General features: G+C 39.2%; 1 protein-coding gene, 3 long non-coding RNA genes and 1 other non-coding gene across 27 annotated transcripts; 1 reads left to right on the forward strand and 4 right to left on the reverse strand.

Annotated features, from left to right (window-relative positions):
* The first annotated feature begins 25,164 nt into the window (after positions 1-25,164).
* On the forward strand, positions 25,165-29,855 carry LOC123386816. The gene is made up of 4 exons (XR_006601259.1): positions 25,165-25,303; positions 25,565-25,728; positions 28,111-28,286; positions 29,744-29,855. It is a non-coding gene; the product is annotated as an uncharacterized LOC123386816 (long non-coding RNA).
* Positions 25,279-28,197, reverse strand: LOC123386817. The gene is made up of 3 exons (XR_006601260.1): positions 27,870-28,197; positions 26,358-26,450; positions 25,279-25,586 (listed from the first exon to the last, which is right to left on the reverse strand). It is a non-coding gene; the product is annotated as an uncharacterized LOC123386817 (long non-coding RNA).
* Positions 29,856-49,376: 19,521 nt separating the features above from the next.
* On the reverse strand, positions 49,377-75,194 carry LOC109501952. Of its 2 annotated transcripts, XR_002160266.3 has the most exons (4): positions 75,101-75,194; positions 73,107-73,214; positions 63,038-63,225; positions 49,377-51,323 (listed from the first exon to the last, which is right to left on the reverse strand). It is a non-coding gene; the product is annotated as an uncharacterized LOC109501952 (long non-coding RNA). The 2 variants fall into 2 exon arrangements; XR_006601261.1 differs by lacking the exons at positions 73,107-73,214; positions 75,101-75,194 and adding an exon at positions 71,405-71,606.
* A 147,528-nt stretch (positions 75,195-222,722) lies between these two features.
* Positions 222,723-901,225, reverse strand: PARD3 (par-3 family cell polarity regulator). Of its 22 annotated transcripts, none has more exons than XM_045061112.1 (25): positions 900,981-901,225; positions 780,906-781,007; positions 630,054-630,234; positions 588,812-588,990; positions 568,867-568,998; positions 526,854-526,945; positions 524,306-524,389; positions 494,011-494,136; positions 492,515-492,900; positions 487,530-487,669; positions 484,898-485,026; positions 482,474-482,512; positions 467,065-467,253; positions 465,539-465,709; positions 456,489-456,639; positions 449,591-449,780; positions 444,072-444,133; positions 442,886-442,930; positions 437,159-437,386; positions 422,988-423,219; positions 393,689-393,799; positions 379,133-379,375; positions 244,388-244,508; positions 230,994-231,121; positions 222,723-224,742 (listed from the first exon to the last, which is right to left on the reverse strand). In XM_045061112.1, the coding sequence occupies exons 1-25, from the start codon at positions 901,098-901,100 to the stop codon at positions 224,346-224,348; spliced, it is 3,978 nt and encodes a 1,325-aa protein (XP_044917047.1). In that variant the 5' UTR covers positions 901,101-901,225; the 3' UTR covers positions 222,723-224,345. The 22 variants fall into 22 exon arrangements, with proteins under 22 accessions (XP_044917047.1, XP_023112282.1, XP_044917046.1 ...); XM_023256514.2 differs by having other exon boundaries at positions 443,982-444,133; XM_045061111.1 differs by having other exon boundaries at positions 456,480-456,639.
* LOC111561539 lies at positions 238,335-238,440 on the reverse strand. Its single transcript, XR_002744188.1, has one exon. It is a non-coding gene; the product is annotated as a U6 spliceosomal RNA (small nuclear RNA).
* Positions 901,226-1,054,618: the final 153,393 nt, after the last annotated feature.

A 1,054,618-nucleotide genomic window follows, 5' to 3' on the forward strand; every position in this document is an offset into this window, starting at 1 on the left:
GATTTTCTGTTACATAATCACATAGACTTGTGTCTAATGCAACAGAAAATTGCCAGTGTGGAATAACTTTCAGGTGTTAGTTGACTCTAGGGGTTTGGAGTTTGCTTTTCGGCCACAAAGTTTTATTTTTGTTCAAATCTCAACCAGAAGTCTTGGTCCCAACACCACTCAGGAGAAGCACTCTACGTAGCTGTTAAGAGAGTAAGCATTATAGTCAGAAGAAGTTGGTGTTGAAATCCAGTGCCACCGCTTACCCACCATTTATTTGTGTTCTGCTGCTGACACACTTCTTGATGAGACAAAGCTGCTTTTTATTGCTTACTGTGGCGAGGGAGAATGCTACCTTCGAAGAGCTCTATTAAGGTCTTGGAAGAGAAGGTCAAGATTGGATGTTACTGAGAATTTGAAGTTTGGCTTAAAGGTGAGCTTTTCAAAGCTGGTCCTTGATAAGAAGCAGGAAAGATCACAATACAAAAGTCCAGGATTAGTGAAAACAGTGAAATGAAGGTTTTAAGATGAAGGATTCAAAGAATTTTATAGCACAAACTGTGGACATTTTCCACTGAAGAGGTGATAGATCTTGTTGGTAAATTCCTGAAATGAACAACCCAAACCTTTGCCTGACATGAGGTGCCTCAGAAGAGTAAAATAATGCTAATTCTACACTGTTAATAAACTTCTTGAAAATAGCACCATGCCTCAATAATGGCCTGTGCCACAGAACCGAACACATGGCATGAGCTCAAGGAGTAGCTGTTGAACAGAATGAGCTCCCCTTTCCCTTCCTAACCCCCCTTATTCACAGGCAGAGGGTAGAGCCGCAGCTTAGAAGACACCGTGTTTCCAAGGACACGGTGGAGCTGTATCTGCTTGACATTTAAACAATTTAGTCAAATTCAATCTAAAACTGAATCAGTCCAGATGTCTTTAATTGGGGAGACAATGCCTAAGCCTTCTAACAATATGGCTTTGGGAAACATGCCTTCAAGACTTGTTTTCCTTATATCAGTCCCACTAAAATAGTAGGGAACTGGGGGAAGGGAGTTCAAGTCACCACGAAGTACAGAAGACTCAGGTAGTCCTGCCCAGAAAGAGGCCTTACTGTGGATCTTGGGAATTTCAACAAGAGTCGGATTGACTGCCCATTAGACTTATTTGCAAAGGATTTCCTGTCATTGCACATTCTCCCTGAAAGGCACATCCTTGATGGGGCTGCGGTGTAAGCAGGATGGAGTTGTTCCCCTCATTAGAATCTTAAATGTCCTGGGAGAAGAAAAGAGCCATTGTGTCCAGCACACCTTAGTCCTATCTGGTCTCTGTTCATTCCTGCCTATTTATTTCTCATGCTTTCACTTTCTTTTTTTGAGGCTCCTTGGTATTATTCCAGCTCTTAATAGGCTACCTTTTGATGTTTTCCCAAACAAAGCATCCTTTGTGTCAACTGTCAAATACTTACATTTGACTTTGCTTTTTGGACAAATATGAAGAGACTGTTTGAAATTTTTTTAGTTCTTTTCATTATTTTAAAACAGCAATTAAGACAGCAACCAGAACTCTCTTGTGCTCTATTGGAAGCAAACCCATCATACTCAGCCTTCCCTATAATTGAATTATTGAAGCTTGATGTCATTTTGGTTTCCATGCAAGTATAACCCCTTAAGAGCAATTTCATCATTTCTTAGGCCTGATAACCAGTCCTGGTGCCAATTCTCTAAGGTACCTGAGATCAAATCTTACAAGTCCATAATTTCATTTTCCTTATCTGTATTATATCATTTCTTGCTACATAACTGCTTTTAACATTGTATTGTCTTTATTATATCTGCAAGTGAAGTTAATAAAACTTACACCATTAAAAATTCTTGGAAGATTTTAAAATCATTTTTGTAAAACAATTTTAGCATGCCTGGTGGAGTTGATTTGGCTCTCCCAAATGGTATTATAATCACACCATTCCAAAGCATAATATTAATTCTTTACATGTTTCTTATTAATTAGTTTGTCTTGTGATCAAATTTGTTACTTGCTCTCTATATTTCTGTAAATCTAAGCCTATCAACAACCATGTTCTTGACATATTTCCTGTACTAACCCTTTGGAAGAGTCCTCGGGGTTGAAAAATCCATCTGTTGTCTTCTAGGTAAACAATTTTCATTATAATGGAAAAATACTAATTATTTTAATTGTACTAGTCCTCTGATGGAAACACCAATCAGTGGCTCTGGAAGTAGTCTGACCTTCTTGGCTGGCTGTTGGACTAACAGTCCTGTTATTATAGAGAAAAACAGAATCTGGGCTATCATTTTAACTCAATCTAAAAGGCAGAAAAATGTTCTGCAAATAATGGAAGAAGATTGTACTGTCTTGTGACTAGTTTCCAGGAAACCAAAATGCACATCTGTTCCTGAAGACTTTCTCTTTAACTTTCCCTGAGCTCTCAGAAGCCCCATGCAAGAGGACAGGGGCAAGAACCTCACATTATGCACAAGCTGCTTCTGTTATCTACCACTGTATTAGCATTTAGGGGAGCCAATTAAGTGACCAGTTGAGCTATGGCAAATTATTGAATGAACTCTGCTATAGCCACAAGTGTTTTATGAATTCAATTCAGGCAATATGTTGTGATCTGAGTTCGTGAGGGATGAGCTATACTCAGTCTTCAAACTAATTGTTTAAGTGCAGAATTAATAACTTGTGGGACATTCAGTGCCTTGCAAATCAAATCACGGCACTCCATCTCTATTTGGGATTTAATGAAAAATTCCATCCTTTTCCGCCAGTGCACTCAACCTCCAACAATTTTCACATATCACAAATTAACTTTTTTTTTAATTTCTGAACAAATCTGTTTCTAATCTTTAAGACTTGCATTCTGACAAAAAGAAATTTTTCTCTGATTTTCAGTGGAATAGTAATATTCCAACTGAGTGGAGGTCTTTCTATTACATAAAAAGAAGTTTCTCACCACTTAGTGAAATGTAGAGTCAAATGACAATTCTCCAAATATCACCAGTACTATGTTAAACGAACAAAGCTGAGTTTATTGCTGTGAAGAAAGAATACCACCTCCACAGGGTTTTGAGAGCATCTTGGAGTGGGAGAGACAAGTTTGGATTTTACTGAGATTTTTGAGTTTGGTTTTGTTGGGGAGGGAAAATTTTCCCTCTATACACTTAAGTTTAGAAATGGAGGTATGCAAACTAAACTGATAAAAGGTAGATTAGCAATTAAAAAGACGGAGTTTTATCCACATAAGTAAGTAAGAGTTCAAACAAATTTTGACTACAAAAGATGGCTAGAATTTGGGACTTATACACCATCTTAATAAGGGATGAGGAGGGAAAGAAAAGGCATTTATTGGAAAGCAAATATCCATTAGGAAAGATGAATGAGCTTTCCTCATTCATAGATGTGAGAAATAGTAGTTTTTCGACTGTCTGTCTAGGTGGTTTCTTATACCAGTACTGATTTCTGATTTCTTGTGTCTAGTGATAAGTCAATCTTTTAGTTACAAAACTCCCAGTGAAGGGCTTTATGATGGTGGAATTATTCGGGGAAGCTCTGCTTTTAGACAGATAAGGAGAGTTCAGAAAACAAAATAAAACAAAAACAAAACAAAACTCTCTACAGTGGTGTATTCTGGATCCCTTCAGGTTTAAGGTAAGTCTGTCTGTGAGGGGGCAGCAAAGGGGAATACATGATGATGACTGAGTAAAGCTCATGATGTTTAGGGTTAGCAGGAAAGACAAAGAGAGGAATTTTAGGTGAAGGATTCCAACTTGGTATGAAAACTATGCTTTCTGTAGAAGAGCTGATAAGTCCTGTAAATTGTTCCTAGAGCAAACAATTATGTGATGTGCCTGGAGAAGACTCTCCCACAATAATAAAGTTATGCTAATAAATACAATGAAATATTAAACTCAGGTTAATGTGGACCGTAGGCTGCAGGAGAGTAGGTGGTTTCTGTTCTCACCAGTTGGCATGCTGGACTCCTGCAATTTCTTTGGCTTATATACCAGCTGGTATAGTCTTTGTGTCTGCCTGCCTTTGGCAAGAACCTTTCAATCAGTATTAATTGCTTCTGATAATAATTCCATTTGTATTTTGAAAAGGTTGACCTTCCATCCTTTTATTCTGATCTGGAAATGTTCAGACCACTTAAGCTACTTTTTACACTAAACCTTCAGGATTTTACTGAGATCCAGCACAGAAAATATAAAACCACCTCAATGTGTGCAGTCTCTCACTGATCTAGGACTCTGTTGTCTTCAGTTATGTCTCCCAGCCTCTCACATAGTGGGTACCCCAGAAATATTTCATAATTTCCACTTCATGTACTTCTAAACCCCAAGAGCGTTACCCTTTCTAGTTTATAAAACTTTGAACCATATCAACATTCCATCAAAATAATTCTAAAGAGGTACAGTCTTCTGGAAACAGTAAAGAGGAACAGGCTGGGCATTGCTGGCTCACAGGACCCAGGCCAAATCTAGAAGAAGGAAGTCTGATTCTAACAATATGAAGTGTATCTTTCTCCCTCTTCTGACTTCTCCCGGTTGCAGACTTGATCCGTGTTACCCCTCGTCTCCTCACAATCTTCCAACCTGAAGCTAGATTCAGATCCTCCTTTCTCAGCTTGATTTTACCTCCTTCAGAAGCAGAATTACCTTCCAGTACTCAGGAATTTGCTCCAGGATAAGTTACTAATAAACCAGTTGACTGTTCCTCTAAGAGAACACATTCGTATTGTATTGGGGGGAAAGGCCCATTTCCCCCTCCTGTCATGCACTTGTAACACCTTGACACCATGTCTGGGGATTCCTCACACCAAGCAACTCTGTGACACCATCTGGGTGTCCTACAATTTAACTCCATTCTGACACTAACTGCCTGCAGATAGTGTCAGATCCCATAGGTTAGGGGTTCACCCCCACTTCAAGTGCTAATCACAGTTAGTAGGTCCCCAGGTTGCTGTCCACTTGGCTACAAATCAGAGATTCCCACAACCCTCTCCTTGAGTTCTAGTGATTCACTAGACCACCTGATAGAACTTGAGGAAACACTTAAGTTACTTCACTTCAGTTTACCAGTTTATTACAAGGTATGATGGAGGGATACATACATAGGGTAGGGTCTGGGGGCAAGTGAAATGCAGGAGCTTCTGTCCCTGTAGAGTTGGGGTGCACCACCCTCCTGGTATATGGATGTGTTCACCATCCTGGAAACTCCTAAAATTCCATACCATCAGGATTTTATGAAGGCTTCATCATGTACCTACCATCAATGAGTAACTCCTCTCTCCCCTCTCTGGAAAATGGGAATAGGGCTGAAACTTCCCAGCTTCTAATCATGGATTGATCTCTCTGGTGACCAGAGTCCATTCAGGAGTCATTGAGGAGCCCACTCACAGTTGCCTCATTAGACAAAAGACAGTCCTATCACTGGGGAAATTCAGAGGGATTTAGGGGCTCTGGGTCAGGAACTAGCATCAAAGAGCAAAGAATAAAAGGTGCTCATAGTGCTCTTATCACTTAGGAAATTACAAGGGTTTCAGGAGCTCTGTGCCAGGAACCAGGAGCAGAGGCCAATATATATATACACATATATATATATATTTTCTATTATCTGACACATATGAAAACAAACACCCTCAATATCTTCATCAGACAGAAACTCAGATACTTTCAGAGACCTGAGCTGGAGCTACTATAAGTACAAGCAGGACTGCTGTATATAGGTGTATGAATTATGCACTGCATAATATAAATTGCGTGGTACCCCACAGAGTTGCTCAGAGACTCTGTCCCAACAAATATTTCGGTGGTCCCTCAAGTGACATGGTATAGATGAGTCCACGTAGCCTTGAATTCACCATAAAAAGAACACATGCTTTGCTTTTCTACTAGTGAAGCTGGATGCAAATGCACTGATTTCCACTCCCTTTGTCATTTTGAAAGATAACTGGCTGGCTTCTAGGGCTCAGAACCAAAATCTTCTGTATGAAATGCTCATGTGAGGGAGAAGGAACTTTTTATATTATCTGTTACCTTATATTATCAATAATATTCTATATATGTCTCAATCCATATGAGTTGTGAGTAGGCAGGAAGAGGCTTCTCAAAATTCTATGTAGAATGGGGAATTATGTGTGATTTCAAAAAGCTATAAGATAGCTTTTTACGTATTCGGGAAAAATTATTTTTGGTAACACAATCTGAAGAGAGCAAAGGTTGACAAAATCTTCCTTGAGGGTGATAGACAGAAGTGATTCTCAGGCAGGTGGGATGTTCTCCTTCGGGGAACATACCCTTCACAGGGAAGATAACACTTTTTTTTTTTTAAGCAAGATGAAGCATGGGTTACAGAAGAAACACTCTGTAAGCTTTCATGTGTAAATTAACCTCCAGCAGGACTAGAGCTCATATTTGCAAACATTTCAAGATTCTATCAGAACATAGTAATAAAAAATAGGAAAGAAAGCAGATTTGCAATCAGACAAAACTTTGACCCCTACCATTCTTTTGCTGTGTGGTCTTGGACAAATAGCTTAACTTCTCTGAGACTCAGTTTTATTATGTTAAACTGGGATTAATTAGTAGTCATTATCACCTAGGAAAAATGCTATGTAAAAATAATGCACATAAAAAGCAAATCCCAGAAAACACTCACTAGATGGTAGCTATCGTTATTATGGCCATCCTGAACATTTTAAACCCCCTTTTGATTTCATAAGGGTTACCTGAACTGTGCCCATTCCGAAGGAAATCAGAGATCCTGAATCTGTCTTCTGTGTTTTAGTATTTTAATTTGAAATGCAAGGGACATTTACCTCTCTCCATTGTGAGTGAGAGAAAAATCACCAGCAGCTTAGCCTCCCACCAAACCAGACAAAAGAGACAAGTAAGAATCGCTGTGCTTCCCGGATGCCCTCACGGTCTTTGTAGGCCAGAGAGTGAATTTCTGAAGAGAGATTACTGGAAGCCCTGGAGTAGAGAAGAGCCACTGGGCAGAAGAACCAACAGGGTGCAGTTATGCCCATATTCAAGGTGCTACCTGTAGGACATAGCTGTGGAGCATTTTCCAAATCCAGACAAAAGGGAAAGATACTAAGCCAGCTCAGGCTCTATCTGTTTGACTCTCAACGCCCACCCATATTCAAAGACAGCCAAAAATCTGGGTGTTTTGGCATGATAGAGATAAAATACTCATTTTTAAATTGAATATTTCACATTTTTATTTGGATGTTTGACAGCATGTACTTATTTATTTATATATGCCCTACCTACTTCCCCAAAGGGTTCGAAATGGCAACATCATAAAGACAGCCTTAGGCTATAATTTGCTCTAAAAAACCGCCAGCACAAGCCTTACGAAAACAGGGTTTGGAGAGAAGGAGTTATGGGGCTTATGTAAACATAACAGCATTAATTTAAGTAGTAAACTAAAATAATAAACAATATATTAGGCATAAAATTGAATCTGCAATTGTATCTTAAAGTACCAGCATAAAAACAATAATTTTAACCAGATGAGCACACTCTTCATTATAATAAAATTAATCTGCAAGCCTATTTGCATTATTCTACATGTTCAACACCAACACAATTTCAAAAGCAGGCTTCCTAAAACTGAGGTTATTAGCACACTACTCTGGTCAAATTTGGCCAGAACACAAACTCAGTGGGTCCTTAGTAAGAAAAGAAAGAACCCATTTTATGCCACACTCAGTCTAAGGTTCCATTTCTTCACATAATTTGTATATAGAGCCAGAAAAGGAAATCACCAAATAAGAAATGGCAACCATAGCAGTGACAGTCACCAACACCTGTGCAGTTACCACAGGCCTGACACTTTAAATACATGGAACTTAGTGGCCCTGAGAAAGGGCCTGGCCCCGGCCTAGTCTGGGCTGGGAACTCAGTGTCATTAGATCTTCATGATCATTATTATATTTCATTAATAATAAGTTAAAAATGAGGAGGTGGATGAGGCTACAAATTACGCAAGCATGAATTCCAGCCTGCAGTGTAAGTAGCACCTTGGCAAGAATGCATTTCTCAGGCTAGCACACCCAGCCCTTCATCTGACTGTGAGTTTGTACACAGTGGCCACCTTGCCACAATGCCACCAGACTCTCCTGGCTCACATACCTCTAGCTGCCTTTATTGAACACATCTCGTGACATGCCAGGCACTGCGTGAACTCTTCTGTCTTCACCACAAGCCTGTGAGGGAGACATGGGTGTGCTTGCCTTGAAGGGGGAGAAGCTGAGGTTCTGTTCCTCAGACCGCGTGCAGCATAGCCAAGTGCCTTCCTCTGGGCCCCAGACACCGTGCTCATAATCACCCCACTGTCCCACCCTGTTGTAACATTCTCGTGTATTCTTAAATTCTTACTATTCCTTCATGCAGCTTCTTATTCCCCACACCAAGGGTCTGTAATGAAGTAAAACTCACTGTCAGATTTTATTATTTTTATTATTTGTCTTGTAAATAGAATAAAAACACTAAAATCTTGGGCCTGATGTTCAGTTCTCTGGTATGCACCCCTGGGGGAGGCCAAGCCAGTCACTACCCAAATGACTCAGAAAAATTATCTGACAACTGCCAGGCCAGATTTTGGTGACCAGAATGTAAGCACCCTCTTTCATTCATTGGTAGGCCCCATTATGCTTCTAAGAGATTTTAAAGACAGTACCTTACACTATAATTCTCCCAACAGAAGCTAAAACATGTGCATATCCCTGTGCTTCGATATAGTAAGTATGTATGTTTTACAAATATAAACGGAACAGACTCTGACTTGATTGCATCGAGGTTATGAGAATGTTGGTCACAGCCTTCCTCTTCATCACAAGCCAGCTCAGTGCCTCATGAAATGGAGAGGGAATGACAACACATATGAGCCTCAGGGTCACTTGAATTGAAGCTCAGTTACACTCTAGAAGCCCGTTCTCAGCACCAAATGCATTATTTGTAATACACAGAACGCATTCAGTGTTAAACCCCTTCCTGATCTTCCTTCTAGTTTTCCAAAGTCCTCTGTATTAATATAGTCAATCATTCAGCAAAACTTTGAGGATCTGCTAATGTTGGGCAACATGGTAGGGAGAGTGGGTACAGAGATGAAAACTGACTGTGCCCACCTTCAGGGGCTACCCCATCTGGTGGGGAAAAAGACGAGAAAAACATCAGTTGTGATCTGATGAGGAACGAGCCAGGTGCTATGGGGCCACAGTCAGGGAGTGCCTTTCTGAGAAAGGCGGTGCAGTCCCTCCTCACCCCATCAACAACCTGAGTCAGCCCAGGCATCTGCCTCCTCCCTTTCTATCCTACGTGCCAGGAGCAAAACCAAGGGGACTAGTGCTCCCACAATCTGAGCATCTACATCAGCACTCGGCTCAGCCTCCTCAATGCCAGAAAAATAGGCCACGGGACACAAATCCTTCAACTTCTTACACCTTACATACATTTGTCACATTCTGGACTCTTCTTCCCCTGGGCCCCTCCATGGAGCCCTGAGCTAGCATGCTCTCCACCTCCTCAGGGCACCAGCTGCATTCATAGTGCCCCATCCCGTTACCCAGCCAGAAGACCCCCCCCCAAGATCTCGCTTTCACAACCTCCCATTGAATCAACCACAATGTTTGGTTAAATTCCTCTCTTTTCAGACATTTCTCTTGACTACCTCTTGAAACTGCCCCTTCATCTGCGAAGGAGTAACCACATGAAGTCAGACCACATGACTCTTCTTCTTAACGTATTTCAGTGATGCCCATTGTTTTTGTATTGGCTTTCAAGGCTTTTCATCATGTAAGTCCTGCGTATTTCCAAGGCTTCAAGCCTGCCTATTTTCATTCAATGGTTTTCATTTGACCTGGCCTTCTTCTCACCACTTCCCTTTCCAAAAGCTATGTTCCAGAAACCCTAAAACGACAATGGCCCCCTTTTATCCATGGTTTCACATTTTGCCATTTCAGTTACTTCAGCCAACCCACGACAGGAAGCAGACGACAGACTGTCAGAAGGCCAATAGCCCAATGGGGTGCCTGGGTGTCTCAGTTGGTTAAGTGTCTCACTTGGGCTGAAGTCATGATCTCAGGTGGGTTCGAGCCCCACATTGGGCTCTGTGCTGACAGCTCGAAGCCTGGAGCCTGCTTCAAATTCTGTGTCTCCCACTCTGTCTGCCCCTCCCCCACTCACACTTTGTCTCTCTCTGCCTCTTAAAAATGAATAAATGTTTTAAAAAATTGTTTAAAGAAATAGCCTAAGGCTCTGTCACTCACCTCACTTCGCCTCATCATGTGGGCATGTTACCATCTCACATTATCGCAAGAAGAAGAATAAGCACAATAATATATTTTGAAAAAGAGAGAAACCAGATTCACATAACTTTTCTTATAGTATATTGTTACAATTGTTTCATTTTATTATGTTGCTGTTAATCTCTTACTGTGCCTAATTTATAAATTAGATTTTATCATAGGTATGCATGTATAAGAAAAAACCTAGTATAGACAAGGTACTGTCTGAGGTTCCAGGCACCCACCGGGGGTCTTGGAACATACCCCACTTTGGACTAGGGGCACCACTGTATTTATAATTCCTTAGACACATGACGCTTTTCCACATTCTTGAAGCATTGTTTCAAGTTTTTTGTCCGAATTATCCTAGACTCCTCCCTCTCTTTCACTTTCATGACCCCTTGGTCACCACGTCCCACAAATTCTGTGTCTAAAAAGGTCTTGTAACATGGCACTTCTATATCCGACCAAGTCCTGTTTGCCTGCAAAATTTCCCTTGCAGCACCCACTCCTCTGGGAACTCTCCCCTGGAAGCTTTTTTACAAAGCTGCCTTAGGTGGCTGTTCTTGGTCCTTATTTTCACAAAGAATGACCTCGGCTTGGTTAAGTCCAGCAATGGGCTCTTTGGGGAAGTGGTGACCTTTCTGATCGGCAATCTCTGTGTCTAGGGTCTACTGTGGTATCTGGGACATAGCAAACCTTCAAATTGCTGCAGAGTGGCTGGGTGAGGTAGAATTAGGAGAAATAATGGAATGAAATGGGGAAATTTTGGTTCTGCTGACTCTCTGTGTGCCGCCAGCCAACTTGTGGGTTTTTAGCTTCTGTTCTCAGGCAAGAAACATAAAAGGCCCACACTCACCCAAGGTCTCGCCCAACCTCTCCTTGGCTTCTATAGCACGTTTTTTGTGTGTCCCTCACTGACCACTGAAACACTACTTAACTCAAAATTATAAAGTAAGAGAGGCAGACAAATTGCATACGGTGGAGAGAAACTAATATGGTTTCATATTTTCAGTGTGATAGTTTCAAGTAACTATCAAAGCAAAGTAACTAAGCCAGTTACCTCCTGATCCCAGTTGCCTGGATCTCCCCTAGGTTCTGGAGGTGTTTGGGCTGCTGACAGAATCCCTCCATTCACACTCAGTTCTAGTCTTGTTTATACTGCAAGCGTGTTTCCTCAGCTTCTCTCCTCTCACCCTGTTCTCCTTCTAACTTGTCTACCTCACACCACATTGGTACCTTGCTCTCATTTTGAAAACATGTTGATCCCAATGCCTTTCTATCATTTTCCCTCACAGACTCTGTCTATCAGACCATACTCCTGTGCATCATCTCTTTGAGGTCTTCAAAATACTTGGAAAATACTCCTTATAAAACATAACTCACAGTGATATTGGCTATTTCTTTCAAAACATTCATGCTCTACTGTTTACATTTTATTTCAGATACTTATGTCTAAGGGTGGAGGAGACCACTTCTAAATTCAATCGACTTTTAAGGAAATTGTTTTAATAATCTCTCACTCCATTGGTGAGGGTGGGATTCCTGCCCCCAGGTGATGGGGATGACCAAACACAGGACACCTGACATTGGACAGACCAGATCAATAACAATTTACCAGTCATGTAACCTTACAGCCCAGAGAAAGAGACACCATGTGGCACACAGGGACACACAGGAGTTGCCACTTGGGAACCCAGTGAACAACTAGGGTGCTGTGGGAGGCAGGATTTGAAGTATCAAGAGGGTGAGGTGACCCCTGGTTCCTGCACGTGGATGTGACTGGCTTGTTTGAATATTTCCTCAGGCCACCAGGGAACTGAAACTCACTGTTCAGGAATAAGCAGGAACTTGCATGACCCCATGACATGGAGATTTGTTTGGCTAGGGAACCTTAACCCCAGGAACAGGGTGAGGAAAGGAATTTGATGTTAGGCCATTTGATGCCCTCCTGGTTTCCTCAGATGACAAAGTATACATAATATTGGGCCTTCATTTTAGACCTTACACACAAGAATGGACATATTACCTAAAGAGAAGAGGAAGCTAATCTGGTACCATCAGGATCCAGCATCTGCAAAGTTGCAGATGCATTGGGAATGCTGCCTACCCTCTACCAAGAATGATGGGGCTGCATGCAATCACGGCCACCTCACCCTCACATCCTCTTTGTCTCCAAAAACACCATGAGACCATAATACGGGTGGATTCTCTGTTGGTGAAGCTGACCTGTCTAAGTGTAGATAGGTACTAATTGTCATGCTCCATTTGTACAAGAGACTTGTCTCTTGTACATTTTTACATGTTTTTTCTCCAACTATTCCAGAATTTGTTTTTCAGATATTTTTACTGCCTGGAAAACACAGCTCTCTAATATTGGGAGTGAGCATCCTCACTACTTTGATTCCTTCTTGCTCTCATCCTGGATGTGTCAGTCTTGCCTTTGCAAGCAGTGGATAAGTGTGAGCCAGCGGATACTACGTGAATGCAGAGGGAGCAGTTGGTTCCATGCACATGGGCCGATTTGTGTTCTTAGGCACGGTAATCTGCATTTATTTTCTTTTCAAAGAATACAGGCTTTTTTAAGCATTAGTCCTTTTCCATGGATTTTTCTTTGGGAATCTGAAAAGACAATGAAAAGCTGCAGCTGAACTGTGGGAACATGTAGGTTATGCTGTAGGAACATGTGCCATTTCCTTCCTGCCATTTTCTCCCCTTCTAAAGAATAGCAGCTTTTCCCATTGTTGTTTTTGAACGTGGTTGCAAGGGTTATCCTGAAGTACCATTTATGGTGGCCTCCCGGCTGGCCGAAGACTTGTGGTAACCACTATTCTTATAGGCCATATCCTGTCATTGATTTTTACATAGAACTCCCCATTGATTTCAGTAGGGAGTTTTTCCCTTAGATCGATGGCAGGATATAGCTAGTGACATTAAGCATAGATAAAAGACCCTTGAGTTAACTGTCAACAGAGTTAAAATTTAGATGTAAACTCATTTAACAAAAACTGGCTTTCAAAGCTTCATTTTGAAATGCCTTTTTCTACCCTTAAGGCCAATGTAGATAAGATTTCTTATTCCCAAATCATCATTTCCTTACATTTGTCTTTTTGCTTTTCATGTTTATCAAAATCACATTCTCATTAGTACCTGTAATAGATTTTTAAAAATTTGATTAAAAAAATTTTTTTAAGAAATGTGGTTTTTGCTCTCAAACAATATAATATGTAGTAGGAAGAAAAGATGGAGATACATATAACTCTAATACAAAGTGGGAGAAAAACAGAGAAAGAACAGAGAAGGGCAAAAGTATTTCAAACTCTGCGGTATTAAGAAAGATTGTATGATGGATACAGGTTCTTAGGTAATGGAGGTTAAAAATTAAAAATTTGACTATCCAAATTTTCTGACAATATGTGATACTACACATTTATCAGCACTATTGGTATCACTTATATTTCAAGCCAGAAGTAGGAAATCACCTATAGGCAGAATGGGCTCTTTGTGGGGTAACCTCACTCCCCAGTATTCCTGGGAGATCACAGTTGCCCCTGAGTCTCCATAGTAATTATTAAGGACACCCCCTTATAGTCTCAGAAATGACCCTGTTTGGTTGATGAACTCCACGAGCACACTGTAAGCAACGCTGATGTCAGAATCATGCTTAGTTGTAGCAAGTGAATAAATAAGAATGGAAAAGGGGATGTGGGGGACACTGATGTGCCCATCTAGGGTTTAGAGCCATGGGGGCCCCAGGCTCTGAGTCCAAGATTAAGGACAGGGCAGGCAGTAAGTACTTGGCAGTGTGATACCCAAAGTCATCTGAAGTGGTAGAGATGGGCATTCTGCTCTGCTCCATGATCCTGTGTTCTTTCCATTCTTTTCTCTCCTCCCTTCCTTTCTTCCTTCCTTCCTTCCTTCCTTCCTTCCATTCTTTCTTCTTTCTTTCTTTCTTTCTTTCTTTCTTTCTTTCTTTCTTTCTTTCTTTCTTTCTTTCGTCTCTGTCTTTTCCCCCCATTCTCTGTTTTTCCCTCCATCCCAGAGCTATCAGCTGCTGGATGGTTATTCCTTAAGACATCTCTTCTGTGGGCCTGAACTCCAGGAGCATTCAGAATCCGGACAGATACCACATAAATGTGATTTCCAATTTTCTGACAAACTTCTCATTTTCGGTGCAGCAGGTAAGAAGTTTGGAAGTCATCACTCCATCCTAGCAACAAGTAACAGGCTGAACAAAGAGCAAAAAATCAACAACTCTTCTTAGAGCCATTAGAGGCATGAGGTCACAGGACAAAGCCCTCCCCCCCAGGTTAGAGTTAATGACAGGCAAATAAGAACCACAGTGCATGGGAGCAGAGACCTGCCAATCAGCAGCTCCAGTGGGAACCAGTGCCTGGTCAGGGAAACCTGAGCTGTAATTGGCTGGGCTTGAACTGAATTGCTGGAGGGTCAGTGTGGACAAGTCTGAGTTGAAAACTCCAGGGAGGCCTGGTCAGAGAAGGGTCTCCACACTTTTGTGAGTTTTACCTCCCAGAGCTCTACTAGGTCCTCACAGTGAATGGCAGAGTAAAGTGCCCTTTGCTTTCCACCATTGAGGGGAGGGGGGTACATTCTGCAATATTCCAGAGCCCTCTGTTCTATTAACAAGGTCTGGCCTCTGGGGAAGCTGGTTTCCCAGAGCTTATGTGTCCAGGCTTCATCAGGACCTAACCCACCTGGCCAAACACCAACTCCATCTCCAACCCATCAGCCTATTCCATCTAAGGGGAGGAGATAGAGACTGAGAAGCACCTGTGAAGTTCACAGTCTGGAGGCTCAGGTTCACTACAAGACTGAAACCTAATCCTAGCCTGTAGAACTGCTCCCCCACCTCCCACCTCCCCACCACACCACTGAAGACCGACTTACAAGCAGTTCCTTTTACTTAGTACATGAGTCCAGCTGTCAAGTGACATCTGACAAATTTGCTGACAAATTTCTGAATGTAACCATATAAAATTGTCTTGAAGTTTTCATCATTCTGAACAACTTAGGTTGTAGCCAGTAACTCTGAAACATTTTTCTAATTATGTGGGGGATCATGTCGGGTTGATTCATGCATATTTGAAATTGACATTAATCTCATTCAAACATGTTTAATGAACAATCATTAAAATTTGATATAAGTAGACTTCACAAACCTATTCCATTTTTAACAAAGGAATAGTGTAGATAAAATGTAACACAAAATAGAGTAGCTTTGCTCTTTGGACCCAACAACATCTGATTGACAGATTAAAAAGATTCTATCACCCTAGTGTTTAGAATTTTTTCTTTTTTTAGTTTTAGGTGGTTTCTTTATTTCCCCCATGTTCATGCACGCAAGTAATGAACCTCAGATTTTACACAAAATAAACTGCTTATGCTGATATTCTGCAAGTGAAATCTTAATTTTGAGGAAACAGCTATAAACACAGGCAAACTTCTACTTAATATATTTCAGACATTTGGCTTCCAGAAGCTTCAGATAGTAAAGGGAAGTTTATAACTCTTGAAGTTTATTTTGCAAGAAACTGAATTGTATGGCTCTTCTGTCTCCTTATACTCACTGTCTCTGCCCACCAAGTCTCTCTTTTGTACGTCCAGCAATTAGGAATGGGCCTGGATCTGGACATTCAGATGCAAGTGTGGCATTTGGATTTAGCCTTATTTGTAAACAGCATGATTCACAAAAACCCATGTGAATAACAAAAGGAAGCAGACAGAGCTGTGTGAAGCTTTAATTAATGTGAAGCTAACCCGAGGATGTGCAAACTGTCAATTTTTTCCTGGCTGCTTGGGAGGCAGTGGCTGATGTGTCAGGCCTGATTCAAGAACACTTTGCAATCTCAATAAAACAACAATCATGCAAAAGATTGGTAGATCTGAGAAAAGGTATCACAAATGATCACTCTCTTCTTAAGAATTACCCTCTGGGTGAAGACTGAAGAAAACATGCTCATTTCCCCCAATTTCTTCTGTGCCAGATAAAATCATTAGACAAGATTAAAAACCCAGAGGGTGGGAATTGCTTCCCTATGAGAAAAGTCTTTCCATTTCTCTCCCAACCACCATGCTTCCTGCTGGTGTCCTGAGTGGGCAGCAGCCTTCCCGCCTCCTGAATAATCCAGTTCGATACCTGTCTCCTTCAGTCTGGCTCAGAAAAGCTCTTCAGTCATATCCAAGCTGTCCCAGCTTGTTTTCAGCCCAGCAGACAGGGGTTCTTAAAACATGAATTAAACAGTTCTATTATAAGTAAGCCCCTGCATAAGCAGTTTACTGAGGGGCTGAGGTGGGGAGGGTATAGCTTTTTTATCTTTCCTTCCAGTTGTCTGTATTCAGCCTTAGCTCTTCACTTTCATGTGCACACACATACACACCCATAACACACTCACAAGAAATGAGAAAGGGCTATCTGGAGTTTTGCCATCACCTCAACTGGCTGCCTCTATGCATTACTTACATCTGTGAGCCATGGGTGCTATCTGGCACATCTTTCTTGATTTTCTTCCGAGCATATGTTAAGATGGCCATACCTTGCCCTCCCAGCCAGATGTGGCCCTGTGATTCGCTCTGGCCAGTAAAAAGATAAGAGTGCTGGAGTCCCTTCCAGAGGGAAGCTTTGAAAGCCAGTACACACACTGCCACTGTCTCTTTTTTCCCTCTGCCACAATGACCAGCGATTTGTGGTTGTTTTATCAGACAGAGTCCTGGAGATAGGACAATGCGGAAGATTCAAGGGCACAAACAGGAAATATACCTTGTTTTTTTAAACTACTAAGACTTAGGGGTCACTTGTCACTATAGTTTAACCTTGCCTCTATGGCTGATATACAAACCTGACAAATCTCATGGATTTCTAAGAAATTCTCATGCTTACACAGCCTAGCTTGTTACAAAGTCCCAGAGACCAACACTTTCCTTGTGTTCTGTCTTCGAACAGCATTGATGGAAGAATCCTGACATGCTAGAGCTAACACGAACTCCCGCTGGTTTCCATAACGGCAAAATGTTTTTCAAAAGCTGCCCAAAGCTTTTGACATGAGATCTGGGCTGCGCACCTCTGCAAAGAAAAAAGGTCGCTTTAAATGTCCATACCTTTTGTTTTTTTAAACCAACTCTTGGTCTTTACCCCTCTCCTACCTGAACTTACTCCCTCATAAATTCAAACAAGATAACTAGCCCATTGGACATTAATAAAGACATAAGGCAGCCTATCCATTTTGGGAAATATACACTTAGTCATCCATTTCTGCACCTAACTCTTCATCTGCCCCCACTTCCAGGAATTATTTCTGTTGAGAACAGCAGTTATTCATTCTCCATCCCCCGATCTTCCTTGGCTGAGCCATCTCTCAGCTCCTAACAGGGCGATTTGAAACACAAACCCACTCAGGAAGTGGACCAGCTCTGAGCACATGCATTGCTGCCTGGTTTCTTCCACGTGCCCTCTGCTGGGGCTGCTCTGTCAGCAGCATCAGCTACTGGCTTAGGATTCTCGCCTTCCATCAGCTCACAAATAATAAGGATAGTGTCTCCAAATGCGGTTTTCTGCAAACTTTAGATATATTAACCTAAAGTAAAAATAAGAAAAACAAACAAACAAACAAAAATAATCCAATTGATTATGTCAGAACCTACCCTCTCCCACAGGCTGGAAAAAAAAAATCAAAAACTTAAGGGCAAAAACATATAGTGACATGGAAATATGGCATTTACATGATAATGCAGGAATAGATTACATTTTTCACCGTTTTACCTGCTAAGGATTACAGAGCGGGATAATCATTTGCACAGCAAAAGAGAATCATATTTAGATTAAATATGGAAGTTCAAAAGATTGATGGAAATCTTTTGCTCATTTCAAAAACAAAGACAACAAAAGATACCAGAACATACCCTTGATGACTGGTGAACATTTCCCACCTAAATAACTGCTTTTCATCTCATGTCAGGGCCTTCTCTGCTGAGACCATCTGTAGAATGGATTAGATTATGCCACCTTGTTCTGCAGACATTTCTGCTCAGGAAAAGTAACCCCTCCCTTCTGGTGAGGTGCCTCTTCTTTATGTGTCTTTATGCTTCATGGTAAGTAAATGCTCACTGCATCCATCTTTTGTATGCTGTTCACGGGGCATAAGGCCCGTCTGACACCCTTATCAGACTGCGCATTCCTTAAGGGAGGGACCATGTAGGATTTCATTGTTGTGTCCTTGGCAACGAGCATCGTACCTGACACAGAGCAGATATTAGGGCTTCTTAATGATGCCCCTTTTGAGCATCCCAGGCTCTCCTGCTAGCAAGGACAGGTGTCAGGGCAGGCTTACAGTCCCCTCACTGAGCTCTCCTCCCAAGTAGGAACATGTCAGGAATGGGGAAGAAACCTTACCTTAGTTCTCACCATTTAGGGGTAAGTCAGGAGAATAGCCTATCTACTCATCACCTTCTTTGTTTTTTTTTTTTTTTTTAAGTTTTATTTGTATTTCTTTATTTAGAGAGAGAGAGAGGAAGGGACAGAGAGGGAATCTCAAACATGTTACACATTATCATTGTAGAGCCCAACGTGGGGCTTAAACCCACGAACTGTGAGGTTAGTCGAAGTTAAGAGTCCAATGCTTAAGTGACTGAGCCACCCAAGTGCCCCAAGCCTAATCTAATCATCATCTTAAAAAGTTCTACAGTAATCACAGCAAGGAGCTCCATTCCTTTATTTTAAATCTTGACCTCTAGGAAAAAAAAAAGAAATATATGTATCTTATATATATCTTATATGTATCTTATACACACTCACACACACACACACACACACACACACACACACACACAAACATTTGTTCTGCATTTAACAGATTAGAATCAAAAATACACATGCATACCCCTTATCAAAGGCTTCCCATGAACTGTTATAAGTGTTAAGGCCTTCACGATTTGAGCCTTAGGGCCCAGCTCTCTGAACCCATCCTCTATTCCCTTTCCCCATCCATCTCACCTCATTTGCTCATTCTATTCCACCTTCTTCCTTTCCAGTTTCCCAGCCTTTTTCTACTCTCAGCTCACACTAAGCACATTCCAAGTCCAAAGCCTTTAAAACACAATGTTCCCTCTGCCTAGCACACACTTTCACTAGAACTTTGCATGACTCACTCTTTCCCCACATTCTTGATGCTTCCTCAGAGAGACCTTTCCAAATCACCCCGTCTCTCTCACTTTCTCACTCTTGATCCCCATCCTGGTTTGCTTTTACTCACAATATTCATGACTCCAGATGTGTAGTGTTTTTCCTCACACCAGTCAATTCTCCAATTCTCTGTACACCAACTGGGTGTCCTACAATTCAAATCTGTTTTGACACTAAAGACCCAGAGTTAGCATCAGACTCCACAGGTTGAAAGGCTCAGTTCTACAAGACTGCCCTCATTTCAGGTGCCAGTTGCTAGTCTTGTGTTCCTAGGTTACCCACACTTCTGTCCAACCTGTCTACAAAGTCTGGGGGTTCCCAGAACCCCTCCCTCCTTTCAGGTTTGATAATTTCCTAGAATAGCTCATGGAACTCAGGAAGGCAGCTTACTTACTACTGCCAGTTGATTATCAAGGATACAACTCAGGAACAGCCAAATGGAAGACACACATTGGGCAAGCCATTGGGGGGAGAGGTACAGAGCTTCCATGCCCTTTCCAGGTGCATTACTCTCTCATAACCTTAGTGTGGTCACCAATCTGTAGGGGGTTTTATGGGGATGGGGGAGGCGGTATTATGTAAGCACAATTGATTAAATCATTGGCTGTTGGTGATCAACTCGATTACCAACCCCTCTTCCCTCCCCGGTTAGGGGTTGGAGCTGAAAGTTCCAACCCTCTAATCACTCCTTGGTCTTTTGGGATCTACCTCCATCCTACAGCTCTCTAGGGGTTCTCAGTCACTAGTCATCCCATGAGCACACAAGAGATACTCTTACTCTGAAAAGCCCAAAGATTTTAGAAGCTATACCAGGAACCAGGGACACTATTTTCCCTGACACCGAATGCAATGACATTCATTATTTTTTGTTACCCATTTCCCTGTTAATTGTCAGCCTTCTCCTACTAGAATGAACACCCATTAAGGGCCAGGACTCAGGCAATACTCAACAGAACACTTGCTGCCTGAGGGAGCGAGTGAGCAAGTGAGTGAGTTGAATAAACCCAAGGCTCGCAGAGTAAGTGGTTGCTCAGAGCCACAAGACCTGATATTTTGACACTTCCTTCCAGGTTCTGCCTCTAATATGGAAGGTAGGCAAACAAGAGTTCCAAGTTACTTCGTTTTTAGTCCAAGAAAACTGAAAGTCCTTTATCAGTACTTTATTCATTTTCTAGGACTGTCATATAACAAAGCATCACAAATTGGTGGCTTAACACAACAGATTATTCTCCCACAGTTATGGAGGCAAGAAGTCCAAAATCAAGGTGTCACCAAGACCATGCCTCCTCTTAAGGCCCTTGGGAAGAATTCTTTCCTGACTCTTTCCAGCTTTTGGTGGTGCCAGCATCCTTGGTGTCTTTGGTTTGTATCTGCATGCTCCAATCTCTGCCTCCATCTTCATATGTACTTCTTCCCTGTGTCTGTCTGCATATCCCTTCTCTTCTTCTTGCCTTCTCTAATGACACCAGTCATTAGATTAGGACCCATGTCATAATCCAATATGGCCAGGCTGACCTCATCTTAACCTTACTGCATGTGTGAATGTATTTATTTCCAATAAGGTCACATTCACAGCTACTGGGGTTAGGACTTCACATCTCTATTTGAGGAAGACAGTTCACCCCAAAGTGTTGACTAGGTTATTCACAGAGAGCATATGGATGAAACTTTAGGAATAAACTAGTCATTCTGCCTGTGTCTTGAATTCAGGCCATGGAGTGTCTCCCGGGCCCACAGGCAAAGGAGCCTCCACATTGTATCTTTTTATCAAGAAGCTCATCAACCTCAGGCACAAGGAGTTTTAGAAGGAACTGCAGTAGAGTCTGTGAAATCTTTATTAAGTACCAAGGAAGGGGATAAACAGAATACAAAGATGTATCACATGATAGAAAACTGTAAACATTGGTAAGGAAACTAGTGTTTTTAAGAAGGCTAGGATTTTAGAAAAGCAATGGGTCCAAATTTTTAACAGAAGAACAAGCCAATTTAGTCTTAGCAGTAACAATATATTTCCCAAGTGCACACATTTCTGGAGCAGAAATGTGAGAAATGACCCCAGAAGCTCAGATAGCAAGTGGCTATCCCCTACACACACACACACACACACACACACACACACACACACACCTAAAACTGCATCCCTGTAATGCCAAAATCACCAGATGATAGTGTAAATTCAGTGAACAGATATTTGTTCTATATGATACCAAATGTCTAACTGTCATGTGTTTGTTGTTGCTGTTTTTCTGCAGAACAAATAGTTTGACCTGGTGTCATGCAGAGTGTATGAGAAATTAGGGTTGTAGCTGTGTTTTCTGGCTGTCCCATAGGATGAACAGGCTCAGGTTCAGTGCAGCCAGTGTTTGAGGTTCCATCTTGACCCTACTCAGGACTGCAGAAGGCTCGTTTTTGTCCCTTCCCTGCACTGACTGCCATGGAAGGGTCATGTGAACAGCACCACAAAGACTGCTCAATTATCAGGGGAGTTGTGGATCTGCTGAAAGACCAAATTCAGCAGAGGGTGTAAAGTCCATGATTATGAAATGTGAGAATGTGTTGTACTCCTAAGCAAACTGGCAGCTTGAGTTGAGGCTCATGAGAAGTTACTGAGAAAGGACATGCATCTATCTCTAAGATTCCTGTAACTGGAAGACCTTAGGAAGAGAAATGCATTTCATTTGGCTCAAACGTGCATTCTCCAAAAATAAAGTGTGCTTCCACATAAGGTAATGAGTGCCTAATTTTTTTTAAATATCCAAGCATCAATTGTCTAAGATACTATAAAATGAATTCCCGTAAAATTGTGGAAGACAATCTCTCATGCTCCTTCCAACTCTAAAAATACTGTAACATTGAAGATTTATTTCAGTCCCAGAAGATTTCAGATACACAGATATTTCAAATTCATTGAAAGATCAGAAGAGAATAACATTACAAATGAGATGGAGGGAATTTAATCATGGATATAGCACACAAAATGAGCAGCCGATTCTCTGAAGCAAGGGTAGTAGGGAAGGCATGGTTGTTTTCACCTTCAGAAGCTGATCTGTCTGAACAGATCAATTAAGAGAGATCAATTTCAGAGGGTGGCCATAGGGCAGTGTGTCAGAGAAATCAAGGCATTCTTCCTTTGAAGGAGGCATAAGAAGCTGAACTTTCTTCAAGCGTTTATATACTATAGCACTGGTTCTAAAACTAAGGAAGGCAGTGTCTGAATGGGGTGGAGAGAGCAAACTGGGTTTAATTCAGGAGTCTTTTCAAATGCCATGTGCTTATCCTATGGAAGAGGAGGACAGGAAGCAGGTGGTAGGAATTGTGATCAGGCAGTACCATGTCTGAAAAGGCTTCTCGGGTGACTGTAATTATCTTACCTGTTTCAGAATCATATCACATGAACTGGAGTCAAAATAATTCTCTTTCTTTTCCATCTACTATTGTTAATGATTTTTCCTCCAAACTTGGCTTCACTTTTCATATTGCCTGACTTTTCTTCTGCGTGGTAGGCTATTACAGAAATCACAGTAACAATTTACTCAGTAAAACTGTCTTGGCCAAGTAAAAAGGTTTTTTTTTTCCCCCTCAATTTTAAAAACTCTACTAATTTGTGGTGATAACAATCTTTCACATCTTGAGAGTTTGGAGAAGAAATTCAAAAATATATGATTGCCAAAAAATGTGGTAAATTCCCTGTTGTGTTGCTGCACAAGTATGAATTTACCCCAACCAGACCTCCCATGTTTAGGGACTTTCCTCAAACCCCTTGACTTTTTAAGATTATGAAATGTGCTCTGGGTACAACTCCCTTAAGTATCCACACCCTCCCACTCCATGAAAGAGACAGAACATCTGCTCCTCAGCTCTCTGGGAAAGTATATTTAATTATTAGATGCTTTCCTTTTCAAAATGGTGCTGGTTCACTTTTCTTTTCTTTTCTTTCTTTTCTTTTCTTTTTTTCTTTTCTCTTCTTTCTTTTCCTTCCAGGGCAAAAGCAAAATAAAATCAGCCCTTTGATGTTTAAATCAGATAATAACATCTGTATCAATGTAAATTACAGCTAATAGCATAAAAGTATGTCTTATATACTTGCTGAGAAGCAAGAGTCAATATCAGGCTGTTGTTTTCTCAGTATCCATGCAATGAATTTACCTTAGGAGACTTCTAGAAGCAAGGGATGCTGCAAATGGGACGGTGGGGGAGCAGAGAAAGATTATGAAATCTTACAGACTCGATTATGGAAACTTGCAGAATCTTATCCACATGATCTGCTTTTGTTTCTCAATCCTAGCAAAATCTATCAGAAAAGTGTGCATGTGTGTGTGTGTGTGAGAGAGAGAGAGAGAGACAGAGACAGAGACAGACACAAGACATGATATTGAGGGAGACAGGGAAAGAAAATAAGCATGCGAGTCTTCCTGAAAAAACTTAATGCCTTACATATCATGTTATAAAAAGACTGATAAAATGAGAAGTAGAGGTTTCACTGGAATAAGGAGAAGGAGAAGGAGAAAAGTGAAGCAAGTGTGGGTCTGGCATCATTCACACTTGAGCAACAACCAAGGACCAGTATTACCAGCTTTTGTTAGGAACAAAAGTTTTTGCAGTTTTGTAATTTTCCTAGTGTCTTATTTGTTTTAAATCCTCCTCCTTTAAAAACAAACAAAAAAAGAGCGAAAAAGAAGTTTGCTTTTGTTTTAGCAAGAACAGGAGAGGACAAAATTTTCAACTCAGTTCAATCAAATGAGTATCTTGCGAACCACTTCAAAGCCAGACAGAGTTCCTGCCCTCACAAAGTGGACATTTCCTTGAGAGACATAATTGAAGTGCTGGAAAAACGCGGAGTCGGGTATGATAGGAAAAGATAGGATTCAGTAGGCAGAGAGGGAAAGGTTAGGACCTGAGGTCCTTGGGTGGAGAAAAACACATATTTTGGAACAATGCTGGGAGCCTCAGGCCACAGCAAACCCCCTCTAGCTTAAGGTTCCTCTTAAGAATGTATCAGACACCACCTACTCCCCCTCAGGTTTCCCTCAAGAATCTGACAGAAGATCTAACTAAAATAAGCAGTAGACCATACAAGGTCTGACCCACGAGAATTGATATGTCTAGAGGCCACCTCTCATGCAATGGAATGGAGCCAGTCAGGAATGGACAACCCAGCACCTAGAGTTATCCAGCCAATAAAGGTAGAACCAGAGAAGGAACAAAGGAGAATGTGGGGAGGGGGGGGTGACCAGAACCTTATAAAACGTGGACCCTTGTTTATTGTCTGCAGGTATTCACTTTCCAATGCCCCCTCTCTGCAAAGAGAGCTCTCCTACTATTCTTACTTTCTAATCATATACTCCAATGAACTTTTGTCTGCTGCTCATTTTGTGTCCACCTCTTCACGCCTGGAAGCCTTGAGACCAGGAACCCCAGGTAGTGAGGTAAAGAAACCTGCAACAGGAGGGGCTGATCAGGGATGCTTCCCAGAGAAGGGATGGCCACAGGGGCTTCCCAAACTCAGCTGCTCTTCAGAATTTCCAGGGGAGCCTTGGAAAGGGCACATCCCAAGACTGCTCTCTGGATCTGGGGAACTGGAATCTTAAGAGATCACTGTGTGTTTACAAGTTTCCCAGGGTGACAGCGCAGCCTGCAGCAGCTGGGCTCTGGCGGGAGGATGGAGCCAGAAGGGGAGGGGAGGTGAGAGGAGCACTGTGCCAGAGGAACCCAAACCCACCCCGCATATGACTGGCGCTCAGGGATCGAGGCGAGAAAGCAGCCAAACCAGGAGGGGCGCTGTGCGTCCAGCTGTGGAGGCCCAGGTGGTGCTAGGAAAGGGAGGTGGCACCTGGGAAGGAGGAGGGGGGAGCCTGAGGGCTGTGGGAACATAGAGGAGGGGTGTCATGGAGCCCTCCCGGAACCACACCCCTCTCCAGGGGTGGTAAACAGCCCAGAACCAGTTCTGTGGCCCTGGTTGCCTTTGTTTTCATCTTCCGCACCCACTTTCCCTTTTATCTGTGCCCTCACCATTCACCACTGGAGAAAAGAGGGGAGGTGTTAACAAACGTGTTGTTGATGATCAGCTGGTCACCCCCACTCTTTCACCTGCGCAAAGAGAAATGGACACAGCTTCACCAAGGAAGAAAGTGAGTCAGCCCACACTCTTTCCCTCTTTCCACTGGACATCTCTCAGGCTGCCCTGCATGACTTCTTGCTCCACCTAAGGCTACTTTAGATGCTGTCACTTGTAAGTAAATATTATGGTTTTTTTTAACCCCCTTCCCTCTGACAATGGTGGTACCCACGTGCCTAAAACATACCACATGACCATATACATACTGTCCTCCCTTGTAACATGACCATATCCTCAGGTTGCAGATCTCCCTGCCTCTATCAGAGGTAAAATGTCGTAACAATCTGAGAACATGCAACAGTAAAGGATTGTCATACCAGAGAGAGAAGGTCGAGTGTTCAGTTTCCCCATTGCAGCCAGCCTCACCTACCCGCAAACATTCATGGTCACTTAGTCCAACTAACGAAACTGACAGTCAGGAACAGATGTCAGTGGGAAGATTTAATAAAAACATTTAGTGGTAACAGGTCAAGAATAGATCTTTAAAAACCACAAATTTCTCCCCAAGCCTCTGTTTAAATGACTACACTTGCACTAATAAGAAGTGAGGTTTCCCTAAGCAGAGGAAGTGAGAGAAAACCAAGCCCTCAATAAGAAAGGTGATTGTCTTTACCAGTAACCACATGTAAACTAAACTGCACTGGGGGGACGTCGTAAAGGCATTTCATTTCATCCAACAGGTTTTTAAACAGGACTGTCATTGAAAGAATTATCCAGTGAGCAGAATCTCAACTTAAACATACGTTTAGACATTGGCCAGCAGATCACTTCATTTTCCACGCAGATTCTTGTAGCTGTTTCTGGTGTTCCCAATTTTAATAAGCCTCCATGCGTTTCTGTAAAGAGAATCAGGGACCCAAGATAAAGTGGAGAGGGATCAAAGAATGACCCAAAACTTTGTTTCCTACTCTGTGTCAAACCTAAACAAACGATTTGAACCCCAAATCAAAAGATAGCAGAGTGTCAGTATCCCCTGCTCAGATAAGTATTTTCTCTTAAAGCCATGTCAGTATGTTGGAAAGAGCATTCATAGGTTGAAAACATCTCAAAATCGAGAAATTTATTTTAGTGAAAGAAAGCTTTATAAAACAAAAGATCCCAAGGGATATGCAGAAGTGTCTTTGCATTAGAATCTTGTTTTGGAAAAAAATAAAAACTTAAATGTGACTTGAGTTGCTACTCTAAGGCTGTCGCTTAATTTGTTGAATGAAGCCGGATCCAGATTAAAAATGCAGCAATTCAAAATACAAATCTAAAAGATGGGCTTCTAACTGAACTCTCTAAAAAAGACAAAGCCTGACACCTAACAAGTTATTCTTCCTAGGAGATGGAAAGAAAAACTGAGCAATAAACAGAAACAGAGACATATAGGAGAGAGTAGGAAGCCAGAATATTCTGTTATCCATGGGCAGGTAGCTTGTCTGTGTCTCACACTTCAACTGAATCCAAATTCTGAATGTATAAGTGAAATAGAATAAGAACTCTTCACTTGGGTGTTTGATATCATCTATAGCTTGTGAATATGGATTCAGAAACATCTGTCTTCCACATCATCTGTCTATGGCTTGCCTTAGACTAAAATCTTGGGTGGAACTAATGGCTCCAGTCATGCAAGCTGATGCCTCCAGGGGTAGGAGGTGAGAACACAGAAATATTAATACAGCCATCAGAGAAATGACTTTAAGCCAGCAGCTGACACTGTTTAGTCTCATTGACTTACAAGGACTGGCTAGTTTTAAAAGTGAATTATGAAAGTGGTTAAGGGCTAGCTTGAGGAAAATGTTGGCAGGTATCAAAACCAGACTGCTTGTGGCCACTTCTAAGATTTCAGTTGACATGAGTTTGTGGTTGAGAAGTCAAGAGGGCTCCTGAGGAGTGAGAGTTCAGCCCTTTCTAGTCTGGTGCCAAATCCAAGCAAGGCATGAAAAGCAATTTTTATACAGTCAAAGGCACCGCCAGTATATAAAGTTTTATAATCTGATGTGTACTACATGATCCTTGCTGTTTAAATTTCCATCATGCTGAGAATTGCAGAATGGAAGTCACCGAATGAGGGGGGCAAGTCTAGACCTGCTCAGGGCCCAGGGGTTAGAAAGTTTATGTGAGTAATTACTTAGGCTTTAAGCCTGAATAATTCAATATCAAAATTGGGGCTGGTCCTAAAGAGAGAAGCCAGGGGACCAGGAAGGCCAGAAAGAGAGGATGGCATATGGCTGTTTTCCGGGCTCCAACACCTCAGTGCTGTGAGAACTCACCACATTCTGTACAAATCAAAGGAGCGACAGCTATGTGTGGCCTGTCCATCCACACTCTCCTTAGAGCAGATATTCTGTGCCATCAATGCAATATTCTTCACTCTTTTAGCTCTAAAGGCAAATTAAGTAGATGTGGCTAAAATCAAAAGCATTTATATTGTGTTTACTAGAATTGTGCTTTTATGAAACACTGATATGCTAAAGCATGCCAGTTTAAGCTCCCCAACCATTGCATCAACAGAGCCTGAACAGTCAGAATGTTGTAATGGTTAAATGCACAGCTCTGGAGTCAGCTGCCTGAGATCATAGCCCATATACAACACCCACATAGCCATGTGACCTTGAACAAGTTTCCAAACCTCTCTCTGACTGAAGTTTTCCAAGATCTGCCTTATAACATTCAATGAGGAAAATAAGGTATGTATCTCATGCAGTAATTATGTGAGCATTAAAAGCAATAATTCATGTAAAGTTTTTCCTCATGCATGGGATAGTGTTGGATGGTCTGTTTTTATGAGATCCTATTTGTGCAGAATATAAAAAGTGAAACGGTACCAGAGTTGGTTGTGAATAACAGGACTCCTCTTTGCCTCTTTCTACCCTCTGAGTCCTGCTCTGAGCGCCAACAGCTTTCAGCTTTTTAGCTGATTCTTTTGACACTGCTTCCATTTTCCCAAATACTATGATTCAATTCAGACCCGATATGTCAATTCCTTATTAAAATAGGTGAGAATTTAACTCTATTATATTAACACACACACACACACACACACACACACACACACACACACACAATCTCTACCTTTCTATTCCTCACCCGGCTCTAATGTTATACAACAACTCTGTCTACATGCAATTATTGTTCACAGCTGAACCACAGAGTGAACTATAACATTTCCATATATATATATAGTAATTGCCTCAGTTGAGTTAGTTGGCTGGACTTGTTTTCTATGCCTTATCACTAAATTGTTCCTTGACAGGAATGGAGGGGAAGCTTCCTAATATGGCCACATACGTCAAGAATACTAATATATTTTTGAGTCATCACTACTGAAGCTCTCTGTCTTCCACACTAATTTGTTTTAGTTTTACTTTGTGCACAACTGCAGTTTTGTGCCTTCTCTTCATCCACCTGGGAACCTATTTTTTCCTCTTTTCTGTACGAGATGCAGTTTCCTCCTTTTTCTTGATTTATTCTTTTGTATTACTAGAACAATCCTTCAGTAACTTCCATAGAAAGGATGTATGATTTAAAATTTTCATGTTTTTAAACATCCTCACTTTTATTTGTTAATTTGGCTTGATAAAGAATTCCACGTTGGAAAATATTCTAACAGAATTTTAAAGATATTGTTATAGTTTTTCCAGCTTACATTGTTATAACTAGTCTGGTTCAATTCTAAAACTTGTGTGTGTGTGTGCTTTTATGTGTGTACATTTGCATATGCGCATGCATGGCGCCGTTTGGTTTGGTTTTTAATCTGTAGAAACTTCTCTGTATTCCTCTGTATTCCTCTTACTCTGAAATTTCATAACACTGAGGCTTGGGTGTTTTGTTTTGTTTGTTTGTTTGTTTGTGTTTATAATTTATTACTTTGGAACCTCAGTGTAGAAACTCACGTCCTTCAGTTTTGAAAATTTTTCTTAAATTATATCTTTGGTAATTTTCTCCTTTATTCTTTTTCTTACTAATTCTTACTAATTAGAACTCTTACTAATACTATGTTTTACTTACTGGATTGAGCTTCTGTTTTTCTTATCTTCTCCTCTTATAGGAATAATTTTTGTACTTTTTGAACAATTTTCAAACTCAGTTTTTGCCTTTGTATGAAATGTCTTATTTTAATTTTGCTATACTTAATTTCCAACAGCTCTTTTAAGATTTCCTGTTGCAGGGGCGCCTGGGTGGCCCAGTTGGTTAAGCGTCCGACTTCACCCAGGTCACGATCTCGCGGTCCGTGAGTTCAAGCCCCACATCAGGCTCTGGGCTGATGGCTCAGAGCCTGGAGCCTGCTTCCGATTCTGTGTCTCCCTCTCTCTCTGCCCCTCCCCCATTCATGCTCTGTCTCTCTCTGTCCCAAAAATAAATAAACGTTGAAAAAAAAAAAAAGATTTCCTGTTGCATACTGTTCTTGTTTCATAAATGCAGTGCCTTCTGAGGCACCTGTGTGGCTCAGTCAGTTAAGTGTCCAACTCTTGATCTCAGCTCAGGTCTTGATCTCAGGGTCATGAGGTCAAGCCCCACATCGAGCTCTGTGCAGTTGGGAAACTTACTCAAATATATATATATATATATATATATATATATATATATATAATACAAATTAAAAAATAATGATAATGCAGTGTCTTCCATCTTTCTCTGAGGATCATATTTATTGAACCCTTTGCTTTGTTTTAGTTTGAGTTTCCTTTTCTTTTTCTTGTTTGTTTTTGAAACTTTTCCTTCTTTTCTTTTCTTTCCTTTGCTTTGGGTTTTACCTTTCATGTTGGAGTCTCTCCTAGAGAACTGGTGATGCTTAGCTGTCACTCATATTTAAGAGAGAGGAGCTCGAGAGCTAATTATAAGCTCAGTGTGCCTCAGTGGATTTTATGCGCTTTGTATTCAAGTGCCAAACAGGGACCAGTTTTCCACTGGATGGTTCCAAATATCAATATCAACAGATCTTGTTTTCTTGGGCTACTTTCTCCTAAAAGAAATCTTCCAATGTCCAGTTACTACATGGGTGCTGGGGACCCCTTTAAGGGAGGGAGCTGGGGGAGGGAGGTGCATCTCTCAGGAAGACATACTCGCCAAATACCCTGTCAGCACTACTGCAACATACTGTGCTTTTAGCTGCCTTTGGCAAACAAGAATCTAAGTTCTTTGCTCCAGTTTCTTTGGGAATTTTTTTTAAGTTTAGTCTGAGAAAGAGAGTGTGAGTCAGGGAGAGGCAGGGAGAGTGAGAGAGAGAATCCCAAGCAGGCTCTGAACCGTCAGCACATTGCCTGACACAGGGTTTAAATTCATGAACCCGTGAGATCATGACATGAGCTGAAATCCAGAGTCAGACTCTTAACTGACTGAGCCTCCCACGTGGCCTTTCTGCTCAAGTTTGTCTACAGAGACTGCCCCTACCTCCTGCTCAGGTTGCCAGGAATAGTTACCCAGCTGGGTGTGAGTAGCGGAGACAGGTTTCCAACTACTCCATAAACAGAATTTCCAAGCCTGCTGACATACCTTTCCTGCCAACTCTAGAACCTGTTCCAGATTCTATGAAATAATAAAAGGACTCATTGTCACTCCTCTCTGATAAGTCTCCTTCTGAGTCCCTCTCTGCTTCCCATCTTCTGGAATTTCATTGATACTTCTAGTCCGCTCTTTGACCTCTCTCAGTCTGTTTTTCCCTTTGGTCTTAAATCTTTTAAAATTATTTATGGTCAGCTTTGGAACACTTGGGAGGGAAAACAGTCAACCATGTGTATTCAGTCTACCATGACATTTAATGATGTTAAATATTTTACATTCATTTTTATCAAGGCATAATCATATTATTAGCTAACATAGCTATCATAATAACTATTGCTCAGGTCCTCTGGTCACTGTGAATATAAACAAATTAAATGAAGGAAACACTATTGGTGAAAAGTACAAACATGGGCATGTTTTGTGTATCTCAGCCTGGCTTTTAATAGCTCAGCAACAGAAAATTCTTTCTCCTCCCTCTCAACTAAATTGTGTCTCTTTAGTGGCTTTTCCCAAACTTTCTGGGTTCCTTTCCTGCAGTAACATTTCAATAGGCCTCCTGATGACATTGTGACCTCCCACTGACCCTCTTGCTTCTTGCAAGTCCCTTCTCTCACAAACCTATCTTGGTATGTCCACATTTCTTTTCACTTCTTACTGTTTCCAAGTGCTCTGGTTGGCTTTCCCTTTGTTCAGGTCATCAATAGGTCTTGATAATTCAGTTCACAGATCACTGACCCAGCAAGGTCATAACTGAACTTCAAATGAAATCCTTTTAATTGTGGCATGTGCTCCTGAGCTCCTCAGAGAAAAGGCTCTGTGTGGGGGGGAAATAATACAAGAAGTAAGAACAAACTACTGCTTTTCTAAACATTTCCAATAATTCCACAAGCAAGCAGTGAAGGAAAAATTGGTATATTAACTCTGGAGGGATGTGAACCCAGAGTGTTCTATGACCTTAGGCTGTTAGATAAAGTGCTGGAGCAAGGTCTAATGGACTCCTGTCTGTGTTGGATTGTACAATTGGTAGAAGGAAGGATGACCTCTCCTCTTCGTAACTTGGAGTTGTTCAGCAGGACAAGCCAAATTCCTTTCTTTGCCTGGAATATGAATTATTGGCAATTCTCCCTTAGACCTTTGGATACAAAGACTCAAATTCCTGAAGAAATCTTCAATTTCCATTCCTGTTTCTTTCCGTCTTTCTAAGTACCTGCCTAATCATCCTGCAGAGAGAACTGGAATTCTGACTGCAAGTGAAATCTCTGCTCTGCTGAATGTTCCCCTTGACTTAGGATTCTTCAGCTTATTTATTTATGTGTATAATACAGAGATGTAAGTGCCCTTACCAAGAATGCCATGCACTGAAACCTCTGGTTTTACGCAGAAACTTTCAGCCCTCAAGTGAAAGGGCAGGGGGGAAAAATGTAAGGAAATAACTAAAGCGCAACACCACCACAAAGCAAAAGTACAGGGCGTTGAGGTGACATGTGCAAAAGGATGATTGTTTGGAAACTTCCTTTCTACCAAGAAACAATTTCCTATAAGACCAAGCTAGGGAAAATATGCAGTTAATCATCCAGCATGTGAATAAGGTTAAATAATGGAATAACTTAGGTAAAGATGCTATAGTTGGCTGAAAACCTCTGAATGGCAATTGTTTAATACAAAAGAAATACTGGCAAAGTCTTGAGTCAGAAATTCCTGGTTGATTGAACTCTCCATTCCCACTGTCCCTTAGCAAACCTCCCAGTAAGCTGAGGAGGTTTGCCAGTGCCATGAAATATTTTGGTTTCATGGAAGATTGTTTATCTTGGCTGCTAAAACTTTACATGTCATCCTTTACCTTCTCTTGGGTTGAAAAATACTCAACTCACAGAAGAGATAAGAGAAGTTGCCCTTTGGAATAAAAACAAAGAAAATACATTTGGATTTACCAGATACTTCCTAGAATGAGTGAAGACTTGCATGCTCCTTAAATGTCCCCTCACCATCTGTTGCTTTCCCCAACTTTAACTTCCTCCAAGACAGGTTTTCTTAAGACTGAATGATGGGAATTTATACCAGCCTCAGACCACTCAGGATGTGACCCATTTTTTTTAAATAGAACAGACTCCTTTGCCCAGTCACAATACTGAGTTCATTATAATTTCCACCATCAATACCCAATTGTGAATAAAATAATAAAAATAACAGAGTAGTTTATCACAGAACTGACTTCCAAATAATTCTTTCATCCACATTTTTTTTTTCTGGTAAATACAGGACCTTTGTAATTTCTGTAGGAAAATTGAAGTGATTTATGTAAAATAAAACATGAGAGGTTTAATAAGTTAGGAGGAATCATAACCAATGAAACAAAAAAAGTGACAATGTGGGGGAAGGCATTTAACTAACTAGCCCTGGTTAAATATGCCAATATGACTGAAGGTTCTACATCTTTCCATAAGTGATGATTTTAGGATATTTTAAAGCTTGCACCACCCTCACAGCGATGCAGCTGCTGTGCTGTTTTTCTTGGCAAGCATCAGGATCCTTTGTGGGGACTGAACAAACCTGAGCTTCGAAGCAGAGCAGCTCTAGAACCAGACTGCTGGATGGTTCTCCTGAGAGTTCAAATATTTGAGTAAAAAATATGTGTAAAACTCACTTCTTGTTTGGATGCAAAGAAATATGGACACTTAACCAGGTGTGAAAACATGGCTGAGCTTCTGTAAATGTGGTGTTGGGTATCTCTCATCTCAAGGGATGATGGGAAATGAGCCTTCCCAGGCCACAGACTCTTGGCAGAACAGTTCAGTTCTACAACACTCACAAAGAAGTGTCCATCTCTACTTTGTTGACCTGGTTTCCTTAGGACTTTCAATTAGGAGTGCATTCCTTTTCTCCCTTTACTGTTTTCTGGTTTAGTCCAGGTCAATAAGCACCTGAAGCTTTTTGGACAGCAAATAATAAGCTTAATCAGCCTCCTGATGAGTGAAAATGCTCTTGGAGTCTTACAGCACTTGAGCCTTTGGCATTTTCCTATTCAAGATAAGCCTAGATAATATCTGGGATCAAATGTAGTTGATGAGGTTTGAAGTGCCCAAATGCATACTCTTTTTTTTTCCTTTTAAAGAGAACTTAGCCCAATTACACTAAAAAAAAGTAGACTATTAAGTACATGGTTTCCTCACCAAAAACTTCTCTATTTAAAAAAAAAAGTTTTCTTTAGAACCAAAATATAAAAGTGGCAAGAAGTTTCTTCAGAAAAATTAGTTGCTTATGGGATGCAAAGAGGCTAGGAAAAGAATATTTTAACCTGGCAAACAGCTGAAGCACACAATCTTAGTATCTGTAGAAGTTACTAAAGTACTTAATTTGAAGAGGACTGAGAGAGAAAAAAAAAGAATAGTTTTATAAGAATAAACAATCCATAAGCAATGCTAGGTGACCTTTTCAGAAACATAAAATCCATGACTTTCTTTGGTAAATTAACTTTGTTCGAGTTACTCTTCATAAACAAGAGAATGCCTTAACCATTTATTTTAACTTACTGTTGTTAAAATTAAATCCATATTTCTAGGGTGTTCCCCGCCCCCATCTATCCTTCTGTAGCCTAAGTAGTCCCAGGCACTCTGCAGGATTCCTCATGCAGGTGACTTGCAGGAGACCATCACTTTTCCTGATTACTACATCATCATTCAGTGCACTGAGGTTATTGTCCTTTCGACACGTATTTTACTCCATCACTCATCATGAACAGACAGAAGAAAACAAACACAAGTCAAATACATTCCTCATGAAAAAACTAAGAGTTTCCTTTTTCTAGATATGGTCTCCAAGCCCCTGGATGGAACCAAAAGGGAAGATCTGAGTCATCCCAGTAAAAGGGGAACTTATTTCAGTAAACTTGGCAACAAAGCCATCTGCCCGGAAGATCCACTTTCTATGGCACCTGACTTGTGTTGTCCTTGCCTAGCTACCCCTTTCAACTTCTGTTGCAGGCTTGCAAGGATGACTTCCTCCCAAGCCAGTTTCCTCTGCCTCTGAGCCCCACCCAGCCCATGACCCACTGTCTGGTCTACACATGGCTGAGGCTTGCCCAGAAGTATGGTTGCCTCATAACTACTTCATAATGATGTTAAAAGTATGTTGCCATAACGTAGTGGTTAATCGGGACAAAGTGGAAATCATCTCTGTGGCACGGTGGGGAAACCAGGGAATGACACACATCCTTGTCAAAGGTCTGCCAACAGACCCTGGAGATAAATATAAAATGAGTTTGAGTTTTAGACAAAGCGAGTGCTGGTTTGAGAAACAATGCAGTGTCATGAAGTCCCTGTCAAATAATAATGTTTCAATTCAAATAAATTTGACTTATTCAGTATTAGATATTATAGGAACCTAGAGAGAAAAAGGTCATTTCTGACTAGAAAATTTGGAAGGACTGTATGAAGAAGGTAGCACTTGAGCAAGATTTTGAAAATGAGGCCGAATGTGGGTTCCTCACAAGGGGGTGTGGGAAGGAACACGCGTGAGCCAGAAGGAACAGTACCAGCAAAGGCATGGGGCAGAAATGGGAACTGGTGTAGCAAAGAGGGTAGGAGAGAAGCTGGAGAAGCAGCCTGAGGGCCCTATCTTGGTTGGTCTGACTTCCATGCCCAGGTAGGTAGACTATTCTCTACAAAAAAAGACTGTCCTTGATGGTTTCTGGGCAGGAGATTGTCATAATCAGAGCACTGTTCTTAGAAAAAAATGAAACTGACCAGGCAAGTGGGTTGGGTTGAAGAGAGGAAAGACAGAAAGCAGACAGCAGCTGGGAGGCTGATGCAGTAATCCTCAAGTGAAGTGAAGGACTGAGTCATGGATGACAGTGGTGTTAGAAGTAGGGGGAAGACGGGAGAAATAACAACAAAAAAAGCATGAGTCAAAGACCCGGATGTAAGCTGGACCTGAAGGGTGAACAAGAAGAAAACTACAAGGTCACATCGAGGTTGCAAGCCCATGTGACCGGGATGGCTATGTCACTAAGGATGGTCACAGGAACTTGTCTGAGATATAGTTCACTTAAAGGAACATGCAGATATCTAAGTCCAGCTAGCAGATGGGGGACTGCAGGAGAAAAGAGAGCTAAGAGCCAGAAATGGTGATGGGGCAGGGTCTGCATAAGGTGGGACCCCAAGACAATTAGCATACCATTGCTCACTTAATCAGTATCAATTAATAAATATCAACTAATAAGAGTGGAGAAGGGGATAAATATATAAATATATATTTATAAGCCCCACTTGTAGCAAAGATTGAACTCACTGAAATTCAGATACAGATAAAGGCTGGGAAATATAAAAGACCTGAGGAAGTAGGAGTTCTAAAAAGCTTAAATTGAGAACATTTCAGCAGTCTAGAATTTATTTAATAAAACAGCACCTAGGTGGCTCAGTCAGTTCAGCATCCAACCCTTGACTTAGGTTCAGGTCATGATCTCACAGTCACGATCTCATGGTTGTGAGCTCGAGCCCCAGGTTGCACACATGCACTCTCTCTCTCTCTCCCTCTCAAAAAGCAAAAAATTAAATTAAATTTAAAAAATAAAATAAAATACACATACCAGGATGTAATTGTATCATAGAATATAACTTGCATTAATGAACTATAGCAACCACTCACAAAATCCAAGAATATTTTTTAAAGTACCAAGAGTACTGCTTTACTCAATAAATTATGTAATCAAAATGAATCTATGGCATTCTTCTAAAGTAGTGGAATTTCTGAATCCAAGAATTCAGGCACCCTGCCGCCAGAAGTGGCTCATTACACAGGAAATCCAATAGTTTGAATCTCTCATTGAGAACAATGCTTCTGTTCATCAACTGTTGTACATAGTTTTGTTTTGGGTTTGTTTGTTTTTTTTTCCTCCTAAACTAGCAACATGTTGTAGCAGCTAAGTTAGAGACAATGGTTATTTCTCCAGACACTTAATTTCTTTGTCTCTTTCATTTCTTGAGAGGTTGGGTGCTAGTAGAAGATAAGTATGTGTACTTGTCCAAAAATTTTTCAGTAGCAGGAAAGAAATGGGAAGGGGTGCCTGGGTAGCTTAGTTGGTTGAGCATCAGACTTTGTCTCAGGTCATGACCTCACAGTTCATGAGTTCAAGCCCTGAATCAGCACGCTGCTGTCAGCACAGAGCCCACTTCGAGTCCTCTGTTCTTCTCTCTCTTTGCAGCTCCCCTGCTTGCATTCTCTCTCTCAAAAATAAAGAAACATTTTTAAAAATCTTAAAATAAAGAAAAGAAATGGGGAACAGTGATAATATCACCAACGTTGTTTATGTAGCATCCCTACTTGAAAGAGCTGAGAATGGTCTTAGAATTATTTCATTACACCACTATACATGGAAAATATTATAGTGTTCGTGTTATAGATTTTTTAGCTTGGCCAATAAAACTTTCTGTACTCTACCAATAAAGCGTGTTACTAAGATGTCAACTTTTTTTTTAAATTTTATTTTTTTTTAATGTTTATTTTTGAGAGAGACAGAGACAGACTGTGAGTGAGTTAGGGGCAGTGAGAGAGGGAGACACAGAATCCAAAGCAGGCTCCGGGCTCCGAGCCATCAGCACAGAGCCCAATGCGGGGCTCAAACTCATGAGCTGTGAGATGACCTGAGCCTGAGTTGGAGGCTCAATTGACTGAGCCACCCAGGCACCCCTAAGATGTCAACTTTTAAACCTGAGTCTCCTTTGGTCAGTTCTTTCTAAATTTTTTTGTTAACATTTATTTATTTTTGAGAGAGAGATAAAGTGTCAATGGGGGAGGGGTAGAGAGAGAGAGGGAGACACAGGATCCGAACCAGGCTCCAAACTCTGAACTGTCAGCACAGAGCCTGACATGGGGCTCGAACTCTTGGACCATGAGATCATAACTTGAGCTGAAGTTGGATGCTTAACTGACTGAGCCACCAGGTGCCCCTGGTCAGTTCTTTCTAAACCCCCATACCAAATATATCATCGAAATGATTTTCACCAAAGTTCCCTTGGTCGCAGAACTAAACAGAATTAATAATTTGACGAATCCCAGCCTTTCGTTTTCAAAGAAAATAATTTTGGTACAGGAGTGATAGCGGTGGTGGGGGATGGAGGTACAAAGGAGGGAGTGAGCTGGGTAAGCAGAGACGGGAGGTGCATTGCCATATGCAAAATTTAGCTCTTAACTATAAATAAATAAACACACAAACAACTAAAAAGAAAAAGGATATTCTAGTTCTTTCAGTGGAGTCCAGAAATTTGAGTTACACCTCACCTTTTCTCAAACCAGCTGCCAAAGATAAGGTAAAATGAGTTCCAACTAATGGAATTCATAAATCATTTGTTAAATATGAACATCTTTCTATTTCAAAATTCTTTTGTGTGTGGTTCTCAAACAAGTTGGAAGCTAAGGCATTTAAAATACCTCCCAAACAAGTTGGAAGCTAATGCATTTAAAATACCTCTCAGGAAATACTGTCCTTTCCTCACGGCCATAAACCCTTGAAGGAAGGAGAAGATGAGGGTCTAACCATTCTGCCTTCCTGGTCCACCAAGAGGCTTCCCCACAGGCAGATGGTAGCAGAGACAGGATCGGTCCCTGTTTTGAAAAGGGAGTTAGCAAAGGTGAAAAAGCATAGTTCAGACACCCGTACAGTTGGTCCTCAGGTATTCATGGAGACCTAGTTTTGTGAGGGATTCAGAAATGAATAAAACGCAGTCCCTTCCCTCAGAAGACTGGCTCAAGGGAGGCACTTGGAAACTGCCCATTTGTTGCCACTGTTGGAAATGGTGGGGCCCAGGGACTTCTGCTCTAGGCCCCCTGGGCTATTGCAATGTTCCTACTACATCCTCTTCTCAGCCTAGGTGAAGTGACTGCGCAGAAGTATGAATTGCTTAGTTCGTCTTGGCCCCTCCCCTTTCTCTCCTTCCCGGTGTTGCTTGCTATCCTGCACCAGCCATGTCAGAAATCCTGGCATCTGGCTCAAACCATCCCCCTCTACCCCCAGGAAATGGTCTGAAGTCAGTCATTCAACAAGAACTGTCATGTATTTCTCTTGTGACTAGAGCACAGCAACGCATCTTTAAGAGGAAATTGTCACTCTAAAGTAAGGCGGCTGCTTTTCTTATGTGACTTCTTGAAAGCCATGTCCTCCATTTCTATAGAGCCAACACCACCTCCACCCATGGCAAGAATTTAAGTCCCAGTGATGCTTTCACTCAAGACTTTTGTCTTAGCTTGGGCTGCTATAACAAATCAGCACACTGAGTTGCTTGAACAACAAACATTGATTTCTCATTGTTCTGAAGGTTGAGAAGTCTGAGATCAAGGTGCCAGCATGGTCAAGTTCTGGTGAGGGCCCTCCTGGTTTGCAGAGGGCCACCTTCTTCCTGTGTCCTCCTGTGGTGCACAGCATGTCTCTTCTTACAAGAGCACTAATCCCATTCATGAGGTCTCCACCCTCATGACCCACTTACCTTCCAAAAGTCCCACCTTCTAATACTATGACATGTGGGGAGGGGGTTAGGATTTCAACATATGAATGGGGCAGAAGGATACAGGCAGGGCATAAGCAGATTTGTTGCCACTTAATCTCGTTCACAATTGTGAGTTGGTGGGTGGGGCAAGGATTTTGGAGACAACGCCCTTCTGGATCCTTGAGAAATCACTCCATTCACTTGATCTCATCCACTGTTCAACCTCTGAGCCTGCACTATCTGTTATGGTAAGCAGTAGCCACTGTGGTTGTTTTTATTTAAATTAATTAAAATCAAATAAAATTTCAAATTTCAAATCTCAATCACTTTAGGCACATTTCAAGGGCTCACTGCCTGGAACAACAAAGAACATTTCCATCTTTGCAGAAATTTCTAATGGACAGCACTGCTGTGAACCATGGCTGAGGATCACTTTCAGAGGTGAAGTTCATGTAACAGCAATTTATTTATATAAAAAATTGGCCACAATAAAAAATTTAAACTATAATTATGCAAGACAATTTATTCTTCCACACATAAAAGGAGCAGAGACAATGGTTTCCATTATACACCAAAGAAAGAACATAAAGACTTCTTAGATACAGTAAGGACTGGACTGAAATGAGTTAGAAAACAAAAAAGCTGATCTTTCAACAGACTTAGTCTTTGGATATCTATGTAAAGAGGTACTTCATAATTATAATAATCCTCACACAATACTTGGAAATTCACGTAACTATTTTAATCTGTATATTGTTGCTTCAGTGTCTAATAAAAACACATATGGAAAGCCTGTGGTGTTAAAATTTTATATATCACACACAAAGCACAAGAAAACGTCTACCCAATCAGGTACAGGGCTCTGAAGTACAGAAACCAGGAGTGAAAAGACTAGCATTCAGTACAAAGAAACATCATATGACAGCCACTCATGAAGACCCTCCCAGTATTCTAGCAGCTGGGGAACCTTGTCTTGCCTCTTAAAGCCCTAGTTGGTGCTCTCTTTCTCCTTAGCAGAGTAGTGGCTTTTCCAGACCCAGAATGTTCTTGGCCCTTTGCTTTCCATGGGCCTTCTCTGCAGCTTGCCAATAACCTGGGGAGTGTAGGCTAAAGCAGCCGTAAAGGTGGCAGCAAGGTAGAGCTGTGAATTGCAAGCCAATGAGATTTTGAGAATAACCAGCTTGGTGGCTGAACTTCAGAAAGAAACATTTCCATTCCTGAAACTCCTCAGCCCAACCCCAGTCTGGATCCCGCTCTATGTGTAATCCATCACTTCATAAATGACAAAATGCAGAAGGCATAAAGGAGGAAGCCAAACATGAATTCTAGAGGACTTCTCTGCTTCTTCCTCCCTGTTTCACCTGATTCCCAAAACTAACTCCCCTTCCCCAGGAAAGCTCACACTGAGGGCAGCTTACCACTCATGGACACAGAGAATCAGTCCTCCATTTTGAGCATGAGCATGAGCAAGGATCCTGAAGATCCTTGGTCTGTCCTACCTACAGGCCCGCATCACACTAACTGTCCTGGTACCCCAACATGAAACCTGAAGACTGACCTTTTACAGCTGCAGCAATCAGTCAACACAATCTTATTGGCACCAGTTATGGACCCAAGCTCCTTGCCTTCATGAAGCTTCCAGACAGAAGTACTTTCTTCTTAAAATGAAAAAAATCTGAGAACAAAGAGTGATATACAGTCACCGAGGCTTTAGCCACTGATGACTGAGTGGCTAAGTGGACAGTGCAGGGAGATTTTTGAGGGGCACAGGAGGCCATACTTGAGTGGAATGGCCATGGTGTTAGAGACAGGGAAAGGAGAGGGAAAAGTACCTTGAAGGTCAAACTTGGCATAGCTGTCATTAAGTTCCTGGCTTGGGCCCTCCTCCAATTCATCAAGAAGTTTCTGGGAGTTAGTTACAAGCATCTTTCCCTTTGTTTTCTCCTTAATTTTGTTCACGGTTTCCTCAAATACTTTTACTGAAAGGGTTACACTTAGAGCATCCATTAATTCTCTAGAATTCTCATGTTAATACACAACTTCTATAAATGTAATATTTGTGCCTTTCTGAAATTCATGTTACAACCTGGCTTCAATGGGATGGCGTTAGGAGGTAGGGTCTCTAGGAGGTGGAATAGGTCCTGAGGGTAGAGTCATAATGAATGGGATTAGTTTCTTTATAAAAAAGGCCTCAGGGAGCACCCTTGCCCCTGTCTGCCATGTAAAGACACCAAGAAAAAGCAGCCTTCTATGAACCAGAAAGCAGGCTTTCACCAGACACCAAATCTGTCAACACCTTGATCTTGGACTTTCCAGCCTCCAGAACTGTGAGAAATAAATTTCTGTTGTTTTATAAGCAACCCAGTATATAGCATTTTGTTAAAATGGCCTGAACGGACTAAGACAATAGCTCTAAAACAATACACCTTTCTCCTTATCATACTCTACTCAGGACAAGAAGTCTGTGGTATCAGCTTTAAGATGGCTCTCATGCTTACAGGGAGAAGGGTCAGAATAAAGCCGACTGGTTGGGAGGTACCCCCAAGCACCTTCTTGTCTTCCAGACTGGATGGGAACATCGTATTGGAAACTATAAGCAGGTCTGAACATGTTTCAAAGCTTGCAGGCAGAGGTAGGTTGGATCAGCTACAGAGCTGCTCTATGACACCAGTAAGATGACAGTTTTAATTGCACTTGGTGGATGAGCTAATTATGGTCAGAAAGTTAGCGCTGGGGTTGCAATGAATGTCACATTTTTTTTCTGGGAAACAGCACACAGGTGACATCCTTCTGCAATTCAAGTGTTTCTTCAAGAGTTTGGAAAGATATTTAAACCAAAAGAGTTCAAGATAAAGGGGAAGGGCGAAAAAAGAGTGTGTGCGACTGTGAAGGTTGAGTGGTGAGCAGGAAGTGGAGTTCAAAAGAGGTAGAATAATGGCTCACAAAAGGCAGCAATAAGTGGGAAGAAGCAATTAATTGGATCAGTCTGTTAAGGCTCAAAACAGTCTGATAGAAAGACGACGTAATATCCTGATTCCCAAGTCAGGATCCCAAATCTTCCATATGACTAATAATTAAAGCCAGCTCTTGGGAAATAAATTCTTGAATTTGTATATTCAAAAGGGAGGATGCAGTTAGCCCTTTGACCTTACTCCAAACTTTCTTGTAGGGGGTAAATTCTGTAAGATCCTCCAGAAACTGTTTGGAAGCACTCTATATAACCGTGACGAATTTGAGGTCCTCATGAAAGGTCCAGGAAACAGCCTTCATTTCCAAATGTCCAGCCACATCCTACACAACCCCCAGAGTTTGCTTTTGAAGACTCAACTGCTAGCCTCAGCATGGACGTCAGGAAGGTTTACTGACGATCATGTTGGTTTTTGTATTTCTTTCTCCATTTTTTTTTTTTTATCCAACATTTATACTTGCAGGGACACATAATACATACACTAACGCCACCAAGAATATTGGCAGAAATAGGAAAGCTAGTTCCACTATGGTGAGCAGTGGCGAAAAACAGGCCAGGGGTTTGGACGTCAGAATGAAAAGCAGATGCACTCCCAGCCAGCTCTCCCCGACCACTCTCACCTGGGCAGAACCCCAGGCTGCTAGGGGAAGGAATGACCCTGGTCTCTGTCAAGAGTTACCAGTGTAATTGTGCTCAGTGTAGATTATTTTCATGTTGTTTTTAGCCTGGATAATGACCCCGCCTTCACCTTTGGGGAGGCTAGTTATCCAAATCTGTGACTAAGAATAAAGTAAGTGACAAAAAAACCATTGAAGTGCTTGGCACTGACAGTTGAGGAATAAATAGAAAAAAGTCAAGGGTTCTTCTCTCTCCTAAGGATGAAAAAGGGAAGCATAAAGTGGCCCCAATGTTAGGAACAGTGGAGGATGAATTGCACCGTTGGTAGGGTGGCAGAAAATAGGCCAGCAGGAGCTGAATGCCATCACCAAGGGCAGTGTGAATGAGGGTTCCATGTAGAGAACAGCTAGAAGCAAGGCACCAGCAGAGACCAAACCAAAGGTTTAAAGAGCACAGGGAGCAAAAGGCGGCTTCTGGTCAGTGCTCAACATCCTTTGGAATCACCTGTGATCACACATGGGGCAGTGGTGGGGGAGAAGGGCCTCAAGCCCCAGAGACTGATTTAGTAGGTCTGGGCTGAGGCCAGTTAATTTGCATGTCTAACAAACTACCAAGTGGTGCCAACACTTCTGGTACTATAGTTAGACACATTTCTGTAAAACAGCTGGATTGAGGGGCACCTGGGTGGCTCAGTTAAGTGTTCGACTCCAGCTCAGGTCATGATCTCATGGTTCGTGAGTTCAAGCCCTGCATCGGGCTCTGTGCTGATAGCCTAGAGCCTGCTTTGTATTCTGTGTCTCCCTCTCTCTCTGTCCCTCCCCAACTCACACATTGTCTTTCTCACAAAAATAAATAAATGTTAAAAATTTTTTTTAAAAACAGCTTTATTGATATTCAAGACTGAAATATTACAGGAAACTCAGTCTCCATGTTCCTTTAGCAGGCAGTGCAAAGGCATATTCGGTTAGGTGTCCTGGTAGAAAATAATGTTGACTTGCTTACAGGTGAGAAGCATCAAATCTGTCCAGTGGAGCCCATGTTCCCATGAACCAGGGGAGAGGGTTCACTACCAGGTGTTGGCTCTCTGTAATGGAACCATCTCTGTCATCAGGGTCCTACTGGGAAAAGTTTGGTTCAAATATACACACAGCTTTTTGAACACTTCTATAAATTAATGGAAGCCTGTTGTTATTCTGTTATTGTTTCTTCGTGTTCTCGGTCTTTAAGACAAATCAAGATATCCCTGCATGTTATACCAGAGATTTTTCTCCCCTTCTTTGCAAGCAATGGTTTCTATCTAGGCCTATTAAAAGCCCTTGGAGACTTCTGCACACCTGTCAAGAGAACCAAGAATCACATTAGCTCTGGAAAGAGAGCTGAGATTGTTGAACGCATTGGCTTTCTTTGGTGTTGGACTTGATTTGGTGGTGATGGAATGAGGCGCTCTCAAAGGGAAATTGCAGGGATATACACAATACTTTCAACTGAAAAAGTCAATGACTCCCAGACAGGTATATTCTGTTTGGCCATCTAAAAACTGTGTCCCCGGGTGATCTGAGCAAAACAGCCACTTCAGCTATTGGTTGAAAAGCCTCACTTCCACTGTAAAACCATTTCAGCACTTGTTCATTAAATTTAAAACATCAAAGAGGATTTGCAAATCTGGAAAACATTTATGAAAAATTTAAATGGGGTGTCACTTTGGCAGTGTAAGTGGCATGAACTGTTTGATTTTCAACTATTTACAGATGTATCTGACTCTGGGATTAATACATATATTTTCTAAGAGAAATTGGGTATGCAAAGTTTTGACCAAATTGACCTAAAAAACAAAAATTAGTTTAAATATATATAATGTGGACCTATTCTCTTGTACATTAGTGTGTCTTTCTATGTGTGAGAAAAGAGACACATTTTTTCCAAATTTGTAATTTTTTGTAGCTCTTGATTACCAGAGATTCTGCATCAGAAAATTTAAGAACATAATGTTCTATCCTCATTTTTGTTTGGAATTCCTAAGTTCCAAAGTTGCCAAATCCTTTCTTCCCTAGTTGATATTTATGTTTGGGAACTTTCTTTAAATAACTATCTGGACACTGGTCACATAAGACAATGCCAAAAGACAATATGAACTGGGAACGTATTTGGCCCTCTACAAGTCTAGAAGTTTTCTTAAATACTGTTTTTCTGCTACAGATTCCAGTAAATCAAAGATTCTATGACTCAGAGCTTCAACCCTTGGGTGGGGGGGAGGGGAAAGGGAGACAGTTCAACTCTTAGCCTAGAATATTTTGGAAGATTGTGTTCTCTGTAATTCATATTTTAGTTGCTATTTATGTCACTTCTTACCCTTAAAATGATTTGATGTGATTTACGTGAGCACATACGATACTTTTAAAATGAAGCCGAGAACATGAGGAAAAAGAAAAAAAAAATAATTGCCATAAGTACACTTCACTAGAAGTCTGCATATTGGGATCTGCACTTTCTAGCAGCCAACCCAGAGAAAGAAACACTCTTTGAAACTATTTTCAAAAAAAAGCAGTTGCTCGGGAAAAGTATAGTTGGTCCTGGTATTGGTACTAGTAAGACTTGAGTGAAAATTTTTTACATGGGACAGTGCAGGGCAAATACTGTATAATTTTCTCAATAACTTTCCTCCACGATATATTTATGACTTTTTAAAAACTTGAGTTTTATACATTCCTCAGTGTAGGCCAATGGCTCAACCCTAGAGAAGAACTCAGCAGAGAATGTCATGAGATGGTAGCATAATGCATTCCAGAAAATCAGGGTACCCTCATCTGGCTTTATCAATGAAGAACATTTTGTGCATTTAACAAAATGAATGGGCTGCACGTCCTTCAGGCAGTTTTCCCGAAATACTATTGTCTCAAAAACAAGCCTTTGAAAAATGTTGAACAATATCACACAATCCTCCTCCTGCATTCCACTTAGGGAACGTTTTAAAAATCCTCTTTAATGGTATTTCTCAAATCTCAATCCCATGTCTCAGTCTTCACAAAGCTTCTCCCTTCTCACTGACCTTGGTTGGTCATCATCACTTCTCAATCTCCTTCAGTCCAGAAACACCTTGGGAAGATATCTCAGGACAAGTTGGAATAGTTTAGATAGAATAAAGTTTTAGATTCCTAAAGCATACCTCTGACTTTAAAAGTGTTGTTTTGGGGGCACCTGGGTGACTCAGCTGGTTTAGCATCTGAGTGCAGCTCAGGTCATGAATTCATGGTTCATGAGTTCGAGCCCCACATCAGGCTCTCCACTGTCAGCACAGAGCCCACTTCGAATCATCTGTCCCCTTCTCTCTGCCCTTCCCCCACTCTCTCTCTCTTAAAAATAAATGAACATTAAAAAGAAAGTGTTACTTTCTTTTTCCTCCCGAAATAAGTTGTGATATATTTGGATCTCAGCCTGCTTTTACAAACATCCTTGCCCCTTGCAAATTCTGCACTTTCCCAGAGCTTTTCCAATGCTTGAACTGTTTCCTCTAGTGAGATCTCTCTCAGATCCCACCTCATGTTTAAGGCCAGTCAACTGTTTATCCCTCATATCGATTAGAACAATGTCTTTCTCAAAGTTGGAGATCAATTAATATTGAATGAATGACTGAACAAGTGAATGAATCATGTCAGAATTTTCTCTTGGCTTCATTACGCAGGAAAGTAAGGGTTGTTTTGTTTTTTTCATTATTTTTCATTTATTTGACTCAATCCTTTCAGGGGAAAACAGACTTTACAACCAGCATTGTCACTCCTTAAAAACCAAAGAGAAACGCTTTCCTATGTGACCCTTCTCAGGAAACAGAAAACCTTTCAAGTGAGCCACACATTGTATTCTCTTAAGGAAGCCTTGTTTCACACCACCAATCAGAGCATCTGTGAGGGCAAGCCTAGTAATGACACAGGGAAATCCACAGGTTAGGAATTTGCTCAAGAACTTGAGACAAGGCAGCTTCAGCATGGGAGCTATAGCTCAGTTAGGAAAGAGGCACGGGCGCTCAGGAGCATCATTCACTCTTCACCTGCCTGCTATTACAGGTGCAATGACACCACAGGACACTGTGATTTATCAGAGGAAAATAGCCTGGTAATAGGAGGAGAACTAGGCCTCATTAAGATGAAGCAGTGTCTGATATCCTTGAGTCAGACAAAAGAGAATATGAAATTGATGTGGTCAGCACTACCGCCAAGCTGCATTTGAAAAGAATCAAACGAAGTGGCAATTGACAGCACTTTAGGAGGAAAATACCCACAAATGAAACATAAGCTTGTGGAATGTAAACCTCTCGTTTTAAATGCGTTAAAATATGACTCTGCATTTGATTTCCTTCCACAGTGAGATCATTCTGAGCAAATCTATAAAAGGAACAAGGTGTGTACATTTAATATGCTCCTGTCAGAGCCCTACAGCAAAGGGTAGTGGTAGGATTAATTTAATTACCAAACTCTCATCATCTTAAAATAAGTATGGGCATATTTCTAGTGCTGGAAAGACAAAAATGTTTCATGAAAGAAGGACAAGAGAGAACTCCTGACTTGGACAGCACTGCGGCCCTGGCCACAGCCCTCGAAGATCCTCAGCCATTAAAGAAAGGGGATATCAGTTAGCCAATGTCGCTTCACTTTCTGCCACCTTCCAAACCGCAGGTAAGACGAGGCATTTGTTTGAGGCACCCCTAAGCTAGGGAGCCACGCAGTCTGTAAATATGAATAGCTTTTATTCAGGTGAAAGTTGATGTTCTGGAGTTGCTTCAAAAGAAGACGGTCAACATGGTTTTGTTTGAGAAACAAATGGCCACTAGGAGTCTTTCTTCTATATGGTACTGCTTGCTTTTGTTTCTTGTTATTTACTGATTGACAGGAGAAAAGTTGATTTTTCTTTTTACCCCAAAAAATGTCTTTATTCATGTTTTCCATGCAAATCTTCCAAAGACACTTTACCTTATCTCCCATTCAGGAGACCATCTCCAGCCTTTTAAAATCCAGTCTTTGATGTCTGCCCCTACCACTACTATATTTCTAAAATAGCCAAAAAGCAGCATTGGGCTATGGAGACTTGCGGCTCCTTGGGGGTGCCCCCAGGGTCCAGTCCATACTGGAGACCCAACCTTGAGGTGCTGCCACAACCTTAGGTCTTGTGCTCCCTCCTGGTTACAATGTTCCTTCTTCCTTATCCTAGTTGTTATTTTTATTTTTTTTTTAATTTCTTAATGTTTATTCATTTTTGAGAGACAGAATTTGAGCAGGGGAGGGGCAGAGAGACAGGGAGACACAGAATCTGAACCAGGCTCCAGGCTCTGAGCTGTCAGCACAGAGCCTGATGCGGGGCTCAAACCCATGAACCATGAGATCATGACCTAAGCCAAAGTCAGACACTTAACTGACTGAGCCACCCAGGTGCCCCAGTTGTTAGTTATTTCTAAAGTAAGAAATTTACGGACTTGAAATAAAGTGAGGCCACATTTTAAAAAGCATGAACACATAGCCTACTTCTTAATTTTAAAAATATCAAGTTAGATACATCTATATGTGATAGATATTACAGTTTTTAAAAATAATTTTAAAAAATAAAAATAAATTTCTTGTGGTTAGACTATTTCTCTAAAAAACAATATTTCTGTATAGAATAAATATTTGGAGAGCATCATCTTATTGGACATACAGCTCTTCCTCAGTCAACTGTGACAATAATAATAAAGGGTGCAGTTCTGTGCTGTGGGAAAGGCAAAGTAAACCAAAAAGTGCAATATGTTCCTGGCAGAGATTTGCTTTGAAACATGACCTTACATAATTGCAAAAGAGAAATACTTTCCCATAATTCTTTAGAAACCTACCTCATCTGAATGGCTGATTTAAAATTAAGAAACAATAGATTTTTCTAATTCGAATCCTACTTCTTAAAATAAATAAGTTCTTCCAACAGGGCATGTGGCAGTGTGGTTAAGGGTAAAACAACGAATGGACCATGCAGAATTTCAGTTCTTTTTTTATGTTTATTTATTTTTGAGAGAGACAAAGAAAGCGAGCAAACAGGGGAAAGGCAGGGAAAGAGGGAGACACAGAATCCGAAGCAGGCTCCAGGGTCTGAGCTGTCAGCACAGAGCCTGACGTGGGACTTGAACCCATGAACCATGAAATCATGACCTGAGCTGAAGTCAGATGCTTAACAGACTGAACAACCCAGGTGCCCTCAGAGTTTCAGTTCTGTTTTGCGTGATCAGGAGTCACTTCCTGAAACTTTCTGATCCAGCTATCCCCACTTACCAGGTGAGATTCAACAACTGACTTCTCACAGACTGAGAAAATTTCACAATAATAATAAGAAGAAAAAAGCTTCTCTTGAGAGATTCTGAATGTTGTGAATACTGAATTCAAGTCACAGCATTTACACCTTTTTAAAGAATCTTCTTAAGGGATTTACCTTCCCAGCCTCAACCCTCCTGACAATTTTTTTCTAAGGAGAATTGCAATAAGCAAGAAGGTTAATTTTTTTTTTCCAGATCCTAGGGACAAAATAAATATGGTATATGTGATGTACAACAGGATGGGAGGAAAAGAGCGAGGAACCCCACATTGCCCTGCTCCAGACCACTCTGCAAATGCACCCCTATAAGATTACTGTAGCAGGCAAGGCAAAAAGGCAGAGTTTACTCCAAAAGCGATTCTAGGCTTAGAAAACAAACAAGCACTGCAAAAAATCACAGCCCTTTAATTTTCATGATGAAATATGAACATTCCATTGTCTCTCTGTTTAGCATACAGCAAAGACTTATTTGTTAATGAGTTCTGTTTGTGAAGGAGATTTTGTATGCAATTTAGAAAAAAAAATGTGAAAACCCCACAAATAGAAGAACCATCATTTCAACATTAATATAATTCTTTCCCACCCATTTCTCACAATCATGTACTCTTGATATATTTAATCTTTTGCAATGGTTCCCATAGCAACTCCTCCTGGTAGTGGCTGAGCTGAAGGCTACTGGAGTCTTGAAACCCAGCCCTGCCCTGGGCACGTTTTTTTTGTTTTGTTTTGTTTTTTTTCTTTTCTTTTCTCTCTCTCTCTCTCTTTTCATTTATTTGTTTATATTAAACCTTGGGTATCTTAGAACTGTCCTTGTGTTGGCCATCAGAATCCTGTCAGAGATGAGAACATAAGGCCTTTTAAGGACAAAAGATGTGTTATTTTTGTTGTGTTTCATTTTTTGGTTTTCAAAGCAGAGGCCCTGATTCTTTTAAATCTGCTCTCCATCACCACTTGCAAATTTCCTAACAGCACTTCCAAACAGGAGGAGAGGCTCCTCAAAGAGGCATTAATTAAAATGCATCCCTAAAGAGTGAAAACATCACCTCTGCTCTGCCCTCAGTTCTAGGGTGACCAGGAAAACAAGATGCTGAAAATCCTGTATAAAAATTCATGGGGTGACACAAGCCGGGTGTGCAATGGCAGCATTGGGACTGCGTAATGCTCAAGAATTCAAATGGTAGGACATACTTCTCATTTCCTTCCTGCAATTTGTTTCTCTGCCCCCAGATAATACCAGCTCTGAGGAGTGGGCTTGGGGACTTGAAAATCAAATATTATTATTAATCACTGTAATTACTTTTCTTGGCCCAACTGTGGGGCTGGAAAGCAAATGAAATTCTCTTGAGTGCTGTCTTAACTGAAACATGTTGCTGAGCCATGATTACCTCATCCTTAGTCATCTTAAACTAGAAAGAGTGTTACTGCAAAAAAATTTCTTCTAAAATATAAGTGAGCCTGCTTATTTACATACTCAACTTATAAAAGACACAGCACTTTTTCCTAAAGATGAAGATAAGTCTTGTCCCTGACTCCCAAATGTCCAAAAGATGTCAAGTCAATAAAATGAGTAAAAGTTACTTAGACACCTCTGCGGGAGAATACATTTCTGTTTACCAGTTGAGCAAGATTAAAAGTTCAAAGTTAATAATACTTAAACATCTTGTTTGAAATTAGAACAATGATACTTCTAATAACTTAGTGGTAAATTCTCTTTTCTGATAAATGTACATCTGGGCCTCAATCGTTGCAAAACTCTGTAGGGTGCCATTCACATTGGAAAAGTCGTGGTATTTATTATGACCATTCTCCAGCAGATGGAATTAAAGTCTTTTGATCTGAAACAAACCAAAAACAGCATATTATGACAATTTTCTGTGAGTGGAAGGTAAAAAATCCTGAGGAAAGTATACCTTTTTCTAATTTACACAGAAGCAAATACTAACTATATTAAACGCATTCCATTTAAAGCCATCAATATGGGCTACAGTGCATACCACAATATTTTGACTGAGATTTATGGTCAGATGAAACTATTAGTTATTTTTGTGCTATACTCAACAATGATTTGAAATTGTTTAAATTTTTCAACCAGCAGATTTACTATTAGCCAGTCAAGTTTCAGACCACATGAATGCAGTATTTTGGCCATTTATTAAAATGTCACTGTGACTTAGCCTTATGGGTGGCACAAAACCCCAACTTTCATTTTGTGGTCTAGTTTAGACACCCTGCATTCTTATGTAATTTGGAGCACATCCTTACCCATCCAGTCTAGTTTCTTCACCTAAAAAAAATTATCACAGAATTCCTAAGATCTCGAATATATAATTGCATTGTAGTTAGACACACAGCCTTAAAAAAAATAAAAAGACTTGTATTTTATAGGACAAATGGTAGCATATGAAACACTCAAATCAGTCAAACACTATTTTTTGGGGGGGAGATATATATTGAGGTATAACTGACATATAATAAACTGCACATAATTAAAGTGCACAATTTGATAAGTTTTGATTTATGTAATACCCATCATCACCACAATCAAAGTAATGAACGTATCCATGACCCAGATAAATTCCTCATGTTCCTTTGTCATCCCTTCTTCCTGTCCTACCCCTCCTCCATCCCCATTCCAATTCCCAGGCAAACACTGATCTGCTTTATTTCACTATAGAATTGCCCATATTTTCTAGAATTTTATATAAATACAATTACATAATATGAACTCTTCTTTTCATCGAGCTTTTTTCACTCAGAATAATTGTTTTTTTTTTCTATTTCCATGAGAAACTCATTACTAGAAATGTTGGATTTGAATCCATGAAGACCACCATGTGTCTTAAGACATCTGAAGTATACCCTCATTGATTATTAACAATGTATTTTTCTGTTGATTTTGAGAAACACAGTATCAGAATTGTCTGAATTTTAATAAAGAACAATATTATGGGAGCACCTGGGTGACTCAGTTGGTCGAGCCTCCAACTCAATTTCGGCCTCAAGTCATGATCTCAAGGTGGTGAGATTGAGCCCCATGTTGAGCTTCACACTGAGGGTGGCGCCTGCTTAAGATTCTTTCCCTCTCTCCCTCTCTCCCTCTCTCTCTGCCCCTGCCCTGCTCACACACACTCTAAATAAATAAATAAATAAATAAGAACCATATTATGAAATCAAGTGAGAAGACCTCAACTACTAGAAGGTAAGGACTCTTAGATTTCTTCTGTCTCTAATGCCTTAGTATTTGTTTTACTTAACAAGCAATAGTCACTGTTTTTTTAATTAAGATTTAAAAAATCTTGGGGCACCCAGGTGGCTCAGTCTGTTAAGCGTCCGACTTCAGCTCAGGTCATGATCTCGCGGTCCGTGAGTTCGAGCCCCCGCGTCGGGCTCTGGGCTGATGGCTCAGAGCCTGGAGCCTGCTTCCAATTCTGTGTCTCCCTCTCTCTCTGCCCCTCCCCCATACATGCTCTGTCTCTCTCTGTCTCAAAAATAAATAAACATTAAAAAAATTAAATAAATAAATAAATAAATAAATAAATAAATAAATAAATAAATATCTTTGATTCCAGTGTAGTTAACATACAGTGTGATATTTGTTTCAGGTGTATATAGTGATTCAACGATTCCATACATTACTCAGTGCTCATAATGCTAAGTGTACCCTTAATTTTCTTCACCTGTTTCACCATCCCCTACCCACCTCCCTCTGGTAATCATCAGTTTGTTCTTTATAATTGAGAGTCTGTTTCTTGGTTTGTGTCTCTCTTTCTTTCTCTTTTTTCTTTCTTTCTTTCTTTTTCTTTCTTTCTCTTTTTTTTTTCCTTTGCACATTTGTTTTGTTTCTCAAATTCAACATATGAGTGAAATCATATAGTGTTTATCTTTTCACATGGCATAATTCTCTCTAGCTCCATCCACATGGTTGCAAATGGCAAAATTTCATTCTTTTTTGTGGATGAATAATATTCCATTATATATATAATATTCCATATATATATATATATTCCACATCTTCATATATATGTAATATTCCACTTATTCATATATATATATATGTGTGTATATATATATATATATATATATATATCACTTCTTCTTTATCCATTCATCTATCAATGGATACTTGGGCTTTCCATAATTTGGCTATTGTAAATAATGTTGTAATAAACATTGGGGTGCATGTGTCCTTTTGAATTAGTGTTTTGTATTTTTTTTAATGTTTGTTTATTTTTGAGAGAGAGAGAGGAGGGACAGAGAGAGGGAGAGACCAAGGATCCAAAGTAGGCTCTGTGCTGACAGCATGAAGTCCAGTGCAGGCTCAAACTCATGAACCATGAGATCATGACCTGAGCCGAAGTGGGACACTTAACCAACTGAGCCACCCAGACGTGCCAGTGTTTTTGTATGTTTTGGGTAAATACCCACTAGTGTGATTACTAAATCATAGGGAAGTTCTATTTTTAACTTTTTGAGGAATCTCCCTACTGTTTTCCACAGTGGCTGCACCAGTTTGCATTCTCACCAATAGTGCATGAGTGTTCTTTTTTCTCTATATTCTCACCAACACTTGTTATTTCTTGTGTTTTTTGATTTTACTCATTCTGACAGGTGTGAGTGATATCTCATTATGGTGTTGATTTGAATTTCTTTGATTATGAGTGATGTTGAGCATCTTTTCTTGTGTCCATTGGCCATCTGGATGTCTTTGGAGAAATATTTATTCATGTCTTCTGCCCATTTTCAATTGGATTATTTGTTTCTTTGGGTGTTGAGTTGTGTCAGTTCTTTGTATATTTTGGATATAACCCTTTAATGGATATGTCATTTGTAAATATCTTCTCCCATTCAGTTTTGATTGTTTTCTTTTCTGTGAAGAAGGCTTTTATTTTGATGTAGTACGAATAGTTTATTTTTGTTTTAATTTCTCTTGCCTCAGGAGACATATCTAGGAAAATGTTGCTACTGTTGATGTCAAAGAAGTTACTGCTTATTTTTTATGATTCTTATGATTTCTAGGTTTCACATTTATGTCTTTAATCCATTTTGAATTTATTTCTGTGTATGATGTAAGAAAGTGGTCCAGTTTCTTTTTTTTGCATGTAGCTGTACAGTTTTCCTAGCACCATTTGTCGAAGAGACTATCTTTTCCCCATTGGATATTCTTTCCTGCTTTGTCGAAGATCAATTGTGGGTTTATTTCTGAGTTTTCTATTCTGTTCTATTGACTTATGTGTCCTTTTTTGTGCCAGGAATATACTGTTTTGATTACTATAGCTTTATAATATAACTTGAAGTCTGGAATTGTGATGCCTCCAGCTTTGTTTTTCTTTGTCAAAGTTGCTTTGGCTATTTGGGGTCTTTTGTGGTTCCATACAAATTTCAGGATTGTTTGTTACAGTTTTGTGAAAATGATGTTAGTATTTTGGTAGGGATTGCATTAAATCTGCAGAGTGCTTTGGATGGTATAGAAATTTTAACAATATTTGTTTTTCCAATCTATTAGTATGGAATGTCTTCCCATTTCTGTGTGTCATCATCAATTTCTTTCATCAATGTTTTATAGTTTTCAGAGTACAGGTCTTTCACCTCTTGGACTAAGTTTATTCCTACATATTACTTTCTGGTGCAATTGTAAATGGGATTGTCTTCTTAATTTCTCTTTCTGCTGCTTCATTATTAGAGTATAAAACTGCAACAGATTTCTGTACACTGATTTTGTATCCTATGACTGTACCAAATTCATTTATCAGTTCTAGTAGTTTTTTGGCAGAGTCTTTAGGGTTTTATATCAGTCCCTGGTAGGTTTTGGTGGAGTCTGCATATAGTGAAAGTTTTACTTCTTCTTTACTAATTTGGATGCCTTTTGTTTCTTTTTGTTCTTTGATTGCTGTGGTCAGGGTTTCCAGTATTATATTGAATAAAATTGTTGGGAATTTACATCCTTGTCTTGTTTCTTAGTATAATGTTTGCTGTGGGTTTTCATATAAGGTCTTTATTATGTTGAGGTATATTCCCTATAAACCTACTTTGTTGGGGATCATGAATGGATGATGTACTCTGTCGGATGCTTTTTATCTGATCTTTGGAAATGATCATATGGCTTTTACCCTTTCTCATAATGATGCCATGTATCACCTTGATTGATTTGCAAATATTGAATCATCCTTACAGCTCAGGAATAAATCCCACTTGATCATGGTGAATGAGTTTACTTAATGTATTGTTGGAGTCAGTTTGCTAGTATTTTGTTGAGGATTTTTGCATATATGTTCATCAGAGATATTGACCTGTAGTTCTCTTTTTTGTGGTGTCTTTATTTGGTTTTGGTGTCAATGTAATTCTGTCCTCATAGAATAAATTTGGAAGTTTTTCTTCCCCTTCTATTTTTTTTGGAGTAGTTTGAGACTAGCTATTAACTCTTCTTTAAATGTTTGGTAGAATTTACCTTTGAAGCTGTCTAGTCCTGGACTTTTGTTTGTTGGGAGTTTTTGGTACTTATTCAGTTTCATCACTAGTAATCAGTCTGTTCAAAGTTTCTATTTCTCCTTCCTTCAGTTTTGGTTGGTTTTTTTGTTTCTAGGAGTTTACCCATTTCTTCTAAGTTGTCCAAATCATTGGCTTATAATTTTTTATAATATTCTCTTACAATTGTTTGTATTTCTGTGGTATTGGTTGTTCTTTCTCCTCTCATTTGTGACTTTTAGTCCTCTTTTTCTTTTTCTTTCTTTTTTTTATGAGCCTGGCTAGAGATTTATCAATTTTATCAATCTTTTCAAATAACCAGCTCCTGGTTTCATCGATCTGTTCTATTGGGTTTTGGGTTGTTTTTTTTGTTGTTGTTTTGTTTTGTTGTTTTTGTTATTGTTGCCATTGTTGTTTTTTGTTTCTTTGGGGTTTTTGGGTTTTTTATTTTATTTTTTTGTTTTGTTTTCTTTTTGTTTGTTTTATTTCAGTTTCTATATCATTTATTTCTCCTCTAATCTTTATTTTATTCCTTCTGCTGGTTTGGGATTTCATTTGTTCTTTTTCTTTCCTTTAGATATAAAATTAGGTTGTTTATTTGTGACTTTTCATGCTTCCTGAGGTAGACCTGTATTGGCATAAACTTCCCTCTTAGAACAGCTTATGCTGGGGCGCCTGGGTGGGTCAGTTGGTTAAGGATCCAACTTTGGCCCAGGTCATGATCTCACAGTTCATGAGTTCGAGCCCTGTGTTGGGCTCTGTGCTGACAGCTCAGAGCCTGGAGCCTGCTTCAGATTCTGTGTGTCTCTCTCTCTGCTTCTCCCCCCACCCCCTCTCTCTCTCAAAAATAAATAAACGTTAAAAAAAAATAAGAACAGCTTGTGCTGCATCCCAAAGATTTTGGATCACTGTGTTTTCATTTCCATTTGTTTACATGTAATTTTTTTTTCTTCTTTGATTTCTTGGCTGACCCATTCATTGTTTAGTAGCGTATTTAACCTCCAGGAATTTGTGCCTTTTCTTGATTTTTATTTGTAGTTGATTTCTAGTTTCATAGCCTTGCCATCAGAAAAGATGCATTCTATGACTTCAATTTTTTGAATTTATTGAGACCAATATCTAATCTATTTTGGAGAATGTTCTTTGGGGTGGAATGTTCTGAATATATGTTAAATCCATCTGGTCCAGTGTGTCATTCAAAGCCACTGTTTCCTTCTTGATTTTGTTTGGATGATCTGTCCATGGGTATAAATGGGGTGTTAAATCCCCTTTTATTATTGTATTATTATAGATTGGTTCCTTTATGCTTGTTATTAACTGTTTTATGCATTTGAGTGCTTTCATATTGGGTGCATAAATATTTACAATTGTTATATCTTCTTGTTGGATTATACCTTCTATTATTATATAGTCTCCTTCCTTGTCTCCATTAAAAATCTTTGCTTTAAAGTCTTTTTTGTCCAACATAAGTATTTCGGCATAATTATATTGAGTTTTATCCATGTTCTTACAAATATTGATCATCTATTTTTTTATTGCTGAGCAGTATTTGATTTCATGGAGATTCTAGAGTTTATTTATTCATTAACCTGTTGAACATTGCAGTTGTTTCTAGTTTGAGATTATTACAAATAAAGCTCTAGGAACATTTGTGTATAAATCTTTGCCTGATATATATTTTCATTTCTATGAGTGGCTGAATCATCTAGAGTAAGTGTATCTTTAACTTCTTAGGAAACTGACAGATTTTTTCCAAAAGTGTTGTATGCACCTACATTCCCACCAGCAGAATTGAGAGCTCCAATTGCTCCACGTCTTTGTCAACATTGGTATCATCAGTCTCTTTACTTTTGGACATGCTAATCAGTGTGTTGTGAAATGTCATTGTGGTTTTAATTTTCATTTCCTTATGTTCAGCATATTTCCATGAGCTTACCTACCACCCATGTATCTCCTTTGGTGAAATGTCTATTCACAATTTTTCTTCATTTTGTTTTTGGCATTTTATCCTCTTATCATTGAGTCTTGAAGCTTCTTATGTTCCAAATATAAGTTCCTTAGCTGATTTGTGATTTACAAATATTTTTCCTATCGATGGCTGTCTTTGCATTCTCTTTGCAGCCCTTTTAAAGAGCAGAGCTCTAATGGGGTGCCTGAGTGGCTCAGTTGGTTAAGCATCCAACTTTGGCTCAGGTCATAATCTCACAGTTTGTGAGTTTGAGCCCCACATCAGACTCTGTGCAGACAGCTTGGAGCCTGGAGCCTACTTCAGACTCTGTGTCTCCTTCTGTCTCTTCCCTTCCCCTGTTTGCTCTCTCTCTCTCTCTTTCTCAAAAATAAATAAACATTAAAAAGCAGAGTTCTTAAGTTTATGAAATCTAATTTTTCAAACTACTTTCTTGTATGGATTACATTTTTGATATCATATGTAAGAAATTTTTGCCTGACCAAACATCACAAAGATTTTCTTCTATAAATATAATAGTTTTCTTATAGAAGTTCCGTGTTTTTATGTTTTATATTTAGGTTATATGATCCATTTAGTGTTGATTTTTGTAAATGATGCAAGATGTGAACTTGTTCATTTTTGCACATATGGTTGTCCAATTGCTCCAGTAAAATTAGTTTGAAAGACTATCCTTGTTTTCACTGAATTGCCTTTGCAATCTTGTCAAAACTTCATTGACCATATATGTACGGTTCTGTTTATGTACACTCCTCAAGATTTGTCTATTTTTTCATATTTTTTAAATTTATATCCCAAGTTGTTATCATATAGTGCAATAATGATTTTAGAAGTAGAATCCAGTGAGTCATCCCTTACATATAACACCCAGTGCTCATATCAATAAATGTTCTCCTTTATGCCCCATGCCCATTTAGCCCATCCCCCCCACCCACAACCCCTCCAGCAACCCTCAGTTTGTTCTCTATATTTAAGAGTCTCTTATACTTTGTCCCTCTCCCTGCTTTATATTATTTTTGCTTCCCTTCCTTTATGTTCATCTATTTTGTATCTTAAATTCCACATATGAGTGAATTCATATGATATTTGTCTTTCTCTGACTGACTCATTTCGCTTGGCATAATACACTCTAGTTCCTTCCATGTCATTGGAAATGGCAAAATTTCATTCTTTTTGATTGCTGAGTAATATTCCACTGTATATATATATATGCTACATCTTCTTTATCCATTCACAAGATTTGTCTATTTATCTCTGCAGTTCTATCAGGGTTTTTTTTCCCTATAATTTGAAATTCTGTTATTAAATGGATTAATACTTACAATGGGTGTATTCTATAATGAATTGACCCTGTTATCATTATGAAATGACCTTCTATATCACTACTAATATCCTTTACTTTAAAAATGCTTTGGCTGATATTAATATAGCCATTGAAACTTTCTTATGATTAGTGTTAGTGTGATATATCTTTTTCCATACTATTACTTTTAACATAATTGTGTCTTTATAGTTAAACTGTATTTCTTTCATGCAGTATGTAGTGATTCTTATTTTTTGTTTGTATTTCTGGTTTTTTTGTTGTTGTTGTGTTTTGTTTTGTTTCTCCATCCAACAATTTCTGCCTTTTAATTGGAGTGTTAGCCCATTGTGTTTTAATGTAATTACAGATATTGTTAAATTATGTCTACCATCTCATTATTTATTTTTATTTGTTCCATCTACTTCTTTCTCCTTTGTCCCTTTTTCTTTGTTTCCTTTTTGATTCAGTATTTTAAAAATTTACTCATTTATTTAAGAATTATTAATTGAAATCTACTCTGTGTCAGGCATTACTCTAGGCTCTGGAAATACAACAGTGAGTAAAAGAGAAGAAATCCCTGCCTTCTGAGACCTCTTCTTCAGCTGGAGAGATAACAAGGTGACCAGCATGGCTGGATAAGATGTGCAAGGAGAGAGTGGACAAAACTGAAGAGAGAGTTTCAATCAAGGGTCAGATCACATAGGGCCTTATATCATGATAGGGTATTTGGATTTTATTTTCGTTGTGATGACAAGCTACTGACAGGTTTTGAGCATGAAAGTAACATGATCCTGTTTACATTTTAAAATAATCACTCTGGCTGCCATTTGGCAAAGCTAGAGTAGAAGCAGGAAGTATAATTAGGAGGCTATTGCAGTTTTCCAAGAGAGAGAAGGATGGCTTTGAGGAGGATAAAGTTGTTCAGATGGTGAGTGGTTGGATTCTGCCTATATTTTTAAGGTAAAACTGACAGAACTTCCTGAGCAATTGGATTGGGGAAAGGAAAAAGAGAAACCAGGGATGATTTCTAGGGTTTTATCTTAACAACTACATGAAAGCTGGTGCCATTTACTGCAGACAATTAGGTTTTGTTCTGGACATAGTAAGTTTGAGATGTTTATTAGATATTCAAATGGAGAGATCAAGTAAGAAGTTGGATAGGAGCCTGGAAGATGAGGTGGAAGATCATGCTAGAGACAAATTTTTCAGTCACCAGTGGGCTTGTGTAAACTTTTAAGAAAATGTTTCAATTGTGATACTCCAAGGGGTAAAATTCATGTTCTTCTGCTGCAAATACGGTATGTTTCTTTGCACTCAAGTCCAACACACAGACTCTGTTAGTGACGGTTCTTTTGATCACATGCAACAGAAACCAACTCTGGATAGCTACAGCAAAAAAGGATATTAATTGAAAAAGATTTTTCAATACAGTCTCAGAATCTAAGGAATATTAAAAACTATGACACAGAAAAGGCAGCAACCAAAGCCAGACCAATGATCTCTGTGATAAAAGTTTGAGGCATTATTATCAATAAAACTCAGGTCCAATGGCTTTAGGCCCAGTAGAGTCATTGCAATGCTCTAAAAAGCCAGGAGAAGGGCCATCTATTCTCCATCTGTTAGAAAAAGGGATTGAACAAATTCTTGCTACTCAAAGCATGGTTCTTGGATCAGAGCTTTTTGGAAAGCAGAATATTAGGTCCCACCCAAGACCTAATCGATCATAATTTGCATTGCAACAAGATTATCAAGCGATTAAAATACATGTTAATGATTAGGAAACACTGAACTAAATCATCTTCCAGCCATAAAATTCTCTGATTGTCTGAATTGGGCATACGTGTTCATACAGTAGCTATATCATGGAAGGTCTTTTGGATTCTTATCCAATATAACTTTAGAATTCCTTGTTAATTTGTTCATAGTGTTTTTTAGTGCTTTCTGTATAGCTTTCTTGTTAGTTCCTCTGAGTATATATGACATATCTACGTTATGCTCATCTATTCATGCCAACATTGTTATCTACTTCCAGTGAAGTTTAGAAAATTTAGGTCCCTTGAGCTTCCTTGCTTTTAAATATTATTATCTTAAGTATCAGATGACGTTACAGTTTTTGTTTAAGTCATCAAATTTGATTTCTTTTTTTAAATTTTTTTTTAACATTTATTTATTTTTGAGACAGGGAGAGACAGAGCATGAACAGGGGAGGGTCAGAGAGAGGGTGACATAAAATCTGAAACAGGCTCCAGGCTCCGAGCTGTCAGCACAGAGCCCGATGCGGGGCTCACGGACCGCGAGATCATGACCTGAGCCCGAAGTTGCCACTTAACCAACTGAGCCACCCAGGCGCCCCAAATTTGGTTTCTAAAATTCATGAACAGAAGGATGTTATATTGTATGGCCATCTATTTCTGTTCTTCCCATTGTTCTTGCTGATGATTCCAAATTTTTTTTTTTTATCATTTCCTTTTTGTTTATAGAACTTCCTTTAGTTATTCTTAAGGGTAGGCCTGCTAGTGACAAATTATTTTAGTTTTTCTTCATCTGAGAATATCTTTATTGCCCCTTCATTCCTGAAGGATAGTTTCACCCACAGAATAATCATGGTTGACAGTTCTTTTCTTTCAACACTTGAAAAATGTTGGACTGCTTTTTTCTGGCCTCCATGTTTTCAGATTAGAAATCAACTGTCATTCAAATTGGCATTTTCCTTGTAGGTAATGTTTTGTTTCTTTCTGCTTGTTTTCAAGATTTTTTTCTTTGTTTTTAGCTTTCCGAAATTTAATTATGATATCCCTTAATGTGGATTTTTTTTTTTTTTTTACTTTATCCTGTTTGCAGTTTGCTCAACTTCTTGAATCTGTAGGTTTATTTCTTTTGCCACAACTTTTAGCCGTTATTTCGTGGCATACTCTTTTGGTCATACTTGCTTTTTCTTCTCCGTCATATCCACTCTACTATTGATCTTGTCCAACTAGTTTTTGTTTCTCTTTTTGCATTATTTAGCTCTACATTTTTCATTTGGCTCTTTTTTTAATCGCTTTAATTTTTTTTTTTTTTTTTGCTGAGATTTTTTATTTTTTCATTTGTTTCCAGAGAATTTATAATACTTTGGTGAAGCATTTTCATGACGACTATCTTAAAATCCTGGCGCTTTGTATGTAGGTGATTTTTTTCTTTTATCTTGGACATTTTGACTTTTATGTTAGCAGACTCTGGGCCTTATTTAGATCTTTTATGATGGCAGGCAGTCACCATATTTAAGTTTAGCACACAGGCCCTGGCCTGATTGTGTAATCTATGGTTCCAAAGACAACTTAATTTTCAGAGCCGTAAGGTTCTATTTTGTCTGCTGTTTTCTACTGGTACTGTTTAGAATGATGGGGTAAGTTTACCCAAACCCACTATAGTTTATCTAGTGTGTCTGGCAGGGAGAAAGGGATTACCTGTCCAGGAGAACAAGGAGAATTCCTAAACCAAGTCCTTATTGTGGTGGGTCCCCTTTCATAGTGCCACCCAGCCACTCAGTGTCTTTGGTGGAAGGTGAGAGGGAGTCTCTGGCTTAGAGAGGAATAAGAATGCCTCCTGGGCTAGCCACTTTTTGCAGTGGGATCTCCCTTGCTAATGCCTTCCAGCATCTTTGGTTAGAGAAAGGAGGCTTGGGTCCCCAGTGAGGAAGGTGAGCACTTCCCCTGAACACTTATCATTAGCAGGGCTCTCAGTTAATCTTCTTTGCTGGTATTCTGAGCTTGCCTATTGTTGCTGGCAGGATTCTCACTAAGTCTAGGAGATGAATGAGCCTTCCTATAGCTACTTACCTGAAGTTGTGGTTCAGAAAAATGCCAAGCCTGAGTCCACTTCTTCTGTTAGGCAGGACGATTGTAAGATAACTCAATGCTACTTTTCCTGTAGCCCTGAGGTCCCTAATCAGTTGCCTTCCTTTTTCTGCCATTCAGAGTTCTCCTTTGGTTGCCTCTTACATTGTCTCCAGAGTTTATATTTGTACCTAAGAGGGACAAAAGAATCTATATCATTTTGCCTGGACCAGAAGTCTTTGAATTGTGTATTTTTTAATTGATTCTATTTACCCCCCGTGTTTTCTTATTAGTTATAACTCTCTGTGACATTATTTTTGTAATTATTTTAGAGCTCATAGTATAGCATACATACATCTTTACTGTATCATAGTCTACCCTTCCCATGTAGTATAACCTTACAACAGTATACTTCCATTTCTCCCTCCCAGCCTTCATGCTATTGCCATCATACATTTCATTCCTACGTATGACATACACTCCACAATACACTGTTATTGCTTTAAGCAATTGATTATCTTTTCAAAAGATATAAATTATAAGAAAAATCTTTAGTATCCAAAAAGTTGCCATTTCCTGGGCTCCTCATTTCTTTGTGTGGATACAGATCTCCATTCGGAGTCACTTTGGTCTGCTTAACAAACTTCATCATTTCTTGTAGTGTAGGTGTGTTGCTAATAAATGTTTTTACCTTTAACTGTCTGAATAAGTTTTTATGTGCCTTTATCTTGCAAAGATGTTGTTTTCACTGGTGAAGACTCTAAGTTGAGTTCTGGTCTTTGAGAATTTTAAAGATGTTACCCCACTGTCCTCTCATTTGCTTTGTTTCTGGGGAGAAAACTGCTTTTCTTTGTTCTTTGCATTTAATGAGTCTTTCTACTCTTACTGTTTTTTAATATATTCTCTTTTTTAATGTTTTATTTTACTTTTGAGAGTGAGAGAGAGAGAGACAGCATGCACACGAGCAGAAGAGGGGTAGAGAGAGGGGGGGACGCGTACTGACAGCAGAGAGCCCGATGAGCTCAAACTCATGAACCATGAGATCATGACCTGAGCCGAAATCAGACTCTTAACTGACTGATCCACCTGGTGCTCCTAGTATATTCTCTTTATCACTGGTTTTAAAATATTTGATTATGATGGAACTTGGTGTTCCTTTCTTCATGTTTCTTGTTTTTTTTTTTAAGTTTATTTATTTATTTTTGAGAGAGAAAGAGCATGAGTGGGGTAGGGGCAAAGAGAGAGGGAGAGAGGGCATCCCAAGCAGGCTGCACTCTCCGCACTCAGTCTGACACAGGGCTCAATCACACGACTGCAAGATCATGACCTGAGCTGAAATCAAGAGTCACTTAACTGACTGAGCCACCCAGGTGTCCCCACGTTTCTTGTTTTTAAAGTTGCTTGGATCCATTTGCTTACATTTTTCATCAAGTTTGGAAATATTTTGGCCATTATTTCTACAAACAACATTTCTGTGCTACACCAATTACACAATATTAGACCTACTAAAATTGTCCCAGAGCTCATTAATGGTCTCATTTTTTTCTTTCACTGTTTTCTCCTTGCTTCATTTTAAATAGTTTCTACTGCTTTGTTTCCATACGTACTAATCTTTTATTATGCAATGTCTAATCTGCTGCTTGCCATATCCTGTGTATTTTCATCTCACACATGTAAGCTTCATCTCTAGAAGTTTGATTTGGTTGTTTTAAAAAATATTTTTGGGACACCTGGGTGGCTCAGTCAGTTAAGCATCCGACTTCGGTTCAGGTCATGATCTCAAGGTCTGTGAGTTCAAGCCCCACATCAGGCTATTTGCTGACAGCTCGGAGCCTAGACCTTGCTTCAGATTCTGTGTCTCCTTCCCTCTCTGCCCCTCCCATGCTCATGCTCTCTCTGTCTTTCAAAATAATAAACATTAAAAATTTTTTCAAAATATTTTCTATACCTCTACTTAATACATTCATTCTCTAGTTTTTGATCACATTAAATAGAGCTTTGATAACCATTTTAATATCCTTGTCTACTAATTTTATCATCTTTATTAATTCTGAGTCCGTTTTGATTTTTATCTTCTTTATATTTTGTACCACACTGTTTTGTTTTGTTTTTCCTAATGCCTGGTAATTTATGATTGGATACCAGATATTGTAATTCTTACCTTATTGACTGCAAAACTTTTCTATAATCTTATAAATTGTCTTTTTTTTCCTGGGATGTGGTCAAATTAGAAATAGTTTGATTCTCTTGGGTATTGCTTTTAAGCATTGTTAGGCAGAACCAGTGGAGCATTATGTCCAGGGAGAATTTTCCTCACTACTTAGACAATACCCTTCTGAATACTCTACTCAATGAACCATAAATTATGAGGTTTTCCACTCTGACTGCTGGGAATGGGCATTATTGTAGGCCCTAATTGAGCTCTGTGCATTTTTCATTCACATCCTTTTGACTAGATCTTCACCAAGCATGGGTAGTTTCCTCATGGACACGCACTGATCACTATTCAACTGGATACTTTTGGAGAACATGAAGCAGCTCTCCAGAGCTCTTTCTCTGCAACTCTCTTCTCTGACACTCTGTCCTATTAAATCCAACCCCCTCAATCTTCTTATGCTTCTAGGCCCCCCTTACTTAACTCAGAGAGTCTACTAGGCTCAGGTGTGGCTTCTCTTCCTTGCATCATAGCCTGGAAACTTTCTCCACACAATAAGCTAGGTCATTTTGGGATTCATCTTATTTGCTTCCTATGTTTCAATTGTCTCTTTTATTACCTGATGGCCTGATGTCCAATGTCTCATGAACTTTTCTTTGATATATTCTTATGTAGAAAAGTAACTAGAAATGAACAAGAGTAACTGGGGGGATAATATTTAGGAGGTATGTCCAGTAAGACTGGGATGGTACAGTAATGATGGGGAGAAGTGGATAGATTTGAGAGATATTTAGGATGTAGAACAACAATATTTGGTGACTGATGGTCTGTGCAGGAATGGCAGAGGAGGGAGAAAAAAGTGCTACCAGGTGCCACTGGATGTGTGGTGCCACTAACTCGCTGATGCAGGGAACTCTGGAGGGGGAGCTGTTCTGGCGTGAAATAAATTCAGTTTGGAAAATGTTCACCTTTATTGTGCTGGCAAGAGTGTTTACGAAATGAGGAGGAACCTATTAAAATATAAAGTTAAGAGAAGAAATAGTGAAAAGGAAACTAGATTATAAAAAATAGAAGTAGAAGAAAAGAATAATTATCATGCCATTCTATGGGACTTTATGGATCATTTCTACTTTTATTTGTAAGGGCCACTAACTTGACAATTAGAAATGTAGAAGTTTCCCAATACTACATTATATGCTAACTAACTTGAATTTAAATAATATCTTGGAAGAAAAAAAAAGAAACAGAAGTTTCACTGACAATACTATTTCTAATATGTCAGTAAAAAATAAAAATGGCTTCAACTTCTGGTTTTAGAAGAATGTTAAAGATGTATATTAATGAGGATATTTCATAATGAATTCCTTACATGTTGTTACTTTTACATAACTGAAAAATCTGGATTCTCACCCTCAGGTTTTTGTGTAATAAACTGCCAAATTCTATCAAGAAAACACTGACTTCAAATGTGGATGGCAAACTGATGTCTGGAGAGGGGAAAGCATTGAGCCAGATTGACAAAGCAAGGTAAGAGAATTCATCTCAGCACTCAGAGAAAATGGTGGGCTTGGTTGTAACACATCAAAGAGAAAAAAAGGAATCTTATGGTATAAACTGAGAATTTCTAAATAGGTGAAAAATAATTATTTATACAGAATTCACTACAAAATATTCACTCCACTAATAGTAATAATAAAACTAACATTCCTAATTCTAAAATCAGAAGTTGAAACCATTTTTATTTTTTATTGACATGTTAAAAGCAGACAATTGTTTCAGGCTGTGTCTAAATGATCTGATTATGAGCCAACATCATAAGTGCAGACAGTTTTAGGCAGGAATAGCAAACACCTGCTGAACTCACCATCATGTTTAATATTGTACTGAATTTTGAGATATAAGATCACAGTTTAAGTACTTGTCTAATAAAACAGCATCAGGCTTAAGACATTGACCTTTATTTGTCTAAAACACATAGAACGCTCTCTCTCCTGTCAATGAGCATAGCTGTCAAATGCTCTGTGCGCAGCCACTAAACACTTCCAAGATTGCAAGTTGAGGCATGGATATTAAGTATACATTTAATCAGCTGGAGAAGGTGAGAAGAAGCATTACACTGACTAATTTCAGTAGTAACTGTAATGGGCTCTTAATTATATTTAGTGTCTGGTAGATTCATTCAGTTGCTGATTGCAAGACATAGTGGCAAATATTGAGCAGTTTACTTCCCTTTCTAGATGGTGCACATTTTAAAAAGAAATCTACATTCTCAAATCACGTTACTGTGGGTGTAAATTGGCAAACATCTTTGGAGGGCAATTTGGCAACACCTATCAAAACTAAAGTGTGCTTATATTCCCTTTGACCAAGCAATCTGAATATGAAACTTTAGTCTAGAGATAATTTCACATGAGTGCACAAAGTATGAACAAAGATAGTCATTGCAGAATGGAGGACAATAGCAAAATATTAGCAACAGCCTAAATGTTCATCAGCAGGAAATTGGTTGGGTAAATTATGGCATTTCCATGCAATAAAGTGCAGCTATAAAAATGAGACAGTACCTCTATATAAACTGATTTTGAACATTTTCTGAGATACATAGATATGTGCAGAAAATCAAATAGAGAGCAGTGTGTAATACACTACTATTTGTATAAAGGAGGAGGAGTGAGTGTAAATACTCTGCATATATACATGTATGTTTGTTGAAAGTTTACACAAGAAGTGAGTAATCATGGTTGTCCATGGAAAGAAGTGGAAATGGGAAATGGAGGGGCAAGGATGGGGAAAGCTTTACTTTACATGTGTATCCATATATGCTTTATATGCTTTGAATATTTTACTATGTAATATATAAACTATTGAAAAATTAAAAATTAAAAATCCATCAAATATTTAAAATTACATCAAAATCCATTATAAATTTTAACATAGCTTCAGGAAAAAAAAATGCTTGCTAGAAGATAGAGTAGAGGTACTTAAGAATGCACCAAATCCTGTTAAAATGGCATATTTAAAGGAAATTAGAAGTTTCTGATAAAACTAATGATCACTAAAAAGAAATTGGAAATATAGAAACGAAGGAGTTAGGATATTTTCCTTGCTGGGCACATTAGCTTCAAATTCTGAGGGAAAAATTATGATAGCTTCCTGACAAGGAAAGACAAACCTAAAAGTCATTCTTCTTCTGTTGCACAGCTCAGACCCTCTGGTTAGCCAACATTTTATCAATAAACAGGTTGGCCTAACCAATAAGAGAAGGAGAATCAAGAAAATGAGAAAGGAAACAATGTGAAATGAAATTGTACATGCACAAAGGAGTATGTTTACTGGAATAAAATATTTTACCAGAATAATACCAGTCTATTTTAAAAATATTTTGTCGATTTTTCTATGAAATGAACTATAACTATCTATCAAAAATGACCTTCCTTTGCATTATGTTTAAGTTTGTGGAAGAAGTTAGGGTATACACAGTGTATGTGATAAAATAGATTATGGGTGTAGCCACCCCTAAACATCCATACAAAGTTTTGTAGCCAAGGGGAAGAATATCTAGGCTACAGAGTGTACTTCTTTGTTAATTTTATTTGAAGATATAAAATCTAAATTTATAATTATTGTTTTGCATTTATAAATATTAGAAACTTTGTTAAAACTTCACTTTATATCTTGTAAAATATTTTTTTAGTGATCCTGTCTTTCCATGTCTTAATGTATCAAGGGAGTGTTTTGTTTTGTTTTGTTTTGTTTTGTTTTGTTTTGTTTTGTTTTTAATTAGACCAAAAACATGGTGTTTTGTTTTCCCTTTTTGGCCACTTTTAACAATTATAAGCTGATGGATTAAAAGACCTGAGGAGAGTGGCCATCAATTAAAGAAGCAAATCACCAGATTGAGGACATACTTCAAACATCAAATTGGCCTGGTCATGAATTGTCAGGGAGAAAAGTCACTTCTCAGATCAACAATTGTCTTCATCATAGTTTGATTAAATTCCACAGTTGTTGGATATTTTCTTGGGCAGATTCCACTCTGGTAGAACTTAACTCACTCTAAATGCAACTTGTGAGAAGATTAAAAGCATATGCTCTGTAACACTCACAGGTGGCTGCATCTTAAAAAATGGATGCTGATGCCAAAGACAAACAGCAATTTCCATGGAAGAAACACAAGGACAGAAGAAAAGGAAAAGCAAGACAAAATAAAAGGAGAGCATACATCAGATGATAAAAAAATGTTCATATCTGCTCTCGGAACAAAGTCCTTTCCTTCTTGCCCTCTTCCCAGCCCCGACAAGGATAGCTCTCCTGCAGACCACAGACTCAAGTCCCCCTTCCAGTCACCTAATAAAAACCATTCTTGGGGCGCCTGGGTGGCTCAGTTGGTTTGGCATCAGACTCTTGATTTCGGCTCAGGTCATGATCCTAGAGTTGTGGGTTGGAGCCCCATATTGGGCTCCATGCTGAGTGGGGAACCTGCTGGGGATTCTCTCACTCTCTCTCGTTCTGCCCCTCTCCCCAACTCATGCTCTGTCTCTAAAAAATAAATGAATAAATAAAAAGAAACAGTCTTTAACACTTTGCTCCCCTTTTGGGTATGTCTCAAGCATTCTACCCTGATCTTGAGAAATTCTTCACCCCACCTGGTAGCCATTTATGGAACATCTCCATACATGTGGTTTGTAAGACAGAAGATGAGTAATACATGATTCATCGTCAAGCTCACTGTTGAGTAAATGTTTTGCAGCTCTTGACTCTGAAGCTAGAGCTCAATAAAGTAGAGCAGGCTTCAACACAATCATCTTTACTCAAAGGTCCTACCTGTTCTACTAACTAGCACTTTGACAAACCGCTACACTGAAGGATCTCCTCTTTAGTTTTTTTGTTGTTGTTCACAGATTTTCGGCAGCTCCAAATAGGGGGTATCTGGTATTTGTGTTGCTTTCTGTGATTCAACTAGGAAATGCTTTATCAGTGACATGAGGAGTTAGAAGTATTCTTGCAAAACTCTCTCAGCCCTACAGTTGCATAAATGTATGACTCTGTCTATTGGGTAATGTCAGAGTGAAGCCATACTAAATTAATCATTCACTGATTCTACAACATATTTATTGAGTGTTTACTACATGTCAGATGCTGAACAAGGCCCTACAGATAAAAATGTGAATAAAAAATAGATCCAGCATTAAAATTGCAAATGACATTGAATATGAGTTGAATGTTGAATGGAACTAACAGGTATAGAAAGAAGATCATATAAGTAAATAACTGGCTAAAATAAGGATGACTATTGCTATGGCAGAGATATGCCTTCAATGGTGGAGTAGCGCAATGGAAGGAAACCTAAGACTCAGGGTCAGGGAAGACTTCTGGGAGCAGGTGGATCCTAAGAGAAATCATGTAAGACATATGTGAGTCTTCATCACAGAAGAGAGGGCAGATAAGAGAGCAATCAGAAGTAGTGTGCCTGTTCTAGAGAGAACAGAACAATGTGACCAGTTTGTCCCCTGCTTTGCCCCACTTTTAACACACAGCCTGCCATATCCTGTGCCATCAGTGGACACTGATTGAATAAATAAATGTACGATGAATAATGTAGTTGTTTCATATATCTGTAACTTAGTCAAAGAGCAGGGGAATGTTAAAGGATAAGGATTTTTTAATAATAAGAAAGTCATAAAGGGACCTACACATCTCTTGGAAAGAATTTGTAGTTTATTCTACAGGCAACAAGAACCTATAAAGAATTATCTGCAGAAACAGACATGGCAACATTCATCATCATTTTTCCTAAGCATTAAATGCCACATAGTGCCTGCTCTTGTTTCAGTCCTCAAGACTATGTATGACAGCCCCTGGATGTATAGCTCTCGGGCACTATTGTGCTGGCACATCCTTGTTTAATGGAATCTTTCTGGAAGGAAACTCAAAAGAATGAGTATCAGACCATATGGGTTGGTACTGAGTGCAGACATATTCTCGATATAATACCTTGGGAAAGGAGAGGCATGGGGTCTGGGATTTTACCTTATGCACAAGCCAATCAGCTTATTACTATGTCATGGATGTTCACAGAAAGCACTTTCCTGGGTCAAAGACAGTAGACCTTATTACAGCACAGCAAGTAGCATTAGTACCATGTATTTTCATTGGTTCCCTTGCCTCCCTAAGTCTCATGGACCCTGATGGATACTGTGCACACAGCAGGATACCTTATAACACAGCTGAGGGACACAGTTTGGAGAACTCAGCCAGCCTGCTCACTGTCTGGTGAAAGATGTAACCTTATGACTTAAGGTTGCCAGCCTCACATGCAACACTGAGCACTGGCCCAGTTAAAGAGCCATTAGAGTCTTCTGTCCAGCAGGATGTGTCAGAGCACGAGAAACCCAAGAATGGTGGTCTTTCTTTCCAGGAGACATACATTTCACACCTTGGGGGAAAAATGAAAACAATTTAACTAAAATTAGTAATTTGGGGTTTTCTTATACCTTCTGTAGGTATCCCTCTCTTCAATGACAGGCTGAGGGAGCAGCACAGTCTGCTGTGTATTTTGTTCTTCTTGACTTAGTAACAGTAACAGCATAACATGTTGTATTTATGGAGCACTGTTCATGTACCTCATGTGAATCATCTCATTTACTCTTCAAGCCCCATGTGATAAGTTCTATTGACTATCATTCCCATTTCACAGACAGGGCAAGTGAGGTACAGAGGTGCTAAGTGCTTGTCTAAGGTCACTTACATAGCAGATCTGGGTTTTTAGTGCATATCTGACTAATGGAAGTCTATCCAGAAGCTAGAAAGAAAAGTGTACACTTCAATGTTATAATTTTTTTATAGATCTTAAAAGACCTGGCCAGCGACTAAAGGAGATTAGTAGCATGCATGATGTCTGGCAGAAAGGGAGCAGACTAATGATTCATGACTCCAGAGTCACAGAAATTCCAAAGAGGATGTTATTTGGACATAGCAAAAACTCCTTCAATTCAGGTACCACCTCCTTCAGGGCATATGAGACCATGTTAAATTTAATTTTAATTCATTATGTTTTGAATATTTTTCAGTCAGTAATTATTATTAATCATAGTAATGATTATTGCCATTAAGTCTTTATTTTTTTAATGTTTATTTTTTGAGAGAGAGAGAGAGTCAGAGTGCAAGCAGGGGAGGGGCAGCAAGAAAGGGAGACACAGAATCCCAAGCAGGATCCAGGCTCCAAGCTGTCAGCACAGAGCCTGGCACGGGTCTTGAATGCAAGATCATGGCCTGAACTGAAGTCAGAAGCTTAACCAACTGAGCCACCCAGGAGCCCCACCTTTAATGCTTTAAACTCTAAAAAAAATGTAATCCATTTATTCAGGAGTTAGATTTGATTGTGCAATGGCATAAATTTCAAGCCCTTCTGTAAAATATGAAGAAATGTGCCTTTAGCATTCTGTGTAAAAGTGTTTGGATAAATATATGTGTATGAGAAAAAAAAAAAAAAAAAAGATTGATCCCTAAATAAAATCAAAGTTCTTAAAGGAAAAAAAAATGAGAGCCCACTCATTGTTTGGAAAATATTCTAAAGTACCAAATTGTTATTTCAGGACCTATAAGCACATATTTCTGGTTCTGTTAATTTTAATGCATTTAGTCCTATAAATAACAAAACAAAACAAAACCTTCTCTTTAAGTAACCAAGGTGGTCCTGAGGATAGTCATGCTTTTGCCACATAGGAATTGCAAGTCAAGTTCTCATGCTGGAGAACTCAGGGTGGTGAGTAGGATAGAGATTCTCAGAATGGAGAGGTGAGAACCACAGGTGGATGAAAAAGTCTAATTTTGTTAGAGGTTATGTTCAAGGAATACACTGAACATATCTCACAATAAAGATGTGCCTCAACCAGGGACGTGACTGTCTAGGCCTACCTGTGACTAGGGCCTGGCCTGAGTGAGCTTCTCATGAGGACAGGTCACAGGTGAGGGTGGTTTGACCACTGTGAGACAAGAGGCATTCCTCAAACGATTGTGCATTACCTAGGACAGGAATCAGATTCATTATCAAAAATGGGATTGGGGAGCCTAGGTGGCTCAGTGAGCTAAGTGTCCGACTTCCACTCAGGTCATGATCTTACGGTTTATGAGTTCAAGCCTCCCATTGGGCTCTCTATGCTGACAGCTCAGAACCTAGAGCCTGTTTCAGATTCTGTGTCTCCCTCTCTCTCTGCCCCTCCCCTCCTTCTCTCAAATAAATAAATATTTTAAAAAATGGCATTGGTGTGAAGACAGGGAAGTAGCAGCTTGGTGCGTCTCTATTCAGGGGTGAAGCAGAGGGTTATAAAAGGATCTCGGGGACAGCAACAGAGTAAGACGGTATAAAATGTCCATTGCATGGGTTCAGCACCTGTGTATCTGGGTGTCTTTCAAGGGCTAAGCAGTTCTCCTCCCAATACGAGTGCCTAAAAACCAGAAACACCATACTTGGCAAAATAGAAAGACCCAAAGCAGGAAAACATGAAAGACAGAGGGAGACAGATTTTTAAAAGGCTGTTCACCAAGGTTCTCAGTTTCCACACCTAACCCACTGGATTTGCCATTATTTATAACTTTTTTTAAATGAAACTCTGTACCACTGCGTTTGGGAGGACAAAGTGTGTGCCCTGGAGGGGAGGATAAGAGTCACTGTCTACTACATGTACTTCAAGAAGTTATGCTCAGGGTGCCTGGGTAGCTCAGTCAGCTGAGCATCTGACTCTTGATTTTGGCTCAGGTCGTGATCTCAAAATTCATGAGATCCAGCCTCTGGTCAGGCTTTGCACTGACAGCATGGAGCCTGCTTGAGATCCTCTCTCTCCCTCTCACTCTTTCCCTCTCTCTCTGCCCCTCCCCTGCTCATGCACACTCTGTCTCCTTCTCTCTCTCTCTCAAAATAAGTAAATAAACAATAAAAAAAATAGGTTATGCTCAGTGACAAAGATCTGATTCCAACTAAAGAAGGCTTCTCCAGGAAGGGTGTAACCAAAACCTTGAGTACACATACAGTTGTTTAGGCACTGAGATACATGAAGGTCAAAAAGGACACACATGTATCTACTGATATCCAATAATGTGAAATCTTTGGAAAGAACTTCCTCATCTCAGGTGAAGCCACCATGCTATCCTATCACTTCACCACCCCACCTTAATTGTGAAGCCCTTCTTGTCTGGATTCTTCATTCAATCTCCTTTATAGTTCCCTGGTTTCTTAGGTGAGGACCTTGACAGTCTCTAGTTACTTTAGAAGTACCATTGTAAAATCACAGGGAACAAAGCTAGCGTATGAAGGCATGTAGATCTTTGGGGGAATTTTTAGTTGCTTCTTTTTCTTTCTTTCTTTCTTTCTTTCTTTCTTTCTTTCTTCCGTTCTTTTTCTTTTTTTTTTTTCTTTTGAGAGAGAGGGAGAAAGCATGAGCAAGGAAGGGACAGAGAGAGAGGAATAGATGATGGAATCCCAAGCAGTCTCCACACCCCACCAGATGCAGGGCTCAACCCCACATCAGTGAGATCATGACCTGAGCCAAAATCAAGAATCAAACACTTAACCGACTGAGCCACCCAGGTGCCCCTAGTGGCTTTCTTTTCTCTTTTTCTTTTCTTTTCTTTTTTTTTTTTTGTTTACATTTCGTAACATGAAAAATAGATTAGGCTCTTAGTTTAAAGTATTCAGGACCAAGATAGGAGATAGGTACCTTTCCTCACCTTTAGTTGGACTCACTGCCATTTATGGACAGTACTTAGCGTTAAGAATCAGTGAATTATATAATTAACACCCCAGAAAAGCATTCTTATGGCTGAGAGGAGTCTCACTGTATGGAACACCACATATTTTTAGACTATTCTCACATGCACATGTCAATGAAAGAAAACAATCACTGGTAACATACCACAGGACAGCTCAAGGGCAAATCAGAAACAGTAACAGAGGCACAGGATTTTATAACCAGGGGCTGTCACCTTATTATTAGTTGTACATGTTGCTGCCTACCATAGAATCCACTTCAGAGGCTTTATTCCAAATTCCACATTCTAATTAGCCAATTATTTATCACCTGGTCCAGGGATTATCGGCAAAGAAACTTTGGATGATGAAGTAACACCTAGAACACCTGTCTTAGAAATCTATTTTTTCCTATTTAAGAAAAGAGAAAAATATCTACAAGTATGAAGGGGAGAAAACCCAGAATATGTTAATGACTAGCTTCCAAGTCAAATCACTTAATTTGGTGTTATATGTGAAGTTAATTTCAGTTTTTTTATGGAAGAATAAGGCTAATGGAAGGTTTACCTGACATTTCTCTCAGTGCTGCGAGTGCTTTCCCTTGCCATTTCTCTCTGGCAAACGGCTGTACACCATTGCTTTCTGAGCACACGTGGAGGCAGTTGCTTCAGCACAAAGTTACCTTTTGCTGAATGTAAGCAGCTATCCATTAGAAAAGACAGATTTGGCCCTGCAATTCTGAAGATGGGTGTCTAGCCTCAGCTTCTCTAGCAGCTTGCTGGGTGACCTTGAAGAAGTCATCACTTCTCTGGGGCCTGATTCTTGATATCTAATTGAAGGGGTTTGCTCTCAACCCCCCAGCCCCATTCTAATACTATGTTCTGTGGTTATGGGAAAGTACCAGCCATGGTGAGAATAGAGAACAGAGATAAGAGGCTGTGGCCAGAAAGGAAAGTAGCTCAAGCTAAAAACCCAGGCCAGCAATTTGATCCAAACAAATGGCAGGTGGTAGGATTGCAAGAGCCTGGGATTTCAGCTTCACAGTTCCCATCCCAGATCTTGAAGAGCCAACATCTCTAGTCTTTCCTCCATTTTGGCATCTCTGACTCCCAGTTGGCCCTGAGACCAACCATTAGCTCATGTGCCCTTTCTTCCCGTGTTGCTTTTCTTTCATGTTGACATATTAATAGCATGGTGAGTGAAAGGGCCAAAAAAAAAAATAAAGATAATTTACAGATATGCAACAATGAAATAATGAGGAGGGACAAGAGCTCATGTCACACAGACATCAAAATCCAGGAAGCACAGAGGACCACCATTAGATTCAACAAAAACCGACCATCAACAAGGCATATCACAGTCAAATTCACAAAATACTCAGGCAAGGAGAGAATCATGAAAGCAGCAAGGGAAAAAAAGTCAAGGGAAAACAGATCAGGTTTGCAGCACACCTATCCACAGAAACTTGGCAGGCCAGAAAGGAGTGGCAGGATATATTCAAGGTGCTGAATCAGAAAAATATGCAGCCAAGAATTCTTTATCCATCAAGGCTGTCATTCAAAATAGAAGGAGAGATAAAAAGTTTCCCAGAAAAACAAAAATTAAAGGAGTTTGTGACCACTAAACCAGCACTGCAAGAAATTTTAATGGGGACTCTCTGAGGGGAGAAAAGATGAAAAAAAAAATATATATATATAATTATATATATATATATATATAATATATATATATAATAATATATATATAATATATATATAATATATATAATAATATATATATATAATATATATATAATAATATATATATTATATATACATAATTATAATATATATAATTACCAAAAGCAACAGAAAGGATCAGAGAACACCGATAGAAACTCCAACTCTACAATCATCATAATGGCAATAAATTCATATCTTTCAGTACTCACTCTAAACGTCAATGGACTCAATGCTCCAATCAAAAGACATAGGGTAACAGAATGGATAAGAAAATGAAATCTATCTATATGCTGTTTACAAGAGACCCACTTTAGACCTAAAGACACCTTCAGATTGAAAATAAAGGGATGGAGAACCATCTATCATGCTAATGGTCAAAAAAAGAAATCCAGAGTAGCCATACTTATATCAGACACTCTAGACTTTAAAATAAACACTGTATCAAGAGATGCAGAAGGGCATTATATCATAATCAAGGGGTCTATCCACCAAGAAGACCTAACAATTGTAAACATTTATGCACCAAATGAGAAAGCACCCAAATATATAAATCAACTAATCACAAACATAAAGAAACTCATCAATAGTAATACCATAATAGTAGGAGACTTCAACACCCCACTCACAGCAATGGACAGATCATCTAATCAAAAAATCAACAAGGAAACAATGGCTTTGAATGACACACTGGACCAGATGGACTTAACAGATATATTCAGAACATTTCATCCTAAGGTAGCAAAATATACATTCTTCTCCAGTGCACATGGAACGTTCTCCAGAATAGACCATATACTGGGACACAAATCAACTCTAAGTAAGTACAAAAAGATCAAGATCATAGCATGCATATTTTCAGACCACAATGCTATGAAACTTGAAATCAACCACAAGAAAAAGTTTGGAAAGGTAACAAATACTTGGAGACTGAAGAACATCCTACTAAAGAATGAATGGGCTAACCAAGAAGTTAAAGAGGAAATTTAAAAGTATATGTAAGTCAATGAAAATGATAACACCACAACCCAAAACCTCTGGGACGCAGCAAAGGCGATCATAAGAGGAAAGTATATAGCAATCCAGGCCTTCCTAAAGAAGGAAGAAAGATCTCACATACACAACCTAACCTTACACCTTAAGGAGCTGGAAAAAGAATAGCAAATAAAACCCAAAACCAGAAGCAGACAGGAAATAATAAAGATTAGAGCAGAAATTAATGCTATCGAAACCAAAAGAAAAAAACAAACAAACAGTAGAACAGATCAATGAAACCAGAAGCTGGTTCTTTAAACAATTAACAAAATTGATAAACCACTAACCAGTTTGATCAAAAAGAAAAAGGAAAGGACCCAAATAAATAAAATCAAGAATGAAAGAGGAGAGATCACAACCAACACAGCAGAAATAAAAACAATAATAAGAGAATAGTATGAGTAATTATATGCCAATAAAATGGGCAATCTGGGGCGCCTGGGTGGCGCAGTCGATTAAGCGTCCGACTTCAGCCAGGTCACGATCTCGCGGTCCGTGAGTTCGAGCCCCGCGTCAGGCTCTGGGCTGATGGCTCAGAGCCTGGAGCCTGTTTCCGATTCTGTGTCTCCCTCTCTCTCTGCCCCTCCCCCGTTCATGCTCTGTCTCTCTCTGTCCCAAAAATAAATAAACGTTGAAAAAAAATTTAAAAAAAAATGGGCAATCTGGAAGAAATGCACAAATTCCTAGAAACATATACACTACCAAAACTGAAACAGGAGGGACGAAATAGAAAATTTGAACAGATCCATAACCAGTAAGGAAATCGAAGTAGCAATCAAAAATCTCCCAAGAAACAAGAGTCCAGGGCCAGATGGCTTTCCAGGGGAATTCTACCAAACATTTAAGGAAGAGTTAACACCTATTCTCTTGAAGCTGTTTCATAAAATAGAAATAGAAGGAAAACTTACAAACTCTTTCTAAGAAACCAGCATTACCTTGATTCCAAAACCAGAGACCCCACTAAAAAGAAGAACTATAGGCCAATTTTCCTGATTAACATGGATGTAAAAAAATATTAGCTAACCGGATCAAACAAAACATTAAAAAAATTATTCACCACAACCAAGCGGGATTTATACCTGGGATGCAGGGCTGGATCAATATCCTCAAAACAATTAACGTGATTCATCACATCAATAAAAGACAGGACAAGAACCATATGATCCTCTCAATAGATGCAGAGAAAGCATTTGACAAAATACAGCATCCTTTCTTGATAAAACCCTCAAGACAGTAGGGATGGAAGGAGCATACCTCGAAATCATAAAAGCCATATATGAATGACCCCACACTAATATCATCCTCAATGGGGAAAAACTGAGAGCTTTCCCCTTAAGATCAGGAACAAGACAGGGATGTCCACTCTCACCTCTGTTATTCAACATAGTATTGGAAGTCTTAGCCTCTGCAATCAGACAACACAAAGAAATAAAAGGCATCCAAATCAGCCAGGAGGAGGTCAAACTTTCACTCTTTGCAGATGACATGATACTCTATAGGGAAACCCAAAAGATTCCACCAAAAAACTGGTAGAATTGATTCATGAATTCAGCAAAGTTGCAGGATATATAATCAACACACAGAAATTGGTTGCATTCTGATACACCAACAATGAAATGACAGGAAAAGAAATCAAGGAATTGATCCCATTTACAGTTACACAAAAAAACATAAAATACCTAGGAATAAATCTAACCAAAAAGGTGAAAAATCTATACACTGAAAACTCTAGAAAGCTTATGAAAGAAATTGAAGAAGACACAAAAACATGGAAAAAGATTCCATGCTCCTGGAGAGGAAGAACAAATATTGTTAAAATGTTGATACTACCCAAAGCAATCTTCACATTCAATGCAATCCCTATAAACATAACACCAGCATTCTTCACAGAGCTAGAACAAATAATCCTAAAATTTGTATGGAACCAGAAAAGACCCCAAATAGCCAAAGCAATCTTGAAAAAGAAAACCAAAGCAGGATGCATCACAATCCCAGACTTCAAGCTATACTACAAAGCTGTAATCATCAAGAAAGTATGGTACTGGCACAAGAACAGACACTCAGATCAATGGAACAGAATAGAGAACCCAGAAATGGACCCACAAACATATGGCCAACTAATCTTTGACAAAGCAGGAAAGAATATGCAATGGAATAAACACAGTCTCTTCAGCAAGTGGTACTGGGAAAACTGGACAGTGACATGCAGAAGAATGAACCTGGACCACTTTCTTACACCATACACAAAAATAAACTCAAAATGGATGAAAGACCTCAATGTAAGACAGGAAGCCATCAAAATCCTCAAGGAGAAAGCAGGCAAAAACCTCTTTGATCTTGGCCGCAGCAACTTCTTATTCAATACATCTCTGGAGGCAAGTGAAACAAAAACAAAAATGAACTATTGGGACCTCATCAAAATAAAAAGCTTCTGCACAGCAAAGGAAACAATCAGCAAAACTAAAAGGCAACTGACAGAATGGGAGAAGATATTGGCAAATGACATATCAGATAAAGGGTTAGTATCCAAAATCTATAAAGAACTTATCAAACTCAACACTCAAAAAACAAATAATCCAGTGAAGAAATGGGCAAAAAACATGAATAGACACTTCTCCAAAGAAGACATCCAGATGGCCAACTGACACATGAAAAAATGTTCAACATCACTCATCATCAGGGAAATACAATTCAAAACCACAATGAGATATCACCTGACACCTGTCAGAATGGCTAACATTAACAACTTAGGCAACAACAGATGTTGGCGAGGATGCAGAGAAAGAGGATCTCTTTTGCATTATTGGTGGGAATTCAAGCTGGTGCAGCCACTCTGGAAAACAGTATAGAGGTTCCTCCAAAAACTAAAAATAGAACTACCCTATGACCCAGCAATTGCACTACTAGGCATTTATCCACAGGATACAGGTGTGCTGTTTTGAAGGAACACATGCACCCCCACGTTTATAGAAGCACTATCAACAATAGCCAAAGTATGGAAAAAGCCCAAATGTCCATCGACGGATGAATGGATAAGGAAGATGTGGTATATGTATACAATGGAGTATTACTCGGCAATCAAAAAGAATGAAATCTTGCCATTTGTAACTACATTGATGGAACTGGAGGATAATATGCTAAGTGTAGTCAGAGAAAGACAAAAATCATGACTTCACTCATATGAGGATTTTAAGAGACAAAACAGGTAAACATAAGGGAAGGGAAATAAAAATAATATAAAAACAGGGAAAGAACAAAACAGACTCATAAATATGGAGAACAAACTGAGGGTTGCTGAAGGGGTTGTGGGAGGGGGGATGGGCTAAATGGGTAAGGGGCACTAAGGAATCTACTCCTGAAATCATTGTTGCACTATATGCTAACTAATTTGGATGTAAACTTAAAAAAATACAAAATAAAATTAAAAAAATGAGCTCGTGTCATAAAAGAATCCAAAGCAGACAGCGTTTAGACAAAGCACAACTATGAAGCAGACCTATAAGACGCCCTCCATCTTTCTGATGTGTAAATCTCAGGAAATACCAAGAGGAGAATGAGTGAGGGTGCCCTAAGCAGAGAGCCAGCTCAGGCATTCCCAAGAATGATTGAATAAATCAAGAAATGAAGGGGGTGGGGGAATGCCGAAATCAAGAAGAGAATATATTACCAATTCCCATGGGAAGAAGCTGAAGTCTGGTGCTGGCATTATTCAAATGCAGGCGAGTCAGGGCCTCAGAAAGGCATACCAGAGGGAATATCCACCAGAGTCAGATGACTAGGCTGCATGACTTAACAAGTCTTTCCTTGTTTGTCTATTTCGGTGCATGGATTAAAGCCCCTGTGAGGGTCCTAGAGCTCCAAGAACAAGAACAAAATCGGTGAAATTATTTCAGTTGATAACAATTGGACGTTGGTTTATGGGGATGGGTTAACAAATTGTTAGTGTGGGCAAACAATGTAGTCAGATGTGAGTGTATTCTGTCTGCTCACACTCAAGTTCTTCATTGCCATAAAAGCAAACTGCTTCTTCCCAATCAACACAAATTTCATAAGAACATTTGGGTCCTTGTGGGATATCCAAGTGGTTATGTTTGGGGAAGGAATGCATTTTACATCCTGTCCATCTAGCTAAACATAAGAATGTAACAGGATTTTTCTGGCCTAGATAACAGAAGGAGAATATTCTGACAAAGACCACAGCTCAGGACAATGAAGGTGGTGACAGTCTGTGGGCAGTGCAGCTCTGGTCTCCTCCATTGTAAACAGCTCCTGGGTACCCTGCTATGAAAGACACTGGCAGCTTCATTCATAGTATCAGAGAACAGAGATGAACGCTGGAGCTCATCCAAATGTATTCCTATTTCTCCCAGAGGACAGTATTCTGTGACAGGACAGTCTCTGCCTGTCCTCTGCGGGGAACTCCCACAGCGATATAAAACAGGTTTGCAAGTGAATTTTGCTTTGAAACTGAAGCACCAAAGAAAATAGCTATCGAAGCAAAACAACACAAGCAACAACCCTGAGCCCTAGGTCACCTGCTCCCCACTTCCCAGAATGGATTTTTTTGCTGCAGTTGTGAAACAAGTTGGTTTCTAGTTAACAAGGATTCTGGATTCATTTTCCTTCCAGGTTCTAACCAAGCTTCACCGGATGGAGTTCTTAAATTCTAACAACTTTTCTGCGGGAATAGGGTATCCTCCAGGATAAAACCTGACCTCTTTCTTAAAAAGCGTGGATCCTAATGAAAGGTTATAAGAGACTATAAAAATAAAGTTCCCTCCCTAGAAATTCAAACTTTTTGCCCAGTAATAAAATCAAAAGGAATCAGACTGGCTATTTAAAGTTTTCCCTGGGTTCATTAGAGCTTCAATATCATACCTACTGCTGAGCTGATGACAGGTGGGGATTTTACAGAAATCAGTGGATCCAATTAGCACCAGGGGTCCACAAGTCAAGCACTTCCAGGCTACAAATTATTGGTGACACTTCTAAACACGATTGACAGCTGAAGCCAGGACAGCCTTCTCTACACCTTTGGAACATGATTAGGGAGCAAATACCCTACCCAACTTTTCTAGTCTACTGTATAAAAAAAAAAAAAAGCTTATAAATTTTGTTGTTACGCCCATATGCCCAGAAGACTGGTGTATCTTTATTCTTCTGCACTTACATTTTGCACTTTCAGGAATGTATTTATCCAGGCACCTAGACTGTGTAAAATGCATCATTGTGATAAAATTATTTAGCTGTTGATTGATGACAGAGTCACTTCTAGACTCTCCTCACTCTGTAAAATTTCAGATACATGTCTTTCAATAAAGGCATTAGCATCTGCCACTGTTTTAAACTGGTCATTCTTAAACTTTCCATAAAATAGTTGTGCTCCATAAGCTGGGCTAAATATCCCACAAGTAATAACCAATGTCCAACACAAACCATCTAGTAAAAAGTTGTAGTGAATGACTGTCAAGTTAACAATAATCGTGGTTTTCTCCATATATTTTTCTGATACCCTTGGCAATTTCTCCCCACGTGTCTGTTAGAACACATTGGCAGCTGACAAAATGGATGAACAAATAGCAGATAGTCAAAGGGAAATTCAGTAATGATTGATCCTGCTGGCTCAACAGCCTGTTTCTTTTCCCATGCACGTGTGAGTTCATGGTTGTGGTTTTATATCACAAATATATAACATGTTCCCATTAAGTCTTCCAACTTTCAGAAGAGGGGTGACATCACCAGATGTGTCTGATAACAGCTCAACTGTTTAAAACTATGTGTCTACCTTAATAGGAGGAAAAAATAGCATAAGCACACTCTATATACTTGTCAGGGACTTGAACTTTTTTTTTAATGTTTATTTATTTATTTTGAGAGAGTGTGTGTATGAACAGGGTAGGGGAAGAAAGAGCGGGGAGAGAGAGGATCCCAGGCAGGCTCCCCACTGTCAGCACAGAGCCTGACATGGGGCTCAGACTCACAAACCATGAGATCGTGACCTGAGCCAAAACCAAGAATCAGATATTCAACCGACTGAACCACCCAGGCACTCCAGGGACTTGAACTTTTAACTCATTGCCTCTCAGAGGTGAGCAAAATTCAGTTGAGAAAAACAAGACTAAAGGATATGTAGTCTATCCCTTTCTCAAGAATCTAAAGCAGGGGCAAACTTTATCTGTAAAGGACTGGCTAGTAAATATTTTAGGCTTTGTGGGCCATATGGTCTCTGTCACAACAATGTAACTCTGCTGTTGTAGCACAAAAGCAGGCATAGAAAATACTGTATATGAATAAATGAGTATGATGTGTTCCAACAAAATTATATTTATGGACACTGAAATTCAAATTTTATGTGATTCTCACATGTCATGAAATATTCTTCTTTTTCAACCACTTATAAATGCCAAAAAAATTCACATTTGACCCACAAGCCATAGTTCGCCAACCCCATCCTAAAGTCTAGCTGGTTTAAAATGCATTCTTCCCCAGTGGAGAATGGGGTACCTGACTTCCTCATTTTGGCCCTTGGATAGATTACATTTACTGAATTGGCTTTGCCACAGTTCCATGAAACTACACAAAGGAAAGCATAAGACATGGCAGATGAACTCCAAGATTGGGTTTCCCAAGAAGATGCTGCCCAGAGTATCATACGCTGTCCTATTACAGGGGGTATCACTTCTCTGGGGTTCTGATCATAGAAATGACTGGACTCCTTTGAGGGGCAAGTGGCTTATTGCAAAGCATCATAACACTGATAAATTTTCCTCTTTAACTGCTAGAAATTTCACAGGCCAACATATGCTGTATGTCCCACCTTTATCTTATTTTTTTAACCATTTTTTTTTGTTATATTGCATTCCTCACATTTAAAACACTATTGTATCATACAGCTTTTGATAATTAGCCCAATACGGCAGGGTACAAATAAAATAATACACATAAAACATGCACATTATACTCATATTGCTGTACTTAAAATTATTGACAATTTATTAATCAAAAATAATTTGTCATAATGTTCCCCAAATAAACACTGTGACAGGTGTGTAATCAATGAGACCAGAGGTATTCTGACATGTCACAGCTGAAGAATTCTCTCTTTGAAAGCAATTTTAGGCAATAACCCAACAATGCAACAGATAACACATGGCATTGCTTTGAGTAAAATAGGATCAAGCACTGAGGGCAAGGAGGTACAGGACTGCTTGTTCGAATGACAGATTTCTGGGCTCCACTTAGAACCTCTGGATCTTCCTATCCATGCATAGAACATGAAAATCTGCTTTTAAAATGAGATCCTTGGGGAATTCTTTGAAATGCTAAAAGTTGAATGACATCACCCAAGCTCTGCTAAGAACAATTTGAAAAACATTGTTCTGGGCAGTAATGCCAACTCCTGGAGAATTCAAAGAGAGGGCTAGGGAAAGAAAGCTATCTGGAGGACCTGGTCAGGTTCTTGGTGTGAAAACAGAGGGTCCATGATGAACATGGCCTACCGGACCAATTTGTCTGTGTTTAAATTCTGGTTCCACAAGTTTCAACCTGTGTAACCTTGGGCAAATGACTTAATCTCCTTATCAGTACATTCTTCATAATCTATATCCTTCCCTCCTTGGAAAATGAGGGTTTTGGTGACAAGCAAGTCTTGTTGGGAAGATTTTGTGAGTGTCTATAAAGTATTTAGAATAATACCCAAACTTTTCCTTTTTTCTGTTACCTCTTATCAGACACTTTACTATGACTTTCCTAATGCCTCCTCCTATTTCTCTTGCCCTCTTCTCTCCTCTTGTATTCCTACTCTTCATCTCTGTCCTCTTTGACACCAAAACTCAACATTGTAGCAGTGGACAAAGGGAAACTGTATCTTTATGGTTGAAGGTATCAGGATCCAGTTGAAAACATTAGGAGGAAGACTGCAGGGGAGAAAATCTTTGTTACCTCAAAGCCATGGTGGAGACTCCACAAAATGGAGTGCAGTGTGCAGACTAGGATTAATTGAAGGCACTTTCACTTCCACAGTGGGTTGAGCTAAATTCTGACAATACCTTAGGCCAAGAGCAGTCATCTGATATATAGTTTGCATCCAGCCATATCCTCACTGCCCCTAACAGCCCAACAGCCATGGTGCCAATGTTACCAGGAAGAGGTACACGCTCAACGTGCATCATCTTTTAATGCAAATATACATTAAATATTATAAGCACATTTCAGTTAGTAGCTAATCAGTTCAAAAGGTTTTACTCACATAGAGTGTCTTAAAATGTAGTATTTACTTGGTAGTATTGTGTGTATATTTTTGTACATGTAGTGAGAGGGAGTGACAGTGCCCCAAGGTGATAAAAATTGGTTCTTGGGAGGCAACACAATCTTAGTTATTATAATCACTTGTGGTCAAACAGAGGGCCACACTATAAAAACAGATGTACAGTATATCTGAGGTATTACAATTTCATGGGGAAAGGGAGCAACCAAGAAAAATGTCTAAAAAAGCTCGGGAGAGGGGAGGGAGGTTATTAATGGGGAAAAAAACATTGAGAAACACTATTTCAGTGGAATAAACAGATGCTAACTTGGTGGCAGGAAAAACTCAGGATGCTCAGATGAAAGAGGCTTTAAGGCCGAGCATTAGAATGATACTGATGCCTGCTAAAGATTCTGGAGGGCCTCAGAGCTTCTGGAAGACATCATAATTGGCAAAAGTTTCCAGATTAGCTGCAGGATGGGGTTAAATTAAATCAGTGCATAGTTAAGTGTAGTCCATTGTGTTCTCAGTTAGATCCCAGCCTGATTCTGAAAAGCCTTATCACTGGAAACAGAGATCACTTCTTAAAAGAGAGAAATCCACTGTGTATTCTTGAATTAAAAATGATGCCCATGAATTCTAAACTATAACAATAGCCACAATAAAATGACTGAGATGCCCAAATTCACCTAATCACACATTCTGGCAGGACTTTGCAAGCACACACACTACACAAAAAAACAAGTGGAAGCCTTACTTCTCTCTGCTATCCGTAAATAGGAAAGAATGTATGAAAGGTCATGATCAAGTTGTCGTAAATTTTTTTTCTGTTTCATATTTTCACAAAATGTACATTGCACTCTAGAGAGATCAGCTGAAAAGTTAGTTTATTAAAATAAGATAAAAAACAGAAGTTTAAAAGAACATTATTAATATTCTGTTCAAATCATCTCTTGATTTCTATTTTGAAGGGCACTGCAAGACAGCTTGATTTTTATTATGGTGAAGAAAAATAAAATGACTCCTTTCCATTAATCAAAAGGAAATGTAAAAATAGGTTTCACTAGAAGCCACTGAAAAGTTTGATTTTGTGAAAAGATAAAGAATATCATGAGAAATGTCGCAATCAATTCTGAAAAACTTAATTTTGTTCCTCCATAGCTTTTCAGCTACTGTGATCTGCAATCCCAAATGCTTCTTTGAGTGATTTTATTTCATCCCACAGAAGAAAATGAACTATTTAGCTCCACACTTAATGGAAAACTCCATTTCAGCATACGCATTTAGTCTAGACTCCAGCAGGCCCTGATCAATACATTTGGTTATGAACCAGAGGCCCCTTTTTGCAGCCCGAGATCCTCACTGGAGATAAAGAACTGAGAGCTGTCACTGATTTATGCTCTCTCAGCAGGACACTGACAGGCGATGCCCCAGGAAACAGAGTAGAAAACCATATGAAGGCCACCAACGGGTCCTTGGGGACATGCTGACCAGCATAGACCGCGGAGCAGACCTAAAGGCCAACACAAGAGCTCCCTGCGGTAGTGCTGTAGTGCTCCGCGTGAAGTGTGCACTCTGCATTGAGTCAGAGCGCTTCTGGGAACCATGACTTCTCTTGAACTCAGGCTGAGGAGCTGGCTCCCAAGATGGATCATGGAGGTGCTAATCAAATAGGCCGCTGCCCTTGTGCCTCTTGGCAACACCCTCCAGCTTGCTTGGACCGGCAGCCGTGATCTGAGGAGTCACTGCAGCTGCATCCCTTCCAGTATTGGGGCCCAGCCTAAGATACCCTACAGATGGAACACGGAGCAGGGTACGTGACAACAGAGAAGTATTGGTGGCAGAGTCCTTATCACAGGCAGCCCTCCAGTGTGACAATTCTGCTGCTTAAGGCTCAGCTGTATCTCACCAGACAGGTATGGGATAACGCAGAAACACTTCCTTCTTCCGAACAACAAAGAGAACAGGTCTTACAAATATTGTGCAATTTTGCTGGCGAATTTAAAGCACGTTAAAAGTTTTGAGAGTAGCGACAGTGGATCAACCAGATACCTGAAGCAATAGGAAAGAAAAAAGAATGAGAGAAGTAGCAGTCAGTGACATTTTCGCAGCTAGGCATGGATGAGCCACTCAGGTCTAGAGGGTGAAGGAATCTGAGTTCCTGAATTTATACTTTTGTATCTTCTGAAGAGAAACCACAAATAGTTTTTAAAAATAAATATGTATGCACAATACTTCATAGAGGATTGGAACAGAGAAGTCAAGCATCCAGAAGCTTTAAGTTAATACTTGGCTGATAAACAGAAAGAAAATAATTAAGGGAAATGACATGTCTCCAGGAAAAGCTGACATGAACCACTGACATTTGAGTTCAAAAGGAACTCAAGAGAGACAGGCATCGAGCATCCGAGACAAAATGACCACAACTCTCTGAGGCACCTGCCCATCATTTGTTAACATGAGCACACAGAAGCCATGTTTCTCTTGGCAATTTCATACAATATAAACTCTCAGGGAAAAACAATACTGTTTAAATTAGATAATCCATGTGAGAGTGGCCTGCACACAGTAGGCAGTTGATCAAAGTTCCTTTCCTTCCTGATACTGGATAGGTCGGCTTGCTTATTTTAGACTGTATCCATCCTGCACACACAGGCACTATTCTATAGGGAAAAGATGGCCAACAACAAAATCTCCCTCAGCTCTCCCAGAAGATCTGCACGTATTTACTCCAACACAGAGGCCCAAACATTGCCCCTCTAGTTTTGAGATGAATTCTGAGGAGAAGCATTATTCATTTGCTGCTGTTCCAGATAAGCCATTTGAGATGATATTTCACAGTTTTTCCTTGCCTTGTTGTTCTGGTTTTGTTTTTAATAACAACAGCTGTGCTCTGAATCAGCTTCTTTTTGTTCCTTTTAAAGTGACTGGAATCTGGGGGATTTGAAAGATTCTTCTTCCTACCATTGATCAAAGATTCTTTTCCCTGAGAACTGGTTTACTCCCTCGCTGTACATTAATCAAATCCTCCCCTTTTCTCAAGCGCCAGAAGTGTTTTTCTTCCCTCCCTCCAGCTTTAAGTCTGACTCCACATCAGGAAAGTTGATGAAGTGGCTCTGTTGTGAGGGAGACCCAGAAGAGCTTTCATCTCAAAGACCACAGATTCCACGTCCTCAGTCAGACCCGTTTACTAAACCGTCAGGCTTCCAGCCCCTCCACTGTGGGCTTGGAACCAGCACCTGAGAACTGGCAGCGACCAACCTTGTGTGTCTGTGAGGTGATGACCTAAAGAGGGACAGTCTCCTGTGGGACATGACCCTTGAACACACATCCGGGGTCTTTTTCCAAAGGACAACTCTTCACTTTCTTGGCTGTCAGCCTCTCTGCCATTTGTCTTCAGTGCGTCATTTTATCTTTTGCAGTAAATTTTTATTGGTCATCTATAATTCTCTTAGACTTGAAGCTCTAATTAGGAATCATTTTGGTCATATAAAGCTTTTTCTGTCTGAGTAGCATTAGGTAGCCATTATTTCACCTCCACAGCGAATGCCTTATTGGATGCCCAACATTAACATTCGGCTTCCTAATCGTATTTGAATTGCCTGCATTTGTGCTCTTTCTGGCTGAGCCAGTCTTATTCTGAGAACAGTCATTCTAATTCACAATGAATAAGTAAATAAATAGCTAGTATTTGTAAAACCAAAACAGTGCGCTGGTCCTTTAAGAAGAACGCGGCTCAGAAGTCTGTTGCCTAGCAACACCAACTAACTTTGCTCTCCATTTTCCAAACCAGTTGATAGCCTCCTGTTGGTTTGTCAGCCTTCCAATGTAAAACTTTCCCCTCCTTTTTAAAATTAAGAAGGAATGTTAGGCTTTTTAGTTTTCAGGGAATTGACTTTAACCATCACTTTTTTCTGAATTCCGTAGTAACCCTGACTTCCTGGTTCTCAGTAGGTTCCAATTTGTTATCCTTCCTGGATAAAACTATGTATTCTCCATTTAAGCACTATATCTAAGAACAATTTGCATAGTTCCCATGAAAAGACACAAGCCTCAAATAGAAGTTTAATTGATTTTACTTAATAATAATAATACCAGGCAATTAAATGGCACTTTATACTCTGCAAGGTCCTTACCTTGTCCATCCAGTCATTTAATTAAAATGTTACATGCTTATCCAAACTTCTCTGGCTTATGACAACATGATCAAAAATTTTCGAACTATGGTGAAGAGGTTCGTGGTGCTGTCTTTGCTATTTTGCTTTAAAGGAGGAGACAGTATCTGGCGACTAGGCTTTCACATGGTAATTGTGGCTTTTCCATCTCTAGTCTGGTCAAAAATCTAGAGGAAAATCAAAATCAAATCTTTCATCTGTTCCTTTTTTTTCCCTCCATCACTGAGCTCCATTTCACAGGTGATAAGCCTTGCTCAGAAGACCCCCATTTCTCTCTCTTCTTCAAGCACCACCTCCTCTGGGTCTTTGCAGGGAAGCAATGTCACCAGCTGCAGGGAGAGCTGCCCAGCTGAGGAGGCTCCTGTGCTCACACTTACCTTGATGCCTTTTTCTGGCTATTCAAGGTCTTTGAAACTTCTCTAGACAGAAAGTAAAGAGACTCTGACAAAGCATCTCTTTATATTTTACAGCACAATCGCTTTCAGTGCCACAGTGACCATGTCAGCTGTGTTTACTGGTTCACGAGTCTTAGTTTTAACTCTGGCCCTTCTCAGCAACAACATTCACTTCACGTTGGCTTCACTTCGAATCCCAAATCGGGGGCTAGTGTTAGGATTTCAAAAGCACAGTGATTTCCAGTATTTGTTAGATGAGCCAGGGAACACTCTTCTATGAGGCTGGCCCAGGTAAGGCAAAAGAAATGGCCAAGTTTAGTGAAATCACTCATGTCTTGTCTCCGGTAAAAATACTCTACAGAGCCTTGGTCTTTGCTTTTAGAAATTGGAAATAAGTTCAGCATCACCCATCATAAAAGCCACTCAAATAGTCAATGTAAAAATGTGAATAAATTAAATTAGATGAGGGAATTTTCACTTCGAAGGACTGTGTTTAGACATCAACAAAATGTAAGAGAAACAAATGAGTCCTAAAATATCTACATCCTTTGGCAGCTGTATTATTTGGTTTGCGTTTAAGGATATGTGAATGTGTAATTTTTAGGCTACAAATATGGAATATAAAGAAGTAGAGAAGGAATATACCTAAATATGCATCCTGACTTTGCAGAGTGCTTTCACTGACCAAGTAAATCTTAATAGAAAGTATGTTTCTTTTTCATTTCTTTTTTTTTTATTCTTTCATACCAGAAAAAGGATTTCCCAAGAGTGTTTCTCATCCTCCTCCCTTGTTTTCACCACAAAAGGTAGTTAGTCTAGTCATCACCTCTGAGGAAAATGAAGTCAAAAAGTGCCCATACATATACAGAGGACAGGACTATGCCCCCAAGTGAATGTCCTCTGGCCAGAACATAATGTGTGGGATACAAACTGACATGAAACACTAAGCCCCTATTTCAAAAGTATTAACAATTTCCAGGTAACCACAGTGGAAGATGAAACCCAGCCCAGGGCTCCCGTCAACATGGGGTCCTGAGTAACTAGTCAGCTCACACACCCATGAAGCCCACCTTGCCTGTGGCAAAGGAAGCCCCTGTTATATGGGGCTGGAACCTCAAGAGACACACAGACCAGGCAGCCAAGGAGAGGCTTTTTGATGGGAACAGAGGTGAAAAAAGTTGACCTGCTACTCTCCCTCAGCCTCCTCACCGGCTGCTCTTTAGTAGTAGGTAAGGCTTTGGGGGCCAAAAGGAAAGGAAAAGAACACTGATCAGCATCAAGCTTTACGTGGGATGGTTGTATTTAATAGCTACCATTGGATTTAACTATGTGACAACATTCTGAGGAAGATATGCAATTTAACAGATAGAAGAAACCAAAGAACATTAGCAAAATTCCCAAATTTTGCAACTTGAAGATGTTAGTGATTTTATTTGAATCCCGCTCTGGCTTCTCCCACAGGTTGCCCCCAGTGTTGTCCTCTGTAGGTTCAGGAAAACCCATTCCTAGTAACCCTTCTTAGCACTAGAGGTACACCTATTCAGTAAAGTGAAGGAGGAAAATGAACGAGTGGATATGTATGTTGATTGAAATAGCATGCCTGTGCTGCCCTAATCTCTTACCTGCATATTCCTGGCTTTCAACATTCAGCCTTTCTCCAGGAGCCCAGTGTCTTCTCTCTTCTGGTTCCCCCATACCCTCACCTTGGTGCTCACAACCTGCCCTTCCAGACAACATCCCAAACCCTGGACCTTTCCCAGACTTTATTTCCATCAAAATATCACTATCCCACATCCCACTCATGGAAGGAAATGTTGTGTGTCAAGTTAACTAATCATATCAACACATTCATGAGTCAATACCTTAACTTGACTTCCCCCAAAATGTGAATGATGTGTGAATTTTGAGGCTTTACACCTAGGTTAATGAGGTGAACTTTTTTCCCTGAAGGATCATTTTATGAACCCCTCAGATTATATCTCCTATAGTGGGCCAGTAGTCAACAGCGTTTTTATCCATATAATACAAGGTAAATGGTTTATCCATGATTATCAGATTTATAGGTTAGGTAACAGGTTGTAGGAAATAACCTCAGGTATCACAGAGCTTTCTCAGACAGCAGCGATAAAACACTTTACATCTGATCTGTAATATCCTGTATCCTGTTAAAGCTAGCCCTGCAGTGAACAAAATTGTCACTTCTGCCAAATTTCATGGTCAGTGATTCTGTGATATAGAGAAATTTTCAGTATAGATTAAAATGAAATCATCAAAGGCCTTACACTGATGACCTATGACAGACTTGAACCGTCTCTCGCAAAAAGTACATTCATAACTCAAACCACTTCACTATGGAGTTCCACTAAAACGGTGTAAAACTACTTGGGAAAACATTCGTATAAAAACATACACAGTATCCTCAAACCCTCAGTATTGTCTTTATTGGATACCACATACTTTTATCCCAGGGTTCCTTGATTTTAATATTTCAAATGTTCATCTTAGCCAAGAAAGAAGCTACACTGTGTATTGAATCTGGTACATGCATGAATTTCCAACCATTTGAAAATAATAAGCTATTTAGTTGTAATTTCATTTGGGAATTTGTGTTTATATTTGGATTGGGAATATAATCTAATCCTTAAATTGAAACATAGTTGTGTGTTCTGTTCTAGGAAATGACTTCTAACAAGATGACCAAGTTATACTCTGAAGATCTGATCCAGATGAATCCAGGAGGAGTTTTCTGGTCTTGTTCTTTCTACTCATCCTCTGCAGGATTTGACATTATTTGCCCTCTTTTGAAACTCTTTTTTCCTGACTTCCATGACACTGTACTTTATATACAGTAATTAATTTTTATTTCTTTTGTCTCTTTCCCCTTTGAAGTTCCTTTTCCATCCTTCTTTCTTCCAAAGACCACCCATAGGTCTCTCTCCACCTCTTCTCTCCATCCACCACAGACTAACTACTTGTCACTATGTTACCTCATTTCCTTGACATCAAATCTTTATCTCTAACTCTAATCTCTACTAACTTAAAATCTTACATTTCCAATAATCTGAACAGCCTCTCTTCACCATGAACTCAAGAACTCTGAAACAAATCTCCAAATGTAGAATATACTGTTTAGGAGATAGAATGTTCCCTGTTATTGGAGATATCTATCCTTGTGTTGAATGTTCTCTTGGCAAGATGATGTAGAGTGGACCTGAACACTAGAAGTAAGGTTGGACTAAATAAGCTTTAACTAAGGTCCCATCAACAGTGATATTCTATAATTTATTACTCTTTTCTCCAAACCAGTTTCTTCTCTTGAAATTTTTTCTTGTCTCCCATACTCAAAATCATGGGATCACCATGTGCCTTATTTCCCTTTTCCCTCCATCTTGAATTAGTTGCTAAGCTCTATTGATATCCTACATAACATTGTTGGATCTCCCCTACTGTCCATTCCCCTCACCCCCAGAGCCATATAGCTGCAAAATTAGGTTGATGCAACTGATGTCTTTGAGCTGAATCTGGGATGACACTGGAACCAAAACTTCTGTAGCGTTGTTTGTTTATTTGTTTGTTTTTTACCAGCAGGTAAAGACTCTTAGAGTGGGTTGGAACAATTTTTTTTTTATTCAAAATGAACATTAACAAGGAGGAGAAAAGAGAAAATATGGGGGAGGAAAGCAAGGGGGAAGGTGGCCTCACAGCCTCTCATCGGTCCCCAGCTGGCTGTTCTGTCTTCAGAACAGGGGCTGGACTCTGCCTCTGAGTCTACAGACCACTCCCTGCCTCAGAAGCAGAGAGTCAGCTTTGGTAGGTTTCCTCCCACTCCCTAAAAAAACTAAACTCTCCAACTTGCCCTCACCATCCCCAAACTTCTTCCATATTTAACCAGATTCAGTTCCCCTTCTCACCAGAAGAAAGGGAAATATCTTTTCATTGTACTTGGGAGCCTCATATAAAACTCTACATCAGATTTCATTTTCACTCATTATCCCACCAGACTGTTTATCTCACTCTTAGGATACTGCAATTGCCTTCCAGTCTCTTTGAATTCTTAGCCATAGTGTACACTGATACCCGATTAATCTTTATAAAATATTTGTTTGTGTTTATTTCCAACTCAAAAAGTCTCCATGAATGATTTCCCTTTTCCCACCGAACAGAGTCCAAAATCTTAAGCCTCCTAGTTAAAGCCCTCCAAAATATCTTTAACTGCTTTTCTCCAACAAACTCTCTGCCTACTCCAGTTTCTCTCATGATCCCTGACTACCATGCTATTTCACTCACTCTAACTTGGCCACAATCCATCTCAATGAATGGAAGCCTTGCTGCCACCTCCTGTTATCAAGATTCTGTGCATTCTTGAAGACCCAACCAAATTTATCCTTGTTTCCTAAGCTTCTTCCCCAGTTTCAATCAGAAATAGTCCCTTTCTCTTTATCTCCTAAAATTGTTACATTAAGTATATGATGGTGTTTCATGCTCACAGTATTATAATTACCATGTTTGTTTGATTTTAGCACATTTCTTAGCTTTTCCGGTAGTTTACTTCCTGGAGCTCTAATATTACTTTCTGTACATCACAGTATTAAATACTATCTCAGACACAGTAGGCATTTGAAAGCTTCATTGGTGAACTAAATTAATGAATGAATAAATCTTCCCTGGCAACAACTCTTGCTAATAATAGACTTCTTTCTTAAACAGCTACAAATTTTGTTCTGTCAATATTCCTAGAGAGAGGCAAGTATTTTGGTTTCAAAAGACTTCTATACATAAACAAATAGAGTTGAGATGTGGCAATTAATTATAATTATAATCAGGGCGCCTGGGTGGCGCAGTCGGTTAAGCGTCCGACTTCAGCCAGGTCACAATCTCGCGGTCCGTGAGTTCGAGCCCTGCGTCAGGCTCTGGGCTGATGGCTCGGAGCCTGTTTCCGATTGTGTCTCCCTCTCTCTCTGCCCCTCCCCCGTTCATGCTCTGTCTCTCTCTGTCCCAAAAATAAATAAACGTTGAAAAAAAAAATAAAAAAATAATTAATATTCGTTACTATCAATGGTGAGTGCACAGTTCTTGGTTTTTTAAGTATAGTACTTAGGTAGACTGTGTGAAAGCAAGGTTTTCCTTAGATAAATTCATTCACAATTATACCAGGGTAGCTATATATGTATACTCCTATCCTACCATTTTTAGGTGCAATTAGCAAGCTTCTCTGCAACAAAATTTTTATACCACCACTAAGTTTAAAATGTCAACTTAAGTCTAGGCAAAACAAGACACATGAAAACACATAAACTATAAATGAAACAAGATCTTCACAATCAACTCTACCAAATGCTCATGTGAGTTTTATTCCACCTTTGGAAGATTTACCATTTCTGTTTTTTGGCTCTGGCATACTGATAAGAGAAGTAGGTGTTCGCTGAGAAATTCCTAGGTACCCATCTCAAAGATATGGAAGTTTATCCACTGTGATAATACCAATTTGAAAAGAGATTTTTTTAGATGCTACTTGTGCTTGATGAGTAAAGAACCATCCATCTGGCATCAAAGCTGGTATGTTCAAAATGCCAAAATGTTTCTATACATTTAAGACACAAATGACATCTAGACCAATCATATTGCTTGATTTTTTGGAACAACTGTGTGAATGATGCCATTCCAGAAGCAATTCAGCCACACCTGGACACTTTTAGCATCCAGGGTAGGAGACTGGTTATTTGTCCAAGCATCTGACAACTGCCAGATACTGCAGTAAATTTTAGGAATAAAAAGATGGACAAGACATGGCACTAAGTAAATTCTCAATCTAGGCTGAGAAATAGACATCTAAACTAGCATTTCACATGAGGTAGATATTTAACAGACGCATGCTCTAGGTGTGATAGCAAGACACAAAGGAGGTGGCCCCAAACTCTGCCAGGGAAGCAGCGAGAGAAAAAGAGTTGAAGAGGGGAGAAGAGATTACAGATTGCTTCCCCCAAGAGGAAACACAGAGTTGGATTGTGAAAAATGAGTAAGATTTTGTCAAATGAAAAGAAAGCCGTTACACGTCAAGTGACTAACGTGTCTAAAGCATGGGGAAAAAGAGAATGCTTTAATATGTACTTTCTAAATCATCCAAAATTAAATCGTGTTTAGTATACCTGTAACATCAAATGAATTACATTTTAGTTATTTAGAATTTTTCAATAGTGGTATTCCCAGATAAAGAGATTTTTTTTAATTTGTTGTTTTATTTCTTTTTAACCAGAAAGCTCTAGCGGTTTTCTATGAAGACATGGATTCACTATGACCTGGCATGTCATTGGTGTAACCTTTACTTTTCATATCTAGAGCAATTATAAGGTTGCTGGGGGAGAGGTGAACCAATGTCCATATATCCCAGTGAATAGGCATTGTGTGTGAGTTAACTGAATGAGCTCTGTCAGTAGATATGCCAGGAGACTATGCTTAGTTTACATGAAGAACCCTGACTGTGGCTTGACCCTGGGGAGAGCACCTGGTGTGGCATTAGTCACTCTGAATATGGCTGCAAATAATATGCCTTGGTACAACCTCTCAGGAAAGAAATCTGGCAAGGTGTATCAGAAGTTCAAAAAGAGTGGTTCATTCATTTGGCCCAACAATCCAATTTCTACATTCAAAATGATTCTTGTGGACTAAGATATCAACAAAAAGATTATTAATGAGGAATTCTTTGTTATAATAAAACAACATAAAAACAACTAGGAAAAACTCTATGGTTCAACAATTAGGTTATGATTGTATAAATTATGAAACATCTATAAATAAAATCAGCCTTATTTTAAAGTGGTGCCTATGAAGAGCTTAAGGCAAGAGAAAATGTTCATGATATCGTCCTGAATCAAGAAAAGATAAGTACACGACTGTGTGTGGAGAGCATGATCTCTATTGGCCAGTGATGGCTCCTGCTGGCTTTGCTATTCCTGCATTCTCTCACTCCGTGCCCAGCTCTTGACAGCAGTTAAACGCCCGGTCTAGTCTGTGTGTCAGTTACAAGTGACTCACGTGGAGTAAGCACGGCATGAGTATTTTTCGATGAACAAATTAACTGTGTAAGCAGCACATAGGTACTCCCTTACTAGGCATTTAACATGTGGATGGATTAAAGGTACAACCCGTTAAGAGAGAGCTCTGATTATTAGTTTCTCAAGCACACAGTAGAATTTAGAGAATGATGTACACAAGATTGTTTATTTCCTTCACCACCTACAAGTCCCTACAAAGAACTCCTAGGGGCAGGGAGTGTGAGCACAAGCCAAGACTCCCTCTCTTCCCCCACTACACGCCCCCCCCCCCCCAATTCCCTTAGGGAGTCACTTAAACAAGGCACTATTCCCCAGGTTCTTTCTTTCAGCTGGGCTTTCCCATTCCAATCGAGCCTTTAGGTAAAATATTTACAAGGTAACAAAAAAAGCTTCTATTATGAAGTGGACCATCTTTTAGCATAACTACAATGTGCTAAGAGTCACTGATTTTTCTCAGCCTTAAGAAAGATCTCTTTTTTTGTGTAATAACTTATAACCTATATGGCTGAGTGCCCATATGGGATTGAGCATGTGAAGAAGGAAGAAAACCCTGTACTATGATGAATGCAAATACCTTGTGAAATGACTAGGTGATTTCTATACCAAAATATCAAGAGTGCTTTTCTCCGGGCAGTTATGTTACAAATAATTTTCTATTGTATTTACACATACACCTTTGTTTTCCATTTCCTATAGTTGGCATATAAAAATTTTAAAAACATAAGCATTTTAAAGCTACTTTACTACATTCACTAACAGTTTTCATCATCTTCCTTTATTGGTCCACAGGCCATAATTTAAAGAAGAAAATTAAGTAGCAATTAAGACAAACCCTACAGAACAGTGTTTTGTTTGAAACCACACCAAACCTAAATGGAATATCACATCATACTATTCCATGTGCTTCAATCAGATCAATCCTCCTGGATTATTTTGAGGTAGCACACAGTTTGTACACTGTTTTTCAAGCATTTGCTTTGTAAAGATTCCTCCCAATCTCCTTTGATTTCCTGCAAATTAACTCCTCTGGAACAGTGAGTCTAAAAGCTCACCACAGCCCCTCTCCTTGAAATTGCAGTTCAGTATTTATTAAGAGATCTGGATCTCAACACTAGGAAAGGAAATCGGAATCTCAGGCTCAATGATGAAATTGATAATTACTATGGGAAGCAAGGTTAGATCTTTATGCATTTTGCTGGTTAGTAGCCATTGAATATACACCACTTTGGGAAAGCAGAAACACTTTAGGAGGCCATTTATATATTTGTTTACTTACTTTAGTTATTTATGTTACTAAATACAAGTCAGTTAAGCTTTGATCATGTTGCTGACCACTATGAGAGAATCAACAAATAAATTCAAAAAAGAGCAAATGCAGGGGCATCTGGGTGGCTCAGTCGGTTACGCATCCAACTTCAGCTTAGGTTGTGATCTAATGGTTTGTGAGTTCAAGTCCCACATCCAGCTCTGTCTGCTGTCAGAACAGAGCCTGCTTTGGATCCTCTGTCCCACTCTGTCTCCCTCTCTCTCAAAAATAAACATAGAAAAAATAAAAAAGAGGAAATGCATATTCTCTCAGTGTACAGTTCTTTGTATCTTATGTGCAGTCGTGCACTGCCTATCAGTCACAACCATCTTCCTTAGCTGCTCCCACCTCTTCAGATGGTCACTTTACCACAATCCCCGCATTTTCCGGTTCCCAAGGACAGGCTCATTGAGAGAGTGCACTGTGTTAGAAAGTACGATTTGCCTAAAAATGAGATTGCCATCTTGCTCATTAATTTTACATTACCATACTGTGCTTCTATTGATGTTATCACAATGCTTTCTAGAGCTACTTACTGCAATGACAAAAATACACAGATTGTTCTGTCATTAAGAAGAGTAAACGGTTTTCTGAGTGATGCAAGGAAAGGAAAACTTCTATGATGATTTTCTCTGGCTATAGCAAACAGTTCCGTGCTTACAGTATGTGTTTGCATGTAAACAGTCCTGTGCACTATACATTGATGTATTAGAGCTACTTCATTGCTCTTGTACTATTGAACTGTTTAAGATGTCTTCCTATCTTTCAGACTGTTGGCTTAATGGCATAAAAATAAAGGAAGCTATTTACATTGTTATAAAGATGCAACACCATCTCTATTTGCTCTCTTATTCTTAGATCATTAAAAAATGGGTGAGAGGGACACTGGGTGGCTCAGTCAGTTATGTCTGACTTTGGCTCAGGCCCTGATCTCACAGTTTATGGGTTCGAACCCTGTCTGCTGTGCTGACAGCTCAGATCCTGGAGTCTGCTTCGGATTCTCCGTCTCCCTCTCTCTCTCTGCCCCTCCCCTGCTTGCACTCTGTCTCTCTTTCTCTCAAAAATAAATAAACATTGGGGCGCCTGGGTGGCTCAGTCAGTTGGGCAGCAACTTCAGCTCAGGTCACGATCTCGTGGTCCATGAGTTTGAGCCCCGCGTCGGGCTCTGGGCTGATGGCTCAGAGCCTGGAGCCTGCTTCCGATTCTGTGTCTCCCTCTCTCTCTGCCCCTCCCCCGTTCATGCTCTGTCTCTCTCTGTCTCAAAAATAAATAAACGTTAAAAAAAAATTTTTTTTAAATAAATAAATAAATAAATAAACATTAAAAAAATGGATGAGGAAGGATGGCCATAGTATACTTACTAGCATGGTTGTTTACATGTAGGACTTACTAAATCTATAAATGTCAATATACAAAAAAATAAACAAAATCACCAAAGAACTCATTTTGGAAACAAAAATACTAATTTTCTGTGGAAAAAGCATTAGACTGGAAATCGGAAAAAGGGCTTCAGTTCCTAATATGTCACTTACTTACAAAACTCTATGGGCAAGGGCAGCATGTTCAGTTTTTAAGAGCCTGGGCTTAATAAATAAGATAGGCCTTGGTTTGACCAGAGACTCCACCACTTACACCTGTGCGACCTTGAGTGAATTACTCCCTGAGCTTCAGGTTTCTTTCATCTATAAAAGAGAGAGAGTAATAGTATGCCATTCATGAGGCTGTTATAAATATTACATGCGATAATACATGTAACATGCTTAGCATAATATTTAGTATATAGATAATAATATTCAATTAAAAATTGGTATTATTATTATCATTATTATTTTAAAGACATTATTTCTGGGCAGCAAATTCCTCAGATCTGTAAGATAACTCTATGAGACATATCTGAGGGCCCATCCAGTATAACAGTCTATATGATTGAGTGGAGTCTGGGTGGCTCAGTTGGTTAAGCATCTGACTTCAGGTCATGATCTCATGGTTCATGAGTTCAAGCCCTGTGGCAGACTCTGTGCTGACAGCTCGGAGCCTGGAGCCTGCTTCAGATTCTGTGTCTCCCTCTCTCTCTGTTCCTCCTCCACTCACACTCTGTCTGTTTCTCTCTCTCTCAAAAATAAATAAAGATTAAAAAAGATTTTTAAAAAAAGTCTATGATTTAACTAGAGAATGATTATATTTACAAGATAATTCCTCACAAAAAAGATTCAAATGACAAAAATAACACCAATTTATTCACAATCATATTAACCTCTATTTTAGAAATAGAAGATAGGTGAAGATCTGATAGGATAGTGTGTGAGGAGTGAGATCATGCTTCTCTGTATTTATTTGTTACTCTTTCTCGGTAGACTATAAACTTTTTGGAGGCAGGGATTGTGTTTTATTTATCTTTGAAATCCCATGTTCAGCTCATTGAGGGATTTAAAACATATAAGTGAAGGAATGATTTGATGAAAAGAACAAGCTGCCTAACATGTCTAACTTTGTGAAGAATATAGTCAAGTATTGACACTTAGAAAAAAGTGAGATCGAAGAGGAAAAAAAACCTCGGCTGAAACTTGTCATTTTAGTTGAAATAGCCCAAGAAAGCCTCACTGAGGATGTGACCCATGAAGAAAGAGAAGAACGCGAGGGAATGACCCACTTTGATGTGTGAGGGAAGAACTTTACAGACAGAGGGAAAGCCGGTGCAAAGGCTCTGATCCAGGAGTCTGATCACTGTGTTAAAGGAGTTAGAAGAAACTGGTGTGGTTGAAATGGGGCAAGCAGCAGGGAGACAGGCAGGAGATGAAGTTGAGGAGATAATAGGGAGGAGGGACAGGGCATGTAGTCTTCCAGGACCTTTCAAACACTTTGGCTTTTACTCTGCGTGAACAAAAAAGATTGGGTAGCTTGAGCAGAGATGTGGCATGAGTGGATTTGTTGATTACTTTGGCTGCTGTGTTGAGTGTAGTTGGGGTGTGGAAGTAGAGGAGGGATATAAAGGATATCAGTTAGGAAGCTATTGCTCTTAGAAAAGCGATAGTGGTGGCTTGGACCATCACAGTAGAACTGATGAAAAACAGTCACAGCCACGATCAATGGTGAAAGTAGAACTGTAAGATTTTCTTGCAGATAAGATTTGGAATAAGAGAGGAAGAGAAGAATTAAAGATGAGCAACAGGAAGGAAGTAGTGTCCATTGGATGGGATGTTAAGACTATGAGGAGAACAGGTTTGAAGGGAAGTAGCGAGACCTTTGGTTTTCACTTGTTTGGTTTTATGTACACAGCAGACATCTAAGTAGAATGCTACACAGAGAGCCAGATGCAGAGTCTGGAGTTCACAGTAGAGGTTACAGCCAAAGGTATAAATTGGGAATGATCAGTGAATAGATGGTATTTAAAGCTATGAAACTGAATGAGATTATGAAGCCAATATACACATGTAGAGAAAAGAATGATCTGGGGTCTGAGCCTGAAAATGCTTTAATGTTTAACCCTAGAAATGTTTGCACCTAAAGAGGAACCAGTGAAAGAGTCTAAGAACTGGCTAATAAGGAAGGGAAAAAAGTAAAGTGCAGAGGATTAAAGTCAAGTCAAAAAATGTATCAAGAAAAAGAGTATCGACAACTATGTCGAATGCTGCTTGTTGGTCCAGTAAAATGATGACCAAGAATTGGCTGTTGGGATTAGCAACATGCAGGTCATTGGTGACCTTGACAATGGAAGCTTTGGCCAAGTGGTGTGTACAAGAGCCTGATGAAGAGAGTACAAGAGAGAATGAGTAGAGGGAAACTGGAGTGTGTATGGGGAACTCTCAGTTTCTTTTTTAAAGAAAAGGTGAGAAACAGAGTGGTCCAATAAAGGAAGTGGTCTCTAAAGAAAGGTTTGTTTGTTTTTTTTGTTTTGTTTTGGTTTTTTCTAAGATGAGAGAAATAGTCACATATTTGTGTGCTGACAAGAATAATCCACTGGACAGGAGAAAATGATGATGCAGGGGAGGAAGACCAATTCTTAGACCAATTTCCTAGTTTGAGAGAGGATAAGCTTTAGTGGACAAGTGAGGGAGTTGGCTTTAACTAAAGATCAGTGACAGGTCCTCTATAATCTTCAGCCATAAAGATGAAAGAGAAATGTGCAAGTTTAATCATGTGGTTCTGTATTTTCATTTTTCGCTAATGATGAAAATAGATTGACTTTTTTTTAAGTTTACATATGACTACTAGAATATCCCTGGAGTTATTATTCTAAATTACTGATGTTATGGAAATAATTTTAATTCATCAAATAACACTTTCACCTGATGTTTTAGGAATGTATCTATTGCCTGAAGTAAATTACTCCTAGACAATATAGCTCACTTGTGGAATCAGCCATAGAACAGTGATTTTTGAGAATAGACTTCTAAATATAGATTTACCATATAGCTTATGCTCTGTTTATAACAGAAATTTGAGTTATATTTGTATATTATCAAACAATAGTCTTTAAAGTCTCTTTTGATTGCTTTCCTCAGAATGCTAAGAGTCCCTATTGCATATGTCATTTATTTAACACTTTATCAACTGGAACCTTGTATTGCTTATTTCACTTTTGTGTGATATACATGTGTTTGCACACATATCAATGAACATATTATTATAACTAAGTGTAGAATATGGGCCACATTTGCTTATATATCTGCTTTACTGATGATGACTGGGGCAGTGACCTAAAGCAAAACAAGGAAATTTCTGAAGAAGCATCCATTGTCATATAGTTATAAAATCAGAGGTATAAAATAAATATAAACTTGAGTCTATGGAGAAGTAAGTCTCCTGGACTTCTAGAAACAAACAAGCCTATACGCATTCTTCAAAGGAGAAGGAAATTTCCGAAAACTAGTATCAGATCATTTTTAAAAACAGTATCTTTCTTTTAAACATTGGGTAAAAAATGTTTGCTGGGGAAGAGAGAACCTGAAAATAAAATTTCTAGAACTATAGATCTTTCATTATAAACCTCACATAGAGAAACCACCCTCCCGTGAGTGTGAACAATGAAAGGTTTTCATTGGTATACTACTGCAGGTAAAACTTGTATCAACTTTTTTCTTTTCCATAAGGCTGATCTTCCTCTGCATAGTAGATTTTCTCTCTCTGCCGTAGGTTTCTCCAGGGAGTCATACACCACCTTATATGATGGTATTAGGCTCATGAAAACACTTGAAATATCCCTGTTAAATTCAATTTTCACATAGAAATCTTCTAGGGATAACAAATATTTTTGTGGATTGCAATTCCTAATTACTGGAGAGTGCATGTTAAAGCAAACCTGTGGGAAATATTATTTGTATTAATAAACTATACAGTAAAAATTACTATGTTAATATATAGCTTCTTAAAATGTACTAAAAGTGATACATTTTATTAACATTTATTAGGCATTGCTTTATTGGCAAAAGTTACCATTATCGAACAGCTGAGAAATAAGGAAAAACAGAAAGAAAAACTTTTATGTCTTCATCCAAAGTCCATGTCCCAAAATAAATTCATTATCATTTTATTATATCAGCAGAGTAAACAATTTTCTATCTAGCTGGGATTTTATAGTACCTGTTTTATCACATAGTTTTTTTGACATAATTAATAATATGACTTAAACAGTCTTTCATGTCATAAATAGTTTCCTAAAACATCATTTCTAATTGCTGCATCAGCATACAGATAAACCATAATTTATTTTACAAATCCTCTATCATTGACCATTAATTTTATTTCTGATTTTTCATTATTATACATGATGCAGAAATATTTCTATGAATAAATCACCTAAATCTAAGACTATTTCCTCAGATTAATTTTATCAAAGTGGAATAAAGAGTCTAAGCACTATTATTCACATCATATATGTATGCCATATATATACATACCATATACATAAATATATACTTATATATATATAGTATAAATTACTCGTTCTCTCTATAGATTCTGTATATATGTTCCGTACATAGATTCCGAACTCTATGTTTCATCATAGAGTGTGAGAAAAATACTGTTCTGTCTGTAATCTGATTATAGTCAGGAAAAGTTTCCTCTAAAAAACAGAACAGAATTAATTCTGAAAAATTTGACAGCTAAAAATACCTCATTGCTTTAATTCACATTTCTTTGGATACTGGTCAATTAAACTTCCTTTTTTCAAATGTTCTGGCTATTTAAAGTTCATATTTGGGAAGTTCTTGTTTATATTTTTTCTTTGCATGGTTCTCTTTCTATTGAAAGAGTCTCCTTTTACTTTTCATTTGTATATTTATATTTTTAGGGTATCAGTCTTTGGCTCTCACACAGGTGCTAAATAATTTTTAATTTCCCTTTAATTGTATCAAAAGGTGTTTCTTGATGTACTCATTTTTTTAATGGTCAAATCTATTGGTTTTTAGGTTAGCAAATATTTGTATCTTGACTTCCTGGCATCCATTTCCTTTTCTTGGCAGCCGTCCAATTTTCTTTCTCCTCTCCCAATGGATAGAGTCAGGTGGGACTGTAATTAGAAGCTTCACCTCTCTTAGCCAGACGGTGGATATGTGATTTAAATTTAAATTTAAATATGTGAATTAAAATTAAAATTTTTAGCTGAGGAACAAAGAAACTGAAAAAGGTTAGAAATCATCCAACTCTAGGGGAAGTGCCCTGACCATACTGCTTCCTGCTACAAAATCATTCCTGTAATATTGATATCCTAGTCTCCAAGTTCTTATGGTAACCACCATCCCCAAGCTTGCTTGTTCCCAACCATCCACTCTGTGAGCTCTGATGTTAATGCAATGACTATCTTTATCCTTAATGAACCAGTCAGTGTAAGCAGGGCTATGCCAAGGTAACAAAGACTCCGACAAACCTCACCCGGTTCATTTCTCACTCAAGGTCTTGCTGGCAAGAAAGTTCTGCTCCTCAGAGCCACTTAGGACCCTACCTAACAGAATTTAAATGTTTGTCCATACCTCTGGGCCAGGGAAAATAGTTAAATCCCTCTGAAATATTCTGCCTAGATGTGGTACACATCACTTTGTCATTGGTCAAAGCAAGTCACATGGCCAAGGCAGATGTTACAGAGGCAAAAAAGTATTAACTTTCCCAAAGGAGAGATAGAAAACATTTGGAAACAAAATTACAGTCTCCTATACTCAATTAATCAGAGAGGTTTCCTGCTGTTTATAATCAAAGAACCCTTAATGATATATTTTGAAGTTCTACCTTTGATATTATGTTCAGAAAGACTTTCCCATCACTAAAATTATAAAAATATTCCTTGAAATTATACTCTAGTTTTTGAGAATTTGGAATCCAAATTTCCCTAATTGGTGCTGTATTTGAAAATTAAAATAATGCTACATAAGGGTGCCTGGGCATCTGGATGGCTCGGTCAGTTAAGTGACCAACTCTTGATTTTGATTTTAACTCAGGTCATGATCTCATGGTTCATGAGCTCAAGACCCACAACCATGCTGGGATTCTCTTCTCCATCTCTCTCTGCCTCTCTCTGCCTCCCCTCTCTCAAAATAAATACATAAACTTAAAAAAAAAATAGTTCTACATGATGATGCCAAATGCTGCATTATAATACAGCTTGTAAATTCACAATACACATTAACATCATTTTTAGAATTTTTGCAGTAAGGAAACCGGTTTAATTTCATTCAGTTTGACACCTCCCAAACTTATGTAGCCATAGAACTACTTTTTTTTCTTGTTAACCATATTAATAGCCCACTGGTTAGTGTGTTTGTTTTTTAACACATTTAGAAAATGCTGTTTTCTCTCATTTGGAATTTATTTTGTTATCTGGGAGGTAGAGTCCTATATTTTTAATCCAGAGTTAACCAACTATTTTAGCATCATATATTAAATAAATTTCATTTTACCTAGTAATATGTTAACTCTATTAGATACCTAATTTACCCAATACTAGGGTTTGTTTCTGTGGTTCATATTCTGTTTCAGTGATGTTTCTTTCGGTTCTAATACAGGCAATATATTATAATCTTCAAAGTTTTGTTGCGTTTACCTGTTACTGCAGTTCCTCTGCTACTCTGTAATAATTTTTCCCCTTATTTTCATTCACTATTCCACAAAACTAGAGTACCTGCTAATATAAGGGATTGTGATGAGCAAAATAATATATAGGTGAGTAAGACAAGAGTCTCTGCACACTTAAGCCTTATATTTTAGCAGGATGTACAGTCATTAAATGGTTAATTACACCATTACAACATCATTAACTAGGATTGTGATACATTCCAGAAGGAAGTATTCAGCCATAAAATTAAACAAAAGGAGCGTACTGAAATCTTCCTTGAAATACATGATGTTGAACTTGTGCTTAGAGAGAGGGAAGACAACCAGGTGAAGAGGAAGAGAAAGAGAGATTCAAACAGAAGGACTAACAAAGACCTTGCTTGAGGTGCAAACACACTAGCATTCTGTGAACTAAAATCCCCTTCCCTGGAGTATGGTATGTGTCAGGCAAAGGAGCCAAGATGCAACTGGTGAGGTCAGACAAAGAGGGCTACGTTACAGCACCATGAGAAGGGAGCTTCTATTTTAATAGCAGTAAGAACCTATGGAAGAATTTTAAGCAGTGGAGCTGTAAGAGCAGATATTTCTCCTGTTATTGGTTAAAAAATAAAGGAGGCAGTAGTCAAAAGGTGGACCTTTTAGGAGGCAATCCCAGAAATTGCAGTTGCCTGAGTTGCAGAAGAGATGATATGATGTGGAGAGACACAGAAAATATTTAAGAGAGAAAATCAATTGGATTTGATAATTTATGAGATTTTCCCAGTTCAGTTCAGAATTCAAACCCCATGGGGATTTGATTAGGATTGAATTCAATCTGTAAGTAGGTTTGTGGACAAGTGATATTTTATACAACATTTATTGTCTCTAACCAGGAACATGGTTTGGTTTTTCATTTATTCACATTTGCCTTTCTGTTCCCTCAGCAGTATTTGCTTGTCTTCTTCATGTAAATCACACATATTTCTTGCAAGGCTACCTTTCAAAAGTTGGGTTTTCTTGATGCTGTTATGAGTTAGAATCTTTTCCCAAATGTATATATTTTTTTACCTGATTGTCACTTTCATACACAAAGAAGATTTTGGCTTTAGTGATTATTTTGTATCTCACTACCTTGTAATCATTTTCATATTACATCTATTTTTTTTTCCTAGTTGATTATCTTGGGGTTTCTGCAGATAATGATTACTTAATTTCTCCTTTCCAGTGGCTATACCTCCTTCTGCCAAACTCCTTCTCCAACTTACTGCATAAGGAAGAAGTTCTAGAGAGGATAGAAAATATTCTTGTCTTATTCCTGGCTTTAAGTGAAATACGAAGTGCAATAGTTTCCAAAGAACATTCCACAGGATTCTAATATATGGTTACACAAATAAAGGATTCCAGGGTGGAATAAGCTTGGGAAATGACATCTTGAACAAAATAAAACTAATTCCTTGATTGCATTTGATTTCTCAGGAGCTTTCACATGTTAGTGTTCATTTTGAATATCAAAAAAGAACCTAGTATATAGCAGTTTCCAACTTTATTTGGATATAGATACCCCCGGTATCTTTCAGGACCCCTAGTATCTTTCAGGACCCATAATTGGAAAACACAGATTTTTTAAATGCTGCCCAAGTATTTCATCACTGCTTTTTTCTAGACTGCTTTGGTTGGAAGTGAGGACTGCTCAAAGGAGTTCATTTCCCCAGTCTCGGTCCCAAAATCTTGGGACGGGCAATCTTTTGGCCCAACTAAGGCATAGGAATTCACTCCATCCCCAGACATGGGACAAATCCTACACACATGTTCTGCAGGGCCTATCCTGAGATTGAGAAGGGTCAATCCTCAGTCCTCCAAATTCTGTGAAGTCAGGCCACCAGGCAAATCATCTCTGTCCTCCAAGCACGGACATATGAGGGTTATTCAAGAGATGTCTAGAAAAATCCCCGATGGATTGCCTGGATATGTCCTAGATACCTCCAAACAATTAGACATACTTAAAAACTAAGGATTAAGTACTTTAACCTCCATTTTATTCAGTGATCTATGCCTCCAGCATTATCTAACCACGTGATACATGTCTGGGGCTGAGTGACAATTGTATAAGTGGGAATAATAAATATTGGTCTCTGTAGTAATGGCACAATTCTAAGTGTAGTCCCTGTCCACATATGACAGTTTTCCAAAAATTCAACCTTAGTCTTTTAGAATTAAAAACACATCATCGTCCTTCACTTAACATGACATTTTAAAAATCGCCTATCAAAGTAATCCATCTACAGTATGAAGTATAACACAAGTTGAATCGATGTGCTAGGAGAAAAATATATACCTCCACCATTGCCTGATGAGGAAACCTACAGGTAAGTTGATGGACTGGCGAGCTTCACAAATGCACCCTTCATCAACAAAGGGGTGTGCTTTTTAAGACATTAACCATCTGCAACAGTGTTACAACAGCAGCCCTGGTCTTTTTTTCCTAGCTCCTAGCGACTTCCCTATGGTGCATGTTCCTGCAATTACACTCGGAACTCAAATTGTTTCACATCCAGAAAGCCACAAAATATGAATACATATATATACTATATGAATAACCAAAGACATTGCTTGAATAAAGATATTTTTATTGCCACTCATTAAATTGCTATGTTTGAAATGTCTCAAACAAATGCTTTGGAACAGTGTCATGCCAAACGTTACCCACACAAACAGAAAGGCAACTCAGCTTAAAAAAACAAAGTGCTAACAGCCACCATGCTCTGATTGGAGCCACATGGTACTCCGGGATGCCATGTGCTGCCTTTTCCACCCAAATTAACTTGGAACATTTCCTCCTGAGGGCCCCCCTCTCCCATTTCCTTCCCCCTCTGATTTAGAACACATTCCAAGAAACTTGAATGCTCTTTATCCTTTACCCAAGCATAAAGGACAATGCAAAATGACTATAATCAAATACAAAAAGCTAGTTTATTTAGAATCCCTGAGCTATCAAGACTACATTTTACCTGTTCCAATAAAGACCCACCTAACTACCAGCCACAATGGTGTAGTTAATTGGCAGGAAGATTATTTGCCCACTTGAGGGCATATAGCCCAGGTGGTGGCTGCCCAGAGCCCTGGGTCTGGGGGTGCAGCCCTCACTAGGAATTCTTGGGCTGCCGGAGGCTGCCGAAGCAGGAAGCCTGGGGATACTTCTTACTAGAAACACAGTTTGGGATAACACAGCCCTGGCGCCCAGGGTAAAAAGATGAAATGATGAAAACACATTTTACAGAGGAAGAAACTGAGATATGAAGTTGATTTAGCTTGTCCAAGAACCCACAGCTCCTAAGAGGTGGAAGAAAGAATAAGATTGAGGCCTAACAGACCTGGAAGCCCAAACTATGTCAGCTCCACCACTGGGGATCCCGAGGGCTGCTCACAGTGAGCTTTCACTGTAGCATAAGAAAATATCAGATCTCAGTCACAAAACAATAAAACATTTATTTCCTTGGATGTCAAATTTGCAATACTTAATAGTTTAAAAACAGAGTTTTACTTTAAAAATAAAACCCCTTTGCCTTCCACTTGAGTTAGAGAAAGCCCCTGTTTGTTTCACTACAGCAGTGCCTCCTAAGTGCCACTACGTGGACCTTGACGACATCCCTGGAAGGTATTTTCCCCATGGAATAGATGAAAAAAGTGTCTGAGGATAACCAGGACACTCATTTAAATGCCCCCGTAGTTGGTAGCATTCGCTGCAAATGAGCATCCTGTAAGGATGATGCCCTGCTCTTGCAACTTCTGAGTGTAGACACAAAGCTCTGAGATGCAGTAAACCAGGGCCATATACTGAACGCTCACAGGAGCACGTGTGACATTTGCACGTCAATTCTCACCATATTGCGTCCCTGCCCCTTGGCCTCCTGCAAATGCCTGGACCTTTCCTGCACTTCAAGCAAAGTTAGAGGCTGCTCATCTGTTGCGAAAGAGAACTCAAGGATAGCTACTCCAAGCCAAGAAAACATATGGTCTAATTTCCTGGAAGAAAGAATGGAAGGAAAGGGTTCAAAGAGTTCTCGATTTATTTTTAGAGGAAAAATGTATTGAACAGGGTAGTGAGTTGGCCAAATTGTTTTAAAGGATAATTTTAAAAGACAGGTGTGCTTGACCAGGTGCAATGTTTCCGGAAACCAGATCTCACCTAAAAAAAAAAAAATCTTACAAAGGAAATGCATGTCAATATGTCATTCCCTTGACATTGGAAGTGATAAGGTTAACCACTCGCCTCACCACCTCCTTTTCCTCACTCGCCTCCATCCCCCCACCCCTGCTGAAACCAGACACAATGTGGGACAGAGGTCTATAAAATGAATAACCCTTCTCCCTATCCACTCAAAGGTACAAGCATTTCAAACCCTTCCCATTACCAAAACATAACATAAAAACACAAAAGCTGTGTGTGTGTGTGTGTTGGGGGGGGGGTGGGAAGCCTAGAGAATACTCAGAGAGAAAGAGCCAGCTGCAGGACCAAACAAATAGAGAAATAAGTTCCCAGGCCATAATCACTGATGGCAGGGATATGAAGAGTAGATGGGGAAGGCAAAGCCTCCTTGAGAATGTTCATTAAAGATTTGGTCCTTAAGGTGAACTTGGAGTAAGAGCAGGGGCAAAGGATGAGGATTTCCTCCAGCTGGTTAAGGACCATGCCTCCCAGAGTCAAAAGCAGAATTGTGAGACCTACAGAAAAACAAATCGGGGGGGGGGGAGGGGGCTCAAACCGGAGAAACATGGGTTGGATGCTAAAAGAAATTGTTCTCATACTCAAACTAGGCTCAGCATTCCTACCAATTCAAGGTAAGAAGAAACTGGATTTGGGGTGGGGGGCAACCAAAATCCTGATAAATGGTAGTATATGGATTGGAACACAGAGCAGTCCATTTGTTGTACAATGACGCTTGACTAGCTATACAGAAACTGTATAGAATCCTCATTCCCCTAGTGGGTTCAGTCATCAATTGTTGCTGGTATTGTTGTCTGGAATCAAGATGGCTATCTTACTTGGGAGGGCTGGCTCTCACAATAGGGATTCTATGACCCCAGTGGGGAGACCAAGTGGGTAGCTTTCCTGATGAATAGCCCAGGCTGACTTCAGTCTGCATGTGCTACACCTGACATGTAGACAAATGAGAAATGTGCATTTTTAATAACTACATTACATGTTTATTGCATTTTTAAACACAGTCTTAGATCATGGCCTTTCTGCCTCAGCTGTCACCCCACAAGGGCCTGACGCCCTTTGCAATGGCCGCTACATGCCAACCACAGTTCTCAGAGAAAGACCTCTCTGGGGGCAGAGACCATGGCTTGTTCATCTTTGTAGCTCAGATCCTCCCCCCGGGCTACTCCCCCAATTCCCAGAATGGTGGCTTACACAAGACTGGCGCTCAATAAATATTTATTGAAGTCAATCTGCCATAACCTTCTTCATGCTAGCACTTTGACAGTGCTAAACATCTAAGCCAGTCATCTTGAGAATAACAAAACTGTTTTCCTAAGGAGGAAGCATATTTTCAATTGACACTTGTGAAGGTTTTTTTTTCTGATTATAAAAGTAATACATATTCATTATAGAAATTTGGAAAATTCAGAAAAGCATAAATAAAAAGTAAAATAATAATCGCATCATCTACAAAAGAACCACTGCTAACAATTTGGTGCTTATTCCTCCAGGTTTCTTAATGTTATGCCTCTATACACATATATTACAAAACTGAGATCATAGGGATTACTATTTTTAATCTTTTTAACATAACTTATGAGCCTTATCATGCATGTCCTTAAATATTCTTGAAGAATGTGATTTCTAATGTTTGCAATGTGTTCTACCATATGGATGTTCCAGTATTCTATAATTTAACCAATTTCCTTTGTTAGGTATTTTGGTTGTTTTTAATTTTCCACTATTATAAATAAAGCTTCAGTGAATATCCTAGTACATAAATCTTTGCATCCATTTTAATTATTTCCATACGTGAAATTTCTACAAGTGGAATTGTTCAAAGACTAAAAAGCAAGACTATTTTGAAGATGAAAAATGATATGCAGGCCAGTATCTAACTTTATTTATTTAAGGAGATAAGGCCCAGGTAACAACCTCTTGGTCTCATGGCACAACCCCTTTGAACCCTGATTTTTTTGGTTCGTGGACCAAAAAAGTCCATTTTATGAGAAAACTATCTTCTGTTGAGAGTTGTTACCACATCATGAAAAGAGACTTGGCCTGAAACCAGACAGGCCTCTGTCCTAATCCTGATATCTCCATTTGTTAGCCACATGACTTTGGCCAATGCACTGAGAATGAAGTCTCAATGCTATTTAGCTACCCAATATTTGTTTTCTCCTTCATTCTTCTGTCAGAACCCTGTTTTTTATTTGGGGAAATATTGTACTTTAGTGAATTTATGACAAATTTCCCTTGCAGCTGGGTGTGGCTTTATATGTGAGTACTTAAACATAAGATGTAAGGGAAAATTGGAGTCTTCTGGGAAGATTTCTTTTTGTCCAGCTTTATCAATATCTAATGGTCATATAACATTGTATAAGTTTAAGGTGTACGATCTGATGATTTGATGCAAGTATCTATTGCAAAATAATTACTGTAATAAGATTAGTTAATACAAACATGCCTGGGTGGCTCAGTCAGTTAAGCACCCAACTCTTGGTTTTGGCTCAGGTCATATCTCACCGTTCATAGGTTTGAGCCCCTCATCAATCTCTGTGTACAGAGCCTGCTTGGGATTCTCTCTGCACCTCCCCTGCTCACTTGCTCTGTCTCTCTCAAAATAAAAAAATAAGCACTAAAAAATATATTAGTTAACACATTCATCACTTACCCTTTTTTGAATTTATGGTAAGAACAATTAAGATCTACTCTAGCAACTTTCAATAGAACACGGTATTGTTAACTATATTCACCATGCTTTCCATCCTCTGATAACTGGGAGTTTGTGCCTTTTGACCAGCATCCCTTTCCCCCCCCAGCCTCTACTCCTCACCTCTGGCAACCACCAATTCATTCTCTGTTTCAATGAGTTTGGAATTTATAGATTCCACATACAAGTGATATTGTATCTATTTGTCATTCTTTGTCTCACTTATTTTACTTAGTATAATGCCTTCAAGTTTCATCCATGATGTTGTATGTAGTAGGGTTTCCTCTTTTAATACATTTGTCCATGGATGGACACAGGCTGTTTCCATGTCTTGGCTATTGTGAATAATGCCACAATACCTTTTCTAATGACTGGATAATATTTTTCTATGTGCATGTGTATATGCACACACAAATGTGGCATTTGTATGATTTCATATATATACATATATATGTTTTTTAATATTTATTTATTTTTGAGAGACAGAGACAGAGTGTGATCAAGGGAGGGGAGAGAGACAGAGAAACACGGAATCCGAAGCAGGATCCAGGCTCTGAGCTATCAACACAGAGCCCGATGCAGGGCTCGAATTCATGAGCTGTGAGATAATGACCTGAGCCGAAGTTGGCCACCCAACCAAGTGAGCCATCCAGGTGCCCCTATATATATATATATATATATATTTTACCATTCATCCATGGATATACACCTAGACTGTTTCTATGTTTTGGCTATTGTGAATAATGCTGCAATGAACACAAGAATGTACATGTCACTCTCTCTCTCTCTCTCTCTCTCTCTTTTTTTTTTTTTTTTTGGTTGAGGTACGATTAGCATTCAACATTATATTAATTTCAGGTATACAACCAAATGATTCAGTATTTGTATATATTATTTAAAAAATCACCACAATAAGTCTAGTTAACATATGTCACCATACAAAATCTTTTTTCTTATAATGAGAACTTTTAAGGTCTACTATCTTAGCAGCTTTCAAATATATAATACAATATTATTGACTATAGTCACCATGCTGTACATCACATCCCCATGACTTATTTATTTTATAACTAGAAGTTTGTACCTTTTGACTCTCTTCACCCATTTTACCCCCCCCCCCCCCCACCTCCCAGATACCTCCTTGAGACAGTGATTTCATTTCTTTCAGCTATATATCCAGAATTGTGATTGCTGGATTATATGGTAGTTCTACTTTTAATTTTTTAAGGAACCTCCATACTGTTTTCCATAGTGGCTACACCAAATTACATTCTGCGAAGACTTCTTAAAAGCAGGGATAGTTGGAGAAAAAACCTTTTACATCCCTTCTTTCTGATGCTTGGAACTCAGATGTGATGGCTGGAGCTGAAACAGTCATCTTGGAATCTTAAAAATGAAGTCATACTCTAAGAATATTGGAGAAGAAAAACTGGTGCCTGAATTAGTTGTGATACCATGAAGTTGCTACATCTGCCCTGGACTGACTCATTCACACTACTTTAACTGAGAGAATAAGCCCCATTTGATTAAGTCAGCATTGTTTTTAGCTTTCTCTTACAGGCAGCCAAGCCTAATGCTAATTGATGAGAGTACCTCTACTACATAGTCATTGTGAGAATAAAACAAAGTGATTTATTAACACGTCTGACATACAGCAGGCCCTCAATAAGGGCTAGGCCCTTTTTTATATAGTAATATCCAGTTTCTATTCCTGGAATATGCTAACCTTGTGCTGACCCTCTCTCCTTTTCCCTCTTCTTTCCCAGTATGAAACCACCAAGGACGTCCTCCTGACTTCAGGTTGAGAATTTCTCCCTGGTAATCTCAGCAGTCTACCTTCTGCCATAAATTTCTCCTTCTCTCACCACTTTCTGCCTCCTTCCTTAAAGCCTAGCTTTCCATTGATTTACTAGGATTTCTGGACTCACACACCTCTCTTAAAAATACAGAACCAATTCTGATTTTCCAGCAAGTAACCCAAAAATTTACTTCATATTTCTCATCAAGACATAATCATTAATCATACATTGCTCCAAATAGCTATCACGTACTTGTGCCTGAAGTTCTAATTTATAGTTTGGATTACTTCACAGATCAGATCTGACAGATTCCCTGGTCAGAAGAAAGTCAGAAAATTTTCTTCTCAATTTGGAAACCAGAAAAATAACTAATTGTGCCTTTGAAGTACTAAGGATTCATCCACCTGTCTATCTACAACTTTCTGTTGGTGAACTGGGGATCTGAAACTATAACCGGGGGAGGGCTTAGCTCCTGAATGGTTGGAATTAAATTAATTTAAGCAGGCAACAAAGTGACTTGACCAAATTTGACTAGTTGTTAAAAAGCAAAAACAACTGTTTGAATTCAAAGACAGACTTCAAATTTGTTTGCCAATGTGTGCACAATTAGAAAAAGTACTACATTATATTTACCATGGCATAGTGAAGAATTAAAAACAATTTAAATGCAGCAAGGGATCAATAAATTACATTATACCATAGCTATCACCACCAGTTATAAAATTTATGTTTATAGAGTAGAAAACAACAAGGATAACTTTTCTAATATTAGGAGGAAATGAAATACACAGATGGCATAAGCCACGTGACCATTCTGTCCATCCTTGTCACTGTTATCTGCTGATTTTTTCAGTTAGTCTCACACATTCACAGAGCATGCTGGCACCTGTACTGCCACATTTCTCTCCACCTTCATTCTATTCAATCTTCCTGGATGGCATGATTGCCCTAGGATAACATACACCCACTAATCTGATATATGGTATTTCAATTTCTGGAATTCCAATGACCTTCTGTCCTACTTAGCAGCCTACTTTCATCATCACTCTGGATATTATTTACAAAAATTCTTTTGTCTTCTAAATATGATACCTTATCTATTGACTAAAATCTCCTATTATTATGGTTTTCTTATATTCTTACTACCCACACACCTATCCTTTAAACTGATTTTTCCTCTAATCCCTAACCATGCCATTTTACACCCTGATCAACTCTTTTCCAACTTCTCTTTTCCCTTTCCAGGCATTCTACCTATTATTCTCCAGAGATCCTTCAATTTTCTGGTCCCTTTTCCACCGTCCCTCCTGTCCTGTGAAACTCCAACATTGGACTCACCTAAATATCAAAATCCTTTGATTCTATTCCTGGACTGTGAAGCACTACTGGAGACATCTGCCCATTCATACAGACTTGTATCCACTCGTGGTCCAATCTCTCCTGAGCCCAGTGTTGTCATTCTGAAATGCTCCTACTCCTAATTCCTTCAGGAAAAAAAAAAAAAGGAGAGGGGAGGGGAGGGAAGGGAAAAGAAAAGAAAAGAGAAAAGAAAAGAAAAGAAAAGAAAAGAAAAGAAAAGAAAAGAAAAAAAGAAAGAAAGAAAAGAAAAGAAAAAAGAAAAATTCCTACATTATTGGTGCTTTCTTTTTCCCCTCTCTTGCTGGCTTCACTGGAAGCAGAGTCTTTCCTCTGTCTAAGCTCATCCCTCTCTCCTTCAAGCCATCTTGTTCCACTCCTGGGACGTTTCTCTACCAATTACTATTAATCTTTGGAGCTTTAGCCTTTTTTGCTGGCATTAAAACCACTCAGTTTCTTCTATCTCAAAAAAGATGTTTATATTTTATATCCATTTCAGCTGCCATCATTTGTTTCCTTTCAGAGCCAAGATTTTAAAAGAATGATCAACACTTGGCCTCAGTTTTTACCTTTTTTTGCTTACCAACATCCCAAATCTGCTTTTTACCCCCAAAACTGTTCTTTCCAAGATGACTAAGTGAACAACTTCTTGTTAAACTTAGTGGGAAAATTCTCATTTTATTGACTACCATGTAGATATTGATTATTTTTTTGGTTGGTTGTTCCCTTGTTTTTGTTTCTTTTTGTAACAGCTTTATTGAGATAAAGTTCACATACCATGTAATTTGCCCATTTAAAGTGTAGAGTGCGTTTTGGTTTACTCCCATAGCACAATGTCTGGCATGTGGCACATCTAAATTCCTTTGTTTATTTAACTAATATACCTTGAGTAACTACCATGTGCCAGAAACTGTGCATCATGCTGGAGAATATAAAAACCAGAGAAACATAATCTCTGCTGTCATAGGCTATTGTGCAATTAAAGTATGGAATAGATTACTATGGACCAAAATTAAACCTGTGTTCTTCCCACGTTGTCTTAAAATTTTTAATTATAATGACAATATATTTCAAACAGTTTTTAAGAAAGTTGAAGAAAAAATTAAATATAGTTAGACCTTTATAGAGCACTTACTCAGGGTGAACAACCCTAGAATCTGTGAGGAATAAAAAACATGTGTGAGACCTGGCTCCCACTGTGTGAAAGTGTAAAGGTTGGTTGAGAAAGGGGTAGACAGACATATACACAGATAGCTCTAATCCAAGGCAGTCCATGAGAAATGCCGTTATAGAGGATCACACAGAATACTGAGGTAATTTAGGGTAGGGCAGGATTACAAGGAGAACATCATGTTACCTTAAAGAGGTTTCTGCTCGTGCCCACCTGTCTGGCAACTTGGGCTGGGACAGCCTCCCAGATTCAAATATCTGTGCACCCACGAAGCATTTTCATGTGCCTGCCCACACTTATGGGAAGATGGTGGCTTTAAGAGTGATTTGAATGCCGGGCTCCTATGAATATGCAAAACCTGGGGATGGATGGGTTTTCCATTTCTGATGATGGGTAGGTTTTCTACTTCTTCTGGAATGTATGAGATCAGCACCACATGGCAGGAAAAGAAGCTGGGAACCATCTATTTCAAACTTCCACTCAGGGCATCACTTGTTTGGTTTTTCAATCTCTGAGCTTATGTCAGTGCTCAAGGACAAGTGTCCTTTCAACTCTACTTTCCAGTAGATCCTTGGATTTTTGAAGTTACCCACACTTAAAGGAGAAGTAGAAGAAATGAACATTCAATTAAATATAACTCAAACAATCTGTTTTACCAAAGCAAGTTGGTCATAAATCAGAAGAATAGGTGCAGTCCAAATTACATAAATGAGACAGGAACTTGGCAATGGCCCCATCTTGGCAAGCTGTCATCCCAGGTCCACACAAGGTCAATATGGTAATTCATTTCCTGAAATTACTTAATTCCGCTGTCTGTAACCAAACTGTTATTTATCTTCAAGTACAGAAGCATGTCATTTCAGGTAAAATTGATATTTGGAAATCCAAGTTTACACTCGGGTGAATTATTACTATACCATAAGGCTGATTCCTTTGCAGAGGAACATTTATTAAACATTCTAAAATAGGATTCCATTTACGAAAGAAAAAAAATATTTTACACCACCTTTCCCGGATCATAACAATTACATGGAGGTGGATATATCTCTAAAGAAAAACTTCCCACTCTGGTCAGCAGATAATATTTGTGCTAAGGCAAGTTCCAAAGATTTGAGCGGCTAAAGTCTTGATGCTGCCAAAACAGATTGCTGGAGGTCAATTTTAACTTCCTTTCAAATTATAGTAATTAATAACAGATTTTTTCCTGTTATTGACCCAGGCATAAATGCAGTCTTGAAAAATAGCCAAAACAGATCTACAGGATGCCCTAAAAGAAAGCTTCCCTCTGTGGTACCAATATAAGCCTTATTCCAGATTTCTGGCAAAGCTTGGCTCAGTTGCCTTCCTCCAGCAAAGTGGGCCTACGCACACTATAAAATAAACTCAGAGAATGTTCAGCAATCTGCTGGTGGAGGTGCTTGTGAAGTGAGCATCTCTCCCCTCTGTAAGCTGAAGTGTGATCATTTCTCTGTTCACCTCATTTGCATTATCTAATGAAAAATGCACTATGTTGCACTATATTTGAAACTATGAATTTATTAGGCCATTGCAATAAAAAGTCAGACCCAGTCTGGATGTCTTCAGCTCTATGCATGTTGAATGAAACAGTATAACATACACCTTATTTAAAGATGTTGATGTAATGCTTTATCTACTTACAAAAGTCCATGCACTTATTCAATAAACAAACACTACGAAGATAAGGTAAAGACCTTACACTTCAGTAGAAAGAGATAAACTTGGAGTAGAATAGAGGGCCAAACATGCTCTAAGACAAATGGATGGAACCTCAGGAGAGAGATTGATTTTATCTTGGGCCAGAGGATGGATGGACTCTCAGTATATTTAATGTAAAAAGTTGGAAAGATAATCTAAACAGGTTGACTCTATGAATGTCATTCCTTCCTTATTCAAACATGAAAGCTTTCAAATGATGATATCCATAGTAGAGATACAAATATGTTTTCCGCCCTATAATTGAAAGTATGTTTGGAAAACTCAAGTGATGAGTTACACTGAAAAACCATTTTTCCAAAAAAGAAAAGGAGATCTTATTTTGTGCAGATGCATTGCATGGGACAGACTTCCTATCTGCATAGTGCTCGCCTTTTCTTTTTTTTTTTTAATTTTTTTATGTTTATTTATTTTTGAGGCAGAGAGAGACAGCATGAGTGGCAGAGGGGCAGAGAGAGAGGGAGACACAGAATCCGAAACAGGCTCCAGGCTCTGAGCTGTCAGCACAGAGCCCGACGCAGGGCTCAAACCCACAGACCATGAGATCATGACCTGAGCCGAAGTCGGTCACTCAACCGACTGAGCCACCCAGGCGCCCCAGTGTTCGCCTTTTCTAACGTAAGTTACATGCTGCAGGTGAGCTGATGACACTTTCCCCTTTTCTCTTTTGAGGATGAAAATGGCAGCTGTACCTAGCACAAGGCATTTCCATCTGTATGCATTAAACTAAGCCAATTTAATTTTTAGGATAATAGGACTTTCCAAGCCTTCAAAGCTAAAGAAGAGGGAAAAAGACCATCTTAGGCTCACTGAGATTCTGGAAGTGATTTTTCTCTCTTATGCGAACTATTAAGGTAATGAAACTATCAATATCACTGTATTTACTCCATAAGATCCTGTCTTGTAATTGCATCTGAATGCATATTATAAGAAAGGAATAATAAAAAGTAAGGTGGGATGATCTGTCAGTGTTGGAGCTAAAGAAAACACACACTTCACTGCAGACTGGGCTTCTGTGTGGAGGGTTGTGAATGTCAGAACATATCAAAGGGATCAGGAGCAGTCAGCAAATCCAACATGTTGAGAATGTGGGAAGTTGTTCTGTGTTTCCTATGGAAAGGCACAAGCAGAATCAATCAAATTGGGCTTTAATTAGGACACGAGTCAATCAGGAGACTAAATTCTAAGGCTAATTCTAGCACTGTCCAAAACAAAAACACCAAAAAAAAAGCTCAATTAGACATTGTCTTCTGGTCCTCAGCTAAAACTAAAGCATCTGCCTAATTAGAAAAAGACATCATTCATCCAACACAAATTAGGAGATTCGTCCATGAAGGTTGCATGCAAAATTATGTGAGGATGGGTAAGAATTTCTATGACTCTCAAGAACATGTTTACAGAATTATACAGCCTTTGATGAAATTCTCATTGCATCCTGCTTGCAGGGCTGTGTGAAGGGAGTTATCCTTATCTTTAAATGAACAAATGCCAAGAATATCCCACCCCAATAGCCTCTCTCAGCAGAGCAAGAAAATGTGTAATTTTTTTGACTGAATGCACATTTAGCTTCCTTTTTCTGAGCTGATTATATTTTCAAAATTCATTTTTTATTGAATTGGTCCAGCTTAAAATTTAATTGGCTTCATATAAGACAAAAATAGGTCTTAGAACAGTTGTGCTGAATTTAAAAATGCAAAATTAGAAAAATAAAATAATATAAGCACATTTATTCAAGGGTGTGAATTCTTTCCCACATCTTACTCTACATGTATGTGGTTTGATCCAGACTTCACACCTATCGTTTTAAAGGTGTCCAGAAAATTGTTACACATGTGACCATCTTAAGCATCTTATCATTTGCTTTAGAGGCAGTAAGGTTATCTACCTTACAATTCTACATTTTAATATGAAGAAGGCCAGTGCATACAGTCACACATTTACCAAGAAGTCATCAACTAAGAACATCTATTAAGGATCCACCTGCACATATGGCTGTATAAAGTGCTAAACAGAGTCACCTGTGTCTGAGGAAACTGAAATGTCAGTGCCTGCAAACAATATAACACGCAAAGATCATATTTTGTTCACATGGAATTCAGTTTTCATGTGTAGACTAAATTTGTAATGCAATATTTTACTTTTTCTCACCAGAATATTATTCCCAGAATATCCTTAAGGGGCAAAAAGGCGTGTAATATTCAGACTCGTCCTTTTTTTTTCAGCTCAAATTGCACTCTTATATTAAGATCCTAATAGAATGACTATGTGAGCAATTATGTCTCTAGTTACCTATGATGGGTTGGTTAAAGCTCTTGTACTCCTTAATTATGAAAGATCTGTCCTTATTTGAGAGGAAGTCAGGATACTTCATGTGAATCACAGCCTCAACCTAGAGAAGGGCCCATCAGGTGAAAGGTCATGGGAATGACTCAATCCCCGACACAAAGAAAAATGGTAAAAATGGCCCACCCATGAAATCTTCCTACCTTGGGGTGCCTGGGTGGCTCAGTTGGTTAAGCATCCAACTCTTGGTTTTGACTCAGGTCATGATTTCATGGGTTCGAGCCCTGCATCAGGCTATGTGCTGACAGTGTGAAGCCTGGGATTTTCTCTCTCCCTTTCCCTCTCTGACCTCCCCTGCTCATGCTGTCTCTGTCTCTCTCAAAATAAATACATAAACTTAAATTTTTAAAAATCCCTCCTGCCTCTTTCCCAATTTCCCTTATAGAATGCAGCCATAAGCCCTTAAGATACTTGGAAGGGAAAATATTCTTTCTCCAATATTTCTGTGAAAGATTGTTACAGGGCAAGAAATAGCTGCCCTTGTAGGCACTCCTGGCAGAGAATTTGGTGTAGGCCAACTTCACATGGAGAAGTTGTGACATCCTTCTTCACTCCTCATCTCCAAGTGTCTTTCTTGCTCTAAGCACCTCTCTTTTCTTAGATTCTAAAGTATACCTCAAATCCCCTCCTTCAGCATGGTCTAAAATCTAGAATGCGATTCAAGCATTCCAACCATCTTTATCCCTTCCAGAATAAGCCTCAATAGAATTTCTCACCTTTTTCATTGTCAAAATTTCCAGTGTTTGCCCCTTTGCCAAAAAAATGCCGTAATGCTTGTATTCTGTCCATTTTTTTTTTGTTTGTGAGACATTGAACATCCACACTGAATTAGCAGTGTTGACATGTTGATAAAGCCAATCAAAGCTATATTCCACCTGCGACTAACTGCCCCACCCTCTGCTGCTGTTCCGCAGCACAGGATTTGAGCTGCTTGTTGTCTAGAGATGTCCAGTGATAGGACAAGTGGAGGCATCCCACAGATAGTTCATCCAGGGTTCAGCTTTGTGTCCTCAATAACCCTGAAGAACAGGGTCTACAGTAAATAGCTATAGGAAATGTTCAATTGGTATGGATAGTAAAATTGAACAAACAGAAGGAGATGCATCATGACAAAAAATAATGTGCATATCTCAAGAGGGCACCTGATCTATCTCTATTTCTGTAGCTTCAATACTAGCCAACATCCATCTTGAGTGAGTCAGTTGCTTAAAATAGAAAATGCCTAATTAAATATGCACTAACCCATCCACTTTGCTTTACATTTTCATCCTTCTCCCCTTCTCCTACATCAAAAAATCCCAACACTATTGCTGATGATTCTAGAACCTTCTTCCCCTCATTCTACCCCTGCGCCTTCAGCAATGCATCCACCCTCACCAACCATGGACCTTGTCAGAGACAGCTAAAGGCAACAGTTGTATTCCATCTGCTGAATATACAAAAAATGTTCTAAAGACACTTCAGTTAAAAGGCATTGGCTAGCTGAATATATGTGAGAACAGTTGGGAAAGTTGTATATGAAATATAGCAGGGAAGCAGTTTGGAGAGGCTGAACCTAGAAAGGTTCTCTGGTGAGAACCAGAACAAGTAGACATGTATTGGCTCAACCAGTTTCAGAAGGCAGTCTAAGCAAATGAAGAAGATTGGGGGTAAGAACCATGATTAAAATTTGGTTCAAAGTAGTCTTTGCAGGCTGGTGGTAAATAGGAACGATAATTTAAGTACCATTTGGGAAATGTGATATGAACATGAGTGAAGACAGTTTTAAATGATGACAATTTTCACCTCACTAGTTTAAGTGGCAGATATTTCTTTCCTGGAAATCGTATTTTTATGTCTATTCCTAGTTCCTGGTATCTGATTAAGAGCAATGAAATCAACCAATCTTAAATTGTGCTAAGTACTGTTTAGCACTATGTTGCTGTGCAATTTATTATCTGGGTCCTCTTTACCACACTGGTGACAGAAATGCAGCTTACTTTGCTGTTAACATTGTAGTCTAGTCCATTTTGATAAAGGATAGAGCCTGTAATGAACTCCAAAAAAGGAATGAAATTCATGTTTTTATGGTAAAATAAATGCCTTTTTATCTTTTAAGCCAAAAAGACTCTTTCCCAAAAACCTTTTAATTTCATTCAACTCTGAAAAATTATCCCATTTCCTTGTTCTCACTGGAAGATGGTATTTTTATTTAAAAGCTAATGTAGGCACTTTGATATCTCAACCCAAGTCTCTATATCGTGTGTCCCAGCAAGCGCTACAGTGCAGTTGTGATGGTTACAAGGCAGCTCTTCATCTCTTCCCCATCTACTACATGACTCGTCAGCTCCTCCAAACAGCCCATTCTCAGCAAAATTCAAGGATACCAGGAAGATCCCACAGACTAAAATTTCATTCACTATAGAATGTGAGTTGAAGGGAACCAAAGTGTCATTAAAATCCCCATAAAGGAGTAAACCCTATCTACTGATATTTACTTTGTGGTAGAAAATGTTCCTTGAAATCAATCAAAAAACAACAGTAACTATTTGATGATGCCTGAACTAAATGGAAACATCATTGGCTCTACTTAAATTTTGTAATTATCTCAAATCTCTCTGGACAAATTAATTTTAATTTGTGTGTGTGTGTGTGTGTGTGTGTGTGTGTACAACTATAGATTTCACAAAGCACCTGATGAAAAAAGAATGGCATGAAAAGCATCATGAAGCCAAAGAACACTAGAAACTTCTTAAAAATTTTGAAGTTCCTGGACTAGACAATGTGCTCAAATTTTCCCCTTTACTTTTTAAACAAAATGCCACTCTGTCCGCATAATACCCAGTTCCCTTATTTCTCCAGCTTTCACACAATCGCCTCATACTTAGCAGAATACAACTTCAATATGGACTAGAGCAAAATAAGATGCAGATCATTCTGGCTCTCTCTAAAGATTGCCACAAGCACAGGACTTTAGGGTCAATGCCTGGCCAAGAGGGAGGGGTCTTCTCAGGTTCAGACATCAGGACACAGCGGGTGGCCCTGCTGCCTCTCTGGCCACTACAATCCCTGTGAAATAGAGTTATCCTGGAGAATGACAGATTAGCAGCCCTAGAGGCTACAGCCCAATGCTACCGCCAACAGACAGCGGGGACCACGCAGAGGTAAAGGAAGCCACAGCACCTAATCTGTGACCCAGAGAAGCTACTCTAGGGAAAAGGAGCAGCCACATTTCAATTGGGTCAATATTTGGTCTTTGTTTTCAAAGGTGCTCTCAGGCTACAACAGTTTTAATTCATCTTTACTTTTGTGTGGGCTTTGGTGGAATAAAATGTGAGGCCATTTCCTGCAAACTGGCTTAAAATGATAGGCAATTTCAGACCATCTCAGCTGGCATCAGTTGAATAAACATTTCCTTCATAAGAAACTTTTGCCTTCCTATTCCATGTCATGAGTTGTGTTCATTTTAGAATTGAATCCCTTTTAAGGAATACACTATCTGTCTTAGGATCCATTTACCCTGACAGAAAAATGACAAAAATGTCAGTAAAAGTGTGTTATCCTTCTCCAATCATGTTTTTGGGTCTCTTAAGTATGAAGGGTTCTGATAGCTGATACATAATAATGATTATTTATAAAGAGAACAGAATCTGGCCCCTGGGTCCAAGTAACATATACAAAATTAGATGACCTTATCAACTATTTGCATCTAGAATCAACAGTTCTCCCAATTGGGCCTCCCTCCCAGTCTGGTTACCTGGTCTGCTAATTGACAAACACTGTCAACATTACCATCCCCTTGTTAATATTCTGCCTTCAATATATAAGATGAAATAAGGTGCTCTTTTTTAATTCTTACTGCTCTAAGGCAATCCATGCACTTGTATTTTGACTAAAAATGTCCTCCAAAACACTTATCTAAAGAATCTTCTTCTCACTTAGACACTAATATGTTAAGAAACAAAAAGTCAAATCTTTGCATCAAATATTTATCTGAGTTACACTACGTGAATCACTGAGGCATGACACCATGCATTATTCATTGATTGCATGCAACTTGGGAAGGGTCTAAATGACACAAAGACAAATTGTTAGTGTTATTTGGGAGAAAGAAAAGTGATACACATCTAAATGTCTAGAACATAAAAAATACCTGACAAAATGTTCCTTTGTATCCCGATTTTTGTCCTATTTTTACCTAAGTAAAGTTGATTTACTGAGTAAAGAACAAAGCAGTTCACCACTTTCCTCCCCCAAAAGGGATACACAAGCACAGGGACAATTACTTTGGTTTTCAAGTTTTGTACATTTTGGCAAATGGATCACAGAAAACCCTTATTTATTCCATTTCCATTATCTAGTTAGCTAGTGCTGGGTCCCTTTAGGAAAGGAAGTATTGAGAAAAGTCATAGAAAATGAGCACTGCCAGGGAGGACATTTGGCCATCTGCCTATTAAATTACATTGCAGAAAGAAACGAAAGAAAGAAAGAAAGAAAGAAAGAAAGAAAGAAAGAAAGAAAGAAAGAAAGAGAGAGAGAAAGAAAGAAGAGAGAAGGAAAACATGTCCAATATTTTTGCCATAAGCATCTTTGTATAGACATCTTTACTGCAAGCATTTTTGCCACAGACATTTTCACTGCATAGCTAATTGGCCATTTTGCCAATCAATGGAAGATTAAAATAATAATAACTGATTGTCTGTTCCATTTGATAGTTTGGTTTCATCAAACTGGTTGACAGTTTGGTTCTATTTCTCCACTGACGAGGTACACCCCATTTGTATATTATATAAACTCTAGCCCTCACCATAGTCTATACAGTGGCTCAGACATTTGAACCCACATTTCCCACAGAACTTTGGAAAGTCTATCAATGAACATGCCACAATACTCCAAGGCCAAACAGCGTAAAAAAGACTTTTACAGCACAATACAAAGCTCAGTTACAAATCTGCATCTCCATATTTGGGAACTGATGGGAGGTATCTTCATTAATGAAGAAAGAAATTTTAGGGAAAAAATAAAAAGTGCAACGCCAGATGAGGAGACAAATCTGCAACCATAAAAAATAAAGTATAATACTATAATGAGAGACTTTGAGTGCTCATGTACAATCTACAAAATAAAATCAATTATTTGCAGTTTTGCCATGAATTTACACTACACATTTTGAATGTATTTAAATATTTCACAATAAATTCTTATTATTCATTTTTCACATTTCATTATGTCCTTTTTAATGAATGTCTCTCTTATTTTTCATGATTTTACCTTTTACAGTAAAATTGCCTTACGGCCAATTAGTTATGCAGCAAAAATGTATGCCACAAAAATGCTTGTGGCACAGATGCTTATGGTAAAACTCCCTAGAACCGAAATAAACACCTTTGAATGAAATAAGCCACTTCCAATATGTCAGACAAACATAATGCATTTTGTTCACACCTTTTCTTATAACAGGTTTCTTTCAAAGGTAAGGTATATTTTTACACGAGCAATTCTTTTTAAGATCAGTAAATGCTGAGTTAAAAAAAATCTGCAAAGTACCTAATTCACATATGGACATTTTAGGAGGGGATGGAGTTGGTTAGACTCAGAAGACATTCAGCATTTTCTAAATGCATACCAGTTCATCACTTCCCTCAGGAGGAAAGGTGAAAGCTGGCTTGCATTTTCCCTTGCTGTAAACATCGGTGTATTCATTTTCTGAACATAAAATAATAATGATTTATAATAGCATCCCCTCCTGGTGTAGAATCTATTGGCTAGAATCATGTTACTAATGGAATTTAAGCTATTTTCACTTATTATTCATAGTAATACTCAAGTTCAGCTCCAGGCAAAATTGTTAAGTAGGCAAAACTTATCTTTGGTGACTTCCTCTTCAGTAGAAATTTCCCCTGGTGAAGAGAGCTAGACCCATACTTACTAAGGAGTTTACAGCTAATACAGCAAAATATTCAGTATTACCTCTTCTGGGAATATTTGCACACTAATAAGGGATTTTTAACATTCCAGGAAAAAAGTGACTGTAAATTTAAGATTTTAGGTCCTAATGGCCAGCCAGAGAAGAAGTATTTGGTCCAAAAGAGCTCTGTGTAGCACTCTTCATTGTCTACCATGCTTTCCTGTCAATATGGAGGCTGACTTTTGTAAAAGCAGCAAAGCACTCAATTTTAAGCATAAATCTAGCTATTACTTATAAGTATATATTATTTCGATTCAACATTGTAGAATAGCACTTTGCAAAATGTTATAGAATCTGGTTATGAATGTGCATTCCTGTTCTCTATGCTTTCTCAAAATACAGAAAGCAAGATGCTTAACACATTTTGTTCTTTGTTTATCTTAAAGGAAATTTCCATTAACTAAGGAAGAGAAAAAAAGCAATCTCACTAGTCTCTTACCTTATCTACAGATAAGATGATGAGAAAGATTGATGAGAAAGAACAATATAATTTCCATGGGTCTGATGAACAACTCAGATTCTCCATTTTCAGAATCATGCTTGGAGAAAAAAAAAAGCATTAGAATGAAATTAATTTGGGACTAAAAACAAGAGTTCCAAGTTCTACTTGTGGAACTCCCACCGTGAGATCTTGAGCAAATCACACCTTCCTGGGCTTTGGGTTTTCAACTAGATGAAGGACTAGATTCAAAAATTCCTACCAGGACTAAAAAGCGTCTTAAATTTAAGAACACTGCAATAGACAAACACAAATAAGAATCCATTTGAAACCTCAACTTGGAATTACAAAATATGACTTTAAATATTTGACTTACTGAGCCTAGATGACTCAATTGGTTAAGTGTCCAACTCTTTTTTATTATTATTTATTATTATTATTTATTTTTGAGAGAGAGAGAGACAGAGTGCAAGCAGAAGAGGGGCAGAGAGAATGGGAGACACGGAATCCAAAGCAGGCTCCAGGCTCTGAGCAGTCAGCACAGAGCCCGACATGGAGCTTGAACTCACAAACCTCAAGATCACGACCTGAGCCAACGTCAGATGCTCAACTGACTTAGCCATCCAGGTGCCCAAGCATCCAACTCTTGATCTCAGCTCAGGTCATGATCTCACAGTTTGTGAGATCAAGCCCCTAATCCAGCTCTATGCTGACAGTGCAGAGCTCGCTTGGTATTCTTTCTCTCTCCCTCTCCCCCTCCCACAGTCGTTCTCTCTCTCTCCCTTTCCCTCTCCCTTTCCCTCTCCCTCTCCCTCTCCTTCTTTCTCCCTCCCTCTCTCTCTCTCCCTCTCAAAATAAATAAATAAACGTTAAAAAATAACAAGTATTTGAATTACATAGAATAATGAATGGCATCCTATTTCCTCTTCCACAACTTCACACTTGCACCTATTACATACAGCCTTCCTATTATGATTCATTAAGAAGGAAAAAATCTTTCTTCCTGATTTTGTGAAAGGCCCATTTTAAATGTAATTCAGGTCAAGTTTTCTTTTCTGTGTTGGGTGAAACTACGTAACTAACTCAGAAATAGGATTACAGAATGGGTAAGATAATAGCATTTCCAATAATTAATGAGTCTGGTTGTCTTGGTCTATGAAATAAACATTTCATACAGATCTGTATTTATTCTGTAGTCAAATATAGGCCAAAATGAGACAGAAGCTGAATAACAATTTTCATTTGTACATCATAGTGGGGGGAAAGCCCTGCCAATAGCACTGCTTAGCCTTGTTTCTATGAATTGCTTAATAACACTTAAGTGGCTTTTGAGAAATCGGATTTTCCCCACTTCTCCTCGGGCAGGAACCAGAAACAGGAAAAGCTCTAAATACAGTTAACAGAACACTTTCCTCCAGACTATTTCCTGAAGCTGAATACAGATCATAGGCCAGGTTGGTTCCTTTATTTTAATTTAACATCATCTTCAACATTTATTTATTTTTGGGACAGAGAGAGACAGAGCATGAACGGGGGAGGGTCAGAGAGAGGGAGACACAGAATCGGAAACAGGCTCCAGGCTCTGAGCCATCAGCCCAGAGCCCGACGCGGGGCTCAAACTCACGGACCGCTAGATCGTGACCTGGCTGAAGTCGGACGCTTAACCGACTGCGCCACCCAGGCGCCCCACATCATCTTCAGATGAACACTTTTTAATAAGACTACTGTTTGAGTCTCTGATTTAAGTAGTGACTATTGATTGACTAGTTAGAACTTCCGTGTGCTATGAATTGTTCTCTAGAGGTGATGAAATGAGGAAATCACTGTTCTTATTTGTGTTTATAGTCAGTCTACAGAGTGAATTGGATCTTCAAAGGATATTTTAGAATGTCATTAGTTAAGGAATAAGGTTTTTTAAAAGCTAATCATATCAAGGCAAATGTTTTTCAAAATATTCCTAAATGTTCTGAAATCGGTGATGAATGTGAAGAAAGTCAGCCTTCAACCTGTTAAATATAACTTTTTTAAAACAGGAATTGTCGTATTGGTCATTGTTTCCTTGCTACCAAACATTTGCAAAGCAAAAGCCATCTGATGAGTAAAAGCATGGGCTTGGAGTCATATAGACTGGTTTAGCCCTCTCTGTGTGATCTTGGGGAGGTGGCTTAGTTTATCTAAATATTAGTTCCTTTTTTTTTAGAAAGTGGAATAATCATAGTTCTTCTTCCTAGGATTGTAAGGAGGATTAGATAAGGTAATGTACAACATGATGTCTGGCTTACAAAAGGTAGCATCATAAATGTTGGATTACTACTGCGACTACCTCCACGACTATTAGTAGCACATAAGAGGTAGATACTCAATAAATGTGGATGAAGTGAACTTTGGAAACAAGTTTACAGACGTCTGCTGCTCCCTGGCCTGTCCCTGGTGTCTCTTCCATGTCCCATCCTCACCCCCACTACTCCACCTTCAATCATTTAGAAGTCGGTAGTCCAAGCCAAGCCACTGTCTCTTGCATTTGATATGTTCCTCCAACTGGATTCACCTGAGCCTTTCTTTGTACTCGTCCCATGAAACTAACACTTGTCAGCTGACCTCATTTCTGTGGTCCATGACCATCAATTCCCTGGATTTAAACCCTACTTTGATGTGAATTCCTTTTGTGTTTAAATCCTAATCATGCTCAGCTTTAATCCTCTGTAGGCTCATTCTGTCTATAGTGGCTAAATCTTGGGACGCACTTCTACCTTTGATCTTCTAGTTCACAATCATCCATTCTCTTCCTCCAACACAGCCAGTGACAACTCCTCAGTTCTTCAACATTCTTAACCCTAGCAACATTTGTTCACACTCCACTATCCAGATTGGGACCACATCAGTACTCTGAAACACTCCCATTTCTACAAGTGTCCAACTATGAAATCCTATGCCTTCCTGTCCTTTAAAGTGAGGTAAAGAGTTCTTTACTCATGAACACTTGTATCTAGACTTCTCCTTTTTCTTTCTGGCCATATGGTCCTTCTATCCTCCCTTACCTCCTTCTCTTCTTCCCTCCCCAATCATTTCAGTGAATTTCTTTGCAGAATCTTTAGCTCACTTGTTTACTTGTCCATCTTCTCACATTGTGAATTTCTAACTTTAGGTAGACCCCCATAGCCCTGCTTTTTATACTTTGATCAGAGGAATCCACTGAGTGAATCACTGAAAACATATATGATTTCCCTTTATTTGATACTCTGCTTTGCTTGGAAGTGTTTTTATTTATCTTTATTTCGTATCACCTTTCCCAAAATTGTCATTTATGTCTTTAAACCCTACCTTCGTCCTGACTTTCATAGGAATACTTGAACCTCTCCTTAACATACATACACATGCATGCACACATGCACACATTTCTTTAATGCTTATTTCAAAAGAAGTATCTCTTCTTCTTTGCAAAACCAATCCATCTCTCATGTCCCTAAGCAATTCTTTCTGCTTGTTGTTGATTCTATGTAAATTCATTATTTCTTTCCCTTTCTATAATTTTTTTCTTGCCAGAATCAGTTTCCTTACTCTTTGCAAAGTATGCTCAAATCTGCCCATTACATAACTTTTCTCTATTTTTTAAATTTTGTTCATGTTTATTTTTGAGGGAGAGAGACAGAGTGCAAGCAGGGGAGGGGCAGACAGACGCACACACACAGAATCCCAAGCAGACTGCAGGCTTCAAACTTTCAGCACAGAGCCCGACTCAGGGCTCGAACTCATGAACCATGAGATCATGACCTGAGCTGAAGTTAGACACTTAACCAACTGAGCCACCCAGGCACCCCTATATAACTTTTCAAAAGTTTAAAACATTATCTCCTCTTTTGACTACTCTATTTATCTGCCATCATCTCTACCTTTCTAACAAGAGAAGTCTACATCTACCAATCACTCATTCTTCTACTCTTCCTAAAACTGCCTACACCTTCCATTCCAGAATCATCTTCTGTCTCAGAGATAATGAGCATGAGTTCTCCAATTTCCAATTCCCATCCCCTTGATTTCTCTACAGCATTTGAAAATATATATCGTTCCCCTTGCTCCCACAGTGCTTCTTTGCCCCTTGCTCCCACAGTGCTTCTTTTTTCTCCACATTCTTCTCTGTCTACACTTAGATGATTTCTATTTCTTGGCATTCTCCAAAAATTTTATTCTTGCTCCTCTTATTTCTCTTATTGTTTCTTTTGGCCATTTTATCTACTTCCACCACACCTTTGAGGGTACTGAATATATGCCTCAAGCTCACACCCAAGCTCCTGATCATAAGGCATATCCACCTGGGTGTCCCCAAACCTCCTTATTTACAACAAATCAAAGAGCTTTATTCATATATCTATTTGGGAAAGCTGATAAGAAAGCCCAGATGTTTCTCCTTTGGTGCTGGTGAGTTCAAATTACATGCAAAAATCCTTTCAATGGTCTTACCCCTTAATCACCATAAAAACTTCAAGTCAGGTTCACACGTCCTTGAGAACTGCCTTGTTCTCCCTCATAAAGCTTCATTATGTGAGTAATTAAATTTCTTATACCTCTTGGTGTGTGTGCGTGTGCGCGCGCGCGCGTGCATGTGGCATCATCAGTCTCGACATCAAAACCAAATTTTGGGGGGCACCTGGGTGGTCTAGTCACTTGAGCATCTGACTCTTGATTTCAGCTCAGGTTATGATGCCACGATTGTGGGATCAAGTCCCATGTCAGGCTCCATGCTGAGCATGGAGACTGCTTAAGATTCTCTCTCTCTCCCTCTGCCCTGACCTCCCTGCTTGTGTGCTCTCTCTCTCTCTCTCTCTCTGTCTGTCTCAAATAAAAAAATTAATAAATGGAGCGAAGATCCATCCTGGTTCTGCAGAGATGTCATGACATTTACTTTACTAACTTTCTATGTCTTATTACAAATGTCTAATTATTCTGCCACCCCCAAGTATTGCCTCATTAAATTCATCCAACATTCACCATGAAGCTCAGATACATTTTCTTCTCACTTAGAATATTTCATTTTTGTCTGCTGCCTCCCAAGTAAAATTTTTGATCAAGAATTCAAAACCTCCCATGACTGAATCTCAACCAAAATATATATTTTTTCTATTCTCCCTAAGGTACTATAAAATTCTACTAAATGGTACCATCTACCTTTCCTCAATAATCCCTGCATTTTCTACAGTTGGCACCTTGTTTTCATTCTATCCTGAAGATTAGATTGTCCTCATCCCTTTGCTTCCTGTCCAAATCCTAACTGAATAGATTAGCTAGGATATTTTTGGTTGCAAGAGATATGGACTCTGTCTCAGAATGGCAAAATGACAACATAATTTATTGGCTCAGATAATTTTAAAAATCCAGGAGTATTTCAGGCTTTGGGTGAGGCTTGATGCAGAGGCTCATACAACATCCTCAGGATCCAGTTTTGTCCCTCCAACTCCAAGTTCTGTAATAAATCTAGCCCTATGACTTCACAATACTCAGACCAGGGAGAAAGTGGAAGGTCTTTTCCCAAAGTTCCTGAAAAGCTCTTGAATTCATTCTGATTGGATCATCATAGGTGACTTGTTAACCCTGGAACCGATAAGAGCTAAAAGGAAGAAAAGTATTGAATAGCTCTAGCTGGGGTTACATGTTCCACCTGTGGAACAGGAGGCAGAAGGCCACCCAGACCACAGGCACCAAGAGTGGGAAAAGGCTGGATTCCTCCAAGAATCTATAGATGTTACAGGGAGAAAGGGAAATGGGTGCTGGGAAGGAAAACAATAAATGTCCACTAGATTATCTGTCCAGACCCAGCTCACACGAGGGAAAAAAAATTCCAACTATGTATGGTGATGGATATTAACTAGACTTATTGTGGTGATTAGTTTGCAAAATATGCCCATATTAAATTGTTATGTTGTACACCTGAAACTAATATAATGTTATATGTCAATTATACCTCAATAAAAAAAGACACAGCTCAAATTTCACTTCCTTAATGTATAATTCAACCATCAACATTGAAAATAATTTCTTTCTCTTCTAAACTCCTATCATATTCTTGTATCTACCTTTTCGATAATATCTGATAACACTGTGCTTTGTACATGACATTTCTGCAAACTCCAAGGGCAGAGATCTTTGTACTTGCCACTCTGTGCCCATTATAAATAGCAGGTGTTTCATAAATGTTTATTAAAAGATAAAGCTCCCCAATGAAAGTATTAGAATCAATAATTTTCATTATAATAGTGGTTATTCCATATTCTTTTTTATAATTTTACTAGTTATTCAACTTTGCAATTAGTCACTCCCTCTGAGAAAAGAATAAATAATCACCTGCAAAAGCTTGAAAGGTTTGACTAAAGTGCAGGTGAGCTTATAATATTCTCACCTAAGGGTATATATCAAACTAGAAGTGGTTTTCTTTCTCTTTTTCTCACTGTATTCTCCAAAGGAAAATGGAGTCATTTCAATGGACATACTCATAAGCAAAGGCATACTGCTATAGGCTTACAAATAATAGTAACTGCAAATATACCCTTAAAAACCTCTTGGACATCTTCTGATCTTAGCCAAGTGAAAGCAGCAGAATGTTAATGAGAAACTACCTGCATAGTACTTCTGGTAGGCAAAATTTCTTCCTGGGAACAAAATCTCTCCCACACTCCAAACTCTACTGAGTGTAGGGCAGACCAGGGAGAGAAGCTGAAAGAGATGGCTTCAAGGGAAGACAGAGAGAGCACCAGGGAACTGAGGCTGGATGTGCTATCTCCCGACTGACTGCTGTTCCTCTTTCCATCGTGAGCAGTCATGTCCCAAAAGGTTGGTTGGGTGAGCAAGAGTCATGGTGGGAAAGAACGCAGAATGTGTGGAAGAGAAATAACCAAAGGAAACAAGTTTGTGTAACTAAAGGTTATCTTCTTTAATTACTGTTACAATTAAAAGTATAAAACATGCCAAATTAAATTATGAAATGTCCAAAAGATCTAAAAAATCATTAGTGTATCTCCCCCACAAAGCTAAAATAGCCACTAAACTTTTATTTTTCTCTGTAAAATAAACATCATCACTATACTCATTAATAGGATAGTGGCTGGTTTTAGCTCTTGAGGTAAATATTTAATCACAAAGGAGTATTTTCCATTCCATCTTGCCTTATAGTTGATCAGAGTAACACCACTTAAAAGTGTGTTTGAATTCCTCATGTGACCATTAACACACTCTAACACATTTTCTAATTTTCCTTACAAATTATCACAAACACTTTAAGTGGGTTTTCTTCCCAACTGGAAACTCTATACATGATATTTTAAGGTCCTTCCCTTATATCAACTAGCCTGGGAGCTAGCTGTAAACAATGTGAACAAGAAACAGACTCACCAAAATCTTTAAAAAGTTACTATTTCGGTTAACAACCTGTGTTCCCCTCCTTTACCACAACAGACCCTCCAGGTCTCTGATGACATTTGTTATTCTTTGAATTACTGGGAGTGTGAGGTAGCATTCTGTTAATACTCTTTATTAACTATTTTGAGGTTATACATGTTATCAGTTTAAATGACTAAATGAGTTCCAGAGAGGAGAGAAGAGAATAAGACTTTTATGGGCCGTTTTGTGGTGTTCTTTGTTTTTAATTATTTATAAGGCTAGTAAAATATATGCTCAATGTTGTGATTTCAATCAGAAATACAAGTTTCCTCTCATTGCTGCATGCCATTACTTCTTAGTTCAGTGAGCTTTACAGAATTTCATTCCATTTAAAATAATCTTATCTTACAAGTAAAAGTGACAGCTCTGAGTGAAAGAAAGACATTTCCTTGAGTAGAAGCAGTAATTATTTCCATTTTTCATTAAAGTAACCCATTCTGTAATAAGGATCAGAGGAAATAATTTAAATTATAAAATAAAATTGCCATTAAAGTAGAAATGAGCTAATAGAAGGAAACATATAAACAAGATGAATACACTTGAAAATTAAAAAACAAGCAACAATAAACATAAATAACAAACAGTTTGCATTTCTAAAGTACCTTGTATCTAGAAACCCTAGATATTCAAGATTCTAAGATTCAAAAGGAAATGAACAAATATTTATAATACATGGGGAGAATGGCAAAAGAAGATAGTATTCCCTCCAATCTTCCACAAAGGGAAATAGAATCAAAAAGGAAAACAAAAATTCAAGGAGTTTTTTCTGCTGTGCTCTTCAAACTTTAACATTCTTCTGAGAAGTGAGTTTTCTTTGAAGATATTTTTCTCTCAGTGGGTTTTCTATACTCCAAGAGCTCCCTTGGATTGAAGAGTAAGATAGGCTGGGTGTGGGGGCCAAAATGGTAATGTGTGTGTATTTTGGAAGGAATACACTCTTTTCTTACTCTGATTCATTTTTCTTCCTGCTACGGTGTTTCTGAGAGGAGGTCAAAGGCGGAATGGGGAGGCAGGAAGTAAAATCCCTCCAGTCTAGCTATGGACACCTCCCATGAGTGACTTCAACCGATGCCAAGCTCATCTGAAAACGGAGAGGAGACCTGGAAACTAGAGCATTGCCTGGCTGTGCCAGGTGGTAGCTCTATAATAACTCAGTCTCCCCATGGCATTTTATCCTCATAGGCCATGACATACCTTTATTACCAGAATAAATTGTGGCTGTACTTTTTCCCACAAAGTAGAAACTCCGGAAATATCTGAATCCCAGGTTAATTTTATTTAAAAAAAAATAGGAATCTGTTTAAAAAAAAAATCTCAAAATCCTCATTCAGGATTATGGAAATTTTATCTGTTCTTCTGGGTATACACACTTCCTAGGGGAAAAAAATGTTAAAGAAAACAGTTCTCCAAACAAAATATGAATGCTGGTTTTGAGCATTCCGACCATATGTGGCAAGTGCTGTCACATCACAAAGCACTGCCTCTGCCTGTAAGGATAGAGCTGAAATGCCCTGTCAGGCACCAATTCAGACTTGAGGGTCATATTTCTCACATGTGAGCTTGGAAAAGTCACTTAACTTCTCTAGGCTTTAAGTTCCTCATCTATGAAATGGAATTAAATTAGATAATGTAGTCTGGCACATAGTCAGTGCTCGCAACTGTTCTATATTAATTATTAATCCTAGCCAGCAATCATTAAGAAGAACGGAGGAACACAGGAATTAAGGTTAAAAACTTGAAAGAAAAAAGAAAAATGGAGGAAAGAGGGGACATATTAGTAATAAAGAAGCAAGTCTCTCTAGAAACAATTTTAAACTCACAACAAATTTAAATTGTATAATGAGTAGTTGATCTTCCTCAGCTCAAAAGGAACTGAATGTAACCCTTCTAACTGCAGTATCAAGTACAGGGGGCATGATAGATAACAGGCATAGGCTCAAATGCTTTTTTAATTTTTTAATGTTTATTTACTTTTGAGAGAGAGAGAGGCAGAGAGAGAGAGAGAGGAAGACACAGAATCTGAAGCAGGCTCCAGGCTCCGCGCTGTCAGTACAGAGCCCAAGGCGGGGCTTGAACTCACAAATGGTGAGATCTGAGACCTGAGCCAAAGTCGGATACTTCACCGACTGAACCACCCAGGCACCCCAAATGCTTTTTTTATTCTCATTATGAATTCCTCCAGATTCTCATTAACTAATAGAAAAAGCAATCTACAGAATGGAAGATAATATTTGCAAATCATATATCTGATAAGTAGTTACTATCCAAAATGTATAAAGAAGTCATACAACTCAATTTCCAAAAAAGATGATATAGAAAATCCAATTTAAAAATTGCAGAGGACATTTGCAACAACATGGATGGAACTAGGGTGTATTGTGCTAAGCAAAATAAGTCAGTCAAAGAAAGACAAATCTCATATGATTTCACTCATATGTGGAATTCAAGAAACAAAACAGATGAACATAGGGAAAGGGAAGCAAAAATAAGATTAAAACAGAGAGGGAGGCAAACCATAAGAGACTCTTAAATACAGAGAACAAACTGAGGGCTGCTGGTGTGGTGTTAGGTGGGGGATGGGCTAAATGGTGATGGGCATTAAGAAAGGCACTTGTTTGGATGAGCACTGGGTGTTATATGTAAGTGATGAATTACTAAATTCTATTCCTGAAATCATTATTTCACTATATGTTAACTGACTGGGATTTAATTTTTTTTTTTTCTAAAAAGATAGATTTTAAAAAATGGCAGAGGAACTACATAAACATTTTTTCAAAGAAGACACATAAACAATCAGCCGGAACATGAAAAGATGCTTACCATCACTAACCATCAGGAAAAAGCAAATCAAAACCACAATAACAGATCACCTGTTAGAACGGCTGTCAAAAAAAGACAAAAGATAACAAGTGTTGGTAAGGATATGGATAAAAGGGAATCTCATGCACTGTTGGTGAGAATGTAAATTGGCAAAGCCTTATGGAAAGTGGTATGGAGGTTGTCCAAAAAATTAAAAAATAGAACTACCATATATTCCAGCAATCCACTTTCTGGGTATGTATCCAAAGAGAATGAAAACAGTATCTCAAAGAGATATCTGCACTCCCATGTTTATTGCAGTATTATTTATAATGGCCAAGATATGGAGACAACTTAAGTGTCTACCAACAGATGAATGAATAAAGAAGATATGATATAAAGAAGATATGACTTCATACACACACACACACACACACACACACACACACACACATATATATATATCACAAATATAATGGGATATTATTGAGTGATTAAAAAATAAAAAAAGAAATCCTACCACTTACAACAACATGAATGGACCTCGAGGGCATTATGTGAAATAAGTCAGACAAAGAAAGATAAATACTGTATGATATAACTTAGAATGTAAAAAAGACAAACTCACAGAGAGTCAACTGGTGATTACCAGGGGCTGGGGAGTTGGGGAGGAGTGGGGAGATGTCAGCCCAAGAGTACAAACTTCCAGTTATAAGATGAATAAATCCTGGGGATCTAATGTACAGTGTGGTGATTATAGTTAATAATAATAATAATACTGTAAGTCAGACAGAGAAAGATAAATACCATATGGTTTCACTTGCATATGGAACCTAAAAAAACAAAACAAAGCAAATGAACTAACAAACAAAGCAGAAACAGACCCATGAATACAGAGAACAAACTGATGGTTGCCAGAAGGGAGGGAGTGGGAAGATGGGCAAAATGGGAAAGGGGAGTGGGAAATACAGACTTCCAGTTATGAAAAGGCAAGGCACCGGGAATATAGTCAATGGTATTGTAATAGTGTCGTATGATGATGGGGTGCCTGGGTGGCTCAGTTGGTTAAGTGTCCGACTTTGGCTCAGGTCATGATCTTACAGTTTGTGAGTTTGTTTGAGCCCCGTGTCAGGCTCTGTGCTGACAGCTCAGAGCCTGAAGCCTGTTTCAGATTCTGTGTCTCCCTCTCACTCTGTCCCTGCCCTGCTCACTCTCTGTCAAAATAAATAAACATTAAAAAATAAAAATTAAAAAAATAGTGTTGTATGATTACAGATGGAGGTTACACTCATGAGCATAGCATAGAGTACTCCAATCACTGTATTATACACCTGAAACTAATGTAACATTGTGTGTCAATGGTGCTTCAATAAAAAATACTGTATTGTCCGCTTGAAATTTGAGTAGATCTTAAATGATGTCACCACACAAAAGAAATGGCAATTATGTGATATGTGGGTGTTAGATAATGCTATGGTGGTAATCATTTTACAATATATATCAAATCAACATGTACACCTTAAACTTACACAGTGTTATGTGTCAATTATATCTCAATAAAACAGGGCAGAAGGAACCCTGTGAGTCAATCCCCTAGATTCCCCTATTGCCTATGGAAGGCTGTGGTTAGAAGGGACATTACCTCTTCTGACAAGGGAGGGTACCCAAAGAGAAAACCAGAGAAAAGCCTGAGGATTGTAGGCATTCCAACTCATCTCTCTTATACATCTCTGCAGCCTTGGGCATGTCACTTCATTTTTTTAAGCAAGGCTCTGCTTCATCATCTATTAAATGGTGATTTTAGCAGGCTCTACTTCATTGGTTATTTCAAAGAGTAATGTAAACTCTAATGCTTGGCAAATAGTGGGCTTTCAATAAATATTAGCTGTTATTTAGTAATATTGCTTCTCTCCTAAATTAGAAAATCTAGACAGACTAAAAAAATATTTTTTCCTAATAAGGTCACTTCAAGGATGCTGCTCTTGGCCCCAAGCCTCCCCATTCCTGGACCTACCACAGCACAAGCCCTATACCAGAGTGGCTACGTTTCACACTACTTTCTTTTTAATGTTTATTTATTTTTGAGAGAGAGAGAGAGACAAAGTGCAAGCAGGGGAGGGGCAGAGAGAGAAGGAGACAAAAAATCCAAAGCAGGCTCCAGGCTCTGATCTGTCAGCACAGAGACTTGAACCCATGAACCATGAGATCATGACCTGAACTGAAGTCCGACTCTTAACCAAGTGAGCCACCCAGGTGCCCCAGACACTTTCAAGTGAGACATCACTTGCCTTGTCTGAAATTTGAACAAGGAGTGAGCTCCTGGCCTTTGGTTATAAAACAGTACTCACCCTGTTCATTTTAGTACCACCTTGACCCTTCCCACAAATCCTTTCCCTCTCTGGCTTGCATGCTAACAAGGATGTCCCACTGTCTGGCAATACCTAGAGCCACCATGACTTCAAAGCGAGGAGGAAAGCATTGTAGCTTGAAGCTGTGTTATCTTTTAGCAGATGACTAGAGTCCAGAGGCAATAATCATTTCAAACTAGCCAGGAGAGGGAGAGCGAGAGAACTATAATAACGTAGTCAGGTAGCGGTTTCTACCTTATCAGCCCCAGCAGATGTAAACATGCGCTGACAATACCACACCAGAGGGTAGGATAAACGTGGAATTAGAAAATAACCACCTTCAGGAGATAGTGGGCTTCCAAATTCGATATGCAATTGTAATATAGATAACATGGAAAAACAGATAATAAATACAGCTTTTAATTCAAACATGACCTTCAAAGAGCTTTTCCCTTGGAAACACAAATGAAAGGCCCCGAACCTTTGAAAGAGCAGATCCAAACATTAAGTATCCTCCCTAGTCCCCCCCACCACAACCTCAGCCCCCGATGCAGGGCACATGGTAGACCACTCTTAATAATGGCCTCGCAGCATGCTTTTATCACATTTTATCACATATTCTAAAGTTCTTTATCACATTGGAAAGATATGCTTCCTTTACCACATTTTATCTCATTTCAAAGGTATCTTATCAATATTCACTGGGCGAGCCTGCGAGTATTTCTAAATGACAGCACAGACCAGTATATGATAAAACGGGAACATTGCTGTCACCCTGATGAGCTGGTGAGATACACGGAATGTGGCTAGCCAGAAACATCGGCTGGGCTTGAATGAAGTGTCAGGATCATCTGTAACGTGGCAGGGGATGATGCATCACTGAGCCCAGAGACCCTCCCAAAGATGAAGAGGACCAAGCAGTACAAGGTCAGAATGGTCAAAGCCCCTGTAGGAGTGGCTTCTAATGGCAGCCAGTGTGTGCTACCCACTCTCCTTGAGAGGTGAGTGAGCCTCCACATTGACGGTTTCTCTCCTAATGCCATATTTTATGGGTGCCAGAGCATTTTATTTGAGCTGAACTACAGAGTGCGGGCCTCTCAAGGATCATGTGGGTTCTTCCCACTATGACATTGAAACATAAACTGTTTCTGCTCCCTAACAGTTTGTAAATCACATAGAAAAATCCTTCCATAGAAGCCCCTTCGGTGTCCTTGGTGTCTCAATCACTCCCTCTTCTCTGCCCCATCTCTGGTTTCCATTCTGGGATTGAGCATTTGTGTCTTCTGTAGAAAGCTCTCCATGGGATAAGAGGGGCAAATATGTAGCTTGCTTTCTCGAATAGGCATTCAAACATTCAACCGCTTTACTAATTTCCAACAGCACTGTCAAACATCATATGCATGGTCTGGTTAAGAAGGACTGTTACACAAAGGACTTAAATTCCAGCAAATGTAACAAGATACACATTCTCATTTCTGAAGTTAAGACCTAAAAAGAATTCTGTGATTAATAGAAAACCATAAACTCGATCTGTAAAAAGTAATAAGAATTTGAGAGTAATAATGAATATATTAATTGATAGAAATGCAGAGAAAGTGATACTCTTTGGAAAACTTCCTAATCTGATCAGTCAAGTGCTTGTAGACCAGGTGCAAAACCAGCCAAAACGTTGTAATGTTACAGATGACCTAGAAGGCAGGTCAGTGACCCCAATAGACACCAGGATCCCTTTTGCTGGACAGAGGAATAGCAATTCACAACCAATTGAGCGGAAATTATTTCCTCTCTGGGGCAGTTGAACTAGCATAACAAAATCACGAATGCCATGACTGGGTTAGCTTAGATGTTTCAAAAACAATGCTAATGATGTCAGGGTTGCAGGGTCAAACCCCATATGGGCTCATTGTCTTTGGGGAAGGAGAAATGATGTTCCATGGCCAGGGTGGCTTCAGGAGCAAATGTCTCTGTTCAAATGGGGACCCAACACCAGGACTTCACCAAACCCATCAGGATTTCTAGAAAGGCAAGCAGTTCAAAGGACAATGTCTCTCTTCCTAATCATGCCCACTAAGTATGATCCCTGAAACAAAGACACAGGCTGTGATAGAGTCTTATCAAAAAGAATACAAAAGGACAGGGCAATGATATGTTTTTACCTTATATTATCAAAGAAATCAGAGGGAAGAAAATTGAAAAATCAGGGCCAGAAGGCTGATTGCTTTAGGAAAAGGGTCTCCCAAAAATAAACATCTGATAGAATGATCACTAATGATCCCTAAGAGAAGAACAAGAACAATTTTAAAAGGCCAGTGTTGTCACACAATTTGCTCCAAAGAAAGGAAAGTCCCTCACAGGTGCTTCTGACATTCAGTGAAACTCACTATGAGGGGCCCATAACTGAACTCCAAAACCTTAACACAGTCTCCCCATTCCACCATTGACTTGCACAACCACTTTGCAAGATAAAGCAATTTTAAGAAACATGGCCCTTTCTTTTTGGATATGATGCATTCTAAGTATAAAGCACAATTGCCATTCAACATATGACTGGACATAATGAATAAGCACAAAATTGTAAAGTAACTTACTTATCCTATTTTTCAGTTCTTTCTCTGCATCATTACTAATTAAAGATTAACTACCACTTCTAAATAGAAGTTTGGTGAGTCAGCTCCCGGAAAACAAATTATTTCAACAGCAGCAACATCAAAGAGCTGACAGTTTAGAATCACCACCAGTTCAGAATTCAACTCTTTTCTATAAATATGTTTAGACCATGCTTTCCTGCCAGGCTGCTGAATGTGCCAAAAACAATCCTTAATTCTATTTTTAAAAAATGAGAATATGGAAAGGGACGTGTTGGCTGCCCAGGCATTAAAAATGGCTAGGTTGGATTCTGAATGCTAGCTTTCCTCCAATACAACATTTACCAGCAAAAGGCCATTCTTAAAAATGTGAGATAGAACTGATGGGGATGTCAGAACAAGCAATGGATATAAGGGAACAGAATAAGATTTGATAGCGAAGCATGAGAAATCTGTTAATTATGTCTGTGAAAAAGTCAATAATTCAAACCTCAGTTTCCCTAAAGGATTACCCCTATCTTCAGACCTACAAATAAATTCTCTGATATTTTGCATAGCCTTGATGATCAAGATGTACTATGGGAAACAACACAAGCCCTCTCTCAGTCCTGGGCCATCTGATGGTACTCCAATCAGAAACTGGTTGGGGGAACACTACTTCCAAATTAAAGAGACCTTCAAGACATAGGCCCAGAAAGCAAAGCCAACAGAGAAATTCAGACACATACCTTTATAAATCAAAACTATAATTTGATGAATATTCTTCAAATTGTTTTCCTTGATAACATAGTTCTAACTCTAATGAGGAGAGAAAAGGTCAACAGCCAAAAAGATAGTGCTGACATGTCAGAGGCTCCAAATAATCAACCTAAAAACAAAACAAAAAAAGCCTAGGTTTAATAAGGAAAATGAGAAATGTACTTAAGCTTTTCCTGTTTTATTGTAAACTGAACAATTCACTCTCTTGGCATCTTACTGACTGTCTGCTAGATACCTGGACAGAGTGAGGCTTTCTACAAAGGACTCAAGCCAGGAAACTTTATGCATGCTGACCCATCTTGTCCATCAAGCCCTTCTGACTCATTGTGTCCCTGCCATCTGACTTCTGCCTCAGCTTTACTCCAGTCCCTCCTAGGAATGTGTGATTGTTGACCTGATGTTCAGGGAAGACAGATAAGGAGCAGAAGGGTTGATTCTAGGTCTGGCATCCTACACAATGAAGTCTCCTAATAATCTTCAAGTCTTTTTCCTGACCAGCCCAGCCCAAAGTCACTGCTCTCTTCCTTCCTTCCCACCAGCTCTTATCTCTAACATTCACTTGTACCCTAACTGGTAGACTAAGCTGGCTGCTTATGTAAAAGTATCATTCTTTTAGTGTGGACAGTAATCTAGTTGACACAGGTACCATTAAAATGCGAAAACATAAGTGATTAATGTCACTCTCCCAACTCCACCCAGAACAATACCTTGTATAGTAAAGAATCAACAAATATCTGCTAACTAAATATATATATGTAAGGCATTTTGTTAGATAGGCAAAACTTCATTACTCAACTACAAAGTCAGGTATTGAAATTAGTTGATCTTTAAATTCCTTTTGAACTTTAATTGTCTATGATTCTTGTTCATTAATTTGCAATCAAATTTATACTAAGGTTTATCTTTGCCCAATATATAAGAAAAAAGAGTTTGCTGGGGTGCCTGGGTGACTTAGTCAGTTAAGTATCCAACTCTGGATGTAAGGGCTCAGGTCATGATCTCACAGAGATCAAGCCCCATGTCAGGGTCTGTGCTAACAGCGCGGAGCCTTCTTGGAAATCTCTCTCTCTCCCTCTCTCCCTGCCCCTACCAAAAAACAAACAAATAAACTTTAACTAAAAAAAGAAAAAAAGTGTTTACTGATGAACTAATAGAGTCTAACAAACAACACTTGGAGACAATAGTTAAGCGAAAGTTTTTGGTTTTGGTTTTGTGCTTCAGGTCCATCTGTTTGGTTCAAATTGATAAGTTCATTATAAATCCTTCTTACTCACTTTAACAACTGTTGCCTATGATGCTTTAAAACAATAAAACTATATTTATTAAAAATATAACCTATGGCTCCGTGTTTGGATTCCTGAAATGGATTTTACCTCACCTAATTAGTGGCAAAGTCAAGCTTCAGTCACTGATTCATTTCCCCAAGCCCTACAGCATTTAAAAAATACTAGAAGGGGGAAATATCCAAACCATCTCACTAAATTGGTTATTCAAGTTGCCATTTTTTTATCTGCAAAATCTAATTGTTCATTCATAGCCAATTTAATAAGTACCAACTAAGAGGCTACTACTTTTTCAGGCATTGTACTACACACTAGAGTCAAGAATAATTTGTGTCTAGATAACAATTCAGGAAAGGTAGGCAGAATTATGCAAGCAGCCATGATTCAGTGTCCACATGATACAGAAGACTAGAATGCTCTCCTGGCATCAGGAAAATCTCGTGAAAGAGAAGCTATCCCAGGTGAAGTCAGAAGAAATAGTAGCAAGTAGTAAGAAGTGATAGTTTTGTCAAGGCATACTTTCTAGGCAGTAGGAACTGGTCATACAACACTGAGGAGGTAAGAAAGAATATGTTTTTAGAGCAACAGTTTTAAGTTTTAAGCTGACCTGGAGTACAAGGGTATAGAGAGGGGAGAAGTGAAGTAAAAAAAAAAAAAGAAAGAAAGAAACCAACACACCAGAGAGATGAGCAGTCATAAGATCATGCCAAGATCTTGTAAGCTATATACTTTACCTTCTGGGTAATGGAAAAACCCACCAAAATAAATGATGAAAATGGTATAAAGTTGTAGTGTGGAGAATAAATGGAAGGTGGTCAAGACTTGGCACAAGGAGAAAAGTTAGGGCACAAGAAGTTGGTATTCTGGGCCAGAACAGTTCTGGAAATAGAAGTGGTTGGACTTCCCAGATATTGAAGAAACATATGCAGAGTCAGTGATTGGTTGAATAGGGGGTTAGCAGGTGGAGAAGTGGAGGATGATGGTCAGTGTTCTAACTTAGGTAATGGGTATATAGCAGCAGTCGATGAATGAGAAGAAAGAAGGTGGTGGTTTTGTGGGGGCATGAAGAGGATGAGTAGAAAGGGCAAGAAGATAATATACTGAGCTTTCATGTTGTTGAGTTTGATATACCTGTGGAATAACCATTTGGAGAGGTCCAGCAATTGGCCATGTGCTTGTGAAAACCAGACAAGATCTCAGACTTAGAGGTTGGATGTCATTGGTGGATAGAAACAGAAACCTCAGAGGAGGAGAGAACAGAGACAAAAACCTACTTAAACAATAATATTTAGTATTGGAAATAATACTAAATATTGGAATAATATTTAGATTGGAAAAAGAGGAAGTCAGAAAGAGGACTGAGTGGGAAGATTTTGAGAAGTAGAATGAAAACCAAGTGAGTACAGTCCCATAAAAGCAAATGAAGAGAATATTTCAAGGAGAAAACTATTGATAGTGCCAAGTACTACTGATAAATGAAGATTAAAATATTACCATTGGGGTTTTTTTAATTTGTTTTAAGTTTATTTACTTATTTTGAGAGAGACAGAGAGAGAGAGAGAGTGAGTGAGGGAGGGAGGGAGGGCAGAGAAAGGGAGAAAGAGAGAATTACAAGCAGGCTCCACACTGTCAGTGCAGAGCCTGATGCAGCACTTGTGTGACCTGAGCCAAGCTCAAGAGTCAGACGCTTAACTGACTGAGCCACTGAGGGGCCTCAGGACCATTAAAGGACAAAGAGATCATTGACAGCCTGGCTGAGAACAATTTAGCAGAATGATGGTTGAAGGTCAAGTTGTGGAGACCTCCAGACCTCTCTGCAGTGCTATAAGCAGCCAACCATAGTTGCCCCCACTAATTTCCATTAGTATCTGGGTTCTGGCATTCTTCTGGCTTCCTTCTTCCATCCCAGATGGATCATTTCTTCAATCTTTTTGCTTCTGCTCACATCCACTGAGCATGAGCACCCTCCAAACTCCAGCTCCAGACTGCTCTGCTCCTTGGCACCCCCCCTGCCCTGTTCCCCTCTTTTCCTCAACCTCAGTCAGGAATGCCATCTTCATAACTCTATGGCTTCCATGGTCAAACCTTAGCTCCTATAGCTACCTCCCAAGTCTCTGGATCTCCTTACCTCCCTTACTCCCCTTCACCTCCCTCCCTCTCCGTCTCTGGCAGAGACCTCTGTGCCTCACACCACAACCACAGTTATCTGTGTCCTTTGCTTCTGTACTTTCATCAACTGAAAGCATCTTAAACTCAAGATAACCCAACTGAACTCCTTCTTCACTGGCCTCCTCCTCTTCCCCACCCCTCAGATCCTCTATTCTCCCATTTCCCCATTTCAAAACAGGGAAATAATTTTTCACTTCCTTCTGGTCCATGCATGCAATTTTTTGAGAACACATCTACCTTATTTTCCCAATTTTACTAACATCTTTCCCTCCTTCCATTATATATCTGCCATTCTAGTTCAGGCCGTTCTTATCCTTTCCAATAGTAAAACAGGTTTCTAATTAGTCTTTTTACATTCTGCCTCTTGAATATGCTATACATTTTGGTCTAAGGTTCAACTCCAATCATGTTTATCCTGCTTAGAAACTTAATGTCTCCCCATTGCCTGGTGAATTAAGTATACATTTTCTGATGTGCCTTCAGAGCCCTCCATAACTTGACATTTTATATCCTACCTTTCCATGTACTGTTCTGCTACCTTCTCTGTAAGTTCCAAGCCATGAGACTACTCACCCTTCAGCAAATTAAGCCCACATTTCTCACCTGGTTTCTGTCATCTTGCTCCTCTCTGGAAATCCTTCTTTTCCATGAGGCCCATCTCCAATGTTATCCCCACCCACCGTGAACTCCCTTTTAACAATACCCCAAAAGATTCCCCCATCAAAAAAAAATCCTCACAGTATTTTTATTGTACATTTCTTGTGGTACTCACTGCTTCTATTTTAATTACAATAATTTGTATCTTGAAATTATCACCCTCTACTCAACCCCAAATCCCTATAGGTCAAATCTACGTCTGCTAACCTGGCAGGTTTGGTGGGAAGTAATTGTCTGTTGGCAGTAATAAATGGGATTCCATTGCATATGGGTAAGCATTTGTTAATAAGAGTTAATTTTTCCTTTTCTAGTGGGCATCTAGAACAGAGGTCCCAAATTGGCAGCTGGAGGCTGAATCTGGCCCACAGATGTGTTTTGTTGAATCTGCAGTTATTTTTTTAATTGAGTCAACATTTTTAAATGGAATATTTTATATAAAATGCCAGATTTCCAGCTTCTCTGAAAGTATTCTGGCAACAGTGAGTCCATGTTCACTTCTGACAGTAAGCAACTGAAACTGGGGCCTACCTGCTCCCCTTAGATCCATGTGTACTGCTCACTTCATTTCACTCCCCAGCTCTCCCTGATCCAGCCTCTTCATTGATGTTTCTGTTGTGTCCCATGAAAGCATCTGAGATTGCAACCCCTGGTCTAGAGTCCTTGCATGGGCAATATGTACACCCTATGTTGAACCATGTTTCTAGTTTAGGACTGTTTCTGGAATCAAATTTGAGGGGTAAATGAATAGAATCATGGCATTCATTTTCCCTTTGGTGACAGCCCCCATCCTTGTCTGTACCCTATAATGCTCTCGGGTTTCCAGCTGGAAAACTCTTCTGTGTAATGTGCTATGCTCTTTTCTCATCAAAATGTACCTGCTTTCTAATGCAAGCTGGATGATTAACATGTGTTCCAATGTTAATGAATTAATAATGATATTTCCTGCATGAGTATAAGTATGACAAATCTGTGTCAAGAAAGATGTGCTACACACACACGTGTGCACACACACACACACACACACACACACACACACACACCATGGCAGACATCACAAATCACAGTTCCCTTTCCAGCTATTCCAGACAGGTCCTCAAAAATTATCTCAGTACAGCACTTCAGGAAGCTGCCACCAATGGCTTAGAGCTTGCACTAAAGCAGGCACCCTGCATCCTTCACATATATCACATCTTTACTCACACAGCAGGAATGAGTGGTGGACAGAAGAGGTATCATCATTTTCATTTTGGAGATTAAAAAAAAAATGATTCCAAGAAATCTGTTGCTTGTTCAACATGAAGTAAGATAAAGGTATTTGAGATAAATTTAAAATCCTGCCCTAGGAGGATTTTTCAAAATCAGTTCACCTACAGGAAAGGAGAAGAATGACATCATCTCACCAGGAAAAGATTTAGAGCTTTTAGTTGATTTTAACTCGAAAGGAATAAAATCATGATGTGGCTCCCCAAAATTTCATGCAAACTTGGACACTCATATAGCAAAAGCAGTGATGTTTCTGCCCTTTCAATGTTCTTAGAGCACCTGTGGTGAGCACTGTAAATATCCTGGTTGCTTTTAACAGAAATAAATACATTGGAGACAGACAACAGGGCATGAGAAGAAAGGTTGAAGGGATTGGGGGTGTCTCAGGAAAGAGAAGAAGCAGTAATCACATGAAAGATACATGAAAGTTGACCTGGACTCAATAAAAGAAGGACATGAAAATGAATACTGTTGCTCACTTTGTGATCCTAGTTATTAGAAATATTCAAAGTTTTAGGAAAATTTCATACACTGGGTACATAGCCTTAAGATTCCTTTCATTGCTAGCATTCTGGGCTTCCATGTAAGGGTCACTTAGCTAGGAAGGGCTGAAGCCAAATTTGCTGATTCTTGGTCTGGCACACTTTCGTCCATACTGTAAGCCTTCTCAGATAATATATTTGCATTTTAACAAAGAACATCAATGCCTCAGAGCAAAGGAATGTGTATGTGGTGAATTTGAACAACATGACAAGCCAGAGCAATACAATTTCTGCTCCTTTATTTTACAGGGTAAGTTATCCTTAGTCCTCATATCATACCTCACATCTTTGTGTCTTAACCTATACATAAGCTCAATCCTGCCAACAAAACTATAAAATGCCAGGATATTTGCCTTCCAAAGAACTCACAAAGTTTCAGGGTAAATTTAGCCACTAACTGTAATCTTCGGGTGCCTGGTCCTTGGCTTTGTGTCAATAAATAATCCACATTGGGGGGTTTTGGCCTACCTTTGTGGTGTCTGGGTTTGTAGGAGTAAATCCACAGACTAGGGGGGGCTGTGCCAGGGTGGGAGTGAACCCCATAACAGAGAGTTATTACAGTGAATGGGGCCTGTGGACAGAGAAGCAAGACCAGGGCTCTCCCCAGATGGACAGGCCTAGATCTGAAAAGAGCTGAGCCAGAGGGCTAGCAAAAGAGCACATCACTGGAAGCACCAATGAGAGTACAGTGTTATTTGCTTCTTTGACTACAATTTGTTGTGGTTGGACTTTTACTGAGATATAACTGACATATAACATTGTTTTACACAACATAATGATTTGATACACATATATACTGCCAAAAAATTACTGCAATTAATTAACATCCATCTCAGTGGTTACATTTTTTTTCTTGGGATGACAACTTCTCAGATCTACTCTCTTACCAACTTTCAAATACATAATACTGTATTGTTAATTATAGTCACCATTACCTCCCCAGAGCTTACTTATCTTAAATTGGAAGTTTGTAGCTTTTAACTACTGTTACCCATTTCCTCCACCTTACCCCACACACATCTCTGGAAACCACCAATCTGTTCTTTGTTTCTATGAGCTTGTTTTTTGTTTTTTTATTCCACATGTTAGTAACATCATACAGAACTCATCTTTTTCTGACTTATTTCATTTAGCATCATGTCCTCAAGGTCCATCCTTGCTATCACAAATGACAGGGTTTCCTTCCTTTTAAGGCTGAATTATTTCTAATATATATATACATATATATATATATAAATATATGTATATATATATAAATGTATATATATAAAATATATATATATATTATATATATACATATATATACATATATATATATGTGTATATATATATATATATATACACACACATATGTATATAACATTTTCTTTACCCATTCATCCTTCAGTGGATAATTAGGTTGCTTCCAAGGCTTGGCTATAGTAAATAATGCTGCAATGAACATGGTGGTACAGATTCTTTTCCAGAGATTTCATTTCCTTCAGATATACATCCAGAAATGGAATTGCTGGATCATATGGCTATTCTCCTTTTAATTTTTTGAGGACCCTCCATACTGTTTTCCACAGGGGCTGCACCAGTTTATATTCCCACCAATAGTGTACAGGGTTCCCTTTCCTCCACGTCCTCGCCAACACTTGATATTTCTTGTCCTTTTGATGACAGCTGTTCTAACACATGTGAGGCAGTATCTCACTGTGGTTTTGGTCTGCCTTGCCCTGATAAACAGTGTTGTTGATCACCTTTTCATGTACCTGTTGGCCATCTGTATGTCTGTGCCTTTGGAAAATGTCTATTCAGATCATCAGCCTTTTTTTAATTAGATTATTTGGGGATTTTTGCTATTGTGTTGCATAAGTTCTTTATATATTTTGGATATATATCCTTTATCAAAATATTTTCTCCCATTATGTAGGTTGCCTTTCCATTGTGTTGATAATTTCCTTTGCTGTCCAGATTTTTAGGTTGCTATAGTCTCACTTGTTTATTTTTGACTTGTTGCTTTTCCTTTTCAGTGTCAAACCAAAAATTCATTGCCAAACCATTTTCAAGCTTCCTCTACAATTTTTGTGGCTTCAGGTGTTATATACAAGCTTTATGTTCATTTTGAGTTGATTTTTGTGCATGGTGTAAAATAAGGGTCCGACTCATTTTTTGGTATGTGACGGCTGGTTTTCCCAGTACAGTTTGCTGAAGAAATTATTTTTCCCCATTGTACATTCTTGGCCCCTTTGTCATAAACCAATCAACCATATATACATGGGTTTACTTCTGGGGTCTTTATTCTGTTCCATTGATCTGTGTGTCTGTTTTTATGCCAATACTATAGCTTTGCAATATAGTTTGAAATCAAGAAGTGTGATGCCTCATCTTTCTTCTTTTTCAAAAATTCTTTGGCTGTTTTTATAGTACCAGAAAAATTTGGAATTCTTTTCTACATCTGTGAAAAATGCCATTGGAACTTTGATAGGTTTGGTTTGAAATTGTACATCACTTTGGGTAGTATAAACATTTTAAAATATTATTTCGATCCACTAGTACAAAAAATCTTTCCATTTACTTGTGTTTTCTTCAGTTTCTTCCATCAATAGCTTGTGGTTCTCAGTGTACAAATCTTTTACCTCCTTGGTTAAATTTATTCTCAGTTATGTTATTATTTTTGATGAATTGTGAATGGGATTATTTTCTTAATTTCTTTTTGTGATAGTTGATTTTTAGTGCATAAAAATCAACTGATTCTTCTATGTTGATTTTGTATCCTCCTGCAACTTAATTGAATTTGTTTTTTAGTTCTAACACTTTTGGTAGAAACTTTAGGGTTTTCTTCATATAATACTATGTCACCTGCAAATAGAGACAGTTTTGCTTTTTCTAATTCAAATTGGATGCCTTTTATTCCTTTTTCTTGTGTAATTTCTCTGACTAGGACTTCCAATATTATATTGAATATAATCATTGAGAATGTTTCTGATATTAAAAAAACTTTCAGCTTTTCAGTAATATCTATATTAGCTGTGGGCTTATCATATATATGACCTTTATTATGTTGAGGTATCGTCTCTCTATAGCCAATTTGTTGAGAGTATTTATCATGAAAGGATGTTGAATTTTGTCAAATGCTTTTTTTGCACATATTAAAATGTCATATGATTTTATTCTTCATTTTGTTGATGTAGTGTATTATATTGATTTGTGGATGCTACACCATCCTTGTATCCTTCAAATAAAACCCACTTGATCATGGTATACAATCTTTTTAAGGTATCATTGAGTTCAGCTTACTAATATTTGATTGAGGATTTTTACATCTATGTTTATGAAGGTACTGGCCTATAATTTTCTTTCCTTGTAGTTTTCCTGTCTGCTTTTGGTATCAGGGTAATGCTGGCCTTATAAAATGAGTTTGGAAATATTCCCTCCTCTTCTACTTTTTGGAAGAGTTTAAGGAAAATTGGTATGAATTCTTTAAATGTTTAGTCCTGGAATTTTCTTTGTTGGTAAAGTTTTGATTACTGATCCAATCTCCTTACAAGTAGTTGGTCTGTTACAGATTTTCTTTTTCTTTATGATTTGGTCTTTGTAAGTTGTACATTTCTAGAAATTATCCATTTCTTCTAGGTTCCAATTTTTGACATATAATTAATTGTTCATAGTAATTTCTTAGATTTTTTTGTATATGTGTGGTATTAGTTATAACATCTTCTCTTTCATATCTAATTTTATTTATTTGACTCATCTCTTTTTTCTTGGTAAGTCTACCTACAGGACTGTATATTTTGTTTATCTTTTCGAAAAAATCAGTTTTTAGTTTCATTGATCTTTTCTGTTAGCTTTTTAGTCTCTACTTCATTTATTTTCACTGTGATCTTTGTCATTCCCTTCCTTCTACTAACTCTGGGCTTAATTTGTTTCTCTATTTTCTAGTTCCTTGAGGTATGAAGTTGTTTATTTTAACTCTTTCTTTTTTTTAATGTGGTACTTATTGCTATGAACTTCCCTTGTGGAACTGCTCTTGCTGAATCCCATAAGTTTCAGTATGTTGTATTTTCATCTTCATTTGTCTTGTTATTTTTTTTCTCTTTTGATTCTCATTTGACCCAATGGTTATTATGGGCATGCTGTTTATTCTCTACATATTTGTGAATTTCCAGTTTTTTCTTGTAATCTATTTCTAATTTTATACCTTTGTAGTCAGAAAGATCCTTTATATGATTTCAATCTTCTTAAATTTATTAAGAGCTGTTTTGTGGCCTAACGTGATCTATCTGGAGAATGTTCACATGTACTTCAGAAGAATGTGTATTCTGCAGCAGTTGGATAGAATGTTCTGTAAATGTCTGGTAAGTCCATTTAAGCCCAATGTTTCCTTATTTATTTTCTGTCTGGATGATCTATTGTTGAAAGTAGGGTGTTGAAGTCACCTACTGTTATTGCATTGCTCTCTATTTCTCCCTTTGGGTCTGCTTATACTTGTTTTATATATTTAGGTGGTCCTATGTTAGGTGCTTAAATATTCACAAAAGTTATGACCCATTTATTATTATATAATGACCTGGCCTTCTTTGTCTCTTTATTACAGTCTTCATCTTAAAGTATATTTTATCTGATATAAGTATAGCTACTATCCTGTTTTCTTTTGGTTTCCATTTGTATGGAATATCCTTTTCCATACCTACATTTTCTGTGTGTATCCTTGCAACTGAAAGTGAGTCTGTTATATACATTTCTGTCGTACATAATAAGCTGTATTTCTCTTACTTTTATGATTCTCTCCTTGGCTTAAACTTTAAGTTTAATTATATTGTGTCTCAGTTTGGGTTTCTGGATTCATCTTTTTAAAAATTTTTTATTGAAGTAAAATTAACATAGTGTTATATTAGTTTCAGATGTACAATATAATGATTCAACAATTCTATACATTGCTCAGTGCTCATCAATATAAGTGTACTCTTAATCCCCTTTATCTATTTCATCCACCTCCTCCCCAGTCACCTTCCCTCTGGCAATAACCAGTTTGTTCTCTGGCAACCACCATTTTATTCTCTGTATTTAAGCATTTGTTTTTTTGTTTGTTTCTTTTTTTTCTGTCTGTTTTGACTCTTAAATTCCACGTACAAGTGAATTCATATGGTATGGTACTTGCCTTTCTCTAACTGATTTATTTCACTTAGTATTATATGTTCTAGGCCCATTCATATTGTTGCAAATGACAAGATTTTATTCTTTTTTCTGGCTGAGCAATATTGCATTGTATGTATATACCACATTTTCTTTATCCATTCAACTATCAATGGACACTTGGGTTACTCCATATTTTGGCTGTTGTAAATAGAGATGCAATAAATATGGGGAGGCATATAGCTTTTCAAATTAGTGCTTTCATTTCCTTTGGGATGCTCAGTAGTAGAACTACTGGATCATATGGTAATTCTATTTTTTAATTTTTTGAGGAATCTCCATACTTTTTTCCACAGTGGCTGCACCAATTTGCATTCCCAATAGTGCACAAGGGTTCCTTTTTCTCCACATCCTAGCCAACATTTGTTACTTTTCTTGTTTTGAATATAGCCATTCTGACAGGTGTAAAATGTTATCTCATTGTGGTGTGATTTGCATTTCCCTGATGATTAGTGATATTGCCTATTTGCCACGTGTATGTATTCTTTTTAAAAAAAAATGTCTACTCATGTCCTCTGCCCACTTTTGAATAGAGTTATTTGAGATTTGGTGGACTTTTTTGGGTATTGAGTTGCATAAATTCTTTATATATTTTGGACATCATCCCCTTATTGGATATATCATTTGCAAATATCTTCTCCTAGTCAATAGATTGTCTTTTTGTTTTGTTGATAGTTTATTTTGCTGTGCAAAAGCTTTTTATTTTGGTATATTCCCAATAGTATAATTTTACTTTTGTTTTTCTTGCCAGAGGAGACATATCTAAAAAATATTTCTAGAGCCAATGTCAAAGATTGCTGCCTGTGTTTTCTTCTAGGAGTTTTATGGTTTCAGGTCTCACATTTGAGTCTTTAATCCATTTTGAGTTTATTTTCATGTATGGTGTAATAAAGTGGTCCAGTTTCTTTTCTTTTTCTTTTTCTTTTTCTTTTTTTTTCTTTTTTTTTTTTTTTTTTTTTTTTTGCATGTGACTGTCTGGTTTTCCTAGCATGATTTATTGTAGAAATTGTCTTCTCCCCACTGTATATTCTTGCCTCCTTTGTCATAAATTAATTAAACATCTATGCATGTGTTTATTTCTGGGATTTCTATTCTGTTCTATTAATCTATGGATCTATTTTTATGCCAGTCTCATACTATTTTGATTACTACAACTTTGTAGTATATTTTGAAATCTAAAATTATGATACCTCCACTTTTGTTTTTCTTTCTAAAGATTGCTTTGGCTATTTAGGTTGTTTTGTGGTTCCATACAAATTTTAGGATTATTTGTTCTAATTCTGTGAAAAATGTTGTTGATATTTTAATGGGGGTTGCATTAAATCCCCGTTGCTTTGGTAGTGTGAACATTTTAACAATGTTGGGTCTTTCAGTCTATGAGCATGGAATATCCTTACATTTATTTGTGCCATCTTCAATTTCTTTTATCAACATTTTAGGTTTGGAGTACAGGTCTTTCACCTCCCTGGTTAAATTTATTCCTAGGTATATATTATTTTTGGTGCAATTGTAAATAGATTATTTTCTTAATTTCTCTTACTGTCACTTCATTATTAATGTATAGTAATGTAACATATTTATGTATATTAATTTTATATCCTGCAACTTTACTGAATTCATTTATCAGTTCTAGTAGTTTTTTGGTGGAATCATTAGGGTTTTCTAAATATAGTATCACATCACCTGCAAATAGTGAAAGTTTAACTACTTCCTTACCAATTTGGATGCCTTTTGTTTCTTCTTCTTCTTTTTTTTTTAATCTGATTGCTCTGGCTTGAACTTCCAGTACTATGTTGCATAAGAGTGGTGAGTATGTATATCCTTGTCTTCTTCCTGATCTTAGAAGAAAAGTTCTCAGTTTTTTACCAGTGAGTATGATGTTAGCTATGGGTTTTTTGTATATGGCCTTTATTGTATTGAGGTATATTCCCTCTAAACCTTCTCGTTGAGAGTTTTTACCATGAATAGATGTTGTACTTTGTCAAATGGTTTTTCTGCGTCTAATGGGATGATTCTATTATTTTTATCCTTTCTCTTGTTAATGGGATGTATCACATTCATTGATTTGCCAATATTGAACTACACTTGCACCCTGAAATACATCCCACTTGATCATGGTAAATGATTTTTAAAAATGTGTTGTTATATTCAGTTTGCTGGCATTTTGTTGAGGATTTTTGCATCAATGTTTATCAGAGATACTGGTCTGCAGTTTCTTTTTCTTTTTCTTTTCCTTTTTCTTCCTCTTTTTGTAGTGTATCTGTTTTTGCTATCAGAGCAATGCTGGCCTTGTACAATAAATTTAGAAGCTTTACTCCCTCTTCTATTTTCTGTAATATTTTGAGAAGAATGAGTATAAATTCTTCTTTAAGTACTTATGTACTTCTTTGTATTTATGTACTTATTGCCATTTTTTTTTACTTGTTTTATAGTTGCATTTATAGTCCTCTCTATTCCTTTCTTCTTCTCTTGCTCTCTTCCCTTTCATGAAGTCATCTCATTTGGAACCCTCTGGGATTCCTGGGTCTGGATGTGTGCTTCCCCAGGTTCACTGTTATTTTTTTTAAATAAGCTTTCTGTCCTTTTCTCTCTCTTTTCTCCTTCTGGATGCCTATAATGCAAATGTTGGTCCACTTGCTGGTGCCCCATAAGTTCCTTAAGCTATCTTCACTTTTTTCATTCCTTTTTCTTTTTTGCCTCTGACTGGAAAAATTCTATGGCCCTGTCTTCAAGTTCATTGATCCTTTCTTCCATTTCATCCAGGCTGATGTGGAACCACTCCATTGAATTTCACATTTCAGTTATTATATTTTCCAGCTCTGTTATTTCTGTTTGATACTCTCTTGTGTTTTCTATCTCTTTATTGAAATTCTCACTTTGTTAATGCATTGTTTTCCTGACATCAGTAAGCACCTTTATGATCATTATTTTGAACTCTTTATCAGGTAAATCACTTATCTCCATTTCATTAAGATCTGTTTCTGCAGTTTTATCTTATTCTTTTGTTTGGAACATATTCTTCTTTTTCTTTGACTCATCTCCTGAGATAAACCTTATTGTTCATTCCATCTCTAGCTCTTGGTTGTCGCTCACATTTTTTGTGATTATCCAAGCTCTCTTCTTTGTTGTTCCTAGTAGTTGAAGGTATGTCAAAATATGGCAGTGTCCCAAAGGAGAGAATCCCTATCAGCACTTTGATGTAAGCTGATTAGAAAATAGACCCACAGGCAGTAGCATTTAAAATATGTAATTATGCTTCTTTCAGGTAAGACTGGGAGATTGGTGTTCTGTCTGTTCCCTCTGCATTATGCCCTGATGGGGAATGGTATTAGCCAGTAAGGAACTTTTTCTTTGTCTGTTACAGTCCTGTGGGACCCATAAATTGAATACAAGCCCCACTGGGTACCAGAGCCATGTAATCAAGGGCTGTGTCACTTGGATGACAGCCACAAAAGCCAAGGCACAAAATGTGTGCACAAACTCCTTGACGGGAGATACCAGCTACCTGAAGCAGGGAAAAGGGAGAACATGGAGATGGCTCTCCCTGGCCTCCTTGGTCTTTCAGGAGGATCACTAGATGTGTACTTAAAATAGTATACTAACACTGAGGACACAGCTTTTAAGTTATACAAATAGGCATCATTCAGAGAAAGACTGAGAGATGGGCATTTCTTTCTGCTCCCTCCGCACTGCACCCTGAAAAGACATCCATGGCAAGAACTTGCAAACCTGTTAAGAACTATTTCTTTGTTTGCTATAGTCTGGTGGATTTCCTGAGTGCAAAGCTTTCACATCTAGGTGCATCTTAAAACTCTTGCTTAAACACTCACTAGATGTTGTGTTCAAACCCTTCTTTTTTTAGGGAAAAGTTGGGAATTAGGAGTTTGCTTCAGACTGTATGCCACTGTGTCAAGAATGGGGTTTATGGTGAGAGTTGTATTTCAGCTTTTTCTACCCATTTCAAAGTGTTTTTTTTTTTCTCATTCAGTTGATGTGTAGGAATTACTCAGCTAGTTTCTGGATTTCTTTCAGAGAAAATTGTTGCATATATAGCTACAGATTTGGTGTGTCCATGGGAAGAAGGGAGTTCAGGAGCCTGTTGTTTCCATCTTGGATCAGAGCTCACAGGCACATTTTAGAAACCATGGTCCCAAAGTCATTTTAATATCTTAGAGGAATAGAATTACTCCATTAAAAATATGTTGTTTGAGTTGCCTGTGGCAGTCCTATGCTATCTTTGTACTGCTTGGTCCTTCCTCACAGCCAAGGTACATGATGGTACATAAATGATGAAGCTGGGGCCTGGGAAGGCTCAGAAGGGCCCTAGAGATAAACTATCATGCAGCTTGCACCTGCAGCCTAAAAGGACACTCCAAGAAATCAGACAGTAAATAATGTAACATGTCACTCAGGAAGACCCCACAGAAAATGACACTTCACAAAAACAAGATAACTAACTGTAGCCCAAAATAAGCATAACCAGGGACTATAGAAAAGAAGCTTTAGTGAAGCAAGACAGCGAAGGAGGAAACATTAATGGGATATTATTGCTTTTGTATTAACATTGGGAATGGAGTTAGGGGATGGTAAATGTATAGAGTTTTCTGAAATAAGATATGGCAGGCAGACCTGACAGTCATCCTGAGGAATCAACACTGATATGCATATGGAGGCAAAGTTCTGAGTCAACCAGGAGGTTTGGGTGTGCTTCCTGTGGGGTCAGAAGCCAAACCCATAGCAATTGTAGTCCAAAGTTTAAAGGCAGGAGTTAGAGAATATGTCTGCCAGGATTGGAAAGAATGTGACAGCTCAAGGACAATTCTGACCTATCATAATGGAAACCATCCCTCAGATTCAAGGACCTTCTTTACAAATTCCTAGTCACAAAATATGTTGTCTAAGTTCTCTAGAACTTAATTTGAAAACGAGCAATTACTTTTTACCTTTCCAGAACTGAGATGTAATAAGTACATCATGGTTAGTGTATATGCACATGTTCACATGGGTCCCCATGCATGTGCATGAACATACACACACACACACACACACACACACATACACACACACACACACATTCACATCAATACCTTTTTACTTCCTGGTTTCTAAACCAAAATATGGCTCAACTCCATAGCTTGACAGAAACGCAAAGAGGGGAAATTAGAAAAGATATTCCCACATATCATAATCTGGCAATACTAATCTTACTCCAGTCTACCTTTCTAGTGGAGTCTAAGCCTCACCTTCTGATACATTTTCAAAAGTGGTAAAAAGCACATATCCCCAGAAAGCAGATACTTCTTTGTTTCTTATGTGGCCATGTCCTACAAAGAACCATATGCAAGGGGTTGCCTATTCATGTCTTTTAATGATTCTGGTGAGATACCAAGTATCATACAATCAGTGCAGAGATAGCAGGTTTTCTGGTCTGTGTTCTAAGATGTGCTGCATCCCTTTAGCATCTTGGGCTTAATCCATGGAAGAAAACGGGTTAATGGCATCTACTTTCACTTAAACATTAAGCAAATAACTGTCCAAAAGCAAACTATAACTGAAAAATAAAAGAAAAAAAGTTTGCTTGTAAAAAAATTTAAAAATAGTGATTAATGGACATACTTAACAGGGTATTGCCTACATTCATCTCTGTCATAAGTTGCCTTGATAGCTTTTAGAGACCTTTATCTGTGTTAATTTTGAAAGAGATTATCATGAGAAGTATGTTTTGAGACGTCACCTTTCATTTCTTAGGACTGGGTGGTAAGCTCTCTAGGAGTGTAGCCTGAAGCTTAATGAAGATGCCACCTCTGTGTCACTGCAGCCCAGAGGATTGGAAAACATTGCTTTCTCTTCTCTGAGCAGAAAATGCCACTGTTTCTTCCAGTGCCACATTCAGGGGCAAGATCAATGTCTAAGAGTCAGGCTTGGGTAGTAACTCCATGTTAAATGCTTGACTGAATAGGGATCTTTCTAATCAGCTACAGTAGATTAAAAATCCCCTTCTAAGGATACATATAAAAACAGAACTGTGTCTCAAACAATCCATACACTGTCTAAAGAAGGGACATGAGGTCAGCTCTGAGTAATCTGGTTGGATTAGCTGGCATGACCCTAGAACCCTAGAACTCTAATTAAGCTCTGTCATACTTTGGAGAACTGCTATGAGTGACAGAGAACTTAGGTTTAGAAGCTTGTAATCTTGATTTTCTTTCTGAGTGTCTTCTAAAGTAATGCAGATTTTTGTATACCACTATTCAACTTATCTAATAGAAGTAATCTTATGGACCAAAATGTTCAACTGAGATGCATGGGCCCACTACAACCTATAAGAAATTATAGGAAACAAGATACAATTTTAAAGAAAGAACCAGAAAGAAAAGGAAAGGACCCAGCGTGTCCAATACCCTCCTGATGCTTGGCATCGATGTTTGCTTCCATTGTGCTCTTTGGTTGATGGAACCAACCAAAGTTTCTAATGGAACTTCCAGTAGGCCTATCCACACACGTCTATCACCACACTTACAGTCACCATGCTGTTCAGACCAAATCCCTGAGTCATCATCTAAGATGGCTTTGTTAGAAGCAGAGATGGATCCTTTCCCTAAATGGGACATTTAGGAAGTGGTAGCATTTTCCATCCAAACAGCAAATAGCTATTATACAAATCTTGATTCAACATGAACATCACAGTTATCTTTTCCCTATTGGTTCATAGATTCAGGCCTGTAATGACATTTTACCAGCTATTGATCCAATCCCCTGATGGAAAGGCATGGTCATGTGTTGCCTACTACAAGTCAAGTGCACTGATGAGCACTATGACAGAACTAAGGTTTTTGTGACTTTACCTATGATAGAACTGGGACTCCAATGGGGATACATAACTTATATAGTGCCCCAGGGCAAGTAAATGTCTGAACTAGGGTTCAATTCCAGGTCTGCATGATTGCAAAGTTCATGCTCTTTCCACGTAATACTCATTGCCAACTGGTTCACTCTAAGGTCACTCTGAATGGAGAAAAGGCTAGGAAAAGAGAATGGAGAAGAGGAAGGAAGATCAGGAAGACCTGAGACTGAACAAGCAAACAATGTTCAAGATGGAAGTTAGGGAACTTAAGACAAGAAATCCAGAATCCAGAGATTGTCAGGGACTGTTGAGCAGAGTGGGTCATGGAAAAAACATGGCAAAGTGTCAGAATACCTGCCCCAGGGCAGGATTAGTTGGTAACTGGACACACAGCACAAGGGAGAGACATAACCCTGATGCCGAGACAACAGACTGCCCCTGAGACCAGATGCTTTCATTCTCTTCTCACCTTGGTCACACCAATCCTCAGTAAGTCTGGCCTAAAGCCCTACAGGTGAGAAAAATGGGAAACAGCTGACAGGCTAGTGCATGAAGGAGCAGGGAGCAGACCCTCTTCTCTGGCAAAGCCATTCCCCTGACAGGTGGCAAGAGAAGAGCCTGTTCCCAATCAAACCGAGTTGGATGGAAATAGCTAAGATGAAAAACAAACTCGATGCCATCCCTGCAAAATCTCCACATGCGGCAGGAAGCCGCTGCTGAGCTGGACCTTGGTGGGAGAGAAGGAAACCTTCCCAGTTGAAAACTGACACATAAATACCCATGGCCAGCTCCCTACAGGTAGGAGAGTCCTAGATCCAGATGAAATCCTGGCTCATAGAATAGTTATGATAATGATAGCAGCAACATTTATTGGAAACTCCTTATGGCCATACACTTGGCACACATGTCTTTATTTTGGGCCCCCAACAATGCTGGGGTCTCTCCATTTTACAGGTGAGGACCCAGTGGTCCTCAATGGTTAAGTGATTCACCCATTATAAGGAGAAGCACACACTCCTATAGAAGAAAGTCCCAACGTGTAACTAGAATATCAAATTCCAAAGCCTATGCCCTTCCAACTGCAGCCTATGATGGTATTCTTCCCTAACCAAACAGCAAAACCTGGGGTGCAGAGCAAGAGGGGCACAGACCCTATGAGTGCCACCTATCTACTCACTGAGAAGCCTCCCCTCCACCACACACACGATTTTTATATCAAACTTTACAAGATTTCCAAATATTTTTATTTTTTTTTAAGTTTATTTAATCATTTTGAAAGAGAGAGCAGGGGAGGAACAGAGAGAGAAAGAATCCCAAGCAGGCTCTGCACTGTCAGCTCAGAGTCCCTCACAGGGCTCAAATTTACTAACTGTGAGATCATGACCTGAGCTGAAATCAAGAGTCAGATGCTTAAACAACTGAGCCACCCAGGCATTCCTTATTTTTATTTTTAAAGTGACCATATACATCCCTGTCCTCCCAAAAGATATATTCTAAAACAAATTTAACTGGAAACACAATTTTTAAACAAGAATATAAGGTAGTTCCTTCACACTCCCCTTAAGGGATAGCTTGCTTAATAATCTTTTCTCAGAACTTAAGATTTTTAAAAATGGAAATGTTTTTTAACTTCAAAAAATAACACATCCATTTTTTTTTAATTTAGACAATGTATTTACAGTTACTAGATCCAAATTTTTGAACCAATATTTCTCCATTATTCTAGATGAATTCCATATTAGTTATGGAATAGTTATGGGCAAATTTTACAGAAATATTCCCAGCTAACACATTTAATCCCCTGATTTGGGGCTAGGAATTGTGGGATCCACCAGTCAAAATACAAGTTACTTCTGTGCCAGAAAAAAAATTAAAAGACATTTCCCCATACTATTAACCAGAATGTAGACTATTTAGTACATTGGCCCTATCAACAGAACAAGAATTAGAAAGCTTCACATGAAAAAATAAATGTATTTCACTAGTTTATCTAAAAAGCTCTATTTTCAACTTTAAGTACACTGTATCTTTCAAAAATCTGTTTTATTGAAGTTGCTTTAAGGGTACGTACACATTAGTTGGTCATTCTTATCAGTAATTTTACTACCAACACCAGTAAGACTCTTCAAAGAAACTCCCAGAGACTTTTGTGCCTAAAAGAGCTTCATTTACTCAATTGAGCTGTCTTTGTTCCCAAATTCTCTTCCAAATAAGCACAGAAGCTGAAAACAACATCAGAAAAATATCCTGGAAAAATGGTTCACAACATTCTAATGGGTTACAGATGGGTTGGGAACCTTCCTGCCATTTTTATTGTTTGCTAGCTTCCTTTCTTCTGTCCGGAGTTTTATTGCTTGCTTTCCTTGTTAGCCCCCTTGATGCTTGAATTAACCCACTGAATCTTTCCACACCAGTGGGCAGGACCAACAACCCTTTGCCCTCCAGCTGACTGAGAAGGTCCTCAGGCTTTGGATTGTATTTCCACAATCTGGAACAGAGGATATTTATATTAGTCAGGCCGAGAGAGGTGGTTAGAAAGTATATTTCTGTAAAGATATTAAACTTACTTTAACAAAAATAAATTTTTTTTAAGTCTCCACAGTTAGAATAATGTCCTTGGAGACCAGGGAAGCTTATCCAGATCAGCTTTATTAGGTCGAATATCAATCAGTAAAGCTCAGGCTGCCAGAGGATTATTATGTTAGGAAAGTAAGTCAGCATGTTAATGGTTCTGCCTGTTAGCAGTGTTAACTGGTTCACAAGACTGAGAAGGATTATTATCTGACACTTGTGTATCCTTGCTGAATTTGGAATGCGACAGCTCAAATCCAACCTAAATTAACTACGTCAGGTGTCGTGGACTTGGAAATAAAAATTGATGAACCCAAACAAAAGAAGACAAGATGGAGTTTGGGAAGTAATACTGGATCAGGAATCAGAAAACTTGGATTCAGTCTCAGTGGCCACCTCCAGGTCTGCAGGAGGCACCTACATTGTGTTTGCCCAGCCTTCATCCCAGTTTCTACCAGGAAATGCTCATCTTTACCATTCCACCAAGTGCTTCTGGTGGGGCTGTTGATGAGATGCTTGCTGTGTGTGACACAAGCCACCAGAGTTCTCCCCTAGGATGTCTTAATTTGAACTAAGTGACCGTGGCTCTCTGTCCTATGCAGCAGGATCTGGGAGCCACCATTGGTCCTAATTCATCCACATGCCAGCAGCAGTACGGTAGGAGGAAAATAGGGTGCTGATGCACCGAGAGCTACAGATGAGAATCAGAAAATCCAAAAACTGTCCAGCTCCAGGTCCATCGTTCTGAGACCTCAATCTAAAGTTGCTCGTCCCATAGTTTGAGTTCATGAGCCACTACATTTCTCTCACACCTGAGCCTACTTGATGTGGGTTTCTCTCACTTGAAATTTAAAAAAAAAAAATGACTGATGGACAAGAATGCTATGAATTAATCTCTCTGGGCCTCAGCATCTTTGAAAAATTTTAAAAGCACTATATTGCTGGGGATGTAGGTTTCTCTGTTGTAAAAAGGACCTGAAATAAAAGTTTCTTGCTCACAGATAAAACTTCAAAGCTTGGCTTGCCACTCTGCTCTGTGCATTTGTCAGGCGCTCAGTCTCTTTCTCTCCAAGGGTGCCTACCAAGGAAATTATTGCACAACCAGGGCAGGGATTTGTTGCTATTTCTTCTTGGCAGGATTTGATCATAGTAAGGGACTGATGACCATGTGTGTTTCTCATTCTTCCCTCTTGTGAATGGGAGTTCTTACTGTCATTAATCTACACTCACTATCACTATATAAGTGTAAGGAAGAAACAGATGACTTGTCTTTACTATGTAAAGAAACCTCATTTAGATGTGATGAAGATGACTACACATCCCCCCCCCCCCCCAGAGATCTTAGACTTTGAGCTGGGTGCAGGGACTCAATGGTACATTGGGATGGTCTCTCATGCACAAGGGCTGGGTGTGGTCTATGAGGGACAAAATACACATGTGAATATTTGAGCAGCCAAAATGTATATGTTGATAGAAATGGCTAATAATTCCCAAATATTTCCTTATTAAGAGAATATCCAGTTTTTATCTGGGTGGACCATTGCAAAATAAATAGTGCATATCCCTGGCTCCTTGCATCTAGGATGCCATGTGATCAAGTTCTGGTTAATGGGATACAGCAGAAGTGACATGCTCACCTCTGGATCATGCTCCAAAAGAGAGAAGCATGCCTTACTCTCCCTCTTATCCTCACTCCTGATAGCAGATATTCTGATGGGTGGTAAACCATCTTGGACAGTGTAGATGCTAGCAACCCTTTATAGACAGTGAGCAATTAAAACAGGAGGATCCTGGGCTCCCAATACAGTAAATCTGCCATATCAGACATGGACTGATAGGAGAAATACTTCTGTCTTGTTTAAGCCACTTTCCATTGGTCTCTGTGAAGGCAACTAGATGTTATTTCCTAATATCACAAGTACCATGTAAATACATATCCAAGTAGGTACTCATTTCAACTTGAAGTTTCTAAAAGTCAAGGACTGGGGCCAATTTCCAATGTGAATAGGAAACTGTGATGCATGCTGGAGGCAAAATTTTGAGGGTAAAGATGGGTAACAATGCTTTTGTCTGTCCTTCCTTAGTTGCTTGGGGCAGCCATGCACTTGCCTTCTTCTTGGAAACATCCCCTTCCCAGGATCTCCCTCAGTCTTGCCATGCGTGAAAGGCACTTGTTGCCTTGGTCTCACTGAGGCCAAGCAAAATTTGAAGTAAGCCTTCTCCCATAGAATCAGATCACTAAGAACATAGGTGTGCTGCTGGTACACAGCAAACTGATAGGGCCTCTGCACCACTGTGACAGAAATAAGCCGGGGGTAGTCCTAGGAGCAGGACTGATCTTCATGTCCCTACATCCCCTGTCCTACCCCATAGTCCCATTGTGCAGCAACTAAAGGATTAGCACCTAACTCACTTGATTAGCAACCCTGACTCACAGGGTTACCAGGATCCTGCTTCAAGGATAAATCTAGTGTCAGTTCTGATTTATTGGGCCCCAGGTACATAAAAAACTAATTACTTTGAATCATCTTTGCCTCTATGCCTATATTTTTCCATCTACCTGCATGATCAGGCCATTCAAATGAGTTTCCATAACTGAGTGTCTGCTTAGTTCCCCTGCCTGTTATTCCTTATTCCCACTGGAACTGGAGCTCTGTCTTCAAGCCTATGTCCTGATACCCTGCCACATTCTTGAAAATTTCCTTCCTCTTTGGGACTAGATGGGTCTTACCATGAATGGAAGAGACTATTAATACCATTTCCCTGCCTTCCACTTTGACTCCTATGGCCAAGCATAACTCACCATATGAGAGCCCATTCACAGACACCTACCTAACGACACTTGGGGATGTTATATAGATTGTATTTGAAAGCCTTGGAATCAGGAGACTTGGGTTCAAATCCTAGTTCCAACACTTAAAGTAATGAATGTGGCCCTGGAAAAATTAATCTATCTAAGTTTCAGTACCCTTATCCTCAAAATGAAAAGTGTATTGCTTATTTCATAAGCTTGTAATTAAGAATTGAATGCTACATAGTAAGCAGTCGAGAAATGGTAGTTGATCTGTGTACCACCATATCTGTGCTCGTCATCCACCAGGATATTACTCCTCAGCCATCAAGCTGCCTCTCAGCAGTCAGCCTTCACAGGTGAAATATTCTCCTTGATCTATCTGGTCCATCCTTATCATACCTGACAGTTTTGCCAACCCCCAGATAAGTGTGCTCAATCCCACCAAAAGCATGATGAACTTGTTTATTGTAGGTCCTCAGCACATGTTTATGGAATCAATGAATGAGTGAGAACATGAATTAAATATGGTGTCAATATCTATTGTTTTCTAAATACATGTGAAATATTTACTATAAGCAAAGACCTGCTCCAATTGTTGTGGGGAGTACATGAGGTTGGGTACCCCCAAGGCATTCATCATCCTCTGTCCCTCAGTGTCATTGTCAGGAAGGATAGGATGAGTCAGTTGACATATCCTCTCTTCATCCTCCACACTCCCATCAACAACCTAGAAGTCACAGGAAGAGAACCACTACAAAGGACATTCATACCTGCTTCTGAGTTCCTAGGATTAACCCATCTCTTATGCTCTGGTGGCCTCTGTGGTAGACATGAGTCAGTCAGAGCAATCTGTGCTCCCTCTCTACAGAGGGACTACCTCACTCCCTGCACTCATGGAGGCCTGCCCCACTGAGGGGCCAGTCAGCAGGGAAGAAGGAGGTAAAAAGAATATGAGTGCCACCATGAGTTCCCCTGCAGGGAAGGAATTTCCAGGCTCTGGCACAAAATCTAAGAGCAGCTGCTCCTGCCCTGGGAACAGCGCTGGCCTCTGGTAGAGATAGAAATGAGAAAATATCAGAAGGGGAACATTCCCTGCTTTTGGACTTACAAATATGCCACCTGTTCCATGAACTGGGACAGGTCCCATTCCATCACCTCAGAGCCTCACCCCTCAGCACAGCCCTAGAATTTAGAACAAAGAAAAATGTTTATTTGGCTTTGCTCCAATGATTATCTCAACCTTGCCTTGAGGATCTGTATGCATAGATAAAAACCATCTCTTTCCCTTTGTTCTCCATTCTCAAGTGTAAATATCAAGTTCTGAAGACTATTTACATCATTTTGGAAAGGGGTGGTAACCAAAGTAAAGTTGTGAAAGGCTGGAGTAACCAAGGAAAAGAAAGCAATGTGATGAAAGAGTGAATATTGAGATAAATAGAAGCATTAATCCTGAAAGAACTGGTTGATGGTCTTACATAACAAGCAAAACACAGGCCAAAGACACCCTGTCGGGCCTATGGTTCCAAGAACCCTTCTTCCTATAGACCTACAGATGACTGAACTTGGATCTGAGTACATCATGGAAAAGTCAGAAATGCTATCAAAATATTCCATAATGATTTTCCTCCTCAGTGGCTACAAGTACAAGCAGTATCCATGGAGAGGCTCCAACCCATCAGGCCTGTGGCTGCTAGTTCAGAATTTCCCTGTGGATGTTCTCTCCCCTCTTCTTGCTCACACAGCCTCCAGCCACTGGGTTTGCTCCAGGCAGAGCCGTGTTCAGCAGACTGTGTCCAGCAACTTGGCCCTCCAACTTGGCCTAGAGGGCAAGCATGTCTGGTGGGAAGATAGGAGATTAGTTGTGGCTAAGGAATCAAGGCTTCCCTAGAGCTCTGTCCACCTTAGGCCCAGACCTGCATTTCAGTATATTCTATAAGTCAACTGAGTGATAAAACAGAAGAAGGGACAGCCATGATTTGGGCACTTAACTTTATTCATTGTAATAATCGATTAATTGCTGTTGCATATTAGCCTTTTTCTCTGCACCAGTTACATTGATTTTTTAAGGATAAAGATCATGTCCTAGTCATGGTGACTTTCTGCACAGTGTTGACCAGAGTGGCAGCTATGTGTTCGAATATGAGTTTGAAGGTGGACACACAGATCTTGAGTCTCTCTTTTCAGTCTAGTTCACCATCCTAATTGTCCTCTATGTATGGAAATATGACTTCCATTTGTGGCAAAGGAGCATGAAAGATTGCCAAAATTTTCCCTGCTGCAGAGCTTCTCTCTGGCCAAAAATGACTCAATCAGGTCTTAAGCAAAAGACCTGGAACGTCTGTCACTTCTAGGGGCATCATGCCAAGCACAGGATGTAAAAATCTTGCTTCTTATTCTTGCTGCCCATTTCTTATTCTGCAAAACATAAATCTCCTTTCCACTCTCAGATGACCTTCCTCTCAGAAGCACAAAGGCACTAGCTCACTTTGGGCTCAGCTTTGCCAATAGTCACAGATTTCTGCACCATGGTGTCTCCTCTCTTTCCCTGGAGAGCATCCCAAACTTCCTCTCACCTTGGAATATTTTGGGCACTGGGAACCGGATAGGGATGACAAAAGGAAGGACTCAAAGTAGCTGAGCTTCCTACTTTCCCTTCTTCCTTGCTACCACTCAACTTTTCTTTGGCACAGTAAAAGTAGAACCTAGGGTAATCATGGCAGTATCTAGCACATAGAAGATGTTCTATAAATGGCTACTGAACTATGTGGCACAAAAACACAAACTGGGATTGATTTTCAAGCATTACTGAAAGACTGTTAAGAAACTACCTTCCTTATAGGATACCTCCTGGAATCATGTTAAGTCAGTAATCATCAAAGAATTATTTTCCTATTAGTTCAGTTAAACTCAGAAAACATCCATTGAGTGACCACCATGTACAAATCTCTGTGCCAAGCATAAGACCAGGATGAGAAGGATGCAGTGTTCACCCTCACAGAGCACAACTGTATTAAAAAGGTGTGTTGAGACCCACTGCCATGATTCTCCACAGAAGTGGGGTTGGTGGATGGAGGCAGGGCAAAGTTGATTTAAAAAGTGATGTTTTCCTGAGCTTTGAGTGAGGCTAAAGATTTTCTTAACTCTTGGATGTGTGCACGGTGTGGCTAGGGGTGTTGGGGTGGAGATTGGTGGGGGCTGAGTAGGGTAAGTGAGGGTAAGAACCAGTGCTCCCAGCAGAGGAATACCATGAGAAAAGGTATGGCGGGTGGAGACACATGGACTTCAGTGGATGGTGAGGAGAGGCCAAAAGCGCTGAAATGATGCTATGGTTTGAACAGTAAAGGGCACCACACTCTGCACTTGGGAGACATCCTGGAGGCCCCTAACTGATTTTACATTGGAAATGACCTGATTACAACTGTGTTAGAGAAAAACTAACCCTAGCAGAGGAGTCTATTTCCCCTGTTAATGAACTACAAGAGACTGAGTATCTACTCTCACCTCCAATACCAATGTATAGGCATAAAAATGGCATTGTGACGAAGAAAATTAAAGTGCCTACAAATGTGCCTATGTAAAGGTGTGTGAACTGTCCTGGCTGAAGAGGCCCCTTAGCCATGTATGGGGGTGTAAACAGTGTCTCTTTCCCCTTTATTGCCCAGCTAGATGTCCAGAGCCCCACATCTTTCACTTAAACATGTTCAGGGGCATTTTAGGGAAGCACTCCACCTGGGGTGAATCAACCTGGAAGACACTGGGGAGGGGGGCACAAGCCAGACCTCCATCAGCCGAGCAGCTGTGGGAGGGCAGGCGGCTGGGGCTTGTTCCAGGTGAGGCTGGGTCATGAGTGCACTGCTTGCGCTGATGTCTGCTTGCTCTCTTCTGCTCGTGGGCCCTCCAGCCCTTCATCCATCCATTGCCTCTCAGGGCACAGACATCTGTCCTCATGCAGGAGGCTGAGGGAGAGAGGGACGAGATGGAGACCTTGCTCTTTCTCATGAGGTTCTCACACAATTTTACCTAGGTCACCTCCTTGCTTTGCTCATTAAAAGAAAAACAATCCAAACAAAGGTGTATTTTTCTCTGCTTTCCTCTTTTATTTCCCCTTCAAGAGCCCCTGGTCACAGAATAATCCAACAGCCTCAATGGGGGACAGGCCAAAGTAGAAAAAAGAAAGCTAGAGAAAAAATGTTTCATTGTTTCATATCTCAGAAATATTATCCTATAGCAAAGGGATTCTTTTAATGTTGTTGGGTTTTATTAATATATTCACTATATGCATGAAATGCAAAATCCTTGAAATGCATCAAATACCTTCCAATAGGCTTATAAACTTAACCCAAGTTACCAGAGCATAGGTATTTATAGACCAGTAGATACTAGTAAATCCATGTGAATCTTAATTAATACAGTTACATTTTCACACAGACAAAACTTCAGAGTGCTTATTACAATCATTCAACCAGCTGGCTGGTTCCTCCTCAACGACATCACTACTCTGAATAATTGTACATATAAAATATTTTAGCAAATCATTAAAAAAAAAAAGATCTTGAGATACAGATAAAATTCAGTTCATCCCTCATCTGTAAATCCTAATCCAGTCTAAGTATATTCACATCTTTTAAATAGTCTCTTTAGGCCCTTTAATCTTTCTAATCTCTTCTTTCAAAAATTTACTCAGTTCTGAAAAATGTTTCTCCTGGCATAATACCTGGTCCTGTGATTCTTGCCCTGGACTTCTACCAACTCTGGAGGCCCCACCTCTGGAAACCATATCCCTAAGGAGCCAAATCTGTTGGTAAAGTCTCTGGGATGCCGTAATACTGTTCTCGCACCATATTTCACCTCCTGAAAAAATGCCAGAAGGTTTTATTTCTGTTCTGCTAAATGACATGGTTCAAAATGTTTGAACAGGATCAGCCTAAGTGTGGTCTACCCAGGAACCTACCTCCGACAGTGACACAAATGCATTCACAGCATGACAGAGGTTGGGTTTTTTGTTTTTGTTTTTGTTTTTGTTTTTGCCTTTCGATAGATCATTTTTAGATAGACTTTGGATCCTCTCCAGGTTCAGAAGAAACTTTTTTCAGGAGTAAGTGGGAGATAGTGAAGTCATCTATTGAAGATTTTTGCCCTGGCTTTATTTTTCTAAAATGAATACATATATTTTAAAAACTTCTTCTGCCTGGTCGCCCAATCCAGGCTTTTTTTCTGATGATTAGAGGAGAATGGTCTGAGAAAGACACTTTTGACTTGGTCTCTTTTCATTAATTGAAATTAAAGAATGCTGTATGTCTTGCCATTTTTTAGTGTGCTTGATTTTCATCTTACACTGGTCTTTCCAAAATGATACATAAGTGTAGTTATTCACATGGTATGGTGACAGGTAAGAAAGCCCATATTCACTTAAAAACATTTATGCACAAGTAAGTGCTTGTGTGTGTGTGTGTGTGTGTGAGAGAGAGAGAGAGAGAGAGAGAGAGGGAATTTTTTTTTTGCCTAAAAGCCCATAATTATGAATCACTCACTTGAAATTAAAAAATGTATATTCTTGACTGTGAAAGAAAAACTTTCGAAGTATACTTCTAATAGGCCTAACTGATAAGGTTATTTTTTTCTACAAGTATCAGAATCCCCTGGGATGGTCTTTAATACTACAGCTTTGGGGCCCTACCCCAGGTCTACAAAAGCAGAGTCTCTGATGGAAAAGGCCAAGGATCTGGGCTTTTAACAAACACTCTAAGTATTTTTAAGAACCCTAAAGTCCGAGAGACATTAAGATTAAATATTAAGAATAGCTATTATTATCCTAGTCTATGTAATCTCTCCATACACACACACAAAAAAAAAAAAAAATCCTGGGGTCTCCCAAAACTTACTCTTTATGTGGACTTGCATTCAAAAAACAGTCTGATTCCAGAATCCACAAAAATATTTTACAACAGACATCATGACGATGGCAGGGTGTGAGCCTCACAGAATAATTTACACCAAAAATATTCCCAACTATCCTCTTTAGGAATCTCTCACGCTCCTCCAATTTTTCTACTCTCAAAAAATATATGTATCTGTTAAAAATCTTTCCCTCTCATGCACTGAAAAACAAAAGTTACAAGAGAAATCTCTGGGTAGTTGAAGACATGTGAATATGAACTATGTATAGCTCATCTTATGTTATTACAGAATTATTAGTTTAGTTAAGTGTGATAATAGTGTGATTGAGCAAGTGATGTCTGTAGTCTTAGGAGATATATTTAGGGGTGAGGCACCATGGCATCTTCAACTTACTTTAAAATGGTTCAGAAAAGAAAAAGCATGTATCTGTGTATCTGTGTATATATGCACACACACACACACGTATATATACACACATACACATGTGAGTATACATAAATATGCACGTGTGTGTGACTGAAAGCAAATGTGGCTAAATGCTAATGATTGGTTAATCCAAGGTAGTTATATTATCTTCTATTTTGTAGATTTTAGAATTTTCAAAATAAAAAGTTGGGGGAAAAAATCTCCTTCTGTTTTTCTTGCTGTGCTGTCCCGCCTCCGACACCCCATCACACACACTGCCCACCTTCCACCTGGAAGTGACTACCACTTCCATGACCACATCAAACCACACAGTCCGAGGGCACCATACATTTCAGGCTTCCCTCACAAGCTGTGGAAGCAACTGGAAGGATATTTGTCTGCTCTCACTCTGATTGTTTTCAAGAAATTCCAGCATATAAGATTCTCCACCTACAAAAGCCCATGCTTTTGGTATGCTTATCATTTAGTTTCCAACTAACAGCTAAGTGAAAAATTCCAGAGCGCATAGGAGTCCTAAGGGCATGGAGAACTAAAATCCTGCACATAGTCCAGTATACTATTGGATCTGATTGCATTTTTAGATGGCTGTGTAGAGGGCACATTGGTATCTCTGGTCTAGACTGGCCATAAGAATTCTCAAGAACAAATATCTTTCATTTACCACAAAACCTACTCATCACTGAAATCCTTTCTCTTCCAACAACTGTTCTCCAGTACATTCTTAGCATGATATGACTAAGTATAACTGTCTTTGAAAGGCCAGAGAGGCAGTTTAACAGTGTTCTAGAAGGCATCCTGTCATTTACACCTGCCAATTGCTGCACTTTAGAGATCTCAGGAACGACAGGCCCAGAGCCCTCAAAATCAAGGGGGAAAGTGAGACATCGCATCCAGCAGCCATTCTGGGGTAGTACATTACAGACAAAATTCTAGCTAGAATTTTGTGGAGTTTTTTGGAGCTAAGCCAAGCCTCATCAGCAATACCGTGATAAATGTCACTATAGTTAAATGCACTTTATGTGTGTGATACCAGAAAGCAGCACCTCAATGTAGAACCTCACAGGAGGGGTTGGGTTGGGGGAAGGGGGGCTAAGAGGGCTGCAGTTTACACTTTGCACTGGGGGGTGAACTAGATGACAAGAAGCAAGAATTAAAATGAGACATAAAAACTAAAAGAGATGCTGCACCTGGGAGAACAGACACTGCCCTGAGCCCTCCCACCAGCGGCATTTCCGGGTTCCTTGTGAGGAGTTTAGAAATAAACACCAGAAACTACTGGCAGCATGAAAAACTGCCCCCCCCCCAAGATATCCAAGTCCTAATTCCCAGAGTCTGTGAATATTACTTTTTACAGCTAAAGAGACTTTGAAGGTGTGACCAATCAAGGATCCTGAGATGGGAGGATTACCCTGGATTATCTTGGTGGGCCCTAAATGTTATCACAAGGCTCCTTATAAGAGAAAGGCAAGAAGATCAAAAGAGAGAGGAGGCTCATGTGATGATAGTAGCAGAGATTGGAGTGTTGCAGCCACAAGCCAAGGCTAAGGAATGTCCGCAGCCTCTAGAAGCTGCAAGTGGCCGGGAACAAATTCTCCTCTGGAGCCTCCTGAAGGGACCAGCCCTACTCATGCCTTGATTTTAGATCTCTGACCTCCAAAACTATAAGAGAATAAATTTGTGTTGTCATTAAATCTGTGGTTCATTTGTCACAGTGGCATCAAGAAACTAGTGTATTAGTCCTACACATGTTTACTCTGTGTGGTTAGCTAATGGTGGCTAAATAGCAAACTGCAGCTCTCATGTCACAGTGTAGGCCAGCATTTCCCATAAACTCCCCACACTCAGTGTCTTCATAAAATTTTGCCTTAAGAAATTCTATCAAGAATTGGTATAGACTATAGAGCTCTCTCTGGGAGAGAGGTGTAGGCTCTCCCCACTATCGCAACCAAGGCAGCTCCAGCAGCAGGAGGAAAGAGCTCTGTCAGGGCTCCCTTCTGTAGGGGTCACCACTGTGACTTCCTTTCCCGGCTCCCACCTGACCCCACCGCTGAGGACATCATGGGATACTGGAACTGGGGATGGGTGGGGACTTAGGGTTGTTTAACAACAGGGCCCTTAACAAGCCAGTGAGAGACAGTCCATCTAATAGAAATGGAACAGACACACGTGCATTTGAATCGTAGTTTCACAGGGACTGACTATAAATTCTGAGCTTCTTTTTTATCTGAAAATCAAAAATAATACTTCTTTCTGACTAGCTTTCTTGTGCGGATGAAATCATATTATGGAAAGGCCCTGGCATGGTAGCTCTTTGGAATGTTGTTATTAATAACAGGTGATGACTTCTTTGCGCTCATACAGACTGTTACTGCCAGGAAGAGGGCTGCTTCTCATGTCCCTCACCTAACACGAAACCATTTCAGGAGGCCCAGGCTGCTTTGGACTACTTTGGAGCAGCTAGGTGCATCACCTCCCATCAGTTTCTCCGGCTACCCTCAACTGCTGCCTGGACAGCCCTCAGTCAGCCCTGAGTCAATGTTTGCTCAGCACCAGCTGTGTAACACAGGAGGACAATTCAGGCTGGGCTAGGAGATGGAGGCACTTGGATGAGCCAAACAATACTCTGTCCTCAAGGAAATTATAGAGTGTCTGGATAAGAACAGAAGTGACATTTACGGTGTAGAGTGACTGGAGAGCCATAAGAGGGGCAGCACGAGGTACCATCACCAGTTCATGGACAGATGAAAAGCTTCAAGAGGGCTGTGGTTTATGTGGGCCCTGGAGTTGGGCAGGACTGTGACAGATGATAGAGAGACAACGAAGAAAAGGGAACATCTGGGGCCCACTTAGACAATGGCAAGCAGTCTGCCATGGGTGGCACTTAGGATAGTAGACATGCTTATACCAACCCTACTCCAAATACAAATGTCATTCCTCAGTCAAGAGAGTCCTGCTTTATTCTTGGTGGTCAATGCAGCGCACTGAGAAGGGCAGAGTGCTTAAACCAATGCTCAGCTGCTCCTCTAGATTGAGCCAACAGGTAAATGTGGGGCTGATTTTCACTCTTAAGGGAGGAACAGCCTTATCTCCTTCTCTTAAACAATTGTGGAGCCAGCAGGTGCCCACTAGCATGAGGAAAGCCCACAAGAGACACGTGTGGCTGGAAGAAGTCATCCGCAGGAATGCCTTGATGTAGAGTTCTACAGGGGGGCTATGCCAATTTCTGGGGCAAACCTAGACTCTTGTTTCCCAATTCTGGGAATTAGAGAGGCCTGCTGACATGGACTAGGGTCTTTTGGCTATCCTCTGAGAAAAGAACAGAAGCCACAGATGCCAACAGGAAGTTTACAAGAGGGAAGCATACCTGTGCTGGTAACTAAAGCTTAGTCAAGGGCCTGAGGGTCCTGGGAGATGACTGGTCCCAGCAAGGCAGGAGCCTAATGAAGGCAGGAGCCTTTCAACTTAAGAGGCTAGCACAGTGCGCTGTTTCAGAAAAAATGCCTGCGGGTGTAAGTATGAACTAAAGGGGCAGTAATCTTGGAGCCAACTCAATATGGGATATACCACTGAGGCATAATCAGGGATCCAGACTGGGAGGCCTCCCCCAAGCCCTACCAACAGAAGAGGAGCATCCACCAGACAGTGCAGGACCATTCTTCTGGATGGAAACAACTTTCTCCTGAGCAGGAAAGAAGCTGTACTAGCTTAGTTAGAAAAAGAAGAGAGTGTTTATTACATTAGTATGTGTTGGTCAGAAGGGTGTTCAAATACAATTTCAGCACACCACTATTTACATGCAGACCTGTATCAATGAGATCACATTCACATGCTAAATTCCTAGCAAGTGTTCAGCATGGAGGGTGGGAGCCACCCAGGTTCTGGGATGCTTTTTGATGAGGACATTGATGAGCAAGTTCTTGTTAAACATCTTAAAAGTCTTTTCTAGAACAGGTTCTATGTAGATTATATTAAATTCATAAGTGAAATCCTTGTCAATTTGTCTCATTTATATTCAATCCCGATAAAGGTCCCTTTTCTCCACAGCTTCCTGTCATATTTTTTAATCAGATAATTTAACATCAAACTACACTGGTGTGGAAGAAAGCAGATGAATATAAGGGAGACTGGGCTAATTTCAGTTGGTCTTCTGAAGTTCAAAACAGGGCACTGGATGGAGCATCTGGGAGTCTCAAATTCACCGAGATCAATAACTGTACTTTCTCACTAGCCCTTCTTATCTCCAATCTGTCTCCCCAACTGAACCACTTAGTGTGATCACAGAGTGAAGGATGGCTTCCCGGACCCTTCAAGTAAGGTCCTTGTGGGACTTCTACTGTGAGCATTGTTGTCGGAAGGAACTTTAGGGGAAGCAGTGGCAATGACCCGGGGCTGCTGACATAGGGGGCTCTGTCTCCCCATTTTGCCAGGGAGACACAAGGACAAACAGCTGTTCTGGCCATGTCTGTGTATATGTAAATATCGATATACTCACTCTGAACTCTGAGAGAGCAGTCGGGCCATCTGCCACAAATTCATCGTGTGTCTCAACTGTATAGTCAGGGTCGCAGATGGAGATGGAGTAAGCACCGGGCATCTTTACCCCAGTCTCAAGCATGCAGACAATCCCAGAGCTGAATTTTTGGGCCTTTGAGGTTTTCTCATCACACTACTACAATAAATGGCACAATTCAAATGAAATGTTGTGTTACTGTTCCATTGTTGTAAATGGGGTGAGGAAGTGCCAAAGTGTTATTAACAAGACAAGGTTGAAAATGCCCAGACAATAGGACATCCAGACACTCTCCCTCTCTTGTCCAAAGCTGTTCTCTGAACACAACCACTAACTCTCCCTCCCAGATCCAAATCAACAGCCCATTGAAAAGATTCAGAACTCAAAGACAAAAGTGAAGAGCCAAGTATAGTCCCAAAGAAATCCTATTATGCCTCCTCCTGCTCTCCCTCCCTCCCCCACCTCAAAGCTTTGCTGTCTTAGCTCGTCTGTCTTTCCCTGGATTCTCAGCACTGCTGCCTCGTTTCCATAGAATCACAGAAACCAAAGCTAAAGACTTTGCATGATTTTTTCCTTTACACAAACCCCAAAGGGCAAAATGTTACCAAGCTCATACTCTTAGATCTACAACAGACTTTCCTGAGGAAGTTGGAGCTGAGCACAGAGTCACATGCGATTATTGAGTCCTGTCATACATATTGGAAAAAGGCATCAAGGTTGGCAGGTATAAGATGGCCATGGTAATGTTTTCTCCTTCCAAAGGAGCTTTCATGCCTCTATTCAGTTCTCATTTTCTGCTCAGGATAAGAAACCTCATGTTCATGTACATTTCTGAGCACTCTCATGATATACTCTATCTATTACTAATACATAAAGCATACTCCAAGCAAAGAAGTATTCAGAGAGATGGATGGGGCAGAAGCCAGGGAAGTAGGCAAAGTGCATGAAACTTTGCCCTGTCTGTTCCACAAGGTGACCTTGGAAGGGGACTCCAAGTACAGTTCCTAGACACATGCAAGCAAGCAGAAAGCCAAATGTTCAGAAAATGATGATACTTCAGAGCACCTGCCTTGGAGCATTGGCCTCCTGTGACCCAGTTATAGGCCTTACCTTCCTTTTCCCAGACCAAAAAGCATCTACTTCTTGTGCCATTATTTTGGGGTCTGCTTTGATTGGCTTTACGGTATTAGAAGAGACCTTGGTTGCATTTGAACACCTTTAATACCTTAACAATAAGAGAATTGCTTAATGATATAAATGTAGGGCACTGAAAGCTGGCCAGTGTGAGAAATATTTAAAAACCCAAAATAATTATGGTAGATCACCATCAACTGCCTGGTGCATTCTTGTGCTTATTCGTAAGCAATAGAGAAATATTAAATTGATTTTCTCTATGTCTTCCCATTACATTATTTATCTTTCAGAGATAGGAATAACAAGTCTTTAGGAGGTGCATCAACTACATAGAAGATAGCAATAAGAAATTGTCCCCAGACCCTTCCATCTATCAGTCTAGCCATGTGTGTATGTCACATGGCTAAAGACAAGTCCTTCCTGCTAGACCAGCTCACTAGGGCAGCTTGGCCCACTGATCCTGTCCACCAACAGGGAGCAGGTTTACACACGAAGAAGGAACACTTATCATGAGCTGTCCAGTTTCAAAACTAGGAGTTTGCTTTTCACACCCGTCCAAAAATCACGATCAGACCATATTGATCACTTCTCTAAGGATCTCTTCAAGTGATTCTCTAGACACACTTGACTGAGCTGGATTTAATTTAAGTACTTTGGTATCTACAGATCCTATCAATTTAGTTTTGTGAAAATTATGACATTAAGGACCAGCTTCCCTAAGGAGTTTTGAGTGCTGATGTTTCTGATGTCTTGAATTTCCCCAGCTCGAGGAAGGATTTGGGTAAGTCTGCCCCTCCTTTTGAGGTGAACCTTGCATTGCTGTCACCTTCCTCATCATGCCATATTGCCACCCAGATTTCTCTTCTTGACAAGCCTGAGACTACATACCCAACATTAACATATTCCATTCAAGTAGGAAAAGCAACTCCCCTGTCTACAGAGAGAAAGAAATGAAGCGATTTGAAGGAGCCATACACCTTTCCTACTGTTTTTTTTTTTTTAAATCATCTTTGACACCTCTGGAGAAGGTCATTGTAGCTAACATCTGCTGGCCTGATTCTTTGATTCGTTGACAGTGGGGCAGAGTGGGAATTACAGGTGTGCAGAGAAGATATATTTTCAACCCCTTTATTTTCCGGAAACTATTTCCTCTTATCGTGTGAATGGAATTTTAAAAATGATATCTAAAGCACAGCAGGAAAATAATGTAAATCTAGTGCTGGGAAATTCTTCCCTCCAGGTACCATTCAAAAGCCATGCTCATCTCAGCGAAGTTCCGGGGGTTAGGGACAGTTGAGAAGGCACTTGCTCTGCCTTGTCTGATGACAGCAAGGAGAGAGAAGAGAGTGTGTGGGAATGAGCACTGAGACCATGAGCTCTGAGCATGGAGCTGTGAGTCAGCCCTGGAGCCACCCACTGAAAACAAGCATTCAGCCTTGTTGAGATGATATCTGGAGGTGTGTGTAGGTGGATCTTGTGTTTCAGATGCTTTCAGAGTATTTTGTCATGTCATTTGTTCCATTAAGAATTGCTTAAAAGAAAAAAATAATCCAGGAAGCTAACGTCAACAACTAAGAGGATTTTGTTAATACCCTTCCTTCCATTTCAAGTGGCAGTGCCTACATCAACACTTACCATACATCAGTAATGTTTTTGAAAGGAATTATGCAAAAACAACCGTCAAAGTTCCTATTATTTCGGAAGCTTTTTCAAACATCTACTTTGATTTCACACTTCCGAACACAAGTAGCCATGACCATATTTTGAAGTGGAAGCCCTGTTCTGACATGGATGAATAATATTGCCATGAAACAAGAAGCTGGTATGCAACAAAGCACAAATGGGACCTGGGAAAGTGACTTCTGTAAGAGGCCGTCTTCACTCTAATATAATATGTAATGTGGGGCAAGCCTGGATGACTCTATAACCTACCCAAAAGGGATGTAAAGCTCTTAAGTACCGATAGGGGCTGAAAGTTCCCTTAGGGATGGGATGGCTGTAGTAAGACACAGAAAACACCAGAGGTGAAAATGAGGTTGAATCAAATGGTAGTCTTTTGGATGACACTTACACTTTTATTTTTGTTTTTTTTTTTCTCAACAAAAACTATAGCGTTATAGTCTTTCCACACTGCATCAGCAGAAGGCATTGAAGGGTGTGAGTTTTATTTGTTTGCTGGATCTGAGAAGTGAAGACCAGAGAACAGTAACAAGCAATAAAAATGCAACTGATGAACAAGGTGAAGCTGGGAAAGGAAATCTTTGCTCCTGATGGTCATCTCAGAGAAAATGCAGAGGGTGTTCCTCCACTAGTACCAAAACAAGAGCACCCTACTGTAGGTCTGTTGCGGTTTCTGTCTCATCCTAGCGATGGGTTTGAAACTAATCATTGGGGCTGATTTAAACTAATTGGGACAATCTTTCAAACTAAAGAATGATTTGTATTCCAAATCATAAAAACCTGGTATGGTCTTTCCCATCTCTTCCTTTTACTTAACTATCAGTCGTAGAGTTATCAGATGAAGCAGAGCAAGGGATGGAAAGAAGGAACCAGAGTGGCCCAACATGGGTTGAGGAAGCCAAATAAATAAATAAATAAATAAAAACAAAAATAAAAACAAAAACAAAAACAAAACAAAACAAAAACCAAGGAGAGAATATCTGCATATAAGAGTTGCCTGCAAGTGATGTCAGAGTTCAAGCAGACCAGGAGGTCATCCACATGAGGGTGGGGGAAGGGGCAGCAACAGTGGTCCAGCTCAGGGGATTAGAGCCCTAGTGGGGTAAGGGGTACCCATGTGAGGATAGCATCAGTGGATCTCACAAAGAGATTGATCAAGTAAGCAAATGTGTTAAGGACAATAAGATTCAGGTTTTTCACTGCCTGAGAAGGGAGTTACAAATAAGGAAAGAGAGGAAACTAGAGTGAACCCCATGGTATTGGATTGGAATTAGAGGTATTGATATTGGGGTTTTCAGAAATTATGAATACATAAATACATGTAAAGACATGGATGTAGCTATAGAGGTAAATGTGTGTATACACATATATGTATTTTTATATATGTATGTGTGTGTAGCTATATGCACACATATATATTCTATCTTTGTCCATGGAGAGAGCAACATTCCAAGAGCAATAAGTACACCTAGAACCCAGATATTGGCTTCTAAATACTCTTCTCCACTAAAAGGAACCAGAGTTCCTTGGAGAAATAGGTAATCCCATGGCCGGGGAAGGGAAAGTAATAATGACTCAGGAAAATCTAATTATGCCAGAAAAGAAGGAAGTGTTCAAATAATGACTGGGGAGGACATGATAAAGTGTAACAGAAACCAGTTTGAAAATCCAGGAAAATTAGAGAATGAAAGTAAATAATGTTAGTAATAGATCATAAGCCAATCAATAAATAAAAACATGAATCCATATTGATACAAAGAGGCATCAATTGGAAGTTTATAGAATAACAAGGTATTCACATAGTTTCAAATTGCTGTCTTCAAAATACTAATTACAAAGAGTAAAGGAACAAGTTTGGTGTGGAGAAGACTGGCAGACACCATGATCAAATATCTAAATGAATCATATCATTAATGGGACAATCTGAAGTTGTGTAACTCCTGGTAGGGTGCATTGAGAAGAATACAGCATCACCTTTGATATTTCTAACAAAAATGCATGATCAAAATCTAATTATGAGGACATATCAGACAAATCCAAACTGAGGGGCATTCTACATTATACTAGGCTGTCATCCTCAAAAATGTCAAGATCTTAGTGGGTGATAGGCATTGAGGAGGGCACCTGTTGGGATGAGCACTGGGTGCTGTATGGAAACCAATTTGACAATAAATTTCATATTTAAAAAACAAACAAACAAACAAAATGTCAAGATCTTGAATATCAAGCAAAGACTGAGAAACTGAGACTGAGAGATTAATGTGTCATGACAATTAAATGCAGTATGTGATTTTGGGTTGGATCCTTTTACTATACAGGCCATTACTGGGACAATAGATGAAACTGGAATGAGGTCGGAGGATTAGATTGTAGAAATGTATTGTTGTTAATATATTAATTTTGATGGTTGCATTGTGGTTTTATAGGAGAATGTCCTTTGTTTGTAGGAAACACACGCTAAAATATTCAGAAATGATGGAGTATTAAGTTGGTAAATCTATCTCAAATAGTTCCAGAAAAATAAAATACTGCATTTGCAAATTTTCTCTAAGTTTGACATTCTTTCAAAAAAATGTTCAAGAATCTTTCAGGGAAAATAAATTCTACAAAGATTTTTGCATAAATTAATAAAGCAGTGGGGGCTTTCTGAATAGTAATTCTAAGCTTTACAACAAGTATAACAGAATTATCTAAAGAATTTTTCAAAGCATCTACATACACACACAAATACCACATGCACACACACACACAAGGAATCATTCAAATTTAGTCACTGATCCTAGATGAGTGAGCACTAGTAAGAAGACACTGACGCCAAACCAAAGAACTGACCTGTGGTTATATGTCCACTATTGTGACACAAAAAAAGAGTTCAAAAGACCTTTTGAGTTAGTGAAGAAAAGCAATGACTATCTTCCTGTTGATATGATACCCAGATTAGTACATGAGAATGATAACCTCTTTTGTAATTTACATGGTTAATTCTCAAAGTTTAGGTCAGCAAGTATCAGGTGCTTAATAAATGGCAGAATAGACATTACTATATGCCAGAAGCTGTTGTCCCAAATATGTACAACAACATAGCAAGACATATATTAATGGAAATATAATTGCCCTCTAAGTGATAATAACCTATCCACCCAAGGCTCAGTGAGGCTGAGACTCTTGCTCAATGTCACACAGCTAGGAATATTGTTAGTGCTTTCTCTTCCCAACCCTGGATAGAGGCCAGATTGCCCTCCTTCTCTGGTACCTTTCACTCAGTTCGACAAGCCCTACTCCCTAGGTAGAAAAGACATAGAGAAAAAACATAGAGGGATTCTCAGTGTGCCATCAGTTAAAAAGAAATCCTTTCTCCCATCAGAAAACTTTTGAATTGAGTAAAGTCACTTCAGTGTCAAGACACATTGCTGTTACTCCAATCTGGGAAAGAGCCTGAGAGTATGGGTCTACCCTTCCCCGCAAATGGAATCACACAACAGTTCTGGATGGGGAGCTGAGTTCTGTCTGCTTCCCAGCCTAGAAGAAGAGGGAAGAGACACACTTGTCCCCACTGCCCATTCTGGATTCACTCTGCTTTCCCTCTAACTCCTGCCATCAGTCCCAGTCACTGCTCAAGCTCAGAGTAAACGTGATTGGACAGATTTTGAAGACCTTACTCTCACCTGGCTTCTTTATCCAAGCAATTCTAAAGCCTCAACACATCAGGTCTTTCTATAGCATCTGTAGCTAGGTTACATCATTTGCAATTTTATGAGATGTACTTACATTAGCTATCAGCAAATTTCCAAAGGAAAACCCCAATTGCTGTTATTTAAAAGAAGTCTGTAAACTGGATACAACTGGATTTCAGCCCATATCCTCAGGTCCCGATTTGATAGACACTTTCCCTTAACACACTAGTAATTCTTGGATCTGCTCAGGTTTTAGAGGATCCCATCAAGTAAACAGGGGAAAGAAGTGTTGGGGCTTTGTAGGCGATGTGAAATTGGAAGAAATGCAAAAGGTTAAGTGATGCCAAATGGGCTCAGTTTCAGTGGTTACCTCCCAGAAATGAATGGTCCGATTCATACATTCAACAAATATGAATCAAGAATCTGCTACATATCAACACTGGTCTTGCTTCTGGTCTTGCATACACAGAGAAGAACATGACAAGCAAAATCTCTGTCTTATGGAGAATCAATTGTTCAGTCATTCACTCAACGAAATGGTTATTAGCTCATACAATATTCCAAGCACTGGGCTAACATAGTTTGCTTACTTCTGGCTCTCTCATCTGTAGTTCCATCCAGCTGCGTAGCTTTTGAGGCTGTGTTTGTCACCCAGGATCACCTCCTCTTGTGTGATATGGCAACAGTACAGCAATAGTACAGAAGTCAGGAGTTGACAATTTTGATTTCTAGCTCGAAGAAAAGCACAGTGATACCAGATGCCAGAATCATGTAAAGCTTTCGAGGATTTCTTTCATGAAGAGCAACTACAGAGGAGTTGTACAGGGTCACTTATGAAAATCAGGCAGTCTCATTTACTCTATATGGATACTAGCATCACCTAAATGTAAAGCTTCTAACGCTCTGGTAAGCAAAGCTAAGATTGGACTCCCTTCTGCAGTTTGAATAGAGTGAAACCCACCACCAGCTGGTTCCCATGGCCAATTAACTGGCCAGCCTGTATCCTGTCTGGGTGCAGTGAGGCAGCTCTCAATGAATTCCACTATTTTTATGGCAAAGGCAAACTTCTAGAGTTGTCTGGGATTTATTTCAGACCTTCTTTATGATGGGAAAGTAAAGCCTCCCTATTTGTACAAGCTACTGCGTGTTTACAGAGGGATTCTAAACATACTGCCAACTGGATAGCATGGGGTTGGCCTAGTTTCGAAGAGAATCTTAATTAGTAACACCAGCAAAAATCCCATTTGGACCAAAATTTCATGTTCCAAAAGTTTTCATCTCAATTCCCCTAAGGCTTATGGATGACTATTTCTGGAACGGTCTAGTGAAGAGAAAGAGAATCCAAAACCATATATTTATCTCATTATATCAAAGTAAAAAACTCAAGCAACTCCAAATTCACAAGTTGTAGCATGAGAATGAATTCATATAATCACTGTGGAACCCAAAGAGCTTTGGGTTTCTTTGAGAGGTCCTTCTACCTTAGGAAAGAGTTTACCAAAAACTTCTGTCTGGAGTCTCCCTGGAGACTCCACGGGATCATTTCTCCAGACCCGCCTGAAAAAAGGCATCTTCAGTTAGAACAACTTATCTGCTCTCTAGGTCAGCATTTCTCAAACATTAATGTACATCTGAAATATCAGGATGTCCTGTTAAATTTCAGATTTTGATTTAGGAGGCCTGGGATGAAGCCTGAAAACCTACATGCATAAGAAACCCCCAGATTATGCTGATGCTTCTGGTTCATGGACCACGATTTGAGTAGCAAGGTTCTTAGTTAATGACTATGAGTGTGAAAACTTGGTACCACTTCACTCAGAAGTAAACTAAGGTGGAGCATGCAGTGCTAGAGAGCACAGTGATTAGGCTGAGCAGACTGGAGGAAGAATGTACCCTGGCTCCTGAAACAGCCTATCTATGGCTTCTCCCAGCCTCTCATGAGAGATGTCTACCAACAACATGCCACCTACTCCCCAGCAGTATCACTTCCAACATCTTTTCCCCACACCCATCTAGGGCTGCTTAAACCTATGATGCTGAAAAATAGGGGATCCCATGTGTGACTTAGCTTTACCAGTTAGAGTCTTACTTTATGGATTTTCCTCAAAAAATCAAACAAAAAATCAGCAAACTTGCTGACTTGTCTCACTCTTCATTGAACTGATCTGCTTTGAAGAAGGGACCTGTTCTATTTAGCAGGGCCTGTATGAAGAGTCCTCACCTAAGACTTGAGGCTGTTGGTATCTGTGGCTTGAAGATTTCCAGTACCTTTTCTGTTCCCTACATGTCACTGACTTGCAGGTTGTTGATTGGGCAGCCTTGCAAGTGGCAGATCTGACTTTGTACATGAAGGAATTGCTCTTCATCTTCACCCCTCATTCTCCTCCACATATAACTATTTACCTAACTAAAAGATGAAGCTCTTCAAGTAAATGTTTTCTTTTTTTTATTTTTTTAACGTTTATTTATTTTTGAGACAGAGACAGAGCATGAACAGGGGAGGGGCAGAGAGAGAGGGAGACACAGAATCAGAAGCAGGCTCCAGGCTCTGAGCCATCAGCCCAGAGCCTGACGCGGGGCTTGAACTCATGGACTGCGGGATCATGACCTGAGCTGAAGTCGGACGCTTAACCGACTGAGCCACCCAGGCGCCCTTAAATGTGTTTTCTTAAAGGAAGCAAGGATTAAAACAAAAATAAAACGATGGATCTAGGGGGAAAAAAGAAAAGAAAAGAAAATTAAATAAGAGCAACCATTCATTAGTGTGTTCAATGAAGTCAAATGTAAAACTACTGACTGATTTTGGTTTGGGGTTCTGCTTCCATAGGGGAGTCATGATGCATTTTGCTTTACTCACATTGCTGGGCACCAAGGAGATAATTCCAGTTGTGAGGACATGAACCTGCTGTGCAGCTATGAACACCTAATTGCATTGCCAATTGAGACGACTCCTCTTTGGATGTTTCAGAGATGTATATTCTTTAACTTTTTTTTAATGTTTGTATTTATTTTTGAGACAGAGAGAGATAGAGCTTGAGCAGGGGAGGGGCAGAGAGAGAGGGAGACAGAGAAACTGAAGCAGGCTCCAGGCTCTGATCTGTCAGCACAGAACCCGACGCAGGTCTCGAACCCACGAACCATGAGATCATGACCTGAGCCAAAGTCTGATGCTCAACTGACTGAGGCACCCAGGCACCCCCAGAGATGTGTATATTCAAAATTAGTTTTTCCTGTGTGTGAAAGCCTGATATATAGAAAGAATACAGATCCATGTTCACTGGGAAATATTCTGAGCTATAGACCTTGCTACTCAAAGTGTAGTTTGGGGATCAGCAACAGTGTTATCATCTGAGAGCTTGGTAAAAAAATCAGTATGTCTGGCCTACTCTTACACCTACTGAATCAGAATCTTCATGTTAACAAGTTCTCCACGTGAGTGGCAAATGCATTCATCTTTGCAAAACAATGCTATAGAGTTTCAGTGTTTACATAACATGATGTTTGGGAAACTCTCATTTGAGGCAAATTTGCTTGCTCAAGGAAGCAATTCTGGAACTGCAAATGAATGGGCCACATAGCTTGCAATGCCAGCCCACAATCTCCAATGTGGGAAATAAGACCCAGATGCCCCTTTCAGATAGATTCTTCTAAAGAAAATGAAAGTTTTGTTTTTATTGGGATAGAAATTCTAAATTATCTTTTAAAAGACTTTCTATTTAATGGAGCAACAAAGTGTAAAAAAGTTTATCTTTCACATAACTGCCTCTTGTCTTAGTGCAATAGTCTTCCTCTCCTGCTGACCATTCCTGAAGCACTTCTTACATTGGTCATTTCCCTGCTCAAACTATGAAAATAGAAGTGCATTCCTATTTTGAAGAATGATAACACAGGTTATTTGGACCAATAATTCTGCTGCAAACAACTAAAATGTGCTAAAATTTACTAAAACAAACTGTATTCTTAATGATATGATAAGATAGAAATCTGCAGGCCAAAGAGGCAGGTAAAGACAGAAGCACTTTTTCCTGGAAAGCATTTGCCAAACTGGGCAGATAATTTTTATTTTGATATTTTGTGATAAATATCATAGTTCAGACTTTACAAATCATAGTTCAGACTTTACAAAAGGTATGGTGGCCCCCAAATGGTGGTGACCAAAAGAGGTATTACCTTAGGGTAAGAGTGAACCAGAAGTAAACAAAACCTAAATATTTTCATCCAGGTTCATACTACCTCAAGCTTTACCCTTGGTTTAAATGTCATACTGGTAATGCCTCAGGGCACTTTGCTGAAGCAAACATAAGCTCTTTATGGAGGAAAATACCATCATGGTAGACCTCAAATGATTCAAAAAAACAATTTTCATGGGCAATGACTAGTACTCAGTCAGAGATAACCTGGCAAACAGGAAAGCAAGACACCATAAGCAGGGACCAAGAGAATCAAGAGACTTCAGATATTGGGATAATCAGAACATAATTATCAAAAGAATGTTAATTATATTTTAAAAAATAAAATAGAAAATGTTATCTAGAATGTGGCACAGGAAAACAAAAATATGGAGAAAAGGACAGAAGTAAGGTTAAGATGCATAGAAAACAGACATAATATCTAATATCCATTGTATTTCGTATTTCAAAAGGGTAAAACAAAGAGAAGGGGGAAGAATCAATATTAGAAGAAATAATAACTGAAAAGTTTCCAGAATAATAAAAGATGCCAAATTATCAATTTAAGAACAGTAGATCCCAAGTAGAGTAAATAAAAAGACTCACATCTGCATACATCACAGTAAAACTTCAGAAAAATTAAAGGCAAAGAGAACATCTGAAAACAAATAAAAAATGAAAAGGATGCAGTTAGATTGACAGCTGACTTCTCAAAAGTAACATTAAAAGCGGAAAGCCGATGGAAAATATGTTCATATACTAAAGAAAATTATTGTTAATGTAGAATGCTATAGTCAGTGCAACAATCTTCCAGACATGCAGGTAAAATAAAAATGAATAACTTGTCACCAGCATACCTTCATTAAAGGACATCCTAAAGCAGTACTTCTCAAGTTTTCTGTGGCAAATGACCAGGTTTTTTATTTTGTATCTTTTTAAATGTCCAATCTGTCATAGACTTGGTCCTTTGGTTTATACCTTGTTCAACAAGTCCAGTACAATAATCACATACTTGGATATTGCAGCAATATCAAATCACTATGCAAGTTTTAGATTTTCACTTTCTGTACTTGTCTTGTGGTGGACTGGTAACTGACAGTTTGCAGACTGGCAACCATTCTGTGGACCACACTTTCAGTAGTATAATTTTAAAGAATGAGCTGTAGGCAGCAGAAAGAAAATGTTCCCATATGGGGTTGTCTGAAATACAAGAAAGAATAAAGAGCCAGGAAAATGATCTGGTTGAGGACACACTAGTAAGAAATCTGAATGTCAAGTTTTACATGGGAACAATTTTACATCTCCTTTTAAGTTAAATGAAACTGAGCTGAGGGGGCTCTTTAAAGCAGTTTGCAACCCTGCTTTTCCTGTATGACAGGAAAGAGTGAATCCCATTGCAAAGAGAAAGGGGTGGGGTGACTTCTTCCTCTTGTTAAAATCAAATACATTATATAATCATGCACGATCTCTTGAGTCTTATTACATTTTCCCAGTGATATAGGTAACTGTGAAAAACCACTTGAGAAAATTACCCCAGAAAAGCCTACTAAAACAAACTTTAAAATCAACTATATTGTCTCTCTTATATTGTCATGAATAGCAAGCTCAACTAAACTGTGGCTACAGTGTTTTCAGGTAGAGATCCAGTTGGGACATGGCTAGATCAGGAGAAAAGCTTCTTTTTTGATTGTTTTCATAAATAATAATGTCAACATGTAAAGGAAACATTTACAACTCAAGTCTAGTATACTTTAAAATACCTAGAATTTAAAAATAAGATTCCTGGTGTGCCTGAGTGGTTCAGTTGGTTAAGTGTCCGACTTCAGCTCAGGTCATGATTTCATGGTTCGTGGGTTCCAGCCCCACATTGGGCTCTGTGTTGACAGCTCAGAGCCTGGAGCCTCTTTCGGATTCTGTGTCTTACTTTCTCTCTCTGCCCCTTTCTCACTCACACCCTGTCTCTGTCTCTCAAAAATGAATTTTATTCATTAAAAAAATTTAAGGGGTGCCTGGGTGGCTCAGTTAAGCATCCGACTTCAGCTCAGGTCATGATCTCATGACTCATGAGTTTGAGCCCTGTGTCTAGCTCTCTGCTGACAGCTCAGAAACCAGAGCCTGCTTCAGATTCTGTGTTTCCCTCTCTGCCCCTCCCCTGCTCCGACACTGTTTCTCTCTCTTTTCTCTCTCTCTCAAAGATAAAATAAACATTAAAAATGTTTTTTAATTAAAAAATAAAAGATTTCCACTGTTGACTACTGAGGAGTTTTTTACTTCCAAATAAATCAGAAATTGCATTCCACTATTTCATGTCTTTTATATGAGTATCAAAAAATATATATTTGAATCTCATTTTTTCTTTTCCCTATCTCAACTAGTTAATTTATTTCTTCTTTTTATCCTCATACACCACTCCTACTTCCTTACCACTCCACACTGAAAGCCATTCAGTTGTATTTCATGAGTATATAATCTTATAAAATGTGTAGTCTTACAAAATTCATATTGTTGTTTTGTCACAGGTATTTTTATTATATGCAAATAGTGTTGTTACGCATTTCAAAAATCTGGATGCCTCCTTATTTAATTGACTCATAGATCCACAAAAGTTAAGTTGACCTTTGAAATCAAATCCATCCTTCCTCCCAGGATGCCCTTGCCCTTACATCCTCCATATGAAAGACAGGATGGATGTCCAGTATGGCTCACTCTTGAGTAATGAGGATTTCCACCTTGTAAGGGGGCCAATTTCATGGTGATGGTCAAATCCATTAAAGGTGTCTTCCTTCTGGGCTAACATGTCAACCTAAAAGCCGTCCATCATATGGACTCTGAAAGAGGACCCACTACAACACTGTAACACAGTGGCTATATCACCAGGTCATCATTCTGCCATCTAGTTTTCCATGCTGAGACGTAGGAATTGGGTTTTTAAAGACCTACTGTGTGACTTATTTTTATTAGTTTTATTTCCCTCATGTCATTTCCAATTCAGAAACCTTCCTCAATTCCTCTGTTTCTGCTATGCTACAGTGCCATTTCTATCCTGGCCCCTTACACACAATCCCTTTCTCTCACACCTCCCTTATGCATACCTGCTGCTAGACTCAGGCACTCTCTTCCATGTGTCACATGTTCCCTTTGCTTGTTCCTGCCATCACAGCTTTGTTCACACTGCTTGTTTCTCCTGACACCTTTTTTTCCCCTTTCCTCCAAGACTCAGGGCAACTTCCATTTCCCCTCTGAAGTGTTAGAAACACACTGAGGGAAGAAAAAATCCATGGAGAAAAGCAGGTGAAAAAAAAAATAGCTCCAATATAAGAAGCCTAATGTAGTATGTGCCCATGACTGCTCTGTATTGAAGTGACAGACTTAAGCTATAAAAAAAAATGTAATATTAAACTACCAAGTAGCTCATAGAATCTACGTTCACAACTAGAGAACATGATTTGGCAAATGAACTGGAGGGTAGAGAGTGGGAGAAAGAGCCAAAATGGCATCATTGGATGCCACCATCACCATCATATCCCTGCCACTGGTAGGTACTCAGCACCATTGCTGGCTCCCAAGTGAGACTGGTGCCATTGGACTTCTTCCATAGATACTTTTTCAACTGTTAGTCTCTTTTTAACTCACTTTCTGAAAGTTCAGGATCCAGGCAAGAGCGTCTGATTCCCAGGCCTGGGTCTTCTACCTATACCCCATTTGTCAGGAAGTGGGGAGAGGGAATAAATGGTCTTTGGAAATCTCCTAGTTAGAAATGAGGTTCTACCTCCCACCAAACTTCACACAGTTGGACTCTAGGCAGCCAGAAACTAAATGTTCACAACGGCAGTTAGAAAATTAACTTATTCTTTTTGAGGTGGGTCCACATTTCCCAGCCCAATGTATAATACACATTTGGGGGAACTTGGGAAAACAATCTCAAATAGGATTCGTGGTTATAGAGGGAAAGCCAAAGATCTGCAGCTTCTTGAAAATATCTTAATTCCCTCAAAAAGAAACTTAAAATATTTACTGTTTGATGATTATAAACAAGAAGTATCAGCAGCTATGTGAGAACAGGGACTGTAGTTACTACTTCTCTTATTTTATTGATATCAGATCAGAGTGGAGCAGATTGACTGTCAAGTCAATCACACAGAAGTTTCCATTGCAAAGATGGTTTCTTATTTTTCTAGCTCAACCTACATGAACATCTATTATCATTTCAGACCTTTTGCATGATCCTCTCTGGGAACCTAAGTAGTTAAGACCCACTTGGTTTCTAGTGAAGTTCTCAAGGCCCTCCTTGAACAAAACCAAATGTCACTCTTGGGAGAACACCCAGAAATACCTCCTGCCACTGTTTACATAGTCTGGTGCTAGTAAGGTGTAAGATGCCCAGGGATCTATCTTGGTCAAATGGCTGGGGGGTGGGGGGGTAGCCCAATGAGCTGATATTGGAGGGGTCATTTAGGAGGAACTGGACTGTGGAACTAGTTCTTCCCACTGCACTGCGGCAGGCTCCAGGGGATGAATTATCGGCTGGAGGAAGAAGGAAAGCAAACTGGCACAGGGTCCACAGGGTTATACCAAGAGAGCACAGGGGTTTCTCCAACCAGTGGTCAGCCTCAGTCTCAACAGGTGAGAAGAGTAAGATGTTGCTGAGAGTGCTGTGTGCTTAACCAGCACCAAAATCCCTGTTTCCCTGGTATCAGCATGCCCACCCTAGTCAGTGCAAACATGTGCCCAGGTGAGGGTCTATACGGTCTCACCACTCTTGCAGTTAGAAGTGAACAAAGGAAATATAAACGGAGACCACTCCATAGGATCTCTGTGAGAGCCCCCTAGAGCTGCTTGTCCTTTCCTTTTTTGTTTAGAATATAGACATAATGGTTAGAGTTCCTGCAGCCATCTTTTAAAGCTGAAGATCTGAGTCATCCTAAAGTAAGCCACACAGAAAGACTGAAGGAGCTTGAGTTTCAATGACTTGAAACCCACCACAGGAGTCCTAGACTGCTTACCTTCAAACTGGTTTGTTTGTTTGTTTTATGTAAGTGAATGAGTACTTAATTTTATTATGTCATGTATTTAGGTCTCTGTTAGTCTGACAATCCTCATTCATACTGTGAACAGAAAAAAGCAGGGGACAAGAGAAAGTCAGAAGCCCAATCAGGGCAGCAGTTGCAAATGGCAAGAGAAGGTTAGTAAGAAGCAGGGCTTTAGCCATCACCCTGTGTGAAATGGGAGGCTCTCCCCCGCACGGTCCCAGGGAACTGGGCTGCCAGTCATGTCACCCAGATGCAACTCAATCTAAGGAGCTAAACAACATCCAGTTTCCAGAATTTGTATACACAATGGGAACTGAGTTCCAGGAACAAATAAAAGCACAGTTATCAGGACCAGATGCGGCCCACAGTTAAAGCTGCAAGAGTAGCAAAAGGGATTTGATGCCAAGTTCTTAAACCCCTCCCGTCTCGAGTCAGAACTGGTCCAGAGACCAGAGTGAGGGCCAGCGTGAGGGCAGATGACAAGTGGCTTCACCCACCATGAGGCCCAGAGATCATTCGTTTCAGGCTTGGTTAATTCAGGGCAGTAAGTCACCAAGGACTGAGGTCCTTCATGCCCAGCTCAGTGGCACTCCACCTCAGCCTGGTCCCCATGGCCCCAAAATGGCTGCCGCAGTTTGTAGCATTATATTTGTATTAGTGTTTTTCTCTTTGACTTCCTCTTGTATCTAATTTGGCCAGAATTAAGTCATATGAGCTGGCTGCAGGCAAGAATGCCAAAATAAATATTTGCCATTTTTTGAGCCCTTTGTGAGAAGTGGCTTCTGCCAGCAAAGGAGGGGTTCGAAATCGATGTTGAGTAGATAAGCAATTGTATCATCATGAGGAGAGTAGCACTGCTCTAGAAAAAAGGAATAGCTGTAATTTGAAGCCTGAAAAACTATCCAGACACCTATGTCATGAGATTTGCCAATATGTTTTTAAAAAGATGGGATAGAAAGAATCTGGTGTTTTCCTTTCCTAATCTTGAAGGAATCGTCAGTCAAGGTGCACTCCGCTATTGTCAGCCAAGGGGTGGCCATGTAGTCTTAGCACTTAGAAGTGACTTCAGGTGTTACAAGTCATTCAGAAAATCTTCCATCAGCCCCCCACATCCCCCCTCCACAAAATACCCCCAACATGTGCTTGCCATTGTACATTCTGACCATATAACCCCCATAAATCTCTCATACATAGAAATTCTGGATCTGCCATTTACAGCAATGGAACAAATTTATCTCTCCTAATGTTTGAATCTCAAACAAATAATTAAAATGTAGCAAATGGTTGAAGCTACTACGTTCAGATTTAGGTGTCTTTTAGGTACCCTAGCACATGTTCTTCTGGATCCTTGGTTATTCAGACATTTTTTTTAAGATATATGAGTCACTCAATATCATTTCAATAAACTCCTTTTCAGATTCAGGTCAGCAGAGTTGCTGCTGCTTGTAGTAAAGAACCTTGACTGTCACAGATGGAATACCACCTGCTAGCCAGGCAACAGAGAGGGGATATAACCCTCACTTTAAAAAACAAAAAACAAAAACAAAAAAAACAACTCTAGTTCTAACCACTAAAAGATTTTTAAAAGCCAACTTTTGAACTATTTTCATGTTATTCAAGCCACTCTTTTCACACAACAATCAGCCCACCAAGGTGAGAAACAAAACATCTGCTTAAGGTCTTGAACTAATCGACATCTTAAACTTGACTATGATTATATCTGATTTCTTAGCAAATAGGTACACACCCAATCTTGCAGCCCACTATACCCGTGTGCTAGAAAATTGCCTGGCAAACAATGCATGAACCTCCTTCTGTCTCTAAAGTAAAAGAACACATTAATTTTATCAGGGCATTCAGAGCCAAGATTATTTGTTCGCTTCTCTCCCCTCCCCTTAGAGATTTGGCCAAACAATGACTCTGGGTTGTGAAAAACAAAACAGAGAGCAATTACTGTTAGGAATATTAAACTTTAATCTTAGCTTTTTAAATGACACTAAAGTCCTTTCTCCAAAGAGATCTTCAATCAGGTACTTGTTCTATTACAAAAGGAACCAAGGATGCCTCTGTTAAGCAGGGATTATGAGATAAGGTCCACAATAGACAGCCAGCCCTATTGAGGTAACAATATTTCATTACCCTGCATCAAACTAATGCCCCATTATAATGATCTGATCATTAGGATAGTGGCTCATTCAGACTAATAGCCCACAGAATATCAGTCTATATATAAAACAAAGCCAAGTTCGGTTACAGGCATAGATAGCACACTGCAGGGCCATGTCACAGCTATAAGGAGGGAATCTGGCATTTGCAATCACAAATCAATGCCTCAGCACCTTGTGAGGAAAATCTGGAAAGGCACTTGCGTATTATGACATGCTTGTTTTGAGAAATGGTCTGATTGTCACTTGGGCACGGTGCTATCCCCCCAACATCTGCATGGTCTATTATCATACTAGAGACACTCAACCCAGTATTCAATTAAAAGAGGGTCTCTTAGCAACCAAAACAATATTATTGTGCAGCCGAAGGAAAAGCATCAGATTAGCAGAAAATCCAGATTTCAAGTTCTGAATCAGGACTTCCCTTCCTGCCAAACATGGGTTCTGCCCTTGATGCAAAGAGTTCTCCAACATTCCACATGGGGCTTTCCTCCTTGGCCACAGCATGGCTGGTATTCTTCAGTGGGTGGGTGCTGGTGCAGTGCCAGCACCAATACTGGAAAACAGCCCAAGGCCCACAAGTGGCCAGATGGCCAGTGTAGTGGTGTAAGTGACCCAGAAGTCACTGTCCCAGAAAAACCTGCAGTGCACTCACTGTCACAGAGAAATCTTCAAGGTTCAGATTGTCCCAGCACAATCCCAGGCCTCCTTGTACTGTCTATTTCTGTAGGCACACCCAGCCCCTTGTGCTTCTCGACACCATTTTAGTGGATGTAACATGATGTCCTCAGAGTTCTGCTCTTTCCACAACTTGAATCCCTCCCCCAGGGAGCTGGCATCCATCCTTATCCCAACGGAAACTTGCTGGGACTGAATTGGAATGACTGTCTGGAAGGAGGGACTCGGCCCAGTGTAATTCTTCTGCATGAGAGTCTGCGGGGGCTCTGAGTGGGCTCTGGGTGTAGGGAAATGATGGAAAGGACTCCTCGTGTCCTTGTCTCCACCTGCCACTCTAAACTCAAGGGTAGGGGACAAAATAGCAGAAAGGCACTCCCAGATCCTTCCCTGAGCACTAAGTTTGGTGAGACATCACCCATCACATGTTTTCAGAACAACCTGTGCTTATTTTTGTTATTTCTTGCTGTGGTAGCACCAACCACATCTTTGGGTATTGAAAATGCCCAGAATCTGTGCTTTGTGAGAATAAAACTTTCCTTAGTCACAGTCTATCCCCTCTGTGTTATACAATGCCTGGCAAGGAAAAAAAGGAAAAAAATTAATTCACTTCATCCAGGGCTCAGTAAGGCTGTGTTGAAGGGGACACAGTGGTGTTCTCACCCTCTAAGAGCTTGCAACCTAGGAGAAAGTGGGTTGTGCCTGAGTACAGAGGTGGGGACTCAGGCACCCACCATGGGGGGGCCAGAGATGCCAAGGCCAAGGAAGAAAGGGCTTGGCCAAGACCCTGAGATGTTGTTTACATGTACTCACAAGTTGAGGAAAGAAAGCAGTGCCTCCAAAAGAGGGAAAAATAAAGTGTGCTTCTTTCTTACCTCCAGAAGAGCCCTGTAAACACTGATTGCTTAAATATTCACTTCTGACATTTTATGTCTTTCTCTCTAGGATGCCTTTGAAAACGTCGACTCAAACTAAATTAACAAATGAGGGAATTGGCCATTCCCCTTGGCAGAGGGCAGAACAGTACAGGGAGCTCAGGCCTCTGGCTCTCTGACTCTGCTCTTCTCCTGCTCAAACTTGGGCTCACCCTGGGGCTGTTGCAACATGACTGGTGCAATTCCAGGTTTCATGCCAGACAGGGAGGGTAGACTGAATTGTGTCCCCCAGACTCACATGTTGACTCCCTAGATCCTAATACTTCAGAATGCCACTGGATTTGGAGATATGTCTCTACAGAGGTACTTAAGGCAAAACAAAGTCATTAGGGTTGGCCCTAACCAGACTAGTGTCCATGAGTTGAGACTGGGACACAGACACAGAAAGCAGACCATGTAAGAACACAGAAGAACATGGCCAATGACAAGCCAAGGAGAGAGGTCTCCTCCTGCTGACACCTTGACCTTGGAATTCTGGCCTCCAGAATTGTGAGAAATAAATTTCTGTTGTTTAGGCCAGTCTGGTACTTTGTTATGGCAGTCCTAGCAAACCAATTACACTTGGCTGCATCCAGAAGCACAAAGGGCACACTCTCTCTTCCTTGAAATTCTACCCCCAACAGACTTTGCTTCATGTCTCATTGGCCAGGATCAAGTTTCAGACCCTGTCCTGGTCAATCTGACAAGACAAATAGGATTGCCATCACCAGATTACAATGCTCAACTGAGATGGAATAGATGCAGGAATGTAAACCCCCAGGGTCACTGCACAGCCCCAGGAAGAACAATTCTCTCTCTGCTTCTATGTCCTTTACCACTTATACCTAGGAAATAGCAGGATAGAAAGACTCCAAATGTGGGGAATATACCATAGTACTACTTATTATGGCTGAGTGTATTTCCTTTTTAAGTTCTTAAAGTCTATTTGATTTGTGTAGCAACCAACAATTATTTACCTTTTGTAATCAAATCTGATTTATAAAGAAAGATACCGCCTCTACAAAAAAAAAAAAAAAAAAAAGAATCACTCAACATTTGTCCTTTGAGATCACATGGCAAAACATTCTTTGTCATCTGTTAAGTAAGGATCACCTGGGCTGTTCGCAGTGTCTTGAACATACTTGGTACTTAATGGTTGAATGAATATTCCTGGTTACTTTAAGCACCTTGGTTTTATGAGAAAAAGGAAGACTTGAATGAAAATCTGGGCAATGTTTGGGAACCAAACAGAGCCAACCAAAGCTAACCAACAGAATGAAATATTCAATTTTATTCCTCAGCAATAACTATATCCAGAATTTGGTTTGTCCCTCTGCCCAGAGGTGACTATATAGTTTCTTTGCAAATGGGTTGGGAATTTTGTAAATTTGAGGGAAGACATCAGTTATGTTGTCCTGCTATCACCACATACATCAGTGCTAGAGTTATCTACCCCAGAGCCTGCCTCACCTATAACACTCACTAAAAGGAAGTCCATAAGGAACCACCTTTTAAGTAATACATCCCTTCTCCACAGCCCCATTATATGGTATTATCAGTAGACAACAAATCCACAGGCAAGCCAATATCTCTGCTGGTAAATTATGTCCACCTTGGATGTGCTAATCAGATTTTTTGAGGGAGAAATCTGAACTTTTAAGCTGAATCAAGTTAGCAGCAAGAACAGTATCTGAAAGGACATGAAGAGACTGCTCCCAGAACAGCAGATTCATTGAAAGGGTGAAAGGAGCTGGGAGGTAGAGTTGGGCTCATGACAAGCCTAGTTCTGAAGACGCAGGAACCAGAAGGTTCAGATCAGGTGGACAACATGGTGGCCCCGTTCCAAAATCAGCTCCAAATGCCATACTCTGACAAAAATGTTGCTGCTGCTTACACTATTGTGGGAAACCTTCAGGGATTTTTCTTTAGGGCAGTATGTTCTTTTGGGTAGCCCCAAATGTGCCATGTTTTTCTCTTGGTAATGGATTTACCTTTACCCCAGAGTTATATACGGCCAAGTTTTATGCATGTCATTTGTGAATCAACTGGCTAGAGAAAATGATTATGTCCCTGAGCTTCAGTTTTCAGATCTGTGGAATAGGAGTGTGGACACAGATCACCAAGGTCTATTCAAGTGCTAACATTCTGTCACCATGATTTTCACCAATATTTTCTCTTTCTCCCTATGTCTAGACATGAAGAAATCCAAGAAAATCTTCCAGGAGGATGTGACCCTTTAAAAGGCAGATATTGGGAAACTTGATGGAAAACACAAAATTTAGAAATCACAGCTACTCCCAGCAATATCAGCCAGATTATTTTCTTCCTCTGCTTCCCTGCCCCACCCCTGAGCTTCTGGTCTTGATCCAGCATCGCAGGCCACTCTTCTCTTGTGTCCTTGGCTCTCTTCTGGGCATGAGATGGTTGGAATTACTTTCCTCAACATCTCCAACATGGGCTGTGGGACAACATGCCAGATTTCAAAAGGACATCTCACCACGGGAATGTGTGATTACAAACATAAACTTTCAATTTTCCGATTTCCTCTGTTAGGATATTTCCCATAAACCTAATCCCATGAGTACAAATACAAACTCACAAACTGAACCAAAATTCTCCCGAAGAAGGAAGCCAGGGAACTATGGAGAAAATAACAAAGAGAATGGTGGCTGTGCAAAAAGAAAGCAGAATACTGCTCTTGGTTCAGTGCTTGGAAAACTCATGCCCAGTTCCTTGGCAAATCAGACCTCAGTATTTTCTGAACAGACACATCTGGCATGCCTGTGTTTTCTTCCTAATCTTCTTTGGTGTTGGCTGCTCCTGTCGTTCGGGTCCAAGGCTGAGGGTGGGGATTAGACATAACAATCTCCCCTGTTTTGGAGGCATGTTGTGGGGCACACATTTGCTCTCTCAATCACCACATTTTCAAATGCCTATAGAAATGTCAGGAAAAACGAGGTTAAAAAGGTCTCAGAAGTAAAGGCTGGTCAAAGGGAAATAGCAGGAGTTCTTTATTTCCCTGTCTGCTTTGCTGGGCCACTGGAGTATAATTATGCAGTCGGATGCAGGACAAAGCAAGGTGGGTGGCTGGCCAGCTTAAAGAGGAAAATGTATGCAAGGCAGGCTTTGGGACATGATGTGAGCTGTTTTCTGTAATCCTCCTCACTGACAGATGCATACATTTGGGAAGGATTTGGTCTTGCAAGGTAGATAGAATTGAAACCTCTCATGAGGAAAAATGATAAAGGAGCGGTGTCTATAGCTCACCAGCTTTTCTAAGAAGAGCCGTTTAACAAAAGCACCAGCCTGGCCTCCATATTATGTGACTGCATGGCTGCCAGTGGGCTCAGGGAAGCTTCCCAGCATGAGCCATCAAGGCTACTCTTGCTCTTACCATGCCCACGCTGAGCTGGTGGCCTGGTGACTGGGCAGAGGTGGCAGTCGGGGGCTTCTGTGACTGCTCCACTCAGCTCTCAAGACCTTGGGGTCCCTTACACTCAATGGCAGACAAAATACATATACCTTTTATGAGGATGTAGAAGAAATGGAACTCCCCTACCCTGCTGGTAAAGATGTAAAATGGTTAAATCACTTTGGAAACAGTATGGCAGTTTTTTAAAAAGCTAAACACACACTTACCATAAGATCCAGCCTTTCCATCCACAGGTATTTAACCAAGAGAAAAGAAAGCTACTTCCATGCCAAGATTTGTACATGAATGTTCACAGCAGGTCTCTTTATAATAGCCCAAACCTGGAAACATCCCAAATTTCCATAAACAGGGGAATAAACAAATGGTAAATCCATACAGTGGAATAGCACTCAGCCAAAAAAGGGAATGAACCATTCATATATACAACAATACGGATGAATCTCAAAATAATGATGCTGAGTGAAAGAAGCCAGACCAAAAAAAAAGAAAGCATGCTATATAATTTCACTTATGTAAATTATAGAAAATGCAAACTCATTCATAATTAAAAGAAAGTATATCAGTGGTTGCCTGGGGATGGAGTGGATGGCAGGAGGGCATTACCAAAGGGTGTGAGGAAACTTTGGGGATGATGATCTTTCTTGTGATGGTGATTTCACAGATGTATACACATGACAAAACACATCAGTTATATCCTTTAAATATGTGCAATTTATCGTACATCAATTATGCCTCAAAAAAGCCATTTTAAAAACATACATGTCTTTTACACTTTTCTGCAATCACCTCTGTTTTTTTAATGTTTATTTATTTTTGAGAAAGAGAGAGAAACAGAGTGCAAATGGGGGAGGGGCAGAGAGAGAAGAAGACACAGAACTTGAAGCAGGCTCCAGGATCTGAGCTGTCAGCACAGAGCCTGACGTGGGGCTCGGACTCCCCAACTGTGAAATCATGACCTGAGCCAAAGTCGGTTGCTTAACCAACTGAGCCACCCAGGCGCCCTATCCTGTTTATCTTTTAAGATGCAACTTAAGCAACCATCAGCTTCTCCTTTCTTGGCCACTGCCACACACAATCGGTCTAGGCCAACTCTGTGTTCCTTGTTGCTCTACAGTAACACTCATTAGGGCATTTTTAAAAAGGATTGATTAGCTTGTGTGGTATTAAACGTCAGGGCTCCATCTTTCACATTTGTGTCCTTGGCACCTACCATGATACCAGGCACATAGATATTCAGTGACTGTTGAATAACGATTAAATAAAAGAATTTAAAATATTTACCGTGCATCTTCTAAAACACTAAATACCAAAGTTGGGATATAATACATGCTTATCATTCAATAAAGAATGGATGGATGGATGGATGGAGATGCACTGGCATGACAATCCCTGAGCCTATAGCATCTGAAGCTGTATTTCCCCATAACCTGGAGTTAGCCTCTTCTGACATCTCCCCTTAAAACCTTCTCAGTAGATGTAGTGTGTCCCAGGTAAGCATCCCAGATTCCTTACTTTCTCCATATCAGGCATCAGTAGATCCAGTCCACTCCAGAGCTTTGTTTCAATCTCTCTTGTGACACCAAGACTTTTTCCAGGACTTTCCAAATCAATACGTCACCTGGAGAGTGTTCTACTTTGTCATGGTGCTAAGTGGGGGGAAATGGAATAAATTATTCCAGTCGGATGCCTTCTTTTCTTCCTAATAAACCCCAATTTCCCAAATTATAATTAAAAGGAAAATATTAGAGCACAAACAGAATTAGAACATTGAATTGCTGTATTTGGTGGAGTTTCTTCTCTAAATCCACATCAATAGGCAATTTAACAATAGGAGAAATCTCAATGGGAGTTCAACAGATGAAATTAACACAGCACACAGCTCTGGACTAAAATATTTCTTTGCCCATGTAATTGCTTGCAGCCACCCTTGTGTAAAAGCCCCCATCAGATTACAGGATTTGTTGTATGTAAATTTAAGACTAAATGGCTGGTAGCACCTTTCAGCTCTGCGATGCTGGAAATGAGTTTTTTAATAGGAAATTAGATTAGTAATATTTTAGTCAACAAAAATGTGGAAAAATTCTGCATAAAGATGAGAAAATCATTCATGCAAGGAGACTTTTAGAATCAAGAGTGAACAATTGTTGAAATTTGTGAATGGTTATTCACAAAAGGATTCCTCTGCACTTCTTCTGGCCAAAGTCCAGGGCAGAAAAAAAAATGATTTTCTTCATACCTTTATCACCAGATTCCAGTACAATTAGTGTTCTGGATAATGGCAGGATAGTCCCTTCCTCCACAGCTCCCTACAGTTTGCCTATAACCTGGGAACTTAAATCAGCTGCAGGGCAAATAGAGTGCCTTCAGCATCTGAATGTATGGGATATGGGCAGGGATGCATCCTAGAAACATTAGCATGTGGCCCCTGGAAGGCTGAGTGGGGACACAAAGTGGGAAGGGTGATAGGGGGAGGGAAGTGGAATCTGTGTGTCTGGTCTCCTTGCTCCAGCAAATGTACCTGGCTGGGAATGGACCTGGTTCCTAGAACCAGGTCCAGGCAGGCCTTACCTCTGGTTCTAGGCCAGCAGTAAAGGAAATTTGACACCAGGGTCTCTCTCACCCCAGGAAAAGTGGACTTGGAAATTTAGTACAGAGCCTGCAATCCCAGTGAGGAGGACAAAACCAAGGCAGAGAGAATCATACTTAAGGGCCAGGCACAGAAGCCCCAAGTGCCATGTTAAGGAGGAAGACCAGAGGTTTCTTTTTTGGAGACAATGCCTAGAAAGATCACTTGAGCAGGGGAAAATCTAGGTTTTTTGGAGTATGAAACTCATACAATTAAAGGAGCTCTCTTTATAAAAGAATAGAAAATTATGAATATCCCACTGGGCACAAGGTCTTGGAAGGGGCCTTGTAAGAGAGCAGCCCTGGAGCTTAAGGTTCATGAGTTCTCCTGTTAATCTGCCTCCGCCCACAATACATACATAAAACTGTTTATGAGTCTGTGACCCATGGCTGGGGAGAAAACTAGAGCAAGAGATTGGTTGTTTTTCTTCACTGAGGTTGGGTGATGTGGAGTGAGTGTGCAGAGCACTGGTGTTGGGGTCTGGTCCCAGACGAGGAACATTAAACTAGCTGGAAGTAGCCTGTCCAGCCCTCCTCCACTGGAAGCAGGGAACACATGGTGTGTGTCCTGCCAATAGGCATAGGCCTGAAAAATGCTGTGACCCTCTCTTCAAAATGGCATTTCAGAGAGCTTCTTAGAGGGAGCATGACAGCAGAGGACTAGGTCGAATCAAAGGGCCAGAGGAGCCTGAAGAAGGGGTTTTTGGTCTCCCCTGCTTCAACTGTGCAACTCTAAGGACCAAAATAGAATATTGCTGCACGTGATGTGCTTCTATAAATTCAGACTTCCTAGCTACTTTCCAGAATTTCTGATAGTGGAAAATAGCCTTAGAATTCCCACCTTCCCAAACATAAGCACCTACTAGGGACCAAGCATGATGAGAGATGCACTACAAACATATAGATTGGCATGTCATTCAGGTAATGTTTTTTAAATTTTTTAATGTTTATTTATTATTGACAGAGAGAGAGAGAGAGAGAGACAGAGCATGAGTGGGGGAGGGGCAGAGACAGGGAGACACAGAATCTGAAACAGGCTCCAGGCTCTGTCAGCACAGAGACCAACATGGGATTCGAACTCACAGACAGCGAGATCATGACCTGAGCCGAAGTTGGATGCTCAACCAACTGAGCCACCAGGCACCCCCAGGTAATGTTTTTTAAATTGTGTAATTCACTTGAAGGGAATAATGCTTCAGGCACTTAATGGCAGGTCAGATTTCAACCATAGGAGAAACCACATTTGAAAGGGGTCCATAATTTAAATAGTGCTCCATAACAAATTACTCCCCAAACGGTATTTGCTCTCATAGTTTCTGTGAGTCAGGAATCTAGGTGAGCCTTCACTGGGCTCTCTGTTTCAGGCTCTCTCAAGGCTCCAGCCATGATGTCAGCTGAGCTGGGATATCATCTGAGAGCTCATCTGGGGAAGACCTCTCCCTCACACTGTCGCTGGCAGCATTCAGCTCCTCACATGCTGGATAGAAAAGGCCCTTGGTTCCTTGACAAATGGGCCTCTCAATACGGTAGCTTGTCTTCTCAGAGGGAACATGCAAGGAGAGCCGAGGAGAAAGTGCCAGCGTGATGGAAGCCACAGTCTCTGATAACTGAATTGTGGAGTAGACAACCCATCACTTTTGCTGTAATTTATTCATTAGAAACAGGTAAGTGGGGATCATGGGATGCCATTATAGAAGTAGCCTAGAACAGGTCTCTTTCCTAAGTTGAACACTTCTTCCCTTTCAAACTGCATCTTAAGAGAGGAAGAAAGTGGTCCCTGGCTGCCTGGACACTGCTCTAGTGAGGTTCTTCTCTGCCCTGATGCATCAGCTGCTCTGAAGGACAGTGCGTGGCCTGGGCTGGGAACTGCCTATGGATAAGCCACTGAACCTCTCCTAGTGAATCTTCCTCTGTGATAGGAAGATAAGGTATGCCTTGCAGAAACTATGAGGAACAAATGAGTTGGCATCTACATAATGCCTGATCAGTAACTAGTATTCAATCATTTTATTTCCCTTACACATGTTTTAAGGTATTTCTTGTCCCTCTGACAGAAAACATCACCCATCCTGTCCTCTACCCTAAAACTGTTCTGGGCTCCCTCCTGCGGCTACCTCCCTCACCTTGGAACCCACACCACTTTCCACCTATTCCACACATCTCAACTTTGGAGTTCAATCAATTAACACTCTAATGGAATATGGTCTTTTATTTTGGGCAAATAATGTTCCCTAATGCTTTCATGTTGAAAATGACATCTCCTCCTAAACAGTTGGCTGTTTGAAGGTAAGAACTGTGCCCAAGATATTTTGTTGTTTTTTTAATGTTTGGCACAGAATTCAGTCCATGATGCCTGCCCAATTGCTGAACTGACTTATCCCTCAATCAGAATGAAATTGATCCTATCATGTTGACTTTCTGCACTGCTGTTAGGTGAGGAATTATGCGATTGACAAGCTGACAGGTCCCCAAAGAGTCTGGACTTGCTTTAAGTTAATCAATGAATCAAGAACATTTCAGGGAAACCACCATAAGGAAAGGCCCTTAGGGGGATACAAAAACACACAAATACAGTCTTGGCCTCCAGGAAGCCAAGAGACCAATGAGAGCAATAAGATGCCAGCACACAAAATCATTACCAAGAATGAAGAATTAAGCATAAGAAGTGCTCAATGGAATATGTAATTGAAGAGCTCTGTGTGGAGAGAAATCATGAGCCTAGAGCAGCTGGAAGGAATTTTATATCAGGAGATGGAAACTGAGTTGGACTTTGAAAGGTGAGTAGATTCAAGAAGGAGAATGGCTGATGGTGAGGGGTGGTGGTGGGAGATCTTCTGGTCCAGAGTGACATAGACCCAAAAGTCAGACAGGAATGCAGGATGTGATGATAGGAGGTAAAGTTTAGAGGTGGGATATAATGAGAGAGAAGTCTGGAAAGGTAAGTCTGGGTCATAGCTTCAAAGCCAGACTAAGAAAGTTGGACATCTTTTCATAGACCATGAGGATATGCGAGCTCCTTGAACTGCAGAATGGCTTGATAATGTTGGCCCTGAAGAAGGATGGCTGGCTTCAAGGTACTGGAAACTATTCAGATGGCTCTGAATAGTCTAGAAAGTCACCCCTTGGTCAAACTGGTCCTGACCACCAGGGACTATTAGGGCTCAGAATGTTTGTGTTCCTCAGTGCTTGTGTGTCTGCCTAAGTTGGACACTGTTTGCTCACAGTTGGGCATTACTTCTACATGCTGGTCTATTTTCATGCAGGGAGCCCTTCTTGTTGCAAAAGAAACAAAACAAAAACAAAAGCAAGAAGGAGTCATTTGAGAATTCTTGCAACATCTGTGCAAGCTGGGTAATGGACAAATATTCTCTTACCTGGGACCATACCCTCACTGAGCTGCAGAATCAGGAAAATTAAAGAATGAGTAGATTTAATAGGTTTTTTTAGTGTGTCCCCCCAGATAGTACCCAATTGTTCCCCATAGTATAGAATTAAATTACTCTGAAACACTACTACTTCCCAAGAAACCAGATAATCTTAATAATTTAAGAAACTTAAAGAGAATAATAAGCTTCAAAAAACAAATTATGATTTTATAGTTATTTATGAAACTACCATACAAACATGTGGGGAAATCCCTTAGAAGCATAACAAACCCAAAAAATGAGTCAAAGTAAATATCCTGAATGCATTCATCTAATCCTCAGAAAGCAACAGTGCTATCAGTCATCAGCAGGCCCGGCCAGATGAGCAAGCTCTTCTGGGAACAACAGTGGTGGTTTCTGCTCATAGAGTAAAAGTCAAATCCTTAATCCTGGAAAGATTATTGGGAACAGGGTCCCAGCCAGTGCAGGCACTCTGAGTGCATGATAAATTGGAGACAAAAGCTTCCAACAGTAAGTTTGTGTAAAAGTCTTCTGCTGGAGAAAAGGAGGAAACAGGAAAGAAGGACCAGTGGATGGGGGATGAAGAGCATAGAAATGATCTGTTCAGGATATAGTTTTCTGAGCATCCATGTAAAATCCCTTTTGAGCCCCTTGGATAGAAGTGACGACCATAGGAAAAACCTAAGGAGATAATTTCACAAAGGAATAATCTGTGAAGAATAAAAACTAACATTTGGGGGGCACTTACTATGTTCTAAGCATGGAAATAAGCCATTGCATTACAAGTTAATCCTTTAAGCAACCCTGTGAGGTAGATACTCTTACTGTCCTTATTTCACAGAGAAGGATACTAAAGTTTGGAGGGATTAAAGTCCAAGATCACCTAGTACTAAGTGGCAAAGCTGGGATTCAAACCCAGATCACCTAACTCAAGTCCAGTCTCTTTGACATTGCAGTAAATTGTATCACAAGCAAGGCTAAGAACAATTCCACTCAGATCAGGGCAATCAGAGGGGAACAGTGAGCCTCAGTGGGTCATTGAGGGCTCCAGAAAACCAGATGTTGGGCACAAGCATTGGTGAATTCACAGAGGGCACTAGCAGCAGAGGCAGTGGCTCCCTGGGTAACAGACAGGAGCAGGGCAGGCTAAATGCAGACCTTGAGAGAGCAGAGGGTCACAGAGATCCTGGGTCTGGGAGCCCTCAACATTAGATGGCAGGGGAAGAGACTGTGCAGGGAGGTGACAGAACGATAGAAGAGAAGAGGGTCCAGGACAGATCCTGGAGGAATACCACTATATCAGGGATGAACAAAGGGATCCTAAAATCAAAACTGAGAAGGAGGGGGGTCAAAATTCCACCAACCCAATTCTATTAAAACATGTTGAATTTCATTTAGGGATAACTCTCAAATACAGTCACTGAAGTTCAGGATTTTATTTATTTATTTATTTATTTATTTATTTTTGAGAGAGAGAGAGAGAGAGAGAGAGAGAGAGAGAGAATCCCAAACAGGTGCCAAGCTCAGTGCATAGCTCAACATGGGGCTCGATGCCCTGACCCTGGGATCATGACCTAAGCCGAAATCAAGAGTCGAGCAACCAACTGAGCCAGCCAAGCTCCCCAGGAGTATTTGTCTTTTTAAGTTTCTCTTTAGAGTCATACCAATATCTCTTTTCTTATAACTTACTCTCCTGCTCTATTATTGTTTACAGAAAATACTACATAATTGCTTTAATTGAAAAAAGGAAAATTAAAAAGTCACCACAGGAAGAACATTTTTAAAATTCCTTTATTTATTTATTTTTTAACGTTTATTTATTTTTTGAGACAGAGAGAGACAGAGCATAAACAGGGGAGGGGCAGAGAGAGAGGGAGACACAGAATCTGAAACAGGCTCCAGGCTCTGAGCTGTCAGCACAGAGCCCGACGCGGGGCTTGAACTCACGGACCGTGAGATCATGACCTGGGCTGAAGTCGGACGCATAACCGACCAGGCGCCCCCTAAAATTCCTTTAAAGTTTCATACAAAGCATTCACTCAACAAACATTGAGTGCCTACTACGAGAAAAAAGCCAGGAGCAGCCAGGTTAATTTCATGGTCAATTAATTTCCCAAAGTCAACCTATCAGAAGTGATGGATGTAGTGCCCTTGGGTGCCATCTGGGGACAGCAGAGTGTCATCCCAGCCTGAGGTTCATTTGGAGAGAGGCAATCTGAGCTGTTGGGTCAAACCAAAAGATAATGGAGCATGGGTCACCAAAGAAGGACATGCTCAGGGTAGAAGTAAAGCCAAAGCCAGAAACAAGCCTAGAATACATACGAGGATTAAGCAAATCCTGATGTTAACTGGATGAAAAGAACAATATGGAGATCAAGGCATCAGAATCATGTCTTGGAGCTAGCCTAAGATCAAGAATACAGGATGCTCTAATGGGGTATCAAAGGGCTCCAACTATTTTTAAGACAATGGCCCAAAGTATCTGCATTTGAATGGACCTGAGTCTGCTGTGGCATGTGGATGAATCACTTTATAAAGTGTTCCAACATGCCTTTGGGAATTTCACTTTCAGATTCACCAAAATGGGATTTAACATGTGTGTCCCTAAAACCCCTAGTATTCGTGGGTTTTTTTTTTCCCAGCTGATGGTCTCATTTTTACAGTAAAAGCCACAGATCTTAGAAAAAAAAAAAAAGTTTATTTAAAAAAATGAGCAAAGAGAAGATGCATGATGATTAAGTCGGACTAAAGGATACAGCATCTGAAAGGACAAAAACAAACAAAAAACCAGTAATGGATCCATTAAAGTTACACTGTGGCAACAACCAGAATGTGGATTCTGGCAACAGATACTCCTTAATGTAGAGATTTCTTTAATGTAGGCTATTTAGCATGCCAACGACCTTAGGCCTTTGTTCTCCTTTGTAAGAAACTTTTAATCAGAGAGGGAGTAGCATTTCTGACCATTCAAGTATGATCAATACATCCACCTGTGCCAAGAGGCCATCTGCCAAAGCCAGCATTTTTGCCAGTCTCTCCAAGACTCGAGTGGAAATTTGGCACTCCTGACCAGAACATGACTTTTTGACGGTCTCCTAATGGCCAACATTATTAAATAGTAATCATATGGCTCTAGACTCCTAGGCTTCTGGTTATCTCAAGATTCAAACGGCTGCATAAGGGCCAGGTGCCCGTTCTTTGTCCCATCTCCATTTTTCTCCCAAGGATGAGCTGGGAAACTTATACCGCAAATGTCCATTGTGTTACACAAGTTCTCTATATCTCTGGCTCACTCTCTATTTGAACTCTAGTGAAAAACAGTCATCATGTGGACACATGTTAAAAAAGTTGTGATTTGAGGCATAAATGGGAGGAGAGAGACGCTGGGCTGATCTTTGCCCTGTAGAGAACATCTGTAGCCTACAGGTATCTCCAATGTTCCTTCTTCACTACAGTGTGACTCTTTAGCCTAGAAATCAATCACAGCTAAGTGAGAGCTCTTATTTCTGGGATTTGTAAAAGCTGAACTTTTAAACAATTCTTTTTCTGATTAAACTTTAAAACCTTTCAATAAAGGCCACTCAGAAAAGATCAAGCCAAGAGTTCATCATAGCAAGGGAACTTTCACTTATTCTAGCTACTGAACCAGTGATTAAGAAAAGGAGTTTCCAGGGGCAGCTGGATGGCTCAGTCAGTTGAGCATCAGACTTTGGCTCAGGTCATGATCTCACAGTTCACGGGTCCGAACACTGCATCAGGCTCTGTGCTTGACACCCTGGAGCCTGCTTCAGTTTCTCTCTCTCTCTCTCTCTCTCTCTCTCTCTCTGTCTCTCTCTCTGCCTCTCCCCCACTTGTGCTCTGTCTCTCAAAAATAAATAAATGTTAACAAAATTTTTTTAAGTAAAGGGGTTTCTGAACCAACCTGAGGATTTAGAAACTTTGGGCTCCTCCTTTTTGCACTTAGCTTTTTTCAGAAAAGGGAAACAAGAACCTCTTCCAAACCTCTCCCACACATACTAAGTTGCAGGTAGTTTCTCTATTACTTTCTGCAGTCTAGGTCGCTAGTCAATTACAACAAATTCCCACTGACCAAGGGGGTTTGGAGAGCAGCCAGACTAATTTTGATCAGTTATGCTTACCCATAGAGCATGGAATGGTTACCAGTTAGGAAGAGAGAGTTTTTTCCTAGACAGGAGCCAATCTAAATATTGGCTTTCAATTGGCAATAACTTGGGGGTGGGGAGGAGCAGCCATTTCAGATACAGAGTAGACTATTTGCTACTCCCAATGTAGGTAAGGAAACTCAAAATTTTGTCAAAAGTCACCCAGTTGGAGATGGTTTTAGAGCACATCTTCTTTCTCTGGGGCTTCTTGCAACATACCACAAAACAATAAGACTTTATGAAAAGAGAATGGTGAAATGTGGCGCTTTTTATCATTCTATATCAACATTTCCAACTTCAGTTATTACTCTTAATAGTAAGCAATATCAGAGAAAACATCTTCACTTCTTAGAACTTTCATGATCTGCACAGTGTTTTATTGAGAAAAAATGAACCAGATAGTACCCCTCTGTCTTGCCATTCAGTCTCAACTATGTTCTAAGACACATGAACTGGGTAGGAAGATATCCCAGGCAAGAGGAGGTTAGATCAACACAAAGTCTAGTGAATGATAGATAGAATGCAGATGGTTCTGGAAATCATCATGAATGGAGAGTTAACCTCAGATCTGCAACCCTAAAGGTGAGCATCTAGGATTCTCTACCAGTTCCCCAGTGTAGTTGACTGAGGGCCCTTGCTCCAGTCCCCTTGAAATCCACCCATGTCTCTGTAACAAGACCATGCTTTCCATGAGCTTCTCCCAGTCAACAGTGCAGAATAGACACTAAGCAGACTTGTTCTGGGTCTCTTCTGATGGGTGACTTTGGCACAAAGACTCCCCATGGGCCTCATCAAACATTCCCATAACTTCATGTAGTCTACGGCCTTTCTTTCTCCCCTCTCTTCCTCACAGCATTGCATCATGGTCTGATGTCTCTCTCAAGTTCCCTTGGCTCCCTCCCCATCACCTCCCACCAGCATCCCCCTCCAATTCATCTATTGTACATCCAAGCTCATCTTGATGTCTGCCCCTCAGAGACCCAGACTAAGGCACACACTAATCCACTGAAAGAGGATCATGTCAATACACCAAAGACAAAGTACATAAATGTCATCACCACCACCAAATATTTTGAGCAGGTCATTCATTAATCTCAAGACAAACCAAGTTGCCCTCCAAGAAATTCAGTTGCATTTCTTTGGGTTTCTGCAATATCTGATACTGTACAGCCTTCCATCTTTTAGTTAATCTTTCTATCCATCCACCTGCATATGTTGTGCAGTTAATTTTCCTGAGATGTTGCTCTTATCCTACCTCTTCCCTGCTTGTTCTTCATGATGGCTTCCCCAGACAGCCTCAAATCCATCCACTGGGAGCATTCCTCATGAGTCAAAAGTGACCCTGGTGTCCTGGTGTGAAGACCATGCCTTCTTTCCTTCAATGGGAGTCAAGAGGAGGCATAGGCTCAGAGTATGTCATAGCTTCCCCAGATCTCTTCACATCCATTTATAGGGGCTAAGAGAGGGCCACAGACACCTTCCCATCTATACCCCAAGTCATGGCTTTGCCACCACAATGGTCCATTTTTGCTGTTTATGGCAGTCATTGCAAGAGGCCCTAGATTCCCAGGGCACCCCTCACCCCTCACATTCTAATCCCTAGAAAACTCTGTACATCTGCTATTTTGTTCTCAATTCCACCTTTTTCATTTTAGACACCATCCCCAGTGCTTCAGGAATTCACTGAATGCAAAATCTGCATTCTCAACCTCTGCTCTGAATCCCAACCACCTGGGGCCCGGCTTCCCTACAGCCGGCACAAGAAGAAGCAGTTCACCTCATGCACCTCGCAGTCCTGGATTTAGAGCAAGAGTAGGCCTCTTCTGGGGTGCCTTGGTGGCTCAGATTCTTGATTTTGGCTCAGGTCATGTTCTCATGGTTAGTGATATGGAGCCCTGTGTTGGACTCTATGCTGACAGCAAGAGGTTGCTTGGAATTCTCTCTTTCCCCCTCTCTCTCTCTGCTCCTCCCCTACTGACAGTCTCTCCTCTCTCTCTCTTTCTCTCTCTCTATTTCAAAATAAATAAATAAACATTAAAAAATAAGTGTAGGCCTCTTCCTTTACTCCCATTACACTGCAAGCCTGCATTTTCTCCTCAAAACTCATGTCTTTGGACTCCACCTCCAACCCAATCACCCTACATGGGTCTTATCGCATCCTGCCTCACTGCCACTTTCACTGGTGCTGCTCTTGCCATCCTTTGTGTTGATGTCGGTATTCACAGTGATAACATCTGTGCTTCTCTGTGCCTTACACACCAGTCTTCCAGTTATCACTCATGTACCTTAACCACTCTCTCTAGGATTCTTCACTACCAACAACTTCAGCCCGGCCTCCATCTGTCTCTACAAGACTCAGCACCCCTGCTTTCCAGCCTTTGCACAAGTGAGACCTTGTGAGGCCTGCCATGACCCCCAATCAGTATGGTGACCAGACCCACCCTCTACATACATACCTGCTCATCATATGCGGCTCATTTCCCCTCGACCACGCATCACTTTTCTTACACTCTTAACATTTACTTATTGAGTCGGTTGTTTGTCTGTCTCCTCTCACCGCCCACCCCACTCCCCTAACATACACTCAAACGTAAGCCAGATGAGGGCAGAGGTTTTTATCTAATGTATCCCAAGCTCCATAAACGGTGCCTGACACACTCAACAAGTGTGTGGTGAATTAATGAGTAACTGAATGCTCAGGAGTCTACCATTTCCCCGCTATGGGCCCCTGGTGTCTACACCTCTCTGCAGCTGGCTCCACCCTGCCTCGTCCAGCTCAGGTGCCCATGCCTATCTCCACAGAGCTGCTCACACAGGCTAAGCCCCACTTCTGAAAGTTGCACATGGTGGTTTTTCTTACACAAGTCCTCCTCCCTCCTCTCCCCTCCTCAATGCCACCCTTTCATGGAAACACAAGCCCATTACCCACCTCCCCCCTGAGTCACCCTGACTCACCTCAAGCCAGGTGACCTTCCCTGTTTTGACGTTAAATGTCCTCCCACAGCCGTGGAGAAGGCCCGGGTGCCCTGGGGGTTCAATAAACACTTGCTGACTGACTATTGCCATCACATGTGACCAACTCCAAAGCCAAAGAGTGAAAAGACAAAATCTAACTACAAAGTTTTGAAAATTTTTTTAAATTTAAGAATAATTTTTAAACAAAGTGATTATCTTTATTTCAATGGAGACACAGAAAAAGAAGTAAATACAAATCCTGGTCCAAACACTCAGTGAAAACTCTTATTAATATCGGGCGTATTGGTTCCCTTCCTTCACATGTACACATATGCACACACTTGTGCATACATACATGCAGATGTGTGCAGTCAGGCTGGGGCACAACCTCACGTCCCACTTTCTTTTATTGAGCATTATGTTGTCATCTTATTTCTGTGTTGGTGAAATGTATTTAGAAGCATTGGAGAAACTGATAACATAGCACCACATTTTATACCATAATTTACTTAGCTTTTTCCCTATTTTTACATGGTTAAGTCCCATTTTCCTTTTATAAACAATGTTTGTTTTTTAAAAAAAAATCTCTATCCACTTTTTGGGCTGTTTCATTAGCTAGATTCTAATTAACATGCCTAATCTAGCTAGCTAGATTCTAGAAAATGAAACCTCAATGTCACAGGGGATGAAGTTTCCAGGTTCTTGATATATTGTCAAATTCTCGTTCAGCCTTCAGAACCCTTCAGGTCTCAGCTTACATGTCACTGTCCCAACCTTTTGCTGTCCTCAGCTTAACTACCTACCCTGCCCCCACCTCTTGCTCCCAGCAAATTTGTTTTGAGAGCTCTTGTCACAGTTTAACATACTACATTTATTAGTGTGTTTATTTAATTAACGTTAGCTTCTGCCTTTGAACTGCAGTTTTTATAAGAACATCAATGTCTCGTTAGTTCACCATTGAACACACAGTGACACACATTGGTATACATTCACCTCTGAATGAGTGAATGAATGCGTGAATACATGTATTGTCAAGACACAGGTGCATATGGCGTGAAGCGAGTTTGGGGATTTGGACTGCAGAGAAGCGGGAAGATACAGCATTGCCCTCAGGCAAGGGGGCCCATAATGTTCCTTGCAAGACTCTTCCCTCTCAGCATCTGAGAAGTAAGTGATAATTAGAATTGAATGTCTACCACCCCTCAGACCTCAGCTTTGCTTCCCTTTTTCTTCAGACCTCAGCAGCAGCCAAAGACTTCTAGGATTCCCTTATTATGTAGTCTGAAGTCCCTAAAGAGCTTTGCCCAGTGTCCACCTGCTTCTTGTCCTAATCAACATGCCCAGCCTTTTCAGAGGCGGTTGGTTTTTGTTCACACAGCACGTATTTTGGGCTTGGAAATGGGATAGGTGTCTCACTCCTTACTGACACTTCCAGGTCATGATCCCTCCTTTCTCCATAACCTCCCACCCCACCCCCAACACACACACACTCCTTTGAAGCTGTTAATTAGATATAATATGTGTTATTTCACTCTTGGTGATGGTTTTCTATCAATCTCCATTCTGTGAAGATTTTAGCACCGGAATTGCTGTCTCACAACCATATTTATTGTTGTTGCTGATTTCAACGCCCACGAAGAAGATCCTACTAACATATTGGTCTCTCTGTTCCTTGACTGCCTCACCTCCATTAATCTCGTCTTCTGCCTCACAGTCACACCTATCAGTATTCCCTCCAAAACTCTCCTCAAAGTGCCCACTCACTGCTGACTCCAATTCCCCAGCTCCAACCCTTCCTTGACCGGAATCCATTGACCAACATTGTTTTGTGTCCTTACCTGACTCCTGTCCTCACTTTTCTCCTTGTCCAGCTCTGATCACGACTGTGGAAACTCTCTTGCTTCTCTCTTATCCACCCTCCCCTGACAGAACACTAAGCCTGGCCCCCTTACCGTGCCATAAGTGTACCAGGCACTCTGCTGCCTCAGGAGTTTGCACTTGTGGTTCCTTCTGGGCATGCTCTTCCTTCAAACAGCCACGTGGCTCCCTCACCTCCTCAGATCCCTGCTCAACTGAGATTCCTGTCTGCTTGAAGTAGCAGCCCCCTCGCTCCCTTTTCATTTTCCATCCCACAATCCTCCTTTTCTTTCTTCCTGCCAAGTTTCACGCTCTGTTATATAGCTATTCCCCACTAGAACGCAACTGTAACATTTACTGGCGTATTCTCAGCATCTAGCACAGCACTTGGCGGACTACGGGAGCTATAAATGAATGAATGAATATGAGATAATTATCTTTCCTAAACTGACTCCACATTCTACATTGCACATTTCAGGCCATATAAAGTGGCATCTTCCTTAAAAATCAATATTGGGCTCTTCATGGCCTTACAATTACCTTGAACGAATCACACAAACAGGATATCCGCGATTTTCAATTAATCCAGAGGGAACACCTAAAAGGACTGAAGATAGGCAGCAGAAGATACTAGCATAGTATATGAAGTAGCCAATCAGAGATAAGAAATCCCTGATGAGCCATCCCCTACAGAATGGAGAGAACATTTCCTGGCTTACGGGAAGGAGAGCTGGAGCCAAGGGAAGTGCCTCGTTCAGCTGGATTAGTTATTGGAAACTCGTTTCCTTAGGCCAGCCAGTTCTTCCAGACACTGAGTCTGTGGCTGTCTATGTCTCTTCTCTAGGGGCAGGGGATCAGAGGAGAGGGGACTGGAGCATTGGCCACTGGCTCCTGCCTCACAACCCAACTGTTCATTTAAAGGAGCAAGGAACTGAGGATAGACAGGGCCCTCTCAGAGGAACCCCAGGGAGCGTCCCCGGCAGCACTGGGCCTGGGATGCTGCACAAAATGCCTGCTGCTCTGAAACATCTCAGTGGCTGCCAGTGTTTCTCTCTGAGATGCTGAACTGTGTTTGATTAGGATCTTGATTGAAATAAGCCACTCGTTTCCTTGGGAATGTTTCAGAGCTAAAAGTTTCTTTCCATGCATAATTAATATTCTACCTCTTTGAAGATAAATTTTATCTATCCAACTCTATAAATGGATCATTTCCCCCTGGCTATTACTATGTCGTCTCCTTAACAAAAATAAGATAAAATACAAAGAATAATGATATGTAAAGAAAAAAAAATCATCACTAAAAATGATTTACATTTTTATTCCCAATGCGAAAGCTTAAGAATGTTTTTAATGCATGTCCAGCTTGAAACCCACTGCACATGTCTTACAACATTTCGTAACAGGCTTTTCCCATCTGTGCTGAAAACAGCTGATGATTTAATGCAAATTGTTATTGTTTCACAATCTCCCAGTGATCTTTTCTATTTTGTTTCAGGATTTGGGGTCTCTTTTGCATCTGCTTCAGAAATGCGGCTGCTAGGATTGGCTTTTTGTCGTGGCCACTCTGTGCTCCACTATATCCTCTTTTCTTCCTATTTCAGATACTAATTTTATCATTTTTTGAAATTTCGCTGTCTTCAATTTCATGTGACTTCTTTTCTTTTCTTTTCTGAACGTTAAAACCTGGCTTAGTTAGGAATGAATACCTTCTGGTCTAAGAGATTTAAATAGTGAAGCAGAGGACCCAAAGCATGGAACAGTGGTTATCAACAAGGGAACCAGTGGGGTCTGCAAATCCACATGGAAGCCTGGCATGATCTATTTCAGTAAATATTTGAAATTTAAAACACACTGGCCCTACAATGTGAATAAACCATTTTGTTTATGTCATGTAATGTATATATTTACAATACGTGATATATGCATATGGAATTTTCAAGTATATGTAAATGGCATGGTGGTTACCAAATTTATTTTCAAGACATTACTACCTTCATCACTCTTTATACATTATATGGTGTTTCTTTTCCCAATCAATGAGTTATCATTAAGGACCTTAAAATTGTTAAAAACAAACAAAAAAACCTCTACTTTTGATACAACTTTACACCACAAAGGTGGGCTGCTGTCAGAACAATGGGTTTTATGTTCTGATGGAGCTGCTCACCAACTGGCAAGCCACGAACTCTGGGAGTCTCAGTTTCCTCATGTGTAAAACTGGTCTCTCATTTCTCTAACCTGCTTCACGGGGTTTGGAGACTCAGAGAAGATGAGAAAGTTGTGCAAAATTGTAAAGTGCTACATGAACAAATCAAGCAAACAAAGTGGAAGCCAGGGGTGGCCTGTGTACTCTCATTGCAGGTTCAGATTTTGTGGAATCTGAATCTGTAGACTCTGGTTGCCTGAACTAGAGTGGGAGCTCCTTGGGCTCAGATGGGAGTCAAGCCAAGCAGATAAAAGGAAGGAAAGTTTGGAAATGGAGTTGAAGGTTGGGGCACGTGTAGGACAAATTCACTCTGAGGCTTCACAAGGCAAGTTCAAAGGTTTGCATTACTCCAAAATACCCCCCATTCATTGGCGAGCCCTAATCTGACCTGTCTCTGGGTTGTTACATTAATGTCTTCACCCATTTCATCCCAACATAAACAGCGGTGATAGTATGTTGCCACTGACAACTAGAGCTAAATAAAAGCAAGTCAGATATGAACTGAACCCTGAAACCAGATCATTAGCCAAGGTCACGACTGGTTTAGAAATTTGTGTTGTTTTCCTTCCTGTCACTTGCCAGCAATATATGGCACTTTTCCCCCTTGTAGTTTGCAGTCGGCTGGGCCCTGAGCCATGGAGACTGTTTTTAATGGCAAAATCTTCAAAGTTGTACTTAAAATATTTGCATCATAAAATCCTTCATGGGAGCCAAACTTCAGCTTCGGGAGGAGCCTCCTAGCAAGTGGCAAACTTGCCTTCAGAGACCGGAGAAGGGCTCCTGCCACCAGCACCACCTTCCAGCCGTTGATCTGCTGGGGCCGACGACACCCCGGGAATAGAGTCGGAGCATCATGAGACATCCACAGTGTCTGGGAACAAACTCCAAATGGCTTTTCTAAGCCAACAACAGTGTGAGGTGACTCAGCAGTTAGTTGAGCAATTCAGAAAAACGTGTTTTTCACACATTTAATTGATCCTGTGAGCAAATAAGCACTGAGGATGAAAGATGAGTAATTGTTCAGTCTCGCCGTGGGAGGGCTCTATCCTCGTTTCTTGTACTTTCCTCCTGTGTCCAGTACGGAATGGATCTTCCTGGGGAGTGACAGGCCAATGCACATATTATTTGCTTTAAAAAATTAAAAATCAGAAAATAAAAACTTATCATGTACATCTGAATTCAGAAAGGAAGAAAAAAAAATCTTGTCTTCAGCAAAGGATGCCTGATCTTATAGGACTCATAATGGAAGCCTTTCAAAATGAAATTCTATAATATGGGGTTTAGCCTACAGAAATGAGACGTATGAACACAGGACACCCATGTATTTTTTACTTTGCTGAATGGGATATGAAAACTCGAGGAAGAGAAAGAACAGGGGATGAGCACTGGCTGGGAAGATGGTGAATTTTGGAGAAAGGCACCCATCTAATGGGAAATAAGTCCCTTCTACATGGAGTTCAATGACACTCTCACCCCTTCTCCATGAGATTTAAGGTAAAATATCAGTTTCTTGTTAAAAAAAAAAGCTTATGCTCAAAATTATAACCCTCATCCTCCACACATTAAAAAAAAATTAAATTTAATTCAACCAGCATTGTGATCTAATCATTACTCAGAGCTGAAGGTGGCTTTCCATTATAGCATCTCCGTCACTCTCACTTTCTGACCTGTGAACGTTCTTATTAGCTGCCTTATTAAGATGATATCCTGTGTCTGAAGAAAAGAGGATTATCTCCTTACCTGACATGTCACCAGTGGAGTAATCTTTGTTAAAAAGAAAAGGAAAGGAAAAGGAGAGGAGAGGAGAGGAGAGGAGAGGAGAGGAGAGGAGAGGAGAGGAGAGAAAAAAGAAGAAGAAAAGAAAGAACTGAGTTACATAGACATTTACATTTTTGTCCCACTATATGATCCACAGAAGACATCCATAATGGGATATACTTAGAGGTAGTTAGATGAACCTTAGTGACTTATTCTTCCAGGACGAGCAAACAAAACCAGAAGCAAAGTACTATCTGCTTCATCTTAGGTTGATTTCAACTGGGGCAAGACCTGGGTGTCAAGGACTCATGGGATGAAATAAAGAACACATTAAACTAACCAGAAAAATATAGAATTACATACGCGTTTTACATGTGCTACATATGCCCATTACACTCACATGCAAACACGTGTACTTTCTAATAAAAACTATTGGAGAAAGGAGGGAAGTTTGGAAGATGGTGGCCCTATTTGGGTTAATCACCAGCAATGATGTGGACAGAGAAGCCTTGTCCCTTCCCTCTGGCCTTGTTTTCAGACTCATGTGGGAACAGGATCACAAAAGCACACTGGTCAGCCAAGTGGTCAGCTCTGTTCACTTATTTGCTGTCCTTCTTCAAAATGGGTTTGCAGTTAAATCAATTGTCCCCACTCAAAGAAACAGAAAATTCATTTGGTTTATGGTCCTTTATTGGATACATTTGACTTCTGTGGCAGAAGTGAGAAGCCAAGGTGCCACTTTCCTTCCTATTAGTGGGACAACCCTATCAGCCATGGGATGCTTTGACTTCTGAACTGTCTTTGGTCTAACCAGCCACAGGGAGAAGAGATGGGTGATAGCGTTTAACTTACATATGATACAGAGGTCTTATATCATATTATCTTATAAACTAATTATAAGTATTTATAAGACTTTATATAACCTTGATGGACTGAGTGGTGATAATGTAACCGTGGGACCATCTTTACTGAGGGACAACAGAGTCACTCCACTCCCATCCTCATCTGAGTGTGGGCCTTGGTGGTGCCACTGACCCCCTTTTGTGACTTGGGACTACCCCCCTCCCCCCAAGGCCATAGAGCCCAGTGCCCATGCTGACTACCCTTGGCCTGGCTCTTGCTGTAGATACGCTCTTCCCGTGATCCTGCCGGGTCCTTTGGAATTGCTCTGGAGCCAGAGGTCAGCCATTTGGACAAGACTACTCTGTAGAGCATGTCCCCCTTCTGTGCTGATTCATATCTAGTCCTACTTCTCTCAGTGTAGCTCAAATTGTCAGTTTTAATCTACAAATCCCTTTGTGATTGGGGTGCCCGAACATACAATATTACCTCTCCTGCTCCACTTCTCACTGTCCGTTGAGATAAACAACCTGTGAGTTTTGGCATTTGCAATGGGCCTCCTGGTCAGTGAGAAAATTAACAAATCTGTCCATCTTCTCTTTTCTACTTCCCCACACCTCGCATGCATATAAGAACCAAAGACGTGCCATTTTCTTGGCTTGCTACACACCTCTCATAACTAATCCTGAGGTGACAGAATTGGATTTAGTGACAGGCCGAAGGCTGCTATGACAACCAGCTGATGCAGGCACCCCACACGGAGGGAATTTGCAACAGGTCTGTGCAAAGCTTGCCCTTTGCGGGAGGTGGGGAGGGGAGGTGGTGCGCACAGGGATATTTGTGCGCAAGACGCATCTAGGGTAGATCTAGTGCCCTTTATGCCTTCAAAGTACCATATACATATTAATGAATCTAAAAAATATAGCAAAGCCTTATTGTGTAATTTGGAAATAAGAACTGGTTGGTATTGAAAGTGGAAAAGAATCTGGACTTTTCTCTGGGCTCATGGTACGCAGGGCTAGGGCTCCCTCAAAATGTTTGGCTTGCTGAAATGATCCAGAGGGAGCAAAGGAAAATAATGGGAATATCATGTAGCTTTCTGAATAATTTTTCTTTTATTTAGCTCTAGAGTATTGGCTCCTTCAATTCCAAATTCCCCAGGCTTCTTTTGGCAGCCCGGGCCTTCCAGTAAACTCATTAAGCAGGTCCTTTTCTCTTTCTTGTCCCCTCCTCAGGTGTTCAAGTAAGCAGTCAATCATGCACTTCCATCTCTGCACGCAGATATAAGGAAACTTTCAACTTTTTCTAAATACGAAAAAAGAAATCACATCTGCTAATATACTTAAAAAAAATAAATGAACAACCCAAAACCCAGCTAGGAGTTTCCACAGGAGCACTAGAGACACCACAAAGAACAGGAAGAAATATGCCTTTTATTAGAAGTCTCATATGTACAGGGAAAGCTGTTTCTCACAGCTCAAGGAAGGCTGTAAGAAAAAGCTACTGTCATCCAAGGTCACTGTGCTTACATTGGTAACACCATTTAAACATTGCCACACATTATGAACACATAGAACCATTACACAGAAATGCAAAAGAGACACAGGTACGTGTGGACAGTTCACATATTTTCTAAAAACAAGTGGACACAAAAATACAATGTGCCAGTAAAAAAAAAAAAAAGGCATATCGGTACATGTCTTTTTTTGTTTGTTTTCTCTTTTTTTGTTAATACATGGTGTGCTGAGCTTTCATCTCAAGCTTTCTTCACATCGGGATTTGCAGGCACTTTAGCAACCCAGCCATGGTTCACAACACATGACGTTCAGACGGACAGCTGAAAACACAGGAGCAATCGAGGTCCTTGTGACCCCCACACACATTACAATATTGACATGAGAGCAATCTTTTGTTACCACTGTTTGGTGATATAACAGCTTTTCCCTTATCTGTCTTCGTTTTGTGGCAGAATTATCTAGTAGCATGGATGGCATCACCAGGCAGAGATACAGCATCTGGGTGTGCTAGACAAACGTGATTTCCAACTGACTTTAAAAACTGTAGCAAGCCGATGAGTTTTTAGAATCCCAAAACGACCGTCTGATTTATCTTTGTCTCACTCTATGCCCTTCCTGCCAACCTGTCAAACGAAAACTAATTAAAATAATTACTGGGATGTTGTGGGCCAGAAGCTCATCCTGGGAGAATTCTTTTCTTAGCTACCACCTCCCACGTCATGATATGCACAGGGCCGGTGGGCGGGCTCCATTCTTCCCCAACCAGAAGTCACTCCCTGTCCCTTGTCCCCCACACAGAGCTGCGCTGACTCAACACACGTGTCAGGAACATGACCGAACAAGTGTATTTATAAACACAGACTACAATGATCGCTTTATTGGTAATGTCGAGTTATAAGGCAGTTGCAAAAGGACCCCCATGATAACCAGACAGTGTTGGATATGGCTTAGCTTCTTTACTAGGATGAAGGAACTTTCCTGTTGCAAGGAGCTGGGAGAGAACAGGGAAAACCACACTGATTACAAAGTACCATAAATGACTGTGCTGTGAAGTACCATAAAGCCCCAATTTCTGGTGTATGTCACCCACTTTGATCCACCAGAGATTGGGATGTCACCTCACATCAAAGAAAACCGAAAGGGGAGAAGGAGGGATCGATATCACCTTCAACTTCAAGGTAATTTGTCACAAGTTGCAGGGGGCTGTAACATAAAGCCATGGACATCTCATGGGGGAGGTGAACATTCCTGGTACTCCAGAGAGGTGCAGAGCATGTGAATGCCTCGAACAGGTGATTGTCAGATGGTGGGAAATCCTTCCATGAAATAGACACTTGAGATATAGTGGCAAAGACATTAAGGCCTTCCATTTCTTCGCCCATACTGCTTAAAGGCACTGATACCAACAAACAGAAAAATTCCATAGTACCATCAAGGTTTTAAAAAAACTCCCAAAATACAAGTCTTCATAAGAAAATGTCCTTTATTGCATGACATGAAGCCTCCACTCTTCTCCTGTTCAGGAATAGAAGGGTTTCCCTTTCTCAGGAGTCTGGAGTCTGTTCAGCCTAGCGACCTGAGAAGGGGAGGGGGGCACGTCCTGCCGGAAGGGCCCCTTGGGAGGGGTGTAAGTGGGGTCCTGGACTTTCTTGTATGAGTCATAGTTGTTGAGCCCTTCAGGAGGAGGAGGCTGCTTCTTCATCTGTTGCTCTTTCCGCCTCTGTTCCTGGCGAAGGAGCTCCTGGGTCTCCAACATCACCCTGGCATTGAAGCCGTGCCCGCCCAGATAGCCGTTTCTGGAGCCCTGGTAGCTGGAGTATCTGGGGTTCTCCTTGGCACTCTGGAAGCCTTCCCCAGGGGGGTAGTTCTGCTCCCAGGAATCCTGGGACACAGAGCTGGCGTTTTTCCTGCTTTGCCTAGAAAAGCAAATCCCAAAGGTTAGTGTGAGGCTTGGGAGAAGGGGAGAGAGAGAAAGTAAAGGGAGAAAGGAGGTGGGGGAAGGGGGAAGTGGAATATGCATTTGAACCTCTCAACCAGTAGTGCTGCACTGCAATCATGTGTCAGGCACAGTGATGCGGGCTGGAGGATTAACACAGGACTGTCCTCAGCAAACAATGGCTAAACAGGAGAGAGCACTGAGGGCTTGGGTGGCTATCCAAAAGTAAGGGTCCTCCTTCTGTGTCTCCGTAGGCACTACTGATTCTACATAGGGTAACAGCACCTCCTGCAATTTAGACACACTGGCAAGACTCTCTACAGGGGTATTAGTGATCTGGCAGCTTCTACCCCAGCAGGAATTGCTCGTTTTAGAATGTTACAATTCAATCCTAAACAAGCAAAACAAATATTTTACACAGCTGCCACCATAATGCCTGAGACACTAGCTAATAGGAAGTACATGTAATGGATTACAATATGAGTTCAGTTATGAAAGATTTAAGTCTAGACTCCTATATGATTAAAAATGCAACAGGCAGTCCCTTAAAGTCCTGGCTTTCGAGATGTATATGTCAGCAACCGACACTCTCCAGCATATATGCTCATCAGGCCTGTAGAACCTGGGAAGTCTGTAAAGTAAGCACTATTTTCCTACACACCATACCCTCCCTGAAGGCAGGGATAACCTACTTAACTCCCATTCTGTCACTCCAGGATAGGGAAATAAATCAGAGCCATATAGAAATTTCTAAGTCTTATCACTTCTGCAATAAAGTTGCACATCATTTCAGGAAACATTATTGTTTTGAAACATCTTTAATTTACTATCAAGTCTCTAGATGCTTTTATGAATTTACAATAAGATTGGCTATGATAAAGTAAAACAATTTGTGCCAGAAAGGAAGACATGTCCTAATTTTTCGCCTTAAAAATGGAAGAGAGGAAGAGAGAATTGAGTAATAAAACAAAATATATTGCTCCATTTATCAATAAGAAAATCATTTGGCGACAGTATGTATTGCTCAGGCTTTCACATCAACACACACAACATGACAGGATGTTCAGAAAGACTCTGAAGGGAAAATGCGATCTATGCAGACACTGGGGCTCTCACAGGAATGAAGCATTTGCATTTTTGAACATTGAGAAGTGCCATCAGTATGGTTTGGGATGAAATCTCCCCATTTTCCACATGGCCTAAAATGTAGTTGGGGGTGTCCAGCATCACCTCTGGATATGACTGTGATTAACTGAACAGTGTCCACTACCTTTATCTGGTTCTCTTTTAATGGGAATCAGACCATTCGTACAATCAGCCCAGGCAAGAATCCTTAGATTTGATGGAATAGTTTATTTGCCTAAAGCACTGATTATCTTCACTTAAAAAGTCATAAATTAATCTGCCCAGGGACATGAATGATGGAAAGTGCCAGCACGAAACCAGGGATTTGACATTAATCATGAAACTTTAATTAAAACAACGAACTTGTTACTGATGTTACAGCAACAAAAGTGGAATTCCTTCATGGGTTAGTAATCAATTTAAAGATAACCAGAAGTAGGCCACAGAAATTTCACCTCTTTTTCATCCTTAGCCTACTGAGATCCACTAACCCTCTCCAGCCCCCAACCCCCAACTCTATAAAGCCCAAGGCTTCGCTCTATGGCTCTCATGCACTGTAAGCTGAGTTTTGAATCATTTCAGGAAGACAGAGTCTTTTTTTATTTAAACACATCAAGAAGTCACTAAAGGTTTGTTAGGGACAGAAATTATGATGATGTGAAAGAAGAATTTCTTGTAGCTAAAATTTTCTTCAAACTAAGCGGTCTAGAGGGAAGAAAGAAGACCTCACTGAGGGTTGAAGTAAGATATGTGGGGAAAGAACATATACACAGATACAGGTACACAAACACATATATACACATGTTTCCGTGGTAAGTGTGGTATCAACAAGCTCTCAATTAAGGAGAGGACAAGAAATGATCAGATCATAGAGAAACTCGAGAAAATAGCAGACAATGAAAGTTTTCTACATGATGCTTAGGTTCAGGTAGATAGAGATTCCAATCCTGTCTGCCACTTGCTGGCTGTGTGACCCCAGGAGGGTTATACTGTTTGGGCCCAAGTTGTCTCCCCTGTGAAACAGGCCAGATATCTAACCTCATAGGATACAGGGAAAAATAAGTGAAATAACACATGTAAAATGCTTAGAAAAGTGTGTCACACAGTAAATGGCTGACTAATGGGTGTTGGAAGAGTAGTTTGAAGGCAAAGTCACTTTGTCATCAAAGATTAGCCTCTGGGTTTTGGGAGACATCTTTGTGACCAACGGAAAACAATAAACAAAATATTAGCTTTCCAGGGTGCCTGGGAGGCTCAGCCATTAAGTGTCCGGCTTCAGCTCAGGTCATGATCTTGTGGTTCGTGGGTTCAAGCCCCATGTGAGGCTCTGTGCTGACAGCTCAGAGCCTGAAGCCTGCTTTGGGTTCTGTGTCTCCCTCTGTCTCTGCCCCTCCCCTGCTCATGTTCTGTCTCTCTCTCAAAAATAAATACTAAAAAAATTTAAATAAAAATTAAAAAAAATATTAGCTTTCCATCCTTTGTGAGAAGGATTGGGTAGAAATCAAGAAGCAGGGAGAGGCACCAAAGAATAACTGAAGAAGCTTCTCTAAGTGAAGACAACTCCACTTTCTGAGAGACTGGAAAGAAGCTTTTTACTGTCCCGTGATTGCTTAGTCAAAGGCCACAAATAACAACAGCAGCAATCTCTGTTCACTGAATTTCTTTATAACCAACACACAGGTATGTCTGGTCCTAGAATGAGCCTACTAGAGTTTTCTGAATCCACTCAGGGCAAATGCCCTGGTTTGGCAATAGCTATCACTTAATGATTGTAACTGCTTCCAATATGGCTTGAAGACCACCATCATGTAGACCATCATCTTACACCAAAGACCCAATGCCTCAGGAAAGCAAGTTAGTCACTAAGGTGAGGAGGACACAGAAGGATGAAGAAAGATATAAATACCAAGGCTGACAAGTTGACAAGCAGCTGAGAGACATAATAAATGGGCCTGGTGGGGAGACCATGTCTGGGTGAGGAAGACAGAGGGGAAGTGAGGTGTACACAGAGAAGTCTACCACCAACAGACGGGAAGCCATGGAGAAGGAAAGATGAAGAGCAAATGGAGAGTAAGCAGGAGAAGAAAAAATACATATATTTCATAAAGGATCTTCAGTAAGTCTTTCTATCAGTGACTATAACTGAACATGCTTCTACTCAGTTTTAGAGTTGCCTTTTGAACACTAAGTAATCTAGAAATTTTATAAGGATTAAAGAAAAGAGAGTAAAGAAGAAAAAAGAATAAGTAGTTTAGGAATAAAAAAAAATTAAAAAGGAACCCTATTCTGACTGAATATTAAGTGTGGGTCCTCTCAGGTCTCCTTTCCTCCCGAACTAGTGATATGACTTGACTAGCATCCCTTACCGACATTTCAAAATGTAATTTGAATTCCGTCTATAAGTTGGTTATTCACAGTGAGAATTTACACACCACTTCGGCTTGCATACGTCCCTTCAGTTCAGACCCCTTTCTCTAGTGCTACTGGTACAAAGTCTTGACCATTTGTTTTATTTTACGCTCCACTTTTCAAGAGAACTTCTGTTGTGTGTGAAGTCTTTTTGGTATTGGATGCCATACCAACTTGTTTAGACAAAACTCTGCTGTCAACATCTGAAAAGCAGAGGTCAAGCGTCTTTGAAGAATATCACGTCAGAAATCTGGTTTTGACTCAAGCCCATGTAGGTTCTTGCTATCTCCCTCTGAGCTCCTCTTTGGTCTTGTTACCTTCCTCCGGATCTCCGCACACAGCCTTTGTCAAGTGGTGCCTAAGCTGGGTGTGGCTCAGCATTCCTAAATCTTCCCACAAATATACACTCCCATCCAGAAACTGTTCTCTAAAGGCAGAGAACAGGCTGTAGGGACCTCCCAGACCTCTTGCCTGAAACAACTTTTTCATCGTGGGATTTCTGCTTTTGTCATATCAACACAGAATAAAATGCCTAGTAGTAATAAGAGGGCTACGCTGAACCCAGAGGGAGTTTTTGTTATTTAGGGAAACACTCCAGATGGCAGCAGTACCAGCAGCAGCAACCCTCCCTTCCATGAATTAGATCCTTCTAGCAGGTGCTTCAGAAGGGAGAAGGGGAGCGAGGAAGGGCAGCCTAGAGGAGGAGGTGGAAAAGACAGCGGAGCATCAGTTTGGAATATGGAGCTACCTGGGAACACGACCAGGAGAAAGTCAGTGATCCCTCTTTGCCCTCTTCCCCAGGACTGGGACCCTGGCGGTTCTTCTCACACCAGGCTGTGTACACTTCTGGGCCCTCACCCACCATCTCTCCCACTTCCCTTCCTCAGCCCTGTGCATTTCCCACCTCACTCCACCTCTTACATGTGCTTTCTGATATTTCTCCTCCATTTCTTATACTCTCAAACACAACTAAAATTTATGAAGTCAAACAATTTGCCAATCAAATAAGATCACAGCCCCTGCACAGGCAATGCCATTCGAATAGGCCGTGATGTGCTACTGACCGTCAGGTATGTCAATCCATCGACCTGATCACACTCATCCATCTGATGGAAAGCAAGCCAAACAGGCAGGGTGGAGGGATTTTATACAGAAGAACCTTTATGTATAATCCTGGAATGTTTCACATTTGATGCATGGGGCTGGTTCATACAGTGGCCTTCTTCCATATGCTAAGGGAAGTAGAGCGCAGAGAGGAACTTTGCACCTATACCCAATGACATTCCAGACTTGGGAACCAAAACCCTCGGTAGCAATGAGCCTTATGAAATCAGGGTTTAGGGAACAGGCAGGTGTGGGTTTGAATTCTGGCAGAAATTATGGACCAGCTGTGGGACCTTGGGGGAAGTTACTTAATTTCTCTGAGCTGCTTCCTTGTAAGACAACGTGTTCGAGGTCCTGTCCAGACCTAAATTTCAGTGACTCTTACCCAGAGTGGGCTAAATAAATAGTTATTCTCCTATGTGAAAGAAAAAAAGCAATTCTCTTATTTAAAAGAAAAAAAAAATTTAGTTTTCAAAGGAGATAGAGCTTTCTAGATGAAAAAAGAACAACTGAATGAACAATACTACAATACTAGTAAACTACCATTAGGAGAATGACGCTACTCATCCTGGTAGATTTTCATTCACACCCTCATTCCCTTGTCTGATCCACGTCAATGTAGCCAAGTCCCTCGCTGTTATTATAGGGATTATTTAACATTTACAGGGACTCATCCTTATTAAAAATTAGAAGCAAATCAAGACCACTTTTGTATAGGTCAGTCAAGTTTACACAGAGAAACATTGCTTCCACACTGCTCTGCTCAAAGTCAAAGCAATCTACTTGATACAAACATGGTAAGTGGATTTTTTCCACCAAAATGTTTTTGTCACCTGGTTTTGAAATAGAACAAATGCCTGTAAGAATTGTGATTATAGGAGTGAATCATAGGAAGTTTGGGAAGATGAGTATTTTTAAATAGGTACTTTTATTCTTCACTGTGCACGGAGGAAATACTCAGATGGGAAAAGGGTTATCATTTCAGGGTATTAGGGCTCGGTCACCTGAGTGCTCTCCAGGCCTTTGGCAGAGAACCCGTGGGGCTGAGGTACCTCCTTGGGGGGAGCCCGGCAGATACCACCCCCCCTCCCCCCCGCCCCGGGCTAGTCTGCTCATGAGGTGGGCATCCCTGGGACTCTGAGGATCCGCACTGAACAAGTGTAAGGATGGCGGGAGAGCAAGAGAGATCCTACCTGGGCACAGACCGTGGAGCACCGCCACCCCCCCACCCCCCCGTTTCACGGAGCTCTAGGTTTACACAGCATCACTCTAGTCACCCCACCAGCCAGGCAAAATAAGCATTAGCTTTCCATTTTTCAGATGAAGAACCCGTCCGGTCCGCGGCCACCTGGGAAGTAGCAGAACCAGTACCAGAGCCCGGGTGTGACCCCTCAGCCCGATGCTCCTATGGCAGATCATCTCGCTCGCGATTAGGGAGCTTGGGGGTGACAATGCCGGCATCTTCTGCCACACTTTTCTTTCTTCCGGGGGGCCTCTTTCCGGGGTCAGGCTGAGCAGCGCCCTCTGCCTGCCGGCTCCCGCAGGACGAGCGCGTGGAGGAGGGGCTTCCCGTGGGGCCGGGCTGGGACTTACCGGGGCAGGGAGCTGTACTGGCGCTGGGCCTGCTGGAACCCCTCGCGCTCCTCCTGCCGCTGGCGCTGCATCTGCACCTCCACCGACACCGAGTGCCTGCCGCTCTGCGCCGCCGCTCTGGAGTTGGGCTGAAGGGCAAAAATGCGACACGCTTAGCGAGAGAGGCAGTCTGGCTATCATGTGGCCGGTGGGCCTCATTCCGATTCTTAAGGATTGACCTAGAAACATGTTACAGATGTGGTGAGTTTTTAAAAAGCCAACTGCAGTTTTCCCAAGTGTGAGAAAAGAGGTTATCTATTTGCTTTTATGAGCCCCAAATACTCAAGCATCTTAAATTTTGATTATGGCTTCAGAATGGTCTGAAATTGAGAGGCCAACTTTTCTTTCTCTTTTATTTAATATTTACTTTTGAGGGAGAGAGAGAGAGAGAGCGAGCGAGCACAGGGGAGGGGTAGAGAAAGAAGTAAGGGACACAGGATCAGAAGCAGGCTCTGTGCTGAGAGCCGTAAGCCCGATGTGGGGGCTCAAACTCACCAGAAGATCATGACCTCAGCTGAAATCAGACCCTTAAGACTGAGCCACCCAGGTGCCCTGAGGGGTCAACTTTTCCAGTCTTCCTGATGGTTTGGTAAATACCAACATTAGACACCAGTTTGCATCCCCTGTATATCCAGCAAGTACAGGGGAGCAAGGCTCCTCAGGAGAGCATAAGATGCCAATGTCAAAAATAAATAAGTAAATAAATTTTGCTACAATAATTCACAGAAGTGGGAAAGTCCATGGGTGTGCACTTGCAAGTTGGCTGTGCTGGTGAATTTTCTCAGTGGTTACCTATTTTAGGCTAGCAGTAGGGCTACAATAGAACTCATTCCCCTTCTCCTAAAGGGTGATGGCTAAATTCTGAATGGAGATTCGTTGACACTAGGCACCGTTCGCCATGTATAGGTCTCCTCCAACCCAGGGGTGGCAGTCAAATGGAAACACTCATCAAAAGAATAAACCCTAACAGCTAACAGCTAACAGCTCCTTGAATTGGTTATGAGACAATACATTTTCCCTTACTTATTAGGAAATGGCATTTTTACCTAGGTTAATTATACCCTATAGAGAAATTTCTACTCCTTCTGGCTAAATACTTTGGTCAGCAGGTCATCCACTGATTGCTGCCTCTCAGCAAACTCAGATATTTGGTTGTGTATATTGTGCCATGCAGATCAAGCCCCTGTGGATGCTTCAGCTTCTCACTGACAGTTTTTAGCTTACCTTCTAGATCTGCCCTTTGAAAATGAAAGTTGGTCTGCTCAAAATAGACAACGATGCCTCTAACTCTACAAAATACCCAACAGTGGTTTATCGTAGCATCAGTGACATTCACTAAGTAATCCTTTTTGGCACTTGCTAACCTCTGCTCCCCTTTGTGTGACGCAACATTGTGCAATAGGCATATTCTGAATGAAGAATGCCTCTTAAAAACAAGCTATCGATTTTCTCTTGTAGACACCAATGGCAGACTTTGACTTGATAATAGTTTCCTAAAATAACAGTCTTTGCTTTCATTTGGAGAGTTGTAAGGTAGCATGTGGGCTTGTTACTTAAGGAGTGGCTCCTGTGGTTGGCTTTTGTGTGAACAGAAAGAAAGCATCATCTATTGTTCTCTTTCTGCCTGGCCAGCATTATCGTATTTGTGGGTAAGCAATAATAAGGATTATATGGGGCAAAAATTTCAAAGCATATGGGCATAGTCAGTGGGCATATTAAAAATATCCCGATACAAAAATAATGTGTGAAGAGATTAGGCTTTACAATACCCCAGTCTCTACTAGTGGATGTTTATAACCACACTCACTGGAACAAATGTGTGTTCTGAGACCCGCTCCACAACACCGTTCAAATAACACATCAGTGGTGCCTTGAGCGAGGAAAACACTTTGCCGAGTGAGTTCTGCTTATGTAAACAAAGCGTCAACCAATTGTTCATCAACTACATTAAAGAAGACAGACATTTTCTTCCATTACACTTGATGAGGCTGGCCAAAAAGAAAACTGAGCGGCTCTATTGTTCAGGGTGAGGCTTGGGAAGCTTGAGAGAAGCCACTGGACAGAGGGAAAGCAAAGCAAGAAAATACTACACAGTTTTCTTTCCACCCTCAAAAAGAACCACGTTTCCCTTTCCTTTTCACTCAGTATAAGCTATATACATGTGTCAAGCAGTCTTGAGAGATCTGGCATTCTGCAGCAGGATTTAGTAACGGGCTTCTTAAGCTCATGCTGTTCTGTGACACACTGCTTGTGGAGATGTGAAAAGAAAATGCAAGGTCTTGTAGACATTTCAGGTGTATTTTTAAGTTGTTTCTCCCAGAGGCCTGAAAATTTGATTCTGACAGAAAAAAAAAAGTTGAAAGGCTTTTGTTTCCTCAACTGTGTGTTTTCTGACACTGTGCACCTCAAACCTTATCCATGGCAAGGACCCAGTTGGATCTTGATGAACTCCAATAATAAAATTATCATCACACAGGATCTGAAAACTTAACATGTGTGAATGAGTTTGGTGTTGGCAAACTGACATATTTCATACTAGTCTGCCCACTACGATGACTTTTATTCCATTTCTTTTTTCAAAGCATGCAGAAGGGTAGGTTCTTAAGAAGAATTCCCCTTATCTTTAAGATGAAATGTTACTGAGCCACAGATCTCAAGGAAGATTGTATACATGACCAGCCTAGAGCAACACTGACGTAAGTTTATCCTGGCAAGTTTTATACTTGGCCCGAATCAAAAATAACCTGATTCATGACTTCAATGATGATCTCATAAAAATGTAAATTGTGGGAGCAGTATTATAATCGACAATCCTGACTTTTAAATACAGTGGTTTCCATCTCTATGGCAGAAATAGAATAATGTATCTGGAGTCCAAAATAATAAAAATAAAGAAATGAAGAAAGGTAATTTGTAACCCCAGGGAGAAGTTCATGTTTTCAAAAAGAACAGCATTAACAGCTACAACCACAAAGTAATATATATACAGGGAAACACACAGGTAAATTATAATTGTAATAATTCTGGAGATCAAGGGGTGCCTGGGTGCCCAGTCAGTTAAGCGTCTGACTTCAGTTCAGGTCATGATCTCACAGTGTGTGAGTTCGAGCCCTGCGTCAGACTCTGTGCTGACAGCCCAGAGCCTGGAGCCTGCTTCAGGTGCTGTGTCTCCCTCTCTCTGTCCCTCCCCCATTTGCATTTTGTCTTTCTCTCTCAAAAATAAATAAGCATTAAAAAATTTTTTAAAAATATTAATTCTGGATATCTGCCAGACAATAATAGCTCTGTTTTCAGAATACAAATCTCAGATGACCTGGCCTTGTTTATGATGAAATTTGTGACAAGCAATGACCTTTTAAGAAAAAAATTGCCAAGGCTGGCAGGGCCATAATAATGTAGAGGTAGTGAATAGAAATAAATACATGGTTATCTGTTACACAGTACACTGGAGGACCATGATATGTAAATTTCTTCATGGCTTATGTTTAAAGCCACAAGTGAAAACTATGCATGTTGCTTTTATAAATGAGCTGCAAAGTATTGGTCTCTATCATGATTATGGAGAGACAGTATTTATACAATACAAAAAATTATATAAAGTTTGGGAAAACTACACAATTTGGCTATCACTTATTAGTGTAAAACAAAATATCAAAAATCACTGGTGAAAACATAGTGTTTTCACCAGATTTCATTAACTAAACATTTTTCTCAGTTAAATAAAATCATTCTTATTTTTCCAAAATAAGAATATAAAACAAAACTGTTAAGACTAAAGAAAGAACAAAAATAACTATACAGCATACAAAGTGTCAGTACCATTTAGAGCCAGGAATATTGGAAGACTTTTAGACCTTAATCTATGAGTGTATGTGTCACTTATGAAATAAAACTCATTACTCTTTTATTAGCATTTATAGAAAATAATTTTTAAGTACTCTAATTTTTCTTCACATAGTGTGTAAGCATATGTGTGTGTGCACCTGTATATCTTCACATATACACACATATATGTACTATTCTTACAAATGATACTTTTGAGTGAGTTTTCTATTCAAAATGAATAAAATTTTCAAATTTTCACCTATGTTCAAGGGCACATATGGAAAACAAAAATAAGATACAAGTTCAACTGCTTTAGAGGAAAAGTGATGATAAAGATAATGATGGTGACAATAACTAAAAGGACACACATCCACCTGAGATTTGGAATTCCTATGTTGGCAATTCAAACTTGCTGTAACCCTAATATAAATTCCACATTCTGATAAAATGGTAATTTAAAGATTTGGTAGAGGGTAGGAAGACTTTTATGCCATTGAATCATGTAAAAAGCATAAACTGTTCACTCTGTTTAGAAGTGGCAACTGCTGGGGCGCCTGGGTGGCTCAGTCAGTTCAGCGTCCGACTCTTGGTTTTGGCTCAGGTCATGACCTCACAGTTCACGGATAGAGCCCCGATCTGGGCTCTACGCTAACAGCATGGAGCCTGCTTGGGATTCTCTCTCTCCCTCTCTCAAAATAAATAAATAAACTTAAAAAAAAAAAAGTGGCAACCACTAAGCTTGGTAATTATTCTGTATAGTAGATTCATTTACAACTTTTAATCAAAACAAAATTAACTTTTGTCTATACATCCTGCCTTCACAGCCTTCCACCTCTATCCCATCACACAAGATACTGTTACAACTATTGATCGAACTCTTGTGGGTTCTGAATGTTGAAAAGCCTAATTGCTACTAATGATGTGAGTAATGCTTGAAAAATCTGCAGAGCAAACCAGTTTCCCTCATAAAATTTTCATAAGTACATGTTTGTTTTTTACACACCGTTTGTCTTTCTCTCGTCTTTGCCAACCAGTGTTTGGATCTACTTTTCCCCCTCCTTAAACAGCAGGTATACTGAAAATTGCAGCTCTAAAAATAAGCCAGCCTTCTAGTGTCCCATGCTAATGATGACCAAAGGCAACTTCATTCATTTCTACTACCTGAGGTCTCTGCCGGTAGCACGGCCCATGGGTCTTGGAGCCTTCAGCTGGGAGATGGGTCATTGGAGCTAGAAGAAAGGGGTCTACTTTGCAGCAGCACAGAGGCTTTTGCCATGAGTAAAGGGTCCCTGTTTGCTTGCAGGAATGGCTTTCTCCAGGTTGATTTCCAAGGGAGGTGATTTCCACCCAGTTTGAACTGCAAAGCTATCAACCGAGAAGGCATTTTTTGAGTAAAGGCATGGAGCCCCACTATAAGGAAATTAAAGGAGATATCCTTGAAGTCTTAGGAGAGATGAAAACAAAAGGATAAGCATCATTTTCTCAAACTTCCCAGGTACAGGGAAGGCAATCCAGGGGTTCAGGGTGGCTGTGTACTACAGACTGGCTCTCTAATTAAAGCAGACAAAACCCTAAAAAAGGGAAGAGGAGCCATTAAAAGTCCCAGACAGAAAAATGGAAAAAAGGACAGACCTTTTTTTTTGTTGTTGTTTAAAGACAGACAGCTGGGAAGAAAGCTTGGGGGAGAAGAGGGTATTCACATCGCAGAGGATCAATTTTCCATCTGAAGGACTAAACTACTTTGAGTCACTACCAACCCGGGATGGAAAGGATTTAGCAATATAGCTATTAAAGGCTCCATTATCCCATCTATCAACCGCCTCAGCCAGCAAGTCTCCTTGTGGGCAACACTCAGGTATCTGCAAAGTTTTAACAGCATACTGTACTTATGTCTGCAGCGTGCAATTTAATTCTTTTAAAAGCAACACTAAGTTCTGTCCATATCTGAGCTCTGTGATAATAACCCTAACCTCAGCTATTGTTCCATTATCTTAAGAAAGATTTAAAGCAACTTGCTGCTTTATTTATGCTGCACCTGGCATTACATGGTGAAGAAGTTGCTTTTTCTCCTCTCCTCCTCCTCCTCCTCCTCCTCCTGTTCCTCCTCCTCCTCCTTCTCCCCCTCCTCCTCCTCCTTGTCATCGTCGTCCTCCTCCTCCTCTTCTTAACCAACTTGGGAGAGAATGCACTTCAGTTATGGAGCTAAGGGAATTTCCCGGGCCTCTGCTCATCTAAAGACCCTTTGTGCCACAAATCAGCTCCCTCAGGCCCAAACATTATTTTGAACAAAAGCCCAGGAACAGGTGCATTCCACACTGCTAGGGTTTAGGGAGAACATTTTGAAAATGGATGAACTGAAAAGGGCTACTTGGATGAATTTTCTGCAGCATCCCTCTCTGTATGTAAAGTAATTGGCTCGGATCTTCTATATGATACATCTGGTCACACTTTGTGTGTGGCATTTCCAACAAGCATGACAATTTCAACTAATATGGACTAAGAGGGACACACAGCTTGAAGACAAATATCTGGTTCCTTACAACTAAAATGATTGCAAACCATTCCAATGGGTGAGATCATAGTCTCATCCTTTCCAAACAGACTGACCTTTTAAGGTCAGAATACACAGAAAAAGAAAAAAAAAAAAAACTAAGATACTCAAAGCTCATTTTGTAAAACAGATAATAAAAACCATAGACTCAGCTACATTTTGAGGCTCTTATTGAGGCGGACAAAACCTTATTAAGGCAACAAGGAGAATTGGTATGAAAGTTAATACACTAAGTAGAATTATAGTCACTTCAAGCTCATTTATATGATCAGTAGAAAGGAGAAAAAACAGCAAGATCCCAATTGTTTGAAAATTAAAAAAAAAAAGAAGAAAGAAAAAGAAAAGGTCAACTTCTGACCCACAATTTAGGAAATTATTCCATTCCTAAAGTAATCAGCCTGTCATCCAAATAATTCCCTGCTCACTCATTACAGGAAATGATAATACAAGCCAAGTGCTCAGTCTAAAGTTGCCTTGGCATTTTGATATACAACAATTTGGCCTATGACCTTTTGTAGGTGAGTTTCTGGATGTATAAGATTTTCTCAAACATTTTTCCTAACATGATTGTTCATATTAAGTAGCTGGCATGGGAATGTATGCCAACATATTCACCACCCCCATTAGGAAAAAAAAATCATATAAGGGGACCAAAATGGATATCAAATCATTTCTACATCTCCCAATGAACAATATCTACAGCTAAGAAGTAGGAAATGCTCATTTAGTCTCAAACTTGGACATTTCACATGTAGATACAATGTCACCAGCCAGAAAAAAAAAATCCCATCAATCTTAGTTCCCAAATATATGTTTCTCTCTTTCTCAAAGTTATGTATTTAAAATATATTCCAAATTTAACGAGGTGTTCTTTCCTTTCCTTTCCTTTCCTTTCCTTTCCTTTCCTTTCCTTTCCTTTCCTTTCTCTCTATATGGAATGCTTCATGAATTTACATGCATCCTTGTGCAGGAGCCATGTTACTCTTCTTTGTATCCCTCCAATTTTAGGATATGTGCTCCCAAAGCAAGCACTGAGGTCTTCTTTCAGGACTTTCCTAACCACCCACAATTTATTTGGGCATGGTTCCTCTGTGTTTAATACTCCATGTATACCTGTATCATAAACTGTACAAAATATTCTTTTCTGTTGTATCAGCTCGACTGTAGGGCTCTAAGGATATTCTTTCTTCCCCATCTTTGTTCTCTAGCACCAGACACACTGACTGAACATAGTAAGCACCCAATACATCTGATCAATTAGATAACTAACTACACAGCAATGCTGCAAATATGCTGGTTTGAAATCCACATTCCCAGGCAAAGTCAGGTGGCATTCCACTGCTCCTCATGGTATGGTATGGAGACTGAGAAAACCCCTGCAGGGCCTTGCAGGCTAGAACTCTGTGTTTGAGAACCATTTTCATATATACTTGCTTTTCTCCTTCTGGTAGCCACTGTACTCTTTCCTCTTTTCAGCCTTTCTGTGCAAAAATACATTGCTAGGGATGTTTACCACACATCAAAAAAGAATCCTGCTTCAAGTCAATCAACATGATATATCATATCAATAAGAAAAAGGATAAAAAACATATGATCATTTCAATAGATACAGAAAAAGCATCTGATGAAGTACAACACCCATTCATGATAAAAAACCCTCAACAAAGTAGGTTTAGAGGGAACATACCCTAATATAATAAAGACATTCTATGAACAACCCACAGCAAACATCATATTCAATGGGGGAAAACTGACACCTTTTCCCCTAAGGTCAGGAACAAGACAAGGATGGCCATTTTTATTCAGCATAGTACTGGAAGTCCTAGCTACAACAATCAGACAACAAAAAGAAATAAAAGCATCCCAGTTGGTAAATTAGAAATACAACTTTCACTACTTTCAGATGACATGATACTATGTATGGAAAACCCAAGATTCTCTCCCTCTGTCTCTCCCTACTCACGCTCTCACGCACACTCTCTCTTTCTCTCTCTTAAGAAAAAAAAAAAAAGAAAAAGAAAAAAAGAGAAGAAAAAATAAAATCCAATAGACCCTTCCCAAAAGCTATGAGAACTGATAAATGAATTCAGTAAAGTCACAGTATACAAAATCAATGTATAGAAATATGCTGCATTTCTAAACACTAATAATGAAGTCACAGAAAGAGAAATTAAGAATACAATCCCATCTGCAATTGCACCAAAAACAATACCTAGGAATAAACTTAATTAACAAACAGGTAAAAGACCTGTACTCCAAAATTATAAAACATTGATAAAAGAAATTGACGATAATACAAAGAAATGGAAAGACATTCCATGCTCATGGATTGGAAGAACAGATATTGTTAAAATGTCCATACTACCCAAAGCAATCTACACATTTAATGCAAACCCTGTCAAAATACAATAACATTTTTCATAGAATGAGAACAAATAATCCTTAAATTTGTATGGAACCACAAAAGATCCTGAATGGTCAAAACAAGCTTGAAAAAGAAAAGTACAACTGGAGGTATTACGATTCCAGACATCAACTTATATTATAAAACTGTAGTAATCAAAACAGTATGGTATTGGCACAAAAATAGACACATAGAAATGTAACAGAATAGAAAACCTGGTTGTAAATCCGCAATTATGTGATCAATTAATCTTCAATGAAGCAGTAAAGAATATCCAATGGGGAAAAAGACAGTCTCTTCAACAAATGGTGTTGGGTAAACTGGACAGCAACATGCAGAAGAATGAAACTGGACCATTTTCTTTCACCATACACAAAAATAAACTCAAAAGGGATTAAAGACCTAAATGTGAAAACTGAAACCATAAAAATCGTAGAAGAGAGCTCAAGCAGTAATTTCTCTGATATTGGTCATAGCAACATTTTTCTAGATATGTGTCCTGAGGCTAGGGAAATAAAAGCAAAAATAAACTACTGGAACTATAAAAACTATTTTATCAAAATAAAAAGTTTCTGCACAGCAAAGGAATCAACAAAACTAAAAGGCAATCTACAGAATGGGAGAAGATATTTGCAAATGACATATCTGATAAAGGGTTAGAATCTAAAATATAAAAAGAACTGATGCAATTCAACATCCCAAAACCAAATAATCCATTTTAAAAATGGGCAGAAGACATGAACATTTGGCCAAAGAAGACATCCAGATGGCCAACAGACACATGAAAAGATGCTCAACATCACTTATCATCAGGAAAAATGAAAATCAAAACTCAGACCTGTCAGAATGGCTAAAATAAACAACACAAGAAACAAGTGTTGGCAAGGATGTGGAGAGAAAGGAACCTTGTTACTGTCGGTGGGAATGCAAACTGGTACAGCCACTGTGGAAAATAATATGGAGATTCCTCAAAAAGTTAAAAATAGAACCACCTTACGATTCAGTAATCACATTACTGGGTATTTACCCAAAAAATACAAAAACACTAATTCAAAGGGATACATGCACCCCGATGTATCTATTGCAGCATTATTTACAATAGCCATATAATGGAAGCAGTCTAAGTGTCTATCAACTGATGAATGGATAAAGATGTGGTATATATATAATGGAATATTACTCAGCCATAAAAAGGAATGAAATCTTGCCATTTGCAACAACATGGATAGAGCTAGAGAGTACAATGCTAAGCAAAATAAGTCAGAGAAAGATAAATGCCATATGATTTCATTCCTATGTGGAATTTAAGAAGCATAACAGTTTAAGAAACATAACAAATGAGCAAAGGGGAAAAAAGAGACAAACTAAGAAACAGACTCTTAACTACAGAGAACATCCTGATGGTTACCAGAGAGGAGGTAGGTGAGGAGATGGGTGAAATAGGTGATAGGGATTAGGAGGGCACTTATTGTGATGAGCACTTGATGTTGTATGAAAGTGTTGAATCTCTGTCTTGTACACCTGAAACTAATATAACACTGTTTGTTAACTATACTGGATTTAAAATAAAAAACTTAATTAAAAAAAAAAAAAGAATCCTGCTTTAGGAAAGCTGGTAGGAAGAGATTAAGTCAATTATGGCAAACAATATAAGTAGATTAACATAATTCTGTCATGTTGTTACATGGGAATGACTCAATTTACTTGATCGTCTAAAAATAAATGTTTTAGGGGCACGTGGGTGGCTCAGTCGGTTGCGTGTCCGACTTCGGCTCAGGTCATGATCTCATGGCTTGTGTTGACAGCTCAGAGCCTGGAGCCTCTTCAGATTCTATGTCTTTTTCTCTCTCTCTCTGCCCCTCCCCTGCTCACACTCTGTCTCTGTCTCTGTCTCTGTCTCTGTCTCTGTCTCTGTCTCTGTCTCTCTTTCTCTCTCTCTCAAAAATAAACATTAAAAAAAATTTTAACTAAATAAATAAAAATAAAAATAAATGTTTTAGAAAAACAATACCTTTAATAGTAACGTTGTTGCAGAAACACAATTAGAGATTTTTTAAGGTATTATATCTGCTGAAGTTCTTATATAACCTCTGAAAGTTAGGCTAGGATCGACTTCATGGGGAGTTTTTACTCTTGGATGGTGGTTTCATATGGCCAGTTGGCTGCTCTAGGCTCCTCCTTCCTCACCTGAACAGAGGCAAAGTCCTTCAAACTAGTACTGCTTTTCCCATTTTTCCATCTTCTCCTTTCTCAAAATTATCTTCCACAGACCCCAATTTGGTCACTAAGCCCCTTAATCAAAACGTTTATAGGTTTCTGCCCTTGTATAGAGTATATTGAGGGTGTTGGATTTTAGGAGTAAAAAGGACCTCAGAGATTATTTAACTCTAGATCACTGCTTCTCAAAGTAACATGCTTCAGAATCACCCCTCCAGGGCTTGTTAAAATACAGATTCCTGGGCCTCACCCAGATCCAGGAGGTCTGAAGGGAGCTCCAGGTGATGCTGATGGTGCTGGTCTGTGGACCACACTCGGAGAAGCTCTACTTGTATTGCTTTACCTGACACATTCAGCTTTCTCTTAAATTTTCATTATAACAAAGGGTTTAATAACTGACACTCAACCATCTACTCTAAGTCTCTTGGTTTAACATACAAGAAAACAGTCCTGAAGAGCTAGGTTGCCTGGCCAGTGGGCCAGTGTTCTGTCCTCATACCATCTTTCTTCAGCCTTCCAATCTAGCATTGAAGGCTCCGACTACATTTCTACCTTTATCTCTCCTTCCCTACAATATAACCGACCTCTCAGTTCTGTGGCAGTTGGGTCCATACCCTTTCCAAAATAAATCAGGATCTTTTTTTTTTTTTTTTAACTGTAAGCCTTTTCTAACACTACTCTTCCTTCTAACCTACCTTCCCATATACCTAATGTAATTATAATCCCAACATTTTGAACTGAACTCATTAACTCTTTGGACCTTAATCTCTGTTCTCTCAGGAACTCACATGGATGGCATATCTTTGACCTCAAATCATCATGAACTGTCCCACCTCCAAGATCCAGGAGTCCAAAAAATATATTGTTTTGACTACAGCCCCTAGGCTTTCGAACCCCTAGAGTACTGACCCTTCTTGCATCCTCCCATGCAATTAGGATATACGTCCCTGAGCTGTACTCACCATCCTACCCAGAGTGGGTGATGCTCCACCTGCCTCTTCCCCAGGCCTCCAGAGTACCTTCCTTGACTTTCTGCCATGTCTGACTCGTTAATCCCCATTGCAGAAGTAATCAAAAAATTATTTTTCTATTCCCTCTAAGCATTTTTAGCTATGGTCACATTACCATGTTGATCACTAATACTCTCAGCTAGAATTTCCTATCTCAAGTAGCCTGTATGTTCATGTCTAATTGAGTCTCCCTCAAGTTTCCAAAGATATTCTTCAAAATTCCCATCATCGGGGGCACCTGGGTGGCTCAGTCGATTAAGTGTCTGACTTTGGCTCAGGTCCCGATCTTGCAGTTTGTGGGTTTGAGCCCCATGTTGGGCTCTGTGCTGACAGCTCAGAGCCTAGAGATTCTGTGTCTCCCTCTCTCTCTGCTACCTTGCTCATGCTCTGTCTCTCTCTCTCAAAAGTAAATAAACAATACTTTTTTTTTTAATTCCCATCATCTCTAACACCCCCAAACCTACCCCAATGCTTCTCATTCTCAGCAGTGCCATCATCTCCAAGACAAAACACAAGAACAGAAAGAGCACAAGTCTGGGGCTGGACTGGGGAGGATTAGCAAGCCACACTGTGGAATTTGGACTCTCTCTCTTGGGCATTGAGAAGCCATTCAGAGTTCTGTTTTAGAAAAATCACTCTGGGGAGCCTGGGTGGCTCAGTCGGTTAAGCATCCGACTTTGGCTCAGGTCACAATGTTACATTTTGTGAATTCAAGTCCCATGTCAGGCTCTGTGCTGACAGCTGAGAGCCTGGAGCCTGCTTTGGATTCTGTGTCTCCCTCTGTCTGCCCTTCCCCTGATCTCTCTCTCTCTCTCTTAAAAATGAATAAACTCCAAAAAAAAAATCACTCTGATGGCTGTGAGGAGGATAAACTAGAACAGGGATATGGGCAGATAAATAAGAGGGATTCAACAAATACACAAAGGGGATAAGGGAGAATAAAGAATCAAGAATTGCTTAATACTGTACTTTGTGTATAGTAGATACACAATAGACATGTGTTGAACTAATTTATTCTGGCTCCAATTCTGAGGAAAATGTATATAGAAAAATATTTACTAAACTTTAAAAAAAAAGTGCATAGCTGAGAGCAAGAATCCTTTTGCTATGTCTTGTCATAAGGCGAATAAAACTGATTATGCAATGGACAGATGGTGCAACAAGATATAAAATGAAATTAGCAATGATGCAACCCAGATGGAAATGAGGGAAAGGTCAATATGTTAAAGGTCAAAGGAATTTGGCTCCATCTTGTCTTGTTTCATAAAGGGCTAAGGTCACAGCTTGGGGGCTCTTACTGCAGGGAAGTTGTCAGACTATTCGCTGTGCTGAAGAACCAAATACTCACCCAGGGTTGTTCAAAGCTATAGGTACGTCGCCGATCTTCTACATCTTCATCCTGCTTTGCTTGCTGAAATTCTTGCCGTAGACGCTGTATCCGATCATGGTTGCTAGGAGTTGATCTGTTGCTAAAAGAGAGAAGGGGCAAGAATGAACACCCTTCAGAGATACAATCTGTGAATGGCAGTTGCTAGGGAAAAAAAAAATGGCAGCTTGCTTTGAGAGGACACTGTTTAAGAGGAAGTGAATTTATAAAACAATATTTGGGCATTTAAGAGAAGTTTTCATTTTGTTCTTATGATTAAGACTTACTGAAGTTATTTCAGGCAGATATTCAAGAGGGCAAGCGGTATTTTTAGACATTCCTTTTTTATGCGGTATTTTAAAAGCCTCATTTCCTTTCTGTAATCTGACAAGGTGTTGGCAGCCAAATTTTTTTGGAAAGGACATTGCATTACAAATCAGAAATACCAGGGTCCTGTCCTAGCTCCTCCACCTTCTTAGACGAAGGCACTTAATTTGAGTTGTGGGATTTTTTCATACATATGAAGTGGACATAATAATCACTTTTTCTCTGAATATCATACTTGCAACAATCAAGTAAGGTGACAGCATACACTGTAGCCTTACAAATGTGCAGTATTGTTTTCGTAATGCCATGATACAAAGTTCCTATTTAGGAGTTATCAAAGGTCTATACACAAAATGCAGTTTCTTACAGCATAAATGAAAAGCATTTTAAAAATAACTTTGGATGGTAGTTGGATTTCATCAGTTATTTAATAGTAATGTTGCTTTTTTTTTTTTTTTAAGTAGGCTCTGCCCCCAGCATGGAGCCCAATGCCAGGCTTGAACTCATGACCCTGAGACCAAGAACTGAGCTGATATTAAGAGTCAGATGCTTAACCGACTGAGCCACCCAGGTGCCCCTGCCGCCGCCGCTGCCTCCTTCTTCTCCTCCTCCTCCTCCTCCTCCTCCTCCTCCTCCTCCTCCTTCTTCTTCTTCTTCTTCTTTTATAGTGTTAATGTGTTTTATCCTCACCAAAAGCTTGTAAGATAGGTACAGATGGTAGTATTTCTCTCTCTTCCACACACACGTGCGTGCACATACACGTGTAGAAACTGACATCCAAAGAAAATAAGTGACTTGTTTGAGGTCTCTCAGCTGACCAATGGGGAGGCGAGGCTGGAATCTAGATTATTCTGGTGTCCAGTCCAGCCCTCATTTCACTATGCCATGTTGTATCACTTAGTAAAACATAGATCAGACTCCAAAGCCCCTGCTTTATAAAATCATACAGATTTTAAACACAGTATTTTGCAAGAGTTGTAGAGACGGCCAAAATCAATCTTAAATCTCATGGCACTTTTGGTCTATGTTACTCCCTGAGGACTAAGGCGTATCCTATCAGGGGATTTATTCAAGCGTATTAGGCACATGCTGTCTCCCCAAGAAAACATCAGACTCCTTGAGGACAAGAATCAAGCCTTATATTTATCATATATACCCTCCAAAATGCTAGCAGAATGGGGAGCTGTAAGCTATTAGAAGAGCAGGTCTCTTCATTGAAAACATGTTGCCCTGGTTATTTGGTGTGAATCTGAATTTTTCTGGCTGCCCACCCTCCTGGGTAATGTAATTTGAGAGATGTGGCTTGTAAAGAGAAAGTCTGTCATAGTAGAGTATATAAAAATCTCAAATTCATATATGTCTTGACATAATTCTATGCCTTTTGAAGAATTCCAAAGACTTAAAAATCGCAAATTGAAAATATTTGCATATAGAACCACAATATTAATGTCTTCCAAGAATATGGGATAATCATTTAAACTATGGGGTAGATCCCTATCACCTTTATGTTTCTATTAATTTCATTAGAGCTTCTGGAACATCCTGTCAATACTTTCAATTTGATTATTTTCCCAGTCAATAAAAGCTTGCCTTCCCTTTGTTCTTCCGACAAATATTTTGAACTGATTGCCCTAAGAACATTAAAGGTTAATGGGCCTATAAAATGTGCTACTTGGCATGATGCTTCAGTCTACATTTGTATACAGCTTAAAAGTGCCCTCCATACTCTTAAGCAGGTTGTTACTGGCTTTTACTTTTTTTTTTTTACTGTTTAAAATTTTTTGTTTATTTATTTTTGAGACAGAGAGAAACAGAGCATGAGTGGGGGAGGAACAGAGAGCGAGGGAGACACAGAATCTGAAGCAGGCTCCAGGCTTTGAGCTGTCAGCACAGATCCCGATGCAGGGCTTGAACCCACAAACCATGAGATCATGACCTGAGCCGAAGTTGGACGCTTAACCAACTGAGCCACTCAGGCGCCCCAAGGTTGTTAATTGGCTTTTAAAAAACATATATGGCAGCTTATAGTTTTGAACGCAATGATTTTCAATAAAGGCTTCTCAATGTTAACACCCAATCTCTGGAACTCCTTGCTTTCCATGTGAAACAGTGGTAGTATAGGCATGAAGACAGTTCATAAGACAGGAAAGTGAGCATTCATTAACCTCATTGCCATTTCTCCAAATGTGCCTTTTTTGTTCCTGGAATACTTCTTCATAGCTTCTAACAGAAGGATTATAGGAAGCTTGACTGAAGAAGTATTTTATAGGTCTAACCAGAAATATTTCCTATTATTTTCATGTACCATTGCGAATTTTAACCCTATAATTATTAAGTTCATGAAGTCCAAGCCATTGATGAAAATTGATGTCCTACTATTTGTAGTTAATTTAAAGTGCAAATCTCCCAACAAGGGAAGTTGACCCAGTGTCCTTAATTCTAAATTCTGGTGACCTTGATGTTTTTCACAGTATAAGCCAAGTTCTGGAAGTCACTTTTGCCCTTATTTCAAATCTCAGCAGCTGGTGATACACTGCTTCACTCTCTTTTCTTTTGCTTCCTTTCTTCCTCTGCTCTAGAGAATGGCAACCAACTTGCCTAAGACTAGCAAAGCCACTCTAAGGGCTGAAATTGAAAAACAGGCTGCAATGGTTTTCATGATTGATGATGACTTCCAAAGACTGGGAGACCATCAAGCATCCTTGGGGGACACCAGTTGGCAGTCTGAAGGTGAAATCCTGGCTTCAAGAATGAAACCATTGCAACTGCTCACTCTGTTTCTCAGGCCAGTCTACAACAGGCCAATAATTCACATTTGGACTTCTAAAGTTCTTGGTTAGCTCTTCTGCCAAGACAGCCAAAGGAAATTTTAAATATTCATTAGCATTAGTGGCTAATCCCTACACATCCCAATCAACTTATATTTAGGTTCGTTGCCAACTTCCAGTTGCTCATTATTTTTGTGTGTGTGATGAATATAATAAAGATACCATGAATCGATCAGATGAGTGAGAGAGACAATTCAACTTAATGACAAGCCACTAAATCATAATTTCTACAGAAAGGAGGGATGAAGAGAGGGATTATAGAGATGCTTTATTTTTTATAAAGAATCCACACAGACAGACATAAGACAATTTAAGTCTAACACTAATTCAGCCTTCCCCTGCACATTGTTTTTTTAGTTTTAGTCCAGCTGGAATTTTCTTTTATACTTTTATGTGTGTGTGTTTGTGTGTGTGTGTGTGTGTGTGTGTGTGTGTGTGTTGTGTGTGTGTGTGTGTGTGTGTTTATATATAAATTTTACACTAAGTGCAGAGGGTTTGTTTTGGTTCAGTGATATCTGGGAGTCTTTCTGACAGCACTGGCTCATACACTACAGAGATTCCTAATCCGGCATGCACAGTGCAGCCCTGAATGATATGGAACTCAAATCTTTCTCATCCATAATTACCATGGTGATTGTACCCTCTCCTGGTAGAGGTAGATCACACAGAGGACTAGGCTCTGCAGCCTTCAGAATGGACCACTGCAATGTGCTTTGCAAAAGTAGCTGAGCATACCAGTTCATGCTAACTGCAGCAAGGATCCTATTTGCAGGTAAGGGCCAAATCCTGTCCTGCACCTGTGCTCCACAGGCCATGCTATCCAACCATCTCCTTAGGTACAGTGAATGAGAAGAGAAACGTCAACAGTCGTGCTCGTGTATACATAGTATGTGTATGAGACTCATCCAGAGTGCTTGTTTAAACCTGCTGATCGACTGAGACTCACCTAGAGAGATTCTGATTCAGGCAGTCTTGTGCAGGTCCTGGGCATCAGTATATTTTTAAAAGCACTGCAGGTGGTACATGGACAGTACTTTGAAAACAATTCAGCCTGCAAACTTCATGGCTGGGACAAATTCCAATGCCTATGGGGCAGTTAACTAAAGAGTGAACGAAACTTGATGGCTGTGGCAGTACCCATGTACATTCTGTAACAAATGGGAGTAATATGCTAGGTCTAGAAAGGGAGACCCTTACTCGGTCCCAGTAGATTGCTGTCCTGAAGGGATGTGAGCCTGGTGTTGCCTTCTAATTTTTTTTTTTTTTTAAAGAGAAGTCAGAACTATAGTTTTCTCCCCTGCTGCCCAAATTTTTAATGTTGGCTTACTTTATTTTTTGGTCCTATGCAAGACAAAACAAAAACCAAATACCAAACAGGTCTGTGGCCAGCTAACTTGCAACCTCTATTTTGTATTCTGTAGATGTTGCCTGTTTTATATGTTGCTTTTCTAGGCTATTTACTTCCACTGCACCAAGATAAGGCCAGTGATCCCCTAGTAACAGGCCCAAGAAACAACTATTTTTTTAAAAAAGACAACTCAGCATTGTCCATATAGTCCTGCCTCTCCTAAATTGTTTGCTCCTTCTGATCTAAGCCTGGGTGTATTGCCCTACAGGCTTGAATTCTGACCTATCTTTCCAGATGAGCATATGCTGAAAGAGAAGAGTTTGTGATGTGACTGATTAATTCTTTATGGACTAAAAATACCTTAACATTTGCATTTTTAATTATGCAAAAGGAATCTGGAAAACTGGAGCAGAGGCCATAGCTTGAAGAGCCAGAATTCAATAGTAGGGACAACCAGAAGGTACCATCTTGGTATACACTATCTTTTCTGCACAAAGAAGAAAAACATGAAAGGGAAAGGAGAAGGTAGACAGAAGGGAGAGAACGAACTGAGCCAGGCTTTCCATGGTGCCCAGAAGGGAGAAATGATTAAGATCTCTAGTATAAGAAAAGAGAGGAAGGTAAATTCACTCATATCTTTCTTCCTGTAATATCCTCTCGTTTCCTTTCCATCTTCTGATTCTTCCAGCAAACACTGTTTCAGAGTGTTTATAACTTACCTCCACATGTGTTTCTCTTTCTTAAGCTCATGCCTTCATCACAATCATTTAACACATATATATTCTGTATGTCACGTCCCTGTGGCAGGGTAAGCGGATCTGCAAATGTTTGTAATGGACAGACTTCAAAGTGGCCCCATGATCTCCGCCTCCAGGTATTTGCATCTTTGTCCAACGCTCTCCCTGCCCCATACCTGGCCCCCACCACTGAGTGTGGGCAGGGCCTGTGACTTGCTTCTATCCAGTGAACTGTGGCAAAGGTCAAGGAATGGATATGATTACATTTGTGTGATTATATAAGAATGCAGTGTCCATCTTGCAAGTCCTTATCTCTCTTTTCTGGCTTTGAAGAAGAGAGCCGCCCTGAATCCTACAGCTGTAAAGAACAGAATACTGTCAACGACTCCAGGAGCAGGGAAGCAAGTGCTTCCCTAGTGGAGCCCTCCAGTGAGAACCCAGCCTGGCTCACCCTTTGATTGCACCTGGATGAGACCCTGAGCACAGGATTCAGCTGAGCCATTGCTGGATCATAGAAACTGATCCATAGGATCTGATATAATAAGCTATTAAGCCTGTGTTAACTTGTTATGCATTAATTGAACTAATACCCATTGATGTTGGCCTTGGCCATGTGTCTTGATTTGGCCCACAGGATGTTAGCGGATGTGATGCAAATGGGGGTTTGAAATGTGATTGCACAGTGGGTCTGCTTTTTTGTGTTCCACTGCAACAAAAGACAACAGAAAGATAACTCTAAACCTCCTTCCCTTAAACACGCATATGCACACCCCCCCCCCCACCACTATCACATCACCTTAGACAATGTTGGGGGAGGGAGGTTGCACATACTTATTAAATGAAATAAAGTAGCCTAGAAGCACAAAGACCTATGCCTTACCCACTGTTGCAAAAACATGTTGGTTAGAAGAGCAGAATATAAGAGAGGAATCATATTTTATGAATGAGCTTTACCACTACCATTTATATGGTTAGTCACTCCAAAGTTCTAGCCTCTGAGAAAAATTGCAGAAAGTAAATACTATTGCAGAAGATGTCCCTGAAAGATGGTTACTGCCAGATCTTAACACATGAAACCAATCAAATGTGCTTTGCACTGAGCATCAGTATATAGCCAAGAATGCTCCAATAGAAATCTACCCAATTGCTTAGAGTGACTCCTTAGGTCAATCTCCCCATCACTTCACTCAAAATGCCTGTTCTGGCTCTGTAATCTCCAAAAATTAGTCCTCATGAAACCCAAAGCAGCAATGTGGGTGTTTTCTTAGGGTCTGGTGAAAATAGACCTGCCAACCAGGTCATTCGGTAAAACTGAACTCAAGGGCTCACTCCTTGTTTCTCTTCCTGGTAGAGATTGGTGACCTGCCAGGATCTGACACGACTTATGAGGAGATATTCCTCGTTCAAAACTGGCTTTACTTAGTCTACCCAGAGTCCAGGACTTAGCACATGTCCCTCATATCCCCCATTTACTAAAGAACAGGCACACAAGGTAAAGATTTTGTTAACCATATCAGCTTATATCCTCAGCCTTTTCATTTTTGCTACATACCTCTCAGCCATAGCAATTTACTTTTTGGCCTAAGTACAAAATTCTATCCCAAATGCTACTGAATTTCACACCTGCACTTGGCATCCAATTACCAGAAATGCAGAAGGACATTATTCTTTTCCCAATTAAAAAAAATAAAGAGTTAATTTCCAAATTCTATCTGAGATCCTGGATATCATGCAACTCCACACTCGCAGCTTATTCCCGTTGAGGTATTTCCAGCACTCCCTCAGGTGTCACATGCGTACACCAGAGGGGCACCCTAGAGCTTTGCTGCTTAAGGAACTCCCTGCTTAAGGAACTATTTCTTCTCCACCTGCTAGCGCTTCAATGTCCTACCGTCTCCCAGACTCTGGGATTTTGCAATCAAGACGTCTGAAACATCAGTATGGTCTGCATCCCAGCACACTTAGGAAGGAGAAGATAGTAAGTTAAAGCTTCCAGGACACCGCTTATTACAAGTAGAGACCATGTTTTCCTGAACTCTGTCTCTTCTGAGCCTTTGATGATGTCTTTAGATAACTCAACCTTCACAGGATGTCCCTATGTTTCGGTCCACTTATTTCAGGGAAATGTATCTCTTTTTTGATTTCCTTGGTAGGTCCACAAACAAAAAGACTAAAGATCTACTACATTGTATAAACAACCCTTCAAGTTTAGCATTACTTTTCAAAATATTTTCACTAGAGAAAAATTAAAGCACCTTTCCCTTCTTTGTCCAATTCCTTATTCTCCTTGCATCCCTAGAAAAGGGCAGACTTTTCGTCCCTTTATTCATATCAACGGCAAGTCTACACTTCAGCTATTTCATGGATGTCACTTGAAACAGACACCAGGGCTGGAGAAGGCAAAAAGTGACACTGGAGAAAACATATGTAGGGCAGAACTGTCACATAGTTTTAGAAACAGGCAGCCAGCAATGACCACAAGCGTCTCAGATCATTAAGCAATGTCTTACTGTGATGTCATGCACGGATGTACAGAGTTGTAATCCTTTCAAAACAGACAGATTGTCAGCATGATAAAGTGGATACAAACAAGTTCCTGAACAGTGTTGGGGGGAGAAATGTCACTGAACGAGAAAGGGATGGTAGCACGACTACTAGGGGCTGGTGTCATTTAGAGACTACAGGTACACTACATTCTTCTCCCTTAGTGATTTCTCTCTACTGATTAGCAATTCCATAAACTATTCCTGATCTTGTAATCGCCAGACAAATAGTTATAATCTACAGATGTCAGAACTGAGTTCTTAATTGCTGTAAATTAGTGAGCAAACACAGGTTTCTCATTAAACCCATTACACCCCGTATGTTAAAATGGAAAACTTGTCATGTGTTTTCTTTCTTGGCACTCAAATCAGGAGCATTCTTCGTAAAACCCTAGGTGCAGAGAAGCAGAGTGATATTGCCAGGGAGTGTGTGGCAGGATCCTGTTCCTGAAGGTGTATTTATTCCTGGGGTAAAAACCTTCCAATGGCAATGGCTTTGTTGACTCAGTTTTAATGATGAGCTACATTGCACCTCTATCTTTGTTTTCTTAAGATGGAGTAAAGTGGTGTCACCCCTCCGTGAAGGCTTTTGCTTTTCTAGGAGGAACCTAGAGTGCTTCCTCCCACAGCACTTGGGTTTGCCTCCTGTTACTTGTGCAGGTGAAAAAGCACAAATTGATAGATTAAAAGGGATGGGAGGAAGGAGCAGACCGAAATACTGTGAAAAAGCATAGCTGAATTTTCATATTAGGTAAGCATTAGTCTTCTGGCTAAGAAGACTAGGGCTTTCTACTCTGGCTCTCTCTCTCAGACTGGAAGATTTATGAGAAATGGGGGAAAGGCTGGGAGGGTTAAACCAAGAAATGTATCAATTACTAAACTACAAATAAAAATAGCTCCTCTGCACAAGCTTCATTAAGTTTTATCAGCAAGTATCTTGGGGTTTTACACTCAAACCACAGGTCATAAATTCACAGTAAATCCCCCATATGTTCACCAAACACCTGAATTCAATTTCTCTTCTGGTTGTGAAGCAGGAATATGGTGCCCCAATTAATTATGCATGCAAAGTTAGTTTCTAACAAGGGGAGATTTTTTTTTTTCAATGCTGATGGGTATTTATAACATCTGAAATTTTGGGATAGAGGTTTCTTCAATCTTAGCAATTTTATACTGGCACATAGGTGTAAATTCTCTTCTGGGTTTGAACAGTGAAGAAATAAAGTTGGTAAACACTTTGTTATAATGTTTGCAGTTTTCTATAGATAATCTCAGACATTTGTGAGATGTGACGATGATCTTAATATTTACTTTAAGGTTTTTAGATAAATGTCGCTGTGGGTATGTACAAATCACTATGAATTATAGAGAAAGTCTAAAGTGAGGCTAACTGGCTATATTTATATGTGTCTATACGTACATGTGAAATTAGCTACTTAGGAAATATCATGTCATTTTCAGTTTATTTTCACAGTTTTGCTCATCATCTGTAATATGGAAAGAATTATGAGAAACTTATGCAAATCCCAAAGGCACTCACTTTCCTCAGCTGATAAAATTCATTTTCAGATTTTGACACCCATGATTTGTTGTCCATTTCACACCAATTTCAGTGTAATAAATCATAACAAATTAAAAACATACAGCTATGTTCTCTGGGTTAAAAAGGTAGTCACCAAAGCTGTTAAGACAGCATTTGCTTCTGATGTGATGAGTCACACAGAGGGTCACCTCTCTGCATCAGAAAGACTCAAGCCTGGATCTCACCCTGGGTCCCAGTGTGGTCATTTGGTAACAGGGCTATCATTTTATAAGCAGCAAAATCTCAGGAATGTACCCCTCGCCCCATTTTATTACTATCATCACTCTTCCTTATTAGCCTGTCACTGGTCTCAGGCAGGAGTGAGAAAAATTTAGCTTTACTCTTTCGAGGGGAGTTCCTCCAGCTACAAAGAACACACACGTGCACAGACATACATAATTTCAGGACCCAACAATAAATACACAGAAAAAGACATTCTATTGTGAGCCCGAGGTCATGTTTCCTGACTAGTAAATTTCACAGAAATAATCCAAGCTGTTTTCTACCCCAAAAGATTGCAAAATCTATTGCAGTCACACCTTCAGTGAGGCATTTGCTTAAAACTTGGCACAAAGTAATACTGTTTCACAGGATTTAAAAGACTACCAAAGAAAAACTAATTATCAAAGTTTTCGTTTCAGAAATCACGTTCTCATAAAACTTCCCAACAAATGAACTTTGAGTATCATGAGCCCAAATGTTAGAGCCTAATACCCCAGAGATGGTTGGAGAAGCCAGACTAAACCTCCCGAGGCCCCTAGAGGAGAGTGGGCGAGGGCAGTGGAGAGCAGTGAGTCTTCCTCACTCCCTAGTAAGCTACTCTACGTGCCCTGAAAGGAATAAATGTTTTCCAGGTAAACTCATGAATTTAAACACATTCTTGAAAATCAAATGTTATTGCCTATAAGAAAACACATATGTCATTTCTCTGCACAATGCAAGACGCTGTTGTAATTTGGGGCTAATGCCCCAAGTGTACTTACTTTTCGTAGATCGTGTGATTTTCAGAAACTGTCTAATAAACGGCAAGGACATATATAAGGTATTCTAATAGGTTAGAGAGTTGAAGGAAGTTTATGGATTATGCTATTCTTTCAATAAAACCACTGGGGATATAAAGGTTAGCCAGTTGTGACCCACAGCTGAAGCCTGTGCTTCTAACTAAAACATACATTTGTGTGTCTGAATAAAGAGCAAAGGAATTCAACATTATAAGTGAAAATTCTGGGGAATGAAAAGAAGAATGAAAATCAGGAGTACATTATGAAAATTTGAAATAAAACAGCAATGGAAATTCAATTACAAAACCTGATGGGTTTTGATGACAAAATAAAACGATTATCATGTTCCTTTTCATATTAGAGAGGTTTTATCATACAAGCATAGAAACTAATTATAGAACCATTATTTTAATTCTTTAATCATGAAATGATTACATAGAATTCAAGGATAACATTCTTTTGGTTTTTGCATTCTCTGTCTTTAATGACAGCATAATTGCAAAATACTATACGAAACTAAGCTATGTTTTTTTTTTTTCGAAGATAAAAATTCCAATGCAATACAGTGCTTAATGCTCAAGTCAATTCTAAATTATGGATAAATTCTATATGGCTTTCCTGAAATGATTTAAAATGGAAAATAATGTAATAGGAGATATAGTGCCTGTGATTTCGTGACTGGCTAACTCTGAAAGGTTTTTGAAAACTAGAATAAAAGCAGAAACATATACTTACTGGTTTTCTAAAAAAACAGACATTGAATGTGCCCAAATGAAGAGTTTATACATATCATTGATTTTAAAACATTTTTAAAGATCATTGGAATACTTCTACTGACTGATAGTTTTTTTATATCTATTTATGTTCTTAATTAACATCATAATTATTAGCTAATAATTTTCTAGGTTTTTATTGAATTCACGATTTGGCCATGTCCCAACTTACAAATAATTTATCTGGATAAAGGAAATAAATGAGATGGAAATATCAATCAGTTTGACTTCCCATTTCATGTTTAGTTAAACTGTTATGAGAAACACAAAAAGTGTGACCATATTGATTTGGAATTATTGACAAATTCCGAAAATTGCTTGTATCATTGTTTTGTAAATTACACTTTTTCAAAGTAAAACTTGCATATACATAGTTGATGTTTTTAAACACTAAAAGTCTTAAAAGATTCTTCTGCTTCCTCACCTCTTGTCCCTCTGTCTACCCAGTCCCAAGATAAAGACTTTTAAAGCTTTTCACTGTTTTCTACAATAATCCTTTTTAATTCAACCTGAGGTAGCCCAGATCAATCATAATTCCTGGTTTGTGATACAGTTTGCTGATGATTCTTGCATGGATCACTTTCTTCCATACAGTTAGTGATTTTTAATACTGTACTCAATATTATTAAAAGTAAATTACACAAAGTTTTATTACACAAAACAAAAGCTAGGGATTTAACAAACTCTCATATCTAACTAAATACCTCTGGTATTTCACTACATATTTCTTTTTTTTAATTATTTTAAATGTTTATTTATTTTGAGAGAAAGAAGAGAGAGAGAGAGAGAGAGAGAGAGAGAGAGAGAGAGAGGAGGAGGAGTGGGGAAGAGAGAGGGAGAGACAGAGAATCCCAAGCAGGCTCCATGCTGCCAGCACAGAGCCCAATGTGGGGCTTGAACCCACAACCTGTGAGATCAGGACAAGAGCCACAATCAAGAGTCGGACACTTAACCAACTGAGCCACCCAAGTGCGCTGCTTTTTTAATTTAAATTCAAGTGGTTTACCATATACTTAATAATAGTTTCAGGAATAGCATTTAGTGATTCATCACTCACATATAACATCCAGTGTTCATCCCAACAAGTGCCCTCCTTAATGCGCATCACCCATTTAGCCCATCCTCCCACCCAACACCCCTCCAGCACCCTCAGTTTGTTCTCTGTATTTAAGAGTCTCTGATGGTTTGCCTCCCCCCCTCTTTTTTTTAATCTTATTTTTTCCCATCCCCTATGTTCATCTGTTGTGTTTCTTAAATTTTACATATGAGTGAAATCATATATTTGTCTTTCTCTGGCTGGCTTATTTTGCTTAGCATAATACTCTCTAGTTCCATCCACGCTGTTGCAAATGGCAAGATTTCATTTTTCTTTTTGATCACTGAGCAATATTCCAGTGTGTGTGTGTGTGTGTGTGTGTGTGTGTGTGTGTATTCATTCATCAGTTGATGGATATTCACTACATATTTCTGAACAATTTTAAACATTATCTGTTGACTTCCTATGAAGGTAGAGAAAGCATTTGCTTGCTTGCACACTGCAATTCCAATGTTATCTCCCACATCCTCCTGAGTAATAGCACAGCTTTTAAATAAATTTTTTGTATTAACACTATTTATATAAATATTGTTCATTACTAATTCAAATGGAGCACTATGATTATATTTCCTTTCTTCTATGACATTCTTGGTTTTTCTTTTGCTTCATTTTCTTAGAGCCTAATTTTTTCCACCCTTGATAGTCAAGCAGTTTTAAGTTCACAGCAAAATTGAGAGGAAGATATAGAGATTTCCCATAGATGACCTGCCCCCACACGTGTGTAGCCTCCCCCATGATGAACATCCCCCACTAATGTGGTACACTGGTTACAACTCATGAACCTACATTGATACAACATTATTTCTCAAAGTCCATAGTTTACATTAGGGTCTGATCTTGTTGCTGTGTATTCTATGGGTTTGGACAAATGTATAATCACATCTATTTATCATTATAGTAACATACAGAGTATTTTCTCCATCCTAAAATCCTCTGTGCTCTGCCTATTCATCCCTTCCTCTCCCACCTGGCCTGGAAACTACTGATCTTTTTACTGTCTCCATAGTTTTGCCTTTTCTAGAATGTCACATAATAGGAATCACATAGTAGAAACCTTTCCAGGTTGGTTTCTTTCATTTAGTAATATGTATTTAAGTTTCCTCCTGTCTTTTCATGGTTTGACGACTCATTTATTTTTAGCTCTAAATACTACTCCATTGTGTGGATATAACACAGTTTATATCCATTCACTTACTGAAGGACATCTTGATTGCTTCCAAATTTGGGTAGTTATGAATAAAACTGCTATAAGCATTTGTATGCAGGGTTTTGTGCTGACATAAATTTTTAGCTCTTTGGGGTAAATACAAAGGAGCACAAGCGCTAGATTTGTAAGTTGTGTTTAGTTTTGTAAGAAATTTACAAATTTCTGTCTTCGTTTTTGCATTCCCACCAGCAATGATTGAGTTCCTGTTGCTGCACATCCTCACCAGCATTTGATGTTGTCAGATTTTGGTCATCCTCCTAGGTACGTAGTAGCATCACACGGGTGTTTTAGTTGGCGTTTCCCTGATGACACGTGATGTGAAGCATCTTTTCACACGCTTACCTGCCATCTGTGTACCTTTTCTGGTGAGGTAACTCTTAAAGGCTTCAGTCCATTTGTAAAATTGGGTTGTTGGTTTTCTTACTGTTGAGTTTTAAGAGCTCTTCGTATATTTGGGATGAAAGTCTTTTATTAGATATGTCGTTTGCTAATATCCTCTCCCTCTTTATAGCCTCTTAATACACATTTCCACATAATCAAACCTATCATAGTTTATCCATTCCAATTTTTTTTCCTGGAGCCCTTCAACTCAAGTGTTCCTTCCATGCTCCAATCTGCACTGGCTCTCTAGTTTTCTACACAGTGGAAGTTCTGGCACCTCCCTTCATCATCATCCTGGGATTTGTTAGAGGATACATTCTGTAGCTCTTTAAAAGAAGATGTATTGGAAGCAAAAAACAAAACAAACAAACAAAAACCAAAAACATGTATTTTTACATGCTTAAACTATCACCACTTATTGACAGTTTGGTTAGATATAGAATTGCAGTTTGGAAACATTACCCTTCAATGTTTGAAGGTGTGGCTTCATGGTCCTTCTAGGTTCCAATGTTGCTGTTGAGAAATCTAACATTCTGATTCCCAACTCTTTATTGCATATGTTTTAAAAGGATCATCTCTTTATTTCTGTTATTCTGAAACTTCACAATGCTGCTTCCTTTTAAAATGGATTTTTCAGGGCACTAGTTAATTCTTCAACTTAGAATCTTAAGTTCTCCAGTTCTGGAAAACTTTCTTCTGTTATTTTTCTGATAATATCTCCATCATTATACCTCTTTTCTCTTTCTAGAAAACATATTAGTTATATGCTGGACCTCCCAGAATGAAATTTTGATTTTTTTTCTCTCTTTCCCACTATATTAGCTTTTTCTTATGTCTCCTGTTCCCCAATAAACCTTAGAATTATTTCTGTTATTATTTTAGAATTTATACATATAAATTACTTTTTTAGACTATTTATATATTAACACATTACATTTATATATTTTATATACAGTAATATATATGTAAATATGCATATATATGTGTGTATGTATATACTTTAAAAAATATTTCTATATATATTAACTTGAAGACTAAATTTTTAAAGCATTGGGTTTGTAATCTACAAAGCTCCAAATGTAGAGTAAATCTTATTTTTATGATTTAGCCAATTCCTCCAAACTTTTCTTCCCCAAACACATGTGCTGGCATTATACACCAAGTAGTTTTCCTTTCTTTGACATGTAATGAAATTCACAGTTTGACTTTAGATGTTTACTATACAAGTTTACTCCCACTGCTCAAAGTGGTGATTATGATTTATAATTTTTAACCCTCTGTTTCAATATTTGCTGGCCTCTACTCTTAATTCTCCTGCCAAATACTGACCAGCTGCCACTTGAATCTCTTAAAAATTATCCCACTGGTGCTCATGGTAGAATGTTTCATGACTTTTCGCACAGTGCGGTCCTCACCATAGCTACTGAAGCATAATTTGAGAATATAGGCTGAGGCTCCAGCCATCCCCACCACACACAGAGCTGATGCCATTTTCTAAGACAGAGCATAGTTCTATAGCTAATGCGTGTGAATTAATATAAGCAAACTAAACCTAGTATAAGATCCTGGAGAATCACAGTCTTAGAAGAACCAACTGATGTTCTGATTAACTAAGAGTTTGTCAAAGGTCTTTTTTGTGCGTTTGTTTTAATCCTTGAGTTTGAATATCCTTCTAGAAAGCACTAAAGTGTCTTCCATTTTGGAGAAAAGGAATAATGGATACCACTTAAGTTTTTTAGGGAGTTTTAAGATTCTCATGACCTTTAGTTCTCATTATTGAGTATTTGACTAGAAAAAGGAAACAACTAAGCTGAATCTTATTCCATCAACTACAGGATAATACCCAAAAGCTCTTTTGTTTTCTCGCTGATTTTTTTTTTTCCTACAAACTCCCATAGCAGCACTTTGTAGGCATCTACCTCTTTCTCTTAAGAGTGTAACTTGCAGGGGTGCCTGCGTGGCTCAGTGGTTTGGGCATCTGACTTTGGCCCAGGTCATGATTTTGCTGGTCCCAGGTTCTAGGCCCACATTAGGCTCTGTGTTGACAGCTCAGAGCCTGGAGCCTGTTTCGGATTCTGTGTCTCCCTCTCTCTCTCTCTCTCTCTCTCTCTCTCTGCTCCTCCCCCACTCACACTCTGCCTCTCTCTCTCTCAAGGATGAATAAACGTTAAAAAAAAATAAAAAAAAAGTGTAACTTGCAAACACATTGGCTAATTGTGGATCTGTCTGGTAGACTTCTAGTTAATTGAGACTTTTTGTATCATATTGCTTACACATGATTTTAAAATTATACTGCAGCGGCAACAAATGAGAAGATCTTTATTTATTTTGGGGCATAGGATTTACAGAAGAGTTTCCCTTCTCTAGTTTGACTTTTTCTCTATTTGAGGCATTTTCACATAAAAATGTGAAAAAAAATCAATAATACTGACTTCCAGATACAAGCTGTTTAAAATATGAATTAAAAAACCCTTTGACCTTTATAAGTTGATTCATACAGTCAAATTTTCACTTCTTTCTGTCTAAAATGTTGTTCAAATACTTTGACACTTCACTTTTAAAATTTTTATTTTTATTCTTTTATTCAAGTATGTATTAACATACCATGTTATATTAGTTTCAGGTATATAATATAATAAACTTCAATTTTTTTTTTAATTTTTTTTTCAACTTTTTTTTTGGGGGGGGGGACAGAGAGAGACAGAGCATGAACGGGGGAGGGGCAGAGAGAGAGGGAGACACAGAATCGGAAACAGGCTCCAGGGTCCGAGCCATCAGCCCGGAGCCTGACGCGGGGCTCAAACTCACAGACCGTGAGATCGTGACCTGGCTGAAGTCGGACGCTTAACCGACTGCGCCACCCAGGCGCCCCGATAAGCTTCAATTTTTAATGCTTCTCTTTAATTTTTAAAATTTTATATTAATTCAAGGTAGTTAGCATGCAGTGTAATATTAATTTTAGGTGTACAATATAGTGATTCAACACTTCCATACATCACCTGGTGCTCATCACAAGTGCCCTCCTTAATCCCCATCACCTATTTCACCCTCCCCATCAGTTCTCTATAGTTAAGAGTTTCTTAGGTTGCCTCTCCCTCTTTCTTCTCTTTTTTTTCCTTTGCTCATTTGTCTTGTTTCTTAAATTCCACATATGAGTGAAATCATATGGTATTTGTCTTTCTCAGACTGACTTATTTTGCTTAGCATAATACACTCTAGCTCCATCATTCTTTTTTATGATTTTCATTCTTTTTTTATGACTGAAAAATATTCCATTATATATATTGAATTTGTAATCTACAGAGCCATATATATATATATATATATATGTATATATATATATATATATATGTATATATATATGTTTGCTTCTATAATTTGACTATTGTAAATGCTACTATAAACATCAGGGTGCAGATATCCCTTTGAATTATTATTTTGTATTCTTTGGGTAAACACCTAGTAGTGTAACTGGTAGATCATAGGGTAGTTCTATTTTTAACTTATTGAGAAACCTCCATACTGTTTTCCACAGTGGTTGCACCAGTTTGCATTCCCATCAACAGTGCAAGAGGGTTCCCCTTTCTCCACATGCTTGCCAGCATCTGTTGTTTCTTGTGTTGCTGATTTTAGCCATTCTGACAGGTGTGAGGTGATATCTTATTGTAGTTTTGATTTGCATTTCTGAATAAGTGATGATGAGCATATTTTCATGTGTCCGCTACCTATCTGGATGCCTTCTTCAGAAACATGTCTGTTCATGCCTTCTGCCCATTTTTTAATTGGATTATTCATATTTTGGGTGTTGAGTTTTATAACTTCTTTATATATTTTGGACAGTAATCAGATATGTCATTTGCAAATATCTGCTCCTATTCCATAGGTCCCTTCGTAGTTTTGTTGACTGCTGTGCAGAAGCTTTTCATTTTGATGTAATCTCAATAGTTTATTTTTGCTTTTATTTCCCTTGCCTTAGGAAACCTATTTAGAAAAAAGTTGCTATGGCTGATGTCAGAGAAATTCCTGACTGTGCTTTTTTCATTGTTTCAGGTCTCACATTTAGGTCTTTAATCTCTTTTGAGTTTATTTTTGTGTATGGTGAAAGAGAATGGTCATGTTTCATTCTTTTGTATGCTGCTGTTCAGTTTACTCAACACCATTTGTTGAAGAGACTATCTTTTTCCCATTGGATATTCTTTCCTGCTTTGTTGAAGATTAACCACATAATTATGGGTTCATGTCTGGGTTTTCTATTCTGTTCCATTGATCTATGTGTCTATTTTTATGCCAGTACCATACCGTTTTGATCACTAAAGCTTTGTAATATAACTTGGAGTCTGGAATTGTAATGCTTCCTGCTTTGCTTTTCTTTGTCAAGGTTGTTTTGTCTATTTGGGGTCTCTTGTGGTTCCATAAAAATTTTAGGATTATTTGTTCTAGTTCTGTGAAAAATGCTGTTGGCATTTTGATAGTGATTGCACTAAATGTGTTGACAGCTTTGGGTAGTATAGATGGTTTAACAGTATTTGTTAGAACAACAAATAAAGTCTAAAGCCAACAGAAGGAAGGAAATAATAAAGATTAGAGCAGAAATAAATGATATAGAAACTTAAAAAAAAGAACAGATCAATGAAACCAGGAGCTAGTTCTTTGGAAAAAAATAATAAAATTAATAAACCTGTAGCAAGACTTATCAGAAAGAAAAGGGAAAGGACCCCAATAAATAAAATCACAAGTGAGAGAGAAGAAATAACAACAAATACCACAGAAATACAAACACCTGTAAGAGATTGTTATGAAAAACTGTATGGCAACAAATTGGACAACCTGGAAGAAATGGATATGTTCCTAAAAATATATAAACTACCAAAACTGAAATAAGAAGAAATGGAAAACTTGAACAGACCAATAACCACAAAGAAATTGAAACAGTAATCAAAAACCTCCCAGCAAACAGAAGTCCAGGGACAGATGGCTTTACAGGCAAATTCTACCAAACATTTAAAGAACAGTTAACATCTATTCTTCCCAAAATATTCCAAAAAAACAGAAAAGGAAGGAAAACTTCCAAATTCATTCTATGAGGTCAGCATTACCCTGATACCAAAACTGGATAGACGCCACACAAAAAAAGAGAAATACAGGCCAATATCTCTGATGAATATAGACACAAAAATCTTCAACAAAACACAAGCAAACTGAATCCAACAATACATTAAAAAAAAATTATTTACCATGATCAAGTGGGATTTATTCCTGTGTTGCAGGAGGGGGGGGGGGGGGTTCGATATCTGCAAATTAATCAACATGATACATCATATTAACAAGAGAAAGGATAAAAACCACAGGATCATTTCAATAGAAGCAGAAACAACATTTGACAAAGTACAACATCCATTCATGATAAAAACCCTCAAGAAAGTAGTTTTAGAGGGAACATCCCTCAACACATTAAAGGCCATATATGAAAAACTCACAGCCAAGATCATCCTCGATGGGCAAACGCTGAGAACAAGATGAGGATGTCCATCCTTACCACTATTACTCAGCACAGTACTAAGAGTCCTAGCCACAGCAACCAGACACAAAAAGAAACAAAGGCCATTCGAATTGGTAAGGAAAAGGTGACACTTTCACTCTATGCAGATGAGATTATACTACTCATAGAAAGCCTGAAAGACTGCAACAAAAAACTGCTAGAACTGATAAATGAATTCAGTAAAGTCACAGGATATAAAATCAATGTGCAGAAATCGGTGACATTTCTATACACCAATAACAAAGCAGCGGAAAGAGAAATTAAGGAATCAGTCCCATTTAGAATTGCACCAAAAATAATAAGATACCCAGGAATAAACCTAACCAAAGAGGTGAAAGACCTGTACTCTCAAAACTATAAAACGCTGATGAAAGAAACTGAAGATGACCCAAAGAAATGGAAAGACAGTCCACGCTCATGGACTAGAAGGACACTTTACTAACTTAAATAACTTTGTTGGGGAAAATAACTCAATTTAACATGATTACAGATTATAATAAAGATTTATTTTTCTTCAACAAACATAGGATTTTTGATCTTTCAATTACTATCAAAGTGCTGGGAAATAGGTAGAGTAACTGCCTAGCCAGGGTGCTACTGAATCATGAGCAGAAGGGGTAAAGGTCACAGGAATTCAGGTGCACATATCAAAACCAGCTTTGATGCCTGAACGCTCACCAAGGCAGGGGTAGTGCCAGCTTATACCTGAGAAAAGAGGAGAAAGGAATGGAGCAAAGCATCTGTTAAAACTCAGTATGATCCTTTACCAGCAGATTGCAACACTGTCTTTCCTGTATTTTTACGTTCAACTGATGTCCAAATACTAGTGTGCAGGGAAGCTAAGCCAAGACCAAATAGAACTAATTATGTGTGCAGCAGCAACAGAAGCCCAGAAGGAAACTAGTCAGAGATAGACATGGACATTGATTTAGATCTAGACACAGGCAGAGATGTAGATATAAATATCAGCAATAACATAGATATTTATACCATAGAAGCAGTTCTGGATATTTTCTGGAGTTGTGCAAAAAAAAAAAAAAAAAAGAAAAAAAAAAAGATTTAGGAAATATATACAGACATCCCCCGACTTATGATGGTTTGACTTTAATGATTTTTTCTTTTTTTTTTTTTTACTTTATGATGGTGTGAAAATGATAAGCATTCAGTAGAAACTGTATTTTGAATTTTGAATGTAGATCTTTTCTCAGGCTAACAATATGTAGTGCGATGGTCCCTTGAGATGCTGGGCAGTGACCGGGAATGCAGTTCCCAGCCAGCCACGTGATCACTAGGACAAACAATGGAGAACGGCCATCATGCGCCCTTACAGTGTTCTGTTTTTCACCTTTAGTACAGTATTCAATGAACTGCACAGGATATTCAGCACTTTATTATAAAATAGGCTTTCTGTTGGGTGATTTTGCCCAACTACACACTAATGTAAATGTTCTGAGCACAGTTAAGGTAGGCTGGGTGAAGTCTGAGGTTTGGTAAGTTAGGTGTATTAAATACATTTTTGGCTTACAATATTTTGAACTTAAAATAGGTTTATCTGGACATAGTTCCACTGTAAGTAAAGGAAGATCTGTACTGAAATATTACCCGTGTGTGTCACAAGCCAATTATCTGACATGAAGGTATATTGAGACTCAGAAGTCACAGGCCTCAGTAGATATCATTTTGTTTTGTCTTTTCTCATATTGTAATGTCTCTACAGACTGGCACAGATATTGTTTCATTTTGATATCATAATAGTGTCTCCATGGATTTTGGCTGACATTTTGTTTTGACATTATGCTACAATAGACCTCCATTGACATTTCATTTTGTCACTGCAACATTGTTTCTATAGGTTCCTGCTACATTATTTTGTTTTGACATCAAAAATGTCATCTCCACAGTCTTGGCATGACATTATCTAGAGAACTTTATGAAGAAGTATGGAATCTATGGAATAGATGGATAAAATGCAGAACATCTAATGACCTTGAAAGTGTGTTTGATTAACACAAATCTACATGAAACAATGCAAATTTGCCAAATTATTTCCATAAAGTCAGTAAGGTTTCTTATAACATGGATTCAATTAAGGTGTTGATTTTCCATTTTTCCAATAAAACGAAACCATACAATTCCTTTTTATGTCAAAACTTTCAGAGAAGTAATCCTCTACACTTTCGTTGGCAGAATCAAGATTTTTTTTTTTTTTTTAATTAATATGGTCTGGGTTTGTGTGTGTGTGTGTGTGTGTTGTAAAAGGAGCTAAAATATAAGAAATATGTATGAAGTATATTTCATTGAATTCAGTATTCATTGATGGTGACACATTTGACAAATCTCTAAGAGAGGAAGAAAATGCTGCCAATTAAACTGGCCTTGGTTGTAAGAAATATCTTGATATTAAAGATTTTAAATTGGGAAAAATTGTGTGTCTTACAATTGATAAAAAATGGTAGTACTATGGAATTTGATAATATCAATTTACCAAAATGGCAATAAAAATAATTGATGATAGTTTGAATATTCTTAAAAACCATGAACCTTGAACTGGTTTGGCAGTTTTAGGTATAAATTGTTGGTGACTTTCCTGAGAGAAATCTGAAACAGAATTGTTCCTTTAGGTCTTCCCTTTCCTTTGGGGATTTACAAAATTCTTTATGAACATTTTACTATTCATAATAAGACCAAGAATATTGATCAGAAAGCTAAATACCTATAGGTTATATTAAATTCCCAGGAAAACATTTTTATAAAAAATAAAAAGTTCAGAAGTCTGTATGACAAATGGTTATAATGCGAACATTTATGTTTTTGGCAACCCTATATTTGCAAACATTATTCAATTTGTTATGCAATTTCTATTTTAGAAAGTATATATGTAAGATATTACTACTAACATATAATGCCAGAGAAGGTATTATATAGACTCTCTCCTGTATTTCCATTTATCACACAGTTGATCATAATGAGAACACTCGTGAATCTTACATAAACCATTTGAAAATGGTCATTTTGTTACACAATTTCCCTTATACAAGTATGTAAGTTGAAAATGACTTGGAAGTTAGTGAAAACATTTCTCCAGATGAACATATATTTTCTTTAGTTACAGAGTAAGGACTTATGTTATACTTTTTGCCTTGGCTACAGGAACCTCTGAGGTAATGTTCAAGTATAATTACTCAAACCAATTTCCTAGTATACCTTTTATCTTTTTGTGTCCTTTTAAACTTTTTTTTTTTAAAGTTATCACCCTAAGGATGATTCTTTTTTTTTTTTTTAATTTTCTTTTCAACTTTTTTTAATTTATTTTTGGGACAGAGAGAGACAGAGCATGAACGGGGGAGGGTCAGAGAGAGGGAGACACAGAATCTGAAACAGGCTCCAGGCTCTGAGCCATCAGCCCAGAGCCCGATGCGGGGCTCGAACTCACGGACCACGAGATCGTGACCTGGCTGAAGTCGGACGCTTAACTGACTGCGCCACCCAGGCGCCCCTCCTTTTAAACTTTGGCAGCTACTTTTACAAACTGCTTCAAACAATTTTTGGAAATTAGATGGTTGTAACTCCTACATGAATAAACTTTATGTCCTAGAGGGTCACAATGACCACTCTACTAAGTATGGAATATAAAGCTTAGGGTTCCTTCCTTCCTTCCTTCCTTCCTTCCTTCCTTCCTTCCTTCCTTCCTTCCTTTTTACTGAGAGGAAAAGAGAGAGAGAGAATCTTAAACAGGCTCCACACTTAAGCATGAGCTTGGCTCCACCTTAAACAAGGTGGGTCTCGATCTCATGACCCGAGCCAAAATCAAGAGTAGGACATTCAACTGACTGAGCCACCCAGGCACGACCATACTTCTCTATTTTGAGTAGTTACTTCTGATTCTTCTAATAGAAATAATAATATTTATGTCATGTGTATGTAAATAGTATGAGATCTGGTATAAGAAAGCCTCTAACCCAGTGCTGAGCACAGAATAGACACTTCATCAACTCTGAATACAATGAATTAAAATAACACCTCTACAGAGACACAGAATAGGTTGTTACAAATCCATGCCTGCAGTTCAGGAAAGAAGTGAAATTGAAGATATAGCTTCAGTGGTCATCAACATATATACAGGCATAATCTAGGTTGTGGGAGTGGATCAGATCACATGGAGCAAGCATATAGAAGAAGAGGGATGAGACTCTGTGATAAATCCAACCAATACCCTTACAAAAGAACTGTTCTTACTTTTCACAGTGGTTATACAATAACAATAGAGAAGCAAAAAAGAAGACTGGGTTGCTTATGATGTGGGGATCCCACGGGATATAAAAATGTGCTGTTTGAGAACGGGCTATGCTGCTAAAGGCTCACTGCAGGGAATCCCTTCAAGGTCCCAACACAAACTTCTCTGCTCCCTCCAGGCTGGGCCTCAGGCTTGTGATACCTGGGCTGCTGGCAGGCAGCATCTCTTTTACTGGTGACAGAGTCTTTCCTGAGGGGCTGTTGATCTGATTCCTTTCATGAGCTCTAAGGTTTCGCTAATTGAAAAAACTTTAAAGAAAATTAAAATTTTAAATGAACTAAATATGACAGCGGTGATGGAACATTGTCATGATTACCCTAAGTCTAACACTCGAAGATTAACCTTCCCATTTTCCTGATGTTAGATTAATATTGTGACTGAATATGTTCCTTATCCCACCTGTAGTTTGGCTAACTGTTCTCATGAAAAGAATAGAAGAGACAGTACAGGGTGTGTCCCTCTCTGGACCAAGACTTGTGCTCACTTTTATAGTCTTTTTGTAGATGAGCTACTTAGTGTATGTGGTTTCTAAGTCCCAATGGATATTAGAATGAAAGAGAGATTTTTTTTTTTAAAGCTGATTGGACATCTTCAATTAATTTAATAGCAACATCAAAAAACTTTGAGGAGCTTTACTTTTTATTCTTGTAACTTAGAACCATGATTCTCTGCAGGATCTTAGAAGTACTTAAAATATTAGCAAAGGTTTCACCAATAATACAAGTCTGATTAATGACAAAATGGGGCACAAAAAGACAACAAGCTTTTGAATTTTTCAGAGAAATAACGGGATTTATTAGTAACTGGGACTGCAGACTACGTTTGGAATATCAAGATGTTTGGCCTTGCCTTGAAGAGATGCCTGCCGTTCTGTAACATTTTAAATAAAATTCTTATTCCAAAAACATGAATAGCAAAATTTCCAGCTAAGGCTTCAGTTTGACTTACACATTTACTATCCTTTTTGAATGGTCCTGGGGTGGGGGACTGAAATCCTACTCAAATCCATGAACCAACTTCAGACTAAGACACACTGTTCACATCTTGCCAAGTCATAACTGACAGTATAGTGAGTTGAAAAACTTAAACTTTAAAAAATGCAGGCATTCTCTACTTTTCACCACAATGTGAAACCACAATATAAAGTGGATCACATTTTCCCATAGGAGCAATGTTATAATTGGAGGTTATGTTTCTGACCAAGGAGCTGGCTCAAGATGACTTCATGATATAGCAACAATGGAGCACATAAACAAAGACATAATAACTCTAAATCTTTATAGTAATGTTGGTAGTAAAAGTAGACTGCTAGTACTATAAAATAAGTTTAAATATAGTCTATGTGCAACTTATACAAGATTCTTCACAACATATATATAGTACGAAGAAGTTTTTAGAAATTGCCATGAAAAGAACATGCCAACTAAACATCATAATACTTTTGCTTTCTTTTCTTTTAAACTTAAAATGGCTTTGTGGAAAACTACGACCAGATTTTTCTGAAGAGAAAGAGGCCCATCTTCTAGTTAAAGCCTTTAATTTTACCCTGGAGACCCAACATGCATTTTACTAGACTTTTCACAGGATGGTCCTTTTACTTTGAAAACCCTGTAGCTAGCAGACTTTCAAAAAAAAAAAAAATCATCCCATCAACTTTAGAACTATTCCGAAATGCTGGAGCCAGGACACCACAGATTGTTTAATTATGTGTTTGAGGGTGTGTTGATCTCCATCATGGCATTTAATATTTTATTCAAATGCCATTTTAAAAAAATGCTGGCTTTAAAAAAGGAATATTTAATCATTCCCCAGATAATTGATAGAACTGGCATAGAACAATATCCAATCTGTACTTGGACTATTTGCCCTTCTGTCTTCCAGCTCAGACGTGGCTAGGGACAGCACTGAATGGAAGGTTAAAGGCAAAGAAAAGGAAAATTTAAGAGTTAACTACACAGTATGGAAGGAATGACTGGCCACTCAAAATCTCATGCTATAGACAATACTCAGTGATCACAAGGGTCATTGCTTTTAGAATTAACGAACATTCAAATTAAAAAGCAGCTTTGAAATCATTGAGACCAACTCCTCTACTTTATTGATGAGGAAACTGAGGCCCTGGGGAGTAAATGACAGGTAACAAGCTAGAATGACAGACCTAGGAGAATGTAGATATGTGGATATTTAACCCAGAGCCATTCCAGGCTAGCTCATGTTTTAACATTCTATTGCTCAAATCTTCTGATACAAAGACATTGGGGGGAAAGCTTTCTAATCTGTACCACACTTGAATTAAGAGATCTCTCTCTCCTTCTCTCTCTCTCTAACACATACATGTATATATAATAAACTTTCAGTTCATAATATGAATATAAAGTAACATGATACTTTTTCATATTTATTCCACATGGGATCAGTCAATTGATGTGTTTAATGTATACCATTTCTAAAAGAGTACCATATTTGCTGTATAATAAACACAGAAATAAGAAGAAAACTAGCATTTGGCAATGTAATTCAAACCTTCTAAAGTAAGTCAAATTTATACAAATCCTTTGTCTAAGATGTATTTTTGTTGGTAATCAGTTCAGCTCAAAGTCTTGCAGAAAAGAAAAATTAAATATTAATCAAAGTCCAGAGAATTTTAAGTGTCTATTCCATTATCTTAAATGCAACACTAGACAAACCACCAAAGCAAATCTCCTTCCCCCCTTATCTTTCAACATAAATAAGCTTTTTAGTCTTTTCCCTAATGGTATAACTCATAGCAAATGATGACACTATTTACAGTATCTGCTTTAAAAGGGCATAGCTTCTATTCCTATTTCAATTAAAGCCATTGTGCAATTATGCTTTCAAGAAACAATTAACAGAGGAAGAAATCATTTCCCTCACTCTAGCCTTTTTAGAGTTGGGTGGTGAGTACCCTTTCTTACCACTAGTGGCTTTGAAGCAAGTATTTAATGTTAAGGTTCACTTCCTTGGATGTAAATTTTGGTTTTAGTTGACACTAAAAAGAAACATCAATTTATTAGGAGATAAAACTTGTTCTCTAGTAATGGAGCAGCTGCGTACATAAATTTATTGCAGTTTAATGTTCTCACACATAAAGCAATTAGAGTTTTCTGACAGACAGACTTGCCACAGAAATGACAGTGTAGACTGTGGTGGGGACGGTCTGCAGGATGGGAAACTATAACAGGAGTCTGTGATGACAAACTCTCTGTGGAAACATAAGATATTAATATGCTTTGGGCAAATTCAAGTGAAAGTTTCTCCTCGGTGAGTGAGTGAGAAGAGATGCTGCAAATCTTGTAGCCATGGTGAATCCCCTCAGCACCCACACACTGTGGCTTTCCTGACAAGGGGCTCACGGAACAATGCCTGGAATGAAGGCTGCATGGATTCTGAGCCAACGGATGGAACAGACAATCCAAGCTGGCATCACCTCATCAGGAAGGCACCACCGTGGACAGGGGAGCATTAAGGTTACTTCCAAGTGCTGAACATCTGGGCCACACCTGTATTGTAAGAAACTAAAGCACATTTGCTCAAGAGTCTGTGCACCTCAGACGGCGTCCCCATCTTTCATTTTTAATGTGCGAGAGACAGGGTGGCAGAAGTGGTGGGGACATCCTCCCGGCATCCCAACTACACACACAACACCCTGCCTGCCAGTGTAGTGGCTACCCTCAGGTGTTGGTCCTCACTGGTTCTGGTTGAGAATGAGTCTTCCCAGTTACTATGGGAAGATTAGTTAAGACTTAAAACCACTATAATATACTTCTGTAATTTGTAGTTTTTAGTGACAGTTACCATGGTTATTTATGAAGCACCTATTAAATGCCAGGTAATATGCAAATTGTTGAGAATATGTAGATGTGGAAAACTATTCCTAAATTCAACAGTCAGCTAATGTAATAATAGATAAAGTCTTAAGGGAAAGTAAATTTGTGTGCGTATGAAGATAAGAGAAGGTAGGGACCAACTCTGAAGGGAAAGTGGAGGCCTAGGCCAGATGCATTTCCAAAATCCCTGCATTTGGGCTGGGCTTGGAGTGAGGAATCAGTGTGGGCTGTGCTGAGATATCAGACCACATGAAGGGGAGGCAGCAAGTGGTTCGGGGTCCCGGTCTGGATGGAGCTGCTGTGGTGTCCAATCAAACATGACAGACTGAACTCCTACATGAGGCCAGATCGCTTCTAAACACCCTCTAAAATGACAACAAAGAAATGAAAGTCTTACAACCACAAGGCTAAAAGAGGATGACAATAGAGGAGGCCACAATAAATAAGATTTTAGAATCTTAAGCATCTGACTCTTGATTTTGGCTCAGGTTATGATCTCACGGTTCGTCAGTTTGAGCCCTGGTCGGGTTCTGAGCTGACAGGACGGGATTCTCCTCTCCCCCACTCTCTCTGCCCCTCCCCTGCTCACGTGCTTTCCCTCTCAAAAATAATAAACATTTAAAAAAAATAAAAATGTGTGTGCATACACATAGGTATGTGTATATTTATAGTTATGTTTTGGACTCCCATGGCAGCAGCAAAGAGCCAAAGAAAGGAGTCCTGTGGAGTCATGGCAGCCACTGGTGGACAAACAGGTCCTCTGGGAATTGAACATCTACATGCTGACCATCCTATTCAGAATTACAAAGCAGATGCAACACTGTTCATCCAAGGCGATTGTTTTACAAAAGCAGGACAACAAAATACAGCCATTCAGCACAGTCTAAAAAGGGTTGCAGCTCACACCTCTGACCTGCTTCCCACTCTGATAACTGTGCCCATGACCGAGATGCAATAAACAGGCAAGAAACTAAATGATTACCTTTCATATTTTATAGAGCAGCCACAAGTCTTTAATTCTGCTGAAAATCCACAATTTCAAATATTCTACGTCCACAAACAGACTGCATGTGGTCAAGCTAGATGTCCCAGCTTGTAAGTGGGAACTAACGGTCAAAAGGGGGTAAGGGGTTAAAAGGAAAGGGCTTCTTCGTAAGTGCTCCTTCAAGAAAACTCAGATGTGATGGCTGAGAGTTGCCAGTCAAGGTTCTGCGTGAGGAGGTTCTGCTCCTGGCCCCCACACAAGTCCCCAGCAGGAGCTGGCTGCTTCTAGCCTGTGAGGAACAACCTCCCGGAAGCCCCACTGGGCTCCAGCTCACCCAGCTGCCATTTCGATGCTCTTCTCATTAGACCAAACCACCACCCAGGCACTTACTAAATTCCTCGTATCTTGGGTTTACATGAATGGGAAGAACAGCTTCTGCACATTTAATCTTCTTACTATAAATACTTAAGTGAAGAAAAAAGGTGACAATGAAGGCTCATCCCACTCAATTTATTCCTGTTAGCATTCTTTCAGCGAAAAAAAAAAAAAAAGGAGGAAAAAAAAAAGCAGCCCTTGAGTCCTTGAGTATGAATGTAACATGAAAAAAACCTGTGCTGAATCATGAACATGATTATTATATGAAAAGACTCAAACTGAATTTTAAAATCTCATTTTATAGCTACTTATAAATCCTGTGAATGGTTGTGCATTGATCTTCAGTGAACTTTACACAAGAACATACATTATCAAGGGCGGAGATTTTCAACTTGGTGGGGAAGATGAGGGTGACGTGGGGCAGAAAATTCTGGTTTGGACAAGGCAAGGTCCCAAGAATGAAAATACCCCTTTTCTGCCTGCGTAAGATGCATCTACTCCCACCAGCCCTCTGTGCTGTCTTATACTCATGCTACGTTGCAGGTGCCTGTGCACTGGACCGGTCTCTCTCGAAAGACACAACAAGCTTTTCAAGGGGAGGGACCTCATCATATTCATCTTTGTGTCCTTAGCCCTGATCCCAATGCCAGTCAAGTAAATACTCCATGAATTTGTTGAACGAATGAGGGCCTCTGATCTATGTTTTCCAGGGATGAAAATAGATCCCATTTTCCTTAATTATCTTTTACAAGTAGTTATAGTCTGTGTGTGCAACAGAGAACATTATGAGCACATATACAGCATTTCCCCCTGTAAAACCAACCAGAAAGGATTCCTTCCACTCAAATCTGCAGATTTCACAATAAAACTATTTCCATCATATATTTCCAAGATTTCCAAACTTGTGGCTCATACTTAAAGATTTGAGACCATAATATGGCTTCTATGTAGGATTTTTCATGGTTCTGATACCCATAAAAGGATGACATAAAACATGACGAAGCAAGTGTAGTGCTATCATGGAAATAGGCATTGGAAAATTAGAAAAAGAATTTTATTTATTGTGCTAACTATAATTCTAACCCAGTATTATTCAGACTTTGAACACAACCCACAGTATTTTACATAGCAACCAGTGCAAATGTACATAAATATATATATATGTATAAATGTACATATATATAACTAAAGTAGAGATTATGAAAAAAAATTTCTGTATCTAGTATACTCTGACATTATCTATTCTACCTCACTCTCTTTAAAAATTGTTGATGTCGGGGCGCCTGGGTGGCGCAGTCGGTTAAGCGTCCGACTTCAGCCAGGTCACGATCTTGAGGTCCGGGAGTTCGAGCCCCACGTCAGGCTCTGGGCTGATGGCTCAGAGCCTGGAGCCTGTTTCAGATTCTGTGTCTCCCTCTCTCTCTGCCCTCCCCCGTTCATGCTCTGTCTCTCTCTGTCCCAAAAATAAATAAACGTTGAAAAAAAAAATTAAAAAAATTGTTGATGTCAACCTACTAAGATGATTTCATAACCTGACAATGGGAGGTGACTCATGGCTTAAACCTAAAAGTTGTCCATCTCTCATTTCTTTTCAAGAAAGAAATTGTGGAATGATTCAAAGGCAAAATGGAATCATTAAGACCCAAAGGTAGACAATAACTTTCATGGGAAAAGCTAAAGACCCTAGAATCTTATGGATAATCTCTCTTGGGTTTCTTCTCTCTCTGGCTTCTCCACTCCTGTGGATCTCTTGGACAGCTTCCAATCTCTTCTATGTCATACTGCCCACATGCTTAAGAACAGGCAAGATGCAGGTGGGGCCCAGGAGAAACAGAAAAGTAGCCTCTGCTCAGGCCTGACTCTGGTCAGTCTAGGTTTCATTCTGAAAGGCAAAAGGAAGCCTAGAAACTCTCCTGAGATCCTCTCCTATGTGCCACAGTGAACTTAAAACGAAACCAGGTCCCAAACCTTGGCTAATAATACTGTGTATGTGCTATGTGTCCCTGTGAATATCCCTCTACAACACTGTCCAACAGAACTTTCTGTCATGATGGAAGTATTCTACATTGGTGCTGTACAGTATGGTTACCACTAGCTACATGTATCTATTGAGCACTTGATTTGGCTAATTCAACAGAGGAACTGAATTTTTTATTTCAATTAATTACTTGAAATTTAAAGAGTCAATTTCAGCTGGTGGCTTTTATATTGGATGGTGTAGCCCTTGAACCTATTAAAGATGTGTAGAGTTGGTGAGGTTGAAAGACTTATGGGGAGGTAAGAATTTGGAGATACTGATTATGATCGTATCATTCCATCTGATACTTCCAAAATTCAGGATGGAATTATGGCCTTTGGCATTCTCAAATCTTGAAAGAGAAACAAGAGTATATGGAACCAAACAACCACAGAGTTTCAAGTGTGGGATTCTGTCACTGGTAATAAGCAATCCCTTCCAACTAGACCCATGGGAATAGGTGCTATACAAACAGCTGCATGTTCTTTGAGGGGTAGGAGAGGCAAGAATCTAGTTCATTGTATGGTTTTAGAAAGACCCAAGTTTAAATTCTTCTCTGTCACTGGCTGGAGGACCTGGAGCAAGTTACAAATGTTCTTTTTAGTCTCTACAGCTGGTGATGGGCTGTTCTGAGTAGTAATAACTTGGTGTAAGGGAAGCACTCAGTGCTATGGTTTAGGGTAGGTGATTGGCTATTCAGTGTATCCAATAGTGTACGCACACAGGCATATATGCAAATAACCCTCACTCTAGGATAACTACCAATTAGATTACATAGGTAGAAACAAGGCTTCTACATCTGTGTAACTTCTAGAAAAGGGTAGGGTAATCTGAAAATTGTGGGAGATAGGATAATAAATCCACACTGTGAGTAAATTGTCAAACCTCCAATCTGGCTGGCCAAAATCCGAAGGTCTCTGAGGTACCTTATCCATTAGTTACCCACAACAAAACAGCTAATACAGCTATTTAGCTCCTTCCATGCACTAGACACTCTCCTATGCACCTAATCCTCATAGTTCTAGAAAGTGAGTACTATCATGCCCATTTAATAGATAAGTGAGGAGAGAAAAAGAAAGATTAAGTAACTTGTCCAAGATCAACAGCTACTAGGTAGCAGGACTGGGATTAAAATGGAGTACACACTTGTAATCAGTATACAATGCTGCCTTCACGTGAGGAGTGGGTTCTCTATGGACTATAGTCAGTCATCTTAACATACTCACCCTGGAATTGTATTTAACATAAGATAGCATATCAATAGCATCAAGGATACAAGAGTAGGAGTGAAAAATCATAGATGGCTACATGAAGTCTTATAAAACCAAAGTAAAATAGTTTAACAACCTGAAGTTTTTTGATACAAGTGCAATCAGTTCTTTACATCTTAATAACCCAGCGAAATAATCAATACAAATAGATGACCTAGAACCATCAAGTAAGGTTTAATTATCATTTGAATACATTGCTGAAGAAGTTAAGGAATCATTAAATATACTTTAAAAGAATCCCCATTAAATACTAAAGATAGCATAGAAAAATATTTCGGTTTTTAAAAGTAGCAAGCTTTGGGGCGCCTGGGTGGTGCAGTCGGTTGAGCGTCCGACTTCAGCCGGGTCACGATCTCGCGGTCCGTGAGTTCGAGCCCCGCGTCGGGCTCTGGGCTGATGGCTCAGAGCCTGGAGCCTGTTTCCGATTCTGTGTCTCCCTCTCTCTCTGCCCCTCCCCTGCTCATGCTCTGTCTCTCTCTGTCCCAAAAATAAAATAAACGTTAAAAAAAAAAATTAAAAAGTAGCAAGCTTTGATTATTTGGAGGACTCACTATATTCAATGCATGATATAGTACTGCAAATTAACAAGACTTCAATCAACAAAAAAATTGATCTCTGTGTTCTCTAAGTGCTTATACTGAAAAAAGTGTGTACAGCTTGCTGCAATCAGTAGGCACCGACACAACAGTCTTCAAGAGAACTGCAGTTTCAACATTGCTGTTGGGTACATTTTTAAAAATGTGCTAAAATAATGGGCAATTGAGGCATTCTGAAATTAGATCTAACAAGGTGAGTAATTGCTGTGCAAGTCACACTACATTTTGCAGACTGTGTTCTCACACTGCACAAGATGCAGAGATTGCCTTTAAAAGGTATAATCTTTTGTAATCGTTTTGTGGTGTTCAAAGCAATTGCTTTCCAGTGGTAAGAGAACACAAGAGAACAATGGTGCATACCCCCAGACTTCTTGCTGACATGTAAACTCTGACCATTCACACTCTGCCATTATTGACCAGCTGGACCAAAGGATGATATAGCCATTAACTTACTACAAAACTCGTCAGAAAAGGAGTAAAATGCGTTTGGGACCTGTTTCTAGTACAGAGGCCCAGTGAGGAAGCATGTGGAGGACGACTTAATCATCCAGGTGAGGTTCATTTTTGGGCCAGTGCAAACTAAGGAGAAACATCATAACAATTGAGTTAGCATGAATTGAGAAGTAATAATCAAAATTCAATGCCAAGAGGGTAAGGAATGGATCCATTCAAACATTTCTGTAGTGTACAGTGAGTGAAAGGCACTGTGCTACCCTGATGGGGATAAAAAGATGAATAAGACATGGCCCCTAGAGAAAGAAAGATACGAGATTTTATATATATAAAAATATGTGCTGATGATTAACTAGCATTGTATTATGTGCTAGGAAGAAGAATGAGGTGTACCTGGATTGAGTTAAGTTTGCAACACTCACCTGAATTCTGACTTCATGAAATAAGTTGTAGTGATTAGTAAGGAAATTCCAAGAAAAGTTGACAGAGAGGCTAGAAGGACCCCACAAGTAACGGAAGTGCCCTCTGATGAGTGTTGAAAGCCAGACACATACTACTGGCAGGACTGTGAGAATTCAGACTCATCCCCCAAATCTGGGGTGAGCTGCTCAGTTAGGGGCCACGACCACATGGGAGCCTGAAACCCCATCATTTCAGAGCTGGAAACATTTCCCAAAACCAGCAGGTAGAGTTCTAAGGAAATGAGGGGCACAGAAAAATAAGAACTGCCTAAGACTCCATTAGTGTAAGTTAATTGAAATGCTTTTGTGATTATCGGGTGATTTCATGTGACTTCAGAAACAAATGATTTGTCACCCACTAGACTCAAGATGGTGGGGATTTAAGCCCAACAGCCCAAACTGCGTGGGACTCAGAGCAGATGCACCTGGAGGGCCAAGCTCTTATCTTGGAGGTTAAGTCTGGGGAGAAGACTGTGTTCGTGGACACTCTATGGACTGGAATAGGAAATACCCGCGAAATTCAGGATTGTCAATTACATTAAAAATAGAGTAATCCATGCTAGTGGAATCAGTAAGATTTCTTGGGTAAGAAAGCATGTGTGCAGGATCTTAAAAGAGAAGAAGACCTTGAAAAGGTCAGAAAGGGCGTGAGACCAAAGATAACACAGGCAAGATGCTGTGGATAGATTTTTTTTTTTTTTTTTTTTTTTTTTAAATTTTTTTTTTCAAACGTTTATTTATTTTTGGGACAGAGAGAGACAGAGCATGAACGGGGGAGGGGCAGAGAGAGAGGGAGACACAGAATCGGAAACAGGCTCCAGGCTCTGAGCCATCAGCCCAAAGCCTGACGCGGGGCTCGAACTCCCGGACCACGAGATCGTGACCTGGCTGAAGTCGGACGCTTAACCGACTGCGCCACCCAGGCGCCCCTAGATTTTTTTTTTTTTTTTAAAGGAAGGTCAGTTTGGCTGGGACACAAGATGCCCAACTGAAGAAGAGTGAGACAAGAGTGGGAGACAAAACTAAAAAAGACAGGGGGCCCAAATAATTTACAGTGGGATGGAGAACCGCTAGCAATCTTTTTCTATAAATGGCTAAATAGCAAATAGTTTCAGCTTTCTGAGTCAAACAGCCTGTGTCAACTATTCAACTATACTTCTGTCGTGCAAGAGCGCCACACACAAAGGCTAAACAGATGGTGGGGAAGTACCTGGGTCTGTGGGCCATGGCTTGCAGACCTCTGTGTTACAGGACTTCAGAAAGCTGTGATCTGCACATGCACTGCTTGGGCTGCCAACCATGCATGCGCTGCAGTGAGCCCCCACCCCCACCCCTGCAACCCCACCCCTGCCACTGGGATGGGGATCCAGTGGGTAACGGTAACTCTCTGTAATCGCTTCTTGTTACTCTCATACCAAATGGTTCCAAAAACAATATAGGACGGAAAGTAATAATAAGCAAAGTAATTAAACTGGAGTATTATTCTATTTGTTACTTTATGTTAGTATTTTTTTTTAATACTTAAAAAGTGAACCTGTACTGAGAAGTGATTAATGAAAGCACCACAGACTTTGGTCAACTTGAGGAAGGCAATGAAGAGCAAATCACTCATACAGCCTCTGCCTAAAGCAGAGACATAAACAGCTTTTTACTCAAACAAAGAGCAACCAAATAATGAAGAAAAGGATGGATGGCCATAAAAAAATTCCTTCCATTTCTGACTAAGTGGTGGCAGATTAGAGGAAAAGTTTCTGTTTGTCTCAAATGTGGACTTTTTTCACTGAGTTGTTAGCAGTATTAAACACGTGGAAGCATGATCAGTTTACTTTTCCAAGGGGCAAGTGCATACAGCCTCTGCCCGCGAGTGCCAGGATTCCTGTGATCTCCAGGAATGAACACAAAATGGGTAACTCCAGGTCATCCAATACCATTGGAATACACTTCTAACAACCTGTACTCTATCTGAATATTCTAAAGCTTTTAATGAATAGCCCTTGTTGAATTATTCTCACCAGAATATAAGACAATGCAATACAACAGAATCAAGGTCAGAAGTAGAGGTCTGAATGAATTATAGACTTTTTTTTCTTTAATACTTTGAGAAACATTTAAGCAAATTCCAATGACAACTTCTGCGGATGTGTTTTACAGCCACGGCTGAAGACAACCTGTATTTTTACTGTATGCAACAATCTAACACTAACATGTAAAAGTAGTTTTTCTTTTTTCAAAATTCATAAAGTATGACTTTAATGTCCCTCCTGGTTGGACAGAGATGTCACAGATACACACACAGCACTTTATTTCCACAGTTTTTTGGTATGGGTTAAAAAAAAGCAAGTAGACTGCTCCTGGATAGGAAGAACAAATATTGTTAAAATGTCGATACTACCCAAAGCAATCTACATATTCAATGCAATCCCTATCAAAATAACACCAGCATTCTTCACAGAGCTAGAACAAATACTCCTAAAATTTGTATGGAACCAGAAAAGACCCTTAATAGCCAAAGCAATCTTGAAAAAGAAAACCAAAGCAGAAAGCATCACAATCCCAGACTTCAAGCTACACTGCAAAGCTGTAATCATCAAGACAGTATAGTACTGGCACAGGAACAGACACTCAGATCAATGGAACAGAATAGAGAACCCAGAAGTAGACCTACAAATGTATGGCCACCTAATCTTTGACAAAGCAGGAAAGAATATCCAATGGAATAAAAACAGTCTCTTCAGCAAGTGGTGCTGGGAAAACTGGATAGCGACATGCAGAAGAATGAACCTGGATCACTTTCTTACACCATACACAAAAATAAACTCAAAATGGATGAAAGACCTCAATGTAAGACAGGAAGCCGTCAAAATCCTGGAGGAGCAAGCAGGCAAAAACCTCTTTGATCTTGCCTGCAGCAACTTCCTACTCAACACGTCTCCAAAGGCAAGTGAAACAAAAGCAAAAATGAACTACTGGGACCTCATCAAAATTAAAAGCTTCTGCACAGCAAAGGAAACAATCAGCAAAACTAAAAGGCAACTGACAGAATGGGAGAAGATGACATATCTTCTTGCAAATGACATATCAGATAAAGGGTTAGTATCCAAAATCTATAAAGAACTTATTAAACTCAACACCAAAAAACAAATAATCCAGTGAAGAAATGGGCAAAACATGAATAGACACTTCTCAAAGGAAGACATCCAGATGGCCAACCAACACAAAAAAAAATGCTCAACATTACTCATAATCAGGGAAATACAAATCAAAACCACAATGAGATACCACCTGACACCTGTCAGAATGGCTAACATTAACAACCCAGGCAACAACAGATGTTGGTGAGGATGCGAAGAAAGAGGATCTCTTTTGCATTGTTGGTGGCAATGCAAGCTGGTGCAGCCACTCTGGAAAACAGTATGGAAGTTCCTCAAAAAACTAAAAATAGAACTACCCTATGACCCAGCAATTGCACTACTAGGCATTTATCCACAGGATACAGGTGTGCTGTTTCAAAGGGACACATGCACCCCCATGTTTATAATAGCACTATCAGCAATAGCCAAAGTATGGAAAGAGCCCAAATGTCCATTGATGGATGAATGGATAAAGAAAATGTGGTATATAGATACAATGGAGTATTACTCAGCACTCAAAAAGAATGAAATCTTGCCATTTGCAACTACATGGATGGAACCGGAGGGTATTATGCTAAGTGAAATGAGTCAGTCAGAGAAAGACAAAACTCATATGACTTCACTCATATGAGGATTTTAAGAGACAAAACAGATGAACATAAGGGAAGGGAAACAAAAATAATGCAAAAACAGGGAGGGGGACAAAACAGAAGAGACTCATAAATATGGAGAACAAACTGAGGGTTGCTGAAGGGGTTGTGGGAGGGGGGATGGGCTAAACGGGTAAGGGGCATTAAGGAATCTACTCCTGAAATCATTGTTTCACTATATGCTAACTAATTTGGATGTAAATTTTAAAAAATAAAAAATAAAATTAAAAAAAAAAAAACAAGTAGTAGCATTTCTATGACAGACTGATTGAATTCACCCATTGTGAAGTTATCAAGTCACTAGCTGGAAAATTTTCAAGAAACTGCTGACCCTTGACTTCAACCAACTGGATGTATGTTATTTAAAAACAGATAACTTTTTTTTTCTTTAAAGATTCACCACAGCTCATTGGTATCCCATCCTACAGTTCTTCAAGTTCTTTCCAAACACAGACAAAAGAACCACCTTTAATTTAAACTCATTTCCCCTGATTTTGGCCTTCATAAGAGTAGGAGAAAACTAGTCAGACTCATCCTCATAACACCCTTGTGTTTCTGAGAATAAGAACAAGGTCTTCACCCAGTTTTCTTTTTTATAAGCAGAGTAAATCTCTGTTCTGTCACTTTTACATGGAGCCTCTCTCCCATCTCTCCGGTGCTGCCCGTTAAGCTTGCCAGCTCTTCCCCCTTTGCTATGCAGACACCAAATTTTACTTTGGCCTTCCTTCATACCTCCAGCATGCCAGAACATCTTTACATTAAAATCAGCAAAATTAGAAATGTTGAAAGCCAGATTCATGTGTTCACTGAAATCTTACTGAACAGCTCACATTTTATAAAATGCTGTGTGGGGGACAAACTTTATCAAGGCCCAAGAGGAAGAACTGTTGTGGTTGATAACCCTGTCTTTGTGTCTGTGATTTCACAGTCTCCTCCTCCCACCTGCCAACACACCTCCCTCTCTACCTTTGCTCATTCTGGATGAGTAATTAGGACTTCACTGCCTGAGTTACTTCCCTCTTGTATCATTCAATGCCTCCTTCATTGCTGGTTGATTTATCTCAGCTTAATGACCTTTCCTTGACCTTCCTATTCAACTGAGTCATAAATACCAAGTTCCATTTCTACTCTACTATACCCAACATCGCACGAGGGTCACTGACACTCCACTCTCACTTATACCGTCTTCTTAACATCCAGAATTTGGCTTCAGTGGCTCCCACTGCAAACCCAAATGATTTTCTAAAAGTTTAATGCCATGAGTGGCTTGTTTTTGGTCTTCATATTTCTTGCAAACATCGACCCTGCCAACTCTCTTTCTCTTGGCTAAAATGTGAATTCTCTATATCTTGGGGAGAAAACCCCAAATTATGACTCATCTGTCATCTCTGCAGCCATCCATAGACTGGTCCATCCTGTGACAATTTTCATGCAGGGGAATCTACCTCTCCAGCTCTGACTGCTCTTAAAAATCACATCCATTAACCTAATTGCCTGATGGGTATCTCACCTGGATATGCTGACAACAGTTTCAACCTGTTAAATATAAAAAGGAAATCTTTCTCCCCAAGCCTTCCCTACTTCTATTATCTCTAGATTGGTAAATGCTCTCACTTTGTCTTTAAAAATCAGCCACTTTTCTCTTTCTTTCCCTAATCCTTCCCTTAAATTCAATGAGCTGGACTCAGTGGCATGTAAGTAGGAGTAAGGGATTTTACTTTATTGCTGATAAAATATTAGCTTTGAAAACAGTTGTTCTATTGGATAACATTAATTGGAAAACAAAATTAAATTTAGTAATAAAGCTTAGTGTGTGCCAAAGCATGGACTGTGCTCTTTCTTAAGAAGTATTGATGAATGTTAATTCTTTCCCTGAGTCTCAAGATAAAATTCCATTTTGAACTGGCAGATGGAAACATCAGAAATTTCACTTGCATTAAAAAGAGCTCAGTAAGCCTTAAGGACTCTAAGCCCATGGCTGGGACAGAAGAGAGGCCACTTACAAAACACTATGCAAACCCTTTCCTCACCCCCACAATACACAATCTCTAATTCTCCCCGAAACACTTCTCTTTTAAAAACACAAAGTAAAAATAAATCTTAAAGATCTTGGTAACCTGTGTTTTTCTCCATCTCTAGTTAAGGAAAGGTGGCTGGTATGATGCAATATCAACATTCTGCATATTCCATCTGAAATGATACACTCTGTCTGGGTCACTATTTGCAAAACAAAACTATCAAGATAGTTAAGAGAGTGATTTGTGAGAATAAAAAAGCATGACCAATTTGTCTGGGCATTAATGATGTAAACCTGGTGTACCACTAAAGATTTATACCCACTGCAGTGCGGGTTCAGTTTCTTCACTGTCTTTAAATCTGTTGCCAGCAGGCCCGTGTCTGTGTGTCTGTCTGAGAAGATAGGCAACAGGTAAACTTGGCTGCCGAAATCTCCCACTTATCCATAATGGCCAATTATATATTGTTCACTGATAATTATTCGTATATCTTACTTCCAAAATGTCTGACTATCATAAAGTATCCTTAGCTCAAAATTATACCGAACAACTCAGGGTCATTATGAACATCAACCACCATTGCTCGAGTCCGCCAGCATTCACGTTCTGGTGTGTGATGGGTTACAATGCTGGGCTGCATGGTGTGCCACACACAATTAGGCTCTCAGAAATGCCTTTTCATTATAACAGTCTATGTGAGGAACACTACTGAGTGATTTTCATGAAAAGGTGCTCCATAAATGACAAGACTTTTTCATTCTCGAAAGAAATACTAAAAAACAAAAACAAAAACAAAACAAAAAACCTCAAGAAATTACTCCTATGATTTGTAGAAAATGGAAAAAAGTAATATTCAGGTAAATGGAAAGAAGTACATCTTCTGAGATGAAAAAAAATTAGAAAGCACATAGCAAGCAGAACTGACTAAACTACAAAAATGTCTTAAGGGCAATTTTTCCTTGATATATTCTAAACTTATTCTACTAACTTCAAATAGAATAACTTGTTTATACTTAAACAGGTCTCCAGTCATGGAAGACCTGTCATAAGACCTATTAATTTCTAATTTGTTTTCTAATCTGATCATTTTTACAGCTACTTATTTGTGTCCTTTGGTACAATAATAGACTCTTGGTACTAATTGAAATATCCACTGACCCTGTGTCCTAAAATCACGTAGCACCATTAACAGAAAGGGCTGCCCTTTGGCCTTTACCCCTCCCAGGGGTGCAAGAGTGTTATGTTGAAACATGGATCTTTTGAGCAAAGGTCATGCCACTAGTAATGGCTTGATGTGGGGTTTTTCTTTTCTTCTTTTTTTCCTTAATGAAAAGGCCGGGTATCTGACAGCACTGTAACATGTAAGCTATCTTCATTTTATAGCTTTGGTGTCAGTTACCAAAATAGAGTTCTGAGATGTATAGCTTATATATTGAATAAAAGATGTCCCCTCCAACGAAAAGTGTTAATAATTTAATACATGATGCACTAAGTTTTGGAAATATTTAGCAATATTTTTATATTTGTCATGGGAGTTTAGCAGGCAATTGTCTTGCTGTGAACTTTGATTTAAAATGGAGTGGTTATTCATTTTTTTTCTGCAAAATTATGTCAATATAAAACACGTCATATTGAACTCTAATTTTAAAATGAGTTTCTGACTTGGGTTTTTTTTCCTTTAATCCAGAGAGCGGAGAGTATGTTTTTGGGTTATGCCAACATATCTTGCCAAAGCGTGGTTTTGATGTTAGTTAAATATTCAAGCCCACACATAGCTATGTGGTTCCACTTAGCCAAACACTTCCTAGGACATCAGGGGAAATCTCCAGGACAGGCATACAATTTGGTAAGTCATCACAAGGGTGATGTGCTTTACTCTGATTATCCTGACAGGCTCTTCCCTGCACAGGGGTCCCTGGCTCTGAAAAGAGCATCTCAAATCAACAGCTGTGTCCTGATGTTTTGCCACCCTGTGTTCATAAAACATGATGTTTGGTAACATATTTCAAACACAGTTTGCTTTTGTCTTTTCAACACCCAAACTCCCACTTCTGAATCTTCTTTCATCCAAGAATTCCTAACTAGTTTGAGGGCATTCATTATGCCACACAAAATCCTTTCACGGTAATTCTGGGTGTTACTGTTATCCTAATTATCTGTAATACCGACAAATCCACTTTCTATATTGGATTGCACCATGGAAATGCACTTCACAGAACATGCTTTAACGCTACCTAGAAATGTCCACTGCCTTGTTGATGAATAAAAGACTCTGAAATGTATATATGCTGCAGAATCTTCTCTGTTCTGCATTGTGCTTTTCACATTAAATTTTGGTGCGGAGCTTCTCTTTCTAAAATGCCTCTGCTGTCTACAGACTTTTTCCTATGAGTCAGAATTAAGTTCACCAGCTACATGTTCTGATCAATTTCAGACAAACTGGGGTGAGGTACGTCAAAGAAAAGAGTAGCTGCTGAAAATTCTGTTTCTACATATGAGGCACTGCAGACAATGCAAAGAAGAGCCGTGCAATCTTTGCTTTCAAGAAGCTTACAACTGCGGGGGAAGACCAAATGCAGAACAGAGTGCAGGAGTAAGTTTGGTTTCCCATGATGTTCACAGAAGGACACAGAACACAGCATGGGAGAAGACCCAGAGGAGAGCGGAAGGTGACAAAGGAAGCTGAATACTCTGGTGATAAACTCAGGAGTTGAAAGTTCAAGTTTTATTTTTACTCACAAATATAATGAGAAACTTTTGGAAACCCTAAGGAGATGATACATGATCCAAGGGATGGATAGAGAACACTTTGAGGTGGCCAGCTGTTCCCCCTCTCTACTGGGGACCAAATGGAGGAAAATGGGCATTTTGGGATTTAGATTAGAGCAAAAGAATATATTTCTGACAGCGAGACTTATTAAACAAATAATGGAATAGGTTACAGAAGGAAACTGTGAAAATGTCATCTGTGAAAGTCTTTAAAACTGGGATGTGTTTTCAACAAGCTAAAGAATGGAGTGAGGTATGGAGCATACCGGTCTAATGGAAACCACACAGCATTACCTTCCAATGACTGAACAAAGCCCCTTTGGAGACATCTGCTTGGGATTCTTTTTCTAGTCATGATGGCCACAGTGAGCCACCATATTCCTTGACACAGCCTCCTCAAACCACTGTGGGTTTGTGCCAGGTGGCCAGTGGAGAGGAGCCCCGACTATACTCAGAGAAGCAAGGTTCGGCTTCCACATGACATGAATCGACAACACTAGATTCATTTGCAGAATGCTTAACAAATTCAGTCCACAAGCTCAGATTTTAAGTTGGGCATCACTAGAAGGTATTTAGCATTTAAGAGCTGGTTTCAGGCACTGCTTGAGTCCCAGGTTTATACATTCAACAACTTTACTGAGTATTTCCTTTGCCATAGGTGGTGGGCCTAGTGGTACAGAAGGCATAGTCCCTGCCCTGGGGAAGACAGGCACAGAAACAGTTAATTATACACCAGAAACACAAATGTTAGGATAGGGGTAAGCCCAGGATATGTGGGAAGCACAGATGGTGGCTGCCGCCAGAGACAGAGGGCAAGGGAAGGCTCACAGAATAACGTCGGGGGATCCTGGAAGGAAAGAGTCAGGGAGCTGATGACAGAGGAGGAAAGCTTTCTTTCTAGAAAAAGGGCACGGCATGTTTGAAGGCATTACATGCCACAACAAAAGATGATCATGTGAATGCCTACAGCAATGGGGAAGCTGGCAAAATCACCATCTTGGCTAGCATTTGCTTTCCCTTCTGGCACCAAGGTTGCTTTTTAAAATATTTAAGTAAGACCTTCAGCCTTGATTAGAGCATCTGTCATATGAATATGTATTTACTGGTTCCCAGGAATAATGTGTTAGACATGGAATTCAAATGCCCTTTCGTTTATCAATGGCCATTAAAGAACCATAATCAAACCAAGTCCTCTTACCTAAACAAACTCACTACACATAGGGACAGAGGTCTAAATAGAAAACATGATTCATTTGATCATTGTTTTCTCTCACCATAAACCCTCACTCTTTACTCATGACATATATTCTCATGTGCACACATACAAAAAAGGTGTCACAATGAATAGGAGTCAATGAGGCTCGAAGGCAAGCTTTACCAAGAGGCAAAAAGAAGCTTAATGAATTTTCAAGATTCTCTGGTTATACATCAGCTCAAACTACAATACTTGAAGTAGAGGTTTTTAATCCTGTCACCCACGGAGGCTTTCCCAGCAACCACGGGCAGCACTTTGTCCTCTTATCCTTTGTCAGTGTCACTAAGAGGTTGGCTAACACTAAATATGGACAAAGTCTGCAGGGGTCACAACCCAGATATCTCACAAATGCAACTGGAAGAAGAAAGGGAGAGAAATGTTAAGGTATGGTTAGTAAAAATATGGATTCTGTCTATGCTGTGTGACATACACATGTCCCTGTTTCTTTGCAGCATGCGAGACCACACAGTCACCACCCTTTACTCCTGCCAAAGATGTGTAAAACAGAAGCTGTCTACTCCTGGAATCTGCACAGATCCTCTTCCAGCTTGAGTGCTGAACCCAAACCCTGACTTCTCTGGGGTCTTTCTAATGCCTTCTTCCCATTTCTCTTTTCCCCATCTCTCTACCCATATGAAGGATTTACTAAAAGACTGAGATTTTTTGGACAGGCAATTGCTGTTCTAACACAACCTTCTCAAGGGTTAAGTGTAAATGAATCAGAAACATGTGGCTTAAATTTCCCACAAAATTGAATTCATATGGACTTAGATATAAAAGGGAAAATGGGTGTCTTTCAAAGCATGGTTTGAGTTTTGAAAGACTCCAAGTGCTGGGAAAATAGTTTAGGTATTCACTTAACTTAGAGCTATGGCCAGGATCATTCATCCATAATACTATAGAACTTTGTTCTATCAAGTAATGTGTCACACTCAGAGAAAATTACATATAGAGCAATTAAACACCCACGTTCACAATTTTGTAACGAGCTCCAACAGAATTAGATGACAATGGAACACTAAATGCTTAGTAAGAATAACTGAGGAAAGTGACGCATTGAATGTGCATGTGTGTTATTTGGGGATCTTGTGAAAATGCAGATTCTGGTTCAACAGGTCTTAGGCGGGGCCTGAAACTCTGCACTTACAACAAGCTCCCAGGTGATGCCCGTGCTGCAGGTCCATAGACCACATTTGCGTAGCAAGGACTTGGGTCACCCATGCTGCCTGTCACCGCTCACCACACAAGTCATTTTACACTATATCACATATCTCCAGGCTTCCGGAGATTCCTATTTGTTTGGTGACAAATAAATAAATATTCAAGCAAAATTACGTAAATGGGAATTAAAACATGCTGCTAAAAAGGTATAGATAATTGCTGTGAAATTTACATAACAATATCCACTGATTAGAAGTAATGAGTAATGTATTCATTATTACACATGAACAATGAGAAAACAAACACGAAACAGTAAATATTCATCATTACCAGCTCTGCTACTACTTTATATCCTATTCCAACTGGGAATCCTTTCATAAAATCTTTCAAGTCACTTCAGACATCAGAGATACAGCCTGTTTTGAATTCAAGCACTTTTTTGTTTACCACATGACTAATTAGTAAGGAATCATCTAGCCCTTTTGCATGCATTAATCTTGCACATATGGATGCCTTATTTTCACAAGGAGATTTTAATCTCTGTGAGGGTGTGGCCTTTTTCCTTTCTGAACACCCCAGAGTCCCTCAACATGCTTTCTTAGTGGACTATGGAACAAACTGCATGCCCTTTATAGGTAGAGAGTACTAGCAAACCTCAGCTTAAACTGTTTCAAGGCTGATCGCCATACCCATCTCCACAATGTTGGAATTCATGCTGTTCATGTCGTAATAAATCCAGTTCCATTTGTCAACTGGAGGTAGGGGTTGAAGGCAGGGGATGGATGTTGGAGGTGGGTAAGGAAACATCCGATGTTCTGAGAAAACATTCAATACTCATTCACAAAGTTTGATGAAAAATTTGTAACTTCTTTCCTCCCCCAGGGGTTGAATGAGCCCATTTTTCATATATGCAGCATTACAGGAAACTTGTTAAGATGAAGAATGTTATCATTTTCCTCTTGGGTAAACTTAGCAGAAAAGCAGCTTACTTTTACGTATACCACACACACACCACCACAATGGAAAAGCTAAGAAAAGTGTTTATCAAACCCTCCAACTTCCAAACCATTATTCTCCCTCTCCTAGCAGGAAGGCATATATTTAACTGCTTCTCTAAGGGCAAGGTCATTCCCAGGTTCTGGAAAAGCCACTCATACACCCTGCCACTAAAGGAGCCACTGGGTCACTGTTCTTCATTCTCCACATTAGAGCACCTGGGCTCCGAATATAGGAAGGTCTTGGTCACAGCAGAGGAAGAAGGGCAACAAGTTGGCATGGCCCAAAGAATCCTAGCTATCAACTCTCATCCCTGCACTGAGTTCTTCTGCAGCCAAAGCCCCAAGGCCATAAGCCCCCATCATGAAGGCAGCAGCACAGAGATTCTGCTGACCCTCTCTGGCCAGAACAGGAAGCATTTCCTCCAATCAACACATTACATATGGTTGGTTCTGGAAGCAATGTCATATGTGGCATTGGCTGGGTGGGTGGACCATTAGATCTCCATATCAGGTATGTCACCAAGCGTAATGAAGGTCTCCAGGAGAATGGAGGCCAGCTTACACAGGCCCAAATAGAAATAAACTTGTGCTATCTACTCAAGAAGGATACCTCGAAATGAATTTTTTGAAAGAGATGGCTGTCATAAATTCCTCCTTCAAATATTAGGTAAACAGCAAGTGCATGCACAGCACATGCTAGGTTAAGTTTGGGGAGAGTGTTATTTTTTTTTCTTATTTTTTAACCAAAGGAAATTTGCAATCATGATGGGAAGACAACACATACACATATAAGCAGTTAAACAGCTTTACAGAGCCAAGAATATTAATACAAGACATGTTATGAAATGGTGTTAATTATAAGAAAGAAGAGCTTGAGCTGTGTCCTGAAGGTTGAGAAAAACGTGTAAAGAAAGGGGAGAGGAATAGGAGTCCAGACTGGCGATGTGTAGTTACGAAACCCTGAGGCTCAGGACACAGGGGGTCAACCCATCTGGCTGATATGAAATGGACAACATCAGGTGGAGATTTAGGTGATGGTTCAAGTAAAACTATTATCAAATGAAAGAATTTGGATACCATTTGGTAGGTGGCTGTTTTTCAAATGATGTTTCTCAGAATCCTAAGATTCTACAAACATGACTCGATATTCTCAATGATTAATTGTAAGAACATATAAATGTAATACTTCTGACCTTAAAACGAAATGTTTCCTAATAAAGTAAAATTGTTTTGATTAGTCTTATATACTAAAATTCTGTGTACAACTTTATTGAGAAAAAAGGAATGACCTTGATAATAGACAGCTACCTTTTCAGTTATCACAGAAATGAATGGCACTAGTTAATTTGAAGCATTTTATTTATAATGCAAATTCACCTCAAGATTAATTTAAAATTCATCGTATTTAGAAAATAATACAAATGCTTAAAATGTAATGCTGGAGTTCCCAGTATCTATAATGGTAAAGTTACTAGCAATATCATTATTAAACGTATCAATCTGGCGTCATTGCCTTAGCTGATGAGGACTAACTGATCAGAGCATGTGTTGTTAATGGGAATTAACAGCACATGGTCAAAAAGAATTGCTTGCTTCCCCCCACCATGCATCCTTGTATATACAAAATCCACATTAACTTCATGGAGAGCTAAGCATCAAGCAGGGCTGGCAGATGATGGGCTTTGGTCCTTGATGACTCTAAAGAAAGATATTAAATTCAGTTTTGCAGCTCATTCAGAAAATTGCCCTAATAACTTGGAAAAGCCCCGTTGATGCTTTCTGCTGGTGGGGGGCGGGGGCGGGGGGGGGGTCTGTGGGCCCCCGCGCATGCGTGCATGTAAGCGGATGTGCGTTGTGTCTGAACCAAAAGAAACCATGCCAGCCATAAAGGAAATTAAAAACAAACTTAAATATGCTTCCATATGCCAGTGCAGGGGCCTCCAGAGACTTGATCATAAACTTGCACATTTAAATTGTCTACATGAATTTTTGATTCAAAAAGTGCACTAAGCAATTTTATCAGCACAATCACATAAAATAAAATATATTTTCACTTGGGGAAAAATATTCCTCAGGCAAGAAATGGGATTTTTTATTTAGACATCCAAGTATCAATTTATAATAAATGAATGCTTTGGATTTTAAAAAGCCTAATAAAGCTACTACTTTCCCTTGTATTAGAAGGTAATATAGAGTGAATAATACAGGAGATACAAGAAAGGGAATTTAAAACAATCAATTTTATGGGATGATTGAGAATTTTAAAGTAAAATTATATTAACAATTTAAGTGTTAAATCCCCATGTGTCAATTCATTTAAATCCCCTTATATTGTTAAACAGAAAACATGTGTTTAAGCTACTCTATTCCTCATACTTATACTGTTCTCTTCCTCTCACTCCATTAAGATAATTTTCAAATAGTGACTTAAGTTACTGAGCATCCTTCATACACTAGTGGAGAACAGTCCACAAATACATAGTATGTGATTCAAATATTTAACAAATATGTCTCTCTGAAACTTTATTTCATCTTTTTGGACAAAAGTGATCTATTTGGCAGGATTTTAAACCAAGGTGTCATTACAAAAAAGGAGGCTCTTCCCATGCTCCTAAAATGACTAGGTCTTGCGTGCATATGGACTTCAGTGGCTGCCACTTCCCTTCCTTGATTTATTAGAGCCAGGAAAATAAAAAGAGTTAAATCGATTTCATTTTAATTCCAATTAAAAAATGCACGAGGCAATCAAATGGCAGCCACAGACTTCTATGCCAAGAGGATGCAAAAATAGAGACATAAAGTATTACTAATATGTAATGTTATTAAGAAAAAGTTTAGTGAGCATAAATAACATGGGGGAAGGGCAGAAAAACAGAAAAGCATTGGCGATTAAGTTCATAAAAGTGCTTGTTAGCAGGAAGTCCACTTGTTTATTGAGAGACAGCCTCAATTAGCTGATTGTGGAAGTGGATAATTTGTTTATTGTTTCCACTTTGAGGAAAGGTTTTCTTACGTATTTCCAACCAAAATAATGGGCCCAGTGGTGTTGTGCTTTGTCTCTGGGGCAACTCTTGCCACCTGTACCCGTCACTGCAGCCCCCACCCCCACCTCCTCTCAGGCTTACCAGTCTCTCTAACACACACTGGGAAAAGCCTTGGAAGGGGGCTGGACTTCTGGGGTAAGGGACTTAGGTGTCGCAGAGGCTGGTGCAATCAGATCCGGAAATGACTACAATTAAAAGACAAAACCAAAAAAAAAAAAGGCGGGGGGGGGGGGAGGGGAGGTGGTAAGCCCTGATAGAGGGATGAAAGTCAGCCAATCATAAAACCTTACATGACAAAGGAACTGAATTCACAGGGCTTTCCCAGGTTACAAGATTGTCAGTGGAAAGAGATTTGCAATTGTGCACAATCAAGGTTGTTTTTTGCTGTCAAAACCCCGTCCTAGTTGGATTGGCCTTGAAACATGCCCATGCCACTCTTAGCTCTTATTATCAAGGTCCTGATCTTAAAATCCAAGGTTAGTATATATAGGTGTGCTGAAGACAATAAAGTAGCAAAAGGACTTATAGTATTTAAAAAAAAAAAAAAACAAAACAAAACACAACAAATATTTAAAATTGCCCTCAGCAGAGCAGAGGTTGAAGGATGCAGCAGGAGATAACAGCAGCGATGTGCACTGTCTGACCCTGGACCTAGTCCACTCCCCCCACCTCCCCAGGCAGCCCTGTGCTGTTATTCTTTAGGGGGGGTGGGGAGCATACTTGGTCTCAACCTCCTTTAGAGCTGGGCTTTTCATTCATGATCTGATGGAATAAGAAAAAAGAGAAGACAAATACCGCAAATCAACTTGACAAGTATTCATCAACCAGATTTCAAAATGTTGAAGAAAGGAAACCTCTGTCTTAGACAAAATAATTTAAAAAAAAAAAAAAAAGAAGAAGAAGAAGAAGAAAGAAGAAGAAGCCATCCTTCATTCTCTTGCGTTTGGTCTGCTCACTGGGTTGCCAGCTTTCAAGCCTGACCCTTCCCTGATATCCACTTATTGTCCCCAGACCTCAGCCCACTGGGCAATTAGAACACAAGAACTGCTTTCCAACTGCCTGGATTTAGTCGAATGTATGATCAAGGAGTTCCCTTGAAAGGGCGGTAAGCCTGCACCAGTCTCAGTAACATCACAGACGCTTTAAAGATCCTGCGACATCGCCCTTGCAGTTAACAGAGCGACACCAGAAAGAGGGAGTTCTTGCTTCCTTGGCCCTCGCCCCTCAATCTGCTGCACACCACATTTCTTTCCCCTGGTGGGAATTTCTCGCCTTCAGCCATTTTACTTTCCTCAAGTGCTTCCGACCTCATCAAGTTATTTACACGAGTTACTATCCTTGGTCCTGGGATGCACTATAATTAAAAAACATAACCTAAACCATACACACCAATGACTGAGAAGCTACTTTCTACTGGCTCTGCAATACAAAATAACATAAATAAATTTTTTATGCTTGACAAAAGTGACCTAATTAGAACAATCCATTTTTGGCTGCAAATCTCTGTAAATTGCGCGTTTGCCGAGACAAGGAGATAAAAGATGCACTGCAAATAAGCCAAGCCTTCTCTCATAAAGTAACTATAGGAAAGTTGGTTTCTTTTATTCATAAATCCAAGTTCAGCAAATGGAAATCCTAAGAATTCAGTAGCAAAAGGGGAGATTAAGTCAAGGCGTTCCAGGGAACAAGTCAGCTCAGTCAATGGGCCACAGCATACTTTCCACCAGACCACAAAGACATGAGTGCCAACATTTTTTTTTCTTTTTAACAAGATAATGAATTTTAATCTCTTTGTGAAAAAACAAAATCCATGAGAGATAGCATGCTTCATAAGTACTGACCTTCCCTGTGAGAATTCCTCCTAAGGAAAAACAGGAATTAAAAGAAACCTCACAAGGGCACCTGGGTGTCTCGGTCGGTTTAGCATCTGACTTCGGCCCAGGTCATGGTCTCACAGTCCATGAGTTCAAGCCCCACATCGGGCTCTCTGTTGTCAATGCAGAGCCCACTTCAGATCCTGTCCCCCTCTCTCTGCCCCTCCCCCACTTGCACACTAATGCGTGCGTGCATTCTCTCAAAAATAAATAAACAAAAAAATCCACACATACACACACACAGAAGGAAAAAAACAAAACCTCACATCTCCTCCTTAATGGTTTCTACTGACTTATCTGCAATCACAGTGTAGAATGGATTGGTCTACATTCATCATGAAATGTTAAACCTTGAAGCACAGGGGTTGGGGTTTACAAAGAGATGGACATTAGCCAAACCGAAAAAGAACACTTTGTGGTACAATGAAGGGAAAAACGGTTTGGTGATAATGGATATAATAATTTTAACTTTCCATGCTTTGTACAGCGGTCCATGGATACAGTGCTTTTGAAATTTTAACAAGAACCGACTACATTATTGCAACTATTCTACTAATGATGGAATGGAGGATCACAAAAGACAAATGATTTGGTGAGGATGTAAAAGGAAAGAGGCACTGGGGTCAGACAGCCAGGCAAATACACTGGCCCTGCCCGCCAGGCCTCACCTCCCCAGGAACTAAAGACGAGAGAAAGCAAGGGAAAACACCAAGAAGAGGAGAAAAGAGGTTGCTATTTCTTCCAGCCTTCTAACACAGAAATAACACATAGGAAACTCATTTTCAGCAAGTATGCATGCACACACCACATAGTTTAGGGACTGTATTTTTAAATTTACTGCAGGTCACAGAGGCCCTAAGTAGAGGTATCTATAAATAGCATGGAGATCTGGAAGGATAGCCCTCTGGTGGAACATTCTAGCTGTGTGACTACTGCTGTTTCACAAAATATGTGTGGATATGCTGCCATTCTTCAACTTGAGAAAGCAAAGCCTCTGAACGCGGAAGGCAAGGGGCAGAGAGAGTGGTTTCTATCACTGTGGTAACATGAGAAACCAGAGTGTTTCAGTGGAGAAAACGCAAAGCTTCATATAAATCAACTCAAAATGTAAACATACCACTTAAATATTAATCAAGGTAATTATAGAAAAACAATCCAGAAAATCTCTGTAACAATCCAAGATAAATAAATGTCCCCAGACTGAAATGAAATTCAGAACTCATTTGTTCCTAACATAACTTGACTTTCTTCACTAACTCCTACCAAATACCATATGCTTGGCTACAGCAGTCCTAAATGAAATTATCCTGTAGTTGTTATCAAATTCTAACCCAGCAAACCTACACAAAACCCATATTCAAGTTTATGAAAGCGGAAGACTAAGTCCAAGGCAAAAAAGCAATGAAAGCAATCACAATATCCCTCAAACAGAACCACATTATATTTGTAATAAAGTCTGTTTCTCAACTGCTTCCTTTAGGAATGTGTAAAAGAAGAACAGGCACGCGTGCAGGTGAAACGTCACAGTTTAGCCAGACTGTGCTTAAAACTCCTTCATAATACAGAATGCCAGTAACATAGGCAGGTAATCAGGAAGGGTAGTTCTCAGCATTTACAGGGAGTAGAGTCTCTCTTGGGTGTTTGAGATGCAATTTTGTTGAGGGAGCGTGGTCAGTGTGGGCTCTCACAAGAGGAGAAAGTTGAGTTCTAAACAACAAAAAGTACATTATATGGTGCTTTGTGGAAACAGAAGGGCAGAAGAAACAGCAAATACAAAGGCCCTGGGGCAACAACAAATGTGCATATGGAACAAAAGAAAAGTCTCTGTGGCAGAAGCATCATTAGCAAGGGGAAGACTGTCCAGCTCAGTGCTTGATACTCCACTCTGTATACTCAAGATTACCAGCTTCCTTTCTTCTCCTTGAACTCTTTAAAATTGGAGGAAGGGGGGCTAGGCTAAATTATCCAAGATTATCACCTAGGCTCTAAAATATTTTTGGTAACCAGGGAGGCAACTAACACAGGAATGTACTTGCTGTGTAACCTGGGCCAGCCACTTCACCTCTCTGAGCCTCTATGTCGCATGAGGTAATTACTACCATCTTGATTGGATTATTGTGCTATTATATTGTGTATATATACATACATATACACACACATACACATACACACCTGGCACACAACTGGTGTACAAAATTACTCCTGACACAATATAAATACTCCTGGCTTCTACCAGTCTGTTTCAAGACTTTCTCTAGTGGATTTTATTTTAACAGGTCATTAACTTCTTGAGACACTTCAAGCTAAAGCAGTAGGACCAATGACAAGAGCGACCAATTATAAACACTGATCAGTCAGCTCTGAAGTCTTAACTCAGTGGGAAGCCATGATCCAATTAACAAACATTTGGTTTGTGTATCGCTGTTCGAAAATATGCATCTGTACAATGTCCATTTAATAAGGTAAAAACATTGGTCTGCTAAAATTCAGACACAGATCCAGACTGAGCGCCTCACCATCTCCCCACCTCTTCTTCATGCAGAAGAAATACCTTGCTGTCAAAAGGTCAACACAACCAAAGTCCATCACCTTAATTTGTTCTTGTTTGTCAGTATGTATCCAGTAGATAAATACAAACTTTTCTACCATTTACAGATTTTCTTTCCATTATTGCCTCAGAAATCAGGTAACACCAGAAGTCGACGGCTCTTAACAGCAACAGGTAACAAGTCATGTTTTGGAACCTGCTGACATCTGGTTACAAGCGATTGCTCTAACTTCATAACTCAGGAAGTTCCTACAGGAAACATGGTGTTTGACCTCTATGCAAATGACTCTGGGTACTTTCAGAACTCAGGATTGACATTGCATTTGAAAGCCTCAAATAGAGGCACAGGCTCCAAATTTTAAAACTAGGATTCTTCCAAAGGCAGGTTAAGGAGAGAAAAGTTGCACAGCTGGAAACAAGATTCATCCTGAGAAATCGCCCCAACTTATCACATTCGGGTCAACTCAGTGTGTCAGATAAGAATTTGGTGAATTTACTTCAGCTAACACTACTCTCCTTCTGAGTACACATGGCTGGTGAAAAGCCAGATGTTTTCAATCTGTAAAGCTTAACACTACCGCACAGCAAAACCAGCTGGCAATAGCCTGGAAAAAAGTGTGTGTCTTGCTGGGAGAAATCCCAGCTCTGGAGTGTTTGATCTTTCACACACACCAGAGCTCTCCCCTTCCTGAGTCCACTCCTATGTCACTGTCCTGACAGCCAGCTCCTGCAAGGATGTTGGGAGCAATAGCATCATCTCATTCTTTTTCTAGAGCTCAAAACTACTTGAAAAATATATATACATTTTTACCCCAAATAATATTCTCCCTCTATACTAGTTAACTGGAAGGCAACATAAAAATGATTTAACCACCCGCACCGAAATCATTTCATTTCATCCGAGTTACACCTTAGTAGAGACACATGTGTGTGAACAGAGAATACTTGGCAATAATGCACATTCCACTAATTCTTATAAGTTGGAAAGAGCTAGATTGAAGGTGGCATTTGCACTAATTTATAAAGGGCATAAGCACAAATGATCTGCATTTTCTGAAAATCTCGTATAGTGGGAATCTATTCTAGGAAACAAGTGTTCTAACCAATTCCTAGCACTTCCAAAGTACCCATCTGTTCCAGGTGATACAGGCCAGAAGATCACAAGCACATTTTGTCTACTCAGGACATGCATTTGAGTGTCACCAACAAGCAGCACTTTGGCTAGCTTCAAACTACACTTCTAACGAAGGAAGGAAGGAAGGAAGGAAGGAAGGAAGGAAGGAAGGAAGGGAAAACTGCCACATTTCTTTAAAAAAAAAGGTTAAAATTTGAACTTTTCACAATTTCCAAACAGGCCTTCTAAGAGGCCACAATTAATGAAATTTAACTATATACATCAATGGGTTATTTTATGACACATCATTACTATCTTCTATGCATAGTGTGTCTTTCTCATAAGAAATTCAAGTACATAATGTTTATTGGCAAATTACATCCAAATTGCAGAAACATTCCAATGATCCTAACATCTATGTCAAATAAGCAAACTGGGGAAATGAAAATATTTACATGCCATGGAGAGAATAAAGAAAATAGCACTGAGCCGCTAGACCATGAACAGGCAGTTGTTTTTCTCTTATACAAGTCCTCAGGGATAATCCCAATATCTAACAGGGAACAAAAATTCAAAAACATGTGTTTATCAAATAAAGTAGTGATTGAGTGAATCAATCAGTCAATCAATCAATCAATGAATCTTTGAATTGACTATTCGAACAGCTACATGAGTACTGACTTCCAGTATGTTCCAGCTGCTGCATGTGCTCATCTACTGGGCACAGGTGAACTGAGCCCTGATCTTTCCTCTGGGCTCTCAAAGTACAAGCAGAGCTCTGAAATGAAGAGAGCACAGCAGGAGGCAAAGCCCTCACAGAGCCCGCTTCACCACAAATGCCTGGAATCACAGGAGAGAAACAAAACTGTTGTTGATAGACCTCCATCCCCGGTCATAATATCCAGGTTTATTTCCCACACACAGGCTGATCAACATTCTACCTTTGTTGTTCTTTCTCATAAAAATTCCACTCCACCTCCTCGGCTCCCAAGCCCGCAGTGTTCTCTAACTTGCATATCCACTCTGGCAAGAATCACTGGCCCTCCTTCATGATTAGTTACCGATGGCACCCCCTGGCTCACGGGGGGCTTAGAGAATTAATTAATGTTTGCAAAGTGCTTGTAGATCCACAAGCCAAGGGGTATTATATAAATGCAAATTATTAGCATTATTCTGTTCTCCAAAGGGGCAGACTGCCCAGAGCACTTATTCATGCCTTATAAGAAAACCAAAGTCTCCTTAACTAGGTCTTCCTACGTTAAAGGGACTGTCGATTTACAACCCCAGATCACCATGTCTGCATATCAGCCTGTGTTCCAGGCCCTGAGGCTGTGGGTTGTTTTTTTTTTTTTTTTTTTTTTTTTCTTTCAAGGAGCTATTTTTGGACCCTTGGTTCTTCTGCTCAAAGCCTGCAAAAGAGATCAGAACCTATCATTAAAACAAATCTCACCTCCAGAAAGGAGTTTCACATCTCACTTTCTCATCTTTGGAAGAAGATAAGACAGAGGTCTTGACTTTTTAGAAAGTTCACTGTGTCCCTTGGTGGGACCCCAGAGGCCCCGGCTGAACACCACTTTGAGTGATTACATTCTGCTCACCTCAGGGTCTCCTGCTGCTCCAACCGCATGTAGTATTTATTGCTGCTTCCTGCCCTTGAATGTTTTGCAGTCTTCCCCTGTTCTGTTTAAACAAATGCTGTGTTTCACCTGTCATAGCCCTATCCTTGGGAATGAACGGGAACAGGACATTCGACACCATGGCTATCACTTCTAGGGTCTAGAATCCTGGTTTATTTTGTTAATGGAGATTGGATGAGCTATTAGTATATCACGTTTACACATGTAGCTTCTGCCTTTATCTCTGTTATTTTCACTTTAAACCTGGGAAAACAGTTGGAGGTTATGTAAGCATTACCCTGGGTCCTAATCCGCAAATATCTTTGGCAACTTTTATTGGTCTTTGAGAATTCCATTCCTTTGTACTAAAGACCATGGTCTTTCATATCACGTCATTAGTATTACGCAATATTAGGAGCAAAGCTGTCAAAGAGATCTCCAAACACATTTAGAGGAAGGAGAAATGGCTTTAAATTAGTCTTCCTGTATATTAAATATGGAAACAAAAACAAAACACGAAAGGAAAAGAAAGAACAAATAATTTCAAGTAATTCCTTCATTTTCTGGATGTTTACTGAACTAGTACATATAATACAGACATGGCATTGATTTTCAGGATATTTTTTACCTTTCACATTTCTGCTCTAGGACATAACTTTGGTAGGAAGGGGATAGGGTGAGCAAGGACTACAACCTACTCAGGGCTTCATCTCAAAACCAGAACAGCTACAGGGAACACAGACAAGCCCTGAGCAGGCAGCAGGTAAGAAGGAATAATAGAACTGAAAAGTAAAACGACACCTTACATATTATATTACATGTATACCTATGTGCATATACATAGATATCATGTAATAGTTTTCCAGTTTAGAAAGTGCTTTAATATCTCATTTAATGCTCACAGAAACCCCATGAGTGAAGTATTGTACTCCTTTTACAGATAGGAAAACTTTGCCCCAAGGAGCTGGGTGACTGCCTAAGAGCGCACAGCCAGTCAAGGTGCATATCCCAGGGAGCTGCCAAGAACTAGAGAAGGGTTAGCCTGCACACACTAACTCCAAGGATGGGCAAGGTGTGAGAAAAGAGAGAGAAGAAACGCAGGAGGAGTGTGCTGGATGAAGGTTCAAGTATAGATGACACAACTTTCATAGAAACCATCCAGCTTCTAGAGTGCCCCAATCAGAAAGGTCTCCAAACACTGGGACTTGCCATGTACAAGTTGACTATGAGCTGGGAGTCCCATAACTGTTGTGACCTTCAGCCACACCTCACTGTTGTAAGGTCCCCTGAACTCTGACAGCTGCTCTGAGAGTCCTTTTGAAAGAAGTCATCACAGAGACCATGGCTGACCTCAGATTTTATGCCTCAGTTTCCCTCTCATCAGCCTAGAATGAGCTCGTGCTCCCAGAGAGCATTGAGTGAAGCAGTGGAGGAGGGTATAAACAGAGACCGCCTTGAGGGTCCTTGTAGATCCTCCAATCTGTGACCCATCAACCTCTCCTTCCTCTTTGCTGGAAGACCTTGCCACCCCCCTTCTCACCCTTAGCCCTTCTGGGGCCAGTCCCTTCCCTGCTGTGTTCCCACGTCTGATGTCTCACCTCTCTACTCCAACCCTTCCCAACGGGGCTGCGACTGTCTGTGGACAGAGGCAAGGCTTCATTTTTCTTGGTCTTCCCCGTAGTGCTAATTCTAAGCCAGACATTCCAAGAATGTCTCAACTAGCTCCTGAAAAAACAAACAAACAAACACAAACCATGTCCTTTTCAAACTCATCTTTCCTCTCTCCCACTGTTTAATTGATAGTGTGAACTCTATTCAATGCTCAAGAACATTACCTTCTGGAGACAGGACACTGAAAAGGCTGATAACAACGAGTTGGGGTTTCAGTTTGCTGGTGTGGGAAGTCTTGGGCCCAGGCTTTGGGTGTTCTGTGAGTGGAGGCGGTTGAAGAGCTGGCCTGGAAAAAGCTGCTGAACGCCTTAACATTTTGCCATTTGGATGTGCTACAACAACAGCAAGAGGCACCACATTGGGCAAGAAGCGTAACACAACATCTCAATGTTAGTTGAAGGGCTTCTACGATGACAATTCAGGGAACTGTCGTTTAAAATTCCCATCTGTTAGAATCATGTCTTAAAGTCCCAGGCCAAGGCCCACACATTCCTGTACCCTCCACAAGTACAACAAAAACAGATGCTTGGAAGCTCCACTGGGGAACAAAGGCAAGGCTCATTCCTGGTGCTGATTATTTTCTTCTGCATCTCTTCTCACAGAAAAAAAATATCAAACCACAACATTCATCAGGACATTGCCTGAAAGGGCAAAACAACAAATCCCAGGTTGGAAAGCCTTAGCATAGGGAAGCCACAAAGCATCTCCAAAAACTGCAACAATTGGGGGAGTACTATAAGCCTTGCCTCTGAAATGCTTCACACCTTTATATCCTTTCAACGATTCTGGTGTCCCCATGTTTGCAGGGGAAATTGACTCACGACATTCACTATCTGCTATAGCAAACTGCTTTCCAACTGAATGGTAATTGACAGTATGTTCCTTCTTTTTCCAGGGCAATGCTAACTATACTCTCCAAAGTAAAGCCATATGCTTTGTTTTAAAGGTATTTAAATCACTTTAAATCAACTTAGCCAATCAAAGATGAACCATATATTATCTTTGTACCATGGTAATGAACAACTTCCTGTCACCCTTGCCAGAATGGGAAAGCCTGTTACCTGGGTAAATTCGGCTAAGAAAGGAATACAGAGCTGAAGATAATTAAAGTGCTTTAGACCAGTCGCCAATTGATTTTCCTCTTGTAAAGGTAGCTCAATTGAAATGTTCAGAATAAATCATGTGTTAGAATTATCTTCTGAAGTAAGAGCTGAGAGCATATTGATTAATAATTATTTGCACTAACAGACTCAACTAAGGCAATATCATCAATTACCTTAAAAATTGGCTCAGATCAATCACAATGGAATCATCTGAGTTTGAAGATTCATTGTCTTCTGCTTAGTATTTTTAAAGAAATCAACAGAGAGGCAGGACTCCTGAATGGAGTCCTAAGCAAACACTGCTAGCCTGTTTAGAATGATTTGTGATTATTCTGAATATCATATTGACCTAGACCTTTTAACTGAGTAATGAGTCTCCCACGCTTCCACTGAGTAGGAGGTCTCCATGGTAAACAAATGTTTTCCACATATGAAACAGGATAGATGTGTACAGTGCAAGAAATGTACTGCTGATGATAAAACACAAAGTGGGTCAGAAAGTAATGATCCGGGAGGCCAACCAGCCAGTGATGTGCACACATCCAAGTTTTACCTACCAGATCCACGCATATATATGCCCAATATATGCCCATTTACTGAATGACACCTACAGAGCAGAAATAAGAGCACCAAGAAGTACCTTCAACCTAGTACATTCATGCAACTGAATGTGATTTGAATAACGACACCACTCCAAAAGTGTTTAAACACAATCGGGCTTACTCAATCTTACTGGCTAGTTTTTGGCAATAATGTCCAGTTCCCACTCCCTGACTCCCCAGAAATGCTCCACTCTGCTGCCAACACAGGGACTCCAAAGTCCCAATGTGACCTGCCACTCGTCCCCTCACACCCTTCCTGGCACAGCACTAACTTCTGTAGTCCCTGTCAAGCGCCTCTGCCTGACTGATGACCCTGGTGCTCAAAGTGTGGTCTGTAGACTCCCGGGGGTCTCCAAGATCCTCTCAAAGGGTCCACAAGGTCAGAACTACTTTATAATGATACTAAGACGTTATTTCCCTTCTTCACTGAATTAACATTTGCATGGATGGTACGCAGTGGGCAAGGGAGCTGATAAAACAGCTGGAAGTTTGGCACCAATCAAGGCAGTAGCACCAATAATCCTGGTGGTCATTGTATTCTTCCCCTCGAAGCACTTGAAGGGAGATAAATGCAGGTTTCAGTTGGGCATACCCTTGATGAAGCAGTAAATATTAATTTTAGTAAATCTTGCCCCTGAGTACATATCTTTTTTTTTTAATGTTTATTTTATTTTTGAGAGAGGGAGAGAGAGAGCAAGCACGAGCAGGGGAGGGGAAGAGAGAGAGGGAGACGCAAAATCTGAAGTAGGCCCCAGGCTCTGAGCTGTCAGCACAGAGCCTGACATGGGGCTCGAACTCACAAAACGTGAGATAGTGACCTAAGCTGAAGTCGAACGCAAAACTGACTGAGCCACCCAGGCACCTCTGAATCTTTCTAATGTTTTGTCAGGAGAAACCAAGTACACATAAAGCTGTTGTGTTATACACCAAAGTATGTTGTCTGACTCAAGGAAAAGCACATGTGTGACTGAACTGTGAGCCGAACTAGTCATTTCTTTTCACAGAGTACCATTTTGACTTAAAAAGAACAACTGACAAAAACCTGTTACTCAGACTTAGGTACTTAAAAGGCATTTTGAATAGCAGAACAAAAAGTTTATCCCTGTAAGTTTTAGTTTTCACATCACAATGGCATGTAAGAAACTATCACTTTTCAAGTTTGGATGTAGGAAACACAATCAAGGTGGACTGTCTTCATAGGCTTTAAACAAAACAACCCAATGAACCACATCAAATACAGAAGCAGTTATGAGAATCCAGCTGTCCTCTCTCAATGAGCCAGACATCAAGAGCTTTCTAAAAATGCAAGATGATGATCTTCTCGCTTTTTTTAATGTTGAAGAATAGTTATTTTATATAAACATGTATCATTTATAGTAGCATGTAATAGGTTTATTTCTGTTGATTTTTAAAGGTCTTAGTAAGTGATTTTTAAATCCCTCAATTTAAATTTCAAATACAGTAAATATCAATAGGTATTTACCCACAAAATAAACAAAAAGCTCTTTGAGGCCCTCAATAATTTTTCAGAGTGTAAAGGGATCCTGAGACCAGAGAGCTTGAGAATCACTGATCTGGTCTTATCCCTGGGCACCTTCTCAGCCAGTGCAATTCCTGCCCTCAGGAGCTCACAGCCTAATACTGAGGCATGCCAGGGAACAACAATTTACAATGCTGTTTGATGAATGCTGTAACCAGAGGCCCTACATGCAAGCAAAGAGAGCATGACAAATTCAGGCCTGGAGGAGGGAGAGGAGAGGCCCCGCTCCCCCACCCCACCCCACCTCACCTGAGGAGCAGGAGGCAGGGGAGGAGGCTCCCAGGCAGACACAGAGGATGCCGGTGGGCAAGGAGCATTTCAGGCAGAGAGACAGCAGAAGCAACGGCATACACATAGGCATGGCCCCTCACAAGCCCTATAGTGCAGCCAGCCTGAGCAGAGACTGTGGGCAGAAGAGAGTAAAATGGCTGGCAGGGCAAGTAGAGTCCAGACCATTCCAGATCAACAAAGTTGATGATGGGCCACCAGAAAAGCCTTTAATCAGGGATGTGAGAGAGGTGTCAGGTTTCAAGCAAAAAAAAAGTTTTGTCAATGATGTAAAAAAGAAAGAAGTGAAGAGGCACGTGATGACGAGAGGCAGGAGAGCAGGTAGGAGGCTACCATAATAAGTTCAGGTGAAAAATAAAGCTTTATCTGGGGCACTAGTGATTTGGGAGCAGATGGGGGCAGGTCATAGCATCATTACCCAGGAGAGACCTAGAATTGAGAAGGAAGACAGGAAGGAGCCTGTCTGGAGGAAAGTTTTCGAATTGAATTGGGGTGTGCTGATGGTGCTGAAACATGGGACCTCCAGGAAAAATACGAAGTGGGCAGCTAGGTATATTCTGTGTGGAGGATACGGCCATCACCACACCAATCACTGGCTGAGATTGCCACTTAAAGTACCAAGGAATCAGAGAGACAGAGGAAGAAGGGCTCCAGCAGACAGCAAGGTATAATCCAAGGTCAACACAGAAAACATCCCCTGCCCCAAGGAAGACACAACTATGACTCTTTAGATTGAACTTGAACCAACTTGTTGGAGATTCAAAAACAGACCAGCCAGAAGATGCTTTCCAATTCACAATATCAGTGGCTCAGTATGTGGTCCAGGCTCAGTGGCAGTGATGAGCATGGGGACTGAGGCACAAGGGGAAGAGAGGGTAAATGCAGATAGGCACTGATTTGGAAGGATTTCTGCCCCTGCTTGAAAGAGACAGCCAACCTTCCAAATGAACAACGACAGTATCAGCTTCGCCTCCTGGTTCCTATGTCAGACGCAGACAGAGGAATTTTGGATGAGAGGACCCAAGACTGAGAGAGTTCTATATATTACATGTGATCAAAACTGTTTCCTAACAATGAACTAATTTTATATCTGAAGCCAGGAAACAGATACTCTGGGCTAAAACATGGATGCGTTTGAAATCTGAGGACTTGGTCTAAGCACACAATCTGGTGGAAAGTAAGAGCTCTTACCATGTGAATGGGACTTAGCAGAACGCTTCAAACTCAAGCATTCAAAATCTAGCACGAACTACTTTCCTGTCTGTTTTTCCGTCTGCCCTTTAGGTTGTTGCATCTGGGGCAGGAACAGCGCTACTCTTACAAGATAGTTTATGTCTTCTCAACACAGATCTTCAACTTTTCAATAATTTCATTGCTGCTTTATGCTTTGCAAAGAGTTCTTCCATTTATTTAAACCAAAGGCTTTTTTTAAGGTTTTTTTTATTTATTTTGAGAGAGAGAGAGAGAGAGAGAGAGAGAGAGAGAGAGAGAGAGAATATCCCAAGTGGGGATTCTGTGCTGACAGCACTGAGGCCAACATGGAGCTCATTGTCATGAACCGCGAGATCATGACCTGAGCTAAAATCAAGAGTCGGAGGCTTAACTGACAGAGCCACTCGGGCTCCCCTAAACTAATTCCTTTCTTCTGTCCCAGGCAGGACTGGAAGATGCCTGAAACTGCCAAAAGAATCAAGAATGTGTCCACCTGAGTGGGGTAACCGCATGGTAGGGGGTTGTTGATGGAGTGCACCTGCATCCTTCCCATCTTGCACAGAAAATCTTCGGATCCAGGAAGCACTAGCTGGCTCTTGTCTGCGTGTCTCAAGGCTTTGGATGAAGCCATTACACGGAAGTACCACAGGGGCTCCATGTGGATGGGACAGAAACAGCCACATCACTACCATCCTCATTCTCAAATGATGACCACCCCTGCCTCTCCATCTGGGTTAGAGGCATTAAAACTAGAACATATTGTTGTAGCATTCGAACTTTTAGGTTAAACTCAGTTTTAAAATATAACTGAGCCAGCGTGAGCCCCTAAAACTGATTTTTGAAGGAAATGGGAATACCGCTAAGGACAAGCCTTCCCTGAATCGTACAAAACACCTTTTGAATTAAACAAGTAATTCTTTCCACTGAAGTATCTAATTTGAATTTAAACATTTCTTTACATGCTACCTTAATTAGATGCACGTTTCTCCCAGCATCTTAATTTTATGCATTTTACACTTCTAAGCAGCTTGCTAGTGAGGATTGCTTATTTGCATTCATTTACATACAATTTGCAAGAAATGTTGAAAAACCTAGAAAGGGAGAGATTGTAAATTCATGGATTTTTTTCCCTAAATAAAAATGTCAATGCTATGAGGAAACAAACAGTGCATTTTTTCCTTGCTTACCTAAAGTGCTTTCAAGACTACTTTTAATATTTGTACACACAAAGAGATCCATTTAATGAATACTGGAGTAGGAAGATTTTCCCCTGCAAGTTAATAACAATGATGAAAAAGGCTCCAAACTTCTAATCGCCTTCTTAATAAGAACATGAAACATTCTCAAGCAGATGATGCCTCCTGAAAAATATTATTTGCAAAGTGCATCTTCTCATACAATAAGGACATATTTTATCAATTCTACTCTAAAGATTCATCCAATTTAAAAACTATTTCTTTTAGCAGTGGGTAGTTTATTCTGTATGACATTCACTCTAGTTAATTGGATTTTCCCCACATCCCTCTCTTCTCTTGAGCTTGAATTTATATTCACAATAATTCTGCCTTCCTTACAGAAGTGCTAACCGAAGCTAGAGGACCAGTTTGGGACACTCTTTGTGTCAGAAAATTTAGTTGGTTATTTTTTTGGAGATGGAAGTTCTTGAAACTTTCCTGGGTTGCAATGCCTTGTATTTCTACTAACATCACAAAATATGGGGTGCTCCTCTCCTTGTGATCTTGAACATGAGCCTAAACAGGGCTCTGGGAATAGGTCTCCTACAGCAGCCATTTCTGCAAGAACAGTGGAGGGAGCAAAATGGTGGAAAACGCTTAAAATATAAGTGCTTTCAACATTAAAATTTTATCTCCCTGATTTCTTTGGAACATGATCGGGAGCTCCCCCACCCAAGCTTCATAAATAACTACTGCACTTACAGAAGGCTCTCCCCTTTGCATATTGAAAGTAATTTTAGGTTACTGATCTTCGCTTCATGAAAGAAAGCCGCCTGTCCAAAATAAGACATGCCTAGGCAAAATTAGAGTTTTGACATTCTTCAAGTTGTAAAATAATGTTATCTGGCAGATGGAGTTTATCCTTGAAAAACAGTGGAAAGGCTAGGCATAGAAGTTGCCTCTCTGAAGCAGTAAGGGAGGCAAGGGGCAATCCTGGGAGGTGCAAGTTCCATCAGACTCCGGGAGCTTCCTGTGTGGGCTCTGGCTGGTCACGTGACTTCCCCGTGCCTCCGTCCTCCTGATGTAAAACCAAGATCGCGCAGAAAAAGCAAAAACAGATGCTGCACTTGAGACGATCTCTCTAAAGTAAACAAATTAGGGAATTTATACATCAACTGTGGTCTCTGGAAATCAGTGAGAACTGAGTTTCCTAAAATAATTCAAGAAATCACGATGAATACCCTATAACATGCGAAAGCTATTTTTTTAAGCAAACACTTTTCTCCCTCCATTCTCAAGCCACTGTGAGGTGGATGATGGAGGACACACTGTGGATTGAGGATGATATGTATCTAAATTAGCACCTGTAGTCCCTGAAGAGTACCAGTGGGACTGTAGCACAAGAAACACTATTTTTATCTAAATGCTTAGGAAAAGTCTGTCTTTGTAAACTTCACTTTTATAGCAGGAGTGATTACATATATTAGAGAAAGGTCTGGTGAACTTATCCATTAAGTTATAATTCAACATATGCTTATTTATAAAACAGATTTGCTACTTTTGCTGTAGCAGAATAGAATAATTGAATAATGAAATGATCCTCCATCCTAATATTGTAACACCCTAAATTGTCTTCAAATATCTCTAGATGTGCCAAAACGATTTCTCTATGCTAACAGGAGACTCCAAATTGCTTTATGGTACAAATAATATGCCAAACAGTGTTTTAAGGAAAAAACAGGTCGATAATTAATCCAACAGAAGAGCTGCAAAAAGGTTGAACACAATTGATCCAATGTTTGTGGTTTCTACTTTAAATTTTCATCTTATTTCATCCCAATCTTAAAATAAACTTGATTTTTTTTATGTGCCCATTTTTATTTAGTCTTAGACAAATAAGATCCTCAGCACTGACGGTGGACTTTCTTTATCCCACTGAGCAAGGTGTCTGGCTCTTTTCCGTTCAAGCCCTGTCTGGCACTTGGAACAGGCATTCTGTGACTGTAATGTATATAGTAAGCAGTGCACAGAATGCTTGCTATGAATACACACACACACACACACACATTAAGATACAAAGTGAGTATTAACTGACAGTACATGGTGACATGCTAGGTGCTTGTCAGAGAAAAATTCTTTAAAAGAGACAAATGATAAGCATAGACTTCAAAAGCAAACATTTATAGTGTGTTTATGTGTTGGGACAGGAGACACATTTACCATTCTCAAGAAATTAGCTCCATTTAGGAGACAGGATATATTTATATAACTAAGAATATCAGACATCATATGTTACATAAAAAATGAGAAAGGACAGAAGGTGCCATAAGAAGCAACACTTAGAAATGTATTTAGAGTCATGTAGATGGGCGCAAACACCCCAAACGGAATTTGAGGAAGAGGTGTGTGATGTCAGCAAATGGAAGAGGGCGGGCTCTATGTATGCACACAAACGAATACATATTTGCATCACCCACGAGCAGAAAGCTTGCCACTCATTAGCTACAAAATCTTGGGCATGCTCATTCACCATCTCTTTAAACCTTAGTTTCCTGATTTATGAAATGTGGATAATAATAGTAACTCACTGTGAAAGAGAAATGTAAAAACCGACGGAATGCACGCAAAGCGCTTACGTGGTGCTTGGTGCACAGACTATGCTTTCAAGAAATATGAGCTATAATAGAGCTGATTTACATTAAACTTACCTCACCCCCTCTTAGCCCAATTATTCATTCTTATGTCATTTAATTTGTTCTCATAATGACTTTTCCCATCCCTTTAATCAGTCTTGTTGCTGGCCTGGGAGGCCCCTTGTCTACACTTTCTAGAAATAAGTGACCCAGACGGAGTTCAGCATTGAAGTGCTCCATGGGGTTACAGACTATACAGTGACTCCATCTCAGCTTTGTGACATAATGCTGTATCTAGAGTGCATTGAATTGTGCTAGTCTCTACCCCATCAAATCTAATCTAGGAGCACCGTAATTGGGGAGTCACTTTTACAATCACCTTTATTCTTACTATTTCTGCATCTCCTTATATTGTGTCCTAGCTCTTGTGTTTTTGACAACTTTGGATAAAATACAGGATGGTCCTAACTCCCACCTTATGTTGAACAATGTATGAAATACACAGACTTTCCAGGGAAGCTTTGAACTCATTCTGTCACATGACTTTCATGATAGTGGCATTTCTTGTTACTTACTTTTGACCTGTAGTATCTTTTAAGTTAATACTTTGTAATACTTAAGTTAAATACTTCGTACTCTTCCTGTTCTGATTGCTAATGAAGATAAGAGGAAGACCAGAGCTAAAGCCAATTATCTGTGTAACATCCTATGAAGTGCCTCCGTCAGCTAAGTCTTTTGTTTTTGATGTTACCATGTAATGTGAGCTCTGTTCATCCACCTTATGAAATGGCTTCTTGTATCTGGAAACAGGTAGACATTACACTTTATGACCTTGTGCTTTCCCAACTGCACTCCCTAGATGAGAAAATATTCAGCTCCGAACTAAGTTAAATTAATTTGAATAGTGCAGTATCTTCAAACAATGTATTCTATTCCAAATTTAAAGTGTGTGTATATGTATAGGGCATGCATCCGCAAACACACACACACACACACACACACACACACACACACACACACACACCCCTACCTAGCTCATATCTTGAACAATTTTTTGCAGTGACCAAATACTATGTATATATTCTTAGGAAAAACACTTGCTTGTTTTTGAGATTCAGTTGGCTTCTGAGTATTCACAGATGGTCTGAATGTTGTAATTACTCAGTCTGAGGGACTGATTGGCCCAGGGCTGGAATGAACCCTCAGCCTCCTGGTTTTTGTCCCACTGGCACTCAGTTCAGACTGAACTTTTAGGACGATACACTGTTTTCCTCTAAGAAAAAAATAGAGACCACCTGTCTGCCTCCACCAAACAAAGAAAAACAACAATAACAACAACAACAAAACCAACCTCCAAGTTCCTGGTGTGTACATACTCCTTTGTGGAACCGTCAACAATGCAAAAATCATTAGTTTGTGTTTAATTACTTTAGGATATCAAAGTTGCTCTAGCCTTCACTCTTACTCAGACCAGATACTTACTGAGTGAATACCAAATCCAGGACTCCAGGTTAACACATCAAGGTACTTTTTTTTTTTTAATATAAATCATCTAGTTGTCTCCTTGAATTCTCCCCTGTAGTTTACTGTGTAACCCTACCTCCTACCACGAAGAATATGAATCTGTTATTATGTAATGAGATGGATGAGACATGATCTTGGACCTTGATGTCCACATTATACCTCTTCACATTAGAAATGACGGCAGCAAGTTTTTAGAAGATGATGCAGTAATTAAAATTGTGAAAAAATTCTATAAGCATAATTACTGACCAAATAAAATTTTTCTCAATGTTTTTTTTTTTTTTTTATTTTTGAAAGAAAGTGTGCAAGTGGGAAACGGGTAGAGGGAGAGGGGGCAGAAGATCCAAAGCAGGTTCCGTGCTGATAGCAGCAAGCCCAATGTGGGGCTTGAACACACAAACCATGAGATCATGACCTGAGCTGAAGTCGAATGCTGAGCCACCCAGGCATCCCCAAATTAAAATTTTAGATCACTTTATTTCTTCATTATCAAAGAACGCTAATAAATTCAGATGATAAACAGAAGATAAAAATCACTGGTAATCCTGACAATCATGATTTTAATGTTTTGGTCTTTTGTTCTTATAGTCAATATTTAGTGAAAGATTTATCATATTTCAGTAAGTTTTACCAATTTACCAATTTTTAACTAAAATTAATTTGAAATCTAGAAGAACAACCATTTGAAATCACTGGTGGGCATGTGCATATACACAGGAATATCCGGAGATCTGTCCTGGAGGGATCTTGATAGACCATGGTATCATCTTTATTTTTCTTTATGCTTTTCTACGATTTTGAATTTTTATAATGAACACAATTCCCTTTATTATTTAAAAAAAAAAGAACTATTCTATTTTTTGTGGAAAATTTTCACTGGCTGTTATTTTGTTTTATGACAGTCAACTGAACAACAAATACACCCTGATACTCCTTTATAGATTACAAAATTGTCAAAAGCAGTTAATTCCCTCAAAAGGTGTCACAAAGTAGGCAATTACAAAGGGAAAGCAAAATTGCCAGATTAAACCCAGACCAAGGATTTATTTGGGCAGTGACCTGAGAGCTACAAACTCACCCTAATATGTGTGTCACCCTACTCCACGCGCAGAGGGGCTCCCTTAATAAAGACTGACCTGCAGAAGCCACAGACAAGCCACACACAGAACTGGAGAGAGAAGCACTGCGTGAGGACCAAGAGGTAATAACAAGTGCTCTGAGCAGGTGGTCCCCTGTGGCTGGTTAGCGCAGGCAGAGCTGAGTTAACAAAGCCAAAGTCATGGTTTCAAGCAGGTGACCAGGGAGCTTTGCTTGGCTCCAAGGCCATTGAGGGCAGTCCTAACTTCAGTTACCTGTCAGCAAGGGCGGGTCTGTTGTCTTGAGGAAATACGAATAATAACATGAACAGAAGAAAGCATTCACAGTTTTCAAAATTCACCTTTGGACCAGGTGTATAGAACAACAGCACCTTCCTTCTTCCTTTTTTTCATTTTTATTTTTTTAAGTTTTATATATTTGTTTTGAGAGAGAGCATAAGCAGGGGAGGGGAAGAGAGAGGGAGAGAATCCCAGGCAGGCTCTGCACTGTCTGCACAGAGCCTGATGTGGGGCTCGAACTCACAAAACGTGAGATCAGGACCTGAGCTGAAATCAGGAGTCAGATGCTTAACCGACTGAGCCACCCAGGCACCCCCTCCTCCTACTTTTGAACACAGAAGATGCAACCGTTCTCTTCTGAGTGACTAATCAGAACGGGTGAATCAACTGGGCCCAAAGAAGGGCGTGAGCTTTTAGTTACAACCTCCTAGGTTCTGTACCAAAGACTATTCCTCAAGTGCGAGGAGCAATCGCATAGCCCAACAAAAAGTCGAATATTATATCCATGAAAAAATGGTCCAGTGATGCCAGGAGATTACGTGTACATCCCGAATTGCGCTGAGGCAAGGAAGTAATCAAGACAGCCAATGGTAAGTAAAGGCCTGCTCAAAAAAAGCAGAATTGTATATATAAATTATCCTTGAGGCTATGATCATGTAGATCTTTGTTATGAATGGTGATGATAATGGTAACTAATTGATCTCTAGCTACGTTATCAGCTTATATTCCTTGTCTCACTTAGTACCCCAAGCCCATGAGACAGGGAGAACCACGACTCTTTTTCACAGCTTAGAGAGGCTAAAGACCTGGCCTAACGCCACCCAGACAGTTAGAGCCCCTGTGAGTGCTGGCTTCCAGATCCTCCTAACAACAAAAAGGAAATCATACATTTCCTGTAGACAGTTAATACATTTAGGGATGCGTGGTATTTGCTGATGTGAAGACGTTAGAGGAAGCTGGCTGCTGCCCTGTGGAATGCTTTTTTTTTTTTTTAAGTTTTTATTTATTTATTTTGAGAGAGAGAGAGAGAGAGCACAAGCAAGTGGAGAGGGGCAGAGACAGAGAGGGGGAGAAAGAATCCCAAGCAGGCTCCGCATTGTCAGCACAGAGCCCAACATGGGGCTCGAACTCACGAACCATGAGATCATGAACTGAGCCGAGATCAAGAGTCAGCTGCTCAACTGACTGGGCCACCCAGGCACCCCCGCCCCATGGAACTTCTGCCAGAAACTGAGGGAGTTAAAACCTCACAAGAGTGAAGAAATGGGTCAGGAAATGGATTTGTGGCAACACATGGGATCTATCTGCTTATTTGTTCATCTCTGGTTGAGGAGTCTTAGTCTGTATCAGAAAAAGGAAACTGTTAACAGCCTTCTGTCACAGGGCTTAGTACTTATTGTCCGAGAAGGTATCAGTCGCCCATCAGGTATCAGGTGCTGGTCCAACTGCTCGGCTTGATGTATAATAAGGAACCGGGGCTAGCTGGGCACTGAACATCAAGAGATACCAAGTAGTGACAACAGGAAGAAGGGGACAAAGCATTGGTCACCAGGCCGCTGGCTCTTCCCACACTAGGCCTACTGCCGCATCATGGAACAAAAGCTCACACGCAGACACCAGGGCTCCAATAGCAGATGGTTTTTCAGCTGGCTGCCGTGGTCAACACAAGCATGTAGATGAGTGTGGCTGTCCCTGCACCCACCTCTGCTATTTCATAAACAGGGTAGACGTGCAACAAACTCTTTGGCAGCTTCTTGGCAAATCTCCCCTTTCCCTCCCTCCAGGACACGTGTGGGTGCCTGTGTGTGCATGCGAACACACACACACACACCTGCCACATCATCTTTATAAATGGTATCTGCTCACAGGGAGGCAGCCTGGAATGGGAACGGGGCAAGATTTGAAGACAGAGTCCTGTCTCTGTCCTCATGTACTGTGCAATCATTCCAAGTCTCTCATTTCTCATCTGTCAAAGAAGGATGTCCACTCATCTACTCTGACGGGGCTCCTGGAATGAAGTAAAGGAACCTGTGTTACATACAGCGAGCAGTGTTTGGCACACAGTACACTAAAAGAAAGCAATTCACTAATATTATTGTTAGTAGCTGCTCCTCAGGAAATGCTGATAAATCAGATCTTATTTCCACTGTGAGAACCTTCTTGAAAGAAAACAGGTATTCTCTCATTTTTAAATTTTTTTTTCAACGTTTATTTATTTTTGGGACAGAGAGAGACAGAGCATGAATGGGGGAGGGGCAGAGAGAGAGGGAGACACAGAATCGGAAGCAGGCTCCAGGCTCTGAGCCATCAGCCCAGAGCCTGACGCGGGGCTCGAACTCACGGACCGCGAGATCGTAACCTGGCTGAAGTCGGATGCTTAACCGACTGCGCCACCCAGGCGCCCCTCTCTCATTTTTTAAAAATAACACTTTATAACAGAGGAAGATCCTTATCTCAGCATACATACAAGTTGACTTAAATAAATTAGTAGAAAATCAAAGAGAAATTAAAATTGAGTTTTTGGAGGCTCTAAATGTTAACAATTCATAGTTATATACGCCCAAAAATGTCAATTATATTGTTAAAAAAATGAAATGAGTGTTGATACATGAAGAGATTAAACAAAAAAGAAAAGGAAAAAATTAAAATGAATTAAAAATAAAAATAATGGGGCGCCTGGGTGGCTCAGTTGGTTAAGTGTCCAACTTCAGCTCAGGTCACGATCTCACGGTCCGTGAGTTCGAGCCCCGCGTCAGGCTCTGGGCTGATGGCTCAGAGCCTGGAGCCTGCTTCCGATTCTGTATCTCCCTCTCTCTCTACCCTTCCCCGTTCATGCTCTGTCTCTCTCTGTCTCAAAAATAAACATTAAAAACAAATTAAAAAAAAATAAAGAGAAATTTAAAAAATAATTTAAAAAGCAAATGAATTTAATAATTTTAGAAGTAAAATGCATTTTACTACAGCAAGAATGAATTTAAAAATAAAATGACCTGATTTTTAAAGAATGAAATTTAATATATTTAAGAGACTCATGTAAGCATCCCATCAGGATACAGAGCTCTCGATACCCTGAAAATCAAATGAGGAGACATGGGGTCTCATCTAGCAACTGAGTGCTGAGTGCTTACTTCTGCTGATAACTGCCCTGGGTGCCAGAGAGACAAAGTTGAACGACAGGATCTCTACCCCAGAACATCGTTGTGTTTGGAGAGAAGGATCAGAGAGCTTCTAAAATATTTTAAAGACTTGTCAAGCATGTTCGGTACACATCCTCTTTTCATTTGACAGATGAGAGGTGTGAAGAACTTACTAAGATTGAGATCCACTCTTTGGAAGAAGAAAACATCATTTCTTGCCCAAAAATCATAGAGTATAAGTGAGGATGAAAACAGAGGTACAGAGAAGTTAAGTGACTTCACACAGCAGATCCAGAACCAGGGCCATGGCCCGTGACCCAAACCACTTCCCAATGTATCTGCGAACTCAGTAAGATAAACCTCCTCTTCCTTGTATTTCAAGTGATGCTTTTGCATATTGCGGCATTCATCAAATTTCATTGTAGAATCCATTCTTTTTATGAGTTTATACTCAACTTAATAGGAGAAGAAAAAAAGAAAAATAGGTCTAAATATGTTTAATATGTCTCCTGGTAATAGTTAAGGCACAATACATGGATCTTTTTCTCCTATTGTTATTCACACACGAGAGACAAGTGGCTTAGATCCAGAAAAAAATAAGATTAGCAAATCCACTCAGTGACAATGGCCACCTGAGCTGGCAGTAATTGAGAATGCCTGGCATTCTGAGGGTCCAGAGTTTGTATCCACTGAGGTCTGCATTTGAATACAACCCAGTGGGCATGGCTCCCTTTCTCTAGTGTCACCTTCCCCACCACCCAGGCCCTGCTGCCAGCTTCAGTTCCAGTGACACATCTCCAGTTTCTCCCTCTGCCTGTGCCAAGACACCATGGCAGTTTAATGTCTAAGGTCATTTTTGGGATGGGTATAATGCAAAAGAGGGCTCTGTTTCTTTCTGCCTCTACCAAGAGATAGAACGACAGAACCCTCCAATGTGAAGCAAGTGTTCCCAGAGTCAGAGAAATCACTGCCCCCAGTCCACTCACTTGAGTTCTGCTGATATATCAGTGACTGGGTTTGCTATAGTATAAAATATAATCAAGTTATTAAATAGGGATGGCGTGAAAGTGCTGTGCTCATATGCAAGAGAAGTTTGGGAGATAGCTGATATATTTTGGAGAATGCTTTGAAAGAGTTCAAGATTTCTCTCATGTTCTAATTAAAAGTCAGTGGCAGCTCGATTACAGTTGGAATATTCATGAATTGAAGTTCTATTCCATCCCTTGATTAGAGCTCTCTTTATAGTAAATGTATTGACTAAGCCTAGATCTCACTTGGGAAATGGAAGGTTGATGCTATTGATAGTATTGATTTCAATGATGGATGAAAGTTAGAAGAGAAATCTGAATTAATTTTCCAATTACCTTTTTTAATGTGGACATTAGCCAGAATATGATTTTTCTTCATAAGTAGAACAACTGTTTGTTTAGCAAACTTTGGATTTGCTTCTCTTATATCTAATTACAAGCTCATTAATTTTTATGATCATATTAAAGAACTCCAATAAAACTTTCAGTGACTCAAGGGAAAGGTAGCTTTAGACAGTCAGCCATAATGAAGCAAAACAATTGTACTGGCATCATTAGGACAAATGTAAGGCATAATTTGAGTCTGGGGACAATAATCTGCCAAAAAAAATTAAAATAACACACTGTAAATGTTTGCATCATAAGCACATTTCGTCAACAGCAACCTCAGGGCTCCAGTGAAATCAGTTTGATGTGTTATGTATTTAACAATGGAAAAAGTCTTTGATTTTGTATTTCTCAACTAGGAGACATCTGATGCTGGAGTTATTGGAACTTTCAGGTGAAAATCAGCAGGAGCTGAGATCTTGAATACCTGCTTATTGAACTTGCCTGATCTGACTATATTGAGTCTGTTATACTGATATCTGAGCTTGAGTTTAAAAATACTCTTGGGCTGACCTAATCTCTAATAAAATGCTATATTTGGCCAAGTTTAATGAGCAAAAAATTTTCAATGTATTAGTAAAGAAATTAAATATTCAAATACTTTTGTAGTGTTTAAAAAGGTTTTTTAAACATAAACTCCCTTCCAACTCTATTCTCTTGATCAGTTTTCAAAAGTAAATCCATGAACTATAATCACACATGACTCTTATGAGGTATCAGACACAAAGACAAGGACACAGGCTTGGATTTTGGAGAAGGATGCCAAGCCCTGAGGAACTGAGGCGAGAGGGCAGGAAAAGAGGGCACGGTGATAGAAAAGGTAAAAGTGGGGGCAAGAATGGAAACAGAGACCAGGTCCTCAAGAAATGCAAAGACGCACCTCCTGATACTGTTCCTCAGGGCTCCTCACTTTTTCAACCTCATCTGCAACAGATCCCAAGGATTCTCTGGCTTGTTTCTGCTCTGGCTGTTTCGACTGGGAGGAAGCAGCACACTGTGGTGTGTACTGTGTATAGAGTCCCCTCCACCCCCTGGGGCTAGGTATCTGAGGGCTGCTGTCACCAAACCCCACTGGGTCATGGCTGAGGACCAATGTGAAGGTGGGGGTAGGTAGGGAGGGAGGAATGGAGGTGAAAAATCCTTTGCTCGGGTATACAACCTGATAGTCAATCACATACATATTTCACTGGACTCTTACTTCATTCTCGCGAAGACAGAAGGAGGGTTGGAGGGTCCAGAAGCAGGTGTGAGAGGAGGCTGCTGGGTGACAAGGAGCAAGCACTCTGCCAGATACAATGGCTCAGAGACAGCAAGTGAAAAGAACAGGGCTGGACAGGAGACCCATCACTGCTGGCTACTAATGCCAGATCTGTAGTACGTTGGGGTAGGAAACGAGACTTAAAGATCTCAGGTGTCACTGGTCACCATGACAATGTTCCAGCAAACCCAGCACTGTCAGAAAATAGGAAATGGTTACCTTTGCCTTGGGTGAGCCCCAAATGGCCCCCTTATGCCCTTCCTTGTGCTACTGAGATTTGTCAAGCTCCTACTGGATCCAGGCTTTGTCCTGTTTGTATGCTTCTGGAGGAAGTTCTCTTGAAAGTAGTCAGAAAAAATAGTGGTACCACCCTATAATTCAAAAGGCTCAATAGCGGACTCTACAAGGTTTCATCAACCAACAGGCACCCAGGTGCCACTTCCTTTGTGCCCAACATGAAGCCATCATCTGTCATGGTGTGTGCATGACTGCAGGTATGTTAGTCCGTGTATTTGGTGAGTCTGGGGCAGGTAATGCCTCCCTGTTTGTAATTTAATCAGATAAACAAGATTTATTAACCTTATACCCGCAATTTGCTCCAAAAATATATTTCCTCTTTATATTATACAGAGACTCATGATTCATTAAGATTCAGTCTTCTGATTATCTCCCATTCAAATGGCTGTTTTGCAACTCTTGGGTTAAAAAAAAAGTAATAAATAAAAATAAGAACAGCAGCCATGGTTTTCAGTAACAGCCTTACACTAAGTGCTGTAGGATATAGCTGATGTCCCGCAAGCTAATTTAATGTAAACAAATCAGCGTGGAGCAGAAGTGAAACCCCAGCCCTGGGGTTCCTGGTAAAAGCATTTCCAAGGTGGGTGAAGAACAACTGCCCTCTGCCCCCAGAGGTAGTGTCAGAGGTCACTGCTTCTGGGACACCATGGATTGAGTTTCACTTACTCAGGGCAAAGCTGCTTACATAAATAATGCCTGCAGTTGCTGAAGGGTTAAATGCACATACCACCTTCCTTCAACCAAGAAAAGATGATTTTCCTTTTTTTTGTAACAAGTCCCCCAAAACATGCACTAATAAAGACACAGTAAACCTAATGGGAATTCTCAATTGCTATTTATCAAAAGTGTTTCTTTCATTTTAAATTTCTTAATCCCAGCTTGAAATAAAAATAACCAGTATAATTCTAGTTCTTAAGGTGATTTAAATTCCCTTCAGAGTGGACACGGAAGCATTATTAGTAAACTCCGAATGGCTGATGTAAAAAGAAAAAAGTGTGCCTCCTGTCCTTTTTCAGAAAGTAAAAATTTTATGTCAAAAGAGGCCATGGTCTAACTTTGTATAAGAGAGGAAAAAGTAATGAGCTCTCTCTGGACAAAATATGCCTAGGATTCTCACGGAAAGAACATACTTCTCCAATTTTTCAATGCTTAAATATTCTCTATGGTGTAAAACAATTCTAAGTACTTTTGCTAATTAATGAGCTGCTTTTAGCTATAAGTCAGCAGAACTGCATTTTTTAGAGACACATAGCCATGAACATAAAAATTACCTTTTTTCTTACATGTATCATCTTTTTAAGAATTCAGTCGCCATCATGGACACAAGTCAAATCAGGAATAATGAGCCGTTCTCTAAAGTGCAAATAATAGCATTCATTAAAGAAGTATTTTAGCAAAGAAAAGTAACTGACAATAATGATGACGTATAAGTGAAGATTGCCTGCAGGTGGCCCCAATGTGGGAGGCTGAGCTGAATTACAGAGGTTTTGCATATGACTGTTCAGTTGTTCAAGATGAGAACAGTAATATTAGTGAGTTCTCATAAAAATAATGCTAATGATATCCCTCTGTCCTCTACCTTCAAATCCTTGCCAACACCACTGGGGTGTGCCAGGCCTTTAAATTCATTTTTAACAAGACTGTTTACTAATATACCACACCTAGTGGCACAGGCACATTGAGAGACGATTTCTCGGGAGTCTCATTTTGCACAGGGTGAAAGAGAATGGATAAGGCAGGAAAGAGTCATAGCAAGGGTGGCAACAGGAATGCGTGGTGCATGGCAGGCCTGTTCCCTAGTACTCCTCCCTCAGGGCAACAGAGCAGTGAGCAGGAGCAGTGAGCCCATCTCCAGCAATCAGACCTTTACTGCCTCGATGCTTCAACAGCATCCACCTTAGAGCTTCACATACAAACCCCAAGGAGCCAAAGGCCACCAGAATGCCAGGCTGCTCTGTAGCTACCAGCGGGGTTCAGGACACGCTCTCTGGGCGCCTTTCAGATGCTGACAGACATAGGTTTTGATATCTTAAAATTGTAGGGGCGCCTGGGTGGCTCAGTTGGCTGAGTGTCTGACTTTGGCTCAGGTCATGATCTCACAGTTCATGGGTTTGAGCCCCGCATCAGGCTCTGTGCTGACAGCGCAGAGCCTGCTTGGAATTTTCTCTTTCTCCTTCCCTGTCTGCTCTTCCCCTGCTTGTGCTCTCTCTCTCACTCTCTCAAATCTAAATAAATAAACAATTAAAAAATTGTAAAGGGATTCTGTAATTTTTTTAATGAACAGTGACGGTTTGAAATCTCTGTAAAAAACAGACCCTTTAGCACTTCTCCAAGAACTTAAATATCTCAAGTTCCTTAAACTTTCAGAAATATGAATATTTTGACCAAAGGACAAAATTAATATTATTTGAGGATAACCACTTTAATGCACACTAAATTTTCATATATTTTGACCCCCCCCCAAAAAAAAGGTAAAACAAAGGAAACCTTAATTCTGTCATTTAAAATGAACTAGAAGAGGGGGATAATGACTTCAAATGTTCTTTCCACATCAGTAACCTAAGAATCCCTGATTCTTTTAAATTTCATTTCTCGGGTCAAGAGATGAACAGCATATGAATGTCCTGGTTGTTTTAATGAAAAACAAACTTCAGTTCGTAGGAAACATCTTCTCATCAAGAAGTCTAGCAGAATATTGGTTGGGCGATTATTTGTCAGGATTCAATATTACTTCTCTCAATGTCATGCTATTAAACGTTCCAGAAATGAAGGAGGGGTAGAAGTCACATGGAAGCATGATCAGTGCCAGTGTTAGAACTTGGGCAAGGAAGCGTTCTGAGCAGCAAAGCATAGCTGATTCTGTCCTTTGTGAAATAATATTAATATTAATGTTAAATACTAACAGGGAGGAGCTGCCCTGGGAGTAAAAATTTAACACCTTTTATAAACAGGGAAAATATTTCTCAACTCCATTTTCTTAACTAGGAACAAAGATGCTGGAGTCCGAGAGACATGGGTTCCAATGGGTTCAAATGCTAACTCCACTGCTTGGTAGCTCCGGGAGCTTGGCTAAGCCATTTCTCTAGGTCTGTAAACATGCTGTGTACTGCAAAGTGTTTTTGTTGTTGTTGTTGTTGTTGTTGTTGTTGTTGTTTATAGTGTCCACTTCACAAGGATGCTGTGAAATCTGAGGGAATGTATACAAATTCTTGCAAGAGAAAGCACTTAATAAATGTTAGTTATCATAATTAGTTATCATTAACATTATCATTTTAATCACAGAGTTGTGGTAATGATAAAACTGTATGGGGTAAGACGTTTATAGACAGAAATCCAAAACAGGTAACCAGTTTATCATTCATGCGTAACCTTCACCCTCAGTTGCCAAAAATCCTACTTAGCGCAGATTAGATTCCCTGACTTTTTAACATGTATCTTTCTAAAAGTATCCACATATTGCAAGGATAGGAAGAATTTTTTTAGAAGTTATGTCAAATTGTGAACATTCGCATGATATTGTCTTGGTGTGATATGTGCAAGGCCAGGACTGAGGGTTTCCCAACACATAACATAAGAAACTATCTTGCATATCTCCTCTGTTACCACGATCAATATAAATATGAGTTGTGTGCACATCCGTCCATATGCGTACATGTTGTGCATATGTGTGTTCATGTTGTGGGTGGGAAAGAGAGGAGAAACTGGAGGAATAGCAGTAGAGTTGACCCTTAAATAATGTGGGGTTAGGGTGCTGACCCCTGTGTGGTTGAAAAATCCATGTATAACTTTTGATTCCCCCAAATCTTAACTACTACTAGCCTACTATTGACCAGAAGCCTTACTGATAACATAAACAATTAACACACATTTTGGGTGTTGTATGTAGGATATACTGTATTCTTAATCTAGAGAAAATAAAATGTAATTAAGAGAATCATAAGGAAAATACAGTTATAGTCCTGTACTGCACCCCAAAAAATCCACATGCAAGTGGATCCACACAGTTCAAACCATGTTGTTCAAGGGTCAGCTGTATTCAGGTTTTATTTCTTTCCTCTGTTCATCAAGGCTGTGGTTTAATCTCTCAGTGATATGTTAACATAAATCAGAACTGTTCTCTCATGGGTGGATTGCCCCATATATGTTGCATGTAAATGTTGGATAAGAATTTGATGAGACCAGTGGAGATGGAAAGATTTCTTGTAGGATACCATCCCTGCGTTGAAGCCTATGACTTCTGTAGCATCTGGAACAGCTCAAGTTGTTACAGCTTTTCTATATACAAGGAAGAAAGATAGACCCATTGGTAGCAAACAAATAATTTATCATTCTCTCTGGACTGACATAATAGATATTAATTATCACAAACCTGCTACCTGAGAAGATGCTGTTACTGTGAAACAAGAGTGACCTCACCTCTGCATCCTACCTCATTGCCATTACAGCCACAGCCTGGATTCATTTCCCGGGACATGCAGTGGGCTGGGATGATCTCAACCATCTGATTCCTAAGAAAACTACAATTCAGCCCACAATACTATTCAGAAACAGACAATTGCTTTTTGGCCTAATTTTTCAACATAGTGTGACAGTATGGGGTATGGTGCCAATCCCTGCTGTGATCTGGCTCCCCCCCAAATTTAGGAGGTGACAATGTACTGTTCCCTACTTGCTATACCAAGGTCTTTACATGTGTTATCTCGTTTAATCATGCCTACTTCACCCGGTTGTCATGAGAACTGAGAATGCATACGCAGCCCTTCAGCCTTTGACCTATGACTGGCACATTATAAATACTGATAAATGTTCATTCTCTTCCCTTGACCCTTAATTCTTACACTTCTGTGAGGTCAGTGTAATTGCCCCCAACCAATAGATACGGAAACATGTCGAGGGCCCTAAAGACAGGAAGTGGCTGAGTAAAGCTGTAGGCCCAGTCTGGCCCATCTGACCCCAAAGTGTGGGCAGGCCCTTTCCTCTCTACCAAGACACCTTCTACAAAGTAGGTGTTTCCTCTTTAAGTTCAGAGTCATGATATCGGGAAATGACTGTACACTTAGAAATGCTCAGAATCTGGGGAGGGTGTGTAAGCAGACAGGAGAGAGGACAATGGCAAAGCCAAAAAAAAAGAGGCAGAAATAAGAAAAAAAGAGCAGGGAACATTGTATTTCCTCCTTTCCATCAACGGGAAAGGCCACTTTGTGTTATATCATGTAGCATGTTATTTATTTAGAATTTATAAAAAAAATTCTTTTTTGCTCCTATGTATTTTTGGCCTATATTTTGCTCCCATGCATATTTCTGCCCATTCTACTTAAGTGTGCTCAAATCACTATCACCTAGCTTAATTTATGATGCTATCTGTTGAGCCATACTGGGAAATCAGACAATCGTAATTAGTATTCCTTCCCCATACTTTTATTTCCCTACATTCCTACAACTTCACTAATATATATTAAAAGTATCTCAATAAACTCATGCCAGGATTTGAAGTCCTGTTAACCTTGGCCCATTCTTCTGGATCTTGTGGCTGTCAACACCTCCCTAAGCCGCCTTCTGTCTTTTCCATTGTTTTAGCCTGATCCCTGGTGGCAGTCTCTTTTAGCCCAAATTGGCATCATGATTTTGTTTTCTGTTTTCTTTTTTCCAGCTTTGTTTCCATCATTTAGAAGTGAGAATACTCTGCTTGGCTATGAGGACTACAACGATATTCAGAAATGAACCTCACTTAGGGAAATAACTCCCAATGTAAAACCATAAAATGTTAAAACCATAAGGCAGACAAGGCCAAGACATGCCTTGTATGTCCTTTAGCCCCTCATGCAATAGGGGACGGTGGAAAGTCGGTGGGAGAGTTTACAGGGGGTTCCAGGGAGAGGCTGCAGCAGTGGGGTGACAGCGCTACGTTCACAGTAAGAGTTTAAGACGCCTGGATACAATCCTTTAGCTAATGGGCTAAGAAAGGCTGTTCATGAATCAAGAGTGACACCATACGGAGGATGGACTGGAGAGAGGAGAAACTGGTGACTAAAACCAACTAAGAAGCTCTTAGCAGAGTCCAGGAGAGAGGTCTTCAACAACAGTCCCACCAAACGGCAGGTTCACAAGAATCCTGAAAGCCCTGTCGTTCCTCTTCTATTCCACCCTTAATTAAATTAACCTAAAACTTCAATCAATGGCTCCTTTTATGCTCTTCACTCCACTTTAGGCCCTTACAATCTGTCCCATTCCCCTACCAAGTCTTCCATCAGACGAAGTCAACCTTTATTTTGTCCTCACTCCCTACATTCTACCCAGACACAGAAAACTTACTGGCCTAACTTGATTCAAGTCAATGATTAAATAAGTGTTTACTGAGGATTCTAAGTATATGGTCTCCTGTTTGGTTAGGTTCTGTGGGGGATATGAAGAGGTCCTCAAAGGATTCACCATCCTGGAGTAGAGATAAGATGGGTATGTAAATAAAAGAGATGAGGACAAGGTACCAGCCCTTGGGTAGCTCACAGGGTGAGAGGTGAAGCAGCCAGTTCAACCCCACATTTTCGGACTGTTTCATTTGACAATGACAAACCACCGACTTTCTTCTGTTACACATTTTTCAGCTAATTTTGACTTTTTACAGGGTAACTTTTCATGCTGATTTTTACATATAGACTTTTTTGATTAAGTAGAGTGCCTTACTTTATATCTCTTTGGGGTCTACAAGTTGGGAGCAGGTGGGTGTTTATGATTTCAGAGAATCATACTAAAGTCACTGGCATTATCAATGTGGCTACACATGCAATTCCTATGAAAACGGTCGGTAATTCTTCCTTCCACATCACAGTGACAAGGTAAATTGACCACAAAGACCTCTACAGCATCACACAATGTGAGTTGGGGGTACCTGTTCTGTGCACACAGGAGAGAATGGCTCATGAGCCTCCTCCCATCAGCCCTCCTCCTTGTTGCCACCACCACCATGTAAATGGGAAAAAATGTTTATATTTTGTCTGTCATATAATGAATGCCTAAAAGTACCCTCCCTATATGGAGGGCCTTTCACGAGTCTTTCTTAGGATAAGTCTAATATCAGAAAGTGGTATTTTGAAGGTAATTGGGACCTTCATATGATCAGGACTTTTCAATTAAAAGAAGACTATGACATGAGTCTTCAGCATTTCAAACAGTCTAGGCAACTCCCCAAACCTAAAATGATCAGGCCTGGTTTCCCTTAAGTATCAGGCCCAGTCAGGAAGTTAACCCACTCGCTTTGCTAACAGATGTCATATTAGCATTAATTGTAATGGCCCATTTTACTTATTAGGTCCCTCTCGCCTATTGGCATTCCAGGCACCTTGCATAAATCCTGCAATAAAGCCAATTAAAATCCCATTAAAAGATAAAACCTAAAACTATGCCAATAAATGCTAAATACATTTTAAATACATTCATTTTGTATCACTTTTGGAAGATATAAAATGGAAAAGTACGGTGTAAATGTTGCAAAGCCTTATTGAGGACAGTACCAATCTCAGGAGGTCAACCTGGAAAATACAATTAAATTAGCAAAATGTGCCCTGACTTGTCACATTTCCAAGTCTGGTTTTCATCAGCGCTGTATTTAAGGGATTTCCTAAGTTTTATATGAAACTCTGTTTCTACCTGTAATAAAGTAAGGAAGATATTTCTGAGATAAATGTGTATTGAAAAATACATAAAATGCCATGATAGGCAAGCTGAAATGTCACTTTCAAAAATGTATCCTTTCATCCAATTCATACCACATAGGTCTTAGCAGAGAGCATAGAACTTGCTTTCTGAATATTTCTTACAGGAATAGGGAGTTACATTTCACGTATGAAACAGCTTGTATGAACAGATGTAAAGAGCTGATCCATCAAGAATTTTTTAAGATCTCCACCTCCATGGATTAAAAAACATCTTTCTGTTACTCTCTACAGAAGTATGTAAACGTAGGCTCAACTTGTATCCTTTCTATAATGTTTGAAGTAAGAGGTAAGAACCTTCTAAGAAAAGTGATACCTCCTTTAACTAAGAAGAAAGAAAAGAAAAACAAATTATATTCTAACTGTAAATAAGTGCTTCGTAAAGACATGGGGAGGGGGAGAGAAGGCGAGTCACATATTTTAAAATAATACCTGAAATACTTGTATCCAAGAACAAAATAATTATCATTGGGTGATGACATTTGTGTTTTCCACTGTGCTTTTCTGTATTCTCCATGCTTTTTGCATTATAGATGTAATATTTAGCATTAGGAAAGTAAGTACTCTCTAAAAACATACGAGTGGGTATTAGAAATACAAGAAGGCAGTTGACTAAATCTATTCAGTTGGTCCCAGAAAAAAGAAAACAAAATATTCGCATCAGATGGCTGACATTTATTTCTTACATTAACTACATTCTCTCATTTGGGCACAGCTGATGGTCTAAGATGGCTCCATACCATTGTTGACGTCCTGCCACCCAGTTCAATACCTTGATATAAATATTTAAGAAACACACATGAAATTGAGTAAGTGGGTTACACTGCTTTAACAATAAGCATTCATAATGCTATTTGTACTACTACCTGCAGAGAATAACACTGGATGATCTCTTTGGAAATTTTATAAATGGAACACTGTCAAATTTATAAGCAACATTTTAGACAGCAAACATGTTGCTTGGATTTTAGCAGTCTTAAACACTGCAAGCAGCTTAACCTTATCTCCCAGTGCCACTGCCTTCCTGGAGTAATTGATGCTTGGAGTCCCCAATTTCACATAAACCAGGCCACTGTGTTATTGTATACAGCAATCTGACTGCTGGCAGAGACAGGAAACTGCACTGAACCCAGATCAATAGACATGTCAACAGTAAGCTGCTTAATCTAATTCGGCCTATCTCATCTCAGGGCACAGAGTTTGCAATTTTGCTGTTGGGTCCCTCTGGCAGGAAATGGTTTGGAAAGTTTAGTCTTACGAAGTTTAAGTGATATGCTTATCCTTCAGACTCTTGAATGTTTATTCAGCAGAATAGCTGTTTTAAATGTTTCATAAATGGCAGTAATGTAAACAAGGCACTTCTGACTTCCCTCACATGTGAAAACTATAATGGTGATTTCTTTGACTATGGACATAGAGATTAACACTACAGCCAATTACACTTTAGAGGAAATTGCTTTGGTTCACATGTTCTGGGTTAATGTCTTCCTTAAAGTCTATCCCCCACCTTAACCGCTGGCATTTTTCTGAGAAAAAGAAACTATTTGTTTTGAATAAATACTTGTTTCTTCTTTAACTATATATTGGGCAAATGGCTTCTTTAGTTATGATTACCCATCAAAGCATCATTCTTGTTCCTTAGACTCGTGTGGGTGATCAGGAATTATTTCCAGCATGGAAGGTCAGAGTCTGAAATCCGGGAATTCTGGTCCTCCTTCAGACATCACCCTCGAGGGCTGGCATAAGCCACCTTACTGCTGTCCCCTCCCTGGGCGCTCGCTGGCTCTCTCCAGGAAGGCAGAGCTAGATACTACTGTCATCACTTGGAAGACAGTGAGTGCTAAGTACTTGATACTGCCTGTAGCACTGGTTCATGCTGTCCTTGATTTATCAAAATAAGAAGGGCACAGATCGTTTTCCACACTCATAAAAAGACTCCATTTGTATAAGACCAATACTTCTGTAAACCTTTGGAAATAACAATTTATTACCACTGTCATCCTTAAAGTGACTTTTGTAATAGGTGATATAATCCTACCTTATGGAAGGAGAGGGCAGGGAGTGTGGGATGCAGAAGGAAGGCATGGAGGGCAGGGAGGAGGGTAGAGGGCATGGTGGATGGGGATGAGGAGGACAGGGAGGATTAGGGATGCAGAAGGAGAAAGATGATGGGGATGAGAAAAAATGAATTTGTTCTCTAATCAGTGGCATCTGAGAATAACACATCATAAAGATATTTTAAGATTAGGTCTCTGCTTTTGGATCTTGTACTTAACTAAACTAACCCAACATTTTCTAAGGCCAGACAGTGAGGAAGCCATGCCAAATATGGGCTGAAAGGGAAGCTCACAGAAGATGTGAAGCATTCAAGAAATTTCCAACCAAAAGACATGAGAGTTCAATTGGAAGAAATCAAGTCAATGCTGGTGGCCAGTACTAAGAGCCCTGAAAAGTAAAAATTCATGATGCTTATGAGATTCAGTAACAGTGCAGTGAGGGCCCAACATTTGGAATGCCTTCTTCAGGGGGGAAACAAGGTGGACAAGGGGACATGTGAACAAGCTAGTTCCCAAATTCTAGTCTCCTGAGGCCTTATGTGAAGCTAACACACAAGACCACATATCAGGGTAACACATGCTAGTCCATCAAGGACAAAATAACTTATTAAATACTAGACACTGATGTTGAACAATTTGCTTCATTGGTAGGTGCCTGAATTTCAGCACTGTAAGACAATTTTTATCAAAATTTCATTTGTCAAACCTCACTTTTTAGTAATCTAAAAGAAAATGGTGACAAGCTAGGATTCGTAATGATGAACTTTTCTGCCTTATAGAAAGCATTCAGAGTAACACCCCCCAAAACAGACATTAGAAATATCAACAGCAAAAATATAAAAGAGTTATAAATATAAAACAGTTATTTTCAGTGGAGCCCATCACAATCTGAAGTGATTCTCTCTCCAATCAAGAGTATTTTGGTAGGGGGGCACCTGGGTGGCTCAGTCAGATAAGCATCCAATTCGTGATTTCAGCTAGGGTCATGATCCCAGGGTCGTGGGATGGAGTCCTGCATCACACTCTGTGCTGACAGTGCAGAGCCTGCTTGGGATTCTCTCCCTCTCTCTCTGCCCCTTCCCCTGCTCCCCCCCCTTCTCTCTCTCAAAATAAACATTAAAAAAAGAGTACTCTGATAGGAAAATTTGTAAAGCAAGTATCAAAATCCTCTCTTCATGTAGTGAGTACTGAAAGCCCTGACAACAGAGAAGACAGAAGCTAATGTTGCTGTGTGTGTGCATGTGGCACTCATACTTACCTGGCCGGGAAGTGCTGTTCTTATTTCTAACAGATAAGCAAACAGTCCCAGAGGCTAAACAGTTTGCTCAAGGCTGCATGGCTAGTGAGCAGCAGACCCAGGATTTTTATTCTGAAGCTTTTTTCATAATTTCTTTATTCTTATCTCATACAGATGCCCAGGCTGCGCACTGCATAAGCATGCCATACTAAGTGGGCGCCATTTGCATCACAGACAATGTCAATGTGCAACTGTGGTGACGATTTTATGGCAGGTGACAATAAGTATGCTGTTTTAGTAAAATGCCACACAGAGAGGAAATAATGATTCTGGAGGAAGGGGTGTCTTTTCTAACAGGTGCAAAAAGGGGTCCTGGAGGCCCTGACTGTAGGGGTATCCAGTTGAGAAGGTGAAAGAACAGAACTGGACCAGATAACACACCAGAAAGCTTTGGCTGTCTGCCCAAGTTCTTGCTGCACTTCAGCTCTCCGGACTCCCAAGCCCATCAGCGAACACTGAAGAAGCAGTTGGTATTACGGCAGTAGGAAATGGCAGAGGTGGGCCAAAAAAAGTAGCTATAGCATTCACAGACCTAAAGAAGAGGCCAAGCCCACTTTAAATGTTCACCTAAAAAATCAAAATCCACTGGGGGCACCTGGGTGGCTCAGTCGGCGAAGCATCCGACTTCAGCTCAGGTCATGATCTCACGGTTCGTGGGTTTGAGCCCCGCATTGGGCTCTGTGCTGACAGCTCAGAGCCTGGAGCCTGCGTTGGATTCTGTCTCTCCCTCTGTGTCCCTCCGCTGCTCGTACTCTCTCTCTCTCTCTCTCCCTCTCTCAAAAAATAAACATTAAAAAAATTTTTTTTAAAGCAAAATACACTGAAGGTTTAGGAATTATTAGTTCCCCTTTTCAGTTGGGTCTGCCCATTTAAAACAGTAAGGTCAAAATGAAAGGATCTAGTAACCTTTCTTCTGGATTTCTAGATAATCTCAGCCTCTCTTGTTCTTCAAGGTTAATCATACAAGGCAATGCTAGGAGGCTTATCTCCCAACTGTGGGGATGGCAAGGCAGGAGGAAGTGTTGTACAATACTTCCTGAGAAACTGAGAAATAATATAATGACAAATCCTATTATACCAGAAAAATAAGAATTCTAGGGAAAAAAACTGGTTCCATTTATTTATGGTACATATTCTTAATTAAAGAGGAGAAAGAACCCTGAAGAAATATGCCGTTAGCTCTTTCACTTTAGCTGGAACATGCATCCCCCCTAATTATGAAACAAAGCGCACCTTTATGCACCTGGTGATTTTCTGTGCCACAGTGTAGTGTAATGTACAAGGGGGATTGTTTTAATAGGGCTGGTAATGAGATCTGGGTGGAAAGTCTCTCTGTTAATTTAGCAGTCCTCCTGAGATGTTAGAATTCTAGTTTGCAGGTGTTTTAAAGTTCCTCACCAAGCATGACCCCAGCCTGCCCCCTACTTTTGACATCAGGTGTTAAATATCACCTGAAAATCTCTTCCTCAATTTTTCCTCCTCAAAAATCTCTTCTACGCTCTTCTTGCCTCTTTGACAGCTGAGTTTCTTTTGATTTGCCCAGTGCTATCTAAAATGTTATTAAATTAATAACTTGATGCTGTAATAATCCATAAACCTTGAAAACAAGGCTCTACAGACTTTAAACCTGTCCCATCAAAGGCATCTCAAATAGCCAGAACCGCGTCAAGCAGCTGCTGTCACTTCTTGACCTTTTTGTTTAAGGGATACATCAGTCCCTGTAAGCATACTTAAATAAATGACTTGCAAATTAAAAGAAACATTTTTATGATTCACTGCAGTAGCTTGCTTTTTGGGATACAAGGTTAAAAGTGAACAGTAAACCTTTTAAGGTTATTGAAACTAAATTATTAACGCTGTGTTTCACCTTCCTTTTGTCCTCTTTATGGCGCTCTCCCTGATTACTCACTGCGACTCCACTCCTACAAGTTGTAAATCAAGTGAAAAATCTTTAAAGCACAAAAACAGCTGATTAAAATGTTCAGCCACAGGGGAACTACAGAGATGATGGGGAGGGACACACTGCACTTTTTTTTTTTTTTAAATATGAAGCTTCTGATAGCTTTTGAAGAAATACGTTGTGAAAAATGCGCACTTTCATGTCCAGAAGTGAGCGAAAGGGACAGTCCCGCTTTTGAAATCCATTTGCAACCTTCAAAATAATGAGTACGTTCTTCCACTTGGATTGCACCTGGTACCTCACACCAGCGTGCCTTTCACCTGCATGGTTTGATGCTCAAACGTGAACTGCCTCTAATGGGGCTGGTGACTCGTGGCAGACGAAGGGATTCTCTTCATCCTCTGATTAGGGATGACTGACAAAGCTCTGAAACCAGAATACGGGTGGGGTGGGAGAGTTGTAATGTAACTGAGGAATGCCGAACTCCATTCTACCTATGTGGGGCCTCGATCTCCTCAGTTGTAAAATGGGTTGATGACACTTTCTTCTCAGGTCATAGTTGTGAATATTATTTGCACCTCCCATCACACACTCAATAAAATATTCATCGGGTAACTAATGCTTTCCACGTCTTATAAACAGTTTGGATTCGTTAAGTATATTCTGATGAATACAGCAAGTCCAACCCTGTCCTAGGCACTTAGCACATCACATCTGGGATTCCAGGAGGTAGCTCCCAGCAGGGAGAAATGGAGTGGAGTGAAAGCAGGGCCAGGGGGCACGTGGGTGGCTCAGTCAGTTAAGCATCTGACTGTTGATTTTGGCTCAGGTCGTGATCTCAAGCCTTCTTGGGATTCTCTGTCTCCCTTTCTCTCTGCCCCTCCCCTTCTTGTGCACTCTCTCCCTCTCTCTCTCAAAATGTGCTCTCAAAATACGTAAAAAGTAAACATTAAAAAAAAGAAAGAAAGAAAGCAAGCAAGCAAGCAAGCAAGGCCAGACTGTGGGGGACAGACCACAGGACTCCACATGGTCTGACTGAAGGGGCATGTGGAGTCCCTTAGTATCCTTCCTTCCTGAAATGCTGTGTAAAACATCTACCATGAGCAGGGCCAAGCTCCTGGTGCAGCCTGGGCAGAGGGCTCTGCTGTCACTGTCCTGAAATCCTTACTAATTTATCTGAACTTGTGTTGTAGAAGTGGAGTCTGACGGGACCACGGAGTGTGTGAGGAGCAGAGACCCTGCAACGCACATGTGCTGTGTGGTTTCTCTGCGCCCCATCAGCCCTTACCATTCTCGATGGGTGGTAGGCCTGTGACATGTGGGAGTCCAGCCGAGGTGCTACCACCCCAAGGGGCTGCTCTTCCCAGAACCTGCTTTGGATGCAGAAGGAAGGCAGTGGTGTTCCGAGAAACAGAAATGAGCAAGGAGCCCTATCATATCCTTTCTGACTTGTGTTCATTTCCATAATTAGCCAAACACACTGTAAAGGATGGCACAGATGGAAAGGGAAAGATGGAGTGACCTTTCACTCCTTCCTTACTCGACAGTAAGTCAAGGGTAGAGAATGAGTGGAGTGTGGGCTTATCAAGAAGAGAGTATCATCAGTTGAGTTAGTTTTGTGTGACGTTTCACTACTTGGTTGACAAGGCAGTACGTATGCATGTATGAGCTATGAAGCACAAATTAGGTCATTTCAGTGATTCGGCATGCAAGTTAAATGCTTTTGCATTTGTATTTAAAAGTGGCATTAATCCCAACAATGTGAATGCGCTTAGGACTACTGAGTTTAAAAATGGTTAAGATTGGCAAATTTTATGTTACGTGGATTTTACCATAACAAAGAGAATGGCATTGCATGCTACAAAGATGAACGGTAAAATCCATGCTGATAATTTAAAACTTCAATGTTTCTCTACTTAGAACAACATTCCATAGTGAATTAAAAACCTCATGACAGGCCAGAAAAGAAACTGTAAAAGAAAAGAAAAAGCTTTCTATTTTTATACCTTTAATAGCACTTTTTTCTTGCATTTTAAACAAAGGACCCAGAGTTTTCATTTTGCACTGGGCCTCACAAAGTACGTAGCTCAAATTGAGCATGAGTCAGTGATCTGAGTGGAAGTCTTTGTCCCCGGCGTGACCTAGGCAAACTGAGGCTTGCCCAGGAAGGACCAGGAGCTGCCCTTCTTGCTGAACGCGGCAGAAATAGAGCACACGGCCCCTCCTCCAGGAGACTGACAACATTGGGCTCCGACAGGGGAGACACCGTAAAGATTTGGAACCCTCTATATATGCTAGTGCTCTGGCAATAAATGTGATAACAGAAGCAACAGCCACAGCAGCAGCTTTCTGGCATTAACTAGGATAATAATATATTGAGAGAGGGAGAGATCCATCTGGTGGTGGTGAAGGGAGAGAGTTGTTCCTTACCTTCCCGAAAGCTATCCCAGGTCTGCGAGCATCTGGGGTGTCCAGAAGGAGCTTGCCAGAGGCCCAGGATGGACAGCATTTCAGCTCTGGGGACAGAAGCCACCAGCAAGGCCCTTACCTAACTTTTAACCCTGAAGAGAGCTCTTCTGCTCACACAAGCACTCAGAATCCATTGCCTCAGTCTACTGCTCCAGTGTCTCAGCTGCACCGCTCATTCTGGACTCCAAATCACACAGGATAAATCCAAGAAAGTGAAATAAGACACCTAGCCCTCCAAAGCACGTGCTACCCTGGACAGCTCTCATTTAGGATGCTCTCCACTCCCATCCTCTGTGGTCCTGCTAGGCTCTCCTCTCCCCTATCTGACCAACAGCTCTCTGCTATTCAGATGCTGAAAGCCTTTTGGGGGGTCTACCATGTGCCTAGAATTACTGACCTTTGTCTACATCATCTCACTGGGAACTCCTAACCATCCCCCATAGTGTATGTTATAGGTCTCCTGTTTTAGATGAGAAGCAGGTTCCCAAAGATTGGGGAGTGCATGTGACGTCGAAGAGAAGCAAGGGGCAGAGTAGCACATGCACCCACACCTGCAGACCACACTCCCATCATCTCACAGTTCTCCTGGGTCATGAGGAAACACCCAGGCACATCTGCACTATGAAACACTATAAAACAACTGGCTCAGACTCTATACCAGCAGCACCGTCAAAAGAAATAAAAAGAGGGTGAGGAGAGAAAGAATATTTTATTTTATTTCAAAAAAAATTTTTTAGCGTTTGACTTTATTTTTTTGAGAGACAAAGAGAGACAGAGCATGAGCAGGGGAGGGGCAGAGAGAGAGGGAGACACAGAATCCGAAGCAGGCTCCAGGCTCCGAGCTGTCAGCACAGAGCCTGACGCAGGGCTCGAACCCATGAATGTGGGATCATGACCGGAGCTGAAGTTGGACGTTCAACCAACTGAGCCACCCAGGCACCTCAAGAAGAAATATTTTAGATGACAAGAAACTGAAAAACACATTGCAATGATATGCATAAAACTTAACTGTATCTTGGATCCCAAACTATACTAGTTGGGGGAACTTGAATATGGATTATATATTCTATATTTTTGAATCAATATTAATTTATTGGGAGTTATTTTTTTTAAATTTTTTTAATGTTTATTTACTTTTGAGGGAGAGGGAGACAGACAAAGTGTGAGCAGGGGAGGAGCAGAGAAAGGGAGACACAGAATCTGAAGCAGGCTCTGAGCTGTCAGCACAGAGCCTGATGTGACAGCCAAACTGTGAGATCATGACCTAAGCCGAAGTCAGATGCTCAACTGACTGAGCCACCCATGCGCCCAATTTATTGGGAGTTAGTTTTTTAAAAAATGGACCAGAGGAGGAGAAGGCTTAAGGGGGAAAGATGAATGGAATGGGAGACAAATCTGACTGTATCTGTAATGTTATTTGTCTAATAAGAAATGTAAAGCATACATACAAAAAACTCAAAGCAAGGAACACTATATGAGGCACATAAAGCTATGGAGAGATCATACAGGCTTAACATGATCAATTTCAAGTCAGCACAGAAGTAGTTAAAAACATTAACAACGACAGCCATTTATTAGCTTATTATGCACTAGGCTCAGATCTATACAACTCCTCCATATTCTTTAGTTAGCCTTTAAACCTCTCTGCGACAGACGTGAACCCCATTTCCACAAAACAGGAAATTGGGGCTCAGAGATACCATGTAACATGCACAAGGACACACAGCCCAAGATTCCAACCCAGGACTTTATGGCTCCAAATCCCAGCCTCATCGTTATTCTAAACTGCATATTTTAAAGTAGATGAAAGGTGAGGAAATAAAGGTGGATATTAAAGAGCTTGTTCTGAAACCTTGAGAATATACTTGATCCCTACAGTTTGATAGGATCAAACCTCTGAGTCGGTCAGCCTCAGGAGGGAGAAGTCTCATTCTGAGAGCCTATGCCAAATCCTAGGATCATTACTGCCCTTATATTCCTGTCTCGAGACAACAAACCTTAAGAGATTGATAAAAGCTTTTCATAAGACATAGTTAAGAAGATCAATATCCAAATACATTGCTCACTGAATCCTGCTTAAGTTGACAATATGGAAAGATTATTTCTCAGCTGGATTTGGGAAAATCTCACAAGATTTTGCAGAGGCACATGGGGAATTGGAGCAATATTACCAGTATTTCTTCTTCTTTCATCAATGTTTTAAACACATTGAAAACTCCCCTTGGGGGAAGAACCAGGCTGTGTGTGTGTGTGTGTGTGTGTGTGTGTGTGTGTGTGTGTGTGTATCTTCCACAGGACACAGGGCAAAGAGCATAATACATACTGAATCCTCAATAAATATCTGTGGAGAAAGTCATTAGAATCTCTCCTACCTGATTATAAAGAAATATAAACAATCTCTTATTGCAGAAAATTGAGGATAAATCCCTGAGGCACTGGCTGTGTGGTCACCTTGTGAGTAGAAACACTGTGCTTCAAGGTGCCACAACAGGAAGTATAAAGGACAGGGAGACGGAAGCGGGTGCATCTTTGCAATCAGTAGGGACGATGAAAGCCCTCAGCAGAACAGAGAGCAGAAGGACTGCGAGTAAATAATAGAGATGGAACCGGCCGTGCGTCTGCTGTCATCTGACGGTTTCCAGGTTTTCATAGATATGCTGTTTCATTAGGGCTGTAGCAGTTATCCATCACCCTGTTCAAGCCCCATCAAATCACTGTCCCTTTGCATGTGTCTATCTCCAAAAGCTACAAAGCAGCCCTGTAGAAATCTGGGTACTGTCAGCTAGAATGATTTATTCCTTTTCCTGAACAAGCTGGTTCCCTGGACTCTTTTCACGGTGTTTGTTGTTTCAAATGCTAGCGGGTTTAAAATTTGGAAAGACACACACACACACACACACACACACACACACACACACACAAATGGAGAGGAAGAGGGAGATTTTCAAGTTTCACAGAAGGGGATATTTAATTAAATTCAACCCAAAATATTTTAGGTTCTACTATGTTTCGAGCACTGAGGATAAAGAGATAAAGAAGCTCATATTCTGGTGAGGGAGACGAACATAAGTAGATCATGACAGTAGAGGGTTCTACGTTCAACACTAGACAGAAGAACAAAGAGATAGGGAAGGAACAAGTTCTATCAGAGTGGAGAAGTGAGAACACAGAAAACATCACAAAAAACCTTAAGTATCCAAGACAGGTTCCATAGGAGGAATGGAACTTTGTCATGCAATCTTAAGTATTTTGACTTAATTATTATCTAGGACATCCATGTGTACACGAGGTGACTTCAGCTCCTTACTCCTCACACCATACACAAAAATCATCTCAAAATGGACCACATACCTGAATGTAAAAGCTAAAACTGAAACTTTTGGAAGAAAGTTTCCTGGAAGAAAACATAAGAAGAAACCTTCATGGCCTTGGGTGGAGGAAAGAGGTCTTAGATATGACACATAAGTATAATCGTACAAAGAAAAACTGATAAATTGGATTCATCAAAATTGAGGGCTTTTGTACTTCAAAAGACATCATTAAGGAAACTGACAAGTATCCACCAATGGAGGTAAGGTAAAGAAAATGTGGTGTGTGTGTATACACACACACAAATTTTTTCAATCATAAGAAAGAAGGAAATCCTGTCATTTGCAACAGCATGGATGGCCTTGGAGGGCATTATACTCAATGAAGTAAGTCAGAAAGAGAAAGACAAGTACCATGTGATCTCGCTTATATATTGAATCTAAAAAACAGACAAACAAAAACCTGAACTCATAGATACAGAGAACAGATGGGTGGTGGCCAGAGGTGGGGGCAGGGGGATTGGCAAAGTGAGTGAAGGTGGTCAAAAGGTACAAACTTCCAGCTATATAAATAAGTCAGAGGGATGTAATGTACAGCATGATGACTATACTGTGTGATAATTTTGAAATTTGCTAAAAGAGTAAATCTTAGAAATCCTCATCACAAGAACAAAAGTGTAACTGTGTGAGGTGATGGACACTACTAAATATGTTGCGGTGATCATTCTGCAACAGATACATAAACTGTTATACTGTATACCTGGAATTAATAAAATGTTATATGTCAATTATATCCCAATTTAAAAAAAAATGCTAATTGTAGACTGTAGGGTGGATATTTGGATATTAAAAAAAAAAAAGAAAAGGGGCGCCTCGGTGGCTCAGTCAGGTAAGTGTCCGACTTCAGCTCAGGTCATGATCTCACAATTCGTGAGCCCATGTCAGGCTCTGTGCTGACACCTCAGAGCTGGGAGCCTGCTTTGGATTCTGTATCTCCCTCTCTCTCTCTCTGCTCCTCCCCCACTTGTGCTCTGTCTCTTTCTCTCAAAGATAAACATTAAAAGTTTTTTCTAAAAGAAAAAATTGACAAGCCATAGATAGAATGGGAAAACTATTGGTAAATCACATCTCTCTTAAATGATTTATATCAAGAATACATAAAGGACTCTTAACAACTAAATAATAAAAAGCAGGGGTGCCTGGGTGGCTCAGTTGGTTAAGCATCCATCCAACTCTTAATTTCGACTCAGATCATGATCTCACAGTCATGAGACTGAGTCCCACATTGAGCTCCATGCAGAGTGGAGCCTGCTTAGGACTCTCTCTCTCCCCCTCTCCCTCTCTGCCCCTCCTCTGCTTTCTTGCTCTCTCTCTCTCTCTCTCTCTCTCTCTCTCTCAATAAATAAATATTTTTTTAAAAAATAATAAGAAACCAAGTCAACCAGCCTTATTAAATCAGAGTCAAAATTTATGAATAGTTTACCAAAAAAAAGGTACACAAATGGCTAATAAACAAAGGTGTTCAACATCTTTAGTCACTAGGAAAATGCAAATAATTAAAGTCATAATAAGATAGTATTTCACACCCATTAGGATGACTATAATTTAAAAAAAAAGACAATAACAACTGTTGATGAGGATATGAATACATTGGAACTCTCCTATACTGCTGGTGGGAATGTAAAATGGTACAATCATTTTGAACAATGGTGTGGTAGTTTCTTATCAAGTTAAACTTACTTTGCAACCCAATAATCCCACTCCTGGGTATGTGCCCAAGATAAATGTGATGTGTCCACATAAAAACTTCCATGAAAAAATTCATAAGAGCATTATTCACAATAGCCCCACACTGGAAAGATCCAAATATTCGTCTGCTGGTGAAACAAAATGTGGTCTATCCACACAGTGAAATATTATGGAGGAATAAAAAGAAGGAATTATTGATATATGCTACAATACGGATAAACCCAAAAACATTCTGCTAAGTTAAAGAAACCGAATGCAAAGAGATACCTATTTATTTTATAGTTCTATTTGCATGAAATTTGAAATGTCCAGAAAGAGCAAATTTAAAAAGACAGAAAGCAGGTAAATGTCTGCTGGAGTTACGGGGTGAGAACAGGAACAAGGAATCTTTAGGGGATGCTGGAGATGTTCTAAAACTAGATTACCGTGATGGCTGCACAACTCTATAAATTTACTAAAAATAATTCAATTGTACAATTAAAACAAGTGAATTTTATGGGGTGTAAGTTATCCTTCAATAAAACTGTTAAAATTACTGGTTAGGATGAAGATAGGAAAAGGCAAAGATTTTTAGAGAGCTTAACAGTGGAATAGTCTGGTGTGTGCTAAATATTTTTAAACAAATGAGTACAAAACAAAAGAATGAATAAACACCACGTCCCTGATTTATGCCAACACTGTCCATTATGTGAAACTCTTTTCACCTTTTCCTCTGTTATCCTCATGGGCTTTTGCACCTAGAGGGTAAATCTGGGATTATTTTGAATTCCCTCTTCTGTTTTTCTTTTCTACATTCACCTTACCCTGTCTGGGATTGCTTGTTTTTCTTTTTATATCCAAACTACCCAAGTCTCCTGGTGTCTGATTCTCTTGAACCAGATAAGACGAAGGGGTCTACCAGCTGTGTTTCCTAACCACCTTTGTCAGCCACAAAACCTCCAGACCCCTGTACCCTCTGGTCTGTTGCCTCAACCCCCAAACAGCTACTCCGATCCCAGTGAGTGGGCACCCAACGTTTAGCCTCTCACATCAGCTACAAGACTCTTTCCATTAGGCATGCCTCCGCTTCTCACTGGAGCTGTTTGTGTCTGTTCCTCCAAATATGGCTTCACACTATTCTTTTTAAACACATCCCACGACTAGTAAGCTTAAGTATAAGGCCCCTTAATGGTATTATTTTGCTCTTACTAATATATCCCTTTGTTATTCTTCTCTAGTTGGTGTGTGTGTGTGTGTGTGTGTGTGTGTGTGTGTGTGTGTGTGTACGCACATGTGCATGTGTGTGTCTGCAACCATATTAAAAACTCTAGATCACAAACAATGTCCTGCCCCATCTTTCTTATGCTCTTAACATACCTAACTTAACTTTGTGTTATTTTTGTTGTTGAGCAATAAACAAATAACCAAAGGAAGGAAGGAATGGGGTACTATTGCAATAAGAAATACTTCTCTTATTGCAAAATCGTTGGTCACCTACAAAAAGTTTAAGCAGGAACTACTCAATCACTACTCATTACTCATCATGTGGCTCTCATGTTCATTCCTACTCACATTTGGGCAGTCTGAAAAGACCACAGCTTTAGTTCAGATTTATGCCTTTGGCCAGCTATGAGGCAAGATAGAAAACTCAAATGCATTAATGGGAAATATGAATAACCTTTCTTTGGCAGGCTCTGGGTAGGCCCTGAGCTGAGGAAACAACTTGGCCTTTTGGCACTATTTAATACATTGAGCAACCACAAATCAAAGACTGTAACCAATGAGGAAACACATACAATAGAACATAAACCAACCCAGCCACAGAAACCAGGAGAGCCTCAACCTGTCCGTTTCCTAAACTAAGAGAAATACATGAGGCGCAACCCAGTACAGACCACAGCACCGCCCGGTACCAGAAGTGCTGTATACCTGCTCCATCTTGCCCTCTGTCTCCACCCCAGACTTGCTCTATCAAGACAGACTTCTTTCAAATCCGTGTTGGTGAAGCGAGGCCTTCTGTTTACGTTTATCAAGGACAATAGTAAACAGACACTTTGATATAGCTAAGATCAAGGTATTCACTTAGGGAAGAAAAGATCAGAAACCCTCCATGTCTAGCAATTCCCTCTGGGCACTTGAATACAGACCTGGAACATCTGTATCTCCTCCAAATGATGCTCTTTTAGTCAATTTCATACTGGAGATGTCTTGTCCTATTTTGGCCTTTTACGTTTCAATGCAAACCAGCCACCTGGAAAATAAGAACCCTATCTTCTGTTCTCCTTAAAATGACAAGTTTAGAAAGCAGAAGGGCAAGTGTGCAAGCAAAAACTTAAAGAACAAAACAAAACACACACACACCAACTCTTGCAAGGTTGCTTGCTCCTCATTCTTAGGTTACTCTAGCTATACCCAAAAGGAGATGCTCGTTCCTGCCATGAAAATCTGTCAAAGTTTGCCAAACTAGATTCAGAAATCCATATACATACATACACACAACAACATTTCTTGAAGTGAAATTATAAACTTTACTCTTACAGGAAAAAAAAATATATGTTACATGAGTTTTTTCCCTTTCATTTGACATATGTTTTAGCATTATGATCCTAAAAGACAAAAAAAAAAAAGTATTTATTCAGGAACTATTTGTTATGAAGAATCAGCTTTTGGTTGCTGAACTTTATTATTTCCAGAAGTCACACCAGCTGGAAATGTATTAGTTACCTCTGAAGGTCATAAAATTTCAATCAATTTTAGAATGTCAGGGCTGTCTGCAGCATATTCCAAAACTCAACATTCAAAGTGGCAGTTGCGGCTTAAAGATGATCATCTTTCAGGTCCATCACTGACTTACACAATTTTCACAGGGCGGAGATACACAGAAAACTTGTCTATATCAAGTGCCTCCTCTGGAAAGTCTCCACCACTCTCTCTAAACAGCCGCCCATTGTTCTCTGACATGGACAGACTTTGCTTTAAATCTTCATTTTTTTTTTTTTTTTGAGCCTCTCTTGCTTGTTAATGCCCTGACCTTGGCATCTGTGCTCAAACGACAGCTAATGTGATCTGCTCCAACAATGCTGACTATTGGCAAGGAACATAAGCATGCTCAGTGATGTCATTGAACTCATTAGGGATATATTTGACATTTTGGCCCAAGAGAACATACTTATTAAACACAACCTTAGTGAACAGCAGTGTGGCCTGTTGATAAGTAAAGTAAGACAATGCATGTTTTGTCTTGCTATAAAAATAGCACTTTGACCAAGAAATAGGATTTCTGCTCTTGTCTCTCTAATTATGGTAGCAAAGCAAACTAAAAGGTAACTTATGTAAGGACAGATGATAATCTGAAATTCCCAGTGTTATGTTAGACATTTTACAGAATCTAATAAAGGTCCCAATATTAATCAATCATTTAGCAAGCAATCCCTTTTCCAATCCTGACCCAAGAGCAGAAGCAGATGTTACTGTTGCTGAGACAATATTACTTGAGAAAATGCCTTATATGTATACAAAGCAACATCTCAATTATGATTTGAGCATAGATGGGATATTTATGGACTGATAAAGCTCAAGATGTTGGCTTCCAGCAACTCCAATCCACTGCAGTTTTATCACCCTATCTATTCGGTGAAGATGGCTTGACCGGGACATGACAGACAGGAAGGACAGCTGGAAAAGGTGCCAGGAACACTGCTAAGCTTTGGCACCAGAGAGGAGACCTACAAAGCTTAGGAAACCTGCTAAAATGCAGCACTGTAGGCCTCGCCTTTTGGCACTAAGGAAAGGCAAGCCTTTGATTAGATCCTAAAAGAACAAATATTTCCTGAGATTTTTTTCAAACAAGATTACTTTCAGACATGCGAGTGGAGTCTTCCTCATTTGCTGAGCTGTGTGACTTGAGGAGGTTGATGATGAAAATCACAGAGTAATGGATGCCGTGCAATGTAAACAACTACTTGTTCCTCAAATTATAATGTTGAGAAAGCAACGTGGAAGAATGGTTGGGATCTTTGTCTCATGGCAAGTATAGAATAAATGCTAGGAACAAACCCTCTCCAAACTCTAATACATTAGCGTCAAGTAGGAATAAGCATTTTTTGCCCAGCTCTGCTTTGGGCCCTGAGCTGAGGAGATAATTTGGTCTTTCTGTCCCCTCAGGAGACTCTCTGTTATGATGGAGTGTGCTTGCCTTCTGTAAACTCTTCCGTCTTCTACTCCATCAGGTATGTAGCCAAATGTCTTCATGTGGCTAAATCCACAGTCATCACTCTGTCCACATCTTCCTCCTCTCAAAACACCACTGAAAACAGCTGACCACTGCCTCCTTCCTGTCTCAGTTTACACTATTACACTCTCTCAACTTCCCTTCTACTATTCTTTCTATCCTGTGTTAGTTTCCTTTACTCTCTCCCACTCCTGACTGATGTCTCAGCACTGGAGAATCCCCAGGGCTCAGAATAGACTTTCTCTCTCTTTATCCTCTTCCTACATGGTACATCCATTTCCATAGTCTTAAAAACCATCTGAAAGTTGATGATTCCCACATTTGTGTCTCCTTTGACTACCATACTCACATATCCAATGGTTTATTTGACATCCCACACTTCACATGCTCTAAATTCAACACTTCCATTTCTCCCCACACCTGCCCCTTCTTGATCTATCTACCTCAATAAGTGGTGCCACCCTACACTAAGTTGTTCAAGTCAGAAGCTTGGGAGTTCATCTTGACTTCCTACTCAGAGAAATCAACCCACAACAGCAAGTCTTCTTGGTTCCAGCTCCAAAATCTCTCTCAAATCCATTCATTTGCCATCCTACTACCTATTCCAAGCCCCCATTTGTTTCATCCCCTGACCAGTGCAACAGGTTTTCTGCACCTGCTACTGCCCATGGTGCAGGGCGTTAATCCACTGTCTCTGCTCCACAGCCACCTTTTTATCCTTGGCTGTGTGTTGTCAGAGCTGCTTTCTGCACTTAGTGTCTCTAGCTACTTCCGTTATCTTTTTCCTTTTCTAACGACTGCATAACCAAGCCCCTTTACTAAATCCCACCTGTTTGAAATACCCAATATAGTTTGTATTCCTGGATGACATACCCACCTTATAATCCATTTTCCACATAGCAGCCATCAGGATATTTTAAAATTATAAAGCAGACTATGCTCACAATCTAAAAAACACTATAATGGCTCCCCTATAGCGCTTTGCATAAAACTTATCTTGTAAGCTTTGCCTAGGTAGGTTTGATTTCCACATACCTCTTTGATTTCATCCCATACCACACTGGCTTCCTTCCAGCTTCTGAAACAGGATGAACTCTTCCCTGCCTTTCACTTTGTTCATGAAGCTCCGCCTGCTAGTCCCATGTCTGACTTCCTTGTGTCCTTCAGGATTCAGCCCAAATGGCATTTTCTCAAGAAATCTCTTTCCTCCTAAAGTATTTTAGCACCCTAAGTCCCTATCACAATTTATAGTTGAATATGTATGCAGTATGCATTATACAATTATATGATATATATACATATATATGTGTGTGTGTGTGTGTGTGTGTGTGTGTGTGTGTGTGTATTTAGGTAATTCCAACCCCCATGATTATAAAAGGCAGGGACTTTGTTGAACTCACCAATGTGTACCCAGCACCATAATCTCAATATATATTTGTTCAATGAACAATGAATGTAAAAGTAAATGAATGACCAGCATTCCTACTATGTTTCTATAAATGAATGATTTCCAAATACCACAAATAATTTAAAAATCAGAAATATCTCTATTTTTTATAAAGAATGATTTGCAAAATAAATTAATAACATGCACACACTCTAGGGAGAAAACCACTTAAAACATACTAGTCCATGGTGGATTCTTCAGAAACACTGCTTTATTTACTCACTGATGTACTATATGTAAATTTTTCTTATTTACCAAAGCATTTTCTCCAAGGAACTCCATGAATCTGAAAGTAATTAAATTACTATTAATTTTTTTTAAGATTCTATAATTTAGACCGCTAATTTAGTTTGGTCTTTTTCCTACTTAATGTGAATTTATTGAGTTTTGCTGAATTTTCTGCATTCATTTTTTTAAAAGATTATTATGTTATAGAAATATAAAAATTCCTTGAATTCCATTGGTTGAAATATCACGAGTTTTTCTAATAGTATCAAGTCTAGTGTTTGGTGCAACAGGGAAGAAGCAGACAAGAGAGCCACAAAGTCAGCCCAATGCTGCACTAAGCATGAAGATGACTTGGGTTAGAGTCAGCTCAAGGGCGGGGAAGATTCTAGGCATTCTTCCATAGTCTCCCACTTCGACTTTTGAAAAAAGCTTATTCAAACTGTTTGCTTTTGTCATGTTGTCTCCTACTCACAGATATTTTTGTGATGGATATTTATATATTGGGTATTTGCATAATATTACTTACACCTGGTCACTATTCGTGGATAATATGCTTTTTTCCAATTCATCTATGTGTTTATAAAATGCCACATTAACCACCACTGCTGTTTAGTTACTGAGTTCTAATGATTGATATAAACAAACAAATGTGCGTGTGTGTGTGGATGTGACTGGCATGAAAGCAGATTGTGCCGAGTTCTGACTAATGATATTCGCCTGTGATCTTATTGGTCTAAATCTGAGTCAGTGATGCATATTTACAAGAGTGACGGTCACCATCATTGCTTTTACATTTACATGTCTTTGATATTTTACATAGTATTAAATGATTTTGATTTGTTTTAAGAAAACGTCTGACAATATCCATTTCAATGCATTTTCCAGCTGAAATGCTTCCAAACACAATATTTCCCTCTAAAAGTATTCAACCATGTAAGAACATTCATATACTTTTACAGGTGTTTATATTAGTGGAGACTTGATACCAAGAATATCCTGCACAACTGAAGGTTGCTAGTAGGACAATGTCATCTATTTCATAGTTGGTGAAATAGTAAATGCTAGAATCTTGGAGATTATGCCCAATCCAACCATCTACCGAAGTATGAGGCCAGTTTTAGGGTGTGTGACGGCTATGATAGGAATAATCTATAGTTCATGATGTAGGGAAACAGGGTGAGAGACACAGACTGTAAGGTTAATGACTAAGTTCCACAATCTAACACCTACTGTCCAGTGACACAATATCCATCAAAGAAAACCGTATCGAGCAATAGATACTATACTTTTTTTAGTACCCACTTTGCCTCCCTACCTCTAACCCCTCTTCAGTTTCCAGGGATGCCTGATCAGTATAGTTTTAATGTCACTTTTACTAGAGTTTTCCCTCAATTATAATAAAGAACTGGTCATTTATTTAACTATGTCAAATAAAGACTAAAAATAATGACATTTTCCTAAAATGACTATATTATAGATAATTAAAAGATTAATTATTAAAAATATTCTCTCACCTCTAGTAAAGTAGACGCCTTTTTTGTGTGTGTGTTGGTTGTTTTTTTCTGTTTTGCATTATGTAAAAATTGTCTCAAACTTTGACTGCCTTTGGAACACTAGCTCATAGGAAAAAGTGGTTCTAAGACCCGTGGTGATGCTCAAAGACTGAAAATGTTAACAAATACCAAAATTTCTGAACCAAGGTAAAATATTCAAAAGTTTTAGTGGGATTCTAGAAGGAATGATGCGGGACAGACTTTCACTATTCCTTTAGCACCGATCAAATCTATTCTCCAACAGGTCTGAATGATTTCCATTATGCAAACATGTTATTGGCACATGTCTGTGGCTCTTTTCAGCAAGGGGGTTATAGGGGTGGGCTGAGAATTAGGAGTCTTCAAGCACTGGGAAACTTGAACAATAATTTAGCTCCTGGAAAACAGTATTGCCAGTATTTATCATAGCTGATGTTAAAATAATGTAGAATTAAATGTTCTACGAAAAGAATTTTTAAATTCCTATTAAGAACAGAGAAGCTGTAGCTGACAGATGTTGAGGTCAAGCCACGCAGCCTTTTACAGCTAATACAAAACCTATTACAGCACTCAGTACATAGTGTTGGTTGTCAGAACGAGCATGTGTCTTTAAACTCTTAACCACAGATTAGAGGCTTGCTTCCTGAGGGTTTTTAGTTTCTTTAAACAGATGGTCCAAAGTGAAGATGAAGGAAGCTGTTTTGATCCATTGTGTAGGTACAGAATGTTATCTTTGTTTTGTTTAAGCATTATACTACCTAGAGTTAAATAATTGGGTGACAATTCTCAGCTTTACTTTGAAGTTAGAGCACATGTGGACGGAATGTTTGGTAATTTTCTTAGCGTATTTGCATAAATGTTTACTCTCCTGCAAATATGAATGTAAATACAACTATTCTCAGTGCTTATGCAGTTATTTAAGGGATCGGCATACTTCTATACACATTATTTATATACTTTTTCAAATAACTGTGATCTTTTATAGAAAAGAGAAAAGCTGCTGTTTTGCAAAGTTTAAAGATAGGACAGTGCCTTATTCAAGTTTCCATACAAGATCTCAAACAGCTTTCAAAAGGTATAAAGTAAATCCTCCTGATACATCGTTTGATCTTACGATGAACACATGAATGTGAATTTAACTCTGAATTTTTGATATTATGAGCATGTGCATATGACATTATTCTGATATACATTATAATCTGAAATTACATTGCTAAGATAAGAAGGCTCAAAGTAGTCCTTCTCCATGAACATAGGATTAGGAATAAAGAACACTGTCTTTCTAGGCTTGGCATTTGAATGCAGTATTTGATATGCCTCTCCTAGCTTGGCTTCACAGGGGTAAATGGTGTTTCATCAGCCCAAATGATTGGGAAGATGGTTCATGAATTCAGTTTATGAATACTGACACATCTCAACCCACAAATAGGGATGTAACACTGCATCAAAATGGAACTAAAAGAGGAAAAAGAATACAGCAGCCAATGAAAAAATCTAGATGAGTTGAACAAAGGCACTTAATTTAATAATGAAAACCACTCCAACGCACAGCATACTGTACTATACCTCTAGCCATTTAATTATTAAAATAAATGCATATTCAGATGTTTCCCAAAGATGCTTTCTTTCTCTTTCAGATTCAAAAGAACGTCTTTCTAATCCAATACAATTCTTTTCACTCTGCATTTCAGCAGCTGTCTTTCCTGATTTCTAATCAAAGCTGATGATAACTGGCTTTGGCAACAGACTGTAGTATCCCAAATGAGTAATTAAAGCTATAAATGTGTTCACTTCTTCCTCAAAACCCAGGGTGCATTTCATAGCCTAACAGATTCAGGCTCAACAAGGCTCTCCTGGTTTTTAAATTCGGTCGGGATCTTTAGTGCATTAATAAAGGAAAGGCCGAGGTTTTGTGTGAGCATTTTTCAATAGCCAGTTCCACTTAGACAATACAAATGTCAGTAGCATGAACAAACTCCTTCGGTCTGCAATATCTCCCACACATATGGGCCCAGGAGGAAGAAGCTGGCAGCCAATAATAGGCTTATACTAAGAAAGAGAAATATGGAAAAAAAGAGGATATGCCATTTTAAAGAAAAACATAAGAAAATATTTTCAAAATTAGAGAAAACTCTTAAATTATGCAGAACAGAACATTTTAAATTTCTACCTGAGAAACGGTGGTCAAGGGAAGAGATATATTCACTCTGAAATGGACTCTACTTTGAAAGGATATATTCATTTCTAACCTACCTCATCCCCTATAAGAAATATGAACTCATAAAGTGGAGAAAAAAGTAACAGATAGATACACTGGGTCAATGTAAAGCCTAAACGGCATTTTCTTTCCAGCTCTTAATAAGTGCATGTTACAACCATGAAAAAATGTAGGTTTTTAAATATATGTAATTCAGAAGATAAATTTGACATATCTTAAAAGGGGAAGAGACCTTCATCAGAAACAGAGATGGGTATTTTTTTTTAAATCCAAAATACCAGAAACTGTTCCACATTTCTACATGTTTTTACTTATATGCTTAACTGAATGAAAGGGAAGACTCAAAATAAGAAAGGTTTACTTTAAATTAAATCGAACAACTTTTTATTGAAGGTCATATGCACTCTTAAAGTACCCTGGTAAACTACTCAACTCTGAGAACAATTTCTTTATCTCATACCACCCTGAGGCCAGCAGCCCAATGAGCCCTGAAAGGGGATAAAAAATACGAGAATCTAGAAGAGTAAAGCTAGCCACAAAGAAGGAGCACTCTGCTCCTGGGCTTCTTTTTGAAACAGCCGGCTGGAACATCAACCTTTAGCAGAAGGTCAGATCGAAGAGGTGGGAGAGGCCAAGGATGAGATGGGCTAAGGGAAATAGAAGGAACTTTTACTTTCAGGTGGAAACTCCTAAACCACCTTTTATAAAACCAAAAAGTTCTTAATTTGGGATTTGTCTTAAATAGAAATGCCCTACCATCTGCTGGTACTATTATTTTAAAATAGAGAAAATGTGCATTTTTAGAGTTTAAAAATGTTTTATTGATAAAATACAATTACTTTTGTAATTTGCAAAAAATAGCAGTAAGAGAGAGCATAGTGCATTTTAGATTGTTAAAAGATCCTGGGAAATGGATAAATATAAGCAGCAGCTAATAATCATTGAGTCCTTACTATATACAGGTGCTCTTTTTGGTTCTTTATGTGCATTATCTCAATTAATTTTGTGACACTATTTAAGGCAATATTACTGTTCCCTTTTACAGATAAGAAAACTGAGGCTCATGCTGTGAACCCCAAATTGGTCTGACCAAGATAAATACATAAAATGAAATATTGTAGCCATTTAAAAAAATACTTTTGTAAGAGAATATTTACTGGCATGGAATGATGTTTGTGACATAGTAAGTAAAAAGGCAGGTTATTGAAGAGTCATGTATAATATGATTCTATTTTTAGCTCTGAATAAGTACACATTTGTAAATATCGACCTGTGTGTGTGCCCCTAAGAATATACTCTAAAATGTTAACAATTATTATTTTGGGGTGAGATCTTTTCCTTTTTTGCGTTTTCTAAGCTTTATACAAAAAAGTATTACTTTAATATTAAAATAATTTTAAGATTTAGTGAAAGGAAGGCTACTATTAATGTAGTTAATTCATTGGTAAGAGTTTCCAGAAGGTCTTCAACACATATTAAAGAAGAACTTTTAGAAGGCATGCAAGAAGGGTTAAAAGCAAAATCTTTGATAAGTATTTATTTATTTATTTAGATAGTGTGAGTAGGGGAGGGGCAGAGAGAGAGGGAGAGAGAAGGAAATCCCAAGCAGGCTCTGCACTGTCAGCATGGAGCCTGATGCAGGGCTTGAATCTATGAACCATGAGATCATGACCTGAGCCGTAACAGAGTCAGATGCTTAACTGACGGAGCCACCCAGGCACCCCTGATAAAGAGGTTTTTAAATACAGCTGAGGCAAGGTAGGATTTTTTAATTTGGTGAAAAGGAGGTACGCACTTTAAAAACCTGGAACAGAAAGCACCATAAGGAGAGGACTCATTCTTGCTCCTGGTAAGGACCTTCTCTTGGTGGCACACCTCATAGTCAGATAACTGCCAGCCAGCATGATTTTCTGAGAGTAGGTAAGAGTACTCACCATGCAAGGGGAGGGAAGCCCACACTCTACATACATACATGCATACATACATGCATACCTATAAGCACATAAACATCCATTCATTCATGTATTAATGTAAATATACATACATAAACATATATGTATGTTATGTATATTACGTACGTACATGCATAAAACAAGAATCAGCTAGCACCCACTGCAGCCAGCTACCACACAGGCAGACAGGACAGGTAGACAGGACAGATGGGGTCTCTGAGCTTATAGAGCTATATTCAGGAGGGCAGAATTAGAAATAATAAAACACATAAATGAATAGGGCAAAATGAGATAGGGATATATGTATGCAAGCATTAAAGAAGGGTCACAGGCTAGGGAGGGACTGGGGGGTGGGGCAGCCTGAGGCTTTCGACTGGGCATACGAAAAGACCACTCTGAAGAGTGAGCCTGTCTCATGTCAAGGTCCAGGGCAGGGCATGCAGCAAACGAAATGCCAGGTGCACGGGAATGAGCTTGGGAATACTCTCCTTGGCCAGTGTGGCTGGATGAAGGGAGTGCTGGGGAGCAGCAGCCCAGGGCAGTAGTGTCCCTGGCCGCAGTGAGTTCCGCCAGGCAGGCCTCAGGAGAAACAGAGCAGAGCATCCAAAGTGCACAGAAGTGAAAAGGCGAGGCTGCATCAACAACAGCAGAAATAAAGAAAAGAATAAAAGAGGAGTGGAAAGCAGCACCGAAGTAGATGAGGACCAAGGAAGCAGGCAAACGGAGTGAGTGCTTAATGCAGAACAGGGTCAACGTGTCTCAGTCATAATTGCAATGAAGAGACATTAGGATGTCTAATAAGACTCTGCAACAGTCACACAGCTCGGCCACAACCACCGGGGCCAGTGGAGTGAAAGGGCAACATGGAATTCAGGGATAAGGGCGAAATGGACCTCCATGTCTGGCCAAGAGCATCCTTACCAACCTCTAAATAAGACAGGATGGTCAACAGTGCAATTGCGCTGGCACTGTCTCCTCACAGGTAGCTGTAACTACCTAATGTAACTGTGAAATCAATGGGTTATAACTATACAGTACTTATTGAGCTATTATTAAAAACAAATCTTTTTTCACTTGAAGTCCAATTAGATCCTTACCTGGGTATTGCCTATAACAGAAATATCTAAGTCCAGGAATATCCACAAAACCACCAGTACAGTAAGGTGTACTCTACTTTTCAAAGTTGTTGCATTTTCGAATTAATGCATTTCCTCAACATCACTCTAGCGGTCACAGAAGAAGTCACAGGACAGGGGTAATTATAACAGTATGAGACATACAGGTAGACCTTTATATCTTTAAGTATGCTTTCACAAATAGACTTTATTTCATCAGTATAGCTTCCTTTTTGCGACTGGCAGACAAAGTGTGATTCTGTCTGTTTTATAAATTTGTAAAAGACTACTGATAATCAGGTGACTCACACCGGGCAGCACACCTATGTGAGGGCAGTGGTTTCTGGACTCCACATCGGGTGTTTCTGCCGCAGGAAAGATAATGATACGCAGCAACCACCTTAGTCTACACCCCCATCCCTCAGCTCCCACTTCCGTAAAAGAAGAGGCTGTTACACCAGGTCCTCCCAGCTCTACAATGGTAGAAACCTATGATTCTAAATAAGTATTTTTTAACATAAAATTTAATGAAAACCGGTATTTCATCACCAACAAAAGCAACATTACAGCTGTCAAGCCATTACTACCCCTCGACGCTGGAAACTGAGAAATGATTACCACTTTAAGGACCTTGTTGAAAAGTGAGCACATTAAAAATAATTTACAGAACCAATTCTCTGTTTGCAGCCACAGTTTAAGAAACAAGAAAATGTATTTGCATTTCTATCTTGTTAATTCCCGTGTTACGCTGGTGTTACTAATAACATAAAATATTTAAAATTTGTGTTACACACAGAGCCAATTATAATTATCTAGTGAGAAAACAATTTTATATGGGAATCTAAAAATAATCTATTTTACCACTGCAACAGATCACACACATTATGAAATAAATTCTATTGCCAATTAATGTTACAGTGGTTCATCCACTGACAGTCCAAGTTTGAAATGCTCTCATCCCAGCTGATGCCCACATTCACAACACATTACTCAGAAAACACTGGATAGATACAAAACTGTTATTATGCATATGCAACATATATTAAGTATGTCGCTCAATAGGTCATGTTCAGGGATTATCTCATTTTATTTACTCCATAGTTTGGCCAGTAGTTGATATAGATTAAATTCCATCTAAAATTAAGCCCAAGATTTTATAATGTGCTAAAACTAAATGCTTCTTTACATAATTGTAACTCTCATTGAATTTTTAAAAGGGTTGATTTATTATATTTTTGTCATAGTTTTTAAAAAACTTTTTAGTGTTTACTTATTTTTGAGACAGAGAGAGAGAGACAGAGAGAGAGAGACAGAGAGAGAGAGACAGAGAGAGAGAGAGAGAGAGGAGTGGGGGAGGAGCAGAGAGAGATTCACATTCAGAATGTGAAGCAGGCCCCAGGCTCTGAGCTGTCGGCACAGAGCCCAACATGGGGCTCGAACTCTCGAACCATGAGATGATGACCTGAGTTGAAGTCAGACACTTAACCGACTGAGCCACCCAGGCGTCCCTATTTCTGTCATATTTTTTACCTACACCACAATTAAGTATATCTGTAATACTGCAAGCAGGCATTATGCCAAATGTTTTATCTATCTTATCTCATTTATCCTACACATAAGTTAGTGATCATTACTATTTATTTGTATACAGTTACTTCACTGTACAGATGAAGGAATAGAGGTAGTTTCCCAAATTCACAGTGTTTAACTTTGAGAGAAACTTATATCAGTATATAGTGCTTCTTTGTGGCTGACCAGTTAAATTGATAAACGTGCTAATAAGTTTAATATTGTTTCTCCTGCACCTGGACTTTAATATTGGAATACAGGAACAGGACACTCCTTCAGACAATGTTTAATTACCAGCGCCTTGCTTAGAATTTGAAACTAATTGGAATAGGACTTTGTTTAGTGTAAACAGACATCTCAAAAGACGCTGATTAAGGAATAATGTGTTTCTTACTCAGGAAACATTTAAAGGAAATCAGCAAAATGTTGTGCCTAGTTAAAGGTAGGGCCCAGTAGTGCCTGAATATCTGCACAGGAAGAAACACAGACAAGAGTAGAGATATTGAAGGGTCCTAAAATAACCTGTACTCTTTGTTTCCTTGGGATGCCTCGCCTTGAATCCAGCATCATCAGCAGAAGGATATATCACGGTCACTGACTTAAGAAATGTATCGAGAAAAAAGATTTGCATATATTATAAAATACACATATGCACACCTCTTTATCAATAGTGAATTAGAGTTATTTTGTCCTCGCAAAAAAAAAAAGTATAATAATGGATTTGTAAGGTGATTTATTCTATTCCATCATTGATATGTTACTGCAAAGTAATATATAACTAACTTGTATAAATTAAATCATCTTTACATGCCATAAGTCACATGCCATATAATCACCTCAAATCAAATCATTCAATAACTTTAGGACAAATTTTTTTCATTTATTCATCCTACATACCCACATTTAAATTCTCCAAAAATGTGCAAAAGCATTTGCAGGGTATAAGAGTGAATAAGGCCCTTATCCTTATCTTCTTATAGGAGAAGTCACCCACAGAGTGATCACAACATCCCTATGCATGAGCCGGCTTTCTATCTGCAGTGTGAGTCCTAAAAGCAGCTCTCAGGGAATGCCTTAATGATTTCCCACCATCACTAAAGAAGACATCCAGAACATGAGAAAAAATGGAAATCATGAAAAGGGTAGAGGGGATACAGATAGCTTCTGACACTACTATGCAAACACTTAAGGACCTCTTAGTAGGCAAGAAAATTGTTTTGAATCCAAGGAAAAGGAGAGGTTCATTCTAACTAGATGTACTGAATTTGCAGAGGAGATGGCATCTAGAGAATTCGGGTTTTAACAATGGGAATAAAGAGAGCTGTATGCATCAGTTTCAGACTGTTTATTTTTTTAAGCTTATGTGACGGAGAATATGACAGAGAAATGCTAGACATATTCTGGGATAGCAAAGAGCCTAGTATGATTAGAGTTTTAACAAGGACAAACACAGAAGATTAAGACTGTGGTGGTTCACCAGGAGGAGAATGCCACTCTAGAAAGTTTGGACTTGATTCTGCAGTGAGTCTTTTTGAGCAGGAGCAATGCCACCCAAATTAGACTTTAGGAAGGTGACAGGACAGGACTGTGTAAGACAGATCACAGATCATTGAGAGGGGCATGGAAATGTAAGTGCTGCTACTTCACTATACCAGACAACGGATAATATATCCCTGAGTAAGAATAATGAAATAAGTGGGGACGAATTGGTTAGACAGTACAGAAACAGAATCAATAAAACCTCATCACTAGATATGGGGATGAAGGAAAGGGGTGGGGAAGAGCACAGGAGATCCGGAGGATGATGGTAAAAACAGCAGAGAAAGAGGGAACACCGTGGTGACTATGGTTTTGATGACACAGATGACACTAGATCTGTTAACTGTTGAGTTTGTGCTACTGTCAGGATACACAGAGAGGCATGTAGGAAGTAGGGCTGGTACTCAGAAATAGATCAACTCCACTTCCAATGACCTTGGGAATCCACTACATAAAAGTGACAGCTGAAGGCATGATAGGAAGAAAACTGGATCAGAGAGTAGGTACTTGAGAATTACAACATGTTGGGGATAAAAGAACCACCCCCAAAGGGGGTGGTCAACAACAAAGACATGAATTAGAGCATATGAGACAAAGGAAGAGCGTCCTGTTAAATCCAATGTGAACACCTTTCCAAGATGGTGTGGAGGAGTGGTCATCAATACTAAATATTTCAGAAAGAACAAGTAGGAGAGAAACTACACTATGGTCTCCAGGTTTGGCAATTTGGTCATTTGCAAAGAGTCTTAATCAAGTGGGACTGAAGCCAACTGTGAGTGGTTTAGAAGTAGGACTGACATGAGTAGAATGAAGATACTCTCGGAAGAAAAATGTTTTAAATATGTTTTAAGAATTTCTTGGGGCTCCTGGGTGGCTCAGTTGGTTAAGTGTCAAACTTCTGCTCAGGTCTTAATCTCATGGTTCATGAGTTCAAGTCCCACATTGGCTCTTGCGCTGACAGCTCAGAGCCTGGAGCTTACTTCAGATTCTGTGTCTCTCTCTCTCCTTGCCCCTGTCCCACTGTGTCTCTCTCTCAAAAATAAATAAAACACTAAAAAATTTAAAAAAAAAAGAATTTCCATTTCTGGGGGTGCCTGGGTAGCTCAGTTGGTTGTGTCTGACTTTTGATTTCGGCTCAGATCACGATCTCAGGGTTCATGAGTTCGAGCCCCACATCAGGCTCTGTGCTGACAGTGTGGAGTTTGCTTGGGATATTCTCTCTCTCTCTCTCTCTTTTCTCTCTGCCCCTCCCTACCCCTCTCTCTTTCTCTCAAAATAAATGCATAAACTTAAAAAAAAAAAAAGAATTTCCATCTCTGGAAATAAGAGTATAAGTGGTGTAGAGATACCTTCTTATTTTAAGCAACTGGAAACAACTATTTTCAGAAACTGGGGATCACAAAGACTAGAACTAGAACTAGAACTGTTTTTAAGAAAAGGAAACAAGTGAGGTGAGCCCTACCCAGCCTCTCTGTCTGGCAGCCATTCCCACACTACAGTGCAGGGAGAGGAAAACAAATTGTACCGTAGTCACACAGACAGAATATTGAATTGAATTGGGGGAGGCTAAGGTGGTCAGAATTTGTGGGACAGATTTTCTGAGAAGAGAGATCTATGCCGAGAAAGAGCTGCAGAAATCTGCTTGAGAACACCAAACTGTGCATGTGTCAGGTAAAACCCACAAGCCCAGACAGGAACAACTTCTGTGAAAAAAATAATTCCCAGTAAGATAAACAATTTTGAGCTCGCTCTCTCTTTTTTTAATGTGTTTTGTTGTTGTTGTTGTTGTTGTTGTTGTTTACTTTGAGAGAGCATGAGTGGGGAAGGAGTGGGGGGTTGGGGGGGAGAAGAGAGAATCCCAAGCAGTCTTCATGCTCAGCATGGAGCCCAACGCAGGGCTTGATCCCACAACCATGAGATTATGACCTGAGCTGAAATCAAGCATCAGATGCTTAACCAACGGAGCCATCTAGGCACCCTTTGGGTATTGGGAGACTTTTCTCCAGCTGAAGGAAGAGACCTCATGGCATACCTTGGCTGAACACACTGAGTAGTCAGTCAAGAAGGGCCACATCTTGGAAATCAGGCTAAATTAGGCCTCAGCAAGAAAGCTACTTTGGACACAGCCTAAAAGAGATTTTAAAGCAACCTAAAAACAAGAAACAATCAGCAAGTAATTTAACTGCCTACCAGCAAAGATCCAACACTCTTAAAAAATAGAACAAATCCAGCCCTCAATATAATAAAATTCAACATGTCTAACATCTGATTAAAAAAAATTATTAGACATAAAAGGAGGAAAAGGTGACTTACGACCAGGAGAATAATCAGTCAATAGAAACAGACCCAGAATATATAGTGATGGTGGAGTTAGAGGAAAAAAGGGCTTTTCAGAAGCTAATTTAAATATAATGCGTATGCTCAAGGACATAAAGGAAAGCACAAACACTATGAGGAGAAAAATGAAAGATGGAAATCTTTTGATGGTACCAAGGAAGCTAGGGATACAATGAATACCTAAGAATGGATTAGGTGAGAAGACCATCTGATACTGTTATTTCATTGCTGTACACAGGAATTAGTGGTATCATGACTCAGAATGATTTGTACACAGCCTTTTATACCAATGAGAAAAGCACAAAGCCATCCTATCTAAAACATTATGTTACTGCTGAGTATGATTCAACTCCCCCGTTTTACATTCTTCAAGGGTTAGAAGACCATTCAAAGCCTGTAACCATGTATCCACAATCAACTGATTTAGGGTAGTTTTATAACATTTTTAGGCACCCCTCAACCACACAGAATACATTCTTTTCTAGACCATTTCACATACTCATTGCCTACAGTGCTTTGATGCAACAAATTTCCAGTGACTGGTGAATGATAATCTGCACTCTATCTTTTAAGAAGGGTGTTTATATCACTAAGAGCTTGGAAAATGGATCAGTTCAAAATAAAACATTTTGCTAACAACTTTCATGGTTCACTGGCAGAGAAAAGAAGGCTTATTAGCTTGGCACTCTAGATATGGCCTTGTCCATATGGTAAAAAACATACCAGATTTTTAAAAAGTCAATCAAACCATTCTGGTCTAGCTATTAAAATAAACAGCATGGTCAATAAAACTGGTTGTGTTATTTAAATCCGTCTGTTATTCTCCCAAAAGACTAGGAGAGCATTACCATCAGAGATTGGATCTGTATTTCTCTTTTAGCCCCAATAGCTTCTAACACGGATCATGATGCTTGGTTATGAAGAACATATTTTCTAAATATAAAAACCGGGACACAGCTGACATATGGTCTAACAATGGGACAAAAAATTTAAAATACAGATGAATTTAACGAGGCCCACAGAGGTTAAATAACTTGCCAAACATCCGAGTAAGTGGCAGAGCCAAGACCTGAATCTAGAGCCACACGGGTCTACTACATCACCCCGCTGCACTTGCTCATGCCTGCTTTCACATGTCGAACAAAGGCTGAAAAGCAGGACAGGCAGGCTGAGAAGATCACGAAGATAAAGTCCAGTAAAGAGACACTGTACATTCTATCTTCAAGCTTTGTCCCAGAATCTTGAACAGTCTCATACGCAAAGAATAGAATTCTTGAAATACACATCCTCACACCAAGCAAGTCATGTTAACGTTAATATGTAAGGATAAAAAGTATTTGATGGAAAGAGTTATCAACAAACATTTCAAAGGTAAGCAAAGGGTAAGGAAGAGCTCTGGGTAAACAAGGATTAATAATTTTTCATGGGGGCTAAAATCTCTTAATACATACGCATTCTTTTAATTAATTCTCCATAAGTAGATATTTAAAGATCAATTGGTAGCTCATTAATTTTTTACAAATATTTCTGGAAAAAATCAATCTGGGACACAAAGAAAGTCAGCATTAAGTTTTCTGGGAAATATTAAAAAGGGAAGGTCCCAATCCAATGAAAATATTTATAATTCTGTACACATATACATTTTACCAAATTTTTAAGTGCACAAGTTTTTATTTCTTAACATTTAGCAATTTTTGCTCAGTATGCAAACTGTTACAGATCGTGAAAGTTAATAATATGTACTTTACACAAAATTGCTTAATGTTGCTATAGAAGACAAACATATACTATTTTATAATTAATCTGAAAAAAATGAAAGTACCTATCCATCTACTTATTTTTTTCATTGCTAGCATTAGCTTGTCAGAATCTGTTTGTGCTAGGCATGTTTCAATGTTTTAGGTTAGTTACTTCCAAAAAACCTAGGACCTATCTATGCATTTAAGAAGAGGTACTTGGAATTTGAGGTTTTAAGAGGTTCCAATCAGATTCCCATGCTCTGTGTGAGCTGTGTCTAACTGTGATCAGTCACATACAGTCAATGAACAATTTAAGAAGAAAGAAGGGCTCTTTTCTGCACATGTATCATATTCACATGAGGGCCCATCTCTTAGTTTCACTGTATCAGAGCAGTGCTCCCTAGGTGGCAGCACAGAAGCCTGGGACAGTGCCACTACCTGAAGACATAAGCACACTGAGCATCTGAGGACAAGTGCAAGTCTGCCTCTAAAGCAACCAGAGAAATGTTTTGAAAATAAGGTATATGTACAGATCGTGATCTCATCTGCTGAGTATGCCACACACAGGATTCTTTGTTCTTTCAAATTGATGGCATAGTCTAAGAATGTGTCCAAATTATTTACTTCCTGACTTTTGCATATGATAAATCAGTCCTTGGTCTCAGAACATAACAGAAACAGAAGAGAAAATTTGCACGTTATTATCAGCTGTTCAAATGATGAAAGAAAACTGTCTAAAAACGTGTGTTCACATGCGTGCACGTGAGTGTGTGCACGTATGGCACTCCACAGCCTAGAACTCTTAGCTTTAAGTACAGTTAAAAAAAAAAAAGTGGGAACAATTAGCAGCCTTGTGAAGAATGTTGGAAACATCTTAACAGTGTCTCAGAGATGAAAGAGTATAATACAGAATGAGAAAAAGAGGGAAAGTTAAATTATGTCTGCAGTCATAATGAATCAAAGCCCAGAAGGAGGTCTGCAAATCAGCGGGTTCTAATGAAATATTAAGGTAAGTGATTATTGATGAAAAATGAATAAGCCTTTTTGATTTCGGCAACCTTTAAATCACACCTAGCTAATTAAAACAACTCAAACGCATTCATTTATTCCTTGATGGGCATTTAGCTATCCTTGGATATAATGAGACCTCATTTTGTGAGGTATGTGTGTAGCTAATCCCAGGTAAATGGACATGTGCCAGAAAAAAACATATCATAAAGGAAAAAATCTATCCCCTTCTCATATCTGATTGATCGTTTCCAAGCTGGGAATAAAAAAAAATAAATAAATCACAAGGGACATTTCCTGTTTACCATAAATAAAACATCAGTAATATTCTCTACTACATATTTATTAACACTGAACCTTATTTTAATTAATTATCATATAATGAATACAAGACATTTATAATACTAATATTATGCAATTACACGGTAGTTTTTATTTAAATGTATCACAGAGCTATTTAAAATGGCCTTATCATGCCACCCCACATTCCAGGAAGAAAACCGTAAGTAGCCTCTGCAAAGGGAGGAGGATAGAATCACCCATGGGGTGCATCACAAGCTATAGGAGAATCTGACTCCAGCCCCAGGCCTGTGCCGTCTTCATTCATGTTCTCAAATACCATAACCCTCGTTTACTTTAGTCTCCTGCTTTGGAAATGAATTTGTGGCTATTCAAGTTAAACACTGCACCACATTAGTGTAGATTAAGTTGCTTCCTAATTACAGAAATCAATCAAATGTCCACAGCAATGCACATTTCAGCACCAGCGTGTAATGCAAAAAGCTGCAGACATCAATGGTACCATCAGAATAAAAAGTTGAGAAGCCTACAATAAATTTTTACGCACAAAAGATGCTTAAAAAATACAGAAGCATCATATATCATGCTCACACAAAACAATTTGTGCAGCAAACTTTTTAGCTTCTAAATGTCCTTAGAAATCAAGAATAGATGATGACGGTGCTGGCCGGTAGTGGCAGTAGCATAATAATGATGATGTTGATGACAGTAATAATAACTGCAACACGACTGGACTTTTTCTCTGTGCAGGCAGTGTTCAAAGTGCCTCACATGTAGTCATTCATTTAATCCTCACACACATATACAGAAAAACCCCAATGGGGTAAGTGCTATAATCATCCCCATTTTACAGGTGCAAAAAGGGAGGCACAGAAGGTTAACTGGCAGAGCTGGTGGGAGAACTTGACCTGGCCTGAACCATACCTAGATCGTATCTACCTTAGTGTATCATACTGCATAGTATCGTATCACATCACCTCTCTCTCAAAATTATGTAAGCTGTAGCAAACCTGTCAGAATTATGGATCTAGCATAAGCAAAGTGACTTTAACAATTAAAATGTTTAACTACATTGTCCCAAAAGAAATTCCACACTTCTTTCCTAAAGCAGGCCCTCTCGACTTGGCATACAGTTTACAGTTTTCCTTCTCATTCGCCACGTCCCACAAAGTGCCTCTGCTGTGCTGATGAGGAGTGTGGTTTTATTCATTCATTCATTCAGCGTATTTGAATGGCTGTGTGCCAGGCCTTGGAGTACAGCCATGCACAAAACAGACAAAGAATCCCACCTGAAAGCAGAATGTCATGCTAGTTGTTAGAGATGGATGACAAACAGCATTTTTAGTGTATGCCTATGCCCTATCATAACATCATAAGCACTAGTAAGAAAAATAAAGCAGAAAAGGTAATTAGGAAGTACAGGCAAGGAGGGGAGAGTGTGGCAATTGTAAATTATTTGTATTTCCTCATATTAGCCACTTTAGTCGCTGCTGGTGGCACTGTCTGCTCCCAGCCCCCAGCCACAGCTGCTGCGGGGACAGAGCCAGGACCCCTCGGATGCAGCTGAGCCCCTCACAGGTGAGTGCTCCTGAGTGTGGCATTCCACACAGAAGCACCTGTGACTCACTGCAGCGTCTCCGATGCCCCAGAATTTGCCTGGAATGGTAAACCAACTTGTTGTCAACAGTCCTGGCTACCTTGCCCTGACTAAATGTCTTTCCAGATGTCTGGTTGGTAGTAAAAGTTCAAGCATGAAGGCCACGTGGGAAAACTCACCCTGGTGGCCATATGCGAGCATGGAGAGTCCAGGAAGCACTCAAAAAAAACATCAGCCCATGAGAAAGGGTGACGCCTGGTCCTGTGTGCCTGTCATTTCACTTGTAAACATTTTCAAGAATGCGCTAGATGTAAAAGTGGGGACGTGATGCTCTTATGCAATTGCTGTAAAGGATGTCCCGGTAAAAACCCAGAGTACCTGCCCTTCAGCCAGCACATCATTTCAGTTATGAGTGAGACTGTAAACCCCTCGGTCAGCAGGAATAACACTACGCCTCCATCCAGTTTGCCCTAATCTAGTATAAAAACTGAAGATCTTATGGAAAGACCATGGGAACTCAAAGATGTGCTAATCTTTTAATTTTTTTTAACATTTATTTATTATTGAGAGACAGAAAGAGACAGAGCATGAGCAGGGGAGGGGCCGAGAGATGGGGAGACACAGAATCCGAAGCAGGCTCCAAGCTCTGAGCTGTCAGCACAGAGCCCGACACGGGGCTCGAACTCACAAACTGCAAGATCATGACCTGAGCTGAAGTCGGACGCTTAACCGATGGAGCCACCCAGGCGCCCCAAAAATGTGCTAATCTTTAAAAGAAACAAGGGTAGCACATTTTGGGATCATCTATTTCAAGGATGGATTACTGGGACTTTCCCAGATGCAAATAAAATTCCTTAAAAATAATATCAGAAGGAAAATATTGACTAAATCATGATTTCACGAGATCTGCCAGTGTTTCTGAACTGGTCTAGCAAGGTACTCCAGGTCTAGTAGGTGCTCAGCAGATACTGCAAGGGACTAATGATCCCATCTCCCGTAATGGTCCAGAAAAGTCTAAAAGCCTGGCGATATTGCAAACCACAAGCCAGTCACAGTCAAGAATGGCCAAAACAAGAATTTTAGATTCCTCAAATGTTTAAAGAGATACTATATGAAAGGCATATTCTCGCAAATCTACTTTGGATCCATAAGGTCAGTATCACCAACCACAGCTCCCACTCATCACAACTGAATCCTGGACCCACGCTCAAAGAAACGACTAGGTGACAACCTAACAGGGGCAGAGCTTAACTTTGTTATCCTGTAAGGCCTTAAGGCCCTACCTAATTGAAGGTTCATGACACCAAGGGCATGCTTTACTTGCTGAAATCTATAAACATTTCCAAAGCATCAAACCAGAGAGAAAAGCCACAACAATTCTGCCAGTGGCTTTTTAAAAAATGTTTATTTATTTTGAGAGACAGACACAGAGAGAGACAGAGAGCGAGTGCAGGGGTGGGGAAGAGAGAGAGAGAGAGAGAGAGAGAGAGAGAGAGAGAGAGAGAGAATCCCAAGCAGGCTCCATGCTGTCAGCACAGAGCACAATGTGGGGCTCGATCTCACAAACCAAGAGATCATGACCTGAGCTGAAATCAAGAGTTGGTCGCTTAACCAACTGAGACACCCAGGTGCCCCTGCCAGGGGCTTTTAGGGGCAGAAGGTATTAAAGAGTTTACACAGTAAATGTTGACCATATTTATTATTTACCAGGAGTATAAATATAAATTCAGCACCTTAACTATACTGTCAGTCAAAACTATATATATATACACACATATATATGTATGTGTGTGTGTGTGTGTATATATATATATATATTTTAAATATATATATTATTTATCAAAATCTTACAAAATTTTCTATTCATTTACTTTTATATTTTTATTTACCTTTATATTTTTATGTAGAATATATAGGCTCTGACCCACTTAGAATGCAACACAAGCACACCACCTCTTAGAAGCCCCTTCTTCCCTTAATTTAGTCTATCTCCTCAGCATCCCATTTAATTCATAGCACTCTATGTGCAACATATTGTGTGCAGTCTGTCAGGTAACACCGAAAGGGAGGAACCTGGGAGGTAAATTACAAATGTCTGTATCTCAAACATTTCCACAATTCTCAGCACCCAGGGGTGTCCAGAATAACTCCTGGGGAGGGGCATGAACAGCCACAGAAGTGTAAGATGAATATGGACAAAATCTTTGGGCTTGTTCAAAGAGTTCAAGCCCTTGAATATTTCACAAGGCTTAAACATACAAACAAAAGGAAAAAAGGAAATGGAAGAAAAAGAGAATAATTAGAAATAAGTATTTATCCTCAGCTTTAGTTTCTGTTAAAAATAGGGTGATTTTTAAAAGTTATGTTAATGCAGCTTGCAAAACCCAAAACAAAACTCTTCTGTACCAGAATTATAATTATACAGAATTTAAGTCATTTTAGTGGATCCTCCCTTCCCCCACAGGCCACATGAGGACTTTGTGAAATTTAGAGAAAACCCTCATTCCTCAAGTCGCTGACTGCCAACTGCCAGAAAATCACCATAATTGTCCACGTCCATAATCACTACTTTGATGGTACTTCTAGGAATTGCATAGTCCCTAATTCGTACAACTGATACCCTGCGTCCCACAGTACCCCCTAATTCTACTTGCATTTCTCCCATCCCCTCCTCAATCATGTTTAAGAACTCTAAGTGACATTAGACTTAAAACATTAGACTTTAGATTTGAAGTGAAAATTTTACTTTACCATTTCTCTGCCTAAGTGCCTGATGCAGATCCAATTTATTACATAACCTTCCAAAGACTAAGCAACTATTGCTATTCAAACTTTGTACCTGGTATTAAATGACCTATTAAGTAGCAGAGCAGAGACCAGAAAAGAGAGGCAAAAGATACCTGTTATTTGGTTGTTATGCAGATTTATTTGGGAGGAACCGTATTCCAGTCATGATAATCAGTAAGTTCTGGAATGACAAACTTTTCCTTTTAAATCACATTTTTCTTCATGAAAGACAAAAATATACTTTTATTTTTTTAAATATATTTCAAGGACACCTGGGTAGTTCAGGCAGCTAAGCATCCAAATCTTGACTTAAGCTCAGGTCATGATCTCACAGTTCCTGAGTTCAAACCCTGCATCACGCTTCACACTGTCAGTGCAGAGCCTGCTTGGGATTCTCATTCTCCTCTCTCTGCCCCTGACTCTTAAAATAAATAAACTTATATTAATTAATTTATTAATTTACAATTCCAGAATTATATGAAGCCAACATGAAACTATAGCAGTATTTTTTGTTGATGGGTGGTTTACAATTATGTTGGATACCACTATTAATAACCTTTGAAAATCTATAAAGGTATTTGAAGGGAATTTAGAATAATCATTTTCTATTCTGATTGTGTTTAAATCAGCAAATGAATCTCATCTAAACAAAATTTAGGCAAATTTGATTTATTTGATTTTAGAATTTAAAAACTCCATGGTAAAATTTACCTAAAACTGTTAGTCCTTCATCTGAGTTGTTGGATGTGCTTTAAAGTTCAAAGTATGGTATCTTTGACACACTCTTTAATTCAGACTTCATCCTATTTCCTCTATTTGGATTGACATTACTCGTTACTTCTAAGTCACTACATTTTAGTCTGAATTCATGCACACCCAGGAAGTCCTCCAGACTCTTGAAGGTAGTATTCATTCCATTTAGATAACCTGAGTTTTTGTTACGAGCTGGGTTCAGTGGCCTGCTGGTGTTTCCTTTGCCCCACGTGGAGTTGGGCACCAACCCTGGGAAGGTTAACATCACCTGAGGCTGGGCTAAACAAACCTTTCTAAAGGGTAACCAAGAATTTCAGTTAAAACAAGGGTAAGAAAATTCAGGCTAAGATTAGTTTTTTTGCCCAATGATATCTGTTCAACTTTTAAAATTATAGCAAATTTTTAAAAAAGCTAAACTGAAAAGCACCCGCCATCCTGAGACGTCACCAAAAGGAATTACGAACGAGACACTTACCAAAGTATTTTCTTTTGAGAACAAAAGTTTTCAAAGCTCTGTACTCCTAAGGATTCAATCATGTAACCCTTGTACAGTCTATTAGGTAGGACTAATAATAAAAGACATAAACTGATACAGAAAATTTAGTTTTAAAAATATTTGTATTACAGAAATGTATATAATACACACTCATTCATTGATTCATTCATTCTATGAACATTTATTGAGTCCTTTGTAGGCAGTTTCAAATATATATTCAAGTAATTACTACACATTCACAGACCATATGAATTATCTACTTATTTTCTGTTCTGTAACAATACAGTAAGTTTAGAATTTCCACATTTCCATATATTCATCTATGTTAGTGGAAGACACTAAGGATTTCCCAAACACTTCCTTGGGTGGAAAATACAACCAACACATTTTTTTTTTTAGATTTTATTTATATAAGTAACTTTTACACCCAATGTGGGGCTCAAGCTCACGACTCTGAGATCGAGTCACATGCTCTTCTGACTGAGCCAGTCAAGCACCCCCAACAAACATATTTTTCAATCAACTCCTGCTGCTGCCTAAATTACACAAAATCAACCAATGAAGAACTAATGGAAAGAGAGGAATGAAGCAGCAAATAGAGACTAATCAAACACTTATCCACGTTGAGAGCTGGGGGTGCCTGAGGAAAAGCTCTAGAACATCTGGGAAGTTAATTTAAAAATGGCTTTTGGATTCAGGCCTTGATAAAGTCTTCCAAAAAGTTGAAAATGCATCTCACAACAGGGCTCCACATAAATCCTCATGAATTTGTATTAATAGTTGACTGATATTCCATCACTGTTCAGGAGCAAGAAAGAAAATAATACCAATCTAAGACCACTCTACACCAGTTAAGATTGGTACTTGAATCCATGGGTTTGGACTGTCTACAGGACAGGAGAGCCAGGTGGTTGGGACAAAATAAAAAGATGAGTTATCATGCCAAGTTGCATTTAAAGCAGGATTTGGAGCTTCTGTTAGAAGGCTAAAATCAAATGAAATACCAAACAGCTCAAGCAGATTTTGACCACAGTGTGGCTAGCTCGTCATCAAAGACACAAAAGTTCAGTGCCTTGTGAAGGGAAAGACATTACAACAAAAGCAAACACACTGTGCTGGAAGATTATTTGTTCGATAATTACCAAGGTCTAACATAGTTTTCCCTTATCCTCATATTTCTGCAGAATATTTAAACTTTCTCTAAGGCTAAAATAAATATATAAATAAACAACCCCCATTACACATTACTTCTACAAACAAATTGTGGTTTCAGGCAATGTTAATCAACAAAAAGAATTAAACAAGAAGTCTTTAAAATTAGCCATGACCTTATTTATGGCTTCATTAGTTTCAAGATTTCATTTGTTGGGTTGTTTATGTCACCTCAGCCTTTAATTTAATTGCTGCATCTCTAACTATATTAGAATAGCTTAATGAATGGTGATTGCTTGTTTTTACCCACCAAAATTTAACATTTGCAGAACATAGAACAACCAAAGAACCATTTAATTCACCTATGTATTTCATGAAGTTAGGTTTATACTTTTAGCAGATCTTCTGTTAGAAAAGTCAGATGTGAACCAGTATGACACAGTCTGATGTAATTAGGAATGAGGCTGAAATGGGAGGTCTTAGAGGTCCATAGACACCATGCCAAGGGCTCAGACGCATCATGGGGACAATGAACAGCAATAAAATAATTTTAACCAAGGGAATGAGATGTCAGCTCTTTATTTTACATAGAAAACTCCAGGTATTGGGAAAAGCAGGGATTTGAGGAGAATAAGACTGGAGTGGAACAGGGAGATGAGTTAGCAGACTCAGAGAAAAGATGTGGAATTATTTAGAATGTAAAATTGGTAGGCCTTTGTCACTGAATGGGGGGAAGGGCAAGGAGGCTGGCTGCAAAAGAATGGTTTATGTGTTGAGGAAATATATGGATGGTGATGATATTCTTTGAGATTAGGCCCATGAAACTAGAAGAGGTGAATTTGGTTTTGGATAGGTTGGGTTTAGGTGCTTGAGAGACACAGGAAGATCTGCTCCTAGCCGGTAGTTAACTCCAAGGATCTGGGGCTTAAAGGAGAGGACTGGGCTAGTGCAGATTACCCATCACCAGTCCCATGCAGTAGTTAAAACTCTATCCCAAAGAACCACATAGGGAATAGCAGTGGTCCAGAGCTATTTCCACTAGCAGGCAAGGAGAAGAGAATCTTAAGATAAAAAGAGAAACGGAGGCAAACCATTAAGAGAATCTTAAATATAGAGAACAAACTGAGGGTGCTGGAGAGGTGTTGTGTGGGGGGATGGGCTAATAAGGAGGGCACTTGTTGGGACAGGCACTAGGTATTATATGTAAGTGATAAATCACTAAATTCTACTCCTGAAATCATTATTACACTATACATTAACTAACTTGGCTTAAAATAAAATTAAAAAATATAAAGATACTCTGTCTTCTTGAGCACAGACAGTAATGTCTCTTACATTGGCTGTAGCAATGTTATTCTAGACATGTCTCCTGAGGCAAGGGAAATAAAAGCAAAAATAAACTACTGGGACCACATCAAGATAAAAAGCTTCTGCACAGTGAAGAAAACAATCAAAAAACTAAAAGACAACCCACAGAATGGGAGATGATATTTGCAAATGACATCCGATAAAGGGTTGGTACCTAAAATATATAAAGAACTTTTACAACTCAACACCCCAAAAATAATCTGATTAAAAATGGGCAGAATATATGAACAGACATTTCCCCAAAGAAGATATCATGATGGCCAACAGATGAGAAGATGCTCATCATCACTCATCACCAGGGAAATTCAAATCAAAACTACAATGAGATATCACCTCACACCAGTCAGAAAGGCCAAAATCAACAACACAAGAAACAACACAAGATGTGGAGAAAGGGGAACCCTCTTACACTGTTGGTGGGAATGCAAACTGGTACAGCTACTCTAGAAAACTGTAAGGAGGTTCTCCAAAAAGTTAAAAATAGAACTACCCTACGATCCAGTAATTGCACTACTGAGTATTTACCTTCAACATACAGAAACGTTAATTCAAAAGGATATATGCACCCCTAAGTTTATTACAGCATTATTTACAATAACCAGATTTTTAAAGCAGTCCAAATGCCCAATAGATGAATGGATAAAGAAGATGTGATATAATATACAAAATGGAATATTATTCAGCCATAAAAAAGAATGAAAGCTTGCCATTTGCAATGACATGGATGTAGCTACAGTGTGTAATGCTGAGCTAAATAAGTCAGTCAGAGAAAGACAAATACCATGTGATTTCACTCATATGTGGAATTTAAGAAAAAAAACAAACAAATACACAAAGGATAAAAGAGACAAAACCAAGAAACAGACTCTTAAGTACAGAGAATACACTGATGGTTACCAGCAAGGAGATGGGTGGGGGATGGGTGAAACAGCTGATGGGGATTAAGAGTACACTTATCATGATGAGCACCATGTAATGTACAGAATTGTTGAATCAGTATATTGTACACCTGAAACTAATATAACACTGTGTTAACTACATTGGAATTAAAATTAAAGGCTAAAAAAAAAGAAAAAAAAAAAGAAAAAGAAAGGAAGGAAGTCAGGAAGGAAGAAAGAAAAAAGCCAGAGAGGAAGTAGGAAGCAAGAGGTAGTAGTACGATACACAGAAACTCAGAGGACAGAGTTCCAGGAATGCCACCAAGTGATCCCAGGTGGAAAGAAGAGGAGTGTTTATTGGCTCTAGGAGGCCATTAGGAAACTATAATTATATTGTAGTTCTGGAGGTCAGAAGTCCGAATGAGATGGGTTTCACTGGGCTAAAATCAAGGTGTCAGCAGTGTTATGTTCCTTTTGGAGTCTCTAGGGGAGACTGTTTCTTGCCTTTTCTAGCTCCTAGAATCCACTTGTTTCCTTGTCTGGTGGCCCCTTCCTGTCTTCAAAGCCAGCAGCACAGCATCTTCAGATCTCTCTGACTCCTGCCCCCTCCTTTCACTTATAAAAACTCTTATGATTCTATTGAGCCCATTGGGATAATCTGGGAAAATCTCCCCACTTTATGATCCTTAACTCAATCAGATCTGCAATGTTCTTTTTGCTGTACAGAGCAACACATTCAGAGGTTCCAGGAATTAGGGCATGGGCATCATGGAGGGGGAGGGTAGACTGCAGTGTCTACCACATGAAATGCAGGTGGTAAAGAAATGTGGGAAGGAAGACACAGCCATCTATATCAAATCTAGATTAATCTTTCAAGAAGTTTGGATTAGAAGTGAAGAGGAAAAATAGGGCAGAAAATACCTAGAGGGTAAAAAATGATTTTTTTTTAACAGCATGATAAAGATATCTGCATGTTAACCCACTGTGTGGGAGAGTGGGCAGAGAGGCACAGGCTGAAGAAGGGGCCGAGGAGGACTGACGGAGCAGGCTCCTTGCAGCGTAGGGTTGGGGCTGGAAGAAGGAGAGTGACCTACAACAAGCAGGGAGAAAGAAGGAGCCTGGGCTTGGATGGAGGTATGTGGTAGTTTTGGACAGGAGAGGCATGCTGAAGGGAACAACAAAGTTTGGGACATTTCCTGAGGTGAATGGAGCTGGCCAAGGTCAGAAATGGATAGCTTAAGGGCCCTGAGAAGGGGCCACGGTAGAGCACATTAATTAGCAATGGCACCAACATGCAAAACTCATGATGACAGGAAGATTTACCACCTTTGAGCACTGCTTTCTCACATTTCAAGAAAAGCAAAGGTGAATAATACAAAGCAAATGTAAGTAAATAAAGTGGTATTGACTTTCTGAAGAGCAAATACAACTTTGTTATGTGACCCAACATTTTAAAAAGAGCACGTGTTTAATAACTACCTATATCTAAGAAAATTCATTTTGTTCTATGTTTGTCAGACTTCCCTTCCGACACAACTGGATTTCAGTTTTAATGGGGGAAAAAAAACAAGTTCACAAAGGTCTTTTCTTTTAAAATCCACATTTTCTTTTTAGTGGTAAAATGCATGCAAAAAGCATATGATTATGGTATTTATGTTTCCATTAAGGTGTCCTGAACAAGCTGGGGGAGTCTAGCCTGCTATTTCCCTGCTATTTAGATTTACAGCGGCACAGTACCTATTTTATTTCAATTATACTTGAGGACAATGCACTCTTGGTGGCAAATGATTGCATGGTGACAGTCAGCAAATGCCCATTAGAGCTGCCTTTCTGTGGAGTTTTAACTACAGATTCCGGCATCTGGATATAAAAGTATGAATTGCCTGGTGTCCTCAAGTAAATAAAAATACTATTGACCAGCATTTCATCATTTCTTTATTAGAATTCAAAGCATACTAAACTTTTAAATGGGAGTTGTTGAACTCCCATGAAACTTTTGGTAAGTGTCAAGAAACCCTGATTAAAGTTTATGAATATCACACCTGTAAGTTGACCTTTTAAATAAAATGACTATTTAACCGTAGGTTAACAATGGACATAAATGATTGCCAAGATAAAGTGGTGCCCATGGGGTGCGTCGGTGGCTCAGTCAGTTAAGCATCCAACTCTTGCTCTTGGCTTGGGTCATGATCTCAGAGTCTTGAGATCCCTGCTTGGGATTTTCTCTCTCCTTCTCTCTCTGCCCCTTCCCTGCTCATGTGTACACACACACACACGCACGCTCTCCCTCAAAATAAATAAACATTTTTTTTAAAAAGCTGTGCCCAATACAGAAATTATAAATTAGTTCACAGCTTTACCGTTAATAGACCTTAATATACTAACTTATATTAGAGTTCCAATTTCGTTTTATTTGTTTGTTTTCATTAGCTCAAGAAAAGTGGTTTCCAGGGGCGCCTGGGTGGCTCAGTCAGTTGAGCATCCAACTTCAACTCAGGTCATGATCTCGCAGTTTGTGAGTCCGAGACCCATGTCGGGCTCTGTGCTGACAGCTCAGAGCCTGGAGCCTGCTTCAAGTTCTGTGTGTGTGTGTGTCTCTCTCTCTGCCCCTCCCCTGCTCACACTGTGTCTCTCTCTCTCAAAAATAAATAAACATAAAAAAAAAAAAAAGAATAGTGCTTTCCAAAGGGTGAATGGACTAATGGTTGCTTTACAGTCAACTGAGGTGCTTGTTGAAAATCTGGGTTCTTAGCCCTCAACCAGACCTACTGACTCCAAATATCTATGAAGGGAGGGCCATAAAACTGCATTTGTGAGAAGCATTCCAGGTTCTTTGTATACATGCTGAAATGTGAAAAATCACTGTTCTAGAATGCAGTCTGTGACAGTTCTTAAGATCATGATTCCTGCCTGCCTGCCTTGCCTGAAAATACCTTAGTGTAAGTAGAAATGCTAACATTTTAGACAAGGTTTTAGAAATTCAAGCCTCCACATCTCCATGGAGCTTTGCAAGCTTGGAATCAGCAAGAATTTCATGAAAGTAGAACACAAAGAACTTCAAAGAATTCCAGGAAAGTGCAAAATGAAGTCTTTCAAACTGTCAAAGGGCTGAAATAAGTTGAGAGATCACATTCTTACAGGACTATCCCCTGACTTACTCTCAAATAAGCCATTTTACAGTACCCAGCACTTATAAGTACTTACACTGAAGAAGGACTCATTCAGCAATGGCTTATACTGAACCCAGGAAGTCCTAATTTAAGGAGAAACTGTTCATGATGTGATGTATGGGGAATACTTAGAGACCAAGCTACTCAATGACTAAAGCGGTATCAGCAGAGGTACGTGCACACACTTTTGCACGTATGTTATGTATAAGGAATAAAACCTAGGTCAATTCATTTCAGTGTCATTCTTTGCTTGTTCCTGCAACCAGGAGGGGATGCTGTGCTTTCCTGAGGAAACGCCCATTTCCTAAAAGCAATAGCAACATTAAACATTTAAATAGGGCTTACAGTGGAGTAGGCATAGTGCTAAGTGCTTTATATGCATTAACAGACTTAGTCCTCCATAAGCCTGGTAAAGTAAGTGTCATTATTATCCCCACTTTACAGATGAGGAAAATGAAGCATAGAGTTATACAGCTGATGGTAGATGAACCAGAACCAAACTTGGGCAGTGTGCCCCATAGTTCAGGCTCTTATATGTTACATTCTACCACCTCCTACTCTATAGTAGGATTGTTGATAGAGGTTAGGAGTTGCCAGGAGATAATGGTGTATCAGAGTGAAGAAGGATGTCTGCCAGCAGACATTTGATTGATAAAGTTTATTTAAGTAGAGGCTAAATAAAATGAAAAGTAGAAGAGCTAATTGAGCATCAGTGGAAACTTTTGCCCACTACTTATTTTCACAAAGTACTGTGGAAATGAATTGACCAGGGGATAGTTCTCCAATAGATAGCCTTGATCTAAGGGTGATCATTCCCTTTGGGCTCTTGTGTGTAACTTACTAGACTCAGAATGCTATTTGGCTCCATGAAACAGAACCTTGACGGAGGGTGACTTAAATGAGGGGCTTAGTTATACAGGTGACAAAGAGGGTGGGCATGCTAGGACTAGAACAGTGTTTCAAGGGGCCAGGTTGCATCTCTCTTCCTCCACATGGCCATCATCCTCAAGAGTGTTAGATAAACCCCACTTTGGAACGTTCATTCAAGTTCTAGGCAGAAAGAAGGGAAAATGGCAAAGGGAAAAAGCTGAGTTGACTCCACTTTTTTCCAAAAAAAAAAAAAAAACCCAAAAAACTGCTTTATACAAAGTTCCAGCTTAGATCCACTTTGAACTCATTTGCCAGAATGTCACACGATCACCTTTCACTGCAAAGGAGCCTGGGAAATTGAATTCTTATCTGGGCACACTGCCAGCCTGAACAAAATTGGGATTCTATTAAGTAAAGACGAGGGGAAGAATAGGTATTGGTGAGGCAGGTAGAATGTCTTCCACAGTGGAGAGAAATGTATCAGAAAGCACTGGATCGGACTCTCAAGTACTCTAGCCAGCTGAAGATACAATGACCAACAGGAAATACAATCTTGCCAAACAAATAAAGCATCATGAATCATTTACATGGCTAAATCTTTGAGGCCCCTGGTTATAATCAGGATAAAATGTAACTACACCACTGTTTGTGATTTTAAGCCTTGTTATTCATATAAAACAGAAGGGAGGGGTTGGCTTCTCTTTAGCAGCAATCCAATATGAAAAGGGCATTAATAAAAAGGCATTTATAAAAAGTAGTAAAAATGACACTGTAACCAACACATATAGTCAGATGATAGTTCATGTGTGAATCAAATTAAACAAGCATAGAAATATTTCCAGATGTAGTATGAAGGTACCTTGTAAAAGAAGCATTTTATAAATAATATGTGGAAATTGAAAAAATATCCTATTTTGTCATCAAATTCACAGCATTTAATGAATTATCCCTGGCTATTTCCATGCAGAACTATCAGATCCACATTTCTGACTATAAGATCAAAACAAAATGATTAAGCAATGAAACTCAGAATACTGCTTTCTTACTGAACAATCAAAATCCCAGAAATACATGCAGGCTACACTTCAGATTGTCGACTGACTACTATACTCCCACAAAATCCAAAAATTTGAATAGTAAAGTTGCACCGGTTCACCAATTGGATATTTTGGTGAAATCCAGTGAACTGATGGGAGTTTCTTTATTGGCTATATTCTTTGTACAGGAAATACACTCTGAAGAGTTTCAAGTTTTATGATTTCATTCAAATGATTATTTTAAAATTAATATAATCATTTCTAGATCGTCTTATAAGTGTATTATTTCACTGTCTGGATTTAAGTCAACAAACGTGAAGGCACCAAGAGATGGTTTTTTCACTGTCTCAAATTACTGATACTTAAAAGAAGGTTGGACTTCAGGCGTAATTGATTCAATGATGCACCATACAGGCCAAAGGTAACTGGGTACACACACGCATAAGAACTGCAGAAATTTTGCTGAGAAAAGAGACAGGGGAATGGAGTCAGCCCTGGGCTTGTGGGGGTAGACAAGCAAACCCAAATGAACCTGCCATAGAGCAGCCACGACCGTATTAATGATTTGTGCAAGAGTTTAGATTTTAAAACACATTATTGGCCACATTAAATTAATGTTGTTCATTTGAATGTAATGGTTTTGCTGTTTTGTTTGTATTTAATTTGTAAAGATGTTTGGTTTTATAGTTGTATAATGGCTGTAAACAGAAGGAGTTTAGTCCTATTTTATTTTTATACATATTTAAGTAACATTATAATCAAAACTATTTAATTCTGTACTGCAGAATGAAGAGATTGTCCTTTAAAAAGAGTCTCTATACTACTCAAGTCTGGGAAACACTTTTAAACCACTTTATTTCTGACAGAAAAAGACAATGGAGGTGATACCATTATTTCCAAGCCAAATTCATATTCTGTGACTGGTTGGTAAAGATGTACTTTACAGGTGCAGTAAGTCCCAAGTTCTTGTATTACTAATATAATTTCATAATGGTGTTTGATGGACATCTTGTCCTCTGCAAAAATAAGAATTGCAGAAAACTAAAAAGTTTCTGTGATCCTTTTTAAAGAAAAAAATAAGTATATCTCTCCTGAGTTGGCAGTGCCTTAGAAATCCTCTAGTCCAATCACCATTTGGGGGCACAGATGCAGAGAACTTAAGGTCCCCAGTGGTACACAGCTGTCAAGGCCATGCATGAATGAGGCCAAAAGGGGCTTTTGAATATAGTGATATCTATGATGTGATTTCTGAACTGCTCACTGTCTGGTCTGACTCATCCCCAAGACAAAGCGTCCTCTGAAATGTTTTGCCAAGAGGCTTTTTGTTTTTGTTTTTTAAGTTTATTTAGTTATTTTGAGAGAGAAAGTGAGAACGTGTGTATCAGTGGGGAAGGCCCAGAGAGAAAGGGAGAGAGAGAATCCTAAGCAGGTTCTATGCTGTCAGCATGAAGCCCTATGCAGGGCTCAAACTCATGAATCTTGAGATCATGACCTGAGCAGAAAACAAGAGTTGGACACTTAACAAATGAGCCACCCAGGTGTCCCCCAGTGGCTTTTTGATGGAAATTAGTGAGGAGGCTGAGTTTTAGTGTGGGGTCAGCACAGTGCAGAGCCGAGACCACAGGCAGGGATGCTGAAGCACAGTAGCAAATGGTGCTCTGAGCACATAAGCCCTTTTGAAAATTTGTAGACATCTTCAGGGGAGATTTAGACTCTTGCAGGGCACTGGGTTTTAGACTGGGGTTTAAACAATCGCTTCCGGCCCTCAGGGACTGGAGAGATCCCTCCTGACTCCCATCTTCCATGGCAGGTGGGACTCCAAAGCCATGTGAACAAACCACTATAAGAATATCCCCTACTTTGGGGCGCCTGGGTGGCACAGTCGGTTAAGCGTCCGACTTCAGCCAGGTCACGATCTCGCGGTCCGTGAGTTCGAGCCCCGCGTCAGGCTCTGGGCTGATGGCTCGGAGCCTGGAGCCTGTTTCCGATTCTGTGTCTCCCTCTCTCTCTGCCCCTCCCCTGTTCATGCTCTGTCTCTCTCTGTCCCAAAAAATAGAATAAAAAACGTTGAAAAAAAAAATTTTAAGAACATCCCCTACTTTACCAGATTTTTAAACTAGATGCAGAAGCTGTTGGGAATGATTCATATTTTTATCAATGATCAATACAACATTAATTTTCTTTCAGTTCTTTCGAAAGTTACCAATAAGCAATGCCAGTGTTTCTGCTGCCCTTTCTCCCAAGAAAACACACTCGATGGGACATTCATGGCCTTCAAGTGTGATCTGACCTTCTACACACAGCTTTTGCAAGTACAGCAAAAAACAAGTAAGAAATTTCTTAAGAAAATGTTACTGTTACTGATAATGAACATATTCTTTGAGTCTTGACACATCAATGCTAGTTAACAAGCACTTTGAATCTTCAAAGTGACCACACCAATGTGGTTTAAATAAACCATAACCTTCTATGTTAACTTATATTACTTACTCATCAGGGTCAACATCAAATAGATTTTCATAAAACAATGAAGAAAACCTAAAATCCAGCTAAAAGAAAGAAAGAGAGAGAAGAAAGAAAGAAAGAAAGAAAGAAAGAAAGAAAGAAAGAAAGAAAACAAAAATAACCTGACTAGATAGAGTTTTACCTTAACGTCTGCTTCCCCTTTTGCTACTCTTTAAAATGCTTCCTTCTGGGTTTGCCGGAAGCTTACCTGTTATGTCTGCAAACCTCTATTAAAAATAGCTGGAAGTAAATAACTAAAACATAGGCTGCTTGCAAAATGTAGCAGCAAGATAACATGTGTGTGCTACAGATGAAATAATTCCAACTCCTCTGCAGTTTTGCAGAGGTCTATAAAGTGCAGTACCAGAGACCAGCGGCACAGCATCGGACCAGAAAACTTTGTAGAAATGCAAATTTTAGGCACTACTCCATTCCAGATCTACTGAATCAAAAGCCTGGGGAAGGGTTAAGCAATCTGTGTTTGAAGAAGCCCTCCAGGTCATTCTGATGCAGGCTAACTCTTGAGAACCACACCTTTTAAGTGAAACCTATTTTGAATGTTCAAAGCCTAGCTCCCCTGGAAAGCAATGATTATAAGAAACTATTATAATGCATGATGAGATTAGCTATTGTTTATGACAATAACAGGCATATGTTTCAGTTAAAAATGAATGATAATTATTTTCTTCATGAACTAAACTTTATAAGGTGTTTGACTATATAAATGGAGAGACAGAAAAATAGGTTTTTTAAATGTTTCAGAATTTGAAATAATATATAGCCCTTAATAAAAATATAGTCAGTTAAATTCTGAAATAAATATGTAGCCGTTAATTGAGAGTCAACATTTCATTCCTTTGTGCTATACTAATATACATAATCACACCCATGGTCTGTGGCTATTAACACGCAATTTGAAGACTGACTACATTAAACATCTCATTCACTAATTCTTTCATAATAGAAAATCATGTTACCAAAAAAAAAAAAAAATAGGTCCTTTAAATCATTAAGTCAAACAAATCGCAGCATTCTCTATCTGTTTAATTACCATAACTAGAGGTGCTGTTAGCAACAAAAGGAAATTCAGAATTACAAAGTAAAGGTTAGTTCTCCAGTCTGAGACCATTTTAAGAACAAGATGAAATATGTTGGAATCATTAGAAAAGCTGTCAAAACCTCTGCTCCTCTTTCCATTAGGCTTTGATTTGTGTAAACTCAATACTTTTAGACACAACGGCTTTCTAAAGGCCATTAATAAAAGGCAGCTGTGGTTTGAGAATTGATGAACAATCTACTCCCTTGTCAAAAACTATATAAAAGTTGATTTGGAAGCAATACCTTGATTGCTCCTGCAGCCTACCTGTCTACAGACGAAGGTTTGGAATTCCGTGGCTTCTTCACTTGGGCATACAGAGTATCCATCATATGCCCTTCTCTTGGGCTCTGGGGTCTGGTGTTGAGAGCCACCGAGCCTTCGTAGGAAGACATTCCCCCATACAGCAACTCATCAGTACAACCCAATGTCCGATGAAAATCTTGGATTTCAGCATAGTCACGCTCTCGAGCTTGTCGCTCTCTAAATTCACGAGTTTTGGCTTGAATCCTGTAAAATTAGAACCAAGTTGAAACAAGAGAAACTATGTCTTTTCTAAGAACTGTATATACAAAAATATTCATCAAAATAGGTCATAAAATATATTTTATTTCATGCAGCTATAAGAAGATTGATGGTATAAACAATGTTACATACATTTTGGATTGTCAAGGTAACGTCATGCATGCTCTGAAATAATCACTTCAGATAGCTTTTGTTCACGTCAGTAAGGCATAGTCATGGTTTACAACTTCATGTAAATTGTCACTTATTGGGGCGCCTGGGTGGCGCAGTCGGTTAAGCGTCCGACTTCGGCCAGGTCACGATCTCGCGGTCTGTGAGTTCGAGTCCCGCGTCAGGCTCTGGGCTGATGGCTCAGAGCCTGGAGCCTGTTTCCGATTCTGTGTCTCCCTCTCTCTCTGCCCCTGCCCCGTTCATGCTCTGTCTCTCTCTGTCCCAAAAATAAATAAACGTTGAAAAAAAAATTTTTTAAAAAAATGATAAATAAATAAATTGTCACTTATTAATTAGTTTAAGAAATTCGCCAGTAACAGATAGTTTTTAGGCACCCATTTGGGTCTTACTCATGAATTTTTTTAAGGCAAGAAGTGATTTTTCTTAAAGTTACACACTCACACACATGCTGTATATTTATATATTTATGTGTGAGTGCATAATGTATACATCTTACTCATTATAAATATACCATACACATTCAACATATTACAAAGCCTAATCATAATCCACACCCATAATTTCTCTATTAATGGCAAAAGAAGATCTGTTTAATAACACCAGCTTTGATTTTATGTGATATATACAGAATTGGCAAATCCTGAGATTAAGGACAAGAAGGCATGGATCCAATCAAATTCTAAAATAAATCTTGAGTGTGTTATAACTAAGAAACAGATCATAAATAACCACTTTTACTGAAGATTGTTTAAATATTTCCTAAGATTTTATTGAGCTACTTGGTAGAAAGACCTTTTCAACCTATAACATACTGATATAATTTACATCCTAGGTTGATTTCAGCTATCTAAAAATAATTAAACTATTTTCAATAGAATTTTAATGATTTTTGTTGGGAAAACCATTTCTATTAAATATTTACAAATTTAAATGTATACTTAAAAGTGAAGTTTTATTTATATAAAGTAATATTTTAGACTGTGCTTAACATTTCATGACAAAATTATTTGTTTTTATCATACCTGATGTAGACCACTGCTAGCATAAATGACATAAATATATATACAAAATAATACAGAAAAGATACAAAAGCCACAGAAAGCATAAAAAATTAAAAAAACAAACAATGGACCAATATCCTTCATGAATATAGAATTAAAAATCCTTTGCAAAATATTACCAAGTAGAATTTAGCACTATGTAAAAAAGATTATATAACATGACCAAGTGATGTTTATTGTAGTAATTCAAGGCTGGTCCAACACTCAAAAATCAATCAGTGTAATCCAACCTATTAACAGGCTAAAGAAGAAAATCACATGATCATATGAATTGATGCAGAAAAAGCATCTGAAAAAATTCAATACCCAACATGACACAAGCTCTAAAAAAAACTAGTAATAGAGCATAACTAACTTCCTAAACTTGATAAAGAGCATCTACAAAAAACCTATTAGTAACATCATACATTATACATCATGGAGAAAAACTGAATCTTTTTTTTATTTTAAATATTTTATAATGTTTCTTTTTTTGAGAGAGAGAGAGACAGAACATGAGTGGGGGAGGGGTAGAGAGAGAGAGGGAGACCCAGAATCCGAAGCAGGCTCCAGGCTCTGAGCTGTCAGCACAGAGCCCAACGCAGGACTAGAACCCATGAACCACGAGACCATGACCTGAGCCCAAATCAGATTCTTAACCAACTGAGCCACCCCGGAGCCCCGAAAACTGAATCTTAAGACGAGGAAAAGGGTAAGGATGTCTGCTCCCCCATAGTGCTGGAAATTCTAGACAGTGCAATCAGCCTAGAAAAAGAAATGGGTGGTACACAGATTGGGAAAAAAGAAATAAAATGATTCTTATTTGTGGATGACGTAATGATATATTTGCAGGTCTACATACACAGAAAACCCCAAGAAATCTCAAAGTTTCCTAGAACTAAAGATCGAGTTCAGCAAAGTAACAAGATACATCATTAATACACAAAAATCCATTGTATTTCTATATGCTGTCAATGAACATGGATGCTGAAATTAAGAATATGATGTCATTTACAAGCACTAAAAAATGGAATATATACATAAATATACAGATACACAGATAAACTAAAGGTTGGTTTATAGATATGTATAAACATATATAGATAAATCTAACAAAACATGCATACAACTTGTATGCTGAAAACTACAATGTTGATGAAAAAAATCAAAGAAAATCTAAAACATGGAGAGATTTACTGTGATCATGAATCAAAGACTCAACATAGTAAAGAAGTCAATTCTCTCCAAGTTGAAATCCAGGCTTAATATAATTCCTATAAAAACCCCAGGAAGATTCTTGCAGATATAGACAAGATTATTTTCAAATTTATATAGAAAGAAAAAGGATAGAGTAGCTAAACAATTGTTAAAAAAAAAAAGAATAATAAACTGGGAAAAATCACACTTCCTGATTTTGAGATGGAATATAGCCATGGTAATCAAGACTGTGTGGTATCTGTGGAGGGACAGATACACAGATCAGAGGAACAGAATAAAGAATCCAGAAATAGCCAAGTATGACCAACTGATTTCTTTTAATTGTGCAAAGTCAATTCAATAGAATAAAGCATTCTTTTCAATAAATAGTGCTGGAACAATTAAATATTCCTATGCAAAAACAAAAACAAAACAAAACAAAAAACAAAGCACCCTGAATTTAAACATCGTATGTTATACAAAATAACCCAAAATGGATTACAAATTTAAATGTAAAAATGTAATACTATAATACTTTAGAAGAAAATCGTTAGGACCTAACACTTGCAGATAATTCGTAGAAATACCAAAAGCATCATCCATAAAAGAAAAGACAAATAAATTCAACGTCACCAAAACTAAAAGCATTTCCTCTCTGAAAGGCTCTAATAGGACAATGAAAAGACAAGTACAGACCAAGAGAAAATATTTGTAAACCACATATTTGACAAAGAAGTCATGTCCAGAATATATAGGGAATACCTAACACTCAACAATGAGAACAACAATCCAATTAGAAGAGCAAAAGACAAGAAGTAATTTATTTCTCTGAAAAGTATATGCTGGTAACAAATAAGCAGATAAAAATGTTCAACAAAAGCAGCCATTAGGGAAATGCAAATTAAGACCAAAATGAGCTACCACTACACACCTATCAGATCAGCTAAAAAAGTGAGAATATCAAATGCTAGCAAGGATGCAAGGAAACTGCATCTAACATACATTACTGGTGGAAATGTAAAATGGTACCATCAGCTGGAAAACAGTCTCGCAGTTTCTCACACAACTAGACATACACTTACCATTCCATTCAGCAATTGCACTTCTGGGCATTTATCCCAAAGAAATAGAAACTTAAGTCCATGCAAAGACCTGTACACAATTGTTCATAGACACTTTGTTTCTTATATTCGAAAACAGGAAATAACCAAAATATGCAACAATAAGTGAATGGTCAAGTGAACCAAAGTATATCCTTATCAAAGAGTACCACACAGCAATACAAATGAACAGACTATTAATATACACAGCAACTGGAATCAATCTCAGGGGCATTATTAAACTATATGGGCAAAAAAAGTCAATCTCAAAGGTCACATGTTATAAGAATTCATTTATATAGCATTCTCCAAATGACAAAATTATAGACATGGTGAACAGAACACAATGGGGTGATGGTGATCATGGTGGGGTTTAGCAATGGTGAGAGCAGGGGGGTGGGTGTGACCATAAAGTATTAGTACGAGGAAGATCTTTGCAATGGAATAGTTGTTTCTTAATTGCATTGGTGGTTACATGAACCACACATGTGATTACATGACACAGAACTATGTATACACATGGCACCAATGCCAGTTTCCTGGTTTAGATATTGTACTATAGGCATGTATGATGTAACAGTTTAGGGAAACTGGATAAAGGCTACACAAGACTTCTTTGTACCGTCTTTGCAACTTCCTGTCAATCAAAAATTAATCCAAAATAAAAAGTTTTTAAAAACCCAGAAAGTTGTCACACAGCATTGCAAGCAAAATTTGCATTTTTCTCCCTTGTTTTCTTCTTACATCAAGGCTATCACCATTATGCCAGTCTTGTTTATCTGAATTTTGGAACTGCTAGGTCATTTTTTTCTAATTTCTTTTATTTCCTGGCTATGAAATGGAAGTACTTAAATTCACCTAGCTTAGTGCTCCTCAACAGGGGTCCAGTGATATTTGAGAAAGGATAATTTGTTATTGTGCACAACTTCTTGCACAACTGCTTATCGCTGCATGTCATCAAGCAGTGTCCTCAGACATGGAGGCAAGCAAAAACGCTTCACATTTTCCCAAAACCTCCCTAGAAGGACCTTATTTCATGAGGTGAAAACCAATAACTTAATTTATAAGAGACTACTGAAAAGTTAATTTTTTTTTAATCAGGAAGGGTCCTAGATTCTAATAAATAAAAGTCCCACAGACATAATACCCATAAGAGAAATAGTAAGTCAAATTCTAATGTCAAATTTAGCTAAATTTATACTAGAATTCTTATTATAGTCTAGTCTACTTATTCATTTAGGAGTGATTATAACAGTCAAGGATGTTATTATAAAGGCTGATTACTACTAAATATTAGATATTCATGATGAAAAGTTCATATAAGTTCAGAGATAATTTTATTCTTTGCATCATACTGTCTTTTTGACTCTGTATTAAGGCAGGAAAAACTACAGAAGAGAGAAATTACTTCTTTCTTCAACTCAATGGGATATTATTTGAAGCTCATTTATGGTCACTTATCTGACAATCCACTTTACTACTATATGTGATACCATCAGACAATCACCTAACTACAGATAATATCCAGGGTGACTGGGCATTCACATAAGTCTTGAAGTTTGGGAACCTGTAGAAATTTGTAGGACTACCATAGATATAAAGCCAAACTCTCCAAATTTTGGGAGAACCCCCTAAAATCAAAGACAGTAATGGATTGGTTTATAAATGAGTGGACCCTATGGTAGCTGAACTTCAGTCCACTGAAAGTGAAGAAAATCCAGCTTACTTATGTTAGAAAATGCAGCCCTGTTAAGAGAAGAAGCCACCAGAAAAAGAGAATGTGAACATTCTCTTCTCAAGGGAAGCACAAAACCTAAATAATCTCCCCAAACTTCTTGCACAATTGTTTCAATATATTATTGATGGGCCCTGGAATTGAATGCTCTTTTGTTCCAAATTACACAGAAACTAATCTTCATTTTGGGACTCAATTTCTATCAAGTCAATTGCTCAGAAGAAGTGCTCAACAGTAGCATGCGGTACTATTCATAAAGCCCAGTCCCATTTGCTTTCTTTTACCCAAATTTGTACATTATTACTAGTTGCCACTAATCATTGAATCCAATAAACACAGTCACATCTATAGCACCGTCTAAAGGCATTAATTTTTGTCTAAGCTCCAATAACATATGAACTTAATATTTTTATTGTTTATCTTGTCATCACCAATGAATTTATCCCCAAGCCACAAAAGCTGTTTGCATCCCTCCTTTCTTCCCTGGCGGCTCACACTTGTGACGGAAACCTCAGAATGAAACTGCAGCATACCTGTGGCTCAGGAAGTGGGGCTAGTGCCGCAGCAGGCTAAAGAATCTGGTTACCAGCTTGGACTAACGTGCATTTTCAAGTTCATTCTAGGAATCATTGCTAACGAAGCCTGCTGCTGTGCAAATGTCACTGAAAAGTAGATTTTGAAAACCAGGAACACACTATGGTTTGTGAATTGTAGTGACAATTCATAGTCAAATTAACAAATGATTTTCTTTATTATATACTCTTATACTTGAATGTCTTGTTTATTGTAAAGTGAGAAATGGGACTTTGGAACGCAACCATGTTATATTTACATATGATATATTTTCATTGTTTCTGGACAGATTTATATTAGAAAAGAAATATTTGGATCAGGGGAGGAAATATCTTTGGCATCTTAATGAAAATAATATAGTTTCTTAAGGAAACTTAAAAAAAAAAAAGACAGTAATTATACTGCAGTTCAGCCTTTAATAGTTCCAGATGGTCAGTGCTATGAAAGGACACCTCTTCTATTCTTTTATCATGACCCTCAGGTCACAAATTATCTCTAAGATGTGAGAGCCATTCGTTTTTCTGAACAGTCAGGTTGTTGTTTAGCATTGTCCCTCCTATTTATCTTGGGCCAAACTTCAGCAATGACAGAAGTAACTGATTAGCCCAAAACTTAGCCAAAGAAATAAATGTCTATTGCTGTAAGTGTTTCAGATAGTCCTTCATAGTTATACAAGAGAACTATTCTGAGAGCAGACAGCCGTAATGACTGATGTTGATGGGCAACATCATCGTGCACTATTTTCCTGCTCTTGAAATATAAACAAAAACAAAACTTTTAAAACTTTGTAAGACTTTTAACAAGTGAAGAATTTATCATATCAGTCTGTTATGTTCGAACATAAATATTCTCACCCTTTTGGTAAAAAAAAAAAAAAAGAAAAGTATCTTCCACTATGATAATGAAATTGCCTTGAACCTGTGTAGAAAACAATACACAAAATAATGTAATATACTAAATAAAGTAATAAGGTTAATTTCTTTCCTGCTGTCACTAAATTCATGCTAACAGTCTCTCTTCAGCTTGACATCAATTAATGATTTTAATTCTAGACTCTTGTCACAGTGTTCACCACCTTTTTCTCTAATTAAAATGGATGATGCATGATGAAGACACACAAGACTTCTGTTCTTGTAACATTTCCATTCATTAGGATTTTTTGCTTTTACAATAAATGGCTTTTAGCACTAATTGCAGTAGAGTAAGATGAAAATAACTGTTTTATGACTATTAAGTATGGCCTTCATATATACAGAAAAGGTACAGGCATGAGAATCACTACCGAGTCACCAACTCCTCAGGATGGAAATCAGTGGTCTACTTAAATCCTAAATACGTCACCTCCAATGTAACAAAACTTCGATACATGGAACAACCATGGTGCATTTTTTAGAACACTCCAAGAAATAGAAATTGACCTTTAATAATGTTAATAAAAATGCTGTAAATGTCTACAGAAGATAAAATATACTAATATTAGTTTCCCAAAAAACATTAAAATGAATGTTGCATTGCTACATATCAGATAGTTGTTAAGTATCTTCAAAACAATGTTTAAAACCTTGCAATCAACTCTTTTGGGAAACATTTTATCCCCAACTTATTGGCCTGCCATCCAGAAGCCTCATTCTGGGAACAAAGATCTTTTCCTCACAGTATTTCCTCTCTCTGAAAATCAGTATTACAGACATTCATCAAATAAAACCTAAATGCATGGCAGAATGAAATTTAAACTACAATATAACTGGAAGGAATGGTTCAGTTTAATAGTAGCTTGTGGTCAACTGAATGAATGCTGTTTTTGCCCCTTAAAACACCTCATCAGATGGAAGACTTCAGAAATACTGTGGCTCAATTCCTCAATCCATCAGGCAACCCTGCTACATAAATCCCACAACTGGCTCCTCCCAATACAGAAGCTTCCAATTTGGCATCAATGCCAAACTCCGAAGAGAGGGACAATATTCCACTATATTTCTTACTTTGAAAACAGTCATCATTTTAAGTGGGATTTTATCTCTTGGTAATATTGATGTAAAAGATAATTGAGACGAAAAGACTTCCATATTCTAAACGGGTCCTGAAAAAAAAAATTCATGACTAGGACCAACTGTTTTGAAGGTACATTTCCTGTTCAAGGGAAAATGGCAAGTTGTACAAATCCACAGTGGAATCGTACAATAGGTGGGAACAAGTTAAGCTTCATCCCTTAATACTAAAAGTGAAACGATATCAGTTTTAAAATATTAAATGGTGGTTCGCCTGGGTGACTCAGTTGGTTGAGCATCCAACTCTTGGTTTTGGCTCACAGTCATGGGATTGAGCGCCACATCCAGCTTTGTGCTGACAGCAGAGCCTGCTTTAGATTCTCTCTCTCTCTCCCTCTGCCCCTCTCCCCTGCTCATGCTCTCTCTCTAAAATAAACATATATATGTATATATGAATATAAGTGCATATTTGAATATATACATATATGTATATATTTGAATATATACATATATACATACACACACATATATATGTATATACATATGGCTAAAAGTTGAAAAAGAGGTAAAAAAAAAAAAGCATTCATAGAGATACCACAAATGACTAACACAAAACCACAGAATCTAAGGAGTTAGAAGAACACCTCCTTCCTATGAGCCCCTGTGCCTACATATGGGTGTAGAATTTCTCCACTTTGCTAAATACCTAAGTTCTTAAGAACTAGATCTAGACTCCAAATTACCATCTCTGGAGAGTGTTCATTATTAACTCTAGCCTGTCAACCTATTACCTTCCCAAAGCTCTGCAGTTAGCTATTTTCGCATTGGTTGTATTGCCGTATATCAATTTTGTAATGTTAACAGACTTAAATCTTTTCTCCCTCTTAACAAAGGTAAGGGATCCCTGAGAGAAGGAAGAACAACATAATACAAAATTTAGACCATCATATGGTATGTGTAACATATTGTGAAACGACAAAAACTTCTCCTTTATGCTGACTAATGAAACACTAGAATAATTTTTCACAAACCAAAACACACACAGCCTTACAGATATGCATCCACTCACATTATGTTCTGACTTTATGAGTAACGAAGCACCTACAGTTATTTCCAACTCAAACAGATGCTGCAATGCCAAATACATCTAAGACGGTTCTCATCAAATACAAAACTGCCTTTTCCTACTCCAGTTATGTTCTCTCAACAAAATCCATTCCAAACACACACATGCACGCACACACACACATACACATGCTCAATATTGGTCTAACTAGTGAACTTCCACATAGTTAATAGACTTTAAAATTTTTGTTCACCTGCAACAATAAATTTTTCTAAAAAATGTCTGATGAAACTAATTTCAGTGATTAGAGGTGATTTTTCTGAAGGACTGAAGAGGTCAGAGAAAATATGGAAAATTCTGCTACAGAATAGAAAAATGTAGATTTTCTAAGAGGTTACTTTTTAAAAGTTAAGCTTTGTTCGTATGACAATATGTGATCTAAATGCAAAGATTATCCAGGTTACCTGGGTTCTAAGGTCAGAATTCAGGGAGCCTGAATACTAAGTTTGAAGCCAAAATGAGTAAAAATTTCTCTTCTCTTTCAGATACACAGGGAATATACCTATTACTGCTTTATTGATTGTTTCTCCTGTAATTTCACAAACTTTTCATCCATGCACTTTAAACACACTTTACTACTACATTATAATATTTTTAAATGTTAGCTTAAATGTTAACTTCTGCATCTTTTGAAAAGGATCTTACCAACTAAGAAACACCACAAAAAAAGTTTCTATCAAAATTTCAAGTAATTACACAAAGCAGATATTGGAAACAACTGGTAAAACCGAAAAAAGAAATGCCAGTGAATGGGAACCATATGCAGAAATGCCACACAAAGTTGCAAAATGATGCACCGAGAACTGGGTATAGCACGTGCAGCACATACACTTTAATGGCCCCAGTACTGGAAACACGAGCTTTTAAGAAGGATTATCTCCTTGAATAATGGAACATTTCTAGCCATACATTTCCTTAGCAGATTTATAAATATCCTTCACATACTGGGAGAATTTCATAAGAAATTCACTTAACTTTTTCATGTCTCCACTAGAATCATTCAGTCCCCTTTAAAATACTTCCAAGAACAACTTACTACATAGATACAGATAAGAATATCAGAACAGGTATCCCTGGCTGAGTAATACAAAATGCAAGCCAGTTAGCATCATATATATAATAGAATGAATAACATATGAAGCAAATATTTCAGAGTTGAGGAATCTGGCCAGATAGTACAGAGATTTCATCTTTCAGACCTTTTTCCTTCTTTCTGTCCTTCCTTCCCATCCATCCATCTGTTCATACAGACTTGACCTTGTTCCAGAAAAAAATTTAACATGGTTTTCTAAGAATGTACAAAAATGCAAAATAAATCAAAATGAAAATAGATTTAGCTTTTTGAAAGTATGCATGTGTGGAAATACATATTTTATAGAAAATAAATTGGAAAGGCATAGTCTAGTATGTTAACAGTGATGTTATTACAGATAAATTTTTATTTTCCGGGCTTAAATTTATGTTTTTTCTTTCAAATTGTGAATAGATTTAGAATTAGAATACATTAGATTTAGACCTTAAAAAGGTACATGTTTTAAACAGGTAAAAACATGAGGGGAAGAAAACAATGGAAAATGAAAGACAGAACAGAAATAAGATGCGTAAGTAGACAAAACAGAAGCCATGAAATATAGACAGATCACCAACAGTGGTTCTACATTTGCTCATGATTCTGGGAAACAATCAACCTTGAGTTCCACAGTCAGTTAGATGAATGAGCTGGATATGGCTGACCCAGGAGCCAATGGTCTTTGCCAGTATTTCCCAAGTGACTGAATTCTGAGATGTTAGTGTTCCACAGAAAACAAAAAGTGAAGGGGGATGTTCTGTGAATAAATGAGTTAGGAAATGATGAATCTCTATTCATATCTTGGTAACTCACAAGGTACATTAACATAATTAGAGTTTTGAGATATAATGGAGTAAAGAAATATGCATCAATTGGCTTAACCAAGTGTTTCTCAAAGAGATTTGCATTGTGGAACCTTTTTTCTACTGCTAAACATTGTTTGGGAAACTCCCACACTACACTGTTCAATATCAACCTTTAAAGCCTAAGGGGAGGTACCACTGGAGCAAAAATACAATAGAAAGCCAAACATTACTTCGGACACTTGGTCACCATAATGGAAGCTAAGTGAGCCTGAAGTTACACAGATCATTTAATTAAATATATTCTATTAGGAGTTTGAAGCCCAATCTTTCTGTGGTGGAAATGAGCCAACGGGGGCTTTGTCCCTAGGCACACCTGAAAGACAACCCAATAAGAGGCAGCAAGCACTGAATTCACACCTCGGCTCCAAATACCAATCACTCTGCTTCATTTCCCCAGTTAGCCGAAATGTGGCCAACAGCATCTCTGAAAGGCAAGCAACTAGGTTTAGAGCTTGGAGTCAGAAGTCAAAATAGCACATCATGGGACCAGCTAATTTTACCCTTGGCATTATCCCCAGACTCCCTGCTTCTCAGGAAGAGAGCCTACACATGCAGTCTCAAGTTGCTTGGCAGGGCAGGGCTAGTAGAGACAGAGGACAGATCTATGCTGGGCTCTTCCTATGTGAACAGCATTTATTCAAGACTCCATCTCCCAAGGATGATAGCAGGTAGAAAGGAAAGGGGAGGAAGTTAGCAAAAATGAAATCAAATGTAATCTCAGACCCATGCTCAGAAGAATCTAATTTACTTTAACTATCTAAATAGATCTTAACCTGGTAGGAGAACACATTTGAAATGACATTCATTGTCTTTTCAATTGTTCCATATTTATATCTTGAGTCATATGCAGGCTTCGTGGATGTGTATGGTCAAAAAACTATTTTTTGGATTGGGACATGTCATAACTAATAACTAAAGGATGTCAGGTTTTCTATTTAAAAAAAAATTTTTTTTACATTTATTTATTTTTGAGAGAGAGAGTGAACTAGTGCACAAGTGGGGGAGGGGCAGAGAGAGAACGAGACGCAGAATCTGAAACAGGATCCAGGCTCTGAGCTGTCAGCACAGAGCCTGATGCGGGGCTTGAACTCCCAAACCGTGACATCATGACCTGAGCAGAAGTCACATACTTATCCAACTGAGGCGCCCCTGGTTTTCTATTTTCATATGAAATCACCCAAAATAATTTTGGGAATTCAAATAGCTACAGTGGTAAATAATGTTAAAAGAGATGCTTCACTACTAATCCACAATGAGTAAAGGCTATGATGAGAATATAAGCAGCGGTTTATTTATTTTTATCTATTCCTCCACTCAAATTCTTCCCAAAGAAGTTGCAATTTGCATTCTCCAACAAAGCACTGCCAGTGCCACTGGTCAGAACAGAAAGGACATACAAAAGGTTTGCCTTATCCAAATACCAAACACTAAACGAGCCCCACTTATGTAATTCACTAAGTCTCATGCATTCACTTGCTCTATTACAAGATCCATGAGTTTAAATAAAACATACTTATAAAAACTGTTCCTGAAATACAAAGTCAGAGTATAATAGTTTCCTTAAATTATGAAGCTAATTGATTTTTTTTAATGGACCATTCACTGGTTCCTTGACCCTAAAAGATTTTTATTCTAGGCCTCCTGCACATTGTAAATTCATTATGACCAACCTAGTTCCCAGAAGTATTGCATCATTAGAGGTACAGAGATGGAGATTAAAAGCAAAACTGAAAGTGAACTGTGCCTTAGGCAAATTAATAATACAAGTGAAACCATTATGTAAAAATCATTGTTTGGCTGTAAAAATTTGACTATGCATAATAACAAGTATCTTGGAAAATGGTGATAGAATTCTGCATTGAAACACAGTAACCATCTTAAACCGGAAAAAAGAATATTTCAAATAAGAACAATGGTACAGGATACATGAAGCTATCCCCTATAGTTGGCATCAAAATAGAAGAGAGGTATAATGTTTCTATTGCTCAGATTGTTCTCCCACAAATCACATATTTGCCTGTGGATAAATCTGAGTACATACATTTAGTTGGTATACGCTCTCTTCCTTTAGTGACAAGAAAGACTTTTAGGATAGAAGTTTATAGTACTGAGCAGTTGAGCACCATATTATATACACTAAGGAATATTGTGTGCCTTGGCCTGACAACAGTGAGCCTATTAATAAGTTTGGGGATCCCAAAATTGAAAAGGATCAAAGAGTCCTAGAAATTAAGAAAATGGAAGGGTTTAAAACAAAACTGGAGAAGTACCAGAAGAAAGAACCTAGACTTGCATCATAAATTAAAAGTCCATACTTTCCCCCCTTGTATATTTAATGTTCTGAAAAGCTACAAACAGAGAATCAGAGTAACTATCTTAGCCCCAAACCTCAGATATAGGAGAAAGATGACTGGAAAAATATCCAAACATTAATCTCTTGTAAAGAAAACCATCATAGATTATTCTTTCTAGTTCTTTCATTCATTAAGTGTGAGATTGAAAGTACCCTGACTCTAGAACTGTTAGCAAGAATCTGGAATTGAAGGTGCTGGACTCTAATCTTAGTTATGGACAATATTTAGTCTTTCAGCCTTGAGCCAGGCACCAAAAACTGCCTCGTACCCCAGATTATTCAGAGTACAACAGGCATATTATCTCTTGCTGCGGCACCTCTGAAAATGTGAAGTGATGATACAGAGGGGGCTCCTTATGAGTCTGCAAACTCTAATGACAAAAATGTGAGGTGGCTTTCTCATCCCCGGGGAATGACAACAAGAGAAATTCTAATCACTTATCAAAATGGGTTTCAATATCTGTTAAGGTAACTTTTCATTCATTTTACTGGTTTTTGGGTTCTTATGGAATGTCTCAACAAGAGATAACAGTCAAATTTAAGTGGAAAATTTCACAAAATATGATAGGAAAATAGAAAGAAAGAAACAAATGTCTCGTTTGAGAGAAAAACAACATAGCCCAAAAGCAACAGTCTCTTCAATTGTTGTTATAAATCAAAATATTTTAAATGAGATATCAAAATTCAAAGTTTTATTCCCAGAGAAATAGTCTTAAAAATTATTATAAAATACTATAAACTCATAAATGAATGAAACAGAATTGTAAATATTTCTTTGTGATTTTAAAAGTGATTATAAGTTCAGTCTTAATGTTTAATTACGTTATTATGCTATTAATGTTATTTAATTTATCTAAACTATCTCCTAGGCAAAGATCTTAATTAAAACCATTTAAACTCACTTTAATGCCTCAAATAAACACATGATTTTTTCTTTGAATCTTTCTTTACATTGTATTTATTCCACAGAAACACTAAAAACCATTGGAGTACAAATTCTTCATATTAGATAAAAGAAAAAAGAGTGGAAAAGAAAAAAAGCTCTATCTGACGAGGGTTAATCAAATGACTGAAGTCTACCTCTCCTGCTCCTGCTTCATTCGTATCCTCTCCTCTTCTGATGTAAGGGAGTCCTGTATTTTTATTTTACCCGTTTTCTCAATCTTGTCATCTTTTCGATGTTTGCCAAACCTGTTGATAACAAAAAATTCTAACTTGTCAATATATACAAAATGAGTTTTCATTCTTTTGTGACAAAGACATATGTACTCAATGAAATGTGAGCTTCCTCAAAACAAGGGCCAAAAGGTCACCTGCAAATCATGATTTTTGCCCAATATTAATATTTTCAATCAATTTATTGGAATTACTTTTAATCAGAACTTTCCAGAGACAACCCTTTTGAAAATGGCCTCAATACCCATTTTTCTTTTGGCAAAACACAAATAAACAACTTCATAGTTCATCCTTATTGAACAAACAATAAATGTATAGGACTGAGTGCTGAATACTTCAAATGATAGAGGCCAAAAATCTGCATTAGAATGGGTTTCTCTTAAGACTAAAGAATGGTAATCCACAATCATCTATTTAATAATCTCTCCATAAACAACTATTCTTTACTTTCATAGTCAGGTTTATTGGAAACATTCATCATAGTTTAAAAACAGACAAACAAGGCCATGTTCACAAGGTTTAAAGTACAAAGGATAATTTACACTGCTATAACACTTTGAGCTTATTAAATTGAAAGCTTTAAGGCATTCTCATCAAATACTATTCTGAAATCTGATGAGAAGCAATTGGTGAATGTGGAATCTATATCTGCTCAAAAACAAACATGAGGAACATACACATGATTGAAAACCAGTCCACATAAACTTTCACAGATGGCCGCTGAGCTGGGCAGCTCTGTGAAAACACAAATACCCTCTCTGGCATCCAACATATCTCAGAAGCCTAGACTTGCTATCAATTCTTTGTCCTGTTCTGTTCCTTTTCTCTATAAAAGACCGTGTTGTCTGAACACGTGCTCATACATGTACTACCTACCCTCAAATAATACTCATCTTAGTGATTTGCTCACCAGATATTTCAAAAAAGAAACCTTTTATAGACAGTTCTTCAACTAAGCAGTCATAAATATATAAAATATGTTATTTATTTCTGAAGACAAAGTAGGAATCTGGCTTATGCTGATAATCATATCAAAAAGGAGAAGAGTTAAAAAAAAAAGGGTAGTTGAAAACTGATATAAAAGAGAAAAAAGCACTTCAACTAATGGCTTGGTTTGTAGCATAGGTCTTTCTTTTATTAATATAAATCTAATTTCAAATACGAATTTACAGTATATGGGAATGTACATGTGTACACAGGAACATCTCATACATTAAATAGTAACACTGTTTGCAAAGGGGTTTATAAATAAGAAAGGGACATGGGGCGCCTGTGTGGCTCAGTCAGTTGAGCCTCTGACTCTTGATTTCAGCTTAGGTCATGGTCCAAGAGTCTTGGGATCAAGCCCACGTGGGGCTCTGCACTCAGTGTGGAGCCTGCTTAGGAGTCTCTCTCTTGCTCTCCCTCTGTCCCTCTCCCCCACTTGTGCTCCCTCTCTCTGAAATAAATAAAATAAATAAATAAGGAAAGAAGAGCATTCTTTAAATGTTAAAAAATAAAAAAGTTAAAATACCACCACCATTTCTTTAATAATTATGTATATTATTAGAGAGCATTCAAAAGTGCCTATAAAATTAACTTCTTTTTTTTTTAAATTAACTTCTATAAAGCAAATCTATCCTTAAATTATAATTGTATTTAGAAATTGGAAGATCATTGCAATTGCAAAGAGAAAAAAAAAAATCCCTAAGAACTTGAGCCCGGAATATGACCACTTCTTGCAAGGGATAAATGTACTATGCTTTTAAAACTAATAAATATAAAGCATTAAAAATAAAAACTAAAACTTTCTCTTTCCTTTATTTCTGTCAATATATCAATAATGCCTAAGAGTAAGGCATAATGACTGACTTTATAGAATGAATTAATAAATAAATGAAAGAGTGAACATAAAAAACTGATACATCTCAGTAGGAGCCAACATCTAAAACATAATGTTCATTCATTTGACAAAAATATATTAAGCATCTACAGGGGGTTCAGGGAAGAGGACAGAGCTGGACAAATTAATTTGAGCATCATCAGCATGTAGATGGTATTTAAAGCCCCCATGAGTTCCCATCCTGAAAATTCTGCAACACTGAGGCGTCTGGAAATATAAAATGTATCAAATTCTAACATCAAGAAAAGTGCAAATTCAAATCTAAACATATGATATTTGCTTATAAGAGGGATTCCTAAAGAAAAGTAAATCATTTTAACCATTTTTCAGTTCATAAATATCCCTCAAATGATGCAACATTGCCATATTGACCTGTTTTGTTTTCCTTTTTATGTTTTTTTTTTTAATCTTTGAGAGAAGGAGAGAGAGAGAGAGAGAGAGAGAGAGAGAGAGAGAGAGAGAGAGAGAGAGAGAGAGAGAGGCAGGCAGAGAATTCCAAGCAGGCTCTGCACCATTGGCACTTGAACATGAACCATGAGATCATGACCTGAGCCAAAATCAAGAGTCAGATGCTTAACTGACTGAGCCACCCCGGCACCCCTGTTTTGCTTTTAAAGAAGTGTTTTGGTTCACATTCTAGATTACATATATTCAAAACTGTATTTTATTTAAAAACCACTATGCCATGACACAAGATATATAATTGATCCTTGAACAACATGGATCCACTCATACCCAGATTTTTTTCTATAAATACAGTATACTACTATATTTCCTCTTTCTTATGATTTTCTTAATAATTCTCTTTTCTCTAGCTCACTTTATGGTAAGAATACAGTAGATAGTATGTGTAATATACAAAATATGTGTTAGTACATTGTTTATCTTATTGGTAAGGCTTTTGGTCAATAGTAGGCTATTAGAAGTTAAGTTTTAGGGGAGTCAAAAGTTACACATGGATTTTCATCTGCACAGGGTATTGGTATCCCAACCCCCGTATTGTTCAAGAGTCAAATGTATATCTCTTTGTACCAAGAGGTACACTTTAATCTTATAAGAGATCATGTACATTTTCTCTTTGAGTTAATAATATAAGGAAAAATTAAGAGTGGTTGACTATTCTATGATTTAAAGGTTTAGATATTTTTTTGGTACCAAACCTAACATTGAGTTTAATTACCTAGGTTAGATATTTATTTTTTAATGAACTTGGTGCTAGTTTGTGGAAAAAGTTTCAGTTTTATATCTCTATCAAATTTCAACTTTTCTTCTAAGTATACATGATTTTTAAAAAAAAAGTGAATCCTGACTCATATATAAGAACTGCTTTTTTCTCACTTATTTGATATTAAAATATTTCGAATGCTGCCTCTGAATCACCAGAATATATTATTTTATTATTTGTAAATTTATTAAACTGTTATAGTATACTTCCTTTTTAAAAGTATAAATTCAAGATTAATATATTAAAAAGTAAAGAAACCATAGATAAAATGTTTATAGGTTTACATTTGGACACTTCCCCTAATGCATGGGGGAATAGTTAATAAATTATGTGATTTCTTTAAGGCGTACTATAAAAGCACAGCATAATACTTTATAATTGGGATAAAAATGAATCCCTCAGCTGTAACTTTTTGACAGAATAAAATAAAGGCTGTAGGTGAAAAAATATATATACCAACAACTCTAGAGTGTAAAAAGAAAAAGAAAGTAGCTCCACACTCATTCATTCATTGCCAATACATTGTAGCGTTCTCTTAATTTATCAGTTTAATTCTTCCTGCAAAGAGGGGTGAAGTCACTGAAAAATTTGAGCTATACATGTATTCTTAAAGTCAGTTTCACAACTAAAATCAGTAATTAACCTATGAAAACAATTATTCCATAGCAAGCTGCTTAAAACTTGGAAGACATCAATTACATTTATTTTATTATCTTTTATAAGCCACAGATGAATTTCAAATGGGTCACTTTCCAAAGAACAGCAAAGCTGAAAAAAATATTGTACTTGGTATGTCCAGGGAGCAAACCCATTCTCAGCAAAGAATCGGTTTTAGGAACTGCCTTCTGACTAACCACCACACATGCTCAAACAGAAAGCTCTACTATCCAATGGATGTGACCCTGGAACAGAAAGTCATCCTGGACCCCAGCACCTGGGGAAAAATTTGCTAGTCATATCTTAGGGTATATTAACATAGAAGAATGACTTTAAAAAAAATAAGAGACAAAAATAAAAATATAAAGCTTGAGAGAAAAAGTTGATAGAGAAAAATGTCACAGGTCCTTGCTATATGAAGAAAGTACAAAAATGCCACCAAGCCACTAAAGACTCCTTCACAGAAAGATACAGTGGATGAGCCCTGTCTTATCAGAGTAGAATTGATTGTAACATTTCTTAAACATATGGCTTTCTTCATAAAGAATACAGCAGTGTTTTCATTCAGCTAAAGTAATCTCCAAGTAATCTGCTAAATGGGTTTTACTATGACGCGTTACAAATGAGATCATTGCTGTCTGCCAGATTGGCCACATATATTACTATAGTAAAGAATAATGGGCAAAACATGCACTTGTTGATGAACGGGAAAAGAAAAAAAAAATCACAGGATTGTAACAAAATTCTCTTCTTTTCATATAGAAAGAACTGTTGTTAAAATTTTACTGTAAGAGTTTCATGCTACTAAACCATCATTTCAGTTTTTAATAAATTAACCCAATTCTGTCTGCAGTACAAATAACATTGAAATATCTTACTGTATTTTATACTGCTAATAAAATTAGAGATCCTCAGAAAAAATTATGCTGAGTGATATCATGCACAGCATCCTGCTATAAATAAAATAAAAAATATAATTGGATTTGTAATGAAATGGAGTTTCCTAATATCGTATTTGAAAACATGATACAGTAGAAGTCTTAAAAATCTTCTGCCTTACTTAAAAATAGATGAACACAATAACCAGCACCAATTATCTCGTAAGCTTTGCAGAATAATTTTTGAAATAAGATTTTCTTCAAAAAAAAATCACTGAAATGTCACCTAGAAATCTGGTATTTCTCACAGCTAATTACCAAGGTCTTTCCATCTAAAGAGGGCTTTGCTATAATACTTGCCTTACTATTTACCCTAACAAGCATGTAGGTTACGTGATACTGCTTGCCTAGGAGAGTGTTGAAATGGATCAAATACAAATTTAGTGTCAGTGACTAGAAGCCACCCATCCTCCCTGAACATCTGACTTCAAGACTAGAATGGTCAACATGGTCATCTAACTCATTTTGCCCCTCATTTCTAAATATTTGCACCATCACATGATTCAATCACTTCCTTTCTCCGGTAACTCATTATTAACATAGGAGTTGTTTCTGGAGGACACAGCCATTGTGCTATCCTGTCTTTGACCACTGTGATGATGCTGCCATTTACCCTAAAGATCCTTGAGAGATACCAGCTGTGCCATGAGTCGGATTCAAGACTCTGGGCAGCAAAATCGAATACCCTATACTGTGTTATTCCTCTATTCCAAACTCTCGGCAATGCCTCAGGAACATACCATTCACTCAAGTCAAAGCAAAATAATGAGCTGTTAACACTATTCCTCTATAGTCTTTTGTGTCATACTTTTCCTAAATGGTTTTTGATCCAAGTTTCTCTAGAAAATCTTTTCAATTGATTCTGGTTCAATCTTTTTTCACATTCTTGGTATTAGCATTGACTTCTCTCAACTCATCACTCTGGTTTCTAACACAATTATGAACTTATTTCTGCCTTAAAGCCTTAAACTCTTCTAAATTTTAGTTGAAAAAAAAATCTGGCCATATATCTTTGTAGACTGTTTTATTGCAAAAATAAGATTCCATACACACTGCAGGAATATGTACACGTTTCTGCAAAATCAAAGTTGAAAGATGGTCACCCATTCAATGTCTGTATTTGACTAACAAGGAAACTGAGGTCCAAGAGGTATGCAGAGCTGCCCAAAGTCACACTGCAAACTAGGAGAAGAGTTCAGGTCACCTCATAGCTAGTTTAGGAGATTTCAGTGGGCCTGTGCTTGGATACATCTAGAGAAACTGAAATTCTCAGACCTACAAAGTTCACTTTGTGTAAATCCTAAGTGAGACATATAATTGAACACCTGTTGAATGCTCTTTTGATTACTTAATTACATTTCACTAGAATTTATTGAATTTTTATTACGTACTTTATCTCATTGATTTTCACAACCAGCATGTGAGGTAGGTGTTATCATCCTCCTCTTTAGGGGAAACCTCAGGGGAATTTAATGATTTCACAGGCCATATAGCAAGTAAGTAGCAAAGCCAGACTTCAGACCTAAGACTCTTTTTACCACACCCAGCCACCTCAAAAACTTGAGGAGCCAAAGACAGTCAGTTACCCTTATGCTTTTATACTTACAGCAGCTGGTTAAAACATCTTTGTTGAAATAAATAAGATAAATCTTGCATTTCCTGCAGCAATGAGGTCCAAAGGACATTGTTCCCAAATGGAACTTGTCTATGAAGACCAGGAATCTGGGGCAAGGTCAAGAACTGATCTCAACCATTGGAAAGGATCATAAAAACTACCCACATACCGAGGACACTGCCAATATTTCTAAATGCAATGATACTCCATAGGCCAAAATTGTCTGTACTGACATATGCAAATACGGCCAGGCAACAGCAGAAACATGTCAAACTGTCCGAACCCAATCAGAGGGTAAAACAGCAAGAATTCGCTGCATGCATTTATCTTTTATAATAATGTGGCTCATAGTTTCTGGCCCTATTTTTTTTGTGCCTCAGCCTCCATTTCATAAATAAGAAAAAAACAAGTCACTTCTAATATGTCCTTCCCATACAGGATCTTACATATTTTAGTGACATTTTAAGAAATCGCTACCATGATAGCATACTGATTTGCTCAGCAGTAGATTGTGGCAATGCTGGATGAATCAGGGAAGAGAAGGCTGATTATGAAAAGCAGAAAGCTCCTATTTAGGCAAAAAACATCTTGGTAATCAACAATGATGAGAAGGGAGGCTTAGAAAGGGTACATGACAACTTGATAGTGCTTTTATAAAATGGGATGCAGTTTTAACTTGGCGGAGTTTAGCAGGGGTTCTCTTTAAAAGGAAATTCACAAACTTGACAACCATTATTTGATTGTGTACAGTTTTCATCAGTGCTAGTCTGATTAGATTTAATAAACTAAATTTGGGTTGCCTGACATCCAGAAAAAATAAGTAACTTTTTTTTTTTAAAGAAAATATAGCTTCTACTTAACCAAGCTAGAACAGCCTTTAGACATGCAGTATACCCTTAATGGACAAGACACCCTTTTCAGGACTCCCATTAAGTGTCCTTATAAGTGCACTCTTCCCCTGGTGTAGCCTGCGTTATCTAATCAAGGATGCACTGATATGTCTAGTAACTCGACACTTCAGGAGTCCTGGAAGGATATGGAACAAGAAAATATTAAAATGACAATGAAGAAATTGAACCCAGCATATTATCAATTTTAATTTTACATGAATCATTCTAAATTCCAAATATCTTACAAATAAACCCCCCCCCACACACACACACACTACCATAGAATCTAAATGGAAAGACTTAAGGAAAAAAAAAAAACAAGCAAACACAGTAATCCTTCAAAACACAAGATAAATACATAAATGACTCTGAAATAATATTTATAACCTATACTTAGAGCCATTCAAGTAAAATGACAGAAGATGAGTGGAAGTATATCTTAATTATAACGTTAAAGCTTTTTAGGCATCAGCTAGTTCATGGACTGCATGACATATTTTCTGTAGCAAATAAATTCCCTTTGTAAAGAGGGGTCAAATAGTAATTACTGTTCCTTCCTTACAAAATTTTTATAAGGCTTGATACACCTTATTTTTTTCAACATATACCCACATAGGTAATCAAACCACACAAATCCCATAACACAAAACATGGAGATGCAAATAATATGCAAAGTGTATTTTTTGTTTCCCCCTTAACTACAACTTTATAATAAATTATACATATATAATTTATATATATGTATGTATATATATATATATATATATATATATCACATCTAAAATAAACATACACATACCTAAACATAGTAACAACAACACATGATTCTGATTTTTCTAAATGCTTAATTTGGCATTGAAATCAGCCATGTCCACTTATAATGATTTTGAGAGGGCCTTTCACACAACTACTTCTCCAGATCCTTTCTTTACTACTATACTCCTAATTCTTGCACTGTTCATTTTAATGCATTATTGTTTCATAATACAATACTCCAAATTGCAAATTACATTTGGCTCAAGAAGTGATTATGAAAAATACTATCACTGCTGCCTTTGCTCGAATAACTCTGATAATAATGAGAGATTGATTGAGCTCTAAGCAGCCCAAGTGATGAGAAGGGTCAATTTGAACATTTCTATTAAGCTTCTTTTGTTAAACTCAACACTTTGCCAGGTCAGAGGCAAATAATCATACCCTACATCTGGTTACCATGGTTTTCCTTTTCCTAAAGCGTCAGAACAATTTAGCAAGTGGTACTGCCCCAAAGGCAGTCCCCATAAGAAATGCTAATAAGACCTAAGTCAAAAAACACATCTATTCAAAAGGATACTTGAAAAAAGAAAAAGCACAGGGTAGAAAGATATTTTACTATCCACCTTTTTTTCTATTAGGACAAAGAATCAGTTGCATTTAGTAACAAAGATAATCATAATAATTTCTGTTGTCATCTGCCTATCTGATACTCAAATTGCATCCAGGTTGCAAACACTTATGTGGCAATGCAAACACATGCACAATTTAGGAATATCTCTTTTGAGTTGGAAATACTCACCCTCAATTAAATATGCATTGCAATTCAAATTCAAAGTTCTAACTACTGATAGGAGATATTTAGCTCCAGGTACAGCTGAAACACTCTCAAATATGTTCTATGCTTCTACATTTACAGAGCAGATGAAAGTGACACAAACAGAAAATATGGTCATTGAAGTTTGGGGGAGGGGAGGGGAACAGACCTTTGGTATAGCTCCTGGAAACTTTGAAAGATTAAAACTTCCCCAAAGATCTCATTATCTGTAAAGTTAAGGTGTCAGTCAGCACTTTTTTCTGTTGATGATAGGGAACAATTTCTGTTGATTCAATATCTTAGAGAATGCTCTCTACAGAGTAAATTAAGAGGCGCAGACGTTCATTTTTTATCTTTTGCATATTCAGATTTAATATTAGGGAGCCGACACATTTTATAAGGCCCAATAGAAACCCTGCAGGGTGCGAGCTGGAGGCCACGCCTAATTCTTGGAGCAGAAAAGAGCCAGCGGATTCCCACAGGCCTCCAAGCCAAAACCCACTCTACCTGAGTCACACCATCCTCTTAAGGAACATAGGACTAAAGGTCACATATTTGGGTAAACTCAGTGTTCCTGCAGCACACCTGGGTCCTGACGAGTATAGCACATACAGAAGATGACCGTGTGACACTACAAAATGGCAACAGCTCTTCTCAGGAAAGGCTCTTTACTCTTCCGTGCTGTGACTCACTCCCCCAGGATGCACAGCACTGACTATTATTTATGACTCAACGGTAGTTCAGAGTGCAGCTGGTAACTAGGATCTAAAAATCTTGGGACAGTTTCGGGGACAGAGTGACAAGGGCTTAGAACAAGGAGACATGCTTAGCGTCTCATCTCCAATCAGCCCAGCCTCCATGGGAAGGGGAACATGAAATTTGACAAATGGCAAACCACCACATTTTTCCTTATTTGACTAAATAGTTCAACAAGCGTTTAAATATAGAACTTGTTGATCTGTGCACTGGCCTGGAATTCCTCTCATCCCAGCTTATTTCCATCTCCTAAGAGCTGTCTCGTCTGCACTGCCTGCTGTGTGGTCTGAGGCTCCACGCACTCACTGGAGAGTGCAAGCCAAAATGTGGAGGTCCGTAAGAGTGTGCCCTGTTTGTCCAATAAACCGTCCTGGAACCAGAGCCAATACCACGGATATCAGTTTAAATTCTCAAGTCTCCCCAGTTACGTCTGCTTTTACAGGATATCATTATGCTGCTTTTCCTTGGCTGAGGTTTGAAACTGTCTGGCCTAAACTAGTGTGTATAATCATGGGGTATTAGCAAATCTCACTTTGTTGAGGATAGTATATAATATAAATAGATCTATTTCTACCCCCAAAGGATAGAAATAACCTATACATCTTTTTTTAGCAAAGCCACTCAGAATACCTATCTAGAAGCTAATAAACTAATGCAGGAATAATTAATCTAAGGGAAGAGAAGCCCATGAGAAAAGAACTTAATGAATAACATGAGCTGACAGACGTACAACATCTTAAAATTCCAAAAAGGTTTCCACACAAATTCTTTCATTTAGTTCTTAGAGGAACATGAGAAGGAAATGTGTGAAGAGGAACCTGAGGCTGACGGGTTAAGTGTCAGAGGTGTTAGAACTGGGTTGGGAAGAGACAGCTTCAAATCTACATCCCCAATTCTTTCTATCACAGAATACTTGTCTCCCTCTTAGACTGACCTCAGCCTCTTTGAACGTCTCTTAGGCTGTTTATGTTATTTTATATGTTGGCAGTTCACAAAGTAAAATCTGTATTTATTACACTGAAATCATATTAAAAATAAATTTTAAGAAGGATCACTCACTATGTAAGCATCTTCAATGGTGAAACACCACGTGCGTTGTAAAATACTTGAAGGTTTTCAATGTAATTTTAACTCTTAAGCATCCACTAAGACACTGGGGCAGTGTTCCTCCATACAGAGTAACAACTGAAATAAGCTGCCGATGGGGGATCCAAGGACAACCGAGCATAAGATACTAAAGCATTTGGGTAGCTTATCTGAAGATCAACAATGCAAACACATGTCACAGAGCAGTCAGTGTGGGTAGGGACACAGTTTTTTCAACTGTGGCATAATTGAAATTTTGGCCCAGACAATCCTATGTAGAGGCGAGGTGGGGGTGGCGGGCTCTCTTTGGCATCATAGTATGTTCAGGAGCATCCATGGCCTGTACCCACAACATGCCAGTGGCACTCCTCCCTGCTGGTGACAACCCAGTGAGTCATCAGACACTGCCAAAAGTCCCCTTTGGAGCAAAACCCTGGGGGTTGAGAACCACTGGGCTAGGGTTTAAGATAAACAACTAAGTTCAATGCAACAGCTTCATTATTTACAAACAATAAGAAGAGGGCTCAAAGGACAGTAAAATGTATGTTGGTCCTCACCCAAGAATGCCCCATTTATTTAAGGACTACTTCCTAAACACTGAAGAAGGAAGTCTCTTTCTACTGAGATGGTTAAGACTGAAGGCAAATGACCATCTAAGTCCCAGAAAATAAGATCTAGCATGCTGTAACCCAAGAATACATTTGGGGAATGTATCCATAAAAATGGCACCAAAGTCAGTATAATCAACATTAGTACACTGATTAAGAGCTTGTACTCCAAAATCAGAAAGATGTAGGTTATCTGAAGTGTTACAATTGGCACTGTTAAATAATAAAAATATTATCTCTAAAAAAATAGTAGTAGCAAAGATTAAACACAATCATGTTTTTAAACTCTTGGCAGAAATCATCCCTCAATATAACAGATATGATTTTCTAACAAAAATACCCATATACTCATTCCTTCCTCCATTTCTAGGTAGCTCCTCTAGGCTAAGTTGGTAAGACCATGACCATTTCAAGTGGTAGATATAATAAGGTTTTCTAGTATTTGTGGTCCACTTCCTGTCTTTTTGGCTAAGCCAAAATGATCTGGCCAGTAGTGGCTGGTCTCGGCCAGCAGAGTAGAATGAGGGTGAACAGCAGCCCAGTGCTATAAAGCAGCTCCAATTTCAGAGGCCTGAGGCCACCTGTCTTCAGAAACAGTGACTCATAGAGGTTTCCCAGGAGCAGACTCACCATAGCAGGTGCTGCCTTTCCAATATCCATCCTCCTTTCCCTCCTTAGAAGTAGAACCCTGGTTTGGCAGGGAGAGGAAATGTGCCTAGTTGACATAAAATTACTTTCCCTTGGTTCCTTTGAGAATTGGAACAGAAGACAGAAGACAGCAGTTAAGAGTGTAAACATTTGCAGCCAGATTTCTGGGTCAAAAATCCCAGCTTTTCCTCTTCCTGGCTATGTGGCATACACAGTCACATGACTCACTCCGCTTGGATTTAACCTCTTTGAGCCTCAATTTCCTCCTTAGTAAAATGCAACCATCCTCACAGGTTTATATTGAGAATGAAAGGAATTATACATTCGCTCTGTACTGGCACACATAGGCTCTCAATAAATACTATTATCATTGTTATTGATAAATTGTGGCCATAGAAATTGATATGGGACTTCAAGAATGATTGGTAGAAAGGGGACTGACTCCACTGAAAGTTCCCCTTTCCCTTTCCTGCCTCTTTTGCTTAGAATTCTGATAAGATGGCTAAAGTTTTAACCATGAAGTGACAACTAAGGTAGAAATACATGTTTAAGACAGTTGTGTTCATAGTGGCATTATTCACAAAAGCCAAAAGATAGACTCAAACTAAATGTCTATTGATGGATGAATGGATAAACAAAATGTGAGCTACATATACAGTGAGATAGTGTTCAGCCTTGAAAACGGAATTCTGACACTTAACAACAACATGGATGAACCTTGAGGACATGATGCTAAGTGAAATAAGCCAGTGACAAAAAGATAAATAATGTATGATTCTGCTTATATGAAGTATCTAGAAGAGTCAAATTCAGAGGAACAGAAAGCAGAATGGTAGTTGTTATGGGTCAGGGAGGGGAAATGGGTTTGGCATTTAAAGGATACAGTTTCGGTTGTGTGAGATGAAGAGGGTTCTGGGGGTGGACAGTAGTGATAGCTGCACAGCAATGTGAATGTGGTTAATGGCCCTGAACAGCACACTGGAAGACGGTTAAGGTGGTAAATATCATGACTATTTTACCACAGTTAAAAAAAAAAAATGAAAAACATAGTAAAGATGACTGAAGGGAGGCAGGGACTTTGCTGACCCTCTGAACCCACCATGCAAGCCTTGGACTGCCAATCTCCAGACTTGTTTTAGAGACAAATGAGCCCTATCTCGTTTAAACGACAGTTACTTGAGTCTGTGCTACAACCAAAACAATATTTTACAGATAAAATCATGGAGATAAGAAGGCAAGAAAGAGTATTTCATACATTTGGCTTTCCAAACAGAGAAAAGGAAAATATATTATTTGCAACATCTCTGTAAATGATCCCATCTTCACATCCATACTTCACTATTCAGCCCCCCAGGTCCCAGCAACTAATTTACTCTGAAAGACGTCACCCTCAAAGTCCATCCACGGTGGCCAACAGTCTTTCAAGAGCAGAACTAATTGAGACAACTGAAAATAACCACCCAAATGAAGCCTCCTCTCTTTAGGCCAACACTGCTACTCCTGCTGAAAGACTTTTAGTACGAAAATGAGAAGAAAACAACATTCCATGAGTCGGAAATGATTTGCATTTTCTCCTCATTGTTTCTGATGCTATTTGGGTATTCTACAGTTGGTGACTAGAGACGCCTTCATATATTCTCTTTTATTTTGGCTGTTAATAAGTGTTTTCTCTCTAAATTAGACAGCTGCCCATCAGCTGCATGTAGACACAACAGCAGAGGACACTTCTAAATGAAAAGGCATTTTCCCATTGTTGACCAGACTACCTGAAAATAGTAAGAGTATTCTGCTTTAGTGAATTACATAGTTGCCATTGCACGAGAAAAATATTGTTCAAAGAAATTTTGCCAGACTAAATAGATAGGGGTCTACTCTAAGAGTAAAATCATAAAATCTTTACAGTAAAGGTAATAAGACCCATATAGACAAAACTATATTTAAATATGGGACCTTTCCAAAAAAGAGTTCCATAGGGAAAATGTTACATACATTTTTCTCTATTGGTTCATTAAAATTGATAAGGCAGATCTAAAATCTTAGGAGTAACCTATTTAAAGATCGTAATGGTATCTATGACCAAACAATAGCTAACTAGCTTCATTTTCTACTTTTTAAAAGATAATACTTGGTTTATAATATTTTATTATTGAAAATATAAAAGAAATCAAAATTGTGTCACAGCAGGAAATACATCTAATTCTCTACTTTCATGGGAAATATATTTCTAGCAAGAAATCTAGTTGAAATGATTTTGAACGCAACAATGACTATAAAGTGCATAATACATAGAATGATTGATGATATTAAATACGCCTGTAAAAAATAATAAAAAGGTTTTAAAAATGATGCAGATAGGCAGAGCACAGCGAGGAACCCTTCAGAAACGGCAACAAACTAAAAATAATGGGCACACGCTCAATATACTAATTTCAATAGTTTACATAAAGCATTAATAGTTTGAATGTATCCACAACTTTATATCCTCTTGGATAGAACATAGAAGATGAACAGTGTTGCCTTGAAACACAAGATATCTGTAAATTGCAGTTTATTCAAGGTTTTTTTTTTAAGCTACAGGAATGGAGGCACTAATGAATCTCGAGAAAATTGGTTCTGAGAAACACGGTCTGAAAATGTATGCAAGTATAGACTGAGGACTCCTACTTAAATGGTTAAATGGTTAAATGTCACAATTTTAAAAAAGGCTTTAAAGAAAAGTAATTTTAAAGCTGGCATTTTAAGGAAGCAAGCTATTTATCTGACCCTAGTACTTTTCTGGTTTTGTAAACATGAGAGAAAATTGGAAGTAAGGTATTATCATAATTTAGAGCAGCTGATGTCATCGGGATCACACCTACTCTGGTCATATGCTCAGCAGTGACATACCTGCCAACACGTAGGGGAAAAGATAAAGCAGAGAGAAGGAATGAGAAATCCTCTCACCTGAAAAAAGTGATCCCATAGTCAACAAAACCAATCATTAAATTTGCTTCTCTTCCAAGTTATATTTTGGTAACAATTTACTTGAAAAAATTAATCCCTCATATTCTAATTTATGTAATTCTTTGTGAAAATCTGCAATTGGCATTAATGTGTCACTTAAAAGGTTATTGCTAGAAAATGTAGACATATGGCAGGTTTTTTGTGTGTAGAGAGTATTGGAAAAAAAGAGCTTGCTTCTTAAAACAGGAAATAATATATGATATCCTTAACTTAGAACAAGAATTATGTCAAGGGCTTCTGTCTGTACCGGCATCACACAGAAACACTAAAGTATATGATGTAAAATAGGTAACCATTCAAAATTGGTCCAGCAACATCTACTGATGCTAGTAATTCCTTTGCAGCCAAGGCCACAAGTCCTAGTGACTCCTCAGCAGAAACACTGTTGATCACATCCTTCTAATTAATAAAAGACACTCTTGTCTTGGCTTTAATGAGCATAATCTTCTGGTTTCCTTCTATCTGCAGCAGATAGATGCACCAAAAGCTTCCTATGTCACCAAAAGCTTCCACCAACCCCACTCCCCGCCCTAAGCTGCCCCCAATATTTGAAGGGTCCTCAGAGCTCTGGCCTTCCCTGCTCCTCCTTCCCTGCACCCACACATCCCAGACAGCCCTTCCATGAATACTACCATGGCCTTGGCTGCAAATACTACCATGGTTTTTTGTCTTGGACTTCAAATCTCTACAGCCCCTCTCCCTCAGCTGCTCACCAGCAACCCCTACTGGGTGTGTCACAGACAAGTGCAAGTCAGAGTCCCTGTGTCCCATTTTCTCCAAATACCATGTTCCTCCAGGGTTTTCTAGTCAGTGTAGCACTATCAATCCAGTTCATCAGGCCAAAACTGTAGGAATTATTTCTTAATGTTTTTTCTCTCTCATTTTTTACATCACCAGGACCTCTAGATTCCTTCTGAGAAACACATATCATATCTCTGTCCCCAAGGCCACCACCATGGCTGGTCGTCATTTTTGTAACAGCTGCCCAGTGGAGTTCCTGGCACGCCCTCTGGGCCCGCTCTTTAGTCCACACACTGCTGTTGAAGCCATCTTTTAATTTTCCAAAAAATGTAAATTTATCAAGCCATTCTCTTCAATGGCTTCTCTTTGTTCTTAACATCAGGTACAAACTATACCATGAGTCCATTATGAGCGGCCACCTGCCTCCCTAACAGCCCCTCCCCCCCATCTTCTCCCCACCCAACCTCAGCCAAGCCTTGCAAACCTACAGCATTTCTGCCACCTAAATAGTATTTTTCAACTGGGCATTGCAACCCATTGAGAACGTAAAATTGATTTGGTAGGACTCACCTGGCATTTTCAAAAAAAGTGAATTACAGAATAATAATAGTAACATCAAGAGCAGCTAACATTTACATAGTGCTTTCTTTCTTTGTATGAGGAGGAGTTCTAAGGTGCTTTGTACATATCACTAATTCACTTTAGCTTCAAAACAATGGTGTGAGGCAGGTACCACTCTTCTCCATACTTTACAACTGAGAAAAGTAAAGCACAAAGAGGTTAGTTAACTTGCTCCAAACACAAGGCTGGTGAGTGTACAGCTGGGATTTGGACCCAGGTGATCTAACTTCAGAGTCCAGGCTCTTAACCACCACCCGCTGTTGCCTGCCAGCAAGGCGCATCACAGCACACTACACAGAGGAAGGGCAAGTATTAACTCGGTGAAGGGTTTGTCTCAGTTGCTTGTGTGTGTGCGTCCTCTGGGTTGCAAGGTAAAATAGGTTTCTTACTGAGGATCATGTCAAGATCCCGAGTCCCACTGATACAAAATGCTCCTTTCCCCCAAAACCCCCTTGAAAAAGAGAACTCAAAACACCTTTTGGATTTCGTTATAATGCCATCTTCTGGAGGGAGATATTCTGACTCCTAGTCTGGGCTGGGCACACTCGCCCAAAGTCCCCCCTCCACAAGGGCCACCGTGGTGCTGCCTCATCTTCTCAGTTACACCCAAATCCCTGGCACCCAGGATGGTGCCCAGCATACAGCAGGCCTCCAGTGCACACTTGTCAAATGTATAAATGAATGGCTTTACTTCAAAATTACTAAGAAATCACGTATACTCCATAACCAGCCTTGAAAAAACTCCACTTGCTCACCACTAGAAACGATTTTGCCAGGTGAGCAGTGAAACCCTCAGAAGTTACCTCACTCCCCTGGTTATTCTTTGCGTAAGGCATGTGGGTGCATGTTTTCCTGGGCTTGCCTCAGAGCACATACTACCACAGCTGGCAGGGTGAGAGAAGTGGGGACCGGATATGGTGGGAGAAGGAAGTGGTTCCCTGGAGCAGTGATCAGGGCCAGGAGCCCACACCTGGCCCACCTCAGGAAACCAGCCCTTCCTGTCAGGAGCACCCATGCAGGACATGCACAGTGTCAGGCTACACTTCACAGGCTGCAGACATCCTCGGTTCCAGATCTGTGCCTCTCACCTGCCAATTTGCAGAGGAGCAGTGAAAGTTCATCTTTAATAGGATACTTATCATTAAGTGCTGAATATGATTCCCCATCAGGAGATTTACTGCTCATTTGCAAATACACTTACCTGAATGTTGGGATGCATCAAACCAAATTTATTTTCAGGCAATCACCTTTCCCCCAGTGTGGCTAGGACAACTCAGGCGTATAGTACACAACATTCTATGTCAATGATTATCAGTGCTTTGCCACTATGCTCTAAGCATCTGGCTGTTGCTATGTTCTAGAAAGGTCACCAAAGGAAAATGTCCATCCTGTTAGAATACCTTTCTACAGTGGGTCCAAAGTTTACTTTCTTAAAACTTGCAGAATTGACCTAAGATTAAATTGATGCTATCATTTCCTCAAAAAAAAAAAAAAAAAAAATTAACACTATACCCTAAAAAGAAATACAAGAAAGAAAGAAAAGAAAACTGAAATTCTAGTAAACCTGGGATGCTTTCCTAATGACTAAAGTAGTTATAAAAGCAGGGATTAGATAAAAGATTATTTTTCTACAAGCAGCAGTGGAAATGTGCCAAGGCCAGGTATGAGGATCAAGACACAATGCAGGTGCCTGAGAGGCAGGCAGCCCCGAGCCTGACTTGTCTCCCAAGAGGAAGGGCCCTAAAGGCTGAGCCATGGTCTCTGGCACATCCAAGGATCTGGCAAGTTTGCTGATCCAGGTGGCACTGACGGGGCATGGGAGAAAGTGACAGAAAGTACAACACATCAGAAGATTCGCAGAGGAAATGAAGACTGTGAAAACATTCTGAGAAAAAGAATGGCCTCATGATTATTTTAACAAGGATAAAAGGAAAGAAACAGCAGCAGTAGAGCAAGATCTGAGATACAAGAAGGTATACAGTAAGGGGAAAATGAGGGAAAAAACAGTAAAGGACTTAAAGCATTTATAGGACTATATGGCCATCTTGAAAGAAGAGAGCAGGGACAAAGCTAACCTTTTTTTTTTTTTTAACTCATCACTAATATTCAGGATACAATATAGACAGGTTTGAGGGTCAGGTGTGGGGGAAGAAATGTGGCAACAAGTAATTTTTAAATTAACAGTAAAATTCCTAAGTCCTTAAGAATTATTTTGGGAGAGAAAGGACCATAGACAGAGGATGCTAAGAAATCAAATAGGAACAAAAATTAAAAGTCATGCTTAAAGGATACTAACTTCCACATTTCCCAGCTAGCAACAGGAATCTCTATTTTTTCATGACTACCATAGCAATGCCACTTCACGTGATTAACCTCATAGCAATCTTGGCTCTCATACAGGGCTTTAGGGCAGCAGAACACATTGGAAGAGACTAAGAAGGGTGAGGTGGTCCAGCAGAGTGGGTAGGAACATGGCCCTAGGGGTGGACCAGTGTTCAAATTTAGTGTTGCTCTACCTTGGCCATCAGTACCTCCCTGAACCTTTGTGTTCAGTTTATCCATAAAATGGAACTAAAAAGAGCACCTACCCTACAGGGATATTAATGAAGATTACATGGGTCATAGAAATAATGTTCTTAGCAGACTGTCCACCAATATCAACATTCTATGAATGCTAAGTGCTAGCCAGAGTACTGGTGAAAGTACAACACATGAGGAATGCCTTTTCTCTTTAGGGAAGTCCTAATGACCAGCATGTTACCCAACAAAATCAGAAACATGTGCCAAGAGGAGATAAAGGGTAACTCTCTTAAGAGTTAGAAACAGAAGAGTAGAAACAGAGAAACCTTTATACAAAAAGTAGGGATATTACGTGGTTAGCGTCAGTTCAGTTCAAAGTCCCTGTTCCTTTGGGCAGAGAATTGTAAACTTGTTCTTTTATTTAATTTTTTTTTTAAGGACTGAAATTGTTATGTAAACCAGAGAGAGAGAGCATTTTCACACAGAAGAGATGTAAGTTATAATATAAATATTCAAGGCGGTATTGAAGGAGAAACTAATGAGGTACAGTTGGCCCCACCCCCAAACTACACTTCAAGTAAGACTCAGGAACATCCCAGGCCCCTGGAGCCGCTGGGCCCTCAGTGCTCAGCTAAGGGTCCTCCCTCTAGGACAGGTAGGGAAAAGAGAAAACTCCAGAGTGCCATCTATGGGTGGTGGCACCTGCAGGTGACAAGGCCTGTAAACCGATGTGGGCGTGGTCTTCAGAAGGGAGGGGGACTTTCATCAGCTCATTCTCTGCAGCTGTTGCTTGGGAAGCTGGTGAAGAGGAAAGCGAGGGTTCTGACTTCCGTTAGGGACAGAATCTTACAGCATCTCCTGAGCTTGACATTTTAAGGTTTAGGAAGGCATTAATAGAGCAAGTTTAGCATTTGCTCCTTGCTTGCTTGCATCTGTGACCCCTCCACTATACAACCCAAAGCCTGAAGGTTGGGGACTCTTGGCATGAGGATTTAATTTGGAAATCGTATCTTTTTTAAAGTCTGATGTAACAGATAATACTTAAATCATTGAAAGCTACTAAGAGCAGGGAAAATGGTAACTTGAACAATAAACCAAAGGACATGATGTAGAGCGTGAAAAGGCCTGCTCTCTGGGGACTGTTTGCTCAGTTACAGGCAGGCTTCAGAAGTGACATCATCTTCCAAAGATGGGAGCAAACACCAGCACTGCCCTGGTGTGACCGCTTGTCAGAAATTGCAGAATTACTCCAGGTAGAAATTCCTCACATATACTGTCACCACTTACATTAGGAACTTTATTTATTAATTCATTCGGCAAACACATCTGAGTCTGGATTTCACCAGAAGCAGATCCTGAGACAAGGATTCGGGGCAGTGGGATAAGGGAATGGTAGGGAGTGGAGACATGACTGGGGGAGGGAGGAAAAGCAGCCCAAAAAGAGTGTTCTCAAGCCAGTTACAACTGTGGCCCAGGAAGCTCAAGCCTGAAGCAAACCCTGGGAGCAGGTTGGGAGGGGCTGCTTGGCCTTCCCACCTGGACCGTGCACAGGAATCTCTAAGGCTGTTGGGCTGCAGATTCTGATGGCAAGAGGTCTGGGCTGGGCCTAGGATTCTGCATTCCCAACAGGTTCCCAGGTCCTGCTGCGCTCCAGGTCTGAGGACCACACGGCCTGCACATTATAACCGTACGGGCCACAGGGACAGGAGTGCTTTCACAGTGGCTTCGTAGGTCATTGGTTGATGGCTGCTCTGAGGCAGTGTTACTGCAAGGGCTTTTCTGGCGGTCCTGCACAAAGAAGAGCTTCCTTGCATGGCCTGAGAGGTCTCAGGCATAGAGGCAGAGCTGGGCTGGAGGTTGGAGGAAGTGCTGAGGGCACACGGGCGACCTGGCATCTGTTGCACTAACTGTGCACCAGGCTGTCTGCTTGGGACATAGAGAAAAAGGTTCCCAATCCTTGATGGCTGTCAACCAATGATTAAACCAAGTGTGACACATCAGGTATTAGGTGGTGGTAAGTGCAAAGGAAAAAAGTAATGCCAAAAAGTAATGCCAAAAGAGGGAGTGATGTTTGTAAGGTTGGCCCATCCCCCCGAAAGCTGACCTTCGTCAACCTGTGGGTATCTGAGAACAGATTGTTTTGGGTAGAGAGATGAGCAAGGACAAAGACTTGAGTGGACCTGGCAGTGGAGGGAAGAGAGGCCAGTGCAGCTGGAGGAATGTTAGCAAAGGCAAGAGGAGAAGGAAAGAGTTCAGAGAGGCTGAGGGTGGAAGGCAAGTCCTAGAGGGCCCAAAGGTGACTCTAAAGATTTTGACCTTTCCTCTGTATGACGTGGAAGGCTGCTGGGGGATGAGCAGAGGAAGGCAAGGACGTGACTTCTCTCTGCAGTATTGAGAATGTATCGTAAAGAAGCAAGGGGGAAGCAGGAAAAGTGTTGGGGGGTGGGGAATGCAGGAGGCAGAGGATGTGGGTACTGAAAAATACCAGGGTTTTATAGAAATTATAGGCCAAAAGGGCTTTTGCTTTTGTACATCAAAACTGGATGTGGAATGTAAGGAAAACCTAAGAGTCAAGGATTACTTGAAGGTTTTGGACCTAACCAAGTGAAAAAACACAGCTGCTATTATCTGAGAGGGAAAGACTGAGAGGAACAGTTCCAGACACTATTTGGACTGAGTTGGGATCATGTCAAGTGTCGACGGTCAAGTAAGCACATGAAGAAGATGTAAGACCCATAAATCTAGAGTTCAAAGAAGATGCCCAGACAGGAAATGTGAATCTGGGCGTCATCTGCCCATAGACTGTATTTAGAGTCTAGAGGCTCTGTTTCTTAAGCATATAAAAACTCTGTGTTAATGAAAAGAGAAAAAGAGAATAGAGATAAGACCTGAGTTTGGGGGCACTCCAATATCTGGAGGGCAGAGCATGGCACAGGACTGGCAGAGGGGATGGAACTAGAGTGGGCAGAAAGGAAGGCAGAGAGCCCAGCAAGGGTGAGCTCAAAGAAGAGCAACAGTCAACGTGCCAAGTGCTGTGGGCGGACCAAGGTGAGGTGACGACGCACAGGGAAGACTCACCAATGAGGAGGCCCTTGGTGACATACAAGAGAAAGGCTGTGGAGCCAAGGGGGATGAGGCTTCACCAAAGGGAGTTTAAGGCAGAACAGGAAAATGCAGACAACAAATACAAACTTATCAAAGTTTGTTATGATGCATCAGAGAGAAATGAGGTAGCAGTTGAAAGAGTAGGGAGGTTAAGGTGGACTTTCCTCTAAGATGGAGGAAATAACAGCAGAGTGTGGGACAAAGTGAATGATCCAGTAGAGAAGGGTAATCCTTGATGATGCCGGAGAGGGAGGGTGTTGCCAGAGCAATGTGCCAGAACGAGCAAGAGAGCATCGCAACGGCTCTACAGGTATTGGCCTTAGCTTAAAGCACATCCATTCTAAAAAGCAAAGAAGTAGAAAGGTTAACAGGACACATGGCATTTGACTATGATATGAAATTTAATCCAACTTTAGTCTTTTGTTTCTGAATTGGCTATTATTAAACAGGTCACAGGAAAGCCATCTAACATTCAATTATGTAAGAGGTCACCTCCCCAGTGAATTCGTTAAAAGACTATTTGAAAGAGTGAAACAATTATCTTTATATGATAATTTGTGGCTTGACAAAAATATATTTAGGAATACCAGGCACTTGGACCCATTATATTTAATGTGACAGATATAGAACCTCTAATGGTAAACAAATAAAAACATTCAGAAAGAATATTTCCAATATATGTTGCAGTAAATGTCATTAGCCTGGCCTGTCTTCCAGTACATTTTTCAATGGTGTGATAGTTTTTATTTACCCTGTGTTATTAGAGAGCGAATAGTCACTAGCCTTCAATTTTCACATCAATTGCAGAGAAAAAGATTCCATTTTCTACACCGTCTGGAATTGAAATTGACTTAGCATCTCAGAACTGTCAAAAATTTCTTTTACGAAAAGGTTTGCTTTACGGAGACTATAAAGCAGGTGTCATCCTTGACACTCGTGTTCTATATTCATGCCACAGGTCTGTGGAAAAGAAGCGTTAAAGAACATCAGAAAAGGTCTCAGAAAGGCCTCGCCGTCATGCTTGGTGCCTCCTCTGGCTTCCTCACAGTCAACTGCAGTGCTGTCGATGTCAGAGGTTCTCTATTTAAAACTGCTAACAAGAAAGAGAAGAATTCTAGAAGAATATGAGATCAGCTACCCTAGAACTTGTCTCTGCTAACAGGTCCATCTGACACTTATTTTCCTGTGTTAAAAACAGGAATCTCTGTTTCCATTCAAATGAGAAGCATACATTAAGTCCTTGGGATTTACAAATTCGAAACTTATTCCGAGGAATCCCCCCAGCATGTGTACTCATACAACGGGGCTGGTCTCTGTCCTGCTAACAAACAGGAAAACAAGTACAATTATGCAAACTCTATCTTTTTGAGTTCTTTTTTTTTTTTCTTTCTATTACAAAGTCCTGTGCCTGCATTTCATAAAGATGGGCAGACTTTTCCGCAGGTGCATTTTAACTGCATTCCCTAAATCGCCAGTTTATACAGAATGCCATTTAATTTTACCAATGTGAAACTCGTCGCATTAATCCGCAGGGCAATTAGGCCTGAGCCATAAAAATCTACGGGCCTCAATATTTCCGACATGAACAAATAAACACTGTTATGGGTGTCTCCTTTCTGTACTACAGGTGAGGGCTTTTGCCTGGAGGGTCTCGGGGTGAGGCCGGACTGCAGCTGCTACCAAGTCTGAGCACAGTTCTGTCCTCACAGGCACACACCCCAACTCTCAACACCCTTTATTAAATGGTTCTCTGTTTCTTCATCACATTTATTTTTAAGTAGGATACAATTCCAACATTCGCAGAGAATAAAGCTAACTAGGTGGAGTCTTATCTGCAATTTTGAAGATGTGAAGAATGGAGAGATTGTCAGTTAAGGCTTCTTATAAGCAGAAAACTTCATTCTAAAGTATGGACAGTCTCAGATCAACCTGCACGTTGACAGAGCTGTGATTACATCACTTGGTCAGGCAGACTCTTGCCAGAAACATTTTTATAAAGGAGTGTGTGCTCTCAACTCCCTGTGGTCTCAGCAAATCTCAGAATTACTATTTGCCAAAGTATCTCTACTTTTCCCCAGGAAGGACTTGCTGGTTCAGCCACCCCCAAGCACAGATAAGGGAAGCACAGATATTGTCCTAACCCCCATTGTTTATTTAAACCCTGTAACCCACAAAGGGACTAAAAAAGTACCTTGCAAACTGGCCAATTTGGTCATCAACTGATGGGTGACAATCCCAACCCACACACCTCACTACCCTCGGACTGCTAACCCACCACCTGCACGTGTCCTTAGCCACCGTGTTGTTTAAGAAATCAAACTAGTACGTTACATCATCTCGAAAGCAGATTCCAACATCTGATTGGTGTGTGCTGATGATTTCTGAATACGCCAGCAGCTAGACTATGGTTTTCCGCTATGAAAAGGGGCTAATACAAATGATAGGAAAAAACACTCTCTGCCTTTTCAAGCAGTAATTTAAACCCCCAAGCTCGAAATCAAGATGAAAAAGTTCCAAATTGATTAATATGGAAATTACTAAACCATCAAAACTGCTGATGTCGTAAACAAAATTCGTCAACAGCCACTAAGAATTCATTAAAAGTAAATTTATTGTTTGCTTTAAAAATCGACTGTGCAATATGTGCTTCTCAAAGACCTTTTTGAATCTGGTTTGTTGTTCATCTCTTCTCAGGCTTCAGTTTGGCAAGGCTAAATGAGAAACACGGTATAGACAACACAGTTAGTAAGTACAGGTAAGGGAAGCAACAACAATTCCTGTTTGTTATTCTCCTAAAGCCTAAAGAGTGTAATCCAAACTACAACATTAAGTTTTAAAATCTGATCATGTCCTTTGTGTTCGGAAAACTACCATATTCTAAAAGGGGAAAGAGAGCAGTGTATCTGATTTCAACCAAACAAGGTTTCAAACTAAATTACCGATTTCCTCTAACAGAACTGAATAAAACAATGCTGCAGGGACACAGGTAATCATTTTAAACGTAATTGGAGGATTCAATTTTAATGGTAATATTGCAACATTACTTTGGCTTTAGCCTTCCATAGTGATAGGTTCTCAGCTCTCACATATGGACAAAAGCACAAAATAAATCTAAACGGTACAGAGTAAGGTCAAGTCTAAGAACCTTTAGTTTTAGCGTACACACAATTCCACGACACTCAAAAGATAACAAGTCTAATCTTTCAGGCAAAGCAATATCAAATCGTACTTGAGGGCTGGAAAAAAGGGCAACACATAGTTTTTCATACTTACTATCTGAGAATATTGTCCTAATATGGGGTTTTATAATCTTGTGGATTATTTCCATTTAAAGATGGAAACTAAGGCAAAAGCATGTTGCTGAACAATGCTGTGGCTTTCCTTTAAAAATGAACACATTTAAAATATTACATAATAGATCTCGCCCCTTCTAAAGGACAGAGTTGGTTCCTTCCCTCTTTAGTGACTATTTCATAGAATTGCAGAATTCTCAAAAATATCTTGGAATAAATATTCACTTTGAATAGCCAAGTATCTGAGAATCAAACATAAACAAAGAGTCAAAATGCTGGACCCTCCCTCTGCTCTGTACTTTGCACAATGATTACATTGACAAGTCATGTTTACCTATCTTAGTAAGCACATTCAGGTTTCTTAGATACAAAGCCATTTTAATTAAGGCAACAGGAGGTCCTTATGTGCAAAAGAAGATGTAGCATATATAAAGAGAATCATACAAACATAAAACACTTTACATTTGTTATGCAAATTCACATAGATTTGAATTTGCGATTTAAAACTTACATTAAGACAGCTTTTGCACTCCATATAGTCCATAATTTAGAAACAGAAGATTGATTTATATGATTCATAACGTTCTTTACTAGAGCTGTTTATCAATAATTAAACCATCTTTGGAACCACCATTCAGTGTGTGAAAACCATGACATCTGTTTATCTCGATAAAAGTACTTATTCAATGTGCATGGTTTCCTCTGGTGCCGTTTTAAAAATAGGGTCCATATTTTTGGCCCTCATCAAATTTGACCTCAAATCACAGACAATTTATAGGGATAGGCATAGAGTATGTGTGTTTGCAGGGACCATGGAGGGAGATGGTTGGGAGAAGAGCCCATGAGCCTGTTTTTGAAGGAAAACATATTATTACTTTTTCAAGCAACTAAAGAGAAAAAGTTTATATGCCTAGAAAGCTAGACTCCCAGTATCTAATGTCCCTGCCCCTTAGCTCTTTCTTTGTTATCTGAACCAAAAAAACAGAAACAAAATCATAACAATAAACACACAAATGCACACGCACATCTCTGCTTTGTACTTCAGGCCTACAGTGGGCAGCCGCACTTGAAAGTCCTTACAAACTCTTCTAAGAAATGTATATGCACATACACATTTTGCTTAAGCTATTTAAAAGCAATACTGCAAAGGAAATCACACGCTATTTCCTTAAGAGAACAAAAAGAAAGGAAGAGACTAATTTTAAATCCGGACTATATTCCCCTATGTTATTTTAAAAAAGAAAATTCTATGTAAGAATCAACCTGAGAATGTATTAGTCTCAAAAGGATTCAATAAGTATGGAAGGTAGTTACAAAATATTTTGAAAAATCTAACAATCCTTTACGAGTCTTCTCTAATTATTAGAACATAAAATAATGGTATGAAGGAAGGATTAAGAGCCAATTGTCAATCAGACAAAAAGCTTATTTTATGTTTAATAAATTATTCTCAGAGCATTTTGAAGAAGTGTTTGGCAAGCTTCAGCCACTTCCCCAAGGATGGAAGCAATGGTTTGCAACCAAATGGAAGACAGCCATGTTCGAGGAAACCAGACATGATACTGAGACTCTGCTTGAGATATATTCCATTCTTCACTTGGTGGTGTGTTGATCTCCTAGGAGAAGTAACTCTGTTTTGTGGAACTCGTACATTTCCATGGTATGGCTGATTTTAAACTGGCAACACAATGTGGTAAAGGTGGAGCTGGGGAAAGCTGTTTATGCACCAGCATAAGGTGTTAGCACCATGACAGTGCAAAAGGGGTAGATAACCTTGAAAGCAGAGATCATGATAAAATGTGATAACATAATTAGGAAGTGGTGAATTCTGAGTATTGCTTTTGATTTTTATGAAACTTATTTAATTTTTATAATGGCTGTGTTTGGCAAAATTTCTAAACATTGAGCCACTGGTTCTCAAAAGCCAACATGGGTGGATTCTAGCAAACCATTGATTCTACGTTCCCAGAAAGGTATGAATATAGTGATTTTCTTTAATAGCTACTCTTAAACACTGGGAGAATACAAGCTTATTTTTTAGTAAAACAAAAAACAAATTAAACAAACAAAAAAAACCTTTAGCTCCTGTACCTAACCAGAGAAGTTGGTTTTTGAAAATATGCAGGCCTTTGAAATTACAAATGGGTCAACTTCTTAATCACAAAGCTGGCTCTCACTACAGGTTGCAGGTATAATGTACAGAATTTGATCTAGAGAAAACATCATATAGTATTTTACAGAACTTTTAGCAAAAAGGTGGTTGTTGGGTTACTAGTCAAGATCTCTTTGAAACATACATGTCCCCAGGCCCTCACACTCTCCACTCCTCTGGCCGCAAAAGGAAAACATCTACCAAATGGCCTCTCTTATTCTGGAGTTGTAAGTTACAGAAAAAAATAATTTGTAATGAAATAATTTATAACATATTTCATAAAAACAAACCAGAAATTTTCTTATTTTTTATTCCACAAGAAGAACAGATCACTAGGTCTACCTAAGAACTGTTGGCTGATGAACGAAAACTAACAAGCCATTGGCTTTCAGTGAGACTTCAGGAGGGCACTTGGATGAGACTGCACTTCTTGTTGAATGTGTAAGTCTCGGGGAGATACCCTCCTCTTTCGTATTCTCTCATTTAAAGAAGACAGTAACATATATTCCTTAAATTTTAAAGGATGGGCAATGGTCTTCTGTCTGTGCATTAGGTAGGGGCCAGCTTCGGAGCCGTCAGTTTGCATATACAAAAGGAAACATTCCCTGGCTAACATAGAAACTGAAATAAAGTGGTAGTTAGAGCAATTTCATTCTGTAAGTATTCTTGGACATGGAATATAATGAAGAAAGATGATCTGACTGAAAACACATTCAGGAGTGGTATATAAACAAGAAAAACTCTAATGTAAAACTATGAGAACCCCAGTGTCCTGAAGCATCGGAGATGGAAATCTCATTGTATTTAGATTAAAGCTAATGTGGCTAACAGCCCAGGCTTTGTGTTACCTACCTCTATAGTTACTTCTTTCAGGCACTCGATTTAATCAGACGTGTACAGAGCACATCTGTTGTGTGGTGTGGCCTGCAGGCTGTGCCCTGAGTCCTCAACTTTGCAGGCTTGACATATCTTTAACTCCTTGAGTTATTGAGGTCAACCTCAGGATCATAAATCAAGAAATTCCATGAAAATAAAAATTCTTGTTCCCATTTTGCAATTAAAAAAAGTTAAAAGGAAGGGATTCCTAATACAGGGTAACTGCTTTTTGAAGAGTCAAGTGGCTCTGCTGTATGTTTTCAATTTCAAACCATCATCTTGATATGTTTAGGGGCTTAATTTATGGAACAATCAAGCAATCTTTATATTTAACATTAAATGCCTGAATATTATAAATCACCTTAGATGAACATTTATGGGAGAGTTTCAGTACAACTTCTGAACAACTTGTCACTTTTACTGTGTAACAATGATTTGTAAAAAAACGATATGCTAAGTAATCCCAGAGTATAATTTAGGGACACAAAAACAACTGTCAGGAAACAGCCAGAGACTACATTTAATGAAATCTTTACAGACTGAAGTAATAAGTATTAAATTAATCAACACAGCTTAATTGAAGCTCTATTTGCAACATTTATTAGACTTGTTATTAATGAACCTTTAAATGCTACCACTAACTTGAGTTCTATGTTAAATTTAAATAATGAACCATTGTTCACACACACAAAAGAACAAACACTGCTTTAATAGCCCTTTGTCTCCATGGGGCTTTTACTCTTCTGCATAGCTAAAATGAAGACTTGTCCTTTCTTCCTTTCAACAGTTATTTACATGGTTGGCAAGATCTCATCTTTAAGGCTGCTAAGACGGTCTGAAATAACTAAAGCAAAATTCTGTACAAATTACAAGTATAATAGCGAAGACTGAAAATGAGAAAAGATTTGTGGTGGACCTCAGAGATAATGTTTGCAAGTCTGTGCTTCTCAAATTTAGTATTAACCTCACACTCACGTATGTTTAGCGACCATCTGTTTTGGGTTGTTGAAGACTTACCTGAACATGTCTCCCAAGCCCTTCAGCATGCCCTTCTTGGCTTTCATTTTGTCTTTATCCTTGTCTCTATCTTTCTTCTTCTCTTTTCCAGCTTTATCTTTTCTCCTATCCATCTTATCGCCTTTCTCTTGGTTTCCATTCATGTGTCTCTCCAAAGAATGCGAAGGCTGATCACTGGCAGTGGATACAGACTCTCTCCCTGATCTTGAACTTTCTTCTGTGTCTTCTTCCACTTGGAAGAGAAACAAACAAACATACAAACAAGGATAAGGAATACAGTGAACCAAAAGAACAAAGAGAAGGAAGCTAAAATACATGGGAAGATATTGCTTTCCCACATTTTCTACTGCTGTACAGCCTGCTATCAACCTGGACTGCAATGCTATTTACTTTTTTTTTTTTTCACTTTTTATTTATTGAAATAATCTCTACACCCAACTCACAGGCTCGAACTCACTACCCCCAAGATCAAGTGTCACATGCTCTTCCAGCTGAGCCAGCCAGGCGCCCTTATGCTATTGGCTTGTGAGGAGAATGAGAACAGAACATGTGATGTGGATGATTACCATGCACAGCGTATTCCTATGTGAAGATCATGTGCCAACAGAAAGAGAGAAGCCGCTTCGGGCCAGATGCTGATTCACTTGGGGTAACCTCCTCCTTGATATGCAGCATGCAAGCTGGAGGGATTAGTAGGCCCTTGTCACACAGCATAGACCCCTCTGGGTCCTGTGGGCTGGATTTGCAAAATGCAAAGAAAACAAGCAGTTCCTCAAGTGCTTCCTTTCCTCATGGGGACAGATAAGGTAGATCTAATCTGGCCCCTCATTAATTTGTGAAACTGTGCCATTCACTAGTAAGCACACCAATTTCAGCACAAAGACTTCTTTCTTCAGGCTCCCAAATATGTCCGTTTGTGATTTCTGAACAGAGAAGACTGATCTTTACAGTTTCTGGAGCTTCTCCTTATATTGTCATCAAATAAGGTCAACATCATAAGCAAATGCAATTATATCTTCTAATCCTAAATAACTCTTCATGTCCATCTACAAAGGTGGGTAAAGTCAGGAAAATGTGTAAATCAATAACCTCACACTCCCCTGAAGTTTGCAGATACAAAATTTACTTAGTGATAATAATATTCCATTCTTTGAACCAGCACTTAATAAGCGTATGGTCCAAGGGAACTTCAATACCCCAAACTTTTTTTTTTTTAATTTATTTTAAGAAGGCTCCATGCCCAATATGGGGCTTGAACTCATGACCCTGATATTGAGAGTCACATCCTGTACTGACTGAGCCAGCCAGGCATCCTGCTACCCTAAACCTTTTAATTTGAAAGAATGACAAGAAAACAAGAGTAGGTTTCCACCTAGCAAAAGAATTTTGAGAATTTCTCTATTAAAAAACAATAAATGTATATACTAACAGCCACTATCATAAATCTTTTCTGAGATTGGTTGCCTAAGATTTTCTTCCAAATATCATAACAATGATTGGGGATTCAGATTGCCCCTTGACTTCTGAGGTCATTTTATTCTCGTACATCAACAAATAAAACGTGAATCAACGTTTTTGAGCTTCTTCTAACACAGAACCAAATAGAACAGTTAAGCCTCTTCTCAATATTTCACAAAGAACTGACCTCTAAGACAAGTAAATGTATCTTCAAGTGAAATTCACGAAGTCTAGCTTCTTCACCACAAAGGGACAATTCAGTTAGTAATAGACAATATGAAAGTATAATAAGACCAGTTAAAACAAACTCAGTATTCTGCTATTAAACCATCACAAATCTGAGAAGTGACTATCAATAATGGCATGACCACTGCAAAGTAATAAAGTTTTTTTTTTTTTAAATGCCAGAGCTACTTAGGATAATACCAAAAAAAAAAAAAAAAGTGTCCAATTCCTTTTCTTAACACATTTAGTTAGCCATGAGCCAACAGGGGCACATGGATGGTGCAGTGGGTTAAACGCTGACTTTGGCTCAGGTCATGATCTCATAGTTGGTGAGTTCAAGCTCTGTGTCAGGCTCTGTGCTGACAGCTCAGAACCTGGAGCCTGCTTCAGATTCTGTGTCTCCTCTCTCTCCTTGCCCCTCCCCTGCTCGTGTTCTGTCTCTCTCTCAAAAATAAATATAAACATAAAAAATTTAAAAAAAAAACAAAAAAACATGAGCCAACATATTTCTCATCCCAGCAGGTCATGCCTTAGTACAGCTAAAGAATAAAAGCATCACCATGTCTAAATCCGGAAGGTACTTTGGAGGTCATTTAGACCAACATCTTCCATTTCTTGCTGAGGAAACAGAAAGGTTTGGGACCAGCACAGTCCCACTCTGGGGCTCTTCCTAGTCTCATGTCCCATACAGTTGTACTTCAGCAAGACTTTCATGCATTTCTTTCATCAGCTCTGTTTGTGATTGCTCAATTCCATGCTTCATACAACACATGTAGAGGTCATCTATCACCCACTCACTACACAGTCTGTCCAGAAGATAATTCCAGCAGTCAGCATTGTATTTCAGAAACCTATTGTCAATCCTGTGTATTCATTTAATGCTGTGACTTGTGGCTCATGTTGATGAAATCAATCAAGAACCTAGATCAAACATACACAAACTCTAGGACTGATTAGCAACCATGAAACTGATTTTAGAAAGGTCTGCCTCCTTCTGCACTGGGTTATCTGAATTGTGAACCATTCTCCTGCTCCAAAGGACATTGGTAAATTTTTTTTTATTTGCTTTTCTTCCTGTTGGTTAATTAATATATAAATGGGAATGGTACAGATTTGATAAAGGATGCCAATTACAACTTTCAGATGGGCATTGCTAGTTAATGCTTTACAGTATTTCAGCATGCTCTATTTACAGTATGCTTTCAGTAGCCTTACAAATAAATGCTGAGTTAAGGCTGTAATTGTTTTGGTCTACACAGAGCAGGGAAAGAATATCCTGGTCAATTAGCCCAATGACTTGCTGATTATATGCAGCCTTTCCAAATGTGACTCTCCCAAGAGAATATAAATATAACTTTAGCAGGCTTAAAGCATCTTGTCACACACCCTTACACTTGGCTCTGTTGTACCTGATTGCCAACTGCTGTTTCAACCCTTTGGGAAACAGGTGTAGCCTTAACTTTGAGACAATCGTCCAAACCATTATAAAACAATTCTCCAAAGTTCTCAGGAACTATAAAACCCAAGTTTATTGGTATACTCAACAAAGATAAATGGGTGCTAGTGAATTTTCTAAAATTCCTAACATCCAAAACTCCTTTTATGCATACTTGCATAACTCTTTGTACAAACTTTTATTATTGTACTTCCCATCTGACATGATTACAAGTCTGCCTCTCATTCTCTAACTTCTTCTAAAATGAGGACTGCCTGGCAGAGAGCAGCTGCTCATAAGAGGTGGTTCAGATGAAAGACTACCAGTAAACCTGACTCATGACTTTATCCCAACTGAAGTTTTCTCCAGTCTCTGGGTATCACTGTTCTTCGAGTTGCAGAACAATACCTATTTTCCTCCGATCAAGCCTGACAAAACTAGCCACACCCCAACTACGGCAATGTCGGGAAGGCCCACTAGACTTGGTTTTGCTCTAATCAGTTTGTACTATTTTTCATGTGATTACTGTTAGTGTTATACGGATTGTCTAATGGATTTTATAACCCTCTACAATGTCTGAAACTATAAACAAAAAATGAGCTCAATAAATGTAAATGACTTAGTCTTCCACAGCAACCATTATCATAAATCATGAATGGAAGTATCAGTAGTGGTTCTGCTAGTTTTCTGCCTAATAGTTTTGGCAGAAGTACAAGGGCATATGTCGGCTCTTGGCTCGGTAATAGAATAAAGGCAGTGCCTTCACAACTGACTATATGCTGAAGTCATATTGGTTGCCAATTCTTTTCATAGGCACAATAATTTTCTGGTGTATGCAATACCACTTATTTTCTAAATTGGGTGAAACAGAGAAAATTAGTATTAAATTATTTATTAACTTCGGGTTTTGTAACCTCATTTTATAAAATCAAAAATCCTAATTCAGTTTCCTGCCCCAAGCAAGTGGACTGTTTTAAAATGATACTTGCACATTTGAGAATTCTTTATGCTTATTCTGAACATTCTAATTTAGATAATACATTATCACAGAAACTCTTCTGGGGGTGTACTGATTTAACTAATCCCTTTGAATGCCAACTAATTAAAAATATTTAGCAATATGTGGCTTCATATGTACAAACATAAGATGTTCTTTTAGAGTATCGTAGTATATATGCTTCGAACTCTAAAATTATTTGATAGAAAAAAATAAGTATCTCTCACTTTGCCCTATACCTATGCAGAATTATGGTGATTATCCAAAGCTTAAATAAATTGGTTAGGCATCTTTAATTTTTTAAACTATGTATATTCAAGGTCACAGATATACTGATCGGGTTATTTTTTAAATTTTTGCAGCCAATGTTTGTACATTTAGTAATATTACCTTTATAATAAAGTACATAAAATATTTTTATTCCCTTAAACTTAAAGGAAACCACAAAAAAATTCATATAAATATTTTTTTAAGAAAAGTACTGATAATATATTAGGAGTAAGTGGCTTGATCTATTGTGTTCCTACACTAAATTACAATACAAGAACTAATTATAAACTTATATTTAGATAATCTATTTTAAATGCTGTGTTTTATATTTTTTTCTCTTGAATTGTGCTCATCTTTAAAGATTATTTGATTTCATTTTGCAGATAGCCTACACAAGGGAAGATGATTATCTTCTTCCAAACAAATAGAAATTTCTATTTTTGCCTAACATTTCTATTTTATCCTGCTCCATACACTGAAGTGTGCCACGTGATTATTTATAAAGGTAGATACTGTTAGGTTTTTCCTTTAAGAAGGTATAATGTGAAGATGCTTATGTCTCTTTAATGCAGCATAGTCATTCTGCAATTAAAACACACCTAATTACCATGTTTTCAACAGATGCAAATGCAGCTCAATTAAAATTCTAGTCCATGTTACAAATTAAGCTACTTAATTCTGCAAGGTATCATGTTAGGACTGGGTCACCAAGAAGTTTGGAAAAGATTGGGCACTTATATGTTAATGATTATGGAGAAAATGACTTTAGGTTTCAATTGAAACTCAAAGTTCTGCAGCTCATGCCATAAATAAACACTTCTATCTAGTTATCACAAACATTTTACTGTCAAAAATTGACTCTAAATTACATGGTCATGAGAGTCTTTTCTCCCCCATTGAGAAGCAATGCTACTGTTGATACTATAATGATCTCTGTGGGTTGCTTATCCACAATACATTCCCCCTTTCTCTTTCCTAATAGAACTCTGATCGTGTTCAGGAATGCAATCTAGCTCCAAGGGGTTAACTCAGTAATATACCAACCTATGGGTGCCTGCTGCTTGATTTAATGGACCAGTGTTACTAGTCCAAGAATGGCCCCATCAGCCATGTTTGGGGAGATGGCTCACTCCCCTCTGTTGGATATGGACAGGAAAGTAAAAGGTCTCTGGGCCTTGCAATTACCCTCTGGATAAGCTGAGTTGTGGATATTGCAGCCAAAAGGGCAGGAAGATGTTGGATCTTTGCTAATACCACTGGGCTATGAAATCAGTAGTCCCCAAAGCTGCCCAACTCCAGAGCTCAGCAATGAAGACAGTGCATTTCCTCATGGTTAGAGCTGGTCTGCATTGAATTTTCTACTAAACGCAGCTGAAAGCATCCTAACAGGTACATTGTGTAAATCAAACTTTAGAGCAGCTGTGGAATATCTACAGTCTATCACAAGTGTAAGAGTTAGCAGTTAATGTAGAGCTGGGTAGCTGTGACAACTTTGCTAGAATTAAATGATTTATTCAGACTTCCTACTAGAGACAAATAAATTGTTCAATAGATAGAAACAGAGAAATACAAAATGAAAATGATAATATTACTTCTTAATCATCAGTAAATAAGTTCTTTCCTCTGAGGGCACAGCTCAAAGAAGCATCATTAAGTATTTGTTGAGTGAATGACAGAATGATTGAACAAACAGCCAATCACATGAAAAACTATCCTGTACTGCTCTCCATTTAAGAAGGACTACTGTAGGTATTAGAAATACCTAATGATAGAATCACATACTCTTAATTTAAAATTTATTTTAGAAGACAAAAAATTAAATGGAATTATTGCACACAGTATGACTAAGTCTTCAGAATCTATCTTCTTAAAACTTAAAATCAGTAAGTTACAATAAGACATTAGTAATTGGAAAATTTCACTGGACTTAGCAAATCCACTGACCCCTACCAACTTCTATGGATTAATCTTAGGTAACAAAACAAAAGCAAATGTAATAAAAATAAATTGAGGACTGTCAGACTCCCAGGCACTGCAAAGTCCTACAAAGGATTCAAGAACTTTGGGGATATAAATATTATTTCTGTTTCTTATTTAAGTTGAATATTTTGACTTTGGAAAGGAAGAAAGATGTGGAAAATGAACAGCTAGTGATACAGATGGTGTCGAATAACAGGATCTGCTTTTCTGGACTCTGACTTTTAACATTAGAATGATGAGCTCTTGGCAATGGAAAAACTTAGCTTTTTCAGAATGTTTAAAAAAAAAAGCTGGCATGAAGAATGAAACATGAAGAATTAAGAAGCTTTTATACTCAAAAGTGGGGTGGGAATAATAACTGACATGATGAAGAACCAAGAATATGACCGTGAAGACAGATGAAGGAATCATGTGACATTCAAAAGTGGTATCAGAGAAGTGCTTTCAGCAACTGGGGGACAATTCAAATAGTAAATAGATGATTCCAAAAGTGCTCTATTCTATATGTATATTCATTTCATTAAACAAACAAACAAAAACCGCTCTGTTTATGTTGGAGTGAGAAGTGGGTAGAAGGGTAAAAACCATTAAGATCGCTCTTCCAAAGAATTTAAGACTTATACTAAAAACCATTCTTTGCTTCTACTTTATATTCTAAACTTCTCTTTAATCATCCCTCCAAATGAAACAGGTAAAATGCTCCTGAAGATACTGGTAGAATGTCACCTCCATTATCCTTCCCTTCCCGAGAGAATGCTACAGAACAAGTACAATGAGGGTCGTACCCTCAATTTTCTGAACCCTTGCACATTTCCTTTTGGCATCTAATTGATTTTTACATTCAAATGATGGTCCACAGTGGATATTGCTTCCTCTCCATGGGGACAATGTACAGTGAAGCTCCAGGCTTTCCTTTCAACAGACCGAATGGATTGGCTACACAACCAAAATGGCAGCACTCACAATTCTGTTGGAACTTCCACTAAAAATTTTACTTTTAATCAAGGAGTGAGCTTTGTGTCAACTGTATATTTTAACAATACATAGAAAATTATTTACAGTGTCAAAGAAAGAGATTCCAGGTCACTGCTCTGACTCTTAAGTGTGTGTGTGTGTGTGTGTGTGTGTGTGTGTGTGACAAAATACAAAATAAATAACACAACAATGTATAAATGTGATAAAGTAGTAAATGGCTAACAATGCTCTATTTTGCTATTTATTGAGAAATCAAAATGACTGTCCCCCAAAAGCCAGTGTTCTTAACTACCAACCAATCCATATTGGGGAATCCACAAAAATTTCTTGATGCTAAAAAAATGCTTTACAGTAAAAAGTCTCAGAGACATTCTGTAAAATCAGGGCTTTAGAAAGTCAAGGGAAGACTAGATTGCTTGGGAAACAGTTTCCTGAAGAAGTAAGATAGTCTAATGTACACATTTGAAGGCAGGGGCAAAGTCAAGGATAGTAAGAAGATATACTTCGTGGAGAGTGCATGGTCTGGACAAGAATGAGCATGGAAGCTTGAAGTACTCGGAGAATAAGAATGTGATTACAGAGTTTACTCAGCAAATCTAGAGACAGCATGACCAATTAGAAGATCCTAACAATAATTTCAGATATTAAATAATGAGGATTTCAGTTAGATTGAACAGATGGAGTGAAATTAGTAGATTTCATGGGGAAAAATTAAGAAAGCTTGGTAATGGAGTGATTACACAGTATGATGATGATTCTAAGTTTCAGAGCCTGGAAGTGCTAATGAGAAAAAAATCACATCATCACCATCCATCTTTCTGTGTGAAATGCTAAGCGTGTAAATGCATTTTCTTACTTTTCTCTGGCATTGCCAAGCATCATTACTCACCTGGATTATTTCATTACTGACATATAACTGATTTTCTTGCCACTGACACTGCTACTTACCATCCCATCCCTGATAACCATCCTCTATCCTACAACCCCAGCACTCCTACTCTTAGTTGAAATTCTTCAAATGTTCTTTAAGGTCCTTAGTATAAAATGCAAATAATTTAAACAAGGTTGTGATCTGTTTTCCATTTTCATCCTAAATCTCATTCCTCATTATGCTGCCACCTGCACTATATACATCAACCTTAATCCAACTATGGCAATCCAGGAAAGGTCACTGCTCATGATGTTTCATATACTCCTTATGCATTGCAGGTGTAGACCACTCAAGCAATGGCAGTTATCTCTACCAAAACCTTGTCTGGGAGGCCGTCTCCCCCCTACCTACCTATCTGCTCTAATTCCACATAGGCTAAGTGGGGAGCCCAACTTTTGGTGCCATGGTAACCTGTGCGTTACAATGACCCTTAACCACATTACTTCTTAAGTATTGGTTTATCCACTGGGTTGGACTACCCTGTGCCCCGCAGGACCTTATAGCCTAAAAATCAGATTTTAGGTGCCACAACTCATTAACACACACTTAAATACTTTAAAGTAGTTTCAGTGTGAGGGGCTTTCCCATTTGGAAGTTTAACCTTCTAGAAAAATCACAGGACTATGAATCAGGAAGTATGTACTCTATGATTCAGTTTCCCAAGTATGCTCTTGGTCAACTATTTAAATACTTTTCCTTATCAAAAAGTGTTTGAAATGAGGATTCTATAATTCAAACACTTCCTATGTAACTTTTCATTGTACTTTAGCTTAAGTTAATTTTCCCCTATGGAAAGAAATGTGAGGAATAGCTTTGGCTACTTTGCATGCTTACAGCCATACTGCACTGAGAAACTTCCTAAAATTAATAAAAGCTCCTTCTCTTCAATTGCAGGTGATATTTAAGTATACAAATTGGCTTAAAGGCTGGGACAGGCTATTCCTGTTCCTAGCATTTCAGAACAAAAATTTTTAGAGATCAGCATCCAATTGTATATATTAATCAAATAGGAAATCTTTTACAAAGTACTCTTTGAAACCCCTATCCTGAATTTTGTCACAGATTTTCTATTTTCTAATGGGTTTTGCTTAAGATAAAATTAGGCCTAGTTTGCATATTTTGCTCAAATAACTAGTGATGAAAGTGGCTAGCAGTGTGTGGAATGCTGATGGTAGAAAATTGAAGATATCAAATGCAACATACTGTTTTATAACTAATAAGCAAAAAAAAATTACCCTAGAATCTCTCATCTTAGCTGATTTACTACCATAAATTTACCTTCTTCAAATCTCCTATGGCTAACCTAAGTTATGTATATTTTAGAGCAATGTCCTTTTTTATCTCCTGAGAAGAGTGCTATAAGAAAAGTGGGCAAGCTACTCAAAAGCAATTTGTCTACCATGGCTTGTCTGTTCAAGGCATGTAGTTTTCACGTTTAAAATTACAAACTGCATCTATCTTAAAATCAATAGGTACAATTAATAAGACAGTATTTGATTTCATTGTGTTTCACTTCCTGACCCCAACAAAAAGCTGTTACTGTACTGATAGGAAGACTTACAATTTGGCAACTTTTAACAGGAAAAAAAAAGGGGGGGACCATATATTTTTCAAAAAGAAAACAAAGCAATGTTATTGCATGTATTTTCTTGGTAGCAACAGAAACTGATTTATTATGGGGGATGCAGAAGCCACTTGCTGAGATCCAGGCAGGGTATGTAATTTGCATAGAAAAGGGAGCAGATTGTAGATGCCCTGACCTGTCAAGCACAGGTAGGGCCTCGGAGATAATGGGTCCCAGAATACAAAGCTCCATCTCGATCCAGACAGACACACACAACATGGTAAGGCCAGATGGATTAAATGAGAGACAAAAACGCTGGCTTCTGCCATCTCCACAGGAAGAACGTAAGTGTTACAGAAGATGACAGATACCAGATACCACATGGAGGCCGCCCCAGTCTCTTGGCCCCCATTGTTGTGCCCATGCCATGATTTCGACACTGCTGAGAAGAGGCAAGCCTGTTCTGAGCCATAAAATATATTCACCAGGGAGATGCTCAACCCAACTGACAAGAGCAACCAACCATGCCTATGCCTAAGCATCTTACTTGTGAAGAAGAAAAGGGATAACTTGGGGTAGATAATAGGAGACTGGGGCAGTGCTTTAATCCAACTATGGCAACCCAGGAGCCGTCTGTCCTGACCACAGGCCTTGGCCCACAGCCTTCCAACAGCAGCCCACCCTCCATCTCCACACATCTCAGGCACACCAATAGAGTAACAAAGGGACTGTCTGTCAGGTCAGTGGTCCTCTTTTCAGAGCAATGTTCCATAGTGAAAGGGCATGTTCATCTCCCCCGGTGGCTGTGATGGAGTCATACCACAGCACAAGAAAGCACCCTCTGCTAGAATCCCACGGAGCACAGACAATGGCGGGATACTAGACTCCCTGGCAATGAGGGACAGTGCGCTCAACAGCAAGGATGTGGAGGACAACCAGAAACAAGAAGGTGGATCCTGGGAAGCCATAAGGACAGGAAGTATGCAGACCAGGCCTTGAGAATCCAGAAGCCAGACTCTGAAAAGGACGGTGTGTAGGGAAACAAGGGAAGAGCTAACTGAGCTGGTCTTTCTCACAACTGGAGCCATAGAACACCTTTTCATATCCAGTCATATGTAAAGGTGCCTAATGATCACCAGCAGTAACACCAGACCTGAGGGACTTTTTTTTAGACTTTGCTTAGGCATCAAAGGTCTAGTACATGCAGGCTCAGTGTGGAAAACAAACAGGAATGATGAAATGACACCACCATCCATCTTACTGCATACTGAAAGTCTCTCCCCCCTTCTCTCCACATGCACACAATGGTGCTAGCTAAGCAGGAGCTCACTTATTGATGTCACGAATATTCAGAGTCCTGTGATTTGCCAGACCCTGTGCTTAGTTACACAGGAATAAAACAGTCATGGTGATGTCGTCTTTTGTGGACCCTATAGAAGGTGAGAGATCCTAGCAGGCAGGAGTTAGATAGGTAAGTGAACAGGTACACAAAATCATGGAATGTTACAACTAGAAAGGACCTCAGAAACCATCTAAATCATCTGAACCAGAGATTTTCAAGGCTTTTCTAAAAACATTGCAAACTACCCTTTTCTAATATTAACATTTACAGAGAACCACAATGTAATAAAAGTGACTTTAAAAACCCACAAGAGTTGAGGCAACAGAGTGGGGACAGCAGGGTGAAGGGTGAGGCCGGTGGCTCTGCAGAGTCCCTGCTACTCAGCCTCCCCCTGACTTCTGGACCCCTCCAAAACCACAGAGCCTCCCCTCCTGACCAGGCGTCACAATGCACAGTTTGAAAAATCCATGACCCCATTGTCCAAATCTTCAGTTTTACAATGAGGAACTTAATGCTCAAGCCTTTTGGGTAGTTTGACCAGAATCCCAAATTCATCAGAAAAACGTGGACAAGGACTCAAGTGGCCTGAATTCCAGTTCAGTGCCTGCTGTAACTCACTGGCAGGGTCTCAACAGCTCACATTGCAAAAGTTTGAAATGTACAACAGCTGCCTTTTTTTTCTTTTCTGTTTTTTTTTGTTTGTTTGTTTGTTTTTTTTTTGTTTTTTTTTTTTGTATCCAGATTTCAACAGACCGGTCTGGGGGAAAAATTCTAAAATCAGGACTTTTGGAAAACACAGCACTCTGGTTGTAGGTACACACATTCACAAGACTCTTTCTCTTGTCCAGAACTTCAGCTTTGGTTTATAAAACATAATTTGTCTATTTGCTGAATGAAAAGTTGTAACATAATGTAGTTAAATCAGTTATTTCAAATTAGAAAAGGAAACTAAATTTTATATAAGGACAAATTTAGATCCCTATCTACACTGGTGAGAAACTCTGAAGGCTGTCCCCATTACAATTAAAAACATGTCTTATATTGAGATATATTCCATCTCCTGATGCATTTGAAATGAGTGTTATATATGAGAAAATGACATTTTATGAGGGAATTTAAACATTTTAACCAGAACGAGGAAAAAGTTCAAAACCATCATATATTGTAGAAGCTTAAAAAAAACATTGAAGGTTCAAAGTACTATATCTCTTATTAAATACACCCCCAGGACACACTGAGGCACGATGCTACCATAGGAGGGCTGCACAAATGATATTGGTTAGGATGGAAAGGAACCACAGAGACAGTGGGGAAAAACTTAAAAGGGTGGAAAGCTCGTAGGACTCAGGATCTTGGAGCCCAGACTTGGCAGCAAAAATAGGAAATATGTTCTTCATCTGGCAAGAATAGGCTGTATACATTTGAAATCACTGACTGGATGGAGTGAAAAAACTCCATCCAGATTCAGATGAGGAATTAGGTAAAGGGTCGGAAAGGCGCAGTGGGGTATAGCCGTCCTCTCCCCGAGTTTTGCTTGGCGTGCTACATCATGGCCACAGTATCCATCTTTCCAAACACACTATATGTGCAATAGGCAAAAACTACCTAATTTTGCTTTAAACCTCTTCAGAATGTGGGGTTTAAGCGTCTGACTTCAGCTCAGTTCATGATCTCATGTTTCGTGGCTTTAAGCACCACGTTGGGCTCTGTGCTGACAGCTCAGAGACTGGAGCCTGCTTCGGATTCTGTGTCTCCCTCTCTCTCTGCCCCTCTCCCGCTTGTGCTCTTTCTCTCAAAAATAAATAAACATTTAAAAAATATATAAATCTCTTCTGAATATGATTTTTATTTAAAAATCATTTTCTTCCCCACCACAATCTTCCTTAGGCATTTGTGACAGAAGCAGTTCACCCAACAGTTAAATTTCAAGTAAATTACAATCCACTTAAATTATCTCCGATTTCTGCTTGAACTTTTGTGCAGTGGTATCTCTAACTTTTCTAACAATGGATAGATGCATAGAGTCATGTTTGAAGTTAAAGACCAAAAGTATAAAGTAGTAATTATGAACAATGTACACTAACCAACAGTTTTTACCATTAGGATTCTTAAGTCTTTTCTCTTTTAAGTAAATATACTACTAAAGATATTTTCCTGATTTTTAAAACGAACAGTTATTTTTATGCCATGAATGTTTAATTATAAAGATAGCTCCCTGAAACGTGTTAATATAAATGCTACTTTTTTCTCAATATTCTATGGAAAACATACTGCTCATTTATACTAGCCTTTGACTTTCAACAATCTTGCCTTAAAATATTTTGCAATTTTCAAATACACACATATACAAATATCTTGCCAGCTCAGATCAAGGAAAGCAAGAGTAATTCATAAAAAAGAATAGGTTTTCAAAATCATAGATTATTACATATATTTGCTGGAGAGATCACATTATAGCAGTGGTTTTCAAACATTTTGGTCTTAGGATAGCTTTAAACTCCTAAAAATTATTAAGGACTCAAAATAATTTTTATGTGGATTATCTGTAACAGTATTTACTGATCTAAGACTGAGAAGATTTAAAAATATTAGTTACTTTATAAAAAACAAAATTAAAGGTTAACAGAAATTATGTTTTCATAAAACAAGGACTGTATTTTCCAAAGACAATGAGTGAAAACAATGGCACTGTTTTACTTTTTAGCAAGTGTCTTTGCTATCTGGTTGAAAGACAGATTCTTCTATCTGTTCTGCATTCAATCTATTGCAATATCTAAAGACTTGTCTCTAGAAAACCCAAGGTGTACTTGTGAGAGAATAAGGGTAAAAAGATAAATGACATCCTATTATTATTATTATTATTATTATTATTATTATTATTTAGTCCTCATTGATCCCTCTGGTACCTGGAGGGGAACCCTAGAGCATACTTGAAGAATTGCTGCTCTGTAGAGCTGTTTGTAACTGCTATTCTTTCAGAAATTATAAACTTACACGTCTCCATGCCTTCATCATCATCATCTACTGCAGGTTTATCATAAGACTTGTCAATGGCAGCTCTGAAGCTCTCATTGCATCCCCTTCCTCTGATTATTCGTGGCCGTGGGCGGTGGAAAGGAATATCCCCATTCAAAGTCACCTCAGCGACTGCTGTCTGCAGACTCTCTAGTGAGCTTGACTTCTTCAGACCCAGGGACGGTCCTACATCTCTGCTGGGGGAACCTTGGAGGTTTACAAAAATTAAAACGTTAGTTAGAATTAATGGTAAAAAAAAAAAAAAAAGAAAGAAAGAAAGAAAAAAGAAACAAAAAAAGAATTGGAGGTGAAACTGATATCCCTGAATATCTACAGATTGCGGAAAACATCAGGGACATAAATAAATTATTCACTCAGTGAGTTCTAAGGTGCGGATGGAAATGTTATAAAAATAAAGGAATGGTAAAAAAAATAATAAAGGAATGGTAACTAATTTTAATTTTTCCCAAATATATATTAAATTTGGTTTATTTTCTCTATCTTCTTAGGAAAAACTCTAAGTTATTAGTCTCCATGTTTAGCTCAAGAGATAAAATTTTGGTCAAATCATTTGCTCCAAGTATGTAAATAATCTAAAAGAAGCAGAATAACCCAGAGCTCACTTGATGAGAACGCTAAGGTAAGCAACCAACAGTAAGCTCCATAACTTAACAAATCATTTTTTGATAGTTTAAGATTATTTACAGTAGAAATTAAACTTTCATCTCAGTGAAATCTCTTCTGCATCGTACTGCACGTTCACACAACTCAGTAGGTAGAAAGAGCACAAAAGACCACATGTCACCAATATAATTAGGGCACCCTGGCAACAGGCAGAAACCTGAACCTGGGAAATATTAATGTTCTATTGGAGAGAATGATGGAAGATTTGAATAGAAACAAATTACATAAGGGCTCTCACTAGAGAGAAGTATAGGAGAGACCACGGAGCGGAATACAAGTCCATACATCTACAGGCTTGGGAACGATATCTGCTTGTGAAACAAGCAATGATCAAAAGGAAGAAGAGTTCACAATTAAGAAGAAAATTTCACTAGACTGGCAGGGGAGGACTCAGGGAATTAACAAGTTGGCTCTGTTTCTTGAGGATATAGGGCAGGAAGGCCTGAGAGAATACCAGCAGTACCAAGCTTTAAAAGGCAATCAAAATGGATTTCTTTAAGCAAGAAAGACAGCCTCATCCATCACTGCCTGACCTAGCACTCAAAGGCAGATGAAGTTGGCCTCTTGATGACTGAAATACCAGCTTGGTACCACTGCCTGGGCAACCCAGGTTTTAGAATTAGCTCGTCACTTAGACTGTTAAAAAGACAGGTACAAAAAAATGAGAAGGTAGGAGAGAGCAGGTAGTTTCTCTCTACATGGGGTCATCAAGCACATATGTTCATCAATAATTAAGGAGTAGCCTGGACATGTTATCATGTAGAAGGCAAATAATTATGACATGGGCTTTGCATGGCTCAGAGTACAAAACAGAATAAAAGATAAACTGAGAGTCAAAACAAGAATTATCTTTTAAAGATTCATTTACATCTTGCACCTAATTTTCACAATGGGGTAGCAGTTGTTAACTTAGAATAAATATGTCAAAAATGTAACATAGGCAGAAAGGCAGACAGATGATTCTAATGAAGAAGTAATATTCCATCAGTTATTGTGCTTGGAAGAAAAAGATGATTTATTGAACTTTCTCAGTGCAGGATCGTATATATTTGATTATTTTATGACAAAAATTCACATGAATTGTTTCTTCCCAGGATGATCAATCTTACTTTTTCTCTTGATAGGCACTATAATTTTTGACAAGTTCATGTTCTAATACCCTAAAAGTTATGTCACAAGAAGGAAAATGAATTTGGTTCCAGAACTAAACAAAGAGTAAGAAATCAAGGAGTCAAACAGAATAGGAAAAGATCACTTGTGGGCAGGGACGTTTACTTTATACTTTCAAGAATTGCCACTAGGAAAATCTTTCTCCAAATAAAGCATATATATCAATTTTCATAACTACCAGTTGTATTTGAGTTCTATAAACTCTGAGAAGGCAAATATTTGACACTTTATTGGGAGCATATAGGACATTTGTATGTACATATGTATGTGTATTCATATCTATCTATCCATATTTTTCCAATAAAGATTTCATGCTTCATGTAAAGATTTTCATAAAAACATCATTTTTTTCTTCACAAAACATTAGCTGTACTCAAAGCACTAAACATTTTAATAATGAATTTCAGAAATCGCATGAGTATTTACTACAATAAATGTATATCTATATATAATGCATATAAATATTTATGTATGTATATATAAATACATATATATATGTAAGTGTATGTATGCATTAAAATACATAAACAAAAGCAAATCTGGTAAAAAAATGATGAAACTATAAATAAACAATAGATATTCTGTAAGCATAATTTAGGACTTACCTATCTACTCTTCTCTCTGAAATTTTAACACTGTATTATGTTCGTGATGATGTGTATTGTGTAGACAGGAAATCAATGAATTATTGCATCTACATTAATGTATGGTTGAAAATCTTCATAGTAAAAAGTTATACAAAAAGTCAAAATTTGTAATGTGTGAATCTACGAGGGATCAGCAAACCATGGGCCAAATCCAGAGAATCCATTTGTTTGCATGTATTCTGTGGCTGCTTTCATGTCATATCTGAACTAAGTAATTGCTACAGAGACTGGTCTGCAAGGCCTACATTATTCACCATCCAGTCCTTTACAGAAAGAACTTGCTGACTTTTTATCTGTAACAAGGATATCAAATATGTAAGTATGATATTTGTCAAAGAAACTTTAATGAAAGTTTTATTAAATAATACCTTAAGATCCCTGAATGAGGGCTACCGAGACCCCTGACATAAACTTAGCGCTTTATTAGTGGTGAAAATTAAAGATGTCTTTATATAAAGTATGGGCTAAAAATTAGTTTTATTTACACACACACACACACACACACACACACACACACGTCTTTTAATTGTAAAATAATATTCTAAAGCTCTTTATAAATCTTTTGGGTCATTAGGATACTTTGGTTATTTTTTATATTCAAGGATTAAACTGTTAGAAACCCATGGGACATCTGGGTGCCTCAGTCGGTTAAGTGTCCAACTTCAGCTCAGGTCATGATCTCATGGTTTGTGAGTTCGAACCCCACGACAGGCTCTGTGCTAACAGCTCAGAGCCTGGAGCCTGCTTCGGATTCTGTGTCTTCCTCTCTCTCTGCCCCTCCCCCACTTGTACTCTGTCTCTCTCTGCCTATCAAAAATACATAAAATGTAAAAAAGTAAAAAATTTAAACTGTTAGAAACCCAATTCTCTTCTTATTCTTGTTCTCTCTTTTCTTTCATGAAGAAAATCCTCCCCTCCTCCTGCCCCAAATATCATAACAGATCCTTAAATCCAGAAATAGAGGGGAAAATCATAATCATACTATTTTCCCTAAGCCTATTTTTCTATTCCTACCTAATACCCCACTTGCCAAAAAAAAAAAAAAAAAAAAAAAGTAGAGGATGTCTTTTGCAAGGGCGAAGGGAAATGGAATTCAATTTTCATTATGAAAGGCTTATGGCTAGACAGATGATCTATGCTAAAATACCACTGTGACTCTACCAAAAACCTTTGGACTAAACTGTAAAATCATGATCATCTTAACAATTCAAGTGAAGTGAAGAAAGAAAAATAACTGAAAATCTGCTCACTGTCTAATACTGCAGGGTGGAAAAGATCCTTGTTAGATATTTTATTCATGTAGACTTAAAACCGATAGACTAAAAGGTACTTTGGTGTCTATGCAATAATTTTTTGTCACAAGCTTTTCCAGTTTACTTTGGTAGGATAGATTGTACACAGTGGGGGGGGCAGGGGAGAAAAAAAGAAAAAGCTCTTTTTATCTAGGATCTAACATTTTAAAACACAATAAAAACACAAGATTCAATTAGATTATAAAATCTGCCTTCTCTCCATGAACATTATTTTACGTTTTCAGTTAAACTCTGGATATCTGGATATCATCATTATTTTTTTTTTAATTGCAATAATGGTCTTTTCCTTTTAGTGGAAGTTAGTTAAATAAATAATTTCCTGACTGTACCTGACTGGCGTAGCATATAAAGTCATGTTCTTTAACCTAAGCAGTGTGAGTTGGTTTTTATGAACATTAATTTGGACAGGGCTTACTTCTTTAAAAGTATTGAATGTTATTAACTCCAAAACTAATTACTCATTTGCATATATGAACTATCAAATAGTTTTTCTTTAGCCCTGTTTCAGAGTTTGAGTGAACTTTATGTTTGATCAGAGAAATAACTACATAATAAGGGCTGAGGCTATAGTTAATTGCCTTCCACTATAGTTAATCCTATAATTTATTGGATGTAATTTTCACAATCTATCTTTTTACTCTACAGAACATGAAAACTTCAACCATGTCCACAATAATCTTTACACATGTATATAGATACATATTTTTTAAGGCTAAAATTAATTACTACTGCAGGTCAAAAAGGTGAATTGAAGCTAATTAGTGCTAAGTGATATGACTACATCATACTGGATCTAGAATAATTAAAACACTATTCCAAACTTATAACAATAAATCATAAATGTGCCATTGTACAAAATACATTACTTTAATTATACATGAAGACTTTCCTGTGATTATTTTCATAATATAACATAAAAAGTAAAATCTAATATAATGAAAAACCCAGTTCAATATAATCCATTGATTCTACACAATGGCAGCATTTTAAACTTCATTATTATTATTTTTTAATGCTTATTTATTTCTGAGACAGGCAGAGAGAGAGAGAGAGAGAGAGAGAGAGAGAGAGAGAGCGAGCGCATGAGCATGGGAGGGGCAGAAAGAGAGGGAGACACAGAATCCAAAGCAGGCTCCAGGCTCTGAACTGTCAGCACAGAGCCTGATGTGGGGTTTGAACTCAAAAACCATGAGATCATGACCTGAGCCAAAGTTGGAGGCCAAACCGACTGAGCCACCCAGACACCCCTAGGCAGCATTTTAGAAGCAAGCCCTAATGAGTTAAAAAAAAAAAAACAAACAAAAACCTTTGAAATAGGTTCACGTCAAGATAAGGAAACTTATGCATTACATAGTCTAACTCAATGTCAGACAACTACAAGCCAATTCTTGCATCTGAAGAAAAACTGAGGTTTTCTGAACAATGAAAGACAGCAATATTGGATTCTGTCATAGAGTGAAAAATATTTATATTTCTGCTATTATCCTTCAAATCAAAATCACCAGTTTGAGAACCATTGTTTGGATATCAAGCTAGATACCTAGTAAATGACTTAGACACTTAAGAGTTTACTAGAAGAGATACTGTTTTTAGGATTTTGATTTTGATTTAATTGCAACAAAACATTCCTATACAAATATAATTAAAATTTAGGTTGTTTTTAGCATTTTTGAAACACTAAATTATATTTCCATTTAGTAGGTACCACCCTGATAAATTCCTTCTAACAGGAAATTTTTCTTTTCTCGTACAATGTGATTTCCTAAAAATGAAAACATCCGTGCAAGACTGGAATATTTATGTTTACATGCAATATGATTGGCAGCTCTATAATTATGATCAGCTCCTTGGACCACAGTTTCTATGGCAACAGTCTAACTGTCCATTCTTACCTGCTTTCTGGTCATCCACTGTATTGAGTTTAGTCTCGTCAGCTACTGTTAAAAGGTAAATGTATACTGGTTAGCACAGTTAGTCCCCACAGCCCAACATGCTTCAACCATTCCCGGATCTTTCCAGTTAGGTGATCATTCTTAGGTAATATTTCATGCAAATAATATGAAACATCAAGCAAACATTCATAATCAAAAAAAGGGGGGGAAAGCAGTGTCTCCATGCAAAATGCCAGTCATTTCACAGACACGTGTGTTATTTATAAGTTAGCATATCATAATTAGCCAAGGCAATGCATCGCCAAATTTTTGTTTTATGCATGTGATAAATTAATGCTTTTAGTCTTGAAGTACAAACAGCCACCACAGAACAGCATAAATAAGTTTCAGCTGATTAAGAAAGGTTTTTAAAATCATTTGATCGGTTTATAGATAAAATTAATTACTTTACTTTTTTGTTTGCTTTTTGGTGGATTTGGATTTAAAAAGAGACACTACCTGATTGGTGTTTGATTGAACAACTATGGTTATTTTCCTCCTCTCATTTGCTTCCAAACACTTTCTACAATAAATATTCTCCCAAATTATTACTTCAATTAAATGCCTTAATTATCAACACAGAAGAGTTTCTATTAAATAAACCTTAAAGAATAGCAACGAAATGAAGTATATCATGAAGTAACCAAATTCTAGACATGGATTGAGATAATGGTTTCTCTCCAAAACTTCTCCTTCTAGTTAAGAATCCCACAGCCAACCAAATACGATTTCAAAAAGCTGGTTTTAAACATCCAAAATGTTAAAACACTTCATCTTCCAAATAAAGATGCATGAACATAGCATGATATGCATGTGTTTGTTTCTTTGATCATCAGGAAAACATATATTTTAACATATTGCACATTATGTAAACATGCCACTTATGAGAAATATAGTTATCACAAACTCAGAGAAAAACTAATTTTTGCCAAATTGCCACATTTCACATTTATTTTTTCTATTGCTTAAAGTAAACAGACATGTGTTTGGGACTATCAATTTTAATCCGAAAGCATCAAACCTTATTTAGATAAAGATTCATGGAGATTGTACTCACTACCTAAATCCATGCTTTTTGATTTTCGCGTTTTAACGAAATCCAATTGACTGGCATCTGAAAATTGCTTTGTGCGTTTTTCTGACATACTCTGGCGTCCAAATCCTTCTCGTTGAAAAGCAAGAACTGGATCAACATCTGGACTCAAAGAGCTGGTATGAAGAGAAAGAGAAACATAAAAATATTTACTAAAAAAGAGGACATCCAACTTTAGGAAAGATCATATATGCCCACATATGAAAGTTATATATATATATATGCATATTCCCCAGAAATGCTGAAACAAAAATATAGTCCATTAAAAAAACAACAACGAAACAACTGTGGCTGAATAGGAGGTGATGGGAAAATACAAAATTAATTTAAGTGTAAAGTCATTCTTTCTCCATGTGAGTTCTCTCCTCCCTTATTTCCCTCAGTTTCTTCACTCTGTTCCCTAATACATCATTATTTCTAAGTGACTATCAAAAATAAGCCTGGTATATTTTAGAAAATGGAAGGATTGAATATCTGAGGAAAATTTTCATATATGAATACAAATATTGACAGCATACAAGGGGCTCTATGAATTGTAATCAAATAGAAGTTATAAAATGAGTATGTCTTTAATCTTGGATGTCAGAAACGTACAAAAAAACACCTTTGTGGCAGGTAGTTTCATGAGAATGTAGTTTCTCAGCAATATTTATTCAATGGAGAAGAAACCAACACAGCAAATCTTTATAGGAACCTATTCTAAGGTGTTGTGCTGGGTCAAAGTCAGGAAAGGAAAAGAAGAAAAAGGTCTCTGTTATCTACAAGTTCCTAACAAAAATACTACAACAGAAGGACCGAGCCAATGCTGTGGATGCACAGATGGGAGAATGAACAGTACTGGAGGGACACAGGAGACCAGATGACATTTGATTTGGGTGACACCAACACAGAAGTCCAAGCAGAGATGAGGAGGCACACAGCAAACTATTGGTAACAGGACACAGTTGGAAGTGGAAAGGGATGACACAGCATCACTCCTATTCGTAAAATATCTGTGAACACTTTAAAAAGGATCACAAGGGGAGCATGTGGGTGGCTCAGTCAATTAAGCATACAACTTCGGCTTCAGTCATGATCTTGCAGTTCGTGAGTTCAAACCCCTCGTGGGGCTCTGTGCTGACAGCTCAAGAGCCTGGAGCCTGCTTTGGATTCTATGTCTCCCTCTCTCTCTGTCCCTCTCCAGCTCATGTTGTCTCTGTCTCTCAAAAAATGAATACGTGTTAAAAAAAATTTTTTTAAGCACTTCTAGGTGTTCTGACCAGAGTTCATACAATAAAAATGGTTTTTCTCTGTGCTGGGAACACTGAGTCAATCGCTCTTTTGTGTCAGCGCCCTGCCACCTTCCTTACCTGGCCAGGTAGGAGAAAATCCTTCCACAGCTAACTAAACATACTAAGAAGGTCAGTGGCCACTGCCACCATGCCAGCAGAGTTTATGACAGCCTTCCTTATGTTTCTGATGGAAGCAAATTTCTCTCGCTTTTATGGCCGTAGAGAATTACCATCCACACAGGTAAAGGAAGAGTGATCTGGTTTGGATATATATCAAAAATGTAGCTGCAGTTTACTGTGCATGAAATGATAGTTGGCTCTTAGAGAAGAACTAAATCCAAAATTGTGAAAAGAAAGACATCAAGGAAAATGCTTTGCTGTCAGGTTAAGTGACCTGAAATGTTTTGAGCCTACTGTATTAATAATGCTCAATAAAGAGAATAGCAGCCTTACCCACCTTAAGAGGCCAATAAGGGAATTCAAGGACATTATGTAAAAGCCCTTTGTAAACTGCAAACCACTATACAAGGTAAGTGATTATCACCCCACAAAGACTTTCTATCTCAAATTATCAATATAATACAAATTATAACAGAGATGGGGTCCTTAAAAACACTCAAGGATTCGGGGCGCCTGGGTGGCGCAGTTGGTTAAGCGTCCGACTTCAGCCAGGTCACGATCTCGCGGTCCATGAGTTCGGGCCCCGCGTCGGGCTCTGGGCTGATGGCTCAGAGCCTGGAGCCTGTTTCCGATTCTGTGTCTCCCTCTCTCTCTGCCCCTCCCCCGTTCATGCTCTGTCTCTCTCTGTCCCAAAAATAAACGTTAAAAAAAAAAAAATTAAAAAAAAAAAAACACTCAAGGATTCTGAACAGCCTTTCCCAATCTTTTCCACCAAGTACAGAGTAGGACCCCTAGGATGACACAAGATAGGTGCCCCTTACTCAGAATTTAAGGAAGCACTTTCAGGCTCAGGCAAGTAGAGGGTCAACACCTGACAGTAACTCCTTCCCTATATTTTGTATCCTGGTCACTTGGCTTGTCTCACCCTAGTCCTGGCCCAGGTATTGAGAAATGAGAAGATGTATCCCACAGGCCCTGAGAGTTCACCAAGAACAGTTTTATTTTGTAAAAGACTATGTTATATCCTAATAAATGTTTTCTTCTTTGTACTATACACTTAATCTTTTCATTTTTAATATACCATATTTTTTCTGTAAAACTTTGAATAAATTTGGTGTACTAAGAAAAAGGGTCATGTTTATCTTGAAGCCTTCAGTGCCCCTCCAACATATCACTATGATTACATACTGTGTATACATATATGTGTGCATGCATGTAGGTATTTATAGCTATAGCATACATTATATATATAATTACACATTGCTCATATTTCTTAAATTGATATATGCTTATATATTAAGCTCTTGTAGTAGTAGTCAGGTACTACTATGCTTACTATAGTTTGCTTATAATTTCTAGAGCACATATACCCCAATTAAAAAATACAGTTCTAGGGGTGCCTGGGTCACTCAGTTGGTTGAGTGTCTGACTTTGGCTCAGCTCAGGATCTCACAGTTCATGGGTTGGAGCCCTGGGTCAGGCTCTGTGCTGACAGTTCAGAGCCTGGAGCCTGCTTCGGATTCTCTGTCTCCCTCTCTCTCTGTCCCACCCCTTCCTACTCTCTCTCAAAAATAAATAGACATTTTAAAAAGTTAAAAAAAAATAGTAAAAATAAAATGCTAAAAAAAGGAAAAATATAGTTCTAGAAGTAAAAATTAAAAACCCATAGAAGAACTATGATGCAATTTTGCAAGAGTAAACTCTATATTATCTATTTTCAACAAGAATAATTATTTCATATGTTGAAAGCTGATCTTTTCAATATTCTGCTCATGAAATACATATTTAATAGAAATTATTGGTAAAAGCTTGTTCAAAGAAATACAAATTGTTGGTGCTAATGTTACCTAAATACCACACATCGGCATATTTTTTAAACTAATGCCATATCCTTGGAATGATGTTGTCACTAAGATTAGAATTGCCGGTTTACCTTGTTTCTCCTTAAAAACACTATTAATGTTCCCTGAAACAATTAATGGAGTGAAAAAAGTATATTCTACATTAACAAATTAAAAGTTTAGCCATTTTACATATTTAGCCTTCCACAATTGTGCAGTGAACTGTAAACATACACAATTTAAAATGTCAAATGAGTATGTGTGTTAATAAGTCTTAAAATAACTAAATATTTTTAAACCATGACATAATTAATTCTTCCCTATCAATATACCCATTAAACTAATTTTAGACACAATAAACAGTACACTAGAATATTTAACAAGTTAAATTGCAAAACTGACAGCTGATTCTTTAAAGAATGTAACCATACCCTGACCCCCCAACATTATTAAAATTCCAGTTATTAATCCTGTCTTATTGCCCTTTTGTTTTCATAACATTTTCATCAAGGATTAGGGAGATATTGTCAGGCTAGAAAAGCTTACATTTTCTGCTGTGATTCAGAACAGCTGCCATTCTTGTTTGGATAACCCTTCATTCATATTCCTTTCCTTGCTCCACTTTCCCCACAGCAAAATCGCACAAGTCCTTACCATTTTATGGATGCCCTTAGAGAAATTAATGCCACAATCTATTCCTGCTAGTTACTTATTTATTTTCACCAATACAGCGCTTTCTAAGGCCCCAAACAGATCTATTCCTATGGCCACCTCCACAATTCTCATCACGGTGGAGATTCAAAGGCTTTGTCCCTAAGTTGAATACTGCAAATATCTAATCCTTACTTTCCCTGTTGTTGCTTTCACTTTCAGAAACAGATACAAACTGCAGCAGTATGTGGAACAGCATCTGTGGATTTCAAATGGAATTTGACTTTACGTTGTATTTTCCTCCTCTACATTGAACCAAAAACCTCATTCAAAAACAAGCTAATATCATGCAGGCTTGAGTGTCACTCTATTTCTACATCTTGTGTTTTCAATAAAAGACAGAAAAGAAAGAAAGAAAGAAAGAAAGAAAGAAAGAAAGAAAGAAAGAAAGAAAGAAAGAAAGAAAGAAAGAAAGAAAGAAAGAAAGAAAGAAAGAAAGAAAGAAAGAAAGAAAGAAAGAAAGAAAGAAAGAAAGAAAGAAAGAAAGAAAGAAAGAAAGAAAGAAAGAAAGAAAGAAAGAAAGAAAGAAAGAAAGAAAGAAAGAAAGAAAGAAAGAAAGACAAGACAAAGATGGACTCTTCAAGGATCCAAATAACAGGTGGGACTATTCCAAGAGAACATCTGCAGAATTCACAGGTGAGTGTGCTGGATGCTTGTGTGGTTTTGTAAGGAGCGGAGAGGAGGGCTGGGGAGAGGGTAACTTTGCTAAGATCACCACTATAATTGTTAACACAAATCAACGCCGGCCCCCACAATCCTCCTATCTGATAACAGATGTGGCCACAAGTTCGGGTAAGAACAGAAAACAGCAACGGGTAAGTGGTAAAGGATTTAAATATCATTTTGCTGATGTATTCATGGAACACCCCAGAGAAAGGGCAATAAGAAAATTCTGGTATAACACTTCACATGGCTTTGTTAATTATCACTACAACCTCACAAGGTCATCTCTAGAAGGGACTTGCCTTTTGGCTTCTGGATGTGTATAATTACTAGGCATGCAGATTGTGGCACACATCCACATTCACGTGCCACACATTGGCTCAACAATATCAAATGCTTTATTATGTTTTGGAAGATACAGGAGAAAGAAACAGCATTAGGCTGCCCCAAAAGTCATAATGTTAAAAGCAAGCAGGAAGCATTTTAAATGGCAGGGTGACAGCACTATAAAAAGAAAACCTTTAAAAAGCTTCTTCCCACTCCCCGAACATAGCAGCTATTAATTTGGCCAAAGTCATCTAATTGTTATAAACTTTCAGTCACCTCAGAGATCTGCTTGAACTGATTTAATAAATAATAATCATCAAATTAAAACAGATCTAAAATAATTAACAATGAGACTTAAGTGAGTAGGTTTTTTTTTTTCTTTTTTGGTTAGTGGTAATTTTGTTGTAGTTTTGGCTGAATTATTAAGTACAGCCCTGTAAATGCTAAAACAATGGGGCAAGATTACAGAGTTGGTGGGAATCTTTTATTAAAAGAGTGATTATTAAGAGTATTAAAATCATGAAAATAGGACACTGCCATAAAAAAATTGATTAACTGCACTTAATGATAGACCATTTAAACATAAAATGAAGGTGATTGCAATTAACTCATGTTTTCCAACCCCGGCACGTGATCTTACCAGTCTGCTGAATCACTGATTGCAGCCTTAGCCCATGCGCCAGCGTCTGTGGTCACAAACCCCACGTCATCATGGGAGCTGGAAGATGACTGGTCAGAGAGATGTGGAGGAAGCACTGGCAACCTGTCATCTTCTATAATGACAGTGTCATCTTGGGGCATGTTCACTGTGGGGGACAGCTGGTATTTACCTGCCCAGTGGAAAAAAAAGTAAGAGAAATTCTAGATATCCATCTAGATATCCATTATGTGTATTCATGTTAATACTTTACAACACTAGAAAAACTCTACATTTCCAAACATCTGCTCAACCTGGTGGAACAACATAGAATGAAGGAAATTTATTTTTCATAAATAAATGTCCAGCAGAGGCCTCAAGTCTGCTCCCTCCTCTGACATGGCAGCTATGTAGCTCTTGGCACAGTATTCAATTTCGCTGGTTTCAAGTTTCCTAACGCCAAAGATGATCTCCAGAATGTCCGCTAACGTGAAAATGCTACACAGATTCTAAGTTGCAAAAGTCCTTTGAAAAATTTTACCAGGAAATTTATAGGGAAGCCCTGCAGACTTACATCAATCATTCACCCATTCATTCACTGGGACATACCACATAGCAAGTATGTAAGAAAGACTTAAATCTCGGCCCCCAAACAGCTCACACCCTAGAGAAAGAGACAGACATACAAAAACTGATAAGTGATTGGTGCTGTGAAGGATGTGCTCAAAGTACTATGGCATTCACTTGTGCTGTAATTGCCTGGGTAGCTGAAGGCAGAGAATGCTGGGGATCTTAACAAAAGTTAACATCACAGTCGGGCTTTGAATGATGAATATGATCTTTTCTGCTAGGAGAAATGAGGACATTGATTTTAGACATCGGCAACTACAACATTAAATTCATGATGGAGAAAAGCTCACAGTGCATTCTGGTGACACTTCAAAGATGAGTACATGCAGAATCAGGACCTTGTGGGGAGATGGCAAGAGTGATCTCGAAAAGATTAAGATCTAACTGCCTAGGGGTGCCTGGGTGGCTCAGTCAGTTGAGCGGCCGACTTTGGCTCAGGTCATGATCTCGCAGTCCGTGAGTTTGAGCCCGCGTTGGGCTCTGTGCTGACAGCTCAGAGCCTGGAGCCTGTTTCAGATTCTGTGTCTCCCTCTCTCTGACCCTCCCCTGTTCATGCTCTGTCTCTTTTTGTCTCAAAAATAATTAAACATTAAAAAAAAAAAATTAAAAAAAAAAAAAAAAGATCTAACTGCCCAAATTTTCAGGCCGAGCCTGTACATTTTCATTTATTCAATTTGGATATAGCATTCTTGGTAAAGAAAGACTCTCTACTGTCTACGGTGATCAGTTTCTTTCAGAAAAATCTGCTCAGGTGCATGGGTCAGCATGACAGATGTTTATATTTCTTGGGACAAAATTATGATTCAAGTCGTGAATCCTTAAAGATAAAGCTGGGGTCCAAATGATGCCATCTTCCTCCCGAAAGCACCCATACTTCTTCTGGCTTCCTCCTCAAAAACTGTGCCATAATTTTGAATAAGAACTCATTGTGCAAGGCTTGGGTCCAAGTGGATATGTCATAAGAGGCCATACTCACAGAAACAAACAACACAATATGATGCAGGCCCACTGGCCTGGCTCTCTCAACAAAGCAAGAATTGACAATTTCCCTGTCACTTTACAGCAGGAGGGGAAAACTCTCATTTTAAGTCCAATATCCCAATCTGGTAAGCCAGCTTTACTGGCTCCTACCCAAATAAAACGGATTGCTGTATTTTCCCTTCTACAAGCACCATTTTATACTTTACATGGAGCCCACTTCGGATTCCGGGTCTCCCTCTCTCTGCTCTTCCCCTGTTCACACTCTGTCTCTCTCTCTCTCTCTCTCTCTCTCTCTCTCAAAAATAAAAATAAACACTTTAAAAAATTAAAAAAAAACATAAAATAGCACAACAGCAACATGTGGAGAGTTTTTAACATTTTAACATCAGTCTTAAGATCTAATTTTTAAGATAAACATTCATAAGAATGTACAAATGATTTTTTTGTTTTCACATTATTTTGGCAATTATGGGATGGCATATATAGGCTTGAAGGATTTTAAAGATATATATCATTCTAGACCTTTAACAAAGGAAAAATTTTAGGTTGATACGTATCTTTCCAGGACAACCCACAGAAGAAGACGTGTTAGAAATTTCAAGTGTATTCATCATCTAGCACCAACTACTTTATTATAGAAATACTATATGCTCACTGAAATATCAACACAGCTTTTTATCAAGGAAAACACTCTGTTTTGATTTGACATGTGTTCGTTTTGAGAAACTGTGAAAACTAGCAACTTTTTATGAATGCTCATGATTATAAAGCAAATCAAATTTAATACTTCATTGTTTTCCTCTCCTGAATTCAAATCACTCATTTACTACTTGAGTTTTTGGACTTTAGTACAGAAAGACAGAAATCTGTCCAAAAAATTATCATTCACAAATAAGGTTGGACATTCTAGTACTATTACCAAAAGAAATATGTCCTTCTCAAGACATACTTTTTTTGCCCAAAAAGTGTACAGAATGACAAAACCAGTTATGCCTGACAGCTCACCACTGACAAGGCACGTGTCACAGCATTAAATGCCAAGTCCTCACAAAGGCAAAATTTAATGAAAGGAAAAATCACGATGTAATTACAGTGCACTCGTTTTTAAAAACAAAAACTAAAACTCCTGGGTTTACACAATATATTCTGAGAGACAGCCTAATAAGCAATATGGAACACTGAATGGCTCTTCATATGACAATCCTTTTTTATAATATGCTGTTTTGAGTAGAAATATTGTACCGTAAGTGATCCAAAATTTTAGGCATAAATGGCAAGAAACTTTCCTAATAGTAAGAAAACAATTTAGCTTTTTTCTCTCACCCATGATTCTGGGGGCTAATATTTCAAAGATCTGAGAATTCACATTTTTCATCAATTTCCCACTTCTTAACATGCTTGCCAGGAATTGCGGTTTCTGAACCTGGAGGCAGGAATATACAGGGAGTAATGGACAACTCAATTATCAAACTACATGTTTAACAAACTCCACCTAAACAATACCTCTTAATGATGTGTGCTGGTACAGGGCACATCATCAATGTGAAACCTTCCAAGGGTGACTTGAGAAGCCTGTGATCTGTTTTTAGATGGATAAATATTCCTCCTTCCTCAACTAGTTAACCAACAAACTATAAACTAAAATTTAAACCAGTCAATATCTTAAAGAGGAGTGAAACAATGAGATACAGATGATTGGTCACTAAACGTTTATTCATTGGTACATTTACATAGAAGGCAACACCATTAATGACACTAGAAACAGATGAAAAGTTTTCCAGTGATTTGACTCACAATAAAAACGACATTAATGTTCCATTTTTCTGTGTTGAATTTCTAACATGATAAAAACATGCTGAACAAAAGTATTATTTAAACTCACCACAAATCTATGAATATAAAAACTACTGAGATTAAATTCTAACATGAATACACCAGATTTGGGGTTGCTTTAAAAAGAAAATTTGGGGAAAAAAAATTAAGGTTCCATGTCCCCAAATGTCAACTTGTGATGTATTTGGGCGAGAGTGTTGGTTAAATTAACCATGCCTCTTATTGTTTTGTGATTATTAGATTAAGATAGTCCAGCAATTTGTAAAAAAAAAAATTTAAGGCTTTTGTAAAAAAGAAATCGTAGGTAGGATCTCCAGAGATTTCTTTTCGATGAATATCCGTGATAGTGGCAAGTAGGTCCTTACAGAAGACATTTGGAGAAATCTTGCCTTGGTGACAACTCTGGTTGATTAGACCACAAGCTAGGAGGACCGATGAAGGTTGAAGTAGTGTGGGACTCGGGACTCAGAAAAAAACACATCCTAACTGATTTAGAAACACAGAAACCTTGTGGCTTCAGACTTGTCACTTAATTTCTCTGATCCCTAATTCCTCTGAACAGAAGATAATTCAGTTGGAGTAGATACCTAAGGTTATTTTCAAAGATGAGGTTTTGATTTTTAGATCACTTTGTTTGCCAGAATAGAACAGATTCTGGAGGCTGCCTAATGTCTTTTGCTTAAAGATGTAGATATTTATAAATTGATGTTAATAAAGAATGAATGTCACTAATAGTTATTGTGTGGTCTCAGTATTCCCTAGAGAGGTCTACTTTTAGAAACAGGAAATAACCAAAAACAACATAAAACAAAAAATCACCATGGGATCTTGTGACTTTGTTCCTTTATCTGTTAAGTGGGAAAGTGTGGCTGATGACCCCTGACATCCTTCCAAGTCTAACATCTCTTCCTATTTTGATCTATTTTTTTAAAGCTTCCCTCCTGAGATGTGTTCCCACAGAAATGAGTTAGAAAGCCGCAAAGCTCCTTTTTGGTCTAGAGTCTCACATGATGAATTTTCACAGGTGAAAACTCACCCTGTTTGCATAAAATTAGTCATTTCTTAAAGTAATAAGCTGGAATTTCAATACAAAGCTCTAGTTGAATCATAGCAGATCATGAAGTAAATACCACCATGTCCACAAGTGTGTGTGTAGGAGTTATTCTAAACATACAAAAGACAACCTGTAACCACACAAGAGCTACCTGAGAAACTTCCATGTACCTAGGTAATGTGCAAATCAATACATACTAGCGCGAATGATTTAGCCTAATAGAATTCAATGCTCTAGTATCTTATATTTGGTACCTTGTTTTGGCATTTTCTTGTCAGCTAACATCTTTTCCATGATTTCTAATTTTAGCAAACTATTTGTTTCTTAGGGTCGCTGATATTGGAATAGGGAACGATGAAGACTGAGGAATTCTCAAATTTGCAAAACTCAAGACATGGGATCGGGTTACGCATATACATTTCTCAGGGTAAAACTATACAGGATCCCTAGTTTCCAGTTTAATGTGTAAAAGCTAGCTTAAGAAAATATCTAAATCATTCAACATTAACTTGGCCTATCATCAGAGGGTAAAGAGTCTGCCACCCCCACTCCCAAAGGGCATGCACAGTACATCACAGAGCACATAGCTGGGAGGGAAGTGCTGCCCAGGGGAAAGCATCTGGAGTCTGAAAAGTCCATTCCATTTCTAGCAGGGGGAGGGGAAAACAACAGTAATACGAACTGAAGTGGACTAATGAAGCCACAGCTAACAAAATCAGGGCAAACAGACTATGAAGAAAATGACGGAATCCTTAACCCATATAGACAACATTTCAAAAGGTCACTAGGTGAATTTTGGGGTTTTTTGGTTTTTTAGTTTTAGTTTTTCGCCTTCCTCTGAAGCATCAGGGATTGGAGGCAGGACGCAGGTTACAGGAACTGGTGGACCAATGGTCTGATTCAGTATGGCAAGTCCTATGTTCCTATAATAAAGGGGAAATTACAGCGTATCACTTTGTATGCACACAGATCCAGGGACACATGCACTCTCTTTCTCTCTCAAGGGTCTGAATTTTCATCAGTGAAAAAAGTATTTTACAAAGATAAAGTTTTACACCAAAACCAAGAAGTATGGAAAATTCAACAGCAGTGAAAAGAGTGATCATTAATAAGCAAAGATTAATGTGGTGAACTATGTACAATGTGTGTCACCGAACAGGTGTAGAATGGTTTTTAGTATCCTTCCTCTACTTCCATTTATGCCAACCTGGCAAAAGGAAAAATATTGACAAAGTAAAAGCAGAAGGCTGGCAGGTCTAAGTTCTATGTGCAACAGAATAAGAAATTGAGAATTTATCAATTTTTCCAAACTAGAAAGCTAGAAAGTCCAAAGGAAGAACAGAGAATTCTATTAGCCTTGTTCATGTGTTTTTCCTGTCTTGCCCAGAAGAGAGTTCTGTGTATGCAGAGACTGTGTCTTTCTCATTTTTGTATCTAGAGCAAAAGTATACACACAAATGTCTTGTCAATAGCAGGCTTTCCAGAAACGTCCACTGATGAATGAAATAAATTCTTGCTCCAATGAGGCTTCATAATGGAAACCTGATTTGTATTAAATCTTCATTAAATGTATCAAAATGGAGTTAAATTTAGGGTTTTACTTGGGAGCCTTGTGACACATACCAGCGATAAAAGTGTTTTATGTCAGGTGCTATTTTAATCAAAAGTTTCGTAGGTTTTAAATTTGAGAACTCTCACAAGTTAATCCCAAGATGAGCAACTCAGTAAATCCAACCACTCCTGTGGCAAAGCAAGTCTTTATTAACTGGATCTGTTAGTAGAAAGCTGAACCGCTGCAGAGCAAGCGCTAATGACCTCATTACCCACTGGGGCCGTGCAGACAGCACGGTGTCGCATCTAAACAAAGGATGCAAAAAACTAGCTTCCAGATTTTAAAATGAGGGCTTTGAAAAAGTAGAGATGCAATTAAAAAATGGTAACATCCTATTAAGCACATACCAAATAAATGCGAATATTTCATATACATGCAAATGTGTAGATATGTATTTGTTCCTCTCCCTCTAAACAGTGCTGCTGTGGGAAGAGATTCAACTTTTGAATTCTTCTTGCCCCACACTACTACATTTTGATTTTTTCCTAAAACCTGGCTTCACTTCTTATTTCAAACAAGCTAAAAATATCTTGATCACTGAAAATATTACCATGTGACTCCTTTCTTTTCTTTTTCGCCCCACACGTTACAGGATCTAAAATTCACTTAACAAAATCAATGTATTGACTTACTCTCTTCACATTAACACTTCCTGGATGATTATAATGAACCTACTCTTTTTCCTCTTGAAAACATGGGCCTCCTTTACATTAATATTACATTAATAACCTCCCAGTGAACCAGGAAAGCATAAAAATAAGTTGTGATAAACAGAATTTTACCTGACTCACCCATTATCCTACTGAGTGCAGCATTTCTCGTGGGTGATTCATCGAGCCCCTCAATCCCACTGTAGAGGGAATGGGAGATTCTTCGTTCTCGATCATCCAATACTGTTTCAATGGGCAGCTCAGGTCCAGAGGGGCTCCCAGGTGACTTCAGCTATAGAGAAAAGGGGGCAAGGGAAAATCAGTACTGGAGGCCCATTAGCAGCATGGGGGAATTATAACAACTTGCCCAAGGCCTGTATCCAACTGGGTACCAAATGAACTAGAACTTTTCACCCTGTACCAAAATAATTTGTGATGACAGCTCTGCCTAATGACCAACTTTCCGTGCCACTTTACACTGTGCCTCCCATGAAGTTCTGTCAGACTGCAGCCATTGGAGGAAAAATATGTATATTAAAAGCTTTTTTTTATAACTTATTTTGCTGCTTATTTTTTCAATTTGACTGTTAGTATCGGTTGAAGTCAATTTAAGTTATGGTTTAATTCAGAATTCTTTATGAGATGTTGCTCTGCACAAAGGATGCTTTATCAGAATGGAAGCTGGAACTCAGCTACATGATTTAGACCTATGGTAGGTAAATACACCTAACAATTAGCACACATCTCTGCGTGTGCTGCAAGAATTACTGCCTACTCTACAAGACCTCAAGACCACTTGTGAGCTTGGGTGTCTTGAACAATTCAATGAGCCTATATTTCTTTGGCTAGAAATTCGGGAAAAAAATCATTCTATTCTCTTACTATAATCTTAAATATAAGGTAGTAAGTAACTGAAAAAAAAAAAACACTTTAACAGCAGACAAATAATATAGAAGTAGGGATCGAATATTCTAATGAAGCAAAGATGTGTATGTCACAAACACAGACAATCTACTAAGCAAAGAATATAGGTCAGTTTTTATCACCACGAATGAAAACAGTATGTGGCATTCTTTAAAACAGCTGTGCCTCCAAGTCAGATTCTTCACAAAAATAATATGAATAAGGAACCTATGTTCATAAGGCCTTGAAACAAATCTGCTTCGAGGAAGAACAAAGCACACTTAACTGCAGTCGTCCAAATGTGGGCTCTGGGGTTAACCCCGTGGACTAATATCGCGTGACGCTTGGTGTTGGCTTGCAGCCAGAGACAAAGAGGGCTTGGCGGGAGGGTTCTGGGGGGAGCAGCACAACACGGCAAAGTGGGAGAGAGTTTGCACATTCCAAACAGATGAAACCACAGCCGTTGCGGTTCCTTCATCTGAACAAATTATTATTTCTGTTAGAAGCTATCATCTGTTTAATATAAATGAGATATTTAATGAAGTTCCGAATTGTAGACTTATCTCTCCCAGTTTGATAAGCACTGGGGAGATTTAATGCATTGAAGGGTCAACACAATTACAATTGGAGGCACGTCAAACTGCAGGAGCATAATCAACTCGCAGCGCTAGTGAATTAGACTCAATAAGGTTTAAATTGTGAAATGAGGATTTGTTTTATTAGTTTCTTTTTTTTTTAAATTGCAGATTACAACTGACAGCTTTACAGAAAAGTAAATTAAGTATTCAAGGTCTCTGATGTAAAAAAACAAAAGAACATTTTCTGAAAGAATACTGTGCTTAAATTCCAAGGTACTTTGGGAGGTAAAAACAAAAACAAAAGCTGATACCCTATGCCTTTAAGAACAAGTATGTTTGAAAATTTTAAATGAGCACATATATTAAAGAGACTTGCTATACAAGTCTCTCTACAAGACCTGCTTGCTGTATAATTTATTTGATCATAAGACAAACAACATATCCTCACATTTGCTTAACAGATGCATTTCATTGAACCATACAACTGCAATCTTCTAGATGGCAAAATCCTTGTACAGCCATTCATGAGAAATCCCTAAATAATCTAAGAGGCTATTTTAGAATTTTAGGAAATCAAATAAAAATTCCATTTAGAAAATAGCACATGCAGGCTTTCTAGAAAAAAAAACCAGTAAGGTGCCTGTTCAGAAAGAACCTCACACTTGAACATTTCATGGGAAAGAGTCTTCATGTCCCCTACCTCCCTAACCATGTCTAATTTACATCTAAAAAGACAGATTTAAATGAAGACATCAATAGCCTACTACATAAATATTTAACAGAGGATACAATGCCTTTTAATTTCTTTAAAAAAAAAAGCCTGATTGGGGAGCACAGTTTTGTTTTAAATCTTCTGATGATTTTGTTGTTGTTGTACGAAAGCCAGTTTAAGAACGAGAAACATGCCACTGTGGCACTATGGCAGCACAGACAGGCAGGGCCGCCTTCAGTCCTGAAGAATGGCCCAGAATGGCCTACAGTCTGGGCCTCTCCCAGGCCCTGCAAGTCTCCTTACGTAAAAACCTTATCCAAATTAAACTTCATTAGAAGAAGAAAGGCAAATAAAAGATCTGCAATTTTCACTCTGTAACTTGTTCAAGGTGCAAAAATGTTCTTCAGTCCAACTTCAGTGCCGAGTAGGGGTAGTTGTGCTGGACCCCCCTCAGCTCCATCTCTAGAAACACAGGAAAGCCTTTCCACCCCTTAAAGAAAAATTAGCTCTTGGTTGTAGTAAGATAACTCATATTGGGTAGGAGTGGATATGGATACAGTCATTCTCTAACGTAATACAGACATGTCTATCACAGGTCAAAAAACAGTTTACACTCCTTGTCCCGGACATTTGTTTCACTTTGTGGTCATCGTCCTCACAAAATAAAAAGCTAAGTGAATAATAAAGATTCATGTGAATCAATATTTATCATAACTTCATTTACAAAGGTATAAAATTAGGAATTACCCCAATACTGAAAAACAATGTAAATGTAATACTCTCTTAGATAACATACCCAAACAATGATATATTGCTTTTATAATCAGAAAATACAAATGCTATTTAATAACAAAGAAACTGGATATTGTCCAATGAATATGCTTTTCATTATATACTTGGACTACCTTTCTGAGGAATAGTTAAAATCCTGGCTTCTTTTAAAAAGCTAATATAATTTCTGTGGGGGTTAGTAAATTCTCACATTCATGTAGGTAAGCATTAATGGGTCAAATGAGGTCTTTCACATAAAGAAAATGTATCCCACCATCTTGACTATAAGCCTTGAAAACCTGGCATAGATATGGCCCTAATCTTCTACATCAAACTTAAGACTGAGTTCTAGTTAACAATCTGCATACTCTTATTATTCGATATTTCAGTATTTATGGGCTTATTCTATTTTATCCCCAACGCCTGGCACAGAGCAGGTACTGGGTAAATAACTGGGCGAATAAATTCATTTGCAAGTAAACGACTCAGATTTTCCTCAAAATGGTTTGGAGATTTATACATGTGAGGCCATGTGGAAGCAAGCCTAAAGCTGAGGGCACAGTACAATGTTGAAATACAGCAATTGAGCCTACATTACAATTCTGTGTTGTGGAAAGTACTAACATCTGAAGGACAGGTAAACACAAAACAATGAATAAAAGGGCAGGCTTGGGTTTTGGAGAAGAGTGGCCAGTTTAGGCTCTGCTATCAATCAGGACAGCATTTCAGCTCTTCTGTACCCTGCTCTGCCGCGTGGGCAACAGCAAGGATCAGAGCGGTAATGTAAGTTCCCCCAAGTCATTCTGCCTGTAAGCAGCACACCCAGAATGTAAGGGAAGGTCTGATGCTAAAGCCCATGCTTTATTGTATGCTGCCTCTTAACACAACCGGAATACAAAGTGCCTGAACAACACAATCACAATCAATTAGGCCCACTCACATGCATAAGATGAATGGGCACCCTGCTTCTAAATTACTTTGCCACTACCTTGGCCTTGCAGCCATTAAGCAAATCGTTTGACCTTTCTGCATTTATTTCTTAATATATAAAGTGAAGAGAGCCATAAATGATACCTTAGGCCCCTTCCTATTTTAATATGGCTTTCTAATTCTAAGAGGATTAAATGTACAGAGAGAACTCATTTTAAAGTAGTCCTTGATGACTAGATCCTTCAGCCTGGGGTGTAAGACAAAGCTCACCTGGTCCCATTCTCAACAAGTACTAAGGCAAGGCTTTGTATGAAATCACGTCTAACACCGATATAATGAGATGACTGTAAGCTATGTTAGACTGCAGTAATTTCTAAAATATTAATTTCCTTGGGACATCTACAATCAGCATAATTCTCACACACAGGTTACTTTCAATCCTCAAGGGATGATGTCAGGTATTTACTCCCATATCTCCTTCTAGGTCCTCAACAAATGTGTCCTTTGTGATGATACCCAGTGTTTCTGCCTCTTGCTTTATGTATTTTTTTTTCCAGTGGAAAGAATGTCAGGGCTTACAAAATTTGTCTCCAAAAAAGTCAATCCATCAATCAGGAGCACAAAACAAGGGAAAGCCATTTTTCTCTTTTTTCCTAAAGAAACAATTATTGTTTATGAGATGTTTTAAATGTACTTAAGTAAGAACATTAGATCCAAGGAAAGCAAAGGAAATTCAGAATCACTGCCAAAATATTAATTTGGTTACCATGCCTGATGTTTTCTTTTTTTTTTTTTTTTTATTTAGAACTTCAGTCTTTAATATTAACTAAGTTATCTCTTCTTTTTTTCTATTCTATTCTATTCTATTCTATTCTATTCTATTCTATTCTATTCTATTCTATTCTATTCTATTCTAATTTTAGACACAGAGAGAGAGTATGAGCAGGAGAGGGGCAGAGGCAGGGGGAAAATCTCAAGCAGCCTCTACTTTTCAGTGTGGAGTCCAATGCAGGGCTTGATGACCTGAGCTGAAATCAAGTCAGATGCTCAAGCAGCTGAGCCCCCAGACACCCCTGTTAGCTCTTCTCAAAACACAAAACTCTCCAGGATTATTTCCCTTATCATTCAGTTCATGCTTAGGTGTCTGCTCTGGGTTGTACCTCAGTGATGGAGAGAGAGAAACATGACAGATGGACAACATTTTGGACATCTCAGAATTTACAGTCCTCATGAAAGAAAACCAAAAAGGAAACTATGACAGCGTAAATGCTGCTAGGTGGAGGCAAGTACTCGCACCCTGGAAACACCCCGGTGAGAGAAACTACAATCTAAAGGCTGTCTTTGTGAGGACAAGGAGCAGAATGGGCTCATGGGGAAAACTTGGAGGTCAGAGAGTATCATGTGTCTAAGAAAGTGCAAGGAGTGCTGAGTAGCTCAAGCAGACTGCACAGGAAGTTTCCACATGTCCCAGTGGGCTGTGTGATGGAGACCGGCATCTGTCCTGGACAGGCTGAAAACGTCCCGAAGGGATATCTGATGAAAGGGACATGAGCAATTTGTTTTGCGAAAAAACCTGCCTTACTGCAGTGTGGAGAATGGACCAAGGAAGAAATCCCTGTAGAGGCTTTGGCACTGACCCCAGCAAGACCATGGGCCTAGAGTGGGGCAATAGCAGAGCGGCTGCAGAAGAGTGGGTCGAGGAGAGAGAGGTTCTGGAAACAGAGGCGATAGAGACAGGAAAGGCATTTGAGAGGTGAAGAGTGATCCCCCTTCTCCATCTTCTACAACTGAAAGAGCAGTGGTGTGGTTTATAGGGTGGGGGGAGGCAAGACAGGATAGAGGAAGCCAGCAGCGTTGGGGGCTGGTGAATGAGGTGCCTGAGCGACAAACCAGCAAGTATCTCCATGGGCAGTTAGACAGAGGGATCTGGAACTGGAACAGAATTCTGAGCTGGGGACAGGGTTATGGGAACCATAATAGCATCACTGGTACCTGAAGATGTTCCAGGGAGCATGTGTGGAATAAGAAACAGCCCAGGGAAAGCTTTGAGAAGTACTAACAATAAAAGAACAGGCAGAAATAAATGAACCTCAAAGGAGAGAGAAGAGCCAGAGGGAAGGAGGAGAAAAATGGGGAGAGCAGGTTAAGAAAAGATTCAAGATGGGTGGTGTTCCAAGATTCCTGAAAGGCTGAGCAAAAGAGACTGAGAAATCTCTTCCCAAGAACATCTCCAAGTGTGCTGTTCAGTGAAATTCAGGTGAAATGATACCTAGAGTGGAGAGTTGACAAAAAATGTTTGAATAAAAATATTAAGATAATATATGACACTTCCTTCATACAAGAAAAGGGCAAGGAAAGAGGTAACAATGTACAATTTTCTTTTGCAAATTCTCATCTTCTCTGGCTTGAAATTAAGTATGCAAACCCTTGATTTAAAGATGAGTTAGTAAAATATAATTTTGTGATGTTGTCAAAGACCGGACTCTGTGGCTGACTAATAGACCCAGAAGGACAGAACTCAAAGCACATTATTTTGGCTTGAGGTTCATTCATGACAAGATACCGTATGCTTATATCAATATTTACTGTAACACAATTTACACATACTCTCTTGTAATTCAGAGAGATGTTTTTCCAAAGGTAATATATAATATAAGTACAACAGCAGCAAAATCATGTCTTATGCCTTATGGGAAGCTGAACTGAGCTCTTCTGTCTTCATATAATTCTTTAGTTAAATCCTGTCAGTACAAAAGGCTTCTCGGTAGTATTACAAAGAAAGCACAGCACTCATGATAAGATTTTTTTTGATATAATTGTTTTATAAGCTTATACCCTCCTAAGAAATAGTAATAACCAGCAATGTATGAAAATGATACCATAAGGAATATTGAATATTAAAGTCTATTACTATCTATTGCAGCTGTTCCCTTACTTAAATCATTTCATTCACATAAATTCATATGCAGAAGTGAATGAGACACAGAAATATTTCAGTGGGATTCCAATTTCATGTGTTTTACAGGACAACAGGGAATAAAATCAGTGCTTTTATCAAAACATTTTCAGGCTGGTACAGGTTTGCTCTGCTACTGCTTGGGGAACAACGAGGAACCATCTGAATCAGGGAAAAGCATGTCCAGATTCAGAATGCTGGTCTTCAGTGATATTCATATGTTTTCAGTGTCCCTAGAACTCTAATCCAATGTTTATCTGTCAGGGAAAACTTTGAGAAGGTGTTACAAATTCTAATTTATTTTAAGAGGGACTGAGAATATGATATATTCTGCAGCAGAATTTAAGTTCTAGGAGAGAAGGAGCATGGTCTGTTTTTAATCACTGCCATATGCCAGCGATCTGACACACTTCCTGTATATAGTAGATTAGTAGATGCTCAATAAACGTCTGCCGGAGAATACTGTCCTGTGAATGTGAAGTCCTTCAGGTTTAGAAAAAGACCTAATAAAGAGCAGTATACTTGTGAACTTACTGTGGAGACTTTTCATTTAGCACTTCAAAGGATCTGCATTTTATTTTTTTAATGCCTATTTATTTATTTTGAGACAGAGAGAGAGAGAGAGAGAGAGAGAGAGAGAGAGAGAAGAGGAGGGACAGAGAGAGAGGGAGTTCAAACCCACAAACCATGCTATCATGATCTGAGCGAAATCCAGAGTCGAACACTTAACCAGCTGAGCCACCCAGGTGCCCCTATAGGACTTATATTTAAAAAATCATTTAATAATTTTTGAGACAAAATAATAAATTTTGGCATCAAATACAAACTCTACGTCTCAGGAAAACCATTCCAGTAGGCTACTCTGAAGGATTAGCATTTATATTTATATTACGAAAGTGAATTTTTATCTTATGAAAGTGAATTTTAAGTTAAGGTTCAGTGTTCCCTTGTTATGGAAATTAACTCTTTATTGTTAACAAATTCTCCATTTGAAAAATAAAAACAATAAAGAAATAATAGTCAATAACCTTTCCAAAACTGGTCACCTCAACACTGAGTACTCAACTTTCATTGCAAAATAGGAATATATTACAGGATGGCATGATTGGTCAAGCAATCTGAATAGTTCCACTTTATACATATAACATAGATTTTAAAATTAAGAAAAACACTTAAACCATTTAGATATAATTTTCAGTTTATATGATTTCCTAGGCACTTCCTTTTAGTTGACTTAAAAATGTAGGAAGTTGGCATGGCGCCTGGGTGGCTCAGTCGGTTAAGCATCAGACTTCAGCTCAGGTCATGATCTCACTATTTGTGGGTTCGAAAATCCCCTCATCAGGCTCTGTGCTGACAGCTCGGAGCCTGGAGCCTGCTTCAGATTCTGTGTCTCCCCCTCAGCCCCCCTCTTGTCTCTCTCTCTCTAAAATAAAGAGACATTAAAAAAAATTATTTTTTAATGTGGGGAGTTGAGCATTGATTAAAAACAAAAACAAACCCTACTTTTTTTTAACAAGCTTTGCTCTATAAATTCTCAGCTCCCACCTATTTCCTATGGATGGCACATAAATTATAACAGAACTATAAACTTTTTTTAGGTTTAATATAATCACATAAATATATAATTCCTGTTAAATTGTCAAATGCCCCATTATGCAAGAAAGTATGTTTCTGCTTAGCAAGTTTTTACAATTTGGGAAAACATGATCATAACCTTCAAGAGAGGATATTCTTCCTACTCGTTTCTAACTACATACCTGCTACATGTATTCAGAGCCAGCCATGGCACTGTGCAATAGATATCACTGAAAAAGCATGCAGTCAAGGGGAAAATATTCAACCCTTTAGTAAAGGAGAAAGGAGACACAGGAGAATAGGAGGGGAGACTTACATTTTTGACAAGGTCACAAGAGAAACAGACTCTCCCCTTTCAGGGGCTTTGAAATAAGCATCCCACTTTGATAAATCAAATGAACAAGCCATTATTTCATTGTTTCTCTCTCCTAGGAACAACACTACTGAACAGAAGAGAAACTGTTCGCTCCCAACAGGAAGGTATGGCCATTTTCAAAAAGAGAACCAACTGAAGGTGCTTTTAAGATCCCAGTGTTATTTGTTGAGCTGGAGACAGAAATACTAGTGCACACTTAGGGATATTTTGATCACATATTTAAGAGAACAAATCATAGTCCACAGACAATGCAATAAAGAGAGCAAAGACAATTTATAGTATTTTGATGCAAAGTCCCAGAACCTGCCGTTCTTTGTCCAATATTAGGACAAAAACTTAGTCTTATTACAATTTCAAATGCTAGAGTCTTCATTTTTTATACTTTACCTCATTGCACTTGCTTATTCGCCTTGCAACAATGAGCTGGATCATTCCTCGCTTGTTCCCTTCAGTGGACATAGACCTTCGGAGGGTTTCCATGGCATCTTGGTTTGTCTTGCCCAACAGGGATTCTCCATTCACTGCTATCAGTTGATCATTCACCCGAAGCCTTCCATCCTGGGAAGAAAACAGGTAGAAATAAGTGCTATTAAATACACTGTTATAAAAGAAGTTGCTTTCTCTTTAGTTAAAAAAATAATAAATAAATAAATAAATAAATAAATAAATAAATAAATAAATAAATACAAGGGGGATAAAAAGAGGCTTTAATCCTAATGGATTATGCCCAATTGAACACGAGCACAATAATGTCTAAGCAGCCACTGCAGCCTGTGTCTATTTCAATCATTTATACATTTGTAAACCAAGTCATTATCATAATCTGTTTACCAAAATAGCATACTAATTTAAAGGACACAAAGTGATTACTTTCTTGCTTCCAGAGACACCCATAGAGGTTATTTACAACCCAAGACAAGAAAAAGCTCAAGGCTGTTACACAATTGCAGAGAGGTGCCCCCTTAACAAATAGCCAGGAAACTTTCTCCAGACTGGGGAATAGTCTAGGTGATCCATAGTCAGGGAAGGAGAAGATGAGCTTTACTGCAGGGCAGCTCTGTGCCAGAACCTCCGCTAAGTCTTTGCACAGATTATCTTCTTTCAACTATAAGGGCTACGGGTTGTAAATTCTGTGAGACCAAAAATGGGGACTTGAAGCTATGATTTCATCCCCAAATGAGACCACCAAGATTTCTATTAGTTTGATCATGCATGGGCTACTATGAAGAAAACAAAAGACACTTGGTAAGTGTTACAGGGTATCTGAATATGTTGCTCCAAAACACACCATTGTGGCATAAGGACTATTTTGAGCTGAAGGCAACTGAAAAATGGCAGATGGAGAAGGAGCTCTCTGTTCTTCCCTTCTCTGGCTAAGTGCAGGGCATAGTGTTCCTCTTAGGAAGATGTCTCCTTTCCTCTCTCAAACCAGTAAAAAAATGACCCTCATCACGAGAGACACAGAGAGCACTGAGATTAGTCAGCCTACAAAACAGACCGTACAAAATAAACCTTATCTTCCACTAGTTTCTGCCATATATTTACCGTCCTACAATTTGCCACCCCAAAGCCCCAACCCCCTTTTCCTCGTCCAATCACTGCTCCACAATTCATTGCCCTTTGCTAAAATGGTATCTAGTTTCTGAGTCTAACCACTTCTTTAGGTTTCTCTTTTCTGTAGAACCCCTGTATGTGGAAAATTTTAAATATTAACATCAATAAAATTTGTGAACATGTTCTGTTCATCTGTCTTTTGCCAGTTGAATTCACAGGCCATAGATAAAGAACACAAGAGGGTAGAGGAACAAGTAATCCGCCCCCACACTGTGTATATGTTTCCAAGATAGGAATAGGGTTGTACTTAAATATTTTTGTTAATGCGCATAAGCTGGGTAAAGTTAACATTTGCTTACTTTAGATGCTGCTCCTCCATTAATAATGGACTTGACGAAGATTCCCAAATCTGCATGGTTCTCTTTGGACCGGTTACCTTTGACACTGACACCAAGACCCGCTGATCCTGAATCATTAAGTGGAACTTCAAACGTCAGAAATTCCCTGGTGCCATCAGGTGTGAGAACAATATCCTCATCTTCTGCTTTCTAGTAGGAAACAAAATTGCACAGCACGTTATATTCCAATGTTCCTTTCTCATAGCTATTTTTAAAAACTGCTAATGAGCAGTCTGTAATCCTCACACACAGTATTTCCACCAAAGTTCCGTGACAAGATCCATGATAACTGCATCTGCACCCCCTCCAGATGATTCCTGGAACCAGCTGTTAATATTTTCATGTGGCACTTGTTTCAATATTGAAACAAACTCAAACCAGATTCTGAGAAAAGTAGGGAAAAATACAGCTGAAGACTGAAGACATGTAGACTCCTAGAATTGGGGATCTTTTTTTTTTTTTTTGTCTGTTTATATATCCTAAACCACAAAAGTAAAACAGTTAACAGCAGGAATCAAAATAAATAAATACAACTCATTTGTCTTTTTATTCACCAGGAATTTCTGATGTTATTAACAGTTTAATGTTCACTAATGGTATATCATTTTATTCGCAAATAATAAGTTGTGATGGTACAAAGTCAGCAGAAAAAGGTATTCATTTTCAGAGAGCCACTAGAGAGCTTTAACCTTCAATATCCGTGAGATAGAAACAACATTAGAGAAAAGCTTCCCACAATACCGTACCATACATAATACAGCTGGGGGATAATATCCAAGCAATCCAGCTTAATTAATTAGTTGCATATGCAAGCTTTGATTTCATAACTGTAGTCATCACTGAATAAGAAGACTGTTTCAGAACACAACACATTGAAGACACACCGACTCCTGCCCATTTCCCTAAAGCAGCAAGAAGAAACGAAAGCTGAGAGTATAACCTGATGAGCCGCAGACAGACAGCATGTTCGGTCATCAAAATACTTGTACACACCAGGGACGGAGCAATCTGTCTTCTGACTTCTCCCAAGTAATCCCACCCATGACCAAGACTTTAACCTCTTATATCTCTACACTGCTCATCTTCAAAGCGGTAAGGACAGAATTCTTTTTCAAAGTTACTATTTCCAACCACATAACAGCTATGTGGCACAGAGCCTTCAAATCACAACGAAATGCCGCAGCTAGTCCTAAAACACATTCTTGCTCTTCTTTTTCTAATTTTGAAATATTTCTCCACCATGCACCTAGTCACTCAAACTGGAATGATCAAATTATAATTGAAAACTGGTTAAACATCTAATGGTACATAATTAGGCTAGACTATCTAATGAATCCTTTAAAGTGTGCTTTTAAAAATGGCTCAGTCACACGTGTGAAAGCAACCTATTGCAGAGCAATGGGGGTAGACTTCAACTTTTTTTCTCGGTCCCCAAATTTTTTTTAATTTTTCTAATAACAATCAAAATTAACAATATTTTTTTTTAATTTGGAGATTTAACATCTCCACCAGATGTAATACTCTTTGTAAGTATAGCATTTATCGATAAAAGATTATTTTTTAGATTAGCATAATCCAAATGATATGTTTTTTTAAATCTCCAAATCCATAATAATGTGATTTGTAAAGTAACATTTCTAACTTACTAATATCCAGTGTCAGCATTTTATAGTAAGGCATTCTTTGTGCCATCTTTGCAAAAGACAACCTCATAGTTGCCAGGACAAGGTATGTTTCAAAAAAAATAAAATAAAATTACTAATATGTTAAAAACAGGAAAACTATAAAAAATGCAAAATAAAAACAACTTGAAAAGATACGGGCCATTGCTATGTTTACTATATACAAAGAAAATACATTTCAGTGTCAAAGTCAAAATCAAACCTAAGCCTGCTCATTATAAAATTGTTCATATTTAAACTATTTCCAGAGAATCAAATAAAACCAATGTATTGGGGAGAAAAAATATATCAAATACTCATATCAAAATATTGATGTCATAGCACATATTTACCATGTTAATACTATTCTTACTAATACTAATACTATATATCTATTTTGCTTTATAAACTTTGTATTCAGATGGTTCAAAACAACTAAAAAGTACTAAGAAATGACTTTGTGTGAATTCATACAGCTATCTCAATATAAAATCTGTTATAAAAACAATGTATAAATAAATGTTGATGTCTGAAATACAAAATAGTATCAAAACACACCATAGCCTCCTTCAGAATTACTTCAAATTCAGAAGTATTTAAAGGCAAAACATACTTTCTGAATCAGAACCAGTATTTATATTCCTGGAAAAGTTGCATTTAAAAAGACCTAAAAACCAAAGATAGTCCTTAGCTGGGCACATTTAGGTCTGATCATTGAGTACATCTGTTTGCCTCAAATCTGGAAGGTTCTTAATTGTCATTTACTGATTTAGATCTTCAGTTTGGCTTTTTAATGTTTACTGATTTTTACATTTCCATAATGTTTTACTAAGGCTTAAAATTCTCATTTATTTTTCTACTTGAAAAATCAAGATAAGGAGCTGACTGAATATATGAAGAAAAATTTTAATCAAGGTGGAATCATTTCCTGACATGCCCTACTCTGAACCTGTCTTAAAGGAGACTATTTTCTCCACGGGAAAGTTTCATTTATTATGAAAACTGCAGGATGGGAATAATATTCTTTTTCAGCTTTCTTATCAAGTGTTAAGTCATTATTATCATTAAAACATTTAAGTGAGAGATTGTACTTTCCTTTGATATTTCATTATTAATCCATTTGGCTCTTGACATAAGACTGAAATTAATGCCAGCGTTTAGAACTTAATTTTCTGGCAGCAAAATGTTTTAAAAAAATTTTGCTCTTCAAAAACCATTTTAAATGCCACTATATTATAGAGAACTTTTTTAAACGAAGTTTTCTAATATGGAGATCTCTTCATTCTGATACAAAGGAGAAACTAATTTTCTATCACCTTGATTGTTTCCATCCGGATTCAACTGTTTCTTGAGTCAAATTCTTTCAACAAAACGCAATAAATGTGTTTCCTTTAATTTGCCTCTCAAGCCATTTGTACGTGACCATGTCACTCAAGTTCATACGTCCCTCACGTACACACGTATGAACACCCCAAGTGTTATTTTGCATTAATGCAACCTATCATTTTTTCCTTTACCTAGTACTCAAACTGGCATTATGGCTTAGCATATTAGAAGTAAGAAGCCTGCTGGATGGGCACTATGAAAGCTATTTGCTTTCCCACTATCCTCAGAATAGCAGAAATACTTATATCTGAAGGAAGATAGAAAAATAGCCACAAGTGTGCAGCACCAAGGCCCAGACAGGTTCCCTTCTTCCCCAGAAAATAGTCCCAATAGCTGTGGAAACAGCTGGCTCACAGGTCCCTTTGATCCTGATTAATCTGAAAAAATTGGTAGATCTATAAGAGAAGAAATAAAAGTTGATTATCTTTAAGTAGTTGAAAAATAATCATGAGCAGAGTCATCTCTGGGCTTCAGTATATTAAGATATTAGTAAGAGAGCACAAAATATTATGAAAAGGGGCAAAAGAAATAGGATATATATGCATGTCATATGGGACCATAAAATTACAGATGTGAGTCCAATAGCTGATTGCAGGCTCTGAAATAAATGACTCAACAAACATTCTACCATTTGTGAAATAAAAGGAGATAAATATAAATATATAAAATCTGCCTTCAATGCCTGCTAATATATTGGTCATTGGTCCCAGTTCCTGATACAGAACTCCAAAAACCCTTGTAATTCCTGGTAAGAGTGTTTGACACAGAACTCCTAAATCCCATGGGATTTTCTGGATGTTAGGGATATCTTTTCTAATGAGGTGACACTTGGTGGGTTCCTTGGTGGCTCCTGAATGGACTCTTATCATCAGAAGTCATGATTAGAGGTTTGGAACTTTAGTCCAAGCCATTCTCCAAAGAGGGAGAGGGGCTGAAAATGGAGTTAATAATTGATGAGGCATCCATAAAAATCCCAAAAGTATGGGGTTTGGAGAGCTTCCAGGGTGATAAACACATCCATGTACCAGAACGGGGGCACACCCCAACTCCAAAGGAATAGCTCTTGAGCTTGAGGACTTCCAGACTTCACCCTGTATATCTCTTCATTTGGCTTTCCATGTGTGCCCTTTAAAATATTCTGAGTGGGAGCCAGTCTTGTGGGCTGAGTCCTTAACTTGTGAGGTCTAACACTAATTCCAGAGGGTATCAGAAGTACATGGTGTGGAAAACTCACACATTGAGTGTGAGCAGAACGGCAAGGTGTTTTGCTGCTCATTTTTCCACTATAATTAATTGACTTCTCACTCCCTTTTCCATGGAGTTAGTATCATTATTACACAAAACTGATGAAGTACAAACAAAAAGATGAACACTGCCACATCAAATAAGAGAGATGTGAACAAGGAATACATTTAAGAAAGATAAGTGGACCAAAATAATCACCATCATCATCATCATCGTCTACTTGCAACAAAGCTTATCAAACTGCTGAAAAAAATTTGTTTTAAGTAATGAATCTAAGAATGCAGAAGGTATGGTGAAATGGGCACGTTCTTGCACTAGTGGTGAAATATAAAAAGGTACAGACATTTATAGAAGTCAATTTGACAATGCTTATCAAAAGCCTCTACATTTTGTTTATCATTTAACCCAGAAATAGTACTTTAGTAATATGTCCTAAAAAAACTACCAGAGGTCAGGAACAAAGATTTAACTGTTCAGATGTCCACTGCTTTAATAGGACAGCTAAAAATTAAAAACAACCTTTACATATGATATTAAGTAGATTAACACTATTCAGCTATTAACGTGTCTTTAGAAAGTGTCCCATTTGGGGGAAGAGAAAAACATTTATGACTAAGAAATTGGGTTTTATCCTGTGAGCTTTCTTAACTTCTAATACTTCACCCAGTATAAGCCTTGATATCCTATTTTAATAAATTCTTTAATGTCTGTCTTCTCAGTAAAAGCATTAGGAGGAATATATCACTGTGTCCTTCTGCTTAGGACATAACATTCATTACCTACATGATATGTGCCAAGGACATGATATATATTAGCTACATCAGTAAAGAAGAAAATCATTTTAAAAAGTACACATCAAAATGGTGGCACTGAAGTCACATAATTGCAGGTGATTTTTCCCCTCTACACTGACTGAATTTCATACTATCCACTATACACTACTTTTTGTACTATAAAAATCCCACTATGTGCCATTTCTTTAATTTCTCTTGCTCTTCAAAACCCAGTGTGGGAAGGAAAGGATAGGAGGATGGTTATACATGTTGGGCAGGAGCTGGTGCCCAGAGGGGAAATCTTATGGTAGCTCTCACAAAACCATTATGCAGTAATGCAGAACATCATACTGTCAAGCTAACAAAAGGCTTACAAAAGATTACATTTATTCAATACAAACAGATTAAATAATATGCAGTTATCACACATAGAAGAACGAGTTCTTGTTTTTAATATAAAGAGAAGGATTTTTTTTAAAAGAGAAGTTATCTTGGTTTCATTTAGTTATTGCACAAAAGAATAGCCCTGGGGCGCCTGGGTGGCGCAGTCGGTTAAGCGTCCGACTTCAGCCAGGTCACAATCTTGCGGTCCGGGAGTTCGAGCCCCAGGTCGGGCTCTGGGCTGATGGCTCAGAGCCTGGAACCTGTTTCCAATTCTGTGTCTCCCTCTCTCTCTCTGCCCCTCGCCCGTTCATGCTCTGTCTCTCTCTGTCCCAAAAATAAATAAACGTTGAAAAAAAAAATTAAAAAAAAAAAAAAAAAAAAGAATAGCCCTCCAAAGTTTCTTTAAGTTATACATTTCAATTTATCCCATATGTGTGATGAATGTTTATACACAGTATCTGTGCTGATATGTTAAGGTTAATTATTCTTATTAGCAAAGTCAAAATGTCACATCTGGCCTTACTGTACTCTATTCCAAATCAAATGGTAGACATAAAATAAGTAAAATCTAAAGAATTGATTTGCTTGATTATATAAATATGATAACAAAATGTTTTTTTTTTTCAGGGGAAATTAGAAAGTATTTTGGGTTTTTTTTTGTTTGTTTGTTTTTAATATATGAAATTTATTGTCAAATTGGTTTCCATACAACACCCAGTGCTCATCCCAAAAGGTGCCCTCCTCAATACCCTAACAAAATGTTTTTACAGTTATTAATCTATAATGTCAAGTCATAAAAATCCTTATCAAATTAAAAAATTCCACACAAATCCAAATTGAGGCACATTCTCAAAGTAACTTGTTCTTCAAAACTGAAAAGATAAACTGAAGAAGTGTTCCACATTAAGGAAGACAAAAGAGACATGACAACTAAATTCCACACATGGTCCTGAATTGGAAACCAGAGCAGAATTTGATTCATATGAATTCATTCATTCATTCATTCATTCATTCATTCATCTCTGCTTGCAATAGAGAACATTAATTGGGGCAAGTGGTACTACAATACTGTCAAATCAAGGTTAGTTTCATGATTTTGGTAACTCTAATGTGGTTACATAAGAAAATGTCCTTGTTATTAGGATAGACACAGTGAAATATTTACAGATAAAGGGGAATTACATCTACAACTTATTCTCAGTTCAGAAAAAATATATAGATAGTGGGAAGAAAAGGAGAAAAAAGTAGACAGAAGGGGAGTGGAGGATGAAAGATAATTATGTATCAAATGTGGTTAAATAATAACAATTGGGGAATGTGGTGAAGGGTATACTGGAAGTCTCTGTACTATTTTTGAAAGTCTAACATTTCAGAATAAAAATTATATGTAATAACTAATCCAGAATAGTTTTGCTATACCTAAAACACTTTTCATTTTAAAATAGATATTTCTACCAATATAAAAAAATAACCTAAGAGTTCAACAGCAAAGAAATCATATAATAAATTTAAAAAATATTAATTTTTTACTATCCACAAAGGAGGATAATAAAAAAATAACTAAGATAGATTTCTCAGGGAAAGCACACCAAACACTAAGGAACCCCCATCTTACTGTAGTAATAGTAAGCAATTTCAAATGAATTCCTTAAAGTTAACACAGAGATTGACTGTACAAAACCATTATGATATTTGTAATATCATGAAAACATTATTCTATCCCAACTTTGGAGAAACATAGTTTTAAAATAAGTTTGAATTAGGGTGCCTGGCTGACTCAGTTGGAAGAGCCCGAGACTCTTGGTCTCAGGGTCGTTAAGTTCAAGCCCCATGTTGGATAGAGAGATTACTAGAAAAAAATAAATTAAAAAAAAAAGTTTGAGCCATTTAATTCAAGCTTTTTCCTTTGAATTATAAGTTTAAAATAAGTTTGAGCATTTAATAGTATAAGATGTTATAAAATGTTTTGTGACAATAGCAATATTTGCTGCTCAAAACCAAACAATTAAGGTCAACATATGATTAGTATATGATAGTATAATTCTCCATCAAAAAACTCAGAAAAGAAAGTTTTTGTATACTTTTATGTGTTCTCTAGAGTATCAAAATTAATTTACATTATAGGCCTGCAGAAGTGCTTGATGACGAGTTTCACACAATGAATTTGTATAAAAATATTGATGGAGATGTAATGAACCAAAATCCTCTCCCTCCTTATGCTTCCTCTTTGCTTTGTCTGACTTAAGTTTTTTTTTTCTTTCCAGGTTTTTTGAGATATAATTAATATATAACATTGTGAAAGTTTATGGTGTACGATGGGTTGAGTTGATATACTGACATTGAAAAATGATTACCATATTGAAAAATCATTAGCTAACACCCCCACCCATCACATACTTATATATTCTTTTTGTGGTAAGAACAGTTACGGTCTATTCTCTTTGCAACTTTCAAGTATATATTATACTACTTACTATAATCATTATTCTGTACATTAGATCCCCAGAACTTCTTCATCTTATAAGCGGAAGCTTACACTCTTTAACCACATCTCCTGGTTCCTGCCATCACCCAGGCTCTGGTAAACATCATTCTAGTCTGTTTCTATGAGTTTGGCTGTTTTAGATTCCACCTATAAATGATATATAATATTTGCTTCTGTGACTTCTTTCTTGTACTATAATGCCCTCAAGGTCCATCTGTGCTGTTGCAAATGGCAGGATGTCCTTCTTTCTTGTGGCTGAATAACATTCCAGTGTGTGTGTGTGTGTGTGTGTGTGTGTGTGTGTGTGTGTGTATTACATCTTCTTTTTCTATTAATCTATTGATGAACACTTAGGTTATTTCCGTATCTTGGCTATTGTAAAAAAAAGTTACAACGAATAGGGGAGTGCAGGGATCTCTTTGGGATCCTGATTTCAATTTCTTTGCATATATACTCAAAAGTGGGATTGCTAGATCATACAGTTCTATTTTTAATGTTATGAGAAACCTCAATACTATTTTCCATTGTAGTTGCACCAGTTTACATCCCCCATCAACAGTGCATAGGGTTCCCTTTTCCCACGTTCTCCCGACACTTGTCATTTTGCTTGTCATTTTGAAGATAGTCACTCTAACAGTTGTGAGGTTATTCTTGTGGTTTTGACTTGCATTTCCCTGATGATCAATGATGCTCAGTTAAAGGCCAAACAAAATAGAAACATAGTACTTTTTTATGGATCTCTTGGTCATTTGTATGTCTTCTCTGGAAAAACTTCTACTCAGTTCCTCTGCCTATTTTTAAATCAGACTGTTTGGATTTTTTGCTATGGGGTTGTATGAGTTCTTCATGTATCTTGGATATTGACCCCTTATCAGATGGATGATTTGCCAACATGTTCTCCCATTCTATAGGTAGTCTTTTCATTCTGTTGATTTCCTTTGCTGTGCAGAAGCTTTTTAATTTGACATAGTTGCTATTGTTTATTTTTGCTTTTGGTGTCAAATCCAAAAAATCAGCAGCAAGTCCAATTTCAAGTTGCTACCCACCCTATCTTCTCGGAGTTTCATGGTTTCATAAATCCACTTAAATCTTTAATCCATTTGTGTTGAAATTTGTGTATGGTGTAAAATGTAACTGTAGTTTCATTCTTTTGCATGTGGGCATCAAGTTTTCTCAACACAACTATCATTTCCCCATTATATATTCTTGGGTCCCTTATCATAATTAAATTGGCCATATATAGATAGGGTTATTTCTGGGCTCTTTATGCTGTTTCATTGAGCCTGTATATCCCTTTTTATGCCAATACCTTACTGTTTTGATTACTGTAGCTTTGTAATATAGTTTGAACTCAGGGAGTTCAAACTATATTGACAGTTTACGATCAATACTTTATTGATACTTACTATCAAGTAAATAAGCTTCTCAGAGGCAGTGTAATGACTCTAATTTAGCTGTTCTCTCTTAACATTACTTTAGCTGCCAAGGGTCTTTAATAGTTCAGTGTGAATTTTAGTATTGTTTTTCCATGTCTGAGAAAAAAACGTCACTGGGATTTTGATAGGGATTGCATTAAATCTGTAGATCACTTTGGGTGATCTACAATATGGACATTTTCACAATATTAATCCTTTAAATCCATGAGCACTGAGGACATTTCCATTTATTTGTGTCACCATCAACTTCTTTCACCAATGTCTTACAGTTTTCAGTGTTCGGATTTTTCACCTCCCTGGTTAAATTTATTCCTAAGTATTTCATTTTTTTGATGCTATTGCAAATGGGATTGTTCTCTTAATTTCTTCTATGGTTTTCTCATTTTACAGTGGGGTCATTATGGTAGCATTTACTTGATCTACTATAACCATTAAATGAACCTATTAATGATGATGCTTATTATCTAGCTCATTAAATCTCTAAATCAAGACTAAATCTTCTGAAGGTAGCCTATCAAGATGCCTCCTGATCTTCAGGGAGGTTCTCAAAGACTCCCCAATGTTTCCCTGCAGTTTCCATAGAGAGAACCCATTAACTCTTTTGGAATGCATTTTGAATTCATGACATTAGGCATGGACTATATCTTATCTTTAATGTCTAGTATCATCTCTAAACCATATTATTCTAAAGTCCTACTCTTATCTAATAGCCTTGAATCTGTTTAACATAAAATTATATTTTGGCGGTACCAGGGTGGCTCAGTCAGTTAAGCGTCTGACTTAGGCTCAGGTCATGATCTCAGAGATCATGAGTTAGAGCCCTGTATTGGGCTCTGTGCTGACAGCTCAGAGTCTGGAGCCTGCTTCAGATTCTGTGTCTCCCTCTGTCTCTGCCCCTCCCCCACTTGCACTCTCTCTCAAAAATAAACATTAAAAAAATTATATTTTGACATGGATCTTACTCAAGAGTTCTTGGGGGCTCAGTAAGCAAGTTTGCATTAGTCCTATTTGAAGCCAATGAAGAAACTGACACTTTGGTAAGTTAAGGCCTTCTAGCCAGAAGGTAAATCCAATAACTCATTGTGATGTTAATTTTATATGTCAGTTTATAGGGTGTTTTTGAATGAGATTCATATTTAAATTAGATAAAACACAAGCCTCCACAATGTGGGTGGAGCCCATTCAATCAGTTAAAGGTCAACCAAAACTCACAGGCCTTCCTGAGCCAAGAGACTGTCCAGGAGACTGACATCGGAAGTCATCTGCACCAGTGGCTCTCCAGGGTCTGCAATCCGCTGACTGAAACACTGCAGATTCGGACTTGGTGGCCCTGACAATCACACTAGATAATCCGTTATGCTAAAATCTCTTCCTAAACACAGACGTATCCTATTAGTTCCATTTCTCTGGAGAACCACCGTGACTTAGTACACCCAAGTACTGTCTTGTCCAACCAGGACATCCACATAAGAGTGCTTTCTATCAAGTAAATAAACTTCTCAGAGACAAAGGAGTTTGTCAGGGCACAGAGCAAGTGACACTGAGCCTCTGTTAAATATTTTGGCATTTTGTTCAATCCTGAATGGGTAACTTGAAGCTAAAGTTTCTAATCTTAAAAAAGGACGTCAACTATTTCCATTTTGACCTCAATCTGTACTTTCTAATAGATTAAGTTCTTGTTTTCAGCTTATCTCTTAACTGAGGCAAAAGACACAGTGGGCAAATAATGTCCTCATGGGAACCAAAACTAGCCCCTCAGGCAATAAGGACTCCCCTGAGCCAGCAAGACCCAAGTGTGACTGACCCCAAGACAATGATCAACTCGACATTCACTGCCCACCTGTATGTGTTAGAGACAGTTAGTTAGGTTCTAACAGAAGACCTGGAGGCCAAGAAAAAGGAAGTCAAGGCCAGCTACTGAGAAAGTCAGTTGCCTGTCCTGGCAACAATCCAAAACAAAACCACAAGGAGCTGGATCAAACCAGATAGGCCCAAGATGGCTGACAAAGTAGGCCAGAAACCCCTGACCAAATAAGGAAGAAAAGGCTCAAAACCTGCTTCTGAGAAATCCCCACCCCAAGTAGTGAATATTCCACACCTTCAATATAAGATAGAAACCCAACCCCCAGGGCACTCTCACATCTTGAGAGGATACTTTCACTTTTTTTAGATTTTTTTTTCAAGTTAATTAATTTGAGAGACAGAGAGAAAGAGAGCCCAAGTGGGGGGAGGAACAGAGAGGGCGAGACAGAGAAACCTAAGCAGGCTCCACACTGTAACCACAGAGCCTGATGCAGGGCTCAGGCTCACAAACCAGGAGATAATGACCTGAGTCAAAACCAAGAGTTGGATGCTTAACCGACTGAGCCACCCAGGCACCCCAGAGTATACTCTTACTTTAATAAACATTCCTGCTTATGTCTCTCGTATGCTCTATTGTTTCTGTCCTGGAATTCTTTCTCGTAACAAGACCAAGAGCCTTTGGTGCCATCTTTGGGACAGGCTGGGTTGAGGCCTCAGGGCCTGTGGTCTCTCCAGTTCACCCAGCAACACTTGTACCCACCGACCTTTGCTCCACATTTTCCTTATATAAACCTAGAAGTATATTCAGCACTTTGGAGACAATCTTTGAGATATTAGCCTACTGTCTTCCTGGTGTTGGCCTCACTGAAATAAATCCCTCTCTTGTTTCACCTCCAGCCGTCTCTCTGCCTCTGGATTTTGTCAGGAGCAAGCATCTGAACCTGGTGTATTTGGGACCCAAGAGCTACATGTTCTTGTACCATTGCACCCTGGCTACAATCTGCTGGTCTCATTAATTAAGATGATATTTAGAAGACAATCTGCTGCTCTCATTAATTAAGATGATATTTAGAAGACGTACAGAAAACTTATATCTCATCAATTCAAGAGGTCTAGTAGTCACTGAACTTACTCAACATACCTTAATGACATATTTTCAATTTCTCAGACTAAATCAGTTATGGGTCATTGTAATAATCAACGAACAAACGATTAATTGAGTTTTAGGACCTATCCATTCTCGAGGTGCGTACAATTACATAAAAGTTTAAATAACAAATATCAGAGAATTTCAAGACTTGAATGAATTTAATGACTTGCCCTCAAAAGGTGCAAAGAGAAGCAGAGGCCCAGGAAGTCAATTTTTTTTAAGTTATAAATGTAACATGAAGCCTTTAAAAACCCAAAATGGTATTATATTATATACATGGTAAGAGCAGGAACAAAGGCACAGATGTGAGAGGACACAGTAAAAACAAAACAAATAAACAACAACAACAACAAAACACCAAGAAACGGAAAAGAAAATATTTAGAAAAAAAACTGGGATTTCTGACTCAGTTCAGAAAACCCTCATTAGAAAAAATTTCCATTGTAATCAGAAATCAGACCCACATACATATGCATATAACTTCTTTTGTTAGTGATTGGATTGTCATTTGCTGGGCAAATTTTCTCCTGAACACACAAGGCTAGTGGGTGAGAAGTGGAATGAAATGGACTTTGGAATTCTCAGTGGAATACTTCATTGAAAGCCCATGTCACTTCTTCCCTTTAGTGATTGAAAAGGTCAAGACTAATCATCAATTTCCCCACCAGGACTGCCTAAATGTTTTCAGAGAATATGTCTATCTTTACAGCTTACAGCAAGATTTTGTCTCACACTGTCCTAGACCTTAACAGGTGGTGATTATGGGCAATGCCCCCAACTCCCCCCTGCCCCAACACACTAGAAAATCCTCATATAACTTTTGATTCCCCAAAAACTTCACCAATAGCTTACTGATGACCAGAAGCCTTACCGATAACAGAAACGGTCGATTAACACCTATTTTGTGATATGTATTATACACCGTATTCTTACAATAAAGTAAACTAGAGAAAAGAAAATACTATTAAATAAATCATAAGGAAGAAAAATACGTTTACAGTACTGCACCATATTTATAAAAAAAAAAAATCCACATATACATGGACCCACGTCGTTCAAACCCTCATTCAAGGGTTAACTGAACTTTATGTGTGAAATCATTCTGTTTTGCTAAAAGCTCTGTAAGAAGATTCTAACAATAAAGGGGTGGTTATTTACCGACGGTCACATTGCAAAATACTTCCCCTAGTTCGCATTTACCTTTTCACTATTTCATGGTATGGTTACTGCTATACAAAAGTTACACACATGCATGCACATACACACACACACACACACACACACACACACAAATAAATCTATTTATCTAATGACATTTTGGTTTTGCCCTGCTTGGACAAACATTCAGTACCCAAAGTTAACACAGATTTTTCACATATTTTTAATTTATATTCTTGTTTACATATTTTTAAATGATTTTTAATATTGTTTAAGGTTTAATTTCATAACCAACTGGGATTTACTTTGGTGTATGGTGAGAAAAAAAATGTAACTTTTTAAAGTGAATAGCCAATTTTTTAAAACATGAAATAAACCATAGTTTACCACTATTTTGAAATACCACCTTTAACATATACATCAGGTCTGTTTCTATTTTGCTAATGTGTTCAAATGTTCTCTTTGTCTATTCCTGTAACAAATATCATGCTATCTTAAGAATTGTAGCTCTACAGTACATTTTGCTGTCATTATTGCCTATGAAATAGTACAGATCACACTTGTGCCCAGTTGAAATTCTTTAAAATCAATCTGTCCAATTTCCCCTACCCTTTCCACCTACTCCCACCATATTCATACACAAATACCATTGTGATTTTGATTAGTTATCACTGACCAACTGATTTTATGAATAAAAAACTATGACTATAAATTTTCTATCACTCATATTTCTGAATGTGTAATATTTTCAAGGTTGTTTAATGATTTTCCTCCGAGGTCTGACTTGTTAACCATGATTGTGATTATAGAATATTTTAAAATAACATTTTGTTTATTAGATTCAAAGTTATCTGTTTATGAGTATGTAAAGAGAAACCAAACCTGTTAACTATGTTATTCAAATTCTTCACACTCTTATTTTTTTTTCTACCTAATATGACAGTTTTGAAAAATACACACTAGCATCATCCACTGGAGATATGGTTTTGTTAAATTTTCTTTGTACTTAGAAGAATTTGGAAATGATACGCTTTTATGCCATGTTGTTTGATGTATAAAGCATCATGACTGTTAGAATTTCTACTGGATGTTATGTGTCAGTATAAAACATCCTATCTTTTTACCCCATGCCATGCAACCACACTAAAAACCATACTTTCAGAGACTGAAAAGGCTGATATGGCAATCCCTACTTTCAATACATTAGCATTGCCTGCTAGAACTCAACTTACTCCTTTATTTCCAGGTCGTATTAAGATTTGTCTCTTTAACAGAATAGAACTAGGTTTGCATTTTAATCTAAGCTGTGAGTGGTTACTTTTATTAAGAGAAATTACCTGTTATAATATGCTACATTAACTTATAAGTAAAATACTTGTAATGGCTATAAGTTAATATGACAACTAATATGTTTAGCCTAATTACAGATGTATCACTTTATTTTTTCTGTTTATGATACTTTTATTGTGCTTTCAGCCCTCCCTATTTTTTCTGTGCCTGAATCAAGTCTTCTTTTTTATTTATGTTTTTACTTTGTAGCCACTGAAAATATAACATGTCACAACTCATGAAGACTTTTATATGTATGTCAAACTACTACACTTACCAAATTTTGGTCCCTCTTATTGTGAAGGTGAACAGCAAATTATTCTAATGTCTCTCTCTGTTCTAACCCTGTTTACCCAAAGGAAATCATGAAACATTATCCATCTAGGGTATTAACAATAAGTCACCTTAAGATGAGACCAGTTGGGAATTTAATGAATCTATGTAGTATCTATTGTGAGTGAGGAAGAGGGAGGACAAGTAACTTCATATTTAATTAGTCAGAAGTTAGTTCCATTTATCTCTTCAACATCTCTGCATCCTGCAAAAGACAAAGCTCTTACCGTTTCTTTTGGAATCTGCATCTGGCTTGGCTCTGCATTCTAGAAGAATTGAAGAAAAATATAAATACAGACTGACTGAAGCCATCTTCAACACACAGGGACACAAAGCTTGACTCTACAGGAAATTTTGCTGGTTCTTAAATTCCACAAAATATAAGGCGGGTGATTATATTATGGCTGATGTATTACTGTCTTCCAAACTTTCACTGATGTGATTATATTATCTTATATGTATGTGTGTGTGTATGTGTGTGTGTGTGTGTGTGTGTGTGTGCATGTGATACAGTTATATTATCTTGTGTGTGTGTGCGTGTGTGTTAAGACATTTTCCTAGATGTAAATTCTGACTCCCTCACTCACAGTATATCATGAATTTATTATTTGGAAGAAAACAAATCTCACCAGACTGCCTCTCTATTCGTGGCACTGTTTCTAATTCTGTTTTTTGCATTTCCCAACTACGTCAAAGTTATGAGGTATATTTTAATTTGATAGCTAGACCAGATAATAACAGTCTGAACCACAAGTATTATATGATAAATACTACACCGGTTACAAATGTGATGTGTTTCATATATTATAGAGTTGCTTTAATTAGATAGATATTTAAAAGGTTGATTTATTTTTAAAAAAAGGCACATATTGATAAAAGTATTTTGTTTTAGACACAGAATTTAAACACAGACACCCCAAACAGAGGAAAAGAGTTTTGTTAATTGGATTCAAAGATCATTTTAAATGCAATCCCCCACTTTAAGTTTTTCAGAATTATATTCTTTGAAATCTTAAAAAGCAGCTGCAACATGAATAATAGACTGACGGCCTACTGGCTCACTCCTTAATGAAAAGCTCACAAGCAATAAATTAAATAACCAAGAGGAAAAAAAAATTAGCAGCAGAAGGGGAAAACAGAAGCCTGGAAGATCAAAATTGGACAAGAAGAACCTGAATAACCTTAAGCTGGCTGCCTGTTGGCACTAAGTCTGAGAAGGGCCCGCTGAAGAGTGGTGTTTGAGCTTTGGCAATCTGATGATGCTAACTATTACACAGGCTAAGATGTACCGAGGAAGAATTAAAGCTTCAGCAAATCACAGCTAAAGCCTAGTATTTTTTTTTAAGTGCTCATTTACAATTTAATAGAGACATCTCCAGATTTAGGATCAGGTGGCATTTTAAGCACAAAATTGGATAACAGTGGGGGGAAAACGGAAAACTGAATTTAAATTCAGAAATAATGCATTCAACATTTTAAAATAGAAATAAAGACATTTTTATAATTTTCAAAATCTACTTAAAACACAAGTGTTCAGTTTTCAGCCCTATCACAATCTGAAATTCCATGAAATCACAGTAAATTTGGGTAACCTGGGGATGTAGTATTCCTACACTGAAATATATCTGGCTTAAGATAAAAAGAAAGTTTTAATAACCACGACATATCCATACTTGAAATATTAGCATAAGAGACTTAAGGCTCTTGTGCCATAAGAGACAGGGCAAATTTGGGAACTGGGCCCCCTTAAACCTTGACACTCCAGTAGATACAGATTAATTGTTGCAGACAGCCTAAGAACTAACTGAAAGAGATGTCAAATGTTCTAATATGGCCCAACTCAAATCTGTTTTGAAATATTTAAAATACCACTTGTCCCAGAAATAAAACAATTTTCTTACCACATCAAAAGATAAAAGTGATTCCTCCAATTATGTTGTTTTTACACAATAAATGAAACCTGGCACTTTTTGCAGAAAAACATTCAAACTATGTCAGTTTAGTATACATATTTCATTCACACCAATACTATGTAAATACCTCTTGAATTTAGACATATTGATACACATATAAAAAATGAAATAAATAGCAAACAAATGCCTTTTTGTTTCTGTGTCATTCCAAATAAGGTCTATATTAGTAATTGATGGCCATGGGACTCAGTGCCACTCAGGACTCCTTACTTTCAACAATAATACTTTAAGGTACTCTTTTCATACAATAGTAAGCAAGAAGCTTTATTTGGTTTAGCTAAATGCATTATGAAATCTGAAATATGAAAATTTGTCATATGTAGTGGAGAAGATGGCACGTTTTCAACACCAGCCTTTGAAGTGACAGTTATGAAATAATCAACATCTCTGTATTCAATCAGTCCATCTGAAAGCGTTCAGTAATAAACATGTGCTGTCCTAGAAAATATCCATGTAATTTGATTTTTAAAGACCCCTACATTCAAAATTGTGAATATCTATTTCCAAAACTAAAAAGAATAGAAGAAAAAAATGCTTATATTCAGTTAAGGCTGAAAGATATATAAAACATATACACTACTTGGAAAATGTCTTAGTAAACATGGGCCATCAGGTGGCTAGCCCAGATCCCTGGCTCATGTTCATCAGAAATCATTCATCTGCTCTAAATTTACACACCAGTTCCCTTGGGTGGAAGGCATCTTCTTGGCGAAAGACCAGAAGGCTCACGGTCCCTTCCATCTTGGTGCTTCTCAACAGGGAAACAACTTCCTCTTGGGATTTGCCTGCTAAATCGACTCCATTTACCTAAAACAAATAAAAAGTTTTCAGCTGCAATCCTATGCAAACGTAAGACAGAAGAAAAGACACACATCGTAGAACCAATCATGTCTACGATGGAGCACAATTCATTTCATGGTAAATTCTTCCATGATCTGCTAGCCACCAGGCTGTTGTGGTTAACAAAGAAATATAGACTAGGTATCTAGAAGTGAGCCAGGAAGCAGTAAATCTTTTAGTGCTCTTTAATAAACCAAAAGCCACAGCTACCAGAGCACTAACAAGTAACAAGCAATAAACAAGCACTATATCCAAATTATCATGTTAACACAAAACTTACTGGCTTTGAACTGAGATATCTTGATGGCCTCGTGTATCATAGATTTTCTTATAAGAAAATAACAAGGTTATAGGGGATAGTAAAACCACACTAAAATTTTTGGTATAACTTTCAATGAAATTTTACTGAAAACTATGAAGACAACTTTTTATCCCTAAAAGGCAAGCATTAAGGAAGAATGCAGAATGATAATAACATTTTTGAAGGGGTAGCAATAGTTTGAGGTAGCAATACCTCAATATTTTTCAATGGTTTAAGAGAATTCTACCAAAACAAAGAGATTTAAAATAGCCAATTCCTGAGGAATCTCATCATTTTGATCTTTAAGAAGTATAACATTATCAGATAGCAGTATACACTTAAAAGAAATAAAAGTGAAAATTTCGTTTAAAAACTATTCAGTATTAACTTTAGACAAAAATAAAATTTTGTCAAAGGCAACAAAGTATATTATTTAAATTGTAATATCAAAATATCCTTGTAGTTAAAATATGTTTTGGAATCTTTCCCTCTCCACCAAACACAATCGACCACCACTCAATGTATGCTAGTAAGTGAATGCGTGAAAGATTTAAGAATAATAGGTTTAAAGAAAGGAAAAATTTCCAGGTAATAAAAAAATTACTGATTTGATACTATTTTTAAGATATGTGTTCCAATTTCCAGATGCTCAGAAAAACTGCTCAAAAGATTGTTGATATTGTATAGCTACAAGTACAAATCGTGGAAAGTTAGGCTTAAAATGTTTGAAAATGCAGTTTCAAAGAAAGCTGACAGCTACAGAAAATAAAACCTAACTCGAAAGAAATACAGGTTGGAGGTTCTTCCCAATGTTCAAAAATAGAAATACTGCCTTTGTGATGTGTTGAGAGTAAAGCAATTATGTGAGCAAAGAAAGCAAGCAAGAAAGCAAGAAAGCAAGAAAGCAAGCAGGAAAGCGAAGGAAGGGAAGCGAAGCGAAGGGAAGGGAAGGGAAGGGAAGGGAAGGGAAGGGAAGGGAAGGGAAGGGAAGGGAAGGGAAGGGAAGGGAAGGGAAGGGAAGGGAAGGGAAGGAAGGAAGTGGGACTGGTGCAGGACACACATTTTTGACACTCAGAGGCAAAGATGACTAGATTCAAGTCCTGTGTGAGCTTCCTACTACTTAAAAAAAAGCTACAAATGCAAATTTGGACTAATACTACTTAGTTTACGCCCCAAGGACAAGTGGTCCTTTCTGGAAACAGCACTGTAAATATAATTCATACCCAGACTTTTCCTTTTATTTAGATTGTATCAGTGCCCCTTTAAAAAATGGTGTCACATGAACAATACGACCAGGAAAGAAGTAAGATTTAAGAAATCTAGGCCCAAAATGTGGACATAGAAAAATCTGAAAGGCAATCCTTTGCTCAATTACTTTTCAAGAAACCTCAATCTGCAGAATTCGAAACTACATATGAAGTTATGAGTAAAGAAGAAAATGCAATAAAAATGTCCTCTTAACATTAGTGTTTGAATACTAGTTAAAATTAGGAAACACAATATATGCTGCTAAGAATACAGACTATGTTCTCGGAAGAAAACACTAAGAAAAATGACTAGTAAGATTTTTTCAACCTTTCTTCCTTTTATTTCTATATATACAAATGATCACACACACAGAAATTTCTATGTATGTTTACGTATGTCTAAGATGGTCTCAAAGACCAATGAACCGAAACTCCTGAGGTACAGAAGAGGAAATTCTGAAAAACTATTTTCTTTCTGACATTTGATTTTTATGTCTCAATTCATTCTCCATGCTGCCATTTCAAAATTTCCTCTCATCAAGACACACTGTTTTCATTTATTACATTTGTCTGTGTTCTGATTACAAACTAGATATCATTTCTATATTACCAGACATAAATTTAAAGCCATCTAGAAATATAACCTAACAGACACTGTACTTACATAATGACAAATGTTATCTCATAAACCAAATGTCTGAGTAACTAAAAATTTATGAGCAAATTCAATGAAAAGATATTTCTCATCAAATAACATAGAAAAAAGTAGAAGTAAAGCAGAAATTCACTGTTTCATGATGCGTACTTCTGTTAAAATATATAATTTATTTTCATATTTATGAAAATGTGACAAATGAGCTGACCCTTAAAAATGGAACTTTTTAACACTCACAGCACTTTTGACTTTTAGAAGGTCACTCACCTCTATAAGTCTATCTCCTGCCTTGAGTCTGCCGTCCTGGATGGCGGCCCCCCTGGGGAGGATGTTTTTCACATAAATTGGAGCTGAGCCACCTATTGTTACATCTCGGGAAGTGATGCTGAATCCCAAACCTTCTGTACCTAAACATATAACAACAACAAAAGAAGTAAATAAAATGAGATACCTTGAATTTCACAGGTGTATGGCACATAAAAGATTTGTTATTCTCTACCTAAACTTGACATTTTGTAGTGTTCACAGGGGCCTACATTGCTTTTAATACCATAAAGATTTTAATAGCTTTTTCAAAGTAGACTAAATTATGGAAGCTTTAAATGGTTTATACTTCAAAATTCTTTAATCTAAGAAGAAATGTGAATCTAGTCCAAGATAAATGAAAGGTAATATACAAATACCACAGCTAAATGTTTTAAACTGGCCTGAATGTTTCGTGTGAAATAAATTTAACTCTCCATGTGGAAAAAAATTCTAACACAATCCACAGTACCCCCAAAATCAATCATTATTGTGCAATACTGGTATCCAGATTTAAAGGGTAGGAGATGAAGCAAGGAAAGAGAAAATGATCAGGAGATGGAAAAGAAATAGGGAAAAGAGAAGTTTTACTAGATACAGATATCAGAACCTCCCCAAACTGTAATTACAACAATTTACTGACAGGACCTAGATTTGTTCACCTAAATCTCACCCTACATATTCTCGATCAATTATCAGTAAAATTTTTAAAATAAAATACAAAGGCAAATTATCCAGTGAAGACCCCATCTCTGATCATAGTTAGCAAGTCTACAGATCATGATATTATGTTTAAAAGTACTGAGGGGTGCCTGATGGCTCAGTTAGTTGCGTGTCTGACTTCGGCTCAGGTCATGCTCTCACGGCTCGTGAGTTCGAGCTCTGCACTGGGCTCTGTGCTTACAGCTCAGAGCCTGGAGACTGCTTCAGATTCTGTGTCTCTCTCTCTGCCCCTCCCTAGCTCATGCTTTGTCTCTCTCAAAAATCAATGAACATTAAAAAAATAATAAAATAAAATAAAATAAAATAAAATAAAATAAAATAAAATAAAATAAAATAAAATAAAAGTACTGAAATTAACAAGGCCTTTATAAATTACTGCAACATTCCATAGAATTTAAATTTTAGGTTCTTCAAGCAGCTTTCTTGATAGGCACTCATAAAGGCAATGCAGTGCAGAAAAAGGGTTATAGTTACTAGAATCAACAGAAAACAAGCCAAAATGAGCCAAGAAAAAATGTAAAGACTACAACAAATTTCTAATGAATCACACAATTTTTATAACACTTCTAATAATGATTAATTTCTACCTGAGCTTTTTAAATGTTTTATTAATGTTTATTCATTTTTTTGAGAGCAAGCGAGCAAGCGAGTTGGGGAGGAGCAGAGAGGGAGGGAGACACAGAATCCAAAGCAGGCTCCAGGCTCTGAGCTGTCAGCACAGAGCCCGATGTGGGACTCGGGCTCATTAACCGCAAGATCATGACCTGAGCCGAAGTCAGACACTTAACCGACTAAGCCACCCAGGCGCCCCTTTAATTTTTTTTTAATGTTTATTCATTTTTTTGTTTGAGAGACAGAAAGAGAACAAACAGGGGAGGGGAAAAGAGAGAGGGAGACATAGAATCCAAAGCAGGCTCCAGGCTCCAAGCTGTTAGCACAGAGCCTGATGCAGGGCTCGAACCAACAAACCGTGAGATCATGACCTGAGCCAAAGTCAGATGCGTAACCGAGCCACCCAGGCACCAAAACCAGAACTTTTTAAAGTTAGTCTGGGAGCACCCGGGTGGCTTAGTCAGTTAAGTGCCCAACTCTTGATTTTAGCTCAGGTCATGATCTCATGATTCCTGAGATGGAGCCTCACGTTGGGCTTTTCCCTGACAGTGTGGATCCTGCTTGGAATTGTCTCTCTCTCCCTGCCCCTTTCCTACTTGCACTTGCTGGCACACACTCTCTCTCTGTCTCAAAATAAATAAGGAAATATATTAAAACATTAAAAAATAAAAAGTTACTTTTTAGGATATTGGTTTCCATTTCAGTCAAAATGGTACTAGGAGAAATACTGCTCATGTGGGAAGAATAAAGAACTACATAAAGGTGAATAATCTGCAGAAGAATACACTAACTTGGTGCAACACTCAATACGGAACCATAAGCAAGAGTATAAATCTGTAAGTAAGTGATTTGAGTTAGTAATTGTGAATGAAAACGTGGCTTAAAGAAGAAACAAAGCTGAAATGAAGGGGAAAAAATTACATTCTGTTGTTATACCTGTAACAAAACCTACCCTACATGTTTTCAAGTTCTTATAAAACATTCATTTACATCAAGTCTGAAGTCACTTTAACAATGTGCCTGGACTGTTAATTTTTGAGTCTTACGTGCTGAAGACTTGAATGGCATCTTGTCTATATGAAATTTTCCTAATTATTCTTCTGGGATGTTTCCATATGTCTCTGGCTTTCATGAAACTCTAATGACTTGCAATAACATTTATTAAGAAAATTCTAAATTATTCTCCTTTCGCAATATTAATTTGTATGAACTATAAAGACTGACTGTTACATGAACCTCAATACTATTAAAATATCAGCAATAACCCCTAAATCTGTAAGCTAAAAGTCCAGGCAATGACCTTTAAAAGAAAGATAAATAGATATCAATTTTCATTTAGCAAAGCCAACAAAACATTTTGCACTGACTGAAACAGATTACTGACCTTCTCCTCTGACTTTATTAAAAAGCTAATTTCTACAAAAGAGCAGGGTACTTGAGAATGGCAAAATGGCAATAAATATTAAGAAATCATAATTACGGAAGCAAGTACATAAAGGGCTATCCTATTTTGTCATGTTATATGACAGGGTTCCTAAATTATGCCAAAGAATCATTAAAATGAAGGCCTGTCTTTTTAGTAAATAGAATTGAACTCAGTTTATGAAGAACTATCATTCAAAGCATGTCAGTTCACCTTGAACTGAGTTTAAAATTTAACACCGACACACCCTAAGTTTTTGATGGACTTCATCAAAAATGTTAAATGTAACAATCCTAATTGGTAAAAATCTTAGCAGCTGGCTACAATGAAAGCATGTTAAACTCTCATACAATCATTATTTTTAAAATATGTATTCAGCATTAATGGAAGAGAATCAGCTTTCTTCACTCTCATTTATCATAAGCGTAATTTATTTTTCAAATAAAATTATTTCTAACTATTGACAGAATACACAGTTGGTTTCAGCCTTTTGTCATACATTCTCACAGTAAATTTAAATGAAGATAGAGCCATGAGGCTCTATATCATTTAGAATCCTCAAAGTCAGAAAAACATTTCAAAGAAAACCATTGTTTCCATTTTTCTAATCTTGATGATTGAGTGCAGTCTTTCTCCATGTGTGTCAATGTAATCATATCTTTTTAAATGCTATTAAAATAAAACTGTTAATTTTTGTGTTCAAAGGAATGCTTCTTTTAGTGGCAAATAAACTTCACTTTATCTAAAAGTTCATATTGTTTCATAAGTTGTTAATATACAATTGTGTGAAAAACTGTAACTAACTAAACGAATATGCCTGTCAGTGTACAAGGGCAATGGTATTTATAAACTGATATCTTTATGACAAGAGCCAAGTAAAATATTTTCCCTTTGTTGAGAGATCCCAGGCAGAATTTTATCTTTTATACAATTCCATTTGTGTTTCTTAACCTGTTTTTGCTTAAAAAACAGGGCCTGTCATTTGAGTAGAGGAAAAGTAAGACAGGATCTGATATTTATCTCATTCAGGAATTAACAAAGCTAAACGGGGTTTATGCTGATATAACTCTGCATTTGTAAGAGGTTTCAAAGTGGAGTAAAGCTGTCAATTCCTGATCATGTCAACCAGGTATCTGGAGCTTAAAAGTCAGTAACCAGAAATAAGGAGTTTGTGGTTCACATAAAGTTCAATGAAAGAATATGATTAGAAAGGAAACAGGAATCTCAGAGTTTACAACCTTGTAAACCCTGCTCCAAATGGAAAGAAGAATGGTCTAAATGTCAGGATATGGAAAATGTTCTAGTAAGAATCTGCTGCCAACAGCCATGTGACTTAAGGAAATCACTCAATATTTCTTGGATTCATTTCCATCCGACTGTAGGAGTTGGTTGAGCTCACAAAAAGAAAAATATTCTTTATGACATCATTTTGAAAGACATGATTTAAAAATACATCAAAATGTCCAGCTAAAACGAATGATTAACAGCAAAAGTGTACCTTGGTGCCTCGAGGGGACAGTGTTTGGAAATCAGAAAATCAAGCCTACTAGTCAGCTCTGAGTGTTTGAGAAGAACAAAATGGAAAAGTATGCTTCCTATATAAAAAGATGCATAGACTACGGAATGGATACTTAAATAAATTAATAGATGTAAGATGTATGTAATAAAGAGTTGGCAAGGCTCATTAAAATTTCCCTTGTCACCCTAAGAAAGGGAAGTAGTTCAATATTCTGGAAAAGTAGGAGACAAGGAGCCAATGGAACTACCTGCTTGGTGAACCTACTTTCTACCACGAACCGCTACAGCTCCAAACCAATCAATCACTTGCCCTTGCCAAAATGATCGGGTTGAAATGGAGGAGCTCTAAAGTCTTCTTTGAGAGCTGTATCTGAGTATCGAAGGGGGTCATCTAAACAGGCAATTCCTCGTTATTGTTTTGGGTTTAATAGTAATATCCTGAAAGCAATTACCTCTGTTACCAAAAAGTTTCACTGCTACCTTCTTCACACAAGCTTACTTTTAAGACTTTATTCTCTGAACTTTGTATGTTAATTCTGAAATAGCAAAATGAACCTGAAAAGCATAAGAAATATAATTTTAAATATTTCTAAGTCATTATATCAGTTCTTTCACAGAATAATGGGTTGATTTTTAAAATAAATTCCATAAAACAAAACAAGGAGGTTCATACCTTTCTTCAGCTGGATGTTAAGCCTCTTGCCTATTTTTTTGGTGTTGTAACCACTGCTTACATTGGTACTAAATACATTTTGGGTTGCCGGAGCTGGAGCTGAGGGCGGTTTTCCGGAGGGGTGTGTGCTCTGAGGTAGTAGTCTGGGATGAGGGTCTATCTGCTCGGGCGGGTGGTTCAGTCGGGGTGTTCTCTGCAGGGCCTGAAGGCCTGCACCGTTCGCACTCCTGTTCTCGATATACTGGCTGTCCGGACTAAAGCGGCTTGAATAGTAATTGTTCTTCTCACTTTGGGATAGTTGTTCATACTGCTCTTTATTTGCTGCAGGAACCACATGGAACCAAATGATGGGGGTTCGCATAGCTTGGCGAAACATATGTTGTGCTCTGGGTTTGAGAAAGAATGGAAAATTAGCAAAAGGAGACTGGCAGACTAGGAGATATTATGAGCTTAATTAAGTACACTAATTAAGCAACAAGAACTGATAGACTTCGTTGAAACTGAAAAACAAAATTCTAATATCCCATTTATCAATCAAGTTTGTAAGCTCTGATAAAAGAATAGCTGTTTCTCCAAATATAAATTTCTCATTCTCAAACTAAAAATGACACAACTGTCTACAACTGCAGATAAAGTACTATAATCTCAATCACAAATCATCAAATAATAATTTTAAGCACAACAGAGGTGTTATACTTGCGATAGGAATAGAAATTAAATAGAATGTTGTCTCTATGATGTTATCCAATACATTTAAAAAATAAATCAAAGGGGATGACTTGAGTTTTTGAAGAAATGAATATACTTATAAATACACTTAGAAAACTATAGAGAGCAACTATCCATTATCAGCAAAATTAATTCAAGTCTGTGTATGCAAAGATCTCAAGAACACCGATGTGACTCAAAATATGAAAAGTTTTGGTCCCAGTGCAGCTCTGTCACCAGCCTGAGAAACTGCTCCAACTCTCACTGGTTCCCGACTCAGAACATACACCACGTCCTTCTGATTTCTGCTCTCTCCTGCCTTGTTTTTTATAAGACCTGGACAACTGTCACCTTTTTAATTGAACGAGGACTTGAATCAGGATAAAGAAAATCTGAGTGGACCACACTGTGCTCACAGGAGCTCTCTCCGCTTATCCATACGCAGAGTCACGATGTACAACAAAGTTGGAAATGTGAGTTAAAGGATAATAAAAACTAGCACACTGGCAAATTTTCCAAAAGGTGAGGAAGTAGAAAAATTGTGAAGTCAAAATCGGACCCACATTATTTTAAGAAGCACTCTATCAGTCAGAGGGCATTTTGAAATATAGTCTAATAGTAGTAATTACCTGGAGTTTGATTAAATTTTTCAAAGCTAGATAACGGCAGAAAATACTTCTCTCCAGGATAAGGACAGAGGCACAGACGTGGCTAGAAGCGTTTCAATGCACTACACTGTCTCGTGCCGAAAGCACGAAAGAACAGTAGAATAGCCGGCATACACTTACTGTTCAAATCTTCTATTTCGAAGGTCGCCATCATTAATCCTGACAATGCAATCATTCTCATGAAAAAGGTTTTCTTGTTCAGCTTTACCACCTTTCTCCAATCGTTTTACTAATAACCCCAGGGTTCTGGAACATTAAGAATGCAAATCATTACACATGTAATATTTCTACCACGCACAATGCCCTACTGCTTTAATGCTGGTACTATATTTACAAAGACTTCCTGATAAAGGAGTGCATTAAATCGTTATTAATATATTTGAAAATAACACCAACACAAAAAGTACAACGGTATAAATGATGTGTAGAAATGGATCCTTTCAATAAACGTAAGAAATTGTTTCCGGCTTGTCAGGATTATGTTTCCGAAACAAACCGTGTACTTCTCTCCACGCTTAGAAATGCTTCAAACAGAGCTCGCCTGATGGTTCAGTGGATATCGCAGTGTGGAACATAGATGAGCGTGTATTTGTGAATAGCTTTGGCTATTTCGGTTTTCTGTTTGAAGCCAGCCGGTACACTGCGGACGGCAAAGCCCATCTATCTCTCTGTGAAAGCGCAGGTAACGAAGAAAGGTGAACCTCACCACATTGTGCATTTGTGAAGAAAAATAGGAAAGTTTCTGTTCTTGGCATCTGAATCTGATAGTTCCTAATATTCTGAATTTCAAAATCTTGTTAGGTCTCCCAAATGCAACTAATTTGTTGCCACTATTTCCATTTGAAAACAAATAGGACAAAGCCAGTGGCAGCTCAAATAACATCAGTCACCTCTTAACATGGGCTCAAATGGCAGGTTGAAAAGAAAAGCCTGAATGAACTTAAAAGTTCTCCAAAGAGACCAATAGGGAGATAAAAAAGCAAAAATTATTAGTGTCACTTGGTCTAGAGCACTAATTTCTTGACTGACGGGAAGGACAGTCTAGATACCCTGGGACAAGAGGCAAACATTATACGGCAGAGTACAAGGAACATGAATCTTCACCTACTTCTGGTGCTGTGACTGACTTGATAGTTCACATAAATTATATATGATAATCATGTTAAAATTTTTATGAATCTTTGGCCTGTCCAAAGCTTGGGTCTTCTTTCATAATCCTAATATTTACAGATAATATCCATAGAGATACTAGAATTTAGAATCCTGCCAAAATTAAAGTTGAAGACACCACAGTTTTTAATAGCCTATATATATTCTATTGGAATATATTCTATTGGAAGATATAGATCTTTTTGCTGTGTCCTACACAAGCTTTCCAGGAAAAAAGCCAAATAGATAGCTTCCTCTTTTAAATGTTTACAGTAATTGTTGTTTGTTCTGTGGCCATTTATCTCGCTCCCCTACAATTGTTACTTATATATATACCCTATCTATCCTACTGGTACGTTGTAAGCTACTGGAAGATAGACAAGATGGGATTCATTCAGCAAGGCACACTCAAGCACCTAGCTGGTAGCAAGATCATTAATGAAGGAAAACTGAATGAGTTGAGCTGATACAAACAAGTCTCATGTTTCTAACAAACTTTTTGCAAAAGAGAATACAATCAAAGGGAAACTTAGATTCAGATTCTTTTTTTTTTTTCACGAAAATGTCATTTACACCAAATATATGATCGAACTGAAATAAATTGACTTAAAAACAAAAGTCCTTTTTCACTTGTTACTTTGCAGCTTAAACTTGTTTCTTTCATGAATATTTATTGAATCATACTTTAACTTCATTTTAATTTTTATTATTAAGTATATTACAGCATGTTTTACTATGGTCAAGTCTACTAACATGCAAAAATAATCAGAGGAGATAATATTTAAATTGTATTTTTCTTAATTTTTTGTAACGTTTATTTATTTCTGAAAGAAAGAGAGAAAGAGACAGAGCATGAGCAGGAGAGGGGCAGTGAGAGAGGGAGGCACTTCGAATCTGAAGCGGGCTCCAGGCTCTGAGCTGTCAGCACAGAGCCTGATGGGGGGCTCGAACTCACGAACCAGAGTAGGATGCTTAACTGACTAAGCCACCCAGGTACCCCAGAAGAGATAATATTTAAATTGCCTTTTGTAATTTTAACATTTGATGATTAGTACCTACTAGTGTAAGAGTCTAAAAAAAATCTTAGTGACTGATAAAAACATTATTACACAGGTAATTTTTGGTTACTTACTACCATATACTGGAATTAAACAAATACAAAAATTCTCTCGGCTCAAAGGTGAGAACAAAGTATACTGACATAGCCGTACAAGCACTTAACTGTCTGAGTCCTATGTGGAAGGAAGAGATTCCACAATATGCCACCAATAATTAGGTTATGTTAAAATGTCATCATGCCCATGATCTGTCTCCCCATACTTCCCTATTGTCTTAGTGTGTTTCTACGTGCAATTGACTAAGGCATTCCATGCAATTGATTGAGGTATTCTATGACAACACATTATTATTATTAAGATGTATCTATTATTCTGTTGAATGAGAGAAAATAATTTGAGAAATCAAATTAAATCAGTCATTGGTAGTATGAGAAGTAGAAAACATTTTGGCCACTTTACCATCAAAGCAACCATGTAAAAGGACAGCTTGAAGGAAACGATGACTCAGCCACCACAGCCAATCATAACATAACCAGATATGTGGTGCCACACCTGTTGCTAAATCTCTCTATAGACCAAGAAAGCTATTCCACAGTGCATGCATTCAGTGTGCAGTAAGAGTATGCCCTACCAAGCATCACTCCAGTTAGTTAATTAGTTTTTAATCGGTGAAATCATGAATGATTTTTCAATATGGTTACAATACTCCTGTAATCAAAAGTGACTAATAATAAAAAAAAAAGTGACTAATAATTATTAGGTTCTTATGTACTCTGAAATATGTTATATATTCTAAATAGCCCACATATTTTTAACGAAATATATCTATACACATATATAGACAGATTATGTTTAATGAAAATTGTTCAGCAGTTAACTATTATTGATGATTTGTTTAAATTTACAAATTTACCCCAGATAGATCCTTTCAGTATTTATGACAGTTTAAAATAACACAACTTGGAAATCTGTAATTTAATTCTACAAGTGGCATCACTATTTTTCACAATAGGTCTATGCATTTGTATTCATCTAAATAATCATTTTTCTTTTATAATCTACTCCCCACCCCACCCCACCCCCCAGCCGGGAATCACTCTAGAATAATAATTCAAAGTAAAAAAGCATGACATGCTTCATTTATTGAATGGCTTGTCTTTCTAAGTCCGCATATACAGCCTAATTCATCAGTAATCCTAATATACAGTAGAAAATGTTATAAATCATAAATAAATACACCATCACATTTACATGGAATATATAAACAGAAGTTTATTAAAAGAGGCTTTTACAATCCAGTTATTAAAATAGCCACAAAAATCTCAGAATCCTTTTTCTCGGCACTCAGGATTAGGATACTGATGAGGGCGGGGGGGGGGGGGGGGGCGGGGGCGGGGAGGATGAATTTCACCCTGAGTAACACAGCAAGTGATCAGGGAATCAATGGAACAGACTGAATTAAGGAGAAGTTAGTAGCCTGCTGATTTCTAAGTACTTGACCACACTATTAGAATCATTCTCTCCAAAAGAATGGATTAATTTAAAAGTAAAGTGGTATAATCTGCAAAATTATCTCATTTGCTTCACTAGGTGAAAATGATTACAAAAGGAATGGGAATGAACTATCAAAAAAAAAAAAAAAAGAAAACTTCACAAGAAAATTGAACTGATACCATAACAGCAAGACTGAGAATGAAAAGTACCCTCTGAAGGGAAATCATGGGTAAGTGATAACACTTTCATGTTCCTGAAACACATGAGAGCAAGCACGGAGATTTCCATACCTCCCACTTTCAATTTAAAGCCATCTCAAACTGTATCATTAAAAACACATGTTAGGTATATATTTTGCAAATTCAACCTGCAGCCAGTATTTGTTCTGAAGTGATGAAGAACTGACTGCCTATGGTGTTGTGGTTCCTGTAACACTTTTTAGAGAAAATACTCGAAGCTAACAAAATTCCGAGCATTTTGGTATGTCAGTGTGCTAGGACAGAGAATAGTTCTTCTTCTAGGAAGTCAGTACCAGAATTCCTTATTGGGGACAACCATTTTCCAGAAGTCACCTTGCACAAGAAAAAAAAAAAAATACATACATATATATATGAAGAAGAAGAGGGAAGAGAGGCAGCCAGGTGAGCTCTACTTGGAGGGATCAGTCCAGGAGCAGAATTGCCTAGGTGAGTTGTGCTGACAGACACAGAAGAAGAGACATGGTGGATGGATGAATGTGGCAGGCAGACTTATGAAGGCGTGTCTGTAGGGTTTAGGGGGACAGAAGCAGAGACTCCTGCACCTCGTGTGCAAATCTAATGTAAACCCTACTTGGCACATATGCTCTCTGAGCACATAGATTTTTTTTTTTTCCTGATAAATCTGAAACATCTCTAGGCCTACCCCCTTTTCCACTGTTTCCTATATATATTTTTTTAATTTGGGGGAAAAAAACACTATGTCCACTATGTACGAAACTCACTTCTGAATAACTTCCCTCCAATAAAAATATGCAAATACACAACTATTTCTTTAAGCCTATCCTCATGGCTCTTGAGCAATGTTTCTTACCATAAAGGGGGGGCAGTGCAAAGAAGAATACAGAAAGCAAAGCCATTGAAATGCAGCATGATTTGGGATGTATAATTAGAAATTTAACTGCTTAGATTATATTAAGGATTGCACCACTACATTTTCACAAGGTTCATTAGCCTAATTATGCACTTAATTAAAACAAACTCAGTCATACATGTTAACATTTTCAATTCTAAGTATAAATTACAACCAATGATAAAACTGAAAATAAGTAACAAAGGTTTTATTGACATCTAAATTGGCTAAGCAAGTCTGAGTTTTGCTTTGATAATGTAAACTCCCACAACTGCCACCCAGTTGTATGGTCATGATCATAATTCATCTTAACAAAAGCTGACACAGTATAAACACCACAACCATACTGAAGGCAGAGTGGGAGTATGCAGAATGGGATTCCATCAATAAGACCCTCTCAGTTCACTGAACACTAAACATGAGGGGCCAGAAATTATCTACATTTGATCCCTGAGAACCACAGCCATCTTCATAGCAGATACAAACAGAAGAAAGTTCAGAGAAGTTCCAAGTTTAAAAAACAAAATCTTTGCTTTTTAAATCTCTAATAGGTAAATAAAAATAGAGAAGTCTTTCAGCTTAGGGCAGAAATGACAAGCATCATACTTCTATATTTAAAGAAGCAAGATTTATCGAAATGTAAGCTATACTTTTCTACCTAAAACAAAGGTATTATTGTAATCCTTTATTAGAACAAGTAAGCCTACAGCTAAGAAAGCACAATTAAAAACTTTCAGATAAAAGCTACAGATTCAGTTCATGAAGTTACATTGTGTTTTCTCAGAAGTAATGAAAATTGAATACTCAAAGTTCAAGAGCATATTTCTTTGAAAAGTGATAATTTCAAAATTCTACCATGATCTGAAATATACACACCTTGCATAAAGCTTTCCTGACCTGAACTAGGTTCCATGAAATTCAAATTGGCTCTATTTCTTCATTAACATATATATACCCAATGAACTAAACTAGTATGTACAGTTGACCTATGAACAACGTGGAGTTAGGGGTGCTGATCCACAGCACAGTAAAAAAAATCTGCACATAAATTTGATTTTCCAAACGCATAACTACTAACAACCTACTACTGACCAAAGCCTTGCTGATAAGGTAAGTCAATTAGCACATATTTTGCATGTTATATGTACCGTATACTATATTCTTAAAGTAAACTAGAGAAAAGAATGTTAACAAGAAAATCATAAGAAAGACAAAAAACATTTACATACTGCACTGTACTTATAGTGGAAACAAATCCATAAATAAATGGACCTGCACAGTTCAAACCTGTGTTGCTCAAGGGTCAACTGTTTTTTGCAAATCTTGAATATATGACAGCAGTAATTCTCATCTTGGATTCAAAACAGAAGAAAAAAATGATCATTTTCTACTATTTCATACACTAATCAGCACCTATCTAAACAAACAGAATAATCAGCAATATGGAGGATATTCTAACGCACATGACAGGAAGATCAAAGGAAGATAAAATATCATTTTTATTAACTGTCACTGCCAAGTACTCTGCTAAATGTACTTTACATATATGGTGTAATTTGCATATATTTTCCTATTTAAGCCATACAAAGTCACTGGAGTGTCCATCCCTCAGATGTAAAGACTGACGCTAAACAAAGCTAACTTGCTCCCTTGCTAAAAGACAGAGCTGAATTCTGTCCCAGTATCTCTGGCCTTAAAAGTCGAACAGTTCCGAACAACTCCTCTGCCAAAAACATAAAGATAACATGTGGTCAAGTTAGTCACTGATTGACAGAAAGGTAACACAGCATTTCTAACTAGAAATTCTGAAAAAGAAACAAACTTCTTGTTTTTGATGTATTATAAAGCAAAAAGTCCAGGGGAAAAAGTCATGAAGAAAAACTTTAATGCAGTAATTGAAAGGAGAGTATAGACCCTTCACCTGATACTGTAAATATTAAATTGAAGATAAATGGTTGAAAAAAATTCATCTATAAAAAGTGAATGATTAATAAGGCAATGCCAGCAGGAGCCATTTGCAGAAAGCTAGAAACATACAGAGACGCACACAGACACACATACTCTTCCTCCTTCCCTCCCTGTCTTACCAAGGAAGGGCTGCTTTTCCAAAACTAGATTTTTCCTTTAAGTCTCAGGATTGACAATCAAATAAACGAAGAAGAGTCCTGTGAGTACTTATTACTAATTGGAAGATGTTAAATGAGTTTGTTTTTTTAATTTGCTGCCTTCTGGGAATTCCTGAGAATTAGGGGTGTGTGTTGGTAGTTAATAACATAGAGTTACAATAGAAAGACCTTCTTATCTACCAGTAAGTGGCAATGAAATTTTGGGCTCTTGTCTCCCTCTCCAAATATTATGAATAGGAAACAGAGGAGAAGGAATTTTAGATATGAAAAATATTAGAATCGAAACTCCATCATGGGGCACCTGGGTGGCTCAGTAGGATAAAAGTCTGACTCTTGGTTTCAGTTCAAGTATCATGAGTTCAAGGCCCCACATCAGGATCTGAGCTGACAGCACTGAGCCTGCTTCGGATTCTCTCTCTCTCCCACTCTCTCTGCCCCTATCCCACTTCTGTGAGTGCACTCACACATGTTCTCTCTCTCTCTCTCTCTCTCTCAAAATAAATAAATAAATTTTAAAAAAGAAAGAAAGAAAGAAAGAAAGAAAGAAAGAAAGAAAGAAAGAAAGAAAGAAAGAAAGAAAATGAAAGAAAAGAAAGAAAACAAAAGAAAGAAAAAAAAGAAGAAAGAGAAAGAGAAAGAGAAAGAGAAAGAGAAAAGAGAAAGAGAAAGAGAAAGAGAAAGAGAAAGAGAAAGAGAAAGAGAAAGAGAAACTCCATGATGGCGGGCATTTTTGTCAAATTATGGCCCACAAGCCAACATTAAGACTAAGCCTGCCATCTGTTTTTGTAAATGCAGCTTTAGTGGAACATAGCCACACTCATTTAGTTATATATTGCCTATGGTTGCTTTCATGCTACAATGACAGAATCGAATGCTTGCAGTGGAAACTCAGGTGACCCATAATGCAAAAACATTGAATATCTGACCCTGTAAAGGTTTTGCCAAGCCTTGATCTTCCCTCCACCTAGAAACAAGAACACTGCCTGGTAGATACCAGATCTTAAAAAAAAAAAAAAAAAAAAAAAAAAAAAAGCGTGGTGGTGGGGAGAATCCAACAACTTCCTTGACAAAATAAGCACAACCATATAACTACTATTTGCAAAAGAAAAGGTACTGTGATAGAACACTCCAAAGACCACTGGCTTAATAATAACCAAGAATGTATATAAATGGGAAATATCCATTACAGAAAAGACCCAGAAAAACAGACTGCATTTTATCAAAAACAATATGCTTTGCCACACTTGTTTCCACAAGGGAAATGTTGTAGAATTTCCACTCTAAGTTAAACTGTAGAGTCCAAGTAAAAGAATAATTTTTTTTTTTAAATACAATCCTATTTCCTAAAAACCTTTAACAATGTCTCCATTATTTTTAGTGAATGAAGTCTCATAGGTCACTCATAAAGTGCTTTCTAACAATCCCTCCAGTGCTATCTTATAATACATTCTGTTTCAAATCCTTTACTCGTTAGTTCTTACCAAATCGTGCACATGTGTATGTAGCATCTTCCTTTCATATATTCTCTCCTTGGGAAAGAATATCTTTCCAGAATGTCACTAGAATAATTCCTATATTTTCTTCAAAGAACCGAGCAAGCTCCATTGCTTCACTGAAGGTTGACGACAGCATTCAATATTTCCATACTTCTGCTAAATCCCTATGGCACTTGTGCATATAGTTCTTTTGAAAATGTAGCATGGATTTTTTAATAAACACATTTTTCAGTTGGAATTTTAAGTCCCTTAAAACCAAATTTAAATCTTATAATTTCATAAACCCAACTTCTATAGTATATAATTTTTTTATCTTGCTTCTTAAATACCTAGCATTATCAGCCTCAGAAAAGCTCATTAACAACAATCAAGCCAGGATATTTCTCTATATCTACTATAGCAATGCCATAGCTAATATGGATAGTCACAGGTTCATACACACTTTTACTGTGTAAGCATTACTGAGTAATACCTATGGGTTAAGACCTAGGAATATAAAATATATAAAACACAGTTTTCTGCCAAAGGAAATGACAATTATTTGGCATAACCTTCGTGAAAATAGTAGCATGTGTGATTTAAATAAGAAAGTTATGTTTGACTTTTAAATCAGGAGGAAATCAAATTATATGTGTGAAGTTAAAATTGATTTCAAGGTAATGAAACTGTGTAAAGGAGCTCTGGATGGGAATCAGTTTATTTTATTTTTGAATAATTTACAAGATGATGACTAAAGTAAAACAGTATAACAGGGAAGGAAACAATCAACAAAACTCAGAGGCAAACTACGGACTGGGAAAAGATATTTGCAAATGACATACGATATAGGTTTAGTATCCAAAATCTATAAAGAACTGATCAAATTCAACCCTCAAAATATGAATAATCCAATTAAAAAGGTCAGAAGACATGAATAGATATTTTTCCAAAGAAGACATGCAGATGGCCAACAGACACATGAAAAGATGCTCAACATCGCTCATCATCAGGGAAATACAAATCAAAACTACAAAGAGGTATCACCTCACACCTGTCAGAACAGCTAAAATCAATGACACAAGAAACAACAGGTGTTGGCAAGCATGTGGAGAAAGGAGAACCTTCTTGCACTGTTGGTGGAAATGCAAACTGGTGCAGTCACTCTGGAAAACAATATGGAGGTTCCTCAGAAAGTTAAAAATAGAACTACCCTACTATCCAGAAATTGCATTTCTTAGTATTTATCCAAGGAATAAAAAAAATATGAATTCAAAAAGATACATGCATCCAATAGTTGTAGCAGCATTATCTACAATAGCCAAATAATGCAAACAGCCTAAGTGTCCACTGACTGATGAATGCATAAAGAAGATGTGGTTTATATGTACAATGAAAATGTTACTTAGCTATAAAAAAGGATCAAATCTTGCCGTTTGTAATGATATGGATGGAGACAGAGGGTATTATTCTAAGCAAAATAAGTCACAGAAAGACAAATACCATGTGATTTCACTCATATGTGTAATTTAAGAAACAAATGAGCAAAGAGAAAAGAAGAAGAAGAAGAAGAAGAAGAAGAAGAAGAAGAAGAAGAAGAAGAAGAAGAAGAGGAGGAGGAAGAAGAAGAGGAGGAGGAGGAGGAGGAGGAGGAGGAGGAGAGAGAAAGACAAGCCAAGAAACAGACTCTTAACTATAGAGAAAAAACTGATGGTTACCAGAGAGAAGGTGGGTGGGGAATGGGTTAAATAGGTGATGTGGATTTAGGAGTGCACTTGTGATGTATGGAAGTACTGAATCACTATATTATATACCTAAAACTAATATTAAACTGTAAACTGGAATTAAAAAAATAAATTTTAAAGAAAAAAGAAAAACAGAATCAAGGGGAAGATAAAACTGTCATTTCCATGCATCTATTTGTGTCTCTATCTAGGTACTGAAGAAGTGGTCAGGGGATGAGAAGCCATATGCCAAGTGTCACTGATGCCTCCAATCAAAAAACATCTTCCAGTTTTGCTCTAGAAAATAGTAGGCCTAGCAAGATCCTTATTCAAAAAACTTCATTATGCCTCAGGCCATAATAATACTTAAGTGGTTATAAAAATTTCTCTGATATTGACTTCACATTTTTTCCTGTTTTCCTGAATTATATTTTTACTTGAGATGTCCTACGTTGTGTGTTTTCTCTTTATGATATATAATTCACATCCTGCATTATTTCTTAGACTTTTTGGCTTTGAAATCTAAATCAGAAGGCAATACTGACAGATATGGGTCACTTTTACAAAAAGAAGTATTCAGGAAGTGTTCTTCAATTAGCTGTATCTTCAAAATTGAGAAGGCTCAAATAAGACTGGAATTTTGTACAAGTGAAATTATTCTTGGAAATTTCAACTTACATCCCATGAATATGTATTCTTTTATTCCCACTAGATACATGTGCAATTTCTTCACAAGTTCCACTTAATTTCTTCCTTTCTGCTACACTACATTGCTTAATTTGCCCTTTCAGCCACCATGGAGCTGATGTAGCTTCCTTTATAAGCTGTCATCACATTTGAAATCATCTTCTGCAACAAGCCAGCTTCAGTTACCTAATTCAGACAATTCCTCCTCTATCAATTCATGGAGTACCTATCATATATCAACATTTATCACATAATTACAATTGTGTGATTTGGGGCCATCACTCCATCTTGGTTGCAGATCCCTAGAGAAAGACTATGTCCTGTTCATCTTTGTGTCCTAGCACCTAACTCAGGAATTATCACACGGTAAATCCTTGGGAAGGTTTCTGATTGAATGAGAAGAATCTAAGTGTAAGCATTTCAGAGAACAAGGACCATGGGTGTCTTTGCCTCCTCAAGATTGATTTCTATGATTTTGAGCAGCCTGCCTGCATTTTCTCTCCCAATGAAAACCTAACTCTGAAGAACCATTACTATCAAGTCAATGAGTAAGCTTAAAAAAGCAACATTAAGTACTGAGAAAAGAACAAATATTTCTTTGTTCTTTGTTGTTTCCCAATATCAAAACTGGTAATGTCTAAGAAGAGTTTACAATTGTAGAATCTGATTTTCTTAATCTCTTTGTCCCTTATATAAGAAAGTTGCACAAGACAGTCTTTGTTAAATGCCAAATCAACCGAGATTAAAAATGACTCTGGGGGGGCATCTGGGGGGTGCAAGTGGTTAAGCAGCTGACTTTGGCTCAGGTCATCATCTCACAGCTCATAAGCTCAAGCATCACATCAAGCTCTGTGCTGACAGCTCATAGCCTGGAGCCTGCTTAAGATTCTGTGTCTTCCTCTCTCTCTCTCTCTCTCTCTCTCTCTCTCTCTCACTCTCTCTGCCCCTCCCCCATCTCTCTCTCTCTCTCTCTCTCTCTAATAAAAAAATAACATTTAAAAAATGTTAAAAATGACTCAGCTATAAAACAACTTTTAGTTCTGCAAAGGGATACTTGTCTACTTGAATGTGTTCTATATCTCTAAACACCATGGTAACCAGTGGATTTTGTGAAATTGCTTCCATTGAATTAATCTATACTACATTTACTTATCTATCTTGTTTTCCTTTTGCTCTAGGCTTTTCATCTATTTATTTTATCCTAATATCCTTTCACATTAAGGGAGGAAATGTGTAATAAATTACAGAAAATGGCATGTTTATAATTGAAATACTGGTTAAGTCTCATTTAAATGGGAGGGCAGGAAGCGGTTCAAGAAGACAGCATAGGAAGATCCCGAACTCACCTTCTTCCACAGATACCACACATGTACAGCTACACATGGAAGAGTTCTCTCAGAAAAGGACCTCAGAACCAGCTGAAGAGCTACTCCACAAGAAAGGACAAAAAGACCACACAGAGACATACTCTTGCCAAAACCCCCAACACAGTGACCCACAATTGGGAAAAAACTCAAAACACAAAATACAAATAAAAACATACATACATAAATCAGGACAAACCTACACACACACACACACACACACACAGCTTCTTCCTGAGGAGCAAGGGATTTGTGTTCGATGCTAGGTACCAAAACCCTCAGCGTCTAAAGCAGAGTGAGGAACCCCCAATATCTGCCTTTGAAAGCCACAGGAATTACATTAAGGAGAACCACAGGGCTATCAAGAACAAAGATTTCCCGATTAAAGGGCTCACATGTAGGACCCAGGTCACAAAACAGGAGTTTGAAAAAAGTCTAGACCACAGGTGAAAGAACTTTACTTGTTAAACTTAAAGTATCTACCAGAGGGGCAGAAGTCTGCTGGTATTCTCTCTAGGGACAGAATACTAGTGGATACCATTTTTATAAACTACTTCTACATTGCTAATGCCAGTATTGGCAGGTGCCATTTTTGTACCTCACTCTAACCAACTAACAGCTGTGGGAGAGCAACACCCCCTCCCCACTGGCCAGCACATCTAGGCATGGCAGATGAGCAGACTCATGCCTTCTGCCCCTGGACCCTGCCATATTGAACAGGCATGTGTTGTGTCCCTTGCACACCAGACTTGGGTGGGGTGGGAGGGTTGGGGTTCTGGACTCCATAGAACTGAATGTATTGGACAGACAGCTCAAAAGACAACCAAGAACAAGGGTAAGGTTAAATGTTAAGGTTCATCTCCTATACAGAGTCATTCACAAGCACAGGGAGATATAACTGTTTTACATAATACATAAAAACAAATACAGAGAATGAAGCAAAATGAGGAAACAGAGGAACATGTTCTAGATGAAAGAACAAGATAAAATCCAAGACAAAAACCTTAATGAAACAGGTAAGTAATTTATCTGAGAAAAAGTTCATAAAATGCTAAAGTCAGAAGAAAAATAGATCAACAGACTGAGAATTTCAACAAAGAGACAGAAAAATAAAAGCAAACACCAAACACACTTCACAGAGCTAAAGAATACAATAACTGCTCTGAAAAATTCACTAGATGGGATCAAAAGGAGGTTAGACAATACGGAAAAATGGATCTGTGATCTCGAAGTCAAGGCAGTGGAAATCACCCAAACACAAACAGAACTTCAAAAAGATAAACAAAAAGTTTAAATGAGAATAGATTCAAGGATCTGTGGGAAAATATCAAACATGCTACATTCATATTATATGAGTCCCAGAAAAAGAAAGAAAGAAAGAAAGAAAGAAAGAAAGAAAGAAAGAAAGAAAGAAAGAAAGAAAGAAAGAAAGAGGCAGAAACTTATTTGAAGAAACAATGGCTAAAAACTTCCCTAACCTAGAGAAGGAAAAAGACATCCAGGTCCAGGAAGCACAGAAAGTCCCAAACTACAGGACACAGAAAGACACACTAAAACACATTGTAATTATCAAATGTCAAAAGTTAAAGAGAGAATTTTAAAAGCAGCAAGAGAAAAATACCTAGGGAAACTGCAGATGACTACAAGATGACTTTTCAACAGAAACTCTGCAAGACAGAAGGAAGTGGCATGATATACTCAAAGTGTTGGGAAAAAACAAAAGCAACTTCCAACCAAGAATACTCTACCCAGCAAGGGTACTCCAAACTGAAGGAGACAAAGTTCGAGACAAGCAAAGGCTAATAAGGTAATTCATCACCACAAAACTGGCAATACAAAAGAATTGATAAACAGACTTCTTTAACCTCTGAACAAAAGGCCATAACTAGAAGTAAGAAAATATATGAAAGAAAAAATATCACACTGATAAAGCAAATATAGAGTAAGGTAGTAGATTAACCACTTATGAGGCTAGTATGAAAACAAAGTAGTAAAATCAACTGTAACTGCAATAATTAGATAAGGGATACGCAAAATAAAAAGCTGTAAAATACAATATCAAAAACATACAACACTGGGGATGGGTAGTAAAAATACAGTGCATTTGGAATGCCATCTAACTTAAATCACTATCAAAATAAATTGCTACACATACACAAACACATACACACACACTCATATATGAATATCATGATAACCATTAAACAAAATCTTAAAATACACACAAAAAAATGAGAATATCTAAACATAAAACTAAAAGAAAGTCATCAAACCACAAAGAAAGACAGCAAGCAGGAACAGAGAACTATAAAAACAACCAGAAAAAAAAACTAAACAAAATGGCAATAAGTACATATCTATCAATAATTACCTTAAGTGTAAATACTAAATCCTTCAATAAAAAGACATAGGGTGGCTAAATGGATAAAAAGAACAAGACCCAGGGGCGCCTAGGTGGCTGCCAGTTAAGCATCTGACTTCAGCTCTGGTTATGATTTCACAGTTTGTGAATTCAGGCCCTGCATCAGGCTCTGTGCTGACAACTCAGAGCCTGAACCTACTTCGAATTCTGTGTCTCCCTCTCTCTCTCTGCCCCTCTCCCATGTGCGCTCTGTGTCTCTCTCAAAAATAAACATTAAGAAAACAAGAGGAAGATGGCAGCACAGGAGGATGCTGGGCTCACCGCGTCCTGCTGATCACTTAGATTCCACCCACACCTGCCTAAATAACCCAGAAAACCGCCAGAAGACAAGCAGAATGGATTCTCTGGAGGCAAGCACAGACGAGAGGCCCACAGAAGAGGGTAGGAAGGGTGGAGAGGCAGTGCGCGCTACACGGACTGGGGACTGGCGTGAGGGAGCCAGGGAGGAGGGGCAGCCTGCCAGACAAGAAAAGCCCCTCCCCCGAGTCTGGCTTGCTAAAGCAGAGGGGCTGGACAGAGTGTGTTCTGACAGCAAGCTGGACTTAATATCTGGAAGGTTATAAGGTAACAGCTCTGCTCAGAGAGCAGGAGGGCTGGAGGACAAGGGGAGGGAGAGTTGTTGAGTCCCGGACGACAGAGCTCAGTTTGGCGGGGAAGAAAGGCTCTCGCCACCGCCATCTCCCTCGCCCATCCCCCAGCTAAAATCCCAAAGGGAACAAGTTCCTGTCAGGGAACTTGCTTGCACCGTGCAAACACCCAAACCTGTGCTTCTGCGGATCCATCCCTCCGGCGGCAGGTCTGACTCCCTCCCGGTGCCACAGGGCCCCTCCCAAAGCAGATCTCCGAAGGAAAAGTGAGCTGAGCCTGCCCCTCCCGCCCCTGTGCACCTTGCCAATCCACCCCAGCTAATACGCCAGATCCCCAGCACCACAAGCCTGGCAGTGTGCAAGTAGCCCAGATGAGCCACACCACCCCACAGTGAATTCCGCCCCAAGGAGAGGGGAAGAGAAGGTACACACCAGTCTGACTGTGGCCCCAGTGGTGGGCTGGGAGTAGACATCAGGTCTGACTGCAGCCCCCCCACCGACGTCAGTTATTCAAAACAGCATACGGGAAGTGCCCTGCAGTTCCACAACACTCCAGGGACTATCCAAAATGACGAAACGGAAGAATTCCCCTCAAAAGAAACTCTAGGAAATAGCGACAGCTAACGAACTGATCAAAAACGATTTAAACAATATAAAAGAAAGTGAATTTAGAATAATAGTCATAAAATTAATCGCTGGGCTTGAAAACAGTATAGAGGACAACAGAGAATCTATTGCTACAGAGATCAAGGGAATAAGGAACAGCCAGGAGGAACTAAAAATGCTATTAATGAGCTGCAAAATAAAATGGAGGCGACCACAGCTCGGATTGAAGAAGGCAGAGGAGAGAATAGGTGAACTAGAAGATAAAATTATGGAAAAAGAAGAATCTGAGAAAAAGAGAGATTAAAAAATCCAGGAGTATGAGGGGAAAATTAGAGAAATAAGTGATGCACTAAAGAGAAATAATGCACATAATTGGTATTCCAGAGGAGGAAGAGAGAGGGAAACGTGCTGAAAGTATACTTGAAGAAATAATAGCTGAGAACTTCCCTGATCGGGGGAAGGAAAAAGGCACTGAAATCCAAGAGGCACAGAGAATTCCCTTCAAACATAACTTAAATCGATCTTCTGTACGACATATCATAGTGAAACTGGCAAAATACAAGGATAAAGAGAAAATTCTAAAAGCAGCTAGGGATAAACGTGCTCTAACATATAAGGGAGACCGATAAGACTCATGAAAGATCTCTCTACTGAAACTTGGCAGGCCAGAAAGGAATGGCAGGAAACCTTCAATGTGATCAACAGAAAAAATATGCAGCTGAGAATCCTTTATCCAGCAAATCTGTCATTTAGAATAGAAGGAGAGATAAAGGTCTTCCCAAACAAACAAAAACTGAAGGAATTCATCACCACTAAACCAGCCCTACAAGAGATCCTAAGGGGGATCCTGTGAGACAAACTACCAGAGACATCGCTACAAGCATGAAACCTACAGTTATCACAATGACTCTAAACCCATATCTTTCTATAATAACACGGAATGTAAATGGACTAAATGCGCCAACCAAAAGACATAGGGTATCAGAATGGATAAAAAAAACAAGACCCATCTATTTGCTATCTACAAGAGACTCATTTTAGACCTGAGGACACCTTCAGATTGAGAGTGAGGGGATGGAGAACTATCTATCATGCTACTGGAAGTCAGAAAAAAAGCTGGAGTAGCCATACTTATATCAGACAAATGAGACTTTAAATTAAAGGCTGTAATAAGAGATGGAGAAGGGCATTATATAATAATTACAGGCTCTATCCATCAGGAAGACCTAACAATTATAAATGTCTATGCGCCGAATACGGGAGCCCCCAAATATAAAAAACAATTACTCACAAACATAGCAACCTTATTGATAAGAATGTGGTAATTGCAGGGGACGTTAATACTCCACTTACAACAATGGATAGATCATCTAGACACACGATAACTAAAAAAACAAGGGCCCTGAATGCTACACTGGATCAGATGGACTTGACAGATATATTTAGAACTCTGCATCCCAAAGCAACAGAATATACTTTCTTCTTGAGTGCACATGGAACATTCTCCAAGATAGATCACATGCAGGGTCACAAAACAGCCCTTCATAAGTATACAAGAATTGAGATCATACCATGCATACTTTCAGACCACAATACTATGAAACTTGAAATCAACCACAGGAAAAAGTCTGGAAAACCTCCAAAAGCATGGAGGTTAAAGAACACCCTACTAAAGAATGAATGGGTCAACCAGGCAATTAGAGAAGAAATTAAAAAATATATGGAAACAAACGAAAATGAAAATGAAACAAACGAAAATGAAAATACAACAATCCACATGCTTTGGGATGCAGCGAAGGCAGTACTAAGAGGAAACTACATTGCAACCCAGGCCTATCTCCAGAAACAAGAAAAATCCCAAATACAAAATCTAACAGCACACCTAAAGGAAATAGAAGCAGAACAGCAAAGACACCCTAAACCCAGCAGAAGAAGAGAAATAATAAAGATCAGAGCAGAAATAAACAATATAGAATCTAAAAAAACTATAGAGCAGATCAACGAAACCAAGAGTTGGTTTTCTGAAAAAATAAACAAAATTGACAAAACTCTAGCCAGGCTTCTCAAAAAGAAAAGGGAGATGACCCAAATGGATAAAATCATGAATGAAAATGGAATTATTACAACCAATCCCTCAGAGATACAAACAATTATCAGGGAATACTATGAAAAATTATATGCCAACAAATTGGACAACCTGGAAGAAATGGACAAATTCCTGAACACCCACACTCTTCCAAAACTCAATCAGGAGGAAATAGAAAGCTTGAATAGACCCATAACCAGCAAAGAAATTGAATCAGTTATGAAAAATCTCCCAACAAATAAAAGTCCAGAACGAGATGGCTTCCCTGGGTAATTCTACCAAACATTTAAAGCAGAGATAATACCTATCCTTCTCAAGCTATTCCAAAAAATAGAAAGGGAAGGAAAACTTCCAGACTCATTCTATGAAGCCAGTATTACTTTGATTGCTAAACTAGAGACCCAGTAAAAAAAAGAGAATTACAGGCCAATATCCCTGATGAATATGGATGCAAAAATTCTCAATAATATACTAGCAAATCGAATTCAACAGCTTATAAAAAGAATTATTCACCATGATCAAGAGGGATTCATTCCTAGGATGCAGGGCTGGTTCAACATTTGCAAATCAATCAACATGATACATCACATTAATAAAAGAAAAGAATCATATGATCCTGTCAATCAATGCAGAAAAAGCATTTGACAAAATTCAGCATTCTTAATAAAAACCCTCGAGAAAGTTGGGATAGAAGGAACATACTTAAAGATCATAAAAGCCATTTATGAAAAGCCCACAGCTAACATCATCCTCAATGGAGAAAAACTGAGAGCTTTTTCCCTGAGATCAGGAACACAACAGGGATGTCCACTCATACCTCTGTTGTTTAACATAGCGTTGGAAGTTCTAGCGTCAGCAATCAGACAACAAAAGGAAATCAAAGGCATCAAAATTGGCAAAGATGAAGTTAAGCTTTCACTTTTTGCAGATGACATGATATTATATATGGAAAATCTGAAGGATTCCACCCAAAGTCTGCTAGAACTGATACATAAATTCAGCAAAGTTGCAGGATACAAAGTCAATGTACAGAAATCAGTGGCATTCTTATACACTAATAATGAAGCAACAGAAAGACAAATAAAGAAACTGATCCCATTCACAACTGCACCAGAATCATCAAATACCTAGGAATAAATCTAACCAAAGATGTAAAAGATCTGTATGCTGAAAACTATAGAAAAGCTTATGAAGGAAATTGAAGAAGACATAAAGAAATGGAAAAACATTATGTGCTCATGGGTTGGAAAAATAAATATTGTCGAAATGTCAATACTACCCAAAGGTATCTACACATTCAATGAAATCCCAATCAAAACTGCACCAGCATTCTTTTTGAAGCTAGAACAAGCAATCCTAAAATTCGTACAGAACCACAAAAAAGCCCGAATAGCCAAAGTAATTTTGAAGAAGACCAAAGCAGGAGGCATCACAATCCCAGACTTTAGCCTCTACTACAAAGCTGTAATCATCAAGACAGCATGGTATTGGCACAAAATAGATACACAGACCAGTGGAATAGAATAGAAACCCCAGAATAGACCCACAAACGTATGGCCAACTCATCTTTGACAAAGCAGGAAAGAACATCCAATGGAAAAAAGACAGTCTCTTTAACAAATGGTGCTGGGAGAACTGGACAGCAACATGCAGAAGGTTGAAACTAGACCACTTTCTCACACCATTCACAAAAATAAACTCAAAATGGATAAAGGACCTGAATGTGAGACAGGAAACCATCAAAACCCTAGACGAGAAAGCAGGAAAAGACCTCTCTGACCTCAGCCACAGCAATTTCTTACTTGACACATCCCCAAAGGCAATGGAATTAAAAGCAAAAATGAACTACTGGTACCTCATGAAGACAAAAAGCTTTTGCACAGCAAAGGACACAATCAACAAAACTAAAAGCCAACCAACGGAATGGGAAAAGATATTTGCAAATGACATATCAGACAAAGGGCTAGTATCCAAAACCTATAAAGACCTTACCAAACTCCACACCTGAAAAACAAATAATCCAGTGAAGAAACGGGCAGAAAACATGAATAGACCCTTCTCTAAAGAAGACATCTGGATGGCCAACAGGCACATGAAAAGATGCTCAACGTCACTCCTCATCAGGGAAATACAAATCAACACCACACTCAGATATCACCACATGCCAGTCAGAGTGGCCAAAATGAACAAATCAGTAGACTATACATGCTGGAGAGTATGTGGAGAAACGGGAACCCTCTTGCACTGTTGGTGGGAATGCAAACTGGTGCAGCCGCTCAGGAAAACAGTGTGGAGGTTCCTCAAAAAATTAAAAATAGGCCTACCCTATGACCCAGCAGTAGCACTGTGAGGAATTTACCCAAGGGATACAGGAGTACTGATGCATAGGGGCACTTGTACCCCAATGTTTATAGCAGCACTCTCAACAATAGCCACATTACAGAAAGAGCCTAAATGTCCATCAACTGATGAATGGATAAAGAAATTGTGGCTTATATACAGAATGGAGTACTACATGGCAATGAGAAAGAATGAAATATGGCCCTTTGTAGCAACGTGGATGGAACTGGAGACTGTGATGCTAAGTGAAATAAGCCATGCAGAGAAAGACAGATACCATATGTTTTCACTCCTATGTGGATCCTGAGAAACTTAACAGAAACCCATGGGGGAGGGGAAAGAAAAAAAGAGGTTAGAGTGGGAAAGAGCCAAAGCATAAGAGACTGAGAACAAACTGAGGGTTGATAGGGGGTGAGAGGGAGGGGAGGGTGGGTGATGGGTATTGAAGAGGGCATCTTTTGGGATGAGCACTGGGTGTTGTATGGAAACAAATTTGACAATAAATTTCATATATTAAAAAAAAAAAGAAAAGAAAACAAACTGAGGGTTGTTTGGGGGGTGGGCTAAATGGGCGAGGGCATTAAGGAGGGCATTTTTTTGGGATGAGCACTGGCTGTTATATCTAAGTGATGAATCACTAAGTTCTATTCCTGCAATCATTATTACACTATATGTTAACTAACTTGGATGTAAATTTTAAAAAATAAAAATTAAGATAAAATAAAAGAAAGAATGCAAAAAAAATTTAAAAAAAAACATTAAAATTTTTTTAAAATCCTATTAAGCATCTTATCCAACCACAACAGTATGAAAGCAGAAATCACCTTCAAGAAACAACTGGAAAAAAACAAAACACATAGAGACCACACAACAGGCTACTAAACAACCAATGGATTAACAATAACAACAAAAGAAGCAGCCAAAACCAAAATACCTGGAAACAAATAAAAATGAAAACACAACACTCTAGTCCATATTACCCAAAGCAACCTACAGATTCACTGCAATCCCTATCAAAATTTCAATGGCATTTTTCACAGAATTAAAATGAACAATCCTAAAATTCTTTTGGAAGCACACAAGAACCCAAATAGCCAAAGCAATATTAAGAAAGAAGAACAAAGCTAGAGGCATGATGCTCCCTGATTTCAAACTATACTACACAGCTATTGTGATCAGAACATTATGGTACTGGCACAAAACAGACACACAGATCAAGAAAACAAAACAGAGAGGTCAAAAATACATACAGGAGGAGAAGCGGCAAGATGGCGGCTTAGGAGGACGCTGGGCTCACCGTGCGTCCTGCTGATCACTTAGATTCCACCTACACCTGCCTAAATAACCCAGAAAACCGCCAGAGGATTAGCAGAACGGAGTCGCCGGAGCCAAACGCAGACAAGAGGCCCACGGAAGAGGGTAGGAAGGGCGGCGTGGCGGTGCGCGCTCCACGGACTGGCGGGAGGGAGCCGGGGCGGAGGGGCGGCTCGCCGGCCAAGCAGAGCCCCCGAGTCTGGCTGGCAAAAGCGGAGGGGCCTGACGGACTGTGTTCCCACAACAAGCGCGACTTAGCATCTGGGAGGTCATAAGTTAACAGCTCTGCTTGGAAAGCGGGAAGGCTGGAGGACAAAGGGAGGGAGAGCTGCTGAGCCCCCTGACGACAGAGCTCAGCTTGGTGGGGAACAAAGGCGCTCGCCAGCGCCATCTCCCCCGCCCATCCCCCAGCCAAAATCCCAAAGAGAACCAGTTCCTGCCAGGGAACTTGCTCGCTCCGCGCAAACACCCAACTCTGTGCTTCTGCGGAGCCAAACCTCCGGCAGCGGATCTGACTCCCTCCCGCTGCCACAGGGCCCCTCCTGAAGAGGATCACCTAAGGAGAAGCGATCTAAGCCTGCCCCTCCTACCCCCGTGCACCTTGCCTACCCACCCCAGCTAATACGCCAGATCCCCAGCATCACAAGCCTGGCAGTGTGCAAGTAGCCCAGACGGGCCACACCACCCCACAGTGAATCCCGCCCCTAGGAGAGGGGAAGAGAAGGCACACACCAGTCTGACTGTGGCCCCAGCAGTGGGCTGGGGGCAGACATCAGGTCTGACTGCGGCCCCGCCCACCAACTCCAGTTATACACCACAACACAGGGGAAGTGCCCTGCAGGTCCTCACCACGCCAGGGACTATCCAAAATGACCAAGCGGAAGAATTCCCCTCAGAAGAATCTCCAGGAAATAACAACAGCTAATGAACTGATCAAAAAGGATTTAAATAATTTAACAGAAAGTGAATTTAGAATAATAGTCATAAAATTAATCGCTGGGCTTGAAAACAGTATACAGGACAGCAGAGAATCTCTTGCTACAGAGATCAAGGGACTAAGGAACAGTCACGAGGAGCTGAAAAACGCTTTAAACGAAATGCATAACAAAATGGAAACCACCACAGCTCGGCTTGAAGAGGCAGAGGAGAGAATAGGTGAACTAGAGGATAAAGTTATGGAAAAAGAGGAAGCTGAGAAAAAGAGAGATAAAAAAATCCAGGAGTATGAGGGGAAAATTAGAGAACTAAGTGATACACTAAAAAGAAATAATATACGCATAATTGGTATCCCAGAGGAGGAAGAGAGAGGGAAAGGTGCTGAAGGGGTACTTGAAGAAATAATAGCTGAGAACTTCCCTGAACTGGGGAAGGAAAAAGGCATTGAAATCCAAGAGGCACAGAGAACTCCCTTCAGACGTAACTTGAATCGATCTTCTGCACGACATATCATAGTGAAACTGGCAAAATACAAGGATAAAGAGAAAATTCTGAAAGCAGCAAGGGGTAAACGTGCCCTCACATATAAAGGGAGACCTATAAGACTCGTGACTGATCTCTCTTTTGAAACTTGGCAGGCCAGAAAGAATTGGCACGAGATTTTCAGGGTGCTAGACAGAAAAAATATGCAGCCGAGAATCCTTTACCCAGCAAGTCTGTCATTTAGAATAGAAGGAGAGATAAAGGTTTTCCCAAACAAACAAAAACTGAAGGAATTTGTCACCACTAAACCAGCCCTACAAGAGATCCTAAGGGGGACCCTGTGAGACAAAGTCCCAGAGACATCACTACAAGCATAAATCATACAGACATCACAATGACTCTCAACCCGTATCTTTCTATAATAACACTGAATGTAAATGGATTAAATGCACCAACCAAAAGACATAGGGTATCAGAATGGATAAAAAAACAAGACCCATCTATTTGCTGTCTACAAGAGACTCATTTTAGACCTGAGGACACCTTTAGATTGAGAGTGAGGGGATGGAGAACTATTTATCATGCGACTGGAAGCCAAAAGAAAGCTGGAGTAGCCATACTTATATCAGACAAACTAGACTTTAAACTAAAGGCTGTAACAAGAGATGAAGAAGGACATTATATAATAGTTACAGGGTCTATCCATCAGGAAGAGCTAACAATTATAAATGTCTATGCGCCGAATACCGGAGCCCCCAAATATATAAAACAATTACTCATAAACATAAGCAATCTTATTGATAAGAATGTGGTAATTGCAGGGGACTTTAACACCCCACTTACAGAAATGGACAGATCATCTAGACACACGATCAATAAAGAAACAAGGGCCCTGAATGAGACATTGGATCAGATGGACTTGACAGATATATTTAGAACGCTGCATCCCAAAGCAACAGAATATACTTTCTTCTCGAGTGCACATGGAACATTCTCCAAGATAGATCACATACTGGGTCACAAAACAGCCCTTCATAAGTTTACAAGAATTGAAATTATACCATGCATACTTTCAGACCACAATGCTATGAAGCTTGAAATCAACCACAGGAAAAAGTCTGGAAAACCTCCAAAGGCATGGAGGTTAAAGAACACCCTACTAACGAATGAGTGGGTCAACCAGGCAATTAGAGAAGAAATTAAAAAATATATGGAAACAAACGAAAATGAAAATACAACAATCCAAACGCTTTGGGACGCAGCGAAGGCAGTCCTGAGAGGAAAATACATTGCAATCCAGGCCTATCTCAAGAAACAAGAAAAATCCCAAATACAAAATCTAACAGCACACCTAAAGGAACTAGAAGCAGAACAGCAAAGGCAGCCTAAACCCAGCAGAAGAAGAGAAATAATAAAGATCAGAGCAGAAATAAACAATATAGAATCTAAAAAAACTGTAGAGCAGATCAACGAAACCAAGAGTTGGTTTTTTGAAAAAATAAACAAAATTGACAAACCTCTAGCCAGGCTTCTCAAAAAGAAAAGGGAGATGACCCAAATAGATAAAATCATGAATGAAAATGGAATTATTACAACCAATCCCTCAGAGATACAAACAATTATCAGGGAATACTATGAAAAATTATATGCCAACAAACTGGACAACCTGGAAGAAATGGACAAATTCCTGAACACCCACACGCTTCCAAAACTCAATCAGGAGGAAATAGAAAGCTTGAACAGACCCATAACCAGTGAAGAAATTGAATCGGTTATCAAAAATCTCCCAACAAATAAGAGTCCAGGACCAGATGGCTTCCCAGGGGAGTTCTACCAGACATTTAAAGCAGAGATAATACCTATCCTTCTCAAGCTATTCCAAGAAATAGAAAGGGAAGGAAAACTTCCAGACTCATTCTATGAAGCCAGTATTACTTTGATTCCTAAACCTGACAGAGACCCAGTAAAAAAAGAGAACTACAGGCCAATATCCCTGATGAATATGGATGCAAAAATTCTCAATAAGATACTAGCAAATCGAATTCAACGGCATATAAAAAGAATTATTCACCATGATCAAGTGGGATTCATTCCTGGGATGCAGGGCTGGTTCAACATTCGCAAATCAATCAACGTGATACATCACATTAACAAAAAAAAAGAGAAGAACCATATGATCCTGTCAATCAATGCAGAAAAGGCCTTTGACAAAATCCAGCACCCTTTCTTAATAAAAACCCTTGAGAAAGTCGGGATAGAAGGAACATACTTAAAGATCATAAAAGCCATCTATGAAAAGCCCACAGCTAACATCATCCTCAACGGGGAAAAACTGAGAGCTTTTTCCCTGAGATCAGGAACACGACAAGGATGCCCACTCTCACCGCTGCTGTTTAACATAGTGCTGGAAGTTCTAGCATCAGCAATCAGACAACAAAAGGAAATCAAAGGCATCAAAATTGGCAAAGACAAAGTCAAGCTTTCGCTTTTTGCAGATGACATGATATTATACATGGAAAATCCGATAGACTCCACCAAAAGTCTACTAGAACTGATACAGGAATTCAGCAAAGTTGCAGGATACAAAATCAATGTACAGAAATCAGTTGCATTCTTATACACTAACAATGAAGCAACAGAAAGACAAATAAAGAAACTGATCCCATTCACAATTGCACCAAGAAGCATAAAATACCTAGGAATAAATCTAACCAAAGATGTAAAGGATCTGTATGCTGAAAACTATAGAAAGCTTATGAAGGAAATTGAAGAAGATTTAAAGAAATGGAAAGACATTCCCTGCTCATGGATTGGAAAAATAAATATTGTCAAAATGTCAATACTACCCAAAGCTATCTACACATTCAATGCAATCCCAATCAAAATTGCACCAGCATTCTTCTCGAAACTAGAACAAGCAATCCTAAAATTCATATGGAACCACAAAAGGCCCCGAATAGCCAAAGGAATTTTGAAGAAGAAGACCAAAGCAGGAGGCATCACAATCCCAGACTTTAGCCTCTACTACAAAGCTGTCATCATCAAGACAGCATGGTATTGGCACAGAAACAGACACATAGACCAATGGAATAGAATAGAAACCCCAGAACTAGACCCACAAACGTATGGCCAACTCATCTTTGACAAAGCAGGAAAGAACATCCAATGGAAAAAAGACAGCCTCTTTAACAAATGGTGCTGGGAGAACTGGACAGCAACATGCAGAAGGTTGAAACTAGACCACTTTCTCACACCATTCACAAAAATAAACTCAAAATGGATAAAGGACCTAAATGTGAGACAGGAAACCATCAAAACCTTAGAGGAGAAAGCAGGAAAAGACCTCTCTGACCTCAGCCGTAGCAATCTCTTACTCGACACATCCCCAAAGGCAAGGGAATTAAAAGCAAAAGTGAATTACTGGGACCTTATGAAGATAAAAAGCTTCTGCACAGCAAAGGAAACAACCAACAAAACTAAAAGGCAACCAACGGAATGGGAAAAGATATTCGCAAATGACATATCGGACAAAGGGCTAGTATCCAAAATCTATAAAGAGCTCACCAAACTCCACACCCGAAAAACAAATAACCCAGTGAAGAAATGGGCAGAAAACATGAATAGACACTTCTCTAAAGAAGACATCCGGATGGCCAACAGGCACATGAAAAGATGTTCAGCGTCGCTCCTTATCAGGGAAATACAAATCAAAACCACACTCAGGTATCACCTCACGCCAGTCAGAGTGGCCAAAATGAACAAATCAGGAGACTCTAGATGCTGGAGAGGATGTGGAGAAACGGGAACCCTCTTGCACTGTTGGTGGGAATGCAAATTGGTGCAGCCGCTCTGGAAAGCAGTGTGGAGGTTCCTCAGAAAATTAAAAATAGACCTACCCTATGACCCAGCAATAGCACTGCTAGGAATTTATCCAAGGGATACAGGAGTACTGATGCATAGGGCCACTTGTACCCCAATGTTCATAGCAGCACTCTCAACAATAGCCAAATTATGGAAAGAGCCTAAATGTCCATCAACTGATGAATGGATAAAGAAATTGTGGTTTATATACACAATGGAATATTACGTGGCAATGAGAAAAAATGAAATATGGCCTTTTGTAGCAACGTGGATGGAACTGGAGAGTGTGATGCTAAGTGAAATAAGCCATACAGAGAAAGACAGATACCATATGGTTTCACTCTTATGTGGACCCTGAGAATTTAACAGGAACCCATGGGGGAGGGGAAGGAAAAAAAAAAACAGGTTAGAGTGGGAGAGAGCCAAAGTATAAGAGACTCTTAAAAACTGAGAACAAACTGAGGGTTGATGGGGGGTGGGAGGGAGGAGAGGGTGGGTGATGGGTATTGAGGAGGGCACCTTTTGGGATGAGCACTGGGTGTTGTATGGATACTAATTTGTCAATAAATTTCATATTAAAAAAAAAAAAAAAGAAAAAAAATACATACATATTTACATGATCAATTAATTATGAGAAAGGAGGCAAGAATATACAACAGGGAAAGGACAGTCTCTTTAACAAATGGCATGGGAAAACTGGATAGCTACATGCAAATGAATGAAACTGGACTGCATCTTAAGGCATATGCAAAATAACTTAAAATGGATTAAAGATTTGAACATAAGACCTAACGCCAAAAAATCCAAGGAGAAAACATAGGTGATACCACCTCGACATTGGTCTTAGTGATATTTTTTGGATTTGACTCCAAGGCAAGAACAACAAAAGCAAAAATAAACAAATGAGAGTATAGCAAATGAACAAGTTTTTGCAAGTGAAGGAAATTGTCAACAAAATGAAAACGTACTGTGCTAAATAGGAGAGAATACTTGCAATTCATATTTTAAAAAAACAACTAATATCAAATATATATATAGAACTCACGCAACTCCAAGGCAAAAAAATTAAAAATGGGCAGAAGATCTGAGTAGACATTTTTTCTATAGCCAAAAGGCACATGAAAACATGCTCAACATCACTAATTATCAGGGAAATGCAAATTAAAACCACAATAAGATCATTTCACACCTTCCAGACTGACTAACCCCACCCCACACACATACACACACAAACACAAACACACAAAATACCAAGTATTGGTGAGGATGTGGAGAAAAGAAAACCTTCATTCACTGCTGGTAGGAATTAGTGCTACCACTATGGAAAACAGTACAGAGGTTTCTCAAGAAATTAAAAAAAGAACTACTGTACAATTCAGCAATTCCACTTCTGTGTATTTATCCAAAGAAAACAAAAAAACTAACTGGAAAAGATATATGTACCCCTATGTTCATTGCAGCTTAATTTACAATAGCCAAGATATGGAAGCAACTTAAGTGTCCATCTATAGCTGAAGGGATAAATATGTGGTATGGGTATACAATGGAATACTACTCAGCCATTAAATAGAAGAAAAACTTGCCATTTGTGACAACATGGATGGAGCTTCCAGGTACTATGCTAAGTGAAATGAGTCAGACAAATACCCTATGATTTCACTTACATGTAGAATCTAAAACACAAAACAGATGAACAAACAAAACAAAGCAAAACCCGACTCACAGATAAAGACCGATGGTTGCAAGAAGAGAGTGAGTTTTGGGGGTGGATAAAATGGGTGAAGGGCATCTAGAAGAACAGACTTCCAATTATAAAATAAATAAGTCATGGGAATATAAGTCACGGGGAATACAGACGATATTATTTATTAACTTTGGTGACATGGTAACTAGACTTATCATGGTGATCATTTCAGAATGTATATAAATGTCAAATCACTACATTGAACTCCTGAAACTAACATCAATTATACTTCAATAACAACAAAAAATGAAATACTGCTTCAAAGCTGGTATATACACAATTAAGTCCCATTTGTGAAAAGTTACATCCCACAGGAAGGTAAAGGTACACTAATATCAGGAAGCTATAATCCACACAGTTTACCTTATCTTTTTTCTTTCTACTCGTAAAATAAGTGAAAAAAGATTTAACTTTTGAGATCATTTAAAATTGTATTCTTTAAAGGAAATAAAGGCAAAGTCCATTTTGAAAAAGAACTGTTTAAACGAAAGTGCCTTAAAGAAATTTCAATGCTTCTCTAGAGTTTAAAAATAAACAAAGAGAAGGAGGAAAAAAGAGAAAGCAGTCAGAACCCTGTGAATATAACACCACCTCAAAATTCAAGGTGAAGTTCACAGCTTGTTATATAACACTAACTGTCAAGCCTCTTACTCCAGCAGAGTTCTTGGTAAATCAGTTTCAGCTTCCAGACATTCCATAAAGCCTGTGCTCTACCAACGAGATGAAATCTGGAGTCACCACAATTAGGACAGTGGTACAATACTCAATCAACAAACTTAAGTAAATAATTGAATCACACACTTATCACTGACATTCCATCTGTTTTTTACACCATGCTACATGCTTGCAATTCCCTGGCAACAGTGAACTACAGATGTGAACTACATCTCAAGTCACTGGTCTAAGGCCATCTGCCAGCTTTCCCCTTTCTTGTCCCAGTGTAAAGAAGTTAAAAAATAAATAAATATAATCATAACAATAAAAGAAAGAATGAGAAGCCAAGTAGTTCATAAATAGATTTCACCAGGTAATTACTAGATGGGATTTAGGAGAGTGTGTAAGTAAACTTCAAGCACTTAACAGTTAACAGCTCCAGGGCAAGGATGCAATGCCCGTCACTTGTTGTTAACAGAGGCCCATCACCCTTAGTTGCAGTATCAATTCACAATTTAATAAACATATTAAAATAAAAATTTAATAAACCCAAAGATAGTTTTTTTCACAGGAAAAAAAGGCAGAAGAAAAGAAACTCATACAACATTTGAAGTTTTTAAAGATACACATTCTATAAATTAATGAAGTCATTAGCCGTACAAAATTTGACATTTGAGTGTGCAGAGATTGAAAAAAGAAGGAGCCACAAGTCGCATGGTAGGAAATACATCTATAGCTTATTTAACTTTCACAAATTTCAAACATAATCGTAAAAATCTTTCAAGATTAAAGAACTAAATAAACATAAAAATGAATTTAACATGAATCATTCCCTAAGTTACCCAGATAATTTTTATTGGATGAATTTTTCCAGAAAACTGCTTTAAGCTCTCCCTTAATTTTGGAAATTCAGCTCGAGTTCTGACTCTAAAGTGTTTCACCAATGTACAGCAAAGTACAATGTTTGCAGGGATGTGTGATGACCAATAAAATTATTAGAATAATTTAAATGCTTGATTTCTTCATCAGCCTGAGTGCTTTCCATGATTATGATGTATACGTATGAAGTAGTGAGTGCCCCCAAATGAAAATGCTCCTATTAAGCATATGCTAAATCAACACCACTCTATATCTGAGCATAAATGAAGATAAAACACTCAACATTATGATTCAATTAAAAACCTCCAAGATACGTTACCTGCCGCCTCGAGCACTGAAAGGCACTACATGGATTCCCAGAGGCCCTCCATCGTTGGGGACTTGTACGAGCTTTACCATATCACTGTGAGACAATGATGAATGAGGGAGCATGAACATGTACTGTAAACAAACCAAAACCAAAACAAAACAAAACAAAAAAACTGCTACAACACAGACACACAACAACAAAAGAGAACAAAACGAAAATCCCACCAAGCACACACACATACATGTACACATTCTGGAATAGAAGCATGGTGATGAAAGCGACATTAAACACTACATACCTGAACACTAGCCTGATGGCATGCAGAGAGAGCAATCAGCAGAAATAACTACATTAAAATGACACAGAACCATTTCTCTCGGACCACACACTGTTCTATGTGTAATACAAGTACACATTTTGTAAGTCAGAACTCTAGATTCCCACGAAAAATTTTCCATCGCAGTATTTATTTCAAGGACAATATAGATTAAATGAGTAAAGGTGTTTTGGCTGCAGAGCACATTAAAATTTACAAAGTGCTCCTGCATATGTCATATTGCTCCTTCCAATAACTCAATGAGGTAAAAGCTTTTGCTTCTGTAGGTGACAGTCCACATGTGATCCAGCCATCTTTACATCCCACTGTTCCACCATAATTCAGTCACCATTTCCTACTTCTCTAAGTGTAACTGCAACGCAGGGTATGAAACTCCTTTCTCAAAGCCAACAGGTACCTGCTAAAAATCAAATAATTTGGGGGCGCCTGGGTGGCTCAGTCAGTTGGGCGACCAACTTCAGCTCAGGTCATGATCTCACGGTTTGTGAGTTTGAGCCCCGCATCAGGCTGTGTGCTGACAGCTCAGAGCCTGGAGCCTGCTTCGGATTCTGTGTCCCCTTCTCTCTCTTCCCGTCCCCAACTTGTGCTCTCTCTATGTCTCTCAAAAAATAAATAAATGTAAAAAAAATTTTTTTCTAATAAAAATCAAATAATTTTCATAAGTGTTTGTAATTGAGCTTTAAAGTCATGAAGAGATATAGAAGTAACATGAAGTTACTTCTATTACATAACTAAAGTACTTTACTATTAATATAATAAGCCAGAGTTTAATGAAAACTGGTTTAACTTAAAGAATGTAAATTTTCTAAACCTTTTATGAGATTTCACTTCCTTTATAGATTTTTCCGTGTGTGTGTGTGTGTGTGCACGTGTATGTGTAGTGCACAGAAATCTAAGTAGGTCTTATCTGACAATTTCTGAAACTAGTATTTCAGTTAAATATCTAGTTGAAGCAATGTGGACAACTATAAAGGAAATGCTAATTCTTCAATTATATTACGTAAATAAAAATAAAGTTATGCTACATACTATTAATGTCCTCACTATATAATATAAAGACTAAAGAAAATTAAAGATAGTGTTATCAAACAAATCAAAACAAAATTGAGAATACACACATATATTTAATCACATACACTAATTAGGAAAAAATTAGAATCCTGCCATACTGCCAAAATATTTACTAATGTAATACTATTCAAGTGAATTTTTAATTTTTTTATATTTTCATAGAATTTCACATCTTAGATACTTAATATCATTTGAACATCTAGTTAATGATTAGCTTGTCAACTGAGAATATAACTTATAAATTTATTTTATTCCACATTCTTTCTTAAAAGAACTAGGACATGGCAAGTCTTCTCAAATGTAACGGAGACTGCTGGTTGCTATCTGTCTAAACATAACCTGGTTCTCGAAACTATTACTCTCACTGACAGCAGTTTTTTGAGAGCCTTCCTTTGAAATACCAAGAGAAGACAGAGTTAAGAGTTTAAATGTTGATATCTAGGCCTTTCAACTTTTACCCAAAGTCAAAAAAAATTTCAGAATGACTGCCCTCCCTGGTCTAAATTACCACGGGAAGAAGTCCTAAGAACACCTTCCATTTAAACATGCCAATATTTAAGACAATTGTAAAGCTGAAATAATATAGTAAAGTTTTTCTTCTTCCTTTTATACCTAAAACCATGTTCAAGGTCCCTAACCTATGATTCGAATTTTTCAACAAACAGAGATTTCAACAAATCTCTCAAGAGACATTCAATTTTTCCAAATCAAAAAAATATATACTAACATGACTAATGCTTACATGATCCAACTGGTTTTTCAAGTAAAGTAGATCTACACATTTTGTTTTTAATTTAGCAAAGTTGAGGAACGAACAAATGACCAAAACAATGACATACAAAGCAATTTGAAAACAGTTACAGTGCTGTTAAGATGACATTGTCAATCAAATACTATTTTATATTATAATTTAATAGTATTTGCCAAGGCATGAAACTCAGGACAGAACATGTGAATTTCCATGCTATACTTCTTATATTAGATAATTAACTCAATAGATGAAAGATGCTCTTTGGAAAACAAACCAATGCAACGCATGGTTTTAACTAAGCACAAACATTCCGCATGCCATATGCTTTTGGAATACTTGCTGCTATCAGTGATGCTACATGTATATTACAAATTCAGTTAAAAATATCAGTAACTTACTCCAGAGAAAAGCTGGGTATATTCTCCAAACCGGTATCAGCATGTCCAACAGGTTCAACACGACTGTTGTCTTCTTCTGTCCCATCCTCATCCTAGAGACACACAGCACAAATAGAAGCACACTCTGTGTTACATTTACTTCCATAATGTGAAAGGAAATTGGATAAAACTGGAGTTTGATAGGCATTATGATCATGTTAACTGGGTCCTTCCTCCAGAGAGGATGACCTTTAATGATAAGATGGGTAGATGTATATGAAAAGCTGTATTTTAAAGTAAGTTTCCTGAGTTAGCATACCCCAGGAAGTGGGCAAGACACAACTATAGTAAGAAAAGAACTTCTACTTATGTGAACTTTCTTAACATTTTTATTTCACTTTTTGGTGTATGTTTTTGGAAGTAATTATACATTACTACAATGTTATATTAATAAATAAATGTATAGGCTATAGGTAATAACGTTTAACATTTTTACTAATCCAAACAGTTGAGACCATTAAAAACCTTAACAACTACCAAACGCTTCAAAGGTCCCCAGTTCCTACTAAACCAGATTTGTCAAAATGAGCATGCAGTATGTACAACCCTAGACTCAAATCCTTCATCCTCTGAAATTTCACATAAACTTACCCTAGGCCAAATGTCTGATTATGTACTTCTGTTATGAAGTACTAAGCCTAGAAAAAGGTACAAACAGCAAAATAATCAACCACCACTTTTGTTCTTCCTTTTAAAATGAAATATTATGTAAAAGTTATGGTCCCACATGTTGTAGAAATTGGGTAAGTATGCAATACTACAAAACACGAACGTGGAATAAATGTGATGGCTCATAAAAATAAATGAACTGCCACTCATGGATATGCTTACTTTATAACCTTGGCCATTGTCTTTCAATTAAAGAGTTCACTAACAGTAGAGTTGGCTTTTCAGGATCATTTGAATAATGGTAAACATGCCTGACTGATATCAGTGGTCTTATTAATCAAATTAGTAAGACTTGGAATCTCTAATCATAGTCACTAAGAGGCTTAGTGTGCTTTACCTTGGATCCACAGTGCCTGGCATCCAGTAGATACCTTAAATATTTTGCTAATAAAAACAAAATCATCCCTAGAAATCTCTGGGGTATTAAGTTTCAAAACACAAAATAATAAAATGTATTTAATCCGTTTCTTGGAAGTTTATACATATAACTTACATATACATGTAATTTGTTAGTCTATCCTTTCTTCTACATATAAATTTGATAACAGTGATTTTCTATGTGAATTTATTAAACCACCTATATAGGAGTTCACCATTAAAGATAAATTATATATTTTCAACTGTGTACTTGAGAGACTCATAGAAATTTAAATGCCATCAACAAAGACACCAATCGACAAAATGATAAGCCAAGGCCCTAGGTTCCACACACTGTTAAACAATATGTTAAATTCTTCAAGCACTATTAAGGCAACGCAGAGCAGTTGGTAATACCCAATTGACATTTCCTCTGAGAATCTGCCAAAATAAGAAGCTGGATGCACCGAATTTTTCTGTAAGTTGTGGATAGGTTCCATGTGTCCTCAGTGGTGGTGCACTGCATGAAACCAAAGTAGTTGAAGATTGATGATCCTATGTTTTAAGAGGCTCTAATACACACTTCTTAGTCATCTCTTAAGCACAAGCACATAATACATTACAAAGGTTAACCAGCATCTTGAACCTGCCTACAAACCACACTTCACATGTAAACAAGAACTCCTACAAGTATGCTTTTCCATTGGCAATGAGGATAGGGAGGAGAATAAAGTGTTTATAAATTAGATGGAAAACATAAAAATAATCTTTCAAGTTAAAAACATTTTGTTTCAGGATCCATTAATAATTTACACACTATGAAATGCCACCATAATGTATAACCAGTGTAACACCTAGGTTGTACTATGAAACAGCCACATAAATGAAATGCCCCGAACTACAGTGATAAAACAGTAGCTGATAATTTACACATTCATTGTTCCCATAGTGGCCATTATCGGGCCCCCACGAGCATGTAGAATATTATTTCATGCAGCTGCATATGGTGTTCAGTTTAGATCACAACACTCACTGCCCTGAGGCTGAGCTGCTATTGCTGTGGGAACCACAACTTAAAATTTCCCAGCTTCGGGATGTGTAAATATCAGTTCCTGTATTGCTTTATTTTGTTGTTTTGTACTTCTAAAAAGCTGTGATTGAACATAGTTGCTTTTAGCATGAGTTATTTACTAAATTCCATTACACATAGAAAATGAAACTATTATTTATCCCAAATCAATATTAAAGGCCTAAAATAATAATTCAAACTACACAATGTTAAAAAATTTCCAGGTGAGAAAATATATTTCTTATCCTTTCCCTTCTCTCCATTTTATAGTAGAATGTAGCGGTTAAGAGCCAGGTTTCAAGAATCAAACAGATTTGGGTGTGAGTACTCATTTGCCAATTTTATATCCTTAGGCAATTCACATACACCTTTTGTATTTCTATGTCTTCTTCTGTAAAACAGAAACAATAAAAACATCTTCTTCTTAGGACTATTGAGAGGGATAAGAGAATCCATAAAATAGCCATAACATGGTGCCTAACACATAGTAATTGCCCAATAAATGTTAGCTGTTATTGAAAAGAGAAATAAATAATAAATGACATAAAACATACCTCAAATAAATGATTCAAGGCAGTGTTACACAACTATAATTTAAGAGTATATATTCATCTATTCATACCTTATACCTTACAATACAAGTTAATGTTAAACATACTACCTACTCAAATAGAAAATGTATCATCCACATTTTAGAAACGTTCATAAAACCTGACATTTGTTGTGCTTTGCTATATACAAAGTACCTTCATTATAAAAGGTCTTTGAAATGAGAAAACATATGGAAAATATAAACACCTAAATGCAGTACACAATCAAATAAATGTCATGAGGAGGAAAGCATTATGGGTTAGGTTGAGGAAATTTGCAGAGAAAAAAAACTAGATGTCAAGAACTGTGAAGAGTCTATGGTTTTGCCCTACTTGAAAGATCCTAACTTAGCCTGCATAGCTTCATGGATGCTAGCAGAAAAAATGAGACCCCTGGGTCAGAGACAGAGGGCAGTTCATTACAGCAGTAGTCAGAGTATCATCCTTCTATGCACTGGTTTCTACAGTTGAAATTCTCACAAAGTGATGAGAAGAGAACCGGGGAACACTGGCACACACAGAAGGAACCTGAGCTTAGGGGACCCAAATACCTTACACAGGCAGTAATCATGTCTGCCCATTGCTCTGGAAGAGGACACTATTACCTATCTACCAAGGCCGTCTGCGGTATAGACATCCTTAAAGGGAAAATCCCGGACAAAGGCCTCTCTCTGCTCTCAAGATATTCAAAAATGGAGGAGAACAATGGACAACACAATTTAAGCATTGCCAAATGGTAGCATTTGTATGACTGCTAGCAAACCAAAAGTAGAAATATCATTAACAGATGCTCTATGATAATAATGCCTTCTTTTACAAATTTTTCTCATGTTTATTTATTTTTAAAGAGAGAGTGAGCAAGGGAGGAGTGGAGAGAGAGAGGGAGAGACACACAAGCAGGCTCTGTACTGGGGCTGGATATCAGGAACCATAAGATCATGACCTGAGCTGAGATCAAGTGTCAGACGTTTAAACCAACTGACCCACCGAGACACCCCAACAATGCCTTTATAAAGTAACGTGAAATGCTACTCTATAATAAAGTCATACCTTTCACACTAAAAGAAAAAAATTTTTCAGTGAATTCTGTGTTCAACCAAACAACTAAAGAAAAATCAAGAATGAAATTTGAAACAAATGCAAAGTCTTTACTTCCGATGGACCCTTTCATAGGAAGCTATTTTTGGATGTGCACCAGAAAAATCCAAGAAATTCAATAAAGCAGTGGACAGAACTCAAGGAAAGCCCCAGCATAAGGTGAAAAGACAGCCCAGAGAAGCAGAAGCCAATTGTGATTAGAGCAAAAGGATAGAGAAGTCTGGAAAGTCAATCTGCATGAAAAAAAATAAATTAATAATTGGTCTGATGTTTTTGAACATTTGGAGACTATTTTGACAGACCTGATGGAGAATGTGGGGGGAATTTTTCAGAAATATACAGATAAAATAAATTTTGAAAAGGTCAAAGCAGTGGACTCCAGGAACAACAAAGGAAAATGTGTAGGAAAGAATATTTTATCAGAGTACCTACTTACTTATGCAGTGAGCCACAAGTTACTATATAACGTGAGGCTCGTTATTACTTTAACTTAGATGATAGGGAGAAAATGGGGACATGGAAAGTAAAAGTGGCATAAAAGGAAAAACCATCTTCCACAGTGACAAGTCAACAGATGTTAATAACTGGTAACCAGGAAAAAGCAACATAAATATTTTATTTAGAAATATGGGAGTAAATACCTGAAAAAAATATCTGCATGAAATAGTCCCTCTGAGGAGACAGACTGGGAAAATCAGGAGGAGCAGAATAGAGAGTACTCCTTTTTTCATTAGAAACCTTCCAGTATTGTTTATATATTTTTATTCTGACTACATATTTGAAATGCCCAAAGGACCTAAGGCAGGAAACCCAACGTTCCAGCAAGGCAGCATTCCGCTTTCATCTTCGGGAGCAGCAGACCACACGGCTATCCAGGGGCTATTCTTGTGGGTCCCCGGTCCACAGCTCAGGTGCAGGAAAGGACACACATCAGAGGATGGCAAGCATCACCCTGACTTAAAAGCCTCACACCTCACAAAAGCTGGTACCTCAAAACAACACCATGCGCAGAGCGGCTTGTCACATATTTATAGTTTTTTGAGTCCATGTGCAATTTACTAATCAGAGGTCATTTTTACCATAAAAAGATAGTTGATGGAAGCCTTTATCAGGTTTTCAGAAAAAAAGAGCCCCAAACCCCTAAAGTTTAAATTCTCATGCAGAAGAAGGGAAAGATTTTGTTAACCTTTTACCTACTATATTGTATTGACTAAGCAATTTTTTTAAAAGATGGAGGAGCTCTAGTCAAAGGAGAGAAAAGAATAAGAGAAAATGAATACTTGATAAGCTTGGCTGAGGAGAAAGAGTTTTAGCCCAGGTTTGAAATGTGTATTAGGCAAGTGAGGGATACAGACATATGAATTTATTTGTTCCCTGCTTCTAGGAAAAATTAATTATCTTACTCTCTTCCATACTATGAATGATATAAAGGCCAAGCCTCACTTGAAAAAGCTTCAATATAACCAATGGACGACACATTCTGAAATCACAAGCACTCCCATGTGTTTAAGAATACTAAATTTGGCTAAACTAATGATCTTTTTAATTTCAAATATTATCTAGTTGTATTTCTTCCTTCTTGAGTATTAAATATCTTCTCCATAGTCACAGATTTAATATATATGTGTATATGTGTGTGTGTGTGTGTGTGTGTGTGTGTATTTTCTCCAAAAACTCAAGTAGATATCATTGCAAAGAAGTAAAGGATTTGTAATTGGAACACTTAAAAATTGAATGGTGCATCCATTGACCACCACATAAAGAGCAGAAATTTTGTAACTGGTTTGCTTATAAAGCAAGGAAATGAAAAGTACGCTTTCTTCTTTACAATAACATGATAAAACTTTATCTAGAAACCAATCACCTATATGTCTATATTTAAAGTCTAAGTTCCAAGGAATTAAAGATTTTGAATACATACGCCTACAATTTTAAAAAATAAGGTATCATTTTTAAAACATCTTATTAAAAGAACTAAAGTTATTTTGCCTCCTTAAATTCCCTGCACACCTATCTTTGATCTTTATATTTATGAAGCACAAAAGGAAATGAAAGTTCTGATGTTATCTTGTTAAACAAATTTACAATATTTTTCAAGTGTTTTTATTATTCTTAACAGTAAAATAATTTAATGGGCCCAATTATATTGCTACAAAAATGCTCAACTAAACAGTCTTTTTCACACTTCTTTGAGTGTCTCTAAGACTTTTCAAACTTAATGAGAGTCATGTTAACTACTAATGAGCTACAGCACCCAAAAAATATTTACTTGGATGTTCACAGCATGAATTAAATCACTTTTTGGGGGGATCACATTTGGCAAAAAATAATTCCAAGGAGAATCTCTTTCCATGTCCCCTAAGTATCGCAAATACAATTCCAGAAGGCTTTTGTGTTAATGTTGCCACACTTGATTAATTGGTCAAATCACCAGGGAAAAGTAATTTCCCATCACATGTGGAAAACAATTGAAAACATCTGGGGGAGGGGGACTTCTCAACTGAAAATGATAAAGCTATGGCAACCTCCTAAACAAATAAAATCAGGAAATGGGTAATATAATTTTACTTCGTGATCATTATATTCCACTTGAGTAAAAACATTTATGAAAAAAGCTAATTCAAATCCTTTAAGAATAGACAATGCTAGATAATAAGACCTTTTAAAATAAAAATATTTTTCTTGTACTTAGAGGGACATTAATAACCGTTCTACTTTTAAATGAAATACAGTTCATTATAACATAAACTGTACTCCACAGAACCCAGAGCTCAACACCAAATAACCGTGGGCTATATTAGGAATTACTCAGTACCTGTGATGTTAAATATTAAATGTGAGCTTCATCCCCTCAACAGGATTCCAAACATTCTCATCTCAAGTTAATACTGATCAAATGGAATGGCAAACATAGTATTTAACACAGCCCATGAAATTTTCATTTACCACAGAAATGAAACATTTCCTGTCTTGGAACATACACAACATGACTCCACACAACCCAAGGCAAGAGAAGAGTCTGTAAAAGAAGAACAGATGGTGCTGATTTATGAAAGCTATCTCACCACAGACAACAACAAAAAGTATGTATCTCTGCACCTGTTACATGCAAAGTGGAATCTCAAAATGAAGTTCCAAAATGGAAGTCTGCTTCCTGTAGATTGTTAGAATTTCAGGGCATGGAGGAATCGTATTGGAAGACATCTGGTCCAATATCCAATCACATACTGGAATCTCGTCCTTCACTTTATTCTTCCTTTTTTCCTGTGCCCCCATGATAAGGAAGCCCTTATATATTACTCCTAAGCATCACTGAATTCAATAACTAATCCCACCTAGCATCACCTGACTCACTCCTACCCATGTTTATCCCAAACAGACGACCACTCAAGTATATGTCACCACTTCAGCAATACGGAAGCCACCGCACTATTTATAGTTCCCCCACCACACACTAATGGCCAAGCAGCCCATTACGTGATAAGATTTTAATCAGCCTAATCAATCTGATTTCAAATGGAGCCTGCTTACCAGAATAACACAATTTGTTTTCTTTTGAACATTCCTGAAAAAATACTCTAATTTATGAATTGTTGAAACATAAGGACTTTGTAATCTGACCATCTTGCCTTTCTAACAATAACATTCTAGTCCTTATTGAGGTGACTTTTTTAAATGTTTTATTTTGGAGATGCCTGGGTGGCTCAGTTGGTTAAGCATCCAACTCTTGGTTTCAGCTCAGCTCATGATCTCACAGTTCATGAGTTCAAGCCCTGCATCAGGCTCTGCACTGCCAGAGCTTGGGATTCTCTCCCTCACTCCCTCTCTCTCTGCCCACTCCTCTCAAAATACATAAATAAACTTTAAAAAAATAAAATAAAATGTTTTATTTTGGAAGTAAGTAATACCTGGGTAAATAAAAAAGACTTATCTTACTCATTGGCTACTAAAATACCGTATTTTTTGAAAATATAACTATTTCCATTCAAAAAATTTTCTCTTTGGCTTAAAAATGATTTCCAAATTAATATCTGATTAAGATAGGAACTGAAATAATTTTAAAATAAACTTTTGCTAGTGATGAGTGCAAATCACTTCTTGAAGAGGCAAAAAATACATTTTATAATGTATAATAAAAAATAAAAATGATAATTGCTAATACATATCGAAGACCTATGATGTGCCCATTAGTAAAGAATCTACTTCTTTAGTCTTCAGTACAACCTCAGTTTAATCCTCAACATTGCCTTTAAGCATATTTCAATAAATAAAATATAAGAGATTTTTACAAATTATGTACAAAAACTTTTTTCCAAACATAAGCAAGCAACATGCCCACATAGTAAGTCCCCAATGACATGTACACAGTGCAGTTTGGATAACAGACCTGTGTTGCTGACATGCAAACTATTTGCTAATAAGATTCACTAAACACTGTAAATGAGAGCACATCTAGAGATATACTGGACACACCCAGCACATGCAGAGCTACAATGAACCACTGACCTGGGAAGGAGACCTGCCTCTGCCATGTCCTTATTGATGTCACCAAGCCCTGCTTTCCTAATCTGAATAAAGGAAATAACTTGGTCTGTCTCAGAAACTGCGATGGCTCACAGAAATCACTACATGCAAAGCACCTTACATATAAAAATAACATTTTTAGAGAAAAAAGAATGAATTTTACTAAACATCTAAAACACAATACAATCCGCATATACACTCTTTCATTTAATCTTCACACCAAGGTAGGAATTTTCATTACGAGGAAATTAGGCCTAGAATAGATTTCAGATTTCCCTGCAGTGGGTGAGCTAAAATTTTGAAAATGAGATCTGTGATTCTTGAGTTTTGTCAAGGTTTTTCAATATATTTTACTCAAGGAAGAGTGACCTAAAACTCTTAAGTAATGCATGTGATCCTAGCCAACTAACTAGTTAGTGTCAGGGCCAGGATCTGTGAGAACAAGAAATATAATAAAATTTATGTGGCAAAACAAATATTAAAATCTGAACATATAATAAATGAACTTTCATACAGAGTGACAATTACTATTAAAATTGTGGGGGGGGGGGTCCATTTTAGGAGAAACATAGAAATAATGAACATCAGGAAATGTTACCAGTGGTTATATTTAGGTGGCAAGAGTATAAATGATTTCAATTGTGTCTTTATAGCGTTAAGTATTTTTACCACGAGCATAAAATCTTCTTAAAATAATGAAAGGCTATTTTTACTATTTTTTTTAACCTTACAGTAATTTTATACATTAATTTCTATTACATAATATCACTATATTAGAATTTCTCTGAAAGTGACTTTGCAAAGAATCAAGTGCCTAAAAAGAAAATAGGATAACATAGGGCAGTACAACGATAGGATTACTCATTGGTATTGATATATATTATATTTAATCAGTCTTAGAAATCAAGCAGAGAGATTTTTTTTAAATCAATGTTTGGGTGTAGTATTCCAAACAGCAGAAGAGATTAAGATGAGAAAAAGACTTAAGATGCTGTATAAAATAAGTGAGATAATGAGAAGAAATTTCAATAAATCAGAATCAAAAAAAGAATGGAGGTAAGAGTGAAGAGACACATCAAAACAAGTTCATCACTGGGCTCTGTGGTCCACAAGTACTTAAAAGGGTTTTCAATAAGGACAAAGATATAGATAGATAGATAGATAGATAGATAGATAGATAGATAGATAGATATTATATATATATATATATATATATATATATATATTTTACCCTGCTTTATATATATATACTCTGCTATATATATATATACATAGATAGATAGATAGATAGATATATTATAATATATATATATATATATAGATATAGATATATATATAGATAGATAGATATATATATACTACCCTGCTTTTCTAGGTGATAAACACATATTTCACCATTATTAATTTTGAAGGGCTTATTAAGAAAACATATAGTAGTCCCCAAAGTTCTACACCTCATTATTTTAAGTTGTTAATAAGCAAGTAAAGAGTAACGCATGGGTCCTATAACAAATCCACTCATGTAAACATGTATCAGAATGTGTACTGGTTTATTACTTTCCAATGCAATATTATAATTTCTCAAATGAAATGTAGTCATTAACTTACTTGAAACCAATAAATGGCTTCAATAAAGGAAGTAGCTTTAAAAAAATATTTTAACCCAATTTTCTAGTTGAATTCAATGAAACAAAAAATTGTTGGTAGATTTCCTAGGGATCAAGCAATTGTAAACAAAATGAAATCAATTATATGTTTGATACAGGTACATAGTGATGATTAGCTTGAATGCTCAATTTTAAATAATGGTTCAAAAGTTTATAATATTAGAGATTTACAATAACAACACTAATAAGGTATCCACTGTTGCATTGTCTCTAATACCCAGAATGTGATACAAATGCCAAACAAAAATTAAGATATTAAACAAATACACTAATTTAAAGTATGAAACACATATTATAATTGGTATGGCACCTTAGACAAGTGGTTAAAAACATGGATTCTGCATGATTCTGACAAATATACCTTCTTTATATCTCAGATTACTCATTTATAGGTTGGGAAGAGTAATACTGTCCATTGAGTTTCTATGAGAATCATAGGAGTTAATTAATGTAAAATACTTGGAATACTGTCCCGCTATGTAGGTGTTTGCAACCTCCTTCTACATAAGTAAAGCTAAATGTTGATTTATAAAATATCTTTTGGTTTTAAAAATAAGTCTGTCTTCTATCTTATTCAAAAGTTTGGTTAAAATCATCAAAGTATGGCATGCTCTCCAAGAACACAATGTATTGATACAAGAGGAGGTCTCTCTTTTCCACCTTACATTTGGTATTTCATTCCAGTTTTTTGAAACCATATAGGTTTTGTTTACATAATCAAGTAAAACATATAAATGTTTTAATTGATGTATTTTATTTCAAATTGTACAGAACACATTTTTAAATGATTTAATATTTCATCAATTCACTTATCATGGTATACTTTTCAACTCTGGTAATTATAGATTTAAATTTTTATGTTTATTCATTTTTGAGAGACAGAGACAGAGAGAGACAGAGCATGTGTGGAGAAAGAGCAGAGAAAGAGAGGGAGACGCAGAATTCGAAGCAGGCTCCAGGCTCCAAACTGTTGGCACAGAGCCCAATGCGGGACTCGAACTCACAAATGACAAGATCATGACCTGAGCTGAAATCAGTAGCTCAACTACCTGAGCCACCCAGGAGCCCCTAGATTTTAATATTTAGGATTATGTTTTTTGAAAGGAGTCTAAAACAGAATGCTTCAAATGACATGATCATTTTAAAAAGCTTAGTGCTAAATTATTTTCTGAAAGGACCAAACCAACTGATATTTTTACTAGCCTCATATTAAACTATACATTTCACAACTTTTTTTGTCTGTACTAGAAGACAATTGTCCACCAGATTCTTGCATATTTGCATGTCCTGAGAACACAGTATCTCCCTCCCAAGGGAGGTAACATAACCTCTCCTATAAATAACCCACAGAGCCTGCAGGCCTCATATCTGGGCCACTGATGACACTTCCATGGGTTTGGGGACTGAACCAAATATGCTGATGCCTGTGCTGCTGGCTGTACTGAGAGTAAAGAAATCTTTCATCTCTGACCCTGGAGTCTCATGTCCTCCATCAGCATCCATGAAACTGTGGCAAGCTAACTAGTTAGTTTAGAGGATAAAATTTTAGAGCCTTCTCGGTTCTTGACTGGCTACCCTAATACACGTGCACATACGCACGCATGCGCGTGCATACATACACACACACGCACACAGCCACCCCTTAGGTAATCCAATCAACAAGAAGCCTGGTTGTCATTCTAGTTTGAATTTAAGATTACTAGTGAGACTGAATATTTCACCACGTTTGTGGTGCTACATATGCTCTTTGTAGGTTTTCTATTCATTTATTTATCAGGACCTTGTGCTTTCTATGAATTTTAACAAAACCTTTATAGACTAGTAATATTACTCCTTTAAATGTCATATAGATTACCAATGTATGGAGCATGCTCACTTTGTATAAAATGAAGGTGCTGATAAAAAGGAACAGTACTTTATAAGAGCAATTTTCTCCTTTGTTTTCCTTCTGCCTTTAATAAGGACCCTTTCCTCACTTCCTATCACCTTTCCTTTCACGCATGTCCCCACAAATACCACTCTCTGCTCTAAGGTACAACCTTTAGAAATATTTCCAACCTAAAATGGTCTAGAGGAAAGAACTATTTAGAAGCGGTGACTGCCTAGAATGTCCATTTCAACACACTCATTACTAAAATTTCGTGAATCAGAGAAATGAATTAAATGCTCAGAGATCATTTCATTAGATTTAATAACCATATCATTTGCTTTTGATTACACAATTTGATCCAATTATGTCAGTACTTTTGGTTTCCTCAGGTTGTTCCCTTGGGATATAATTAAATCCGGAATTCATGATTTGCAAATGGACTAAAAAACTTCAGCTCATTTTGTATGAAAGACGGTCTTATCAATATTTACCAGAAAGATACGCTTTCAGAAAAAAGAAACTCATCACAATTTTTAGCATAAAATGATTGAATAAATGATATTTAGGACAAATAAAAATATAAAATACAACACATACTAGTTACTTTCAGTTACAAAAATAAAAGGTTTGAAATATTTATTTAGGTCATACTCAGGGATAGAAACTGTTTTACTCTTGAAATATTTACTTCTGAAATTTCTGGTGAAAGAGCATCAAAGAGGATTATTTGTTTTCCAAGTAATACACCAGGTTGTTCAGACTACTAGGAACTTTCCCTCTTGAAAAGAGATTATTAGTAGAAAATTGACTTTGTAACTAATAACAGACCACAATGAATTTTAAAACATTAGACAATAAGTATGTTTTTAAAAAGCCACAACACCTATCCATTTAATACCATGACTCTAGATGGTAGGCCTGTTTATGCCTGTGAACACTGGGCAGTATCTTTAGATAAAGAAAAGGAGAGGGAAGTACATTCAGAAAACTTTCACACTTTTTCTGTAAAGTCAGCTCAGCCTTTGTTATTCAGATTAGCTTTTCAAGGGTCAGAGCTACCTTTTTTCCCCTTATTCCAGAAATCTTCTGAATACCAAATACTATTTCCCATTCAAAACCCTGAATCTGTCATTAGGCAATTGCTAAAATAAGTCTCAAAGCTCTCTCACCCTGATTCTTCTTTCTCTCTGTAATCCCCACTTGCCTGATTCAGATGTCTGTATCAGCAGGTTCCATTTCTCAGGCTCTGGTCAACTCTTGGGCATAAAATGTGAAACTCACTCCTCATTTGGCCACACCACTTTGTCTCTGTTCTCTATCATTGTGGAAATCACTTTTACATATGAGAACTCTTTGTAAAAATGGAATTGCATGAGTTTGGGGGATTCATAAATATTCTTTAGGGTAGGAAGTCAGTAGTAATACAATTCCATCTTCTTAAAAGAATCATTAAACTATGAGAAAAATTGTGGCATTAGTAATAACGTTGCCAAGGTCAAAGTTGTTGAATCAAACATATTTGACTAGGTCAAAGACACGTGCACTTCCAGACATTTTTCTGACAGTTTAAAGAAATGCCATCAAGATACAAATTATATTTTTAAAATAGGAGCACATATATTGTACTCCACAAGCCTAATGAGGGTCTTGCTATGGTGCAGGTGTCTTCTCAATGCACTTAAAATTCTATGACACCTTTAATAAAACACCCCCAAAGAACACTCAGCCCTGTCTTGTGTCTCTGATAGGATGGAAAAATTTAAACCAGTTTTAAATCACATCCTCAGGCAAAATCCTGAGATATCTCTCAAAGCAAGCCACTAAGAAAGCACTGGGAAATTGTAACCTGACAAGACCTACCCCAATATCCTTCTAGCAAATCTTCCAGGAACTCATGGAGAGAGGGGTGGGCCTCCTGGCAAAAGACCCACACATGTGGACATCCACATGGGATAATCAGAAATTTGACCACTCAGGTTACAGAAAAAAATCAACGCAATGACAGACTACCAAAGCAGTATTTTGGAGGGATAACCACAAACTTCCAGCAATTGGTGTGAAAATGTGATAGAACCAGAAGTGCACTGATAAATGTCTAACAAGTAGCTTGAAAACAAAAGACCTAGTTTGTAGTCTTTGCCAACACCTGTGATACAAATACCCCACCCCACCAGCAGATTTCAAACTACTAACATAGTGTCATTGAACAAAGCTGGGAAGACATCCCCACCATCAGGTAGCAGCCAGCTCTGGAAGTGATTACTAAAGTAGTCTTGAGTACTACTAGAAAGAAAGGAGAGTTCTTAGGAGATTAGTAAAGAAAATTAGTAATATAAAGTATCAACACTCCTTTTGACTTAATCATACTTGGCCAGATTACTGCTTAATTTTGTTTTAGATCCTAACAGGGATATTCATATATCAGATGTTTAAATCTTATATGAACCAACCAACAAATGAATTACTATCAACCAATGAATTTATAGCAACAATAAACCACTCTAACAGCAAAGGATCATTCTTATCTAAAATCAAACACGACTTACATAAAAAGCCAGTGATGAGGGGATTAGACACTGTAGGGCATCCGGTCACTTTTGCAGCACCTCGATGAGACCTGAGAGAGGGGCCCCCTTGGGCGGTTCATGACGCTGGGGTGTAGAGCACAGGCTGCACTTCACCCCAACTATCTCCCTCAACAAGGCACTCACCTAAATGCAAGGCCCTCAAGCATAACATTTCTTTTTAGTGTTTAATAATTACACCTGTTAAGAGCATACATTCTGAACATTTGATTTTATCTTATGGATATTTTAGTTAAATACTGAAAAACTACCTCAGAGAATAAACATGAGTAGAAAGAGAGAAAACATGTATCAAGAGTGGTAACATTAAATATCTTCATGAATGTGCCAGGGACTATATATGTGCTGTTTCTGTTCTACAACTAGAGAATTCCAGCTCAAACTGGTTAAATAACCCACCTTTTGTCAAACAGCTGTCAATTCACAGAAACAAGTGTGTACAAATAAATCTACCATAGTCAGGGCACCTGGGTGGCTCAGTAGGTTGAGCATCCAAATCCTGATACTGGCTCAGGTCATGATCTTGTAATTTGTGAGGTTAAGCCCCACATCAGGCTTTGCACTGACAGTGTGGAGCCTGTTTGGAATTCTCTCTCTCTCTGTCCCTCCCCTGCTCGCTCGCTCTCTCTCTCTCTCTCTCTCAAAATGAATAAACATTTAAAAAATAAAATAAATAAAATAAATAATAAAATAAAATAAAATAAAATAAAATAAAATAAAATAAAATAAAATAAAATAAATCTACCATAGTCAAAAGGAGAGCATCCTGAGGGCAGGACAGGTTATCTGTAAAGAATACAAACACACCCATTACCAGCATCACAAGGTGTAAATATGAAATGGAGTTTGCCTGGTGAAGATCTCACAGGGAGGGAAGGAGCAGAGAACCCGCAATCACCCAGCTCTTGTCATGTCACAATCAGATGTGCACCACTGGAAGGGGTCCAGGAGAGTAGTCCCACTCCCACGACTCCTCGCACATTTATAAGGTGGGCTGGGAAAGAGGCTGCACAGAACATCATGAATAATGATCAGTAAGGGCTTCCTGGACAAAATGAGCCAGGTCAGAAGGCAGTTGGCACAAATGAGCAGTTCTTCCAGTGAGCAAACTCAGAAATTCATTAAGCATGAATCCACAGTCAGGTTTTCCTCAGGCATCTCTGTGCTCACACCTAACTCAGTCCTGGACTCCAGTGCTCTAAACTTGAAGCTTGGTTCTCCTGGAATATACTGGACTACTAACAAAAGCAACCTACGACAACATGAGTTTGAAACCATGGCCAGACCCGGCAGATATTAACATTAACATCCATTTTCTGGAGACAGGATGCAGAAGGTGAGAATATAAACAAATGGAAGAAGCTAGCGATGAAACAGCACCCGAGTTCTGTGACCTTATATTTCTTAAGTAGAGATCATATTTTGGGACTGTGAAATATTTTTTACCTCATGAACTGAAATGACCACATTTGGGTAAGAATAAATTCACTTAGCAGTATTAAAGAAACTGTAAAGAACCTGCATTACATACAATTTTCTTTTCTTAAAAAACAAAACATTTTGAAATTTTTCAAGCCTACAAAAAAATGAATAAACATATTCAACACAATGTACCTTTCATCTAAATTCACTAATTACTAACATTTGTCTTCTCTCTCATATATGTTTTATTTTTGAACTACTGAGATTAAGTTGCCATAGATATTCTTAAAGTCGACTTGAACATAATGAATTATTTTCAAATAGAAAACAGAATCCACTTATCTAAATTTATTTTGAATTGGGAGAAATTTTTGTAAGGAACTGATAGAAGCATATGTATGTCTTACTAGTTTTCAATTACCAACAGCATTTATTCTGTTTAGCTTTTCTGATGTTCACAAAAAAACAAAAAGGAGAGTATTACATTAAAATTGCAGAAGACTAGAAATTCAGGACTGGAGATTCCACAGGTATTTTTCAATATAGTAGAACTAAAATACCCTTGAATGAAGACTACAAAGTGATTTTATAAAAGTCTCCACATGGAGAAATGACCAATATCCAACCTAGAAGGGATAAGGTTTGGATTTCAGAGTATGTGAAAAGTAGCAAGGCAAGCCTAAAATCAAATGTAAAATAATATATAACTTTTGTTTAGTAAAAGAAACTTATTGAAGTTTCTCTTAATTAAGTCTATAAAAGTAAATCAATTTCATAATTGTACATTTCCAAATATTTGGATGTACTGTTTCTATTAAAAAAAAAAAAAGTGTAATTCTACCTGCCAGACTGCTGAACTCTGAGATTTAATAAGTAAATTTTTTAGAGTTTTATCATGAAACTCTTCAAGACGGTAAAGTGCCACGGATGGTGCTTATTATATGTTTGTGTATTTATTATATATTTACTTTGGACATTACCTGCACTCCCAATGGGAACGTGAAGTAACTGTTGTTCTACTATACTTAATTTTTTCTATTATATGTGGGAGCAAATAAATTAAAGGTGAATTTAAATATCCATCATTACCGTTCCTTAACACTACTTTAATCTGTTTTAGAAATCTTTGATTTTCTAGTCTTCATGGAGTAACTACCTTTAAATCATTGCACTTGACACAAAGATGTTTATCTGGTCATGTTCTGTTTTCTGAAGGCAAGTGATTCCAAGCTTGTCCCAAGAGTGCATTAAACTTTTTAATAAAGACACTATGCATTTATAAAAATAAATATACAATATAAAAATAAATTGATTAGTCTTAAATGTCAAAATATAATTTTAAATTAATACACTAATTTTAAATCAAATAAATTTAAAGAAGATGTTGGATGTGGAGGGAAGAATGGGACAGAGGTAATGCAAAGAAACATTATTTAACGCAAAGGAAATCAACCCACCTTAGTTTTGGGGTATATGTGTCTCTTTAGCAATTTTTTTAAAAAATGGCAGTGTTTCCCCATCATTAAGTCTTCTCATAAATGATTAAACTATTGCTAAAGTACACAGAATAAAATATGAAAATCCCACTTCACCCTTACAATTTTATTCCAAGTCACCTCTTTAGAATTAACCATTGCATGCAATTTGGGGAAAAAATCCCTTTAACTCACTTTTTATATACATATAATCTTTATATGAAATGAAACATATATATTCTGTGAAACTTGTTATTTTCACTTAACAGTATTTCTCAAAAATCTTCCAGTATCTATACAGATATTTTTATCAATTGTTTCAATGGCTGTAGAGTATTCCATAGTACAAATATAAAATAATTAATATAGCCACTCCTCCATTAATGGACAACGATAGCTTGTTTCCAGTATTTTACTACTGTAACAATTAGCACTTAATGTGCAAACATTTCTTTGGGTAATATTCCCATTAGCAAAATTCTGAAATCAAAGACAGATACTGCCAAATTCACGTTCAGAAAGGCCTCATTTCCATCTGTAGTACATGAGTCATCTACCAGGCCACATCATTGCAAACACTTGATATGACAAGTAATTTTATATTTGTTAAACTATAGCCAAAAAAAAAAAATCAATATCTTGATTTTCAGTCCCATAGTTCCTAGTGAAGGTGAGTATCTATTTATAAGAAGACAACTACTCTTTCATTTTCTTTGAAAATGAATAAAATAATTTTAATAAAAAGGGCTTAATTAAATGAATACACTAGAGTGAAGAACTCTTACTCTTACGCATTTTATTAAATGATGTACTCGGATCAATAGCACTCAAAGTTTTAACAACCAGTTCATGTGTGCAAGCAGATGGTCAAAACAAGAGTGTACGAACACTGAGAGAATGAAATAGATGATCAAATGGCTCGTGATCATGAGTCCAGAACTCAGTGAACCTCAACTATATGTTTGCATCTGCATATGTGCCCCTGTTATTTTTATTTGCTATACAGCATCATGGCCACATATCTGACAAAGAACATGTATCTTTTTTTTGACCAGGAGATGGTCATTGTGTAGCACAGTTAGTAACATATTGTACATTGCATGGGTATAATAATTCTTGTGGAACTGAGTCAAGACATATCACAAGCACACATTCAGAGAAAGAAGATATGCATTACACCAGGTAATTTAAAATGTGTATTCATAACATTTAATCTAGTATTAACTCCTACCATTTGGCCTGTTATCTCAAATGAGGACCCAAAAATATAGGTCTCAAAAATATATACAACGTTAGAATAATGTTAACACTGGACATGAATTTTGTTATTCTTCAATCTGTAATTTTAAAATACAAAACACAATTTTTCTTTTCAAAATGACCCTAAAGTTTAAAATGAACTATTATTAGTTCTCTATATTATCAGTTTCTATGAATAGTATCTGAAAACCTAGTATCCATCCTATTTTTTTAGTTGAGATACAGTTGACATATAGCATTATATTAGTTTCAGGAGTACAACATAATGATTCAGTATTTGTATATATTGTGAAATGCTCACCACAATAAGTCTAGTTAACATCCATCATAACACATACTTACAATCTTTTTCTTATGAGAACTTTTAGGATCTACTCTCTTGGCAACTTTCAAATATACTACACAGTATTATTAACTACACTTGCCATGCTGTACATTGCATCCCCATGTTTTATTTATTTTATAACTGGAAATATATACCTTTTGACCACCTTTACTCTGACAACTAACACACTGTTCTTTGTATCTAGCAGTTTGGTTTTTTGTTTGGTTTTGGTTTTAGATTCCACATATAAGTGAGATCATCATATAGCATTTTTCTTTCCCTGTTGGACTTGTTTCATGTAGTATAATGCCCTCAAGGTCCATCCATGTCTTCACACATGGAAAGATTTCCTTATTTTTTATGGCTGATTAATATTCCATTGTATACGCCCACACACGTGCATGTGTGCGCACGCCTATGCCTGCACGTGTGTGTGTGTGTGCGCGCACACACACACACACACACACACACACACACACACACACAATCTTCTTTATCGATTCATCCAGTGATGAACACTTAGGATGCTTCCACATCTTGGCTGTTGTAAAGAATGCTGCAACGAACATGGGAGTGCAGATATCTTTTCAAATTACTTTTCCTTTCCATGAGGTTTTAAACTTAATTTATGAGTATATGAATCTCTACCCCTTGGGGTAGACAGTGGGTGGTCTGATGAAGTGAGAACTTGAAAAAAAACAATGAACCCTTTTCCTACGAGTAACTTCATAAAATAAGGTATGTTCCTTATGAATTCAGGGAACTCTCATCCATCTATACACTTATTTATTCAACGACTAAATGCCTATGATGTGCCAGGCACTGTCCTAGGCATATGGGACATGAGTGAACAAAACACAATATTTGTTTCATCCTGGAACTTAATTTTAATAGGCAGGACCAAAAACGTACAATAAATGTAATAAGTAAGTAACTTACATGCATGTGAGAAAAGGCTACAAAAACCCAAAGTAAAGTAAGGGGAGCTGGGGACAGAGACGTGGGAAACGCAGGTGGGGCAGTTAGTTGTAATTGTAGATGGAGGTGAAGGAAGAGCTCGGTGAAAGGACGGGAATCCGACAAAGACCACAGGAACCTCCTCTCCAAGGACAGTTAAGGAAGGAGTGTCTGGGGAAAGAACATTCTAGGCAGAGGACCGGAGCAAAGACCCAAACAGAATCTGTACATTCAAGAAACAGACCTTACAGACTTCCCAAAACATATCCAGGGACACATACCCCAATCCTGGGAATCTCCTAACCCATGGAGACTCTATCTTTGTCTATGCAGTTCTAGTAAACTAAACAATGATGGATTTTAGACAGAGAGACCTAGATTTGGATGCAGATTTTTATACTTGTTTTGCGACCTTTACTAAGTCATAGGACTTTTAAGACTCCTGTCTCTCATCTAGAAAATGGGGACAATAATGCTAAACTCTACCTCATAGATTCTATATAAGGACAGTGCATATAAACAGCTCAGCACGGGGGTTCTAATGTGTGGCATAGTGATCAGAGTCAACACCACTATATTATAAACTTCAAAGTTGCTAAGAAATTAGACCTTAATTGTTTCCGCCACAAAAAAAGAAATGATTAATTATGTGACACAGAAGAGGTATTATTTAACACTATGATGTTAATCATATTGCAAAAAATAAGTATTTCATATTAATACCTTGTACTTCTTAAATGTACAGTGTTATATGTCAATTATGACTCAATAAAAAATAAAACAAATAAGCTCCTACGTTAAAAAAAATCAACAGAGTAAAATTCAAAAATTATCCTAACTAAATACAACACACACACACACACACACATACACACACACACACACACGGATAGAACAGCACAGAAAAGAAAAGAAAAGAAAAGAAAAGAAAAGAAAAGAAAAGAAAAGAAAAGAAAAGAAAAGAAAAGAGAAGAAAAGAAAAGTCAGCCCATATTTTTTTACTAAAATTGTTTTTATGAGAACTGGAGTATCAAGAAGTTAAATTATGGAAAAATTACTGAGGTTTTCCAAGACACCTTAAAAATCACAAGGATTTTTTTTTTAATTCACAGAATTGTTACTATACTTCAAATATTAACAACCTGGCAAATTTATAACCACACGGGAGATTGAAAAGAAACCATGAAATTGGTCCAATTTTTATCTTTTTATTTGTAGGAAGTCCCTAAGCAATATTATTCCAGCAAAAAGCAAGTCACCACAGACTGAAGGTTAATCTTTAAATTCTCTTTTATTTTGAAGCTCACATATTTCTATATCTACGAATGTTGTATAGCATAAGATATAATGCTTTATACATTACACATTAGCAGAAAAAGAATAGGTGAAAAAAAGTGAAAAATTGATGATAAACCATTCCATCATCCCATTATATAGAGCAATGCATGTATAAGGTGAAAAATAAAATCACAACCCATAGAAAATATGATATTTTCTAACAAACAAGCATCTAAAAAGTTCCTTGGTATGAACAGGGATGTTAATAGTCAGAATCCCTTGGGAAAACAATCGAGCCCAATGTTATTTAATTTATTTATAGCATATCTGTGAGAAGAAATAGACAATAAGATATATTCCAGTAACACAAAACCATTTAGGTCAGTAGAAACCAGAAGGGTCTGAAAGACTCCAGAAGGAACTAATCAAATATGAAGGATGATGAAATCTGGCTTATTAATGCAAGGTGATCTTGATTCTCTTTAACTCTACATTTTGAGCAAACAGCCCTATTAAAGGAGCAATGTCTTCTTCCCCTCAGCAAGCAACTAGGCAACAATCCCTCCTTTCATTTAAAAACAAAACAAAACAAAACTCCTCCCTCCTATTTCTCTTCCTATTCCATGTTTTATATCTCCCATTAATTCCTCAACCTCCTAGAGACCTGGTGCATGTCCCTCCATTCTCCAAAATGTAATGAGCCACTTTTAATGTCTCAATCATAGAAAATCACATCTTGACTATTACCAAGACCAACGGGTTCCTCCTCCCAGCTTCTATCAGAGTTCTTCTGGCTACCTCTACTGCAACAGCCTGGGTTGAGGACATTATTTCTTATCCTCCTAATGCAGCAATCTCTTCCCAACCAGTTACTTCAGTGGTTAAAGAAACATGTATTCTGAAGTGATGTAACAGACTCCACCCCTTTTCTTCATGACCAATATTGTTTTCTCCTATTACATATTCGGATACTTACACAATCTGGACTTAAATTCTAATATCCAACTGTCTTCACATGAACACTAATCCCTCAACACACCACTCACCAACAAAAATCACCTCTATTTTCATGTTGCCGTAACCTTGTTCTACCAGGTTACTGCTATAGTCCTTCAAGACCCAAAGTGAATACTGTTTATCCAAAGCAGTCCCAGTGTTTTGGGGTAGAGTCCCTGAACACCTGCCAAGCTGTCACATCCATGGCAGTGTTCACATAATGCCTCTCACCCACCTCTGTTACTTCATTACAGGCACAATGAGTGCAGTCCTCTTTTGACGTCATGGAGTATAAGGTATCTGAGTATAAGGAGGAGTGGATTATTTTAGTCCACACTGAGCACGGATGTCTATAATCAATACTATAGAAATATTTAACTAAATAAAAACAAAAGGGAAGTTTTAGTTTTACATTTCCAAATGTAGAACAGACTGGCTATGGAACCAAAACTTAATGGTAAATATACATGTTGCTCAAATGAATGTTCCTCTTTGCAAATGTGCCTGACTCACAGTATAAGAATGGAGGAGGCTGTGATTAATTTCTAGTTAAGAGACTAGTCACATCATGAAAGGGAAGAGAATGACAGTGATGCAAGCCATGTAGAGGTTTGGCGGCGGGGGGGAGGTTGGAAGCTGTATGGAATACAAAGGAAGAAACAAACATCCCATATTGTCATGTGGAAGCAAGGGACAGCTGGATAGAAAGTCAGAATATCCTGTGGCAACCAGAGATAGCAGTGAAAGAGAAGACAGGTAGACCAGGGTCCTGCAAGGTAAGCAACTATCAAAAATATGGAATTAGGCAATACAATCATCGCATGATATACTTCCATGTCTGGTCCAACCTTTAAGACAGGAAGCCTAACTGAAGAACCTCTCCCAGCTCCCCCTGACTTCAGTTATTATGAAATTTTTAAGCCAGTGTGATTGCAGGATTGTTTTTATGAATGGGCCTAGTAAGATTAGAGACAATGCAAAGAGTCCAAAGTCACCAACTCTCCTTGTCCACTTACAAATACCTACGATTGCTTCATTGTTAAAAATACATAGAATTCTACAAGTTGTTTGTATTTCTAAAATTTTGTTTGGAAATGAAGGACAGAAATGCACAAATTTATTATTCAAAATAGAGATGAAAGTGGTGTTGCCCTTCACTGTTGGGAAGGAAAAAGGATACCTTCACATAGAAGCGTCAAGTAGAAAGCTCCAGAGCCAGCCAATAGGACAAAAGTACCAAGCAAGAGTACGGACCAGGGGCTTCAGTGATTCAAACCACAAAGGCAGGTGGGGGGTGGAGACAGAAAGAACAAAGACTGTTTTTTTTCTACATTGTAAACACACAAACACACACACACATACTAAAAGTAACTATGGAAAAATCAATGAAAATTTGCTAGCAATGCAAAATGTCACACCACAGTAGGAAAAAATGGCAGCCCATGATAAAAATGGTTAAGAAAAAGAATGTACAGTAAGTTACTTCTTTAGAAGTCAAAGGATATAGGGGTGCCTGGGTGGCTCAGTCAGTTGGGCGACCAACTTCGGCTCAGGTCATGATCTCACAGCTGGTGAGTTCGAGCCCCGAATCGGGCTCTGTGCCGACAGGTCAGAGTCTGGAGTCTGCTTCAGATGCTGTGTCTCCCTCTCTCTGTCCCTCTCCTGCTTGCACTCTGTCTCTCCTCTCTCTCTCTCTCTCTCAAAAATAAACATTAAAAAAACAAACATAAAAACAATTTTAGAAATCAAAGGATACATATGGAAGTTTTATTTTAAAATAGTCTAAAAAAGGGGCGCCTGGGTGGCGCAGTCGGTTAAGCGTCCGACTTCAGCCAGGTCACGATCTCGCGGTCCGTGAGTTCGAGCCCCGTGTCAGGCTCTGGGCTGATGGCTCAGAGCCTGGAGCCTGTTTCCGATTCCGTGTCTCCCTCTCTCTCTGCCCCTCCCCCGTTCATGCTCTGTCTCTCTCTGTCCCAAAAATAAATAAACGTTGAAAAAAAAATTTAACAAAAAAAAAAAAAAATAGTCTAAAAAAGATACAGTTTTAGTTTCTAGCATCAGACTAAAATGCTTGAAAAATGTAGCTTAATTTGTAAAGGTTCCAAATAAATTTGAAATATAAAATATAAAAATTAATGCCCTTATATTTAAGAGCCAAAAGTAGTTACAGCATAGAACCTGAAAAAGACTATTAGTTTGAATGAGGAGAAGAAAAAAAAATAGCAAAATCCTAGAAGCTGGGCGATGAAACTTTTGTATAACATAAGTGCTGGCTAAAATATCCATAAATTGAGGTAACTAGAATATACTCATGAATTGAGCCTCTAGTTATATTCACTTCAACTTCTTTGAATTTAAATAAAAGATCAACCTACATGAGAAACATCATAGCCACAAGTAAATAACAATATATACAAGTAAGTAAAAAATCTGTTTTACCTACAAAAGAGAAGCTTAGCCATAATGCTAGTACTTCTTCGTAAGATATTGAGAAACACCTTATTTGAAGTGTTTATAGTTCTACTACAATCAGAAAAATATGCTGATGTATATCTTGGCTCTTGGCTACATTTTTGCATCATAGGACTTTAACCACATATACAATTATATGAAAAGCATAACCACCTAATACAGGTGGAAAATACAAGCAGAAAACTGATTATATACTTTAAAATGTTTCAAATACAAAAAGCATAATCTAAAATTTTTTACAATAGACAAGACTGTTGTATGTAACTTACTTATTATTCTATCCTACAAGACCTTATATTTAAAAATAAGAAGCCAGTTGAGTTCCTAAGGATAGAACATGACTATTGAAAATTTATAGCAATCAGTAGGACAGGGTGAGTGGCAGAGAATAACAACAAACTTTAAATTAAGTTTTGATTAGCACGTTATATAATTAAAATAATATTTACTGAATATTGAGCTAAATTATTTTACTAAGGTCCACAAGATAGGTTCTTTTGTCTACCTTTTTACAAATAAGAAAATTAAAACAGGAAGGAATCAAAGTGACATGACCAAGATCACACAGCTAAGGGCAATAGAAATCTAACTTTTTCTGGGTCAAGAGCATAAGCTGTTAACCACTATGGTGTGGTCATTGAAGTTCCTGATCAACTGTACTAACTAAGAAAGAGGTAAACCCCCTAACTGCCCACATAAGGAAATGGCAGCTCAGAGAGGTCAGGCTAATAAATCCCTCAAGGAGTGAATCGATTCTAAGCTTTCTGATTGTGAGCATACAATACCATTCACTCATAGGGTTCTACACACAGAGGGAGCCCCAGACTATCTTGCACTCAAAAGTAATGAAAATAAAATCTAAATCATGTGATAAAAATGGATTGGTATTTTGTGGAAAGACCATTAACTGAAAACCTCAAAATTTTATCACACTCCCTTTTTTCCAGAGATACTTTTACAATATTACTTTCCAAAAAGTGGCCATTTCAATCTAGGTTCTGCTACTCCTAGAAACTAAAGATTAAGAAGCTTAGTCAATTTTCCACTTTAAGAAGTATGAACGAGGATCCAGTTTTGGTCTACTTGACTAATATTTCTGATTCAACCATTCCATTTCCAACCACAGCTATGTCTTACAGCAAGCATCCAGTGCACACATGATTAGAGATTTATTAAGTAATTAATAACACAATATTGACTCAAAAAGTTGAGGAACATCTGATCAAAAGGAATAGAATATTTATGTAAAGGGAAGGAGCAGTAGTCCGTCCAATAGAGTACAGGATATGCATGAGATCATGGTAGGAGATGAGGCCTAAAAAAGTTAAATTAGATTTTGGGTTACAGAGTACATAGAATACCAAGCTAATGAGTTTAATTTTAAATCAGACTGCAGTAGGGAGCTTCTTCGTGCTTTTAAACTTTGGGGGTGATGCAATATAAGTAGTGGTTTGAAAGCTAATCCAAATAGGAATATGCAGAATTGACTAAGGAAGAAACAGATGGTAGAGAGAAACAAATATTACATCAGTCCGGTCAGAAGGAATACTCCTGGGATGAGAACAGGTGCTAAAAAAGTAGAAAGATATGCATATATGCAAGAATAAAGGTAGAATATGTCATTGCTGGCAACAGATAAAACATAAAGGAAAAGAGGAAAAAAAAGTTTGAAACATTGGAGACTCATGGCAAAATTAAAAGAAATGAGAAGGTCATAGACAATTATAGAATTTTCTGGTTTAGGAAATACTTGGGAATTAACTACTTACAACTTCAAATAGGGTGAAGGTCATTCCGGCATACAGGGGCTGTGATGTATTGCACAGCTAGATGGAGAGTCAGCTCCAGAAAAAGGAGTTTCAACCCACATTGTGCTTTAGACTAAAGACCACTTCCCCTCTTCTTGGGAAGAAGTGGGACAGTAGTTCAAAGACATCCAGGACAGAAGCAATCAGCTGGCATTTGTAGGTAAGCATAAGGCTGGAGGGACAGGAACAGACACTAAATGTTCACACCAAGAAAGAGCACATGAAATGTCATCTAGAGAAATGACCTGTGTGCATTCAGGCAGAGCAAAAGACAGACATTTTTCTGTAAATACTACCAGTGAGGTTAGAAACAGAACGTCAGAGAAGCCAAGGGGGAAGTCTTCTAGGGATACAATAGATTCAAAGTGCTAGTTCAGCCACTAACAGCAGGAGAAAAATTGCACAGGTACCTTAAGAAAACATTCTCACCATCAATAAAAATTCCTTGCATATTTTACCATTTCCAACATATGTAAGAAAATGAGACACAGGATTCATATTTTTATAATCCACAACAAAATTAAGTTAATTAAATAATAACGTATATAGTAACACAGCTTACTTCCTGGTCAAAAGAGAACTTTTTAAAATTCAAATAGTCATTATACTGAGGCATAGAAAATACATCAAATTCCTGCCTAAGCCATCCATGTGCAGCATTAGACGACTAAATTAGCAAAAAGTTTAACACACAGCTCAATGGAAAAATCTCTTTAAAATAACAAACATATTATTTTTATTTGAATGGAGACCTATTTTTCTTGGCCAACCTACAAAAATATGTTTCTCTTTCTCAAAGTTCAGGACATTAATGCCAAAGTCTCAGCCAAAGGTTTATAAAAGTATTAGTGAATTGGGTCTGTTTATGATTAAAATACAAAGTTCTCAGGAAAATTAGTCCCTCCAGGGACTTAAGATATGAGTAAGTCCAAAAGCCTAGATTTCTGCTGATATAATCTAACATTCTTTGCCCTCCCCTCAAACTTTCTCCAATTTAATCTGGAAGAGGCTCTTGAAAAGTAAAACATTCAATATGTGAGGAAAGATATACTATCTACGAAATTAGATACTCTTTATCAAAATGCTTGCTATAAAAACGTTTTAAGAGAAGAACATTTTTAGATACACAAATCACAGGCAGTTAGCCTGCTTACAATTACAAATGTATTCCATAAAAGTATGGTACACTTAGATGTAAACGTGACAGATATCTAATGCCACCCGAAGTTTGGTGACAATTCCCTGAGAAATAAAGGAAGCCCTGAGACAGAGATATGGGCCTTCCTCTCATTAAAGGGAAAGAACACCACAATTAAAAGGAAGCCTGGAAGTGCTCCAGTGGAAAAGGAGTAAGAAACTACTACACGCACTTTACTTCGGTTTGGGCAGAGGCATGTGTGTGGACAAGGTGATGGTTGCAGGACGCAGATGTCAGGAAAAGTCTCCTGAGCTGAGAGCCACCCAAGCTGACAGCAGAAGAACAGGACTTAGGACGAGAAAAGGGAAGAGTCGGCCAGCTTATTCACGGGGCCTGTGATGTGATGCTCAAGAGAGGAGTCTGGATGCCAGAGCGAGTTCAGGAGAGAGACAGCAAGCAGCTCAGCAGGTCAGGGGAGGAAGGTCAGGAAGAGCCAACCATGAGAAAAACACCAGCATCAAAACTAACGTTTACTGGGTGTTTATGATGTGTTAGGGACCATTTTCAAAGTTTTACATGAATTGTCTCATCTAATCCTCATGATCCCCTGAAATACGTCTTAGAAAGTTATGAAACCTGATCTGAAGCTTAGAAACCTCAGGAATTTGCTCAGCATAACACATACTATGAAATTCCAACCCAGGTCACTTTGACTTTGAACAGCTAGCTGTTAACCACTTCAACCCTCACTGATGCTGAGGATGGTCAAAGCCCTGAAGGGTATTAATCTGGGTCTTTATCTCACATCACTCTGATGCTGTTGCAGGGACCCACGAGAGAGAGGATGGCAGCCTGAACATGGGAATGAGAAAGGGGTGGAGTGCAATGAATAGGCTTTTGAGAGACATTTAGAAAGAGAATCTCCAGGACAGGAGGTCCAGTGACAAGGAATAGCAAAAGTGAGGAATGATACTCAAAATATCAAGGTTGGTCAATGATACAAGCAACAGGATCCTAGGCTATATTTTCCCTTTAATGAAAATAGGCTCAAGGTAAAATAATCAGCACATTCATATGGCAACACATGCTCATATTTACACAAGACTTTTCTTGGAGAGACTTAGATTCTATATCAATTTTTGACAACTATGGCATTTAATAAATCAGAACTTTATCTATGTTTAAGATATAGAAAAACTGACATAAAGTATCCCAAACCATGCATCATGGAACGGTAAAAGGCCTTCTGAATAGGGACATACATTCCATCTTTCTAAGCACTTACATGTAGCTTCACAAATATCACCATGGTATCTGTAATTAATATATTTATTTTTACTGTGTGTGTGTACACCCATTTCTAGCCTACATATTGATGCTATGAATAAAAAATTTAAGATGGAAATCACTGCATTTATAGCTATCTCTGATACTTTCACTTGCAACTTCAGATGTCAACACCTTACTATCTTAACTTTCTGAATACCAGGGAGAGAGAAATTTGGAAACAACAAGAATAATCTAAACCAGTTGCTTTGCAGAGTAAACTAATCAGTACATCCAGAGATAGTTCTGATCAACCAGGACTTCATGAACACTCATCTAAGCCCTTAAATGGTGGAACGATGAAAGAGAGAAAGGATGCCTGGTCCTAACAAGTGACAAAAGAATAAGGATTTAAATTGTCAATAATCTTTCATGTAATGAGAAAGGGTATAAATGACACACTATATCTGTTGGCCAAAATTCTCAAACCCTCACACAGACCAATTCTGCCAAAATAAATCTTTTATCTCAAGAAGATGAGCCTTCAGTGAATTCCAGCAATCAAGGACAACACAGCATATTAAGTTTGGGAAGGAGCTGAAATCTTTTAAAACAGAGTTTTATCTTAATATACATAGTGTAAGGCATAATGGAAAAAATGTTAACATAGAAATAAGTTACAACAGCACCTCACCTTGGGGTACGTTAAAGGGAGAAAACACTATTGATTCCAATCTTACAGAATTTGTGTGTACAAGTTAGTATTCGTAATCGATCATAAAACTTGCACCTTTCAAGAAGCATTTAGTGAGCCACCCATTTAAAAAATACTTGTCCTTTCCTGTCCCATCAATTAACTCATTTGCATTCTAGCAAATTACACAAATAAGAACAATTATAGAGTAGTTCTTAAATAAGAGAAGAGAGGGGAGAGGAAGTAAACATGGGGAGATAGTGAGGGGAGAGTATATGGTAAAACTAATTCATAATAGAAAAGCATATATTAAATATCTAAGATCTAAAATATGAAAAGAGGGGCGCCTGGGTGGCTCAGTTGGTTAAGTGTCTGATTCTTGATTTTGGCTCAAGTCATGATCTCACAGTTCGTGAGATGAAGCCCCACATCAGGCTCTGGGCTGACAGCATGGAGGCTGCTTGGGATTCTCTCTCCGTCTGTCTCTGTCCCTTCCCTGTGCTCATGAGCACTCGTGCTCGCTCACTCTCTCTCTCTCTCTCAAAATAAATAAACATTTTAAAAACCTTCATTTAAAAAAATAAGATACGAAAAGAATGCACAAGTTATATCAACAGTGACAAAATCCTTCAGAAAATCTAATTTATGTGAATCTTATGATTTAACATTAACAAAAATGTTATTTAGAAGCTTCTGAGAGAACTGAAGAAAAACATTTTAAAATTTAGTTATCAATTTCCTATAAGATTATTGCAGCAAATTTATTAATATGTTACACTCAACATATTACAAATACATATACAACAATGTAATTACAAATACATATACAACAATGTAATTACAAATACATATACAACGACAAATAATTTTAATAAACACTTATCACTTAAAATGTATTTTTGTAGGTTTTGAACATTTCCCTATATCCAAAGTCTGAGAGTACTCACTCAACCCCCAAAAAACTGGGGGAGGGGGAATGTTAGGGGGAGAAAAAAGTTATAGAAATTAAAGTTAAGTAAGGAAGTAAACATTGACCAGAAAGAAGAGAGCAGCTGAGACATTGCTGGTTAATTTACTTCTGAGCAAATTGTAAATGTGTGGACTCAATTCTCTAAAAGAGCAACCAGAATTCCATCCACTCCCAAACTTTTCCTTTTCATTAGAGAAGAGAGAGAATTGAATGGACTGGCTCCCTGACAGGAGAGGAAGCCCTTTTTCAGCTCTATGCTGGCCAACCGTGTCAACAGCCTTCTGCTTTAGAGAATGTGTTAAGGGAACTATTTAAAAGCATGTCTAGTCACTTTAAGAGATATCACAGAACATCATGTTGCAATGTGAAGTGACAGAATGAACAGGGATCTCTTGGGCATTCATTACTGGTAGGAGTGTAACTTGGCCCAACATCTACTGAGGTCAGTTTGGAAATAGCCATCAAAATTACAAACACATATACTCTTGTATAAATGCACAAATGTGCTATTTCATCTTTGGCATCTACCCAAGTGATACTCAATGCAAAATGGCTTATATACAAAGATTTTCCACTACAGTATTGTTTGTAACAGCAAAGACAGTAAGCAATCTACATGCTCATCAGCAATGGCCCATCTATACAAAGGAAGATTATTAAACTGTTTCAAATATAGACACTTTTAATGTTCTAGTATGGAAAGACTGCCAACCCATATTAAGCAAAAAAGATCAAAGCACAGAGCACCTGGGTAGCTCAGTAGGCTAAGCATATGACTCTTGGTTTCAAATCAGGTCATAATCTCATGGCTTTATAGGTCTGAGTCCTGCATCTGGCTCTGTGCCGACAGCGCAAAGCCTGCTTGGGGTTCTCTCTCTCCCTCTCTCTCTCTGCCCCTCCCCAACTTATGCTGTCTCTGTCTCTCTCAAAATAAATAAACTTTAAAAAACTAAAGCACAGAATGTGGTAGATAGTGTTTATATAAATATGTGAAAGGAGAATAAATTTTCACATTTTCTTACAAAAGAATGGTACTACTTGAAAGGATCCATGAGAAACTAGTAACAGTGGTTACACCGCAGAGGAGCACTAGGGACTGGAAAGCACTATTTTGTGTATCCACAGGAAACGTCTGAATCTAGAACTATGAATATATGACTTTTGCAAAAATCAAATAAGTAACATTTTCTAAAAAGGAAGAAGGAAAAAAAAATCATGTTACCAAATTCATCCCCATACAGTCCATTGAGTTACACTGTCTTCCAAATTCTAAATGCTCATCTCATTTAGATGTCTAATGAGCCCTGAGGATAGGAATGAGCAAGGACAGCTATCACCATCAACTTAAAACCAATTAAATTCTCTACAAGCCTGTGTAGGGTTGTCTTCCTATCAGGATCAAGTCCTTTAACTAAAAAACTTTTTGTGTAATTCCATCAGAAACAAAGGATATTTCTTCTGTCTTTGAAACTAATTTCTAAAATTCAATTTCATTTCAAATATCTAATTCTATCCAATGTTCATTAAAAGAGAAGTTTTAGTATGAGAAGTGAATGAGAAAAATAATATCAAAAAGCTACAGACTAGGTACAAGAGGCTAATGGTAGATCAGAATTTATCATATCCATACTTTATATACATGTGAGGAAAAAAACTCCATTTTTCCTAGAATAAATAAATTTATCTCTAAAAGAAAATTAAATTTTGCCAGCTAGGGGTCCTAGAATAATGGTATAACTCACATTCATTCTAATGAAAATGAAAAACCTCGAACTCTCTAAAAAAAATTTTAAAGAGCAAAAAAAAAAACAGCTCTCAAACAAATGAAATAAACACATTCAGAAGAGAATATTAACTTATTACTTTCAACTCAACTGCTTATAAACTATTAAATATAATCAAATGGTTTGTTCAAATATTGTTTTCCTAATTAAGTGGAAAATTTGTCACTTCAGTTATGAACACAAAGAGTAATTTAATATTTTCTGATAATTCGATATTTTTGGAACTAATAGAATTGACGGCTATGTCAGGCCCATAACAGCATTCTGGGAGGCCTTTTCTTTCCTGTGTCTCACTAAGGCTCACTGAAGGCACGGTGGCTCTTACCCTCTACTACCACCACCTCGTCTAGAGAGCCTTAAGACACTCAGGTGTCTACCGAGGGCTGCTGTACTCAAATCTAATTCAGCAGAAATCATTAAGACACAGACAGCCTGTTGGTAACAGCCTGATAGTGCTCACCTTTTACCACTTAAACCCATGTTCAATTACAAGACATTCTCAGAGAAAGATCAGAAGTGATTAAATAAATTGGGGATAAGGAAGGCTGTGCTCTCCATCATATTATCAAGTTCTCTGAAGTAGGAACATTGCTTGACTGAGCTTCGAATTCCCCCCCCCATTTCTTAGTCCTTCAGTCTGAAAGAATTTTCTAGTCTTTTTGCCATGTGTCGATGCTAAGTGACAAGCAATGATGGAATCAAACAATGACTCAAAAGTCTGACTGTTCTTATAAGGTTTTCATATGTATATGTCTTAATATTTAGCAGGTTTTCTTCAATTTACTTATAATCTGCAATTTTTAGCTCATAATTAATGAAAATCACAATACTGTATCAAATGACATTATAAAACCTAGACCACCTAACAACGAATCTATTCATAATACAGGTATCAGAAAAGGTGAGGCCATTATAAACTTTTTATTTGCAATTTATTGCAACACTTATTCACCCAAATGTGCATTAAGGCTTACTAAGAGCTCCAAACAAAAGTAAACAAGACAATGCCTGTGCCATTTTGGTGCATGGAAACAGTCATAAACATTCTAAAGAATAGTGAGAGAGAAAACAATAATGAAGGCAGCAGGCATGTCACTCTCTTTCAAAGATGGGGACTAGGGTGACCTGACACATGAAAGATGAGAAGGAACCAAATCTGTGAATTGGGAGGGCCAGCAAGCCAGAGGTGACAGCAAGCCAGAGGCCTGTGGGGAAGAGGCGTGTGAACTGAGCATATATTTGCTAATGGGAAAGATGAAGCACAGTCATGACTGCATAAAGAGGAGTTGAATAAAATAGCAAAGTCCTAAGACTGAGAAGAGACAACAGACAGAGGACAGGTGAAAACGGGCAGCCTTTGAGAGGCCTGGGAACCTCCTCCCAGGCACGAGGAGGGAGATTTGTAAAAGGTAGTGGGGATGTGAGTAATACTGCTTCTATTTTCCCAGGGGCATGTGACGCTAAATCATAGGAGGGCCGGTTAATGAATTACTTCAGAGAATTAAAGAGATGACCAAAGGTAGAAAGAGACATTATGCTTCTGCAAAGGGTTTAACTTGATTCCAATTGATATTGACTTTGCAATTTTATCTTACAATCTAGAACTATGGTATTTGTACAAAAAGAAAAATTCCTCAGTTTTCCAGTCTTATGAAGTTTGATTTATCAAAAATAAAAATATTTCAAAAGCTGTATGTTTTTAATGTGATGAAACCCAAAAGGCCACCCTAAACCCCCCTCCCATACAATCAGGGGTATGTTGTGAAAACATGTTTCTTTTCAGTGCTTTAATTTCCTTAGAATTTGTTGGATATTAAAGAAAACTCACAACAGTCTTCTTTCAGCCACAAAGCAGAGGAAAAAATGGATCACAGGTACACAGACCCAATGAAAATACTATGGGGCACATATTACCAGACCTCAGTGGGGGGACTAAGAACATAAAACCATTGGGCAAAATGGTTTAGCACTTAAAATAGCAATTTTTCAGGACCATCTCAGAACCATTCTGAAGGACTGATTAAAGAAAAAAAAATCCCTACCTAGATCATAACAGTCCAAAATTAAACACAGCTTATGAGTGATGCCATTTGTATAGGCAGGCTTTAGGAAACAGGTAGTGAAAACAACATACTGTAAACTGAAAATGTTAACGTAATTTCTTAACCAGTATTTTTGAAAGAATAGCAGTTCCACTGTTCACTGAACACAGAAATAAAGACCAAATTTTCAAAAGCAAATGACATACAGATTTGTGGGAATAAAACGCATCAGAGTATAAAGCATGCATTCTTTCCATCGTCATACTGAATCGCATAGCTCACAACAAAATTCTTTCAGACCACCTGCGATGAAAATATGAAAAGGCACCTGAGTGTCATAGCTAAAAATGAAAATGTATCTTTATCCAGAGTGCATGCTCTAAACATCTGGTCCTGGCAGCTGTATTCACAGGCAAGAAAATCATCAGCTACCAGCAGATTCCCCATGAAGGTTAATCCACCTACCACCAAAGATGTTTCACTGGGTAGAATTTCTGTCTCACTTCCCTGCTGCTTGCAGGCTTTTAGCTCCATAGGCCAAACAAGCAATAAATAGGGCCTGGCATAAAGGGACAGGTGAATTGATGAGGACCCTCTAAACTGCACAACACATTCCAAAAGCCAGTGAGTCAAACAGTGCCTTCCTGACTCCATTCACACGACAGAGGGACGGAGATGCTTAGCAAGTGGCCAAGCAGAAGCCCTTGTAAGACACTTAGCATTCTTAAATGGTATTCTTAGATTTAATTGTATTTAAACCACACGTGCTTGCCAAAAGCAAAAGGGAATATAAAAAATGGACACAGACACAGAGATTAGCGCTAATGTCATTTTTGTGTCAGATTATGTTCTTCAGAAAAGAACCAGAGATGATTTAAAAAGATTAACTTTTATTTTAATTCTGATAAGATGCCATAGAAGCAAGAATCCAGTTCTAAAAGGCTGATGGGAGCATTAGAAATACACGAGGGACGAAAATGAACCAGCCCACCATACCAAAGGGCACTTCCAATATGCAAGGAGAAAATGCAAGGAAAAAATGGTCACTCCATACTAGAGAGAATTATTGAGGTGTAACCAGTAAGTCTATTCTTACCTAAAATAAAGATGGGGGGAAAGTAACATCTAACAAGTGCCTACGATACACCAGAAACTGGATCTCCATTTTACATGTTCCATGTCACTTAGTCTTCATACACAGAGCCAGTTATCTGCCAAATGGGTACCATTTTCTCCATTTTGCACACATTGAAAATGAAGTTTGCTGAGATCATACAACCTAAGGCCACACCACTGGTGAGTTATGGGTCAGACAAGAGGACCCACTCACGGGAGGGGCAGGTTTCCTGTCCTGAATACATGCTCTGCAAGCTCATGGTGTCTTTTTGCCACTAAATATATCTAAAGGTAAAATGCTACTTATCACTTGGACAAGAAAAGAGCATCCAAAGTGGTCCTGATTGTGGGTGACAAGGCTCCTCAGGAAATTAATGTGTCCTTCTCAGAAGAATGTCTATCAGGGTCCCTGTGCTCTAGTCCTGTTCTTCTACTCGATAATTCCTATTCACAGTTCTTTGATAATAAAGCTAGACATTATGAAGGGCTGATGGAAAATAAAACATCACATACATGCAGGATGCTTCCATCATGTTTTAAAACACAAATAATTTTAAGATATGTATTATAATAATCAGCTTATTATTAAAGCACAACAAAATCTTTTGGCATTAATATAGCCAGGTGACATGAAAACTTTTTTCCAAGGTTGTTTTGGTTTTATTTTTAACATTATTGTGAATATGACAGGTTTCTGCTATAAGGAAAATTTCTGGCATTTTATAATGAAACTTAAATTTAATTTTAAAGCAATCTTGATGTTTTTAGTTTCTACATTTGCTGTTGTTGAGGTAAACACAATTATGTTTGCTTCTGCCCAAGTTCTGCAGAAGTTTGTCAATTAGGAAATAATATAAATAAATTTCCTTCCTTTTAATAGAGAACTATAGAATTTTAGAATTTGAAGGCAGAGGGCTTTGATTATCTTTATCCAGATAACCCTAGCAGTCACTTGGTTTCTCAGTGTTTATGGGCTAAAGAATTAAATAAACACACACACACACACACACACACACACACACACACACACACACACACACACACACACACACACTCCAGGACCTGGGTTCTAGGCAGCACCAGAACCTAACCTTAGGTCCCATGAGGAGGCAGATGCCAGGAGACCCTGCACGTGCCCCCATTAGAATTTCTACAGCTCTTCCATGTTTTAACAAGATGACCCTGTGGCCAGTTCACTGACTGGTTTGCAGCTGTTGTAATCAGATTTCAAAGGAAGCCATCTCCTAATTTTGTTAAAAAAAAAAAAAAAAAAAAAAAAAAAAGGATGATCATTTCACATTTGGAAACTGACTACTTATGTCATCTGGATGGTACTAAGGTGTCAGTAAAATGAGTTTGTTTGTTTGTTTGTTTGTTTCCATTTAGAAAAGGCTATTAAGCACTTGGAAAAGGATCTTCCCTTATGCAGGCAAATCAGAGGAAAAACTAACTTCGATGAGAGGTATGGAAGCAGGACCCACAACCTGATCATCCCAGACACCCATCATCTTATCACTCCAAGGTAACATAAACAACACCTAGTACCACAATTACTTATTGACAAGCTTATTCATTTTTTTTAAACCACCCACTCTTGTGTAAAATCTGGATAAGCTTAAAATGTTTCTTCACTACTGTATGTCCACTCACATGCAAAATAGGCTCGAAGTTTTAAAATTTATTATTGGCCTAGATCTTCAAAAATTTGGCCTTAATCATAAATTATAATAAAAAGCAAAAATGAAACACGTTCCTAGAAACTTACCTTTTCCATGACTTGCAAATGTATTCATTCTGTATCATGTGAATAGTTATAAAGAGCAAATTTTTTCAAAAGTTTAAAAAGTATCAGAATAAGCAATGCTGAACTATTCTTTTTTAAAAATAAGACAAAAGGAATTTCTTCTCAAGCATTATTTTATTTAAGTATGTTTTCTATTTAGAAGTGCCAGGCTGGCTCAGTAGAACATGTGACTCTTGACCTCAGGGTCATGAGTTCATGCCCTACATTGGATACCAAACTTACTCAATTAAAAAAATAAATAAAATTTAAAAATAGGAAAAAATATGTTTTCTATTTAACATTCAGATATTTTCTATTTCTCATATCTAGGACTCAACTCAGACCAATGTAAAAACAGACACCATCCCTACATGAGTCACCTTCGTGTCAGAAGGAATAAATATCAAAAGTCAGGGATGTTCTGTTCCTCATGAAAAAATCTGAAATGAAAGCATCATGGCTGTAGATGGTGACAAAAGTGCATAATATGAGAAGAAAAGGCACTGTCAGTTTTCCTTAAACTGATGGCTTTGAGATTCTGAGACAACACGGAAGGATGGGGACAGGGAGACCAGGGTACAAAGGAGAAGGTGGAGCACAGTCATTGTCACACGTGAACTATGTTATCACCAAGCATTTAAGGTAGTTTTCCTCACAGTTTGCCTCCTCTGGTATAATATGCCAATTAGACAAAGTTTTTGCTTGATGGAAAAAACCCTAAAACACGGACTTTTCTCTAAAGGTCAGGGCAGCCATTCCCTTACAACAGAGCTTAAGTGGCGGCTGGAATGTGCCTTGCACCTCCTTGCTATTTCTGTTAATTGGCTTCAGGCCTGTTCACCAAGTCAGGGTAGTGAAAATGGCAGGCTCCCAATTAGGTTAAATTTCCCTTAGGTCCCTCTACTTTCAGGCCTTAAATTCTTCCAATAACGTATTGTAAAGTTCCTGCCTCCTCTTTTGTGGAATTTATTAGTTGCAATAAACTGTAGGGATAGAAGAACAAAGTCAGCTTATGATCTATTATCTGCCAATATTAAAATATAGTTACAAAGAGTCAAGGAAATGGTAATGATTAAAAGGAATTCAGATTCTTCAAGCATAGCCAAACATCAAAACTAAGGCTTTTGTTGATTTTTTTGTTGTTGTTCCTTGGGTCTCAGAGTCAAAATTTCAGAAGCATGAAAAGTTTTTTCAAGGCAATACAACAACAACCCATTTAGTGTTGAAATCCTTTGTGCCTCTTCTGAGATTTCAGAAAAAGTAAGTCCCAAGATTCTATAAGAAAATGATGCTCTTTGAAAGATACACAGTCTGAGATACACCTTCTGAGAGGAACCTGATTCAAGTACAGGCTATTCTCAATTAGTCACTGAAAAGCAGGACTTCTGTTTCTGGAAATCATGCTAAGCTTGACTCCAGGTGCTTCCTGGTGCAGAGTTCTAATAAGATGCACACCCTACCTTTGATTATATGAGTGTAACTTACAAATATTCTAAGAGAGTGAAAGATTCAATATCCCTTTATATAGGATCAATCTCACAAAAAGAAAGACACAGCTTCCAGAGGTGCCTACTAGCTCAGCATTTTAAAACACTCCCTTGTGCTTTTCATGTCTACAGTTTATTCCCACTGGCAAAACGGACGTGGTCATAATTGCCTTCAAAAAGCAGAGATAATGAGAGATGAGCAATCTAGGAGGAAATAGAGCAAAAACAAAACCACTGAAGGCATATAAAATCTAGAACTCTGTTCACCTCTCAGTCCAGATGGCATAATTCATGGTAGATATTTCCACCCCGGTGATCCCAAACGGTAAAGGCAGGGGGTTGATTTGTGTGTTTTACCATATAAAACATTCTTTTATCTGTGTAATGCTTGTCTGTTATTATATTTTTAATGGCAAAAACTAAGGAGAAAACAAGCCACAGAAGAGACATCAGGCCATTAAAGTCAGACGATTCATGTGGAACTGTTAAAAAAATAAATTCACAATTAAATGAGACTATCTGGACTAGATTTACAGTGTGTCCAGCATAACCTATTAGTCCTCTCCTGCCCACACAATTGTACTTACTTTTAAGAAAACTTTTAATATGTATTTTGTGTTGTCTTTGCTGTTCTTATCCAGTTAAAATAGATTTCAGTCTAATTAATTTTCCTGCTGATGTGAAATGGCCAAATTTAGTGAATGGATCATCATTTTTTAAATGTAAGCCAAGGAAGATGATGTTTTCAGGCTCAGGCATCAGTTAGCTAATATAATTTACATTAAACTACATAGACTAAGGAAGTACTCAATTTTTAAAAAACCTGCTTATTGTGGAAAAACTGCTTCAAATAACTTCAACAGAAGAAAATCAAGCCTTGGTCTTTTGAGAAAAAAACTCTGTGGCTTCTCAATGCAACTATTTTGCGTAAAAAGAAACTATTTTATACCAAAACTACAAAGAAAAGCTATATTACTTCCTTAAAAACAGGTCTACAACCACAATGGTAAAAGTTACATTATTAGAATATAATTAAATATATCATACTTTAGAAACTCTGGACTGCCATTTTTTTCTCCTAATCCTGTAATAAAAATAGTTATATTTAGCACATTTAGCTAACTATATGTCCTTTCTTGCTTTAATGGGACCCTGACTATATTCAGTGATCAGCAACTGCGTTTCAGGAAGACAAACCACCATACCCACACCCCCAGCTCCAGATCAAGCTCACCTAGTCTAAACCAACAACTCCCTTCAATTTAGAAATAGACAAGCAATTCATACAAGGCTAGACAACAAAACATGAAAGGTATCTGTTTGGGTGGGGGGAGGGGCTTGTGGGAAAGGTGTATTTGCTTTCAAAAAGAGCCATGCAGAATAAAAAGGAACTGTTCCTCTTCTTCCGTGCAAGCATGTGATGGCTGAGGCTCTACAGGAAAGGACACACTGGAGCACACAGCCAAGGAGGCACTGTGTAGTGCTCCCAGAAAATGGAGAATCTGGATCCCCAATGAGGTTCCCCTGAATCCCCAACTGGCCTTTCCTCCAGATTTCTTATTAAATGAAAAATGAGTATCTTCTTCTTATACAATCGAGACTTTCTGTTCTTGGCAGCCAATTTTTTTCTCTAACAAGCGTATTAACAACCAGTGTTTATGGCTACCAAGCAGATATGATTCTAACCCCTTGGCAGGTTTAACATCAGTGGATATAGCAGGTTCTAGGATTAAACCCATTCAATAAATGAGTATACCAAGTCATTTATGGTAAATAGCTGGTAACCAGCGAGTCTGATTCCAGGCCCAGGCTAAACTATCTAATTCTTTAAAATATTTACTTCAAAGAGAAAATGTAATAATGACAACAATGAGTTTAAAATCTGTTTAAGAAAAGAATGTTTTTCCTAAGTAGAGCTTCCGTGGTTTTTTAATTATTTAAAATTATTTCCATCACACAATGCTTATATTCTAACATTTACGGTATGATAAAAATCAGCACGTTTGCAATACCATCCATTGTTTCAAAGGCAAACTGGACTTTTGTACTATTTCATATTCAAACACACCCCCCCACACACAAAATTATTTTAGGAGGCTTAAAACATACACTAAGATGAATTAAGTAAAACATTTCAGATTTCTTTCCAATGTCATCATTAATCTAAATTGAAAAACAGCTATTCCAGTATCTAGGCAACAGAATTATTAACAATTTTAGAAATTATTGAAACAAAACATTCTCTGAGCACTCACCTAATCTTCCATCTATATGAACTTTTTAGAGAAAATAAGTGACAAAGTAACGAAATAAGGATGTTTTTGTTTTGTTGTTGTTATTTTTCAAGTAGCTTCCACACCTAGCATGGAGCCCAATGTGGGGCTTGAATTCATGACCCTGAGACCAAGACCTGAGCTGATCAAGAGTCGAATGCTTAACCAACTGAGACACCCAGGCACCACAGTTAGTGTGTTCTTAACATAAAAAATTATTAAAACTACAAGGAAAACACTAGGATTTCCAAGAAAACACTATGACTAACAATAAAGAATTAAGACTTTATACAACAACACTATAAAATTTATGTTTTATACTTCAAAACTTACCGGATAAATTCTCAGTCTTCATATGAAGTGTCTTAACAGTGATTGTTTATTACCAGGATAGGAACCAGTTATTATATTGAGTGGTAAACAATTCTGATTTCAGGAACTACAGATGGCTATACTGTGGAGTAAACTGAGCAACTCTAAAACCTTACAAACCTAAAATAGTTTATTGATATTTATGAAAGGGTCAAGTCCCTGAACCTTACAAAACAATGTAAATTCTGAAATGCCACTATAGCATATTTCTCTTCTAAAGTGAAGTCAGGTAAAACAGAACATTTTAATTTGCCTCCTCAGGTCCTTTGACCTATTACCTATCAAATAAACAGAAGAACCTATAAGTGGTCTTGAAAGTCAACTCATAAACTGTACTGTTCACTGCCAAATGTCTGTGTCTCAACAACATAACAAACTCTGAAATCAGGATACTCCAGAATCTATGGCAAATATTTGTAACCACTTATGAGAAATCTTTGACTGGGGACCACCACAGAAATAGTCTACAATTATGTTAGACAAACTCTGACATACAGCCTGGAATTTAACTAAAGTTTATTAGAATAATTTACCTTTAATCATCATTGTGATGCAGGGAAACATCTTTTGGAGTATGGGCCAGGAAGTTAGGTCTATGACACACATAGAAGGATTAATTTATGTTACCTGTTCTTGCTTCTCCAGCCACTTGTCCACCATTGGGTGACTGGCACTCAGAGATGACCGAGCATTGTCTCTCTGAAATTGGTGCGACCAGTTACTAGTATCCCGTGGAAGGCTTCTGTAGTTTTCATCTTTCTATTCAAAAAGAAACAAAAAGGTGTCTTGTAAAAAACCAGACCTTGCAAATTAATGATGTACTTGGGTTTTTCAAAAGTAGCAGAAAACTGATTCTGCATATTTAAAATATTTTTTCTGAGTCTATACAAAATAGTTGACTGAGGACATTTCACTCAGATTAGACCTCATGAATATAGTCATATGTCTAGGATGAGGGAGTCTAATGACTATAGCAGGGAAGGAAGCCACACACATATGCACACAATAAACGAAACAATAGACCTTGTACTCCCTCCCAAATCAATCTCCCCAGGCCAACCAATTACATGCACCAGAAAATGAAAAGTATTTCTCTCCAAGATTCTTATGATCTCTCAATCATGGAATTTTCCTTTTGTCTTCTTTCTAATCTTACAATAATATTGGGAGATACTATCTATAATTCACCAAAAATGTTTAAAATAAGAAAGACTAATGAATTTGCTCCTTATTTAGATCCTTATAGTTGTGTGACTTTGGGCACAAGACTTAAGATTCTCTGGACTGTTCTGTACCTACTTCACAAGCTAGTTGTAAGCATTAATTTAAATATAAAGAAAAAGAATTATCTCAATACATGGTACATAATAGATACATAATAGTTTACCCTAACATGCATATGGCAAGTGAGGTCTTTACATAAAAACCTAGTTAGTTGATAAATATTTAATAGTCCCAAAGCAACCAAATGCTGTTTAATTTTTGTTCTTTGAAGCAATAACTTATAACAATTTGCTTTGGCTTTTGGACTGCAAAACTTAATTTCAATGTTCTAAAAAGAAATGAGAAGGCGAGGATAAGTCAGAGAAGTCAAACTTTTAGTTCAACGATTAAATCTAAATATCTCCTACAAGAACAAATTTAAATCTTAACCTCACTTTGACCTACTTACAGCAGTATCCCACTTTACGAGAAGTACCAAAATATCCTCCTTAATAACTTTGCTAAGGGTAATATGGCTGTATACATTATACACATGACTGATTCTTATCCTTCATTACTTAAGCCCTATGAGCAGTGAATCCATAGAAACAAAAAAGTGTAATACAATAGGTTGGCATTGTATAGACCTTAGCCAGACACCAAGACGGTGTTCTCTGCTCCTTCATAAATTTCATCAGAGAACAAAGCTTAAAAATGAATTGATGGTGTTGGACCTATGCCAATACTACGGCATACGAAAAATCTTTTTAAACCTATAAATATTAACCAGTATAAACTTCAGTATGAAACTTTATAAGTCTTTCTTATTAATTAACCTACAAAAAATAAACTAAAAACTTGATAGCATTGAACATTAAGGGCAACTAATTTTTACTAGAAAAACTGTACAGGTCTGGTTACGGCAGTTCAAGAAAGTGGTAATGGAGCATAGAACTGCAAGCAAACGCGCGCGCGCGCGCGCACACGCGCACACACACACACACACACACACAAAGAATGCTGCAAGATTAGGATCTTGCTCCGCCGCCAGGAATTAGGGACTCACCCTATTTACAGGAACATGGAAATGGTAAAATAAGTGGAGGACATAGACAAAATCTAAAGAAAAGAAAAAAGCAACTAAAGAAAACAAAGCTCACTGTATCTCCAAATACTAAGACCCCTGCCTTAAAACTTGGGCATGATAGTTTCAGAACAAAGCAAAATTATCTGACTTATAAGACATTCAAGTAAGTCAGAGAGGGTAAATTTACCAATGACAGAATCGTAGATGTCCGCAAAGTGAAGAAGGATTAAGAGTCTGGAGAAACACAAATAAAATTTTGATATCAAGGATCTTGGAGCTGCTACCATAGACTAAAGACCTGGCTTCTCTATTCATTTTCCACCATTAGAGATGATTATTACACCAACCCTTTACTTTGAAAATGAATAATTAAATAGAAAGCGTTAAAAATCTATTCTGCCTTTTCAGTAGGAACTATATTTCGGAGAAAGCAACAGTGCCAGTCGATGAGGGGAAGCTTGTCATTTCAGAAGAATGCCAAATAATGGAAACCGAATAATGAATACAATTAGAAAAATCACCGCATTCAGCCTCTAATGAAATAAGTTATTAATCAATGGATGCTAAAACCTGTTAGGTGAAGAGTTGATAGTGAGCTGCAAGTTTGCATAGTGACAAAATACCAATTGCAAAGGGAAAAATAGATCTTTAAAATGAAGAGACCAGATGATGCAAAATCCTCACTTTTTTGGTGTCCAGAAGCCTGTGTGTGACTGGGAACTTCCTTTTGATTCCTTTTGAATCTGCATCATTATTCTTCTTTACTGAAATGGCCCTTATTGACTCTACCTATGGTCTGCTCACTACTCCCTCCTTAGCCCAGCTCAAAAAGTGTCTAATTTCTAAACGTCCCTCCCGACAACTTCTAGGCATGGGTCACCAACACTAAACTTTTTCCTGAATTCATGATCTAAATGAATGATCTAAATCCCAAAGATGCCTCCAAATCAATAGATCCAAAATGAAACTCGCTTCCTCTCTTGATTCTGGCACTCTTCTGAAAAATATTCATCATGCTCTTCACCTCTTTCAATTTGTCTCTCATCTGAAATGAGTACACCAGCCTTGTAACTGGAGGCTGGTCCCAGCCTTAGCCTCTCCAACAATGTTCTCTACACTTCCCACAGAGGATTTTTCTAAAATGTGTGTTGCAACACATCACACACGGACAGACACTACAGGTAGACCAGAGGAACTTTCACACAATCACACTTGCTGTGCCACAGGCCTCCTCACCTTCACTTATGATCTTTCTGAACCTAGCTTCCCATAACATTTCTTCTGTGAAATTATCAGTGTTTAACACCCAATGCAACTGCTACTTTCTCTAAGAGGCACTCCCTGACTCTCTCTCAATAGAACTCATAACGTCATGCTTTTTGTTACCACTACATTCTAATTTTACTTCTAATTATAGTTCTAACTTATAATTTAGTTAATTTTTAGAATTGTTATTTCCACTATTACAGTGAAACCTAAACAGAAGATCACCATTCACCTTTAAACTCAAGCACTTAGCTCAGTAGCCTGTACCAACATGGAAGGCTTTTTCTTGGATATTTGTTGTATGTCCTATTTTCACATGGTTCAGAATCCCAGACTTTTCAAAGAACATGTCTACAAGTTGTTTTAGAAACTGATAAGGGCATGCTTTCAAAAGGCATCATTTTCACTGAAATATAATAATTGTACTTTTAGGTTTACACTACAAGATATATACCACTGTTATAGGTCTATTTCAATTTAATGTCACACCTACAATATACAGTATCTGTGGATAATATGATTACTTCCAATTACATCTAAAAAGCAGTGTGACATTTCTCCTTTTACATCAATTATGACATGTAATTCATATAGCAGGCCACCACAAGGTAATCTTATTAAGGGAGATAAGGGCTAAAGATTAAAAAAAAAATCTGTCCTTTTGAACTCCATCCGAAAAATTCCACAGTTTTATATTCATAAAATCAACTTTGAGTAGTTAATGGATAAGAAAAACAAACTTGACACTAACATCTCATAATAAAAAAGTTTTTCTAATTCAATATTGTTATGGTAATGTCAATAATGAATTCAGACATTAATTTATAATGTATGAAAAAGTCCAGTTGAAGTAACCTTAGTCATGATCAAGAAACTGAAGAGTTTTTAAAATACATTAATCACTATGTAATACATATTTTACTTTGTTGATAGTATCATGCAGGTACTACCAGCATTTCACACATGTTCTCCTCACAATCCAGAACTTTGGATCAGGCTCATACAAAGATTATAGTCCTACAAAGTTGTGATTCTGTATTTACAATGTGATTGCGCTAGTAAACATCATAACACACAATATAATTTCTCCTTAACGATATATGCTTGGATATTCATGATTTCCATTGAAATGTACACAGTGCATACTATTTTCAGCTTAAAAACATTTATTTCAGTGTAAATGATTTTAAAAACCTGGTAGCCTGAACTATGTCTATGCAAGATTATCTATATGCTTCATGGGTCAGACTCTAGTCAACTACAAAAAAGTCAACATTTTCAAGTTAAGTGTATTTGTAAAATCTACATTTCCCAACCTAAAGAGAAAACCAAACCAACAAAATTTTTGCCATTAATATTTTTGCAACAAGTTAGAGCTGTATTTATAAAAACTTGGAGAATGTAACTTTAAATCTATTTCATTCTATGATCAAATTAGTGCCTCAAAAAAAAAAAATTAATGCCTCCATTCCATACATTGGTGAACTTCAAAGCAAAAAACAGAAATCCTTCTCTTCAGACTTACAAAAATCTATCAGTAGGACCAACATACAAAATCCTAACGATTATTAAATTTGCTAATGACAAGAAATAACCTATTATAGTAAAGCCACTACTACCTTATCTAAAAATTTTTACAAGAAAAATACCATAAGGAATTACTCTCCCTTTTAATTACAATTTTAATCCTCCACTTATGAGGCTGTCCCAAACAGCCTCTCAGCTTTGCTTTCCCTCTTGCCAGAAAAAAACAGATGTTCCTACTGTGATCAGGGATTTTCCTTATCATCTAAATGTACTGCCATATCATCAGGTGTCAAAAAGCCACCCAGGCTGAGAAATGCATATTAATTTGCTACTCCCTGGTAGCAGTACCCTGGTTATGCAGTAAATCTCTTCCAGGGCAGAGAAAGTAACTGTCCTCTCTTCCCCAGCACCCCTCCCCAAGCCAATTACAATTCAATAAAGAGAAACCACACAGAACCCACCCAATGCCTTGGGGGTAGAAGCTTATTCCTGGCATACTAAGCTCCAACTCCAAGGCTTTATCTCTCAGAAACAGCCACTTAGCTGATGGTCAGATTCCTTGGCAAGTCTACATCCCATGTTGCAGAAATATGGGAATATTTCATGTACATTATAGAAGTAACAGATATTTCTATGTTAGCAAAAGAAACCCAACTACAGTTCCACTTTGTTTCAATGAAAAAACTCCAAATACCTTTTTAAAAATCATTAGGAATTGTGTCATATATTGACATACCAAACACTCAATGCATATAAATTTCTTTTTTGTACTTTCTATGCATCCTATGGATTCAAACAGTCCCATGCAGTTTTCAGATTTTAAATTTACAATTATTTTTCAAATCTGTAATTCTGGTCAAAGAGAATTCCATTTTCTGCTTTATCATTTTCCCAAGAAATGATACACACACACACACACACAAAAGAAACCATTTTCAGGATGTCTAACCTGAAATTATGAGACAAGTGAAATTAGTAATTATGACAGGATTTTTTAATTACATGAAGCTTGCTAGAATCATCAGTAATCATATTGTTGATTCAATGTGGCAGACCCATTCTCAGTCTCTGGGGAGAGTTTACCTTGTGTGCCTCCTGATGGCTACACCAGAGCATAACCTTGGAAGTAATGCCAAGGCTAACGCATAGCAGAAGATAACAACCATAAAATGGTCTATAAATAGGATTTTTCTCAATGTACTTTTCTGACCTTCAAATCATTCTCTAGATAATAAATGAGAAAGAGAGAAAAGAGACAGAGAGATGTGGGGTTGGGAATAAATTGACTCACACAAAAATTTACAGATTCAATAACCAACCTGTAGATGAAGGCAGAAAATTTGGCAGTCCCTATCAATTTAAACCAACTACATGCCTGTGGAAAAAATTTTTTTAAATAAAGAACATAAGATTTTATTCCAAACACAGTATTATCACCACTTACCCTAGACACATGGCTATTTTGAAGTGTAATGAACTGAAAAGGCATTATTTGAAATCCATGGTGACCAATATCCTACACGGAATGCCCCAATGTAGTTGAACTGAAGTCAAGCAATTCATCCCCTATTAGCTAAACCCATATTACCTCTAATTCCTGTATATATAAATAAGCATAAATACTGGTACATAGATACATCCTACTTCCCTTTTGGATAATTGCTTACTTCCACATTCATAATCATTAATGACAGCAGTGGAAGAGACCAAAAAAAAAGAGTATGTATTTATAAACTTGCTCCTATTCCAAACAGAACTATGATAAGACAAAGAAGAAATTCAAACATCCATACATTTTTTGTCAAAATAAAATTCTATTAGTAGACTACGTATAGTTACTGATAGTATCATTACTGACACTAATTTACAAAAGTGTGGTACAATGTGTGACAAGAAACATTGGATTATACTACAACTTTTAAAAATTTAAAAATGAAAAGATTAAAATGTAGAGATTTTGAATGCCAAAACATTTATTAGAGCATCTCTGTGTCTCCAATTTCATTAAGTAATATATCTTTTATCTTAAATCTCTAATTTTCTTTCTAAGCTGAGTTAAATTTTGAACAGGAATTAGTAACAAAAATTGAAAATAATTTATCCAAGCAGATTTTCTTTTTATTAATGTACAAAATCAAATTTCCTATAATATACATCAAATTTTATTAGTTTTTTTTCTTTGAAATGTTAAAGGTACATCTTAAAACTCATTCTGACCTGAAAAATCTGAACTATAATTTATATCTTTTTCAGGATTTCTGACACATAGCTTCCAGATCATAGAATTACATTTAGATCAGTAGGACACTCAAAAATCCTCAATATGCTAGGGAAAAAAATTTATGTTTGGAACTCAACATAGAAAATACACATTTGAAAATTACAATTAATTTGCAAATAAGTTTCCTGTCACATAGTAAATCCTTCAGGTTGATAGGTTGACAAAACCACAGGTATGACGTTTTAGTTTTATTTCACAACCTGCAAATGGCCAGTGCCTTATTAACAGTCTTAATATCAGATAAGAAAAATAGCCCCCAGAACATGGATCTGCATTAGGCTATGGATCTGATATGAAAATGGGTTGGCCAAATATGTCAAAGAGATGCAGGTTTTACAGCAGCCATGATGTCTCCAGGGGTGACCATGAGAGCACAGATTGCTCTTAAGCCACCAGATCTGTTCATGAAGCCAACAAGGAAATCTAAGAGGAAAAAGATCAGCAAAACTCAGCCTCTTACATCCTGTTTATTTGAACCAATTTCTTCAATTGTTTTTATTTTAATCTATTTCCACAGTTCAGAATGCTATGAAAAACTTTAGATACAGAATCTGAAACCTGGAAGGAAAACGCAGAGAAGATCCAGCTTAACCTCTTACTATCTAGTAAAAGCAGACAGAAGTTGAGAGGAGTTACAACAAATGCTTGGTGGAGATGAGGAGGACTAACCGGTTCCCATGGTTATACCTACCCACTTTGCTGCCCAATTTCTGAGTAATGAGACTTCCAACCCTCATTCTTGATCTAACCGGGAACTGTAGTTTGCCTGGGTAATGATGGTAACTTCTGATATCTAGCCGTTCCTACACAAGGATCCCATCCAAACAGAAAAGCATCTACTGAGTTCTTGTATATAAACTAGGGGCAAAACCATTATATAATCTTGAATCACAACTTATATTTACATGAGAGATGGTCGACTCATTGATAAATACTGCATAGTCTTAGGAATAATCAAGACTAAAATGTTTGCTTTAAAATGGTTTTAAATTAAAATGATCTCTTTCCAGGTATAACTGGGATTATCTCCTTTATATGATGAAAACATCTGTAAAAGCACAAGGAGAAGGTAGCCTAAGAGGATAGTTTAACTTTTTTCAAATATGAAAACATTATCTCCATATGAATTCTGAGGAACTAAAGAACAGAACTAAAAAGGGAAGCAGTAATAACAGGAGTTCCTATTTCATTTCGTGCACAACACTTCCTAAAAACCAACACAGCCACCTAATTGCCATACGGCCACAAGCATTCCACAATCAGCAAGTAGAAGGAATAGAGAAAACAAGAGCACCATTTTTTACACTGTTCTTTCAACAAAGGCAAGTGGATGAGAACAAAATAAAATATAAATATTACAGATCAGGTAACATTTTGAAGAGCCTGGCTCATTTTCCAAAACTACAATAAAAATGAAGAGCAACAGTTGACTAATGCTGCTTGACTCTGAAAAACAAATTTAAATCCAAAACAATTTTAAAACATTTTAGGAAGTGCTACATATTTTTTTATTTTGACAGCAAAAAATACCTATTCAGATTTCATTTTCTTTCAAAGACATGTAACTTTAAACACTTATATCGCCAAACTAAAATTATAAATAACAATAGCATTTTGCATCAGGATCAATTTGTACAATACTAAGAGAAGAAGGGAGCAGATGCCAGGGGATGAAGGAGAGAAAGTAAAATACTTACAGTAGTTGCCCAATTCTAAAATATCTATAGTCTTACACATTATCTAAATGTGTGATGTAAATCTTTTATATTTACCCAAATGATTTTCACCTTAATTTCAAAGAAATAACTAAAATTTGAAAATCGAGATACTTGCACCATATATAACTAGTCTACCAATGTAAATATTAGTACTTCTTATATTATCATAACTTCAATGAACGGGGTAGGTTAGCAGAACAAGTGAGTAAATTTCTGTGCAAGTCCCTAGGTGTAGTTGACAATCTGACTTTCTTAAAGTTTTCCCTTAATTGTGAAATTGTCTCCTCAGGTAAATCATCTCCACAGAGACATTTTTGAAAATGTAGAAAAACTAGTTTCACTTATCATAATCCCATCCTACTTAGGCTTCTCATACAATAATAATGACTTTTCTGGAGAATCATCTCCTCATGAAAAGCATTTAGCATAAAGAAATTGATAGCTCAAACTTCTAAACAATTAAGTCCTTCTGTCCAACTCCATCAGTGGAAAAAGCATGTTCTCTAAGCCAGATATTAATTGTCAATCAAACTATTTTTGTCTCCAAAGTATAACTGCAAATCCTAACTTTAGAAAATTTGAGGGGCACCTGGGTGGCTCAGTTGGTTAAGTGTCCAACTTTGGCTCAGGTCATGATCTTGTGGTTTGTGGGTTCGAACCCATGTTGGGCTCTGTGTGGACAGCTCAGAGCCTGGAACCTGCTTCAGATTCTGTGTCTCCCTTTCTCTCTGCCCACCCCCACCCCCGCTCGTGCTTTGTCAGTCTGTCTGTCTGTCTGTCTCTCTCTCAAAACCAGATGGACATTTAAAAAAAAAAAAAATCAAAAAAAAAAAAAAAAGAAAATGTGATTCTGTGAAATTTTAGAGTAATTCCTGTTGAAACTCCCCTCCTTTACCTCCCCCAAAAACCTTAACAATCTCAATAACGTGACAACAAAACAGTGGTTGCACTAGGATGTCTCAATAAAACTTTAAGGACAAAGTGGGAGTATCCAGCCATGAGAATGCAGCATGTTTAAAACTGGTAAGTGCTTCTCAAATTCAGAGTTGTCATGGGGAAGGGTACCAACCATCAATCAGTACTTAATAAAATCAATTGATAAATTTTTATTATAACTCATTTCCAAAGAGGAAAAATACATTTCAGGCAATGACCAGGTGTGCCTGAGGGCTCACGGAAACCTGTGGCTGAATCCTAGTTCTGCACATTCCAGTAACCTGCGCATTAATTTTCATCTATGATTTGCAGCAGAAACTGTGGGTGATGCAATTCACCTTGTAAAGCTGAGTTTTAAAAAACTTGGAAAAAATTTAGATTTACTGAAAAGTTGCAAAAAAAAGTACACACAGTTCCTATGTACTCTTCATGCAACTTCCGCCAATGTTAACTTACATAACCTTGATATACTTGTCCAAACTAAGAAATCAACATTGATACAATAATATCAACTAAACTATAGATATATCTGCAATCCATCCATTTTTTTGTCACTAATGTCCTTATTTCCTGCCAGGATCCCAAAGTATATTAAAAATCCTCATATCTCCTTAATCTCCTCTAATCTGAGACAGTATTTTAGTCTTCCCTAGTTATTTATGACCACAATATTCTTGAAAAATACTGGTCAGGTACCTCATAGAATATTCCTCAGTTTTTGTTTGTCTGAGGATTTCTTAGGATTACAGTGGAGTTATGAGTTTTGGGGAAAACACTGAGATAATGTGCCCATCCCATCATACCATTTCAAGGGTTTATGGTATCATCATGACTTATCATTAGTGATGTTAACCTTGATCACTTGGTTAAGATGAATCTGCCACTTCTGCACTCTAAAGTTAGTATTTTCCACATATTCAATCCCCTCTTCTTTGGAAACAAATATTATCCTCCAGAGCAGAGGAGTTAAGGGGCGCCTGGTTGGCTCACTTGGTTGAACATCTGACTTCAGCTCAGGTCATGATCTCACAGTTCATGGGTTTGAGCCCCATGTCAGGCTCTGTGCTGACAGCTCAGAGCCTGGAGCCTGCTTCAGATTCTGTGTCTCCTTCTCTCTCTGCCTCTTCCCACTCACATTTTCTCTTTCTCTCTCTCTCTCTCTCAAAAATAAACATTAAAAAAAATTTTTTTTATTTTTTTTTAACGTTTATTTATCTTTGAGACAGAGAGAGACAGAGCATGAACGGGGGAGGGTCAGAGAGAGAGGGAGACACAGAATCTGAAACAGGCTGCAGGCTCTGAGCTGTCAGCACAGAGCCCAACGCGGGGCTCGAACTCACGGACCGCGAGATCATGAGCTGAGCCGAAGTTGGCCGCCTAACCGACTGAGCCACCCAGGCGCCCCTAAAAATAAATTTTTTTTAATGAGCAGGGGAGTTAAGCTTTCTGGAGAGGGAGTATTACACATATTATTTAGAATTCTTCTATAAGAAACTTTGTCCTTTTTGTCCCATTTACTTTTCATTTAATCATGTATTAGTATCAGTATAGTCTTATGTATATTTATTTTGGTCTCTGGATTACAATCCAAGTATATCATTATTTACTTTTCTGTCATTTAGCTGTTTTGAGCAATGCACAAGAAGAGGGCTGCATATATAAATTCTCAGTAACAACGATAGTAATATCAATCATAAGGATTACAGAAAATAAACACAAAAAATTCCTCAAAAAAAGTGACACAAATGGAGATCAGTTAATAGAATCAGATTATCAGTAGAGATATTAAGGAAGCCAGCATATTTTTACTTAAGACGAAGATGTTAAGATATAATGTAAACTTACAGGTTTTAAAAAATTATGCCAGCCATAATAAGAAACACATGCTCATTATTCTTATATTCATGTATGCATTGCATAATAGATCTAGAGGAGATAAAAATGAAAAGGTTATTAAGAAATATTTTACAGTTTAAAATATTCAGCGAAATGAACATTGGGGAATGTATAAAATCTGTAAATACGTTGGGATGTGGGTGGCATACTTGTCAAAATCATGGGATTTGAAACTGGAAAATCTAGGTTCACATCACAACTTTATCACTGAACAGTTGGTTTAACTATTAGGTGAGCTATTTAAACTCTTAAAGGTTTTGGGGTGCCTGGGTGGCTCAGTCAGTTGGGTGTCTGACTTCGGCTCAGGCCATGATCTCACGGTCCGTGAGTTCGAGCCTCGCGTCGGGCTCTGTGCTGTCAGCTCAGAGCCTGGAGCCTATTTCGGATTCTGTGTCTCCCTCTCTCACTGACCCTCCCCTGCTCATGCTCTGTCTCTTTCTGTCTCAAAAATAAATAAATGTTAAAAAAAAAAATTAAATAAACTCTTAAAGGTTTTATCTCTTCATCAATAAAATGGGAACACCAATAATACTTACATGTTAGAGGGGGGAATAATGAGATATAATGTGACCCATCAAGCACAATGTCTGGCAAGAAGCAAGTACTCAAAATACCTTGGCCATCATTATGTGTAAAGATCAAAAACCTCAAAAATAGATATAGGTTAGAGATGGGAGAGATGGAAAACACTTCTACCTCCACACTGTGAAAACCTTTGCCTGAAATGCATTTCTCCAAAGGAAGGCCAAAACGCATGCCCCGAGAACACATGCAAATTAAAGCCAAAGTTGCTGAAGCAGCTAGAAGGCAAGCAGCAGGTGCCCAGTCCTGGGCACTCCAATCTTACGCCTTTCTTGTTAACAGGACATGAAGTGACTGCATCCAACTTTGTGACTTGAAGGAACTAGGTTTGTAAGCTGAAGTATCAAAAATTAAGAATTGAAACCAAGTTAAAAAGATGAATAAGGTAGAGGCGTCTGGGTGGCTCAGTCAGTTAAATGCCTGACTTTGACTCAGGTCATGATCTCAGGGTTGGTGAGTTTAAGGCCCACATCATGCTCTCTGCTATCTGTTTGGAGCCCACTTTGGATCATCTGTCTCTGTCACCCTTTCTCTGCCCCTCCCCTGCTCACTCTCTCCTTCTCTCTCTCAAAAATAAACATTTAAAAAAATTATTAGAAGGATGAAATAAGGCCAAAAAACTTTTAAGTATATAAAAGTCATGCAAATTTTTGTTTAATATAAAATGCAATTTCCTAGTCCTCTCCCCCAACTCAAGAAAAACAAGAGTAATATACTCATTTCCCTCTCTACTCTATGTAACTTTGAGGGTGTTTAATAAGGATGGGGACATTACTTTGGTTTATATTTCTGGAGTGGTTTGTGAACTCTAAAAATACCACAGTCAGGCTCAAAATTTTTCTCAGTGGCACCTTAGATTTGTGTAACTTTGAATACAAATTATAATTTACAAAGCAAGTGAAGACAGATTATATCCCTAAATGTGACACAGAAATAGATGAGACTAGGTTGTTAACAACTCCGACTAGGGGAGCTTGGCAGTTAAAGCTGGCCTACTGTAGAAATGATTATAATCATCACTTACTAAAAGCACACAACTGTACTGTAGTCAGATGAAAATCTTTTAATTTGCAAAACAGAAAGGTGAAATATATAGTTTCAGAGGCCTTTAACAGGAAATACAAATGTTGCAGGAAAATAGTCTAACAACTAAGTCTCAGCTGGATCTCCCTTGAAGCTAATGCCCCAGAAAATTAAACACAGCTATAGGTCGCTCACAGAGGAAACATGTGGTTTCAAGGAATGATTTTAGCTCATCCTTTGAGGTTTTTAGATGATTATTATAACTAGCTACCATCTATGGTTGGCTCATAAATACCAAAAGATAGATAACGTTTTTCAATAGCCAACAGGTCAAGTGTACTAGCCTGAAAATAAAATAGTATATTCGAATTTACCAATATGATTGGCCTTACCATTAGAAAGAATAAAGGAGAGGCAGAGACCAAGAAGCCGAATGGTTGAAAAGGGGATGAGAAAGCACACAAATAGGTCAATGTAGACGATGACTCTATAAAGAATGAATGAATGAACGACCGGGAAGCAGCTATGGTAGACTACCATGAAGTAGGAGTCAATGTTAATTGCCAATATACTGTCAGCCTGGCAATTACCAAAGTTTTCTGACTGAATAAAACAAGGAGTAGGCATTTTCTGAAGATTCCTTGTGACTGAATTAGCATTGGTGACTTCAGACGATACTGGGAATTTGGTGTCCTGGCTCTATGTATTCAAATGCACTTTACTAAGATTGGGGGTAGGGGGACATTATACCAAGGAACAATAGACAGGTACATTATTGGTACCATAGCTTCTATTTAGAAAAAATATTTCCTATTCTAGTTTGCCAGTGACAGGACAGGATACACCATCTCAATAGGTTCTTGTAATACTTTTATTTAAAACTCAACAAAACTCATTTTAATTGATTTTCATTTGAAAATGATAAATTTGAACAATCTAAGTGTGAGATTCTATTCTGGCATGATAGAAAAATGAGCCTAAAAAGAAGACATCTCAAAAACCATAATACTCTTATTTACCCTATCTTAACAGGCAAATAAACACACTTTTCCTTTTCAGCTAGACTCAAGTTCTAAAAAAAAAAAAAAAAAAAAGACTGTGCCCTAAAACCAGCAAAGCAGCTTTAAATAAACACACAAATCTCCTGACATGGACAAAGGCACCCATGGCTATAAGTGTGTTTTGCCTTCTAAAGTTCACAGGTGATTATGATGTGCAGCCAAATGGGAATTATTAAGCTATACACTAAGACAGTAAGTTCCAGAACTCAGGAACAGTACCCCTTGCTTCTTTGTTTTTATATTCTCCCTCATGCCATAGCTCATCCCATCTAGGACTTCTCACAGTGCTTTATAAAACACAAGTACTTGACACTTTACTAGTCATGAACTAATGAGAAATGAATATCAGTAGCTTTAAAAATACTCATTTCCTTGGTCAAACAAGCCTACTTCAGGAATCTGTTCTAAGAAAATCATCAGCGATGTTAACATAAATTAATATATAAGGATCTTTTCTGAAGGGTACTTCTAAAGGCTACTTATTAGAGCAAGCAAACAAACAAAAAAAACCTGGCAAAGTATAAAAGTCAAGCAATAGGAAAATCACCAAAGAAAATGAATAAACACCAACTACAAGAAAAAAAAATCAGTATATAAAAGAACATTATGCAAGCTATCTATATTTATGAGACATGGGAAAATGCTCTCAATATAAGAAGAATTAGGGGAAAAGGCAGGAAATTAAACTATACTCATTGGATGATTCCCCACTGGTAATAAGGACAGCCACCAGCTATATGGAGCTATGCTCCAGAGTTCCAAGTTAATACGCTGAACTGTCAATATTACTCATCTACACAATTCCAAATTACTTACTTGCTTCTTTATATTTTTCATTACTTTATAAATGCAAAGAGAAAGTAGTAGTATTATAAGAAAAACACTGTTTTGGGAATCTTAAAATATACTACAAAAATGTTTATGTAAATATTTTTCTAAAGCTAGAGGAAAGAAGATCCTATAACTCTTCTCATGGAACAGAAAGGGAGGTGACAAAGACATAATTAAGACGGCAACTCTTCCAAGAGTTTGTACATATCAGGAGGATGGGAAACATAACAAACATGCCAAGCAACTAAATCAAACAAATAAACCCAGGGTGTCAGAAGCATTCCAAGGTCTCTTTTAAACAGAACTCTTAAAAATAATACAAATTTAAAAGATACTGATGCTAATATAATTTGTTCTCTTATCACTTTCTTCCCCTTTCCCTAATAGGTAAGAACGTCTCATAGAACTAGCCAAGATATGCTTTTTTATGCTACCTTTGTTTTTATCTACTTATACAAATTTTATTTTGTTGGAGGTGGGGGGAAGGAGCAGATCACTTAGAAAAGTAACAGCTCTCAGTATTTGGGGCAAAGGAATAATTTCTTAAAACCAATACACAATGAAATAATGCATAGACTTTATCCTTGAACTTCATGGTAGGCTGATTCTGATAAGTGCCTCATTACATTGTTCTTGATGGAATGAATCAAATGCTCTCCACATACTAGTTAGACTTTATTTGCAGGGACAATGACTTAATAAGGGTGACCAAAGAGGTGGCAAAGTGATTTAAGTATTCACACTGATTGAAATACTCTTTCCCAAGATGAAATATTAAGCACGTGTAAAATCTCAAATGAAAATACATCTTGTAGCAATATACTTTCCATATTAATTATGAGTAAAATGTTCTCTAAAAGAGTTGAAAAAGGCAGTCAGCCACAAAATGTTGGGAAACAGGAATGAGACAATGTTCCCAAGAACTTTTTTAAAAGCCAAGACTCTCTCTTCTTTTATATCTTACTTCCAAATCAAAGTATGAGGAATTTTAAGAGATCTAAAAGCCCATAGAATCTTTGTCCTCTCCAAGCTCTCACCTGGTTGAGGTCTCTACAACACCAAAATCTGTCTTCACTCACCTCTAAACTTTATAGTGGAATGACTACTTTAACTGGGAAGACTTCACCTCCCATCTTGATTTTGAATCCATAGGAGCGAGTTCAGCATCATTCTAACATACCAGAATGAAACTGCCTACTTCAGAAATAAGAGATTTCAACTGATTGGTGACATTATTGTAAAATTGTTTGTTTTACTTACCAACTTGGAAGAATAGAAGCCACTTAGCTCTGTAGATGAGTTATACAAGTATATCAACTTATTTTAGCCATTAGAGATCAATGGATCACAAGACTATGAATCGTCAACTCCTTTACTTACATGCATTTACACAAAAAACCTAACTACCACATACTCGTAAAGATTTATCATATCTTGAAATTGCCCAGCAATAGGTGAGCTCTCATGGCCTCAAGAGAAAGAAATCAAGTTAATACTTATCAGCAAGTATGCTTTCTTCCAAGTATCCTTTCTGAATACTGAAAATACAGAAAGTCATTTTATAACTGAAAAGAAGATAGCATTTAGTCCGATGCACACATACAAGAAAGAAAGAAAGAAAGAAAGAAAGAAAGAAAGAAAGAAAGAAAGAAAGAAAGAAAGAAAGAAAGAAAGAAAGAAAGAAAGAAAGAATCTCTCAGATTATAATTCAAATAGCTCAAAATTGACAGCAAGTTTAGAAAATGGGTGCTTGAAAAGTAAAACGAATGATAATTCGAAGGACAAATTCATTACACATTATCCTTTATGTGTGTTGAATGTGAATATTATTTCCTCTAAAGATATGTATGTAGGGGCACCCAGTCTGACTCTTGATTTTGGCTCAGGTCATGATCTCCCAGTTCATGAGTTCAAGCCCTGCATCATACCCTGTGCTGACAGCATGGAGCCTGCTTGGGATTCTCTTTCTCCCCTCTCTCTCTGCCCCTTCCCTGCTTGCATATTCTCTCTCTCTCTCTCTTAAAATAAATAAACTTATGTATGTAAATCAAGGTCTTTCCTATGAGAAACTGTGGGCATTGGCTACATTAAATGCTGCCCCATACAGAAAAAAACTTGTTGAAGGGCACCTGGGTGGCTCAGTCAGCTATGTGTGTCACTCTTGATTTTGGCTCAAGTCATGCTCTCACAGTTCATGACTTTGAGCCCCGCATCGGGCTCCACGCTGACAGTGCAGAGCCTGCTTGGGATCCTCTTTCACTGCCCTTCCCCTGTTCATGCTCTCTTTCTCTCTCAAAATAAATAAACTTAAAAAAAGAAAAAAAAAGCTTGTTGAGTAAATAACCATTTTTAAAACAAAAATGCATTCAAGTTTCTCTCATAACACTTATATTTATAATGTGAAAAAAATGGAAATAGTATAAATATCTAACAGTAAGAATTATAAATTATAGTATATTCTACAGTGAGATATATTGCAGCCATTGAAAATATTTTCCAATAAAATTCACACCAGGGAAAATCACTATGATATGAAAAAAATATATAAATAATACGAATGCAAATATGTAGAGACAGTATGACTCCAACTCTGTGGGGGTATATATATGTGTGTGAGGGTATGTGTACGTGCATATGGTGTGTATTCATTAATATCTTCATACTGGTAGTTGCTGAGTTTGTTCTATTGTACTAGAGTTCCAAATGTTTGACAATGATAGATATAGGTTATTTAAAACAAAAAGTCAGTGAGGTGACTAATTGGCAGTGCGCATCACAATCCTCTCGCAGCATGTGGCCGAGACCGGAAGGCTAAGGTCCATTTCTTAAACCTCCCCTGCAGATAAGGACCTGGACACAGACAGCATTCTGCACATTTGGAAACAAAAGCCTGAAATGTTAATGATGCTTATGAAACAGGCTGAATTTTCCTGGGCTGCTGCTGGTGGCAAGCCTGGGTATGGAGATAGACGATGGAGTTTTCTGAGGCATTTCTGGGTTCACTTCCAAGCTTCACAAGTGACAAGAGACAGGATGAGCACACCCAGAGACAGGGTGCTAGCATCCACAGGCAGATGCAGGGGGCAGGATCCCAGGTTCCTGCCCCGCAGCCTCTGCTTCTTTCCTGGGCAGATGCACCGTACTGCATCATTCAGATGGTCCTCAATGATTTTCTGAGAAAGCACTTCTCAGTATTAAGTCCTCTCATGTTAAAATAGCTACTATGGGGGGCGCCTGGGTGGCTCAGTTGGTTGAGCATCTGACTTCGGCTCAGGTCATGATCTCACAGCTCCTGAGTTCGAGCCCCGCGTCGGGCTCTGTGCTGACAGCTCGGAGCCTGGAGCCCGCTTCGGGTTCTATGTCTTCTCTCTCTGCCCCCCCCGCCCCACCCATGCTGTCTCTCTCTGTCTCTCAAAAATAAATAAACATTAAAAAAATAATAATAAATAAATAAAATAAAATAGCTACTGTGGTTCTGTTTTCCACAAGTGAAGCTGACTCACATATCTAACATGCTGAAGGAGTTAAAAGGAAAACCCTGTACCTCAATGACTTTTGACCCACTCTCTTTTTTTTTTTTTTTAATGCTTATTTATTTTTGAGAGAGAGACAGAGAATGAGTGGGAGAGGGACAGAGAAAGAGGGGGACACAGAATTTGAAGCAGGATCCAGGCTCTGAGCTGTCAGCACATAGCCTGATGCGGGGCTCAAACTCACAAACCGGGAGATCATGACCTAAACCAAAGTCTGATGCTTAACCAACTGAGGCACCCAGGCGCGCCTGACCCACTAGTCTTAAACAATGGGAAAACCTTTTTAATAAGTAATGAATTTTTTTTTAATTGCCAACTTGACTTGTTTATATACTTGTAAATATCCATGGAAATTAAGTCTATTTTGAACACAAATTAAATGTCATGAGGCATTTTCATAAATTGGATTCTGCTTCTTTGGATGGTCTACTTCATGATAAAGCATTCTAAAATTTCAAGCTAATCTCAATGACAAGATACTCCAATTTGATTCCTCATCAAATACATAATAAAATATTTCAGAACAGTGAGCCTAACAGTTAAACATCTATTCCAAAACATTAGCGACCACAGTACACTGTGTTTTCCCGGTAGATTCTTCTCAGTTAAGGTACTCTAGGTACTCTAAGTATTTTTCCCTCTAAATGAACTACTACAAAGAAGAGTTTGTAAAAATGCAACACCAAGTTAAAAAAATTTAAAACAGGTATTTTCACATAGATGCAAAGGATAAATAAAGCAAATCATAAGCTATATGCATTTTAATATTAATATGTAATTAGTATAGTTCCACATTTCTCAATATACATGATGCTCAATTGCTGTCTGCATTGAAAAAAAAAGATTCATTCATTCATTCAACAGATATTTACTGACACTCAACAGTTTCAGGAGTGAAAATGACAAGCAGTGCTTAAAGCTCATCGAGTAAAAAGTTAGAGGTAAAACAGAATAGGATGTTAAGAGTTCTATAGGAATATATGACAAAGAGCATTAAGAAACAAATTGAAAGAAACATAATAAACTAAAATAAAGTTTATTTTTTAGACTAAATAAATTAGATCACAGACTGAAATAAATTAGGTCAAAAAAGAAAATATTATTAAGACCAGACAGTACACTTCCTTTTTGTAGGAAGATAAAATTATCAATGGAGCAGTTAGAATAAATGACTGTGGAGTCCACTTTCATCCTTAAAAGTCCATAATGTTATAATTTCTTTAATGCACTTCATGAATCAATACGAATATCTGCTTATACATGTGTAAAATATCTTTGTAAGGACATGCAAAAAGGTAATGGTAAGAGGACTGCCCCTGAAGAAAAACAGGATGACTAGTTTTTCTTCACAAAACACAAAGGACAAACACATTGCATGTCAGAAGTTTTCATTTTTAATCATAAATATATTATCTATTCAAAAAAACGGATACATACATAAACGTATAAATAGCATGAAATTTCTCAGAAACTGCAAGGGCAACATAAAACAGGAAGTTATCTCGACTTTGACGGAGAAGTTGATAAGTACACACACAAAGGGCCATAGTGAAGATGTGCTAGAAGCAAAGGATCCAGTCAACAGTTGACATTCATCATTGATACTAATACAAAGTAGAAATGGTTACCTTCCTGTCACAGGTTTTAGGGCTAGCAGCTGTGTTTTGCTTAAGGAAGCCAGCTGTTGTTGACCAGCGTGTGGGGTTTTTCCGCGAAGGCTCTTCAGAAGAAAAATTATTATCACTAATGGAAGTTGAAAGGCCAATTAAAGCTGGGTCACTGCTTCGTCGGACATGAAGAGGCATATCTATAAATACAAAAAAGCATGATATTTTTTAAAAAGATAACTAATGTCTGAAAACTGCATGTTAGGATAAAGGTAGGGAAATCCAAAAAATTAAAGAATAGAGTAACACTTTTAAGGTGTCAGTGGGTCAGCATTCTAAATAGAGACTCCACTAGCTCCTTTAAAGCACTTTTCAGCAAAAGAAAAGGACTACGTACGAGATAACCTGCTCTGGAGTAAGACTGCCCAGGCTCCTAATTGCACTTTACCAAGTTGTGGTTCTGCGCAAGTTGCCTGACTACTGTCTGCCTCTAGTCCCCTCCTATGTGAATGGCCATAGAATAGAAACTTGTGAGGGTATCTTGAGGTCTAAATGAGATAAAGTGCTTAAAACAGTACCAAATATTTTTAAGTAAAATACCATACATATTCTAAAAGATAAATAACAATGTATCCGTGGAACAAATTTCATCTAACTTTTAATCATATCTGGATTAAAGATACACAACCTAAACTGTTTGGCTTGTCCATTAAAGAATTCTGTTAAGGAAGATAATTATTTTCTTCAAGGAAGTACTATCAGAAAATATAGAACATAAACATATTCCTTATCCTTAAATGGAAGTCTTGAAAGCAATTGCTAATACACAGGTAGTGTCTGCAATATACTCGCATACACAATTATATGAAAGACAGTGTTTTAGCAATTGTATTCACATAAAAGAGAAGTCTGTTTGCAACTGTTATAACACAATCATTAACAAGCTCAGGCTAATGTTTCTATCAGTAGCACTGAGCACATCTTAGCAGATACAATCACTGGTACAGCAGAGAAGGAACAAGTCTGTAACACTGGGAATGAGAATCAAAAACTCCACTCATCAACTGAGCAAAATCGCTCAAAAACATAATAAATATAAGACAAAAAATTCAGCTTAATTATGTGAGAGATCATCTGTTTTCAAAAACTAGACTGCAAGGTAAATATTTATAGAAAGTCTCTAATGAAACAGCTTTAATGGTGGTGTAAACTCAGCATTTACTCTATGAAAACCATTTTGGGAACACGGGTGCATTGATCAATGGTGTGGATACATAGATCCTAGACAATACTCAACTAAACACAGACTATTTATACACATTGAAGGTGATACTTAAACCACTGTCAATCCAATAGTCTCAAAGATGTTAAAGCAAATTAGAAATGATCAGAGAAAACAGAAGCGTATCAATCGTTTAACACTGCTTTTAACATATGTTTCTACATCATGAGGATTTGATAATAATAGAGCCTGAGGAACATCACCAGAAAAAAATATGCTGAACATTTAACATTGTGAACTGTTATCTTAATTTGCTGGGAGTAACACACGAAAATTATTAGAGAAAAATAATTTCTAATTTTTAAGTGTAAGTAAAAGCATGTGACAGCCCTTAACTACTTACATTGCACCCAAAAATAAAACACACTAAGAACTATATAGTCATTTTCAAAACAGGTTCACAAAAATATACATCTAACAATCTATGTGTTAACACTACAATGTTTTTACTATAAAAAAACTTCCCTCCCAAATAACAAAATTGTTCCCATCAAATCAAAAATGTAAGCAGAAAAGCAAAATAAGGAGGGGGAAGAAAAAAATAGCTCTGGAAAATAGTACTGCTTCTTGGATATGAGTTCTGTTGCATTCCAATTACAGGGGTGTTATTAATCTAGCTGTTAAGGAACTCTGCACACCTCAATTTCTATGTGTGTGTATGCATGCATGTGTGCATTGTGTGTGTAAGTCTAAAGGAAGCACTACTTACAAGAGATGGTCTTTAAAAAACAGTACAGAAGTAACGATCAAAAGTTCTATCCACAATAAAACAATCACATAAAAGTATATTTCAACCCCAAAATAAATTCAAGAACTATATAGTGTCTCTGAATTTGCTTAGACAAAATAAAACAGCTTACTATACCTGCTTTTGAAAATATTTCCCAGAAAAAAAATAAATTGCATATAGGATGCAGATAAAGAGGACCATCATCTTCTGATGGGACATGATCACTGTGTTAATCTGTTAGTCTGAAACAGGTAAAAATAATTAGCCTTTTACCTCTGGTATCTACAACTCTTGAAATTGTAGATGTGGGGGGAAAGGGAAACTAGAGAGGAGGTAGGTGACAGTGGGGACTGCAGACCCTATGGGCTGTCCCTTCTGGGTAGATGCCAGGGCACTGGACCAGGGCAGTATTTACATAATTGCAGGGTGAGGGACGACCCAGGAGATGCACTATTTAGCAGCCCTTCCTGTCTGTTCTTTGCACATTAAACTTTGTCTTCATTTTAGTGATATCCATAAAAGGAAATAATAGATAGGATAGTATGGGTCTTTCACTTGTACTACCTAGTAATCAAGTACCCTTATGCAATTTCAAGGCTCCATCTTTTCATTTCTGCCCACTGTCAGTCAGGAAGGTGTCCTAGGCTTGAGTACTGGGCTAATGAGAAAAGAACAGAACTCAATTTAAAAAGTAAACAATGTGTACGTAATAAAAAAAATGCCAAGTAGTATCCTGATCATCTTGAAATCAAGGTTTTCCTGCAGTTCGATGTGTTGAAAGAACAGAACCATCATACTGCATGCCAGCAGCATCACTAGGTCCAAACGCAAAGACCACATGCACACAGTGGTGGTCTACACTCATGCTGCCTGTGATTAGACTCAGCAACACACCGCTGTCTCTCACACTGATGTGGTAAGTTTGTATTTGCATTAGTTTATAATTTCTTCTTGGTTTTATGGTTGCGTGAAAATTATGGGCATTTTTATACAGTTTATACACACACACACACACACACACACACACACACACACACTTTACTTAAGTAACCTTATATTAGAACCAATGACTTAACTTCCAACGATGTGAATTTTTTTTTAATAAGTTTCTACATTAGTCACAATGGAGAAACATGTGACTCACTTTACAGATGAGTAAGCTGAGGCTCAGCAAGACGACATGAGGAGCTCAGGAACTATTTCCTGGCCAGACCTTCAGGCGCCCTGGTCAGTGCTGAATCACCGTCCAAATCACGAAATTAGTTCTATTAATCAGCAATTCACTGGAAAACAAATTCCATTTCCAGCTACTTACAGATACATGTTAGTCTCAATTTAGTACAAGGGAAAAGTTTTGTTGTTTTCTAAGTAGAATTATATACATTGAGAAGTCATACACTGATTTTAACTAATACCATCATTTGATTTCAGAAAGTTAAAGAAATACTATGTTAGTTATACATAGAGATTGAAACAGCAGCCATCCCAATTTCAGACATGTTAAAGAAAGAAAAGCTTACTGGTTAAGTAGAAGTAGTACAATGGTAAGATGTTTTTAAATTTTTTTTAGGTGGTTATTTCTGAGAGAGACAGAGACACCAAGCTGGGGAGGGGCAGACAGAGACAGAGACACAGAATCTGAAGCAGGCTCTGAGCTGTCAGCACAGAGCCCGACACGGGGCTTGAACTCACGAACCGTGAGATCATGACCTGAGGTGAAGTCAGACGCTTAACCAACTGAGCCACCCAGGCACCCCCAATGTGTAAGATGTTTAAGTATGCCCCAAAGGAGACCAGCCTAGACCAATGCTCTCCAAATTTTGATCTCAGGACACTTTGACTTGAAAAATTACTGAGGACCCCAAAGAGCTTTTGTTTGTATGGGTTATAGCTAGGGATGTTTAACATACTAGAAGTGGAAATGAAAACAATTTAAATATTTATTCCTTAGTTCATTTTTAACTTAATAATAAACCCATTGTATGTTAACATTAACAACAGAATTTTAGAAAATTCTATTTTACAAAACAAAGCATATTTAGTGGGAGAGTAGCATTGTTTTACATTTTGCTTGAGAGATGACATCTGGATTCTCATCCTTGCTTCTGATTTCAATGTGCTGCAACATGTCAAGTATATGAAGAAAAAAAGAATATCACAAATATTTAGCTGGAATACTATTTTAATAATCTTTCCAGAACTATAGATACTCTTCTTTGATACCACACCAAAACTTGACAAATGACATTTCTCAAAGGTTAGCTGTAATATGGAATGTAAACTTCTTATTCTTTGCACAGTAAAATCTACCTGTCTTATACTTTGAACGGATCTTTTACTGATGAGAAAATTCTGTAACATTAGCTATTTGGAATGTATTATTGGCTTACACCACTCTTAGAAATGTTGATATATTTCTGCATATCAGAAAATCACGTATGTGAATATTACTACCAATTCATGAGAAAAGTCATTAAGTGTTGGGAAGCTATCATATTCATGGCAAAATATATGTTTTCCAATATCTAATTTTCAGTAGAAGGCTTACATGTTTTCTTTGGCAATAAATACTGTTCGTTATTTGCCATGTAATGCAGGTTCACTTCATTCATTTTCTAGAAACTGCCAGATACCAAAGTCTAAGAACCAGTTTTCCGTCTTTTTTTTTTAAACGTTTATTTATTTTTGAGACAGAGAGAGACAGAGCATGAATGGGGGAGGGTCAGAGAGAGAGGGAGACACAGAATCTGAAACAGGCTCCAGGCTCTGCGCTGTCAGAACAAAGCCCAACGTGGGGCTCGAACTCACGGACCGCGAGATCACGACCTGAGCCGAAGTCAGCCGCTCAACTGACTAAGCCACCCAGGCGCCCCCGTCTTTTTTTAAAAAAACAAAACAAATCAAAACAAAAAAGCAAAAGAAAAAAAAGACAGACAAGTGGTGTTTCATTAAAAAACGGTTACCTCAGCTTAAAAATGCAAACCATCACATACAAGTTTTTCTCAACATAACCACTAATCTTCAATGCATAGACGTACTTTATGCCTACCTACCACTTTAACAACATATTAAATTGTGTACTCAAAAGTCATTATTTAATCAGAACAATCATTTTTGCTGCTTCATTAAGGGCAGCAGATGGAAATCGCTTTGTTTCTTAAAGTGTGAGCATATTGGGTGGAGAATACATCTGGTGCCACCATCCTGCATTCTACCCATCAGTGCCTGAGCACCATGGTGCAGACTATCAACCCAGCAAAAAACACAAAACATATTTTGGTAATACTATGAAAAATAGTCTTGCCCTAACAACCTCGTAGAAATGATCTTAGTGGCTCCCAAGGATGCACAGACCTCACATTAAGGACCGCTGGCCTAGACTGGTGGCCATTGGGCATGTCGATCCCTTGTCCAGGCCTCAGTCTCCTAACCTTTACAACCAGAGCTTGCACTAATGGGATAAGAAATTTTTTAATGACAAAAAAAGATGTCATTCCAAATATGTTCATATACTACACTAGTGATCACCTACCAAATCTCATCCTAATAGAACTTATAACAATTTATAAAAAATGAACTAGAAAAAAGATAAAACTTTTCCAAAGCAGTATCTATAGCATTATCAAGTGTCTCTAAATGGGTTACACTATTACAAGCAACAGAGGAGAATGAAAATACATGAATTGTAGGTAATGGGGTAGAAGTAGCCACAAATGGCATGTGGTCTTTTGCCAGGTTGAACCTGATTACAAAGGAGATCACTAGAGGGGCACCTGGGTGGCTCAGGTCGCAATATCACGGTCGTGAGATCGAGCCCCGCGTTGGACTCTGCGCTGAGCGTAGAGCCTGGTTGGGATTCTCTCTCTGCCCCTCTCCTACTCGTGTGCACATGTGCATGCTTTCTCTCTCTCTCAAAATAAACATAAAAAAAAAATAAATTAAAAAAATAAAGATCACTATAAACATTTGGCCTTATCAACAAAATGACTCACAAAACACAACTACCTGGTTCATCTGACAGGCTTCCCACCTTTCACGGTTCTGATAAAACATATTATACAAAGAATGCAATTTAGTCATGGTCTCAGAGGAACAGAATATGAATACAGCCTTTTCCTCTATGGTTTGCCCATGGCCTATCTCAGCAATTTCTGTTCTTTACAGTAATTAGAAATAATAGAAGCTTCTTGTTTAAGGTAATTTGGTCATTATTATTACAATTCCTCATCCTCAATTTTAGGAAAATCAATGCATTTAAAAACATGATAATAAACTTTCTCTTCCCATAATCTTCTGATTTATTTAATATATAGATTTTCTAAGTATATCCTCTGAAATATTAAAAAGAAAATTCAAAGATGAGGATCTTCAATAATTAAGCTGCTGGAGGGAGCACACAGGGACTGGTGCGATGTCACTGGGTCCAGGACGATCGTGGAGGCTGTTTGATGTGTGCATTCCTTTGAAGAGTGGCTAAAACAGCAATCAACCCTCATCACAAGATTTCAAATTCTTTGTGCCACTAATGTACTGTAAATATTGATTTGCCTTTCTACGTAAGGTGCCTTTTAAATAAGTGGAAACTGGCAAATCTAATAATGAGTTAGAGCAAATACTAAAAGGGCAGACATATACATTTTTAACTGTTAACTATAAAGCCCCTACTTCTAATCAACTTTCTCTTCCTTCTCTTCTTTCATTCTCCCAGTGATTTCTAAATTCTTTAACGACTCAAAGCAGTGAATAAACCTTTTCCAAGAAGACAGGAATAAGCCGTTGAGGTAGTTAATCAAATCTAAAAATAATATGCAGTTACATACGTTCTATTAGAATTTATGATGCAAACAGCATAATTACTCTTCATGTGAAATGAAGACCATCTCCCCAATCTTCAGGGCAATTACACATTTTCTAAAAACACATCTCACAGTGAGAAGTACCACGTTATTAACACATGCCATGGGGATAAAAAACCCATCATCAATATTGCAAAATTGACCTTCCAATATATGCTGCCCTTTGTATAAAGATGCTTCTCATGTTTCAGCGACTGAGGAAAAATCCTTGAAGAAATGTGTGGAGTGCAAGGCACAAAATAAACTCTAAAAAACAGTGAATAACTCAGAAGGATATAAAATGAGTCTTATCAGCCTGTTATTAACTATATATATATATATATATATATATATATATATATATATATATATATATAGAATAAAGAATATTCTAGTTGGAAGGTGCCCTAGAAATAAACTGAAACATCACATTCACAGATGAGTTCACTGAGGCCCAGAGAGGTAGTTTAAGGGCTGGGTCAAAGGCTACCCTGCTCCTCAGTGACCCAGCTGTACCTAGAATACTTGTTAATTGACTCCCTGCTCTGTGCAATCTGGACAGGACCACACTGCTCTCCTGGGAGAACTGAGGCATATCAAATCCACAATATGCTTCTACTTCACTAGAGAGAACAGGTGATTTTGGAGAAAGGTTCAGTTTAAAACACATTTCTCATAGATAACGGGATATTTGCAATGGTTCCACTGAATCATAGGACACATAAAAGAAGGGAAAAGAAAGTCACTGTCATATAAACATTCTCAAAGAAAAACCAAGAATGTTTCTGAAGCATGTTAAATTTGTAATTTTGGAATTCTCATTCAGAAACTGAGGATATAAACATCCTGACCAAAACTCTCCAAATACTCACATGAGTACAAGTGGGGAGATGTGAATAAGACAAGTGGGTTGTATTAATGTTAATATTGGTATGATATAATACTACAGTTTTTCAAAATCTTGCCATTGAGGGAAACACCAAAAGAATCTCTCTGTATTACTTCTTACAACTGCATGGGATTCTGCAATTACCCCAATTTAAAAAATAATCATAAAATAAAAAAGCCTTCCCAAGAGTTAAGCAGAAAATCCCAGGTGAGATGTCTTAATGTCAAGGCCCACATTAATCAGGACTTAAGGAATCTTTCCAACACTATTTCCCATAATACTCTTCTCAGGACCCACTACTCAGCTGCCGTACACATCACATGTACCCTGTCGACCCTCCACACTGATGTCTCCTCCAACACACTCCACAGTGCAATAACTCCATGCCTCACCGGCTCCAATAACTTACACTGGCCAGCAACTGCCCTCCATCCACCCACATGGCCCACTGTACAGTGTCCTAACTCCTCAAATCCATCAGATCCAGTGTTAGTATCCCAGCAGCAAACAGTTGGCTGATTCAGAAAGGGGTGATTGAGAAAAATCTAAGGAAGAACTGCTTACAAATATATGGCAGAATTAAGGAAAAACAGCAAGAGATGAAGTATCCATTACACTTTTACCACACCAAGGCAGGGGAGATGTGGCTTTCACTGCAAGGGTGGACACAGCTCCCAGCAAACCACAGCCAGGCAGGGAAGGAGTGAGGCCCATCCATCCTTCCTACGCTCCATCAGTGCCCGGCTGGTGCATCTGCCCCTGGCCCCCACCAACCCAAGCACGAACGGGAAAGCACAGAGTCTGACTGCTACTAGAGAGGCTGGTCCTTACCGCATGAGGCAAAGTGGACCTAAGGAACACAAAGACTACGTAGCTCGGGATTCTACTAGTTCCTATGCCCCTTTCTCCCACCGCAGTTTGTTTCCACTGCTATCGTGTCAGCCAGCCATTAACTCAGAGGACAAGTATTCACCCCATTCATGGTAACTGCCCACTCTCCCACCCTCCCTGCTCCCCAACACACACATGAGCGCGCGCGCGCACACACACACACACACACACAAACACACACAAAGTAGAAACTAAAAATGTTTTAGATTTGGTTAACCTATATCAGTCAGGAATAAAAAATTTCCCAATTGTTAAAGATGCAATTCAGGGGTTCCTTACTTGTCTCTGAGGGTGGAGAAGAGTGGTGATGGTATGTGAGAAAAACAGGCTTCAGAGGTTAAAAAAAAAAAAAAAAAAACACAAAACCTTTCACTTTTATCTTTCTGTATCCTGGAGGAGAGAGAAGGGCCTGGCTGGAGGGTGTTATGTAAATAACCAGCTGCTTACAAAAATATGCACTGGCTACTGATCCTGTATATAAAAACTCAGTGTCCCCCAAATCCTTTGCTAAGACAGTGACATCTCAGGGAAAATAGTTCTGCCAGAATCCTGAGCACCTGCCACGAGCCCATCAGGGAGTGTTCAGGCCAGCCCAAAGAGCAGCGAAAGCAAAACTCCACAAAGGTGGTCTTTTCCCTTTTATCTAATTTTGGTGTCCCTTTTTTGTTTTGCTATGGCAGGTAAATGTCTGGCTTACTTCAATCAACAAACATGTGTGAACATTTGTTAGACACTACTATTCTAGAGATTTTAAAACCTAATGACTATGGAGCCAAGGGTTTTTTGAAAGTCATTTATTGTGGAAAAATCATTCCAAGTGAATCCTACTCTCTGAACATTCAAAAGGGAACAAACAGTCTAACAGACCACCCCCTGCCCAGTGATAAAAACCCACTAGTAAGAGGAAGAAAGTAAAGGGAAGAAGAGTGATGCATACAACAAGGTGCCCCGATGAAAATAACCACAGGTGGGGAGCAAACTGTTTGAACAACTGGCACCTTTCTTTGGGAGAAATTTTTGGCTTGTTTTTGTACTTTCAGAAAAATACCTCAATGAGCAATGAGGGGACTGGAGTTGAGACCATCAGAACGAACTAAAAAGAAACAATGAGAGAAAGAAAAAGAAAGACAGAGAGCAAGGGCATGGACCCAGGAGCACACAAGCAGGCAAGAGCTAGCTAAGCTATGTTCCTTCAAACATGAACAAAATATCTAGAGATGATAAAGAACACAGGTGGAAGGTTACTACGTTATGGTTATAGATAATGTTCTCCCTCACACGATGTGGCCAGTGGTACATGTGTCATCTGTCTATTTCCATACATCCAATGGCCCCAACTAGAGGGTAAGATCCATGAAGGATCTTGATAAGATAAGGCTGCTTCATCGCTCCCTTTTTCTTTAACCCACTGTTATTTAGCTTCCTCCCCACCCGTCCACTAAAATAGCTTTTGACATAGAACACCATAAACCTTGTCTTTGTTAATAGAGATTTTTGCGCACCGCCTCTCCAGGGGGGCTCCTGGTGAGCAGCAGGGACCTGGTCTCTGCCCCTAGAGTCTGCAGTGCCGTGGGGAAGGCAAATTATCTGGCCCTTTAGAGTGGGATGGTGGGTGCTTCAGGAGACGAATAGAACACTACCAAAACACCTGAGAGGGGCACCTTTTTGAAGAACATCAGGAGAGAAGGGACAGCTACATTTTCCTTACTATCCTTTTAAACTCTCTTTGTGCCTCCTCTCTTGGAAAGCCTCTGACCGATTCTTCACGACTGAGGCACTCCTCTTATGGGCTGCCTGTTCCTGTCATTGCATTCGCCACGCTGTCATCGTAAGTTTTAGGGTCTGCATCCCCACTAGCACACAGCTCCTAGAGAACAATATTGCACTTTCACCGTTACAATCCCTTAACACACATTTGCTGACTCAACAAAGAAATGAATGACTAAGACATCAAAACTGAAGTTTTGGGGGGCGCCTGGGTGGCGCAGTCGGTTAAGCGTCCGACTTCAGCCAGGTCACGATCTCACGGTCCGTGGGTTCGAGCCCCGCGTCGGGCTCTGGGCTGATGGCTCGGAGCCTGGAGCCTGTTTCCGATTCTGTGTCTCCCTCTCTCTCTGCCCCTCGCCCGTTCATGCTCTGTCTCTCTCTGTCCCAAAAATAAATAAAAAACGTTGAAAAAAAAATTTAAAAAAAAACTGAAGTTTTGGGTTTGTCTAGTTTTGGAGTGGTTTGGGAGCGCTGATGGGGGTGTTTGGCAAGTGAGGTAAAGAGGAAAAAAGAAGACACACAGTCAATGCCTGCAGAGGCGAAGGCCAGACACCTAAATTGTAGAGAATTAAAAGGACTGCAAAAAAGGCAGCACAGCTGAAATACAGAGTTAAAGATGTGACATGGGAAAGATAAAGCAAGGGAGGTACCCCTAAAGGCACCAGCATAGGGACCTGTAAGTCAGAGACTCTTCAACTTTAACGTGCATACAACAAAACGGGATGTTGTGAAGATGATCTGTAGGTCTTAGTTCATGGAAGACTTCAAATTCTGCATTTCTGATGTCCCAGTGACATCCATGCTGCTGGTTTGACTGCACACTTTAAGAATCTAAGGAGCAGGGCTATGCTATGCAAAACATTTCTTTAGCTGTGCTAAGAAAATCTGGACTTCATAAACCATGGGTTCACATAATTTATCAGTTTGATTTATTCTTTCTCTCCAGTCTTGCTGGTGCCTCTCCAGTTTGTCCTCTAGAAAACACCCATCACACCTTTCCTAAGCACAAACCAAATGTCATGACTTGGAATTACTGGTCTGGTGGGGTCACAGTACCATTGGAGTCAGTCCTGGCATTTACTCCTGGTCTGAGCAACACTTCTCAAGCCTCACACGCAGATCCAGCTGCAAGGCGATGACTAACGAGAAGGCCACAGACTTCTCCAGGGCCTCCTCTACACCCACTCCACCCCTCTGCACCCTCCAAGGTCAGCCTTGAAGGCACCTCCTTCTCTAAAATCCAAAAAATCCTACAGCGTAAGTGATGTCAGGCTTTATGTTAATTTCATTGATAACTAGTACTTTCTTACCTGTCTTCCTCATTAATTTTAGAGATTCCACCCATATTTCCCAGTCCAGCAAAAGGCACTTAGGAAATCTTTGTTGAAGTGTTATTGTATCTCTATCCTTTTCACTTTGATTGTCTTAAGTATTATAGGGGCAATCTTTTTAGCAAAGAAGAAACAAATACCGGATGGCCAGAGAAGACCAAATAAAAAAAAAAAATGAATTTTTGCTCAAAAAGTTCAAAGAATTGCTCTTTCACATTATGGTTAAAAACTCTGTAGCTAGAATCCCAACAACATTTTACTTTTCTTTTTTTTTTTTTTTTTTTTTTACTATTAACTTTGCACTATTATCCTTCATGAGCATTTATTCCCATATAAGAATATGCAAGTACAAGCAAATCTAAATTAGTTCTTCACATATAATTTTATATGTATAACTATATCAAATCCCTCACAGCCCTTTCATTTTACCAATCCAGCTCAACAATCATGTAATTAAATTTTGAAATTATCAACTACATCTGACAAGTAATTCATCTTTCAAAAATGGATGTTGATTATTGATTGCATTGAAGATCATCTCTAAATGCCCTTCTCCTTGGACATTTGTCTTCTGTTATTTTATTAAGGACTCAAGTACCTCAAAAGCTGTCAAGTTAACTTTTGATAAGCATTATTCTCCCTTTCCTTTATTATTATAACCTTTATCCCATAATACTATATAAAAGTGTCATATTTTCCCCCCACAGGGAACTGGAGATTCAATAATTTCATTAGCCTATTTTGTGTTACAGAAGGATCTACTTTCAAAGTCCCCTTACTTTACTACATTTTTATACTTATTTCACTAGCACATCGACCATCACCAACTACTTCACAAAGGCAATCCTTTACTTAACTCTCAGAGTCTCTACACTTTATTTTGGTCATAGATAGGCTTTTAATCTTGAACTTGAATCTTGATGGTATTAAAAACTGTATACGTATAGACCAAAAGTCATTCATTCAAGACAACTATCTCTTGAGCACCCACTAAGTGCTAGACATGTAGTTTCCTTTGTTTCTGGCACCAAATAACTCCTCAAGGATTTGACATTTAGTGGTAATAGAAGAGCAATGCAAGTACAGATGACGTCACAAGGTGATCAGCATTATGAAGACAAATGAAACTGAGCAAAGGATCAGGAGCTGCTGGAAGTTGAAGAAATGCTATTTGATACTGGGGAGTATGACAGAAGCACTTCAAAAGCATTCAAATAGCTCATTATCCACTTTTCTGTCTTGACTGTTCCAGTTTCAAATTAATTCCTTACCACAGAGCCTTGTACATACTGGCTATTAATAAAGCCATTTGGCACCAACTGGTTGCTCCAAGGCGGCAATAAGACTTCATGGTTCTGGAACATATGGCTACATGTCAGTTTCTATTACCTTCAAAGTGCAGAGATCTTTCATAGCTAATCTAATCCATTCATTCTTGTCCTTAAGGAAAGACTAATATAAAAATAAATACATCCTGATCATTTATAATAAACCAATTAAGTTCATAACTACTAACATATATTAAACATTTACTAGGGGTCATGCATGTGCTAAAAAACTTAACATATTAATTGATCATGCCTCAGAAGAAGGCTACAAAATGAGTTATATTATTATTCCCATTTTTTTGGTATGGAAGTTGGTGTTGCAGGGGTTAAGACATCCTGGCTAAAGTTAACCTATCAGTAAGTGGTAGAGACAAAATCCAAGCCTACTCAATAGTTGGGCCACAGAGAACACACTCCTCTCCAATAAGCGTGAAATCCTAGAACACCAAAAACTTAAAGACAAGGGCTCTGACTTACCTCCAATTTTCTCACCAGTATCTACCTTTGTGGTCATCTCACCTTGGGCCAGCAGTAAATGCGTATGAACTGAACTCACTCACACTGAACCTCAGAGCTGAGAGGAGAGTCACTGGCAAGTAGTAGCCAATGACTCATCAAATGCTGGGGTCTTGGCAATCGTTCTCCACAGGTGAAAATAAAGGTCATAAATGAATTTAAGAATGAGACAAGTTCCCTTTCACTAAGACTTTCATTTAAGAGCTCTTTCCTATCTATGCCCCTCCTATATTTGACTACAACAAAAGGTCAGAAAACGGGTCAGTACTAAAAGATCTCCCCATGGGGCACCTGGGTGGCTCAGTCAGTTAAGCATCCGACTTTGGCTCAGGTCATAACCTCACGGTTCATGGGTTCGAGCCCTGTGTCGCCTGGAGCCTGGTTCAGATTCTGTGTCTCCTTCTCTCTCTGTCCCTCTGCTGCTCACATTCTGTCTCTCTCAAAAAAAAAAAAAAAATTAAAATATTAAAAAATAAAAAATAAAAGATCTCCCCTTCTTCACCTCACATTATGCATATGCTCTTTGAGTTATATCAATGGTTCTAAATCTGCACTGGTCATTAAAAGAATCTGGGAATGATGCTGGTTTCCAGATCACCCCCCCCTCCCCCCACCGCCCGCAATACTGAAAATTAGATCAAGGATAAGGCCCAGGGAATTTACAAGCTCTCTAGGCAATTGTGACACACAGCCAAGATTGGGAACCATTGCTCTAGCTAGACTAGAAAAGCACTGCATATCAATCCTAAGACAGCTTGTTAAAAATATAGATTTTTGATTCAGCAGATCCAGGGTGTGGCCCAAGATTACGCATTCCATCAAGTTCCCAGATGATGCTTTGGAGTAGCAAAGCCCCTATCTGTGGCATCCAATACAGGGGCCATGAACCACACTGGTTAAATTCAGTCCCTCAGTTATTGCTGCCTCATTTCAAGGATTCAGCCACTACATGGGGTTAGTGGCTACCACAGTGTAAAAACACAAATATCTCTGAATTTTTTCAAGTATTAAACAATTCTGTAGGACACCGAATTTAGCTACATAAAAATACAATTAATCACTAATTTTACACTCTCCATTTTATTAATTTTTAATCACTAAAAAAGAATAAGATCTGAAGCAGTTCTACTGCTTCTTTTTAATTTTAACTTCTTTTTAACTTCACTGTTATATACAGAGAATAATTTTTCAACTTATCAGACATAGAGCAAATAATACATATTTTCTAAGATCTCATTGGATTTTTAATGTAATATTTTCATGTTTATGTTTGCACATTTTAGGAATCATGATATATGTCCATGACTCCCCAAAGAAGTAAATAAATATTTACCCGAGAATTTTTTATTGAAATGCTATATTTGGAACTAACTCACTGTGACAATTCAAATCCTACTGCAAATGCATACACAAAACAGAAAATTCCAATAAGAATCAAGGGGAAAAATCCTCTACTTATTATTTTAAGAAAACCAAACAATTGCTTGGCTGCTTTTTAATTGAGGATATAAAGCACTTTAATATAGATAAAAGACTTCTAATAGTTATTCCATTTTTACAAATATACAGCCAAGAACTTTACCCATAACTCTGAAAGCGTTGACAACCAAGCAAACAAAATTCTACCCAATAGTAGTTTCCTAGGCAACAAGCACAGACACAGGCCAGTGGGGGGAAAATGAAAACAAGAAACGACACTGCAGCATTTCCAGTAGGCTTGAAAAATACATTTTAATTGTCAAAATGTCACAAAGACAACAATATTGAAAATCATTTCATTGAAAGTGACTCAAAGCAGAATGCCATTTTCATTACAGCAAACGAGGTGTGGAAAACTAGAAAAATTAGATTCCCTTCCTTTGCTCTGAATTAAGTAGGGATGGTAATCAATCTTGTTTGATTTTACAAAATTTATCTGCATTAGTACAGATTCTAATGTGTGTCCTTAGTTTTCTCTGGAAATGTGACCATACACTGACTGAACATACAAGAGTCCCCACGGGATTGGCGGGGACAGGGGGACAGCAGGGTAAAGTGTATCCCTGGGCCACTACTATTAAGAAGCTCATCCAGGCATAGGTTTTTATTCAAACAGTAAACCATACATTTCAAAACACAGGTTAAAACAGCACTGGGCTCCCCATCTTCTCCCTTGGCTTTAGTTTCCTCATCTGTAACAAGAAGGACATGGATTCTATCCTAAAAATCTGCTTGACCCTAATAGCTTTTGATTTTTAGAAATAAAACAGAGAACGGCTATACTGTCTAGAAACATTGCTTGTAAAATGAATGCTCTTTCCTGGGCCATTTTAAAGCTTTTTCTTTAGGGGACCTACAGTCTGACAGTTAACCTTTAGAAAACAATATTGGAGAAGTCCTAATCCATGGCTATTACAATGTGTAAGTTTTACATCATCTTTTGCAACCATGATGACATAGCACAGCTCTCTATGTCAGGAACACTTACTTGGCTTAACAGAAATGTGTTGGTTGCCCTTAATCTGCACCTTCATACAGTGTGTTACCACAATCTTGTGAAATAGTCTATATTTTCTCCAAAATTGTCTTTTCAAAGGCTTAGTCAATTTAGAAACTTAGGTCGGATTGATCAAGTAATTCAGACAAAACTACCAATTTAGTAGCTTCAGTAGCAAACATCACTGAAATGTTTTTCTGATAATTTACCTCTCAATGATTGGTAAATAAAAGGAATAAACAGCAAAATGGGCTTCCAAGAAAGAATACATTCATCACTTTTTTCTCTATCAAACAAAGCAAGATTAATATAAGTTATTTCCCAGAGGCAGTCATCTGCCATTGAACTCCAGCAGATCCATGTTAATGTTTTCATGAATCAGGGGCTCTACTGGAGTGGCCTTAGGTATCTGGATATACTCGCATGGTCCCTCTTTTTCTTATACACTTGTTCTCATATAAAAGCTATTACAACGCAAGCATGCAAGTTATAACAGAATACCTTGATAATTCAAAAGTAAAATGAACTCCAAGAAAGAGCAAGCAGCACCTAGGTTGGTAAGTACATTCTTGTGAAATTAATTTCAGTTCACTTCTATTTGCTTTCCTTTTTGCTTTTTATCTTACCTCTCTTACTGTTTACTATTGACAACACTGGACACCAACAGGCTTCTACAGAAGTAAGGTCTTCCATGCATGATGTGAAATCAGCTCAAAGAAATTTAGCTTGTGCGTGAATGGGGTAGGGGCAGAACGAGAGGGAAAGAGAAAGAGAGAAAATCTTTAGCAGGCTCCAGACTCAGTGTGGAGCCCAAGGTGGCTTGATCTCACGACCCTGGGATCATGACCTGAGCCGAAATCAAGAGCGGAGGCTCAACCAATTGAGCCACCAGGTGCCCCTAGCTCAAGGAAAATTTAAACAACATGGCCATTAAAAGAAAATAGGAAAGGCAAATCCTAAGAGAATCTCATGTAGATGGACTAAAATTGTGTACAGCTGGCAGGAGTCTGGCAAAACTTGTGTTTGGTCGGGAGGGTTCATAAGGAAGGAAATATTGAAGACTGTTCTTATTTCCTTTTTCACATTAGCTGCCAAGAAGTAAACCCAAACGTTCTGTGGTCCTGAATACTATGTGATAGATGGTACACACAGTTAACATTTCTTTTTCCTTTGTCTTGGTTTTCAACTTCAACTTATATTTTCTTTTTGCACAACTCTCTTATTTTTTTTTCTGATTACTGCTTTTGTTGTTATTTTAGAGATCAACATAAACCCATATTTACTAGATAATACAGTATATATGTTACAATACTGGATCTACACAGTATCAACTACATATTTACACAAAAGAGAGTAAGCTTTAAAGTACCCAAATTAACAGGATACATACAAATGATTTATCTTCACATGTCTAGAACTTGAGTGTTCAAAAGTGTATGTGATAGAAATTAATTAATTGGGTTTTATTTATTCTAGGCATGTCTTCCAATTATGTATCACGCATGCACTTCATAACAGGCCTGGGACAGAACACTGCTCTTCCTTTATGGGGAGGTGGAGAGGAGCGTAACATCAAATTTTTCAAACCTTTGAAACCTCCCATTTCAAAAAATCTCACATACTCTTAAAGAAAATTATGGGTAAAAATTACCATGACCTAAGTGGAGGATCTTTACAAGGTATTAAATGATGATTTGACAAACCACATTCTTTTTGTACCTGCATTTCTAAAAGGAGAAAACAGAAATTCCTTTTGAAAAGAAATAGTATTCAGTATCTTTAAAAATTAATCATAGATTCACTAAGAACACACTGCCTATCAGAAGGCTGGCTCTATCTCAAAACACATTTACTGAATTAAAATACCAAAAATGCACATTAAATATTTTTATACAACAGCTAAATCACTGGAAAAGACCAAACAGAAAAAGAATACCTCCTTTACTTCTCATCTGGTTAAAATGTGAAATGCTGATGTGTACCACTGGGGACACATGATGCTGAGTGCATTGCCAGGTCTGCTGCGGAATGCCCCAGAAAGGATAACCATCAAAGAGGGTCTAGGAAGACAGAAAGTCACAGCTCATGTTTATCTTTACCTTTTCACACATAGACAGACATAGATAGGATATGAAAATAAATGCCAAGAATGATATGAAAATAAAAAGCCAAGGAAGGGACGCCTGGGTGGCTTAGTCGGTTAAGTGTGTGACTTTGGCTCAGGTCATGATCTTGCGGTTCTTGAGTTCGAGTCCCGGCAGGCTCTGTGCTGACAGCTCAGAGCCTGGAGCCTCCTTCCGATTCTGTGTCTCCTCTCTCTCTGCCTCACCCTTGTTTGCACTCTCTCTCAAAATAAACAAACATGAAATAAAAATTAACCAAAAAAAAAAAAAAAAAGCTGAGAGGGAGGTTATACATGTTTTTAATACAGTCTTCGTCAGAATCTGAATATTCTCTTACCCCATTTACCCAATCCACTCAGTGGCTAAATACAGGTAATCAAGAGATCCATCTGCCTTTTACGTTCTCTCTCCTTCCTCCGCTGACCTACGTGAAGATGCTCCTCACCCCACAACTACAATTGTCTTCAGTGACCACCTGTCATGCTCACCTTATTCTCCTGTTTGTAAAAAGTGTGACTTGTCTGTGCTTGACACAAATGATTTATAGAGGTTCATACCATCTCATCAGAAAAGATTATTTTAAATTTTTGAGAGTTGGTTGTTAGAGCCATTATTAAAAGTTAAATTATATAAACTTGCAATTAAGTAAATTATATTAAAAACAAAGAAGACAAATTCCCAAGACACGTCACTTCCCAAATATTTTACATTTTATCATTTACCTATGCTCCTGACGCACGTACTGCACCTGCGTGGAAATGCGCTATAATGCTGTGCTACAGAGCATCTCTCATGGACTCGGCATGCAGCAACGTGACATGACTAAGAGTATTTACACCAGGGAAATGGACAAACGCCACAAAGCCACATCTGTTTTTGGTCTTCAGAGATTCAGTTGTGAAACATTTACCAGCACACCAGCGGTATAACCAGACAAGCTCCCCAGGCCCCTGGACTCACCGAAAGTACGAGGCACGACAGGTCCAAACAGCAAACATACGGAATCAGGAAAGACCTATCAGAGAAACTGTTACTTCAGCAGCGTTGTGAGGGAGAAGCTGAGGTTAGCCAGCTGGGCAACAAGGACAGAGAAGAAGCTTTACCACACCAGGAGAAAACAGGGTGCTTAGAGTTCAGCAGGCCTGTTCCCAAACAAGAAACTCCAAGGGAGCTAGTTACAGGGTCAAAAGAGATAAGGTTGAAAAGTCAGACACAAAACACCTCTCACACACCTTAACAAAACACACTAACATTCTGAACTGTGTTAAAAAGTATCGAGAAGCTTTTGAAAGTTTTAAAGGCATTGGGGCAGAAGAGAGAGATGTGGATCTTTCAGCAAGCTGAACGGACAGAAGGGCTGCCCAAGAGAGAATGCAGACAGGTCACCCAGGAGACAGGTCTCATAGCTCCACTCTTTCCTGACAGTACAGCACAGTTAGCAAAAACTGTGCATGCAGCACAAGAGTGGTTTATTTATGTACCATTTAAATGCATGCTCAACTCCACTAATATAAACATTATCACACACATACAAGAAATGATAACTTTTAAATTATGAGATAATAAACTCAAAGTGTACACAAAGCTCTAATATTATTTCCACACTTCCATGATTACACATCCTGCTTCAGACACGAAGTGATGCCAACCTTGTTAGATGAAATGTAGAATGTAAGATCACTAGGACGTAGTGGAGACCATGGGAGCCACAGCCATATACCACTCTCAGGGATGAGCAAGTTTACACTAAGACACACGAGGCTAGGGACTACCTCTCCAAAACTCAGCAACCCAGGCCATGATCAAATTTCCTCAAGCCATGCCTACTAAAGACATCGCAACAGTTTGGCACAATTTTCTTGCCACACCATTTCATCAGGGACAAATATAAATGTTAAGCTCATTAACTGAGATGTCGTTTCTTCTTCACTACTTGAACAAAAAAACTAAGCAAGCAAACAAACAAAATCTTAAAACACTGGCTACCAGTCATTATAAAAATGTCCTACAAATACCAGCACAGTGGTAAGTCTGTGTTCTGGCATCCCACTGAAGGCCAAGCAGAACCACCCATCAATGATTCTGACACCTGCCAAGTGAGACCTCATCAAGTGCACAGCCATAAGTGCCTAAGGGAACATTAGTCTTACACTTACTAAAATGTTCATCACAATCCCAATAAAGGAAAATTGGAATTGGCATGGAGAATGCATGTTGATTGCTTAGTGCCCTTAAAAAGATTCATCTCTCTCCAGTTGTGGAATGAATGAGTCACAAGGATAAAAGGCACAGCATAGGGAATATAGTCAATGCTATAGTAATACTGTTGTATGGTGACAGATCGTAGCTACATTTGTGGTGAGCACAGCAAAATGTATACACTTTTCCAATCACTGTTAGGCACCTGAAACTAATGTAACATTGTGTACCAACATTGTGTAACACTGTGTACAATACTTCAATTTAAAAAAAAAAAAAAGGGAAGCAGCAACATACGCAAAAATTAAAAACCTCAGGGAGGGGGACTTAGAGGAAGGTGGTCAAAAGTCCCCAACTTCCAATGATAACATAAATAAGTACAAGGCATGTAATGTAGGACGCAATGACTATTGCTAACTGCTATGTGATATACAGGAAGGTTTGCAAGAGAGTAAATTCTAATAGTTTTCATCACAGGAGGGAATTTTTCCTTTTTCCTTTTCTTCTTTCTTTAACTTTTATTACACCTATATGAAAAAAATGAATGTTAGCTAAACCTATTGCAGTAACCGTTCTGTTACCTACGTAAACAAAACACCACATCGTACGTCTTAAACTTACACAGTGACGTGTGTCAATTATTTCTCAACAAATCTGGAGAGAAAAAATCAAAAGGAAAAAATCTGAACTCTCAACTAATCACTACACTTTCAGACATCACTTTGAATACTGAAATTAGACCAGGATGCTCTTGATTTTAACTTACTTTTAAGCTTACCAAAATAAAAGGAATATACATACACAGTGATTTCTGAATACCCTTTCCTATTAACAAGAAAGAATGCTTAAGTAAGGGGCACCTGGGTGGCTCAGTCGGTTGAGCATCTCTTGATTTTGACTCAGGCCACAATCTCATGAACCGTAAGATTAAGCCCCACTTTGGGCTCTGTGCTGACAGTGTGGAGCCTGCTTGGGATTCTCAGTCTCCCTCTCTCTCTCTGCCCCTCCCCTGCTCATACCCTCTCTCTTTCTCTCTCTCAAAATAGACATTTTTTTTAAACTTTCTAAAAAAAGAATTTCTTAAAGAAATGACTGGTTCCAGGTATGGGGCAGAAAGTATGTAAGATGAATACACTGCCATTGCAGAAAGCAAGCATGCTCTTATCAAAAGCATTCAGGGGCCAATCTAAATAACTGTCACTATTACAAATATGGCAATAGGAGCACCAGTAAGAACATTAATGCAATAGACTGAAACAATAACTATGTTAATGTTCATAAGTTTTTAATGACACATTTTTTTCAAGAGGGAAGAAAAAGGAAAGAGAGGGGCGACTGAGTGTCTCAGTCTGTTAAATATCCTACTCTTTATTTCGGTTCAGGTCATGATCCTGCATTTCGTGAGATGGAGCCCTAAGTCAGGCTCTATGCTGACAGTGTGAAGCCTGCTTGGGATTCTCTCTCCCTCTCTCTCTGCCCCTTCCTTGCTCATGCTCTCTAGGAAAGAAAGCAGGAAAGAGGAGAGGGGAGAGGGGAGAGGGGAGAGGGGAGAGGGGAGAGGGGAGAGGGGAGAGGGGAGAGGGGAGAGGGGAGAGGGGAGAGGGGAGAGGGGAGAGGGGAGAGGGGAGAGAGGAGAGAGGAGAGAGGAAAGAGGAAAGAGGAAAGGAAAGGAGAGGAAAGAGGAAAGGAAAGGAAAGGAAAGGAAAGGAAAGGAAAGGAAAGGAAAGGAAAGGAAAGGAAAGGAAAGGAAAGGAAAGGAAAGGAAGGAAGGAAGAAAGGGGGAGGGAGGGGAAAGAAAGAAAAGAGAAAGGGAGGAAGGAAGGGGAGAAAGAGAGAAAGAGGGAAGGAAGGAAGGAAGGAAGGAAGGAAGGAAGGAAGGAAGGAAGGAAGGAAGGAAGGAAGGAGGGAGGGAGGGAGGGAAGGAAAGAAGGAAGGAAGGAAGGAAGGAAGGAAGGAAGGAAGGAAGGAAGGAAGGAAGGAAGGAAGGAAGGAAGGAAGGAAAAACCAGGAGGATTTTAGCCAAGAAAACAAACTCATTATTCTGAAAACTGATAAAGAAAGAAATGGAATTAAGCACTTTGTCTCTCTTCCCTGTGCAAAAGCTACCACAGGGTAACAAACTCGATGACAACACAAAAGTTCTCTTAATAGGAATATTTTAGCTAACAAGTGGAAGACAATTAGAATATCAACCTGTTGCAAACATAAAAAAAAAAGGCCATCCAAACAAAAATCACCAGTGCTGCTAATACTGCAAAATGAGAAACCACCAGACTTTATGCATCTCCTGATAGAACCATACAACAGGACCTAGAGATTCCACTGTTGGAAAATCAAAACCAGAATCAAATCAAGACTTTGTACCTAATACAGGGGACACAGGAACACAGTTGATACCACAGGAATGGATTCAGCAAAGTCCAGACAGAGAAAAACCACAGGAAGAAAAACAATTAATTTCAATAAATAAATCATTGTGTGTGTGTGTGTGTGTGTGTGTGTGTGTGTGTGTGTGTGTGAAATCCAATGTGTAAATTTTCTTTGGATACTGATTTAAACAAGCCAAATATGAAACCACATTAATGAAACAGAGTAATTTTAATAATATTGCATTGCATTAAGAAAATACTATCATTTCTAAAACAGTATGGGATTATGCAAAAAGTTTGCATCTTTTAGAAATATATACTGAAGCATTTTCAGAACAAAATATTGTGTAAGGTATGGAATTTCCTTTGAAACCATCCCATTTGATATACTAAACATGAAGCAAGATTGGGCATAAATTGATCCCTGTTAGACTGAGAGGTGAGGATGTATGTCATTATACTGCTCTCTTTAGTCTTATATATGTTTCAAATCTTCTGTAATAAAAAAATTAGCAAAAGAGAAATCATCTTGCAACATAGAAAACTATAAAGACAAGCAAGAAATATGCAATGTAACAATACTGAACAATAGCCTTTTTTCCACCTAGGGTTAATTTTTTTAAAAAAGGAGAGCTGACTAAAGTTACATATTCATTGTAATGATTTCCATGATATTTACTCTGCTACAGCTGAATGAATCTCTTTACAAGAGACTGCGCTGACTTCACAGAACATTCATTTGGAAGAGGCTCTGTTTCACTGAAAAGACGTCCTAAGTCAATCCCCCTAAAATGCTGTTTCGCAAAATTTAAACAACTTTTAAGATGCAACAAGAAATTACTTCAATTATTTTAACAACACGATTAGTGGGTCTACATGTGGCCTAAACCTCATTTAAATTAGGTGTGTCTTAACTCTGAAAATGCAAGTAACAAACACTACTGTAATCAGATTTCTGACACTTTTCAGAAAAATAAAGCACATTTGAGCATAATCCAGTTACAGAGACAAAAGGACTATACCACACCCACACATACTTAGTAGATCTTGTCAGGGAACAGTGGAGTGATACATGGGAACTAACGATGAAGAAAGGTGAAAAATATTCTCATGTTTTTAAACTATGTTACCAGAAGATCCTCAAAGAGACAGTATTTACCAATAAGATTAGCAGAGGAGTAGACAAAATTTTCAAATGTGAGGAGCATAAAAATTAGAAGCTTGCAACCCACAGGAATTAAAAGGAAATTATAAAAAGCAGTGAGACGTACACAGAGAGACATCACTATTTACGAGCTTCATCAGATTAAGAACTTTAGAAGTCTCTTTGTGTGTCATATGTGTGGCGTGTATTTATTTCAAGGACAGATTGTATGAGAAATAAATCAAGAAGGAAAAACTAGGTTAAAAAAAAACTAGGAAATAAAACATTTCATTTATTAGAAAAAACACTGAATTAATCATATAGAAAAAAAGTCCCATTAGATAAACAATATCTTATATAGTATTCTTTAACGTTAGCATTATATCCTTTAATATAAATATTTACTTTTTGAAGTAAAAAAAAAGCCTATATAAAAACTCGGGTGTAAGTCAATAAAAAGGAGTAATACTTGTGAATATACAAAAATAAAGGCAAAGAATCACTGCAACACACACACACACACACACACACACACACACCCCTTTTCCAGACACTTTTAGTACACCACTGTAATGGCAGTCTCGACTCTTGCATAAGATTACACACCTCGACATTTTCCATTACCTATGATGGTGAAGCATCATTTACTGTACATAAGTAAAGCAGAAACAAGGTCTGTAATACTCAAGCTCTAGAGGATAAAGCTATGCTGTGTTTGTTCCTGAATTTGTTAAGTTCAAAAATGTTATTATTTTTTTCTCTCTCTATATATATATACTCTGTCTTTAAAATTGGTAAGGGAGGGAGGGCATCTGGGTGGTTCAGTCAGTTAAGCATCTTGCTCAGGTCATGATCTCAGGGTTTGTGAGACTGAGCCCTGCATCAGGCTCCACACTGACAGCACGGAGCCTGTTTGAGAGTCTCTCTCTCTCTGCCTCTCTCTCTGCCCCTCCCCTGCTCGCATTCTCCCTCTCAAAATAAATAAATAAACTTAAAAAAAATGAAGTTGGTAAGGGAAAATAACCACAACTATAAAATGGCCTATAGCTAGCCCAAATGTCTCCCCTGAAGCAAACAAGGCTTGTACTTCACAAAAGCCTTGATCTTCACAAAACTGCAGCAATTTAGTTGGCCTTCATACTAAAGGAAGTGAATAAAGATGGATGATGTAACTATAAAGCAGAGAGCAATCATTTTAGCTGTGTTTTCAGTAGACATTTCTTCTAATTAAGGATCTCGATTTCTACTCTAATAGAGCACTGGCCACTAATCATGCATACCCAATTGAGGATATAGATGTAGGAGATTATTCGTGATGTTTCCATATAAATTTACAATATTGGGGAATGTACAAAAATTAAAAAATATATAAAATTATATTCAATAGAAAATATTATAAAACACTTCTTCAGCGTAAAAAAACATTTCTCATTTCTATTAAAGGAATGCTAGCACCACTGTGAATAAAATTAAAAGCCCAAGGATACATTTGGGCTTGGATCTGTAGAAATTATATTCAAAGATATGAAAAGTCTTTCATCACGTTAGATTATTTAGAACTTGTGTTGAATAGACTGTCCACCCCTCCAAACCATCTGTGACCAAGTGCATGATTTATGTCCTCCCTCGTGACGCCATTGCCGGTCTCATGGGACTGAAAGGAAATGGGAGTATATTTCTTGAATGCAAACATGGTGCCAGTTGCTGCATAGGGATGGAAATAAAGATATGATTCTTTGCCTTATCACAATTTACAAGCTAGAGAGGTACACAGTAGCCACAAAATAAGCAATATACAAAGAAACAAAAAACAGAACAGGGTGGTAGGTTTAAGAAAACTTAGTTCTTTATAAGATTGGTAAATGCCCAAGAATCTACTTCTTTATGATCAAAATACGAAAACAAGGTGAAGTAATACAAAAAAGGGGGGGGGGGCTTTAGGTGAATGTGCTTAAGAACAATCATTAGAACTAGTCTTCAGTCACTTTAAAGCCTCTGTTCACAACAGAATTATTAGCAACTTCTAAAATGGCTCAAGAATGGAACCTGATATGGAGGTTAAAGAATGAAAATTACATCTGATATTTACAAGTACCATCAATGTCTGTAATAATCCTCAAAGTCATTCTTCAGATCCTTTCAGGAAGGTCTAGAACATAGCTAAAATTAACATCTACATAACTTTTGAGACTTAAAAAAAATAAACATAAGAAAGGGAAGAGGGAGAGCTTCAGCAGGTAAGGGAGAGTACGTGTAAGACAAGGACATTGCCCACTGTCTCCAGTATTCACAAATTGTACATTTCTAATCGAAATTTCACACTTACAGCATGTCAATAATTTTATGAAAAATTATTTTAATTATACAAAAGACATATTAAGCAAATTTGTTACTACAGATTATTTTTATCAAGCAAACAGAAGTACATAACATTGGCTAGAGTTATTATTTTTATAAATATTGCTCCATTTGGCTTAACCAAATAAAAAATGGCCTCAAAAACACTTCTAATGAGGTGGTTGCCCCACGGTTCATTATTTTTCTTCCCTATGTACTTAAAGCAAAATGCCATCCCATGAATATTTTTAGGTCAGACGCTCATTGTTCAGAGAATAACCTGATCAGGAAAGATAATGCTTTCATACTGAAACCAACAGAAGTAGTATTTTTTTTCACACTACTCTACAATATTTAAGTATATGCATATTGTGGTAGGCAGAATAATGGCCCCGAAAGATGTCCACATCCTAATCTTATTACCTTACACGGCAAAAGTGCCTTTGTCTGTGTAACAAAGGTCAAGGCTTTGACATGAGGAGATTATCATGCATTATCCAAGGGAGCCTAATGTAATACATGAGTCCTTAAAAATGGAAGAGAAGGGCAGAAGAAAAGAGAGGGAGATCTGACTGTAGAAGAAGTCAAAGAGATACAAGGTTATTGATGCTGAAGATGGCATAAGGGGCCACGAGCCAAGGAAAGCAGGCAGCCTTCAGATGCTGGAAAAATTCAAGAAAATGGATTCTCCCCTAGACCTTCCGAAGAGAGCACAGCCCGCCAACCCCTGGGTTTTCATTCAGTGAGATCCCCATAGCACCCTGACTTTCAGTACTGTAATGAAGTTTGTGTTGTGTTAAACCACTAAGTTTGTGGGAATTTGTTGTACCAGGAATAGAAAACAAATCCATATGTATAAACAGTCACATACATATACACAGAATTACATACACACTGCTCTTCAAACATGGGGGAGACAGATTATGTATTAATTCCATTTAAGCCAATATTCCAGAGATGGCAAATTTTAGATGAGGAAGAGAAATGAAGAAGGTGGACTGGTAACGTTTGTGCCTGAGCAGAGACACAGAGAGCAGGCCCATACATACCCCTGGCCACCTGGCTCTCCCTTTCCCCCTTGGAATAGATGCATGATCTCTCCAGCTTTGACTATACATCACAGACCTGTATTCACAATTCAGTGCAGTTTTCTCCTAGGATTCTTCATTCACCAGCGACTTTGTTTATGCCTCCTATTCCCAACCCCCTTATTCTGGTTACAAGAGAATGGCTATTATCAAATCTTAGTGTGTACTCATATTACTTATGCAAGCTGATCACCAGCTGGTTTTTGTTGTACTAAGCCATAAATCTTTGGGCTGTAACATCCCTGCCAAGCAATGGAATACTCTTTTCCAACTCATTAACACAAGTTCTATATTTAAAATAAATACTTCTCAAGCTGCTTAAATAACAAATTAACTAATGGATCAGGCATGGCACAAACCACATTTTAATTAAATTGATGATAGGTTGAGTAAACCTAGTAGTACTCCTTTGAAATACCCTTTGGTTACTGCTTTTTCCATCTTATGGTTGTTCTGAGGCTTCCTAGAACTGATCCTATGGCAATTTTCATCTTTAAACATAGAGATCATCTTTGTAAAATGATTTATTTTCGCGAAGTTACTCTTGCACTCCTTCCATACATAAGTTCACTATCAGCTATGTATACATATACTCATACAGATGTATATGTATTTTTTTCTAATTACTACCAGGGTACCATTCTATGAACCAGAAGATGCTGCTGTATAATGTGTTGGGAACACAACTGCAGCACAGGCCACAAGCTGGTGTGATTTTCCCATTTATCCTTTACTCTGTAAGAAAGAGCTGAAAATAGTGGTTGCTCTACACACAGGATAGACAGAAAATGTAGGCTACAGAAAATGTTCTACAACTTTTGGAAAGGACATAAATAAAAAGGCGATCCATGCCGGGAACACACAGTGGGACAGTCTTTAAGGCGAAGCAAGGTCAACAGCTTGGACTTGTGAGACAAGAAGGAGAAATCCTAGGTGAGGGAATGGAAGCATAATCCCCTTTACAGAGTTATGAAAATTCTAAATTTGTTTACATGCAATCAAGTACGAATATGAGGGAAATAATTAAAGGAAGCATCAAACATAAGACATGGAAAGAGCTGAATAAAAAAGATCTCTTTGAGAGAAGGCACTATCAGTCCTTTCTCAAATGTGTTCCTCGAGCACAAATATGCCCACATGCACTTACACATCATGAGTCATACTACGTGCACACACTGTAACAACCAGATTCTTTATGAAGGAGAAAACCTATTTGCTAAAATGTAGGGAATGAACCGATACATGAAAATTAATATACTATTAATTTATAAATCAATATAAGTGAATATAGTAAATACAAAATAGCATCAGGAATTAATACACTGATTTACACTTAATTCTTTTTTCTTTAAAACTTGGCCCTCCACATGTACCCCAATGTTTATAAAGCTGCGCTTTCGACAATGGCCAAATCATGGAGAGATCCAAAATGTCCATTGACTGACAAATGGATAAAGAAGATGTGGTTTATATATACAATGGAATACTACTTGGCAATGAGAAAGAATGAAAACATGCCATCTGCAGCAATGGGGGTGGAACTGGAGGGTATTATGCTGAGTGAAATAAGTCAGTCAGAGAAAGACAGATATCATATGTTTTCACTCATATGTGGATCTTGAGAAACTTAACAGAAGACCATGGGGGAAGCGAGGGGGAAAAATAGATACAAACAGAGAGGGAGGGAGGCAAACCCCAAAGACTCTTAAAGACAGAGAACACACTGAGGGTGAACGGAGTGAGGGGGAGGGGAAAAATGCATGATGGACATTGAGGAGGGCACTCATTGGGATGAGCACTGGGTGTTGTATGTAAGCCAATTTGACAATGAATTATTTTTTTTAAAAAAAGGGTCCCTCATAAAGACTACAGCCTGTGCATTCCAAGAACAAATCAGAAGGGGTTAAAATACCAAGCACCTTGTGTCTTTTGTGTGGCTTCCTTGCAGTCCTTCACTATGTGGGACTGACAAAATGATTCGGAGATATGAAGCCCATCTCCAGCTGGGTACAGAAGCAAACACAACTGGGATGCAAAGCCATTTCTGACACTAAAAGCAATGAAAAAATAAATAAGCAAACACAGTCTGAAGAAGCAAATAAGAGATCTATATCAAGTGCAGCAAGAAGAGAAGGATTTTATCTGCCAGGCTTTCATGGTGACAAAAATCACCCACAATATGGGTCTCTCTGTGGCATGCGCTAATAGAAAAAAGAACGTACATACCTGGTTAGAATGGGAAAAAGAAAAAGAAACCTTGCTTACAACCTAATCTTGTAGTACGATATGTTCATAAAATTATTTTCTCTGTGCATTACTACCTCTAATTGCCATTTGGAAATGGGCTTCCTTGCTTTGACTTAAAATGTACCTTCTTAATATATCCATAGCTACATTACCTTTACAAGTTTTCCAGTGTCAGTAACTATTTCTGCAGCTTATAAACAGACCATATAATTGGGTAGGTAAGGTATATTCCAATACAAAAGCAATGGTACAAGACCTCAGGGTCAAGTACAAGATACTAGCCAAAGACAAAAAGAAGGGAGAAGGGAAGAAGTATTCAGGCAGTGGGGAAGAAGTGTTGGGGGGGGGGGGGGGACAAGTCAGTAAGAAGTGTTCTTCTCTCAGATTTCAGCAGGTTTTTGACAGATACAGAGAGTTTCATGCACAAGGGGTCCAGTTCCACAGAGTTTGGGTCTAATTTCAAAAGCAATTTCTGGTGGAGCCTATAACTCACCCCCTCCTAAAGTGCCACACGTGAAGGTGTGGAGGTCCTGCCTAGGCAGAACTGTGGGCCCCCCACAGGCAAAGCTTCTCAGATGAAAACACTGTCCAAGGATCACCTGCTAACTGTAGGCTAGAAGTCCTACTGATGACATGGGGCAGAGAATTTCTAAAAAATAATACTTGTCTGCCTAATGGACTAACAGTCATTAAGTGTAAAATATTATATTCCATATGTGTTGAGATTTGCCAAAAATTAACCACACAGATGTGGTTAAATAATGTAAGGAGCAAATGTTTACTCTGCTTAAAGATAACCCAGAAATACTGATGCCTGATAGGAAGCACAAATATGCTTTGACTCTAAGTGAGGTGTTGGAGATGCCACAAAGAAACCAACAAAGGGATCTTAAGGGAACAGTAAGGGTTCATACATTTTTGGCAGTAACTCGGCTTGTCTTGAACGTGAAGCTCCAGCAATGGCTATGCCATAAGCACAGACGATGTTAGTTTACATAGACTAAGGTTCCCAATGGTAAAAATAGGGGAGGGGGGCCTGGATGTTCTCTAGGGGACTGCTACAATTCTATAAAGATATGAAAATCTTTTTCAAATGTCCCTTACACAATATACAGTAATATACTGGCAGTCTCAATGGAGGAGAAGCCATGCACATGTCTAAATGTTCACATGCTCAACGGAAGGTAAGGATTCTTTTGTAAAGTAAGCAGATAATAAATAACACAGTACATTGAAAAGACTAGGAAGTTACTTTGGAGTGTTGCAACATAAAGACCACAGATGAAATGTTTCAGTCCAATGAAGCAAGTGATCACTTATCTTTTATTAGTGTATTTTAAAACCTACTATTACTTGTGTTCTGATGTGTGGAAAATGTATTTTGTTCCTTTTTTATGTGTGACACATTTCACAAGTTTGAAAATAATTTCACAACCAAAATCACCATATGTTGATTGCTGGTTATTTAATTGGAAAAGTGACGGATAAAAATAGGCACCTTTGTGATACCAAATATCAATGGAAAAAAAAAAGATTTTATTTATGGTATTTAGATGTAGTCCTCTGGAACAAACAAGCAGGTTCGCAGACAGTGTGCCTGCTGCTGAACTGCTGTCGCCTGACAGCCCATCTTATCTGCCAAATTGCTCATTAGGTTTGGCAATTTTCACCTGCGCCTCCAGTTTATATTTCAGCAGGGAATAAACATCAGCCTGCTTCTACCATCTTCCAACACCCCTCAGTAGCACAGTCCCCACCCAGCTGCAGTCCTCCAAACACCCACCTTGTGTACATACCATTATTTTCAAAATGTCAATTTGGCTTCCAGCTCTGGAAGCTAGCTTACCTTAAATAAAGCAAAAATAGGAGAGAGAATATGTAAAATAAGCCCCACATTACAATACAAAGTGGGCTAATAATTCACTTCCTTTTTTAATACCAAGAAAGAACACATAAACAATCTGAATTTAATTTTAAAAATGCTCATTTCAGGGACTGCTTCTGAGTGTGGCACAGGTGACAAGAGAGCAGTGAAGTGGATTCTTCTTCCAGTTGGTCCTGACCCATCCAACCTTTATTATAGGTCTGAAAGGAGAATACTCCAATTTATAAATAAACAATAGAGGTAACGTGGCAACCAGAACAAAGAGGGAGCTGAGAGTACTACCCAGCTCTCTGTCTGTGCCTGCTTCCACTGATCCCTTCCAATGAACACTCTGACATTCAGAGGCAGATCAATACACAAAAAATACAAAAGAGATACTTTGTGGGCAAAAAGCAACAAAGATATCAAACAAAATGTCTGAAACCCCATAAAACAACTTCTGATGGAATACTGTTTTTCATTTTGCAGAAGTAAAATATTCACCACCAACCCTGCAATTAGCTAGAAAATTACAATAATTACAGCAATTTTGTATCCCATCTCCAATCCAATTAATAGATATATGACCTTGTCAACATGTAATAATCAGATTGCATCTACAACAAAACTGGATGAGTTTTATATGCTGAATAGAACTTGCACAGTAAGAAGGTAATTATTTGAAATACCGAGAATACCATTTGTATGCCATGCTCCACTTCACAAGTTAAAAGGAAATACAATAGGAATATTATTTCTATTTTTCAATATATATTTAAATCAAATCCGGAAAATAGTATTCTAATACCAGTTCATGTTAAGAGAATAGATTTCTAAAGCAAAGATCTTGGCTCTCTTGGCAAGGCAAAATCAACGTGCATATGCTTGGGCAAGAAAAAAAGTGAGATCAAGAAAGAAAAGGAAAGAGGTGCTAATTTTAGGACACAATCCTTCTGTAATAATTATCAACATTTCTTTAAGTTCTAAAAGTTAGGAAACTAGTAAAATCTTAGTAATTAATCAAACAGCACTATTTAAATAAAATTTTGCCAGTAATGGATAAAAACTAACTGTAAAATTGACACAGCTTAGGGCACTTTCACAACATTTCTATAGCAATACCATTTCCAGAAATTTTACAATTATTAGGGCATGGGCCAGTTCCAAAGGAACCTTGAATCTTCAGTCTGAATTTTCCAGAGTTAATACAAAAAATTTAGCATTCTGGGGTGAAAAGGAACTTGGCATGATTCTAAGATTGGACTTCCCTGGAACATCTGACCTCCACAAAAAGTCTTCAAGAATGAAGAGAAGAGAAGAGAAGAGAAGAGAAGAGAAGAGAAGAGAAGAGAAGAGAAGAGAAGAGAAGAGAAGAGAAGAGAAGAGAAGAGGGAAAAGAAATTACTAGACTTGAACTCAATTATTTATTTGCACAGGAAATGTGTGCCCCTAAACACATTAGGTCTCTCTAAGCCTGGATTTGTCAACACTGACAATAGATACAGTTAAACATGTATCACGGAATTGTGAGGTTAACAGAAAACAGTCCCAATCTGACTGTGTATTGAATAGAGGCATTGTGACCTAGTAAAGAATATATGTCCTATAGAGGTTCCTGGATGGCTCAGTTGGCGGAGCACGTGACTTTTGATCTCAGGGTTCTGATTTCAAGCCGAACATTGGATAATAGAGATTAGAGATTACTTAAAAATCTTTACATACACACACACACACACACACACACACACACACACACACACACACTTAGGGTCTATAACTTCTCAACCCTTTTAAACATCCATAAGGTCTGCACTCAAGAGACAACATTATCATCATCACTGCCATACACTCTTCTGTTATCTAGTGCTTATCATGTGCCCTGCACTGTCTTAGGACTTTAAAGACCTGATTTACTACTGACATCAATCCTGAGGCCAGTACTTGCAGATTAAGGAATTGAGACTGAGAGATTACTAATCTTGCCCAAATGTTCAAACTGCTGGGACATTGCCTGTAGTCTTTCTAAACCATGAATCTACTACTCTGTACTACTGCTTAGAAAGGAGTTTTTGCATAGGAAGTTCACGTTAAAGGATAAAGTAAAACAGACTCCCTCCCCCTCAAACTTACCAAAAGTCTGGTTGGAAAAAAAAAAAAAACAAAAAACAAACAAGACCACTTATGCAGGGTCTGGTATTTGGTTATCTCTAAATCGAAGTATGCTTTTGCCTGAGAGGATGCAAACATCATCCCAGAAGTACAAGTACACCAAAAGCTCCAGGGACTTGATGTCAAGATCTTAAAATTCCATTTGCATCTTTCCCTAAAATGGCTTATTGTCCTTAAAACAAAGGTTCAAGGTGAAATGCTGGCTCTTCCTACCCTTTCTCCCTTGTCAACAGCCCTAAGGGCTGATATATACAGGATGCCTGAGGCCCAGGACTCACAGGACTTTTAGAGGCCCAAATGTTTTAATTTCTTCTAAAGTCAGAAGGAAAACCAAATGAACTTTTAGAATTAAAGAAAATGTCTTAAGTTTTTCTCACATCATATGAAAATACTTGGAGACCATGAAAATTATTAAATTTTACATGACAGAAAAAATAAAATACTGAAATATTTAAAGTTATATGAAATATAAAGTTTATTATTGATATTATCACGGTGAGAAGTGTCCACGAAAGCAAAGCAGCAAGTCTAGGAAAGTCATAATGATTCTCTGAACAGCTTTTCTACTTCACAGGATTAAAAAACATGCACACATGCACACACATTTAAAAAATAACAAAATAAAAAAATGTGTGTCACTTATCCTGAATCTTACAATTGACGAGATATATATACCACTGCACACAGAAACTTCCAGGATGCTAAACAAAGGTACGTTCTGATACAGTGGCCTTGATGTTGAGAAAGTAAGTGACTCAGGGTAACAAATCCTTCTGCCACTCAACTAATTTCTAGTTCATTCCTTTCCAAAAAAAAATGAAAGGAAGAAATGAGCCAGTTGTCTTTCCACTGATACATCAAAAAAATAAGTTTTGATGAATAATTACTAATTGATGTTTGGTGCTTAATCTGGGAGACGTAGAAGAACAGGTAACAGTGCCTTAGCAAACTCTATCTATGCCCTTCCACTCACTTCTGTGAACAAGACTTCTCAGATAACAATTTCCTATTCTAGAAAAATTTAATATTTTTCAACAAGTGTACTAATTGCGTATACTATGCATTTATAATAAAAATAACTTCTATAATCTATGAGATGACAAATACCCATTTGTCCAGACTATATGTAAAACTGAAAATCTACAGGTGCCTGGGTGGCTCAGTCAGTTGAGCATCTGACTCTTGATATAGGTTCAAGTCATTATCTCATAGTTCATGGGTTCAAGCCCCACATTGGGCTCTGTGCCAGCAGTGAGGAATCTGCTTGGGATTCTCTCTGCCCCTCCCCTGCCCTTGAGTGCGCGCACTCTCTCCCTCTCTCTCTCTCTTGCTCTTGCTCTCTCTTCCTCCCTCCCTCAAAAATAAATAAAGTTAAAAACAATGAAAATCTACCCTACAGTCTGCAGAAACCAGCCTTACAAGCCATTCTACTACCTAGAGTAACGAGTCCAGGAAATTAGACTACGATCTGCAGCAACCAGTTCAGGAAGCTGAGCAAAAATCCGTGTAACAGCCCAAAATAACCAGGACTTCATCAATAACTGACAGCTTCCCTAATTCTTGACTCTGCTTTCAACTTAAGAACCACCAGAGGAAGCCAAATATGTCCTCTTAATCAATCACATAGGGTACTCTGCTTCTGGGTAGCTCCCTTACAGATTCTCTGTGCCAACAGCTTCCAGTCAGGGCACATCTAGACCCTCCCCTTTGTTTTACTATAAAGCTTCCTCACTTCCCTGCCTGTCTTGGAGCCCCAGACGCAAGTGATGGTGGGGGAGTCTCTTGCCACAGCAGGCTCTAAATAGTTTGTTCTTATTTCGATGTTCTCATTTATTTCCACATTAATAACCAAAATATTTTATACATTGCATATTTATGCTATGTTGATCACTATGTAGCAATAACAATCAGTATATCTGCATTTTATGAAAAATTTAAGAGTTAAAATTTGGATATATTTTCTTAGTTTCAGAGAAATTTGAAAAGATGACTAACCAAAGATATTCAAGCCTAAAAATATATTGGGTTAAAATTCAGAGTTACGTTAAATGAAACAAAGCTGAAGAAAAACTGAAATTAAGTAAACTGTGAAACTGTTAAATAAGAGCACTATGCATGTGTTTCCTTGAAAAAAGTACACACACGTTTATTAAGAATAATTATAAACACATATGAAAACAGAACAGTATACTGAATCCCCATATAGCCACTCAGCTACCCATTCCTCACTTACCCAGCCTGTTTATTTTGAAGCAAATTCCAGATATATCATTTCCAACAACCTAACTCAGTATGTATTACAAAAAGATAAAGACTTTTTGGAAAATAATTTCAATAACATAGCACATGTAAAAGGAAATAAATACTTTCTTAATATCAAATACTCAATCAGTGCTCAACTCACCAATTAGCCTACGACTGGTATTCGTTTGTTGTACTGTTTCATTTAAATCAGGCATTAAACAAGATTCATACATTATGATTGGATGTTGTGTCTCTTAGGTGTCTATTAATCTGTGTTCCTTTCTCCATCTTTTTCCCCTACCTTGCACTTGACCTATTGAAGAACCTGGGTCACTGGACTTCTATAATTTCCCACAGTCTTGACTTGACTGATTGCATCCCTATGGTGTTGCCATGCTTCCAGGTGTCTGGTATTTTCTAGAAAATTGACAGTTGGATCTAGATGTTTGATCGGATTGAAATTTAATTTCTTTTGTCAAGACCACTTCATAGTATTATATTCTTCCATCAGGAGGCACATGATACTTAGTCCACTCTCCTTAATTTATTATCTTTTTTATATTAGCAAGTAATTGATGATAAGTACATAGATTCATTATTTCATCAGGAATGGCAAATTAGTAATATTCTAATTCTATTATTACTTTGTCACTTATTGGCTATGATACTTCTATACAAAGAAACTTCCCTTTCATCTACTACTTAGTTACCCAATAATACTATTCATACAGGAAAGAGAGGAGAGATACCTAATTCTTTAATTCTTTTATCAGTTTCCCAAATAATAAGTTGATCCATTAGTATCCTTCACCTTGCTTGTTTACTTATTTTTTTAATCTTTTAATGTTTATTTATTTTTGAAAGAGAGAGAGACAGAGCACAAGCAGGGGAGGGGCAGAGAGGGAGGGAGACACAGAATCCCAAGCAACTCCAGGCTCTGTGCTGTCAGCACAGAGCCCGATGTGGGGCTAAAACCCATGGACTGCAAGATCATGACCTGAACCGAAGTCACATACTTAACTGACTGAGCCACCCAGGCACCCCATCCTAGCTTATTTACTTATCGTCATTATGAATTCAAGAATACATTGCTATTTACTAACCTTATTAATGTTCTAATAGTCTCTCCTGTGCCAGTGGGAACTTCCATATGACTCCTGGGCCCTGCTGACACAACTCTAGTAATCTTTCATAGCTTCGTTATTTTCTTATGTGGCAGGATGATCCAGAATCATCTCCTACATTTCCTCCCTGAACCAGAATTCAGCCATTTCTCCATGAATTTCCAAAAGGACAGTTCTGGTCCTTTTGAATGGAAAATGCAATTCCCAAAGTACAGTCTAGATATCAGGGAATGTTCAGTTATTGGGCTGGAGCATTAATTCTAGACATATTCAGTAAATGCATATAGAATCTTGCCTTCCTTCCTCCTTCCTTTTTTATTTTTATTTATTTTTGTATGTGTGTGAAATGAAACATACCATAGATTCATTATATGTCCTATTCAAATTGAGAATCATGGGGTTTTTATGTATTCTACTCTAAGTTGTATCTGTATTCCTTTTCCTCTATACTCTGAATCCTGAATCCTCAATGGCACAAGAAATAGAATTAGAATATTATTATAATTCTTCATTTCCTCCATCTCATAATATCCACCCAACAATCTAAGACTAATGGTACCAATGTTACCAACAACAAACTGTTGCAAGGTTCGTTTGTTTCATGCTTTTTTTTTTCCATCTTCCCTTGGTGGTACAAATTACTAATATTTATAGTTACCTGAAATAGTTACTCTTGGATGACTGAGCAACCAACTGGACATATAATTTATGTTTACTTATGTCAAATGATTTTTAAGAATTACTATTAAACTATTAATAGTATTAAAATTTGATTATTAACTACATAAAATATAACATGCTTTGAATGCAAACTATACAAAACAAGAGGTTTTAAGTCAGCCTTGCTTCTATTCCATTTCGTTCATCTTATTCTCTCCATTCCCTGCAGGTACCTATTCTTTATGGTTATCCTTTTTTAACTTTATTTCTTCAACCTAAGAAGATTTTTATATAGTCTTTCACTATGTGGTCTATTTTATTTACTTTTTCATTTTTTAAAGCACATTTTTTAGAATTAAAAAAACTTATTTTAGTGTTAATATTTATATTTGCACTGTGTGTGTAATACTGCCCATAATTCCCCCTATTGATTACCTTCTATGAGAAATATCATTATTAGCTAGTCATCACTTTTTGTCCTTCAGTTTAAGGGTATTATTCAGAACACTGTTCAATATACTAGGCTCAAGAAAATTTTTATCAAGTGTTAGTTTTAATTTCTCTTAGATAACTGCTATTTTGACCATAAAGACGATGATTCATTAATTCAGGGTTTCTCTACTTCAGCACTATTGACATTTTGGGCAGGATAGTTGATGTGAGGAACTGTCCTATGCCTTGTAGGATGTTTGGCAACATCCTTGGCCTTAATCAGATGCTCATAGTATACCCCATCTTTACCAGTTGTGACAACCAAAAATATCTCCATATATTTTCAATTATCCCTTGTGGGAAAATATCACTCATACCTGAGAACCACTAATTTAACTAACTCAAGGTTCTTGCTTTATATGTATTACAAGGACAAACTAGTGTCAACTTATAAAAAAGCATAAAAAGACCTGAATATGAGAATTCTGTGTATTAAATCCACCTAAGCTTTATCTTAATTCGCAAACTTAATGTTCCCTGTTTTACTCAGAAAAAAAAAAAATTGTATACATCAATTCTTCATGCAAAGAAGTAGAGGAATGAATTCATTCATAGCAAAACTTGGAAAACATATAGAGTTATCACTTTCTTTCTCTAAGTTTAAGTATTAGGAGTTTATTTATCTGAAACCTTATATTAACCATGCACTTAGATTTGATTATTCCCCAATTCCACAAATTTCTATATATCACTAGATTCTTTATTTCCATATTTGTAAATCAGGAAGACCACTAAACATAAATTCCTTGTTGACAAGGATGAGGCCTTATTAACTCAACTCTGGACTCATCACCTATCACAATGCCTGGCCCATCATAGTCCAACTCTTGTACTATGTTTGAGTGAGTGGTATTAATACAGTATGACCAATCATCTTAATAGACAGGGGATTTGTATATAATGGGTAACTTTTACATAGTCACTAAACCTTGTGTTTAGTAGATGGTGACCAAACACTTGTCCAGGGGCTGCCCAAACCATAAAATCTAAATAAACTCAGCATATAAAATTCAGAACTGAAAAGTAATATTTACATATTCTCCCACTGATGGCTATAAGACATTTCAAATGGTTCAAATAAAAGTTCCTTTTCTCAATAAAGACAAGGTAAAAGAGAGATTTTGTGTTGAAAACAGCATTTAAATTTTAACACAACAGGACCAGCCAAATGTGGGTGGTGGTGGTTAAGAAATGTTGCTGAGTGAAGAACAGTCAAAAGACAAAACTTGATGGAAAGTATGCCATTCAAATTCTTCTTAACATAAAGACAGCATTTACCTTTCCTCCAACACTTTTTTAAGGAGCAGCTACATTGAAGGCATATCCGGCTTTATAAAACACATGAATAAAAAACTACAACAACATAAGAAAAAGCTCTATATTTAATTATGTATATTAGGGTGCAATTATTCACATAAAGACACTATTTTCCAAATATCAGGCACCTGAATACCTATAGTATTATTTAATTGAAAATTTACTTTAAAGTTTACTTATTTTGAGAGAGAGACAGTGTGTGCGTGCATGAGCAAGGGAGGAGCAAAGAGAGAGGGAGACAGAATCCCAAGCAGGCTCAGCACTGACAGCCTTAAAATTTACTTTAAATCACATTTGGGCAATCTACTTTTTATAAATGGATTTAGGGGCACCTGGGTGGCTCAATCGGTTAAGTGTCTGACTGTTGATTTCTGCTCAGGTCATGATCTCATGGTTCGTAAGATCGAGGCCCATGTAGGGCTCTGCACTGACAGCGTGGAGCCTGCTTGGGATTCTCTCTCTGCCCCTCCCTCCCTCACTCGCAGTCTCTCTCTCTCTAAATAAATAAATAAACATTAAAAAATATAATAAGTGAGTTTATTCCAAGCAATCACTAAAAACACGGACTTAATGAGCTGCTATACAACAGAAAAAGTAACTAGTGTACCACTTACATATTGCCTTGCATACCATGCCATGCATGGCACATACCTCACATTTTGAGGAATGTTGCCTGAAGTAAATCCAACAAGGTTTTTAAAATAGCATATTCATGTAGTAATCAAACGTTACTTCCACAAAATTAGTTTAAAAATATGTTTATACATGCATACAAACCTAAATTTTATAAGAATAAACCATATATTCTAAATACTATCTAACTATATTCTATTTAGGATTCTATGTATTATTATAGAGATATTATAATATAATATATATATAATTATAATTATATATAATATATTATATATTAATATATAACATATAAATATATATAAATAATATATAATATTATATATAATTATATAATTATATATAATATATAATTATAATATATAATAAAATATAAAATATATAATATAATATTATATATTATTACCTATTATACACGAAGATGTACTAAAGACTATTGGCAAAATCACACAGCACTTGAAAAACTGCAATGTTTCTACATAAATGTGACTAAAAGACAATAATTTTTAACTTATAAATTTATTGAAATGGACCTTCTTAACAACTGCTCAATTATAAGATTAGATAATTACAAACACTGAATTTATTTTTAGCAAAAGTTCTTCACTTTTCTGAGTAAATCTGTAGGAACGGCAGACAGAATTATTCAGGCAAATATTCTAGAACTTGAGTACTCTATGACCCCAGATTCCTAATATAAACTCAAGAAGCCCTGTATTTTCCTTCCTGCGGAATGTATTCTAACAGCCACTCTTCCAAATCTCTGAAGATAACTCTATCCCTGTGGTCACTTCATCACCTGCTCTTTAGATAGAGTTCAAGTAATGGCTGTATCCAAGTTGATTATCAATCAGAGATGCTATGCTCTGATTCACTGTGAGGCCTTTGACTATTTCCTATTTGATCTAACATTCAGAAGAAATACACGGAAAGAAAAATTCAGGTAATATAACTTTACAGTTATCCTTACTTACCTTGGGTGAGCGATTAAAAGTCTACCAGTCTAAAGTAAAATAAGCCTAATATATTAATGTGTGAAGAATCTTGACTACCTCTCCAGCAAAAGACATTTGCCCAGGTCCTAAACTTAATCAGTTTTGATAAAAACAGATAATGAACTCCATTCACAGGAGCATGGCTGGATAACAAGAGTTGGCATCCCTGCAAATTACGATGAAACATGCACAGAAGAAAGAGCCTTCACTTACTTGCACGAAGGACTGAAGGTGTCACTTCAATCTCGCTTGTCGCTTGGTAAGGCTGAAAGGCGGAGACACTGCTGGTGCCCAGCTCACTGCCAAATACCTCTGGACTCTGGGTGCCCGTGGAGCTGGCACTGGTGCCGTCACCTCCATGATGTGGATCTTGCTCATCAAACACTGCCACCAGCTAGAAATGGAAGGTAAATTTGCATTTATAAACAAAGGCATTTATAATTGCTACCAAAAACTTATACCACATTGGACATAAATCGATAGAGGAGAAATACTGCTATCTAAGCACCCAGAAATGTTATGTCTTAGGAAGCCAAACTTCAAAGAAACAGTCTTTCCCTGAGTTTTGATGGTTTACTTTTTTATTTCTCAGTTGTGCATTTCAAATCCAAAACTCTAAGGATGAAAAATAATAAAATGGTTTTATATCATAGAATGCTAAAGGAAATAGGGTCGATTTAAATCTTTTTGTAAATGATATACTAAGAGGAAAAGAAAATGGATTTTTATATGTAATGCATATGTATGATATATAGTACTGTATATACAGCAAAAGGTAGAAGGTATCTTTCACTCAGTAGGAAAGAGTATTAAAAATTATACATGTGTCTGCCCATTTGTGCATAAGAAATATAGGAAGGATAAAAGACAGTTATCGCCCAGAAGTTACTAAGAACAGGGTTGAAAGAAAGAAAATAGGAACAATGAAGGAGGTAGGAGAGAAAAGAATTAAGTAATTTTAGAAAACTATTTTCACTGCTTAATCTAAGGTTAGAGAAAAAAACTTTCACATAAATTTGTTTCTCACAAATGGCTTACAAATTCTCACACTATTAGACAGACACATACACGAGTAATGAATAGGAAAGAAAAATATTTTGAATAATGAAAGTCAAAATCTCACTGTCAGAAACAGAAATTACAAATAAGAAAATAAATTCTGTGATGTTAGATTGAAATTACAGGCATCAATATAAATATGTGGTTTTGTAAGCGGGCAGGTAGACTGACAAGATAGGGATGGATGAATGTTAATGCATGTGTGGTTCTTAGCCCTGCCCACTGAGAGGTTCTAGAAGCGATCACACCCAGTGTGAAGGAACACAAGTGCCTGAATCTTGGCCTCTGATACCATTTTCCAATAAATGAACAAGGGCTCCCTAGAAAAATAGCTGATTCCAGGGTTGGGGCAGAGAAAATGATAGATGGGCCTGGAACACCTTGGCAATGCTAAAAAGTAAAGCAGTACTCAAAAGTGAAGGAGGCACATCAAAGGGAATCAGGTGTGGGACTTCTGGGTGGCTCAGTCGGTTAAACGTCTGACTCTTGGTTTTGGCTCAGGTCTAAATCTCATGATTCTGTGCATTTGAGACCCGCACTGGCCTCTGTGCTGACAGCATGAAGCCTGCCTGGGATTCTCTTTCTCTCTCCCTCTCTCTCTGCCCCTCCCTCATTGACACTCTCTCTCTCAAAACAAATAAATAAATGTAAAAAAAGAAAGGGACGGTGTCTGGGTGGCTCAGTAGATTGAGTGTTCAACTTCAGCTCAAGTCGTGATCTCAGAGTTCATGAGTTCGAGCCCCACATCGGGCTCTGTGCTGACAGCTCAGAGCCTGGAACCTGCTTCGGTTTCTGTGTCCCCCGCTCTCTCTGCCCCTCCCCCACTCACGCTCTGTCTCTCTGACTCTAAGAAATAAAAAAACATAGTTTAAAAAAAAAAAATCAGGTGCCAACCAGAAAGAAGTCCCAATGGCCAAAGCTGAGACAACCTGTAAACAAGTAAATAATAATACAGTTAGATTTTAGCCCCAAAATAAACTAAATATGTGTGAATCCATGATGATATAAGTAAATCTTTGAAGAAATCATTAATGGTGGAAAATAGACAGCTCTTCCACACCATAGCATTGCAATTAATAGTTATAGAAGAAATGATGGAAATAGAAGAAATCTCCAAGCAATCTCCACAGCAATAGTTGTTGCAGGCGAGATCACCAGTGGAAGCTAAAACTACTGGGTGAGAATATGATGAGAAACAGGATATTTGCAGATCTCAAAGTATCTCCCCACAAAATACTTTTTAATTAAAAAGAGAAAAATAGTATCTTTGCAGGGGAGAAACTTGCAGAAACCACTTTACCAAGGTTAACATCACCAGTAATAAGTCATATCACCCTCTGATAAAATGCAGAGAAGGATATAAAATTACTTCTGTGTGATTCCTGCTGAAAATGTGTATCTTTGATCTAATCATCAGAAAACATCAGATATATCCAACTCAAGGGGCCTTGTATAAAATAACTCTTTAAAAATATTAAAGTCATGAAAGTCAACGAAAAGCTTATGAAATTGTGGAAGTTGGAAGAGACAGAGCAGTGTGCGGTCCTTGTCTGGATCCTGGGCTACAAAAAGGACATTAGTAGAAAAGAGACAAGAGGTGCATGGATGGCTCAGTCGGTTGAGTGTCCTACTTCAGCTCAGGTCATGATCTCAAGGTTTGTGAGTTTGAGCCCCTCAATGGGCTTGCTGCTGTCAGCATGGAGTCTGCTTTGGATCTTCTGTCCCCCTCCCCCCCTCTCTCTCTGCCCCTCCCCTGTTTGTGCTCTCTCTCTCTCAAAAATAAAAAAAAACATAAAAAAAAAAAGTCATACATGTATAAATCATACATTTATAAATCATACATTTATAAAATCATACATTTATAAATCATACATTTATAAAAAAAAAAAAGACAAAATTCAGATGAGGGCTACAGACAGTATTGACTCAATGTTACTAGTTTCCTACCTTTGGGAATTGTCCTACAGTTATGTCCACTATTACATTAGAGGCGAATGAAGGGTATGTGGAAACAGTCTATACTATTTTTGCAATTTTTCTCAAATATAAAATTATTTCAAAACTACAATATCATAATACAGCATTACAAAGTACCATGAAAATTAAAATTCAATCTATTTCTTTTTATCACGAAACAGTGGCAGTCCTTGAAAATCTCAGAGTAATGAAGATCTAAAGACCAGTCGTACCTTGTTGGTCATTCACACTGCAATTCTATGCTTGCAAACTAACCTTGGCTTCCAAGGAAAGTGGAACCATGACTGACCCCCAAAATCCCCACTCCTTCTACCTCCAATTCAAGCTTTTCCAATGTGAATAGTCCTATCAGTTAAAGGACAGTAAGAGGAATTTACAGACCATGGTAAATACTTAATCATTCCAATCTTTATTTCTGAGAGACTATTGTCATTTTGAGCAAATGCTATTTCCATGAACATTTATATACCATCAATTAATTCATAAGACAAAAAAAGAAAACCTAAGGTCACAAAGACATGTAAACAAACATGAAGCTCAGAACCCTGCTGTGGCATCATATATAATTAGCTGATTAAACAACGTGGAGGGAGGTTAAGTGGTAAGAAGAAATTAAAGTAGGACAAATAGTTGGACCACTCAACCTTACAATAAGCAATATAAATGGGAAAAGAAATCCTTAGCAGTTAAAAAAATGGAAAGGTGTTTGTATGTATACACTGAGGTTTCCATATACAGAAATAAAATCAGCCTATTTATCTGACACTGACTGGCAAGAATCTCCCAGGATTAGTAACACACACATTCTACTAGATCAGGGGTCAGTAAACTATTGAAACATCTAGATAGTAAATATTTTTGGAGCTGTGCAATCCATGCAGCCTCCCTCACAACTATTCTACTTTGCCTTTGTAGCATAAAAACAGCCACTGGCAATACATAAATAAATGAGCATGGTTTAAATAAAATAGGTTTAAATAAAACTTTGTTTACAAAGCAGGTGGTGGACCAAATTTGGCCCACAGGCCATAATTTGATAACCCTGCACTAGAATGCTCATCCATCCAGTAACATCCAATTTATAATTTTGAACTTGCAAAATAAAGCTAAAAGTCAAGGTACCTCAGTAACCCTGATAAACTAATGATATCCATTTTAAGCTCTTCACTAAGATTCTGAATTTTCATCCTTGATTTTAATATCATAAGACTTGTCACAAGGTGTGTGGCTTAATATGCATTTTGAAGATATTAAGCTCTGACATTTGGTGTTTAATTGGAAGCAAATGAAATTCAAGTTTTGTTATTAACTTTTTACAATGGTGTGTTCTCTGAAGAATCAAGTCCTTTCTGCAAACTGAAAATGGAGATTGCAAATTACAAAGAACGAGTCTTTAAATGCCACACATGGAAGAACTTATACATGTATATTAGTTTCAATAATTATCTCCCGCATTTTTAGAAAACACAAGTATTATGAAATCTGGACTGTGTCACGAACAAATGCTGTTTGAATTTCAGTGGCAGAATCACAGTTGGTGATTTGCAATATGCCAATAACATACAATTTCCACAGCTTTCTTTTAAACCAAAATTTAAGTGCCAGGTGCGGATATGAAGTAATTTTGTGTTAAATTGGGAAGGGTATATAATTTTAGAAAATCTACTCTGCAAGAATGCATATAGTAGCAGAGCAAAAGAAAACGAGACCTTCACAAAACATCACATATTAAAAATCTCTATCATGCCCTTCAAAAAATTAAGGAAATGTCTGCTTTTAAATTTGTGAAACATGACTCATACCCATATTTTAACAGATGGAATCTTTGCTGCTGTCCATGAAGTAGATCAGTTTTGAAAGTTCATTTTTACTTTCAATAGTTATGGCTTAATCTTTCTTCTGATCCATTCATCAGTCAAGACTCCATAAAAACAGACATGCTGAATTTAGGGTAACACCCACACTTCAGTATAAACCCACAGACAAATAAACTCCAAACTTGGCCATACATTCCTCACCTACCTCAGGACAAATCATTTTAACTCAGAAACATTAGAATCCTCCAAACTGTTTTTAAAACTGCACAGGCAAACACTTATAAACCCCCTTTAATGTTAAGGTACAATCATGTGCTGAGAGCCCAGAACTGCATGTAACAAAGAGGCTAAGAGCACAGGATTCAGAATCAAAGAGACTTCCATTCCAAACTAGCTCTGATCTTACTTTGTCGGTGGGTGTTGGTAAATCCACTGGCCTCAACTATCTCTAAGCCTTATGGTCTTCATATTGAAAAAAGAGAATGGTGGTTGTGGTAGACAGAATAATGCCCCTTGTTGCCCATGCCCCAAACCCAAGAACCAGTGGATGTTAACCTTCCATGGCAAAAGGGACTTTAAAATATGATTCAGGGGCACCTGGGTGGCTCTGTCGGTTAAGCATTCAAGTCTTGATTTCAGCTCAGGTCATGTTCTCCTGGATTGAGGCCACATCTGGTCCATGCTAACAGCACGAAGCCTGCCTGGGATTCTCTCTCTCCCTCTCTCTCTCTCTCTCTCTGCCCCTCTGTCAATTGCTCTCTCATTCTCTCAAAGTAAATAAAGAGAATAAAATATGATTCAGATGAAGGACCTTAAACTGGAGAGATTATCCTGGATTATCCTGAGAAGGGGGTAATCACACAAATCTAGTAAAGTAGAAAAACTTTCCCAACTGTGGTCAGAGAGAGATGTGACAATGGTTAGATAGACGCTACATTGCTGGCTTTTAAAATGAAGAAAGGGGGGTGCCTGGGTGGCTCAGTCGGTTAAGCGGCCAACTTCGGCTCAGGTCATGATCTCCCAGTCGATGAGTTCAAGCCCCCGCATAGGGCTCTGTGCTGACAGTTCAGAGCCTGGAGCCTGTTTCAGATTCTGTGTCTCCCTCTCTCTGACCCTCCCCCGTTCATGCTCTGTCTCTCTCGGTCTCAAAAATAATTAAACGTTAAAATTTTTTTTTTTTTTTTAATGAAGAAAGGAAGCCATAAGCTAAGGAATGTAAGAAAGAAGCCTCTGGAAAGCAAAAAAATGGATTCTCTCCTAGGACCTCTGGAAAGGATCAGAGCTCTGCTCACACCTTGATTTTAGCCCAGTGAGACCCATGTCAGACTTCTACCCTACAGAACTGTGAGTTGGTCAATTTGTGATGTTTTAAGCCACGAGTTTCTAGTAATTTGTCACAGCAGCAATAGGAAATTAGTACAGTGCCCTTGCCTATCCTCCTAGATGTGTTACGACAAATAAAGAGATAAGGTATATCCACTGTCAGAACACAAGCACACATTCACCACTAGCTATTATTAAGTTACACTGTGTTGGTTGATAAATACATACTTTTGTAAATTTGAGGATCATTTTTTTAAATTTTTTTAATGTTTATTTATTTTTTAGAGAGAGAGAGAATGCTCATGCAAGTGGGGGAGGGGCAGAGAGAGAGGGAGACACAGAATCCAAAGCAGGCTCCAGGCTCTGAGCTGTCAGCACAAAGCCCAACGCAGGGCCCAAACTCATGAACCATGAGATCATGACCTGAGCCGAAGTTGGACACTTGACCTACTGAGCCACCCAGGCGACCCACTCTGTGTAGAACTTTCTCTTCTTTGGGGTACCTGGTTAGCTCAGTCGGTTAAACCTCTGACTTGGGCTCAGGTCATGATCTCACAGTTCGTGAGTTTAAGCCCCACATCAGGCTCTGTGCTAACAGCTCAGAGCCAGGAGCCTGCTTCGGATTCTGTGTCTTCCTCTCTCTGCCCCTCCCATGATCATGCTCTGTCTGTCTGTCTCTCTCTCAAAAATAAATAAACATTAAAAAAAATTAAAAAATAAATAAATAAAAGTTCTCTTCTTTTTTTTAATTTTTTTTAATCTTTATTTATTTTTGAGAGAGAGACAGAGTGTGAGCAGGGGAGGGGCAGAGAGAGAGGGAGACACAGAATTCAAAAAAGGCTCCAGGCCCTGAGCTGTCAGCACAGAGCCCGACATGGGGCCCGAACCCATGAACCATGAGATCATGACCTGAGCCGAAGTTGGATGCTTAACCAACTGAGCCACCCAGGCGCCCCTGAGGATCAGTTTCAAGAGTCACTGAAGACTGAGGCAAAGCTCTACCACACACCAACAATAAGAGGAGGGAAAACACCCACACATACCAAAAAAACAAAACAAAAACAAACAAGCAAACAAAAAACAAGAAAAGGAAAGGAGAATCCTTGCTAGAACAATTCAACATCACAACATCACAATAACCACACAATGCATTTCTTTGCAGGTGCCCTACATCCTCCCCTCAACTTCTCACACAAAAATGGGGCCGCTTTTAGACTTCATGCCACAGAAAAGAAACCTGCGATTCAGAGAGATTAATATGACCAGAATTTAACTATAAATAAGTACAGAATGAATCTGAGAACTGGAAATAAAATCTATCCAACTTCAAAGCTCCTTTTTTTCTCACAAACCTCCTGCCCCTGGAACATATAACATATTGACAGCGCACCCACTGGGAAGCTGCAGACTAGAATCATGTATGAGTCTTTGAATAGGATTCTGTTCATTCTTGATTCACCAAAGGTAATAACCCAACTTACCAAATTAACATAATTTTGATACCACTACCTAAAACTGTCTGAACATATCTGAGGGAAAGCAAGATAATTTTAAACCATTCCATGCTGGTGATATCATCACTCAGTTTTAATCAGACAAGCTTTTTTAAAAGAATCCAAAGATCTTACAGATTCTGTCTTCCTACAGGAAAATGGCAGGTGACTAAGTCAAGTAGCTGTCTACGTGAGGTCTCAAAACCCTCTAAGTTCAGACCCCACACAGCCTCAGAAGCCATTTCACCGCCACAGCCTTTGAATTCTCTCTCCTTCTGCCTCTGTTGATTTCTTTCACATACAGGCTGAACATACCCTGAGGAAGTTGATTGTGATGGGTCTCACTAATGTCCTTTGTATACTCAACATTAATACAACAATACAATAATACACCAAACTATTTGGCTTTGAAATACAGACTTGTAATTCCTCAGAAAGGCATCACATTTTTAGCCCTGGAGAAAATCCAAAGCATGTGGAAAAATACTAAAACCACAATGAACTTGAAGATGTCTATAAGACTCTCTCTTCACCTATGGAACATGAATGGCTTCAGTGAGTAAGCCAGACTCCATGGAATCCTTTGGTTTATAGTATCAAAACAAAATCAGCTGGGGACTTGGGTGGCCCACTCAGTTAAGCATCAGACTCTTGATTTCAGCTCAGGTCATGACTTGATTTCGGCTCAGGTCATGATCTCACTACTATGAGATAGAACCCTGCATGAGGTCTGCACAGGGCGTGGAGCCTGCTTAAGATTCTCTCTCTCCTTCTCCCTCTGCCCCTCCCTTGCTCTTTCTCTCCTTCCCTCAAAAAAAAAAAAAAAAATCAGCAGGAAACACAAAAGAGGAAATGCACTTGACTGTGCCTCTGGTGGGGAATTATCCACGTTTCCCACATTTTTCAATATTTTTCCTGACACAGTACTTTGGTGATGATGATGATGATGCCCCAAAATAATGAGGTAACACATAACTCTGAGCAATGGCAGGGAGGTTGTATGGGCAAATCTGGCTAAAATAATAAATGTAACAGAAAGAAAATGCAGTGCAAATGTGAGAGCTATAGCACAATGCAGTAAACTTCTAAAAATTAATAATAAAAATCAAGTGATTAAAGACACATGTATTTTCTGACTGAAGTAATAGTGTTTCAAAATATACGATTCTAAGCTCCCATATTCCAAAAACGACTTTTCTTTCCTGAAGGTCAACCTGTGAATTTCTATAATTAGGATGACACATATCAATAGTTCCAATTTCCCCACCCCCTTTTACTCAGGCATGTACTTTTTTAAAACATGGTAAAAATAGATCAAGTACTTGGGTTCCTGAATTCCCCTTTATCCATGCCTTCAAAAATGAAACAAATAAACAAAAACCTTCATTTACAGTTGTTTCCCATAAAGCACATTTAATAACCTATAGCACATATATAAAAGAAAAACAGATACTAGCATGAGTATACAAATTAGCACTGTATGTAATCTACACATTAGAAGGTAATCTACTTAGATAAATATTTAATAGTGCTGTTTTAAACAATGTATCACGTAGAGGAGGGCAACACATTCCCATTGCTACCTGAACAATCAAGAAGACCAACACCATCACACACCCCTACCTGTCCGCGCTGAAAGGTTACCTGTCCCACAAGAGCTAATAGCATCCTTTAAGAAAGTCACAGATACCTAAAAAGGCACTATGCTTCATCTGGAAATCTCAGTGAAACATTCAGCTTTGATACTCGCCAGCTTACATTTCAGAGCTGGGATTTAATTCTGCTGTCCCTCAGGATGATACACTCTATCACCCACTGAGCCTTCAGAGTAATTAGATTCCCAATTTAAGAGTAATGTTCAACTAATAGCCTTGAGTATGTCAACCACAAACCACAATGAAAATATGCAAATACTGTAGCCATAAGCTCTTGCCACTTGTCAGATATAATGTAAACCCCTCTCCCTCCCATCCCCATCACCAAGTGCCACTGCTCTGTTCGTACCCGTCCATGAAGTTACAACTACATTACACTACTGTTTAAGTGTTAATAAAAAGTAAGATTGCACAGTAAGATAGAAGAAAATAACTCTGAAATTGGTTAATCACATGTAGATAGGTTGACTCCAAACTGGAGGAGGTGGCATTTGTTGTGACTTTATCATGAACACATGCAGCTTTCGCTCAAAGAGATGATGGTGGGTAAAACTGGGAAAGAAGCCATATGAACCTCAGAATTAAATGTAATGATGTAATAACTAATTATTATGTAGACATGAAGGAAAAACTATTAAATCAATTTGTAAACTTTCTCATGACTGAACTTACTTTAATGACATAGAGACAATACTAAATCCTTAGTCATTCTCTGAGCCTTACTTGCTATCATGGTTCATTAAAAGCTCATTTAAACAGAGCTACTGTTTTACTGGTTGAGTAAGCAGAACAATAGTAAAAGAATATATTTGAGCCAATGATGTTTTATAATAGTAGTAATACAAACTATACCAATGAAAACTAACTCACTGCAGGATAATCTCAAACTCACCACTGAAAAACTTTAAATGTTATATTCGCAAGATTAATTCCGTGCCTCATCAGCATTTCAAGAATTAAGTATATTTTATCTGATGAAAAAAAAAAAAAAGACCTACAGCTTTGAAAGGAATGCTAAAATGACATGTGCATGCTGAAAGCTAGCCACTTTTCTTCTGGCTAAGCTAAGAATGGCAAAGAGCCAGGGGTCCTTGCCCCACACAGCACCATGAGAAGAGACCTCAAATCCACCCAAACTTCCAGCTCCACAGCTTGAGATTTTAGAGGCAGCTCATCTATTGAGCCTTCCCCACAGTGCCCCTCTCCCAGTCTTCCAACCTATATGGAAAGTAAGATGTGGAAATAAGATTCAACAACAAGGTGTTTTAATCTGTACACAATTTAATGCTTAACTACTAATATGTGTTACATATTGATTCAAAAATAGCTATTCAGGAATAATACTCAGGAACAGCTGCATTAATGAACAGGAAATGACAGACTTCCTCAAGAGTAATGTCTACTATGAATGCCATGATCTGGGATGTGGGGATCTAAATTTTAAAAAATACAGGCTTTATTAAGCAAAGTCAAACATGGAGGAAATGCAGCATAAGGAGACAAGCCAAAACCATACACACATAGCCTTTCAATGTCTTGCTCTGAACTGTAATCAAAAGATACAGTACCATAAGCCACAGCACCAATCGTGATGTTATTTGAGCTTTAATGAGAAAATGATACGTCCAATCCTGGTCCCACAAAGATGTGCCATTGCCTCCTTCACTCCCAAGTCTATTGTGGGGAATAAGCTTAGGAATTCCCTGAACTTGCACAGATGGGTTAACAAGGCATAAAGAATTAGAAAGCCACAGGATGAACACACCCAAGTTTGGGTAAACAAGATTAGGGAAACAGGGCAAAGGCCCCCAGGTATAGGAATAGGAAATCTCAGGATGAAAACATCTAAGATTAGGTAAACAAGATTTAAGGGTGGAAGCACCTTCCAATTTAGTACAATAGTAGAGAGCTGCTTTCACTAGAAGGAAAGACAAAAAACAGGTAAACAGGGCTATAGACAGGAGCAGGGCAAAGTTGCCCAGAGCTGAGCTAATCAGCAAAAGAAAGGTGCCTTGTTGACCCTGAGGTAGCACACTCGGGTCTTTCTTGTCCCCTAGACCAGTTTAGGTAAACAAAGGTGGGACCTCATGTCTGCTGTAAACAACCTTCCACCCAGCACCAGAATTGTGTTTTGTATTGACCCAAAACCCTAACACCGCATATCTTCAAAACCCCCTTTCCCCCACGGCCATGAGTTAATCTTCAAGGTTTCATTGTCTCTTTGTGCATGTCCATCATGCTTGTAAGCCTTCTGATCCTAATAAAAACAGAGCAAGGACCCTAATTGGGGCTCTTGTCTCCTCCCGGACATTAGCCTCTCTTGCATTTTAATCCTGCCTCTTCTCTCTTGCTGGACAAGAGAACTCCAAACCCAGAGTCTATGACAGTCTATGTCACCATCCTCAACTCCCCCCCAATTCCTGACCCAGACGCCTAATGGATAAGAAGCTGCCAATGTGATTCCTCGGCCCAGAAACACAGCACCATAATTCCACTGGGTAGGATCACAGAGTCTTAAAAAGTAAGAGCTTATGCCCTACTCTCTTGTGCATCTGTATTTCTGCCTCCATTTGGTGAGTCCACCAAAGCACGGTTGGGCCCTTTGGTTACGAAGGTGCCTTTTAGTTTTACCTCCTCAGCCAGCCAGGTACATTAAGCCAGGGCCTATTCCGCTGACCTGAAAACCTTGTCTCAATGTGCCCAAACCACTCCCAGCTCCTCCTTCCACCATACAACTAACAAAATACAAATGTTTACATCAGAGAAAAGGAGTAGTCCTGTGGAAGCCTCCAGTTGTTACTGCATTCTCCTAGCAACTCATACCATACAGCTCTGTGCTGGAGTTTGTACCAGGTACTTTCTGGCACACAGGAGCAATCAGCCAAAGTCAGTCTTTCATCAAGTAACACCATCTCACAGAACTTACACAATCACATCCTTTCCCTAATCAACCCATCACTGATTCTATTGTTGAACATATGACAAATGACTCATCACTAAAATTTTTTGCCAGTCAAATCTTGTGAACTATATATAACACTTCATTATTATTATTATTATTTTTTTTTTTGGCAATCAGTAGTGGAAAACTTCCCATCCTAAAATAGAAATTTGAAGGATCACTTCCTCAGTTCTAAATTTTGCAAATCATGTTTAAAATTAAAAGTACAAGAAAAGAAAATTTGGCTGTGGCTCCAGTCAAGTGACGCAGAAAACATCTCAACACAGTTTTCCACCTGGAGAAGGTGCAACAGAGGCAGGTAAGTCATCCTCTCTGGCATTTAAAGACAAGATAATGTTCCTACTCAAATAACCGGCCTTGTTTCCAAGGCAACTTGCCATTTGTATAGGGAACTCATGGGGGGGGGGGGGGGGTCAGTAATCCCTTACCTGCTGACTTCACAATTTGAAGGAGACCCCCACTGATGTCTCAGCTTCCATCTAAGAGCATCATCAGAAAAAAGGGACTCTAACTGAAGTAAAGGAAGAAAGGAATTCAGATGACTCTATTAAGACTTTGGGGAGCTGGGGATCTAGGGAGAAAAACAGTGCCCTAGGAAAAGCAAGCTAGAAGAAATGGGAGTTGCTGTTTAACAGTGATTTATTTTCCAGTGAAGGTGCATAAAATCCCACTACTTCTTTTCCCTCAAAGTTCTGAATGAAAGTTCAGTTTACACTGATACATAATAAGAAGTCACTATTCATTCTGACAACCACAAGCGAATATTAGCAAAAGATCAAAGTTCAATAAATTTGTTTTGTAAAATATAACGTTAATGTTACATTACAAAATGCCTTTCAGTTTAATTTGCATGCAAAAAGGATAAGTGTGATTTTTAAATATCCACCCAGAGGCAGAGATGAAAAACTTCAAACATTTTCTGACTCCTTTTTGCTACACTCATTATTTCAATACCTTCTACAAAGGAGAGATAAAGGTGTCCTTGACATTAGCCTAAATTATCTTCAGTATGCAACACAATGCTGATTAAATTAGGCTCATTTTAATGAGTTGGTTTTAATAAACCAACTGGCAGGTTTATTCAAAAAGTAACTAAATAATGAAATTCTTTATAACAACTCTTCATTAGTATAACCTGTTTCAGCAATTTTTTTTAAGTGAACACAGAATAAATACTAATTGTATGTCAATCCCTTCTCCCTCAGATTTGACAGACAAAAGAAACAGCAAGTTAGACATTTTCCCAATTCACACAGAAGTTTAATACTGAAACTTCATGCAAATCCTTTGAAATCTAGTACCATCTGACAGATGTAGGTAGTCAAGGCCAAAGAGCTTGGAAACCTTCGTTTTTGTGGAAAACCTATTCTGAGGAATGCCAAAGCCTCTGCTTTCCTTTCGCTTACTGCTCACACACAGAAAACGACACCGTCCGTGCCCCGGAACAGTGGAAGTGGAGTCCTGTTTAAGCTGTTGTTTGCAGTGCTCTCCACTCGTTTCATTACCATAAGGCTGTGAATTTTGAATTGGCTCCCCAAAATTAGTAAGGCTCAGAGAGGTGATTCACCAGTTGTATGATCCTGGGGAGATCCTTTTTTATTTTTATTTTTTTGTTTATTTATTTTGAGAGAGAGAGAGAGAGCACACACATGAGTGTACATGTGCACATGCTGGTGAGGGGCAGAGAGAAAGAGAAAGAGAAAGAGAGAGAGAGAGAGAGAGAGAGAGAGAGAGAGAGAGAGAGAGAGACAGAGAGAATGAATCTCAAGGAGGCTCCATCCTGTCAGCACAGAGCCCCACGCAGGGCTCCATCCCACAAACTGTGAGATAATGACCTGAGCCTAAATCAAGAGGGGCATTTAACCAACTGAGCCACCCAGGAGCCCGGACCTTGGGCAGTGTGAACATTCTGGGTCTCAGCACTGATAGGGTTGTTACATACCCTATTTAATTCTGACAAACTGCACAGAACAGTTTGCAAATAGCAAGTACTCAAGACATGTTATGTATTACTATTATTTGAGAGAGTTTCAAGAGACTGAGGCTATCAACAGAGGAAATGAAGGGCACTGGGATGAAGTTAAACCACATGAACTGTACCCTGAAAACTGTGGGGCATCCTTACATGCACACCAGTTTAATTTGCATTCATTCTGCAGGTTTCAAGGACTATGAAGAAAGGACGAGAAGGTAAACAAAGCTCCTTGGTCCGACAATGAAGAAGTCATGATGGGTAGACTAACAGAAAGGTGGTGGAGTGACAAGAGAAATAAAAAGTATAATTATTAAAATGCAGAATTGAGGGGCGCCTGGGTGGCTCAGTCCGTTAAGCGTCCGACTTCAGTCAGATCATGATCTCACAGACTGTGGGTTTGAGCCCCGCATCGGGCTCTGTGCTGACAGCTCAGAGCCTGGAGCCTGCTTCAGATTCTGTGTCTCCCTCTCTGCCCCTCCCCTGCTCATGTGCTCTCTCTGTCTCTCAAAAATAATAAATAAAAACGTTAAAAAAAATTTTTTTTAATGCAGAATTGAGACTTACTTAAAATGATTTGGTACATGCTGGGGCTGGTACTATGAAAGAGGGGATCAATCTGAAATGTTTAGGTTTGTGGCTTGGGTGACTGGACAGAGAGCAAGGACAAGGACAAAGAAGTCTGGGATGAAAAGTGATGCATTCACTTAGAGGTGAAACTATCCTAGCTCCAGTATCCACTTCCCAGAAGACAAATGGAAACGGGAGTCTGTGGTGCCAAGGGGAGTTCTTGGCTAAAAAAATATAAATGGGCAATGCCAGCACGTAGTGGTAGCTGACGCCATGAGTTTAGTTAAGGATCCCAATCTGAACATGGAGCATGTGCAGAAGTCAGGACCAAAGCCTGAATAAAGCTGAGACTGCAGGTTTCTCTTCCCTCCCTCCAATTCCACCTTTGAAGAAATCTGGGAAGACCAAAAAAAAAGAAAAAAGAAAGTAAACTAAAGGCAACAAGCTTTCACAGAAACTGGGAGGGTAAAAGCATGATGGAGTAGGAACCAGTAGTAGCTAAATATTATCAAGGAGGTATATTAAAATATACTCAGGAAGGTTAGATCAATACATATTTTCAACATGGGACCTAAAGTTATTTCACACCAATACTAAAAATAATTTCAATAATAGGAGATATTTTAAAATATGAAGAAACTTAAGTTTTAGTCCACTGACGAGGTGAATAGACAATCAAATATTTGTTCAAATAACACTGAGCAGATTAATTCATCTTTACAACAATAAGCTTAACAAATGAGGATTCTGTAACCAGTTCTTGAGTTTCTTGTGAAAGGGTCAATTTCATTAATCTTTTGCTCCTGCCTAAAAGGTGCCCCAATAAACACATGTTGAACTAATATCACTTATTCTATATATTTTGCAATCCCTCTGAAAAGTGTAGGCATGTTACTACAAGTAGCTAGTGTATTACAAGCCCTCTGGGCATCATCACCTAACCTCACACTTTTGCTTATATCCAGAAAGTCAAGCTCTTTTCACAGCCTACAAAAAGAGAGACAGATTGTGGCTTGTACATTAGTTCAAGGAATACCAATTCCCCATGCCAGAGTCCTCCTACTTTTCAATCCTCTATGATCCAGATGTAATTGTTCTGTGAAGCCAAATGTATGTTTGAAAGAGGCTGAGCCTAGAATTTCAGGAAATAGTAGATTAATGCAAAATAAGAGCCAACTCCTGTTGTTATAACCCCTGACCCCTCTGGTCTCTGGTTTCTACCTGTCTTATGGCACCATTTCTGATAAAGAACTTTGCACCTGCTTAGAAGGCTACCATTCATCACCTGTTCCATTTACACTTATTCTTTCATACCCTGTTGCCTAGTATGTGCCAAGAATCGTGTGACACACAAAGCCATGAACCTTCTCCACAGAAAAAAATGCACAGAGGCACTGAAGTCTGGATATAGTTTCAGCAGATTCACAAACCCCTGCTTTAAGATAATAAAAGAGACTATTAAAAACATATTTTCTGATATTCAATTAAATAGCAACACACATTTCTTAAATTCTATTACATCACTCTGACACCACAAAGTTACATATTAGCAGAGTATAAATCTCTTCTAAATATTCTCAAATTCTCTTTATTTTTACCTTGCAGTATTCCAGTTTGTTTTTCTGCTCTGTCTTCCCATTTTGCTATATAAGTGTTCAAAGTTAAAACGTAGAAACAAGGAATCCCTTTACATCAATTAGAAGAAAAATAAGAGTCATAACACAAAATTCCTGGGTATTAAAAAATGTGATTATGATAATAGCAGCAGCAATAGCAATGGAGTGATATTAATGGCAGTAGCTACCATTTGTTACCACTACTGTATTTAGACCCATTACCCATTATTTTATTTAATCCTCAAAATACACACAGTACTACTATCATATCCACTTAATACCCAGGGAAACTGGAAACCCACAGGGTTAAGTTCTACCACCACTTCTAATGGTAGAACTGCCCAAGTGTACTTGAAGCCAATGGCTTTACCTGGAATCACTACATGACACTGTCCACCATACAACTTCCACCATGGCCAAGAACCAGAGGGCCCAAGGATGGCCACATCAAGGAAAAGGAGAGCCACAAGTCTTCACATAAAGGGAGACCTAAAAGATAAGTGCCAAGAGACACAATTTGTGTCACTTTTCGCATAAACTCAGCCTTCCCTAAACATTCACATCTAACAGAATAACAAAATAGCCATCTGCAATGCTACCTTTCAGTACAAATGCTCAGCTTCAGAAGGCACTCAGCAGGCTGCCATGAGATAGTAAACACCCAATTTCCATGAGGAACTGCATTACAATTTCAACCACACCACACAAGTTAGCTTTTAGGAGATATTCTTAGACAGCAACAACTTGCCAGTGTTAGGAGGTGTCGAAATACAGAAGGGACCTGAACGCTGAGAGCCTACAGAAAGAAGTCAGTGCAGGTGAACTGGCATAAAAGAGCTGAGGGACAGAACAAGGTGCAGCCCTCAAGGACAAGTGGGCTTTTTCAAATGAAGGGTGGCAGAAGAAAGCTAAGATGACAGCATCTGAAGTCTGCAAGATGTTGGCTCAAATCCAAGCTCTACCACTAACTAGCTAGGTGGCACCGGGCCAGTTACCTCTCTACGCCTCAGTTTCTCTTCACCCAGAAAATGGAGGTGATAGTAATGCCAACTTTTGTGAAGCTGTGATAAAACTCGTGAGGCTCTTATGAGCATACCTGACTGAGCCTGTAGGTGTAAATGCTGAGCAAGAGAACAGGCCCAAAGCCAGTGAGCACCAGAGCCAGTGGTGGCTGATGTTGCCGTCTTCATTGGAAGCCTCATGTTCTGTTTATTCTGAAGACTAAGTGTATTACTGGGCAGGATACTCAGGGCTTAAAATAATATTAAGTTCAGCAAAAATACCACTTAGCAATTTAGAAAAACTCTATGTGACTAACTAGCTGCTTTAAATACATTCCTACATTTCTTCTCCGTAGGTCTTGGAGAAGTCTAATGGTATGAGAAGAAACAGGTAAAGATGGGTAAGATTACAGCTTGTAACACAGAAACAAGACACAAAAAGTGCTAAGGGCTGGGAACTGGACCAAGGGGCTTATCAGAGAATGCTATCTCTGTGCACGCCAAACCCAGAGCCTGTGGGACACAGAGCACTGGCTACTTCCTGTAACAGGGCTACAGAAAAGGCTCTGAGACAGTCCATACAATGGAAGGAGTTTCTTCCGGTGTCTTATGTGACTAAGGACAGCAACAGATATTAAAAAGGAGCAGTGTTAAAGAAAAACAATTTTAAAAACTAATATCCAATTTGCGGTATCCTGAAAATATATTTAGGTTTTAAAAAGCCAAATCTGAGCACACTTAACTCAAAATGCTCAATAGTTTGTTGGTATTGGCACAAAAACATTTTTCATTCACAGATACTAAACCTGCTGGGCAATTACCCTAACCAGTTTTAGGTACATGAATTACATCAGTGTTTCGTTGGTGTTTAAAAACAATATGACAGTGAAAGTATAGGGCATTCTGTACACAAAAGGACAATGAAATGTTCCAAAAATACTCCATCCCAGGTTCTTCAAAACGAATTCACTATGGTGCCAGTTACACCATTCAGTTCAATCCCCAAGTTAAAACCTACATTTCCATAAATTGGAGCCAATAAATAGATCTTCAGGATAGCATAAAAACATTTAAAATATTCAGGGAGTTTTCACTGCTCTCCTCAAGTACAGAAGTATATATTAAAAAGTATTTAAATCACTGAGTGTTATGTCTTCAAATCTACAGAGACTCAAAAATTTACAAAACAAGAAAATCTGGAGAAAAGCTAAGGCTACATTAATAATCACCCCCACAATCTAGGGAAGGAGTAAGGAAGTGGAACAGTACTTCTTCTCTATACCAATATGTCTCAAATACCATAAACCTATGAAGGAGTCATGAGGAATAAGGAATTAGCTCATTAGATCATTAAGCATTCAATATTCTAAAGATATTATTAGAAAAACTATTGCGAGACATTATAAGGAAATATAGCACTGATCCATTATTTCACGTTGATCATCACATTTCCTTGTTTAAGGTCCTGAAAAGCTCCCATAATCTTTTAGAAGAGTGTCTGCACCAGAATACCAACCACCACTGGGGAATCCTAAATTCCAGATTCCACTGTTCATGACTGAACCTCTGCAGTGACACTCTGGTACCTCTGGGAGGGCACCGTGGTCTCAGAACATCACCCTGCTCTCCTCTGAGGAAGTCAACATAGTCAATACCTTGGACAGGAGACAGTAGATTTAAAACATAATATGAATAACCAAAGGAATGAAAGAAAATGTAAAAAGTAATAACAGTACCAGAAGAGCTACCATAGGAAACCGTAAGCCAAGACAAGACGACACTGGGTATTCACAGACTGGAGAGCAGACCAATCTAGACTGTGAGCACTGTAGGGTCCACATTCCTCATCAATAGTTTTATCTCTGAAATCATAGAACATGCTGAAAAAGTCTAAATGACCCATACGCTAGAAACTGCTCAAACAATAAAAATCAGTCTCACACAAAAGACACCCCACAGACCACATACTACTGAAGAGGCATAAGAGCAAATGCACAAGAGGCTAGTGCTGAGACATTTAAAAACAGGTCTTACATTTCTACACACTAAGCTAAAAGAGAGGGAAATAGAGGCTCAAAAACTGGTCAAATTAGTGTTTATTTTAAAATACAAATCTGATTAGACAATTAACAACAAAGTTGCCAGAAATAAAAACAGACTTCAAGTAAACAAATCATTAATAGGCTGTTGTTTTTTCTATGGAAAAAGAACATTATATATAAAATGCCATCACCTAAAAACTGACCTGATTCAGTCCTGTCAGACAGTGAAATACACTTAGGCAAGTGGTAATTTATGAGGGGGAAAAAGTCACTTCACAAACTGTGACATGTTTCCAAGTGTAATAAATGAACAAAATGGAATATTGCACAAGATTGAAATCTTTAATACTATTCATGCAGAAAGGCTGAAATTAACTTCTATATAATATTGTTAAAGTATAAGTTAAATTCACTCAGTAGTTTCCCCTCATAAAAAGGTAATATTAATGGAAAAATCCCTGAAATTAGTGATTCAGAGTTCCTGGTGTCAAATATTCCCAGTGGAACCTTAAAAACTGTTAGAGTCAGGAAATCTGCGTGTCCAGCATGTGCGTGCACTCTGGGAAGACTGGCTCAATGCCTCCCGTTCCCTAAATGGCTTCATTTCCGGATGCTAGCACTAGCTGAAGTCCCTCAGATATATGCTCACTGATAAAAAAAAAAAAGACACAAGATGCAAGAGGTGCGCAAAGAAATGGGTGATGACTGACTGATAAGAGTACACGTGAAGTACTGGAAAGAAAAGAAGCTTTGCAAAGACACAAACATCAATATCCAAAGTCCTGTGTGGACATGCATTTCTACTGCTGGAAATCGCTACTCAGAGGTAGCTGTCAGTTTCGTTCCATTTCCTGGGGTATGAGCTCATAGGGCTGGACTTGAAAACTTGTGGCCTCTGTACCATCATTGCATGGCAGGCTACAGCAAGCACAGAGTAAAAAGAGCAGCAATAGAAGGCTGTGCAGAAAAGGGAAGAATCAGGATCTGCTGGGATGAAACACTGGGAGAGGTGGGGCCAAAAAGCTGGGTGGGAAGAATGAAGCACAGGATGAGTCTGTAAGGGGGGAGGGAGTCACAAGGCAAGAGGCTTCTGGAAAGAAGAGCCACCACACAAATGCAGGAGCCATGTGACTCTCCTGTAGGGCAGTCATGATCCCAGTAGGATAACATGCTGAGTTTATTCTCTTTCATATGGAGAAAGCAAACACACAGGCTCTTGCAGACCTGAAATAACAAATCTTGATTTGCAAACAAGTAATACAGCCTCACAATGCCTTTTCCACAATTCCAAAATCAAATGGCTCCAGAAACAAACCTTTTCTTCATAAGTTAGTAAGAAAGTACATTTGCCGGCAAAAGCTAACCTGAACTGATGTAAAATTGTGTATAATATGTATTTATGTAAGTAGGTGAATACTCACATGTCTAAATCAGATTCTAAAATCAGAAAAAACTCTGGATTCTAATGCCTGGCCATAGGGATTTCAGGCAAGGTATTGTGGTACTCTCAGTGCTGTGCTGGAGTGGTTCTGGCTCTCAAGAACTGATTGTTAAGTTTTCAGGACTTCCGTGAGTACACTGCCAGCAGAGTCATTATTAAAAATTAAATTGTACAAATTTACAATGAAATGAACTAAATTAAAGTAAAATGTAGCAAATACTTAAGACTCATCATCAGTTCTTAATTACTCTCTTTTACCTCATGTATGGTCTAAAAGCTATTTATGTCCACTGCTTCTGTACAGGAGAAACACTCTAGAATGGTATATGACTGTGTTTCCCAACTCCACACTCAGTGACATCACACTGGCTTCCTGAACTAGGCCATGGCAGAGTACTTACATCACAGAAATTGGCAAACACTACATTAACAGTGGGTTGTTAAGCATTTGCAAATCCACCAGTGCTGGAGGCTCTCTTGAAACTATGAAGACAAAGATGAATTCATGACTACCTTGAGAATCTTACATTTAGAAATATATAATAGATCAATAGAGGCCAAAATTTGGGAGCCAGAGTCCATGAAGCAGAAGTTTTAAGAACCACAGCACCCCCTCCCTGCTGTTTGGTTTGCCATTAGGTGACAAGCCCTATAGGCAGGCTTCTTCATGCTGGTCTTCTACCCCAGTCCCAGTGCATTAAATTAGAAGTTAAGCTCCCAACCTCTAGCATGCACTCAAGCAGGGATTGTTGTCCATTTTATTCAATGCTACATTCCAAGGGCCTAGCCCAGTGCCTTGTACACAGTAGGTACAGAGTAAATATTTATTGAAGGAAGGAAGGAATTTTCCAAAGCACCATGTGGTTCAAGACGCACTGTATTTCAGTCCCATAAGGTAAGAGAAATTGCCAGTCAAAGAGACCATCTGTTAAACCTCTTCTAGTATGAGAATTCACTGGGGGGGGGGGGAAGGGGAGGGTAGGCGGTGGAGGTAGGTAAGGAGGATGAGTACTCCATTATATTCATAAAGACAGAAGTATATAATATTTCCTTTACTTTCTGGTTTAAATAAGTTTTTGATTGAGTCTGAAATCTATTATTTGCAATATTATTTCTATGAAAAAATAACAACGTTGCAAATAATTTATTTTAAAATGAAGTGTTAGAACACAAACCCATTCCTAAGTTGGAGACATCAACCCTGTATTTACAGTCACCATAGCAACTTTTTCATCAAGCTCTCAGAGTCTTAATTTTACATAGAGGTAAAATCTTAAAAAAAAAAAAAAAAAAAAAACACAAAACAAGACACCAAAAAACCAAAAACACTACCGTTCAAAACAATTAAATAATCAAAAAATCCATAAACACATATTCAAAATAATATAGAAAATGCAGAAGCTGATTTTCAGAAGATAATATTTCTTTTCAATCTTAACACATTATTTATAAGGCACTTGGAAGATTTCATATTTATTGCAAAAGAAACCTTCATCCTGCACATAACTGCAGTATAATTGATATTTCACACATGGTATTTGCATAAGAAATACAAATGCAAAGAGAAGGGAAGGATTTCCAACACTTAAGCACCTAACATTATAAGTGCTTCCTGGACAGAAATGAAAATTTAAATCTCTCGAATCTGCAGTATGAGACTCAGAAAGACTTCCACCCCAAGATCCAAGCTATATTCCTAAAGGGATAACAAAATTGTCTTGTTCTCTGAATCCTCTTCAGATGAATTCTAAAATTACAGGAAACTTTCAATTTGAGCCTTATACAAACAGCTATAACCCAAGTTGGCACAACCCTGTCATGCAGTCAGCATAACGTTTGTCTCCTGAACAAAGGCGGCCATAAGTTTAGACCACACCACTGAGGATCTGTGTTGCATGTCAGCTGCCACATAACTGGGACGAGGGCCAGTAGGCAGTTCTGGTGCCTCGACCCCAGCTATTTTTCAGAATCATCGCTGCATATAACATGCAGTGGAAGCCTGTCTAAACAACCTCAACCTTAGTGTGCCTCACTTTAAGAAAACCCACATAAATGAAAACAGCAAATCTTTATCCCACCTATAGTTTTAAGTGACTACTAAGTGCCATAGGGACATAATCCACCCAGAAAAATGTCCTTACTATGTTTTTAAAACAAAATGGTATAGGGGTGCCTGGGTGGCTCAGTTGGTTAAGCGTCCAACTTTGGCTCAGATCATGACCTCATGGTTTGTGAGTTTAAGCCCCACGTCAGGCTCTGTGCTGACAGCTCAGAGCCTGGAGCCTGCTTCAGATTCTGTCTGTCTGTCTGTCTCTCTCTCTGCCCCTCCTCTGCTTGCAGTCTGTCTTGAAAATAAACATTAAAAAAAAATTGTTTCTTAAATCTTACAACATAAGATGATAAGTGAGGAGGGGAAGACCAGGAAGAAAAAAATAAAGAAGGAAAAAGACCAAACCAGGAAAACACGAGCAGAAACTGCTATTCACCATGCATGCTTTTCAAACCACAAAGCAACACGGAGTTTTCTTATTGGATGCTGCTAAGCGTGCCACCTGCAACCTGTTCGCAGACAGAGGCCTTAACAGGAAACGTCAGACTGGTGAAGGACAGGGCACAGACAAGCTGCTATTTGCTTTTCACACTGCTGAGGAAGAGAGACCACACAATAGAACAACAAACTGTAAAGTTCTAAGTTAAGGATTTTGTTAAAAAAATTTTTTTAAATCACAGATTGATAAATGTTAGTCATTATATTTAAGAGAATCGTAATTACATTCAAACCAAAAGTTGCTTGCTGTCACTAATGAGATCTCAGAGCATGCGAACTATTTCAGAAGCAGCGGCTAGTATCCTAGGATGCATTTTTTTCATCATGTGCATTAAGCAGAAATTTTATCAGAAGGCCAATTAATAGTCAATGTAATAGCTTTGTGGAAGGAGTACTAAATTAAGTGTGTCAACACCATGTATTTGGTGCCTGCCCCTGTCTCACACTCATCAAGAAAATTACATGAGTGACGCTCCATTCCCAGAGATGATTCCCGGATCACTGGCAACTCACAACAATACTGGGTTGACAATTCCAGTTGTTTTAAACATCTGGTAGAAATAATGCCATTAAAAGCTTAGTTCCTGCAGATCTTTCACAAGTAAGCTAACACAGAAATTAACTAAAACTCTCAGCCTAACATTATTTAAAATTATGTATTTTAAAATTCCAAAAATATACATACATACATAAAATTCTGAAAACAAATCCATTCTCAAATGAACTTGATCCATTATAAACACATACAGAGAGTCCACATCAAAGGAAAACAACTTTTATTAAGTAGCTTTCATTAAAATTAAGCCAATATTATATGCATATACTAAAATGTTATCAAACTCCTCAAAAATCTAGATCACTCTAGCCCTAAAATAACTAGTTAATTCCAGCATTAAATTTCTGTAATAATCCAAAGCAAATAAAATTTGACTAGAGAAATGGGACTAGGTGATAATAAGTTTTTCCCAGAAATGATCTAAATGTTGTCCATGCAGGTGGTTAAAAAGAAAGGGTTATATAACTTTCCTGGTTCCAAATAACACCTGCCCTTATAGTACCCTAACCCAGAGGTTCTCAAAGTGTGGTCCCTACCGCTAGCATCATCTCCTGGGAATTTGTTAGAAATACAAATACTCAGGCACCTCCTCAAACCTAAGATGTCAGAAACTCTGGGGCTGAGGCCTAGAAATCTGTGTTCCTGCAAACTTTCCAGGCAATTCTAACACAAACTCAGGTTTGAGAAACACTGCCCTAACATCCTAGAGACAGTAAGATGAGACCAAAGGACGAGAGCAGAGACTAACTGGAGTGTTTAATAACACATATTGTACTAAGCAACACCCATGATTTAGCTCATTTACTCTTATAATAATTTTATGATACAAAATTATTCTCACTTACAGTGGAACAACACTGGCTTGCTGACATTAAGTAACTAAACCAAAACTCTGAGAGGCAACGTAAAGCCAAAGTTTACTGTTAATCACTAATACTTGCCCATAGGCAAGGAGTATTTCTCTCCCTCTCTGCCCTCAGACTAGTGAGTTCACCCACTCAATAAATTACGTAAGATTTTAGGAAATGAATAGGTTCTGTTCATTTCAGTCTTCTATCACATGTGCTTCAAAACCACACATGTGTTGATGCCATTCCACTCCTCAAAAACTAGGCAGGGCATTCACTTCAGATGGCCATTTGGTTTCTCTTTCATCAGTTCAAATTTGTATTTAATGGCTTCACTAAAGAATAACTTACACATAGCCCACCTCACCATCCTTGCAATTTGATTACTTCTTCCTGAATCCAGGCAAAGGGTCCATAGCTGGTCCATCCCTAAGCAAAACCAATTTCTCCCATCTAAAGGGACTAGTCGGGGAGACAGAACATAACAGGCACTCTGGGAGTACAGCCTCTACCCCACACCCTCTCAGACCTCTGGGAATGAGCAATGTGAAGGCCCAAACACCACTGCTGGCATTTGTCGACACAGAAAAACACACGGACAAGACGTCAGTAAGGATCTATCCACATGGATGTTAAAAGGAAAAATATTTATAATGGGTCTATTAGAAAGCTGGCAAAATACTCTTAACTGTATACAGTAGGAGACATGTTAAATCACTGTACATCCACTGCATTTAAAACCTATATAACTATTAAAATACATATCAATAGGCATGGAAAGAAAACCAAACAATATACACCAGAATATTAACATATTCTATTAAATATTTAATATTGCAGAATTACAGGGGATATATTTTCTATTTTATGCTCTTTTGTTTTTCACCTCCTTACAATATTAGCGAGTTTGTAATGCAGAAATATATTATGATACATTTAAATTAGAAATTAATACAATATATATACGTTCTGTCTTTTTAGAAGCTAGAAAATTATCAGCATATATGTTAATATTAAAGTAATAATGAAAAGCAATCTTAAAGTTTGAAGTTAACAATTTATATTAACAGCCAAAATGTGGCACGTTTTAATGAAACTCACTATTACGAAACTCTGAATATATTAGATGAATACATTTTTGTACAAAGAGGAAAATTAAATACTTTGCAGATTATAGCAATTACCAATAGCCATCTCATCAACAAGTTTCAGGGTTCCACTGGGAATAAATACATAGCTTTTATTTTCACTAGAATTAACTGAGCTGCTTTCCTCTTCTTTCATATTGTTTTAGATATTTAATTTATTCTTGCTGTTCAACATAATGAATGAATAATACATTAGAATTTAAGACCATCCTAGAAGGACCCCTGACAGCCAGATAAAACATGGTTATTACTGTCAGAACACAAATGAAATAATCTGAAAAGACAAAGAATTATTAGCCCACTGTCTAGTTTTCAAACACACAAAAGAAACAGTTTTTTTTTAATTTTAAACTTACTCTAAAAAGTTATTTTAACTCAATTTAGTTATTCAATATTTGATAAATTTCCTAGTCTAGAATGGCTAATGAAACTTTGAAACCATCATGCAAATTTATGCAATAGGTGACATTATTGAACAGCTCATCAAAAAGTTAGGGGGATATTCCCATTGTCCACCCATTCAATTCAATGAACATAAGCAATTTCTAGTAATTTACAAGAGGAAATATATTTAGAAACAAGACTACTTAATCTGCTTAGTTTCTGTATTTTCATACAACCATTTAAAAATAGAACAGTGGGGATTTCAAAGTCAGAGATACACAGCATTTTTTACCATACATTTTAAGCATCAACAACATAAATAATCTGCCAGAATCATGCCACATCATTTTCCCCCTTGGGAAGATTATAAATGTTACACATACCATATGTATTAAATAATTATGACTGGAGATAATCACAGCACACATAAAACGTATGCATCACTGCCAAGAATTTGTCTAGAGATTTATTACATTGAGACATACAGCTTTTAAACTCTGTAAGGAAATCACATGTTTAGCTCTTAATATCACACAGAAATGATAACCAAGATTGGGGGAGGGGACAGTACGCACTTGGGTGAGTCTGCAATCACACGGGTATGACTGAGAACTTTCTTCTTACAGCATAATCTGACATCTGTTGCTCAAGTGGAGGCTCAAATTAATGATGAGAAAAAAAACACACTGTGCAGACAGGAAAAAACATATTGCAGGCAATGACTATGCTTAAAAATGGCTAATTAACCAGTAAATTTTGACCATCAGTTCTAGTAACTACTGAAAAATTAGCCTACATTAAATAAAAAATTTCCCATGACTTCATAAATGTTGTACTTCTATGGGTTCTAAAGCTAATGACATGGTGACAGACAAGTTATAGAAAAGGGTTGCCATCCTCAGGCAACTCAATTTCTATTGATCAAGCACACAGTCCTTCCATTTGATGTTTAGGTTATATCAAGTAACCAGCCTATAGTTTAAAAACTTATTTGAAAAAGCAGTAACATGTATGAACCTTCGATACTCAATGTTTCTAAGTCAAAACTCTAACTCTGTTTTTATAACTCATTTCCTACAGAAGTCTGTCCTCTATTTAAAGTAGCATGAAATTCATTACAAAGATAGAACGATACATGATGGGATGAGTTTTGTTGTTGGTGGTGGTGGTGGTGGTGGTGTTGTTGTGTTAAGGTGGTTTTCTGCATTACGTCGAAAGCTAGCCAAACCTTGAAATCCACTGATGCAATTTTGCCTTTTCATTACATTGGCTGCTATTTTAGCAACAAAATATTTATACCTCCTAAAATACATTGAACTTCAGCACTTGTTAGAGTTGTATTTAGAAGGTTTTATTATTTTTTTTGTAATTGTCATCCTAGTATCCTCAAACAGGAATACATTTCATTGAAATACTATAGACAGAAATTTTATTTAAAAAGGTGAAATCACGGGGCACCTGGGTGGCTCAGTTGGTTGGGCGTCCAACTTTGGCTCAGGTCATGATTTCACGGTTCATGAGTTTGAGTCCCATGTAGGGCTCTTTGCCTGGAGCCTGCTTCGGATTTTGTGCCCCGCCCCCCTCAAAAATAAATAAACGTTAAAAAAAATTTTTTTAAGTGAAATCACTGTGCATTCATCTTTTGATGGATGTTTTTTCATTCACTCCTTCTATTGGAAAGGTAGCCTGCAGTACTCTGACCTCTCTAGAAGAAGGTTCTAGTGACAAAGACTAGACAGAACAAGTATCTGAGCCAGTCAACACTTCTGCTTCCTCTGGGTGACCATGCCCAGACAGTTCAACAAGTAGATACCATCTCACAAAGAAGAGTGCACTCTGTCAACAAAAATCATGCTACCTTCAATCAATGTTGCCAAGGATCTAGTAATAAGGCAAGAATTTTTGCTGGACCCTCTCACAGTTAAGCCAACTTAGTGAAAAGAAAATCCCACAAGCTCTGTGAAATCAGCCATGGTTCATTTGTTGATTCCTTAAAAAGGCAGTTGAAGTACCTGTCTGTGCTATGGCTGGATGCACTGACATACACTGAGGAAGACACAGTCCCTGTGTGTCACCATATAATATGCAGATCATTGCAGAGACTCTCTGTCTCTAATGTATTGGAACTTATACCACATATAGAAACTGAATCTTTCCCTTACATTATGGTGAAACATAAAAAATCTCAAGGAAATCATGTCCACAGAGGCTTAAAGAAAAAAAAAATGTCCCTCCTCAGGGCTTATATATTTTTAAATCACTCCATATTTGGAGATAATTAGCATTTTTTTCCAATGCAGAAAAAAAGAAATCTTTGTTGTGTTCTTTTAACTATAATTATTTAAAAATAAAGCGGCAGGAGTACGAAAAATTAAATTTTTTCACCTCAAAAACAGAATGTTTTTCATCAAATAATCCATTCATCTTTACCTAGTCACTACTCTTACAATGTTTCTGGACAACTGCAATCTAAAACATCATAAGGACAATGTATTGTATTACATAGGCCCTTCACTTTAGAACAAGAGCTCTACTCATGTATGTCAACTTAATGCCATGAGTACTAGAGAGATTCTCTCACCATTATTGAGCTCTCCAGAGCCCCAGCTATAAAAATATGTTAGAATTGAATATCTTCTTCAAAATGCATGCAAAAAAGACTGGCCCTAAATCAACTGAAGATATATTAAAAAAAAAAAAAAAAGTCCCATATAAATTATGTTAACACACATTGAAATTTCATAGCCCAGTATTTATAGCCAAGCCAAATCACAGAAATTTGCCTAAATAGACCTCAAATGAGGGTGAGAAATGTTCACATTCTGATGTACACAGCTGACCAGTTTGGTTTCTCTGGGAAGCAAGGTAGGATGACATGGCCACCAACAACAAGAGCCGACCCTGGGAACTGTTTTTAACTAACTTAGCAACCAAACAATCAAAATATCTTAAAAGTGACACATATCCTACACAAATAACAGTTTTCTAATCCACTGAGTACATTCACTTACTCAAATATACACAGGTAACAGAATCTAACAGTTTGCTTTAGTATGAAAGAGGCCGGGACTTCTGCCCCTACATCTAGCTCTAGGCTTAAGGTATATCAAGAGAGCTGAGAAATTTGAACCAGTTACATCTACACACTAAAAATACTAGGGGCGCCATTTTAAGCAAAATACTAGGGGCACCAGGGTGGCTCAGTCGGTTAAGCATGTGACTCTTGATTTAGGCTCAGGCCATGATCTCATGGTTTTGTGAATTCAAGCCCCATGTCGGGCTCTGCACAGCTGGCAGTGTGGAGCCTGCTTGGGATTCTCTCCCTCTGCCCCTCCCACACTCATGCTGAGTCTGCCTCTCTTAAGCAAGGAAGGGAGGGAGGGAGGGAAATATTAAGGAGGAGTACTAGAAGTAAGGCTCAGTGAAGTGTAAGTCCCCAGCCACCCAGCTCTGGACCAAGACCCAGACACCAAGCAAGGATCAGTCAAGGCAGGAGGAGCCATAACAGTTCAGGTGGGCCCAGAAACTTCTCCACAAATAAGCAAGTATTATAGCTTTGGTTTTGGTCACATAAGGATGATAGGCATCAGAAACATCAGCCATAAATGGGGAGAGAGGCCAAAGCAGTCTGCTCCCAAAGGCCTTTCCAAGGCAAAGGAAGGACACCACAGGCAGAAGGAACTGTGACTTCACCAGGATTGTTTGATGCATTTGGGAGAAACAAAAATCTCTTAGAACAGCAGAGCAGCAATGTTATTTTATTGTCACCCCAAACTTTGCTCTTTTTTTCTTTTCTTTGGCCGTGCTACAAAAAAGAACTGCTCATTGAGACCTGAGGTAAGAGAAAGACACCATATAACTGTGCATATTCAAAATTGTGTCTTGGGCAACAGTGTCTCTAAAAACACCTATAATCACACTTTGGACTCAGTGCTTCACAAAATAAATAAAAAAAAAATTCTCAAGAAAATTATCATTTAAATCTTAGTATTCAGGAATCAAATATTACATTCAACTGACTTTAAGCTTTAAGGAGCTTTAGGAAATGGACTGAGAAAGCACTTAAAATGTCAAGATAACTATCATTAGAATATAACAGTAAAACCTGCTGAAACTTTATATCAATGATCCCTTGAAAGGACTCTTTGCCCTCAGATAAAGCAGCAAACACTCAAACATGCTATAAAACAACGCTACATGATACAACGAAACAAATGCACTATGTGACGGTTCTTTAAAACAGACTGACATACACGCTGGGTGATATTCTGGTGAGAACTGAAGACAAGGGTGGGAAATCATGATGAATCAACCTTTCAGCTCTTATCTGCAGCCAGGTTCAGAGCCGGGAAATGACAAACCACATGCTGCACTGGTTGCCAGACAGGGTTCCTGGGTTCAAGCCACCAAAGGGGCATATGGACGGGAAGCTCCCAGGTCTCCTCTCCAGTCCACTGAATCCGAGTTCCCAGAGTGGGACTCCAAAGGAGCCATACAAAAAAATGGCCTGGGGCTGTGATTCCCAGACAGGTTTTACAGTCGGAGAAAATAAGGCCTTTGAAGGTCTTTGAACAACAACAGAATAATTGCAAAAAATGGTATATTGAATAAATGAGCAGTCTCCGATGAACTACAAAGAGGTAAAGAAAGATAAACGGGTGAATGTAAAGGAGGTCTGGCTCAGTGGAACACGCTCAATGTGCCCAATGCATGTTTTCTATGGAACATTCTAATGACAGCAAATTACCATGAAAGAAAATTTGGGAAGAAAAAAAAGCACAGAACAATAAGCAAGAGACAGAAAAGCTTGTATTAATCAAGTATCTGCGTTTTGGAAGAGAAGCCTTGTTTTTGTTTTTGTTTTTTGTTAACCCCACTGGACCAAATGAACTGTAGCACATAAACAGGCAATGTTTTGTTCCAAAGAGGAGTAAGACCCTCACCATAACATTTACAATACTACAAAAGACTATCAAATTCTGGAAGGCAGACCCAGTGGCTGGCATCCTGAGGCTCTGGTGAGGTAAATACTAAAACTGCCTACCGCTGTTTTATGTATTTTACTGCGAGACTATTGATGCATTTAATGCACAAATGCCAGCCATTCCAGGCCAAGATACAGAAACTTCGTGTGGATGTGCTTTACGGTAATGCTGATTCCAACATTTACCAACCGTCAGCTATTCTAGTGCCAATTAGCACCTTAAAAATCATGTGTAAATATTTGAAAAACATGTTAGCAATTAAAGGGAGGAAATATTCCACATTAAAATCAGGAAGAGGTTTTAGGTTAAATACTAAAAGGTAACTGCATTCTCAGAAAACCCAAGTTTCGCAACACAACACAAAATGCTATGAGCACTCTCAACCAAAAATACAACATGTAGATCCTATTTAAAACTCAGTAAATGCCAATTATTATTTACTGCTTCCAAAGCTAATAGGTCCTCTAATTGAACATAAGAGGTTTTAAACTTTGTGCGTCATTAACTTATACTCCATGTTAGTAATAAAGTGTTAACAAATGCTCTCAGTGAACTAAGAATGTGAACAATTCTGAACAAATACAGCCTAGGATCTTTCCTTGCCCTAACTTTTTGCCTTTTCTAAATAATAGGAAAATGTAGAGTGTCCAGTTTGACTTAAAGTCAAGCTTCTAAAAAGAAGAACATAAATTTCTCATAATGTAAAGACTTCACATTTTAAGCAGAATACTAACAGTTCAAAAAGAATCTTAATATAAACTGAAAGAAACTTAATATACCAAGTTACAGTTAAAGCCAATGACAATAGCTCTTCATTAGGAATCAGAATCTTGGGGCGCCTGGGTGGCACAGTCGGTTAAGCGTCCGACTTCAGCCAGGTCACGATCTCGCGGTCCGTGAGTTCGAGCCCCGCGTCAGGGGCTCCCTCTCTCTGTGTCTCCCTCTCTCTCTGTGTCTCCCTCTCTCTCTGACCCTCCCCCGTTCATGCTCTGTCTCTCTCTGTCCCAAAAATAAATTAAAAAAGTTGAAAAAAAAATTAAAAAAAAAAAAAGGAATCAGAATCTCACACTATTAGGGCCATCTTTTAAATTATTGAGCCTTAAAACTGGAACAGAGGCTATTAATAGCAGGAATTGATATATTCTTATTAAAGCCACACCAACTGTTCAGAATGAGAAAAGTAACCAAAAGCATTCATTCATGGGGAAAGTCTAGGAAACTAATAGTAAGATGCTTAGATGGCACTGAGTAAAGGATTTGACAATGTATTAATTGGCGGAAAATGGATAGTCTTTTGAGAACAGTTACTGGAACATTACCTTTCAAGACATGGACGATGTGGTCCCAATCCGTTCAAACAGAACAGTGCCACTGTTCTATTTAAAGAAAATATTGTGAAGTTTTAGTTCTATTTTAAAATTCAATTAGAAAACAAAACCTTGTACTTTGCATGTATGGGAAAATGATCTCCCAGGAAAATTTTAAATCAGAAATAACTAAGAAACAAAGAAAACTTTAGGATCACAGAATAAGAAATACTTCAATTTTTGCTTTAACTATTAGAAAGTCTTGAACAGGGGCGCCTGGGTGGCTCAGTCGGTTGAGCGTCTGACTTCAGCTCAGGTCATGATCTCACGGTTCATGACTTCGAGCCCCATGTCAGGCTCTGTGCTGACAGTTCAGAGCCTGGAGCCTGCTTCAAATTCTAGGTCTCCCTCTCTCTCTGCCCATCCCTTGCTTGCACTCGGTCTCTATCTCTCTCAAAAATAAATAAACATTAAAAAAAAAATTTTTTTAAAAGAAAGCCTTAAACAAAGGAAGTGAATTACGTAACCTCCATGCCTGAATGTGTATCTTACTATCCTTACTTTTCCTAATGTTCTTAATATGTTTTAGTCTTTTGTAATCATAAGGCATCTTTATAAGGCCAATTCATCCAAGTTCAGGTGCCATCCCATTCCCTGAGGAATACTCATCTGCACACCTACCTACATACCACCCATCCAAAGGGGCAGGCCCTTGGCAGACATAGGTTTTCCTCATGACTGTTTCATGACCCCCAGCCACTGCCAGGATATCATCGTTGCCACCGCCCTGCACCATACCCTTCTAGCCACAACTGATAACATCAGGGTGGGACCTTTGATCTAAACTGGCACAACTGCATTATCTCTCTAGAGATAATGCAAGTGGGACTGAGAGACTGCAGGAGGCTAGAACTATGATACTGAAAAATTAGTGACGTGAGGTCGACAAATTAGAAACATGGAAATGGGGCAAAGAATGCTGCTCTCAGGAAGGAAGAATGAAGAAGAATTCCAGAAGCAAGCAAGAAATCAGGGACCCAGAGAGGTACTTTTGTGGTTCCTAATATAACACCTTTTTAGTTCTTGTTCCCATTGATTTCCTATGCTAGTGAGGTAGGAAGAACAATTTCATTCTTTTCTTCTTAAGCTAACTTGATTTCACTATTGTCATGTGGAACATCAAGAAACTAAACTGAATATACTCTAACATCCTACATGCGACAAAGATTTAACATATACAACTGTGCTACCACACTTCAATTCCTTGGCTTACGATAATTTAGATGAACAAAATTATAGGGATTGTGTGTTTTCTGTCCATATCTGTTCCAATCATGAGCTTCAAGGGTTATTGACTAACCCTCTCCATACACTCTTTTCCTTCCAACTAGCCCACTGTCTTTACGGTGCTAAGTTCAACTTCTTAAATATCTACAAAAGGATACTGCTGGCTCCCAGACTGTCTCTATTCCATACAAAATCTCTCTAGACACACAGATACACCTGATCACATCCCACCACCAAGCATGGAAGGTCAAGGAAGGTATAGCGTTGGTTTGATGTTCTCTCTCAGCCACTTGCACAGCAATGACCAATGGATGCAGCAGTTCCACCTGGACAGAGGAATATCCATCACCAAACAATAGTAACTCTATGGTCTCCTTTTCTCCACCCTTTCCAAAGTGTTCTTATTAGAACGTGTTTTTATCAGAGTGGATTGGGGCAGAAAAACAAGCTAGAATCTACTAAGTTACTTGAAAAAGAGGGATTATGTTTTGTTCAGTTTTGTAGCCTCAGTGCCCAAAACATCATATAGGGTATAGTACACGCATAGAAAATAATTAGCAACCAGAATTACCAGAAAATATAAAAGGTATGATGAAAGTATTACTATTATCTTGCCAGGACTGTTTTACAATTAAAGATGAAAATGACTGTGGTGTTACTCACTGTATATAATAGATATAGATAAACCAAGACCTTTCAAACGTGCATCCTTTATAAGATGCTCAACATTTCTTAGTTCCTACTTAATTTTGCATGTGGATTGCACATCTCCTTGCTCAAAAATATTAAGTAAATCATTATATCTCTCATTGCTATATCCCAAATCCCTCTGCCATTGCAGAGGCTCATTAATACTTGCCCATTTCAAAACCAATCTGAGTGATGCTGTCACAAACTTTTTGGTAGCCATTGGTCTTAATAAAAATTCTGCTTCATTGTATTCGCCATATGAATTATAAGCAAGAACCATGTATTAAACTCTCAAAATTGCATTGTTCTGTAGAACAACTGAGAAAATAGTTATTGTTCCTACTAACTCATTTCCTTGGGAATGGGTTCTATCTCCTTTCTGACAGTCCCCTTGACTCTGTAACACTACACTGCAAGGGGGTAAAGCTGACCTACTACAAAGAAAGGGTCTGCCTCAGCTTCCATTACACAATGCCCTCCCCCCAAAATGTGAAAGACTATCTTTTATTCCAATTAGGCTGAACTGATGATTAATTACATAAAGGCAGGCTGCTTCTAAACCCACACAGTTGCTATTTCCTCTGCCTGGGATAAAATCCTCCCTTAGAATTAAAAGCCCCTCTCTCTCTCTCTCTCTCTCTCTCTCTCTCTCTCTCTCTCTCTCTCTCTCTCTCTCATATTCTTGCACCCCTATGCCAAATCTCTCCCTCTTTTTAATTCCTCTGTCCTTCTTCATGTCTTTTTAGTGTCGGTACCATACTCTGCCTTCTATTTCAATTACTCATACACATCTTACCAGAGCTCAGTTTGATTGAATTGATTTTATTGGAAAAGTAGTATCTTTCATTGATCCAAGATAAAAAGACTTGTAGGCTAGCTAATACAAACTTGTTACTGTTTCAATAACCATTCCTTGGGTGGAATGCCTTGACCAATGACTTGTAACAGCTAATACCTGAAATCACTCACGCATTTTTAGGCAAGGGTTACAAACTCCAGAGAATTACCCGGGCACATTTCTTAAGTCCAATTTTACTTTAAACTGTAAGCTTCTAGAGCTTCCACAAGACTGTCTAAAAGGAAAGTGAAACACTGAGATGTGAATTCTGCCCGAGTTGCATTCATCATCGGTTAGAAGAACAGACATATCAACCAAAGAGAAAATCCAATTGCTACCTTTTTAACATCCCAGCAAATCAAGATTCCTTAAGTGAATACCACTCGTCAACGCCACAATTTCTTCTACAAATGATCATTCCGAAGTTTAATAAATGGAGTTACTCACCCAACAGAAAGACACACAATAACTGATGAAAAGGATCATTCCCAGGACAGCAATGAAATCTGACCTTCCTTACTCGATGAGAATAGAAGTGACTATAACAACAAAAATGCACTTCAGAGGCTTCTTCAGCTCCCACTTGTCAAAGTGAAGAAGAGCACAATAGATGTCGTTTTAAATGATCCTGGGAGCAGAACTCAGATTGTTTATGTTATATGGAACCAGGCATTTAACATGAGTCTGTGAAGAGAGAAGTTTTCTTTCTTAACAAAATATCTTTTATTAAGTAAAGGATTCTGCAAATTTGAATTAGAAGCTGATATTTGTCGTGTGCCTTAATTATCAGCATCATAAAAACCAGTTCATTCTACCAAACACACAGTGTCAGAATCATTCAAAATACTGGTAAATATCTGGCTTCCCAAGAAAAATTACTTAAGACCTAACATAGGAAAAACCATAGCTAATCATGACTCCTGAAAAAAGAATCAGAGCCTAGAAACAGCATTTTGGGAGACTCTCCTGGACTGTAGAACACAGATTTTATCATGCTCGGAATATGTTTTCCAGTAGGCTCTGTACTGGGGTATTGGTACATATGATATTTCTCAAACCCAGAGCATCCACTTTTCAAGAGTAGGCCATTCAGAGAAAGTTACATGCCACAGAAACTTGTCAAAAAGCAAATATTTTTATATATGTTCTCATTCTAATGTTTAAAGAGTTTTACAGGTTATTGTTTTATTTGTTTTTGTTTTGAGTTTAAGGGGTTGTTATGTGCTTAGGACTTGATTAATGAAAAAAGGGCATAAGCCTAGTATAGACGATGTCACAGAAAACTAAAACCATCTACTAATGAAACTATGTCTGTTTTTTGGTTTCCTCTATGTTATATACATCTTCACAATTTTACTTTGATAATGAATGCAATTCCTCTGTTTGAGAAAGTTGGTGTCAACAGATGCAAGATCTTTATTTTAAAATTTTCAGGAGGGCACCTGGGTGGCTCATTTGGTTAAGCATCCGACTTCGGCTCAGGTCATGATCTTGTGATTTGTGAGTTCGAGCCCTGCGTCAGGCTCTGTGCTGACAGCTCAGAGCCTGGAGCCTGCTTCAAATTCTGTGTCTCTCCCTCTCTCTGCCTCCCCCATGCCTATGCTCTGTCTCTCTCTGACTCTCAATAATAAATAAACGTTAAAAAAAAAAAGTTTTCAGTGAGACAGAAGCCTTCAAGAAGGACCTACATCCTAAAATCTGGTTGAGGAGAGGGAGCGTTAAGGGAACAACAGAAAGCACAACATGTCCACTAACTTCATATTAAGGCTTTTTCTTTTGAGATGATGGTACTAAATTATGATCACGTTTTCATGAGTTGCAAGGAGAGCTAAGGGAATTAACTGTCAGCACTTCATTTTTATCTGTTGAGGTATTTGGAACTAATACAGCATTTTCATGCCAAAATAACAGAATTCTAGATCAAATTAGTCTCTGTCCTTTCCCTCTGGGCATGTACTCAGGTGAGGGCTCCCTCAAACCACTATGTGGGCTAAGATTTTAAAGCAAAAAAAGTCTTAGTGTAATTTTCCTGTAAACAGTAAAAACAGGTTTTCCAGTAAAAACAGGTGTCACTGCCACTCAGCACCAAGTGTGCAGCAGGTGAGGGAACCGGGGCCGGGGGCGGGGGGGGGGGGGGGGGGGGGGGGGAATACTATCTTGGTTACTCCAAATGTCTGGTGCAAACTACACCCTTTCAGAAATACCCAGGGTGGTGAGGTAAGGAGGAATGATAGCAAAAAATCCCCTTTTACCACCATCCCAAATATTACGTGGTAGGAATAAATTACTCCAGCTTTACACTGTCTTCACCATGGCAATCACAAAGGTGAAATGCTAGGGATCCTACCTTGCTGAGGGTTGACCAATTGCTTTGCATTTGTCCTTGAATCCCAAACCAGTATTTCATGTGTGGTGCACACTGCAGAAGCCATGCTAAAATGTCATTTTGCTCACCAGACGTTCTAGTCATCAGTGAAGTGCATTTAAGACCATCAATTGGCAGTCTTACTACAGACATTAAGGGCCCCACACACCTTCCCCATGGCATCAGAAGCACCAAGCTCACACAGATGTTTACTCTGCAGGTCTATTCTGTTTTCTGTCTTCCAAGTCTCTTGTCAGAAATTCTATGGGAGGATTACCATTTTAATTTTTTAAAAATCTATCATTCCCATAAACGTTAATAGCACTTTTTAAAAACTTAATGTTTATTTATTTTGAGAAAGACAGAGAGAGCATGGGGAGGGGCAGAGAGAGAGGAGAAAGAATCCCAAGCAGGCTCCGCACCGTCGTCAATGCAGAGCCTGACGCAGGGCTCAAACCTAGGAACCGTGAGATCATGACCTGAGCCAAAGTCAAGAGTCAGATGCTTAACTGATTGAGCCACCCAGGCGCCCCAAGACCACTTTTTTAAATCAAGCAGAACATAAATAATTTCAAACAAATGAATCATCGCCTTCTGGAGGAAGAAGAGGCGCAAAGAGGAATATGGTCTTTTAAGCTACTTAATGATTTTTATTTAATTTTTAAAAAGTCCATCTTTCCATGAACACCAGTTAATTCTATCCTATACTAACTGTGACACTACAACCATTCATCCTTCTAAATACAACCATATTTTGTACCACCGTCCTCCCAGTTACCCAGTCTAAAAGCTTAGTAACATATGAAGTTTAGACAAAAATGAACTTTTGGGGTTTTTAGCATCTTGAAAATTAGAGTTTAAACATTTGTTTTAGAAGGAGTTGATAGAGTCACAGGGCTAAACGAAAGTATTTATATATTACTGCACAGGATATTATGAAGCATCTCACAAATTCTATATCCAACTTATATTTAACAAAAGTTAATTCACTGTGAAAAATTTTGCTAATATGAGAATATAAAACACTATGTTTTAGGTATAGAATCTATACTTAAAATTGATACCTGTCTTAAAAATAACTAAAGTAAGTCAGTGTTACAATAAAGATTAAGAACATCATCTAATATCTTGGTGCCTGGTGGGAATAAGAAATTGCATGTTATAATGGAAAGAGCTTAAATTTTGGAGGATCACAAATCTGTCAGCAATTACTGGTTCTATCACCTTGGACTACTGACCTTTTCCATTCATGAAATGAAGTTAATGATTTCTACTTCAAAGGGTTTTTTTTTTTTTGAGGAGAAATTATATATATCAATTAATTCATCCTCTTGTAGGTAAATTATATATACCGAATACCCAAATAAAAGGCTTTTTATTCATACATAACTAAATGCTATTTTCTATTTAAAAACATAAATGCTACAACAGAAAATGTCCCTTAACTCAATATCTTTTCCATATTTCATCGTCACTACCAGAACCTCAATTTTTTTCAGGGAACTATTTTTCTCTGCCTGGCTATGTGACATTGTAATTTCATTTCATTTTCAGGATTTGCTTAAGAAAGGGCAAGAGACTCAATTATAGCCCACAAGTCATCAGGTGAAGTCTTCTGTGGGCTTGGGGAGTAGGTTTCCAACTCACGCAGCTGGAATGTGTAGGAAAGAAAGGCTGTAATTCCGTTGTGACTCTGAGAGCAAGCCCACATGCTGAGAATGACAAAAGGAATCTGGTCCTTGAGAACACTACCGAATTACCTAATAAAACCCCACCCCTCATTCTGGAATATGTAATAATGCAAAGTATACATTCTCTGTCGTTTGAAGTGAATTTTCTATTATGCATATATATTGATTGAGTAGACATATTTTGTAAGAATATGAAAGCTCGTTTTATTATTACAGTCTATAATTGTAAGTTATCAATATAATTTTCATATATTTATGGAATAAAAATAACCAACACTTTTCAAATGCTTACTATAATTCATTTCTTACAACAAACTTCTGAAGTAGAGACCTCTCTTATCCCCATTTTAGAGATAGGTTAACTGAGATCCAGAAACACCAAGTAACATGTCCACACACATAAAACTATTAACAGGAAGCCAAGACTAAGCTCTGGCAAACTGGCTCTCAAGCCCACTCTCATAATGTTAAGCAATACGGTCTATCAAATAAATAACTCTAAAATAAATTTAGACCATTAGTAATATTAATTGTTGGCCAGAAACCTAAGATAATTTATTGTCCAATTATATCCAATTATGGGAGCTAGTTTAATTATATCAAGACAGTTCTTCATCTGGTCACTACTAAAGACCATATGGCCAGATAAAACACATAATAATAAAAAAAATCATATTTTTCTTAACTCAGTAAACAGCTTGCTCTTTAACAACTTTATGTTTTAGATCATTCTTAAAATCTCCGTTTTTAAAGAATGACTTCGATGGATAGTATGCCTGGGAACCTCTGCTTTAGGTAATTATCTATATGGCATTCAAAGGAGGGGACGGAGGCCCTTCAAGATCACATGAAAGCTTACAACAAAGGCTCATCGCTGGGGGTGGGGCTGGGGAAGAAAAGCAGATAACAATCTCCAAAAAGGGTAGGATTCAAATTGTCATGATTACATTTTCATAATTTGTCCTATTTTTTAAACAGTAAAAACAAAAACAAAATGTCATGATTCTTACCAAAGAAAAATTCAGTACTGATTTTCAATGATTAAACATAGTCCAATTAACTGACAATTGATACTCCAACTCCATACAGTCCACTGATCCAGGGGTCACCCCAAGGAGAAAGCAGGGAGCAGGAAGGGGGTTCTTCTTAGGACACAGGATCCAAGGCTCAGTCAACAGCCCTTGCAAGGGGAGGGGTGGAGGGCAACAGATGGGGGGTGAGGGTAGGGAGGGTGTAGGAATAATGCCCAGCCCTATCAACACCATAGCACACAATGAAATTTTCTATCTTGCAAAATGTTTTGAACTTTTTCTTCCCAGAGACTGAAAGAGCACATGCATTTCTGAAAGTGATATGAACACAAAGCACCTCTGTGCACCATTTCTACACAGTTCATTAAAAGCATCTGCAGGGGCACCTGAGTGGCTCAGTCAGTTAAGTGTCCAACTTCGGCTCAGGTCATGATCTCTCAGTCCATGAGTTCAAGCCCTGCGTCGGGCTCTGTGCTGACAGCTCAGAGCCTGGAGCCTGTTTCAGATTCTGTGTCTCCCTCTCTCTCTGACCCTCCCCCGTTCATACTCTGTCTCTCTCTGTCTCAAAAATAAATAAACGTTAAGAAAAAAAAAAATGAAAACAAAACGTATTGAAAAAAAAAAAAGCATCTGCAAAGTGGGGCACCTGGGTGGCTCAGTGGGTTAAGCGTCCCACTTCAGCTCAGGTCATGACCTCACGGTTTGTGAGTTCGAGCCCCACATTGGGCTGTGTGCTGACAGCTAGCAGCCTGGAGCCTGCTTCGGATTCTGTGTCTCCTTCTCTCTCTGACCCTCCCCAACTTGTGCTGTCTCTCTGTGTCTCTCAAAAAAAATAAATAAATGTAAAAAAAATTTTTTGAAAAAAATAGAAATATAAAAAAAAAAGCATCTGCAAAGAGGAAAACATGTATCCTTTCAGAGGCTTAATCCTACAGCAAAACACAAATTCTGACTAACTCCAAAAACAGATCAAAATCCTTAAAAAGTAGGTCATGGTCATGACTTGGCCCTTTCTGACTGGCAAGTGCAAAGACATCCTGGGGGTAAGGGGTCAGGGGGTAGAGACTCAGAGGTGTGACGAATAAAATGTATGGTACATATATTACTCAGGGAATGTAATGAGAACATCTGACAAAAAGTTGTGGAGAAAGTGGTATAAAAATCATAATGCAGAATTCACCTGTGTTATCAAAACAGGAAAAAGCAGGTTTTAAATGAATTGCATATTTCCCTTTTCTAAATGCATCTTTGCTTTTACACTGGAAAAAATCTCCTAAAAGTTCCACAGTAGTTCGTTTATAGTATCCTATCTAGATACTACCTGAACAAATTAATCCAAGCGTTTCTACACTTGTCACTATCTGTTCCTGCAGCAGGCCAAACAAAGCACAAGATGCTGATCTGATTGCTGTTAAGGCCAATATTGCTGTAAGACAGGAACATATCTTTAAATGTTATTATTAAAACTCTTTTTCGAATGTACTATTTTATGGGATAAAAATAAATAAAATATTTCTAAAACTGTTCGGATACTTCCAGGATTTTTTTAAATGTATTTTAGGATACAATTTAACTTTTCCTACTATTAATAATCACTTCCTCTATAAAGACTTGGAAATAAAGAACAGTATTAACTAGTTCAGAATGATCCCTACACAGGAAACTAGTAACAGCACAATAGCTGTTAGTATAGTACATCGCTCAAAGAAAACATGAGGTTAACCAGATCTTGTGGAGCTGGAGAGGACTGCTAGGTAATATGCAGGAGAGGAAAAAAGTATCAATAAAGTGTAAGTATCAACATCTGTAACGTTTCTGCTACACTGTGTACTGAATTACTATGTGTTCTGAAAATGAAATACTCATCTACTAATGTTTTAATAAAAACTATATCAATATAGACCAACACTAAGTTTAAAAATAATGATAAAGAAAATGGGAGATGGGTATTAAGGAGGGCATTTGTTGTGATGAGCACTGGGTGTTGTATGTGACCATGAATCACTAAATTGTACACCTGAAACTAATATGACACTATGTTACCCAACTAGAATTTAAATAAAAACTTGACACATAAAAATATATATTTAATTAAATAATGATAAAGAATTGAGACTTTTAAATTAAAATATTAAATAACGCTGTGTATATATTATAGATAGACATATAAATATGAATGTTTGCTTGGGTGTACATGTTTTATCGCTATTACAAAATTTTAAATCACGAAGTCATTTCTGAAATACTTTAAAATGTTGAGAAAACAGTGTCCTTTGGCAGCATTTTCTTCCTACACTGATATGCCTTGATATTAAACAAGTGGTCTGGTCAGAATTTCAAATATTCAGAGGTTAAATTTATCCATACAGCACTTCTCACAAATCGTTAATTAACACAAGTACAGAGAGATGGAAACATTAGTTATGCACTTTGACAATTTAATCTGATTTAAAATTTTCCAGTGGCCTTTAAAGTAGTACTAGCATTATTCATTTAAACAATAAGAGTAAAATAGGAAGACCAGAAACCAGCAGTTACAGCTGGACACTAAGCTATCAATATTTTACCAAGAAGCCTTGTACAATAGACTTGACATTACCATTTCCAGATTTATGCTCTAGCCATCTGTCCTCAGGATTGTGTGATGTGTGTGACTGTTGTAGTCTCTAGCTGGCAAGCATGATTAGTTTACTAAAGACACATGTTACAGAGTTCTATATTCAACAAAATATAATGGAGTTCTGTCCAATGGAGAATTACTGATAGCTGGTTGAGGAGGGAAACCAACTGTTTTCCATCCGCTTTGCATTTTTCTTTCTGTGGGGTAATCAAATACGCCTGCTCTCTCACCTTTCCCTTCCACACTCCATCTGTGACCGCCCTGAGCAAAACTCAGGTCAGTTATCTATGGTTCCTAGAGAACAGAGGAGTTTTCGTAGACAGTAACTGTCTTCAAGAAATTCACCAGGCAGGACAAAATCCACCCTTCAGAAGTTAGTATTACAAATGTGAATAATGTTCTCCACCATGATGATCACACTTTTATATTCAACCAGTCTTAATGTTCCCATTACTGGCAAATGAGACAGCCTTTGAAGAGGCTTTAATTCATTATGATTTTAAACACTTTTGTTATGAATCAAAACCTTATTCATTTGAGAGTGTCTGTGCAATAAAGAAGAAATTTTGTCTCTCCGATAATTACAACCAAAAAACCACAAATCTTATTTAAAGGATTTTAAAGAAGTAAAAGATAAAAATAAAAGGTTTTTTTTTAAACTTTAGAGATTATTTCATAAATAACAAAACTCTGAGGTCTGAGAATAAGACCATTATAACAATTAACACTTTAATAGCAGTCTCAAAAGTAAGGGTGGCAGGGCCAGGGGCTGACTCACTCTGTTCTCAGACTCAGCAATTTGCAAGTTAAAGAACACAGGAGCCAGACAGGAGAGCTAAACTGGATCTCCAGAACTTGCTCTCCGTCTGACTTCAGGCAAATTAACCTCTCTGAACTTCAATTCCCTCAGCTGTTAAAAGGATGCACTCAAATGTCAATTGCCCAATTCCCTTTCCTAACTTTTCTTGTCTAATAGTAGTGAATATAAAATGAGTCAACTGACATAGACTTAATTACATCTGCAGTGTGTATTATTACCTCCAAATAAAAATGTTAATAAAGCATCCAAAAAAAAACCTTAGTGTGATTAATAATTAATAGGTGTTAATATTCAAACCTAAACTCACCACACTATTGCAAAGTTCTCTTCATACTACCTAAAATATATATATAGACTTTCTAATGCCAGATAAACAGTATTTTATAAGTAATATATAAGGAATAACTACATTTTCCTTCAAAAAAAATCATTTGCAGAATGCTCCTAAGCAAAGACAGTAACACAATATTAGCCAAATGCAAAATAAGAAAAACTTTATTGCATGAAGGTTTTAAACCTTCATAGAGAAACTGTAGAGAAATGCAAAACTGGTCTATATAAAAACAGGGGTTTGGGGAGGAGTTAATCTCATTACCACAAGAAAATTTACAGAAGACATTTAATTTGGCTTTCACTTTTAAGTATTTTTAAATTATGAGGGAAAAAATGACTCAAAATAAATTTGCAATACTCAAATAGAATACTGTTATAGTGAGTTATTTTTAAAAGATCAACACAAGATCACTAAATGCTACCAAAACTTTCGAAAAACCTGCTATCAGAAAAAAAATGTGAAACTAAGGTCATCCACAGCTGTTTAAATGAGGATTAACCTACCATTGGTTAAACAAGCCTTGCCTTCCTACTCGAAAACTAGTAACAATAGGTGAGATTATATTTTCCACATCATTACTAAAGATCTTGCTAAAACAAAAATAGTAATAGCTGATGTCAATGCTACAAATAGACTTTTTACTTCCCTCAAGCAGGAACAAATAGGCTCATATTAAATTTTCTAAAAACAGGAAAACAAAATAAAATGCATGAATCTAATCCTGTTATAATTAAAGAATTCTCAGTTTTGAATTCCAAAAGCTGCTCACTTTCCCGGTTATAGCCAAAATAGTCAAAACTATATTAAAATGTCTACCTGTTTGAGTTATTTCATAAACACAGTGCCGCAAACTGTGCCGGGTCACAACACTGCTTAGCAATGTTCTTCTTCTTCTCAGTGGTGAGGACGGGATACAAAGAAAGATTCAGGAAAACTTAAGATAGGACCCTCTGTTTCTGTTTCTATTCAAAACTCCCAACAGCTGGTTAAGTCCTAGATTGTGAGGGGGCATAGAAATTTATCCTTACAGCTAGATAAATGTGAATTAAAATTGGCACTCCTCTTTAGATATGCAAGTGTTCAAATCTGGGAATCCAATGATGGGTAACAACGCAAAAATAGGTTTTTAACTTTTTATCCTAATGCCTCAATGGTGTAAAGCTCAGCCTGTCACATGAGGTGTGGGAGTTGTGGTTTGCTCCTCACCAGATCAGACTTAAGTTTAAATGCTTCGGTAATATTGATGTCCTTAAAAATTACTGAAAACTCCATGGAACTTTTGTTTGTATGCGTTATCTCCATCAATATTGCCCATTTTAGAAATTAAAACCTAGAAAATTTTAGAACAAAATTCACAAACACACTGAGAGCAATGATGCCAAGACACCCTTGTTAGCTTCTAGAAAAATGCACTGCACGCTCTAGAGAGAACACGGGTGGAAACACAAATAACGCCTTATTATTATGAAAAGAGCTGTGACCCAAAGCACCTCTAAGACAGTTCTGAGGACCCCAGATGTGCCCAGACCACACCAAGAACCACAGTGCCTTGTTGCCATAAAGCCACATAAAATCACCCTCCTGCACAGCATAGACAGATGAAGCATCTATAGTCCTACGAATAGGAAACTTTAAAAAAATAATAATAATATTTTAATTGATTAAAAATTTGGCAAAGATTTATTGAGAATATTACATTTCTTCTTGAGTAGCTAGAAGGATAATAATGATTAATATAGATGATGATATTAACAGATTAATGATGGTGATGATATGAATAGCGAACATTTATATTGCACTTAGTACAGGCCAAACATTGTTCCAAGTCTTTTATGTATATAATTCATTTGGTCTTTACAACCCTTTGAGGTAGCATTAAGCACTGTAAATCAGTTACCATAAAACAAACAGTCACAAGGCTTCCTCTTCAGCATGAGGTAGCAACACTAGCAATAATTTCAAATGACAAAAGCAAAATTCTTATATATTTAGGAAATAAAGCAAACTACACACCAAAGAATAATAAACCAAAAGAACAGATGGAATTGAAACTTTTGTTGAAGAAAGCAGTGATTGATTCAATTAAGAATGCTAATGTCCCTAGTATAATTGAGCCATCAATTCAACTTTTTGGAACACTGGGTTGTGAAATTACTCTCTTGTTTAACGTAGGAATTCAGCTCTGGACCGATTTGATGCGCATCATTTACACAAGGTTAGCTATTTAGGTAAACAACAATATTTGTTTTGGGTTTTTTTAGTTACCTAATAGGAAAAATAAGACTCCAGGTTGAGTGAGGGAATGCAAATAAATATCACTATGTTCTATCCAGTAGGAAATTATTTGTCCTTGCATTAACCCAAGCAAACATGAATTTATACAAAGAAAAAACAATTCTCAAACTGTGATAAATATAAATATGTGGAACTCTGAATTACTAGAGCAAACAGCTATTAACTCTAAATGCATTCCATAAATTTTGACACCTTGAAAATATTAGATTCTCTAAGAAAAAGATTCATTTTAATAATAAAACTAATTGATACAGGGATTCTTCAAAGAAAGAATGTGATTTCAAAAATTTACAAAACGGTAATATGGATTATTAGGTAGTAAATGAATTAATCTCAAACTGATTAGCATCAAATCTCATTGCGATTTTGTTACCCTCCTGTTTGTTATCTGTTATGCAAGACCTTAAGAAATTGTTGTCTTTCTTTAGAGAGAGAGAGAAAGAGAGAGAGAGAGAGAGAATCTAACTACTAGTTGTTGTATTAATAGTAAGTGATAGGGGCACCTGGGTGGCTCAGTCGGTTGAGTACCCAATTCTTAATGTTGGCTCAGGTCCTGATCTCGCAGTTGTGGAATCGAGCCCCAGGCTGGGTGGGTTGCACATAGAATGTAGAACCCGCTTGGGATTCTCTCTCTCCCTTTGTCTCTGCCCCTCCACTGCGTGTGCGTGCGCGCGCTCTCTCTCTCTTTCTCTCTCTCTCTCAAAATAAATAAGTACACTTTTTTTTTAAGTGATAGTGAATTTGTCTAAGCTAATGATGCAATGTAATATTTATTTGGGTGGAAGAATTTTTTAAATAATAGTTTACCTTATAACCTACCTATATCCCAAAGAAGTCACTTAAAGTTTTCTACCTTATTTAACATGTTTTGTAAGGGCACATCATATCATATACTGGTATTAAGATTTCAGATGTTTAAAGTAGCCCTTATAGTTAAAATCAGGAATTCCAAGGATCTGTTATAGCTGTGGCTTGGAAGGAATTCACAAAGTCAGGCTCCACATAGTTTCTGAATTTTATTTGTTTCATGCATACACTTTTCCTAAGATGTCATTAGGGAGTATAACTTTAAACAACGAGTTCTTCAGGAGGAGCTATGTCACCTCCTGAGGAGGCTATGACATCATGAAGGCATTTGCTTTCCAGGTAGGTCATGCTTGAAATTTATATTATGGAATGATATTTTTATTATAAGTTACTTCCTTTGTACTTAACTTATATTTTGATAGGTCACCAATTAGCCTATAATATGCATCCTATACATGTTAACATTACAGATTAATATAATATATAAGAATTTTGGGACTTAATTTTTCTATTATTTATTACATTTATAATTAAGTTCTATTCTCTGCGAAGTTGATCTCATGACACCAAAAAGATAAGTCACAAAATATTTATTATTAAAGGGGGATATTGGGTCTAAGGATTAAAAACTACTATTCTAGGGGCGCCTGGGTGGCGCAGTCGGTTAAGCATCCGACTTCAGCCAGGTCACGATCTCGCGGTCCGTGAGTTCGAGCCCCGCGTCGGGCTCTGGGCTGATGGCTCAGAGCCTGGAGCCTGTTTCCGATTCTGTGTCTCCCTCTCTCTCTGACCCTCCCCCGTTCATGCTCTGTCTCTCTCTGTCCCAAAAATAAATAAACGTTGAAAAAAATTTAAAAAAAAAAAAAAAAAAAAAAAAAAAAAAACTACTATTCTAAATACTAAAAAGCATATTCTTAAAGATCTCAATTATATCAAACCTTCCTAGATTCCTCCCTCAAATTCACTGTTACATTAATAGACACACTGTTCTTCAAGATCGTGACCTGATCACCATCAGATCAAGATGTCTGTTCATGATTCCTATGTGTCCTCTGGGTCCTTGAGAACACAATACAGCATGATCCACTACAGAGGAGACAGAAAGTCCTGTCAGCATTTTCCAAAAATCAAACACTCATTCATGCAAAATTCAACATTATATAACCCAAAATAGGGATCTACCTTAGTGAAAAAATAGGGTACTGTGGCTGTAAGCTCATTAAAATAGCCTTTCAGACTTTGTTTCCTCAAATGAGAAGTGAGAGAGTTAAGCCCAATTAGCTACAAGACTTTTCATGACTCCATGGATAAAGTATCTGTGCCAGTGCTACCTTTAGACAGGGAATAAGAGAACCAAGACTTGGATGCTCCCTCTTCCTTTCCATAAGGACAAATATTCTCTTAAGACAGAAACGTGATAAACCTACAGGACTGCTATGAATTCTGGAATAAAACATTTTCAAAGATTGCCAGCAACCAAGAGCCAAGTCCCTAGATGACCCATTCAGAGCCATCAGCCATTTGGGTACCACTGACACTAATAATTTTATCCAGAACAGTTTCTACAAGACTCCTTATATATGAACATGTTCATAAAATAAAAAAAAAGATAACTTCAATGTGTTTTAAAAGAAACAGAATTCTGGGGCGCCTGGGTGGTTCATTCAGTTAACCATTCAACTTCGCCTCAGGTCATGATCTCACGGTTTGTGAGTTCGAGCCCTGCATCCGGCTCTATGCTGACAGCTCGGAGCCTGGAGCCTGCTTCTGATTCTGTCTCCCTCTTTCTCTGCTCCTCCCACTGCTCACACGCTGTCTCTCTCTCAAAAATAAACAAAGATTTAAAAAAAAATTTTTTTTAAAGAAACAAAATTCTGAGAATGCACAACTTTTTAACAAATCATATTCCACATCCCAGAGTATTTGTTATGAGATCTTGTATATACTCTCCAATAGACTTTAAACTCTTAGAACATAGTAAAGCAGTAGACTTTTTCTTGTTCCCTTAAAATTGGCTTTAATGAAAAGCTTTGTTACACAGAGATGTGATTTTGGATTCCATCTTCTACTCTTATACACAAAGGGCAGACTCCATGTAATTTTGTGCAATCTGAAACCCCAGACTCAAGAACTCATAACTTAAGACCTCCTAACTTAAAGGAGCAATGCTGGGGGCGCCTGGGTGGCTCAGTTGGTTGAACGTCTGACTTCAGTCAGGTCATGATCTCACAGCTCGTGGGTTCAAGCCCCGAATCTGGCTCTGTGCTGACAGCTCAGACTCTGGAACCTCTTTGGATTCTGTGCCTCTCTTTCTCTCTGTCCCTCCCTGCTTGTGCTCTGTCTCTGTCTCTCAAAAATGAATAAATGTAAAAAAAAAAAAAAAAATTTAAAGGAGCAATGCTTTTCAATCATGGCTGAGCATCATGGCACTTGTAAAAAATTCAGGTATCTGGGTCTCCCAGTAGGTTCTGAATCAGTATAGGCCTAGGAAAGCTGAGGTGGCTTCCTTTTCACTAAATCAGAATCTGTAAAGAGCAAACGAGGGAATGAGCATTGCTTTTTCAAGCTCTGCAGTTGATTTTCATGTGTCGTCTTGAATAAGAACCAGTACTAAAGATGTTTGACAAGAGTAAAAGGTAAGGTCTCCCCCTCAATCTCGATCCATTAATTTCAACTGATAATTAATAAAATACATTATAGCAAAAGACATTATACATACACAAGCTGGCTTAAGTGCTATCAAGGACCAGAGCTACAGATCCCAAGCAAAAGGTACTGCTTCTTGCCTGTGGCTTCTCTTCCTTACCCCAATTCTACCCATTCCTACCTCAGGGAGGTATTTTGTTTGTTTGCCTGTCTAGCTTTCTCTCACCAGCAGTGTTCTCGTTTGTTTCAGCTTTTAAGAACTCATAACAGTTAAATCAGAGTATCTCTAAAAATGAATTCAAGTCAGATGAAATCATCCATGGACACACATTGCATTCATTACATTTTAGGGCAAGACATTTTTGAAGACAGCTATCTGACAAGAAGCTGGGTGGGTGGCTGGGGGGGGGGGGTTGGTGGGGGGAAGAAACAGACAAAAGCGTCTTTTGGACCATATAAAATAGGAGGTGACCAGATGGTGCTGATTTCCATTTTACCCCTCTATCTATCCCCAACTTCGTGTCTCCCCCTGACTGCACTAATCAGAACTCTATTGAAGGAGATGGCTGTATGCATTTATTGGAAACCAAAGAAATCACTACAGAAACAGTCTCCAAAACCCCAAGATAATCCTGTAAGCTGACCAGTGTCAAGATCTGAATACTAAAACGTACAAATCCAAAATTAGATACCTCTATGATAATTTTAGTTACAATGGAATGTGTTGGTATATAGTTTCTCTCTATCTAATACATAAAAATGAAAGGAAATCTAGTTTTCAACATCATACTCCCACTAAAACAACCTGCAATCAATTAATGTTGTCAGCAGCAAAACTCAATTTTCTCCCCTGCGTGTGGAGGTGAACGTACAGAACAGATTGATAATCCCCGTTGCGAGTGTGGCTAAGTGTTCCTAAGCAACCTTGCTCCATCATCTTCTCTGACAAAAACAAGGGAAAGAGTTTGAACTGCAGGCTGATGGAGCTCTGAATACTAATGACGAGGCAAGGAGGAATGCTTCATTACTGACTTTGGAGAGAAAAACAGAAGCAGTTTCTAGTTGTAAATAAATTCTAATTAAACTTAGTGCACAGCTCATGCAGCTGAACCCACGCCTGCAGAGGAAGTTCCTTCAGTGACTGGCCATTCATTCATGTGAGCTGGGCTCATTAATACACCTGTATTTTTAGTTTAGCAAATGATTCGTGTGTGTTTTCTGGAAATGACTTGGGGGAGAAAACCTTCCAAACATGTCCATCTATTTCCTATGGAATTTGTTTAATCCTCTTAGGAGCATTTAGACTGACAACATTCTTAAATTAGCATCTTTGCCCAAGAGACCTTTCTAGTCACATGCACTGAACTATATATGACAACCCAGAATCAAAATCAAAAACGTCTCAATGGCTGGCCATGCTGCTGACCACCACAGCACACAGGAGAATGAACCCAATTTGAGTGAGAATCAAGGATAAGTTTTTCTCCTCACACCCTTTTCTTTCTCTGCCCAAATCCATCACTCTTTTATGAGTATCATTACTTATCTTCCCTGCCTGTAAAACAAGAATGAGAAGTAATTTTTCCCAATAAAAACTCCATAGAACTACCAGAAAAATTACATATATTTTTAAAGTTTTTTTTAAATCAGAGTGTTATGCTGTTCAGGGATATAAATCATTTATTTATTGTGTCAATTGACACCAGAATAAACTTTTTTGTTAAGTTTATTTATTTTGAGAGTGGGGGAGGGGCAGAGAGACAGGGAGAGAATCCCAAGCAGGCTTACGCTTGTCAGTGCGTAGCCCAACATGTGACTTGAACTCACCAACTGTGAGGTCATGACCTGAGTTGAAATCAAGAGTCAGGCACTTAACCGACTGAGCCACTCAGGCACCCCCAGAATAAACTTTTTGAAAAATTTAACACTACTTCAGAATACTCCAACTATTGTGCAATTAAAAAAAATCACAGAAATTCTTGAAAAAAAATTTTAAACGAAAAAGCTTTTAAATAATCATATTCTGGGCACACCAAAACAAATTCTATTGAGAGGAATTTGACAGATTTTTTGTAATAGTCAAGCTATGAAATATTCCCAGTATTGGTAAATCTTTATTTCTTATTTAAAAATTCTAAAGGGCACCTGTGTATCTCCATTGGGTAAGCCTCCAACTCTTGGTTTCAACTCAGGTCATGATCCCAGGGTCGTGGGATCGAGCCCCATGTTGGGCTCTGAGCTACGCATGGAGCCTGCTTGGGATCTCTCTTTCCCTCTCCCTCTCTCTCCCTCTGCTCCTCTCCCCCACCGGCTTGCATGTGCACATATGCACTCTGTCTCCTCCCCTCCCCCTCCCATTCCCTGGCTTGTGTGTATTCTCTCTCTTTCTCAAGAAGTTAAATATAAAAAGTCTTAAAACATGCCATTTGTTTTAAATCAAATGAGAAGGTATTCCCATGGCAAAGAACAATAAAATCACCAAAGAATACGTTTTAATAAACAAGAGCAACTAAACTTTCCCAAGTGCTATGCTTGTCATTCAGATCCATGATCACATTCTGACCCGACAACTCCAAGATGAGTTCTATTAGCCCCTTTAACATATAAAGTAACCAAGACTCTGGGGCTCACGTATCAAATACTTGGTGGAGCCAGGATTCAAACCCAGATTCCTGTGTACACAGCCTGTGTCTTTACCCACTCACACTCAACGTTTCCAACTTTTCAAATGCATTCAGTCCCTGCGGTAACATACATACCTTACATTCTAAGAGTATTGGTATGTACTGAATTACATACACTAATCAGACTTTATATGGACACAATTTTTATTTTCTGATTTTTCATTATCACTTTAGGCTGAATTTATACTATTCATAGGGAGAGGTACTGAGGTAGAAGGAAAGGGGAAAATGTACTAAGCATATACAATTTCAAGAGATCTGACTAAGCAAGAAAGCAAATTATTAAACCACTTTAGTAACATCCCTTTCAGTAAGCCCTGACACCCCTGAGCACCCTCTCAGAAAAGCATGAGTCAAACTAGCTGTGGTGTCCCAGGAGGCTGCAGACCACTTGGCCTTCCCACAACCTACCCTGGATGGCCCTGGTCTCCTCACCTGTGAAACAGGTGTTCTGCTTCACAGTTTTTGTAAAGATTAAATGAAAAAAAAAAAAAAAAGGTAAAGAGGCTAATTAACTGCCAGACAGTAGGCACTAAATTGTAGTTACCATTTTCACTAAAGTAGTTCATTTTAAATCTCCTAGTCACACATTCTTGATAAAATCTCAAACAATGCTTCAATATGTTTACTAAAAATTATAAAATGAAATTTCTTTTTAAAAAATTGTCTCTAGAGGCACCTGGATGGCTCAGTTGGTTAAGCATCTGACTCTTGGTCTTGGCTCTGGTCATGATCTCACGGTTCCTGAGATAGAGCCCACACTGGGTTCTGTGCTGACAACATGGAGCCTGCTTGGGATTCCTCTCACTCACTCTCTCTCTCTCTCTCAAATATTAATAAACTTTAAAAATAAAATAAAAAGTTGTATCTATTCCTCTTCCTTTTTCTAACCCTGGCTATTATCCTTAAAGACTATTTGAGAAAACCCAGAATCTGTCATTCTTAAATCTTTAAGCTTGAAGTCATGGTCAAGCGTGGGCACACATTTATACCATAGTTCAAAAAGTAAACAAAGATTACAGTAGTAAAGTCACTTACAGATACAATGTGTTCAGGACACTTTCCATAACTTCAGAACAATGACAGCTGCAATAAAATGATATACATACAGGGGTGCCTGGGTAGTTCAGTTGGTTGTGTTCGACTCTTGATTTCAGCTCAGGTCATGATCTTGCAGTTCGTGGGATCGAGCCCCACGTTGGGCTCTGTGTTGACAGCATGTGGAGCCTGTTTGGGATATTCTCTCTCTCTCTCTCTCTCTCTCTCTCTCTCTCTCTCTCTCTCTCTCTGTCCCTCCCTCCCTCATGCTCTCTCTCACTCTCAAAATTAATAAACCTCAAGACATGATACACATACTATTTGAATATTAATAAAACTGAATGTTATCGAGGAGATTGATATGATTATTTTCTGACCCATAAGGTAACTCCTCTACCTTTTCTTTTCTGACTCACATGATCTAACACATTCATCATTTAATTTCTAAAAGAAAATATACAACATGGTTAGAGTGTAAAAGTACATTTTTCTGTTTCAGCTTTTTCCCCCACAGAATCTAGGTATCATGTTAAAAATTAGCTTATGTACTTGAACTCCTAATATATCCTTAGCATCAAATATTTCTTGATTTAGATTCTTTTTAAAAAGCTAATAATCATTGCATTTCTTAAATATGATATCCTTAAATATACATTAACATTTATGTGGGATTCTTGGGGAAATATGTTCTAGAATTTTTTCTAGCTTATGTTTTTAAAAAGCCATTGCACAGAGGCTTAGAATTTCAGAAATAGAAGAAAACAGTATTTTAACTCAACCTCTTATTTTAAATGGAAAGATACTGGAGGACTGATAAGACACATCAATTTGTCTGATTTTACACATTGTACTTGATAACAGGAAATCTAGAATGAAGACCCAGGTCTTTGAGAAAACAGGACTTGCTCTCTCCTGATGCAGAGCCGAACCTGATAAAAGCACATTGTTGGAACGAACCAGACATGCTAGTGGTAAGAGGCAGTGGTGGAAAGGAGGGATTTTGCTGGTTATGGATGAGAAATAGAATCTCGCAATAACATTATGGGCAATCCCTCAAGTTAAAAACTACTATTTAGCATTCCTGACAACCGAAACAAGCACGGGTTGATTCATTGGCTACGTAGAAGGCACTCTTTGTAACACAACAAGCTGTTTTCACATCAGCTCTACAACTAAAGGAATATAAAGAATAAAATGCTGATATTAACTATTTAAAAATTTACACCAACAACCAAGGAATTCCCCAGTAGAAATATAAAGACTTGCTAGAAGTTTCATTATGTGAATTTACTGCCAATTCAGTTGTCTTAAAAGTTGTGCTATAAAACATATTGTCCTTTGCTGTTCCAGATCACATTCAAAAGAAATAATAACTTTCCTAAGAGTGTTTCTGGAATTTTCTTCTATTCTCTAAAGCCAAATCTTAGGCTCTTAAAAAAAAAAAAAAAAAAAAAAATGGTGAGCTGGCATTTTTCCCATTGTTCTCCAGGCAATTTTTAGTTTCATTAAAGAATAAAGCGGGAAAAATCGCATATACTATGCTAGCATCAAGTTGCTTACATTTCCTCCTGAAGACTGGAAATAATGTGGAAGTCAGAAGCAGTACAGAAAGCTAGTGTTAGGGTACTGGTTAGAACATGACTTGTGAGAACAACTATACTCTTCAATATCCTCTTTTATCCATTTGTGTAAATAATGTGATTGTTCTAATATAAAGGCATCTATACATGAAGAGTAGTCAGTCACAAAATCTTAATCATTATAAACCAACTGATACTGCCCAAAACAAAGGAACTGATTGCACTGAAGCATCCTCACTGCTAACCTGTCGTGTTATACACGTCTGTGACTGAGACGTGCTTACACCAACATCCGTTCTCCTCTCCCTCCTCCCTAAGGAAACCCTGATTTTTAGCTGAGCAGTCATGCACTTGCCTTGCAACAATCTGTTTTCACATTAGCCCTACAACTAGAACATGATACAAGCAAGAAAGCTATGTGGCACTTCACAAAACCATCCTAAAAGGAAAACCAGGTGCCCTTTTTCTTCCTTACTTTCTGCTGTCTAGAATGTGACCCTGATGGCTGATGCTCAGGCAGCCCCCTTGGACCATCAGGCCATGTGCTAAGGATGACACCAAAGTGAGGCAGGTATTTGGTTCTCTGACACTGGTTCTCATACATACCAGCACTGGACTGCTGGCTGCTCGATTTCTTTTACGTAAGAGAGCAATAAACTTTTAGCCTGTTTAAACTTCATCTTAGTAAGGTAAAAGATTTACCAAAAAATATTTATAACAAGAGATTTTGGTTTTTCCCTTAATGTTATTCAATTTAAATCAAGTTTCGGCATATGCCAGTAAAACAACAAAACTAAGAATAAAATACAAAGTTGTCCTTGTGAAAGAGATATCCAAAGTATTCTATTCTCAAAAGTTAGTCAAGAAAGCTGCTTCTCTAAGTGACAGAACTGGAGACACACACGCCCCCTGCTTTCATTGTTATCTGGGGGTTTTGTTCTGTTTTCAGCCTTTTGAAAAATGACTGGGATTGCTACTCAAATCATTTCAGGAGGAGCTTTTATTATTTAGAATCCTTGTTACTTCTTTTCCTCTGAGTTCCTGAATGTTCCACCGAACAGTTAACCAGCCAAACCTTCTAAATTGAGGCAACAGAGCTCAATCAATCTGCTCTTAGAGTTAGGAAATAAACCTTAAAAACCATAATTAGGAAACCTTCTCTTCCAGAGGTCATGCAGAGATGAAATATGAGAATATATGTGAATCCACTTTGTAAACACTAAAGTACAATACAAAAGATATTAGTGTTGATTCTCTGTTAAAATAATCAAGAAGGGAAAAGAACATTTTCCCTACTAGGAGAATGTACTTTGCAATTTCTTATCACTTTAATTTTCCAAAAGCTTCTATAAAATTAGTGTTTTTTTTTAATCCATGTAAATTAGGGGCTAATTTTAATTCCTTCATCTCCACTTCTTTAATTCATATCAATAACACAACCAATTCCAGATCTTTTATTTGAGCCTTTAATATACATAAATCATACAGTATGACAAATTCTTAGCATCATTCAGGTCCTAAAACCTATGCTTGATAAACAACTTTAAAGACATGAAGGTGCCTGGCATGCTCACTCATTTTTTAAATTATTTTTCAAATTATTAGTTCTTCTTGGTCCAAAGTAAACATTCATTTGTGGATGTGAGGCTCTTTAAGTCAAAAAGGCAACCCATCATTTCTTTAGAGACTTGAAATTGTACCCTCCTCTTTGCTCCTGTAGACACAATATCCTTGACTGCTTCCTAAAATGAAGTGACATCTCAGAATACTCCAATGCAAAGTTTTTTCCAGTGTAGAGGAAGAGCTTTGTGCTTAGAACAAAGACCCATGGGTTTCAATTCCATCTCAGCCACTTACTATCTTGAACACATTTGATAAGACATTGCAACTTCTCTAAGCTTAAGCCTAAAGGTGTAAAATAGGGACAGCATCTATGTACGTGCATTCAGATGCTAGATCTTTGGCCCCACTTCATCTCTTCTCAGCATCTGTGTTCAGTAGTTAAGAAAGAGAGCTACGTAGTGCCGAATCAAAAAGTTGAATATCCTAAAACTTCACATGAAAACAAATGCCATCCGGCCGACTTCGGCTCAGGTCACGATCTCACGGTCCGTGGGTTCGAGCCCCGCGTCGGACTCTGGGCTGATGGCTCGGAGCCTGGAGCCTGCTTCCAATTCTGTGTCTCTCTCTCTCTCTGCCCCTCCCCCGTTCATGCTCGGTCTCTCTCTGTCTCAAAAATGAATAAAACGTTAAAAAAAAAATTTAGAAAACAAATGCCATCTAGCTCAACAAATTTTCATGTGTCTCTACAATGTAAGTCTAATTTTTCTTTATTTTCTGTTTATTTTCTCCTTCATTTTGCAGTACAAGTTCTTGGTTTGCTCAGTCACAATGCCATCTAATGACAGGTAGCTAACTAAGCTGACAAAATATATAATAGTATTCCGAGATTACTACTTCATTTTTTATCATATACACTAAAAAACTTAGGTCAATTGCACTTCAAGATCATATCTAATTCACGTAACAGTCAATGCTTGGGATTGTCATTCTACCACCTATCTCCTAATATAGTCCTCTGGTCACTAGGTTTTTCCCCCTATTAATCCCACAGATTTGATGAATTCTTTCCAGATACATTAGATAGCTTTGTGCAAAGTAGTCCATTTCACCTTTTGCTTTTATACTAAACTTGCATGTTTGACGTTAGAGCTTCATTTGCATGAGCACTCATAAACAAACAAACAAAAAAGATACCCGATTCTCTATTATCTGTAGATTTCATTAATATACTGCTTAGCTAATTCTTCCAAATCATTAACAAATATATACACATTATCTTGAGGTTCTCTTCAATTTGATATGTTTTCAATAATCATTACCTCTCTGGACAGTTTAATAAACATTTACAATTTTTTTACCCAATTCAGTTAATTTGGTATGTGAGAATTCCAAAAAATTGCTTTCTCAAAATCATGATATTTAACAACTATAGTCTTGTTTTTAATCAAGTAATTCTATAAAGCTATCAAGGAAGGCAATCAGGTTTTTGTATGATGGTTACTACTTTAAAGTCTTTGTTTCCATTATCTTATAGATATTTACACATCCTTGATAATGTTATTTCATCAGTCTATTAGGAATTGAAATTAAACGAACTGGATGCTAATTTTTCTTTTTAAAACAATCTACTAAATTTCCCCTGCTAATTCTTTATTATTTCTAGTACTAAAACACACCATTTTTTCCTAATATTTCTTTTTTTGACAAAACTCTGAAAGCTGATAGAGTACAGATAGCACCAACTCTGTGGGAAGTTAAGAGAAGATGACCATGGCGTATGGGTATGATTTCAGATCACTGACCACACATACGTCCTATCATTCACATTGTTCTGCCTTCATTGCTTACAGCCCTGAAGGTTTTTGCCTTTTGTAAAATCCCACAACATTATATAATTTTTTATAAGGTGTTTAACAGTGAAAACAGTTTGTTGTTTGTATGAAATGAGGGGAGGGTTGCTTGCTTTTGTTCATTTAAGCCTAAACTAACTCTAGGAGATGGATGGATGACCATACAGGCACACGCACATGCACACGCACACACATACAACCACACACACACACCTGAGTCCCTCTAAAGAAAGGAACTGAATGGCTTGGAGACGGTGGTGTTACTTACAATTTTTAAATTTTGAGATGTGTTAATATATCACTTATTTAAAAATTCCAAACTGAGAATATCAGAATTTTAAAGCACGCACACACACACACACACACACACACACACACACACACACACAGCTTTCCTAAAATCCCATGATATTCAAATATTCATGAGAGGAAAATAGATTATTACTATCAAGTAACAATTACTACTTGAATACAGATTCATTTTCAGCCCCAACTGAAGGATACAGAAATAGGACACCTGGAAATGAAAATATGAGAAATAAGGTAGATGGAACCAAGAATATAAAAGAAATAATGACCCTATGGAAACCTGATCATTTTCTTTGAAATAATTACTTGATTAAAGGAACTCAGTATCAAGGATTTGGAAAAGCACCAAGAGGCAATCTAGTAGGATGAGTAGGAATAGACCTCAGACCATTTTCATCATACCTCAAATTTCTCCTTGGGCTAATCTTAAATGAAAACCATTTCCTTGGCTTCCAGAGTTATATGCCTCCCAGTTCCCCTAAGGTAAGAGAAAGGAGGGAGGAAAGAAGCAGGAAAACAGGGAAACAAGCCCAAAGATGTATGACTCAGCACATCAGTGTGCATGTTTTCTATACAGAAGAAATTGACAAATCCATGTGGTATGTTTAACCCAAGCATTTTAAAATCCATGTCTGTATTATTATGATAATGATCTTCACTTCAGAGAAATGAAATCAATTTTGCTTCCAGAGTTAACTACTACCATTAAAAAGCAAGCACAGTGTTATCTCAAGGACAAGAAGAATCATCATCATTTGACAGAGGAATTCATATGTCACAGCCTAGATTCCTTTAAAACTTTCCAGAGGAAGGACAAGTTATATATAATAACCACTGTGGTGTTGCTGTAATATTCTGTTTTATACACAAAGATAATTAGAGTGACAGGACCAACTTGCTTTATTTATAGCTCCTGCATGCTAATACTTCCCCATGTTCTGAGAGGAAGCTTTATGCAAACACTGTGTAAAACCATGATTAGTTAGAAGTATAAGGATTTTATCACTGGCCCATAAAAGTAATCATTTTACAAAGGAGTGTGAATAAGTACCCTGAGATTATTTCCATTAGAACTCTGACACCAGCTCAGGACTGGCTCTATGGGCTTGCCACTGGTATATCCCAACCTGTTCTGTGCTCCACTGTGTAGTAAAACTTCTTAATCATTTTTGAGCAAGAGCCCCATATTTTCATTCTGCACTAGGACCTGCAAATCGTGCAGCCATCCTGGTCCCCTTCTGCAAGTGTAGTGTGAGGTCAGAAGCATCAGTACAACCTGGAGAACTTGTGGGATGCTGGTGCCAGGCTCCATGCAAAACTTATTGAATTGAAATATGTATTTCAACAAGATCCCTACGATATTAATATGCATGTTAGAGTCAGAGGAATACTGCTCTATTGCAAGTAATCCTATATTAAAGTACAAAGAATTTCGGGGCGCCTGGGTGGCGCAGTCGGTTAAGCGCCCGACTTCAGCCAGGTCACGATCTCGCGGTCCGTGAGTTCGAGCCCCGCGTCGGGCTCTGGGCTGACGGCTCGGAGCCTGGAGCCTGTTTCCGATTCTGTGTCTCCCTCTCTCTCTGCCCCTCCCCCGTTCATGCTCTGTCTCTCTCTGTCCCCAAAATAAATAAACGTTGAAAAAAAAAAAAAAAAAAAAAAAAAAAAAAAAAAAAAAAAATAAAGTACAAAGAATTTCAAAATTTCAAATTTCAAAATTTCCATGCTATGCAGGGTACATGACAAATGGTTCAAAAATACTGTGAGCTTAAATAGTAACTATTGAAGTATTTTGTTTTACAGAAATCAATATAAGAAGTTTGGTCTATCCTTCCCTTAAATTTATTTAATAAGACTTTTAAATCACTTAAAAAAAAAAAAGGCAGTACTGTTACAGGCTATTTGTTTTCCCCACCAAATTCATTATGTTGAACTCTTAACTTCTAGGACTTCTGAATATGATGTATTTGGAGGAGGGCATCTTAAAGAGGACATTAAGTTAACATAGGTTGTTAGGATGAACCCTAATCTTCTATTACTGGTGTCCTTTTAAGAAGAGGAGACTGGGACACAGAGACCCACAGAGGGAAGACCGTGTGAAGACAAGACGGCCATGTACAAGCCAGGGAGAGAGGCCTCAGAGGCAACAACTCTACCAACACCTTGATCTTAGACTTCCAGTCTCCAGAACTGTGAGGAAGTAGACATCTGTGGTTTATGTCACCTGGTCTGTGGAACTTTATTGTAGCCACCCTAGCAAACAGATACAAGTACATTTCAAAAAGAGCCAAAGCAAATCAAAATATAGTTTCTTTCTCTTTCTGGCAATATCTATTTGGCAACTTTCAATTCACAATTCCATTAAGGGGGAAATTGTATCAAGTATGTTTTTTTTTAAATTCTCCAACTGGCCTGACATCAGAATCCCCAAATGATTCCATGCACAGGAGTAATATGTCAGTACAGCAACATAGATTATTTCCTCATAATTCCTATGGTAAGCACCTAGGAAAGACACAGAAAAATGACACGAAGTCATCTTAAGGTGGCCCAATACTAACATCTATTTCCACTATTTAGACAAATCATAAACATCACCCAACCAGAATAACTTCATTCACTTACAAAATGTATTCATCAACTTATGAAATTTCATACACTACTTTTCCATGAAAAGCCAACTGCCATTCTCACTCTGGGTTGTACTAACACAGATATAATTATAGCTTATATGAAAAACAATCTCAGCAGAACACCATTCTCAAGTCTGCTGTTAATCTCTTCCCTCTCACTGCAGATGGGCAGTGGGTAACATTAGCCAGAGGGGTTCATATGCTCATGGCAACTGGGACTACTCATCAACCATTTTCCAAATCTAATTTACAATTAGTGCTAAAGGAGGAACAAGGCTCAGAACGTCCACTCAAAGAGTCCTAGAAATTGTAAGAAATCAAATGTGTTTGTTTTTGTATCTATTTTTGTTTTAGAATACATGAGGTGCTGCCTGGGTGACTTCTCTGTTTCCCCCTAGTTTCCAGTTTTCTCCTTGGGGAACAGCGGAAAGAAAAGACACAATCATTTATTTGAAAATTATGATCATGAATAACCCATTATGACTATATTTTCATTGACTCATAGTATAATTGTTACTTATAATTTTAACATTGAGGGGGAGGCATGTTGTAGCTGGAAACTCAACTAAAGAAGAGCAAGGAAAACTCTAACTTTGATTTTTTCTGTTAGCCAAAAAAGAGGTTGTCATCAAGAACACCACTAAGCATCCCTGTCCAACAAGGATCAAGTTTAGACTTTTCCTGGTTTGCAGAGAAAAATCATTCTTAAAATGGTTCCTGAAAGGAGAAACTGTAAATGGGAATGTCCACAGAGGACAATGGGAATTGTCCACAGGGAATGTATCCCATCCGGTCTCCTACAGAAATCCAGTCTCTGTAAAATGTACTTGAGCTAATCTTTAAACCCTATGTCTAGGAGTAACTGGATTAGGGCAAGACACTTCAGGCAGAGTACCCAGGTGTCTAAAAGCAACTCTTTCTCTCATTACTGTGTTCATTTATTAAATCTCCCCCATTCCTCCCTCCCTCTGCTGCTGACCTCATAGCCACCCGAAACTACTGCTACTGGCCCAGAGATTGGTGTGTATGGCAGGATAGCTGCAAAACAGGGACAGGAAGGAGAAGAAAATAGCCCACACACTATTCTCATGCCCTGACCCAGGGGCCCCCTGGTCGTCATGAGGACGAGCTGGCTCGTCATGAGGACGAGCTGGTCTCCAAGCCCCTTACCACACTCCACTTCTTTCATCCACCTCCAGTAATGAAATACCCATTTTTGAGCCTGGACCTTCTTTCAAAGAATAAATAAATCTTACTTTATCTCCATATGTGCCCAAAGGCTCCCTATTACCTAACATTCAGCAAAAGTTTATGACTAATAAATGTGATCTTTCTGGGGTTTTTTTAAATTAAATATAAATGGGATGAAGTAGGGGAAGGAGACACAGAAAATGAAGTGTAAATGTCTTCATTCACTCTCTCATCCAACCAACATTTAAGTATCTACCATATGTCAAACACCATTCTATACACAGGGGATGTCACAGTGAGCCAAATAAAGATGTTACTCGCATGAGCTCACATGACACTAGTAACTTGGTATCAGTAAAGTAAGAACTTAAAAAGGATAAAGTGATAGATAATTACTTGTTGATCAGGAAAGATGTCTCTGAGTGTCAAGACTGAAGACAAGCCCCAAGACAAGGAGGAGCCCATGGTTCTAAAGTTGAGGAAACAGAATTCTTAGCAGCAAGACAAACTAGAGCAAAGTCCTACTCTAGAAACAAACTTGGTAGGCTCAAAGAGCTAAAAGAAATCCCCTGTGGCTAAGGTGTAGGTGAGTAAGGTAATATAAGGAATTTTGGGCCAGGGTTAGGAATTTCTCAACTCAGTGTGGCCAAGCTTAAAATCTGAATGTGTCTGCTTCAAGGACAAGACAATATAGTCACAATTACAAGAAACTGTACTCTATGTTACAGTGGGCACAAGATGAAGTGGATGGTAACAGGACCAGAAACACTGTGCCAAGGGAAAGATTAGCAATGACCTGGGACACACAGGGACAAGATACCCAATATACTCCAGTTAGCAACATCATAATTAAGTTATTCACTCCCAGATTCCAAACTTTCTCTTTCTAGCTTTTAGTCCTTTTAGTACAGACCCAACCTTTAGGAACCCCAGACTATCCACCAAGTTAAGAAGAAAAACTCTTATCCTCAATTCAAGGCTCTTCATGACAACCCAACTTATTCTTCCAGATTCATAAGGCCCAGTGAAGCATTGTACACTCATTCTTTGTTCATACTAGCTGGAATGTGCCTGTATTCTATTACCTTGAATAGAACTGACGTGACAAATTCCATGACAACAAGAGGTGAACCCTCCCTACTCTAAATCACCTGGGACATCAATTTTATCTCGCTGGATGGCAACGAAGACAAGGATAAAAGTTACAACATGGATTGAGTAACTAATGTATCCCTTTGACCAAAATGTAATACTAGGATGCATTCTGTTCCATTAGCTTTCTATTAAAATGTTCCACAGAACATTCAATAGAGCCTCTATGCAAGTCTACCATGTTCTAGGCAACACATATGTAATCATATTTAACTCTCTCAACTCAATGACAGAAGTATAAAAATACATATTTTGCAAATAATGAACTAAGTCTCAAGAGATGAGGCTGGCCCAAAGTAAAACAAAAAAGACAGTGTCAGGGGGCGCCTGGGTGGCGCAGTCGGTTAAGCGTCCGACTTCAGCCAGGTCACGATCCCGCGGTCCGTGAGTTCGAGCCCCGCGTCGGGCTCTGGGCTGATGGCTCAGAGCCTGGAGCCTGTTTCCGATTCTGTGTCTCCCTCTCTCTCTGCCCTTCCCCCGTTCATGCTCTGTCTCTCTCTGTCCCAAAAATAAATAAATGTTGAAAAAAAAAAAAAAAAAGACAGTGTCAGAATCAGATTTCCCTAGGATCTTGGGACACTGCTTCTTCCTTCTTCCCATTTCCATTATACTCATTCAATAAATGGCAACTGAATACTTACCCCGAGGCTAGAAACTGCCCTGCTCCTATAGATGCAAAGGTGAATAAAATGAAAAACAAATGGAAGTTGCATCCTACTGTAACTTTTTGAAAGAAATGGGGAGTGAGAAAGATGTGATTATGTTATTAATGTGGATTTGAGGCAAAATGCTATGGGGTAGAGAGTAGGGGTTAGAAGATAATAAAAGAGCAGTAAAAGAGGAAAATGATAGATGGCAAAAGTAATGTGTGCATGACAGAGGTTCATAGCCTAAGTAATCAAATTAGAATAAATTCTGAACTTGCTGGAAAATAAAATTAGGTGCATATACACATATACATACATATGCATATATACACATATGTGCATATATATTTAAAGATTTTTAAAAATTCAATAAATAGTTCTTAATCGATCACTACCTTTTATAGGATATGTAAAACAAGAAATGTTACAATGACAGACGCAAATAAACCATACTGATATTTACCATAGCATTAATACACACTGTTATGATACAGAATGTGTATCATTTATAATCACATCTTTAGATTAACTAGTATGTGCACACACACATACACCTTCCGGCACTGGAACCTATAAATCACTGAATACCTCAGAGCTATTAGAAAACATTAATTCAATTCCTCAAGCTAAATTACATTTCACAATTTCCATCAATGGACTTGAATAGAACCTTGAGATGATTAATGTTTTATCAGCGATTACCCAGACAGGGGAACAGAGAGCCTGCCATTTCGAATTTAGAATGTTAGTTCAGTACCACTGACGAAGTAAAGACCCGAGCTATCATTTGTAAGAGCATTATTATTTAAATTTAGTAAAAACTTGAAAAAGTTTAACTTATTTAGGAATTCACTTCTGTCATCTAAGACTTGATACTATTTTTTTGCTAGAAGCCAAGAGACAGATTTTAAGAAGCCTTAGAAATCTCAGGGCTAAAAAAGATGGATAATTCTTCTATGATCTGAGCTCCAGAAAGGAATATTGGAGGACGGTTTTACAAGCTTCTGCTACTCAGCTGTTTAAAGCTAAACCATTCTTCATGGATTTACATTTATTATAGCCTACAATTATGACTCATGTCTCTTCCCAAGCACTCAGACTATACCTTCCTTTTCCACCTCACAGAGAGCAAAGAAAAGGTTTATTGCTTTAATAGTCAATCGTGTGCCCTAAGGACAATACAGAGCACAGAGACATGTTCTGTTAGTAAAGACTTTCTGTTCAATCAAAGCATGCTATTTGAAGGCGCTAATATGTGTGTAATCAATTTGTAAAAACAATGTCTTTGAAATGACCCACACTTAATTTAATGACTATTACATTTAAACTCCAGCTTCCAACTATTTCCAACTTCTAGAAAGCCTTAATAATATTGTATGCAGTCACTTCGGTTATACAAAAATGAACTTAGATGGGCCTCTCCAAGATTTGTCTAAACTCTGTGACCCATTTACAAAATTATACATATCACTATAGCCTGTATTGAATAAAGTTCTTCACTCTCAGACTTTGCAAGAGACCAGAAAAACTCAAGAATGCAGACTAAGTAATCTCAGGCATGATAAAGATAAGATTAGCCTCTCCAAGAAGTCCTTCTGAAGGCATATGAGGACAGTAAAAGGACAATGGGCTTTAAAACAAGTCAGATCTAGGCTTTTATCCTAATACTGGCACTTCAGATATGGGGCATCTTGGTAAGGGGACTCTCTAGGTTTTAGTTTCTTTATAACTGAACCAGTGTGGGCTGTCTGCCTTTAAAGTGAGCAGTGTTTAAAATACCTAGGGCAGAGTTATGCAAATAGTGGACACATAGTAAAGGATACTCTCATTATTAATTTGCATCAAAAACACTAAACTTGAGGTTGGAGTTCTACAGTTCAGGATATATAAAGAATTTTTGAGGCTTAAAAATATTCTTAGGCTTAAATATTCCCAGGGCGCCTGGGTGGCTCAGTCAGTTAAGTGTCCAACTTTGGCTCAGGTCATGATCTCCCATTTCACAAGTCTGAGCCCCATGTGGGGCTCTGTCATGACATCTCAGAGCCTGGAGCCTGCTTCAGCTTCTGTGTCTCCCTCTGTCTCTGCTCCCTTGCACTCGCGTGTGCACGTGCACACACACACACACACTCTCTCTCTCTCTCTCTCTCTCTCTCTCTCTCTCTCTCTCTCTCAAAATAATAAATAAGTGAATATTTCTTTAAAAAATCAAAATATTCCTTAAAAATATCAGGATGTCAGACGCAGACCACAGTTTGTGAAATTCTATTTTCATTCTTCTGTTCTAGCTTTAAAGAAAGCAAAACAGCCACTGATTAAATTTTAAATAGTCATTCTTGAGGGATGGGGGAGAGGGTAAGAGATTTATTTTTCCCTCAGCATGGCAAAGATTAATAAGTTGAAAATACTAAATAGTATACTACAATACAAATTTCTATTGCAAAATATTGGCATAAGTATTTACTAAATGTTCATTCAGAGTTTTAAAGAAATCTCTTGGAAACCTAAAAATAAAAGATATTTTGCTTGAAACTAGATGTTTAAAATCTACTACAAAGTACTACAAAATATGACTACATTCCATAAAATACCCCACAAAGCACGATGTCTCCAGTTTGGTTAAATTTCAAGTTGATTTCACTACATTTTCTTATTTACATTCATGTGTATGCAATGGCATTCCAAATACCAATTACAGTGATGTTTTTCAGTCTTATCAATCTAAACTATTTCAAGAAAGGAGGGTGGTTGATACTAATAACTTAACACCTTTTAGGACAAAAAATAGTTTATGTATGCTGTAGTATAATAAATTGATCTTTTCCAGTGAAATGAACACAAAATAGAATTTCATTTTTCACTTAGTTATCTCAATTAGAGAGTTCATTATTTAGGTTAAAATATTCTGTCTCATTTTGTGCATCAGAATTATCTTGGTTTTCTTTTTCCTTCTCTTGTTCAAATGTCAAATAAATGATGAGGATAAAAACTTTATTTTATCCTTATATTAAATACCAATTCTTTCCATAAAAAACAAAATTTTGTTTCAATTATTGCTTTTGTTCCCAATGTCTAAGACACGTTAAATACTATGGAGTCACTATAGATGAGGTGAGATTTGGCACATCAGAGCAGATAACCTCAAGGCACTCAAATTTGCAAGCAACATTCATCTAACCCTAGTTCTTACCCCTTTTTTGAAAAATGTGCTTATTTGAACATTGCTGCATAAGAACTTTCCTTCTCTTACATATACACAAATTTACAAAGCCCTGTAGAAAATGTGAACTCACACCACAGATGCCTAACCCAATTCCAGAGTTAGGAAAATAACAGAGGAAAGGGGAAGGTAAGAGCACGTGCATCCCTTAGTGCAGCAATCTCAAAGAGCAGCAGAGGCTTGCACTGGCAATTTTTAAAATATTATCTCAATCTTAAATCTAGAGAGAGATTGCTAAAGAGAGTAGGGACTTAACTAGCTTTAGGCACATAAATAAGAAAACGCTCCCAGCTGTAGAGTTTTAAATATAGAGAGGGTAAATTTTACACCCCCAGAGCCAAAGAAATTCTAAGGATGTGGTTTTTCAGAGAAATACTGAAAACCCCAAAAGTCTCTAGGTTCCTAACAGAATGGTCAAGGAAAAAGTCCTGGGTTGTTAAGCTGGAGGAAGGAATAAGTTAGTAGCTGATAGGCATTCCAGATTGTACTAGAATAAGAACAGTTGAGAAGGATTTGCTCTTCTCAGCAGCACTGCACATGTGGTCATAGCAGAACAGGGCAGCAAAGGCTGCTACAAGAACCCGAGGTCCTCAGAGGTATTGCAAATGGACCTCCTCCTCTTTGTTTAGAACTTCTTAATCATCTTTTGGTTTTGCTTATATTTATATAACATATACTTCTGCTATATATTATATAATGTAACATCATATATTTGTACGCTATTTTTTTTTTTGGTCCAAAATTATCCCAAAGTTTTACTGGGACAAACAACTTGTTTAGAAAAACAATTTGCAGTATACTGTGACTCAAAACATTGCTTCTGAGGGAAAATAAGAAATAATCTCATTTTTTGTGTGTGGGGAAGATACGGTACAGGTACCGTACAGGTACACATGTGGAGAACAGAGAAGGATAAAATGAAGTCTCTGGGCATCAGGACCAGGAAAGGCACTTTCACCAGTCACCCTGGCCCCTTTTTGATTCTCTGGTGAGCCAAGGTGAGGAATCACTGTCTACGTAGGCATGAAAGCTTCATGCCTTCGTACCTTCAGTAAGCAATTAATCTTAAATAATTGCTCTTGAATGAACACGTGATTCCAATTTTTGCCATTTGGGGGTCAATTACTATTTGTTTAGTTATGATTCTAAAGCAGTGACTCTCTTACAGACCCTACACCCATCTAAGAACCTATCAAACCATAACCCATGAACTCCAAAATCACTTTTTTCAGCTTCAAAGACCTTTATCTACTTTAACAATGAACTTAGAAGTAACAACTATTACCCACAAATGTCTGTCTACAAGAGTTGAAAAGAAATCCTTAGCTAAGAACTGCAAGATGTATTTAATTATGCACATATTTATATCATCCACTCAAAACATTGAAAAAGAGAGTAACTTCTAGTATGTTCTGAAGAGCAAGAAGGAAATCTCGGAAATTCCTGCAGAAAGAAGGTGAGCCTTAATAAATAATGCCTATTGAAAGGAAGAACACAAAAATACAATTATGAAAACACACATGACAAATATAGGTAAATTGGAATTTTAAATACAAATCAAATACCAGAACATGAAATTGGCACCAGATATCAGATTGAAAATAAACTTTCAGCTGTATTACAAGGAACTGTCCACCTTGGAATAATATGTTTTAGTATTTGAAAGTAAAAAACAGAACATTAAATTCATGTAACATTGTAAGTTTCTAAATCATTTTCTTGATAATATGAGAGTTGAAAAAATTAAGGATAGAAAGAATGTTCATATGTGAGGTTCTTTTTCCAAAGTATGTATTAAACTGAACTGTTATCAGGCATGTTTCAGTCTACAACAGGACTTCAAGAGTAAACTGGGTTATACCCCAGCACCCCAATACATTTGGAAAGAAAGAAAACAAAAACAAACCAGGGTGGAGATCTCAAGCCATCAGTAAGCCCTGGGGTTACCAAGAGTAAAGAATTATGAACAACTTCCAATATAGGGCACAATGCTGTTGCCATGGTGAGCTAAAATTGCAAATCTGAACACTCCCCAGTGTGCCCAACATGAAGGCCTAAGATCCTCAGACAGCTTAGAAGGCAGGTTTTCAGGATCCAGACGCAGCCCCACTGCTCCAGCCAGCCCATCTACATCCAGAACCGCACACTGACTCCAAGAGTTACTGACACAGGGGCACCTGGGTGGCTCAGTCAGTCGAGGAAGCTGACTCTTGATTTTGGCTCATGTCATAGTTTTCATGAGTTTGGGTCCCTCATGGGGCTCTGTGCTGACAGTGTGGAGCCTGCTTGGGATTCTCTCTCTCCTCCCCTCTCTGTCTGTGCCCCCCCTCTCAAAATGAAAATATAATAATAATAATAATAATAATAATAATAATAATAAATTTAAAAAGCTTTAAAAAAAAACAAAGGAGTTACTATCACAAAACCATGTCACAGCCTCTGCCAGTGTAAATACTACTCCCTCCACCAGGAAGATCCTTGCCCCTCCTTCTGTGGCAAACTGAGTCAACATTCAGGGGTCAAGTTCAAAGTCTTCCTCATGCACCTGGCTGGCTTGGTGGGTATAGCATGTGACTCTGGATCTCAGGATTGTGAGTTTGAGCCCCACATTATGTGTTCAGATTACTTAAAAAAAAATAATAAAAATAAAAAAGTCTTCCTCATTCACCATCATCCTCTCTCTCTCTTGCTTCCACATGCTCCCAAACAAAATAAGTCCCAGACACAACAGGATTAAATATTCCTTTACTGTTACCATCACTATACTCTGTGAGCATGACTCCATCCTAATTCCTAGAATAAGTATGGCTTAGAATGATCACAGCTATAACCTAATTCCCCACTAAATGCTAAAACTCTGTCTTAGTCTCCACTATATACCCAGGTCTGAATACAGTGTCTGACACATTAGGGGTAAACAAATGATAGCTAATTTCATTCAGGCCAGACCTGATTCCATGGCTCAATCCATGATCCAAACTTCCAGTTATCACTCAGCTTCTATTACTTATTAACTCATCATAGACATAAGTCAATATAATGTATATTAACAGTTCACTTGCACTCAGTGGCAGGTTATGCCAGAACAGTCATTTATAACTAAAATATAAACTGCCAGGCTGGTACTGAAAACCCTAACTCCCACCAAATCTCAAGAGATACCTCGTACTAGGAATACTGTTGTCTTCAAGTATTTATATAAACCAAGTCTACTTAAAATTAAACTTGGACAATAGCTTTATGACCCTCTTCAAATTAATGTCAAGAACAAAGAGCCAATGACTGAAGGGCACAGAATATTTACTGAATGCACAGTTGAACCACAGTACTAGGCACTGTGCAGAGATCATCTAATTTTACATCAATAATTTTAATAATCTTATGCAATATTACTTTTCTAATTTTCAGGTCCTGAAATTAATATCACAAACAGTAAGGCCGGAACTCAAGCTGAGGTCTGCAAGATTTCAAAGTCCATTCTCTTTCCACTATTACATGTTCGTGAAAACACATTAAACCGTGTTTTAACTTTATTACAGTGTAATAAACTTTTTTCAAAGGTCTTCATGGAACTTCCTTAATCTGATAAATGGTATCTACAAAAAAAACCTAATTTTTAATGGGAAACTAGACACTTTCCCCAGGATTCATGGGCAGAACAAAGTCAGTGTGTTCAACATTGTGCTGAGGTTCTAATGAGTGGAAGAAAACATGAACAAGAAATAAAAGGTGTAAGGATTGGAAAGAAAGAGTAAAACTAATATTTACAGAAAAAAATGTGTAATGTTTAAAATGAAAAAAACATTATCAAGTTTATGTTATCATAAGTTATCAAAATATATCCACTGATAGACATGTATAAGAATGTTCACAGGAGATGTATTCAGAATAGTGAGAACTGGGCTCAGGTGAGGATGAGGAAGATGGTCTGCCCCAGGTACAGGCAATTAGGAGTAGATACAAGAGAATTTTAAAACAATTTGGGGGGGTGGGTGCGGTGCTGAGTGGCTCAGTTGGCTAAACATCCAACTCTTGATTTTGGCTCAGGTCATGATCTTACAGTTTATGAGACTGAGTCCTGCATCAGGCTGTATGCTGACAGCATGGAGCCTCTTGGGATATTCCCTCTCTGCCCCTCCCCTACTCTGATCACGCTATTTCTCTCTTTAAAAATAAATAAACACTTAAAAAAATTTTTTTAAGTTGGCTCCATGCCCAACATGGAGCTTGAGCTCATGACCCTGAGATTAAGAGTCACACACTCGGAGCACCTGGGTAGCTCAGTCAGTTTAGCATCCGACTCTTGATTTCAGCTCAGGTCATGATCTCACAGTTCATGAGCTTGAGCCCCACATCAGGCTCTGTGCTGACAGTGCAGCCTGTGTGGGATTCTCTGCCTCTCCCTCTCCCTCTATCTCTTTCCCTCTCTCTCTGCCCATCCCTGCTCACTCTCTCTCAAAAATAAACATTTAAAAAAATAAAAATAAAGTTGCACACTCTACTGACTGAACCAGACAGCACCCCAAAACAATTTCTTTTTCAAAAACACTAAAAGTTGGGCTCCTTTTTAATATCACCAGTTACAAGCAATTTCAAACCATACCGATAATAAAACCTGTCCCAAAGAATCCTTTTATTGGTCAAAATTCTAAATAATTGTTACAGTTACTATTAAGGTATTTTTCTTATTCAAATTAGTATATATTTTTTGCTTATGCCTTAGTAAACACTGTTTTTCACCTGGAAGTTAATTCGGAGAGTTCCAGTTACAGAGGTGGCCCACATCCTCCTGTGGCTCACCTCCACACACACTCTATAAGTTCCTCACAGTGTGAAATCATTCAAGCTTGCACCAGGAACACTGTGTTTCTCCAGTCCCTCTGGCATTACACGGATTTGAATTTTTAAAATGATGGCAGAGTTGTTGGAAGAGTAAAGAATTATGGCCTAAGTTATTTCAGTTCTGTCATTCTATGTGGGCCCTTGGACTTTTCCTTGGTAATTAACATTTTCCAACTGTGGGGACAGCATTTGAAACTTGCTAGAATGATTCCTAAAGAAACAAAGACATTCTTGGAACTTATGAAATGGGTTTTTTATGATGCTCTGCCAAACTTATATCTATGTTCAAGTCTCTTCCTAAATACTTATATAGAGGTTGTTGTTTTATGTGAAGGAAAATTTTCAAAACTAAAGTTATGAAAAAGAAGTGCTACTTGTTGAACCACATACAAAGACAGATTAACAAATCTGACTGTGCTGTCTACCGAACATGAATATAGAACATAAATTCTGACAAAGTAATTGATCAAATGGGCGAAGACCCAAGGACAGCAACGGCGATGATGTTGTTCCTCATTTGCTGTGACTGAACAATACAGTCTTCGCTTTCCAGGAAAAAACTGAAATGTAACTAAAAACTACTCATCCATTTCTTTTTCTTGTAGTGTAGTCTTTTTAATTGACATGATTAAACATTGGAAATTCACGAAAGGAAAACTTTCACTGCATTTCTTTTCCGGCAGTTATTATTATGTGTTTCATGTCATAAATATTAATGAAAATTATTTGGTTGTATAGTAAGGAGGTATAAAAACGGCCTGTGCTGGAGTCAGATACTGTAGGCACACCACTGGTTTGAAGTAACAACCCCAACATGGAAATAATCCATGTCAAAAAAAGTGGCATAATCATAAAGAATGCGACACAAAAGCAGTTGCTGCTGTACCCAACAACCTGGATAAACCTTACAGACATAATAATGAGCAACTGCCATCAGAAACAGGAGCATGCAAAACATATTATTCCATTTCTGTGAAGTTCAAGAACAAGAAAAAACTAATCCACAGTGATGAATCAGAACACTGGGCAGAGGTATTATTCTATACCTGGGCACAGGAAATATTCTGTATCTTAACTGGGGGGGGGGGGGGGGGGAGCAGTTGCATGGGTTTATTACATAAAAACTGTTCAATCTTTCAGCATATGTACACTCGATTTTTTAAAGATCTTCCCTACTGTCCACATATGCCTACAATTAACAAAAGAAACACTGAGGTTCAAAAATGTAAAACATGTATCCAAGACCATTAGTACTTGAAAAAATTTAGAGACAGTTAAAAGGAGTTGACAAACAATAGTGCTGTGGTTTTTAAATTTCAAAATATTGTACCCTTTAATGTGACAGATAGCTTGGTAGAGAGAGGTTAATGCAAACAGAGTTAAGTAGTTAAATACCAGAGCAGCAAATGGCTATCAAAATTAAGTAGAGTTAGGGGCACCTGAGTGGCCTAGTCGGTTGAGCATCAGACTTTGGCTCAGGTCATGATCTCATGGTTCGTGGGTTCAGGCCCCATGTCAGGCTCTGTGCTACCAGCTCAGAGCCTGGAGCCTGCTTCAGATTTGTGTCTCCCTCTCTCTCTACCCCTCCCCTGCTCACATTCCATCTCTCTCTCTCTCTCTCTCTCTCTCTCTCTCTCTCTCTCTCTCAAAAATAAATGATCACTTAAAAAAAACATTTTTAATTAAGCAGAGTTATATAGGACTTGAGAGAGTATATCAGAAAAATAAATGTTGTGTTTTGAAAATTATTCTTTGTTGGCAGCTTGACAAAGTGTCCCAGAGTGAAGCCTTGGGACAATGGTGCCTTGGTGGGCTGCAAGTTCAAATTAGAAAGGACCACCTATCTAGAATTTTGCAGCTCTGGTGTTAATAAAGTTGCTGCCTTGTCTCCCTTAAGAGCTCATCTTTGTCCGTGATGGCACTGTGCCCTTGGCAGAGAAAACGACACATTCCACGAGCCCCAGGGGTTAGTACTCTTTGCCCAATGACAAATCTGCAAAGATTGTCCCTTCTGCCTAGTTCCCTCCAAAATAATGCAAAAAGGAATACAAACAATAAAGGAACACGTTGAAAAGTGGATACTCAGTTCGGGAAGGGGCATTTTCCCCGGTGTTTAGGGAAAGGATCTCCCCAGTCTATCAGAGTTCAGAACTCAGAACAGAGCCACAATTATCAAAGCAATCAGCAAAGAGGAAGAATTCCAACAACTCATTTATTTGCCAAAGACTTCATGACCAGAAGCCATGTGAGGCCATAATGTACATCCCAGCAGAGAAGGTAGAGAAGGGGAAAGTAGAAGGAAGAGAAGGGGAAGTGAGGATGAGATGCAAATAGGAAAACATAAAATATACATGCAGCAGTCATGGGGAAAAGAGAGAGGTGGACAGATGCTAAGCTGGTTTAGGCCATTGCTCTGAGTTCAATGAAAGGCAACAACCAAAGGCATGTTCACAGTGCCCTTGTCCCCTTCAACACCCAAATCCTGGAAGAGTGTGGTAACAGTGAGAGGTACCTTTAGTCCAGGACACTTCCAAGAACAAGAAATTCAAGAACTGTCTCATTTCCCCCCACAAAACTGCTACCTTGAAGTCTTACCAAAGGGGCTGATTCCCTCATTTCACACAAAAAAAGGGCCCCAAGAGCAAAGGACAAATGCCCAAATGAAAGGCACCTGTGGGGGTTATGAATCTGTAACCACTCAATCAATAAATGCAAGTAATTTCTTGTCAGTCTTGCCAGTTTTCAGAGGAGATTATATATGGAGAGGCATGTGGGTGGGCATCTAAAGGTACGTGTTGGGGTGGGAAGGGAAGACGATAAGGAGCATGGGTCCTCAGACCCTGGCAGAGGAACCAAGAGAAAGGAAGAGCAGGACAAAGATGAGGCTGGAGTAGAAAACATGCCTGAGACAATTTCCTTCATCGAGGTAGCAGGCTGTGGATTTCCCAGCATTTCTTTTGGCTAACTGGTTTTTCATGGGCCTAAGGGGTAAAGAAGCTACATTTCTATAAATGTTAACATCATCAATAGGACAGCCCTGACACAGCTGGGACATGTAAGGAGTCGTCCAGATTCGTAGATAGATGCGTTATTTTTGTGGCAAAAGACAAACTTGAAAAATGTACTTCGGCACGAATCTTAATCTTTGGGGGCCAATCTAAGTTCCTCAAAAGGCAGTACCAAGTTTTCTCCATTAAACAGATTTTGAGACTGACAGACCTTTGCCCTATCCCACCCACAAAGCCATTACTCCAGATACATTAAAATCATAAAAAAAAAAACCTCCATCATTTTTCAGATAAATTCACAACACATGCAATCCCAATTTGCAAACAACCCTCTAGGGTACACACAAATGTGCTAAAAACCACAACGCTTCATAGCTGTATCAGAAATAATAGATGAGAGCGTTCCCAAGATGAGGCTTAAGTGATGGGTTTTGTGCCAACAATAGGAATTCTTAATGTGTAACAGCTAGAAGAACAGTTGAATAATTAAGTAACTTCCTGGGATATTGAGAGAGAAAAAAAAGTATAAATGGAAAATAAACAGATTAAAAGAAAGGATACTCCGTGTGGTACACAAATTATAATAATTATACAAATTCTGAATGGCATTTACCCTAGGTGATACCTGTTTCTACAATCCTTTTTCTGTTCCAAATGTGCTGGGAACAGGGAGGAAGATAAGTTCATCTTTTGGCACCTATCAGATATTTCTGTTTGTGTCCTTTGGTACCCCTGGGAGCTCATTCTACAGTCCGTGGGAGGGCCGGGGGTTAACCAGCAAGGAAAAATCCAATTCAGAGACTTAGAACGGACAAAAGCTAGGTCAGTCCTGCCCTGCTCTGCTCTCCACTATTAGAACCAAGAGAGCACTGGGAGAGTAAGAGCAAGGCAGGCTTCATGGGAGAAACCCACTTGGGCATTAGCACAGAGCCTCACACTTGACTGAATCTCAGTTGTTAATGTCTTGAGATTCTTAATCCTTTTTTTTTTTTTTTAACAAAGTGCCCTGCACATTCATTTTGTACTGTGCCTCACAAATTATGCAGCCAGTCCTGAGTAAGAGTCTGGTTTGTTCTTATGTGCTTCCTTGTATTAGAGGCTACTATCCAGATTCTTCCCTCCACTAACATGCTGTGTAGGTTAGATTGAGTCTCTGTTCAGAAAAGAGAGGACAGGGGGAGGAAGGGGAGGGGGAGGAAGGGGAGGGGGAGGAAGGGGAGGGGGAGGAAGGGGAGGGGGAGGAAGGGGAGGGGGAGGAAGGGGAGGGAGAGGAAGGGGGGAAGGGGAGGGGAGGGGAGGGGAGGGGAGGGGAGGGGAGGGCAGTAACTGTCCAAAAACTGGCTGGACATAGCAAGAACAGGACACTCTGCAAACAACTAAATCTTTATGCAGACAGTATTAACAGAAATCTACCCTTAGAGGACAGCTAGGAATATCCCCAAATAAGCCAAAGGGTCACATACAGACTTGTATTAATCATCAAAGGGAAAAAAGCATGTCTGTACAAAGATAAATATGAGGAAAACTCCAAGGAACTATTATGCTCATGGTTGAACTACATTCATTCACTAAAGAATATTTATGGAGTTCCTAGAACACACTAGACATGTTAGAAATTGCTTTGTTATGTGACAGTGTTGGTAGTGGTGGCATTTTTTTTTGTTTCAGTCCATAATCTGTATTCATTCTGAGTAAAATAAAATTTCTAAACACTGTATATGATTGACTGTGGGTTTTATAAAATGTGGTACCCAACAGAACAATTAAAAAAATACTCACAGCTTTTGATTACTGAAACTATATACAAGGCTTACTTATATGGCAAGTTCAGTTGACTAAGCTGTGTGTGTGTGTGTGTGTGTGTGTGTGTATGTGTGTCTGTGTGTTGAGAGCAAACTTGGAAATTTTCAATTCTTCCATGATTTTAGTAAGTAAGCAGCACCCACAGAAATATATTCAGGCAATGACAGAAATATCAATGGCTTTCTTTTTTTCTTTTTTTTTTTTTTTTTTTTTTTTTTTTGAGAGAGAGAGCACACATAAGTGAGAGTGGAGCGGGTGGACGGTGGGCGGGGAGTGGGGGGGGGGGGGGGACCGGAGGATCTGAAGCAGGCTCCGTGCTGAGGGCAGACAGCCTGATGCGGGGCTCAAACTCAACAAAGGCTGACACTTAACCAACCGACTGTGCCACCCAAGGCGTCTCTTTTCTTTTTCTTTTTTTTTTTTTTTTTTAAAAAAAAAGGTCTCAATGCTAAAAACATTCCAGTCCCTGAACAACTTGAGAGAGTTGAAAATAGTCTATTTTCATGATGCTTGCCAAACTCGGTCTTAAAATGGAAGAAAATCGTGCATCTAGAATTAGGCAAAATAAAGACCAGTTTATTCTTACATTCATTAATGCTTAAATGCCTGCAGAAAGTAAAATTCTGAGGTTGCTGGGAAAATTAATAATAGCTTTCAGAGGTATTCAGTACTTGCTAGTTACTTATAAAACACAAGGTAATCCAAACATAAGTGTTTTCCATCCCAGTTGTGCACATGATAGTAGACATTTTGGTTACATAACTTTGTCTAACAGCTGAGTTACTTCACAGTAGATGACTGTAGTCTTCAAACTAAAAAATGGAAACAAAAGAAGCTAGTAAAAATGTGAAAAGTTTCTGGAAATACAAAACATTTTACAGAAAGCACAACTCTTACAGAGACATTATCTAACCCAAGCATTAACTGAACCAAACCAAAAGGCAGAGCAGATTAAATATAAAGACCACAGTACAGAAAGGGGCACAGAGCCCTCAAGCATGGAGGAAAGCTAGGGAAACCAGCATGAGGGAGTAATTTTAGGTTTTACTAATGCCTTTTCAATTTAATTTCAAACATGGCCAGAAAAATTAACTTGGCAAATCACAAAATTAATACCATTTTGCAAATTCCTTCTTTATAAACTTCTAATAGGGCAAATCAGAATAAAATTATAGGCAATCCAGAGAAAAATCTGGATCTTGGGCCAACCACAAGAATTCTGCCACTCCTGAGGTCCTAAGGTCCAACACACTTTCATAATGAAACTGTGGGGGGAGGGGGCTAAAAATTGATAAATTCATTTTAATCCATGTGCATGAAGATGGAATATAGATTTAAAGCCTGAAATTTAGAATATAGAGTCTCAAATATAGTTTGCATCTACAGAGTGTATAAGCTGTACCTAAACATAGGTATAAGCTAGAAATGTGTTTATAATTATACATATATACCCAAATATTTCAAAGCTACGTTTAAAATGCATTAAAAATACAAAAATTGAAAACAATGTAACATAAAAAGTCCTTTTTCAAATATACCCCCAAATCCTGAAATAAATACACATTCTTCCTATCAGGCAGAGAGAAATTATCCCTTAGGAAGAAGACAACTGTGATTTTACAACAAACCAAAAAACAAGCCTGAGACAATGAAATGTTTAAGAAAACAGCTTTCAGCACTTTATGCACTTCTTCCAAATGATCATTATGGATCCAGAACAATGACAACAGCGAAAGAGGTATGCATGGTCCTACCTCAACTTTTTAGTAACTGTTTCCCTTGCACCAGCCATGGGACACTCTTATGATTAATTTCCTTATCGGGAAACGTGGGGCAAGCATTCCTACCCCAAAGGGCAGTAGAGACGTTTAATGAGATAATAGATGCAGAAAGCTTTTTAATTCCAGTGTCCAGTACTGGATGTGAGGAATGGAAACAGTTATTGCTAATCATCAGAGCAACGCAGCAAGAAGAATTTCATCCTAATTCTGGGAAAAATAAGAGTAAGTAAGGTTTGCCTGTGAAATGACCAAACAATGGTGAGCTGGAGGACAGCTGAAGGGGAGATGATAAAGTACTTGGCCAGCCAATCAAATAAACTACACTAATTCATCTTAAATAAAAATTAAATTAAGCTTTTAAGGTAATGTACAAATTCTCCAAACAGCTATACAAAACCTAAGCCCACACAGGTGACAATAAATCAACCAAGGCTACTTACTGTACAAATATTAATAAATATGTATGTATACTCCAAGTCCAAAACACAAAATAATCTTTTTTTCTAAATTTAAAGACATGCTCAGATCCAACCCACAACTGCTCAATCACTGCAAGCATTTTAAATATATATGTAAATATATATTATAAATTTTTGCACTTTTATAAAAAAGTATAAAAGCATAGGAGAGTGAACAATACACAGGAAAACAAAAGTGCATCCTGATTAATGTGTGTGCGCACATGTGTGCTACTGACCCCCTGCTTTCTTTCTGATTCAGCTCTTAGTTCTCCCCTTTCTTGGGTCTAATTTGTGAAATGCAGATACATAAAACCTTATTCTCATTAAAAAGCAGTCCCAAAACTTTTATGGCTTGAAATTTGAGTTCAACAACATCTGTACGATTACAAAGTATATCTTGTAGTAACAGAGCAACGAATCACAAATACATACCAGTAGCACAATGTTAAAATCATTAAGTTTTATTTCATTACAATCCACTTTCTGAAATGCACGTGGGCCAGCATACAATTAATCATAATTATTCAACCCACAGTGTAGCACCACACAGCATCAAGAGGATTAGCAAATGTGTGGCCTTACTTTTTCTGCCTGTGGTAAGACAGAAAGAAAATTCAGACAATATGGCACCACAGGAAAAGGGCAAACAGATTCATTTCCTGTAGAATAAAGGAAAGGTTTAAAAAACAGTTTTCTGTCCAATAGTCTATGGACTCAGCTTTCAAGTTTCTGAGTTTATGGAGTAAGCCATTTCAGGTCAATGTGCAAAAACCATTTTGCATCTTCTTTTAAAGCTCTGTTAAGTTTTATTTTAAATTTGCTTTTTAAAATTATGTAGCATCAGAAGCTGTGGGTTTATAATGTCAGGCAGACCCGCTCATGAACCAATTTATACAAGTTACTAAAACTACGGCAATCACCAAAAACATACCGCGAGGCCATCCTTACAGGAAAAGTTTATAAACACAGAAACATGAAGACATGCACACTCACACACACATACTCGTACGTGTGTATTTGCAAGCCGGATCTAGGTCTCAAAGGCAAATAGCTAAATTAGGAGAAGGGAAAAAAAAACAAAAAACATTTGTCCTCCTTTAAAAATCGTTTCTTCTTGGAAACAGTGCTACTGATATTTTTAAGTCAACCAACATGAAAGTCATTTGAGTCTATGACCTCTCTCCTTTTGCTCCACTGCCTGGGACAGAAGGACTAATTCTCTCCCAGGAAGGGGCAGGAACCTCTGGGAAATTATTTCAGAACCAGCTCTGAAGAAGAGTTAATAAGAGCTGAATCTCTGGAGATTGCAAATTTGAGAATATCAAGAAGTTCTCGGTGAGTAGTCAGAAGACTGAGAGAAAAAGAAATAAAGAAGTGTAAAGTTCAAAGAAAATCAGGGTGAGACAAAAAAAAAAAAAAGAAAGAAAAGTATATAGTTCAAGAGTAACAAAGAATGATAGAGTTTATTAACAAATTATCTAAATGTCTCACAAATATTTAAAACATTTTTCATTCTGGTTGACATTTTCACTTAACTTTTTAAAAAGGAAACTGTTTTAAGTATATTTCAATTTGTCTATAAACAAACTAGTAATATGGCCTGTAAGACCAAATTTTTCCCAAACTGAAAAAGCACAAAACACGGAGTGGCAGGAATAGTTTTCATAAGATGGGTTTTGTAAATTTAAATTCACAAAACTGACAGCCACCTTCAAAGATTAAAGGACTATATTCCAGGGACTCAGAGAGCCTGCAGAGATCAAAATTATATCTTTAAATTATTATTTTTAAGCAGTTTAACTTCTTAGTTTAGATGCAATCGTGAGGGATAAAATGTACAAGAAACATGATTTAGTTTAAAATTTTTGGGGGGCGCCCGGGTGGCTCAGTCAGTTGGGCGACTGAGTTTGGCTCAGGTCATGATCTCACAGTTTGTGAGTTCGAGCCCTGCGTTGGGCTCTGTGCTGACAGCTCGGAGCCTGGAGCCTGCTTTGGATTCTGCGTCTCCCCCCTCTCTCTAACCCTCCCCTGCTCACGGTCTGTGTCTCTCTGTCTCTCAATAATAAATAAATATTAAAAAATTTTAAACATTTTTTAATAGGAAAACATTTTAGGGGCACCTGGCTGCCTCAGTCAGTAGAGCATACAACTCTTGATCACAGGGTCATGAGTTCAAGCTCCACGTGTAGCTCAGAGTTTTATTGAAAATTTAAAAATAATAATTAAAAATAAATAAAAAAGGAAAACATTGTAAAGTATTAACTATGCCCTCTCTATAAATATTGGTACTCAGCTATATTTTTTGGTGCAAAAATTATATTATTACAACAGAGGACCCTCAAAATTATGACCTTGCTAAAACATAACCCTGGAGCAATCAATCAATCAACTCCTCTTGTACCTCTTAAAATTCAGGCTTCCTAATCTTTATTTTAAAATGTTATGAAGTTAGCACACAATTTTATTTGTCTGGTAAGGGCTCAATGATGTTCCACTAATAATGACCTATAAACAAAGAACAGAATAAAATCCAAAGCCGTTTAACCTGCAAACTCCCAACATTACAGAATGCACAAATGTCCAAGTTCTTTAGAAATCCTTAGTTTGTCTGAAAATTCAGTGAGTCCTTTAAAACCCAAAATTTTCCACCTCACTTAAAATAGCTTTTCACAACTCTTGGTGACATGAAGTGACATCTTGCACCAGTGAAGCTGGCATGTGAGAACACTTCCGTAACAGTGACAAAGTAGTCACAATTCATGTAGAAATGGGAAAGTGACATCACAGAAAAGGAAGAACAGTGCTCTGGTAAATGCCTGTGAATCTATTTTAAAAGAAAATGGACCCAGGAAAGAACAGACCCAAAATGAACTAAATGTATGTTTAAATCAGCAAATAGATGAGCCATTTCAAAACAGATGACATTTCAAAACTTCAAATGTCTTTTTAGGTATGGTATGTCCATGACTGGTTATTTCCAGTTGGATCTCCGAAATATTAAACACTCCATGCCTAAGATCACATCATTTTTCACCTACTCCACATTTCTGTCTGGCAGAGGCGTTCACTTTCAAACCCACTTAAGCCATGCACACCTCACCCTCCATATTCAATCACATGTTTCACACCTCACTGCTAGACTAATATTGCAGACCAACCACAATATGGCTCCAGCCTCCTTTCTGGAGGCTGCTACTTGCTACCACTCTCCCAAAGTCTGCTATTGCCTCCCAGAATGCCTCACCAGTCCTGTAACCCAGTTCTTCCTACTCCACACCCCTCACTGCCTGTCTACAAACACTTTAGGATCTGACTCAACTCCAACTCTTCCTGGGTTTTGCTGTTCTGTCGAGCTACAAAGAAGATGCTGGCACCTACAATGTTTATTGGCACTCAAATACTCATTGAATGAATGAATGAATGAATGAACGGTTTAAGTATTCTGAATTTCATTATCTATTTATAGTCTGTTATTTTCTAAATTTTATTTTTTAATTTATATTTTACCACCACAGTGGGATTGGGAATACCCAAGCATATGTAGGTATCTCAACTGTTTAAAAAAAAGAGGTGGGTTGCCTGGGTGGCTCAGTGGTTACGCTTCCGATTTCAGCTCAGGTCATGATCTTGTGGTTCGTGGGTTTGAGCCCCATGTCAGGCTCTGTGCTGACAGCTTGGAGTCTGGGGCCTGCTTCGGATTCTCTGTCTCCCCCTTTCTCTGACCCTCCCCTGCTCATGCTCTGTCTGCCTGTCTTTCTGTCTCTCCCCCACCTCAAAAATAAATAAACATTAAAAAAAATTTTGTAAAGAGAGGCAACAGGCCCAAAATGGAGTCACTTGTACTAAGACCACATCACCAAACCAGGACTTAATATCTTACTTAATTACAGTTTCTCTCGTCTGAATGGGATACTGCCCAACTCATGAATCATTGAATAAAGCCAATAAGATATTTAAAATTTATTCAGTTGAATTTTTTTAAGTTTATTTATTTATTTTGAAAGAGAGAGAGAGAGCACATGGGAGAGGGGCAGAGAGAGAATCTCAAGCAGGCTCCACGCCATCAGTGCAGAGCCTGACAGAGGGCTCAAACCCACAAACCCCAAGATCATGACCTGAGCTGAAATCAAGAGTCAGACGCTTAACTGACTGAGCCACCCAGGTGTCCCTACTCAGTTGAATTTTGCTTTTGTTCTTTTAATCATGTTCACATTCCTGAATCTCCCCCCACTACACATCGCCCTGTGACTCACACATTGTTACAGGAACAGTAGATGTTCAAATATTTAATGGAGTCTCAGAATCTAAATAGCATTTCAAATCATCTGGTTTAACTACCCATTGAAAATCTTAGAGTGCCCTCTACGATATTCACCACGCCCTCTGCTTGAACTCCCTCCCTCCCCTGGCTTACTCCAGTAATCTTTGACAGCTCTGACTGTAGGAAGCTCTTCCTGACACAGAATCCTTGCCTCTTCCTTGCCACCGTACTGCACAAGCTTATCTCTGCTTCTGCATGACAGAATGAACTCCTGGGTTTATCCCTTCATCTATTCATTCAACAAATACTTCCTGAATGCCTTCTTACGACTGTCTGTATGCCAGGCACCAGGAATCTTCCGTACACACACACAGCCACTGTTACCACCTCGGCAACCACTACCATGGTCCTTGCTCGCATGGGATTACAAAGCAGAAAATATGGACGCTGTTCAGCAAACTACCAACGAAATACATCCCCGGTTCATCAACCACTGGCACACAGTATGATCCTACCCTCCTTCAATCATCTCGGCTTCTTACTCTCAAATGCCACCAATTTATTAAGAAAAAAAATTTTTTTCCAAGAAATCACTGCCTGCATCCCTAATAACCAAGATATGACTCTTACTCCATCAGCAACCCAAGCAGCTAAACTCATGCTCATGATGTCAGATTCCATTCATATCTTCATGCTTCTTTCCCATTTACTTTATTCTGAATTCCCTGTCACTGGAAAGCAAGAGGTTTTGGAGAACAGAAGTTCCTGCTCCTCCCTCCTCCATTCAGCCTGAACCAGGAGAACCCACTGAACAGACAAAACCTTTCATAGATCCTCCATACATAAACTAAAATCAATATTAGCATAAATGTATCATTACATTCCGGAATATATGTCATTTCTTATTAAAAAAAAACAACTGAAGAAAACAGTGAGGATTAAAACAGTTAAGTCGAAATTGGGATGGAGCATTATACCAACCTCGAACCCAATTTGTTTCTGCATTTCTATTCTGCTTACACATTATCAGCTTAAAACTCTCACAGATAAACAGATGAAAGCTCACTTTACAATTTCAGGACACTCTTTAATTAAAGCAATTCAAAAGCTTGAGAGAGAAGTGAGAAATTTCTGATTCAAAGTTGAATCACTAACAATGAACCAGCTCTCATTCCTTACTAAAACACACACACACACACACACACACACACACACACACACACTCTCTCTCTCTCTCTCTCTCTCTCTCTCTCTCTCTCTCTCTCTCTCTCTCTCTCTCTCACCATATTGCCAAGTATCACACAACTGAATCACCTGAAACATTTCTGACATTAAGTGAGCCTGGGGAACAGGTGCTACCACAGGACAGGGAATGGTACACATTTGCCGGAAAAAGCCAAGGCACAATCTCAGCCTTCCCTCAGCAATGATGCATTCAGAAAAACCTTTGAACAGAAACCTTCTAAGGTTTGCACAGAAAGATCTAACCCAGCAGGTCACTTCCAGCATGGAACACTGGGGCATGCATATCCGTGTACTCATTGGAAGTTAAGAACACCCTTGGAAACTCCCACGACAGAACCCAAACCCCTGGGTTCACAGGATGATCTGAAACAAGTAGCACCTTTACCTTCACACCCTTTCACAGGTCTCATTACATTGGTTTTTCATTTAAATACTGTACTTTCTAAAGAGGCACACATAATGTGTCTCTATACTCTAGAAGTCTTTATGGCGGGCTATTCTGAGCTGAACAAATGTAATCATATTATTCACAGGTTAAAAAAAAATTAATGTCAGGTTTTTCTATTAACCCTACCCCAGTACCAAAACTGAATAAAGATTGTGTACCTAAATACACTCTCATTTAAAATGCATGCAGAGGGTACCGGGGTGGCTGAGTCAGTTAAGCGACCGACTTCAGCTCAGGTCATGATCTTGTGGTTTGTGGGTTTGAGCCCCCTGTCAGGCTCTGTGCTGACAGCTTGGAGCCTGGAGCCTGCTTCAGATTCTTGTCTCCCTCTCTCTCTGCCCCTCCTCTGCTTGCTCTCTATCTCTCTCTCTCTCTCAAAAATAAACATTAAAATAAAAATTTTTTTTTCAATTAAAACAAAATAAAATGCATGCTGAAGGGTGTCTGGGTGGCTCAGTTGGTTAAGAGTCCAACTTCAGCTCAGGTCATGATCTCGCAGTTCCAGAGTTCGAGACCCGCATCGGGCTCTGCTGACAGCTCAGAGCCTGGAGCCTGCTTTGGATTCTGTGTGTGTGTGTGTGTGTGTGTGTGTGTGTGTGTCTTTCTTTCTGCCCCTCCCTGCCTTGTGCTCTTTCTCAGTCCCTCAAAAATGAATAAATGTTAAACAAAACTTTTTTAACAAAATAAAATAAAATGTATGCTGATAGGGGCACCTGGGTGGCTCAATCTGTTGAGCATCCAGCTTCAGCTCAGGTCATGATCTCATGGTTCATGAGTTCCAGCCCTGCTGCAGGCTCTCTGCTGTCAGTGGAGAGCCTGCTTCGGATCCCCTCTCTCTCCCCCTCTCCTTGCCCCTCCCCCGGTCACTCTCACTCTCTGACTCTCTCTCTCTCAAAAATAAATTAATTAATTGGGAATGCAAGGTGGTGCAGCCACTCTGGAAAACAGTATGGAGGTTCCTCAGAAAACTAAAAATAGAACTACCTTACAACCCAGCAATTGCACTACTAGGCATTTATCCAAGGGATACAGGTGTGCTGTTTTGAAGGGACAAATGCACCCCCATGTTTATAGCAGCACTATTAGCAATAGCCAAAGTATGGAAAAAGCCCAAATGTCCATCGATGGGTGAATGGATAAAGAAGATGTGTGTGTGTGTGTGCGTGTGTGTGTGTGTGTGTGTGTGTGTGTGTGTGTATGTATGTATACATACACAATGGAGTATTACTCGACAATCAAAAAGAATGAAATCTTGCCATTTAAAACTACGTGGATGGAACTGGAGGGTATTATGCTAAGTGAAACTAGTCAGTCAGAGAAAGACAAAAATCATATGACTTCACTCATATGAGGACTTTAAGAGACAAAACAGATGACCATAAGGGAAGGGAAACAAAAATAATATAAAAACAGGGAGGGGGACAAAACAGAAGAGACTCATAAATATGGAGAACAAACTGAGGGTTACGGGAGGGGTTGTGGGAGGGGGGATGGGCTAAATGGGTAAGGGGCACTAAGGAATCTACTCCTGAAATCATTGTTGCACTATATGCTAACTAATTTGGATGTAAATTTTTAAAAATAAATTAAAAAAATAAAATTAATTAAAAAATAATTTAAAAAATAAAATGCATGCTGATACAATAAGTATCCATCCCATAGCGCTCAGGTTTACCTAACATTCTGTGCCCATTGAAGAAAAAGAGTTCTCAACACACCTCAAGCATTAATTTGCTCATTATTTTTCATACATTGCTTCAAATTCACTAGAAGAGTCAGACACTCCTAAACGTGGCCACTTCTCTACTTGTTTTCAACTACAGAATCTTATCTAACCCAAATCAAGCCTGTATTACAGAGGACCACATTCCTTGCTGAAAGCAAAGCATAGAAATTCTCTAAACAAGGCAGCATTATACATCTATTAGAAACAGATATAAAGAAAAATACACTATGGAACTTAATTTGGAAAACACTCAAACAGAAATCCAAGATACCCATTTACTCTGAAGAACTTCATTTTTTCTGATTTTTACATTTTGTAAAACTTGTATATATATATAAATTTTGGATTTGCAGATCAACACTGTTTTAAATTAAAACCCAGAGCTCCAGATACCACGAATTAACATATAAAAAGGGTAGCAAATAAGAAAATTATACGTTTGGGGCACCTGGGTGACTCAGTCGGTTGAGCGTCTGACTTCGGCTCAGGTCATGATCTCATGGTCCGTGAGTTCGAGCCCCGCGTCAGGCTCTGTGCTGACAGCTCAGAGCCTGGAGCCTGCTTCAGATTCTGTGATTCCCTCTCTCTCTGACCCTTCCCCGTTCATGCTCTGTCTCTCTCTGTCTCAAAACTAAATAAACATTAAAAAAAAAAAAGAAAGAAAAGAAAATTTTACATTTGAAGGGAAATTTCTGAAATATGTTTGAAATTTCTGAAATAATTCTACATTATAACTTTCACCTAGAAACCTAGCCATTTCAATTTGTTTTTAAAGATGAATTAGAGAATATCCATTACAAGGAACATTTTTTTTCTCCTTGTATGGTATAGAAGAAAAAGTCACATCAGAGATAAAAATGAGTTTGTATCTGTAAGCAAACTATTAATTACAATCAGCCCCATCGGCCTACATAAAAACACTGAATAAATGACGGTTACGCGAATATACTGGATAAACTTCAGTCAGTTGGTTTTAGTTTGTTTTACAAAAACAAGAAGCTTTTGGAAAAGAAGACTGTTTTTGCTAGAACAGAATGCGTGACAGGACTTGTACTGTGTGGTTGTGCTTGTTTTGGTTTGGTTTTTGTTTTCTTAGCGCACAGGACATTTTCATATTAATATCACGTCTCATAGTCCTCCTGAGATGATCACTGGTGAAGAGTGTGAACCCTGCTTTTTCAGGAGCTGCTTCATTGATTTTTATCTATTTTTCCCCCTGACAAACGGACAGTGGTGTTGCCCGTCTTCGGCCCTCCAGCCGTGTGCAAGAGGCTGCGGAGTCTGCGGGTCACATGAGAAGCGCCAATGCTCCCGGCCCCTGAAGGCAGACTAAGTAAAGTGATGACACAGGAAAACTCTCCCCCAAGAGTGCTCTACAAAGACACACATGAGCATATGGAAATAGAAGCTGGGCTTCGACAGCCTGAGAGTGAAAACCGATACTTGCACGCAGCTGTGTTGTTAACACACGCAGTAGAAGCCGCAGAACACCACCCAAGGCTGTTCCCACAAGTGAAGGAACTGCATTTCACCACCGTCTGACAACATCTATTTATAGCAGACCTGATTTCTCCAGACACGTGATTATTTATGCACATTAGTTATGCATTATTTAACAGTGCTACGAAACCGAAACAGGACTCTTCCATGCATGTTTTAATAGGCTATCAAACTTTTCCCCCCAGATAATTATGTTCTGTTTTAAATAACTTAAGCCTTCAACTTTAATCAAAAACAAGGCATTTGAATTTAAAAACTCTGGGACAAGAGTGCTTTACCATCTTAAGGAAACAGGTGGTTGAAAGGGGAACTAGAGGACTATGCTTCCCACAGTTGACCCAAAGGAGCCAGAAGACATTTTTTTTAAGTTTATTTATTTACTTATTTTAAGTTTATTTATTTATTTAAGACAGCACAAGTGGAGGAGGGGAAGAGAGAGAAGGAGAGAGAATCTCAAGCAGGCTCCGTGCTGCCAGCACAGAGCCTGACGTGGGGCTTGAAGTCATGAAACCACGAGATCATGACCTGAGCTGAAATCAAGAGTCAGATGGACACTTAACCAACTGAGCCACCAAGGCACCCCCAGAAGACATTTCAAGTGGACACAACTCAGCAATCCATTCTTCACCCCCCAACTCCAGGCCCGGCCTCCTCCACACAGGTCTGTGGCACAAGCTTGGCCCACACTCACCCATCCTTCTCACACTGGCGACCACACGCTGTCTGGCCCACAGAAGCTGCATACAACCGTGCGCCCACTGCCATTTGTGCATTACCTTCTGTCAGTGTCTTACACCAGCGCCCAGGGCCCACCATCCTGCAGTGACAAGTTATCTCAAGACTGCCTGTATCCTCCACTATAATGTGTGTACCCCCATTGGTATAGGCAGGAAAATGTATGAAGAAAGGTAAAAGACCCTTTCAGTTGGAAAAGTAGCCTTTGGAACATAAGCCACAGCTTTTATATAATAAGAATCATATTTTGACCCCTGCCCCACAACTGTGAGGCAACAAGAACTCTTTGAAAAGGAACCTGGGTAGAAACCACAAAGAAGAGCATCTGTGGTGACTAAGGGCAGAGTCTCCTCAGACAGACTTATTTCTGCTCAAAGCCACAAAATGGGAATAAACAGCCCCACTTTGTATACTGAAAACAGAAAAAGAATAAGCCATGTCACCCCAGGCCAGGTGAGACTTCTGGGGTGCCACAGGTGCAGCCAGAGGCCAACACAGTCAGCCAGACCCACACTGCGATGGTGGGTGCTGTGCCCAGAAGGGAGCACCCTCCCCCTCCCCACCCCAGAGGGAGACCCAGGATACCCAGAAGGACAGGTCTTCATTACAGCTCCCCTCTGGGGCTGTCTGCAGACAGGAGGATGGTCAACAGGCTGGAAAGCTGACACCCCACCCTGTGCAGGCCCCGCTAGGAAGCAGGCTCCCAGAGAGACCTCATGACAGCAGCTGCTCACCTTGCTCCATTGCACAAGGTGAGGGGCCACCAAGGCACCCCGTTCTCTAGGACACCACACCCCACTACAGTGCAGAACTGGGCCTCCCACCTGATATTACCTCAAATGCAACCCAGGCAGAGGCTCAGGGCACACTGTGGGGGGATGTCAGTGTCTCGGGGCTCAGGCCAGGGGTGTGGGTCATCAGCCTTCAATGAACATGTATCAACAGCTCTCAGCTCTGGGCTGCAGAGCCATACAGGAGCTATGAAGGGTGACCTCTTATGGAGTCCACAGCCCTTTTGCCATGCTCAGCCATTACGATTCCATGGAGACTTTACTACGTATTTCTGAATTTGGGGAGTGATTCATATGTGTCTGATATTTTACCATTCTCATGAAGGCTCCTGGTATTTCTTATGAGTAGGGCAAGTGGGAATTATTTTTCTCACATAACAAGATTAGGTCACTGGAGATCAGGAAAGAGCCTACATAACATATTTACCAAGCACCAACTACGTACCTGGCACACTTCTTGGTGCAAGCCTTGCTTACTAGTAAAACACAAGTCTGTACCCTTTCCAGGTACAGATCCACAGCCAAGTGCCTGGGCTCACCATCTGGCAGAAGATTCACACACCTATGGCTTTGGTCTCATACCCAAGCCGACATGATGTATCTGGAGAAATCCACATTTAGTTAAATCTCATTAATGAGACCTGAATGGGAGGCTAAGTTAACTTCAAATTTTGAAAACAATGAAATTGAGGAGATTCCAAGTAAAATTAAAAATCAACCTTACCAGGGCCATATCTTAATTTGGGGTAAGTTCTTAAGCCTAAAACAGAACAGATGACTAAGATCTTGTCTATTCAATACTATCTTTCAAAATCTCTTCAAAGTGTCCAGCAGTGGGACAGATTGCTTTTGGTTTGGTTGCCTACAACATGCCTGGGTTGAAGGGTCATAATAGATCACTCCCTCCTCCCCAAAGAAAAGGAATAAGGATGTATAAATATTGGAACTACATTCAGTGCAGCAAGATGCACACTGGGGCAGCCTGAAGGAGCTGGGACTCACAAAAGCAGACTCACAACTCCACTAAATGCTCATTTTCAGATGTGTTCACTGAGTGAAATGGCAGGTGCACTGGCAGCCCCTTTAAAATCACTTTCTCTTTGTGTGTTGCTTCCTTTCTCTCTCTTCCTCCTCTCTCTGTGTGGGGAAGTGTTCTCTCTGTCTGTTTATCCGCCTCTAATTCTCATGTTCTCTCTCTCTTTGCGGGAATAAAACTTTCCTTGGTAATCTCTCTTTCTAAGGAGGATAAAGGAAGGAAACAGAAACAAAGAAAACACACAAAACAATTGGACATTATTCCATGATTCACTCATAACTCTACATTTTGGCAGTGCACAGTCTCAGAAACCACTCACAGAACATGCATTACATACATTACAACTGAAATGTATTAAAGGGGCGCCTGGGTGGTGCAGTCGGTTAAACGTACAACTTCGACTCAGGTCATCATATCATGGCTCGTGAGTTCAAGCCCCACATTGGGCTCTGTGCTGACCTGCTTCAGATTCTGTGTCTCCCTCTCTCTGCTCCTCCCCCACTTGTGCTCCATCTCTCTCTCTCTCTCTCTCTCTGTCTCTCTCTCTCTCTCTCTCTCTCTCTAATAAATAAGCATTAAAAAAAGGTTTTTTAATGTAAAATTAAGAAGAAAATGTTTACTGGTCTGAGGCCCTTAAGACATATTTGGATACAAACATTTGAAAATTACCAAGGAAATGACAAACACATGAGAAGAACACAGCCACGACCCTCACATCTAACGTATGCAGATGTCCTATAATTTCAGGACAAGTTTGTTTCAATAGTTCCTTCTTTCTCACTCCATCTAAAAATATAAGTGACAAAAAGTATATATCCAAAAAAGCCGATGTCACAATTAATATAATCAACACTTACACCCATTTATGAAGCCTAAACTATCACGTGCAAGACTTCCTAGGCTCAGATAATGACATGATACCTGACCTTGGCCATAATATTTTATAAGACTTCATTTTTTAAGCCAAGCATCCCTCTGAATTATATTGATCTGAGATGCCCATCTATTATGTATTGAATTGTGTCCCTCCAAAAAAGACATTCAAGTCCCAGACCCCAGTACCTCAGAAAGTGACCTTATCTGGAGATAGAACCTAAGTTAAAATGAGGTCGCTAAAGTTGGCCCTAATCTAACATAACTGGTATCCTCATAAGGAGGGAAAATTTGAACACGCAAACTGAGGGGAGAGGGCATGAAGGGGGAACACCCTGTGTCATTGGAAGACTGGACAGACACAACTCAAGCCAAGGAACACCTGGGGCTCCCAGAAGCTGGTCAGAGGCGAGGAATAATCCTTCCCCAGAGCCTTCAGAGGGAAGTTGGCCCTGCTGACACTGATTTCGGATTCCTGGCCTCCAGAACTGCGAGATGATAAATTTTTGTTGTCTTAAGTCATCCAGTTCTTGGTCTTTTGTTACAGCATCCCAACAAAACTATCCGACCATCCAGAAGCACTTTGACTAAAACAGGTTTTCAAGTTTCATATGGGAAATGAGACAACTGATTTCAGGAGGAAATGAGGGGCACAAATGGGCACACACAGGTTGCTGGGTCAGGTTTTCAAAACAATCTGAAGCTATCAGCATACACACTAGCTGGCTCTGTGTGGCAGGGGTGAGGGGGGGCCTGCCTTCTGATCTGAAGCCCACACAGAAAGGGGTGCAGTTCACATGCTCTGCCCTCATCCGCCCAACTCTCCTGGGACCTGCATAGCCAAGATTCAGGTACTAATTCTTAATGAACATGGGGTCTTCATCCATGCTATTTGGTAACATTTTCCAAAGCCTGGCAACTTTTTCCCCAATCCTTCCCCTTTCCTATGGAGAGGTACTGCACAGAAGCTTACACAGCATTTGCTTTTACTAATGACGTGACAGAAAGATACATCCGATGGTCTAAACTCAAGCTAATCTTCTGATGCATCTTTACTCCAGGGTGTACAAGTAGCCCAGGCAGCAGAGACCAGTGGTTTTGTTTCTATATTAAGTAAAACCTGGGTGGGACACCTTTAATATGTTAATTAATTCAACATCTATCGAATACCCATTATGATTTGGGGCAGGGGTCAGCAAACGTGTCTTGTAAAAGGCCAGACAGTAGGTTTCTTAGGTTTTGTGAACCATGCAGCCTCTGTCACACTACTGGACAATAGCCACTGCTATGGCAGTGAAGGGCACAGACAGTACAAACGGGGATGGGAGTGGCTGTGTTCCAACAAAAGCCAGATTTGGCACAAGGGCCGTAGTTTGTCAAGTCGACTTAGATGTTGGGGGTACAAGGCAGATCTGCCCTTAGGAGGCTCTATCTAGCCTGAGATACAGGGACTGACAAGCAAAGGGCTTTGACAGTCATGCTACCCAACACTAATGGGCATCATCGATGAGAGAGAAGGGGCCACACCTGTGTCCTTACCATATAATTTTGGTAAGGGGGACAGTAGAAAAATTGGAGGCCAATCAAAAGGAAAAACAAAATGGAAAGGAGAGGGGATAAAATGAAGAGCTAGAACGAAAAAATGCTTCACAGATGGAAGGGGGTCACGGGATAGCATTCAGTGTCACAGGTAACACTAATATTATTTGCCTGTATATTTCAAATATGCTTTTTAAAAATCCCCATGAAGAGTTAAGTGACCTACAAATGGGTAAAAGAATAGGTCTTTAAACCCTCTCCCAAAAAGGGAAAAACAGCGTGTTAAATCCCTCCTTCACCACAATCCCTACCAGCCATCGAACATGGCGGAGTTATGAGGTGAGAGTAATGTACTTGATTGGCGCTGTAATGAAAAGTCCCCAGGCAGAAACACACATTCCCCATACCCGTGCACTGCGGACATCTATTTTAACAAGGCTGTGTGTGATTTACTGCCCCTGATTCTCATATTAAACATTTTCAATATCTTTTAGCAGTTTGATAAAACCTGTTAAAATTAAATTCCAACCACAATGCACTCATCCACACCTTAGGAAGCAAAGGTTATACTAATGTGATCTCTCTTTATAGCCCTTGCCAAAAAAAAAGAGGAAATCTTTTAGACTACATGTACCAAAGTAGTAATATGAAAGCACAAAGGGGGATTTCCTCCTTAATTTACACACACACACACACACACACACACACACACACACACACACACTAAGGTCAATGAACACAGATTTGGGAATCCTCTCCATTGCTCAGAACATCTACTTACTGCAACCCCAGAAAGAAAATCACCTCTAATCTGCTACAGGAAAATGTCACAGAGAGGCCCTCAGCTGGACACATTTCATACACAGATTGATCAAAATTAATATTGCATTGCATTATTTGAGATCCATTAAAAAGAGACCACCCAGTAGCTCAAATGTTTGAGATAAAACACCTCATATGGTTGTCATAACCTTCTGTCTAGTGACTTATTTAAAACTACAAGTACCAAAATATTTAAGACCCTTGGCTTTCATTAGGAGATTTTAAATATTTTTTGAAAAACTTGTTTTCCTGAGGTCCACAGTCCCAAGTATGTATTCACCAAATACTACAGACTGAGGATATTTAGATGTCGATATGTAGATACTTAGGTAAATACCTAATGCATGAGAGAATTAAAAACAGATCCATGCAAGAGCGTCCACTTGGCCAGCCTCACTTGGTTTCTATGCCCCACGTAAATGAGCAACTGCTGCTGAGGTTCCCCAAGTGCAGAGCCCATCAGACTGGAAGAGGGTGGGAAGGAGGGAGGGAGGGGATGAGGCAGGAGAGCTACAATGGCAGACACAGCAATGATAATCCAGGATTTTAGAAATTAAAATTATTTCAACTCTCTGTGGGTCCTGAGCTTAGTCAGCATGGAATTGATTCCCTGAGCACCAAAACTAGAAAAACAGATTTCCTTCTGCCATGCTCTAGACCTTGACTGATTCCATGGAGGGTTATGCCACAGTCACAGCACCCTGCCCGATGCCTGGGCCCTGGCTGCAACAAGGCACAGCTCTCAGATCCAGTTCCCAACCTCCAAACACATGGCCAACCACAGCCACGAGCCCAGGCCTGAGCATCCCAGTCCACACTCTGCGTTCCTCTGTATGGACACACTACAAGGAGCAAACAAAGATCCTGACTTTTCAATATTCTAATATTCCAGTATTCCAATAACTGGCTGAAACGATCTGTGAGACAAAATGTCTTTGTGATCAACTTTCTAAATGTACCACTCAGCCTCACCCCTGCTGCCCTCCAATCACCAATCCAGCACTTTTCTTCTAAATTTCACCTGTGTGGCCTGAAAAGGCAAATGATGTCAAGGCAAGTATATGGATCAGGCTATGGTGAGTGACAAGGGACAACTGCAGAGAAAATATTCTGGGGACGAGCAGTCAGCCTGACCCTTAGGAGGGGACAGCGGGACGAGGGGGTTGGAGAGCTCCGTTTTCTATCATGCAGAGTCAGTGAGGGACTGACATCATTTGTCCACCCACAGCTTGCCCGGGGAACGGACACTGACAGCATCATACGAATGGCCAAACAGGCAGAGACCACATGCTGCTGTTTGGGCTCCATGTGGCACACAGCTGGTATACATCTGGGAATACTGGGCACTTCTACTTAAAATTTTGTTTAATGTTTATTTATTATTGAGAGAGAAAGACAGAGTATGAGTGGGGGAGGGGCAGAGAGAAAGGGAGACACAGAATCCGAAGCAGGTTCCAGGCTCCGAGCTGTCAGCACAGAGCCCAACGCAGGGCTCGAACTCACGAACTGTGAGATCATTACCTGAGCCAAAGTTGGACGTTCAACTGACTGAGCCACCCAGGTGACTGGGCACTTCTATTTCAACATCAGCATGAGAGACTTAAACATTCGCGATGCTATCAGTTAAAACAACAACAACAACAACAAAAAGAAAAAAGAAAAAAGAACCCAGTAAGACCTCAGCAACTGGTTCCTTGCTGACTTTACCTATCCCATATCCTGGTCTCCTCCTGTCCCCGCTCACCTGTGCCCAGCCTCAAACCCCACAATCATGCCACAGGGGCCAGTGCACACTGTACACCAGTTAGGAGACTGACGGGGCACTTGCCCCCAAGTGCTCACGGCTGACTCAGAAAGAGGGAACTAACTTCAGTTTCAAGGGGCTCATCCAAGACATACCAGAGAACAAAATTAAAAGGGGGAAGGGTATAAATAGTCTGACACAGATAATTGTAGATAAATGCTGCCAACACTAGCTGCTCTGGCATGGACACCAGGTGGATAAAACTCAGAAATGCTGCTTTTTAGACAAATTAAAAATGGGTTGGCTAAAAATGTATGTTTTCAAAATGAGAATCTTAAGCAGTTAAAAGCTAATTATACTGATTACACACAAATACAAATTGTTGGGAGCATATAGTTCTAGAAAACAGACCTAGCAAGCTATAACATCGTAGAAACGTTTAGAATATTGACACTAACTCAAATATAAGGAGCCAGGGGCATTTGGGTGGCTCACTCGGGTGAGCAGCCAACTCTTGATTTCAGCTCAGGTCATGATCTCATGGTTCATGAATCCAGCCCCACATTGGGCTCTGCACTGACATCATGGAGCCTGCTTGGGATTCTCTCCCTCTCCCTCTCTTTCTGTTTCTCTTCCTCTCCTGTGCACGCATGCGTGTGCTTTAAATAGATAGATAGATAAGATAGATAGATAGATAGATAGATAGATAGATAGATAGAAGGGGGCAGGAGAAGGGAGGGAGCCAATTATAATTTTTGCAAATTTTCTAATGCATTGTTTGAGTGCCTTTTTGCTTCCTAAACCATCCCAATTGTGAATAGATGCCTGTGGCCAATAGAGGCTTTAGGGAAGGCAGCTCAAAGCAGCAGGGTGGAGGTCTAAGAGGGGAGCCTGGGTTGGTGGCCAAATAACTAGGCTGTGCTCTGATGCTCAGAAGTCTGGAGTTGGAGGTTCCAGCTTTAGGATTCTGAATAAAAGGTTATTACTGTATACCTGGGGCACCCGGCTGGTTCAGTCAGTGAAGCACGCAATCTTGGGGTCATGAGCCTGAGCTCCACGTTGGGTGTTGAGATTACTTAAAAAAATTAATAGAAAATAAATAAAGTTACTACTGTAGATCCTCATCCCCAATTCCAAATTGAATTGCATTTGCCTCTCTCCTTCCAGCTCAAGTTCTGTGGCCTCCCCCTTTCTCATTAGAAAGGTAATTGGTAACACACATAGGCAACTGAAAGCTAGAAAACATTATAAGGGGATGATGTTAGCAAATGAAACTCTTTCCCTAATGGAAACAGGACTGGGAGAGCACTGAAAAGAGGAAGTGGCATGGGAAGAACCACAGGAATACATCCAAAGCATCTTTTCTTGTGACCAAGAAAATAGGGGAGTTGTAAGAAATTATCCCCTAATTACTAAGGAACTGTTAACAGATGAAGTCAATCTATATTTGCTGATGCAGAAACATATCCAAGATATATTGGCAGAATATTATGTATAGCAGGAAACCATTTGTGTGTGTGGGTGTGTTTAAAATGCTCATATATGTACAGAAAAATTCTGGAAGAATGCAAGCAAAAAAACAAAAGATATTGTGTTTTCCCTCCAGGGGAAGAAAAGGGTGTGGTATTCAGGGCATTTTTATTTATTTTTCCACTTTACACATGTGTCTACTTTCTTTTTCCAGGAGTATGTACTACTTTTCTGATTTAACAAAAAAAGGAACAGATTTGAGAGTAGGGCAGGTGCAAGGTTTTTCAGAACTGTTCCGTCTAAGAAGAAGAAACAAAAACATGGCTAAAAGTCTCTTCACATGCACAATAACTAACTGAAAACAAAAGCATCTCCAAATGAAACATGGAGACAGTGTCATTGTTTGCAGAGACCCTAAAGTTGGTGCTTTCAAATACATTATGGATTGATGAAAGCTGCAAAAATACCATTTCAGGATTGGGAGCCTTTTCAATTTGTTGGGTGATTTCTCATTAAGATTGAAGCTCTAGGCCTGGGAACAAAAGCCATCAAAAAGTAAGGAGGGGACATCCTGAATATGAATGAGGTCAGGGCAAAGCTGGCCTTGCTGAAGGCAGCAGTATGCACCCAGGAGCACAAAGGTGCTTTAACGTCTAACGCCCAGCTTGAAGAATGGGTCCCTCCTCTGGGGCCCAAGTCGTAACTCCTAATTGGAGCACCAGAGCACACTCAGAAACTTCCACAATGTCCCTATTGAAAAAACGGCTCCAAACACAAGAGGGAGAACTGAGGCCCGTGGAAGGGAAGGGATTTGCTACAGCCTGAGTGTCACAGACTAGATAAAGGTTTCTCCCCACTGCATGCTTGCTCTCCACCACACTGCTTATACTCTGTGTTAATTACACAATGTGAAAGGCATGGAATTTCAAGTTGTGATAGCCAGAAAGTATTAGTCTATTTTTGCTGAGGACAGCTCCGGGCTACCTTTCTGGGCAAGAGGCACTGGCAGGACTGATGAGGCTAGGGAACCTAGGGCCACACAGTGGACACTTGAGTCCTGACTCCTCCTTTGCCAACATGGGAAAGTTTCTAAACTTTTCTGTATGGCCTGAGTGACCTCAGGGTGAACTGAGGACAACAGCTATAAGGAGGCCCAACTCAAGGGAGTTGTCAAAGGCCTAAGCGAGACACTTAGAACATGACCTGGGTCAGAGTCAAGACTCAAAAGTAGACTGCCTATCATCTGAACACATCAGTTGAGTCTGCTGCTGATTCCTTGAGGTCAACTAGCATGAAACAGAAAATATTCTCTTAATTCTTACTTTTTTCTATTATCTTCAGGGATGATGTAGAAAAGGACACAAACAAGTGAGCACCTGCTGCTATGTACCACATACTCTGCTGCACCTTCACAAATCAACAGAACAATCTTCACATGAGCCCCATGGGTGGCTCTTCTACAGACTAGTAGATGAAACCCGGAGGGTCCTGGAACTACCCAAGGTCACATCAGCGATGGCATGGCAAGCCCAGGCCTGATGGGTACAGAGCCTGTACGCTCCCCGCCAGATTGCATTCTAACAGTGGGTGTTTGCTTCAAATGATGAGGAGAATGGCTTTTCTCAATTTACTGTTCTCAAAACACACACACACACGCACACACTGTCTGCCTCTCTCCCTCTCTTTGTCTTGGTCTCTCTCTAATTCTCTCTCCGACAGTTGTTCTTATTCTGCCTGAAGGAAAAACTTATGCCTTTGCATGTGCTGAAGGCCTTCGTCAGTTGAAGCCAAAGCAACAATGAGCCCTAAGTCCCAGGACATCAGCACACACACTCTCCCATCCTCTCCAGCAAGACTTGGCATCTCCACACTTGTTTACCCTACTCTGCCCTCATCTCTACATCACTTAGTTGTCCCAGTCCATGTTGGCCTGCACACCATGCCACATGAGTGCCACCTTGTCCACCAGGGCCTGTGGCCGGCACCTCCTTTCTTGCTGACCCTCCATGGGGATACCCTTCCTCTGACACTTACACACCACCGGCTCCTTGCCTGACCTCACCATCCAGCTCGTGAGAAGCTCTGAAAGCAGGAGACAAATAACTGAGATGGTTTCTGCCAGGCAGAAGGGAAAAGAAAACTCAAACAGGACCTCAAGTAATTTCACCAAGAGTCAGACTAATAGTGATGCTGAAGATAATATGCCAGTCCCCATCAAGCCTGATGCCATCAACCAGTTAGGAGAATAAATTAATTTCTTTCAAAACAGGCTATGTTTGTGCGTTAATTTGCCTGCATGCTGGAGTAGAGGATTAGCACATAAAGAAAAGAAAGGTAGGGCGGGGTGGCAGGGCTGGTTCGGAAGGTCCTGATTGCTGTGACAGAGGAGCAGGAAGATCCGTGCCAGAATGGTTTGGGAAAAATATGTTAAACAGGAAAACTAAGGAGGGTGGAAGAATTCTGCAGTTGCTCACACTGTACAAATCTATCAGACAAATGTCTGTCAAGCCTTATCACATTCAAATCCCTAAGTTACGCAATAAAAAGTTGAAAAAAGGCACGAAGCCCAAAAGAATCTAAAATCGAGATGGCAGTCTAAGACACAAGTAACACAAATGATATAAAAACAAATCTAATACTATAAATGACACTTCTTTGCACGAATATAATAGCTAAATGCTCTGATTTTGTGTCTGCTTTATTTGCAGAAATCAGTAAAGTAAACCTGTTAACGAGGACTCAATCAGGTACTATGAGCAGTTTCTTGTAAGATGGATAAAGTAATCAATATGCCTTTATTTGCAAGTAGTTTTCATTCTATTCAAAACAAAGATGAAGCCAGAGAGCAAGCTTTTTTCCAACTATTATTTTTATGCCTCAAAACTATTCAGGGAATTTTTACAAAGCTTGCTATCAAAGGCCTGACACTGAATTTGAAGGTTCTACAATGAGGCATCCATTAACATTATAGCTCACCCCATCCACAAGTGTTAGTCTTATACAAGTGATCGAGTGTAGCAGGCCTTGCCGTGGAGACCAATCACCAGGACTCCAGAATTTCCCGGATCGTGTATTTGAATTCACTACAATGCTTTGTCACTGGGGGTTTCTGTGTTCAGTAATAATGTGCTTTGTTCTCACAAGTGCCCCTCGCACCTGCCAACTGAAAAGAAAGCTGCAGAGACGTTTGCTGGAGAGTGTGCAGTCGTGCTGCCCTCTAGTGGATGCTGTTGGCACAGTATTTCTAAAGAAGGACCGAGAAAGCTGGTAGAACGGTACAGGAAATAGAGAAAAAGCCTGACCCAACATGGGTAAAAGAAAAATGGATACAGAAGCTAACCTCAGAAAATACACAGTGATCTCCCTTAAAAATTCAATGGTATTTTATGGGCATCAAATAATCAAGTTTGCAGCCATGAAATGTACTCGAACTCAGAAATATATAGATACATTCCTTTAAAATTTTACATACTGAAAAACTTATACAAAAGTGTGTCTGTATCTATACACGTACATATATACACAACACACACACATACATTTACCACACCCTGCCAATCATATACTAAAGAAAAGAGGGGCAATTCGAAGTCCACAGAATATAATGGCTGTGTTAGTCTGGTAGACAAAGAATACAGAAAGATAATTCAAATGCTGTGGGAAGAAGGGAAGTAGACTTAACTAGGCTGTGTGATTCTCCATTTCAGTATAATCATTTGCCAGGATTCAGAGTAGGAAAAGAAATAATTAAAATGTAACAACAATTATAATCTCAACAGGAAGTCGTGAAGCCACCAGTAAAAAGAGGGGCTTTCTTTTTTGCTATATATTAAAATCACACCAAAAATTAAATTTGATTCAATTCATAGTAAGATTTCCTTTATAAAAGTCAAATCAAATGGAGGGAGGGGCAAAGTGAGAATCAAGCCACATTTTAGTAATCATCCCCATAATATGTTAAACTACTCTAAGTAACTAACTGTAAAATATTCAGTACATCTAGGTAGCAGGAAACTGTTATATCTTCTGAGATACCTTAAAAATGCTATTATGACACCTATAATAATTTTCATGACAACATTCTAAAATAAAATCTAACTATTTTCACGTCGCACTCAGACCTATTTCCTCTGGGAAGCACTGCGGGATCAGCTGCCAGCAAGAACATTCAAACACAAACTGGCAGTGCCCTCTGCTGGAAAGTCTGTGAATCACACTCTAAATACGAAAGTCTTTACTTTCATTTCTGGGTTATTTTGAAATAAAAATATCACAAAACAGCTCAACTATTTAATCTTAGAATAGTCAAAGCACTTTAAACACATACTTTCATAGGGTGTGCTTTGATTCAGAAATCAGTTATAAATTGAGTTCAATCATCCACAAACATCTTTGTCTTTGTTAGTATTTATGATTTATAGTTCGCCCTCTAGGGAAAATTAAATTAAATTCTTTCACAATTCGTCGAAGAGAAATATAAAATATGAAATATGCCTATGCGAGGTTATATCAAAGAATATTTCTTACTAGGCCTAAAGTTCTCTTGCCATTAGCATAATACTTAAAATTTTCTCCAGTTTCAAATGCATTGTAATCTTTGAAAACAAGATACGATTAGGCATGAAGGTAGACAGGTAAAAATGATACAAAATCTCGTCTTGAAAAAGTGTGCATGGGAAAACACGGTGTATATTATGACCACTACTCCTTTTAGTACACACAGGAAAATACAAGAAAAAAAGAGAACACATCCTTTTAAAAACAGGACTGAAGCAGGCCCGGCAGCAGCCCTCCCATCAGTGCAGTGGAGGGAAGCAGAGTGGGAGCCAGACCTCAGCTCTACTATGGAGTAGGCAAGGGGTCTGGAGCCTCAACTTCCAACCAGCCAACCTAGCAAGGTTCTGATGAGAATCCACATTAAGTACAGTGCCTAGCGCAACCACTCGACAAACACTAGATTTTATATGAACACACACACAGAGAAGACAGACGTTCCCTCCTCTTCCCTCCCAAAACCGTGCAAGGTTCTATAGCAAGGGCAGAAGTAAACCCCATCTCCTTGGATTGCCATCTCCTCCCTCTCACTCAGTTTAGGAAAGGCCACGTAAGGCCATACAATCAGCACTGAGGATGCCCCAAGAAGCAAAGCAGCACCCTTGCACCATCTCGATCACAGTCCTTTGGAAGATGTCAATACTCTGTGAAGCTAGAACTTAACATCACCTTTGAAAAGGCATTTTTACCTATCCAAATTTTAAATTTACACTCCCTTTGACATAGCAATCCCACTGCCGGTCAGTATTCTCTGCAATATATTCAAACATATCACTGAAGTGTTGTTAATTATGGAAAAGAGGGAGGAAGGAGGAAACAGAAATTGTGATATATTAATAAACAAGGAATACTTTGGGACCATCAAAAAGAATAGAATGTGTCTAACATGTACTTTTCAAGAAAGAGATCCAAATGACACATTATATTTAAAAAGGAAAACTGTAGGGGCGCCTGGGTAGTTCAGTCAGTTCAGCGTCCAACTTCAGCTCAGGTCATGGTTCGTGGGTTCAAGCCCTGCATCAGGCTCTGTGCTGACAGCCTGGAGCCTGCTTCAGATTCTGTCTACCTAGCTCTCTGCCCCTGCCCCATTCATGCTCTGTCTCTCTCTCTCAAAAATAAATAAACATTAAAAAAAATTTTTTTAAGGAAAACTACATTAGACTATATAGGTTGTAGGCTTATCTGTACATTTAAAATCTCTGGAGGTATCTTCCCAGATAACCCCCCAGAAAAATTGTTATTCATGATTAATTCTGGGGAAATATGGGTAGAGATTGTAGGGTACCTCTAGTTTCATCCTTTCAGTATTCTGTGAGCTATGGCTTCCTTACGACGAGTATACTATATTTTATAATTAAATGAACTCCGATATTGAATTCTTACTTATGTTAAACACACATCTGAGGCCAATGAGGAAACCACAGAGGCCAGAGCTGCAAAGCAATTCAATCAACTGGGTCTTTCTACAGGCACCTGCCAGCACTTGGAAAACAGGAAGAAATCCTGAAAAGCCTGTCTGAGGGGTTGGTTTTGGCCTATTTGGCTTCTTCGGCAAGAAGTCATGGTCCTGGGCTCACTTCTGCAAAGGTGGAATCTAAGAGTATTTGAGTTCTGAGTCATGGGGCCTCTGGGCTATCCTTAGAGGTTATATATCCTGGAGACACTGGTAACAGTGGTAACATACCTGGTAACAGTGAAGGAAGACACCGGAGGGCTTCATTTAGAATGGGTCCCTGCCCTCTCCCCTGCCTCCCCACACACACACCCTATGCTCCAAAGGGCCCTGGGCCTGGCAAGTTCATGGGCACATGGCCAGGAGGAGCTGGGCAACCACCCCACACACAGCTCTTCCTCTCTGGGTCTGCCCCTCATCTGGGAAATGTGCTCACTAGTTGGTACTAGGTGCCTCATGAGAACAGCTCAGCAGCTGATTGCTGACCACGATAGTCAGCAACATAACGTTACCTGTATGTGCATGGTTTGTCAAGAAGGGAGAGAAGGAGGGAGACATGTCCCTGGAATGCTTCAAGGGGAAGAAAAGACGCACTGAGGTCACACTTCCAGCTGCCCCTGAGTGGACACCTCCAAGAGCAACAGTTTCAAGCTGTCAAGCATATAATTTCTTTCTTTTTTGAGAGAGAGTGAGTGAGCAGCGGAGGGAGGGACACAGTGAGAAAGTGAGAATATTAAGTAGGCTCCACTCTCAGTGTGGAACCCGATGCAGGGCTCAATCTCACAGCCCTGAGATCATGACCTGAGTGGAAATGAACTGAGCCACCCAGGCTCAGTTACATTTACATGTCCTGTCAAGTGCGTGTGTGTGTGTGTGTGTGTGTGTGTGTGTGTGTGTGTGTGTACACATATACATGCTCTAATAGCATGACTTCAGCTCTATAACGGCAAGATTCAGTTGTGCAATGATCACAGTGTGAACTCTGTTATGGCAAGTATCCTTTGCACTGGTGTTTGCCTAGTTGCATATATAGATGTTAACAGCTCAAAGCAATTAGTCAAAAAAAAAGAAATAAAAGGCATCCTAATTGGAAAGGAAAAAACTGTCTCTTTTTAAAGATAAAATTTTATATACAGAAAGCCCTAAAGACTACACACACACACACACACACACACACACACACACACACACACCCCAGAATAAACAAATTCAGTAAAGTTGCAGAATACAAAATCAACATACAAAAATTAGTTGTGTTTCTATACACTAACAACAAACTATATGGAAAAAAATAAAGATAACAATCTCATCTACAGTGGCATAACAAAATAAAATAAAATACTTAGGAATAAACTTAACCAAAGAGGTGAAAGATCTGTACACTAAAAACTATAAGACACTGATGAAAGAAATTGATGACAACAAAATAACTTGGAAGATATCCCATGTTCACAGATCAGAAGAATCAATATTTTTTACATGCCCATTGTACCAAACCTCATCTATAGAGTCAATGCAATCCCTACCAAAATTCCAATGATGTTTTTTCACAGAAACAGAAAAAAACAATCCTAAAATTCATATGGAACCACACACACACACACACACACACACACACACACACACACACACACCAGAATAGGCAAGTAATCTTGAGAAAGAACAAAGCTGGAGGAATCACACATCCTGATTCAAACTATACTACAGAGCAATAGTAATCAAAACACTATGATACCAGCATAAAAACAGACACACAGAAAAATGAAATAAAACTGAAAGCCCAGAAATAAACCCCCATGTACACAGTCAACTAATATTTGACAAGCGGGCCAAGAATACTGAACGAGGCAAGAATAGTCTCTTCAATAAATGGTGCTGGGAAAACTGGATATTCAAATGCAAAAGAATGAAACTTGACCCTTATCTTACACCATTCACCAAAATTAACTTGTAATAGACTTAAGACTTAAATGTAAGGCCTGAAACCATAAAAATCCTAGAAGAAAACATAAGGGAAAAGCTCTTTGATACTGATCTTGGCAATGATTTTTTGGATATAATACTATAAGCACAAGCAACAAGATACAATATCAACAAGTGGGACTATATCAAACTAAAATTCTTCTGCACAGCTAAACACATAATCAACAAAATGAAAATGCAACCTACAGAATTTGAGAAAATATTTACAAACCATATATATGATAAGGAATTAATATCAAACACACATAAAGAATTCCTACAATCAAAACAACAATGCCTAAACATTTTTCCAAAAAAGATATAACAAATGGTCAACAGGTTATATTAAAAGGTGTTCAACAACAGTAATCATCAGGAAAATACAAATCAAAACCATAGTGAGATATCACCACACACCTGTCAGAATGGCTATCATCAAACACACAAGAAATAACAAATGCTGGCAAGAATGTGGAGAAAAGGGAACCCTTGTGCCCCCCTGATGAGAATGTAAACTGGTGCAGTCATTACAAAAAACAATATGGAGGTACCGCAAAAAATTAAAAATTGAGCTACCAAATAATCCAACATTCCCATTCTTGGATATCTATCCAAAGGAAATAAAATCACTATCTCAAAGAGATCACTGCAGTCCCATTCCAGCATTATTCACAACAGCCAAGATATGGAAACAACCTGATTGTCCATTAACAGATGAATAAAGAAAATATGGTATACATGTGCAATGAAATGTTAGTCAACCATGTGAAAGGAAATCCTGCCATTTACAAAAACATAGATAAACCTTGAGAATATTATACTAAATGAAGTCAGAGAAAGATGCATACTGTATGACCTCACCTATACGTGGGAATCTAAAAAAAGCAAAACTCATTGAAACAGGTAGCTGATTGGTGGTTCTCAGGGGCTACAGAGTGGGGGAAATGGGTGAAGGTAGCCAAAGAGTAAAAACTTCCAGTTATAAGATGAATATGTTCTGGGGACCTAATATACAGCATGAGGACTACAGTTAACAACGCCATATTGAATATTTGACAGTTGGTAAGTGTGGAGATCTTAAATGTTCTCACCACACACACATTTTTAAAAAGTTACTCTGTGAGGTGATGGATATGTTAACTAACCTTAGTGTAATTATTACACAGTATGTAAGTATATCAAATCATCATGCTGTACACCTTAAACTCACACAATGTTATATGTCAATTATATCTCAATACAGCTGAAAACAAAGAGTTCAAGGGACATCTGTACAGTGAGTGCATAAGATAGTCTATGCACACAATAGTTCTACAGAGTCTAACTCTGTGAAAATGCCCATCACTAACTGAAATACAAATAAGTAAAATGGGCAAAAAAGCCTTCTCTCCTTGTGTTAGTTTGTGCTTTGACATTTATAAATATGGTACCCACTCATTTTCCTTAATTTAGGGCTGCACACTTTGTTTTCATTTTATTTGTTTTTGAGAGAGAGAGAGCAAGCAGGGGAGAGAGAGAGAATCTCAAGCAGGCTCTACACTCAGCACGGAGTCTGACACAGGGCTTGATTCCATGACACTGGGATCATGACCTGAGCTGAAATCAAGAGTCAGATGCTTACCTGACTGCAGGCCTACCTGTTTTAAAAGAACGTCATTTCTCATGTAAATGTAAAACAGAATTATAAAACACAAAAAAGTGTAAGACTCCACAAAGATGAGAAACATACATGATGTGTGTGTGTGTGTGTGTGTGTGTGTGTGCGCGCGCTAGATTTTTGTTCTATTTACTGCCTGCGTAATTTTTTTAGGCTGCAAGACACTGCAAAGCTGTCCACAGTGACTGGATTTTGAACTCTGTGACAAACAAAATTCAAAACCATTTCTCTGTGCCTTTGGGGGCTTCCAGAGTCAAAGCTGCCAGCTACGCAGCCTAGTGCCTAAGACGTCAGCCCAGGAGAGACACCTGCCCTGCAGCCGGAAACTGGTAAAACATGCGGAAAGACCCAAAGGGCACAAAGTCTTTGCCCAGCTCAGTGGGAGCTTTCCAAGCCTAATATTTTAAAACTGCTCCACACAAGCGGCGGCTGAGTCCCGAGGGCCTTGCTGTGCGCTACGACAATTTTCTGATCGCTGTGACATGAGTGTGGGACTATCTGCTGGCACCGGCTGACACGGCCACGGGCAACTGAAGAAGTGAGTCATCTTCACGGGTCCAGGCGCACGGAGTGCTTCACATCACCAGAGCCCTCGGAATCCTGGAATTCTTCCTGGCAGCTTATTTCCAGAACAAAACTACAGAATAAGGATAAAAGATGTACCCCTTGACAATCTGAGCACACTTCCCGAAGGAGGATGTTTCGGGGGCACAAAACCCCCATGCAGCCTTTGCGTGCGGCCACATGACATCTTCCCTGACAGGGATCAGACGTTCACTTAGGGTGTGGAGATCCACTAGTACAACGGCATTCTCGGTGACAAGGAAACTGGATTTCAATTTCTTACATAGTTTATGAATTTTAAGAAATTCATTTGCTGAATAAGTGAGGGTAAAAATACACGCTGTGAATGAGTAACATAAAATACGTGTCCTTGCGGTGCTGGGATACTCACCTAATTTTCTAAGGGCGGCATTTGTTAGGATCAGACCGGCAGGGAGTCTGGTTCAAAGAAAAGGGCACTAAATGAAGAGTCAAAGTAACAGGATTCTAGACTCAGTGCTGCTACTAAGAGCAACTAGGGATTTTTTTGTAGGTGTGTATTTTCACTAGGACATAAAGAAAGCGAGTGTCTGAAAGTAGAAATAGTGGCCCTGGTAACGGGCCTGCCTTGGGCTCCTGGTCTCTGTCCGCAGAGCTCAGAGGAGCCTCTGCCCAGCCCCACGGCATCACCATGAGCCCAGCACCACTCAGCTCTCTCTGCCAGCCAGCTTCCTCAGCCCCTGCAAGGCACCCAGGATGGGGGGGGGGGGGGGGGAGCAAGACAACCGGTTGGAGTCCCCGTGTTCCCCGAGGGCCTGATGCCAAGGCCCAGCTCCACCTCTGGAGCTCCAGCCACAAACCTTGCCCCATGACCTCTGCCAGATGGCTTTGAAGGTGATCCAACAGTCCCTTTATCTGTACATACTGAGGGGGTGGGGACAACTGGCAGGCCTGGCGCTGCCTCTCTGCACTGAGCACAGCCTGAGCGCCCTAGCCCTGTAAACACTGGATCAATGAATGCATAGAAACTTCCCTAAGAAATGACAAAGAAAAGATGGGGAAGGTTACCAGCTAACAGGTTTGTTGAGCAAACTACAAAAATGTATTACTTACATTTGACATGTTCTAATTCATTCCTGTTATATTGTTAGGATACATTTTGCTATTAAGAATAAAACTGTAGGCTAAAATCTTGAAATAGAAAAGATAATCTCTTTAATTGGTTAGCCTTCTGGAAGATCTCTAGGATAATCCCAACACCCTGATAAAAGTATACAGTATAGCAACTAAGTCATAACACCCCAAAACACAGTAACGGGAAAACAAAGAATTTTTCATGAAAGAAGCAAGAATATGGTTATAACTTCTAAATCTTTACAGCCAAAGATAAATTATGTTTTTCTTAAATAACTACCATCAAAAACCTGTCATTTTTGTTCTTAGATTAGTACAGATGAGTGACTATAAGCAGCCAAACTTTTTCTTTTTCAGTAATCATAATTAAGTCCAGGTACATGAACAACAGATTCTCCTCCTTTGCAAATAGTTTAAAAAATAATGTACTTTTTTATTGAAATTTGCCCTAAAGCTTTCTCTGCTGTCCAAATAATTTCCCAACTGCATTTCAAATTAAAGTTTTCATCTCTCTCCCCTAGGGTGTTCTGCATTACAACATATTTTAATATGTTTAAATGATAGCACTGTTATAAAGTGTTATTTCCCATTGAAAATGGTCATTAATATCACTTCATACCTCAGAGAGCATAATAGTAATCTGGCAATAAAACAAAGTAGGATCATCATCCACTAATAACCTGAGAGGGAAGTCCTGCTAAGATTTTATGTTTACCACAGAATATTCTTCACATAAGCACACTCTGGTCATTACTTGAATGGGAATATTTCCTGTGTCCCATCTCTAATTCAACAATTGCATGTTCTTTTATATAATTACTGTCCCCCTCTCCAAAGTTCCACACACCCGTCAGGGTCCTCTTTGACATCAGAGCCATATGTTTTCCACTTAGGTATTCAGTTTTTTTGGAAATGTGCAAGTATTTGTTTTTATTTCAGCAAAGAGCTTTATTAATTACTCATTCACCTTGTTCAGCAGCACACACTTTAAGAAAAGGAAGAGAGGCTAAGTTGCTATAAATAAAGAAAGCTTTTTACATGTGGAACCTTGGGTTGTCTATACCCAACCTGAATCTTTTTTTTTTTTTTTAAGTAGGCTCCACTCCCAACATGGGACTCGAACTCACGACCCTGAGATGAAGAGTCACGTGCTCTACTGCCTGAACCAGCCAGCTGCACCAACCCGAATCATATTCTGAACAATCCATTACTCATCACTTCCTGTGTATACCCTCACATTCTCCACTACTAATTGTGAGCAACAAGCCCAAGCATAAGCTCCTAAGGGCAGGGGCTCTGTCTTCACTCAGTGCCACACCCCAGCATCAGTCAGAGCGCTTTGGAAGTATTCAATATACATTTACAGGGGTGCCTGGGGGGGTTCAGTTGGTTAAATGAGAGACTCTTGATTTCGGCTCAGGTCCTGATCTAGCGGTTTGCGAGCTTGAGCCCAAGAGTTGGGCTCTGTGCTGACAGTGCAAAGCCTGCTTGGGATTCTCTCTCTCCCTCCCCCTCCTTCTCTCTCTCTCTCTCTCTCTCTCTTTCTGCCCCTCCCCCACTCATGCTGTGTCTCTCCCTTTCTCAGAATAAATAAACTTAAAAAATACATGCACAAGGGGTGCCTGGGTGGCTCAGTCAGTTAAGTGTCCGACTTTGGCTCAGGTGATGATCTCACAGTTTGTAAGTTCGAGCCCCGCGTCAGGCTCTGTGCAGACAGCTCAGAGTCTGGAACCTGCTTCAGATTCTGTGTCTCCCTCTCTCTCTGCCCCCCCCCCCACACTCTGTCTTTCTCCTTCAAAAATAAATACAAATTTAAAAAATGTTTTTAAAAATACACACACACACACACACACACACTTACAGATGGAAGAGTAAATGAATTAAGTAAAGAAGGCCACTTCAAAGTTTCTACCAGGCAAAACTTTCACAAGGTCAGCAGTCCTATCCATACTATTCCACAGATTTCATGTTGTTTTGTACTCTTAAACATAAACAGTATCAGGGCAGTAAACACAGAAACCTTAAAGATGTCAGATTCTCTTCAAGCTCACAGGAATAGATCGATGCCCAATAGAAAACCCAAAAGATGTGAAAAGTCCTCTTTTCTTGACACAGCATACTAGACTGACTTGGAACATTAATTTCCTGGTTACATTTCAGCTTAAACGCAAGCAAGCACCACACAGTTGTGGTTGCTAGCACCTCTGAGGGAAATCCTAGGGTGTGTCAACTCTTGAAAATATTCAATCAAGAAATGATAAACACATTTGGACACCTAGCTTTGTGCATTCTGGAACTGGCAGCCAGGGGTGAGGCATGTAAGTGCTGCTTCAGGGGCTCCAACTGAAACGCCAATGAACAGGGTCAGAGGACAGGGCCATGAGACGTCCAGTGTTCCAGTACTCCTCTCTGTGCACAGAAGATGTACCAATTCCAGATAGAAACCCAACATGCAAATCACATTTAAAATACTCACGAATATAGAAAAACTTTCTTCATCCTAATTTTGCCATGTGGCATGCACATGGATCTGAGGGCTGCATTTGATTTTTATAAACAGACCAAAACTGCATGTAATGCTATATCATCTTAAAACACACATGTGAACCCAAGATTAAAAACCTATAAAGCCAAGCTGAACTGCAGAGCGACTGTAATAAATGCAACAAAGTTAAGTCCGCTTCAAAGGAATTCATAAAAGGAACTCCAAAAACTTTCATGAATGTTTTATAGTTTATTTTTAATATTGATGTATTTCATCTTAAAACAAATGCCAAGAGCTGTTGTGAACACTCCTCTTTTCATGTTGGTGATGCTGTGAGGAGTCTTTGAAAAGACCAAGAACACCGTGTGGTACTGTGAGATCTAAAGAATACTAGGCAAGCCGAGAAATATACATCCCCACAAGTGATAGTCTTAAAAGGGCCCAGCTATCTCAGACGGCTGCTGACCACTTCTACATGGGCTGAGATTCCTGCCTCCCTTTGGGAAATGGTCAGAACAAACTTACTGCAGTCACTGACAAATGAGTCCCCCAGAACTGGAAACCAGGATCACCAGTTTTAAATCTGGCTGCGGAGCTATGTTCGCTAAGGAGTAAACAGACCAAGGTCAGCAGCTTCCTGACCCTCAGGGTTTACCGTTCCCAACCAGTGGCATCTGATAGAAAACTGCACAAGGAGTGTGCAAAGGCATCACGTGAGCTTTTGTGTTTGCACATAAGTTGTAAAGCCCAGAAGACCAAATGTATCTTGTGGGTGATGAGTTCAAGTGCAAGGGGAGCTGAGTGTCTGGACAGGGAGGGAACCCTAGAGATGAGATGGAATTTTTTTTTAAGTTGCTGAAATATCAGAGAAAGCCTAGCAAACACTAAGAGTCTTTATTTAGGGTTTGCTGTTAGAGACTGTCTTCATAGTCATTTCACTCATTAACATAGGTGTTACCAGCAGTCAGGTCAGAAAGCACAAAGGAACACTAAAAAGAAAAAGTAAAAATTGGCACACTTGATCACACCTTGTCTATTCAACCTTATGTTGGCCAAGTAACCTGGGTCACACGCAGTGTGTGTGTGAGGAACTGTGTCTATCAGTGTGCAAGGAGCCATGGATACCAATAACACGTGCCTGGCATAACTTGCACAAAAATGAGATTTTTGCTCTAAATGACAAAAATCAGTATAGTGAAAGACTTCCCATGTATTTTGCTGGTCTGAGTAGAGAATGGCACACGCTTTCTCTCAACATCAGAATCTTTCCCTTATATACTGAGCATAACAAACTCTTCATCCTTCTAAAAGGGCATGTTACCAGCTACTCTCTGTTCCAAGAACTTCCTCTCACAAAACAGTCCCCACCCCCCCCACACACACACATCAGGAACTGCACAGACAGAAGTAGCCTGCACATACAGACCAAAAGGCCCACACGAGGAACCAGGGAACTTCCTTCACTGCCCTGGAGCCAGGCGTCAGACACAGAGGTGCCTCGCCAAGCTGAGGATGGGGCACATCCTGAGACTCCATCCTGCCTGAGCCTTGAGCTCCCCTCAGGGATAGCCTTCAAGGAACCCTGGAGAACACTTCAGGTACGGCTGATGGAACAGTCCCTTCTTGAGCATGGGTCCTTTCTACAAAGCCTACATACCGGTTGGAATACCTCCAACCCCTATTCTGAGGCTGGCACAACACTGAGATCACCCTCTGGCAGAGACATGTGAAAGGATGAAGCCAACAGCTGTATCTTCTAAAGCCAAGTGATCTCCCATGACTAAGACTATAAACACTGCTGCGGGGTCACTAAAGGCAAAGCCAGGGAGGTTGATTCCATGAGCAATTTTAATACTGTATGCTTGTAAGAGACATGGATCTTAGTAAATGTGTATCATATTAATTACTTTAGACCCTTTCATTCTGGAAAAAACAAGATGGAGGCCTGGGGAGCACCCAGAACACAGTGGGCTGACCAGTCACTTATCTCCCGAACACAATTTAGATTTCAGCACACCCAATCTTACTCCTGGCAAACTTTACACTTCAAAGCGTAATCACTTGATTAATGGCTGGCCCCTACATAGAAGTTCTATGGAGCGGATGCAGTATCTATTCTTGCTTGACAAATAATCCCCTGGTCTATGTACCTCACCCATGCCAGCAGCATTTTTTTCCTCTAGGTTCTCACTGAGTTCCCAAGCAATCTGGCTGTAATTTGTGTGGACACATGCATGATTTAGGACACACAGGCCACTTTGCTAGTCCACCACTAGCCATCAAGGAGCACGTCAGCATACGTCAATGATCTGGGCTGATGGCTAAGAAGAGTGAAATGGTGGCCCAAGGAGCTTTTATGCCTTTTTTTTTTTTTTAAATCCTGTTTCCTTAGGGGATTTGAGGAAAAGATCTCTCCTCACTTTCCTCCAAAGCCAAGCACTGGATCCCAGAAAACAGGGAATGCACCCAGTTTAAAAAGTCCTGCTGAATTACCACAAGGATGTTAAGACCAGAGGTGAAGACCTGACAGAAATACCAAGACTCCAAAATGGCCCAAATCCTTCAATTTGTAGATAAAAGCAGAGACATGGAAGGAGCTAGTAGACAACCTGGTATAATGACCCCACACTTACAGGGGGGTGCTGTGTTGGGGAAAGATTATGTCTCACTTGACTAGCACAGAGATGTACCCCTCTCACCGAGCCTATGGCTTCACTGGGAGATCCCACTGGAAAAGACATACGTAAATTCTAGAGAATGAAACATTTTCATGTCCAAGGCAACTATGCAGATTCTTTAGTTGTAACTGGAAGCTTCTGGATAAAGTAAACAACTATGTGAGTGGGCTCTACTTTGGCTTGTTACATAGAGATTTGTATTTCAAATAAAAAGTCAGTAACCAAACCAAATGGCATGAAGAGCTGGGGGGGGACATTAAAACAGAGGTGCTCATTTAAGTGACAAACCTGACAGCTCTGAAGCTGGACAGGGCATGGCAAAAAGCAAAAACAAAACACACACATTTAAGAGGGGAAAAAAATGTGTTAGCCTTCGTCACTTTTATATAAGCACTCATAATCAGAAAAATTATATTTGGGGTTAAATTACAAGGACTGCATTCTTAGGAGGAAACAAATTATGTTCAAACATTAAAAGGGAGACAATATTTGGAAGTTAGAACCACTTAAGCAAAAAAGCCTCAGTTTCTGATCCCACTTGGTGGTCTCCTGGTCAGCACAGACAGATCCCACTGGCCCTTTCCTTCCCACATTCCCTAACAGCGTTTCCTCAGTCCCCTAAAGAAATATGTTAATCATGTTTAAGACCTGACAAATCATATCTTTTCATCTTTTCCCCTGTTTTGACAAACTTTCCTTCCTCTGGGGGGAAAAAAAGTGCTCCCACAAAGGAACATAAAAATAGCATGTGTGACCTGAGACCATGAACTGAAGTTTGGGAGGACTGAGGAAGACATCCAGACCAACAGCACACCACTTTGTAAAATGGATATGAAGACTGAATTTCTGACCTTTACAATCCCAGAGGACCTTGAGATACCCCTCATTGTGTCCACAGGGGTACCTGGTCTGTGAAGGAAGAGTCTGCTCTCTATGACGTACCGCTTGGAGACACAGGGCAGAAAGAAGCGAAGAAAGGCATTTATGCCTCTGTATACTCAATTACGGTAGAATTCTTATAAATTGCTTCATGTTAACACAGAGGAATGAGTTAACAGAACAATTCACACCTTGTCGTTATTAATTGCTCTAATATTAAACTGACAACCTTTATAAAAATATGAATGTGATGACATGGCTCTAATAGGGATTATGTGAAGATAAACACATTTGGTGCCAGTAAAATTGTGAAAAACAGTTCAAAGAAGAATCATAAAGATAAACTTCACTAGTGGCTTCTGGGAAAGGATATGCAAATCCAAAAAACACTGTCAATGATAATAGTAACATGTACAAGGTGCTATCATCCACCACGCACTGTCTTCACCCTCACAACAACCCCCTTCTGATATGGATACTGTTACCGCCACTCTGCACTTGTACTGAAAAGCTCATCAACTTGCCCAAAGTCACACAGCCAATAAGGAGCCGGCTGATTTTGAAACCAAGCCATTTGAATCCAGACTGTGCTCTAGAATCCAAGATGCACAGCCTGCCTTTCTATGGGAAAATACCTGTGACCCTCAATGGAAAAGGAAATGTGCCACGGATGAAAAACAAAAACAGAGCTCCATGGTTCCACAAGAACCCTATATTGCTAAATCATATCAAAATGCAAACCAATCCAATCACAAAACCTGTTTACTTCTTCTTTCTCCATTTCTCTAATCTTATTCACCTTAACTAGCACATGGTACTCCAAAACTCAACTCTGATGTCTGGCTTCCAAGATCTTCCATTTTATGCCTGTCCCCAGGCTATTCTCTAACCCAGACACTCTGCTGTTACAAGGATAAAATGCACATCTCCACATCTATGCTTTCCTTCATGCTGATGTGCAAAACATGTGCTGACCCTCACCTCCTTTCTAAAATCACAATCTGTCTCTGATTGCTTATGATGGTATCCATTTCCCTCCTACTACACAGCAACTGCCTTATAGTGAGAATCATAAAATTAAGTGATTAAAAATTACTTTGTATTCTTTCCTATTATGAAACTAACAGAAGAGAACATGACAAATATTTTTTTCTGAGCCCAACACTCTAACCAGCATTTGTTGAGAACATTTGCAATTCAAACCTGTTGTTAAGAACACAGCCAATTGTCCTATACAAACAAGGGATTTTTGTGTGCTTTAACACACTCACTCTGCAGTCTTACCTGTGTTATACTGTTCAAAAGAAAAGTAAATTCAGCCTCTTATCAACCCATTACAAATTCCTAAAACATAGAATTTGAATTGTACATAACATAAAGACTTTATATAAATCTCTGTTCTAGAGCCACCTGCTTAACTTTTTCACACTGCACAGTGTTTGTCATAAATATTTCTAACATAATAGTTCACATCAATTTCTTTGTGTGTTTTATCTGTAAAAGACAATAGGCATTGCCCTAGCGTGGAGCAGGGGTCATGTGCAGGATATCACCAAAAAATCTGCAAAAGAGAGCAGAATGCATAACAAATAAGGGAATGAGAACTCGGAAGAATATAGTCCTTCTCACTTTTTAAAGATAGTAATGAAGCTGCCTTACATGTTATTCTACCAAAAGCCCCGGGAAGGACAATACAGGGAGTAGACACAAGGGGGAGCCAGTGAGTCCATCATAAAGCTAACTGGAGACTAGGAAATTTGCTTTAAAAACCAAAATGTTCACTGCACAGAAACTTTAAATTCTATGAAGATAAACCACAAGAACAGGAATGAGCAAAGATTAACAAGAGAAGCAGTAAAAGAGAGGAGTAAAGAGTAAGAGATACACAGATTCCCTATGCTCCTCAGAGGTGAATTCAAATACCAAAAGGGTTTTTTCATGTAATCTTCAACATGAGCTCAAAAACAAACATCCAGAATGATGGCTTGAAAACAGCTCTCTCACACAGTAATAAAATGTCAAAAATGTTCATGACATATACATTGGAACTTGAACAAAAAACTAAAAACGAGTATTTTCTTTAAAATTCCCTTCCTTTGTCAGAATTATTTACCACCTCATATGCCACAAGAAGTATTTTTGGGTGGGTTTTTTTTTCTTTTAACCTTCAAAAAAAAATTTTAAAAACCATGTGGAGCACATTTCTGTTGAATATTTTCTTGAGGTTCCAGATAACTGACCTTAATTCCGGGGACTGTTCTATGATAAATATATTGTCAGTAAAGATTTAAATATTGGTACTAAAGATGTAATTATAGATGCTCAAGTTTTCATACTATTGAAGCACATTAATTAAAACTTGGCACAGTTGAAGGAAATCAGGGAACAAATGAAAAGAGAGATGACGTGTATTTCATATTGAGTGTAGCGTAATTATTACCTCTTTTTGATAAAGATGTTCCAGAGAAGGCACTAGGGCTGTGCCTGTAATCACTTTAATCATCATTCAATACAAAAGAACCAATCCGTCAAAATCCAAGGGGATTTGCTTATTGTTATGCTTTTAGAAAACTCACCAGGTATTTCCAAATGCTTCCTAATGACAATAATTAAACATCTGGTAATGGTGACCTACTTGTGGCTGCTGAACTTCCTTGGATACTCTTTGCCATTAATTATGTACATGCTGGGAACTGAGAGAGAATTTACATTATGAATAATAACTCAAGACCACAGGAGAAGTCAGAAACCGACAGGAGCAATTCCCTGCTGTCCTGACTGCTATCTGTATTAAGGCCTTGTTAGCGCTTTCGGATTTGGGAACAGATGCTACATAAAAATTGCAAAAGCACCAAGCTAAGGCATGCACTCAAGCTGGATGTAAACATGTTGTGAGGAAACAGCCTTTTATTAAACATTCAAAACTGTGCCCAACGTGGAGAATAGCCAAGCTGTCACATTTCTACATTTCACTCTGTAAGGAATTATGTTCTGATGCAAACTTTGACTCTAAACTTTTGCAAATGATGACCAGGTCTTTTAGATCTTTGGCAACAGCGCAAGTAAGAAACGCCAGAGCAAGAAACTACACGCATTTTTAAGCAACATGTCCTCGTTCCTTAAATCTAGGGGTAAAGAGAAAGGGAGAGAAAGACAATAATAATTAAGACAAAGAGGTTTGTGGCAGTTTGAAATTCATTTCATAATAGAACTTTTGTCCAGAATAATTAACAAATAAGCCATTTACATCTCATTAAAATCGGCTGACATCTATTATTCTAATTACATCAGCATCTTTCCCAAAAGCCACAAGACTTCAGTAACAGACATATCATGGCTGCCTCCTACTTTGAGCTTCATTTAGCTCTTCTGGAGATCAATAAAGAAAGTGGCATCATTCCGTTTTTTTAAATAGATTGTTTAGGTTTTACACCTTTTAGTAAATATGTGAAAATACACACTAGAACCAACTAATCAATAACTAGATATTAGTTAAAATTAGAGTATTCCTTAGAATAAATTTACGAAAATTATTTTATCATTTAATTTAGTGAATCCTGAATATCATTTAGTACACAAAGTACAGTGAGGATCCAGGAAGGCAAACAGAAATCATGACAGAGAATTTAATATAAGGAATCAGGCAAACAGGCAAACCGCAGAAGGCACCTACACCGTAAGCTGGAGGGCCAAGAGAGGAGAGCAGGGTGAGCAGGACCTAGAAGGTTGGGGAGGGGTCCTCAGAGGAGAGGTGCTACACACGGGCTGGGATGTGGGGAGCTCAGCAGAAGGACCCCATGGAGCTGGGGCACTGCCCCTGAAGAGGGCACTGCCAGGCTCTGCTGGTCCCCTTAGTGCTCACGGGAGGGGCTGAGCAGAGCGGGTACCGGGACCTCTGAGCAGGGAGTGCTCAGGCTGGTGTCCACATCTCCTAGCAGGCCTGATGAAGCTGCTGTGAGGGCTGCCAGAACAAGAGCTGAAACCCCATGACCAGTGCTGGGCAGTGCTGACAGAACAGCAAGCAAACCAGAAAAACAACCGATGCCGCCCACCCCCCCCCCCCCCCCAACAGTGCTTACTGACACGGAGCAACTGACAAGGCCAAGTGCAGAGCAGAGCGGAAGGAGCAGAGTCAGACTTGAGAAATATAACAGCTTAAACCTGCATGTTAGCAAGGTGCCTCGATCTCCTCTTCCATGGGACGGAGAAAACACCAGAACCCGTTCACAGGGCGGGTATCGTCCAGGTTGTTACAAGGCACAAGGCATTTATAATTGTGCCTGGCAGAAAATAAGCACTCAAGTTATACATGATATTATTCTCCAAGAATTTATTTAATTTCTACAACTTTATTGGTTAGAATTTATCCACAAGATGCACTTCAATAGTAAATATTAGTGCAATACAAGAGCACACATAAGCATCGGCTTGGTCTACACTCTAAGGAACCTCGGGAATCCTAAAAAATAGACAGATATTAAAGAGTGAGGAGTCAGGAGACCTGTACCCCACAGAAGGCTCTGTCTCCTAAGCAAATCAACCAATGCCATCTGGGCCTGTGTTTCTTCCATCAAAAGAGGGAGCCAGATAAAAATTATTTCTGCAGTTCCCTCCAGTATTTAAATTTTTTACAATTACAAAAACTCTTTTAAGTTTAATCTCAAATGTAAAACTAATTTCTAAAAGTCCTTGATTTTAATTAAGGTTTATCAGAGGACAGAAATTTGGATGAACCAGACACGACATCTACATAAATGCCTACATGATTTTTCTCTAAACACGGACAGTTAAAGCTTAGAATAAAATTTTAGAACATAAAGTACATTTTAAACATGGGCTTACACAGATGTAAAATACTATGCACAAGGCTTCCTGCCACACCGCAGCCTGGTTTACGAGGGGGCTCCTGCAGAGGTGTACAGGGCGGGCCTGCATGGCCACACGCAGCAACCCCAAATGTACAGCTGAAGTGCATAGCTGAAGTGGGCAAAATGAAGATGCATGTGAAAATAGAGTGCATCCGTCATTCCCTCGCTGAGTCAAGGACACACCAATGAACATAATGACAGAGATCCTCAGGGTTATAAAGTAGAGGGCCAGCAACCATAAGGCATCCCTTGACTGACACTGCCAACACCAGACCCAATCAGTACGAAGTACTATGGCAATTCTTGTTAAGCAAGAATGCAGAGAGCTAAGCCACTCAACAGAAGCTATGCTCGGATATTTCCAGACTGGAAAATTAGTTTAAAACATGACAGAGAAGTATTATGTTCTATTACATTTTTAAAGCATTTCTTTATGTTGTTGTGTCCAAATTTGCCCCTCATATTTGATGCTGGCACTGAAGAATGGAATCTGTTGATCTAATGAACTGGCAATTTAAATAAATGTAACTTTTAAAATTGAATTGACAATAGATATTCTTTCACACATTACATCACCTGCCAAAAGTCACCTTTCACAGGGTAGCAGAAGGGCTACGATTATGATTGGCTGAACTGGTAGAAATAACAGGCCTGTATATAACAAAGATGTTTTCATCTTTTTACATAACATAGTCCTGAAGGACTATCTTGAAAGATACTGGAAACCTCAAGTGAACACTCTACTTCTTAACCGAAGCTATAGTTACTCTACATGAGAAACAAGAGACCAAAAGACACATTTCATAAACCCAACATGCTGACAAAGCTAATTCATCTGGAACTAATGGAGGCACAGTTTATTCTGAAGTAAAACCTACTTTCAAATATCCTAAAACAAATGCACAAATAAAGCAACTTGGGACAGAATACATTGAAAATGTCAACATTTTTATCGAAAAATCTGATGAAGGTCCTGTATTTTTTCCTAAAACTGCTGATAATTGAGGGAAGGAAAATGAACTGGCTCAACCACCACTGAGGAGAAAAGTCATGGTAGAGAAAAGTGGGGTAACCTATTTTCTCTGGGGGTTAGAAACAGGAAGTACATTATTAACGCATAATCCCTGCAGAGAATAACGGGGAAAGAAAAGACAAGGAACACGACCTATTTCTTTATCTCCATCCAGAACGGGGCCCGGATTGTGGTGCACAAGCCTTCCTCGAGGTTCAGTGACTGAGAACGAAGCCATCTAGGATGACAGTTTCCACAGCTCGGACACACAGCTCAACCACTCCATCAAGGGAGGGGCTCTCCTGACAGTGAAAGGTGACAACATAGACACGAGGCTTTGACCTTCAGATACACACTCCAGAGTGGAAGGTGGAGTATTTTCTGCAATTGGAGGTGCCTGAGGGTCCTAAACATGGAGCAGTACAAAGAGAGAGGCATACGTGATCCTTGCAGTCCTGCTTGTGAGGTCCCCATCCTCTGGGGAGAGTCAGATTCCGTCCCTTTGCCCACAGCGTGTGTCAGTGTGCCCAGGTTGCTGCGGGCGGAGCACCACCTCCCTCACTGTACTAGGGACACATCTGACAGGCGAATGAGGTTTCTACCTTGTCTGTGCTCAGACAGCCCCTCAGCTGACATCTCCGAGTGACAGAAAGGAACCGCTGGCCCTCTTTCTCTCCACTATCAGTTTTCCTCGTTCTCAAAATGCTCCCTCTACTTCCAAACACCTGGTTGTGGTGGGCAAATACCGATCCAACAAACAGGCACCCTGAACACAGGGCATCAGCTCCCAATTTATGAGCTGCCCACCACACCTGAGAAGCTCCAGGTGTGTGGGACATTTTTAAGAACTTGCATCATTTTTCTACTTATACACAAAACTTCTCATTTCCCATCTTTCCAAAAAGAATTCTTTCAATATATTTAGTTATGTCAATGTCTGTATCAATAGTAAATGCAATGAAAACTTTTTTCATAGCCAAATTAGTGGTTATTAGAGTCTGTCATTCCAGACAAAGCCATGAAGACGTACATCCCAAACAAGTCTTTCTGCGCGAAACATTGAATACCTTTTTCTAAATCACTGCTGAGTTTTTAAGCACACACTGACCTACTCTTCTGTGATGCCTTACAAATAATTTGCAGACAGTACAGAACTTCTTCATGAATTATACAGTTTATGTGCATGATATGTAGATATATACGGGTGGAGACAGAGACAGACAGACAGAATGTCCAAAAGAGAAAATGGGCACCTTCCAAGAAAGGCATCCTACTGCAGAGGGAGCCACATAAATAAAACCACAATTACCAGGAAAAAAAAGATTTTTTTAAGTAAAAAGAAAATATTTCATAAAAAGAAAACCTGGAAATGTTTCCTGTACTTAATATAATTATGAAAGATTTCTAGAATGTATTTATCAAAATTAAGTATACCAAGTCAAATGAACCAGAGGACAATACACTAAAGAACAAATTCTCAGGGCGCCTGGGTGGCTCAGTCGGTTGAGCGTCCGGCTTCGGCTCACGTCATGATCTCACAGTCTGTGGGTTCAAGCCCCACATCAGGCTCTGTGCTGACGGCTCAGAGCCTGGAGCCTGCTTCAGATTCTGTGTCTCCCTCTCTCTCTGCTCCTCCCCCGCTCATGCTCTGTCTCTCTCTCTTTCAAAAATAAATGAAAACATTTTTAAAAAAATTTTTAAAGAAGAAATTCTCATGAACCACATTATTTATCACTGAATAAAAAGCCCACCCTCAAAAAAAAAAAAGAATTATGTACAGAAGGTACATTACTAAGGCGTTAATGGTTTTTAAACTCTCATATGTGTATTCATGCAATATATACCACTGACTCCAGTTACTGTAGATTCCTAATACGACACCAAGTGTCTAATAATATCCATTTCTCTATGTTATTTGTCAAAACTCAAAAGTTAGTTCAGTATTACTATTAGACTCTAGATGGCACTATAGGAATAAGTCAACAAGACTGAATCCACTAATAGACACGAATGGCTTGTTCTACTACTGTCCACTGGAGGGTACCTCTCCTTTTGTACTTCTGCCTCTGGGCTTGCTCACCCTTCCCTCATCCTTCAAGGCAGGAACCCGTTGGGGGGGGGGGGGGGAGGGCGGTTGGAGAACAAGACATGACACAAAATATGGAATTGATGGTTCCAAAAACTAAAGATGAAAGTTCTGAATCAGACCTCACTTGAACCAAATTTGAAGCCAGACTTTGATTTGGACACCAAACTCTCCACCCTCAATAATAACCAATATATTCCAGGTCTTTCAGAAACATTCTAAACTTAATTATAAATAGCTAGTCCTTAATACGATTATTGACACAGACTGAGAAATTGGTTTGGAAATTCAAGAACAAAACCTAAACATTAAAATGAACACATATCAAGGGTAAACCAGGCTGGCAGAAGCAATCTTCCTGTTAAATTAATACTAATAGGACAGAAACAAGAATTCCATTTCTAAGAAAGAGTGACTATGCTCCAAGTATCACTGCAGAGTTTCATAAAACACATTTATCAACAGCCAAAGTACCACCACTGTGGAGGCTAGTGGTAGACCAATGGTGCCTCACTCTGCAATGGCACTCACTATGGCTACTTCAAAAGCAGTACAATAATTTGAAGATACCTTGTTGTCATCTGATTCATTGTTGAGCCATGAGAACATTATGCAAAAAAAAAAAAAAAAAAAAAAAAAATTCTTAGTTGGCACTCTTTGTCATTAAAAAATGCAAAGTGATTTAAGAACCATTAAAGGACTCATATATACATGGCATGGGGCAGACCTAGGGTATTCATCTTTCCAGTCCAGGCCAACTGGACAAACTCAAAGACTGACAGCCCAACCTCCAGCCTCAGTGGACATGGTCTCGATAAATGAAACAGAATGTCAGCTACCGTAGCTGATGTTCATTCTTAAATTCCATAGGAAATACTAATTATATTGTGATGATTTTGTTAAAACTCATACATCATAATAAGCTTTATTCTCATTTGTGGGGCCTGAAAGAAAAAAAAAAACCTCCTGTTTTAATGTTCTAAGTCATCTAAAAGGGAGTGAGAAGCAGAGATTTTCTGAAAACCAAGGAAAGAAGGAGGTGCAGAACATTAACACTGCCACATCTTCTTCTTTATCCTTTAATTTCCTGGACGGATTGATGATGGATACAGATTTTCCTCAGGCAGCCTGGGATGGCTATGGTGGAAAGATGTGTCAAAGAGTAATTGCTACTTGTCCATAGAGCAAAAGCAATAACACAGCTGAGCAAGATACAAGTGTTTAAGTCCTCAGCTATAAGTGCAAGTGAAAACAATGAAGGCTGGAGGACAGAAACCACATCTCAGGCAAACTTCTTGGCCATATCAAGAAAGTTCAGTTTCTACCAACATAAAAACACCCTGTAATGGGTGTAACGGGATTTTGTAGGTGCTCTCTACCTGATATGACCTGCTCAGTGTAGGTAACTGTTCCACGGCCAACACATTCCTGCTACATTCCAGGGAAGACATGAACTAGAAAGTATCCTTCACAGTTCACATCTCTCTGAGTAACCACAAAACCATAGAAGAGCAAAGAGAGAGAGAAAAAGAGGAAATTCTCTTCCTCCAAACCTGGCTTTACAGAATTTTCATCACTGTGGCTAACACAGTATAGAACTTCTGTCCATTTCATTCATTCATTCAACAAACACTGAGTGCTTCCTATGGGTCAGGCAGCCTGTCCTAGCTGTCACAGACACAGTAGTGGACACAGCAGATAAACCAGTGGAACAAAAAAAGAGAAAAAAACACGTGCATCTATTAACAAAACTGCATGGTAAGAACAAAAAGGTGATGACTGACTTGGAATTAATGAAAATAAATAGGATCTTTGGCAAGAGACCTGTTTTCTCATATTTTGATGATTTGAATATTCAAAGCATCAGCATCAAAATGTGAGTTTTTAAAAATATTTTACTTGAGGTATGTGAACTTTTCAGATGGTCTTCAAAATACAGGTACAAAAACATGTTCCAAAGTTATTTATTAAAAATTTGGCAGGGCGCCTGAGTGGCTCACTCAGTTACGCATCCAATTTTGATGGATGGTCATGATCTCACAGCTTGTGAGTTCAAGCCCCACATCAGGCTCTGTGCTGACAGTTCAGAGCCTGGAGCCTACTTCAGATTCTGTGTCTCCCCTTCTCTGCCCCCCCTCCCCCACAACTCACACTCTGTCTGTCTCTCAAAAAATAAATAATAAAACTTTTTTCAAAAAAATTTTGGCTTTTGGGCACCTGGGTGGCTCAGTCAGTTAAGCATCAGACTTTGCTCAGGTGATGAACTCATGGTTTGAGAGTTTGAGTCCCACAGAACTAAAGCACAGAGCCCACTTGGGATCCTCTCTCGCTCTCCAGCTCTCTCTCTTCTCTAAGAATAAAACATTTTTATTTTTTTTTTAAGTTTATTTATTTTGAGAGGGACAGAGACAGCATGAGTGGGGGAGGGACAGTGAGAAAGAAGGAAAAAGAGAGGATCCCAAGCAGGCTCCTTACTGTCAGCGCAGAGCCTGATGCGGGGCTCAATCTCACGAACTGTGAGATCATGACCTGAACGGAAGAGTTGGACGCTTAACCGACTGAGCCACCCAGGCGCCCCAAATAAAACATTTTTTTAAAAAGTTTTTTAAAACTTTACCTTTCAATCCTATGAGGAAAATAAAATTCTATGAAGAATTAAAATGTATACTATATGACAAAGCTACTTATATATCCTACCAAAAGATTATACTAAAAGGCTATCCAAAGTTAGATAACTAAAGAATAACTGTTTTGTGTCATGCTTTGTGTTGGGGGCTAAAAGATTCCTTTTTTCACTGTTTTTTTAATTTAAGTATAACTGACATACAATATTATATTAGTTTCAGGTGTACAGTGTATTGATTTGAAATTCTATACATTCCACTATGCTCACCATGGTAATAAGCATAGTCGCCATCTGTCACCATACAACATTATTACAATATTATTGACTATATTCCCTATGCTGTACTTTTCATCTCCAAGACTTATTTATGTTACTGCTGGTAGTTTGTAAGAGAGTTAAGTAGTAACCAGGTTAGAAATTTTGATCTTGATTTTTAAGTTCTGAACCAAAGAAAGGTAGCTTACCATGTTGTTATTGCTGATAAAGGCTATCTTTGGCATGAGACTCTGGACAGCAGTTAGTGGCTACACTCCCATCTCCTACCTACCTCGCTAGCTACAGAGGCTCCTTCAGAGCATGGTGGATACCTTCACAAAGACTAACACATAAAGACCAGCCAACACAAGCATGCTGGCTCTCCAAACTGCCAGCCACTCACGGTCTCTGAGTCACTGTGCTTCTACTCCTACTGGAGTGACCTCATATAATATGCTCAATTGCCATTGAGTTCTATTCTCTTCATAAGTCCCTTCACTTTTCCAGAATCTAAGTTTCTCCACTTGGCAATGTTCAGTGGTTCAGGTCAGACTCACCTGGGGAACTCTGCAGGAGAGACCCACAGGCTCCCAGAAGTGGAGATTCTGATTCAGCAAGTCCTGAGGGGTGAGGGGGTGGGGAGATGGAGGCCGCATGTGTGTTTTACAGTGTAAGTATCTTGTTCATCCCATGGTAAAGAAGTCCTCAATTAAATGACATCAAAATCAAATCAAACTGTAAAAATTCTGAGGCCAACTCAACAGCACCTGATCCAAGAGGAACTTTGTTGCTTGTTTTGTTGAAGCTTTCAACTTTGCTTTTAAGAGATAGCCAAATGCACTGAAGGAATGGAGATCATTAGCAATCTAAAGTTTTGTGTAACTGGGCCTCAAAGAAAATACACAAATGCATTTTGTCCCCTCATTTTTCATATGGTTACTTTAACAATATTAAAGCTTACAAAAGTGAGACCAGAACGACTCATCAAATAACAGGCACCTGGCTGGATGAATCGAGTGCACCTGTCAATGGCTACTCTTTCAGAAGCTACTGACACCCGCAGTAAGAATCACCATCTTCAAATCAAAAGCAGTAAGTGTTTAGGCTGCATCACATGTAAGACAGTTGTTACTGGGTGGGTCTATATATATTATTTCAGTTACAAAGTCATAGGTTCAATCAAAGGGAAAAATGCATGCTATAGAATAGGTTACAGATTTTTGCTTTTAAGAAGTAGTGTTAAGTCAAGGAGCTCAAATGTATAAATAGATATTTGAATAATGTAAAAATGCCAATTTCAGTAAAGAAAAATAAGTACAACGTAATACACACAAGTCAAACTTTCAATTAAAAGAGAATGATTTAAAAACCTACGGCGTGCCTGAGTGGCTCAGCAGGTTAAGTGTATGACTCTTGATTTCAGCTCAGGTCATGATTTCATGGCTCATAAGTTGGAGCCTCGATGGGACCCACAGTGACTTGGGATTCTCGCTCTCCCTCTCGCTCTCTCGCTCGTGCTCTCTCTATCTCTGCCCCTCCCCCCCAAGACCGAACGTGTGCATTCTCTCTCAAAATAATCTTAAAGAAACCTACTTCCTCAAGTAATACACTTGTGTCTTCTGCAATGTTCAAACAATTAAAAAAGTTTTAAGTTGCTTGGTGCTTGATATTTTAAATATAATGGGGAAAAATTAATTTTTTACCATATATGTCATAATAATATGTATTTCCAAACTCCATATTAACATTAAAATCAAGAAAAGTAAAAACGCTTAGGGACTGATGTTACCATATAATGCTGCAAGATATATTTAAACATGGGGCTTGGTAGAAATTGAAAAGGGTAAAATGCTTGCCAAAATATGATTATATGTATTTCCAAATCAAAAAGAATTGATTGTTTAAGCATGAAGTCAATTTTTCCAATCATTATAAAGATCGGCATTAGCCACACAAGCTATAACTGCTGTAAGAATCCAGAAGTTGCATTCCTAAGGGGAAAGAGAAGTAGGTCATAAATTTCAAAAACACGTTTTATGGTTTTAGAGATACAACTCTAAAATCGACATATTGCTGGAAAAAAAATCCTGGGTTTAGTTACATATGGCTTTTATTCAAAAGGTTAACCACTCTCCTTTTCACCACTTACACTATTATTTATACATACTTTTTTTCCCCTCTTTCTCACCCACTCTTATGATCAAGAACAAAACTGAAGATTTTTAAAGCACAAATCAACATAAATTACAGTGCACTTAATTCACAACCGAAAACGATAAACAAAAAATTTACCACCAGCTGAGCACCCCCTCTAACCAAGCAGCTCCATGCTCCCATGTGGCATACACACAATCTTCTTTTCTGATTTTACAGACAGTTCCTCACTGTGATCGTGTATAACCACTAGGACATAATATACATTATATTCCCTCACTGATCAACTGCATCGTATCTGCTCTGTTTTAATCCACTCCCTGTGGAAGAACTGTTGCCTTTCAAAATATATATACTGATCCTCCAACTACCTAAGTTTTTTTATTCAAAATGAGAAATGTTTCACACTGGTCCTTCCAAAATTTGGTAGCCGATGCCTGTCTTGGTCAGTATTATGATGTGGTGAGATGACCATCTGAAGTAAGGGATATAGAGAAAGGATAAAGCTACAGACCCTGGCCTCACTTGATTCTTTCTAGAAAACTGTATTTAACAGTCTTTTTTTTTTTTTAATTTTTTTTTCAACGTTTTTTTATTTATTTTTTGGGACAGAGAGAGACAGAGCATGAATGGGGGAGGGGCCTAGAGAGAGGGAGACACAGAATCGGAAACAGGCTCCAGGCTCCGAGCCATCAGCCCAGAGCCTGACGCGGGGCTCGAACTCACGGACCGCGAGATCGTGACCTGGCTGAAGTCGGACGCCTAACCGACCGCGCCACCCAGGCGCCCCAAACAGTCTTTTTTTTAAATACCTTTAAGATAACAAATTCCATCACAGGAATTCATCACCTTCGTGTATTTCACCTACATGCACTTCACTTCCCTGTAATATTTAGGTCTTAGATGCTCTGAATTACTCTATTTTTAAACCCACAATTATTGCAGCAGCCTACTTTAAACCTGGCTGTCATTTCAGAACAAATTCTCTTATTAAAGAAATGTCAATGGAGAATTGACATTGGAGAACTACAATTAACACCTAATGGCCGACACAACGTGCCCCCCCCAAAAAAAAAAATAACTAAGGAGAGCCTGCTTCCATGCAAATCAGAAATTTCTCAAACTAGGATACCATGTTTTGAGAAGAAAATTTATCTGACCTCAGATAATCTGAGGGTAGCAAATAATTAACGTTTGTATTTTTTAAACTACTATTTTGAGTACTATGATCAGCACATTTTCACCTAATTACATGGGGTAAAGCTAAAGTTAATATTTAAAAAGTTACAGGCTACTCTTGAAAATATGAATTTAAGCTTAGGAATTTCACATTAATTGAGGTGGGAAAACGCAAGAATAAACAACTTTTGTAACATAAGAGTAATAACAGATCAAATTCCATAATATTTTAATATCTACACAACAATGTCCCAGAATTTATCAAGAACACATTTCCTTCCATAGGGTTAGGGGGATGGGCAAAATGGGTGAAGGGGGATGACAGATAATAGGCTCTCATTTATGAAGTCACGGAGATGAAAGGTACAGCACAGGGAATGTAGTCAGTGATACTGTAATAGTGTTGTATGGTGACAGGGGTACCTGGGTGGCTCAGTCGGTTAAGTGGCCAACTTTGGCTCAGGTCATGATCTCGCTGTTCATGAGTTCGGGTCCTGTGTCACGCTCTGTGCTGACAGCTCGGAGTCTGGATTCTGCCTAGGATTCTGTGTCTCCCTCTCTCGCTGCCTCTCTCTCTACCTCTCTCTCTACCTCTCTCTCTCTCTCTCTCTCTCTCTCTCTCTCTCTCTCTCGAATAAACATTAAAAAATAGTATTGTATGGTGACAGGTGGTAGCCACACTTGTGGTGAGAATGGAATAAAGAACAGAGCTGCTAAATCACTATACTGTACACCTGAAAATAATGTAACATTGTGTGTCAACTATACCTCGATTAAAAAAACAAAACACATTTCTCCTTTACATCTGGATGACATTAGTAGCCAAAACTATTTTTCCAGCTATGATTAGGAAACTATGCTGATAAGGAAGGGGGAAAAAAACAACTCTTCCAAGTTGTCCATACACACTCAATCACTCTCTCTCAAAAGAACAACCTGTATTATAACCACTTTATAAAAAAGGAGAAGTGTTATATATTCCCAAGTTGTTAAATACTCAAGCAGTTTTCTACTGGCATTTAACAAGAACATATGTTTTAATGTTTTATGACCAACAGTGTCGTACTTAGAATTATACCAGACGTATTTGCATCTTCTCATGGAAAAGAAGGGCCACATCTATAATGAAGAGAATAGGGGTGCCTGGGTGGCTCAGTCAGTTAAGCGTCCGACTTTGGCTCAGGTCATGATCTCGCAGTCTTTGAGTTCGAGCCCTGCGTCGGGCTCTGTGCTGACAGCTCCAAGCCTCAAGCCTGCTTTGGATTCTGTGTCTCCCTCTCTCTCTGCCCCTTCCCCGCTCATGCTCTATCTCTCTGTCAAAAATAAATAAACATTATAATGAAGAGAATAACTAGCATAAAAACACAACTGTGTGTGTACAGAGCTAGACTCCAATTAACTAACATTCTTCCACATGTGGCTCTTAACAGAACATGGAAAATTATAAGAGAAAACACGTTAGTACGTTATCTTCTCACACACACACACACACACACACACACACACACACACACACACACTAGGTAGTACAAATTCTAGAATGTTTAATAGAAACCCCACCAAATTTCTTTTGTTTACCTGGGGATAATTATCAAGGGGGTTCAAAATAACTACCTTTAGGCCCTAAAGTATCAAGACAGCATTATTTTGAATTCTGTGTATTTTACTTATAAAGGAAAGGCTTTTTGATAAACTGTAAACTGTATATCTAACTTAAGCTTTCTTTTTGAATTTCAAAAAGTCATCTAACTTTGAGTTAGTTTTTCCACCATTAAGCAACTTTGTCAGAATGCATCATTCTGCTGACTTCTACATCTAGATTGTAATTCTCTATAAAATCAAGATCTAGAAGGCAGCATACACAGATCGATAGATTAATAATCACACATTAGTGTTGAAGTAAATGAGTAATCCACACACTGACTCATGCACACATCCTGATGCATAAATTTCTGCCATTTACTTCAAAAACCAAGTTGTGTTTTTGCTGGGGCAGATTTTTCAATCATACATGCTTTAAAGTCAAATCCCTTGCCTTTTAAGCCCAGATAAGTGTCCAATATATGGCATTTCAGCTTCTCTTAGCTTTCTTTTCCATTTAATACGTGATCTCAATTCTCCTCACAACTCTCAGAGTATATAACCCCACCCCTCAAAAAATATACAAAACAATGATTCTGAAGCTTATATTTTCCACAGAAACCTTTGCTCAAGCAAAGTGACATACAAAATTGAAATTGTATACGGCTGCTTAAATGTCACACACTGACATCTACAAAAGAAATGTTCTAAGAAGGAGATGTATCTTGCTTGAGGGGAAAAAAAAGGTGTCTTTCTTTTTCATTAGTGTCACGTACTGTCACACACAAAATGACCCAGACGCTTTGTGCAGAAGGTCTAAGCAAGCTCTTCATCTACACAGCCAATGTCCCCATGCACCCTCCAAAAGACTGCATGTCATCTTTAAGATGAACAAGTAATATCATTTTACCAGACAGGGTGGAACTTAATCATTTAAAAGCATGTTTATGAGAGCAAAATACCATGACTACTATTACTACCCCTGGAACTACAAGCAATTAGAAGCAGTTTAGGGCAGGAAGTTAGAAATGCTCAGCAAAATTTAATTAAACAAATTGGATTTTGGCAGAGAACTACACCCTGCTTCTATAAACAGTGCCATGGAATCCTTAATGACAATACAAGGCACTCATACTGAAATTCTCAAGTATCGAATGCCAACACATAGGCCTCCACCCTCAAGTTCAAGCAGAGTTTTAAATTCGATGCTTCTTCAAGAGGGAAGAGAAAGGATTTTGCCAACTGAATCAGTACCTTTAATTTCCTCATTCCTTTCTGGTATTATTTTCTGTACACTCTACATAGAAGATCTAATTTCTTAAAAACAGGTTTTACTCTGTGTTCTTAACACAAACTATATTGATCTGAACATAAACAATGTCACACTGAAATGGTTCAGGATTGTTCAGAATTCTTAACCAACAAACATCTATTATGGCTGTGATTTCTGCTGGAGGAAATACATTAGAGATTTGGAATGTCCCAGGACTTGATTTCTTTCTGATATGTCAGTATTCTCCATAACAATAAAGAAAAGCAGAGTAAAAGATGAAACTAAAAGTACTTAAGATTTAGCAGATATTTGAGGAACAAAGTAAGTGTAGAATGGATGATATAAAACAATGTCCAGTATCCACTTCTATAAACCCTTGAGAGATGTTCCAAAACACCATCATTCATGAACTCACCAGATAAACAGTGGGCTACATTTGAGCTATTAGAATGAATTAGTTCTGAGCATTTAACTGTAATGCTGAAAACACAAAATTCACCCCAGAGCGACATGGATATCATTTAATGGATCTCAAAAAGAAACATTCTACCAAAAGACCACTGGGGGGCACACAACCCATGGCACTTGTCCAAATATAAAGGAAAAAAAATATCATATTTTATGTGATTCCTTACACATTTTATGTGTAATTTTTTACCAATTGTTGCTGATAATTGAAAAATAGCCTCAAAAACAATAACATTTAAAAAGGAATCTTTTCATGTCTAATACTTTCAAAAGACACATAATGCATTATCTGGACAACCTAAAGTTATATACTCAGCACAAAAATAGTAAAACAAAACATCAAGAAAGCACACAGAGTCTGTTCCCATCATTTATATTTCCATTCAGTAGCCTCAAAGTATTTTTTAGGAAAAATAAATTTACTTCCAAACAGTCTTCTGGAACATTATTTCTATGAAATTATATAAACATTAATTCACTTTTACTCTAATATTTTGTTTATGCACAAAAGACAACTAATCCTTTCAGTGAGATGTTAGGTAACATGCGTGTCCTCCTAAAACCATATTTTGGTAGAAGATTTCATTTTGGTAATCAGAATCTTCTGATAACATTACAACTTTGTGCTGTAACACCCAAGTAATTTGAACCCATGTAATAGATCAATAAACATACACACAAATAATAAATACCACAAACAGATTGATGGCACAGAAAACAGCAATATGATTTTGTAGCCATAAAACAATGTTCAAAGTAATTAAGGAAATTTTTCAAAAGAATATTAAGGAATAAACACAAGGAATGTTACTTCCAACTCCACAGAAGATTTAAAAGGACCAGAAATCTCTATACCAACCTGCCTTTTGCTGATTTCTGAAGTAGCTCTTTTGAGGTTCAAAGACCTTGAAAACCTCAGTGCCTTCAGTGAATCCTTCCGAGAGGTACCAGAAAAAGAGTAATACCTCTTCGCGTGTTTCCTCTTCAATTTGTCTGCCATCTCAATCCATTAAGAAGGCAAACTCCACAGTGACATAGATTCCAAAACTAACTACAGAATAAAATGATCCCCAAATACATAGCCCCCAAAATCCAAACATAAGACCTGTGTTTTACTCAGTCCTCTAGAAAGGGTAAGAAATTGAAAATAAGTGGACAATATAGGCCAGAATCCTTTCCACATATGTGACCCTCAATGGAGGCACAAACTTTGCATATGGCAGCATTGATTCCTGGTTCACCAGGGAGTCCAGAGACAGGTTCCACCACACCAAATGAAAACAACCTTCACCAGTTAAACAGGCCAGGGATAGTGTGTCAGGAGTAAAACAGGGTGTAGCAACTCATCTTGGAGTCAGCAGGGTGTGAGTAAACACACCAGGTTCAAAAGAAGTCTCCTTAACTCATTCCTTGCCAAAACAGACAGAAGGCTACAGGATACTATCAAATCACAACTCCTACTTCAAAACAGGAGCCCTCTTAGCACAACTATTTTTCAATCTCCTTGAACATCCTCTTTTTCCAATGAAGGAGAAATGAAGTTATCAAGTCTCACATATCCAACTTTTTTGGGGTGCCTCAGTGGCTCAGTCAGTTGGGTGTCCAACTCTTGATTTCCACTCGGGTCATGATCTCACAGTTCTTGAGATCAAGCCCTGCATTGGGCTCTGTGCTGGCAACATGGAGCCTGCTTGGGATTCCCTCTCTCCCTCTCTGCCCCTCTCCTGCTCTCACTCTCTAACTAAATAAATAATTTTTAAAAATATATAGGACAAAATATTCACAGGAAAAATGAATTAGGAGTCTGGAATACCTCCCCTCTGTCCCAGAAAGGAGAGAAAAAGTGTTTTTATGTCCCTTCAAAAGACAACAAGAGCATCTTTCCCTCACTTTATCTCAGGTCTAACAGAGGTGAGGCTGAGTGTGAGAAGAGATCATGAAAATAAGATACACAAGAAAATGGAGAACTGGGCTTCCAGTGAGTACTGAACACTATGAATATTTGCAACACAATTAATACTTGTGTCACTATTAATACTAGAGTGTCACAAAAATCAATGCATTAGGACACACACAAGCCTAATCGAATACATTCAATGCAATATTTTTTAATTTAACTAATAATATTAAGAGTTTCCTGTATTTTTAGGGGCGCCTAGGTGGCTTGGTCCGTTAAGCGTCTGACTTCGGCTCAGGTCATGATCTCACTGGCCGTGAGTTCGAGCCCCGCGTCGGGCTCTGTGCTGACAGCTCAGAGCCTGGAGCCTGTTTCAGATTCTGTGTCTCCCTCTCTCTCTGCCCCTCCCCTGTTCATGCTCTGTCTCTCTCTGTCTCAAAAATAAATAAACGTTTAAAAAAAAAAAAAAAAGAGTTTCCTGTATTTTTAAAAAGAAGCATACATTATTTTTAAAACATATATACATACCAAATATTAAAGAAACTACATGACCGAACATTAGCCTATACCAGAATATCTCAGCGATAAATAATGCAAATATAGGAATTTTAATGGTGAAATTAAAATTCACCATATTCAATTCACAATATTGGGGGCGCCTGGGTGGCTCAGCCGGTTAAGCGTCTGACTCTCGGTCTCAGCTTAGGTCATGATCTCATGGTTTCATGAGTTTGAGCCCCACATTGGGCTCTGTGCTGACAGTGTGGAGCCTGCTTGGGATTCATTCATTCATTCATTCATTCATTCATTCTCTCTCTCTCTCTCTCTCTCTCTCTCTCTCTCTCTCTCTCTGTCTCTCTCTCTTTGTGTGTCTCTCCCTCCCTCCCTCCCTCTCTCTCTGCCTCTCCCCTACTCATGCTGTCTCTGTATCTCTCAAAATAAATAAACTTAAAAACTAAAAATTAAAAAAAATAAAGGCAACAATATTTAACAAAGACTTATACATTGCAGTGCTGTTGGAAGTGTCATCCCAGTCTCCAGTGAAAAACAGAAATAGAGTATGCTTTTGGAAACTCTTAAACAATTTGAGAGAATTATTTCATATCTGTTAACTCTGAAAATAGATAAAAGCAAGCAAAACACAAGCCAATTCTGTCTTATAATTAATTTCCATTGCATTTTACATTGTATTGGTCCACCACAGAATGAAAAACAAAACAAATCTAGTCCTTCACCAAAGCAGTTTGAGGAGCAGAGATCTACTGTGTTAACAGGTAGGAGGGAGACTATCGGAACTTAAGAAAGGGAAAATCAGAACCAGCACTAGGGATTCAGAAAGCATTTCTGGTCTGGAGACTGACCTGAACATCCCTCCCACCTTAACTGCCTGAATATTCCCACCTACATATGAACTATCTCCTGCTGTGAAAGTACTTGGAATTATTTTAATTTATCCTAGAAAAAAAAGATACAACCAAATTATAGAAAACTTTTAGCTGAAAAGTATTTTGTTAGCATTAAAATCTCTTCCTGTTTTACAATGGATCCCTGAAGGTAACCATTCTGTATTCATTTCAGTATCTCAAATTCTGTCTGGAATGGAAGAGATGCTCAATAAACATATCTGGACTAAATTAAAGAAAATGATGCTGTTACAGAAAACATTAAATGCAGCTTTGTTTTAGTCTCGAGTTCCTACAACAGAAATCTCTACAATTCTTGCTAATAACAAAATGCCTGAGAACAGTCATCATTTGACTGTCCCCTTAAAAAGAAGTGGTTGTTGGGGTGCCTGGCTGGCTCAGTCAGTTAAACATCTGACTCTTGATTTCTGCTCAGACCATGATCTCACTTTCTGAGTTTGATCCCACATCCAGCCCCCCAACAGGGACTCTGCACTGACTCACTCTCTCACTCTCTCTCTCTCTCTCTCTCTGCCCCTCTTCTACTCACACTTTCTCTCTCAAAATAAACATTTTTTTTATATATGAAATTTATTGACAAATTGGTTTCCATACAACACCCAGTGCTCATCCCAAAAGGTGCCATCCTCAATACCCATCACCCACCCTCTCCTCCCTCCCACCCCCCATCAACCCTCAGTTTGTTCTCAGTTTTTAACAGTCTCCTATGCTTTGGCTCTCTCGCACTCTTAACCTCTTTTTTTTTTTTTTCCTTCCCCTCCCCCATGGGTTCCTGTTAAGTTTCTCAGGATCCACATAAGAGTGAAACCATATGGTATCTGTCTTTCTCTGTATGGCTTATTTCACTTAGCATCACACTCTCCAGTTCCATCTACGTTGCTACAAAAGGCCATATTTCATTTTTTCTCATTGCCACGTAGTATTCCATTGTGTATATAAACCACATTTTCTTTATCCATTCATCAGTTGATGGACATTTAGGCTCTTTCCATAATTTGGCTATTGTTGAGAGTGCTGCTATGAACATTGGGGTACAAGTGGCCCTATGCATCAGTACTCCTGTATCCCTTGGATAAATTCCTAGCAGTGCTATTGCTCCTTATCAGGGAAATACAAATCAAAACCACACTCAGGTATCACCTCACGCCAGTCAGAGTGGTCAAAATAAACATTTTAAAAAGTGTTGCTTATCAATTTTTCGTAAGTAAACAAGTCAAGTAATATATGAGACATTCCAATGCAAGGAATATCAGAATTCTGAAATACAGGATAGAGATTCTAGAATCCCCTCACTCCAGGTAAATTTCTGATTTTATACTATGTGCTTTTATTATATTAACTAAGCTCTTCCTGGGGTGGCAGTCAAGTGAATGCCATCCAACAATAATGGTTGGTTATGAAACTCACAAATTTCTAGTGGCTTTTGGAGTGTGATTTTCTGTACCTATATTAGAAATAATGCTACCACTATCTTGTGTCTGAGAAGCAATCTCTCTGCACTGTCTCTTTATAACCGTTGACACTCAGTTGTCTTTCTCAAAAACAACCTAAATCTAATTTTATCTTACTTTCATTCAATGGTGTTGATTCAGGAGAACTTGAGTTCCTTTTCCACTTTTATATTAATTTTCCAGTTAAAATTTATTAGTATTTTCCATCATAATCAAGGCAAGTGTTAACCCATGGGTGTGTACCACAGGAAAAAAAAACCAACAAAGATTATGAGGTTAGAATTATTGCAAATTTTTGCAACCTGGAAATGCTATTTGTCACATGCCTTTGAACTCCATCCATTCTATACAGTGGTGATTTCCAAATTCTTATCTCCAACTCTGATCTTTCCCTTGAGCTTCGGACCTACACATCCAATCACCTAATGGACAGCTCTATTTGGAAGTCTCAAAGGCACTGCAAAATCAGTTAAATGTCCCAACATGAAGGAGACTTGACTGCCCCCAATCCTGTATCCTCATTCCACTCCTAAGTCTTCTACTTCTTCTATTTAAATGAACCTCCCCCAGTAAGTGGAACCTCCATACCCCTTACCCCACTTGCTCTAGTTACAACTCTAAAAGTCACCCTTAATACTTTGTTTGCTTTCATTCCTCACAGCCTGAAATCCTAGAAATTCTAACTCCAAACATATCTCAACTCCATTCATATTTCCCCAACTCTACTTGAGGTTCAGCCACCATCATCTCTTCAGTGGATGCCAGTCTTCTCACTGGTCTTTCTCCCCTTTCTTGCCCACCCACAACGCAGTCTTCCCAAAGTAATCTACAAATATATATCTAAATATATCACTCCACAGTTTGACAGTTCAAAGGCTTTTTCTTATTTTTAGTATCAAGTCTCAAATTGCTTAACATAGCTTTAATATCCTCCCTTTGTCTCTAACTCCACCTATTTTCCCTCTCCCAATCGCCCCCTGCATCCAAGCCGCACTAATTCCCTCTGGATCCATGAACACCTCAACCTTTTTCCAGTTCAGGCTGCTGTACATGCTGCTCCTTCTGCCTACAGTCCTCTGCCTTTAGCTGTTGTCATCGATTGAAATCCAGCCCATCTGACTCCTCCTGAGGGCTGGCTTTACCAACCAGGTTAAAGAACCACTCCCACCTCACCTATTCACTATCACACCCCAAACTCACTCCCCTTAGTCTATTTCCTCATTACAAGGAGAGCTCTGCAAGATCAGAGACCCCTCCCCCATATATCCTCAGCACAGCCAGCTGTTTGTCAAATATATTAGGGACTGAAAGGTATTTATTGAATAAACGTAAGAAAGATAAAATGAATGAATCAGTGAATCTGTAAGATCTTCTTAACCTTTGCTCAAACAAAAGTTATCATGGTAGTTTGATATATGAACAAGGGGCATCAATACACATGAATTATGGTACAATTATACGACACTAAGCTCTTGACATTTTAATAAAATTTCACATAAGAAGGCTTAGTAATCTAACATAATTAAAATATAGTTAAAATCCACATATTTACTAGCCAAACTAACTTCTTTCTCCAACATCAACTGAGAATTAAAAATGTTTACTATTTGGAAACAAGCAGCAGCGCAAAGAAGTGAAAGAAATCTTTAAGTATAGGAAACATATTTGGTCTTCCCAGTTTAAAAGTGGCACGGAACCATATCTATCTTGCAGCCTTTATATGAGATGTAACCGTATCCCACTATAGTATGTACTATAGTGAGGTTGAATTATGTTTAATTTTCTTATTTACGCCTGGGTGGCTCAGGTGGTTAAGCGTCCAACTTTGGCTCAGGTCCTGATCTCATGGGTCATGGGTTCGAGCTCTGCATCAGGCTCTGTGCTGAGAGCTCAGAGCCTGGACCCTGCTTCAGATTCTCATTCTCACTCATTCATTTTCTTTCTCTTTCTCTTTCTCTTTCTCTCTCTCTCTCTCCCCCCCTCCCCCACTCATGCTCTGCATCTCTGTCTCTGTCTGTCTCTCTCTCTCTCAAAAAAGTAAATAAACATTTAAAAAATTTAAACTAAAAACAAAAATTCACCCATTTCTCACTGCCCTCCTTGTACCCATCAATCTATTCTCTATGTCTGTAAGTTGAGGGTAGGGAGATGGTCGCTATTTTAGATTCCACATATAATAGAGATCATATGGTATTTGCCTTTTCCTTATCTATTTTACTTAGCAGAATGCCTTTGAGGCCCACCTATATTGTCACAAATGGCAAGATTTCATTTCTTTATTCATTCATCCATCAGTGGACAGTTAGGTTGTTTCCATGTCTTGGCTACTGTAAATAATGCTGCAATGAACATGCCAAATATATGTTTTTGAATTAGTGTTTTTGCTTTCTTCAGATAAATGCCCAGAAGTAAAATGGCTGAATCATATGGTAGTTCTATTTTTAATTTTTTGAGGAACCCTCATATGTTTTCCATAGTGCACCAATTTACATGCCCACAATGAGTGCACGGGGGTTCCCTTTTCTCCACATCCTCACCAACACTGTTATTTCTTATCTTTTTTTATAATTGTCCTTCTAACAAGTGTGAAGGGACATCTTATTAAGGCTTTGTATTTCCCTGATGATTAATAAGACTGAGCATCTTTTCATATATCTGTTGGCCATCTTCTATCTTTTTTGGAAAAAAGTCAATGTAGGGCTTCTGCCACTTTTTTAATTAGATTGTTTCAGGGGTTTTTTGTTTTTGCTGCTGAGTTGTATGAGTTCTTTATATATTTTGGATATTAGACTTATCACATATATGATTTGCAATTATTTTCTCACATTTGGTAGGTTGCCTTTTCATTTTGTTCATGGTTTCCTTTGCTGTGCAGAAGCTTTTTAGCTTGAAATAGCTCCAAAATATTTTTAGTTTTATTAGTAGATTTATTCTGGAATTATACAAGGATCTAAGAGTACAAAGCCCTGCCAATTTTCTTCTTCCCCCAATATAAAATCCAGGAGGAAAACAAATCTGGTACTTTTTATATAATCTGTATCCTTATGAATACTTGTGTGAATGAATAAATGAATGGTCTTCTGTATCATATATAATTACTTCTTTGAAATTATTCAGATAATACTAATGAAAAAGAAGAAACTAAGCTATCCATCGTCCTCCTTTTTTTCCTTTGTGTGATAATGTTTTATTACATACACAAAAAGTTGAGTTTTACATATTTCACTCAAGATACAAAAGGGAAATTTTAAATAAATATTTTTAAAGACACAAATTGTTATAAATCACTTTTGGTAGCCTTTATTCTGGAGTGCTTGTTTTGAGATGTGCTATTTTTCTGGAGAATTGTCACTGTCGACCAGGTAATATTTTAAAACTGAAAATAAGGTCTGCCTCCCCACCCTCTACCCCCACAGCTGTATTGAGATATAGTTGACATACAACATCGCATAAATTTGAGGTGTAGAACGTGTTGATTTGATACACCTATCTATTGCAAAATGATTACTACCTTAGTGTTAGCTAATACCTGCATCACATCACATAATTAACATTTCTTCTTTGTGGTAAGAATGTTTAAGATCTATTCTTAGCAACTTTTAGCATTTAATATAGTATTATTAACTATAATCACTATGCCGTACATTAGATTCATCTTAAATTTGTACCCTTTAACAGACATCACCTCTTTTCTCCCAGCTCCAAGACTCTGGTAACCATAATTCTAGGCTCTGTTTCTGTGAGTTCAGCTTTTTAAAATTCCATATGTAAGTGAGATCACATAGCATGTGTCTTTCTCTGACTTATTTCACTTAACATAATGCCCTCAAAGAGTTCCATTCATGTTATCGTAAATGGCAAGGTACCCTTCTTTTTTATGGCTGAATAATATTCCACACATAGAGAGATGTGAGATCTTCCATATCCATTCATCTGTTGATGTACACTTAGGCTGCTTCCATACCTTAGCTATTGTGAATCACACTGTAATGAACATGGAAGTGGAGCTACCTCCATGAGATAATGACTTCCTTTAGATATATACCCACAAGTGGGATTGCTGGATCATATGGTAGTCTATTTTTAGACTATTGTTTTCCATAGTGGCAGTGCCAGTTCACTTTCCCACCAACAGTGCATGAGGGTTCTCTTTTTTTCTACATCCTCACCAACACTTGTTATCTCTGCTCTTTTGATGATAGTCATTCTAACAAGTATGAGGTGATAGCTTATTGTGATTTTATCTGGCATTTCCCTGATGATTAGTGATGTTGAGCAACTCTTCATCTTATATCTGGTTGGCCACTTGTAAGAGTTCTTTAGAAAAATGTCTATTTAGTTCTTCTGCCCATTTTTTAATTTGGATTTTTTGTGTTTTTGCTATTGAATGCTATGAGTTCTTTATACATTTTGGATGTTAACCCCTTATCAAATATATTTTTTGCAAGCATTTTCTCCCACTCCATTGGTTACTTTTTCACTTTTTTTGATGGTTTCCTTTGATGAGCAGAAGCTTTTTTACTTGATGTAGTCCTACTTGCTTATTTTTGCTTTTGTTGACTCTGCTTTTGATGTCAAGTCTATTTGTGTTTTGTTTTGTTTTTTAACAATACAGTCCTTGTTGGCTTTCAAACACTAAAAATTGAAACTGGGATCTTCACTGTTTTTCTGTTCAGAAAAATATGCATATTGATAGTATCCTGGAAATCCTCAAATGCCAAGGATTCGGAAAATAAATAATGTATTTCTTCCAACAACCATTACTGAGTACATATTACCAACCTCTTTTCAAATTGATAGAAATGTTAAATTAAAAAAAGGCAAATGAATATAAGTATGATAGAAATTTTTTACAAAAAATATCTAAGATAGTGTGACTTGTTTTTAAATCATTAGAAACTAGTACTAAAAGAATGAATGCTAACTAAATTTAACGATGGTGGTGGTAGTGATGTGACAAACAATGATGATGACAATTACCACTTCCTGGGGCCTTATTTTGCCGAAGAGCACTGAAACCTTAACACAAATTCCCAGATTTAAACTTAAATCTGGTACACAACCTTATAGGTAGGTACAATTATTACCCACTATTTAGAGATGAGAAAACTGACATTAGAGAGATTAAGTAATTTGCTGAAGCTCATAAAGTAAAAAAAGTCATGGAGCCGGGATTCAAACACAGGCAGTGTGGCTTCTTACCCACCAAACAATATGTCCATCTTTGATGAAGTAACATAAAAACAAACTGCACCAAACCAAGGAACCAAGCCTGGCCTACAACTAATATGATAACTGAAAGAGTGTGAGACTCTTTCCCCTACTTTTTCTGACTCTGGGTGCCCCTACTCAAGCAAAGTCTTGGCTGCTTTCCCTAGGAAAGCTCATGACCAGCCAATATTGTGCAGGCTGTCCCCAATTTCAAAACTAATGCTTACGAAGAGCCTTTCCAATAGAGTGCTCATGCAGAAGGCTGAGCCCCCTTCTCTGTTCCTTCTACAAGCACTCCATGTCACCACCACCTCTGCTACACCTGGCCCTGCACTCCCCAACCCATCCACCCACAAATCAATGAGCTGGGGGCAAACCAGTACCCATAAAATATTTAATTGTTGGGAAACAATCTCTCTGAATTAATTAATTAGTATTTGGTGCTCTACTCAGCATTTAATTTAAATATTTTCTTCTTTAAAGCCTAACTAAAATAACTCTATTTAGGAGGAAATTAATCAAGTCATCTAGTTAATGAAGTCTATTTATACAAATCACTTCAATTCCAAGTTACCAAACTCTTTAAATCAGTCCTTCCCTATGCCAATTCACATTAAAGTTTAAAAAGATGATCCTATTCTAAATCATATTTAGCAATGCCTAATGCTTCATTGGAATAGGAAGACACATATTGGAATTAGGAAGACACAGAATTAAGGAGACATTACAAAACAGAACATCAGAAAACCCCCAGTTAATCACATACTCCACTCTCAGTGATAACTACTGATACTTTTCAGTGTGTCCCTTCAAGCTTTTTCTGACACACATAATTATTTCTACTAAAATTAGATGGTATTTCATATGTTGGCTTGGCCTGATTGTCGACAAATTTGTATCTGATTCATGAATTTATCTGCACTTCAATTCCAAACACCAACCCACCTCCAAAGCATTCAAAGTCACTAAATCAAGTCTGAATCCCTCATCTCCCACCCTGTCCCAAAGCTGGCCTCCTTACAGCATTCCCTGCCTTGCTGAATAGCCCACCTCCAGGCTTTACCGAGTCAATCACTCTCAGATCCACCTCCTCCCCATCATCTGCACCTGGTCCAGCCTCCATCAATCCAACACCTCCTACGGCAAAATGTGCTAACTGGTAACCCTGCATCCACTCGGCCTCCCGTCCACACATCCTCATATTGCAGCCGGGGAGACACTTCTCAAACGTAAATCTGATCACCTAACACCCGATTTTCATTCACCTGCTCTTCAGATTCAGCTTGATCGTATTTTTTAGGCAAGTCTTGCTTCACCCTGACTTGGTTGGGGTACTTTATTCCACCTTCCATTGGCACCTTTCCTTTTCTTCAGACCATTATTTGTTGGTAACTCTACACTTCATTTCTGAGATTAATTCCAACTCTCACAATACACCATGAGGCCCCAGAAAGGAGGAACCACGTTTATTTTTGTTTCACACTACATAACACTGAGCATGATGCCTGGCACATAATAGGTGCTCAGTAAATTGGTTAGACTAACTAAAATTAGGACTAATAGTGTTTTTATCTTTCAAAGGAAATTATTACATGTGCTACATTATCGTGATGATGATGAGATCCCAGTTCACAAAAATTCCCACACGTTTAGTAATAAGTAAAGGAATGTATTCGTAGACCAAGTCTTCAGCAAGAAATTAACTGGGGAAGGGGAGGGGAAGATGAAAAGAAAGTTATCCTAGGAACTCCTCAGCCCACTCCTATCTCCAGGACATGGACATTCTAAAAATAACTGACCTCATGCTAAAATTTAGTGTTTTGGTCTTGACAACAAAGGAATTAAAATCTCAAAACTTTCTCTTATCAGACACTTGTTTGGCTATGATTTAAATAAGGAGAAAAATCAAGTCTTTAAAGAAATTAAAATTAGATTTGTTGTAATTATGAGCTGTGAGCTCTCACTGTAATTTAAGCAGCAAGCCATTTCTTCACAAAGTTTATTAATGCTTTAAAAACTCACTTTGGTATCACCAGATAAATTCATTTTAACAGTTCTTATTCCAGATCCAAAAATATGCTCTCCATTCTCATCTGAAGACTGTACAGACTGTGACTGCCTTCAGTATAAAAACAACAGACTGCTTCTCTCCACATTATCAATAACGAGGGCACAGAAAGTATAAACGCCCTTTTTAAAGTACAAATGTACATGTTTCCCACAGATAACCAGGATACGCTTGTACCATTACCTCATTGGACACTGATTTTTTTATGGCTTGATGCCAAAACAAGTAAAATAATGATTTACACATAGTTAGCAAAAAATAACACCTAAAACAGTAGAAAATAATGCACTTTTAAAATTAAAGCATGTTCCTGGAGCGTCTGGGTGGTTCAGTTGGTTAAGTGTCCAACTTTGGCTCAGGTCATGGTTTCACGGTTCGTGGGTTGGAGCCCCACACTGGGCTCTGTGCCGACATCTCAGAGCCTGGAGCCTGTTTCAGATTCTGTGTCTCCCCTCTCTCTCTCTCTCCCCTCCCCTACTCATGCTCGCTCGCTCTCTCTCTCTCTCTCTCAAAAATAAACATTAAAAATTAATTAATTAATTAATTAATTAATTAAAGCATGTTCCTTACCTGAAAGTTGTGCCATGCATATATTTCAAAAACAAGATTTACTACAACACGTTTTGGCAATACTAATAGAAAATATCTAACGGGGCAGTAATATGAACATAAGAGCCACAAAAATGACATCAGTTTATAAGTTAGAAGCTATCTATCAATGAGGAGAATGAAAATGTGTGATATGTGCCTCTGTAATAGCTTTATTCTACATGCAGAAATTAGTGGTTGCCCATGATTCCAACAAATTTTTCAAGTCTCCTTTTCTCAACATGCTGAGACGCTAACCAAACTGCCCCCCCAGAAAATATTGGGTTCTTCCCAACCAGCAGCAGTCCCCACAACAATCCTCCATAGTGTCTGGCACCCGGTGTCCACTGCTCAAGCTTGTACAAACTTTCAGAAAGAGTTTAAATTGCTATTCCATTCAACCCTTCCTCCACAAAGAGCAAGGAACAGATAATGGAAGATATTTCCCAAGGTCAGAACCAAAATAGCACACACATGACATCATTCTTGATCAAAACAAAATGACACCCAAGTGTGACAAAGAAAATGCTTGCTACCACATCTTATGTCACCTTCAGCACCAAAATACAAAAAGGAAGACAGTGACGTGTAGAAGAAAAAGACATTCTTCCTGCTGCTCACGCACACAAAAGTGCCCTCTCCCCAACTCTAAGCCCTTCACCAGTCTGCCTGAAATCTCTGTTAACGTTCTCACAGTTAGTCTCAAGCAACTGCCATGCAAAGGGAAGTGAATACAAAACATTTTTATTCTGTAATCTATTTGGAAATTTCAAGTTTTACTGTAGTACATGGAGGAATGACAGGAGGGGCCTAGACCAATTTGAGGAGAACTGAGAGAAGGTTCACTAAAATAATAAATAACGAAGACCACACTGGAAGGAAATTCAGACAACAAATGGCTTGGCACTTGGGAAAGCTCATATAGACAAATGCATTACAGCTGTTCTAATAGGTGCTCTAGATAATATAAAAACCATTTCAGGTTTTCATTCTTTGGCAAAATGTCAGTTGAGAAAACAGAGAATTAGATACTAAGAGTAAATAAAACACCATGACAGCATACACACTCTGAATCTCTGTTCCCTTTTACTGGGAAGCAGCAATGCAGAGAAGTGATAAACAAATCAGCGCATATTTACATGCCCAAAGTAGATCTAGAATATTGTAGGTCTTAGAAAATCAAACCTACTCCAAGAAGCCAAAACAACCCATGAGGATACCATTTTGAATAAACTTGGGTAAAATCCTAGTCATTGGAACCATATAGGCACTAAAAGAAAATTTCTTCAGTGCTGTGCATTAAACTCTAATAATTAAAGGATAATGAGCAAAATCAAGTACTAATTAGGTACTTCAATTTCTTTTGCTAGCATTTGAATTATTGCCTCTTAATCTAGTATCCCTCTATAAAAAATAATTTTTCATAATTTCACAAACTAACAGAGAGCAGGTATATCATTTACACTTTTGAAAGAAACTTCCCCATTACAGAGACTGATGGCAGGGCCACTGAAGCACAGTGTCAAAGTTTAGTGAGCCTGAATACCATCTGGAGGGTTTATAAAACACAGATGCCCAAGCCTGGCTACCAAAGATCCTGCCTGCCTAGGCTAGGTATCTGCATTTTAAATATGCACCAGCACATTTTCATTAAGCAGGGCACTTTTAGGGGAATTTTATTGTTTAAAAGAACTGCAATGCCTGTTTTAACCTAAAAGCAAAACAGGTGTCAAAATCCTTACTCAGAGTAGCTGCCAAAAATAGTTGAAAACACTCCAGGATGATTAAATCAGAGTCAAATTTCAGAGCCATGGAAAGGAGCCATACAACTGACTACATGCAACCCTTCAATCTGAATAATGCATCTGACAATACCATGAATGTAAGTGCTGAGATTCTGGATTATTAATTATATTTTTTATAGTTACAACTTCAAATGGGTCCTTTAAGAAGCTCATTCTTTTTTTTTTTAATTTTTTTTTCAACGTTTATTTATTTTTAGGACAGAGAGAGACAGAGCATGAACAGGGGAGGGGCAGAGAGAGAGGGAGACACAGAATGGGAAACAGGCTCCAGGCTCTGAGCCATCAGCCCAGAGCCTGACGCGGGGCTCGAACTCACGGACCGCGAGATCGTGACCTGGCTGAAGTCGGACGCTTAACCGACTGCGCCACCCAGGCGCCCCAAGAAGCTCATTCTTAAGGGCATCTCATGGTTTGTGAGTTCGAGCCCTGTGTCAGGCTCTGTGCTGACAGCTCAGAGCTTGGAGCCTGCTTTGGATTCTGTGTCTCCCTCTCTCTGCCCCACCCCCACTTGCACTCAAAAATGAAAACGTTAAAAAATATATAACATTCTTCTTCAGGTTAAAGGATCTTTTAACTTGAATAGGAAATGCAATAAAAGATTCTAGAAAAATGTAGATTTGGGGGCGCCTGGTGGCTCAGTGGGTTGAGCACCTGACTTTGGCTCAGGTCATGATCTCACAGTTCAAGCCCTGTGTCAGGCTCTGTACTGACAACTCGGAGCCTGGAGCCTACTTCAGATTCTGTCTCTATCTCTCTCCTCCTCTCTGTCTCTGTCTCTCTCTCGCTCTCTCTCTCTCAAAAATAAGTCAATAAACTTAAAAAATGTAGATTTGTCAAAATCAAATTCACATAACATAATATAAATATAAAAATTAAACACAGTTTATTAAGTATCCTCTGATTTTAATATGCAACTATTTTAGAAGATCATTCAGTTTGTCTCTTCTTCCATTCTTTTGTGTGATCTAATAGTTAATTGTGTTGAAAGAAGAGTATTATTTTCCGTTCCTGAGTAACAAATTACCCCAAAGACCTAAACAACAGTATCAACCACCTTAACCTAAGTGATTTCTATAGAACACTCACTCCAACTGCAGAACACACTTTTCAAGGACACACGGATCATCCACCAAAATGCCACATACTAACCCTACGATAATAGCACATTTCAAAAGATTTTTTTTTAATCATACTGCTGAACATCTACATCTCAATACTCTACCTATTCAAAATGGGAATACTGTGGAGAAGGTATTTGCTGGTTAAGGTGCCGGGAGGAAGGGTGAGAAGCTGTAATGTGTCATAAAGCATGACTGCAGGTGCTGAGCGTACATGAGTCTACTGAGCTCGGTGTTCTCAGGAGCACTGACACAGCCCCCTTCCCACTGACACAGCCCCCTTCCCACTCATACAACAAGCCAAAGTCCACAGAGGGTTACTCCAAGCAACACGCCAGAGCGAGGCACACCACAGAAGCATCTTATAAACTAATTTTTATTCACTCCATTCAAAGGCCTAAAGTCAAAGCATGAAGCAGGTTCTGCCTCAAGTTGGTATCATCCTAAGTCTGTACACAATCAAAAAGGAAACACAGGAGGATAAATACAGGCGTTCTTAGAATGCAAGAATGCCAAAGACAAAAGTACGCAGATGACCACCTCAGCCTTCTCCACAGTAACTAACTAACCAAAACAAGTACCATACCAGAGTCCATAAGTTTGTAACATGAAATACCATGTGCAGCTATGTTGGCATAGCCATGGTTAATGGGCATGGAAATATATTTATAATCAACTCAAAGAGAAAAGGCAGGCTACTATGCAATCCTTTTTATTTAAAAGAAAAAGAGCTGTGTCTGTATCTAAACAAAAAGAAGAGTCAGGATGCAAAGCCCACTCAAATAACAACAGGGATGAGCTTTGAGCAGCAATGGGATCACAAGTGATTACTTCCTTCTTTATAGGTTCCTTTTCTTCACAAAAAGCTATATGATTTTTATATCAAGGAAGGAAGGAAGGAAGGAAGGAAGGAAGGAAGGAAGGAAGGAAGGAAGGAAGGAAGGAAAGAAGGAAGAAATGGGGACAAGGAAAATATTGAAAGATTAATACAACCTAGTACATCTCTTTGTAATATTGTGGCTGGCCAAGGGCACCTGTTTGAATTTTTATAAACCTTGACCGTTGCTTTAAGCTTTGAAGTGGAACCACATAATGAATTGACTATAATTTAAGTCTCTAGATAAGTGGACTGCAGGAAAAGGATTTGAGAGTCACCTTATCCCTGGCTCACTGAAAAGCCCAAAACAGAGAAATGACACCAAGAGAAATAGCAGCAAATCATAAATGGGCAGAAAGTTCTGCATTTTTGACACAGTGTGTTCCTGGACCACAGGAGCTACAGGGACAAATCCTGCAATGGCAGGTGCTAGTAAATCAAATATCCTGAATTTGTACACCATTTGATACATGAAATTTTTCATCTTCCTTATGATTTCAAGAAAAAATAGAAGACATCCACCAATTCTGAACCAGGCACTATGCTGTGAGAAAGGAGGAGTAGAGAATACATGATAGCTGCATTTAGCCAGCTCCCAGCCAAGTCCTCCAAGAGGGAAGATGAGGCAAAGGGTCAATGGGGGGGGGGGGGGGGGGGCAAAGGGGGAGGGGAGGAAGAAGGAGGGGGGGAGAGAGAGAGAGAGAGAGAGAGAGAGAGAGAGAGAGAGAGAGAAGAAGAAGAAGAAGAAGAAGAAGAAGAAGAAGAAGAAGGAGGAGGAGGAGGAGGAGGAGGAGGAGGAGGAGGAGGAAGGGAGAGAAAGGGAGGGTAAGAGAGGAAGGAGGAAAAAGAAGGGGAGGAAGAGGGCAGGCAGAGGGAAGAAGGGAGAGAAATCTGTCCAGGAAAAACCAGAGAGAGTACTAGATAACTTTGCCAGCTTCCAACCCCATGATGATACATTCTATGTGCAACTGGCAGCTCTTCCCTAAAGTGTGGCCAAAGGCTGCTCAAGCCCTGTCACCTCGTGACTTCTACGTGCAGAGCCAAATACCCTGTCACAAATTCTTAAAATACTGAATGTTACTTCTTTTCCTCCTCCTCCTCCTCCTCATTCCCTCAAAGAGCACAGACAAAAGGGTGGGTGCAAGGAGGACACTAAAGTGCCACGTTCACAATGCCAAAGTCACATACTACACTGAGGATGGCATTGCGGTGTGAAAGCCCACCAAGAGCAACACTGAGGAAAGTATGGCTTTCTGAAAGCAGAGCACACACCGGGAGGAGGCCTAGGATGCACCTGCCCCCTCTGCAGCCAGTGTGCTGCACAGGCCAGCTTTTTGGGATAGGCCAGCGCTCGGATAGAACTCAGAGACCTTGTGTTATCACACCCTGAAATGGACCTCCGTTGTCAAGAAAGATGTCAGGTTTGGCTAAAACCAAAGGAAAAAACTGGCACAGGAACTTCTTAAAGATACTTCTATTTAAAAAGCTACAATTTTAAAATTCCAAGACATAGTAAACCTAATAATGTCCAGGGGTCAAGAAAAGCATTACACCCTAGAGTTCAGGGTAACTCACAATATCATAAGTGGCCCTAAGGTTCTTTAAAGTATGTGTCTCAACAGGAAAGGAAGTACTCCCATCTACCCGCTCCCTCTCCAATCTTCACTAAATGCATCCAGAGTGCCTTCCCTGGATGTGAACTCACTCTGTCTTTATCATCTGCTACATCACAGAGGGTGTCATCAAGGTCTAGTATTCCTCCATCTCCATGTTCAAGTCTGTGCACCTGTATCCAGTAGTTTGGATCCTGTAGAGAAGAACAGAAACACCAAATACAGCAAGTTAGCATCATCATAGGAAATGCAACAAGCTTAACTGTGATAATTTCTTGCCCATAAAAGGGAATCAACAATATTGCAATTCATTGAAAATTCAGGTAGTCTCCTGTCTCTGCTGTTGTCAATTTCTCTTTTATGATGGACTTAAGCAGACTCTTTCCTTTGGCTGAGCTGCTGAGACATTGTTATAACAGGAACTACAGAAACTAGCACAAGTCATTGCATAAAAAATATTGGTTTCTTAAAGTATACTCGGTTTCCCATTGTCCACCACAAAATAATTTTTAATCCTCTCAATCCAATCCACACAGATATTCTAATAAGCAAGCAACATCTATCACATGTCTGAAAAACTCATGTCACAGACTATCTGGGGGAAAAAAAGGAAGTTGCTCAAAGTAAGCCCTACAAACAGGTGCAAATATATTAATACAGAATAATGCTGACAATGCCATTAGTGAGCAAAGCAAGCTCAGAACAATGTGTGTGATTGGAGTCTATTTTTGTAAAAACAAAGCTAGATACAACTGTATACATACATATAAAAATATCCCCAAAAATACACACCAAAATGTTCAGTGGTTATATCTAGGGAGTGGGATTGGGAGAAAAGGAAGATAGAAGACTCCATTTTAAATTTTGCACACTTCTTCATTGGGTGCGTGCACACCTGAATATGTATACACACACATATAAACACACACATATGCAAACACACACACATACATATCCATACACATGATAATATAAAACCATACTTTAAAATGATACTTGAGGGGCACCTGGGTGGCTCAGTTGGTTAAGCACCAGACTTCAGCTCATGTCATGATCTCACTGTTTGTGGGTTCAAGTCCCACATTGGGCTCTATGCTGACAGAATAGAGCCTGGAGCCTGTTTCAGATTCTGTCTCCCTCTCTCTCTCTGCCCCTCCCCAGGGTTCCTGAACCACAGCCTACATCGACTGACTCACACCTTGAGGCCAAGGAATTCATATCCATAGGAAGCCCTCCAAGAGAATGTCTAACACCTAAGGATCACTAAAACAAACACCTCTAAAAAATATGGAATTGTCAATCCTTGTCACTTTTTCACCAGCACAGAAAGCAGCTCAGACCCTAATTCTCAGTTATTAAACATTACCATAAAAACTACTAGTGCAAATAGCCTATAGTTACTCTGCACCCTCATTTGTCTGGATTTCTTTGAAAGGAGTCAGTACTCAAATTGGTTGTTCATCTAGAACACAGAGATACTAAATTTGTAAAACACACAGCACACATCTCTCCCTCCTCTCTCTCTCTCTCTCTCTCTCTCTCTCTCTCTCTCTAACACACACACACACACACACACACACACACACACACACACACACACACACACACTGTGGCATCCAGCTTCATTCTTGAGCCTTACTCTGCATGATTCCCTGACTACAATGTCCTCCAGAGAGTCCTTAGGGACACCTGTTGCTATGAATCCAGTAGTGCTCCAAAATGTGTCATTTCTACATTTGTTGAGCCATCAAAGAAAAAAGTCCCAAAACAAACTATATCCCTACTCTTCCTTACCAAATGGCATTAACCCTCCAAGGGAAACTAGGAATAATCAATATCCTGCAGGTGAATAAAGAAAGCTATACCTTAACCATCATTCCATAGCCACTTAGAACAGGGCCATCCTGCCTTCCTCTTCCCAAGGAAGCTGTAGGATGACCTAATCAATTTAAATATCAACATTCATTTCTAAAAAACTTTCATACACAAACAAGCAGACTGACCTCCAAAATGTGACTTATAAAACCTGCTCTTTAAGCTTCCCAATCCTCCACACTCGCTCCATATAAGGTCATAATCTACAGCCTTTCCAGAATATTTTTAGCTACTCCTTCGAAATAAGTTCCCTCCTAGCAATTTCTCAATCTCTTAACTTTTGTATTTTAGAACTTGCTGTGGTCCAGTCTTTCTCCATCAGTTAGTTCCCCTTTCACAGCCTGTATTAAGTCCTGCATCACTGTCTCCCTGCCCCCCATGGAGGCCTCCACTCCTCGGAGCCCCACCTTATTGTTCAGGCTAACCCTTCTGACCCATGACGACACCCCAGTCATCATCTTCTCCTAGAGCCTTTCCTGACCAGAAAGCCCCCAAGACAGGTTAGAAGTCTATCTCTAGCCTCACCATTAATGTTTCTGAAAACCATAGCAGTATGGAAAATAGTCCTCAGTGTAAACGCTGAGCCTTTAAAAGCTGTTAATATATCTTATACAAACTAAAATAATAGTACAAAACCTTCTACTGACCCTACTTTACCCTCCAGTCACTCTACCAATTCTGATTCTCTTTACAGTGTAAGTTTTTTAAGATTTGATGTCTAAGATTCTTCTTCTCTCATAATCCTGTTCCAGTGAAGCTTCCTCCCCACCACACTCCCAAAAATATCCATCAAGGTTACCAACTGCCTCCATGTTGCTTAATGCAATGGTCCATTCTTGAGACTCATTGTCCTTGGTCTATCAGCAGAATGCCATACCACTAATTATTCCCTCCCCCTTCAAATACTCTATAAACCTGGCTTATAATCTTTCAACTATCTGATCAAGGCTTGTCTAATTTTGAGATCCAGCTTTGTCTCCTGCCTCCAGAAGGGTCCTGATTCAATGGTCAGCTATGCCAAGCAGCCATGACAACACCATGTCAAAACACTTATCAGGTCAGCATTTATTAAATGCCACTCCATAATACGTGAATAGAAACTATCTGGAGAGAAAACACTGAGTAGGAAATCAGCACTAATCCCAACAGAGCATACTATACAAAAAAAAAAAAAAATCAGATCTAAGCAGGGCACATAAAAACGACCTCTTCCCACAAGAGTATAAAATACAGGAAGGATATGTTTGCCACTGAGAAATACAATTCCCTGCAACAGTAGTCTCTCAGGAGATTTTAACTGGCTTTCATCAACACAATCCTCTATCAATAAACAGAGGATTTGCTGTATTTTCAACAGAATAGTGAAGAACCCATAGGGAAAACTTTTCTTAAAAAGAGCATATTTGTTGACCCTACTTTGGTAGTTTACACTAAAAATTTTGAAATATTAATAGCAGAAATCATTGTTGTCCCAGCTACAGAAACTTAGAAATGTAATTGAACAAAGAGTTGTGATAAGACACTTAAAAATACCCATAAACACTAATTCTACAATAAGTATACCTGTCATTAGGTTAAAAAGCAAACGTGACATAACACTCAATTAAAAAAAAATAAGAAGAATCTGTCTCACTCAGGGTGTGTATTTTAAAAATAACCAAAGATTTAAACACTAACAACAATATTACCATGACAACCAAAGATCCATTACACATGAGCAAGAAACGAGGAATGAAGTTCATCTATCAAGTGGATGAGCAAATGCCCTGGCCAGGCAAGGCTCCCCAGGCAAGGCTCTGTGGGGCCAACCACAGAGAAGAAATCTGGGGACAAAACCACATGAAGAATCACTGCTTCTCACCCAGACTGAGAACAGGGGCAGAGACCTGGCCTAAGTCTGGAAGGAAAGAAGTGGAGGGAACATTTCTAAGACGGGCTGAGAATGAAAGCACAGGCATAATTTGATAAAATGCCCATTGCAATGGATGCTGGTGCCCACTGTATTCCAGGACACAGTAAGAGAAAACAGTACCAGGAAAGTTCTAATGAAACACAGGCTCCATAAAGAAATCTCTCTAGCCCTGTAGAGAGAGCATCATCACATTGTGCCAAAGAGCCATGAGCTTCTGTGAGTTCTGACCTGGTGGAATACACACTGCTGCCTGTTTCTCACCCATACAAGTCTCAAGAAAAGTATCTGCAATTAGCAACAGCAATACCCTACTCTTGCAATAACTGTGCAAATGGTGATGGTCTGTATCCTGTCATGTTTTCAAATGAGAATATATACATGTACATATAAGACCATGAAAAGATAACGGAAAAATTATATTGACTTAAAAATTAATTATTTACTATTTGCAAAGCACTGGATCAGGGCAAAGCAACAATTGTTGCTGTCAGAAATTAAAACTTATCAGGTAAGACATAAACAAGTTAAAAAGAGGTAGACCATGTGTCATAAGAAAAAGAGACATAAAAATGCATTGAGTTCAGAGGAAGGCAAGATTAATTTTGCTTGGAAAGATTCAGGAAAGGTTTACAATGACAGGCTGGAGGAAGGAAGAACATGAACTCATTCTCAGCAGAAGGACAGGTAGGAAGGGGGGGGGGGGGGCAAGTGTGGGCAGCAGAGTTTATTCATTACATTGTGAACATAAAATTGGCTCCACAACAAAAATGACAGGTAAAAACCTCCTATCAAAGAGACGTATTCTGCCTCCATCCTGAAAGCCCACTGAAACTGCAGTACATACATATTCATCAAGGTACAGCCCCACAAAAAAACAAAGAGAACAGAGGGAGACCAGGGAACACAAGTGCCGGAGGCAGGCCCAAGAAAGCGAGCCCCAAGCTGACCATGTGGAAACCAGGCAGCCAATGTGACTTCCTCGGTAGGGCCCTACACGGCTCTGGAACTGGGGAAACCAAGTGCCTCAGGAGACAGGAATGAAAATGGGTGGAAATACACCAGGATCAGCCTAAAGTCTCTTTCAGAATCAAAGCCCCAGTTTTCCCTCCTGACTCCACACAGCACCGTGACGGCCCCAGCAGCATCCTGGAGACTTCCTCTCCAGAGAGGGTACGAGGAGGGGTGTGAACTGGGGGACCAAGGCAGAGCACCTGCAGAGGTACTTGAAAATGGGAGGAGATGAGTGAACATATATATACTGAATGCTAAGAAATCCAGCTCTCTGCTTCCACTTTTTCCCAGAATGCTGGCAGCTGGGTTTAGGCCACCTAGACAAAAGGCTGGAAGATCTCTCCCTGGGCATCTGACCACCTGAAGACAAAAGACCAGGTGACCCTCCTGTGCAGCTCCAGCTTTCAAGCCCTTGCCCATACCCTGTGGTCTGTTATAGTCAGCACTTCTTACTCAGCCAATAACAGAGGTACAGACCCTGAGGAAAAAAGCTCGAAGGATGGAATATAGGCCAAACAAATAGAAAACACACACTGAGAAAAACAGGTTATATAAAAAGAAGATGGTCACAAAAAATCCAACATTGATACCCTTAGAGTTCATGTTACATCCAGGTGGCAAAGGAAGACAAAAAGGGAGGGAAAGAAGAAAGGAAAGAAATTGAGGAAAACAAAACAAAACGCTCCTAGAAAAGTTGAAACCACTGCAAGTAGAAAGTCATTAGAAGAGCTGAGAAGAGTTGAAGAAATCTCCCCAAAAAGTAATGGAAAAAAGAAGATTATAAAAATGGGTAATAAAATAGAAGACCAGTCAAGTCAAGCAGCTGAATAAAAGAAGTTCTAGAAAAAGAGAACTGAGAAAACAGAAAAACAACAGAAAACCATTCAAGTTAGTTCCCCAGGATGACAAGAGTTTCCATTTTTAAAAGACCCTTAGAGAACCCAACTCAAATTATGAAATCAGGCATACAACAAGGCATATGAGAACAGAACAAAAAAGACAAACAGAAGATAAAACAAAAAACGTCCAGAAAGTAAAATACAAGTACCACAATGAATGGGTAAGGAATTAAAACAAGTTTGGCCTTCTCAAGAGCAACACAGGAATCCAGAGGACAGTGGTGTTAATACTGTCTTCAAAATTCCTAAGAGAAATGGTCCCCAACCAAAAATACTACACCTCATCCAACAACGATCAGTAAAGTGGAAAGGTAGAAAAAATTTTTTTTAGAAATGCAACTTCTTGAGGCGCCTGGGTGGCGCAGTCGGTTAAGCGTCCAACTTCAGCCAGGTCACGATCTCGCGGTCCGTGAGTTCGAGCCCCGCGTCAGGCTCTGGGCTGATAGCTCAGAGCCTGGAGCCTGTTTCCGATTCTGTGTCTCCCTCTCTCTCTGCCCCTCCCCTGTTCATGCTCTGTCTCTCTCTGTCCCAAAAATAAATAAACGTTTGAAAAAAAAGAAATGCAACTTCTCCAAAAATTACTCTCTGCACCTTTCTCAGGAAAGTACTGGAAGATGTGTTCCACGGAAATAAACCATGAATGAGGATGGCATGGCATATGAAAATAGGAGACAAAACACAGAAGAGAACTCCCAGGATAATGGTGAGGCTGATCCAGGATGTCAGCTGGGCACCGGGTGTGGAAGGTAACCAGTCCACATGGGAGCAGCCCAGAAGCTCCAAATGAAAGGTCTTCAAGACGAAGCTGAAAGAGTATTCACTGTAAATACTAAGATGTTACTTTATTTTAAAAAAATTTTTTTTAATGTTTGTTTATTTTTGAGACAATGTGAGAGACAGAGTGCAATCAGCGGAGGGGCAGACAGAGGGAGACACAGAATCTGAAGCAGGCTCCAGACTCTTGAGCTGTCAGCCCAGAGCCTGACGTGGGGCTCAAACTCACCGTGAGATCATGACCTGAGCCCAAGTCGGATGCTTAAATGACTGAGCCACTCGGGCGCCCCCCAAGATTTTACTTTAACAACTGGCCAACCTGGAATAGAACTGGTTGTAAATTTACAGAAGACCAAACAAAGCAAAAAGCATTGTTTATTTCAAGAGAAACACAAAAGTTGTAAGGAAAATGTCATCAATGTATCTCTCATACACAGTTCAGCTCTGAGAAGCTTTTAATAATGAAAATAACGTGAACATCAAATATTTAATCAAATTTATAACTAATTTCAAGGGAAGGAGGTCTAAAAAGTGTGTGTGTGTGTGTGTGTGTGTGTGTGTGTGTGTGTGGAGAGAGAGAGAGAGAGAGAGAGAGAGAGAGAGAGAGAGAGATCTCAGACAGAAACACAGCCAAGTAATGGCTGTGACAGAATGGAGGCAAAGCACACGTGGAGCAGTGAAACAGGGTTAAACCTTTCATGTTATGTCAGAAGATGACAACAACAAAAAAAGAAGTAACATAGGAAGTCTACACAGGAATATGGAGGTAATATCGAAAGAATCAAGTGCAGGAGTTGGAAAAGTCCACCTCTCAGGGAGCAGGTGCTACTCTTTTCCTAAAAATCCTAGCAGTACTCTCTGACTATGCACATCCAATATGTTAGGAAATGAAAACACTGGAGAGAAACAGTTTGAAAAATTCCTGAAAATAACAGGGCACACAACCTGAAGTGGGCATTCATCACTCCTATCAGATAGTTAGCTGGGCAAGACAAATGCAGTTAATGACATAACAAACAGAAAACATTTCATTTTTGAAGTCAATAGAAGACTACAAGCAATAGAAATTCTAGATTCCCCTGATAAGTATCTAATTTACTTAAACCCAAAATATTTTAATATTTATTTATTTTTGAGAGAGAAAGGGTGTGAGCTAGGGAGGTGCAGAAAGAGAGGGGGACAGAGGATCCAAAGCAGGGTCCCTACTGACAGCAAAGAGCCCAGTGTGGGGTTCAAACTCACGAACCATGAGACATGAACCAAAATCAGATGCTCAACCGACTGAGCCACCCAGATGCCCCCAAAACAAAACATTTTTAAAAATTGTTCTATAGTTATTAAAAAAAAAAAAAAATGGAGGCACCTGGGTGGCTCAGTCAGTTGGGCATCCAACTCTTGATTTCGGCTCATGATCTCCCAGTTCATGGGATCAAGCCCTGCATCAGGCCCTGCACTGACAGTGCAGAGCCTGCTTGGGACTCCCTCTCTGTTCCTCTACTGCTCACTCGCTCTCTCTCTCAAAATAAATAAACATTTTTAAAAATGAGTCATCGGTATTTCAAAATAGTCATGATACATGCAGTTTTGACTTTACCTACCTTAGCTCCATTTCAAAAATGCTTAACCTTCTGTATAAATTCAAACCATAGGACCCATTTTCAATTTTGTTATAATAACACTGTTGACATTAAACAGATTTTTTCTGTAGAAAACACAAATGGTCAGAAATCATAGCTGATGCTGAATAAAATAGCGACCTCTATCACAATGAGGGATTATCTACTATTTAATGGCAAGTACATTCCTCTGCCTCCCACTTTTCCATCCAAACCACACCCCACACCCATACCACCAACCTCACCTCCACAACATAACACAGAGCAAACCACAAACTTGATGCCTTCCTTGAAGAATGACTGGCTTCATTTAATATGTCAATCAAAAAAGAAAACAGCAGCATGAAACCAAAGGTGAATTCCAACCTCATGGAAAGAACTTTCTGGCATTTTGTTTGATGAGAATACATAATCTGTCAGAGAGTCACACATTAGCCTAGAAATGTGGGAAATTGGCCCATTATTGACCTCTACTTCTGACACAACTTCCACAGCAACACAGAGGTCACTTTAATCATGGCTGCTGCCCCAGTCCCTGCACCCCTCCATAGAAACAGAGGAAGTGTGGAAGGTAGCGGGGACTGTCTTGGGACAGAGCCAGGGCCAGAATGAGAACCACAGTAAACACCAGCTATATTTGCATTATGTTCCACAATTTTAAAAATGTACTCGTGCATTACCCAATGTGGTAAGAGGGTTTACAATCTTCGCTTTCAATGAGAAAATTGAGACACAGAGGGAATAAGCTAATAAAAGGTCACAATTAATAAATGCTGTTGGCCAGGACTCCCGCCTAAGTCTGCTAATTCATGTCCCTGCCCTTCTCACACCCACATGGATGCTTCTCAAACAAAAGCTGTCTTCTTGGTACAGCCCCTCCTCCCAATCTCTTTGTATTTTGCACACTGTCGAGGTATGAAACATATTTCTTTCAATAAAAATTTTTCTACTGTTAAAAAAAGTTTGAAAAACCACTCACCTTAATATTACATTACATGTTCTAATCTCATCCATGATTTAAAGCAGTGGTTCTCAAAGTAGAAGTCCATTCCAGCATTATCACCTGGGAACTAGTCAGAAATGCTAATGTTCGGGCCCCCTTCGGCCCTACTAAATCAAAATTTCTCAAGGCCCAGCAACCTAGGCAGGCCCACGAGTCCTCCACGTGACCCAAAAGCACAAATTCTGAGAACACAAAATTTGTGATTTAGAATTGGGGGTGGCATAGGGGCTGAAATACTTCGAATTTCTTCTACATGATTACATATCACGTTTTGCTCATAAATTCATGGGTTTAAGCTTTTGCCCACACTTCTTAAATCAAACAGATATTAGTTACTACATCTTAAAAGTGGTTACCCACACACACACAGTTCCTGTGATAACCATATAGACGAATTTCTTCCCTTCGTCTCTTGTTCCCAATAATTACCTCCCAACTCATCTCACTGCTTCTAGACTCCTATCTTTTTAGTCCTGCCCTGCATCTAGCTACCCTATCTTTCTTCACAAATACCCATTTCCTCATGTCCCTGTTCTGTGACAGCAGTCATTTGTAGTGACTCATCACATTCTGAAAGGTTAAAATCCAACATCTCTGTCCAAGCACAACTCTCCCCAAGCCTGTGTTTCCAGGCTTCCCTTGGCTCCAGTCTCTGTCCTTCAGTCCTCCCAGGCAGGCCTCAGTGCTGCTCACCACATCCAGGTCTTCAACTGTTGTACTCACTGAGAAACCCCAAGCACCAGGAAAAGTGCCTGAGACAGAATAGATGTTCAGGAAATATCGGTTTTGTGAATTAATCCTTGTCTTTGTTCACTCTATTCCACACATCTGGAACACTTTCACCCCCTCAGCTCCAAATATGCAAATTGTATATACCTTCCCAAATCTAGGTCAAAAACCACCTCCGCTGTGAAATGCACTCCAACCTCCAAGTATTTATCTAGACCATATATTTGTCACTGTTTACCTCTAGATAAGTTCCCTGAAGGCAGCAACCATCACCTTTTTTTTTTTAGCATAGAACAGAAAACAATGTACCCTGTTGTATAAATAATCTGTAAAAAATAAAAGTAATAACCCCATTAGATAAAAATTACACAAGAGTTTCTCAGAGAATACAGTCAACAAACACAGGCCTGTACTCTCCTAACTGCCATGGGCATGCTGCGCCATGTCGGGATCAACAGCCACCATTCACACCTTATCTTCTGACTCCCAGAGCTGGCTCAGGAAAGGCTGGATGGTTGTTCTAGCTGATATCCCAGACAACATCTCAGATGTGGGGAAAGAAGACATCCAGGTACTTTTCCCCTGCAGTAAAAATGAGCCCAAATTCCAGCATCAACACCTTCATCCTCACCCACACAGGTGAGTTTCCAGCATCACTGGCCTGAAATGCCAAGCAGAAGTGAGCTGAAGCCTGGATAAGCCTGCCTATAATGTAGGGAAAGGAGGGCAAGACGAAAGCTCACCTCTGTTCAACTTGGCCAACCAAGTTCTCACCTCTCTAGTCCTGGTGAATGTAAGAACACGCAAGGCCACAGTGGGGTGGGAGTGCTGTTACCTGTTGAACTGGAAGTCAGTGAACCAAAGGCTTTTCTAAAGGGCAGGGAAATGTGAACTATTGTAAATGCAATAGATCCCAGCCTAAGTCCCTAAAAGACAACACAGCTCTATAGGATATTTGCCCTGGGACTGAACACCTCCATTTACAAGCCCTGCAACCACGAATGCTATGAAAGCAGACACCTGGCCCTTGGCCCTCCTCTAGATCCACTCCATTCCTCCACCCTTACTCTCCAAAGGGCAGGTGAGGGGCCACCAGGTACTGAGCACTTCCTGTGTGCCAGTCATTCACAAGCCTGTGAGGTCAATGTTTTCAGCTCCATTTGTAGATGAGAGGTCTAAAGGACTACACAGGAAACTTGTTTAAGACCATCACACATGTAATTAAAGTTGCAGGGGAAAGGAAGCTCAGATATCACTCAAACTTCTAAAGTCCTGCTTTGCCCTTTTTGACACATTTGTCTCATGCAGGAATATCAAACAGGCTTGTGAGGGGTACAAATTTGGAAGGAGAAAAACAGACCAAGATAAAATCTTCTTTTCTTTCTTTTTTTCTTAGAATGGAAAAAATGATGAAAAATATATCACCCACCAATTAATACACTCGACTAACTTCAGTATGAGGAAGTAGTGCTTCATACCACGTTATCTACCAAAAACATACAGATTTAAGATGTGCTTCATTCCAGTCATGCACCAGGCGATGCTGGATTAAAAACTGTAGGAAAAAAAAAAAACAATCCATACACATTAAAATAGGGCCTAGGATACCTCAAGGTAGAGACCCACCGTGTGGCCACAGTGGCCCTGAACACATGTGCCGTTAAGACAATAACTACAATATTGTGTGAGATCTTTTAAAGATAACGAAAATGTTAATTTTTTTAATGCTTACAAAAGAAGTAACCAACCTAAAAAATCCTTAAGGTTACTCACCCAGCCCAACACAAGAAAAACCTACCCTCGCATATTTACTCTCCAACCAGCAAACAAGAGAGGCTGACTCAGACCAGAAAGAATTCCTCTGACCTGGAAAGAAAACCTCACTGCAATATGATAACTCTAAATAGCTCAGAATTCTAAAACAAACCAACAAAAACTTGACCCCAAAGCAGCTCTCAACTACCACCTCATATTACTTAATCCAAAAACCACTTCCCAATTTTTCTTAAACTATCTCAAATCACTCTAAGGTACACGACTAATTCCTCACACCTGGCAGCACCAAACACGACTGAATCAGAAGAAATATTCCTAAACATACAGGAGAGGAGACCACAAGGAGTGAATTTTGACAGAGGGCTTGCACCTACCTCCAATCTCCTTCGGGGGCCTGGCAAACAGTTATCCAGCTGTACCCTGGGACCCCTATACTCAAGGCCAGCACACCCCACACTGCGTGGGGTCTGGGTCAGAGTTGCACAGCACCACAACATCCCAACACAAGTATGGCCCCAAGGCCATGGACACCAGACCACAGTGCTCAGAGTGGGGATCAGACCATAGCCACTCAGGAGGGTGGAGGGGCCTGTTCCCAATGTCTCCTCAGGACTACTGATGCCAGAGGTGGGGCTTCCTTCTCCTCCCAGAATACTCCTATCATCAGTCAAAGGAGGCATCTATGATGATATCTTCAAAAGATTTGCCCAAGACAGTGCTCCTGAGTCTTATTGCCATGAGCAGCCCTGCAGACAGGAATGTGTGTCAGCTTTTGGAAAAGATTTTCAGCAGGGAAGGGAGCAATACAGACAAAGGATGTTTACACACATGCGCGCAAGCACACACAAACACCAAGCTATAAGCTAGTCAGTCCATGGGATCTCCTCGTCACTCAAACTTGTTATAGCTTGTTTGTACCCTCCTGGAAAGCCATCTCTATCTCTTCATTTGTGAAACCCTTACTCAACTTTCAATCCCTGGCTAATCTCTCTTTGCAATGTCAGTCCTTAATCTCACTTCATCTTTTGCCCCTATCTCTCCACAGTACTCACAACAATGTCTTGAAGATGTGCATGTTATATAATTTATCACTGTACTGAATCTGTGGACATTATCCATTCATTCAAATATTTATGGGGCATCTATGATATGGCAGGCCCTGAACTAGGTATAAGAGCTACAGCAGTAAGAGCAATAAGAGCAATAAGAACTAGGTATAAGAGCTACAGCAATAAGAGCAGTAAGAGGATCCCTATCCTCTTAGGATCTATAGTCTAGCATAGGAAACAACAGAGACTCTCTCTTAAACACAATCCTCACACCCAAGAACATTCGGTGATATATATTACTGGTTATCTCAAACCAAAGATCAATTTGTATTCCATTATTAACATATTTGTTTAAAAAATTTTTGGCACTTAGATTTTTCCTGGAAATCCCTAATGTGACTCAAGACTTTATGTGGCCCATCTGGTCAATTTCAAATACATTTGAAATGGGGGAGTTTTTAAATAAGGGCTCCAAGATACCTTATGAAATATATGTAAAGATTATAGTAATGTCATACGATTTCTTCATTCCTTAAATGCACAAATAGTTCTCTGTCCTTATACACTTTATAAAGTTTCCCTTATAAGGTATTTGAAATTTAGGTACCTGTGCCTCCAATTTATTCCTTCTAAAAAATTATGGTACATGTGATACATACCATCTAAGGAAAAAAAAAATTAAGCAGCACAATCCGAGCACTAAATTAGAAAACAGCAAGCATAAATATATTACTACCCCTGTGCTTTCCCTTTCCATAGTTTCAGTTACCAGCCACCAACCACAATCCAAAAAGAGATGATCCTCCTGACGTACTGTCAGAAGGTTAGGATTAGCCTAATGCTACATCACAGTGCCTACATCATTTACCTCCCTTCATCTCTACACACACGTTCTCACCTCACATCACCACAAGAAGGGCAAGGATGGTACAATAAGATATTTGAGAAAAAGGGAGGCCACATCCACATAATTTTTAGCACAGAATATTTTTATACTTGTTCTATTCTATTATTGGTTATTGCTATTAACTCCTACTATGCCTAGCTTACAAATTAAACTTTATCAGAAGTATGCCTGTACAGGAAAAAACCTAGTGTGTCCAGGGTGTGGTGCTGAGGGTCCAGGCATCTCCTGGAGGAGGCTTTGGATCCTGCCCCTCGAGGAGAAGTGGGGAGTGTCATCCAGCTAATCTGTACTATCACTATTCTGTAGCATACTTGAAAGTAGAGTTTCTGATAAAAATCCTGCAAGGAAGCAAAGAAGCAAATTAGTTCTAAGGAAGCTCAGGCAAAATATAATTACACAAGTAGTAATTAAAGTGTGAAATGGACTACCTCAAACAATGAGAGTTGTTAAGTGTAAACTTATCTGACTGGGGTGAGGGGAAGAAAAAACAGGAACAAAGCCAGTTTGTGAAACTTTAAAGATGCACAGATAGAGTGGCCGCAACAAGGAACCAGGACTTTGATGACAAAGGCATCTAGTGGGCACATATCCTGTCTATCAGTGGCCACAAAGAAGGGCAATAAAATGGCTCTATGAGCTAAGTGGCCTGACATCGCACAAGTCATTTCCTCCTTGTGGGCACCCGAGGCCTTGTGTGTAAAAATGAAAGGACGAATCATCCCTGAGGTTCATGTGTTGCTCAACCTGTCTGTGATGCTGTATCAGGAAAATTCAACACACCCAGGCAGCTTTCCTTTCCTTAGTGGAAAGGAGACAACCATTCCCATGACCACCATAACCTGGTCTTGAAAACTCATAAAATTAAAACCACCTAATCTTCCCTACGACATTCTCCATCAAACATATGTTTATAAAACACATGTCCCTGCAGTAGCAGAGTATGAAGCTCTACAGACCCCATCCCCCTGAAACAGCTTCCCAAAGTGGAGAGCCCAGGGACAGCGTGGGAACCAGAGCTCCGCAGGTAGCAGAGCCACGACCCCATGCAGACTGCTGGAAGGGTCCTGCCAGCAGGACTTGTCAGGGATATGAGAGAACATCCACATGGAGGCCTCTAATGATGGAAATCATTTCTGCACTCACTACACACTTGAACAACTGAAGACAGCAAGATGGCATGTCACAAACTACCAGTCAGTTAAGAACTTAACACTCTGTCTGAAAATGGTTGTGTTTTAGAATAAAGGGGGGTCAGCCAAGTCTCTGAAAATGCCCCTGTTCTCCAAGACTTTCATGTCAATTTGGGGAGGCAAGTCATAGGTACGTGTAAAGTTCACTGACAATACCCAATTATCAACATTAAATGCCACCCAAGTTGTACAGGAATTACAAAAATTCAGAAAACCCTGAAGATAAAGAACACTTCATGAAGGAATTATTTCATTACAATTGGGGTAAATCTTAGGACAAAGGCAGGAAAGCCAAAACACACATGGCATGTTTGAACAACAGGGGATGAAGCCTGGACATGACACCGATGTTCAGCACTTGTCTTTTTACTTTATTCATTCTTTTCCTCCGGGGCAGTGAAATGCTGAGCTGAGCTGGCCACACAACATCCCTGCCAGGGCTGGGCCACAGCAGAGACTTTCAGACCTGCACAGAGATCGCTAGCTCGAGGCCCAACCTTAATGGCATCTCAAGTGCTGTGTACTAAACAACTATTAAAACAAGGTAATATGGGGGCACCGAGGTGGCTCAGTTGTGATCTCGCAGTTCGTGAGTTGGAGCCCCACATAAGGCTCGGAGCTGTCAGCGCAGAGCCTGCTTTGGATCCTCTGTCCCCATCTCTCTCTGCCTCTCCCCGACTCACTCTCTCAAAAATAAAAATAAACATTAAAAAAAAAAAAAAAGGTAATATGTCACCAACAGAAGCAGCAAATGTGAACTTACAATTTGAGATTTGAAGAGAAAAATGTAGTCTAAAAGACCCCAATCAAATTTTTTTAATTCTAAAATTTTAAGGATTATGTGATTATCTTGGAACTATATTCTCCCCAACCTTTTTTTTTTTTTTCCCTCAAGTTAAATACTTTCTGGATAAAATTCTCATTTCTCACATTTGTTTAAATGTTCCTTAAAACATTCCCTCCAACTACTGGAGCAGATCTTCCTGTTTATCAAAAGACTAAAATAAATAGCAGGTCAACAAGACCAGACAAGGAAAACATAAAACTCGTTTGACAGCTGAAGCCACCACTGTGTTCACATTAACACAAGAGAAACAACCCACCCTTTTGGTTAGCCCTGTTCAATGTCATGCAGTAATCAAGCCCTTCTTACCTTCTCACCACTAAGACATTTCAGACCAGTCTGAAATTTAGACAAAGAATCTAACATCAAGTTCAATCACAGCTGAGTAATGAATATTACATATATGATTTAATTACCATAAATTTAGCACATCCATTTTATGTGAAATATAATACCAGAGCCCATATTTACTGAAACTTTATGATGCCAAAAGAAAAGCAAAGCCCATATGGTCTAAGTGAGTATTTGTTTTAATGCAAAGCCTCCGGTTTCATTCTTGTTTGGGTCTGTCCCACAGTCACCTGACATTCCTGCAAAAACTTACCTCTGTTTTGGATGGACGTGCAAACAAGGGCTGACACCCAAATTTCACCAAATTTCAGTTCACGGTGCAAGGTGTCTTAGAAAACAACTTCTCCCTCAAATAAATAAATATAGTGTGGATCATGGACACTTTTTTTTTCTTACTTTGGATAAAAAAAAAACTGCCTTGGAGATAATACCTTTTCGTACTATGTTAAGAATTCTTCTCAACTCATCTGAAATAAAACTATACAAGTATACACCACAAGTCAGAGAAATGTTGCGAATTATTTAGTAAGGTGAAATCTATCATAATTTAAATAACTTGCCCTTAAAGACTGACACTCTCATTTAATGAGAAGCCACAATGTTATGAAGTAAAAGAAAACACTTTTCAGACTAATTAGAGGGCATTTATTAAAACTCTGTAAAACCCTGTATGACATAATACCAGAAAGGGAAAATAAACATTTCAAGATGGACAACTGCTTTATTCTAAATTTACACCAAATAGTCTAAGTACCCTTGAAAAAGTTTACTAAGTGAATACAATACTGAAGCAAAATTGTACATAAATCTTAAGCAATGTCATACCCTTTACAAAGACCAACGGCAACCAAAAGAAATCAATTCCAAAGTTAAGGAGATTGCACTGTAAAAATAACAATTCTAATCTTCAAATTAAGTTATTTTCCTGTATCTCCATGCTGTCTTTGAAAATAGTCAAATGACTAGAATCAAGTATAAAGTAAACCATGTGAGAAAAATAATAGAGGCTAATACCGCAGGAATGCTTAAACGGCATACCAGATCTGCCAGGACAGGGAGTGAGGACAGTTAAGGAATCTGACCCGTTTCCCCCATCTCCATTGCAGCTGGCAGGCCCCTACCCCTCTGAACACTCTGAGCTGGACTGAAGAGGAGACTGTGAAGAGGGGCCTGTCCCAGAGAGTGCCCGGTGCCCACAGTGATGAGCTCAGTGACCAGGGTGCTCAACTACTCCCAGGGACACCAGGGGAGCAAGGCATTGCCGTTCCACACTTCAGATCACAAGCACTGCAGCAGAGGCAACTCCTGGAGTTGTCAGATTCCAAGCTTTTACCAGTTAGGACAAAATTAAAGAAGACAGTGAGAGATCTCAAAAGGAGGATGATTCAGTATCAGATGGAAGGAAGATATAAATAAAGCATTAAATGTCACTGCTAATCTGAGTTATACCAAAAAATGTATATTTGGGTTATACCAATACTTCCAATCAAGCACATACTAAATTGCAAATATAGAAATTCTAACACTAGAAAAACATCAGCTTTATTATTTTCTAGATAGCAATAAGTAAGATCTCAGCCACCACCATCCTGTCATCCAGTCTTGCCCTTTCCACTGGATGTCATCTGTACAGAAAACAAATTACAGTTTACCTACTCTCAGTTTTAATATAAATTAGCTCAGTGCTTTTGCACAGGGCCAGTCACTGTAAGCTACACTCATAGGAAACCTCCATGGAAGTGTTATGACTAATAAGGACTGAAGAATAGGCCTGGCTGCTTAATATCAGGTGGAAGCAGGTTAACTTAGATTTAATATTCAACACGGTGCCCCCTGAGATCATTCCATCTCCCTCCTCACATCAGGGCACACAGTGGGCCTCACACTTCCTGTGCACACTTACCGCACAAGTTTCTCACCCAAGCTCTCAACAGTGCTTAAGACCTCAGTCTCAAAACCTTTTAACTTCATATTGCTTGCCTCCATATTTAGGATATCACAAAGCATTTTTAAAACCCCCTTCCAAAACAGATAATTGTCTTTACAAAGCATGGCTAAGAGCAGTGTGTTAATATTCCCATTTGCCAAATGCATATATTGACTTGAAGAGGTAGGGGATGCCCTTGATTCACATGTATCCAGTAAAACCTTAAGGTGAAAAGCAATCAGTTATAGCTGAAACACACACACGCATGCACACACCACAGACATACACACTCCAGCAAAGTCATTATGCCTATTCTGGGGGATATGTACCTTAATGTCATTGTACCTTAATGAATCCCCAAATTTTAAAGTCAGTGTCTGTCACAGATAAGATGGTAAACTCCATCAACTTAGATGACTGTATATTTCAAGCAATCTTTCAAAAAACAAAAGGTATCAGGTATTAATCAGATCACAGTAATTAATCTTGGGTTTACTACATCAGAAAACTTTTTAAACTTCCTATTTCCCACAGCTAGTTCCCCACTTGGGGGGGGGGGGGACTCAACTACCTCATAAATTTTGCATTATCATAGCACAGTGTGTTTTAAAATATGCTCAAGTATCGATCACAGTGATGCAGCAGAGGCAACAAAGGCCCTTGAGTTTGGCAGCTCAGCAGGGACGCAGAACAGGGACCAGCTTCCTCCACAGGGGCTGTTTTACATTCTAGGCCCCACAGCAAAGGGGTGCCCAGCTGGAAGCCAGGCTTTAGAGTTTCTCTGACTCTCAAGTTCACCCTTCCCACTTCTGTACTTACACAGTGATGGTCTGTGACTACTATTAAAACCCAAAGCCACCAGCAGAGAGCACTCTATGAGCACAGAGGTTCCCTATTCTCCGTGGAAGGAAACAGTCCATCCCATCAAGGCAAAATGCATCTTAATTGAAACTTCACAGTCAGCGTGGGGATGGTTTAATCAGAAATTAGAACAAACTCACGTTCATGAGAAAATACGCAGGCAATTTGAGAATGTTGCAAAACTAATGCTATGTTGCTTAAAATATTCCTCTCTATAAAACAATCTGGGGTGAGGGTGGGGGGACACAATACAGAATAATTGGAAGCTGCATCATGATCTCTGGCTTTCTCCATGCAATTAAAATGGCCTTCCAAATCATGCCCATTTTTAGAAGCTTGTGCAAGCATCCACTCTCTTGTAATGGTGAGCACAGTATTGTTGTTTATTCCCCTTCATTTCTCCTTCATGACTAGTTTTCTTCCAAAAGCTCACATATTTCTATATTTGCTAGTAAAATAGTTCTATTTGTTAGCAAATCTCTAAGTTTGCTAGTAAAAAAAAAAAAATTAAAATATAATGAACTGACCTGTTCCTGATCTCAAAAAAATATTTGAAATAATTTGATTATCGCCGCAATAAACATGGCACATAGGACCACAGGACATACTAGTAAAAATATTAAATTGGCCATAAATCAGAAAGCTGACCAGACTTGAGATATTTTTGTTTTTCTGTTCACTGCCATGCTATTGATCCTGAAGACAAAATACCAAAAGGTGGGTGGTAAGGGTGGGGAGAGCTCTGGGGATATGTCAGCCTTGCCGTGAGCAATGGTAGCAGAGGTTTCCATGAGAACTCCCACACATCACACAGTCTGCTGAATGCCATAATCCAAGGGACAAAGATGGGCAGTAGAGCAAATGCCCAAGCTGTAGAAATGCCAACACCATTAAAATCATTTTCTTGAGGTATAATGGCTTGTTAATCATAAATATGAAGGAAACACAAGCCCATTCAGCAAAAAGCAAGAAACTCGGAGCTGAGGAGAAGAACCTAACCCCACCGGAGCAAATTACTTAACCTTTCTCTGCCTTAGTTTCTTCAGTGGAGAAATCTGAGTCACAAGAGAACCCAAGTCATAGAGAAGTTAAAAGGATTACAGGAGTCAAAACCTTCTAAGCAATTAAAATAGCTCAAGACATTTAGTCATTGCCCAATATTAGTTACTATTATTATTAGCCAGAATTTTCACACACACAAAAAAATCCCTTCCTCAACCATGCAGGTTAATATTGCACACTGTAAAATCTACTCTTTTAGGGGCATAAATATCTAGTGTCAATCTATCTCAAAAGGGAATGGGGGTAAACACCAGTGGCTCTCAATCCTGATTGATCAGAAAAAAAGCTGGACAGCTTTACTTACTAGCTACCACCCACCCACCCTAACCCAGAACCAGAAAAACCAATTGAGAAATCAAAGTGACACTAATGTGCAACCAGCATTGGGAACACCATCATTTCACACCAGGATTATAATTCAGTATCAAGTTACTGCAAATGGGCAAATTCTCCAGCATAGCTCAAACATAATTTGCTTGATGTGGACTGATTCTGCTATGTTGAGTGAGTATGCTTGTGGTTATAAAAAATAATAATAATAATAAAATAAAAAATCCTTTGTTCTCAACCATGCGGCATCTAAATGCACTATGTGAGCATAAATTTCTCTGGATGGAAATTTGGTCAAAGTTTTTCCCAGCTTTAAGTGTCAGTATAGATAATAAATTAGCACCTCATGGATTTCTGCCTAAAAATATAAATATCAAATGTCTCTGAGCCAGATGTAGTATAACTTCCTAAAACTTCCTATAGCTCTCAGCTATCACTATTTTTATACTTAGGAGTAAGTGGCTTCCTAAAACAAAAGCTTTTCTCTCTCATATGTATAGGAAAGGGTAGCATTATGTCTTTACACTCCCCTCCCCGAGCACAGACCTAAGAGGGGCTTCTACAACCACACAGTGTCTCAGAGCCCTCAGTGGCAGGCAGCTGTCCACTAGTTTCTGCAGACTCAGTGGGAATCACCCCTAGTCCCTGCTTTGCCAATAACTAGCTATGTGAGCTCAGACAAGTAAAAGCTCTGGTCATTTCACCATCTGTAATAATAAAGAGGATCTAAGGGTCCCACCACCCTTCACTTTATACTATCCTTTGAGCCCACAAAAACCAGACCATCCATTCCCACTTCTCATTCCAAGAAGTCAAGTTTTAAATACTTCGGCACACAAGTCCCAGGCTCACATGCCTACGGGAAATGAGAGAGTAAATGAAAGGGGCGGGATGGGTGGGTTCCTGCAGAGTGGAGAGCAAAAACCACATCTAAAGGAGCAGCTGCTCCAGGCATGCAAGAGTGTGAGCTCACTCCTGCCCGGAAGCTCCAGGTCTTGGGAAAAGCTGCACGCTCTGATGTTTTATGTGGCATCTTCTCATTTGCTCAGGCTGGTTATGATGGACAATATCTGTCTGCTGTCCAAACTACCTCTCTCTGCAGGCAGGGTAAGCCACACGGGACCCGAAGCAGGTCCTTCCTCCCAGATGGCTTAAGCCTCAAAGCTCAAAGAGCTACCACCTTGTACTTTATAAAGAGGAGGAAATTTACTTAACCAGAGCAAATCTGAACAAAGCAATAATCTATAACTATACAAGTTTCTAAACATGATGGTTCATGGGCACTTTGAAGCTTTTCAGATTTCCTTTCTGTCCCTGATCTTTCCTTTCTCCATTCCAGGTCCTACACACTGCTGCCAGAATAAAATTCTTCCAGCCCTGTTATTAAACACTCTCTTGTTCGAGAATTAAAAGCAAATTTCCCTATTGTGTATGACAAAAGTATTCAACCCAGCCCCCCACGCACATGCCACTCCATCCATTCCCTCCACCCTCTTCACTACCATTTATTGGACACAGCCTGTGGGCGCCTGACATCTAATAAGAGATGTTCAGCAGTGTTAACACAGACAACACAAGATTCTTGCAATGCATTCTGGATCAAAGATCAAGTTTACTAAATCTATTTTATTAGATTCTAAGTGTTTAGGTCTGTATGATGGATCTGTAAGGGAGCAATACAGAACAAAAGCCCTTCATTCTCCATTATCCTTGGTCTAGTTAAAAATCTACCACAATAAAAGTTTTTAGAAAAACTTCAGGTCTCAAATAATTAACAAAATTATTAAATACATTCACATATGCTTTAGGAAACCTATGCATTAAAACACAACAAATAAAATTTCTAAAAGACTCTGACACTGAGTAAGTGTCATTTCTGAATGTTTTCACAGACTAGAAAAAGCCACATTTAGTAGCCAACTGGCCCCCAATCTTAAGTATTTCTGCAGATAATAACAGCATAGAGCACTTCACGAATAAAAGTAGCAAAATTATCTTCAAACCTGAAACATAACCTAAAAGGTAAGTATTAAAAGAAGGAAAATATGCACCTAAAGATGCCTCTCCACTTTAACATACAATGTTATATTAGTTTCAGGTGTACAGTATATTGATTGAACACTTCCATACAGCACCTGGTGCTCATCACAAGTGTACTCCTTAATCCCCATCACCTATTTCACCCATCCTCCCATCCCCCTCCCCTCTGGAAACCATCAGTTTGTTCTCTATACTTAAGAGTCTGTTTCTTGATTTGTCTTTTTGTTTTCCTTTGCTCATTTGTTTTGTTTCTTAAATTCCACATACAAGTGAAATCATAGGGGATTTCTCTCTCTCTGACTTAAGTTGCTTACCATTAAACTCTCTAGCTCCATCCACGTCCTTGCAAATGGCAAGACTTTATTCTTTTTTATGGTTGAGTAATATTCTATTGTACATATACACCTCATCTTTATCCATTTATCAACCGATAGACACTTGGACTGTTTCCCTAATTTGGCTATTGTACCTAATGCTGCTACAAACATAGGAGTACATGTGTCCCTTTGAATTAGTGATTTTTGTCTTGTTTGGGTAAATTCAAACATAATAATCCTGGATTAGAGGGTAGCTCTATTTTTCAACTTTTGAGGAACCTCCCTACTGTTTTCCAGAATGGCTGCACCAGTTTTCATTCCCACCAACAGTGCACAAGGGTCCCTTTTTCTCCACATGCTCTCCAACTTGTTATTTCTTGTTTTGTTGATTTTAGCCATTCTGACAGGTGTGAGGTGATATCTCATTAGAGCTTTAATTTGTATTTCCCTGATAGTGATGAACATCTTTTCATGTGTCTGTTGGCCATCTGGATGTCTTCTTGGGAGAAATGTCTGTTCATGTTTTCTGTCCTTTTTTTAATTGGATTATTTGTTTTGGGGGTGAGTTTTATAAATTCTGTATATATTTTGGATACTAACCCTCATCAGATATGCCATTTGCAAATGTCTTCTCCCATTCCATAGATTGCCTTTTAGTTCTGTTGATTGTTTCCTTTGCTGTGCAGAACCTTTTTATTCTGATCTAGTCCCAACAGCTTATTTTTGCTTTTGTTTCCCCTGACTCAGGAGACATCTAGAAAAAAAAAAAAAGTTGTGGGGCGCCTGGGTGGCGCAGTCGGTTAAGCGTCCGACTTCAGCCAGGTCACGATCTCGCGGTCTGTGAGTTCGAGCCCCACGTCGGGCTCTGGGCTGATGGCTCGGAGCCTGGAGCCTGTTTCCGATTCTGTGTCTCCCTCTCTCTCTGCCCCTCCCCCGTTCATGCTATGTCTCTCTCTGTCCCAAAAATAAATAAACGTTGAAAAAAAAAATAAAAAAATAAAAAAATATAAAAAAAAAAGTTGCTATGGTCAATAACAAAAAAAATTACTGCTTGTATTCTCTTCTAGGATTTTTATGGTTTCAGGTTGCACACTAGGTCTTTAATCCATTTTTAAAATGGATTTTTATGTACGATGTAAGGAAGTGGTCCAGTTTCATTCTTTCCACGTTGCTGTCCAGTTTTCCCAACACCATTTGGTGAAGAGAATTTCTTTCCATTGGATATTCTTTCCTGGTTTGTCGAAGATTAATCAACCATACAGTTGTGGGTTTATTTCTGGGTTTTCTATTCTGTTACATTGATCTACGTGCCTATTTTTGTGCCAAGTACCATACTGCTTATATTACTACAGTTTTGTAACATAACTTGAAGTCTGGAATTGTGATGCCTCCAGCTTTTTCTTTTCCAAGATTGGCTTATTGAGGTCTTTTGTGGTTCCATACAAACTTTAGGATTGTTTGTTCTAGTTCTTGAAAAATGCTGTTGGTATTTTGATAGGGATTGCATTAAATCTGTAGACTGCATTGGGTAGTATAGACATTTTCACACTATTTATTCTTCCAATACATAAGCAAGGAATGTCTTTCCATTTCTTTGTGTACACCAATTTTTTTCATCCGTGTTTTATAGTGTTCAGAGTACAGGTCTGTCACCTATTTGGTTAGGTTTATTCCCAGGTATCTTGTGGTGTTTTGAGCAACTGTAAATGGGATTGTTCTCTTAATTTCTCTTTCTGCTGCCTCATTATCAGTATATAGAAATGTGACCGATTTCTGCACATTGAATTTGTATCCTGTGACTTTACTGAATTCATTTATCAGTTCTAGTAGTTTTTTGGTAGAATTTTTTAGGATTTTCTACATATGGTATCAGGTCATCTGCCAATAGTAAATGTTTTACTTCTTCCTTACAATCTATTTTCCTTTTCTTTTTGTTGCTAAACTGCTGTGATTAGTACTTCCAGTACTATGCTGAATAAAAGTGGTAAGTGGACATCCTTGTCTTGTTTCTGACCTCAGTGGAAAAGCTCTCAGTTTTTCCCCATTAAGGATGATGTTAGCTGCGGGTTTTTCAAATATGAACTATATTATGTTGAGGCATATTCCCTCTAAACCTACTTTATTGAGGGTTTTTTTAAATCATGAATGGATGTTGTACATTTTCAAATGCTTAATCTGTGTCTACTGAAATGATTATACGGTTCTTATCCTTTCTCTTTATCAGTGTGATGTATCATGTTAATTGATTTGCAAATACTGACCACCTTGCAACCTAGGAAAAAATCCCATTTGATCATGGTGAAGGATTTTTTTAATGTATTGTTGGATTCAGTTTGCTGTATTTTGTTGAGGATTTTTGCACCTATGTTCATGAGAGATACTGGCCTCTAGTTGGTTCTCTTTTTTAGTGGTGTCTTTATCTGGTTTTGATATTAGGCTAATGCTGGCCTCACAGAATGAATTTGGAAGTATTCCTTCCTCTTATTTTTTGGAATGGTTTGAGAAGACTAGGTATGAACTCTTCTTCTGGACTTGGCCTTTTAATTTTTGGGAGTTTTTGGAATACTGACTCAATTTTTTGATGGTTAATGGTCTGCTCAAGCTTCCTATTCTTCTAGGTTATCCAATTTGTTAGCATATACTTTCTCATAATATTCTCTTATAACTGTTAGAATTTCTGTGGTGTTGACTGTTATTTCTCCTTTCTCATTTGTGACTTTCAGTCCTTTCTCCTTTTTTAATTGCTAAGTATGACTAGAGATTTATGAATTTCATGGATTTTTTTCAAAGATCCAGCTCCTGGTTTCGTTGATCTGTTCTATTGGGTTTTAGTTTCCAAATCATCTATTTCTGCTTTAATCTTTATTTCCTTCCTTCTGCTGGTTTGCATTTTGTTTGTTCTTTTTCTAGCTCTATTTGGTGTAGGTTAGGTTGTTTGGAATTTTTCTTGCTTCTTGGAGCACCTGAGTGGATGAGTTGATTAAGAGTCTGACTTTGGCTCAGGTATGAGTTTACAGTTCATGAGTTGGGATCCTGCATCAGGCTCTGGGCTGACAGCTCAGAGCCTAGAATCTGCTTTGGATTCTAGGTCTCCCTCTCTCTCTGTCCCTCCCCTGCTCACACTCTGTCTCTGTCTCAAAAATAAACATTACAAAAAAAAAAATGTCTTGCTTCTTGAGGTAGGCTTGTATTGCTATAAACTTCCCTCTTAGAACTGCTCTTCCTGTGTCCCAAAGGTTTTGGACCATGTGTTTTCATTTTCATTTGTTTCCATGTACTTTTTTATTTCTTCTTTGATTTCCTAGTTGACCCATTCATTCCTTAGTAGAGTCTTAACTAACCTCCATATATGTCTGGTGTTTTCAGATTTTTTCTTGTGGTTGACTTCTAGTTTCATACCATTGTGGTCAGAAAAGATGCATGGTATGACTTCAACCATCCTGAACTTGTTGAGGATTGTTTTGTAGGCTAATATGTGATCTATTCTGGAGAAAATTCTGTGTGCACTTAAAAAACAATGTGTATTGTGCTGTTTTAGGATGGAATGTTTTTAATATATGTTAAATCCATTTCTTCCACTGTATCATTCCAAGCCATTGTTTCTGTTGATTTTCTGTTTAGATGATCTTTCCATTGATGTACTTGGGGTGTTAAAGTCCTTGCTATTATTGTGTTATTATCAATTAGCTCCTTTATGTTTATTAACTGTTTGGTATATTCTGGTGCTTCAATGTTAGGTGCATAAATATTTACAATTGTTATATTTTCTTGTTGAATTATCCCTTTATTATAATACAATGTCCTTCTTGTCTCATTCCCATCTTTGTTTTACAGTCCACTTTGTCTGACAGAAGCATTGCTACTTTGGCTTTCTTCTGACATTGCATGATGGATGTTTCTCCATCCCCTCATTTTCAAGAAGTAGGTGTCTTATCTAAAATGAGTCTCTTATATGCAGCTTATAGATGGGTCTTGTTTTTTTATCCATTTTGTCACACCATGTCTACTGATTAGAGCAGCTAGTCCATTTACACTCAAAGTAATTCTTGATAGATATGTATTTATTGTCATTTTATTATTTGTTTAGTGGTTGTTTCTGAAGATTTTCTCTGATCCTCTCCTGTTTTTCTCCCTTTCATGGTTTCCTGATTTTCCTTACTGATAATATTTGTATTTTTCTCTTTATTCTTTGTATATTTATTAGTGGTTTTGATATATGCTTACCATTAGGTTTATGTACAACCCCTTCTGCATATAACAGTCCATATTAAGTTGATGATCACTGAAGTTTGAACCCAGTCTTTACTCCTCTCCTCCCCATGTTTTAAGCACATGTTGTCTTAATGGAAATTGTTTTATTTTGTGAGTTCTTTGACTGATTTTTTACAGATATATCCATTTTTACTGCTTCTGTTTTTCCTACCATCATATTATCACTTTTGGTCTCTCCTTTCCACTCAAAAAAGTCTTGTTTAATATTTCTTGCAGGGCTAGTGTAATAGTCATGAGCTCCTTTAGTTTTTGTTTATCTGACAAACTCTTTTTATCTCTCCTTCTATTCTGAATGACAGCCTTGCTGGTGAGAGAATTCTTAGCTGCAAGTTTTTTCCCCTTCAGCACGTTGAATAGATCATGCCACTCTCTTCTGGCTTGTAAAGTTTCTGCTGAAAAATCCCATTAGACTTTTGGGGTTTCCTTTGTATGCTACTATCTTCTTTTCTCTTGCTGCTTTTAATTTTTTTTACTTATTTTGCCACTATATTTTGCCAGCTTAATTATAATATGTCCTGGTGTGGATATGCTTTTGTTGATTTTGTTGGGGGTCCTCTGTGGCACCTAGATCTGGATATCTGTTTCCTTCCCCAGATTAGGGAAGTTTTCAGCTATTATGTCTTTAAATAAATTCTCTGCCCCTTTTCTTCTCTTCTTGGACTCCTATATTACAAATGTATGTTATTATGTTTGATGGAGTCACTGAGTTCCCTAAGTCTACTCTTGTTTTGCATAATTCTTTTTCTCTTTTGCTCAGCTTGATTACTTTGTATTACTCTGTCCTCTAGGTCATTAATTTGTTCCTCTGCTTCTTCCAGCCTGCTGTTCATTCCATCAAGTGTTTCTCATTTCATTTATTGAGCCCTTTATCTCTGCTATGTTATTCTTTACCTCTGTGTTAAGGGTCCCACTCACATCTTCCATGCTTTTCTCAAATCCAGTGTGTATTCTTATGATCACTGCCTTAAATACTCCATCAGGCATATTACTTATATCTGTTTTGCTTAGATCTCTGGTATGGCCTTTTCCTGTTCTTTCATTTCAGATAAATTTCTCAGTCTTTTCATTTTGTCTAAGTCTCTGTGTCTGTTTTTGTGAGTTAGGAAAGTCAACTACATCTCCTTATGAAGAAGAGGTCCTACAATGCCCTGCTGTGTAGTGTCCCCTGTTCCCCTGGGCCTGGCATTTACAGCAGTGTCTCCAGTATGTCCTGCATGTGCTCTGCTGTTTTGTTCTGGCTGCCTTATCCTTCAGGCCAGTCCTTTGCAGAGGATCTCTTTACCTGTTGTGAGGGCAGTGTTTGGTCCCTGGCCTGAAGGTGGCACATTTTAACTAGATGTGCTCTGGTCTGCTTGTGCAATGAGACCTCTTGCCACTGCTACCAGACTGAGGCTCTGCAAAAGTGTCAAGTGGGGTGATGCAGTATGAACTGGGGTTTGGGCCAGTCTTCTGGAGGAGGAGTCCCACTGCACTGGGACAGAAGCAAGTGAGACTGGAAGGGTTGTTCCACCAGAGCACAGGGGGTAGGGAAGCAAGGTTTGGCGTAAGCAAGTTAGGTAGTGAATGTCAGTGCTACGCTGGTTCCCACAGGTGGCCCTGCATTTATGCTAAGGGGCAGGAGAAGGAAATGGCACCAGCTAGTTCCTTTGTTCCCAGAGAGGTCTCTCCGTGAATGCTGCTTCTCTGGGACATGCTCCAAAATGAGCAAATAACCTCCCTACTGTGCACCCTACGCACTCTTCAGATCACCGCTTCCATGCTATATATCCACAGGTTATTTGTCTGCCTTTTTTCCAAGAGTAGTGTAATGCCCTCCAGGCTCTATCCCAGCCTAGCCCACTGACCTTTAAAACTCCAGGCTTTAAATTAGGCTCACTGGTTGCCAGAAGTCACAAAAATCAGCCCATCACACTTTCCAAGCCAGTTGCTATACAGATTCATTTTCCGTGCATACTCCCCTGTGTGCTAATCTGTCTTTTGCCCTTCACAACCATGGCTCCCTCCCCACTGCAGTGACCACAATCAGTTTCTTTCTCAAACTCTGTCTCTGCACTTCCTACCTTCTTTAATGTAGCCTCTTCTCTACCTTTAGTTGTGGAGTTTGTTCTGCCAGTCTTCAAGTCAATTTCTAGAGTATTTAGGATGATTTCATAGTTATCTAGTTGTATTTGTAGGATGAGACAAGCCTCCAGTCCACCTACTCCATCACCATCTTCCAACTGAAAACTGGGGCCTCTCCACTTTAAAATGATTCACTTTCATTTTTGCTAATGCTTAACTAACGAGTTAACAGTACATGTGTCACACTGTTGCCTATTTTTAAGTACTCCTCAATCATATGATGTCACTGTAGGCTACAGTAACATATCTTTACTGCCAAGTAAAATACAATCACTCATATACTTACCCTTTCTTTTTTTACTACCTAGAAGCAGTAAAGATTCCAAGGTTTTAAGGTACATTAATGCTTAAAATAGTTTGTCTTATTTAGTGTAATATTCTGGATTTTCACATTAGGCAAATCATCAAATAATCTACATATATAAATCCTTAAAATGGGATTTATAATCCTTATAATATTATGAATAAAAAACCCTTATGAGAATTTAAAGTATTCACATGTAAAATGGAAGCTAAACATCTTCAAATAGTATAACTTGATTTAATACAGAAGAATCTGCTACAAAAAGCAAATCTGACAATTGTATGTACAAAATAATTCCCACTTAATTAAAAATACACTAGGGAAGGGGCACCTGGGTGGCTCAGTCACCTAAGCATTGGACTTTGGCTCAGGTCATAAACTCACAGTTCGTGAGTTCAAGTCCCACCTCAGGCAAGCAGAGCCCTGCTTCAGGTGAGCCCCAACTCCCTCCCTCCCTCCCTCCCTCCCTCTCTCTCTCTCTCTCTCTCTCTCTCTCTCTCTCTGCCTCTCATGGGATTTGCGCTCTCTCTCTGTCCCTCACTCACTTGAGCCCTCTGGAGGAGGGGGGGGACACTATGGGAGTTACACACAATAAATTAACTTCATTATGCAATGAATCGTCTCCTCAAGGAAACTAAAAGTAATGTGACAGCAGCCCAAGTAGATCACTGTGCTTTGCTCCTGGCTGTTATGTACTCATCTGTGTTCCATCCCCAGGGAGAGATTAAATTTAGAAGGATGGGGGAAAAGAAGAAAAGATGTTCTGATAAAACCCACATTCAACATTCCCCCTTGCCTCCCTTTTGTCAAAATCAGGAGCTTTTCCATATGTGTTTTAGAGAATTTGAATAGGTTTTCTAATCTGAGTCAGAAATAAAGAGCAATTCATAAAGAATTTTTAGTGTGTTTCTTAAAATACTCGATAAAATAATTTCTCAGGGCTATCTCCTGACCTAGGTGTTGTCATTCATGAAGCATCTTATAAAGAAAAACCATGGTTTATCTTATGAGATGTGCAATACTTAGACACTTGTCAGCTCTAATCTCTTAGTTCATCTTTCAGAAATTTTGTACTCCTAGACAAATAAATGCACAGATGCAGGAATGCCAGACTGTTGAAAGTGAGAATTTCTGAGCCTGGAAATTACATTAACCTATGTCCAAAAAAAAAAAAGAAAAGAAAGAAAGAAAAGAAAATTTTAAGTTAGCAAGTTTTCCAAAAAACATGGTAAATATTTCAAAACATTCAACTACTTAATAAATCAATGGATGACATCCATATTCTACCTGACTCACTCCAGCTAAAAAATTCTAAGTTAAGACAGAAAAGGCTCAAGGCATCACATTTTCATATTTAACAGGAAAATCGTCATTCCACAAAAGAGTCTTTCACCCACTTATGAAATTATCATCCTTAAAATATGTATACATATTACATAAAAGACCTACTGCTAAAAAAAGAAATTTCAGTAAGACAAATCATATTTCTATTATTTTTTGAGTTGCCAAAAAAATGAAAGTGATTTTGTAATTTGAGGAAGGAGCCACTTAAGTAATCTGCCTTCAACAGACTAAAATTGCCTCCTATTTCATTACAGCTTTGCAGTCAATCAAACATGGGAGGGATCTCCCAGACCCCCTCCCATACAAAATACTCCAGCAAAGTCACTGTGAACACATCAGCCTGCATTACTCCCACATCTCAGCCTCAAGTGAGGTGCCATTTCATTCTTACTCCAATTTGTCTTTCCTTTTCTGGCTAGAATAAGAAACAAAAAGGGTTTCAAGTACACATGGAAAACTCACTCTGATAACTATAAGCTGAGTCATAAAGGAAATCTCAATAAATTTCAAAGAACTGAAATAATACAGCCATATGTTCCCTAGCCACAAAATTAAATTATAAATCAATAATAAACATATTTGGAAAATCTCCAAATGGCTGGACATTAGAAAATTAAGGAGTATACTTCTAAATAACTCATGGGTAAAATAACTCACAAGGGAAATTAGAAATTATTTTAACTGGGGCACCTGGGTGGCTCAGTCAGTTAAGCGTCTGACTATGAGTTTCAGCTCAGGTGATGATCTCATGGTTTGTGAGTTCGAACCCGTATCAGGATCTGTGCTGACAGTGCGGAGCCTGCTTGGGATTCTTTCTCTCCCTCTGTCTCTGCCCCTCCCCTGGCTCACTCTCTCTGTCTCTTTCTCAAAAATAAAAAAATAAACATTTAAAAAAATATTTTAACTGCATAATAATAAAAATTCAACATATCACAATCTGTTAATTGAGGCTAAAAGTCTGATGGGGAATTTATAGCCCTAAATGCTTACATTAGAAAATTTAAAGTTTCTGCCTTAAGAAGCCTGAAAAAAGACAAGCAAAATAAACCAAAGAAAGAAGAAAGGGAATAAAGTGCGAAATCAATGAACTAGAAAATGGACAAATATAGAATATGAAACAAGCCAAAACTTAGATCCTTGAAAATCAATAAAGCTGATAAATCCCTAGCAATATCAATCAAGGATAAAGAGAAATCACAAATTATAATACCAGGAATGAAACAAGGATATCACTATAAATCATACAGATATTAAAAGTATAATAATGGAATATTATGAGCAACTTTATACTGATAAATTTGACAAGATGAAATGGCCAATTCCTGGAAAGACGCTAATTAACAAAACTAATGCAAGAAGATTTAGAATTGAATAACCCTATATCTGTTTTTAAATATAGATTCAAAATTTAAAAAAAGAAAACTCCAAGTTAAGAAGGCTTCATTGTTGAATTCTCTTATAAACACTTAAGAAAGAATTAATGCCAATTTGATATAAACTCTTTCAAGAACTAGGAGGGAACATTTCTCAACTCATTTTGAAAGGCCAGCATACACCTATTTAAAAATCATGGTTTCTTGTGGTTTTTTAATGTTTATTTTATATTGAGAGAGACACACAGACAGACAGACAATGTGCTGCGTGCGTGAGCAGGGGAGAGACAGAGAGAGAGGGTTAAAGAGAATCCTCCAACTCTTGATCTCAGCTCAGGTCATGATCTTGTGGTTCATTAATTTGAGCCCCGCCATCAGTAAATCTGCCCTTACAGTGCTTGATTTTACCAACTGTGAGAGAAGATCATGACCCCAGCCAAAATCAAGAGTTCTACTCCTAACCAACTGAGCCACCCAGGTATCCCAATAATCAGGTTCAAAAATCAGATAAACGGGGCACCTGGGTAGTTCACTCAGCTGAGAATGTCCAACTCTTGATTTTGGCTCAGGTCATGATCCTAGGGTCATGGGACCAGGCCCTGCATGGGGCTCCCACAATGAGCACAGAGCCTGCTTGAGATTCTCTCCCTCTCCCTCCCTTCCTCTCTCTCTCTTTTACTCCCCCTCCCCCACTTGTGTGCTCTGTAAAATAAATAAAAATAAAACCAGATGAAGACATTAAAATATACATATTATCTCCCTCATAAACACACAGAATTTTTTTGTAAGTTTTATTTATTTTGAGAGAGAGAGAAACAGAGAGAGTGTGCACAGAGGAGGGGCAGAGAGACAGGGTGAGAGAATCCCAAGCAGGATCTGCACCATTAGCGCAGAGCCTGATGTGGGGCTCAAACTCAAACAAACCATGAGATCATGACCTAAGTCGAGATCAAGAGTTGGACACTTAACTACTGACTGCACCACCCAGGCACCCCAGACATAGAACTTTTTAACAGAATATTAGCAAATTACATCTAGCAATATACAAAAAGGAGCAGTCAGGGACACCATGGCATTCTGTCCACTGCCACATTTAAAAGCCTCTCCCCCTCCCTTCCCAAAATCCAAATCTTTTGTTTTTTAAAGGATAAATGAACTGAGTCTGGAAATTAAATGAATTAATGTGTTTCCAGATTGAAAACTTCACTAACATTATATTGTACTCCACAGTTACAAATTTGCATAATGCAGGACTATTTTTGGATAATAATCCAAAGTCAAGAGCAGAAAAGTTTAGAAAAATAAGATGAAGTCAAGAGCAATATTCAAAATGCCCTCCATGAGGTTTCCAGATTGGCTGTGAGGAATCTGGCAGTGTAAGCCAGGAGGGAATGCCCTTCTCTGATTACTGTAATCACTCCTGATCCATAGGACATATGTCCCATCCGAGTCGATGCCTCAAATCATAGATAGCACTAAACCCTATATATATGCTATGTTTTTTCCTATACATGCATATATCTATGTTAAAGTTTAACTTATAAATTAGGCACAGTAAGAAACTAAAAATAATAATAAAATGGAGCAAATATAACAATGCACTGTAATACAAGTTATGTGAATGTGTCTCTCTCTCAAAATATCTTACTGTATTCACCCTTTGTCTTGTGATGATGCGAAATGATAAAATGTCCCTGTGATGAGATGAAGTCAGGTGAATGCCAGAGGCACTGTGACGTAGCTATTAAGCTACTAATGACCTTCTGACAATGCATTAGGAGGAGGATCATATGCTTCCAAACTGCAGTTGACCATGAGTAACTGAAACCATGGAAAGCGAAACCAGGGATAAGGGGGGACCACTGTGCATACATTTAAGAAGAGAACCACAACTGTATCTATTACCAGGGAGAAATTTCTTTTGTGGTTCTCAAAGAGGATGCCGTGTTAAACACAGTAAACCATGTCCTCAAAATCCTTTAATAAATCCAGCACTGAGTCTCATATATACACTTATTTTAACATTTCCCAATTAAAGAGAAATGGCCTAATGCCAAAAGCAGTGGGGGAGGGGAAACAGCTATAATTTGATCTGGTTACACAGCCCTATTACTGTAAACTACAAGACTCTGTTCCCCAAACTTAAGAATTTTGCAGCCATGAATTTCCATAGGCAGGGACTCTGTATTATAAAGATACTTGCATCTCCAAGAATGTATACATGATTAAGTGGTCATTATAAACATCTATAGAATGTGCTTTGAGCTATTTCTTTTAACTTTTTTCTCTCTGCTTTGTCATGGCCTTCTGACTAAAAAAAAAAAATGTAAATTTTTTTTAATTGTTTTAAAAATGTTAAAAAATATATAAAATTATGACCATCTTCTTTCAGGAATTCTTCTGTCAAGCAAGTCTGAATTTTATGTTTTATGCACAGAAAATGTATTCTTATATTCTTATTCCCCAGTTACCTGATAAATTTCACTGTCCTTACCTGGAAAGCTGTTCTTTCACATAGTCTTTTACCTTAGACTTTTACACTCACCCTTTATACTAATTGCTGACATTGATAGTTGTAAAAGTTACACTTAGGCGCTAGTGCTGTCTAGATATCACAGTACCTGAACTACTGCACCAAGTTTATTCAGAAGCAACATAAAAGCCTATAGATATATGTTCTATGAAATTAATGTCCTTCATAAACCACTTTTCAAGCCATGCAGAATATAAAACAATTATTTGCCATTAAAATCACAGAACCTTAAATGAATACAAAGACGTTGGAGGTGGTAAATAACAACAGAAAAGTTAAGGATCAAGATCAAATAACAACTGCCTAGCAAGAGCTAACCCTGCCATCTCCTAACTACTAGTTCAGTATTCTTCAGCATGCCACTGTTTTGCCAAAATCTTTATTTTTAACTTAAACCACAGGGAAAGTAAATACTGTAATGAATCTGCAAATATTTATAAGAGGGGAGGCAAAGAAGTAAACCTACTATAAATCCAATGAGACAAGTATCATGGGAAATAATCCCATGGCTCGCTTTTCTCAGCTTCTCAGAAGTGATAGATTAAAAATAAAAGGAAGGAAAAAAATGTGCAAGACTAAATCTCAAAAACAGCTTTTTGCAAAATTAATCATAGCTATTACTCTTTCCTTGAAAACTAGACAGCAGGGTATTTGCCCTGTCTCTAATTCTAAAAGACCCCACAACAGAGCTACTAGACGAAAACAGTATTCTGTGCCACCACTGAGATCTGCAAGCTTATGAAAATGTTAAACCACAGAATAGTCACAAACTACGTTAAGTATATAGTCAAGCCTGCAAAAGAGTTCACATTTTCCTTCTCAAGGAAATATAAAAGCTGTAAAAGGACATTCTATGGTTGAAGGTCTGCACAACCTTGTTCTCCCCTTATGTCAGTACAGAATGTCTTTGAAGGCTCTTTTGGAGTATCTTGATTTTATCTTTAAAATGCATATAGGGGCGCCTGGGTGGCTCAGTCAGTTAAGCCTCCGACTTCGGCTCAGGTCACGATCTCGCGGTCCGTGGGTTCAAGCCCCGCGTCGGGCTCTGTGCTGACAGCTCAGAGCCTGGAGCCTGTTTCAGATTCTGTGTCTCCCTCTTTCTCTGACCCTCCCCTGTTCATGCTCTCTCTCTGTCTCAAAAATAAATAAACGTTAAAAAAAAATTTTTAATAAAATGAAATAAAAATAAAATAAAATGCATATAAAATTTACCACTCACTACATAATATCTGTATTTGTCCTAATAAAATAAGCCTGAGCCTTCCAATAAATGGGCAACCATCCCTGACAAAACCATACCTTTCCCCCTCGCCCCACAGTGCTCATAGCCAATGTGAGACAGGCCACCAGGGCCAGTACAACAGCCCAAGGTACCTGAGGGAGAACCATCCATCTTTCAGCACCAGGCAGACAAAGGATTCCAAGGAGGAGTCCTCTGGGAAGACCCTGGTCTAGGGTCTCTTCCCCAGTTCCCATCCATTCTTTGGCACTCCCTCTCCCCTGCCCTCTGGAGAAAATAAGGTAACACTTCAAGCAAGGAGTTAACTGGGAACAATCAATGAAACACAGTTTCTCAGGAAAAACACAGGTGCTGGGCAATACATCTCTATCAACTACAAACATAAAAGGCTCACTATTACAATGAAACATTTGGTCCCCTCTTAGACTTTATATCAAAGTTCAAAAATAACACCATTAATCATGCACAAAGCATGACTAACCAAGTCATTGCTAACCAGTCATTTCCTGATTGCATATGGAAGGTGAACTCCCCCAGAATCACTGCCGGCAACTAACTAGTAGTATCAGAAATCCCATTTAATCACCCTCCAAAGGGTTCTTTCTCTTCAAGATAAAATTTTAGAACAAGAAAAATTTTCTTTAGTACTAGTTGTCTAAGATTTTAATGCAAACATACTTATTTCCACGTATTCAGCTTAAAAAAAAAAAGACCAAAAAACTAGTGAGAAGCAAGATCATAGTTTTTATCAGCTCTCTGTTCCGGTAAGCAGATTCAAACTGAATAGAAATGACCTTTCTCAAAATCCCTACTATCACACTAACTACAATCAACAAAAAGAGTAAATTATGTTTCTGTAAAGGTAAAATTAAAGTTGTTTTCCACTTAACTTCCCATTGACTAAATGAATCCCATAAATCGCAAACCATCACTTATTCAGAAAAAAATAGTATAGAGAGCATGTAAGCAAACCATGTGCTCTTAAAAATCATAAAGAATGAATTGCAAAGTATATACTAATCTCAATTTATAATTTAGGAAGTTTATTTCTTGGTGCAAAAAATAATTCCCTTTAAAAACTTTTATCATAATGCAACAGTACTATCCAACCCAAAAAAGTAAATACATGACATGTCAACAAAGTACTTCACAAAAGCACTCAGATAATATGCTTTTGCATTTAAAGAGCAAATTCCCATCAGTGAAGATTTGCCCTGAATGTACACAGAAATATATGGGCACTTTAGGCTAACAAACATATGAAAAGATACTCAACATCACTCATCATCAGGGAAATACAAATCAAAACTACAATCAGAAAATACCTCACATCTGTTAGAATGGCTAAAATTAACAACACAGGAAACAACAGATGTTGGTGAGGATGTGGAGAAACAAGAACCCTCCTACATTACTGGTGGGAATGCAAATTGGTGCAGCCACTCTAGAAAACATTATGGAGGTTCCTCAAAAAGTTAAAAATAGAACTACGCTACAACCCAGCAATCACACTAGTAGGCACTTGCCCAAAGGATACAAAACTACTGATTTGCAGGGTCACCTGCACCCCATTGTTTATGGCAGCATTATCAACAATAGCCAAATTATGGAAAGAACCCAAATCCCAAATGTCAATTAACTGATGAATGGGTAAAGAAGATGTGGTCTATATATACAATAAAATATTACTCAGCCATATAAAAGAATAAAATCTTGCCATTTGCAACAATGTGGATGGAGCTAGAGTATACTATGTGATGCAAAATAAGTCAGTGAGAGAACAAATACCATATGATTTCACTCATATGTGGAGTTTAAGAAACAAAACAGATGAACATGTGGTGGGGGCATGAGGGAAGTCAACCATGAGAGAGGTGTTTAACTATAGAGAACAAACTGAGGGTTCCTGGAAGGAGGTGTGGGCAGGGGATGGGCTATTAAGGAGGGCATTTGTTGTGATGAGCACTGGGTGTTATATGTAAGTGATGAATCACTAAATTCTACTCCTGAAACGAACGAACAAAAGAGAGAGAGAGAAAAAAAGAGAGAGAAAGGGAGACAGGGAGGGAGGAAAAAAGGAAGGAAGGAAGATATATATGGGCACTTTAAAAACAAAACAGACACAGGGGCACCTGGGTGGCTCAGTCGGTTGGGCGTCCAACTTTGGCTCAGGTCATGATCTCACCATCTGTGAGTTCAAGCTCCGTGTCGGGCTCGGTGTTGACAGCTCTGAACCTAGAGCCTGCTTTGGATTCTGTGTGTGTCTCTCTCTGTCCCTCCCCTACACGTGCTCTGTCTCTCTCAAAAATTAAAAACATTAAAAAAATTAAAAACAAAACAAAACAGACACAAAACAAAAACTTTAGAAACTGGCTGTCCACCTGGGGGGCAGGGGTGAGGCAGGGAAGAATTTAGATAGCTTCCTCCCCAACATAAAATCAATTCCAGATTAACCCAAGATTAGATTCTAAATGTTTTGCTTTATTATTTTTTAAGTATTAAATTTTAAAATATAGAATATATTTGCAGTTAGGACGAGTAAGGTCTTTTTAGCAAGACTCTAGATATAAAACCACAAAGCCAGAAACCTAAAAATTTCTATAGTGTATGGAATGGTATACACCATTAAAAAAAGTTAAATAACAGAAAAAAGACAAAGTATATTTTCAATATGTATCACAAAAAGTTACTATTATAAAGGGCTCAAAAGAAAACCCAAAATTAAAAGGGATAAAAATAGAAAATTCTGAAGAAAAGATATAAACTAAGAGAAATTAAAATTATGATGATATACCTATTTTTTACTCTCAAAATTTTAAAAATCAATAGATAATTTGGTATTCACAAGAGGCAGAACATATAAGTTATCTTTTTTAGTGCAATTTGTCAATATCTAAAAGATAAGATGTGTACTTCTTTTGCTCAAAGCAACTCATTTATATTCTGTAGGAAAAATTCCCACACAAAGAATGGATCTGTAAAGATAGTGTAGCAACAGTTATTTATAACAATATTAGAGAAAATATTAATCACTATGTTTAAAGAAACATTTACAGGGTGCCTAGGTGGTTCAGTCAGTTAAGCGTCCAGTTAAGCTCAGGTCATGATCTCATGTTTGTGGGTTTGAGCCTTGCATGGGCTCTCTGCTAACAGCTCAGAGCCTGAATTCTGCTTCAGATTCTCTGTCTCCCTCCCTCTCTCTCCCCCTCCCCCACACATGTTCTGTCTCTCTGTCTCAAAAATAAAACACACATACACACACACACACACACACACACACACACACACACACACACCACAAAAGAAATGATTACATAAGTTATGGTTCCTCCATACTGTGAGATACTATGAGCTTTGCAGTGATGATTGAGTCCCAATGTAACCAACAACAATCTTAAGTCTCTGCCTTACCTCCCCCACTCCTCCTCCTCCTCAAATGATCTGTTCCAACTTGACCAATCCTCTTGCCAGCCCCCAAATTTGGCTTATACTTCAAGCATTCCATCTCCATGATTTAATCATCAATGTCTATCAAATTCTACCTAACCTTATCAAATAAGCTTCAAAGATTTTGCCTAATAAAGTACACGTATGCAATTATTTATTCAGAAAGATTCTCACCAGATCCTTTATAATAGGGAAAAAAAAGAATCCAATTTTTTTAAGTTTATTTATTTATTATGATAGAGAAAGAGAGTGCAGGAGGGGGCAGAGAGAGAGAGGGAGAGAGGGAGAGAGGGAGAGAGGGAGGGAGAATCCCAAGCAGGCTCTGCACTGTCAGCATAGAGCCCAATGAAGGCCTCCAACTAAGGAACTGTGAGATCATGACCTGAGCACAAACCAAGAGTCAGACCCTTAACCAACTGAGCCACCCAGGCCCCCAACAATCCAATTTTGTTTACTCATTTCAAAGTAAGTGGCAAATGGGGCGCCTGGGTGGCGCAGTCGGTTAAGCGTCCGACTTCAGCCAGGTCACGATCTCGCGGTCGCGGTCCGTGAGTTCGAGCCCCGCGTCAGGCTCTGGGCTGATGGCTCAGAGCCTGGAGCCTGTTTCTGATTCTGTGTCTCCCTCTCTCTCTGCCCCTCCCCCGTTCATGCTCTGTCTCTGTCCCAAAAATAAATAAACATTGAAAAAAAAAAAAATTCAAAGTGGCAAATGTCAATATACTTTGCCTAATCACTTCAGCAAAGCAATACATGTAGTATAACCCTGATTTTTAAGTAAAATTTTTTATATGGTGTTTATATAAATATACATGTTATTTATATATTTTATGTGCCATTTCTGTAGTAAACATTTTTCTTGGAGTGATAAGATTATAATTTTTTTCTTACGTGTGTTTTTCCCCAAATATTTTACACAAGCAACTTTTTAAAAATCATACCCAAAATGAATGTTTGAAAGGAGCAAAGTCCTAAAGAATAAATAATCCAAGAACTGCTTTCATTTTCTTTTCCTCTCTTCCCTTAAAACAGTACATTGTGCAAAGAAAATGCAATATTTGCAACTGAATACACATCCATTCATGTTTTTGACCCATCAGTTAAAGCTTTCCCTTTCTTTTGCTTAAAACTGAAAACAGAACAAGACAAAAAATAGCCTGTGCTGATGGTATTATCTAATTATTATGCTAAATTCTTCAATAATATTAAACCCTTGAACAAAAATTCATTGTTAAGTTAGACACAGTGAATCTCATTTATTTAATCCAGCTTTCCCTTGACTACCTGCAAGCGGAGAGTTGCAGAATGTAGTCATCTCTCCAGGGCCTCATACTACCACCGTATTCTTTATTACAAAGAAAGTGCCTGAGGCCAGTGTTTTCAAACACTATATAAATTTTATATATATATTTATTTTTTTTACAACAAAACCCTGCATTACACACATACACAAACAAACAAAAAAAAAAACCCTATCAAACAGTCTTACTACTTGTGCACACAAATATCTTTAATTGTTATTTAATGCTAGTTTTATCCACTAATGAAACACATTCCATATACTTTGGAACAGTTTTCTCCCATTACTGTATTATGAAACTGTGCAAACACAAAAAGTTGAAAGAATTATACTACGAACACCTGTCCACCCTTACATTCTACAATTAACCATTTGCCACGTTTGCTAGATCACAAACCTATCCATCCATCCATCCCTCTACTCACCTACACTTCCATCTTACTTTGTGATGCATTTTAATGTAAGTTGCAGACACCAGTACACCTTTCTCCAGTCACTTCCGCATGCATATCAATAACTAGAGATCAACACTTGAAATACTTTTTATTTCAAGCATGTTTTCTTCCTTTTAGTAAGGCCATAACAGGAGTTAAAATTTTATGTAGAAAGAAAAGTCCCTGGGGCCCATAACAGCCCCCTCCACTGAGAGGATGCACTCTCCATGGGGAAAACCAAAATAGACTGCAGGTTTAGAGATCTAGAGCCAACCATGCACACTTAAGGGATGCTCCCCAGAGACCAGTTCAGCCCTGGCCTCCCATCCCGCGACATCAAGCTGCTGGCAAGCAATCAGTCCTCTGGAACCCAGCCAAGGCACGGCATATGAAGAAGTTAGATGGACCAGACATAGCTCAGAGCTAGCTGAAATCATGCCCATGATAGGCATGTACTTTCTGACACTGTAATTCTCTGTGCATTTCTTCTCAAATATTTTATTGCCTTCTAAAATGAAGGCACCCTCTCTACAGCATTTAATAAATACAAAGCATTGTTTTAATTCACATATGTGGTATAAGACCTAAAACTAAGACCCAAAATTATGTGCTGCCTTGACATCTGGAAAACCAGGAAAGTCTCAGATGGCCTAACTGCAAGCTCCCCTCCTCAGTCTGATTGCACGGTCAAAGTCCCCTACCCAAACAACCCTCCTGACCACAGGACCAAGCACAGGTCCTACTTATCTCTAAGGAGCAGGCTTCAGTTCCCAGCCACCCCACAGAACAATTCTCACAAGCTACTCATATCCTCTTGTGGGAACCAGAGGTCACCCTACCCTCTTGATACTGCGAAGTCTGTCCCCCACAGCCCCTGCTAGTTTAGTCTGTTCCCAAGCACAACCCCCTGACTGACATGAAGCATTCTCCTTCATGGGCTGGCAGTATATGTGATATACAGTTGCACATAATAAACTGTCATCAAGCATATCTGTCTAATGTCAGGTGTCACGAGTTTGGTCATCCCCGTAACCCTAGGGCAGGAATCCTTCCCCTCACCAATGGAAGGGAAGAGGAAATGATTAAAACAAAATATTCATTTTTAATGAATGCATCCTGGGATGCATTTAATGATGACTGGGAAGAAAGACAACTATTATAATTTCAACAAAACATCAAATTATTAAAAGTTATAAAAATAGAAAGTTAGGATGTAATAGTAATGGATACCAAATTTTGGCCTTTATGGAAACAAAAATATATCGCTGGTATCCAAAACTCAGCGTGGCTAAATGCAGCTCTCTACAATCCCTCCAAACCCGCTCCTCCCTAGACTTCCCTAATCTCAGTGACAGACACCACCATCCACACAACTAAGCCTGTAAGCCAACTGCATGAGACAGTGTTTCCTATTCACTTCCGTAGCCCCAACACCTAAAATGGGGAGTATGTGCTTTATGAATGTTTGTGGAGGGGTGCCTGGGGGGCTCAGTCGGTTGAGCCTCTGACTGCATCTAAGTTCAGGTCATGATGGCATGGTTCCTGAGATCAAGCCCCATGTCAGACTCTTCACTGACAGCACAGAGCCTGCTTGATATTTGTGCCCGCTCTCTCTTGCACGCGTGCGCTCTCTCGCGCGCGCTCTCTCTCTCTCTCTCTCTCTCTATATATATATATATACACACATATATATTTGTAGAATGATGGGTGACTGAACAGGAAAATTGTTTCCTCTGAAAGCCTTACCTTTCATGCGCTCCTACATGCTTATAACATGTGCTTGGTTAAACAATTTATAGTTGATTTTTCTCATTGATAGAATGCTAAAAGAAGATGGAAATGAATTGCTTAAATAAGTAATTCTGCACTATTGTCTATATTCGTTAAAAAGTGACAACCACAGACAAGAAAGTTTAAGGATTATTTTGAATTGTAAATAGGTTACTTTAGACATTACAGGAGGTTGGAATCAACAAGACTCGTATTTCCCTCCCCTTTGAAGCCATTGAGACTGTCCACTATACCAACTGAGAACATCAAGATCAAGATCTAGTCACGGAAATGTGGCTGGTGAAAGACACAGAAAGAAGCAGGGGTGCATGGTGTTGATCTGATCCCAAGAATTCATTCTACACTGTGTTTATTTTATGTAGGTGATTGAGCTAACAGTTGTTAGGTCAAAGATATCTCACTCATACAATCTGCCTTTCACTTTATAACAGAAGCCAAAGTTTATTCTGTGATTATGTGAACAGGCAAAGAGGATTTCCTATTTCTATGCTCACAATAGTCAAAAGCAGAAAGCTCTTCTCAAGGTACTTCATTCCATTTGCCTTCAAGGACTGTCAAACCTTCAACCCTGGCCCCACCAGGGACTGAAAAGATGTTTGTCACAAACATCACTGAATAGCACTTACACCAAGGCCAGAGAAGTGAAAGTCATATCCTCTTCCTCAACAAGCTTATATGTGGACAGGCAAAATCATAGCAAGGCAGCCTGGATACACACTTGAGCAAATAGGAAGTCTGGGACAGGCTGCAGGGTGGTTCACAGCACAGTGACCCAGGCAGAGCATTTGCAATACAGGATGCACCTTGGCAAAGGGCCAGGAGGAAGGCAAAATCAGATGTGGACGACTTGTTAAAGAAGCTGAGACTCTGAACATTATCCTAAAGCCTAAACGTACAATGTTCTCAAATATTTTCTATTTTATTCTTTTGAATGTCAGATTTAACACATTAAGAAACACAACCCCCCTTCATAAGCATGGACACGTGCACAGGCATGCACACATGCACGCACACGCATGCACACACACACACACACAGGACTAGTCATCCTACATGACACACATCTATAATTTTAAGGAAAATACTTTTATTAGATAGCTAGATGGAATGATCAGGCTTTTACAAGTACCATTGGTCCTGGGAAAGCTGGTACTAGACCCATCTGGTCCTACAAGTACAATCCCATCTTTAATCAGCTTCATGGCACATCGAAACTATGTATTCAAAACCTCATTAAAATGGAAGGAAGACTATTGCCACTTCTTACAAAGTACTGCTAGTTTTATTTGTATATACAAAGCATTTAAAGAACACATTACTATAAAACATGAAACCAGAACAAGTACAAATGGGGATATTCAGTAAATGGTTGTGATTGATACGTCTGAATGAAATATTTACAGATGGAAGGAGACACTACAGCTAGCAGAAGGTCACTCTCCCTTCCATCCCCTTAAAATTACCAGTCACTGATACATACATAAGTTTATATTAGAATATAGTGGACCACTAAATGTAACATAATACCCTGGATTGGATCCTGAAATAAAAAGAGAAGATTAGTGGGAAAGTTGGTGAAAACCAAATTAAGTCTGGAGTTTAGGTAAGAAAAAAATACCGTTGTTGGTTTCTTACTTTGGCAAATGAACCATGGTAAGATGTTAGCAAGGAGGACTGGGTAAGGGGTATAAAGGAACCCTTATCTTTGCAACTTGCCTATAAAATCTAAAACTGTTTCAAAACTAAACGTTTATTTTTAAAATGCAGTTAATAGTGGACCAAAGGCTGTTCAAGAAAAGAGAAAGTAATGAACCATTTCAAGTACTGCTGAGGGATCTAATAAGATAAGTGTCCAATGGCCTTATGTTAATTAAATGCTGAAATCCCATAGGTGCTGTGAGAGAGGGGATGGGAGGCTGTAAAAGGCCTCAGAAGCTCTGTCCCAGAACTCCAGTTTCTGTAACAACCTCTCCTCCTGTGCTTACAAGGATCACCTTCCACTATTACCAATCACCAAGTCTAACTGCAGCGATGTTCCAGAAGTTTCTAGAGTGAATCAGAAGATCCTGACAGCTTTTCCTGAACTTAGGAATGCATCCTAAATTATTTATTTTACTGGTACTGGGATGTTTAATAAAGTGAGAGCAGAAAACCAAAAGTCTACTATACATTGTTCTTTTTATATATATGTTGTTCTCTTAACTTGAATCCTATAACCAAACAAATTCTACACATATAAGATCTCTGTACATATAATGGAAGATATTTATAAGATCCTTAGTGGGAAATATTAGAAATTAGGAAATGGTAAGTCACATAAGACCTCAGAATGAGCAAATGGCAAGCAATGGAAGAACAGGGGGCATTGACCACCACCAGGGCTCACACTCCCACACATTGGCACTGCGCGCACACTCAGAGAGAAGTTAGAGGGAGGGAGGAAAAAAGTCAGATGACTTGAGCTAAAGAGAGACAGAACACAAAGATGGCAGCTAGGGAGAGCAGCCCCCTCCCCCTGCCCACCCAAAGAGGTGAAAGGAAGGAAATATGAAACCGCTGCCAGAGGAAAGAGAGGCCCACTGCCTCTTCCAAGATTACCACCAGTGCAAGCCAGGGCTGGGAGGCAGATGCATCATATGGGGAAAAGCTCCAAGCGGAGTGGCAGGAGAGGACTGTAAGAGCTCTCCTAGATCCTAAGATAGCAGTTAATTCAAGGAGACACAGATGCTCTGAATGCAAAATGATAAAAAATGTATCAGTGGATCTGGTCTCCCTGTAAACAAATTTACCATTGGGGCTCAGCTTCTTTCATGACCCAAGTATCTCAAAGTCACCAGCTCCTTTTGAATCATCAGCACTAGACAACTTCCTTTGTCAATTATAACAAAATGGAGATTTCTCATTGTTCCTGACACAACTGTAAAAAGTGTGTTCAGAGCTGAATTGTTCTCTCGGCCCGCCCCCCTTCCCTCCTACTCCCTCCACCTGTCATCTCCCCAGGTCTCCTCCACTCTCATGTCAATCTGTACTGAAGCTTCAAAATGTCCCCCTCACCAGCCTCTTTTATACTATAAGAACAACAAAAGATTTTCCCTCCCCTCTCCTCCTAATGATTCAAAGCCTGAATCTTTATTCTGAGCCAAAAAATAATAATAAATTGACATCTTCTTTTTTTTAGATCCAGACTTCACAGAATAAGAAAATCAATTAAATCAACCAATTATACGGAATATAATAGGTAAACGGTACTTTAAAATATTTAAAATACGAAACTTGACTTTTGAAGTCACATTTCTCTAGAAACATCACTATGTCAATAATCTGGTGGGCACATACTACTGTAGATGTCTCCAATCGCAGACTCTTGAGTTCAATTTTTAATAAAATACAAGGAAGTACAAATGAAAAGAACTTATTTACACAAACTTTTTTTCCAAAAAATGAATAAATATATGCCTTAATGGAACTGGCCTTTTTACAGATGGGCAGAACAGACTAATGGCCTACTCAATACCATATCTCCAAACAATAAAATGTCAAACTTAGAAATAAAGTTACTGCTGTTTTCATAGGGCAGATATTAACTTTTATTTTAAGAGAAAACTTTTCATGAACAAAAAGAATAGCTAATTCCCATCTGCGTCATTTTTTGGACACCAAAAATTCTCATAGTTTTGAATGGCCCCAAACATGCCTCCGAATCTGTGCAGAAGTGACAGTCCCTGTTCAGATGAGTACAGCCATCTGCAAACAGCCCAGAAACTAAGCAGAACCAACTGTCAGCACAGAAACTCTTCCCACGCTGGTCAGTCAGTGCCATCATGGTACTCATGACCCTGGGGTGAAAGAGTCTTGGATCATATTATCCCGTATCATGTTGGAAATCAGTATGCTATACGTTTCGTTAAGAAGTCTCTTAGTTTCATAGAAGCCAATGAAACACATACAATACAGGGAAGCTAACAAAAGTTGACTAAAATGCTTTAATCCAAAAAATAATGACTGTTTTTTTGTCTTAAAACTCAGAAGACACTTCTTAAGAAGTCTAAATCATTAGAAATATAAAAGCTGGAGTGCATGGGTGGCTCAGTCGGTTAAGTGTTTGATTCTCAATTTTGGCTCAGGTCATGATCTCATGGTCCGTGAGTTCAAGCCCCATGTTGGGCTCTGCACTGACAGTGTGGAGCCTGATTGGGATATTCTCTCTCTCACACTCTCTCTCTCTCTCTCTCTCTCTCTCTCTCTCTCTCTCTCTCTGCCCCTCCCCTACTCATGCTCTCTCTCAAAAAAAAGTAAACTTAAATAAAAGAAATATAAAAGTTTACAAAATTTATGAAAGCACATAACACTATGGCAATTTCCTAACAATCTGGTTCAGTGACAATACTTAGTAGCAATAAAACATTTCCACCACACCATCCAGCACAAGAACTGCCTTTTTAGTTTTCAAGAGGTTTTTACCTCCATTGTCTCAACCTCCCCTTAACAACCTGGGGAGGAAGAAAATGCACATGATCCCCAATGTCATGGATGTGCAGAGTGAGGAACCACAAGATTAGCTGTACCTACCACCACACTAGATCTCCTGCTTCCCAGCTCTTGGCTTCACTGTCCCAAAACAACATCACCTCCATGTGTGGTCTTCATCTCATAAATCCTACAGCCCAAATTCTTTACTCCTTTTCGGTTTCCTTGTCCTTACAATGTCTTGGCAGGTTATGAGTACACTGTATCACAAGATCAAGGGTCATTACCCTGACCTGAAAATCACAGAGAAGTTCATAGATGATCTGCTGAACTACTTCCCACCAGACCACACCTCTCCCTCACTGTGTGAACAGTGAACATGATGGAGCACAGGGAACATCCAGGCCTGTAACACTCACCACCAAGGAGTGATTTTGGTGAGAACAGAGTGCATTCCTTACTCACTTTCAATTTTTAAAAAATATGTATTTTTAAAACCAATTTTTTTTTTTTTTTGCAAGAAGAAAGCAAACAATACAGGCAGGTCTCCCTGTGTCCACAGTGAAGAGTCTATAACCAACAACAGGGAATGGCAACTTGCAACCACCAGAGACTGTGGACCACGCAGTCCTGCCACAGGCTCTTCACTGAAAGCTAAAGCTTTGGAGTCACACAGTCTCAGACTCCAAGCCCCTCTCAGCCACTTATTATATCACCAAGTGGAAATGTCCCCTTGTATGAAATGAAGATATCACCGAATTCAATGGGCCATAAATCCACATGCTGACAGCCTAATGCATTGGATTTAGTAGATATTCAGTTAAATTTTATTATCTTCTCTTCATTGTTATTTTTCGATCATATCTTTCTCCCAGCCAGAAAGCCACTGGGAACTTCTGAGTTCCATGGCCACATGCACAGAAGGGAGCCAGTCCTGGTAGAATCCTATAGCAGGCCACGATGTGCCTCTACTGCAGTCCTCACGAAAGGCAACAGTTTTCTAGAGAAACAGACACCACAACTTGTTGATAGCTCTAGTCCTCTTGGCTGCACTGCTCAGACCAATGACCCATCACAGCTTTGTCATCTTGGAAGAGACAGTGGTGACACAACTCCAGACAGGCCTCCCTGAGAGCCCTGATGAACATACAACTGGATATCGGATAAATCTACCCCAACAGGACCCCAACTCAATCAGCACCTGCCACACACGGGGACACACCTCACGCTTGCCTGTCAAAACAGATAGAAATCTACACTAAATTTCAGATCTTGAACTCTCAGGCCAACTCATGCAGAGCACAGAACCACAGAGACCAGTAGCCAATTCCCTCCCTATCTAAATCTCCTCTCTCTGAACCACACAGACATCCCAACTAGTCTTGACAGATTTTACATTCACCACTGACTGACATAAATGAGTATCTGAAGTTGAAGTGACTTGTTCCATTTCACATGAAGATTCAACCTGCATATCAGCTGTCAAAAATCAATGCCAAGGTCGGAGGAGGGAAGAAGAAAACAGAGCTGATCTGACAGTGCTGGTAAGACACGTGAATGTGTGTGATTACCCTGCACCCTGCTAGGGGCATGGTGGGCCCTCCCACTGCTGCCCTTTCCCTGCCATATATAGCCGCGCCAGGCATCTGGCACAGACACTCGCAGCGCTCACGGCCGCCTGTAAAATTGCTCAGAGTAAAAGCATGTCTCTGCTAGTCAGAGAGATCCCCAGATACTCCGAGCCTGTGGAAGAAGCAACAAACAGCCAGGCCTGGGCCAGTCCAGAAATCTCAGCTGCTCAGACTAGTCAACACGAGCCCCACTCTTGCATCTCACTCTGGTCCAATGGCTCTCTGTGCTGTCGCTTAGAAATAATAATAAACGCAGTGCAGTAATTTTACAGTTAAAAGGCAACTGGCCAGACAGCTCTATTTCTCCTAACATAACTCATGTTAAGGGGAGATTTGCATATTCTCTGCAAATCTAGTAATATTTACTATGAGAAATCCTAGTTTTTAAACATGCTCACTAGTAAGAGGAATTCACTAACAAGGACAGTTCATTAAGCATCTCAAAAGTAATAGAGATTTTTAAAAGTTACCCTAACATTGGGCTGTTTATAATTACCTACCAGGATTGGAAGAGTAACAGGCTTCTTTCACCCTGAGAGAAGACACTGGTGGCTCCATCACAGCCTGCCCTACAGCTGCTCTGTTTTTATGTCGGGTTGTTACAGCTGCTATTGCCCAGCCGGTAAGCTGGCACGAACAGGCAGCTGCTTACCAGCAAATCACTGGGATCTCTTGATTAAACCTTCAAATTGCTTCGCTTTGATAACCACTTTTAAGGACAAATGACAATGAATTATAGTCTTTCCAGGCAATGATCAGAACAAGGCTGGGTTGGGGATGAGGCGAGGGGTAGCTGCCTCTGAGGCAAAATTTAAAGGGGTGCCAAAATCTCACTAGTCATGACAAGTGTTTTAATGTGACATTTTTTTAAATCAAAGTTAACACCCCAAATCCATGATAAACACAATGTCAACATTTTAAATAAAAAGAGGATCACTTAAAGGTTCTGACTCATAAGGGGAATTTAGAAAACTGTTCACCAAGAGTTCATCATAATCGCAGGTCGCCCTGCTCCCCTCCAGGGATCAGAAGAGTCAGTCGGCTTCAGGAAAATAAGTGTAACCCACCAGGAGACCCAGCCACTTCCCAGAGCTTGCCTCTTCGCGGCAACCTTCTGCTAAGGGCTACTGCCCCCCTCAATCCTCCACTCCAGACAATGAGAGACTAGACAGCAGGAAGAAGCTGAGAGAAGCTGAGGTGGGAAGGACCCTTCCTGTCCTCCCAGAGGCACCCAGTGTCTGTCCTGATCCCAGAAGATTAACAATAACCACAAGACCAAACTTGTCATTACACAAATGAGAAAAAAATGGGACTAAACTTCAGAAATGAATACATACATGCACTCTGGGCCCATCAATTATTAGTGTAAAGGCCTCTGAGTCCCACCCAGGGCAGTAAGTGCACCCACCAATCCTGGGATGAAATGTGTCATCCAAGGGGACTCAGCAATCATGGACACGCCTTCTACTTCCACGTCTTCAAAAATTTTTAATATGTAATTGTGAGACAGTTATTAACCTTTAAGTTTTTCTATATAAAAAGCTCTCATTTATCTTTCCATGATTATTATTCTTCAAAAATAAAAACCAGGGGAGTAACAAATTGGTAGTCTCTAATATAATAGAATTTCCAACAGATTTGCCCTGATTTAGTAGGAACAGCCTTGGGAATTTATATATGCCACTTAATAAAATTTAACTTTTTTCAAATATACTAATATTTTAACCCACCGGAAGTCATGCTTAACCATCATTCCATATTATACTTTCAGTTCGAAAACTAGAGAACTAAAACCTCACATCTTTTTAAAAGGCAGATCAAAGTTTTACATTATGTCTAAAGTCAGTCTAACAGTTTGCAAACATCAGAGATTTAGCACAAAAACCCACAAATGTTCTCTATCCCAAAATGACCATAAAGTGACCAAAACATTTTTCTTCAAGTACCAAAGTTTCTCCCTTTCTGTTTCCCATTATAATAACTATAAAATGCATTTTTAGGGGGGTTTTTTAAATCACTTTGGAGTTAGCAATTGATATGCACATTTTACAAAGATTTGCAAGTTCCAACACAGAACTCTTTGCTAAAGTTGTCTTTTATAGCACAGGCTGAATGATCATGTGTGGTCTATAATTCCTCTAATAAGCTCCCATAAATGTTACCTTTAGCATGCAGTATCTCATTTGAGGAGACAAGTAATAGAACCTTGAGTTTTCAGATGAGAGAGAACTCCCAGGCTCCTCCCCCCTCAATGCTAGTGATCCCCATAGAAACGTGCTTGCCAATAAGTGGTCCCATCACAACAGCCCAGAGACATGAATTCCTGCCACCTAGCCAAGAACTCCAGAGTCACACATTTTTAAGTTGAATCCTGCCTCTCTCACCTAAAGCCTCTGTGAGATTGTGCAAATTACTTGACCTCACCAGGCCTCATTTTATTCTTCTATCAAAATGAGGATAACACTGCCTACCATCATAGAATCAATGGATAATAAAAATGCATACAAAGTCCCTAAACTGTGATAAAATTAGACAATAAATACCTGTGTTCATCTCCTAACAACTTATCAAAAGTCTGTCCATTAAAGGTACTTCTCTAAGCAGCTCTGTGCTAATAATTCACACAGAAATGCTGTTATAGGCACATGCACATGAGTATTTTACAAACACTAAAAGATTAAGGATTCTAAAAGCCACCCTGTACCAAATTAACAAACTTCATGTTAAAACATACAATTCCTTTAATAGTTTCTTCTGACTGAGAAGGAATACTGAAGCGAGGCTTCTTTTTTCTCTGGCACAGATAAAATAATCTTCCATGTAATTGCCATCGGTGAACTTAGTGACCTTGCGTTTTGCAAAGGAAATAGCACAGGAGCCTCTAAGAATAACTCTATTATCTAAAACATTTTCTGAATACTATTTTTAAAATTGACAAAATTACTGACAACGTAACTTGCCTTTAAAACCATGGAAGTCAACTGTCACAAATTTAAATTGGTTTCTAAAAACTTTTGCAAATATGCCCAAAAGTAGCCCAACATTTTAGCCAGCTTTATATAAACTAGTGAAAAATAATTATAAACATCTCCAATAAAACCTGCAAACTTCACTGACTTAACTATTTAAAAAGTATGAAAAAAACTCAGAAAAACAGTTATCTAGGTGCCCAAATTTCCTTTCTATGTTAAGTTTTAGGTCTCCAGGATTCTCCCCTGAAAAACAGGAATTTATTTACTTCTATTAATGAGTCAATGGAAATTAACTTATGAAACATTAATAAGTTTCTGTGACATTTTTACTAAATGGGAACCATATCCTCCTTCTGATAAAAGGAGAATAATCCTTAGTTTTCACTAGTATCATAAAGGTCAAAAATCTATTCATCGGAAATCAATGTTTCCATTGTTTACATTCTCTGACTAGTTTGCTATGGTTTTTTTTGTTTGTTTTTTTCCTTAGCTTTAAAAAAAAAAAAAAAAAAAAAAACAGGAAAACAGAGTTAACAGAGAACAGAGAGAACTCCAGAGAAAGGCACTATCTCTGGGTGCCAATCTCTTTCCCACCTGGACATTTTTCTTAAGGATCTATCACTAGTCCAAAGCTTGCAGGGTTTTGTATTTTAATAAGGGAGGCATTTCCTCCTTTAAAAAAAAAAAAAAAAAAAGCTAAACATTGGTATGAAGGCACAGTCAGATCTTCTAGCAGTAACTTTCACTGCCACCTATATCACTCAACTAATCATGAAAACATTCCTATGATTATTCCTGCTTGCTAAGATTCTCACTGAGCTTTCAGGGGTCTTCCATGATACCTGGCCAACTCCCTCAAACTGAGTCCCAGAGAGATGGCATCGTGGTAAAGAGTCTGGGGCTCAAACAGGTGGCCTTGGCTCTTCTCAGAACACCTTCTTTCCCAGACCCAAAGCAGCTGTTTTCATCATATGTCCATCACACCAGCCTTTCCCCACAGGAACTCACTTAACCAAAGGTTCCATGACCAACAATGACTGAAAAGCCACCTGGAAAGATGTTGAAACATGTTCATAATACAGCATGTGAAAGAACATGAGTTACAAAAATAGCTTTTATAGGATGGTTCTGCAGCAGACACAGCAATTAACTGCCTCAACTTTTATTCCTAAATCCCTCCATCCCTTGCTATCTTCGCCTACGGTGACTGGAAAAGCTAACATCTCATATGCACAGTTTCAAAATCCCGTGAAGCTGGGTGTGGCCATGTGATACAGTTCTCTAACCTAACCTGGATTTGGTAGAAGAGCGGGGGAGGAGGGCAGAAATGGATGTAGGGGTACCACCTTGACAATGCATTTTCCTGTCCTGCACATCATGGAAAACAGAATATATGAGAGAGGTGCCTAAGCCAGCCAGCCACACAAAAGTTGCAATCCACATCTCAGCCACCAGAACCCCTCCATACTGCACATATTTGACACTCTGCTCTCTGCCACAGCTGTACGCTGTCCTCAAAAATTCCCTCCCTCCTCTGCATATACTCTATACCTCAATCAGAACAGACCTGCCCTGCACCCTGCTTATAATAGTTCACTTGTATAAAACTCTTCCATCTTCAAGTAGCAGCCTCTCTTTTCCTCCCCCTCTACCAGAAAACCTAGCTCAACTCCACAACACTAGGCAAAACCACAGTGAGCAGGGACTTTGTTCATCCCTTAACATATACCTGAGCACCTGCTCTGGGCCAGGCACTATTCCAGGTACAGGGAATGCAGCAGTGAAGGTAGACCAAGTAGACTTCTTCTAAATCCTATGACAGTTTGTGCCTCTATGACATACTGCTAACAGGCAGCCTTTACTGCACTAATCACTATGAGTCTTTTCCACAAGCATTTACAGAGAACCCCCAATGTCACAGGCACATCATGAAAGAATGTTATCTCCCTTGTCTTCATCACATCTGCCAGATAGAACACTGGGCCTGATATACAAATGATTATTGAACACTCACTGAGGAGCACCTGAGTGGTTGAGCGTCCAACTCTTGATTTCAGCTCAGGTCAGGATCTCATGGTCATGAGATCAAGCCCTGCATCAGGCTCCACACTGGGATGGAGCCTGCTTAAGATTCTCTCTCTCTCTCTCTCTCGCTCTCGCTCTCGCTCTCGCTCTCTCACTCTCCCTCTCCTGCTCATCTCATTACTCTCTCTCTCAAGAAAAAAAGAAAGAAAAAGAAAACGGAATTAAAAAAAAAAAAAACCTAATTGAATCAACACATAACACCACAGTATTGCAGGCAGCCCCTCAACCTGGACTTTAATTTTCTTCCATTAAATTTCCCCAGGACTTATCCTCACAAACTCTAGTCCTATTCTCTTATTCTCCCCATGTACTTTTGTTTTTAATTTATTTTCTCTTTATCTCTTTCCAAAATTAGAACAGTTACATGTTTTTTGTGGTAGACCTTGATATCCTTATTCCAAAAACATTATTATGTAGTCTAGCATTCAATTAGCTGGATTCTAATTAACACCACTATTATTTAACATTTTTCTGGAAGTGCCAGCCAGTGCAACTAAGCAGACAAGTATTTGCCATAAATACAGAAAGGAGACAAAATTATCATTATTTGCATTTGATAAAATTGCATAGGTGGCAAACCCGAGAGAATAACTTGAATTATCATGAAACTTAAGATAATTCATGAAGGCATTAAAAATTAATTTAATAAATTAATTTAATAAAATAATTATTTTCCTACATATAAAGTATAGCCAGTTTAAAAACAATGAGAAAAACCTAACAATAGCAATCAAAAAAGGAAACGCTTAATAAATGTGTTGAACTTACATGATCATGATGTTTAAACTTTAAAATTCAAAAATGAAGACGTAAGTAAAAGGGAAGCTGCTTATATCCTTGAATATTTTTCCCCCTTGGTTAGAATTCACTATTTTAAAGATGTCAATTCCCCCATTTATAATTACAATGCATTCCCAATTAAAATATTAACAGGATTACTATTTGTTTTGCTTTTGTGAAATGGGTCAGCTTTGGAAAAATGAGTCTGAACTTATAATTTTAAAAAATAAACATGGAAAATTAAGGAAACTTACAAAAGCAAAAAGCAATGTGGAGATGCCTTATCAGGTTTAAAAACAGTTTGGGACTAAGAAAAGAATTTAAAAAAATGAAATAATACATAGAACAGAGAAAGAGTCAAACATACCTTAATCTATGGAACATATGACATTTCAAGCAAAAGCAAAAAGAAATGATTTTTAAAAGAAAAATGGTCTAGTAATTCCGTTTTACAAAGCTATAGTCATACTTGTAGTATCACCAAAATTGGAATTCTCTCTCAATCTCTCTCTCTCTCTCTCTCTCTCTCTCTCTCTCTCTCTCTCACACACACACACACACACACACACACACACACACACACACACACACACACCCCTACCTAAAAGCCTAGAAGGAATGCGATGCAGAAGACAATTACCATGTTTACACTTGGAGGAGAGGAGGTAGGGGCAGGAGCCTTTATGTCCTCTCTGTACTGATTAAGTTGTGTAAATGTTTATAATTTCTATGTCACTTTGGATTATTCTTGAGAGTGACATAAGAATCGTTTTTCTTATTTACAATCATTGTACTGTAGATTAGAGGTGGGAGTCACATACAGAAGCATGGGCTTTGTCATCAGACACAAACAGGCTCAAAACCCATCATTTCCATGCACTGTTGACCTGATCTTGGAGAAGCTGTTTATCTTCCATAAGTCCATCCCTTCGTGTGCAACATGAGGACGATACCTTCACAGAGTTGTTATAAGTATTAACTGCAAGAAAAATACTCGGCTTCATACCTGGCACATAATCTCCTAATAAATGGAAGTGGTTGCTGTGCTGATGCCTACAGTTAAAATAGCAATACCACCCCGATTTCACGTGTATAAGACATGAAGATAAAGTTGGTTACACATCTGAGACATGTGATTCTCCTAATTTGTTAATCTAATACTTTTCCCAGTACGCTGCATTTTAGTCATATTTTCTTAGAGAATGGCAATGTATTTTTGTGGAAAATTTTTCTGTAGGACAAGAGAAATCCAACTTGTAAGGTGTCTGTAAACTCTAAAGTACTAGTGGGAATGAGCTTACCAGGAGAGAACAACTCAATCTCCTAATCACAGTTAGCAGACTCATATGATAAAGGCCATCTCCCTTCCAGCCCAAGTTCAACTAAGACCACTCGAAAATAACTGATTCAAGTCAGCATGTTGTCCACATTCCCAGTTTGGCAGTAAGCATGGGGTATAACATAAATGAACCCTGTATTTAATTTTTTTTATTTTTCTTTTATTTTTATTTTTATTTTTTTTTTAAGGTAGACAGAGTGTGAGCAGGGGAGGGGCAGAGGGAGAGGGAGACACAGAATCTGAAGCAGGCTCCAGGCTCTGAGCTGTCAGCGCAGATACCGATGCAGGGCTCAAACCCATGAACCACGAGATCATGACCTGAGCCAAAGTCAGATGCTTAACTGACTGGGCCACCCAGGTGCCCCTAAATGAGCCCTTTATATTATGTATGTGGTAGGCTTTTAGGAAAAGTCATTTATTTGCCCTTGAAACCATAGCAAAAGCTAATAAACTCTTTCAAATACACACATTAACTTAAAATTAATATATATGTACATACACAAACACATGCATGTATGTGTGTATGTGTATATATATATCTGAAGCTAAGGCAGAGCTGACTGACAGAAAGACCAGTTCTGGCAACTGAGAGTGTGTTGTGTGATCCAGTGTAATCACCTACAACAAATACCTCAGTGCAGTGGAATCTCTTTACAAAAGAGTAAACAAAACGCAAGAGTCAGATCATGTATACAACGACTTACAACGGACAGCTGCCCTTAATCATAAGGGAGATGTCACTATCTGTCACACAACCTAAACTACAGAGACTGGCATTCAGTAATTGTCAAAAGACAGTGGTTACTCTCTCCATTTGCAGAGAGCCAGAGGCTGTCTGAGAACACCTCAGCTAAAAGCTTCTGTTTTAAGGAAGCCCGTCTTTACACCAAAACAGTAACAGGGATTGGTCTCAAAGTCAGAGTGGAAATTCTTTCTTCTTCTACCACTACCCATTTTTGCAAATGTTCCACTGTGGGAGGTTTCTGAATGGAAGAAGACAGCCAGAGCAGCATGCAAGCCCCTCCTTGACACACTGGGCCAGCCCACTGGGGTCTCCAACACCGGGGTTCATCCTCAGGACCAACCCTCACAGAATCCAGCCGGCCTCCAGTAGCCACAGCCATGTGTGCAAACGAAGCTTCTCCTCTTCACACACACCCAACTGAGGAGTTGAACCGGATGATACACTATCCACAACCCAAGGGCACTTGGACTAACAAATGGAAAAACAAACTAAGAGCCCAGGACACCCTTGGAGAAGCTGGCAGCCAAGCTCCAGGCAAACCTCAAAGAATAGCTGAATTGGTGCCAACCTTGAACCCACGGGGTGCCACATCTGACTGAACACACCAATTAATTTTACCTTTAAAATCCTCCAATATAAAACCAGATGACCACAAGTAGAGCATTGGAATATAGCCATTTAAAATGTCAAAGTCAAAGATCTAAGTCTAAGATCTTACCACATGGAGTGGTAAGTAACATAGAAAGTAACTCCATTAAATAATACAATCATTACTAACTCTGGTTAAATAATGCAATTTTTTTTTAATATTTGTTTTGAAAGAGAGAGAGAGACACAGAGTACAAGTAGGGGAGGGGCAGAAAGAGAGAGAGACCGAGAATCTGAAGCAGGCTCCAGGCTCCGAGCTGTCAGCACAGAGGCCAACCTGGGGCTCAAACTCACAAATGGCGAGATCATGACCAAAGTTGGAGCTTAACCAACTTAACCACCAGGCGCCCCTAAATAATACAATTTTATATTTTACCACTGCATGTCAAAATACCAATTGTGATAAAAGCTATTTGCAATAGTTGTAATAGGATACCAGTCAGAGCATGATGAATTTTTAGCAGACAACTGGAAGTTTTAGATCAAGATGGAAAGGCTAAAAAGAATTTTCTTAATTCTCATTAAGTGGTAGTAAGTTTGCTTCTCCTCCCTTCTCCCTTAAACTTAACCCAATTGAATGATATTTATACACCAGTTATTTCACACCATAAAATGCAAGCTTTCTTGAATATGGTTAAAACATTCTTTTAGAGCATGTGGATTTCCCTGAATGGGCATTTTTAGTTTCCAACCTACAAAATCTTCTGCTAATCACTGTGATCTGGGCTGAATTACTTGGTGGAACCCTTCATCCAAACACAAGACTATTTAACCCATCCCTCCTCAATGTCCCTACTTGTTTCCCACAACTACTGTCTTAGACTTATTCCCAATACTCCTGACACCTACCTGAGAGGAGACAATGCCCTACCAGTGTATGGGAGACAGTCGTGTGCACTCTGGGCATTCAAATGCTTGATTAATAAAATATAAGAGGACATTTGCTCCAAATCTTTGTCTATATCTAGACCAGCAAATCTAGCACCAACAGAAGCAGAGAATCACAGGAGAGCATGCTGTGGAAAAGCAAGACCACAAAAGGGATCTCAAAGTGGAGAGAGAAGGGGGGGGGGGGGGGGGAGGGCAGAGTACAAGGGAGAAAAAACAAACTTTAAAAAGAAGCAGATATTTCTAATCTAGGATACATTAGAAAATATCTGATAATAGGAGTGCTTAGGTTTATTGCATCTTAACAAAACAAAAATGGTCACATTTATAATGAAAACCTTCAAAGGGGGCTTCCTCTGAATAACACAGTGTAAGGGGTTTTTATGATACTGTGGTAAAAAACAAAAAATAGTTGTTGTAGGAATGACAACAAATAGGTTTTTGTTTTGTTTTTGTTTTTGTTTTTTAACGTTGCTGGATCATCAATTTATTGAGAAATAACAAGCATCTGTTCGGAGCACTAATGAAAACTCTTCCAAGGTATAATGGCTATTTCTACAACCCCTGCCTTAGATGACGTATCTTCTATCTTGTTCTTTACCTCCAAAAATAATCCAAATTCCCTAAAAGCAAGGACCATTATTTTATATTTACCTATTTTCTATGCATCCACATGGCTACACATGACATACTCAAATACTTTTTTGTAATAAAGCATATTTTGTTGCAATGAATCTGTCCTTTTCATACTATTTATACCCTTGTTAAAAGTCACTGATTTCAAAATCAGGCAAACTTTCTTTTTTCATTTCCTGCTAACATCTATAAAGTCTGGACTTCTCTGAACAAATGACACAAGCTAAACTTAAGCCATGCCAACTTCAGGGGCGCCTGGGTGGCTGAGTCGGCTAAGCAAGCATCCAACTTCAGCTCAGGTCATGATCTCACAGTTCATGGTTTTAAGCCCCACATCAGGCTCTGTGCTGACAGCTCAGAGCCTGGAGCCTGCTTGGGATTGTGTGTCTCCAGCTGTCTCTGCCCCTTGCCCGCCACCCCCTCACTCTCAAAAACAAACAAACAAGAAAACAAAAAGCATGCTAACTTCCAAAAGTCAGACTGTTAGCTTATAGACAGTCTCCTTTCTTAAACTACACACAAACATCTCCTCACAAATATTCATAGAAATAACCCACTTCCTTTTAATAAATGACATTTATGAGGAGCTAAGAGCAGGAAGACACACTTTAAATAAGCCACAGATGTCAACAGTGATGAGAACGTGGGTCATGCTTATTAGCAAACACCCCTGCCACTGACTGCAAAGATGCAGGACCACGTGCAAGAAATCCCCCAAGCTCTGGAACAAATGAAGGATTTCCATCAAGGACCTTTCAATCAAGGTCCTTAAAACAAGCATAGTGGGCCAAAAGCAAAAGGTTTCAGAGGCAAAGGAGGGAATGACAGCTTCAATAATAACTGCTGGGTCCTTCCTGCACCCGACACAGGAAATCCTCCATTCAAGAGCCATAATTGGGAAATTGGGACTCAGTGCCACTGCAACCTAGACCTGCATCTTTGGTGATAACAGATAACCTAAAATGACCTCTGAGGTCAGCATCTGTGAATATTTCTCAGCAATTTTCTAAACAAATGATTCCCAAGAATAGTCTCTCCCCAAGAATAAGAACAGTCTTATCCCCAATGTGGATAGGAATTGGCATTAAAATGAAAATGGAGATGAAGGATGAGAAAAAACAAACATCCCACCCTAAACATGTACAGCATGCTTTTTTCCATCTTTTCCTTTCTGTCCTGGTCAACTAATTACAGAACTGAAAAAATGGTGACAACACCTAAAGGGATCAGATAGTCATTAATCTCAAGACTTGAGACTGGCTGTGTTCAACTGCCTCAAAGAGAATGGCGGGAATTATACTCACTGGCTCCTCTTGCTCTATCTAGTCCTGGGGACTGACAGCTTCCCACATTCAAGGAGATGGTCAAGGTCAGTCATCAGGGCTCAGAGAGGTACACCTCACTCACAATAAGTAAAACCAGCAGAGGGACAAGGCTCCTAACCTGGACTAACAGCCCTGTATGCATAGACAATACTCCTCACTCTACTTATCGCCCCCACTCAACACCACCAAAGTCACTTTTTTTAAAAAATGTGTATTTGTTTTGAAAGAGAATGAGTGTGCACACACGTACAACTGGGGGAGGGGCAGAGACAGGACAGACAGAATCCCAAGCAGTGTCCACAGTGCCAGCGTAGAGCCCAACACAAGGCTCAAACTCATGAACTGTGAGATCATGACCTGAACCAAAATCAAGTCGAATGCTTAACCAACTGAGCCACCCAGGCATCCCAATTTCTTTAATTTTTTTTTAACGTTTATTTATTTTTGAGACAGGGATTGACAGAGTATGAATGGGGGAGGGTCAGAGAGAGAGGGAGACACAGAATCTGAAACAGGCTCCAGGCTCTGAGCTGTCAGCACAGAGCCTGACGTGGGGCTCGAACTCACAGACTGCAAGATCATGACCTGAGCTGAAGTCGGATGCTTAACCGACTGAGCCACCCAGGCGCCCCCCAGTTTCTTTTTTTTTAATGTTTTTTTAACATTTATTTATTTTTGAAAGACAGAGACAGAGTACGAGCAAGGGTGGGGCAGAGAGAGAGGGAGACAGAATCCTCAGCAGGCTCCAGGATCCGAGCTGTCAGTGCAGGGCCCGATATGGGGGCTAGAACTCACAAACCACAAGATCATGACCAAGTTGGAAGCTTAACCAACTGAGCCGCCCAGGAGCCCCAATTTCTTTAATATTTATGAAAGAAAATATCTCTTTGACTCTTTTAGTAGGTATAATTTCTTTTTTTTCTTCTTTTGGACCAAAGCCATTTTTTAAGTCCGTGATGTCATTTTAAATCCTTTACTTTTAAGCTTGCATTTGTATTAAAACTTCCTCACTTCTAAAATACATATTTCCAGGATATCCGCATGATCAATTCAAATACAGTAATCACAGTAACAACTGAAAAAAAATTAAAGTCTACACCCTCACCTAACACAGTATCTAGTTAATGAAACTCACAAAAACAGTGAACTCAAGCTCAGCTTGGAAATGTCTGCATTACAGTTTTAAAATCAATCACACGGGGGCACCTGGGTGGCTCAGTGGGTTAAGTGTCCGACTTTGGCTCAGGTCATGATCTCACAGTCCGTGAGTTCGAGCCCCGCGTCGGGCTCTGTGCTGACCGCTCAGAGCCTGGAGCCTGTTTCAGATTCTGTGTCTCCCTCTCTCTGACCCTCCCCCGTTCATGGTCTGTCTCTGTCTCAAAAATAAATAAACGTTAAAGAAAAATTAAAATCAATCACACAAATTTTTCTGAGTGCCGACCAATGACCCCACCCTAAGCTAGATGTTATGGTACAACCTGCCCTTCATCTATCTACATGTCTCCTCATCCACTCACTGAGACTCTGAAATGATCTCTAAGAAAACAGTATCTCCGGAAAACCACTACAAATTCCACCCCCCAGACAAATCAGGACCATGCCCAAGATCCTCATCCCCAGTTAACCTTTTAAGGGACACATTTTTCTGACCACTGTTGTAAAATGCCAAATAAATGATGACTCATTTTGCCCTTCCATTGGAAAAACTTCACTGTCGGTGCTTCACGATGTTGTTCTAAAATACTCCCTTTGAAGATAAAGCTGCCTATTGAGACATAAAAATTTTAGGCATGAAATTTAATTTCCTAAACCAATCTCCTTATAGGCAACTCAGTTATGTGCCCACTTTTGACCTTTACTTCTAAACTGCATCTCTCCTGGGCCACCTGGGTGGCTCAGTCGGTTAAGCATCAGACTTTGGCTCAGGGCATGAGATCGCAGTTTGTGGGTTCGAGCCGTGCGTCAGGCTCTGTGCTGACACCTGGGAGCCTGGAGCCTGCTTCAGATTCTGTGTCTCCCTCTCCCTCTGCTCCTCCCCTGTTCATGCTCTCTGTCTTTCAATAATAAATAAATGTTTAAAAAAATTAGACTGCATCTCTCCTGACCCCCTTCATAAGCACTGTTTTTCTATTGACTAATACCTACCTAAACTATGAAATGCTAGAAAACGTTATAATTATCTACATGGGCCACTTTAACAAAACCTCACACCATCAGGTCTCAGCATGGACATGGGTAAAGCTCAGCTTGGAAACGTCTGCAAAACAGTTTTAAAATCAATCACACCAATTTTTCTGAGTGCCGACCAATTACCCCACCCTAAGCTAGATGTTATTTCATGCATTTTTATTAACCTTCAGCAAATCTCTTTAAGAAAAGTGGTACTCTCCCCCATCTTACAGGGCAGAAAGCCCAGGCTCAGAGAGATGAAGTAATTTTTCCAAGTAATGCAACTAGAAAGTGGCACAGCATCATTCCAAACCCTCTCCACCACACTGTACTACATGTCATGATGAATTGTAGGTGAGTAGCTTTGAAATAAAAGACATTAACAGTTCTGGTGGCTAAGCAGTCAAAGAAAAAGAAAGAAAAAAAAAAAAAAAGAAATGAAATAGAAGACATTAGGGGAGCCAAGTGACACCGTCATTGTTTCACCTGCCATTTTCTTTTTCCTCTGTCATGTCATTCTCTCTACAGAACTACACCTAATGATTAATCATGTTCTAGCTGTGGCAGTCAAGCACCATGAACCTTCAATAATCCCGGGAGCATTGAGTTTGGATTAATTTCACTGTTACTCATTCACAGAAGAAAAAAAAATCCCTAAGAACAGCTTCTACCTACAATGCAAGAACTGGAGAGTCCAGCCCTACCCCCTAGAAGGGCACACCTTGAACCTTGGTAACTGTAAGCTGGTGCTGGGTGATAAAGAAGACTTAACAATGCTGGAAATCCCCTACTGTATAAATTGTAATGGGTGTGATCGAAACAGCTAAATAGTCATGATAGAAGGTTGTGTCAGACAGAATAAGTTATGCAAACAAAGGATAAACAGAAGATGATTTTTGATAGTTACTGCTGCCCAAGAGGAGCTGAAAGGGGGGGGGGGGGGGGAGGAAAGAAAAGCTACGGAATCATAGGCACTGGAGATAAATGAAAACTACAATAAATGAGGAGGAAATACTACTGCTTCCATTAATCAAAACTCAATACAGAAAATAGAAATAATTTAATGACCACTGAATATTAAAATTTAACCATTATTTTTTTCATACGAAACCAAAGAAATATACTTCTGCATTGAAAGGAACTACAGCATAGGCTTGGCAAAGGATTTTAGTCACATTTTTTTTAATTTTTTTTTAAGTTTATTTATTTTTGAGAGACAGAGAGAGACAGAGCATGGAAGGAGCAGGGAAGGGGCAGAGAAAGGGAGACACAGAATCGGAAGCAGGCTCCAGTCTCCACACTGTCAGCAGAGAGTCAGACGTGGGGCTCAAACCCACAAACCATGAGATCATCACTTGAGCCGAAGTCGCACACTTAACCAACTGAGCCACCCAGGCACCCCCTTCAGTCACACTTTTTAATCTCTAAACTTAGGACATAATTGGTCTATCACCTTCAAAGAAACACTATGTATAAATTTAATCAATAAATGTTTAGTGTCGACTGGACACAATGTACTGCAGAACTGTTTCACAAGCTGCCCTGGTTAAAAATATCATATCACTGGTTAGAATTGTCCAGGTTATTTCCACAAGCAATTGTCATCTGTCAGCATCTCTGCAAAAAGGGAAAATAAACTTCTAGAAAATTCTGCCTCAAACATTCCATTTAAGGATGATACACTTAGCAATCAAACATTCCAATTGAAAGCAAGTGAAAACCATGCAAAGAAAAATTATCAGTATAAAAAAAGAACTGAGAGAGTTGACTTAGGGGCAGACAATTAACACTCCTTACCCAAGACTAAAGCAAAACTCTTCAGAGCAAACAACATGTTAAGCACAAGAATGTCAGCCAGCATAATAATTTTGAGGTAAGAACTAATATTAAAGAGGATTATGGCATGAAGGTGCAGCCACAGTGGCAATTCACAAGTCACTTATGCATATAAGAAATAAAAGAGAGGGGCACCTGGGTGGCTCAGTCAGTTAAACATCTGACCTTGGCTCGGGTCATGACCTCACCATCCGTGGATTCAAGCCACTCATCAGGTTCTGTGCTGACAGGTCGGAGCCTAAAGCCCATTTCGGATTCTGTGTCTCCCTCTCTCTCTGCCCCTCCCCCACTCACTCTCTGTCAAAAATAAATAAAATGTTAAAAAAAAAGAAATAAGAGAGAGAATAGTCTTATGGTTTAATGTTTTAATGTAGTGAGAAGCTCTGCATAAACCACTGAGCTTTCTGCTTTCTCTCTACTTGAAAGATCAGCTCAGAACATTGATGAATTTAAAAAATACTTCATTTTCCTTAAGTGAGAATTCTTTATTCAGTTTCACAAACATAACTTTACCCAGCAAAATCTTGTTCACTGCCATGAGGTATTCAGGATTCAACTGGTTTACTGTAATTGCAAGTTTTAGCAAACTATGTAAGTTAACTGAATGTGCTAGGCAGCCTTTAAAATGTCCCCCATGATCTCCATCTTCTGGTTTTAAGGCCCCTGTGTAATCCCCTCCCCTCATCTACTTCTAATGAATATTATATAGCAAAAGTGATGAGATGTCACTTCCAAATTGGGTTAAAGAAAGTATAAGGTCTCTGTTTTGGGGGCTCAGTGGCTCTCTCAGATTATGGTGAGGAACGGAGGCCTTCTGCCAACAGCCACATACGTGACTTTGAAAGCAGATTCTCCAGCCCCATGTGAGCCTTCAGATGACTGCAAATTCATGAGAGTGAACCAGAGACACCCAGCCAAGGCACACCTGAACTCCTGGCCCACGAAAACTGTGGGTTAAGAAGTGCCTGGGCTTATGAGCCAGCAAGTTTTGGAATAGCTCCTATTATGTACTAGATAAATTACATAAATTAGATAAACAATATACTTATTTTTACGTAATAGTTTGTCACAGAAGATATAACATTATTTGGGCATAAGGTTCAACCAAAAAAGACACAGGGGCATGTGGGTGGCTCAGTAGGTTAAGTGTCCTACTCTTGATTTCGGCTCAGGTCACGATCTCACAGTTTGTGAGATTATACCCCACGTAGGGCTCTGCACTGGCAGCATGGAACCTCTTTTGGACTCTCTCCCCCCTCTCCGGCCCCTCCCAACTCTTGCACACATGCATGCTCTCTCTTGCTCTCTCTCAGAACAAATATGTTTAAAATTTAAAAAAATAATAAATAAATAAATAAATAAATAAATAAATAAATAAATAAATAAATAAGACACAAATGCATTCAACTACCTAGTCTGAAAACAAAAAGAACCCAAATTTGGACTTATTATTTTTCAAACAAATAAACAAAAACAAAACAAAAAAAAATCCCATACATATTCTGGTATCTAGGGTAGTTTAAAACCAAGCAATTTGCAGTTATTATTTTTCTACTCTTAAAAATGATCAGTGAAACATTTTAGAAATATAGCCAAATTATAAAATCCTAGGAGATTTCCTGAGGTAAATAATGGCACAGTTCATCTACTAATTCACATGAAAAGATTCCAGCATTCTTCCCATGACACTTAAATGAGGATATTTCCCTGGAGAATCAATGTTAAGCAAAGACAAATGCCTTCCTTCTATGATATCTTTGTAGGATTTTATGTTCGGCCGTGCACTGTTCTTCTCCAAAGAAAGGGCTATTGCTTTCTATTTAAGAAAAAGATGAGTCCTAAAGGAACCAAGTGCTGCCACCAAAAGAACTATGTTTGTCATGATAAAGGAACCAGGGAGGAAGATGTCTCAAGGACGGCATTTGAAAAAGTGCTTTCACACATATAAGAAGCTTGATATATGCTGCTTGAGAACCCATGAAATGCATTCACATAACATATACATGTATACGTACACACTCCACAGAAGAGGATTCAGTTTTACTTAACAAGGCTATTTTGAGGGTGTCTGGTGGTTCAGTCAATTGAGCGTCCAACTTGGCTCAGGTCATTATCTCACGGTTTGTGAGTTTGAGCCCCACACAGGGCTTGCTGCTGTCAGTGCGGAGCCAGCTCCAAATCCTCTCCTCTCTCTGTCCCTTCCCCAAAGTGCTCCCTCTCTCTCTCAAAAATAAGCATTTAAATTAAAAAAAAAATTTTTTTAAAGAGAGGCTATTTTGATGTCTTAATTTAGACTCCTACTTTAATGACACTGAAACAAGTTCATCTTCAAAAATGAATATAATAAAAATAGAAACCTCAAATTCTGCTTCCAACCCTGATAGTTATCAGTTCAGCCCTCTAACAGACTCAGGGGTCAAAACCCTATAACAATTAGCAAATGATTTCACTAAACATTTTGCAATTGTCTAAAGTTTCTTTCTATCTATATGAGGTTAAATACTCAAAAAAAAAAAAAAACCTCTTAGGTTTCACAAAGTAACTTTGATATATTAGAGACTGGCAGCAGGAAAAAATGATTTTGTTGCTGGTGAGGAAACCCTAGCTATTCATCCTGGGACTGTCAGGGCTCAACACTCACAGAGAAGAAAGCCAAAAAGAGGACTTCTAGAGCTCTTACATCTACTAAGTAGCAAATCTGCCAGCTACCACTCAAAGCACTCAATCTGTTTCCTTGCAAAAAACACCATACATCTAGGGTATGTTATGTTTTCAAGAAAAGGAAAACACTGCTCATCAAATCGATATTATCACATTGGTTCAAACCAACACTCTACACACTGAGAATTTTCTCTCCAACATGGAGAGAACTAAAGAACAGATTCCATCATGAGGTGTGTGTCCCCCATCTTGGTAGTTGGAGGGGTGGTACTACTCTCTGGGAGGCACTTTGGAAATTTTGTGTGCACAGTGGTTGCAGGGTACTACTATCACTTAGTGGTAGAGGTCAAGGAATACTAGACAACCTGCAACGTGTGGACAGTCTCCCATAAAATAATAACTTGTCTTCAACTTCTGAGGTCTGAAGATCCCACCAGACACTCAAGTAAGTAACCAGTTGTTTATAAATTTCCACGCCTTGAGCTTAAATCTGTTTTACACACAAACACAAAGTATTTTTGTCCAGTTTTAACAGCACTCACTGTTACCATGCAAATTGAGGGAAAACTGCCTAGAGCTTTCTAAGAGCTGGTCACCATTTTGGAAAAGCCTATGACTACAGCAGTGCTGTTTGTGATACTGAGTGGCCAATGTCCACACACGTTCATCAGTTGGCCATTGCATTCCTTGTGACCACTGGGGAAGGCTCGGTGAAGGAACAAGGGCACTCTCTGGGCTATTAATGTGACTTCCTGTGAATCTATCATTATTTCAAAATTAAAAGTAAAAAGTAAAAAGAGATGTTGAGCCATATAGGGTTGAGATCCATCACTCCAAACCCATCTGCTATAAGATAGGGCACTCCATCCACTCCACTCCACCAAGGCCAAAAGCAATCTTCACCTCATTTACAGCCCATTCCTAACCCACTGCTACAAATGAGGAAATGGAAACCTAATGCTGTGTCTAGCCAAAGGCCAATGATATATTCAGGAGATAAGACATGGGTACTCCAATGCACGTCTCCTAGTTCCCAATTCAATGCTTATGCTAGAACAGACTGTGTGCTTCTCTGCCACCATATTTACTGTGCAGAATGACTCCCAAACTCTAGTTTTCAGGTACAGCTTTTTTTTTTCAAAGTTTAAATAAAGTCCATTGACTTTATCCCCTTCTGACACATATTTACAAAATTTTTTTAAAAATACAGAGTAATCTCCCTGGATTTTCACTTTCAGTTCATGCAGCTATCACCAATTGGCTGTGGTTCCCAACCCTTTCCAATCCATTTTCTCCAACACAATGAGGCTACTCCTGTCTGCCTTCTTGAGGACTGAGAAGCATCACCATCCTATACTCTGGGAAGCCCTGGGCTACCCCAGGCCTTGGTTATATATCATCACAGGTTTAGAATTCTCCAGAGATCTAATAGAAATTTCTTTATCAATAGGGGTCTGTCCACAAGACCTTCAGGAGAATGAACCTAGGATTCCTTTGAAACTTCTGAAGGAATATCACCTAAACCTGGGTTGCTCAGTAAAGACAAGATCTCCTCATTTATAATCATTTGACACGTTACAGCCAGCCTATCTACTTTAGCTGGTGAATGCAATCTCCATGAATGAAAAACAATGATCGGAAAAAATAGTTTAAAATAAAAACTTTGTAATGGTCCTTATCTTTGAGTGATGCATAGAGAAGAATTTATGGAAAGAAATGATAAATTTTCTGGGATTTACTCTGAAATAGTCTGGCAAGGGCAGGGGGAGGTGGGGAAGGTAGTTGCAAATAAAATAAGATGGGCATTGATATGGATACCTGAGGGCTCATTACTCTCTACTTACGTTCAAAAATGTCCATAATGAAAAGTTACCCCCCCCCCCACACACACACACACACAAATAGCTTGAGGCATGCTGAGCAGAGGATGGAAAGAAGTAAATGGTGGGAGCTGCAAGAAAGGGAGTGACTTGCCCTGCCCCCACTCAGTGTTGCTGCTCAGTGCTGGCTCCATGCCACATTTTTCTGAGATAGGACACTTCTAGATGAGCACCTTGCTGTCTTGAAATTTTATTATATTGAGTGCCCACTGCACTCAATCGAGGCACTATCGGATAAAAATGAATTTATTGTCATAAATACACTACACTGGCAGTAACATCCTTCCCCTTCCAATCAAGTTGAAGAGTCTGAGAGAGTGAGATGAGCATTCACCATTCTTAGTACACCGCGGCATGAAAAACACCTATTTTCCAATTCTTAGAATGACACATTCTCCCCATGTTTGGTATCATACAGGCAAAAAGCAGTACCTAGAATTGAGAAAAGAAACGTATCTGCCCAAAGACAGTACGGTTCAATTTCAACACATTGGTTTTCTAATACCTTTATTAAACATCTCTATCCCACATGCATGTATGTATGTGTGTGTGTATATATGATATATATATATCATATATCCATATATGTATATATGTCAAGTATATATATGTCAAATATATATATATATATATATACATACACATATATATATACATATATATATGTATGTATATATATATATTTGAGGGTAGAGGCTCAAACCTAAGCAAGATGTCCAAAAACCTGCACTTTCAAACTAAAGCTGTGCCTAGACATCACACGCCTCCCAGAAAACAGCTAGCTCAAGTAACACCACAGAAGGAGAAGCAAAGCTGAATCAGGTGGACCACCATAGGTTTCCGCAGAGCACTTCCTACTAAGATCTGGCACTTCTTCCAGCCTTTGTTCTTTGTACTTGGGCAGTGAGAGCCCTTATATCCCAGATGATGATGATACATTAACATCTCTGTAGTGGTTAGGAGCGGGAGGCATTCTCCGCACTTCTCATCTATCCTCACTCAATCCTAAAAGTAAGTACTATTATTACACACCCTCCCCCACTCCCATTTTACAAATGAGGAAATGGAAGCACAACAATGCTAAGTCATTTGCCTAATAGTTACACTGGTCTTAAGCGACAGAACTGAGTTTCAAACCCAGGCAAGCTCACAGGCAGTCCATGCTTTAACCATGGACACCACCACTCAACAGTCTAAAGAATGCAACTATATTTAACTGAAATTACAGCTTTCAGTACTATAGTCAATAGGTCATGTTAACTGTTTTTATTAATGAATCACTGATTACCTAGGCAATCAAGACATTGTAATTGCATTGGAATAATCATGTGGGTTAACCAATATTGAGTTATTCACATTTTATTAGCAACATTTTATCAGACTTCTTTGTAAGAATCTATGTAGCCCCTTAGTAAGGGAAAATCATCCAAAGCTGAAACAAGCAGGTCAGACGTATTCGCCAAGGGAAACACTTCAAGGTACAGGAGCAGATTAAAATGCTCTGATTCAACAGAGACATCTGTTCTGCCATAAGCGACCATCTGCTTCATATCCCAGACAGCAAAACATTTCAATAGGAAGTGTCAAATCTGACTCCTAATCAGGAAACAATTATCTGCATTTGCTACTGGCCCCAAAGCTGATTTAAAACTCCTGAGGCAAAAGTTAATGGAGAAACCACAGTACAGGTACATCTTCTAATGAGACTAGATACTGGCCAAGATTCCTACCAGCTCTAACATTTTAAGTATTTAACTGACCAACAAAATATACAACTTAAGATGTCAGATGAGAGATGTTGAAAAAATTTTCAGAGGAAAAAATGGAGTATGGGGACAAAGACATTTGAGTGAAAGACTCAGTGGCCTCAGAGTAAGGAGTTGGGGCCTGGAGCTGTGGGTGAGCCAAACGTCCCTGACCCGAAGGGTCACAGACAACTGCCCACACCATTACTAGGTATTTTTAGGATAACTAAAATGACTTTCAGAGGTTGACAAAGTGAGCACTAGAGCTGGTTAGGATGTTAGGTAAGGTTTTATGGAGGACTTAGGCAAAAAACTGAGTTGCATCCTAAAGGCTCAACATTTCCTCAGACCAAGCCTGCAGGTGAAAGGAAGCCTTCCTGGAAAGGAGCAGCGGCTCACCAACGCAGGTGGGGGCGCCTGGGGTGTGAGGAAGCGGAACTCCTTGCAGACAGTCTGGGAAAGCAGCTTAGGGTGAATCGGATGGAGGGATGAATGTCTGCACTTGTTTCCAAGGCAATAGAAAGCCTCTGGAGGTCATTGAGTGAACATATATTCAGCACCTATTATGGGCTGGAGCCCAGGGATTTAGTGTGAACTAGAAAAACCGAGGGCTTGTTATCACAGAGCTTGGATTCTACGGAACAAGACAGAATCAAAGATGTAAGATAATTTCAGTTGGTAGGAAGTGCATTAAAAAAAGTAAAAAGAGGGACGGACAGGCTGAGTGCTACCTTAGCTAGCACAGCAGATGGCTAATGCCCCACTTTGCTTCTCTGAAAGGTGCTTTCTGGGCACAGGGAAGAGAGGAAGAAATGCTGCTCTGGAGGCAGAAGGGATACCAACAGGCTCCAGAGCAGGTGCGCAGCCTGAGAAGACTTAGCTCTGTGTCTTTATGATTCAACCTCATTAAATGAGCTACTAAGAGGCTACTTCAATAATGGCTTCATGTTGGGGCACCTGGGGGGGCTCAGTCAGTTAAGTGGCTGACTTCAGCTCAGGTCATGATCTCACAGTTTGAGAGTTCAAGCCCTGTGTCAGAGCCCAGAGCCTGCTTCGGATTCTGTGTCTCCCTCCCTCTCATGCTCTGTCTCTCCCTCAAAAATAAATAAACATTTTAATAAATAATGGCTTCTTGTTAATACAAGGAGAAGAAGCATTTTGAAAAATGGCATCAAGCTGTCTTTGGGGTTTTGGTTGACAAACTGTTCCAATCCTGTTGCTGTTGAAATCCAAAACACTGCTCAATACAAGGTCAGCAGGGGACACCCTCCCTCAGGAAAAGTTTCAGAAAGCAGAGGTCAGCATGATACTTTTTTTTTTTTTTTTTAATGTGTGCTTATCTTTGAGGTAGAGAGAGACAGAGCATGAGCTCTGGGGAGGGGCAGAGAAAGAGGGAGACACAGAATCCGAAGCAGCTTCCAGGCTCTGAGCTGTTAGCATAGAGACTGACTCGGGGCTCATACTCATGAACCGTGAGATCATGACCTGAGCCTAAGATGGCACTCAACCGACTGAGCCACCCAGGCACTGCACAATATATTTTTAAAAACAGGAAATGATCATACTTAGTGTGACTTCCAAATTCATGAGGAGAAAAAAAAAAGATGAAAATACAAAATGTTATCCAATCTCCCCATAAGAAGCATGAATTTTTCCTTCTTTTAATTCTTCATCAACTTAGCCTCTTTATGCTGTGGATTCCATCACTTAACTGCACATATGTGCTCTAAGGACCTTCTGAGGTCCGAGTTTCCCATATATAGCCCTAGCACTGTTACTCTGAGAGTATCATAGACAGAATGAAAAAGAGAATGGAGACCTGACTTGGCCCTGGCCCACTTTTTCTCTCTGAAATGGAACGGTGGAGCCAATGACTGGGTCCCTGGCTCCCAGCCCTGGCTGAAGCCCTACACACATGCCACCACCTGCTGAGCATAATCGGGGTGTGGCTCCACCCCAGGCACAGTGACAGAGCTCTGATGGGTGCGATTACCCTAGGTATAAACAGGTAAATATCTAGTTCCCAGAACCTGAATTCTAGTTCTTTGCCAATCTCAGTGCACACGCTTTACTGCTCAACACATGTAGGAATACTCATATTCATCACCTCCCTTGCAAGGTTTCCATCAACAAATCCCCTTGACTTCTGCCTCCTGCCAAAGCTGAATGAATTCCCTCACCCACCATATCTTAACCTCACATTGATGTCACTGTCCATAAATCTTCCTCTCCATATAACCACACCTCTGGCCCACATTCTGCTCCACATTCATGATTTGCAGCTACCTGCATAGGTGTGGAGGGCACAGTGGAATCTCAGGACTTCAGTACACTGGACTTCCATTGTCACCACATACCACAGCTCTCAGACCATCACTCTGACCAAATGTGTCACCCCTATACCAAGTTGTCCCTTAAAACACTGCCTTCAACTGGTTTCACCAAAAGCCTCTGAAAACCAAATGCCAGATTTAGCATCAACAAAGAATGCAGTCAGCCCCACATTCATCTGCCTGCCCCCTATGCTCACGTTCACAGCCTCCATTCTGTAGGAGCCTCTCCTCTTTAAAATGGTGAACAAGAGGGGCGCCTGGGTGGCTCAGCCAGTTAAGTATCCAACCTCGGCTCAGGTCGTGATCTCAAAGTTCGTGAGTTAGAGCCCCGTGTCGGGCTCTGTGCCAACAGCTCAGAGCCTGGAGCCTGCTTTGGATTCTGTGTCTCCCTCTCTCTCTGCCCCTCCCCCACTCACACTCTCTCTCTCTCTCTCTCTCTCTCTCTCTCTCAAAAATAAACATTAAAAAAAAACTTTTTTTTTAATGGTGAACAAGAACTAGGTCCACTTTTTTCCCACCCTCCAAAATTTCTTCAACAACTTTTCAGTTAGACTCTGCCTCAACCATGGACACATTCTTATAATTATTATGAGTTCTGCATTTGGGTATCTGTTATGATTTCAACAGAAGCTGTTGGGTCCAGCACATGACTAATCTTTATCATGTACCTTCAAATGTCTAGTGCACTGGATACTCTAGGAGTGCTTTCAAATAATCTATCTGAAGGCTTTTTTGCAAGTATTAATGCATGAAAATAAATAGGCCATCAGACCCCTTTCCATAGTCCTCTGCCATTTTCTGGGTGATGTGGGTTACTTTACAGCTCTAAGCCTCACATTTCTAATCTGTAAAATGGGACAGGGGTACAACAACAGTATCCACCTCCTTCAAAGGTTGGCTGTTCTGCCATATAAAACAGTAATCACAACAGTTTTCATTTTACTCCCCAAAGCCCACCCCAACTTCACTATCCACTCATTTGACATCTGTTCATCCACTCATTTGACATCTGCTGAGCACATACACAGTGGGGTGCAAGATGAACAGGAAGTTGGCTCTCAAGGAGTTTACAGTCTAAAAGGATATACATGGGTAAAAATAGGTATGTTATAGTACAAGCACACTGGAGATGCTATGGGACCACTAGAGAATAGCAGGGCTGGGTGAATGATGGCGGGGGAGGGAAAGGGGCTCTTAGAAAGGGTCGGTTAAGTCAAAAAAGACTTCCTAACCAAGCAATCATGGAAACTAATGGGCAAGAGAGCAATAACAGAATACAGAATTGATCTCTTCTCCATTAACTATTTCAACTCTAAAAGAATTACACAAATGAACTGGCCTCAATTTTTCTCAGTTCTCTCATTTTAAAAACAGAACAGTACTTTTAGCACTTTGCATACCAAGAAAAAAATCAACCAAAATGCTCCAAGTATTCAAAGGTCTTAAAAAAAAAAAATAGGTTATACACCAGAATAGTCATTAAACTTGACAGACTGATTACTGACAATTTTAAAGAATTACATTGAACAAATATCTTTAGTGTAAATTTTTTCTTTGCATAAAACCACATCTAGTGTGCTTAAGTTATACACTTTTATGAAATTCACACACACACCCATAACCATTCCATACTTATGAGAATGATAATTTCCTTTAATGTGCCTTCTAATTAACTTGGTAGATGCTAGCTTGAGCAGTCACAATTGCTATCATTTATGTTCAAAGAGCACTAGTTTTGCCCCAGTACATCCACTTCTAGATTGACAACATCCATTTGTGTCTGAAATTGGTTATGAGCCCTAAGTGCCTCTCTACCTAAACCTCCAGCTGCTGAGTTTCTGAGGCTCTTTTCCTAAATGACATTAATTCAGGATGGGGGGGGGGGGGGAATCCCCTGCTCTAGTCCACCCCCTACCACCAAAGCCAGCTTTATCTTGTTAAAATACAGCCCCTGTCACTTAATTCCCATGCTCAATAATGCCAATGGTTCCCAGTTACTTCCTAAATTAAGCATCAGCTGATGGTACTATATTCAAGACCCTCTATTACATGATCCAGTCACTTTCCAGCCTTATCTTCTACTCGCACCTATATTATCCAGCCAAATCTTTCCTTCACCTCAAACACAAGCCATCCCTTCATTTCTGTGGTTCGCCTTGGTATCCCAGCCAACACGCCCACACATCTGTGCTTCTATTAAGATCTGTTCAGTGCCGTCTCCCTCCAAAGCTTTCCCTGGTTGTGACCAACCAATGATCATCTCTCATGCCTTCAAACTTCAAAAGTACTATCTCTGATTAAAAGTATCATTTCCTGATATTCAAAGTACTATATTCCTGAACTAATATTATACCTTTAGTCTTTAGCTAGTTCATAAACACCTTGAGGCACAGCTTTGAAATCTGACTTATCCCATCAACCCCTACTAAATACCCTGCACACAGAGGTAATCTGGATTTGATAAAGTAACTTTCACCCCCAACTTTTCATTATAGTGGCCCTGAGTGTCATGAGGAACAGTCTGTAGGTAAAAGAGAGCCATGGGTATTTTTAAACAGGTGAATCATGTGATTGCAGCTGCATTTTCAGACGATCAAGGTGGCTACCAGAGTGGAAAGCATCAGACCTAGAGTCAAAACTCACTTGCTATTTGGGGCACCTGGGTGCCTCCGTCCATTAAGCCTCCGACTTCAGCTCAGGTCATGATCTTGCTATCCATGAGTTCAAACCCCCACATCGGGCTCTGTGCTGACAGCTGAGAGCCTGGAGCCTGCTTCAGATTCTCTGTCTCCTTCTCTCTACACTTCCCCTGCTCTCTTTCTCTCTCTCAAAAATAAACATTAAAAAAAAATTTTTTAAACTGAATAAGCATGTAACTTTGGACACACGGCTCACACACACCCCACATCCCATACCCCACCCTCTACCACAGGAACCTTATCTAGAATTTTTGCTCTGAGAATAAACTTGAGAGGGCAAATAAATCATCTCTCAAGTTCCAGTTCCAATCTCCTGTTGGTGACTGTCTGCGAAGATACAAGGTTACACAGAGACTGCAGGCAGAGATTATGCTGTCAATCCTCAGTATCCACCACAGACCTGGAAAGCTGGGTAGCAACATGAGGGCTTGCATTTGCCATCCCCAGACCCTATGATCTTTAAGGTCTAGTATCATTGGATTTGGGGAGGTTTTATGATATTCTTCTGGGAACTCAAACCCTAAAGGTTTATGATGTTATTCTGGAATAAAGTTGGCATGCACTTCTGGGAGATGAGAAAGGAGGGAAGCGGGAAGGAAGAGAGAAGAGAAATGGAAGGAAAGGAGAAAGGTATGAAGGGGACAGAAGGGAAGTAAAGGGGAAGTAACAAGGGAAGTGAAGGGAGGGACGGAAAGGGAACACTGGAAGTGAGAACCGGCTATTGAAATTTGTCATTTTACATATTTGATAAAGGGTTAGTATCCACAATCTATAAAGAACTTAGCAAACTCAACACCCAAAAAGCAAATAATCCAGTGAAGAAATGGGCAGAAGACACGAATATACACTTTTCCAAAGAAGACATCCAGATGGCCAACAGACACATGAAAAGATGCTCAACATCCCTCATCACCAGGGAAAAAAAACAAACCAAAACCACGCTGAGATACCACCTCACACTGGTCAGAGTGGCTAAAATTAACAACGCAGGAAACAACAGATGCAGGCGAGGATGTGGAGAAACGGGAACCCTCTTGCACTGTTGGTGGGAATGCAAACTGGTACAGCCGCTCGGAAAACAGTGTGGAGGTTCCTCAGAAAATTAAAAATAGAACTACCCCACAACCCAGCAATAGCTCTACTAGGAATTTATCCAGAAATACAGGAGTGCTGATGCACAGGGGACATATGCCCCAATGTTTATAGCAGCTCTTTCAACAACAGCCAAATTATGGAAAGAGCCTAAATATCCATCAACTGATGAATGGATAAAGAAGATGTGGTTTATATATACAATGGAATACTACTTGGCAATGAGAACGAATGAAATCTTGCCATTTGCAGCAACATGGATGGAACTGGAAGGTATTATGCTGAGTGAAATAAGTCAGTCAGAGAAAGACAAATATCATATGTTTTCACTCATGTGTGGAAGTTGAGAAACTTAACAGAAGACTATGGGGGAAGGGATCGGGGGAAAAATAGTTACAGAGAGGGAGGGAGGCAAACCATAAGAGACTCTTAAATACACAGAACAAACTGAGGGTTGATGGGAGGGTAGGGGAGAGGGGAAAAATGGGTGATGAGCACCGAGGAGGGCACTTGTTGGGATGAGCACTGGGTGTTGTATGTAAGCGATGAACCACAGAAATCCACCCCAAAAACCAAGAGCACACTTTACACACTGTATGTCAGCCAGTTTGACAATAAATTATATTTTTTAAAATAATAATATAAATAAATAAATAAATAAATAAATGAAATTTGTCATTTTAAAATATGTAAGCATTTGTGATTTTAATCAGTAAACTAAGCAAAAGTAAATTCATAATATGTTTAGAAGTTTATGTTCCCTTGATCAAATGTTCTGACCCTTTCAAAGCAAACATGAATTAGAAGTGCAGATGCTGTGGGCGCCTGGGTGGCTCAGTCGGTTAAGCATCCAACTGCGGCTCAGGTCATGATCTCACAGTGAGTTCGAGCCCCACGTCAGGCTCCGTGCTGACAGCTCAGAGCCTGGAGCCTGTTTCAGATTCTGTGTCTCCCTCTCTCTCTGACGCTCCCCCATTCATGATCTGTCTCGCTCTTAAAAATAAATAAACGTTAAAAAAAAATTTTTTTTTAAAGAAGTGCAGATGCTGAAGCCATTCCCAAGGCAATTGTAACACAGGGGTAGACCTGGCACAGCTCAGCTCACCCTAGTTTTTCGACTTGACATCGCTCAGCCTCCTGGGTTCATTTCAGAGGGAAAGAGCAATCATCACACCCACAGACAGGATTGCAGTGAGTTTAAGGGGGTCCCGTGTAACACAGTCCCTGGCACATAGGGCGTGCACAATTAACGTGTGCTACTACTGCAATCACCATTATGAGGATCATAACTGTGCAATCAGGGTATTTCTGTCCACGTGTTGGTGACACAAGACAATTTTTTAAAACAAAAAAATATGCAAGACCTAGTAAGAAAAATAATGTCAGCTAGTCCTAGCCATGTAAGTCTTACAAACAATCGCTGGCTTTTCTTTGGTGTCTGGTTTCGATGCCAGCCAAGGAACAGCTTTCACTCCCTCTTTTCAATTTTGTGGTGTATCTTATGAAGCAACAGGTACTTAGGCAAAGACACACACATGTCCAGGCTGGCGTATTTAAAAGAACTGATCTGATAGAAATGAACACCCTGTCCTTTTAGGTGGAAACAAAGGAATTTTTCCCCAGAGTGAGCTCATACTCTGTTTAATGGAGCTTCACAGAAATACAGCAAATTAAAAATGACACTCTTACCTAACGGCCCATGGGATAAGCCTACGAAGGTCAGTCACACCTGCAAACATCTTCAGGTCAGCCCTTGGCAGTTTGTTAGGAAGGCATGAATCTCTTCCCAAGGAGGAAATACCAAGAAAGTTCTTCGGTCTCGAAGGCAGGACTGCCTACTTACAACCTGACTAGCAAAGTTCAAGGATGTGCATTTAAGGGTTTCTGCTTTTTCTAACAACTCCATGATGCCTGGGTCAGTTCTACAGCAGAAGTACATTAAAGCCCAAGTTCAACTCACATTGGATTATAATGCCTGCAACAAGATAGACACTCAAGCCTATTTGAGTTTAATTAATAGACTAAGTGAATACAGTTGGATACAAACAGGATCAAATGATCTATCAGGTTTGCAGCCCATCCTCACATGGCAGCCAGTCTCTCTGGAACCCTCTGTGTTGGGGCAACATTTCCCACATTTGCTATTGAAGCAGTTGCTAAAGCAGCTGGCAGGCAGTCTGGCCAATCAGCAGCTGTCAGTGCTAACAGAACCAGGGTGCAAGGAGTATGTTCACTGCATTAAACAGTTGGCTCCACATGTATACATATGGTTTGGTTGTTGCCACTAAGAATGGATGACACTAATAACTTGAGTGTGTAACTCTTTACAATAGCCAGAATTTCATGTTTGAATGAAGGAAATTACAGTAAAGTTGCCAAAAATTGAATTGTTCCTTGATTCAATTACACTAAAAATGTAAATGAAAAATAATTCAAGTGTTTATTTTACCAGAACTTAAAAACGTTTAATATTCAGAAGATGGACCCACAACTGCACATGTCAAAGACACAGTTCAAATTTGGCATACTTATTTTTTTAATATTTATTTATTTTTGAGAGAGAGAGAGAGAGAGAGAGAGAGCGAGCAGGGGTGGGGCAGGGAGAGAGGGAAACGGGAGACAGAATCCCAAGCAGGCTCCACGCTGTCAGCACAGAGCCTGTCTCAGGTCAGGGCTCAATCTCACAAACCATGAGATCATGACCTGAGCCAAGATCAAGAGTTGGACACTTAACAGACCCAGGCCCCCCATATACATTTTAAGAACTCTTAATAAAAAGCAGAAATCAATTTAATTAGGTCAGCCTTTTTAAGGCACACTACCAATAAATTAAAAGTATATAAAGTACCTTAAATATAAATGGCAAAGCAATAGAGTAAATTTTTCCAAAAAGCTCAAGGAACTCAGTGAAAATGCATGTGGAAAGCTGGCCTAATTTTAAGGCTTTCTTGACTTCTTTTTAAAATCAATTTCTCTATATTTCCCTTCCTTTATTTAAAATGCCTATTTATAGATAGTTCTCTAAAGAGATGTAATCAGGAGCCAACCTCTCAAACAAAGAAAAATTCATTCTGTAGCCATGATTACTTTCTTAAGCAGCTACAATCACTTTGCTTCAAATCATTTGGCACCAAAATATGACAGATACACACTGACGTTTTAAAATTCACTCATCTAATTCCAGTATTTTTACAGGATATTTCATTCCTGTGAAATATCTTATTCTATTTGAAATAAAAGAAACTATTTGAAGCTAATAAAATAGACCCTAATTTTTTCCTTGGGTCTACTCTGAATTGCAGCTTGCCAAGAATCATTTGGAAACATACTGTCTTTTGCAGCTATTATGAAGCAATGCTGGTTTCTTAAATTCTGGAAAGTATAACTATGCAAATGTCAAGTTTATTTTCATAGGTAAAACTTTCCTAAGTATTCATATCTCTATAGTGCAAGCTCAAAAAGGTGGGGAAGGTATTCTTTTGATGTTTCAGCAATAAGGACAGCACAGAACAAACAAAATCTGCCTTCACAGCAATATTAAAATAACACTAAAAACCTGGAGCAATGATGTTCCTTTCAACCATCAAAAAGTGAATTTTCAAAGTGTGTAATTTAAGTAGAAGCAAACTTTCTGCAGAGCTTTACTGCTCCTGATCACTGAAGGTCCAGTGGCATCAGCATCACCTGGGAACCTGTTCGAAATGGAGACTCCCAGTCCCCACCCCAGATCTGCTGAATTAAAATCTGCATTTTGATAAGATTCTGCAGTATACACATTAAAGTTTAAGAAGAACAGCTCTAGAAAAGTATGGCATTAAAAAGTTTTTAAAGGGGCGCCTGGGTGGCGCAGTCGGTTAAGCGTCCGACTTCAGCCAGGTCACAATCTCGCGGTCCGGGAGTTCGAGCCCCGCGTCAGGCTCTGGGCTGATGGCTCAGAGCCTGGAGCCTGTTTACGATTCTGTGTCTCCCTCTCTCTCTGCTCCTCCCCCGTTCATGCTCTGTCTCTCTCTGTCCCAAAAATAAATAAACGTTGAAAAAAAAAAAGTTTTTAAAAATCTTTAAATGAAATGTCAACTGAGAAGCAGTAACTCATGAAAGTAGGCCTCCACATGTGGCAGGAATAAAACCCCCTGAGTCTATATTACCTATATTATCCAGTTGATAAAACTTGCACACCAAAAATAAGGATTTACAGGGCCTAAAATTATCCTCAGACTTCAAGTCAGGGCTGTCCTCAAAAAATAACACACGTAATTATCACAAAAGTGGATTATCATAACATCAAGTTTAAGGGAACCTGCAGGCTAATTTTGTGGTTTATAGATAAGCAAATTGATATGCAAGGTTACAGAAATGATTGCTGACATGAAATCGAATTATTGAATAATTCTCTCTCTCTCTCTCTCTCAGCCTCAACTCTATATGGCATCTTTGCCTCCTTCCTCCCACATAATATCAGAAGAAGCACCCATGTGTCTTGCATTAGCCCTTTCTAGTATTCCCACTGGCATCTCCCTACATATTCTCACTACTTCCTTCACTACCTAATGTAACAACACTTACCATAGGTCTTCTGCCTACTCCCTCTCCTTAGGAAATCCATCCAACAGGTCCCTGCCAGCACAGTCTGCCTAAAATACCTTCAGGAATCTCACCCCTCCAAACCTTCACTAAAATAAAGAACCCATATGATTCACAGCAAAAGACAATCTGATTACAAAATGGGCAGAGGATCTAAATAGACATTTTTTCCAAAGATGACATACAGATGGACACAGGTTTATGAAAAGTTACCCAACATCACTAATCATGGGGAAATGCAAATCAAAACCACAAAGAGATACCACCTCACACTTGTTAGAATGGCTATTATCAAAAAGATACGAGATAACAAATGTTAGTGAGGATGTAGAGAAAAGGGAACCCTCATACACTTTGGGTGGGAATGTAAATTGGTGCAGACACTACAGAAAACCATTTGGAGATTCCTCAAAAAATTAAAAATAGAACTACCCTATGATTCAGCCATTTCACCAGAATTCCCCCAGGTTCACTGCAGCGTTATTTACAGCAGCCAAGACATGGGAATAACCTGAGTGTCCACTGATGGATGAACGGATAAAGAAAATGAGGTGCATATAAAAAATAGAACATTACTCAGCCATTTAAAAAGGAAAAAAAATGCTGCCTTTTGTGATAACATGGGTGGACCTTGAGGACGTTACTCTAAGCGAGATAAATCAGACATAAAAAGACACTGTATGATCTCACTTATATGTGGAAAGAAAGAAAGAAAGAAAGAAAGAAAGAAAGAAAGAAAGAAAGAAAGAAAGAAAGAAAGAAAGAAAGAAAACGAACTTCTAAGAAACAGAACGGATTGGTGATTGCCATGGCAGAAACTGGGGTGTAGGCAAATGGGTGGAAGGTGGTCACAAGGTACAAACTTCCAGTTATAATGATGTCCTAGAGATGTAACATTCAGCAGGCTGACTACAGTTAGTAATGCTATAGGGTATATTTGAAAGTTGCTAAGAAAATAGATCTTAAAAGTTCTCATCAGAAGGAAAAAATTGTAACCATGTGGGATGAATGTTAACTAGACTTACCATGGTGATCATTTCATAATATACACAAATACACAAATACCGAATCATGATGTTGTATACCTGAAACTAATTTTATATGGCAATTACATCTCAATTAAAATAACAAAAAACTTCACTGGATCCCCTCTTCTTAGAGAATACAGGAGAAATTTCCAAGTCTGTATGTGAGATCTGCCACATGCTTCCCTACTCTACCTTCCAAGACCACCGACAATTGCCCCCTGTTGCCTCTGGTCCGCAAGCTGAGGCTCACCCCACCTTACAGATTCCAACTGCTCAGACTTGTCTCCTGACCTGAAATTCACTCAAATACTGCCTTATCTTCAGGGCCAAGTCCCACTTCCTCCATGAAGCCAAAGCTACAGAGCTGTGTCCTTTTTCTTAAGTTTGTTTGTTTGTTTGTTTGTTTGTTTGTTTGTTTTAAGGAGGGGAGGAAGCGGCAGAAAGAGAGAGAAAGAGAAAGAGAGAGAGAAAATTCCAAGCTGTCAGCACAAAGCCCAATGCAGGGTTTGAACCCACGAACCATGAGATCATGGCCTGAACCAAAGTCGGATGTTTAACCAACTGAGCCACCCAGGAGCTCCAGAGTGTGTGTGTCCTAAAAAAGTCTTGAGAGAATTTACTTTCATGGACATTCACTTCACCCTCTTCTCTGGTACTGTTAAAGAGCTACCATAAGATCCATCAGGGTAATGACTATATCTTAAATCTTTTTAAAAGATAAGCCCACTAGGGGATCAATAAATATACTGGGCAGTATAAGTAATGACTGGTTAAGCCTGCAACAAAATTAATTTCTTCTAAATTGATAACAGGACCCTACCTAGTCAGTAAAGATTGGTAAACTGCTTCTTTTCTAGAAAGGAAAAAGAGAATCCCTCATTGAGTTTTTAATATCAAATGTTATATTCATAAAAGTAGTGTGTCCCTCACTAATTTTTAAACCTTAGGTTGTACAATACACCAATTACTACATTCTAGAAGCCGAGCTTGCCTTATTCTCTAAAATACACTAGAGCCAGCACACCGTGTATCTCTAAGCACCTCTCAAAGTGCCAGATACCTAAGTGCTCAACAAATACTTGCTGAATCAACAGATGGGGGTTTCCTGTTTTCATTTATCAGGCAAAGAGACTACAGTAAGTAAAGAACCAAATGAGCAAAATAAAAAAAGGAAAGCTGAAGAAATGTGGGGAAAGAATCTACCCTAAGCAGGACTCAGCTCCTCATTCCTTCTTCTCCCCCTCTCCCAAAAAGTAAATTTCATTAAGTGATGAGATCCTTTAGTAGATGTCAATTTAAATGTCACTACACCATGAATGACCAGTATGCCTGCTGTCGCAAGTAACCCTTGCACTAAAATATACACATCAAACACAAACAGAAATGCAGAAAATGCTCTACTAATGCTTTGTACATACACTGGTTCCTAACTAAAGAAAAACAAAAACAAACACAGCTATCAAAAGCTTCCATATAGTTTTATCAAAGTCATACTTTCTCTACCAAGTCATTTTAACTCTCTTCTAGAACAATAAGGAAAATATGTACAAATAAAAAATGTAAGTGGGAGGGGCACCTGGGTGGCTCAGTCGGTTGAGCGGCCGACTTTGGCTCAGGTCATGATCTCGAAGTCCGTGAGTTTGAGCCCCACGTCGGGCTCTGTGCTGACAGCTCGGAGCCTGGAGCCTGTTTCGGATTCTGTGTCTCCCTCTCTCTGACCCTCCCCCGTTCATGCTCTGTCTCTCTCTGTCTCAAAAATAAACGTTAAAAAAAAAAATGTAAGTGGGAGGTCACTAGTGTATGGAGTAAATACGCCCCTTTATTAGCTAAAATCCACCTGTATTGCATAAATAAGCATTTCTGGCAATGTCAACCTTCATCCATAAATGTGTGATCTTAATATTTAATGAGGATTGGGTATCTTTGAGAAATGTGTACTATAGAAAAAGGGAGTAAATACTGTATATTCCCTAAAACCACGAACCATTGATATGTCAATTACAAATACTTTTTCACATGTTGATATCAACTGACAATATCAAAAGCAGGACAGTACCTTTGCAGATAAAGTAAATAAAAATGATCCAAAGCCTTAAAATAAGGAGTAAGAGTCAAAAACATCCGATGATCCAAAGACTTACTTTAAAACACTTAGGGGAAAATGTCTATTTCTACATGGTTCCATAGCTTATATTCTCATTAGAGTAAGCAAGCTGCAATAAATACCTTTGCAAATACAGACACACTCAGCAGATGGAATTTGGGCTTTAAAATGTGACCTTAACATGTTCATTTAATGACCAAAATTACTTCTCATTCATACCAAGGCACCTAGGAAAGCCATAACCATTTACACAGCAAATGAACTACTCACAGAACTAGGCGGCACACCAAAAGAGGCTGACACATTACCTTGGATTAAGAATAAAGTCATGCCAGCATCTCATTTTCATCCTACCATAGCCTTATATAATTCTTTAATGTTCTCTTTACCTTGATGGAGATTTTAATTATAAGCAAAACAAAAAATAGAAAATACACTTCTAAACCCTCCACCCCTCAACAAATAATATTTGGGCATTACCTTAGCTATAGCATGTTTAACACTGTTGCAATTATAGTGTTCATTTAACTTTGTACCTTTTCTCACTTAACCTCGCCTAGCATAACCTTTTATCACGTTGTTATATAGTTGTTAAATCCATTTAATGGCTACATATTATTTCTTCTAAAAGATAAGGTGTGGCTTATATACCATTTGCCTATTACTGGACCTTTGAAGTTACTCTGTTTTCGGATTTTAAATAATGCTGGCAAATATCCTCACCCATAATTTCAATTTCCAAGGGATAAACAATATCCCAGAGGACAGTATTCCAGAGGACTGGTTGAAAGTGTATGAACACGTTTGTAGATCTTGATAATCCTTCCTAATTGCTTTCCGAAAGAGATGTACACTTTTGCACAGCACCAGCAGTGTCCAAATGCAACAGATCGCTGTGCCATCACAGCATCACGTGTATTAACATTTTTTTGTTTTTCCGATTTAAAAAAAAAAAAAAGGTAACATTTTAATTTGGTGGTCTTTGAATACGAAGCTTATTCAATGTTTTTCCATGGCTTTTTACTGCTTAATTCCCTCCTTTGTGAAATGCCCATTTGGGTCCTTTGGCCAAGCATCCACTGGGCTCTTAACGTTCTTCTCATTAATTTGATGGAATAAAAGTGCCCCATAAGTGCCTTGCATTTTCAATTAGAAGCTTTCATATTAGAAGAAGAATAATAGAGACTTAATTTCATCACTGATCAGTTGGGTAAACTGTTACAGTTCAGAAGTAAACAACATGTTTCTACTCCCAAGGACTCCCACTTCTAGGAAATAAAATGTGCTTTAAACCAGTGGCTCTTTATTTAACACAGCTCACATCTCTCAACTGCTATTATTTTCTAATAGAAAACAAACTCAGTGACAAAAAAAAGAACTGTCACTGTATAAACAAATTAATGAAAAATATACAGCTACTTAAAAATAGGTCATGGGTGATTCATATTTGAATATCAAAGCTTACCTGGCATAAGTTCCCATTATTAGAAAATTACAACCCCCAAATACTACCATTAGAGTTTGCTACTTCCTGTGCATAAAGTGCATCACTACACCCTGGAGATCTGCCCAAAGAATTCACAACAAACTGCATGGAGTCACCTTTCATGAAAGGCCTGGCTTCTAAAATCAAGCCAAGAGTAAGACAAAATTATCCTTGAAAATCATTTAAATAGACCACACAGAACAGCACAGTGCTTTTCTGAGTACTGCTTTCTCAGGAAGCCCAATACTGCCAGTTTTTCCTGTCATGTTAGAACAGATTGCTGTTTCTTTAGTTAAAATCCAGAAAAAAAATGGGTCTGGCTTATATTTAAGGAAATATTGAATGAAGAAAAAAAAATCTAATTATTTTTAAGCAACACTTATAGCTGAATTAGCGTAAGTTAAATGCACATGATAGAATGCCACTGTAAAGTGATAATTACGAAACCAAATGAATTTATAATTTAGAAGCAAAACAAAAGCAGCAATTGAAAACCATGACCAACTCAAGACCACACTGAAATAATACTGATAAAACAGCCTTCTCAAAATTTACTTAAAACTATGCGCACAGTGTCACTGTTTTGCAACCTTGCCAAGTACTAGAGTACATCCAGACTTAAGAATACTGAACTCATGGGAATGCAAACTGGTGCAGCCACTCTGGAAAACAGTGTGGAGGTTCCTCCAAAAATTAAAAATAGATCTACCCTATGGCCCAGGAATAGCACTGCTAGGAATTTACCCAAGAGATACAGGAGTGCTGATGCATAGGGGCACTTGTACCCCCATGTTTATAGCAGCATTTTCAACAATAGCCAAATTATGGAAAGAGCCTAAATGTCCATCAACTGAAGAATGGATAAAGAAGTTGTGGTTTATATATACAATGGAATAGTACTTGGCAATGAGAAAGAATGAAATCTGGCCTTTTGTAGCAACATGGATGGAACTGGAGAGTGTTATGCTAAGTGAAATAAGCCAGGCAGAGAAAGACAGATACTATACGTTTTCACTCATAAGTGAATCCTGAGAAACTCAACGGAAGACCAGGAGGGAGGAGAAGGGGGGGGGGGGGGGAGTTACAGAGAGGGAAGGAGGCAAATCATAACAGACTCTTAAATACTGAGAATAAACTGAGGGTTGATGGAGGGTGGGGGGGAGGGGAGGGTGGGTGATGGGCATTGAGGAGGGCACCTGTTGAGATGAGCACTGGGTGTTGTATGGAAACCAATTTGACAATAAAGTTCATATTTTTAAAAAAACAGAATACTGAACTCAAATCTCACACAACTTTTTATTTACAGATACAAATTTCAAGTAACTCTTGAAAACAAATTGTAAATAACTCAACATTTTATTTAGATTTTTAAAAATGAAAGTATGGTTGTATGAAATGGAAGAACCCAAGAGAGGTTCTGCATTGACATTTAAGGCCTGTTGGTAATTATGCTTTGAAAATCACTGCTTTGAAGACAAAGGCCAACCAGAAAAGGGAAATGTAATTTGAGGGAAAAGTGATGGAATTTTTTAAACTCCAAAATCTTTTATTTCTGGAAAGTTGTACAATACAGAAAGAAGTAGCATAGTACCCAGTAATTCAAGGTTAATGTGACAGAGAAGCTGCTCAAATACAGCAGTTCTCTAGCTTCTCTGTGCCATTAGACCAAGACCAACCATCAAAAAGAACAAATGTCTTTGTAAGACCAAGACTGGACAGGGAAGCAGAAAGCAAGGATGCCAACTAAAGCTACTCTATGTTCAAAAACTATATTGCAAGAGGGGGTGCCTGGGTGGCTCAGGCGGTTAAGCCTCCGACTCTGGCTCAAGTCATGATCTCACAGTTCATGAGTTCGAGTCCCATGTCAGACTCTGTGCTGACAGCTCACAGCCTGAAGCCTGCTTCAAATTCTGGGTCTCCCTCTAACTGCCCTTCCCTCCCTGCCTCCCTCCCTCCCTCCCTCTCTCTCTCTCTCTCTCTCTCTCTCTCTCTCTCTCAAAAATAGACACTGGAAAAAAATGTATTACAAGAGGACATGCTTTATGTACTTGTGGGAACATGAAATTTGGGTACCAATAAGAGGGAAGCAAAACGGACAAAGCACTGCCATTAGAGTTTGCCCCTTACTGTCCAGAGAAACCAAAGACACATACATTACTTTGATAACCACAAATTTGTACAAAATCAAGTTGTAAGGGGAAACCTCTAGGTATCATTCTAAAATTTTAAAAGCATAAGAATTCTTGACTTGCCTCTGAAGAAGCAATAAAAAAAGCTCTCATCCTCAATTTCATTCTTCTTAATTAATAATACTTTACTTTTTAACAAAATATAGGCTCATTGGAGAAATTTTGGAAAAGTATGAATAAAATCAAATTCATCCATAATTCTGTCCAAAAAAGAAGTAGGCAGTCAAGTAATAAAGAACCGTGGAAGAAAGTGAGAACACAATTTTGAAACTAATAATAACAAGACAAGGGAATGATAAACACAGCAGACACCATCTCTAGACTGCAGAGAACTAATTTTGAGAAGTCTGAAAAATATTTATTACACTCTTAAAAGAGATTGCTGCTTTTGTGGCCCCGGAGACACTAAAATATGACAATCTGAGAAAGACAAGACAGCATCACCCAAAGCAATTAATCTAACTGGGTAGCTCAGTTTTTAAAACAATATATCTAAAACTTGGAGAGGTAGGCACATGGCCAAGGAGGAAACAAAAAAATGTATGAACCACAAAGAACTTTGTCAGGAAGATAAACCTCAGAATTAGCTGAAGCGCATGAGCATTTTTTTTTTTATTAGTAAGTAAAGGAAAGTGAGGTTCTAAGCTATATTTGGAAGAAGGAAAAGATAAACTGCAGTGTGGAGAATAGAGGCTATTATTAACCAATCATATTTTCTCTTGGTCTTTTATAACAGAAGAACTTGAAACTAGAAAAGGAATAACAGTGTGAACAGAAAATTAGTAGCCTCTCTGTCCCTCAAAAAAAAAAAAAAATTAAGGAGAAAATTTCCAAGGCATTTTAGTGATCTTGTGTCATTCCCCTACTTTAGAGCCTTCAAAGACTCCCCACTGCTCATGAAAGCAGGGACAAATTGCTCTGCTAGACAATAAGACCCTCCTCCAAGCTGCTCCCTCCACCCCTGGGGTCTCCTCCAAATCCCCCTCCAATGTCAACCTCTCTGGATGGTCTCTTCCTCAACTCCAGGCTGGAAAAAGTTAAGAAGGCCTTCCCTGTGTCCCCATGACATATTGTACATGTGTCCCCTATATCACTTTCCACATTTACTGTGATTGTTTCCCCATGGACTGGGGCTGGAGGTATCTTCACATCACTAGCAGCAGGAACACAGTAGGAGATGTTCATTTGTTAATCAACTAATGACTGATTCCCTGAGGAATAATCATGCGACTAGACAAGAGATCAGAAAATCAAGAGGAGCAGTGAACTGCCTCTCACAAGGATGTGCGAGACCCCTACCGTGCTACCACCACATGCGTGGCTCCAAGTTAGAGCTTTATTTTCCAACATCCCTCAGAGGTAAGCAGTACCAGGCCTTTAAAAAAGAAAAGAGGGGCGCCTGGGTGGTGCAGTCGGTTGAGCGTCCGACTTCGGCTCAGGTCATGATCTCGCTGTCCGTGAGTTCGAGCCCCGCATCGGGCTCTGTGCTGACAGCTCAGAGCCTGGAGCCTGCTTCGGATTCTGTGTCTCCCTCTCTCTCTGACCCTCCCCCATTCATGCTCTGTCTCTCTCTGTCTCAAAAATAAACATTAAAAAAAAAAAACAGAGGGGCGCCTGGGTGGCGCAGTCAGTTAAGCGTCCGACTTCAGCCAGGTCACGATCTCGTGGTCCGTGAGTTCGAGCCCCGCGTCAGGCTCTGGGCTGATGGCTCAGAGCCTGGAGCCTGTTTCCGATTCTGTGTCTCCCTCTCTCTCTGCCCCTCCCCCGTTCATGCTCTGTCTCTCTCTGTCGCAAAAATAAATAAACGTTGAAAAAAAATTAAAAAAAAAAAACAGAGAGAAAAGAAAAGAGGAAGAGGAAGGGGAGGGGAGGGGAGGGGAGGGGAGGGGAGGGGAGGGGATGGAAGGAATAAAATTGCCACTCAGTGCTTGAGTAACTTGACTGAGGTCCCACAGGTGCCAAACCCCATGACCATAAGCCTCCAAAATTTATTCCAGAAGCAGATTCTAGTGAACTCTGTGAGCATTAGCAATGAGTGAGGACACTGTCCCCAACCTAGGATCATTAGGGCCAGGTTCATGAAACTAGCCTCCTCTTTTGTACAATATGGTTGCCAAATGTCACAAAGTACTTTTTTACAATTTCCCAAGTTACTATGACCATATCAAGTGGTGACATTGAATGAATCATAAGTATACTTGGGCATTCAACCAGGTCAAAACCGTATGTACAAACAAGAACTAGCAACTTTTTAACTGGGAGATCAAAGTACCTTTTCATTACTTAATCCAGAGCTGAAACAAAACTCACTAAACTCAAAGCTAGCATGTATGGCTTTGGGCAATACATTTAAGCTTGGGGCTCTCAAGGTGTTCACCTGTAAATGGGCAAGGGAGTGGGGAGGTGGCCAGGTAATCTCTAGGTCTGCTTCTCCTCTAATTTTAAAACCCTTGAGCCAAGGACAGACATAAGACAACAGCTGGTTCAAATCCACTTGTCTGCCAAGTTGTCAGCAGTAACACTGTGTCGCCCCAATCTCATCATGGGTCCTTGGCTTCAAGAACTGGTGGTAATCATGATGGAAAGGGGAGAGACTAGATCTGTATTGCCAAGTGGCAAACCACATGAATTAGCAAGGGTATAAATGAAGCAAATATCAGGCCAACACAGCATTTTCCAATAAGAACTGTTGACTCCTATAACTGGCTGCTTTAAATGGTACTCAGCACATCAGCACAAGCATTATCTCCCAGCAAAGTCACGGTGGAGAAAATGTATCTACACTGTTCACAAGATCTACGTAATTAGAAGCAACCTCTTAGGTTCCTTACTACTCTAAATTCTATTTTATGAACTATATGGGGAGTTGTATGGATGCTGAACCAATATAAATGACAAATTAAATTTTTAATGAAGAGTTTGTTCTTTTAAAAAAGACCTAATCTGATTTTCCTCTTTTTCTTTTCTTCTTCTTCGTCTTTTTTTTTTGAAAGACCATCTCCAGGGGCGCCTGGGTGGCTCAGTCAGTTAAGGTCAGATTCCTGGTTTTGGCTCAGGTCATAATCTCATGCTTTATGAGTTCAAGCACCACATGGGGCTCCATGCTGATGGTGCAGAGCCGCCTTGGGATTCTCTCCCTCTCCTTCTCTCCCCCACTCTCTGCCCCTCCCCTGCTTGTTCGTTCTCTCTCTCTCTCTCTCTCTCTCTCTCTCTCTCTCTCAAAATAAATAAAGTTAAAAACATTTTAAAAACCTATCTCCATTTCATCAAGTTTCCTCAAAATGAGGTAAACCAGTATATTTGTTCACAGAGGATAGCCAAACAACAGCTAAGTGACAAAGTTGTCAGATTCTGACTTAGAAAAAACTAGCATCCTATAGCATACACAGCATATGTAATCAATCAACATTACTATGTGTAAAGTTACAGTTACCATCCAAATAACATAAAGCAACTCTGCAGAAAACAGTTTCTCAACTTGCTACTAGGAAGTCACTGGATTAACAACTTCTATGAAGTGAGGCACAGACAGTTCAAGCAGAAGACATTTATTTGCTATAAAATTTCAATTATGTCTAAGATAAAACTGCAACTACTTTCCCAATGAGATTCATGAATTAAAAAAGAAAAACAACATGGCTCTCTCACTATTGGCACTTTCAGGAAGATACTCCCATTTCAGAGAAATTCCCAAACACAGACAAATTCTTGTGTGGTTTTCTTGGGTCCCTGTCTTTTTGGATCCCTTCTAGCTGAGGATCCAGATGCTCAGAAATGAACAGTGACATTAATGACACTGAGCGACATGTGAAATTAACATTCCCCTACTTCTCTCCGTCATCTTCTTGCCACAACAGATGCCTTATGCCTGTTGGTGACCCCCATTGAAACACTGGGAAGTTCATTTTAATTCTGTATCTTTTATGTGAATGGTTTTAAATTTGTTTTAATGTTTCTTCATTTTGAGAGGCAGAGCATGCGGGGGGGGGGGGGGGGGGGGCGGGAAGGGGGAGGGGGGAGGGGCAGAGAAAGAGGGGAACACAGAATCCCAAGCAGGCTCCAGGCTCTGAGCTGTCAGCACAGGGCCCAATGCAGGGCTCGAACTCACGAGCTGTGAGATCATGACCTGAGCTGAAGTAGAATGTTTAACTCACTGAACCACCCAGGTGCCCCTTATGTGAATGGTTTTAAAGTTTTCAATACATATTTATAAAATATTTATTTTGCCCTTGACCTAACCTAACCTCAAAAACCGATCACCAAATCTTCACCTGGCTCTCTATTTCTTCACCCAAGACCTTTTCAAAAATAGAAGTGTGGGTACAATTTGTTAGGTGCTTTGTGAGTATTCTCTGTAAGTCCAAGTATTAGTTTATGATAGAACTCTTGGGGATTTAGCTCAATAGCTTGCTTAAAACATTTTGGGAACAATGTAGACTATAAAATAACAATGTACATAATAAGGTGCACAAGCACTTCCCTCACACTATTAATAAATTTTTATGGCAATTTTTTCTGGGGATAAACATCTAATTATTACAAGCCTGTAATCAGAAATATGTCGTATGAGTCCTATCCTAAGGAATTATTTCTTGGAGGTTATCGAGAATCACAATAGGAGGAAATCCTGCTCTGCTGTTAAAACTCTACTGGGATTCATTAATAAAATCATTGCTAAGTACAAATTTAGTCGTCTTTGGTCTCATGCCTATTTTATCCCCAGGGACAACACTACGCCCCTTCTTTTCTGTCACAGTTTTTACAGAAGCCGTATTTTGTAAAATAAAAAGGGGGAGAGCTGCAGTTCAAAATTGCTATTATTTTTCTGTACTGTTTCTCTGAGTAAAACAAGACTTCTAAACTAACAAAGAACAATAATCAGTGCAGATGCAAGATACAATACACAGTAATAAGGAAATACTGAACACTAACATTCACAAGGCCACACATAAAAAGGAGCTGAAACTCAATGTTAAGGCTAAATTGCAAGATAATATTTCACACAGCTGTGAGCGGAACATAAAAGGAACTTGAGATTTCCTATATTTGAAGAGATGTCCTTCCGCCACTTGTTTACTTTGTACTTTTCTAGAACTTGGGGCACCCTCCAGCCCACGCTTCTCAGTTCCAGCTCATCATCCAAGTAAAGGTCTGCACCTCTGGGGCATCCCTCCCCACGAGCCCTGTGGGAGTGCTCCCATCTGAGCCCCCACAGAGAGGCTCACAGGAGCATTAATCTGGAATCTGGATGACCCCAAGCATTTCTTAGGGCCTACAACAGCTGCAGATGCTGCTAGCCGGGCAGGAGAGACACCCTCTGCAGAAGGCAGCTGTGGGACTCTCCTCACCCCTCTGACCAGGACGGCAGTCCCTGGATGAGCTGTGGTGCTTGGCCAGGGGAAATGGTATTTCCTGTCTGTTCTTCAGTCACTTCCCATTCTTATTTATTGGTTTCTAGTGGTTTCCACAGTCGGGGAAAAAAGGGCAGAATCAAGAGGACCGCCAGATTTTGGCTTTCTTTCACAGCTTGCCCTTGATTCAAAAGGGCAGTTAACACGAGAAAACTTCCAAAACCAAGAGTCTGACCTCACAAAAGGTTAGTATGATTTTATAATACAATGTTAAAACCAGGTTGGATCTGATTCTCTAAATATCCCATGCCTTTTCCTATAAGACTTTTAACTACAATTATTTGTTCTTGAGTAAAAAAGGGCTTCTGGGAGGAAAAGTTGGGGGAGGGGAGTAGAACAGAAATTGACATTTCAACTGTACAGTGTTCAGCACTATAACCTAAACAGAGTGTAAAAGATACAAAATATCACCACTGACCTAAACAGTTTTATGGAGTAAAAAAAGCAACACGAACTAAAGAGAGAACCCTGAGCTGTACTAGATAATCCAGAACTGAACTATATGGATTGAGCAATCACACAGTTAACTGTAGGTTCTGAACTTTTTAGGAAAAAAAAAAAAAAAAAAAAAACTATATAATTAATGGAATTTTCTCTTCACAGTGCTTAAGCATTCTAAAAGGTGACACCTAATCTGGCACCTATTGAGAAATTATGACACAGTTGCTATAACTTTTAGATATTTTTAACTTGTGAAGAGATCAGAGTAAGGGAATATACCTTAACTCACTGCTACCACATAATGTTCCTTCAAATATCATCCTAGCTAGCCTCTGGATCCAACTACATCTAAGCAAAAGAAGGCACCAACAAATTATGGAGGCCTGATTTAACGACAGAATGTAACCCAAACACATTTGATCAAGCAGTGTGAGATGCCCTTGTACTCATTAAAGATTTGGAGAAGCTGGAGGAGAGCAGAGACAGCACCCAGTCTCCTCCACTGAGTGCTGGAGTCAAGTTCTAGAAAGGCTGCCCATGGAACCCTGAAGGAGGACCACAATACCCCCACGGGGAACCAGGCGTGCTCAATCAACGCCGGAACACACAGAAGAATCTTCAGTGAGAATCCCTCCATGTTTCATAATCTCAAATGTTAGGATTAGCTCTACGCCTGTTCTGTTTAAATAACCACAATTTTCAGTATGACATGGAAACATTTGAAGAGTTGACCACTCCACTTCTGGCTGATCTGAAGACAAGCAATGCCAGGAATCGCTTCCCTTACACGTGTTCTGTTGTCACACTCACCCAAAACTTGATGAAGTTTCATTCATTTTCCCCCTATATGCCAACTTTATTCCAAGAAGGACTTTACGTGAGCATTTAAACCTCATTTAGTTTAAAACATTTTTAGGAATACCCTCTTTGTCAGTGTGATAAAACTTGAGATTTGGTTGAATCAAGTTGAATTTATTTTAATCCAAGGGACAGTAGGTAAAAAGCATTAATTTGGGAGTTTAACGTTGAATGATAGAAATACCATGTAGAAGTTTTATTTTCTAAATATTCGCTTCAAAATGCATTTAAACTTTTAAATATTTCTCACTGACTTTAATTTTAATTTGGATAATTGCCTCAGGATGTGGGTGTTATTATTTAAGATTATAGCAAGTCCTTTAGCACATTTAAAATAAAAGCAAGAGATGATGCAGTCTGAATTTATCACAAAAATACACCCAATCACATTATTAAAAAAACTTTAGAAACAAAAAGGAGGAGCCACCATATTCTATCACTCTAAAATAAGCATTATTATTGGCTTAGTATGTTTCCAAATCACTTAATGCATTCTTTTAACTATTTGAAAGCATACTATACATACAAAATGTGAATCCTGGGGCACCTGGATGGCTCAGTAGGTTAAGCATCAGACTTCAGCTCAGGTCATGATCTCACAGTTAATGAGTTCAAGCTCCCTGTCAGGCTCTGTGCTGACAGCTCAGAGCCTGGAGCCTGCTTCGGATTCTGTGTCTCCCCCTCGCTCTGCTCCTCCTCTGCTTGCTCATTCTCTCACGCTCTCTCTCTCCCTCTCCCTCTCTCTCTCTCTCTCTCTCTCTCGCTCACTCGTATGTGTGCACATGCATGCACTCTCTCTCAAAAATCAATAAACGTTAAAAAAAATCTTTAAAATGTGCATATTCTTTTTAAGTTTATTTATTTATCTTGAGAGAGAGAGAAAGCAGGGGAGGGGCAGAGAGAGAAAGAGAATCCAAAGCTGGCTTTGTATCAGCAGCACGGAGCCCGACGTGGGGCTCCAACTCACCAACTGTGAAATCATGATCTGAGCTGAAATCAAGAGTCAGATGCTTAACCAACTGAGCCACCCAGGAGCCCCTACAAAATGTGCATCTTACAAGTTATGTAGGAAGCTGCTAGTTTTATAACCATAATTCGAATAAAGTATTCTAAAAAGTTAATAATAGTCATCTAAGTCATATTAAACAGCAACAAATAAAATTGAAGAAAGAAAATTCTAGCCCCTTGTGAGATGGTAGGAGAAAAAGGACCCACATGTTTTAGGATGTTTTACCCTACCTAATGAAGATCTGGGTATTAACAAAAGGGTGAGTCTAAGTGGAGATAAGCTTTCTCCTGGTATTTGCAAGTATACTTTTTAAAACACTTTCTTCCCTTTTCTATTCCAGTCTCTTCTATATAATCTTGTGGAACTTTGGGAAAGTATCTTAAACTCTCCCACACTGCACTGTCAAGTGTGGACACCACTGCTTGTGGGCATGAAAACACTCTTACGTGCATCACAATAATAATGTGACTAGTATTCATCTCAATCGTCACCTCTAAATGTCCTCTTTGAAAAGTTAGTAGCAGAAACCTAATCACCAACTAAGTTCCCTCACTGCCTCCAAACTGCTGGAAATGGTTAAACTGGATATTGGAAATTTATTTAATTTATAGGAATAAATACTGAACTTCCTCATTTGAGACAGAAAGTTCTAAGGACTTTTGTGGGGAAAATAATTGCTAATGCCTGGTAGGAATACTGTTACTCTTTCAGTCCACATAGTGAAGCTATGGGACGAGATGTTAAGTTTCATTTTTACTGACACAAATGAGAAATTATTTTATCCTTTTAAAAATGAATGGTTCTTAGGGATTCTGGGTGGCTTGGTCAGTTAAATGTCCGGCTCTTGACTTCAGCTCAGGTCATGCTCTCACAGTTCATGAGTTTGAGCCCCACATCAGGCTCTGCACTGACAGCACAGAGCCTGCTTGGAAGTCTCTCTTTTACCCCCTGCCCCCCCGCCCCTCTTCTGCTCAAGTGCTCTGTTTCTCTCTCTCTCAAAATAAATAAATAAACTTAAAAAAAAAAATTTTTTTTAATGAATGGTTCTTCAAATCTCCAATGACCTCAATCACCAAAAACTTGCACAAGTATCACATAATTATGCTTTTGAAACCCCAGAAATCTAAATTCATGATTTCAAGTTTTGTCCTTATTTCCTTAATTTTGCACTTTGAAACCCATACCCTGTAGAAGGTTAGGATAACCCAAATGACTGTCAACTATTTTGTGTTCTGGTCAAAGCTCTGACCCATAATCATTGACTAAAAGACCAAATGACGGCATAACATTCAATGCCGGAGTAGCCCAAATGAACAAACAATACCCTCAGTGGATATGAAAATATCTCTTCCAGAAGCATGGGCCTTATAAGGGAAATGGCAGAAGTCCTCTGACATTCTGAAAGGCATTGTAAATACCACTGCCACCTGAGAAGACTGACCAACAATTTTATGAATGGCAATTGAAAGTAACTAGTCAGAGGCATCTCATTACTTCTGGGGATTAGAAAGGAATGGAGAGGCCTGCCAGTGTATGACTAGGAACAGCATATGAGATCCACACGCTGATCCAATTAATGTGTCTATTTAAATAACATGCTCTAAAGATCCACTTAAAATTGATCCATTTCTGATGCTTACTGCTTATTTCAGACATTTTTAAAACTTAAAACTGAGTTTGATGACTATATTTCTTCTCCAATATGTGTGTACAGCTCTCTTTTTAGAAGGCAGAAAATGTCATGTGGATGACAAAGAAAAAGCAACTAGGATGCATCAGCAGTTGAGGTGGAGCAGACACCAAAAACTGGTACACAGCTGCAATGCCTTTACAAAGTTCTCTGAAACAATTAGCCTCAAAATTGTCAAGTAACTGAAAAACCTCTAGGTCTTTTATATCTTTTCTCAATCCTTGGGAGCCGTCACAAAAATCCCAGTAAATCTATTACGTACCTCAAGAATACAAGGTGAAACCTAGTCCGTATGAATAGTACTAAACAAGTACAAACTAACCCAAATATAATAGATAACAAGGACAAATTCCTCCCATATACTGGGGGACAGTGCCACAGACACAAAAGGACAAGATAATGATTCCAAAATGGCAGAATCTTAACAAAAGACAGGTGTTGTTCAGACAACCAGATGAAGTTATTTGCCTCAGTCAGAAAGTGAGTGGCCACACAGATGTGGCATGGAAACTGCTAAGAGTAGATGCATTTTACACCTGGTCTGAACAAGGTTTGGGAGCATGCTACATAAACGTAATGCCGTTACTTAGCATTTTTGTGTCTCGTTAAAGATGAAAAGAATCCCTGAAGACCAAAAAGGCAAAGGAAATGTATGTCTTTTTTTTTTTTTTTTTTTTTTTTGAGAGGGAGGGGAGGGGCAGAGAGAGAGGATCCGAAGCAGGCTCTGTGCTGAGAGCGGCAAGCCCAGTGTGGGGCTGGAACTCACAAACCACGAGATCATGACCTGAGCCGAAGTCAGAGGCTCAACCAACTGAGCCACCCAGGTGCCCCAGAAATGTATGTCTTAAAGCGGACAGAAGATAGACTTCATAGCCATAATCCAGTCAATTAGCAGCAAAGTTGTGAAAAATGTCATCCCATAGCCAAAACACACAGCAAACAGGCACCTGACATACACTGACAAAGCACCAACAGGCCAGTCTCATCCCCGTGTCTGGAAAGACAGAAGTGGGCCATGTGGATACATGGGAAATTATCTAGACACTAGCAAACCTCTGAATTCCTCTCTGCATAACATTCTCAGGAAATGGGTTTTGAGCTATTTTATACACCGGGTTTTGAGCTATTTTATACAGAATCCCATCCAAAGAAGCACTTTGTGTCTCCCTGAAAGTACAGAACACATTGATGTAGTTACCTTTTATCTCCCACTTCATCACTCTGCTCCATTAACATGGAAGGATCTAGACGCTGGACATAAGATCACCCACCACCACCACCACCACCACCATGGCACCAGCTGCCTACTTTGGGCCAAACTCTAGGTCAGGCCCTTTACACATGTACCGCTCATTTAACCTTCAAAGAGAAGATACAGGAATGACAGCCTGGCTAACAGATGATCAAAATGTGGCTGGAGCCCTCATTCCTGGCCCCAGGGACTCACAGCTACAACACTGTCATCAACTGACCCACAAGGCATCCCCAGCAGAGGCAGGAAGCAACTTCGACGCCAGCCAGGTGTATGCTGGTAGAACTTTTCTGGAAAGCAAACTGGCAAAATATATAAACTGAGAGCCTTTAACATGTCCATGACTTCCCACCCAATAATTATACACTTAAATATCCAAACTGTGGACCACATCTTAAGCACTGAGATTACTATATTTTTATATGGTAAAAAATATGGAAGCATATTTCTAATAGGCAAATAATTAAATATGTATATATCTGTAAAACAAAATACTATACAGTCTTTGAGTGTATAGTGACGGTTTTTAAGGACATGGGAAAATGCACATATATCAAGTAAAATAAGTAGGAACAATTGTATATGAATCTTCACTTCCACTGTTTAAAAAAGTACCTGTGTTTATACAAACACAGACCAAAAAAAAAAAAAAAAAAAAAGAATGAAAATACTAACATTTTAGATTACTCTGGATGGTGACATTATGGGTGAGACTGTCTTCTATAAAATCATCTATGCATCCTAAACTTTCTATGTGTTTTATTGTAAACGATTAATGCTTAACATTTTTCAAGAAAACATTCATCAGGCTCACCCAAACCAGTGCCTCCTGTGCTCTGAGTGCTGACTCATGAACTACAGAGAGAGTTCATCTGCAGGAGCAGATTGTCTGAAACACTGTGCAGCTTTGGGTTGGGATAAAACTTGTCATATTCTTGGTTAATTATTGATGAATCGGAAATTGCCTCATTTCTTAAAGACTTATGTGCTTTCAAAGGCAACAGCAACACTCTGAAGCCTGTAATCTGGTGTGAGCAAGCAGTTTCTAGACTGTAATAGGATTACTTGTGGTGTTCTCATTCAAAGGATAAAATCCAATAAAATAAATTGTAGAATGTATTTGTTTAAATAAAACACTTGCATATTGTCTTCCACTTCCTCCACCAGCACTAATTTACCAATCAGTCAGATCCCCAAGGAGGCTTGCAACAGTAATGATGCTGATGCATAAACAACTGGGAGGGAGCGGGGGAGGAAAATTATTTTGCTGGCAATAGCACAGAGAAGCCATGACAGATTAGCTGAAAGTGACAGAAAAAGGAAATGTAGAACCTTTGCCCTCCCCCATAATAAGGGGGGACGGGGGGGAGGCAAGATCTTCATTGCCCTGATCTACCCCCTACCCCACTGGAGCACTCACTTCTCTCCTTAGTCACTACTGCTGAAGAACCAGCATTCGTGCAACACAGTGGTTGTAAGAGAAATGAGAGAAGAAAAAGGGGGAGAAAATTAGAAAATGAGAAAAGAAATGAGAAAAGAAAAGGGGGGAAATAAAGAGTATCCTCTTTAAAATGAACCAGGAAAATTCAAGTTACAGCTGAGTCAATACAAAAAAAAATTAAAAAATAAAAAAAGATGAAAAGTTTTTCCTAAATATTCCAGCAATGAAAACCAATATAAATAGATTTTTTTTAAAGATTTACTGACCCACATAAAAACTGACTGCATGTCTTTAATTCATGGATTTATATAAGAAAATAATTTATTATTTGAAAGACATCCTATGACTATAGAATAAACCCCAAGGCTTCTCCTGGACAACTCTGAAAAATTCCTTCCATCCCAGCCTCCCACATGCACTCACATGCATGGATGTGGTGTATGGATGCACACAGACACATACTCAGATGACCCACACATGGACACACACCACACAGACACACACACACTTTGCTGATAATGTCGGAGCAACAGAAAACATAAAATAATCCCACTGGAAGAAACAAACACAAGGGAGAGACTAACTCTATTTTAAAGTGCTTCTTCCTCTATTCAGTAGGGCAATATAAAATACAATTCTTTTCAGGGCACCTGGGTGGCTCAGTGGGTTGAGCGTCTCACTCTTGATTTCAGCTCAGGTCATGATCTCACGGTTCATGAGACCCAGCCCCGCACTGGGCTCTGCGCTGACAGTGTGGAGCCTGCTTGGACATGGCCTTGTTATAATGTTCTATGCCACTCAGAGAGGCACAGAAGTCTGTACTTGTCACCACAGAGCAAGAGCTCTGCAAAAGGCCACCAGCCAGTTCAGACCACCTGAAGCTAAGTCTGGGCGGCCCTGACAGTCACAAGCAGAGGCAGCTGGCCTGAGTCTACATGACCCGAGCTGAGCATCCCTCAATGCTCACTGTGCCGCTGGCAACCGCCAAACCAAGGCTTGCAAAGCTGCCAGCCCACTGCCAGTGCAACACCCTGTCAGCAGTGACAGTGCCACAGTGGCCCTAGCCCTGCCCTCTGCAGGCAGCACATCAGCACGTCAGCCTGGGCCGGCACTTCTCCTCAGGAAGTTGTGCTCTAAGCCAATGCTGCACTCTTGATTTAAAGGCCAAGTTCTTCAAAAGAACTGCTTCCACCTGCTTGGGAGGAGACAAGAACAAGGGACCCGGTGAGGTGGGAAAGCGGGAGACAGGCCAGTGCCACTTCACACCACTCAGTGAGTCCCCAGGGAGCCTCCTCCGTGAAGGGCCTGGGAACTCAAAGATGCCATCCTTGGGCTGCATGTGGGCGTCCTCTTGTGCTTCCTGCTTTGACAGCTTCATGGGACTTCACCTGAACTCTCCAGACGCCTCCAGGATGGATGGATCAGTCCCTGCAGAAGGTGCATTCGCCCCACACACTCTGCACGGATCTCTGCCTTTGCCTGACGCTAGGGGTGGAAAGATCCGTGACGACAGAACACAGTCCAAAGAGTCTTCCCAATTCTGAGACAAAAGGTGAGCAGTGACAGTGTTGCAAATACCCAGTCCAGGCTGCCACTTCACTTTCCTCACTCAGCTCAAACACGTTTTCGTTAACACAGCTGCACCTGTTCTGCCATTATCTACGTTCCACAGACGCCACTGCTCAGAGTACAGCTAATGCAAAGAAATACACCTTAATATTCATTCAGACCTAACTATGAAAGATAAAAAAAAAAAAAAACTCCTGGCCCCACACAGCCAAAGGAGGATTTCTTAATCAACTACCGCATTAGTCATAGTTGCCCTGCAGTTGTCAAGGACCCAGTTTTTCCACAAAGGATAGATTTCACCCTCTTTTATCCACTTTATGGACAAGTCGTCCACCACCTGGAACTTGCACATCCACCATAATCTTTATGGTGACATGTGAGCACAGTAAACCCACCATGTCAAGCCACAGTTGTCAGCAGCATAAGGCAGAGAACACTATGGATTTTTCATTGGAGACAGGCAGCTAGAATGAGCACCACACTCAGAAGCATTTAAGAAATCCCTCCTGATGGTATCAGCTTACTTTCTCTTAAAAGTTCATCCACTTTTAATTATTTACAAGTAATAAAACATGTAATAACACAGTCGAAATTATTGGGGAACATCCTTTCAAAAAGCATGTGTTAACGTAATGATTCCTTGTATCCCTTTTAACTTGATTTATCTAACTTTGCTTTGGTAAAAGACTGGACTGTGGGTGGGGAGTCAGGGAAGGCACCACTGGGCCGTGCCTAGGGCCGTGGACCAGTGTGGCCCCAAGCAATGGTATGTGGTGCCTAGAGGGAAAGAAGCCCAGGGCCAGGCAGACAGCCCTGAATGCCACCTGGGGAGTGTGGGGGTACTGTAATGGGAAGCCTCCTAAGCATTGGGAAGCAGCAATGGGAAGCCTCCTAAGCATTCTGAGCAAAAGAGCATAGCTCTGGCAGCTGTGAAGAAAGAATGGCAGGACCAAGGTGAGACGGAAAACAAGGGAGAGACTCCCAGGCCAGCGGACATGTACACAGTCAAAGGAATTGGGAAACTCTGCACAACTTTGGGGAAACAGGGGCGTCAGCTCCATCACTATGGGGCAGACCGAAGAGGGGTGCAGGGAGATAAAGAAGAAGTCAGGCTGGGGTCTGTTTTCAGGCTGACAAATTTGAATTTTACTTAGAAAGCCATGCAGAACCCATGGACTTCTCTGTACTAGAGAGTGCCGTGAGGTTTACCCTGGTGGAAATACATAGGGTAGGTCATTTCACATGGGGCAGATGTTCATGAACCAGGAGCTAGCCATAACAAATTCTGGCTGAAGTGCGTAATGCACACCGGTTTTATGTAAAGTGTCTCATTTTAAGCAAAACTGAATGAATGTAAACAATACCACATTTAGAGCATTACAATGGAGTTGCCTCTTACTCAGAGTTTAGGCTCTAAGTGGCAGGAATGGAACAAACTTGACATACAATTAAATTATCCTTAAATACGCCATTAAATCACCCATAAGCACAAGGAGGTGCTCCCACGGCTGGTGTGGGGGCAGGGAAAGGGACGGATACCACAGGGTTTCACTAAGGGGGCAGCGCTGTAACTGCCTTCACCTTTTCCACTGTCTGTTTTTGCTGAGCGTGTAGGATTTGATCCATTAAAGGGAAACATGCCTGTGATGCAATACTCATAAGCTTTTACCAAAACAAATAAGCAAAACACATTAGAAAGATAACCAGCACTCCTTTAAATATGGCACTTCTGGGGTGCCTGAGTGGCTCAGTCAGTTAAGCATACAACTTCAGCTCAGGCCATGATCTCACAGTCATGGGTTCGAGCTCATGAGACAGCTCATGGGTTCGAGCCCCACATCGGCCTCTGTGCTGACAGCTCGTAGCCTGGAGCCTGCTTCAGATTCTGTGTCTCCCTCTCTGCCCCTCCCTGCTCGTGGTCTCTCTCAAAAACAAATGTTAAAAAAAAAAAAAAAAAAATTACACATGGCACTTCTTTGTCAAATGGTATATAATTTAAAATATTACTGACAGACAAAAGTCAATCTCCACCATTTTCCAGAATCATATCTAAGGAAGATAAATTCATAATCAAGTTCTAACCAGTACATGGATTATTAGAAGAGTTCCCTCTGAACACTACTCCCTAGCAGGCTGATGAAACTACTTCATTTCCTCATCTGTACATGAACTTGAGGGGTACTCTGGCTTATTTACCTCAGAGAACATTCCAATAAAGGAATCACAAGTGGCACAAACACTTTGAACTTCTTAGAGATGATGCCACATAAATGTAAGGTGTTATTACCATTATCTCTCTCTACTGTAGAGCCTGGGAAAGGTGTCAGATCTTTGAACTCATGAATGATGAACATAAACTACTTCTTAGGTTTGTCAGCTTCAAAAGTTCAGGATATACAGTTTATGACCAGCACCCAGGCCAAGAATAGGACAATTTTAAAACATAACACAAAACAATTTTTTAAAAAAACCTAAATGTTTACTGTTACATGCAACACACACACACACACACACACACACACACACACGCACGACATTCATACCGCAGAACAAAGATGGCCACAACCCACACTAAGAGCTGACCTCCTTGCATTAATAAGTGAAGTGGACATCCCCTCCCCTGGAATCCAGGCCACTTAATGACTGGTTTGGCATGCAGAAGAGAGGCGTTAATGATGTTGTGCTGGCTTCCAGGCCTAGGACTTAAGAGAATGGCAGTGTCCTCTTCCACTTAGGACACTCTCCTTACGAGCTCCGAACCACAGCCTGAGAAGTCCAACTACCGCAAGACCTCCATGCTAGAGACACTATGTACAGGTGCTCTTGTTGTTTTCTTTTTTTGTTTATTTATTTGAGAGACAGCAGGTGACTGTGAGTGGGGGAAGGGCAGAGAGAGAGAATCTCAACAAGGCTCCGCACCTACTGCCACTGCAGAGCCCAACACGAGGGTCAACCCCACAACCCGTGAGATCATGACCTGAGCAGAAATCAAGAGCTAGACAACCGACTGAGCCACCCAGACACCCTTGTTTTCTTCTTTTTTCTTTTTTCCATATACTGTTTAATAACACACCATGGAATATACATAGAGCAATGCTGGCTTCGATGAATATGAAAGTGGCCTTTATGTCAAAACAAGGGCTGAAGGGCATGGGAGGTAAGCTTGGGAAAGGGAGGCCTCATACTTTTTTAGACTGAGATAGAAAATTTGCCTACAGCAATTTACAAAACCAAAGGGCACACAAATCCCTCCCTCAGAGTAACAAACACTCAAACGCATACAATGTTCCTAGGAGTGTGTGCACAGTCTTCGGAGGAGTTGGGGGACCATCCCTCATTATACCCTGCCTCTGCTGCTGTGCCCAGTCCCAGCTGAGCCCAGGCTTCCAGCCAACCCCACCGAGTACCACACCTGTGAATGAAGCCATCTAGGACGCTCTGGACCAAGTCATCTGCCAGCTGAATAGCCCCACGTAACCCCAAATGGAGAAGAATCACTCCACTGAGCTCCACTGAATCCAAATTTTTAACCCACAAAATCATGAGACATAATTAAATAGTTGTTGATTTATGCCATTAAGTTTTGGGTAGTTGGTTATGCAATAATACCTAAAAAGACATTAATTTTCAAAAAACATTTTTACTAATCAATTTACAGTTAGGTGCTATTTGATACTGCTGAATAACATAAAAAATTCTTACATGGGCATTGCTCTCAGGGCTACACAATTCAGTGCTAGGAAGTTCTTGTAGTATATATGAAGGCAATGTTTTAAATATTACAAAGAACTGCACTCTGCAAGTCTGAAAGCACTTTTGAGGAAATTACTTCCTGTTGTAATCACTTCTCAGCAGTTATGCCACAAACGCTATACGCACAGTGCTAGGTTCTCAGCTTGCTAAATGCACAGCACCTCAGGAGCACAGGGGAAGACCTGCGATGGCCTCCAGAGGGTGGCTATGTGAGCCCAACCTGACAGCTCAAGCAGTCCAAAGGATGGCTGGCAAGTTCTGCGTGAAGAATGACAGCTTGGGAGACATCACAATTCTGGACTTCAAATTATACTACAAAGCTGTAATGATCAAGACAGTATGGCACTGGCACAAAAACAGACACATAGATCAATGGAACAGAATAGAAAACCCAGAAATAAACCCACAGTTATATAGCCAACTAATCTTCAACAAAGCAGGAAAGAATATCTAATGGGAAAAAGGCAGTCACTTCAACAAATGGTGTTAGGAAAACTGGACAGCAACTTGCAAAAGAATGAAACTGGACCACTTTCTTACACCATACACAAAAATGAACTCACGATGGATTAAAGACCTAAATGTGACACCTGAAACTTATGGTTTAATGAAATCCTGGAAGAGAACACAGGCAATAACTTCTCTGACATCAGCTGTAGCAACTTGTTTCTAGACATGGCTCCTGAAGCAAGGAAAACAAGCAAAAATAAACTTCTGGGACTACATCAAAATATAAAGGTTATGCACAGCGAAACAAACAACAAAATTCAAAGGCAACCTACAGAATGGGAGAATGACATATTTGCAAATGACATATCTGATAAAGGGTTAGTATCCAAAACATATAAAGAACTTATACAACTCAACATCCAAAAAACAAAGAATTCAATTAAAAATGGGAAGAAGGGATGAACAGACATTTCCCCAGAGGCATTCAGATGGCCAACAGACACCTGAAAAGATGCTCCACATCACTCATCATCAGGGAAATGCAAATTAGAACTACAATGAGCTATCACCTCATATCTGTCAGAATGGCCAAAATCAACAACACATGAAACAACAGGTATTGACAAGGATGTGGAGAAATAGGAACCCTCTCGCACTGTTGGTGGGAATGCAAACTGGCGCAGCCACTCTGGAAAACAAGACAGAGTTTCCTTAAAAAGTTAAAAACAGAAATACCTTATGATCCAGCAATCTCACTACTGGGTATTTATGCAAAGAATACAAGAACACTCATTCAAAGGAATACATGCACCCCTATGTTTACAGCAGCATTGTTTACAATAACCAGTATGGAAGCAGCCCAAGTTCATGGATTGATGAATGAATAAAGAAGATGTGGTCCATACATACCATGAAATATTATTCAACCATAAAAAAGAATGAAATCTTGCCATTTGCAACCATGTGGATGGAGCTGAAGAGGATAATGATAAGTGAAACAAGGCTGGTCAGAGAACGACAAATACCATAAAATTTCATTCATATGTGGAATTTAAAAGACAAAACAAACAAGCAAAGGGAAAAAAATAAGAGACAGAAAGACAAATCAAGAAACAGACTCTTAATTATAAAGAACAAATTGATGGTTACCAGAGAGGAGGGGGGGTAGGGCAGGTGAGTGAAATAGATGATGCAGACTAAGGAGTGCACTTGTGATGAGCACCAGGTGATATATGGAAGTGTTGAATCACTATATTGTACATCTGAAACTAATATAACACTGTATGCCAAGTAAATGGAATTAAAATTAAAACTTAAAAAAGGCTTGGTCACCTGTTCACTTTTCCCTACTTCTAGTAATATGCAAAATGTATAAAAACATAGGATATAAGGAGCCATGTTGACAAAAAATAACAATGCCATGTTGAAGACAACAAAACTGATCCATGGGCAAGCAAAGCCTCTGACCCACATTCAAGATGATGAGGCCTCAGACCAGAAGCACATATTTGCCAGCATCAGCCAGGCCACCTTGGCATTCTGGTATGGGGGTAGGAATGGGTCAATGAAAATATTCCAAGAAGCAGAGTACAAAAGTGTGTAAAAGAAATCAACTACTGGCTTTGAAAGTGTGCCTATAGGCACTATTTACTCTTTCTCATGGAAATGCGACATCCTAAAATGCAAGGACATCAGTTTGTCATAGTGCAGTAATTCACAGTACAGGCCTTGTGGTCAGAGGGGTCTACCTAAGAAGGCCAAGCCATCGTGCATCAGATGTGCAACCTTCTGCAACCTTCTTACCTCTTTAGCCTGAGTGTCGGCACCTATAAACTTGGGATTGCATCAATCCTCCCCCAAACCATTCTACTGGATTAACATATACACACCCAAAGCACTGAGCCTAGCATTTAGGGCCTGATACACAAAATGCCCCATAAGTGCTAACCATTACTGTTGACAATAATGGTATTACTACCACTATTTCCTGATACCACTTGTTTCCTGATTTCCTCCTACCCCTCTGAAACTCCTCAATGAATTGGGGCTGAGAAAACACGATGGGTATCACAGTTAAAGGTATTTTCTCAACAACTCCCCAACCAGATAGGCAGGTAAATAGTGCCTCCAATACAGCATGTCTTGTGCAAGAGCTTTCGATCATCAGTGCTGACCTAAAAAGCTTAATAGCATCAAAAGCAAAGACTAAGCTCAAAATACCACTCCCCTGCATCTAGAAAGTGGGGTAGTAAAAGCAGCCCAGGATGCAAAGCTCTTCTGCCTCAGCCTAAAGGTCTGAGGTACACCGTCCACCTACCAACACAGACTAAGAGCTATCTCAAACTTCCCAAGATAGTAAGTCAAATGTTCTTACAAAAGAAAAAAAAGAAAGAAAGATAAATACGTGAGATGAGGGAAGCTCTAACTCAATGTATTAAGTCAATGGAAGCTCTTCACGGTGTATATTAAATCATTACATGGTACACTTTAAATGTAATTACATTTTTTTGTCAATTATAGCTCAGTAAAGCTGGAAGAAGAAAAAAATACCCCAGAGTTAGTTTCTCTACAGTTTTGTTATAAAACAGGAAAGTTATTCTGGAAAGTTTTTGAAAGCATTATTCATCACTTTCACTACCAAAGCACAGAAACAAAGGAAATTGTGAAGGGAAGAGAAATGTATAAATTGCAATTTCCGGTGCTGCTACATCTCTTTTTTGTGTCCTGCATGAAACAAAAACTCAGAATTTCAAGGGCCCTCATGTGAAACAATGTTTATAAACAAATACTGGAAGGGATCAAAGCCAAAATATGAACGTTGCACAATCAGATAAAGTTTTATTATTTTAATCACTACCTAGCAACTTCCCTAAACACATATGGAGAGACGGAGGAAGCATTATTTTAATAAGATGTTTAAGGTCCTCAAACAGAGAAAAATAACTTTCAATATTGTGATGTGGAAAACAGAAATGAGAGGAGGTGGTCCTCTTGAATACAAAGAGCATTGTTGGTAACCTGGCAAGTCTGACACAATAATACTGCCATGCCCAGAACCTGAGCAAGTCTTCAAGGCACCACTCCCTATTTAGTATGATAAATAGGTCAGCTCTTGGGTGAAGTCTTCAGGTGATTGGTACTGGGTGCCTTTAGCTGAACTAAAGCATTAAAAGTTGCATCAATCTGTCAATCCTTACAAATGCCTACCTAAGCAGAAGACATTCTGTGTTCATTTATTGCTGATTTAGTTCCTTAAAATCACCTTCTTAAGATCCAGAGAAGAGTAAAGAAGTAGTAATGGGTGCATGAATTACAGAGAACTGTGTAATAAAGGATTAGAGAGGTCACAAAAAAAGTCTACTTTACCACTTTGTTTTATAACTCAGATCATCTCTTTGAGCTCCAAGGTATTGTCAGATCTACTGCTAGTTAATAAATGCTAGAGTTCTTCAAAACGTGTCTGCGTTTATAAGTATAAATATTACTTATAGTTTTATTCTTTCCAGGGTTCAAAAGACATTTTTAAATGGAAAATGTATAACCAATGTCTTTTAAAAATGAGCACAAATTTCACATAATTTCCTTGGATTCAGCAGTATGGCAGCCACAAATTGAGAAAGTAACAAGGTCTAATAGTAAAAATGAGAAAGTAAAAAGCCAACCAGGCTAAGAAAGTTGGACAAACACATTTCTCCTTGATCTGTAAGAGAATCAGCTTTAACACTAGATGATCAGAACATTTGTTCTCGATTTCCAACTGATTCACTAATAGATACTACTACTGGAATTGCTATAGTACTTTTACAAGAAAAAAAAGTGGCCCTTTAACAAATTATCCTGGAAAATGACACCTGGCACCACAAATCAAATAAAAATCAATCACTTTGTAAATCAGCCATTAAAATTGTGCCTAATCTATGTTTAAAACCTGAAGAAAAAGAATAAGAGCTAATATTGGCTAAGAGTCTGTTACATGAGAAGTAGTATTTACATTAAGTCACTTAATGTTCATTACTGCCACCAAAAGATAGCATTCCCAAACTACAGATGGGAAATTGTGCCTAATCTATGTTTAAAACCTGAAGAAAAAGAGTAAGAGCTAATATTGGCTAAGAGTCTGTTACATGAGAAGTAGTATTTACATTAAGTCACTTAATGTTCATTACTGCCACCAAAAGATAGCATTCCCAAACTACAGATGGGAAAACTGAGGCTCACAGACCTTGTGGGACTTGCCAAAGTTCAAAACTACTGGAAGCCAAAACCAAAACCTGGAAAAGCTATTCCACAATGGACATCTTGGAAAAATCTAAATCAGTGTCACTGGGATTTCATTTCTTAAATCGCAGAAGAATGTTTCCATGATTTTTTAGGGAGAACAGTTTCACCACAAATTCAAGTTCCCACATTCAGCGCGGTTCTAATGAGGATGGGAAAAAACAATTTAGAAGAGCTGATTCAAGTGAGCCTTAATCACTGGCAACCATTCCCAGCAAAAATGAAAGAACAGTTCAGCTAATACCTACTCCATTTTACCCCTAACAAGGTTTTGGGGGGGTTTTTTGGTTTGTTTTTTTGTTGTTTTTTTTTTTTTTTTTTTTACATTCTCTCCTTGAACCCTAACAACCTCATGAAGTAGATGGCACTACAAGCCAAAGATCCTGGGCTCACACAGGTTACCCTTCTTACTCTTAGATACACAAATGATGTACTTGCTCTTCTGAATCCTGGTCCAGAATGTGTCACTCTCATGTGCCTGCCTCCTAGGACAAAAAGAAACATCCATAGCCAAACTTTCTACCTTCGGTCAATTGCGTTTTTATAAACATTTGTGTTTTAAAAAGGGATCATAAAATACAAAAGATAAAATTGACCGCACCACAGAAAGTTCGGGGTTTTATTAGCTCTCCAAGTTTCCTTGAAAAAAAATACATTCCTGAGAGTATGTGCCTTCAAAATTTTAAATATACTCATTTCATGGTTCTCACTTACAAATGCTGAAATACCACCATCTGCCAGATGTAGTTGTTTAAACAGCTATCAATCCAAGAGATGCACTTTCACTAATAGATCCTCTTGATTTGTCTGAAAGGTTTTTTCCAGATCTCTGACAAAGCGGTAAAAGTACCAAATCCTGCGTTCAACTTTAATGGATTCAGTGATTAGTCATATCCTGTGTGGTGGTACATCAGGAACCAATATCCTGTACATTTTACCTCCCTCTTCTGCAGGTGCTACTGGCTGTAATAAGAGAAATTTCAGTTGGAGTATAACCCTGCTGGGCAGAAACCCAGCTAACTATTATTCACATATGACTTTGCACACTAGGTTTCAGAATTATAAATTATGCATCTTAAATGCCTTTGTGATAGAAGAAAGTTTGTTCCCTGAAAAACAGTTTATTTTTTAATTCTAGATGTAATGTTCAACTTAGAAAATTAGAACACAGGCATAAAAAAATTTTCCAATATTTTCTTAAAAGAAACAGAAAAAACCCAGTCTCCTGTCAACCACTTACACAAAAATGGCACCATTTTCGTCTTTTTAATCTGTTAATACAACATATTTTCAGTATTTAGTAATTCTAGGTTTTTGAGATATGCAGCAAATTATTTTCTGAAGTGTCAGAGAAGGAAACATTGATTTTTATTGTAGGATATCTTAAACAGGCCTTTTCAAAAATATAAACCCTATAATATAGATTAGTTTTCTAATCTAAAGGGATGTGACACAAATAACAAGAAAAACCATACACCAGAAAAAAAAATAAATCTGAGTTCCAAAATATTAAGTCATACAGAATCGGAATTTTAAAAAACATCAAAAGTGGGAAAAATAATATCGACCTGGCTGTCATGTCTAAAACCACTTACATTTATATTGCCATAAAAATAACAACTTCATGAACACAAACATGTATGCATATGAATACACATATCCTACATTTAGTATTAGGTAATATCATATAGTTATACTTCGCAAAAGGAATAGTGTTATTAAGTCACTTCTGAGCATGTAACTTATCCTAAAAGACACTTATCTTGAGATGGTAAGGAATTCTGAAGGACACTCCAGGCAAAATATATCGTAACTTCCAACAGCATGTGTTTGACCTAGGGTCAAGCCCCATCGTTTCAAAGTTACAGAAGCAAAGTATTTTCACAGAAAGGGTGGGTGGAGTAAGAGATTCTGCACCCTGTCTGCTCCTCTGAAGAGCCACTGCACATCACTCATATCCCACGGTTCCACGAGCACCGTATCGAACAATACAGACTCGATACGACGGTCTCTAGCTCAGGGGACTGGCAGCAGGAGCCCAGCCAGAATATCTCAATACGGGAAGATGAAGACGGGAAAACAGAGCCTCACAAAGCTTGTGAGATTCGCTAAAGCTCAAAATGTCTGAGCACCAAAACCAAAAACTGGAAAGGCTTTTCACTATGGACACCTTTGGAACCTCATGAGCAGCCTTCACTCAACAAAGGCAGCTGGTGAGCTAGGCAGGAAGGAATCTCTGGCTGAGGGAGAACAGGTGAACAGTCAGGGGCCCCTTTAAGGAGGGAGAGAGGGTAACAGAAAGAACCCAGGGGACCTGGAGGCTCAGCAGTCAAGAACTTACCAGACAGCAACAGGACAGAGTGGGCAGGCCCAAGAACACAGGCCTTACACACCATAAGGGAAACTCCTCAAAATAGCCAGTGTTCACTTGAGGTTTCTGAGCACCTCTGACACAGAAATCCATGTTTTACAAGGACTCACAGAACTATAAAACACCTAAAAACTGAGCTGTGTTCATAGTGACTTATGTAGTCTATATTTTAACATCTTTATTGAGATGGAATCACAAACCATAAAATTCACCCATTTAAACTGTACAACTTAAAGGTTTTTTGTATATTCACAGAATCATACGATCATCACCAGTATCTAAATTTAGAATTTTCATTACCCCCAAAACAGACCCATTAGCAGTCACTCTCCATTACGCCCAACCCCCAGCCCTAGACAACCACTACTCCACTGTCTCTACGTATAGCCGTGCCTATCCGGGTCATTTTGTATATACAGAGTCATACAACATGTGGGCTCTTGTGACTGGCTTCCTTTCACACAGCATAACGTTTCCAAGGTTCATCCATGTCGCAGCATGTGTCAGTATTTCATTCTTTTTTATGGCTGAATAATATTCTAATGTATAGATAAACCGTATTTTGTTCAGTTGATGGACACTGGGATTATTTCCATTTAGGGGCTGTTATGAATAATGCAATGAACACTCACATACATGATTTCTGTGTGGACATGTGATTTTACTTCCATCGCACACATATTTTATAGTCTAGTTTTAAGAGAAAAAATTAAATAATTGACATTTCAAGTCTTTTGGCTATGTAGCTTCAAACTTTGTTACTAAGCTCCAATATCAGTTGATAGAGGAGAAAATAATAAGCAATAGTAATATTTAATGGCATAAATCACCTAAAGATGGCAAGCCAGACATAAGACACAGAGCTATGAAAAAAAAGTGATTTATACATACTTCTTCCAAACAAAACTTTAAGTGACTAGAAGACAAATATATATATACACATATATATGTACATATATACCAGCTTTATAGTATGTTCACAGAACTCTGCATTTCTTTTCATAAAGCTTTTTCCATTTTCCATGTAAAACAGAAAAGACACCAAAAACAGGTAAAATCATATAAATTTACTGATTCCCCTACCTCTACTGCCACTGACCTTGGTCCAAGCTAGGAGTGTTGTATGAGTGGCCAAGGAGGAGGAAAGCACAGTGTGCAGACTTAACCAACCATCTTACCATGAGGAAAAGGAACTGTGGAAATCACCTACCTGGACCAGTTTTACACATTTCTTCCCATCTTTGAAAAAATACAGAGGTCTCCAAACACCTCCTGGGTAATCAACATCACTAAGCTGCATCCAACTCTACAGGGAGGTAAAAACCTCCCAGGGCAAATGGAGGACCCGCCTACAGGTTAGTGGTACAAGTGAGACTTGAAATATAACCTCTGTGACCAACGCATCCGGGTTCACCATGAGCCAAGAAGCACTTCACATCAGCCAGACTCTCTCTGTGAATCTCAGATCCCAAACATTTCTATTTACTGCTGGCACCTACCCAAGGATCCAACTGACAGAATTAGAGGCGCCAGACCCAACATAGGTATGTTTCAGGGCCAGATTCCCACACTGCTCTGGCCACCTGCCTTGAACCAGGCCCAACGCAAACCCTATGACTATCCCTCTGCTTGATCTGAAAACAGACTGGCCTCCTTCAAAAGAGCTGACACAAAAGAATAACTTCCAGGTACTCCAAATCACACTAAATCTTAGCTTCAATTATAATGTTTGTACCAATATGCCAAACACACCAAACCCTAGAGTGCTGGTCATAGTCTTCCAAGAAAAAGTATATTTTTTGTGTAAGAATGTGTGATGTGTTTATTCTCCACTTTTTATTTACTCCAACTGTAAGATTACTATGCAGAAGATGTTGCTTATTCAAGTAAGACTGAGGCAGGGCCACAGCCCCCAAGCATTCCACCCGGGGTTGGGGGGGGAGGGGGCGGCAGAGCTCAGTTCTGTTCCATAGATAAGCACACTAAGTAGAAGTATGAGGTGGAGAACCTCAAACAGCTTGGGAGGCAGGGCCAGCCTCCCAAAGATGGGTCATCTGAGCTGAAGCTCAATAAATGAACAGATGCGGAGGGAGCAAGCATCCCAGACAGAAGAAACAGAAAACACCAGAGCAAAGGCAGGAAAGTGCAAGCAAGCCCAAATGGGTGGGGTATGGGATGGGGAAGTCTGGTGAGGGAGAGTCTGGAGGCAGGAGTCCCCAAAGGGGCAGGCTGGAGGCAGGAGGGGTCCCGCAAGGGACAGGCTGTGCTGAGGTGGCAGGACCTGGCCTCTAGGGAAAGCAAGTGCGGAGGCCCTTACACAGAAGAGTACAATGAGATTTGCATTTTAGAAAGATCAGCCTTTCAGATACACTGCATTTCTTTTTCACCTTTGAGAAGGTAGAAAATTTTAATAAAACAGTAACATTTACTTCATTTCACTATGTTTATGCTTGCTTCTATTGTCATTCACACTCTGCAACAATATAACTGTTTTCCTAAAAGCTTCAATAAGCTTGTAAATGTGTCAACAGTTATATATGTATTTGCAGGAAAATCTCACAGCAACTGTTAAGATTTTTCATCAAAACCATGAGTTGTATGGTTTCAGTAGTCAACAGTTCCCCGCCTCACCCCTGCCAAATAGAGAAGAGCACATTTTCAAAAGTGTCTGTAAACTCATGTTTGTTTTTTTAATAACAAAATGATTCTAATTACTAGGTTTCCCTGCCTCAGTGACAGAAGCAGTGGCCCCAAAGGCCAGAGGCCACAGAATAAAGCCAATCTCTCTCTCTCTCTCTCTCTCACACACACACACACACACACACACACACACACACACACACACACACACACACACTGCTCTTCTGACTGCAGTACTGTTTAGGCAAATATTAACACTTTTACCTAATCTTTAATTGAATTACCACTGCCTTCTTAAGAGGAAAAAAACCAAACAGGAATCATAGGATACTTGGGAAAGCTTCCCAGGAAGTAAAGCTGGTGAGTGAAACATTAGTGATTCAGATCCAGCCCTGAAGAGTTTCATATTCATCATCTGTCCAGCACTCACATCAACCCTGCAAGGGAGTAGCCCACTTTAGTCATGAGCAAAATAAAGTTCTGTAGGGTTCATTTGCTCAAGGTTAAATGGTAATAAAAAATAGTCATAACAATAATAAATAAACCTATGTCTCTAAACCCAAACCAAAGCTCCTACCACCCCCAAGAGAGGAGGACTATGGGGGAAGCAGTGAGTTAAGGGGTTCCTGCAATTCCCCTCCCTCACTTTACCCTTCTTCCTCTGTTACTCAGCACTCAGCTAGCAGCATTTAGACTGAAGGCAGATCCCATCCAAAGAGCTATTCCAGACATCCTCCCAGAGGACCACTAGTCCCTATCACTACCCTGCCCAAATAACCTAGTCCTTCCTGTACCATCAAACTGGGTAACATCCCACTGGTCATGCCCTGGCATTCAGAGTTTTCCTCCTGATCCTGACCCACCATCTTGCATGAATGCTCCACAGGAGCCAAACTAGCCCTAAAGCCTGACTCACCTGGGATCACACAGTTTCCCTTCATACCATCCCCTCCTTTCCACCTCTCAGAAACACAGCAGATGCTCTCCAGATTCTCACGCCTGGACCCCACGGCAGACCTTGAGAACCAAAACATCTTAGCCAGGCAGGTGTTTTTGAGATTACTCTAGTACCCAACTAGGAAGCACTTGCCCTACAGTAAGGCTAGCTGTCCCACTCACTAAGCCCAATACCAACCCTAGTGACCAAATGGGACCCTCCCGCCAACCCAATGCCATAATAACCACTCATGTCTCTAAAATCTGGAATCAATTACTGTCTCTAACACCCTGTTGTTAATTAATGCTACCACCTACTATTATTGTTTATGTACCCATCTCGTCTCCTAGATTATGTTCTTCTTGAGTGCAAGGATTTTGTCTTATAGTTCTCCATAGAACATAACATTTTGTACACAGCAGCCCTTCAAATACTAACATTTTTTTTAATTTTTTTAATGTTTATTTATATTTGAGAGAGAGAGGAAGAGACAGAGCATGAGCAGGGGAGGGGCAGAGAGAGAGGGAGACACAGAATCTGAAGCAGGCTCCAGGCTCTGAGCTGTCAGCACAGAGCCCGACAGGGGGCTTGAAGTCACAAACCATGAGATCATGACCTGAGCTGAAGTCGGATGCTTAACCGCCACCCAGGTGCCCCTAAAATACTAACATTTTTTAAGCAAGCATGAAGACTTTCTCCTAACCAGATTTAGGATGTACAGCAGGAAAAATGGGAAGCCTCGGGGCCAACCTTTATTCACTCAAAATTAAGGAGTGGCCAGCAAAGAAAACTCCAGAAACCAAGGGCACCACACTAACAAGTCACTGCAGTTGGTGCTCTGTACCCTGTGTCCATCAGGATTCAGGGATGAGTCAGGCTGCAGGCACGAGAAGAACGAACAGACACATACACAGCAGCCAGTCCTCCGATTCCAAGCACTCAAGAAGAGTGCCTGCAAGAGAATTCTCAGTGTCTAGCAGAACACCCTCCTTAGACAGGGTCAGGATGAGGATGGGAAGACGGAGATGGAAAAGCCAAAGCATCTTCACTCGTCAGCGATCATAAGCAGAAAAACATTTTTTCACTAGAGGAAAAAAAAAAATGCTATGACTAAGTGTAAGCCTTCAAATATCTGCTTATTGAGGACATTTCTGGTATTAAGTCACACCACTCCACTGCCCAGAAAAATTGATTTGTTTAACCTGAAAACAGCTCAAATATAATGCCAAATATAATAGCCCCACCACACTACAAAACGCTTATAGCAGAGAAAGCTTTGGTGACTTGGGACCTTTATTCTCCCTTTTCCATTCTTTTTTTTTTGGGGGGGGGGGGGGGGCGCAGACTTAGTTGATTTTTATTCAAAGCCACAGGATCTTTCCACATTTTCCACCAGACAGGGGTCTGTCATGCCACATGTCACCTAGCAACTCAAAACACCTCTCCACAACTACCCAGCTACCCAATTCTTCATACAAAATTTATCTTATCCTATTAAACAATAAGGGATAAAGAAGAGATAAGAGGATAAAATTTACAGCAAGTCTTAATATGTTTGCTTCATAATCACCTTAAATAAAATGGGAGAAATGAGAAGAAAGACTGAAGTTTAATCTTAACCATTACCTAGCAATTTCAGAAGAAAAAACACAAATGAACCTAGAAGACACTCAGACTCTTGGAACATCTGAGAGTCAACAGTCTTGTGATTCAATGATTAAACTTTGTGTACTACAAAGCCCATCTTAAAATTCACCCACTGAACTGTGGATTGCACTGAAAGAGCCTTTAAATAATTTTAGAATGCCCTGACTCATCTCTGACTCCTCCCTCTCGTTCATATCCAACTCCAATGCTACCACCACCCTCTGAGAATCATCCTCCCTTCCTTCTCCACCTGGTGATCTCACACTTACCCTTTAAAAACTTAGCTCACATGTCCCTTCTCTTAAGGATGCCTTCCCAGACTCTCATAAGGGAACTGCACTCCCTTTTCCATGGTCCCAGGTCACTATGGAACAACTACTACTAATATTTAAAAACACTAGTCCAAATATATTACCAAGGCTCCTCAGTTACATCTACCCAACATCCCAGATGCTCCTCTCCTCACTGCCCAATTATGTGCCCGGACACACCACTGGTCTCCTTCACTGGAAGGACCATGGAGCCTCTTGTCCTAGACTCTCACATTCCAATTTCCACAAAGCAGCCAATGGGCCCCCTACATGTCCAGCACCCAGAACAATACCTTGGACACAGTAAATGTTTAAGAATTTCTGTGGGAAGGAATGAATGATTCAGTCAACCAAATAACTACATTTGTATCTCCCAAACAGCCTTTTTTAACCAAAGTCCATTGTGCGCATAACGAAACAGAACTCATTTTAAGCATGTAAAACAAGTAAAATGAAAGGAAACGTCCCTCACCTCTCCCTATTCAGTAACTCAGGCACACCACAGATTATGTATTATTGTATTTCTCTTTCCGTTCACAACTTATTTTGGTTTCCGAAGTACATATACAATCTGATTATTGATTTAGAACATTTATATCATAAACTGCCATTCATAAACAGTCTTTTTAAATGCTAAATGTAGATGCGGAGAGCATGTTTCTTTCGCCTTGTCAGCAATGTAAGATAAACGGATGCCAATTTCCACTAATTTTATTTGATTTTCAATAACAGTTCAACTAAGTGTAAGGAACGTTTTAGAGCAGTTAAGTAAAGTCAACACCTTCCACCATTGTGTCAGGTTCCTAAATGGCCCCAAGATTATCTTGAAAAGGCCAAATTCATGCTATTCTTTCCAATATATACTAAAAATCAAACAACAGCGTAAAAAAAGTTTTCTCCCCTTAAGTTCAGAGAGAACTAAAGGATGCTGCCCCCAGCACCCTGTATACACCCAGACTGGCAAAGCCACCGTGTACTGCCTCAACGCCCACAGAAGCTAGAGCTACTCCACTACCGGGAACAAATGAGAAAATGCTTAAGTGACCTTGCTGTCTCCACAAAACGTTACTCTACAGCAAAGGAGATATCCTCAGGTGCTTGACAGAAACTTCGGAGGTGTAGGCTGTTGTCAAACACAGACAGCCGATAAAACAATTTAACAAAATGCCTTTTCACTTCTGACACATTGTAAAGGAACGCAGTTGAGTGGAGACAATGTTATCACTCCACGAAGAAAAAGGGAAATCTACTCCACTCCTAAATCAGACCCTGGCTCCGCAGCCCCGGCACCATATGGAACTAGTTCCAGATACGTAAACGCTGAGGTCCTCGCAGGAAAACTTTTAATGCAGTGACTGACTGCAGGGTTGTGCGTTTTCAAGGAGCGCTGCACGCCAGCCTCTCCTGCACCGGGATTCCGTGCCCCGCTAACGTCCGCGAGCCGGCGGAAGCGGGGGTACCCCTGGGGGCAGCCTTCCCGACCGCGAGCCGGCGACTGTCCCCCAGCAGCCGGCCGTGCCCGCGGGCGGCTCCGAGGACAGGGCTGGGCGCTCCGGCTCGTTCCCCCGCCCGGGCGAAGGGAGAGTTGGAGCACAAATGCGGCCGCTCTCCGCCGTGTGTGGAATATTTAAACTCTGCTCCAACCTAAAAAGTTCCCTTTCCCCAGCCTCCGCCGCGGGGCCTGGGAGCGGGGAGAGGCCTGAGGCTGGATTTCAACCGCCCGCAGCCGCGGCCGGGAGAGAGGCGTCCGGCCAGGCTTCGCCCGCGCCCCCCGGAGGGCTGGGCTCGGGCTCCGCTCCCAGGGCAGGCTCCGGAGGGGAGCCGGTGGCCGGAGCCCCAAGGGAGAGGAGGGAGGCGCTCGGCCCGGGAGGGGCCGTGGGGTCCGGCGCGCTCACCCGGGGCTGCGCCCGCCCCGCCGGCCCGCGCCCACAACTTTGCCGCCCGCGGCCCCGGGGCGGGGGGCGCCCGCGAGGCCCGGCCCGGCCCGGCTGCCGCACTTTCCCTTTCCCCGCCTCCCATCCGTCTCCCTCCTCCCCTTTCCAGGAAGCGCCATATTGATCCCGGCGCCTTCCCCCCTCCTCCTCTTCCTCCTCCCTCTCCTCCTCCCTCCCCCCTTCTCCCGCCCCCACCCCCCGCGCCCCTCGCGCCCCCAGCCCCTCACCTTGGCGATGGCCTTCCGGTAGCGGGTCACCGCTTGCTGGATGAGGCTGAAAACTTTCATGTGGCCGTCGCCGCACGGCACGACCACCCGGGTCCTCCCGAAGCACACGGTCACTTTCATGCCGCCGCCGCCGCCGTCGCGGGCCGGCCCGCGCCCCTCGCTGACCGCGGCCGGAGCGGCCCCGGGCCGGGGCGGCTGGACGCTGGGCGCGGCGGGGCCGCTGCACGGGCGCGCGGGAGGCTAGGGGCGCGGGCAAGCGGCGGCGCCGGGGGACCGCTCGGCTCGCATGCCCGGCCCGGCCCGGCCGCCCTCGCCTGGCCCGGGGCTCGCCTCACCTCTCCCCGCTGCAGCGCCCGCAGCCTCCGGCCACCTGTTCGGCGTCTCGGCGCGCTCGGCGGCGGCGGCCCGGGGCTGTGTGGCGCTCGCGCTCACTCGGGGCCGCTGGGGGAGGGGACGGCGGCGAGGGGAGGGGAGGAGGAGGAGCAGGGCCGGGCACACAACACCGCGCACATGCGGCAGGGGGAGGCGCGGCCCGGTCCCCGCGCGGGGCGGAGCGCACGGCCGCAGCCCCACGCCCCCGCCGCCTCCCTCCTCGGGGCGCGGGCGGCCGCGGGACCCCGACCGCACTACCCGCCCCTGCAGGCGGCCCTGCGCCTGGTCCGGCCCTGTCCCCGCGCCGCCGCGGAGGTGGGAGCCCGGAGCGCCCCTCCCCCCGCCCAGCCGACCCCCCGCGCCTGGGCACGAAGTCCCCCACCCGCGCCCCTCAAGCGCCCCAGCGCGCTGCGGGGCTGCGCTCGCCTCGCTGAGCCCCTCCTCGAGGGCGCCCGCTCCACACCGCCCCCCCCCCCCGAGGTCTCTCCGGAACCCACCCCCTTTCTTTGTCACTTTTAATCCCCTTCCTCCGGCTAAGGGATTCAGGAGAAATCGTTTCTAGAGAAAACACTTTACTCTTGGCGCCGCGGACTCAACGCGCGGAGACGCTTAGGGAGGGGCCGTCCCCACGTTCCCCCAGGAGGACAGGGACCGGGCTGGGCCGGGGTGTTCTAGCCCAGGTTTCTCCTGCCGCGGGGGCCCTCGCGCGCGGACGTACCCCTCCGGCCCGCAGCTTGGCAGGGTTTATGCACTGGCTCGCTTGTTCGGCTTCAAGGCCGGGCGGAGGTTGTTATGCGTTAAAAGCAAAAATTAATCGGCTGCTCTGGGGAGAGATTGGTGAGGCTTTGACTCGACCCGGCCTTTCTTCGGAGGCCACACTATTTACCTTGAAGTTTCCGGTGACCCCGTGATGACCCACCGCTTCAACACGTAGACCTTAAACATCCGCAATTCAGATAATTTTATTTCTTAAAATTCTGCAACATACGCAATCCTCACGCAGATTCATGAACAATAAATATATTCCGAATGCCTTGGGGCAAAGCTGTGGAAGGGGATCCCCACGATGCGCCGGTGCTTAAAGCGGGAGCTTAAATCCCAGGAAAAGAAAGCGACTCCGTAATGAGTTACATGCATTCGGGACGTGAGACATTTTAAAACAAAGTGGACCGAGTCAATAGAAGTCATTGGCGCTTGTCTCTGTCTTAGTTATGAGCTATGATTCCTTAACAACTATGTGTCCTTGTGTTTAAAGAATGGCAAATGTCAGCAAAGAGTCGTTGTTTGCCCATCTTTCCCAAACCATACTAACTTCATTTTTGCCCGTTGTACCTAGCATATGTGAAAGCAATTAACAGCTCCCTTGAACTCGAGTAGAACTTCCTGCATTTGGATCAGAAAGAGCAGGTGATCGTCCATCCCTCCCATTCCATCTCCAATTTTAAAATAAGGAAACAAAGAAATCATCTACTTTCCAGAATCCCAGCAGCTTCCACTGCTCCACACTGCCCCAAGTATAGTTTGTCATAAAAAAACATTGTACATCCACTCATCTACAGCCCTTGACCAACATATCCAATCATCAGTCGTAGCAAACCAGTGCAATAAGTAGGCGCTGTGTGTCATCATCACCGTCTTGCAGCAGGATACTGACTGAGTGTTGAAGTTGCTCGCCCAAGGCCACAGAGAAATCTTGAGGCCGGCCCAGAAATAGAGTCCAGATTTCCTTATACACATTCATGGGAAAGGCTCGTTATACTATCTGGCTGCAACGTTCCATATTTCTACCCACTAATTAAGTTTGTGATGCTTTGTGACTATCATAACATCTCATGCAGAGGTGTTCTTGCTTCTTGTACTAATAGTTGGATCCACAACAATTACCCATAATTGTAGATGTTGTTTCTGTTTTAATGCATTGGGGAGGGAGGGATATATTAGTTTAGAGGGGGGGCTTCCTCAAAATAATTCTGATTGCAAAATAAGTTGAAGAATAGCCAGAGCACATCAGACACAAGTCTCTAGATTCAGATCCTGACTCCACCATTTACTAGTGCCTTAGACTTGGCACTCAATCTCTCTCTAGCCTCAGTTTTATCAGCTGAAAAGTGGGTTGGTGACCTCCATCTGATCAATTGTAAGGATTAAATAAAATAAAGCATTGACACTTAGTACATGCTACCACATGAGAATGTGTAGTATAGTCCAGTTGCCGTAACATAGGTGAAAAGTAACAAAGTCAGGACAGGATAGCAAATGATGATATTGGGGAAAGGAAGAACAGGGGCAGAAGAAGCCCAGGACTCAGAGAAATTACTGGACTGCTCATAGAGCAGCTCAGTGATTGGACCAGGGCTCCTGACTCCCAGGCCTACAGGTTCATTTTAATTGGATTCCACGTGCAGTTAGAGAAGATCTTTCATGTGGAAAGTACTGGCTAAGTATTACAGAATTATAAAAGTGAGTAAGAAAAAGATAATATAGAGGTTAAGATAAGACAGCTATTGCAAGAACTGTAATTGAAGATGTTAAACACTATGTGCCAACAAAGTGTTAATGGTAGTCCTAGGATGGGAGGTCTACCTTCATAAAAGAGGCATCAGAATATACGCGTAAAACTTTATTCACATCAATTTTTTCTGTTATTCAATAGTTAAGATTTAGACAATTTTTCAAAAATATGATCCATAGGATTAATAATTAAAATGTTTATTCAACTAACCAGATAAAGCCTTAAAGCTTTATTTAAATCTACCTAGTTTTTTGTAGATATTGTGATTCCCTTTATTTAATAATTGATGAAAAACTAATGCTGTGTTATTTTTGGACACCAGAATCTTGGGTATCTTGAGTCAAATTCATAAAATTGCATCACCAAATAATGAATCTACTCACACCAATGTGCTTACCTAACATCTAACCATGAAGATACTTTGGGGCCAGGCTTCCTTCCCATCTAAAGTGTTCAGCTTGACCATATTGCTTCTGGCCTGAGGAGGCATAAAAGCAAGCCCAGTCCTAATGAGAAGCAAAATCATCAAAGTCAAGGGTGGGATGTTACACAAATATTTTCTAGTGTGTTTACTCTCTTAAATTCAGCATATTTCAGGTAAAAAAAAATTATAACCCTTATCTTATTTGTACTCCTTTACAGTTGATTGGTTCAATTGGTTTTAAAAACCTCGGAGAATTCTGAGAATTAATTGGGATCCATCTGGGCTTTGTGCCTATCTGCAAATGAAAATGAGCAGGGCTGACCACCTGGACTATAATCTCACCATAACCAGCAGCCTGCACATGCACCGTGAAATAGATACGCACACCACCTGTGTAGGAACAGTATCCTATTACCCAGCACCTTACCCTTAGAAAGTGAATAATTAGGAATTAACATGATCTTTACAAGAGTTTTTAAAATTCAGTCATACACTGAAATTGAGGTTATCTCCGGGATATTTCACACACATATCGAGTGCCTACTCATAGGTAGTATACTTCAGATCATGCTAACAATTTTGTATGCCTAGCCTCACACAGTTCAGTCAAAGCGAAGTGGATCAGTATTCACCAAATAACTGTTGCCCACCTATTTTGATACCAAGCACCGCACTGTACGCTGGATATGTAAGTTCATCCCTCAAAAGGTGTTCAATCTGGTAAGGGTTTCAGATGTGAACAGGCAGCCACTAACGTATGGGGCTGTGGTGTTACCCATGGGAAGTGTTCACTCCCTCCGGGAGGAAAGAGAGAGAGGTAGAAGCAGGCCACCTAGAGTAAAGCAGTCAAGAGAAACATAAAGTGAACTCCATTTTTAACTTTAAAATCTTCAAGGAGCAGCAGATGAAATTAGTTTTAATGATATATTTTTATTTAACCCAATAACACTAAATATTACTCTTTCAACATGTAATCGACTTTGTAAAAATACTAATGATATTTTTCATACACTTTTTCTTATGAATTCCTCATGACCCCATGAGTAGTTTCTAGTACATCTCAATTTGAACCACCCTCCGTTTTTATTCACTCATGTATGACTCATTCATCAAACACTGACTAATTCGTATGCATCCAATCTCACGAGAACTCAATGGCTACATGTGGCTCATGGCTACCATATTGGACAGCACAGCTCTGGAGGATGGGATTGCTGATGGCTGGAAGCCACATGCACAGTCGAGGAACTTACAAATGGAGTGAGCTCTTTGAGGGCAGATCCTGTATATTCACAGCCCTTTCCAGAATTGCTCTGGGAGGGGGAAAAAACAACTTCTTGACATAGATATGATTCACATAATAGTATAACTGTGTTTAAGAAAAACTGCAAAGTTTGGGGGAAATAAGAACTGTGTTTGGGCTCAGTAGAGCCTCCCTGTTGTGCAACATAAACATACGTCTAGTAACAGTGGTTTTTCTAGTGAAACATGAGCTCATATGAATTGTATGGGTGAGAGAAATGGCCAACGAAAGGGGAAAAAACAAGAAAGGAAAAAGAAAAAGAGAGGAGAGGAACCTTAATGATCCTCTAACCTGCTGAAAGCAGTCATCAGACATGAAAAGTACAGGGAGTGGCTTGGTTCACAACAGAAGTAAATTGTACAGGACAGGGTGGGCCCTGCCAGGCTTCCGCAGGCCATCTCCTTTCCCCCCCGCCCCCAGCATCCAACGCTGTGTCCTCACCCCAGAGGCTGGTATAATCCAAATGGCTCCAAATGGCACCTGACTCACCAGCTTGTGATTACAGGACAGGGTAGTATTTACTTTTATGCCCTGACCACACATATCCAAGTCGTCACCTTCAAAATATTGCAGGGTCGCCTTCAACCAATCCATCAGCTCCTGTCACTACATTCTTGCTCTTCTATTCCAGTTTCCAGAAACAACAGTGTCAGCACTGCACTGTCGATACAGCCCATCTTGAAAAAGCTAGAGTCCAGGCTGAGATCACCACTTCTAGATGCCCCTGGTGTCACCCAGCCTCAGAGATTCAGAAAAGGCCAAACTTCAGAGACCCAGAAGTGGCTGGGTTCCCTGCCATCCTTTTGACCCTTGTCATGATCCACCACCCAGAGGCCAGGTCCCCAGTCAAATGTCTCTCTCCTTCCCAGACTCCAACACCAAAGAACAAGGGAGCTTGTTGATGAAGTCCATGAAGACGAACCCCCCAGGGCACAGAGCAGGGTAGAGGCTGGTGCAACTGGTGGTATCAAAACTCAACTCCAGTAAAGACCAATCTGTAGAAAGATCGAGCAAAGCAGTCTAAGCCACTTACTTTCTGGTGGTCCAATTTGACACCAGGCAGGATTCAGAGCATCCAGTGGTGTGGAGAGGGGTTTCCATGAGATGCTTTATAAACACCAGTCCTTTCAGCTGCATCTTTGAAAGCAAAGTTCAGGGTCAATGTCTAGAATACTGACCTTCTAAGTTGCTAGGGAAACCAGAGGTACATGTAGTGAGATTGCTGCTGTTTGTGGAATTTCAGAGTCTGAATCAGGATTCTCTGTTGGGTAAGAAACCATTCTGCCTTCTCTCCAGTGTGGGCATTGTTCTACCAGGAACATAAAGTACTGAACATCTTTGTTTGTTTGTTTGTTTGTTTGTTTGCTTGTTTTTACTCAAAAAGACTTGGGGAAAATGAGGTACAAATAGGGGCAGATTGAGGGAATGATTTTAAACATTTCTTAAGAAGTAGAATTCTCACTCAGAGGACACTTAATGTTTGACAACTAAAGGAAAAGGGATGAAATGAATTAATAAAAAGCCTCACACCAGTGCTTGGATAAATCTCAGCCTGAGAGACTTCTGCTAATGTGATATGCACCAGCTTTTAAAGACTATTTAACAAATGTGGCTAAGCAGTTTCATTCAGTAAAGAGAAAAAGAAAAGAAAATGCATTGAGATTGATAATTGGAACAACATGCTTTTTCTTGACCCTGTCAAGATCAAATGGCTGAAATTCTCAAATCCTGAAAGAATGAGGATGAGTAAAGGAAAGCTCCAACTGGAGTCACTGCGGTAAAAATGAAGCAAACCAACAACCATGTAAGGCCTTCTCAGAGTGTGTACAGGGCCAGGGTTACCTGGGTTACCAACCTGAGACCCTTTCAGGGCCCCACTTCCCCACCATGCCCTGTCTCCAGAAGGAGGAAAGTCCTCTTCCCCTAGAGCCAGACCTGCTCATGTCAAAAGGAGGTGAGCAGAGGTGAGGCTGCTTTCCAATGAAGCCCAGTGCCTAGGGCCCCTGGCATTCTGTGCAATAATTCAGATATACTGGACCAGTGTGTGCCCAGCCTTGCTGATCCTCTGTACCTGCTTTTGAATGGCTGACTCATCCTTCCCTCCTCTGTCAAGTTCAGTCTGTTAAGCTAGGAGTTCAATTTCAAAAGCTCTCTCTGGTGCTTTGGAATTTCATCTATTCAGTATCTAAGCAAAGGCTACAAGCTTGTTTCAGCTGGGGAGGCTCCTTGGGTGAGCATGACGCAGCGGGCCCCCACCTTGGACCCACAGGTCATGGAAGCAAAACACTTTTTCCAGACGAAACAACAGGCTCCCTGCCCTCATCCAGTCCTTCTTTCAAGTGGGTGCTCTTTTGAGCCAGCCATGTCATTTTCCCCTCCAAGTCCCAAAGTGCTCTCTGTCTTTTTCAGAAACAAAACCAAAGTGCTTACAATAGTTTATAAAGGTCTACATGGCCCACCCTCCCTCTCCAGACCTTTTCTACTATTTTCCCTGTTCACTCCACCCCAGGGGCCCTGGTCTCACTGCTGATACTTAAACAGGCCAGTAGTCTCCTGCCTCAGGGCCTTTGCACTTGCTCTTCCTTCAGCTTACAATTCTCTTCATCCCCATATCTGCTTGGCTTCCTCCCTCACTTCCCTCAGGCCTCTGTCCAATGTCACTGTTGCATTTCCTGACCACCTAACATAGAGCAACAGCAGTACCTTTTCCCTGACCCTCTCTGTACACCTCACTTCATTTTTTTCCACAGCACTTATCAACATCTGACATATTATATACTTGTGTGTTAATTAGTTGCCCATCTCTTCCAAAAGAATGTAAGCTCCTTGAGAGTAGAAACCTCTTCTATTTTCTTTGCCACCATGTCCCTGGTGTGGACAATAGTGCTTAGTCCAGCACAGGCGCTCAGTACAGATTTCTCGTATAAATATGAACCACTAATGACCAGCTACACATTTGTCATTTGGGGAAAAATATTTTTGACCTAGTGGATCTTTGGCCCTATCTTCACTTCAGAACACAACCTTGTGAGGTCAATGTCATCATGGTTCCTTATTATTTTTTTTTTTAATGGTAAATGCCAACTGTGTGCCTGGCACTGTGCTGGGCAGATACATCCATGGTGGGTGGGCCTACCCTCTCCATGGTAGAGAAGGGCATGTACTTATGAAGGCGCAGCTGTCCATCTAGCTCCCAGGCCAAATCTGACCCATCACCTGTTTGTGTATGGCCTGTGCCCTGAGAATGGTTTTTACATTTTTAAATGAGAAAAAAGAAATCAAAACAAGAATAATATTCTGTAACATGTGAAAATCACAAATTTAAATTTTAGTGTTCATGAATAAAAATGTATTGGGACCCAGGCATGCTCACTCATTACATATTATCTGTGGCTGCTTTTGTGCTACAATAACAGAGGTGGGCAGTTGCAACAGAGACCAGATGGACCACAAAGTGTAAAATACTTACTATCTATTTACAGGAAAAGTTTGCTGACTGTGGTTTAAAGCAATGCACAGTGATTAGAAGAGAAGAGGCAGTATAGTAGAAACAGACTTTGGCTGGAAGCAAGAAATGAGACTTCCCTTTCCACATTTGCCTCTCATTCTTCTGAGACCTTGACAAGCAAATCTCTTAGAGCTTCCATTTCCTTATCTTTTGTGGCAGATATACGCTAAAGCAAGTCCCAGGGAAGTATACCCTTACATAATCCCCCTTGCGTATGGGCACGATCTGCGACTTGCAAACGGGATGGGATGCCACTCCCCTAGCAGACTAGAGAGATTCCTGATGGCCTTGAAAAACCAAACTACCATGTTGAGCTGCCTATGGAGAGGGTCATGTGGCAGGAAACTGTGGGTGCCTCCAGAGCACAGCAAGTGAGAAGCTGAGGCCCTCCGTCATATAAACACCAGGAAATAAATTCTGCCAACAATTCCATGAGTTTAGAAACAATTTCTTCCCTACTTGAACTTCCTGATGAGAACGCGGCCCTGCTTACACCATGATAACAGCCTATGAGGACCTGAGCAAAGGGCCTAGTCAGGCTGTGCCTGGACTCCTACCCACACAGAAACTGTGAAATAGTAAGTGTGTTTGTGTTAAGCCCACTACGTGTGTGGCAATTTGTCACATAACAATGGAAAACTAACACATCTGTTCAATAAAGTCTTTGAATTGTATTTTAAAATACCTGGAAATTATAAGGTTCCTCTTAACACTGTGTAGCCTGATGCTGAGAATCATGTAGGCCATTAATTAATATGCAGATTCCCATGGCTTTCCCCCTGAGATTCTGATTCAGTTGGTATAGGGTGGGGCCCTGAAATCTGTATTTTGAATCAGCATCCTGGTCAATTCTTATCATCAATTAAGTTTAGAAAGTACTGACTTCGTTGTCATAAAAAATGAAAGAAGAGTCACCATGCACTGAAGCAGTCAGAACTGAACTGACTAGGGCCTTCAACAACGGAGGAGAAGTGGAGACATTTGCATGGCAGACATTCCATGCTGTTCTTGCACCTCCATGCTGGCCGCTTGCTGTTTCCTCTACTTAGAATACTCATGTCTGACTGAAAATTCCAGTTAATTCTCCAACATTGCCTTCTTCTTGAAGCTGTCATCAAAATTCCTTGGAAGGACACTTCTCCCACTTCTGGGCTCCCATTAGATTTGCATATAATTCTATCATTCATTCAGCTAGTGTCTATTGAGTGTCTACTAGGTGCCAGGTGCTACTCTAAGCTGTGGGAATATCGCCATGAGCAAACAGAATACAAATCCCTCCCCTTACTCAGCTTATATTTCAGTACCTCAAACTATACTCTTAGAATGAGTGTTAGTTTACAGCAGTGGTTCTCAAAGTGTGGTTCCCTGGACAGCAGCATCAGCACTGCCCAGGAACTTGCTTGAAATGCAGACTTCTAGGTGCCACCTCAGACCCACTGAATCAGAAACTCTGGGCATAGCACCCAGCCATCTGTAGTTTTTAAAGCCCTCCTAATGATTCTGATGCATGCTAACATTTGAAAACTATTAGTTAATAGGTCTGTCTCCCAGTTACACCCAGGCCTTCCAAGGTATTCGAGTATCCTACTCACCATTAGCCTCTAGAAACTCACAGAGAAAATGTATTTAATTCATGTGTTGAATAAATGATACAAGTGATGACTAAATTTACAGTCATCCTTAGAGGATATGGGACCCAGCATACTGGAGAACAAACTCAAAATAAATTATATGCCCCCCCTCAGTTTTATGTTATAGAAATCAAGTTAAAACTAATGTCACAAATCATTTGATGCAAAGTATCTCAAAAGCTTCAAAATGAATACTGAATGCAACCTAAGAGGTGGCTGTGGGAGTGGAGTGTGGACCTCCTTGCCATGGACACACAAGAGGCTGTTATGATCTGTGTGTGCATGTATCTGTGCATGTATGTGCATGTGTGTGCACATGCATGTGTGTGTGCATGTGTGTGGACATGCATTTGTACACAACCTCCCTTTGCTGCCCTGGGTCTCACTCAGCCCAGCGAAGTGTGGAGCCTTCTTCCCCGCATCCCAAGGCTGGTTCCCTTTGAGGCAATTCAGGCAGGGTGGTCTCACTGAGCAAGAGCAGGAGGCAGGATGGCCCAAGCCCTTTTGTGAAGCAGTGATAACCAGACGGGCCTTGTGGAAGTGGAGGATTTTTGGAGGTGAGTGGCTGGTGGTAAAGAACAAAGGTATTTGGGGGGATCCACTAAAGGTATGCCTTTCGTGCAAAAATTTCACATTTGTTCAGTAGCCAGTGAGGAATCTTGGAAGGGCTGGAAGTACAAGGGTGGGCTAGTGAAAGTGTCTGGTGGGGCAAGGACTGGGATCCTCTGAGATCGCCTCCCAGCCTCACTATCAGGCCAAAATGGTAACAAGAGGTGATTTGGGGGGCTCCTCCCTCCCCCACAGCTAGAACTTAGGATAGCACACCCAGCCCAAATGGAAAGTATCTCCCTCCCAGGACTGCACCACCATCAGCTGCATGGGCCTCTGGCTCATTCTGCTGCCCTCCTATGTGTGACCATTGTGGTCACTGCCTCCTGGGTGTGTCCACTGTACCACTTCAGCTCACTCTGCCTGTGCCTCGCTGGGACATCCTGATGCCTCCCAAGCCCTGGCAGGAGCCCATAGCTTGCTCATACCCCTCACTTGCCACAGCTAGAGGCTGGGATGGCCATGTTTTTTCCTAGGCCCCTCGGAAAACTTGCCCTGGGCCTAAAGCTGGCCAGAACAGAAAATGGGTGGGGCTATGTAGGCTGTAGCACTTAAGCTAGCTCATTTCCCTCAATGCCTGTACCTCACCAGCCCTGGAATGACACTCACGCTCCCTCTTTTCTTCTGCACTCTCTCAGCATAAGTGGATCACAGCCCTGGGTCCTGCTGCCTGAGCCATCCGCTTCCCTCTCCTGACAGCTAGCATCCCTTTGCTCACTTCTGCACAACCAGACATCACATGCTCCAAAAGTGAACTTGTAGATCTTGAGGCTTTTGCAGGAAAAAATGTTTATTTACTCACTCATCTTTTATTGGGAAATTAGTATTTTGCCAAGCATGATGCTAAATAAAGATTATAAAAAGGTAAGATATAATCTCTGCCCTCAAGGATGTCCTTTCCTTGGGAAAGAGGGGACTGGAGAATGATGTGAATAGGCCTTACAACATGAGAACACAAAGGCTAGAGACCTCTGTGGTCAGATGTGGTCAGACAAAGCTTCCAGAAAAGGATAATTTTAAAAATGGATGATTGGCAGGAAGCCACTTAAAAAATGACATGTTGCCAAGTGGGGAGGGTCGAATCCATTGAAATGGCTTGTGGATGGATCTGTGAGTTCCTCTAGGAGAGAAGTAAAAAGACCCAGTGTGGAATAAAATGAGAAGGAAAAATCAAAGCCAGCTGAAGTTTGGGACAGCGATGTTGGAGAAAGATGGGGTCATTAGTGGGTGTGGAATTCAGCAAGAATATGAGCCTGAATTCAGGTGGGGGAAAAGATGAGGTGTCAAATACATAGAGATTCCAATGTTCAGAGAGGAAGATGGAATATAGTTCAACAGACTGTTGTCACTGCAGGCTGTATCATGTCGTGTCCACTAGGGCACCAGGTGCAGTCCAGTGTGAGGGGACCAGGAGAATATTTTTGACGACGAAATATACTTGAAGTACAGCACTCGGTGTTGTGAAACGGGAAGAATATGGGACTTAACACTAAAAGATTTGAATTTGAGCCTTTCCTTTACCAGCACTGTTGTTGGCCAAGCTAAGTAACCAACAATTATGACACTCTGTTTCTACATCTGCACAATGTAAATAATTCAAATGCATAACTCCAGGGTTGCAGTAACAATCAAATGAGATCATTAAAATGAAAATGCTTTGTGAAATGTAATGCATTCTACAAATGTTAGCTATGATGATTGCCATTTCATTTTTCAGCTTGCTCTCTTTCTCACCAATAATATTTTAGTCATGGAGATGATTTTCCCCCTGATATTTTAGATGGGCACATTTATCATAGTGGCTTTTCTGATTACAAAAGTAACCATGCTTTGCTTACATAATTTGAACACAATGGAAATAGATAAGGGAAAAAGTGAGCAGTTCCCTGGTCCCACCCCCAGAGATAACCAGAGTGGGCACCTCCTCTTTTGGGATGGCTCACCTTGTTTATGAAACTACTCTTTCCACAAAGCACAACAAAGAAATGTAAGACAAGCCACCGTATTTTTGTTTCCCTCTGTCCCTTTAAAGTTTATTCAGGGGTAAATTTTCCTCTGCCACTGGCTGGGAGGTTGGCAGGCTCATTTTCTTACTCAGTTTTTAGGGCCCGGCCTGTCATGCAATCACAAAGTATAGGATCCGTGGGAAATTAGGCATCCAAGCAAGATTGTATTCATCCATCCAGCCTTGTTCCACGGAAAGACTTTTCCCTTCCTGAAGACGGTGGGTCTGGTTTTCTTTTTCTAGTTTCCTCTTCCTTACTTGCTCGCTTGGCAAAGTCAAAGGTTTGGGAAGAGAGGCAAAAGAGATGTACCTCCTTCCTTGGCTGCTGACTAGGGCTCTCTGAGCAAAGGCTTAGAGCCAACACCTTCTCTCCAGGGTGTTTCTGAAACATCTTGGAAGGTCCCTGTTGGGCCCTCAGGCCTAGGTGGTGTTTCCTTCTTCAACTGGCTGGAGCCCACTTCACCCCACAGGTCTTTGAAGATCCACTCTTCACTCAGGAAGCCCCGGCCCTCCCTGGCACTCCTTTTGGACTCTAAATGGCTTAAGTGGCTGCAGGCTGGCTCCCTCTCCCTCTTAGCCCGAGGGTCTGTGAGAAAAATCACACACATTCCCTGTCCATGAACCTGAATCAATGGGAGCACAGCCTCCACTTTCTCTTCCCTGCCGCAGCCTCATTAGCTTTCTCAGGTACAAACTGGGCACCAATCCTTAGGGTCCCCTAACTCAGAGAACACAAACCTGAGTGTCTTTGGATGTCTGTCCCCTTGGGGCTTCAGATGAAGGATGGAGCACTTCCCCCACTCCTGGCCTTCAGTAGCAGAATCCTTCAAATAAATTTCCTCACAAAGCCTTCTGTATCTCCACTTGCTTATATTCCCAAAATGACAATGAGGATCCCAGCACCTGTTTTCAGCACTGACCCTGAAAATTCATTCAAGGCAGCCCGTGTCACACTCCATTTGGTACCTGATGTCTACCATACCTGGATGATTCAGTTGAGACTTCAGTTGCAATGCCCCCATTCATGTATGAATATACATGGAAAGACAACTTTTAACCAAAATGTTATCATATAGTGGATATAGTTTTGCAACTTTTTCATGTCAGTACAAATACCTCCACCTCATTCTCATAGATTATTATCATCTAGATAGCCTATGGCCTATAAATGTAAATAAATTCCTTGGTGGTTTAAGACAATGCTTCTGATAGAGAATGGTCATCTAAGCTAGGTTTAGGCTTGGGTGGGGCACTGGGTGGTGATTAGGGGCCTGGGCTGGGCTGGGCTGCAGTGGGTGGGTAGAGTGGCGGGTGGTAAGTGGTGGTGATGGAGGTCACAGGTAGCAAGACAACATTCCCTGAAGGGCTGTCATTAGAGGAGCTGCTCCACACAACTACACCCGGTCCGGGGAGTGCACTGAGAATTTAACTTATGGAATGGCGACTGAAGGTGCAATCCTCCTACCTTTTCCCAGGTCCTAGATCCGTATCATCATTGTTCGATTGTGCAAATGCATCTTAAAAAAACACTTTTATCCTCTAGGCCCTGCCAGTCTCCCTTTCTTTCCCCCCACAATGCTTGGGTTGGGGGAAAGACAAGGTAGATAGGGAATGCTCATAATTGGGGTTGATGTTGAAGCAGGAGGAAGGATGTTACTCAGGAGAAATGGGGAATATCAAGAAATCTGAATGGGGTGAAGTGGGAAAGGAAGCAAGAGCAAATACTTTAAATCATTCTAATTCTTGCCTCTCTTTCCTTTTCTTCCTCTGCCCCACTACCTCCAACAGGGATAGGTGAAAGTTTTTATCTTAGCTCCAGAATCACAGAGCTTAGAGAAGCAAGCAAACAAAAACTTTACCATTCACGAAGCACCACGCACGACCATGATCACATCTCCTGCATCATGTTCATGTCTCTGTCACCATGCAGCTCATCGAGGGTGTTAGTCATTAACTGATTGTCAGAGGTTGCAAATATCCAATGCGCATGTGCAGAATGAAGGTGCAATCTCTTGAATGGGTGGGTTTTCATGGAAATGATGCTGGAGAACGGCTCTCATCTCAGGCAGAGCTGTTCACCAGGGAGGATCAGCCAGTGTCAGACTTTTGAGATTGAAGAGGGAATCTGCAAGGTGATGCAAGACAGGTGCTTCAGAAAAGAAAGATTTCAACGTCAAAGGATTAAGAAAGGCACTCAGGAAAGCTGATAACCCTAGAGGTGTGTTTTTGTAAAACAGTTCTTTGTCTAATCAGACTGTAAAATCAGCCACGAAGCAAAGCATTCTGTATTATACAATTGTGTCAACAAAGTTCACCCCCACCCACATAAACAATTCATACATTCTTGGTTTATTCTAAGACTTGGTCCATATTATCACATGATATAAGCTAAACCTTCTTTTTTTTTTTTTTTAAGTTTATTTATTTATCTTTGAAAGAGACACAGAGAGAGTGCATAAGCAGGGGAGGGGCAGGGAGAGAGGGGGACAGAGGATCCAAAGCAGGCTCCAAGCTGTCAGCACAGGGCCTGACACGGGCTCAAACCCACAAATTGCGAGATCATGACCTGAGGCGAAGTTGGACACTTAACCGACTGAGCCACCCAGTCACCCCTAAATCTAAACCTTCTTAATACAAATTAAGAACTGGAAGGGGGGTTCACATCATCTAGTTTCACTTTTCCATACAAATTCCAAACATTTAAAAATTTACTTAATGTGAAATTTTGTTCCGCATTGGAAATGGATTTCATTTAAGTAGCTCTTTATGCTCAGAGAATGAGGGCCTCTTATATGGCATATGTGCACAAAGAATAGCATATTTTCAACCTGCAGGAATTGATCATCCCCCAGGTTGGTGTTAAAAATGGAAGGAAGGCTTTTTCAATCAGGGGTCCAATCTAATAAAATTCTCATTCCCTCGAGCTTTTGATGACCTAGATACGAGGAAGCTCAGTAAGAGTCTTAGCTTTCCACAAACACTTTCCTTCAACCCAGAAGCAGTTCCACTCCTGAACATCTTTTCTGCACACCAAGCTCCAAGAGAATTATAAAGGAAATGTAAAGTAGTAAGAAAAAAAAATACAATTCTTGTTCTCAAGCAGATTGTGATACAAACTTGAACGTTTACTTGTGAACTCCAAATAAAGAGCCTTCAGAAAATATAAACAGCCTAAACATAGCTTGCTAGAACTTGTCCTGAGCAGAAACTTATTCCTACAGGACATTTTGTTTTCAGGCAATGGCTGGTATGTGAAAACAACACTTGCATTAGCACGGGTAACCATTTTAGTTGTGGGAGACAAAATGTAATAACTTCAAAAGGGAAAAAACCAGGTCGCCTCTAAACAAAACAGTGTGACAGGTTCCCAGTATCTTGGCAACCATCATAAACAGCTAAGCCAGGGCATTCTATGGTAGGCACTTAGGGCCTGTGGGGTTTCAGGGACACACAGGACAGAGGGGCACTGGGAGGTGGGGCTTCCCAAACCTGAGTCTGGACATCACCGCGCACTTTGCTATCAAATGGTCTGGATCCGGATCTTAGATCTCTCACCTTTCATCATGAATGAATGAAACTCTTTGAGCCTCAACTTCCTCATTTTTAAAAATGTATAAAAAACAATACATTTTTCTTTTTTTTAATTTTTTTAACATTTTATTTGTTTATTTATTATTGAGAGACAGAGAGAGACAGAGCATGAGCATGGGAGAGGAGGAGAGAGGGGGGGGATACAGAATCTGAAGCAGGCTCCAGGGTCTGAGCTGTCAGCACAGAGCCCGACGTGGGACTCGAACTCACAAACCACGAGATCATGACCTGAGCTGAAGTCAGATGCTCAACCAACTGGGCAACCCAGGCGCCCCAAAAAATAATACATTTTTCATCTGGGGGTTGTCCGAGTGATAAACTAAATATAGCAGTCGAGTACCTGATTTACAGAAAGTGCTCAATAAAAATAGTTCTCTTACCATTGTCATTATCATTATTAGGAGTATTTATTTTATAGTCCAGAGTTATGGAATAACTTTGATACTTTTTCAAATCGAACTTTTAGTAAACTGAATTTACTAAATTGAATCTTCGTATTGTCTTGATAATAACTCAAATTCTATGTTTCTTTTCTCCTCTTGTCTTAAGAACTTTGATCCCCAAACTGCATATCATATTTTCCTTTCTATTAAATCCTTCCCATTAACATACAAACAAGTTCCAGAATTTCATATCTTGAACATAAAGCAAAAACAAGACCCAAACACTTTCCCCATGTGCCTACAGAAAGTGATCCCTCCAGAAAATGCTTCTGTTCCTTTGCTTCTCCTTATAGCATGACTTTGCAAAGGACTGGTTTGGTCCTGACATCTTCACTCTCCCTTCTCATTTTCCCATAAACCTTCTCAAATCATATGCCTGTGTCCACAATTTCACCCGAATTCTTCTTGTCAAGATACATGTAACTTCCTTGTTTCCAAACCCAGTGGTTTCTTTTTCCCACTTGATCCTTCAGTAGGTTCCTTCATACCGTTTCTTCCTCTTGAAGCATTTATCTTGGCTTCCATGATATCACACACTTTGATCTTTCTCCTAACTTTCTGGGGGCTCCTTTTCTGCCACCTCGGTTGGACATCTCAAAACTGAAGAGTCACTAAGTTTTGGAGGACCATAAAAATCTATCCCAACATCTTCTCGATCTCCCCTGACTACCCAGATAATCCCATCAGCTCCAGGACTTTGACTCTGATAGATAGATATAAAGGTAGATAGAAGGAAGGGGATAGTTATCTGGTCCTGACATTTCCTCGGATTCTCAGACTCCTATTCCTGTTTACAAGACATTGCCTCCTAGATGCAGAAAAGGCACCTGAAATCTAAACCCTGGATGCCCCACCCCAACCTCATCACAAATCTGTTCCTTAACCAGGCTTCTGGATTTCAGCACAACAGTGGCATCACTATCTGCCCTGTTGCTCAAGCCATAAACCCTGAAATCACCCTGATCCCTCACTTCCCATCACACTTAGAGTCTGTGGAATCCACTCCTGGTAATTACCCTGACTCTACCTTGTTCACTGTGAGTGCCACCATGCCCAGATTATTATCATGCCCACGACCTACTATCAGTCTGCCTGTTTTCACTCACCCTCCCCACCCTGCCCCCCTCCATCCCCCACACAGAAGCCAGATGATCTTTTTAAAAATACGAATCACATTGTGCCAATCCTTTTTTAAACACCTAAATGACTTTCCACCACACTTAGAATAAAAGCCTCATTGGATCCTATGAGACCCTTTATGATCTGGACACTGCCTACCACTGCCCCACATTTATCACCCACTACACCCCAACAGCACTGGCCTCTCTTCTGTTCCTCTGCTCTGCCTTGGGCCTCTGCTTTTCTATTTCCTCCATCCAGAATCTTGATTTTTCTCAAATGCTGGGTCCTCAGACAGGGCTTCCCTGACTGCCCAGTCAAAGGGAACCCCATTACTCTCTATCCCATAACCTCTGTAGAGTATTTGCATTGCATGTACATATAACTACTTGATATTTTCCTGTTCATTGTCTCCTCTCACCAGAATGAGGGCCTCATAGGGAATGTCTTATTCACCGTCCCCAGTGGCCAACACAGACACAGCATTTGATAACTTTTGTGGATGAAAATGTCATCTATCGGACACCTGTATACAGATACAATCATTAGCAATATCAGTTGTAGATTTTTTTTAAATGTTCATTTATTTTTGAGAGAGAGAAAAAAAGAAAGAGAGAGAATGGGAGAGAGAGAGGGGCAGAGAGGGAGGACAGGGGATCTGAAGTGGGGGACAGAGGATCTGAAGCAGGCTCTGCGCTGACAGCAGATGCGGGGCTGGAACTCACGAACCATGAGATCACAACCTGAGCCAAAGTGGGACATTTAACTGACTGAGTCACCTAGATACCCCTCTGCTGTAGGATTTTGATCCTATACTTCTTTTAGGAATGGAAATAGGGATGTTGGTAGTGACATGTTCTTTTCGTTTAAAGGGAAATTCCACCAAAAAAGCCCTAAGTAATTTTTCTGACTGTATTCATTTTGAGAGAGAGAGAGAGAGAATACATGAGTGGGACAGGGGCAGAGAGAGAGAGAGAGAGAGAGAGAGAGAGAGAGAGAGAATCCCAAGCAGGCTCCATGCTGTTGGCTTGGAGGCTGATGTGGGTCCCAAACTCACGAACCATGAAATCATGACCTGAGCCAAAAGCAAGAGTTGGATGCTTAACCAACTGAGCCACTCAGGTGCCTTAAAGTAATTTTAATATATATGTCCCTCTCTCTCTCCTCCTCAGGGTTTATACAATATTTCAAGGCAAAATTAAATAAGCACAAAAAAAAATGAATAACACAGGAGTTTACTCTTTTAGATGATCCTTGTTAGTGTTTCCAGAACTCCCTTCTCCAGGTATGGTCTGCACTCTTCTAGTGCATGTGACCAACCAGCACCCGTTGAGCCGTCCTGGGTGCCAGATGCTTACCCATGGAGAAGATGCAGATGAATGGTAATCTGCCTGCCTTCAAAGAGCTCTCCAGGGAACAGGAAGAACAAAAACAGAGTGTTCCAATCAAAAGTGCTCCTTGTAACCCTAGAAACAGGGAGAGGGTAACTTTGAAGTCCCAGGCAGGGATACCTAGTCCTGTCTACACAGTTCAAGATGGGCTTTCTGGAGCTGGTACAAGTGAGCCATGAACTGGGAGAGGGGGGTGAGCAAGGAGCAGCCAGGCCAAGGGACAGCAGGAGCAATGCCAGACCCTTGAGACTTTAAGTACATAGCAGGTGCATGAATAGAACTCCACAAATAACAGAAAACAACAACTCAAACTAGTTGTATTAGTTTGATAAGGTTGCCATAATAAAGTACCACAGGCTGGGTGGCTTAAACAACAGAAAGGTATTTACTGTCAATTCTAGAAGCTAGAGATCTGAGATCAAGTTGTGGGCAGAGTGGGGTTTTCCAGAGACTCCCTCTCCTTGGCCTAAATATGGCTGGCTTCTACCGGTGTCTTCACGTGGTCTTTTCTCTGTACTGGGTTTATCTAATTCTCCTCTTCGTATAGAACACCACTCAGTGTGAGCTAGGGTCTACCCTAATTACCTTGTTTTAACTTAATTACATCTTGAAAGAGGTACAGTCACATTTGGAGATACTGGGGTTTAGGACATCAAAATATGAATATGGTGAGGGGGTGCAAAATTTAGTCCATAACACTAGAAAACAAAGAAGGAAATTTTATTATAGAGGGACCAGGATGTTACACAAGAAGAACGCAGCTGAGCATATGAAGAATGTCTCTCTCCATCCCCCCTCAGTCTTCCATCTCTGCCTCTCTCTCCTTTATGTAACATTTTAAGAAGAATAATAACCATATATGTACCTGTGCCCTAAGAAATGGATACTTCTTAAAAAATTCTGGTTTTCTTTTTTAATGTTTATTTATTTAAGAGATAGAGGGAGAGAGAGTGTGCACACACAAGAAGGGGAGGGCGAGAGAGGGAGAGAATCCCAAGCAGGCTCCACACTCAGTACAGAGAACACAGGGCTTGATCTCATGACTATGAGATCATGACCTGAGCCAAAATCAAGATGCTTAACCTACTGAGCCACCCAGGTGCCCCAGAACACTCTGTTTTAAGCAAGCCCCTTCCTAATGGCTTCCACTCCTTCTCTTGCTTAGATTTCATGTCAACTACAATTTTTCCCCTTTTTTCCCTTTACTTTACTCTCTAAGTACATATCCCTACCTAGAGCAATATATTTAGTTTTGCCTATTTTATACTTCATAGAAATGAAATTGTATAGTGTATAGTATATGACATGTTTTCTTCATTGAATACTATGTTATTAAGATTCAAGCATGTTTAGGGACACCTGGATAGCTCAGTCAGTTAAGTGTCCAACTCTTGGTTTCAGCTGGGGTCATAGTCTCACTGTTGGTGATTTTGAGTCTCAAGTGGGCCTCCATGCTGACAGTGTGGAGCCTGCTTGGGATTCTCTCTCTCCCGCATATTCTCTTTGTCTCTCTCTCAAAATAAATAAATAAATAAACTTTAAAAAAAGATTCAAGGGTATTTATGAATGTTGCCATAGTTTATTTTCATGCTGTGTAATATGTATGACCAACTAACCATTGTATTAGGTGTGGCCATTTGGGTTGTTTCCAGTATTATGCTGTTATGAACTTGACTGCTATCAAAAAAAAAAAAAAAAAGACTGCTATGGATTTCTTGTATAAGTCTCCTGGAGTACATGTGCTAGAAATACTCTGGGACATATTTATTAGGGGTAGAGTTTCCTAAAAAAAATTTCTTAATGTTTTTTTATTCCCAAGAGAGAGGGAGAGAGAGACAGAGAGACAGAGAGACAGAGAGACAGAGACAGATTGCAAGCAAGGGAGGGACAGAAAGAGAGAAAGACACAGAATCATAAGCAGGCTCCGGGCTCCTGTCAGCAAAGAGCCCATCGCAGGGCTTGAACCCACTAACCCGAAATCATGGCCTAAGCCAAAGTTGGACACTTAACTGATTGAGCCACCCAGGCACCACCTAGGGGAAGAATTTCTTATTTGTAGGTTCTACACACGTTGACCTCATTAGTCACTGAAATTATTTTCCAAAGTGGAAGTTTCTATTTTTTTACATTCTTTCCAAGACTTAGTATTGTCAGACTTTTTAAATTTTTGGTGAGTGTGAAATAGAACCCACTGGTGGTTTTAATTTTCCTTGCCCTGATTACTAAATGAGATTGTACACCTTTTCATCTATTTATGGACCATTTGTGTTTCTATTTCTGTGTAGTATTTTTTCATGCCTTTGCCCACTTTCTATTTTCTATTGGGTTGTATTGGGCTGTTTGCCTTTTTCCTATTGGTTCACTTAATTAATTTATATAGTATTTTGTCAATGATATGTGTTGTAAATGTCTTCTCAGTTTGTTACTTGTCTTTTTTACCCTCCTAAGTTGTCTTTTGATGAACATTTTTATTTTTAATATATTTGAATTTATTATCATTTTCCTTTATAGTTTGTGCTTTTGAGTCTAGTATTGAAAGTCTATACATACCTCTAACTTTTTAATTTTTTTAATGCTTATTTATTTTTGAGAGAGAGAAAGAGACAGACAGACAGGAGGGGCTCAAACTCACGAACCTCGAGATCATGACCTGAGCTGAAGTCAGACACTTAACCGACTAAGCTACCTAGGTGCCCTTAAAGTCTATACATACCTTAAATTCCTAAATATATTCTATTTGTCTTGTAAATTTTTTCAATTTTGCCTTTTGGTTTGAAGTCTTTAATTCAGGGGCACCTGAGTGGCTCAGTCAGTTAAGCGTCTGACTTCCACTCAGATAATGATCTCACAGCTAATGAGTTCGAGCCCCACATTGGGCTCTGTGCTGACAACTCGGAGCCCAGAGCCTGCTTCAGATTCTGTGTGTCCCTCTCTCTCCGCCCCTCACCTGCTTGTGCTCTGTCTGTCTCTCTCAAAAATAAATAATATTTTTTTAATGTGAAGTCTAATTCATTTAGAATAGATTTTTAATGTGTAAGGAAGCAATTCAGCTTGATTTTTTTTTCCTTCTGTATGGATAGAAAGTTGGTTCAATAGCACTTTTGAATTTTCCATTCTTTTTTCACTGATCTGCTCAGTCATTAACAGAGTTTCCATATTTGCATTAATCTCTTCCTGGGTTTTCTTTCTCTTCCATTGGTCTGTCTAACCCTGTGCCAATACTGATGGTCTTTATTACCATGCCTTTGTAATAAGTCTTCATATAATAAACCAAGACACTTTTTCAGCAGTCTCTTGACCACTCTTTGCCCTTTGCACTTCTTCATACATTTTAGGATCATTTTCTCAATTTCTAGGCAGGGAGGGATGGGGACCTAGATTTAAAATGAGTTGGTCTGAAGCCCAGGACTATATTGTCAATTAATCTTTGATAAAGGAGGAAAGAATATTCAATGGGAAAAAGACAGTCTCTTCAACAAATGGTGTTGGGAAAACTGGGCAGCAACATGAAAAAGAATGAAATTGGACCACTTTCTTATACCATACACAAAAATAAACTCACAATGGATTAAAGACCTAAATGTGACACCTGAAACCTTAAAAATCCTAAAAGAGAGCATAGGCAATAATTTGTCTGACATTGGCCATAGCAACATTTTTCTAGATGTGTCTCCTGAGGCAAGGGAAACAAAAGCAAAAATAAACTATTGGATCTATATCAAAATAAAAAGCTTCTTCACAGATAAGGAAATAATTAGCAAAACCAAAAGACAACCTATGGAATGAGAGAAGATATTTGCAAATGATATATCTAATAAAGCATCAGGATCCAAAGTATATAAAGAACTTATATAACTCAACACCAAAAAGGCAAATAATATAATTAAAAATGGACAAAAGACATGAACAGACATTTCTCCAAAGAGAATATACAAATGGCCAATAGACATATGAAAAGATGCTCAACATCACTCATCATCAGGGAAATTCAAATAAAAACTATAATGAGATATCATCTTACACCTGTTGGAATGGCTAAAATCAACAACACAAGAAACAAGTGTTGACAAAGATGTGGAAAAAAAGAACATTCTTACATTGTCGGTGGGAACACAGGTACAACCACTGTGGAAAACAGTATGGAGGTTCCTCAAAACATTAAAAATAGAACTACCATATGATCTGTAATTGCACTATTAGATATTTACCCAAAGAATACAAAAACACTAATTCAAAAAGATATATGTACCCCCTTGTTTATTGCAGCATTATTTACAATAGTCAAATTATAGAAGCAGTCCAAGTGTCCATCAACTGATGAATGGATAAAGAAAAAGTGATATGTATACACAATGGAATATTACTCTGCCATAAAAAGAATGAAACCTTGCCAATTGCAACATCACGGATGTATCTAGAGAGTATAATGCTAAGCAAAATTAGAGAAAGAGATATACCATATGATTTCACTCTTTTGTGGAATTTAAGAAACAAAACAAATGAACAAAGAAAAAAGATACAAACCAAAAAATAAAGTCTTTAAGTTTAGAGAACAAACTGGTGGTTACTGAAAGGGAGAAGGGTAGAGAAATAGGTGAAATAGGTGAAGGGGATTAAGAGTACACTTATCATGATGAGCACTGAGTAATGTATACAATTGTTGAATCACTATGTTGTACACCTGAAACTAATATAACACTGTATGTTAACTATACTGTGATTAAAATTTTTTAAATAAACATTAAAACAAAAAAAAAATTAATGGTCTGTATAGGAACAACTGATACTGAATCTTGCCATCTATAAACACAATACATCTTTCCACTTATTTAGAACTTCTTTAATGTCAATACACGAAGTCTTAAAATGTTTTCATAAAAAGCTTACTTATTCTGGAAGATTTCTCTCTTGTTCCTTTATACTTTTGCTACTACTATAAATGGCATCTTTTTCAAAATTATATTTTCTAACTACTTCTGATGTATAAAAATGCAATTGGCATTTGTGCATTGATTTTGTATTCAGCAACCTAGCCAAATTCTCCTATTGATTTTCATAATTTTTCTATAGATTATTTTGGGTTTTCTATGCTGACAACTGTATCATCAATAAATAATAAGAGGTGTATTTTTTTTCTTTCTAATCTTCATGTGGGGGACATAGACAATAAATACTTGGAGTTATAATCAGAAAACCTTCAGATTTGTTGGGTTTAAAGGATGAGAGAAAGGGAAGAATCAAGGATATTTCCTTTCCCAGATTCTATATATAATGGTAGATGGTGTCTCTATCTTGAAGACTACATAAAGAAAAACACTTTAAATGAAATAAAAACAAATTATATACACAGACCAGTCAGATTTTGTTTTAACCAGTATAGAATTATGAACTTGTATGAAATGGAGTCAATGTTCTTAGTTTTTACCATCACCAGCTTTTGTGAACAATATTGATGGTGTCAATGCTCTATATTATGTGATTGCACAGTACAACATCTATAAAATGTAACCATGTCAGTTATTCCAGAATCTTTGGAAAATAAATATATCATCACCATACTACCCACAGGTCTCCCTTTAAAACTTTACTGAATCACTCATGATATAGTAAAAATGTTTGTAGGAGCACCTGGGTGGCTCAGTCAGTTAAGCATCTGACCTCAGCTCAGGTCATGATCTCGCAGTTTGTGAGTTCAAGCCCCATTTTGGGCTCTGTGCTGACGGCTTGGAACCTGGGGCCTGCTTCGGATTCTGTGTCTCCCTCTCTCTCTGCCCCTCCCCTGCTCATGTTCTGTCTCTCTCTGTCTTTCAAAAATAAATAAATGTTAAAAAAAAAAGCATGTAATTTATTCACTGTTGATATTATACATACTTGGAGGTATTTAATTTAATTTAATTTAATTTAATTTAATTTTTTTAAGGTTTATTCATTTTTCAGAGACAGAGAGAGACAGAGCATGAGGGGGGAAGGGCAGAGAGAGAAGGAGACACAGAATCCAAAGCAGGCTCCAGGCTCTGAGCTATCAGCACAGAGCCTAAAGTGGGGCTCAAACTCACAGACTATGAGATCATGACCTGAGCTGGAGTCAGATGCTTAACCAACTGAGCCACCCAGGTGCCCCATGAAGGTATTTAATTTTCAACGGTCAAAAATTACCCTCCTAGGGGGCACCGGGGTGGCTTAGTTGGTTGAGTGTCTGACTTCGGCTCAGGTCATGATCTCACAGTTTGTGAGTTCAAGCCCCATGTTAGGCTCTGTGCTGACAGCTTGGAGCCTGGAGCCTGCTTTGGATTCTGTCTCCATCTCTCTCTGCTCCTCTCATGCTCTCTCTCTCTCTGTGTCTCTAAAAAAAAAAAAAAAAAATTAAAAACATTTTTTAAAAATTACCCTCCAAGAAAAGGTGAAAGATTAATGGGGGTCAGGGAAAGGGAGCCAATCTTAGATTAGTGAATATATGTTTTTGGGAGGGAGGGGGGACTGTCCTTGGGAGGATTCTAGGGATGTGGAGGGGAAGAGTTCTCAGCAGTTATTTGGAAATTTCCTTAGAACAAAGCATGATTTCTCTAGTTAATTGGGGAAATGAAGAAGTGGAACATCTAAAAAATTAAAGGTGTGGAGATCTGAAGTAGAAAATTTGAGGTTTGGGCCACCTGACTGGCTCAGTCAGTGGATTATGTGACTCTTGATCCCAGGGTCACCCACATTGAGTGTGGAGATTACTTAAACATAATATAAAAGAAAAAAAAATGAAAGAAAAAGAAAATCTGAGCTCTGCCTGCCTTTGATATCCTTAGGCCAATCAAAGGAACATAAATAAATCAAAAATCAATACTTTCTGTTTTTAAGAGCAACAAAAAACCTTGACAGAACTAAAACTTTTAAAAATTATCTGGTAAGAAAATGGGTTCTTGGTTTTTTTCAAAATATGTACATTTACAAAGAATCTATCACAATTGCAAAAAGAAAATTGCTGAAGAAGCTCCTATGAAAGTTAGACAAATATTCAACCAAGATCACTGTTCGAAAAACTAAAGTAATTGATCTGCTTTCTCTTGGGAGAGATCTTTCTAAACAGGTTTGCAGGACAGTGATGGGTCTTGGGATATGACAATCTCATGGTATAGCTTTCTGTACATTAAAATAAGAGTCAGATTTCACATATGCCTTGTCTGAGAACCCTAGTCAAATGGAGCAGTTGTCCAAAAGAAAAGAGGCTTCATCTCATTCCATAAGGATCGTTTCCACTAACGCAGCTAAATTTGAGATAGACACAAATTATACAGCCATAGTTTCCCATGTTAATCATAAAACATTTTCCAATAGGAAAAATAACATTTTTAAAAGAATGTAATTGTAACTTTGGTTTTCTGCTAATATAATTCAGTAATAAGTTAGCAAATACACAATTTCTGAATTACCTGATAGGTTGTATGGGATGATTATTAAGGTCTCTTTAAGAGCGTATGGCTCTAAAACTATGAACTTTTCGTAAGGAATTGGTGTAACTTATAAAAATCACTACTAATAAAGGACTCTGTTTAGTGCTATGTCCTTCTTCACTTGTGCTACTGAATTATAGTCTGAAGACCCCCACCCAGACAAAAAGAAGATGGTCACGCACTCAGCAAAATTTCACCACCTCCTCTTCCCATCCCGTTCCTAAATAAAAAAGGACTGACCAATCTGTGCAAATGGTGATAGGTGGAGCGTGATTTTCATTACCTGGAAGGGCCCAAGGGTTAGGAGATGACAGGAAATCAGATGGAAAAGGTGGATGGTAAAGCTTCATCACATAGGGAGCTTTAATGCTGTAAATCAATGTGTTCAAAACTGAACCAAAAAAATCACTGAAGCAAACCCAACAGAATACAGTGGTGTAACAGAACTTACCCTTGATTTTCCTTTGCCTGAGCAAGAAAACTTAAACATATCCAATTTAAAAGGAGTCTTAAGAAAAAAAGGATAGCTCACCACAGGCTGCAATTTGTAGCTACCTAACATGTTTTTATCTCTTTAGTGGTAAGTCTGTGCCTCTCTAAACACAGTATCATTTACATATATCTGATTACTTTAAAGAGATAAAATTGCCCTGGAGAATTAGGAAGGCTACATAAAAATTAAAGATTAAAAACTTATATTTATTATTTCATGGCCTGGGTAATTCTGCATCATATTACTTACTCCTAAAAAAATTATTTTTATACTGTGCCACAGGAAAAAATGGGGTATAAATACATTTTACTTTAAAAATCATAATAGCACTGTGCACTGGGGTCAGGGGGGCGTTGGGAATTGGGAACAAGGTGGGGGCATGGAGGGGGTTGCCTGTATGGGGTCAGCGGTGGTCCGGCAGAGATGGCACTCAAGCAAGGGTGTAGAAGCGAGAGGTGACACCGCAACCATGCTGGGGACACGTGTGGGACACTGTCCCCTGTCTGTTCTGAGCACCCAGGTGCCTATGATAAATGACATATCCATCAACCCATAGTCTTCAGACTCTGCCGTTTGAAACCAATGAAAGATCTCTGCTAGTAACCAAATGAGACCTGATGAAAAGGAAGGAGGAGATCCAATATGGTGGAGAAGTATGGGGACCTGAAATTCCCTTCTCCCTCAAACACAGCAGTATTGAGGCCAAAGGGCTTTGAATTCCAAAAGCCTGGGCTGCAGAGTGACAGAGATATCTCCAAGGACCCACGGGGACAACCTGGCATGCCATAGGTGCTGATTGCAAACTGGGAGAGATAAAACCGGCAGCGTAGGCACAGATGGGAGGGATCCCCTTCTTCAGAGAGACAAAAGGAGAAGAAAGAGAGGCTGGGGAAAGCATAGGACTGTATATGGACAAAAGAAAAACCGCGGACGGGGACGGACAAAGATCCAATCTCTAACTGCAGGGCTTTCCCTGGACTGGGTCTGGCTGCCCAGTTCACGCACCTGGGGAGGAGGGGAGCCAGGCCCAGGTTCTGAAACTACTTCAGAGACACAGTCCGCAGCGGGAGAAAGCAATCCCCTCCCTGGAGTGCTGTAGGAAGAAGGTATATAACCATTCAAAGGACAAAGAATCTGAACCAGGGTGCTCAGAGGGGGACCCTTTAAGACATTGGGGTTTAAATCACAGCCGAGCGCCAGGGAGGTGCGGGGGGTGGTTGGAGGACCGGGACAAACTACCTTGTTCACACCCACGACACTGTGAGGACAGCCTGAACAGAGTGGTTTGGGACACCTGGTCCGTGGAGGAGAGACTGTAGTGTCACCATTTTTCTCCCCATCACCACCAAGGTGGGGCTTCAGGGAATGGAGAGCAGGCGGGACCTACCTACACCAAACCACGCCCCTCTGCGCCTGGTGACTGGAGCAGGATTGACACTGACCAACCAGACAGCCCCTCCCCCAGACTAGTGCTGCCACCGGTTCCAAGGCACACAGGGATTTTGCATTTCCTGATTTAATTCTTGGCAATTCTTACTATATATGTATATTTTTTCTTCATTTTCTCCTTATTTCTTCCTTCCTCTAGTCTGTTTATTCTGGTTGTTGGTTTTGTTTAAACAGACGTATATAATCTATTATCTTTATACCTGTTCTATATATCCTTTTTTATTTTCTTCTCTCTCTGGATCAAACCATAGAGTTTCTTGGCCTACTCAATTTTCTTTTCTTTTCTTTTCTTTTCTTTTTTCTTTTCTTTTCTTTTCTTTTCTTCTTTTCTTTCTTTTCTTTTCTTTTCTTTCTTTTCTTTTCGTTTCCCCCACCCTGTTGTTTTGTTGTAGCTGGTGTTTTGGGGTTTTTGTTTTTTGTTTTGTTTTGGTTTTGGGTTTTTTTCGGTTTTTGGTTTTGGTTTGTTTGTTTCTTGTTTGTTTTTTTCTTTTCCAGGGCTACTTCAATGAACAAATCAAAGCACACCTGGTGGAGGGTCCAAAACATCACTACAAGTAGGGAGATAAAGCAACCAAAGTTGCAACAACAGAAAGCAAGTAACACACTGCAAAAAACACCTCCTGAAGGGTCAGGCCCTGGACAGTGTATGACCCCTCTTAATATAGGAGTCCTCACAGGTCCAGGGCACATAACAAGCTTTTAAAACACATAAGGGACAGAAAACTAGCCAAAATGATGAAACGGAAGAATTCTCCTCAAAAGAAATTCCAGGAAGAAATGACAGCTAGAGAATTGCTGAAAACAGATATAAACAATATAACTGAGCAAGAATTTAGAATAATAGTTACAAGATTCATCACTGGGCTTGAAAAAGCATAGAAGAAAGCAGAGAATTTATTGCTGCAGAGATCAAGGAACTAAAAAATAGTCATGATGAATTAAAGACTGCTGTAAATGAGGTGTAAAATAAACTAGAGACAGTGACAGTGAGGACTGAAGAGGCAGACGGGAAATAAGTAAAATAGAAGATAAAATTATGGAAAGAGATGAAGTCAAGAAAAAGAGAGATAAAAAAAATTCTAGACCACAAGGGGAGAATTGGAGAAGTAAGTGATTCAGTGAAACATAATAATATCTGTATCATAGGAGTTCCAGAAGAAGAGAGAGAGAAAGGGGCAGAAGGTGTACTTGAACAAATCAAGCTGAGAACTTCCCCAATCTGGGGAAGGAATGGACATCCAAATCCAGGAGGCACAGAGAACTCCCTTCAGACATAACTTGAATCTATCTTCTGCACGACATAGCATAGTAAAACTGGCAAAACACAAAGATAAAGAGAAATATGAAAGCAGCTAGGGACAAATGAGCCTTAACCTAAAAGGGAAGACACATAAGGGTAGTAGCAGACCTATCTACTGAAACTTGGCAGGCCAGAAGGGAGTGGCAGGAAATATTCAATGTGCTGAACAGGAAAAAATATGCAGCCAAGAATCCTTTATCCAGCAAGGCTGTCATTCAGAATAGAAGGAGAAATAAAGGCTTTCCCAGACAAACAAAAACCGAAGGAATTCATCACCACTAAACCAGCCCTACAAGAGATCCTAAGGGGAACACTGAGTGTTGCAAAGACCACAAAGGACCAGAGGCATCACTACAAGCATGAAACCTACAGATAACAGAATGACTCTAAATCCATATCTTTCAATAATAACACTGAATGTGCATGGACTAAATGCTCCTATCAAAAGATATAGCATATCAGAATGGTTAAAAAAACAAGACCCATCTATTTTTTGTCTGCAAGAGACCCATTTTTTTAAATATGAAATTTATTGTCAAATTGGTTTCCATACAAAGTGCTCATCCCAACAGGTGCCCTCCTCAGTATCCCTCACCCACCCTCCCCTCCCTCCCACCCCCCATCAACCCTCAGTTTGTTCTCCGAAGAGACCCATTTTAGACCTGAGGACACCTTTAGGTTGAAAGTGAGGGGATGGAGAACCATCTATCATGCTACTGGAAGTCAAAAGAAAGCTAGAGTAGCCACACTTATATCAGACAAACTAGATTTTAAACTAAAGCTTGTAACAAGAGATGAGGAAGGGCATTATATCATAATTATGGGGTCTATCCATTAAGAAGAGCTAACAATTATAAAGGTTTATGAACCCAATTTGATAGCACCCAAATATATAAAACAAGTAATCACAAACATAAGCAATCTTATTGGTAAGAATGTGGTAAGCAGGGGACTTTAATACTCCACTTACACCAATGGACATATAATCTAGGCAGCAAATCAACAGAGAAACAATGGCCCTGAATGATACACTGGACCAGATGGACCTGACAAATATATACAGAACTTTTCATCCAAAGGCAGCAGAATACATGTTCTTCTCAAGTACACAAGGAACCTTCTCCAAGATAGATCACATACTGGGTCACAAAGTAGCCCTTAAGAAATATAAAATAATTGAGATCATACCATGCACATTTTCAGATCAAATGCTATGAAACTTGAAATCAACCACAGGGTAAAGTTTGGAAATCCTCCAAATGCATGGAGGTTAAAGAGCGTCATACTAAAGAATGAATGAGTCAACCAGGCAATTAAAGAAGAAATTAAAAAATATATGGAAACAAATGAAAATGAAAACACCACAGTCCAAACCCTTTGGGATGCAGCAAAGGCAGTCCTAAAAAGGAAAATACATTGCAATCCAGGCTCATCTCAAGGAACAAGAAAAATCCCAAATACAAAATCTAACAGCACATCTAAAGGAACTAGAAGCAGAACAACAAAGAAACCCCAAAGCCAGCAGAAGAAGGGAAACAACAAAGACCAGAGCAGGAATAAACAATACAGAATTAAAAAAAAAAAAAAAACAGTTGATCAATGAATCTAAGAGTTGGTTTTTTGAAAAAATAAGCAAAATTGATAACCCCTTACCCAGATTTCTCAAAAAGAAAAGAGAGAGCACCCAAATAGATAAAATCACAAGTGAAGCTGGACTTATCACAACCAATCCTTCAGAAATACAAACAATTATCAGAATACTATGAAAAATTATATGCCAACAAACTGGACAACCTGGAAGAAATGGACAAATTCCCAGACACCCACATACTAACAAAACTCAAAAGAGAAGAAATAGAAAATTTGAACAGACCTATAACTAATATAGAAATTGAATCACTTCTCAAAAATCTCCCAACAAATAAGAGTCCTGGGCTTGCTGGCTTTCCAGAAGAATTCTAGCAGGTATTTCAAGCAGAGTTAATACCTATTCTCAAGCTGTTCCAAAAAGTAGAAATGAAAAGAAACCATCGAACTCATTCTAAGAAGTCAGCATTACCTTAATTCCCAAACAAGACAGAGACCCCATGAAAAAGGACAATTACAGGCCAATATCCCTGATGAACATAGAGGCAAAAATTCTCAACAAGATATTAGCAAATCGAATTCAACAGTATATCAAAAGAATTATTCACCATGATCAAGTGAGATTCATTCCTGGGCTGCAGGGCTGGTTCAATATGCACAAATCAATCAATGTGATACATAACATTAATAAAAGAAAGGATAAGAACCATATGATCCTGTCAATAGATGTGAAAAAAGCATTTAACAAAATACAGCATCCTTTCTTTATAAAAACCTTCAAGAAAGTCGGGATAGAAGGAACATACCTAAACATCATAAAAGCCATATACGAAAAGCCCACAGCTAATATCATCCTCAATGGGGAGAAACCGAGAGCTTTCGCCCTGAGATCAGGAACATGACAGAGATGTCCACTCTCATAACTGTTGTTTAACATAGTGTTGGAAGTCCTAGCCTCAGCAGACAACAGAATGAAATAAAAGGCATCCAAATTGGCAAAGAAGAAGTCAAACTTTCACTTTTTGCAGACGACATGATACTCTACATGGAAAACCCAAAAGACTCCACCAAAAGGCTGCTAGAACCAATACATGAATTCAGCAACGTTGCAGGATACAAAATCAATGTACAGAAACCTGTTGCATTTCTATTCACAAATAATGAAGCAACAGAGAGAAATCAAGAGACTGATCCCATTTACAATTGCACCAAGAACCATAAAATACCTAGGAACAGACCTAACCAAAGATCTGTAAAAGATCTGTATGAAGAAAACTATAGAAAACTTATAAAGGAAATTGAAGAAGATACAAAGAAATGGAAAAAAAATTCCATGCTCATGGATTGGAAGAACAAATATTGTTAAAATGTCAATACTATCCAAAGCAATCTACACATTAAATGCAATCCCAATCAAAATTGCACCAGCATTCTTCTCAAAGCTATAACAAACAATCCTAAAATGTGAATGGAACCACAAAACACCTTGAATAGCCAAAGTAATATTGAAAAAGAAAACCAACTCAGGAGGCACACAATCCCAGACTTTAGCCTCTACTACAAAGCTGTATTAATCAAGACAGTATGGTATTAGCACAAAAACAGACACATAGACCAATGAAATAGTATAGAGACCCGGAATTGGACCCACAAATGTACGGCCAACTAATCTCTGACAAAGCAGGAAAGAGTATCCTATGGGGGGAAAAAACAGTCTCTTTAGCAAATGGTGCTGGGAGAATTGGACAGCAACATGCAGAAGAATGAAACTTTCTTACACCATACACAAAAATAAACTCAAAATGGATGAAAGACTTAAATGTGAGACAGGAAACAATCAAAACTCTAGAGGAGAAAGCAAACAACAACCTCTTTGACCTCAGCCACAGCAATTTCTTGCTTGACACATCTCCAAAGGTAAAGAATTAAAAGCAAAAATGAACTATTGGGACCTCATCAAGATAAAAAGCTTCTGCACTGCAAAGGAAACAATCAACAAAACTAAAAGGCAATTGATGGAATGGGAAAAGATATTTGCAAATGACATATCGGATAAAGGGTTAGTATCCAAAATCTATGAAGAACTTACCAAACTCAGCACCTGAGAAACAAATAATCCAATGAAGAAATGGGCAGAAGACATGAATAGATACTTTTCCAAAGAAGCCATCCAGATGGCCAACAGACACATAAAAAGATGCTCAACGTCACTCCTCATCAGGGAAAAACAAATCAAAACCACACTGAGATACCACCTCACACTGGTCAGAGTGGCTAAAATTAACAACTCAGGAAACAACAGATGCTGGCGAGGATGTGGAGAAGTGGGAACCCTCATGCATTGTTGGTGGGAATGCAAACTGGTGCAGCCGCTCGGAAAACAGTGTGGGGGTTCCTCAAAAAATTAAAAATAGAACTACCCTATGACCCAGCTATAGCTCTACTATGAATTTATCCAGAGGATACAGGAATGCTGATTCATAGGGGCACATGTACCCTAATGTTTATAGAAGGACTTTCAACAATAGCCAAATTATGGGAAGAGCCTAAATGTCCATCAACTGATGAATGGATAAAGAAGATGTGGTTTATGTATACAATGGAATAGTACTTGGCAATGAGAAAGAATGAAATCATGCCATTTGCAGCAATGTGGATGGAACTGGGAGGTATTATGCTAAGTGAAATAAGTCAGTCAGATATCATATGTTTTCACTCATATGTGGAACTTGATAAACTTAACAGAAGACCATGGGGGAAGGGGAGAGGGGCAAATAGTTACAAACAGAGAGGGAGGGAGGCAAACCATAAGAGACTTTTAAATACACAGAACAAACTGAGGGTTGATGGGAGGCTGGGGGAGAGGGCAAAATGGGTGATGAGCATTGAGGAGGGCACTTGGGATGAGCACTAGATGTTGTATGTAAGCAATGAACCATGCAAATCTACCCCCAAAACCAAGAGCATACTGTACACACTGAATGTTAGCCAATTTGACAGTAATTATTTTAAAAAATGAAAACAAATAAAAATCATAAAAGCTTAATGTTGTCTCTTAAAAGAAAATAGAAATTTAGGATTTTCTTTAAGATAATATTTCATTCTCCAGTCTTAATTTTTTTCTACATCTAAACATATTCAAAGCCTTTTGGCATAAAATAATAAAAATATTGAATAAAAGGGGTGCCTAGGTGCCTCAGTCCGTTAAGGGTCCGACTCCTGATTTCGGCTCAGGTCATGATCTCATAATTCGTGTAGTGCACAAGCCTGCTTGGGATTCTCTCTCTCCCTCTCTCTGTCCCTCCCTGGCTCACACTCTCTCCCAAAATAAATAAACGTTAAAAAAAAAAACTCAGAACATTGAATAATGCATATATGCTTTAAAAAAAAACAAAATAAGAGTTGTCTTTTGCGTGTGAAGATGTCTTTGACATAAAATAGGCTAACCTGTTAGAAGAGCATTATAGGAAAGTAAGTGCAGAGAGATTGAGGAAAAAGTAACAGTGAAAATATGAAGCTCGAAGACCAATTGTATTATCACGGAAGAGTGACAGTGTGGAGAGGTGGATTTGGAGTCAGACTCCCTGGGTTTGATTCTGCCTGTGCCATGATCTTGCACAAGCTAATTAACTTCTTTGGGACTCTGTTGGCTCATCTGTAATATAATATATAAGGAATAGTAATAAATGCTTACATCACAGGATTGGGGATAAGATGAAACGAATCAGTAAGGCCCTTAGAATATTGCCTGCCCAAATGAAAGCATATGGCTGTTCATCCATTCATTCATTCATTCACCAAACATTTAATGAGCATGTACTACATGTTGGGCACTACTCTAGGTACTGTAAAGACTTCAGTGAACAGAATAGATGAAAATCCCTGCCCTCATGAAGCTTACATTCAAGTGAGGCCCAGACAAACCCTGATACATTTTGAAGATAGAGAGTTCAGTAAGGGTTAGCTATGATGATAATAAAAGTAATCATCACAGAGTTTTGTACTGACTGAACTTATGGAACATGATAAAGCATCTGAATTTAACTGAAGAAACATTCTGTTCCCTGTCCCCGCGGTGAACTGAACACGCATCAGGAGCAGGTGAAGGTGGCTTGTATCTGAAATGCAGGAAAGCCCGCCACCCTGGGTTTGTGGAATGTTCTCAGGGCTCAGATCAGCCGTGCTCCCTGTTTTTCAAAACAAGACTGCCTGTTCAATCTCTGCTCCCTTGTGTCATTGTGTCATCCCGGGGCTCTTTCCGCTTCGTTACTTCAGATTACATCCAGGCACTTGACTATGTTTTTGTGTTTGGTTGTTTTTCTGCTGCTTCCTGGATTTCTGTCAGCAATCCAGTTTTACAAATCGCTTGGCTGAGATCTGTATTTGTCGTCTTCCTTTGAAACTGTGATTCACAGTGTACACCCTTTAACAGAATCCTCTCAGCCCGCGAGACTAAAAAGCTTGTTTCAAAAACAAATTGCAGAGCAGGCTGCCTCCGCAGGGCTTTCACGCAGCACGCTCAAATGGTCAGATATAATTAAGACAGCACATTCAAGATCTCTATTTTTTAAATTAGCCAAAATGTTTTTAGATGCTGATCAGATGGTGATGTCACTTCACACCTCCAGGGTGTTGGAGACAACTCCCGTCAGCTGAGAAAACAAACTTCAGATTAAAGAAGTTGTTGGCCATCTTCAAAGTAGCCTTAGAATTTGTGTATGACATATTCAAATTGGACTTTTTTGATTCAATATGAAAAAAGTGATGATCACAATAGGCTTATAGGATCCTTGGTTCATAAACTTTTAATTCAGGACAGAACCTGGGGACATCTCTTCTTGTCCCATTCTCCCATGTGTAAGATGGACCAATAACAGTATTTACCTCTTGGTTCAATTTTGGGGGGGTAAACGAACACTTATTGCCACACCTGGAGCCGAGTAAATGTACAACGGAGTTGGCTATTATTGTTATTTATCACATACCCTGTGCTCTTTGCTCTTGCCTGAGGGGATGATAGGGTTACAATAACAAAGCACTGTGTCCATGACTCTGACCTCTGGCAGAGTTGTAAGAACCTCCACATTTTGTAGATTATTCTCCAGGGTTCAGAGCCCCCAGGAGTGTCACGGATCTGTTTGAGAAGTGAACCCTCTTGGCTGCTAGAGAGGAGACGTCATGTTCCTCCCTCTGGCCCCTGAAGCCATCTTGGATGACTGATAAGTCTGAAAACGCTCTGACAAGGCCCACACAACCCAACCCATCCACCCTGTCCTGAGACCACCTTGTTCTAGGGAGTGTCCTAGGGAGACATGTGCGAAACAGGCCTTTCATGTTTCCACCTGCTCTACTCAGTGAGCCAGCACAAGTGCCTGGGGGATGTGGTCCTCTCCTGCCGGGGGCCCTTTTCCCTCCAATGAGTTATTTGCCTAGGATTCCTCCATCACTCAAACAAATGGACCCTCATGGATCTGCTCAACTGCTCGTCTGAAATCTGGGAATAATTCACATTTTCAAACTGAGATTACTTCTCGATATTCAGGGAAGGCAGCAACAGAAGTGAAGAGCAAGGTGGACATGGGTCCCAGACTTAGCTTGGCCATGTACAGTCATATAAACATGGGCAGCTCCTTCACCACCCTGGTTCCCCCTCTCTGAATTGGGGGTGGTCATATCCCCATTGCAGGTCTGTGGGAAAGATTGAACGCACTATCCCATGTGAAAGGGTTAGCTCCATGCCAATTGCTGTTTGCAGCAGTTCCGGGCTCCTCGCTTGGATCCCTGCTTCCAACAGATTGTCCAACTCCAACCAGATTTTCCTAGAGCACTATCCTCGGCAAAACTGTTTCTCATTCATCACCCTCATCCAACATCGCAGGACCCTGCCATTCCCAGTCCAGAAACACCTCCAGATTCTATCTATCCTTCCTCTCCATCTCCGCTACTAGTCTTCCGTCAGACCTTAACAGAGAGCCCCAGAAGCACTGCAACAGCATCCTAACTCAACCTGAATTCCTGACCTGGCCCCTTTCCTTCCTAAACGTACTCCACTCCACAAAGGTGCAAAGACAGTCTACCAGTTCACCCTCACTTGCAGGAAATGGCAAAACTCAACACCTTGGAAAGACATAAAACACACTTCACTATCCCCAAATCTGCATGTCTCTGCCCCCAAAGCTCCTTGTTTACATGTATCTGCATTGTCCTAAGCCCTTTATTTTTATTTTTTTTTAAGTTCATTTATTTTTATTGAAAGAGAGAAAGAGAGAGAGAGAGAGAGGAGGGGAGGGCCAGAGAGAGAGGAAGAGAGAGGGAACCCCAAGCAGGCTCTGCACTGTCAGCATACAACCCGATGTAGAGCTTGAGCCCACTGAACATGAGATCATGACCTGAGCCAAAGTCAGAGGCTTAACCGACTGAGCCACCCAAGTGCCCCTGTCCAATGCCCTTTAAAAGAATCTTGCTGGTGGGGTGCCTGGGTGGCTCAGTCAGTTAAGCCTCTGACTTCGGCTCAGGTCATGATTTCATGGTTTGTGAGTTCGAGCCCCACATTGGACTCTGTGCTGACAGCTCAGAGCCTGGAGCCTGCTTCGGATTCTGAACCTCCTTCTCTCTCTGTCCCTCCCCTACTTGTGCTCTGTCTCTCAAAAATAAATAAATGTAAAGAATCTTGCTGGCTCCTGCAAGCATCTCCCCTCTGTTTCACCATCCCTTCTGGCTGCACAGAGTTTATGCCATGACCTCTCACTCAGGTGAGTTGTTTCATAAGCTTCTGAGACCTGATCCTTGGTGGTTCCTTTGGAAATGAGTTAGTAGCCTCCCTCTGGGTCTGAGCACCAGGGGTGGAGGTAATCATTACTCTCACCTTCTACTCAGCCCTGAAGAGTATGCCTGGACAGGTGGGCCTACCCAGCTGAAAAGAAAGGACACCATGCCCTGGTCATCCCAAGATCACCACAAGATCATGACCTGAGCTGAAGTTGGATGCTTAACCAACTGAGCCACCCAGGCGCCCCCACAGCACCATATTTGGATGTTCCTACAATAGTTCCTACATATAGTTATATGATGGATGGATAAATGAATGAAAGCTGGAGTTCTATGTTCCCCTTTTGGATAAGTCATAGTTTCAAGACCTAGTATTCAGGGTAAGTAGAAAATAGTTCTTTTCCAAAGGTAAATTCCCAAGGATGTGAAAAAATTTTTCAGATAAATCTCATACTGATAGCCTAAACTTGAGAAAGTTTTCTTACTTTTCTATTTGGTTTTGTGCATGGGGAGCAGGTCCTTGGGCATCTGACAAGAAGGACCGGCTATTACAGCTTGGAAGGTCACTGTATAATGCGAATCTACACCTCTAGGCCAACTCAATAAAATGCAGAGTTTCCTGCTATTTTAGAATTTTAGTGAAACAAACTGAGGCCTTGAGAACAAATCTCAGGTGGGTGGGAGCGTCCAGACGGTTCAGTGAATTAAGCCTCCGACTTTGGCTCAGGTCATGATCTCACCCATCGTGAGTTGGAGCCCCACACTGGGCTTGCTGCTGACAGCACAGAGTCTGCTTCGGATCCTCTGTTCCCCTCTCTCTGTCTGCCTCTCCCCCACTTGCTTGCTCTGTCTCTCTTTCTCTCTCTCTCTGTCTCTCAAAAATAAATAAACATTAAAAAAAAACACAAATCTCTGGGGAAATGGAGAATAATTTCTAGCTGTGGCCCTTCCTCAACAAAGTACATAACACACTGCAGAGAAAGAGATTTAAAAAAATTTTTTAATGTTTATTTTTGATAGATAGAACACAAGGGGCAGGGGGAAGAGAAGAGAGAGGAAGACACAGAATCTGAAGCAGGCTCCAGGCTGTCAGCACACAGCCCAATGCAGGGCTAGAACCCGCAGACCATGAGATCATGACTTGAGCTGAAGTCCGTCACTCAACCGACTGAGCCACCCAGACACCCCTCAGAGAAAGAGGTTTTAAACTTGTCAAATAAATGATATAATAGATTAATGTTATTTTTTTAAATGCTTACTAGAAGACAAGCACTGAAAGTGCTTTATTATATGAATTAATTCATGAACTCAGGACGGTCATGATATATGACTTAAATTCTATTATTAACCCCACCTACAGGTGAGCAAACTGAGGTGTTTGGTGCAGCATTTGATTCCAGTCTGATTCTTAGGGGCCTGGCCCTTAACCTTATACAAACAAACAAACAAACAAATAAACACAACAACAAAGAGAGGGAACCATTCTTTATGAGAGAACATTTGAAGACATTTAAAATCAGTCTTAATATTGTCTACCACAGCATCACTCTTTGCTTTGTTTTTATTTACTTTATTTTAATTCCAGTGGAATTAACACACAGTGCTATATTTGTTTATCACTTTTTTCCAAATAGTTTAGATCTTTGGCCCTAGAGTCTGTGGAACTTAAAGCCTCCTGAAACGGACTCCACCTGCCACACACACTGGGAGACAGCATGAGTGTAGGCACAAGGTATCCTAAGACCTGAGGGATGTCCTCCCAGGAACCATAGCAACACAAGCCCATCAGTCAGCAGGATGGAGTGGGAGAGGAAAACCGTAGCCAGCATTTCCGAATTCATCTGTCCAAGGACCACTCTGGGCCCTTCCTGGTTCATGATGGAGGGTCTGGACAGACCAGACCCCAGAGTGCCTGCTGCCCAAACCCTATGAAGTTCACCTCATTGCCTCTGTGCATTTCTCTATATTCAGTTCCTTCAGGGAGAAAAAAATTTTTACCTGCTTCTTTGATTCATACCTACTGATCTTCACAAAAAAGAAGAGTCCATAACTTATAAAAAGAAAAAAGGGAACCATTCCTTTGATTCAGTTCAGTAGACTCAGGGGTGGGCTTCCCCATCACCTCGCTGGGAGTCTCACTGGGGAGAAGAAAGACACAAAACTCCAGTGGCCACCAAAGTAGATGAGGGGCCATAGGTGCTATTGGGTACAGAAGCTGGAACAATGTTAATGGCAGGATATTCTAGTTTATCTTAAATGCCATGTATTTATCACTATCTAAATACCATGTGTTTAGGGTCTCAGAAAATCCAATTTGCCTGTTGGATTAAAAACCAAATAGGACACAAGGACGTGAAAGACTTCAGAAGCAGACCTCTTATCCAATTTTCAAAATAAAAAGCACCACACTTGACTTGTGGAGGGCAGACATGACTCCGAGCTGCCTCTGAAAGCAGCCAGCTTCTCACGGGTGTGGCAGGGCTTGCCTTCTGTGCTTACATGTCCTGAGAGGCACCAGCCTGCTCCCTGAAACCCAAAGCCACACAATGTCAACACACTACTCCTGTGTCAATATTTGCTCCGGAGAAAATGTCTGAAATGCCTCTACAACCAATTTTCTAGCAGGCGGTAAGATGAAAAGGAGAATTAATGCACATATTAAAAGATTTCTTATAAGAGCCTATCCATCGCTGTGCTGCCTTCGTCGAAACACTTAATGGCTTTTTCCTGCCTCCCTCTCCCTCCTGTGATCCTCCCACCCAGCTTTGCTAATAAAAAGCATTGTAAGTCTTCAGCTCTGCTGGCAAGGAGAATTAAATCGCTATTTGCCACCTGGTGTTGTCTTACTTAACATATTTCCAAATTGCTCTTAAATCTCCCTTTGGAATTCTGAGTATAAATACTAGAAAGAAGGAAAGGGAGTTACAAGAGAGGACAGAAAAGGGAGAGAATTTGCATAATTTGTTAGCTTGTTTTGTAACGGGCTCTCGTCTTTTTTTTTCCTCTTTGCTTTTATCTCCTACTCATCTCACTCAGTTTCTCTTAACATTCATCTTTTCCACTCCTTTTCAATCTCCACAATTTTGTTCAAAGAAGAAACACATGTTTTCCTCCTGACAAAATCATGCTTCAGAATGGGATGGACTGAATGTTTCTAATTGATTTTGATTCCGGAAGCTCTGAGATCCTGCCCACAGTAACTCTTTTACAAATTTCAGGGTTCCTTTTCTCCTTTTCACTCATTTATTCAGCAAATATTTGTTGGAAATGTATTCTTGCCAGATGCTGTGCTCTTTTCTTTTCCCACCTCTTTCTCACTTACTTTCTTTTTAGTTCACTTATCAAAATTGCCAAGGGTGAGTAAAGTAATAAAATTCAAGAACTCCCTCAACAGAGCAAAAGTCCATTCTTTGCAACTCTAAGACACTCTTCCCTCTGCCTCTTTGGGTACTAAAATCAGGAGTTATAATGAGCAAAAAGTCCTACAAGACTTATCAAACTACAAATTCTTAATTTCTATTAAAATGAGTTACTTTTTAGTGGCAGGACAGAGTCATCCTCAACGATTATTTAAAGTGATGTTTGCATTCTAAATGGAGTTTCTATTTGCTCTCAGAGGCCCCGTGGAACTGCATTTCATTCATTATAATAGCAACTTCCTGAACCTTCAATGAACAACAAGGAAAAAAAATCGGTTGACAAACCAATAACTATTGCAGAATCCATTTTAGGGCCCCTTGGGGAATTTATTACCAGAGAAAAATGATAGTAGGACCCACAGATGGAAAACAAACCACAATAAAGTGCCACACTTCACTGATGGATCACCTAGTCATGGGAATGAACCCAGCCATGGATATACACCAGGGAAGTAAACTGTAGATTCTGAATGAAGAACTGGACAGACTTCAGGTTGGGAAGGAACATTTTGGGCATGTTTGGGCTTATCCTGTTAAAGAGAGGTGTAAGATGTTCAGAATTCAGATTATTCAACTCAGAGGGAGAAGGTCTGCGTTAGCTGAGAATTAAGTGCAACATCATTTCTGTACTTCTCCATAGAGGGCAAATTGGTATCCCTCTAACTAAAGATGATCTGGAGAGAAGAGGCCGGAGTTTTTCTGCTTGTGAAAAGCCAGAGAAAAGGCCTTGGTGTTGAGAAACTAATAGATGCTTGGGGGCATTTGAGGCTTGTAGTAAGGAGCAGGGAAATGTTAAAAACGTAATTAACATCTGTATTCTAAGTAGCAGCCAGTACAGGTTAGAACAGATGGTTTCAGGAACCATAAAAATAGCCTGAGATAGTCTGTAGGTGGAAGAAAGAGCTTTCATACTGGGGAGTGACAATATACTATAGTAAATAGTTCATTAGCATTTTCTTTTCTCTTAACCTTTGCTATAACTGGGTAGTTTGGACATTAATAAGAAGGTGACTCATGTATTGTTATCTAAATGAATAATTTCTTTGAGAAAATGTACTTGTAAATGTAATGAGTGACATATCTGTGCCTCTCCATTCTCTACATCCAGAAGTAAGTCTAATCTCTGTCAGAAACTATTCATAAAACAGCCCAGCTCCCTGTCCAGAAGCTACATATTGTATAGACTATCTCACAGGACCATTGTGCCATATGAAGTCTTTCACTGTGAAAATCTCACCATACAAAACTGGCAGTTGGTAAAACTGAGAACAGGGATCAGCTCATATATAAAAACCAATTCGGGGCGCGTGGGTGGCGCAGTCGGTTAAGCGTCCGACTTCAGCCAGGTCACGATCTCGCGGTCCGGGAGTTCGAGCCCCGCGTCGGGCTCTGGGCTGATGGCTCGGAGCCTGGAGCCTGTTTCCGATTCTGTGTCTCCCTCTCTCTCTGCCCCTCCCCCGTTCATGCTCTGTCTCTCTCTGTCCCAAAAATAAATACACGTTAAAAAAGTTTTTTTAAAAAATAAATAAATAAATAAAAACCAATCCAAAACGTGTCAGCAAAAATACAACAGGAAAGGGCCCATGCAGTTAAGTAAAACAGTTATGCCAAACCTAGTAGAACCACTTGCTTTCAAAAGACTAAATTAGGAACAGCAAAGAATTCACTGATTCTGTGGACCTTAAAAAAAGCTGCATGTTGGGGCACCTGGATGGCTCAGTGGATTGAGCATCTGGCTCTTGGTTTCTGCTCAGGTCATGATCTCACAACTCGTGAGTTCAATCCCAGCATCAGGCTCTGCACTGACAATGTGGAGCCTGCTTGGATTCTCTCTCTCTCTCTCTCTCTCTCTCTCTCTCTCTCCGCCCCTCCCCTTCTTTCTTTCTCTCTCTCAAAATAAATAAACTTAAAAAAAAGTTAAATGTTATCTGCTTCAGAAGCACCTTGAATTTTGTAGAGAGAGGAATAGAGAAAGGGCAGAGTGCTGAGAGGAAATATTAATTCAGATCTGCTCTTGTTTTTCTACTTCATAAAGTGGATTTTTCCTCATAAAGGAGGATTTTTGAGTTCGCAGTAAGACAGAATGACATTTCAAATAACAAAACCAAAACCAAAACGAACAAAAAACTTTTTACCGTTTAAGACAGTTATCTAAGTATGTTCAGCCCTCATTTCAAGTTAAATGTCTCAAGTTGGTTATTTTCCTGTATCAGCATAGATCTTGTCCCAAATGCTTTCTGTCACCATATTCTTTATTTACTGACAAGGAAGTTTATAAATACAGGTAATGATAACGAATTTGATAACTAGGAGATTTTTGTCTAGAAAATTCCCTAGCATTTTAGCAACTAATGTGCAATTAAGTTAGAGCAAATTCCCAAACTATATATTGCCATCACTGGGATTTGATCCATTTCTTAACCTGCTAAGACATCTGACAACATACAGATGTTATTTTATTTTTACCTTTGATTATTCTACAAGTTTTTATTTTTTATTCTTATTTTTATTATTATTTTATCTTACAAGGTTTTTTTTGTTCTTTGTTTTTGTTTTTGAATTTTTAAATCTTTTTAATATTTATTCATTTTTGAAAGAGAGAGAGAGAGAGAGAGAGACAAAGTGTGAGTGGGGGAGGGACAGAGAGAGAGGGAGACACAAAATCCTAAACAGGTTCCAGGTTCTGAGCTGTCAGCACAGAGCCCAAAGCTTGAACCCACAATCTGTGAGATCATGACCTGAGCCCAAGGCAGCTGTTCAGTAGACTGAGCCATCCAGGCACCACTATGTGTGTGTGTGTGTGTGTGTGTGTGTGTGTGTGTGTGTGTTTTAACTAGGCTCCATACTGAGCCTGAAATCATGACCCTGAGATGGAGACCTGAGATGAGACCCAGAGTCAAGCACTTTAACCAACTGAGCCAGCCAGGAGCCCCTATTCTACAAGTTTTTAAATTTGATTTGCAATGTGATCATGGTAGCAACAGGCAGATGTTAGTTTGGTGTTTGATAGGGGAAAAAATTTCAACTGTAATTAGCAAGTGGTACTTCTTTACCAAGTAATACTGAAAATTTGAAAGAGTCAAAAAACCCAATATAGTATTTATTATCCCTGATACCACTATCTGTCTTTGTAGTTTTCGAAGAGCCTTCAGAAGAGCTGACACTATTTCTTGAAGTATGACAAGGTGTTTGGAGACTGAAAGCAAGATAGAAAGACTCTAGTGGCCAGTGTAGCGTAAGCAGACACACAATCATTGGGACAGACCCTTGAAAGACACTCCTCCCTCTCTGTTGGGGGCACGGGTCTCCTGGGGTGTCCAGTAGCCCCACAAGAGGAAGGAACAATGTTACAACATGAAAGAAGAAATTGGGTTTTGGAGACCTTATGTGATTTGGTCAAGGTCAAAAATTATCAAGCAATGAAGTGGGATTGGAGAGGGGCACTCAGTGCCCAGCCCCCTCCAAAACCCCACCTCACATGGTGGGGGTTGTGGGTGACTGTCTTTTCTCAGAGGTTGCTTGTGTGCCACATAAGCAAAAACAATAATGAAAGAATATGAAGAGGGGAAAACAAAACTGAAAAGGAAAAAAAGATTGTTGTTTTTTTCCTGTCCCAAACCTTTTAAAGCCATGTAAGTTTTATGGTAGCTTGACCCTATCATTTTCTATTCTTTCGGGGAAAGGGAAAATGGACTCAGTTTGGTTTGCATCAGGAAATGAGTTTTGTTTTATCTGGATTTTCAAAATGTCCTGATTCTATTCAAGGAACATGCTGAGGTGAAATATAAGGAGTTTCAGAAATTTGATAAAATTTAGTGATATGTGACCAGTTTAATAATTTGTAGAATTATGGTTACCCACACTCAGGGTTGTGGATGGTTTTATGGCCATGCATTACAGTCTGTAGATTTCTTTATTCTGTTTTTAGATATTTAAAAAAAATAAGGACACGAAGCACAACAATATATAATGAATGCAGTACAGGAAACAGACCCAAGATGAGGTTGTGTATTCATTGTTAGGGGGGAAAAAGCATTCCTATTACCAAGAACTGTAAGAGAAAACAGCAAAACTATTTGGGCAGGAGCAGTGCTAGACCAATAGCTAAGGATATTTAAAACTACTGAGAACAACATGGCAGGTGGTGTCCTGAGGGACGTGGTCCTGGAAGGCAGCAGTGTTGACGGATAACATTAAACACTTTCCAGCTCTACCCTCTACCACAGTGTTACATAAACTCCACTAATGTAGCAGATGCCATAATTTAGGTTGCCTATTTAGGTCAATGACTTTTTTAAATGCCTGTTTCAAATTTGAACAACTTTTAACAAGTACAACTTTCAGAGAGAATATTTTTGTTTCCTTTTCACATCAAAGCAAATGCATATGTAATGCTAATGAAATCCAAAAAGTGAGAGAGCCAGAGGCTGGGACACTGGGTGTCCCAGAGGTGGGACACTGGGAAGCATATCCATATTCCAGCATATCCTAGAAAGCAGGAGCATTGCAGAGGAGTAGGGTCTATGAACTCAAGAAGGAGAGCCAATGTGCCAAAACAACAGTGGCACATAGTGAGCATTCCATACATAGTTGTTGAATGAATAAATGATTGAATCAATACACGAATAATGGCACATAATGGAAATGTATTCCTTATATCATGATCAAGCTGTAGAGATTAAAATAAAGAGAGGATTATAGTAGTAAAAGTGAGTTTAAATATATATAATATACTTCACAAAGCATATGTAATATGCAATATTATATATTATATATATATAATTTATGTGTGTATTTTTAAACACAACAAACTGAACAAAGGATTACATCAACAAAGATGAGGATAATGTTTATATTAGGAAGACTAAGTATTTTTTAAAAGCAAATATTTCCTAAAGAAATTATAATATGGTAAAATAGAATAATAAAAAAACACATGTGTTCTGCTAACAGCCCATATTAAAATAGGCTAAAATGCAAAATAACTTTGGGAAGAAACTAAGCCTTTGAGCAGAGATGGGTAAAGCCAACCAGCAACGTTCCTATTTGGCCAGTCCCTTAGAATGCCCATCCCTGGAGGATAGGGCAGCCCCAGCCAAGAAGGACAAAACAGGTATGTGTTTATATAGACAGCCTTGAACAACACTGGCAAATCATAGTAAGAGCCTTTACATAGCTAGCAATTTATGGTTTGAAAAGAACCGTATATAGTGCTTCTCTATATGGTTCTTTGCAAATGTATACCTTTCAAATGAAGAATCGTATACAGCATTTCTTTTGATCCTCAAAGAGATCCTGTGAGGTCTACAAGTATAAAAAACTGGCCTTCGGAGCAAAGACTTGACTTGGGTCACCAGCCATCATCAACCACCAACCTGTGCCATCAGCCTGCACCCCGTGGCTCCCAACTCTGTGCTTTGCCCAAGATTCCTTCCCTCCCTTCCCACAGAAAGATTGCCTTTCCCCAGAGCATCCAGGGCTCTGGGCTTTTGCTCCCCTCCCCTGCCTTGCTAATACTATACACAGTCATTTGCTGGGCACGTTCTTCCACTTCCAGGGACTTTGCTGAGGCCCACAGGTACTATTAGTATCACCACCAACAGATGAGGACACTGAGGTTCAGAGAGATGAAGTAACGTGTTTAGAGTCACTTAGCCAGTAAGCGGCAGAAGTAAGGGACACTGCATGGGCTTGCTTTACTTTGGCAACACCAGACCTCTTCTCTCCCATTACCTGTCTTCCTTCATTCTTTTTGTTAGTATTTATTGAGCAACTTCTATTGTTCTAGGCACTATAGATACAGCACAGCATAAAATACTATCCTTGCTGTCATGGAGCTCACATTCTGATGGGGGAGTGGGGAAGAGATGAAACAAATGAAATACATAATAGGTGATAGATGCTGAGAAGAAAACCAAAGCATGATAAGGGCACAGAGTCATGGCCAGGGGTGCTATGAGAAGGGTGGTCTGAGAAGGCCTCAGTGAGGATGATATTCCAGCAGACATTTGGTTAAATGAGGGAGGAGGTCATGCAACCACCCAAGGAAGGCAGTTCAGGCAGAGGTCTCTAGATGCAAAAACCTTGAGGGTGTTCTGGAAACATCAGGGGCGGCCATGAGGTTGAAGCCTGAGGAGGGGGATGGAAGAGAATGGCAGGAGGAGGTCAAAGAGATAACCAGGAATCTGGTCATGTATGGCCCTATCAGCTAGATAAAGATTCCCTCCACCCCAAGAGGTGCAGGGGAGTTTTGAACAGAGGGGGTTGTCACCTAGCCTGTGCTTCAAAACCTCTCTGGTGGCCAGGCTGAAAATAAATTGCAGGTGGACAACTGCCATTACAGATAGGAGGCCACTGAAAACCTCAGGGCAGGGAGCCGGTGGGCAGTGGGGGAGTGATAACTGGAGGAAGGGTTGTTTCCTTGCAAACTAGAGACAACAGCACTTCTACTGGATTGGGTGTGGGTGTGCAAAGAGGAGAGGTCAAGGAGGTCTTGGCCTGAGCATTCAGCTCAACCTTAGCTGCACATTAGGTCACCTGGGAGAGATTTAGAAATCTGATGTCTAGACTGCACCAAGTACCAAAACTGACTAGGAACTCTGAGGTGAGAGAAGGTGCCAAATTTTTAAAGCTCTCTGGGTGATTCCAGTGTGCAACCATGGATGATAACCACTAAAGATGGAGATGCCATAAACTGAGATGGGGAAGCCTGGAAAGGAGAAGCTGGCTTCTCTCCATTTTCTCAGGGACCCTGGTCCTGGTTGCAAAGCTGATGAATACACCTATTATTAGTATGGTAATGACCATTAACTTGTTAACATGTCAGTGTGCTTGGGAAAGCTGCAACTCAGCTTTTTCAGACAGTGCTTTCGTCTAAAGTAACTACTGATTCTTAAAGCTTCAAGTCATTTGATCCTCATTTGATCCATCTCTCATAGAGTCGCACTCACGACATTGTATTATATTTACTGGAATTCAGGACCCATCCCCCCTACTTGTCTATAGGTGCCAGAGGTCCCATGGATGCTTTCGGCGAATGGATGAAGGACTCCGGGTCATGTGTATTGGTAGCCCCTTGGGATCAGTTGGCCTGAGAAAGGGGTTCTCAAACGTTCCTCCTAAGGAGGAGACAGGTGTAGGCACAAACTCAGGGGAATTGTGGGAGTGCTGAAGGACTCTAATTTGTACCTGCTCTGGGATAGGCAATGGATAACCAATCCAGGTTCAAATTACAGCACATGCCTGGTCAGAAAGGAATACATTTTAACAAGGGAAGAAAATATATATTATGAGCAGAACCAGAAGCAGAATATGGCAGTAGAAATTATATGAAGACAGAATTAAAGTCGGCACAAAGAATTTTCTATTCAAGTCTAGCCAAATGTTTGTACACTACCAGTTGCTAGATAACAGCTAGGGATATTGTAGGAAGGTTCCTACTTTGGTTGGAAATAGGGGGACCCAGGGCTCTCCATTTGCCTAAACTGAAGTGGGTGCCAGAATGCAGGGAACTGGGGAAGTCCCAAGCTGGTTTGTCACCTGGGCTGGAAAGTTGAACCAAAGATTTGTACTTAACTAGGTGCTCAATAAATATCTGTCAAGTGAATCAAATTTTATGATTCTAGGAATTTTTTCCATTTGTAATTAGTGAATAAATTTGTTGGGTTTTTATTTGTGGGGAAAGCTTATATTAAGAATTATTTAGTTTAAAGGGGAGTCTGGGTTGCTCAGTTGATTGAGTGTCTGACTTCAGCTCAGGTCATGATCTTCGGGTTCGTGAGTTCGAGGCCCATGGGGCTCACTGCTGTCAGTGCAGAGCCCAGTTCTAATCTTCTGTTCCCCTCTCTCTCTGCACCTCCTCCGCTCTTGCTATCTCTCAAAATATAAATAAATAAAACTTTAAAACAAAAAGAATTATTTAGTTTAAAGTAATAGAACCCATCCAAGTAAAATGGAGCTCATGGGAAGGTTATAAAGGACTCACACAAATTAAAAGTCAGAAAATTAGGCAGGCCTTAGGGGGGGTGGGACAGGGAAGTGGAAAACTATTTGGAAATAAGGTCAAAGTCACTCCCTCTCCACCTCCCTCGTCCTTCCCTTCCACTTCTCCCTCCCCCTCTTTTCTCTGCTACTCTGCCTTTTTAACCCCTTCACTTACACTGGGCTCACTATGGCCTCACCCAAAAGAGTCTAAGCCCTAAATTAGCATAACCTGTCTGTTTTGACCATCACAGCAAATTAGCTCAGGCCCTCTCGTTCCACATTCCTGAGAAGCAGTAGCTGATTGGCCCAGGTGTATCAGGGGCAAGATCCTGCTGTGTGTTGTGCTATCCCTTCAAGGACTGTGGAAGTTTCTCTAAGTTTAGAACAATGGTTACCTCTGGTGGGAAGGGAAGGAGGGTGGGGTACACAGGTGGCTTCAACTACTCCAGTTTGTGTGTATTTCTTAAACTCCATGCTGGGTTTCCTGGTGTTTGTTATATTATTATTTTTAATGTTTATTTATTTTGAGAGGGAGAGAGAGAGCAAGCAAGCCAGCATGGGGGTGGGGAGAGAGAGAGGAGAGAACGAATCCCAAGCAGGCTCCTTGCCGCCAGAACAGAACCCGATGCAGGGCTCAAGCCCATGAACCTCGAGATCATGACCTGAGCCAAAATCAAGAGCCGGCCGCTCAGCTGACTGAGCCACCCAGGCACCCCAGTTATGTAATGTTTTAATACCATTTTGAATGTCTGAAAACTTTCCTCAAAGTTTCAAAATAAAAAGAAGGGGCTCTTCTTTAAATAAAAAAGAAGAAATGCATAAAACTGCACGGATATAAACGCATACATTATCTACCAATGGTCAGCTCTTAATAAGATTATTAGGTAATTTTCTGTTAATCCTTTGGTTCTCAAATTCTTGCCTTGTTAACTGATAGACATGGCTTTATTCAGGAGCTGGTGATTCATTCATTCATTCATTCAACAAATGTAGATTGAATGCCAACCATAAGCCAGGGGTGGTGGGAATGCCTGGGTTTACAGAAAAAAAAAAGAGGGCCTGATTCTGAAACAGGGAGACAGATACAGCTAGGCAATGCTTGGAATGCAATTCTATTGTTTTTAAATCTGAAATGAACTTCTATTTGTAAGTTTCCCACAGCTACTATATAGGAAAATTCCAGTTATTCAGGAGACAATTGTCTTTGCTTTAGCAAGAATCACTTGAGTGGTCCTTCTTGGTAATGGAAAGGCAAGGAAATCAAAAAGCCCTTGTGTGGGTATGCCAGACAGAGCTGCTTTTCCTAATTCTGCTAGGCATACTGGGGAGGTGGGCAAACTCGAGTGGGGGACATAGAACTTCCTGGGAGGAAAGGGAGGGACGACTTGGCTGTGGGTACTGCGTTTTAGAAAGTTTCAGATTTTTTTTTAAGTTTATTCATTCATTTTGAGAGGAAGAGAGAGAGTCAGGGAGGGGCAGAGTGAGAGGGAAAGAGAATCCCAAGCAGGCTCCACACTGTCAGCACAGAGCCCTACACAGGGCTCGAACTCATGAACTGTGTGAGATCGTGACCTGAGCCTAAATCAACAGTCGGACTCTTAACCGGCTGAGCCACCCAGGCGCCCCTAGAAACTTTCAGACTGAGGTGCCTTCAAGAGAGCCGCCGGTAGAAAGAACATCAGTATCAGGGTATGAGGGGTGTCTTAGGTCTCCCTCCAGAACCAGACACTGAGGATTCATCAGTAAGTGGTTTCCTGAGCAGGCAGCGCCAGGGGAGAGGGGGAGCAAGGACTGACTGGTGGGGAGGGGGGAGGGATATGCTTCCAGGCAGTGTTCCCAGAGGGTAACTTCAGGGGGATCCCACAGGCAACTCTGTAGTGCAACCTGCCTACCCTCTGAAGTGGGAGGGAGGGATCCTAATGGATCTCAGCAGAACCCTATCATTAAATGCCACAAAAGAGTAATGCTGGCCAGTGAGCAGGGTGTGGTGCTGGGGCTTGTGTGGTCACAGGGTGGGTAGGCAGTTGGGGTCTAGGAGCTAATCTCGTCCCAGCCTGAGGCTAGGCCAAGGAGCCAGGCTGGACATGCCCATTCTGACACACTGAACCCGAGAGTGTAGTCTGGACCCACAATGTGAACTGAAGGCAGTGAACACTGATCTACCACAGTGTGCAGGTCAGTTCATTTCTTCCTTTCCCCCTTCTTTCTTTTTTTAAAAATGTTTGTTTATGAGAGAGAGAGAGTGCTTGTTGGGGAAGAGCAGAAAGAGAGGAGGACAGAGGATCTGAAACAGGCTCTGTGCTGGCAGCAGAGAGTCCGATGGGGGGCTTGAACTCACAAACCATGAGCTCACGACCTGAGCCGAAGTCAAAGTCGGAAGCTCAACCAACTGAGCCACCCAGGTGCCCCTACAGGGTCAGTTTCTAACAACGGGAAGCAGCAACAGCTAAACAACAACAGAGTGAACTACAAAAGTAATCAGAAGCTCCAGATTATTCTTGTCAAGGTATTTGGGATCAGGACTAGCCTCCTCAACCTGAAGATCCCTGAGGTTATTGGACAATTTGATGGGGGAAGAGCCTCACCACAACCCCAGGCAGGGAATAAGCTTCCTGGAAGTCTGGCAAGTAGAAACTAGAACCAGTGCTGACATGAAGGATGAGGCACCGTGACTTCATTTTCACCCAAGCTGGTGAAGCAGGTCGTACCAGTTACACACCGAAATAGGGAAATAATTTCTCATTATGATAAGTACTATGGCTATAAAACGCAGGTTAAGATGAGAGAGAATAATGGGAAGTTATGGTTGGACTTGGAAAAGAGGGGGTCAGAAGCCTCTCTAAAATGCGGTATTTCAACAAAGCCTGAAGGAACCAGTAGTGTGTGTTGGAGGGGGAGCTGGTAGAGGAGAACCTTTACAATGAAAAGGTGTGTGCAAAAGGCCATTTACTCTACCTGGGAATCCAAAATAAAGTGAGTATGACCCTGTAATAGTAAGTGAGGCGAAAATGGCTCCAATGAGGCTCAAAAGAATGGCTGGGGCCAGGCCACAAAGAACCCTATGAACAATAGCAAGGTTTGTGTTTTTTGTTTTTGGTCTCCCTGCCCCCGCCGCGCCCCCCCCCCCCCCCCCCCGCCAAAGGATCATGATCATCCATCCATTGAAGGAATTATAGCAGAGAACTGACCTAATAAAACCTACCTTTAAAAAAATTGCTCAGGCTGTTGTGTGAATAAGACCATCATTCAAAGATCAGATTACTTGGATTCAAAACCCAGTTCTGCCACCTACTAACTGTATGATGAGGGCTGAACCACTTAACTTCTCTACACTTTGGTTTTATCAACTCCAAAATGCAAATAAAAACGGTACCCATTTTATTGGGTTATTATGAGGATCGAAAGACATAACATTTTATAAGCATTTTCACACATAGTAATCCTGGCACATAGTAAACACCCCATAAATGGTGGCCGATTTATGTTTTTTTATTGTGCTATTGTTATTACTGTTTTCAGTAGGAGGAGAAGGCTATTGGAGTCTTAGGAGACAAATAGCAACCCTATCTTTCCCTTCTGAGTTTGGAACCAATTGAGAAATAAGACACAGAAGGTAACAGAGGGGTATCTATTGTATCTTACTGATACTTACTGTGTACCTACCATATGTATCTCTTACTGATAGTGACAATGAACACAAGCAGAGGAAAGCTTGTATTCTAGCATGGGTAACGGTAATGAGACACGGGAGCAGAAATAAATAAATGCTTAAATCGGTAAGTTATGTTGTGCTTGAGAAGGTATCTCTCTTATTACTCATATTGAGAAAAGGTGCCTTTGATCAGCAGTCAGACCACCGTCCTCCTGCTTCCCCCTAATGAGACAGATTTACACATCTAATGAGAATACTGAGAGACCACAGCCTCTCCCTACCCCATCATTTCAGGGCTTTGGCTTCCCCTATAGCTTTCCATATAGAAGATAGAAGACCTAAGCTGGTCATCTTTCTTAAATCAACTGTAATGAAATGCACCCATTTAAAGTATGCGGAAAAATGAAGAAGAGGGTTTTGTTGTTTTTTTTTTTAAGATTTTATTTTTTAGTAACCTCTACACTCCATGTGAGGCTCAAACTTACAACACTGAGATCAAGAGTTGCACATTCTACTGAGTCAGCCAGGCGCCCCACAGATAGATGAGTTTTGACAAATTTCTACGTCTGTGTATCCATCACCACCACAATCAAGATATAGAATACTTCCATTACTCAAAAAAGTTTCCTGAAACCACTTCGCAGAACCCCCAAAATACACCCAGACATATAATTTCTTATAAATGTAATTTATAATTTCTTATAAATTATTTCTTATAAATGTATAAGACCTATAATTTCTTATAATTTATTTATAAGAAATAAATTTTTCTTATAAATGTAACCATATCATATGTACTCTGCATCTTGCTGCTTTAAAAATTTTTTTTTAATGTTTATTTATTTTTGAGAGAGAGAGAGCACACGTGCATATGTGAGCAGGGGAAGGGAAGAGAGAGGGAGACAGAGGATCTGAAGTGGGCTCCACCCTGACAGCAGAGATCCTGATGCGGGGCTCAAACTTACCACTAGGTGATGACCTGAGCCAAAGTCACGCTTAACGGACTGAGCCACCCAGGCACCCCAGGATCTTGCTGCTTTTGCTCAGCATATTTTTGAGACTAACCTAAGTAGTTTTTTGTATCTATTGCTGAGGAGTATTACATTGTATGGATATACCACAATTTGTGTATCCATTCATCAGCTCAGGTTTGGGCTATTTGGGAATTGCTTCCAGGTTTGGGCTATTGTGAATGAAGCTGCTGAGGCTATTTGTGTAAAAGTCTCTGTGAGCATAAGTTTTTATTTTTCTTGGGTAAGTGCCTAGGACTAGAATTTCTGGGTTATATAATGAGTATATTCTTAACTTCATATGAGTTTGTGAGCTTTTTCCCAAAGTGACCATACCATATTTACATTGCCTCCAGCAGTGTGTGAGAGTTCCTGTGTCTGCATGCCCATCAGCATTAGATTTGGTCAGTCCTTTTAATTTTAGCCCTTCTGGTGGGTGTGTAGGTCTATTTAATTGTGGTTTAATTTACTTCTCTGATGACCAATGATATTGAGAATCTTTTCATGTACTTATTGACCATTCCTATGCTTTTTTTTTTTTTTTTTTTTTGGTAAAGCGTCAGTTCAAATATTTGCCCATTTTAAAATAAGGCTTTACCCTCTTCTCATTAACATGTATGAATCTTTTAAATTTTTTTTTTAACTTTTATTTATTTTTGGGACAGAGAGAGAGAGAGAGCATGAACGGGGGAGGGGCAGAGAGAGAGGGAGACACAGAATCGGAAGCAGGCTCCAGGCTCTGAGCCATCAGCCCAGAGCCCGACGCGGGGCTCGAACTCACAGACCGCGAGATCGTGACCTGGCTGAAGTCGGACGCTTGACCAACTGTGCCACCCAGGCGCCCCTGTATGAATCTTTTACATGCCCTGGAAACTCATTCTTTGTCAGCTATATGGATTGTAAATATTTTCTCCTCTCTATACACTGCCATTCATTTTTAAATAAATTTTTAAGGAAAGATATTTTTTAATATTAATGAAATACAATTTATCAATTCTTTTCTTTTGTATTATTTGCACAAAATACTATTCCTATCTAAGGAATCTTTATGTACCCCAGCTAAGCATGGATTTTCTTCTAGAAGTTTATTTATTTATTTTTAATTATTTTTAACTTTATTTATTTTAAGAGAGAGCATGAGTGAGATAGGGGAAGAGAGAGAGGGAGAGAGAACTCTAAGCAGGCTCTGCACTATCAGTGCAGAGCCCAAGGTGGGACTCGAATTCATGAACTCTGAGATTACGACCTGAGTCGAGATCATAATTATTGTCAATGAAGTAAAAGAAACATGCTTTCAACAAATGATAATCTCAGCAAACAGAAAATCTCACCAGAGATATAGATACATTAAAACACACACACACAAACACACACACACACACAACTAAATGGAAATTCTAGAACAAAAAAAAATGTAATTTCTGAAATAAAAATTTCATAGGTAGACATAGCAAAGACTAAATGACATGCAAGATAGGTCAATACAAATTATCCAAAATGAAGAACAGAGAAAACAAAATTTTAAAACATTTAAACACTTAATTCAAGGACCAGTTAAGTGATATCCAATGGTCCAGTGTTTGTATAATTGGAATACCAAAAGAAGAAAAGAGAGGGGGCACCTGGCTGCCTCAGTCATTAGAGCATGTGACTCTTGATCTCAGGGTCATGAGTTCAAACCCCATGTTGGGTGTGGAGGTTACTTAAAGAAAGAAAGAAAGAAAGAAAGAAAGAAAGAAAGAAGAAAGAAAGAAGAAAGAAAGAGAGAAAATGGGCAGAAAAAAAAGATTTGAAGAAACAAATGCCCAAATTTTCCTAAATTTGATTAAACATATAACTTTCCAGATAGAAAATGATAAACAACCACCACACAGAATAAACACAAAGAAGTCCCTGAGGTGCATCCAAGTCAATATGTCGAAAGCCAAAAATAAAGAGTATTTTGCAAGCAGCAAGAGAAAAACAACATATTACATACCAGAGAATAGCAATCCCATTCCCACTGACTTCTTATCAGAAACCATGGAGGCCAGGAGAAAATGGAAGAACATTTTTACAGTGCTGAAGACAAATTTTGTCAACCAAGAATTTTATACTCAGTGAAAATATCTTTTAAGAACACAGATGAGATGAACAATTTCCAGATAAAGTAAAATAAAGGTGACCCATCACCATAGGACCTGGGCTATGAGAAATGTTAAAAGAAGTTTTTAGACTGAAGAGAAATGAAATGAAGCTGCAATCTTCAAAACAGAATGAAGAGCAGTGGAAATGTTAATTACTGGTTAATACTGGGCTATACACAAAAGCTGGGATTCCAAAATCAGACAAAAACATTATAAGAAAAGAAAACTACAGACTAATATCCTTCATGAATAATGACAGAAATCTTCTCTTTTTTTAACATCTATTTATTTTTGAGAGAGAGAAACAGAGAGGAAGAGGCATGAGTGGGGGAGGGGCAAAGAGAGGTGGGGACAGAGGGTCCAAAGTGACCAGCAACAAGCCTGATGCAGGGCTCAAACTCACTAATCATGAGATAATGACCTGAGCCAAAATCAAGAGTAGGACATTTAACCGACTTGAGTTAAACATCATACCCTGCTTGGAGTTCACATTTGATTAACACCCCAAAAATTAGTCAATATAAGTGATCATTTTAATAGAATAGAGGATAAAACCACATTACCATTTCGGAAGAGGTGGATAAAGCATTTGATTCACCAAATCTAATTTCCTATTCAGCAAATCAGTAATAGAAAGAAACTTACTCCAACCTGACTAAGGTCCTCTGTGGCAAACCTATAGCTAATATCACACTCAACGGTGAAACGTTTATGGAAACCTTAATGATTTCTACCTAAGATTGGGAACAAGGCAAGGATGTTCATTCTTACCACTTCTGCATTATATTGAAGATCCTAACTAGTGCAATAAGTTACAAAAAAAAAAAAAAAAAGGAAAGGTATAGAGATTAAAAAGAAAAAAAAACTCTAAGAAATCTATAAAAAAATCAATTATATTAATAAGTGAATTTATCAAGGTTGTACGATATAAGGTCACTTTTCAAAAATCAATTGTATTACTATTGATTGGCAATGAATAATTAGAACACCAAACCTTTTTAATTAAGTTTTTTATTTTAATGCTAGTGTAATTAACATAGTGTTATATTAGTTTTGGGTGTACAATATAGTGATTCAACACTTCTATACATTACTCAGGGCTCATCATGATAAGTGTATTCTTTAATTCCCATCACCTATTTCACCCATCTCCCACCCACCTCCCCTCTGGTAATCATCAGTTTGTTCTCTATAGTTAAGAGTCTGTTTTTTTGGTTTGTCTCTTTATTTTTTCTTTGTTCATTTGTTTTGTTTCTCAAATTCCACCTACAAATGAAATCATATGGTATTTGTCTTTCTCTGACTGACTTATTTCACTTAGCACTGTGCTCTCTAACTCTATCCCTGTTGTTGCAAATGGCAAGATTTCATTCCTTTTTATGGCCAAATAATATTCCATTGTGTGTGTGTGTGTGTGTGTGTGTCCATTCATCAATTGAGGGACACTTGGGCTGCTTCTATATTTTGGCTATTGTAAATATTGCTGCAGTAACATAGGGGTGCATGTATCCCTTTGAATTAGTGTTTTTGAATTTTTTTGTTAAATTGTTTGAATTTTTTGTTTTGTTTTGTTTTTGTTTGTTTCTAATAGTAGAACAACAAATCTTTTATTTTTTAATTTTTTTAATGTTTATTTATTCTTGACAGAGAGAGTGTGTGTGTGAGCAGGGGAGGGTCAGAGAGAGAGGGAGACACAGAATCTGAAGCAGCCTCCAGGCTCTGAGCTGTCAGCTCGTAGCCTGATGCTGGGCTCGAACTCAATAACTATGAGATCATTACCTAAGCTGAAGTCAGATGCTTAACTGACTGCACCACCCAGGCGCCCCAAACACTAAATCTTTATAGCTATAAAATAACATCAGAAACCAGAATAAAATTAAAGAAATGTATAAAAGACATGTATATTGAAAACTTCAAAACATAGCAAAGGGAAATTACTGCAGAGCTACATAAATGGAGAGGTATGACATGTTCATATATTGGAAAACTCAATATTATTACAATGTTAATCCTCCCTAAATTGATTTGTAAATTAAGTGCCATCCCATTTGGAATCCTAATATACTTTTTTGAAGAAATTGACAAGGTGATTTTAAAATTCATTTGGAAATGCAAAGGATAAGAACAGCCAAAACAATTTTGAAAAAGAAAAACGCGGGATGAGCACTGGGTGTTGTATGGAACCCAATTTGACAATAAATTTCATATTAAAAAATAAAATAAAAAATAAAATGTACATCTATTTGACTTTTATCCTGGTTTGCAATATTTGCAAAAATAAAAGTGGCTCTGATTCTCAAAAAAAAAAAAAAAAGAAAGAAAAGAAAAGAAAAAAGAAAAACAAGGTTAGAGAACTTGTACTGAGGCAATACTTTTTAGATTTCTCAGTGTTCTTGTACAGTCCAAACCTCCTGAACAACAGAAATAGATGTGCTATAAAGATAGAGAATATCGACTCTTACCCCCACAGTTGTGGGTGTTGAACCTGACAGATTTGTCTACTTCACGATAGAGCCATCTGCTCCTATTCAAAGAGTAATGAAACTCTTTATTGCTTCTGAAGCTGAATATCTACATTCTGAAGTAAGGAACCCTTCCTTCCTCCCCCAAACAGGGAGAAGATAAGTTCTCTCTTTCTCTCTCTCCCTCTAAGGGGAAAAAGAGGAATGGATATTCGTGCTTCTACATAGGTGCAGAAATTCTCAATTTTGGGGGGCCTTTCCTGTGGTGCAACCTTACTGTCTGTGTTGGACACATCTGGCTGTCCTCACATCATCTGTGAAAGTGATACTATGGCCACTATTAAAGAGTGAGTAAATAAAGGTGCAGTCATTATCTATATATCTGTGTATCTATCTACCTAAACTATATTTATAAATATAAAGCTTTGAATGTAAGGTAGCATCTCAGACTTACAGTTTCTGGCTTAACACTATCTGCTTTCAAGACTTAGTATAGAGCTAAGTAATCAAGATAGTGTAGTATTGCAGTAAAGATAGTCATTTAGATAAATGAACCCACATCCCTATAGTCAATTTATTTATTTATTTTTTGTTTTAAATGTTTATTTATTTTTGAGAGAGAGAGAGAGAGAGAGAGAGAGAGAGAGAGGGAGGGAGAGAGAGATACAGAGCATAAGTGGGGGAAGAGCAGAGAGAGAGAGGGAGACAGAATCTGAAGCAGACTCCAGGCTCTAAGCTGTTAGCACGGAGCTCAAACCCGTGAACTGCAAGATTATGACCTGAGTCAAAGTTGGACTCTTAACCAACTGAGCCATCCAGGCACTCCTATTTTTTGTTTTAATCAATAGGCTTCATTTTTTAGACCACTTTGGGTTTACAAAAGATTTATTGCAAAGTACAGAGAATTTCCACAAACTCCTTCTCCCCCCAACACATAGTTTCCCCTCTTATTTACATCTTGGACTAGTGTGATACATTTGTTACAATTGATAAACTAGTATTGATACATTATCATTAACTGAAGTCCATAGTTTACATTAGGGTTCATCTTTATGTTCTATATTTTATGGGTTTTAGCAAATATATTGTACATATACATTTCATAGTAATACAGAAAAGCTTCACTGCCCCCCAAATCCCTGGTGCTGACCTATTTGTGCCTCTCTCCCTTCCCCTTGGAACCTACCAGTCTTTTTCCTGTCTCCATAGTTTTGCCCTTTCCAGAATATCATCTAGTTGGAATCACACAGTATGTAGCCTTTTCAGATTGGCTTCTATCTTTTAGTAACTTTCCTCCATGTCTTTTCATGGTTCCATAGCCCATTTATTTTTAGCAATAAATAATACTCCATTTTTTCCAGATGGACTGCAGTATATACATTCACCCACTGAAGGACATCTTGATTGTTTCCATGTTTTTGCAATTGTGAATAAAGCTGTTATAAATATCTATGTGTAGGTTTTTGTGTGAACCTAAGTTTTCATCCCTTTTGGGTAAATACAAAGGTGCATGATTGCTGCCTTCTAGAGTAAAAGCATGTTGTTTTAGAAACTGCCAAACTGTCTTCCAGGCACGGTACCATTTTGCATTCCTATCAGCAATGAATGAGAGTTCCTGTTATTTCACATCCTTGCCAGCATTTGGTGTTGTCAGTGTTTTGGATTTTGGCCATTCTAGTGGGTGTGTGGTGATATATCATTGTTGTTATAATTTACAATTCCCTAGATACATATCATGTCGAGCATCTTTTCATATGCTTGTTTGCCATCCTTACATCTTCTTTGGTGAGGTGTCTGTTCAGACTTTTTGAATCATTTAAATTAGGTTATGTGCTTTCTTATCTAAGTGTTTGTGTGTTTTGGATACTGTTCCCCTGTGATCTGTGTTTTGCAAATATTTTCTCCCAGAGTGTGGCTTGTTTTTTCATTCTCTTAATAGTGTATTTCACAAAACAGATGTTTTTAATTTTAATGAGGTCCAAGTTAATGATTTTTTCTTCCAGGTGTTGTGCTTTTGGTGTTAAATCTTAAACAGTCATGACCAAATCCAAGGTCATCTAAGATTTTCTCCTAAGTTATCTTTTAGGAATTTTAGAGTTTTGTGTTTTAAATTTGGTCTATAATCCATTTTTTATTTAATTTTTGTGAGAGGTGTAAACTCTCCACATGGAAGGCTGGAATTGGGTATCTTCCCTCCTCCAGGTTGATTAGGCTCTGGTAAAAATAATTTCCATTGAAGGAGGGTCTGTTTTTTTTTGTTTTGTTTTTTTTTTGTTGTTGTTTTAAAGATTAAAAGTATTTTATTTTATGTATTATTATTATTTCAATATATAATTTATTGTCAAATTGGCTAACATACAGTGTGTACAGTGTGCTCTTGGCTTTGGGGGTAGATTCCCTTGGTTCATCGCTTACATACAACACCCAGTGCTCATCCCAACAAGTGCCCCCCACCATGCTCTTCACCCATTTCTCCCCTTTCCAGCCCTCCCCCCATCAATATTCAGTTTTTTTCTCTGTATTTAAGAGTCTCTTATGCTTTGCCTCCCTCTCTGTTTGAAACTATTTTTTCCCTTTCCCTTCCCCCTATGGTCTTCTGTTAAGTTTCTCAACTTCCACACATAAGTGGAAACATATGATATCTGTCTTTCTCTGACTTATTTCACTTAGCATACTACTGCCCAGTTCCATCCACGTTGTTGCAAATGGCAGGATTTCATTCTTTCTCATTGCCAAGTAGTATTCCATTGTCTATATAAACCACATCTTCTTTATCCATTCATCACTTGATGGACATTTGGGCTCTTTCCATAATTTGGCTATTGTGGAAGGCACTGCTATAAACATTGGGGTACATGTGCCCCTATGAATCAGCACTCATGTATCCTTTGGATAAATTCATAGTAGCTCTATTGCTGGGTCATAGGGTCATTCTATTTTTAATTTTTTTGAGGAACCTCTACACTGTTTCCCAGAGTGGCTGCACCAGTTTGCATTCCCACCAACAATTCATGAGGTTTCCCACTTCTCCACATCCTTGCCAGCATCTATTGTTTCCTGAGTTGTTAATTTTAGCCACTCTGACCAGTGTGAGGTGATATCTCAGTGTAGTTTTGATTTGTTCTTCCCTGATGAGGAGTAACGAGCATTTTTTCATGTGTCTGTTGGCCATCTGGATGTCTTCTTTGGAAAAGTGTCTATTCTTTTCTTCTGCCCATTTCTTTACTGGATTATTTGTTTTCAGGTGTTGAGTTTGGACAGTTCTTTATAGATTTTGGATACTAACCCTTTATGTGATATCTTATTTGCAAATAATTTCTCCCATCCTGTCAGTTGCCTTCTAGTTTTGTTGATTGTTTCCTTTGCAGTGCAGAAGCTTTTTATCTTGATGAGGTCCCAATAGTTCATTTTTGTTTCTATTTCCCTTTCCTTCAGAGGGAGACATGTTGAGCAAGAAATTGCTGTGGCTGAGGTCAGAGAGGTTTTTGCCTATTTTCTCTTCTAGGGTTTTGATGGCTTCCTGTCTTATGTTTAGATCTTTCATCCATTTTGAGTTTATTTTTGTAAGATAGTGGTCCAGTTTCATTCTTCTGCATGTTGCTGTCCAGTTCTCCCAACACCATTTGCTAAAGAGACTTTTTTTTTCATTGGATACTCTTTCCTGCTTTGTCAAAGATTAGTTTGTCATACATTTGTGGGTCCAATTCCAAGTTCTCTATTCTATTCTATTGGTCTATGTGTCTGTTCTTGTGCCAGTACCATACTGTCCTGATGATTATAGCTTTGTAGTAGAGGCTAAAGTCTGGGATTGTGATGCCTCCCTCATTGGTTTTCTTTTTCAACATAACTTTGGCTATTTGGGGTCTTTTGTGGTTCCATACAAATTTTAGGATTGTTTGTTCAAGCTTTGAGAAGAATGCCAGTATAATTTTGATAGAGATTGAATTGAATGTGTAGATTGCTTTATGTAGTGTTGACATTTTAACATTATTTGTTCTTCCAATCCATGAGTATGGAATGTTTTTCCACTTCTTTGTGTCTTCTTCAATTTCCTTCATAAGTTTTCTGTAGTTTTCAGCATACAGATCTTTTACATCTTTGGTTGTTTTTATTCCTTGGTATTTTATGGTTCTTAGTGCAATTGTAAATGGGATCAATTTCTCAATTTCTCTTTCTGTTGCTTCATTATTTGTGTATAGAAATGCAACCAATTTCTGTACATTGATTTGTATCCTGCAACTTTGTTGAATTCATATATCAACTTTTTGGTGGAGTCTTTCTGGTTTTCCATGTAGTGTATCATGTCATCTGTGAAAAGTGAAAGTTTGACTTCTTTGCCGATTTGGATGCCTTTTATTTCATTTTGTGGTCTGATTGCTGAGGCTAGGACTTCCAACACTATGTTAAACAACAGTGGTGAGAGTGGACATCCCTGCTGTGTTCCTGATCAGAGGGGGAAAGCTCTCAGTTTTTCTCTTTTGAGGATATTAGCTGTGGGCTTTTCATATACGGCTTTTATGGTGTTAAGGTATGTTCCTTCTATCCCTACATTCTTGAGGCTTTTTATTAAGACAGGGTGCTGTATTTTGTCAAATGCTTTTTCTGCATCTATTGACAGAATCATATGGTTCTTATCCTTTCTCTTATTAATGTGATGTATCACATTGATTGATTTGTGAATATTGAGCCAGCCCTGCAGCCCGGGAATGAATCCCACTTGATCATGGTGAATAATTCTTTTGATATACTGTTGAATTCGATTTGCTAGTATCTTGTTGAGAATTTTTGAATTCATGTTCATCAGGGATATTGGCCTGTAATTCTCATTTCATGGAGTCTCTGTCTGGTTTGGGAATTAAGGTAATTCTGGCTTCATAGAATGAGTTCAGAAGCTTTCCTTTCATTTGTATTTTTTGGAACAGCTTGAGAAGGATAGGTATTATCTCTGCTTTAAATGTCTGGTAAAATTTCCCTGGGAAGCCATCTGGCCCAGTACTCTTATTTGTTGGGAGATTTTTGATTACTCATTCAATTTGTTTGCTGGTTATTGGTCTGTTCAAATTTTCTATTTCTTCCCATTTGAGTTTTGTTAGTGTGTGGGTGTCTGGGAATTTGTCCATTTCTTCCAGGTTGTCCAGTTTGTTGGCATATAATTTTTCATAGTATTCTGATAATTGTTTGTATTTCTGAGGGATTAGTTGTAATAACTCCATTTTCATTCATGATTTTATTTATTTGGGTGCTCTCTCTTTTCTTTTTGAGAAATCTGGGTAAGGGGTTATCAATTTTGCTTATTTTTTCAAAAAACCAACTCTTAGATTCGTTGATATGTTCTACTGCTTTTTTGGATTCTATTATGTTTATTTCTGCTCTAATCTTCACTATTTCTCTCCTTCTGCTGGTTTTGGGGATTTGTTTGTTGTCTGTTTCTAGTTCCTTTAGGTGTGCTGTTAGATTTTGTATGTGGGGTTTTTCTTGTTTCTTGAGATAGATCTGGATTGCAATGTATTTTCCTCTTAGGACTGCCTTTGCTACATCCCAAAGGGTTTGGACTGCATGTTTTAATTTTCATTTGTTTCCATATATTTATTAATTTCTTCTTTAATTGCCTGGTTGATTCATTCATTCTTTAGTAGGATGTTCTTTAACCTCCATGCATTTGTAGGCTTTCCAATTTTTTTCTTGTGGTTGATTTCAAGTTTCATAGCATTGTGATCAGAAAATATGCATGGTATGATCTCATTCCTTTTATATATATTGAGGGCTGCTTTGTGACCCAGTATGTGATCTATCTTGGAGAATGTTCCATGTGCACTCAAGAAGACTGTGTATTCTGCTGCTTTTGGATGAAAAGTTCTGTATATATCTGTCAAGTTCTTCTGGTCCAGTGTATCATTCAAGGCCATTGTTTCTTTACTGATTTTTTGCCTAGATGATCTGTCCATTGTTGTAAGTGGAGTATTAAAGTCCCCTGCAATTACAGTATTCTTATCAATAAGACTGCTTATGTTTGTGATTAATTGATTTATCTATTTTGGTTCGTTCAAGTGGGGAGCATAAACATTTATGATTGTTCGCTCTTCTTCATGGATAGACCCTGTAATTATTATATAATGCCCTTCTTCATCTCTTGTTACAGCTTTTAGTTTAAAGTCTAGTTTGTCTGATATAAGTATGGCTACTCTAGCTTTCTTTTGACTTCTAGTAGCATGATAGATGGTTCTCCATCCTCTCACTTTCCATCTGAAGGTGTCCTCAGGTCTAAAATGGGTCTCTTGTAGGCAGCATATCTTGTTTCTTTCTTTCTTTCTTTCTTTCTTTCTTTCTTTCTTTCTTTCTTTCTCCATTTTGATATGCTATGTCTTTTGATAGGAGCATTTAGTCCATTTATATTCAGAGTTATTATTGGAAGGTATGGATTTAGTGTCATTGTGTTTTCTTCAGGTTTCATGCTTGTAGTGGGGTCTCTGTTTTGTAGTCTTTGCAGCATTCTACTCACAGAGTCCCCCTTAGGATCTTTTGTCAGGCTGGTTTAGTGGTCATGAACCACTGGTCAAAAACCAGTTTTTGTTTGTCTGGGAAAGCCTTTATTTCTCCTTTTATTCTGAATTACAGCCTTGCTGGATAAAGGATTCTTGGCTGCATATTTTTTCTATTCAGCACATTGAATATTTCCTGCCACTCCCTTCTGGCCTCCAAGTTCCAGTGGATAGGTCTGCTTCTACCCTTATGTGTCCACCCTTGTAGGTTAAGGCCCATTTGCCCCTAGCTGCTTTCAGAATTCTCTCTTTATCTTTGTATTTTGCCAGTTTCACTATGATATGCTATGTAGAAGATCTATTCTTGTTAGATCTGAAGGGAGTTCTCTGTGACTCCTGGATTTGGATGTCCATTTCCTTCCCCAGATTAGGGAAGTTCTCAGCTATGATTTGTTCAAATAAACCTTCTGCCCCTTTCTCTCTCTCTTCTTCATCCAGAACCTCTATGATACGGATATTTTTATGTTTCACTGAATCACTTAGTTCTCTAATTCTCCTCTCATGGTCTAGTGTTTTCTTATCTCTCTTTTTCTTGACTTCATCATTTTCCATAATTTTATCTTCTATTTCATTTATTCTCCCCTCTATTTTCTCCATTCACTATCACTACATCTCGTTTATTTTGCATCTCAATTACAACATTTCTTAATTCGTTGTGGCTATTTCTTAATTCCTTGATTTCTGTGGCAAGTGATTCTCTGCTGTCTTCTATGCTTTTTTCAAGCCCAGTGATTAATCTTATGACTATTATTCTAAATTCTTGTTCAGTTATATTGTTTATGTCTGTGTTGAGCAGTTCTCTAGCTGTCAATTCTTCCTGGAGTTTCTTTTGAGGAGAATTCTTCCATTTTGTCATATTGGCTAGTTTTCTGTCCCTTATATAGTTTTCTGTTTTAATAGCTTGTTATGAGTCCTGCACCTGCAAGCACTACTATATTAAGAAGGGTCATACACTGTCCATGGCCTGGCCATTCAGGATATTTTTTGGAGTATGTTTCGTGCTCTCTGTTGCAACTTTGGTTGCTTTATCTCCCTACTTGTAGTGATGTTTTGGACCCTCCACCATGTGTGCTTTTATTTGTTCATTGAAGTATCCCTGGAATTTTTTTTTAAAAAGGGGAGTTGGTCATGGAAGACACCATATCCCATACAAAGAGAGAAATGACAGGGGTGGGGGAAAGGAAAATAACAAAAATTGACCAGGCAGAGAATCAGAGAACCTATATGGCTTAGTACAGACAGTGAGAGAGGAAAATAAAGAAGAAGGAGATACAGAAGAGGTGCAAAAAGAATAGATTAAAAATGCCTGCTTAAACAAATCAACAACCAGAATAACCAGATTAGAGAAGGAAGAAAATAATAGGAAAAATAGGAAGACAAAAATATATATATGGATATGATAAGAATTGGCCTAGAATCAAATCAGAGAATGCAGAACCACTGAACTGATATCTGACAGTGCATTGGAACCAGTGGCTGCACTTGTCTGAAGGAAGGACTGTCTGGTTGGTCACTGTCAGTCTTACTCTGGTAGATACGCAGTTACCAGGTGCTGAGGGGCATGGTTTGGTCTAGGCGGGTCCTGCCTCCACTGTGCCAGCTGTCCATTCCCTGAAACCCCACCTTGTTGGTGATGGGGAGAAAAAATGGCAACACCCCAGTCTCTCCTCCCCCAACCAGTGTCCCAAACCACTCTGTTCAAGCTGTCTTCACAGTTTGTGCTGGTGCTAGCAGCATGGTTTTTTTTTTTTCACTCCACAGTCTCCCAGACACTCGGCTGGGATTCAAATCCCGATGTCTTAAAGGGTCCCTCTCCTCATACCCCAGTTCTGGGGTAATGTCACTCCATCAGCCAGCTGACAAAGAGCCTCTGGCTGGGTCTTTTGTTCTTGGAATAGTTATTTGCCTTCTTCCCATACCACTCAAGGGAGAGGATTGATCTCTATGACTGCGCCTGGGAGCTAGCTACCTGAGAGCTAGCTACCTAGCCAGGTGCTGGCTCCCCTCCTCCCAGGCACAGGAATAAGGCAGAAAAAGCCCCGTAGTTAGAAATTGGTTCTTTCTCTATTTTTTCTGTTCCCTGATCTGTGTTATTTTCTCTCATCCAAATACAATCCTATGCTTCTCCAGCCTCTCTTTCTCTTCCTTTTGTTTCTCCGCAGAAGGGGATCCCTCCCTTCTGTTCCTACACTGCCTGTTTTATACCTCCCAGTTCTCAATCACACATCTATGGCCTGTCACTTTGTCCCCAGGGGCTCCTGGAGATGTTTCTGTCACTCTGTAGCCTGGATTCCTGGAATTCCAAGTCTTCTGGCCTCAATACTGCTGTGTTTGAGGGATAAGGGAACTTCCGGTCCCCCTACTTCTCTGCCATGTTGACTCCTCTCCCCCAGGAGGGTCTTGTTGAAAAGAACAAAATGCTCTAGGCATATTTCTAAAAGGAAATGATTCAGGCTTTCAGGGTACTGTGACCTGTTAAGAAGGACATTTGGTGGGCAAGGAAGCATCTGCTGTCCTTTGTATTACACAGCATGAATGATTTTCTACACCTTTAGCAGGCAGCTTACTGTGTTAGCACTGGGGCTGGGGAATGGGGCCAGGGATCCTGTAGTTCCTGGTATTTCTACTACAGCTTGTTGAGGTAGTTGTAAAATCAGCATATTCCTAGGAGTACCTCGTCTAAATCATGACTGCCTAGTTCTCAGTTCATACTTGACTATCCAGTATTTCAGGGATTTCTCCCCCTTTGCAATGAACCTGCTTGAGTACATGCTTTGAGCACAGGTCTTGGTGCCAAGAGTTACTGGTTAACCCACAGCCCTCTCCCTACCTGCACCTGAATGGAATGTGTCCCAGGGGCCTGACAGGGAACCCAGCGGACAGAACGAGCAGTCACTACCCTTTGGAAGAAACCTCCTCAGGCAGGGTTCCTGTCCCAGGAGGACTTGCTCCTCTATGGTTTGAATTCAGCTGTAAGGGAGTGCCGTCTTCCCAGACTTTCACCTCCTGCCAGGCTTGCGTGTGGACAAGTATGAATGTCCAAATACTCACCACCAAAGGATGTTTAGATATGTCGGCTGGTTTGTGCTTAAGTTATTCTGTTCACCTTTCCTCTCACCAGGGCTGTGGGCTCTCAGGCAGCACACAGGCAAAGAGTTACTTCTGTTAAAAGTAGGGAAGGATGGGAGACCCGTGTGACTCAATCAGTTGAGTGTCCCACTTTGGCTTAGGTCATGATCTTGTGGTTTGTGAATTCAAGCCTGCATAAGGCTCTGTGCTGACAGCTCAGAGCCTGGAGCCTGCTTCAGATTCTGTGTCTCCCCCATTTCTGCCCCTCCCCCATTCATGCTCTGTCTCTGTCTCTGTTTATCTCTCTCTCTCAAAAATAAATAAGCTTTTTTTTTTTTTTTTTTTTTAAGTAGGGAAGGTTGGAGGTGGGAGCAAGAATGCGGTTTCAGGGAAATTTTTCAGGGGAAAAAATCAGGTTTGTATACAGAAGCAAGTTAGAAAGCAAAGAATTGGGAGCTTCTCATTATAAATAACATTATGAAGAATTGACAGCAACCTCTCCTAGATCCCAGATATACCAGGATTAGAGGAGAGAAGGTACACTTCAATCACTCCGGCCAGGACACAGAATGAAAGCCAGCTTGCAGAGGGCAAGCTCAGACCTGCACAGGCTTTCCCTGGCTTTCCCTTTTACTGGAAGGTTATAGTAGGCTCTGCCACTTTGAGTAGAAGAAATAAGACATGCAAATTAGAAAAACAAGAGGTCATTCTAGAATATCAATATCAAAATCTGGGCTAGACATACATTGGAGATATAGTCTGATCAGAACACGTAAGGTTGTGGAAGGAAACAAATTCCACTTTTAAAACAGCAGGACAGTGCCTTTATTTCTGAGTACTTTGATGGCTCCACCATCTTAACAACAAAATCCAAAGACACTTTAGGATTGGTGGATATGTATCTTAAGCCCTACCATTTTCAACTCATCAACAAACTTGAGATAAAGAAATGTTCACCCAAGTTTAAGCCATAAGAGCAAAGATGAATAAAATTGACTTCATTCCACTGGAATGTCCCAAGTTCAATTCACAAACACAGGGGACACCTGGTTTAAGATAAACTTTGTCCCCAGGAGACACATTCATGGAGAGTCTTGACATCCTTAGCTGGTGTTAGGGTTCCACACTCTGATGGGCTTTGGAGCCTCCCCTGTGACACTGGAGTGATGGCAAAAGCTCCACACCACAACTTGGTCAAGTGCATGAGGCATGTTGATGAGGAGGAGGTTCGTATCAGACAAACAACACAGTATAAGTAGTGGCCCAGGGGGAGCCCTCAAAGGCAGACCTCATGTCCCTGGGGCTAAACCAGGCATCTCAGCATGTTCCTTGTAAGATGTGTGAAATAACAGGGATAGAGACACCCACACTTTCTGTGGAAGTGGAACAGTTTGAGTTCACTGAGCCCATCTTAACAAGGACAGAAATCCTTCCAAAGCAATGTGGAGAAATGTCAACCAGTGTAGCACACACCACTGCTTGGCTAGCCCCCACTACTTGCTGTTTCTTCTTTGCCAAGAGAGTCCTAATTTTGTCATGGTGTCCACATATCTGCTCTGTGACTTGTGGATAAAGTTCATTGTTTTAAGCCAACCCTAATGGTTCTCTTCCCTGTGGCAGTGATTTATCCAGGAGTGTCCCTGTGCCCATTTCTGGCCACATGTGCATTAAGGGGAGGTCTTCTAGGGGAGGAGGAAGGAATTCTAAGGAAATGCTTTGTTTCTAAAAAGGGTGATGAGTGAAGGAGCAATCATTTTCTTCTACCCATGTTGCCATATCTGGATGTGAGGCTGGGACTTACAGCCATTATCTTGTGGACATGAGGTGAACTAGCCAGAATTCACACTGAAATTGGAAGAGTAGAAAGATGGAAAGAATGGGGTCCCCTGAGGACAGTGTTGAGCCACTCTCACAGCCACCCTCCTCTAAACCTCTTGTTATGATGAGTAATATATTCCCTAATTATTTTAGACAGTGAAGTTAGGGTTTTCTGTTACTTGTATCCAAAAACATTCTAAACTGATAAGAAAGAAAGGAAGAAAAAAGAAAGGAAGAAAAGAAGGGAAAAATCAAGGAAGGAAGAACAGAAGGCTGGGTTCCTAAGCAGAAATGCTTGTTGCACCTTAGGTAATGGTCCAGACTATTTAAGGCAAATATTTCAGTCCAGTAATATAGGAAGTAGAAACCTGGTACCAACCTCACTAAACTTGCACACCTAACTCAGAAGTACATCTCCCCGGTTTTATTTTTTTTCTTTTTAATTAATTAATTTTTAAAATTTAAATCCAAGTTAGTTAACATTTAGTGTAATGATGATTTCAGGAATAGAATTTAGTGATTCATCACTTACATATAATATCCTTTATTCATCCCAACGAGTGCCCTCCTTAATGCCCATCTCCCATTTAGCCCATCCCCCCACCCAACACTCCTCCAGCAACCCTCAGTTTGTTCTCTGTATTTAAGGATCTCTTTTTGTCTCCTTCTATGTTTTTATGTTATTTTTCCTTCCCTTCCCCTATGTTCATATGTTTTGTTTCTTAAATTCCACATATGAGTGAAATCATACGATCTTTATCTTTCTCTGACTTATTTCGCTTAATATAATACACTCTAATTCAATCTACATTGTTGTAAATGGCAAAGTTTCATTCTTTTTGATTACCATAATGTTCCATTGTATTTATACACCACATCTTCTTTATCATTCATCAGTCAATGGACATTTGAGGTCTTTCCATACTTTGGCTATTGTCAATAGTGCTGCTGTAATCATTGGGGTGCATGTGTCACTTTGAATCAACATTCTGTATCCTTTGGATAAACACCTAGTAGTGCAATTGCTGGGTCATAGGATAGTTCTATTTTTAATTTTTTGAGGAATCTCCCTACTTTTCCAGAGTGACTGCACCAGTTTGCATTCCCAACAGCAGTACAAAAGTGTTCCTCTTTCTCCATCCTCGCCAACATCTGTCATTGCCTGAGTTGTTAATTTTAGCCATTCTGACAGGTGTGAGGTGGTATCTCATTGTGGTTTTGATTTGTATTTCCTACTGATGATGAATGATGTTGAACATCGTTTCATGTGTCTGTTAGCCATCTGGACGTCTTCTTTGGGAAAGTGTCTATTCATGTCTTTTGCCCATTTCTTCACTGGATTATTTGTTTTTTGGGTGTTGAGTTTGATAAATTCTTTATAGATTTTGGATACTAACCCTTTATCTGATATGTCATTTGCAACTATCTTCTCCCATTCCATCAGTTGCCTTTTAGTTTTGCAGATTGTTTCCTTTGCTGTACAGAAGCTTTTTATTTGGATGAGGTCCCAATAGTTCACTTTTGCTTTTATTTCCCTTTCCTTCAGAGACATGGTGAGCAAGAAATTGCTGAGGCTGAGGTCAAAGAGGTTGTTGCCTGTTTTCACCTCTAGGGTTTTGATGGCTTCCCGTCTTATGTTTAGGTTTTTCAACCATTTTGAATTTATTTTTGTGTAAGGTGTAAGAAAGCAGTCCAGGTTCATTCTTCAGCATTTCTCTGTCCAGTTTTCCCAACACCATTTGCTGAAGAGACTGCCTTTTTTCCATTGGATATGCTTTCCTGCTTTATTAAAGATTATTTGGCCATACATTTGTGGATCCATTTCTGGGTTCTCTATTCTGTTCCATTGGTCTGAGTGTCTGTTTTTGTGCCAGTACCATACAGTCTTGATGATTACAGCTTTGTAATACAGCTCTGAGGCCTGGAATTATGACTCCTCCAGCTTTGGTTTTCTTTTTCAAGGTTGCTTTGGCTATTCAGGGTCTTTTCTGGTTCCATACAAATTTTAGGATTGTTTGTTCTATGCTGGTGTTATTTTGATAAGGATTGCATTGACTGTATATCTTGCTTTGGGTAGTATTGACATTTTAACAATATTTGTTCTTCCAATTCATAAGCATAGCATGTTTTTCCATTTCTTTGTGTCTTCTTCAATTTCTTTCATGAGCTTTCTATAGCTTTTAGTGTATAGATCTTTCACCTCTTTGGTTGTTTTTACTCCTTGGTATTTTATGGGTTTTGGTGCAATTTTAAATTGGATCGATTCCTTGATTTCTCTTTCTGCTGCTTAATTATTGGTGTATAGAAATGTAACTGATAGAAGTACATCTCCTATAGGAACCAGTGTAAATTAATATAAATGAAATTTTTATATTCCCAGAAGATTTTGCTTCTAAATGAATCAGTAGTTGTTCATTGGCCAAATAGTCTGCACATAGCCTGCAGGGAAATATCAAAGGAGATCAAGAATTATTCTCTCTGAAAAACATCAAGAAGCCTCAACCCGTTTCCTTGTAAGAATCAAGGAATCTGAGGTTTATAGTAACCTTGAAGTTCATTTAAGCATTATCTCTCTATTTCTTAGATTATAAAACCCAGGCAGGAAAACTGTTTTAAAATCTCACAGGCCCAGAGAAATGGAAGGCACCTTGAAAGTTACCCCCCAATCCAACTTCCCATATGAAGTTGGATGATCCTGCAAGTTTACCTATCCCACATCCCAGGTCTTCTGCCTGCCAACCCTGTGTTGTTGTTCACTCTGTTCACTGGAAAGAAAAAACAAAAACAAAAACAAAAACAAAAACATAAAAGCAAGTCTGTATCAAAAGGACACTTTCACAGACCTCCCTACTACATTTTGGACACATTCAGATCTATGTCTTTTGAAACAAAGTCACTAATCACGTGTATTAGATGTGAATTGCATTTGCTAATTCAGGTATATAAGAAATTTAACACTTTTTCATTTCTCCCCCTATATTTGAATAGATTACTTGATTAGAGAAATATAATTTCTGATAGGAGCCCCACCTTCATCTTGTATCATCAAGCATTCTCCAGGCTTTGAATCCCTTCGGAGGACTTGCAGCCCCAAAGGCTAAGTTTGAAACTCTGAAGCGGGGCTTTACTTAAACACTTTGAGGGTCTGGTAGGGCCCATTGACCCCCTTCTCAGAAGATGTCTGTAAGTGTAAAACCAAAATGCATGCATAGGATTAAAAAATAAGACAAATATATAGAAATACATTTGTCAAAATATTTTAGTTGTTACATAATGCTTCTTTTTAACCCATTAAGTAATCAGATCTAGCAAATGAATCTAATGACTACCATAATTTCCAATGAGTGTGAATGATAATTAGAGATGTCTGCAACTACTGTCTTGTGATACAAAAACATCTGTGATCTCTATTGTAACGAAGTCATAGATCTTGTCATTACTTCTGTGGTTTGTTGCAACACTCATAATTGAAGGAAATGTCAAATTTCAGTTAGAAGCTATTGAAAATACAGATATGATATTTCTTCCATCCAATTTCATGCAATTTTTTAATTCTGTCCACAGAACCCTCCAACTAGTCCATCGTCCCCAGTTTAAGAAAATGTGAGTCTAGGGGCACCTGGGTGGCTTAGTCAGTTGAGCGTCCAGCTCTTGATCTTGGCTCAGGTCATATCTCATGGTTCATGAGATCGAGCCCCATATCAGGGACTCTCTCCCCTCTCTCTTGGGATTCTCTCTCTCCCTCTCTCTCTCCACCCCTCCCCCACTTGTGCTCACTCTCTCTCTCTTAAAATAAATAAATAAACTTAAAATATTTAAAAAAATGAGAATGTGAATCTAAAGACTTTTCTCTACCTCTCTGCTGTATCATCTTTGCCCAAAGCCATGACTGTAGCTGACCAGCTGGGGAAAAACCTAAGAATCAAAGGAAGCTCCCCAAGCAAAATTCTGCCCTACTTCAACTGGGAGCATAGCCTAAGCAGCTCACTGGCTGCTGAGCACACACTCAGTATCCCAAAGTGGGGAGGCTCTTCCTCTTCCCTCCTGTTACCAGTGTTAGCAAATCTGCTAATGGACTTTGGGTTCAATGAGATGAATTGGCCACATACATTGACCTCTTTTCCCTTCAGAATAATATATATATTATAATATATATAATATATTATATAATATATATAATATATATTATATATCACATATATTATATATAATATAAATATTATATATATTATATTATATATATAAAACCACAAGGACAAAGATTTTGGTAAAGGAGACATCAGAAGAGAAAAGATTTGAACGTGTTTTTGACAGCTAATGGAGGAATGGTAGATAATTGAGCAGAATGAAAGAAGACAAATGGGATTAGCAGCTTGCTTTGCAGAGGGGATACTAGAAGAGAGCTCCCATTCTTTCCACTAGACCCCTGAAAGGCTCCAAACCTGAAGACAAAGAGGTAGAGTTCATGCTTCCACCCCCAGAAATCAGAGGTCTGCCCCATCCTCCACCAATGCTCCACTGTCACCTCCCCAAATGTCAAGAGAGCAGAAATTTATTCTTTGGAGGAGATAATTAGAAAGGAAACAGGGGGTGAGCCTTGGGTTTGAACATAGGCATAGTAAGTGTAATTCTTCAATTGAGGTCCTTCTTTCCTAATCTGCTTCCAAAATTCCAGCACCATGCCCTCTGGCCCCTGGAAAGGAAGAAGGGAGAGAAATTACAGGATTCTTCTAATGAACTGAACATGCTGACATTTAGGGGTATCTCCAATGAAAGGCCATCTGTTCGTCCAACAGAAAAGCTCCTGATTTGACAAGCTTCCTTAGCAGAGAGCTTCTAAAGAACTTTTTGAGTATCTCACTCTCAGATGTGAATGCACAGGCAAGGAGCATGATACTATTTGAGAAAAAGCTCCAACACAAGTTTTGCAAGGACTCAAATTTACCTCCCTTACATTCTTCCTCAAGAATGAAGGATTTTCCCCTCCAAATCAAGATCATAGATGAACAACCTTCAACCCAGGAAATGAGATTCAACATAAGAAAGCAGTAAGCAGTAAAGGTAATTCTATAATGATAGCCTTGCCCAGGCCAGTATTGATTGCAACAGGAGAGTGAAGGGCTCTGGAAGGAAGATTTCTTCCGGGCTCAGGAGGAATGGAATTCCTGGGGAGGGCAGGAGGAATGGAATTGAAGGTTTAACTGGTTTCTTTGACCATGTGGAAAATAGTACTGAGATGTTTATTACATGTTAGATAAAGCTTGTGGATCAAATTAGGGTGAAGTTTGTCAAAAGCAAAACAAAACAAAACAGTCAAAAAGTGATTATTTCAGGAAAGATGGAAAACTTGTGTAAGAAAAAAAAAAGCGCAGTTACAGCAGCACACCATATGGTTCAGCAACAAACGGTATTTGAAAGGTCCTAATCATACTAACGCGATGAATATAGCTTCTCTTAAGATACAAATGCGTGGGAGAGAGGACAAGCAAGGGGTGTTCTATTAGAAATACTCAGCTACTAGAATCAGGAGTCAACAGAAAACGTTTTCACGTGATGAATTAGAACATAGCAGAGTGAGTACACTGTTGAGAAACATGAAGGTAAATAGGAGAAAGAGCTAGAACTGACTTCAGAAGTGCTGAGCTCTGGGGCGGAGGCTGGCTGGCAGTGACACCACCAGCCTAAGCGCCTGTGCCCCTGTGCCCAGGTCATGGAGGGTGGTGACTGTGGGGCGCTGTGGCCACAGGAGCGGGGTAGCTTCCTCCCCCACAGCATTTAGACAGTTCGCAAGGAATCGTAGAAGTGAGTGGAAGGAGAAGAGGAAATAAAACGGAGGTGAGGATAGGATGGGCGGGGCCAGAGAGGGAGAAAGGCAGGAAGGCACTGAAGACAAGGGGTGATGAAAATGGAAAATAATGTTTATAGACATTGAATGTATTATGACTTTACTCTAAAAGGTCTAAAAGGACAACAGGTGCATTTACAAGTCTGTTTCCCTTACAGTGATAATAAGAACCAGCAACTCTCCCTCTATAGGTGTACGTAACCTAGGATCCCTTCCAGTAGGGTCAAGTGCAGGTTGAAAAATCAGGCAAACTGCCGAATGAGGAGAAAACCGGCTGGGAGTCATGGGTGACATCAGGTGCAGACCGGGCTCTCACAGTCGCTGGTTGTTGGAGCCTGGCCACCCTCTGGGTGTGAGGAGGAATGGGTGTCAGAAATGGGAACACACATGTGTCAGCAGACACGGGTGGGGCGTCCAGTCTGGTTCCAAGTGGGCAGAGGCTGTCAGAGGCCACCATGCCCAGACTGGACTACCTGTTCTGGAAATCAGCTCTCCCCAGCTTTCTCTCGAGCCCCCCTGACTCCTAAGAAAGAGCCTTACATTATAAAACCCATCATATTGGAGAGAAGAAGGTAAAAGTACAGTCAACAAAATCAAATAGTCCTAAGACGATACATACTTGGCCTTGGAAGGTATCTTTTATTGCTGTAATGGTCTGCTTAATAAAATATTTGTATTTCCTCAGGAAGCAGGTGATTGGCTCAAAAGTTAAATTTCCTGTTTCCCATAGAGTAGATTTTTTAAAAATAATATATATATTTTTTAAAAAGGTAGATCAGGCCAGGATTTGAAAATATTTGTTCCTGGAAAACTACCATATATTTCTCTTCCTTGTTGAGGTTGTCAGCATTTCGCATAGTTTGTCCTCTCTTCTCAGGGTAGCGTCCTCTGAGGCATTGTTGACTGCCCGTGGAAATATGAAGCAATATGACAGTAAAAAAAGTAGCAGCCATTCATATTCTGTATAATATTCATCATATCAAGGTGATCCTGCAAGTTAGATGTTAGTTTCTACTGAACAAACTGAAGCTCCAAGGAACCGCGCGACTCTCTCAAACTCACCGAGGCAATAACCAGCCTCACCCTGAGCAGTATCTCTTTCCCAGGGAGCCTGTGCTGATATTCAGGTGGAGAGGAAACTGTGCCAATCACCAAATTCAAAACAGGCTTATTGTTTGCTTTTCTTCTAGCATCAGGAAAGAGAACTAACCAGAACTCTCAGTTCTCCTTTCCAAATCTGTTCTCTGAATGGGTTTGTTCAAACATCAGGGCCTGAAATAGATCTTCTGATAAGTAGCAGCACCATGAGCACGTGTGTGGCAGGGGAGTGGTACCTGGCCTTATAAAATCATGCTTTTCTGTTCCAGGAATGTGACATATATCATGTCATCTCCATCAGGGTAGGCATTATAATGTTCATTTAATAAAAAAGGAAACAAGAAAGTTAATTCACTTCCCTAAGCTCACAGAGCTATGAGCAACCGAACCTAGATGTGGAGCCATGTCCATGGCTGTGTGAAGCGAGTCCGAGGGTGGGGCTTTTGCATTTAGCTCGTGTGCACGTGAATGTGTATATTTTCTGATTTTATGGCTTGAGAAACAGTGTTGTGTCCAGTCAGAATATCCTCTCTGTGAGAGGAGGGAAGATTGAAGAAAAGTGGGATGACAAGGCAAGAGACCAAATTCTCCACATCAAATCTCAGCCCCAACATGGACAGTCCCACCACCTACCACCTGAGACCGCAACTCATTAGGCAGATGCTGCTGGAAACCAGGCAGCTCTAACCAGGCTCACAAAAACAAAACAAAACAAAACAAAACAACAACAACAAAAAAAACGCTCCTCCCCAGCCCCCCAGTGGGGAGATGGCTGCCCCTACCCCCACTTCATTAGCTCACTTTGTAACAAATGAATCAGAGTTTCAGATGAAGCTCCTATAAAATCCTGGGCCACTTAGTGACTGCAAATTGCTAACAGATGTCTCTTTGGTTAGACTACAGTCACATTCCTGCCAACAATAAAAATGAGAGGTTAGAGAACGGATCATTTTATTATCACATAAGGAAAACCAGCCAATTGAGTGTTCATGTTTTTCAAGTATATGCGACATGGATTTTGAAATCTCCTGGCAAAGGGTCTATATGTTTATAGCTAAAGAAGGCCTTGGCTATTAGAGGCAAATCCTGTGCATCTGAATTTTATTCATTTGAAAACAGAGTAAACTAGAGTGTGTTACAGCTGCATCGATACACATTAGGACAGGGGAGTTTTCTTCTACATTTTATTTAGGGTACCTGAGTGGCTCAGTGGGTTAAGCGTCCGACTCTCGATTTTGTCTCAGGTCATGATTTCATGGTTCATGGGTTCGAGCTCCGTGTTGAGCTCTTTGCCTTAGCACAGAGCCCGATTGGGATTCTCTCTCTCTACTCCTCTCTCTGCCCCTCCTCAGCTCGTGTTCTCTCTCTCAACATAAATAAATAAATAAACTTTAAAAAATATTTAAATATGTTATAGGCCATTCCAACATATTTTATTGCTAAAATTTTGTCAGAGCCTAAACCATTTCCTTATTTGTTCTTATTCTATAATGATATACAATAAATTACAGGATTTCAGCTAAAAAGATTTCAGCCTACATACTAGGCTATAATTTTTCCTTTTGTGGATAATGGGTAGAACTTTACATTGCATATTTTTACTCATCAGGCTTTCAGTGTGGTTATCATAAGATTTCTATTTAAAGAGCACTTATTAGCCTGGTTAAACACTCCTAAAAGTGTCAACTGTCAATAACCTTTAAAATTAATCAGCTGACTTTGATTAGGGGTCAGCTTAATTTAGCGATTAGTCTGACCATATTGTCTTTTATTATATAAGAAAAGTTTGTCATAAACAACATTCCTCTGTATAATTATTTTTGCCAAGAGCAGTAAATACAAAAATCAAAAACCATACATTTCCTGCTTCAGCTCCAAACATGGGGATGGCAGCTAAAAATGTCTCAACTTGTAATGAAATTCAGATCCTCAATGTTCATCATTAAACCTGAAGAAAAAGATAAACATTGCAATTTCGAGAATTCCAATGGAGTTATACTTTCTTTGTGCTGTTCAAATGTACATATTTGCTAGCTCCTTTGTAGTAGGAGGCTATGAAGCTCATAGAAAAAAAAATGACCATATTTCCAACTAGCTAGTACCAGAAACCAGAGGGCCTGAAACCCTTGTTTTTGTTTGGTTGTACATAGCTGTGAGCCACAGAAGATTGCAGAGTGGCCTGGGCCTGCCACACATAAATTCTGCCCCCTATGCCTTTTTAACCCTGAGGCTTTGAGTGTTTGGATGTCCCTCTGCATTTAATCATGCAAATGAAGAGTCTCGGACCTGGACGTCTTGGATGAAGAGGTTTTCTAGACTAAGCCGAGTACACCACAGCCCATTCCTCCCACGCGTGCCACACGCCATCCCCTCCTCAGAGGGATGCCTCGCAGTGACCCAAGCAAAGAGCAGGGACCTAAAATCAATCAATTAGCCAATCAGTCAGTCAGTCAGTCAGTCTGTGTTTACCAAGCGTCTGCCAAGTGCCCCACACTTGCTCTCTAAATACCATCTCTGGAGATATAAGATGAGTGAGCACAAAGGAAGGTCTATAGCATCACCACAAAACAAAAACAGGATTTGCTGACTTAGGGCCAACAGCCTAATTTAAAAATAACACAGAATAGCGCAATGTGAGGAAGACATTCTGGGAAAGGTCTGATGTTCAGAGGAGAAGAATGAGTGGGCACAGCGTGGCAAGAGCAGCCACATCCTGGCATCAGTGGAGTGGGGGTCGGTAGTGCTCCCCCTGCACCAGGCAGCCCCACAGCTGCCCGGCCTCGCGGTTCTCCCCTCACCAGCAGAGCCCAGGCCCCACACTGCAGGCCAGCCCCAGCCAGAAAGTACTAGGGGAGCTCTGCCCCATGCCACAAAGCAGAAGGATCCACAGGATAGCTAGATGGGAATGATCTGGGAATGGAGAAGGGACTGGAGAACAAAGGCAAATGAAGTGTAAAAAAACTAAATTTCCTTATAACCTGCAGACCACTGACAAATACTAGAAGCAGGCACAGTATGACATTTCCCCAGGAATGCCCAATTGTCTTAATGTTAATGCTTTGCTAGAGGAAAAAACCAGTGGTTAAGGGATAGAGATCACAGTCTTGCAGGATAAGAGTTTCTATCAGTTTGCAACTGTCTTAATGATTTACAAGGAAAAAGCAATCTTATCAATAGCCAAACTTCTGGAAACTTATAGATTCAATTTCTTGGAACCCTGATGTCACCCTCCCCTCCATAGGATAGAAAATCTATAATCAGTCACCCGTCACAACCCCATTGCAGCTCTTTCTGCCCACAGGTTCCTGTCCCCGTGCTTTAATAACACCACCTTTGTGCACAAAGACATCTCAAGAATTCCTTCTGGGCTGTTGGCTCCGAACCCCAACATTTCAAACCACATCAGTGAACTGTAGCAAACAGGCTTTGCAACTATTAGCTTCTAGGAAAGGTGACAGTTGAGAAAAGTATCTTGAGGTTTGAACTTCCAAAATTTTATTTCAACTACTAACTCAGGCTGTTTGGCTGACATTTAATTAACTCCTCAGATTGAACTCATTGGGGCAGTGTTCAGGCACTGTCATTGCTGATGACAGCCAGAACTTGGACTTTTAGCTTATTAGTGCAACCTCATTCTGATGGCTGACCACCTGGCCTCATATGAGAGGGTTTGGCTTGTGGGATCATTTGGAAGAGTGAAAGGGACAATTTATTGCCCTTGTTGATTAAAAATTATCATTTCATAGTCTTATCCCAATGTTTTTTCACATTAGCCTCCATATGCCCAATCTACTTCTGCATAATAAAGAAATGCACATGGAAAATATTACCTGAACTCTTAAAAACTCAGTACTGTTTATCATTTTATGTAGATGATCAGGTTTCTTCAAGCACCTCTTAAACAGAGCCATAGAGAAAATAATGTAACATCTAGAGAAATAGCACTAAAATTTTCTGGAAAGTCATCTTAATGATGTCTACTTGCCCCTTTATGCCAAACTCAAAATTTGTTTTACTTTTCCTGTCACAGAGTATGTAGGAAAAATCTCCTCTATGTTCTAAAAGTGTATTCTTGCCCTGCCTGCCCTGAACCTTTTAAGATGCAAATGCCTCTCTGTATCCAGAGGAAGGCAGATCTCACAGACAAGTACTTCTTGAAGAAGTCAAAAAATGAGTCATTTTTACACATCCTTTTCTATTCCAAAAACTAGTTATTCATGGAAACAGGATATAGCTGGTTCTTAGGGAACAAAAACATATCAGCATGGAAAACCATTTAGTAAAATATGGAAAATAATGGAAACAAAAATTGATCCCCAAGTAATTTACATCTAAAGCAATAGTAAAACCAAAAACAAACCCTCAGAATTTGGAGGGGGTGCTCTTTTTATAAGCTCTGCACAAAAAAGAAAGGTGGGTACTGGATGGTAAGTTTGTTTCTATATCAATGTTTGACCACCTCACAAGGAAAGGAAGATCTGGAAGGAGTATCCTTTAAAGAAAATAGTAATCCAGAAGATAATAAAGCAAATTATTCTCTACTCTAATTGAATACCTGGATTCCTACATACAATGTAATATACTCTCAGATTCTTTTTTTTTTAATTAGGTTAATTTATTTATTTTGAGAGAAAGAGAGAGTGAGAGAGCAGGGAAGGGGCAGAGAGAGAAAGGGAGAGACAGAATCCGAAGCAGGCTCCATGCTGTCAGCACAGAGCCCCATGCGGGGCTCGAACCCACAAACGACCCGAGCCGAAACCAAGAGTCAGATGCTTGACTGACTGAGCCACCCAGGTGCCCCTACTCTCAGATTCTTAAAAGCAGGACTTGAAAACTCTAGCTTATAAACCTTTTGCCAATTCTTTCCTTCTGTCGCCCAGGTGAAACAGCAGCATTTGACGGCAAAAAGAGGTACTACCTGGAAACCACCCTATCTCCATAACAAGTGGCATTTTTGTTAAATTCATTTTCCATTTTTACTCAAGTCAGAATTCTTTTAAGCTTGTTCCAGTTCTGGTCAGGCCCTGAAATTGTTAGTCAAAATCAATTTGTTGAGCAGAATTATGTGTTCTGAGTTTTGATACTATAATACAAGAAAGAAAATAAGGACAGGATGAATGTTTTTAGGACTCAGGATCTGAATTTATTCGTCCCACGTCAGATGTGTCTAAAGATTGCCTCTGAGTGGCACAGTGTGGATGTTTCTGCATGTGTTTAATTTCTTGATTTCACTAACAGCTTGGATTTTTTAATAGTGCTTCTGACTCATTCACATGTGGTTGCCTGATATGTGCCCACACACCATTTGCTCACAAATATGTCAAAGACCTAATACACCAAGAGCCTTGTCCTGAAAAACCTGGGCCTAGATTACCAGGAAGCCATTCTGGCCATTTTAATATCTAGAAGCTTCCTCATCTCTAGGTTTTATGTTTCAGTATCACATGTGAACATGGAATCCTCCCTTATGAACATGCAAGGAGCATGTTTGTCTGGTGAACTCTGAGGTAATGTTAGGGATTTTTTTTTTCTTTCTGAGTGCTAGGATTAATAATCCTAGGGAGGATTATTCCAAAGTCTTCTTATCCCCCGAAGACAGCCTTTTTTATTTTAATAGATTTTATTTTTTATTTTTAAAACTTTTTTTTAAGTTTACTGATTTATTTTGAGAGAGAGAGAGAGAAAGAGAGCACAAACTGGGGAGGGGCAGAGAAGGAGAGACAGAATCCCAAGTAGGTTCCATAGCATCAGCACAGAGCCCAATGCAGGGCTTAGACTGACAGACTGAGATCATGACCTGAGCTGAGATCAAGAGTCAGACACTTAACCGACTGCACCACCCAGATACCCCAATAGATTTTATTTTTTAGAGCAGTTTTATGTTCATAGCCAGATGATCAGAAAGTACAGAAATTTCCCGTTTACCCCTCTTTCCCACACATACAGCCTCCCTACAAACAACATCCCCTCCAGAGTGCTACATTGTTACAGTCAATGCATGAATGTTGACATCTCATTGTCACCCAAAGTCCATAGCTTATATTTGTGTTCACTCTTGACATTCTATATCTATGTGCTTTGACAAATGTATGGTGACAGATATCTACCACTGCAGTGTCATATAGGGTAGTTTCACTGACCTAACAACCCTCTCTCCCCTAACCCTTGGCAACCACTGATCGTTCCAGTGTTTTCATAGTCTTGCCTTTTCTAGAATGTCACATGGTTGGAATCATACAGTGTACAGCTTTTAGATCAACTTATTTCACTTAATAATATGCACTTAACTTTCCTCCATGTCTTTTCATGGCTTGATAGCTCATTTCTTTTTAGCTCTGAATATTATTCCATTGTCTGGATTACAATTTATTTATCCATTCACCTATCAAAGGACAAGTTGATTGCTTCCAAGTGTTGGCAATTATGAATAAAGCTGCTATAAACATCCACATACAGGTTTTTGTGTGGACACCGGTTTTCAATTCATTTGGATAAATATCAAGGAGTGCAATTGTTGGATTGTATGGTAAGAGCATATTTAGTTTTGTAAGAAACTGCTAAGCTGTCTTCCAAAGTGGCTGATCCATTCTGTATTCCCACCAACAATGAATGAGACTTCCTGTTATTCCACATCCTCCTCAGCATTTAGTATTGTCAGTGTTTTGAATTTTAGCCATTCTAATAGATATGTTAGTGATATCTCATCATTGTTTTAATTTGCTATTCCCTAGTGACATAAACTGTTCAACATCTTTTCACATGCTTACTTGCCATCTGTAATCTTGCCATCTGTATATCTGAGGTGTCTGTTTGGGTTTTTTGCCCATTTTTTTAACAATAGAGTCTTTTGAAATCCAGTTCTTACCCTAGTAGATCATAGGTGCTAGAGAGAAGCAAAGCACGGGGAGGTTACATATGGGGGCTCTGGAGGCAAACTGCCTGGATCTGAGTCCCAGATCTGCCCCTGTCCAGCTGTGTACTTTGGGCAAGTTACATTGCCTACCTGTGCCTCCATTTACTTATCTGAAAAATGGGAATAATATTGGTAGCAATTACCTCATAGGTTGTTGTGAGAATTACAGACATCAGTGTCATTTACTTAAAATAGTGCCGGGCACACAGTGTGCACTCACTGAGCATTTGTGTTCCTCACAAACAGACAAAGGAAGACATTTCCCAGGATCTGCTCCATCAATGACATCAATCTCCTCAAGATTCACCAGTCATAAGTGTTTATCAGTTAAAAGCATTCTTCTAGGTTGCAAATTTTAACCATCTTATCTCCATTTGATAACGGAGGGAAAACAATGAGCCCAGGTGGGACAGCCAATGAGTGGCAGCATGGGGGTGGGGAGGGGGTGGGTGAGGGAGTTGGGGGGTCCTGACCTCAGGACTAGCTACCAAGTCTAGATTCCTAATCACTTCCAAGCTCCCTTAAGCTTTTCTTTTCTTTTCTTTTCTTTTCTTTTCTTTTCTTTTCTTTTCTTTTTTAGTTTTTGTTGTTAATGTTTATTTATTATTGAGAGACAAAGAGAGACAGAGCATGAGTATGGGAGGGGCAGAGAGAGGGGGAGACACAGAATCTGAGGCAGGCTCCAGGCTCTGAGCTGTCAGCACAGAGCTTGATGTGGGGCCTGGACCCACAAACCTTGAGATCATGACCTGAGCCGAAGTTGGACGCCTAACCGACTGAGCCACCAAGGCACCCCAAAGCCCCCATTAAGCTTTTAACTAAAAAAATTTATCTATTGATAATGACATCTATTAGGTCAACTATGTGAGACTGCTGATGTTTGACCATTTTTTGCCTTAAATTTTGTCCGGTTTACCCTAGTAGTGAAAAGGTTCATCATTTAGACTATGATGCACAAAGAGGACACCTGACAGCTAGACCCCCATGGGGCTCAGGGCAGGGTGGGGTGGGAAGAAGACCAATACTGTTCACTTCCCTGCTTTGCAAAGCAGCCGCTGTAGGCCCACCCAGCTAAACACTGCATGGGGTGGGGCTCAGCCATTCGGAACTCAGGAAGACAAATTTCCTTACTATCTGAAAAACTATGATTACTGTGCTTTCAAAACTAACTCTGAGAGCAAGAACCATCTTATTAGATATCCTATAAATAGTATTTGGCTCATTGTGAAAGCTTAATAGATATTTTAGAATTAGAAGAAAAGTCATAATAAGTCCCTTGTTTCTGAAAACAGAAGCGCTCTCTGGCTCTTGCTGTCCCTACTGCCCAGCTCTGATGGGTTCTGAAATGCTCAGATGCAAACGGTGCCCACCGGCTGCCAGAGCAACGGGCAGGAGCCCTCTCATGTCAGGCTCTCTGCACTGGCCAGCCTGGGGCTCTCTTCTACTTTTCTCCAGGGAATTAATAAGAAAGTCCCACCACCTTCTTAAAGGAAGCCACTTTACTTCTAACTTGGGTAAGAATAGCTGGAAACTCTGGCATATTATTATATCATGTCAACAACACCATTTCAATCCTGTGATTGGAAAACTAGGTGCTTGGGTATTGGCTGAGTCTCCCAACTGGCTACTGCAGCAAGACAAGTGTATCAAACATAGTTTCTGCATTTGGGGGCCCAAGAATCTACTCAGTGAGACATTAGACCACACAGGGGCGGTTAGAGAAGAGTGCGCTTGTCACTCCTGAGTGTCACATTGCATGGCCAGATGATAAATTCAGAGGCGATCAGAGAACTCTCTTCCAGAGGAATGGATTGCAGCTGGAACAGGGAGAGTAGGATCTGGAAGGTGGCTGGGAGAGGGGCACGAGGATAACGTGAGGAAGGAGGTGGAGGAGGGAAGGAAGGGTATTGTTGGGGAGGAGGGGCATTTGAGGGAGACTGGGGACTCATGCCCATGCAGGCAGAGAGCCTCCAAGTCCTCCAGGCTCAGAAGGCCACCTGCCGTTTGCACTGATGGACAGGTGTCAGAGCCCACCTCCTGGGACCTCATAACAACCGTCTCAGGTACGTGTTGTCGCCGTTACGGGTGAGGACACTGAGCTGCATTACTCATCCACAATCACACAGCAGGGAAGAGGCAGAGTCTGGACACAAACCCAGGTGCAAATCCCATGTTGTTCGCCCTAGCGTCCTGCTTAAAGAGGCTGCCGGCCCCTCTTCCCTGCATGTAATCCGCTCACAGTGGTAATAACAGCTCATGTGTATTGACTATTTCATCTGAATGTACACTCTTACGTAATGGTCCCATGTCTGTGACTTCGATGTGACTTATGCATTAGACTTTCTCTTTCCAAAGACAATACCAAATTATGGGAGGGTGACATTAAAAACGTAATGCCCTGACAGCCACTTCTGAGAAAAAGCCAACCTGGTCCTGGGTAGCCATGGTGGAAAGGCAGTCAGGGCAAGGGGATCAGCACCAGAGAAGAGTGGAATGAAATGTTCATATGATACAATGATTATTAGAGGAAGGACGCTTCCCACATTCCTGGACTTGAGCCATGCTTCAATTAGCAGAGTTTTTACAGGAGCCACAGAAGCGTATTAACCTTGTGACCGAAGGACTCGCTCAGAAGTGGGTTCTTTCTCCACACTCCCTGCCTCTGTGGGCGACTGGTTTCATCCCTTAATACCCGTCATGAAATGAAATATGTAAAACAGTAACCAAATCACTGACACCAGATGTGATGCCAAATGCTCGGAATTACCCGAACAGCTGAATCGGGGCAGACAGCCACACTTTTCCAGCTTCCGGCCCTGGAAAATGACCCTGTGGGGGTCTCTGCGGGGGCTGCAGCTGCGGCCAGCACCTGACAGCCCTGCTGGGGGAGCCCTGCCTTTCTGGGCCTGCCAGCTTGGATGGTGACCCCCGGAGGCTCCCTTTCAGCTGCTCCCCTCTTGTGTCATCAGTTGTTCTCTGGGGTTTATCGCCTCCTGATAGGACTTCACAGCTGCTCCAGGAAAGAGCGCTCCCCCCCCCCCCACTTACACTTTCTTCTCATTCCATTTTCCTGAGAAAGCCGATTCACCCCCTAATCATTGCATAATCAGTCTTATCAAGATAACTAATGAATTTAAGAGTGGAGGAAGTCCCGGTAGATGTTACTAAGTGCCGACTGCTCAGAAATACAGCTGTGTCTTCTGTGCGTCCTCCCTCATTTTCCATCACACCGAAAATATGAGGGAGCAGGGGCTTTGTTGGGCTCTGCGCAGCTGCCTCTCACGCCGCACATCAAAGGAGGTGCAATTCCACCGCGTCTCCCAGGCCCACGGTAAGTGGCATGTGAGGGGGTTTGATGGAACAGTCTGAGTAAGTACTTGCATCTAATGAGATTCATTCTTCATTTGTTCCCACGCGCTGCAAGGTTTGGCATCTGACAGAATTATAATGCCATAACGCTCCATTTTAATTACGGCCAATGGCAGCTGGCACCCCCATTCACAGCCCCAACTTTGCGATAATGCTATGCAATTCGCATGTATGTATTCCCTCCTTGAAGATGGGAGCATCATAGTTGGCTTGTGCTTGTCTGGACTTAAACATAAGGAAGGTAGTAACAAGGGCCCAGTTTGCAGGATCTGTTATCTTTTGCTACTTCCCAGGTCCTGAGACCCCACTGAGCTTTTATAAAAGCCCACTGAACCTCACGGAGCCTGATCTCCAGATGTGGTTCCTAATGCTGCATAAACAGGCTCCTTAGACTTCCATCACAAGCCCTTTGGAATAAAATCAGACTACAGCAGGATGATTACAGGTAGAAAAAAACAACACAAAAATTCACTCTTTTATTTATTCAATAAACAAATGCAGACAATAAACAATAAAGATGGCGATGTGTAGAATGTCTGAAGGCAGTAAAAATTGTGAAGAGAAATAAGTTTGGATAAGGCATAGAGAATGTTGGACTGAGGTAGAGTTTGCTGTTTTCTGTTATTTGGCCAGAACGCCTGACTAAAAGGGTGACATCGAGGACTGTCCTCCAAGACAAGGAGAGTCACGCTAGTAGCAGCAGGAAGAGTGTTCAGGACACACACGAGGATCCTAAGACAGGAAGATGCTTGGCATGTTTAGGGAAGAACAAAGAGGCCATGTGGGCAGAGTTATGTGAGAAAAGGTAAGACTGAGGGGATGAAGCCAAAGAGAGAAGAGGGACCACATAACAGATGGTAGCCAGGGTGAGGATGTGGGCTATTGCCTGAGCTGCTTGACAGACCAAAAGGGTGTTAAGCAGAGGAGAGGAAGGCCGTGGTCACATCTTCACAGGCTCACCCTACTGCCATGTCGCGAAGGCCAGGGCAGAAGCAGGGAGACCAGTCTGGAGGGTAGCTGGGGCCGCCATCACAAGACACCCTAATCCGGAAGGCTCAAAAACAGAAATTTATTTTCTTACAGCTCTATAGGCGAGAAGTCCAAGATCAAGGTGTAGGCAGGTTTGCTTTCTTAAGCCTCTCATTGGTTTGCAGATGTCCACCTTCTCACCGTGTCCTCACATGGCCTTTCTTCTGTGCTCACAACTCTGGTATCTCTTACAAGGACAGCAGTCTGACTGTATTAGAGTCTCACACTTAATGACTTCATTTAACCTTAATTTAACCTTTTCTTTAAAAGCCCTTTATCCAAAGATAGTCACATTGGGGGTTAGGGCTTTGACAAATTAATTTTGGAAAGATACAATTTAGTCCATCATAGGAAGTGACTGAAATAATGCCAACAAAAGATGCCCATGCTTAGACTGCGGTCACACTAGTGGAGAAGAAGCTGGATTCGGGCTCTTTTTCTGAAGATTGAATTAGAACCATATTTGCACCAGTTTTCATGAGCATCAAGAGTGAGTGGAAGGAAGACAATAAATTATAAACACTGGAAAGAAGATAAAGAATTAGGGGGATGATTTTGAACTCCTCTGGTTTTTAGCTTCTTGGAATAAGGCTGTCATTTTTGAAACTTTAAAGTATTATTTAAAAAATAAAGAAAGATATGTTAGTTTTTTATTGAAGTATAACATGCCTTCTGTGAAGCACACAGATCTTAAATGTACAGCGCGATGAATTTTTCCAAAGGCACCCACTCACGTAAACACTGCCCAGATCTAGATGCAGAACATTTCTGGTAAACCAGAAATTCCCTCATGCACTCTCCCAATCAACAACTCACCTGGGGATAACCACTATTCTGATTCTAACACCATGGATTAGCTTTACCTGTTTTTGAACTTCATACAAATGGAATCAAAAAGTGTGTATTTTTTGTATATATTAATCCTTTCACTCAAGATTATGTGCATGAGGTCCATCTGTATTGTTGCACACTGCCAAAGTTCACTCATTTTCACTGCTGGGTTAGTATTCCAATGTATAAGTGTGCCACAGTTTACTTATCTAGTCTACTCCAGATGGAGATTTGAGTTGTTTCCATTTTTTTAACCATTATAAATATAAATATAGTTTCAATAAACATTCCTATATATATCTTTTTGGGGGCATATGAACTCAGTAGGAAAAACATCTTTTTTCAGCAAATAAGAAATTGTTCTCTCTCTCATTTAAAATTAGTCCCCTTTCCTTTTTCTGCATAAGATCTTGTTTAACACACACAAAAAGCACTTAACATCACCTCAGGCATGATCGTGTTCAGAGATTCACTGGATCTACTTCATCCCTGCTCAAGAGAGCCCATTCTTAAGTTTTCAGGTATTGTGCAGACTGATTGCTAAATGCACACATTATTTAAAGTTAATTTATATAAACTTGAATTCATTCCAAAAAAAAAAATGAAAGGGAAGGAACATTTCCAAATTTATTCTATGAGGACAGCATTGTCCTGATATGTAAGTCAAGCACTCTACAAAAAAAGACTACAGACCAATATTCCTGATGAATATAGATGCAAAAATCCTCAACAAAATGCTAGCAAACAGAATTCAATAGCACCTTAAAAGAATTATACATAATGAACAAGTAGAATTTATGCCTGGAATATAAGAATGGCTCAACATATAAAAATCAATTAATGTAATATACCACATTAACAGAACGAAGGGAAAAACTATGTGATTGTCTATATTGAGGCCAAACAAGGCTTTGATAAAATTCAACACCCTTTCATGATAAAAACTCTCAAAAAAAAAAAAACAAAACCCTACCTCAACATCATGAAGGCAATTTATAAAAAACCCATAGCAAACATACTTCATAGTGGAAAACCAAAAACATTTCCTGTAAGATCAAGAACATAGATGACCATTTTCATCAGTTATATTCAACAGTGCTGAAAGTCATAACCAGAGCAATTAGGCAAGAAAAAGAAATAAAAACATCCAATTGGAAAAAAAGAAGTAAAATGATCATCTGTCCACAGATGACATGATCTTATGTTTAGAAAACCCTAAAGATTCCATACATACACATACACATACACACACACACACATGCAGACATACACACACTTGTTGGAACTAGTAAAATCAGTTGTGTTTCTGTACACTAACAATGAATAATCCAAAAAGGAAATTAAGAAAACAATTCCTTTTCCAGTGGCATCAAACTCCTTTGCTGAAGGAAATTTAAAAAGACACAAATGGATGAAAAGACATCTTTTGTTCATGGATTGGAAAACTTAATATTGTTAAAATGCCAATACTACCTGAAGTGATCTACAGATTTGATATAAAAATCCCAACGCCTTTTTTTCTTGCAGAAATAGCAATATCCAACCTAAAATTTAAATTCAGGGAATCTCAAATAGCCAAAACAATCTTGAAAAAGAAAAACAAACTTGGAGGTCTCACACTTTCGGATTTCAAAACTTATTACAAAGCTACAGTAATTAAAACAGTGTAGTATTGGCATAAAGATAGACATATAGACCAATAGAATAAAATAGCCCAGAAATACACCACTGCAAATATGTCCAACGACTTTTGATAAGGGTGCCGAGACTGTTTAATGGGAAAAGAACAATCTTTTCAAGAAGTGCCATTGGGAAAAGTGGATATCCACGTGTAAAAGAATGAGGTTGGACACTTACCTTATGCCGTATACAAATATTAACTCAAAATGGATCTAAGACCTAAAACTATAAAACGCTTAGAAAAAACACTTAAGGGGAAACACTTCATGACAATGAATGTGGCAATGATTTCTTGGATATAACTCCAGAACCACAAGAAACAAAAGTAAAAATAGAGAAATCGTACTACATCAAAATTTAAACCTGTGCTTCGAGGCACACAATCACCAGCGTGAAAAGTCAGCCTATGGAATGGGAGAAAGTATTTGCAAATCATGTATCTAAGATTAATATACAGGGGCGCCTGAGTGGCGCAGTCGGTTAAGCGTCCGACTTCAGCCAGGTCACGATCTCGCGGTCCGTGAGTTCGAGCCCCACGTCGGGCCCTGGGCTGATGGCTCGGAGCCTGGAGCCTGTTTCCCATTCTGTGTCTCCCTCTCTCTCTGTCCCTCCCCCGTTCATGCTCTGTCTCTCTCTGTCCCAAAAATAAATAAACGTTGAAAAAAAAATTTTAATTAAAAAAAAAAAAGATTAATATCCAGAGTATATAAAGAATCCTTCAACTCAGCAACAAATCCCCAAATAGGGATGCCTGGGTGGCTTAGTCAGTTAAGTGTCTGACTTTGGCTCATGTCATGATCTCATGATTTGTGGGTTCGAGCCCTGTGTCAGACTCTGTGCTGACAGCTTGCTCAGAGCCTGGGGCCTGCTTTGGATTCTGTGTCTCCCTTTCTCTCTGCCCCTCCCCCACTCACACTCTGTTTCTCTGTCTCTCTGTCTCTGTCTCTCTCTCTCAAAAATAAATAAACATTTAAAAAATTCCCCAAATAACCCAAATAAAAAATACAAAGGATTTAAATAGACATTTCTCTAAAGATGATATACAAACAACCAATAAGCACATGAGAAGATGCTCAACATCACTAAAGATTAGGGAATTATAAATCAAAACCACAATGAGATTTTACCTCACACCTGTTAGGATGTCTATGATCCAAAATATCAGAAAATAATGAGTTCTGGAGAGGATATGGAGATTGAAACCCTTGTACACTGTCGGTAAGAATGGCTGCTATGGAAAACAGCATGACAATTCCAGAAAAAAATTAAAAATAGAATTACTATAGGGGTACTGGGTGGCTCTGTCTGTTGAGCATCTGACTCTTGATTTTGGGTCAGGTCATGATTCCAGAGTCGTACGATAGAACCCTGTGTAGAGCTCTGTGCTTTGCATGGATCCCTCTGCTTGTATGCTCAATCTTTGTAAAAAAAAAAAAAAAAAGAAAGAAAGCAAAGAAAAAGAAAGAAAAAAATACTATTAGATCCAGAAATTCCACTTCTGAGTGTCTAAAATAATTTCAAGGGTCTTGAAAAGATATGTTACAGTCATGGTAATAGCAGTATTATTCACAATAGCCAAAAGGTGGAAGCAACCCAAATGTCCACCTATAGATGAATGGATAAATAAAATGTAACATGTACATATGATGGAATATTATTCCTTAAAAAGGAAGGAAATCCTGCCACCTGCTACAACATGGATAAACCTTGAGGACATTATGCCAGTTGAAATAAGCCAGTCACAAAAAAACAAATACTGTGTGATTCCACTTATATGAGGTATCTAGATTAATCAAACTCAGAAACACAAGATCTTCTTCTTACTAAAATGTAAGCTTCACAAAGGCAAGAACATTCTCTCCTTGGTTCACAGTCTTATCCCCAGTGCCTAGAAATTGCCTGGCACTCAGCAAATAGACAGTCAATAGGCACTCAGTAATAATTGTCCTATGAACAAATGAAATTTCAAGTTCATGAACTCACTCTCCACTGAGCATACACTCTGCTGGTGTATGAATGCCTGTATGCTTTCATGTCTGAACACAGCACACATGCTGATTGTACTGTACATAGCACATGCTGATGAGATGAGAATCAGCCTGCTAAGAACTACTCAGAGAGGGCCTGACCAGTCCTCATAAACCCAAGTGGGAGCCAACTGGAGAAAGGCACTGAGCTGGGCAGGCTGAGAGACACCATTTTCCGCAGGAAAAGCCTCATTGTTTTTTAAAAAACAATTCTTGAGGAAAGAATACAGGAATTTTTTAAATTAATCATTGTCCTTTGGGTACCATGTGTCAAAGCCAAGATTCTTCCCCATTTGTTTTCCTGTGTGTGGTTTCAGATCAGCAGAGCAAAGTCATTATTGTCACTCAAGAAACTGCCATTGGCCAAAAGAACCATCTCTTCTTTTTTCTTGCTATTGACCCCACTGATAATACACTCTGCTGGTGTGCAAAAGCCAAATAATATTGACCCTATTTATTTCGACACTTGGGGGAATCCAACACCTAGACACAATGAGCGTGAACAGTTTCTGAAAATATGGCAGGCACCATACAATTAAACTTCATATACAAATTGTAAAGGGGACAAAGTGTTGGATATCTAAATGTCTTTATAGGAGATTAAACGGAAAACCAGTATCTTATTATAGTAGCCGAAAACAGCCCCTGGGTTTTATTAGGCAGAGTCATAATGTTCTAGAACTTGAGCCAAAGCAGTTGTACATAAGCCAACATTGTTTATCTGCCTTCAGTACACAGAATTTATTTCCTTCAAACTGAAGAATATCAAGATGGAGATGATGCTTTTAGCAGCAAACAGATGAGCAGCTGGACTCTACTCAAACCAAACTACAACCAATAGTATCTTTTAAACGGTGAGTCACAGCATGGTAACACTGGCCTTTCTAGGAATTTGCCAGTCCTGTGCTTTAGATTTTAGAGATCTGAGGCAAAATTAAGCAAGAAAATTATCCTTAGGAAGCTCCACAACCACCATGAGGTCTTTCTGTGTGTCTCCCCGTAACCCCCCAACAACTAATTTGTCTCCTTATTTCAGCCCTTCACATAGAAACATTATGCTTTCCCCACTAGCCATCAGTGTGTTTTTCCTGCTCCCTTCCCCACTTTTCCAGGTGACAGCTAGAGAATATCATCTCGGAATCTGAACTAACAAGAGCTGCCTGTTTAATATTACCCTCCTGTGACCACACATTGGTGTTGTCAAGGCACCTACTCCAGAGTCACTAAGAAACCCCAGAGAAGGATCTTTAATGGAATTCCCCACACTTGATGGGGGTGTGGATAAGAGATTGGAGGTAGGTGGGCTTTAGATCCACTGAAACCCAGAAAGCTGCCTCGTCCCACAGTGTTGAACAGCCGGGCAGCTTTCTTCTGATTAAGGCTGCAAGGCTAGATGAAGGGGCAGAGAGACCTGGAGAAGGGGAGAGGGTACTTGCCTTTCAGTTTTCTGCTTGGATTCATTTGACACAGTCTAACCAGCCCAAAAAGGCATTTGCTATTCCAGTAGCTCCTCAGAGCAGACCAGATGAAGATGAGGCTGCCTCTTCTAAATACTTGGTCAGCCATTACTGTGTGGGAGGTAGACAGCTAGACGGCCGTGTCTGGGAGGACGGTAATTTCACCCAAATACATTCTCTGAGCAATTTCCAAGTGCAATAGGTTTGCAACCTCTCCTTTTTAAATGTATGCATTGTAGGCACAAAATTGTGGTAGCCCTGCTTCTCAAATTTCTTGATCAATAGGCTGACAATGGACCAGTGCTACTGATGTGGATTGTTAGCATGGGCAGGGCACAAAGCTGGTTCGACCTTGACTAATAGTAGCTGTTTTTCAGTTCCATATAGATAAGGCAGCAGAGGGAAGTTTTGACCATTTTCCCTCTTTGGCCCAAACAGACACTGCTCGTGGGGTGATCGTTTAATTTCTGAGCAGCCTGCAGCAGCAAGGTGAATTCTAACATCCAGTGATGTTCACAGACAACTCCATCCCTGAGATCATCCTTCCTTTGGCCTCTGCTGAAGCTCCTGTACCAGGGACACAGACCAGAACTTTTATACATACTTCAAAATGCATGGAAACCAGGCATAATGATGCATCCATTGTAGGAACATCCACCTGAAGAATAAAGTAGATCTTCTACCCTCATTGTATAGTTGAGGAAATGGAGACAGGCAGAGAGAACAATGGTGCAGATGACAATGATGATGAACAGTGAGAATTTCTTAGGGGAGAGGTGACTACCAGCCATGGATGTCCTACTAAAATAGGCTCTACTTCTGCCCCAACACCTCAGAGGGTAGCTCTGCTCCAAGCCACCCTCCTGAACATGCAAACCTTATTTATTTATCAATTTTTGATCAACTTTCAAAGTCTTCATTAGCTGTCATATTCTTGTCTTTAGACACTGTCTTTTGTTCTTCATTTCCTGCCCTGTAGGGTCAGGCCAGCACAAGCTCCCGGGACCCAGATCAGGACAAAGCCCAGGACACTGGTAACTCCCTGGTGAGAAAACAGTTGTTGCAGAGGTAGATAAAATTATGAGTTTTCTCATTTGTGGTCCTGAAGTACTTATTTTGTTCAACTCCTTTAAAAATGGAAGAGAAAAAGCCTCTCAGAGAGCCATACTTTGAGAGGAAGAATAACCTTCACTCTAATGGACCCATTGCTTACATGAATGTGAGTGTCCTCCCTGGTAATGACATTGGCCCTTCCCCTCTAGCGCTGAGCTCCCTATTTAGCTGGGGCCATCTCTTCCTTTAGTTTTAGTTCAACTTTAAAGTGAAGGTATTAGTTTAGATAAATGATGTAAGCTTTTGTAAATTCAGCTTTGCAACAATCCACATGATTCGTACATTCCTGTACACAGAAGCGCTTAATACCACAGCCAGGGCATAAAAAGTGAGCATGTCCTTAAAAGATCTGTGTCCAAGAGGCACACAGATTAGTTATAATGATCCAAGAAGGGTTTTTATTGTTGTTGGGAGGTTTGGTTTTTTAAATGCTTTTTGTGAAACTTTTTTTTTTTACTGAAAACTATAAGAAATATTTTAGCTATAAAGGGAAACCTAGAAATAACAAGAAAGGTGTTCCAGGTAGGTAATCTTGATGTAACATAATCATAGTGATACTGTGAGTCTACTTTCATTCTGTAGTTATCTGGATTAAGAAGGGTGATTGGGACAAGAGACCAACCGTTTAGAGATAAGTGTGAATCTGTCATTTCAGGGGAATGTGTTTCTGAAATAGTGGACCACCACATATTGGTCTATTACACTTAGTTTTTCTAACAAAACTGACTTTAGAGTCCCATGCCCTCTATTCAGACAAATCAGCTTATTTGTAGAGCCTTGGGGTGAAGCAGAAATCACATTAGTAAGCATTTATTCTCTTATTCATTCAGCACATTTTGAGTCCCTATAATGTGCCAGGATATAGAAGTGAACAAAGCACACAGAGTAATCAGGGACACAGATAATTTAAAAGTTACATAAATCAGTTAGAATTGCAAAATGTGATAAGGGCTATCAAGAAAAAGCAAAAGGTGTGTTGAGAGATTATATGGGGATAGGATATGGGGAGTAGCAGAGGAGTTAGGGATAGTTCTCTGACTTTTAAGTTGAAATTTGAGGGATTAGCAACAGCTGGCCAGGCAAAGCGTATAAAGAAGAGAGCCCCAGGCATAGGGAACAAGCATGTGCAAAGACCCTAAGGTGTGTTGAGGAACCAGGAGGAGGCTGGTATGGCTTGAGCATGGTTAACCCAAGGAAAGTGGCTAAGAGAGAGGCCGCGTACACAGCAAGAGAGCACATTCAGTCCCTGAGATATACTAGTGAAGGATTTGTTGTTTCATTTCTGATGTCATGGGGATCTCTTAAGGTTTTAAGCGGTGGGGCATGCTTAGATCTGCTTTCTAAGTCATTTCTCTGGTTTCTTTGTGGATGAGAGTGGATGGGATGCGGTTGGGAAGAGACACCAGGTGAGATGAGACACTGAGTTAGGATGCTAATGCAATAGTCCAGGGAAAAAATAGTTTCTTGGACTCCACAGAGGCAGTGGAAACAGAGGGTGATTGACTGGAGTAACATGGATTTTGGAAGTGGAATCAGTAGGACTTGCTAATGAACTGGCTAAGAGGGAGAGGAAAGTGTTAAGAACAGCTCCTTCTCCTATGTCATGAGAGATGGGGAGGAGATTGCAGGGTGAGGGAGAGACAAGGAGCAGAATGTGAGACATGCTAACCTTGAAATGTCTATGAGATATCCAGGTAGAGATTGAAGGAGGCAGCTGGCTGTGTGAGCCTGGAGCTCAAAGAAGAGGTCTGGGGACATACATTTGGGCCTTGATAGCACGCTGATGGCATTTAAAGCTGAGGAAGCAGATAAATTCACTGGGGGGTGAGAGTACAGTGAGAACAGCAGATGGCCTGGGACTGTGCTGTGAGCAGAGGTTGTCAACAATCAGACAAGAAGGAATGGGCAGAGACTGCTGCCTCAGATGTGTAAGGGCGAGGGAGGGAGAAGCCAGCAAGGAGGGGACACCTCCACCGAGTGGCACTGAGGAGTCATTCAAGCGTCCATTCCATTGAGCCATGTGGTGGTCCTCGGTAACCAGTCTGGGCAGTCTGTAGTGTGGCTGGTGTCGTGAGGTGCCCTAGAGGGCAGGAGGAAATGGAGACATTTGTTTGTAAAGAGGAGAAGGAGGGAGAGTCTTTAACGGATGGGAGATAAGACAGCATGCTTGCAATGTTGAGGGACTTCTCAAGGATGCACTTAAGTCTGGGATGGGGGTTTGGCTTGTCTGGAAAAGCCTGGTCTAATCCGAGCCCCGTCAGTACTGTGATGTGTGATTTCCCGCAAGCGGGCTGGAATCTGGTTAAAGCACCTCCGTGCTAGGGTTTAGTGCTGTGAAAGGTGCTCTGGTCACTAAGGTCATGGCCTCAAATTTGACTTTTGCTTCCCCTCACTCGCTGCCCTGGCAGCTGCCAGACTCTGTCAATTCCATTTGCAATGTATCTCCTTTCTCCAGTCTCTGCTGTCATCTGTGCTGAGGTGACAAAAGTGGAAAATGGGAACTTAACAAGAAACTGTTGGAATATCTGTTTGAAGACAAAGAGAGATTCTAAACTATATTCTTGAAATCTTAAGAAGAAAATCTGAATTTACTTCCATCCAAACTTCTTTTGCTTTAAGTGAATTAACTATTAGATCTTTCCCCTTGAGCTGTATGTCTGTTTCTTATTCTGCCTTCTCTTTAACAACAATATTAAAAGTGGTTCCAGAACAAACAGAGGTGGTTCTGTAACTGAGGCTTATGATGGCCATTTTGTTCTCATTAGAACTGGCCAGCTGACTGTATGTAGACGGCTTCCAGAAAAAGGTGCAGGAGCAGCCTCCTAGCTTTCTGGGGTGTGCACAGAAGCAAACAGCTACTGAGGCCAAAACTGACCTCTCATTTCAACTATGTGGATTAGCCATAAGTGAAACATTTTGGAGGGTAGAGGAGACTTCTCTTAAAACATGTAGATGGAAATAAGTGTTTTAATAAACTATTAGGTTGAACAGACTAGTTTCTGTTACTAAGGACATGGTCCTTAAACTTTCAAAATGTTCTGCTATGGAAGCACCTACTTCTTCTAGCCTAGACAAAGGCCTGACCATGAACTGCACGAGTCTGTGGAAGGATGTGAACAAATGCAGGGAGGTCAGGGCAGGGGCAGCCAGAGCCTCCAGAGGTCGCTCTGGGTGGGGAGAGGACACACTCCAAGCATTTAGGGACAGGGGCAGCTGCACTGGGACTCTAAATTTGTGATCTAGAGGAGCACTTTCAAAGATTTAGCTGTATGTTATTTTTCATTTTCAGAGCTTTGGAAACATACTGGGAATTTACAAAAAAACAGACAAGACCCTAGGCTATAAGTGATACCACACAGGGCATTCATTCCTAATGGCCTCCCTGATGCTTCGGGACTTGTCCTGGATAACGCATTAAGCATGACTTATTGCACTACCATTCACGCCCTGAAGTCGTCTTTAAAATGTAATCCAAGAGATAATTTTTCATCTAACTTAAAACATTACTTGTTTAAGCAATAAACACTTTATCAAAAGATAAGTATTAGAGTAGATAGCAATAACAACATCATCAAGAAATATGAAAAGCCTTCTTCAGCAGCTTGAGCTGACAACATGCTTAATTAGGGACGTGAGTGATGGTGACCCTATGCATGATGAATACTGGGTAGAACTGGTAACAGTAGTTATAATAGCATGCCATGATTTAATCATTTCTTCTCTCTTCATGATAAAGGTTTAAATTAGTTAATTTTAGGGGCACCTGGGTGACTCAGTCAGTTAAGCATCCAACTTCAGCTCAAGTCACGATCTCACGGCTTGTGAGTTCGAGCCCCACATCGGGCTCTGTGCTGACAGTGCAGAGCCTGGAGCCCACTTTGAGTTCTGGGTCTCCCTCTCTCTCTGCCCCTCCCTCACTCACACTCTGTCTCTCTCTCTTTCTCTCTCTCTCTCAAAAATAAATAAACATAAAAAAATTTTTAAATAAAAAATTTTGTTAATTTTAAAGGTAGTATTATATTTATCTGTATTTGTGTCTGTGTGTGTAGATAAGTAGGTAGATAAGTAGATGAAAGTAAATCTATTTTATTTATTTATTTATTTATTTATTTATTTATTTATTTTAGAGCAAGAGGGGGGGGGGAGGGGCAGAGACAGAGGGAGAGAGAAAATCCCAAGCAGTCTCTGCATGGTCAGCAAAGAGCCCAACACAAGCCTTGATCCCATGAACCTTGAGATCATGACCTGAGCCAAAGTCAGATACTTAACTAACTGAGACACCCACATCTCACAGTAAATGTAATTTTTCAAAAAGTACTCTCACTTCCTGGGCTGTTCTTGGTTACTATAACAAACAGATTAGGAAAATTTTTCTTTGAGAAAAAAATGTAAATTCTAAATCCACATGAAAGAGCATAAAGCTTAATTCATTGTAGATAAGATTTAAGTATATATATATATATATAAATATATATATACTTTTATTAACTATTAAGTATATTTTATTAACTATTTTATCATATATACGTATGCATATATATGCATGTATATATACATATATATGTATATATATGTATATATATATGTATATATATGTATATATATAAGCATATATATGTGTATATATATATACTTTTATTAACTATCGTTACTTTTGGGAATGAATATGAGGGAGAAGGCTTCATGTTTTTCTTCACATGCTTCTTCATATATTCCTTTATATATACTTCTATAGTTTGATTTTTTTGCCCCAACCAGGTATTTGAAAATGGCATTGTGTATTTTGAAGTAAAAATGGTATTTTGGGAATGATATTGTATATTTCTCTCATAAACTCTGGTCATATAATATAGGAGTGCAAGACAGAACAAGTGAAGAGAACTAAGACAAAAAAGAGAAAATATATGGGGCGCCTGGGTGCCTCGGTCAGCTAGGCATCCGACTCTTGGTTTCCACTTCAGTCATGATCTTACAGTTCATGGGTTTGAGCCCCACATCAGGCTCTGCATTGAGGAGCCTGCTTGGGACTCTCTCTCCCTGTCTCTGCCTCTCCCCCGTTCACACTTGCCCTCTCTCTCACTCTCTCTCTCAAAATAAATAAAAAAGAGAGAGAAAATATAAAGTAAAAATAAGATTAAGAGTAGGTTGTTTGGACAACTTCAGAGAACAACTTTTTAAGCATCTTAAACTATTTAGAAATATGTTACAAATTGTCCTTGACAATTATTTAGGGCTAATTTCTACAGAACCATTTCTAGGCTACTTAAATTTCAGTCATTTTGCGCTGAAAGAAGGTCTAAAAAATTGTAAGCCATATTGTTCTTTTGCTTAAATTCAGCTGAAGAAAGATGTGGGACTAGAGCTGCTGGAGCCATCTTGCTGCCATCCCAAGTTTGAGAATGAAGCCAACATGGCTTCATCCTTTGCTGACGTCACTGGAGACCATGCATCAACTCAGGATGGACTTCCATAACTGAAGTCAGTTACCACCATTCCCCTTTTCTGTGTGCTTAAGAGTTTAGCTGTCCCACTGACAAAACCAAAATACCTTGAATTGTTGACTCTCAGATGAATAGTTGTGGATTATTTTTATTACACTTTCAGTATTCCTTAAAGTTAAAATGTACAGACATGCTCTGAGCACTGCTCCTCTTCTCCCCTCCTGCGCTCTCACCCTGAGTCATCTCCCACCACCTCCAGCTATCAGTGCATTCGACCCCATTCTCTTCCTTCTCGGACATGGACAAGGAGCGTGAGGATAACAAGCTCAACCCCTGTTGCTGATGTCCGGGGCCATGAAGAAAAGATGGTGAATACTTTATACTCAAGTCTTCCCTACCTGTGCCCAGAGCAGGTATTACTAACAAATCATAACTTTCTTCTTCATTGAACCTAAAAATTCTTAATTAGTGCTCCGAGAAGCCATTCCCAATGAATCACAGGGAATACAGAAAAATGCCTTCACTTGATTCCCACTGCATGGTGCCCACGACACTGAATCCTCCACTTAGTGCCTTACCCTTGTGACTGGACCTAAGGCCTTGACTGTAATGCACTCCACCTACTAGCTCCAACCTTCCATTTCTCAAGAGGAGTTTTCTGGACTTGACTTCTGGAACATAGTAGCCCACTCCCTTCCCTGCCCTGGGAAACCTTATTCCCATGTTGCCCTTCCCCGCAGAGGAGCAATGTGACTAGGGCTGTGTGGTGTGGCAGCCGCTGGGGGTTTTGCTCAGTCTCTGTGCATTCCTGCTTTGTGCTAGTGCACCTTCCTTACTGGAAGCTAGAATCAGAAAGGACACTTCTCAAGCTCCCTAGCAGTTAGGGTTTTAGATGAGATTTAGGTTCTGCTAATTAGATGCACCCATGCAAGACTTGAATTAAGAATGGAGCTACACGGCTACACGGGGGTAGAGGCAGGACACAAGGCTGGTATGCGCTGTAGTCCAGCCAGGCAGTTCTGGTGCCAGCTGCTCCAGAGGCTTCCCCGTTCTGCAGGTGGCTTCCTGTTGTGGCAGGACCAATGGCTGGGATTAGCTGGAATGGCCTTGGGAGCTAGAGGCATAGTGCAGAATCTGTTTCTTCCAACCTCAGAATTCTTCTGATAGCCATCTAATACTATTATCTAATACTATTAATGTATTAATAGTATTAGAAATACTATTAATACTAATAATATTAATAAATAATAAATAATAATAACATTAATAAGGGTAATAAATCTCTTCTGCTTTACCCCCGACTGAACATTACGCACTGTGGAAAGGAAATATAGTAAGCCTTCAGCAGAAGATACATTTCATATAGGAGAATACAGAAGGCTATTTAAATAACTTATTTTGATTACTAAAAATAAATCATTATTTTTTTAAAAAATGGGAGAATTTGTAGCATAGGAAGAAAAAATATAATTTTAAACTTAGTCACAGGAATACCTGCTACACTTACTGAATATTTCTGTTGAGATTTTTTTCTCACTATGTTCCTATCAAAATATGACCATCACCACCCACCAAATCTTAGGCAGAAGATGCTAAAAGACACACTAGACAATGTTCTTAACTCCATGAGAAAACTTCAGCATAATAAATATCCATGGTAAGAAGGCAGTACTGCAGATAAGTTTAGAGAAGAGAGATGTTTTTCTCCTGATAAAAATAAAAAGAAGATAGAAAGGGGAAATGGAGTAATTTTACAGTGGAATAACCTGATAAACACTACCCCAAGCCATATGATCAAAGGTTAACATTAGCACTGGTAATTTCTATCAAGAGGGTGTACCCTTGATATGATGTGATCAGAACTGCACTTGACCAAACCCCATAACCCCAGTTTAATCACAAGAAAACCAATACCCATAAAGGGGCATTCTACAAAACACCAGACCAATACTCTTCAAAACTGTCAAGATCATGAAAAACAAGGAAAGTCTGAGAAACTGTCATAGCCAGAGAAGCCTAGGAAGACATGACAGTTAATATCAGTGGTATCTGGATGGGATCCTGGAACAGAAAACAGACATTATTTTAAAAATAATAAAAAAATTTTAAAGGGAATCCGGGCACCTGGGTGGCTCAGTCATCAAGCATCTGACTTTGGCTAAGGTCATGATCTCATGGTTTGTGAGTTTGAGTCCCACATCGGGTGGGCGTATGCCTACATAGGGTGAGCTCAAGCCCTGCTTCGGGTAAAACATGAGCCCTGCTTCAGGTGAGTATCCCTTCTCTCTCTCTCTCTCTCTCTCTCTCTCTCTCTCTCCAAAAAAATAAATAAACTAAAAATAAGGGAATCTGAATGCAGTGTGGACTTTAGCTAATAATTATGTATCAATGTCGGCTCATCATTTGTGAAAAAAATCTCATACTAATGTAAGATGTTAATAATAGAGGAAACTAGGCATAGGGTACCCAGAACTTTATGCTCTATCCTTGCAACAATCTGCAAATCTAAAACTCTCTGAATAAAAAGTTTATTGAGAAGAAAATGAGATTTGTAGCTATTGTCATAAACGAAAACTTACCAAAAAGGCCAGAATAAGCCAGTGCCTGGATATTCAAACTCTGAGCAACTTGCTATTATCTTCATTGAATTTTTATAACAAAAGCAAGCTTGAAGACGCCTTGAAAACATCAAGTGAGTTAAAAAGCAAAAGAGCAGGGGTGCCTGGGTGGCTCAGTCAGTTAAGCATCTAACTCTTGATCTCAGCTCAGGTCTTGATTTCAGTGTTGTGAGTTCACACCCCACGTGAGGCTCTGCACTAGGTGTGAGGCCTACTTTAAAAAAATTTCATTGCTCACTAATTCTGAATGCACAATTTACTTAGTGATGATGGCACATTTCAGTGTACCTTTTGTCTATATTGATACCTACCAATAATGTTTCTTTATTTCAATTACTGTCACTAGGTTTTAAGTGGAAATGTGTACACACACACACACACACACACACACACGCTAATTTTAATGGATGACATAGCTACATTGTCTCTGGTATCACTTGTGTGTATGCGTGCGCAATAGGAACTGGAAGGAACATAGAAAGATTTTTCTTACGTACATCTTTTGCAAACTTGGCTTAGAAAATAACCCTCATACTACAATGAGGCCCATGCAGATGTGATATGTCCTTGTGTGGAACGCATGCATATGTTCTGGGATCTACATCTTACTAGATGACTATAAAATAACAGAATTTTTATCATCCCAATCTCCGTCCAACTCACTAAGCTTGCCCTGGCTGAGATCAAGTCAATGCTTATAGTATTGCATGCCATGAAATTAGTAAGTTTGATTTTATTTTTAACCCACCTGGGAAAGGTAAAATATCTTGAAACTTAAAAACTCCAGTCGGTAAAAACAGAATGGAGAGACAGCTGGTATTCTTTCCAGAAACTTTACTTGAAAAAATGCACTTAAAGCCCAGGTCAATCTGCAGCTGTTGGGCCAACCCTGCTTGAAATAGGACTGACCAGAATAAAAAACACGAATATCTACTCAGAATAGGAGAGGAAGAGAGAGTAGGCAAGGAGAAGGAACAGCTATTTATATAATCTTCCACGTAGCACAGTGTGTGAGCATGATAGGTATCCCATCCCACAAGAAATGCGAAGCAGGCACCCTTTATACATTAGGTAACAGGCTTACAGAGGTTAAGTTGACAGGAACCAGCAGCTCATAGAATCAAACCTAGGTCCATCTGAGTCCACAGCCTCTGAAACTGAAAACCAGGACCATTCTTGCTGTGTTGGCACTCAGTGTGAATGCTTGGTAACTACTGTTTGATGAGAAAGATTCTTGCACCTGTTGAAAAGGTATTTTTTCAGGGCGCCTGGGTAGCTCAGTCAGGTAAGTGTCCAACTCTTGATTTCAGCTCAGGTCACGATCTCAAGGTTCGTGGATTTGAGGCCCGAGTCAGGCTCTATGCTGAGCCTGCTTGGGATTCTCTCTCTCTCCCTTTGCTCTCTGCCCGTCCCCAACTCATGCTCTTTCTCTCTCTCAAAATAAATAAATACACTTAAAAATTTTTTACAAATAAAAAGGTATTTTTTGTAATCAAAGGCTTTGGGGGATCTAAACAGAGGCCTGCATTTCCGTCTTTGCAGCGGCCCCTGTCCTAAAAGTCATGCCCAGAAGTCTATAGTGGGGCCTTCTGGTAAGCTGAACAACGTTGCACTGTAAAGTTCTTCTCCCTGAGTTTTATTCCAAGGCGGCAAGCAAGATGTCATTCATAATTAGCTCCCAGATAATTGCACAATGTCTGTGTGTACCTTACAAACCTGGTCTCAAGCCATGTAGATACGTGCAGAATGAAGAGTCTTGACGTGATGGGATCTGCCACTGCCTGCAGGACTACTGCCACCCCAAAGGGGATGATTGAAGATAACTGGATGGGCCGAACCAGAGTTTTGTTTGGTGATCACATGTGGACATAGCCCTCAGAGAGCTAGAGCTTAAAGATCTTAAAAAGCCTGGACATTTACATGTGAAACAATGTTGATTTGTTTTAAATGTTTGCAATAGATCTACAGATAGAGCATAGCAGATTTTATTGTGTTTTTGGAAGAGAACATGGATGTGAACTATGACTACATAAAATTAAAACAAAAGCCCAGAGAGGAGAAAAGGTAGGGTAGAGAGAGGCAGAAGAAAGCCCTGTGGCTTCTCATGAAGCCCTTCTATGCTATTGGAATATTAAAAAAAAGGGATTTTTTTAATGTTTATTTTTGAGAGAGACAGAGACAGAGTGTGAGTGGGGCAGGGGCAGATAGAAAGGGAGACAGAATCCAAAGCAGGCTCCAGGCTCTGAGCAAGCTGTCAGCACAGACCCCGACTCAGGGCTCAAACTCACAAACCGCAAGATCATGACCTGAGCTGAAGTTGGACGCTTCACCAACTGAGCCACCCCGGCGCCCCTATACTGTTGGAATATTTTAAACCAAATGCATATACTATTGTGGCAAATTTAAGTAATATATTAAAGACATGAAACAAATCAATTATATCCACCCAGAGTCCCAAAACAAGCGACAGGAAGAAACCTGGGCCTTCAGAGTCTGGTGATTGTGTCTCCAAACTTCCCCTAGGTGTGAAATGCTTTCTGCTTCTCGCAGACAGATGCTGTGTAAACACTCATTATGTTTTTCTCTTACTCCCTTTCACTGAAGGTTGAAGTTGCCAGTTACTTTCCAGCCTGTTTCAGAAAGTTTAAAAAAATAAATACAAGAGCACCCCATTTGAAGGGGTGAACTGGTGTCAGTCCTCATAGTCAAGGGTTGGCAGAAGCCAAGCTCAGGGCCATCTCTAATCGACAATGTGGGAGGCACCATGATTTCTTACACGGGGCATATTGGACTTTCTGGCCTTAGAGGAAGAAGCTGTAGGGGTTAATTCCTGCCCTGAAACAAGTAGGTGCAGGCCTAGGCTGGACAAGTGGAGAATGCTCCTTGCTAAGGGTCAGGCAGCTCGCCAAAGGTCACGCTCCTCCCCCCTCTTGTCAGAAAGAATATTTTTCGTGACCTTATACAATTTTAAATCTGCTTCGTAGAAGGTTTTTCCTGGAAGGGGGGATTCTGGAACAAGAAATGTCAGTGGTCTCTGCAGGAGATATCAGAACATGGTGTTCCAGTAACAGTTCTTGGCTACAGCCATGAGCTGTCAGGCGTCCTGGGGTCCCGAGTGGGGCCGCCAGAAAGATGAAATGGCCCTGAAGCCAGGCTGCTTGCGACAGGCATCCTGGGAAAGTGCTCTCAGCAGGCTGAGGGCGGTACCGGGGAGGACATCGAAACTGCTGTTTTTCTGGGTAACTTTCTTCTTTTCTTTACAGGCAAGACCCAGGGAGACCACTGAGACTGTTAGAGAAGCCCACATATTGTTTTTCCAAGGGGTATTCCAACCCCAGAAGAATAGAAACTTTCCCTGTGCCAAAGGAAGCCTTTCCAGGTACCAGCTGGGAGGTTAAAAGGCTGCGTTTTTTTCCAAGTGAAATAAATACCCCAACAAACTTGTCTTTAAAAGTATCTTTTAATACTTGCAACCTTTGCTATGAAAAATACTGTTACAATGTAATTTTCCCTTAGGGTTTGTATACTCAGAATGCAAGTCTGTTTTTTCCTTACAGGATTTGCCCACAATGAAGAGCGTGCATGCACTGTAAGGTGGCCCTGCGGCTCTGACTGCAGGATCCAGCCAGTCCTCGGCCTAATTAGTCGCGGGGCTAATTACCTTTAAAGTAAAAATCTTTCTTTAAAGACAGTTATATAGGTACACTTGCGTGGCTCAGTCAGTTAAGCATCCGACTCTTGGTTTCAGCTCAGGTCATGATCTCACAGTTCGTGAGCCCAAGCCCTGCGTCGGGCTCTGCACTGACAGCATGGAGCCTACTTGGGATTCTCTCTTTCCCTCTCTCTCTCTGCCCCTCCTCTGCTCATGCACACGCATACTCTCTCTCTCAAAATAAATAAATAAACTTTAAAGACAGTTACATAAACCAATATTAAAGACTGCTTTATTTCAAAAGATTGAACTTCCTGGAAAGAAATGTAAAGAATCATGCATTTATTCATTCATTCAATGAATATTTTATGGGGCAGCAACCCATGGCAGGCCTATTCTCAGGCTGGCAGAGTAATGAGCAGCACAGACAACAATTTCTATTGTCCTGAAACTTGTGTTCTCACATTCTCGTGGCAGAAGACAGACAATAAACAAGCAAACAAGCAAACTGTATATGCTGTTAGATGATCACAGTGCTATGAAGAAAATAAAGCAGGAAAAGGGACAGGGTGTGTGTGGGGGTGGGGAGGCTGCAATTCTAAATATGGTGGTCAGGGAGAGCCTCACTGAGAGGATGACCTGGACGTCTTGGGAAGGAGAGGGGTGTGTGTAAATCCATGTACTAGGGTGAGGGAAGATGGCGTCAGACAGGGGAAGGGGGGGGAGCTTGTGATGTGGTGAGGAGGGGAACATGGACGTTGTATAGGGCCTGTGGGTCATCTTAAAAGATGATGGCTTTTCTCTGAGCAAGAGAAGGAGCCAAAGGTGCTCTAGCAGAGAAATGACACTCTGTTTTAGCATTAAAAGCATTGCTCTGGCTGCTGTTTTCAGAATAGACTGGAGGTGTGGGTGAGGGTGGGGGTGGTACAATCCAAAGCTGGGAGATCAGCTGAGAGGTTATTGCAATAATCCAGTGGCCTGAGTCATGTTGGTGATTAGTAGGTGAAGTCTGGAGGAGAGAAGCAGAGCAGTAACTGAAGGGGCTTGTGGGCCAAAGACGAATTCTCTTCTGGGGGGGTTGGGGGGGGGACATTCTACATTGCATTTATATGCTGAAGAGATGGAGGAATGGTGATGAAAACTGAACCATTGTTCATTCCCTCACTGGCTGACTACTGATTAAGCCTTTCCATCTTCATTTAAAGACAGAAGTCGTTCTCTCCTTTCACCTATCATACTGGGCTTGCTCCAAGCCACCTTTGCAACTAAAGCGCCCATCCTGGTTATAACTTTCCCCATGTGTCCTGCCACTTCTGAATGATGGCCAGCTAATCTTCAGGGAGTGCTGCCTGCCAGGCTCTACCTCTACTGATTGATTTAACGCTCAGAACGACCCTATGAAAATGGTAACACTACTGTCCTAAATTGTAGGTGCAGAAGCTGAGAACCGAGTTTAGGTAACCATCTAAATTTGTGCAAAAGGAGCTGGGGTTTGGCCCTAGGAGGTAGTTTCTGAAATTCATGGTTTTAACTTCTACTGACTCAGGGAGAAGAAACAGCCTTTGTTTTTCAGACCTTTCTCCAAATGCTATTGGCTTCTGCCCCTTATTAGAGCATCCTATTTTCTCCCCAAAGTAGCTCCACACCAGCCTTATGTGCCCTATGACTGTTGTCCATTCAGAAGTGTCCTTGTCACTTATCCTTTTTGAGGAAAGAGACCTAAATCACATCCATGTGACCTCTTTCCACTGCCCTCTCGTTGCTAGGTTGTGTGAATGAGTAATATCGCATTTAGTTTTTCCCTTGGGATCCAGTGACATCTACATCTTGCTTTGGATACAAAATAGCCAGGTACAGAAATCTCACAAAATGCCAGAAAATGTACCCATTAAGGGCCATTCTGTCCTTCAGGGAAAGGCATTTTCAAACACAGCAGCAGGCAACTTGAAAGGCACTTCCTGTCTGACTGACTTCAGAGGCACTTCAGCCAGACGCAGACTTGGCCCTGAACACAGGCGGACTGGGCATCTTCATGGAGGCCTATCCTTTCCTATCCCTCAAGGAGGCTCTGACGCCACCACACATGGCAACTGGGGCACAGCGGCAGGTATCATCAGTCAGCATCAGGCAAACGGGATTCCAGAAGAGGGGGCCTGCTGGAAATGTGACCCATCATTTCACTGTCTCTGACTCAATTCCTCTTCCTTTACCATTACTCCCACCTTTTGTTCTTTGTGGTTTGCAGTGCTGTTCTCTCTCCCTCAGGGGTCCCAGGTGACAAATCATGAAATGTCTTTTGGCATTGATTCAGCACCATTCAGCCCTCTCCACTGAGCAAGATTTCATTCATTGTCAGTTATCAAGGACACCTCTTCCCTCCTGTCTCGTACCAGAATAGCATGAAAAACCACGGGTTAGGCCAACGTGGTCCGTAGACCATCCACCTTGGCATTACCCAGGATGACTCCTGATCCCATCCCAGGGGTCCTACTCCAGGCTGACAGAAGCAGAATGGAAAGGGAAAAGAATCAGACACTCAATTCTAAAAAGCTCCCTGAGTGATTCTGGTACACACAGAAGACTGAGGACCCGTCACCTAGGATATGCCTAAAGAGAAGTAAAAAAAAGGGGACCATTCTAAGAGTTCTCCTGTCTCCAGGTCCAGAGGAGAGGGAAGCTAGGGAAGTCGAGCACATAAGAAGGAAAGCTAATGGGGAGATGCCTGGTTCTTCCTTCTGAGTCCTGCACTGTCCTGTTCCCAAATCCCAGGTGAATGCGCTCTAAGGGAGTGTGAAGCATGTGCATTTTCACTCCAGACCCAAGGTGGTTTAAACATTCAGCTCACTGAGGAGTCTTGGGCCACATACATGGTTTTATATGGTTAGAGAGAGAGAGAGAGAGACCATATACAATATACATTGACAGAGAGAGAGAGAGACCCATTTATCAAATGTATATCATATTACATTATCTCAAGTGTTTTGCCTATATTTTCTCAATTTTCACCCAAGCTCTGCAGTTTCACCATGTCCATTTTACACAGAGGGGAGTGGAAGCTCAGAGGTTGAGTAACAAGGTCAAGATCATACATTAACGAGTAGAGAAGCTGAGGGTGGAGGCTGGTTTCTCTCATTCCAAGCCTGCGTTAGTTCCATACTTGGTGCTGCCTCCCTAAATCCAGATTCACTCAAGGCTAAATGTGGGCATTGGCAAGTGTGAACGCATTCATTTCCATTCATTTCCGAGGGAGCCACGCATAACGACAGTATTTGTTTTAACCAGCCATCACATTCTCTCCCCAGTGGGAACCCTCACTTGGAAATGCAAATTAAGATTTAAAAGCTACTTACTGAATAAAAGACAGAACAAAAGAAATCTGATATCCTTAAAGGATATCCTTATCAGGTGGACAAACTGGGAAACAGCAGGCTCCGTGTGGGGACGCCTGTCCCTGCCCTGCTGGAGGACAGGAACCACCATTCTGATGCATCCGGCCGTCAGCCAGTCAGCGGAGAACCCTTATCCTGATGGCTTCTCCCTTGTGACCACATTTTCACAGTAGTGATTCAGTTTCCCTTGTCCTGTTACAGTTTAAACAAGTTACAACTCATGGCTTATTTGGCATTGGATACCAGGCAGTTTTAGTTGCCTGCTGCTTAAAGGAATCTAGGGAGCCTCCTTGCACATCCCCAGACAATAGAGGGGAAGCATTTTCTGTGGGAAATGGTAAGTTGTAAATCTCATTTGCAGTAAATGCATCCAAGTAAATCTCAACGACATTGGACCTTGCTTGGCGAGCTCCCATAGCCAATGGGCAATCTAATTTCCTTCAGTCTGTGATGACCACTGTTCACCACTAACAGCCATTGTTTTTGGTTTAGGTTTTTGGTTCACTTTAATGATAGTGTGTGCTCATATTATATTCGACAGTGTAAGAGGGTGTGTGCTCATATTATATTCGACAGTGTAAGAGGGTGTTTTAGAAAAGAAACTCTCCTCCCACCTGACCTCCTGACCTCTGACCCACCGTTGACTCTTCCCAGGGCAATGGGTTTTTTCCACTGTTGATGCATATTTAAATTGAAAGTAACAATGTGTATTTCAGGGGCTCCTGGGTGGCTCAGTCAGCTGAGCTTCGGACTTTGGTTCAGGTCCTGATCTCACAGTTTGTGAGTTTGAGCCTTGCGTTGGGCTCTGTGCTGACAGCTCAGAGCCTGGAGCCTGCTTCGGATTCTGTGTCTCCCTCTCTCTCTGCCCCTCCCCCGCTCATGCTCTGTCTCTCTCTGTCTCAAAAGTAAATAAACATTAAAAAATTTTTTAGAAAAAAATGTGTTTCAAAAAACAAATTATATTGTGTGTCTAGATTACCATAGACATTTACTAAATGCTAATCCATTTCTTTGTCAGCCAGCTCTTGGCCTCTGTACCATTTGTGAAAGGCCGCCAGTAACTCGGAGAGGAGGCAAAGCTCAGATCCATTGGACTTCCTGCAAGTAGATCCGACAAAAAACTTGGTATAGGAAGAAACTGAATTAATGGACAAAATTGTGATTATAGATTAAGTTAGGATATTAGGAACTAAAATTGCATTGTTTGTTATAAAATTATTAACACATGTAGCTATTTAAATTAAAATTATTAAACATTTAATAAAATTAAATGTAATTAAATGTGCAGTTCCTTGGTTACCTGAGCTTCGTTTCAAGTACTCGCTAGCCACATGTGGCTCATGGCTACTACCTTGGACAGATCAGATCTAGCATATTTTTATCATTGCAGAAGGCTCTGTTAGCACTGTTGTAGATAGCCCAGAAGCTTTGCCCTTACTAGTCTCCCATAGGGATGGCTCAGGAACCATTCTGTGCTTCTTACAGGCTGATGATTCTCCACAATCTGCTTCACCCCCAGGTGCCAAGCCTAGTTTCCTCTGCCTACAACATTCATTCCATCCATTCCCACCCGCACTCTTTGCCCAACTAACTCCAGCAAGGTCTCAACTTAGAGGAGTTATTTCCTCCAAGAAAGTATCCCTCACACCTAAAAGTCTAGATTATGGCTGCTCTTTTTGGTGTCCTCATGGCACCATCTGCCCTGTAATTACAGCATCATATCACTATGTATTATTAATATCTGCTTGTTTGTCTGTATCTCTCACCGATCCATTCACTTATTTGCTTAATGAACACTTACTACTTTAAAAATGTTTATTTATTTATTTTGAGAAAGAGAGAGCGAGCATGAGTGGGTAGGGGCAGAGAGAGCGGGAGAGAGAGAATCCCAAATAGGTTCCCCACTGTCAGCACAGAGCCCGACACAGGGCTCAGTCTCACGAACTGTGAGATCATGACCTGAGCTAAAATCAAGAGTCAGCCGCTCAAAACAACTGAGCCACCCAGGTGCCCTGACGAACACTTATTTATTAAGTGCCAGACACTGGGCCAGGCACTGGGAATTCTCCAGTGACAGGCATAGCCTTTGTCTCACAGAGCAACTGTACTGTGTGAGGCATGAGTCACAGTTTATTCTAATTTAGGTGCTTAGCACACAGTAGGGGGCTCAGTATGTGTTTGCTGATAGGATGAATGGAAAGTTCTTCAGGAATGTGCTGTTCCATCTGGTGGGGGCTGGGACACAGATAATGTGCATAGGTTTTGAAATCATCAAAACCTATGATTACTGTAGCAAGTTGAATAGTGGTACCCCCCAAAATTCATGTCCACCACAACCTCAGAATGTGCCTTATTTGGAAATAAGGTCTTTGCAGATGCAGTTAGCTAAGAGATGGGCCCTGAATCCAATGAGTGATGTCTTTCTAAGAAGAGGAGAAGACACATGGAGAAGACCACATGAAGATGGAAACAGATTGGAGTGATGCATCTACAAGGCAAGGAGTGCCAAAGATTTCCCTGGAGCCACAAGAGCTGGATGGATGATGCAAAGAAAGATCCTCTTGTAGAGCCTACAGAGAGAGCACAGCCTATCAATGACTTGATTTTGGACTTCTAGCCCCCAGAACTGTGAGAGAATACATTTCTCTTGTTTTAAGCCACCAATTTCCGATAATTTGTTATGGGAGCCCGAGGGAACTACTACAGCCACCAAATGTATCTTCGTGGTTGTCTCCATACTATGGGGTGGTATGCCCCTGTTAAGAAGAACGACATGGATCAAAATATTCTGCCAGGAACACTCTCCTGATACAGTGCTTTTGTTTTTGTTTTGCGTATGTAAGATATAGTCCCATCTATGTAAGAAAAGGATAGCATTGTATGTTTAACCTGTACTGTGTGTGCACTCACACTTAACAGACAGGAAGATCTCCGGAAAGATATCGCAAACTTTCAATAGTGCTTAGCTATGAAAAGTGGAAGTGAAGAGCAAAGGATATAAAATGGAGGGAGTTCACTTTTTACTCCATATACTTCGGCATTATTTTGATTTTTTGAAAGCAATAATCTTGTATTAGTGTTGTGATTTTTTACACCATAAAAACAGCGAAAAGCATTTTGATTAACAAACAGTCACAGTTCATCTCACCTGTACAGCAGCTCATTCTTACTGGGCCTGTGTCTGTCTCACCCACTCTATTGGCCAGGAATGTGGCCAGGGGAAAAAAGCTTGGAACCACTGACAGAACACATTTCCCTTTTTGTTTGAAACAATTTGCTTATCTGTGTGTCAGGGGAGGAACAGGACAAACACAAGATGACTAACGCACCCCATCCGTCCTGCAACCTGACCAGATCCTACCAGGACTCAAGACCTGAAGGGGCTCTTGGGCCACGGGCTTACTGGGTGCTGTCCGGTGACTTTGCCCTGCCCAGGCTCCCCAGCTTCCACCACAGCCCCGCCCACCCACGTTTCTCCCTCGTGCTCTGCCCCTCCCTAGGCCCCGCCCCCCTAGTCTAGGCAGGTGGGCGCCAGGAACCTGGGAATAGTGCACTTTGTCTGGGTGCTAATCCTGGCAGTGCATTTGGGGTGCACCCGTAATTCTTATCAAGACCCTCCGGGGGCAGCTGGGACAGGGGTTCCTCTGCAGACAGAGAGAGTTGCAACTCATTCTCCGGAGGAGTTAAGCAAAGATGGAAGGGAGCTTGGGCTCAGCTCGGAGTGGGGTGTCATTTGTAAAGCATTTGATGACATGAGGCCCTACATCTCCAACCCCTTTCGCGTCCAGGGAATGCCTGGCCTGCAGCAGCACCCTTAGGAGATCACCTAATGCCAGGTGGGATAAGAATCCGATGACAAATGGCATCCCCCACCCCCTTCACCCGACCCTGGCACGTACAACCCCGTCACCCTTAGATCGCCCATCCTTGGGCTTGGGTGGGCACTGGGAAGCAGGAAAAGGACCTCATGAAAGGGCAACGGTGCAGGCCTGGGCTCGGCAGAGGGCCGGATCCACTGCCTGCTCTGCTGTTTCTGTTGACTTCAGAGGAGATTATGGCCTGTGCGCCATGCTGAGCCAGAGGTGAAGACCCGGTGGATATGCCTCCCAGAAGCCTAAATGTAAGCAGGGAGAGGCAACAAGAAGGCTTCTCCCTTCTATCACAAGAAGTTATACTCGCGGAGGAGCCTGTGCTTTTGGAACCAGGAGGTCCGGAGACACAGAGTTTGCCTTTTCGTTGTGAGCACTTCCAGTCTCTGTGCATTCCTGACTCCAGAGGAGAGAAACGCAGGCTCTGCTCTGTGCACTATGATCACGTAGGCTGGGGGAAAGGTTTTCCTCACCCACCGCTCCGTGTGTCTGAGTAACTGCAGGGTCCGGGCCCAAAGCTGAGCCATTCCGCATTTGGATCGAGTCTATTGCCTGTGCCTCGTGGAAAAGCTGCAGGCCCCATCCACTCTGGAAGGAAGGCTGAGGATGAACCACTGATCCCAGAATGATGGTCAGAGCATTCATTCCTGCAGACATCCCTGTTCAGAAAGTTCGGGGAAAATCCTTCAAAAACTCTGGCACTCACCTTTGTCGAGAAGTAATTTTTAAAAAATGTGAACAGAGCTTTTTGCATTTCTCTGGTAAGTGATTGCTGTCCTAAAGCAGTCATTCTCTTGAACTGAGCCTCCTTACCTCAGAGTCAGGGTCAGAGCAAGTAGGTCCTCCTCAGAGAATGTAGGAAGGCTGGCACAGGGAGCCCACAATGGCTGCTTCCAGGCCTTTTGGTCTTTGGCATATGTACTCGTCCCCTTCCCTCACCTAACTGGACACTGAGGGGCGTCTAAAGGATCACTGAACTCAATACAGTTGTATGTAGCACATATGAGTGTCAAGCATGTCATCAATGAGCTGGTGCCGTAATATGCATTTTTATGTTTCCAACTTTGTCATTCTTTAATATATGTCCATACTATTTCTCCCCTTTTAGGTTGTAGTTAAATAAGTGAACAGTCAAGGTGTTCTTCTCCCAGGGGCGCCTGGGTGGCTCAGCCGGCTAAGCATCTGACTTCGGCTCAGGTCATCGTCTCACCGTTGGTGGGGTCAAGCCCTGCATCGAGCTGTGTGCTGACACCTCAGAGCCTGGAGCCTGCTTTGGATTCTGTGTGTGTCTCTCTCAGTGCCCCTCCCTAATTCATGCTCTCTCTGTCTCTCTGTCTCTCTCTCGCTCTCAAAAATAAACATTAAATAATAATAATAATAATAATAATAATAAAAGACGTTCCTCTCCAAGTTGGAAGTCATCACAAACTTCAATAACAATCTCTCCACGCCCCAATTAACTTCAAATTGCCACAGGAAGAAAGATATTTTGGAGCGAGCTGGCCCTCCTCAGTCCCTTCAAACTGCATAAGACTACATGCGTGGTCTACTCATGAGACCGGCCTCACTTGCAAACCTGGAAAAGCACATACAGCTTTTCCCATGTTAGAAAAAATATTTTAATTTACCATCACACTGAAATTGTTTTTAAAGATTTAAAAGGTGAGGATGGTGATAATTAAAGGTGCTAAAAAGGAAAAGAGAAAAGCCTAATGAGCTCTCCATAAATGCATCTATAAGATGACAGGTTCAGCCAAGAGACTTAACACTAGTCTGCAGTGTGTCTGAGCCACAGCCCATGTGGGGAGTGGCTGGGGCCTTCATCCTTGCAGCCATATTATGTTGTTCCATTAGGTAAACTGAGGCATCGCACTGATGCCTCCAACATATATTCACCAAGTGCCAACCATGGACCAGGGACTATTCTAGAGTTTAAGGAAGCATCAGTGAACAGAAAAAAGACCCCTGCCATCAAGGAACATACATGACAGCAAAGGGAGAAAAGAAACAATAACTATAATAAACAGGCAAATTGTAAAGTATGCTAAAGGTGATAAAGGTTATAGGAAGAGGAGGAGAGTGGGATAGGGGAGATCTGGCACTGTTTCTTTTTTTTTTTTTTTTAATTTTTTTAAGGTTTATTTATTTTTGAGACAGAGAGAGACAGGGCATGAATGGGGGAGGGGCAGAGAGAGAGGGAGACACAGAATCGGAAGCAGGCTCCAGGCTCTGAGCCATCAGCCCACAGCCTGACGCGGGGCTCGAACTCAGGGACCGCGAGATCGTGACCTGAGCTGAAGTCGGACGCTTAACCGACTGAGCCACCCAGGCGCCCCTGGCACTGTTTCAAGGAGAAGGTTTATGGGCACAGGGTTGCCATCTTCAATGGGAATAGTCAGAACAGGCTTCACTGAGACGGTAGATTTAGGTGAACACTTGAAGGGGTTGAAGGAACCAGCTGAGTGAATAACCTGGAATGACCAGAGCCAAGTGTGCCCAGATTTGAGGACAATGGAGGTCCCTTTGGCTGGAGCAGAGTGGCAGAGGGGAGTGTGGAGAAGGGATGGAGCAAGAGGCAAGGTACATGCAGTGTGTGGGCACGGGGGCCATTGTAGGACCTTGGCTTTTAGTCTCTGAGTGAGGTGCGGCCATGGCAGGGCTTGGAGCAGGATAACGATACTATCTGACTCATGCTCTGAGAGGAACACTCTGGCTGTGTGGACAATAGACTTAAAGAGGACCAGCCCAGGGGCAGGCTGACCAGAGAGGCAGACAATGCACGAATCCAGTGCCCCACTCCAGAGTGACGGGGGAAACAGTGAGCTGTGGTAAGATTCTGGATATGTTCCGAGGGGTGAGTCAAAAGCACTGCCTGGTGGATTTGGATACAGAAGGTGAGATAAAGACAGGGGTCAAGAATGATTCCAAAGTTTTTAACCTGAGCTAGTGGAAAAATAGTGTTACCATCCATTTAGGTTAACCATAGTGTCAGAAATTATCCATGTAGCATTGTCCATATTCTTTGGTAACAAAAGGCTGCAAGCTTCCTAGGGATGCTTGTAAACTGAATTTGTCTGAATCATAAAACAGTATATACCGTATAAACCAATACCACATGCTTGTAGCCAATTGCCAGGACCTAGCAAGAAAAATTGAAATGTAAAGACTATTCCTGACTCTTGAAAGTATATACTAAAGAAGCATGGTACATAATTTTTGAGGAAGTAATTTCCAGAAATTTTCTTTCTACCTAAACCTGGTCATAGAAGCTACTAGATGAGCAAGAGATTAAAAAAAAAAAATCGCATTAAGAACATTCTTCAGTGTTTGAAGCTACATATAAACAGTGACAACAATCTGCATCTTTTAATCTGATTTTTAAAATGTAACCCATTTCCCAAATGAAAATAGACACTTGCCTTTTATGACAAATGCAGAAGATGAAGTACACTCCAGAGCCCAGTTTTTCCCTTTTGTAATTGTCTGTCAGTGTGAATACAGAATGATAGTAATTTTCTATAATGTAGAGTGTACCCTGAGGAATGGCGATTCTTTTTTTATTCAGATCTAACTACACATGGAAAACATTGAAATAAGTTAAAAACATTCAGCCAGAGATGGTCAATTTAAGGAGGAAATAAAGGATATAAAGATTATTCTGAAATAATAATCTTTTCTATTTTAAATTTTTTTAATTCTATTTTTTCAGAGTAAAATATAAAATAACACAACACTCAGTCCCTGAGTTGGTAAAGTGAATCCTAATGTACTTATGTAACTTTAGCTGTCATTCCTCAAAATACAAATAAACTACACCAAACTCTAGGAGCATATGTGGCTTTAGGTGTTGGTTAAGTACAGCTGATATGATTGTCAAAATTATTAATTTGTCTAATAGTCTTCACCTGTGGGTTGGGAAACTGTATTCAGTACAATCGTACATAGTGCGGGTGAATGTCAGACCTGTAGTTACATGAACTATTGATGTAAAATGCATTTTTATATTTCTGATTCTCTTTCTTTAAACATGCAATATACCCTTTGGACTAGACTTTGGGAGACAAATACCCAAACCCTCATTAATTCTGTGTTTCACTCACTTTTCTGGTTGGTCTTATCTGCCCTTGGCCAGGTGCTCAGTCAATTCTTGTGCTCCTGTGAGGACCCCAGGGTCATTCTGTCCCCTGGGAATCACAGCTACACATAGACCGCCCCTTCAGTCCTCTGGTAGGAGTGGACACGGTGGGCCCAGAGCTGAGAAGAGTGAAACCAGGGGCAAGAAGAGGAAATGAAGCTGTGCTTGATTAAGCAGAAGTCTTTCCTGAAACTCGTCAAGTTGTGTCTCCATTACATATACTGTTTCTCTCTTTTTGAGTACCTGGTTGGCTCAGTCAGTTAAGTGTCCAACTCTTGATCTCACCTCAAGAATGATCTTGATCTCAGGGTTGTGAATTCAAGCCCTGGGTTGGGCTCCATGCTGGGTGTGGAGCCTGCTTAAGAAAACAAAGACAAAAAACCCACAAATGTTTCTCTCAGTTTTTGTCTTGTATTTACTGTCTTTAAAACCAAGTTTCCTCTCCATCTCCCATTTCCATGTGATTGTCTTAAAATAAATATCAACCTATTGTGGGTGCAGATACCCCACGGGAGTAGACCTGGTTTCTGTGAACACAACTCAGTTCTAGGGACTTCCTGGAGTGCTCCAGGCTGGTGGGCGTGTGAGCTTTGGAAGAAACAGACCCAGATTTCAATCTGGGCCTTGCTGCTCACAAGCTTCAGTACTAACTTGAACTCCCATTTCCTCATTTGCAAAATAGGAAAAAGAATACCCGCCCCTCTTGGCTGCAAGGGGTAACTGAGGTATTTGCCACCACACGATACCCATCCTTAGTAGTAGATTGTTGCCTTACAGGGTCGCTTGGAGGACTGAATAATTAATAATTGCTAAGCATTTTGTAAAGTCCTGTAGCAGCTTCATATTATCAATTTATTTGGACTGCTGGGAAGCACTTGCAGTGGAAGAACCTAGAAAAGGTAAATTTCTCTCTCAATCCCCAAGTGCCTTGGACTCCCAGGAAACCACTCCTACCCCTGAACGCAGGTCATTAACCAGCACAGTCAGCAGTGAGGAGAGCAGCTCTGGGGACAGTGGCTTGGGAAGTGGGTTCGTTTGCCTTCCCACCTCTTGCTCTGAGGCTTGGTGTCTTGATCTAGAATTTAAAAAATGGCAGAAGTACTGCGGTGGATTCCAAGGAGTGTGGGGTGCTCCTCATGTCTTCAAGTAAAGACCCAGAGCAGCTACTCAGAAGAGCTGACCTCGCTGAGCTGGCCTCTGGTCCCAGGCACTGACTCAAGTCCCACCCACCATCTCCTCTGGGGATCCAGAGAAGACTCCTCACGCCCAGGCCTCCCCAAGACCCCGGGGAACACTGACAGAGGAAACATTTCCAGACGACCAGAAATTTGATGGCATTGGCAGACACAGTCCTTGACAAAGACATAATTATATGGGGCTTGATGACTTCCCTTTCTCATTGTAAAACAAAAATGGTAATCATCCAAATTGACATTGTTGGCCAGGGAAAGTACTGGATGAGGGCTCCTTTCTCTGGCCCTGGCCAACTGCTCACTGCTCTGGGATTTCAAGCTACAGAGGAGCTCAGCCCAGTGGGAAAGCCAGCCTGGGGCTGTCTCCCCTTCCTTCTTCTCATTGCTCTGTCTGCCTGGCCCAGACTGTGCTCCTGCACTCCAGGCCTGAGCCTCTCTCCTGACGTCACCTCTGCCAGCTGCTGACAGACTGAAATTTCACAGGTGAGCTAGTACATAGCAGTGGCTTTGTGCCGAAGGAAGACCGTGACTCTAGTCTACCTCTAGTGCAATGTTGAGTCTAGAACAGTCATCTTTTGTATTAATTTACACGTTTAGCCACTAACCCGGTAATCAAAAAGTGCCCTCCAAGCCACAAAGCGTTACCCAAATATAAAGTGGTGTTTTGATTGCTGTAGCAGCCTGTTGGAGTTAGACAGATGAGTTCTGTCTGCTGGATTTCTCAATCTCTTTCCCTTCAAAAAGTGTGTGCTTTTAGAGAATGCAGGGTGTGAGCTTATTTTTTAAGTGCAGGAATTTCAAATCATTTTATTTTTAGTATTTCACAATAGCACTTGAAATAGATACCTGGGGGTGTCCTAAAGCTGGGGCTGGATTTAACCACCTGGAAAGTAGCATAACTAAGGCTGGGTCCAGGCAGACTTGAAAATCTTGTTTGAATTTTTGTTCATACTCTCTCCATAAGCTAGCTGTGTTGTCACTCTCCTGTTTTTTTGTTTTTTTGTTTTGTTTTTGTTTGTTTGTTTGTTTGTTTTTGCTTTGGGGGCCTGAACAAGAGAGGGATGGGTAGGAATAAGGGAAAAGGACACAGGGGATTTGATACACATATCTCCCCTTCAGTCAGGGCCTCTGGGAACATGGCTTTTTCTGATCTATTCTCAGCTTTGCAAACAGGACCCTGCTTTCTCCTTTCCCTTTGAGCCGTGTAGAGGTACCCATGAGTGCAGTGCTTCTTTATTTGTTCTAAGAATTGCCCAGGAGAGCCTGGGTGGCTCAGTCGGTTAAGCATCCAACTTTGGCTCAGGTCATAATCTCACAGTTCATGGGTTTGAGACTTATGCCTGGAGCCTGCTTCGGATTCTGTGTCTCCCTCTGTTTCTGCCTCTCCCCTGCTCATGCTCTGTCTCTGTCTCTCTCAAAAATAAATAAACATAGGGGCACTTGGATGGCTCAGTCAAGCCTCCGACTTCGGCTCAGGTCATGAGCTCACTGTTTGTGAGTTTGAGCCCCGTGTCGGGCTCTGTGCTGCCAGCTCAGAACCTGGAGCCTGCTTCAGATTCCGTGTCTTCCTCTCTCTCTGCCCCTCCCCTGCTCTCTCTCTCTCTTTCTCAAAAGTAAATAAACATTAAAAAATAAAAAATAAATAAAATAAACATGAAAGAAATTTAAAAAAAATAAGAATTGCCCAACTCCCCAGGAAAAAGTCTGAATCCACAACCCATCCACAGTGAGTCATCAACCACCAAGATGTGCAGGATCCAGGGAGCGAGGAAGATATCTGCTTATGTGTAGGTCTCATCAGCATGCTTCTTTTTAGCTCTTTCTCTCTTAAAAAAAAAAAAAGTCTCTTTTTTTGATTTCAGGTATGGGTCACACTGGGCACTGCCTGGTCAGTCTTCATTCCTGCAAGTCCCTCTCCTCAGTGCTGCCTGACTTTCCAGGGCAGTATTGTGAAGGGTACGGCTCAGCTTCCCAGCCTCATTCCCTGGATGGTGGGTGATGGCGGGAAGCAGGGAGCCCACATCTCTCCAGAGCTTCTCTTGCTGTGTGCGTTCCGGGAGTCCAGGTCTGCCTGACCAAGCCGAGCTCCCAATATCTGGTGTCTGGGCTCCTGGCTGCACCAGGGTACCCCTCTGTGCTGGGTCCGAGGCCATGGGGCAAAGAGGCACTCTCCCTCTGTCTCTTCCCAGCCTTTTTCTTTCTTCACTAAGTGGCTCTCATCATTTGCAACAATGTTTTCACGAAGGAAACAGGTTTCCTCAATGTTTCATCTGTGTCCAGAAGTGCACTTCAACAGATAAAACACAATGGGCATCAATGACAAACTTGCCAACAATTCAATTTGTGAATAAAAGAGTAACTATGTGAGGTGATAGAGAGTAATTAAATATATTATGATGATCATTTCACAACACAGTAAAACCTTGGATCGCGAGTAACTCGTTTTATGAGTGTTCTGCAAGCCCAGCAAACATTTCTAATAAGTTCTAACTTCATAAATGAGTGATGTCTTGTAATACAAGTATTACATGACACCGAATGTCACATGATCACAACTGAGCCAATGGTTCTTGAAATTCCCTTTGCTACACAAGGGCTTTGGATTATAAGTATGTTTCTGGAACAGATTACACTCGCAAACCAAAGTTTTACTTCTATACAAATATCAAATCATTATGTTGTACACCAAAAATGAATATGATGTTATATGTCAATTATATCTCATTAAAACTGCAAGAAAACCCACCTTAACAAAGCGTGAAGTTGCTTTAGGAGGTCCTCCCTTGCCCTGCAGATTTCATCAAAAGCATTCCTGCAACTTCCCCTGACTTCTCCTCTATGTTCCAGTCTGGGATCCAACTGGTATGGAAGCCAGACCTGTGAGGAGATCTGAGGCTGCCCATGGCCGGTTACCTCCCGTGTGTCCATTTCCGTAGGTCTCAGAACTTTCTTCCCACCCCAATTCTGTTCCCTTGCACTGAGGGCCTCACACATCACAGAGGTTCCCACACCATTGTGTTTGGCTGAACTTTAGCATTAGGCTGGTTGTAGTTTTGTTTAGCTCCAGCTGCTATAACTATGCACCTTAACGTGCAACTTCTTCCTTCGTCCATGGACACCTATCCCTGGCAAGACTCAGTCAGCTATCTGACTAAAGACACAGTGCAATTGCAGATGACTGCTTCTAGGATCATCAAGCTTCAAAAGGATCGTAAGGGGGTGCAGGGAAGCAGGAATGTCGGGAGTCTGGGCTTCTAACAAGACTCTGGGGAAGAAGGTACTGGCTTTCCAAATGCCCTCCTTTCTGAAGTAAAGACATAGTCATTGCCTACCCTTGACTTAACTGTAGCCAGCAAGATGGCTACTTCCAGCCCCTTAAAATAAAGGAGCAAGATAAAACCCAGACCTTCGGATAATTTCCCACCTACCTCACCTGAAAATGCCAGCTCATCCTATTAAACAAAAGTACTTGACAATGACAGAAGTTCTCTATTTAAAGATCACAAAGCCCCCTTTTACTTTTAATTCTTTTTATCTTCATCGAAGTAATTTGTATACTCAGCTTCAAAACCTAAAATTTGTTTTAACAGTTCCACGTCATGTAAAGCTGCCTCTCTCGGGCTGTTCAAGCCTTTATGGCTCCCGGTACCCTTCAGGCACGTGTGAGGTGGGTTCTGCCTGGCACCTGAGTGTCCCCACACCTTTGATTTGGAACTGAGCAAGTGGGGAAGGAGACAGGGTGCAGGGCTGCATTTTGTTGGTCAGGTTGTGGCAAGGAGGCTGGACCCGCTGCTGACAGCTGGGGCAGTGGCATCAAGGTGGCCGCCACTGGTCACGGGAGAGGCCATGGCTCCCTCAGTGGCTGGTTCTGCAGTCCAGTTCTGGGAAACACTGTAGGAACATGGCCTAGAGTCTCTCTCTTCAGACCTCCCCATGACCCTTGGAGCTCTAGCTCTTCCTTAATAAATTGCTGTCTTATGGAAAAAAGCTAGAGTAGATTTGGTTGTCTCAACTAAGAATCCCAACAATAAAGGATTCCAGGTTTACAGTGAAAACCAGCAGCCCCTCCCCATTTGAACTGATGCTTCTGGTACATGTTAACTTTAGAGCCAAGGTTTTTACAGGATCTTGAGACCTTAACACAACCACCTATTCCTATCGTCCGTTTGCTCTCCAAATATATTTATACATTTATATGTTCATATACATATGTTTATGCATTAACAGTCTATTTTATATTAACTATGTAAATGTTTACTATTTTTTTAATGTTTATTTATTTTTGAAAGAGAGAGACAGAGCGTGAGCAGGGGAGGGGCAGAGAGAGAGGCAGACTCCAGGCTCTGAGCTGTCGGCACAGGGCCCAGTGTGGGGCTCGAACTCATGGACTGCGAGATCATGACCTGAGCTGAAGTCAGATGCTCAACCCACTGAGCCACCCAGGCGCCCCAATGTTTACTATTGAGTTGTGTACTGTATGTTTTCTTTCTCATAGAACTTTTATTTCCTAATTGTTTTTAAGTTGCTTCGTTTTTTAAGAAAAAAGGAACGAAAGAAGAAAGAGAGAAATCTATTGTTCTTCTTTTCAACACCCCAACAGATCCAGCAATGCCTGCCCGGGATGAGGATGTTGCCACAATTCGCCCGAGATGCCACAAAGACCAGACAGCAAAGGTGCAATGAGAGCACAGTCTCAGCGTTCGGAAGTGGCTTGCCACCCTCTGTGTAAGCATATGTTTAAAATACACCCAAATAAGTCATAAGGTAAGCAGTCATACAAGAGACAAATTCCAGAACTGAATTTTGTTCAAACAAGATGCTGGCAACCAAATTAATACCAGGCTCTTTTTAAAATCTTTTAAATGTTTATTCTTTTTGGGGGGGGGGAGGGGCAGAGAGAGAGGGAGACAGAGGATTTGAAGTGGGCCCTGTGCTCACAGCAGAAGCCTGAGGCAGGGCTAGAACTTATGAGCTGTGAAATCATGACCTGAGCCAAAGTCAGAAGCTTGACCGACTGAGCCACCCAAGTGCCTCTGGTTAACACCAGACTCTCAACGTCCATTGACTCATGATGGTACTTTCAATTATTCTCAAAAATGTTGAAGAATTATAAAAGTCAATAACATGGAGAATGTGGTTTTGCTGAGCCCCCCTTTCTCTGATTTTCTTTTAGGCTTCAAATCTTTGTTTTTATTGATTGATTGATTTTAATATTTTATTGCTTCTTAAAAAATTACCAAGGGAAGAAATTGGCCCTGGATCAAAGTCAAATAAGACAGGAGCAACTAAAGTAAAAATGTGTTTTCTTAACTCCCGACCATCATCACCTTCCCCACAAGAGTGCTCCCCTCGAGATCTTTTTTTTTTTTAATTTTTATTTATTTTTGAGACAGAGACAGAGCATGAACAGGGGGAGGGTCAGAGAGAGAGGGAGACACAGAATCTAAGCAGGCTCCAGGCTCCGAGCTGTCAGCACAGAGCCCAATGCAGGGCTCGAACTCACGAGCTGTGAGATCATGACCTGAGCCGAAGTCAGACGCTTAACCGACTGAGCCACCCAGGAGCCCCCCTCGAGATCTTCTTAAGTGGTAAGACGCATGGCAGGTGATCACCTGGCCAGAAGGCAAGAGAGCATGCTTGTGAAGCATTAAGCCCTGACGTGAGAGAAACCTGCGTTCAAAGTCTTGCTCTGCCATCGAGTAGCTGAGTGACCTTGGGCAAGCTCCTTGGGCTCAGAGCTCTGACCATCCCGTCTCCAGCACATGGGTGATTGTGATGTCTATATCATAGCATCACCTGAGTGCATCTCACCACACCATAAACCCAGGACTTTGGGACTCCCAGAAACCCTGTTCTACTGACCACTCAGCAACCAAAATTCAGCCTGCTCTTCTCATTCCAGCTCTCGTGAAGGGATTATAACTTTTAATTTGTGTATACTCAAATTAGTTTTTAAAAGAGCAGTAGCAGAACACCTGGGTGGCTCAGTTTGTGGAGCATCCTAGATTTCGGCTCAGGTCATACCAGGGTTGTGGGATCCAGCCCTGTGTCAGGCTCTATGCTGAGCATAGAGCCTGCTTAAGATTTTCTCTCTCTCTCTCTCTCTCTCTCTCTCTCTCTCTCTCTCCCATGCTCAATCGCATTCCCTCTGTCTCTCTCTAAAAAGCAAATAAATAAAAATAAGTGAACAAATAAAAAACATGAGGGGTGCCTGGATGTCTCAGTCATTTGAGTGTCAGGTCATGATCTCACGATTTGTGAGTTCGAGCTCCACCTCAGGCTCTGTGCTGATAGCTAAGAGCCTGGAGCCTGCTTTGGAGTCTGTGTGTGTCTCTCTCTCTGCCCCTCCCCTGCTCATGCTCTCTCTCTCTCTCTCAAAAAAAACCACTGGGGGTGCCTGGGTGGCACAGTCGGTTAAGCGTCCGACTTCAGCCAGGTCACGATCTCGCGGTCCGTGAGTTCGAGCCCCGCGTCGGGCTCTGGGCTGATGGCTCAGAGCCTGGAGCCTGTTTCCGATTCTGTGTCTCCCTCTCTCTCTGCCCCTCCCCCGTTCATGCTCTGTCTCTCTCTGTCCCAAAAATAAATAAACGTTGAAAAAAAAATTTTTTTAATAAATAAATAAACATTGAAAAAAACATAAAAAACACTAGTAGCTTTATAGAAAATAGTCCTAAGAAAGCCAAATCCTATGTATCAGTAGTGGAAGTTACAAAAAAAAAAAAAAACCATCAGAAAGTGATGGTACTTAACCATGAAAATCAAAATTTTGAGTAAACTAAGGAGTAGAGTTTTAGCTACGATGTCGCCTTGGCACAAGGGTGTGCACATTCTGCTCTATAAACAGAAAAATAAACACAGACGGCAATTTGTGGAACTCTTCTCAGCAAAGGCTCTAAGTAGTATAAGAATTGCACATGTGAGAAATATTACTGAAAATTAGAACTCTAATTAACTTGCAGGGTGAGGATAGTCACAGAAACCATGTGAAACCAGATGGAAATATGCATAGCCAGGAATCTCAACAAACACTTCCTTAGCCAAAACTTGCATGGATTACAAAAGTCTCCAAAAATATCCTTCAAAAATCCTTTCCTGATGACTGAGGAAATTGCCAGAGAAATAGGAAATCCTTGAGAAGTTGGACAGATGGTTGTGCGGAGGTCCGGAAGAAGTGAGGACAGCTGATGTGAGTGTCAGGATGGCTGCCCAGTGACACACAGGGATGCCTGAGGTACAGCTCTGATGTTTTAACGTCTGCCCCAAACCACCCTCAGTGCCCGCTTCTCAGCCTTTTCTCAGCCTCTGGTGCGGTGGTGTTCCCTCTCACATCCTACCTCAAGTGCCCAGAACTTGTTTCTGCCAGCCTTTTTCTGTGCTTATTCTTGGAAAAGGATATGACTTATGTGCACCAGTGTGGACAAGTCTTTCACTTGCTCTCTAACAAAACCTAAACTGCGGTCACAATTACAAAGGCTTATAGAAGTCCAGATTTTTGTGTAAGCTTTTCCTATTTTTATTTGTTAGCAACCCACCAGTTTCCTTTTTTTTAAGTTTTTTTATTTATTTTGAGAGAGAGAAAGCACGTGCGAGTCCAGGAGGAGCAGAGAGAGGGAGAGAGAGAATCCCAATCTGCTGACAGCGCAGAGCCTGACTTGGGCTTAATCTCACAAATCATGAGATCATAACCTGAGCCGAAATCAAGAGTTGGACGCTTAACTGACTGAGCCACCCAGGCGCCCCACACCCCACCAACTTCTGTTAAAATACATGTCCACAGACAGCATTTGGCTGACAGGACACAGAGAAGGCCATGTGTAGATGGAAGATTGCAGTGATATGTCTGTAAACCAAGGAACACCAAAGATTAGCCAGCAAACCACCATAAGTCCAGGAAAGGCAAGGAAGGATTCCTCCCCACAGGTTTCAGAAGGAGCACAGCCCTGGTGACACCTGGGATTTTGGCTTCCATCTTCTAGGACTGTGAGACAATAAATCTTCTAGGACTGTGAGACAATAAATCAACTGTGAGACAGCAGTGCTAGCAAACCAACATAGATTTTGGTATTTTATGTCCTCTGAAGCATAATGTTAGACGTAGCTAAGACACAGGGGGGTATCTTTGCACCCCATGTTGGTGACCACCAGCTGATAAGATGGCCCTACTCAAATGGCCTCTCAGTGAAAGGGAGCACAGGGCCATGTCAAAGCAGTAGAAGTCACAATTGTGCAGAAAGTCACTGATCAAGCATGGGTCTCTGGGAGCCAGTAGGGCATTTGGCATCATGAAGTGACTCAGAAGTAAGTTTGATTTCTATGTGCTGAGAGAACATGGTTCTCTCCAAGGACTCTGGTCCAGACTCTACCATGGATTCACTTACTGGACCCAAATGACACTGTAGGAAGTGCACCCCCATTGCCATCTGCCCCAGACAGTTCAAGCCCACCAGAGATGGTGTTGGGTGGAATTCAACCCATCCATGGAATTCAACATGCCTTCAGAATTCACTCCCACCTTCAGATAACGGTCTCAATGAAAGCAACTGGCTTCATGGAAATAGGGTTTCTGGACTGACAGCATTTTCACCAAATGCAACTCTGAGTTGGATCCAGGTAGATTCACCTTAAAAGGACAGGACAAATCTGGCGAGAGCCTGAGTCAAAGGGCCTAGAGGCAAAGCGGATTCTCAGGGCTGCCCTCCATCAGGCTGAACTAGTCCTCAAAGTGGACACAGAAGACACTCATGGGGGAAACATGGGTCTGTTGCTGAAGAGTGAGGAAGGCAACCCAGAGGAGCTGTATGGGATGGTGATGAGGTCCAGGCACAGTGGGAGCCTCCAGAATGACGTGGTCTAAGGCAGGAACCAGGAGAGCGGATATTATTCTGAAACTGGTATGCAGGAGAGGGTGCTCAAGAAAGAGGAGTGACAAAGCAAGCATGTGGTGTCTTGTCCCTTTTAGGTTCTGATCTTGTGGCCCAGGAGTGAAGGCCTGGTTTAAAGACAGAGGACCAGGACCAGGTCAGAGGTAAAGAGAAGTGGGCCCCTTGTCTCCTCTCTACAGCGAAGGAGGATTCTCTCTGTGTCCTTCACAGGCCAGAATGCCAGAGAAAATACAGAACACCCGGTTAAACCTGAGCTTTAGATCAATGCTGAATAGTTTTCAATGTAAGTATGCAAATACTGCATGGGATGTATTTATACCAAAGATGTATTCATTGTTTATCTGTAATTTTGATTGAATTGTGTCTTGTATTTGTATTTGCCAAGTCTGGTAACCCTATCCCAGGCAACAAAGAAAATACCTCCTGTGGCATCATACGTGTCATCAGTACTCAATAAATATCCACATCCAGGAGGAAAAATCCACAGGGCTGCAGAGAAAAGCAGGACTATTTGAACAGGCAGAAACATGGTAAATTAAGCTCCTCTTCCTGCCTCAAACAGCTTGAAGGTCATGGTGATGACAGCACTTTAGAAACTCAACCCAAACAGTCCTTCTTTTTTCCAGACCAATTCCTAGTAAGTTGCAGGAGATTTCAACGTCTTTTATGATTACTAACCAAAGACACCATCTTGAACATAGCTTGCAATGCCAGGAACGTGGTTTGGGTCCAGGCCCAGTGCAGTTTTTCCCAGAGCTATTATAAGGAAGTAGTCATGAAACAAAATGAATCTGCTATGGTTGAAAACTGTAGTGCTGACCCAAAATATTTCTAATGTGTGGAACTAGCTGGCAGGCTGAGAGCTTGAGAAAACAAAAAGAGCTGTTGGCTGCTTTGAAATGCCCAGATCCTCAAAGTGTGGCTTTTCCTTCATGCTATTAGCTGGGTTCCAACGGGCAGAGGGCCAGGTTAGGCACTTCCAGTGGGGGATGTGCTGGCAGACACAGGGATTGGCCTTGACAGCTTCATTTGGAGGACGGGAAGGGGTGAGCAGACAGAAAGACGGGACAGGTGGGATGAAATGGCCACAGCCTGTCCTTGCCTGGGTGTGGCCTTCAGAAGCTTCACCGTGTGGTCCACATACCCAAGCCTTTTACTCCCTACAACAACTCTGTGACACCGGCATGTTTTTTTCCATTTTCCAGATGGGGAAAGTGAGGTTTCCTAAGTCATCTGGTGGGTTAGAATTCAAGCTCAGCTGCTTCCAATTTACACTGTATGTATGTATGTATGTATGTATGTATTGCATAGATAATACACTCACATGGTTCAAAATTCAAAATGCACTTAGGGATAGAGTGAAAAGTCTGTATCCCTGGGTCCCAGGCCCCTAGCTCCCCTCCAAGGAGATGATTGGTATTGTCCATTTCTTCCATGTCCTCCTAGAGAGGTTTTAGAAATATATGTCTTTTGCTTTTCTTTTTTTAGACAGATGGTAGTTTACTATACACACTATTCTATTCTGACTGAAACCAAGCTCTTTCAGTCCCCATGTAGTGATCTTTCTTGCTAAAAACAAAACAAAAAGAATGATTTCCCATTAAAAAATATACTACATTTAATAAACTAAAGATAAATGGAAAGAATAAAATATCAACTCCCAGAGGCTGCTGCTAACAGTTGGGTAGCTTACTGCAGGCTTTCACAGCTGTTGCACCACAATGCTCACCTCTTTGGACAGAATCAGGGACAGGAGGATAATGGGAAGAAGAAGAGAAGAAGAAACAGGAATACATAACTTGTCCAGGGTGTGTGAGAGCAGCAGGGGCCAGGAGAAGTCAGTCTAGAAAGGATGTGAACATTTATTCATCTCTTTGAGGAACGTTTTTCCTTTTTGAGTCCCAAGTACCTGCTCTGTGGGAACACAGATCCTATAATAAAACAGACAGCAAGGGGAAAACATATCAACACCATTTCAGTGCCACGTGATAAGTGTTAAAACACTTCCCAGGAAGCCTGGGAAGCTGAGGAAGCCATAGGATAGGGTGGGTGTCAGAGCTGGCTCCCCAGGACAGACACACCTGAGCTGAACCTTGACCCACCACCTGTAGGGTCAAGCCAGGTGATGAGCTAAGGAGGCACACTCATGGAGAAATGGATTGCAAAACTAGAGATTGCAACAGGAATGGCAAGAGACAGGAAGGGACAGGTGTGGAATATGAAAAGAATTTTGGCTTTATCTTCAGCATAACATGAAGCTCTTGAAAGTCTCAAGGCAGGAAATTGACAAAATTGGATTTGCACTCTGACAAAGGCCAAGTCTGGCTGTTGGTCAGGAAATACATTAGCAGTGGACATAGTGGAGGGGAGTTTGGAGACTAGAAAACTAGTTAGGGCACTCTGGCGCAAACCCAGGTGAGAGAAGACAGTGGCATGAACAAAGACTGTGGTGACCCTCAGGAAGGAGAGACTTGGGTGGACATTAAAGAGGTTATAGATGTAGATTTGGTGACTGGGGATAAAATGGCTCCCAGACTGAGACTTGGGCATTTCTTGACTCAAAATTCTGCTCTGGCTCAACATTTTTCCACAAAAATGTTTAGGCTTCTGAGCTTGGCATGCAGACCCGCAATGACATCATTTCAACCTTCCTTTGTAATTCTCTCTCTTTCTCTCTCTCTCTCTCTCTCTCTCTCTCTCTCTCTCTGTCTCTCTCTGTCTCTCTCAACTTGTACTTGAGCCATAGTGGAATGCTGGTGATTCCCCAAGCATGCCCTCCCTTTGCCCAACATGTGTGTCCTTCTCCACTCATCTGGACTTCCTGAAGCCCCTCTCATCCTTCAGGCCCAGGTCAATGCCACCGCCTCCAAAAAGCCTTACCAGACCCGCCCTTCCCTTCCTCCCTCTACTCAGTTGGAACTAATCTCCCCCTCTAGGCTCCAGTAACACTTTGCTTCTGCTGAAGCAAGCACTGTCCATCTGCTGAAACACTCACCACAGTCTACATTTCAGTTTTTGCAGAAGTATCTTCTTTGCACTACAAAGTTAAAGGCTTCTTGAAGGTAGGGAACACAATCCTCTTGGAAGCTCAAGGAATTATTGAATTGAAATGAACACTCACTGGGGAAGTTCAGAGTCAAGATTTGTGAAATAAAGGACAGGGGCACCTGGGTGGCTCAGTCAGTTAAGTGTCTGACTCTTGGTTTTCACTCAGGTCATGATCTCACAGTTCATGAGTTTGAGCCCCATGTCAGGCTCTGCACTGTGCAGAGCCTTCTTGGGATTCTGTCTCCCTCTCTCTACCCCTCCCCTACTTACATGTGTGTGCTCTCTCTGTCTCAAAAATAAATAAACATTAAAAAAAAGAGTAAATGCATTCTATATAAGAAACCTAGCTAGAGAGTTTTGGAACCTTCCATGCATGTTACTTGGCAATCTCCAGAGCACCCCTGGCTGGAGCCCCTCACTCTGTGTGTGGTATCCTGGGCAGTGAGAAGGGTAGGAGAGAAAAGGAGGGGAGTGATTAGGAGAGAACTTGAGAGAAAGAAGCAAAGGGCAAGAAGTGGCTTCAGTTCAGTTTGAAGTAGTTCAGTAGTGGAGAAGAGGAATTAAGACCACCAAAAGAACTACCAACTCTTTATTCACTCACTTATTCACTCACTCAAGCACTTAGTGAAGGATAGGAATCAAAGGAGACACAGACAATACCCTTAAGGAGTTTACTGTCAACTGTGTGGAAACAGAGAAACCCACATATCTGTAATACAAATGCCATAATAAAGGTGGAAAAGGCCATTGCAGGATTTCCAGTCAAGAGCTTTTAACTCAGATGGAAGAGATCAGGGAACATGGCATTGTGGTTGAGCTTTGAAGAATGAGCAAACTTTTTTTTTTAATGTTTATTTATTTTTGAGAGAGAGAGAGAGAGAGAGAGAGAGAGAGAGAGAGAGCATGAGCAGGGGAGGGGCAGAGAGAGAGGGAGACCCAGAATTTGAAGCAGGCTCCAGGCTCTGAGCTGTCAGCACAGAGCCGGACTCATGAACTGTGAGATCATGACCTGAGCTGAAGTTGGACGCTCAACTGACTGAGCCACCCAGGTGCCCCAAGAATGAGCAAACTTTTGATCACAACAGGCTGGGAGGATAGTATGATGAGAGCAGAATGGAGGAGACTGGTAAGGAGGCCATAGCAGCAATCTCTGAAAGAAGTTACAGCATTAAGGCAGTAGGAGTAGACACACAGGGACAGAGAACTTGTTCAGGAAACCTTCAGCTTTTTCTGAACCAAGGCATCCAAACAAGACTCAAGAGAGATGGTAGAAATGGGCCCCAAGCGTCATAAGAGGAGGATTTTGTAGTGTCCAATACACTGTAGAGATGTTCTGCAAGTAGCACATCATACATGTCAAGTGTGGGTGGCTCAGGAGTTGGAAAATTCCAGCACAGAACCCCCGTCTCTCTTCTCCTCTCCTGGAGTTTTCAGTGCAGGTGAGGTGGGTCCACCCTCATATACCAGCTGCCTCTGAGGTAGCCACTGTTCTGTTCCCTCTCAGACTCAGAGACAGGACAGGGCAGAGGCTGAAACACACCTGAACTCCCAGCCCTGTGAAACCTGCCCCTGAGCTTAGTCCCCTGGCACACGTCCCCAAGGCCGTGCTAATACCAGCCATGTTGAGGAGGTATCATCCCACTTGCCTGATTTCTGAGCAACCTGAGGCCCTGAGATTTTAGGTTAGCTGCTCAGGGCCTCACAGCTTACAGGAAGTAAAGGTCAATTTTGAACTCAGTGTCGAGTCTGATAACATAGTTGATACTCTTTCCACATGTCCTGCACCTTCTGATCAGATGAGGGGAGGCAAACAGGGGGAGTGGAAGAGCAGCAATTCCACAGCCAGTCAGTTCTCATGGTTGTCACACGTTTTGGTCACCTTGTACAAATTACTCACCTTTTCTAAACCTCAGTCCACACGCTTGTGAAAAAGGGATAATGACAACCACTTCAAAGGGTTGTTTTGAAAATTACATTATTTTTTTAAATGTTTATTTATTTTTGAGAAAGGGAGAGAGAGAGAGACAGACAGGGCATGAGCAGGTGAGGGGCCAAAGCGGGGTACAGAGGATCCAAAGCAGGCTCTGTGTTGACAGCAGAGAGCCCAATGCAGAGCTTGAACTCACAAACCACAAGATCATGACCTGAGCTGAAGTCAGATGCTCAACCAACTGAACCACCCAGGCACCTCACATTATTTGTTAAATACAGGGGGGGAAATACAGGTACCCTATCACAGATCCTGGCACATAGTAGACAGTTCAATTTTGCTTACTCCCCCTTGCTTTTCTGCTTCAGATATTCTCAGTGCCTCCTTTGAGAAAGAGCATGGGAGAATAAAGGTAGGGAGAATATCCACTCCCTAGCACTCTGGGTAGTATGTCCCAGAGGCCAGTCCCAGAGGCCAGAGAATCCTGAAATTCTGGATTAGAGCTCATTCACAGGTGAAGAGATGAGAACCCAGGAAAGAGCAAGGTTGTTGCTAAGTGTCACATTACCAGTCAAGGCAGAGTGAGACCATGCATCAATAAAACGACTGTGATCACTGAGCCTCTGCCATGTGATGGGACCTTTGAAACTCTGGCCATGCAGGGTGGTCCCAACAGATGAGGCACTTGCCCTAAAGGAGCTCACGTTTCAGCAGGGAGACTAAACTACAAGCAAATAACTGCTGAGATGAGGAACCCTGGGAGAGAAGGGGACTCCCATCAAAAGGGTGACTTGAAGACTCAGAAATGAGAAGGGATCCCAAGCACAGGACAGACGAGAAAAGGAACACCCTTTTTACTGCAAGAAAGAGAAGGACTAGAGGAAGTGTCACAGCTAGGACTGGAGGTTTGGGGCCTGGGAACTCAGGGAGCCTCCAGCTGATGGCTTCTCTGTGTGGAGTGTTGACTTTTCTCCAGCTCAGGGTAGGCTCCTCCTGGTCACTTTGGTTGTTACTTGAGCACATTCATCCATGCTGCTACACATTGTTGTAGTTCATCACTGATTGCTTTCAATGAATACAACTTTCATTGCATTTCTTACATGAATATGCCACCATTTACCTATTACATTTGGGTTCTTTCTAGTCTTGGGCAATTTCAAATAATGCTATGTGCATCCATACACACCTTTTTCATTTCTATGAGCATATCTGGGGGGAAGGTATATATCTAGGAGTAGGATTGCTGAGTCACAGAGTATGAGTATTTTCACTTTTAGGAGACAGTGCCATAGTTTCCCAATGTGATTGTCGCAATTTACTCCCACCGGTAATGCATAACATTTTCATCCTGGAATGGTCAGTTCCTAAAATTTTTGCCATTCTTGTGAGTGAGTAGTGGTCTATCGTGATTTAAATTTCTATTTCCCTAATTACTAATGAGGTTGAGTGTCATCTCAAATGTTTATTGACCATCTGGATTTCTGTTTTTGTAAAGTTCACTCTCTTGCCAATTTATTGTTGGGTTATCTGCCCTTATTGATTTCAGTACTTCTTTCAATATTCTAGATTTAAGCTCCTTTGTCAGATGCCAGGATCTTCTCCCAGTCTGTGGCTAGCCTTTTGTACTCTCCTCATAGTGTCTTTTCATGAACAGAAGTTCTTAATTTCCATATTTTATTTCAATATTTTCAATATTGAAAATTCAAATATTTCAATACTTAGTTCAATATTTTATTTTATTTTTATTTATTTTTTAAATGTTTATTTATTTTAGAGAGAGAGAGAGAGACAGAGAGTGGGGGAGGGTCAGAGAGGGGGAGACACACAATCTGAAACAACTCCAAGCTTTGAGCTGTCAGCACAGAGCCTGATGCAGAGCTTGAACCCACAAAGGGTGAGATCACGACCTGGGCCCAAGTCATATGCTAAACTGACTGAGCCACCCAGGCGCCCCCACAAATGTATCAACATTTTAAAAGAGTTTTAGTGTTAAGGCAAAGTCATGAAGATACTCTTCTATATTTTATTCTAAAAGTTTCATTGCTTGGTCTTTCACATTTAGTCTACATTCTGTCTGGGATTGACTTTTTATGTTTATGAGGTGAGAGTTGAGTTTCATTTTTTCCTTGTGGATGACCATTTGCTCTGGGATCATTTATTTAAAAGTGAATCGTTTTCCCACTGCTTTGCAGTGACACTTTCGTCAAAACCAATGTTTGTGTATATTCTAGGGCCTGCTTCTGGGATCTGAATTCTATTCTCTTGCTAAATAAATTTACAGCATTGACTTAATGTATAATTTTATAATAAGAGCAAACCTTCCAATCATAACTTTTCTTCAAGGTAGAGGGTTGATTATTGTTGGTCCTTTGTATTTCTATATCAGTTTTAATCACCAGATTGAGAAAAAAAAATCTGTTGAGATGGAATCACATTCAATCTACATATCGATTTAGGGAGATGTAATATCTTCACAGTAACTGACTACCAATTCATTTATATGGCATATCTCTCCATTTATTTAACTCTTTTTAGTTTCTTATAATATTATTTTGTAGTTTCTATATATAGAGATCTTACATATGTTTTGTAGGATTTGTTTTTAGGTAGTTTATCATTTTTATACCTTTATAAATGATAATCTTAAATTTTATTTTTCAACCATTTGGGGTTCAATTTTTGAACACTGACTTTGCATTCAGTAACTTATCAGTTCTAATAATTTATAAATTCTCTTTGATTTTCTAAGTACATAATAATGTTGACTTCAAAAATGACACTTTGACCCTCTTTGCAGTTCTTATACTTCTGATTTCCTTTTCTTGATTTCCTGCACTGGCCAAGAAATGTCATATAGAAATGGTGGGAACAAGTATCTTTGTCTTGTTCCTAACATCAAAGGGAAAGCTTTCAATTCTTTACCATTAAGTCTTTCATTTTCCTGAAGATTTTCTAGGTTTGGGTGTGGGTTTATTGGTTGTTTATCCTGTTTATACTTTTTTGGTCTTCTAAAAACCGTGGCTTGATATCTTTTGTTAGTTTTGGAAATTATTCAGCCAACCCCCTTAAAACATTGTTTCTGCTCCATTTTCCTCCTTTATTTATGAGATTCCAATTAAGCCAAAATTTAGTCCAGCACTAATAGAACCTGCTACAACAATGGGATTGTTCTAGATCTGCGCTAGAGCTATTGAGCATTTGAAATGTGGCTAGTATGATAGAGGAACTGAATTTTAAATTTTCGTTTAGTTGTAATTCATTTAAATTTAACAAGCCACATGTGGCTAGTGGCTATCACATTGAGCAATATATAGTTAGAACTCTCCAACTCTGTCATAAATATCTCTTACCCTCTGTATATTCCATCTTTCTGATCTGTCTTCCAGTTCCCTAATTCTCTCTCTAGTTGTGCCTAATGTATTATTACACTCATCTCTTTTCTTAACTTTGGATATTTTTGTTTTTTAATTATAAAATTTCTTCTTGTTTCTTATTCTGGTTATTGAATTATTATCACTCAGCTCCAAATTTACCCTGTTGGACTACTCCATGAAAATGGATCTTTCTCTTTAAGTATTTTCTTTCTCATGCCAATTGGCACCAATGTTTTCTTAGTAGAGTGTGCTGAAGAGACATTCAAAGAAAAGGGTTTTGCTTCCTGGTTCCAGTGTACTAGGCTAAGTAGGCTCTGACAGAGCACATGGCTTTTCCAGTGCAAAGATTCTGCAGTGAGTGTAGCTTCCCCAGCAGATGGCTCCAGCAGAGTGTCTAGTTCTCTCCATCCTGATAGTTTTGTAGTAGAGCATCTCTAGCGGGACACTTCCTTGTAGACGGCTTTCCCCAGCACCCTACAAGGCAGATTTCTGGCAACTTTCAGAGGGTGTAATTCTAATGAGTTCCACTAATGTAGCACCACGGAGATTTCTGTATCCATTGATACAATCCTTTTTAAAATATGCAGTGGCATTTTTTATAGTCTATTCCTAGTGTCTGTTGTTTGTGCTGATTCTTGTTTATGTGCCTCATCCCCTCATTATGTTTGATTTTGTGTTGGTCATACAACACAATTAGCTATAGAAGTTGTGTTGTGACAAAGCATAGAAGTTACTCTCCTCCAGGCGTGTTTTGCTTAAGCTTCTGCCAGGGTCTTAAACATACTAACAATCCAAAATTACCTCAATATAATATCAATTGATGTTTTCTGGACAATCCAGAGGACCTGAGAGCAGGCTACAGGTAATATCATGGTTCCTCTATATTTTCCTTTACTTTCAGGGTGCAGCCTTGCAGGCTTAGTGCTGAGCACAAGGAGTTACATGAGGTCCTCACCGCTGGTCACCTGTTGAGTCTGATGTTTGTTCCTTCTAGCCCCACAGTGCTCTTTGGCTACCCAGTCACCTCTTCTGGGCCAGCAAATATCTTCTAGGCAAAAGCAGTCCCAAATGCTGGAACTTAATTCTCTGGATTCCTATCTCAACCTAGATCTTATCCTTCTAACTCTCCACTATCTTTTTAATTTGTTAATGCTTTTAGGAAGATTTTTAAAAAACTTAAAAAAAAAGTTGTCTAACTTTTTTGGCTGGCTTCAACAAGAAGATTGGGATATTAGGTAGTTCAGCTCAGAATCAACAGTAGAAGAGAGTCATTATTCATTCTTTACTGAAAACAAAGTCTTATGTACTATGAGCCATCTGTTGGCTTAGTTCGTACTCTGGAGCATCAGTTCACCCAGGAAGCTGTCTTTGAACACCCATGTTCACCTTCTATAATAAGCTGTACGTTTTTAATTATCTATTTAATCCTATTAGACTGTTAGTTACTTGAAGGCAAGAACTGTTTCATATTTATTCTTCGTATCCTTGGTGTTCATGGACGGCTTGCACATGGGAGGTGTTCAATAAATGTTACATGAGTGAAGGAATGATTAATAATGGCTTTGTTCTGATTTCTTAAATTTTTGACATTTCCTCCAAAACGCTGATCTTATCCTTGGGAGCAAGAGTTCAATCTATTCTTCAAAAACTGAATTTTAAAGAAGACTTTAGAAACTTGCTCAGGCTTGCTGTAGACGCCTTTCTTCCTCTTTCTCAGAGAGCTAATCTCTGCTTCACTGAGGGCTTTTCTCTCCAGGTGTTCATGTTTCAGCAAGTCAGGAGGCAAATGATTAGACATGAACTTGGCATCAAAAAGAAGTCAGCCTGGGATCACAAAGTGGATTTTTTTAAAAATGCTGTAATTTTCTTTAAAGTATTTTGGGAAGGATAATAGGTAAATGTGTGTTGTGTGTGAGGGGGGTTTTGGTTAAGATGCACTTAAGCGGAAGTCAGTTTCTTTAATCAAGAACTTGCTCTTCAAGAGTGGTCAGCTAATGAGGCACCTGGGTGGCTCAGTCGGCTAAGCATCTGACTTCAGCTCAGGTCATGGTCTCACGGTTGGTGAGTTGAAGCCTTGCATTGAGCTCTGTGCTGACAGCTCAGATCCTGGAGCCTGCTTTGGATTCTATGTCTCCCTCTCTCTCTGCCCCTCCCCTGCTCACACTCTATTTTTCTCTGTCTCTCAAAATTGAATAAACATTAAAGAAAAATTTTTTAATAAAATTAAAAATAAGAGTGGTCAGCTAACATTTAATTGAATAGCCACACAGCAGAGTCAGTTACTATAAAAACTTCACCATATGTTTATATTCTCTGGATTCTTTCTCCTTAGATATATAGATATATGTACTTTGATCAATAGGAGAGTCTTTTTACTAGAAAAGTGAATGTTATAAACAGGTTTTCATTTGAAAATTAGTGGCTTTCTACAAATTATGATGGGGAATGCCCTGTTGGCCTAGTCAGTAGACCATGTGATTCTTGATCTTGGGGTCGTGAATTCAAGTTTCATGTTGGTGTAGAGCTTACTTTAAAAAAAATAATAATAATAAAAGAAACAATAAGATGGATGTCAGAAATGGGGTGTTCCCCTACAAAGAAACCATCAAGCCCAGTTTGTTTTACAGGCAAGTCTACCTGTTTGAGAAATAGATCATTCTAATTTATAAAGACTTTTTTAGAGAATGAAGAGGAAAGATTACTCCCCAACTCATTTCATGGGACTTCAATTAAAAAAAACAAAACATTAGGGGGTTGCCTGGGTGGCTCAGCATATTAAGCATCTGACTTTAGCTCAGGTCATGATCTCATGGTTCGCGGGTTTGAGCCCCACATCGAGTTCTGTGCTGACAGTTCAGCCTGGAGCCTGCTACTCCCTGACCTCTCTCTCTGCCCCACCCCTACGCACTCTGTGTCTCTCTCTCAAAAATAAACAAACATTAAAAAAAAATAGTCTCCTTTAAAGTCAGGAAGGAGACAAAGACGCCCACAATCTCCAGGTCCATTTAACATGTCCCAGCCAGCACAATAAAGAAAGTCAAGTCATAAGTATTAAAAGGGGGTTAAATTATAATATTTAATGATGATATTATTGTCTCATAGAAAACTAAAAGGAATTAAAAAAAAAGAAAACTAAAAGGAATTGACAAATTACTGTATATAAAAAGGAGAGAGTTTGGCAAGGTGATGGATATCAACATATAAACAGCAGTACCATTTTATTCACTGGCAATGTCCAATTGGGAAATTGAACTTTTATTTCTGTATTTCTGTATTTATTTCTGTATTTCTGTATTTTATTTATTTATTTATTTATTTATTTATTTATACATACTTTGGAGACAGAGAGAGCCCGCATGATCAGGGGAAAGGGGCAAGGGAGAGAGAGAGAAAGAGAGTGAGGAAAGAGAGGAAGATAGAGAGAGGGAGAGAGAATCTTAAGCAGCATCCATGCTCAGCACAGAGTCTGACATGTGTTTCATCCCAGGACCTTGGGATCATGACTTAAGCCAAATCAAGAGTCAGATGCTCAACCAACTGAGTTACCCAGGCACCCTGAAAATTGTGCTTTTAAAAAGACACTGTATAATAGTAACAAAAACCTAGAAAAAATCTAATAAAAGATATGCAAGCACCATACAAAGTAAATTGTACAACTTTATTGAAAGCCTTTTAGAAAGACCCAAGTAAGGAGAATGTATTATGTTTATGGGCAAGAAAGTTTAACCTAAAATTGTCACAATTCACATAATGACCTATAGATTTAATGCAACTGTCATCAAAATCCACAACAGAGGGGCGCCTGAGTGGTTCAGTCAGTTAAGCATCTGGCTCTTGATTTTAGCTCAGGTCATGATGTCACAGTTCACGAGTTCAAGCTTTGCATTAGGCTCCATGCTGACAGTTCAGGCTGCTTGGGATTCTCTCTCTCCTTTCTTTGCCCTTCCTCTGTTGCACTAAATAAATAAATAAATAAATAAATAAATAAATTTATTTTTAAAAAACCTACAACAAAGTTTATGTATTTTTTTAAATATGACAAACATATGAGGAGAGCAAATGTATATTCTAGCATGTGTAAGGAAGAGCAAAGAATATCCATGACCCTTCTGAAAAAGAAGAGTAGAGACATTAGCTCTATGAGATATAAAGATTTATGAGAAAGTTCTGGTAATTAAGATAAGTATGCCATTGGCACAGAGACAAAGTGACCAATGGAATGAAATAGAGAGCCCAGAAACAGATCTATACATATGAGGAACATTAATATATGACCAAGGAGATCATGACAAATCCTTGGGAAAAAGAAAAACTACTCAATGACAAAAGATAGGTTATCTAAATAAATTTTAAAAAAAGGAACATGGATCTCTGCTGTAAAAATATATCCTGAATAGATTAAGAACGTGGATGTCAATAGGAAAAAATTTAACATTTAGAAGAAAGCATAGGTGACTTTTTCTAACTTCAGAGTAAAAGATCATTTTAAAATAAGACCTACTCTACAAAATACTTGACCAGTACTCCTCACAACTGTCAGGGCACAAAAAGCAAAGAAAGACTGAAAAACTGTCCTATACCAGAGACTAAGGAGACATGACAACTAAATGCATTATAGTTTCCTGCATAAGATCCTGGAAGAGAAAAAGGGCATTAATGGGAAAACTGGCAAAATCCATATAAAGTCTGGAGCTTGGTTAATAGTAACTTCCCAGTGTTGGTTTCTCCACGTTAACAAGGAACCATGACCACGTAACATAATTGTAAAGAAAGTGGACACTGGTGAGAGGTATACAGGGACTTGCTACTCACCATGAGTGGCTACTGAAACTCCTCTGTAAATCTAAAATTATCCCAAAAGAAAAATTCTATTTTAAAAATAAATAAGACCCAAGAATCTCTAATGATAAAATATTGATTAACTTGACATTGATAAATAATAACTTTTTTCATCCAAAATACTTCAAATCGCTCATTGATAGCTGTTTGTAACTCATGTATTGTAAAACACTGGGTATCTGGGGATTAATTATATTATACTTTAGACTTCTATGTGTTTGAAATTTTCCATAATAAAAAATAAGATCACAATTACAAAAAAAACAATGGGGCACCTAGGTGGCTCAGTTGGTTGAGCATCTGACTTTGGCTCAGGTCATGATCTCGTGGTTCATGGGTTGAAGCCACTTATTGGGCTCTGTGCTGACAGCTCAGAGCCTGGAGCCTGCCATGGATTCTGTGTCTCCCTCTCTCTCTGCTCCTCCCCTACTTGAGCTCTGTATCTCTCTCTCTCTCTCTCAAAAATAAGTAAACATTAAAAAAAATTTAAAAACATAATTCTTAAAAAAATTTTTAAATAAAAAATATAAAAAACAAAAAAGATCCCCTAACAAAAGTGAAAAGACAAATGACAAACTAGAAGAAGATATTTGCAGTATATATTACTGACAAAAGATTACTACCAAATATACATAAAGATCTCCTAAAAATCAGTAAGTAAGAAAATACAACCCCATAGAAAATAGGCAAAGGGTAAGAACAGGCATTTGAGAGAACAGGAAACACATGGGGACCAGTTATGAACGAGGAGCTGCCATCCCTACTACATGCCCAGGAAGACATTTTAAATTCTTGGGAGAAAGAATTTCCTTGTCAAAACCAATTTCCTAGCCCTGATTTCTAAAAGAGGTCACTGTCGTGAGACCATTTCCTGACCATATTAAAATATAAATATCTGTTCAAGATGGGAAATTTGAGTATAGCTTCCTAGACCAGGCTACCTGGAAGGGGGTGGCTTTGCTGGCAGAGGTTCCCATGCTACACTGACCTGTGACCAAGGAGACAGTCCTGAGGGCAGCAACTTCCACAAAGCTGGTCTTGGTTCCCATGGCTTCCAGGACGCTGCAGCGTGATGCCCGAGAACACTCCACGGCAGCGTCTGCTGTTATCCCCTGCCCAGGAGCCTGTCTCCTTACACCAGATTTCTCAATAGAAGGATGGTCCCAGGATGACCAAACTGCAGATTTCCTCTCGTCCACGATTCGGGTCCAAGACATCTCTTGGACCACACTTAAGGAAGGTGTATTCAACTGGTTGTTGAAAAACCACCCCAAGCCAAATTATTTCCTAAAATTAAATCAAAGTGCATCCTAGATCTGCCAGCTTGTGTATTCCACACATTAGGAAGGTGCCTGCATGATGATTCTGAATCATTTATGGATCTGTTGACTCAGCTCTTTCTTTACAGCTGTGTCTTGAAGTAACTCCATTTGGGCATAACAGACTCGGCTTTAACATTGGCTTTCTCTTTGTTCTTTTCAAAATATAATTGGAAACCTCTAAGCCAACATGAGAATTTGAGTCCCAGTGTGATGAATAGGGAAAAAAAAATCAGATCTTCTCTTTATATAAGTGGCTTGTTCTAGGGCTGAACTCAGAAAGTACAGATTAGCTTGAAATATCTTGTCCCAGAAAATGAGGGACTGCTCTAAAAGTGATGAGAACGTGTCAAAAAGACACAGAGACCCGTTTGAAGGAATTCACCCTGGCCGAATTTGGGACAATTTGAATATCAAAATAATGATAGTAATGAATTATGATCCTTTGAATATAATAGGAAACTACAAGTCAATGCAGATACAAGTAAGGGAATATATAAAAGTTTATATATTTATATAAGGGAATATATAAAAGTTTAGTGAGAAACAGGATATTTACATAGTTTCATGGTTTTCAATTCCAAAGGGAAAGGAGTCACCTTATAGTCTGCCTCTGTCAGCTCAGGCTGCTATAACAAAACACCTAAACCAGGTGAATTATAAACAACAGAAATTCATTTGTCACAATTCTGGAGGCTGGAGGTCCAAGATCGGGGTGCCAATATAGTCGGGTTCTGATGAGAACCCTCTTCTGGGTTGCAGACTTAGGACTTCTCGTTGTATCCTCACATAGTGGAGAGCAGAGAGATAAAGTCTCATGTGACTCTCATGAAGGCACCAATCCCATTCATGAGGGCTCCACATTCATGACCTCATTTAATCCTAATTACCTCCCAAAGGCCCCACTTCCTAATACCAGCACACTGGAGGTAGGGTTCAACATAAATTTGGGGAGCACACAAATATTCAATCTGTAACACCATGTTAGTGTAGTGATCAAAGGCAACATCACCTGTTAACAAATCAAAACCTTGTGCCACCTGATGGAATGGCATGAAGAAAACATGGCATCACTTGTGCAATATTCCAGCCAAAGATGCATAGTAACCAAAGATACATCAGATAAACCCAGATTGAAGAATATTTAATAATGGAATAACTGGCCTGATAATGCTCAAAAGTGTTGAGGTCTTAAAAGTCAAGGAAAGACAGGGATGCCTGGGTGGCTCAGTTGGCTTAGTGTCTGACTCTTGGTTTTGGCTCAGGTTATGATCTCACGGTTTTGTGAGTTTAAGCCCTGCATTGGGCTCCATGCTGATAGTGTGGAGCCTGCTTGGGATTCTCTGTCTCCCTTTCTCTCTGCCCCTTTTCCAATCACACTGTCTCTGTCTCTCTCAAAATAAATAAATAAACTTGGGGCACCTGGATGGTTCTTTCCTGGTCCATGAGTTCCAGTCCTGCGTTGGGCTCTGTGCTGACAGCTCAGAGCCTGGAACCTGCTTCAGGTTCTGTGTCTCCCTCTCTCTCTGCCCCTCCCTACTCACACTTCGTCTCTCTCTCTCTCTTTCTCTCTCAAAAATAATAAACATTTATAAATAAATAAATAAATATACTTTAAACAAATCAAGGACTGAAGAAACTATTTCAAATTGAAAGAGTCCATAAAAACATGGCAGTTAAATGCCCCAGGTGATATTGACCTGAATCTTTTTGTTATAAAGGACATAACTGGAGCAATGGTTCAATTCTTAAATGGAGTTTGATGATTGGGTGGTAGTACCATGTAATGTTAATTTCCTGATTCCCAGGGGTTTATTGAGGTTGTGTAGGGAAGTGTCTTCATTCATAGGAAACACATGCTGAAGTATTTACAGGTAATGGGGCATCAAGTCAGCAATATGCTTTCAAATTATCCAGAAAAAAAGGTTTTTTTGTACTGTATTCAACTTCCCTCTAAATTTGAGATTGCTTTAAATAAATGAAAAAGATGGGCATTTGGGTGGCTCAGTTGGTTAAGCATCGGACTCTTGATCTTGGCTCAGGTCATGATCTCATGGTTCGTGAGATCAAGCCCTGCATCAGACCTTGCACTGACAGCACAGAGCCTGCTTGGGATTCTCTCTCTCCCTCTCTCTCTGCACCCACTCAAAATAAATAAATATACTTAAAAAAAATAAATGAACAAGAAAGAAAGGAAGAAAGAAAGGTCACAATGCTCCACCACTGTGACGTGGGAAAAGGAACAAAAGGACAAAAATGTCCACATATCACGCTTAGCACGTAATTTGTAATTGCCATGTTTTGCCTCACATTTAAGCCAAGTTGTGACATTAGCTAAAGGGACCGTTGGGGGTCATTCTCCTGTTTACCCTATTCATCTTCCCATAGTTACCACTGGAGTAAAAGCAAAGAGGTAATGGCTTCAGATGACTGACAGATGAAAATGGAGGAAGAAATGTTCCTAACTCCTGGGACCTCACCAGGGAAATCATGGGACTTACATAAGTACTCCCTGTGGCAAGGGTTAGGGGTCAGTAGGCTTGGACTGAGGCCACTGGGGGTGGGGGAGGTTTCCTAAGCCTTTGCTGGTGGGGCTGCTGGCTCCACCGAGACTCAGCTGTCCACTAGAATGGCACTTCCCTTCACGTCCCAGTGGCTTCTGTAGAATCTGGCAGTTCCCGAACAGCAGGAAAGAGGGGGGGAAGAATTATTGGCTGAGATCTGCACCATCTCCCCTCTTCCATCACCTGCCTTTGCAAACAAGGGTTGGAGAGCTGAGTGAAGCAACAGATTGACCAGATGAGAACCTGATGCTGGGCCAAGAGAGGCCCTCTGCTGAGGCCCATCCCAAGTGATATGCCATCCTGGTGAAACTCATTTCTTGAAACTTCCTTTATTCGAGGTAGGGAAATTGGGTGTTTTTCAAAAAGTGCCCAGACATCTAGGAACCTTACCTGAGTGCACACAGTTTTCTTCTCTTGCTAAAGGGAAGAAGATGGAAGAAGAGGTGTGTTCAGACTCTTGAGTCCCTGAAAACACAGACTACACCAAATATTGTCCTTAAGGTTAATTTCATCCTTATTGGAAACTGCACAAACTGCTCTAGTGTTACTGAGCCCAAGACCACAGTCCCTTTCAGAAGTCAGTCCTTATACCTTGGCATGGATCCAAAGTTTGAATCAATCACAGGCACTGAGGAAAGCTGCAAGAAATAAACTGAGCAGATATGCTATGCATTAGGCGGAGTCTGCATCCAGAGTCTTTACCTGCAAGGAATCAAGCCTAGCAGTGGATGAAAGTTTGATGAGTAATAGGATATTTGACATAGACTCAGAGTATATCCCCACAAATTGCTTCTTAATTACAACGGGAAAAATAATAACTACAGTGGAGAAGTCTGGAAGACCCCACCTTAATGTGAGTCTAATCATGAGGAAACATTAAGCCCCAATTGAGGAAGTTAATGCCCTGAATTAAAGCCTGACTATGATGGAATGAGCTGGCTCTAGTCCTAGTCTGGGTGAGGCAGACCCTGCAATGTGGGCATCTCAGTCAAGGTTGTTAGAGAGGACTTAGAGGATTTGGGCCCTGATAGGGTGATTTGGAGGAGGGCTTAAGAAAGCAGGGCTTTGCTTTGGATTGGATACTGTCAAGAAGCAGGACTAAGTTATAACTAGGCATCTTAGTAATCTCTATGAGGAGGTCAGGCTAAAGCTTTAATTGGTGAGGCAGCAGTCACTCATATTGGCCATAGAGGGTAGTACTTGGTGTTTGTGATTTTGGCAATGGTCATGTTTTGTCTGTGTTCAGACATGATTATAGAGTGGTTTTGTTTTTGTCATAATCCAGCATGGTCAGAGTGGCCTCGGTGCTGTTGGTATTCTGTGAGCCTGTTGGTATCCCACAGGAGAACACCAAGACTTTCTTGTGAGTGCCCAGCCGGCTCAGAACAACCCCAGGGACTGATAGTAGACTACTCAGAGCCTGGTTATCAGGGGCTACTTTTTCCTCCTTTTCAGAGACAATCCACAAAACCGACTCCTACCTTAAAAGTAAAGTCATGAAAGACAAAGAAATATTGAGATGTCTTTCCAGATTGAAATAAACTAAACAGAAATGATAATACATGATCTGGGCTTTGATTCTGGGTGAGAAAAGTATGGAATTTAAATGTGGATTTTTTTTATTAGATAGTAGTGGTATGTAAATGTTGGATTTCCTGCTTCTTATTGTTCCATTCTTATAAAAAAGAATACACTGAAGTATTTAGGGACAAAAGGGGTTAATGTCAGCAACTTATTCTCAATCTGTTCAGGAAGAAAAAATGTTTACATAGAATAAATAATAAATCAAATTGGGGAAAATGTATACAATTCGTGTATCTGAGAAAAGGGCGTAACAGTGTTCTTAGTACTATTCTTACAACACTTTTGCCATGTTTAAAATTATAAGAAAATGAAACTCACCAAAAAAAGGTAAACCATGAACAAATGATCATTTTTTTCTTAATTTTCTTCCCTCAAAGAGCAGCTAGATCTAACTCAGCAGTTAGAGCCCCAGAGTCTTTACTTGCTTGAAATGTGGAGGATTTGGGGTGATGGTTTCTCTACTGGGTACAGAGAAGAGAACAGAGTTGGAAACTTTGATCAAGTTTCCACATCACTTTGCTGTTTGTCAGCTTGGTAATTCAGCCAGAAGTGGGACTTTAATCATTGTGTGGGTCCACAAAGATCACATAGACCATATTCTTTTTTTTTAAGTAAACACAAAAAAAGAGGACTGGAATAATTAAAGTTTGTTCGTTAACGGGCTTCATAGAAGTGTGAGAACAAAGTGAGATGATGTTTCTGAAAGAGTTTTGAAAAGAATATAGGACCATGAAAGTGTAAGATATTATCCATAATAGACACACACTTTTTGATTAGTTTTTGTTTTGATTTTTGTTTTTAGCTCAGATGAATTTGGTATAATTACCCTCAAGTTATTTTTTATTTTTGCTTTTTATTCTTCAATAATGAAGGCATGTAAGGTTATATTTTTTCTTTGGAATAAAGTTTTGACTGTATCCTATTTTTTTGGCACAAAGTGTTCTAGAATCTTTAGTTTTGATTTTTATTTATTTTTGAGGATGTTTTCCTTTGTTTTTAAATATACGTAGTAAGATTCACTCTTTTTCATGTACAGTTCTATCCATTTTAAGAAATGTCATCTAACAACCACCACAATGGAGGTACAGAACAGTTTCTTTATACTACTTCCTCCCCCCAGATAGTTCCTTTATGTTGCTACTTGTAATCAGACCCTCCACCAAGTTTTAACTCCTGGCAATCACTGATCACATAGACCATGTTCTTTCTTTTTTTTTTTTTATAATGACTGATCTGTTCTCCATCCCTATAGCTTTGCTTTTTCCAGAATGTCATACAAATGGAATCATAAAGCATGTGATCTTTGAGTCTGGCTTCTTTCACCTAACATAATACATTCAAAATTCATCCACATTGCTGTTTGTATCAATAGTTTATTTATTTGTATTGCTAAGTAGTATTCCATTGCATGGATGTACCCTAGTTTGTTTATCCATTCAGTAGTTGATGGACATTTGGGTTGTTTCCATGGTTTTGCAATTATTAATAAAGCAGCCATAGGGGCCCCTGGGTGGCTTAGTCGGTTAAGCATCCAACTTAAGCTCAGGTCATGATTTCATGGCGTATGAGTTGGAGTCCCACGTCGGGCTCTGAGCTGGTGGCTCAGAGCCTAGAGTCTGCTTCAGATTCTGTCTCTCTCTTGCTTTGCCTCTCCCCCGCTCATGCTCTGTCTCTGTCTCTCTCAAGAATAAACATTAAAAAAAATTTTTTTAAATAGCTATAAATATTCCCATAGAGGTTTCTTTGTGAACATAGGCTTTAATTTCACTTATGTGGGTCATATGTTAAGTATGTGTTCAACTTCATTTATTTTTTATATTTTTAATGTTTATTTATTTTTGAGACAGAGAGAGACAGAGCATGAATGGGGGAGGGTCAGAGAGAGGGAGACACAGAATCTGAAACAGGCTCCAGGCTCTGAGCTGGCAGCACAGAGCCCGACGTGGGGCTCAAACTCACGGACCGTGAGATCATGACCTGAGCCGAAGTCGGACGCTTAACCGACTGAGCCACCCAGGTGCCCCTAGTATGTATTCAACTTTATAAGAAACTGCCAAAAACTTTTCCATAGTGTCCATGCTATTTTGTTTCCACCAGCAATGTATGAGAGTTGCAGTGGCAATGCATCCTCACCAGGACTTAGTATTATTTTATTACTGTGATGGAAAGTGTTTCTTAATTTCCAAGTTTTTAAGATGACTTTAGTCATCTTTGTATTATCTATTTTTATTATCTACTATGTATCTAATTGAATTGCTATGATTAGAACATAACCAGTAAAATTTCCATTAAAAAATCTTTCTTATTTGAATATAGTTGGCACACAATGTTACATTAGTTTCAGATACACAACATAATGATTTGAGATGGTTATACATTCTGCTCTGCTTGCTGCAAGTGTAGCTACCATCTGTCACCATACAATGCATATATTTATTACCCAAGGGATACAGGAGTACTGATGCATAGGGGCACTTGTACCCCAATGTTTATAGCAGCACTCTCAACAATAGCCAAATTATGGAAAGAGCCTAAATGTCCATCAACTGATGAATGGATAAAGAAATTGTGGTTTATATACACAATGGAGTAGTACGTGGCAATGAGAAAGAATGAAATATGGCCCTTTGTAGCAACGTGGATGGAACTGGAGAGTGTGATGCTAAGTGAAGTAAGCCATACAGAGAAAGTCAGATACCATATGTGTTCACTCTTATGTGGATCCTGAGAAACTTAACAGAAACCCATGGGGGAGGGGAAGGAAAAAAAAAAAAAAAGAGGTTAGAGTGGGAGAGAGCCAAAGCATAAAAGACTCTTAAAAACTGGGAACAGGGGCGCCTGGGTGGTGCAGTCGGTTAAGCGTCTGACTTCAGCCAGGTCACGATCTCGCGGTCCGTGAGTTCGAGCCCCGCGTCAGGCTCTGGGCTGATGGCTCAGAGCCTGGAGCCTGTTTCCGATTCTGTGTCTCCCTCTCTCTCTGCCCCTCCCCCGTTCATGCTCTGTCTCTCTCTGTCTCAAAAATAAATAAAACGTTAAAAAAAAAAAAAAACTGGGAACAAACTGAGGGTTGATGGGGGGTGGGAGGGAGGGGAGGGTGGGTGATGGGTATTGGGGAGGGCACCTTTTGGGATGAGCAATGGGTGTTGTATGGGAACCAATTTGACAATAAATTTCATATATTGAAAAAATAAATAAAATTCCATATATTTAGTTACAATTTTCTGTTATTGATCTTTCTCATATGTATTTAATTTTTCATTGAGATATACTTCCTGTACCATAAAATTATTGATATATAATTCTCATACCATAAAGTATTCAATTAATGGTTTTTAATATATTTACAATGTTGTGCAACTACCACTTCTACCTATGAAGATTTTTTATTTCTCAAAAAAAATCTCCAAAACCATTAGCAATCATCACATTCCTCCTTTGCCTAGCCCATGATAAACTAGTCATCTTTCTGTCTCTATGGATATGTCTATTTTTAACATTTCACATAAACAGAATCATAATGTGGTTTTTTTGTGTGTGTGACTGTCTTCTTTCACTTAACATAATGTTTTCAAGGTTTATCCATGTGGTAGCACGTGTTAGAATTTCATTCCTTCGTGTGGCTGAATAATATTCTATTCTCTGGAATACTACCTTTTATTTATCCATTCTTCAGTTAATGGATTTTTGGATTATTGCCTCTTTTTTAGGGTATTAATTCATAATACTGCTGCTATGAACATTTGTGTGCAAGTTCTTCCATGCATATAAGCTTTCAATTCTTTTGGGTATATACCCAGGAGGGAATTGTTGGATCACATGGTAATTCCATCTTTAAATTATTGAGGAACTGATAAATTTTCCAGAGCAGCTGCACCATTTTACATTTCCACAAGCAAAAGGCTCCCATCTCTCCACATTGTCCCTAACACTTGTTATGGTAGCCATCCTAGTGGGTAGAGGTGATATCTCATCTCACTGATTTGCATTTACCTACCAACAAATGATATTGGACATCTTCTTCATGTATTTATTGACTATCTGTATATTTTCTTTGGAGAAATGTCTGTTCAAATATGGTGCCCTTTTTAAAATTGGTCTTCTTATTTTTTTCCTTTTTTGGGGGGGTCTTCTTATTGAGTTGTAAGAGTTCTTTATATATATTTTTGATAGTAGACCCTTATCAGATATATGATTCACAAATATTTTCTATCATTCTGTAATGTAACTCTGTACTTTTTAAAATTAAGTTTTTAATTGTAATTATAGTATTATTAACATAATGCTGTATTAATTTCAGGTGTACAATATAGTGTTTCAACAAGTCTATACATTACTCAGTGCTCATCATGATAAGTGTACATTTTAATCCTTATCACCTATTTCACCCATCCTCCACCTACCTCCCTTTTGGTAGCCATCAGTTTGTTCTCTATAGTTAAGGGTGTATTTCTTGTTTTGTCTTTCTCTGTTTTTTTTCCTTTGCTCATTTGTTTTTTCTTATATTTCACATATGAGTGATACCATATGGTAGTTGTCTTCTTCTGACTTATTTTGCCTAGCATTATACTCAGTACCTCCATTCATGTTGTTGTAAATGGCAAGATTTCATTCTTTTTTGAGTGAACAATATTCTATTGTATATATACCACTTCTTTTTTTTTTATATACCACCTGTTTTTTTATCCATTCATCTATTGATGGACCCTTGGGCTGCTTCCATAATTTGGCTACTGTAAATAATTCTGCCATCATCATGGGGCACATATATCCCTTTGAATTAATGTTTTTGTATTTGGGGGGTAAATATCCAGTAGTGCAATTACTGGATCATATGATAGTTCTATTTTTAAGTTTTTGAGAAACTTCAAAACTGTTTTCCACAGGGGTTGCACCAGTTTGTATTCCCACCAACTGTGCACAAAGGTTCCTTTTCCTCCACATCCTCACCAAAGCTTGTCATTTCATGTGTGTGTGTGTGTGTGTGTGTGTGTGTGTGTGTGTTTAGCTATTCTGACAGTTGTGAGGTGATATTTCATTGTGGTTCTGATTTGAATGATGAGTGATGTTGAACATCTTTTCATGTATCTGTTAGCCATCTGGATGTCTTCTTTGAAGAAAAGTCTGTTCATGTCTTCTGCTCATTTTTTAATTGTATAATTTGATTTTAGGGTGTTAAGTTGTATAATTTCTTTATATATTTTGGATACTAACCCTTTATTGGATATGTCATTTGCAAATGTCATCTCCCATTCAGTAGGTTACCTTTCAGTTTTGTTGATTGTTTCCTTTGCTGTCCTTCAGCTTTGTGGAAGCTTTTTATTTCAGTGTAGTCCCAACAGTTTATTTTTGCTTTTATTTCCCTCACCTCAGGAAGCATATCTAGAAAAACATTGCTACCACTAATGTCAGAGAAATTATTGTCTATGCTATTTTCTAGGATTTTTATGGTTTCAGGTCCCACAATTAGGTCTTTAATCCATTTTGAGTTTATCTTTATATACAATGAAAGAAAGTGTGGTCCAGTTTCATTCTTGCTATCCAGTTTTCCCTACACCAATTATTGAAGAGACTTTTTCCCATTGTATATTCCTTCCTCCTTTGCCAAAGATCAATCGACCATATAATTGTGAGCTTATTTCTGGATTTTCTATTCTGTTCTCTTGATCTATGTATCTACACTTATGCCAGTACCATAAAAATAGATTACTATTGTTTTGATTACTACAGCTTTGTAATAAAACTTGAAGTCTGGAGTTGTGATACCTCCAATTTTGTTTTTGTTTTTCAAGACTGCTTTGGCTATTTGGGGTCTTTTGTGGTTCCATACAAATTTTAGGATTGTTTGTTCTAGTTCTATGAAAAATGTTATTGGTATTTTGATAGGGACTGCATTAAATCTGCAGATTGCTTTGTGACATATAAACATTTTTAAAACTTTGTTCTTCCAATCCATTGGCATGGTTTTCCATTTCTTGGTGTTGTCTTCAATTTCTCATCAATGTTTCATCGTTTTCAGATTACAGATAATACACTTCTTTGGTTAAGTTTATTCTTAGATATATTTTTTTGGTGCAACTGTAAATGAGATTGTTTTCTTAATTTCACTTTCTGCTGCTTCATTATTAGTGTATAGGAATGCAACAGATTTCTCTACATTGATTTTTGTATCCTGCGACTTTACTGAATTCATTGATTAGTTCTAGTAGTTTTTTGGTGGAGTCTTTAGGGCTTTTGATATATAGTATTATGTTATCTACAAATAGTGAAAATTTTACTCCTTCTTTACCAATTTGTACGCCTTTTATTTCTTTTTATTGTCTGACTGCTGTGGATAGAACTTCCAGTACTATGCTGAATAACAGTGGTAAGAGTGGACATCCTTGTCTTGCTCCTAACCCTAGGGGAAAAGCTGTCAGT

Source organism: Felis catus, chromosome B4 (assembly GCF_018350175.1).
Source record: "Felis catus isolate Fca126 chromosome B4, F.catus_Fca126_mat1.0, whole genome shotgun sequence".
NCBI classification, from domain to species: domain Eukaryota; kingdom Metazoa; phylum Chordata; class Mammalia; order Carnivora; family Felidae; genus Felis; species Felis catus.

Excerpts from the sequence above, each read along its gene's own strand:
- PARD3 (XM_023256513.2), bottom strand. The coding sequence starts at position 901,100 with ATGAAAGTGACCGTGTGCTTCGGGAGGACCCGGGTGGTCGTGCCGTGC. Across the intron at positions 393,800-422,987 it reads GGCTTGGGAGACATGTTCAG|GTTTGGCAAACATCGAAAAG; the intron begins GTAAGTCTTCAA and ends TGTTATCAACAG. Across the intron at positions 224,743-230,993 it reads CAGTACAGCTCCCTGCCCCG|GCAAAGCAGGAAAAACGCCA; the intron begins GTAAGTCCCAGC and ends TTGCTTTTCTAG.